This window comes from Hippopotamus amphibius, chromosome 2 (assembly GCF_030028045.1).
Source record: "Hippopotamus amphibius kiboko isolate mHipAmp2 chromosome 2, mHipAmp2.hap2, whole genome shotgun sequence".
Lineage (NCBI taxonomy): Eukaryota > Metazoa > Chordata > Mammalia > Artiodactyla > Hippopotamidae > Hippopotamus > Hippopotamus amphibius.
The window spans coordinates 196,039,794-197,193,226 of NC_080187.1; the positions used below are offsets into that span (position 1 = coordinate 196,039,794).

General features: G+C 37.0%; 1 protein-coding gene and 1 non-coding gene across 4 annotated transcripts; both read left to right on the forward strand.

Annotated features, from left to right (window-relative positions):
- The first annotated feature begins 210,421 nt into the window (after window positions 1-210,421).
- UNC13C (unc-13 homolog C) lies at window positions 210,422-831,060 on the forward strand. Of its 3 annotated transcripts, XM_057724491.1 has the most exons (35): window positions 210,422-210,515; window positions 211,795-211,866; window positions 230,402-233,657; window positions 366,374-366,396; window positions 366,982-367,043; window positions 373,915-373,917; window positions 441,444-441,522; window positions 442,574-442,579; window positions 443,702-443,773; window positions 454,790-455,009; window positions 466,961-467,188; window positions 468,146-468,287; window positions 492,679-492,848; window positions 495,725-495,840; window positions 497,755-497,918; window positions 530,818-530,974; window positions 540,365-540,433; window positions 542,035-542,124; window positions 547,951-548,079; window positions 610,171-610,304; window positions 640,245-640,330; window positions 708,002-708,128; window positions 716,696-716,792; window positions 717,439-717,582; window positions 725,326-725,403; window positions 729,979-730,056; window positions 743,320-743,408; window positions 751,650-751,799; window positions 757,120-757,243; window positions 759,738-759,794; window positions 766,305-766,385; window positions 780,242-780,389; window positions 824,504-824,596; window positions 826,119-826,278; window positions 829,219-831,060. In XM_057724491.1, exons 3-35 carry the CDS (start codon window positions 230,663-230,665, stop codon window positions 829,502-829,504), a joined length of 6,657 nt encoding a protein of 2,218 aa, XP_057580474.1. In that variant the 5' UTR covers window positions 210,422-210,515; window positions 211,795-211,866; window positions 230,402-230,662; the 3' UTR covers window positions 829,505-831,060. The 3 variants fall into 3 exon arrangements, with proteins under 3 accessions (XP_057580474.1, XP_057580475.1, XP_057580476.1); XM_057724492.1 differs by lacking the exons at window positions 210,422-210,515; window positions 211,795-211,866; window positions 373,915-373,917 and adding an exon at window positions 398,195-398,203 and having other exon boundaries at window positions 230,663-233,657; window positions 366,982-367,037; window positions 829,219-829,732; XM_057724493.1 differs by lacking the exons at window positions 210,422-210,515; window positions 211,795-211,866; window positions 373,915-373,917; window positions 442,574-442,579 and adding an exon at window positions 398,195-398,203 and having other exon boundaries at window positions 230,663-233,657; window positions 366,982-367,037; window positions 829,219-829,732.
- A 168,404-nt stretch (window positions 831,061-999,464) lies between these two features.
- Window positions 999,465-999,593, forward strand: LOC130847236 (small nucleolar RNA SNORA25). The gene has a single exon (XR_009052020.1). It is a non-coding gene; the product is annotated as a small nucleolar RNA SNORA25 (small nucleolar RNA).
- Window positions 999,594-1,153,433: the final 153,840 nt, after the last annotated feature.

Consider the following 1,153,433-nt stretch of genomic DNA (forward strand, 5'->3'; position numbering starts at 1 on the left):
TTATTCCAAAAGGGAGGATGTTGCTTAAGGGTATGAAATTTAAATTGGGTTAGAATTAAATGTGAGTCACAGAATCCCTCTGAGCTACAGTTTTCTCATCTATAACCTGAGAATAATCATGATGACTGTGAGGGTGAAATGAGAGCACAGTTACAATGGAGAGCACAGAGTGGTATTCAGCAAGTTACTATTATCTTCATGTTAGCTCCTGTACTTTTGGACAATAGCAATGGTTTCCCATATATTAAACTGTTCCACCATTATTCTCTTGCTTTATTCTTATTCAAATTAAATTCCTTTCAAATTCACTAGATTTTAAATCCTTCCAAGGTATATTCTCAGGGTCCAGAAAAGTGTTTAGGGCAGGCAAGCACTCAATAACTATCTCCAGAATAAATGAATAAATAAATGGAAATGTACATTACAGTCTAACAACTCAACATCTAGCAAAGCAACTACCCATGCAAATCTTTACAAATGTTAAGCACCTAACAAAATACAAGGCACTTGGAGTCTGGAAAATCAAATAAGTTAAAGCATTTCATATATTAAAATGTTTAATAGTCATAAGATTCCTAACACATCCAAATAAGAAAACAAAAAGCACAAAGGCCAAAGCCATAAGAAATCAGCTCTCAACAAGAGTTCATCCTGAACAGTCTAGATGGCTAAATGTAGTGAAAACAGACTTGTTATCCACAGACCTAGATCTAGGCCTGCTTTACCACTATTTATTACCTTTATTTACAGATTATAATAGTTATAAGCAATAAGATGAGGATACTATCACCTACATTGCCTACATCTCAGTATTCTCATGAGGAATAAATCCAGTGATGCAAATAAAAGCAAGTAGGTATAAATATACATACTATGCTATTATACCTAGTGTACATTATTCATATTATAAACTCTTATAATCTAGAATTTCAAGCAAGAAATGTCTTTGGGGATCATTAATCTGATCCCCCTCACTTATAAGAAAACTGACAATGAGAAATGTGGTCTAGATAACTCAGGATCAGTTCTAATTCTGAGATTCTGAGAGACTAAGCAAGTACAGTGAGAATAAGTAACATTAAAAGGCTGCACATCTCAGAAGTCACTTTTTTCAGATGCTCTCTTTTCTTTTCTTTTCCTTTTTTTTTTTGTTTGGCCGCAAAATTTTAAAATTGGCCCCAGAAACTTGGTGCCTTGCTATCAAGAGGAGAGAGAGTAAATCCATGTTTTCTGAGACCCTATACAATTCCCCAGAAATCTCTAATCAAAAATAAACCTCAAAGGCAAAAACAATCTATTGTAGAATCTCTAAGTTAGAGAAAAATTCTGTAATGCGGAGAAGAAAGTCATGACCTTGACAGAAGTATACTGTCCTGTTTCAAATAATTATATGTCTAGACAAGTTGTAAAATCTTTGAATAGGGATTATGAACCTCTATCACAGCCCTCAATTTATAATTATTGTATCCCAAATTTGAGTGCCCAAATCATATTTTGGAATGTCTAAAACAAGACTATGGATAGATGTTTACAGGCAAAATGATTTCTAAATCTGGTTTAATTTAAAAAAATTTAAAATAAACACTTCAATTGGAGGGAGAAAAATGGACATTAAAAAAGAAACATTTCCATAGACAGGGATAAAATTACAGACTATATTATAAAGGTCAAATAAATTTCCCTCATTTGGATCTAGTCACAGTACCAAGTACAACATTTTACATTCTGATATTGTATTTTGTTACTTATATAAGGAATACAATCAATATTTTATTATACAGTCAGTATAGCTATCAAAATAATTATATAAACACACTTTACTCTTAAGTGACTGTCAGATAATTTCTACACAAATTTTTGATTGCAGCCTACCAAAGTATCACAATGAATTCTCAGGATGGGCTGAGTGGCCTTCAAGAAGCTCACAGCCTGCGGTAGAATACCCACGTAAATGAATTACTCACGTATGTAGTTATATATGTGTGTGTGTGGGTGTGTGTGTATCTCCCACCAGTTTTCTCATAGTGGCTTTAACACTATGTCACATCATAGTACACTGCTCTGGACATGTATAAGTGCTATGCAGATAAGAGTCAGCTGTGACCTATACAGAATAGCTGGTGTTTCATCAACTTTCCCATCCTTTTGATTTTTGTCCCTTTCTTCAATAATAGTCTCCCAAAACTCCTTTCACATACATATTTATTATTTTGTTATTTTTGAATAGTATAATGAAAAATAATTTTAAAGAAAAATATTATTTTAGATCTAGAAATTATTAAAGTAGGTATTATAAAGCTGGTTTTGATACAATTTAATTATATATAAAGACAAATTCAATTTATACCTAAAAATGAAAAACATAATATTAAATTTAGACATGTTATTTTAATATTACACATTTAAATACAGATTGAAATTTAGCTATCTATCAAACAAGGCCAAAATTGCATTTGTGACATAAAACTTGGATTTCCTATCATTTATGGTTAATAAAGTCAAATGTTCATTTCTGTAATTTCCACATTTCGCTTTTCTATATTAATAAGAGAGAAGGTTTCAGACTGTTACTTGCAAATGGTTTTTAGTTATTCAAAATACAAGAAGTTTGTGAATATTTTCCTTTCTAGAAAAAGGCATATTCAACAAAATCATTATGATTTCCCCTTTTTAATATTGATTTTTAAAGTACTAAGTGACTGCTTGATGTTCCATATAGGAATCTTTATCAAATAAATGCACCTTACAGATTGAAGGAACACCTTCTTATAGTGTATATGCAGAATACTTACTGTTGTCATTTTCACTGACACAGAATTTCAACAACAGAGTTCCATGTTTCCTTTATGTACCCAATTGTTTACTATAGTATACATCAAATAAATCGGAGCTTCCCAGCCGTATGGCTTGGCACATACCTGGGCTGTGAATAACTTGAAACAAGGGGTGAGAGAAACTGAAATCCTCAACCCTGTGTGTGTACAAAGATGATCATTTTCTATGCTTTGACATGAAAAAGGATGGGAAACACTGAGTTAAGTAAAACTTATCTAGGAACAAAAATAATTTAAAGCTGTATAAGGTCGAAACCATTCTAGAGTTTGGAAAACCATACTCACAACTAAGAAATAAATCTCCTGGTGATGCAGTGATGCTGATAGCCACTAACCATTGTACAAACTCTCATCATGAGAATCTGGGGTCTCCCAAATTGATCTATTTTACAAGCAAAAATTTCTAAATAATATATTTTTAAGTAGAAACAGCAAAGGGCTACCTATTCTAACAACGTGAACTTCCTGATCACCTCCCAAAGCCAGAGGCGCTCTTAAATCACCAGTGAGAAAATACCTGCAAAGCCGCAGATTACAGCTGGTAAAAGATGAGTATGTCTTTTCATTATTTGAACCCTAGCCCCTAGCACATGCCTGCCACATTAGGGGCCATTTAATAAATACTTCTTATATGAGTGTATTCAGCCTTGAAAATGCATCAAGAAGAGTTCACTAGAAACTAGAAGAAACTTTAAGAATGCAGCATTAAACTCCTATATTGCTGACAAGGAATTGAAGGAAAGGTGATGTGATTTTCCTAGAACCAGAGAGTCTTCTTGTTCTGGTAGAACTTATGTTCTGGGGAAAGAAACTCCCCCAGTTCCCCTTTTCATGTTCCACTAAAATGGATGGAAATATAAGGTTTCTGGTTCTAGGCTGATCATTAGGTTCTATCTAGCACATCTCCATCCCCATTAATTTAATTCAAAATATGCTTTATTGTGAAAAGAGGCAGGAACTATAATAGGAGTCATAAAAATATTTTACCCCATTAACAGCTAGCAAATATTCTTTGATCCTCAGTTTTCTCATCTACAAAATGGGAAAAATAATTACCTTGGATAATTGATGTGAAGAGGTGATTCCGTACAGAAAATGCTTATCATAATTCTTTGCTCATAATTGGCACTCAGTAAATATTCACGGAATGAATGAATGAGGAAATGAATCACTGTAACTTTACACAGAGGGCAGAGAATGTGACTATCACTTTCTAGCAATATCTTTCTCAGTGGGAGATTTCCTTCCTTTCCTTTAGAATACTGTCACTGCAGTCTGTTTTCTCAAAATTGTGTGAACATACACTAGAGCATTTGGCCATAAAAAATGTGCAATTTGCTATTATTAGTTCTAAAATCTGTGATGATCTTTTAATCGATAACTTCAGGTAATATCAGGGTCCTCAGATTTAGCAAATAAAAATACATGCTGTCCAGTTAAGTTTGAATTTCAGATAAACAACAAATAATTTTTTGTGTGTAAGTATGTCCTAGGCAACATTTGGGACATGCTTATAACAACAACAAAAAAACTGACTATTGCATGGGACATGCTTATAAATTTATTTATTATTTATCTGAAATACAAATTGAAACATTGGATATCCTATAGGCATCTTAGGGGCGCTGGCAACCTAAGTTACAGCCAAAAGGGAGCCTTGAAGATCCTCATCATTCCCCTCCCTTCTTCTCTACAGATAAGAGAATGTAGGCTCAGTAAAACTGTTTATTTGGCCAAAGTAACCCAAGTGGAGAGTGACTGAGCGAGAACTAGAACCTGGTCTCTTAACACGCTACCTAGAACTCTCCTCCTGCACACCACGGCAAAGACAACCCAGGCTTTCCCCACCAAGGAGTCTTAGTGACCGGCTAAGCAAAATTCTTTACGTTGGTAGTTCTTTAAAAACAAAAACAAAAAACAAAAATAAATAACAAAAAAGCAAAAAGTCAAGTAAAACAACAATAAAACCTCTTATGCATTTAGGTGCCAACGTGGCCTCCATTGCCTTTAAAACCTGCGTTAACTCTTCCTGGTCCTTTCTCCATAATTACAAGAAAGCACAAGAGAAGACAACACACCATTACAGCCCCCTTCCCTTCTCACCTTCGTCTTCTTCCCTGTAACAAGTTGCGTTTATCTCTCTGACTTGTCTGATCTGAGGCTAGCAGAATAATAACGTGACGCAAATGTGGTTTTGTGGCTCCTGTGTCTACTGGACACTAGAATTGTTGACCTACTCATAAATAGCTCTTTTCAGGGACACACCCTGACACTGAATCTCTACGTCACCAGCCTCAAACCCCTTGGCTGAGGACAGTCAAAAAATACAAAGGATATAGTCCTCAGTTACCATCAATGGATTCTGACAATAACCTCCTGACCAAGATGTTTATCAAAGTAAACATCTGTGAGGAAAGTAAAAATAGTGTAGCAGTTCATAATACAACAGATCTGGCTTTGAATCTCACAACTGCCTCTTACAGATACGTGGCTTCTGAATCCCATCTCTTAAGTGAAAAGGAATCCCACTTACTTTCTTCAAACTCAGACTTGGGTATTGTGAGGGGCACAAATAAACGACCTCATGGTTCTTTCTCTCAGAGATGATAATTTGGTCATCCTGAGCCCAGAGGAAGTTTTGTTACCAAGTTTTAAGTTTAGGTTAGGAAAGCTTGGGGTGTTCAAATTCATCAAACTGTACACTTTAAATGAGTGTAGCTTATTGTATGTAAAGTATTTCTTAATGAAGTTGAAAAAAACAAATACATTGGCGATAAGAATAAAGTAGTTTGGTGGATGTCACACAGCTAGCTAGTCAGTGGCAATAAATTGGGAGAGGACAAAGTGGTGCTTTATGAAGCAACAAGGAATAGATGTAAGCTGGAGAGAAAAGTACCTGGGTATCAGGGTAGGCCAGTGTGAGAGCTACTTTAACACCAGGAAATGAAGCAAGGCTCCTCAGGACTAAGGGTCCATGCATAGCTGGTCTCAGCAGAAGCCTATCCCCCCAAAACCTCTGTTTGCAGATGCTCCTAAAGCAAAAGGTCTTAGTTTATCAACAGACTGTGATCAGGTAATTCCTTAGAAATGGTAAGAAAAAAATTGTTTCTACAAAGTCAAAGGCTGCCCAAGGCATATTTGAATAACACATAAAAATCCACCTGGTTTACCCAATGGAGCAGGACAATGTCAGCATTAACCCCTAACCAACATCAAAGCCAAGCTCCTCCAAAAATGTTATTATTGAGTGTTTAACTGCTACTTAAGAAACTCTAGAAAGTAATGTGTTTTAGGTAGGGAATACCTTGGTAGGTAAAGTCAGTGTTAAAATAACCCAGAGATCAAGAGATGAATTAGACAGATATGCAAAATAATCTCTGAACTCCACACACCCATGACCTGGAACAAGTATAAAATCAAACAGCCAAGAAATCACATCCCTGCCTCTACACAGATGAGGTTTCCATCACAGCTTGCTACTCTGCCAGTCTTGTGAGTCAAAGATTACAAAGTATTACCTTCAAACTTCACCTCCTTTCTTACTAAGTTGTGGAGCAGCAGATTTAAAACAGCCCAATGAATGCCAAGTGTGTTCCATTTACAGACAATGTCAAAGTGATGAGCATTTGGCCAGAAAAAGAAATAGGAGAAAGACAACTCATTTCTTTCTGGGTGGCTCCTTCACTTTTTAAAAAACTTGTTTATTTTTATCAAAGTATAGTTGATTCACAATGCTGTATTAGTTTCAGGTGTACAGCAAATTCTGATATGTGTGTGTGTGTATGTGTGTGTGTGTGTTCTTTTTCAGATTCTTTTCCCATACAGGTTATTACAAAATATTGAGTACAGTTCCCTGTGCTATACAGTAGGTCCTTGTTGTTTATCTCCTTTTATATTGTAGTGTATATGTATTACTTCCAAATTCCTAATTTATCCCTCTCCCACCACCTTTCCCCTCTGGTAACCATAAATTTGTTTTCTATGTCTGTGAGTCTATTTTTGTAAAGTTCATTTGTGTTATTTTGTTAGATTTCACATATAAGTGATACCATATGATATTTGTCTTTGTTTAATTTACTTCACTTCGTGTGATCCTCTCTAGGTCTATCCATGTTGCTGCAAATGGCATCATATCATTCTTTTTTATGGCTGAGTTGTATTCCATTGTATATATGTACCACATCTTCTTTATCCACTCCTCTGTCAATGGACATTTAGGTTGCTTCCATGACCTGGCTACTGTAAATAGTGCTGCAATGAACATTGGGATGCATGTATCTTTTTGAATTATGGTTTTCTCTGGAAATAGAGTCCCTTCAATTTCATTTATATTTAGTCAGTGAACAACTTCATGGAACTCAAATCCTTTTGTCTAAAACTTTAGTTTTAGTCCTTAAGAAGTGGATTTTTTTTCTTTTTAACTTATGCCACATTTAACTCTGAATATTTACAGTTCAAGTCATTTTTTTTCCCTTAACCCAGAGGTATCTAACATGCACAAAAAGTATCACTGTTCTAGTCCATTCTTAAATAAATCCAAAAATAGTTAATGAAAACCAAATGTATTCAAGGTCATTGGCTGGACTGTAGAGAACACAATCCCTGACCTCAAAGTATTTACAACCGAGTAATTTTATGATTAGTTTTTTTTGTTTTTTGTTTTTTTAATTAATTAATTTTATTTTTTTATTCTTTGGCTGCATTGGGTCTTTGTTGCTGCACATAGGCTTTTCTGTAGTTGTGGTGAGTGGGGGCTACTCTTCATTGCAGTGCGCAGGCTTCTTATTGCAGTGGCTTCTCTTGTTGTGCAGCACAGGCTCTAGGTGCTGGCTTCAGTAGTTGCTGTGCGTGGGCTCAGTAGTTGTGGCTTGTGGGCTCTAGAGCACAGGCTCAGCAGTTGTGGCACATGGCCTTAGTTTCTCTGCAGCATGTGGGATCTTCCCAGACCAGGGTTCAAACCTGCTCCCTGCATTGGCAGGCAGATTCTTAACTACTGTGCTACCAGGGAAGCCTGGGTAATTTTATGATTAGTTTTAACTAAGTATTCCTGCTATTAGACAAAACAATTGTTTTGACATGTATGAGCTTTGTAAACTTATTTCCAATCTTGAGTCATATTTTTCTTTGCCATATCCAAGTACAATCTATAAAACAATTTGCCTATTTGTTTAAATTAACTCATTTCATTTTTAAGTATTAAATTAACTTAATAAATAAGTTATATAACTATCTCCTTTAGAATTATCTTAATCATTAAAAACCATATAAAATCATGGGATTTGACATGCTGGTTAGATTTTTTCAAAATGTACATTAAAATAAATACCCGTCTATTAACATAAATGTTTGTCACTTGATTCCTAAAATCATACTGGGAAACAGATCCCTGATCCAGTCCCATGGTCAAATCTTTTCCTCTACCCACTGATAAACCTCACTGCATCCCAGGCAACTCCTTCCACCCCAATACTCTCCTTTCCAATTAACCAACAAAATCAAGGCACTTAGACAAGAGCTCCCTCTCATCACTTCAACATACCATATCTTTTCCTTATTTTTAGCTTATTTTTCTAAGATATTTATACTAATCTCTTACGATAACATTTTTATCATTACCCCAAATTTCATCTTCTGCCACCTAAGTTACTCCTTTTATTAACCCTTATTTCTTGTGTTTTCAACTGGTCTCCCTTTTCTTTGGCCCTTTTGCCTTCACTTATATGCATTTTGTTTAAAAATATTTATTATCTATTTTGTGCTAGAAACTATGCAAGATTCTAGGATTGCAGATAAGATCTACAAACCTCAAGGAGCTCACAGGTGTCTAAGGAGACAGGCATGTCCTCAGTTACCAACAACATGATGAGTCCCTTATAAGGTAAACGTGAAAATGTTTGGGGAGAAAACACAAGTGCAGCTTGAAATCAAAGGTAGAAATGATTTCCCCATGGAGGTTAATATCTAAACTCAAATCCCAAATATTATATACTTAACATTATACACATGCTAGTTTTGTGACCCAGGAAAGTCCCTAATTACTTTAAAATTTATTTTCCTTATCCATGAAATGGTAATAATATCTACCTTACCTGGCTATAATAAGACTAAGGAGACAGCATGTACCCAGTGGTGAGGCCCTAGAGTTAGTCAGCTTGGATTCCAATGTCAACTCTACTACTGTATGTCCTCGGGTGGGTTACTTACAACTGTGTATTGGCTTCCCATCTATAAAATGTAGGTAAATAATAATATCTACCTAATAGGGTAGATGTGATAGTTCTGTGGGATAATCCATGGAAATCATTAAAGAGTAAATATTCAATAAATGTTAGCCACTTGCATCAGGAGGCTTTTTACATCTCAAAGTCTGTGTATAAATCCTGTTAAGTAAACAATGGAACAATAAGTGTAATCCTTGTCATTTATAATCTTTCACTTTATCATTCATAATTTACAATAGATCCCATCTATTAAATGAATTAAGCAGGGGAGACTAAAATAAAACTTCAAAGGTACCAAACTGACAAAGTAGAACAAAATCTACCATCTTTCCTTGTGTTAGGAGTTAAACTGAACTCACCCCAAAATTCATATATTGAAGTCTTAACTCCCAATACCTCAGAATGTGACCTTATTTGGAAATATGGTCATTGCAGCTTTAATTAATTAAGTGACGATGAGGTCATACTGGATTAGGGTGGACCCCTAAGCCAATACGACTGGCATTCTTACAAACCAGAGAAGTTTGGAGAAAGATGCACACAAGCTGTGAGCCCTGTGAAGATGAAGGCAGAGATGGGGTGATATTTCTACAAGAGAAGGTATTCCAAAGATTGTCAGCAAACCACCAGAAGCTAGGGGAGAGGCACAGAACAGATTCTTTCTCACAGCCCACAGAAGGAACCAACCCTGCTGACACCTTGATTTCAGACTCCAAACCTCTGGAACTGTAAGACAATACGTTTCTGCCATAAGCCACTCAGTTTGCAGTACTTTGTTATGGCAGCCCTAGCAAGCTAATATATCATCTGACAGATTTTGTTTCTTCCAAGTAAGAACATAAATCTTAATAATTCATATCTCACTTCTGGAGACATATACTTAAAATTTAGTCTGAATCACACAATTGATCATATACCAAATTCTGTTCTCTACTCCTTTTGTGTAATAAATCTCCTTTCCATCCACATTATAGGTTCCTTGAGGAAAGAATATATTTATTTATTAATTCAACAGGTATTTATTAAAAGCCCTACTAAGTGAAAAATGAAAAAACACAGGCCCCTGATCTCTAGGAATCACAGCCTACGAGACAAGCCATAGGTAGGTAATAACTGATGCAAAGAAGACTGTGATAAGTACTCCTGAGGTACAAGAGCAAAGAGCACTTCACTCCCATGGTAGTGGATGGTGCATCTCTTATACCTAGGAATCTCTCTTAGAAATATTCTGTATTTTCCCATGGACCGGTTGTCTCCTTCCGTAGCCCTGATATCTGTTTCCCTTCCCCATCTTTAGCACACCCTGACACTGAAGTCAGTCACCTGCCATTATGATAATCCTTTCCTCGCAGAATAAACAGGTGGAAGACACTCCCACAGGCAGGAATATGAACCTATGTAGACAAATCCTGTTTGGGGAAGGCTCCCTAATGCCCATGATTCCAGTGTTTCCTGACTCTGCCCACAAAACAAGGGTGCCTCTACCAAGGAATTCTTTAAGACCACCCTCTGACATTCCAGGATCCTATCAGCAGTATGGCCAAAACAGACTTACATCAAGAAGGCTTATGGCTGTAGAATTCCACAGTGGTTTAGAGAGAATGGTGGAGGAGGGACAGGACTTGAGGGTCATAATCCAAAGGAAACTTAGCCTTACTGGAGTATTCAGTTCTTTAAAAAGATATTTTCTGGGACTTCCAGCCCATTTCAGCACTAATTCAAGATGCAAGAGGTGAGCCATTTGCAACCATTCTTCTCACCTTTGTGGATTTTCTGTCAGGAGCAGACAAATCCTACCTCTTTTTTTATATTCCTCTTCCTCACCTCTTTTCAGTATTTTCCCTTGTCCTGGGTCCTGCTACTTTCCCTTATCTCCTTTCCCAGTCTTAGGACAACGTGTTTTCAATTCATGTTCACTAAATGGCATTCTAGAAGTGGTGTTGTGCTGGGGGTTTTCCCATATGTTATCTCATTTAATCAACACACCTACCATTAGTCTTAGTAGGAAAAGGAGGCTTGGTAAATAAATCTAAATCCCTCGGCTGGGATTATATCCCAGATTCGTCTGATTTCAAGGATTGCCCCACTTCTCAAACATCTTGAGAGTGAGAGTACACAATGATGACACCACTAGCTTGTTTACAGACGAGCCAGTCCACCTATTCATTTAAAAACAAAATAAATCAAAAACAGCTGAGGTCCAACCACAGGGGTGATTAAGGTGCTACGTCACTCTTTAATCTACAGGTGAATGTATAAACAGATTTTCTCTACTTAATCTACAAAACCTATTCATTACGTGTGTGAAAGAATATGCATGGGCAAGAATGTTTTCCAAGCATTAGGACTTAATACAGAAACAACAACAAAAAGCCCATTGTAACACTGGTGTCATGGAACAAGATTCCTAGTACAAAGTGAGATTTCCACACTGCAGTGATTTGAATGCAGTGTATGTCACAAGAAGTAGCTGAGGGAGACAGGGAAGGGCTTGGCTGGCTATAGGTCAGTAGAAACCAGGCACATGTAGCACTTGCTAACATATCCTGGCTTCTGCTTATTCTAAAAAAACATGTCCCTGGCAAAGGGGATTCCTCTTGTCACTTCTCTGTTGGGTTTCTACTGACTGAAGAAGTCGCTGTCCAGTGACATCAAGAAATTCTGTCCTCGGGGCATAAATAAATACCCAACTCCTATAGTTCATGGGAGTATGAGAGCCTGAGAGACCTGGAATCGATCTAACCCATTTTAACTAGCAAGAGACTACCTAGTAATACCTTGTTTGTATTTCTTGGAGGAGGGACACAAGAAACACTTATTTCATTCCACACAATAATTCACCACAATCAGAGGGAGCACAGCAAGGGCAACACCATCTCCCAGCTGCTGATTACATCAAAGGCTTGCAGCACAAATTCAATTTTATGATGTTAATCTCGGCCTGCCACTCAGAAATTTTCTCTGAGGGATATGATTTTTCTCTGGATTTCATTTTAAGAATGATTTTCTTCGTCCGCAATCAATAAAGATATGTTTTCATCAAAAGACTCTATCTTGGTAGAATTCAATTGGCTATTTCAATCCCTTTTGGTGACACAATATTAATTAAAATAGTTTATGTTGCACTTCAACTGGAAAAAGAGGCAGTGAAAATAGCAGCTACTCAGAACACATGTTCTATACACATCAACATGGAGGGCAGAAAATAATTTTCTCTTTCTCCAGGCAACAGACATTAGCTATTCAAGAGAGTTGCTCTGACTTAGTTTATCTTTAAAAAAAGAAGCTCTTCCTGTTTGTATATTTCATTCAACAGGAAATCGAAATGCACATAAAGAAGATGCTTCAAATTCTCACCTCCCGGTGTCTCAGGAAGAGCAAAAGTGTCTGTGCCTGTGTGGCATGATGGGCTATTAAGAATCACAGTCACTGTTTCTCTTAACTAAAAAAAAAAAATTACAATACTATTAAAAATTCTTTTTATTTTCAATCTCTCAATAATGATTGCAACTAAATACCTTTTATTTCTCAAAAGGAAACAGAATCAGTACAGAGTTTTTCACACAAAAAAAGAGGAGAAAATTATGAAATGTATTACAGAAAAAGAGTTCGGTTTTAACACTGATTTTGAAAGTGGCAGTCACTTCTCTTAATGAATATTTATGAAGTACCTACTGTGTGCCTGACTCTGGTCACCACTTGAGGCTAAGAGAATCTGATCTTGAGGCTGGAAATCTGAATTTTAACCAGCACTCCAAAGACATTCTTACTCACATTTGAGGCGAAGAACTTAAATCAATCTCATCATCCCCTGTGCACCACACAATTAATGAAATATACAAATTAATTGATAAAATTAAAGCACTATTCACTGAATGAATGACCTAAAAGAATAATTCCCTCAAAAAAGTTCTTACTCAGGGCCTGGTCTGCATGACTGAGTGAGAACGTCAATACCTGGCTGGCCTGATCTGGGCCTTCCACAGCAAACAGGCCTTGTGTGGCCCCTAATCTACTCTTTTTCTCTGCAATGACTAAAGCTTAAAGTAGTTAAATTCTTTTTCAATCTACTGCTGTCCAAATGACACATAGAAAGAAATCTTCCATGTTCTGTAAGACTTTGCAAGAAAACTATCTAAGGTCTTTCCTTTGAAATCCATGTGGAGAAAAGGCCTAAACAGGAAAACTCTAGATATTCGATCTTGAGCAAATGTGTACATTGTTTGCAAGAAGGAATAATTCAAGATGGTCAAGTTAGAATTTCAAGGCAAAGTCTTCCAAATTTAAAAGAATTTTAAGAGCTAACAATACCGAAGAAAAATCACAAGAGAGTAAAATCCTCTAACAAAGTCCTCCCAAAATGTTCAATTTGCGTTTTGGTACTCCAAAATAACTAACACATTATCCAGATCCCCACCCCACAAAATTTTTTTCTAAGCCTCACTTCAATTGTTTAGACTGAAAACAAGGACTGGAGCAGGAAGCAAGGTCTAAAATGGTCTGAGATCTTATCATGTAAACACAGGAATGCTCACCTTTGTCCATGGAAGAACTCTCAGTGTGGTGGAACTCCTTTTACAGAGCCTGGTCTTGAAACATAGGCTAAAACACACAACTGTGGTTGAAAGTAAGCCTCTAGTGGTTGGGAAATAGGGGTAATGGAGGTGAAAGTATAAATAACTTCATACTTCATTCTAAACGACAAGGACAGTTGCAACACCTCTTAGTGTGCTTTTTATAACATGCTTGAAAATGTTAAATCCCATCTATACTCAAGGCTGGATTCCTGTTGTATTGTCTCTCATCAAGAGACTAAGATGAGTGGGAACCACACTGGTTGATGGTCACCTGTGCATCACACAGTTTCGTGTTTTCTAGGCAACAAAGTCTTCCAGCAAAGTTGTAAGGTAGACACTCTTATGGGAGAGCCTTGAAAATTAAATAAGGACCTAATTATTTAAAATAATATACAATCCTCATTTTACGTTTGAGGAAAATAAAGCTCAGAGAAGCAAAATAATTTGCCAACATCCCGTAGCCAGTAAAGGATGGAACAGCACAGGGATCCTGTGGGATGATTTGCACTTGTCATGCTCTCTCACCCTATGATGCCTTCACACCAAAGTTTCCCTTGGCCCAGAATGCTCTGCCTCGGCATTTCCTCCTGGAAAACTCCTGTAAAAATGGAACCTTCAACACTGCAACTAAATGTTAACTCCTTTGAGCCTCCCCTGGTTGATACTTAGCACTCTTCTACTCCCAGCATTTCCTTTTCTGCCTTGCCTTTACCAGAGCTCTGATCACTTTGCTCTAATTCTTCCTGTGTCTGCCACCTGAACTATACTATCAGTGCTTGAAGGGCAGGAAACTGTTCCTTTTTCCTCTGCATTTTGCTGGCAGGTAGTTTTACATATAACAAGAAGTCAAAACATGTTGGGGGGGGGGTCAAAGAATTAATGTATTTGTTATGAGTGAATGTCATATGACTTCAAGAGTTGCCTCCTTTCTTTCTTCTCCCAGACAAGTCAGCTTGAAAGTTAACTCTGAGGTCTCCACAAGAGCAAAAAAATGTAGAAAAATATCCTTGGCTGTCGACATGCCTTCTAATTCCTACTGTAGCAGCCTAAAATCTTAACAGCTTTCTGGGCCCTTAAAACTCACCATTGACTCAGAGGAAACACACAGTCAATTTATCATGAGATTGACTGGTTCAATTAATTGTAACTCCCTCATCCTGTACTTGCTTATTTTTTACACACTCAGATAAAGGACTTAAATTTTTCTAGGTGAAATATCGTCTTGTTAAAAGTAAAAAAAAGGAAGGAAGTCAGTGTTGGGAAAAATTTTTCTACCATTTATTGACTATTAAGTTGTAGACACTGCTATTACATTATGTGCATCACTTCACTTGAACTTCATAATAACCCTAGGCATTATTACTATCTTTATTCTAAACATGAGGAAAATGGGGCTTGGAAAATATAAATAGCTTGCCCAAGATAAGAGCTAGAAAACCAAGGCAGATTCAGGAGTCTCCAAAACTCACACCCCTAACCACTGCACTAGGTTGCTTAGGTGGGGCAGGGGCACTGCCTAACATGTTAGGAAGCCCTTTGGAAATGAGAGCAAACTCTAGATATTGCTCCAGAGCAGTGATACCTAGCTCTAGAAATAAGGAGTTGCCTTTTATAGAAGAGTTCAAAGAGACCCAAATGTCCTTTAAGACGAAACAGAATTTTCTTATTTTGAAGACAAAAATGGCACACGTAAGTTAAGGGACTTGCTGGTACCCCAAAGTTAATCTGGGGACTTGCCAAGACTTCAGAGACGGTCTGGTTTGAGAACTTAAACATATTCTTTTGGCCTTTATCCATATTTCATCTCCCTGCCTCCAACTCAGTCTAGAGCAGAATTTAATCTAAAAATGTTATGACTGGGGAAAAAAACAATACATTCAGAACGGAGCTCCAGAGAAATGTCTTTCATAATACACTGACAGAATTCTTAGTAAGAGATGCTGCATCCTGTAACACTGTTAAATAACAGAAAAAAAATAAGTGAATTGTCAAGCCACAAATATATCTGAATGAAGCAATCTCGAAACTTTGAAATATTCCTAATACCATTATTTTCAAGGTTCTATGGAGTTATTAATAACTTATATATACTTCTATTCCAGTTGACTTCTATAAACCAGAACATTAGATTTCTAAAGCATGCACTTCATTGCATAGAGACTGTAATGCAAGATTTCATGCACAGGGAGAGGCTTAATAGTTGATATTTTATTGATAAAATAATTATATTAATAATTTTAAAATATCTTCCCCAAAAGTGGTGAGAATATTGGAACTCAACAGAGTCCCAATTTTTGTGTTTTTTTAAAAAATAATAATCACTTTACTAGATGATTTCATGGACAGAGCTTCCCTTTCTCCTCCAACCCTTTGCATTCTTTGCAGAAGACACTATTGGTGCATTTTAATATTGAAGGAGCCAAAGGAGGGTTAAGGAATGAAAGTCACAAGACCGAATTAACCTCAAGTAATGCATGACAAGAGACGTTATCTTCTTCTCCCCTGGTCTTTAAATGGTGAGAATTAAGGAGAGTGGAGAATAATCCACTGTGTGTTTGGGGGTGGTGGGGGGGCAGGAGAAGCGGGGATGGGGTGGGGGGGTGGGAGTAGGAAAAGGGATGAAAGAAACCAACAAAAGCTTCTAAACCCTTTCTTCAGCTAAATATATTCCCAACAGGTGACCTAGTCTCCAAAGGTGACCTTGAACTCGTTTAGCATAAAACTGGAAAGGGGTGGAAGACAAAGTTAATGTTGCTATGCAGCAACTTTCTGTTTGTATCTTAGTAACTGTTTAGAAATGAACACAAAAATGCTCTAATCGAAGAAGACGGCGGAATAAGGAAGCACCCGTCCGCAAGGGAGTATTACTAATAATTCACCTTTGCCAGATTTTCGTCAATGCAGACATCACCCCCTTGATTTTCCCGTCCCTCGTCCAACTTTACAAGTGCCTGAACTGTTTTGTCCGCAACGCGTATTGCTGGCTCATCCCCAGGTGCACGAGGAAAGTTTTCACCAGATCCCCGACCCCGACAGGTCCCAAGCTGTCACACCCTCGCCAGCCGGAGTCCACCGGATCATTTCCCCAGCTACCGGACTTAATGAATTCAACAGACTCCCGTCCCAGAGAAGTCCGATTTCGAGTCCCAAGAAACTCTCTCAATAGCGACTGGCAGGTCTCTAAAGTATCTGAGAGACCACAGGTAGGAATACGAAGGCCCTCACCTACCCTCCCCCATCCCCACCACCACACTCGAAAGGAGCAATCTGACAAGTGAGTGTCTTCGGTCACTACTGATGCGACATCTGGACGAGAGAGTAGAAGAGAGAATTTTTCACGTGCAAGAACTTGGAGCAAAAGAAGAGATGATAGCAACTGCTACACGCGCTCACCGTCCTTCCCCGCCCCTCAGCATCCAAACCTTCGGCCTGACGGCGGGAAGCCGAAGGCGGCAGGAGTCCGGGGCCGTCAGAGACCCACCTGCTGGGAGAGACGAGCCTGAGCCGAGCCCAAGGGGCCGCCGGCCGCCGCCTTACCCGAGCCGGGGTGCCGCGAAGCAGCAGCCGCCCAGCAGCCTGGCACCCGGGCAGCGGGACAGCCAGGCCGCCCTCCTGGCCCGGCCCCGCCCCGCCCCGACACCACGCCCTCCTAACCGCGGAAGCCCCTCCCGGCTCCCGCAGGCCCTCTCCGGCCCGAGCTCCTGCTGCATCTGGCCGCAGCCGCCGGGCGGGGCTGCCGCTCCCTCCCTCCCTCGCTGGCGGTGGCGGCTGGGACAGGCCGGTCTGCGGTCGTCCAGGTGCTCTGTCCTTCCAGGGCTGGAGAGACTTGGAGTTGAGGTGAGGAAAATCAAGGTCGGGCAGGTGAGGAGGACCCTCACCCAGTACTGACAGGCACTGGGAGCCTCAGGACCTTTGATAAGAGAAGGGAGGGAGTTCCCCTCCATCCGCACCCTCCCAGCAGGGGAGACTGAGAGTTCTGGGAGCTATAAAGGGTGGAAAATTCACCTTTGAAAGCAGCGTTCTAACCTGCTCCGAGGGCGCCAAGTACAACTGTCTGGGTAGTTTCGCAAAATGGGAGGGACAGTTTTTCTCAGGTTTCACAGTTATTTTATTTTATCCTCCAAACCCTGTGGGCAACTTAGTGCTGGATTCTAAGACTTCTGGAAGCAGGTGGGGAGAGATTTTTAACCACTCCCTTTTCACTGATACCTACCTGGCTTCCCAAATACTAAGGATATTTGGCCAGGCCCAAGTCAGAGCCCAAGTTCTTGATCTCCTCTGAGGTCAAACTTCACATTCCCTGGATCTTCCTGTGTGAAATCCCTTGGAGGAGGACACTCCTGTCATCTTCATCCTCTGTGCTGGGTTAGTTCCTATTCTTGATTCATCTGGAACCTCACTTACCCCATGCAGGTTAGGTGTTCCTGCTATTCACTCCCAAAATGCCTCACTTCCTCTGTCATAACACTTGTCACAACTTACTGCAGTTACGTGTTGCATTGGCTTCGTGTGCTTGATTGTAAGGTCAGTGAAGGCAGGGACACCAAGCATGTAGTAGATACATAATAAATATAGTTGACCCAGGACATGCATCTAACAGTCGCCTGTTAAGGTGACCCCAGGCCCCAGTTCTTTATTGAACTTCCCTCACCTATCCTTAACTTCTGAGTCTGCAGGATTTTATTTCAGACTTGACATTCCCACCCCCATTGCCACTATCAAGTCTTCATCCTACCTCTTGAGGTAGGTAGGAAAAGGTTGGAGAAGGCTCTTTCTCCTTCAGTCTTCATAAAGATGCAGGTGTGGAAAGAGCCCCAGATTTGGTTCCTCTTGTTTGAACTCTCCCATAACTAGCTCAGTGGTCTTAAAGTCCCTCAACTATTCTGTGTCTCAGATCAGAGCCTTTGATACTTTCATGGCCCATGAAAATGCTGGGGGGGTGGGAGGGGAGTGAAAAAAAAAGAAATTTTAGGTTGTAAAAAAGTGTTAACAACATATTAATTTACTGGTCTTTATTGCCAGTGCAGTCATTCACAGTGTTGAACTTTCCAAGCCCTATAATTGTGAAAAACAGTAAGAGTTAAAGAAATCTTCCCCCTCCTTCCTGTTCTGGAAATGGGAACTGGTTTATTGCAAGGAAGCATCCTTCCACAAATGACGTAAATAAGACTTGCTGATAAGACTTACCTTGTTTATCTATGACAGAGACCCACCAAATTACCAGTCTTTGCATCATAAATGATTAGCTGAACTGTTTGTGCTCACTTACCAGTCTGAACAAAATACCTACTACCTTGACTTGACCAAACTTAGTTAGGTTCTCTCTTTCTCCCTGGCCCTAAACTTTGACCAGCCCTCAGCCTGAGCCAGCATACAACCCCTCTTAACAGCCCCCTGAAAATAGGCTGACCTCCAAGGACAACTTTCTCTTCTCTACTGTAAGGTCATGCCACTCTAGCTCATCCCACTTCCCCACAACCTGTTCCTTACAGCATTGTTTATTCCTCCCTAGAAAAGAAAAGACCTTTTCAACCTAAACTTCCAAAGGCTTGCAGATTTAAGGATCAAAGTTTTTTCCCTTCTGCAATAGTCCCGTATAAAATTCTTTTGAATACAGTTTCTCCTTACCTTGATTTTTATTTAACCTTGTAAAATATAATCTTTAATACAGGTATACCTCAGAAGTATTGTGGGTTCAGTTCCAGACCACTGCAGTAGAGGGAGTCATACATTTTTTGGTGTCCCAGTGAGTATAAAATGTATGTTCACACCATACTGTAGTCTGTTAAGTGTGGAATAGCATTATGTCCAAAAAAAAAAAAAAAAAAAACCCAATGTACATATACCTTAATTAAAAAATAATGCTCTTGGAAAAATGGCACTGATAGACTTGCTCGACACAGGGTTGCCACAAACCTTCCAATTGTATAAAACATGGTATCTGTAAAGGGAAGAAAAGTGAAGCACAATAAAACGAGGTGTGCCTGCATTGTTTATAAGGAAAGGGCCCCCCAAAGCAAAAGGGCCCTGTCTCAGATTCCTGGCTATAAAGTGGAGAATTTAGAGTACATAGAGCAAGATCTGCTTTGGCCCCCAAACTAATGAATTCAGAAGCTGATTTTCCAAAGAAAAGCAAGTCAGACCTTATAGACCTCAGCAGAAAGGGCAAGCTGGCAACTCAGTACCAAACTGGGCACTGGAAATGATATATTTGGCTAGCCTGGTATTGTTGCTGCTGTTATTTTTTTTAATTGAATTTAAATGTCACAGTCTTCTCAAATCTCTGTAGTTTTCACCATTTATATTACCTGTTTGGTCATCGAAGGCATTTGTTTGTATCTCTAGAATGCTCTTGTGCTCTCAGAAAAGTGCCTTGAATTACAAAAATATCTCCTCCCTCTCCTCTACCACATCAATACGGATAGTCAGGCAATGATGTCTGTTAATCTCTATACTGTAGGATTCAGGTGTTTGAATGAAAGGACAAATATTTCATTTATAGATGAAATGTGTTTCTTTGATGATAAGAAACCATTCAGTGCAACCATCTCTCCTTTTTAAGCCCTGAAAGATTTTTACCAGATAAAATACATATCCCTGGAGGGTGTGTGGTAATTTAATTTCAAATCAAACTAGATTCTCTAACATAGTATAATACAAAAAAATGAATAGAAATAATTCATAAGGAAATTAATTTGGCCAATTCTGTGAAATAATAAAAATTAACTTGTGATGATTTTAATACATGTCCAGAACTTCTACAATACTCCTCTCTTCTGTGGAGCCTAATTCCCCTCCCCTTGGGTGTGGGCTATATTTAGTGACTGGCTTCTAACAAATAGAATGTGGTAGGAATGATGGAGAATAACTAGCAAATGTACATCATAAAATGACATTGTAACATCCACCTTGTTTTCCCTCTCTCCTAAATATCTCTGTCTCTGGAAAAGCCAGCTAACATGTTGTTAGGACATTCAAGAAACTTTATAGAGCGGTCCATGAGGTTAGGAACTGAGGTCTCCTGCTGATAGCCATCAAGAAGCTGAGGCTGTCTCATGTGAGGCTGTTGTCTTAGACATGGATCCTCTGGTCCCAGCCGACATCTTGACTGCAACCTCGTGAGACACCCTGCACCAAACCCACCGAGTTCAGCCACCCCTGAATTGCTGACCCACACTTACTCTGCAGTAATGTGTATTGTTTTTGTGGTGATTTGTTATACAGCAATAGAAAACTAATACAGAATTGATTCAAGAACCTACCCTGACATTGATGTGCTAATGATAATACTAAGAATATCAAGCATTTTTAGAGTTTTCTGCTTTATAATGCTTTATATGTCTTCCAAAACCCTTTTGATAAGCTGAACTATGTGTACATTTATCACTCTTCTTAACTAGCCGGTATTTGCCCCTGTTTTCTATGTTTGGAGAACCCTCACCCTCCTTGTGAGGCAGAGCCTATGTTTTCATGGAGAAGGTGTAGAACAGCACCTTTGCTTAGTCTTTGGTACTCCATTACACACAGGTCATGCATGCATGTTCTCAATTTTGCCAATCAGATTCACAGCCCCAGACAAAATACATCCTGGTGTCAGAGGTGGCAGCACCACAGCCACATCTGGTTACCAGAAACATCAGTGCAGTGCTTCTAGCAGCTGCATCCAGTGCACAGCAGCAGCGATGTTAGTGTCTGTGCCCAGTGCTGGTAGTAGTAGTGATGCCTCCTTGGTACCAGTGCCACAGTATGATTTTGAACTTTGTCGTTATGGCAGAACATCCAAACTTGGTTTTCCATTTCCTGAGAAAGATCCAATATCCTTTCATAAAATCCTTTTCTGCTTAGAATAGCAAGAATTGCGTTCTCTTGCACATAACTAAAAATCCTGACTGATACAGGCATATACTATCTCCATTTTACAGATAGAACATTGAGGACCAAAGTTGTAAAGTGAAGCATCATTAGATACAAGTAGCAAGTGATGGAACTGGGACACATTGATTACTACTAAACAAACAGACATTTAAATTTAGCATTTAAAAGATAAAGGGTTTATATACTTGAAAAGAAACCAATTAATTATGTTTTTCTTTTTTTTTAAGAACTTTTATTGAGATACAGTTAACAGACAATAAACAGCATATATTTAGAGTGTACAATTCGGTATCCCAATCTCCCAATTCATTCCCCCCCAACCCTCCCCACTTTCCGCACTTGGTGTCCATGTGTTTGTTCTCTACACCTGTGTCTCTATTTCTGCCTTGCATTTCCTCTTTCATAGTTGTTAGCATTTGCCTTATGTATTGAGGTGCTCCTATATTGGGTGCATATATATTTATAATTGTTATCTCCTCTTCTTGCATGGATCCCTTGATCTTTATGTAATGTCCTTTCTTGTCTCTTGTAACATTTTTTATTTAAAGTCTATTTGATCTGATATGAGTATTGCTACTTCAGCTTTCTTTTGATTTTCATTTGCATGGAATATCTTTTTCCATCCCCTCACTTTCCGTCTGTATGTGTCCCTAGGTCTGAAGTGGGTCTCTTGTAGACAGCATATATATGGGTCTTGTTTTTGTATCCATTCAGCCAGTCTGTGTCTTTTGGTTGGTGCATTTAGTCCATTTACATTCAAGGTAATTATCGATATGTATGTTCCTATTACCATTTTCTTGTTTTGTTTCTGTTTTTGTAGGTCCTTCTCATATGTTTCTTGCTTAGAGAAGTTCCTTTAGCATTTGTTGTAGGGCTGGTTTGGTGGTGCTGAATTCTCTTAGCTGTTGCTTGTCTGTAAAGCTTTTGATTTCTCCATCGAATCTGAATGAGATCCTTGCTCGGTAGAGGATTCTTGGTTGTAGGTTCTTCCCTTTCATCACTGGAAATATATATCATGCCACTCCCTTCTGGCTTGCAGAGTTTCTGCTGAGAAATCAGCTGTTACCCTTATGGGAGTTCCCTTGTATGTTATTTGTCGTTTTTCCCTTGTTGCTTTTAATAATATTTCTCTGTCTTTAATTTTTGCCAGTTTGACTTCTATATGTCTTGGCATGTTTCTCCTTGGGTTTATCCTGCCTGGGACTCTCTGTACTTCCTGGACTTGGGTAGCTATTTCCTTTCCCATGTTAGGGAAGTTTTCAACTAGAATCTCTTCCAATATTTTCTTGGGTCCTTTCTCTCTCTCTTCTCCTTCTGGGACCCCTATGATGCGAATGTTGGTGCGTTTAAACATTGTTCCAGAGGTCTCTTAGGCTGTCTTCAGTTCTTTTCATTCTTTTTTCCTTATTCTTTTCCACATCAGTGATTTTCACCATTCTGTCTTCCAGGTCACTTATTCACCCTTCTGCCTCAGTTAATCTGCTATTGGTTCCTTCTAGTGTATTGTTCATTTCAGTTATTGTGTTGCATATCTCTGTTTGTTTGCTCTTTAATTCTTCTAGGTCTTTGGTAAACTTTTCGATCTTTGCATCCAGTCTTTTTTCAAAGTCCTGGATCATCTTCACCATCATTATTCTGAATTCTTTTTCTGTAAGGGTGCTTATCTCCTCTTCATTTAGTTGTTTTCCTGGGGTTTTATCTTGTCCCTTCATCTGGTACAAAGTCCTCTGCTTTTTCATTTTCTCTTTCTGTGGCTGTGGTTTTCAGTTCCACAAGACGAAATACTACTGATACTGCTTGATACTGCTGTCTGCCCTCTTGTGGAGGAAGCTATCTAGGAGGCTCCTGCATGCTTCCTGATGGGAGGGACTGATGGTGGGTAGGGCTGGGTGGGTGGAGCTCAGTAAGACTTTAATTCAATTTGGTGGGCAGAGCTCAGTAAAACTTTAATCTGCTTGTCTGCTAATGGATGGGGCTGTGTTCACGCCTTGTTGGTTGTTTGGCCTGAGGCTACTTAGCACTGGAGCTTACAGGCTCTTTGGTGGGACTAATGGTGGACTCTGGGAGGGTTCATGCCAATGAGCACTTCCCAGAACCCCTGCTGCCAGTGCCCCTGTCTCCTCGGTGAGCCACAGCTGCCCCCCACCTCTGCAGGAACCCTTCAACACCAGCAGGTAGGTCTGGTTCAGTCTCCTCTGGGGTCACTGCTCCTTCCCCCTGGGTTCTGGTGGGCACACTTTTTTGTGTGCCCTCCAAGAGTGGAGTCTCTGTTTCCCCCACTCCTGTGGAGGTCCTGCAATGAAAAGCCCCTGGCTTTCAAAGTCTGATTCTCCGGGGATTCCTCCTCCCGTTGCTGGACTCCCAGGTTGGGAAGCCTGACGTGGGGCTCAGAACCCTCACTTTAGTGGGTGGACTTCTGCAGTATAACTGTTCTCCAGTTTGTGAGTCACCCACCCAGCATTTATGGGATTTGATTTTAACGCGATTGCGCCCCTCCTACCGTCTGATTGTGGCTTCTCCTTTGTCTCTGGATGTGGGGTGTCTTTTTTGGTGAGTTCCAGTGTCTTTCTGTCGATGATTGTTCAGCATTTAGTTGTAATTCCGGTGCTCTTGCAAGAGGGAGTGAGTGCACATCCTCCTATTCTGCCATCTTAATCCTATCCTGAGACCCCACTCTTAATGAGGGCTAGGAACATATCCTTCCTAGACTTTCTGTCTGCTCATCCAATTATGTTTTTCTTTAAGCCAGATGACATGCTGCTTCTCTGCCTTGCCTCACATTTTAAGTGCCAACATTATAGCACTGGACACTTTATTGCTTCAGAAAAGGACTGTGCGCTTCCAGACTTCCTTGATATTGTACGGATACTTTTTCCTGCAAATGTTTTTCTCTGTATATCCTTACCTCCCACACGTTTTAATCAATTTGCCTCTTCTTACTTCAAAACCCAGAGTTAGTGATGATTCTTCTTTGCAGCCTCTTCTGAGCCCTCAGGAAGAGGTAATTATTCTCACCCATTCCTCATGCCCTCTCAGGGTTCTGTTTCTATCCATAATAAAATGCTCACTAAGCTTGTTTATCTGTGTGAACAACCTCAACATATCCCAACAAAAGAAACAGAAAGGCCCCAGGCTCTGCCCAACCAATGGAGAGAGTCTTAAAAAAATAAGGGCTTACGAGAGGAGGACTGCTTAGGGCTGGGGATAGCATGGGGGGAAAACAAAACAGGGAGATAATAACTAAATTATATGGAGTTTCTTTCAGAAGTGATGAAAATATTCTACAATTGATAGTGGTGATCATTGTACATATCTGTGAATCTACTGAAAATCATCAAATTGTATATTTTAAGTGGATGAATTTATGGTATGTGAATTATATCAATAAAGCTGTTATTAAAAACCCTTAAAAAAATAAGGGCTTAGAACAAAATCTACTTATTGAACAGGGACCCTAGTGCTTTAATGCCGTCAGCTGTAAGAATGCTGGCAACTAGGTATATAATCCCATGCAAAACACTGGGGACATTTTCACTAATAAAATTGAATGAGTCTAGAAAAGTCTTCAAGAAAATGACATTTGAAAGTTTCTCAAGCAAATAAGTGAGTACCCGTAAGTCTGACTGTGATGGTCACTACTTGACAAGTCCAACCCTTACACAAAGAGGTTCCCCTTGGATTTTAGTACCTTACTTTTACATTTTAATAAAAAACAAAGGATCACCAGAATTATGTAGAAACCTCCAATATGAAGGAGATTAAAACATATCAATATGAAAAAGGATAAGGAAGAAACAGACAGTTCAGGGAATGCAATAAAATTTCAAATAAGAAAATATTCTCTGGGAAAGGAGAAGCTGAATAAACTAAAGAAGACTCAGACAATATGTTTGTAAAAAGAAACAAAGAATGAAAAAGTTCTTTTGAATTCAAACAATATTAAAAATATACACTTTTTTTTAAATAGAAAGGCTGAATAATAGTTAAGGCAATCTTTCTGAAAGTAAATAATAAACAATAAAGAGAGTGACAGTGAGAAAGAAAAGAAAGCTAGAAGATTAATGCAGGAATTCCAACACCTTACCACTCATTCCCAGGAGAAAGAACAGAGAGAAAGGCAGAGTGGGAATAATCAATCAAAGAAATAACAGAAGAAAATCTAATAGAAATAAAGGACATATATTTCTAGATAGAAAAAGCCTAGTTGAGTGCCCAGAGAAATAAAAATAAAACTTGTATACAAATATTTACTGCAACTTTATTCATAACTAGAAATAATTTGAATGTCCTTCAACTAGTGAATATACAAACTCTGTTCTATCCATATATACACCAAGGGAAAGGCTTAGTATTGTAAAAATTCTCTCCAAAATATGATATTGAAGCAATCCCAATCAAAATTCCATCAGAAATGTTCATATAAATTGACAAACTGATTCTAATATTTTCTGAAAAAGCAAAAGAACTAGCATTGTCAACAATTTTGAAAAAGAAGAACAAAGTTGGTGGACTCATATTCTCTTATTTCAAAACGTATTATCAAACTACAGTAACACCACACTACAGTGGTAGTAGTGAAAGGAAAGACGTATAGATCAGTGAAACAAAATAGAGAGTCCAAACACTGATTATTTTTAAAAGCAAAGGCAATTGAATGGAAAAAGCATAGTATTTTGAACAAATGGTCCTAGAACTGTCATCCATATGTTAAAAGAATAAATATTCAATGAGTGAGTAAGTGAATGGATGGTTGCGTGAATGAACTTCAGTCTATGCCTTGCACCTTACACAAAAATGAACTCAATGGATGATAGCTCTAAAGGTAAAACATAAAACTATGAATCCTCTTGAAGAAAACAATGGGGAAAAATCTCTGTGATCTTGGACTAGCAAAGGTTTCTATATATGACACCAAAAATGTGTCATATATAGAAAAAGAGAAAAAAGAGAATCCATAAAAGAGAAAAGAATGGAAAAATTGGACATCATTATGATTAAGAACTACGGAAAACACTATTAAGAGAAAGTTAAGAGAAATTAAAAGAGAAATTATTTTCAAATTATATCTGATTAAAGATTTGTATCCAGAATATAAAATAAGCTCTCCAAACTCAGTAACAACTAAAATAACTGAATTAAAAAATGCCAAAAGATTTGGCCACTTCACTCACACACACAAACACTAAAGATGGAAAATGAACACATGAAACACATTCAACATCAACTAGTTATTAAAGAAACAAAAAGCCATGATGGGATATGAATAAAGCCCTATAAAAATAACTAAAATTAAAAAAAGAAACTGATGTTACCAAATGCCGGTGAAGATAAAGAGAAGCTGAAATTCCCATATGATACAGGATTGGAAAATGGTACACTTTGGAAAATGGTTAAGCAGCTTTTTCAAAAGTGAAACATACTTTATTATCTGACAATCCTATTCCTTGGTATTTACCCAAGACAAATGAAAACATGTTCAGGCAAAATCCTTTATGAAAATGCTTATCACAGCTTTATTCATAATAGGAAACAACTCGAAATGACCTTCAGCTAGTGAATATACAAACTCTGGTATATCTGTATGTTGGAACAGTTCTTAGCAATAAAAAGAAATGAAATACTGATACACTCAAAAATGTGGATGCATTATGCTAAATGAAACAAGTCAGACATTCTAGAAAAGGGCAAAATGTGAGGGACAGAAAATATATTACTGGTTGCCAGGGGCATGGGATAGCTTTTTAGGATGATGGAACTGTTCTGTGTTTTGAATGTGTTGGTGGTTATGTGACTGTTTTGTATCCGTTTGCCATTTTTTACAGAACTGTATTACAAAAAGTGTGAATTGTACTGTGTGTAAATTTAAAAAAATAGGAATTAGAGTCATTCATTTAACCATGTAGAACTAAATAGAGAGACTAGCATATGTTTATCACCAGTGTAATGACAACTTATCAAAAGAATACAAGTACTCTGGGGCTGGAGCGACCGGCGGCAGTGGCGGCGAGGGGCTCCCGTTCCGCCGGGGCATCCGTCTGCTGGACAGCGGCTCCGTGGAGAATGTGCTGCAAGTCGACTGAATATTCATCTACTCCAATACTTGGACATTAGTCTGAGGCTTGGACAGTCTGCTATAAACACCTCTATCACCAGGACAAGCAACCCCAAAAGCTTGGACAACCATGAGGAAACAAAGAAACACCATGCAGGCAAAGGAGCAGGAAAAAAACCCACAAGACCAAATAAATGAGGAGGAAATAGGAAAAATGCCTGAAAAAGAATTTAGAGTAATGATAGTAAAAATGATACAAAATCTCGATAACAAAATAGAGAAAGTACAAGAAACAGTTCATAAGAACTCAGAAAAACAAACAGCAATGGATAACAAATTAACTGAAATTAAAAATACTCTAGATGCTCTAACCAGCAGAATGACTGAGGCAGAAGAACGAATAAGTGAGTTGGAAGATAGAATGGGAGAAATAAACACCACAGAGCAGGAAAAAGATAAAAAAATAAAAAGACTAGAAGACAGCCTCAGAGACCTCAGTGATAACCTTAAACGTACCAACATTCGAATTATAGGCATCCCAGAAGAAGAAGAAAACAAGAAAGGGTCTGAGAAAATATTTGAAGAGGTTATAGTGGAAAACTTCCCCAACATGGGAAAGGAAATAATTAACCAAGTCCAAGAAGCACAGAGAGTCCCATACAGAATAAACCCAAGGAGAAACACACCAAGACACATATTAATCAAACTAACGACAATTAAACACAAAGAAAAAATATTACAAGCAGCAAGAGAAAAGCAACAAACAACATATAAGGGAAAACCCATCAGGATAACAGCTGACCTTTCTACAGAAACTCTGCAGGCCAGAAGGGAATGGCAGGATATATTGAAAGTCCTGAAAGAGAGAAACCTACAGCCAAGAAGACTCTACCCAGCAAGAATCTCATTCAGATTTGAGGGAGAAATCAAAAGCTTTCCAGACAAGCAAAAGTTAAGAGAATTCAGCACCACCAAACCAGCCTTACAACAAGTGCTAAAGGAACTTCTCTAAGTAGGAAACACAAAACAAGGAAAACACCTACAAATACAAACCCAAAACAATTAAGAAAATGGTAATTGGAACACACATGTCAATAATCACTTTAAATGTAAATGGACTAAATGCTCCAACCAAAAGACACAGACTGGCTGAATGGATACAAAAACAAGACCCTTCTATATGCTGCCTACAAGAAACCCACTTCAGACCAAGGGATACATATAGACTGAAAGTGAAGGGATGGAAAAAGATATTCCATGCAAATGGAAGTCAAAAGAAAGCTGGAGTAGCAACACTCATATCAGACAAATTAGACTTGAAAGTAAAGACTATTAAAAGAGACAAGGAAGGGCACTACATAATGATCAAGGGATCCATCCAAGAAGAACATATCACAATGGTAAATATCTATGCCCCCAATATAGGAGCACCTCAATACATAAGGCAAATACTAACAGCTATAAAAGGGGACATCGACAGTAACACAATTATAGTGGGAGACTTGAACACCCCACTTACATCAATGGACAGATCATCCAAACAGAAAATAAATAAAGACACACAAGCTTTAAATGACACATTAGACCATCTCGACTTAATTGATATTTATAGGACATTCCATCCAAAAACGACAGACTACACTTTCTTCTCAAGTGCACATGGAACATTTTCCAGGATAGATCACATCTTGGGTCACAAATCAAACCTCAGCAAATTCAAGAAAATTGAAATCATATCAAGTATCTTCTCAGACCACAACGCCATGAGACTAGATATCAATTACAGGAAAAAAACTGCAAAAAATACAAACACATGGAGGCTAAACAATTCACTCTTAAACAACCAAGGAATCACTACAGAAATCAAAGAGGAAATCAAAAAATATCTAGAAACAAATGACAACGAAAACACAACAACCCAAAACCTATGGGACGCAGCAAAAGCAGTTCTAAGAGGGAATTTTATAGCAATACAGTCCTACCTTAAGAAACAAGAAAATGATCGAATAAACAACCTAACCTTACACCTCAAACAACTAGAGAAAGAAGAACAAAGAAACCCCAAAGCGAGCAGAAGGAAAGAAATCATAAAGATCAGAGCAGAAATAAATGAAAAAGAAAGGAAAGAAACCATAAGAAAAATAAATAAAACTAAAAGCTGGTTCTTTGAGAAGATTAACAAAATTGATAAACCATTAGCCAGACTCATCAAGAAAAAAAGGGAGAAGATGCAAATCAACAGAATTAGAAATGAAAAAGGAGAAGTCACAACAGACACCTCAGAAATACAAAACATCATGAGAGACTACTACAAGCAACTATATGCCAATCAATTGGATAACCTGGAAGAAATGGATACATTCTTAGAAAAATACAATCTTCCAAGACTGAACCAGGAAGAAATAGAAACCATGAACAGACCAATCACAAGTACAGAAATTGAGGCAGTGATTAAAAATCTCCCAACACACAAAAGCTCAGGACCAGATGGATTCACTGGCGAATTCTATCAAACATTTCGAGAAGAGTTAACACCTATCCTTCTCAAACTCTTCCAAAATATTGCAGAAGGCGGAGCACTCCCAAACTCATTCTACGAGGCTACCATCACCCTGATACCAAAACCAGGCAAAGATGTCACAAAAAAAGAAAACTACAGACCAATATCACTGATGAATATAGATGCAATAATCCTCAACAAAATACTAGCTAACAGACTCCAACAGCACATTAAAAAAATCATACACCACGATCAAGTGGGGTTTATCCCTGGGATGCAAGGATTCTTCAATATACGCAAATCAATCAATGTGATACATCATATCAACAAATTGAAGGATAAAAACCATATGATCATTTCAATAGATGCAGAAAAAGCTTTTGACAAAGTTCAACATCCATTTATGATAAAAGCTCTCCAGAAAATGGGCATAGAAGGAAATTACCTCAACATCATAAAAGCCATATATGACAAACCAAAAGCCAACATTGTTCTCAATGGAGAAAAACTGGAAGAATTCCCTCTAAGAACAGGAACAAGACAAGGGTGTCCACTCTCACCACTGTTATTCAACATAGTTTTGGAAGTGTTAGCCACAGCAATCAGAGAAGAAAAAGAAATTAAAGGAATCCAAATTGGAAAAGAAGAAGTAAAATTATCACTCTTTGCAGATGACATGATACTATATATAGAAAACCCTAAAGACTCTACCAGAAAACTGCTAGCACTCATTGATGAGTTTAGTAAAGTAGCAGGATACAAAATTAATGCACAGAAATCTCTTGCATTCCTATACACTAACAACGGAAGAGCAGAAAGAGAAATTAAGGAAACTCTCCCATTCACCATTGCAACAAAAAGAATCAAATACCTAGGAATAAACCTGCCTAAGGAGGCAAAAGATCTGTATGCAGAAAACTTTAAGACATTGATGAAAGAAATCAAAGACGACACAAACAGATGGAGGGACATACCATGTTCCTGGATTGGAAGAATCAACATTGTGAAAATGACCGTACTACCCAAAGCAATTTACAGATTTAATGCAATCCCGATCAGATTACCAATGGCATTTTTCACAGAACTAGAGCAAGAAATCTTACAATTTGTATGGAAACGCAAAAGACCCCGAATAGCCAAAGCAATCTTGAGAAGGAAAAATGGAGTAGGTGGAATCAGGCTTCCTGACTTCAAACTATACTACAAGGCCATAGTGATCAAGACAGTATGGTACTGGCACAAAAATAGAAAGGAAGATCAATGGAATAGAATAGAGAACTCAGAAGTAAGCCCAAACACATATGGGCACCTTATCTTTGACAAAGGAGGCACGAGTATACAATGGAAAAAAGACAGCCTCTTCAATAAGTGGTGCTGGGAAAATTGGACAGCAACATGTCAAAGAATGAAATTAGAACACTTCCTAACACCATACACAAAAATAAACTCCAAATGGATTAAAGACCTACATGTAAGGCCAGACACTATAAAACTCCTAGAGGAAAACATAGGCAGAACACTCTGTGACAGACATCAAAGCAAGATCCTTTTTGACCCACCTCCTAGAATCATGGAAATAAAATCAAGAATAAATGAATGGGACCTAATGAAACTTAAAAGCTTTTGCACAGCGAAAGAAACCATAAACAAGACTAAAAGGCAACCCTCAGAATGGGAAAAAATAATTGCCTATGAAACAACGGACAAAGGATTAACCTCCAAAATATACAAGCAGCTCATGCAGCTTCATACCAAAAAAGCAAATAACCCAATCCACAAATGGGCAGAAGACCTAAATAGACATTTCTCCAAAGAAGACATACAGATGGCCAACAAACACATGAAAAGATGCTCAACATCACTAATCATCAGAGAAATGCAAGTCAAAGCCACAATGAGGTATCACCTCACACCAATCAGAATGGCCATCATCACAAAGTCTGGAAACAACAAATGTTGGAGAGGGTGTGGGGAAAAGGGAACTCTCCTGCACTGTTGGTGGGACTGTAAGTTGGTACAGCCACTATGGAAAACAATTTGGAGGTTCCTTAAAAAACTACAAATAGAACTACCATATGATCCAGTCATCCCACTACTGGGCATATACCCAAAGAAAACCATCATCCCAAAAGAAACTTGTACCATAATGTTTATTGCAGCACTATTTACAATAGCCAGGACATGGAAGCAACCTAAATGCCCATCAACAAATGAATGGATACAGAAGATGTGGCATGTATATACAATGGAATATTACTCAGCTATAAAAAGGGATGAGATGGAGCTATATGTAATGAGGTGGATAGAACTACAATCTGTCATACATAGTGAAGTAAGTCAGAAAGAGAAGGACAAATATTGTATGCTAACTCACATATACGGAATCTAAAAATGGTACTGATGAACTCAGTGACAAGAACAAGGACGCAGATACAGAGAATGGACTGGAGAACTCGAGGTATGGGAGGGGGCGGGGGGTGAAGGGGAAACTGAGACGAAGCGAGAGAGTAGCACAGACATATATATACTACCAACTGTAAAATAGTCAGTGGGAAGTTGTTGTATAACAAAGGGAGTCCAACTCAAGGATGGAAGATGCCTTAGAGGACTGGGGCAGGGAGGGTGGGGGGGACTCGAGGGGGGGGCGTCAAGGAAGGGAGGGAATATGGGGATATGTGTATAAAAACAGTTGATTGAACCTGGTGTACCCCCAAAAAAATAAAATAAAAAAAAAAAAAAAAGAATACAAGTACTTCAGTGCCTGGATAGTTCAAGGATAATTGTAAGGAATAATATAACAAGATGATATTTCACAGATAGAAAAAAAACATAGGACCAGATGCCTCATTTGTGCGATCTTTAATATTTAAAAGCTAAAATTATGTGAAATTCAGGAGCCAGAGATTTCTGATTGTGAATTCTGGGCTTGTCATTAGTTATGTAACTATAAACAAATCACACAATTTTCCGAAAGATAATCATTTTTATCAGTGTGGGAAAGTCCTCTGTAAGCTGTAAGTGATATGCACATGTGAGATGTGAGAATTATTAAAATAATTCTGTCCCTGCAGAAGTAGATATAGACATGAAGCCTCTCTCATGTCCCCCATCTTCCTCTCTCATTCTGGGTTGCTACTAGATGTCCAGGTGACACACCATCCTTCTGCTGGCTAACACTGGAAATGCAGACATACTGCCTAGACAAAGGTACCTTGTTCTTCAGGGCAGTGTCTCTTTACTTCATTTGTAAGATTGTAAGATCACAATGTTGCATATGATTTTCACCAACAAAGGACTCTCCTACTTTTGAGACGAAGGGGACCAGCTGATCTCAAAAGGCTTCTTAGGGATCGTTGCTCTAAGCAGCTCCCAAACTTGAAGATTTCATAGGTTAGTAAAATTTCAAAGAAAATGAGAATAAACATAAGGTTGCCAATTGTTATTTTGCCAGGTAATATCCTTAAAAAGAAAACAAATTAAAAAATCTTTCTCAAAGCAAAAGTAAAAATGTTTCACGTTACATTATTATGAAGTTATCTAATACCAAGAATAATAAGCAGATTCTAAAATCTTCCAGAGAGAAAAATAAAGGTCGCTTGTAGAGGAAGAGGAATGATTGTCTTAGACTTTTCTGCAGCAGTGCAGAATGTTAGAAAAGTGTATCAAAGTCTTCAAATTTTTTAGAAGAAATGATTTTCAGATTAGAATTCTATATCCAGCTAAGATGTCAAACAATCATAAGACTTTTCATATATGTAAGAACAAAACAGTAAGCCTCCCATGCACATTTTTTAGGAAGCTGTGAAGAATACCTTCAGGAAAACAAAGATATCGACAAAGAAAGAGGAAAGCATGAAACCTAAGAGTAAAAGGAATAAAGGAGTCAACATGAAAAGAAATGAAGGGAAAAAGCGTGAGACACACGCCCAAAGCCCAGAAAGAGCCAGTCCATAGGGGAATGAGGAAAAAGAGTGCAAGAGAGAGCCTCTAGAAGATAAAAAAAAGTGAAATAGATGATTACTTGATATAGATGAACATTTAAAAATAATTGACAGACATTTATTTGTTGGGTCTGTTTGAACACTAAAGGGTAAAAAAAAGGACTAAAAAGTTAAGCAAACATAAAATAAGTATTATAATTAACATTATTTGAAATAAAATAGCATTTACAATAACAGCTAATATTTGTGTGTGAATAAAAATTGTAAATAAAACTCCCTTTACTTAAAATTTGCTAGGAGATTATAATGGACATTTATTCTTCTTTCAGGCTTCCCAGGCTCTTGGAACACTCTTTCTATTGGGGGAACATTTCCTACTCTGTCATCCCAAGAGAGAAGGCAAAACTTTCTTGCCTGGCTTACCTTGTAGCCAGGGCGCAGGTAAGCTCACCAATCAGATGTACCATAAGAGCCATAGATTAGCATAGGTGTGGCAGAGTAGGTGCCTAGGTGCCTAGAATTCAGCTACCTGGGTGGCAGAGACCTCCGCTTCCAGATGCAATGATGGTAGTGGCTCTAGTGATAGGATCCAGGGCCTGAAGCAATGGTGAGAATTCTGCTGCTTGTGCCCAATAGTGATGGCAGTCACATCTTCACAGAACGCTGTTAGTTGTTGTCCTTGGCAGTTGCCCACAAGCTACTTCAGTAGATTAATTTTCTGTGAAACTTCTCGAGTGGATATCTGTCATGCACAACTAAACCCGATAATGGATAAAAAGAATTTAGCATTTACTGTTGACATTTCACATGCATTCTTTCACTAGGTTATAATCCCCTAAACCAAGATGGTGTAATATGAGAACTTTGATAATACTGGCAATAGCAAAGACTTGTAGAAACTTAAAAATTGTGCTTCTGACCAGTCATTGGGGAGGGGAGTCTGTGACTTATCATTTTTTATGCTGTTCAATTAAAGTCCTAACTATAAAAATTATAGAATTTTTAACATTGTCAAGTGCAGCATGACATTTTAACTAAGAGAATGGAAGAGAGAGAGAGAGAGAGAGAGAGTGTGTGTGTGTGTGTGTGTGTTCTTTCCTGAACTGGCAGTGAGACTGAAGATCCTTGGGTGACTTTTAAAGAAATTATAAGCCTATGAAACAAGGAGCTTAAAAAAATGATAGCAGATTCTTGATTATAGCGGTACCATTGAGCAACCCTATAATATATAATATTTTAGGTGAAAAGTAACATTTAGACAGGTTATTTTTGTAACACTTGATTTCAAGGTCAAATATATTTCTTCTTCCTCTTTTGGAAGTTCCTACATTGAGAGCAAAATGAGAAAAGACAAGTAAATATATTTTTCATGATAGAATTCTGGGTCTTAAAAAAGTAGATATTGAAGCAATTTGAAGTTGTTACTACAACAGTGACCAAACCTAGTTATTTTCCATGCTCTAAATGCTTCATACAAAAGCAGAATAATTACCTGAGACAGTGTTATAGAATGAATGACCCAGATGCACTTTGGATTTTGCAGTCTCCTTGTGAATTCTGCTCAACTGTCTATATAAATGATTGCAACATTGTGTATTTAATCATCAGCAAATGGAAGCTTCCAGAAGAAAAACTATCCCATAGATTTTAGCACACTCTGACATGAAAGGAAGGTTAATTCCCAGAGCTTAATTATATTGACATCCCAGAAAGTGTCAAGGAACGGAGTAGTCTATAGTTAGTATCCTAGTCCTATATGTGTTATTCTGGGAGAATCAGTTCACAAACAAGGACTGAACTCCAATATATAATAGCAACAATGATTTACATTTGGATGGTACTTCTTCAGTAAACTTTCATACATATTATTTTAACTGATACAATGAAAGGACAATGTAGCAGAAATGAAAGGCACAAATAGCAGAGAGAGGACGTGACATAGAAGGCATTTGCTTTTGACTTTTTATTGCTTTTGGCAATTCTGCGTGATGTCATTTTGAGGTGAATCCTTGTTGTTACCCTAAGCAGTTGTTTCCTTTGGATTATCTTTTTTGACTTAGTCTCTTTAATTGAACTCAGTTTATTCCATAGATAACATTAACTCCCCTCAGTTTTCAACTTTCCATTCAGAAATAATCCAGATTACTTCCTTTCTGCACATTCTTATCTGTTGATCCATCCTTTAACACTTCCTAGTTCTTCCCACCCATGCCCTGTTTTGTTCTAAATTTCTGCTGCTATTATTTACTTCTCTGTTTTGTCACTAGAGCTGCCATTTTCTCCCTGTATTGCACATGTCAAAATTGTGCTTATACATTCATTTGCTTATTTACTTGTTTCCCCCACTGCACTATTATAAGATCCATAGCGGTACTTACCCAATCAATTGTTTTCACCACTATACATTCATTTATCACCAGTGCTTAGCATATGCAAAGTTTTTAATAAAATGTGTTGAATAATAAAATGAATAACTAAACTTATATACCAGTTAACCAGTTGTAAAAAAAATTAAGTTAGATCCTAACTCTTATCTTACAAAAAAAGCCAAATGAATTAAAGGTTTAGAAGTTAAAAAATAAAATGGAAATTACAAAATTTTCTGAGTTAGATATTAGTAAATATTTTAAAACTTTGGTGTGGCTTTTCTTTGTCAAATTCCTTCCTCCTCCACCTCTTCTGCCATTTAATCTCTTCCCCCTCTTTCCATGCCTCTTCCTTCTTTTTGTTCTGTTTTTAGAATGAAAACATAAATATCACATACATTTATTATCTTTAAAAAATACAAAAAGGCTACTAAGAAAATGAAAGTCAATTCATATTCCATGCTCCCATTCACTTTCCCATCCCAGACAAACCAAGATAATCTTTTGATTTGTTTTTCATTTGAGAAAAGCATTTTGTGTATGGTCCAGAAGCTGGAATTATCTAGGAAAATATGGATAAATTTTATGTGTATAATTTAAAATTACCTACACATCAAATCCATTATAGAGTTAAAAGGCAGATGACAAAGTGCAAAATACTTTTAAGTCATGTTGAAACCATTATGATTTATGGTGGATTAAAGATGGCAGCATATTCTTTGTCACTCTTCCATTGAGAGAGAGAGAGTTTATTTCCCATCCTCTTGTATCTGGGCCAGTTCTGTGATTGCTCAACTAAAAGAAGGTAGCAGAAGTAACACTGTGCCAGTTTGGGCCTAAGCCTTATTAAGGCCTGATGACTTCCACCTATGGGCTTCGGAAAGTACTGAGCTTCTATGCAAGAAGTCTAACAGCTTTGCTGGAGAGAGTATGTGAAGAGAGCACATGGAGAAGCCATGTGGAAAGGAAAGACCCTGAGACTTGACATGGAAAGGGAGAGAGGACCAGGCATCTGAATTTCTCATTCCAAACTCTAAATGAGAGGGATCCCAACTAAAACTAGCTGGAGAATTATCCTGCTGAGCCCAGTCAGCCCCAGAACCAGGGAATATAATAAAATGATTCACATTTCAGGCAGCAGTTAACTAAAATGGAATGAGGTAGCTGTCTTAGTCCATTTGAACTCCTATAAAAAATACTACAGACTAGGTGGCTTGTAAACAACAAGTCACGGTTCCTGGAGACTGGGAGGTACAAGATCCTGATGCAGCAGATTTGCTCTCAGGTGAGGGCCCACTTCCTGGCCCATAAACCGTAACTTCTAGATGTAACTTCAAATGGTGGCAACTTCAGATCCCATTCATGAATGTTCCACTTTCATGACCTAATCACCTGTCAAAGGCCATCAATTTGGGCATTGTTTCAAGGTAGGAATTGGGGGGTGGTGGGTGGGGGGATAGACAAACAGCCTGTAGCAATAGCTAAAAGTGCTGCTGTAATGAAAAACCTAAAATATGTGGCATTGACCTTGGGACTGGACTAGGAGCCAAAGCTGAAAGGACCTCAAGGAGGTTGTAAAAGTTGGTTTGATCATAAACTGAATTGTATTCCCAAGACAATGTTCAGAAGGTGGTGTGGATGCTAAATAAATATCTGATGAATAAACAAATGTGGTCTTATGAACAAGTAAAACAAATACCCCAATTTAAAAATGGGCTAAGCGTAAATGGGCATTTCACCCAGAACACAAAAATCCAGTGGGTATATAAAAACTTGCTTAGTCTCAATAATATTAGTTCTAATATTAGAATATTAATCTCAATAATATTCAACGAAATGCAAATCAAAACAGTATCCTGGTTGGGTATTTGTTTTACCTATTAAACTGATCAAAATAAAATAGGAAGGCATGCACTCTTATATTTGCTAGTGTGAAGGGACATCGGTAAAATGTTTTTGGAAGGCAGTCAGCAATGTGCATTAAATGCCTCAAAAACGCGTATGCCCTTTAATCTAACAATTTAAATTTAGAAAAATTTCCTGGGAGAATAATTAAGAATTACACAAAGTTTAAGCCATAAAGGTTATCTCAATGCAGTATTTTTTATTATAATAAAAATTTGTTTATGATTGTCTGACTCTAGGAGATGAATTAAGTTCTGTAGCAAAAATAATGTTGCAAAATTCTATTTATGAGCTTGAAAAGATGTTCGTATAATTTCTCAGTAAAAAAAAGCAGGTAACATAATGATGTGTTTGGTAATATCTCATTTTTATTAAAATATATAATATGTAACAAAAATATACTATGATATACACATATATAAAAAATTCTTCATATATATGAAATATGTATCATGTATATGATGTGTGTAGGATATATTATATACATGGTATATATTATACTCCATATATCATGCAGGTACCAGATCATTCAAGGCCTTTAGTTTCTGATAAATTCCTGGTTATTTTCCTCAGAGCAGCAAGGAGCCATGGTAAGATTTCAAAGCAGAGTAACAATAAGATCTGATTGTAATGATTACTGTGTAGAATATTTCAGATTGAGCAAGAGAAGCAACTATAGCACAGTGACTAAGAACTTAAACCCCAGAGCAAGACAGTATGGAGTTGAATCCCCTTAAAAGCTGTGTAACCTTGGACAAGGTATTTAATCTCTCCAGGCTCCAGGTTTTACTCTTGTATAAAATGGTGGTGATAATAGTACTTACCTCCCAGGAGGGTTATGAGGATTAGATAATGCAGTGTAAAATGTTCAGAGGAGGACCTAACACAGGTTAAAATCTATATGTTACTGTAATTCCCCTTTTAAAAATAAGGAGGCTTTGCCAAGGTTAAGTAACTTGCTTGAGGCCATACAACTACAGTTTTGTGGTAGCCATGTGGCTTCAGTTGGTGATGGAGTGGAATGATCACACATTCCCCGCGTTGTAGTATGGAGCACCACATCACCAATTAATGTCCCAAAGGGAGAACAACTCTACTAAAGATGTGATAATAAATCAGGGTGGTACTTACATATACATACTTGACTCCAAGTACAGTATGAGTAAAGTTCTGTTAGTTTTTTGAGATGACTATAAATATATATTTTTCATCAAGATAAAAACTAAGGACAAAGACAAACTTAGTCTTCTTATGTCCTGGAGGATTTTACTTAGTCTATCTGATTAGCTCCTTCCCATGCAGTCTATGCTCCCAAAATAGGGGAGGGTGGATGGATTTAAAATGGGGGAAGGGAACATGGTGATGTACACCCTCCTCTGGGATTTTTTTTATATAAATTTATTTATTTTATTGGCTGTGTTGGGTCTTTTTTGCTGTGCACGGGCTTTCTTTTTAGTTGCGGTGAGTGGGGGCTACTACTCTTCGTTGTGGTGTGTGGGCTCCTCATTGCCGTGGCTTCTCATTGTGGAGCACAGGCTCTAGGTGCGTGGGCTTCAGTAGTTGCAGCACATGGGCTCAATAGTTGTGGCTCACGGGCTCTAAAGCACAGGCTCACTAGTTGTGGTGCATGGGCTTAGTTGCTCCACAGCATGTGGGATCTTCTGGAGCAAGGATCGAACCCGTTTCCCCTGCATTGGCAGGCGGATTCTCAACCACTGCACCACCTAGGAAGCCCCTCCTCTGGGATTTAAACCTACATCTGCCCAACTACAAAGTTTACACTTAGTCCATTGATTTAGGGGCTTTCACTTCTATTAAAATATATTGCTGTGGTCGATTTAGGACTCCTGAGATAACATTAATGAGAAGTTCAAATCTCTTTGGTACTGCAGACTGACATTGCCAGAAGCGGTTTATTAACAGGTCTAGCTGTTGACAAAGACTGGTCAAGTGAAAGAAGTTGGTATAGCCTTACCCTTCTGGATCTTTCAGCCAGCTTATTTTATTCTGGTTCTCCCTTCAATTTATCTCCCTGAGAGCACACTTGTTTCTAATTTTCCCCTTCCCAAATCCCATTTCATCAGAGAGGGCATTGTGACTCAATTTATCTCATTAACCCATGCTGGTAGGTGAATGAGGCTAATGGGTTATCCCGTTCTGTTGTGCATTGAAATACAACAATCAAGAAATATTTAGGCTGTTATTATTCACTCAACAGATATTTAGTGAACATCTATTATATTTCAGGTGCTGGAGAAAAAAGCAAAGAACAGTCTATAAGACCTTAGTGCTGTCTTACAGATGAAGATACTTACATTGTTTCAAACTGATAGTGTGAAAAGTCTAGAAATAATTTCTATCCAATTAGCCTCTTGGCTCTAGTGCTTCTTTTGTACTCCCCCTAGAACTTGTGTTTTCTCTCTCTCTCTTTTAATTTTTACTATTTATTCCCCACTGTGTCATAGGAAAGGCCAGAGTATTGAAGTTTTCTGTATCCCTTAGCAGTGGATTAAGGTATTTTTAGCTGGTGCACTAATTGGTTACTGAGCTTACTACCTTTATCTCTCTTCCCTAAAGAGAAATATTCTAATTCCTAAAACTGTATCAAGATCTTCCTAATTTTAGGCTATTTTTCCTTAGTTGATTAGTTCTTTTTTCTCTACTTCTTTCCAGATAACAAGTAAACCTCACTTAAGTCCTAAATTTGAGTTTCTCAGGGATCTAGTACATGTGCAAGAGTCCCAAAATGTCAGTGTTTTAACCCAGATTAAGAACCTTATGGTGAAATTTCAGATATCCTAACAGGGCCGAAATGATGAGGAAGATTCCTATCAGAAAAGCAGTTCAATTGGCTGAACCTCCTAAGACTGCTCCTGGCAACAAAGTGATGGTTGTAAAATACTATTCAAGTTAAGAAGCCACTTCTTCTTTTGTAGGATGATAGTTGTATGATCAGCCCGTTCAGGATGGCTCTTCTCTTGCTCTCTGTACATCACCTGTTCAACCAGTCCCTGCTTCACTGACATAACTATCCAGTCCTCTTAATTATAGGACTTGATTAGTAACTGATGAGCCCATCTGACGTCAGTTGCACCCTATGAATGGTAACCTCTTTCTCCCCTGAGTAGCCAAGGCTGATGTCATGTTCTTCCTGCTCTCCCTGAGCTACACATAGTGGAGTGTTGCTCCAGGACTCTTTGTGTAAGATCTCCCTGTCCAATAAATCATTGATGTCTCTGTTGCTGTCTCCAGGCAACTATAAGATGTGCAGGCCTGTGGGGTGCAGCCCAACAAGAGAGCAGTAAAGGACTGGAAAGCTCATCAGGCAGTGGTTCTTCACGGGGGCAGTACTGCCCCTTGGGAGCATTATGGTTGTGTGGTGCCTGGAGTTGCTCCTGGCATTTAGTGCAATGCTCCCAGTGTAGCCGTGTCCCAATAAGCAGCACTGTTAGTCCATTCTTTTGCCAAGGGGAGGGAAACACATGGTGCAATCTTTCCCCTAAGGTCATATGCCCAGCTAATGCCAGAGCTAGAGACAGAATTTGTGTTACTGACTTGGGTCCTTGGACTCTTTAACCAGTAGAAATTGATAGGGGGCCAGATGAGAACCTAAGGCAAGGCTTTATTGGGACTCCTGCTGCAGCACAAGGGAGCAAAAACAAGTAACAGTTGCCCTTGCTCGCTCCAGAGAGGATCTGCTTGGGTCCTTAAAAGGGGTAACAACAGGGGCGGGTGGATGGATTGGGCAGGAGGTGTGGCTTAGGAGGTCTGCTCAGCCCCTTGGTGGTGCTGTGTGCAGGGATCACAGGCAGGACCCTACTTTTGCTCCCTGCATCTCAGAAGTGGCAGTTGGCTTGTGGCCTTTTTGTATCCTGTTGTTCATAATTGGGCCAACTGCATGTCTGCAGTTATTTTTAGTCCCTTATAGTTTCTTTGTATTCTGTTGCTCGAGGAAACATTTGTCCAGGTGCAAGCACTCTGGTAAAGGGTCCCAGGTCCAAGCCTATCTCACCTGGAACTCCATGAAAGGATTTTTCCCACTGGAACCACTTTTCTACATAATTGCTCCTTGTACAGCCAAAGGAAAACTGTCCCATTGAAAAGAATTTCTTTAAGGTGTGATGTTTTCATTCTCCTCAGATATTATTTCTCACATTCTAAATCCTTCTTTGGGGTGGCTTTTGGTGACATTTCAAAATCAGCCTCATTATTCTGCAATTGTAAGTTTTTTTTGGGGGGGGGAGAGGTAATAGTTATGTTGCTTATCTCCTCAAAAATATTTTATTAAACTTGATCTTTGTTTTATTTCCCTACTTAATCCAAATAACTTTTGACTATATTAGAAAATCAAACTTACCTCCAAATGTATAAAATGTGCCGTTTTTAAGCATCGAAAGGAATGAAGGTGCAGTTCTCATTCAACATATGACATTCATTGCAAGTGTATTATGCGCCAGGTATTATGTTTAGTTCTGTGGGTACGGGAGATAAAATGTTAAAAGAAAAAACTGATCCCCCCACCCCCGCTCAGACACATGAGAAGGTAAGTCCAATATAGTCATTGTAGTGATATGATGGGATGTGGGGGGTTAATATCCCAGTTGAGATTTGAGGGGTAGCAGGTAATAATCAGACAATGGTAAGGTGGGGTTTGGGGTAACGAGGATTAGAGATAAAAATCTAGTGAGAGAGAACCACATCTGCAAATCTTGGGTTAAACAAGGAAATGTTTTTCACAACTGTGGTAAAGTGAATAGTGCAGTTTGGTGGAAACAGATAAGCTTTTTTGTCAGTTGTGAAATGGAAATGAAAGGGATAAAGAGGCAAGAATGAGACTGAATGAGGTGGGTCTTATAAGCCAGGCCAAGGAGTGGGGGAACCATTGAGTGGTTTTGAGAAGAAAATTGGTAATTCCAAAAGTAGAATTTTGAGTAAATAATCAGCTTCTAAAAATTAGAACTTCATAGAACAACACTCATTAGATGCAGAGAATATGGTCTGACATTCTTATTGAAATTCATCACATCCACTACCAGTGATGTTGCTGGGCCAAGCTTGGCCCAGATCCTCTCCTCCCTTCTGTACTCAGTGACAAGCCCCTCTCCCTAACCAATACTTCTAATTAGTGCTCATCAGTGCTGGGGACAGATGATGTCATAGTAAAGAATGAGGAGGCATTAGTTCAGAGTTCAGGAGAATGGCATCAGAGAGGAGGGATTTACTGCATTACCACACACACAACACAATTAAATATGAATGAAAAATGTCACTTTTCCTGTCATTACCAGCCTTTTGTTTTGCACAGATAATCCAATGGACCAAATGGTGAAAGATATATAGTGCTACTTCTGAGTGAATGTTGGAGATGTAGTTAGCAATGTTTTGGAAACAAATGTGCTTTCACAAATTGCTAAAGGATAGATGGGCAAAAAGGGTCTACTGGAGATACATGCAATAATTACAGAGGTGTTTTTGAATGCTGACTGAGGAATGTTTTGTGTGTAACAGTAGCACTTTATTGACGTTCTTCTGTGTTAAATAAAAGGACCAGCCATACTCACGTCCTTATTTTGGAGCAGCTGTTGTATTTCACATACTGATGTACAAGTGAAAACTCAGTTTGAGCATCAGTAAAATAGCAGTGAAACATTCTTCAGAAGATTGACTATGAAAAAAGTAATATACGTGGCAGTAGTCAAAGAGTAAACATTTTCTCAAGATAGAAGAACTTTGTACTTATTTAAAACCACATGGCATGGAGACAGCTAGAAAGAGATTAAAGATACTGGAGAAGGGAAAGCAAATAGGACATTTATTTTTTTTCTGAGATAACATGAAAGAATGAAAGAGAATAAATTGAGACGTGAGAATGTAAAGGTAAATGGGGGAGAAACAGGAAATCATTGTTTATTTGTACCTTCTCTATTTTCTAAAATAATTTGAGGCAGCTTACAAAAAAAGATAAAGGAGTAATCAAGTCAATAAGCAGGAAAAATAAGGACTTAGAAAGAAGGAAGAAGCAAATATGATAACCATGAGAGCTAATATCATAGGAGTGATCGGGTATCAAATTTTGCTGTGAAGTTTTTGGCAGTCGGGGCAAAGGGGAAAGTCTTGCTGCATAACAAACCACCTCAAAACAGTGACTTAGAACATTAACAGTTGTTTATATTAGCTCACAGTTCTTTGAGTTGCCTGTAGTTCAGCAGGGAGGTTCTGGCTCTTGGTGTCTCATGCAACTGTAGTCAGTGGCTGGGGTCTGAATCATCTGAAGACCAGCTCCTTCACTTACCTGGTGCCTGGGCTGGGAAGACTCAAACAGCTGGGCTGGAACACCTGGGGCTCCTCAGGCATCTCTGTCTCTACTTGGTCTCTCTAACAAGGCAGCTCAGGGTAGTTCCAAAGGTACATGGTTCAAAGAGAGGCAAGCAGAAGCTGTGTTCCCTTCGTGACCTAGCCTTGGAAGTCACTCAGCCTCATTTCCTCTGAAGTTCTTTAGAAGCAAGTCTCTAAGGCTGATCTATATTCAAGGTAGGGGAATTAGACTTCCCTTTTTGAAGAGAGGAAATGACAAATAATCCGTAACACGTTTTAAATCTACCGCAAGATGTAACAGGTTTTTCATTCTCAAAAAAGCAGTCGTGTTTCAGTTGTTCAAGCTCCCTCCTGATGTTGTCAATATTTTGTTTTAGATGAAGTAAGGGGGGAGACCATCAAGCATAAGAGTGGAGATGAACAGAAGATGAGATTAAAGAGAAAGCTTTGTGTTTGAAATATCTCCTTATAGGAGCATATAGCAGCAGCACAGTAGAGCCTTGCTTCTCAAAGTGTGGTCTAGGACCAGGGACATCTACCATTGAGAGCTTGTTAGAAATGCAGAACTTGGTCTCTGCCTCAGACCTACTGAATCAGAATGGCATCTTAGCAAACCCACTGGGGATTCTTCTTCAGACAAGCACTGCTGAAGAGGTGAAAAAGAATTGTCGGCTAGTGAGGAGGGACAAATTATTGTTGTGTGCACCCCTAGAGCAGGCCACGTGTCCTCCTTTATGAGTGAGATAGAAAATAACTAAATAGTAAAGTTCATCCGAGGTTGGAAATTCCACACATTCATTGACCAGGGTGTCTAGGATTGGTGTTGGGTACTTTGGTAGAATTGAAATGGGAATAAGATCTAAATGGGTTGGGGTGAGGATGGGTGCATTGGAAGGTGAAGGTAGGAATACGGCTGGAGAGCTGATATTGCAGAAGAGGGAACAGGGTATCCAAGTAAACAATAGCTAGAAAGGAAAGATACCAAGTTAGTTTTCAGAAATAGATAAATATTATTTTGGTGCACTGGAATTGTACACTGGAATTGTATGGAATGTTACCCAAAGCAAGTCGATTTTTGACGGAGACATTCACTTTGTTTTACAGAAATATCTGCAGTAATGATATTTGCTTCCCCCCACCCACCCCCGCAAGGTCTGTGGGATCTTAGTTCCCCGACCAGGGATTAAACCCGGGCCCTCAGCAGTGACAGCATGGCATCCTAACAGCTGGACCACTGGCGAATTCCCACATTTGCTATTTTGATAAACATCCTATATATAGTGAAGGGCAGACAGCTGATAGGTTGGTATCAAATATTAGCAAATTGCAACCCATCATCACTGATATTTCATACTGTCTTGTATATGTGGTTTGTATGAAGAGTGTAGGGCTTGGAGAGTGTTGGGCTCCTTAGAAAAGTGGCTGATACCATTTCTGGGCCAGGAAATGCATAAAATATGTCTGGAATATCTTGTCCTGTGTGAGAGACAAGGAAGCTATTAAAGAAGACTGGGTTCATCAAATGGACACCAGAGTCAATTTGAAGGGGGTTGCACGTGCCAAAGATGGGGTAATATTAGCAACAAAAAAGAATAATAATGATAATGGATTGAGATACATCAAATATGTTAAAATCCATTAGTTCTTAATGATACTCACACACAAAAACTCTCATTAGTCGTCTTTGGAAGATGCTATGAAACCAACACTTTATGCTAAAAACTGGTAAATGAAGTAAAACAATCAAGTATTTATATTACATTTTTTTGTACAAATAGTATTTAAGGGTGCCAAATAGTTAATTTGGGAAAGACTTTTTAAAAGAAATTCAGTGAATAAATATAGAAGCAATGGTAGAATTAGAATATCACCATTGAACTCCTAATGAAATAATGGATTTAGGCCACGATCATTAATGGCTCTTAAAACCATTAGGTGAATTGCTGATGGGGAGCTTTATAGTGGTGGATCAGGCTGACAACAGCAAACTTACTGCCCAGTCTTAATGTTACAAAAAAGAGAAAGAACTGGAAATTATGTTTTTCCTAATGGAATTACACAGCACTCCTATAAAATAGTCATGCTATAAACCTGGACTGAACCTGGTCAAGACTTTTAACTTTCCAGAAAATATAGGAGCCAGAAGAATGTGTGAAAAGTTCTCACAGGGAGGCAGTTAGCAAAGTTTAGAATGTGGGAATCCACTTCAACAAATAAATTGTGAGGGAAGACAGAGAAAATTTATAGATTAAATGATATGTAAGAGATTTTGGGTTTTAGTTTGACTTCTAATAGGCTAGGAAATCACTACTCCCATTCTTATAAGAAGAAAAAATGCTGAAAAAAAGACCCATTAGAGACCTAGATCAGAAGGCAACTACCACTCCACAATCTGGAGAAACAGGTGAATACAGAGAATCTCAGCTGAGATCAGCTTACATGAGCAGAAACAACTGGAGCTGTAAACAGATAAAAACACTTAAACAGCAATTTTGATGAATTCCTGGAGACTTGAGTGTTGACTAACTTGAAAGTGAGAAACTACCAAAGTCCCAAGCTTAGGGGTTCCCATATTTTGAGGGGGTTTACCTCCAGAAACCTACTGGGTTTTCAAGGTATAGATCTGAGAAAAATTCCATTTTGGTCACGGAGAGGGAAAAGTAACCATTTGAAATACCCACAGAATGGGCTTCATGACAAAGATCTACCCGCCTTAATTTAAGCAAGGGAAAATCCTTTTATCTGAGCCTTATCTGACCCAGGGGCAGGGTGGTAAGCCAGCTTGAGCCCCTCTAGCTTTTCTGTCTCACCTAAAAGGAGAAAAAATAAAAAATAAAAAGGCAAAGAAACTTTTGTGAAGGTCACAGCCCAGGGTTGTAGGTCCACTAAAAACCTGAGATATAATTATAAGATTATAGCACAATTCCCACTCTGCACCTTACCACCACATCAACAGGGCTTCAGTATAATAACAGTGGGTTGCAACTGAGAGCTGCAAGATACAGACTCAATTTTAGAAACTGCACTTAAACCCAAAAATAAGAGAAGAGGAAACAACAACAACAACAACAACAAACAAACGAAGAAAAGACATAGAGGAAACCAAAGTCTTTGGCATCTGTGGCTACAGCAGACTTTAAACATAGCCCAACCCCTCATTACATCAACATAAAACATCACACTAAAGTCCTGTTTATTTTAGTTCCCATTACTCGATATATCATTTCCTGCTTTCCATAAGAAATTGCAAGGCATGCTTAAAAGACAAGAAAAAGAAGAGTCTGAAGAAGTACAGCAAGCATTGGAACCAGGCTCAGATGTGACACAGATTTTAGAATCATCATATAGGGAATTTTGAATAACTATGATTAATTGATTAATATGTGAAGAGCTCCAGTGGAGAAAGAAGACAACATGCAAGAAATCATACAACATGTAATGTTGCTTAGAGCTATGGATACTCTAAGTAAAAAATCAAAAGACAATTCTTGCAATCAAAATCACTGTTACAGAAATGAAGAATACCTTTCATGTGCTCATCAGACTGGACATGGCCAAGGAAAGAATCAGTGAGCTTGAAGATATATCAGTAGAATTTCCCAAACTGAAATTCAAAGAAAAGGAGAATAACTTAAAGATATATATATATAAAATCTTCAAGAACTATGAGACAGTTGCAAAAGATATAACATATGCATAATTGGAATACTAGAAGGAGAATAAAGAGAGAAAGGAACATAAAATTGGTTGAAAATTTTCCAAAATTAATGACAGAAAACAATCCCCACAGATCCAGGAAATTTAGAGAACACCAAGTAGGAGAAACATCAAAAAATAAACATATCATATTCAAGTGGCATAAAATCAAAGACAAAGAAGTTTTTGAAAGAAGTCAGAGGACAAAACACCTTACCATTAAAGAAACAATAAGAATTACAGTGAAATTCTTGCCAGAAAACATGCAAACAAGAAGAGAGCGGAGTAAGACACTTAAAGTGTTGATTGGATTAAAAAAAAAATACCAGCCTAAAATTCTGTATTCAGCAAATTTACCACTGAAAAGTGAAGGAGAAATACTTTCTCAGAAAAATTTAAACTGCAGAAATTTATCACCAGTAGACCTGCCCTGCACAAGATGTTAAAGAAGTTCTTCAGATGAAATAAAAATTATATAGGTCAGAAACTCAGATCTACATAAAGAAAGAGAGCATCAGAGGACTAAATAAAAGTAAAATAAAATATTTTATTTTTCTTATTCTTAATTGATCTAATAGTCAACAGATTAAAGTAGTAATTATAACAATATTGAGTGATGAAGGTATATGGATAAGTATAATAAAATGAAAGAGAGCAATGTTAAAAGAGATGAGAGGGAGGAACTGGGAATACTATTATAAGATACCTGTACTACCTGTGAAGTGAGATAGTGTTATTTGAAAAGTAAACTTAGATTAATTGTAACTTATATTGCAAACTCTAGGGCAACCACTAAAAAAGGAGAAAAAGAAATATAATTGATTGGCTAAGAAAGGAGAGAAAATGGAATCATGTAAAATATTCAGTTAAAACCAGAGAAGGGAGAAAAGATTTTTAAAAGGAACAAACAACAAATGCAATGAAAATAGTTGAAAACATGGTATATATTAATTCAACTATATAGTCACTTTAAATGTGAATAATCTAAATACACCAATTAAATGACAGAGATTGTTATAGTAGATAAAAACACAAGACCCAACTATATGTTGTCTGCAAGAAACTCATATTAAATAAAGACACAGATAGGTTACAAATAAAGGATGTGAAAAGACATGCCATGATCTAATCAAAGGAAAGATGGAGTAGTTGTATTGATTTCAGATAAAGCAAACTTAAAAACAATGAAATTTAGCAGAAATTAAGAGGGCTTACATAATGATAAATCAGTCAATTCTTGAAGGAGACATAACAATACTTAACATGTTTGAATCTAACAACAGAGCATCAAAATATGTAAGGCAAAAACTGATAGAACTGCAAGGAAATGTAGACAAATCCATAATTATGGTTGAAAACTTCAACATCCCTTTTTTAGTAATTGATAGATCTAACAGGCAGGAAATCAGTAAGGATATAGTTGAACTAAACAGCACCATCAATCAACTGCATCTAATTGACGTACTTTCAATTTTGTTGTGTATCTAAAACTACTCTTAAAAAAAAAAGTCATAAAAATACATTTTAAAAAATAGACACAATATCTGAATACTTTACCAAAGAAGATATACAGATGGCAAATAAGCATATGAAAAGATGTTCACCATATGTATTACTAGGAAATTGCAACTAAAAGTAAAATTGAGATACCACACATGCCTATTAGAATGGCTAAAATCCAACACCTTGGGAAACACCAAATGTTGCCGAGGACATGGATCGAAGAGCACTCTCATTCACTGTTGGTGGCAGCGCAAAAAAGGCACAGTCACTTTGGAAATAGTTTGGCAGCTTGCTGTAAAGCTTACCCAGTCTTACCACAAGATTCAGCCATTTTAATCCTTGGTCCTAGGTATTTACCCAGTTGAGTTGAAAATGTTTATTCATGCAAAAACCTGCATGTACGTGTTTTTAACAGTTGTATTAATAATCACCAGAACTGTGGGAATGTAAATTGGTGTAGCCAATATGGAAAATAGTGTGGAAGTTCCTTAAAAAAAAAAAAGCTACCATGTGATCCAGCAATCCCACTGCTGGGTATATATTCAGAAAAGATGAAAACTCTAATTTCAAAAGATTCATATAACCCAACATTCATAGCAGGACTATTTACAATAGCCAAGGCATGGAAACAACTGAAGTACCCATCCACAGACAATTGATTTAAGAAGATGGGTGTGTGTGTATACATACGTACATATATATTTATATATATATGTATGTCAAAAATTATCTGCACTCTGGCTGTAGAATTTATTTTAATTAACTTTTAGAAAAGACAAGTACATCGTTTTTTGACATAATCTCCTTGCTTTTCAACATGATCTCCTTGCTTTTCAATACACTTTGTCCATCTGTCAACAAGCTTTCATATTCCCTCATTAGAAAATGTTTTAGGCTAAGCTGCAAGCCACAAATGCACTGCTGTCTTCACTTCTTCATCAGAAGTGAATCTTCATCCTCGTAGGGCTGCTTTCAGGGGACCAAACAGGTGAAAGTCTGCTGGAGCAAAATCAGGACTATAGGGAGGATGCTTTAACACCTCAAAACGAAGTTTTTGCAGAGTGTCAACAGTGTGGGCAGAAGTGTGTGGACATACACACCCTCAGACCACAAAAAATGAACCACTGCATGCTGCTCTTCTTTGGTGCAAATCACAAGTGGGGCATCCATTTTTGCTCGCACTGCAATTTCAAATGAACTGATGTAATGCATTCAAACCTGCACAGCAGTGACTGGGGAGACAGTAGCATTGAATGGAGAACGCTAATAAGACTGTGTCCAACAGAAGTTTTAATATAACCGGAGTGTGGATAATTCTTGACTCACCCTCGTATATATAATGGAATTTTACTCAACCATAAAAAAGAATGAAATATTACCATTTGCAGCAGATGGATGGAACTATTTGCTATTATAACCATTCTTTATGGATAGACCTAGAGAATATTATACTTAGTGAAGCAAGTTGGACAGAGAAAGAAAAACGTTTTATGATATCAACTTATATGTGATATTGACATGACCCATATGGTATAATAAGCAGAGAGGTGGTTTTTTTTTTTTCTAAAGTAGCACATGTAAATAAAAGAAAACACTAAGTAAAAATTGTTCCTCTTGGCCATAACTGTTTCTCAGACTTGTGTTTTGATAATCATTGATGATTTTGAGGAATATTGGACAGGTATGTTATAGGATGCCCCTCTATTAGAAGTTGTCTAATAGTTTCGTCATGATTAGGCAGGAGTCATTCATTATAGCACATCAAAGGTTCATACTATTGACATGATTTATGAGTGTTGATGTTGACCCTAATCACCTGACTGAAGTAGTGTTTGTAAAGTTACTCCTTCTTCCTCCTTTCCATACCGTACTCTTTGGAGGAAAGTCACTACTGCACAGCCCATTTGGGTTGTGTCGATTTGGATTTATTTTGACTTCTTTTGTTCTTGAGTATAGGTCACATGTTTCTGTTTCTTTGCACATCCACTAAGTTTCCACTGGGTACCTGGCATTATAAATGACACACAGTAGACACATGGAAGACTGACTTTTATTCTAGTCGGGAGGTTAACTTGGCTGAACTCAAACTCCATACTCTGTCCCTCTGCAGTCAGTCAGTAGCTGACTTCCTTCACTTCAGTAGTTTACAGGGTTTGTTTGTTTGTTTTAACTAGTTCCTCTGTGGTCTCCCCTGTGGATATTAGTTTAGTAGTCAGCCAAATTTCAGGGCAATATTGGTTGCATAGGACTCATGCCCTATGTGGGTCTTCTCTTCTGAGTGTTCTCTTTGCTCTCTTTTCTCTGTAGATTTCTCTTTGCTCTCCAAACCCGGAACACTGGCCTGTTATGCTTCAGAGCACTAATGCATTGCCCTTCTGTTGGCCTGAGCTGCTGTGCAGACTGGGGTTGTCCTCAGGCAAGAAGCCACAAATTCCTCAATCTCACCAGGTGCAATTCCTGTTCTTCCAGAGTAGATGTCCTTCCAGTTTCTTCCTGCTTTTGGCTGTTCTCCAGTGTCTCCAAAAGTGTTTTCTTCTTCAATAATTCTGTTCAAATTTTAAAACTTCAATTTGTGAGTAGTTTGATCTGTTCAAGCTATTCTACCATTATCAGATGGAACTCTTTTTTGGAAGGTCAGCAAAATTTGACCTAGTTTAAAATGAGAACTTTGCCCTATTTCTTGCTCATTTTATTCCATAAATATTCATTTAGTGCTTATGAAGTGCCATGAACTTTTCTAAGTTCTTTGTGAATGCTAACTCATTCATTCCTTAGAAACAGCCCCTATGGGAACTGCTATTATTATTCCCATTTGCCAACAGAAAAACTGAAGTAAAGAGAGGTTAAGTTACTTGCCAAAGTACATAGCCAGATAATATGCTAAAATGCTGAACCCAGCTTATATTTAGCCCATTCTTCTTCTTCTACTGAAAAACTAAGGGGATGCAGGGATTCTGAATGTCCCTCAAATCATGCCAAAATGCTGCCCTTTATAGTCTATGGGAGTAACTAAAAGAGAAGACTATATCAAGATGTCCTGATTAATTTTACACATGGCTTTGATGTGTCATGTTTCTTATCTCTCAGCCCCAGTTTACTCATGAAGTGAAGTGGTATTACATTTAACAGTATACTCCAGAAAGATAAAACAAAAGAAAGTTTCATCCACCTGTGTATTTCCTCTTTGTCTCCACTAGAGGGGAAAGTGATACCAGACAGTCATGGTTAAAAGACCTGAAAAAGAGACTCCAGTGTAAAAAGTTTATTTAAACAATTTTTATTATGTAATACTATTCAGTGTAAAACAAAATGTAGGCTATATGGAAAAGCATAAAGGAGAGTAAAAACACCACTGCTGTAAACATCCTTCATTCCTTTTAGCTGTCTAACTGGTGAATCTCCTTCACTGTAGGGGTAGAAATGCTGGTTTCCCTACCTCCCCTCCAGCTGCGGTGTGGGCACAGGAGTGAGGCTCTGACCCAGACTGGGATCTGAAGATGCAGAAAAGCATGTCCGGAAATATTTTGGAGAGATTATACAGAGAAAGGGAGGTCCTGTTGAGCAGGGGAGGTTTGGAGCTAGCAAGATTAGAATATGAGTGGGTGTGACTCAATCTGCGCTCATAGGCTTGTAAGGCTTGGAGATATCCATCTTCTCAGATGCCACTTGGACTTGTCTCCTTCTCTCTGCTCCCCATGTCACTGCTGACTTCATTCCTCACATGCACTACTGTGCCATCTTCTTAATTGGAATCTGGTCATCTTTCTCCAAGTTCCAATAGAGTGCCAGACTGATTTTCTGTGGCACAAATTAGATTACGTCATTCTTCTGCTTAAAAATCTCAATGGCTTCCTATTTTCTTTGGAAAAGTATCCCATCTCCAGTATTGATTTGGAAGACGTTCTCATTCGTTTACTTCAGTCATCCTGCATAGACCTTTCATTCAGCCTTCTCATCTTGCACTTTGTGCTCTAGTCACATTTAACTGTTGTCAGTTTTACAAACTGACCACAAATTTTATTTTCATGCATTTAAATATCTTCCTTATCTTTAGATCCACTGTGCCATGTACAATGTGGATATGATAAGTATTTAATAAATATTCATTGAATAAGTGAATGAACAGTACATGTTCATGTTTCTCTTTTTCTCTTGAGTCAAGAGAAAAAGAGAAAGAAATTGCCATACTCATGCATACCCAAGAGGTAAATGAAACTCAAGGTTATAATAGTGCTAATAACAATAGTAATGCTATTACTGATAGAATTAGTAACAATAGCTGGCGTGTATTGAGCACTGACTATGTATCAGACGCTCTTGCCATAAGATACATTGTAATATCCCTTTAGTCCTCATCACAATCCTGTGAGGTAGTTACTACTATACCCATTTAACAGAAAAGAAAACTGAGGCACAGGCACAGTTTTTTGCTTAAATTTATCTGGCCTGCCAAATGTAGAGCCAAAGTTTGAATACAATCAAACGAACACCAGTATCTGCATGCTATCCTACTTCGGAGTATAATGTAGGTGGAGAACTTCTGTGACATAAAAGAAAAGGTCATTGGTTTTGAAAAATTTGAGGAATTGTAATGTCAAAGTGTTAAAAGAAATACTATTCTGGATTTTTTTTTTTATTATCTGTTAATTCTCTACATTCCCTCACTAGGAAGAAAACACCGTAGGAAAAAAGGAACTTGACTCTCTTTCACATTGAATACCAAGTCTCTAGAAAGTGTTCAGCATATATCAGTAGTATGTGCTTCATAAATATTTATAGAAGGAAATAAGGAAGACGGGAATTACAAAGAATCTATTGAAATTACAAAAGATCTGTTTTAGGCACTACCTTCATTTTATCAAATGTATTTTAAGTTCCTTAAGTGTATGTAATATTCTTTGCTTTTCCTGTCAGTCTGGCACTGTGTATAGTAGGTGTTTAATAAGTAATTATTGATTGATTGAAGAGTATCAGAAAAATTAATGAAGGACAATGAAATACTTGAAATGGGCACCTTTTCAGGCTATCTCTGCCTTTCAGCATTTTTGAAACTTTACAACTCAGTTTTAGAAAATTAAAAATAATACAAATGATTTTGTCCATAGAGATGCAAACTAGTTGTGTCTGGTGGAATATAATTGATTATTGATCCATTCTGTTTCAGTATTCTTTATCTGATTATATACATATGTTCTTTGAATTTTTTGGACAGGTTATGAAAACATACTGGTTCCCACATTAATTGGAATACTCGTCAGCCATAAAAAAGAATGAAATTTTGCCATTTGGAATAACATGGATGGACTTGTAGGGTATTGTGGTGAGTGAAATAAGCCAGGCAGAGAAAGACAAATACTGCATGGTATCACTTACACATGGAATCTAAGAAATAAAGAAAACTAGTGAATATAACAAAACAGAAAAAGACTGACAGATATAGAGAACAAACTAGTGGTTACCAGTGGGGAGAGAGATGAGGGGAGGGATGAGATAGGGATAGGGAATTAAGAGGTACAAACTACTACATGTAAAATAAGCTACAAGGATATATTGTACAGCCCAGGGAATTGAGCCAATATTTTATAATAACTATACATGGAGTGTGACCTTTAAAAATTGTGAATCACTATGTTGTACACCTGAAACTTATGTATATAGCATTGTACATCAACTGTACCTCAATTTCAAAATTTTTAAAAATTGAGTTAAGTAAAATCTTTGATACAGGATCATTTTATATCTATATGAGAGCCATGATTTTACCCCCCTTTAAAACCTGCCCTTTGACAAGATGAAACGCATGTATTTCTTTTCATTCAGGGCCATGCTGCTTCTTAGAAATGGGCATTGAAAGTATTTGTGGTGCCTCTAGATCCAATCATTCAGTTAGGAGGATCCACTGTGAACAGTTTGTTTGGGGTTAAGCACTGTGTTTTCTTCCCAGTTGAGACACAGCCTCTTTTTTAAATTTTCAACTTTCACAACTTTTAAAGAAGTGAGAATTAGGTAGAAATTTTTACTGTCTTGCTAGGTGTGTTAGGACTATTTGTCCACCAGGTGTCACCCTGACATCTTAGGATCCAAAGAAAAGAAAGTGTTTTTATAAGTAGGTTATTTTTGGTAGTGGATGTATAAACTGTTGACATCTTGTATCTTAATATAGGGGCTGAGGCAGGCAGGATTGGAGACACAACTCAGGACTTCATGTTTGTCCACCTTCCTGCTTAAGGCACTTTTCCACATAACATGAATTTTTCTCTTATAGTTAAGGTATGCCTTTTTATAAAGTATGCTTTAAATTAAAATATGGTCATTCACAAATAAGCCTAAAATATATGGTCATATTCTGGGTCATGTAAGAGTCCTCGTAATTCTAGAGCAGCATCCCTTCAGACATCCACAGTGACAGTATTTGAAGACAAAGACTCTCTCCTTAATCAAATTTTAGGCAGACTCCTGTAGTCTGACTAGAGGAGGAAACTAGGCCTTGCCCTTGGGGCTTGTCTTTGGTCTATTTAGTCCAGCTGTGGTAAGAATCCTGCTAACTCAGTTTAGCAAGAATCCCCCACCCTTGATATCTGATCACCCTAACTTTCCTTCAGCAAGAATCCTGTTAAGTTGGGTTTTGCAAGAGTTCCCCTACATTTGACGTCTCTTAGTTAATTTTCCATCCACTCACCCCCTCAATCTGCTCCTTGGCTATAAATTTACAGTTGTCTTTGGAGTTGAGCCCAATCTCTCTCCTCTATTGTGATGGTCTTGACAGCTATAGCAATAGTTCTGAATAGTCTTCCTTACCATTTTAACAAGTGTCAGAATAACACTTTAACACTTTTTTCTTTAACAATTATAGACAGAACTTCACAATCCAATCCCAATACTGGTTATTTCTCACAAAACAATAGGTACTTTGCATTCATTAGTCTCTGTTATTATTGACAATATTTTCCATTGTCAAAAATTAACAACCTTTTATTATGCTCCAATTCCCTCTTCTCTTAAGGATTCAACTGTTGTAAACTTTGTGTCCGTGTGGATTTGTGTGTATCCTCTATAATGAGAAACTAGGATTGGCTTCCTCATCAGAGGTTTTCATCACCTTCCAAAATTTGTACTTCGATATTTAATTTTTTACATGAATTTTCTGGCTTTTCAAGGTAAATGATACCAAAGATAACAGGTAATTTGTTTATTACAGTTCATTCATTAAAAAAGGAAATAGATATGGATAGAGAACCACAATTTCTGTAGCATCTACTGTATCAGATCATTTAGATGTGTGATTTAGATGTTGGTTAAATTCTCTTGAGTTTTTTGAGATTTGCTTAAGATTGGTAGAAAACCCAATCCAACAAAGATTCAGAAAGTTTAAGTCATTTGCTTAGAACACAGTGATAGAGCAGGAACTTCAAGTTTGTGTGCCTCCAAAACCAGAGCTATATATATTCACTTTTCTTTCTGAAATATTTGCCAACTACATACAGTGGGCAGTGAACTAAAGTAAAATGACTTTGACTTGTAATTCAGTAAAACATCTGAAGTAGTGAAAATTTATAATCTTTATTTCAGAGGGAAAGCTTGTACTGTTTAGAGCAATGATTCTTATATTGGTATTCATTAATTGGGGTTATTGATCTTACTGTAGATTATGTAACAGTTAATTATATATAAAATGATCTAACATTTGAATAAGTGCAAAGTAACTATGTAGTCCCTAATTCTCTAACAGAATTGATTACCTCTCTTCCAATTATTATACCAGAGTGGGCCACTAGGTGTCAATCTGACACAGAAATTATCTAAAAAGACCCTTAGAAAATGTGAGTTAACTTTCGAGGTAGAAAGATGCTCTCTTTTGATTTCTCCAGCATGGTATGTGAATTTTGTGTCCACATAGTCCTTTGCTATCTATGTGCTTTGGGAAATATTACTATTATTTTACTGAAGTAAAGTTATTTTACCAATAAGAGAAATGTAATAAATGTCTTTTGATATTCAAAGTAGGGTTATTCCTGACAGATTTAATAAAAAAAGGTAAATATTATTTTAGAATAGCAATAAAAAAGACATCCTTAGGAGTAACCCTAACAAAAATATGCAAAATGCATATGAGGGAAACTTTACAATGGTCTTGAAAGACACAGCAATAGACTTCAGCAAATTAAAAGACATCCCTTCTTTTTGGATAGGATGTTATCAATGACATGTACATGTCAACACATATATGTAATGCTATCCCAATTGAAGTACTGCAAGTATTTCTGGAGCAAGACAAATTAATTCTAAGGTTCATATGAAAAAATAAACTTACAATAATAACTATGAAAGTCCTGTTTAAAAAAGGACAGAACAATGTGGGGGCCTAACCCTACCAGATATTAAAGCATACTATAAAGCCTCCATAATTAAAATATCATGATACTGTGGATAGTAGATAGACTATGGGAGAGAATATGAAATCCAGAAAAAAACCAAAGTATGTATAGAAGCATATTATACATGTGATCACTCAAATCTCTGAGGGAAAAGATGGGCTTTTAAATAAATGGCATTATGACAACTTGATGGTCTTTGGATTTCCCCTTATCTCATACACAAGGATAAACTCCAATGGACCAAAAGTTACCAATGAAAAAATATCATATAATTAGAAGAAAGCTTGGGTGATTCCCTTTAAACTTTATAACTAAGATGAACACCTAAATAACTTTTAACTATGAATTCTTCCCTCTGATAAAAATTCAGATGAAATAAAAGATAAATGAGTATGATTCCAAAATATGTTTTATATGTCAAAAAGAAATCACAGGCAAAGTTAAATGACAGATGACATACTGGGACAAAATATTTGCAAAATATATCACGAAGTAATAATTATGTATATATATTTATTTTATATATATTTTGAATGTATAAGTTTTATTTAGAAAATTTAAAAAGATCAAAAAAAAAAAAAAAGACCAAACATTCAGTGGAAAGCTGGGCAAAAGATATGAGTACAAAGTTAATTAAAAAATATTTACAAATGGTCCTTAAATATATAAAATATACTCAACTTCATTTATAACAAGGAAAATACAAATTAAAACAATACCAACATGCTGTTTTCATCTATAAAAAAGTAAAAAGTTTGTCTATGCACTTTGCTAGCAAGGGTGTAGAGAAACATATTGCTGGTGGTAATTAGAAAATGGTGGAACCCTTATTTATAAAAAGGAACTTGGCAATATTTAATAAAACCACATGTTCATGTATCCTTTGACCCAGCAATCCTACTTCTAGGGATCTACCCTGAAGGCACACCTCTATTAATAGGAAACAAAATATGCATGTGGTTATTCATTCCAGTACTATTTGTAAGCACAAAAGATTGGAAATAACCTTAATGCCCATCCATAGGGAATGATTAAATAAACTGTAGCACATTCACACAATGGAATTATTTGCAGTCAAAACAAAAAAAATGAAAAATGAAGATTTCTAGAATCTGATATGAAGTATTTCCAGATATATTGTTAAGTTGAAAAAAGAAGCATAAAAGAGTATATACAACATGCTAACTTTTGCAAAAGAAAGAAGAGAAAATAAAGATAAATACACTTACTTTTGTAAAATTAAAAAAATACAGGAATTATAAACTAAAAACTCCTAAGAATAGTTACATAAATGGGAAGGGTGGGAACAAGATGAAAACAAAACTTCTCTTCAGTTCCCTTTTCATGTAGTTTTAACCTTTTCACCAAATTTTTACAAAACAACTGATTTGAATTTTAACAATATTAATGTCATCAAAGACAAAAATGCTGGCACACTATTCCAGCTTAAAGGAGACAAAAGAACTCTTTTAAAGACAAAAGTGCATAAATTATAAAGAAAAGCTCTTCACTTTTGATTTATGCACGTCAATGAAGCTTGAACTTTAAAAGTTATAAAAATAAGTTCTTTATGATGCCTCCAGATAACATGTTTAAAGAGGATCAGTAATCTTTCTCTGTCCCACCTCATTTTACTGATCTTTTTGACTAGTTATCAGTCCTATGTTATTGTTAGAAGACACAGAGAATAATCTTCCAATAAGACAAAACATAATAAACTTCGCTATTTTGGCTGTGAGATGTGGAATGTCCTATAGTAATCACCCCTTATCCTTGGGAGATGCGTTCCAAGACCAATAGATGCCTGAAACTGTTGATAGTACCAAACCCTATGTATACTGTGGTTTTTCCTATACATACACACCTATGATAAAATTTAATTTATAAATTAGGTACGGTAATAGCCTAACAACAACTAATAATAAAATAGAACAATTATAACAATATACTATAATGGAAGTTATTGCCATCAGTCAGAACAAGTTTTCTGTTCATGTCCTCCACTCACAAAAGCAATGTCTTTTCCATCATAACTAAAAACTTATCACACACTGTGGCCATAACTTTTGCAGTGTGAGATGCAACAACAAAACTAGCACAGATTTCTTTTTCCTTCTCCACAATTTCACAGATAGAAGATTCATTGTTAACATAGATCTTAGTAACCTCAGCATACGAATTTTTTTCTTTCCTTATTAAGAACCTTAAACTTTTCACTTAAGGGAAGCACTTTACAGCTTCTCTTTGGCATAGATGAACTGCCAGCATCACTACTGTTGCACTTTGGGGCCATTATTAAGTAAAAGAAGGGTGACTTGAACACAGGCACTGTGATACCAGAACCAAGGATCTGATAATCAAGGTGGCTATTAAGTGACTACCGGAGTCGGGGGGCAATACTCTGGACAAAGAGATGATTCCCGTCCTTGCCAGGATGGAGCAGATTGGCACAAGGTTTCACTGCGCTACCTAGAAAGACACACAATTTAAAACTTATGAATTGCTTGTTTCTGGAAATTTCCACTTAACACTTTCAGACTGCAGTTTACCATGGGTAACTAAAGCCTTGGAAAGCAAATCTCAAATAAAAGGGGGACTACTATAGATGAATTAACCCAGTTTTTAAAAGGCAAATTACTTCATTTGGACTTAATAACCACATTGAAATTATTGCTTAAGTTGAGAACAGAAGTGGTGCTGAGTTATAAGAAACAACTCATTAGTTTAGCAAAAGTTCTTGTGAAAATCTTGGACTTTCCTCAAGTGAAAAAAAAATTTGTGTCAAGTTTGAAATTAAAATCCATTACTGGAAAAAACTTGAGCATATATTAAGAGAGTTTGGTAAACTACAGATAGTATTATCCCCCCTGTTTCTGATTTCTCCCCTGTTTCTGAGCTCTGACTTAAGGTGAAGACAAAGTTTATTAGGTGATATTTGCAAAAGAAAATTTCTGCTTTAGAAGAGTATGAGAAATCAATGTGTTAAACTCCTGTACAATTAGTAATAACCATAAGATAACCTTTTTAGTTTTTAGTTATCTAATCCAGAAAATTAAATTTAAGAAAATTTTCATTCATAATTAATCATATCAGGACTCAAAAAGGAAAACCATAATTCCATTGAAGAGTTTAAATTATATATTAACATTTATTATGGTAAATTTCAAACGTACACAAGTCAAGTAAACAATACAAGTAAAGGGAATAATATAATTAACCTACACGAACGCATCACCCAGTAATAGTAATTTTCAATGTATGTCTAATCTTGTTTTGTCTGTGCCGACCACCATATCGCCTTCTCTGAATTATGTTGAAGCAAATCAGACATTTTGTCATTTCAAGATTACGTTATACATTATTAGAATATTTATACCTATTTCTATTATTACAACATGGGTACATCTAACATAATAGTATTAATAGACCTCAGCGTGATAAAATAATACATCGCCTTTGCGTTGTTCTTTAGTCGATCAAAGTTTACTAGTACCTTGTCTCATATATCACATGACCTTGGCAACTTCCCCAAACCTAGGTATTTTTCTGATGAGATCCTTGGCTATAATAACAAATGTGATTTTTTTCATTGTAAAATAAAATGTGTCAATTTTGGAACATCTGCGTAGCTTCATGAATCCATATTTTACAAATGACCAAGTATGATATTACAGAGGCATGCATGAGTAAAGGACCTGTTGAGAGACCAGTGGATTTTAACACAATAGAGTATGAAAGTTCAGTGATATGGCTTCATATTTCTCATTACAACTAACCTAAAAAACTGTCATCTGTTGAGTTTTTGTGTAGTGTCAAAGAATATCCATAATTACCTGAAAGGCTATTAAAGTGCTGCTGCCTTTTTCAGCTACATTTCTGTGTGAGCTAGATCTTCTTTAGATACTCCAGCCAAAACAGTGTATTAAAACAGATTGGATGCAGAAGCAGAAATGAGAATGTAGTTGTCTTCTCTGAAGCCTGACATGAAGGGGTTTTCAAAATTATAAAACATCACAATTTTCCACTATTTATTGAAAATGTAGGTAATTTTCAAAAACTAAGTTTTTTAAAGTAAATGATAAATATTTTTAAAATTCTCAGTTTATTGCCTAGTATGATAACTATTGATACATACAACAAAAGTCCTCTGTGGTCCTCAAATCCACTGAGAGATTGCAAAGACAAAAGAAATCTCTCCCTTCACATACAATAATTAATCCTCAAGTAAGAGGACTTGACAACATCATTTGTCACACATGGTTCATCCTAACCTTACTTGGTAATTGGGGTGACCATCTGTGTTATTGAATTAGTTTTATCCAGGGAAAAACAAAACGTGTCCTGTCATGTATGACAGGAGGTAGTTTTGCACGTTGGAGGCAGGCGCACAGGGAGGGTCGTCTCCTGCTCTCTCACTGAAACTGGGAGATAGGGGTGCTATCTCTCTTGCTGTTAATATTTCAAAAGATGGCTCCAGGTCCTTGAGAAAGACATTCCTAGATCATAAAGCTGACAAAATGCCAGTCTGGTTTTCAAAGAGATTATAAAATACTTATAAGCTTTTTAAAGTAAATGCTCAAAGAAAAAGGAGGAAAGGGAAATCTCTTTATTTTCAACAGAGAGAAATAAGCCTCTTATTTTTAATTTCTGTCTGTCCTGATAGTGTCTACAGTTTGGTTACTTCATGCAGATGTTTATGGTAATTGAATGGGGTAGGCGTGGTGAAGAGAAAGGGAGCACTTTCTCTCTATTCCTATCTCACAGCCCTGCCTTTTTTTTTCTCCCCAATTTGCCTTTTTCTCAACTTTCTGAATGTTTAATTTGGCACTTGTTGGCCAAGCCATGAAGTGACGGTGGCTCTATACGTGAAGAAAATTCTCTTCTTCAGGATCCTGGCGTGCTGAGAGGTCTGGGAATAGTCTTCTCAACTTCCTCCCCTGTCATCTCAGGTTTACAAGCCCCAAGTTAACTTCTGGTTAATAAATACCAGGTTAATAAAGGGATAGAATTCCCTTTAATCATTACTCAAATTATTCCTCTTTTTTCCTCTCTTTACAAAATTATTCTGTGTTATAGGTTTTATTTAAAACTGTTTTGTTGTACAGAGATCACTTCTGGCATGGGCCAAGAGAAGGTGTGCTTCAGATAATCACTTTAGTGAATGTGTCCAGAAAAGATTTCTTCTCTTGCCTCCTGTGATGCTGCGCTCTCCTGGTTTTCCTCCTGCTTCACTGGCTATATAACTTATTGGTCTCCTTACAGGCTCTTCCTCCTCTACCTGACTCCCACATGAAGGAGAGCATCTCAATGGAGTTAAAAATTCTCTCTTTTTTCACTATCACTACATAGATGGTTTCTTCTAGTTCCGTGGATTTAATGCCATCTGATGTTGATGAATCTAAATTTATAGCTTCAGTTCCAGACTCTTATATCCAATAGCTTGCTTAAAACTCAGCTAAACATCTGACAAGCAACTCACACTTAATATGTAGAAATAGAATTCTTGATATCTCCCAGCTCTGCCCTCATCCCAGTCTACTTAATTCAGCAACACTATTGTACATTCAGTTGTCCAATCAAAACACCAAAGAAAATAAAAACCTGGGAGTCATTCCACTAACTTACATGGTTCACATTAAACCCATTAACAATTTCTGTTGATTTTACTACCAAAATGTATTTTATATCCAGTTCCTCTCTCAGTTCTTATAGTCATCACCCCAGTCCATACCACCATCCTTTCTCAGGAAAGGATGAGAAACTGCCTTTCAATCAGTTTCTTTGCTTTCCCTCTTTAACCTCTTCCCCAGTATATCAGCTACCATAGTCTTTTAAGCATGTGAATCTTATTACTTCAATAATCTCATGATAAACCTTTAAGCATTTTCCATTGCAGTTAGAATTAAATTAAAAATCTTTATTGGAATGGAATAGAATAGAATAGAGAACTCAGAAGTAAGCCCAAACACATATGGGCACCTTATCTTTGACAAAGGAGGCACGAGTATACAATGGAAAAAAGACAGCCTCTTCAATAAGTGGTGCTGGGAAAATTGGACAGCAACATGTCAAAGAATGAAATTAGAACACTTCCTAACACCATACACAAAAATAAACTCCAAATGGATTGAAGACCTACATGTAAGGCCAGACACTATAAAACTCCTAGAAGAAAACATAGGCAGAACACTCTATGACATACATCAAAGCAAGATCCTTTCTGACCCACCTCCTAGAATCATGGAAATAAAATCAAGAATAAACAAATGGGACCTAATGAAACTTAAAAGCTTTTGCACAGCGAAAGAAACCATAAACAAGACTAAAAGGCAACCCTCAGAATGGGAAAAAATAATTGTCTATGAAACAACAGACAAAGGATTAACCTCCAAAATATACAAGCAGCTCATGAAGCTTAATACCAAAAAAGCAAATAACCCAATCCACAAATCGGCAGAAGACCTAAATAGACATTTCTCCAAAGAAGACATACAGATGGCCAACAAACACATGAAAAGATGCTCAACATCACTAATCATCAGAGAAATGCAAGTCAAAGCCACAATGAGGTATCACCTCACACCAATCAGAATGGCCATCATCACAAAGTCTGGAAACAACAAATGTTGGAGAGGGTGTGGGGAAAAGGGAACTCTCCTGCACTGTTGGTGGGACTGTAAGTTGGTACAGCCACTATGGAAAACAATTTGGAGGTTCCTTAAAAAACTACAAATAGAACTTCCATATGATCCAGTCATCCCACTCCTGGGCATATACCCAAAGAAAACCATAATCCCAAAAGAAACTTGTACCATAATGTTTATTGCAGCACTATTTACAATAGCCAGGACATGGAAGCAACCTAAATACCCATCAACAAATGAATGGATGAAGAAGATGTGGCATATATACATAATGGAATATTACTCAGCTATAAAAAGGCATGAGATGGAGCTATATGTCATGAGGTGGATAGAACTACAATCTGTCATACAGAGTGAAGTAAGTCAGAAAGAGAAGGACAAATATTGTATGCTAACTCACATATACGGAATCTAAAAATGGTACTGATGAACTCAGTGACAAGAACAAGGACGCAGATACAGAGAATGGACTGGAGAACTCGAGGTATGGGAGGGGGCGGGGGGTGAAGGGGAAACTGAGACAAAGCGAGAGAGTAGCACAGACATATATATACTACCAACTGTAAAATAGATAGTCAGTGGGAAGTTGTTGTATAACAAAGGGAGTCCAACTCGAGGATGGAAGATGCCTTAGAGGACTGGGGCGGGGAGGGTGGGGGGGAGTCAAGGAAGGGAGGGAATACGGGGATATGTGTATAAAAACATGATTGAACTTGGTGTACCCCCCCAAAAAAAAAAAATCTTTATTGGAATGTTCTTCAGACTTTTTGTTCAGATTCCCCTAGATATTTTTAAATGGACAACTAAGAGTATATTTTGGAGAAAAATTCCTTTCATTTAAAAATATCAATATTTTAAAATAAAAAAGATTACATGATTTGCCTAAATATACTCAACTAATTATTAAATGTAACAAGCAAAATTATTTTGTAAATCATCCCTTAGTAAGATGCATAGGACTTTTTTTCTTCAACTAGATCATATTTCTGTAGATTAACCTTTTTTATAGCTAAAATAAGACAGGGGCAAGGGTCAGCATTAGTTCCATTCCTAATGTGCACTTTAGAGTTTTTTTGCATAGACAAATTTCAACAGGTTGTTCAGATATGCCTTAATAAGCATGATGGAGAGATGAACCCTTAAGAATTATCATATATGGTTACTTTTGTAATTTCATTTCATGACTAAAGTATTAATTTATCGTTATACATTTGATGGAAGAAGCACATCCTATCAACAACTGAGAGGGAGGAATCCATCCTAACCGACCCAAGTTGATTTTCTATAGTTCAGAACATGTAATTTGGGAACATTTTGTTCTACAGCCATAATTACGTAGATGCTGAGAATGCAATTTAATCAACCTTGTAGAAATTAACAGCAAAAAAAGAGAAAGTATTAGTCATTAAGTATGTGCTTATAAAAGGTGTACTATTTACAGGAGAATCTATAACATATTCCTGTTAACTTAAATCTAATAGATGAATCATGAAAATATATAAAATAGTGGATAAGTGGCTGGGTAACAATAAGTAGGAGGCTCTCTTCCAAGTAAAATAATAAGTAATAAGTAATAATAATAACAATAATGATAATAATAAAATTATAAGCTTACCATATTCAGTGATCTTTCAGCAAGAGTTCATGGGATGTATCTTTTCCAACTCTGAATACATATTTAAGGATTTTTAAAACTTGTATCTTATTTCCAATATATGTATATTTTTCTTTATGAAGTAATGTGGATCAAAAGTAAACTTAAAAAAACTTTGACCTCCTCCATAAGATCGTGCAAAGCATGCTATGGAAACACAGACTACCTCATGGACAGTAAACAGTGCATCATATCGCTTTGGCTCTATTACTAGAACTTACCCAAAATATGGCCCTTCTTAGATCCTTATCCAAACAGGGTATTCTGCAAAATGGAACTTACAGTCACTGATTCTTTGAGTATGTCATATACAGATTTCAGTGTACTCCTTTCTCTACAAATTTCTTTTTAAAAGGGCTTATAGTTATTTTCAGTTGATACTATGGCATCTAGTTTGATTTTTCTTACTTAAAAGTCAGTTTCTCTTTCAGAAAATTTTAGCAATTAAAAATCCATACTTTTTAAGTGATATCTTTTTCCAAGAAAAATTTTAAGAGATTGGATAATGATTTTGCAAAGCTAAAATGGTTTCAACAATTTTTTTTTCAAATCACATACCATGCTACTGTAGTTTTCTTTTTCTAATTTACTTCTTTTGAAAATCATGATTCAGATTGCAGATGCAGTCACAGCAGGCCCTCTTTCCAAGGTATGGGTCAATCTATCAGGACATATGCAGTTGCCTGTTCTCAGAAAAGAGTCTCAGCAAGAAATGGGCAATGGAATTTTATTCATGCAAGGCAGAATTCAATAAAACAGGTGGTAATTTCAGGATATACTTTGTATATCACCTTGAATGTGGTATATTGATCCTTTAATTCTATTTTATTTTTCTACATGATAAACAAGAAATGTGGAGAATAAGTTTTTTTTTCCATAGGAAAAGTAAAGCATGCTTATCATATAAAAACTGAAGAAGTAGATGGAGGAAAATGCCATATCTTTGGCAGAATGTGTATGGTTTGGAGCACACATTTAGGGTCTTAATTGACTAGGTTCAAATCTCAGCTGTGTGTGGGCTTGGGAACGTGACTTTGCTTGTCTGTGCTTCTGTTTCTTCAGTTGTGAAATGGAGATGATGATAGTGGTGACTGTACCATAGGGCTGCTGTGAGATGAAATGAGTCCTCGAGATAAAGCATCTGGCTCCAGGAAGTATTCAGTAAGAATTATCTAACATCATCCAAGGTGACCACTGTTGATGATTTGCTGTTATGCTTTTATCTCATGTATTTGGAACATTTGTTACGATTATAATATGGGGATGTGTATATGTGTATCCTGCTTTTCTTTTAAACGTAATTTTAATATTTTTATGACTGCAAAATTGTTACATAATCTTTGTAGTAAAAAAATGCAGATAACATGTTGCCTCAAAAATACTGTCCTGATCACGGAAGCCATTTAAAATGCTTTTCCTAGTGTCTTAGATCACTGGTATGAACAGCAGAGGGTGGCCCTCCTCATCTGCGAGAATGCACAGTGTAACTGAAAATTGGATCTTCTCCCAGGGGAGATTAGACATGCCTCCGCATAATGTGTCTTCAGAGGGCACTTATAATGGGGTCCTTATGCTGGCTGCCTCGGTGATAGATATGTGACTTGCAGTCAGTGTCTCTAAGGGTAACAGTCCTGTTTTACACCCACCACCAGTTGCTATCTTGCTTCACCCAGGATAGTATTCCCAAAGACTCCTGGAACAGGAAAGAAGCTCTAACATTTTGTGGAACAGAAATATCGGGAGGCTACTATCTTAGTCACTGCCATCACGAAATACTACAGGCTGGGTGGCTTAAGGAACAGACATTTCTTACAGTTTGGGAGGCTGGGAAATCCAAGATCAAGGTGCTGGCCAATTCAGTTTCTGATGCGAGCTCTCTTCCTGGTGGCATAGGGCCACCTTGCTGTGTCCTCAGAAGGTAAAGAGAGGAGGCGGGTGTGGGGAGAAGGGAAGAGGGTAAGGGTGAGGGCAAGGAGCAGAGGAGAGAGGGAGAGAAAGGGAAAGGGGGAAGAAAGGTAGAGAGGGAGGGCAAGGGAGAGAGAGGGCGATGTTTCTTATAAGACCGCATTCCTATTGGATTAGGGCTCCACACTTATGGTCTCATTTAACCGTAATTATCTCCTAAAGACCATATAATTATACTCCAGATATAATTAAATTGAGGTTAGGATGTCAACATACGAAGGGCTTCAACGTACCACATGCTATTGGGTATGCTGGGTATGTTGTAGGCACTGTGGGTACAGAGGCAACCTAAAGAGTCCCTGCTTTCGTAGATGCTAAAGCCAGTATGGGGCTCAGACAGTAAACAAACAGAATAACATGGTGTCATTAGTAACCCTTCCTGAGGAGAAATAACAGGGGTAGAAGGAGAGAGAGTAATTCTGATGAATGTATGTGCCATTTAGCATAGAGGGGGTAAGGACGTTTTCATGGACACGGGGCATTTGAATAGGGACTTGAATAACTGAGGGAGGGAATTGTGTACCTATTCAGGGGAAGGGTATTCCAGGCAGAGGGTAGAGAGAGCGCAGAGTTCTTGAAGTGGGAGCATGCTTGAAGTATTTGTGAAACAACAAGGAGACCAAAGTGGATGAGTGGAATGAACTAGGGAAAGAATGTTGGGAAGTGTAATTGAAGAGAGAGCCAGAGGCCAGATCATACAAGGTTGTAGGGCATGATATCTTTGAGTTTCCTTTTGAGTAGGTAGGAAAAAGCACTATGGGGGTGGGGGGGTTGGTGGCTGTGTTGAGAATAGAAGGTAGCAAGCAGGTGTGGAGATAGGAGGCACTGTTGGCTATAGCAGTCATCTATCCAGGCTAGAAGACTCATCTCAGCCTCACTCTTAGGCATCACCCACGTTCCTGCTTCCTGACCTATGCTCTGATCTCGTACTTGACATTGTACCACTCTTCTCTCCACTTATTTAGCCTTTTGTGATCCAGCTTCTGTCATTGACTGATTTCATTCACTTCCAGCATATTTTATACTTGGGAAAACATTGCAGGTGACCTCCCTTCACATCTTTCAACTAGTTTAACATTCCTGGATTCTGCCAACTAAATAAGTTATTCTGAGAACAATTTGCTAAATGTGTGTATGATTCTACATTACTAAAGTAACACTTTTCTTACCTGGGTGTCTGACTCCGAAGCCTCAAGTAAATGAAATGCAGAAGAGAATCCAGAAAAAAAATCGCCTCTGGGCTGCCAGAAAAGACGCTGCAATTCATGCCCTGAAGTCCACATGTTTTCCTCTTACAGCCTCATCTCCACAAATGACCATTAGAAGAGATACGTGATAGATGTCCGTGTGTTACTGAACCAAACTTGGGTCGACTTGCCCACGCGCAGTAAAGCCTGTCTACTGACACGGATTGTGGTGAAGGAAAGTGCGTATATTGTAAGGCACCAGGCAAGGATTCTGAGTGGCTAATGCTCAAAAGACCTGAACTTCCTCATGGGCTTTCAGGGAAAAGTTTTTAAAGACAGGGTGAGGGAGAGGGTTGTGGGTTGTGTAATCAGCTCATGGACACTCTTCTGATTGGCCGGTGGTGAGGTAATCGGGAGTCAACATCACCAAGCTTCTGGTTCCAGCTGGTCTGGGTCTACGTGCTTGCAAGGAGCATACAGTTAAGTTCTTCCACCTGGTTGGGTTTTAGTTTTTGCAAAACAGCTCAAAGGCTATGACTCAGAATATTATCTGAATCTCTTGAGGAGGAACTAAAGGTCCTTGGCTTTGCTTAATGGCTAAACTATTATTATTTTGTCTTGCTTGACTGTTTTCCTTTGTTTCTGCATTTTCTCACTTCCCTGATCAAATTTATTCATTGGAACTCAGGGAAGGCTCAGGAGGTTAAAGTTTCTCTACGAACAAAAGGCAGGTGCAGGACACGGGTAGGAGTTGGGGGGTAGTCTGTCCCAGGAAAGCTCCATCCAGTCCTGTTCAGCCACACATGGTGCTCTGTGGCAGAGAGTTTCCCTCCCTTCTTGTTTCTGGGCATCTCACTTATTTTGCCTCTGACATTGAGGAGGAATTTGTCTTTCCTCAGTTGGTAGGATGGACCACTCAGCACACTCAGTTTGATGTAGGGTGAAGTAAGTACCACAATGTGAAAACTGCTCAATCAGTAGGAAATATTGAGGACACCTGACGGAACAGACTGGGATGTTCTGACCTGAAGGAGCAAGGGTATTGCTGACACTTTCTAAAGTTTAGAAGAGAGAGGTCCTGGAATGGCTATAGTTGACAAATTAGAAAGCATTTCAAACTCTTAAGTTTTCTGTTATTCTCCTCCACTTCCCTTTCTTTCTACTGGCCACTTTCCTCTTTGTCCCTTTTCCATCTCCCTACCTGGGAACGGGAGGGCATATTTGTGTATCATCCAATATAATCAATCTATTCTTTAAGAACTGGAGATGAATTTCTGGAAATAATGAAAAAATAGAGAAAAATGCTTAGACGTATCTTACAAATGCCTACTAAAGCATTTCTCATTATATTGCCGACTGCATAACATTTATTTAAGTTTAGCATCTATTTTTTATGTTGCAGCTTGGGCACCTGAATTAATCAAGATTAATGAGCTGGCCCTGCAAATAATGAGCAGCATCTGAAGGACTGTAGTGTAGGTTCTCAGTGAATGCCAGTTGAATTCAATTTCAATAATAATCTGTCCCATTAAATGAATGACACGAGCCTTGAGAAAGGCAACATATATCTGGCTCATGACTACAACAGCTGTGAAGGGATAGGAAGTGTCTTTGTGGACTCTTTAAAGACAGTAAAATGCACGTTACACTCAGATTTTCAACAGGTCTCCGGGCTCCGACAGATCCACTGTGAAAACTGCTACTACCAGTTATCAGCTGCAAGAGGCATAATTTCTGTAAGTCTCAATTTTCTTATTTATAAAATGGTAATAATAATTGACACCATCTTAGTCTTTGACAAGAGCAGCCGGTGCCCTGGGTGCAGCCCCTGGCCCTCTCTGACTACGCCTCTTGGAAAGGTATGGAGAGTTAGCAGGGCCAAGGAGATGTGCCCACCCAAGCCTGCAGCACCCCGGCTCCACCCAAAGACTAGCTCCAAATATCTGGGACCCCATAATTTCACATTCATTGGACTCTCAGCCTGCTTTCAGAGCCTGCCTGAGGTGTCCAAGAGGGCTCTGCTTTAGGGACAGGAGGGATAGGAACAGAGCTTGTGTGTTACACTAGGAGGCTGGCCACAAATGTGCATTTCAGGCATCGTGTACAGTGCCGGTGAAGCCTGAGATAAGAAGAGAAGAGGGGTACCTGGAATGGGTACCCTGGGGATCCATGGGGATCCTGGGGCAGCCATACTCCTGTGTGAAAGTCCAAAGAATGAGAGACCTTGAAATTTGAATCTGGAATTCCAGGTCGTTATGACGTACATTTTTCAAGGGGGGTGGGGGATGGAATATATTTTATTTAGCAGATTGCTTGATTTACTCGGTTTTTTAAAATAAACTATTTATTGGCTGTGTTGGGTCTTCGTTGTTGCATGCAGGCTCTCTCTAGTTGCAGTGAGCAGGGGATATTCTTAGTTGTGGTGCGTGGGCTTCTCGTTGTGGTGGGTTCTCTTGTTGCAGAGTACGGGCTCTAGGCATGCGGACTTCAGTAGTTGTGGCACATGGGCTCAATAGTTGTGGCTCGAAGGCTGTAGAGCACAGGCTCAGTAGTTGTGGGTCACGGGCTTAGTTGCTCCACGGCATGTGGTATTTTCCTGGGCCAGGGCTCGAACCCATGTCCCCTGCACTGTCAGGTGGATTCTTAACCACTGTGCCACCAGGGAAGTCCCAATTTACAGTTATTTTTAAAGATTATTTGTAATGTGAGATAATTGCAGATTCACGTGCAGTTGTAAGAAATAATGTAAAAGGATCTCATACATTTTGCCTAATTTCGCCTAATGGTAACATTTTGCAAAACTATGGCATAATATTGCTACCAAGATATTGACATATATGCAATCCAAGGACCATATTCTGATTTCCCCAATTTTACTTGCAATCATTGGTATGTATGTGTGTATTAAATTCTATACATTTTACCACCTGTGTAAGTTCATATATTTGCTACCAGTCAAGACAGTAAACAGTTCTAATACAACAAGGATTCCTTGTGGATTTACTACTTTCTAAATATATAAACATATAGAAGGTTCCAGCAAATGAAGGGGAGTAGTATTCAAATTAAATGCTTGGCCTAAGCTAAATTTAGAATAAAGTAATACATCAGAATGGAGGACACTTCTGAAAGGGGAAAAAGCTCTTCCTGAAACAAAATGTTTGTGTTAACTCAGGATTCCACTGGGAGAGGTTTTCCTGCACTTAGAGATGGGGATTGTGGGAAGGCTGTACTTGAAACCGCCGCCTCTGATTCCTGGGACAGGCTGGTTTTTGGTCCTTTATTGCGCGATACCCCACATCTATATGTTGTTCGTTCAACACTCCTCTTGTCCTTTATTGCCTGATACTCCACATCTGTGAACACAGGAAAGCTGACTCTGAGGCAGCCCTCATATTTTAGTAAAGTTCTTGGACTTCCTAGGAGGCCTGATTTCTAGATTTTGTAGGAGGATTGTGGGCCATCCTGCTATCTTATTAGGAACCTATAAACATCTCAGGCTTACACTCTACCCTGGATACAGACTTTTAGGACAACTAGGCCAACTCACGTTCTACTGGGACAGTTGGCAAGGCAGAAAGGACTTTTATTACCTGCTAATGGTGCGAGTTATTACTGAAGCCTGTGAAAAAGGAGAAAGCACGTTGAGGGGAGGAGATAAAAGCTAAGACCCTTGTGGACCATAATCAGATGAGAAGAATTGTTGTTAGGTTATAGTCAGGATACAGGTTCGAAGCAGTTCCACCCCTGACCTTCCTGCAGCTTTTCCCAGATGTTCTGGGATCCACCCTGGAATCCCTTTGATGGTTGGCACTTGCTTCTGTTCTGCCTCCCCTCACCAGATACAGCCTGCTGGCTAGCGGACAGGCTGGCTCGCTCTTGAAGCTCTTCTTTTCCAGTCTTTTGGCTTCTAAGTCTCTGCATTTTCAGTAGGTGGTTGACTCCTAGTAGGAGCCGAGACCTAATCTGGGAATGAAGCCAGGACCCAGGGCAGCCAAAGCCAAAAACTGGCTGTGAAAATAAACCTAGCACTTCCTCAGGGACTCTGGGATATTAGCAATGTTATGAAGGCAAATCTTTTGTTTATTTTAAGGCCCATATTATTGAGATCTACAAATACGTTAGACAAATGACTGAAACTCCAAAATTAATGCGACTGTGAACATATGTTATAGAAGTTGCTAAGAACATCAGTTTGCGTAGCAAAATTACATGGGAAGGAGTGGGCGGGAACAGAAAGTACCTCTCTTTGCAACTTGAGTATTATCAAAGCATAGTGAGGGGGAATTTAATTTGTTTCCGTCTTATAAACCTCTCGTTGCTTTAATTTTTTAAATACAGAAAGATTATTAATAAATAAAAATCATTATTTTACCATACAGAGAAAAATCACTATGAACATTTTTGGCTTAGTTTCTTTTATTTTACCCACATATTTACCATAAATTGTACTTGCAAGAATTTTAAAGTAGTGTGTGATAATTGTAGAAAATATGGAAAAATCAAAAATAGAAAGAAAATTTAAATCTATAGTTCTTCCCATAACACTATTGACTTTTTGGTGTATATTGTTCTAAAATATGTGTGTTTGTGTGTACCATCTGTTAAAACATATGCAATATATACTTTAACAAAATTGAGTTGTAGTATGCTGCCTGTTTTATAATCTGCCTTTTCTACCTAATAATTTTATCTTGAACATTTTTCCATAGTCTTATAAAACGTGACTTTTAATAATTAAACAGCATTCTGTCACACAGATGTGCCATAATTGACCTAACAGTTTTCTTATTTTGGATATTTAAGTGGTTTCCAATTTGTCATTGTAGAATAGGAGGTGGCAGAAATTCAGCTTTTCTGCATTCAGTATCAGATGGATTTGCTAAAAATGACTCTTCATTCTGTCTGTTGCTTCCAGCACCTGCTGTTTCTGGAAACTTGCTGTATTAACCATCTTCCCTTTTTTCATTAAGGACATGGATCTTATTATACAAAGGTAGAGCTAAGTGTGTGGTTGCAGCAAGGCCAAACAAACCCGAATTTAAATCTTAAAGCTACCATTTCCCAGCTCTCAAAGGCTGGGTTACCTAATGTTTAAAATAGGGTTATTGAAAGAATTACATGAGACAGTGTATCTAAATTTATGTAGCTGTTTAGCTGATGATAGTATTATCATTTATTGGCTCTTCCTTGAGATATATTTACTGAGCCTTTTAACAGGACAGATAATGTGTTAGGCACTGAAAATACAAAGATGGGAAAGATAAAGCATGGACCTAGCCTTGTGGCTGTTATAGTTCAGCATTATAGAAGATCATTAAGCAATCAATTTTTAAAAAGTTCAAAACTGCAGCTATTGCAGGAAGGAGAGAGACCTGTTGCAATGAGCCCTGTCTTAGGGGATTTGATGTAGCCACAGAGGGGCTCTTGTGTGTTCTGAAAAGGGCTGCAGGAAGATTGGTATCCACCAGAAAACACTCTACTTCAGTGGTCCCCACCTTTTTGGCACCAGAGACCGGTTTCACGGAAGACAATTTTTCCACAAATGGGGGTGGGGGGGCGATAGTTCAGGCAGTAATGCGAGCGATGAGGAGTGGCAGATGGAATTTTGCTCACTCACCCACCATTTACCTCCTGCTGTGCGGCCTGGTTCCTAACAGGCCATGGACTATTACCCGTCTGCAGCCCAGGGGTTGGGGACCCCTGCTCTACTTACTCTAAGATATATTTTTGTCTTCTCTCCCAAATGAACAGAAACTGTATGACTGTGATTGTGCAATGATAGACTGCAGACTGGGACCAGCAGGAAATATCTTTAACTCTTTCCTGCCCACTGGGCATGGCCTTTGATCATCTTGTTTGTTGACAGCGTCTGTGTACTCATAGCCTTTCACTCGTGCCTCCAGGATGGACCGTTGTAATGTGCTTCTTTGCCGGGTGCCTGTTGTCTCCCACCTTCTTTACTCTGCCACCCTGGCAGTCTTTATATTGCCAGAGCTTAGCAGGGTACCTGGTATACAGCTGGTTCTCACAACATGCATGGCACATTGACTTAGAAGCCAGTATAGTATTTCAGGGCAGAACAGACAGGATGATGTAGGGTAGAAGGAAGGAGTTTCTGGTCCCATCATATACCAGAACTCTAAGACAATTTTGTGTGAAAAGGAATGGAAAGAAAATATCAAGGCGCAGCTACTAGAAAGGGTTCAGTGAAATAGAGGGGGAGGGCTTTCCAGACAAGGAGACATTATGTACTACACAGATAAGAAAGCATGGGTGACATGGCCTGCGAAAGCAGTATTGAGGTTTGGATGTAGCAGGAGATGGAGCGGCTGCGCAGTTCAGTGGATAAATAAGAGATGACATTGGGAAAGCAGTGGGAGCTGGGTTATGAAATGTCTTCTGTCATTTATATTAGAAACAAATTTTAAAAAACATACAGGCTGGAGAAGATCAGAGGGCTTAAAAAATACAATTTAAATGCTGCTAATGATCTGACAGCAAAGGAAAATAATACAGCAAAACAAATCCTCCCAGATGTGATCAGCATGCTTAAGGATCTTGAACTTCATAAGCCATTTGGGAACTATCAATAATACTTCCTGGGTCTAATACCCTTGCTCCTGACCTTGCAATTGCAGAGCTAATATCATCTTCAATGACTGAAGTAAAAGGGGCCTTTAGACCAGAGAAATATAGCATTTTTAAAAATTTTTGGTTAGTTTTCATATTTTTATGTTAAATATATAAAAAATAAGATTTTAAACTTTACAAATAAATGCCTTATTATTAACAAACATCTTCATACACAGATTAGACAGTTTATTTGTATAAAATTTCCAGTTTATGCAAGAAAGTAAGAAATTTGTTACCAGAATAAATGTGTTTAATATACTTGCTTCCATTCTGTTATCTGTAGATTACATATAGGTTTTATGTGAATACATGCCTATGTAGAGAACTGCAGTCCCCCCAAACTTACTTCATTACCTCTCGTGCTAATTCCTAGAAATGCACTTAGGGCTTATATCTAATTCTGGCCTTTTCTCTGGGGATTCAGAATCCCAGACCTCATTCAGAACAGATTACACCAACCAGTGGACAATTATATAGATTTTGCCACCAAACATTCTTATTTGGTGCCATGCCTGGGAAAAATAGGCATATGAATCAGAGTCCAAGAAAACAGATGTCTGTCAAATTAGGATAATTTGAAGAGGGTTTATTTGCAAGGGACTAATTATGAAAGCTTAAAGGAGTAAAGGTCATATCAGAATTTATGAGCTGAGTAACCCCTTTTATTCCCAACTTTAAATTTCATTGTCTATTTGGAAAATAAAATGCAATGTACCTGTTTGAATACACTGCTTATTTATGTACAATTAAAATTAATTAAGAAGGGGAAAATAAAAGACTAAAGAAAACCTACCATAGCAGAGTGTGTTGAAACCAAATCATGATTTTTTAATTTAGAATACATTGCCTTACCTGAGAGCACAAGTCTAGAGAGAAGTAGCAAGTACTGTCTCCATTTACTAGACACCCTCTGTCTGCTGCTGGAATACACTGACATCTTCATTCTCCAGTTCCAGCTCTGCAGGTGTGTCTGTTTTATTGATTGGCTGCCCACCAAATGAGGAGCTGATCTGCCTTATTGAAAAGCCCTGTTGTTCACAATATGTTTTCATTAGTTTACTAAGTGATATAAACATTTTAATTTTAAACTGCACTGCAGTGTCTGCCTTGCCACTTCAAATTAACTTGATTCTTGTTCTCAGTTTTAGCTGCCATTTTACAAGAGGCGCCAGGCAGCACCAAACTAGCACACAGATGGCGTTCAGAGACAGCAGGAGAGGGAGATGACAGTCTCTTCTGAAAGTTAGCATGTTTTACTTTTGTATTTACATGTTTAATATAACTGGAATTGGTTTTTGTGTATAGTGTGAGGTAGGGATCCAGAGTCACTTTTTTATATGGAATTTTCCCCCAACACTATTTACTGAATAGTTTACCCTTCCCCACTGATTTACGATGCCATCTTTGTTAGAGGCCACATTTCTTTATGAGTGTTGGTCAGATTCTGAGTTATAGATTGTGTTCTGTTGGTCTGCTTTATTTTTAAAAAATCAATATATAACATTTAAATCAATGAATTACTACCAACTCTCTAAACTAATTTGGCTTAATAAATCTTGCTGTTTTGTTGGGTAATATTCCCTTCTTTAATCATCAGTTTTGGGAAATATTTTTCTTTTTTTTCTTTTTTGCTGTTCTATAAAAAATTTTAAATTAGCTTATTTTCTATGAAAATATCTTGTTAGGATATTAATTGGAATTACATAAATTTATATATCAATTTGGGAAGGATCAATATCTGTAAATATTGCCTTCCTATCTATAAGCAGAATATGTTTACCCATTATTTGTCTTCTTTAATACTTCACTAAAGTTTTATAATTTTTACATAAAATTATCACATTATGCCATTCATTCATTCATTTGTTATTTTCTTGGAAGACTTACTTTTCAAACCAGCAAATTTGCCATCATACTTGTCTCATACTTGATTTTCAAGAATTTTTTTTATGTTCAGTTATAATGTTTAGTGTAGGTCTTTGTAGGTATGTTTTTATCAGGTTTGAGCAAGTTCTCTTCTAGACTTTATTTTTACTGAGTAGATGTTAGATTTGATTGAATGCTTTAACTTATCTGTTGACATAATATCATTTTCTTCTTCAAACTTAACGTGGAAAATTGTACTAATTGATTTTATACATTAAACCATTCTAACATCTCTAGGATTTAAATAGCAGTTTATTTCACTCAAGAGTTATGTTTTTCCAGTACACTCTTACATCTCTCAATAAAATGAACTCTTGTTCCTCTTAAATGAGTCCTGAGAGTCCAACCATAGATATGGCTGAAAAATATGCATTTTTACTTCTTTAAAATATAATTTGGATGGATTTTCTTATTTCTTAGTCAGTTCGCATTCTCTTTCTCAAGACATTTTTATTAAGCATAAATCTTTAAGCAACCAATAGCCTTTAAAGGAGTCAGTTAAAAAAAGGATAAGTTAGCTGGGAACCAATATGTGGAAATATTACCATCTAAATGCAATTTAAAAAATTTGAGAGTACATGTGGTAAATGGGTGCATCCCATGAGATGCTCTAGGAATAGAATGTTTAGGATTTTGGTTTGGGAAAAATTATTTTCTTAGTAAAGTCTTGTGGTCTTATTTAGTGGAAACAAATACTGGATTGTCAAGGGTCTTAGGTGGATCTGCACTACTTGCCAGAGATAGTAAATAAGATTGTCACTGCAGCTGATTAATTTTCAGGAAAAAATTTGCATCTCCACATTGGAGGGATAGTGTTGCTCTGGTGATGTTATGACATCAAGCTTTGCACAGAGGGTGCTGCTTCTTACCTAGACTTTGGCATGAGCTACATAGGAAGAATTTCTGGACCATTGAGGAAGATTATTATAAATATTAAAGCCAGGGTAAAGGCATAAAGCTGTTTATTAAGATATTGACTCTGTGACTGTCTTAGTACCTCTTTCTAGTTTGATGTACATTGTAATAATCTGATCATAAGTGAGAATTGAGAACTGTATACTTGTGTTTGCATAAACTGAAGCTTTCAGTAAAGTGCTTTCCTCTCACTCTGAAAAATGTTGGGTCTCTCATTCCTAGTGAGCAGGAGAATTGGAAGCATTGAATAGTGGAAAGAATATTGACTTTAGAGTGTAAAATAGAAATTAAAGTCCAATCCTGCTTTTTATTATGTGACTGAATGTAATCTCTCTGAATTTTGGTTTATCTTTCATAAAATGTGAACAATTTCTGTTGTTGAGAAGATAAAATAAGACTTTCGAGGTATCATATCATCATAGATTAATTTTCTGGCAACATAGAACCCTGAGTTACCTTTGGGGAAACTATTCTGCACTAACCTTAATCCAGGATAACAATTTTCTCAGACCTTGACTAAGATTGTGACTCAGAACTTGTGACCCCCTGGTCATAGTAAATGATCCTGGATGGATTGGTGACACAGACCAGGCTGTTGAGAACCCTTCTTGAAACTTCTGTTGACTATATTGAGAGAACTATACTCTCTTTCAGGTATAGGTGCCTAGCTGATGAGATATAAGCCTGAGTTGACCATACTTTGGTTACCAGTTGAGGATACTCAACCTGAAAATGAAGTTGATACATATGAAACTGTTGGGTGGCATTTCGGGGGGCTCTGAGGGCCTCGTTTCTTTATGTCTCAGCACAGAAATGATTCAGCGAGAGGCAAAGTGGTATGTAAGAAGTGATTTATTAGAATAGGACGCTTGGGAGGCTTATAAATAGGCAGGCGAGAGTGTGCTATGCCCCAACAACTTAGTGGACTACAGTTTTATAATTAAAAGAAAAGTGGGGGTGGGGGGAAAGACCACCTTCCTCATTCTTGAGTAGATGTCATGCTTCCATCATCAGTTCCTCCTCCATGTCAAGCAGGGGAGTTTTCTTGTCTCTACATAGTCAAGGTGGAACTGTCATGGCACTACAGAAAAATTATTTCAGGTCTCAGTACAATGAGGGTCTTTCACTTTGAAAGGTCACCTTTCCATAAGTTATTATTTTTTATGTGTGCAGAGAGCATGTCCTAGGGGTCATTAACTTGCTGAGCTCACTGGGCAGGATGTAGGTCTCATGCCACCGTTGTGTTATTGTTTGGGGGCCTGTCTCATGCTTCTGTTACATGGGTTGTTGCTAAGCAAGCCTGCTTGATTTTGTGGTGAAGCAAACCTGCTTTCTTCAGTGATCATTAACTTACAGGGGTCTCCAATATTTTTCTTTTACTTACTATCCCCTAGTGGGATTAAATGTTTTTACCTACTTTGTCCCTTTACTCTGCCCCTATTACGTAGAAAAACTAATCTGAGAAAGAGACATGGCATGCTTTGACAACTTGAACCCAGAAACATCTGCTCCTTAACTTTTCAAAAATTACATGAGCTGATTTATTGCTTAGACAGATTTCAGTTGCATTTCTATCATTTGAAACTGAAAAAAATTCTAAACACCAGAGTCATCAATACACTCTCCTATACACAGGTTATTTTAAATTAAAACTTGTTAGATAACTAGAATTTTGCTCATAACTAGAATGGTCAAAGATCAGCCATCTCTGAATTTGATGTCACTTGCCCTTTAGATGTTTCTCAGTTGAATTGCTTGTTGCCATTTTAATATTTATATTTCTGAACAACGTATTGAGGTCAGTTATTTAGTAAATATAATTGACATTTTAAGGTGGACTCTCTTTAATTTTTTTTTGGTTGATTTGCTTGCATTTTATTTGTTTATTTTTTTATAATAAGTAACAAAACTATAAAACTAGTGTTATTGTTCACAGAGGGATCAATGGATGAGCACTGGACCAAGTTTAGAAGTTTGAAGGCTATATGTTATATGTACATGGAGAAAGAAGAATCCTTGAAAGAGAATGAAAATGAAGCAAAGTGTATAGCTTCACAGTGTCAAGGGAGTAAGTGAAACACTTCACGAATGTGTTAATGTTCTGCATATTTAAATGCAACACAGAGACCCAATAAATAGGGCCTGAAAGGTTTACCTTGAGATCAGCGTTTAGGAGGCTTTTAGTAATCAGTGAGATTCCATATTTGTTGAGAGGCTCGATTTCAATGAAATGATAAATGGGTGGATATTAAAAAATGGGAGTCGTAACGTGCAGGTGACTCATTGAAGAATCATGGATAAGAAGAGAAGAAATATGAAAATAGGAGACTATAGGATCAGGGAGAGTTTAAAATCTTTTCATAATGGAAGACCCTATATATATTGATAGTCAAAGAAGAAGAAGAAGCCAGTTTGAAGGAGACGTAATATATAAAAGGGGGGACTTGATAAAGTTAGGCCCCAGCTGAGAGAAAAATAAGTAAATGCTGGAACATATCTAAATGTGTCGATCTTGAACTGGAAAGATGCCACCTCTGAAATCAGGAGAAAGAAGGCCAAAATTGTGTCTTAGTGTGCAGAAGTATATTGATTGGGAATCAGAAAGCTGGGGGTGATTACCACTGATAACGTAGATTTTCTGAGTGAAGTAGGAGGCAAAGTTGTATATGAGACAGGAACATTTGGCCACGATAAGAGAGAAACAGCTGGATGTTTATTAAAGGTGGCAAGACAGATTTTATTCAGCCTACTGCAGTAGTGGAGAGACTTCAGTGTGAACTAAGCTCATCTTTGCTGAAACAAAAGGTGGGAGGCTTTTCGAATGCTGGGGTGTGCTAAAGGAATGTGTGTGTGTGTGTTGGGGGGGGAGTTGATCAATGTGATGTGATTAGGCTAGCTGTATTTGCTAACTGCTACCTAAGGAAGTCAGGCTCCTACCCTGCACTGAGATTTGAGCACAGGAGCCCTATTGTGGGAAGACATTCAATAGCCTTTCTGAAACCTTGAAAATGTTAAAGTATGTGGGCCGAGCGATGGGATTCAGAATGTCCTGCTTGAGCAGTGGAGGAGCTAAGGGTGCGGGGCATGGAGACTAATATCACCCTGTTTGGCCCTGAAGGATGGCTGGTTAGCCAAAGACGGGTAAGATTCCTCAGAGGAGGAGCAACCTAAGACAGGCACAGCCGCAGAGGGGCCAACAGGGGTGGTGCATAGAGCCTTCCTTATATCACCCTGTTTGGCCCTGGAGGATGACTGGTTAGCCAGAGACGGGTAAGATTCCTCAAGGGAGGAACAACCTAAGACAGGCACAGTCACAGAGGGGCCAACAGGGGTGGGGCACAGACCTCCAATATCTGAGAGAGGTCTCCTGCCCCCAGGGCTGTTTTGCTCTCCAGGCCCAGCTCAAATCCACACCTGCTCAACTTGGACCCAGGAAGCAAACAAAGATAATTGCCTCAGTCATGTGAGGCCTTTGATTGTTTATGAGTGTAACCTGAGAATGTTAGCCGAAGAACTCAATAAAAGCAACCTGGGATGAGTCAGCAGGGCTCTTGATCCGAGAGGTCTTGAGCCCCCCGGTACCACTTTTCTCTTCAGTCTGTGTCTGTGTCTTCTTCAAGCTTGCTGCACCCATCACTCACCTCGAGTCGCCGAGCTGGTCTCGGCACCCTATCTTTCTTGATGATTATGTTTCAAAGCTATGGCTCCCAGGTCCTTGAGAAAGACATTCTTGGGCTGTAGAAGATCTGTCTCAAAGGGATAGAGAAAAGATTTACAACTGTGAATTTCCTAGTAAATTTTCTTAAGAAAAAGAAGATAAGCTGATAATTTTGACTGAAACCATCAGCAAATTCTTTTGGTAGCATTGAGCTTTCTCAGACAGGCATTTTAAGGGAGCTGGACTCATTAACCTAGAGACATGGCCTTTAGTTGATAGAAGCCTTTCTAGAATTTAGCCAGGAAGAGAGTGGTTGTCACCACATTAGTGTTTGACTTTCTCAAGATCATATTAACTTGCATGATTCAGGTGTGAATCCAGGTGATAAAACAGCAAGACTGATATAGACAAGTTTAAGCAATCTCAGAGAAAGCTCTCTAAACTGATGACAGAATGTTCAGTTTAGAGCAATATGGAAAACTGAAACAGACAAGTAGGCAAAAAGTACACAACTACACAACTAGAATCATAAATGAAGGGACTGTGGGGCAGAGCTGAAAGTCAGGCTCAACTCTCACCCTTTACCTGCAGCCTTCAACAAAGTCTTGTAATACAGAGTTGGTTTTTAATACCAGAGCATGTTATTTCATCATACATTTGGTGTTCTAATCATTCATGAGATTTATTGAATGCCTACTATATGCCAAGCACTGGTCTGAGGATGAAAAGCTCAATATAAGTAGTTGTAACTATTTATTAATTGTGTTTTATATATATATATTGATAAATATATATATATACACACACATATATAAAGTTATATTAAGTTATTTATGCTTAATATAACTGTCAGTAAACTGTATGTGATTCGGTCCATGAGGTGGTGAAGTTCTATTGATAATATTTTTTTTCCTATGATGTCCTGAATTCAAAGAGATCTTGTAGGTACTGTTAATGAGACATACTTGAACTGGAGCAGATCGAACTGACATTTATTTGCAGACAGCACCATCATTCCTTTATTGGGCAGAATCCTTATACTAAAATGATTTTATCAGATTTTTGCTTTGTGATGAGATTTAGAACACATAAGTAATGAATTCATGAGATCAGCTGTTTTACTCTGTTGGGGCTGTTATAACAAAATACCATTGACTCTGTAGCTTATAAACAATAGAAATTTATTTCTCACAGTTCTGGAGGCTGGAGGAGTCCAAAATCAAAGTGTTGGCTGATTAAGTGTCTGATGATGGCTGGCTTTCTGGTTTATAGACAGCTGTCTTTTCATTGTATCCTCACCTGTCAGAAGAACAAGGAATCTCTCTGGGGTCCCTTTTATAAAGGCACTAATCCCATTCATAAGGGCTCTGCCCTCAAGACCTAATCATATCTTAAAGGGCCCACCTCCTAACACCACCACCTTGGGGGTTAAGATTTCAACATATGAAATTTTCAGGGTACAAACATTCAGTCCATAGCATTTAGTGATGCCCTTCATTTGTTTAAATAGAATTAAAATTTTATGGTAGACTCTTTTTTGGTTTGTTTGCATTTATCTTATTTAATAGTTTTTACAATAAGTATGAATCCATGAAGTTAGTGGTGTTGCAAACTTAGTTTGAATTTCAGTAATCTGTGAACTTGGTCAAGTTACTTAATTTACACATTTATAAAAAGAGAGTTTTAGTATTTACCTTGCAGAGTGGCATGGAGATTAAATGAAATGGTGTCTTAGGTTTCTCATACAGCCAAAGCCAGGAATATTCATGTATTAATGTACAGATAGTTATTTTCTTTAAGACATTTTAGGGTAGTTTTAAAGAATGACAAATTTTTAAAAATTGTATAGATTGTACAATTGTATGATGCTTCATATCTTATATACTAATTCAATTTATTTTCAGAAATAAAATTTCCATGAAAGTAGGTGGTTTAATAATCCTAAACTCTTTGAGGGAGAGCCTTTAGTTATATCTTGGTAATATATGAAACCTAGACTGTGAGAAATAGTCAGATACCTCCCAGAATGTCTCAGCAGGAGAGCAAGTCTTATTGACCATGAGAACGTGAACTGTCTTCAGAGGAGTCAAGTTTCATAGGGTAGGGCCCAACTATAAAGCTGAGGGTTTAGAATAGTAGTACTGGAAAGACCTAGGCACAGCCATTTCCTAGCCGATAGGGACTTGAGTGCAGTGTTGGGCCATCATGTCAAGAACAAAGAAAATGCCCAAGAAAGATGTACATGGACCCAATGTCAAAAAACAACAAACAGCTCTAGAGACTTCACACTAAAATTTTTAAATTTCTTAACTTTCCATTGACCAAATTCAAGATTGAGCCTAGATTTTGGATGGAGCTGTATTTGCAGGTTTTTAAGTTTCACCAGTTATCAATTTGTGTCAAGAACTATGGAGGATGTCAAGGGACCCTAGAAAGATCATGGAGCATGAACTAGGCAAGACATTTCATTGGCTAATTTCCTACATTCCTCTTAAGTAGGAAGGATGTGGCCTTTAGATATAGAGAAATTGACTTCAAAACAGTGACTACTCAGTGATACAAATGGAGATGAAATAGTAAGGTTAAACATGGACCTTTGTTGTAGATTGCTACTCAGTACTTCTCTTAAATTCATAATCCATATGGTTTGAGTGAATCTGAATCTTCAAAGAGAGAGGTAAACGTAACAAAGTTTGACCAATCGAACACTCTATAACCTTAAAGTGATTGGCTTGAGGATGGGCACATGACATTTCATCTAAGTTCTCATTCATAACATTCTCATCACATTTTTAATATCTGTAGGTTCTCTAGTGATATCCTCTCCTTCTATCACTGACACTGGATAATGTAAGTTCTCTTTTTCATTCCTTTTTCTATTCTGTTCTTTTTTTTTTTTTTTGCCACACACATGTGAGATCTTAGATTTCCAACTAGGGATCAAACCCATGCCACCTGCAATGGAAGTATGGAGTCTATCTAGAGGTTTATATTCATCTTTTGGATTGATTTTCTCTATTATTTTTCTGAGATTTTGTTATTTTCCTGTAAAGAGTGCTGGAATTTGTTCTGGCAGACAGTAAGTTTAATTCATATATCAGTGTGATCATTTTGAAGCTTGTTTTAAAGTCCCTTAAGTGTGAGATAGACAGAGTAGCCTTTATGTTAGCCCCAATTCTAATGTTTGCCTTTATGTAATTTCTAATGAAAACACTTTGTGTTCACCAGGGCCATTTACTCTTGCTGTTGCAAACTTGAATAATTCCAGGCCCTTTGTGAGCCCTGGGAATTTCTCATCTTACAGCTTTCTGAAATCGTTCTTTCTCTAGAAGTTTTTCCTAGTTTGGGTCCATGGGATTTCCCCATACATTTGCATGGACTGCTATTCAACCACAGACTTAAAGTGACCCCATAATAAATTTATAGAATGCTTTCTGTGCATAGCTCTTTCCTCTCAGGTACTCTGCCCTGGAAATTTTATCCACCTCTATCTTCCTGAAATCTGAGCTCTTCCTCTAGACTTTTTGGGTCATTCCTTTCTATTCTGCTGTCTGGAAGTTGCATCAAGGCAGAAAGTATGGGAAATGATAAGGTTTACCTCATTTGTTTTACTTTTCTCTGGCATCACAGTCCTACACTACCTGCAGTCTAATATCTGAAAATAAGGATTTTTTTTCATATATTTTTCTAGTTTTCTGGTTGTTTATGACAGTAGGTTAATTCTGAATCATGATACTCCTTCATGCTTGAAAGTGGTAATCAACTTGCCTGATTTTTTTGGGGGTGGGGGGAGGGAAGCTAGTGGTGAAATAGACAAAAGAGTATATATCTGAGTAAATTGCTGAAGAACTCATTGGAACTTTAAAGGACAATCTTAATAACTAATTTTCTCTACAACCCAGTGCTTGCACACATAAAGCAAAAGTAAGAATATCTGATTCAGATGAACACACATAACAAGCACATCCAGGGCTCATGAACCTTGATTTCTGCCTCTGTGCTGTGTGTGGAACTGGCTTATGCCTCTGTATTTTTGGTAGAGACTTAAGGTTTTATTATTCCAAGTAATTTTGAATTTTAGATGGGAGCCTTTAAACTAAGAAACACTTTTGAATTCTAAATGAATTACTTTGATGCTGCTTTTATTGTCACTGTAATAGGCAGTATTGTTAAGAGTAGTTTGAACTAATTTGCATTAAAAAAAAATGAGCTATTTCTATCTTACTCCCTTGAGGAACAAAGAAGACAGGGAAATAGCAGAGAAGAGGAAAAGAGGAAGCTAGAGTGGAGGAAAAGTAGTAGGGTGGGAGGCAAGAGCCCAGATTATACTTTTTTTTTTTAAGTTGGGTATTAGTAATAAGAAGGAGGAGAAGGAAGAGGGAGACAAGAAGACTAAGGAAGGAGAAGGTGTTTGAGAAAAGAGAATGCCTAATAATAAATGTTGTTTGTGTTTCTGTGATGTAAATATTTCTAATATCTCATATCTGTAGTAGAATTTGCTAGACACAAAAAAAACAAGTGAATGGATTTTATAGAAATTAAGGAAGACTATTGGTTTCCACATTTGGATTGGCACCAGACAGGACAAAAAATAACATGCATAAGATGGAAGGGCTCCTCTAAACTGAGTTAAGATTGGGAGAAGGAGCTTGGAGTTAGGTTTACGAACATAAACTCCTGGGAATTTTCATAAATCTGAGAGAAGACATTAAACTTTTAAAGTTTCATAGAAGGGGGCTCTAGCAAAATATCACTAGGTCTTCTGAGCACAATGACCCTAAGTGACCTCTTTGTTAACCCCAGGCTCTATGCTGCCTAATACCAGTAAGACTCCAAGAGTCACTGAGCATCTATTATTAATCTACTGCTGCTGGCAATGGCAGTCTGCTGGGGGAAAATTATGCAGAGAAAGATTCTATTTCTTCCTCATATTTTGGCAGAGGATTAGAAGGAAAATTATGTGAAAAATGAAATGACTTAATATAAATGTTATATGATAAACTCACTTTTTTTGGGTGACACCTGCATTATCAAGCTGAAAGTACAGTGGTGAGCTGGTATGGTTTTCTTCAATATTGCTTAAAATAATAAATGTGAAGTTATTTTTAAAGCAACTTCGTCACCCAGAATTTATTTCATTCCCAAAGGCAGTTCATAAATTAAGATTTATACTTAACATGCTGCTTTCTTAATTTGGAACATGTCAGTATAAGAAAATGACACATTTTTGGGGGGCTTCTAATTTAGCTCTTGCAGAAATGGTATTTTTATGCTCATATGAATGTTAGATGTCATGTTTTAATTTATTTTCTGATATGTACATCTATAATATTGGTGGTTAGATGGAAATAAGAGTAGGCAATATATTATCTAGTATTCTATCAATGGGAACTCTGTTTTATAGCATACAGTGAGAACTGAAGATAACAATGTCAAACACTATAAGACTTTGGTATGCAGTTTGAATTATTTGCTTAGGAATGAAGAGGAAAATTAGAAATTTGTGCTCAGCTAGAAATAACTTCATGCTTGCTTTGCTTCTGTAAAGTCTGCTTGCTGCGCTAAGAACAAGATGACCTAGCAATCAACTGTAACCTTAAGATGTTCTGATAAGTATGGAATGTTCTGCTCCTGCAAGTTCTGTTTGGAAACTCCCTGCACGTAACCCATAGCAGCTCCTGAGCTCTGTAACTGCCCATAACCTATAGTAACCAGGTAACCAATCAACCAATGCTAACTGTAACCATGTGCACTGACCCCTATAAAAGTAAAGCTCACCCAGAGCTTGGGACCCCAGAACTTTAGAGCGTTAGCTCGTCTGGGACTGCCAGCTTAAATAAACCTGAGTTCTCCAGCCCTCCAAGTGTGGTGCTTGGTTTCTCAACAGACTGATTCAGTTTCTGGAACAGGAATATTATAAATTTAATTCTGCTTGATTATATTTTAGCATTATGACATGACATGAGAATTTATAATTTTCAATGATAAAAACAACTGATAGTTGTGTGTTGTATTTTATCTCACTTTTTTCTTCATAATGAGATTTGGAAACAGGCTCAGAAAAATAATGTTTATCTGTGGCCTAATGGCTACCATTCTGTCTCTAAAATTTTAAAAGTGTAAGTATGCATAGAGTTCATATTCATGATTTATTTTAATCTTCAAAAGAATTGATACATTGGTTAGAATCAGTACCCAGCAGGATTGTCATAGTTGCATGATTCAAACTATAATTTTATGCCATAGATACATTTTATTTGAGATTGAAATATTAAGTTCTTATATGCATTTAGAAATATATGTGAGTAATGATGTTTAATAGTTTGTCTGCTAAATTTAAATAATGAAAATTATTTGTTTTTTTTTTCTCACTTGAATGCTGTAAATGAGCATGTATTACTCACGGAACAATAAAGCTAGTTACCATGCATACCAGTTAATGAACACAGTAAAACAAAATAAAGTGGAAAAGAACCCTATGTAGTCTTTAAAATACTTTGATATTATTTTAAAATTTTCAATATTTAAAAATTAATAAAGTTGTGTGATGTAGGATTGATTACATTTTCCAGATGAATTGATTCTTCTCAAACTTCTTTTTTAGTTTAAACTTAATATATAACCCTGACTGTCTCACAAAATCAAATTGCAAACACTAGTTGATGTTCTGAGCCAGTTGTTTCCAGATTTTTAAATTTCACAGAGTGGTGAAATGAAAAGGAAAATAAATGAAGAGGTTGGCACAGGTTTGTTAGTATTTCCTATTGCCAGTGAGAGCATTAAACAAAACAAGACAAAATTTGCAATTATTATTATTTTATAAAAGAGAGGATATATAAATACCGCACCCCATCCCTCCAAAAAAGGGGAAAAAAGTTATAATTTCATATAGAAGAAGTCTTTTAGAAGAACAGTTTATAAAACAAATTATCTTTCTCACTCTCATATTGATTTTTCATTTTTCATGCTATGTACTTCCAGTCTCACGTTCAGAAAACTTCATCTAAATGGGTATCCAAGGACTACAGTTCTTGGCTGTTACCCAGACACTGTTTTTATCTCCCTGGCCAGAGTCTTGGCGTTGTACCCCTTATTTTTTTTTCAAGCTCTTTATTGGAATATAATTGCTTTACACTCTTGTACCAGCTTTTGAGTGTACCTCATTTTTTTTCTTTCCTTTTTTTTTTTTTAACCAGTAGTCTTCTGTTTTGTTTTTCGGTTTTTTAAATTTTATTTATTTTTTTATTTATTTGGTTGCACCAGGTCTTGGTTGCATCAGGTCTTAGTTGCGGCAGGCGGGCTCCTCAGTCATGGCTTGCAGGCTTTCTTAGTTGCGGCACATGGGTTTCTTAGTTGCGGCAGGTGGGCTCCTTAGTTGTGAACTCCCAGTCGCAGTATGCATGTGGGATTTAGTCCAACAAGGGATCAAATCCTTGGCTCCCTGCGTTGGACGCACAAATCCCGCATGCCTCATTTCTGATAGTGTTTGTGATGTCTTTCTATTGCATAATCCTCCTGATTCTGCTATGGCAGAAACTAGCTGAGGCACCCCATTATGTTAGCCCTTATTCAGCCCTTATTCTCTTCACCCATTTGACCTACAGATGTTTTTTTTTTTTTCTTCTCTTTCTTGCTTAATCGCACCCTGGGAACAATTGCCCTCTAGCTAAGGTTGTACTATGCACCTGATGTTTACCCCTCCAGACAGGACTCTCTAACACTCCTTTCCTCTGGGAGTATTCTTCATTTTAGGAGGAACATCATGGGACGGTAACCTCAAGAGCCCTGTTCTGGAATCACCTGACACCAGCCCTGATGATCTTAATGCCCCAGGAGGAAAAGAGTGCAAGACTATATAAGCCCTGATCCTTATCCACAGTCCTATTTTCCCATAAAACTATGAGACCTTTTCCAACCCTCAGAAAAGAGGGCACAGTCTTGAAAGCGTTAGCTTGCTGTGGCCCCCTTTGCCTGGCAAAGTAATAAAGTTATTCCTTTCTACTCCTCCAAAGCTCTGTCTCCATATTTCTACTCAGCATCGGTGAACAGAGACCAGATTTTTCCAACAATTCCACTCCTGAATTTGGTGACCATGGTTTTATATAAAGGTTTTGGGTTATGCGCATGCCCTTGGCTTTGTCATTCCCTGCTATTTAGGGTGAGAAATCCCTGGGCTACTCTCTTGCCTCTTGAATCCCCACCCTAGCTGTGATAGCCCCAACTTTGATTAAAAATTCAAACATGTTTTTCCTCACCTGAATCAAATTTCAGCTCTGCTAGTTATGTCAGCACTATGCATTTCTCTTCCTGAATATTAATGCTTTCTTGGTGCCCATGACATTTTAAAAAAAGAATATATTTTGTTCAATTGTATGAAATACTTCACTAGTTGTCTTAAGTTTTAAAGATGTGTGGGACTTTTTTCATTACTTAAAAATAATTTATTGAGGTGAGCCTCACATGATAATGATTCACAAAGTTTCAAAATTCAAGGAGGATATTTTGAGGATCCTCCAGTAGGTAGCTTAGAGTTAAAGGGAGCCTTCAAGGCCATTGTTCCACTACTATTCTACTCACAATGCACAGTGAAAACATCTGAATTAAATGGCCACCAAACCACTATTTGTATACTTCTAATCATGAGGAGGTCATCGCCACATAAGATTGGGCAACATCATTGGAAATTTCTCTCTAGATTGACGTGAAGTCTGTAAGTCTGTATCTTTTCCTAACAGTAGCTCTTCGATGATTTCAAGATAGCTGTTAAATCCCCTAGGAGTCGTTGCTTCTATAGGTTAAATATTCCTAGTCCCTTCAACCATTTACTTTTCATATGACATATTTTCAGATCTTTAATCTTTCAGACTTAATTTTCCTATACATGTTGACTCTTTTGACAGCATTCCCATTCTCCTTGAGTCGCAAAGCTGAACAAAGTATTCCTGAGAAAAACTGTCTCACAAAACAAAGAATGGTAGACTATTTCTTTTGAGTCATTTGGACAAAGTACTCCTAATGAAAGGATATAAGACTGGATTAGATTCTTTAAGGTGTTCACATGATTTTTTTGATCAACTAAAATCCCTAGATTTAATCTTTGCTGCTGAAATACATTCTAACATTTGAATTTCTGAACCAAAATTTGGAGCTTCAGACTTATCTTTATTAAAATTGACCTTGACAATTTTAACATTCACTATAAGATGGAGATACTTCACATTATAGAATGAGAACATTTTGAATTTTAATTTTATTGTTTATGATATTATATATTTCTCTCCATTTCCTATTATTTACAGATTCAGCTTAGATTTTAAAATAAATCTGTTTATCTGTGATAAACATTAGCATGAATCTATTGAAGGACTCTGTATTTGAGAACTCCCATCAAGTTTACACTGTCATTAATTCATATTATTTGGGTAGTTGTTTAAAAGTCATGAATCCAGTTAAGTATATTTTATTATTCAGGCCATGCTTTCATACAAGAATATAATTGGAAACTTTATTGATTGTAATCTAAAAGATAATGGTGTCTGAATAGCCATCTCAAACATAAAATGACCCAATTCAATAATTTTTGCATATATTATTTTTGTTTTCTATAAGTTCATTGGACTTTTTTTCTGTTATAATTAAAATATGTCTTTATCAAAAATGTGTTTTTATTCTGGCTTCTCTAAAAAGTAGAGTCTGAGGGAAAAAATGCTGCTGCCTAAAGAGGTACAAACACATGTGTGGTAAGATAGAAGAAAAAAGAAGAGAGGCAAAGAAAGACATGAAACACAGTGAGCTGGAAACAGACTCAGCAGGTTGCTCAATGGTCATGTTTACTTGGCATTCAGCACTTCCCAGAGGACTGTAAAAGGGCAGTCAGAGAGTTAAAAGGGAGAAATACATCTGCCTAGCTCTGTGCTCTCCTGCTTTTCATTTGTTAAGGTTCACCCACACAAACTCCCCATATTCCCCCCAGTTCAGCTATCTTGTCCCTCTAATTCAGTTCTCACCTGGCATATCTGCACTAGCAGGTACATGATTAGGTGGCATCAAATCTCAAACTTGGAACTAAACCAGGTGTATTAGTCAGCTCTGCTGCCATAACAAAATAATATAGACTGGGTGGCTTAAAGAACAGAAATTTATTTCTCACAATTCTGGAGGTTGGGAAGTCCAAGGTCAGGGTGTCAGCATGGTTGTGTTCTGCTGAGAGCTCTCTTCTGGATTGCAGGTGACTGCCTTCTTGCTGTGTCTTCACCTGGAAGAGAACGAGTGAGAGAGCAAGAGCTATCTCTCGGGTGTCACTTTTGTTAAGGGCAATAATCCCAACATGAGGGCTACCTTCATGACCTCATCTGTACCATATTACCTCTCAAAGGCCCCATCTCCAATTATCATCACATTGGGGCTTAAGCCTTCAACATATGAATTTTAGGGAATACAATTCAGTTTAGAGCATCTACACCTGCCTACCACCCAAGTTCTTGTTCTTCTCTCCTGCAAAATATATTAATTCCATCCCAACATCCCCCAAACTTTTAACTTTTTCTAGCATCAACTCTAAAGTATCAAGTCCAGAGTCTCATCTAAATATCATCTAAATCAGATATGGGTGAGAATTAATATACAATTCCTCCTAAGGCAAAATTCTTCTCCAACTGTGAACCCGTGAAACCAGACAAGTTATGTGCATCCAAAATACAGTGGTGGACAGGAATAGGATAAATATTCTCATCCAAAAAGGGAGAAATTGGAAGAAAGAATGGGGTGATAGCTCCCAACCAGGTCCCAAACCTAGCAAGGAAAATATCATTAGATTTTAAGTCTCAAGAATAATTCTCTGTGGTTTGATGCTCTGCCCTACAAGTCCACTGGGGTGGCAGCATCACCCCCATGGCTCTTGGGGCCCCCCTGACTCTTTGGCTCAAATTTGGGCAGGAAACAATAGAAATAAAACACATTGATAATTGTGTAAATCAGTTCAATCTTTCCAAAGAACAGCTTTGCAATGTAAATTAAAAGTCATACAGCTTTGCATATCCTTTGATACAGTAATTCAAATGCTGGCTATTTATAATAATGATACTTCTTTAGTTGTACAAAGTATTTCAATACAAGAATGTTTATCACAGTTTGTATATTATAATAAAAAACGTGGAAACCCCAAATGCCAGCAACCAGAGATTGATGTAGTCATTCAATAGACTAGAATGCAGCCAAAACGAGTGACAATATCAAACTCAGACCACTTAATACCATGAAAAAGATTCAAGGTAAAGTAAATGAATAAAGCAGGTTACCAAAGAATATTCCGATTATGGTAGATGCTATGCTTACCACAGCTGTGTACCTTCACCCTCACTATTTTGGTGTATGCTTACTGTACTTCCAGTTGCCAGCATCTACTTCGCTTTGCTTGAGTTTTTTTAATCCATGTGCTTATCAGGCCAGAGTGCTGAAAAATTATGCCCCCAGATGAGCACTGACCTAGTAATTGACAGAGCTGATGTATAAATAGCCCAGGTCAGCACTCCTTTGTTGAGATAACTTTGAGGCCCATGTACTATACTGACTATGGGATTCAGAGTTCCTCCTTGGGATCAGCTCCTGTTGCCCACAGTGGTCACTTCCTGGGTAATATCTGCTTCATTAGCTGCTTTCCCTTTTCCGTTTCACTTCTACTCTCCTACCTGGGTTTCCTGACATCATCACTCAAGTGAACTGCTACCACTAGAATCCTTGTCTGAAGGTCTTCTTTTGGGGAAATCCAACCTAAAACACAATTTCAAACAGCATTTCAAATGAAAATAATAAGTCTATATAAAACTTACTGGAAATACGTACATTGAATTAGTAATATTGGTTATTACTGAGGATGGTGATATTTTCTTCCTTTTTACCTATTTGTATTATCTTTAATGAACCTGGAAGAAGAAGAAAAAGAATAAAAGTTATTTTAAAGAGGAAAATGAACAAATACTTTCTACCCAGTTCACTCTTTCTCAATCTCTTTCTCATTTCAGTCCCTTCAAAGGAAAGCTTCTTAATATGAGTTTCATTGATTTATAGTGCAAAGACTTATTGCATAATTATATAATGGTTTTCAGTCAAAAGAATATTAAAGGTAATACAGGCTGAAAGTTCCTGCAGCAAGTGAATTTCAATTTAAACTTTCAATATTCTTTCTGCCTTGACTATATCTTTAAATATTTTAGAGCTAAGAAATTCTCTCTCTTTTTTTTTTTTTTACCAGAAGATTGACCTGCAGAATTTTAGGTATGAGAAGAATACCTTCTTCCTAGATTGTATTATATATCATGAAGTAATCCTGATTCCTTCCAGATGAAAAGATATCAGAACTTATGATGAACTTCAGAAATGGTTGTTTTCACAAGAGCTTGAAGGGCAGTTGTTTAATTATCATGCAATTCTATTTGTTGAGATGGAGAGAAAAGTAAATTCTCTAGACAAGTCATTGGTCTATAAAATGAGTAGTGTAGAGAGTGGGAAAGGGCATTGAACCAAGAATCAGGAAACCCAATTTCATAATCTTGGACCAGCTACTGACCTATTGGTTCAGATGTGGGTATGGTAAATTTCAAGCAGAGAGAAAAGGAGTAAATTAATAGGAATGAGTTCATGTCTACTGGGAACAGACAAGTTACATAATGAGCAAAGTGATCAGACTTGGACTGTTTGTTTTTCTATATTTAATAAAGTCATGGGTATTGAGAAAGATGTCTCTACCCTAAGAAAAGCAGTGGTGGAGGTGTGACTGATGAATAGCTAATGTGCTTGGCTTCAGTTATGAAGATGGTGGTGGGAACTGTGGTCAATGGGTGATTGTACTAGTTTGCTAGGGCTGCCGTAATAAAATATCACAGACTGGATGTCTTAAACAACAGAAACTATTTTCTCCTAGTCCTGAGGTCTCTCTCCTTGTCTGGCAGATGACCACCCTCTCATTGTTTCTCTGTGCACAGGTCCCTGGTGTCTCTTCCTCTTCTAATAACAACACCAGTCCTATTGAATTAGGACCCCACCCTAATGAATTTATTCTAACTTAATCACCTCTTTAAAGATCTTATCCCCAAATAGGGTTGCATTCTGAAGTACTGGGGGTTGGTATTTCAACTTATGGATTTTGAGGGGACACAATTCAATCCATAAGAGTGACTTAGGTAGAAAGGTAGAAGAATGATAAAGGCTCAGGTTTTGAGAACCACTGAACTCCATAATTTAATGGTCCATCAAAATCTATATTGAATCAGCTTATATTTTTCTTGATATAGCTTTGAAAATATATATCTAAAATTATATTTCTATTTATCTGTTTATTTTCTTTTGAATTGTAAATATAGAAATTTGCTAAAATTGGCTCCACCTAAAAGTTGGTTGACTATGAAACATTCACACACAAGAAAATGTTCACATATTAGGGCAAAAGAAAAATGTCAATAAATTCCCCAAAGTATAAATCCTGAACCTACAAAGCAATAGGACAGCAATCAATGACTGAAAGATGGTAAAAATGAAACAAAGCAAAGGAAGACAGTAAAATAACCACAAAGAAATCATTTTTAAAAAGAAATTCTTCTAAAAACTAAGGCACGTAAAAACTATGTGGTAGACAAGGGTAGTAAAAAAAACTTTTCAATTGTTATTCTTAAGTACCCTGAAATTATGATGTTATATCACAATTGTAATAGTAGATTAATATTGATTAATAAATGGCAGTGAAGACAAAACATTTTAAACCTTTATATTCTTTTTTGAAAGAAAAAAAATCAAAATATATGAGCTGTACATTCCATTTCAGAAGGCAAATAAATTGAAATACTAAAGAAATAAGAAAAAAGAAATTAAGGAAGGTAAGAGCAGAAATTAATGAATGGAAATAAAAACTATTGTTGTCAGAGCTATTTCTCTGAAAAGACAGTATAAGATGACACAAATATACAACCTCAGTAATGAGGTCTTTTTTCAGATATTGAATAATGTAACCATTTTGAATGAATACTAACTATACATTTATACCAGCGAATCTGAAAATATAAAAGATATGAATAAGCTTCCTGAAAAAAAATAGCAGTCTGGATTCAAGAATAGGTAGAAACTATAAAGAAAGATAGTCAAAGAGTTCTCTCCCCCACCTCAACCCTGACTCATAGGCATAAGATTTAAATCTTTGGACAGTAAATCCAATCCAAACTTCAAAGCATAAGAAATTGAGATTTTTAAAGCTATTGCAAAGCATAGATAAAGATATACAAATAAGCAATTCATGCTATGAAAATGGTATGTCACTCATTCAACAAAAAAAGAAATTTACAAACATTTCATAAATGAACATGGAAGCAAAAATATTAAAACAGCCATCTAATCTAGAAGAATATTAAAATAACACTATGACATATTTCACAAATGCAGAGATGGTTCAACATTCGGAAATCTATGGAAGTAATTCAGTGCATCAGTAATTAAGGAGAGAAAGTATATGATAGATGCTGGAAAGGCCGTTTGATGAAGTTCGACATCCATTTCCAGGGATCATCTTTAGTAACTTTGAAATTAAAGGAAATATGCTTAATATGAAAGTTTTTTTTTTAATCAACAATTAATAGTAGTAATCATACTCATGGAGAAATGCTGGAGGAATTCCCAGTAAATTAAGAAAAAGACAAAAATGTCTCTCATTACTGTTATTTAACTTCATACTGGAGATCAAACGATACAAATGTGCAGTTACAGAATAAGAAATGCAAATTAACAACGAGAAATAAACATGAGAAAACGTGCTTGTCTGTCATACTAATAGGAATGAAAACTAAAACTTGCATAAATCACAATTTTTGTGTATTGGATACACAATGAATGATGTTTGATTTTGATGAAATTTCTCCCATTACCTATGCCCTTCTTACACCTTCAGAGGGGACCCCATCCTGCCCTCTCTCTCTTTGTGCCCCCAATTCCCCATGGATGGCTGAAAATCACTTTACAACTAGTTCTTTACTAATCCCAAAGCCTCAAGGCATCCACTGAAAGCCAGTGGATTTCTATTCTGGAAAAAACTCTGCGGATGGGTCTGAGTAATTAAGAGAGGGGTGGGGTGGGGGAGAGCTCTGGTCCTGTGGATGGTGGTTGTATTTTCCTGAAGCATCTAAGAATACACACACTTTGCCATTGTGAAGACTGATTTCCTTCCTGCCCGTGATGTGATGTGTATCCTATTTTCTGTAAAATAATAACACTTATATTTGCGAAGGTGCACTCTTTCCCTCCTTGTCCAAGGTTAAATTACAAATCTTTATCACATGAATCTGTCTGTGAATAGAAAATGACCAAGTTGCTGCTCTCTGATACCCAGAAGTTTCCATTGACCACCTGACTGGATTTGCAGGCAGGCAGGGTGGTTGGAGGACATTGCAATGCACTCCCACCTCAGGAGCCATTGGAAAAGCAATTGTATTATATGCTTGAACTGACCAACAGAAAACTGCAGCCAGGGTCCCCTCAGACTGGTAGTCTGTGGTCCTTATCACTTTGCTGTACACCTGAAACGAACACAACGTTGTAAATCAACTATAATTTAAAAATTAATTAACAAATAATAAAAGGAGTACGTTAAACCAAGAAAGTAGGTTCAAGAATCCATCTGAAAATCAGCCCCTGGGTTATCTTTCTTAGATCTTGAGGCTGAATGTGGGGCTTGTGTTAACTGTGCTGCAAGGGTCAGAGGAGCCTGTATACCCTGCTCCAGCAGGGTCTTTATCTCTGCTTAATGTACAAAGTATTCCTGCTCGGGAAAGTGCCCTGCCCACAAAAAGTCATATATCTCCTCCTGTTTAAACCACAGGCAGTTAGCATTGTTGATTTTGCTTCTGACCACATCATAAAGAGCTAAAAATGACCCATATAGTGGGGAGGGATGAAAATAAGTTAAATTCTAAGCTAGAGACTCCATTCCATTACTCAAGTGGGTGGAAATGCCTTTGAGGTTTTCTATAGAGACTTCTGAGGGCCAGATTTAAAAACAAGAATAATCATAAGGACAGAAAAGTAACTGATAGCCCACCATTTTGGATGCGAGATGGACAGACGTATCAGGGTCTGGGATTGGAAGGTAGAAAGTTTAGGGCAGCCTAAGATCAGCAATCCCTGCAGCCGCACAGGACTGCCACATGAGGGCGGCAAACTTTTGCCATCGTGACTTGGCAGGTGCCACTTGCTTTGAGGTCCTGTGACTCTCGGATGAGATATCACATGTCTCATGAGCTACCTAAAAGCAAGTGTTCGTACACTGGCATAAATACTCATGACTTTGTTTTCTTTAGAAGACATCTCATGAGTAGAAGAAAATTATTATTTCCCTCCACAATACCATGCATTACTCCATAAAAATGGGAATCCATAGAAATTCTGTTGTGAGTTTACTCATTTATCTCTCAATATTAGAATATATTTCCCCTCTCCTTCACAATAGTTCATTAATAATATTTGGGGGTTCCTGTAGCTTTGTTCCAAATACTTTAATTCTTGCAATATCCCTATTACATGGAGATCAAAGCCTTTGGGTTCCTCATATCCTTATATAATATAGTTTCACCTAAATCCTTCTCCTTCCACGAAGCATTGGAAATATTTTATGTCTTAAGTTTACCAAGTCTCACCCACCAGAAATACTTTTTTCCTACTTTTCTCCTCTTATTCAAGCTGTTGATGTCTGTCTTTATATAATGTTAACATCGAATATTGCTAACTGCTGTCTCCTGATGTGCATCCTCTCCTTTTCTATAATCACACAACTCCTGAATTTTAGCTGTACATCCTTTTCATCTCTCTCTCTTCTTTTCCCCACTAGCTGGATGGAGATGGCCTGGGCCATGTGGATGAGCGAATCATCTTAATAATGGCAGAGCAGCAAGATTAAAGAGTCCTTGGCCATCTAGCTTGCTTTCCTTGGACTGCTTAAATCTGGATATTTAAAAGAAAATATACCCTATCTTATTTAAGACACTGTAATTTGGGGACTCTGTTATTGCAGGTGAGCCTATGTCCTAACTAATATGAGCATCTAATATGTGCCAGGTAAGTTGAGCACTTTATGTGCATTATCACATTTAATTTGCATAATCACTCTGTGAGGTAGGTCTTGTCCTTATTTCCATTTTACAAATGAGTAAACCAAGGGGCAGAGGAATACAAAGTTTGGCCAAGGTAATCAGTGAGAGAACTAGAGCCTCTGCTCTGAACCAGCTGCCATACATCTACTCAGGGGTGCCTCCGTCCCTTTCTACATTTCTCACATGTAATTAAGACCAGGGCCTGCAAATAGCTCTTGTTGATAGTTTCATCATCTATTCCTTTCCTTTCTCTCCAGCCCTACTACCACCAACCATCCTTATTCCCCCTAATTGTTTTCCCAGCTGCCAATCAGAGTCTAATTCTGATTCATTCTTGTTTAGCCTACAAAGTTACCTGCCCCCCCAAATAAATTTGACTGCTGTGTGTTGCCCCAAATAAATTTGACTGCTGTGTGTTGCCTCCTTGTCGAATTATTTTACAAAAGACTTCATTTGCGATATGGCTCCTGGAGTGTCTTTTTCTTTTCTTTCTTTTTTTTTGCAGCTGTAAAATATAATTTTGGTTTTTTAATCAGCTATTTACTTATTTTTAATTGAAGTATAGTTGATTTACAATATATCAGTTTCAGGTGTACAGCATAGTGATTCAGTATTTTTATAGATTATACTCCATTAAAAGTTGTAACAAGATAATGGCTATAATTCTCTGTGCTATATAATATATCCTTGTTGCTTATCTATTTTATACATAGTAGTTTGTATCTCTTAATCCCTTACCCCTAACTTGCCCCTCCCCCATTTCCTATCCCTACTGGTAACCACTAGATTGTTTTCTATGTCTGCGAATCTGTTTCTGTTTTGTGTACACATTCATTTGTCTGATTCCTTTTTGCCCCACTACTCCTGCCAACCCCCTCCCTTCCTTCCATTCTCTAAGTTGCAGTGATACTTAATTGACCTTCCACGCTCATGCCGTGTTTAGCCATGTTTATTCTTGCCTTGGAGTTTTTGTACTTGCTGGGACTCTTACCTCTTGATTCTCCCTGGTTGAATATTCTTCTTCAGCTTCAGCTTATGTCTGGATTTTGGGAAGCATGCCCTGACTCTCCAAGTCTATGCTGGCTGATCAATTCCATAGCAACCTCTGCTCATTTATATCAGATATGACATTCTGCTTTTATGTCTTTGATGCATTCCTGACAAGGCAATGAGCTCCTTGAGAGCAGGTCTGTGTTGTTTATTGCTGTATTCCAGTGAAGAGCACAGTGCCTGGCACAGAGTAGGCCTTTAGTAAATATATTTCGAATGACTGAATAAATGGATGAAATTGGGAGGGGGCAGCTGACGTTCATGAGACTCTCTAGGGTCTTGTTTCTGGGACTTTAGCTCAGGTCTGAAGTTTTGAACTCCAGAAATTGGAAATATTGATGTCTTGTGGCTTCCTTTATGTTCACCTAGCATCAACTGAAGCAAGGTGATACATCAAGCCCGTTACCAGTGGAAGGCTTTAGTGTTAGGACAGTGATTTTTAAGGTGGTGTGTGCTTGTGTTTTAACTCTTCAACTTGTAAGTATGCATCCCCTTTCCCTCCCCCCAAAAAATTATGAAGGAAAACAATTTCTCTGCTGCTGGTTTCTGCAGCTGATGGTGTTGGGAGTGTTCATGCAGTGGGTGTGTGGGCAGATGAAGCCCAGAACCTCCCCCTTTCAGGGTGAACATACAGAGCAGCTACTGTGATGTGCTACAGTGACCTCTGATCGAAGCGTCAGGAAATCTGGGTTATTGTTTATGTTTCTAGACTCACAGCCAAATCTCTCAGGGAGCTGTGCATCTGCCTCAACATTTAGTCAGTCTGGCCATGCTGCACCAGCTCCATTCTCGGGGTGGGGGGAAAGGCTAGCGGGGAAAGGAATAGCATCTTTGGGAGGAAGTTGTGGGATAAGGAGTGAAGAAGTTTTTGATGAGTTGGAAAGGAGAAATGACTCTAGGCCACATTGAATTCTTCATATTTTCTCTTAAAGGGACCACTGTTCATAGCTTTTTCTTTCTTTCTAGTAAAGTTTGGGGTGAGAGAGTAGTGGCCAATGGTAATCATCATCTAGGTTCAAGAACTTCAAATCAAGTTAGTTGTTCTTTATTAATCCCTAGATTTAGATGGTTGCCAAGATCTTTAAATTCTGCATGTAAAATACCATTGCTATCTATCTCTTATATTCCATTTTAACAGGAAACACTGATGTAGTCCCCAGTGACTCAGAGTCATCAGAATTATTGCAGCAACGTCTTCTCCAGTCTCCACGTCTCTAGGTCCTGCATCTTCTAAACTACCCTACACACCACAGCTCGTTCAACCCTAATAAAGGGCTGCACTGACCTGGTTCCAAACATTGAATATTCCCTGTTACTTTCAGGATAAATTTCAAGGGCAAATAAGGCAAGATTCTTACAATGTGGATGCAGTTTACTTTTCTGATATCCTTTCTCGTTATTCCTCTAGGCTGACTGTACCTATAACTGACCTTGTTGGGGGTACACCTAAAATCCTATTCTTTTCTCCAGTCTTTCCCTCAGCAAGCTAAAGCTCTTTAAATGGCATCTCCATCAGGTTCCACAGCTTCTTGATTACTCTAGTTCTTGAAAAGTCCCGTCTAGTGCAAATTTAAACTCTAGTCTTATTGTTGCGGAGAAAAACCTGGCCTCTGTTCACTGATGCCGAATAGAAATACGGAGACAGAGCTTTGGAGGAGTAGAAAGGGATCGCTTTATTACTCTGCCAGGCAAAGGGGGAACACAGTGGCTACCACCTCAAGAACTGTGCCCACCTTTCTGGGGAATAGGGAGAGGTCTTATAGTCGGGGCTCGTGGTCAGGGGTAGGTGATAAGGATCGAGGCAGTAACAGTCCTGCATTCTTCTGATGGGTGGGTGGTGAGGTACGTAGGAGTCAGCATCATCCACCTTCAAGTCCAACTGGTCTGGGGTCTACAGGCTTGTGGGCAGCATTCCATCGTTAATCAACTGCTCGCACCTGGAGGGGGTGTCAACTTCTGCAAAATAGCTCAAAAGCATTGTTGTGTGTATTGTTCCTGGGGAAACAGGACCTGCCCCAAGGCTTCTCTTGCCTGTTTCTCCTAGGTCTTGTGCATCCCCTCCTTTCATTAATTACCAACTGCTTGAATCTGCCCACTGGAACTCAGGGAAGGTCGTGGAGGCTGAATGAAGGCTATTTTCCTATAATCAAAGAAATAGGGGACACAGAAAGGACACACAAATGCCCAGGAGCCCCACAGGGCCCTGATCGGTATCATTATCTCCTCCCTTCCCCTTAACACAGGCTTCATCTGTGTCCAGGAGCTCTTCAGGATGGTAGGATATTATCTGTTCTTGCCCTTCTCTCTCCCTTCCTCCCCTGATTGTAGGTCCTCTGGTGTTAAGGGGTAGGGAGAAGGTCAGGGATGAGTCCCTTTTTCTTTTGTGGCCATTGGTGTGGTCTTGCCTCTGGGGTTGTCCCTGTTACTCTAACACCCACTCACCATCAATGCTGTCTGTGTTTCAGGCCTCCAAGTGTTAGCTCTGGGGAGAGGGAGTTGTGAGTGTCTGGGCTTCCCTGTGGAGACTGGGGTTCTTGGAGAAGGTCCATTCTGGATCTTCCTTTTCCCACTCTGTCTCAGTCAATGACAAAGCAGCCTCCCTGCAGCCTTTGATGCTGGAGTACCCCTCCTTTGTTGCCTGCAGGATGGCTTCACTTGGCTTCTTTTCCGATGTCCATCTGACCCACAGGAAACTCATGCAGCCGCTGTTCCTTGTCAAATTATGGGCATTGAGCTGCTGCATAGCCACGTCCCTTCCCCCTTCCCCACCCTCTCTCTTTGTCCTTTTCCTCAGGTCTGAGTCTATACAAACTCAATTCTGATCATGGGATGAACACCACTTATCCTTACACGCTGAGTGAATCTCTTGAAGGCCCCCTCACTTGGCTTTAGGGAGGATTGAGCTCCCTGTCCCCACATCATGGGGAACTGAGGGGAAAAACAGTGTAAAACTCTTGCCCTGGCACACGACTTACATTTCTGACATTTCCTCCATCCCCCGCATCCTCCATTGGACATCCCTCTGCTTGTGTGGATTGGATGGGATGATTGTCATGGGGTGCCAGCTTGAGGGTAGATGAGATGGTTTAGTTACCTCTAAAAAGCCTTAAAGAGCTGTCTGCTCTTTCAAGTTTTCAGGATGTTCTTGTCAGCTGTTAGTCCTTAGTGTTAAGTTCTAATTCCAATTCTGGGAAAATAGGAAACATCCAACCATTTTCTTATAAATTCTCAGGTATATTTCTTCTAATAAAAATCATAGCTGAATTTAATGAGCATTTAAGATCCTAGGTACTGTACAAAGCACTTTAATGCATTATCTCATTTACTCCTCTGACAGCCCAATGGAGTAGGCATTATTGGTATTATACTCGTTTTATAGATGAAAGCATTTGAGGCTTGAATCAGTTATACAAGTCTTCTAAGGTCACATGTGGGGAACAGCAGTAGCAGGACAGGAGCCCTGGCCTGTCTGACTTTAACCAGCGTGACATATTGACTCCAGAAGCACCATGCACTGTGCCTTTACTCCTGCTGTTGAGATTGGACTTGAGAGAGTATCCAATTAAATATTTCCATCATGCAGACAAGAAACTTCCCCTAGAAAGGGCAGGCAAATTTGTCCAGGCCACACATCAGAACTTTCCTCAAGTGCCTTCCTTATTCTCCTCTATATCCAAATCCTATGTAGTCTTCAACACCTACCTCAGAGCCCACCCCATCCCAGCTCCCAAAGTCTTCCTTGTCCAGCCCAGTCTTCAGTGGTCTCACATTCCTCTGAAACTTATACCACTTTCTGCGAGTACCATGCACTTCCATGTAGACTGTCTTGGCATTTCCTTAGCTGCCACATAACAAATTTAGAAAATCATTTCGTGTGCACATGACTTTATCCCTCACATAGATTGTCAGTAACATGAGCTTTACTTTAAAACATATTCCCTCACGTTGCAATTTCAATTCAGTTTGTCGATTATCTATCAGTGGCCCTTTTGGGAGCAGGGGCTCAAACGCGCCGATGGAGTCTCGATGAAGATTTTACAATTTCCTGTTTTGTGTACCCTAACTCAGAGTTTTCAAAAGCTGGCCTAAAAATATTCCATATGTAGCTGCAGCCACACAGTGACTGAAACAAAACTGCCTGGTATTCCTCTCTGCAGCCATGGTGGCAGCCCAAACAGGGCCGATCTTGTTGCTTGCTTTTCAAACAAGTGGTGTATACTTGAAAAGAATAATAAAAATGGTTTTAAAAAAATGTGTCGAGCACCGAACAGAGCATACCTAGAGATGAATAAGAAAATCCCTAATCTCAAGGAACTTTCTTTCTACTTAGTGAAGAACATCATTTAAGCGCACAAATTTTATTGTTGTAGGAACAAGTTACATAAATGCCATAGCTATAAAACTTAAAAGGACAGAGTGCATCTGGTTTGAGGGGATTTGGGAGGCAGAGGAAGCAGACTTAAGATTGGCCTTGAAGGTGAAGATGTGGATTTATGAGCATTGAAGACCAAGAGAAAAGCAAGAAAAAGCAAAAAGAAAGGCAAACAGCACTCAGGTAAAAGGCTTACTTATGGCCTCCCTGGGGTGCAGTGTGTGACCCAGCAGGTTGATTGTGGATCACAGTTCCATTTTGTTTCACCGGCGTAAGATTATTTTTTCCAATTATGATCTGAATGCTTTTAGGTGGGTCTTACCTAGACTTCATCTTCTCTTAGTTTTCTGACAGGCTGCTATACATTTCTCCTAGCCGCCCTAGACCCTGAAGGCTTCTGAGTGAGGGGGTAGTGGGAGGATGCTGGTAAGGCAGCTTGGAGGCCAATAGTAGGTCAGTGGAAAGATTTTCAAACAAACAAGTCATGGGGGAGAGTTTTTGAGTGAAAGAGTGATGTGATTGGAGCCGCACTTTGGGACAATGGATCTGACAGTAAGACTGATTGAAGCAGAAAGAAGTGAGAGTTGAGAAATCAATGTGTCCTTTGTTCTCTTGCAGGCACAGGTAGTTATACATCTCCAAAAGATCTTGTGGTCTGCACCATACAATTTAGCACCGTCCTGTGTTCTCCAATTTTTTTTCTGTTGTAGCATTCTTTACTCAAGCAGTAGAGATCTGGGGTCACGCCTTGTATCATTTGTGTGTCTGACACATAAAGCAGTGCATGGACAGTTGTTTTACTGGAGACTCAGTGTTACTTCTCTGAAACAAGAAGGGGTGAGGAAGGGACATTAATTCATGTGCCATTCAATTTAAATTATTAAAGAAGTTCTTTCAGGTGTCTGAGCACAGGGCATGTGTTCTAAAATGCTTTTGTTTGGCTCTGGTCCCACATAATGACCTTTTATGCTAAATAATCTTTTCTGTTCAAGATATAACTCTCTTTTCTCTAGCCTGACATACATGATGTGATCTGAATTATTCATGAGTGTTTTCAGCTTTTGCTTATGTTGCATTTTGAAGTGCAATACACACAGACATCTTGGCATAATGTGGTGCTAAACTCACTCATTAATACATTGGCGTCTATTTTCCTGATTCAATGGAAAGTTAAAACCTTTAAGTTCAAGCACTAAAACTTCCATTGAGTTTCAAGGAGGTAGCTTCTTAATTGCACCCTTCTCAAAACTGAAACTTTTAATTTCAATATTATGTTGAAAATGAAGGCTTGAAGGATTGACTCAGTGGCACGTTGATCTTTGTAGGAATAGTGAACAGGCCTGGCAATTCAGCTGCTCCACGTTATCTACTACAATATAAAACCAGAATGTCTAGATATTAAGAAAATGCTATAGATATGGATTGATTTCTTCTATAAAAAAGGCTCATGTCTCATAGTGCTCACACAACATGTTTTCTTGGAAATCAAGTGACCAGAACAGAGACTGCTATCAAGTCAGGGCTTTCTGGCTCAAATGGTTTTTTGTTCCAAATGGTAGATCTGGCCAGATTTATATTTTTTCTAAAATGTGGGTAACAAAGTGGCTATAGACTGTTATAATTACTCATTCATCTCTGTCTCATCCTAGAAGTACTTTTTGTTACATTTTCAGTCTTTTTCATGATTACAAAAACAATATACTAATTGTAAGAACAAAACAACAAATTCAGAGGTAAGGTAAAGAAGGCTTCCTATGATTAGGAAGAGACAACCACTGTTTACCGTTTCACCATTTGCTGTCTAATGGAATAGGTAGGTAGGAAGATAGGTGGGTAGATAGATAAACAACAGATAAATGGGGTTTTTTGGTGCTTTGAACTGAATAAACAGTGGTATTTCTGTAAGCCCAACTATGGGGTATTTATTCTTCAGGAACCATTGAGGCAATTTATTTCATGTTTGAACTTTATCTTGGCTTAAGGTCCAACAATTTCAGTGGAGGATGTTTCTTAACTCTGTGGCTATTAAAGGACTGTTCACTCCCTAGAGTATAGATCTCAGGCTGTTAAACCGTTCTGTGCAATAATTTAAATCAGTGATTGAGTTAACCTGGAGGGTAACTTACTGGGTCCTAAAGATTTGGGAAGTGGTTTCCTTGGATAATTTAGGAAATTATCAAGATAAGTTCCCTCTGGGATAATACAGTAACCTGCCAAAAGGTCCAGGTTAAATAAGTCATTTTAATAATTGAATTTGATTAGATGAATCATGCAAACGTGTTTCAGTGTTTCACAGTTAGTTTACAGAAGAGCTAGAAAAGACTCCTGCTCTCCTTGACCTAACCATCTCCAACGTCTCCTGTCCCATCAGTCCCTTCATTGCCATGTTCCCTCCCTAAGGGTGAGCAGAAGCTCTTAGGATCACAGATTCAGAGAAGACAGAATGTAGTTCAGGGAGGTTTCTGCTCTGAGTGTCAGAGGATTGCTTACACTTAATCCAACTTAAAACCTAGGTCAATATTCATAGAAATTAAAGAGAAAGGACTTCACTTCCTCAGGGACTAGGACAGGTGATGGAGAGAGACTAGGTTAAATAGAAAGTCTAGTGTGTTTCGTGGGGGGAGGGAGAGAGAGACAGGAGAAGAGGAAGAAAAGGAAGAAGGAGGGGAGGGGGACGGGGAGGGAGAAAAGGGGAGAGAGAAACCAGAGGAGGAGGGGATAGGAAGGAGAGGAAGAGGGATAGGTGAAGGAGAAGAAACTGGAAGAGAAAAGGAGAGAGAAGAAAGGAATGCTCACCTTTTAAAAATACATTGAGGTTAAAAATGTATGTGGAGTGGGAAACTGAAGTGCAGAACCAGGTGAGAGTTAACATGTGTAAATAATTCAATAAAGATATAGAACATTTCCTTCACCTCAGAGAGTCTCTACTTAACCTCCAGTCAAATCCTCCATGCAAATCTGGAGATTTCTGTCACTCTAGATCAGTTTTGACTGTTCCTGAGCTTCATACAAATGGAATCACATGGTATGTTCTCTTTTGTATCTGGATTCTTTTGTTTTATGTAAAGTTTGTGAGATTCATCCACAGTGCTGGGTATGATTTTATACCATGTTTGTTTACCCATGAAACTTGTCTTCCTGTTTTGTTATGTGATCTTTGGTTTTCCATTTTGTGTCCCGATTGCTGCAGTTTCAGTACTTGAACCGAGCATACATGTGCCACATGATGAAGGACCAGATCATTTGGAAACAATTGCTTATTGAAATGTGCAGTCACCTTGGAAACGTTCTCTGTGCTGATGAGATGTCCTTGCTACCAAATTTTAACCAAATCCAATGTCCTCTGAAGTACCCAAATCCACTTAGCAATACTATTTCACATTAACACAGGACTCTACAGTTTATAAAGCATTTTCTTTCACCTTCATCAACATTGATAGTTTCTAGGTATCAGATTTTGAAACGGAGAGTCAGGTACATGGATTTTCTGTTCCCTTCCCCCAAAATTCTAATTTTGTGTTGTGTTTCTCTGTCAAATTTCTCTGGGACTGTAATAGGAATTACTGATTCTCTGTGTGTCCATAAGGAGCTGGTTAGGGTTTCAATGCATCCAGTGCTACTGCCCTGCTGAGTGTGCCTGTTTATAACCATGTGGTTCTTGTCTGGGCTGCTCTTTGTTCACTGTTGGTTGGTCTTTCACACATTGTTTTTTAAAAGCAAGGAATATCTCTCTCTGACATTTCACTAAGTGTAATACCCTCTAGATCCATCAAGATTGTTGCAAATGGCAGAATTTCACTCCTTTTTATGGCTACATAACATTCCATCATATATATATATATATATATATATATATATATGCCAAATCTTTATCCATTCATCTATTGACGGACACTTGAATTGCTTCCATCACTTGGCAACTGTAAATGATGCTGTTATGAGCATTGGTGTACATGTATCTTTTTGAGTTAGTGTTCCAGTTTTTTCAGATATATGCCCAGGAGTGGAATTGCTGGATCATGCGGTAGTTCTACTTTCAGTTTTTTGAGGAATCTTCATGCTGTTTTCCATAGTGGCTGCATCAATTTACATTCCCAACAACAGTGTACAAGGGCTTGCTTTTCTCTACAACCCCACTATTTGTTATTCGTAGCCTTTTTGATGTTAGCCATTCTGACAGGTGTGAGGTGGTTTTGATCTGCACTTTGCTAATAATTAGTAATGTCAAGCATCTTCTCATGTGCTTATTGGCCATCTGGGTGTCTTCTTTGGAGAAATGTCTATTCAGGTCTTCTGCCCATTTTTAATTGGGTTGTTTTTTGATATTGAATTGTGTGAGCTTTCTTAAAAAAAAATTGTAAATCAAGTATACTTTAATAAAAAAATAATTTAAAAATAAATAAAAGTAAGCAATATTTAAAGACTATTCTAAAAAACAAATGAAAGATCTAGTTGCCTTAAATTAAGATGTTTTCAATTCAATTTAGTTCTGAAATCACTTATGGAAAGAAAAGTTTTGTATAAGTGTCCTTTTGCATTACTGAAGGACTACTTGGTATCATGTTCATGGAACCAGCCAATAAATGAACCTCTAGAGCAATGAATGTACTTATACAAACTGCTTGATAGATGGAGAAGTGATGACTTCTAGAAAATTTATTATATGATGTTAAGAGGTCTTTCATTTTCATTTCAAAACTATTTTTCTTTTGAACAATGAAATCAAATCTGGTTATGTTTCCTCAGGAAAAGAGTTGCCTCCAAACTCTCTTTGTAAAGAAAACATGCCTTGTACATTTTGATTGCCTTGGTAAAAGAAGCATATTGAAAAATAAAAGAAAAAAAATTTTAGCAAGGAAAATATTCCTCTATGATTCTATATAAGTTCAATTTTCATCAAATGTATGTGTGGATATAGCATTTATGTTAATGGTTACTTATAGATTCTATCAGTAAATAATGAACTTTATGCTTGTAGCTCTCTTAAGTCTCTTTGTGACTTTTTGGAAAGTAAATCCTGATTGTCTTTTTAAATAAAAAATAATATATAAGTGCCATGGAATATAAAATAGAAGGTATGCTAAAATTTTTAAATACATTTATTATGCTGCATGTGTGTGCACGCATGTGTTATTCTTCCTCTTGTTTGTTTCCAGGTAACACATTTTTGTTTTTTGACGGGTATTTTTGTTTAAACCCTGCGGTTACTCTACTGAGGAATAACGTACAAATACTGTGCCCATTTTACAGATATGGAATGGCGATCCTGCAATATTAAATGGCTAGAAAGAGGTGATGCTGGAATTAAAATTCAGCCCCTCTGAGAGATTTTTCAGTGCTCTCCCTTATATACATTTTTTTTTGCTTATCTTTTTCAGTTTTTGGCATAGCTCCCCAAGGAGAGGAGCAGGCACAAAGCCAAGAACAGAAAGGGTCTGCAAAGGGCATAATAAGAGCTCTGGATGAATGAACAGTAATTTTACTCAGATCTGAGAAGTAGAAAGCTGGCTGAAAAAGCTGGCTGTGTTATAAAAATTGAAAAAACTAGATGGCAAATCAGTATTCATCCAGAATAAACTTCACTGACCGATTACTTAAATTTCGAAGAAGTTAATTTGTGTTGCAAGAGCTTTGCCCAATTGTTTTCAGAAGAAATCACCCTATAATGTTCGAACTGCCAGTTTGGTTTTCAGAGAGGCTTGTGGGCAGTGCTTTAGAGTACGACTGTGGGTCAGCATTTCGGTGACAGCTTGAAAGAACTTTAGCTTCTGTGAGGTCAGTGCGGGGCTCTCCTGGGACCAAATCCCCTTCTATGATCAGGATAACCCAGCCTTTTCTTGCATTGAGATTTCTAACAGGAATTAACCAGGGCCTCTTTTTCCTCTTTTTAAAAGCAAGCTGCATTGTCATCCTTCCTTTACGGAAACCATTACAAAAGAAGGGCTTGAGAGAGAGTGGTTCTGCTTAAGACATTGCTACAGATAATAGATAAAATAAAATGCTTGTGACTGCTCACGGCCCCCTCCCAACACCATTGCTTCTCATTCCCTTTTAGAGAACACCCAGGTGAGTTTTAGGATAACAATGGTTTGGTTTTAATGTCCATGAATAAAAGAAGGAGTCTGTGAGTAAGCATCTGAATTTGGAAGACAATAAAGAAACATATCAAGAGAGAAAAGGATCTTGGGGCTGAATTAGAGGTGGAATAAAAAAAAATCAATCCTTCTTCTGTATCACCGCAAGTAATGTTGCCCTTATCAAATGCATCACAGCTTGAGTCAAGTTTCAGCAATGCCTGGGCTATGGCAAGGAACAAGCCCATCCATTAAGGGCTGCATTGACTCCTCTAAGTCGGTTGGAGAAGTAGAGTGTGTGTATGTGTGTGTGTGCGCGCGTGTGTGTGTGTGTGTGTGTGTGTAAATTTAAATCTATTTAGTTCTCTTTGTTTTGCTCTGTGAAGGAGAAATGGAACTTATTTAAATGTCTAAGTTCTTTCAGCCTCAAAGTTGTCATGCTGGTTGGAGAGAGAGCTGCTTACTCAAGTTTCCATGGTTAGGGAATGCTAGAGTTAAAAACTGTGTCTAAACCTGTGGATATATATCCTGTCCCATTGTGAAAGTGGTCATTTTAAATATCTTAAAGTTAAAAAGCTTTGTCTTGTATTGGGACATAACTTCTGATTTGAAGACATTTGAAGTCAAATTCACGTCATTTTTAAAGAAGTTTTGCTCAGCCACTTTCAGCTACTTTAAACCAGATTAACATGAATGAGAAATCATGTAAAGAACATCCTTTAGAGAATGAATAGGGGCTGTAAACCTCTAGATCCCCTTCTCTGGTCACAGTTTAATTATCCAGCGGTGGGTGTCTGACTTAAACTGTCAAGCAGAGCTTCTAACCACCTGATCAGAAAGTCTTTTAGTCATTTTTCTCTTGTTATAGAAATTGTGAGGTTTGAAAGTTGATTTTGTCACTTGCAATCAAAGTCCTGACCAATACATTTATTCATTTGAGAAGTATTTAGAGGGCTTACATTCTCAAAAATCTTTCAATGGCTTCCAATATACATAATAATAATAATAATTATTATTATTAATTATTATTAACTAAATATTAATAATTATTATTAGAATGGATTATTCACTACATAAAACCTTAAGGGATCCTGATAAAATACAAATATTATTCAGGAGAACTGTACATCCAGCCTCTAACCTCTGTGATCACTTTAACACTATCTTGGTTATCTGGTCAGCAACCTTTTGGAGTCTTGATTCAAAAGTCTGCACAGGTTAGTTTTGAAGGAAAAGAAAGGCCAGAAACAAACATCATAGGAGGTAGGGATAACACAAGGGCTGACAAGTAGAGCACATCTCTCAGGTTTTTGGGTGGAGTCACAGGCAAAAGATAACTCTTAAAAGATAACTGTCTTTGTTGCATCAGATTCAAGAGTTACTTTAATTTTCTTAAGCCAAAAGGAAAGAGTAAAATGCCAATTCAGGTCTATCACATGTCCTCTCATAGAGTTGTTGGTAAAGCAATTAAATGCACGGATGACAGAAATGATAAATACTGGTCCTGTTATTGCTATTTTATACAGACAGAGTGTGTTTTCCCAAGATTAGATTTTTATGACAAGATAATTTTTTAAGTCATAATACAGAACTGTTATTTGTTAAAGAAGATATATTTGGTTTTGGCTGTTGCAGAAATCTCAGAGGAAAAATTTCCATGCAGCATTTTACTTTTAAGAAGTACATAAACCTGAAGAATAAAATTTTTTCTCTCAAAATAGGTTTTGTTTTGACTTTGAAAGCCTCAGACTTCCATGAAGCATTATAATATTTGGAATAAGCATATAAAATATTTCAGGGCATTGGTATTTATCTTTTTTTTTTTTTCATACTTCTGGGCAGAAAAAATCCTAGGGAAAGTCTGTGGATAGATTTCTTCCATTTTCTCTCTACTGTTTGCAGCTTTCCGAGTTGCCTTGATGCAGAGGTCAGGGGAAATGCTCCAGGTCCTGAGCACATCTGGGCTAGGATCCATGAGGCCAGCTGAGACCATCATTGCTGTTAGTAAAAGAGCTTTGCTCAGTGCTTAAGGCTGGAAGGGATGGTCCAAATCAACTGTAGAACCCTGTCATTTTTCAAACGGGAACCTGAGGTGCAAGGAGGTGAAGGGACCTGTCAAGGTGTTAACGATCAGCTAGTGTCAGAGCTGTGATCCAGGCAGGCTGACTCTCCATTCAGCCACTTCCTCAGTCATTTCCCAGGACCCTTTTTACTTCACCCTTGACTTGTTTCCATTCCACTTGCTCCACTGGCCCCTGACCTTGACCAGACTATTATTTTAGCCTCAGTCCTGCTGTTTGGTTATATTGACTGAGTGGGATTCCCCCACCGCGAGTCTTGGCATCCTCTGCGTGGTTTTGACTTGGACATACGCCTCCAGAGGTTTTACTTGCTGATGACATTGAGGACTCCCTCTCCACCTGCTGGCTTTTACCACTACAGCTGCTGCCATCCTGATTCCACCACCACCACCATTTATTTAGTCATTACTTTCTGCCAGGCTTGTTTAGAAAGTGCTGTGCTTAACACTTTCTAAAAACAAGCTCCTGTACTTCCTACAATAGCTGTTTAAGGTGGGTATTTTCCCACCTTGCAGTTGAGGAAGTCAAAGCTCAGAGGGGTTAAATCATGTCCCCCTCATCTCACAGTGGTGAATGTAAGCTGAGATTAAAGCCCAGGAATGTCCAAGTCCCTTTCTCCTTCTGTGACACACTTCAGTCCCAGTCTAAACTGCTTAAGGCTCAGACTTTAGTGACAAATCATTGCAAATTACACTCTTAGGGCACTCAAGTTCCCATTAATCTGTTCTGTAAATTATCTTTAATTATGTGTTAATGCATGAGGCTTCCCTCTTTGGGCTTGTCCGATACTAGGACTACCCTGTTTTATGCTCTTAGGACTCTCTGTTCGATATTCTGCCCTACTATGTGTTCCAGATGTGGGAATGGGAACAGTTAAATGTCACTCTATTGGCTGAAACAGTTATTCTATTTGGCTGAAACACTAACTTCCTGATTGAAACTCCAGCTGAAAACAGAGCCTCCAAATGGCAAGATCATAGGATGCCCTGATCCGTTTGATGTAACACTACCGAATGTTTGATGTAACACTGTCTTCTTCCCTACTTCCACTTCTGCAGCTCGAGGGACAAATAAATTCCCTTTTAAATCATTTCACAGTCACTGTCATGGTCAGAAGGGGTCAATGGTAGCCTTTGTTCCAACAGCTTCCAAAGGACATCTACTGTCTTGTTAGCTGAAACAAGTTCCATCTACTGACTTTGCTCTACCTTGTTGACAGCTCCTTAGATATAAAGGTATTTAGAAAGCTCTCGTGTGACAGTCTTGCATTACATATTTTCTGGTAGGATACTTCACTGCAAGAATGGAAAAGGAGGAAAAAATAGTCATTGGGTGTTTATTATGTGCAGAGAAATACACTAAAGATTTTCACCTACATAACCTCAATTGATTCCCACAATAATTGTATTAAGTATGGGATTTTATTCTCATTTTAGAGAGACGTTAAATGACTCGTTTGAGATCACACAATTAGAAATGGGTACCGTTGGCATTTGAATCTAGGCAGGACTCTGTGTATATTACCAGGCTACCTCTGAATACCCCAGAGCCCTGGGGCCCAGGCCTCCATCATTTTATCCATCATTACTATCACCTTATGAGGCTTAGACAGAACCCTGGCTTCAGAAATTCTAATCAGAATCTTCACTAAGCTTCGAAAAGTTTATCTGCATTTAACAAAGAGTGGTGATTTACATTGCTAAACAGAGACTGCATGAGGAACCTGTAGCACCCTATAGTTTCCCTACCACCAACCCCCCCCCCCCACCCCCCAGCCCCCCACGCAGCGGCTGGACAGTGTTTCCGTGAAGATGCTGCTGCTTGTTGCAGTGTGTGCCTGGTAGTGGGGAAGGCTGACACTTTGTCTCCTTTGGCAAAAAGCCAGTATATTCTTCCACCTGATGATCTGATGAAAAACCAGGGTAACATCTGTTTTGTCTATGTGTTGAGTCCCAAGAGAAAAACATCCAGCTGACTAGAGTATCCGACTCATTCTTCTCTCTCTCAATTGACAGCTCCCAACCTGACTTGAAAGAGAATTTCATTCAAATCATTGTTCTCCATCAGCCTCTCTCTTTCCCTCTTCCCCTCCTTGTGCCCTCCTGCTTTTACCCCCTGTGGCCAGCTTGACCCAATACCTTAAGCCCACACAGCCAGTATGCCCCCAGGCTTCTTTTTAAAAGACATTCCTAGGAAGCTGAAGATAAATTATTATTATTATTTTAAATAATTCAAGCCACCTCAGTACACTTGAATTTCTTTTTCTAGAAAACAAGAAGGTTAAACTGAAAATATTACAGGATTCAATATGTCTGTCAAACTGGTTAAAAGAATTGAACCTTAAGGATTAAATTTTATTCTTTACCTTGCATAAAATTTCGGCAGTAGCCTCACCAGCCACAAGGTTCCTCCTCTGTCCACCAGTGTGAGGCAGGGATTTGTTGCCATTTCTCTCAGCTTCTATCAGTGCAGGTCCTCCTTCTTTCCACTTCCTCTTCATGGACCTCCCATTCTCTCTACAGTCCCCATATTTGCTTTTCAGTCGCCCACTACTTCTCTTTGCTGACCAGGCAGAAGCTTCTGCCCCAAACTTTCCCCTGACCCCCCACCTCAGGCTGATCCAAACTTGTTACAGATTTTACCAGACCATGTTCAACTCAACACATGTTTGCTTAGTGTGAGCATGTGCCAGCCTGTGATGGTTGCTATGCCTCCATTCTAGGAACACAACCTCACCAAGAAGAAAGCTTTATAGAAAGAAAAGCCTAGAGTACTTTTATTAATCCTTCTCCCCTTTTGAAGGACTTTTGTGTTTTTCTAAATATCCAAAAATATAATTTAAAAATAAGTTTTTTAATATATTAATAATAATTTGGTAATAATTTATATAGTATATGTTACTTACAGAGTTTAAGACTTCCAAAAGGGAGGAATAATATACTTTTATACTTGGTTTTATATTTTATACATTGTTTTCAAGAGTATCTGTGTCTGAGTCATGAGAATTAAAATTCTAAAAGCCTCCATTTTGTGTTTAAGGAATATGATAAGATATAACAAAAATAGGGTTGCATGATTGAGGTTACATGTGAATTATGAACATATTTATTAATATATTTTATGCTTATTAGAATAATACTGTAAAGCAGCAAATTAAGTAAAAAGAAAGTCAATAGTAGGTTACACATCTTAAATTAGCAGTAATGGGTAACATACTATTCCTTGCTCAAAGAAACCCATTTTGGGATTTTACCTCTCTGAGTTTTAAGGAGATATTTATTAAATTATTTAGCTTTGTTATATATTATATGTGCTTATCCTCCTGTATTGGTACTTTTCTAAAAGCAGTGGAGTAGAATTGTTGACTTTTGCCTTCTAGGTCCCACAGTGATGCCAGAAACACAGAGTAATAAAGGAGTAAGATGAAACAAACAAAGCATCGGGAATTCTTCAGCATAGCTAAGTAAGCATCTCTCAGCCCTGATAGATTTTTCACTCTTAGTTGTTTTCATGACCATTTTAGGCCAGAGCACATCCTAGAAGCTCTTCTTTTCTAAGATCCCCCTTCCTTCTCTCCTTAAAGACCTTAAATACAGTTTTAAAGCTCAGGGTTACTGTCCCTCAGATTTCTTTATGTCTCATTGTCAATGTTACAGTGTCTCCCCACCTCCAGTTCAATGTCCCTTCCTGTATGAAAACATTCTAGAAGTACCATTCAAATTTGGAAATTCCCATTTTGGAACCTCACTCGTCTTATTGTAACTTCTGGTGCAATTACCTTGGTAGTTATCCTATTCATTGTCATTATAAGTTTTCAAGCACTCTACTCCCTCATCTTTGTTTATCCATCAGCGTCTATCAGGGATGTTGCAGACAGTGGCTATTTAAGAAACATTGGCTGAAAGGAATTACTGAGTTATTGTTTGGTACCACTGTGTTAGCAATGGAAAGTCATTATTTACTGTTCACAAAATAATGACCAAAGCATGCCCTTTGTCTAACGTGTGATTGTTTCTTTTCAATTTCATAATATATTAGATTGAACCATATCCTGTTGCTATTTTTGCATTTAGAAAATTGACCAAAGGTGAAAATATTGACAATTTCATATAATTCAACTTATGTTATTATTCAAATTTCTTATTTTTCAGTGTTTTATAGACATTTGCATAACTTTTGTACACTCAGCAACTATTAATTTTTCAGATTCCAAGAAGTTTTTTGTAGTACAGAATCTAATTTGTAAGCAAACCATTGTACCTGAATACTCTACATTTTTTCCTTTTGATTTTTTTCCAAATAAACTCTCTTTATAGTAATGAAGTTAATTTGTCCTCAAAAATTTCAAAAGCATATGGAATATTATGTGAATAGAAATGTTTTTCTTTTCTGAAGAGCTTCAAAGTCAGTGATCTTTATTTTGCTTTTGTTTTTGTTCATTTAAAAAAATGTTTAGAATATATGGAAGGAATGGATTTGTTGCCATTCAGTTATGTTTTTTCCCTTTTGCCTACAATGGAGATTTGTTTGGGGAAAAAAAGGCAGATATTGGGGGTTTGTGCCTATCCAGTTTGACATGCAATCTCTTTTAGCAATTTTAAGTTTCACATATCAAAAACTGAACCACTAATCCGCTCCTCCCCAAAATCTACCTTATCTCAACTAATGGCAACTTCATTTTTCCAACTGACCAGGCTATAAACAGCATGGATTCATTACTGGATCCTCTTTTATTCACATTCCACATCCCATCAATCATAAATTCCCCTTTGACTCAACCTTCACTTCTACTTCTCCCATCCTGGCTCAGTCCACCATGATTTCTCATCTCATGACTGCAGTGGCCTCCAATCTTGTTAATAGTCTTGTTCACTTATTTTCTATTCTCAAAATGTAGTCAAAATAATGCTTTTAAAACATGAGTCAGGGACTTCCGTCGTACAGTGATTAAGAATCCACCTGCCAATGCACGGGACACGGGTTCAAGCCCTGCTCCAGGAAGATCCCACATGCCACGGAGCAACTAACCCCATGTTCCACAACTGTTGAGCCTGCACTCTAAAGCCCGTGAGTCACAACTATTGAGCCCATGTGCCACAACTACTGAAGCATGTGTGCCTAGAGCCCATGCTCTGCAACAAGAGAAGCCACCACAATAAAGGGCACCACAATGAAGAGTAGCCCCCACTCGCTGCAACTAGAGAAAGCCCCTGTGCAGCAGCGAAGACCCAATGCAGCCAATAAATAAATTAATTAATTTTAAAAAAAGAATAGCTAAACAAAACAAAACAAAAACATGAGTCAGATCATTTTACCCTTTTGCTCAAAACTTTATAATGGCTCTGCATTTCACTCAGAGTGAATGCCAGAGTCCTTACAATGATCTACCTCCTTCCCCTACAGCCCTCTCTGACTTCTCTTTTTTCACCCTGTTTCAGCCACTCAACCTTCTTGCCATCACCAAAACATGACAGGCACTCTTCCACTCTGGGCAAAAATCCAGACAAGTTCTCCATATAGAAGCAGGTGCTGAATTAATATTTGTTGAATTAAATTGAATTGAAGTTAGTTTCAGTTGGTAGTTATTATGATTAGATTTAGGACTTGGGAATGCCAGTCTTCTTTTGCTTGAATTATCTCATAGCATTTATCAATACACATGTTCCTTCCCTCTCTCAAATGCCTGTTTTTTTTTCCAGTTGATAATGTGGACTTGTGAGGACTTCCACATGTTTTGAAAAATAAATAAGATTTGGAACACCATAAGTATCTTAATTATTAGAATTACAGACAAGCATGTTGTTTGGAGAATTGACCAATGTAGGAAGACTTTCTTAATTCTATAAAATGATTTGAAATAATCATTCATGATTGAATTAGAGATTTATAAGAATGGATTTATTTACAGTTGTCTCTGGGATACCATCTGCCTGATTTTAAATTTAAAAGATAGATTATTAGATAAATGCATAGCCACAAGTTTTTATTTTGTAATTGATAATATTGGCAAGTAGCCTAAATGTTAAGACCTTTATTTTTGAGCAGTGATAAATAAGTTAGAACACCATCTACAAAAATTTGTGAAAGGTTTACCATGTTTTTTGAATGACATTTCATAGCAATAGCAAGTAATTTTTCAAAAAGGATTATAGAGTACAACATTATTGTGGCTTCTTTGCTGGCCGATGTAATAATCTATGTTTATTTTTGCCTATGTTTGAAGTAGTTCACGTAGGACAATAATTTTCTTAATTCATGAAGTTGGTGTTTCCTGGGGGACAATGTGAATAATATACAGAAACATATTGCATTTAAAGGTTTTATATTTTAACCAGTGGTTTGTTCATAACAACTATGTTTTAATCATTAGTGTGTCTTCCAATTAAGGTGAATATTCAATTTTTGATTAAGGATTTTTATTTATAGCCTAAGAGGTTTTTTTTTTAATAGGATCTCTAGAGAAAAAGATGGCGGCGAAGCGAAGGGACGTGGAATGCATCCTTCTCCACAGATGCATTGGGAATGCACCGAAAGGACACAATAATTCCCACAGAGAACCAGCTGAACACCAGCAGATGACCTCAGATACCAGAAAGGACCGCAAGGATCCCGACATAACTGGTAGGGAGGCATCTATGAGGGCTCAAAGAGGGTGAAGTAGCGGAGCTGTGGCAGACGGGAGGGAGTGAGAAACATACGGAGGGTCCGCACCACAGCTCAGCATTCCCGGACCCAGACGTCCATTCACAGCGGAACAGAGGGTCCGGGAGCAGGAGTGTGGGAACCGGAGAGCTGGTTCAGGGTGAGAAACATCATTGCCAGTAAGGGGACGGACCGAGAGGATAGGAGGGAAGAGGTCCACGGAGAGGAGTGCCTGCCCCTGAGAGCTGCCCGGCCATGATGGCGGCTGGAGGCTGCAGGCTCACGGGCGGGGGGGAGGAGCTGCGGGCATAGCCTCTCTTTCTCTTTCGGGGCCTCTGCAACAGGCAGTGGAGAGACGCCCGTGGGCCACCTAAGGCGCTCAGGGATAACGAGTACCCTCAGGCACTCAGGCGGGGCTAGATTAAAACCCCTTGGAACACCAGCATCAGGGAGGCTGCTGAGAAGGAAAAAAAAAAAAAACCCGAGAGAGGCCCAACTCTGAGGCTTTCTGTTTACACCTGAGCCACTGGCGTCCCTCTGCAACAGGCACCTCCAAGCCCGACTGAAACAACAGTGCGCCACTGCTCACTCACTCCCAGGGGAAGGAGCCACTATTGTACCCTCTCCCTCCCCACACACCAACGCTTACAGATGAACAATAAAGGAAGCTCTGCTGGCCACAGAATAATGCAAAAAAACCCAAGGCGAGTAGAAGGACACTTACAGCTGAGACTCTAAGGAAACAGAAATATTAGTATCAATCCTATTGAACTGGTCCATTCTGGGAACAGTTCTGGATTTTTCTTTTTCCTTTTTCTTTTTCCTTTATTAATTACGATCTTAGTCCTAAGGGATCTACAAGTTTTATAACATATTTTTTTAATGATATTTTTTATTCTATTTTTATTTTTTGCCTTTTTATATACTTCTATTTCTAGCTAATTTTTTGGTAGTATGGACAATATATCTCTCATACTTTCCTTTCATCCCTATCTTTTATACATTTCTATTCCTTTCTTTTTACTTGCATATTTCCAATCACACTATGCTCTTCTGTTCCCCTTTCTTCCAGCCATTTTTAGTTTATTTTATCTTAACATACTTATAAGCAACACTATTGATCTGCTCAGGCTCCTTGCTCTATTCTCCAGATGACGCACCACCTTGGTATTTAATATTAAGTTTTTGTCTTTATCTTAGTTCTTAGTACAATTGTCTAATTTCATTCTGAGAATCTCCATTCTGTCTGGTGGTACTCTAGCTCTTTTTTATATTTGATCCTAGCTTACAAAATCTCTCTGGATTAGTGTTTGTATGTGTAAGGTGTTATTTGTTTGTTAGTTTGCTTTTGCTTTTGTCTCTGATTTGTTCTGTTTCAGTTGTCAATTTCTGTTGGGTTTCTCTTTGAATATCTGATAGCATACTGGGGTTCTGTCAGGTCTTTCCAGAGCCTTATGTCCTAATGGATTCAGTAATTGTGTGTCTTATACATGTACGTGTTTCCTAGACTTAGCATTTGTTTAATCCAACACTTGGACATTAGTCTGAGGCTTGGTCAGTCTTCTATAAACACCTCTATCGCCAGGACAAGCAACCCCAAAAGTTTGGACAACCATGAGGAAACAAAGAAACACCATGCAGGCAAAGGAGCAGGAAAAAAACCCACAAGACAAAATAAATGAGGAGGAAATAGGAAAAATGCCTGAAAAAGAATTCAGAGTAATGATAGTAAAAATGATACAAAATCTCGATAACAAAATAGAGAAAGTACAAGAAACAGTCCATAAGAACTCAGAAAAACAAACAGCAATGGATAACAAAATAACTGAAATTAAAAATACTCTAGATGCTATAACCAGCAGAATGACTGAGGCAGAAGAACGAATAAGTGAGTTGGAAGATAGAATGGGGGAAATAAACGCCACAGAGCAAGAAAAAGAAAAAAGAATAAAAAGACTAGAAGACAGTCTCAGAGACCTCAGTGATAACATTAAGCGTACCAACACTCGAATTATAGGCATCCCAGAAGAAGAAGAACAAAAGAAAGGGTCTGAGAAAATATTTGAAGAGGTTATAGTGGAAAACTTCCCCAACATGGGAAAGGAAATAATTCACCAAGTCCAAGAAGCACAGACAGTCCCATACAGAATAAACCCAAGGAGAAATACACCAAGGCACATATTAATCAAACTAATGACAATTAAACACAAAGAAAAAATATTAAAAGCAGCAAGAGAAAAGCAACAAATAACATAGAAGGGAAAACCCATAAAGATAACAGCTGACCTTTCTACAGAAACTCTGCAGGCCAGAAGGGAATGGCAGGATATACTGAAAGTCCTGAAAGAGAGAAACCTACAGCCAAGAATACTCTACCCAGCAAGAATCTCATTCAGATTTGACAGAGAAATCAAAAGCTTTCCAGACAAGCAAAAGTTAAGAGAATTCAGCAGCACCAAACCAGCCTTACAACAAGTGCTAAAGGAACTTCTCTAAGTAGGACACACAAGAAAAGGAAAACACCTACAAATACAAACCCAAAACAATTAAGAAAATGGTAATTGGAACACATATGTCAATAATCACCTTAAATGTAAATGGATTAAATGCTCCAACCAAAAGACACAGGCTGGCTGAATGGATACAAAAACAACACCCTTCTATATGCTGCCTATAAGAAACCCACTTCAGACCAAGGGATACATATAGACTGAAAGTAAAGGGATGGACAAGATATTCCATGCAAATGGAAGCCAAAAGAAAGCTGGAGTAGCAATACTCATATCAGACAAATTAGACTTGAAAGTAAAGACTATTAAAAGAGAAAATGAAGGACACTACATAATGATCAAGGGATCCATTCAAGAAGAACATATCACAATGGTAAATATCTATGCCCCCAACATAGGAGCACCTCAATACATTAGGCAAATGCTAACAGCCATAAAAGGGGACATCGACAGTAACACAATAATAGTGAGAGACTTGAACACCCCACTTACATCAATGGACGGATCACCCAAACAGAAAATAAAGACACACCAGCTTTAAATGACACATTAGACTATCTCGACTTCATTGAGATTTATAGGACATTCCATCCAAAAACGACAGAATACACCTTCTTCTCAAGTGCACACGGAACATTTTCCAGGATAGATCACATCTTGGGTCACAAAGCAAACCTCGGCAAATTCAAGAAAACTGAAATCATATCAAGCATCTTCTCAGACCACAACGCCATGAGACTAGATATCAATTACAGGAAAAAAAACTGCAAAAAATACAAACACATGGAGACTAAAGAATTCACTCTTAAACAACCAAGGAATCACTAAAGAAATCAAAGAGGAAGTCAAAAAATATCTAGAAACAAATGACAATGAAAACACAACAACCCAAAACCTATGGGACACAGCAAAAGCAGTTCTAAGAGGGAAGTTTATAGCAATACAGTCCTACCTTAAGAAACAAGAAAATGATTGAATAAACAACCTAACCTTACACCTCAAACAACTAGAGAAAGAAGAACAAAGAAACCCCAAAGTGAGCAGAAGGAAAGAAATCATAAAGATCAGAAATAAATGAAAAAGAAAGGAAGGAAGCAATAGCAGAAATTAATAAAACTAAAAGCTGGTTCTTTGAGAAGATTAACAAAATTGATAAACCATTAGCCAGACTCATCAAGAAAAAAAGGGAGAAGATGCAAATCAACAGAATTAGAAATGAAAAAGGAGAAGTGACAACAGACAGTTCAAAAATACAAAAGATCATGAGAGACTACTACAAGCAACTATATGCCAATCAATTGGATAACCTGGAAGAAATGGATACATTCTTAGAAAAATACAATCTTCCAAGACAGAACCAGGAAGAAATAGAAACCATGAACAGACCAATCACAAGTACGGAAATTGAGGCAGTGATTAAAAATCTCCCAACAAACAAAAGCCCAGGACCAGATGGATTCACGGGTGAATTCTATCAAACATTTAGAGAAGAGCTAACACCTATCCTTCTCAAACTCTTCCAAAATATTGCAGAAGGTGGAACACTCCTAAACTCATTCTATGAGGCCACCATCACCCTGATACCAAAACCAGGCAAAGATGTCACAAAAAAGAAAATTACAGACCAATATCACTGATGAATATTGATGCAAAAATCCTCAACAAAATACTAGCTAACAGAATCCAACAGCACATTAAAAAAATCATACACCATGACCAAGTGGGGTTTATCCCTGGGATGCAAGGATTCTTCAATATACGCAAATCAATCAACGTGATACATCATATCAACAAATTGAAGGATAAAAACCACATGATCATCTCAATAGACACAGAAAAAGCTTTTCACAAAATTCAACATCCATTTATGATAAAAGCTCTGCAGAAAATGGGCATAGAAGGAAATTACCTCAACATAATAAAAGCCATATATAAGAAACCAAAAGCCAACATCATTCTCAATGGGGAAAAACTGAAAGAATTCCCTTTAAGAACAGAAACAAGACAAGGGTGTCCACTCTCACCATGATTATTCAACATAGTTTTGGAAGTTTTAGCCACAGCAATCAGAGAATAAAAAGAAATAAAAGGAATACAAATTGGAAAAGAAGTAAAATTATCACTCTTTGCAGATGACATGATATTATATATAGAAAACCCTAAAGACTCTACCAGAAAACTGCTAGCACTCATTGATGAGTTTAGTAAAGTAGCAGGATACAAAATTAATGCCCAGAAATCTCTTGCATTCCTATACACTAACAACGGAAGAGCAGAAAGAGAAATTAAGGAAACTCTCCCAATTACCATTGCAACAAAAAGAATAAAATACCTAGGAATAAACCTGCCTAAGGAGGCAAAAGATCTGTATGCAGAAAACTTTAAGACATTGATGAAAGAAATCAAAGACGACACAAACAGATGGAGGGACATACCATGTTCCTGGATTGGAAGAATCAACATTGTGAAAATGACTGTCCTACCCAAAGCAATTTACAGACTCAATGCAATCCCGATCAAATTACCAATGGCATTTTTCACAGAACTAGAGCAAGAACTCTTAAGATTTGTATGGAAACACAAAAGACCTTGAATAGCCAAAGCAATCTTGAGAAGGAGAAATGGAGTTGGTGGAATCAGGCTTCCTGACTTCAAACTATACTACAAGGCCATAGTGATCAAGACAGTATGGTACTGGCACAAAAATAGAAAGGAAGATCAATGGAATAGAATAGAGAACTCAGAAGTAAGCCCAAACACATATGGGCACCTTATCTTTGACAAAGGAGGCACGAGTATACAATGGAAAAAAGACAGCCTCTTCAATAAGTGGTGCTGGGAAAATTGGACAGCAACATGTCAAAGAATGAAATGAGAACACTTCCTAACACCATACACAAAAATAAACTCCAAATGGATGAAAGACCTACATGTAAGGTCAGACACTATAAAACTCCTAGAGGAAAACATAGGCAGAACACTCTTTGACATACATCAAAGCAATATCCTTTTTGACCCACCTCCTAGAATCATGGAAATAAAATCAAGAATAAATAAATGGGATCTCATGAAACTTAAAAGCTTTTGCACAGCAAAAGAAACCATAAACAAGACTAGAAGGCAACCCTCAGAATGGGAAAAAATAGTTGCCTATGAAACAATGGACAAAGGATTAACCTCCAAAATATACAAGCAGCTCATGCAGCTTCATACCAAAAAAGCAAATAACCCAATCCACAAATGGGCGGAAGACCTAAATAGACATTTCTCCAAAGAAGACATCCAGATGGCCAACAAACACATGAAAAGATGCTCAACATCACTAATCATCAGAGAAATGCAAGTCAAAGCCACAGTGAGGTATCACCTCACACCGATCAGAATGGCCATCATCACAAAATCTGGAAACAACAAATGTTGGAGTGGGTGTGAAGAAAAGGGAACTCTCCTGCACTGTTGGTGGGAATGTAAGTTGGTACAGCCACTATGGAAAACAATCTGGAGGTTCCTTAAAAATCTACAAATAGAACTACCATATGATCCAGGAATCCCACTACTGGGCATATACCCAAAGAAAACCATAATCCCAAAAGAAACATGTACCATCATGTTTATTGTAGCACTCTTTACAATAGCCAGGACATGGAAGCAACTGAAATGCCCATCAACAAATGAATGGATACAGAAGATGTGGCATATATACACAATGGAGTATTACTCAGCTATAAAAAGGGATGAGATGGAGCTGCTCTATGTCATGAGGTGGATAGACCTAGAGTCTGTCATACAGAGTGAAGTAAGTCAGAAAGAGAAAGACAAATATTGTATGCTAACTCACATATACGGAATCTAAAAATGGTACTGACAAGAACAAGGATGCAGATGCAGAGAATGGCCTGGAGAACTCGAGGTTTGGGAGGGGGCGGGGGGTGAAGGGGAAGCTGAGATGAAGCGAGAGAGTAGCACAGACATATATATACTACCAACTGTAAAATAGATAGCCAGTGGGAAGTTGTTGTATAACAAAGGGTGTCCAACTCGAGGATGGAAGATGCCTTAGAGGACTGGGACGGGGAGGGTGGGGGGGACTCGAGGGAGGGTGGGGGGGGAGTTGAGGAAGGGAGGGAATACGGGGATATGTGTATAAAAACAGATGATTGAAGTTGGTGTACCCCCCCAAAAAATAATAAATAAATAAATAAAATTTAAAAAAAAATTAGGATGTTTATAAGGCTCCAGGAAGATTTATTTTTCTTAATTGAAGTATACCTGACATAATATTCTATTAGTTTCTTGTGTATAACATAGTGATATGACATTTGTATACATTGTGAGACGATCACCCCAATAAGTATACTTACCACCAGTCACCACACAAAGTTAAAGCAATATTATTGACTGCATTCCCCATGCTGTACATTACATTCCCGTGACTTATTTATTTTATAACTGGGAGTCTGTACCTCTTGATTCTCTTCACCTATTTGCTCCCTTCCAACCACTTTTATCGGACTTATTTCACTTACATAATATCCTCAAGTTCCATCTATGTCATAAATGGCAAGACTTTTTTTCTTTTTTATGGCTGAGTAATTTTACATTGTGATATACATATGTATATCACACCTTCTTTATCCATTTATCTATCAATGGACACTTAGCTTATTTCCATATTTTGCTATTGTAAACAATGCTGCAATGAATATTGGGGAGCTTGTATCTTTTTAAATTATTGTTTTTGTTTTCTTTGGTTAGATACCCAGAAGTGGAATTGCTAGATCGTATGGTAATTCTATTTTTAATTTTTTGAGGAACTTCCATGCTGTTTTACATAGTGGCTGCACCAATTTATATTCCTATCAACAGTGCACAAATGTTCCCTTTTCTCCACATCCTTACCCATAGCATGCCTTTGTTTAAGCAAAAGGCAAAGTCACAATTTAGTGAAAACAACTTTGTGAGAGGCTAAGAAGATAAGATTGGGTTATTTCAAAGGGACATAGGAGCCAACTGAAAGAGCCAATTGGCCAAAGGTATAAAAATTTGAGCAAAAAATAAAGTAACATTTGATTATAACCCAAAATATAAAGCAAATATCTATGAGTTCATACTGATGTAAGGAAAGAATTGAATAAATTAATGTGTGTTGGGACAGGACAAATCTCTCATACAGTTTTATAAATAATTGATGACATTACTCCACCCTAAAGGAGGGGAAGTATAATTCTTCATTCTTGAAGTTTGTTTTCACTTAGTGTCTTTCTTCCAAAGAATACAGTATTTAAAAGAGGGGTGTTTAACTTTACAGTGGAGAAAAATAATAAACACTGTTTGAGACAGATGATCAAGGTCAAGGTCAATATTACCAGTCATAAATAAGTCTGATAATATGTATCCTTGGTATGATGTGATGAAATTAACACTTTACCTCTGATTTTCCTTCCCTAAATCCATAACTCTAGTCTGATTTTGAGAAAAACATCAGACAACTTGCAGTGGGGAATTCTCTGTATTATATCTTCTCAATTTTGTAAATATAAACCTGTCTTAAAAGATAAAGTTTATTAAAAACTTGACTACATTAAAAATGTCCATTATTATCTATATCCTTATAATCCTTTCTTATCAAGTATGTTTATTTTTCACTCTGCTCTGCACAGTATTATACTGATAATTATAATGCTTCCAAATTCAGGTATGTGTAATTATCCAGTGAACGTTTTCATGGATTAAGCTTTTTTTCATTGTTGTTGTTAGGATGATTTCTTAAAGGTATTTCCCTAGAAATGAAATTATCAGGTCTATAGGTCTTTGTCATTTGAAAGATGAATGTGGAAGATTCAGGCATGATCTGTTATTGTTTAAATCTTAGTTGACATCATTGAATGTTCATATATTGACAAAATAAAAAGATTTTTTTGTAAAATATATTTTAGAATGCTTCTATACACATAATTAAAGTATATCCCAGCCTAAGTAAGCTGCATATCTAACTAATAATACATATAATCCCTTATAGATGAGTTTTGCACTCTCCAGCTGTCTGTGAGATTAGAATGTGTGCAGAAACCTAAAGAATGAATACTGCTTTTTGTGTTTCTTAGGAATCATAGAAGAGAAGGATTAACCCATCTCTGAATTCATTATATCATAATATCTCCACCAGTTTTATAATGTCTATGACAAATTCTTCAAAGTTTTGAGAAATCACTGCTCTTAGATGAGCATTGAAAGCAACAACTAAGACTGCTAATCAATCTATTGCTTAATCTTAATGTCGTTAACAAAGATAGGGTTCTAGAAAGCTGCAAAAAATTAAGAATGTCTGAGTCTGAAGGTGAAGTTGAAGCTATTTGCTCCAATGTTTTTCAACTTTTAGTATTTCTTTGAGAGTCTTCAGAGCTCTGTAAATATTTTATTTGATTTTTACTTAAAAATACATCTGAAACCAATTAAAATTATAGTGAGAAAAAGCAATGTAAGAACCTAAATATGCAACATGTCAAATATGACACTTCAGTGACTATCATCAAGTTAGTTTGAGTTGCCAATGTACTATACTTCTGTGGAGTCCCAAGAACAACACTTCTCTTGAATATCTTATAAACATGTTATTGATTGAAGAGAACGTTTAACTATCGTTTTCTCATTTGGTGTTAGGTTTTTTACTTACTTGTGATAAATGTGAGTAATAAACTACTAGAGCTCATATATGCCAAACCCAATTAAGTGACAGTAAGCCTAGATCTAATAGCGAATTGTGTCAATCTTTCATTGTAGTTTTAGCACTTACTCTTACGTCGGGTGCTATTTTGTACTCTGGCTCAAGTTTAGTCGGTTTCTCTGAGCTTTCATGGATTGCTTGTTTTATAAAAATATCACTTATAGATACTTGTATATCAATCAGTAATTTCTTCCTAATGCTGGATACCAGTATGAATATTATTAAATAATACTTTGGATTCTGAAGTAGACATACATTTGTACCCCTGAACATTATGGAAGACTAATTGCTTATGCAATCTCTACTCTTATCTTTCTTTCTTAAGTGAACCAGGTTCAAGGCAACTAATATTTTTTAGGGAAGACACTCAATCATCTGAAAAATACTCATGTTTCCAGCCTCCCTAAAGGTGCAAGTGGTGTCTGCTGGGGATTTCTAAGGAAGTCTGGCTTTCCTAATGCAGACGCTATTCTGTGTTTCTTAGCACTTCTTTCTTTTCCATGTTTGGAGTGTGAAGGTGAGACAGCTATCTTGCAGGATGGCCATAAGCATAAAAACCACACCCTAAGGACAGTGAGTACAAACATTGAAGGCACCCAGGACACCAGTGACATCATGAAACGTCTCTACCAGTCCTAGACTGCCTACCTCCTACCTTCTTGTTAAATCAGAAAATAAACTTTTATTTGGGAAAACCAAACAGTTAATTTGTTTGGGTTTTTCTTACATGTAATTACTGAAAAACTGTGAAAATTGTTGATGGAGTCCAGCCTCCTCATTTTGTACAAGTAACTGAGCCTTACTTTCCTCCTTCACTTTATTACACCTTATCTAACTTGATTCTTCTTCATGGTACCCCAAATCAGATAAAATGATGTATTTATTTACTGTCTTCCACACTAGAACCTAGAACAGTGTCTTACACAGCAGACACACTCAGTGTTCATTGAATAAATGCATGAATCAGGGAGCTCTCACAGGAGTCCAGTGACTAGATTAAGAAAATGCGTAGCAGGGATTAAAATCCAGTTGCCTGATAACAAGTTTAGTAATCCTTCATTACACTACTGCTTTGGGTGCTCTTTTAAGTCCTTGGGTAGCAATGATAATTCTATACACACTTTTAAATAGAAACACATTAATATCTAATTGAATCTACCCAGTATGTCATCAAACTCTTAGAGCATCACCTCTTCAGACTTGTCCCTGGTATAATACCGTTTTTGGCACTGTTCCTAAATTGCCATGACTAGACGCTCTCACTTAAAGGGCTCTATACATGATCCCTTTCTTAGAAAATTACAAAACACCTTAGCATATTAAAGATTCTTATATGCACTGTAATTAAAAAGTAAATTAACTTTACCTTAACACTTTCCAAATTTATTTTCTCTCTGAATATCCTGTCTATCTTCATTCTTTGGCTCACCACTACTAAAATCCCAAGGAATTAATGCTGTACTTTGAAAAACAGAGTCTTGACCACTGTCGTTCTAGTTGAGTATTTTATGTTCTTCAATTTCATATGATAAAAGCTTTGATGAACTTTGTTGTCTGATGATGAAAACCCTACTCTCTACAGGTGTTCTCTTTTTGAGCTAACTCTTCCAGCTGTGCAATTCATGCTGGACAGTTCAACATGAGAATTTCTAGATCACTTTCTTCTGCTGGCTCTTATAGTCCTAAAAATGCAGCCTATTCTCCTTTTACACAAAGCTGACGGCCATCACCACCACCACCATCACCATCTTCTTCTGATATTAAAGCTACAGCTACAGTATTATTTAAACCAGTCATGTTTATCTTTTAAACATGGCCCTAATAAAATTATTTTAAATGATTCTTGCCCACAGACACACACACACACACACACACACACACACACACACACACACACACATTTTCCCCCCTAACATGTAGTCTTCAAAATAACATTTTCCTAAATTGGCTTGCTCCATGGCAGCCTAAAGAGGGAGGTCACCGTAGCCTCTTCTGATTCTCTAGTGAAGGGGAAAAGAATCGAAAAGTATCTTACTGAAGGAGTACACTGTTGACTGGGCTATTTTAAAGTTAACAGGTTTCAAGAATAGAGAGTCCATGTGTCTTAATAGAACACAGTAGCGTTTGTTTTGTGGGCCAGTAATGAGAAAGAATATTGTTGTTCTTTAGATGAGCATTTAGGTGCCGAGACCAGCTCAGTGACTCGGGGAGAGTGACGGGTGCCGCAAGCTTAAAGAAACACAGACACAGGTTTAAAAGATGGGGCCGGGGGACTCAAGACCTCTAGGATCAAAAGCCCCGCTGCTTCATCCCACGTTGTTTTTATTGAGCTCTCAGCATTCCAGAAGCAAGATAGCATAAGGTTCTCACACTCCCACTTTCGTCCCACAGTCAAGGTTTCACTTTGAAATAACCAAACAAAGGCCTCATATAATTGGGGGCAGTGATGTTTTGCAAGAACAGCAGAAGGAGGGCAGCTACTATTAGCCAGGTCTCTGTTTGCCTCCTGGGTCCCGATCTGTGCTGGGTGTGGGAAGCAAAGCAGCCCTGGGGGCAGGAGACCTCTCTCAGAAGGATTAAGGGTCTGTGCCCCACCCCTGTTGGCCCCTCTGCAACTGTGCCTGTCTTAGGTTGTTCCTCCCCCGAGGAATCTTACCCGTCTCTGGCTTACCAGCCATCCTCCAGGGCCAAACAGGGTGATATGAGGTGTGCAAGTGAGGAAGGGGGAGCGCCCCCAGAGAGGGTCAATATTCTGTTTCCATGGTAGCCTATGCCCCCATGGCCTCCACGCCCAGCACCCTTAGTTCCTCCACTGCTCAAGCAGGACATCCTGCATCCAGTTGCTTGGCCCACATACTTTAATTACTTTTAGCCATATTTATGACTAACAAGTCTGATTTATTTATTCATTTGTTTATTTAGCTCATATTAAACATTTCCTACATGCTAAGCACAGGCAATATAGTGTCTCAAGGGGTAGATATTTCATTGTCAGTAATGGCAGAAACGAGAAATTTGTCGCTATAGAAGCTAACATGGAAACAGATTAGTCAGGGGTCTTCAGGGAATTCATGGAGACAAGGATGCATGGTGACTGCGGCTTAAGTGCATCCCAGTATCAACAGCAGTAGAGAAGTCAACTGAAACTCATTTTGGAATAGTACAAGGTATGAAGAAAGAGGTATAAGAAGGATTCTAGGAGAGAGAGAAGGGAAATTCAGAAGCAGTAGAAGTTTCGAAGGTGGCAATGATGAGGCTGGAATGGTGGGACATGGGTCCTAATAAGAGTTTTCTTGCAAGATGCCAATGGAATCATATAGTCAATCTGAAGTTTTATTCTGTTTGAAATGAATACAAAATAATACTGATGCAATAAACTGTTTGCTTAAAAAGTAATCTAATGCAGAGGATAAAGTCTTCATAAAAATTCAAATAAGTTACATTGATACATAGACATTAGTCTCTATTCTGGAACTCTAAAGCTAATGCAAACTGCATGATATCAGATCAACTCAGATTTCCAGATTGCCTTGACCTCAACAGATGTAACATATTAGAATTTCCTAGTATAAATAAACGGGCCCAGACATATTGTTCTACATCATGAGATTTTTTCATGGTGCCTATCGAAATAAATCAGAAGCACATCCATCAATGTCACTTGAAGTATTTCAGAGTGTAATCTCTTAAGAGAAAATAATTTCCATTCTCATTAGGTTTCCAGAATTTGAAATCCAGCCAGGGCAAGACAAATTTGATCAGAGTCCTCCTCATTAATACAAGATTGTGATGATAGCTCTATGTGGGTCTGGATAACCACAAGGCTGACCAGCTCATTTTGCCTTTCTTCAATCCCATTGCCCTCAGCCAAATGAACAGAATGGCAATTCTTATCAATCTCCAATCTATCCACCACGATCAGACTAGGTACACCGTTGTCCAACGACTTTCTCCAGCAACATTCTATAGTCGGAGAGCAGGCAAAGGAAAGCAGGCAGTGTGCATGATCTAATGTTGGAAAACTGGAAGTGGAGGGGCTGTGTTCATGTCTAGGTCAGGTAGAGAATCACACTGCAGGCTAACTGGCTGCGAATGAGAAGGTATTTAGTGACCAAAGACCTTTCTGAGAGCTGCTTTGGTGGTTGTGGAATCATGAAAGAAAAGGGAGATAATGAAGTTTCCATCTGAGATAGGGAGTGCTTAGTATTTAGACTTTGGAAGCACATAAAAAAAAAAAAGAAGGATCACGTGAAATAGAAATGACACTGTGCAGAGACTTACAAGGCTAGAAAACTTGAACCTCAGAGGGTCTTTACCATGAATATCCACATACCTAATAATTCTTAATTGATTGGCTGGCTATTTGTTTTTTGTTTTATTTTATTTTGTTTTGTTTGTTTTTTTGGTCAAATGCAAGCCTGATAAATATGATTGTAAATCTTGAAGATTCAGTAAGGAGACCTTTGGTTGCAGGATTAGCCAGGACAATTACTCCAAGATATTGAATCTTGAATCAACTGATTCAAGGACTTAAACTGGTTATTGTTGATTCTTACAGATGGCAGTACCTGGAACCCAGGAGAGACTGGTTTTTTGTCTGTTTGCTTTCCTTTTCTGTTTTTCAACCAAGAACCCCAGAACTGTTCGGCTTCCTCCTTTATTCAAAGCCTGTTTCTGAACCTTTTTATCAAGTTTATGAGCTAATCAATATCTTCCATTAATATCATTATTTTTAACTTAGGGTATATTTCTATTTTATTCAATAAAAGAACTCCTACAATCAGGAGCTATCTACTTAATAGCATGAAAACTACATGATTTTGCCTATTTTCTGATAGGTACTATAAATAGTGAATTAATAATATAATGCTTTCAAAAGAAAGAACATATTTAATTTTTGTAATAAATATTTGTAATACAAGTAAATATTTGTAATAAAAGATTAGCATTGAGCAGACTAATAGAGTAGATGATGTCCCAAATTTTGTTCTGTTTACCCAGAATTAAGAAATTCCTAATTTTCATAGATAACATTGTTTTTTAAATACGCATATAACATTGTTTTTTAAATACGCATATCTTGACGTTTTAGGATTTACTTCAGTTAAACTGAGGTGTTTGAAAGAGAAGTAGGAGGTCATTTTTCCTTTAAGTAGTTGAATATTCTACTACCTGTTAGCATTTCTTATCATAAGTGTAAAAATGAGAATAGGTCCTTGCCAATAGGTGTGCACTCTAGCCACAGCCTGTGCAGGAACATGCATACATCCTTTTCACTGAACGCAGCCCTCCTTTTTTGTCTTAGTGTTTGTCCTATTTGTACCCTACTAAGCTTGCAGAGACCTGCATTTAAAGAAGACTTAGGCAGTATTGGAAAGCTTCTAGTTAATGGTACATATAGAAGTTCAAATACGTGCTTAGAAGTAATAGGAGAAATTTGATTCCGGGGTTCAGACAAAAAAGTAGTCAGGTTAGCAGCACATGACCCATTGGGGAGTATCCACTGTGTTAAAAATGTAGTATATAAACATCTGGTTTCATACATATTTTCAAAAATTACTATTTTAAAATACTTAATACTTTTTAAAGCATTGGTTGAGTATTACAACACAAATGCATGCTGATTTTAGAACAGTAAAAATATAGTAGTGAAATGGTGAAATATTAAACGTACTTTTAGCATTAACACAAATAGTGCTAATAATTGGTTCAACATGTCTAAAACATACATAATAAATGTTTTACCAAAAACGTCCAACATGTGCATGATAAAAATTCAAACACTAAAGGTGTGTTCAATGTAAAGTGAGTTTCCACCTTCCTCCCTGAGTGCCCAAGTCCTGTTCCTCAGAGAAAACTGCCGTTACTCGTATACTCTGCATTCTTGTAGAAACACCTAATGGATATAAGCATATTTATGTGTCTCTTTTTAAAATTCCATATCAAAACATTTTCCTGCACTCTGTTTTTTCTTTTTTTAAAACCACTTTATCTTGGAGATTTTATTCTATATTGGTACATAATAAATTATATGTATAAAACACTGAAATATGAATCAAAATTTAATGGAAACCCTGAAGCTCCAGGACATGATTTTAGTGCTGATATAGTCCAACTCCCCCATTTTATGGGGGAGAAGACTAGACTCAAGGAGGTAATGTGAAAATGAGACAGTGACAGAGCAGGGAGTCTGGTTTTCAATCTTGTGACTTTGCATTCTATCCTAGGGGTAAGTTCACAGAAATACTAGAAGATTTCCTTCTAGGAGGTGGGGGGGGGGTAGGGGGGGGTGGGGGGGTGGGGAGGTTGAGTGAAATATTGCAAGAGAAAAAAATTACAAAAATGGTAACTGTGGTGAGCCAGTCACTTTATTCAAATGAGAAAAGGTTCGAGGCCCTTTGCTAAAAGTTTTGCCTAAGGTGGTTTATATTTCTGACTCAGTTATTGATGAAAACCTGGGACAGATATTTAGAGGCCTTGGAAATTAGATGCTGCTGCCATTACTAGCTTTCTGTCTGCCAGCAACAAGGAGAGGGGTTCCCTGCCCGCCTCCTCTAGCCCCACAGCATGACTGAGCCCTGAGGAGCCCAGGCTGATTCCACTGAGGGTTGTTCAGTTCTGAGCCTGAGCCCTGGGGCCCAGGTCAGCCCAGTGCACCAATCCAAGCTCCTGGGGCACTTTTCACAGAAATGTTCTACCTAATTAGGCAAAATATTTTATAAACTAAAAAATCTGTGGGGATATTGCTTTATCAAACACATTGAGGAGACAACATATATTTTTATATATTTATGTATATATATATATATGTATATATATTTTTGACACCTTACTTCTTCCTGGATCAAATCAACTCACCCACGATCTGTGTTGTAAATTCTAGCTTTTAGATATAATTAACTAACCATTTAACTGCTTCCAACAAAATAACCACACTTCTGTATGCGAACTTTACTTGGTATCTTTAGCAAAACACCATTTAAATTTACATATAATTGTGAATTTAGAGGTATACTATCTTTCCAATAGAGTGCTACAGTTTATTGCAGTTAGGATTTAACATATTGAAAATATTTGACAAAGCCAATGAATCCTGACTTTGAATTCATTCTGTAAATATAGTTTTGATGACATACTTGGTATTAGTCTCTGTGCCAGGATTACCGTAGGCAAGGTGAATGATTAATATAATATAGTTTCTACACCCAGGAGCTCACACTCAAGCAAGGATTTCAGCCCATGTACAATTACCTATAATACAGAGAGAACAGCCTTTATTTCTTATGCCTACTGGGCTTTGAAAGAAGAGTATGAGAACCCTGCTGCAGAGAAGACAGTGTCTCAGGGATTACAGAGGCCTAAAGAAAAACTCTGAGGCAACTGTGAGCCTTACCCCGAAGTTTAGTAGATTACATGAAAATTAGAGGAAAACAGAATTGTATATTTACTAAACATCTGGAGAAGAAATACATTTTTATGTCAAGTAACAAAAAGCACATGATTGAAAACATTTACAAGTGAAACTACTTAACATGATTTTTTAAAGTTTTCACTTACATTTATAAAGATTTTCAAACAACCAAAGTAAGAATACAAATTAAAGACTGGGAAAATATTGTAGCAACTATGAGCAACAAAGTTTTAATATTTCTTAAATATAAAGTGTTCATATAAAGAAAAAGTCACAAAGAACTCAAGACAAATGGACAAAGGATTTCAGTGGATATTTCATAAATGAAGGAATACAATTGAAAAACAAATGTTTGAAAACCATGTTAAATTTCATTACAAGTAACACAAATTAAACAAGGTTGAACTGTATTTTTCTTATTACATCAGCAAAATATTTAAAATAATATAAACCAATAGTTTCATGCTGTAGTGTATTAAATAAATATTTGTTGAATGAATAAAGAAATGAAGAGATGGATTGATAGAGGAAATACAAGATACAAATTCTTTTCTACTATGATTGAAATGTATGCATATGAATAAAGGTATATCTATGAAAAATACTGATGGAACAATGCTCATTGCCCTTTATCTCAGTTTCCTTATCTGTAAAATGGAGAAAATGGAATGCATTACTTTCAATATTTCTTCCTTTTATTTAAATTATTTTTCAAGTTTCCCTTTGCCCCCGAATTTCTGTTGTAGTATTATATTTCTTATACTTTGGAAATAAAAATCTATAAAGTAAGAGCTTCAGAATAAACAACTTGTAAATTGGATGTAAGAAAGGGACAGCATAGCAGGGTAGTCTGAGGTCAGGACTAGCCAAGTTCAGGGAACGGGAGTAGACGAGCTGGCAGCCCGTGCAGAGACCTCCAGTACAGCTCAAGTCACTGCCTATACCTGGGCTTGGAGGGTGGTCCCGGGGAGCCAGCCCTAGAATATAACCCAAGCCATGGCCTGGTGGCTAGGAGTTCAGGTCAGCTGAGGGTGGGCAACATGATCCATCTGAGGACAAGCTGAACAATGAGAATCCTAGTTAGGACGTAGCTCTACTAGAGCTGCAAATTCCCCGAAATAGCCTCACTCTCTAATGAAGCTTCCTTCTGTGCTTGAATCTAGAGTCAGGTGGCCTGAAATGGAAAGGATGAGGGGTAGGTAGCAGTGGGGAAGTATTGCAGGAGAATGAGAGGACGGTCATGTTCCCAGGTCTCGGGTGAGTCCCTGGGATGAGCCACCAGTGGATGAGGGTCCTTGACTTCATGCAGAAAAGAATTTGAGAGCGAGCCATAGTAAAGTGAAAGCAAGTTTATTTAGAGAGATACACATTCCAAAGGCAGAGTGCAGTCCATCTCAGAAGGTGAGAGAGGCCTGAAATATGGGGTGGTTAGTTTTTTTATGGGCTGGGTAATTTCATAGGCTAATGAGTAGGAGGATTATTCCAACTATTTTGGGGAAGGGGTAGATAATTTCAGGAATTGGGCCATCGCCCACTTTTTGGGCTTTTATGTTTAGCCTCAGAACTGTCACGGTGCCTGTGAGTGTATCATTTAGCTAATGTATTACAATGAGCGTATAATGAGGCTCAAGGTCTACTGGAAGTTGAATCTTCTGCCATCTTGGGTCTAGTAGGTTCTAGCCAGTTTATGTCGTATCCTCAACTATGTCATTCGTTTAAGGGTTGTGCCCTGCCCCCTTCCCTCCTGTCTCAGAAGCAACCAGAGTGAGAACGGAAAAGGCCAGGACTTGCAAGATAAAGAAAACTGAGACTTATCGGTAGTCAGAGAGTAGGGAAGTAGAGCTGCCTGCATGGTCAAATGCTCAGAAACTCTATGCAGTGTTGTGAAAAGTGTGCTTCTATTTCAGAATTACCGGAGTTGCTTTCTGAAAATGCAGATTGCCAAGCTTAAACCAGAAGTACTGAATCCCAGTCCCTGAGGGTAGGTGTTTTATGCATCTTCTCAAAGCAATTCTCATGCATTTTAAAATTTGAGAACCATCAGACATCAGCATGCTTAAGAATCACCAGGAAGCTTATAAAGAAACAATGTAGTCCTGGACACCAGGACTGGAGATTGTGATACACTGCAGCTGGGGTGCTGTTAAGGTATCTGCATTTTTAGCGAGCACCTTTCGGGCTTTGAAGCAGGTGGTTCACAAATTGCAATTAGGGAAATAATGTTATGGGTTATTTGAATAAAGTAAAAAATTGTCAGGAAAACAAAGCATCAGGAAACCTATGATTAGATATTAAGTACAGCATCAGAATGATATCCTGACTCCTTTTTTATTTGTTTACTTATATATTTACTTACTTAAACATGATACTCTGATCCTGGTGAATCTGTTCAATACTTAATTAAATATAATACGAGAATTTTGTGAGAGAAGTTTGTCCTTTCTTATCTCCATACCATCGTTACCGATTATCATGTAGGTTGTAAACATGCAAAGGAGTGACTTGTGAACTTACTTCTGAGTGAAGAGTGATTTCATTCAACGGAGCCTCCTGGAATTCTTTAACAGGTGTCTGCAGTTAATGCCTGAGTTAGAAGCAGTGAGCCCCACAGTGTCAAACACCCTCCTTGCAGCTGGCTATGCCTTTAAGTTGGAAATCAGAACAAAGTGGGAAGGCACTTGGCTACCAGAGATTTCAATAAAGAGAATACAATGAAGAAAGAAAAGAAAAAAGGCCCCAGGACAGAACTTGTACCAGTAAGTATATCAGTTCTTAGATAACAAGTGGTCATTAGTTATCATTTGTCTGAACGCAAGCTTGATATTGGTGGACATCCAGGGCAATGAGCAGCTAAAACTCTCATGGGGAAAATTTTGCATTTAAGGAAGTATAACTCAGTGGTAATTCAGACCATGGACAGAAATATCAGAGGATAAGAAGGGTCTTTTCTCCATCTGCTGCCTTCTTCCCTCACTCCACTCCTCACCTTGCACAGATATTCTCTCTAGCAGATAGGAACATAGGACAGGCCACATACACAAAGTGGAACCCGCTTTTTGGGCTTAGGAAAAAGGATTTGGGGCTATGTAAAATCTTGGTTACTTTCACAAATTTTGTTTGTGAAATTTTTTTTTAAATTATTTGTTGGCTACTTTCATTAATTTTGAGAGTTTTTTTTAAATTTGGTTGCTATTTCCCTTTTTGCCATTTCTAAATTTTTACTAACTTAAAACACAAACACAGTTACCTGTCTTAACTGAGAGAAGAGGAAGAGTGAAAGGATTTTTGTTCAATATTTAGTTTAGCATGTTCTAAGGAGAGTAAGACATTCCTGGGGCTGGGGGTGGTGCTAGCAGTAGGATTGAAAGAAAAGAACCCAGAACGGAAAGTGAGACTCTAGGAAAAAAAATGTGAATATTATTACAATAAATTCTCCCCGTGCTTCCAGCAAGGGTTTTTAAAATTCTGTTTTAATTAGGATGAATGATTATCCCTTCTCAACCCTGACTTTTTGCGGTTTTTCCTTTTTTCTTTTTGTTTGCTTATGAAAGCCACTCAATTGCAGAAGCAGCAGGGATTCAAATCAGTGCTGTATGGAGGCCCTGCTTGTGTTTTTCTCACCACAGTTAAGCTGCAGCTCCAGGGCGATGGGCAGGTATTTGGACTGAGGCCCAGTTGCCTTCCTCCTGCTGTCAACGACTTTTTATTTCCCTACTAAGATTCTTTTTATTTTCTCACCCTCTTGTCACAAGTCACACGTATGAACAGCTTGTTAACAGTCTTTCTGGTTGAGACAGAGGTGAAAATAGTATCTCAACCTTCAACCTTTCATATGGTATCAATTACTCACCCTTCCCCTGGAGAAGCATGTCTGTAGCAAGTATATTTGTGTCCCAGGGTAGAGAGTCTTGTTGATGTCTGTTCCCTGCTGTGACAGCCGGTCAGTGCTGAGCATGGGGACTGCCCCAGCCCTTGCAGCTGATGTTGCACACTGTCTGGGGCTACTGGAGACTGCACACGCCCATTGCCTGGTGACTGCTGAGCCCACAGGGACTCAGAAACTGGCTGTTTCCCAAGACAAAGACTAGTGGTAAAGGAAGGACGGCGAAGCCTGATGCTTTTTCCTGCAAGTGCCTGTCACGCAAGAGCCTCCACCCCACACGCCGTGGAATTTATCTGGTAGTATAAGTCATGGGCTTGTGAATTCTTTGGGGGCATTGTCTAGTGCTTTAGACTACCCTTAGAAAAATGGGGACATGTTTTCTACAGTCACAGCATAGGTACTTCCCTGAGTACGCAGGAGGGAGAAGTAAACAATGGGGTTTCTTTTTCTCTCCAGTCTTTGTTTCTAGCACACGTGGGACTATAAAAACTTTATCATTCTTGTGAATTTTACATTATAGAGTTGAAGCAGGTATTTTCTAGCTTGCCATTTTTTTCTAGAGTTTCACAAATCTTACATTTTCATGGTAGCATAGTATGATCATTAAAGGGTTCCGTTCTTGACTTGGACACTTACTGGCTTTGTGACCTTGGGCAGCTTATGTAACTATTATGGTGTCTCACTTCCTTCCATTGGAAAGTGGGGTTTAATACTAACGCCTCATCTGTGGACTTGTGGTGAGGATGAACGGAGTAGCCTGGTTGGCCTGCTCAGACACAGGTCTGGTGCATCATAAACAAAAACGTTAGCCCTTGGTACAAACCTCAGAAGGGCCTGATTGCTTTCCTAGGGGACGATGCCTGCCTCAGAGAACCAGCGCTCTTAGGGTAGAGCTCCCCTGGTTGGATAATGAATTAACTCCCTGATTGGAATCAGAGAGGGATTCTCAGAGGGTGGATCCTTCTAGCTCTCGGGTGCTGATTTCTAATCAGAATACAACTGAAAACAGAATGCAAAATCATCTGCTTTCTAGGCCAGTACACGTCCATCTCCAGTACCATCCTGTGATGGAGAACACCGTAATATGCCAAGAAGCTGACACAATCTTTTGTTAGAACAATGTTAATTTTAGATTCTAGTCAGTATACTCAATAGTTGTAAATCACAGAGTTTCCAAGAATAAAGCTAGATGCCAATTGGTACTCAGCCTTCATTGAAAGGCATAACCCAATTGTTCTTTGTACTGGAACATATGGCACATATGGCATAGAGTGATATACTCAAGCTAAGTATCTAAAGTTTAGGTGGAAAATATTCTGCAATCAAACCTAGGTATTACTTTATATATACTTTTCAGTGATTATCTTGATATAAATAATATTACAACAAAATGATTCATTACAGTCTTACTGTATACTTATAATCTTATTATAAGGTTGTAAAATTATATGACATTCTCATATCAAGTTGCTTTTCTTTTCCATATTCTTTTTCAATCAATCTTTATACATAAACATATGCTTTGTACATTAGAAGGTAATATATACTTTTCTATTTTGTTCTAATTCACTTGGTCTTATTTACTCAAGCATTTTTTAAATAATATAATCCTCATAATTATTCATTTTAATGTATAGCTACCATTCTACTGCATAGATGTGTTTTACCCTCTTGTTGGATGCTAAGGTTATCTTCGTATTACTGTTAAGATGATGCTATAGGCCATTACTTTGTGCATAGCCTCTACTTTTTCTTAAAAATTTTTGGCTGCGTCGGGTCTTAATTGCAGTACGCGGGATCTTTGCTGTGATATGTGGAATCTTTTGTTGCAGCGCAAGGACGTTTTTTTTAGTTGTGGCATGTGGGTTTTTTTCTCTCTAATTGTGGTACGCTGGCTCCAGAGCGTGTGGGCTCTGTAGTTTGTGGCACACAGGCTCTCTAGTTGAGGCACACAGGCTCAGTGGTTGTAGCACATGGGCTTAGTTGCCCCGTGGCATGTGGGATCTTAGTTCCCTGACCAGGGATCAAACCTGTGTCCCTTGCATTGCAAAGCAGATTCTTTACTACTGGACCACCAGGGAAGTCCCTGTGCGTAGCCTCTTTCCCCTTCTCTTGGATTCTTTCTCTAGGCATCAATTTAAAAAGTAATATCATGTTCACCATTATGAACTGGATTGTCTTATTCTTATGAAGCATTAGCTCCTTGGTGTGTTAGGCTCTTTAAGAATAGACCCCAGACATAGAGTTTGGGGGAGGATATGAAACATGGTGACCAAGAGTGGATGGAGTCTTCTCCAGAAGAGAACTACTCATTCTCTCAAAGAACAAACTAGCTGAGTGTTTTACGTGCTCCAGGTCCTCTGCCAGGCCCTGAGGGTGTGGTGGTGAGCAAAGCAGCCTGGTCCCTGTCTTCTCAGAGACTGGATCCAATGAAGGAATCATTTCTCATCACATAATTGCAAAGATAAATAATAAATTGCAATACTGTACAACAGTAAAATGTGTTCTGCCATGAGGGCTTAACTATGGGGAGTGACTAAGGCAGAAGGCTCAAGGTAATTTTCTAAGGAAGTCATATTTAGCTTATTTGTGAAGGAGAATAAAAAGTAAATTAGGGGACTGAGGTGTTTTCTAAGTTGGGAGAAGAATATTTGAACTGGCCCTGTGGGAGGAGAGGAAAGACTCACTGCGGGTTAGAAAGTCATGCAAGGGTAGCTGGAGCACAGATATTGAGACATCTTCTGTTTTCTGGGACAAGAGGCACATGGCTCTAGAATACTTACTCTGGATGTGAATGGGAGAATGGAATTGATGCTTTTATTACTTTTTATTCTGCGAATTTTTCATTGCTACTGTAAAACTGGTACTGATATTGGTAAAAGCCTTCAAAGTTGCTTGGTGATCCCTCTATGTTTATTAGAAACAATATTCCATTTAATAATCAAAAAGTAAAAGGACTTGCCATATTATTTATATAGCTCTTTTTAAGAGAGGAAGTTTACATCTATGACTTTGTGTCAATAAAAGGCATTTCATTTTGAAGATGACTCTGAGCCAAGCCAAGCAAATATAAATACTCTGGTTGACATTAAAGTTGGCTTAATCTCTGTAGAAATTATATATTTCATATGAAAGGAAGTCAACTTACTTAAATGTCTATTATCTCAGAGCTCTCCAATCTAATAAGTTATTCAGTGGGATATCAACTTTCTAAATGTCAGGACAAATTACAGCTATTTGTGGCTTAATTTTCTCTGGGCTATAAAGGACTCAAACGCCTGCCCTCTCACTCTGGCATGTAGACAATGGGTGGAATTTTTGATGCTTTGGGTCCATACAGGTGGATATATATGATTAATGGGTATGTTATGGTCACCTCATATTTTCATGACACTTAAAATTTTCCAAAGCATTTCCCTATTTCTTATTGCATTAAAAGTCCAGTTTTAGAACCAAAATAGACTTTAATGGTTATTTAGCCTGAAGGTGTTTTTAACTGAAAAAGGAATGAGCTTGGAAAACTGTGTTCAAATTAAAGCTCTGTAATGTACTAGGTAAGTGGCTTTGGGCAAGTCACGTAAACTCTCTGAAACACAGTCTCCCCATTTCTACAGGAAGGTAACTATAGTACCAAATGCGTGAAGCAGCTTAAGTAATAATTGAGGGCACATATGAAAAAGGTTCCCAGGAGATGTTTAATCTATATTAAATAGATTGTTAAATAGATTATTTCTATATTAAATAGAAATGCAACACTTGTCCACACACAAACTAAGACAGGAAAACATGCAAGTAAATGGTTCCCATCCATAGTGGCTCAAGTTTGCAAGTGACAGGATGGAAGAGAACGGGGGAAAGCTGCTTGTTCAAGACCACTTCCCAATGAAATCCAGGTCTCCTGACTCTTGATCTTTCATATTTATCTCCATTCCTGTCCTTCACCTTTGGAATTTCTTTGCCTGCCCACGTTCCCTTCTTCAGGAATTTATTCCTTTTCATATTAAGCAGAAAATAAATAAAGACATCCATGAGTTTTATTAACATGACCCTCTGACCTCAAACTACCACTCTTCTATCTTACAAAAGACATCTCTAGCCATAAACTATCAACTTATGGTAATATTGCAAGGGAAAAAAACTAAATTGGACATCAGAGAATCTAAGTTTTAGTCTTTCAATTTCAGTGATTACGGCATTATTTTAAATAAGACACAACCTTTCTATGCCCTATCAAAAAAGATGATACTGGAATATAGCTAAAAACTTTTCTGCCTTTAATATTTTGAGAATCTATGGGTAGGTATGGTAATTAAAGTGTTCATTACTTACCAGAAACAATTATCAGTAGTAAACTGTATAAGGTGCATTTATGTAGTTGTGATTTACTAAGCCATTCTATACATTTTTCTGGAGATTTTCTCTTTTTGTTAAAATATTTCAACATTAGATTGGTTGGGACTTCCCGTGGGAATTGATTATCCATTTGTATTTATACAGTTGTGAACTGCAGCAGGAATACTACCTTTTCTATTCCATCTTTACTGAACTACTATTTAACCTATAAGAACCAAATCAAATGACTTCATTTCTGTGATACTTTCTCATTCACCCAAGTAGAAATAATCACACCCAAAAAACTGATACTTAGTTATACCATCTACCAGGAATCAGTGTGGTTGTTTATGTGTCTGTCTCCTATACAAGACTGATGAATTCTCAGTATCTAATCTAGAGCTTGATGCAAAATAGATTCTCAATAATTATTTGCTGAGTGGAAGAAGAATAAAGTCGTAGGGCTCCGTATGTCTGTCACTGAATGTGCTAAAACAGAACAATTTTCAGATTATTCTAGGATTGTCTTCATTGCATATTTGACCCTTTGTGATGTTTATGGTGGGAATAGCAATGAAGAGGCTTGTGACAACCTGAGTAACCAACAGTCTTGATGACTTGTGGGGACCTGCTCCTGTGACCTTTAGTTGACACTCAAAAAGTGAGTATGCAGCCCCATCCTTTGCATTTCCCTTCAGTGTTAGCTGTCACTCCAGAGCTCACATTGTTTATTTGTTTTCTGGTGGAAACTATCAAAATGGAGAATTGCAGAGAGTAGGATTTTGTTGAAAGAGATGAGCCCCAGAGAGCCCAAGGCATATGGAGGGACACTGTGGATCTTCCTTGGAGGGAAACTATCACACTGAGAATCTTCTCTTGGTTTATAAGTCCTCCACAGCTGCTTCTCAGGAATCCTCCCCCAGTGCTGACCAGATCTGTAGAACTATTGCTAGAGTTAATTTACAGCAGATTGGTAACCAATAGCAGTTTTGGAGCTAAGTGGATTATTATAGGTAACTACAGTAAATTTTATTCAGGAGAGGTAGCATGGCATAATTCAGTGACAATAGACTACTTTTTTTCCAGTTCTGTCATTTACCAGCCGGATGAATTTGCAGAAGCCATGTGATCATTTTGAGACTCAGCTCGTCATTTAGTAAACGGAAGTAATGATCCCTTCCCTTTTCTTTCATGGAATTGTTGTGAGGCTCAATTTAGAAAATACTTAAGTGTTTTGAAAATGTAAGATATTATTTACCTCTCCCATTTATATTTTACTTTCATGAATGAAGAAAATGATGACAGACTGTACTATATTTTTACCTTGTGGTGGGGCAAATTTTAGTTGGCATAATTTGGGCAATAACACTGGTTTGTGAGCTTGTGCTTAGTTTAACCTAGCTAATTATTTAATTTTCACCGAAAATTTAGAAGATGATGTGCCACACACACAGAAAATTAAAAAGCAAGAGATATCCTTTCCTAATCCGAAAGAAAGCCTGTGTTTAATTTGACTAAATCGTAGACTTTTGAACACTGAATTATCTGAATATTATAACAATCAAAAGGGGTCATGGGTATATATGTATAAATACAGCTGATTCACTTTGTTGTACAGCAAAAACTGGCACAACAGTGTAAAGCAATTATATTCCAATAAAGAGCTTAAAAAAAAAACAGAAAAAAAATACACAACCCTTAAGGATAAAAAAAAAATATGGCTTCTTTAAACTAGACTTTTATTTTAAAGCAGATAGACTCTGGTTTTAAAACAAATTAATGTTTCCTCTTGAAGATGGAACATTATAAACTATGTGTTAAGGGTACATGTCTATATGTGTTTGGGAGCCTGCTTATAACTAAAAATCCCAAGGTGAGATGACAATTAATCTTTCAGTAGAAAATTGTGCTTTCACAGCTGTCCAGGGCCAAACATTGAATCAGAGTATTATTTCAGTCAATGTTTTTATAAAGAGAAAGTAGCACTTAGTTTCATGGGGAACATCCCAGAACAAATGGAATTTGTTTGCATTATTCTGCTTTTTCAATGGAGGGGATAAATGTCACCCAGTGATTTGATTAGGTATTCATGGACTTTTATAGCAATTACATTAGATTCTTATTTCAGATAGTCTCATGTAGGGTACAAATTTTCCAAATATAAAGCACATCTTATATCTTTTCATGTTACAAAAGTTAAATGCTGCAGTCTATAAAGAAAAGACAAAAAACAAGGCACGTTTGTTTGGGGCCTGTCAAGATTTCAAGCCCCAAGGGGTATTTTAGGCAATACAGCCTCTCCTTCCCAAGGGAAAAGCTTGTTTTCTCTGTGGCTATTAGCATTTGCCACATACCTGAAACTGGAAGGACTTCTGAGGTGAGGAGAAAAAACTCATTTTAGAGCTTTGGTAGAAAGCCCCTGAGTCAAACAGGGCAGAGTGTTTTTGCATTCTAGATTCTGGCTTTTCTTAAACTCCGTATAAAAGCAGACTAGCTCTATTGTTTAGATTTTAAACATACAGCTTGCCTGGTAAAATTACAAGCTCTGAGAGTCTGGCTGCCTCATTTAATTTGTGTTATCAGGGGAAACAGTCCCCAGTGAAAACATAAACACCAGACTATTATTTACCAGTGACACTGGCTCTGAGCCTAATCTTCAGGTGTCTCCAAAAACTATTTTTTCAAGAAGATCTTCCTTGTTTAGATCTCATGAAAAATCTCCATGCCTAATCAGTTGCTTTATTTTTGTGAACATTCCTGCCTGAGTCTGGCAGAAATAAAATATGAAATGACATCACAGACCAGCTTCCTTATCTGGATCCAAGGACTTGGTGCCCTTGGCCAGGACATTGGGGTCACCTCTATGGGAACACAACGTATTTTAAAATGATACCTGTCTGGGAGCTTATGAGAGATATTTGTAAGAAACAAATGTATTTGACCAGGACTAATACTATTGTTGATTCAAACAAGATGGTTTAGTTGTCTTTTTTTTTTTGATGGGGGATTATGAACTTACAGATATTAAAGCAGAGGTATTTTTGAAGCAGGTGGCTGTGTAATTAATTTTGGACAAAATGATCATCTTGAAGGGAGGGTCTTTGATTGTGAAAACAAAGACAAAAACATAAGATTTGGAATAGCAAGCCCTGGCTAAATGATCCCAGAGAAACAACATTACTCCTGAGACCTGTTTTCTCAGTGATAAATTGGGGGTAATTTTTTTTTTTTGTATTTTATTCTGTGGATCAAAATAAAATGTTTTATGACTATTAAAACAGTAAGATATTACTATTATTATTACTACTAAAACTACTGGGAGAAGAAGGAAAGAACATAGAGAAAACAATGTAAACATTTGGTATATCCTGTGTTTCATGATAGGTATTACGCTATCCATTAAGAATATAAGGACATAGGATACAGTCCTTGACCTGAACGAGCATGCCTGGTAGGGGAAGTTGCCTTGTAAAAATATATCAGGGTGAGTCAAAAATTATCCGCACTCCAGTTGTATTAAAACTCCTGTAAATTCTACAGCCAGAGTGCGGATAATTTTTGACTCACCCTTTTAATTGTGAGGTAGTATGGTGGATAGAAAAATAGAGATAGCTACTAGATCCCAGAACAGAACCAAAAATGAAGTGAGTAGTTTGGTTGCAGTGAGTCTGGAAGGACTTTCAAAGGAAAAAGACACACTCTTTTGAAGCTTGAAGGATTAGTGGGAGTTTCTTCCTACCTCCCGTGGGGAAGAGGGTATTCCAGAGAGAAGGGCGTTGGAGGAATAAAAGAGCAGGGCAGGTTCAGGATCTGCTGGCAGTCTGCTACGCCTGGAGGTCTGCTTCTATGTGGGGTAAACAGAGTGAGCTGAGGCCAGACAGGGAAGCAGGTGGCAGGTCATGGAGGGTCCCTTTCCCTCAGTAGGCACTTTCCTCTAGAGAAGGGCTTTAAGCAGGTAAGTGGCATCCATTTGTTGAAGCAATTATTTCTATTGCACTTTCTGTGAGCTGGTCTTTGTTCTAAGAGCTTTATACATGTTAATTTATTTCACCTTCATAGCAATCAAGTGAAGTAGATATTATTTTTACTCGCATTTAACTTCTGAGAAGAGTGAGGCAAAGACAAGATAAGTAACATTTCCAGGATGACAGGCTAGTAAGTGATGGAACCAGGATTCAACCCAGGTTCTGAAGTCCACAGATTTAACCACTCCAGTATGCTGCCACTCAGGATTAGTTCCTGTTTTACAAAGGTCACCCTGGCTCCTTGGCAGGGGATGGATTGGGGAGGAGGCAAGGCTATAGGAAGGGAGACCAGTGAGGATAGAGATATAAGAGTTGAGACAAGAAATGATGCATCAGTGAGGTAAGACAGAGGGAATGGATGGGTTCAAAGGATGCGTTTGGTGGTAGAACTGATAGTAATTGGTGTGGCTGATTGTGAAGTGTAAGGGAGGAGGGAATTAAGGATCTCAAGTTTCGGGGTAAGTGATGATTCCATTAACAAGACAGGAGGAACTGGACTAATAATTGGAGGAGAAAGATAACTGATGGTGTGAATTTTGAAGCAGTTGCGGAATATGTGTTTGTCCAAGTACAGAACACAGATGATCATAGAGGCTGGAATTCAAAGGAAAGGTCTAAGTCTGAAATTTAGATTCGAGAGTCATCACTGAAGCTACGGGTATATATGTGAATGCCCAGGGAGATTTTAAATGGATCCCTACTGATTTGATCCAGCTTAGAGATGGAGCTGTTTGAGTTTGCCTCTTTTGGCATGAAGTGAGAAGAGCAAAGGGTTTGGAATAGAACGCTAGGGAGAGCCAGCTCTCGTGGTGTCTTCAAGAGTGTTAGAATGAACAAAATCCTATCAGCGTGTTCTGCCAGCAGCTAGTTGAAGTTAGGCATCTGTAACTGCTCAATTAGAGTTTAACAACTGCAGAAATAATAGTTTATCAAAAAGAAGGGATAAATCATGTCTGTATGCTGAGTATTTCAGCACAGAGAGAGAATGTCTGACTAGTCACAAGGAAAGTTCTCTTTAGACTCCCCTGGGAAGATACTTGATTATATCTGCGTTTAGCTTTGTTATGAGAGAGTGTCACTGTAGGCTCTTGCAGTTGGGATTTATAACATAGTGTGGTTTACAGTGAATAGCTTTCTCGGGGCAGGCTGGTGTACATTACTGGAGGCACTGCTGTTTTCACGGAGTACTGGGAGGTTAAACTTACCGTTTTATCCGTTTGTGTAAGTAATCTTAACATACAAAAGATTCTTTATGTCAGTGGATTTCAGGAATAGGTCATGCCCTTTATGTTCTGTTTTGGAGGACTCCACATTGAAATTCAGCCTGGATGGAAAGGATGAGGATTGCTTCATGGTGAGAGCCATTAAAGAGAAGGACCACACTCCGTATTTACCAGGAGGTTTTATTGAGAGTTTACAACATTGTGCCGCATTGGTTTGAAATGCCACTAAGTAAAATGATGTTGCCAGAGACTTTTTTTGTTGAGTGTACCTACCCTAAGTAATATTAAAACATTTAATACTGACATTTAATAACAGAGGAAGAAACCATTTCTGACTAGAAAAATTTAAATATTTAGGTATATAGTTAACTATGTAGTGGATCAGCTTAGACCCGAATGATTCTTTCAGGTGCATGTAGTGGGGACAGACTACATTAAACTGGGGCTTTGTTCTCCTTGTATTGATTACTTAAGATTTAGAAGAATGTTAAGAGTAAAAGTTCTATTCATTTGAGTATTTCAAGTATAGTACATTTGATTATAAACACTTTAGAGGTAGACTGTCTCCATTATAATAACAGCTTTGTTGCCTGATTTTGCGCCCATTGGAAAGTTTTAGAAACCAGCATTTTCCAACTATAGCTCTTCATTCTAAAAACTGGTTTCAACACTACATCTAACGGAAACAGGATAGAATTTCTATGAGAAAAGTAACAAAGAAAAAATGAGGCTAATGGTGACACAGAAGGGGAGAAGTGTAACATCATTTTTTAGTTATCTATTGTCTATAACAAGCCACCCAAAATATAGAGGCTTAAAACAATTATAGCTTCATTTCTCACCATTCTGTGGGTTGACTGGTGATCCTTCTGCTCCAGCGAGGGTCACTCAGTTGGCTGCATTCAGCTGGCAAATGCACTGGGCTAGAATATCAAAGACAGCCTCTCCCACAGGTCTGGGGCCTGGAAGCTGACTGTTAGCTGGGCTACCTGTATTCTCCTCCAGTTTTTATATGGCCTCCTTCTCCACATGGTATCTAATATTCCAGGGTTTTTCCTCATGACCACTTTTCCCAGCAAGAGAGTGTGGGCTTCCTTATAACATGGCAGTTGAATCCCAAGAGAGCAAAAGCAGATGGGTGCTACCAGTCATCTTAACAGCTAGGCTCTGAATTCACACGTCCCTACCATTGCATTCTATCGGTCAAAGCAAATCATAAGGTCAGCCTAAATTCAAAGGTAGGGGAAATAATCTTCACTTCTTCATGGGAGGAATAGCCTCTTGCCAGAAAGATGGATGGAATTGTTGGTGGCCATCTTGTGAGACAGTCAACTACATCTTTAAAAATAGATGTCCTGGGAAGAGGGCTACTGCCGTTCCTTCCAGGGCAGTGGTGAACTAAATGTCTAGAATACTGGTACTAAAAAAGAATTGTATTGGTTCATCTGTCCTGGGAAAAATTGCTTCTCAGTAGCCTTCATTGGATATTATCTGTATCTTGGGCTTCTGAACTCACACATAATGTTTATTACCTGACAGAACCAATATAACATACAGATTTTGAATTGTACTCTTAATTTCTTCATTTGACAATTACTGAGGATCTACTAAATGTTAGATCAGTGCTGGGAAACATGAACAATGCAAACATAGCTGCTACCCTTGTGCATTTTACTTCTGAGATCTTAAGATACTTTTTCAGTGTTAAGATTTCTCAAGCAATGAACTGAAAGTAAAATTTAAACCCAAATAAAGTTACTGTCAACCTCTGCAGAGAACACTTTGTCATGGTGGATGAAAAATACTATCTAGTTCTTGTCTAATAGGTTCTTCCTAAATTGAATGTGCCTGCTTGGAAAGGGCACTTAGTCAAGAGGTTTCCCAAGGAAAGAATCAGCAGGTGATAACTGTCTAATGTCATTCGATGGCAATGACTTCTGCTTAAGTGAGATGAGCTCGCCATGTCAGGCAGGAAGTTTTTTTCTTCTTCTTTTGTTTATTAATCATAACCTGTATATTACAAAGTACATGCATCTGTGTGTGTAAATTGTCTTTGATGCCTTGTTCTCAATCATACATGCTTTCCTTTGTGACTCAGGGGGAGGAGTTGATTTACAGGGCACTCAGTTTCTGGCTTATGTGTCTAGCCTAAGCTTTAAAACACATTGTTAAGACAAATAAACCAAGGTGTACATGTGCGTGAGTTGTGTGAAGTATTTTGGGATTCTCTTCTTAGGAAGGATGGAATCGAGTTGTATTTTGGTTAAAACCATTTCCTAATTTGCCAGTAAGAAGTATGCCTAATGCTACATCTGGCATATACCCTACAATCAGAGTCAGATCCCTAGTGTTATATGTTGTCATTGATTCATGTAGTAGAATAAGGTCATTTACTCAAATGGAGATGATTAACTTGATCATTTGTTAACATCTGGACCACCATCGGTATCAGCATTTTTATCCATCCACAGCATGCACCTCATGATGCTCTTGATTTATCCTATAGTAAGTGCTGACTTAACAATGCTGACCTCAGAGAGTTAAATGGCAGACAAAAATGTTTCATGTTGAGAATACTATTCATAGATATTCTGTTCTAAATTGTAGTCTGTGTCTGTAATTCTGAGATGTTAAAATTAATGCAATTTGTCTAACTGCAGGTGCTCAATAAAGACTTGACAATGTTAATAGAAGGATGGACAAGGGAATGTTGTTTACCCAGGAAAATTAGACAGATCACTTGTCTTCATGAGACTCTCCCTCACCTGGATTGCCACGACTCCCATCTCTGCTCATACTGTTCCTAGCAATCTCAGATTTTCTTCTGAGTTGCTTTTTCCGTCTTTTCTTCCTATCACTTCCCTTAAGTACTGGAGTTCCCTTAGCTTCTGTCCTTGAACTTCTTTTCTTTTTTTATTCGTTTCACTGTATGGACACTCATGCTCATTTGTATGGGCTTCCGACTACAAGCTGGTAACTCCCATGTATGTTTATCATCTGGTCAGATCCCTTTCCAGAACTTTGAAACCCAAATATCTAACTAGATCCCACACGTTTCCATCTGATTGTTGTAGAAGAGTCTCACAATTAAGCATGTCAAAATATCACATTCGTTACCTTTCCCACCAAACCTTCTCTATTCCCACGCCCCAACCGCTATGACTGGTGCTGCCACTTAGTCACCGAAATCCAGTGACACCCACGGGAATCATTCTAGATGCTTCCCTCTCCTCATCTTTCCTATCTCGTAAGTGACTAAACCCTGTTAATAATTTTTCTGTAAAATCCTCCAACAGCAGTCCCTTTCTTCCTTGCTAACTCTAAAGTTACTGCCACAGTTCAGATCCCCATCATTTCAGCCTGGACATTTATAATGACATCCTAACTAGTCTCCCTGCCCCTAATCTATACCCCACACTGCCCCATACTGCCCTACCATGAGGACTTTATAATGCAAAAATCTTATTACTTTATGGCCCTGCTGTTACAGCTGTTGTCTACAAACATTGTAGGTAATGTACCTCATCAGTAAAGAAAAAACTTAAACATATGTTCCTAATATATGTATATTTATTCACTTATAATATATCAACATGTATCCCTACACAAAAACATTTCATTATAAAGCATAAACAAAAATAGAAATTAAGCATGAGATTAAAATAAATATAAGTATACATTCTAATGTTTACTTCCCATGCTCCAGCCCTGGGTATAATAGCACTGGTGGTGGATACATCTCACAAGTAGACCTATGAGCTATTGGATAGTTCCAAAGTTTTGGTTTTTTTTTTTTTTAATTTTTATTGAAGTATAGTTGATTTATAATGTATTACTTTCAGGTGTATAGCACAGTGATTCTTTTTCAGATTCTTTTCCCTTATAGATTATTACAAAATATTGAGTGTAGTTCCCTATGTTATACAGTAGGTCCTTATTGTTTATCTATTTTATATATAGTAGTGTGTATCTGTTAATCCCATATCCCTAACTTATCCCTCCCCGACCTTTCTGCTTTGGTAACCATGAGTTTGTTTTCTATGTCTGTGGGTCTATTTCTGTTTTGTAAATACGTTCATTTGTATCATATATATATATGTATGTATATATTTTTTAGATCTTGGTATCATATGACACTTGTCTTTCTCTGTCTGGCTTACTTCAAAAAGAATGAAATAATGTCCTTTGCAGCAACATGAATGGATCTAGAGATTATCATACTAAGTGAAGTAAGTTCCAAAGTGTTTAGGTCTTACATGGTCTGGTCTCTCTCTGCTCCTGCAGCCATTTGCCTTAACACACTGAGTGCACTGTGCTTTAGTCATACTGAACCCCTGCCTCTCCATGACAGCACCATGCTGTTGCATGCCTCTGTGCCTTTCTTTATTCCTTCTGCATCCCAGCTTGGAGTGCCCTTCCCAACCGTGCCTACTTGATGACTATTGTACGTTCAAGGCACAGCTCCTAAATCTTTTTATTGTTGAAGCCTTTCCTACAATTTTATCCAACAATATTCTGTATAGAACTTCTGCAAGAACATCTACACAATCTCACTGCACTTGCTCGTATCTATAATTGTCTGCTGATACTTGATCTTTCTTTTGTAAGAGATCCCTTTCTCTGTTGACCTAAAACAAATAGACTGCCATTTCTCTAGCAAAAATGGGTTTGTTTGGGCTCAAAAAAGAATTGCAAGTCAGCGTCTACAACCATGGTGAGCCACATACAAGTCCCCACACAGCAAGTAGAAGAGAACTCTTTTAAAGGGGGGAAAGGAAGTTGGGAGGGATGGAGTAAACAAAGAGTCCATTGGAGGAATTGAGAGTTCAAAGTATAGTAGCTTTTCGTTGGCTAAATTGTGACGGTCTCTCATTGGTGGAGATCTTGCTAAGCAAGAAGAGAAACTCTTTCTTCTTTCTCTTGGACTCTGCTGTTGTTTTAGGGCATGAGATCCACCCCCTCCACCCCCACCCCCCATCCTGGTTTTCTGGCCTCCTGACTATTTTAAGTGAGGTTTATGTTTATTAATTTTTACATTTCCCACTTTTGATCAAGATCTTCCTTTGAAAGCATCTCTGATCAAGAGTTAGGTTTTCTGGTTTCAATGGGTTTTTTGTCTCTCAATGCCAGAAGGAACTTTCCTGGGCATATTGTCCCACGTTGGAGGGAAAGTGTGCAGATTGAAACCTATTGAGGTCACATTTGAATAACAAGGAGGGGTAGGAGGGAGAACTCTCAGACACTTTTTATCTAAAGTCCAGATATTATCAGGATGTAGACACTGGAGATCATCTGAAACATTATGTCATCATCAAAGGTTTGAGAACAATCTTCCAAAAGGCCTGGTGTGGATGTCTTGGGAAAGCTGGCTCAGATGTCATTTGCTTCAATTCTGGGAAATCTTCATTTTCAGGTCACAGGATGACATGCAGATCCAGTCAGGGTTCTTTCTTCAGCTGTGTCACATGAATCCAAGAGTCTATTCCCTGGAGTTTGGCGGCACAAAGGTTGGTTAGCAGGACCAGAGCTTGGTTAGCAGTACCTTTCCAGCAATGTTGAGGAGAGTCTTTCTGGGGGTATCTTTTTCAGTAGACAAAGTCTCCAGGTTGCAAAGTGTGATGCTAAAAGTCTTCATCTCCCAAGAACACACTGTGAAAAGATTGCTCTACCAAAATGTGGTTGCTTTTAACAAAGGCAGTAAGGCCTTTGCAATATTGAACTCTCTCTCTTTTTATTAGTTGGGGGTCAAAAGAGTCAGAAGCCAAGTGCATTGAGTGTCCTATAACTATGTCAAAGGGTGAGAGTTTATGAGTTCCAGAAGGGGGAGAAGTGAGATTTAGAGGGACCAATGACAATGCTTGTGGCCAAGGTAATTGGAGGAGCTCTACAAATTTTGTCAATTGAGTCTTAATAATGCCATTAGTGTGTTCAACTAAACCAGAGGATTGAGGGTTGTAAGCACAGTGAAAGTGTTGTGAAACCTGCCAAAGAATGCAGACTTGTCAAAGTACCTGACCAGTGAAATGGGGTATGACATTTGAGAGGAATTCCCCAAGCAGGGATAAACTTTTCCAAAAGGACTTTATCCACAGAGGAGGCAGTATCCTGTCTGCTAGGGAAGGCTTCCGTCCAGTGTGAAAACATACAGATCATGACAAAAACATACTTGTACTCATGAGATGGAGAAAATTGTATGAAATCCATTTGCCAGAACTTGATTGGTCCATTAGACAGTTTAAAACGTCTGGGAGTAGGCTTTGCTGGATTGCTTCAAATGAGTGGGACAAGTGAGGAAGGCACGTTGGTGGCCTTGTTAATGTTTGTTTCCCCCTCAGTATTGATTCATGAATGCTATTGTTTTATCAATAAACCAATTGTTTAATGCACATACAGTGATCAGGAGTGGGAAGGTTGGAGTCTTCAGTAGGACTGAGTTGTTACTTGGTCCAAACCAGAGCTTTCTCATTTTATCAGGACAACAACTGTTGAATTTCCAGTGTTGTTCTTCATTTTCTGAAGCTAATTGTTGGGCTTCCCTAGCCAGTTTTTCTAAGTTATCACTTGGGAAAATATCCCATTGGACCATGACAGCGGTTTGGCTGCTATTGAGTCCTTTAAGGACAGCATTCCTTGCAGAAATGCCTTGACTAAAGTTATCATATAATAAGCCTTGAAATTGGGTTGATTGATGTCTCCAACTTTATTCTTCTTTTCAAATTGTTTTAGCTATTCTAGGTCCTGTGCATGTCTATATACATTTTAGAATAATCTGATATCTATCTATAAAAATTCTTGATGGAATTTTGATAGCAATTGCATTAAAACTGAGTATCAATTTGGGAAGAATTGGTATTTCTATTTTGTTGCATCTTCTAATCTATGCACATTGCATAACACTCCATTTATTTAGATCTTTTTTGATTTGTTATATCAGTGTTTTAGAGTCTTCAGCATGAAGTTTTATACATGTTTTTTGGATTTACACCTCAATATTAAAGTTTTTGAGCAACTATAAATGGTATTATATTTAAAATTTTGATGTCCTGTATACATTGCTAGTATAAACACTGTATTTTATAGAAAACTGACTTTTGTGTATTTATCTTGTATTCTGCAACCTTGTTTAATTCACTGATTTGTTCCAGAAAGTGCTTTTTTTCGTAGAGCCCTTGAGATTTTCTACATAGACAATCATGTCCTTTGTAAATAGGGACAGTCTAACTTTTTCTGTAAGTCTATATGTCTTTGAATAATTGTTGTTTTGTTTTGTTTTGTTTGTTTGTTGCATTATTCCACTGGTTATAACTTCTAGTATCATGTTGGAGAAGAGTGGTGAAAGCAAATATTTTTGCCTCGTTTCCGGTCATAAGGGAAGAGCAGCCAGTCTTTCACCAGTAAGTATTTTGTTTGCTGTAAAATTTTTAGATGATCTTTATCAGGTTGAGGAAGTTCCCCTCTGTTTCTGCTTTTCTGAATTTTTATTATGAGTGAATGTTAAATTTTGTCAAATGCTTTTTTCTGTGTCTATTGATATGATAATATGATTTTTTTCCTTAGGCTGTTAATATAGTAGATTGCATTGGTTCATTTTCAAATACTGAACCAGCCTTGCACCCCTGAAATAAATACTAGTTGGTCAAAGCATATAATTGTTTTTATATATTGCTGAATTCTGTTTGTCTATATTTTGTTAACAATTTTTACATCTAAATTCCTGAGGAATATTCATTTGTAGTCTTCTTTTTTGGTCCTGTCTTTGTTTGATTTTGGTATCAAGGCAATCTCAGCTTTGTAAGGTGAATTGAGAAGAGTTTTCTGGCAGAAGGTATGTAGAATTGGTACTAATCGTCCTTTAAAGGTGTGGCAACATTCTCCAGTGAAACCATATTAAATTTTTTTGGGGGGATTAAATTTTTATAAATTTTTTAATTACTAAATTCAATTTCTTTAATAGTACAGGCTATTAAAGTAGTTTATTTCATATTTGAATAGTTGTGGTAGTTTGTGTTTTTTGAGGAATTGGTATATTTCATCAAAGTTGTCAAATTTATGGTGAAAAGTTCAGCGTATACTCTAATTATTATTTTTGATGTCTGTGCAGTCTGTAGTAATATCCTCTGTTTCATTTTTGATGTTGGTAATTTGTATCTTCTCCGTTTTTTTCTTTGTCTGTCTTGCTAGATGTTTGTCAATTTAACTGATATTTCCAAAGCCCAAGCACTTCAAGACTGTCTATCATTTTTCTTTTTTCAATTTCATTGATTTCTGTTCTTATCTTTATTATTCCAACCTTTCTGCTGTCTTTGGACTTATTTTGCTTTTCTTATTCTAGGTTCATGAGGTGGGAGCTTAGATTATTAACTTGAGACTTCTTTTTGATTGCAGACATTTAGTGCTTTAAATTTCTCTCTCAATACTGCTTTAGCTGTTTCCTGCAAATTTTGGTATTTCATAGTTTCCCTTTTACTCAGTTCAATGTACTTTTAAAATTTCCTTTGAGACTTCTTTGACTCATTGACTAATTGTGTTGTTCAGTCTCTAAGTGTTTGGAGACTTTCCTGTTATCTTTCTGTTTGATTTCTAGTTTGATTTCATCGTGGATGGGGAATAATATATGACTTTAATTCTCTTAAACTTGTTGAGATTTACTCTTCAGCCATAATGTAGCCAGTTTTGGTATATGTTCTATGGGTGCTTGAGAAGAATGCGTTTTCTACTGTTATTGGGGGGATTGTTCTACAAATGTCAATTAGGTTCTGTTGGTTGATGCTGTGGTTGAATTCTATATATTTGCTAATTTTCTTTGTCTAGTTGCTGTATCTTTTTGTTGATGGAGGATGGATTAAAGTCTACAGCTAAAAATGGATTTTGCCTACTTTCACTTTCAATTCTATTAATTTCCATGACATATTTTGCAGAACTATATTTGGTGTATATATTTAGGATTGCTATAACTTCTTGGTGGATTGACCCTTTTATCTTTATGTAATGGCTCTCTCAGTGTAGTCTATAGTCTTATCTGATATTAATATAGACACTTCTACTTTGTTTTGATTAATGTTTACAATTATCTTTGTCTATCCTTTTACTTTCAACCTGCTTATGCTGTTATATTTGAAGTGAGTTTCTCATAGACAGCATATAATGGGGTCATATGCTTTAATCCACTCTGTCCACATGTGTCTTTTAACTGGTATGTTTAGATGATTTACAATTAATATAATTTTCAATATTTAGTATAAATGGCTCATCCTAAGATGGCTTCAGGCTTCCTAATTGTTGTTTCTTAAAACTCTTAAAAGAAAAAATAAGTTATTTACTGTATGGATGATTTAAACTCTTTGCGGCTCAAATTTTAAAAAGTCATTAGCACAGCTCCTAGTAGGTTATAATGAAAGTTCTAGCTTGGATTGTGAGCAAACAAATGGAAAAGTCAATATTTTCTCTTTTGTTTCTTATCTTTACAAATATAAACATAAAACTTGGTCTCAAGCCTACAGTGATCACTTCTGTGCAGTCAGTCCACAACTATGCACATGGCCTGCTCTGGACCCTTTAATCTATGCTCTAAGTAGTTCCAGGATTGTACATTGCCCCTGACTTGCAAAGTGAAAATGAGGAAAGGAGGTAGAGAGAGGATTTTAGACTCTAAGCTCCACTAAGGCAGGGGCTGTGTCTTTTTTTTCCTACCACTTTATACTTAAAGCATAGCATTGTGTAGCCCATAAAAGACATTTGATGAATATTTGTCAAATGAGTGAATGAACAAAGTGGAGGACTGATTTATTAACTGTCAGCTCAACAACAGTCCTCAGTTGTCAGTTGTTAGTTGTTATATCCTTTCTTGAATCTTTTGCCTGTACCCAGTCCTCATCCTCCAAGACATATTTCATAGTTGAATTTCTTCGCAATATTTTCTGAGGTTTCTCCCTGCTGGAAGTAGATAGTCTCTCCCTTTCCTGAAATCTTACAGTTCCTCATAATTCCACTGATCACTTTCTACTTCTTGTTGGATATATTTATTCATATGCTTTATTATGATCTTGCAGCTTTCTAAATTTTTTAAAAGGGGCATTTATGTCTCTCTGACCTTGTCACCATAGGGTGTTCTGTATGCCTTAGAGACTCTTGTTGAATGCCTACTGTAGAAAATCATGACCTCATGAGGTGGTTGTTGCTATTGTCTGGGACTTGTTGCATGATGATGGTGAAGGATTGGCAGGGTTAGAAGATGACTCTCCAGGTTTCACTGCAAAGAACAGATGGGCAGAAAACTATCTAGAACCCAAACTCGTGTTTAGTATCACAACTTTGTCTTTAGAGTTACATCATGACATAAATTTTGGAAAGTAACAGCAAGTATCTTCTGAACAAAAAGTTAGCTGTAGTGTTAACTTTTTCAGTGGAATTGATTTGCTATATAATTCAGTAGTGAAAGGACCTGAGTGTATTCTAAAGCTAAATAAGCAAGAACTAAAATTAACAAAAAGAGTAGGCTGAAGGTCCAGACCAAAACCCAAATCTTGATTTAAAAACATTTTCCCTCTCAAAAACTACCCAGGTAAGATCTACCTAGACTTTCTAACATGGTAATTCTCATTTGCTTACTCTTTTCATTTTAAACTTTTTAAAATGACCAGTTTACTGAATGTTATTTTTTGAAGTTCTCATTTAAAGACAGAAAAAAAATAAATGATACTGCTTTCAGAAGAAAGTAGTCTACTGAGAAACTTTTATCAAAGTAAGAGCCATCATAGGTGCTAAAGATCAACTGAAGTAGATTTATTATATGCTAGCAATCTAGAGCTACAGCCCTTTTATTTTCTGGAGTATTAAATTTTTAAAAAAGAAGCGGGTGGACTGAAGTGACTCTAGAAGGATATGTAGGAATTAGGCAGGTGAAGAAATAGCCTTTCAAGCAGAGGAAATAGGGAGAGTAAAGCCACATTGCTGATACAGAGTATGATATTTAGAGATGCCTTAGGCTGAAGTTTAGGCCCGGGAATAATAAGGTATGAGTCTAGCAAGATGAATTCAGAGCCTTAGATGTTGTGCTTAAAGATCTTGGAATAGATTCTTTAATAAACCTCTAAAGGTATTTCCCATTAATCCATTCATCACTACTTTTTTGTGCTAGGTGCTATTATCAGCATTGGGGATATAGCAGAGGGCAAGACAAAGTATCTTCCCTCAGGGCACTTAGACTCTGGTGAGGGGTACAGAGAAATGGATAGGCAATTAAAATATAATAAATACATTATCTTTGTCTGCATTGGAGAAGTTTAGTCCTTTTCAAGGAGTTAGGAATTTTTTAAATTGCTCACTCTTGGTGCCGTTTAGAAATGCTACAGGTTGGGAAATGTGAGATGCTTACTCAAATGAAGTAAAATACCTGCTGCTACATAGCAGATATTTGAAAGTCCTAAATCCTAGGCCACTTCCTACTTGTTGAAAGGGAGATTGGCAAGTGTTTAAAATAATTAGCACCTGACTTGGAATTACTCATTGAGGTAACCCAGGAAATCCATACAAATGTCTTCTGGTTTTGTGTTGTGTTTGTTTTAAGAGAGAAATAAGAAAGAAAGCTGCAAGTTATTGAAAGTAATTTGTGTAGAATAATTTCCTAATGATCTGTTTAATTAGAATCTGGAGTACTTCTTCATTTTTTCTTCTATTTCCCTATAGCATCCTGTGTAGACCTCCATTAGTCTTTCCTGCAGGACTTAGACATCTCAGGACTGGAGGACTGTGAGCAGTCCAGAATCCTAAGCAGAGGACCTGGAATGTCAAAGAGAGATTTTTCTCAAAGCATCATGCAGGGACCACCTGATGGGCTTGCAAAAATGCAGATTCCTGGAGTCCTGCTCCAAAGGGACTGAATCATATTTTATTAGGGGGCTTTGAGAATTTGCATTTTAGATACCATTCTCAAAAGGTTCTTACATACACTAAAATCTAAGAAGCACTTAAGGCACTAAAATGTTGGTTGTTGAACTGATACTCAAGAACTTATTCTTTTTGAGTGGAAAAGCCATCTTATAATAAATTCAGGTTTCACTAAAATTATATTTGACCTTAAAAATCTCCACTGTCTATTTTTGTTCTTTTCATATTTTTGGCACTCCCCCACTCTCAATGTCAAAAACACAAGCGATAAGAAGATATAAATGTCCAATACACAGAAGTGTATCTAGAAAAAACATCTGTGATGTTCTTACCTCAGTATATTCTATCACTACACATAGGAGGAAAAAATTCCATATTAACCCCAGTCAGGGAAGTGAAAGTTATCTGTATGGTAGCTTCTAAACTTAAAATATAAAGAAGGGGTGGAATAAGATGATTAGGTATTGAGAGCCCACCATATGGCATACACCGTATATTTATGAAATTGTTTTTCACAACAGCTATGTAAAATAAATACATTCATTCCCATTTTATAGACCAGAAATTGAGACCTTGAGAGCTCAAGAAATTTGCCCAGAGAAGGTCTTTTTTTCCCTTTTTGTTAAATAAGTTATCATTCCCCTCCTTCTTAAAATTGTTTTACTTGTTTAAAGAAGTATCATCAAAACAAAAACAGACGCTAAACCTGCCTCTATAGGATCTGATGTTTAGTAGCTACTTTCACGCTAACCTTTTCTGATAGAATTCTGCAGTACTGTAATTTTGTAGTAACTTCTCATCTTTGACAACAGAAAATAATAATTGGGGAATCAAAGTCTTCAATGGACATTCCAGGTTTTTGATATTTAATTGTGGACTGCACTCAGTAGGTCCACTTCTAACATTTGTCTGTATTGTAAAACATGGAGTTGTCCTGCAGGACATTTCTGTAAGACAAGAAACTGATTCGAGAAAGTCATGTCTGATTCTGGATGGAGACCTAAGACACAGAAGCAGTGAGTGGCAGCCAGTGATCAGATGTTTTTCTCCCAGGGGAGAGAGCAGCTCAGGGGTGGCATTAGGCGACGACATTTTGTTATGCTTACAAAAGACACATTTGTGTTCCAAGAGGCTTTTAGGAAGCCAGCTAAGGCAAGTGCATTTCCTTCATAAACATATTCCCTAAAGTTTTGTGTCTTTATGTGGTGACTCTTTGATATATTACAAAGAGAAATTTAATATAATAATCTGATGGAAAGAACCCTAGAATTTTCTCCATTCTCTGATATTCACTGTGAGGGGAATATGGGAAAATGATGCCTTTTCTCTGAATCTGTTTCCTAAACTGTAAGATATAAACAGTAGACTGGATAATATCTATGGTCCCTTTTGTCAAACTTGCTTTAATGATTATTTATGTATGTTTCTAACAAGTTTGAAAATCTCTGCCTTTTTTCTTAAACCCAATTCAATTCAGTAAACCTCCACCGAGGGTGACTTGGCGTAAAAAATGCCTCCCAGGGAGTCAACATACAAACTGAATTAGAAAAACTGAATTCCATCTTGACTCATTTTAACATTTTACCCTGATTTCACATCTGTCTTCTCTATACAGGCTTTCTATGCTATTTCACACCATTACGTGGATCACCAAACCATGTGGGGATGCCCACTACTGTGGGCTGACCATGTATTCAGGTTTACCAGGGACAGATATTGTTTAACTCTATTACAGATTGATTAAAACCAGTAATTAATGACGTGACCCCTTTTCATTCTCAAAAGTATCTTGATTTGAGTGGTAAATTGTATGGTCACCCTATTCCTTCTGAAGGAATAGGGCGACCATATAATTGTGAAGTACAGTATATGTTAATTTCCTAATCCCACAGGTCAGGACATGGTAGCTGGCTTTGAGAGGTTAAGCTGGCGAGCGATGGAGCCAGGATGAAAATTCCGTTCTGTCTGATGCCAAAACTAGTGTACTTAGCCACTACACTTCAAGGACACCTTTTCCCACTAAACGCTGGGAAATATTGCTTAAAATGTAACATAGAAAAGGGTAGCGAGTCCTTTACTTTTTGTTTTAATAAACACAAATAACCTTTACACCTAGGATATTTTTCCTAATGTTAAATTCAAATGCATCTTGTTGCAAGTTCAAGTGATTCCTTTGGCTCTGTCCCAGCAGAGCTACAGACCAGCTGGTCAAGAGGATTTTATCTTTGTTCCCGGTGTATTTATCCTTAAGCCTCTGTAAATGTAACACTTTGGCTGCAAGGAACAAAGGATAGAGGTTGCACGGGGTGATATGCCCCTTTGGCTCACACATCTGCTACAGGACAGTGTGAGAGCTTGGGCAATGTTGAGGCTTGGAGATGTGAGCTAAGGTAGTATTCTGAAGGCAAATGGTACAATAAATCACTCCTTGAGTTGTCACTGTTCTGAGAAGAGAAGTGGAATCTTTTCTAAAAAGTATGGATTCTGAAGACCTTGGACACAAGGCGTGGAGAAACATGGTCATTGCCCTAAAGTTGTACAGATATGAATTAAAGTGGGAGTTTCATAAGACAGTTAAGAAGCAAAGGTGGTAATGGTCGTTAAGATGATGGTGGTGTTACTTGTTAGAACAATGTGAGTACCTCAATTATATGAAAACGGAAATAGATTCATACAACTTACAACTTGCTTTCCCAAAGTTACACAGAAATTAATAAGCTAGATCTTGAACTTAGGACTTCTCACTCTAAATCATTCTCCCATTTGTTCTCTCTTCCCTCATCGATGCACCCTCTCAATCATCAACTAATTTATATTATCAGTTATCAGAAAAAATGTACCGATGACCCACTTCATGCTAGGACAGGGGTTCCAAATATTGATGCCTATTTGAAACACCTTGGGATATTTGAAAAATAGTGACTGCTGGCTGGCTGGCAACCTAGACATTTTGATTTAGTTGCTGGTCTGTGACCTGAGCATCAGGATTTTTAAAAGCCTCCCAAATGATTGTAAAGTGTAACCAAATTAGGAATCCACTGCGCTAGGCACTTGGTTAGGAGTTAATTATTAAAGATCACCTAAAGCATTGCAATAAAACAGGGGACTCAAAGCCTATCCTTCTTACTCCAAGTTCACAGAGAAACCATTAAAGCACAGGGACCCATGCTGCTCCAGCATTCAGGGCATGCATAATAAAACATTGCAAAATTTTACAGTCTCTTAAAATGTCTGATTATTTTGGAGAAGAACATAGCAAAACAAAAATAAGATTTCTGGAGTGCCTTGTATTTATGTGAAGTGCAAAATGTGAAATATATGTCACTTCTATGTTCAAAACGTTAAGTAAAATAATAGATGTGAATAGAGTAAATTGTTACTGAATTAGCATCTCACAACAGCTGCTCTCAGGGGGTCATTTAGGCTTCTTTTTATATCATGGTTCAGACTGATGTGATGAGAGGATTTTGAAATGCACTTTGAGAATTCTTTTTTCCCTCAGATTTGCACGGTTAAATCATCAGAGATCACATTTTATTTCTATGTGGAAAACCTCCATTAATTTGATGCAAAGCAGGCACTTTTGAATCCCGAGGGAAATGAGAAATTGATGGCTTTTTTTCAAAGAGCATGACGGGTAGGCGGGGAGCTAGGCTGTGCCGACAGGCGGCTGCTGTGTGATGCTCTAGGGGTTTCCCCTCAGGAGGGCCCCAAAAGTCAAGTCACATTAGCAATGAGTCTCCTGCTCTTTCCAACTCAACCCTAAGGAAACTTTAGACTTGGGGATATTTCTAGAATAGCAAAATTATGGCATAGCAAAATTATGGCATTGCTCAAGAGTATTACAGGACAAGCTGAATAAAGAGTCTCCTTTTTGGACTTGGCTAAAGCTTGAACACATTTGCTCTAAAAAAATGGACGCATCAGAAATTGGGGGCAGTTTCTCTGTGGCAGGGACTGGAGGCAACGACTCAGAGGCAGAGTAGATATTTAGATATGACCTACCTGTCCCATAACATTTGTTAACACGTGCCAATATATTAGATATTCATTCTGCTTATGCTTTCTGGTTTCCTGCTGCATGACCTCTAAGACATCTGGTGATGATTGGTTTCCTCCTCATCACAAATCTCTCGTTGCTCTTACATCCCCTAGAAGGAATGTCAGAGAAGAATCCAGAGTTTCTTGGCAATGAGCTGGCAGATGCCATATGCAACTGGGTATAAACAGACACTTGCTGTGACTCTGGAGGGACGCATAGGTATCTATGCCCGGCTCTGGCTCTGAGCTTGAATGGAAGGAGCAGCAGGGCAGCACAGCTCTCCTCATCCCCTACGGTCATCCCCTTTCTCATTCATCATTTCCTACCCGTCCTTTAAAGAGCCTGAATTTCTTCTAGTGATCGGAAGAATAACTACTATGTGCCTGTCAGTTTTACATACGCCATCTCATTTATCTAAATCATCTGTTAGGAGCTATTATCATCACCTCCTCAGCCAAAGACTGTGTCAGGGGTTTCTGTGCCACATTCTCAAAGCGTGCTTCATGTCTAAATCTATGCTGACACAGTGATTTGGGTCTCTTTGTCTCACTAGACTGTGTGCTTCTTGAGGATAGAGGCAATGTTTCTCTTTGAACTGTTGTTACTTAGCATAGTAATTTTTTTCTTCAGATCTTTATTGGAGTATAATTGCTGTACAATGTTATGCCAGTTTCCGCTGTACAACAAAGTGAATCAGCTGTATTTATACATATATCCCCATATCCCCTCCCTCTTGAGCCTCCGTCCCACCCTCCCTATCCCACCCCCCTAGGTTATCACCAAGCATCCACTCGATCTCCCTGTGTTATGCAGTAGCTTCCCAGTAGCCATCTACTTTACATTTGGTAGTGTATAAATGTCAATGCTACTCTCTCATTTCATCTCAGCTTCCCCCTGCAGCCACACCCCCATCCTAAAATCAATTCTCTACATCTGCATCTTTATTCTTGCCCTAGGTTCATCACTACTGTTTTTTTTTTTAGATTCCATACATATTAGCATAGTAATTTCACATAATAGGGGTTTGGATAGGTATGTCTATTTTAAATTAGTGACTGATAGTTGCAAAGGAAGTATTAATGGAAGTTTAAAAGTAGTTTTCACAAGATATAAATTGATCATTTGTAATTATTGATTATTACACAGTTATAAATTGATTAACCTGGGATTTGAGTGCCAAAGCTCTCACGTCAGGTCTCAGGGCTTTTCCTGCTATCAGACAGCCTCTTTTGATGAAGATGAAATCCAAGATGTTACCATACATTTTCACAACTTGCTATTGAGTGAACTTTCAAGGTTTTGTCTTCTAACTGTATACTTCAAATGGAAGTTATGAGTTAGTTTTGTTATAGAACTATAAATTAAGATGGCTCCCAGGATAATCTTATGAAAGAATAGTAAGATTTTTTCCCAGTGGTTTGGCTTATATTTACGGATAGGTAATTCTCACTCTCTCAAACCTAAGGAAGAAAATGTATATAAATTACAAAATGCTATGACCAAGTTTATATTTCAAAAATTATGATAAATAAGTGATGTATTTATAGCCTTACTGGACTCTCAGGGTACTGTTATCTTATTACTTTAAGGCTCTCATAATTTATGGTGATATCAAAGTCAAAAGGAAAGGTCAATGCCGAAGGTCAAAATGATCAAGAAATCAGCATATTTTCACAGTCCAGTTATAATACTAAGGTGAGCTGGCTAGGACATCTGAAATTCAACTTCTCAGTTCTGCTTCTGATATTTTGGAAAATATAAGAAGAGAATTGGAATATATCAATATATGTTCAGTCACAGAAATGCCAAAATATCAGTGCTATTACATGTGAGGCAATTTCAGATCAATATATATTTTTAGCAGGAATTAGCTAGATAATATTTTTGATTATCTAAAGTATTTTACCTGTGTAGACAGAGATGCTGGACTTCTCTTGGAAAATTTCTGCCTCTTTTTATGTAATGGAATCAAAGTTATTTTTTCCCAAAGAGTCACATATGTCAAATCTAACTAGGAAAAAAGTCAAAATGAAAAAAGAGCAACCTAGAAATCGTCTTTAATATTGAACATGCTGAATTAAGGAATACAAAATTATAAGAGATAGGGTTAGTAAGAGACATGCTTTTTCACTTGCTGTATTCCTGTTATTTCATTAGAATGAGAGGAACTAGGAAATGAGAAAAGCTGAAACTGCTCCAGCCAAAGTGATGTGGGTAATTAGAGCAATCTCCCTTTGGCTAAAACACAATCAAAGTGACAGGGCTGTTGAAATCCCATCTCCAAAACATTTAAATACCGTTAGAGTATTCTCTACAGAAATTTGAGGGCAGTCGTGATGTGGTGGGGTATAAGTGGATGGTGGCAGCAGCTCCAGAATACAGCAAAGGTGGAGGGCATGCAGCGAGAGAGAAGCAGCTGGTACTGAAAATCCTGAGGCTTTATACACACGCAATCAGCTGGGTGGTCTGGTAATACTACAGTCGCCTACCTGTCCCATCCTGCTGCCTCCTAGTCCTGGTCATTTTAATCAGATTTCACCCATTTAAAAATATTATGGGATGGGGTTTCACACAACAAATATATATATTTACTGCCTACAACATGTAGGGCTGATACTAGGAGCTCAGAATACTTAGTGATCAAAAACAGCCATGTTGGTCCAGACTTCTGTGCTTAACTGTCATGTGATCCTGTCTTAGATGGGGTTTGCCTGTAAAACAAAACAGAAGGGTGAGGCAGTTTATGGGACTGGCAAGGGTGTTATTGAAATGATAGGTCTTGAGCTGTGTAAGTTGACAAGTGAAAAAAAGAAGGTTAAGGATTGGGACAAAATTGGGAACTCAGAGGGATAGATAGCTCACTGAGTTTGCAGACTGGTCACACTGGGAGCAGTTGAACCAGAAAACTAATGGCAACTCTGAGCAGAGAATGTTTGTATAGTTGGAAGAATTATAGGTGATGAAGATGTCATGAGATGGCCCAGGGAATGGATGGTGGAAGTAGAATGGAGGGCAAGATTGTCAAAATTGAGGAGGTCATGGAACTAAGAGGCAGCCTTGTTGGCTGGGTGTTTGATTGGGGCTGCAGAGTGTGCTTGTGGGCATGTGTGTAAACACAAACGCTCTGCACTCCAGGCTTATAAAATACTCGAGGAGCTCTGAGTACTACCCATAAGGCCCCAAACACTCTGGTGTTGCTTTCATAGGAATATTTTATCATGAACATAAATGCCAAAGAATATATGCTATTCTACTATTACTACATATATCTTTTTTTTTCTTTGAGAACTTTTGAGATACAATTCACATACAATAAACTGCATATATTTAAAGTGTAAAATTTGATATATTTATTCTTATTAGTAATGTATGTATGGCAATCACAATCTCCCAATTCAACCAGCCCCACCTCAACCCCCCCGCCCCCCGCTTTCCCCCCTTGGTTTCCATATGTTTGTTCTCTACATCTGTGTCTCTGTTTCTGCCTTGCAAACTGGTTGATCTGTACCATTTTTCTATATTCTGCATATATGTGTTAATACATGATATTTGTTTTTCTCTTTCCAACTTACTTCATTCTGTATGAAAGTCTCTAGGTTCATCCATGTCTCTACAAATGTCCCAATTTCATTCCTTTTTACAGCTGAGTAATATTCCATTTACTACATGTATTGTAATTATGACATTCTTCCTCTGAAATTCTACCATAAGCAATGTGAGAATTTACAGAAATGGAAATGTTCTCAAAGTAGTGATTTTAAATTCTATTTTATTTTTATTTTACTTTTTTTATTTTTTTGGCGCACGGGCTTAGTTGCTCCGTGGCATGTGGGATCTTCCTGGAGCAGGGATCGAACCCGTGTCCTCTGCATTGGCAGGCAGATTCTCAACCACTGCGCCACCTAGGAAGCCCCTCAAAGTAGTGTCTTTAAAGGTGGTGGCTCATTTCTTTGTAAATACTTTATTAGACTGTAATTTTAAAAACGCTCACAACATTGTGAATGCATTAAATGTAGGTAATTTTATGTTATGTGGATTGTACTACAATAGAAAATTCTCCCATACTCCAATCAAATCATTCTGTTTTATACCTCAGAAATTCTAACTAGCATGATATAAGCATCAATTCCTTTTTGTGGTTATTGTTTAACATTCAATTATAGTGACATATTAAATGGATAAAAGGAAAGAGAGGAATTTCACCTTATTTTAAATTTGGTTCATGTCAGCACACATTTATTGCTCTTCCTTAGCAGGTGCCAGAACCACTGCTAAGCATTGTGTAGAAGGCAGCAGCCAACACCCAACAGTCCCTGACCCCTAGGAGCACTCAGTCTAGTGGGGAAGAAAGAGGCATCAATAAACAGATCTATTAGCAAACTATGGTTAAATATTACAATGTGGGCTTAAACAGTTTTGGTGGGTGAAAAGGCAAAAACTGAGGGTGATCTTGTTCCTTATTTTCAGAGCACTTTTGAAGAGGTAGTCAAACAGTGCTTAAGTTATGTTTCCCATATAATTTTGTAGGAACCTGAATCTTTGTAGAGCTACTGCTTAAGGAGAGAAACTGTGGAGAGTTTCAGACAAGGTTTATCATTTTGTTCCTTCATCAAGCTAGCTTCAGCAATTGGACTGTTAAAGAGTCCAAGCTCTACTGTTCACCACATGACAAATCAATAATCAATTAATTGAGAGAGATGATGTGTCGGGGCAAGGAATGGAGACTTTAATTGGAATGCCAGCAGACTGAGGAGATGAAGGACTGGTGTCCCAAAGAACCACCTTACCTGAGTTAGAATTCAGGCTTCTTTTATACTAAAAGGGGTGGGGGTGTGACTAATTGTTGCAGACTTCTTGGTACAGACCAGACCCTGGAGGAGATGTGATAATCCTTTGTTCTTGCAGCTGTCCAGGAAGGTAAGTTTATGATGTTTCTGAAAACCTCCAACAAGACATGTTATTTTCTGTTCTGCAACTTTTTATCTCCATATGAATAAGAAGTGTTATGGTTTTAAAGGTCAAGTCTGGGAGGCAGAGGCTTGAGAAAGGGCTGTCATGTATATTTCAGGCTATAGGCAACATTCTTTTAGACAAAGGTGCAGGCCAGCATGACTAAGCACAGGCAATAGAGCACAAGGGTTAGAGGTAAAGGAATTGATCCAATATGGAGTCAGGTTTGTTATTCTCTGTTACACAATGTTTAAAGGATTGGGGTTAAGCTACTAGAATCAGAACCATCTTAAACTTGGATAGCTCTAGAAACTTATAATGATCTTTCTCCTTAAAACTTAACTCTACAAATGGCATTATTTCAGTTTTTATGGCTGAATAATATTCCACTGTATATAATTTTATCCATTCATCTGTTGATTGACACTTAGATTGCTTCCATGTCTTGGCTATTGTAAACAGTGCCCCTGTGAACACTGGGGTGAATGTATCTTTTCAAATTAGAGCTTTCTTCTTTTTCAGATATATGCCCAAGAGTGGGATTGCAGGATCATATGGCAACTCTATTTTTAATTTTTTAAGGAAACTCCATACTGTTTTCTATAGTAGCTGCACCAATTTATATTCCCACCAACAGTGTAGGAGGTTTCTCTTTTCTCTACATCCTCTCTAGCATTTATTATTTATAGACTTTTTGATGATAGCCATTCTGACTGGTGTGAGAAAAACTACTCATTATAGTTTTGATTTGTATTTCTCTAATAATTAGCAATGTTGAGCATCTTTCACATGCCTGTTGGCAATCTGTATGTCTTCTTTGGAGAAATGTTTATTTAGGTCTGCCCATTTTTTGATTGGGTTTTTTTTTTTTGATATTGAGTTATATGAGCTGTTTGTCTATTTTGGAAATTAATCCTTTCTTGGTCGCATTGTTCCCTAATCTTTTCTCCCAATTCGTAGGTTTTCTTTTCACTTTGTTTATGGATTCCTTTGCTGTGTAAAAGCTTGTAAGTTTGACTAGGTCCCATTTTTTTTTTGTTGTTTTTTTTAATGTATTTTATGTATTCTATTAGTGGGACCCACATATGACTTACAGTTAATATGTTTCACTAAATGTTCAATAGTTGATTGCATAGTTATTTATTATTCCAACACTTTATTTTATTTTTTTAAATTTATTTATTTATCTATCTATTTTTATTGGTTGTGTTGGGTCTTTTTTTGCTGTGCGTGGGCTTTCTTCAGTTGTGGTGAGTGGGGGCTACTCTTCGTTGTGGTGCGCGGGCTCCTCATTGCTGTGGCTTCTCTTGTTGCAGAGCACAGGCTCTAGGTGCGTGGGCTTCAGTAGTTGCGGCACATGGGCTCAATAGTTGTGGCTCACGGGCTCTCAAGTGCAGACTCAATAGCTGTGGCTCACGGGCTTAGTTGCTCCGCGGCATGTGGGATCTTCCTGGAGCAGAGATCGAACCCGTGTCCCCTGCATTGGCAGGTGGATTCTTAACCACTGCGCCACCTAGGAAACCCCCCCATTTGTTTATTTTTGCTTTTATTTCTATTGCCTTGGGAGACAGACCTAAGAAAACATTGCTGTGATTTATGTCAGAGAATGTTTTGCCTATGTTATTAGACCTAGAGATTATCATACTAAGTGAAGTAAGTCAACCAGAGAAAGACAAATATTACATCATATCACTTATATGTGGAATCTAAAAGATAGTACAAATGAACTTACTTACAAAACAGAAATGGACTCAGAGACTTAGAAAACAAACTTATGGTTAGCAAGGATTGAGAGGGATAATTTGGGAGTATGGAATTAACAGATGCACACTAGCATATATAAAATAGATAAACAACAAAGATTTACTGTATAGCACAGGGAATTATATTCAGTATCTTGTAATAAACCATAATGGAAAAGAATCAAAAAAATATAGGTATATACATATATGTGTATAACTAAATCACTTTGCTGTATTCCTAAAACTAACACAATATTGTAAATCAACTAAAATTAAAAGAAAGGTTAACTCTAAATTTCAAATGAATTCAGCCTCTTTGTTCCACATGACTGCCTGCTATACAGAATTCTTTGTCTCCTTATTTCCTTCACTGTCAAGGTCAGAATGCCTGTGTTCACTGTTATTGACTTTTTACCTGGTCTTGAAGGCTTTGGGCTCCCTTTCAGGGACAGGGCTCATACTCCGAGGGAAATTAGAATGCTTCTAATGCATATACCTCAAGTTACTGGTGAGGAAACAGATCTTGGCTTGCCTGATCTTTTGATGCGTTCTGGTAAGACTTGAGCTGTTTGATCCCCATCTTAAGTTCCTCCTGCTGCCCTCCCTCCTGTTTTCTTTCTTACTCTTACTCCTCTTCATGCTGGTGGCCTCTTTAGTTAACCCTCACTATTGATTTTCCACCCACACCTATAAGCTTGTCCACAGCTATGTAAGGCTGAAGGTGCGCTCCTTCGGTTTCAGGGCCCAAAAAGAGGATTTTTAACCCAGTTTAATAAATTATTAAATGCAGTGTTACTTAAGAGACTTTACAGCAATGTTTTGTGTATTAAAGTCTGACAACAGAAAACAGATCCAAGCTGCAATATTAAAGTAGAAACTCAATATGATACAAGTGATCTGTGTTGATCAGAATAAATCTTACAGCCAAGTTTTTCATAAAGTAAACTTCCATTTACATTTTTTACATGGACTTCATTACAAAATCTGAGCTGGATATCACTGTAATAAAATTAAATTGAAGAAGCAAATGTTTAGAGATCACATTTCAGAAGAAAAAAAATAAAGACATTTTAATACATGTGGAGAAATGGTTAGAAAGCAGCATTTAAAACTCCCTGGATAAGCATTATTTTTCCCATTTAAAAAAAAGTTTATACTTAAAGAGACCATTGAGATCACCCTTTTACCCTGGCTAACTGCAGGCTCTAAGGTGATATACTCTCTCTAAGTAGTTGTACCATTTTCACCAATTCCATGCAGTTACCAAAGCGCCATTCTCATCTGAGTAGAATGAGATCTAGATAGGGGTCCCCATGCTGCAGTTGTCACTTCAGACAGATAATAACCTCTGTCTTTATCTGTGTAATAAGGTGACAACTACCTTAGAGGGCTGTAGTGAGAATTGTTTAGGATCTTATAGTAGACTTCCAAGTATGGAACTTACCCCACTGAATGTCTCTCCTCTAAATGATAACTTGGGTTTCATAGGATCACAGGAATGAAACCTACGTTCCTTATTCTTTAAAAAACTATTTTGTACTCTGTTGTGTTCAAAGTTTAATTAACCACTAAACTTTTTAGGCCATTAGTGTACCATTTAAGGAAAGCCTTTCTAAATAAGAGGCCCAGGAACTATACGTTGGAATGTACACATAAACTATGATGAGAATACAGTTGAAGATTATTATGAACGTGTATCAGTATGATGTGAAGAAAGGATGCATTCTGGAAATGACTCAGCTTACAAGTTTAATAGTAACAAACCACCCATACAATTTAGATTCTGAAGCAGATTATTTTTAGAAGGTGGGGCATAATTTATTGTTTTAGCATTTTAATAGTCAACCCTTTCACATCCATTTAAACTAATGCTAACATCAAATCAAGTTTGTCCATTGAGTTACCTGCCACAGACACGCTCATCTTCTCTGTAGCCAACTTCTGACTCCCACATCTTTCCTAGTGCTTATTCTCTTGCAGCTTTTTACCCCCAGCTTTATTAAGATCTTATTGACACATGACATATGTAAGTTTAAGGTATGTATGGTGATTGGATACATGCTTGTATTGCAAACAGATTTCCACAATAAGTTTAGTGAACACCTCCATCCCCTTACATAATTACCATTTTGTGTGTATGTGTGGTGATAACATTTGAGATCTCTCTCAACAACTTTCAAGCATGTAATATAGCACTGCTAACTATACATGCCATGTTGTACATTGTATCTCCAGCACTTATTCATCTTGCATAACTGAAACTTCTTACCCTTTGTCCAACATCCCCCCCCATTTCCCCCACCCCAGGCAACCACCATTGTATTCTCTGTTTCAATGAGTTCCGCTTTTTTAGGTTCCACATATAAATGAGATTCCTTAGTTTTACATATTGTATGACAGGCCAAGAATATGATGTAGATATTTTCAATTATCCTCAGCGATGGATAAATCACAAAATAATTTTTAGAAGTTCAGAAGTCTCTCTTTGTGTATGCATATATTACTGTGCCTAAAACATATACTTAAGGAAAATTCACCTCTTGAGTGACTTCCTACTTTCTGGTGGCCCCCATGTCTCCTGCCCTCAACATGTCCTTAATCCCTGGGGTTTTGCTGCAGTCAGTAGTCGGTGAACAATTCCCTGGAGCTCTCTGAGGCACCCCCGACAATGGAGCACAGCCCAGTGGAGGGAATACCTATTCCTGCTGGGTCCTGGCTGTGAGTCATTGAGGCCTTGATAGTGTCCTTCCTCCACAGGACAGGGCTCTGACAGTCTTCCTCTCCAAATTGTCTGACATCCTAAAGAACTGACCTGTTTGCAAAGAGTTGCTACAGTTCTAGCTATTCTGTCTGAAAAACACTGCCCTCAACTTCTTCATGATGAAGGTGAGTTAATAAATGGACAGGGGTGTGCTTTTATCACTGGGACCTGGAAGAAATGGCACACAGCTGTTAAGAGCAGGTTTACAAACTGCATTTGAATCCTGATTTTGTTACTGTGTGATGTTGCTAAGCCTTTATTTCCCTAATAGTAAAGTAGAGAAAAAATGAGGTTATTGAGAGTATTAAACTGGTTAATGTATGTGAGTGCCTAGCATAAAATACTGTTTTTATCTTTGGATAATTTACTGCAGTAACAAAATAGACATTCCTGAAAACCTTGTAGCTAGCATCCTATTTACCACAAACATATGAGATAATGCTCCTTATACAAACATGTACTGTAGAGGAATAAATTGTATTTTGGATGTTGTATCAGCCTGAGGAATCTACAAACCAACCGCACAGCATCAAGAATTTGGGAGAAAGTAAGAAATCATAGAAATTACAAACCTGTTTGCTACTCTTTGTTTATTCCCCTTTCTTACTTTTAATGCCTTTCCTTCTGTTTATATTATCAAGCTTTAGGAGTAACCTTAGAACCCTGATGATATTTTGTCTAAACTCTAATATCCAGCTAATATCTCACAGGGCTAAGCATTTTGTTGGATTAAGGAATACCATTTTCTACCCTAACAACTTTAATGAGGAAATCAGACAAATAAGCATATAGATCATTACTTGAAAAATAGAACAGAAAGCATAGATTGAAGCTACTAACCTGCTGGTTATTTTTAGGTATTGACCTTTTAGCATACTGATGGTACTTGAGCAAGTTAATATTTTGATATATTTACTGTCTCATTATAAATGTTTGGTTTCCTTCAAGTATATGATTTGATATTTTAAATTTTATTTTCAAATGTGTGTATTGTGTGAGTGTGAGTTTGTTATGCTCGGGACCACTCCAGTTTCTTGCAGAGCACGTGTCTAATTCCCTTAGCTCTAATGGGTACCTTAGCAAACTGAGTGACAGGCATCTGTCTCAAGAAGCAGACAAACTTACAAGATGCTGACTGTTTCATTTCCGTGTTGCAGTGTTCATCAACTGCTGGCTGCAAAAAAGACTCCTGCATTATTAAAGAGAAGAGAGGAATAGATGGGAGCAAATGCCAAGATTTTTAGTGTCTTTTTTTTCTTCAGACAGAAAATGGAATCACAGAGGTGAGCTTCTGCATTAATTAATTCTTCCCTTGGTTAGAATATCAGCCTTTTCTTCTCTGCTGCCCTCATCAGAACCACCTGAAGGGAATAACTAATAAAAGTTCATCTGTTGTCTTTTGCACATGACAAAATTCACACTGCCTAGAAATCAAAGGTAGCAGTTATCTCCACCTGCAAAGAACTCCTAATAAAGCATATTTGTGTAGTTCTTTCCATTGCATGATTTTCCATATTGGCTTACTAAGGTCAGAAGGCTGATTTTTACTGTTCTTATTCTAAACTGACAGAAGGTAGCTAATAGTTTAATGACCCTGTAGAAGGGTTCTGGCTTTGCAGAGAATGCTTTTGAAACACAAATTAAATACACCAGCAGGGGGCGAGCATTTGCTGCGAGAAAGGCTCACATTGGCTTTACCTTTCTCAGGGGCAAATGCTCACACTCATACTCTCCCTTACACGCACTCACACATTTATATTTAAGTATTTTGTGAATCTTATTTTTAAAGTTTCAAATTTTAAATTAGTGTGCTATATGAAGAGCTTCAACCTGTGTCTTCGTAGTTCACCAAGATGATATGCAAGACTTTTGTTGTAAAAATGCTCTAGTTTGGGGGTGAACAGCTGGCATAATGGAATGCATTAAGCTTTGAATTAAATGAAGCCTGCCTGAATTTGAACCCCTAAGAGCTGTGTGACCTGAAACAAATTTTTTGACTTCTCTGAGTTTCAGTTTCTTCTTTGGTGAAATGGGGATGATAAGGGTACCTACCTTACTGTGTTGTTGAGTTGCCTGTACGAGAAGATACATGTAGAGAGTTTAGTTCTATAAGCCACATGGTAAAATCCTAGTAAATATTATCCTTCACTGGTAATGAGTACAGACACACACAGGAAAGAGTCAACACACGAATAGTAATAATGCCCATTAGAGAAGCCCTGCTAAGAGTGGATTTGGGAAGGCTTATGGCAGGATGAGTCTGCAGAACTGAAGGACAAATGAAATGCTCAGGCAAGTTTGATGCATATTTCAGTTTGCAAAGGTGGATCTACAGGAATACGGAGCCAATGACTGAAGTTCACGGTTCACAACCCTAAAATGACTAAGAAATTATCAGGGGAATTGAGTTCTGCACATGGAAATGGAAATGAAATAGGCTGGATGGTTTTATATCCAGAAACATAATTTACAGTCAAGCAATTGTGTCAGGACAGAGGGATTTTCTGCATCTATTTTAACACCCAAGTTCTTTCTGGCAGGATTTGGGGAAGAACATATCTTTTCGAGTTTGGCAAATCACAAGCAGGCCCATCTGTTCTGGAAGGAAATAGTCTTTATCCATTGCTCTTTTACAGTTTGGAGGTTTGACAGATGAAAGATGTGAGCTTGGGGGAGCAAAAATGGGTTACAATTGCAGGAAATAAAATCAGAAAGGACCAACGTATTTATGGAGTAGAATGAGCCCTGAGAATTCTCAGGAGAAAGACTATCTATCTCCTTGTCCTGAACTGGGTATTCAGGAGACCGCTAAATCAAACAGCTTGAAAAAAAGGGTTTGGGAGCAAAATAACAATTTTGCAGGGATGTTTATCTGCTTGCTGAAAAGAGTCGATATGGTTGATCTGTGTCCCTAAATCCTGAACTCTCTGTGAAAGTAGTATTTTACATCCAAGAATTTTATTTAGTACAGACACTATATTTTTAACAGCTATTTGTACAGAGTTGTCCCTTTGGGTATCTAAGAAAAGTAGATAAAAATGTTCTTTCTTCAAATAATTACTGAGTATCCCATATTTCTCTATGTCCTGAGGACATGTAAGGAATCTCAATCAGGCAAAATAAATTCCGAAGTGATGCTCAGGTGTTCTTCTGAGGTATTTAAATACACAACTTAATAAAACATGCCTGAGTGCTTAGGCGAACCAGAAATCTATCACATTAAAGCAGTACTTCACTTTCATTATTAAAAGTATAAAATGCCATACTTTTCTAAAACTCCAAGTAGTGTTTTAGAAATAGCATCTTAACTTGAGTCAGCACCAGGTGAAGAATTGAGAAGCAACAAACTTACAACCCTCGGGCACCTCAGAGGCTCTGACAGGAACCAGTGTCACTGGAGGAAGATGGTAGCGCGGCTCAGAGCCATGCTGTCAGCTGCAATCACACATGTGTATACAAGCTAAGATGACTTCTGGATTTCCACACTTTTTGTGGAGACAACAGCTTGGAAAAGACTCCCTCTCACCCCCCCAGTGTTGGAGGTACATTTGTCATTCATAGTACTGTTGTCATAATACAATTGTCATTAAGATTTTTCTGTGTGAACCTTGTTAAATATCGTATCAGGACCCTCCAAAGTCATGTCTCATAGCATTTAAAAATGGGTTATGCCTTCATGGTCATCCTAGAGGCAGGTCTAAGCTTCGTAACCTTTAATCCTTATTAACATACTGATACTCACTGCTGCAATATTAAACTGTTCGAAGCACACCTGATGTACCTACATGTAATTAACATAATTTGATATTTTAATGACAGGTTTCATCAGAAATCTGTGATGTTATGTTGTTGAAGTTCAGTGTCTTATACAAACAAATTCCCATTTAGGAAAAAAAAGGTTTCTGGTCTTAAGACTGGGATAGTTTTGGCTATGTTCTGCCCCCAGTTGCATGTCTTTTAAGCAAGAAAATGCAATTGTGTAAGAAAATGAGGCTAATGACCTTATGCTTTCTCTCTGATGATGCTAATAAAGCCCAAATAATTTTTATTCATGAAGGTATAGAAATATTTGGTACATTACACTCACACAGGCAATACAGCCCCAAAGAAACTGGTTCTTTTACAATGTGATCACTAGGCATATGATGACTTGAATTATGTTTTATTATAGAAAGTATTAAACACACAATAAGTAGGGAGATTATTATAATGAACTCCCATGTGCCTGTCAACTGGCTTCAATAACTATCAACCCATAATATTCCTTGAATTTTGTATGTTTAAAGCAGTTTGTACTTTTTTATCCTTGAAAAGTCAGTTTGTCTGAATGTCAAATTTATGGCTCATATTTTCTTTCCTGAAGTATTTTAATTTTGTTACTCCATTGCTTTCTGGTATGTTGTCAAAATGTTGTCAAAAAAGTCTGAAAACAATCTGATTTTTTCCCATATAAGTAACTTAGTCTTTTTATCTGACTCCTTGTCAGACTATCTAATTTGAAGTGAATCTCAGATATCATTTCACCCTTAAATATTTCAGTACACATTTTTAAAATATTTGAAATCTTTGTAATACAGTCTTTCATACCATTGCTTCATAAATTAGCAACGATTCTCTAATATCACTGAATATCCATTTGAATGTCTAAATTTCCAATTATCTCACAAAGCTTTTCCTTCCCCTTTTCTTTCTCCTCTTTCCTTCCTTTCAATCAGAATCCAAATAATATCTAAACATTGAAGTTATTTGTTAAATCTTTTAAGTGCACTTTAATCTATAGGTTCTCTTCTTTTCTTCTTTTTTCTTCTGAAATTTATTTGTTGAAGAAAATATTAAAGGTTACTTGTTTTATAGATTTCCCACATCCTGGATTTTGTTGATCAGATCTCTCTGACATAAGTTAACACAATCTATAATTTATTTTTCCTAAAAATCACTATTTAGATCCACTGGCTCTATTAGACTCAGGTTCAATCTTCTTTGGTAGGATTATTTCATAGGTGGTTGTATATATTTTTTCGTAAGAAGACACATGCTATCTGATTGTCTCTTTTTGTGACAATCACAAACACCTGTCAAAGCGCAATGCGATTAGTTTTTCTATGCCAAAATGCACTCATTTACTTTGGTTATCTGAAACTCTTTTTACAGTATATTTGTCGGGAAGAAATCACAAGAATAATATTCCTTGAATTTTGTGTGTTTAAAGCCATTTGTACTTTTTTATCCTTGAAAGTCAGTTTGTCTGAATGTCAAATTTATGGCTCATATTTTCTTTCCTGAAGTATTTTAATTTTGTTACTCCATTGCTTTCTGGTATGAAATGATGTCAGAAAAGTCTGAAAACAATCTGATTTTTTCCCATATAAGTAACTTGGTCTTTTTGTCTGAATGTCCAAATAATTTGCTAGAGTATGTATTGGTATTGATCTTTATGGTTTGATTTTCCCAGACAGGCAGTATGCTCTCTCATAACAACAGATTTCATAGTTTCATTTGTTTTAAATTTCGGGAAATTTTCCTTAAAGATTTTACTATTTTTTTTCTTCTTCAGCCTCTCCTATTATGTGTATGTTCAATTTTCTTTGCCTAGCTTTTATAGCTGCCATTTTATCTTGAATTCTTTTTACTATTTCACCGTATTTTTTATTTAAAAATTTATTCCTTTTACTTATATATCTCTTAAGGTAATGAGTTGTGTATCTAAACTCTTTTTTCATTTGTGAAATTTGCTTTTACTTTTAAGGAATAGTTTAAGAAAATATAGTTCTAATAATTTTCTAAGTTCTATAAACTTACTGTGATTTTCTAATTCTAACATATTTTTCTTTCCTATCTTATATCACTTTCTTAAATTTATTTTAGCTTATTTGAAATATTAGATTATTTCTTTTTAAAATCTGTTTTGTGGGCTTGTCCTTATGTCATATTTTTACATCTGGAGGGATCGTAATCTGCTTCATATACACATTGTGTATGGGGTTTGAATGTGTTCCTTTTCCATTCTTCACTTTTCCACAAAATTAGTTTTCAAGCACATATCTTTAAAAATTCATCCTGAGTTGAAGTATGCGACTGCTGTTTTCAAATGACCCGCTGTGCTTTCAAGTGAATGCCTTTGCTTATTTTGGGGTCCTCCTGTCCTCAAATCTTTCACGTTCCTTGTGGCTTCTTTCTATTTCTTCCCAAATACAAGATGATACCAGGAGGGTCTTATAGTCATTTCTATTTTAGGATGAGGACATCTTGTCAACTATTTTTGTTTATCAGTTGTCTGTGGGTTTTTGGTTTTGCTATCCTAGTTACTCTGTCTAAATTTAAGTGGTGTTCCCTTGAATTAAACTTAAAGGGCAGCTCATCATGCAGATTAAGGTGGAAGCAGAAGGGAAGGAGAAGCATAAATTACATTAAGTTCTTCTGCTTTAATGAAGTGTTTGCTTTTCTTGAACATAAACTATATTTTACACCAGCCAATTTGTTGAGATTGTTTTGGTGGTTTCATGGAGATAGTTATAATATGAAACAATATCAACTGTGATGGGTTGCTTCAAGAAAATCGACATGTAGGCCCTGTGAAATCTTTGTTCTTAAACAGGTAGCTTCATTTTTTTCCTATGGCTTCTATATCTTAAAATATTTTGCATATTTAACTTGGAGAAACTACTGAGAACCAATAACTATATCTGGATTTTGGTTACCATGTGTACCCTGTGCTCACTGGGGAATGTTTCTGATGGTAAAATGGGATTGTCCTCATGGCTTTGGAGGCTTGCATCTGGATTCTAAGAGGAACAATGTCCTTGCACTCTGGGCCAGAAGGGAATGTGGCCCAAGTCATGGCATGCCAGAGGGTAATTTAGAGAGGACATGAGAGACCGAATTATGCTATATTCTAACGCTCATCCCTAGGCAACCTCAGTGGGTTCTGATTGTTTCTGTGAGAGCTGTTTCCTAAGTAATTTTTAAAATTCAGCTCACAGTTGCCTTTAGTGAGTTTGGCAGGGGCCCTTGACATTGGAAACCTTCTATCAATGAGAGTATGACACCAGTAAGAAGAGTGGAAACATGAAAGATATCGAATACTTCTCAGGATGAGGAAGAACCCAGGGAAGATGGTGGAGGAAGCAGATATACATGGAAGAATGACTGACAAAGGCAAGAAAGTCTGTTAAATCACCGAAACTCTATGGAGGAGCTTTTGGAATCAAAGCCTATCAACTAACAATACCCTGTGGAAGCCATTGGTACCAAGGAGAAGAAGCACCAGGAAGCATATTGGGCTAAGGAAAGAGCCTAAGTCCCAGGGTTTCATAAGATCTCATATTTGGGTCTCTCCATGAAAAAGGAGGAATCGGTCCTCTTTTTGTATGTAATTTGAGATTGGAAGAAGATCCACATTTCGTATCTCTTTGAGTTTTATAGCAATAATCAGAAGCTGATGGCCAATAAACTGCAAAGAACCCACAGTTCTGTTTTATTTCTGCATGGAAATTATCTTAAAATTGCAAGTTTTTACACAAAGTTCCAGATTTCTTGCCTATTTAAAAAAAGGGGCAGATCTTATTGTCTGGTGCACTTCTCATTATCCTTTTTATAGGGCTTGTACACTGCCGTTTCCTACAGTCCCTATTTCTCTGAATTTTATCATACTCAACTGATGTAAACCATCAACATGACCTTCCTGACCATTGGAATCATTTGTGATTGCCACCTCTGTTCTACAGGGAAAGAGTTTATCATCCAGAAACTAGAGGTTCAGAGATCTCAGACCCATAGATTATAGTAGAAGCCAAGGGAAAACGATTGCTAATTGATCAAGAAGAAGGGAAGAAGAATCAGAGTAGGACAATTGATCATTGGAAATATGTCTATAAAACGTAAGATCAGGAAGGGAGAGCACTTGCGAAATTTGAGGCACCTCAGGGTAACCCCTGGTCTTGCTCTTAAGGAGCTCTAGATGGAGGCAGTTCCAGCATTCTATCCTCCACCTCCAGCAGGAACTTGATAAACTATTTTCTATATGTTGATATGTAGTTTACCATAATACCCCCTTCAAATAGCAGTATTTTAAAAAATTTGGTAAATAACATGTAATGTAAAATTTATCATTTTAACCACTTTTACGCGTGCCATTCAGGGGTGTTAAGTATATGCGTATTGTAGTGTAACAGATCTTTAGAACATTTTATCTTTCAAAACTGAAGCTCTATCCCCATTGAACAATGACTCTTTATCCCATACCCTGTTTCCTGGTAACCACCATTCTACTTTCTGTTTCTGTGAGTTTGACTACTTTAGATGCCTCATGCATGTGGAATCACACAGTATTTGTCTTTTTGAGACTGGCTTATTTCACTTAGTATAATGTCCTCCAGGTTCATCCACGTTGTAGTAAGTGACAGGGTTTCCTTTCTTTTTAAGATTGAATGATATTTTGTTGTTATGTATATACAGTCAACACTTGAAAAACATGAATTGTGTGAGTCCACACATATGTGAATATTTTTCAGTAAATTCATACTACAATACTACAGGATCCTTGGTTTGTTTAATCTGAGGATGCGGAACCCTAGATACACAGGGCCGACTGTAAAGTTGTAGGAGGATTTTTGACTGCTGGGGGTCGGTGCCCTTAACACCCACATTGTTCAAGGGTCAACTGTACTACATTTTCTTTATCCATTTATCCACTGATGGATATTTTGGTTACTTCCACCTCTTAGCTATTGGAATAATGCTGCAATGAACATAAGTGTGTGAATATCTCTTTGATAACCTACTTTCGGTTATTTTGGATATATACCCAGAAGTGGTATTGCTGGATTACATAGTAATTTTATTTTTAATTTTTTGAGGAAACTCCATACTGTTTTTCATAGCAGCTGCACCATTTTATTTTCCCACCAACAGCGAACAAGAGTAATTTTTCCACATCCTTGTAAACACTGTGGGGTGTTTTGTTTTTTGATAGTGTCCATTCTAATGGATGTGAAGTGACATCTCATTGTGGTGTTGTTTTTAATTTCTCTAATGATTAGTGATATTAAGCATATTTTCATGTGCTTGCTGGCCATTTGTATATCTTTTTTGGAGAAACGTCTATTCAAGTCTTTTGCCCATTTGTTAATTGGGTTAATTTTTGTTGTTGTTGCTGAGTTGTAGGAGTTTTTTATATACTCTGGATATTAAACCCTTATCAGAGAAAGGCATACATGCCAATGGAATAGAAAAGAGCTCAGATATCAGTTCTTGCATATATGGTCTAATGATCTTTGACAAGAATGCCAAAACTGCACAATGGAGAAACTATAGTCTCTTCAACAATTGGTGTTGGGAAAACTAGATATCCACATGCAAAAGAATGAAGTTGGACCTTACCTTACAGCACATACAAACTTTAACCCAAAACTGATTAAAGACCTACACATGAGACCTAAAACTATATAAATTCTAGAAGAAGATATAAGGGAGAAGCTTCAAGACATTGAATTTGGCAATGATTTCTTGTATATGACAATGCGAGCACAGTCAACAAAAGCAAAAATAGAACAATGAGACTAAATTAAGCTTAAATATCTTCTGCACATCAAAGGAAACCATCAACATAGTCAAAAGACAACATACAGAATGGGAGAAAATATCTGTAGATAACACTATTTTTAACTTAGTATAAGATCACTTATCAATCTAAAAAATCTCCACTAGCTGTTGGAATATCAGGTATTGTAATAGGACGATCTTTTTTAGTAGATCTTTCTGGTCTTCTTTAAAAATACCCTTTTTTCAAGGTATACATTTGGAAACTGAGTAAGACTATTATTATCTCCCTTTTAATTCTTCTATGATACTACAAGATATTGCTTCCTTCAGCCACTTCCAGAGGTATAGCATCTCCTTCTCCAGAACCCATAAAAAAGAAAATGATGATGTTGATAACAATAATGGTTGATATTCTGTCAAACTTTTTACATTTTTCATGCATTTAACTCTCACAACAAACACATAAATGGGTAGATGCTCTTTATTTCCCCTCATTTTATAGATGTCCTAAAAATCAAAATTACCAATTGTACTTAAGTGCTATGATGTCAGAATTATTCTAAAGACTATGTTTATTGTCTTAGCTTCCTATTCCTCCCAAGTGATATACTATGTTAATTTAGAACATAGCATTTGTTACCAGAGAAACTTTTCTCAACAGAGTGCCAAAGTAACCAAAGAGATGCTAAAGGAGAAATGAAAAAGGGCAAACATGTGGAAAGTGAAAAGCTCTGATGACAAACTTCATGAAGTTCCAGTTGACATAGAGTCAGTCCTTCTGAGAAAAGAGCCTTTCTCCCTGGCTCCAAACCAGCAAGCAGGGTTTTGTTTTTGCTCTTTTCCATCCAGGCTCTGTAGAGTATATGAATGTGCTCTCTGGAGATAACAACCAGGAAACTGAACAGAATATGAAATGGTATGAAGAGGAAGGCTATGATGTCCAATTGTATTAAATAAAATACTCTAAGTGGGTCTATTTTTGATACAAGTATTTTAGACCATTTCAAAGAAATATGTTCTTTGTACTGCCTCAAGGTTTGTATATGTTGTACACAGTTGTTGTTTAAGCTAGGTGGAAAGGACATTCAGTGTAAGTCATGAACCATTGCTTATAAGCAGAAACTGGGCAATTAAAATCTCTTTAATACCAAATATGGTTTAGTAGCAGATACAGTTAGAAAAATGACATATCTTCACAAATTTTGAATCTATGAAGTTTTTGTTCGGTAATGATTGTCATCCAGTCATCATGAAGCTTCTATTAAGGTCATTTTCACTGTCTTTGGAATCATCAGCATATGTTGAGTAACTCCTGAAATACTGGCAAGTAATATGATTTAAAATTATACTCCTTAATCTTTGCAAGAGAGGGAAAAGTTATTACTGTTTTTGGAAGAAAGGAAAACCTGAGAATCATTTATTTATCACTATATACATAAATATTTTATCTGAGACATTTATTCCTTCTAATATGGAACAAGATAGTTCAGTTTATATGTGAACTTTATTATCAAGCATGTAAAAATGTCTAGTGGACATAAAATGTTTAGCAAGCAAATACAAACCATTAAAATGATAATTTTTATTTTTGTCAAACCAAGTTAAAATTTACATATGGAAAACAATAAAGAATAGAAAAGGTGGTGTGACATTATCTTGAGCTTATCTATAAATATGCATGTAACTTATTAGGCAGTATTCATTCATTCTTTCTTGGGAAAGTTAAGTATGCCTATCCTTCTCACATATGAAATGAGAAGGGAAAAGTACTAATTAACTGCTATGTTCCTCTCCATTTTAACTTTCTCTGAGCTTATGATTCTAACCACCTAGTCCCAGAAAAGTCTGATTTAAAAAAAGTTGAAAAGGAAAAAGAGAATACACATACTGAACATATAGTACATACAAACACAGGAAACTGAAGCTCCAGGAGGTTACAAAACTGGTATAAGACCACACAGGAAGAAAGCAGCAGAGCTCTGAATCAAAAATAGGCCCTTTGTTATTCTAAAACTTTGATTAAAAAAAAAAAAATTCTTATTACAATAAAAAAATGTTTTACTTCTTTGAAAACTTCACCATGATGAATGTAAGGCAGGCAAGTAACAGCAGAAAATGAAGACAGTGGTATCTGGTATGTTTGATGACATGTTAATTATTACTAGCTAATATTTATTGAGTCACAACTACATGTCATGTACATACTAAACTGCTTTACGTGGACGATCTCAGTTGATTCATCAGCGAGAGAGAGAATAGGGATTATTTTTATACAGTTTTACAGATGAAGTAACTAAAGCTTAGAGAGTTTAAGAAACTTGACCAAAGTCAGAAAGGTAAGTACTGTTAGGGCTAAGATTAGAAACCAGGTACTGTGATTTCAGAGTCAGAACTTTTCGTTGTTGTGCTGTATCACTAAATCATAGTTCCCTGAATCTACAAAAATCAAAGGACTAAGGAAATGGAAAACATTCTATTCATCCAAATGCTGTGTCTTTCCAGCAAATTAGAATCCCTTCAAAGATCCCTTCATCTGGTGATTTGCTTGAGTACAGTGCTGAGACTGATTTTACAGAAGGAAAATTAAAAAACAGCACAACAGAGTGAAAGTATAGATGCTATCATGCCAAGCAGCATTCAGTATTGAGTGATCATTACCCAAAGTCTAATGATAATTAGCCAAGTAGAAATATTCTAAAAGAGCATCTGTTTGAATAGTTTCACTCACTGTATTCATTAAAAAAAACTTACAAAATTTGCCACCTATTATGGTGTTAGTTTAAATAAATACCTGTCAGCTTCTTGCCTTGGAACCAGTCTTAAAACAGGAGTTGAATGGCTGATTTGTAATCTAGTCTCCATCACTTACTACTTCGGTACAATCAGGTTAAGTCATGTAGCCTTTCTGAGTCTCTGTTGCATCATTTTAGTATGGGGCTGATAATAAGACTAGTATGTCTTGCAGGTTTTTAAAGATAAGTATCAAATGAGAAAATGTACATAAAAACACTTTGTAAGGGTGTTAAACCTTAAATATTATTATTGTGTTACAGACTCCCCACTGTTGAAATAAGCAGTTAGAAGGTTTGATCTGGCACATATTTATGAGACAGCTGGTATAAACTAAGGGTGCCATTTGGACCAAGAAATAGAACAAAGCTAATTGGCTACACAGGGACTCAACTCATGTCCTTAGCCTCATTAACTCTGTGCTCTACTAACTAAGCACAGTGTTTCTCACTCAACCTACCTTTCATGAGCCTGGCCTTCATCTGGGCATTGATGAAAGAAGGATAAGTGATGATGATCTCTGTGCTCAAGGAAGCTTCTAGCATGGAACAGCAGGCAGATGAGTAAATTAACAGTTAACATACTTTATAATAAACTAATTCTATAATAGAGGTTTATAAAAGTGCTAAGAAGGTCCAGAGAACAAAACTACCAATACTGACTAGGAAAGTACGGTATTCTCATCTTGTTATTGAATTTGTTGAACCTAAAATTTTTACACCTTAAAAATACTTAAGTGGACTTAAATCAACATGTTAATTTCCTCATTTGGAAATTTCAAGGATACATTTTTTTCTCCCTTCCTTTCTTCTTTCTTCCTCCCTCCCTCCCTTCCTCCCTTCCTTCCATCCTTCCTTTTTCTTTCTTTCTTTTCTTTCTTTCTTTCTTTCTTTCTTTCTTTCTTTCTTTCTTTCTTTCTTTCTTTCTTTCTTTCTTTCTTTCTTTCTTTCTTTTTCTTTCTTCCTTCCTTCCTTCCTTCCTTCCTTCCTTCCTTCCTTCCTTCCTTTATTTCTTTCCTCTAAACAATGAACATTTATTATATTACAGTTTCTGTGGGTCAGAAATTCAGGAATAACTTAGCTGGGTGTTTCTGCCTTAGGGTTCCTCAGGTGGCTTCATTCAGTGTCTCAGCAGGGGCTGTAGTCACATTAAAGCTTGAATGTGGCTGTAGAATTTCAGCTTCTATAATAGCTCCTGCACATGACAGTCGGCAGGGAGTCTCCGTTCCTGTCTTCTGTTGGCAGAAGACCTTAATGCCTGGCTATGTTGGCTTTCTCCTAGGTTGCTTGAGTGTCCTCATGACAGGGCTGCTAGCTTCTCCCAGGGGGAGCAAGAGCCAGTGGGCAAAGGAAGGCTGCAGTGCTTTGTTTGACCTAGTCTCTGAAGTTACGCACTGTTACTTCCACTCTAAGATAATACAGTTTTTAAGTGAGCCACAATTTAATGGAAAGCTTTAAGAACAGAACTTAGTGTGTACTTTACTATCATGAAATCAACACTTTGCAAGTCTTTCCAAATTGCATCAGATGGCTTGTTCTGAAATATTTGTTCCTCTGTATATTATTCAGTGACAGGGAGCTAGAAACAACAGCTTGCTATTTTAGATGTAATCATGTTTTTGCCCTCAATCATCTTGACAGTTAATCAATTTTACCAATTCATTTGAATAGATACAGAGAGCCAACGACAGTTTTGTTTTGTTTTTTAAATAGTGAGGTCTAGTGATTGGCTCCCAGTTCCCTGAAATAAAGAGTGAGGTCTTTTAGAAAGCTGAAAACACAATTCAATGCACACGTTTGATTTATACTTTTTCAAGAATTCCTTTGTTGCTTAAATCCAAGTGCACTGGCAATAACAAAATTATACAAGAATGGCCCTTTTACTTGATCCTTTTGGTTTAGTCAATTTTTACTACTAATAAATAATGACCAGTGATCCAGACAGGCTGCTTTTCTCCCACCTGAGCGGTAAATGAGACAAATCATCTGGCCCAGGTTATGTCCTGGGACATGGGAGGTGAATAGTACCCTTGAGGTTTTATTCCTCCTGAAATTACAGCTGAAACAGAAAACAATGACCTTATTGTCTTAATCTGTGAATAAGTTTGGGGGCACGTATATGTGGAGTTTTAAGTATATACATGGAAATCAATTGTTTACTCTCCTGTGTTTAATGTCACTAATTCAAGAGTTTGAAAAGCTCTCTGCAGTCATGGATGTGTCTTATTGATAAGCATGAGTAGGAATCTAACTCAATGCTGTATTTATATCATTGTGATTACATAGTATTCAAATCAGATACTCAGCAGGAGAAAACTACCCATTAACCACCAAGGAAATTCTGTTAGGGATTTTGGTGTCCTTGAAGGTCAATGAAGTCATCAAGCTCTGTCGCTCTTTCCCGTAGTGACATATTTTATTAGCAGCTGGTGTCCCTCAGATACATGATTCCTGCCACTTTCAGAGATGTAAACAATTTCCACTTTGAAGTATATAACCAGAATGCTGATGTTAAGCAGTGCATTTATCAGAACACACACACTGGCCTTGGAGCATTCTTCTTAAAAACAGACCGATGCTCACTAACCCTGTTGTTATTTCCTCTATGAGCATATTTGAATTAGAGCAATATTTTTCACACCTCTTTTCGTTACACTACATAACACATTCCGGAGACCACTCAGGGTTAGGATCCTCTTGCTTGTGTTTCCTTCTGTAGGTTTAAATACTTAGACCACTGACATTATATCCCAATTTACTGAGGGCTTATATATATTGCACTATGCTGGGTGCTAGGGCCTCTCAGCTGGGCATAACCTCAGCACTTTGTTCTGGGCATTGCTCACCAGTAAAAGAAGAAAAAAAAGACTCTGAATAGGCGTTCTTGCCTCTGTGTATTGAAGGGCACTCTTCAAAACTGTCTTGGCTAGCTTGAATTTTTCTGTATAAAAGAGTCAAGTTTTGCCCTACAATCTACTTTCAGGTCTAAGAATTTTCCCTTGCTACTGTTGAGTGCTTACAGCCGGGGGCAGCAGAGCTTTGTCCTGGCAGCCACTCTGGTGGCTGCTGAAGGTGGGGATCATGCTGCCCCAGTGTTTGGCCCCTGATGCAGCTCATTAGACTTTGAGCAGCTGCTCAAGTCCATTAACAGTCACTTAAGCAGCAGGTTGAGGAAGCTGTGCTGCTATGAGCTAAAGGTGGGGCTGAGAACTGGGAGTGGGAAGGGCTTGGCTACCAGCACCTGATACATATATGGTATTAAATTTGGGGACAGTTTTTTAAAACAATCATAGAGATACACATTCCATAGTAGATGGAATGCATTTTGCCACAAGTTTTGACAAAAATGCGATATCAAGCTTAACTGTTCATTTTGCCGACAGCTATTGTATAGTAAATATTTAGGCAGAGTAGAGTCAATTCTAAAGTTGGTCAAAAATATTCATCTTTAAATGTACTGAAAAATGGCACACCAATCTATGTTTCTTATACTGTTTGATCTCAGCTGATAGTCGACTGTTCTTTTGTCCTAGAAACATCCGCCTATTTTCTAAAAAGCTGAGAAAAGTAAATAGAAGTAAGCCAGCAGACCAGATGCAACGTAAAGCCTACAAATTATTCCAGGACTTGAGCTTCTCTAAGGCTCTATTTTAAGATCCAGTACTTTTTTGTGTGTTTGTTTCAACAGGAGGGTTAGAGGATAGAAAATACTTTATTGATGGAAAGTGGGAGCTGTTACTACCCCCACCTCCTCTACTTTGCAAAACTGAAAAAGAAAGCAAGGCCATTCGGTTTCTAGCCAGATCTGTAAAAAGCTCATATCAAAAAGGGAGACATTATTTCTAAATGAGAAGCAAAACCTTTGTATCACTCTAAGTTTTCTAGCATTTCCACTTTGATTTGTGCATGTGGCTTTAATTCACATTTTTGAGGAATCGCCTTCACATGGTTTTCCACGCATTAAAAAGAGGAAAACCACCTGAGATGAGATCTCAGCATCTCCTCTAAGTAAGGGCTTCTGTTAGCTGCCTCGTGGAGTCTAATTGGGAATTATACTGTGTGCAGTGTACTTTTCGTGATTCCAAGCACAGCCAACTACATCTAAATCAGTAATTATTATATTATCTCTGTTATCAAAGAGGCTGCAAACGCGGCTAGCAGAATTGGCTGTAAGATTGTCTCCTAGGTCATCACTCAGGGACATAGGGAAAATTAGGCTGAGGAAGCTCCAGCATCACAGGCGTCTTCCCCAGAGATGAAGCTGCGCCCCTCACAGTTAGTTGTCAGTGCGGTGGTGACGGCCACACCTGACAGCGGCCACAGCGCATCTCCTGCGAGCAAGGGCTGTGGCTCAGCCGGGAGCAGCTGCTCTGTGCAGCAGCGGCGGCGGCAGAGGGAGCCGAGGCGCTCTGGGTCGAGGAGGCTGGGGGATCGCAGCGTCTGTGCTGCATTCCCCAAAGCAGCGGCCGCGGCAGCGCTGGGGAAGTTCCTAGCACGCACTCAGCTGCGCTGCTCCGCACCCTCAATTGTTGAGGAGCCTGGGCGCTCATCAACGCACGGGAGACCACCCCTTCTGCTTTCTTAGAGACAGAGATGAGAAATGAGCTGCCGAAGGAATCTGGCGGTGAGGAGAGTGAAAGGCAGTTTGGCGCCAGCAGCTAAGTTGTAAAATTGCTTTGGAGGCTGCCCGGGGAGCACGAGAGAACTGACAAGAACAGACGCCGTTGCAGACCACAGGCGTGCCTGATTGCACTTGAGTCAGATCGCTGGGACGCAGCCTCCAGAAACGGGATTGCAAGTGGTATTCCTGAAAGGAAAACACAGACACTCCAGAAGGTGGGGAGGAACAGTCCAGCCGGTGTGTGCATTTTTTTTAAAGGAGAATCCCTCAGGTATGTTCTCTTTCCCCGGTATGCGCTACCTCATCTGTATGTGATTTTGTCTGTCTTTCCTGGTCGACTTTTTTTGTCTGCACTTTGAATCACAGCCAGGGGTTTCTCTTAGTGTAGATGGATTTATAAACGCTCAGCTCTCCTGTGTTTATAATATGGTTGGTTCTGTTGAGGATCACAGACTTCTCAGGCATTGCTTTATTTTAAATGCAGAATGATAATGATTGCTTAGTTTTTGCTCAACTTTCAGGGGAAGATCTGCTTAGGGAAAAACAAGGCTGCGATAAAAGGTTGGGATATTTTCTAATCCATTGGAATTTGGGGGAAAAATTAGGGCTAGACAGTAAAGAAAAGTTGAGGGCTTCTAGGAAGGGGTTAAAAGCCAAGATGTCATAGACTAGCATTGTGGTCACCCAGGTGTTTTTCCAGCTCAACATCCAGTCTGGAGCAAATTGAGTTTTACCCATGGTTCTGCATTTTAAGCTCTTGATCAATCCTTCAAGGTGAAGATCCTGCAGATTTGCTTTCAAGAGATGAATTGCTTAAATTGTGTACTTGGTTGGGTTTTAAAATTGTTCTATCCTGCTGAAGGAGGCAGTCTAAAAAAATCCCTTTGCTCCAACAGCTTGAGTAAATCCTAACTTCTGCAATTACATCATCGATATATTTGTATAATAAAGAGAAAGACAGATATGGCAACAATAGTAATGTTGGCTGCCTTTAATACCTAGGCTGAGATGACAAAGCTCAAAGTCACTTTTCCTTATTAGGCTTAAAAACAACAACAAAAAAACAGAAAGAGGTGGGTGGGTAGCACACATAAAATGAGTTTTTGAAAATACTCAGCGTTTCTTTAAAAAAAACTAAGAAAATAAGTTTATTATTTTTGAATTAATAATAAATGTAGTGCTTTAAAAATAATCTTGATATCTTTTACACTTCAATACAGTATTTTCATAAAAGTGGGTAAAATTGGTAGTGAATTAAACATGTGTATTTAAATTCAATGAGATTTACTAGAAGAGAGAAACAAGAGAATGATAAAGTTTGCTATGTTTTTTTAAATATATCAAAGTACTTATAGATTTTTAAGTGTTTTGTTAATGCAGAGAGTTCATGCCAAAGCTCTAGGACACTGATTTTTAATAATTGGTTCTACTTTATTATGACTTAAAAGTACAAATGGATAGGAGTAAATGGGATTTAAATGATAATTTATGCATATTGTAAAGTAAATCACCACCCAGCTCTTTTATAAAACCTCATTTCGCCAAATGGTAACCATCTGGAGCACTGACTTGGGCCATATACCAAAATGAGGAAATAAGTGTTTCAAAATCCTACACATTACTATCATAACAATATCAAAATATGGTAAGCAACTACCAGCAATTCCTGGGCCAGAAGAGTGATTTAGAAGATGGACAAAGAGTTGATTTCATGTTCATGAGTAGGATGAGGAAAAATTGTGTATTTCTTCTATGTTGACATTTTCTAATATGGGGAGCATTATAATATCTGTAGATGAAACATAGCAACAATACGACAGTAATTTTACTGAGTCCCTTAAATGATTATTTTTCAAACTAATGAATAACCTGAGCTAAGATAATTTAAAAGACTATTTGAACTTCTCATTTACAAAGTTGCCTTTTCATACTACAGTGAAATTCTGTTGAGAAAGTAATTTTAATAGAATTGTGGACTTGGATTTGAAAGTAGATAAGCAGGTATGGTTTATTTCCTAGCAGTTGGTTATTCGTTTTTAGACTATAGAGACTTGGAAACTTCTTCCAGAAATTGTCATTACCAAGTGATTCAATAAATCCATGCCTCGGTGAGATATGAGGTAAACATGTTAGGTAAGCCTAGAGAATCCACTTTCCATGTGCCTGTTATTAACAAAGTGAACTATTTCATTTCCTAGGCTATCTAACCCCTTTCTGTGGTTGCTAGTCTTTGAAGCAATAGAATAAGTGTGTGATGAATGGACCTACTTGCTTAAGAACCCATGGAACATTGTAAACAGATTTCCTCTTCAAAGACAAATTATATGAAGTGTGTGTGTGTGTGTGTGTGTGTGTGTGTGTGTGTGTAAGGGTCAGTTGAGATGGGAATTGCCTTTGTGTCCTTGCTGATTTAGGGCAAATTCGTGGTTTTGAATATCAGTACACTTTTGGTATGAAAATATCTTTTTCCCAATATTCCATGCACTTTCATTTCTATTGACCTACTCAGTTAGTGCAATGCATACACCTCCTGTGAATTTTCTGAGGCATTCTGCCACCTGTACATTGTCTTCCACTTTTAATACCACCAGCTTCCGTTGTTCCTTCTTTCCATTCTCTTTACTGTGGAAGAACTTTCTCCAGAATCTTTGAAATGTGAGAATCATCTTCCCACCTGAAAAAAATATTTCTGTTTTTCAGCCAGAAATTTTGAGAATTTAAAAATAAATGCCAAATTTATTTCTAAAACACACTTTTACAGATAGAAAATCACTTTCTAACTATATTATGGTTTATGCCTAATATCAGCTTGTTTGATACCATACATTTAGAACATCATTCAAGCAATAATTGTAAAATCAAGGCGTTTGTATCTGTTATTGTTGTTGCTGTTATTACAAATCCTTCTGGATCTTAAGTTTTCTGTGCTTGGATGGCTAAGCTTCGATTTCCTTCTAGCTTAAAAAAGGGGGGGGGGTTATTAATAGCCCTCTCAGTCTGTAGCTTTTGAGCATGCAGAAGACTGAGCTCCCAGTTCTGTAATCTCTATGGAGATAATGATGCCACAGCAGTGCTTGTTCCACTTGTCTTTTAAGGCATAGTTCGGAGGACAGGTGGTATTCTAGCCTCGAGATCAAAAGTCCTCCAGAGGAGAAGTAGAAATGAAGGCACACAATCATTTCTCTTTCTCTTGTGAAAATGATCCAAGAGGCATATATGTTTCCTGTCTTTTGCATATTCTAGTTATATTGTATAGTTTAGCCTCAACATATACAAATTATTGTAATCAATATGGGAGAATATTTTGTATTATTTTTTCCACATAGAGAATTAAAGTATTTGGTGGAAATGAGTGCTGGTTAGTAAGGTAAAAACTCAACATTAAGAATTGTACTCAGGATTCTCAAAGTATTAAAAAATGTAATCAGAGAGGATGGATTTCTCTCTAAAATAGTTTCTTGTCTCCCTTAGACTTTTACAAGCTCGTCTTTGTCTGTATTCCCAATAGGCAATCTCCATTGGCTCAATTCCTACATAAAACGCCTTTTTTTTTCCCTGAGCGTTCCGGCTCTTCAAAATCTGGGTGCAAACATGTCTTCTTAATAGACAAAAAGTGTTTTGCATGGAAATATTTTGTTTCTCGTATTGTAGAAGTTGAAATAACCTACTCTAGAAGTAGCTTTTCCAGGCTTATTTTACTTAAGAGGGGAAAAAAAGAAAGAAAAAGAGTAGCTGTCAGACAGGGATGACTATTTCTATTGTAGAGACAGGTGGAAAGAATTGATGACTTAGGCATGATCACTGAGGCATGTTTCTGAGACAGGACACTGTTGAGCTGATCTTAGAAAAACTAGGGGAAGAACAAATGTGATCTGAATCATGTCATTGTGAAGTGGCACATAACTGAGAAAATCTAAACAATTGCTTTGTTTATAAGAACTACTTAGTAAAAATTGCTAATCAGATAGAGAATTAATACACGCATTCTAATGAGAGTCCATTGCTTTCTGCTATCTAGGAGAAAATACTGGTATCGGTCAAATCCAATTTCAGTCTCCAACTGGATGGGTAAACTCGGTCGGTCATTTTGTAGCGTTGTTTTCCTCATCTGTAATGGAAGACTTATTTGATTCTCCTGAAGACTCAGTTCTTAGACTCAGAAATTCTGCAGAATCTATGTAATGCAGACTCTAAACAGGTTTGACTCTGTTTGAAAGGTAGCTGCAGGATTACTTGATTCTGATTTGCTTCTCCTGAGGCTAGAGGCTTATAAATATCATTTACCTGCTTGATAAGCTGAAGAAGCGCTACAAATCCTTTTAGGACTTTTAAGAAATCTGACAGCTTATTTTCCTTCACACAACTAGGCAATGATAAGTGTTATCTTATTCATATTCCATGTAACTGCATATTTTGTATAAGGCCCTGTATTTGTGAATCATAAAATATTTGCTGCAGCTTTGATAGATGTTGAAATGCTGCCATTTTGTACAAGAAACAAATGGTATTTGGGTACTTAGAATGACTTTGAGTTGTTCATAGAGCAGTTTTGTTAGGAGATTTTAAAAATAAAGTGAGTGTGCAGACTCTACTTAGTCATTTGAATAGATTTACTCGCTCTCCTTCCAGCTGTCTTCCCTTCTGGTTGAGAATGTGCCAGAAAGAAGGGGATTTCGGGGTTCTCTCACGGCTGAAGGGAGAACATAGGAGAATTTATATTTCCTTCTTATGTCAAAAAAGGTTGATTGGCAGGAGGCAAAATATGTAAGTTAATTTCATAGATATAAAAATTAAAATATGATTGTAGTTACTTCTTAGAAAGCAGCCCATAGGATTAGAAGATCATATTAAATACCCAATAAAGTGTCACGCTATTCCTGGACAGTAGGTGAAGGACAGCTTTTTAAAATAGTAGGTAGACATATAAAGCTTGATGAATAAATATAACAAGTTACAGTACATCAGTTGCTATCTCCCTCTACTTATCCTCAGGTGGGAGTGTTCTCTTGATCCTCTCTGCCTACTCCCTGTCTCAGTAAGCTGAATTTATTTAGTGACCTTTACTACCTCATTAAAGGGAATTACACTAAGGTCCCATCAAAGTCAAGAGATTCAACTCCTCTGGTTTCCCCCAAACAGCTCCTTTTCCTGATTTCCTCAGTCTTTTAGGCTCAAACCATCATCACTGCCTTACACTTGCTCATGACCCATATTCAATTACTCTTCAAATTCTCTTTTCTCTTCTCTGTGTCATTTCCAGCCATGTGTTCTTTCCTTCCCCTATTGGCACCACCTTAGTTTAAGTTCTTATCACTTTATGACAAGAATACTGCTCTAATCTTCCAATTGTCCTGTCTGTCACGAGCCTCTCCTCTGAGCATCTGTTCTGCATACTACTGCCAGATTCATTGTCCTAAAAAATGCCTTGACCACGGCACATGTCACTCCCTGCTTAGAAACTTTCAAGGATACCACATTGTATATGAAATGAAGCCTCAACTACTTAGTGTGGAAAAAAGACACCTTTAACAAGCACATCCCAGACTGCCTTTTCAGCTTTACCCTCTGGTTCCTGACCCAGTCTCTGCCTCAATTAAACAGATTACTCACAGTTTCCAAATACTGAAATTTTATACAATTACAATTCCATAATGCTAAATTATTTGCGTCATTCATTTACTAATGCATCATAGTAAATGAATGAGATTTCACCTTTGGTCCTGACCTATAGTTTAAACCTTTATTGTTGCATGTAACTTGAAAAACAAAATTCTAGCAAAACTATAAACACGTTAAGTAAGCATCTCTGTAAACTTTGACAAGTTACATAAAATTTCCGCATCTTAACTTTTCAACCAGAAAATAATGGCACCATAAAGAGTATTGCTTCCTAGAATTTTTCATGAAGGTTAAATGAGATAATATAGATTAAGTATCCAGAGAATACTAGCTACTCTTAATTGTAATTATGTTCACATTGTTCACTAACATATATCAAAGCTCAGTAAATTTGTTGGCTTCTGTATTTAATTTGAATTCGATAATATCAGTTATTAGAGGAAAAGACTGGTAAGGGAAGGAGAGAGGCTGGTATAAAAAGTAGGAAGTAACAGCAAAAAAGTGAACTTAGGAGGAAAAATTCAAACCTCTACTGTGACTTAAGGTCGTAATTTCCTCAGCAATTACATTTAGAACAAATTGGAATAGTTTTGGACACCCCAATTTTTTTTGAAATCAAGGGCCCTGAGATTCTAACATCTTTATGTGCATTTTCCATGGTATCAAAAGGCAGCGAATACTAGTTATTTTCTATATTATAGCAAATATGGGTTTCATGAAGAATATACCACTGTAAGATAGTCCCAAAAACAAGAAGAGAGATTAGAATATGACAACAAGAGAGATTGGAATATGACCAGCGACGCTGATTTATTCTGATTGTTCAGGGGTCTGACTTTAGGAGGCACTCGTTAACTCTATGGATAATGTGAGGATCTCGTTAGTACCCATGCAGCTCGTGAACACAGACACCGAGAGGCAGAAGACGTGTAGCTTTGAGAGAGATGGAAGACGAACAGTTAAAGACAGGGGAGCTGCATGCCTGACTTTATCTAGGTCAGAACCATGTCACAGTATAGATCCATGTCACCTCCCTACGATGTCTGTCTTCCTGTTCTTGATCAGGGGTTCAGAAACTAAGTACTACTTTTTCAGTTTGGTGTTTCTAATAACAGTATTTTCCTCATTGGCTCTGTGTCCCCTATCCCCCTTCACTTCCTTTGATTGCAATCTTCCTCCCCCTTTTTAAAATTAATTTTTATTGGCGTGTAAGTGCTTTACAATGTTGTGTTAGTTTCTACTGTACAGCAAAGTGAATCAGGTATATGTATACATATATCGCCTCTTTTTTTGAATTTCCTTCCCATTTAGGTCACCACAGAGCATTGAATAGCATTCCCTGAGCTATACAGTAGGTTCTCATTAATCTTCCCCATTTAACTTCAGCTGATAATCTAGGATGCGGTCTACCACTCTCCTATTTAGTCCTGAGGTATACCCAATTTGTGTCCACATTATTGGTCTTTACCCTCCTGGCTTCTGCTTTATGACATCCAGCTTCCAATGGATTCAGCAATAGCCACAGTTATGTAAAGAAACCCAGGGAATTCCCAAAGGTCTTTTTCAGTTTTTTAGAAAAAATTCTTAGAGCATCTGTTTATTCCAAGATGGGAGGCAGTATGGCTCATTAATAGACAGCTGTTTTTACTTTTGACATTTCATATTGGAGAAAAATTTCCCCCAAAAACCATTCCCAGAAAAATTCTTTGGTTGATCTTAAAATCTCTAAATTTCTCATTAATGCTAGTGAGAAGAGGGAATGTCAATTTAGGAGGGGCAAAGCGTGGCCAACTTTTCTCTCCAACTCTGTGGAGGGAAAACTTGAGCCTGGCTTTGTAAGTTTTCTTTGTGAGTTACTAGCTTTTATTTTACTTTCCTCTTAAGACACTTGACAGTGTAAGCCTTGATTAATTTCTCTCATAGTCGGTTCCAATTGTCTGCCCTTCAGGCTCTACCCACAAGATATTATTCGCTGATTTTTGTGTTTGGAATATAAAGCTTTCTTCCGTGAGAATGGAAGAGATGTTTCTTAGAATGCAGAAAATTTTAGAAGTCCACAAGATGTGACACAAATTTCAAATGTCAAATGTAATTAGAATTATAAAACTCTAGATATGGTTTTAAAAAATTACGGGAGTACCAAGAAAGTACTTGTCAAAGTACTTACAATTTCTGGATTCCTATTTTTAAATTGTTTCTCAGTTAATCCACATATTGTCTCCCTTTTCATTGTGAACTCTAGCTCTTAGTTCAGTTATCTAAAATACCTTGAGGACAGATGATTTATTGTAGTGCTTAATACCAGATGAAAATGGACCAAAAAAAAATAAAGCGTGTTCATATTTTCTTGCAAAAATGTGTTACTATATGTCTGTGAATATTAATGAGTGGTGAAACCAAGCAATTTGGAATCTAATGGAGAGATACTGTGAGCTCCTTTTTATCAAGAATTCAAATACTAGTGAACAATTAACTAATATGTGGCAGTATCTTTAGAACCAGGATAGATATAATAGATATTTGTAGGTGATAACACTATTTAAACATTAAGCTATCTTATGTTTGCAATATTGTACAGTAATGAAATATATTCATTATGATGGCATGGAAGATTCTCAAGGCTTCCCCTAGTGCTTTCTACATGATAAAATGTTAATTTATGCTATCATAATTGGTCTTTATTTAATACTTTTAAATTATTTGAAATTGATAAGTAGGTGTGTTGAATGGATTGTCATTTTCTATTTAGTTAAATAGCACAACATCAGTGATGAGGGATGGCTGTCTGGGTAATTAGGATCATATTTCTTTGGTTTGAGAGGGTGTGGAGATGGCCTTTGGAACCTAAGTTAACTCCTTTGTAGATTGGTTATTAGCCCCGAGGGAACTATTATGGCTCAAGATCACAGACCTAGATCTCAACACATTATCTTTGTGAGGAAAAAAATTGGTCATAAAGAGAGAGAGAAAAGAAATTATTGTTATGCAAAATCCATCTCATTTCCCAGAAAAGTAATTCAAAGCCAACATCCTTCTGAAGGGAAACTAGAACATCAACTCCATGCATGAAAGACAGTACATTTTTCATTTTTCTGAGTACCAGCAGGTTTATCTTAATAACATTTTGCTTAGATCACTGCTGAAATTAGTTTGTGGGTCCTGAGGACTCAGCAGTGGCTCTGGGAAAAGGTGGGGCAGGAGTGTCACAGACAGCAGGAGAAAGCCAAGCTTGGGTTTGAAACATGTCCACAAAATGCACATTTCAGAAATCCCAGCACACCAAGGTGACTGTGTTTACATTTTCTGCTCTTGCTATATGCCTTAGGCTGCCTGAGGGACAGCTCCTGTACCTTTCTGATTGAGAGGTGTATATCCTGCCTCTGGAGCTGCTACCTTTGTCCTAATTAGACAAGCGATATAACACTTATAGTCTAGGGTATTCCTTCTGGTTTAATTACAGAGCTGTGAGCAGCTTTTGAAGAAGTGAAGCAAGGTCAGTTTCAGACAAGATGTGTCTATATGGTTTTAATGTGTAGTGACCTGTGCCGAGGACAAACGACTTGGCTTTTTCTGAACCCTCTTTCCCTCACCATCTAGTTAGGTCTGAATTTCGAGTGCCTTTCTCTTCTGTTCTTCACAGGACTATGAGCTCCTTGAGGGCAAGGCTTGTGCCATTTTTATCCTCACTGCAAAAGTGGTAGAATGCTTACATATGTTAGCTGCAGAAGAAAGAAAAACAGTAAATGAAAATTGTTCTGATGGAATACAATACAGCCATTTCCTGTGTTTGAGGTTATTAACAATAAAAATGCTTAAAAGAGTTTTTCTTGGTATCTCATTACAGAAAGAGGGGATGACATAGATTATGGTTATTGATCAGAGAGAATATTCCAGGGAGAGTGAATGTTGCGGGTCAAGAGGAAATAACAAAGTCATGAGAGGAGGGCAGCAAGCTGGTTTTGTTGCTATTTAAGAAGTCTTTGGGCACTTTGGTAGGCTCTACAGAAAGAACATGAAAATGAATAAATTGAGGACCTGCCATCAAAAGCTCTTACATTTATTGGTGGAGGGAAACATAAACACATAAAATTATTATACAAGGAGTGAATTAAGAGGAGGTTGCTAAAGTAGTGAATGTGAATGTGGGCTAAGTATGAACTACAAATAGAAGGAATGAATGATAAGATTCCCCATTGCAACAGTGATGGTCTGATGAGGAGGAAATGAAAGTACGTTCTATTCAAGCAAAGAGGTAAAGAGGTATCTTGGCAGAGGATATATGGTGAGGAGTGGGATTGTTGGGAGGTCTGAATTTCATGAAGTAGGCATCAAGGAGTCACTTTTTGGTGGAAATGGATTGGAAAGAAAATACTGTTGTTTCTTGAAATTGCTTAGTTAATTCTCCCTGTTTATTCTGATCTTACAGAGTTCAGGGACTACTGCTGTTTGCCCACCATTGTGCCCCCAAACTTAGTACAGGTCTGTTTTTAAAAGGCGCTGTCCGAGGTACAGCTGTGTGTGTTGGGTGAATGAACAAAGTGCTGATATCTTCACATTGTTAATATTCTTAAAATTTTTGACTTCAAATCTAAATTTCTAAATGGTTAGTTTGCTCTTGAATATATCTTTTACTTTTTCATCTTCACTAGTAGCCTATTCTGTGTAAAACACCATGCAGGTACTGGGGTTAGAAAGAATTGTCCTGCAAAGAAGAAGGTTGGAGCCTTATTAGGGAGAGAAGACACAGGCAGGTACCATGCTTGGTGCGAGTAGAACATTAGAAGATAAATTGAGCTGTTTATCTAATGTCAGCATATTGTTCAATATTTTGGAATCTGTTGAATAAATACCTTCCCTCCAAATTGTGATCAGATATCTCTCACCTGAACACTATGCTTCAATTTACATTTATCAATGAAGGCAAGGTTATGCAACCTCAATTATAGTCTTGGAAAACTGTCAACAAATTCTGATTAACAAGTACTGCTTAATTGTTAAAAAAAATTAGGTGATCTTTCTGGATTCTGCCTGAAATAATCACCTGGTAACAAATTCAAGGATAAAAATTAAAAAGTGAATAATTAATTACATTAGTCCAAACAATTCCTGAAGTTACCAAGGCAGAGCAATAGTTTTAAATTAAAACTGTAATTCCTCATGCTTCACCTACTTTGCCATTAAATCTATAGATTTTTTCTTTGGCAAACATAGGATTTGTGCTTTGTTTATTATGCAATATAAAACCTATTTTCTTTTTCTTTTCTTCTTCTTTTTTTCTTTGTTTCTTTTTAACTGTTGAATACAAACAGAACCCAAATACAAATTGAAAGATTATTTCTGATTGTGTGTTCAGATGTTGCTTAATTTATACACCATATAGGTTTTCAAAATATCTGCAAGCTAACACCAATGTTAAATTCTCTAGGGAACGAGCCTTTTGTTTTCTGGAAAATTGTGCTAAATAACTTGTAGAGCAAGTATCAATCCATTGATTTACTCACTTTTTAAGTATTAACTTGCTTATATTGATGAAGAACTGTACCTTTATTTATAAACAGTGACAGCATGGTCACTCTGTCCTATATTTTTAAAAGGAGCTGTCTGAGGTACAGAAATGTAACACTGCAATACCCCTGCATCTCCGTTTTGGTGGTGATCTCTGGAACTATTACAATATGGAAATCAGGGAAAGAATTGGGCTAAAAAATCTAAGACCATATTCATGATCCTTTCTGTGATTCTGAGCACTATCTTTAAGCAGGGTAATGCGGTAGGGATTACTTAATTGGGGAAGAACACGTAAAGGGAGAACAGACCAGCTTGTCCAAAAGGTAAACAAGTCATGACAAATATGAGTATCTCTGCCTCCTCACCTTAACCCATTTCTTCTTCCTTTCCCCCTTCCTTCTTTCCTTCCCTCCTTCCCTTTCTTCCTTCCTTCCTTTCTTCCTTCCATTGTTTTCTTTTTTTAAATTTTTTTTATCCATCTCTCTATTAAAACATACCTGTTTTGTGTCTCATTTCCTTTCTTATTTGGAATATTTTAAATTATTCTAAACATGCAGATAATTCTTTTATGTATCCACAGAATCATCTATGAAAGAGAGACCATGAATAAAGAATAAATAAAGAATGATAGAGCTTTCAGGAGAACCGAACAAAAGATTAGGAAGTTTAAATGTAGAGCAGGAGGACAGGGGACAGTCTTGGCCTCTGCTAGCAAGAAATTGGTGACAGAACTCTAGTTTCAATTGGGCTGTTCATATTTGTTTATAAACGATTTACTGGAGTCACACCTAAGTGTTATGTAATAAAATTTTAAAATCTTTTATTTTTAAAACTTTTCAGTAATGATACATGCACAAATCTTTCTTACCTCATACTCTTTTCCCAAAATTATGTTTTCTTTGTATTGTGTAAATGATTTAAGCTGAACATGTAGACAATAAAAAAAATAGTTTATAGAAAAACAAACTAGGTGTGTTAGAAGTAGCAAAGTACTTTTTATTTATTTGGTAAGATTTCAGGGCCATGAAGTTCTTTTGTTTGGAAAAATGGAAACAAAAAGCAATACAATCCTTATCCTTCTACCCCCAGAATACTGATGCATTAATTGTTAGTCTAAAATTCTTCCAAATATCCAAGAAAGGTAAATAAGTTAGATTGCATCAGTTATTAACATCTATAGTTATCAGATTCTTTCCTGAAAGTTGTGGTAAGTCAGGTAAGACCTGGAGTAATTGCCTATTTGAGGCCTCAAGAAAGTGGGACAGGAAAGGTGAACGAAGTGAGGCCAAGTTGTTGGTAACCAAATATGTACAGTTCACAAACTCTGTATATTTAGGGCTAGGCATTTCTGTGGATCTCAGTTCCAAGGCTGAAACCAACTGACTGAGAGCTCTATCAGCTGCTAGGAAATCTTTAATTTAGAGTAACGTTCTATATTTGGACACGGCTGGGACTCGAAGAATCTACCTCAGAGCTGCAATTTCTAATAAAGATCCATCAAGAATTAATTTCTTAAATTCTGGCAATTTATCAATACAGGGTCTTTTCAGGAGAATACTTGCTACATTTATATTTAGTGTATTCAGTAGTATATTTAAATGGATAATCATGCAGTTCAAATTCTAATTATGTTCTCCCTGATATAAGTATGTACTTTTTATATTTTTCCAGTTGTCTATATAACAAAGTGATAGAATGTGAAGGCTTTGGAGTTTCGTATCTTGTATTCAAGTCTAGGCACTACTGCTTTCTAGAATTGTGGTGTTAAGAAAGATACTAAATTATGACAGGCCACAGCTTCCTTCTCTCTACAGCAGGAATGGTACAGTACATTTTTTAGAGGATTGTTTCCATGATTTAATGAGATAGTTTTTAAAATACTCAGCATGGTGCCTGGAACAGAACAAACAAATATTAAATGACAACTACTATTATTAATATTTGTTACCTGTTAGCTGTCTTTGCTACTTATGGTATATTGTGACAATAAAGATAATATATTTTGTAGCCCTGGAGTCACATAACCTGAAGATCAAAACTAGGGCATATTCAGGAACAATGTGGAAAAGCTGTGAACTGGCATCTGTGTCAATCCAGGAACTAAGACTCCCTTCATTTGAGGGCCATTCCAGGGCTTGACTCAGGAGATTTGTATCTTGGTCTTGAAGGTATCACACTCTGCTGTGTATGCCTCTCAAATCCACTTGCTTCATATGTCAAGTTAACACCATCTGGGATAGCTTGCTGGTCTCTTTTCCTTGGGAAACTTACATGAAGAAACTTACTGCAATGAGCTAGAGCCCTTGTAGTCACAACTGCTCTCAAGACCACACACATCATCTTCCTCCTGTACCTCACGTTTTAGATGTCTCCTGCAAATGGCTAGCACTTCTGTTGGTCTAGCTGATTTACCTCCTCAGGTGACCCAGATTATCATCCTGAGTGATTTGACACCTCAGTCATTTTAATTCTTAGCCATTTACCATCAGTCTGGCAGGCAATTGTGAAGAGTTTCCTCAGTGGCTTATTTTGGTGCCAGAGGTGTTCCTCCTTGTTCACATACTGTAACTTCAGCCCTACACTCTCTTAATGTTCAGAGTCAGCTCCTCCTGCCATAAGTTTAAAGAGACTGGATGGAGACGGTATTTTAAGACTTCATAGTTCTTTCATCCTGTGTCCTAATAGAAGAAGTCCCCCTCTGGGAGTCAGATGCTCTATAATCAGAGAAAACTCAGTCGTGGGGATGGGAATTACAAATACTCCAGCTGGGACACTGAGAGTGATAGTAAGCAGGGCCACTCCTTGGTTTCCAGACCCATGTATTCTATCTGCTGGGGGCACAATACCATGTGATGGTCATGGATGTAGAATATATACTGCATTCTGAAGTATGGCACCCCATCCCATCAGGGTATCATTTCGAAGCTGGCACTCCAGATGTGTTTTCAAAGGCTGTTATTATTTAAATGATTAGCCTGGAACTTTCTGGGTTTTGATATGGTACGTCAGAGAACTGGTGGAGTCCATGGTGAGGAGCCCACTGCTTCACAGCCACTACTGTAAAGTAGTCCCCTTGGTCTAAGATGAAATTATGTGGGTGGCAGAGGCAAATTTATATCTGAAATTGTGTTGATTCCAGTTAAAGTGCACCACTGCTCTTTCCAGAGTGGAAGTTCGATGTAATCAGTTGCTACCAAGTGGCTAGTCACTCTTCCTGAAAGACACTGTGTCAGGTGCTCAGCATTGATCTCTGTTGCTGGAGGGCTGGACATTCAGCAGCAGCAGCACCCAGTTCAACCTTGTTGAATGAGAGCCCATGCTGTTTACTCCATGGGTAATTTCTGTTTCAACCATAGTTAGTCAAATCATTGTTTACTTGGTTATTTATTGCTATTTCCATAGTGAGTACTCTCTGGGCCTTAACATGCAACACACAAAAAATTCACCCTTTGAGCTCTTTCCCTTAAAGCCATCCACATGACTCTTCTGTAGGTCTCTTTGATCCTGATCTTCCAATTTTTCTTCTTGCAGGCTCCTAAGAAATTAGGCAAGCAATTCACCTCTGTTCATGAGTCCACATATGTTCTATTTCCACACAAAGTGGATGATCAGGTAACCTACCCAAAATTCTACCCTTTGGGAGGATTTTTCCCTCACTGCTGTCTCAGTGCCATGTTGAGTGGGATGGTGTAGCCGTGGTCCATTTTCATGGACTTTCCACATAATGAGATACCTCATACTAGACAACCTGTCTATGCACTGAGTTCGAATATACTTTTTTCTTCTTCCCTTAGCCATCAGTAAGGGATGTGTTCCAACAAGGAAATACACACACACATACATTTACACATACATATACACACACTGAGGGGGAGACACTGGTGCAATAGAAGTGAATGTCAAAGGTCTAGGTCATGCAGCTTACTTGTGCCCTGTGTCTCTTTTCCTGTCTGATAATCCAGATATACCATTTCTAGTTTTCAGTGGATTGCTGTTCAGTGAATCTTGTGATTTGGTAGGTCAGACAGAACTCAGCTCATGATAGGTAGTTTTGGCAGCATGGTCAATGGATGTCATATACTCAAGAGCTCTGTACATATTTGGGCCCAGTTTCAGATTGGGAACTTTTGAAAAATAGTATGTAGGTCTCCTCTGAAGATGGCATGACCTTTTCCCAGAATCCAGGGGTCAACGTTGTGATTATCCTATTGGGGCTTATCAAAAATTCCACAAGGCAATTTTTTCACCACAGATATCTCTTTTCATCAGGTCTGAGCCATGCCAGCCTTTCATATAACTGGCAAGTGAGTCAGAGCCGTATTCTCAAGTGTGGATTATAATCACTTCCAGAATCTGAAGAGACTACTACATTTCGGATGTGAGAGGCATTGATTTATTTTTCCTTTGGAGGGAATATCAGGGTATCATCTAGACTACTTACTTCTGAAAACTACACTGGTTTGAGCCTCTGAACCATCATAGGGTTAACCTTCCTTTGGAACTCGTGCGTCTTGTTAAAGCCTTCTCTTTCACCTTCTTGTTACTTTTTCCTCGTCAGATCCAATTAACAGGATATCATCAACGTAATGGGCCAGTATGATGCTCAGAATACTCAGATGGTCCAGGTCCTGGTAGATGGTGGGAAAACGACAGTACATCGTGGTTCATGTTAGGGAAACACAGTCCAGGGACAAGATTGTATATTCTTGTCTGCCCCACCTGAATGTGAACTGCATCTGAACCATTTCCTTTTAAGCATGGAAAAGAACAAATGTGCTGGTTCAATGACCATATACCATATATCAGAGACTATGTTAACCTCCTCTAGCAAACATACCACATCTGCACACCAGCTGCAACTGGAATGACTACTGTTTGAGTCTGTGATAGTCCGCTGTCATCCACTAGGATCTTCTGGTTTCTACAGGGGCAAGTGGAGTGAGCTAAATGAGATGAGTTGAATCTGGGTATGATGGAGACCACCATCATTTAAATCTTTAAGGATAGTACTAAACTTTGCATTCCCCAAGCTGGGATAATGTTTTTTATTTACTCGCCTTCCCCCACTGTGATAGGTCTAATCCCACAGGCCCAGGAATCAATGTGGAAGTTCTGTCAGCTACCGCATATGTTCATTCCTATTATGCATTAAGACTAAAGGAATTATCACTAGGTGAGTCCAGGGACCCAGTGGGCACACTGAGAGTCATAGCTGAGGCAAGTATGTTTAGTACCTGCTTTCATATGCTCCTATTCTGAAAGAGGGTTCAGATCACTTAGCATCAATGCCAACTCGGACTGTGTCTCACAGTCCTCAAACTGTCTGCTTATTCTCTTTCCCCCAGTGTACGGTTATACAAGTAAGTTCTTTTGTTGGAGGTCTATGGGAATCATTATTATATACATTTGTCGTAGTAGTGAGGTCCAAACCTGGCGTCTCCTTCAGTCATTGGGTTCTGGGTTTGAGTATGGGCTCTGGTCCAGAAACTAGGCAAAAGATTTCTGTTCTTACTGGGGAAGCTGTCCTCAAGTCTCTGATCACATATTCATAATTTTTTCTTACGTAAATTAAACAGTGTCTGTGGAGGGGGTGTGCATCTCTCTTGCCTCTGGGAACTGCATTCCCTTAATCCTCTCAGCAGCTCTCTCTGAGTTGCCTCTTGGCTGCCACTCCACCATTACAGCTTATTATGATAGTTGCACCCATTTTATTTCTGATGGTTAAGTGCTACTACCTCACCTCAATAGTCTGGGGATCCTGTTATTGCCGTTGTTTAAGCCTAGTTCTGTACCATCTCTACTGGTGCATATATGTTTGTGAGGTCCCTCAGTTTCTTCAACATATAGTCTTTTTCTTCCCTTAACAGAGTCCACTTTTATTCAGCTGGACTATGTTAAGACTTCTTCCTAGTTATTGGTCTGGAGGTCTTTTGGTAGATCTTTTTTATTTTCATGTTTATTTAATTAATTTTTTTGTTTATGTATTTTAATTGCTTTACAATGTTGTGTTAGTTTATGCTGTACAACGAAGTGAATCAGTTATATGTTTCAATACATCTCCTCCCTCTGGGACCTCCCTCTCCTCCCATCCCACCCATCTAGGTCATTACAGAGCACTGAGCTGAGCTCCCTGTGCTATACAGCAGGTTTCCACTATCTATTTTACACATGGTAGTGTATTTATGTCAAACCTAATCTCCCAATTCAGCCCATCCTCCCCTCCCCTCTGTATCCGTTCTCTATGTCTGTGTCTCTATTCCTGCCATGCAAATAGGCTCATCTGTACCATTTTTCTAGATTCCACATGTGTGTGTTAATATACGATATTTTTCTCTTTCTGACTTACTTCACTCTGTATGACAGACTCTAGGACCATCCACATCTCTACAAATGACCCAGTTTCATTCCTGTTTATGGCTGAGTAATATTCCATTGAATATATGTACCACATCTTCTTTATCCATTCATCTGTTGATAGACATTTAGATTGCTTCCATGTCCTGGCTATTGCAAATAGTGCTGCAGTGAACACTGGGGTGCATGTGTCTTTTTGAATTATGGTGATAGAAGATTTTCTTGCAAGTTTTCAAGCAAGGATGGAGCACTAGCCACTAACAGGGAGGAGTGGCCACTTTTGCAGTCTCAGAGGATTAAGGGGAATCTGAGGATTAAAGAGTTTCAAGTGAATCAACCCAGATATCCCCAGCAAAGGACTCACAGTCCCATTTTTTCCCAGTTAAGGCCCCAACCTTGGCACAGCCAACGTACCTAAACTGAAAATTAAACGGTCTCTGGAGCTCTGTCACTCTTATGATTAATTCCTGGGTCTTATGCTCAGCTTTTTCTGCATCTGCTGCAAGAGGTGAGAATTTCTTCATCTGGTGAGATAGATGCCTGCTGTCTTTACATTTAGCCTTAGATTGTTGACTTGTCACTCTGAGCCTTTCAGTGTCTTTCTCCACTGCATTGAGGCCCAAGCAATAGCTATTCTGTTCCATGGTGCTAATCACTTCCTCACCTCAACCTCTCAAATAACTTCAGATGTTCATTCCCTCCCACTGGTATCAAACCCTAGTCCACCACTAGTGAATATTTTAACAATTGTCCTGCTACACAGTACACCACAGGCTATCAGTTTTCTACTTGGCATCAGTGATTGGGTCCTTTTTGCCAGTCCAACAGAGAGGATTCAGATAAAATATCTCATTTTAGAGTCACCCCCTCAGTGCTCCCTTGATACCAAATTTCTTAAGTCAGGTTTCCTGGGAAACAGACTATGAAACAGAGATATATGTGCAGAGCTTCTTTTGGGAGAAGCTGAGCCACACTGCATTTGCAATAGTGGCCTCAGCCAATCCTACAGAAATCTCTGATACTACAATGGCCCCTGTATTAAAGCAAGAGGCCTAGGCATTTGGGTACCCAGATCAATTAGTCATTGCATATGCGCTGACCCAGAGGAGGGGCAATAACCCGTTGGCCTCTGCCATTCTTGGAGAGTGACTCAGCTGTGTGCCTTTGGCAGCTGAATGAATGAGTGACTTTGTCCTGAAGGGGGTATTTGTATGATACACTACAGCTATGCCATACCATATCTTCCTTTAATTCTCAGGGTAGACTTGGACGGGAAGTTGGAATGCAAATGTGATGGTTGAGATTACATTGATTTTAATATCAAGGACACACAGAAAGTGTACACGCTCTGGGAAACCCCTTCTATGTCCTTTCTTCTACGACACAACAGTTTACTCAGAAGGCTTTCTCACTATTAATTACTTAAAAATTATTTTTAGATTATATTTTTAAATGTATTAAAAATTAGCAGATTGTGCTTCCTAGGTGTCAAAGATTATCTCTCTAATTTCCTACATCGTGGTTCTTAGTCTTTGCTCTCTAGCTGTCGTCAAGTCCTAAGGAAAAAGGTCTGGGCTGAGTCAGGGGGCCAAATAAACACAGGTATAGCCAGAGACTGAATCTTAGTGTAATTTTATAGGAGGGAAGAAGGGCTTACTTTCATTTGTGAGCAGGGGCTTTTGAAAACTTGGAGAGCCATTGTATATTGTTATGTATGTGGTTGAGACATGAAAATTTTTGTATTGCCTTCTTAATTTCTTCCTATTTTCTTATTTCAATTACATCAGCACCTAGACTTGCCATAGATCAAGTTACCAACTGCTTCTCTGGTGATTAGTTATTCCCAGATACTCTTTGAGGTAAGAGCTGGCTGATGCTGAGCATGTTTTAGTTTTAAACTGAAGAGACTTTCCATGTATAATTTAGTATTCCATAATAAAACATCTAAGAAAATTTTAAAGAACTGAACTTTTTATGTTGAATTCTTTACTGGGGGCATGTATTGCCTATTATTATATAAAATGCACTCTATTTTTGCTGGAAAAGTTGAAAATGTCTTGCAGTTTGAAATAATTAGGCAGTTTGAAATAATTTCTTTATAGAGTTACTTTAAATGCACCCTGTGATATAGGAAAAGCATGAAATTGCACCTCTATTTAGTGAGACACTAATTTTAATTTTACTTATAAGTGCCACCCCCATTTTGCTTGCATGCTCTAAAGCATAAATAATTGACTTTCACCCAAGGGTTAGAATCAAATGAAGTTCTACCGAATGAGCACAACTGCACTGAATCTAATGCTCTCAAAGTGGAAGAGAGGGGGGATACTAATTATGCAGGCATCGAAGTTTTGGTCTGTTGGCAGTCTGTATGACATCCATTAAAATTTAAAATGCTCACTTTTACTACAGAATAAGAACACTTCTAGAGTTATGTACAATCAATGAGGTGAGAACGGGTAGGAAGTCATATCAGTCGTTAAATGTAAAAGTCTGTGGTAAGGATTAAGTGAGTATTTGTTCTTTATGATATTCTGTAGAGTACAGTGAGGATTTTAGTACCTCCATAAAAAGGTTTAATTTTTTTGTGGATTTTTATTTTCTAAAAGAAAGGTAATGACCTCAAATGAACATGGATGAGGGCCTGAACCAAGGCAGTAGCTCCTGGAATGGAAGGGAGGTATGGAGAATGAGAGGAATAGTTGAGTTTAGACCATAATGTTTAGAACCAGTTAGAAGTTTGGGGCAAATAAATAGAGGAAGCAAAGGTGAACCTGGAGTTCTAGTCTGTATACCTAAGAGAATGTTGATTTTGCTAATTAGTCCTGTATAAGAAATTTAGAGAACTTTGTAGTTTGTGGATGAAGATGAATTTGAGTATACTGACTATTGAATTCAAATATTGAATTTGAGTTATTAATAGTCATTCAGAACAAACTGGTCAACCAACAAAGAAGAGAAGCTAGATACAGACATACTGATTTGGTAGTTAGAAGAAAGGGGAATAGAAGAAGTCTGAAAAGAGGAAGAGAGGCCAGCAAAGGACCTCATTAGGGCCTCTTTGTAAAGAAGAACACTGACACTTATTTATGCTGGTATGTCACCATCCCTTAGACAAAACTCACAATGGCCCCAGACCCAGGCCTAGAGAGCAATCAGAAACACAGGATCTACTCCCTCTGTGGCCCTGTGGTCTCTTATTTCTGCTTTTGATGCCTTGTCTGCATGCTTTTTTTTTTTTTTTCCTGAAAATCTGTTTTCACTGTTTGGTTTTTGCAAAGATCAAAGGTTGATTGCTTAGGTCACAATGTTATGTCACTTTTTTCTTGAAATGCCTAAAAAGATCTGACAAAATCTCCATGTTCCAGCTCCCAGTTCCCAAGATATAAAAGCTAATTGGCCCAGTTTCCATCATGTAACCATTCTGGCCAAAATAACTGTGTCCAGAGAGAGGCTGTGTTGTCGTGGAGATATACAGAATGATGTAAAGAAAGGCTGAGTGGTTACTCATTTCAGATGCAGCAGATAGGTTAGGGAAGATTAAGGTTTTGTATAAATATGCCCAATTAAAGAGAAATTTTAATAGAGTTCCGGGGCTGGAACTGGACAGCAAGAGGTTGAAGATGACCGACTCATGAGGAAGTAAAGAGCAGGACTCCTCTGAGGTAGGTGAAAGGTGCAGTAGCCTTAGGAGGTAACAACACTGAAGGAAAGCTGAAGGCTGTCTTTTGTTTTCTATTTACAGTAGGGTAGGATATAAACACGCTTAATGCTTAGGTTGAGAGAAAGAGATTTAAGATGCAAGCAAGGGAAGAGGTAATTGCTAGAGCATGATTCTAGAGGTGGTGAGAGATGATTCAGTCAAGAGCACAGGAGGTGATATGACCTTTGGAAAGAAGACATCCTTGTGTCAGTGGCCATTCAAGGCTAAAATAAACCTCTCTCTGAATAATTACTGTAGTTGTTCCAACTGGGTGGAACCTCTGGATAACTTCAATCTGTCCTTAGTCAAGGAGGCATTTCCGTGTCAGCTAGATTTCCAAGCAGGTATGAGAATTGAGGTCTGGCCTTTGTGATGCGACTGGATGTCAAAAGAACCTTTTATTCCCTAAACAGGATGTCTTTCTGTTTAGACCTTTATGTCTTTGAGTGCACAGCCCAACTGCTCTTTCAGTACTGCATGCTTTAACTGGGGCAACTAAAAAAAGTCCTAATTTTCATACCAAAATCAATTAAACCAGTTTCCACCATTCCAGGAAATTGATTCTCAAGTGCTACTTCCATTGTCAAAGTACATGCTATATTTTTATTTATATTTATTTATTTCCATAATGTTTTTTTACTGGAATGAGATTTATAAACAGTAAAATGCATAGATTTCAAGTTTGTAATGTGGAGAATTTTAAAAAATGAACACACCTACTATCCCAGTTAAGATATAGAGCATTTCTATCACTCCAAAAGTTTTCTCATGTCTCTTTCAAGTCAATCTCCACCTTTCATAGGCAACAGCTTTTCAGATTTCTGTTATCATAGATCAGTCTTACTTTGAACTTAACGTAAATGGAATCAGAGGGTATTTACTCTTTTGTGTCTGGCTTCTTTGCTCAACACGTTTTGAGATTCACATGAAATAGTGGTTCATTCTTTTTTTATTGCTGCTTAGGACTCAACTATTTTAATATACTATAATTTGTGTAGCCTTTCTCCTCCTGATGGGTATTTTCCCACCTTTTGGCTATTATTGATAAGGCTGCATAGAAATTCTTGTGGAAGCTTGTTTGAGAAAATGTGTGTTAATTTCTCTTAGGAATGAAATTGCTGGGCCGTAGTGTAAGTGTAGGTTTAACTCTACTAAGAAACTGCTAAAAAGTTTCTAAAGTGATTATATTCTTTAATATTGTCCTCTTTAATGCATAAAAATTCTAGTTGCTCTACATCCTCCCCAGAATTTGGTATGTAACCAGTCTTTTACAATGTTATCTGTTTTCATCTGTATGAAATTGTAATCTCATTTTGGTTTTTTAATTTGCATTTCCTGATAATTAATGCTATAGAACATATTTTCGTGCACCTATTAGCCAGTTAGAAATCAGTCTGAAATTGTCACAGATCACTAACCCACTGTGTTGCTTTTAAGGCTATGCTCTTGACATTACGGTGAATTTTTGGACAGATCAAAAGCAATACAAATGAGCAAAATAAGCTAGCAGTGCCTAATAATCTATTAAGAATACTTTGTGAACAGATTTTTATTGAGACACCCAAGGTGCAGAGCTCTTTAGATTTCATTAATTAGACACGTGGACATCTAATCAATGTACAAATTTGCCAGCAATATTCATAATTTCTTCTTATAGATATATTCAGTGTCATTTTAGCATAAGGCATATTTTTGTTTTGTTTTGTTTTTTTAGCAACTTTTATTGAGATACAATTGACATACAATAAATTGCATATATTTAAAGTGTACAATTTGATATTTTTTTTCTTATTAGTAATGTATATATGGCAATCCCAATCTCCCAGTTCATCCCGCCCCAACCCCCCCTGCTTTCCCCACTTGGTGTCCATATGTTTGTTCTCTACATCTGTGTCTCTATTTCTGAGCATAAGGCATATTTTTGGCTAAAATATTTTGTTGTATAGGCGACTCTTGTAGAAATGCAATATCTTATACATTTCAACCTTACTTTTTCAGAATGTGTGATAATTACTTCATCCAGGAGGGTATTAAATTTGTATTAAGAACAGGATAAATCCTTTCCCCTGCCACCCTACTAACATTTAGATCCAGTTCTGTTTATGGTTTTGCAGATTAGCAATAGTTCATAAAATATTGGTACATTTTTTTCATTGCTTTTTCCCAATGAAAATTAAACAACCATTAAATATCAGGCACCCTGTTACATTCCATTAGGGAAGAAAAATGCAAAAATAAGAGATTATATTACCTCTTGCTATTGCTATAACACATGTAATGCAGTGTAGTGTAGTTGTGTGTGTTTGTTTCAGAGAATTCATCTATGGTGTCCAAGTGAGCCCATGACACAGATGGAGGGACCCATTAACTCCTGCCTGGGCCATCAGGGAGACTTCTGCAGGGTGGCATTGCCTGACCTGGACCTAGAATCCAAGTTGGCAAGAAAGGGATTTAAGACACTCTGGCTGTCTTCATGAGTTTTGGCTTAAATAACATTTTGTGAGAGTAAGGGAGGGAGTGACAAGGAAGAAAGTGGATATTAATGAAACCAAACACTTTGTCCCACCGAGAAATGTGACAGATGTGTTCACTCTCATTATCACATAATCTACACATCTTGCAAATACCCCTGGGACATAAATAATATAATTCCTGGCTTATATGCAAAGAACATGGAATCTCTGTGGTCCCAATCCCAATTTCCAAAATGTTAAAATGTGAAAATATGTGTGTCTTAGAATCAATAAAATATTGATACAGTAAAATCATTGTTATGTTTCTTATCCATTCCTTTAGAGTATATGACATTTTAAAAGAAGTAACTTTTAACTATATATAGCACTATACATTATCTTCCTCATAAGCCTTCAAAATTAGTATGATTCTTACCCTAACTTGAAAAAACATTGGGCAATTTGCACTAGTCCAAATGAACACAGAGAGGGGCTTGTTACAGTAGGGCTTTCTTTGCTGTTCTACAGTCAGGAAGGGAATGGGGGTAGAGGAAAGGTCTGCTCAGATCGGAATCTTGTTGTTATTTATTGAAAACATAACTATTAACTAACATTGATGTGTACTTCTGTGCTTCCAGGCACTCCTCTAATTCTCCCTTATTTAATCCTTACAGCAGCATGAGGGAGTTGGTACTGTTATTATGTCATGTCAAATGGGGAAACTGAGAAACAGAGAGGTTAAACAATATGCTCATTGTGTACGGCTATTGTGTGGCAGAATCAGGATTCACAGCAGGTGGTCTGGCTTAAGCTTACATCCCATGCCCCTCCCCTAACATAACAAATAGTGTATATTAAAGCTCAGCTGGGCACCAAATGGAATATGCCTCCTATTCACCAAGGATGCACGTGCTCCCTGATAGAACTGATGTCATTTTATTTGAACAGTGTGCTGTGTATGGTTTGGGAACCACACTTATATTGTTTAAATTTTAGCTCCATCACTTGAGTAAGCCTTCTCACTTAGGATCTCTGAGTCTTGTTTTTTTGTTTTCTTTCAAGTCAAGTTTTCTTGTTGTTAGAATGAGAGTACTATCTTACCTAGTGAGGATTTTTTTTTTAAGGAGTAATCATTTAAAAATATTGAAAACAGAGTGATCATTTACTATTATGATGAAGAGAGAAGAAAGTGCTTGGGAAGCTCAGGTGGGGGTGTGTATAATTTGCTGTCACTGGGATCTGGGCCCCTGCCTTGGCACAGGACCCTAGGCTGGTTATATGTCCAGCCAGCCTGGTGGGACAGAGACATGGGAGACAGAATTAGTGACAACTTTTGCTCCAGAATGGTGTTTTCCCTCAATGGCCTTCCTTTATACAGCTTAAGTTTCTAGTAAGGAATCCAATACATGTCAAAATTGCTCGTAAGATTTTCTTACAGAAATCTCTTTTAATATCAAAAGACTTCTAGCTCCAGAAAATTACAGACATTGACTACAGAGAATCAAGGTCAAAGTCAAATCATTTAAGGATACAGTTAGATTACTACATCAGAGACTGTTGCCATGTTAGGAGGATCGCAAACCCTTGGATGCGATCACCTTAGAGGAAGGCATCATAGCAGAGGGAGAAAAAACAGTGAATTTGGTACAGGAGAACTGCATTTTTGTTCTAGCTCTGCTGTTTGAACTCAGGCAAGTGTTTTGACCTTTCTGGGTTTTCATTTCATGTTGTGCACAATTTGAGGATTAGTGCTGTTTGAACTGTACTCTCCAAGCCCTAGGAACCTGTAGAGAGTCTGTACGGGCTGCAGCTAGTGTGGAAGCATCAGGTAAAGTGATACTCCAGCGCTGCTTCTTTAATTCAACCGAAGGGGCTCTGCTTTGATCGGTTATATTCATTGTTTCCATGTCTGCTTTCGTTGGGGAAAAGAATAGGGGTGGTGATGAGTTCTGAGGATAAAAACCAAATAAACTAAAACAACTTAGCTCTGAAATGACATCATTGTAAGTTGCTCATCTGTAGCCAAGGTATCTGTGTTCTGCTCTCTGTACATGCCAGTGGGCAGAAGTTGCAGAGACTGAAAAAGACATGATTCTTATTCTCTGGAGGTGTGCTCTCTAGCTGGGAATAGGGCCAGGCCATGGCAAAGACAACAAGTGGGCAAGGCTTATTCTAAGCTCCCCAGTTGCCCATATCTGGCCTCTCCTACTACTTCTCTCCTTTGGTGGGAGACTCTCCTTAACCTCATGTGTTTCTTTGTTCTCTCTGCTTTCCCTCCTACTCTTGAGGAATGTTCTCATAAACATTTTATACCAAGATACAAAGTGACTTACATGCCTTAAAATGTAGGAGCCCCTTGGTGAGATTTGCATTTCAGCAAGGACCAAATCTTAAATAAAAGTGATAAAGCTCTAATTATAGCTTCTTCTTGAGGCAGGAGATCTTCTTCAAATGTATTACATAGGTGACCATTTTTTTTTCTCTAAGGTTGGCTCTTACGGGCATAGCAGGAGAGCATGGTGTTTATGAGAAAGGACTCTGAAACCAGTCACTTTGGGTTGCATTTCTAGCTGCATCACTTCTTAGCTGTGTGTCTTTGGGCCGGTTACTCAGGTTCTCAGTTTCTTCAACTGTAAAGTGGGGGTCAATAACAATACCTCCTGCAGATATTATAACAAACGTTAATGTAGTAATCTCTACAAAGAACTCAAGACAGAGTATGGCATGTAGTATGCATTAAACAAATGGAAAAACATGTACAAGAGAAGAGCTATTTGGTAAGTAGTTTAGAAGAATAACGAAAGGCTAAATATCATGGTTTAGACCATATGGGATTTATGAAAAAGAGAAGATGACTAAGTAGTTAAACTATTGTGGAAAAGATTAGTCTTGACCTGTCTTTTAAAAGATTGAGGCTGGATTAGCTTGAGCCCGTGCTAGGCAGGTTGAAGAACAAGAAGGAATAAGCTTAGTGTATCCACGGAACCATGACGAGGCCTAGAATAGAGAGTATGCAACAGTCTGTAGCATGAGAATAAGAGGAAAACTATATTTAAGGAAGATTAGATGGAAATCCGTTCATGGGATGGTTTGGAGTGGTGGAGGATATTACTTTAGGAGGCCAGCAAGCTATTTCAATATTAAATGTCTAGAATAAGGAGAATGTACATTATTACAGTGAAGGAACCAAGTTTTGGAGTCAGGAGACCCAGGCAACTACTTTAGCATCTGTGAGACTCACCATCCCTAACCATAAACTGTGGATAATATCCTCATAAGGTTACTAAGAAGATCATGAGTTGATACATGCAAAAGTACTTTGTAGATTCCAAAGAAGTGGAATAATTACAGAATTATTAGTACTAGATGTCATTGGGCACACCTAAACCAAAGTAGCAGCGATGGAGGTGAGTAAAAATGTAGATGGACTGTTGTTTGATGAAAAAACTCACAAAATATCATATTAGCTAGAAAAAAGAGGACATGAATCATTTGGCCTTCAGTCTTGGGGAAATGGGTCTTTCTGTTTATTAAAAAAATGATTTATTAGGTTAGGATAAACCTCTTAATCACTTTCCTGTTTGCTTATTTTTTTTAAAGTACTTTTATTGAGATACAGTTAACAGACAATAGACAGCATATATTTAGAGTGTACAATTTGGTATCCCAATCTTCCAATTCATCCCCACCCCCAACCCTCCCCGCTTTCCCCACTTGGTGTCCATGTGTTTGTTCTCTACACCTGTGTCTCTATTTCTGCCTTGCATTTCCTCTTTCATAGTTGTTAGCATTGCCTTTTGTATTGAGGTGCTCCTATATTGGGTGCATATATATTTATAATTGTTATCTCCTCTTCTTGGATGGATCCCTTGATCTTTATGTAATGTCCTTTCTTGTCTCTTGTAACATTTTTTATTTTAAAGTCTATTTTATCTGATATGAGTATTGCTACTCCAGCTTTCTTTTGATTTTCATTTGCATGGAATATCTTTTTCTATCCCCTCACTTTCCTTCTGTATGTGTCCCTAGGTCTGAAGTGGGTCTCTTGTAGACAGTGGGTCTGAAGTGGGTCTCTTGTTTTTGTATCCATTCAGCCAGTCTGTGTCTTTTGGTTGGTGCATTTAGTCCATTTACATTCAAGGTAATTATCGATATGTGTGTTCCTATTACCATTTTCTTAATTGTTTTGTTTTTGTTTTTGTAGGTCATTTTCTTCTCTTATGTTTCCCACTTAGAGAAGTCCCTTTAGCATTTGTCGTAGGGCTGGTTTGGTGGTGCTGAATTCTCTCAGCTGTTGCTTGTCTGTAAAGCTTTTGATTTCTCCATCGAATCTGAATGAGATCCTTGCTGGGTAGAGTATTCTTGGTTGTAGGTTCTTCCCTTTCATCATTTGAAATATATCATGCCACTCCCTTCTGGCTTGCAGAGTTTCTGCTGAGAAATCAGCTGTTACCCTTATGGGAGTTCCCTTGTATATTATTTGTCATTTTTCCCTTGTTGCTCTTAATAACTTTTCTCTGTCTTTAATTTTTGTCAGTTTGACTACTATATGTCTTGGCGTGTTTCTCCTTGGGTTTATCCTGTCTGGGACTCTCTGTACTTCCTGGACTTGGGTAGCTATTTCCTTTCCCATGTTAGGGAAGTCTTCAACTATAATCTCTTCCAATATTTTCTCGGGTCCTTTCTCTCTCTCTTCTCCTTCTGGGACCCCTATAATGTGAATGTTGGTGCATTTAACATTGTCCCAGAGGTCTCTTAGGCTGTCTTCAATTCTTTTCATTCTTTTTTCCTTATTCTTTTCTGCATCAGTGATTTTCAACATTCTGTCTTCCAGGTCACTTATTCACCCTTCTGCCTCAGTTAATCAGCTGTTGGTTCCTCCTAGTGTATTTTTCATTTCAGTTATTGTGTTGCATATCTCTGTTTGCTCTTTACTTCTTCTAGGTCTTTGGTAAACTTTTCGATCTTTGCATCAGGTCTATTTTCAAAGTCCTGGATCATCTTCACCATCATTATTCTGAATTCTTTTTCTGGAAGGGTGCCTATCTCCTCTTCATTTAGTTGTTTTTTTGGGGTTTTATCCTGTCCCTTCATCTGGTACAAAGTTCTCTGCTTTTTCATTTCCTCTATCTTTCTGTGGCTGTGGTTTTCAGTTCCACAAGACGAAATACTGCTGATACTGCTTGATACTGCTGTCTGCCCCCTTGTGGAGGAAGCTATCTAGGAGCCTCCTGTGTGCTTCCTCATGGGAGTGACTGATGGTGGGTAGGGCTGGGTGGGCAGAGCTCAGTAAGACTTTAATCCGATTTGGTGGGCAGAGCTCAGTAAAACTTTAATCTGCTTGTCTGCTAATGGGTGGGGCTGTGTTCACACCTAAGCACTGGAGCTTACAGGCTGCTTTGGTGGGGCTAATGGTGGACTCTTGGAAGGTTCACGCCAATGAGCACTTCCCAGAGCCCCTGCTGCCAGTGCCCCTGTCTCCTTGGTGAGCCACAGCTGCCCCCCATCTCTGCAGGCAACCCTCCAACACCAGCAGGTAGGTCTTGTTTGGTCTCCTGTGGGGTCACTGCTCCTTCCCCCTGGGTCCTGGTGAGCACACTTTTTTGTGTGCCCTCCAAGAGTGGCGTCTCTGTTTCCCCCAGTCCTGTGGAGGTCCTGCAATCAAATCTAGCTGGCTTTCAAAGTCTGATTCTCTCGAGATTCCTCCTCCCGTTGCTGGACTCCCAGGTTGGGAAGCCTGACATGGGGCTCAGAACCCTCACTTTAGTGGGTGGACTTCTGCAGTATAACTGTTCTCCAGCTTGTGAGTCCCCCACCCAGCATTTATGGAATTTGATTTTAACACGATTGTGCCCCTCCTACCGTCTCGTTGCAGCTTCTCCTTTGTCTCCAGATGTGGGATGTCTTTTTTGGTGAGTTCCAGTGTCTTTCTGTCGATGATTGTTCAGCATTTAGTTGTAATTCCGATGCTCTTGCAAGAGGGAGTGAGTGCACGTCCTCCTACTCTGCCATCTTAATCCTATCTCCCCTGTTTGCTTATTTTTGTTGAAAATTTTTTCATATGTATTGGTTTATTATTTGCGCCTTAACATAAGGCAAAAAATGAAGAGTTCACAGGGACGTCATTTCACACGTTATTGTGCTTCATCAGTTTTCATTGTCATAATCATCCCTGTGACCATCATACATTATGTATATAATTCTTTTGCTTCTTCATATAAAAAGATATATAAAACCATTAAAAATCTGCACTGACCCAATAAAGACATTCTAGAAGATGCTTTTTACAACTTGATCTTTTTATTTTCTCATCACTTGCCTTGTGCCAGCTACTCTGCTTCTCCTTCTTATCAGCATCTTGTGGCTATTGGTGTGCCTTAGTCTTCCCTTTCATCTCCAGCCACCCTGGTTTGTTACTTTATTGTGCTTTAAGGATCCTGCTTATGAAGTGATGGGGTCAGCACCCTGGCCAGTGCTGCTTTCCACTGGGCCTTCTAGCTCCGATGAGCTGCCCCTGCACGTGGTTAGGTTTGCTCTGTCTCTGCAGCAGGCCCTCTTCCTTCCCACCTGATGGGAAGTTTCTTCCAGTCATCTGCTTTCCAAATCACCAAGAATTTACTGTTGAACAGATATTTGGTGAACCATGTTCATAGATGTCTCTGATTTATTTTTGGAAAAATGTCTTTTAAACCAGTAATCCGATAGCACAGGGTATTTACTGCTGAGGTGCTGTAATGAGAAACAGAGGCTTTCTTGCTCTCTTCTGTGGGAGATTAATTATCATCTTAACTGGGGCCTGGATGCTTAACACAAAATCAATGCCAACAAAGGAGCAGTTAAGAGTGAGATTTCCCTATTGGCCTGGTAGCAGGGATTAAGCAGATAGTAATAAATAGAAGGTCAGAACTCAGGTGGCAAGCCTGAGGTTCCTAGGCCAAAGGTAGGAATTCAGATTAGAGTCAGGGACTGTGAGTGAAGTGTCAGAGCAATAGAGAGGGCAGGACTTGGGGAGGTGACCTAGTAGGGCTGTATCAGATCATGCCTCTTTGTCTTCTGTCTCTCCCTTGCAAGTTAACATCTAGATACCCAGTTCACCTATTTTACTGCATTTGACAAGGAACTTAAAATTGTTTATTGGTCTGAAAATACTTTAACTTAATTTCAGTAATGACAATAATAAATTGCTGACTGTTCAAGGGTTCATCAGCTTTTTTAGCTCACAAGGACACCTACTGTTATAGTCATACTAAATAGCTCTCTTACAAAATGGATTTGTTAACATGCATGCAAAAAATATTTTACTCCGCATTGAACACTAATTTTTGGTTTGGAATTGATACACTTGCAGTCCAAGTCTGGGGCCTGGAGTCAAGGCTGTGTTGCTTGTTAATTGCATACACTAAGGCCACTTTCCTTGAAAACTCTAAACCTCAGCTTCCTTTTCTGGAAAACAATAATACTAATTTCACACAATTATTATGGGAGTAAAATGAAATGAGGTAAATTTTAGAAAATTACATACACAGTGCTTGGCACATAATAAGTAATAATTAAATATTATTACTAAGGGCATTTCATAACGTAATCTAGTATTTTAATCTCTCTCAAAGATCTCCTTCCCAAAATTTTAGATCTTACCTCCAAACTTTGTTACGGAAAATAATGTGTGGCTATGTAATTAAAAGTAACTAGAGGGTAAATATGAGATTTTGAAATCAATTGTTAAGAATTGTATGATGATACGCTGGTCTCCTCATTCCTCCTCAACCCCTTCCCCTCCCACATATCTCTTACTGATACTGATTTTGTCCTGATCTGGGCTACTTCCATTAAAAAAAAAAATAGAGAAGAGAGTAGATATGTGTGTTTGTATGAGGACTTGTGTCAGTTACCACTGGTAATATTCACTTTACATGCAACTGATAGCTTCATAGACCCCGGGACTAAAGACCAAGATATCTTTTTGCTTTAGTTACCTTTTGTAAACCTCTCGTAGAAGCTGTTGGGAGGGAGAGTAATATGGTGCCATTTACTAGCTGTGAACTTTTGGCTGTATCTCTTCATCTCCGTGAACCTCTTGTTTCCACATCTCTAAAATGGACATAATAATGTCTTCTTCAGAGAGTTTCTGTGAGGATTAATTGGGATAGTTTAGGTTCCTGGAACATAACAGGTGCTCATTAAATGTTAGCTTCCTTCTCTATCCTGGCCACTTGTCTGAAGGAAGTGCCACAGCTGGTATTTGAGAGCCACTAACGTTGCTAAGGCAACTGTGGCTTGGTAATAGATGTGTCAGAAAGAGGGAGAGAGAGAATACCCAGTGATTGAGAAGGTGAGATTTCAATGTTGGAAAATTGCCACTGGACCATATAGTTATAAAGCATTCTCTATTTCTCCTTAAGTTGCTTCTTTAAAATATTTTTGTTTTTCATCTCATCCTCCAACCTAGCAGGATTCCTAGGTTGCCTCCTACTTCTGTCAACCTTAACTTTCACAACAGATACCACACGATGAATCTTGTGTGAATACTTGCATCTTTTCAACACCTTTCTTAGTTCTAATGGTAACTAATGTGTACTGGGCTTTGCACTGTTTTAAATACTGTTCTAAGAACTTTACACGTGTTAACCCATTACAACTATCCCATGAGGAGATACTATTTCGTCTCAATTTAATAAATGTACAAGTGAAGACAGTATAGAAGTGACTTCTCACGCTTACCTGTCTGATATGTCTCAGAACTGGAATTCCAGTGCAGGTAATCTGAATCCAGAGGTCGTGCTGAAAACCGATAACCATTAGTGCTTCCTCATCAAAGGGAGCTTTTACACCTAAATTTCAAAGCTTTCTACATTCTGTTTCTGTTTTGCCCATCCAGACCCATCTCCTTTTAGTCTCCATCTCTCTCCAAAGTGGGTGCTTCTCCACTCTTGGATGTGACATTAATGTTTGTGATGTTTGCCTTCTGCTTATACTGATTTTCTTTCTCTGGCTTGTTTAAGGCCAAATTCAGCTAGTTCAGGCTTCTTTGGATCTTTATTTTGTATCTATTAATTCACGAGCTTGTTGTTCATTCATTCATATATTTATTTGTTTGTCCAATGAACATTGTGAGTCTATTACGTATCAAGCAATATGGATATTTAAAGTTAAATAGAACACAGCCCCTGTCCCTTGAATCACAGTCAGATTTGAGAGATAGACATATAAATAAAATATTTCACGCAAATAATTATTGTATTGTAAGAGTTACCATAAAAAAGTGCATCAAGGCATTGTGGGAACACAGAGGATGAACTGCTGAACTCGAAAGAAGTCAAACAAGATGATGCTGATCCCTGCTGGATCTGCGAGGGTGAGTCAAAAATTATCTGCATTCTGGCTGTACAATTTATTTTAATTAACATTTAGAAAAGAAAAATACATCATTTTTCAACAGAATCTCCTTGCTTTTCAATATACTTTGTCCATCTGTCAACAAGCTTCCATTCCCTCATTAAAAAATGTTTTAGGCTGAGCTGTGAGCCACAAATGCATCGCTGTCTTCACTTCTTCATCAGAAGTGAATCTTCATCCTTGTAGGGGTTCTTTCAGGGGACCAAACAGGTGAAAGTCTGATGGAGCAAGATCAGGACTATAGGGAGGATGCTTTAACACCTTAAAATGAAGTTTTTGCAGACTGTCGACAGTGTGGGCAGAGGTGTGTGGACGTGTATTGTCATGCAAGAGCATGACACCCTTGGATAGCAGTCCTCTGAGTTTAATCTGAAGTTTAGGCTTCAGCTCTTCAATAAGCACCACACTGTAATGAGCACTCTGTTGATTGTTGAATGTTTTTCCTCATAATGATCCAATACTGGCCCTTGAGAATCCCAGAAAACTGTAAGCATCAATTTTCCAGCTGATGGTTGACTTTTGAACTTTTTCTTGGTCAGCAATTGAGGATGTTTCTGTTCCATACTCTGCCATTTACTCTCAGGCTTGTAGTGATGAATCCATGACTCATCACCAGCAATGATTCTCCTTAATAAACTTACCTTCCTTAGAGTCTCGGCCCAAATTTTGTTTGCAGATATCCAAACACTTGTGTTTATGCTCTTCTATGAGTTGTTTTGGTACCCATCTTACACAAACTTTTTGAAACGTAAGTCTGTCGTGGATTACTTTGTTCTGAGGTGTTAAAGCATCCTTCCTATAGTCCTGATCTTGCTCCATTGGACTTTCACCTGTTTGGTCCTCTGAAAGAAGCCCTATGAGGATAAAGATTCACTTCTGAGGAAGAAGTGAAAACAGTGGTGCATTCATGGCTCACAGCTCAGCCTAAAACATTATTTAAAAATAAATACATTTATTTATTTATTATTTATTTATTTATTTATTGGCTGTGTTGGGTCTTCATTGCTGCACACGGGTTTCCTCTAGTTGTGGTGAGCGGGGACTACTCTTCATTGTGGTGTGCAGGTTCCTCATTGAATTGGCTTCTCTTGTTGTGGAGCACGCACTCCAGGCACGTGGGCTTTAGTAGTTGTGGCACAAAGGCTCAATAGTTGTGGCTCATGGGCTCTAAAGCACAGGCTCAATAGTTGTGGTACACGGGCTTAGTTGCTCCGAGGCATGTGGAATCTTCCTGGAGCAGTGATTGAACCCATGTCCCCTGCATTGGCTGGTGGATTCTTAACCACTGCACCACCCAGGAAGCCCTAAAAGATTTTTTAATAAGGGAATATGAAAGCTTGTTGATAGATGGACAAAGTATATTGAAAATCAGGGACATTATGTTGAAAAATGATGTATTTGTCTTTTCTAAAAGTTAATTAAAATAAATTCCAAAGCCAGAGTGTGGATAATTTTTGACTCACCCTCGTAAGATATATACATAGATGAATATATAGAGATACTCATGAGCAAGGCAATGGGTATAGAGGGAAGGGGAAAGGAATGGTGGTAGAAGGAACAGCACAGACAAAGGTACATTGATGAGGCAATAATACAGTAATCAGGGAACTGTTACTTCTTCAGTGTGTCTTGGGAAGATGTGCTTGTGGAAGTGACAGGAAATGAAACTGCTGAGACAGGCAGTGTTTTAGGCAGTTTATCCTAAGTAGAAGGATTTATACCTTTTAAATATATTAATTTTAGAGGGGAGGACCAAATTAGAGTTAGGAAGACCATAAGGGATATAATTGTAACAGTCCAGATGGGAAATTGTGGAGTTCAGGACTAAGGCATCACTAGTGGGATAAGGGGACATACATCAGATGTGGATATGGGATAGACCACATTGAATCTAGAATGATTCCTGGGTATATGTCTTGGGTTAGTCAATAACTATGATGATATGATTTTAATTGAGATTAATAATTCAGGAAAATGACTAGGTTTTGGATGGAGTTTAATGTTGGGCAGCCAGGTGAAGATATTTAGTAAGTGGCTGAAATGTGGGTTAATTATTTATCTTTTTGTGAGTTTGGAGATAAGTGTGCATCTGTGAAACCACTGCCAATATCTATGCTATAAACATATCTATTATCACCGAAAGTTTCCTCCTGCCTTTCCTTCTTTATAATTATTACTGTTTTGTGATATGAACCATAAAATCTCCCTCTTAGCAAAATTTTAGGTATGCAATACAGTAGTATTAACTAAAGGTACCGTGATGCATTGTAGATCTCTAGGGCTTATTCATCTTGCATAACTGAAACATTGCACCTTTTGGGCCAATTCTTCAATTGAATATTTATTATGTATGCTGGGTTCAGGATGTTTAAAATTGGACAAGTCATAGTCTTACCCGTAAAGAGGACATAGTCCAGTGAATGGAGACAGAAATGAGATTATAATAGGGAAGATCTGAATTGCTTATGCACTGGATTGTGGGAGAGTGTGGCAAAGAGAGGCAATAGCTCAGTGTGGGTGGTCGGTGAAGTCTTCACTGAACAAATGATTTTGAAGTTGAAACACAATTTTTACAGACAGGAGGGCTAGACATGAATGATATTCTAGGTAGAGAGAACAGAAAAGTTACTGAGGTGTGAAAGAGCATAGTGCCTATAGTGAATAACGAGTTGTTCTATGTGGTTGGAATACAGAGCAAGTGAGTTTGTCTGTGCACCTGTGTCCACACGCCCACAGGCTTCAATGTAGGTTGAATTTTCCTGTTCAGAATTTTTCCAGCTGTTGTTGTCTAGAACAGTAGCTCTGAACGAGTTATGCAGGTTAGGAAATCTAGACACAATGTCATGAAAACATTAGAGGCATTGACAAAAATTGCTGCTTTCATTTAAACAAAAAGCAGGTATTTGTTTCCAGGTTTGGAGGACCCAGGATCTTAGATTGAGTGATTAGTGGAACAATTTATTTTACCAAAGTTGGTTTTAAAATAATTTATCTACCCTATTGCTACTTAACTTTCCAAAGTCTTTTTTCTTTCGTGAGGAGAGGTCACGTAGCGGTACAATAAGCATTTTTAAATTTAATTCAGAAATTAATTTCTTGACATTTTTATTAGTAGAAAACAGGTCCTGGCATGAAATTCTGAATGAATACTAAATTGTTTCAGACAAACAGAATTGGACTCTGACAGCCTATGAAACCTAGAACACATGGGTTTAGAGTCTGTCTCTCTCCATCTTTTTGCTTCCCTTTCTCATTGCAGTGCCCTGTCTCTTGTGAGGCTTGGCTCCTGGCCAGGGCATGTATTCCCCAAGTCCCTGCAGAACCCAAGTGAAGTGAAAGTGGCAGATTTCCAAGTGGAGGGAGCTGATAAAGAGCCCTCAGGCTCCTAAAACAATGTGCAGTTTATGACGTGTTCTTTAAAGAATCAAATAGTTTATTTATCTACCTGGGTCCATAGTTTGATATCAACTATTATTCCATGATATATTTCTGTGATAAAGTAATAAGTTTGATTCAACAAAATTGTGTGTGAATACCTACAACATACAGGGCACAGTGCTGGTAAACCAGCAAAATTAATGTAAACTGTCATCATCTTCACGTAATTTAAGAAACTAGCTATCACAAAAATGATTTAGTTGTGTGGTCATTTGCATTATAAAACAGCAAATCTCAGGATGAATTCTATTCAACCAATTTTTGATATTTATTTATTTATTTATTTATTTATTGGCTGCGTTAGCACTTCTAGTTGTGGTGAGTGGGGGCTACTCTTTGTTGTGCGGGCTTCTCATTGTGGTGGCTTCTCTTGTTGTGGAGCGTGGGCTCTAGGCACACAGGCATCAGTAGTTGTGGCTCATGGGCTCTAGAGCACAGGCTCAGTAGTTGTGGCACACAGGCTTAGTTGCTCCACGGCATGTGGGATCCTCCTAGACCAGGGATTGAACCCGTGTCCCCTACATTGGCAGGCGGATTCTGAACCACTGAGCCAGCAGGGAAGTCCCTTGATTATCTTTAGGTATGTTTTATCTGTGGTACAATTTCTTTTTGTGATCTGGTGCCCTATCTTCAGTCATGGTCCTAACCCTGGGAATGGGTTTCCTGCCACCTGCCATAAGGCTGCACTGGTTGGTTAGGGTGGCTTTTTCAAATGTATGTTTCTATTGTGTTTTTATGTTGTTACAATGCCTGAATTTTATATAGCTGTCTTTTTTTTCAATTAATGATACTTAGTTGATGAATCTGATGCCTATACAAGATGTATTTTTATTGGTATTTACGTCATCATATGAAATATTTTCTTACTTGGATTACTTTAATCATTACTTAAAAACTATTAGTCATTGAATACCTAGAAAAGTAAGACTATTTAAAGAAGAAGAGATCTTACATACATGGATAATATTAATTTGATGAATTTTAAATGTTTGGGGTGAAGAGAATACATTGAAATTGAAATGCTTATGTTTGTATAAGTAAATGTAATTTTAGGAAAAGACATAAAGTGGAAATTATAATATCAGGCAGTTAATATAGCTTTTTAAATTTGCCTGTCATCTTACACAACTTTTTCTGAATAATTATTATTTCCTTTACTAGTATTTTTATTGTGGCCATCCATAAGTGATTTAGGAAAAGAAAATTATAAATTAAACATAGTATGGTTCTGATTTGCTTTAACTAGTTGTTATAAGTGTAACTATGTGTTGAAATTCAGATATTTCCCTGTCCCCTCTGCAGTTTTTCACACATTGTGTATGTCGAATAGCTTTGAAAAATGTTGGAAATAGAATAAATCTAGGATTGAATTCTGATATTCGTTTTAACGTTCCTTTCTTTTAGGTACTGCATGAAGTTATGTGGAAATGAGAGAGATTCACGAAACCCCTCCTCCAAGAGAGAATGAATGTCTTTCATAAATGGAGCTTGGCTTCTGGTTTCCCCAGGACAGTGACATTGTGGCAGAGACACAGAGGCCCTTCTTGCTATTTTCAGTGATTCCCGGAACCTCTGAACAGCGATGCTGGCCTTGGATTTAAGGATTTCCATTCTGATACCTTATTTACTTCTTTGGGGCAGTAAAGCATGCACTAATTGCTCTCCATGGTGGCTAATCTTTTCAAGAGCCTAATTTTACCTTACATCCATAAGCTTTGCAAAGGAATGTTTACAAAGAAATTGGGAAATACAACCAAAAAAAAAGAGAACCGTCAGCCAAAAAAGGATCAAGACGTTCCTATTGCTGGCCAGACCAAAACCCCTAAATTTTCTAATACCTTGAAAAGCACCGTAAAGAAGATTGCAAAGTGTTCATCCACGCGCAACTTATCCACTGAAGAAGACGAGGCTAACAAGGAATTTTCCCTCTCCCCCACATTCAGTTACCGAGTAGCTATTGCCAATGGCCTCCAGAAGAATATTCATGTAACCAACGGTGATGATGAGGCTCTCCTTCAGGAGTTATCTTCTGTTGAGAGTTCCTACTCAGAATCGCTCAGTGAACTAAGGAGCAGTACAGAAAACCAGGCACAATCAACACACACGATGCCAGTTAGACGCAACAGAAAGAGTTCGAGCAGCCTGGCACCCTCGGAGGGGAGCTCCGATGGGGAACGCACACTGCATAGTTTAAAACTAGGAGCTTTACGCAAACTAAGGAAATGGAAAAAGAGTCAAGAGTGTGTCTCCTCGGATTCAGAGTTGAGCACAATGAAGAAAACCTGGGGAATCAGAAGCAAATCTTTGGACAGAACTGCCCGAAGCCCAAAGACCAGTGCCCTGGAGCCTGGATTCAGTTCCTCTGGCTGCATTAGCCAAACACAGGATGTCATGGAAATGATCTTTAAGGAACTTCAGGGAATAAGTCAGATTGAAACCGAACTTTCTGAACTCCGAGGGCATGTCAACGCTCTCAAGCATTCCATCGATGAGATCTCCAGCAGTGTAGAGGTTGTACAAAGTGAAATTGAGCAGCTCCGTACAGGGTTTGTCCAGTCTCGGAGGGAAACCAGAGACATCCATGATTATATTAAATACTTAGGTCATATGGGTAGCAAGGCAAGCCTAAGATTTTTAAATGTGCCTGAAGAAAGATTTGAATACATTGAAAGTGTGGTGTACCAAATTCTTATAGATAAAATGGGTTTTTCAGATGCACCAAATGCTATTAAAATTGAATTTGCTCAGAGGATAGGACATCAAAGGGATTGCCCCAGTGCAAAGCCTCGACCCATCCTTGTGTACTTTGAAACCCCTCAGCAGAGGGATTCTGTCTTAAAAAAATCATATAAACTCAAAGGAACAGGTATCGGAATCTCAACAGACATTCTTGCTCATGACATCAAAGAAAGAAAAGAGAGAGGGATACCATCCTCTCAGACATATGAGAGCATGGATATAAAGCTGTCTACTTCTGAGCCCAAAATCAAGAAGAACAGTTGGCAGTCACCTTATGACAGTGAAGGAGAGCTGGAATCTGACCTCAATAGAAACAGTTATGCTGTGCTTTCCAAGTCAGAGTTTCCAACAAAAGGAAGTGCTTCCAAGTCAAGTTCAAAATCACACAATGCTAGAGCCAAGAATAAAACTGCTAGTAGCAGCAGAATTGCAAATAAATCAGAATATGATAAAATTGCCTCACATTTGCCAGAATCAGATAACTTGGCAAAAGAAACCACAACTCAACACGCAGATGTGACACCTCTCTGGCACTCGCAGAGTGATTTTTTCACCACTAAACTTAGTCGTTCTGAATCAGACTTTTCCAAATTGTGTCAATCTTATTCGGAGGATTTTTCAGAAAATCAGTTTTTCACTAGAACTAATGGAAGCTCCCTCCTGTCATCTTCAGACCGGGAACTTTGGCAAAGGAAACAGGAGGGCGTGCCTACCTTGTATGACAGCCCTCAGGATCCATGTTTGAATGGAGCTTCTCAGGGTGTCCAAGTGCAGAGTGAAATTGAGAACACAGAAACTGTGGATAGTGGAGTGAGTAATGGCATGGTGTGTGCATCTGGAGACCGGAGTCACTATAGTGATTCTCAGCTCTCTTTACATGAAGATCTTTCTCCATGGAAGGAATGGAATCAAGTAGAGCAAGGAGCTGATTTAGGTGGTTTAGATTTATCCACCCAGGAAGCCTTTGACTATGATACAAACAGTCTATCTGATCAACAACTAGATGTTTACCATAAAGACCTCGAAGACTTGCGAAAGTGCCACAGTGACTTTCAGGATGACTCTGAGAGCTATGATTTAACCCAAGATGACAACTCATCTCCATGCCCTGGGTTGGACAATGAACCACAAGGACAGTGGGTCGGCCAATATAACTCTTATCAGGAAGCTAATTCTAACGAGCTGTACCAAAACCAAAACCAGTTGTCCGTGATGTATCGAAGTCAAGGTGAATTGCAAAGTGATGATTCAGAGGATGCCCCACCCAAATCTTGGCATAGTCGATTAAGCATCGACCTTTCCGATAAGGCTTTCAGCTTCCCCAAATTTGGATCTACACTGCAGAGGGCTAAATCAGCCTTGGAAGTGGTATGGAACAAAAGCACACAGAGTCTCAGTGGGTATGAGGACAGTGGCTCTTCCTTAATGGGGAGATTTCGAACATTATCCCAGTCAACTGCAAATGAATCAAGTACCACGCTTGACTCTGATGTCTACACAGAGCCTTATTACTACAAAGCAGAGGATGAGGAGGACTATAGTGAACCAGTAGCTGATAATGAAACAGATTATGTTGAAGTGATGGAACAAGTCCTTGCTAAGCTAGAAAACAGGACTAGTGTTACTGAAACAGATGAACAAATGCAGGAATATGATCACCCTTCGTATGAAACACCTTATGAAACCCCACAAGATGAGGGTTATGATGGGCAGGCAGATGATGTGGTTAGTGAAGGGGGATTGCAACCCTTAAATGAAACATCAGCTGAAATGGAAATAAAAGAAGATGAAAACCAAAACATCCCTGAACAACCGGTGGAAATCACAAAGCCAAAGCGGATTCGTCCCTCTTTCAAAGAAGCAGCTTTGAAAGCCTATAAGAAGCAAATGGCGGAATTGGAAGAGAAGATCCTGGCTGGAGGTATTTATGTTTAAATGCTACATTATGAGCTCATTGTGTTTTACCATTGGGTTGTGTTTTTTAGAACATATTCTGTTTGTTCTTGGGAGAAGGAATTTACTTTCAAGGAGTTTGCGTATTTATTCTGAGAAGGATTGTATTTTACTCAGCTCCCCCAAGCTGGGCTTGATGATTTAAAACCAAAGTGTTTTCAAATAGGTCGTAATGAAATAAGCATTGTAATCTGTGGATCAAGATTTCTATGTGAGGATTAGGCAAAAATCCTATTTCATATTTCCAACTTTATGGCATCAGTTATCAAAGGAAGGATGAGTGAAATCAAAGAGCAGCCTGGGGTCCACTTTTTGGTTCTATTAGGTTTTATAGGGATGGGGAGGAAGATAAAGTTAATCTTAAAGAATTAGGAAGATGGACTCCTAGATTTACCACTCCTCTTCTCATCAAATCTATACTTTGGAGCCTGCCAGCAGGAAGAACTAGGTCTGCACGGCCAACCCCAGCCCATACCATGGAGGACCACAACCTCCGTCACTACCTACTGATGCAGCTGAGGGAGGGCATTAGAACCCAAACCCTAGGGTGTGCTTGAGTGGTAACAAGTCACTCTTTTGGAGGAGTCAGTAAGGGGATAGGGTTGAGTAGCTTTCTCCTAAAGAGTGGAGTAGAAGTTTCTTGCCCATTATGGAAATGAAAACAGTACCTTAGCTAATAATTTTACTCACCTCCTGGGGGAAGAATTTTGGATCATACACTTTTGAAAAGTAGCTGCATATAAATAAAAATTTTGTTCACTTTATTTATGAACCAAACTTCATCTGCACTTACCTTAATCCCTTACCATTTATTTTATCTGCATGCTTATCTCTTTATATCTTTGGGATAGTTTGATATAGTCTCAGTTTTAATGAATTATATATTGTTAATGATTTCCTTGATTATGGCATTGTCATCTTTAAAATACTTAGTGTACATAATACATCATAAAGGTATATGTTTTTATGATCACATGTTTCTTGATATTATGAAATAATTTCTTCAGCTGGTAGCTGATTATGGCTTCTTTTTCTTAATCAAACTGGCCATTTTCTGGTTGACCTGGCTGGATCATTGAGTAATCAGATACCTTTATGGTTAAACCATTTCAGACCCTAAAGCAATTGAAATAACTATTAGGGTTCTCTGCTCTAAAATTCTGTCCATATAAAACAGTGTATCTATGTAATTTATTTAAGGAAAAACATAAGTCAAGGGCATCTTGGGTACATTGGCTGTCGTTTTTGGTTGTTATTTTTTTCAGGGAAGAGTTCTTAACTGTCTTTAAAATTGATTGGAAAGGGCAAAATAGTCAAAACTTTTATGTAAATGTAATTCATATTTGAATAATGTCTACCTTATTTCAGAGTGACTTTTAATATTAGATATTCTTATTACTGAAACTCAGTTCATAGTTTCTTGAAATAGAGGTCAGCCTTTTGACACTGTATTTTACTTACTGTGGATTCAGAGAGGTCTACTCAAACACGTATTAAGAATAAGCAGTATGTGCATGTGTGTGTGTGTGGGGGGTGGTATATATGTGTTGTGGTGCAATACGTGAATGTTTTAATGCTAATTGGTTAAGCTGTCTGAAGTGTTAGGCATATTATAAATACAATGAAACTATACGTTTTAGAAAAATAAATGGATCTTCATCAACTTAAAAAAATCCCAAATTAGCAAACATCTTCAAGGTCAATTGTTGCTGATAATGACCATTTACATAGTTGACAACCCTAGTCATTCCATGGCACTTATCCTCAAAAAACGTAAATACACTTGGTTATCCACACACCACCCACTTCAAAACACTAAGATAGGTAAAACGATTGTGTACCACATACCTGACACACCAGGCCTGACTACAGAGGACTTAGACCCCTCTACCATCTTGGAGCTTGACTTGTTATCCTATGAGCCAGCTTTGAATGGAATCTGTTGGATATCATTTATCCTAGAGGAAAGCATACACATATCTTTAAGATGCTCTCTGGTGGCTTGAAAGGCACCAGATTGACTACCCAGGAGGTTGCAGTAGCCTAGATTTTAAAGGCCATCTTTTCTCCCTTTGGCAGCAGTCAGGCAGTTGTCCCCCTCCTGTGCCACCAATATGCCTCATGAGGAAGGGCAGCCAAAGAAGGGCATTTTTCAGGCCCCTCCCCAGCTCAGAGCATTCCAATGAGCTGCCAATCATCATGATGGATTTTGTGCCCATGGCCATCTGCTTACTGAGCTTTGGGCAGATGCCAACAGATTTTTCTCTCCATGACCACCCAGTCACCATTAGGTAGCAGTGCTGTCTTTTCTCCATTACTAACCTGGCAAGATTGGACCTTAGAGCTCTTGCTGTAAACAGTGTGGGATGTGGCTCTCCTGACATAGCTTGATGGAATTGTTGACTCATAAATTTGAATCATTTACTTCAACTTTTGTCTTCAGGGTCCTTTTTTTTCTAATTAAATAATTTTTTTTATCGGCTGTGTTAGGTCTTTGTTGCTACACACGGGCTTTGTTTAGTTGCGGCGAGCGGGGGCTGCTCTTTGTTGCGATGTGTGGGCTCTTCATTGCTGTAGCTTCTCTTGTTGCAGAGCACAGGCTCTAGGCATGTGGGCTTCAGTAGTTGCAGTACATGGGCTCAATAGTTGCGGCTCACGGGCTCTAAAGCACAGGCTCAATAGTTGTGGTGCACAGGCTCAGTAGTTGTGGTGCATGGGCTTAGTTGCTCTGCAGCATGTGGGATCTTCCTGCAGCAGGGATTGAACCCATGTCCCCTGCATTGGCAGGCGGATTCTTAGCCACTGCGCCACCTAGGAAGTCCCAGGGTCCTCTTAAAGAGGGATTTTTTTAAAGATCCCAATGTACATGGATGTTTGGTGCTAGTGTTTCTGAGAATCTTCACCTTGAACAGCAGGCCAATGGGGAAAGAGATTTTAGAGTGTGTGTAGCCAGCACCTCTATGAGGCCATATTCTTCTCTTGTTGCTGGAGCCCGTTTGTGTAGCTGGCCTGAAACCAACAACATGGTGGTGAATATCTGATCCTCTACCTCTAGCCCTTCACCACCCATCAACTGGAATTAATTATTATCTCCTCTGAATTTCCCTATATCTATCTCTTATGACTCTGACTGCCATGTTATATAATGACAATGTATATGCATTCCTCATGTTCTCTTCTAAACTGTAATCTAAAGGCCAGAAGTCTTGTCATTCATCCTTTCATTTGCACTGTGCTTAGACCAGTGCTTTATACAGAGATGGCACTGAATTAATACCTTGGATGAATGCCTGAATCAGGGGAAGCAGAATACTAAATAAAAAGCACAAGCTTTGAAGTCAAATCCAAATCCAAACGGTGGCCTGTAATTGCTAAGACTATGACTTTATCTCCTGAGAGTTCAGAAGTATGATTAGAGGTAAAAGCTTATGATTGAGCATTACTATATACCAGGTACTTTCCAGGAAGTTTTTTCTGTTTTTTTATTCCTTTACTTCCTACAACATCACTATGAATTTGATTCCATTATTATCTGATTTTACAGGTGAGGAAACTGAAATGCTGAAAGCTTACATGACTTGTTCAATGTTGTACAGTTAGTAAGGGGGTGAATCCAGAGTTAAATAGATGGTTAATTTGTTTATTTGGAGAAGCCATATGCTTACTCACCTCAAAGGTTGTGTAGTTCGTATTTGAGGGTAGAGATATGTGATGAAAGATGGAGGCAGCATCAGCCATGAACTTTCTTCCAACTAAAGAATTTTCATGAGAAAACAGGAATAATATGAAAGGCACTGAGGTTTTGTTAGGAAATAGTTCATTCTCCGTTTTTCTACTTCAAATCCATGGTTCATTTTATAAATCAAGGCTTGTAGAGCCCAATAAATACTGTACAACGGCTGCTTGAAGGATGATGTTCTGAAGTCTGAGTACACTTTACCTGGAATTAAATTCTAAAGTCAGTTTGAAGTAAATTTTTCTAGCAAAAGGACAAAAATTTTGTTTTGTTTTGAAATGCCATTTCCAGGCTGTGTGTAGATTCTGAAAGAGGCTGCTCCAAGAGAGATTGTAAAGTCCGTGAGTGAATTTCTCTTTCTGTTGCTATTGTAATGCCAGAGCCTGCCCCAGTATCTGGCATATTTATCTAGTCCACAAATATTTATCTAGTCTAGTCTAAATGCTAGACTCCTTTATAATTTGCTTGGATATCTAGTTCCATACAAAGTGGATAACTCTTAGAATTCAAATAAACTTTACTTTTCTTTCTTTCCATCAAAAAGATATTTTTATTATATGTATTTTAACATAGTACAATAGGGAAAATATGATAGTGAAAATATGACTTTTTACTCTTTTGACTCTGTTAATCACATCTTTCTTTCTATGATGACATAACTTATGCATCTCCAAAATCTTAGTTGAATTTACTTAAATTCCCGGTTTAATGTTGAAGAATAAATAGTTCAACTAAGTTTTGGAACTTTGTTGGCCCAAGTTTGTCTATCACAAGGTGCTTCTTAAACTTTTGAGCGCCTCTGGACCTCCCCTGTGGAGAGTCTAGGCCAGGACTGATGGGGTCTGCCTTTTTAACATGCTGCCTGATGCAGGTGAGCATCACAGCACAACTGAAGATTGCTAAGCACTGTGCAGCAAATACTATACTTGCCCACGTAGTGTTGTTTTGTCTCTTCTTTTCAAATTAGAAGAGATAGAATCAGTCTAAGAAAATGTGTGAATAATTTTCTTAAAATGAAGAATGATTTTCTAATTCTCCAGAGCAGTAGGTTATTACACTTATGAAAAGGTTTTGATAATTTATACACATTAAAATATGAAGAACAATATATGTATTCCTTGAAATTGAAACATCCTTCTTCTAGGCAAGTATAGTAGTACTAGTAATAGCAGAAGACAACCCATTTGTAAAATGTTCTATTAAAATGCAGTGCATTGCAATACACTTTTGATTTAGTATTGTTTGCTTCTAAATACTCTGGAATTTTATAGTGTCCAATCTTACATTTAGGTATTTAATCCATTTTGCATGTATTTTTGTGTATGGTGTTAGGTAGTGTTCTAGTTTCATTCTTTTAGATGTAGCTGTCCAGTTTTCCCAGCACCACTTATTGAAGAGGCTGTCTTTTCTCCATTGTATGTTCTTGCCTCCTTTGTCATATATTAGGTGATCATATGTGGGTGGGTTTATCTCTGAGCTTTCTATCCTATACCATTGATCTATATTTCTGTTTTTGTGCCAGTACCATACTTCTTGATTACTGTAGCTTTGTAGTATAGTCTGAAATCTGGGAGCCTGATTCCTCCAGCTCTGTTTTTCCTTCTCAAGATTGCTTTGGCTATTCGGGGTCTTTTGTGTTTACTCTTAGAGGAAAATATAGGCAGAACACTCCATGACATAAATCATAGCAAGATCCTTCTTGACCCACCTCCCAGAATAATGGAAATAAAAACAAAAATAAACAAATGGGACCTAATGAAACTTAAAAGCTTTTACACAGCAAAGGAAACCATAAACAAGTCAAAAAGACAACCCTCAAAATGGGAGAAAATATTTGTAAATGAAGCAACTGACAAAGGATTAATCTCCAAAATACACAAGCAGTTCAATGTCAAAAAAACAAACAACCCAATCCAAAAATGGGCAGAAGACTTAAATATACATTTCTCCAAGGAAGACATACAGATGGCCAACAGACACATGAAAAGATGCTCAACATCACTAATCATTAGAGAAACGCAAATCAAAACCACAATGAGGTATCAGCTCACACCAGTCAGAATGGCCTTCATCAAAAAATATAGAAACAATAAATGCTGGAGAGGGTGTGGAGAAAAGGGAACCCTCCTGCACTGTTGGTGGGAATGTAAATTGATACAGCCACTATGGAGAACAGTATGGAGCTTCCTTAAAAAAACAAAAATAGAACTACCATATGACCCGGAAATCCCACTACTTGGCATATACCCGGAGAAAACCATAATTCAAAAAGATACATGTACCACAATGTTCATTGCAGCATTATTTACAATAGCCAGGACATGGAAGCAACCTAAATGTCCATTGACAGATGAATGGATAAAGATGATGTGGCACATATATGCAATGGTATATTACTCAGCCATAAAAAGGAATGAAATTGAGCTATTCGTAGTGATGTAGATGGACCTAGAGTCTGTCATACAGAGTGAAGTAAATCAGAAAGAGAAAAACAAATACCATATGCTAACACATATATATGGAATCTAGAAAAATGGTACTGATGAACCTAGTGGCAGGGTAAGAATAGAGATGCAGATGTAGAGCATGGACTTGAGGACACCAGGGGGAGGGGAAGCTGGGATGTAGTGAGAGAGTAGCATTGATATGTACACACTACCAAATGTAAAATAGATGACTAGTGGGAAGCTACTACAGAGCACAGGGAGATCAGCTTGATGCTTTGTGAAGACCTAAAGGGGTGGGATAGGGAGGTTGGGAGGGAGGCTCAAGAGGGAGGGGATATGGGGATACATGTGGCTGATTCACTTTGTTGTACAGCAGAAACTGACATGATATTGTAGAGCAATTATACTCCGATAAAGATTAAAAAAAAGAAAAAAAGAAGAAAAAATAATATTATAGAATTACCTATAATGTAAAGTGGTTGTCTTGGTTTTTGAAACAGACTATGATCTAGAAAGGAGACCTGTGAGGACTGAAGTGGCCAGGGGCCCTTACAGTCGGTAGAAACAGCTGGCATCTCTATATCTTGATAGACAGAAAGCCCAAAATGTCCAAGGGAGTAATTCTTCTAGGAGACAGGACTGGGACTCAAAGAACATGTGTGTTTATAAATCAGTTGCATGGGGAGACAGGTAATGGTGGTGTGTACAAGGAGGTAGTTCCAAGTGGACCCAAAGGTCTTAGAGTATACTCTGGCGTGAGATGGAACTAAGAGGTAGGAACAGAACCAACACATATTTAACACTTCCCTATCCTATTCACCTCTAGAAATTTTAAGGACATATTTAATCCTTGTTGGGTAGCATTAGCCCCACTTTGCAAATGAGATGACTGTCTTAAAGAGGCAAAAGCAGGTATAAGACTATGTGACTAATAAGAGTATTGATGGAAATTGATGTACATATGACAGAATTCAATGTCTAATGCTCTTTCTATGACATCCCATTGCAGGTGTGGGCAAGTCTTCTCATGAAAGAACGTAGCTTATGTTTTTAAGCATACAAATAAGTTGTGCTTTTAAGATCAGCCAGTTTTATGTTAACTGCTGGCATAAGTATTGATCTCTGCTAACACAAAGTGAGTGATAATAGTTTGAGATGAGATAGTATCACATTTTTAAGAAGTTTAGAAAATCTGGAAGGGTGCAAGTCATATTAAAAGACTTTATTAGGAGTGAAGAAGTGCTGATAATCCTAGTTTTTGAGAAATGAAAGCATTTTGCAGGAGATAGGGAAGAAATTCACAAGTATACACAGAGGCCAGCTATTAACAGGAACAACAAAAATGTAGGGTTCAAAGATTTGGTTTATTTATAATTATTAATGGTTCCAAATTGTATACTCAGAACACTTGTCTTTGTAGGGAAACTAAAAATGTAACACATTTTTCAAGGGAAATATTAACTGATGATGAAAGATGGCGATTTCCAAATTGTACTAAGAGTATTACTTCAAAGCCTGCAGTCCAGATTTCGAAATTCCAGAGATTCAAGAAAGGGTATATGTCAAAATCTCAGATGGGTAGGTTTATGTTTGTTTGTTTTGGCTAATGTCATTGTTCATATACTTTCTGCAAGTTCAAATAGAGAGATCCTATAGACATTGTGAATCATGTGAGAATTTTCTGTGTGGTGTGGAATACAATAAAGAAATTCTGAAGTCTGGTGTAAGACACAGCATAGTATAGCCTAATTAATTGTTACTGATTAGGTTAGAGTTGGAAATGCCGGGATCTGAACTAGATATACCTACTGGGATGATTTAGGCACTGGTATAAATCTCAGAAGCAAGTGGAGAGAAAGTCCAATGCAGCAGAGGAAAATCTGCTACTTGGAAAGTATACCTCAGGCTGCAGATGACTACTAAGGCATCTACAGTCTAACTCTGGGTATTAGCTGCGGAGGTGGAGAATAGCTAGGAACAAAGAGATTTGGGGACCTGAGGTGGGCAGGAGTTTTCTTCTAGGAAGGTGTTGTGTTGATTGGGCCTTGATTACCTGGTTAGGGACTAGGAAAGGATCTAAACATCCCAGAATGGGAACTATTAAGAGGAAAGCAAATTCTGGAGGGATTGATATACTAAATAGGTCATCCAGAGAGTGACCTAGTTGCCTTGGGTCCATGGTCAGGAATGAGTCTCTAATACAGGTTTTAAAAAAAAAAAGCTTGATTGTTCCACTGGCATCCAAGGACTGAGTCCGATTTGCAGGCAGAATGTGCTGAGTCTCAGGTTGCTGGGATATCCTGACCCCAAAAAGAACCGTTTCCCATGGTAAGGTATTAGCTTAGGTTGTCTCCATAGACTACAAGCCCAGAAGGAACTAAATGCATTAGTGAACTTCTTCACCATTGCTTATTCCAACCTATGGTATGCGTTTTCTTCTTGTTCTTTTTAAAAGTATGGAATCTTGTCAACTACCTCATTCATCAAATTTGATTCATACTGGGTCTCAGCTACTTCCAAAAATAAAAGAAACCCTTAGAGGATAAAAATGACTAACATTTAGCAAATTCCAACGGTGATATGGCTCTGTAGGCAATCCCAAAAGGTCCCAAATTTACTTTGAGCAGTGTCACTTTATTTAGAATAAATGTATCTTTCTCTACTCCCTCCAGTCATCTTCACTGCGCCCAACTTATCCCTTACTTCTTCTCCAGTTCAACCATGATTACTGCTTTGAAAGGGATAGCACTGATTTCAAGTATGAAACGATGTTTGTGTGGATATTTTTTAACGTAGCATTGGCACATACAGACACATTAATTTTCTTAAGAACACTGTAAGGTAGGTCACTTAATAATAGGTAACATTTGTTGAGTGCTTTGTTATGTGCCAGACACTATTGTAAATATTTTACACTATATTAAGTTATATAATCCTCACAATAATTCTATAAGATGGGTACTGTCATTATCTCCATTTTATAGATTGAGAAACAGAGACACTGTAATTTACCTGAGGAGAAAAAAAAAAAACAACACACTAAGAAGTAGCAGAACCAGGATTTAGAATTAGGCACTTCTTTTCCAGATTCTATATGCTTACTCACTGCTGCCTAATTTAGGATTTCAGAAATTAAGTATTGCTGTTCAACTTTATAAGATGGAGACCTGAGGTGGCAAAATGTTGATTTACCTGACAACATGGATTTGTCAGCAGAACTACAATTACAAGCCGTTCTCCCAAATCATAAGCCAGCACTCAAGCTATCAGATCATTCTTTCATTTTACATGATATTATTACAGGCAATGTGATTATCCAGGTATCGTTTCTGTGAAACTTGTGATAAAAGAAATTGTTGACTGCATGTAATAGTGGCAACAAGAAATGACAGATTGAATATGATCTTATTTCCCAGAGATGTAGGTTAAGCTTCCTCTTTCCTTAATGCCTTTTCTGATGCTTATTGATGTCTTGTGGAAAGCCCATGGCTTTCGTTTTCTATTTCTGTTCTTTAGTGATTATAGTTAAAGACATACACACTCTCGTGAGCAGGCACACAGGCAGGAGATATGAATTCACTCAGTGTTAACAGGGTGGTATTTTACTATCTGAGGAAAATCAATAGGAAAATTCCCAAGCTGATCAACATTCCCTTTGCATTTTCTAAACACATAAAGTGATTTTCATGTTTTTTAGAATTAACATATATTTAATTCACATAAAACACCAGTGAAATAGCCAGCTTCTTCAATTATCTGTTCCCTCAAGGCAATTACTAGTTGTTGTGTAGGTTGTAAAACTGGTAAGTGATGGGACCTTGTATCAGCTCCAGGACTTCTGAATCCTACTCTGTTGCTCTGTGCACAACAGCATGGTCTTAGCTTCTTGTGTACATTTATGGTCCTTCCTTTTGGACTTCAGAACACCTGGTCTGTAATACAAACTTCTGGGGCTATGTCGAGGGTATTTCTCTGCTGATTCTTTTTTTTTTTTTTTTTTTTTTTTTTTTTTTTTTTTTTTTTTTTTAACACATACTGACAAAACTTTTAATATATACTCATAAATTGCCCTCCAGAACACAGTACAATTTACAATCCCACCTGCAGTATATCCTATCTCCTTGTATATCTATTTCTCCATATCCTTGCCAACACTGATTAGTGTTTTTTACCTAATTAGTGTATTAGTGATTTTTACCAATCTGATTAGTGAGAAATGATGTCTTTATATTTGCAGTTTCCTGCTTACTGGTGATAAAGAGCATCCTTTTATGTTTCTTGGTCGGTGTACATTTCTTTTTTTTTTTTTTTTTTTTTTTATTATTATTTTATTTTATTTTTTTCGGGGGTACACCAGGTTCAATCAACTGTTTTTATACACATATCCCCATATTCCCTCCCTTCCTTGACGCCCCCCCCTCGAGTCCCCCCCACCCTCCCTGCCCCAGTCCTCTAAGGCATCTTCCATCCTCGAGTTGGACTCCCTTTGTTATACAACAACTTCCCACTGACTATTTTACAGTTGGTAGTATATATATGTCTGTACTACTCTCCCGCTTCTTCTCAGTTTCCCCTTCACCCCCCGCCCCCTCCCATACCTCGAGTTCTCCAGTCCATTCCCTGTATCTGCTTCCCTGTTCTTGTCACTGAGTTCATCAGTACCATTTTTAGATTCCGTATATGTGAGTTAGCATACAATATTTGTCTTTCTCTTTCTGACTTACTTCACTCTGTATGACAGATTGTAGTTCTATCCACCTCATTACATATAGCTCCATCTCATCCCTTTTTATAGCTGAGTAATATTCCATTGTATATATATGCCACATCTTCTGTATCCATTCATTTGTTGATGGGCATTTCGGTTGCTTCCATGTCCTGGCTATTGTAAAGAGTGCTGCTATAAACATTATGGTACAAGTTTCTTTTGGGATTATGGTTTTCTTTGGGTATATGCCCAGGAGTGGGATTACTGGATCATATGGTAGTTCTATTTGTAGTTTTTTAAGGAACCTCCAAATTGTTTTCCATAGTGGCTGTACCAACTTACAGTCCCACCAACAGTGCAGGAGAGTTCCCTTTTCTCCACACCCTCTCCAACATTTGTTGTTTCCAGACTTTGTGATGATGGCCATTCTGATTGGTGTGAGGTGATACCTCATTGTGGCTTTGACTTGCATTTCTCTGATGATGAGTGATGTTGAGCATCTTTTCATGTGTTTGTTGGCCATCTGTATGTCTTCTTTGGAGAAATGTCTATTTAGGTCTTCTGCCCATTTGTGGATTGGGTTATTTGCTTTTTTGGTATGAAGCTGCATGAGCTGCTTGTATATTTTGGAGGTTAATCCTTTGTCCGTTGTTTCATAGGCAATTATTTTTTCCCATTCTGAGGGTTGCCTTTTAGTCTTGTTTATGGTTTCTTTTGCTGTGCAAAAGCTTTTAAGTTTCATGAGGTCCCATTCGTTTATTCTTGATTTTATTTCCATGATTCTAGGAGGTGGGTCAAAAAGGATGTTGCTTTGATGTATGTCAAAGAGTGTTCTGCCTATGTTTTCCTCTAGGAGTTTGATAGTGTCTGGCCTTATATGTAGGTCTTTAATCCATTTGGAGTTTATTTTTGTGTATGGTGTTAGGAAGTGTTCTAATTTCATTCTTTTACATGTTGCTGTCCAATTTTCCCAGCACCACTTATTGAAAAGGCTATCTTTTTTCCATTGTATACTCGTGCCTCCTTTGTCAAAGATAAGGTGCCCATATGTGTTTGGGCTTACTTCTGAGTTCTCTATTCTGTTCCATTGATCTTCCTTTCTATTTTTGTGCCAGTACCATACTGTCTTGATCACTATGGCCTTGTAGTATAGTTTGAAGTCAGGAAGCCTGATTCCACCAACTCCATTTTTCCTTCTCAAGATTGCTTTGGCTATTCGGGGTCTTTTGCGTTTCCATACAAATCGTAAGATTTCTTGCTCTAGTTCTGTGAAAAATGCCATTGGTAATCTGATCGGGATTGCATTAAATCTGTAAATTGCTTTGGGTAGTACAGTCATTTTCACGATGTTGATTCTTCCAATCCAGGAACATGGTATATCCCTCCATCTGTTTATGTCATCTTTGATTTCTTTCATCAATGTCTTAAAGTTTTCTGCATACAGATCTTTTGCCTCCTTAGGCAGGTTTATTCCTAGGTATTTTATTCTTTTGGTTGCAATGGTGAATGGGAGAGTTTCCTTAATTTCTCTTTCTGCTCTTCCGTTGTTAGTGTATAGGAATGCAAGAGATTTCTGTGCATTAATTTTGTATCCTGCTACTTGACTAAACTCATCAATGAGTGCTAGCAGTTTTCTGGTAGAGTCTTTAGGGTTTTCTATATATAGTATCATGTCATCTGCAAAGAGTGATAATTTTACTTCTTCTTTTCCAATTTGGATTCCTTTAATTTCTTTTTCTTCTCTGATTGCTGTGGCTAACACTTCCAAAACTATGTTGAATAACAGTGGTGAGAGTGGACACCCTTGTCTTGTTCCTGTTCTTAGAGGGAATTCTTCCAGTTTTTCTCCATTGAGAACAATGTTGGCTTTTGGTTTGTCATATATGGCTTTTATGATGTTGAGGTAATTTCCTTCTATGCCCATTTTCTGGAGAGCTTTTATCATAAATGGATGTTGAACTTTGTCAAAAGCTTTTTCTGCATCTATTGAAATGATCATATGGTTTTTATCCTTCAATTTGTTGATATGATGTATCACATTGATTGATTTGCGTATATTGAAGAATCCTTGCATCCCAGGGATAAACCCCACTTGATCATGGTGTATGATTTTTTTAACGTGCTGTTGCAGTCTGTTAGCTAGTATTTTGTTGAGGATTTTTGCATCTATATTCATCAGTGATATTGGTCTGTAGTTTTCTTTTTTTGTGACATCTTTGCCTGGTTTTGGTATCAGGGTGATGGTAGCCTCATAGAATGAGTTTGGGAGTGCTCCGCCTTCTGCAATATTTTGGAAGAGTTTGAGAAGGATAGGTGTTAACTCTTCTCGAAATGTTTGATAGAATTCGCCTGTGAATCCATCTGGTCCTGGGCTTTTGTGTGTTGGGAGATTTTTAATCACTGCCTCAATTTCTGTACTTGTGATTGGTCTGTTCATGGTTTCTATTTCTTCCTGATTCAGTCTTGGAAGATTGTATTTTTCTAAGAATGTATCCATTTCTTCCATGTTATCCAATTGATTGGCATATAGTTGCTTGTAGTAGTCTCTCATGATGTTTTGTATTTCTGAGGTGTCCGTTGTGACTTCTCCTTTTTCATTTCTAATTCTGTTGATTTGCATCTTCTCCCTTTTTTTCTTGATGAGTCTGGCTAATGGTTTATCAATTTTGTTAATCTTCTCAAAGAACCAGCTTTTAGTTTTATTTATTTTTCTTATGGTTTCTTTCCTTTCTTTTTCATTTATTTCTGCTCTGATCTTTACGATTTCTTTCCTTCTGCTCACTTTGGGGTTTCTTTGTTCTTCTTTCTCTAGTTGTTTGAGGTGTAAGGTTAGGTTGTTTATTCGATCATTTTCTTGTTTCTTAAGGTAGGACTGTATTGCTATAAACTTCCCTCTTAGAACTGCTTTTGCTGCGTCCCATAGGTTTTGGGTTGTTGTGTTTTCGTTGTCATTTGTTTCTAGATACTTTTTGATTTCCTCTTTGATTTCTGTAGTGATTCCTTGGTTGTTTAAGAGTGAATTGTTTAGCCTCCATGTGTTTGTATTTTTTGCAGTTTTTTTCCTGTAATTGATATCTAGTCTCATGGCGTTGTGGTCTGAGAAGATGCTTGATATGATTTCAATTTTCTTGAATTTGCTGAGGTTTGATTTGTGACCCAAGATGTGATCTATCCTGGAAAATGTTCCGTGTGCACTTGAGAAGAAAGTGTAGTCTGTCGTTTTTGGATGGAATGTCCTATAAATATCAATGAAGTCGAGATGGTCTAATGTGTCATTTAAAGCTTGTGTGTCTTTATTGATTTTCTGTTTGGATGATCTGTCCATTGATGTAAGTGGGGTGTTCAAGTCTCCCACTATAATTGTGTTACTGTCGATGTCCCCTTTTATAGCTGTTAGCATTTGCCTTATGTATTGAGGTGCTCCTATATTGGGGGCATAGATATTTACCATTGTGATATGTTCCTCTTGAATGGATCCCTTGATCATTATGTAGTGCCCTTCCTTGTCTCTTTTAATAGTCTTTACTTTCAAGTCTAATTTGTCTGATATGAGTATTGCTACTCCAGCTTTCTTTTGACTTCCATTTGCATGGAATATCTTTTTCCATCCCTTCACTTTCAGTCTATATGTATCCCTTGGTCTGAAGTGGGTTTCTTGTAGGCAGCATATAGAAGGGTCTTGTTTTTGTATCCATTCAGCCAGTCTATGTCTTTTGGTTGGAGCATTTAATCCATTTACATTTAAAGTGATTATTGACATGTGTGTTCCAATTACCATTTTCTTAATTGTTTTGGGTTTGTATTTGTAGGTGTTTTCCTTTTCTTGTGTTTCCTACTTAGAGAAGTTCTTTTAGCACTTGTTGTAAGGCTGGTTTGGTGGTGCTGAATTCTCTTAACTTTTGCTTGTCTGGAAAGCTTTTGATTTCTCCCTCAAATCTGAATGAGATTCTTGCTGGGTAAAGTATTCTTGGCTGTAGGTTTCTCTCTTTCAGGACTTTCAGTATATCCTGCCATTCCCTTCTGGCCTGCAGAGTTTCTGTAGAAAGGTCAGCTGTTATCCTGATGGGTTTTCCCTTATATGTTGTTTGTTGCTTTTCTCTTGCTGCTTTTAATATTTTTTCTTTGTGTTGAATTGTCGTTAGTTTGATTAATATGTGTCTTGGTGTATTTCTCCTTGGGTTTATTCTGTATGGGACTCTCTGTGCTTCTTGGACTTGGTTCATTATTTCCTTTCCCATGTTGGGGAAGTTTTCCACTAGAACCTCTTCAAATATTTTCACAGACCCTTTCTTGTTTTCTTCTTCTTCTGGGATGCCTATAATTCGAATGTTGGTACGTTTAAGGTTATCACTGAGGTCTCTGAGGCTGTCTTCTAGTCTTTTTATTTTTTTATCTTTTTCCTGCTCTGTGGCGTTTATTTCTTCCATTCTATCTTCCAACTCACTTATTCGTTCTTCTGCCTCAGTCATTCTGCTGGTTAGAGCATCTAGAGTATTTTTAATTTCAGTTATTTTGTTATCCATTGCTGTTTGTTTTTCTGAGTTCTTATGAACTGTTTCTTGTACTTTCTCTAATTTGTTATCGAGATTTTGTATCATTTTTACTATCATTACTCTAAATTCTTTTTCAGGCATTTTTCCTATTTCCTCCTCATTTATTTGGTCTTGTGGGTTTTTTTCCTGCTCCTTTGCCTGCATGGTGTTTCTTTGTTTCCTCATGGTTGTCCAAGTTTTTGGGGTTGCTTGTCCTGGTGATAGAGGTGTTTATAGAAGACTGTCCAAGCCTCAGACTAATGTCCAAGTATTGGATTAGACGAATATTCAGTCTAGGAAACACATACATGTATAAGACACACAATTATTGAATCCGTTAGGACATAAGGCTCTAGAAAGACCTGACAGAACCCCAGTGTGCTATCAGATATTCAGAGAGAAACCCAGCAGAAATTGACAACTGAAACAGAACAAATCAGAGACAAAAGCAAAAGCAAACAAACAACAAATAACACCCTACACATACAAACATCAATCCAGGGAGATTTTGTAAGCTAGGATCAAATATAGAAATGAGCTGGAGTACCACCAGAGAGAATGGAGATTCTCAGAATGTAATTAGACAACTGTACTAAGAACTAAGATAAAGACAAAAGCCTAATATTAATACCAAGGCAGTGCATCATCTGGAGAATAGAGCAAGGAGTCTGAGCAGACCGATAGTGTTGCTTATAAGTATGTTAAGATAAAATACACTTAAAATGGCTGGAAGAAAGGGGAACAGAAGAGCGTAATGTGGTTGGAAATATGCAAAGAAAAAGAAAGTAATAGAAGTGTATAAAAGAAAGGGATGAAAGGAAAGTATGAAAGATATTTTGTCCGTACTACCAAAAACTTAGCTAGATATAGAAGTATTTTAAAAGGCAAAAAAAAAAAAAAAAAAAAAAAAAAAAAGAGTAAAAAATATCCTTATAAAATTATGTTGTAAAACTTGTAGATCCCTTAGGGCTAAGATCGTATTTAATAAATCAAAAAAAAAAAAAAAAAAAAAGAGAAAGAAAAAAAAAAAAAAAAAAAATCCAGAACTGATCCCCGAATGGACCAGTTCAATAGGTATTGATACTACTATTTCTGTTTCCTTAGCGTCTCAGCTGTAAGTGTCCTTTTCCTTGCCTTGGGTTTTTTTTTTTGCGTTATTCTGTGACCAGCAGAGGTTCCTTTATTGTTCGTCTGTAAGCCTCGGTGTGTGGGGAGGGAGAGGGTGCAATAGTGGCTCCTTCTCCTGGGAGGGAGTGAGCAGTGGCGCACTGTTGCTTCAGTCAGGCTTGGAGGTGCCTGTTGCAGAGGGCGCTGGTGGCTCAGGCGTACACAGAAAGTCTTAGAGTTGGGCCTCTCTCGGGGTTTTTTCTTTTTGATGCTGGTTTTTTTTTTTTTTTTTTTCTCTCGGCAGCCTCCCTGCTGCTGGCGTTGCAAGGAGTTTTAATCTAGCCCCGCCCGAGCGCCTGAGGGTGCTTGTTATCCCTGAGCGCCTTATGTGGCCCCGCAGGGCGTCTCTCCGCTGCCTGTTGCAGAGGCGCAGAAAGAGAGAGAGAGGCTATGCGCGCGGCTCCTCCCCCCCGCCCGGGAGCCTGCAGCCTCCAGCCGCCATCATGGCCGGGCAGCTCTCAGGGATCGGCACTCCTCTCCGCGGACCTCCTCCCTCCTGTCCTCTTGGTCCGTCACCCTACCGGCAACAATGTTTCTCCCCCTGAACCAGCTCTCCGGTTCCCACGCTCCCGCTTCTGGACCCTCCGTTCAGCCGCGGATCGATGTCTCGGTCCAGGAACGCTGAGCTGCGCTGCGGACCCTCCGTATGTTTCTCACTCCCTCCCGTCTGCCACAGCTCCGCCACTTCACCCTCTTTGAGCCCTCGTAGATGCCTCCCTACCGGCTATGTCAGGTTCTCCGCAGCCCTTTCCGGTGTCCGAGGCCGTCTGCTGGTGTTCAGCTGGTTCTCTGTGGGAATGACTGTGTCCTTCCGTGCATTCCCATTGCATCTGTGGAGAGGGATGCACTCCACGTCTCTCTACTTCGCCGCCATCTTTTTTTTTTCTCTGCTGATTCTTAAAGTTAGTGGTTCTCAGATTTTAGAATGCATGAGGATCACTTGGGAGCGTTTGGATAAAAATGTAAATTCCTTGATCAGATCTTTAGTTAATTTCAATGCAGGATGTTTCATGGATCACATTAAGAAATGCTTAACAGTTAATAGTTAATCATAGATACTGAGTGCTTTTTTCCTTTCACTCTTTCTTGAATGATTTTATATGCTCCACTGGGTTGAGTTATCATTTTTGTGTTGATGGTCTAGAATCAATGTCTTTGGGCTAACTCTCCCTTCCCCAAACCTAAAATATTTCATATTATTCTTTAAGTCATTAATTCACCCACTATTTCACTCATTCTTCAATAAGTATGTAATTGCCTGCCTGGGCATCTGGGATATAGTACTGACAAATCTTATTTGATCTTTGTCTTTATTAAGTGGGTGTGATGAATTTAAATTTCAAAAATACACAAATGCATCATTTTAAACTTTGCTAACTGCTGTAGAAATTAAGTACAAAGTGTTAAGAGAGCATATTATCATTTGAACTTTAGCGAAGACTTCCCTGAGGAAATGACATTTGATCTGACGTCTGAAGAATGAATATCTTGAAGTAGGCTAAGAGAAAGAAAAAAGCATTCCAGGTAGAGGAAGTGGATTGCACCAGGATCTTAAGGCAGAAAGTGGTAGGATATATTTGAGAAACTTAAAAAAAGCCTGGTGTGGCTGGAGTTCATCAGGCGAGGCAGAGAATGGTATGAAACTAATCGGGTGTGATATTCAGAGGCCAGGTTTTTCTGAGTCTTCTGGAGCATTTGGGACTTCTTTTTTTCTCCCTAGTTACCATGGAAAGCCATTGAAAGGGATTGGCCCTAATGAATTCTAGGAATTCATTCAAATGGGATATTCTGTATGTCTCATACTCATCATGCCTAATACCAAACTCTTTTCTTCCTCTGTCTCCTAATCCTGCTTTTCCTCCTGGGTTTCCTATTTCAATACATGACACCACTGTTTGCTCAGGTCAGAGAGTCATCCTTCTTGGATCCTTCCTTATCACACTGTATTAGATATTTTTCTCGTTTTTGACTGCCCAGCATCTGAATTCCTTTCTTATTGATGTTCCTGAGTGTGTGAGACTTTGGAGGGAAGTAGTGCTCTGTGTCCTGCTGCAGAAGCTGGTGGTGGCTGGAAGTTCCTTCTCCCTTCCTCTGGCAGTCCTGGCTTGAGCACAGGACTTAAGACTTGGCTCATTGGAAGCTTGCATCAAGGATTTTGAATTTGCGTCTGTCATTTAACAATCCCTGACCGTTTTACCTTCTAATCTTCACTCAACCACAGAAGATTCTCTTCATCTCCTTGTCTCTACCCCAGTTCTAGCAACCATCATCTCTTGAGTGGACTGTTGCTAGAATTTCCTAACTAGGCTTCCTGTCTCTTAGCCCTGGTTTCCCCTGTTGCCCTCACAATTTGTCACCTCTGTGTATCCAGAGATACATAAAAATCTGCAAGTCTATTAAAAACATCTTTGTAGTACTTTTAGGGTGAGGTCCAGACAAGCAGGGGGTTCATTGTGCTGGAAGTGCATGTTTGCTTGCTGCCTCCCTCACAGGTGGTGAGCTCCTGGGCTTCAGAGGCTGTGCTGTGTGGCCAGCATCTGTCACAGTATCCATCAGTGATGAGCAGTGAGGCAGCCCAGCAGAGTGGTTAAAAGCATGGGCTCTAGAGTCAGCCTACCCACTGTTTAATCTTAGGCGAGTTGTTTAATTTCTCTGTGGCTGAGTTTCCTCACTGACAAAATGCAAATAATAATAGTATCTCCATATGATAAAAATAAAATAAAAAAAGACAGGTTTTCAGCCAAACCGGTAAGTAATCAGTAGCGAGCCAACCTACCTAAAAAATGTAAAGACTTCTTCCTCTGATCTAAAACTATTTCTGAGAAATTCGGGTCAGAACTCAAATGCTACAATTACCTTCTCATATGTTTCTTAACTGAACTAAACCATCTGGAATGCATTTTGGGAAGTGATCAATCATATGATTATTTTTGTGGTTTAAATTTTTGAAAGACTGGGCATAGATGACTTGGCACAAGGTGCTCAACACAGTATTAATAACTACAGTTATTGATGTTTTCATTGGACACAAAAACATGCAGCTGCCTGACTCTTTGGCTGGTTAACCGCTCTGCCTCAGGGCAATTTCAGCACAGAGAACCAAGTAAATCCAACAGCGTTTATTGAGTGCTAGAAGTGTGATGAGCTCAGGATTAGGGCCATGGGAAGGGAGAAAACACAGGATGCAAAGACCTGGATTCTCTCCTTGATAGAGTTACAGTCTAGTTCAGGTCAATGCAAAATTATTTCTTTTGGGGTTAGCAGATGCATACTAGTATGTTTAGAATGGATAAACAACAAGGTCCTACTGTTTAGCACAGGGAACTATATTCAATAACCTGTGATAAACCATAATGGAAAAGAATATTAAAAAAAATGTATGCATAACTGCATCGCTTTGCTGTAAAGCAGATATTAACACAATGTAAATCAACTATACATCAATTAAAAAACAAAATTATTTCTTGAGCTAACTGTTGTAAGAGGCATTGTGGCTTATAATCAAATATTATTATTCAATTGTTTATTATAAAATATTTATTAGCACTTACCTGAATGTATACTGTGAGGGACATCGTAATTATAATTAGAAGCGAAAACATAGAAAAGAATTAAATCACTGGATGACTAACGACAGTTACCATTTAATTATTAATTATTATTTAACTTGTAGCTGTTAATTATTACTACTAATAAGCTTAGAAGATAAAATGGAGTTATCACATTAAAGAGAACAGCTAACATTCATTCATCTCAAACTATGTGACAGAAGTGAGTACTTTGCATGCGTTTTTCAACTTCAGTCTCCACAAACCATTGAAAGTGCAGCAGATGTTTCTGGAACTCCAGGTCACCAACCTGAGCCTTCCTCTGATTTCTGCTGCAGCTGTCATAGCCCACAGCATGGGCGCTCAGCCTCATCTTTCTCTGACAGCCTCCCACCTCAAGCAGGTGCCTTCATTCTTTTGAATTCCTGCTTTGGGGTCTCCCTGATGTTCAGGGATTTCCATCAGCAACCCTCAAGCAGGGGTATGGGGTGGTGATCAGATAAACGCTGCAGCCTTCTACCTTTCAGGAGACCACAGCTCCGGAGGGCCTAGCTGAGTCAAGGCCCTGTTGTCTGCAGCGCTGCCCCAGTGATGCACCCTTAGGTTGGCTTGTCCTCCCTCTTGGCCTCATTCTCACTGCTTCTCCTTCCTGCTTGCAGAGACTACCTCCCAAACAAACCACTTACACTCGTGTCCTTGTTCCAAACTCTACTTCTGGGGAAACCCAAACTAAGACCTGCGGTCATGACTATTAATGCGCTCATTTTACTGAGGAGGTAACAGAGACTTAGGCCATTTAGTTTAGTGTCATTTAACTAGCCAGGTCACCCTAAGCCGAGCCAGGGTTTGAATATTTGCTCTTAATTACTGTACAGCCTCTTGTGAACAATATGAAGGTGTTTGTGAAAAAGGCCTAACTGATTACAATCAGAACACCTGGGTTTGAGAGACCTTAGAAATGATGTCAGACAGTGAGGTGAATTGGGTTAGAAATTATTGTTAGTGACAGCAGTGAGGGAACAGATACACTTCTGTGCATGTTGAAAAATATCAGGGAAAAATTGTGTAGAAGCGAATGGGGCTTCCATTATCACATCGTACCCCTACCCCCTCAGAAGTCCCTCACCGCCCATCTCCTGGGCTGGCATTGCTGTGTCCCTGACTCTTAAGGGTCCTGTAGCCACTGCTTTCGGCCTCATCATCCCCTGATCTTCCCAATGTTGCTTTGTAGAATGACTCATATTTATTGTAATTGATTTTCAATTCATAAGCTGCATCTGTTGGGGACATTTGCATTTTTATGCCTTTTTTCTTCTGTTATACAGTGACAGGTTTTCCTGCTGATAAAGCTGTTTTAGGCATTGGCAAACAGGTGGGATATATAGGTTTTGGTTGCAGAGCTTGTCCAGATATCCTGAAATCACACCATTTTAGTAAATGAATACACATAAGGCTAGGCTTGAATGAAAGCATCTTTAAATAATTTGAAGTTTCTACGTTTTTGAGGTGGAGTTAGCAGGACTGATAGACACATAAAGAATAAGAGCATTATTTCTGTGCAGATGTTTTGGAAGGAACACAAATGTGTGTTTGCTTGAGTGAATGTGCATTTATCATAATGACCTAACTGGGCAAGTAGCAAATGATTTTCATTGATGCCTTTTATAGACACCACAGAAATAAAAACCAAATACAGTAAAGCTTTGATCTGGCTCCATAAATTGAACCATAGTCACAGTCAAGTATGTTATCAAACAACATGGGTACATTATTATTAAAACCAATTGTTAAACAAAACCAATTTTTACATATCACTGATGAACTTTGCCACATGTTTTCCTTTTACAACCCTGAACTGTTACATGGGTCCCTGATTCTCATGGTCGGTTGCTTAGGTAACTCGCTTTTCTACCCAAAGCTTTAATAGTCAATGGAGTGTTAATTAGAAGGATTTCATTTTTTTACAGAAAAGACATGACTCTATATGTCTTCCCAGACTGAGAAATGTTATAGAAGTGCTGACTAGTATCACTAAGTTATAAGTGTGTCCATTTATTACTATAATTTGATTCTGTTGGTGGCTTTGATTTCTCTGGCATTGTTCAATGTGAGTATAAATTATTTAGAAAGAAGAGCAGTTTGTGGGGAAGGAAGTCATTTCCATGTCAAGGTAGATTAAATCAGATTGATAAGAAAACACTCTTCTAATTAAAAGGCTGAATAAACATGAGGGATGCTTGGAAACCTTGTCCAACCTCTTGGGCTTCCCTATTGCACTGGGGAATGTTAACTCAGGTTTGAAGTGTAAATAACTATTAGGCAATTGTTTGTTTATGATACTCCCTTTAGCACAAGGTATCCAATTTTTTGAAAACCCAAGCTGTCTTATTTATTTTTATTGAAAAATAAGATTTTTATTAAAAATAATATTTAAATTATTCAGTGTTTTAAATATTTTTATTGAAATATAGTTGACTTACAATATTATTTTCAGGTAAACATCATAGTCATTCAATATTGCTATACATTATACTTCATATAAAGTTATTATAAAATATTGGCTATATTCCCTGTACTACATTACATCCTTGTATCTTATTTACTTTATGCCTAATAGTTTGCATCTCTTAATACCCTTTGCCTCACGTGCCCCCTACCCCTCTCCCCACTGGTAACCACTAGTTTTTTCTCTGTATCTGTGAGTCTGTTTATGTTTTGTTATATTCATTAATTTTTTATTTTTTAGATTCCACATTAGAGTGGATGGAAACATATAGTAGGTTGTCTTCATTTTTCCAATGGTTTCCTGTACAAAATTTTTAAGTTTAATGAGTTCAATTTGTTTATTTTTGCTCTTTTTTCCCTTTCTTGAGGAAACAGATTAAAAAAAATATTACTGAGATCTATGTCAAAGAATGTACTGCCTGTGTTTGTTTTCATCTGAGAGTTTTGTGGTTTCTGATCTTATATTTAGGTCTTTAATCCATTTTGAGTTTATTTTGTATATGGTGTGAAAAAATGTTCTAATTTTATTCTTTTGCTTGTAGTTGTCCAGGTTCCCCAACACCACTTATTGGAGAGACTGTCTTTTTCCCATTGTATATCCTTGTCTCCTTTGTCATAGATTAATTGACCATATGTATGTGGGTTTATTTCTGGGGTCTCTATTTTGTTCCATTGATCAATGTGTCTATTTTATAGCTTGAAATCAGGACGTATGCTACCTCCTGCTTTGTTTTATTTCTCAGGATTTCTTTGGCTATTCAAAGTCTTTTGTGGTTTTATACAAATTTTAGAGTTATTTATTCTAATTCTGTGAAAAATATTATGGGTAGTTTGATAGGGATTGCATTAAATCTGTAGATTGCTTTGGGTAGTATGGACATTTTAACAATATTAATTCTTCCAATCCATGAACATGGAATATGTTTGCATTTATTTGTATCCAGACACTCTCTTTTAAAATGAAACAATAGAAAACAAAGGAAGACATGTAGATTTAATGTGACATTTCTTAGACTAATGGGTTTTAGGCTATAAGGAACATTCTAAATGATTTAGCCCAATTCTGTCTTTTAACGGTGGAGGAAAATGACAGCCCGGAGGTTAGATGTTTTGACCAAGATCACACAATAATTGTGTTAAAGAGCTTGCTAGAAACTGGTTATCCTCATGTAGTCAATTATAAAACTACATGCTGAGTTGCAGTAAAAGGATGCCACTATTAAAATAGCTACTACCTTAACGATGGCGTAGATGCAATTAATATAAGATGGCATTGGAGCCCAATACCTAAATTATAGGAGGAGACACAAATGCAAAATACTCAGTCAACTTCTGTTCACCAACATTAGAATGATAATCTGAAAATACAAAAAATTTAAAAAAAGAAAATGTTAAAAATTTTGAATAGGTTAGAGAAAAATCTTTTATATGTATTATAGCTGTATCTTAATTTATAATATTCTGTATTGGGTGATAAGAAAAATGATTCTTTTGATCGCCGTTCTAACTTTATGTTGTTATCATGGAATTTTGGAGATGGGGGTATTGTAGCTCTTGAGTACAGTTGTTTACAAGCCTAGATGCATGCCAGCATCACTTGGGTGAATTGTATATACAAAGGTTCTGGGGTCTCACTCCCAAGGATTCTGATTCAGTGGGTCTGGAGAAGGACCTGAGAATATGTATGGTCAATAGGATTCCCTATGTTTCTGAAGACCAGCCAGAATGGAGAACTCCCGTTCTAATCCAATCCTCTTGTTTCACAGATGAGAAAAGCGGAGATCCAGATATTATGTACCTAGGTAATTAATTTTTTTTTTCTTTTTTCTTTTCTTTTTTGAGCTTCTTGGGTACGTGTGACCTATATGTCCTTTGCTGTTCTTTTTTGTAGGCTAGGAAAAGCATCAAACAGGAATGACCCCACTATTAAAACCCCTCATTATATTCAGTGGAATGTCATCATAGGGTCATTGAACTAGTTCAACTCCATGGGCAGAGAGAAATTTGAGAAATAGAGGCAGAGATGGAAAGATAGAAAGAGAGAGAGAAAAAGAGAGAGACAGAGAAAGAGAGAAATGTAAATACTGGCAGTGGTTCCTCCTACCAGTTCATTCAATGATCTTTTGCCCCTGAATTGACATCTCTGGCTTACTCTCTGCTCCAGGAGGCTGATCCCTGCCTATTGCATTCAATCTTTTCCAGGAGGCTTCTGGTCAAGTTTTCAGACAGTCAGCTGGCAAAGGGAAAGGAGGACAGGGTACCTCTTCTCATTTTCTGTTTCAGTGTTAGTTCTAGTTCTAGTTGTATCTCTCTAGTTCACAGCTTCTGTCAGCCACCACAGCAGCTCCCACTGGACACTGGGCATCGGATACACTGTTACCTTCCCTTTGTCCTTAACCCCCCACCCCCACCCCATCCCGCCCCACACAGTAACCATTTCCCACTGTACCTAGTCTCTGGAGACCTTACCATCCCTTTTTTGCTTCCTTAACTCAGCTCACAACTGTCATCTGTTCCTTTCTTAAAGACATTCATTTGAACCACTGGCATTAATTCTGTTTTCTACAGGTAGCTAAATTAATATAAGATGGGAAACAGAACTGATTGTTTCCCTCAGTAATTCTTATTTCCTGAGTTTCTTTAAAGTGTCAGTATCTCCTTGAACTAAAAAGGATTTATCTTTAAGAATACAGTGATGAAAAAAAAAAAAGGAATACAATGAAGTGAAATTCTACTTTACCTATTTGCTTAGTTTGCATTGCACATTACTATGTATTTTATCATTTTTTAATATATATTAGTATACAGATTTGTTGGCACAAAACTATACACACTGTGCTTTGTGAGCTATTTAAGATGTCTTCAAAGGCAATTTTGACTACATAGGATTTTCTCCTTAGAAACTGGCTTCAGAACCTCCTTCCATGGTTAAGTGCAACTTCACTGTGCATATCATAAAAATTTTAAAGTTGGGAGGGAGACCATAGAGTGAGAAAGCCAGGCTAGAAAGAATTTATCTCATTTTCATAATCTATGCCTTAAGGTATCCCAGAAGTCTGAAACAAACACTTCAAAATCCCATCCCCTCCCCTGACACCCCGAATAATATAAATGGGAGCAACCACTTTCAAGGACAATTTGGCAGCGTCTACCAACATTTTAAATAAACATACCCTTTCTTTCATCATTTCTTCTTTTCTGAATAATGCTTTGAATACATATGTGTAAGGCTTTTCACCAGAGTATATGTAACACAATATGCAACTAAACATCCGTTGTTATATAAAATGCAGTATGCAACTTAAACATTCCTCTAAGGAGACTTGTTAAAAATGTACAATGTACCCAGACGATGGATTACTCTGCTGTCATTATAAAGAATGAGGTATATCTAGATGTTTGAGATATTTTAAGCTGAAAAAAATTCCAAGATGTAGAACAACATATGTTATATGATCCTATTTGTGAGATATTTCTCTATGTTTTTCTTTTTCTTTTTTAAATCATAAGCATATAGTATTTCTATAATAAAAACAAACAAGCCATAATTCCCTGGTGATGGTGGTGAGAACTTAGAGGCACCCAGCAAACACTTACTGTTAATTCACATACTGACTTCATAGGAACTCATCATTGCCAACTGAGAGACATGTGTATGGGAAGCTCCCTTCAAATTCCATTGTGCTTATTCCAACCACTTTAAAGTCCATTGCTGGGTGTGTGCACCTTTGTCACTAGGGAGGTGTCGAGCTGTGACTTTATTTACAGAGAAATGCCTGTGTGCACCATCACTTAGAGGGGGATGTGAAAGCTGATTTCTGTGGGTGACGAGAAGGTTTTCATCATCTAAGATGTCAACAATCCAAAAGTGAACGAATGAGCCATTGATGCCGGGAAGCAGAGAGAGCTCAGGACAAGACTCCAAAAGCCCGAACAACTTACAGAGAGGATTCACACAGAAGGAAGGTGTTAAATCAAAGAGAGTAGGGTTTATATTTTTAGATGAAGTCATCGGCTGCCAGAAAGAGATAGAAAAGATGAAGATGTGGTCATAAATTCCTCTGTCTTAAGAGGCAGTTCGGGTAGTAATACTTGAGCGATTTTGTAGGCTGGCCATCTGGGACTTGAGGTTACAGGGAATTATTGTCGTGCTAGGGACTTGCAAGCCAAGGTAAGAGGTTTGTCTGCAGACCATAACCCTTTTGTTTCCAGGGACACTTGTCTCTACCTACCTTTGGTCTTGTATTCATTCCCAAAGAAGCTTGGAAACCTAACTGTTTTGTCTCTAAATGCTATGTGAAAGGTGTTAGAACACTTGTAGAAGAGGTCATGAGAATGTCTCATATAAATTGGACAATTATTTTTTAAAAGGAACACTACATCCCCAAACAGGCCAAACTAATCTCTAGTGTTAGAAGTCAGGTCAGTGGTTACTCTATCAAATGGATAATCTGCTACTATATTTCAAATGTGTATAGGTGCTTGTATAATTAATAAATTATACACTCATCTCGGTGTATAAATGAATTGAAAGCTGCTTTTGCTATAATCAATATAGCAAAATAGCAAAATAATTATGGACACTTTCTGATTGCTTACCCAATGGCAAGCATGGTGCTAAGCCTTTTGTATATTTTTATTTTATACAATGACCAAATGAGGAAAATACTATTACTATCCCAATTTTGTAGCTGAGGAAGGCAGGAAATAGAGAGTTTAAACTACCTGCCCAAGGAATGTTATAGAGAAACTCATAGTTGAACCCCTAGGTGTTTCTGACTAGAAAGCACTTACTTTTAATCATTTCACTGTGGTGCCTAAAAGTGCAACTACTATTGAAGTGAGAAACTTGCAAAATCATGTGAATGCTAGAAAGGGGAGCTAGGACTGAAAGCAGCTGGAAGCAGTAACGCTAAACTGGAGACAGCTATTTTTCTTTCAAGAAGACTTCCAGACTTAGAAACAGTGTTTTAACTGCAAAGTGCAGAAAGTACCCCTCGGGACAGGTTGTCTCCCAATACTAGGTCCTTCGGTAGCCCAAACAATATGAAATAAATCACACTTAGTCCTCGCAAGAGGCTCAGTTTCTTGGCAGCTTTGTCTTTCATGTCGGCAGAGGGACTTGCTTCGGGTGAACTAAGTAAAGTAAGCACAGAAGGTGCGCTGGCTTAGTGAGTCTTCTTACCATAGGCCAGGACCTTTCAACTGAGTTATTGATGGTTTTCCAAGTTCATAGTCATAGAAATTCATAGAGGTAAAACAACAACTTTGAAAGTTCTTCGTCCTGATCTGGTCTTCTAAAACCTCAAATTGTCACTTATAAAAGTATTTAAGGGGAGTACATTCAACATTTTGCTAAGTTCGTATTTTTTTTGTGTGTCCTATTAAATTTCTTTTTAAATAAAACTCACATATGTTTATTGGGTGAAATTTGATAAATGCAAGAGAATCTGCATTCTTTTACCAAAAAGTGGGATGAATAAAGTGAAACATGTTTTGGTGTCTTTGAGAACAAATTTTGAGCAAGAAAATTCTAGTTATATATATATAGTTTTAAAATTAATATTAATTTATTACAGTTACAATTCTTTTTTAAAATATAGATCTTTATGCTTTTAAGTGCAACTTGTATATCTTATTCTATTTATAGATGCAGTAACATTTTAAAAATCACTTGTTAAAATCAAGGCGGCTTTGAATTAATATTATGTTCCATTTACAAGTGAAGTTAGCTAAACAATTTTAAACTTTTAAAATTGCATTTATACATTAAAATAAATATTTGGTTTCCTTTCTGAGCACTTCGATAAACAGAAACTTCCCAAGTGATTAAGTGATTCTTAAAATATAATAAAACTTACAAATAAGATGAATATCGAGTTCTCATAAGCATCTCAACACTGCTTAGAAGCTTGACTCAATTATCTTTGAATGATTAAGATCACGATTTCAAAATCAAATATGTGTAAAATTAGAACCCTCTGGCTTCTAAGTTAGCTGAATAAGTTGTCTTAAATACTGTATTTCTAATGCTTTACTAAATATAGATCGATTGTTTCCATTTTTACCAAAATCAGTTTCCTGAACTTACAGTTATTTTCTGATTATGGGTTTGATTTATTAGCCCTGTGCTAAATTCTAAACATCTCTGTTTAAGGCCAGTTAATGTTACACATCGGTGAGCGATTTTGGGCCTAGATGCAGTATTTGGTTCTCCCTGTGTTACTTACCTACACATTGACCTGCTTTTTATAGTTGCTATAACAACAGGGACTTTCTGTCCTTTAGCCCATTCCTGGGTTCAGACTATCATTATGTAACCTTTCTGTCCACTTCCACTGAGATTTTAATTCTCCTCACTACTTGCTTAGGTTTTGTACTTATTTGATTGTCTTAATGCATTTTAATGTTTTCCCATCTGGCTCAAAACATATTTTCTTTCTATGCCATCAGATAATTCACACACACGTAATACTTTTGAAATCTCATTTAACTTTATCGCCTGATTTGTGTTGTTGAAATTCTGTATTCTTTTAATGTTGTTCCTGACTGGCAGAGCCACAGTGAGAGAGAATGACATAGCATTGGATGCTGTTAAGTCCTTCAGATCTCTGGTTCCACAGACATTACACTGAAGTCAGGCTAGGGACAGTAAGGAAAATCTCCTCCACCCAGAAGCCCTCCACACAGACATGGCTACTGTCGACTTTAAGCATATGGACGTCCGATACTCCCAAGGTTAAAGTGTTCCAAGGCTCAGTTCTTGGACTTTCTTTTTCCTACTTGCACTTGGTTTCTAAGTGATCTCATTCAGTCCAATGATTTTGAAAGCCACATATATGCTGACGACAGCCACTTTTATATCTCCTACCACAGATCTCTTTCCCAAACTCTATAGCGTTATGATCCAGCTGTTTACTTGACGACTTTATACTTGGTTGTCCAGAATCTGACTTCCTCTCGTGTCCACCACCTCCTGTCCTTGCCCTTACCATGTACCTCCATCATCTCTGCACTTGGTTACTGTGGTGGCCTCCAAATTAACCTACTGTACCTGCATCTGCCCTTCACCCTTGCCAGTAGCCTGGGTGAGGCTGTTAATGGTAGGGCATGTTATCATATCATCCTCTGCTAAAAACTGTACTAATGGCCCACCATTTTACTCTGAGTCAGAGCCTGAGCGCTTACCTTGGTCCTATATCATCTTCCATTACCTCTACAAATTCTTTTCCTTTTCCTGCCTCTGAGCCCCTCACTGTGTTCGAGCCACACTGGATTTTTTGTGTTCCTCTAGTTCACCAGAGCACACTGCCTCACGGTATGGTATAGGCTTGTCTTAGCCGACCCTAAGACAGGTGAATGCAACTAGTTTATTCTAAAGGTGATGCCAGGTTAACACTGTGTGGGAGAGACGAAACGAATCAGGGATGGGAAAGAAGCCAGCAGAGAGTATGTTATTATTGTGATTAAATGGGCCCAGACCCACTGAATAACTCTAGGGCCTCGCTGCTTTGGCTACAGTCTGTGAACCAGCAGCGTTGTCATCGCCTGGGAGTTTGTTAAAATGAGAATCTCAGACCCCACCCAGACCTACTAAATCAGAAACAAGGACTTCACGTGGTTCTATGTTCTCAACAGTGTTTAAGAAACACTGCTCTAGGGGATAATGTACAACATGTCTCTGAGTTAAGCCCACCCAAGGACGGAGGACCCGGGGGTTTTTCATCAGTTCCTTAGCTGTCATTGGTTGAATCCTGATTTTAGGGCCATTAATTTCCAGATTATCTCACATACTGACTGAGCATGCTCCATGGTCCGAAAATAGGGGCCTGCAGGAGGTGTCACAGATGTTTGCAGTAAACTGTCTCCAGGTGTGCAGAGGTCCACACCCAGTATATGGGTAGGGTACCAATAAGGTCTGCTCCCAAGCCTTTATTCTGGCTATTCTCTCAGCCTGAAATGCTCTTCCCTCAGGTATTCACATGGCTAACTCCTCCACTCCTCTAAACCTTTGCTCAAAATTTACTGCCTCAATGAGGCTGTCCTCTAATTAATTTTGCAACCTGTGTGCATGAACCCAGAACTCCCCATTCCCATCATCCTGCTCTTCCCTTTTTTCAATTGTACTTACTCTAATTCACTGAATAATTCTTTTACTTATTATGTTCATTGTTTGCCTGTTCTACTGGAAAGTTAGCTCTATCACAGCAGGAAACTTTCTTTTGCTTACTTATTTGAATAAATAAATTTCTGTGTTTTTAAATATAAATAAAATAGTAGTATACATAAAATTTTGTATCCTGCATTTTGTTTAGCACTGTATGTCATAAATATTTCCCATATTATGAAAACCCATAATAAATGTCATTTTTATTGGCTGCCAAATATTCCATTGTCTCTATAAATTAAGATTCAACATTCTTACAACATTTGGCCTTTGTTTCCTGTTTTCTTTTGGCAGTCAAAGAATGCTGGCACAAGCTCTCTGCATAAATCTGCTGCATTTTAAATATAATTTCTTTAGAATGGATTCCTAGAAGTCAAAATATTAGACAAAGCCTAAAAAATTACTGTCAAGACTCTTGATATATACATATACAGTTGACTTTCAGAAATGTTGTCCCAAATGCCTCTACTCAATAATGAATGAATATGCCTGAATCACCACATCTTTTCCGTCAACCTGAGGCAGGATAGCTCAGTGGTTAAGAGCAGGTATGGGGAGACAAACTGGCTTGGATTGAATACCAGTTCTCTGACTTATGAGTTGTGTGATTTTGGACAACTTATTTCACTTAGCTGTGCCTCACTTTCTTTATCTGTTAAATGGGAACGTTGAAAATGTTGCTTCCCTAACAGGGTTGTTGTGAAGATTGAATTACTTAATATAGTGAAGCACTTAGATGAGTGACTTGGAAATGATAAGCACTATGTAACTTATCTATTATTATGTTGAGACCTTTTCAAATTGTTAATAAATGGCACTTTGCTTATGCTTTATATGCATTTTGAAGTTGCATCTTGAGAAAGTTGAAAATTTCCCTTTATATTTGGCATTTATGGTTTCTCTTTGGAGAACCTTATATTCTCTTAATGTTTTCTTATTGGTTTACATAGTAAGGATATTGATCTCTTATATTTGTGGTGAATATTTTTCTAGCTAAATATTTGCTGTTTAATAATATATCTTTGATATCCATAAAGTATGTATATTGTATGATAGATTATTTATATTTTCCTATACCATGTCTTCATTTTTCAAGTTTAGAAGATTTTTCTCATTCAGAAATCAGAGAGAGATACACCTATATTTTAGATATTTTTATTGTTATCGGTTTCCTTTTTGCTTCTTTTATCTTACTAAAATGTATTTTAGTGTATTTTTGGAGCTAAGCTCTGACATTGCTTTTATTTTCTATCATTTAAATTAGTCTGTCATTTTTGAGGAAATTTGAATGAGAATAGAGAAGAAATTGGACACATTCTCTTACTCATGCATCAGAAGCTGTGGTGACAAACTTTCATGGGAGAGCTCTTTTCAACATTTTCACAGGAGCCTCTCGATGCTCCTTGGAGCTGCGGTGTAAACTCCCCCACACTGTTTCTAATTGGCAAGGGCATTAACTCTAAGTCTCTCATTGTTGATTTGAGACAGTGATGCCCAGAGAGTTTTAACCTGGGGGAAGATTCTGAGAGGCTATGGAGTAAGTGTTTTCAAATGCACACAAAACATCTGGCTTTTATGAATAATTTGACGTCATCTGTCAAAAGAGGCTGTTGCTGGGCACAGTTCTGGGTAATGGAACATTTCTAGTACTTCATCCTAACTGAAGCTTGTCTGTCCTGGGAGGAGTGCTCTCAGTGGTGAAGAGGATTGTGTGGTAAGATTTATGAAGACTGTAATATTTCAAAACCTGGTCTTTTACTTCTCAATTTAGAATGATGGAGTTGGGGCTTGGCATTATAAGAAATCACAATACTACAGTATCAGGTGTTGGAGCTGTTAGATCCAAATGATTGCCAGAATTTTTTTTTTTATTTTCTATAAGTTTCATTTTTTTACGTAGTCAAATAAAAGTATGTTGGACCTTATCATTGATAAATATGACCTTATTGAAAATGCAAGTTTGTAGTTATAGCTTTAGTGGTGATTTTTTTTAACCAGTAATGTATGAGCATGCCTGTTTTATCAGAGCCTCACCAACGTGTGCTGTCAAACGTATATTTTTGCCAATCAACAGTTATGACATATTTCAGTGTAATTGTAATTTGTTTTTCTCTTGCTGTGAATGAAATCAAGCATCTTTCTTTCACAGGGTTATTTATATATCTGTTTCTGTAAACTGCCTCTATTAAATTAATTTTTCTAAAGGCTTTTTCCTTTAACCTTTAAAGAATTTTTTATACTGATCATTACTCCTTTAGCTGTGATTATGTTGCAAGTATTTTCTCCTAGTTTTGAATTTGTCTTTATTTTGCTTATTGTAACTTTTTGCCGTATCAAAATTTCATACTTATATAATCACATTTACCAATCTTTTATTACATCTGGACAGCAGTCAGTTAGAAAGGTTTTCCTCATATCCAGGTTCTAAAGGAATGGGCCAATTTCTTCTAGTAGTTTTATTATTTCATCTATTTCATTTGTATCCTTGAGAAATCTGGAATTTATTGTGGTGTATGGTTTAAGGAATAAATCCAATTTCATAATTTTCAAATCACTATCCAGTGTCCCAATACTAATTATTTAAAAGTCTATTTTTTAACCTAGTGGATTGAGTTTGCACCTTTATAATACAGACGTACCTCGGAGATATTGTGGATTTGGTTCCAGAACACGGCAATAAAGTGACTATCACAATAAAGCGAGTCGTATGAAGTTTTTGGTTTCCCAGTGCATATAAAAGTTAATCTATTAAATGTGTAATACCATTATGTCTAAACATGTACATACCTTAATTTAAAAAATATTGTTGCTAAAATATGCTGACCATCAATGAACCAAAAACTATCTTTTTGTTAGTGGAGGGTTTGCCTTGATGTCAATGCCTGATGACTGATCAGCTGAAGGTTGGAGTGGCTGTGCCAATTTCTTAATATAACACAACAATGAAGTTTGCCACATGAGTTGACTTGTTTTTTCATGAATGAGCTCTCTGTAGTATATAATGCTGTTTGATAGCATTTTACCTACAGTAGAACTTTTTTTCAAAATTGGAGTCAGTCCTCTAAAACCCTGTTACTGCTTTATCAACTTTTATGTGATATTCTAAATCCTTTGTTGTCATTTCAACAGTCTTCTCAGTATCTTCATAAGGAGTAGATTCCATCTCAAGAAACCACTTTCTTTGCTCATTCATAAAAAGCAACTCCTTATCCATTCAAGTTTTCTCATGAGATCACAGCAATTCAGTCACATCTTCAGGCTCCACTTCTAATTCTGATTCTCTTGCTATTTCCACTGCACCTGCAGTTACTTCCTCCCCTGAAGTTTTGAAACTCTAAAGTCATCTGTGAGAGTTAGAGTCAACTTTTTCCAAACTCCTGTTCATATAGATTATTTTGACCTCTTGCCATGAATCGTGAATGTTCTTAATGGCATCTAGAGTGGTGAATCCTTTCCAGAAGGTTTTCAATTTACTTTGCTGAGATCCATCAGAGGAATCACTATTTATGGCAGCCATAGCCTTACAAAATGTATTTCTTAAAGAATAAGACTTGAAAGTCAAAATTACTCCTTGATCCATGGGCTGCAGAATTGATGTTATGTTAGCAGGCATGAAAAGTATATTAATCAACATTGTACATCTCTATCAGAACTCTTGGGTGGCCAGATACATTGTTGATAAGCAGTAATATTTTGAAAGAAATCTTTTTTTCTGAGCTGTAGATCTCAACAATGGAGGTAAAATATTCAGTAAACCATGTTGTAAACAGATATGCTGTCAGTCAGGCTTTGTTGCTTCATTTATAAAGCACAGGCAGAATAGATTTAACATAATTTTTAAGGGCCCTAGGATTTTCAGAATGGTAAATGAACATTGGCTTCAACTTCAAATCACCAACTGCATTAACTCCTAACAAGAGAGTCAGCCTGTCTTTTGAATCTTTGAAGCCAGGCATTGACTTCTCCTCTCTAGCTATGAAAGTCCTAGAGGATATCTTCTTCCAACATAGGGCACTTCTGTTTCATCTATATTGAAAATCTGATGCAGCCACCTTCAATACTGATCTTAGCTAGATCTTCTGGATAACTTGCTGTGCCTCTACATCAGCACTTGCTGCTTTGCCTTGCACTTTGGTGTTATGGAGATGGCTTCTTTCCTTAAACCTCATGAACCAACCTGTGCTAGATTCAAACTTTTCTTCTGCATCTTCCTCACCTCTTAGCCTTCACAGAATTGAGGAGAACTAGGGTCTTGCTCTGGATTAGTCTTTGGCTGAAGGGAATGTTGTGGCTGGTTTGCTCTTCTATCCAGACCGATAAAACTTTCTCTATATCGAAAATAAGACTTTTATTTTCTTATCATTTGTGTGTTCACTGAAGTAGTACTTTCAATTTCCTTTAAGAGCTTTCCCTTTGCATTGACAGCATAGCTAACTGTTTGATGCAGGAGGCCTAGCTTTTGGCCTGTCTTGGCTTTAGACATGCCACCTTAATGAAGCTTAATCATTTCTAACTTTTGACTTAAAATGAGAGACAAGCAACTCTTCCTTTCACTTGAACACTTAGAGGTCATTGTAGGGTTATTAATTGGCCTAATTTCAATATTGTTATGTCCTAGGGAATAGGGAGGCCTGGGGAGAGGGAGAGAGATGGCAGAAAGGCTGGTTGGTGGAGCAGTCAGAACATATACAGCATTTATCAATTAAGTTCACCATTTCACATGCTCATAATTTGCAGTGCCTCAAACCATTACCATGGTAACACCAAAGGTTACTGGTTACAGATCATCATAACAAATGCAATAATAATGAAAACGTTTGAAACATTTTGAGATTTACCAAAATGTGACATTGAGACATGAAGAGAGCAAACGCGGTTGGAAAAGTAGCACTGATAGACTTGTTCAACTCCGTGTTGCCACAAGTCTTCATTTTGTAAGAAATGCAGTATCTGTGAAATGCAATAAAGCAAAGCACCATAAAATGAGGTATGCCTGTGTACTATACAGATGTCCCCTGATTTATGATGGTTCGACTTGAGATTTTTCGACTTTGTGATGGTTCAAAAGTGATACACATTCAGCAGAAACTGTACTTCCAGTTTTGAATTTTGACATTTCCTGGACCAGCAATATGCTATACTCTCTCAAGACGCTGGGCAGTGGTAGTGAGCTGCAGCTCCCAGTCAGCCACATAATCAGGAGGGTGAACAACAAATATACTTAAAACCATTCTGTAACCACACAACCATTCTCTTGCTCACTTTCAGTTCAGTATTCAATAAATTACATGAAACATTCAGCACTTTTTTATAAGAGAGGTTTTGGGTTAAATGGTTTTGCCCAACTGTAGGCTAATATAAATGTTCAGAGCAAGTTTGAGGTGGCCAGGCTAAGCTATGATGTTCAGTAGGTGAGGTGTATTAAATGCATTTTTCACTTAAGATATTTTCAGTTTATCATGGAGTTGTCAGGATCAATAATCCCATCATAAATTGAGGAAGATCTGTACTAAAATTTTATATGTACTTGGGCTTTTCTTCCTGAACTTTTAATTTTTTTCCATTGCTTCATCTCTCTATTCCTGTGCTGTAGCACAGTCTTTCAGTGACAGAGGCTTTGGTATCTATTTCATAAGTTTCTGGAAAGACCTGCTGATGACCAGATAGCTGCGTACTCCATGGTTTTTGTTTTTTGGCTTTCTGTTCTGTTCTGTTCTGTTTTGTTTTTTTCACATGAACTTTATATTCAGCTTGTTGATATGAAAAATCTTGTTGATATTTTCATGGAGAGTGTAATATATTTATATGTATGTTATAATATAGATTGAATGATAAATAATAAATGAAATGCTGTGGTGTTGAGATGTATATCCAAGAAAGAGGGATGCCTTTCTACTTGTCACACTGTATCTTAAATTTTAGTGTTTAACTCTTTAACATGCTGAAGTTCATTTTGTGGCTCCTTTCTCTTCTTGAATTGCACGGGCTGTGCTTTACCACTGCCCTTCCCCACCCCATTTTTTTTTCCTTTTTGGTTTGCTTTCATTTACCATCTAGGACAATGTCTTCAACATAATTGTTTATTTGATTTCATAGTTATCTAGTGATTGAAATAGGATTCTCAGTGAAGTGGTTACTGTCCAAATAAAAGGATTTAGAAAAAGAAATATAGAAATCCAATTGACTCTTAAATTCTGTCATCCTTAACTTGGACTGTGTTCTAGGAATGTTGGATTAATTGGTACAGAAAGGCAAATATAAACACCACAATGAACAGTTAGCTCAAGTATCACATTTTTTAAAAATTAATTTTTATTAGAGTATAGTTGCTTTACACTGTTGTGTTAGTTTCTACTGTACAGAAAAATATATCAGCTATACATATACATATATCCCCTCTTTTTTGGACTTCCTTCTCATTTAGGTCACCACGGAGCATTTAGTACAGTTCCCTGTGCTATACGGTATATTCTCATTAGTTATCTATTTTATACATAGTATCAATAGTGTATATGTGTCAATCTCAATCTCCCAATTCATCCTACCCACCCCTCACCTTCCCCCTTGATATTTATACATTTGTTCTCTACGTCTGTGTCTCTGTTTCTGCTTTGCAGTAAGATCATCTATACCATTTTTCTATATTCCACATATATATGCATGTGTCACATTTTTTATAGAGCTTTCTGGGGCATATGCTTTCCTGCCCACCTATGATTTGGCAGCTCTATTCTCTGGACCTTCACATACCCAAAAGATAGTTACATCAGAGTAACCATCCACTCTTTTGCTCTTGTCAATCTCTCCCTCTTAGGCTGTAAGCTCCTGATGTTGGTGACCGTGACTGATTTGTCTTTGCATTTTCCTAGTACAATGCTTGTTTTAGGGCTACAACCTGTTAAATATTAATTGCATAATTTGGTCCAAACATAATTTTGTGAATAGATTTAAATGTGATGAATCAAAGACTTTGTATTTTAAAAATTCTTATACCTTTGCAGAATCTAGAGGCTGGAATCATTAAACTGGATGTTAAGCATCGCTCATGGTTTATAATTTAAATTTAGACATATGAACAAAATTTGACACTTCACTCATTAGTAAGTTTCCATTTACTTTCTCTCAGTTCTACAATGTACTAAGTCAATTGTCTTCAAAAATAAAGGAATATCACCATAGCAGTTATTTACCTGAAATATGTATTTTCCTTCTATACCCTGCCATCTAGATAAGAACCCAAATGAAATTTTCACCAAGAATTTTTTTTCCTTTGGTTATTATTTCATCTTGTTGGTTCCTGATGAAGGCTAGGCATAAACTCAATTGACTTTTGCATAGTTGAATTTTATTTTTATTTAATATCCATGAAGTCTGCTACACAATGGGTTGGATAATCTATTGCAATATCTGAACCAAGTGTGGCCTGCATTGTTTGATCAAAGTTGCTAGATTATTTTATTTTCTTGTTTAATAATTATGGTCTATAGATAAACAGGCATTATTTTAGGAGTTGAACTTGGTCATGCTGCATGTTACACTACAAAATTCACTCTTTGTCTACAAAGGCAAATTGATTTGATTAAATTCATTAAAACATGATACCATGATTTTAATTCATTGTAACATAATATTCACACCTCACCTATAGATTGATTAAAACAACTCATTGGTAGTATATGAATAAAATACAAATGGAAAAATCACACATATATTTCAGTTTCCTCGAACACTAAATTAGCTATTTGGGAGTTGATCTTTGCTAATTTTATTGTTATATTTTGTCCTATCTTCTTTCTGTATGACAGAATTAATACTGTAAATCAACTATACTTCAATAAAAAAAAAGGAAAGGAAAGATTTCTCAGTAATTTCTCTAGTAAAAGTTATACCAAACTAACTTTTCGGTTATACTTTGGTTAGTGTTTACCTTGTGGAAAGCATTTCTCAAGATTCTCCTTTTTAAATTTTTTCCTTTGATATGCATTACTACAAAACACACAAGGAGGTACTATTGTTGTGTTGATAACAAAGATGTACTTGGTGCTTCAAGCTGATCAACTGAAGATTTTAGTCTGTAACCATGTCTAGACAAAATGCAAATGCAGGTATTTGATTTTCTTTCTTACTGTCAGTATGCATTTGTAAAGTGTTGAACATAGTTCTCTGAGTTGGTTTATAGAACTAATTTTCATAGCTTTATGATATGTTTGCATAGGTGGTATTTGATTTGTGGGGATAAATTTATTCCTATGTACATTTTCTAGGAAAACGTTAATAGTCAATCAGATAACAAGATGGAACAGAGTTAAGGTGACACTAATACAAACTGAATCATAAAACTGAACTATCTGTTTTGCTTTCAATGGGTACAATTTATAAGTGACAAAAAGGAATTTTCTTTTCTTCTCTTTTCTCTTTCCTTTCCTTTTTTTTATTGAAGTATAGTTGATTTACAGTATTAATTCTGTTATACAGCAAAGTGATTCAGTTATGCATCACATATATTCTTTTCCATTATGGTTCATCACAGGATAATGTATATAGGACCTTGTTGTTCATCCATCCTATATATAATAGTGAAATATAAGTAATAGTTTGAATAGAATAAAATAAAAATGTTTGCATCTGCTAACCCCAAACTGCCACTCCATCCCCCCTCCACTCCCCCTCCACCTTGGCAACCACAAGTGTTTTCTATGTCTGTGAGTCTCTTTTGTTGATAAGTTCATTTGTGTCATATTTTAGATTCCACATATAAATATCATACGGTATTTGTCTTTATCTTTCTGACTTTCGTTACTTAGTATAATAATCTCTAGTTCCAACCATGTTGCTGCCGATTGTATTATTTCATTTTTTTTTATGCCTGAGAAGTATTCCATTGTGTATATGTACCACCCCTTCTTTATCCATTCATCTGTCAATGGACATTTAGTTTATTTCCATGTCATGGCTATTAGGAATAGTGCTGCTATGAATATATAGGGGTGTATGTATTTTCTTGAATTAGAGTTTTCTCTGGATTTATATCCGGGAGTGGAATTTCTGGATCATATAGCAATTCTATTTTTAGTTTTCTGAGGAACCTCCATACTGTTTTCCATAGTGGCTGCACTAACTTACATTCACACCAATAGCGTTGGTGAGTTCCTTTTTCTACACACCCTCTCCAGCATTTGTTATTTGTAGACTTTTTAATGATGTCCATTCTGACTGGTGTGAGGTGGTACCTCACTGTAGTTTTGACTTGCATTTCTCTAATAATTAGCAATATTGAGCATCTTTCATGTGCCTGTTGGCCATCTGTATGTCTTCTTTGGAGAAATGTCTATTTAGTTCTTTTGCCCATTTTTCTATTGGGTTGTCTGTTTGGTTTTTTGTTTGTTTGTTGTTCTTGTTGTTGAGTTGTGTGAGCTGCTTGTATATTTTGGAAATTAATCCCTTGTCAGTCACATCATTTACAAATATTTTCTCCCATTCCATCAGTTGTCTTTTCATTTTATTTATGGTTTCCTTTGTTGTGCAAAAGCTTGTAAGTTTCAGTAGGTCCCATTTGTATGTTTTTGCTTTTATTTCTATTGGCTTGGGAGATTGACCTAAGAAAACATTGGTACAATTTATGTCAGAGAATGTTTTGCCTATGTTCTCTTCTAGGAGTTTTATGGTATCATACCTTATGTTTAAGTCTTTAAGCCATCTTGAGTTACTTTTGTATATGGTATGAGGTTGCGGTCTAATATTTATTCACATGTGGCTGTCCAACTTCCCCAATACCACTTGCTGAAGAGACTGTGTTTTTCCCATTGTATATCCTTGCTTCCTTTGGGGAAGATTAATTGACTGTAGGTGTGTGGGTTTATTTCTGGGCTCTCTAACCTGTTCCATTGATCCACATCTGTTCTCGTGCCAATACCATGCTGTTTTGATTACTTAGCTTTGTAGTAGTATTGTTTGAAGTCTGGGAGTGTTATTCTTCCTGCTTTGCAACAAGGAATTTTAGGACAACTGAATGAAGAAAGAGGAGAACTCTCCCAAATTACTATAGGAGAGTTGTGGGTGCTCTCCCCACATCTGCTGGATATCCTCTACTAGCATCTGTGAGTCTCTGTATGATTTCTTTGGCTGCAGGAGCATGCATGAACCATCTGGGGACAGAGTGTTCACATCTTGGTAGCAGCTGTTAACTAACGACTAGAGGGAGTTGGTGGATAGAGCCCCCAGCCTCCTTGCACTTACATGGGACAACTCTGAGTTGTGTTCTATACCACTTTCTAGAATGCCCAGCAGGAATAAGCCCCAGTTCCCTTTGGGGCTAACTTTTCCATGTTGGCTTTCTTCCTTGCCCTTGCCCTCACTTCCCTATTCTCTGCCATTACTCGTTAGCATTGCCTCCCAAGTAAACTACTTGCACTTACATCCTACTTCAGGCTCTGATTCTGGGAGAAGTTAATTTAAATTGGTGACCAATTACTGTGCTTTCTTAGAACTCAGGTTCCTGGAAGAAAAATAGACTCTCTGTAGTAGACTTTTGTTGTATAAACAGAATAAACACTTTCTTTTTGCTCTTGGAAGCTTGCCTACCTTTTGCCCTGGGTCAGGATTTTTTTCACTAATTAATTGGAACACTTCTCATTTCTCTTAATATCAGATTTCTCTCTGTTAAAGTTGGGTTGGAGCACAAAGACCAGCCTAGAGGCCTCTGAGGAAGTATATAACCCCTATGTCTATGGCCAGATCTTGGGGTCTCTCTTGTTAGGAAAATGGTACAGGAAGCCCTTAGGCATGCCTAAGTGGGTTAGAACAAAGGGAGCAAGATAGTGACGAGAAGGGGTTATGAGTACCCCAACACAGGGATAAGAGAATATAAAGAGAAAAATCTCATTCTCCCAAAACTTTTCATGCACAATGGCCCTGCTCAGTATAAATACAACCCCATTAAGCTTCTAGAATGCTTTGTAGGCAGAAAGCATCAAGGAGGAAGAAAGGAGAAGGGAGGGAAGTGAATGAGGCAGAGGCCTTCTCACCCTCCCCTTCTACCACAGATGTCAGTTAAATCAGGGTCATTGATGTTTATAAATACTAAAAATACACCTCAGAATTTAGGCCTCCTCTATTATACACCAGCAACTTGATTCTTAGTTTATGCCAAGATGGGGAATGACTCAAGGTGACTCCATACATCTTTTAACAATTCCCATTTTCAGTGTTATTCTCCTAAAAACTTAGAGGTTACAGTTTCCCTTAGACAATGATCCTAGAAGCACACTCTAAACTGGTATGGTTCTTCACTCCAGCCCCAAACTTCCTCAACTCCATTTTCCATCCCCTACTTTCCACAAAATTCAATCTCCAGGGAAAGAAAAATGCCATTGTTACTATACCTGAAATGCTCTTTCACACCTCTATGCTAGTGAGTATGCCCTTCCTGCTTTTGGAATGTCCTTTCTCTTCTATATAGAAGGGAAGTTGCTATAAGGTGCTGTGTCTCAACATGTTTCCTTGGGCCAACAGTACCAGCATCACCAGGGAACTTGTTAGAAATGCAAAATTTCGGCCCCACCCAAATATACAAAATTAGAAACTTTGGAGGTGGAGCCTAGCAGTGTAGTCTAACAAGCCCTTCAGGTAATTCTGGTCCACCATAAATTTTGAGAACTATAGCATCAATACTTATATAATGACTGGTTCCGAATACTGGGAACTGAGACAAGGAGGTCCTGCTGTTGCTTGGAGCAAGGCTGACATCCCGGTTGTTCTATCCCAACCCCTTTCACCAAGAGACAAAATTGTATTTAGGAAGGCTTATTGGTTTTGATTCAGGAGGTTGTTGAGAGGGGAGAGAAAGGTCCATGCATTCCTGTTAGGGATAGGCCCTGGGAATCTTGGTAGGGATAGATTAAGAGAAAATCTGTGGTTTGGGTTTTCTTCCTCTTCCTATTCCAAAATCTCTCTTCCACACTGACTGAAATTTCACCAGTTTGAGTTAATAAGAAAACATTCCTGAGTAGGTTAAAGAGTATGTGGGAAGATGATTAGTCATAAACTTAATGGGAATTAGCTTAATTCTCTTTCTTTCTAACGAGGCTGAGATGCCTAAAGAAAATGAGACTTTTGATTTAGGGGAAGGGTAATTCCAAAGCCAGACATACATGAGGTTGAATAGGAGGTGTGGACTTCATAAGAGGGGGGTGGGTGGGTGATGGGGAAGGCTTTAGGCAGGAAGAGGCCTTAGTGAGCTTTCACAGGGCACCAAGGAGGAGAGAGGTGTTGAAGGTATAAGCCAAAGCAATGCTTTCTCATTTTTATTTTAGATTCCTCATAGAAGCTATCTATCAGTAGTTAGTCAAGGATAGCTGTCATACTTTTTTTGTTTGTTTCCGTTTTTTTTTTTTTTTTTTAAACATTCCTACTTGCTTCTCCTTCACTCATTTTCAGTTTCCTGGATTCAGGGGATAGGGGCATATGAAAGCAAACTAGTATTTTTCTGACTGTGGCATACAGAAAAAAACTTTAAAGGGAATTTTTCTCAAAAAGGAATTTTAGGTACCCAGAAAATGCTGTAAAAATAACTTGACCTTTAAAAAATGACCACTCTTTGTATTAAGTGTGTAGGAGAAATGCTGTGCTTCCATTAAATCCACAATTGCGTGTGTGTGAGCAGTGATAATGGGATCAAACACAGATAACACAGGGGATGCCAAGATGAGAGACACAAAGGCTGCCCTAAAGAGGTTGTCAGTGAGGAGGAGGGGATGGGGTAGTATGCAACCTGGAAATAAGGAGGTTTGTGGGGAACAAAGGACAATAGGAGTTTGTTTTTCAGATTTTTATTGGAGTATAATTGCTTTACAATGTTGTGTTAGTTTCTGCTGTACAACACAGTAAATCAGCTATATTTATACATATATCCCCACATCCCCTCCCTCTTGAGCCTCCCTCCCACCCTCCCTATCCCACCCCTCTAGGTCATCACCAGTCATGGAATTGATCTCCTTGTGTTATGCAGCAGCTTTCCACTAGCTATCCATTTTACATTTGGTAGTGTATATATGTCAGTGCTACTCTCACTTCGTCCCAGCTTCCCCTTCACCCCCATGTCCTCAAGTCCGTTCTCTATGTCTGTGTCTTTATTCTTGCCCTGTCACTGGGTTCATTAATACCATTTTTTAGATTCCATATATATGCATTATCATATGGTATTTGTTTTTCTCTTTCTGACTCACTTCACTGTGTGACAGACTCTAGGTCCATCCACCTCACTACAAATAGCTCAATTTCTTTACTTTTTATGGCTGAGCAATATTCTATTGTATATATGCACCACATCTTCTTTATCCATTCATCTGTTGATGGACATTATGGAGAGAACAGTGGCTGTTTGATGCCGCCCATGAATTTCTGAGATCTGACCCACAGCCGGCTACAAAAGTTGCTGGATGGAGAAGACTCGATTGCTTGTCTTTATGTCTAACTTCTCACCATCTTCCTTCCTTATTTTTTTTTTCCTTCCCTTAGATTCTTAAGGTATATGGCTTTTTGTATCGAACTTTTGGTAAAATTGTTCTCACAAAAGAAGCTTTGCCTACAAAGGTAAGGAGCAGAGAATTATTTAGAGGTACTGCCTCAAGGCCATGGGGCTAGTTCATGGTGACCTAGGGATGCATGGCTGCACAATCTTGCCATGGTTTCATTTCTGTTATTTCTACCTGTGAATAGACCTACAGGCTCTACATAAATTGATCAATTTGTTGCTGAAAAGATTATGAAGCGATGGTCACATCCTTGAAGCCTGAGAAAATAGAAGAGGAGAGCATGGGGAAGTCCCTCCTCACTTTAGCATTTATAGTAGGGGGCTGGCAGGTCACTGTCTCAAATTTCCATTGTGCTCCCCTTCATTAGGATCAGCAGAGAGTAAATTCGTATTGAGTCTGCACTGTTCCATTCAATATGCAGGCAGCAGCAGTGAAACAAATGCAATGTGGCTGATTTCCCAAGAGATTTCCCAGAAGCTTATTCAGAAGAATTAAATGGAAATCTTCCCAATACATATTTACTCACATCCGTCACGTCCCTCCCCCATTTCCTGTGCTTCTCGCTCCTCTGCACTCAATCTGTCAGCAGGAACCACCACCTAAAAATTTTGTTAAGATCAGTTAAATAGGGACCACTAGAGGCACTGTTTAACTTACCTTCAAGAAACAGGCTTTAATTTGAGAGTTCCCATCTCTTTGGGTATGGTTGCCAAAAGCTTAGAGGTTTTAATTTGCTGTTGTTGACCATCACCAGGTGAGAAAACTTTCACAGAAGAAAGTCTTGTATTTAGTTCTCAGAATTGGAGAGGGCCGAGAGTATTTGAGAAATAGAATACGTAAATAAATTCATTCTGCAGGGATTTCTAGCTGACTAATAATAGTTTTATTATAGAAAACTGCCAATTTCATGGTACCCTTGGAATTCTGAGCTAGTATCTAGGCCTCCAGATTAGATATGCAAACCATAGAGTCTTTCTCCAGGCTCTGGGATGCAATATGCATGGCAATTGGTCTGGTTGTACAGGAGCTCACCTCTGGCTTGGATCAGAGAGATAAACACCAGGTATAGTCAGGAAAGCCCTCAGGGGCTCTCCTTCCTGTAGGTGGCCTATCTTCCTAGCCCTCACAAGGATCCAGCTCCAAAATCTATTCCCCAGATCCTCCTTGACCTCTGCTATCTCTGCCTTTGACTTGCCAACAGTTTCAGCTTCCCTAGGTCCCCAGCTGCACTCTTCTGTTTTTTTCTGCATGCCGTGGTCTCTGGTGCCAACCCTCACTGTTCACCATTTCCTCACTGCTCATTTCTGCATCTGAGACTATTTTTCCTTAATGATGATCCTGCTAAGAGGACTCAGAATGTTGAGTCTGAGTGAGCCCCCTCCTTGATGTCAGGGTAATGCTGGTAGGCTGCTGTATCAAATGACAAAATCTCGTGGCTCAACACTATTTATCCCTTGTTCACAGGACAGCTCAATGTGGATTAGGAGGCTATCTTCCAAGTAGGGGCACAAGCATCTAGACATTTTCTTTAGGGTGGCTTCGTGATCTTGGAGTCCTTTACTTCCAGTTAATGGGACAAAGCCCAGGAACTCTCAGGAACTTTTAGGGGCCAGGCCATTCCATTGGCCAGAGCTGGTCCCAGGCCCCAGTCTAATTTAAGTGACCTGGGAAATGTACTCTTCCTCCGCAAATAGAAAGAGGAAATGCTATCCGTGAATATCTAGCCTTTCTCTGCCGTGCCTGTCACTAAATGACTTATTAACTGCTATTAGGGAGGTGTCTATTAAGTGACTGTAATACTGGCTTAGCGGGAAAAGCAAGCACAGTTCGAATTTAATTATTTTTTTCCTGAGTGATTAATTAACTATACCCACGAATTTTTATCATCTATTTGCACGAACATCCAAGTAAAGTTCTGGAGATCTAATTACCTTATCTCTAATTATGGCTTTAATGGTATTTGAGTCAGTCTTCAGCAAACAGAAAAAAAGGCCAAAGAAAATCCTTAAACCAGTCACCAAAGTCAAGCCCAGAGCAGCTTCTGGGAATACTTTATTTCACTTTTATGGTTAATGTCAATAAAAGATGATCATGGATCGTGTAATTTAATAAGTAAGTAGTTGTAGATTTATTAAGGTTAGGTCTAAGGCTTTTCCTGTACATATCAACAGCCTAATACAAAACAGGTACCGGATAAAGGTTAATTTCTTTTTCCCCTCACTGATGACTGATTTCTTCAGTGAATACGGGATAGGATTTTAAAATCCTTTCCTGGTAGAGCTGGGGCTTATGTTTGTTTAGAGAGAGTCCGTCTAGTCCCCACTGTTTTCAAACATTTTTTCCTAGGTTTGGAAGTTCATGTTTAAATTCAGTGTGTCTGCACACTTATTATGTTAAACATACACAGAGAGAGGTGCTGTTAGCCAAGGATTTCATTCAGCCTCCAGTCCTCAGCCCTGCTCCAAGGTGGCCAGAGGAGCTCCCCAGAGCCCTCCCCGTTTGAGGAAACAGGCCACAGAGTGAGGTTTGTAATGCTGAGGTTTGTGATGCTGAGAGGTCATACTCTGTACCTGTAGGTGACCATTCCCAAGAAGTTAGTGGCCAAATTGACAGAACATTTCTTTCGTCTGAGAAGTAGAAACCAGTAATAGGGCCAGTTGAGGTGCTTTGGCACTCAACATTGAGGAATGGGGAAAAAGAAGTCCCGGGCATGTTAGTTAGGGTTGGGATGTCCACCAAATTTTGTCCAGCACAGTATTCTAAAAGGCAGATCTTCTCTCACAGAAATACCTATCTGATCACTGTAATCTAGGCATTAATGTTGAAGGGGAATATAGAAATTTGCATTTGGTTGTTTAAAATCTAGGCAGAGGACTTCCCTGGTGGTGCAGTGGTTAAGAATCTCCCTGCCAATGCAGGGGACATGGGTTCAATCCCCGGTCCGGGAAGATCCCACATGCCATGGGGCAACTAAGCCCCTGCACCACAACTACTGTGCCCGTGTGCTGCAACTCCTAAAGCCCATGCACCTAGAGCCCGTGCTGCGCCACAAGAGAAGCCACTGCGATGAGAAGGCTGCCATGAAGAGTGGTCCCTGCTTGCCACAACTAAAGAAAGCCTGCACACAGCAATAAAGACCCAACACACCCCAAATTAAAAAAAAAAAAAAAAAAAAAAACCAAAAAGCAAAACGCTTCCTTTCAAGTCTATCTAGGCAGAGTAGATTTTGCCGTGCTGATTCAGGGTACTGCCATCCTCACTCCATCTTGTGCTTGCTTGCTTTGACAGTCTTTCAGCTTATAGCCCAGGCTGATGCTGACAGTTCTCAAGGTAAATGACTGTCTAAGATTATCAAGACGGTACCTCTGCCCCATACCCCTCTTTAGTTTAATTCGATGACTGACTATTTTCTTAATCATAGTTGAGTATTCCTGAAAGTCATGTTGTCTCAAGTAATTACTTTTACCTCAAGGAAAACTAGATTATCTGCATAACATTAGTGCGTATTTAGATCAATGCCATATTTAAAATTACCTTTTAATCATTTACTCAACTTCTGAGAGAACAAGTTTGTCTATTAGATTGTCTTTAGGGTAACACATTCCGCACCTGATTTTAGATTCTCTATTCTCAGAGTTAATGTCTTATAATGTGTTATAAAGCTGTTAAAATATTTGACTTTCTTCAGTTGATTTTTAAAAATGCCCTTTCTCCCAGAGAAGAATTCTTTGTTTCAGCCAATAAGTCCTGCCATGACAGGTAAGGGTTGTCCCAGTGATGCCTCATTTGAATACTGTTTTAGGAAATAGCTGTAAATGTTGGCACTGTGTAGATAAAACAAAAGGGAAATGGAAGTTTTGGCAGGTAAATCTGCATGAGTGTCTACTATATGAAGTGGATGGTAACTCTGTAATGAATTAAACGTTCATATCTGTCTGGAGTTAGTAGGGGATATTTAGATGTATGTGTCACTAACCCTCTGATTTTGGATAATTCTCAAGTCCTTGGGCCTCAGCTTTTCCTGGATTAGAATGAAGATAAGGCTCCCTCTGCCCAACAGGTGGGGTGCTGTGAATCATATGAAATCAATATATGTGAAAATACATTTGTAAAAGGGCCTCGAGTCTGACTCCTTTCTCAAGTTAGGGAATTGGAGTATCATTGCCAGATGAAATGCAGGATGTCCAGTTAAATGTAAATGTCAGATAAACAACAAATAATTTATACTTGCTAAATCTAGTAACGCTAGATTGGGGTTATCGAGAAGCTGCAAAGGGCAGTTTTGACCACTTTACAAAGGAAAGAGAAATTTCCTGTCCCTTCCTGAGACCTACATTGGTGACTGAATTTCTGGAGGGCCCTTTAGGAACCCCTTTAATCAGTCTTAATGGAAGCCTTGATAAGCCATTCCTCATGGAGCTGCAGTGCAACGTGGATAATTTAATAGCCTCAATTGTTTGAGCAATTTTGAGAAATGGCTCATAGATATTTTGAAATTGCAGTGCAGTTAAAAAATCATCTAATTCACTCCATTTAGAGATGAAGGAAGACTCAAGCCCAAAGTTGGGAATGGATTGCTTGCCATCACACAGGGAGCTAGACCACAGATAGAACTCCCTTCCTCTGACCCCAGGCCACTGTTCTTTCCCCTCTGCCATGCTGTGCCTAGGGGCTAAATCCAGGCAACCACCTGCTTTTGTAAATAAAGTTTCATTTGGAGCTCGCCTATGACCAGGACCATTTGTTTACATATTGTCTGTGGCTGCTTTCACTCTACAGTGGCAGAGTTGAGTAGTTGCAACAGTGACTGTGTGGCCAGCAAAGCCTGATATTTATTATCTGGCTCTTTATAAAAACAGTCTTGACAGCTGCTGAAGGCAAAAGGGTTGTCATCTCCTCATGGTTATAAGGAGACAAGTGGGTCTGCACTTCTAATTATCGCAGGCAGACCATGCTAAATGTATAATTTCCTTTTCAAAAATGACAGAACGTAAGCTGCACATACCATGAGTGAATACATGAATTACTGTAACTGTAGTAGTCACTGAATTTGAGTAAGGTGTGCTGGAGTTGTCAGAAAGGAATTTTTTTCCCTTTACATTTTTGATCCCATAATGAGGGCAAACTACATGATTAGTGAATAATATTTTTGAGGGGTCTTTGTGCATAGGGCACTATGTCTTTTTTAGGCATTCTAAACTAAGGCACAATGCATGGGTTTTGCCATCAAGCTGACAACATGTAAAAAAGGGCACTAGACTTATTCTCTATTGTTTATCACATCTTAAATGATTCTAGGAACACAATGGGATAGAATATACATATATATATATATATATATATATATATATATGCATACACATGTGGATGTTTACACATTAGAGTAGCCCATGTATCTGCAGAGAGCAGACTCAGGGAGAATAGGAAGCAGCTCTAAGGAAGCTGGTTTGTCTCAATTCTATTTCTCGATATGACACTAAAGTTATTATGGGAAAGAGCAAGTTCTCTATCAGGTTGAAAGTGTTTAAGCAGCTGCAGGATGATGGTCAGGAAGGTGTAGAGATAAGAGCTGAATGAGGTTGTATTAGAATCCCTTTCTGTGCTGAGATTCTATGATTAACAGCCTATGGCATTTTAGGAGTCCTGTTTACAGATTTCTTTTGATCGCAGTCATTGGCAGTCTTCCATTGGTGCAGCCCATGTGGATAGACATTGATAGTATTGCAAACTTGTCTATAAATACTGAAGCACTATATATTTCCTAATGAGACTGTTTATTTTACGATTGTATTACTTTCTGCGCAAAATAATCCTGGGCATCACATCCTTGACTAAATTCTCTGATGCTTATATTGATAGTCACACACAGCTTGATGCTTTCTCAAGTTTGCCTCAAACAGTTTTTTGAGACTACAAATATCTTTTTGCCACAAGTCTTGCAATCACAGAGGTATTTCAATTGCTTTGAAAGAGAAGAATGATTCTTTTCAAGGCAATTCAGAAAAGCATAGATGCTTTGAAATCACACAAGATACACCATAAGGTTCGATCATGTTTTGAGCTCTCTTGAGGTATATCTAACTCCTGGGGATTCTGTAGTAGTTGGATCTGATTTTCTGTATGGGGAGTCATACAAGAAGTAGGAGGAAGAGTCTTCAGTCTTCTGTAAGAAACTTTCCCTTTCCTTGGCCACATAAGCAAGGAAGAAAATCAGCAGTTACTGACATCTGTCTCATGCCATATTTTATACATGATTTCATTTAATATGCAGTATGAGTTAACTGTTGTTCACCTTCCAATTTACAAATGAAGAAACTGAGTCTTGGGGAGATTATGTGATAAAATCAAGGTTATATAGCTTGAAGCAAAGGAGCTGGCTTTGTGGCTTAAGTGTGCTGGGTTCTAAAGGCCCCATTGGGTGGTTTTACCACAGTATCTCCCACCAGCAATGAGGAATCCAAATAACTCAGACTTGGGGCTGTTCTCATTTAGCCATACCTATTTATAGCCTGTTTTAACATCAACCCAACTGTTTTCATTAAGCCCTTGCTGTGTTCAAGGCACTGTGCCAATTGTTATAGAAATTCATAGATACATTGCCACCCTCAAGGACCCTCAAGGATCTTAGAATCTAGCTAAGGATAAAAGACATGACAATATGAAAAGATAACTGAAAATGGAAGGCAACTCATGCCAAGAGCTGACTAAGTGGAATATGTAAGTGTTGCAGGGGTTAGAGAAGGGGAAGTCACTTCCAGCTGCAAGTGAAACACCTGGGGAAAGGAACTCAAGTCTGAATGTGGTGTAAGACACTATTACAGCCATCAGCCAGGTGAGCGTTCCAGCATGGACATCACATTTAGCTCACAGACCTGTTTTCTTGGCCTGCATAGTTTTTTTTTTGTTTTATTTGTTTTTAATTTAGGTCAATTCACACACAAATCTGGCTTTGGGTTTTTCTTACAAGAAATTTTCCAAAGATATGGGCCATACGTACTCACATGGCAAAAGTCAGAGCCTGGGTTTTCCAGTTTTCTGTGGCCTCTGCCGTCCCAGGAGCTACAGGTGCTCTGCTTTTCCCATGTCGATGTCTCGCCTAGCCCGATGAGTATTTGAGTTTATAACCCTGATCAAGATGAGGAAAATGAGGGTGGAACACATTTCTAAGGATCCAACTAATTAGTAATAGAATGAATTATACCCCCAAACTCCTAAATATTAATCTAGTTTTCTTTTTACCACATCACAGTATTGTTCATGAGAATCAACTCATACTTTAGTAGAGAATAGGGACTTAAAACAGGTATACAATTAATTATCTAGCATCTGTGGAACAAGATATGTTTGGAAAGCCAGAATTTTTTAAACCTTAGGAAGGTAATGCTATTAACCTGTCAACTCTCATGGAACAAGTCCAACGGGGTCTGGGGCAGCATCCTCAATTAAAAAAATTAATATTTCTACCAAGAAATGTATGAATGTTAACCCTACGTGAGAGAAATAAAAAACCATGCGTAACCACATGTCAATTCAGTCAGGTTTTGCTATCAAATCAGGTCAGGTCTTGCAATAAATTTGTTCTGTGTCTAAACTTTGGGGATTTCAGAATTGCCAATAAAGGCTTATGGATAGCTATAGCTATTTTAATACACTTGTGTTTGTTGTCTCAGTTTTCTTACATATAAAATGAAGATAATCATAGTTCCTACTTCATCAAAGATTTAATAGATGTAAAGAAGTGGCTAGAACATGGTGGGATCTATATAAGTAATGATTACTGCTATTATTTTCTTCTAGTGCTATTTTTGTCTAAAATATTGATCTCCTTAATCGGATTCCCAATTTGTTTTTCTGCAACCACCTCCTAAAAGTCCACTTTTAAGCATATAGAGTCACTCTGTACAATCAGCTGTGAATGACTTACCCTGACCCAAGGGACAGGAAGCAATAAACTATGGGCCACATGTGGCCTGCTGCCTCTTTGTAGAGCTTTTGGCCCAAGAATTGTTTTCTTTTTTTTACATTTTAATATGGATATAAACAAAGTCAAAAGAAGAACAATATTTTGTAACGTGAAAATTATATAAAATTCAAATTTCAGTGTTCATGCACAAAGTTTAATAGAAACACATCCATACTCTTTTATTTTCCTGTTTTCTATAGCAGTTGTAACGGTAGAGTTGAGTAGCTGCAGCAGAGACTGTATGTCCTGCAAAGCCTAAAGTGTTTATACTATGGCCTATTTCATAAAAAGTTTGCCAGCCCCTGCTCTGACCTATCCCTGATCACACACTCCCTTCTGCTCTCAGTTTCCCTGGCTCCTGACTTGGTTGCCCATCTCCTTGCATGTCTTACCTTGTGAAGCAAACCCATTTCACTCTACCTGGTGTCCTAAGATGGCCTTGGATTTGCTTCTGTTGCAGTTGTTCCCTTTCTCTGTGGCAGAAGTCGACCTTCTACTTTCTTCCATTATCATTTCTACCATAGACTTTACATCCCCCTAAATATTTTCCTGTTTTCCCAGTTCCAGGAGTGGATACCAAGAGCCTGATCTGTGGCTCATCTGTGATAGATTTGTGGAAGTAGAGGGTGGGGAGCAGGGGGGCATTTGCTCTGGCACAATGCAGTCTGAAGTTTCAGTTGTTATTTCAAGCATGTCTGAGCTGCGAAAACCCCAGCCCAAAATAAGCCTGCTTGATTCTTTTTTTGGAAATCTGTGCTTTCCACGCTATGGGTATTTTGCCCCCGAGTTTATCTGTAGATAAAATTGGTGATAAACAAAAATCTAGGGCAACTTGAATTCTCCATCAGAGTGTCTGGAAAGAGCCTTGATAGCTGTTGAGGCTGTACTTTACACCCACTTCTTACTTAAATGCAACATATAGGGCATGAGAAGGGGAAAACTGTGCACATCCCCCAGACAGTTTGGGAGTTTGCCATGTCACACTGACATGGGGCTTGATTTGCATAGACAACACAAGGCCTTTTTATCCCCACTTTCTTTCAAGCTACTACATTTTCTTTTTCATACTGAGGTGATTTTAATAGAAAGTTCAGCCAGGGGTAGATGGAGGTAAATTGAGAAAGGGATTTGAATTATCTAGGGACTCTTAACAAGAGAGCTTTGTTCTCATTTCTTTTGGGTAATGTGCAGTTTTGGGTCTTTCAGGTTGATCTTCATAAAAGAACATTTTACTACTCGTAGGTGTAATTATATAACTGAATAATGAATTTACTAACTAACTCTTAAGAGCTTGCCAACAATTTAAACTGCTGTAGATCCACAGCCTCTTCCTATTCACGGTTCTTTAGGAATCAATCATCCGGAAGGACTGTCTTATTGGTGATGCAGGTTTTTAACATCATCAGTATTGTGTAGTTGCGAGCCAGGCAAACCTGTGCTCCAGCATTTGCTTGTGACCTGAGCCTCAGTTTCCTCACTGGTAAATGCCTTTTTTTGATCGAAGTATAGTTAATTTACAATGTTGTGTTATTTTCAGGTGTACAACAAAGTGATTCAGTTATACACATATGTATAATATATTCCTTTTCAGATTCTTTTCCATTATAGGTTATTACAAGATATTGAGTATAATTACCTGTGCTATACAGTAGGGCTGTGTTGTTTATCTATTTTATATATAGTAGTGTGTATCTGTTAATCCCAGACTCCTAAATTTATCTTTCTCGCCTCCCCCTGTTCTACCCTTTGGTAACAGTAAGTTTGTTTTCTATGTCTGTGAGTCTATTTCTGTTTTGTAAATAAGTTCATTTGTATCATTTTTTTCAGATTCCACATATAAGTGATATATGATGGTAAATGTCTTAATATTACTCAAGGAGTAACGAAAGGATTAAGGAAGATGGTATACATAGAGTGTTTCTCCTGCAACTCAGACTTATACACGAGTTTTTCATATATGGTGGCTGTTAGTACTATTAGAAGTATTGAGCAGCCATTGTAAATAGAATATCAATCTACCCAATTGTACTGCAATTTATTTATTTATTTTTCCTTTAAGAACTTTATTGAGATACAATTGACATACAATAAACTGCATATATTTAAAGTGTACAATTTGATATTTTTTTTCTTATTAGTAATGTATATATAGCAATCCCAATCTCCCAATTCATCCCACCCCAACCCCCAACCCCCACTTTCCCCACTTGGTGTCCATATGTTTGTTCTCTACATTGTCTCTATTTCTGCCTTGCAAACTGGTTGATTTGTACCATTTTTCTATATTCCACATATATGTGTTAAGATATGATATTTGATTTTCTGTTTCTGATTCACTTCACTTTGTATGACAGTCTCTAGGTCCATCCATGTCTCTACAAAGTCCCAATTTCGTCCTTTTTTACAGCAGAGTAACATTCCATTGTATATATGTACCACATCTTCTTTATTCATTCATCTGTTGATGGACACTTAGGTTGCTTCCATGTCCTGGCTATTGTAAATAGTGCTGCAATGAACATTGGAGTGCATGTGTCTTTTTCAATTATGGTGTTCTATGGGTGTATACCCAGCAGTGGGATTGCTGGTTTATATGGTAGTTCTATTTTTAGTTTTGCAAGGAACCTCCATACTGTTCTCCATAGTGGCTGTGTCAATTTACATTCCCACCAACAGTGCAAGAGCATTACCTTTTCTCCACACCCTCTCCAGCATTTACTGTTTGTAGGTTTTCTGATGATGCCCATCCTAACGGGTGTAAGGTGGTACCTAATTGTACTTTTAATTTGCATTTCTTTAATAATTAGTGATGTTGAGCAGTTTTTCATGTGCCTCTCGGCCATTTGTATGTCTTCTTTGGAGAAATGCCTGTTTAGGTCTTCTGCTCATTTTTTGATTGGGTTGTTTGTTTTTTTGATATTGAGCTGCACAAACTGTTTATATATTTTGGAGATTAATCCTTTGTTGATTCATTTGCAAATATTTTCTCCCATTCTGAGGGTTGTCTTTTTGTCTTGCTTATATTTCCTTTGCAGTGCAGAAGCTTTGAAGTTTCATTAGGTCCCACTTATTTATTTTTGTTTTTATTTCCATTACTCTAGGAGGTGGGTCAAAAAAGATCATTCTGTGATTTATGTCAAAGAGTGTTCCTCTAGGAGTTTTATAGTGTCTGGTCTTACGTTTAGGAATTAAATCTATTTTGAGTTTATTTTTGTGTATGATGTTAGGGAGTATTCTAATTTCATTCTTTTACATGTAGCTGTCCAGTTTTCCCAGCACCACTTATTGAAGAGTCTGCCTTTTCTCCATTGCATATCCTTGTCTCCTTTGTCATAGATGAGTTTCCCATAGTTAATCTCTGGGGTTTCTATCCTGTTCCATTGATCTATATTTCTGTTTTTGTGCCAGTACCATACTGTCTTGATTACTGTAGCTTTGTAGTATAGTCTGAAGTCAGGGAGTCTGATTCTTCCAGCTGCATTTTTTTCCCTCAAGATTGCTTTGGCTATTCGGGGTCTTTTGTGTCACCATACAAATTTCAGAATTTTTTGTTCTAGTTCTGTAAAAACTGTCATTGGTAATTTGATAGGGATTGTATTGAATCTGTAGATTGCTTTGAGTAATATAGTCATTTTCACAATGTTGATTCTTCCAACCAAGAACATGGTATAGCTCTCCATCTGTTTGTGTCACCTTTGATTTCTTTCATGAGTGTCTTATAGTTTACTGAGTACAGGTCTTTTACCTCATTAGGTAGGTTTATTCCTAGGTATTTTATTCTTTTTGTTGCAGTAGTGAATGGGATTGTTTCCTTAATTTCTCTTTCTGATCTTTCATTGTTGGTGTATAGAAATGCAAGAGATTTCTGTGTGTTAATTTTGTATCCTGCAACTTTACCAAATTCATTGATTAGCTCAAGTAGTTTTCTGGTGGCATCTTTAGGATTTTCTATGTATAGTATCATGTCATCTGCGAACAGTGACAGTTTTACTTCTTCTTTTCCAATTTGGATTCCTTTTATTTCTTTTTCTTCTCTGATTGCTGTGGCAAGGACTTCCAAAACTATGTTGAATAGTAGTGGTGAGAGTGGGCATCCTTGTCTTGTTTCTGATCTTGGAGGGAATGCTTGCAGTTTTTCACCATTGAGAAGGATGTTTGCTGTGGGTTTGTCATATATGGCCTTTATTATGTTGAGGTAGGTTCCCTCTATGCCCACCTTCTGGAGAGTTTTTATCATAAATGGGTGTTGAATTTTGTCAAAAGCTTTTTCTGCATCTGTTGAGATGATCATGTGGTTTTTATCCTTCAGTTTGTTAATATGGTGTATCACATTGATTGATTTGCATATATTGAAGAATCCTTGCATTCCAGGGATAAACCCCACTTGACTATGGTGTATGGTCCTTTTAATTTGTTGTTGGATTCTGTTGGCTAGTATTTTGTTGAGGATTTTTGCATCTATATTCATTAGTGATATTGGTCTATAATTTTCCTTTTTTGTAGTATCTTTGTCTAGTTTTGGTATCAGGGTGATGGTGGCCTCATAAAATGAGTTTGGGAATGTTCCTTCCTCTGCAATGTTTTGGAAGAGCTTGAGAAGGATGAGTGTTAGCTCTTCTCTAAATGTTTGATAAAATTCACCTGCGAATCCATCTGGTCCTGGACTTTTGTTTGTTGGGAGATTTTTAATCACAGTTTCAATTTCATTCCTTGTGATTGGTCTGTTTGTATTTTCTATTTCTTCCCGATTCAGTCTTGGAAGGTTATACCTTTCTAAGAATCTGTCCATTTCATCCAGGTTGTCCATTTTATTGGCATATAGTTGCTTGCAGTAGTATCTTGTGGTGCTTTTTATTTCTGCAGTGTCTGTTGTAACTTCTCTGTTTCATTTCTAATTTTATTGATTTGAGTCCTCTCCCTCTTTTTCTTGATGAGTCTTGCTAGAGGTTTATCAATTTTATATATCTTCTCAAAGAACCAGCTTTCAGTTTTATTGATTTTTGCTATTGATTTCTTTGTTTCTATTTCATTTATTTCTGCTCTGATCTTTATGATTTCTCTCCTTCTGCTAACTTTGGGTTTTGTTTGCTCTTCTTTCTCTCATTTCTTTAGGTGTAAGGTTAGATTATTTATTTGGGATTTTTCTTTTTTCTTGAGGTATGATGGTACTGCTATAAACTTCCCTCTTAGAACTGCCTTTGCTGCATCCCATAGGTTTTGGATTGTTGTGTTTTCATTGTCATTTTTCTCTAGGTTTTTTTTTGATTTCCTCTTTGATTTCTTCAGTGATCTCTTGGTTATTTAGTAGTGTATTTTTCATTTCAGTTATTGTGTTGCTTATCTCTGTTCTTTAATTCTTCTAGGTCTTTGTTAAACTTTTCTTGCATCTTTTTGATCTTTGCATCCAGTCTTTTTTCAAAGTCCTAGATCATCTTCACCATCATTATTCTGAATTCTTTTGGAAGGTTGCCTATCTCCACTTCATTTAATTGTTTTTCTGGGGTTTTATCCTATCCCTTCATCTGGTACAAAGTCCTCTGCTTTTTCATTTTCTCTATCTTTCTGTGGCTGTGGCTTTCAGTCCCACAGAATGAATACTGCTGATACTGCTGATACTGCTTGATACTGCTGTCTGCCCTCTTGTGGAGGAAGCCATCTAAGAGGCTTGTGCATGCTTCCTGATGGGAGGAACTGATGGTGAGTAGGGCTGAGTGGGCGGAGCTCAGTAAAACTTTAATCCGCTTATCTGTGAATGGGTGGGGCTGGTCCCCAAGTTCCCACAGGGCTGGTTGTTTGGCCTTTAGACTACCCAGCCCTGGAGCTTATAGACTCTTTGGCAGGGCTAATGGCAGACTCTTGGAGGGCTCATGCCAATGAACACTTCCCAGAATCCCTGCCATCAATGTCCCTGTCCCTGCAGTGAGCCACAGCTGCCCCCTACCTCTGCAGGCAACCCTCCAATACCAGCAGGTAGGTCTGGTTCAGTCTCCTGTGGGGTCACTTCTCCTTTACCCTGGGTCCTGGTGCACACACTACTTTTTTTGTGCCCTCCAAGAGTGGAGTCTCTGTTTTCCCCAGTCCTGTGGAGGTCCTGCAATCAAATTCCAGTTGGTTTCAAAATCTGATTCTCTGGGGATTTCTTCTCCCATTGCTGGTCCCCGAGGTTGGGAAGCCTGATGTGGGCCTCAGAACCCTAACTCTAGTGGGTGGACTTCTGCAGTATAACTGTTCTCCGGTTTGTGAGTTGCCCACCCGGCGGATATGGGATTTGATTTTATGGCAATTGCGCCCCTCCTACCATCTCATTAAGGCTTATCCTTTGTCTTTGGATGTGAGGTGTCTTTTTTGGTGAGTTCCAGTGTCTTTCTGTTGAAGATTGTTCAGCAGTTAGTTGTTATTCCAGTGCTCTTGCTAGAGGGAGTGAGCACATGTCCTTCTACTCTGCCATCTTGTACTGCAATTTATTAATTCAAAGAATTCATCTGTAATTTAGATCAGCAGTCTCCATCCTCCAGGACACAGACTGCTACCAGTCCTGTTAGGAACTGGGCCCCACAGCAGGAGGTGAGCAGCAGGTGAGCCAGTGAAGCTTCATCTGCATTCCCCATAGCTCACATTACTGCCTGAACCATCTCCCCCCTCCCAGTCTGTGGAAAAATTGTCTTCCATGAAACTGATCCCTGGTGCCAAAAAGGTTGGGGGCTGCTGATTTAGATGAATTTTAGAAAGCATCAGTGTGTGCACATATGTAAAAGCACTCTCTGTATAACTACTATCTCCAGAGATAAAATAGTGCCAGAGAGTAATTTTCAAATATTAGATACATAAATGTGCAAATCATGATTATTTTCTAATCTTAAAACTGAATCTTAGGATCTTAGAGACCATCTAGTTAATTGGCTTCATATTATGGATGAGGGTGCTTAATAATTTTCTTGAAGTCACATAGCTGGTTCATGGCTGAGTCCATGAACAGGGTCTCCTACAGTTCTAGGCCACCGCTTTCCATTTCCTTATTCAGATTCTTGTATTTATGTGCCTTTAAAATGTGTCCTCAGTAAATGTAGAAACTATTTAGGAAAATTATTTTTTAAATGCTTACAATTCTCTGGAAAACACCACATGTATTGGGTAGTGAGATAGAAGTAATTCAGTTTTCTACCAGGTGTTTCAGAGGCTGAAAGCAAAGGAGAGAAAGTCTCTACTTTTACTTCATAATGAGCTTGTTTCGATGTAAGATAACTAGGAATTGAAATGTTTGTCATTAGTACCTCCCTCCAACATACTCAAAAGCACACTCATCTTTAACTTCACTGCCATGTTCTGTTTTAGGTCAGCTCCTTGTGAGAATATTCTTGTCTGTGGAGGAGGGATGAAAGCGAAAGAGATGGATGTAGCTGAACAGATATTTCTACCTGCTTTCTTTCCATGAAAGTTGAATTTAACATTACAGGGTGATTTAGGTAAATGATTATCAACGCTCATTTTGTATAGTCATCTTTATTTTAATATACTTTTCTAATCTATAGAATGGACATTTTATCCCCATATTTATGATAAGAAAATAGCGTATGAGAGTGATTTATCAAGGACACATGGCTAGTCAGTGACTAAACTGGGTTTCAAATTTTGGCTTTAGGCAAGTCCAGGGTTCTTCGGAGAAGACTATAATTTTTTTTAACCCCTATATCCATGGATCTCAAATAGCCTTGGAGGTAAAGGGAAAGAAAAAAGAAGGAATGCCCAGTATGAGTTAGCTACTTCTCACTGAATATCTTTTTTTAGAAAATGCTAAATATGCATTCTTAATACAGCTTATTAAATGTTTTCTTTCTTATGGTGCATTTTTAATGCATCTTATTTGCAAATTGTATTTCTTCAGCAGTACTCATTTTTAAGATACTAATTTAGTAATTGGCACAAATAGTAGCTGTTTTGTTGGTCCCATAATATCTAATTAAATTTAATAATAACAATTACAAACCAACTAGCTAAATAAAACATTACTACCTAAACAAATAAGGCTATGTAATTTTGTTTCCTCATCACCTTTTTTCTTTAGTTCAGTACTCTTTCTATTCTATTAGTCTATTCCTTTTGATCAGTTAGGTCTAAGTTCCTCATTTATAACAGAAAGTGGGAAAGGGTTTGGTTTTCTAAGATCCCTTTTTGTAATTGTACTTTATGGGCTTATGTATTGTCTTTATAACTCAGGAACACGGAGGCATACCCATCTTCTTTTCTTCCTAAATTAAATGTTTTATTTAAACGATTGATTTTTGGCTTTGCAAATTTCCAGCCTCATGTCTGGATTACTTCCACCTATTTTTCTAAATTCAGGGGCCCAGGGTCTGAACCTGTCCTCTCTATTGCCATTGCCATTTTTTAGACATGTAGAGAGACCCATCTAAAACGTGATGATTCAGAAAGTTTGGAGGCATTGGTGGTATAGTGGTGAGCATAGCTGCCTTTCAGAAAGCTTAGAAGTAAAGCGATGGAAAAACAAGTATCATACAAATACTATACGAAAGAAAGCTATTGTGGCTATATCCACATCAAGATAGAGAAGATATTCAGACAAAAAGGGTTATTAAAGATATATAGAGATACTTCATAATGATATAAGTTCCATTTACCAGGTAAATAACTTTAAATTTATATGTATCTAATAAGTTAGTTTTAAAATATACAAGCAAAAATCAATAGGAATAGAAGAAGAAATATATAAAGCTACTATTAGAATGGTAGAGGTTGACTACATCTCTCTCAGTGACTGTTAGAACTAGCAGAAAACAATTAGTAAAGACATTGAAGATTTGAAAAACACAATCAACACACTAGATTGGATACATATGTTTATGCCATTTAAACCCCAAAATACAGAATACATAAATTCTTTTCAAGTACCCATTGAATAGTTCCAAAATTTGAGCAAAAATAGAAAAGTATCATCAGATTCCAAAATTAGGATATATTCTTAGACCATATGAAATTCAGCAAGAAATAAACAACGTAAAGACCCCTTAAAAATCCATGTATTGTTGAAAGTTAAGAAACACACTTCTGATATATCCATCAATTGTGAAATATAGATATCATGGCTTATTTGGTTAATAAAATGTAAAAATCAGGTTATAAGAATTGGGAAAATTTAAACTGATTCAATATTGGATTTAATAAGGAGTAATGTGGTTATATTTTTTAAAAATCCTTATATTTTTAAGCCATTTACAAATGGTATACTTACCAATGATTTGCTTCAAAATAGTCTTGAGAGGGAAGGAGTAGATGGGGAATAAAGATGAAAAAAAATACCCATAAGCTGATAATAGTTGAGTCTGGATTATGAGCCCAAGGTGGATTCATTAAATTATTATCTCAATATTTATATATGTTTTAAATTTTCCATAGTTAAACTTTTAAAAAGAATGCATTTAAAGGGCTTCCTAGGTGGCGCAGTAGTTGAGAATCCACCTGCCAATGCAGGGGACACAGGTTCAACCCCTGCTCCAGGAAGATCCCACATGCAGTGGAGCAACAAAGCCCGTTTGCCACAACTACTGAGCCTGTGCTTTAGAACCCATGAGCCACAACTATTGAGCCCATGTGCCGCAATTACTGAAGCCCATGTGCCTAGAGCCCATGCTCTGCAACAAGAGAAGCCGTGGCAATGAGCAGCACGCGCACCACAACAAAGAGTAGCCCCTGATCGCTGCAAGTGGAGAAAGCCTGTGTGCAGCAACGAAGACCCAACACAACCAATAAATAAATAAATAAAAATTTTTTTTTAAAGAATGCATTTAGAAATAACCCCTGAATCAAAGGAAAAGTGCCAATGAAAATTAGCAAATATTTTAAACAATGATAATTTAAAATGCCATACAAAAACTGTGGAAGATTTTGAGAGAAGTTTATAATCTTTAAATGAATATATTAGAAGAGTGGCTGAAAATTACTGACATAAGCCTTCATTTCAAAATATTAACAAAAGTCCCCACAAAATATAGAAAAAAGAAATAAAGATAAGGGTAGAAATTAATGGCAAGAAAGCCAATATAAAATTAGGATTAGCAAAGTCAAAAGTTTGTTCCTTGAAAAGATTAACAAAACTGCTCAACACCTGGTGAAACTGATCAAGAACAAAAAGAGAAAGAAAAAACAAATTGAGGAATTTAAAGCTTTTCAGAAATTTAAAGATCATAGCAGGATATCATGAATTTTAGAACAATCACCTTGAAAATTTAAATTAAATAGACAAATACTTAGAAAAGTACATTCACTATAACTGGCACAGTAAGAAATAGGAAGTCTGAATAGTCCAGTAACAATGAAAGCAATTAAATCTATAATTTAAAATCTTCTTACAAGTCAAACTCCAGGCCCAGATGGCATCACTGGAAAAGAATACGTGACTTTCAAAAAACAAATAATGCCAATTTTCACAAGCTCTTCTTGAGTCTTGAAAAAAAAGGAAACACTCCAGCTAATTTCATGAGGGCAGCACATCTTTGAAACTAAAACCTGACAAGGGCATTATAAGAAAAAATTACAGAATACTAGCATGAATATAAATACAAATATTCTAAATAGATATTAGCAAACCAAATCTAACAATATATAAGAAGGACAACATGAACCAGCTGAATTTCTTCTAAGAACACAGATTTAATAACATTCAGATAGGAAGCCATAGCATTCACCATTGTCACAATGAAGGAAAAAAATCATATGATCACCTCATTAGATAAATTTTTTAAAGTATTAGATAAATACCAACATGTATTTTTTACTAACCTCCAGCAAACTGGGAAAAATGAACTGCCTCAATCTGAAGGGTATCTGTAAAATGATACAACATGTCAGTCATATGTAGGGGTGAAATGTTGAAAATTTCCCTAGATCAGGAACAAGACAAGGACACTTGATATCACTTCTCCAATTGGACATTATTTTCAAGATTCTGGCCATTGAAGTAAGGAAAAAACAAACAAAAATAAAAAATGTAATTCTGTTATTCACAGGAAATATAGTGGATACTTAAAAAATACAAAACATACCATACAATTCACCTATTTAAAGTGTACAAGTCAGTGAATTTTAGTTAACAAGCTTTTTGTAAATGTAAGGACAAAGTTTATTCAATGTTCAATATTTGGTGACATATAGGATAGATTTTTTTATTTTAATTTTTTATTAGAAAATTTTCAAGATGCACAAAAATAGAAAAAAATGGTAAAACCCTTATACACCTATCTTCTATATTCAAAAATTTTTAACACTTTGCCAATTTTATTCCATCTATTCCCCCTATCATTTAACTGATATATTTTAAAGCTATTTCCAAGTATCAGATAATTTCACTTCGAAATACTAGTTTGTCCCTCTAAATAGATAAAGATTTCCAAGAAATTCTTGATAAAAAAGAACAAAGTGAGAGGATTTGCTGTTTGAATATTAATACATATAATAAAGTTATATTAAAGTCAAAGTGGTATTGATCCTAGGTTAAAAATACAGAGCAAAGGGTGAGACCGAAGAACCCAGAAGTTGACCAATGTGTTATGGACACTTGATTAATGACAAAGTAGGTCCCACAGAGCAGTGGGGAAAAAATATTTTCAATATCTTTTAAATTGGTTAAATTGGTTAACCAATTTCAATATCTGGTTAGATTGGATATCTATATGGGAGAAATAAACCTCAGTTCCATCCTATCCTCACATTACACACAAAAATAAAATTATTAGACTGTAGATCTGAATGTAAAAGGCAAAACAATAAAGGTCTGAAAAATTATACAGAAAATTATCTTTATGACTGTTGGTTATTAAAAGATCTCTTAAAATACAAAGAAGCACTAATTATGAAGAAAAAGACTGATAAATGGGACCACCACTAAAATGAAGACATCCTATTTATCAAAAGATAGCATTAAGAGGGTGAAAAAGGAAGCCACAAAGTGACAGAAAATATTTGCTAAGCATATGTTATGGAGTGAATTGTGATCCCCCCAAAGCCGTATGCTGAAGCCCTAACCCCAGTGTGACTGTATTATGAAATAGGATCTTTAAGGAGGTAATTAAAGCTAAATGAGGTCTTAAAGTTGGGCCCTAATCCAATAGGACTGGTATTCTTATAAGAAGAGGGGGTACTAGGAGTGTGAACACAGAGAGAGACCAAGTGAGGACACAGTAAGAAGGCATCTATATGTAAGTCAGGAAAAGCAGTCTCACCAGAAACCAACCCAACCAGCATCTTGATCTTGGACTTTCATCTTCCAGAACTGTAAGAAAATAAGTCTCTGTGGTTTAAGCCATGCAGTTTGTGGTATTCTGTTATGGCAGCCCTAGCAGACAGAGCATATATTTGACAAAGAGCTTGTGTCCAAAATACATAATGAATTCTACAAATTAGGCAACCTAATAGAAAAATGAGCAGGAGATATGAGCAGGCACAGTACAAAAACAATAGTCAGTTCACCAGTAGATATACAAGTAAAGGCACTCAACCCCATTAGTGATCAGTAATTAAAATCACAAATTAAATACATTTGTATGCCACCAGGAGAATGAAAATGAAACTGATCACAATAGCTAATGTTGGCAATGGCATGCAGCAGTAGGCACATTCATGGACTGCTGATAAGGGTGTCAGTAGGTTCAACCACTCTAGAAAAAATTTAGATTTATCTGTCATGGTTAAAGAGACCTGGATGTGAGGGCCATCTGGTTGCAACATCTGTCACCCCATTGATCGCCAGGGTTGATTCGGCTGATCTGGCTGGCTAGGCGGGTGTCCCCTTCCTCCCTCACCGCTCCATGTGTGTCCCTTCTGAAGCTGCGCGCTCAGTCAAAGAGGACGACCTTCCCCGATAGAGGAGGACCATTCTTCGGTCAAGGGTATACGAGTAGCTGCGCTCCCCTGCTAGAACCTCCAAACAAGCTCTCAAGGTTAGAGACCTATACCCTATGACTTCATAGTTCTGCTCCTAGATATACATGAGAACACTCATAAGACATAGCCATGAATAAGAATACAAGAGTAGTATTATTTGTAACAGCCTCACAGTGGAAACAACCCAATGTCCACTAAAAGTAGAATGGATGAATTATGGAATAGTCATACAGTGAAATACTCTACAGCAGTGGTTCTCAACAGTGGGCAGTTTGGATCCCTGGAGAGTATTTGGCAATGTCTGGAGACATTTTTGGTTGTCACAATTAAATGGGGGGGATGCTACTCGCATCTAGGGGTAGAGGCCAGGATTGCTGTGAAACATTCTACAATGCATAGAATAGCCCCCCCTCCCCCCAGCTTAGCAAAGAATTATCTGACGCAAAATGTCAGTAGTGCGAAGGTTGAGAAAACTTGTTCTATGGTAACAAAAATGAATGAAGAGAAAATGCACAAACAACTTGGATAAATCTCACAAAGTTTTGAGGGAAAAAATCTGATCTCAAAAGAATACATCACTGTATGATTCCATTTATATAAGTTCAAAAACCAAACAATCTAAATTATAGGACTTAAGTGATTCCAGCTCATATACTGTAGTAAAATGAAAAAGAAAAGCAAGGACGTGATTAATTTAGAAGTCAGGATTATAGTTTTTAGAAAAGCAGGAGGAGATAGTAATTTGAAAGAGGCACAAGATGAGTTTCAAGGATACTGGAAATATTCTATTTCCTGACCTGTGTGGGGGTTACACAGGCATTCACAGTATGCTAATCTTTGTGTTTTGTCTCGTACAATTTCTGTCTGCACAATTAAAAATGCTTAAAAACAAAGCAAAATTTTGGGCTTCCCTAATGGCGCAGTGGTTAAGAATCTGCCTGCCAATGCAGGGGACATGGGTTCAAGCCCTGGTCCGGGAAGATCCCACATGCCACAGAGCAGCTAAGCCCGTACACAACCACTGAGACTGCGCTCTAGAGCCTACGAACCACACCACTGAGCCCACGTGCCTAGAGTCTGTGCTCTGCAACAAGAGAAGCCACTGCAATGAGACACCCATGCACCACAAAGAAGAGTAGCCCCCGCTCTTTGCAACTGGAGAAAGTCCACACACAGCAACAAAGACCAAACGCAGCCAAAAATAAATAATAAAATAAATCTTAAAAAAAAAAAACAAAGTAAAATTTTGAAATAAAATTTTGGTGGAGAACTCTGGAGAGTTGTTTATTTTCTCCTTTTTTTTCATCACAAATAGGATGACATGTTTTAATAGAATCTGTGTGAAGAAAGGCATGTTGGTATCATGGAACAACTAAAAAGATCTTTTTGAGGAAATCTGTTTCTGAGATTCTCAGAAATAATGTTTCCTATCCCCTTAAGGGTCACATGGCATAAACAAAACAATAAAATCAAGGCTGCTAGGCCACTGAAAATAAAATGCTAGCAAATGGCCTGGGTATTAGATGGGTTTGATACTCCCCAAAAAAGGAATAACATAAATCTCTGCTCAGTTCTTGTGTTTGTTTTATAATCTCCCCAAAATGAGAGTTTAGAGGAGGGAGAGCTGGGGTGATGAAGAAGGGAATCATAAATCTGTTGAAATGGAGCACTATGTGCCATGGAAATTGCCTTCTTTGTTGTAGGTTTGGAACATTACCATTGACTTCACATATACTATAGGTGCCGCTGATTTTCTAGCTCAGTGCTTGTCAGTTGCTGGAAGCACTATTTCCTTTTCTCCTAGCAATGTAAATTGAACTTATCTGATTCATACAAGTGTCATTCACCTCCTCTCATGGATTTTTCTTATTGTTCCCATGCCAAGCAATATTTTTACAAATTCTGCTCCAGACAGTGGAACAGGCTTAAAGTCTGATTGTCTCTGTGTTAAATATTGTAATGTTAATTCTAAATTTGGGAGGTGAATCATTTGTCTTAGCATGTGCTATGCTTTTGGGAGAGAGCATGAAATCAATTTTGGGGGGAGGGGGCATAGAATCAAAGAATCTTAAATTTTAGAGAGCTATGGAAATCTTCTAGTTCATCTGATGTGACAGATGGATTTCTAGCCCGTACTTGAATACTACTGATATCTTGGAGCTCATTATCTATGAAATTATCTCTGCATTTTTACAAAGCTCTATTTATGAGAAAGTTATCATCTGCATTAGGTTGAAATATGCAACCATGAATTTTCCACCCATTCTTACTCCTTTTGTTCTGTCCTTATTATATTTGTGATCATTTCTGTTTCCTTTTTTTCTCAGTAGTGAATATCTGTTAACTAGTGTATAGAGTGTCAAAGAGTCCCTAAAGTCCACAACTGTGCAGATTACAGACTTAAATTAGTTTGATGAATATTACTACCACAGGTGGATTTCCTGTGTCAAAACTGCCTTAGTTACCACTGAGAGATGCGTACAGAGCAGTTGCTTTAGGCAGTCGTGTCTCAGCACAAAAGAGAATTACTACAAATTAGCCCTGACACCAAAGAAGCTGAATTAAAAACAGCTTTCTGTTTCATGTTCTTCAAACTCACTTTCTCTACTAACCAAAGCTTTTACCTCTACTAGAAACTTCCCTGACTGGGGAAATTATCAAGTAATTTCCAACTATAAACAATTCTGGTTAACTTGTGTATTGGGAGGGAAAAAGCTTAGAGACAATTTCCAATATTACTTAAAACAAAATTAATCAAAATATAGACCACATGGAGAGAATATGATTTCATTTATTTAAAATTGCATCCAATATTTAGGAACACATCCATTTGACTATTGAAATGTGTAGAAATGATACCCAAGTAGCTTAGCAATCTCGAAAGTTGCATACATCTTTTGATTTTAAAATGGCCTTAAAATGGGCTCCTATAGTGTTTTTATCAAATGAATTGCCATTTTTTTACAAATACCTTAGATATAGATGTAGAAGCAACTGTGAGCTCCTTCCTTTTCTTTCTTTTCTTTATTCAGTCTCCAAAATCATCTCCTTTTACAGCCCTAATTCTTCGGATTCAGTTCCCAGGGATCACCCCCAACACACATCTTTGCCTGTATCACTGGCCTTCAGTTTGAGGTCGCTTTTTCATTCTAAATAAGAGTTGGGCAGAGGGAGAACATGCTATTCTGACTGGGGAGAGAGAGCAGTATTCTTAGACGGCATTGGTTAAAATGCAATTGTCAATGTAGTTCCAAACAATAAATGCTTTTATATGGATAGGGAGTCATGCTGATTCATAGAAACAGTAGTTATTTTCTCACAAAACATTATTATTGTTGTTGTTGTTATATATTGTTAAAATTGTTGCTTAATCAGAGCTCAGCTACAAACAGGTTTATCTACTCCTAGACTGTAGTTCTTACCATTGCATGGTACTTCCAGAGTATTCTGTTAAGTTTACATTTTGACATGGGAGTTAGGATTGTTGGTTAAGAAGAGAATGAATCCCCTCTATCTTTTAATTTTAAATTTCTAAGAATAGAGAGAGTGGAGACAATGTCATGTGTAATGACTCAGCACACATATTGCAAACAATAAATGAGGATTTAAACATTTTCTGCTTTTTCATGGGTAAATTACTCTTCCTTCTTCCAGTGCTTTTGGGAAGGAAAAGAAGAAACTAGTTTTACACCAGGAAGATAGAAGAAAATTTGGGATTGACCCCACCTGGCTTTGGGGCCAGATAACTAGGGAGAGAAATATGATGAAAGGTCCAAAAACTTGATGCTGAAATTGGCAATATTATGGTCCCATCCTATACGATACCTCTATGCCCTAGATTATTGTCCTATGCATCATTAAAACGTCTCCCTTTCCCGCCCCTTTCCTGCTCCTGTGGGAACAGAGCCATAACTGGCAGTGGGATTTCCTAGTGTGACGTTTTGATCCTGAGTGAAAGGTCCAGGAGAGAAGATGGCAGCAGAGCTCTGACCCGTATTACTGGGAAGGACTTTCACACTGACACAAACAGCCTGAGGCGCACATGTGTTTCCTTTGCTGATGTACAGAAGAACTCTGACATTGGTTAGAATTCTTTCTCTGAGGATGTGTATCACTTGCAAATGTTAAGTGATAATCTGATGCTAGCCAAAGGGAAGCAGCTCACTGAAAAGGGAACCACTTCAAGATTGCGGGGGGAGAATACATTCTATATGGGCCTTCTCTTGGGGCCTTGTCGGCCATTCTAGAGGATTTCTTTAGATGCTGTTAAAAAAGAAAAAAAAAGCATTGGTTAAAAAGGCTTAAGAATAACGGGACAAGAAGCTCTGTCTACTGGATACTGAGTGTCCTATTTAATATAATGAGAACAAATGCGATTATAATACCATATGCCCATGCTTTTAAATGCTTTTTATATTTGCTTTCAAGATATTAACCCTGCTTTACCCAAGATAGGCCTAGAGAAATTAGGTGACCATCCATATTTTGAAAGTGGCAGAGTCAGGATTCAGTCTCATACTCCTTGGCTCAAGTTCATACTCTTACCAACCATATTTAGCCAGTTATCAAGAAGTTTATCCTGCACACTGCTTAACACTGAAATGTTTCAAAATTCTGAAGGATAGGAGTTACCCTCCACCCTCCTCTATCTGGTTGTCAGTAGTCTATAGAGATGGTGGATAACAGGGCATTTGATAGCTCCTTGTGGAAAGGCTGTCAGCCTGGAGTCTCCCATCACTGGCCTGAGATTTAGGCAAGTGCTCCAGCTCTGGGAAGAACCAGCTTGGTTCTGGCCCTCCAAGATGGCGCATGCATGTTGCAAGTGGCACATGGCGGTAAGGACTGATGATGACAGGTCAAGGAGCACTAAGGAGAATTTGGAGCCTTCTTTTTTTGTTTGTTTGTTTTGGGCTGCTCCATGCAGCGTGCAGAAATCTCAGTTCTCCTGGAACTAAGGAGCAAACCTGCGCCCCCTGCAATGGAAGTGTGGAGTCTTAACCACTGGACCGCCAAGGAAGTCCCTCGGTTCTTTCTAAAGGTCATCCCCGAGATGACCAAGAATCGCACACTTTCCACCAAGGCCATCAGGGGTTGCACGGCAGCCTCCCAGGGCCCTTCTCCCTGGGTCTCTTCTGATTTCCTCTGGCTCGCTCTGAACTCTTAGGGGCGCTGGTTTGATCCTGCTTCTCGTTTTTAGCTTAGCATTTGCACTTGTTTCTCCTGCACTTAAAATTTCCTCTTTCCTTACAAAATCCTCTCTTGATGTGTCCCTCCAGCCCTTCTTACCTTGTACTGTCTCAAGTAGCATCCTCTCCCTAGTTCTGTCCTTATAGAGCCTCAAGAGCATTTTTTCTTGGCTATTTTTCCCATTTATTCTTCCAGATGGCTTTTAGAGTTTGTTCATAGCTTCTAAATCATCTGTTGAAATTTATATCAGAGTTGCTTTAAACTTGTGGATTAATTTGGGAAGACAATATATTTGTAATGGTGAATCCTCCCATCCCCACTATTCTGTATTTTTACATTTATTTGAGATTTATTTTTGATCTTTCTGTAAATTTTTTGTAGGTTTTGAATGTAGCTTCTTATATTTATTGATATGCTTATTTCTATAGGTTTTATATTTTTATTACTCCTTTGAATGGGGAATTTTTTCAGTTATCTTTTCTGGATTTTGCTGGTACAATATATAGAAAAGCAGTCAATGTCTAGATATTTATTTTGTAACTTGTCCTCTTTCTGAAAGTTTATTAGATTTTAAAGTTGTTTAGTTGATAGGCTTTTCAGGAGACATCACTTTGTTGCATAGGTCTTAACATTTTCCATCTGGCTTGGTTTCTGCTACAGGCATTTTCCTGTTGAGATTTATTCCTTAATTTTTAGTGTTCTCATCACTGGCAAGCTTTGCTTATTATACCTCCAACCATGTTTCTTTCCTTAAATATCAGAAATTTGATGCCTATATTGGTTTGAATTAAAATTAAATTTACTGTACTTCTCAGATTCGGGGATTTGGATGTAAAGCCTGTCTCCTATGAGCCAGGGAGAAGGTTGTGATGTCTTTTTAATTTCTTCTTCCCACATTGCCACCCTTCGAGGCCTTGGCTGTGATTTGCCTGCTCCATTGATAGGGCCTGAGATCCCAGAAAGCCCCTTCTCTGAAGCTGTACAGTTTAGGATGCTACCTGAACAAACAATTTAAGGATGACAGTGTATAGTATTGTGAAGTCAAGTATTTAACATGACTTATTTTTACTGTGAACTGCCATAATTTACAAAAATTAGGGGCTATATGGGGGTGGGGGATGAGTGAAATAAATGAAGGAAATTAAGAGATACAAACTTCCAGTTACAAAGTAAAGGAGTCATGGGGATGAAATTTACAGTATGGGGAACATAACCAATAATTATGTAATATCTTTATATGGTAACAGATGATAACCAGGCTTGTCACGGTGATTATTTTGTAATGTATACAAATGTGGAATCATTGTATTATCTACCAGGTGCTAATATGTGTTGTAGGTCAATTGTACTTCAAAACAAACAAACAAACAAACTCATAGATAAAGAGAGCAGATATGTGGTTACCAGAGGCAAGGGGTCAGGGAGGGGGAATTGGACGAAGATGGTTGAAAGGTACAAACTTCCAGCTGTAAAATAAATAAGTACTAGGGATATAATTTACACATGATTAATATAATCAACACAGCTGTGTATTATATATGAAAGTTGTTTTGAGAGTAAATCCTAAGAGTTCTCATCACAAGGGAAAAATATGTTTTTCTTTTTCTTTTCTTTTGTTTCTGAAATGATGGACATTCACCAAACTTATTGTGGTATCATTTCATGATGTATGTAAGTCAGATCATGATGCTGTACACCTTAGACTCATACAGTGCTGTGTGTCAATTATATCTCAATAAGAGTGGAAGAAGGAAAAGAAAGGAATGACATCATTGGCTGAAAGCATCTCAAGAGTTAATAAACTTTGAATTAAGTGCCAGGACAATAAGGGCTACTATTGGCTGATAGAGTCACAAAACGCATTCATTCAACAAATATTTACAGAGTATCTGCTATAATTTTAAAAAGTAATGATGGTAAATAAACTATCAATATTTTATAATTATATCTGGTACAGTCTAAATCTTTTTTAAAAAATTTTTCATTTATTTATACTTATTGACTGCATTGGGTCTTTGTTGTTGCGTGTGGACTTTCTGTAGTTGTGAAGAGCGGGGGCTACTCTTCATTGCAGTGCTTTGACTTCTTATTGCTGTGGCTTCTCTTTTTGGAGTATGGATTCTAGGCGAGGGGGCTTCAGTAGTTGTGGCTTGCGGGCTCTAGAGAGCAGGCTCAGTAGTTGTGGCGCACAGGCTTAGTTGCTCCGGGGCATATGGGATCTTTTCAGACCAGGACTCGAACCCGTGTCCCCTGCATTGGCAGGTGGATTCTTAATCACTGGGCCACCGGGGAAGCCCCAGTCTAAATTTTTACATACATTATTCCATTTACGCTTGCACCAACACAGGTAGTGTTATAATCCCTCTTTTAAACTGTGTCTTGAAGAGGTTTACAGATTTGCTCAAGGAAACACATTTAGTGTTGGAGCCAAGTTTTAAACCTGGAAAATTCCTCCTCTTAGTCATCAAGAACATTGCTATTTGCAAGTGATGTAAAAGTTAAAAACAAGTGCTCAGTACCTTCAGTACATTTAATAGATATCGGGGGAGATAGACATTTGGATAATTAATATGTAATATGTAAGCTGAAGTGTACTGTAAATGAAAATATATCAAGTTATAATGGGATTATAGGGGACATAGTTACCCATGAGATCATCACAGATTTGTTTTTAATGTGGATTTTGACATTACTTCATCAGAGACCCCAGTGGAAAATGGTTTTTAAATTTCTAATTATTTTATGACAAAGATAGGAAAAAGTTACCTTTGCTTAGAGAGTAAGTATGTGACAGTATCGTCCTCTCAGGGAAAGGGGAAATGATCTTGGAAGAATCTCCTAGCCTCTGAGATTTAAAAATCCCAGTTCCCTTTAGTCTCCATTCATTTATGCCCGATGATGCTAGGTTCCTTAGGGACCTATCCTTATTTGGCATCAATTCTTGATTACCAGTCCTAGTACAACTTATATTTATGCTGTTATTATTCATCCCTGAGGCTGTGTTTACAGAATACTAAAAGTTATGAGTAAAATGTTTTTTAAAAATATGTCAATCTTGGTATTTTGACAATACAGTGAAAGGCTGTTTCCAACCAAATAGAGTCATTCAAATATGTTTAACATATTTATTTCTTATTGCATAGATACGATGACTGAATTAATTTTTCACTTTCCCCAGGGCCCTGTAGTTTTATATCTATTTATGTAGATATGGCTAAAGAGTTAAACTAGTTGTGTTTGTTTTGCATTAGTCTTATTCCCTAAATTGTCCTTTGCTTTTATGTAAAGGTGTAATTTGATGATTAGCAATTAATAAAAAGCATGTGTTATAACCTTTGTCAAGTGGGATATTAGTGATGCTCTCTTGAAATGAATAGCTTAATGAGAACATCTTTTCTTTTTAGATGAGTTTTTATTTTAAGATCTTGTTCATATTGGTGGATAATTACCAAATGCTATAGAGGGCGCTGCAGTAGTCTGACTTAGCATGATCTGAGAGTCCTTGGAAAGCTGAACTCAAGATTCTTCCTGCTGTAATTTAGGTATATCCTGGACTTGATGCAACTGCCGCTTGCTGCTGTTGAGTGTATGCTCATATTAGGACAACCTTTTCAATTCTTATGAAGGGAAGTAGTCACATTCAGCTTTATAAATACATTGACATTGTCCAAGAGTAATTCAATAACTAACACCTTTTGAAAATAAACCAGCCATGGTTCATCCACAAAATGCTGTTTTCTTAGTTCATGGTCCCATGGCAAAAATAAGTAAAGAAATAAATTTAAAAATGTGCATAACCACTGTAGAAGTTATGAGAATACATCTCTTGGATTTTTGACTGTGGGGAGCATAATTAACCTGCAGCCCCACTTCTGGGCTCTGAGATCCATTATCATGTTTCCACTGAGTCCAGGCTTCCTATGGGCTATGCCAGCAGAGGACTGAGCAGGGAAGAGATGCAAAGGCAGACCTGCTTACTGAGTAACATGGGGCTCCTCTGACAGGTGACTTTGTTGTAAGGAGTCTCCAAAAGCTTTGCCAGACTCTCTTAGAACCACACTGCTATCTAAGACACTTCCACCCAACCTTCCTTCTCTCTCTCTTTCACCTGAGGTCAAGGTCAGTTCTGCATCTCTGCTTGACAGGTCTGTCAGCCTCTTCCATCTCCCTCTTTATTTTCCTTAACAAATGTCACCCTCAATTAAAGAAGTAATTGCGAGGAGAGTGAGAGAGAGAGAGAGAGGAAGGCAAAACCAATGGGCTGAAAGAGACAACAAGCCAATCACAATGTGTGGACTTAATTTGAATCTTGATTCAAACAAACTAAAATAATATTTTTAGTTATTTTTAAAATAAGTTTTTAAAGTTATGACGTTTGAGACAATTGGAAATTTTTATCTTATGATATTAAAGTAATTGTTATTTTCAAAAAATATATGCATCAAGCCCCATTCTGATACAGTCTCCACTAAACTGCCAGAGTGGTCTTCAGACACAGTCTAATTATGACAATTTCCGGCTTTAAGCAGGAAAAACACACTCCTGTGTTTCTTCTTTATTCTTACTCTACCATACTTCACATCTGGTCACCAAATGTGTGGGGTGTTTTTCCACACATCAAACAATTTTCCGTGACACCTGTCCTGAAATTTAGTTCAATTCTGACACTATCGAGTTAGCATTAGATCTCACAAATGAAGGCTCTGTCCCCACTTCAGACCCCAATTGCAAGTCCCAGGTTGTTATCTGAACTTCTGACAGACAGACTATAGATTGGGATTTCCACCACCTCCCCCTCATTGGGTTCAATAATTTGCTGGAATGGTTCACAGAACTCAGGGAAACATGTTTCCTGACTTGTTATAAAGCACATGAATGAAGAGACATATAGGGCAAGTCCAGAAGGGCCCTGTGTGCAGGAGCTTCTATCTTCCTATCTTGATGGAGTTGGGCTTCACCACCCTCCTGGCATTATAGCCACGGTCACCAACCTAGAAGCTCTCTGAACCCTCTACTATTGGGATTTTTATGGAGGCTTCATCACTTAGGTGTAATTGATCATTAACTCAATCTCCAGCCTCTTTCCCTTTCCTGGAGCTGAAAGTTCTAAGCTTCTAATCATGGCTTGGTCCTTCTGGTGACCGTCAGCCATCCTGAAGCGATCCAGGAGCCCACCAAAAGTCAGCTCATTAGAACAAAAAGACACTCACATCATCCAGGAAACTATAAGAGTTTCAGGAGCTCTTTGCCGGGAACCAGGGGCAGAGATCAATACACGTAATTTCTATTTTTTTCACACCACCTTAAAAATAAATTCGTGTATCACCTGGCAGATTTTTAAGTGAGATTTTCAAAAAGGCTTGGGATAACAGCATTTCCCTTCTCCAAATGTCCTAAATAGTGACAATTAGACCCTTTCTCTTCTGTGTTATCACAGTAGTTTGGTTATAGCTCTATTCTTTCTACCAATATTTATGGAGGACCCCCAAAGTGTAATTTGGTAAGGCAGTCACTACCTCTTCCCTAAAGGAGTTCGCTTTGTCTAATTGTTATGGTGTCCATTTCTTTTTTAAAATTGTCTATTATACTATTTGTTAGTTTGCTTTTTTTTTCACTTTAACTGTACATCTCAGAGATTCTTCTGTGACAGGAGATATAGACCTACCTCATTCTTACCAATATGTAAAAAATTGGCTGTTTTAGTGGGGAACTTGGGATAGATCTTTGTAAGAAGATTGTGAGATACTTATAAGTTACTATGCCTGGTATTGTGTGTAGTTTGATGACTTTCAGACACTTTTTATTTCTTTAAATTGTAAAGGTATCTGGGGCCCAGAGTAATGGATTGTTTTCTAGGCAGAAAATCTCAGAGGCCCTGTAGTTCCAGTAACTCAATCTTCTTCATAGCAAATTCTAGGAATAGACCCATAAGGAGCTATGGCCTCAAGTCTATCTGTGACTCATCTAGTGATTCATCTATCTGTTCACCTGTCTATCCCTTTTGGTCCACAAAGGATTTGAAATGATTAACTGTGTCTGGTAATGAGACTGCTATTCTTAAATGACTGATATGCCATTTCTAAGAGAAATTCATCAAAATAATATTGAGATCATCATTGGAATAACTTGCTTGCAACATGAGTGTTGTGAATGCAATGACACTCATTTGTACGTAGGGACACTGGGGTTAAAAAAAAAGTAACTCTCTCTCCTGTAGAGCCATATTTCATGTATGCTAAAAGATTATGAAAATTTCTCTGCCACATTGGTTTAAATTGCACTAACTCTTACAGAAGAATAGAGTCAAATGTGTTTTTACCAAAACAGAGAGCAGTAACAATTCATGGCAGATTCAGTGGTTGTAGTCAAGTAGAGTAGCCTGGGATGGTCCTTCTGGATCTGTTAATTCCTTCTGTAGCTTCCTTTCCTTCCTCTTCCTGGAACTGCAACAATCATCAGATCCCCAATCTTCATTCATGTGCACAACCCCATTTTTTTGCAAGGATAGAGATTTTATGTTTTTATTGATATTTTACTAGGGTTTCCTTCAATAGATTGTAAAGAAAGGAATGCACACCAGCAAAAGATAGATATATGTGTCATGAAGAATTACTTTTCCAATTCATATTGGAAAATCATACAAGTAAGTGTTTAACCTTTCCATAGGAATATTTTTAAAACATCTTATTACTAGGAAACATTTTTAAGCAAGCAATTTAATGTTTTTTGATAATTTGCAAATAATAATCTCCCTAATAGAGATTTCCATCTTTCTCATCAAACTTCAGTAAATCCCTAAAGGACATTTTTCTTCTGCAATACACTGCAATACACAGCGGAGTTTGAAATAGCTGAGGATTTAAGTATAACTACAATTATCTCTTTAAGTTGGAGCTAGAAGATGGATTGTCATTTCTGCACTTTGCAATTTGTGAATCTGCCTTATGTGTTTTATTGACTTGAATCATTCTGAGACTTACCAAAGCTCAGCAGTCTGTGCTTTAACCAAAGATGTCCAAAGAATTTGATAGCACTTGAACTGGTATATGTTTTTACTTGGAAAAGAGCATTTTTGTCTGAGTAGAACCACAGTAAGTGACAGCAAATCCAAATTTCCCACTCCCAGCTTCTTTGCGATGTGGTGACAGAACTTTCTGGGGTATTTCAGTGTGAGATGCTGTAGTATCTGAAAAGGATAGACTGCCCCTTTTCTTTCACATGCCTCCTTTGGAAGAATCTGAGCCATGGTTAGGTCTAACATTCCTCCTGCTCTTACATTGTGTTCTATATCTATGCTACTGACTTTTGCATGAAAAGAAAGCAGACCTGATAAATGGTATCACTGTAAATATATGGCATGCATCTCAAAGGAGCCCTTTTGAGCCTCTCTGCTACATTTCCTCAATAATTTTGCTTCCTAGTTCTCCAAAATGACCTTTTCATAGTTCTACACTTTCTTTAAACTTCCAGTGTTTATGTCTCTACAATCATGAACATTTTCAAACTTTAATGAGAAAATAGAAGCATTCAAATAAGAAAAGCCATCATCTTTCCATCGTTGAATTCCTAGACCTATGTGTATCTGCACCCAATGATTTCCCTTCTAATTAAAATGGAAGAAAAGCCCTTCTTTCCTCTCTACTTGCAGCCTTCACCCATCCACTCTGATTTTTTTCAAACATTTTTTTCTCCCTCTAAAGTGGAAACATGCTTTAATATATCCCAGATTCAAAACAAAATTCTTCTTATATTCTGCCGATTACCACCCAATTTCATTTCTCCCTTTCACATACTAAAAGGGTTGTCTCTATCTGTTGTGTCTACCTTCTCATTTTTTATTCTCTTTATGACTCACTTCCTTCAGGTTATGGCTACCGCTACCCACAGAAACAGTTTCACCAAGGTCAACAGTGAACTCACTCAGTAAAATAGCAGCCTGTTTCTTACTTAGTTTCTTAGTAGAGTTTAACATGATGGACCACTCCTTATTAATAGCTTCTCCACTCTTGGCTTCTTTGGCACCATAGTCACCAGCTTTTCTCCTGCCTCACTGACACTCCTTTTCAGTGTTCTTTTTTTTAAATTAACTAATTAATTAATTAATTTTAAAATTATACTATTTTATTGAGGTATGATTAACATGTAAAAATCTGTTTATGTTGAATGGATACAACTCAGTTCGGAAATAAATATACACTCATGAAACCATCACTGCCTTGATCAAGGCCATAAACATATCCATCACTTCTCAAAGTCCCCCCCCCCTTTGTAATTATTTTCTGTGTGGTAGAAACACTTAACAAAAGATCTACCTTATTAGCAAATGTTACATATAAAACATGGTACTATTGGTTGTAAGTGCTATTCTGTATAGTAGATCTCCAGAACTTGTTTATCTTGCACAACTGAAATTTTGTGCCCTTTGACCATTGCCTCCCTGTTTCCCCTTCCCCCAGCCCCTGGCAACCACCATTCTAATCTCTTCTTCTATGAGTTTGACTGTTTTATATTCCACGTTTAAATGACCTCATACAGTGTTTGTTTTTCCATGTATGGCTTGTTTCACTTAGCATAGTGTTCCTCAAGTCTAGCCATGTTGTTGCAAATGCCAGGGTTTCCTTCTTTTTTAAGGCTGAATAATATTTTGGTGTGTGTATGTGTGTGTGTGCCGTGTTTTTTTTTTTTTTTTAATCCATTCATTTGTCAATGGACATTTAGGTTTTTTCTACCTCTTGGCTATTATGAATAATGCTTCAATAAACGTGGGAGTGCATGTATCCTTTTTGAGAACTTGATTTCAGTTTCTTTGGATAAATACCCAGAAGTAGGATTGATGAATCATATAGTAGTTCCATTTTTAGTTAAGAAAGGTGCCTCAACATAATAAAGGTCATATATGACAAGCTCACATAACATCATACTGAGCAGTGAAAGGCTGAAAGTTTTTTTTTTAAGATAAGAACAAGACAAGGATGCCCACTCTTACCACTTTTATTCCCCATAATATTGGAAGTCCTATCTAGAAATAAAATGCATCTAAATCATAAAAGAAGTAGTAAAATTGTGTTTATTTGCAGATGACATGATCTTGTATATAGAAAACCCTAAAGACTCCACCAAAAATCTGTTAGAACTAATAAATAAGTAAAGTTGTGGGATACAAAATCAACATACAAAATCAATTGTGTTTCTAAACACTAACAACAGACTGTCTGAAAAAGAAATTAAGAAATAAATTCCTTTTCCAATAACATCAAAAAGAATAAAATACTTAGTAATAACTAAACTTAACCAAGAAAGTGAAAAATCTGTACACTGAAAACTATAAAACATTAATGAAAGAAACTGAAGAAAACACAATACATAGAAAGATATACCATGTTGATGAGCTAGAAGAATTTATAATGTTGAAATGTTCATACTACCCAAAGCGATCTACATATTCAATGCAATCCCTATCAAAATTCCAGTGGCATTTTTCACATAAATGGAAAAAACAATCCTAAAAATTCATATAGAACCACAAAAGATTCTGAATAGCCAAAGTATCTTGAGTAAGAAAAATGAAGCTGGAATTTCCCCATTTTCTATTTTCAAATCATACTTGTTTCTGATAGTAATCAAAATAGAATGGTGATGGCATATAAAAAGACACATAGACCAATAGAACAGAATAGAGAGCTAGGTGTTCTTCGCAGTCACCAGTTCCTGCATCCAAATTCTAAATGTTGGTGCATTTCAGGGCTCACCCTGGGTCCCCTTCTCTTCTGCATTTACACTCTCTCCCTATGTGATTTCATCCAGTCTTATAGTTTTCTTTAAATACAATTTTTATACTAAGGACTTATCTTTAACTCAGATCTTCACTATGAGTTTAGTAACTATGCATCCAGTTACCTATGTGGCAGATGTTTCACAGACATCTCAAAATCAACATGTGGAAAAAAAGAACTCTCAATATTTGAAGATTTATTACAATCCAATTCCCATTATTTGAAATGTATCACTTTCTCTATCAGTACCACTTAATCCACACCATTATCTCTTTTGGGGACTAACTACCTAGCTTTTAAACTGGTCTCTCTGCTTTCACTTTTGTCCATCCCTCTCATCAACACCTTCCCCCCATCCTTTTTCTACACAGCAGGAGGAATTAGTTAAAAAGTACATTTATTGAGGTATACGTATAATACATATATAGTAAAATGCGTAAATATTAAGCGTACACCCAAATAATTAGCATCCAGATAAAAAATAGGACATTAGCACTCCAGAAACCAATATTTGTTCTTAAATCTGTTTTAGTTTTTTTGTAATTTTTAATTCTAGAATTTCGTTTGATTTGTATATATTTCTGTTTTATGGTGAAATTCTCCATCTTATGTATTTCCATATATATATATATATAATTTTTTAATATGTCTTTGGTAACTCCAATATCTGGGTAACCTGTGTTAATTTGTTTTCATTGTTCTTTTGTTCTCATGATTTTTAGTTATTTGGTGCTACCTCCTGACATGCTTGGTAGTTTTTATTTTATTTTATTTTATTTTATTCAATCATCATTACTATGTGTGAAAAATTGTATAGTTTTAAAATGATCTTATCTTGTCTAATAGAATTCGTTTATTTCCCAGAATATAGTCAGAATAATTTCAGGTCACTTTGCTGCATTAGAGACTGGTCTGTTTCCAATTTTATCCCATTCTTAGAGTAGATTTCTTCAGGGGTTTCAGCTGAAATCTTGAGCCCTTTAGCAGTTGTCTTAGTCTGTCAGGCTGCTATAAGAAACTACCATGGACTGGTGATTAAACAAAAAAACAAACATTTTTATCTCACAGTTCTGGAGGGTGAAAATCCAAGATAATGGTGCTGGCAGATTTGGTGTGTTGGGAGGGGGAGGTCATTTCCTGGTTCACAGATGGCCATCTTTTTGCTCTGTCCTAAAATGGTGAAGAGTAGAAGGCAGAAGAAAGCTGTTTCTTGACCCTTGTAAGGGCACTAATCCCATTCACCATGGCTGCACTCTTATAACCTCACCTAATCTTAATTACCTTTCAAAGACCTCACTTCCTGACACCATCACATTTGTGGGTAGGGATTTAACACATGAATTTTGAGGGACACAAATATTTGGTCCATAACAATAGTATTCCCTTCCTTTGGAGGCTCCTGAATTTTAATTTTTATCTACCCAGAACCAGAGAAATACTGAAATATCTGCTTAGCATTTTAGTCTCTTTGCAATTGCTTTCTGTTTGATTCCTTGGTGTCTCACTCACATTTGTGCAATTTAGGGGTTAGCAGATGCTTCTAGGGGAAATTGCCTACTGAATTTTAGGCTTCGTGTACTTTTTTTCTTGTGTCTGGAATCTTGCCACCTCAAATACCAGTATTTTGGTAATTGTCAGATGCCTTCATATAGTTCTTTATTTAAAAAAAAAAAAAAGTTTATATTTCTTCCTGGTGTGGGAGTTAGTTTGATATTAGCTACTCTGCAGTAAGCAGAGATGAAACTCTTCTGTTTTAAATGCAAAAATCAAATCATGTCTTTCCTTCAAACTCTCCAACAACTGCCCATTGCAAGTAGTATAAGATGCAAACTCCACACCATGACCTGAAATACTGCAAACAATCTGCCAAAAGGCATATAGCAGAGGGTGACAGAATTGGATGCAAAATTAGGGTCTTTTGAGTCCCATTCCAGGACTGCAACAATTCTGTCTCATGAAGGTGCTTTGCCACATGAAAAGCAGAATTTGTATTTTGATGCATTGACTGGGATTCATCCCAGCTCCTGATTAATTTTTTAGAAGCATAGGACTTAATTGTGTGTTATTTCTGTTTCTAGTAACTGCCGTAGGCCTGCATCATTTTTCTAAAATTCTCCTGCTTTCTCCTAGCTCTTTTCATTAGCAGTTAATCATTATTCAAATAGAAATTTATAGGTATACTGAAAATCCTTAAATCAAACATTTCCAGGACTAAATCTTATAATTTTATAACTAGACAGTAGTAGCTTCATGTTACATGTAATTATAGTTGTTCTTTACAAATATTTTTAAAGCTGAAAAACTTATATTTTTTACTAAATGAAATTGCATTCACAATTCCAATATGTAGACAAGATAAGTGGAATTTCTGCAGATCAAGGACTGTGGGACATGGAGGCCATAACATTTGTCCTCCTCATTCTTTTTCCAATATTCACTCCCCCTTGGGAACCTAGAGAACCAAAGAACAGAATTTTGAAAACACTTTTAGAGTGAATCAATTCAAATTACTAAACCAGCTACCTTTGTTTAGTGCTTCTTGCATTACAGAGTTTTGGGACATATATTCTCACACTTAATGCCCATGGCATCGTGTGTAAGGTATCTGAGGCATGGATTTTAATATACCCATATTAAGTGAGAAAACCAAGCAACGTCTATAAATCATAAAAATAAAGAATGAACACAGTGGCACCAAAATATTATGTCTTGGAGTCCAGTTTTCATTCTTTCACATTTAGGGGCAATGCATATAAACTTTTACCAAATTCTTCTTAATATAATTACCTGGAAACTGGAGGCCCAGTGTAACCTGAGAGTGTGCTATTATATAATATTTTCATTAAAATTCAATTTTCCAGCTTTCAAAGAAAATGTTATAGGGCATCCAGAAGTACCTTGAGAATTCTAGCTGAAGAATTTTCAAGTTGAAAAGTTCATTGCTTTTGTGGAACTTGCTCCTGTACCTCTGTGTCATGATTCCTAGACCCATTACTCATCCCCTTAATTCTTTTTTTTTTTAATTTTATTTATTTGGGGGCTGCATTGGGTCTTTGTTGCTGTGAGCGGGCTTTCTCTAGTTGTGAGTGGGGGCTTCTCTTTGTTGCAATATGCAGGCTTCTCACTGCAGTGGCTTCTCTTGTTGTGGAGCGCTCTAGGCACGTGGGCTTCAGTAGCTGCAGCTCGTGGGCTCAATTTTTGTGGCTTGCGGGCTCTAGAGTTCAGGCTCAGTAGTTGTGGCGCACAGGCTTATTTGCTTCAGGGCGTGAGGAATCTTCCCAGACCAGGGATCGAACCTGTGTCTCCTGCATTGGCAGGCAGATTCCTAACCACTGCACCACCAAGAAAGTCCCATGCCCTTAATTCTTACTATACAACTATGAATATGCTGACCATGGGGAAAGATTCTAGGCTCCTTTTGGGGAGTGCAAGAGCTACAAAAAGATTTAAAAACTACAATAAAAACCCTTTCTGTATATATCTAATATTTGTTACTTTCTCAGAATATTTTTAAAAAGCCACAGACTTTTACATGTTTAAAGTAAATGATTCTGAGTGCCCATTCTACTGTTGGGAAGACATCTATCTTTCCTGCCCTGCATCTTTCTTTACGCCTACTGTCCTCGTACTCTAAAAACAGAAACCCTGAGTGTGTTCACTTAGTCTAGGTGGCTCTTGTTTCATGGAATAAAAAAGAAGAAAATCTGATGAGTTCTCCTGGAGAGCAGCATTCTCTGCCTCTGTGGTTGCCATAGCACTGGTGTCACATTGAAAATCAGTGATCCCTTGGCCAGATACAGTACCTGTCTCTTGCTGGAAGCCTCTTGATGGCTTTAGCAGATCAATACTCCTGTTGATCTGGAAAGCAGGCAGATTCTGTCTTCTGTGACTGAAGTTCACAGTCTGACAGTTGCTCAGGGTGCAAATCTGAGACAGAAAGACCTTTCCACAGTGGTTTGCTCAGCAGTGGCGTCACACCCCATCCCAGGCCTGGGTCTGTCAATTACAGCTATTTGATGACTCGCTCACACACACACCTAGATACACACTCCCCTAACACATTTACCCGTACACTCACATACACAGAGGCACACACACACACACACATACACTCACGTTTTTCCTGAGGGCGCACCTGGTGCCTGGGCACGGCCCATTTTCATCACCTTTGTATTGAGGCTTTGAGAGTGGAAACCCCACCGTCTTAGACACAAGGCCCACTGTTTCCTGACACAAAGTGAACACTATTCCCTCCAAGTAAATTCCATACCTGGTGGTGTGTACAGGATATTTTCTAGTTTATACAGTGTGTGGAAATTATCTTATTTGAAAACACAATAGTATTATTTTCCTTTTAGAAATTAAAATGAAAACAAAGCTCAGGGACATTAAGGGACATGACCAAGGACACGCTGCTTTACATACAAGCCTCTCTCTCACTCTGTCTCTTATATTCCCTCAATTTAGGGTGCTTTATTTAAAAATAAAACAAATTATTCTGGTATAAAAGTTATTCAGACATAAAAATGTAAAAAAAAAAAAATGTACCCATGCACCAATCATTCAGTTTAAGAAATAAAATATTGCAAATAGAATTGAACCCTGTGTGTGTCTCTTTATCCTCCTTTCTTTCTCTCTTCCTGGTAAGTAACCACTATCCTGTATCTGATGTTTATAATTTTCTTACATTTCTTTAAACTTTTAATACATATGTATGTATTTTTAAACAAAGTCTAGTGCCTCTTCTTACAAGTTTTATGTTTTTGTTGTCTCAGTTTTATCATTTATAAAACGGGAAAAATAATAATAACTACTTTATTAGATTGTCGAGAACATGTGATTTAGTATCTAAAAAAATAATAATGCTTGATATATAGTGAGGTTATTTTTAAGTTTTAAAATGCTCTTTTTTTGCAGTTTCTTTTTTCACTGAGCTATATGTTCATAAGATACATCCATCTTGATACATGTAAGTTTGAGTTTATTCATTTCTCCTACTTTCTAGTAGGCCACATTTTATTACAATCACATTAGGTTTTTTAAAATACTTTTTTAAAATTTAAAAAATGCTGCTATAAACATTCTTATACATGTGTCCATGGAAGAGAGCCTCTAAGGAATATATAGAATTATTGAATTGCCCAGTCATGGAAATGCATGTCTTTAGCCCAACTTGATATTGCCATATTGCTTCCAGAAGATGCTGTACCCAGTTACCTCCCACTGGCAGCTTATGAAAATGCATAAGGAGATGGCATATCCCTGCCAACTTTTTATATAATTTATGAATTTCTGCCTATCTAAAGGAATTGTCAATTCAGATATTTTGTCCTTTTTCTAGTAGACTGTCCTTTTATCTCTCAGTTGTAGAAATTATTCATATTCCCTTGTCATTTAAATCAGCTAATTATACCTTATCACAGCCTGTGACCTTTTTTTCACCCTTTTAGGGTGACTTTTGATAAGTTTTATTTTTAGTGCAGTAAAATTTAACATGTTCTTTCTTTATGAGATATGTCTTTGGAGATTTTGTTGAAAAAATTTTTCCCTAGTCTGAGGTCATATGTTCTCTTAAATTTTCTAAAAGTTCTAGAATTTTTTTTATATATAATTCTTTAATTTGGACATTTTAAATGAATAACATGAAATCGAAATCCAATTTTATTTTTTCATATGTGTATATAATTATCCCAGCATAATTTACTCAGTCTTCCATTTTTTTTTCCGCATTGATTGGCAATGCTACCTCTGTCTTATACCTAGTGTATATAAAATGCATATACATATTTATATATATTTATATAGATAGATACATGTAGGGTCTATTGGAAGCTTTAGCTTCCGTTCCATTGGTGTGTTTGTTTCTAAACCAAATCCTCCATCTTAATTACTTTATATGAAGTATTACATGAAGTAGTATTTATTATAGTGTTTTTTGCTTTGTTGGATATTTTCAGCCATTTGTTCTTTCATAGAAATTTAAGAATCTGCTCCAATTCAGTGAAAACTTTGATGGACATTTTGATTGTCATATTATTTCCATTTTTATAAATTGCCCTTTTTGTACAGTAAAACTTCATTCTTTATATCTATTTTTTTCCAATTTATGACTGTATGATTTTGGTCACTTCAAAGAGGTCCATTTTGGATCTGGATTGATGTTGTTTTTTTTTGTAATGTACTCAGTAAGTGGTAAGGCCACTGATAATTGCCCTATAGTACAGAGCATGGATTTGAGTAACTAAAAATGATGACTGCCATCAGCACTTTAGAATTAACTAAAAATCAAGGACATTATTTTACTTCAATAGATAGTAAAATGATAGGAGACTTTGCTGGAAAGTAACACATTGAGGACTATTATTCTCTTAGCATCATTTAGGCTCTTTGCTACAATAACACATAGTGGAATACAGTTGAAAGACTTTACAATCACTGGTGTGTACTTCAGATCCAGACTTTGCAGATCACTGGTTGATGGGGAATCACTTATTTGAACTTGGGTTTTCCCATCTGTAAATGAAGATAATAATATGCAGCTTATAAGATTTTGGTAAAAATAAATGAGATAATAAACGTGAAATAACATAGCATACTATCTGCTATGTCATACATGTATAAGAAAACATTAATTTTCTACCTCTTTAGAGGAATTGATTTCAGTTAGGTAACTGAAATCTTTGCTTAGTAGCAAGAAGAAACATTGTTTGCAGGTGATTTAACTACTTGCTGAAGTAAGGACAGTAGTGGCTCAATTAATTTTTAATGGCTAAAGAAGAATGATTTATATTATGTAAAAATTTTAAGTGAAATAAGACAGGCTTTGGAAAAAGACATTCCTTTCTTAGCCTCTTGGCTTTACTATTTACTAGTTATGTGATCTGGAGAAATTGGTTTTTGTATTGGTGATATGGAGAATAATTTCTTTAAGTTCTTTAGAAAAATGAGAGAGTAGATTCAAACTTCCCCCTGCACTGCCTGCTTCAGGGTAAGTGCTTATTAATTAGTAGCTGCTATTTCTTTTTTTCTTTCTTTTTTCTTTTTTTTTTTTTACCATTTTATAGAACTGAGCTTTCAAGTATCTTGATTTAACTGGAGGAAGAACTTCTAGATTGTCCTGCCTGCTTGAAAACAGTCTCATTGAGATGTATATCAATAAAAAATAACTCGTTTTTCACTCTGTAGTAAATTGAGCCCTAATACCCGAAATTTTTCCTGGTAACTTTCAGAGTCACCACTCACTAGGTGCACGTAGGATACAAGGAACAATGGAAAAATGATGTTTGTTTATCTTAGTTATTGTTGTCAGGCATATATTAGTTGCCAAACCAGAATCCCATCTGGATACCTGCAAAGATTAGCAAGTGTATCATTGATGAAACATTTTCAACTCTGGGATTCCAACAGCAGAAAACAAAGGAGAAGAATCCCTGTATCCCCTGAGTGTTAAGTTGGAGAATTTTGATTGACAAAACACCATCAAAGGAAAATCAAGAAAAGGGCATGGACACATTTTCATAATGTCTTCCATAAGAAAGCAAAGGGATTTAAAATTTTAGAAATCTGCCATGGGTTTTCCCCTTTTGGAAAAACACAAGAATCATGAAGAAAACCACATCAAGGCATATCATAAACAAATTGCTCAAAAAACATAATAAAGAACAAAACTTTTTTTGGATAAGTTAATTTTATTATATTTTGTATTTAATAGAATAAAGGGTGAATGGTGGACGATTATAAGCAATACAGTTGGTAGTGTTTCCAGCCCAAACCAAGCTTTTAGGTTTTTCTTGGCTCTTTGTTAGGTATTCCAGGACCTGGAATCATTGCCAAGTTTCCTCCACTTGGTGCTGACCTTCCCCCTCTCCGCACACCTGTGCGCACCTGAGCCTGATGCTGGTTGATGACCCGGGCTCCCAGCTGTCTCCGAGCCAGGCCCCATTTCACTTTGCCCGCTTCACTCTGAGCCCGCCGTGCTCTCTTCCCTGGAGCCCCGGCACACGGATGGGAACCACCTGGGACCTCCCCGGGGGCAGCGAGGGCAGGAGAGAACCTGAAATAGGCCAGGTGGGCCTGAGGAGGGAGGCGCAGTGAGCGCGGGCTCGCAGACCTCGGGGCGGCGGATGCGGAGAGGAAGGAGACCTGAAGCCTGGAGGAGCACGTGAGACCCGCGAGCGGGCTGTGTGGTCCCGGGGGGGGCGACCTGGACGAGGCCGTGGCAGCTCCTGGAGGGAGAGCAGGTAAGAGGGCAGCCTTGGAGGGAAGAGGAAAGTCCCTCCTCTCTATCCTTGTGCCCCGTGACTTACGTGACCCCAAAGCTCCCAAACGAGGAAATTTAGTTCCCTCTCGGGACTGGCCTCCCTTGCAGGAGGGGTGAGATTCAAGGGCAATTGGATGTGTCTCCCCTTACCGCCCTCCCCCTCCCCCTCCCCCACACACACCTATTTGCTGATGACTGAAATTATTTTAACATCAAATAAGACCTTTCACTTCCATACTTAAAAAAATGAATTATAATGCAAAGGACAAATGTTTCCTGTCCCCAGATATGTTCATAGTAAAGTAAGTGACTAAGGTGAGGCCTGTTCAGTAGTGATGGAGGTTAGGAAAAGGGACACATCCTTGGGGGTGGAAAAGCCCTGAAACGCAAGGCTGGGGTCCTGAAAGGCCTATACTCGCAGTCTCGCATCCTCCTGGGCTGTTGATCTGAAATCGATCTGAGTCGGGGAGAAACAACCGGGCCGGAGTCCCCAGGGGTGGGCAGCCTCCTTGTCAGCCACAGCAGGGCCACTGCTGGAGTTATTGCATCTGCATGAGATCACGCTTGGGGCTTTTGTGTAGGAGAAGCATTTCACAAATCTCTACACCACAAAATACTTCCGAGTATTGAGTTACTCAAAAGATGCGTGCATGAACTCGGAGAACAAATATGTTTATACTGAAGGGGACAGACATGAATGTGGGGTTTTCTTTAATTATGTTGGTTCCTAGTAAAATATAACAGGCACTGATTCTCCAAGGGTCTACAGAATCGTTTCCAGAGTGACAATAACTTTCCTTTTGACTCAACCTCTTTCTCCATCTTCTCGGCGTCCCCTGCCAGCAGTGGCCTCATTCCGAAGTCTGTTTGCCAGGTTATGGGGGCTTGCAAGTCTTTTCAGCTGTGGAACACAGATTATTCAGCCTTTTTCAAGTGATCTAACGTATACACAACTGTGGTTAGGATAGTGACTCAGGCACTAAGTGAGTAGATTTTTTTTTTTAATCCGTAACAAACATGTTTGAAAATTATCTAGTTGTTCCCTCACTTCCTAATTAGGACACTGAAAAGTACTGAAACTGAGTTCACTGAAGCCCTCTAGGGAGTCCCTTCCATTCAGACGGTGCTTTCAATTCTCTTTAATGTATTTTCACATCCATTATCTCCTTTTGTTCAATGCCAGTAAAGTAGGTGGGGCGTGTGTCATTATTCTCACTTGACAGATCAGAAAGATAAAACAAGCCACAGCAAGGGTGTGCTTTGGTCACAGAGTAAATTAGGAGCAGACCTGGATCTAGAAGTGAGGTCGGCTGCGCTGGGTGGTCTCCTGACCCAGGCTTCGCACAACTTCAGACCCTCGTATCCAGGAATAACGAGCTCACCTGAATCTTACTAGGCCTGAGCATCAGCTGAGCTGAGGAGGCGCCCCCTCCACTGGGCCTGTCGGTCATCCAGCGGGCACCCTCCTCCCTCCAGCAAGGATAGGGGTGGATAAGCCCAATGCAGGCTGTCCGACCCTGAGCCAGGCCCAGGGCAGCAGGAGCTCTGCATTTGTTCAGAGAACCTTATTAGGTTCTTAAAGTGCGACGTGTAGTGAACAGTATTCTCAAAATAACAATTGTCGGCCATGGACAAAATTTCCTAAATAGGTAAGCATTACCACTAATTGGAAATCTAATGTATCAAGGTGTTTTGGGCATAGAACATGACACTCCTCTCACGGAGGGGGTTTGCTCACAGTTCGCTGGCTGCGGTGGCTGAGCCAGGGTCTCTGTTCTGTCCCTCTCAGACCTTAGCTCTCTGTCTCTTGATTAATCCTTCTGTCAGTCTCTGTCCTCTGTGGGTATGTTTGTGCGTGAGGATAGAAAGGGTGGATGGATATGTGTAAATTCTCTGCAGTACATCCAGTGCCTGATTATTCTATTACGAGGGCTTTGCTGTCACACTTTCTTTCTCTCCTCCACTCTATTCGGGAAGTTTTTGTCTCATATCATTGACCCCATTAGTTGTATTAGACTCCCTTTCCTCCTCTCCAAGAGGGACAAGCTGTTTACCTTTGAAGAGATGTTATGGTTTAGGGGGTAAGTTCTGGCTCCCTGCAGAGCTCTGAGCGGAAGATTCAGGAAAGAAAATAACCCTGTGTTTCTGGCATTTCCCTGGCTGCCCAGAGCTTCCCTCTACAGCTGACACTGATAAAATTTCATCAAAGGCTATGGGTTTTTATAACATCACTTATAATGTGAGTCATATTAGTATTTAAGATACTGGTTATTTTTACTGCATAGAGTGTGACATACTCAATTTTGCATGTTATCACATTTCCAAAAACTCAGTTCACCTCCTAAATTTATTGGAAAGCAATTTTAAAATGTAGCTTGATACTCCTGACAGACACAAGTGTTCTTGAACAAGTGGAGAGAGACCTCTTGTTCTTGCACAGGATGACTGAACATTATAAAGATTTCATTTTTCTGTAAGTTAAAATTTTTTTTAATTTTTAATTTTTTATTTTAAAATTATCCACTTTTTTTGAGATAAAATTTACATACAGCACTATGTAAGTTTACACATGTACAGCATAATGATTTGACTTACATACAATGTGAAATACCACAGTAAGTTTAGTTAACATCCACCATTCATATAGATACAAAAGAAGAAAAGTTTTTCTTTCTTGTTGTGAGAACTCTTAGGATTTACTCTTAACTTTCACACATACCATACTTTTTCTATGGGTTTTTTGTTTTGTTTTTGTGTTGGATTCCACACATGAGGTCATACACTGTGTCTTTCTCTGATTTATCTCACTTTGCATAATGCCCTCAACATGCATCCATGTTGTTGTAAATGGCAGGATTTCCTTCTTTTTATGGGTGAATAATATTCCATTATGGATATACCACACTTTGTTTATCCTCTCATGGGTTGATTGACGCTTAGGTTGTTTCCATGTCAGCTATTGTAAATAATGTGGCTAAGAACATGGCAGTGCAGATATCTCTCTGACACAGTGTTTTATTTCCTTCAAATTTATTCCCAGAAGTGGAATTGCTGGATCATGTGGTAGTTCTATTTTTAACTTTTTGAGAAACCTGCTTGCTGTTTTCCATAGCGGCTGTACCAATTTACAATCACCCTAACCATGTTACAAGTATTCCCTTTTCTCCACAGCCTTGCCAGCATTTGTTATTGCTTGTCCTTTTGATAATAGCTGTTCTGACAGGTGTGAGGAGATGTCACATTGTGGTTCTGATTTACGTTTTCCTAATAATTAGTGATGTTGAGCACCTTTTAATTTAGACGTTTGTGTATAACTTCTTTGGAATAATGTCTATTCAGGTCCTTTGCCTATTTTTTTAATTGGATTATTTGGTTTTTTGCTATTGTTGTATGATTTCTTTTTATATTTTGGATATTAATTCCTTGTTAGATATATGATTTGCAAGTATATTCTCCCATTCTGTAGGTCATCTTTTCATTTTGTTGATTATTTCTTTTGCTGTGCAGAAGCTTTTAGTTCAGTGTAGTCTCACTTGTTTATTTTTTATCTTGTTCGTGGTTTGATTGTCATATACAAAAATATTATTATGAAGACCCATGTCAAGGAACTTTTTTCCTGTTTTTTTTTTCTAGGAGTTTTATGGTTTCCAGTCTTACATTTAAGTTTTTAATCTATTTCAAGTTAATTTTTGTGAATGATGTAATTTAGCAGTTTTGTTTCATTATTTTCATATGTGTATCCAAATTTCCTAGTACCATTTATTGAGGAAACTTTTTTTTTTCTCCATGAGTATTCTTTGCTCCCTTGCCAAAGATTAGTTGACTGTATGTGCATGGCTTTATTTCTGGGCTCTTGATTCTGTTCCATTAGTCTCTATGTCTATTTTTAATGCCAGTACAATACTGTTTGGATTATTATAACTTTAGAATATAGCTTGAAATCAGGAAGTATGATGCCTCATGCTTTGTTCTTTTTCAGCATAGCTCTGGCTATTCGGGGTCTTTTGTAGTACCAAATAAACTTTAGGATTGTGTTTTCTACTTCTTTAAAAGAAAAAAATCTTAAAAAGCAGCCTGAGGGTAAAAGACACCAGCAGACCCACACTCCAAGAAATGTTAAAGGAAGTCTTTCAGCAAGCAGGAAAATTACACCAGATAGAAACATAAATCCAGATAAAGATGAAGAGAACTGCAAATGTGAATGACATATAAGATATATCTCTGCTCACAAGGGATTCAAACCTATTAGAAAAGTGAGAAGCTGGGTAGAACAATTTATCATTCAACCAAGCCTGCCTAATGAAATTATTATTAAAATTATTTAAATCATAAAATAATGTATTGTTTTTAATCAATGATCTAAAAGACTGAATGAAATTGAACTAGATGGTACATGTCTTTCCTCTTCTTAGAATTTTTCCTCACAGTAACCTCTAAAAGGCTTTCCTCCATCTGCCCAAATAATGCGCTTATACTTCTATTGGTTCTCAATATCAATCATCCTTCATTAAGCTTACATAGTAGATGTATGTTTAACTCTTCAGCATCTTTCTCCTCTACTTACCCTTCTCATTGCTCTATATTTCTCATGATTTATTAAAATAGTCCTTTGTTTACTATGATGGTATACTTTTGACTTCAAAGTCAACAGAATTCTATTAAACTTATTTACTTGAACTTCTTTCATTTTCTCTAGAATTGATTGCTTTGTTCATTCATTTGCTTAGTTTTCTATGACCACATCATTTTTTTTCTGTGTGTACCATCATACCTGTCAGACAGCTGTTAAGTATTTTCTTCCAAACATATAGAGCTTTTAAGATATTTCATCAAGTCTTATTTTATTCTTTGCTCTGGATCCCTGCTTCATTGTTCTTCTTGGGACTTATGTTAGCAACCATTGTTGGAATTCCCTTCTTTGTCCTTGTAAGATACCTGGATGCTATATCTCTTTGAAGTTGACTCTTTATCATGGAAGTAAGAAAATTTCTGAGAAAGAGTCCATATGATGCTCATTTTATCTTTGTCTGTAGAAACTGTTTTGAAAAGTTCTTGGTTTATTTTTTACAAATTGCTTTGTTCTTCTCTCTGGAATTCTTTTAATGTGAGGTGGACTTTCAGGATTGATCACTAATTTCTTATCTGTTATGTTTTACTTCCCTTTTCTTTCTATTCTGACTTGAGAGTGTCTGCACTTTATTCCTCAATGCTTTAATTGAATAGTTTTATTTCAGCTGTCAGATTTTTGATACACGAGAGTTCATTCTTACTCTCTGCTAGTTATACTTTATCACACCTTAGTCTTTTATGATGCAATATGGTTTCTTACCTCTCTAAAGAAGTTATAATCACAGGGTTTTTTTCCCCAAAATTACACTTTCTGACTTTTCTGTATACTGAGTATGGTTCATTTGGGTTCATCTTCTGGTTTGTGTCTGCCTGTCATATTACCAGTTAATTTTTCATTGTCTTATAATTCTTTTCTATTTGTTCATAAGTAAGAATGAGGCACTAGGGAGATTATGCTAAGCTCTGTGTACTCCAACAGGGTTTGATAACTGGTGGGTTCCACTGTAGGGTAATCTGGTGGCAAGCTTTGAATTTTCACTGGTTTGTGTCGAAAAGTACTGCAGATGTCACTTTCTGGGAATCTTGTCTCTGAGGCTCTTCACTTTGTCTAGAGAAGCCTCTAGTTCTCTTAACTACAGGACATCTGTGGTTCTAAGAGCAGATGGGGAAAGAGTTCTTAAAGTTTAACGGTTCATATGTAGGAATTATTTAACTTTGCTGTTCTTATCTCATTCCCAGCATTTGCCTGGATTTTCTGGGTCCATAGCCTCTTAGATTCAGTTGATCATGAGAACAAACCTTGGCTCTCCTTCCGGTGGCATGACAGCTTGACTGTGCATGACGGTGAACAGGAGTTGGGGGTCCAAATACTGTATTCAGATGGTCAGTCATTCTCTCGCTTTCACCCTCTTTCTTCTGGTGTGCTCTCCTGGTTACCTGGTGCCTCACAGTCTGGGATAGGTCAGAGGTTCTTCTGACTAAAGTAAGTTTCTTGTAGTAACTACTGTTTCCTATTGTTCCTTTCATTCTGAGCATCCTTCTATATTTTAATTTCTTATTATCACTTTAGTGAAGTCACAAAAGGAAGAAGAGGTACATGTTTTGGGCCAATTCATCAAGTTTAAATACAAGTTCTGTGTCGCATTTCCTTGGGTGAATAAGGAATAGAAACCTTTAAATAAAACAATACCTTCTACTACAAATGACAAAAAAAAATTCTACCAGTTTGTAATTAAAAATGCAGAGACAGGAAAATCATACTATTTCAGAAATCAGGAAAATCTGAATTATGGCAGTGATAGGACTCAGCAGAAGAGTGTGAATGTGAGAGGGATTTAGGAAGTGGTTTCAACCAGATCGAGTGACTGAATATGGGGGTGAATGTAATGAATATATTAAAAAGTGTAGGAGGACTTTAAGGCTTTTGACTTGATGACTGGATGGAAGCTATTACCTTCTTTTAAACAAAGAAAATGCAGGAGGAAGATTGGCAGTGGAATAGATCAGCTCTATTTTAGGTTTACTGAATTAGAGAAGCCTGGGGTTCATGCATACAGAGATGGTCACTAGGTAGATACTTTATTCTTGAAGTCTGAAAGGCAGTGATTGTAACGTGTGCTACAGTCATCCTGAATAATGTATTTCTAATGAGCTCTAATAATTCTATTTGTTGGTATAGCAGTATTTCTCGATCTGTTGACTCTTTGACCAAATATAAGTAATATAGTGATTCCATTTCAGAAGTATCTGCCTTTATTTGAAATGAGGAAGAATTATAAGACCTCTGAGACTCATGTTTATAGAAATAGGAAATGATATATAGAGTAGAATTTGAAGGCTAAAGTTTGGGTTTGTCAGAGTAGATAATTTCCTTTCTTATAAAAATGAGTTATTATTGATCCTAAATCCATCTTGAAGAGAATAAATATTCAGACAAGAACTTGAAATACCCCCAATGACCACCTAAACCCCTTTAAACCTTAAAAAAAAAATCAGGTGAAGATATTTTCAGGCATGCTGTTAAAAAATGATTCTGACTTGAGAGTTTACACAGAATGACTTATGATGGACTTGCTCAGAGTAAAAGTAGCATATAAGCATCATTTCACATACATTCTTGTTCTTTTACTTTTCTCTTTAGTTTCAGCAGAGAAGTCATCTTCCTTTCTTCAAATCAAATTAGTCCCTTATTTTATGTTCCACATGCTATCTCTTCATCTCATCTTACCCACCGAATTTCTTTCTATAGTCATTCTTCTCCCATTCCTCCTCTGAAGACGTTTAATAGATACCTACCATATGACTCAGGCTTAAACTGGCCAAAATATCAAAAGTAGCAATGTAGATGAACCTAGAAATTATCATACTACATGAAGTAAGTCAGACAGAAGAAGACAAATATCTTGCAATATCACTTATACATGGAATCTAAAGAAAACAATACAAATCAACTTATTTACAAAGCATAAACAAGCTCACAGACATAGAAAACAAACGTATGGTTACCAAAGGGGAAGGGAGGTGGGAGGGATAAATTAGGAGCATGGGATTAACAGACACACATCACTACATATAAAATAGGTAAATGACAAGGATTTACTGTATAACACAGGGAACTGTATTCCATATCTTATAATAACCTGTAATGGAAAAGAATCTGAAGCTGTACACCTGAAACTAACACAATATTGTAAATCAACTATAGTTAAATTAAAAATAAATGCAACTGGACAATAGTGAAAGTTGATTGAGGATACACTTGCAGTTGGCAGGCCGACAGGACAGAAAAAGTGCTTGCCTTGTTTTTTGAGTTTTTAGACTAAGCTCCACATAGCAGAATATTGGCTCAGGGGGTACTCTCACTCATTTATGTTCTCCATACTGTGTGTAATGAAAACTACTCTTAGAGTGAAGCCACATTCCTAGAAATGCACATTCTCCAAATTAGTTTATTGTACAGGTTCCTATGCAGCAGAAGCATCTGACCACACTGACATCAAATACATTCTTGTGTAAAACAATATAAGAAAATAAGCACATTCATTACAACACCTATTTTCATTGATATGATAATAAATTGTGATAATATATTGGACAGTTTTCTTTACTTAAAATCTTAACCCCTTTTTGCAATTATGTGCCTGAACCATTGCCTGAATTTTTAGTGTTTAATACACCAATAGTTGAATAGAATAAGGCTGAAATAAGGGCTACCTAGACACAAGGGGGAAAGGCTGTAACAAAATAGAATTTATATTTGTATTTTAAATGATAATCACTTAAATATCAACATGAACATTTTCAAGCCAGTTTAATATAGTTTCTCATGCACTTGAAGTATTTTCTTGTATTGCTTGTCGTAGGCAAGTATGTGTCAGGCATGGAGATGGAATGTGGAGTCCCGTATAAGGGTAACCACCTGGTTCCCATTTTTTGAAGGAGCTCACATTCTGCAGGAGAGGCAGTGGTAGAAGGCAGTCTTTAAAATGTATGATACTAATTCGACCTTGGAACCCAGCTGAGAACAGGAGCAGAGTTGGCTTTCCAATGGTACTGCTGCTTTCTTACAGAATGAGAACTCAGCTATCAGTTGAAAGGGAATTAATGTGATATATAACACTTAAAGGAAGTAGAGTCTTCTCTCAGGCTTTATATTAAAGATCATTATTCCCATTACTGCCATAGTTTTGCTCTCTTTTAAGGAAACACGAGAACAGATTAGATCATCTCTTCAGGTCTCCTTATTTTCATTCGAGGATTACACAAAAAGGGCAAAAGCATCCTTGAAAGTGAAACTTCCCATTAGAAGACTTGAGTCTTGAGAGGATAGAAATGTTAATGCTTTATGCTGAAAGTTACTGACAACTGGTGTGAGCGAAGATGAGAGAATGATAGTATCTGGGACTTTGATAGCACACACTGTAAAACAGGAAAAAAACATAGGTCAGAGGAAAGTTTTCAAGTGTTGAACAAATACAAGGATTATCCAGTATTTTTTCTCCTCTGTAGGAATGACTTTTCTTTTTGGTTCTATAGCAAATTTTTGGAGTTAACGATTTGACAATAGTTTTCTTTTGGTATTTCAACAAAATGCATTTTACTGAGTAATCCTTTTATTTAAAATCTCAAGGTAGGTCAAGAAAAAATTATCTGGTATATCAATCATAATATTGTAGTAGATTTGTTTTCAACTCTCAATTTATACCAAGTTCCCTTAAAATTGTTTCCCCATAGCATGTAGATTCACCTCCAAAGCTGGATAAGAATTATCAATGGTCGAAGGAAGGGGCTTGTCCTTCTCTAAGCTGTAACTTGATATTTTCTCTCCATTTCTATTATTTTTTCTGAAATATAGGGACTAGATTAAAAAGAGGTAAATTTATACAGTCAACTAAATTTCTCTCCATTGGTTGATTCATTGATTATAAGAGGAGGAGTCTACTACATGGGATACCACATATTCAAACAATCTTTTAGACAGAGGCACTCAACAAACCCAAAGTAGGAAGCGTTCCACGTAGCTGTTCCATCTTGGGATAGTTTGTTTTAATACATTCAGCTGGGAGGAAATCTGATAGATGGAGTGAGATCCAGAACCTGGAATGTGGGTGCAAGCCTTCAGTTCTTTTATTTAAGTCAGGTTACTGTACTTTCCACCTCTACATGGGGGTACTCTACCTGCCTTTATCTTCTGCATCCCTTGCATTAACAGATGTTTCCTATTTAGGATTAAAAACATTTCTCACCTGTCTCAGCCTCCAAATAATGGTTTACAAAACTGAAAGTAGAAATAGCAATTTCCCAGCTTTCAGAGAGAAACTTTTCACAAACTATATTTTCTGGCTAATACAAGTAATTTTGTACTTAATAATCTTTAGAATAATCCACACCTCTTAAGCTCTATGTGTATGTACTTCTTGGTAAGATGCAGAATTATGATGAAATAGTGTGGTTTCTGAGTTGCATGGGTGGAAATCGTGGTATTACTGTTGACTATTCCCCCCGCCCCCCTGCAAAATCTGTTAAGATGGCTGGTGACAGTCCATTCCCCATCAATCACTGCTTGGTGGCTACATCACCTTCCTTGGCACTAAGAGGGACGAAAAGGACTGTTCTAAACATCTCCAAGTATGGTTGCAGAGCCTTCTGTTTAAAGTAGAAATATTAACAGACAATTCCTAAGCTGGAAAATATTACAAAATACAGTAATTTTCAAAGATTGTATACCAGGAACAATAGAGAAAAATGTTACCATTATTTGGTTTGTTAGGTTGAATGAGGTCTGAATGCACAATCAACTTCTGTGTCTTTAGTGTATCGCCTGGGAGGTGAGATTGCTTTCTATGTTTTGAAGATTTGGAGTGAAGATACTACACTAATTTAAAAAATGCATTGTGTGGCAGTTGGTTTCAAGATAATTAAAAGAGGCTTCCATTCATTAGGAAAAGTATAATTGAATGTTATTTGAACATTATAGTTCAAGCCATATGACATCTTTTTGTGAAAATTAATGATTATTAGTTTTCCACAACATTAAGTGAAGTCAGGAGTAAAGATCAAAGTTGGTTTTTGTGAATTTTCTTCCTCATGAGCTTTGGTGCCTAATATAATTATCCCCATCCTTAGTGATTTCCTTGAAGAGAGCTGATTAGCCTCATGAATGACTTCCATTAGAGATTACCAAGCTAACAGGCAGGAATGGAAACTTGATTTAGTCTTGAAGTCCTGCAACTTTAGACAAAACAAATGGTTGCTTTCCAAAAACTCACACACCATTGCACTTTCTTTAATGCACAATGCTTATTTACATTATTATCTCTTGCTATGTTAAGTGAATCTGAAAGTTCATGCCCATTCCAGTTGGTGATGACTCTTCATCTTCCAACTGTTGGAGCGGGGTGTTATGTATACCCTCAAATTTGAGAGAGCACAGTCTACCTTGTTCTTTCCCTGAATATATACCAGAATTCCTGTGCTGGCAAATTAAACATAATTTCACTTCTGATTTGACACTTGGTGGAACACCCTCCCGTCTGTATGGTATACTGAGATGAACTTAGAAACCAAAGGATCTCACAGATCTTCATAACAGCTTTCCATTGTGACAAGAATTCTGTAGGCATCAAATCAGTTAAACATAGAACTATGTGACCTTGCTAGAAAATGACTTTAACTTCAGTTTTTATTTCCTTGTAAAAAAAATAATGCCTAAACCCAGTGATTTTCGTCCTGCTTTTGAAAAGAACTTTTTATGGACAAAGTCTTAGTTGGAATCCCAATTACAAAGCAGATAATATCAGAAGTGCTGCACTTCAATCAGGGGTGTTGGGTGCAGAGTCCTAGCTGCCAAGCCGCTTTCTCACCCCCTGAAACCTCTTGGGAACCCAAAGGCTTCTCGGGACACAATTTGAAAACCACCAGGCAATATGATCTCTAAAAGCCCTTTGATTCTGAGATAATAGGATTCTAAAAAGTAATTACTGTTTCCATGTTATTTGCTCTATACCCTGCTATACCAGCAATTGATGGGAGAGGTCCCTGTCATCAAAAGACGGTATAATTTCAGCAGAGAGAAAGCCAAAGAACAACTTAAGGGTATGTGGGAGCCAGTCATGGGAGGCAGAGAGGAGTGTTATGTTTGGTAGTAAATAGTGAGACATGAAAGGAGATATTGCTCTTCCTTAAAGGTTATTTGGCTCTCTAGACATATTCCCTTCCTTCCCTAGGGACAGTCACTATAAAAAATTTCATTGTGTATTCTTCCAGGCTATGTTGTCATAATCTTGCTATCCATAAATACTATAAAAGTGGAGCTTTGTGATTTAAACATTTTAATACAAATGATGCCATACTAGATAATTCTGCAACTTGCTTTTTTAACTCAGTGTTATGTTCTTAAAAACTATTCATATTGATGCCTATTGGTCTGTCATTTATTTTAATGTTTTAAGTCATTTATTTTAATGTATTTTATCATATGAATATATAAAAATGCATCCATTCCATATTAATAGGTATTTATACTGTATCATTTTTTGCTATTTTACAAATAATTTTGTAATAAGTCTTTCTATATGTAATCTGGTACATATGTGCAAGAGTTTCTTCGTTTCACATGCCTGGAATCAGAGTTATTGAGCAAAAGGGTAAGCAGATGTCACCCTTACTGAGATTTTGTTCTTCAAAGTGATCATATAAATTTTTACTACCAACAACACCTCATGAAAGTGTCCATCCATAACAACACAGCAGTCCTAGATGCTAATCTTTTTCCATTTCAGTGGTTGGGAAATAATATATCACTGCCATATTAATTTGCACAATTCTCATAGCTGACTTTGAGCATATTTTCCTATGCTTATTGTTAATTCAGATTTCCTCTTAATGAATTGCATGTTGCAGTGCATATTCTGTTTTTCTGCTGGATTGTTGTTCAAGTTCTTCTACTGAGGATGCTAAGCTGATCCTCTATGTATTGCAAATACCTTCTCCAGCTCTTTCGTGATGTTTTTGTTGTTGTCTCTCTTTTATTTTTGAGGTGATAAATTTATCATTCTTATCCTCTATGATTTATACTTTCTGTGTCTTACCTGAAACTTTTTCTCATGGGAATATATATGAAATATATTCTATATTTTAAATAAAAATGTTTTGTTCAGGGTTAGGTTTCAATGCACCAAAAATGTGTTCACACATGTTTTGAGAAATAAATCTAATTTTCTTTTTAATTGAAGTATAGCTGATTAAAATATTAGTTTCAGGTGTACAGCAGAGTGATTCAGTATTTTTATATATTTCATTAAAAGTTATTACAAAATAATGGCTATAATTCCCTGTACTATACAATATATCCTTGTTGCTTATCTATATTATACATGGTAGGTTATAGCTCTTAATCTCATAGCTCTATCTTGCTGCTTGCTTCCCTCTCCCCACTGGTAATCACTAACATTTTTTTTCCCATATCATTAGCTTCTATTTGTTTTGCTTTATACATTCACATGTTATATCATTTTTTAGATTCCATATATAAGTGATGTCATACAGTATTTGTCTTTCTCTGACATATTTCACTGAGCATAATATTCTCTAAGTCCATCTGTGTTGCTGCAAATGGCAAAATTTCTTTCTTTTTTTATGGCTGAGTAATATTCCTGTACATATATATGTGAATACACACACACATATACAACACCTCTTGTTTTCTTTAAAGTACGATTTTACGTTCTATTTTTATTTTGAAATTTACAAAAATGTCCTTTAAAATGGCTATGTTAGGTTGTCAACTGTCTTTTCTTGAAAAAAATGATTTTTCTTTCTATTAATTGAAGTACAGTTGATTTACAATATTATGTAAGTTTCAGGTATACAGGATAATGATTCAGTATTTTGGCAGATTATACTCCCTTATAGCTTATTAGAAGATAATGGCTATAATTCCCTGTGCTATACAGTATATCCTTGTTGCTTATGTATTTTATGTATAATATTTTGTATCTCTTAATCCCATAGCCCTAATTTGTCCACACCCCCTTCTTTCTCCCCTTTGGTAACCTCAGGTTTGTTTTCTATGTCTGGGAGTTTGCTTCTGTTTTGCTATATACACTCATTTGTGTTTTTTAGACTCCATGTATAAGTAATATCATAAACTATTTCTTTCTCTGATTTATTTCACTCAGCATAATATTCTCTAGGTCCATCCATGTTGCTGCACATAGCAGTATTTCATTCTTTATGCCTGAGTAATATTCCATTCTGTGTATATGTAACACATTTTCTTAATACAGCCATCTGTAGATGGGCACTTGGGTTGCTTCCATATCTTAGCTATTGTAAATAGTGCTGTTATGAACATTGCCATGCATGTATCTCTTTGAATTAGTGCTTTAATTTTTTTCTAGATGTATACCCAGGAGTGGAATTGCTGGAGCCTGTGGTAGTTCTATTTTTAGTTTCTTGAGAAACCTCCATACTGTTTTCCATAGTGGCTACACCAATTTACAATCCTACCAACGGTATACAAGGGTTCCCTTTCTCTACATCCTCTCCAACATTTGTTATTGGTAGACTTTTTGATGATAGCTCTTTTGACAGGTGTGAGGTGATATCTTATTGTGAATTTTGATTTGCATTTCCCTAATGATAAGCAATATTGAGCATCTTTTCATGTGCCTGCTGGCCATTTGTATGTCTTCTTTGGAGAAATGGCTATTCAGTTCTTCTGCCTGTTTTTTAACCAGGTTGCTGTTTTCGATGTTGAGTTGTATGAGCTTTCTATATATGTTGGATATTAATCCCTTATCAGTCATGTTATTTGCAAATATTTTCTCCCATTCTGTAGGTTCTTTCCATTTTGCTGATGGTTTCCTTTGCGGTGCAAAAGCTTTCAAGTTTAATTAGGTCCCATTTGCTTATTTTTTGCTTTTAGTTACTTTAGAAGATGGACCCAAAAACATACTGCTGTGATTTATGTCAAAGAGTGTTCTGCCTATGTTTTCCTCTAGGGTTTTTATAGTATCCAGTCTTACATTTAGATCTTTAATCCATTTTGAGTTTATTTTTGTATATGGTGTTAGAGAATGTTCTAATTTTATTCTTTTACATGTAGCTGTTCAATTTTCCTAGCACCACTTATTGAAGAGACTGTCTTTTCTCCATTGTATATTTTTGCCTCCCTTGTCATAGATTAACAATAAGTGCATGGGTTTATTTCTTGGCTCTCTCTCCTGTTCAGTTGACCAATTTGTCTGTTTTTGTGCCACTGCCATGTTGTTTTGCTTACTGTAGCTTTGTAATATAGTCTGAAGTCAGGGAATGTGGTTCCTCTTTGTGGAAAACCAGTTATGCCAACTTCATTATTTCCTCATGATTTTGTACTGCTATTTCTTTTTATATATAAGTCCCCATGTATATGTGTGTGTTTGTGTATTTTGGGGCTCTCTGATTCCAATGTTTTTTTCAAATATGTTTTGTGACAATATTACACATCAATTTTCATAGCTTTTTAATTACCCTTGGTATTTGGTAGGGCAATGGTGTTGTTTACTCTTTCAGTGTTGTCTTGGCTACTCTTAAACTTTATTTTTTTAAATAAATTTTAGTTGTGTTTTATAGAAGTCTATGAAAACATCGTATAGTGGTATAGATTCCATGTGCACAGTCTTCATGTATTTAAGAGATTATATCTTTAGATACTGAGTTTTCTTACCCATAAAATTATATAGTTCTCTATTTATCCATGTCTTTTTCCTCTTTCAAAGATGTTCTTATAATTTCCTTTGTAAAGATCTTGAACTTGTTTTGTTAGATGTTTCTTATGGACATAATATTATCCTTATGCTATTGTGAATGAATTTTTTTTGGTGTATATTTCCTAGTTGATTCTTATTAGAATATAGGCGTAATATTTAATTTTGTATGTTGATTTTTATATGGAGTGACCAGAATGAACATTCTTACTAGTTTTAATAGTTTGTCTATAGATTCTTTTGGACTTTTATGTAGCTAATAGTAGTGTCTGTAAATAAAGACTTCTTTTTTTCTTACTTGCTTTAGTAAGGTCTTTGTGTTAAATTGTAGAAATGATAGCAGGCATATGTATCTGACTCCTGACCTAAAGTTTTGTCATTTGTGTATGGTGTGCTATAGTTTTAATAAACATGTTTTATCAATGTAAGGAAATTGCTAGAGACAGTTATTTAATATGGTTTAGCATTCTTTTGATTCTTTAGTTTGTTTTTGGCAATTAATGAACATTTCATTTTATTAGTTTACTGTATATAATGATTTTTCTTTTTCCTTACATACTTTAATGTGGTGAATTGCACTGATGAGCTTTTTTTTTTTTGATGAGCTTTTTTTAAAATTAATTAATTTTTATTGACTGTATTGGATCTTTGTTGCTGCATGCAGGTTTTCTCTAGTTGCAGAGAGTGAGGGCTATTCTTTGTTGCGGTGCACAGGCTTCTCAGTACTGTGGCTCCTCTTGTGGAGTACAGGCTCTAGGCATGCTTGGGCTTCAGTAGTTGTGGCACATGGGCTTGGTTGCTCCACGGTATATGGGATCTTCCCAGACCAGGGATCAAACCCATGTCCCCTGCATTGGCAGGTGGATTCTTAACCACTGTGCCACCAGGGAAGTCCCTGATGGGCTTTTTACATCGATTTTATTGAGTTATAAGTTCTGTATATAAAATATATCCATTTTAAGTGTGTAGTTTGATCTGTTTTGACTGTTTACACCTATGTAACCCATTTCACAATCAAGATAGAGAAAAAGTCCAACAACACAGAAAGTTCTCTCATGCCCTTTGCGGTCAATCCCCTCAACCTGCTATACTAAGCAACTGCTTATCTGATTCGAACTATAAATTAGTCTTGCTTGGTCTTGAACTAGAGACAAGTGGAGTAATACAGTGTACATATTTTTGTGACTGGTTTCTTTCACTTAGCATAGTATTATTGAGATCCATCTACATGCTTGTATGTAACAGCAATGTATTGCTTGTTTTATGGAGGTGGCAAAATTTGTTTACTTATTGTTCTATTGATTGACATTTGTGTTGTTTCTATTGTTTAGCTATTAATAAAGCTGCGGTGAATTTTTGTGTTTAAGTCTTTGTGTGGACATATATTTTCATTTTCTTGAGTAGCAAAATGCCTGGGTCATGTGGTAAGCATATGTTTAATTTTTTTAGACGTGACCAACCTGTTTTCCAGTGTGATTTGTAGCATTTTACATTCTCACCTGCAGTGTAATCAAGTTTGTGTTGCTTCACATACTTGTCATCACTTATTGTCAGTCTTTTTAATTTCAGTCATTCTACAGGCTGTGTCATAATACCTCATTATGGTTTTAAATTTGATTTCCCCAGTGATTAATGATGATCATCTTTTTTATGTGCATTTTGGTCATTCATATTATTTTTGTGAAGTGTCTATTCAAATGTTTTGTCCAACTTTAAATTGGATTGTCTTATTATAGTGTTTTATATACAAATTCATAAATATATGTATATATTTATATATATACCTACATATGTACACATATACATACATATATACTTACATACATATATTTGAATGATATAAATGATTTTCATATTTTTTTCTCAATCTGTAGCTTTTCCTTTCCCTTTTATGGTGTCTTTCAAAGAACAGAATTTTTATAGTTTGAAGTCCAACTCATTTATTTTTCTTTTTTTTTTCTATATGCATTTATTTATTTATTATTTTTTGGGGGTACACCAAGTTCAATCATCTGTTTTTATACATACATCCCCGTATTCCCTCCCTCCCTCAACTCCCCCCCCACCCTCCCCGTCCCAGTCCTCTAAGGCATCATCCATCCTCGAGTTGAACTCCCTTTGTTATACAGCAACTTCCCACTGGCTATCTATTGTACAGTTGATAGTATATATATGTCTATGCTACTCTCTCACTTCGTCTCAGCTTCCCCTTCACCCCCTGCCCCCCTAAACCTCGAGTTCTCCAGTCCATTCTATTTTTCTTTTAACACTGATGTTTTAAAACTGCTTAACTTAAAAAAATAGATTCACAGGATACGTTGAAAAGATAATATAGAGATCACACCTACCCTTCATTCATTTTCCCCCAATGGTTACATCTTACTTAGAGTACAGTATCAAAAACAGGAATTTAGCACTGATACTATATACACACACACACACACACACACACACATATATATATATATATATATGGTATTTGTCATTTTGTCTCATTTTATAGATCATATAACCACAACTACAATCAAGATATGGAACTATACCATCACTAAAAAGATTTATCTCTCATGCTATCCCTTTACAGTTACTCTCATCCAGCCCTCCCCTCCTTAACTGTTTACAACTCGTGGCAACAACTAATCTGTTTTCCATCCATAAAATTGTCATTTCAAGAATATTATATAAACAGAATCATATAATATATGATGTTTGGATACTGGTATTTTTTCACTTAGCATAATGCCCTTGATCTATTTAAGTTGTTGTGTATCAATAGTCTATTTTTATTGCTGAGTAGTACTCCATGATACAGATTTATCAGTTTAACTAAGTCATCTATGGAGAGACATTTTGGTTCTTTCCAGATTTGAGCTATTAATATAAAGCTATAATGAACAATCATTTGTAAGTTTTTGTGTGGACCTGTTTTGTTTCTGTAGGGTAAACGCTCAGGGGTGCAATTACAGGTTTTAACTGTATATTTAGTTTTATAAGAAATTGTCCAACTGTTTTCCGGAGTTACTATGTTATTTTAGATTCCCACTGACAATACATGAGAGACCCAGTTTCACTGCATGCTCTCTAGCATTTGGTATTGTCACTGTTTTGTTTTTTTGTTTTTTTGTTTTTTTTGGGGGCTATTCTGATAGGAGTGCAGAGACATTTCATCAGGACTTCAACGTGCATTTCTTGAATATCTAGTGATGTTTGTTTTTTGTCATATGTCCTCTTCAATGAAATGTCTCTTTACATCTTTTTCCTATTTCCCAATTGTGTATATGTGGCTTTTGTAGGATGTTTTTTTGTTTTGTTTTTTTTTCTTTGTTTGTTTTGGGGTTTTTTACCATTGGGTTTTGAGAGTTCTTTATGTATTTCAGGTACTAATCATTTTTTTGATATGTGATTTGCAGATATGTTCTTCCAGTTCATAGCTTGTCTTTTCATGCTTTAAACAGGGTCTTTCCAAGAACAGTTTCAAATTATGATTAAGACAAAATTATTTTCTTGTATCATACCTTTGGTGTCATGATTAAGAACTATTCACTTGGTCCCACGTCTTGAATATTTTCTCCTAAGTTAACTAAGATTTTTATAAATTCATATTTACATATAAATGTATGATTCATTTTTAGATAATGCTTGCCTAAGATGTGAGGTTTAGGTTGAGGGTAGTGGTTTCACTTATGAATGTACAATTGTTTAAGTACCAGTTGTTGAAAAGTCTGTTCTCCACTGAATTTTTTGCATCTTTGTCAAAAAATCAGTTGTGTAGGCTTATTTCTGAGTTCTTTTTCATTGATTTATGCTTCATCATATCCAGTGATAACACACAGTATTGGTTACTATAACTATAAAATAAGTCTTGAAATTGGATAGTGTAATTCATCTGTTTGTCTTCTTTGGTTTAGCTATTCTAGTTCTTTTGCTTTTCATATAGTTTTTAGAGAAATCTTCTCTGGGGCTACAGAAACTTGCTGGAATTTTGTTAAGGATTGAATTAAATATGTATTGAAATATGTATTCAGTTCTTATCAAAATATGTATAAAATGTTATATGTGTATATATACATTAAGAAATCAAGATGGCAGAGTAGGAATATCCTGAGCTCATCTCTGGATGAACTCATGGACACCAAAACTACAATTACATAAAGAACAACTACTGAGAATGACCTGAAAATCAACAGAACAAATTTTCTACAACTAAGGATATAAAGTCTACATTGAGACAGATAGAAAGGGTAGAAATACAGTCCGGTCAGAACCCACAACCTGGTGGGGCAAACCACAAGCAGGAGGAGATATCACAACCACAGAGACCCCCCCATAGAAGCAAAAGACACATCAGGCTCTCCAGCCTGGGGACCTGATTGGAAAGATGAGTCCCATAATGTCTGGCTTTGAAAACTGGTGGAATTTTCCAGGAGAGTTGGAGGGCTGTGAGACTCTGCTCTTTAAGGGCTTGCACACAAACTAGCTTGCTCTGAGTCCCAGCACAGAGGCAGCAGCTTGAAAAGAACCTGGATCATATGAGAAGGAGATTTATGGACTAACTTTAGGGCAGGGTTCCCCACCCCCAGGCCGTGGACTGGAACCAGGCCACACAGCAGGAGGTGAGTGGCCAGCAAGTGAGCAAAGCTTCATCTGCCGCTCCCCATCGTGAGTGTGCTGGTGGGTGGAATTGGTTTGCTCACATTACCACCTGAACGATCCTCCCATCACTTGCATTACATCCACGGAGAGATTGTTTTCCACAAAACCAGTCCCTGGTGCCAAAATGGTTGGGGACCGCTGCTTTAGGGCATCTGCCAAAGGAGCAGGAATCTGGTAGAATTTTCTACAGGGACAGAAGTACTGGTGGGCACCACTTTTCCTTCTTTCAACTAACTGACCTGGCACTGGAAGGTGCCATTTCAGTCACTCTCCATCCAGCTAGCAAGTGCTGTGAGCCCTGCTTCAGCGTTCCCCTAAGCACCAACCCCTATTCAACCTACCTGTAGCTGGCCCCTCCAAAGAGGCTTCTGCCCCATCTTACCTGGTGGACCACTTTGGCCACCACTGGTAACCTTCAAAAATGGTTCCTACTCTGGGTTGCCAGCCCCACGCACCAACATTCCTGCAGGAGTTGTGCCCAGGCTTTGCAGCCACATATGCTGGGGGCCACACATCAGCAGGCTTGCAGCATTCACAGCTGGGCCTCAGACAGCTGTGCTAGGGGGACCGCACTGCCCACGAGGGTGTCCACAGTAGTTGCTGCCAAACCTTTAAGCCAGCCATCCAATTCCACCCACCAGCACACCCACGGAAATTATAGCTCAACAACAACTGGAGGGCACATGTAGCCCATACAGGGGATACCCATGGAGCATGTGGCTCTGGTGACCAGGGGGGATTCTGCCACTGGGCTCCATAGGACATCTTTTACATAAAGCCATTATTTTAAGACCAGGAGACATTGCTGATAAACTTCATACATAGAAACATACACAGAGAATTACTCAAAATCAGGGAAAAAAGGAATATATTCCAAACAAAAGAACAAGACAAAAACCACAGGAAAAGAACTAAATGAAAGAGAGAGAAGCAATATACCAGATAAAGATGTCAAAGTGTTAGTCATAACGATGTTCATCAAACTTGGAGAAGAAGGGATAAATAAGTAATAACTTGGAACAAATAAAATACAAAAAAAAAAAAAGTAGAACTGAAGAATACAATAACTGAAGTGAAAAAATACACTAGAGGGAATCAATAGCAGACAAGAGGATGCAAAAGAATGGAATAGCAATTTGCAATACAGATTAGTAGAAATGATACAATTTGAACAGATAGTAGAAAAAAGAAAGTTTAAGGGACCTTTGGGACAACATCAAGAATACTAACAATTACATTATAGGCATCCCAGAAGGAGAAGAGAGAATGGTACAGAAAACCTGCTTGAAGAAATAATGGCTGGAAACCTACTTAACCTGGGAAAGAAAACAGACATCCAGGTTCTAGAAGCACAGTCTCAAGATGACGCCAAAGACTCACATTAATACACATTACAATTAAATGTCAAAAGGTAAAGAGACTTTTTTTTTTTGAGACTTTTAAATTGCAAGAGAAAAACTATAGTTACATACCAGAGAACTTTCATAAGCTATCAGCTGATTTTTCAGCAGAAACTTTGCAGACCAGAAAGGAATGACACAATATATTAAAAGTACTAAAAAGAAAAAACTTTCAACCATGAAAATTCTACCGATCAAGGTTATCATTCAGAATTGAAGGAGAGATCATTTCCCAGATAAGCAAAAGCTAAAGTTTTTCACCACGAAACTGGCCTTACAGAAAAATGTTAAAAGTATTTCTTTAAATGGAAAAGGTAAAGCCATAACTAGAAACAAAATTGTGAAAGAAAAAGATCTCAATGGTAAGGGCAAACATAGGAAAGGCACATATAAATCTAATATGAAGGTTAAAAGACAAAAGTAGTAAAATTATATCTTAAGCAATACACAAGATGTAAAATATGATATCAAAAACATAAAATGTGGGGATACAAAAGTAGTGCTTTTAGAATATACTCAAACTTAAGGTACCATCAACATTTTTTAGTAGGCATTTTAAAAAAGTTTATTTGTATTTTTTTGTGTGCTTTTGTTTGTTTGTTTTTGTTTTTGTTTTTGTTTTTTTTGTTTTTTTTGGCTGCATCATGTGGGCTTGCAGGATCTTAGTTCCCCAACCAGGGATTGAACTTGCACCCTCTGCAGTGAAAGTGCAGAGTCCTAATCACTGGACCACCAGGGAATGCCCCCATCAACTTAAAATAGACTGCTATATACATAGGTTGTTATATATGAACCTCTTGGTAACCACAAACCAAAAACCTGTAACAGACACACACAAAATAGAAAGGAACACAAATGTAACACTAAAGAAAGTCATCAGATCAGGAAGGAAGAGAACAAGAGAAGAAAAACAACTATAAAAACAACCAGAAAACAGTTAACAAAATGGCAATAAGCACATAACTATCAGTAATTATTTTAATGCAATGGGATTAAATGTTCCAATTAAAACATATATATATATAATATCTTTATCCATTCCTCTATCACTGTCTTTAAATCTGAACTGATTCTATTGTAAGCAGCATATATATGGGTCTTTTTTCATCCTTTCAGGCACCCCATGACTTTTGTATATATATTACATACATACAATATATGTATTTTACATATATGTGTGTGTGCGTGCTTGCATACACAATGGAATATTACTCAGCCATAAACAAGAACAAAAATTGCCATTTGCAACATGGATCGATCTGAACAATTATTATGCAAAGTGAAATAATTCCGAGAAAGGCAAATGCTATATAATTTCAGTTACATGTGGAATATAAAAAAAAATCAATGGATTCATGGATACAGAGAAGAAACTGGTGGCCACCAGAGGCGAGGAGTAGGTGGTTGGACAAAACAAGTGAAAGGAATTAAGAGGTACAAGCTTACAGGTATGAAATAAGTGATAGAAATGTAATGTACAGCATAAGGAATATAGTCAGTAATATTGCAACAAATTCATATGGTGACACATGGTTACTAGACTTACCATGGTGATCAATTCATAATGTATATAAATGTCTCAAATCACTGTCATACATCTGAAAATAATATATTACATGTCAACTATACTTCAATTAAAAAAGGAAAAGTCTTCCATCCATGAACATGGTATATGTCTGCATTTATTAGTATCTTCTTTGATTAATTGGTGTAGAGTAGGGGTTTAAGTCTCTGAAAATAATTGTGGATTTGTCTACTTTTCCTTTTAGTTATACAAGTTTTTTAATTCACGTGGTTTGCATCTCTGTATTTGGTGCAGAGTCATCTTGGATTGCTACATCATCTTGGTGGATTGACCTTTATTTCATACAGTATCCTTCTGCCTCTGTTAGCTTTCTTTGCTCTGAAGTGTACTTTAATTGATATTAACATAGCTACTACTGCTTTCTTTTGATTAATGTTTGTATGGTATATCTTTCCATATGTTTACTTTCAGATTTCTTATCTCATATTTGAATTCAGTTCCTTGTAGACAGTATTAGAGTTAGGTCATGATATTGATTTTTATTGATATATTTAAACCATTTACATTTAATGCAATTATTGATATGTTAAGGTTTAAATCTGTCATTTTATTCTTTGCCTTCTGTTCTTTCCAGATAGCATTTTTCTATTTTCTTTTTCCTGCCTTGCAATAGATTACTTGTACCCTTTTTTAGTTTTTGAGTGTATCTCTTTGTGTAGATTTTTAAGTAGCTATCCTAGTTATTGCATTTATGTATAAGTTTTCAATTGCTGCCTTAAAAGTACAACAAACCAAAACAACACAAATTTCTGTCTTAGAGTTCTGAAGGTGAAAGTATGATACAGGTCTCACTAGGCTAAAGACAAGGTCTTACTGGGCTAAAGACAAGGTCTCAGCACAGCTGTATTCCCTTCTGGAGGCTTAGGGAAGAATCTTTTTCCAGGACTTTCCAGCTTCTAGATGCCACTCATATTTCTTGGCTCATGATCATCTTCCTCCATCTTCAAACTATCAACTCTTGTGTTGAGCTTTTTCATATTGTATCACTCTGACCTTGTTCTTCTACCCCCCATTTCATTTTTAACAGCCCTGCTCTTGTGATTTAATTAAATCCATGAGATAACCCTAGATAATATCTATGTGAAGGTCAGCTATGAGCAGTCTAATTCCATCTGCAACTTTATTTCCCCTTTTCCATGTTACATAAAATATTCAGATTCCAAATTTCATTACATGGTCATCTTGGGGGCCATTATTTTGCCTACTACATATTATGTATACATAATTTATCAAAGCCTGCTGGTGTATACATTTGACCAGTTCAAATTAAGTGCAGTAAACTTACCCCCCTCTGTTGTTTTACTCTCACACATTTACAATAAAATGTCTTAACTATTTCCTTAATATACATTGAGAACCACATTAGCTAGTAATTTTGTTTCAGCCATCAAACAAAATATAGAAACTCAAGAGGAGAAGAGTATATTGTATTCACCCATAGTTTTGCTCTTAACATATTCTCTCTTCTTTGTGGATGTTCCAAGATTCTTTTTGTCATTTACTTTCTGTTTAGAGAGTTTTCTTTAGCCATTCATCTAAAGTAGGTTGACCAGTTAGAAAGTGTCATAGTTTTCCTCCATCTGAGAATGTCTTGCTTTATTCTTTATTCCTGAGGCTATGTTTGCACTGGATTTGGAAACTTGAGTTGATAATTTTTTTCTTTCAGTGCTTAAAAAGTGGTGTGCCATTCTCTTCTAGCCTCTGTGGTTTCTGATAAGTACATTTTCATTCAAAAATTATTTTTTTTATTTTAAAAAAACTTTATTTCATTTTGGAGTATAGTTGATTAACAATATTGTGTTAGTTTCAGGTGTACAGCAAAGTGATTCAATTATACATATAATTGTATCTATTCCTTTTGAAATTCTTTTCCCACTTAGGTTATTACATATTACTGAGCAGAGTTCCCTGTGCTATACAGTAGGTCCTTATTATCTTTTTTAAATATAGCAGTGTATATGTGTCAATCCCAAACTCCCAGTCTATCCCTCCCTTCCACCCTTCCCTGCGATAAACTAATGGTTCTCTAAGTCTGTGATTCTGTTTATGCTTTGTAAATAAGTTCTTGTATCATTTTTTTAGATTCCTCATATAAGTAACACCATGTGATATTTGTCTTTCTGTGTGTGACTTACTTCACTTAGTATGATAATCTCCAGGTCCATCCATGTTGCTGCAAATGGCATTATTTCATTCTTTTTAATGGCTAAGTAGTATTCCATTGTATATATAGATACCACATCTTCTTTCTCCATTCATCTGTCAATGGACATTTATGTTGCTTCTGTGTCTTGGCTGTTGTAAATAACACTGCAGAGAACATTGGAGTGCATGTATGCTTTTGAACCATGTTTTACTCTGGATATATGCCCAGGAGTGGGATTGCTGGATCATATGGTAGCTCTATTTTTAGTGTTTTAAGGAATCTCCATACTGTTCTCCTTAGAGGCTGTACCAATTTACATTCCCACCAACAGTGTAGGAGGATTCCTTGTCTCCACATCCTCTTCAGCATTTATTGTTTGTAGACTTTTTGATGATGGTCATTCTGACTGGTGTGAGGTGATATCTCATTGTAGTTTTGATTTGCATTTCTCTAATAATTAGTGATGTTGAACATCTTTTCATATACCTCTTGGCCATCTGTATGTCTTCTTTGGAGAAATGCCTATTTAGGTCTTCTGCCCATTTTTTGAATGGGTTGTTTGTTTTTGATATTAAGCTGCATGAGCTGTTTGTAAATTTTGGAGGTTAATCCCTTGTTAGTCACATTGTTTGATATATTTTCTCCCATTCTGTCGGTTTTTTCATGTTGCTTATGGTTTCCTTTGCTGTACGAAAGCTTTTAAGTTTAATTAGGTCACATTTGTTTACTTTTGTTTTCATTTTCATTATTCTAGAAGAGAGATCAAAAAATATTGCTGCAATTTATAGCAAAGAGGGGTCTGCCTATGTTTTCCTCTAAGAGTTTTATAGTACCTGGTCTTACACTTAGGTCTTTAGTCCATTTTGAGTTTATTTTTGTGTATGGTGTTAAGGAGTGCTCTAATTTCATTCTTTTACACTTAGCTGTCCTGTCTTCCCAGCACCACTTATTGAAGACACTGTCTTTTCTCCATTGTATAGTCTTGCCTCCTTTGCTGTAGATTAACTGACCATAAGTGCATAGGTTTATTTCTGGACTTTCTATCCTGTTCTGCTATCTATATTTCTGTTTTTGTGCTAGTACAATAGTGTTTTGATGACTGTAGCTTTGTAGTATGGTCTGAAATCAGGACATCTGATTCTTCCAGCTCCATTTTTCTTTCTCAAGATTGCTTTGGCTACTCAGGGTCTTTTGTGTCTCCATACAAATTTTAAGATTTTTTTGTTCTAGGTCTGTGAAAAATGCCATTGGTAATTTGATAGGGATTGCATCAAATCTGTAGATTGCCTTGGGTAGTGTAGTCATTTTCACAATCTTGATTCTTCCATTCCAAGAATATGGGATATCTTTCCATCTGTTCTGTGTCATCTTTGATTTCTTTCATCAGTGTCTTACAGTTTTCAGAGTATAAAAGTTTTTTGCCTCCTTAGGTAGGATTATTCATAGGTATTTTGTTCTTTTTCATGTGGTGGTTAATGGGGTTGTTTCTTTAATTTCTCTTTCTGGTCTTTTGTTGTTAGTGCATAGAAATGCAACAGATTTCTGTGTATTAATTTTGTATCCTGCAACTTTACCAAATTCATTGATGAGCTCTAATAATTTTCTGGTAACATCTTTAGGATTTTCTGTACATAGTATCATGTCATCTGCAAACAGTGACAGTTTTACTTCTTTCCCCATTTGGATTGTTTCTATTTCTTTTTCTTCCCTGATTGCCATGGCTAGGACTTCCAAAACTATGTTGAATAAAAGTGGTGAGAGTGGGCATACTTGTCTTGTTCCTGATCTTATAGGAAATCCTTTCAGCTTTTCACCATTGATTATGATGTTTCCTGTAGGTTTGTCATATATGGTCTTTGTTATGTTGAGGTAGGTTCCCTCTCTGCCCACTTGCTGGAGAGTTTTTATCACAAATGGGTGTTGTATTTTGTCAAAAACTTTTTCTGCATCTGTTGAGATGATCATATGGTTTTTGTTCTTCAATTTGTTAATGTGGTGTGTCACACTGATTGATTTGTGGGTATTGAAAAATCCTTGCATCTCTGGAATCAATCCAACTTGATCATGATGTATGATCCTTTTAATGTATTGTTAGATTTGGTTTGCTAGTATTTTGTTGAGGATTTTTGCATTTGTGTTCATCAGTGATATTAGCCTATAATTTTCTTTCTTTTTTTTTTTTTTGTGGTATCTTTGTCTGGTTTTGATATCAGGGTGATGGTGGTCTCATAGAGTGAGTTTGGGAGTGTTCCTTCTCCAATTTTTTGGAAGAGTTTCAGGATAGATGTTAACTCTTCTCTAAATGTTTGATAGAATTTGTTTGTGAACCCACCTAGTCCTGGACTTTTGTCTGTTGGGAGTTTTTTAATCACAGTTTCAATTTCAGTACTTGTGATTGGTCTGCTCATATTTTCTATTTCTTCCTGGTTTAATCTTAGGAGAATTCTAAGAATTCTAAGAATTTCTAAGAATTTGTTCATTTCTTCTAGTTTGTCCATTTTTTTGGCATATCATTGTAGTAATCTCTATGATCTTTGTTTTTCTGTGGTGTCAGTTGTAATTTCTTTTTTCATTTCTAATTTTATTGATTTTAGCCCTCTCCCTTTTTTTCTTGATGAGTCTGGCTAAAGATTTATCAGTTTTGTTTATATTTTCAAAGAACCAGGTTTTAATGTCATTGATCTTTTCTATTGTTTTCTTAGTCTTTATTTCTTTTATATTTGCTCTGATCTTTATGATTTCCAAAACTTATTTTCCCATAAATAATATGCTGTTTCTCTGGCTGCATTAACATTTTTTCTTTGCTTTTAGTTTTCAGATGTTTGTAGTGTGTCTTAACATAAATTTCTTTGGGTTCATCCTGTTTATGTTTCACTCAACTTCTTCTGTGAATTTGTGTTGTTGTTGTTGTTTTAAATTTTTTTTTTGCCAAACTTGGGGATTTTTTCAGTCATTTTTACATTGAATGTTTTTTCAGCCCTGCTATGGACTGAATGTTTTTGTCCTCCCAGTGTGATGGTATTTGGAAGTGGGCATTTTGGAAGATGGGATCATGAGGGTTGTGCCTCGTGGGGGAATCGGTGTCCTTATCAGAAGAGGAAGAAAGACCAGAACTTGTTCTCTCTGCCATGTGAGGACACAGTGAGAAGGCAGGTATCTGCAAGCTATGAAGAGAGTCCTTATCAAGAACCAAATCTGATGGCACTGGGATCTTGGACTTTCTGGCCTCCAGAACTGTGAGAAATAAACATCAGTTGCTTAAGCCACCCTGTCCATGGTATTTTGTTACAGTGGCCTGAATATAATCACACAGTCCCCTCCCTTTCTCTCCTTTCCTTCTCGGACTCCAATGAGATGAATATTACATTTTTATATTTTTATTATAACCCCACGTGTCCCTGAGGTTTGTTCATTTTTTTCAGCCTTGTAGTTCAGATAGCATGATTTCTCCTGTTCTATCTTTAAGTTCACTGATGTGTTTTTCTCTTGAATGTTAAACCCATCCACTTCATATTTTAATGTTGTTGCATTTTAATTCTGAAATTCTCATTTATTTCTTTTTTATGTCTTCAATTTCTTGTTGAGAGTGTCTACTTCTTTACTAAAACTTTGTATATTTTCATTTGTTTCAGGCATTTATAATTATATGATGAAACATGTTCTTCTGATAGCTTTAAAATCCTCATCAGTTAATTCTATCACCAATGTCATCACATTGGCATCTATTGTCCTTCCTCATTCAGTGTGAGGTTCTTGTTGAAACAAGAAACCTGGACCTTTGAGGCATCGTAAGACTTTGGATCATATTTAAATCTTGTGTTTTAGCTGGCCTTGTCTGACACTACTCCAGTGGTTGAGTACGAGTTCTGACTTGTTTCTGCCAGGTAGAGGTGGAAGTCCAAGTTCTCTAATTCAATTTCCATGGACACACAGGTGGAGGGACTTCTTGTTACTCCTGGGCAGGATTGGGAATTGCTTATACCACTTTGGCTTAGAGGGGGATGGGTCTAATTGCTGCTTTGTGTGGTCACCACTGACATTGTGGGGGTGACCTTGTTATTGCTGGGTTAGTGGTGAAAATCCTGACTCTCCAGTAGGCCTCCTGTAACACCACTCCAGTAAGGAGGGGAAGGCTGTCTCACTACTACTTCTTTTGGGGAGAAGTTCAGGCTTCCTGTGTGGCTTCCAACTCCCCTTCTCTGACAGCATTCCAGCCAGTGTGGAGAGCTGAAGCATCTCATCTCAGCATGGTAAAGGTAGAACTCTTAAGAGTTCTTCTTAGCCTTTCCTGGCAGGAGTGGGAATGGGAACCACAGGTTCTTCTGTGATGTTTAGTTCAAGCGGGTTAACTATTCTATAAAGGATTCCTATTTTGCTAGCCTGTTTCTTTCTTAGTCATTTCTGGTAGAGTCAACAAGGAGCCTATCCTTGTTGGTACCATTGACATTTCTGGGGTGCTGGCTTCTCCAGTATTCAGTTTGGGATATTTTGAGGCAAAAGGAAAACTGAGAGAACTCATTACCATATAGTACTTTGACTCCAGAGTTTGTAGCCTGTATGCCTTGTCTCCAGCTTTCATTACTTTATATGTATGTCTAATTTATATATAATGCCCAATGTTTTTAAGTGACAGTGATAGTGAAAGTAAGGCCATCTATTTTTTTCTGGAAACAGTTGTTCAATTGATATTGTTAAAGCACTATTTTATCTAAGGAATAAACACAACATGGATAAATGTATGCACCCATGCACACTGCTCATATGTGGTATTTGTGTATAATCTCATTATGTATTTTTTTATTTTATTATTTTTTAACATTTTTATTGGAGTATAGTTGATTTACAATGTTGTGTTAGTTTCAGGTGTATAGCAAAGTGAATCAGTTTTACATGTACATATATCCACTTTTTTTTTTTTTAGGCCATTACAGATTATTAAGTAGAGTTCCCTGTGCTATATAGTAGGTTCTTATTAGTTACCTATTTTATATATAGTAGCATGTGTATGTCAGTCCCAATCACCCAATATCACCCTCAACACCCCTCCCCCCAACCCCAGTCCTTATCCCCTGGCAACCATAAGTTTGTTTTCTACATTCAGGACTCTACTTCTGTTTTGTAAATATGTTCATTTGTACCCCCCTTTTTTTTAAAAATTCCACATGTAAGCGACATCATATGATATTTGTCTTTCTGTGTCTGACTTCACTCAGTATGATAATCTCTAGTCCATCCATGTTGTTACAAGTGGCATTATTTTGTTCTTTTTTATGGCTGAGTAATATTCCATCCTATATGTGTACCACATCTTCTTTATTCATTCCTCTGTTGATGGGCATTTAGGTTGCTTCCATGTCCTGGCTATTGTAAATAGTGCTGCAGTGAACATTAGGGTACATGTATTGTTTGAATTATGGTTTCCTCTGGTTATATGCCCAGGAGTGGGATTGCTGGGTCATATGGTAGCTGTATTTTTAGTTTTTTAAGGAACCTCCATACTGTTCTCCACAGTGGCTGTACCAATTTACATTCCCACCGACAGTGTAGGAGGGTTCCCTTTTCTCCACACCCTCTCCAGCATTTATTGCTTTTGTAGATTTTTTGATAATGGCCATTCTGACTGGTGTGAAGTGATACCTCACTGTAGTTTTGATTTGCATTTCTCTAATAATTATTGATGTTGAGCATCTTTTCTGATGGCAATATCAAGCTTATAGTAGCTTCAGAAAATTAATTGGGTACATTTCTTTCTGTTTCCAGTCTATGTATTCTATGTGACTATAGAAGTCCATCTTACTTCTGTAGTTAGGTTTGTATTACATTTGTATTATCTATTTCATACAGACTTTATAAAATTGGTATTCTTTCTTGGGGAGATTTTCCTACTGATTCAAATATTTTTTATTAATTATTGGTTTGTTTAGTTTTTATATGTTGTATAAATTTTGGTAATTTACCTATTAGGAAATTTATATGTTAGTAATTTAATGTTTTTAGAAAATTACCCATTTAAATTTTAGCATTGATTAACATAAAGATGTTTATAGCATACTCTTAAATTTTTAAATCTCCATTTCATCTTTGGTTATATCTCATTTGCATAATATTGTACAAATGTACATAACCTTTTCTTAATCAGTCTTGCTTAAGATTTATACTTTTATGAAAAGGTTTTTAAAACATCTTTTTTCATATTTGTTTTTTCAGAAAATAATTTTACATCATTATTTCCAATATTTGCTGTTCTGATTTTTACTTTCTTTGGATTATGCTGTGATTCTCTTCAGCTTCTTGAGTTGCATTTTTACTTTGTCTATTTTAATTTTTTTATTTATTTAAAACATTTAAGTCTGTAATCTTATCATACCAGATTTATCCCACAAATATGTATGTCTTTGTATATGTTTAATTATAGTTTAATTATGCATATTTCATGATTTCCACCATTTTTTCACCTCTGTAAATCTTATGAGGAAATGTTAATGAGTTTCCAAATGGAGGGGTATTTTTGTTTTTTAAATCACTAACCCATTGTTGATTCTTATGTACTTGGTCTTTATGATAACACTTATGTTGAGGTTTCTTTTCTGGCAGGGTTCATCGTCAGTTTTTATTGGTATTTTATATAAAAAGAATAAATGTAATTTTGATGTGAATTCTGAAACCACATTTTATACAGGCCTGAGATTCAATTATTCCTGGGTAAATTTTTTTGTGTCTTTAGATGGAAGGAAAACTTCCTTGTTTCTCCATCCCAGTAAATAATTTTTATCTCATACATTTATGTTGTTTGAGTGTATTTATACTGTATTGACTTCCTGCTTTACCCAGGTAGCTCCAAGAAATTTTTTTAGTTTTGCTCATGCACAGATTCTGTGATGTGGACTTAATGTTAAATATCACTACTGCTCATGGAATTTTATCTTTATTTTCAAGTTTGGTATGCTTAGTCCCTAGCCCAATGCTTAGTAGTTAGGGGGCATTTGATCAATATTTGCTGAATGAATGAATGAATGGTTATAATATGCCTGTAAGCAGTTTTAGCTTTTATTCTATTCACAGATAGTGTTGAGTTGCTACTTCATTTGTGGTTATTGGGAGATTGTTCTTCTTTTTGAGTTTAGATATGCTTTAAAGTTTTAAAAATTACTTTACTTAGCATTTGTGTATGTTTGTGGAATTGTGGTGTATGTGGGTCAGATAGTAGACCCCTTACATATCATCTTGTTCTGCCTCATCCAGAGGACTGGTTTGGATTTCTTAAAACAGAAAATAAAATCCTGGTCATGTTATATATCACTGTCTTGCTTGGAAACCATCTGTGATTCCACCTTACAATTAGGGTATAAATTCCTTAATATGATATATAAAGACTTTCATACTATGAGCTCTACTCATCTACCTTTTATTTCTTAGAATTCTTTACTCTCACACTCTCATATTTCAGTTCCTAACACTCTATACTCTTCCAAGCTTCAATGCCTTTTAAAATTCTTTTCCCTCTGCCAAGAATGCTTTCATCTGACAAACACCCACTCATAAATCATCTCCCCTATGAATTCTTTCTAAATCCAATATCCTCTCTGGTTGGAGAGTTAGGAGATTTCTTCTCTGTGCTCTCATATCATATCTTTCATATTTCATATATCCTTAGAAATGTGAGCCATGTCTGAGGGTTTCTTTTGTCCTGGCAACATCTAATAAACATTTAGACCTTATAAGACAGTTGAAAGCATTCAGTAAAAGTGCAGATAACGTACTTTGCAGATTATCTAGCACATAGTAGGTACTCTGTAAACATTAATGGCAAATCAGCAATCCTCTGATAACATTACAGAGTTTTCTCTGAACTGTTTTCGGCTCCCATTTCATGTTTCTCAGGCATATACTGACATTTGTAAAAGTGATTGATGTGCCAGTATGTAAAACAAACATATTTCCAAATTAGTGAAATAATACCACCAGTGGAAATTTATATTATCACTGAAGAACTTTACAGCAAAGAAATTTAAGGAAATTCCTAAGTCAGATATGACTCTAGAACTCAGATTCTTTACAAACTCAGAGGTCTCTTCTACCAAATTTCCTTACAAAAGTGTGGAGTTATGGAGTAAAATATGAACAGAGGAAACAACAATTTTTACTTTTATCTTAGGAGATTGTGGATGATTATAAATAGCTCATTTAAGTATCAGATACTAATTTAAAATATTTTTGTCATAGCTTGTGAGTAAATACACTTTGTTATAATGAAAATTTGTACACACAAAAACAAAAGCATGGAATTTAGAGTTGGAAACTTCAGATATATGCTAATCAAACCTTACTTCACGTATATGATGGAAAATTGGGGGCAAGAGTGGTCATATGTTGCCTAAATCACTTTCAGATTTCCTTCTCAGGTATACTCACACAAGAACTTCTGATGGGCTTAAACTTACATTATATGCGTTCCTATATGCTGAAGATTTTAGCTTCCTAGATTCCCATGCAGCATGGTTGAGTAGAATAGTGATGTTCACCTGATAAATATTATGTTTAAAAAATTAACTGTTATTTTGAGACATTAAAAGACATATAATCCTGGAACTGCACTTTAATCCCATTTATAGAGGAGGATTCACTGTAAGTAGTTGGATGCATCTTGGGTCTATATTAAAGATATCAAGTCCCTGAACTGCAAAATGACCTTGATGTGAGATGATAGGACTTCTAAGACAAGGAGCATTAGGAGAAGCATTATGGGGAGTATCCAGCATGTAATTAGAGTTTTAACCAGAACTCAACTAAGTAAAATAGCTGTATGTAGAGTAAAAGGCAATTCATCAAGGAACAAAGCCATCATGAGAGTATCATGTATTGATTAATACATATGCAACATGTATAATATAGATGTATATGTATATAAATGTATAATATAGATACACCATCAGTATTTCCTACAGCTTTATATAGTCTTTAAATCCATTTATTTTAATGGTAGCAAATTTTGCATCTAGGTCATAGAATAATTTTCAACCCATGCTTCTATACTTGACCATGTATGTTTATCCATTTTTTTCTGTTGTAAATAATGAAACAATGCAGATCTTCACACATAGATTTTTTTTGTTCAGTATTTAAAATTATTTTAGGTTGCTAGGGCTGTTGTAGCAAAGCATCATGAACTGAGTGACTGAGAACAACAAAAATTGTCTCACAGCTCGGGAGGCTAGAAGCCTGAGATCCAGTGTGCTGACAGGTAAGTGCTCCCTCTAAAGGCTCTAGGGATGGATCTGTCAGGCCTCTTTCCTGACTTTTGGTAGGTAGGTCCTTGGCTTTGCAGTATAACTCTACTTTTCACATGATGTTTTTCTTGTGTGTGTTTGTCTCCAAATTTCTCCTTCTTATAAGGACATCAGTCATGCTGAATTGGGAACCATGCTACTCCAGCATGACCTCGTTTAATTATATCTGCAAGAACTCTGCTCCCAAACAAGGCTATATTCTGAGGTACTGGGAGTTAGGACTTCAGCATATAGATTTGGGGGGACGCAATTCAGTCCATAACAAAAATAATTTCCTTAGCATCCAGTTCCAAAAAAGGGATTTACCCATCAGGACAAAGTTTATTGCTAGACATCACTAAAAGTTTTCTGACAATTATAATTTTCACTGTTATCAACCCTATATCAGAGTGTCTGATTCATGAAATCTTCAAAAACCTTGGTAATTATTTTTAATATTATTAAAATTAATATCATTATTCTAATCTTTGCTAATTTTATAATCATGGTTAGGCATAGTTTAAATAAACTGGTTCATTTTTCATGCTTATTTACCATTGCATCCTAATTTGTAAATTTTCTAGTCATATTTTTGACCATGTAATTATTCAGGTATTAGTGTCATTTTTTATAGACATGTAACGGTTCTGTATACATTGAACATATTAATATACATGTTTTCAGCAAAAATACTTTTATTTTCTTGTTTTTATATACCAAAGTACTAAATGAATGTAAGTTTGCCAAACACTTCTTTTTGTTATGTTCTTTTACCTCTAAGTTTGAGCATATCTTCTTATTCCATAGGTGTAATAAATACAACTTTTTATTTTTACTTTGTCTTACTTGAATTTGAATTACTTTATATTTAATTATTTAATACATCTGAAATTTCATGATATATGTATGAGATACAAATGAGTATTAGAAATATTTACCCTATGTTATAAGTAGCATTTATTTATTTATTTATAATTTTTATTTTATACTGGAATATATTTGATGTCAGTATTGTGTTAGTTTCAGGTGTACAACAAAGTGATTCAGTTATACGTATACATATAACTATTCTTTTTCAAATTCTTTTTCCATTTAGGTTACCACAGAATATTGAGCAAAGTTTTCTTTGCAATACACTAGGTCCTTGTTGGTTATCTATTTTAATTATAGTAATATGTATTTGTGAATCCTAAACTCTGAATTTATCCCTACCCCCACCTTTCCCCTTTGGTGACCATAGTTTGTTTTCTAAGTCTGTAGGTCTGTTTCTGTTTTGTAAATAAGTTCATTTGTATCATTTTTTCATTTTATGCATCTTATAAGAAATATCATATGATATTTGTCTTCCTCTGTCTGACTTAGTTCACTTAGTATAATAATCTCCAGGTCGATCTGTGTTGCTGCAAATGGCGTTATTTAATAATTTTTAATGGCTAAATAATATTCCATTGCATATATGAACCACATCTTCTTTATCCATTCATCTGTCAGACATTTAGGTTGCTTCCATGTCTTGACTATTGTAAACAATGCTGCAGTGAACATTGGGGTGCATGTATCCTTTCAGACCATGTTTTTCTCCAGATATATGCCCAGGAGTCGGATTGCTGGGTCATATGGTAGTTCTATTTTTAGTTTTTTAAGGAACCTCCATATCGTTCTCCATAGTGGCTGTACCAATTTACATCCCCACCAATAGCATAGGAGGGTTCCCTACCCAGCATTTATTGTTTGTGGATTTTTTGATGATGGCCACTCTGACTGTTGTAAGATGATATCTTCTTGTAATTTTGACTTGCATTTCTCTAATAATTAGTGGTGTTGAGCATCTTTTCAGGTGCCTATTGGTCACCTGTATCTTTGGAGTGAATGCCTGTTTAGGTCCTCTGCCCATTTTTTGATTGGATTTTTTTTTTTTTTTTTTTTGATATTGAGCCACATGAGCTGTTTGTAACTTCTGGAGATTAATCCTTCATTGGTTGCATTATTTGCAAATATTTTCTCCCATTCTGTGGGTTGTCTTTTCATTTTGTTTATGGTTTCCTTTTCTGTGCAAAAGCTTTTAAGTTTAATTAGGTCCAATTTGTTTATTTTTGTTTTTATTTCCTTTACTCTAGGAGACAGATCAAAAAGATCTTGCTGCAATTTGTCAAAGAGTGTTCTGCCTATGTTTTCTTTTAAGAGTTTTATAGTATCCAGTCTTACACTTAGGTCTTTAATCCATTTTGAGTTAATTTTCATGCATATGGTTAGAGAGTGTTCTAATTTGATTGTTTTTTAAATGTAGCTATCCAGTTTTCCCAGCACCATTTATTGAAGAGACTGTCTTTTCTCCATTGTATAGTCTTGCCTCCTTTATTGTAGATTAATTTACTGTAAGTGCATGGTTTTATTTGTGGGCTTTCTATCCTGTTCCATTGATCTATATTTTTGTTTTGTTTTGTTTTGTTTGTGTATGTGTGTGCCAGTACCATAATGCTTTGATGACTGTAGCTATGCAGTATAGTCTGAAGTCAGGGTGCCTTATTTCCTCCAGCTCCGTTTTTCTTTTTCCAGATTGCTTTGGCTATTCAGGGTCTTTTGTGTCTCTATACGAATTTTAAGATTCTTTGTTCTAGTTCTGTGAACAATGCTATTGATAATTTAATAGAGATTGTATTGAATCTATAGATTGCCTTGGGTAGTATAGTCATTTTGACAATATTGATTCTTTCAATCCAAGATCATGGTATATCTTTCCATTAGTTTGTATCATTTTTTTTTTCTTCATCAGGACTTATAGTTTTGCCTCCTTAAGTGGGTTTATTCTTAGGTATTTTATTCTTTTTGATGTGATGGTGAATGGGGTTGTTTAAGTTTTCTTTCTGATCTTTTGTTAGTGAATAGAAATGCAACAGATTTCTGCATATTAATTTTGTATCCTGTAACTTTACCAAATTAATTAATGAGGTCTAGTAGTTGTCAGGTAGCATCTTTAGGATTTTTGATGTATAGTATGTCATCTGCATAGTATCATGTCATCTGCAAACAGTGACAGTTTTACTTCTTTTCCAATTTGGATTCCTTTTATTTCTTTTTCTTCTCTGATTGACATGGCTAGGACTTCCAAAACTATGTTGAATAAAAGTGGCAAGAGTGGACATCCTTGTCTTGTTCCTGATCTTAAAGGAAATGCTTTCAGCTTTTCACTATTGAGTATGATGTTAGTTGTAGGTTTGTCATATATGGGCTTTATTATGTTGAGATAGGTTCCCTCTATCCCTAGCTTCTGGAGAGTTTGTATCATAAATGGGTGTTGAATTTTGTTAAAAGCTTTTTCATCTATTGAGACAATTGTATGGTTTTTATTCTTTAGTTTGTTAATGTGGTATATCATACTGATTGATTTGCAGATATTTAAAAAAATCCTTGCATCCCTGGGATAAATCCCACTTGATCATGGTGTATGATCCTTTTAATGTATTGTTGCATTTGGTTTACTAGTATTTTCTTGAGAATTTTTGCATCTCTGTTAATCAGTGATATTGGCTATAATTTTCTTTTTTGTGGTATCTTTGTCTCATTTTGATTTCAGGGTGATGGTGGCCTCATAGAATGAGTTTGGGAATATTCTTTTCTCTGCGGTTTTGTGGAATATTTTGAGAAGGATAGTTGTTAACTCTTCTCTAAATTTTTGATAGAATTCTCCTGTGAACCCATCTAGTCCTGGACTTTTTTTTGTTGTTGTGAGTTTTTTAATCACAGTTTCATTTCAGTACTTGTGATTGGCCTATTCATATTTTCTATTTCTCCTTGGTTCAGTCTTGGGGAGATTGTGTCTTTCTAAGTATTCATCCATTTCTTCTAGGTTGTCCCTTTCATTGGCATATAGTTTCTTATAGTATCTATCATCCTTTGTGTCAGTTGTAACTTCTTTTTCATTTCTAATTTTATTGATTCGAGCCCTCTTTCTCACTTTTTTTCAATTTTGTTTATCTTTTCAGAGAACCAGGTTTTAATTTTATTGATCTTTCTATTGTTTTCTTCTTCACTATTTCAGTTTTTCCTGCTCTGCTCTTTGATTTCTTTTGTTCTACATGCTTTGGGTTTCACTTGTTGTTTTTTCTCTAGTTGCTTTAGGTATAAGGTTGGGTTGTTTATTTGTGATTTTTCTGATTTCTTGAGGTAAGATTGTCTTGCTGTAAACTTCCCCCTTCGAGCTGCTTTTGTTGCACCCCATAGATTTTGGATTGTCATGCTTTCATTTGTCTGTAGGTATTTTTTTAAATTTTTTTTCGATTTCTTCAGTGATCCTTTGATTGTTTAGTAGCATATTGTTTAGCCTTCACGTGTTTGTGTTTTTCATATTTTTTTTTCTTGTAGTTGATTTCTAATCTCATAGCATTGTGGTTGGAAAAGATGCTTGATATGATTTCAGTTTTATTAAATTTACCAAGGCTTGCTTTGTGGCCCAGCATGTTACCAATCCTGGAGAATGTTCTCTGTACACTAGAGAAGAGTGTGTATTCTGCTGCTTTTAGATGGAATGCTATACAAATATCAAGTGTATCTGGTCTAATGTGTCATTTAAGGCCTGTGTTTCCTTTTTGATTTTCTCTCTGGATGATCTGTCTGTTGATGAAAGTAGGGTGTTAAAGTCCCCCACTATAAATGTGTTACTGTTGATTTCTCCTTTTATGGTTGTTAGCGTTTACCTTATATATTGGGGTGCTCCTGTGTTTGGTGCATATATATTTACAATTGTTATATCTCCTTCTTGGATTGTTCTCCTGATCATTATGTAGCGTCCTTCCTTGTCTCTTGTAACAGTCTTTTTTTTAAAGTCTATTTTGTATGATATGAGTATTGCTACTCCAGCTTTCTTTTGATTACTATTTGCATGGAATACCTTTTTCTACCCCCTCACTTTCAGTCTGTATGTGTCCCTAGATCTGAAGTGGATCTCTTGTAGACAGCATATATATGGGTCTTGTTTTTGTATCCATTCAGCCAATCTGTATCTTTTGGTTGGAGCATTTAATCTGTTTATGTTTAAGGTAATTATCAATATGTTATTGCCATTTTGTTAATTGTTTCAGATTTGTTTTTGTAGGTCTTTTCCCTTCCCTTCCTCTTTTGTTATCTTCTCCTGTGATTTGATGACTAACTTTGGTGTTGTGTTTGGATTCCTTTTTATTTTGTGTGTGTGTATCCCTTTTTATTTTGTGTGTGTGTATCTACTGTAGATTTTCTGTTTGATATATCAAAACCTCATGGTAACCACAGTCTATATATAAACAAGATTGTTTTAAGTTACTGGTCTCTAAATTTCAAATGCATTTTCAATATCTTGCATTTGTACTCTCCTTTTCTCACAGTTGCTTGTTTTGATTTCAAATTTGCTTGTGGATGATTTCCTACCTTTATGTTTGCCTTTACTGTTGAGCTTTTCCATTTATTATTTTCTTGTTTCTAGTTGTGACCTTTTCTTTTCCACCTAGAGAAGTTCCTTTAGCATTTGTTGTGAAGCTGGTCTGGTGGTGCTGAATTCTCTTAGCTTTTGCTTGTCTGTAAAACTTTGGATTTGTCTGTCACATCTGAATGACAGCCCTGCTTGGTAGAGTATTCTTGGTTGTAGGTTCTTCTCCTTCATCACTTTAAATATATCATGCCACTCCCTTCTGTCCTGTAGATTTTCTGCTAAAAAAAATCAGCTGATAACTTTATGGGAATTCCCTTGTGTGTTATTTGTTGTTTTTTCCCTTGTTGCTTTTAATATTTTCTTTTTGTCTTTAATTTTTGTCAACTTGATTGCTGTGTCTCTTGGCTTGTTTCTCCTTGGGTTTTTCCTGCCTAGGACTCTCTGTGCTTCCTGGACTTGGGTGACTGCTTCCTTTCCCATGTTAGAGAATTTTTCAGCTATTATTTCTTCAAATATTTCCTCAGGTCCTTTCTCTCTCTCTTCTCCTTCTAGGACCTCCATACTGAGAATGTTGGTGTGCTTAATGTTGTCCCAGAGGTTTCTTAGACTGTCCTAATTTCTTCTCATTCTTTTTTCTTTATTCTGTTCTGCAGCAGTGATCTCCACCATTCTGTTTTTCAGCTCATTTATCCATTGTTCTGATTCATGTATTCTGCTATTGATTCCTTCTAGTGTGTTTTTTATTCCAGTTATTGTATTGTTCATCTCTGTTTGTTCTTTAGATCTTCTAGCTCTTTGTCAAACATTTCTTGTATCTTCTCTATCTGTGCCTCCATTCTTTTTCCAAGATTTTGTATCATCTTTACTATCATTACTCTGAATTCTTTCTCAGGTAGATTACCTATCTCCAGTTCACTCAGTTGTTCTTCTGGGGTTTTATCTTGTTCATTCATCTGGGACATATTCCTCTGCTGTCTCATTTTGTCTAACTTTCTGTGATTGCAGTTTGCATTCTTCAGGCTGCACGATAGTAGTTCTTCTTGCTTCTGTTGTCTGTCCCCTGATGGATAATGCTGGTCTAAGGGTCTTATGCTTGCTTCCTGGTGGGAGGGACTGGTTCCTGCCCACTGGTGATTAGAATCTGGTCTTGTCCCTGTGATGGGCAGGGCCATGTGAAGGGGGTGTTTATCATGAAGCTCTGGGCTCAGGAAGACTTTAGGCAGCCTTTCTGCTGATGGGTGGGGCTGTGCTCCCACCCTGTTGGTTGTTTGGCTTGAGGTGTTTCAGCGCTGGAGCCTGCAGGCTGTTGGGTGGAGCCAGGTCTTGGTGAGAAATTTCACTCCTGTGGGAGAACCTCTGTGATATAACTATTTTCCAGTTTGTGGGTCACCCAGCTGGCAGGTATGGGATTTGATGTAATCGTGCTGTGTTCCTGCTAGCATCTCATGTAGCTTCTTCTTTGTCTTTGGAGATAGGATATCCATTTTGGTAGTTTCCAGTGTTTTTTTTTGTCAATGGTTGTTCAGTAGTTAGTTGTGACTTTGGTGTTTTGGTGAGAGGGGGTGAGCTCAAGTCCTTCTACTCTGCCATCTTGTCTCTGCCTTCCTAAGCATTTATTAACTAGTGTTTCTTGTTTTCTTTGATAACAGTGTCCTTTCTTATTCACCAAATTCTTAAGTATAAGGATGTATTACTTTGCTATATTTTATGTTTCACTGATCTTTTATTCTATTATTTTGCCAGGGCCATAATATTTTAGTTATTATTGACTTTTAATGTCTGTCTGCGTTAATCTCCTTTGAAGAATTCTTACATGTTTTTACTTGTTAACCTAGTTACACTTAAAATCAGAATAATTTCAAGTTACAACAACTTTCCATTAGTATTTTAACTGTTAAATCTATAAATCTGTTAGAAAATAATTCATCCTCCCTATATAGAAAGATAAAAATATTTTCTTTAAATGGATTTTTAAGTACTTCAATAAAGTGGTATAGCTTATATAAGGTGGTACATTCAATGCTCAACAAACATTTATTCGTAATCTCCTGTGTTTCAAGAATGTAATGGAAGTTAACAAAAAGATTAAATAAACTATCATTCAGGCACTTGTCTAGAAGGATTTCAGATAAGGAAACTGGAAATGGTTAAGGGTTAGCCAAGAGGAATACAAAGTGTACAGTGCCCCTGTATAAAGACCATGAATCCCTGAAAAGTGACAGGTTTCCAGGGGAGGGGGTTATGCTTCAACTGAGTTTTGGAGGCTGACAGGCAGTTAGCTGGATGAAGAAGGTGATGACTTGTTTTAGGGGATGGAAACTGAAAATGCAAAGGCACACATTTGAAAGATCATGGCATGGAAACTAAATGGCAAGAATTTAATTGTGGCCATAGTGCGGGATGTGAATGAGGACTAGTGAGCCATGAATTTGCAGTAGTTACAGATCTAATTTCCTCACATAGGCACTGGGTAACATTGGTGGGTTTTAAGTGACATGATCATATTTGTATTTTAGAAAGGTTTCAAGAATGAATGAACATTGAATGAATCAATGAACGAAAAGTTAGTGTATTACCACATTTAGCAGCTGAAAAATAATAACTTTGGTAAGATTACCTTTATTCAGTTGAATGGTTGATACAGAAGCCAGTTAGAATGGGAGATTATGTCAAAGTACTGGATATTTGAAATCAGATCTAATGTCATTATTTTCCAAACTAGTTATTACTGGTTAGTAGAAAATAAATGTTGTTATTTGATGTGTTGGTTATGTATTCACTTTGCTACCTATTTTATTAATTCTGATATTTTTCTGGTCATTTGGTTTGGCTTGTTTTCAGTATATAATACTGTAATTCCTGAAAAATAATAATCTTGTTTTCTGCTTTTCAACATTTGTGTTGTTTATCTCTGTTTTAATATATTGATCAGAATTTCTGGAATTAAAATATGATAGTGGGCATTTTTGTTTTGCTTTTAATAACAGGGATGCCCTAATATTTTACACTTAAGTTGATTCTGAAAGATGTTTTCAGCATATTGAACTGAAGATTCATTCCAATCCTATTTTAAATAGGTTAAGAATTATTTGGAAGGTTTTGAAATTTTATCAAATAACTTGTATATTCCTACTGAAATGCAGATATATATTTTATGACCAGTTGATATGTCATGTTAAATTAGTCAATGATTTTTAATCATGCTTGTGAAAAACTCTTCATGGATATATATTATTCTTCTGATATAGTGCTGAATTTTATTTTCTGTATTTTGTGAAGTATTTAAAAATATTTAGGCCATAAATAAGATTTGCTTTATTACTCTATATTGTGCCTTACCCTGTTTTATATTCAAAGATAGAACCCTGGGATATTATAAAATCTTCAAAATATTGCCCAAAAGTATTTAGTGATGTTAATCGGTTCATACTTAACGAGTCAAGAAGACAAATATATTTCAGATTTTAATCAATAAAGGTCATCATTTAGTTACATGACCTCGGGCAAATCCTTCTGTCTCTGGGGCTCATCTATAGAAAGTAAGGGGATACTAGCTCTAGCTTTCTGCAAACTTGTATTCATAGAGATATCCCCCTGGCTTTATGCCAAAAAGCAGTAACATTATTTAAAGTAGAAATGGACCATGCTACAATGACCCTTGCAGATTTAGATTTGAGTTTCAAAAAAGAAACAAAAATTTAAGAAAATCACTAGTCCATCGTTCATCTACCTGGGCCCTTGAGCAGTTGAAAGCGAGAAATGTTGAGCTTGTGATTTATCTTAAGTTGCACTGGAGAACTGTGGACCAACCACCCCTCACTGTTTTATTCAACTCATCTGATACATTGGATCCAGAGGGCAGCAGATGGGGGATCAGAGCCCTGGATTTTTGTCCCACTCTGTCATTTACTAGTTTGGGGATCTTAAGTCATTTAACCCCTTCAGGCATCAGTTTCTTATTTGCAAGATGAAATACACTTAATTAATCTTTTCGTTCTGAAGTCCTATGAGAAGCCATAAATAATCCCTCAATAAAACGTCTTTAGTTTGTATAGTCACCTGGGGTTTACTTTCACATATATTGATCTTAATTGATCCTTTTCACAATGATTGGAGGCAAAAAGCAAAGTATTAGTGACTTTATTTCAAAGTTAGGTCGAGACTCCAGACTCCCAAGAATCTGGTATTTTGCCCAGTGTGCTTAGCAAGTGGCAGAGCCCCGGCTGGGGCCTAGGCATTCTGATACTTCAACCGTTCTTTTCTTTTTATGACACATCGTCTTTCGTTAAGTCCTGTAATCACCCTTTTATACTTTTCAAGCATTCCAGCACATTTTCCAGTTCTTTAAATTGTGAGCTGGAAACCCTTCTAACCTTGGGGTTCATTTATGATTTTAAACTATATAACACTAACACTTTGTTCATGTATATGTTTAAATGATTTCTGGAAAAGTACTCCATCTAACATTTATTCCTTCTCTTCCTGATTCTCTTTCAGATAGCAGTTCTGTGGATGAAAAGGTTTTAAATCATACTTTTTCTTCCCTCCTGAGGGATCTTGTCTTTTGTATATGTTTGTTTGTGACATATTAGACCTGTTTTGGTTCTTCTGTTTTAGTTGTGAACTGTGCATGTTATCCCAGCTTTCCATTCTTTGGTTGTCCTTTAAGCGTGCCCCGATCTGTTGCATTTATGAAGAGGTTACACCTTGCCAGCTTCGCTTACTTTAGCTTAAACTTGCCAACCTAGGGGTCTGCTACGGTCAAACTCAGCATCTGTTTTTAAGTCTGGTGAATCATGATCTCTCTGACTGATTCATGATCTTCACTGCACATACCAAGTTTTAAGGGCAAATAGTATTTGGAATATGATGCTTTCCTTGACTCTGCCAGTGCTTTTGTTTGAATGCTGACAGCTAATTTCAAAACCTCCACTCACAAAAACACAGTAGCTTTGACTTGGAGCTGACCCTGCTTAGCATTTGTCATACTAGGTGTTACGTGTCTAGTGCAATTGACGCGTGTTCCAAATTCATGTATACACAGCTATAGGATGCTAAAAGCCTGTTTCTTTTGTTTGTTTTGTTTTTCTCCATTTTCATTTAAGGCTCGAATAGTAAATGGCACTGATTTGGATGCTTCCAAATTCTCTGCACTACAGGCGTTTGGGTAAGTACATTCATAATCTTCCTAGTTCGTTCCGTTCATCAATGGTTCTTGGCTGTGCTCTCAATATGTATTTTAAGTGCAGAGTGTTGCATGATGGTATAATTAGCTTGCCTTGCTGTTGCTTTCTTTTCACAATAAAATAGCTTTTATAGTGTTTTTTAAGAAGTAATGTATAGATTTGTATATATTTATGTTTAGTTATGTATACATGTATCTATATATAAAGAAAGTCAAAATCACCTAGCCAGAATAGACATTAACATGATCATTCCATACACAAAACATAACCATATAATTTTACATTACTGAGTTCATGTTAATAAAATTAAAACAATGTTTTGATCTGCTTGTTTGCACTTAATGATATGTGCATGAACGTCTTTCTGTGTCTGTAGTCAGTGAATGTAATCTTCACCATTATTTTTTACAGTTGCATTTAATGGGTGTATAAAAGTATTTAAAACGTAACCACAAAATAATGTATTAATTATATTTTCTATGTAAGATACTCAAACAGCAAAGAATCCCCCTTAATTCCCCTAATGATACATTGGTATCATTTGTTTGGCATGTGTGTTGTTAGGCCTTTTTCTGTGTGCTTGCATACGTATGTGTGCTGTGTGTTCATACAGAATAGTAGTTTTGTATATCTCTGTGCATCAAACATAAATTAGCCCATTCTATATGTAAATAAAGAAGCACTCATTTAGTGCTGACTTAATAGCAGATATCATTACTGTTGTTTCATATATAATGACTCACTTGTTCCTTACATGGCTCTATGAGGTAAGTACTGTTTTGACCTCCATTTTACACATGAAGAAAGTGATGTATAAAGCAGTCAAAAAAAAAAAAAACAACACAAAACTTTCTCTTCATACAGCTAATGAGTGAGTAGCAAAGTCAGTGTTCAAACCAAGTTAGTCTAGTTCCAGTCTGTGATCTTAATCACTATGTTATATTTCATCTGCAACTTGTGGGTTTCTTTATCTTTTCTTTTTGCTATTTGACAACATACCTTGGAAAACTTTCCACTTCATTATTTATAAGTGATGTAAATATTTCAGAACATTTATGCAATATTTGTTCATTCTTCTATTAATGAATTTTCCAGAATATTTACAAGTGTCATTATTGTAAATGATACTAGAACAAACATATAATCAGTTTTCAAAGTGTAATGTGTGGACCAAAGCTTATGCCCAGGAGAGAGAGATAAATTGTTTTAGAAGTGTTGAAATTTGAACACATTTGTGTGCAATAGAAATAGAAGCAAAATTTAGATATATGTTTTAGGGTTTTGGGGGGCAAAGAAATAGTCTCACAGTTATGTTTTATAATATTCTAATCCCTTTAAAATGAATCTTGTTAAATAACATCCACCTGCTGTTTACTTTAAATTAAACATGAAAAATTTTAAGTTTCAAATTTAAACCTCCTGGATAATCATATCACTTCATTGAGATTTTGCAAATAAGTAACTAAGATATTTGTTATGTATACAAACTTTTCAATGTTCTTTAAATATGTAATGAATTATATTCATATTGTAATGTCACAATTTAAATATGTTATGAAAACCAACTTTGGCAAAAGCTCCTATGGATTATTTATAAAAATTCAGGTAATAGGTGGATTACTCTCTTTCCACTACCCCACATATATTGTCTTTAAGTTTACAAAAAATGATAATATGACAAAACTAATAAAATGTTTATCTTAGAAAATAAGTTGAATTTCCAATTTAATTTTGAAAAAAAATTTGTATGTCATAGTCTTAGAGGCTTACCTGAGTTTATGATCTTACAGTTCTTACAACTCCTACCTTCCTGTGGCATCCGTCACTTGATAACAACTTGCTTTCCTAACTCATGTCTGAATATGGACTTTTATCATTATCAGAGAAACAGAGTTAACCTACATCCATGTTTTTGTTAAGTGCGTGCTGTGTAAATGTCTATCTACAATAGGTCATCTTTGCATTTTGATCCTTTGTATCCTTTCCACATTATTTTTCCAGAAACTTCCTATTTTAAGGACTTAGCAAGAGATTTTGGAGTTATGATGGAATGGGAATGGGGTGATAATTTTTAGTCAATAAGAGAACTTGCTATCTGAAGACAAGTTCCTCTTGAGGAACCTGAAGGGTACATTTAAGTACAAGCTTTCACTCACAACCTCTTCCAGAAATAATTATTTCTTATTTTACTTTCCCTATAAATATTTAAATGGATGTTTTTAAGAGAGTAAAATATTGCAATAATTCTCACTATTAAAATATTTATTGTCCTGGGAAACTGAGACTTGGAGCAGACTGAAAATAGGGATTCATTGCTGCTTCAGGACAAGACTTTACATTCCTTACCCCTCTACCTTCACCCATCCCTAATCAGTTCAGAGTCAGACCACATCCATCTTTCCCTCTCGCTTCTCAAGTGTCAATAAAAGCATAACCTATACACAGTGAAACCAGATACTGCAGTTAGCAATGCTGCTGATTTCTGCTCATCTCTCTGTACATTTCCTATAAGTGTTGCCAAACTTTATTTTTCCTATCTGTCACAATAAAAATCCAGACAGATTCTTGGAAGAGAATCGAGAGGGAGAGAGAATTGATGCACAGAAAAAGAGAAGGATGGAAAGATGCTTGTTTCAGTGAAATCATTACATTTAACATTTTACATCTTAGTGGTTTTTTAAGAGTTTGGTAACTTTTGTCATATATGTAAGCTAAGAGTCATACCAAGATGACAAAAGTACAAGAACTTTTGGGGTAGAAACATCACAGATAAGGTGGAGAGACAGACAACAGGAGTAGGCAAGAAGTGCCTTGGACCATGATGTAGGTCTGATACCTGGGAAGAGGGGGCTGGGAAGGAAGGAGGACTAGGCATGAAAAGCCTTAAACTGCAACAAAACTGCAATGAGACTGCAATAAAGTGTCAGTCAGACCACTGGGGAGTCCTAGAGACTAGCTGTCTGTTAGAGGGAGTCCCACCTTGAGCACACATGTCCAGCTCTATTACCTCCACCAAGTTCACTCTTGGGTGGCAGTAGCTTGGGAAGAGTGTGGTGTTGGGTGAATGCTGCAGTTGATTCTGGGGGTGCGGTAACTGAAGGCTGTCATGCAATGACTCCCAGATTTTCTCTGAGGAGTATCTGAGTGATCGCAGCATGTGATAATTTGATATCATTTGAATGTCACTTTGATGACACTACTTTAATCAGTGATAGTGAATGAAGTCACATGGGTACCTTCTCCAAATATGAATCACTTTCTGAGTTAGAATGCCACTGGCTTGGGACTTTGATTGCATTTACTTAAGTTCACTTTTCCCTGGACATTTATAGTCAGCGTTTTATTAGGAGCATTTCAAGGCCTCTCTTTATACTTTTTTTCTTTCTAGTCTAGAGGTATCACTCTTGTCTACACTAAAACTCAGGAAAGTCTATAAAACAGTGATGGGTATAGACGAAAGACAGACAGTTTGGGACAGGAGAGACTCATCTTCTTTGTTCTCTTTCTTCTTCAGTCATCCAAGTTATCTGCCGGGTAGTTCTCATGGAGCTAAGTTCCTTGAGCCTATGTTAAGAAAGGCTTATTTTCTGTCTGTGGTTCTGAGCAATGCCATAGCTGCTCTCCTTAACCCCAAATGACTGCTTTCCAGCCACTACTAGGATTACCGAACCTGTTAGAAGAGAGGTGATGTTGGGAGAGGTAATAAAAAGATAGAGAATATGGAGAAACACTGTTGAAGGGCAGGACGCAGAGGTTGCCAAATAGAAAAAGAAATGTTTCTGTTTTTTTTTGTTTTTTTTTTTAATTTTAATTTTATTTTTATTTTTTTTATTATTTTTGGGGGGGTACACCAAGTTCAGTCATCTGTTTTTATACACATATCCCCATATTCCCTCCCTCCCTCGACTCCCTCCCCACCCTCCCTCAAGTCCCCCCGACCCTCCCCGTCCAGTCCTCTAAGGCATCTTCCATCCTCGAGTTGAACTCCCTTTGTTATACAACAACTTCCCACTGGCTATCTATTTTACAGTTGGTAGTATATATATGTCTGTGCTACTCTCTCGCTTCGTCTCAGCTTCCCCTTCACCCCCCACCCCCTCTCAGACCTCGAGTTCTCCGGTCCATTCTCTGCACCTGCATCCTTGTTCTTGTCACTGAGTTCATCAGTACCATTTTTAGATTCCGTATATGTGAGTTAGCATACAATATTTGTCTTTGTCTTTCTCTTTCTGACTTACTTCACTCTGTATGACAGACTGTAGGTCTATCCACCTCATTATGTATAGCTCCATCTCATCCCTTTTTATAGCTGAGTAATATTCCATTGTATATATATGCCACATCTTCTTTATCCATTCGTTTGTTGATGGGCATTTAGGGGATTAACCTCGAAAATATACAAGCAGCTCATGCAGCTTAATACCAAAAAAGCAAATAACCCAATCTACAAATGGGCGGAAGACCTAAATAGACATTTCTCCAAAGAAGACATGCAGATGGCCAACAAACACATGAAAAGATGCTCAACATCACTACTCATCAGAGAAATGTTTCTGTTTTGACCTCCCTTTCAAATAGGTAAAATTGACAAAAACAAACTAACAAAAAAACCATGAAATAAGTGCAGAGATTTCCAAGGTTGTTCAAGTATTGACATGAACAAATAACTTTGTGAATGTGAACAAGTCAATCATTAGCTAAAGTTCTGAACAATTCCTTTGTTTGTAAGTTTACCTTGATAAAAACAGTGATTTTTGTTGTAGTTGTTATACTTGACATGAGTTAGACTGTACAATATGTGGGAATAGCAGGTTTAGTCTACTCTTTGTATTTGTCATAGTTCTGACATTGCTTTTATATCCTCCATAAAGTTTAGGATGTTATGTTCTGTCCTCTCGCCATCTTCCCCACTACTAGTCTTGACTCCGTGTTTTGTCAGGGCATGAAATCAGTCACTTACCATGGAAGCTAAGATTGTTCTTGCTCTTATGGGGTTCTTTTCTCATAGCAGCAGTCTTTTCCCTGGTAGCTGAGAACTTTTTGCTTTGTTCCTATCTAGCCCATAAATTAAATTCTTCCCTGTCCCCTCAGGTAAGGCCCTTACTTCTAATGGAAGGGGCCAGGGACTTCCCTGATGGTGCAGTAGTTAAGACTCCGAACTCCCAATGCAGGGGGCCTGGGTTCGATTGCTGGTCAGGGAACTAGATCCCACATGCATGCCACAACTAAGAGTTTGCATGCCACAACTAAGGAGCTGGTGAGCAGCAACTAAGGGGCCAGTGAGCCGCAACTAAGGAGCCCGCCAGCCGCAACTAAGACCCAGCGCAATCAAATAAATAAAAGAAATATTAAAAAAATAAAGGAAAGGGCCAGAATTTCCCTTAAGCCTAGACAACAGCTCTTTCCACTGCTATAAACCCTTCCTTAGGTCAGTGGTTCATTGTGTGTAAACATCCTTGCATGCTTTGAAGCAGGTTTGCCAAGTACCAAGAAAATGACAGCCCCCACCTAAGTTTGTTTCACTCACAGTAGCAGGTCACTCTTTAGAGAAAAATGGAAACCTTTTTCTTTGACTTTGTTTTCATGGAAGAACTCCTTTCCCCCCTCCCAGGGAATTTGGTAGAGGAGTTCACCATAGATTTAGGGAGAAGTGAGTTCAGATTAGGGACTGTTAATTGTTATCAGTTGCAGACAGGATCTACTTTCACAATTCATAATTGTACAGCAATTCAATCACCATGCCTATACTTTTTCAAACTTAGATTGCCATTAGTCTAGTTTTAGTCCTCAATACCTTTCACTCAGTCAATTGCAAACTAATCTTCTAACTGATCTTCCTGCATCAACTTATTCCTCCACATAAGTCCAATCTATACACTGTTAAAGATTAACCTTCTTGAAGCATAGTCCTTTTCTACTTTAATGTGTCTGATGACTCTTCATTTCTTCAATGTGAAGTATGGCTCTTTGTACATGGCTTTCAATATCCTCCTTGATTTCTATGTCTCTCTTTTTACAATAGAGAAGTATTATCTCCCTTTTCTGTATTCCTATTTATGTCATTCCTGTGGCACATATTAACTTCTTAAGTTGCATAACCTTAACAAGGTTCATATCCTTCACAACTTGATTTTAAACTCTTTAAAGGCACAGCATTGGTCTTTTATTACTTAGGTTTCCTTCTATAAAGTTTATGATAGTGTCTTGCCCATTTAGGACCTCATTCAAAAGTTAATTATGTTTTAGAGTGGCAGTCTCTTCGATTAATTGGTTAGAATTACTTTTTAAGAAATTCAGGATTACCACATTTAAAGAAAAATATTCCTGAAACAATTGTGGATTGAGGATTAGGCAGACATGAGAAGTACTCTGAGTTTGAAAAGCAGCTTAACTCACCCCTCAAACTCAATGTTACTAAGCCCTTACAGGAAAAAAATCACCAGGGGATTTTTCTCACAGGAGATGTAACCCCAGTTGATTAGTAGGCCACTTTGCTTTGGATTGCAAATCTCCTTTTCTCTATTTTGGAGAAACTTTTGAAGATTCTACTGAGAAAATTTATATAAAAAAATTACCCTAATTATGCTAAGATAAATTTTATCCTTTCATTCTCCTATCAGAAAATGTTACCACTTTAGAAAACTCTAGATATAAATTCACACTGTATTAAAGATTTCCTCTAATAAACTCCATTCTTACTCCTTGAAAAAGGAGAACTTTTGTGATGAATAATTGAATGACCTTTTTCACTTTGTTCTTTATAAAAGTAATAAAGGGAGTTATCTTGCTTAATCCATTATAGGAAGAATGAAACCTGGCATCTTGTAGCTAATGTCAGATATATCATGCCAGTGGGTAGTAATATCAGCCAGAAAAGAATCTCATGTGAGGCTGAAAGTTCCCAGCCCTACCACAGACTCCGGATTATACCAGGTCTGCTAGTGCTCAGCACTCTCCCTGCAGTTCCCCCACCAAGCAGACACATTATATTCTGTCCCACCAAGCAGACACATTATGGTCTATACACCAAGCAGACACATTATATTCTATACACCAAGCAGACACATTATAGTCTATACACCAAGCAGACACATTATATTCTGTCCCACCAAGCAGACACATTATAGTCTATACACCAAGCAGACACATTATATTCTATCCCACCAAGCAGACACATTATAGTCTATACACCAAGCAGACACATTATAGTCTATACACCAAGCAGACACATTATATTCTATACACCAAGCAGACACATTATATTCTACACACCAAGCAGACACATTATATTCTGTCCCACCAAGCAGACACATTATAGTCTATACACCAAGCAGACACATTATAGTCTATACACCAAGCAGACACATTATATTCTATACACCAAGCAGACACATTATAGTCTATACACCAAGCAGACACATTATAGTCTATACACCAAGCAGACACATTATATTCTATACACCAAGCAGACACATTATAGTCTATACACCAAGCAGACACATTATAGTCTATACACCAAGCAGACACATTATATTCTATACACCAAGCAGACACATTATATTCTATCCCACCAAGCAGACACATTATATTCTATACACCAAGCAGACACATTATATTCTATACACCAAGCAGACACATTATATTCTACACACCAAGATTTAGCCTAGACAGAGAGCCTCTTAACTAGGAAAACTGACATCGGTGAGGCCATCAACTTTCTAAAACCCATGTATCAAATACTGATTGCTAAGCCTTTATAGCTTCCTGTGGCCAAAACAAAAACAAAAACAAAAACAAAACACCCTGCCTATCTAATTTTGTCCTACCACCAGACATCAATTTCCTAGTTCATGATGAGCTGAAATGCTTCATTAGACTCTTGTAAATTACTCAGAGAGCATTCAGTATCTCTGTTGAGAAAATCTTGGTCATTAGTACATTTTTACATTAGCCACAAAGACCAGCCACTAGACTGACTCCTTCGATGTATGAACCTACAAAACAGCAGGACCACATCCTTAGAACCTGTTAGTATCTAGTATTGCAGTCTAAATCAGGCTTACAGACACCATAGTCTTCTCGGAGTGGATTATAAATCATTTCTTTCCAGGCATATTTTTTTCCTGCATAGGTATTGGCAAAGAATTCATGGAACTCATTCAAAGGATTAGGAAAATGGAGCTGTTACCTCATTTCTACTAGCTTATAGTTCACCAAGTTAGAGATTGACACCTTTTTCATCATCTCATTTTCTGGCCTGAGTTTGTAGCTTGACATTTTTTTCTGACTCAGTGATAGACTATAAATGCAGAAGAACACTTGCGTATGACCCGCTGTCAATCCAGGGATACTGTATAAGGCTCTCCAATCTTCTGGTAATGATATTAGCGAAAAGATTCCTCCTTCCACAGGAGACCTGATGTCTACTCTAAATGAGACCATTTTCTGTGCCAGGAAAGCAGTCTGCAGAGAATTCCTCATCCAGAGTACATCTGTCCTTCCATTATTAAGTTGTTCATAGGAATATGCAACTTCAGGAACATCCTGGGTTGCAGGACTTTACTCGTCACATAGAGGCCACTCTCTTGGTTTTAAGGACAATAGGTTTACATCTTTGATGGAGAGGATGCGTATGACTCTTCATCTGTATCAGCCCTGGATGCAGGTAATGCCTTTCTTACAGGAAGGGAAACCACAGCCACCAACAGCTCTGACGACTGACTTGCCTTCAGCCAGTTCCTCACCTTGGAGCCTTCCAGAATTGTTGCCCACAGCAATGGTTGGCTCCTCAGGAGGGGCCTGCTTTTCCTTTTATCTTTAGGAGACTGCCAGGAAAAAACACACCCAACAGGGGGCTTCCCTGGTGGTGCAGTGGTTTAGAATCCGCCTACCAGTGCAGGGGATGTGGGTTCTACTGGGAAGATCCCACATGCCGCGGAGCAACTAAGCCTGTGTGCCACAACTACTGAGCCTGTGCTCTAGAGCCTATGAGCCACAACTATTGAGCCCATGTGCCACAACTACTGAAGCCCATGCTCCGCAACTAGAGAAGCTGCCACAATGTGAAGCCCGTGCACCACAATGAAAAGCAGCCCCCCACTCATCGCAACTAAAGAAAGCCTATGTGCAACAACAAAGACCCAATGCAGCCAATAAATAAATATTAAAACAACAACAACAACACACCCAACAAGAAGGCTACCATTTCCTAGTTTCTGAGAACTTAACTCCACCTCACAGGACTTGAGACACTCTTTAAATGATCCCAAATAATACGCTTTCCAAAGACTAGCATTCCGTAAGGCCACTTCAGCTTTAGGGATGGAACTTGTAACATACACCCAGTCCCTGAGGCTGTATCTTTTCTCATTTAGAAAAGTAAGGCCACTGACAGAAGCCTAAGCACATTGCTGCTGCTACCTCCTCACCTTTGGGACTCCCATTCAGAAATGCTTTCCTTACTCCAGGCTCCACCTCAAAAACACAAAATACCTTTCAAGCCTGTACATGTCATCCTCTCTTCTGAGTTTGAGCATTGCAGGAGTACCCACCTAATTAATGTAGCAGCTGCTAGAGACAATCCAGCCTCAGAAAAACAAAGTTTCTAGTTAAGAAACCTGACGAGAGCATATTTGTTGGAGGAAAAAATGCTGTGCAGAAGCACTTTTTTTCTAAAGCTTTCTTTGTATTTAATTTGCTTATTGAACATTTGTGTATTTCTCTGCATTTTCAGTTCTTTAAAGCAGATCTTTAATCGTGACCTAAGTCTCTGGCTTGGCTTAAATTCATTAGAAAATCAATGAATCTTTAAGGATGCGCTAAATAGAATCAAGTTCAATCTTCGAATGCCTTCCCGGTATTTTATGTGTTTGAAGAGTAGCAAATTAAAATCACTGATACATCCCTTATAAATACAATATTTGGGTAGTAGGTTTTAAGACAGTCCCAGTTCAGTAACTGTGGAAAATATCATCTGTTTCATTGAGCAGAATAATCACTTGTGTTAGAAAATTACCAGCTGTTAGTCAAAAAACATTGAAAATAATGCCTCTAGATAAGTTGGCAGTTATGACTACCATGCTTCCTAAACCTGTGGATTCTTTCCAAAATTTAATTGGTATGGCTATTGAGTACATATAACGTATATAAACTATCTTAGGGAAAAAAAAATGAGCTTGATCGACGTATATCCCAGTAAAGCGTGTGTTGAATAGGGTTTTAAGTATCTTTTAATAAACGAATACCATATTTCATCACGGTAGATAACAGAGATTTCCTCTTATTAGGAATATGGTATAGTAGAGCAAAAAAAAAAAAACAGTAACTGTCACTGCTAACAAAATAGTTTGCTTCCATAACGTTGTAACTACTCCTTATCTGAAGTAACAGGTTTGCTTAATCCAGGGTGTGTTCTTCAGTATTGAACAGCTTGCTATTTGAACTGTAATTCTCAGATATGACCAATTCTACATTGAAGTCTAGTAGGTGGGTCTTGATTGTTTGTCTTTCTTAGCATTTAGAAACAGTATGAAATATTATAGGGTAAATATAAGGAAACATTTTAGGTATTTTAAAAGTAGGGATGATTCAAATTCATATTATAATAACTAATACTTTTTCTGGTGTTACAGTGTCACAGGCCCATATCTAAGCATTATTTATACATCATCTTCTTTAATCCATCACAACTTTTTGAGGTAGATGTTACAATTATTTTATTTTTCAAATGAGGTTACCGAGGCTTAGAGTATTAAACATGGTCAAAGTGGAATGGTGATTATTAGAGCTGAGGTTTGAACTAGGCCTACCTTATTCCAGGGCTTACCCAGTTTACTGTTATGCCAAACTGATGTACTTTGCAAATAAGTGATGCCTGAGTCTACGTCAGTTCTTTGTAATTATATATTATATTTTGCACTTAATATTTTATTACGTATTCATCTGACAAGGTTTCTAAATAGGTATATTGAATAAAGGTTGTACATATATTTCTATCTAGGTTCCAGGAAAGTATTTGCTAAAGGTTTTTGTAATATCCCCTAGAAATATATAATATTTCATAATATCACTGTGATGAATTAATGATAGACTGGATGACTGAACCCAAAGTACAATGACTGATGAGTGATTTTGTATCAGGTGGAGGATATTAGTGGGGTGCTTCAGGAAATGCCTCTAGACAGATTATTTTTAGTTGAACTAAATGGAAATATAAAAGATCTGATTGTAGGATTTGAAGGTGACATGGTTGGGCAAAATAACTAGTGTTATTACATAATGGAGTTAATATCTAAAACATTTTAGCATACTACAGCTGAGTATAACAAGATGAAGTATAAATAGTATATCAGTCAGGATAAACTAGGTTACTATGCAGTAACTCATCCTACTACCCAATTTTAGTGTAGTAATCAGATAAAGGTTTATTTCTCACCCATACTACATTTTCAATGCATATAAAACAAGGGAGGAGGATGCATTTGATAGTTGCTCAGGAAACTTGGACGGCAAAGGTCTCAACACACGTTCATGGTTTCACTGTAGGGAAATTAGGACGCGGCATACTGGGCTCTAACTCTTAAAACTTTCAGTTCGATGTGACATGCCTCCCTTGTGTTCATATTACAATGAACAAAGCAAATCATATATCAATAACTAGTTTAAAGAGAGGGTTGACATGCAATCCTATCATGTGTCTGAAAGTAGAAAAGACCCGAAATGTTTCTTAACAGCCCTAATTATCACAATTAGGGATAGATCGGGGCTTTGAACTCAGACTCTATAGAAGAGAGGAAATACAGTTTAATAGCAATGCATGAAAAAATTTAAAATGTTCATTGAATCCAGTGGCAAGCTAAGTAAGGTTGTGGGGCTAGTGCAGTGGGCCTGCACAGAAAGCCCCCCATAGAGCACATGGAGAGAAGTGCAGGGTCAAACGGGACAGAAAGCCCTGTGGCTTGTGGAACTCCCCTGCTTCTCAGGTCTGTGTGCTCAGTTCAGGGACCAACACCTGAACAGGGTGTAGAAAAAAGAGAAAGTTTGCAGTTCAAACAAGCAGGTTGAAAAGGGATCTCAAATCATACCATAGGAAAAACCACCAATGAGCCCGGGACACTGAATCTGAAAAAGAGAAAGTTCTGGTGAGAATGTGCTCAAGGTCATCAGATATTTAAAAGAGTAGGTGTGGAAAAGGGATTAAATTTGTCCTGAGCTTTACAGAGGGAAAAACATGCACTACCAGTGAAATCATGTGTAGGCAGACTTCTCAATATGAGAAGAAATTTCCAACAGTAAAAGATTTTGTAAAAACTAAATTCTCCATTTCCAGAGATATTTAAATAGTTTGGGTGATCACTTGTAGAAATGTTGCAAAGGAAATTTAAATATCAGATGTTTGATTCTTTAAAGCCTCTTCCAACCTTAAGATTCTGTCACACCCTATCCTAATATTATGTCCCATTCTAATATCACTCTATTAGACAGATGTTGCTGTGTAACAAACCACCCTAAAATTCAGTAGCTTAAAGCAATGAATCTACTGATCTTGTCTGCATTCACTTATGCACGTACAGTCCACTGGACAGGGGCTGGTTCTTACATTTCTGTGTTTATCTGGCTAGTATCTGGGCAACAGAGGAGAGTGGGCTATATGTCACTCATTGTCCAGCTGGCCAGATCAAGCTTGTTCATATGGTGGTGATAGGATTCTAAGAAAAAAAGTGGAAGAAGCAAGGCTACTTTAAGCCCAGGCTGGAACTGACAACCAGCACTTTTGCAACATTCTCTTGTCCAAAAAGGAATAAATTCATCTCCAATTCGGGGAACATGGAAATAGACCCTGACTCTTTATGGGAGAAATGAACTGAGGCCATTTTCTTAATGATCTACCATAATTATGTATACCTATAACTAAATATTATTCAAAATGACATATTTCTCATAATTTGAAGAAAATAGAAGGTTATTCCATGTATTTACCTTTACTTATAATACAATATTCTCTGTACTTGGAGTAATAAAAAAAAATAACAATGACTATGAAAATGGCAGAATCTCATTTTTGGTATTTAACCACTTACCTCAGCTACAATGCAAGGTAAACGGTGACTTACTTTCCAGTGGATAAAGTGCTCTGAAAATTTATAAAAGGAAGATATTTCTGATTTGGAGTGATCAGGGCAGACTTTATGGAGAAGATGGCATCGAATTGGGATTTGATATTTGCATAGGATTTTGGTACTTGGATACAGAAAAGTCAGAGCAGGAAGAAGTACAGAAACTTAAATAGCATCATGGGCAAGAAAATGTATTGGAGAACATATGTCAGGGTATAAGCAGGAGAAAAGTGGAAGATGGGTTTGGATAGGCAAGTTGAAACTTTGAATGTCTGACTACGGATATTAAATATGTTAATCTTTTGAATAATATATCTAGAACTTTGAATTCCTGCATCTTGTGAAAATGATTCAGTTGTTCTGGGAACGTAGTGGTTGAACAATAACTACTAGATGATGAGGAAATGAGGGGAAGAAGCTATGATTTATATTCACAAGATCGTATAGTTTCATTAACAGGACAGACTCATTTGCCATAAGTACAAGACACTTAATTTTTAGACACACATTAGGCTTCAGAAGCGAGTGCGTTCAGGCATAGCAGCCGTGTCTTTTGCTTGGAGTACTTTTCCGTAACCCTGTCAACCGTGGTAAACATCACTGCAACTCCTGCTCATTGTTTTGATGTTTAGATTGTAAGGTCCCAGGTAGGCAAGGCCAAAGCAGAGGCTGCTAGAAGCCGTCGCTGCTCAGAATGATCTGAGTGTAAATCTTTGCACACAGGGTAACACTGTCTTCCTCATAATCTTTACATATAAAGACTCCTTCAGGAAACAATACTTGAATTATTTGTTCCAGGTGACAGCTACAGTGACGACTATAGACTCTCAAGTATCAGAAGTAGCCCCAAGTTTAATAAGATGCATTTATTTGTATCAAGTATAGGAAGTATAGGAAGTAAAAAAAAATGGAGACATAAAATTTCTTATGGAAATGCAAATTAATTCAAGTATACCATGAGAGAAATACAGTGTTCCTTATAAACGTCACATAGGTAAAAAGCAGAAATGTCAGTGATGAAACATGATAGTTGGTCTATGAGTTTGTCTTGCTGGAATTATAAGTGCTTAGAAAGAGTTAAAAAAAAAGGGGGGGCTGACAATATTGGCTGTAGCTATCTTTTGCTGGGTTTGGGGATTTGGAATATTTTTTGTTGTTTATTTACATATTTGCTTTCCTCTATATGTTCTATACATTTTTGAGTTTTCTATAATAAAGATGTATTAATTCTACACTTAAAAGTATAGGAAGTACCACAGCTATAGCGCAGGAATGAATGAAACCACAGATTACATACAACAAAGTGTCCTGTCTGGGTCACAGCTGAGACTCAGATTTGACCAATGTGGTGAGATCTGTGAAAACTCTTGCCAATGTATATATTTGCATTCAATGATTCATACAGAGTTTGAAGAGAGTACTTGGGCAGTACTCGTAACTGGGGTTCAGACTTAGAGTTATTTGGTGGTAAGACTGGGTTAGGAGTAATGAAAGTGATCTGCAGCAGAAATCAGGGGAAGACAGCGGGATTCCTGTGAAAAGTCTCATCAAAAGGGGACAAAAGTACCCTGGCATGGCAATTCAGACTAAGACCTAAACAGCAAGGGGAAGGAAGTGTGTGTGTGTGTGTGTGTGTGTCTGTGTGTGTGTGTGTGTCTGTGTGTCTGTGTGTGTGTGTGTGTGTGTGTGTGTTAAGCTATCCTTATCCAGCCTTAAAAGTTGTATAAGTAACTTGTAAGGAGAAAAAAGGGTATATGTGACTTTGAGCTGTTCCTTTGGGATCCAAGCAAACCTGCTGAGTACCCTGACCCTCCCCAGCTGAGTACAAACAACTAAAGGGTACACATTAGAGATAGAACACTAAGTAAGGGCTAATAATATTTTCAGTTCTTCCATTCAAGCACTGGGACCTGTGGAGGGGAAAATGCTACATCATCTCTGAGCAAAAGGCAAATGTGGTATGTCAGTGAATACACAAGATTTGGAATTAAAAGTCCTAGTTTTCAATCTTGACTCCACCATTTATTAGCAGGGTAAGCTTGGGCAAGTCATTTAATCTATAAGTCATGATGCCTCATTTAAAAAATGTGGATTATAACCATAACAGTTAGCTCACAGGATCATTTAATGCATCTCAGCTTTTTCACCTAGCACACACAAATATAATAGTTTTATGATACATTACAGGAAAAGTAAAAGCTTTGCTTATGGTGGCCAGAGATAGGGTCTCCTGAGACTGAAGAGTTTTGCAGGACATGGGTCTTTCAGTGCTAAACCTGGGAAAGCCCTGAGCAGGCTAGGTTGAGGTGGCCACCCTAGAGGAGCTGAGGGCCTCTGGCTGCCCCAAATAGCCACTAAGATGGTTTCTCTAAGATCAGCATGCCTGTAACACATGGGTAGCTCACTAGAAACTCATTAAGAGAATTAAATTAGGCAGTATACTTCTTTCTATGCAACTCTGCTTCTCTGGACTTCTGCCTGAGAAAATGCATGGATTCAAGCTTAGAGAAGTAGTTGCCTACTTCAGTTCCCTGCTCAGCATATTTCATTAGAAATGATTGTTTGCCCCTTGAAAATACAAAGGTCATATCTCAAAGACAGAAACAGGAAGAGAGGGGCCTTAAAAGAGAGAAAGGAGAGTCCATTTCTGATCTGAATTGAGAGTGAAAAGGAGAAACTTGAGTAGAATAGAAATCTGTTCTCTTGCTCCTTTGAGGAAGCTACAGTAAGTAAAACTCAGCAGGGCTGCCTCTCTTCTAAAAATCTTTGATATTTGACTGAAGATGTGGCAGATACTAACACACTTCCTCCCTTTTACTGTGTATTATAGTCTAGTTCTCTGCTTTTATTTGCTAGATATTAGCCTTATCATCTCAACTGAGATAAGCTTCTTCTTTCCTGCTATTGCAAACTGGGGCATGGGCAGGCTTTTATTTCACTATCTTTGGCAGAAAGGGTGAACCTCTTGGAGTCAGAGTTGAAAACAGATCTTACCACTGCTTAGAAACTTGACACTTCCTGCATCACACCATTAACCTTCTCCCTCGTGGCACAGTGTCTTATACTTTAGCTGTTTCATGCTCACTACTGAGCAGGCTACAATAGAACTGTCTGATAAGCATTCTGATACAATAATTTCCATGTTTCTCTAGCATCCAAATTCTATCAAGACCACTGGACCAGACAGCATAAACACATTAAAAATCCGATACAATATAAATATCAATGGATTGAGTAGAGAGGAAAGACTTAGAAGGAGAACTGTGTAATTTTGGAGACAAGTCAGTACATTGAGAGTACACCAAGTGCAAAAGCACTATTTATTCTAAGGGTCTTTTTTGATTAGAGGTTGCAAAACATAAGGCCATCTCTCTCCTTGTGCATGTTGAATTTAGCTGAGAAGATAGTTGAGGGGATAAGACTGGCATGTGAATTATAAGGGACCATAGGAAACAGGAAAGAAAAACCAGGTGGCCTTGTGGCCAAAAATATACATGAACGATCTCTTGGTATTGGAGGCCCTACTTGACTTGGAGATGGGGATTAGTGATCCATTTTGGTAGATGATTAGGGTGTTCATGAAGGGTATTATTGGGACATAAGGATTCTGAAGATCAGCCAGTGCCAGATTGAGAAGGACCTTGAACATCAGCTATGAAGTGTGGGGTTTTTGTTTTTTCTAACTCCAGATACCCAAAGGATAAATTGGCTCATCAGACTCAGGGGAAGGACCATGTGCACCTTCCTCTTCCCTTGGATATCACCTGCATAGCTTGTCCTTGAGGAAGGCACTGGGTTTTAGACAAACAGAAGCCAGGGAGGGCATCTGAGTAACATTTTTTTTTTTTTTATTTTGTATGAAGACTGAGGTGGAAGTGTGTATGATATGTACTAGAAACCAGATAATTGGAATACTTGAAATATTATGGACAAAAAGCATAAGGACTACTTTATCAGTACAAATGATGGCTTTAGCTTTAAGCATCTTCATCTGGAGGAAATAGGAAGTGGATAGTCAACTATAAATATTGGGTAGTCTTCTAGGAATGAGGGACTAGATCATGGGTGAAAGTTTGAGATTGGTGTAGAGATTAGAGATTGAATTCTGCAGAAGTTGATACCTCAATGGAAATGGCACAGATAGGGTACAGAAACCTAGGTAGAATGACTAAGAAGAATGTTGTTAAATCCTCATGACAGTACATACTAGTTCTTTCTTCCTTGTATCAAGTAACAGAATGTTACAGCATACACTTGTGTCATAGAAACTGTGATAAGTGGTTGATCACTCCAGGTTATCTTTGACTGATGCATTTGGAGACTATCTTATGAAGATCTAGATTCATTCATTCTCTTTTTAAACTTGGAAATGGAATTCATGAACTTTAAGTCTGGTGTAAGATTCTGATGTCTGGAATTCTAGCTAAATAGCTATTCATCGGTACAATTATGAGCAGGTTTCTTATTTCTATAAAATTAGTTTCTTCATCTGTATAAGTAAATAATTACAATTTCCACCTCATTTCTGTGCTAAGAGCCTTAAGTGAATCAGTGTATGTAAACGTTTCACACAATACATAGCATACAAAAAAACAAACATTCATTACATGCTGGTCGTTAATAATTGTTCCATGATTTCAAGATTTTGAAGCATATTCTTCAAAATCTGTATCTCTGATAGCTTCTTCATAGTTTAGATTTTAAAGATCAAATTACTTTAATGAGATCTTAAGTGCTCACATCAATGAATACCCTTTGTAACATGAGCACATTCATATTGAACTATGACATGTCAGTTTAAAATGGGCTAGCAAAAGCCAATGTGGGTAAAAGAACAGCCCCGAAATTGGGTGCTTTGCTGGTCCACACTTGATGGGTTATTGTAAATAATTCTTGTGATCTTTATTTACTTTTAGGGTCATTCTATAAATTGAATAATAAGAACAAATAAGCTGGTGAATTTGGACACAGAGAATGAGATCTTAGGCTAGCATTAGTCATAACGCCATGACTTGCTGCCCAGCACATGTGCCTAGTTTGATAGTGTAAGACTTCCTGAAGCTAATGATTTTATCCAGGGAAACTGCAGCTGGCCTAAATTTAAATGTTTATTAAATATCCCAATGAACTGGGATAATTAATAATACTGTCACAATTTCTCTTACAATGGGAATAAACATCTTAATATTTTTATAGGTTGAGTAGCTTTCCTTGTTTTTTTTTCCTTTGGTATTTTTATGTTTTGTTTTATATTGGATACAGTAGGCCTTTTGTCAACTATCATTAGAAGTCTGACTTTTTCTACACACTTCCATGTCTCTGCCATAGAAAAATTTGTGGTTTTGTTGTAGCTTAAATTTTATGATGGCTATCCAAAATTCTCAGTTCTATGTTCTTTAGCTATTAGGAAATTGCATATTGTAGAGTCATATTGTTGTTATTTGTAAATCTGTGTGCATGTATAACAAATTGATGTTTAAGATTTTTTTCGCATATAGCAGATAACAATCTATAACTCAAAGGGCTAAGGTGAGGCCCAGGCATGAGATTCAAATACAATTCTTGATAATTTCATTAGAAAGGTAGAGATTTGTTCATTTTCCTGTTTGGTTCACTCCAGGGCTCATCCGCTGTGATTGCAGAATCTAAGACCAAATTCCCTTGGCTTGTGCCTTTATGAAATTATGAATGGACAAACCAAAAGACATTCAGAGATATTGCCTGGGCCAGTCTCTGTAATAAGAGAGAGACATTTGAACTATTGTGGCCTCATGCCAGAAGATCTCCTGGCAAGGATATTTAGGCCAGTTCCAGAAAATAGGCCTTTCCTGGATATTAGTGCAAAAGGTCTCCTGGGGTCTCTGGACTCAGAAGTCATCTCCCATCTCCTTCCTGCATCTAATACAAACTAGTTACATTCTAGTTAATGTGCTTTTTAGTTTCCACTTAATTCATTAGCTCTCTAATCTCTTACAGAGCTGTGTTCTTAAAAATTCTACTCTGAATTTAAAACAGTTTCCTAAGCGACACCTTATTCAAATTCAACTAGATTAAGCATGAGGGGGAAATCTACAGAAAACAGATGTTGAACAATTCAAGTCACTGTGTTTAATTTTAACTTTTCAACTTATGTTACCTAAACAGGTAAGAGATGAGACATCTAGATAAAGTTAGGCCATATTTTGGGATTTTCTTCTCTTTCTCTTTCTCTCCCCAAGGTAGACAGAATAATGGCCCCTCAAAAATGTATACATTCTAATCCCTGAAACCTGTGAATATACTGATTTACTTGGCAAAAGGAACTTTGTAGATGTGATTGAATTCAGGATCTTGAAATGAGATTATCCTGTATTATCTGGTGGAACCAATGTAATTATAAGGGTCCTTTTAAGGGAGACAGAAGCATTAGAGTCAAAAAAGGAGATGTGATGAAAAGAATCAGAGGTCAGAGTGAGGTATGAAAGGGGTCCCAAGTTAAGGAACGAGGGCAGCTTCAGCCTCTAGAAGCTGAAAAAGGCAAGGAAATTGATTCTCCCTGAAAGCGAACAGTAGGATCACAGCCCTGCTGATACCTTGATTTTAGGATTTCTGACCAGAACTATAAAATAATACACTTATGTTATTTTTAAGCCACTAAATTTGTGGTACTTTGTTATAGAATCATATAGGAAACAAATACCCTCTTCCTATATATTTTTTAAAATGGGTCTAAATCATTCTTAAACTTAACCGCCAGAGCACTTTGCATCTTCTGGAAAATCTACTGTTCTTTTCAGTCTCCTGCCTTCTATTTTATACAGGTTGATTTATTTTATAACCAGGGCCTCTTGTGCAAATTTGCTACTATGGCTATTATTTGAGGATTGGGATTACTTCGATCATCAATCTAACAAACTGTTTATCCAGTATGGGCTAGGTTCTCAGTGCTGTTCTAGGTATTGTTTTAATGTATCCTTTTCTCTAACAGGTTACAGTCTCTTTCCTAGTCATGTTTTGAGTCATAAACTTGAGAGTGAAGTTACTTGCAACCTGAAAAATCAATTATTATCTTGTTCATTAGCTATCATAGAAAAAGAATTTCTTTTCCTAGCTGGGGAATTATGTTCTCAAATGTAAATTATAAGACCAATTTATTTTGGAAGTTATTATTCATAAAGTTATTTGCTTCCTTAAAATGTCAGTTGGACAGTGTCAAACTGAAAAGGAAGGAAACATGGAGCTAACATCTCCTAGATGAGAACAGCTTTTAAAAGTGGAAGTAGTCTTTGTTCTGTCAATTCAGCAGCTTTTCCAGAACCATCACCCTCTTGAGGAGCCACTTTCACTAATGATTATGTTATATATGTGTGTTCTTAAATTTGAAGTACAGTGTCCAGTGCTCTGAATTGTTGTACATTACTTGGATTTGATTTCTCTTAGCAACCAATCCAATTGGCACTGAAGGATTAGAAACAATGAGAAGTCTATGATTTTCAAGCAGAAAAAAATTCAGGTAGTTCTAGTTTATAATGGTTTCATCATAGTATTTTATAAGTTGGTGTTTTAACTAATGAAGTACCAATTTGCTTACCTTTAGGGTTTTGTATGTAACATAATATTGTTAAAATAATTTATTTAGAAATGGAAAATACAAAAAAAGAATACATTAAAATTACTTGAAAAATCCTGCCATTCAGAGATAGGGTGGATATTTTGTGTGTGTGTGTGTGTATTTTTAAATAATTCATACTCATTGTGAAATTTCCATGCGCTCCATAAGTGAAATAAATAAAATGTCCAATCCACATCCCTTCTTTCGCAGTATCTCCTTCCCCACTTCCCAGCATTAGCCACTGTTTACAACTATTGCATATTCTTCTAGAAATTCATTTTCTCCCTCCCTCCTCTTCCTCTCCTCCCCTTCTATATATAAAACAAAAATGGAATTGTTTTGTGTAATATTTATAAATCTAATTATTTTCACTTAAACGTGTTAGCAACAATGCATAATTATATGCATATATTTATCATATTTCTGGAAGGCTGTGCATAAAAAACTGTTATAAGCACCAACTATGTTCCAGGTATTGCTATTTTTAATCCCCTTATCTCATTTAATTCTCACAACTCTATTAGGTAATTCCCATTGTTATCATTTTACAGATGAGGAAATGGAGAGGTGGACATTAAATCCAAGGTGCACAATGAGTAAATAGCAGAACCATATCCTAATCCCAGCCCTGTCTTATTTCAGAATTTAGGTATTGTAGACATTTTTTCATCCAATAAAGGTTTATTATCTTTTACATAATATTGCATATCATTCAAATATAATGATAATTTAGGTAAATTTTATCATTAAATATTTAGGTTATTTCCATCTCATTATTATAAATAATGTGCTTTCAGAATTATTTCACGAAGATAAGTTACTGGATTACTGTAATTACTAGATTACTAAATTGCCCTCAATGAGGATTTTATTATTTTTTTACTTCCTGTACTGTTATATATTATTTATATTATCACTTTCTCTCTCTTGTAAGTCTGAAAGGTCAAAAATGCATCTCATTTAAAAATATTTTTATTACCAGTGAAGTCAAACATTGTTTTATTTCCTGACATTTGTACTTTTTATTTTGCAATTATTCTGCTTTCTTCCCATTTGTCTTTTGGGGTAAGTTATCTTTTCTATCAAGGTTTATAGGAATTATTCATATACTAAGAGTTTTTTGGCTGTATATCATAATATTTTCCAGCTTGAAGTATTTTAAATACTATTTATGGTGTCATTTTGAAGAAATTTTGATTTTGTTTATCACCATTCTCCTGGTTACTGTCTCTGGATAATAATTACAAAACTATCCCCCATGCCAAGATTATAAAATGATATTCTTACAGTCTTCTTAAGGAAACATTTGTATCTTTAGTCTATATTAATTTATTTGAATGTATGGTACGAGATGAAAAGGACTTCTTTCCCAACTATTTGTCCAATTATAACATTTACTGAGGAACACATTATTTTCCCAGATATTTGAAATTTGAGTATTTATGCCAAATCATATGTATTTGTAACCATATCACTTTGGTTATTTCTAGACTTTCCATTTTCTATCAGTTTTAGGGCTAATTCCACAGCTTTTCAAATTAAGTATAGGACATTATGCGAGAAAGAAGTGGCTTAAAGTTTGGAAATGAAAAACTGAAACTGCCTGTATTTGTAGAGGGAATGATTATGTCAAATTTTATTTTTATATGCTATTAGCAAACTATTAAAAAATGAAAATTTTAAAATGTAATCAAATTGATTAAAATGCATAACATATATAGGAATAAAATTTGAATGATGTGCCAAATTTGTGGCCAAAAAATGTAAACATGGTTCAGAGAAATTAAATTAATATGCCATGTTCATGGATTGGAAAATGCAGAACTGTAAAAATGTCAGTTTTCTCCAATCTGATTCTGATTCAAACCCAATCACAATCCCAGGAGTCTTTTTTTTTTTTAATGGAAATTGACCAACTGATTCTAAAATTTACAGATAAATGTAAAGTAGTAGATATTCAAAGCAGTCTTAATAAAGAACAAGTTTGAGAATATATGCTACTTGTCTTCAAGACATAGTATAAAACTTCAGTAATCCAACAGTGGGAACTGGCTTCAGGATGAAAAATATATCAATGGAATGCATAGGATCCAGAAGTACACCCACATAAATATGCTTGTCTGATTTTTGACAAAGGTGACAAAGTAGTTCAATAAGAAAAGAAAGTCTTTTCAACAAATGGTGCTGGAATAACTGAATATCCATATGGGGGGAGAATGGAACCTCAACTTCTAACTCACACCATACACATATACAAAAAAATAATACATTAGACTTCAATGAAACTCTGCTCGAGAAATGACACTGTTAAGAAAATGAATAGATAAGCCAAGTGTTAGGAGGAAATGTTAACACAACACACATCTGACAAAGGGCTGGCCTGCAGGTGAAACAAAGAAATCCTAGAACTCAACAATAAGTTAACCCAATAAAAATGAGCAAAAGATTTCAACAGACACTTAAAAGAACTATAGGAATAGCCAATGTGCACATGGAAAAATGTGCAATTTGATTAGCCTTGAATTTAACCTAATGTATATTCAGAAGAAGGGTAAGCATGATAAGTCCTGCTGCTGAAACAGCTTGGATAGGCTAAAGGCCCGTCCAGATAGGAACAACATCAAAACAAATGGCAAGGAAACTTTTCCAGGTAACCTATTAAAGAAGTAGAACCTGCCAGAGACCATCAAAGAGTGTAGGCATTTGCTTACATGTTTTTTCCATATAGATAAAAATTGTCCTTTTAAAACAGCCTGACCTGAGAGAATGTTTATCTGGGTAAGATGAACGGTTGATCCCTGAACAACACAAGTTTGAACTGTTCAGACCCACTTATACACAAATATTTTTCAGTAATAAATACTGCAGTACTATAGGGACCACAGTGGGTTGAATCTGCAGAAGTAAAGGAACCCTGGATGTGGAGGGCCAACCATAAAGTATATGCAGATTAACTCCCACCTTGTTCAAGGACCGACTGTATCTGGTGGACTAATTCACAAGCCTATTTGGTTGAAATGCATCTGATGGGTAGGCTTAAATTTCTTTTGGTCATTTTGATTTTACACACTAATGGAATTATGAACAACTTTTCAGAACCCAACCTCTTCCTAAGTATAGGATTTTCTCTGTGTAGAAAAACTATTGTTTGTTTGTTTTGTGTGTGTGTGTGTCTGTTTAGCATTTTGCACACTACTGGCCATCTTACTAACCTGTCTTATCAATTGCAATAGTTATTCAGTTGACTTCTGGTGTTTCCAGGGGCATTCTCTGTAAATAATAGCATCTCACTGCACTTAGAATTAAAATTTGATATACTTAACACAACCTGGAAGAGGCCTAGGCTACCTCCCCAGACTCATCTCATGCCCCTCCTTCCTTCCTTCACCCCACTGCTCACCGTGACCTGTTTTGCTTCCTGGAATATGATGAGTCCACTTTCCAGCATTAGGGCTTTAACCTTGCTATTCACGTTGCCAGGAGTGCTCTTTGTGCACTTTTCACCTCTCCTCACCAACTGCTGTCCATACCTTAGATCTCTGTTTATGGGACCTTTATTCCAAGACACTTTCCCTGGTCCTAGAGTTTATATTAGGTACCCCGTTCTCTCCCATGATGGCCAGTGCTTTTCCTTCAGGGAGCATTTCACAGTTTGTGAATCTGTATCTTCTTTGTGATGATGTGTTTGATATCTATCTCCTCTCCCACAAGGTTGTAAGCTTCCTATCAGCAAGGAGGAGATCTTTTTTTTGTCAGTCACTATACTCCTACACCTAGCACGGAGCATATTGTATAGTAGGAACTCCATAAATACTTCTTAAAAGATTGAATGCTATCAAAATAGGTTCCTGTTTCTTTCAGATAGGAAGTTGCTCTCACCTGTCTGTTTAGAAGGAAGTAAGAAAAAGCTTGTCTCTATTATGATATTCATGTCTGATAGTGACTAAATAGATTTCCACTTGAGAGGCATTTGTATTTGAGAAGCACACATGTTGATGGAATAGAGAGTTTGTCTAATGATAGAATTCTCAGAAATAAAACTACAGGTTGCTAAGAGGAGGAAAAAATGAGAAAAACAATCATTTAGTTCATAGCTGTACAGGTGACTATCAATTTCAACTTCCACATTTGGCAAAAGACAAGATCTCCTAAAATATAAGTATGGAGGGAGTGTAAATATAGAAAAGGAAATTACCTAGATATTCTCGTGCATTTCAAACAAATGCTATCATCATTATACGTGCTACTGTGAGAATTTCTTGAGATTAAAAATATTGGTAAGAGTTTTTGTCTTTTTTCCTCCCAAAATGGCTTATTTTTTATTAGAGACTGCCATTTCACTTGAACAAGTTACAGGATTTTGTCTGTGATAATGTGTATCCTGTTCTTGAAGCTCTTGAGATGTTAGATTAGTGACAGTGCTTGGAAGGCGCAGTACCCTGCTAGAGAGAGCTCTGCAATGAATACTCCTCAGGCGACCCCTTTGCACTCAGTGTTTTTGACAACAAAGACACCTCTTTTTGGGAACCCCTGTTCTTTCACAAACATGTAATGAGTCAGCTGGCCTAGCCTTATACGATAGATGATACTTGATTGTCTGGAGGTATATAAGCCACTGTTTCAGCTAGGGTCTGAACAGGAAGGAGATGGTATTGCAAAACAAGAGAATAGAGGAGGTTTGCTTACAGTGGGATGATGTACAAAGTGTGGGTAGAGGAAAGCCACAAGGATGAGAATATATATTACATACAGTAAAACTCATTTTAAGTGTATAATTCAGTGAGTTTTGTTAAATGGACCCACGTTTGTGTAAATAGCAAGCAAATAAAAATTCAAGATATTTCCATCATTGCAAAACATTTTCTCTTGTCCCTTTATAATGTCTCTAATCCTAGGCTATGGGCAATCACTGAGCAACTTTCAGTCACTATAGATTAATTGCACATGCTCTTGAATTTACTATAAGTGGAATAATACAGTAAGTACTTGTTGACTCCAGATTCTTCAGTTCATAATTGTTGATTGTATTAGTAGTCATTTGTATGGCTGAGTAGTGTTCTACTGCATAGATATACCACAGACTATGGGTCCTCGACTGAAACACACCTAGAATGTTTTGAGGTTTGGGGGTTGTTTATTTTTGCAATTTTTATTAACACCTCTATAGGAATTTTTTAAAAAGTTTTAATTTTTGCCAAATCATTTTATATATTTTTAAAATTTTCTGTGTAGGGCATTTTATGACCTAATAAATATTTTACCACCTTGAGATTATAAAGATTTTCTTCTACAGTGTCCTTTAGAAATTTTATAGCTTTAGCTTTTACATTGATACCTGTGAACCATTTATAGTTAATTTTTATATATATTTTAAAGGTAAGAAAGAAAAGTTACTTTTGTCCATATGAATATACAATTGTTCCAGCATCATTTATTGAAAATAATATAGCCATCGAATTCCTTAGCACTTTTGTTGGCAATGAGTTGATCTTTATGGGCAAGTCAATTTCTGGACCCTCTGTTCTGATCACTGATTTATTTGTCTTTTTTTATGCCAATATCATACCATCATGATTTCTTCCACTATCTAGTAAGCCTTGAAAACCAGTAGTGTATTTCTCCAATTTTTGTTCTCTTCTTCAAAATTTTTTTCAGTTATTATAATTCTTTCAAATTTCCACATAAATTTTTACAAGTTCTACCAAAAGTTTGCCAAGATTATGATTAACACATTAAATTTCTTAGCCAATTACTAGTCAGTTGTCATCTTGAAAATAATGAATGTTCTGATCAAAGAACATAAAATGTCTCTCCATTTATTTAGGTTTTCTTCAATTTATCTTGACACTTAATTGTGTACAGTTTTTGCAAGTATTTGCTAAATTCATCTCAAGTATTCCATGCTTTTGAATGCTGCTGTAAATTGTACTTTTAAAATTTTACTTTCCAATTTTTTGTTTCTCAGAATTAGGGGTGGAATTTATTTTTGTAATACTAATCTTGTATTCTGCAACCTTGCCAAAATCACTAATTAGGTTTCATTTTTGCAGCTTGGTTAGGATTTTCTGTGAATACAACTCTGTTATCTGCATATACAGTTTTATTACTTCCTCTCTACAAATGGATTTTCTTTCTTTTTCCTGCCTTAAGGCACAGGAGGATATGCAGTACAATGCCAGGTAATAGTGATAGAATGCACATCCTCACCTTGTTCCCAGTCTTGAGCGGAGGCATTCGGGCTTTCACCAGTAGATGAATGAGCAGTAGTTTCTCTTAGTTCCCTTTATTATTAAGTTCCTTCCTGTTCCTAAGAGTTTTTAATGACTGAATGTATATTGTTTTGTCAAATGCCTCTTCTGAAGTCCCCCCAGTAAAATAAAGTGACTAAACATTCATTCTTGCTGCTTTTGGAGAAGCAGTACCTCACCACAGTGTCAGATGTCATATGTCAGAAAGAGAAACATGGATTCAGTAACACTGAGTGAAATGTCTTTGAAGGGTCAGTTTATACAAATTGGCTGAGTCAATGTATGTATATTTTTAAATGTTATCACTTCTTATTGGTTCCTATGATTTCATGTTCTTAATGTCATGGCACACAGATCTTGATATGTCTTAATAGTCTCTTCCACACTTATTCCAAATGTTATGAAAATTACTAATAAGAGCAATACTGCACCACTTACCAGAACTTCACCCTATTTTCTAGACATAACATAAAGTGAAGTTGTTACATAGAGAATGGTGAAATACTGTCTCTATTTCTGTGACTTAATTTTAGATATTTAGGTTATCATATTTAAAAAATAAATGATAGAGTAGAAAATAAATGATAGCAAAACAAAACAACTTGCTTTTATGCAAATTACAGCTTCTCCAGGAATAATAGTGTTTCTACAACTAGTGAGCTGGCTCATTTATATAATCAATTCTCACTTATTTGTGGAGAGATTGTTCAAGGAAATCTCGCTTTTAATTTTTAATCATACTTTTGCTGTTTTAATTCATTTCAAAATTCAGCAATGGGCTTGGTTCTGGTGTGATATAACCATTGTATTCTTGACTACAATGTAGTATAATATCAAGAAATAAAACTAAAATGCTAGGATTAAAGCCAACTTACACTTTAACTTTAAAAAATATGAATAGCATATGATTATAATTTAGTTTCAAATTCTTCAAAATGAAGCCTGGATCATGCATTAATTCCATAATTATTTTTTGACTTTGCTCCCTAGGAGTTAATAGACTATTAAGGGAGATAGAAAAATAATTACAATAATCAATAACAGTTAATTATTTTTTGACTTTGCTCTCCAGGAGTTAATAGACTATCAAAGGAGATAGAAAAAATAATTACAATAATCAATAAGAGTTTTAGTGGTTCGTAGGCTAAAGAGAAAGGGGAGAAGAAGGCTACATCAAGAAAATGGTAACAAAGATGTGGCCCCTTGAGCTGAGTCTAAAGTAACAAATAGGGATTTCCACATAGACTAGAGGTTGACGTTTTCAATGCCAGGAACACAGTGTTCTCAAAAGAAATGAAGTTTAAACAAACACAAGAAATCTGGGAAACCACAAGAATTTCAATATGGAGAAAATCAAGGTAAGATGGAACTCGCACAAAGACAGATGCAGGCAAAGTCCACAGCATGAGTGGCCGGCATACTGTACTAAGGAGCATAGTTTACATGAAGTTTACAGGAAGTTTTTGAAAACTCCTGTGGGGTTTCAGTCAGCAGAATTGACAAAGTAGATCTAGCGTTTAGGAAAATCAACCAAGTATACTGTAGAAAATAAATTGTTAATTTGTGAGAATGAAGAGAGGGAGGCCAGTGAGAAGACGGTTGTAAAAATTGGGATGAAAAGAATCTAAGGCTCTAAAAAAGCAAGTAGCGGTGGGAATAAAGAGAAGAGCATAGATTCTTTAGTTATTTTTAGATGGTGAAATTTAAAGGACTTGGGACGAATTAAATATGTTGGAGGCACATGGCATTGAAAGGGGAAGGGGCAAACATGGGTTTAAATTCCATACAAATGTGGATGCAGAAAGGAAGAGAACAATTAACATATATTAGGAAGGGTATCAACCACTAAAGTCACAATCAAATACCCTGGAAATCAGTATATCACTCAGGGAGACTGGATAAGACAGCTAGGCATCTGCAGATGTCAATTGGTACCTTATTTTACAGTGCCTGTGGGATGCGTCATCCCGTCACTGACACGTCCTGTGAGATAAATATTATCACTCACGTCTAAAAGGAGCTTCTCAGAGAGATTATCTACCCAAAATCACTAAATAGCAGAACTAAAATTTGAACCCAAGTCTGCTGAAATCTACAGGATTTACAGGATTTAAAAAAGAAAGAAACTGTTATCAGAATTGAGTGGAGGGAGAAGATAACAACTGTGCTGGGCTTATAATATTAGGATGAAAGGATGCCTTGACATCTTCTGATTTATGATTCTGTCCTCCAGTATTTTCCATGAGTGTAATCCATCACCCCAAACTGGATCTAGAATTTTGTTAAGACGTCGATTACGTAAACCTTTATCCTTAAAGGTGATCGTCATAAAAAATATTTGTGCAACAGCGTGATGTATGTCAAGATTTACAAGGTGGTCACATGTGTCAGTTGTGTATCAGTTGTGAGGGACATTATTAACTAATGTAATTTATGCATTGTTACTAATAGCATGCCCCATTCACTCTCTGGGATCATAGAGTTTTCCCGTTTGTTTTATATTTTATAATTATCTAAAAAAATTTCCAAGACTTAGAAATTAATTTGGTTACCTGTCATTGTTCAATAATGTGAATAGTAGCCAGAGTTTTAACACAGATTTCTTTAGGGTAGTTTGGATTTTTAGTAAAGTCAGGCTATTCCTCAAAATTTAAGCTTTGATGCCAAAGTGGGATGATAGCAACAACAGAGATTGACTGTTATAAAAGGGCTCTTCTAAGAGCTTAAATGCATCAGATCATTTGTTTAACCCTCACAGTAACCCTGTAAGAGAAGTACTATGAGTACCCTCATTTCACATGTGAGCAAAACGAGGCACAGTGTGGTTAAATACGTTGCCTGGATTTAACAGGTAATAAGTGTCAGAAACAGAGATTTGAGTCCAGGACATCTGACTCCAGAATCTGGTTTCTTTCTTCAGGATCAGGAGCCCAGGACAGAGTTTACTGGAATGGGTTAGCTCCTTTAACATCTCCAGCGTTCAATTAATCTAGGACTCAGTCTTTTCCAAGTTCTACTTATCCGAAGCACAAAAGAGCCAACAGAGCACATGAGAAAATCATAACACCAGCTCCAGAGCCACGCAATTCAGAACCCATTATTTCTCCTGAAATAGTGACATGTCTTTATCAAAAGTATATTCTCCTGCTTTTTCTAGTTATGAACAGTTTTTTTTTGTGTGTGCACGTAGATAATGTAGGTAAGAATAGAGATAGTGATCTTGATTTCAGTTTCACTAAGTTGCCAACTGATCAAAGTTCACAAACTTTGAATTTCAGTTGATTTAGAGGAAACCTCACAGGGGATTAAATTTTGCTTTTGCCAAATGTTGTGAAATCCTTTTGTCAGGCTCACGCCTACTGACCTCACATGCTTCTACTTGTACTTCCCAAACTTATGATCCCAGAGACAGTGAGAAGCAGGCTGATGTATGCCTTTATTTTTGCTCAGCTCTTCAGTTCCCAGGCTTTGGCTCCCCTTCATTACTCCAAAGGGGCCCCAAAATATTTCCTTTGCACCACTTGTTTTCTTGCTGCAGCAGAAAGTAACTTACCATGGAAAAAGAAACTATTGATTAACCCTGGGTAAGAAACAGACTAAAGAGCAAAAAAAGTTTCAAGCCAAGCACAAGAAGAACAGAATCCATGGCCACCAATCTAGCATTAGTAGCAATGTCTTATTTGCCCTGATAGTACCCACAAAAACAGTAAACCGAAGATCTGTGGTTTTGAGATGAATATCTCCTAATGCCAAAAAAATCTTCTTTGCTGTCCACTTAATATCAGTTCTGGTCATATGTTACCTAGAACCTGCTTCTCTCAGTAAGACACTTTACCTCTCAAATACTAGTTCATCAACTAAGCTCCTTTATGTTGTTTAAAATTATATTCGATGGCATAATGACCAGTAACCTTTGAAATTCCATCTCTCCATCAGTTTTTTTTAATGTGGAATTCTAAGTTGCCAATACAAACAAAAATATTTCTTTAACATCTAGACCAGTGTTTGATACCTTAATGTAGGATTCTCTGGTAAATCTGATATAGAGCACATAGCTCAGGTCAGAGACCAAAATGAATCTCAACCTCCCTATAAAGTCTGAATATAAATATTGGACTCTTTGGCTTTAGCAGACAGCCAACTTGGGTGTTCAGTTGAAGAGAGGGTGACAGCACCAGCTGTGTAGGGTGCAGGTCTACCAAACCACCAACTTTCAAGGAGTAGAAATATGGCGGAGAGTGGAAGAGAGAGAAGAGAAGGGAGAGTAAGATCATTACCTTAGTGTATAATCAGGACATGGAATCCATGTTTTAATGCAAAATGATCCGTAGGCTGTTATAAATATAGCTGACCTGACATTTGAAACTTGACCAATTAAAATAAGATTCTTTCCTCTTGTCAAAAAATGAGGATATATTTGAACAGAGAGGCTGTCAGAAGAAAAGAGGCACCTTGTCCCCCCAAACCCTGTTGTGGTCCAGGAGCTCTTACCATTTCACAAGGAGATATACAGAAGCTGAGAGTAAGGGTTTAGAAAAATGTTAAAGTGATGTGGCATTGTTCTAACATTCAGATCCATGATCAGTGGGCTCATCTGATTAAATAGGAGTATGAACGAAGCATGTGGTGTAAACTGCATACTAGTTATGAGCAGTAAGACCACATAGTGGTTTATCATGGATAGGGTTTTTAAAAACTAAACTTGCCTTTCAGCATAGTTTGCTTGAGAGGTACTACTACAGAACATATGTTTAGTGCCTAAAATAATGTCTGCCTTATATAGGATTTTTCTTCCACCACCCTTTAGATAAACTCCCTTTTACTCAGTGTAGATGTTTATCCTTTACTTTGTTTATGTTTTTATAATATCTTTTATTTCAGCCTCACAGAATCACATGTTTTAACATCCTGAAAAGAATCTTAAGGGGCAGGCACTCCAACATTCTTTTTTAGCCACAGTCTTCAAGCTGTAGGGTTGGTTTTTTTTCCCCTCTATTAAACTTTATAGTAATTGTTTTCCAGTGATGTATAGGAAAGTATTTCCCACTTTTTGGCAGCATCTCTAAATCACACCTGTAGACTGGTAGTTTCTGGAAGAGAAGAGCCAGTTCTAGTGAAGGTACTGAGATTATTATCTTCTGTCAAAGAAACTGTATGCCTTTTGATTTGGTTGTCTGTTCTGGCTTTCTGCTTCAATCTTTTTTGAGTTTTGGGATCTGGCTTACCTTAGTCCTATAACCTTCAATCAGCCTTTAAAATATCTTCTTTAATTCTTATTCACATTTTATAATATTTTTCAGATATTATATATAAAAATATGGTTAGAACAGTTGTTGAAAGATGTAGCCCTTTATCAAAAAGTTCTTAAGGAGAAAATTATAATTCTAATAATTCATATTCACAGTAAGACCAGAGAGAATAAAAAAAAATTAGGTCTATAGAGCTATCTTTCATGAAAGTTTGACATTCAAGAATAGATTTAATATGATCAAATAGTACCTTAAACCACAAATATGGTGTGGATTTAGTATTTGAGGACTAAGACATCATATCTAGAATTAAATTTTTGGTTCATCATGTGATCATGATTTCCACCTTGTTCTATGCAACAAGAAGATGAAAGTTTTATGGAAGATGTTTTACAGTGCTGTAAAAGAAGCATGGATGCTACCCATAAAGAATCATCAAGTTAAGGTGAAGAGAGTTTAATAGCCCTTATCAGATGAATACCAGTAGTACTGACTGATATTACTAAACTGTCTTTAAACTGGCAAGCTGGATATGTAGTTGGATTGCCTAACTCTAACATCTCAAATGAATACTTTTCTCTGGTTATAGCCTAGGAATCTGAAAACCTAAAATGTTTCAAAGGCATTCTGAAGGAAGATCTGCAAAACTATCTGTATCTGTCTAACAATACGGACAAGTATTTTAGGATTATACTATGCACTTGTGTAAAGGTTAACATAACTAAAGACAATTGATCCTATACTATTTTATAAAATACTGCCACTACTAGCCCAACTACCTATAGTAATAAAAAAAGTGATGGTGATGGTAATAGTTACTAGAGGTGCTGTATGTGTAGACAGAGATAATGACTACATCAATCCATTCGGTTCTACCTTGATACCCAAAGAGGATTTTTACAATGGAGGATTTCATAAGCAGCTACACACACACCATTGGCTAAGGCAACTTCCCAACCTCTGAGAAAGGACTACATACTATTTATATTAATATAAGCATATATATAATAAATAAATACAGAGCTAACCATATTGTGGTTATGTCATGAGTCACCAGTCTCTCTCACTTAGAGATTAAAGAGAGGCCCTAAACTAATTCAGAGGAAAAGCAGAAACCAGCAGAACCTTATTTGTCCACTTTTATTTCAGTGTGTACTCTCTTCTGTGGGTCTGTTTCTTGATAAACTAACTCCAAAACAAATTTTTATTTAAGCATCACATGCATAAATGCTTAAAAAGGAGAATGTGATTTACAGATGATTTTTCAAAAGAAACTGTGGATGCTAAAAGAAAATAAAATGACATCTTTAAGTGATAAAAAAAAAAAGAGTCCACCTAGAATTCTAACCTATATAACTATGTAATCAGAGAAAATATCCTTTAACAAAAACTGAAAAAAAATTCAGCACCTACCTTTATTGCAAGGAATGCTAAAAGAAGTTCTTTAAAGGAAAATAGTTCCAAATTGAAGCAAGGAAAAGTAGGAAAGTCCAGATAGCACCAGAAAAGGAAAACATGTACATAGTTTTAAAAGAATATTGACTGTTTAAATGTAAATAAAATAATACCATGTGTGGTCCATAACATATATAACAATAAAATAAATGCCAATGATATGGTATAAATGGAGTTAAAGTATTGTGTTTCATTCATCATTAAGGAAGTGATATAAGTACTATTTGAGGTTGACTTTAATGAGCAAGGTTACAGTTTTAATATCTAGAATTACCACTGTAATAAAATAACATAGAATACAAAGAAACTAATAGAGAAGAAAAATGGCATAACAAAATTTAAAAATTGACCCAAAAGGAGGCAAGAAAGGTACAATAAAGGTACAAAAAAGGAGATGTGGCAATGAATAGCAATACTTTCTGAATTTAGGCAAACTGGATCCAGTACTGACTTTGCTATTACTTATCTGTGTAATCAGGGAATAGCAACTTGTCTTCACAAAACAAAACATGACTTTTAAGAAATGTTCTTTAGTACATATATGATTTTTCAATCATTTCTTCCTGAATAAATGGTTATCATTATTTGCCTTGCCTGAATATTTACATATGTAACGACGAGGTTATTAATGGCCAATGTATTGCTGTTTTGTGCTAAAAATAAAAAAAATTATCCATATTTAGAGAATTTATAAAGTTGAGATGTGTGAATTATTGAAACAACATTGTAGAGAATGTGAGTAATGAACCATGTTTTGAAATTCAGTTATTCACACTATAAATATTAATTGAGTATGTGATATATGCTAGGCTTTGTGCTTGGCCCCAGTTGTAGTAAGATGAAAAAGCATTTCAGTCTATTTCTAGAGAACCACCATTGCAGACGGTGATAAATATTAGAGTAGAGGCAAATTCTACATTGAGCAGGGGCACAAAGGGAGAAATGGTTGGTTTTGTTTGAGTGAGGTAGGGAAGTCTTCACAAAGGACAAGACACAGCTGTGTCTTAAATACTAAATAAATGATTTAGTTGGGGAATGAATATCTATTTGGAAAAAATTTCAAGTAGATTCATAACTTGAAAAAAGTGTAATATTAAAATGTATGACAATCTTTTAGCATAATAGTCTATGAAATACCATGCATTTTCATCATATGAAGTATTACATCTGATTTAGTTTGTTTCTTTTGTTTCTGAAGTAACAGATGCTAATAAATAAGAAAGTTAACAAGCAAGTCAAGGTATTTTCCTATGTTGAATTTTCAGATTTTCTCTATTTGATTCACTATTCACCATTTGCTCTCTAGTTTAAATTTACTTCACTCAAAGTAGATGGAGAAAATGAAATAAATTCTGGTATATATTTGACATTTGAAAAACTATGTCTTACACAAAATAACTGTGTGGAATCAATATAGAAAAGCTAAAATACTTTCTCCTCAATTATGCAGCATATTTCAGGATTCTAAAAACAAATTTATCTTTTTATATCACGGAATATAACTTTACTCAAGGAGAATAACTTATGATATTTATATTATAACTGAGAATAAACTCACACTCACTGTGGGAAACTTAATTATGGATTGGGAGTAAGGATGGATCAATCTCCGTATAAGAACGATTTAATACGTTTAAGTATTTTGGAGGAAATCTCTATTATGTTGTTGAAAAAGAGTATCTTTGACTTTAAAGTTATTTAACGCACACTGCCCTTAATCACAAACTAGTATGATCTATAGCACACACTACAAACAGGCTTGGTATCATTTCTGCACATATAGAGTTGGTATGGTGTTTATAAAGTGTGTATGCAAATGGATACATAACCATTTCTGAGAGTATTTTTTAAATTAAAGCAAAATTCTAATTATCTCTGAAATTTTTCTTTTTCTCTCCATCTCTACTTCTCACTCAGACCTTGGCATCTACCATAATCTCCCATGTGGTGTCCATCCCTACATCCATTCTTGGCCCACACCAAGGTGTTCTCCTACCATGGGCTATTTCAAAATTCATTGTGAATTGTTTAAAATTCCTTAATGACTTAACGGTGCTCTTAAAGATCAAAACCATCCATAATATGGCCTGGCACTTCTTTACAATGCTATAATCCTGCTCTTTGCATTTCAGTCACACAGAATATTCGGTTTCTAAAGTATGTCTACCTCTCTTTACTACTGGTCTTTTGTCTCTGATGCCCTCTCTGCTCAGAGCAGCCTGCCTATTTTTCTCTACATAGGTAACTCCTATTCACCCATCATATCTCAGTCAGCATGTTTTCAAGGAAAGCCTTTTCTGACCTCTGTGATGATATGATTTTCTTCTATAATAAGTTCTCATGGCACCATGTATATCTGTTTTACATAACTCAGCCAGCTATGTTCGTACTTTTATCAGTATAATGATTTGATCAATGTCTTCTCTTCCCACTAGGTGCTGAGGGCCACCAGGATGTAGATTGTCTGTTTTTACTTACCAGTGGTTCTCCAGTATCTAGCAGAGTATGTCTGGCACATAGTAGGACTCAATAAACAATTGCTTAAATTTCTTACATCATTTAAACTAAGTAAAAAAAATCATTACAACAGAGGTTAATTTCAATAACACAAGACATAAACTGATCTCATTTTGGATTAAACCCCAAATTTAGGTATTTTCCAGTTGCAGTGTATATAGAAGCAAACAAAATACTTGTTGAGCTTTCATCTCACTCATGAAATATAAATAGGCAAATAGTAATTATATGAGAAGAGATTTCACTTATCATTCTCAAAATCTATGTAATTGTAATAGAAAAATTGGATAAGATTTGGTGATAATAATGATGGAATACAGTTAACTGCATTTGTTTTGATTCTTTTTGTGCATGGTTATTTGCTAAACAATTCTCAAATATTAGTTATTTACTTCTCATGAGTGCAAATGTGAATGGGATTCAAAATCAGGTTACCTGACTCCAGAGCCTAGGCTATTAATTCTAATACTGCTTTGCTGTGGCAATTTTACGTGTATGATATCAGCCCTCATTTGTTAAGCGTCTGCTACGTGCCAGGCACTCTGCCATGAGCTTTATGCACGTGATCTCTCTTGAGCATCATTGCTGGGTAGGTTTGTGCTATTATCCCTGTTTGTTAGATACCCTCTTTGTGTAGTTGCATGTATTAGAAATTTGAAATTGATTGTCACAAAAAGGGGAAATCACTAATGCTTACATATTATTGACTTTTCCAAATAGGAATTTTTATCAGGAAACAGTGCAGGTTCACTCTTCTGTTGTTGCAGTATGCAAATTCTCTAGCAACAAGGCATATATTTACATAATACTCTTTTTTTTTTTTATTTTTTATTTATTTTATTTTTTGGGGGGTACATCAGGTTCAATCATCTGTTTTTATACACATATCCCCGTATTCCCTCCGTCCCTTGACTCCCCCCCTCGAGTCCACCCCTCCCTCCCTGCCCCAGTCCTCTAAGGCATCTTCCATCCTCGAGTTGGACTCCCTTTGTTATACAACAACTTCCCACTGACTATTTTACAGTTGGTAGTATATATATGTCTGTGCTACTCTCTCGCTTCGTCTCAGTTTCCCCTTCACCCCCCGCCCCCTCCCATACCTCGAGTTCTCCAGTCCATTCTCTGTATCTGCATCCTTGTTCTTGTCACTGAGTTCATCAGTACCATTTTTAGATTCCGTATATGTGAGTTAGCATACAATATTTGTCCTTCTCTTTCTGACTTACTTCATTATGTATGACAGATTGTAGTTCTATCCACCTCATTACATATAGCTCCATCTCATCCCTTTTTATAGCTGAGTAATATTCCATTGTATATATATGCCACATCTTCTGTATCCATTCATTTGTTGATGGGCATTTAGGTTGCTTCCATGTCCTAGCTATTGTAAATAGTGCTGCAATAAACATTATGGTACAAATTTCTTTTGGGATTATGGTTTTCTTTGGGTATATGCCCAGGAGTGGGATTACTGGATCATATGGTATTTCTATGTGTAGTTTTTTAAGGAAACTCCAAATTGTTTTCCATAGTGGCTGTACCAACTTACATTCCCACCAACAGTGCAGGAGAGTTCCCTTTTCTCCACACCCTCTCCAACATTTGTGGTTTCCAGACTTTGTGATGATGGCCATTCTGATTGGTGTGAGGTGATACCTCATTGTGGCTTTGACTTGCATTTCTCTGATGATGAGTGATGTTGAGCATCTTTTCATGTGTGTGTTGGCCATCTGTATGTCTTCTTTGGAGAAGTGTCTATTTAGGTCTTCTGCCCATTTGTGGATTGGGTTATTTGCTTTTTTGGTATTAAGCTTCATGAGCTGCTTGTATATTTTGGAGGTTAATCCTTTGTCCGTTGTTTCATAGGCAATTATTTTTTCCCATTCTGAGGGTTGCCTTTTAGTCTTGTTTATGGTTTCTTTCACTGTGCAAAAGCTTTTAAGTTTCATGAGGTCCCATTCGTTTATTCTTGATTTGATTTCCCTGATTCTAGGAGGTGGGTCAAAAAGGATGTTGCTTTGATGTATGTCATAGAGTGTTCTGCCTATGTTTTCTTCTAGGAGTTTGATAGTGTCTGGCCTTACATGTAGGTCTTTAATCCATTTTGAGTTTATTTTTGTGTATGGTGTTAGGAAGTGTTCTAATTTCATTCTTTGACATGTTGCTGTCCAATTTTCCCAGCACCACTTATTGAAGAGGCTGTCTTTTTTCCATTGTATACTCGTGCCTCCTTTGTCAAAGATAAGGTGCCCATATGTGTTTGGGCTTACTTCTGAGTTCTCTATTCTATTCCATTGATCGTCCTTTCTATTTTTGTGCCAGTACCATACTGTCTTGATCACTATGGCCTTGTAGTATAGTTTGAAGTCAGGAAGCCTGATTCCACCAACTCCATTTTTCCTTCTCAAGATTGCTTTGGCTATTCGGGGTCTTTTGCGTTTCCATACAAATCGTAAGATTTCTTGCTCTAGTTCTGTGAAAAATGCTATTGGTAATTTGATAGGGATTGCATTGAATCAGTAAATTGCTTTGGGTAGTATAGACATTTTCACTATGTTGATTCTTCCAATCCAGGAACATGGTATGTCCCTCCATCTGTTTGTGTCGTCTTTGATTTCTTTCATCAATGTCTTAAAGTTTTCTGCATACAGATCTTTTGCCTCCTTAGGCAGGTTTATTCCTAGGTATTTTATTCTTTTGGTTGCAATGGTGAATGGGAGAGTTTCCTTAATTTCTCTTTCTGCTCTTCCGTTGTTAGTGTATAGGAATGCAAGAGATTTCTGTGCATTAATTTTGTATCCTGCTACTTTACTAAACTCATCCATTAGTGCTAGCAGTTTTCTGGTAGAGTCTTTAGGGTTTTCTTTGTATAATATCATGTCATCTGCAAAGAGTGACAATTTTACTTCTTCTTTTCCAATTTGTATTCCTTTGATTTCTTTTTCTTCTCTGATGGCTGTGGCTAACACTTCCAAAACTATGTTGAATAATAATGGTGAGAGTGGACACCCTTGTCTTGTTCCTGTTCTTAGAGGGAATTCTTCCAGTTTTTCCTCATTGAGAACAATGTTGGCTTTTGGTTTTTCATATATGGCTTTTATTATGTTGAGGTAATTTCCTTCTATGCCCATTTTCTGGAGAGCTTTTATCATAAATGGATGTTGAACTTTGTCAAAAGCTTTTTCTGCATCTATTGAAATGATCATATGGTTTTTATCCTTCAAGTTGTTGATATGATGTATCACGTTGATTGATTTGCGTATATTGAAGAATTCTTGCATCCCAGGGATAAACCCCACTTGATCATGGTGTATGATTTTTTTAATGTGCTGTTGGAGTCTGTTAGCTAGTATTTTGTTGAGGATTTTTGCATCTATATTCATCAGTGATATTGGCCTGTAATTTTCTTTTTTTGTGACATCTTTGCCTGGTTTTGGTATCAGGGTGATGGTAGCCTCGTAGAATGAGTTTGGGAGTGTTCCACCTTCTGCAATATTTTGGAAGAGTTTGAGAAGGAGAGGTGTTAACTCTTCTCGAAATGTTTGATAGAATTCGCCCGTGAACCCATCTGGTCCTGGGCTTTTGTGTGTTGGGAGATTTTTAATCACTGCCTCAATTTCCGTACTTGTGATTGGTCTGTTCATGGTTTCTATTTCTTCCTGGTTCAGTCTTGGAAGATTGTATTTTTCTAGAATATATCCATTCCTTCCAGGTTATCCCACTGATTGGCATATAGTTGCTTGTAGTAGTCTCTCATGATGTTTTGTATTTCTGAGGTGTCTGTTGTTACTTCTCCTTTTTCATTTCTAATTCTGTTGATTTGCATCTTCTCCCTTTTTTTCTTGTTGAGTCTGGCTAATGGTTTATCAATTTTGTTAATCTTCTCAAAGAACCAGCTTTTAGTTTTATTTATTTTTCTTATGGTTTCTTTCCTTTCTTTTTCATTTATTTCTGCTCTGATCTTTATGATTTCTTTCCTTCTGCTAACTTTGGGGTTTCTTTGTTCTTCTTTCTCTAGTTGTTTTAGGTGTAAGGTTAGGTTGTTTATTCGATCATTTTCTTGTTTCTTAAGGTAGGACTGTATTGCTATAAACTTCCCTCTTAGAACTGCTTTTGCTGCGTCCCATAGGTTTTGGGTTGTTGTGTTTTCATTGTCATTTGTTTCTAGATATTTTTTGATTTCCTCTTTGATTTCTTTAGTGATTCCTTGGTTGTTTAGGAGTGAATTGTTTAGCCTCCATGTGTTTGTATTTGTTGCAGTTTTTTTCCTGTAGTTGATATCTAGTCTCATGGCGTTGTGGTCTGAGAAGATGCTTGATATGATTTCAATTTTCTTGAATTTGCTGAGGTTTGATTTGTGACCCAAGATGTGATCTATCCTGGAAAATGTTCCGTGTGCACTTGAGAAGAAAGTGTAGTCTGTCGTTTTTGGATGGAATGTCCTATAAATATCAATGAAGTCGAGATGGTCTAATGTGTCATTTAAAGCTGGTGTGTCTTTATTTATTTTCTGTTTGGATGATCTGTCCATTGATGTAAGTGGGGTGTTCAAGTCTCCCACTATTATTGTGTTACTGTCGATGTCCCCTTTTATAGCTGTTAGCATTTGCCTTATGTATTGAGGTGCTCCTATGTTGGGAGCATAGATATTTACCATTGTGATATGTTCTTCTTGAATGGATCCCTTGATCATTATGTAGTGTCCTTCCTTGTCTCTTGTAATAGTCTTTACTTTCAAGTCTAATTTGTCTGATATGAGTATTGCTATTCCAGCTTTCTTTTGACTTCCATTTGCATGGAATATCTTTTTCCATCCCTTCACTTTCAGTCTATATGTATCCCTTGGTCTGAAGTGGGTTTCTTGTAGGCAGCATAGAGAAGGGTCTTGTTTTTGTATCCATTCAGCCAGTCTGTGTCTTTTGGTTGGAGCATTTAATCCATTTACATTTAAAGTGATTATTGACATGTGTGTTCCAATTACCATTTTCTGAATTGTTTTGGGTTTGTATTTGTAGGTGTTTTCCTTTTCTTGTGTTTCCTACTTAGAGAAGTTCCTTTAGCACTTGTTGTAAGGCTGGTTTGGTGGTGCTGAATTCTCTTAACTTTTGCTTGTTTGGAAAGTTTTGGATTTCTCCATCAAATCTGAATGAGATTCTTGCTGGGTAGAATCTTCTTGGCTGTAGGTTTCTCTCTTTCAGGACTTTCAGTATATCCTGCCATTCCCTTCTGGCCTGCAGAGTTTCTGTAGAAAGGTCAGCTGTTATCCTGATGGGTTTTCCCTTATATGTTGTTTGTTGCTTTTCTCTTGCTGCTTTTAATATTTTTTCTTTGTGTTTAATTGTCATTAGTTTGATTAATAAGTGTCTTCGTGTATTTCTCCTTGGGTTTATTCTGTATGGGACTCTCTGTGCTTCTTGGACTTGGTTCATTATTTCCTTTCCCATGTTGGGGAAGTTTTCTACTATAACCTCTTCAAATATTTTCTCAGACCCTTTCTTGTTTTCTTCTTCTTCTGGGATGCCTATAATTCGAATGTTGGTACACTTAATGTTATCACTGAGGTCTCTGAGACTGTCTTCTAATCTTTTTATTCTTTTTTCTTTTTCCTGCTCTGTGGCAGTTATTTCCCCCATTCTATCTTCCAACTCACTTATTCGTTCTTCTGCCTCAGCCCTTATGCTGGTTATAGCATCTAGAGTATTTTTAATTTCAGTTATTTTGTTATCCATTGCTGTTTGTTTTTCTGAGTTCTTATGAACTGTTTCTTGTAATTTCTCTATTTTGTTATCGAGATTTTGTATCATTTTTACTATCATTACTCTGAATTCTTTTTCAGGCATTTTTCCTATTTCCTCCTCATTTATTTTGTCTTGTGGGTTTTTTTCCTGCTCCTTTGCCTGCATGGTGTTTCTTTGTTTCCTCATGGTTTTCCAGACTTTTGGGGTTGCTTGTCCTGGTGATAGAGGTGTTTATAGAAGACTGTCCAAGCCTCAGACTAATGTCCAAGTATTGGATTAAATGAATATTAAGTCTAGGAAACACATACATGTATAAGACACACAATTACTGAATCCGTTAGGACATAAGGCTCTAGAAAGACCTGACAGAACCCCTGTGTGCTATCAGATATTCAAAGAGAAACCCAGCAGAAATTGACAACTGAAACAGAACAAATCAGAGACAAAAGCAAAAGCAAACAAACAACAAATAACACCCTACACATACAAACATCAATCCAGGGAGATTTTGTAAGCTAGGATCAAATATAGAAAAGAGCTGGAGTACCACCAGAGAGAATGGAGATTCTCAGAATGTAATTAGACAACTGTACTAAGAACTAAGATAAAGACAAAAGCCTAATATTAAATACCAAGGCAGTGCGTCATCTGGAGAATAGAGCAAGGAGTCTGAGCAGACCGATAGTGTTGCTTATAAGTATGTTAAGATAACATAAACTTAAAATGGCTGGAAGAAAGGGGAACAGAAGAGCGTAATGTGGTTGGAAATATGCAAATAAAAAGAAAGGAATAGAAATGTATAAAAGATAGGGATGAAAGGAAAGTATGAGAGATATTTTGTCCGTACTACCAAAAACTTAGCTAGATATAGAAGTATATAAAAAGGCAAAAAAAAAAAAAAAAAAAGAATAAAAAATATCATTAAAAAATTATGTTATAAAACTTGTAGATCCCTTAGGGCTAAGATCGTATTTAATAAATCAAAAAAAAAAAAAATGAGAGAGAGAGAAAGAAAAAAAAAAAAATCCAGATCTGATCCCAGAATGGACCAGTTCAATAGGTATTGATACTACTATCTGTTTCCTTAGCGTCTCAGCTGTAAGTGTCCTTCTCCTTGCCTTGGGTTTTTTTTGCGTTATTCTGTGACCAGCAGAGGTTCCTTTATTGTTTGTCTGTAAGCCTTGGTGTGTGGGGAGGGAGAGGGTACAATAGTGGCTCCTTCTCCTGGGAGTGAGTGAGCAGTGGCGCACTGTTGTTTCAGTCGGGCTTGGAGGTGCCTGTTGCAGAGGGCGCTGGTGGCTCAGGCATAAACAGAAAGTCTTAGAGTTGGGCCTCTCTTGGGGTTTTTTTCTTTTTGATACTGTTGTTTTTTTTTTTTTTCTCTCGGCAGCCTCCCTGCTGCTGGCATTGCAAGGGGTTTTAATCTAGCCCCGCCCGAGTGCCTGAGGGTGTTTGTTATCCCTGAGCGCCTTAGGTGGCCTGCAGGGCATCTCTCCACTGCCTGTTGCAGAGGCGCGGAAAGAGAGGGAGAGGCTATGGGCGCGGCTCCTCCACCCCCCCCCACCCGTGAGCCTGCAGCCTCCAGCCGCCATCATGGCTGGGCAGCTCTCAGGGACGGGCACTCCTCTCCGCGGAACTCCTCCCTCCTGTTCTCTCGTTCCGTCACCCTACCGGCAACAATGTTTCTCACCCTGAACCAGCTCTCCGGTTCCCACGCTCCCGCTCCTGGACCCTCCGTTCAGCCGCGGATCGATGTCTCGGTTCGGGAACGCTGAGCTGCGCTGAGGACCCTCCATATGTTTCTCACTCCCTCCCGTCTGCCACAGCTCCGCCGCTTCACCCTCTTTGAGCCCTCGTAGATGCCTCCCTACCGGCTATGTCTGGCTCCCCACAGCCCTTTCTGGTGTCCGAGGCCATCTGCTGGTGTTCAGCTGGTTCTCTGTGGGAATGACTGCGTCCTTCCGTGCATTCCCAATGCATCTGTGGAGAGGGATGCACTCCACGTCTCTCTACTTCGCCGCCATCTTTTCTCCCCCCATAATACTCTTTTGATAAAACTACATTAAAGATCAGGACAGTTGCTGATTTGAAGGTTGGTTTTGGCTAAATTATATTAAAAATTATCGCTAGAAAACTTAGAGATATGTGTACACAAAAAATAAATAAATAAAACATAAGTGACATCCCATTGGTTATTGGTAAGTACTGGCCATCTGTTCTCTACGTAGGGAAAGCTCATTTTCTTTGTCCTGCAGATCAGTGTCTGGAATCAGGGTGGATGTATAAAAGTGGCTTAGGAAATTTTTTCTTCTCCTCACCCAGCAAATAAACATTCTTCTCAGCACACAAGGGAGAAATGAGTTGGAGGATGTGGGTGTTCAGCTTGCCTGTTGATATTCTATTTAGAATTTCTTTTCTTATAAAGTGAGCTCTTTGATGTTACCATTTTTAAAAATTCAATTTATTTTAATAGCTCTTTCAAGAAAAACAGCACCTTCATAGCACCAGTTGCCTACTGAATCTTTTATAACTATTGGGAAAATGAGCTCCATAAGTAGTAAGTACTTCAATAGAAATTATTAGGAAATTTCAAGAGTATATTAGGGTGTGGAGCTATGTCAACAGAGGCAGAATGAAGGCGGCAATTGAGGCAATTTTCTAGATATTTTGGGCAAATAGAAATAAGATAATTAAGAGAAAATTGAATTATTTAACTCGAGGTTTTCTGGTCATGAGTCAGTATTAGCAGCAGCAAAGTCTATCAGACCATGTGCAGATGAAGTTTTCAGTGTCACCCACAGCTGCTTTGTTTGTGGCATCTTTATTTTTCTTATGGCACTAGATACATGTTTCAGGTAAAAAAAAAAAAGTCTGTTTGGAAAGGATACTACTGCAAAGATAGAATTGATTTATATAATTTGGGGAAAAAATGTGATGTAACGTTTCAATTAAATGGTCTTTTTAGATAATGTTTTTGCATTTGTAAGAAGGCTTGGGGGCCAGAACTGATTTTACAAAATTTCATGATAATGTTCAGTGTGGCAATGCCTTATTCCTTAGGGTTATAGGGTAATATGTAAGTCCAATAAGGTCAGAGTTTCTAGTATTCTGGTCCCTGAAGGTGGCTAAAACAGCTATGTTTATGAATATGTATTTGCATCTATGTTACTATAAAGAGCGACAGAGGTACATTAACCATATGAATTGATTAATAATGTTACCCCTGCTATAGGCTTAATGTCTGTGTCCCCGCCAAATTTATATGTTGAAACCCTTATTCCCAATGTGTGCACATTTGGAGGTGGGGACTTTGGGAGGGGGTTAGGTCAGGAGGGCAGATAATTGTCTTTAAAGAAAGAGAACCCAGCAAGAGCCCTCACCTGCTGTGAGGTTACAGCAGAAGAAAAGCTGTCTGTGAATTCAAAATCTGCCAGCTTCCTTATCTTGGACTTCTCAGCCTCCAGAACGGTGAGAAATAAATTTCTGTGGTGTATAAGCCATCTAGTCTGTGGTGTAGTATTACAGTAGCCCACACTCACTGTGTGAGCTATTGCAGATCAACTGCTAAACAATGGGTAAGGGGCAGCGCCAAGACTCCAGCCCAAGACCTACTAACCTGAAAGTTGTTGCTTTAAAAAAAAGTTTACTTAAAAAGAAGGCAATACAAAAATAAGTTTTTAAAAAAGGCAGTATGTATACACAACTTTTCAAACAGCACCCAAAATACGTTGTGATAAGAAAATCTCCCAAACCTATACGTCTGGTCACCCGTTACTTTTCCTTAGAGACAACCATTCACTTATGTATCCTTCCAATGATATTCTGTGCTCTACAAACATTTTTATATATGTCATTATGTACATAAAAAACATATGGTAGAATATCATATATGCTATCCTGCATTTTTTAACCTTATGTAGCAGAGAGTTTCTTCTATACTAACAGATATACAGCTGCCTCATGTATTCTAGAAGCTACGCATTTTATGCTGTATCATAATATCCATGACAGACATTTAGGTTGTTTCCAGTCTTGTTTTGTTACTAAAAGTGCTACAAAAACTATTATTTTATATATGCCATTTAGTGATTTTGTTTTAGGTGTCTCTTTCTTCCTATAGTAGAGTTGAATTCTGATTTTTGACCTAATGTTACAGTCTTTAAACCATTTACATTTATTGATAAACTGGCTTAGTTCTATCATCTTTATTCATTTTATATTTTCTCTCTTTATAAACTCTGATTTCTGTCTATTTGTAGTCTGTCTGTATTTCTCTAGTAATCTGTAAAGTTTATGTTTTTAATCTATAATTAGTCCTCTAGAATTTGGGATAGTATCTAAGTATTTATCGTGATAAACAACGATAGAATTAGTACACATTAGTTTAGCCCTTTAATTTTCTCTTCCACACCACCTAAGTGTGATTTTATTACTTATTTCTTTTAAATAAGTTCTGAACTTAGATTTTAATGCTAGCCTGGCCCATGATTATAAAAATAATGATTTCAGCAAGCTTGAACTACTTCTCACCTTCTGTTTCCCTTTTCCTCTGAATTTTTACTAGTTACATCATTTTTGCCTTGTCAGGTTATGTGTACATTCCTTTGTGCAGTTATGACATTAATACTCATTGTCTTTGTAAGCAGGTAAAATGACTCAGTGTTCCCTCCTATTCCTTTTGCCAGAGTTTCTCCATTCACCTTTTAGTTGAAATTCATCTCCTACTGTTTTTATGAAGGGCTCATGTAACTGTATTCTCTAAATTCTCATTGTTTAAGAAAAGTTTGTTTATTGCCTTTATCATTGAACAATAATTTAACTGAATTCAGAATTCAATGCAGGAAACAAAAGCCATGTTAAGTACTTTAAGTAGCCTTCAGAAATGTCTTGCAGAATAACACAGGACTTACCCAACAGCAGAGTTATTACCTCTGAGGCGACCACGGCAAATGCTGAATTGAATCCATAAACCTATAGCTGCAATTTAGAGTTTAGGAGACCAGAATTAAGTTGCTACTGCTGCAGATACCATCATACCTGCCTTTGAACTTGGAAACATGAGGAATGAAACATGAGGTATAGCTGCAGAAAAACTTGTTACCATACTTGCTAAAAAGAGGCAGAAAATGGACTCTGTGGCTTTCTAAATCTCACTTGAGTCTGTATAATTGGTGGATCCCAATTTGAAATAATAGCCATATCTGCACGAGAGTCTGGAGAGTGAAGTTTTTACCTTCCCTTACCTGCGGTCCTTGGAACACAAACTAAATGGAAGATAGTATGGAGAAAAATTAACCAACTCACAGTTCCCATTATCTGGGTTAAAATAATATTTGGGTGTTTTTCTTTTCTTGAGGAACTTATAAGCATTTCTGTATTCTGTATGTTGTTGTGAAGGAATCTAAGGATAACTCCTTTCCCCCCATGTTCATTGGTAACCTAATAGCTTTGCCAACTTACTCCAAGTATTTTTTATCTTTAAGTTTCAGTAATTTTAATAAGACATACCTTGATATTGATTATTCTGAGTCTTCCTTACTCTGGAACTGAATGTATCTTCAACATGTTTTGAAACATTTATTTATGGAATATTGTGTCTTACAATACATTATAATTATTATTACTACAGTAGTTCCCCCTCATCTGTGGTTTTGCTTTCCATAGTTTCAGTTACCAGCAGTCAACCACGGTCCAAAAATGTTAAATGGAAAATTCCACAAATAACCAATTTAAAAGTTTTAAATTGTGCACTCTTCTGAGTAGCAAGATGAAATCTTGTGCCTTCCCACTTTGTCCCACCTGGGGTCCCCAACGGTGGTTATTGTCTGCTTCTGACACCCAGCTGTGGACATTCATGGCTCAAGGATCACCTGAAGCAGATGGTCCTCCTTCTGACATATCATCAGAAAGTCAATAGTAGCCTAAGGATGTGTCATTCACCTCACTTCCTCTCATCAAATAGGCATTTTGTCACCTCAGATCAACACAAGAAGAAGGGTTAGTACAGTATAGCAAGATATTTTGAGAGAGAGACCATATTCACATAATTTTTATTACAGTATATTGTTATTGTTCTATTTTATTAGTTATTACTATGACAAATTTATAAAGTAAACTATCACAGGAAAAAAACAATATATATAGTGTTTGGTACTATCCTCAGTTTCAGGTATCCACTGAGGGTCTTGGAATGCATCCCCATGGATAAGGAGGGACTACTGTATTATTAGTGTTCTAATCCTTTACCTTTGGAGTACTGAATTTGCATGGATGGGATCTCTCTGTTGGTCTTCCTATCTACCTTATTATTTTTTTATATGCTGAAATTAATTCCACTGTAATTTGCTCACTCCTCTCAGTCTTATCCTCCTTGACTCTATATTTTCAGCAGTGCCGGTTCTCCTTTTGTTCTAGTTAGTCATTTCTATAATCAGTTTTTCTTCTTTGCTTTCTTCCTTCTTTACGACTACTTCCAATGATTTATCTCGATGCTGTCTAGTTGTATTTTCTCTGAACTTGTGTATGTTTCCGATGCAGTCTTGTTTTATAGAGGCAATTGTTTCACTATATTTCTTAAAAAGGTATTGTACTTGTTGCAGTTTTCATTTCTTCAGAGGAAACTTTTTATATCTCGGTAGCATTCTTTCTTGTCACTTGTTTTTCCTGTTCCTTTTCACATTTATTTTTGTAGTGTCTTTGTGTCAATCTTGAGTGTTAGTGTTCCATTATTATTAGTACAAAGTCATTTTAAAAAAGACATGAGTCCATCTTGGGATATCTACAGATAGAGGACTGTCCCAGGCAAGAGTGGATTTCTCCTTGACTTGAAGCCATACCTGATGACAGAGCTGTGTATGTGTGAATTCTTTTAGTTTTTACTTCTCTCCCGACAGTTGAGATTAGCACCTGCCAGGCTGCTCACAATGCACTTTCATTCTCCAACACTTCATTCTTCAAATGATTATATCTGGATAATTCCTCTTCTTGTTCTTCCTTAGTTTACCACCCTGCACTGTCCACGGCATAGGTATATCTTTTCACCCTTACAAAGGATTATTGGCTTAATTACCCAAAGTGGTTTATCTGATTTTGACCATTGTGTCCTGTTAGTTTCATCTGAGATCTGTAGCTGTAGGGCTGCTTTCTATTTCCTTTTGTACCTTATTTTAACCTTCACTGCATTTGGCAGCCCTTTGTCATATGCTGTGGTTTGAATTAGAAATATCTCCTGGTTTTACCTAAGATCAAATTTGCTTCTCTTTCTCTCTCTCATTAATTTCAAATGAAAAGGGAAAGGAGGCAGTGCTATTTATTTTTATCTATTTTCAAAATAGAAACCTAAGCAGCTCCAAGATCATACTCTAAATGACTTTGCTACACTATTACATTACATTTTCAGTGCCCCGCTAGTATTTTTCTAGATAACCTACCATCTTAGATTCACGATCATTACAAGTGGGGCTCCAGGTATTTATAAAGTTTTATCCTTCTGCTTTATGAAATACTAAAGTGATATTTAATATGTGACAATTGAGAAAGTTAAAAGTTTGGGTCTTTTAGGAACAATCGTTCTTGCAAAACTTCTGATCAGAGTCTTCACATATCTTCTTAGAAATCAGAAATTCAGCCTCACTCACCATTCATTAGCAATGACCACGTGATATACTTGTCATGATATCTACACTTCATGACTCCCTTCTCTACAAAGTCTGAATATATAAGGCACAGTTTTCCTGCCATTACCTGGCACATGTTGACACATCCTCATTGAGGAAATAACTTGTTTATCTCAAAGCCTTCCCCTATTTACCTTTTTTCTACAGCCGGTCACTCGCCACCACTTTCTTATCCTCTTTCTCTCCCCCTCATCCACTTCTATCTGAGAAGCTTCCACCTTTGTTGAGCCACCAGCCTTACTGCTTTTCAGTGTTTCCTCTTGTCCGCCTACCAAAAAACCCTACACTTGCACCCTCTGGCCATTCAGCCTGCTCATTTTTGTTTTACCCTTTACAAATAAACCAGCTGAAGAGATAATCTACTGGTGTCTACCATTATCTCTATTTTAATGATAAGGGAACAGAGGCAAGTAAGAGGTAAGGTGACCTATCCTTCTCTCAATATAAGGCCTTCTCTCAAGGGAAATTCATCTTCCTGTGAAAATTTCCCTTTTACTTGTATAGTATTGATTCCTAAATGTGCATATCCAGACTTGATTTCTGATTCTCACTTAGGTCTCCTTTATTATTAAGCAATTAAAAATGAGTATTTTATACAAATGAAAATGAAATATTTAAAGCTACATTAATTTTTCTTCACACTATTTTCATACAGAAAAAAATATATATTTTTTACAGTTTTACTCTTTCTGTAGCAGTTATAATCCCGCCTACCTGTTTCCTAAGTGTTAAGACCCTGCTAATACTGGTAACTCTTCCATATTTGCTCCCAGACAGTGTAAATTCTCTGGTCTTTCTTGATTTAAATTCACTTCAATGATACAATTCACCATGGATTTCTGCTGGCCATCCTACCTGCAGCCTCTTCTAAATCTAATCATATTTTCACACAAGCACTACGTGTGTGTGAACAATTTATCATGTCACTGCCTTGCTCAGAAGTTGAGTTCTTTCCTGAATATCAGAGAGTATTCTTTAATCAACCATTCAACACATGGTTATTAACCTCCAGTGTTTCAGGCACTGGTGTAACTGTCACAAGACAAACAAGATTTCATTATCATAGAACTTAAATGTTAATGTATAGAGAGAAACAAATTCGGAATATCAGATAATGTTAAGTGCTGTGGAAAACAAGGTAATGTGCTGCAGAGTGCCAGGTAGCATTTTGAATTGTGTTTCAAGATAACACTTAAATTAATACCTGGATATTGAGATCTGGCCTAGCAAAGCAAACAGGAGGAGATGAGCCTAGCCCAACAGAGGAACAGAAAGAAGGCTAATGTGTTCCAAATATAGGCGTGGACTGCAGTCTAAGGCTAGTGGGAAGCACTGAGATTTTAATTAGGGAATCTAACTTAACAAGTGTAGAGATCACTCTGGAAGCTCTGTGTAAAGTAGTTAGGAGACCATGCAATAATCCAGTCTAGAGGGGGTGATGGTTTATTTTTTATTTTTTTTAATTTTTAATTTTTGGCTGCATTGGGTCTTTGTTGCTGCACGCAGGCTTTCTCTAGCTGCAGTGAACAGGGGCTACTCTTCGTTGCAGTGCGTGAGCTTCTCAGTTCAGTGGCGTCCCTTGTTGCGGAGCACGGGCTCTAGGCATGCACGGGTTTCAGTAGTTGTGGCACATGGCTTCAGTAATTGTGGCTCGCAGGCTCTAGAGCGCAGGCTCAGCAGTTGTGGCGCACAGGCTTAGCTGCTCTGCGGCATGTGGAATTCCCGGACCAGGGCTCTAACCCACGTCCCTTGCATTGGCAGGCAGATTCTTAACCACTGAGCCACCTGGGAAGTCTGGGGGTTGATGGTTTAGATTAGACCAATGATGGATGTAGGCGATCACATTCTGAAGGTCCTTTTAAGGTCATTAGCTAAATCCTGCTTTATCGAGCTCACTTGTTTTTTTTCCTGACACATGCTCTTAATTTTTATTTTTGGTGGAGGGATGATTTCTCACTTACAGTAATAACATCATCTTCCATTTGTCAAATATTTTTTTCTCAATGTTCTTTGACATTTTCTGTAGCAAGAACAATATTGATCCATAATTTAATCATAAGATGTTTTTAGTGTTAAAAGACAAGTTTTGAAGCTGAAACTCTTAAACACATAATAAAGAGTGTGGCTTTAAGGTACTTTTCTACATTGACTGCCATGTGAGAATTTGATAATTTTGCTTGACTCTATAAATTAAAACAAGATGATGCAAAACTCTCTTGAACTCTAACTGCTTAAAGCTAGTTGGTGAAATCTCAATGTGAACTCTGGGTAAAATGCCATGAGGTACATTTACTACTGTATTGGGAGTCAGGTGTGGGGTGAGGGGTTCAAATGGAGCAGGACACTATCTAAAAATACTACAAACAGAAAAAAACTTTTTAAAGCAACTTTAAACACTGAACACATTTATTGAGAAAAAGGTTAAAAGAAATCTTCAAAAATCTTCAATAAAAGACAAATAGGAAATTATGATAGATTCCATAATTTAAAGTTCCTCTCTATGTAATGTCTTCCTTAATCAAAAATTATGTTTCACTACTGGTGTTCTATGCATTGAGTTCAGTTAGCCTTTCAGGGTGAGAGTGTTTTGTGTGGATGTGTTTATGATTTTTTGGTTCTTCCCCCCAAATCTTTGATATTGCACATATAAGGAAAGCAGAATTTCCATCTTTATTATTCTCCAGTTGGTAACTACTCCGTAAACAATTCTGCTGGAAAAGGAAAAAGTATATGCCCACAATAGGAGAGATGTTTATATTCTACATCACTATCTAAGTAAAGTCTGTCTGGCAGACAAACTGTAGGTGTGGAGAATGTCATTTGATAATTCAACAATGCATACACCACCATTCCAAGCTACCATTCCGTTGTAGCTTTGATATTGAACCAAAGTATAATACCAATGGTTTTGAAGAAAGCTATGGGTATACAATCCTTTTTTATTCATTCAGCTAATATTGAATGGCCAATTCTGCACTTTTTGACCAGATAGGTAGAGTATTTGGAGAAGGACAGAGTAGCCCCTTGTGTACCACAGATGGATCAAAAAATACACCATTAATATCCTGACGGTCCCCATGTACAAAGTGAGTCAAACTTTATATCATCCAAACTCGTCCTCAGAATATTCAAAATTCTCTACTACTTGCTCTTCAGTCTCCCTACTCTTAGCAAATCAACCTCATTGCCGTTCTATTTGTACTTTCTTCTCAGGGATGTTTGTCAATTTCATTTGTTTTGAATGACAGAGTGTGAGATGCTTTTAGGAAAGTGAAGCCAAAGGAGAGAGTGCTGAGGACTGCAAAGAGGGCATTTTGTTGCAGTTGCTTAAAATTGCTCAAATTAACCTGTTGCTTTATAATACACTGAAGCTGAGTTAGTTTAAAATAAGCTACAGAGCTGCTTGTACTGCAGCTGCATCTTATTTTGTCTCATTGCCTCCACTTTGCAAATGCATATGTTCTCCCCTTTCTCATAGGACTGCGTAGTCAAGGCCACCTTCTTTATTTCATCCCAGATTTACCAACTCAATGAATATACTTGCCTGTAGTTATTCAAGCAGCTGATGTTTCATTATGGTGGGAAAGCTCTCTTTTGATTAAAGATAAGCTTTATCTTTCTCCCCACTCAGGTGTGGCACACACTTACTTCTAAATGAAATATAAAAATCATCCTCTTAAGTGTACTGCTGAGCTTGCAAGAAAGTAAGGAAAACCCTCACAAGTTTCATGTGGAACTGCAGATCCAGAGAGACAAGTAAACAGAAGGTATCGCCTGCCCCGGGGGTGTCTGCTAATCTCAGAAGTTTAGATCTTTAGCTTTGGCAGTAAGTAGGCCATGGGAGAAAAGGACCTGGGAGCTCTGTTAATGAGACTTTGTAGTGGAGACCCATACAAAAAGCAGACCCTAGAAGGACTCATTTTGCAGGTAATAGAAAAAGAATATATATTCTCCCACTTATTTTATTAAACTAGTATAATTATGTTGGCCAAATCATACCAGGAAAATAGGAAGAAGAAAAGTTACAGGCCGTGTTCACTCGTGTGTATATAGAAAATTACTAATTACAGTATTAAATAGCATCTGACATTTTGTATAAAAAGATAACATATCAATCAAGTTAGGTTTACATAGTCTAACCTATACACGCTGATTCGAGGAGAAAAATTTTATGACCATTTCAATAGATGATGAATAATCATTCAATAACATTGGAAAACCCATTAGTAGTTTTGGAAAAAAAAAAAAATCCTGTTGGATTAGAAAGAAAAATTTCTTAACCTGATGAACTTATATAACAAAAACCTATAGGGAATGTCATGCTTAATGGTAAAAAAAAAAAAAAATTTCAGCCAGTAAATGAAGAAATAAGTCTGTTACAGCACTACCCGTATTCAGCACTGTTTTGGGAGATTCTAAACAGCACCATGAGAAGAGAAAAAGAAAAGCTATAATGTTTCAACAGAGGAAACAAAGCTTCCATTATTTGCAAATTATACAATGGTCTACATATAAAACTCAAGTTTGAAACAAATTATTAGTTTTAATAAGCCTGTTTGGAAAGAATACTGGAGGGGCTTAATATACAAAATTCAACTGCATTTCTGTTTATTGGCAACAAAGAGTTAGAAATTCAATTCAATAAAAAGGAAGAATCTGCAATGCTAATATGAGTATAAGGACCATAGGAATAACCTAGTGGATAATATTTGTGCTGTTTACAGAAAAACACAAAACTTAACTGAAAGCCCTTAAAAAGGATGTAAATAGAGAGACCATGCTCATGCATAGAGAATCCAATGGAAGATATCAATTATCTGTAAATTGATAGAGTTAATGTAATTAAAATCTCAACAGGTTTTGAAACTTAATTGAAAAGGTGATCTAAAACTATTATGGAAGACAGAAAGGAAAATAAGCTATCACAGTCCTTAAGAAAATGAACAAGGTAGAGGCACTTATCCTGCCAGTTAAATAACAGTTAAAAACTCTAATAATTAAAACAGAATAGTGTTGGGGAAAACAAGGGAATTATTATCAGAAAATGTGGAATAGTTACCTCTGGAGAAGAGGGATAAGGTTGAGGAGAGGCAAATAATATTGGAAACATTTTTTAAACTAAGCAGTAAATACAAGAGTGTTTATTTTTATGCCATATATAGTCACCCACATTATTACATATAACTTATTTCTTAATAACAGTTTAAATCACGTGAAAATAATTTAATCCTAAAATAAGCCTTATTCTTTTAATAATAATATTTTAACATTTGCTCTCAGACTTCTTAAATCTTAGCATTGGGTGATAGTAGAAGTAATGGTTCCTAATCCTGATTCATCATCAGAGTACTAAAGGATTTTTTAAAATATGTATGTCATGGCTCTCTCTAGGTCTCTAATCAGAATCCTGCTACATTACCTCTTGCGTTGGGGGAATGTGGTAAAGGGAGTGATGATTGGTAGTGCAGTTCTCTGTTTTAAAAACCAAACGCATACTATCTTCCATTTATTTTAATTCTTGAGGTGGTTTTGATGATCCCCAGTTAAGGGAGGCTTGGTTTTTTTATTTAGTTCATCCTCTGCCACAATGTAAGATTTTTTTTTTTCTGCTCTATCATAATAGTCAATATATCTCACCTTGTCTGTTTCCATTGGGAATGAGCTCATTCAACAATCCTTCCTCTAGCTTTAAGTTCTTATTTTTCAAAAGTGTTAACAATGAGAAAAAAATGAGATGCTTTTTGTACCTCTCTTAGCATCATGCCTTATGCCTGGCACACAGGGAAGGCTCTATAAATATTAGCTATTTCCCACATTTGTTGTAGTTATAGAGATTGGTGATGATTCAATTTCTAACTGACTGTCATTTCCACCAATTGGTCCTAGTTCTGCTTTCTAGAGCAACAGAGAACAGGTGTCTTTTCACTGTCGTGGAACTTGTTCTTTAAACATTTAAAGAGTCTTGTCATATCACTTTTGAGTTTTCTCTACTTTTTGCAAAATATCTGTAGTCCTTACTGTCAGGAACTCAGGTGAGCTGGAGCAGGGGCAGGGGAGAGCTGAGCTTCTAGGTCTCCAGAATAGCTGATTTAAGCAACAGCCAAACAAGAAAGAGTTAAGCCTTTAACCACTTACTGTGATGGTTATAAGTAGGAGTTGAAAACCGGAGAAAGTGCTGATTCTCCCTGTTTCATTTCCCCCGTGGAACACTGATCGAGGGGCCTGGGGACCAGTACAGAAGTGGAAGTTCTCACTGTTGAGAGAGCCCATTGCAAAGGGTTTCAACAGCTTTATTGACCCTGAGGTGTGTGTTTAGCAGGGAAGAAAAGAGGAACAGGTTAGAGGTGGAGAAGTACTGAGCACTGAGTCAGAGTAGGGGAAAAAAAGTATCTTTAAGGTTTCCATCTCCCTGTAAGGAGAACTTGAGAGGCACCTAAAGAAGACCTCTGCCCAAGGCCTCAGAGGGGCCTAGGAATGAAGTCCCCAGAGCTTGAAATTTAAATATGTGAAAGGCCGTGACCAAGCGGGGGACTGAGTCCTTGACTGCACCTCTCTCAGAGATAGCAGTGCCTTGGCTGTGCACCAAGTCTGATCTGGGGAGAGCAGTTTCCCCCATGAGGGTCGCCCCTTAGAGCTTCATAACAGCCTATGGTCAGGCCTTAAAAATCACACATAGGTGTGTAACTAGGAACCAGACTCCTCATTTACAGCCATTTAGAGTATGATTCTGCAGGCAGACCCCTCACGTTTCCAAGCCCCTTTCTCTCAGTGTGTTATAGGGCATGACAACATAGGGAGGGCATATATTGTAGTATTCCTTTAAAATTCTGTTACTGGTGAGGTAGGAAAGCAATTAAATCAGTTTAAATTACAGCTGGGTTTCTGAGAATGTATGACTGGTGTAAGATTTAACTAGGCATATCTAAGGACAAATTTCTTTAGCTGAACTATGAAGTTCTTACTTTGAGGGATCAGGGTATAATTTAATTTTCTATCAAGCATTTACTGTCATCTAAGATAACAGAATATAATGAAATCAATGATATTAAAGTATTAATGCCTAGCAGATTGAATTTATAGTAAATACTCAATTTTCTGGAGTACCATTATTCCTGATGTTATGCTCTATACAAAAACTCAAAAATTACCTTCCTGAAAATATTATTGGTAATGATTTTTCTCAGTCTTTTTGTTCTGTAATAGTATCTCTCCTTCTCTTTGTGCTGTTCATTTACCACCCACTTGTTGTGCCTAAATAGATCTTCATAAGGCTCCTACCCCTCATCCTCCAAAGAACTTAAGTTCTCATTTATATAAATAGAAGTTATTTTCCATAGCAGCAAAGGTTTGCATTTTTTTCCCACTGGAATTATTCTGAACTCACCTCCACCTTCTTGAAGCAGTTCAATATAGCCTAACATCCCTCACAGAAAATGGTTAACAAATTGCAATATTAAGTTGTCTGTTTAGACATTTAAATGTTGCTGGTTATTAGAGCTCAGACCATGAATCAATACTCATAATATTTAAGGACTCTATCGCTTTGCTCCTCCTTCCTAGAACAGAGCAGATCATCCTCATAGTTGGGCAGTAAACCAGAATCAGGTGAAGGAAATGCCTGTCAGATATGATTCTGCCTAGACCAGACAGTAAATTGCATTAGTTATTTGTGGCACTTGTCAGCAAATGTAACATAGAAAGGAGTCTCACAGTGCCTCTGATACATACAGTGAATATTAGGAGTCCACTCTTAGTGTGGTCAAAGAAACAATCTGGAAAATGACAGCAAAGTGAAACTGCAAGGCAAGAGCTCTTGCCTTATGAAATTGCTCTGGCAAGAACACAATTCATGAATGTCAGAAGTCTATGATGTGGTGACCTCCGGTTATGTTTATAACTCCCAATAGAAAGCCTTGTGCTGGGGTTGTTAAAAAATAACCCATCTCTAATGGAAAGTAAAACCCAAGGAATCTGAAATAGCAAGAATAACTTGAACCCTAAATAAAAGTTATGACTGAAATTTTGGATCTCTCAATATGAGAATTCTCATTCTCGTACAACACAATGAGCCAGTTAAAAGTATCAGTGACACCTCGTCGATGGCGGTGATGACAGTGACGATGGTGACGGTGCTCATCAAGAATCAGAAGAGGAAGGACAGGAGTGGAGCAGAACAAGGAGAAGGTTAGGGGAGGGACAGAAGAGAAGAGATGATGGAAACAAACATGCCCACTGGAATTCTACGATTCACCAGGTATTTGAGGGAATGGGATAACGCATGTAAGTCAGTTATCTAGAAAACCCAAGTGCCCGTTAGAGATACCTAAGTAATTAATATTTTATGCTAACAATTTAGATTAAGTATCTTTCTAAAAGTATTACATACATCTCTGCCTTCTTAAAATAGTTAGTACATAGTATTTGTCTTTACTTGAAATGGCTGAGGTCACCATTGTGAATACCAATTGCCGATGCAATGGTTAGGTGCATTGACCCTGAAACCAGACTCCCAGGTTCAAAACTCAGCTCTGTGATTGGTAGTTGTGTGATTTTGGAGCAAGATACTTAACATCTTTGTACTCCGGTATGCTAACTTATAGGGATAATAGTAATTCTATCCCATAGATCTATTGTATGCATTAAATGAGTTAATGTGTGTAAAGTAGCTATAACGGCATCTGCACACAGTAAAAGCCAAATAAATAAATATTATTTTTGAACAGTTAATGGTTGTTTACTCATTCGCTCCCATAACATTTATTGAACACCTTTGTGCTGGGCATAGTTCAAGGCACTTGGAGACAAAACAAAGATCCTGCTCCTCGTGGAGCTTGAATTCTTGTAGGGGTGATAATGAGAAATCAACATGAGTAAATTGTGTAATGTGTAAGATGGCCGTAAGCTGGATAAAGGGGGTTGGGAGTGTGAGGTGGGGGTGAATCTTGGCAGGGGAGTAGAAGTTTGCATGTTGCAGTATTAAATAGTGGTAAGGTTAAGCCTCATTGAAAAGATGAGATTTAACTAAAAACTTATTATATCACATAGAATAAATAGCCCTAAGTTATAGTATTTTGAGTTTTTGTGTTTGCTTCTCAAGGAAAAAGTAAAATTGCTTTTTGGTTCTCTACCTGTGTACTACTTTTGGCCTCCATATATTTATGCTTATCCATGTCTGTCTGTGTGGGCAAACAAAAATGGAACAAGGAGTCTTGCTTTGTGTGATTCAGAGTCTCCAAGAGAGAAGCAGGTTCTTTGTCATGAATCTATGGTTAACGAGATTCTCTGGACCGTGAGCACCTTGCCCTCCACCTCCTCATGGCTCAGGCTCCGGGATCCTGTACTGAATGCAGTTGTCCCTGGGATACTGCACTCCTGTCTTCAACCCGCGTCCTGAAGCCCTCTGCCCTTGTCTCACTCCACTCTAACTGTTTAACTGTATGGAGGTTTACATTGCCTCAGGAAAGAGGGTTTCAGGGTAGAACTGGAGGTATATGTCCCAGAAACCCAAAGAGGAAAAGAAAGGTATTTTCTAGCTCTCCCATTTGAAATTCCTTATTAATTTTATTTAATGTTAGAGGAGATTATAGGCCCTCTGGAGCCCCAATTCCATACTCCAATTATAAACTCTCCTAAATCGTCCAAAGATAGAGTGAAGAGTCTGTCACATGTTAATCAATACATGTTTATTTCATTAAAAGTATGAGTAAGACACTGTGTTTTGTAACTACTTGACTAATATTATTTAAATCAATTTTCTGCCATTTAATAGCTATATTAACTTTGAACAAATCATTTAACTTCCCTGAACACAATTTCCTCTTCTGTAAAATAGAAATAATAATTCCTACTTGAAAACTTACTGTATTACAAAGACTACTTATAAAGAGTGTATTACACTGACTGCTCTGTTGTTGGTTTTGAACAAATTGAAGAAATGTTTAATATCATTATATTAAACAAAAACTTACTAGACTAAAATTTTTTGTCTAGCAAAACAAGTGTTAATTTTTCTAATCAGTGATTTTGTTGAATGTCTTTTCTATCTTGGTTCTTTCAATTAGCTGCTTTGTCACTAATTAGATGATTAATGCTCCATCTACCAGCATGATCATGAAGGAGGGTTATGTGGCATAAAATATTTACCTTTTAATGAAATTCAATGCTGTACCATAGTTTTTTTTCATGATGATAGATTCAAGCACTTATGACACAAATCTTTCCTGCTTTGTACTGCTTGATGTAGCTTTGTGTGTTTTGGTTGTGTGAAAATCAGTGCTTTATAATTACATGTATTTATAAATAATCACATATCAACAAGCTTATATGTCTCTTGAAGACCAAGAATTACCTTATTTTATATCCTCCATGTCAGGAACTGTGAAGGGCCTGATATTTTATCCTACTTACTAGTTGACAAATTAACCTACCATAGTTTCATAGATGCTGGAGGAAGACTTGCTCCTGGATCAAGACAAAGAACTTCATTACTCATGGCACAGCAGAGGGCATGAGTTTCATAGTTGCATCTGTTTCTTTTGTCCCCTAAGCTCCACAGGGTAATGTGGTCACAGACCTAGGTGGATCAGGGTACACAGTGGATTTGTGTCAGTTTTTGAGCTTAGGAAGTCCCAATCTTTTGCAACAAACAAGCCAAATTTTGCCCCAGAGGGAGACACTGTATTTACTCTACTGGTCAGCACACAAATCTGGCTTCTACTCCAGAAGAATACAGTATCTCTATATGCACTCCACAAACATCTGTGAAAGGTTAATCCAGAACAAGAGTCAGTCTCCACTCACAAGATGTACAGAGTGCAAGGGACCCATGAACAGTTGTCTCCCAGCACTCCGTAGCATTTTATAGTCTAGGTACACAGTAGGAAATCAGTAACTGTTGAAATGAATGAATTTGACCAGAGAATCATGAAGTCATTGCTGAAAACGACATGACTATTTATGTGCCCTCTGTGGTGATTTCCCTTTCAATTGAGTTTCTGAGGAAGATGCTAAAAACTCATATAGTTGTACAAAGATGATGTTGAAAGATACTGAGGGCCCACATCAGTCAAAGATAGAGATAAATGGGAACAAAGGAGTTAGTTCAGTTAGTAAATTGTCAAATTATAGGAGTTCCTTACTGGGAATATTAGCAAGAGTTGTGATTAGTGGTCTGCTGGTAAGTGTTTTACAGCTGGCTCTCCACTAAAAAATGAGGCCCTAATTTGTATCACTTGCCTATTTTCCTGGTCTAAGTAATCCTACCATAGCCAGTTTCAAGCTATTAAAGTGACATTGCTGAATGTGGAGTTGGGGAAAGATGCATACAATCTGCTCTCCAGAGCCATGAGACCAGCTCCAGTTGTGTTGGATAAAATGGAGGTAATAGTACCAAATGTCCTTTCCCTCAACTCTCATTTTTAGTCTCAATGTTCTTTCTCAGTATAAAAAAGTGTAATGAATGCAGTGCTAGTGAGACTTCTAGGGATATATCGTATTTGATAAATCTAGTCTTAGTTGCTTTTTTTTTTTTAAGCTCTTTATTGGAATATAATTGCTTTACACTGTTGTGCCGGTTTTTGCTGTACAACAAAGTGAATCAGCTGTATTTATACATATATCCTCATATCCCCTCCCTCTCGCGACTCCTACCCACCCTCCCTATCTCAGCCCTCTGTCATCACCCATCATTGAGTTGATCTCCCTGTGTTATGCAGCAGCTTCCCACTAGCTATCTGTCTGACATTTGGTAGTGTATATATGTCAATGCTAGTCTCTCACTTTCTCCCAGCTTCCCCTTCACCCCCCACCAGAGTCTGTCATACAGAGTGAAGTAAGCCAGAAAGAGAAAAACAAATACCGTATGCTAAGTCATATATGTGGAATCTAAAGAAATGGTACTGATGAACCCAGTGACAGGGCAAGAATAAAGATGCAGATGTAGAGAACAGACTTGAGGACACAGGGTCTTCGTTGCTTTTTCTAGAGAAAATCAAAGGGATTAAGTTTGCATGACAGCTGCCTCGCCTGTGAGCAGGACTCAAATCAGGATGCAGCCTCAGCTTGCATCCCCTATGGTAGTATTTTGATGGGTGCAAACGTCTATTTTCCCTCATATGTTGCTCCCAGGTAATAAGGCAAGAGGTTAGAGTACACTACATCTTATTGACTTATTCACTCACTCTTAAGACCCATGTATTTTATGTGGGACCCTAATTGTCATTGGCTCAGATGATTTATCTTGCATAAGGAGGCAAAATGACCAAGTTGTGATTCCAGGAACTAATATATCCTGTGGCCAGCACTTGCCTGCCAGTTGAAGGATGGCTGCCTTTGTTCCGTTATCATATTGCTTGCACTTTACAAACTTGACATGTATTGGGAGCATGATGAGATGAACCCAGAAAGGTAAGTTGCTGAGTTCTTGTACCAAACTTTTGAGGAGAGATCCTCAAAAGTTGTGATAAATGCATGGACAGGCAGGCATGCAACTAAGGGAAAAATTCAGGTAGCTCTTTGTGTCATTTTTGTGTTAATGACCATATTGAGAAACATGCCCATTCTCAAGCAACTATACTTAAACACCACTGGCCAGATGATTCTTGCCCAAATCCAGAGACTCATATACAGTCATTGAAAACCGGCTCCAGGATCAGCACATGCTGAGGGAACATTGCTGATCCTGCACCTGATAAGGTGTCCTCATAGGAGCCGAACAGAACAGACAAGGTCTTCCCATTTTCTGCTTCTCCAGTCAGCACAGCCAACCCCCCCACATCTACAGAGTTTGGGTTCCTCCCTCTCCTTTCCATTCTAATTACATCTATATTTGTTTGTTTGAAATACTGGGTTTAAAAAGTGTTTCTAGAAAACTAGTGTGACAGTCTGGTAGCCAGAGTTGATGACACATTAAGTTAAACCTAGATGGATTTGCCTTTGTTTAAATAACTGTAATTACGTTTGGCTGGGTGTGTGCTTTTTAAAGCTTCATTTCAATTCCTGTAACTCTACCTGAAAATGCAAGGTTATACCCATCAGGAACAAACAATACTTATTCTCTATTTTAACTCCCAACTGCATTGGGTAGGTAAAGCGCTCCTATGCTAAGAACAGTAAGAATAACGTTTTGGATTAGAAAAATAATGACTTCATTTGTTTTTCAATTTTCAGAGAAGCATACTTGCTGGAATAATAATCTTTGTTCTAGATCCTGAGGCAGATGAGAACTGGGAGGGTGTTTTGATTTCTAATTACTCGAGATTCTAAATATATATGTTTATTTGCCTTAAAAAGGAATGCCTAAAAAATCACTGAATTCTTCCAATCATTAATTTTACTCTTATTTACTAAGTAGTATGTGTACCAATACTAATATGTGTCAAATCCTATACTAAATATTAGAGGTGAAAAATAAGTTGTGTATAGTTCCTGTTTTTGAGCAGTCTGTAAACTGAAATATCAGATATGAGCAAATAACTATCATTATAGAAGGAGTAAATTGAGTACAGTGATAGCATGGTCAAATTGGTCCTTGGCTATTAAGTAAAGTTGTTTAAGATCATGCAGTTGAATTTTGTTAACTTCGTAGGCTTCTAATCCCTTGTACACCCCTGGGAATTCATTCCTCTGAGTACCTTCATGAGTCGCAAAGGAATGATTTTTCAGCAAATGGACAAGGTAGTGAAGCCACTTCTTAACTTGCTAAGCATAACAGGTGGTTATGTTTGAAACTCTCATAAATATGAGACTGTTGCTGAGTCCAGTGGTGCCAGAAGTCTTCCAGTCATAGGACATGAGATCCAGGGAGTCAGAGCACAGATGAAGCTTTTGAGGGAGAGAAGTAACAAGCTTGGAATCAGTGGCTAGAGAAACATTTTTTAAAATAAATAATTGATATTATAATATTCTGTCCCTGCATATTTGTTTCAGTCGGAATCCCTCCAACACCCACTTCCTGGTTGGCAATTCATTAAACCAGTACTTGGCATATATTTACTGTTTCTCTAAAAGTATATTTTAATCCTACTGCAAGAATTCTGTAAAATCCCTTAAAATAATGAGACAACCAGGGGATAACACATCACCAGGCCTTGACTTGGCTGTCTCGTCTGTGAATGGGATTCTTCCTGAGATACACAGAGCCTGAGTTTTCTTCACTCTGTTCTTTTCCCTTTGTGGTCAGCAGGGCCTTAGGGTCTTTCTTGGTATGATCTATCAAAGCTAGACCATTGGATAGGATGTGTCTTTATTCTGAGCCAAAGTCTATGTCATGCTTTGTGTTTCTGTTATCATAGAGCAAACCATAAAAAGGATTCACAAAACATTGAGAATAAGAGAGGACTTGGCAGTGAAAGTCTGGCAACCACCTAATGGTTTAGCCTCTGTCTTTAGGTACTACCAGTTTTCATTAGTGATGGGAGGGGGGATTGTTAAAAAACTAATTTTCATTATTGATAGGAGACGGATTATTAAAAATTTCAAGGGATTAAATATGCAGCATATTTCTAAAGAACAGCATGATTAAAAGGAATCCGCGGTTTCAGCTTTGAGAAATGTAATTTCTTTGCTATTGGATATTTGATTGTATTTAATGGCCTTTAAGTAAAGCGTATTAAGAAGCTGATGTTTCATTAACTTATGAATGATTGTATTTTATAAACTATGTATAAATGAATGCAGAGTTTTTCCAGGGAGAGATTACTAAGAAAATTAGCTTTAAGCCAAGGAACAGTAATACACACAATTTCATATTTTCTATAGCTTTGTGCCACAGAAGCCTAGTTTAGGAGTTTAAAAACTAAAACCCTAGATCAAGACCCTATGTGGCATCAGTTTTAACTAAAAGGGCATTTTTTTCCAGATAATAACAATTGCTTAGTCATGAGAAAGTTTGGGGGCTGCATTTTTTGTGTGTGTTTTCTGTTGTATAGTATGTGATGTTATGAGTTTAATCTAGGTGCAAATGATGTTATGGGAGGGGTAAGAAAGGTTTTTTTGTGTAAGGAATTGCAGGCCTTAGAAATGCTATATTTTCTATTTGATGAAATAAGGAAATGAGCCCTAGAAGATACATATAATAATCGAGTTGTTAGAAGTTAACCCCTGACACCTGACATTGGCCCTGTAAGACTAACATTGAGAAATTTTCAGGGGAGTGTTTAACAGCTGTATTTTAGGTTTTCACTTCTGCAACTCATTGTACTAAAACCTAGTACCATTTGGTTGTTTTGCTATGAAAAGTATTTTTAATAATTAGAAATATAGCCTGCAATCCCCTTTACTATCAGAATGGTGAATATTTTACATCCCCTTTATGTCTTCAAAAACTTAAAAATGACATTAGCTTTTGAAAAAATCAGGTAAAAATGAATAATGAGGTAGTCAGCACTTCTGAAACCATGTTTCAAAAGAACAAGGATTTGAAAGGAAAAGCCTGCTTACAGTACTACAGAGCATTACAGAGTGGTAAGAGGTCAATGCCTAGGAAAGGAGAAAGTGATTTAGTAGAATACAAAGGCTCCCCTTGACAACGAGGCCATTTAGTCTTTAAAATATTATAGCAATTTGAATTGGGAATTTTACCAGAGTTCATAAAATAGAATGAAGGGATTGAAAAAGAAAGTGGTGAAACCACCTCAGTCAAGACCCTCATTAAGGAATCCAGAATTACTGCAGCAATCTTTTAGACCATCTCTCTGTCTCCTTTATCCGTCCTCTAATCCATCATGGACAGCAATGCCAGACTGGTCTTCTTAAACCATTGCTTTCATCATGTTAGTCTCATGGCTATGTACTTATAGCAAGATGAATGTGGCAGTTCTGTTCACGATAAACTAAGGATAAGGAAGTTAGTACTTAGAAAGTCAACGGAAACAATTCCAGATAAAATAAGATAAAATTCACAACAAAATTGTGGTGATGCAAATAACAAAGAAAGATACAAATGAGAGAGAATGTGAGGAAGGAAAAGAGACTGTGACACATAGAAATGGACAAGGCTTGATGTCTCCTGGATATTAGAAGCGAAGGAGAGGGAAGGGCATCAGTGATGGTCTGGAGCCCTAAAAATGTCTAACTTGCTGCTGTAAGCTGGGTGTCTTAGACAAGTATTTAAATTTTATGCAGCTCAGTTTCTGTATGCCTAAAATATAAGACTGTTGGAATATATAATTTCTTAGGTTACTTAAGTTTTACAACTTGAATTAGCTGTTAGTAAGGATTTTAAGCCTCTGCAACTGGGGAAATGGTGATAGTATGAAAACTGAGAAATCAAAAGGAGACATCCAAAAATATTTGCAAGAAAGTTAATTGGTTCTAAAATGGATGTTTTTACTTAAAAGTGCTGACAAGTTTGTGGAAATATTCAAGAACACTTAAAAACTATTTATTGATAGCCACCATGCTTCAGGCACTCAGCAGAGCAAACATGCTCCTTACATAAACAAATTTACCATATGAACTAGAGAAAGAATAAGAGAATGAAAGCAAGAAGGAGAAAGGAAAACATTTAAAAATGATGGCAATTCGATATGCCAGTTCACTATTTTATTAACACATGCCCAGAATGAGCAAGAGGTTGAAGATAAGAATATGCTCTACCTGATAAGTTTCATTTCCCTCTGGCCTCTCAGATGGGAACAGCATTGTCCCACTGCACATAATTTTCTATATTTTTATGCAATCATGGCCTCTAAACTCAAGCCAGTTATCGTCACCTCTTGCTATCTGTGGAAGATTGGTTCCAGAGCCCTCACAGTTACCAAAATTTAAAGATTCTCAAGCCCCTTATATAAAATGGTGTAGTGTTTGTGTATAACCTATGTATATCCTCCTGTATACTTTTAATCACCTCTAGATTACTTACAATAGCAAGTAGAATGTAAATGCTATTTATATAGTTGTAAATGCTATGAAAGTAGTTGCCAGCACATGGAAGGTTCAATTTTTGCTTTTGGGAACTTTCTGAATTTTTTTTCCCAAATATTTTCAACCCACAGTCGATTGAACCCTGGGATGTGGAACTGATAGATATGTAGGGCTGGCTCATCTCATTCTCCACCAAGGAACTAGTGATCACTCCAATGCAAAAGGAAATAACATCTGTATCAATTTTATTAAGAGATATCATGTTGGTCTCTAATGTAGTTCCCTCCACAGAGATCATCAGTTTAGAGGACTGGATGTAATTGTCAATAAAGACAAACATTCTACTTTATGGGCACAGCTCAGAGAATCCAGGAAGTAATGAAGAGAAGATAGAGGAGTCTGGAATGATTAGTACTGAGGAGAATCTTTATGCTTTGAATTTTATTTATGTTTTAAGTCAGGGCTTAGACAGCTATTTGAGAGGATAAAAGCAGTGTTTTTCAAGAGTAGAACTAACAGAAAAAAATGAACTTGGTTGGGGCACCTGTGAGAACTTTGTCCAACATAAAGTTAAATAACTGGGACCGTGATTGCAGATGAAGGTTAGGCAAGGACTAAGGTCAGCCAGGATGCATGCTCAGCAGGGCTGAGGTGCTAACCAAAGCAAGATCAGCAGAGAAAGGAAGTCTAGACCAAAGCTGAGTCAGAAGAGGAAGTTAACAGAGCTCAGAATACCGCATGGAGGACAATCGCAGCTTTGGCTTTCTGCCCTTCTCTTTCTTTAATTCTTTAAGTAGATAGCTACCCACAAGTACATGTCTGCCTGAGACTGTTACTAATCTACTCCTTCACTGGAGGAATGTAAATACCTGTAGGGCAGCAGTAGGCCAGCAAACATTCGATCAACTTCAATAATGTTCCTGTCTATAACAAGTTTATAATAAAATAATTGCTACCAATAACACACAAATCTACTTACACATGTTTTTTCAATCAATGCTCCCAACAATGCCACTACAAAGGCAATTTTTGCATTTTCCATGTGAGTTAATTAAGGTTCATAGAGGTTAAAAAATATTTACTGGTTGAGTAACTAGGCTCTTGTCTTCTTCCAATGACTAAGTCCTTGCCTGCTAACCCACTTCAGTGTGTGGTCCTTAACTTTTGCCCTTGTCCACAGGCTTCTGTCTTGTTCCTTCCAGGTATTATTTCAGAGATAATCTTACATTCTAAACCAAGGCTATGGCTTGCTTAATGTCTCATCTCTCCAGTGTCAAGGCCTACTCACTTGACCTTCCACATTTCAGTCTTCCCTGCTACATGCCAGAGTTGGCTCTAGGGAAGCAGAGATGAGTAAGATTTATTCTCATTTTTCAGAAAACTATATCCTAGCAGGGACATCCATGTATACAAACAGAATGTGGTCTTACGGGGTTATGGCAGAAGACTTAGAATAACTGTTCTCAAATGTTTTTCTGCCCCAGTTCAACCAAAAAGTCCTTCTCTCAGTAGCAAATATTTAATTTTAACCCACACAACTGCTGAGAAGCTTGTCTTAAAAGCGGGAGCCATGATCCTCCCCCATTCTTCCTCCCCTCACTCTCCAGCCCCTCCCACTGAGCATCCTGATATTGAGGTCACAGTCAAGTAGAGTTGGTTTTGATGGGGAGGATGTACTTACATCTGCCTTATGGATTGATGAGCGTTATGTTTACATTTCATTTGAGAGGTAGGTAGGTGTTAGCTTATGCCACTCAGTGAGGAGGCCAGTATCAGTAGAGGAAATAGCAGAGTAAAAACAGACAAGTAGGGAGTAGTGTGAAGCCTCCGTGGATCTACAGGAGTTCAAGATGACCAGAACAAGGAAGTATAGGGAGAGTAGAAAGAGATGAGACTAGAGGAAAAATCATACCTTACTGGGATGTAAAGGGTTTGTTCTATATCTTGTAGACACTAAGGCATATTGAGTATCTTCAAATTTGTGTTCTAGAAAAGTCTCTCTGTTGGTGATGTAAAAAAAAAAAAATGGGCTGGCAAAAATTCTAAAAGATCAGTTAAGATAATAAAGCCTGGACTGGGGCACTATCAATGGAAAAGTTCAGGAGGGAGATAGCAGAATTGTTTTATCTATAATGTACATTTTTATACTTTATATCAAGTGGAGTTGAATCTTAATAACTGATGGTGTCTTAAAAACATTGGTAGCCAAGCAGCAGTTGTAAGAGTTCACAAGCCTGCACACTTGTAAACTTAGTTAAAAGTGCCCTGGGAAAGTGTTATTTTATTGTTATTGCTGGTGGTATGGCTAGACAATTGCAATCTCTTAATGCTTCAGTTTAGAAAAATAAGGATGGTTTGAGGAAGGATTGGAGTCCTGTTTGTCTCCTTTGATGTTTTTGGTAAGGTTGAGAGCCCACTAGCACCAAAATCTGTAGCAGAATCGTCTGCTTCTTGGAACACAAGAGACAGTAACGGAGAGCTGTTTTCCATAATGCCCAATCACCGTTGCTCTTGATGGCTTAAAGGAAAGTAATTTGGAAAAAGTCCCAGACAATGACAATTCTGAGAGTAATTCTGAAAACTTGAACTGTGAATGAGCAGTTTCAGGAATAACAATTCGTTTTACTTATATTTTCCTTTTCATATATAGAAAAAATATATATGACATGACAGGAATCTATGCTGTAGACAAAGTCACTTAAAGAGGGCCCTTTCAATAAGTATAAAATTTAAATTCTAATTGCTAAGAAAGCATGGTATCAAATTAATTTGATTTTTTTAACAATGATATAGAAAATAATGCTTGATCTTATGCCAGTTGATATCTTAGTTTTGGTGAGTTAAAGAATCAAAAAATCTTTAGGAATTGGTGATTGCCTGGGGGGAGGGAATCATCAACTACACAAACATAAATACTCATTCAGTGTTGACAGTGATGGCAATCTTTTCCAGAAAAAAAAGGAAAATATCCCAAATAACATATCCTAATATGCTGCAGGTGAATAAAGTATGTAACAATCATCAAGAAAAGTGTATTAAAGTGTATATAAAATAGATCATGTTAAGCAAAAAAAGCAATATACATCATTGTATGTTTATCACTAAATAATGAAATAAATACAAAGAGTTGTTTTTAAAAGTCTGAGAGTACAGCTGTATTAGAGGAGAGGGAGTTATTATGATTTATTGTTAATCTTTTACATTGCCTTAATATTCCATAATGCTAAAAAGAATTGATTACATAGCCCTGCCCAATAATTGCCTTGGAAACACAGAAATAAGCAGAAGCACTATGATTTGTTTTTTTCAGACCTATAGTCTTCAATTAATTTAACAACTCCTTTGGATATAAACAGAGCCTACCAATTTTCTGATTTGTAATGGAAATCAGCAAGTCTCTGAATATTACTAATTAAGCATCAAGCATCCACACATGGAAATAGCGCTTCTTTGTTCCATAATCAGAAAGTACTACTTTCAGGAAACCTGCTTGATAGTTTTCATACAATACTCTCCTGGTGCCTTCTTAGAGTTCTTTTCCAATCTGTATAGACTCAGTATGTTATCAGATCAATTTTAGATTAAAAATAATTACTGTGTACTTAGTAAAATCAGTTTTGCCTCTTCTATCTATGTATCAGATTGCTTAAAAATTACAGAATACTATATATATCTTTTAAACAATTTGTATTTTTTTCTATAACAAGACAATTAACTGAACCTGAGTCAAGGTATATAGCCATATATTTTTATACTCAGATTTTATTAAACTCAGTAAACTCCTTTTAGTATAATTATGCAAAGAACTAAAAAATAAAACCATGAAAAATATGAAGACTTTCTAATAGAACAAATGTTGTATTAGAACACATCTCAAATTATCCTATAAAATTATATCCATCGTCCATATGTGATCATTGACTTTCCAGATATTTCTGTAGATCTCCTCATTCTCTTATCTCATTTGTAATGCCTGTAGTCTAAAAAGGCTCCCTTTTCTTCGGGAGAACACTTGAATATCTGGAGAGGAACCACTTGGGGAGGATTGGAACTATCTTATACAGTGATACAGGGTTTCTAATCTGAAAATCATACCCTTAGAATACATTTTTTTAAATTCAAATACTAGCATCACCTCTAGGTCAGCTAGGACAGGTCTCTGATTTCCTCCTACCAAAAAAAATATTAGTTATTAGTTATTAAGAACATGAGGTTTGAGGCAAGACACTCCTGCATTGGAAATCAAGCTCTGCCAGATATTTCCAGGCCTTGGGAAATGGATCAATTTAAGGTTTATTGAAGGTACAGTGGGATTAATGGGAAACCTCAACTCATTATCTTGTAAATGTGGAATAATGTAATCATGTCAGCAGTACAGTATGGTAATCCACATCCCGGCAGGGCTAACCCTGACTTCAATCATGACCTTTGGGATGGTTCTGAACTATTATTCTATGCCTCCATTTCCTCATTTGTAAAATGAGGGAAATAATTGTACTTCGTTGGATTTTTTTGAGAATAAAATGAGGTAGTATTTGTAAGTATTGGCTATGATGGTTAGCATTATATCTGGCTCCTGGTAAGCCCCACATAAATATTAGCTAAAATTCTCTGGTTTGCTGACTACAGTTAGAGGCAGCTTAATCCAATCAGCTGTACCAGAAAGGGTTGAACTCAAACAGCTTCCTCCCTAGAATTAGATTTCCCTTCAGAATTACTCCTCTGCTGTTGCCTGTGTTGATGACTCCCTCTGACCTCCTCCTCATCAAGCCTAGCTCATTTCTTTAACTGATATCCATGAACTTGACCTTTTGCCTGTGAAGTCGGTGATTTACTTACCTGCTGTTCTTTCCAGGCGTCACCATTTTTTGTTGTTGTTGTTATTTCATCGCACTCAAATCTCTCCTGGTTAGGAGGCCTCTCAACAAATATTACAGAAAACATTTAACATTTGTGTAGAGCTTCACAGTATTTACCAAGCACGTCTCTATTCATGAGGTGAGGCTGTTAGGGCAGGGTTTTTGTTTTGTTTTTTTGTTTTTTAAGATTCAGATTTGAAATAAAAGCTTTATTATGACTTGATGGATAAGCTCATTAAAGTATATGTTTATATAAACTCCTTATAGTAGTGATGAGAATATAAACATATAAGGAAACACAACCTGATAAAGAACATTTTTGAGGGCTATCTGTGAAGGTTAAGAGAACATTTTTATTGCATTTTTATACATTACAAAATATAGGTTTAACGAAATTAAATGACAAGCTCAGATGGGACAGAGATGAATTTTGGATCTGTGTCTTGTAACTGGGCCTCAAGTTTGGCCTGGGTCCTTGGATATCTCTGTTTTGATGAGACAGCATAAGGGTGAAGTGTGAGGTTCAAGAACATATAAATGTGTAATTGATTCCTGAATCTGTGAATATATAAGGTTGCTCAAAATTCTAGGTTGGCTTGGGAATTTAAGTTTCGTGAGAAGGAAAACACAACGAAAATAAATAATTTGCTATTGATAGGAAGAAAACACATGATTCATTTATATCACACTTGGCAGTTTATAAATCACTTTCTCAACCATTATCACAATTGAATGTGTTTCTTTACAAAGTTATTAAAGTCATATTATTTAGGAGTCAAAACATTTCAAAACACTTGGAGGCAGTTAGTGTGATTGCTATGTAATGTGGTGGAAAGACATTTATTGATGTACATTTTATGCCATTATTATTCTGTTCTCAGAGGAGAAAAAGTAGAAACCGCTTGGAATCAGAGCCTTAGATTGGAGAAAACGAAACTGGAGAAATCCTTTTAGAAACCCACTCACATAATCCTTTTCTCATGTATTTGATGTTTGGGATGTGGGAGGGTCAAGGCAGGGAGAGAGGAAGAATATGAACATAGGACAGGCGGGTAGCAAGACTTCACACTGAGAGAGTAGTAGTCTTTGTGAAGATGACTGTCGAGAAGAAAAAAAATTCACTGCCCTTTCCCCCTTCTCTACTCTGCAGTTTCTTGCAGTTCATAAGAAGATGCTGCCAGTGATTCTCTTGTGATTGCAATTCTTGATCTCTGACTGTCATGGTGACTATCACAGCCCTTAACCTAGAGAGTGTCAGTTGGCATTATTCTAGAAAATGATGGAAGCTGTATTAACCCCTTTTTCACAGGTTCAGTGGTGGACCACTTAAATGTCATCTCCCCTTACCACACTTTCTCCCTTCTCATCTTTTATGTCTTCCCCCTATTCTTTCTCTCCTCTTCCTTGATCTCTGCCCGGCCATTACTCATGTCCTGTATTCTATGATCTACAGGTAACTTTTAGTTCAAGTGCATGACCTTAAGTATAATTTGTTCATCACTGACATCCTTCCTACCCATGTGCAGTGGTTTTAATATTTCACATTTATTACTGCATTTGGTCCTCATTTTCAAACATGTAAGTTATGGCATTATTACTATTACCATCTTATCTTCATTAATATTTCGCCTTTATTAATATTTATTTGAGTTGAATAATGCATTTTTGTCAGTTGCCCAAGATCACCAAATTAGTACAGCTGGAAGTATTTGAATTAAGACTGTGGCTACAAAGAGAGATCCAACACGACAGAGGTTTCCCTTTGTTAAATTAAGCAACAGGAATGAAGAGACAACCCCTGTGTCAGTGACAACTGGATAATAAAATGCTGTGATAATCTAGTATGGGCTGTTGTAGCCTATTCCAGTGGCAGAGCAGCCCAGCTAAAACCCAGCGGTATGAACTGTGGTGTTTCCGGTGCAAAAACTGACTCTCAGCTAGAGGTTAGCAGGAGTTTTGCATTCCAAGTGAGAGGAAGAAGAAGCTGTCATCGGTGATGTTAGCACCTTTTTGATTGTATAAAAAGACTAGTTTTGATGCAATAAAAAATCAAATTCAATCTCCTAAACTTATTTTAATAAACATAAATATTAATATATTTTTAAATTATTTTAAACTGCAAGTATGGTACAAGTTATTATAAAAACATTGAACATTACCAAATTTATAACATAGGGAGAGTCTTCTCTTTTTCTCTCACCCAATTTCTCTCCACAGAGGTAACTATGGTTTACCTATTTGGTGAATATATTTCTAGATATTTTCCTTGCATATATAAACACACACACAAATGTGGGATCATATGAAACATAACAACATGCAAACTTGCTTTCTTAACATACTATAAGTATTTTTTCATATATACACATACATATTTACCTTATTCACTTAATGATTACACCCTTCCCATTGTAGAATATACTGTAATTCAATCAATATACTGTTGCTAAATATTTAGGTTACCTAGCTTTTGTTGTTACTACAAAAAACAAAGTTGCAGTGAATATCCTTGTACAGCAACTTATAATCTTGTGCATTTCTCTTTGGACAGTTAGATAAGTGGAAATCCTGGTATTGGGATAATCACTAATATTTTAAATGTATCTGTAAATCCTTGAGATGCCACTTTGGCGTTCAATCAGTGAAGGTGCAATATATGCAAAAAATGATATTTTCACAATAAAAGTAATTTTTTTTTACCATTTAAGACAGACCAAACCTTCACCGAAACTGGTTTGGTTCTGTTTCTTCCTCGAGGTGCAAAGTTCCATATACCTAACAATTTTGATTATCCTCTCTGTGGTAAAGTAAAACAATGTGTCAAACCAGGCCATGTATAAAGTTTCAAAGTATGGAACTATCCAAGAAGGCAAGTGATCACTATGTGTGGTAGTGAGTCTCTCCTTTTTGGGCAAGGTCCTTGAGTCTTGGATCTTTGCTACTGTCTGAACCAGCATGGCAATCCTTTAACTTTTTTTTTCCCCCAGCCTTTTTACTACAAATAGTGGAATTTTTCTTATAGGAAGTCAGTCACCCATTGAAATCATTCCTTCTTCCCCTTTTTCAGAGCCGGGCGGGGACTTTACGGTATTGATAGCATGCCAGATCTCAGGAGGAAAAAAACGCTGCCTATTGTAAGAGATGTGGTGAGTCACTCCTGTTTAATTCATTTTGATTGCATGCCTTGTCTTTATCTTTATTAGATGTCATATTGTCCTTCTCATTAAATGCCTAGCCTGTAAATATTTCATAGAACAAAACACAGAAGAAGCTGGATGCTAGCAAGAGTTATACTTAATTTCTTTAAAATCCATTAGGTGGAGGAAATAACTCTAACCTTTTGACAGCTTTTGATATTAGTTGAAATTAAAAATTGAGTTAAAATGGCCCTGTAATTGAGCGAAAAGAAATCACACAGCATGCCAAGGGGGCAGCGGCAGCTGGGCTTTGATGTGCTCAGTGTTATAAATGACCACAAGTTTACTTTGCAGTTGAAGGCTAGATTTTAACGTCTTCACCTTAACCCAGTAAACTTTAATACTTTATGAAGCATGCAGATAATATTAATCAATTCTTTATTCTCTTATATTAAGGTCAAGTCTAGCCAAGTTAATAAGCTGTTCCACTCTCCAAAGAAAATCATGGCTTCCAAGTCATCAAAACCTTTATTAACCCTGAATATAACTCTGAGCAACAAACTCTCCTATAAGGAAATATGCTGGGGACTGCTCAGAGATGCAAAGAATTGATAATCGTATGTAATAAATTCTGAAAACAAATAGCCCATCAACATGAAAAAGAAGTGTTTTCTGTCGTTCACAATGTTTTCATGTTTTTCTGGAGGCATATTCTTAATAGTTTATTCTATGAAAATATATTTTCCCCCACAGAAACTGAAGTTTCCCTTTTAGCGACAATGTGCACAATTTCTTCATTCCAGTAATTTTTAATTTTTGCTCTGAAAACCTTCATCTGAAGGTCATCACTTTAGTTTTAAATTAGGAAAGACAAAATCTTGCCTGGAAAAATCTTATGCTGCAAAGCATGATATGTCTGTACAATTAGCTCAGTTTCCTGCCATTATAATGTGACATTATTTTTAAGTTGTTAGGCTTATTTAAATTATTATACTCTTTTCTCACCTGTCATATGTCTAATTATTTATATTTTGTCTTCTCTGTCACTTGGACACTTCAGGCCATGGTAAGTGACTTTCAATTTAATTAATATCTGGCAATCTTCTCAAATCTACACTGCTCTTATTCATGGGATCAAAGAGGGCAAATGGAGAAATAAAGAGACGTTTAAGAACGAGAGGTTTGGGTTCTCCAAGAATTTAACATCTAGTTCAGTTCTGAAGGACAGACCAACTTGTATAAACAACAGGTACAAACACAAACTGAAATAAAATAAAAACATAATTTTAGGGACAGTAGTTGTCAGAGATGGAAGATCATCCTTTGAGGTAAGTCCTCTTTGAGTTTAAATGGTAGGGGTGGAGATGGATGGAAAGTCATCTCCTTGCTTAGGACTGTACTGAACATAACTGGGCACAATGGCTTTGTAGCGCCAAGGAGATACATTTCTGACCAGATGCATTATTCCACTGTGACTTCCCTTTGTTCCTAATGGGAGAGAAGATTTAATATTCCCATATAGAACTCCTGATTTCCAGAGTTCTCTATAGCACCATCGAGTATATTATATTGTGTATGTTTCAGGTGGGAGCAGCATAATGGTTCTATTTTATAGGGGAAACTAAAAGGGATGTGACTCATTTAAAATCACCTAAGTTACCAACATTGAGTGAAGAAAACAAATCTGGGAATGCTGACTCTCAACTGATAAAATGGACACTAGGAAGAAAATATTCTGCCTAGATATGGAAGCATATTCCAGGAAATTTTGGACAACTCAAGAAGCATCTAGTTCCAGTTGTGATTCAGGGCTATCTGCTGGCTCTGTATCAATGGTCATGTTTGATGAAGGAATGTGATTATAACCACCTTGGGGAAAAATAATGTCTTAGAATCCTCTTGCTAGCCTAGAAACCTTGGGCTGTAAGCCTGCCTTGCTGGGCCTCAGTTTTATCATCTATAAAATGCACGGCCTAGGTTTAAAGGGACTTTTTCAGCTTTAATGTTCTGTGATTCCACATTCTGGACAAACTGGCTGACTACTGAAAATGGTAGGGCCCTCTTGACTGAAGTGTGAATAGTGATAGTCTATACTCTTACGTTTTCATCACCTGCCGAGTCATAGGTACACAGCAGTTACCTCATGTATCAGTAACTCACAATTTGGCGTGTGTTTTCTTTTTTTAAGACCCTGGCTGCTCGGAAATCTGGACTCTCCCTGGCTATGGTGATTAGGACATCTCTAAACAATGAGGACTTGGTAGGTACAGAGTCAGTTACTAACTATGCATTGATCATAGTCTGGGGAAAAGCATTCTCCTTGGGCTGCCTGTTTGTTATGCTTATTCCGAAGTTCTGGGAATAACTGGGAACATGGGGGATAGTCTGACCCTAAACAGATTTTCTCCGGGCCTCAGCTGCACGATCGTACAAATTATCCTGTGCTGCTCAAATATGCATGTACCCTCCCGTCCTTACAAATGCTCTTTCATCCTAACACAATTTGCTTGTTCTTGTCCACCTAAAAAAAATCCTACTAAATTTTTACATAGTTCATGTCTTGCCTCCTTTCTGAGGCTTTCCCAAACACCCTCCTCCCCTTCTGGTTCAATGATTAGTTTCTTCTGCTGGGCTTTTCTAGCATTTATTCATGACCTCCATAGTATAGTATGGTATAGTATGGTTAAGAGTGAAGGCTGCTTGGGGTGCAAACCTTCATTCTAGAAACTAAATTTACCACTAAATTAGCATTGTTATGTCTGACAAGTTATGTAACTTCTCTGAGCCTGAGTTCTCTCTTATGTATAATGAGGTGATAATAATACAGAAGATTAAGGGAGTAGATGAATGTTTAATACACTGCACAGTCTAGAGTACAGTAAACAAGAAATACAAGCTAATGATTTTATTATTTTCGTTACTACAATTTGATTATTTTGCATTAGCCTTTCCTTTTAGACTCCATGAGGGTAGCACTATATCTTGTTTGTTGTTCTTGTTAAATATTTTCATCCCTATTGTTTAGTACACTGTGGCATAAGAGAGATGCTCCATCAATTCTTGTTGAGTGAATGAACCAACATGATTAGAAGGTACAAGTAGGTTGCAAATAACTAGGTCAGGGCTTCTTGAATTTGTCTCATTAGAGTCAACTGGGGGAGCTTTAAAACACACGGATGCCTGGGTCTCAGTCCCATGATTCTGATTTAATTGACTTCAAGTATAGCCTGGGTGGAAGGTTTTATGTTTTGTTTTGTTTTGTTTTTGTTTGCTTTGTTGTTGTTGTTGTTGTTATTGTTTTAAAAAACTCCCATGCGATTGCAATGAGCAGCGGATGCTGTGCCGTGGTAACTGCAGCCTGCGCAGCCCCTCTGCTGGGGCTTTTATCCGAGACGGTTTATCTGTGTCCTCCTTTACTGCAACTATGTACTCCACCTCCCGCAATTTTAGAGACTTTGCCATTCTTAGAGAGTAAAAATGTGGCCACTATTGTTACTTGTTTTAAATTTCTATACACTTGCCATTTAAACAACATTATATACATTTATATTTTTCCTTCTCCCTGTCATTGTCCTCCTCCACCCACAGCCAACCTTTCCTAAGTATCTATCAGCAAGCCCCCGCCAAACCCCAACCCAATACACATCAGGGATAGTACCTGTCCACTTGAATGTATGGGTCCTACAGCAAATTCAGAACATTTTGTGTTGCGCCATAGGATTTTTAAAATATGGCTGTTTTCCCAGGGGCTTATTCTTATCTACTGGGTTTATGATGCCATGTAATATTTTCAGTATAGTTTGGATACATGAGAGAATAAACTTTCTCTGGTATGTGAGAAAGCCTCCTATTGCTTGCTGAATCTCAGAGTATCCAGTCTTTTGCTTTTGAGGAAATAGTAAAGGTGGAAGGTTTTTATTGATAGACTCCTAGACTGTTCCTTTTCTTATATTTTAAAATATGCCTTTTGGTTTAAAGCACACTCATTCCTATGAAAAGTTAAGAGGAAAACGATAAAATTAGAGGAGTGCTGCTACATTTTCTGAGGCTCTGACGGAGAGCATACCCTCACTTTATGGTTAAATTAGCTATTGATCTACTGTTCCTTTACATAAAAATATCATTTTGCTTCTTTAGTTTCGGAAGGCCTATGGAAAAGATTTTTCTGTGGGGTGTTGGGTGGATGAACGGAGTCCATCAGTTCCCTCCATAACTCAAAGCCCATTTCCCTGGGGCCCGTGTCTCAAAAAGCAAATGAAATATGACTTCTGTACAACAGGCATATCAAATGTCAGTCTTGACAAGCTGTCACATTAAGTCATTACATGGGTAACTAACATAAATTCTGGAGCAAATACTTTCTACTTCCCGGTGCCGTGAGTCCCAGGCACCCTCAATGTGAAGCATGAAATATTTGCCTTTACGTGAAGAAAAATGGCTTGGCCATGTGGAAGATGGGAGCCCTTCTATTTTAATTAAAGGGATGTGTGATAAAAAGCTCAGTCATCTCTTCCAAGGAAGGAAAGGGCTATAAAGTCTGATGCAAGATGACTGGGTGAGCCAGCACCACCTCCATTGACACACCATCGGCAGTGGGCAAACTCTTGCCAGGCGCCCCATCCATCCCTAACTGCCCCTCACCATGAGGAGCTACTGGGGCTGATTGGGAATCTCAGTCTAATCAGCCCTTAAGGGCTACAGCCTGTAAATATTCCCACCTGGTTTAATAACACAAGGATAACAATCTAGTATCCATATTACCACAACAATAATCTGCCCAGCAGTATACTGCTCAGTTTTGTGCTTGCTTTCTCAGAGGGAGTTTCCTAGGTTTAGACCCAACAGTAGCACAATCAAAGTAAATCCATTCAATATTTCAACAAATATCAATTGACTGTCTACTATATTTCAGGCACTGTTTCAGATTTTGGAAATAAGGCAGAGAACAAGTCATCTAAATATCCCTGCTGTCATGATGCTCATAGGGAGAGGGGAGCTGAGATACTATGTGTTGTACCCACCGTTGCCATAGTTCATTGTAGAAGCTTTTAGTAGGCAGGGGTATTTAGACTAAGACAGGCTTAGGTGATGGTTATGGGAAACTCAGACAGAGTGAGGAATCCAAATCGCCAAGGCTAAAAGAGATTCTAGAATACCATTTGTTCTACCTAGGTTGATGTCCATGTTTAGGAGGCTGGCCTAAGGGTAGGCTTATAGGGATTCTCAGTAAGGGTTGATTAGTCTAGGAGGGTAGAGGTCCTTCTTCCAATAATAGGATTCAGGCCACAGAAAAGGGACTGGCAAGAACTAGGTGTGGAAGTAGATCAAACTTGGGCCCTGTTCCTAGCATGACACTAGAAAGATACAGGAAAGGAAGAAGCAAGTCAGAACACTTGTCTGGTGCCTGGGGTTCTGTCTGGAAGCTGCAGGCTCACAGTTCACCTAGGGACTCTGGACTCCTGCTCAGGAACAGCAATCCTTTCAAGCCACGTGAATAAGTGCTGAAATGATATGGCCTGAGTTTGAATCTCAGCTCCACCTCTTACTGCCTTTGAGAACTCATTTCTTAGTTAATACACTTTGTCTCCCTGAAACTTGCTTACCTCATCCTTAAAGTAATGTAATAATACTTATCTCACAATGAGAGGGAATTAAAAGAAATGTCTTGCCCGGCACAGCAGTGCCAGTCAGGGCAGTGAGGTCGGGACTTAGGATGAAGTATCTAGAGTACACGCTGAGCCTGGTGCTTCCCTGTTGCCTTTGCAACTAAGGGGCAGATTGCAGGGAGTATTGACAGGACAGTCATCAGCAATGACACGAAATACACAGATTATCTCTTAGTAGTATTGCTATTGGTCCTGCTTCTTTCCTTCCTCAAGAGCATGGTCCTTGGCTTGAGAAAAATGTTGGTGCAAGCCCACCATTTACTAGCTGAGGGAACTTGGGCGAGTTTCTGAAATTTTATTGGCCTCAGTTTTCTCATATGTTTGCTAATTATGTAAGATTTTTGCACCTGTATTCATTAGTAAAATGGCCTGTGGTTTACCATGTCTTTGAACAATTGTGGTGTCAAGAATAATCTAATCTTATAAAATAAGCGGGGGAGCTTTCCTTTTTGTCACTTCTCTGGGATGATCTGCATAAAGTAAAGTGTTGTTAACCTTGAAAGACTGAAAAAACTTGCCTCTAAAACCATCTTGTAAGTTTTTTTGTTTTTGTTTTTTTCTTTTAGGGTGATTATTTGACTACTGAACCAATTTACTTAGTATAACAATTCTATCCATGTTATTTAAATGTTTGCCCTTGAGTCAATTTTGATAATTTATATTTCTTTCGAGAAAGTTGTCCTTTTTTTTCTAAATTTGCAAATTTAATACTGTAAATTGTTCATAAAGTTATATACTTTATAAAAACGTGTGCTGTTTTCATCTTATTATTTATTTGAATTTTTTCTCCCTTTTGTAAAATCAGAAGCACAGGAGATTCTCTGCCATTTGTTTTATTGACTCTGGTCGTATTTAAATTCATCTTCTACTTTTGGTATTTACCCCGAAGCTATTTTTCTAACTTAAGGTGAATATGTAGTTTGTTAATTTTTATTGTTGCTATTAACTACTGCATACACATAAAATAATATCTGCAACATAAGTGGAGTAAATAGCAATACAAACACCTTATATCTATGACTCAGCTTTTAAAAGAGAATATTTCCATCCCTAGTGTATTCCTTCCTCATTTTCTTCCTGCTTCCAAACTTCAAAGATTTTGTATCTATCATTTTATTGCTTTTGTTTATATTTTTACCACACTTGTATAACCTAATTTTCTTTTTGTCTTTTCTACCGTATGCATTTAAAGCTATTCATTTTCCTCTCAGCATACTTTAGCTGCATTGTACAAGTTTTGATATATAGTACCTGTATTGTTGAGATGGAATTATTTCATAACTGGTCCAGTGATTAATATTTTGACTTATCAGTTATTTAGGAAGTGTTTTCATTAATCTTCCAAAGACAAGGGCTTTTTTTTTTTTGTTACTGCATTGTGTTCAGAGGATATGGACAGTATTTTGTCTTTAGTATTTCACTGAGGATTGCTTTATGGCTTAGTATATGATAAACATTGTAGATATCCCACATGAGCTTTTACTGTTGAGTACATACATTTTGGGACTTCTATATCCCTGATAAATTGTTTCTTTCAACTTTTGTTGGTAATTCTATTAATCTCTTGGATGCTTTTTCCTTAAAAAATTCTATGTGATATTAATACAGCTATACTGAAGTAATTAGATTAATATCTTCCTTGATAGAAACTTTTCTAGCCCTTTCTTTAAATTCTACTGTTTTTATGCATATCTCCAGATAGCTTAATTTTAAAATTCAATCTCAGATTTTGTCTTTTTATGGGTGAATTCAGTTTACAATTCATTATAATAAATTTGAGCTTAGTTCTCTTACTTTTTAAAAATTTACTGTGTCTCTTCTTTTTACTTTAATTCTTTTCTAGGCTTCTTTTGTGTAGATTGAGTTTATTTTCCCTGTTTTCCATTAAATAGATTAAAGTTATCTATACTGTTTATTTTAATATAGTAGATATAATTTTAAATGTTTAATTAAAATACTTTTCAAATTTTAAAGTTGATCAATAATTCTGTCTTGAAAAAAATGTATGAAGATATAAAGATCTGAAAATGCTTGAGCTCTGATTACTACCCTCAATGCCAACATTAGGTAGAAGGCAAGTCTAAATGTCTTGTGTGAAAATGGTCTGAAAACCCCAAGGTCCAAGCCCATGGAGTTTAACTGGATCCCAAACATATCTCTTAGGTTCCCACAGAATCTGCTTTTGTAATTCTGTCATTAAGTTCCATTTATTTATTTGTTCGTTTATGTGCCTGGGGAATCTATTTCTTTTGAGCCCTTCTACATAGTAAAATGTTTTTTTCCAACGCTTACCTAGTGGGCTATATCAACTTCATCTACCAGGTTGCCAGATCAGTTTTCCAATATACAAAATGAATATACTAATATTTCTAAAGCATTCTGGGGGGGCGGTTGGGGAAATCAAATGAGATAACAAATAGCATTTCAACCATACTGGACACATAAATATGTTGTGAATATTAGTTATTATTTTTATGATTGTCTACTTTCATCACACAGCTTTCCATGGCTGCATAATTGACCTTCTTGCTTACACAAGAGAACAATAGAATGGGTTCCCTTTAAGAAGGCGGTCACCGCTTTCCCTCTCTTCCTGCTCTTTCATGGCCTCTGTCAGAAGATTTATAAGAACTCAGTCTCTGCCCCAATTGGTAGGAGTTAGACTTTCCACATTAAAGTGCCTAAAGTTTCCCCCAGTGGAGAAATTCACATTATTTTTGGCTGCTTGTATTTAATGTTACTCATCTCATACCACCTTCTTTATTTGTATATATATTTTTTTCATCTTAAGTTTGGAGAAAAAGTGATACTTATATAGTACATGATAGATTTATCATAATTTGTTTTCAGATCAAGTTCCATGTCCTGTATTGCCATGGAAACATATTGTACTTTAGAGTGTATCTCCTGTATAGTGTATATCCTATATTGTCCTCTCCTTAAGTTATTGAGTCGTCTATTTTATCACTGTTCTGCTCTCTTTATTTGGACTCAATCCATAAGTTACTTAGGTTACTTAGGTCACTGGTAATTAGTACCTGTTATAAACAATGTAAGTAAAAAGAGATGACAGTCTTCCATGTATAGGCATATAACTTTTAGTCTCTGTTAGCACTTTCTGCTACAAAAAAATTTTACCTAGGTAATTTTAGCTTCTATAGTCAGTCTTATATAATGATTACTCTGATGAGTAAATCAGTCATGAAATTATGTCTGTTTTTATACTCAGGAATTTATTCTACCATTGTTCTGTCCTCAGGCTTATAACCAGTTACAAAGGTCACATTGTACCTAGTCTTTGCTCTGCAAATCTTTCTAATGCTTTTGTCCAGAAATAGCAAAATGATACTTAGAGGACAGTAAATAGATTTCTTTTCTAAAAAGCATGCATCAAGTACATGAAATATGGTTCAAAACAAAAATCATACTTTTTTTCATGGAATTACCTAAATGTGATTGTTTTCAAGTATAGGAAGGAGATGGTTTGTATAGTCCTAAGAGGGAAGCCCACAGGATGAAGAGAAAAATAGAACTTCATTAGTTAAGTTGGTAGTTAACATAGGAGGGGAAAAAGAGAAAAGGTACGTGGCAGATGGAGTCAGACAAGCTTTGTTCCTGTTATAAGTGTTAACAGTTCGTAGATTGGAATTTTGGTGGTCCAAAAACACTGGTAATTGTTCTCAGCAGGAGGCCTGATTGCTTTATTTTTTGGACATTTTAATTTCCCCATATAGTTATCAATAGAAAAGACAATTCATTTGCTTCCAGTGTCCTAATTGTTCAGAAAGTGTCATGTTAGGGCAACTCACTTTAAATTCCAGGTTCTCAGAGCAGGAATTTTTAACAAAATATGTGTTTAACAAATCTGTGTCCTCCCCTTTGTAGTCCATAGGTTGTACTTGGCTACTACGTCTCATCTGAATGAAAGCATAGTAATCATTTCTACAGATTAAAGCAGTGTTGAAACACAAGAAAAATTGCCTTACTTTCTGGAATCACATTAGTAATATAAAGTTTATTGTTTTTTACTTTGTTGCAAAAACCTGATATCCTGGCTCTAAGTAGAAGAATTACTGTAAGAACATGCATTAAACCATGCCTAACTTTGAAAAATTACATTATTTTTTATTTTAATGCTTTTTTGGGTTTATAAATTACTTTTGCAGTGAGCATACATTTTATTATTATCAGAACATACATTTTAGCAAATAATATGTTTGTTGTAGAAGATTTGAAAAGTTTAGAAACATTTAAAATAGATTAGCAGTAAGTCTCCCAAATTGCTGAATCCTCTCAGCCCTTCAGTCCTAATTCGAATAATTGGACTCTGCTTGTTCTTCAGACCATCTTTTCCATATGTCTGGTTCCTTGTTTACCTAGGACAGAGATACCCTCTCTTGATAACATATACAGTTCCCATCCTTTCACATCAGCTAGGATCCTATTAGCTACACCAAATTATCTTTCTACCTACTCTAAGTACATGTGTGTATGTATGAATGTATGTGCTTACATATATTTTCTTTTCTCTTTAATCCAGTTCTTAAAGGTGAGTTACAGACTCCCATTTTACATGGTTCATGGCTAATTTTACTGTTTCCACTTGCTTTGTTTTTATTCAGTGCCCCATAGCCTATCTTTTTGCCTTATTCCACAAAAACTCCACACTCTGTCCTTATAATCTTGTTGGATCCGGTCTTACTTTGCTGTTAAAAATACACTCTTTCCCCCAATATGCAGTGTTCTCCCAAGACATAAGAGTACCCTCTTATCAGATGTATTTTTACATGCTTACCTTAGCTATTCATTTCCTCAGCTTCTGAAGTGACCATCATTCCATCTTATGCTTTGCTGGAATAAGAAATGTTTTCATAGCTATTTATTTTAAAGTCATTTTCAGCTTTTGTAAACACATGCCCGTATCCCCAAAATCAAAAATGAAAAAACTCATAATATCATTTCTTTGAGACTGGGGATATGTACCCTGTAGTGAATTACTTAGTGTTTTTCTCCAGGTTCTATAGCTTTCAAATGTTATGGTTTATGTTAATGCCCCATTCAATTGATTTTCAGTGTGCTGTCTAGTAAATTTTCCATGTTTCTTCTTTTTTGAAATTAGCTTCACTCCCTCTTTTCATGGAATGGACCACGCCTCTTTAGCCAAACCAAACCAAACATTTCAATGAAACCTTCTCAGCTATCTTTCATTTGCTTTCCTTCAGCATGTTTAATTTTTTAGCAAGTGTTCCTTATATTTATTACTCGTACTATAGTCTGAGGATTTAGAGGACTGACTATCTATTCACTTGAATTCAATAAAATGAAAATGGACATAGGGGATTAAAGTGTGTTAATCATTAAATTTAAATTATGCATATACATTCATTTCAAAAGCAACCCCTTGCCCAACTCTGCTTTCTAAATTAACACATATCTCTCACTTGTCTTGTGTTCCGTAGCAGACTGTTCTATTCCCACCCAGTGTTCCAATGAGTTAGAACTATTATTTTTCCCCTACTGAGACAACAAATGATACAATTGCAAATATACCTAAACTCCATTCTTATTTTTTTTTTACCTCAACCAAAAATTCTGTATCTCACGCACACATACACGCATTGCACGGCCCCCCAGCCCTTCAGCTCAGTTAGAATGTGAAGCTGTGTATGGAGAGCTGATTGTAAATCTGTTATGCCAAGAATCGTTCAGTTCACGTTGATGAGATGGAATATCACTCTGCTAGGCAGCGAATGGGAAGCAAAGATGAATCATACACACGTCTAATTCTAAAGGAACTCTTGACATTTTTTTTCAAGACAAGACATCCCTTCATTATGGAATGAAGCCAAGAGGTTTATTGCCTCAGACTACCGAAAAGTGATGAATCCACTTGTTCTGTCTATATAAACCCTAACACGGGAGTCACCTACTTGAGAAATTCCCATATTTTGAACATATACTATACGTACTGTTGCTCTGTTGACTCACCTGAAACGTAAAGAGCTTTGACCAGACCCTCATGAGTAGTGAGGGTGGGATCTTGCTGTTCAAAAGCTGGAAAAAATTTTAGTAAAACCTAACTCCCTGGTAGGGAACGCCTTCCTCCATTAACAAACACCTTTTGGGAAAACACATAATGAGGGGAATGTACTAGTAAAGGGAAATATACTGTTATCATACTAAGGAATCAAAAAATAATGACAAGTGAACCATTTCAACACTGTTGGAAGATATTCTGCAATGAGATTTAAGGATGATTAATGCAAAATACAAGTGCTTCCTTTCTAGCATTGTGTATCTGCTAGACTCCTACAGGATTTATGTAAATAACCATTCATCATGCATCAGGTAGTTGCAGGAAATTATTTATAATTGTAAGTTCAGAGAATGCTAGTCTTTCTGTCAGGACATCACCTGCATAGTGGGACATAAGAACCAAAGGGACAGACGCATCCAAACAAGTCTCCGCTATCAACACTAATGCTTAGTATTTATTTGGTGTTTGAAGTCTATAGACTATATTTGTTACTCTCACACAGTGTGGTCTTCAACATGGTACGGTAGATAGGTAGCACGGGAAAGTGAGGATTAGAGAATTTAAGTCTCTTCCTAGATTATAAGACTCTTAAGTAACAGGCATTCATTCGTTTCACAAAAAAATGTGTTGTGCCCTTACTATGCCCAAAGACAATGATGGGCATTGTTTAGGCACTAGAGAAATAAGGAAGACGGCTCCTGCCTTCCGAAGCCCATTTCAGATGTCACGTGCTGGGGCCTGTGCTGGGGGACTCAGGCCTCCTGGCTCCTCGTTCATTGTTCACTCCACCAACAGCTTCCACTTGCTATTAAAAATTATCTCCTTTTAATATATAAAGCACTGTGGGAGAGTGCCACATTTAACCTTTAACTTCTACTGTGGCTTCCTTATCAGTTAGTTGATGAGCTCCTTCCTAAGGAATAGGTGATGAAAGCAGTTCCCTGCAGAAAGATCTATAGAAGAAGTGTACTTTGGGACTGGGGAGGGGTGCAGTGTTAGAGAGGATATAGAATCAGGGAGGCGAGGCCTGGGTAGAATAGAAAAGAGGCATTGGGGGTGTTTCTAGAGGATTAAAGTCAGCATTGAGAATATTTTCCATTACTTCATAATTTTACCAAGAACAAATTTAGACAACGGATAGTGATATAAATTCCTTTTCTATTTTTTATTTTTGTTGAATTGCTGTTTCCTGGCCACCTATCGCAAGCCAGACTAGGTCAGGCTCATCAGCCTTGCCCTCATGGAGTTCACAGGATAGAGGGACGTGGTCATTATCAAAAGTAACCAGAGCTCTGTGCTGCCACAAAAGAAGCTTGCACTGCAGTGGAGCCCAGTCCAATCTGAAGATGAGGGAGTTCTTTGTGTTCAAAGAACTGAATTGGGCCCTAGGACACTGAACGAAGAATAAGTGTGCAGAATTCTTGTGATAACTGTCCTCACTTAAATCAGTAATCCAGGGGGGCCCCTCAAGATAGCACTTTCAGGAAAAAGTGATAAAATTGTTTGTTCTGTGATGAAATTCTCCAGAGCCACTGAATGTGGCTTGCATTGGTAACTTCTCTCATCTTCACAGAAAATACATGTCTTCAAGAAGACTTTGCAGGCACTGATCTACCCCATGTCCTCCACCACCCCTCACAACTTTGAGGTCTGGACGGCTACGACACCTACCTACTGTTACGAGTGCGAAGGGCTCCTGTGGGGCATTGCTCGGCAAGGCATGAAGTGTTCAGAGTGTGGCGTGAAGTGCCACGAAAAGTGTCAGGACCTCCTGAACGCGGACTGTTTGCAGAGTGAGTACTCCATGAGGTGACGACGCCGGTGTACAGAGCTGGTCTCATCCTGTGTATTTTCAGCTCTTGCTAATTCTTGACAAATCCTACCCACCCCTCTCCTATTCACCCATGCAAAGGTCCACATCCTGCCCGTCGAGTCATGTAGCTGCCTGTGTCTTCCTGCAGTGTTGACCTCGGGGCACTTTCAGATTCCTCAGAATAACTACCCGGAGTTCAGTGGCACTTGGACCGAGTAGAAAACTTCCAAGTGACTTCCAATCTGTGTTCTCACTTTTAGCTCATAATTGTCCCCACGTGGTCAGTGGTAACATGTAAAGTCACATTCCTCAAACAGGGGTTCACACACCCCTGAGGTGACAGCGACTGGAATTCTTTTCCAAGCCTACTTGACACCTGCCTTCCTCAGGCAAGAGCTATGATCTTCTGCAGCCCCTGCTCAGCCCTTGGAATTAGGAGCTCGTGTACTTGAATGTCAAAGGCAAATGTAACTTACCAGAAAGGTGACCTTGGGCAAGTTTTTCTAACTTCTCAGGGCTTCATTTTCTTCCACCAAATAAACAGGAATAATAAAATTTACCTCAGTGGGTTATTTCAAAGACTAAATGGAACAGTTGCTGCTAACAGTGGCACATAGTAGATGCTCAATGAATATTAATGGCCTCCCCATTCCTTTACATCTCTCAGTAGGTACATGTCACTTTGACTTTTATGACAGGTTATCTTAAATTTTCCATTTCCCAAAAAAACCCTTTATACTGGTACTTTAGATTAGGTCCTGAAATGCCAAACATCACACGCTGAAATACGTATTACTGATTTTTCACTGCTAGATTTATTTGTCTGCTGACCTTAAATAACTAAAAAAGTACTGCTGAATAAATCTATTTAAACATGGATTTTCATTGTCAAATAAGGTTTTTTCACATCTAAATTTTGTCCCCTTTGTTTATTATTTATAGGAAAGCAGTCAATGTAAGATGCATGGGCTGCCTGAAATTGAGGGAGGACAGAGAAAAATGTCAAAATAAAGATTAAATCAGAAATGCTGGCGCAGCTGGCTCTTGTAGTAACAGTCATACACATTGTACACTTTCCTCTACCTGATTAGTATCCTCCCTACACAATCAGATCAGACTGAGGCTGTTAATGGTAGTAAATGTGTTTTTTGAAGCAAAATGGTACCCATTTGAAAAATAAAAGGTATATTTAGGAATGAGTGCTTAGAATGAACGGAGATTGACTCAATATTACTCAGTCAGTTTACTTGCAAAATCTCATAATACCATTAAAATTCAGCCTACCTGTTTAAAAAATGAATTGTGAACAGGCATCTTAAGAAGCAATCACATTAGGGCATTGACATTTTGGGAAAACAGATAGGAAAAACTTTGCCATCTAGAAATGAATGGCTTGAGTCCCTTAAAGAAAAAAAATGATGCAGATAATACCTAAGAAATGAGTTCATGCTTCTTTAAGTCTTTCAGAGAAGAGAGAAGCCACCCATTCATTAAACTTTAGAAACATTTTCATAGTCTATTGCCATTTTGTAAGACAGCATGTATTATTTGGTATTGGTTAAATACACTAGGCGAGCTTTGCATTGAAGTTATTCATTAAAATGCACATGTAAATTGGAAGAATCAAACATAGTGGAGAAAAAATGAGGGTAGACATATATGCCCCAGTAAGAGGATATTTTCCGTGATAACCTCTCCTGATTTTTCCCTAAAACCCACATTCTCACATTGAATGGAAAGAGGTTTTGCTAATACATAAATTTGACTTTACAGCTTGCCACAATAACTATCAATAAAACTTAAAGTTGTCCCTATAAAATCAGTGACATTAAGAAATTTCTCTTTTCACTGGTTTAAGCAAGACATTTGCAATGGTGACACCTTGTTTAAAATACTGAAATTGTGCCGAAATTGAAGGAAAAGGAGAGAATAAAAAATTAAGGGAAATCAGAGTTGGAAAATATAGCTAATGCAGCCACTTGTAAACACAAGGAAATTCTTTGGTTTCCTTCTCCAAATGGTCATTCAATTTCTGTTTGAACATCTACAGATAAAATTTAACACCTTGGCAGGCAGCTTAATTTATATTAGAAAATCCTAGCTTGTAAATTAAAATTTGAACCAACTCTTGCCTTACAGTAAATTATATTCTTTAAGCCAAATCTTACCTTTGAGAAAATATTTAATAAATCTACTCATCATATGTGATAGTTTTTCAAATACTTGAAGATAATAGTCTTCTTTAGGTTTCTAGAACCCTCGTTATTTTTCTAAATCTTTTCTGAAGACACTGCAGTCTGTCAACATGCGTACATACATATACTTAAAATAAAACAAAAGGAAAAAAAAAGTCTACCTTTGTATCTGACCAATGACCCGTACAAGATAAAGAGTATTTAAAGTTACTTCAAATTAATTTTAGTTTAGTATTTCCATCCCATCAAGTCTTGGGTCTGTGACTTACACACTTGCGGTCAAGTAAAATTAGACCAGGTGATAAGATGCCATTCACTGTTCTAGTACCTCCGTGCAGATGCAGATGTGCATGGAACTAGATTCCCCAAACAGCCTCATCTCAGCTCCTGTCTAGTTGATTTTACTTGGTGGTTCCTGCACTTCACTGGCTTCCTGGCCTAAGGCTAATAGCCACGTGAAACGGAAGATAGGAGCAGAGGATAGCAAAGGGAAAAAGGGCAATTCTTGAGAGATCACTGATCTGTCATCCTCCTCGCTGTTCCAGGCCAGTAGCAGTGGCCAGAGTTCACCTCTTTTTTCTTGAATTAACTCATTTCTATCCTGTTATTTCAAAATACATTTACCCTCTTTTGGAAATGGCATTTGGTGATGGAAGAATTGAAACGCAGCAAATGGGGGAGCAGTGTCTGACCCTGAATGATATTTATGTAACCTATAAGGACCTTGCCAACACAGTACAGTTATGGTGGCAGTTTTAAACTAGAAAAAAGTGAGAAAAAGTGTATGTTGGCTGGGATGAGGTTGTACGCCGAGTGAGACATGTAGAAGAGAGATCATATATACAGTATTTTCCTTGATTATCTTGTCAAAGTAGAAAAGAGAGAACTTCAAAAATCAGAAAAGTATGCAAATAACCATGGAGCCTAACCGGAATGGCCAGCACTTTCTTACACATCTCCAAAGAAGAAATCCCAGAGTCCCACTGAAAAAACATTCTGCCTAGTTTGAATTCCTAACTGGAAATTTCAATTATCTGCATAAAGAGAGAAAGTATTTCATCAAGAGTTCAGGAGAGCATCAAGAGTGAGAAGTGTTATTTTGTTCTGTGTTTCCTGCTGATATCATGTGAAGTTTATGGGCACTAATTATTAGCCACTGTGAATTCGTAACATTCACAAAATCTGGTTAGTGCACTCCTTTCTGCAAACTAGACACTGATTTTTTTTTTTCATATTCGTGTTACCACATTTTGCAACCACGCTATCTTAAGACAGTCGGTTATTTGTATATGTTGAACAGCTAGTGTGGGTGGGAGCTTTATTCTGGGCTTTGAGATCTAGAAGGAAAGTAATCAGTATTGTCCCTGGACTCAGACATATTTTATAAAACTTAACTCAGGTGAATAGATGTGAACACATATTGGAAACTTTCGACATTCTACTCTGTCAACAGCGATTATACAAAGTATGTTTATGTAATGAAAGGAAGCTTAGAAGTAGGACTTTGTGTATCTACTGCTATAGGGTGGAGGCCAGTCTTTGTTTCCCCATAATTTAGCACACAATTAAGCACAGCTAGCTGCATAATTAATGTTAGGGAAGCAACATATGAGGGCATGAGAACACAATTAGAAATAACGTGAAACGGTTTAAAGATCATCCTTCCTTAGAACCATAGATCCATTGGGAAGCCTTTGAGATTAGTGAATTGGTGAAGCCAATCTGCTGATATTAGTTCAGACAGTTCAGCATCTTGTCAAAAAGAATCTAATGGATAACATAGGTAGGGTTACAACTAAGGTCTCTGAACGCCCAGGCTGGTGATCTCTCCTATTTTATAAAGAAACATGAGAAGTGAAGCCTAGGGGGGAAAAATGGAAAGTTGTTAAATTTTATTTCTAGTGCTTTCCCCCATCCCTGTGTTTTAGACATTCTGTGCTACCCAGACCTTGACTTTACAGCTTCCCATCATGGTAACTCCTCAAGGTCAATCCACCAAGCTGGGGTATACCCTCAATCCACCATTTTCAATCACAACACACTCACTACACTGACCTTTCAACACTAAAGAGGAAATGATTTGATAAGTTAATTTGGATAAAAGTGGAATCAATTGTTAAGTTACCTTAATACAATGGTCAATTCCTTAACCCAAAGTAATAACCTCATAATGGATCATTTTCAGGTGTTGGGATAGGGTACGTGGGGTACAAAAAGGGTGAGTATGCCTTACATAATGTCACAGAAGTATTCTATGTAACTTAAGCAAAGGGTACCTATCTATCTGTATTTTTTTTTAACATGGTCCTGAGCTACTTGAGACAGATTTGGCGTCTAATCCTGTCACTAGTAGAGTTTTTTAAAACCTCTCTGAGCACCATTTTCCATATATGTGAAAAGAATTAACAATACCTGTCAATGCCCTCCAGCTAAAGATCACCAGGAACACACCTGTGCTTTTAAAAATTCAATTTATTACCCATCACTTCAATGGAGAACGCATACCAGGGTGAACCACAGGGCGTCTCAGTCAGAGGGTGTTAAAAAGCAGAGGATTTCTCTTGATCAGGTTTGTCTTGAACTGAGGACAATTCTGTGATTGTGTACATTAAAAAAAAAATCTTGTCTACCAGGAACGCAGATGAGAGTGAGGCTAATAGCTGTACTTAATAAAGAAGCAGTAGTCACTCACATTAGGAGAAGGATGTTTGGTATTTTGTGGTTATATGGTGACCTGGTCTTCATCTGCGCTCAGAAAAAGTTGTATAGTGGCCTTGCTTGTCTTGCTTTAAGAGGGACCATGTGTGAGGTTGGTGTCCTGTGAGAGTCCTTACACCCAGCTGGAGAGCAATATTGCCTAGTGGTGAGCGCCAGGCCAGCTTCCAGCTGAACCAGTTGTGTCAGCTGAATTTCCAGCAATCAGAGGCTATTAAAAAAAAGAGAAATAGAAAGAAATCCTGTGTTTAATTTTTTTCTTTGTTTTCTTTTTCTTTTCTCTCCTTTCTTTCTTTCTTTCCTTCCTTCTTTCTTTCTTTCTTTTTTTTTTTTTTGAAAAGGATATGAAGAAATCTACGTAACTAAGAGTGGTGAGACCAAAAAGATCTTTCCTCTTCCTATCTCTCCCTTGCTTTCTTCTTTCCTTACATAGTGAAAATATTTTTGAAATTGCCCCCGCCCCTTTTAAACAATTAATGTGTTCCCCTGAACCCTATAGATAGTTTTTGGACTCTGAAATGACTGGGAAATCTTGAGAAAGTGAGTATCTAGAAAATGCTCATGAGATGGAGTTGTGACATACAATTGTGAGGATGCGTTCCTGATTTTGTGGGGGGTTTGACAGGCAGATGTTTCTAAACTTGTTCTAAAAGCCTGCATTTACTAAAAATGGGATGATTGAATCCGGTGGGGTTGATATAGGTGGAGGGAGAGGAGAAGAAAGGTTGTTTTTGTTTGTGGTTAGCTAGGCTTACTGACAGTGAAGTCACTTTACAAAGGGTGGCAGTTCCTTGAAAGGGGACTGCTGGCCCACATTCCCCACCTACAGGGGTGGGAGATGACATTGTGCTAGACACAGTCCTTTGTTGTTTGTGAGAAATCGTGTGGAGTGTGCGGCTTTGATCTTACAAGGAAAAGGAGGCAGCTGACTTGAAGATGGGGGAGTTGCGGGGCTGTTCCTTGAAAGATTGAAGCCATGTTAAAAGAGGAGGGTTAAGATCATCTTGGTTGTAAAACACTAAAGGGAAAGGGTAGAAAATGCCAACTACATGCCCACCTACATGATTTCATGGGAAAGAAAAGCAGAGGCGTCAAAAGCAGGTCCACCTACATGATTTTACTGGTAAAGAAAAGAAAAGCAATAAAGTTTCTCAGACACTCTGAGGGAGACATGTGCCTGAGTATCAGACCCTGAGCACACGTTCCAGGTTTATTAACTGCATGCTACCTCTGCGTTCACCAGCCTCAAATGCAGGTAAGGGTTAATGGATGCTAATAATTATTATTATCATTGTTGCTAGTATTATTACCTTCTGCAGTCTCTGAACTCTTGTCTTTTATTTTCAAGCACTTCATTGACTCCCATCTAGTAAGTAGTTATAGAGCCTTTAGCCTGTGACAGACACTGAGCAAGGCACTGTCCAGGGCAAAGTTTTCAAGGAGTTGCTTCACAGGGCAACTCAGAACCCTAAAATTCCATGTTAACGTGAGATTCTTTAACAAATACTTATCCGAGAGTGAGTCAAAAATTATCTGCACTCTGGCTGTAGAATTTATTTTAATTAACTTTTAGAAAAGGCAAATATATCATTTTTTGACATAATCCCCTTGCTTTTCAACACACTCTGTCCATCTGTCAATAAGCTTCCGTATTCCCTCATTAAAAAATGTTTTAGGCTGAGCTGCGAGCCACGAATGTATCATTGTCTTCACTTCTTCATCAGAAGTGAATCTTTGTCCTCGTAGGGCTGCTTTCAGGGGACCAAACAGGTGAAAGTCTGGTGGAGCAAGATCAGGACTGTAGGGGGGATGCTTTAACACCTCAAAAGGAAGCTTTTGCAGTGTCCACCGTGTGGGCAGAAGTGTGTGGACATGCATTGTCATGTTAAGATCACAGCACCCTTGGATAGCAGTCCTCTGCATTCAATCCAAAGTTTAGGGTTCAGCTCTTCAATAATCATCTCACTGTAACGAACACTGTTGATTGTTGAACCTTTTTCCTGATAATGTTCCAATACTGGCCCTTGAGAATCCCAGAAAATAGAATCATTTCACATGTACGCTCAATGTTGTCATCAGCCATGGACTTGGACAGGCATCTGGCTCCTTCTTGATAGCTAACACTTGTGCAACCTTCCTTGAACTTCTCTATCCATTCATACACACTTCTTCACGACAAAACGCTTTCTCCATACTACACACAAAGTCTTCTGTAAATAATGGCACCAGGTACACCCTCAGACCATGAAAAACGAGTCACTGCACGCTGCTCTTCTTTCGTGCAAATCACAAGTGGGGCATCCATTTTTGCTCGCACCTCAGTTACAAATGAACTGATGTAACACATTCACAAAGCACTGATAAGACAGTGCAGCCAGCAGAAGTTTTAGTATAACTGGAGTGCGGATAATTTTTGACCCACCCTTGTACCATCACCTCTTTAACATTCTGAAATCCCTACACTTATTCAATTATCATTTTTGAAACTATATGCATTATGTCATTTAATCCTTACAATGACCCTGTAAAGGAAGACACTACTATTATCTCCTTGTATTTCTCAGATGAAGAAACTAAGGCTTACAGAGAGGAATCAGCTAGCACAAGTTCAGGTGGTTAGTAAGTGGCAAACCAGGATTCACACAGGAGACTGTCTCCTTCTACACCCTGAGCACTGTGAGCACTGTGCTCTCCTGCCTTATTTAAAAGTGATTCCCTTGATTGGTTTTTTCCATTTATATTTGGATTTATGCCCTTGCTTTATGTTATTAAATGTGTGAAGTATATATGCCAACCAAATTCTGCTTTATAACAATGGGGACACATTTGTTTTCTGAAAAACCCAAATCCGAAGCCAAGGGCCAGGTGTGTTTTGTCTCTTAATAAGATATAGTCCACAGCATGTTTATCATTTTACAGAGAATTCATTCTTGTTTCTTCCAGGATTTTGGCCTTATAGTCACAGTGTGTAAGAAGTTTATAGCACAGTAAATTAACCCCAGAGCCAAATTACTCTGATATAGCAATCAATTTATTTTAGATTCCCTCAATAAATATTTTATCTTCTCCATTTATTGAGTGTATCCTATTTTCCAAGCAATGTGCTAGATACTTGGAATACACATTTAATTGAGGTTGGCCTTAAAGGCTAGTGTGTAGGAGATATATATATATATATCTCATACACACACACATATATATATATTCAGGTAGTCGTGTCAGTGTTGATTGATAAATATTGAACAATTTTGTGAGGCAGTTGCTTGAAATCAGCTGTGTTAGGAGTATTTACACCACAGAAATCTGCTAATGCTATAAATCAAGTTTGCCTTTTGTTGTTCACCTTTTTTCTGTGAGGAAGAGGAGAAAATGTGACCACTGAATTTAGAAAGCCTGCATATCTGTTAAGGAAGAGATAAGATCATATGCTCAGAATGTAATGGGGGAAGTGACTTGAAAAGAGTAGAAATGTTTTAGAACAGCTGTTGAGAAAAAATAGGAACGAGAAGAGATTGAAAACAAGGTGGAATAGTGCATTTGCTACGTGCATATAGATAATTGTTTGGAAGGAAAACTGAAATTGTAAGTCGTCATGTAAAAGTGGTGAAATTGTGAATTTCTTATGCAATTTAGATGCTTTGGGCAATGAATGAAAATTAAAGAGAAATGAAAGTTTCTAGTTAATTGGCTGTTCCATTAAATTAAATGGAAGGGAGACATATGGGATAAGTCCACCTCTGTCTAAGGCTGAATTCTCTTGCAGTTTTATTGTGCATAATTTTCTGGTCTGATCTGTCAGTTAAGTGTTTTTAAAAGTAACAAAGATGCATTTCATTTGGGTAATGTATTACACTTTACAAAGTGCTTTCACTGTGTAATCTCTCTTTTGATCTCCTGTATTGTTGATCTCTGGTTGACATATTACTGTATTTCAATGAAGCTGCTAAATCTTCTACCACACACTTTGAAGGAAGACTCATATAAATACAAATCTGTTTATCTCTGATGACTCTGAAATAAACAGAATAAACCTGAAGGAAAATAATAAACCCAAAGAGCTGGAAATTTACGACAAATTGCAAATACTGAAGAAATATTCATTAGAAAAATGAGATGTATGGGTTCAATAAATAATAGCGCAATGAAAAGTCACTGTAGATGAGTTACAACAATTATCAATTTGTCTTGTATCTCTGAATTAAAGAGATCTAAGTTGACTCATTTTCTTCAGGTCAAAAATATAAAAGTAGAAGCTATATGTCTTTTCTAGAAGTAATAGATAAGAGATTCAAACATAAGTCTCTATTAACTTGCTATCCCAGATTGGTGATTCCACAATTTATGGGTCTGTCTGTTGTCTGTACATATTAGAGTAGATATTCTACTCCAACATCAAGGGCATTGGTGAATGATTTCAAAGCTAATTCTCAAGCTTTCCTAATTAATTCTTTAAAAGAATTCAAGCGGCAGTCGTTAAGTACAGAGATTTGGTTTCTTAGGAAGAAAAATCTCTTGACATTCCAGCCTTGAATTTGGTAGTTATTTTTGGAATGAACATTTATTGTATGGATGATGGTCAGCTGGCTCTTCCTGAACTTAGAAAAATAATCCAAAATGCATTTAACTCTTGGGGACTTTAACACACTTTTCTAGAGCTTTGAGGGAATTAATAGCCACAACAATAATAGCTGTTTAGAAATTTGGAGAAAGTCAACATTTTATGACATTTCTAACCCTTTGAACATTCATAGAATGGCCTTTACAAACCAAACTTTTGAGGCACTTAGAATCTTAAGGTGACTTTTTCAGGCCACCGCTGTTCTTTTCATATAATGAATATTCCAATACTTGAAGTAAAATATGCATTTTGGGGAGTTGCAACTAGATAGTCTAGCCTAAGCTAATTTTACCATGTAAGAATTATGTACTGTGGAGCTAAGCCATTATTGACAAATTACAAAAATCCTTAATTGCTTAAAGGTGTACAATTCACAAATGTGTAGCTGTTCTAGCTCATGTTTTAATAGACAACCAGGGCATTTAGAATGTCCTTTCAAATTATAACTTAAATGGAAAACATTAATTTTTTGTATTCTTTTTTTAATTTTGGTTTAAGTCCTCAAAGCTTAACAATATAGACAGGGAAACTGCTCTTTCTACCAGTAGATTATTCATCTTTTTTTAGTGTATGCTAATTACACCTTGATTACTACAAATGTGTTTTTTCCACTTTGGAAACCAAAGTTATATTTTCAAATAATGAAGATGTTCACTAAAATACTGCTGTTAAATTTTATATGACTTTATTATAAGGAAAGTTCATAGCTGACTTTTCCTTTTTTGTCTTAGCTTCTGTACTTAAATCGGGCATAACATTCACAGAAGTAAATTCCAAGAACATTACTGAGGCTGTTCTTTGTGGTACAAGTTGTACAGATAAATTATCGCATTCAGTCTCTGAACATTTTATGAGCTATTAGTATGCCTATTTCAGAAATACAGTATTTCAAAAAATATAAGTTGGGCAGTATTTACAGTCATGGAGATAAAAATTGGAAAAATTACTACCTATAGACACATTTTTTTCCTTCTTTTCATTATATCTCAGTTGCTTCTGTACCAAAAAGTATTTGGTCTCAGCAATGACAGTTCATGTTGACCCTGATACATGGGCTTTTGCTTTCCTACTGCAAACTCAGTAAGGAACTATGAGAGCTGAAATCATGGTCCACTGTCTGCTTTTGGAACACTGAGCAACCCAGGGGCCACACAGAGCACGGAGACTATCTGGCTGATAGTGGATGGCGAGGGACCCAGGAATGGGCTTTTGGAAATCTTTCATTGCCAGGATTTGTGGTCCAAACAGAAGGGCCCAGGAAGTTGAGACCAGTCATAAAAAGCAATGTCCTAGAAATCAAAAAAGAGTTTTGAGTGGAAAGTAAAAGTTTAGCCCATTTAAAACCTGGGCCATATCTGGGCTTCCCTGGTGGCACAGTGGTTAAGAATCTGCCTGCCAATGCAGGGAACACGGGTTCGATCCCTGGGCCAGGAAGATCCCACATGCCACAGAGCAACGAAGCCCGTGTGCCCCAGCTACTGAGCCTGTGCTCTAAAGCCCGTGAGCCACAACTACTGAGGCCACATGCCACAACTACTGAAGCCTGTGTGCCTAGAGCCCATGCTCCACAACAAGAGAAGCTGCCACAATGAGAAACCCCTGCACCTCCGTGAAGAGTAGCTCCTGCTCACCGCAGATAGAGAAAGCCTGTGCCCAGCAACGAAGATCCAATGCAGCCAAAAGTAAAATAAGTACATAAATAATTAAAAAAATAAATCTTTAAAAGAAAAAAAAAAACTAGGACCATATCATAGAGAGTTCAAGTCTGTGGTCCATGAGGTGGAGGTAGTCCAGCCCAGTGGTTTCAAAATCCTTTTTAAATAGCAGAATCGTTTTCATCCCAAGTACAAGCTTACCCTATATTTCAGTATAACAAATAGTGGTAGTATTTATTTTGCAAGAAAAAAATGTAAGCTTTTCATTATGGTAAATTTTATCAACTAAAAATAATCAGGCACTTTAGATGAACACAAGTATTTGAAATACTGATTTTCAAGTGACATTTGCTGTATGCAACCAGTCTGTTTCTCACTTTTGTTTTGGTTACCCAGTGAGTAAATATACGCAATATATAAGACATTTGATTGTGTGTGTTCCTTTTGGTTTTCAAATTTGTTTTTCAAAATTCAAATATTGGCACAACCATGATGCAGTGCAGTGATACGCCTGAAAAAACTGGGATCATGGAGGTCCATTTCCTTGTCAGTAACACAAGGGCTAGTTCTGAATCTCATCAGCACAGAGCTTGTTCCCCTGATATTTTCTGAAAAAGCCATCCTGACTGCTCACAATGAAAGCACGTGTTCATTCTCATGTTCTTCCCTTTTTTTTTTCTTCCCTCTCTTGGGCCCTCAAAAAGTAGCTTCATGTATATTTACATCACCATTGATTTTTCTATTATAGGAGCGGCAGAAAAGAGTTCTAAGCACGGTGCAGAAGACAAGACTCAGACCATTATTACAGCCATGAAAGAAAGAATGAAGATCAGGGAGACAAACAAGCCAGAGGTGTTTAAAGTAATTCAGGAAATGTTTCAGATTTCTAAAGAAGATTTTGTGCAGTACACAAAGGCAGCCAAACAGAGTGTACTAGACGGGACATCTAAGTGGTCGGCAAAAATAACCATTACAGGTAAAAATAAGTCTTTTTAAATTTTTTATTCCACATTGAGATTTTTATGTCTTAGAAATCACTGCTAATAATAGTTATAGGTAAAATAGAATTTTTCAATCTTGTCAACATTGAAGTTTAACTGGTACTTCAAATTTCTAAAATGTGTACTAGATAATTGAAGTCATTTCAGTCTGTCTTGTTCTAATCAAAAGCTCTTCAAGGGGAAGAAAGTTCTGTTTTATAATGTATTCATCAATACCCTGCAGTTTATAAGAGATTAGTTTTGTTGCTGCCTGCCACTGATAAATGACAAGAGTAGCCAATAATCTCTTCAGTCAGTTTTTCTTAATGAGAAAACAAATATTATTTTATTTACTCCTGGATCGATATCGCTCATCCAATTTGATCCTTCACGGCAAGGCAATTTGAGTTTAGTAGTATCTAATAACTTGAACTTCTAAAGTTGCTTGTAACAGTAACAGCAACTGCATATGTTATCATGTTGATGTTTACCAAGCCTTTCAATTTACTCAAATTGTATCCAAAAGGTAAAATAATCTTCTAATTACTGAGTTGAGCAATACTGACAGGACATTCATAAATAAATAAAGACATTTAAAATAACAGACCTTTGAATTACGTTGGGAAATTTGCTCATTGTATGTGCATTCTCATTTATCTATACATGGTGCAGTGATATATATGAGTATATAGCTAACATGCATATGTATGTATATAACTGCTGTTCATTACAGGCAAAAGCTAAGATTAGTCAAAGAAAGGTTTTAATGCTGTGTAATTCATTCTTTTATTATACATTTTGTTAAGTCCTGCTGCTCATGAGAATGAAAGCAATGGGGTTGCATCTGCAAACCAAGTGGACAAAGTAATGGAAAATGTTTCCTTCGTTAACATTTTTTTTGTTTGTTTCTGAGGAAATCTTTATATTAAAAGTTTGAATTGGGTTTGTTTCAGTGGTTTCTGCACAAGGCTTGCAGGCAAAAGACAAGACAGGATCAAGTGACCCATATGTTACAGTTCAAGTCGGAAAGAACAAAAGAAGGACTAAAACCATTTTTGGAAACTTGAATCCAGTATGGGATGAGAAGTTTTATTTGTAAGTATATAATGAAATTATTACAAATACTAAAATTTTTCAGGATAAATTTAAGACAGGCATGCAAACTATATAAGCAATAATTATTTCATATTTTAATTGTATCTATGCATAAATTATAAAGAGTGAAACTAATATTATGTACTCAGTACTCATAATATTTATTATTTACTCTTCATCTTGGGAAGCAAGTGAATAAAAAAAAAACAAAAAGAAGTGGCACAGCTGGGGGAGTTTGCAGGAGGAAAAAAATAAAAAGATTATAACATGATCTGTAAGTTGGGTTGACCCAGTATAGCCAGGAATTTGCAGGCTTGATTCAGCAATAGTTTGACATCTGAAGATTGATGACTAAAGACAATAGATTTTGGGTATCACCTGGCCCATCACAACTACACCAACCTGTACGGGTGAAATGGTTGATGATAACTTTTAAAACCTCTCATTTTCTGTGAGGTCGTTTATTTTTAAACCTCTTATATCCTGTACCAAACAGCAAGAAATCATTTTTTGTCAAGGATTCTTTTCTTTCTATAACACCTTCTTAGAACTTCCATTTACCATTTGGTAGAAATGAAAATCCCTAACTATGAGTTCAAAGGGTGACTGTTCTTCTTCTTTCCTTCTTTATTTGTTAATGATTTAAACATGAATCTCATTAACCTGCTAAGTAAGCAAACCCAACACATACAGATTGTTTGGGAATGTGGGAAAAAGTGTGTATGAAATAACGAATTTCATGTGTATATTGGCTCATGAAGGGAGTGTTAAGAAATGGTGTGGAAAATCAGTTGGGACCCAGTAACAGAGGGTACCATAGAAAGAGTTAAGAGCAGTCTAAAGGGTTTCACCCTTTAGACTGCTGGGAGAAACCCTTTTAATAGCTCTTTGTTTGTTAACAGAAGGTAAGAAATCAATTGATAGTCATAAATTCTTATGTGTAACACAGTCAAATAAATGAATAAAGCAGGATGAGGGCAACAAAGGGGACAGACAGGGACTGTGGCAAACTTGAGAGCAGGTGACTTGGGAAGGAGACAGCTTCCATTGCCATGTAGTCCTGCAGCTGCAATGCATCTAGAGTTTCCAGTTTCTTAGGAAAAGCGGGAGATTTGAAAGTTTACAAACAGCTTTATTGAGGTATAATTGAAAAAAAGTCTACATCTTTGAACTGTACAAGCTAAGTTTCGACATATGTATACCCCATGAAACCATCACCACAGGCAAGAAAATGAGCACATCTATCAACCCCAAAAGATTCTTCATGCCCTACTGAAGTCATCCCTCCTGACTCCCCCCATGCCAGGCAATCACTGACTGGCTATATGGTGCTATAGAATTTTTTTTTTTATTTTGAATTTCTGGAATTTTATGTGAATAGATCTTATAGCATGCATCCTTCCTTTGTGTCATTCTTTTCACTCAGCACAGTTATTTTGAGATCCATCCATGTTGTAGGGTTTAGCAATAATTTATTTCTTTTTATTGCTAGGTAGCGTTTCATTGTATTAAAATATAACAGTTTATGCAGTCACCTTTAATGGCCATTTGGTTTGTTTCTAGTGTTTAGCTATTAAAAAATAAAGTTGTTAGGAATACTTATATATAAATATTTGTATGGACATATGTTTACTTTTCTCTTGAATAAGTACCTAAGACTAGAATAGCTGGAACATATATTAGAAGCATGTTTAATTTTTAAGACTCTTCCAAAGTGCTTGTATCGTTCTATATACATTTTTCACCACCAATATATGGGAATTCCAGGTCAAACAAATCCTTCCAACACTTGGTAAGGCCAGTCTTTTAGATTTTAGCCATTCTAATACACGTGTCTTATTATCTTATACTGGTTTTATTTTGTATTTATCTAATGACTGATGATTTCAAGCAACTTATAATATGTTTGTATGCTATCCATATATCTTCATTAGTTAACTGTCCACATATTTTGCCCATTTTTTTGTGCTTTTTATTTGTATAAGTTTTATATTTTTGTGTTTTACATGTGGGTCTATGATACATTTTGATGTGATTTTTTTTTAATGTGGTGTAAGTTATAGACCCAAGTTCTTTATTTCACATATGGAAATCCAATGGTTCCCGCACCATTTTTTGGAAATACTATCCTTTCTCTACTAAACTGCTTTTGCACCTTTTATAAAATTCAGCTCTCTGTATATATGTGGAGATTATTTCTGTTTCTGGATTCTTTATTCTGATCTTTTTCTCCATGTATATGCCACTACCACACAGTCTAGATTACTATAGCTTTGCTTTATAATAAATGAAGTCCTAGAATCAGGTAGTGCTAGTCTGCTGTTTCTTTTTTTTCAATTTTATCTATTTTAGAAGCTTTGAATTATTTTCATGTGAATTCTTTAATCGGCTTATCATTTTTCACACAAGAGAAAGCCTGGTACAGTTTTGATTGCTTTATTGCCTTGGCTAAGATTTCCAGTATAATGCCAAGTAAAAGTGATAAGAGCAGACATCCTGGCCGTGTTCCTGATCTGAGATGGAAGACGTTCCTTTCTTGATTAACTCTGATATTAGCAGTGGGCTTATTGCAGGTGACACTTTTCCAGTTATGACAGCCATCTTCTGTAGGCTAAGAGTTTTGAACAGAAATTAACATTACATTTTTTCCTAATGCTTTTACTGCATCTGTTGGGATGATCATATGATTCTGAATGTCATTTTTAAAAATTTACTCAGAAGATATTGTTCCATTGTCTGTTTGTATTGCTTCCTTATTTTCAATGAGAAGTCTGTTGTCTTCTTTGTTCCCTTGGACATGACTTCCCCTGCCCCCCATAATTGCTTTTAAGGTTTTGTTTTCTTTACTCATCTGAACAATTTGATTATGGTGTGCCATGGTGTAATTTTCTTTGTGTTGCTGTTGCTTAGGGTTTATTAAGCTACTTGAGCCTGTGAGTCTGCAGTTTTCTTTAAATTGGGGGAAATTTGGGCCATTATTTCTTTAAATATTCTTTCTGCGCCTGTCTTCTGGAGATTTCACTTATACATATATTAAACCTCTTGAAGTTGTCCTGCAGGCCACAGATGCTCTATGTTCTCTCTCTCTCCCTCTCTCTTTCTGCTCCCCTTTCCTTTCTCTGTGTTTCACTTTAAATTATTTCTATTGCTAGGGGTTCAAATTCACTGACCTTTTCTTCTGTAATGTCTAATCTACTCTTAATCTAAACCACTGTATTTTTCATCTCAGACATTCTAGTTTCCATGTCAGGAAGTTCAAATTAAGTCTTTGCATCTTCCATAGCTCTACTTAACTGTTTTAAAAATTAAGATGTTACTGGAGGGGGGGGGTAAATTTCATAGGAAAATTGAGGGGAACGTGTAGTGATTTCACATGTACCTTCTACCCCCACACATGCATAACCTCCCTCTACTATCACCATCTCCCACCAGAGTGCAGGTATATTGTTACAATTGATAAATCTACATTGACACAAGATAATCACCCAGAATTCACAGTAGACATTACATTTCTCTCAGCGCTTTATATTCTATGTGTTTGGACAAATGTATAATGACATGTATTCATCAGTATGGTATCATACAAAGTATTTACTCTGCCTTAAAAATTCCCCGTGTTTCACCTATTCATTCCTCCTCCCTCCTCAAATCTATGGCAACTACTGACCTTTTTACTGTTTCCAAAATTTTGCCTTTTCTAGAATGTCATATAGTTGGAGTCATACAGTGTGTAGACCTTCCAGATTGACTTTTTTTTTAATTTAGTAATACGCAATTAAGGTTCCTCTGTGTTTTTTTCATGGCTTGATAGCTTATTTCTTATTTAGCACTGAATAATATTTAATTGTCTTGATGTGCTAGAGTGTATTTATCCACTTACCTACTGAAGAACATCTTGGTTACTTCCAAGTTTTAACCGTTACGAATAAAGCTACTATAAACATTCATATGCAAATTTTTATGTGGACATAAGTTTTCAGCTCCTTAAGGTAAATGCCAAGAAGCATGATTGCTAGATCATATGGTAAGAGTATGTTTAGTTTTCTAAGAAACTGACAAACTGTCTTTCAAAGTGGCTGTACCATTTTGTGTTCTCACCAGCAATGACTAATAGTTTCTCTTGCTCCATATCCTCTCTAGCATTTGACATTGTCAGTATTTTTGAATTTGGGCCATTCTGATAGGTGTGTAGTGATATCTTCTTTTTTTAATTTGATTTTCATTTAAGAGATACGATGTGGAACATCTTTTCATTTGCTTATTTGCCATCCTGTTGATTTTCTTTGCTGAGGTGTCAAGGTTGTTGGCCCATTTTTTAGTCAAGTTGTTTATTATTGTTGAGTTTTAAGATTTCTTTAAATATTTTGGATAACAAACTTTCATCACATGTGCCTTTTGAAAATATTTTCTCCCTGTCTGAGACTTGTCTTCTCATTCCCCTGACACTCTTTCTCTACTTAACTTTCTGATTCATGCAATACCTATAACAATTGTTTTGATGACCTTGACTGCCAATTCTAACATATGTGTCCATTCTTAGTCAGTTTTGATTGATAAATTTTTTTCCTTATTTTGTGTCATGCTTTTCTGCTACCTCATGTGCCTAGTAATTTTATATTGGATGACAGATTTTGCAAATATTACCTTGTTGGTTGCTGGATACTTTCAGCATGGTGTACATCTTCTTGAGCTCTGTTCTGAAACAGTTAAGTTACATGGAAACCATTTAGTTCTTTAGGTCTTGCTTTTAAAATTTCTTAAGTGGGAATAAACTAGCCCTCGACTTCAGGCTAATTATTCCTCAATACTGAGGCAAGACTCTTCCATGTCCTTTGCTGACTGACTCATGCATGATAAGGTTTTCTTGTCTGTGCAAAAAAACTAGCACTATTTCTGGCCTTGGTGAGTGCTGGGCACTGTGACATCTAATCCTTTTGAGGATGGCTTTTAACCTGGCCTCCGGTAGTTTGATCACATGCCTGCACTTATTACTCAGCTGATTGCTCAAGATAAGCCTGTAGCAAATTGTTGGAGTTTTCCTCCTGTTCAGTTCTCTTCCTTTTGGTAGTATGCCCTGTGACTTCTAGCTGCATTGATTTTCTCAGATTTTCAGCTCTGTCTTTCCAACTCAGAGGGTCCAGCAGACTCCATCTGGATTTCCTCTCTTTGCACAGTGGCCTGGAAACTCCCTCAAGGAAGTAAGCTGAAGTAATGGTAAGGGTCACCGTGTTAATGTCTTTGTCTCCCTGAAATCACTGTTCTTCGCTGACAGATCTTCATATTGAGAAATAATGTTTCATATATTTTGCTCGCTTTTTGACTTTTCATGTGGTGGGTATCTCTAGTCCCTGTTACTCCTACTTGACTAGAATAGAAGGTCTGGGACTTTGAATTTAATTGATAAGCTAAACAAAACAGAGCCCCCTTTCTCAGATCAGCTGAATAATGATAAGTATATACATATGAGGAAACTGCCCAAGACCAAGATAAGATCCACCCAAAAGAATTAGATATGACAGTGCCCAGTGTTCAGTCACGTCAGGAATAGTGTTTGTTCCCACTGGACAGGGTAGAAAGCTTCCTTATTCATAGGCTGAGTCTCCTGGAATGGCTAGTGAAAATGAGTTATCTGTATTCTAATTGGCAGTTTTTCATGTAATTTACTGTATCCCTGTTTTCCTTTTGATAGGAGGCACCATCTACACTGGCAACAACAATATATGCATTTTTAAAACAGCATTCTTTTTAAGGAAGAAGAAATTCAAATTTAAGTTTATTACACCCTGCTGTGCATATATTATATATATAACATATTTTTCACATTTTTCACTTTACTGACAAAATATTTATGAGCTTTAAATGAAATCATGCCAACAAAAATTTTCTGTTTTTTTTCCTTCTAGAATATCAAAAAATGAATGCCTAAATTTTCAACAGTAATTAATTTTGTTGCAGTTACCTGAACTCCAAGATTCCATTTTTATTACTGATGTTCTATATCACTGTTTCTAGAAATACTATTTTGAATCTACCTGTGCATGTTTTCACTTGACCATGAAAATGGTGTGAAAGATTGCAAACTTATCTTCCTTTATAAGGGGTTTTCTTTGGTAGGAAGAAATGAGTTCATAGTGGATTTATGTGCAGATTTTGAAAAATGCATACATGTCACAGATGAACTCACCCATGCCTCCTGCTACCCTGACAGTTCTGCCTCATGAACTGGAGTGTAAAAACATGTCCTGGCATTCTGAAAATAGGATGGCTTATTCATAGTATGGCTTTAGTTTGTGTTATGGACAATTTGCTTAAATTCTGAGCTTTAGCTTTTTTAATATGGAAAAAAATGGGAAAATATGTACTTCCCAAGATTGATATATTTATTGAAATAATGTATATAGAGTTTTTTATCACTTGTTAAGCATATTCAAAATGGCAGTTGTATTATTATAATTATTAGCATTAATAACATGATCACATCCTTTGTGCTGACATTCAGGACTTAGAGCAGACATGGCAGTAATACTTTCATATTAAAAAAGTTCCAACCTGAATAGCGAGGCCAAGGTAAGTCTGATGAACAAGGTGTTGTAGGAAGGAAGTACTGCTGAAATAAACAATTGAAATTGGGCAAAGTATTGAGAGGTGGTTTTGCCCAACTCCCTTATTTTACTGATGAGAAAATCAAAGCTTACACAGGCTATAGTGGAGCCAAGTCTACAAAGCAGCCCCCTATTGTGAAGGCAAAAAAAAAAAAAAAAAAGATACAAGTAGAACTAAAGAGCTGTGCTTTTTCCCACATTTAAACTCTTCCTTTAGAATAAGTACAGTTGACCTGAACCAGGCAGGCAGTCACAAAGCCGGAAAGACAAAAATGCAAATGAAGTAATTTTTCAGTTTTTTTTTGCTTGAAAGCTTAATTCCCCCCCCCCCCATTAATGGCACTTTGATGCCCTCAAGAGATTAATGCTAAGTAATTTCAATTTTGATTTTACCTGTCTTACCATGGGTTAAAAAAAGAAGTTTGAAATTTTAATCTCCAAAAGACTATGGATGTGTGATTCTAGAATGCGGCACTCTGAAGAGTGTTTACAGAGAACAGAGGCATGACTAATTAAGCCCTTGCAGAGATGTGGGTGAAGAGGGGTTGTAAGCATATGTAATTTTAAAATATTACATGAGTATCAATGAAGCTACTCTATAGGAAAGCACTTTGAAATGATAAAGTGTTACGTAAATCTAAGGTACTCACTATCTTTGCTCTTGGATCCTAGTAAGTTATGTATTTGATCATGTCATAATTAATTATGACATTTGATTTTATTTTCCCGTGCTACGGTTAATGAAATGTTTATGCTTATCATAAACCATTCCCTCAGGAGGAAAAGGAGTCAGTCTCTCCCTGTGGGTTCTAGAGAAAAAATGGCAGATAGTCTGCCCATTTGAAGAAGGCATTTTGTAGTTAGGAGACTTAAATTTTATGTATGTGTTGATACTGTACTTTTGAGAGAACTCTATACTTGATCCTTGGTGCCTCATTTTTGCTAACATAGGAAATAAAAACAAAATATCATGCTGACTCCCTCCTGGAGGGCAGTAGCAGGCATGTATTGGCTATCTTTCTTTGATTGGTATTAACCACTGGAGTAAAGAGTTGTTTTGATAACAGAGTCTAGTCAATACAATGCCTGTGGTAGGAGTGTGGACATACCCTCATTTATTCATGGTGGTGTTGAATAGGCACAGCAGTGGTGTTTAAACATTCTTCTCATGTATTGACTGAACAACCAGCTCCACTTGCTTAGTGGGGTGTCAAATTCCCCCCACATGTCCTGAGTGTCCCTTATACGCAAAGCACTGTAGTGGGTCCATGGAAAGTACTGACGAGCAATTTCATGTTATATGAAATCTGTCTGTTCTTCAAGTTTATAAACCTGAGTTTATAAACCTGCTTCTTGACTTCCAGGAAACCCCTCGAGCTCTTTGGATCTCAGTTTCACAGTGGGCATTGTGCACAAAAAGTATTCCCCACCTTGACTCAATAAAGTTATTGGTAGGAGGTAGGGTACGTGAACGCTCTTTTAACATGTGAGCACCACAACCTCATAACGCCGTTATTTATGGAGGTGTGATTGGCTTGGCCCTTGGAAGCATATGCCACCCATGTTCAATTCATGGCTACCCAGATGGGGTGGCGCACAGAGTGCCTCGGGCCCGAGGCTCTCCTCGGTGCCCGTGCTGCTCAGCCCAGGGCTGAGTCTGAATAAAGCATAAACTAAGCTCCATAGAAGATAGCACCTAAATAACTACAATTAAATAAAAATGTCTTTAGAGCATGGCAGGTTAATATTTTTAAATGACAGCCTGAATGTAATCAAGGGTTTGATTTATCACCTGGATTATGAGCACAGGCCTCTCCTGGGCTACGTGGGAAGGGAGCATTTCCTCAGTCGTCTGCGCTGGCTTGCAAAGACGGTACCCACATCAAGGAGTCATTTGTCAAGGAGATAGGCCCACTTGTCTAAGGCAAGAAAGAGTTTAGTCACACTTTACAGGGTTACAAGTTTGTTTATTGATCATTGTCTACATTATGACTGTGCCTGGCAGTGGGGGGATATAATAACCAATACTGCCTTTCACTTAGTAAATGCAGTTGAGCCATTACCCATCCACATGCAGCAGAACCAATAGAATAGCACCTGCTTCATGAATGATTCATACCAGAACTTGAGGGTTTTATAATGAGGGGAAGAGGTGTGGAAAGAGGTCTGGACTGAATTCAATGAAGTAGGAACTTAAGATCACCAAAAAAAGAATTGATCCAGAGTCAACAAACCACAAAATTTCAGATCAGGACAGATTCTTGGAAATAGAGCTGTGATTTTCTATAGGCTGAGATATAGGGGGCCATATACTTATTTTCAAACTGAAGATCAATAGAATTCAAACAAAATCCCCCAAATCTTTAGGGAGCAGTTGGATTACAAATAGCAAACTCTTGGGGGTAATGGGGGCTATTCTGTAGAGATCCCTCTTGGTGGAAAGGAAGGTGTGCATTTAAACTGGTCCATAGAAAAGGGATTAGGAGGAAACAAATTGTATTACATGGACACAGAAAGCCCTTGCAGGAATCCAGGAAAACCCAAACAGAACTCCAAAAGGACAGAAATTATAATGCCCTTTTACTTTCTCTCTGTTTTTCTCTGGCATTTGTCCATCTCTACCTGCTTTTCTCCATCTCTGCCCCTTCATTATATTCTCTGCCCCCATCTCTCCTTTCTCTCTTTCTCTCTCCCCTCCCACCCTGGCTCCCCATCTGTCATTGTCCCTCCTTCTTTCCCTTCCACTCTCCCTTCTTTCCTTCCCCCTCTGTACTCCAGTCTGATTCCTGAGCACTGCTCAATGGCTTTTCATTGATTAGCTTCCACGTGGTTCAGAATAACCTTAGCCCTAAGGCCATGTATCTCCCACATCTAGTGCTCAGTTTTCCTCCAGGAAGCTTCTTTGCATTTTTAAGCAATTAGCTCAACTCGTCTCTCTCTTTTTTTAATAAATAAATTAATTAACACATCTTCTTAACCGTTCCTCTGTCAATGGATATTTATTGCTTCATGTAGGTCATTACAGAGTATTGAGTAGAGTTCCCTAGGCTCTACAGTAGGTTCTTATTAGCTATCTGTTTTACACATAGTAGTGTGTATATGTCAGTCCCAATCTCCCAATTTATCCCTCCCATCCCCTTTTCCCCCTTGGTAACATCACTAATCATTAGAGAAATGCAAATCAAAACTATAATGAGGTATCACCTCACACCAGTGAGAATGGGCATCATCAGAAAATCTACAAACAATTAATGCTGGAGAGGGTGTGGAGAAAGGGGAACCCTCCTACACTGTTGGTGGGAATGTAAATTGGTACAGCCACTGTGGAGAACGGTATGGAGGTTCCTTAAAGTTTGTTTTCTACATCTATGACTCTATTTCTGTAAATAGGTTAATTTGTACATTTTTCTTTTTTTAGATTCCACATGTAAGTTATATCATATGATATTTGTCTTTCTCTGACTTAATTCACTCAGTATGACAATCTCTAGGTCCATCCATGTCACTGTAAATGGAATTGTTTTGTTCCTTTTTATGACTGAGTAATTTTCCATTGTATATATGTACCACATCTTCTTTATCCATTCCTCCATCAGTGGACGTTTAGGTTGCTTCCATGTCCTGGCTAGTGCTGCAATGAACATTGGGGTGCAAGTATCTGTTCGAATTATGGTTTCCTCCAAATATATGCCCAGGTGTGGGATATCTGGATTCTATGGTAGCTGTATTTTTAGTTTAAGGAACCTCCATACTGTTCTCCACAGTGGCTGTACCAATTTACATTCCCACCAACAGTGTTGGAGGGTTCCCCTTTCTCCACACCCTCTCCAGCATTTATTGTTTGTAGATTTTCTGGTGATGCCCATTCTCACCGGTATGAGGTGATACCTCATTGGAGTTTTGATTTGCATTTCTCTAATGATTAGTGATGCTGAGCAGCTTTTCATGTGCCTCTTGGCCATCTGTATGTCTTCTTTGGAGAAATATCTATTTAGATATTCCACCCATTTTTTGATTGGGTTTCTTTTTGGTTGCTTGGTTGTTTTTTGTTTTTTGATATTGAGCTGCATGAGCTGTTTGTATATTTTGGAGATTAATCCCTAGTCAGTTGCTTCCTTTGCAAATATTTTCTCCCATTCTGTGGACTGTTTTTTTCATTTTGTTAATGGTTTCCTTTGCTGTGCAAAAACTTTTAAATTCAGTTAGGTCCCATTTGTTTATTTTTGGTTTTGTTTTCATTACTATAGGAGATGGCTCAAAAAAGATCTTGCCATGATTTATGTCAGAGAGTGTTTGGCCTATGTTCTCACAACAGTTTTATAGTATCTGGCCTTACATTTAGGTCTTTAATTCATTTTGAGTTATTTTTGTGTATGAGGTTAGAGAATGTTTTAATTTCATTCTTTTACATGTAGCTGGACAGTTTTCCCAGCACTGATTATTGAAGAGACTGTCTTTTCTCCAATGTGTATCTTTGCCTCCTTTGTCATAGATTAGTTGACCATAGGTATGTGGGTTTATCTCTGGACTTTCTGTCCTGTTCCATTGACCTATATTTCTGTTTGTGTGTCTGTGCCATAATGTTTTGTTTACTGTAGCTTTGTAGTATAGCCTGGAGCCTGATTCCTCCAGCTCTGTTTTTCTTTCTCGAGATTGCTTTGGCTATTTGGTGTACTTTGTGTTTCCATACAAATTGTAAAAATTTTTGTTCTAATTCTGTGAAAAATGCCATTGATAATTTGATAGAGAATGCATTGAATCTGCAGATTACTTTGGGTATTATAGTCATTTTCACAATATTGACTCTTTCAATCCAGGAACATGGTATATCTCTCCATCTGTGTCATCTTTGATTTCTTTAATCAGTATATTATAGTTTTCTGAGTACAGGTCTTTTGACTCCTTTGCTAGGTTTATCCCTAGGTATTTTATTCTTTTTGATGCAATGGTAAATTTGATTGGAAATCGTTTCCTTAATTTCTCTTTCTGATCTTTCATTTTTAGTGTATAGGAATGCAAGAGATTTCTGTGTATTAATTTTGTATCCTGCAACTTTTCCAAATTCATTGATGAACTCTAATAGTTTTCTGGTAGCATCTTCAGGATTTTCTTTGTATGGTATCAGGTCATCTGCAAACAGATTTACTTCTTCTTTGCCCATTTGGATTCCTTTTATTTCTTTTCCTTCTCTGATTGCCATGGCTAGGACTTGCAAAACTATGTTGAATAAAAGTGGAGAGAATGGACATCCTTGTCTTGTTCCTGATCTTAGAAGAAATGCCTTCAGTTTTTCACCCATTTGCTGTGGGTTTGTCGTATATTATGTTTCTATGTTTAGGTATGTTCCCTCTATGCCCACTTTCTGGAGAGTTTTTATCATAAAGAGTGTTGAAATATGTATCTTTAAATTATTACAGTCAACCTGTTAGTGATAATATACCACTTTATACACAGCATAAGTACTTTACAATAATACACTTCCTGTTGTTTCTTTTAGACCTTTATGCTATTGTTACCAAGTATTGGCAAGGTTGTGGAGGAACTGAAACTGCTTCATTGCTAGTGAGAAAATAAAGTTGTACAACCACTTGGGAAAACTGTTTGTTTTTTGAAATGAAAGCACGTGCCCATCTGAGAAGTTATTCACAAATATTCATAGCTATTCTCTTTGGAATAGCAAAAGACTGAAAACAACCCAAACGTTCATCAGTAAGTGAATAGATACACAAGTTGTTCCCTGTTCATAGACTGAAATACTATTGTAGTAACAGAAAGGAATGTACTCTATTGATATACAGAACTTGGGTAGATCTCAAAATAATTAGGCTGAGTGAAAGAATTCAGAAAAAAAGAGTGTGTGCGGTATAATTCCATTTATATACAATTATAAAAAAATGCAAACTAATAATGTAAGACATCAAGTCAGTGGTTGGCTGGCGGGGGGTGGTATTTATAAAGGGAAAGAATAGGAGAAAGTTATGGCAAAGAACTCCAAGAAAACTTTTGGAGTTGATAGATATGTCAGTTATATTGATTGTGGTGGTAGGGGTTACATGAATGAATACAGATGCCAAAGCCTAACAAATTATACATTTTAAATACATGCAGTTACTTGTATGTCAATTATACCTCAATAAACTGTTACATAATAAAACTTCTGAAAAAATAATTTCATCACTTGCTTAACAGTCAGTACGCCATTAATTACTCATTTACATACTATAAATTCAAGATAATATAGGTGGTACCCAACTTAAGATATTTTAACTTACCATATTTTGACTTTCCTATGGTGAGAAAGCAATATGCATTGAGTAGAAACTATGCTTCTTAGTTTGAATTTTGATCTTTTCCTGGGCTAGCAATAGGCAGTATGATACTCATGATGCTGGGCAGCAGCAGTGAGCCACAGCTCACAGTCAGCCCCACAATCACGAGGGTGAAACAGTCAATACGCTTTCAACCACTTTGTACCCAAACAGCCACACTATTTTCCCTTTCAGTATGTTATTCAATAAATTACATGAGATATCCAACACTTTATTATAAAATAGGCTTTGTGTTAGATGATTTTGCCCAACTGTGGATTAATGTATGTGTCCCAAGCACATTTAAGGTAGGCTAGCCTACGCTATGATGTTTGGTAGGTTAGGTACATTGAATGCACCTAAACACAGTATTTTCAATTTATGATGGGTTTAATGACATACAACTCCATTAACAGTTGAGGAAGATCTGTATAGAATCAATGTTTCTATGATGATAATGATGGTGTTGTCACTGTCCTCCTTCACTACCACCACTTGGGTTCTGGCAGTTTAGACTTTACAGGGTTCTTCTACATATCCAATACTTAAATCCTAGAAGAAAACCCAGTGTCTCAGGCATTTGTATCCTCACATTAACAGCTGAGAAAAATGAGTCTCAGACTTTCCTTAAGTCATAGGTAGTAGAGCCAAAATCCCAGCCTCTACTTTTTTTTTCCTAAGTGCTTGACTCTTACTCAAGGCTTCTGAAAGGGCTAATTGGTACATAATGTTGTAAATTTTTTATAGCTTACTCATTGATTTCTGTATAAAATGTCATTACTAAGAATTAAAGGAGTATGCCATCTTAAGCACATCTACTTGCATTTATCACTTTTCCCATTAGTTATACAGTACTTTAGATCACTTTTGATATAGTCCTTAATGATTTTCATGCTTTTTTATATATGTTAGTGTTGTTTTCCAACCTAAGTTTTGAGTTCTTTGAGGGTGAGGACCTCCTAAAATAATGTTATGTATGTAGTAAGCCTAAAAGTCTACTTAATGATTATTTCCAAATGATAACTTCTAAAGTTAATTTCTTACCAATGAACATGTCTATAAACATTTTATAACGTCTTTAAACGTTTATAGACATTATTGTTTATTTGCACTATTGCTTCACCCTTATTTTTCCCTCCTTACTGTCCCTTCAATAATATTTTTCCCAAGAAATTCCAAAGGTATGTCTTTCTCATCTGTGTAGTCTATTTGAGCATTATTTGGTGAGCTCAGGCATTTACTTTTTTATTGGCAAATCACCAGTGTATGTTTTCCTGACTGATGAAATCTTACCAATGTCTTTAGTCTTCATGATATTTTTTTCTTTCAGTTTTATGTCTCTACCTAATAACTTTTGATGCTGCATTTGATTAGAGTTGGAATTGAAGGGACAATAAAGGGGACAAAATGCATTTTGACTTATTTAAAACACTGAAATAAGCAGTAGAATAACCTCTTGAGCATTTACTACGACTGGATTTTGTCATCCTTTTTTTATCTGTCCTCACAGAACTAAGGATAAAATTAAGAAAACACAGGATGGAAAACTACCATTAACTTTGAGGGGACATTTAACATGTCTTTTTATCTGAAGATGATATCTAAATCCCTTTCTGACATCATAGATTTATTATTTTATGAAACTTTACCATTGAAAAATAATTAAGTTCATGTGTTGGGAAAATTCCATCAGAAAAGGAGACACTAACTTTATTTTTTCAATGCTGCTAATGTAAGGGCCATATTTAATATGATTTAAAGCATACTTAATTAAATGTTTGATTTTAAGCTTTGTTTGTACCTTGCTTTGTTCTTGCAAGGAATTGAAATGACTAGTCCAGGTTTATTTTTCAGGTGTATATTTAGTCACAAAGATTGAAATGAAACTAAGTGATTTGAACTCAGACTATTTCGTAATACAGGAGTAAAATTGTGGAGAAAATGGTAAATTGGGGGAAAGTTAAGTTGCTGATACTTTTATACACTACTTTTCTTAGATATCTCAGAGGTTGGGGACTACTCTTTTTGTTTTTTTAAGTTCTTTATTGGAATATAATTGCTTTACACTGTTGTGCCAGTTTTTGCTGTACAACAAAGTGAATCAGCTGTATTTATGCATATATCCCCATATCCTCTCCCTCCCGCGACTCCTTCCCACCCTTCCTATCCCAGCCCTCTATGTCATCACCCATCATCAAGTTGATCTCCCTGTGTTATGCAGCAGCTTCCCACTAGCTATCTATTTTACATTTGGTAGTGTATATATGTCAATGCTACTCTCTTACTTTGGAGGACTACACTTGAATGAGTCACACTTTAGAACAGGTAATAGCCAACAGGCAAACAGAAAGAGTCAGTCCCCCTACAAGACTTTATATTTATGAAAAGAGGATCAGTGCAACTCAAGAGTAGCTCTTATGTGAATGCTATCTACCCACCTGGCTAGCTTTCCTTACCATCTATGGCCATCTGGCCTTGACTTTAGACCTCTGACTGTCTTGCCTGAATTTTACTGTGCCCATTTTAAAAAGCTGGCACCCTACATCTTTTCACCTATTATTTAAAATCTTATCTTCTTTATTTATCTCCTGTCCCTGATAAATATGGATCTTATCTTTCTAGAACCCCAGGAAATTCTTTAATATTCAGAAGTTTTGACTGCCACCTACTTTAAGGTCAAACCTCAGGATAATATTCTCACATGGGCTTAAAATCTTGAGATTTCCTTGGCTAGACAAAATTAATCCATTGTCTAATGGGGGAGGGATGAGGAAGTCCCCTGAAGAGTGGCTGAGTTTCTTGAAAAACATTTCATGATAGTATTGAAGTGATGCCCTCTAAGACCAATACTATCCTCAAATGCATCCAGTTTGGTAAATCTTGAATATCTTTGTTATTTGGTACTTTTAATTTTCCCTCTCACATCTCACTACTGCTAATTTCTTCCATATCTTGATTAATGATCAGACTAGGTTTTGTGAATGCACTAGTTTTTTAATCTCATAGGATTTCTTGTACTTGCCAAGTGCAAAGTGGATTTTCAATTAGGACACAAACAAGACTTTGTTATATGGAACTAATTATTACTAGGTCAAGGCATATGAAATTGCTGATAGTCAACTCTTTTTGACTATGGTAATTTCGTATGGTTTAACCTAAAGTAATATCTTCTGTTGAAATTAATTCTATCTGAATAATCAGCCATACCTTTATATCATCTGGAGGATAGTGGGTTTTGTACCTTTTTAACTTGAGCTATGTTTATAGTTGATCAAATTGGGTTCTTTTGGAAGTTTGAAAACATTCAAATAGCTGTGTTTTTTTTTTTAATCTACATTTTTGGTTAAATGCTCATAATTATGTAGATCCAACTCCAGTTTTCAAGACACTTGAGTTTACATTTTAATGATGACGGGTAGCTACTGTCAATGAGCACCAATGCCAAAATAGCACAGGCTGTCAAGTGGGGTTTTTTTGTATTTGTGTGGCGAGTTGGTATTTTTTTCCTTTTTGAATTCCATCTCTCTGTATTTTCTGTAACATCCAGCAAAAAAGTCCAGAGAGACCTGAAGTACACCCGAGATTATTATTTATAAATTCTTAGGCACAGTTGCTCCATTCCTGATAATTGGTTGAGCTTAAATTTAAGTGGAAAAGTTAATCGGAAGGTAGGATTTCCTAAGGTTTCTTCTCTTTTTTAGCAATTCCTTGCTGCTTAGTGCAGAAGTTTTTCACGAGCCTGCACGCTGTTGCTGTGTTGCTGATGTTCGGAATGAGAGGGGTGTTAGTTAATAGTATTTACCTTTATAATCATTGCTTCTAATTCAAGTGTGGTGTTCAGACAAGGTCTCATCAGGCAACTGATGTAACTGCAGCGTGCTGCTGACACTCCCATCATTGCTTCAGAGTTTCTTGGAAGAATAGCAGCTCTTTTCTAGCAAAGAGTGAAGGGGAGAATCTAAGAGAAAGGCAACTTAAAGTGCCTATGAAAAAAAGCATGCTGATTGATTCTGTTCTCTTGCCAGGGACAAATTCTGGCTATTTATTTTAACCCTTTTTCTCTGACAGGAAATAATCATAAGCTTTTTAGAGGTCCCTTTGATATACAGTTGGTTGTGGGGGGGACACTTTTCATTAGATTTTTTTTTTCTTTTTTTGTTTTCAATTGGACCAGTGCAGGAAAGAGGAAAATAGTGCACAAATATCGTATATATATATATATTTCATTTGATATGTAAAGGATGGGCTCCCTAAAAGTCAATATAATAAGAGAAGGTATATTTCACTTTTCTAATTATCGAAGATTGAAAAGTGTTTAGTTACTAATTTAAAGTGTTTCATTACTGATGAAAGTGTAGAGAAATAGGCATAAGTGTAAGCACATACATGCTTTCTGCAGAATATTTTACTAATATGTGTGTGTGTGTGTGTATCTGTATACATAACTTCCAACCTAAAAAATCCACTTTTAATAATCTGGTCAGACTAGAATAGTTTTATAAGTTCATAAAAATATACCTACAGAGTGATCTGTGTAGCACTACAGTAAGACATTGGAGACCACCAAAATACCCATCTACTATCTATAAGCGATGAATGCAATTAGGAAACATCCATATAATGGAATATATCATATAATCATTAAAAAGAATGATGTACATATGTATATGTCCGGATGGACACAATATATTAAATTTAAAAAGTGAAGATGCTAAATGGTATGTAGAGTATGATCCCACATTTGTAACAATTCAATTAAAATTAAATTCAATTATATAGATCAAGTACCAAACCTTTTAAAGGTGAAAACTAACACTAAGCAATATCTTTCCATTAAAATATTGATGATAACATTCATTGAGTCAAGTAGGACACTGAATACAAATATGTGATAGTATGAATTGTGCTCATTGCAGTGGAAATTGGTAGAGGGATGCTCCACCTTTCTGAAAAACAATATTTTTAAAAAGTTTTAAAGCATCCATATACTTATACAGAGTGACTGTATAACATTAATGATAATAAAATGGTTCATATTTATAATGCGCTATTATTTTTTAAAACATTTTTATATTCATAATTTTCTTCCTAAATCATTCATTATGTTACCTAGTGCAAAAATTATTCTCTTTTTATCAGTTTCCTTTTCTGAAATAAGGAAGATGAATGATACACTCTAGAAAAATGCTTTTAGCATTAAATAGTTTTATGCAAAGGTTAAGACCTCTCAGGGAAAGACATGGCAATGCTAAAAGGTGTAAGAGAGAGAAACAAAGAAATATTTCAGACAAAGTGTATTTATTTCTTTATGGCATTTTCTGCATGAATTTGGCATATGTGCTGGTCATTTATCTGTTTGCTATGCCATTTATTCCCTGAAATGTCTTTGGTGTGCTCTTTATCTCAGGGAACTGAACTCTAAAGGCTACCTTTCCCAGATTTCCCTTCCCACTAGGTTTGGCCAAGAGGAAGCACTGTGGTAAAATCAAAGGTGGGAGGATGGGAGAAGCCAGAGTATTTTTTTTTCCTTTTCTCTCTGCCTTGGACAGCATCACCAGTAATGACTAGGTCTCCTCCATGATTCAAGCTCCTGTTGGATGGGACCTTCCTCTGTGGTCCTAGTTCCTATCTATCTTTTCCCATTGTGTGAACCTTTGTACACTGCTGGTGAGAATGCAAAATGGTGCAGCTGCTATGGAAAACAGTATGGCGTTTACTCAAAAATTTGAAAATAGGACTACCATATGATCCAACGATCTCACTTCTAGGTATATGTCCAAAAGAATTGAAATCAGAATCTCAAAGAGATATTAGCGCTTCCAAGCCCGGCATTATTCACAGTAGCCAAGATGTGGAAACAATCTAAACATCCAGTGACAGGTGAATGAATAAAGAAAATGTGATATATACATGCAATGGGATATTATTTATCCTTACAAAAGAAGGAAATTCTGCAGTATGTGACAAATAGGGATGAACCTTGAGGATGTTATGCTAAGCCAGTTACAGAAAGACAAATCCTGCATTATTCCACTTATATGGAAATAAAAGTCATATCACAGAATCAAAGACTAGAATGGTGGTTTCCAGGGGCTGGAGAGAGGGAGAAATGGGGTGTTACTAATCAATAAGCATAGAGTTTCAATTAAGCAAGAGAAGTTCTAGGATCTGCTATAAACCATGTACCTATATCCAGCAATAGCGCAGTATACACTTAAAAATTTGTTGAGGGGGAAAAATAATACAAATCTACAGTCACTGAGATAGTGTGGTACTATCATAAAGGCATATAGACCAATGGAATGGAATAGAGACCCCTGAAATACATCTTCACCTAAAGCAATGTTTTTAATAAGTTGAATAAGATTTTATAATATCAGTATACGTCAGTTATTTAATTTTCGGTGTTTTGATAATTAGGCTAATTAAAAATTCCCCTATTTTGTATATTTGCAGTAACTTGTCCACTGCTGTTAAAGGCAAAATATATCTATATGTTTGAATGATATAATTAGCTGCATTAGTTAGCCAGCTCTAATTAAAGCCTGGTAAGTGCCCAGCATAGTTCTGTGTTTTTTTATATACATAATCATGTTTAAAAGATCACTATTGATGTTCTAGTTTTATAGATTAGGTATGGAGGCTCAGTGTAATTGCATAACTTGCCCAAAGTCATGTTGCTAGTAAGTGGCTCAAATGGAATTTGAATCAGGCAGATCTTTTCCCAGGTTTGTTCTGTTACTCCATCATGCTTAATACACATTGACTTTGAAAGTAAAATGAAAAAGGCATAACTTACTCTATGAACTACAGACCTTGGAATATTAGAGCTAGAATAGGACATCCACAGAACAATGGCAACATACACTGTCCCTGGCCCTTTACAGTTACATTATCTTTTGCTGTACAGATGACTGACATGCAGCTTCCGTATCTATGGACAAGTTAAAGACAAAAATGCATGTCACCACTTAAAGGTCAGATCTGGAAAGATAATGCCTTTAATCACATGTCCAATAGATGTCAAACATATATCCAAAGTGGATCTTGTTTCCAACTTCAAACAAATGGTTAAATTTCAGTTACATAATTAGCCACTAACTGGAATACGCACATTTGTAATAGTTAATGAGCAACAATGAAGAAGAGTATGATTACTCTGACCTATGAAACTTCTCTTATGTTTTTGGTAAACAGTATTTTCATATCTATTTGCTGTAAGTACTAGAGACTGGAAAAAATGTTCTTAGGGCAGTGTCACACAGAGGTGATATTTTATCTGGATCTTGAAAGACAGGTAGGTGTTCATCAGGTAGAGGAGTAGGGAAAAGACATCCTTGCCCTAAGAAATGCGATAAACAAAGGGTCTGAGCTGGGAAAATGTATGGTGAACCAAAGAGATGGTGAGTAGAAACCACCCCTGTTGTACACACACACTCACATGCATATATATTTCTCCTATTTTTTGAGAAAGTAATTTGATCCTCCTGTTTTCTTCATGTGTTGGTTTTCTTATATTATTCTTAGCAATAATACTATGTAAATTTAAGGAACAACATGTTGACTTGATACATTTGTACATTATAATATGGTTTTCACTGTAGCATTAACTAGCTTCTTTATCACATCACATGATTATCATTACCTTTTGGTTGTGGGAATAATTAAGATCTAGTCTCTTAGCAAGTTTGATGATTATAGAATAATATTGTTGTCTATATTCACTATACTGTGCATTAGGTCTCTAGGGCTTATTTATTATTATTTCGTACTCTTAAACAACATCTCTCCTATTTCCCCATCTTCCAGCCTCTGGTAACCACTGTTTTGCTCTGTGTTTTTTAGTTTGGTTTCTTTAGATTCCACATATGATATCCTATAGATCTCCCTGTTTTCTGATCTCTCTCCCTAAGCAGTCTCTCTTTTCACAGCAAAATGGACACTAATGCATTCTTCTAAACAAACAAGTTTCTTACCTTTATTATTTTAACATAATTAAGTTTGTGATATTTAATATAGAGCAATTCTCAAAACGGCTATTAAAATCAGTTTATCTGCAACATTAATACCTGTGAAGGAAACATGAGATATAAAGATAGAATATAAAGATAGACTTGGAGCTGTTAATGGCCTAATCGTGGGGCTAGAAGGTGCAGCAGGACACTTGGTGTATCGTATAAGATCATCCTTTGTCCTTTGGTTCTCTGGTCTATTATAGTACTAGGACTTCCTTCAGTCAATCCTTAAATCCCAGCGTATGAATTCCTCTTCAGCTCCTTTTCTTTTTCAAAAGTGTCTCTAATAATATAATTTATTTCTTGTTCTCATTTTTTTAAAATTAATGTCATTGATTAATAGAAGGGATTAATCTACAATGTCGGATTACTAGATAGAAAACCCCCAGAAAAACTTAGACAAAAGTAAAATGTTGAGGACCGGTGCCTTTTTTCCATCCTAATTCCCATAATTAAATCGTCCTTGATAAATGCAGTGGGAAAGGTCGCTGTGTGCTAGCACCGCGTTTTGAACTTAGAGTTTGTCTATCTCCTGTAATACAATTAAAAGTTAATAGGGTTAGAGGTCCTGATTTTATAACAAGATACCTATACTGGGATGGAAGTGAGTTACATAATTCATACTAAATCATTGAGAGGAAATGTGCACATCAAATGTCTCACATATTTCCATTTGGTTGGTCAGAGTTTAAGGAATTAAGCTGTAACTAGAGAATTTAATTACTGTTTGAAAGTCTGCTGCTGCTTTGCCTCAGGATGGCTCTTGCAGGTTTCTGGCTGATGATTTTCTCAATCAATGCCTGGCCTTCCAGCTTGAGTTGAAATGAGATTATTTACAATCACTAGGTACTTTAAAATACAATTTTGTTGATTGTAAAATGAATTATAAAGAATAAAAATAAAAATTTTCGCTAATTTTACCATCTATATTTTGACACATAACCTTACAGTTTGTTTCAATACATGTATATGTATACATACACATGTATATGTGTATATATGTATATAAAAACACATTTTTATATATTAAATATCTCATTGTCTATTAACAAAATCTGGTACAATGGCATTTAAAGTATTATAGAAATTTCATTTGCTATACTTAAAATATATAGCTAGAATTTTACAAATTCTTAAAGAACATGATTTTTAATGAAAACATCATTTACTATTGGCTTTTTTCCTGGTATAGTTGCTGTGTGAGGTGTATTTTAGTTGCTTCCTTAGAACTAGCTCAACTATAGGTACAGTTCTCATTTTTGAATGACCAGTTAGTCATATACTGCTTTTGTAATGACTTCCCATTAGAGGATGACTGCTTCAGCAAGGGCTTGTTGTTCCACTGAAATCAGGCTTTACTGACTTTATGAAATTCATGGGCTCCTCTCTAGGTAAAGCAGTCCTTCTCAGAATAGGTTAAACTCTGATAACTTGGGTAAGGAGTGGGTTTAGGGTTTGTTTTTGTTTGGTTGGTTTTTATTTGCTTTTTGTTTTGTTTTTTGTTTTGCCTTAATTATAGGAGATATGTATTTGGGCCATATCCAGGAAACTAAATCTAAAAATATTTGCAGTGAGACCATTTGCAAATTTGGAATAAATAATTGTAAAGAAATTAGACTTTTGGATGGCTGCCAAAAGATAATTGGCCGAATAGTTATTGGCTGTACAGAGATAGGGTACCTGTGAATTGAAAACAAAAACAAAACAGAACACACACAATAATCCTGAGTCCAGAAAGGGGAAATGCTTTGCTTTAATTTGGGAAAGAATAAAATAACTTATTCCCATGGAAACCAAACCATTCCACTCTTTAACAATGAAAAAACATAAAATTAGACGTATGAACTCTTTAAAATGCAGATTGTTTTTAGTTAAAAAACAAACTACAAAGCAAATGGTTTTAATGTACTCATCAAGAATTTGTGCAGTAAAATATTCTCTTATAAATAAGCTACATCACAAGCTGGTAAACTAAACGAGGCATCTTTGTTAGCTAATTAATCAGATTGGAAATTATCTAGTAGAGTAAGATTTAATGGGATTATGCTTTTTCTTTATTATATGTGATAGATTTTTCTCTTGTGTGTAAAAATATTTCTCTGTCAAATTTTCCTATGTGAGCCTACAGTTTCCCATCTAAACTGCAAACCTTTATATTTTCATAAAAGTCAAGGTTTGTGAAACACGTTAAATAGTTAAAGAATGACATAAAACACAGCAAGTGTAAAAACAGTAAGAGTTAATAAATTAAACATTTTAAACCGTTTCGTATATAATCAAACAAAATGAACTTGGTAGATTTTTAATTATTTTCCCACTGATTCAATTAGAATTGTATTCAGCTTCACATTAAACCATGATTGTCGCTTAGTCAAAAAGAGATTTCATTCAGCAAGAATTCCAGGTATAGGCATTGGAGGGGTAGTATGGCAACTCAATTATTCCATCAAAGAATAAAGCTTAATCTGTGTTCCTGTTTTATCATATTTAGTAAAGGATGTTTTACATCCATGTTGCAGAGTAATAAAAGAAGAAAAGAGAATAGAGAGGGTCAATGCTTATATCTCATTGGCAAAACTATGTCAAGGGTCATCTCTAGTTGCAGGGGAGACTGGGGTATTGCACCAAAGCAGGAAAGGGAAGAAGGGCTTGAAATGTTGTTGAGTGAATGAACTTATAGTATCTGTCACCTTCTACTTCTTTGAGTATTCAATATTTATTCACAATATTTCTATCTCTATATGTACTTTAAATAAAATGAATTCATCCTCTGTCTTCCAAGGTAGGTAATCCCAAAATTATATCCAGTTACTATATTTAGCTTGAGGTCTAGGATCTTTGGGTAATCTCTCCACCAAGTATCTGGACTGTAACTACAAAGGAATCTAAGAATGTGATTTATCTAGCTTAATTCTTGAGGAGACAAGGAACATAAGGAGAAATGTAGCCAGAATGGAAGGAGAATGTTTAGAGATTCTGGGCATCCATATATGATGATTTAATTTAACAATATCTTATATGCTTACTGGGAGTTTTAACTTATCAAGAAGGCTCTGTGATGTCCAGTTTCTCAACACCCATTGCGATTAAATTATCTTTATGGTACAGAATTTTCTGAGCATAGACATGTTGTCATGATAACTGTTTCAAATAGGAAATATGTCTTAGAGAAAGTACCTCAAAAATTTCTGAACCATATTCGATTATATTCAGTTCAATTAAAGGAAATAGAATTGAATAGGGTTGGATTTTTCCCTTATTAACATTACTTAACTATCACAAAATTTTTTCAATATCCCTGACAATACCCGCAACATCCCTGGGTGTAATGGTCTGTGGGAAATCTTATTTACTATGTAATATACTATGCCTTTCTGGATTAGATAGATTTAAAACAAGTTGCTAACATCAAATGCCGTTTAGACGAGTTACTAATGGTTGTTAACTTATCCACATCTATTTTCAGTGAGTGCCATAATTCCACAGATCGAATCAAAGTCAGAGTGTGGGATGAAGATGATGACATTAAATCCAGAGTGAAGCAACATTTCAAAAAGGAGTCAGATGATTTTCTGGGACAAACAATTGTAGAAGTGAGGACCTTGAGTGGAGAAATGGATGTCTGGTACAATTTAGGTGACTGTCTTTATATCTACTTAAAGAATATTATGTAAAATTCCAGAATATCTGTGGCAGGTATTATATTCCCAAATAGGTTAAAAATAACCAGTGCTTTTGAGAACATTCTCTTGGACTTTAGGCAGTTTGATTTCATTAGAAATTAAGGTGATAATTATTCAAACTCTGTAAGACATTGGTAAATTTGAGATGAAAAGAGAAGAGTCTTTCAAGAATCAACTGGGTGGCTTTTGAGAGAAAATATCCCATTCTGAATTTTTAATTCATAAAGTATAGCTTCAAAAACTTTGCCAAATGCATAGAAAACAAATAGCCTATGACGTAATAATGTCTGACATTTCCTTTTAGTCCTTTAATGAAATATGGCAATAAAGGAAAAGTGTATTTTGGATAGCTTTCAAAGATGATATAAAAATCGTCTTTAGTAGGCAAAGCCAGATACACATATGGACTTATGTTTATTCTGATGATGAAGAGATTGAGTATGTTTAATTGGCATGATTTTTTAAAATGGAATTTTATATGGAACCAAGAATTAAATGAAGATAAATTTTAATTTGACTTTTACTAGAATTGAATAATAACCTAGACTCTTTAGTGCTGACTTAATAATAGTAAAAATATATGGACCACCTCAGTTTCTGTAAAGGACCTGATCCAAAATGGCTTTATCATATCATCTGAAATGTTTTAATTAATTTTTTAAGGTCTGGTTGTGAATCTAAGAAAGGTTTACATGCTCCCAGGATTACCAAGTGTTTCCATTTAGGATACCAACATAGTTAAGGAAATTAAAGAGTGCTTTTGACTTTTTTAAAAACCTACTTACTTCAAGTAATGTAATATTTGGCAAAGTAAAGGGATAAGTCCACAAAATTAATGAGGATCTGAATTATATAATAATTTAAAGAAGGAGAGATCTATAACTTATCTGAACACAGATGGTTCAAGCTAGACTAAAGAGATAGTCTATAAATAAAAGAGCATGCAGAATCAAAAAAATTTTTTTAGAGAGTAAAATAAAAAGATAGTCTAAAGATCTTTATCTTAAAGAAAATTGGTTCTTCTCCATTATTGGCATAGAGTTTTTGCTTCAGTTATAATGATAATCCTCCTGTATCTTGTTTATAGTATTGAATAACTTTATATATGAAAGCAGAGATGTTAGGCAAGGTAAACTTCAGGCCATCAACTCTGCATAATACTCACTAGTTGTGTTTTAAAGAGGCTTGCTTACGTGGGCTTTTTTTTTTTTTTTTTTTGGAACAAGTTAGCATATTCTTGAATTGAGGGAATTAGAATTCAGAACAGAAATTCCTCAAATTATTCTTTTGACCAAACATACAAGGATATATTCAGTTTGCAAAAGAATTTGAATGTGCTTTTAATAAAATCCTCCACCCAGCTCTCGTGCAGAAATTATCCTTCAGTCTATGGAGAGAAAAACATGATGCAACATGATATGGACACCTTTGCCTGCTCATCCTCAATTTGTACTTTTGTGCTATCATTACTGACGTTTAACCTTTAGAGAAAGAGAGAGAACAGGTTTTAGTTTTGTATTGGGTTGGCCAAAAATTTGTTTGGGTTTTCCCATAAGATCCTACAGGTTTTCCTGTAAGTTTTTTTATGGCACGAACATTTTGGCCAACCCAAGATAAAATCCCACAGTGGGTTCAATCCCCATTAGTACCATATTTTCACTCTTTGTACTACGTTCCTCGTCCCTCATTACTTGGAATTCATTCCACCGTTCAGTCCACCACCAGAGAAGGACTTGGCCAAAAGTCCTGGGCACCTAAACAGAGCCTGTGTCCCATGGATCCGTCGTTATCATGGTAGTTAAAACATTCCCCTGTGATTCTGGGAAAAGGTCTGTGACAAAAAGGTCTCAGGTCTTGACTTTCTCTTGGCTGCAGCAGAGAACTTCAGCATTTGTTGAAAATCAACTATCTCCCAGCCAATAGGAAAAACTCTCAAGATCCTGGCTGTCCTAAGGGAAGAGTCTTCATAACACAAAGACTATTAATGATGAAAAGTCATCAGACATTCCCATTCCATAAGAAGAAAGTAGAGTACATGATTTAACTGTATCTTATTTGGCTAAAAATACACTTATACTTAGAGGGGCAATTAAAGAAGCCTTCACCACTGACTTTGTGTCGCTCTACCTCTTTATCTTTCATTTTTGAGATGGGTCAGCTTGTCACTTTATGTGTTACATCTGGGAAGTAGGTATCAGACATAGGTCTCCTACCTACATTCACACCTGAGGAATTTTGTGACTATGTTTTTCTTTCTCTCAAAGCTACTACTTAGTTCATATTAAACATGCACACACATTATCTGACTGAATTGACTACATATTGATTCCATTCAAATAAAGAGTGAATCTAACACAGGCTGTAGACTATAGGTCTTCATGAATCACTGACAAAGGAAATTATTAATAGATGTTTTTGTTAGAACTTTAACTCATTTTTTTCAAGGACAGAAAGAAAGAGTGGGGCTTTTAGATAAAATACTTTCCCGATTAATTTTATCTTTTAGTTATTTTGCTTTTAATTGCCCAAATAATTAATTTAATTTCATTGTATAAACTGATCTAGTACATGGAAATTTATATCAGAATGGTAGGGTCTTCTGATTAAGCTTTTCTATTTGAAATATCTATATAGCAGTTTGACAATCCCAATGACATAATAGGCACATTATTTTAAATTGTATTTACCATAATCATTTTGTTAGTTAATCAAACCTGATCTAGAAAAATGGCCTTTAGCAGTATGAGCCTTTTTTTAAGCTTTTGAGAACTTGTATAAGAAAAATGATACTGTCAAAAATGACTAACCAATTACTTTTTGCTTTATCAGAGAAACGGACAGATAAATCAGCTGTATCTGGGGCCATTCGATTGAAAATCAATGTAGAAATAAAAGGAGAGGAGAAGGTTGCTCCGTATCATATACAATATACATGTTTACATGAGGTGAGTAAATTGAATTGTAATAATAATAAAACCTAGAAAAAATGTGTTGATTATGGATCATGTAACAAAATATTTGGTTCAGAATAGAATTGAATTAGATTTGTGGAATTGTCTCTGAAGTTCTTACTCTGTACTATAGCAAGTAATGTGCTAGGGTATCACATAGCCTTGGTATTACCCCCTGAAGAGAGGGCTGGTTGTCTTTGAATGAGATTTAGAACAAGCATATGAAGCAGGTTTTAATAAACAAGGCAATAAGATGATAATGAACAAGTAGACCAAATTAAATTACCATTCTTCCAGGGAGAAAGAAGAATATTAGGAAGCATTCACTGAAGAAATAAGTGATGATATTTTGGAAGCATTAGATATATAGTACTTTAGTAATGAAGGAGAGGATCCAAATCTTGATAGTTTTTGAGACCTCTGAGCTAGTGTTCAGATTTTGTTGAAGATTTAATTAGGAGTATTGTCTATTAAATATAGAAATCCCAATGTTGTAGCAATGGCTTTGGGGAGCCAATGTAATTAGCAGCAATTTTGTCTTTCTTTTTCTGAGTACAACAGAGGGCTTCATACCTACTGAACCCTCCTGCATTTTAACTACCCTTTCCACAGACACATCTGGGTGGTGAGTATCAGAATGTAGTTTTCCGCCCACACATAGTAGAGAATATACTACCCAAAAGGAGGAGTCTGGTTGGCTTAAAAAGAGGTAAAGACCACCCAATTTGAGTCAAAAGGCAGATTCACCCGTTCCCTTTTGCGCCTCAGTGTACGTGAACAGACAAATAACCTTGGGCTTCTATTGAACGCTTTGCAACTGAGAGCTTAGTTAGACATGTCACCAGAGCCTTTCTCTGATGCAAATGACAAATCCTGTGTATCAAAAAATGTGAGGTGAGGCTGAGGAATATACCTTTTCCCATGTTCAAAGAGGTACAGAGAAAGTACCTTCCTAAGAAAGAAAAATATAGCTGGGAGAATCTTTTCTCTTTGCACATCATTTTTCCTAAGTATATATCTATGAAAATGCATATATATAATTATTTGCACCTCCATTTTACTGAAGAAGAAAATGAGGAAGATTATCAAGGTCATTTACACATTACACAGTAATTAGATACAGGACCAAGCTGTAATTTCCTGACTGCAGTCTAGCCAGTGTTAATCCATCAAGAAAGGTGGTTCACTTTTTAGACCAATACAAATAAATCCCTTGAACTGGCAGGATGGGGAGCCGACTTTGGCCTTAAATTGTGGGCAGAGGTTTGGGATCACAGGAACAGCATCATGCTTTGCTTTTCAGAGTCTTTTCTGCTGGTCCAGAACCAAAAAGGACTGAAATCCAAGAAAGGGTCCTTCAGTGACCCAGGCTGCATCCGTGCAGCAGTTTCTAAACTCGTTAGAAGCAGAAAGGAATTGTACGTAGTGATTTTCTTCATTATGAAATTCTAAAAACATTTATTTTCAACCTGAATTCATTGTCATGACTCTTACTGTTTTGCAGCCAAATCCCTTTAGCATTAGTTACATACCTAGATTCTATATTAGCATAGCCATGTCACTTTATTCATACAGAGATTTATAATTTACCCAGAGCCCATGAATGCAAAATATACTCTAACATGTAGAGATGTTTACATGCAAAAACATTTACTTCCTTCTAAAATGATTTGATATATCTGAAACATTTGAATCATTGATTGTGTATAGATCTAGGCAGAAGTAAAATCAGGATTTGCGTAAAGATGAAGTGCCTTAGAATAAAAATCTAAGACATTTCTATTGTTTGTAGATACTGATGAAACATTAGATGCAATTATAACGCAAGTATAATTTACTGAAAGTTACAGTTAAGCATGTCTGACCTAGTCTGAGAAAACTGAACATTTGAAAACCACTTACTTTTAGAATCTATTCCATTACTTGACCGAAGTGAAATCTAATGGTGGAGTGAAAATTCCAGAAGTCAAAGGGGATGAAGCCTGGAAGGTTTTCTTTGATGATGCCCCCCAAGAAATAGTTGATGAATTTGCCATGCGTTATGGGATTGAATCCATTTATCAAGCTATGACGTAAGTATGATGCAACATTTACATGTTCAAAAATCTCTGTTAAATCCAAAGGGAAAAAAAAAGGGTGTTCATCTCTCTTTTTCTAATTCAGATGAAATTTTGATTAAAAAGACAGTTACATTTTGATGTCCTGATTGGATGTTGGCTACCCTCTCTCTTACAGTATTAAATACTAAGGATTTGATAATTCACTACTATCATCTTCCAGATTCTTATTCTGTTCCCATGTGCCGTTCCTTGACTAGCAGCATTAGCAGCAGCTGGCAACTTAGAAATGCAAATTTTGTACCCTACTTCAGACCTACTGAATCAGAAACTCTGAGGGTGGGGCTCAGCAATGTGTTTTAATATGCCCAACATGTGGTTCTCATACACTCTAAAGTTGGAGAACCAATGCCTTATTCGATATCGGAGACGACTACAGCCTGATGATTAGAGTTGTTATCCTGGGTTATAAAGCCTCTTGGTGTCAGAGACACATCTAGAATTGTTACGGTGCCTTGACCCTAACTTTAGACAGCCTCCTTCCTTTCTATATTTTTATGAGTGCTGCAAATTTGGTAAAACCGAGATTTATTGAGCACCCATAGAACCCAAACACTACAGTAAATGTGATCCTATAAAAGTAACCCATACACACACACACACCCTTTACTGAGGAGTTTCAGTAAGGATTTAGAATTATATTATTACTTGTCCAACGTTTATCTTTGACACCTGGCCTAAGTTTGTAAGTGCACTTTGTTCAGATATAAACTATATATAATATGTAAACTATTTATGTATATGTATTAAAGGACTGTTCTTTCACATTAAAGATCAAATCATATTTTCACATGAACAGAATAGTTGCTGGCCCAGATGGTCAATCATTTTCAACCAACTTGATGGGTGTAGATTGGACCAAAATCTTCAAGGTTTGTTGCTCATAGAATTTAATCAACAGTCATATTTCTGGAACATTATATGTAAGAATGATTTTTTTTTCAAATTTCTGATAGTGTGTGCTTTTTCAGTTTATAGAACGTCCTAATGCTAATAACAAAAGCTTATAGATTCTTAGGGATGAAAAGGAACTTAGCGGTCACCCAACTGAACCTTCCTCCAAATCAGGAAACCCTGTTTTTGCCTCCCTCACTGGTTGTCATCACCCCTTTGTTTGCTCACCTGTGGGTAACAGGGAGCTCGCTCCTTTTTCTTTTAATTGAGGTATAGTTGATTTACAACATTGTGCTAGTTTCTGCTGTAAAGCAGTGACTCAGTTATATACATATATACATTCTTTTTTATATTCTTTTCCATTATTGTTTATCCCAGGAGATTGGATATAGTTCCCTGTGCTATCCAGTAGGACCTTGTTGTTGATCCATTCTAAATGTAATAGTTTGCATCTACTAATCCCAGACTCTGAGTTCATCTCTCCCCCTCTCCCCCTTGGCAACCACAAGTCTGTTCTCTATGTCTGTATGTTTCTATTTTGTAGATAGGTTCATTTGTGCAATATTTTAGATTCCATATATGCGATATCATATGGTATTTGTCTTTCTCTTTATGACTTCGTATGATAATCTCTAGTTGCGTCCATATTGCTGCAAATGACATTATTTCATTCTTTTTTAGTATTCCATTTTATGTATGTACTACATCTTTATCCATTTATCAGTCAATGGACATTTAGGTTCTTTTCGTCTTCGCTATTGTGAACAGTGCTACTCTGAACATATGGGTGCATGTATCTTTTTGAATTGTAGTTTTGTCCAGGTATATGCCCAGGAGTGGGATTGCTGGGTCATATGGTAGTTCTAGTTTTAGTTTTCTGAGGAACCTCTATACTGTTTTCCATAGTGGCTGCACTGACTTACATTCCCACCAACAGTATATGAGGGTTCCCTTCTCTGCACACACTGTCCAGCATTTGTTATTTGTAGACTTTTTAATGATGGCCATTCTGACTGGTGTGCAGTGGTACCTCACTGTAGTTTTGATTTGCATTTCTCTAATAATTAGTGATGTTGAGCATCTTTTTATGTGCTTATCAGCCATTTGTATGTCTTCTTTGGAGAAATTCTATTAAGGTCTTCTGCCCATTTTTCGATTGGGTTGTTTGTCTTTTTGTTGTTGTGTTGTATGAGCTGTATACAATATGAGTTGTATATTTTGGAGATTAAGCCCTAGTCAGTTGCATTATTTGCAAATATTTTCTCCCATGCCATAGGTTGTCTTTTCATTTTTTGTATGGTTTCCTTTGCTGCACAAAAGCTTGTAAGTTTGATTAGGTACCATTTGTTTATTTTTGTTTTTATTTCTATTGCCTTGGGAGACTGACCTAAGAAAACATGGTATGATTTATGTCAGAGAATGTTTTGCCTATGCTCTCTTGTAGGAGTTTTTTGGTGTCATGTCTTATGTTTAAGTCTTTAAGCCATTTTGAATTTATTTTTGTGCATGGTGTGAGAGTTCTAACTTCATTGATTTACACTTAGCTGTCCAATTTTCCCAGCACCACTTGCTGAAGAGACTTTTCCCATTTTATATTCTTACCTCCTTTGTTGAAGATAAATTGACCATAGGTGTGTGGGTTTATTTCTGGGCTCTCCATTTTTTTTCCCAGTTGATCTGTATGTCTGTATGTCTATTTTTGTACCAATACCACACTGTAGCTTTGTAGTGTTGTCTGAAGTCTAGGAGGGTTATTCCTCAAGCTTTATTCTTTTTCCGCAAGATTGCTTTGGCAATCATGGATCTTTTATGGCTTGATATAAAATTTTGTATTATTTGTTCTAGTTCTGTGAAAAATATCATAGGTATTTTCATAGGGATTGCATTAAATCTGTAGCTTGCTTTGGGTACTATGGCCCTTTTAATAATATTAATTCTTCCAATCCAAGAGCATGGGATACCGTTCCATTACTTTGAATCCTTTCTTATTTCCTTTATTAATGTTTTAAGGTTTTTCACATAGAAGTCTTTCACCTCCTTGGTCAGGTTTATTCCTAGATATGTTATTTTTTTTTGTGCTATTTTAAAAGGTATTCTTTTTACATTCCCTTTCTGATACTTCATTGTTAGTGTAAAGAAATGCAACTGATTTTGAATGTTAATCTTATATCCTGCTACTTTTATGAATTCATGTATTAGATCTAATAGTTTTTTTGTGGAGTTCTTAGGATTTTCTATATATAGTATCATGTCATCTCCATATAGTGACAATTTTACCTTTTCCCTTCTAATTTGAATACCTTTTATTTCTTTTTCTTGTCTTATTGCTGTGACAAAGATTTCCAGTACTATATTGAATAGAAGTGGTGAGAGTGGGCATCCTTGCCTTGTTGATTTTAGCATGAAGGCTTTCAGCTTTTTGCCATTGAGTGTTATGTGGGCTGTGAGTTTGGCATAAATGGCTTTTTTTATGTTGAGATATGTTCCCTCTATACTCACTTTGGTAAGAGTTTTTATTGTGAATGAATGTTGAATTTTGTGAACTTGGGATGAATCACACTGTCGTGGTGTATGATCTTTTTTATACGTTATTGGATTCAGTTTGCTAATATATTGTTGAGAATTTTTGCATCTATATTCATCAAAGATATTGACTTGTAATTTTCTTTTTTGGTAGTATCTGTCTGGTTTTGGTATCAACGTGGTAGTGGCTTCATAGAATGTCTTTGGGAGTGTTCCCTCTTCTTGAATCTTTTGGAAGAGTTTGAGATGGATTGGTGTAAGTTCTTCTTTGTATGTTTGGTAGAATTCTCCTATGAAGCCATCTGGTCCTGAACTTTTGTTTGTAGGGAGTTTTTTTGTTTGCTTGTTTTTGACATATTCTATTTTATTTTTAGTGATCGGTCTGTTCAGATCATCTATTTCATCTTATTTATTTATTTATTTATTTTTAGCTCTTTATTAGAGTATAATTGCTTTACACTGTTGTGCCAGTTTCTGCTGTACAACAAAGTGAATCACCTGTATTTATACATATATCCCCATATCCTCTCCCTCCTATGATTCCTTCTCACCCTCCCTATCCCACCCCTCTAAGTCATCACCAGTCATCGAGTTGATCTCCCTGTGTTATGCAGTTGCTTCTCACTAGCTATCTATTTTACATTTGGTAGTGTATATATGTCAATGCTACTCTCTCACTTCATCCCAGCTTCCCCTTCATCCCCACCCCCCGCCCCTTGTCCTCAAGTCCATTCTCTACATCTGCATCTTTATTCTTGCCCTGTCACTGGGTCCATCGGTACCATTTTTTTAGAGTCCATATATATGAGTTAGCATATGGTATTTGTTTTTCTCTTTCTGGCTTACCTTGCTTTGTATGACAGACTCTAGGTCCATCCACCTCACTACAAATAACTCAATTTCATTCCTTTTTATGGCTGAGTAATATTCCATTGTATATATGTGCCACATCTTCTTTATCCATTCATCTGTTGATGGGCATTTAGGTTGCTTCCATGTCCTAGCTGTTGTAAATAGTGCTGCAATGAACATTGTGGTATGGGTATCTTTTTGGATTATGGTTTTCTCAGGGTATATGCCCAGCAGTGGGATGCTGGGTCATATGGTAATTCTACTTTTAATTTTTTTAAGGAACCTCCATACTGTTTTCCATAATGGCTATACCAATTTACGTTACCACCAACAGTGCAGGAGGGTTCCCTTTTCTCCACACCCTCTCCAGCATTTATTGCTTCTGGATTTTTTGATGATGACCATTCTGACTGGTGTGAGGTGATACCTCAGTGTGGCTTTGACTTGCGTTTCTCTAATGATTAGTGATGTTGAGCATTTTTTCATGTGTTTGTTAGCCATCTGTATGTCTTCTTTGGAGAAATGTCTATTTAGGTCTTCTGCCCATTTGACAAAGGATTAATCTCCAAAATATACAAGCAGTTCATACAGCTCAATATGAAAACAGCAAACAACCCAATCTATTTCTTTTTGATTCAGTTTTAGTGGTCTGTATGTTTCTAGGAAGTTGTCCATTTCTTCTAGGTTGTCAAACTTGTTGGCATATAATTGTTTGTAGTATTCTCTTATGACTTTTTGTATTTCTGAGGTATCTGTTGATATTTCTTTTTCATTTCTTACTTTGTTTATTTGGGTTCTCGCTCTTGTCTTCTTGGTGAGTCTGGCCAGAAGTTTGTTGATTTCGTTTACCATTTCAAAGAACTTGGTTTTATTGATTTTTTTCCTTTTATTTTTTTATTCTCTATTTTATTTCTTCACTGATTTTAATTACTTCTGCTGACTTTAGGTTTTATTTATTCTTCTTTATCTAATTCATTTAGGTGGTAGGTTAGGTTGTGTGAGATTTTTCTTCTTTGTTGAGGAAGGAAGAAAAATCTCTGTCTTGCTATGGACTTCCCCCTAAGGACTATTTTTACTGCATCCTATGGATTTTGTATGGTTGTTTTTATTGTCATTTGTCTCAAGGTATTTTTTAATATCCTTTTTGATTTCCTCATTGACTCATTGCTTTTCTTAATAGCATATTGTTTAGTCTCCATATAATTGTTTCTTTCTCATTTCTTTTCCCATAGTTGATTTCTTGTTTCATGACATTGTAGAAGGAGAAGATGCTTAAAATAATTTCTTAAATTTGTTGAGGTTAGTTTTGTACCCTGGTATGCAGTCAATCCTATAGAATGTTCCATGTGCACTTGAAAAGAATGTTATTCTGTTTTTTTTTCTTTTAAATGTAATGTTCTGAAAGTATCAATTAAGTTTAACTGTTCTACTGTATCATTTAGGATCTCTGTTGCCCTAGTGATTTTCTGTCTAGAACACCTGTCCATTGATGTGGGTGGGGTGTTAAAGTCTCCTACTCTTATTGTATTCCCATCAGTTTTTCCCTGTGTCTGTTAGTATTTGTTTTACGTATTTGGGTGCTCCTATATTAGGTGTATATATATTGATGAATGTAAAATCCCATTTATCCTTTTACCATTATATAGTGCTCTTCCTTACCTTTGTTTATGGCCTTTGTTTTAGTCTATTTTGTCTGATATGAGTATTGCAATTCCTACTTTCTTGTCATTTCCATTTGCATGGAATATCTTTTTTTTCCATTTCCTCGCTTTCATTTTATGTGTGTCCTTTGCCCTAAGGTGTGTCTCTTGTAGGCAGCATATTATAGGCTCTTGTTTTTTTATCCAGTCTGCCACTCTATGTCTTTTGATTGGATTATTCAGTCCATTGACATTTAAGATAATTATTGATACATCTGTGTTTAGTGTCATTTTAAACCTTGTTTTCCAGTTGATTCTATGGTTCTTCTTTTTTCGTTTGTTTTTCTTTTCATGATTCCATGATTTCCTTTTATCTTATGCTTGTGTTCTTTTTAGTTTTTGTGAATCTAAATATGTTTTTGATTTGTAGCTGCTCTGTTTTTCAAGTATATTAACTCCTTTTTTATATCTGCTTGCTTTATACTGATAGTCATATAGGCTCAAACACATTCTTAAAAAAAAAAAAGAATCTATAAACACATTCTAAAAATAAGAATCCACATTTTCCATTTCATTACTCTCCATCCACATATTTTATGACTCTGATGTTCTTTTTTACATCTTTGTGTTGATCCTTTTGCTGTTCCTTGTGTTTATCATTACTTTCACAGTAGGTTTCTTTTTATTTGTTTTGTTGATTGTTTGCTTGTTTTTTAATCATGTGTATACTGGCTAATTTAAGTGATTTACTTTCCAATTGTGATTTCCTCTTTCCTATATCTTCTCGCTTCTTTTCTATTTAGGGAAGACCTTTCAATATTTCTTTTAGGGTAGGTTTAGTATTTCTGTATTATTTTAATTTTTACTTGTCTGAGAAATTCTTTATTTTTCCTCCTATTCTAAATGATAATCTTGCTGGGTATAGTATTCTAGGTTGCAGATTTTTCCCTTTCAAGACTTTGAATATATTTTGCCACTCCCTTCTAGCCTGCAGAGTTTCTGTAGAGAAATCAGCTGAAATCCTTATGGGGGGGGGGGGGTTCCCTTGTAATTAACTCTTTGTTTTTCTCTTGCTGCCTTTAGAATCCTCTCTTTAACTTTGCTATTTTAATTATAATATGTCTTGATGTAGGTCTATTTGGGTTCATCTTGCTTGGGACCCTCTATCTAGATATCTGTTTCCTTCTTTAAGTTTGAGAAGTTTTCAGCCACAATTTCTTCAAATATATTTTCAATCCCTTTTCTCTTTCTTTTCCTTCTCTTTCTGGAATCCCTATTATTGGCATGCTTTCTGTTATCCCCAAAGTCTCTTATATTACTTTCATTATCTTTTTCATTTGGTTTTATGTCTGCTGTTTTGATTGGCTAATTCCCATTATTTTATCTTCCAGATTATTCTTTCTTCTGCATTATTCATTCTGCTCCTCATTGCCTTTACCTCAGCTTTCATCTCAGCAAATGAATTTTTAAATTTTTCTTGGCTCCTCCTTTATAGTTTCTGGTTCCTTTTTACAGCAATCTGAATTTCTGTCCATAGCCTTTCTTAATTCCTTCAGTATTTTCATTACTTACTTTTTGAACTCTGAGTCTATTAAACTGGAGAGGTATGTTTCACTGTTTGTTCCTTCAGGAGAATTCTCTTGGTCTTTTAACTGGGAGTGGTTTTTCTGCTTTTTCATTTTGCTTATATTTCTCTTATTCTGAGTTTAAGAGAAACAATTACCCATTGTAGTCTTGGAGGGCTGTTTATATGCAGGAGCATCACTGCATGGCTTGTGTGGATTTAATATTTTTGGGCATGGGGGCTGTTTTTGGTTTGGATGCTTTCCATCTCTTTCCTCAGTGTGTGCTTGCTGTTATCCCCCTCCTAGGGGGTTTGCAGGTGCATGGCCTGTGTGCACTCCTGGGAAGGTGGGAACAGTGGTTGGCACCCAGTCACGGGACCCTTGGCAGCAGCAGTGGTCTATGCCCACTTCTAAAATTTGAAATGGCAGCAGTGGCTCCCTCCCACCCCTGGAGTTCATGTAGGTGGTGCCCTGCAACCTGAGAGTCCTTGCCCAGAAAAGGAAGCTCCTATGTTTGTCCTGCCCCTCTCCTTGTGTTACCCCAAATAATGATACCTTGCCTCTCTGGTGGGCACAGACTTCTTCCTGTACTCCCTCAGTTGTGGCACACCACACCCTAGCCCCTTAGGCTATCTCCTTACAGCCAGCCTCAGTCCTCTTCTGGGGCCTGACCTCCAAAACCCAAGCTGCAGCATCCAGCCTCCTCCTACTCCATTAGAGGACCATCTCAGGCTGGGGAGTGCAGGGCATCAGCACTTACCATCTGTTCAGGTCTCTCTCCCCTTTGCCCTCTATAAACCAGTTGCTGGGCTCTCCTCTGAGGCTCCAAATCTCCCCCTCTGTCCCTGGCTGATCTCCCCACCAGTGAGGGGACTCCCCAAGGTGTGGAAACCTTTCCTCTTCTACAGCTACCTCCCAGAGGTACAGGTCCCACCTGATTCCTTTCGCTCTCTCTCTGGTGTTTTTTGTTTTTGTTTTTTTCCTGTCCTACCCAGTTACATGGAGATTTTCTTGCCCTTTTGGGAGTCTGAGGTCTGCCAGCGTTCAGTAGATATTCTGTGAGATTCGTTCTACATGTAGATGTATTTTTGATGTACTTGTGGGAGAAGGTGAGCACCATGTCCTGCTCCTCTACCATCTTCATCTGATCTCTGGGAGCTCACTCCTTTTGAGGCATCCTGTTTTGTAATCAGGCAACCATGATGAAGTCTGTGACTGCCATCTTCCCTGTCCTGTGTCAATGACTGTAAGAACTCATCAGAGTAGCTAGTATAAAGTTGAGTACAATTAAAATATAACTATGATTTAACAATCTAAAGTAAATTTACTTCCAAGAGAACTATGTTTGAAAAAAAAAAACCCAAAAAAACAAAAAAATCTTCTGGAAAGAATCCCAGTGAAAGAAAGGATCAAATTAAATTTATTCCAAAATATCTCTGTGAGCTAATGTCAGATTTCTTCCTTGCCATGTTTCTGATATTCTGAGAAGCACAATCGTGTTAATGCAGAAAAAAATGGTAAATGTGTGATAGTTTAAAGAGAAGAATCATACATCCTTCAACTGATCACTTTCATTTTTCTACGATCATTTTAATTTAAGTAAACAATAACAACAAAAATACTTTTGGATTCTTTTTTGGTATCTAGTGACTTGCAGGTGAATTTGGATCCCATCATATTTATAAGACAGTGTGACAAAGCCCCTGCTCACATCGAAAATAGTCTGAAGCAGAGGCTGACATTTTTTTTTTTGTAAAAGTCCAGAGAGTAAATATTTTCAGCTTTGCAGGTCCTATGGTGTCTGTGGCAGCAGCTCAATTCCGCATTCTTAGTGCAAAAGCACCCGTAGATGCTAAATAAACAAAATGGCATGGCTATGCTCTGATAAAACTCTTTTAAAAACAAAAGCTATGGGCTGGGTTTGGCTGGGGTCTTTAAATTGCCAACTGCTTGTCTAAAGAGTGAGAGCAAGGTAGATAAACATAAGGAAAAAGAATGCCTGCTTTTTGTGGGATAAATTGACAAATGCACTTTGACAATAACATAATGTGGCATGTTATATTGACTGCTGGTTTCACATTTGATTTGATATTATTATTTTTATTTATTAAATATTTCTTTTAGCATGGAGTACTGACCAAGATGGCCTTGACATTTCCCTCAGCTTGATAAAACTTGAGACAGGCTTCTTTATGCCTCTAGGCCCCTGGCCTACCCCTCACCTTGGCCTTTACAGAACAGAAAGTCTAACCTCAGAGGCCCCTGCCTTCCCTTTCCTCAGAGCATTTATTTTAGAAAATTTACTACAGTTTTTTTCTTTGTCCCTCTGAGATATAAACTTTTTAAAGACTTGTGTTTCCATATAAATTGTATAATTTTTTGTTCTAGTTCCATGAAAAAAGCCATTGGTAATTTGATAGGGATTGCATTGAATCTGCAGATTGTTTTGGGTAGTATAGTCATTTTCACAATGTTGATTCTTCCAGTCCAAGAACATGGTATATCTCTCCATCTGTTTGTGTCATCTTTGATTTCTTTCATCAGTGTCATAATTTTCTGCATACAGGTCTTTTGCCTCCTTAGGTAGGCTTATTCCTAGGTATTTTATTCTTTTTGTTGCAGTGATAAATGGGAGTGTTTCCTTAATTTCTCTTTCTGATTTGTCATTGTTAGTGTATCAAGAGATTTCTGTGCATTAATTTTGTATCCTGCCACTTTACCAAATTCTTGGATTAACTCTAGTAGTTTTCTAGTAGCATCTTTAGGGTTTTCTATATATGTTATTGTGTCATCTGCAAATAGTGACAGTTTTACTTCTTCTTTTCCAATTTGGATTCTTTTTATTTGTTTTTCTTCTCTGATTGCTGTGGCAAAAACTTCCAAAAGTATGCTGAATAATAGCAGTGAGAGTGGGTACCCTTGTCTTGTTCCTGATCTTAGAGGAAATGCTTTCAGTTTTTCACCATTGAGGATGATGTTGGCTGTGGGTTTGTCACATATGGCCTTTATTATGTTGAGATAGGTTCCCTCTATGCCCACTTTCTGAAGAGTTTTTATCATAAATGCGTGTTGAATTTTATTGAAAGCTTTTTCTGCATCTATTGAGGTTATCATATGGTTTCATCCTTTTTTTTTTTTGGGTTTCATCCTTTAATTTGTCAATATGATATATCACATTGATTGATTTGCATATATTGAAGAAATGTATATGGAAACACAAAAGACCCTGAATAGCCAAAGCAATCTTGAGAAGAAACAACGGAGCTGGAGGAATCAGGGTCCCTCACTTCAGACTATACTACAGAGTAACAGTAATCAAGACAGTATGGTACTGGCACAAAAACAGAAATATTGATCAATGGAACAGGATAGAAAGCCCAGAGATAAACCCATGGGATTATGGTCTCCTTATCTTTGACAAAGGAGGCAAGAATATACAATGGAAAAAAGACAGCCTCTTCAACAAGTGGTGTTGGGAAAACTGGACAGCTACATGTAAAAGAATGAAATCAGAACACTCCCTAATACCACACACAAAAGTAAACTCAAAATGGATCAAAGACCTAAATGTGAGGCCGGACACTATAAAACTCTTAGAGGTAAACATAAGCAGAACACTCTATGACATAAATCAAAGCAAGATCGTTTTTGCCCCACCTCCTAGAGTAATGGAAATAAAAACAAAAATAAACAAATGGGACCTAATGAAACTTAAAAGTTTTTTCACAGCAAAGGAAACCATAAATAAGATGAAAAGAGAACCCTCAGAATAGGAGAAAATATTTGTCAACGAAGCAACTGACAAAGGATTAATCTCCAAAATATACAAGCAGCTGATGCAGCTCAATATCAAAAAAACAAACAACCCCATCCAAGAATGGGTGGAAGACCTAAATAGATATTTCTCCAAAGAAGACATACAGTTGGACAACAAACACATCAAAAGATGCTTAACATCACTAATCATTTAAAGCCGCAATGAAGTATCACTTCACACCAGTCAGAATGGCCATCATCAAAAAATCTAGAAGCAATAAATGCTGGAGAGGCTGTGGAGAAAAGGGAACCCTCCTGCACTGTTGGTGGGAATGTAAATTGATATAGCCACTATGGAAAACAGTATGGAGATTCCTTAAAAAACTAAAAATAGAACTACCTATCCTACCTCTGGGCATATACCCTGAGAAAACTATAATTCAGAAAGATACCCATACCACAGTGTTCATTGCAGCACTATTTACAATAACCAGGACATGGAAGCAACCTAAATGTCCATCAACAGATGAACGGATAAAGAAGATGTGGCACATGTATACAACGGAATATTACTCAGCCATAAAAAGGAATGAAATTGAGTTATTTGTAGTGAGGTGGATGGACCTAGAGTCTGTCATACAGGGTGAAGTAAGTCAGAAAGAGAAAAAAAAAATACTGTATGCTAACACATATATATGGAATCTAAACAAATGGTACTGATGAACTCAGTGGCAGAGGATGAATAAAGATGCAGATGTAGAGAACAGACTTGAGGACACGGGGAGATGGGGAAGGAGATGCTGGGACAAAGTGAGAGAGTAGCATTGACACATGTACACTACCAAACGTAAAACAGATGGCTAGTGGGAAGTAAATGCATAACGCAGGGAGATCAACTTGATGGTTAGTGATGACCTAGAGGGATGGGATAGGGAGAGTGGGAGGGAGGCTCAAGAGGGAGGAGATATGGGGATATGTATAAATATAGCTGATTCACTTTGTTGTGCAGTGGAAACTAGCACAACAGTGTAAAGCTGTTATATTCCAATAAAGATCTGGAAAAAGAAAGAGAGAGAGAAAAAAAGAAAGGAAGGAAGGGAGAAAGGAAGGAAGAAAGGAAGAAAGAAAGAAAATACATTCACTGATAAAGGTTGGGACTTAGAAATTTCCATGGAAGGAACTGAAGGAGATCAGGTCATTGGCTAAGATAGAAGCCAAATGTGGTTCTGGAGACTTTCATAGAATGGAAATGATTCTGAAAAATCTTGGGGGAAAGGTGGGCTAAGATTGAGAATGAAAAAACAAAGAGATATGCAAGAGTTTTAAGGCTTATCTTATTTAATGAGAGGATCACATGTCACTTTTGAACTAGACTTAAAATTAGATCATATGTGATACAAATGCTTTAATTATATAAACCCAATGCTAGTTGTTGGAAGCATCTTCTTTCATTAGTAGCAGCAAGGGAAGCTATAAATCTTCATTAAAGTGATGTGTTAAGTTCTCCTTAAAATTTTTGCTTGGGTGAGGGGTGCATAAAGAAGAGTGTCTTGTATGTCTGTTTCAGCAAGTGATCATAAAGAGTCCTTCCAGGATTTCCCTGGTGGTCCAGTGGTTAAGAATCTACCATCCAATGCAGGGGACGCAGGTTCAATCCCTGGTGGGGGAACCAAGATCCCACATGCCATGGGGCACCAAAGCCCGTGCACCACAACTACTGAGCACACAGGCCACAGCTAGAGAACCTGCATGCCCCAACTACAGAGCCCACGAGCTCTGGCTCCCATGGATTACAACTACTGAGCCCTCATGCCACAACTAGAGAGAAGGCCATGTGCTGGAACCAGGAACCTGTGTGCCTCAACTAAGACCTGACGCAGCCAAAAATAAAATATTAAAAAAATAATAATAAAAATATTTTTAAAAAAATGACTCTTGCTAGTTTTTCAGCACAGCATCAGCTTTCTCAAGGACCTGACAATCATCCCTTTCAAATGGCATCCAGCAAGGAAGATAGACCCAGTCTCTGTGGGAGCCGAGGAGCCTAGCTTGAGTAGCTACCTTACTCCAAGTTGTAATGCTACCTCCTGTCATGAGGATGAGAGAAAGTTTACTTCTACTTTGGGTACGGCCAATTAACAAACACATATGACTGGGATTCCCCCACTCCCAGTATGTAACTATCATAATTATATTATGATATTATGATATATTTATATCAGTGTGTAACTTTCATAAATATATATATGTAATCATGCTTAAGAGAGATAAGAGACTGGAGTCCCTTAGAGGGGCACTTGAATTCCATTCAAAGATTTACAAATTGTAGTCTTGAATCAAGGAGTCACATCTTTTATTACCACTGTGTAAGAAGTTCTGGGTGCATGATAGAAAAGCAGTACATATTTGTAACTGAATGTATCAGAAGCAGATGTTATCAGAATTATATTTAACTTCTCCTGGCATATCTCTTCATGTCAGAAGTTTTCAGTCACCAAAAACAAGAAAAGTGGAACTAGAAAGTTTAGTTAAGTTGATGTAGGTATCTATTTTACCAATTATGTTGCGTTTAAGTGTTTTAGAGCATGCTTGTATTGATTACTCATTTCTTATAATTTGGAGAAATTTTAGAGTACTGGCATTCTTCTGTCAGGAGTTGAAATATAACATTCAGAGATAATTTTGGTCATATTTTCCACATGATACATTTGGAGCTTGAGTCCTAAACTATTGTTGGCCAATGAATAATGCAACCACAACAAAAAAGACTTGATGAATAATCAACTTATCTTTGAATTTAAACTGGTTGCCTATTGAATAAGTAATTTTCTTTTGTTTTGAAAACTTGCTTCAGGGGACCAAGAAACATAACCAGAAAACCAAGCAAATGACAATAAAACATAGACCTAGATATATCAAGCCTATCTCAGAAGTATCCCCTCTTAATTTTTAAAAACACAAAATTAAGAAATTCAGCTTCGAGGAAAAAACAAATGTCCTCTTTATATAGTAAGGATATTTAAAAGTTTGGGAAAGGACAAAACTGCTTAATTCTTTGGACTTCTCTAGACAACATTGGATGACAAAAAGAAATCAAATCACAGTTTCTTTTGATATTTAAAGTCCCCTTATGCTTAGCCACATCCTCAGGTAACTTTATAATCTTGCTCTTTATTAGAGGTTGGTTTCTTTCAAGCATACTCCCATTTCTTGGAAGATGGATTTGGAGCACAAATAAAGGGGAAGTGTGTATTAAGTCAGAGAGGTTGGTTGTACTTTATGAAATTTTCCTCTTGTGTATTTATCATCATAAGATGGAGCCTGAATCTGTTTTGCTGGTAAATAACCTGAACATTAATACCGAACTTTCCAGTCCTCCACGGTACCTCCTGCTTACTGTAAATGCTCTCTCCATTTACCACAGAACATTTCTTATGAGGGCACCGTGTATTAGGCCTGTTTGTTGCATAAAAATCTGTGTTTTGTTTTGGAGCATTCATGAGAAGGATGAAAGGGATTACAATTTTCCTGTTTGGACAAGTGATTGATCAAGGACCTGGAGGGTTTGTTCCCACATGGTGAATTCAACCATCCATCTAACATAAAAGCAGTTTTCCAATTTGTGACAGTAAGAATGAGAGTCTGTTCCCTTTTTCAAAGGAGCATGCTGTTCCATGTGTTTAGCATGAAGTTGGACATAAAGCCTGTTTCCATCATGAGAATTTTGGGAGTTTTAGATGCTTTTCATCTGTTTATGCAAATATATATGTTCTTAATAATGTTCTGACAGACCAACTATTCACCCTTGAACACAATCAGGGGAATTTCATGTCAAGCACTAAGGATTAAATTGTCCTCTAGAGGTGATTTCTGTCAAGCAGATACACTTTAACTGAGTGTTTAACGAGTCTTTCGTTTATTTTAAAGTGAAGCCCAAGATGTCTCACAAAATTTGAGATTGTTAGACTATAGTCGTGCCTCTATAATACCAAATAAAAGAAAAGCATTAGGTCATTGTTTTTTGCCTTGGCATGCTTAACAAACAACCTGTATTTTGGCACTGGTCATCTTAATCTAATTCACATTTGAACCAGAGCTGTTGAGATACCCTTTACTTTAAAACCACTTGTCATTGTAGCTGTTTGAGCTATGAGCCTGCTTTCTAAGGAGAGTGCTGCTTAATTGAATTATTGATTTCTTTAATAAATATTTATTGAGTGCCAACCGTATGCCAGGAAGTTTTAAAGTCACCAAGACTACATCAGCAAGCAAGAAGTTAAGGTCCAGGCTCTTATGGACCCCACACTCCAGAAGATGTGATTCATTTATTTGATAGACACTGTCTGAGGATCTACGTTTGAGGCAAGGACTTATACAGGGCGATAGGGATATGGCAATAAAAGAAGCTCTTGTCCCCAGTGAGCTCCTAATCTAGGGAGAAGAGAAGGAATATTGGGCTGGCCAAAAAGTTTTTTTGAGTTTTTCCATAAGATGTTACAGAAAAACTTGAATGAACCTTTTGGTAGCCAACCCAGTAAGTTACATAATAAAAAGACCATATAATGGAGGTCTTGTAAGGGTGTAGACATGGAGGGACCAATCAGGGCACAGATGAGGAGAGGTTTCACAGAAAGCTGATGGGCACCCTGAGGGTCCCATCCTTACTTGCTCTTCAACGTCCATCATTTCTCTAAATCCTACACATTTCATTACTTTCTTGTCCCTCACCACTACCCTGATACTCAAAACCTCTGTAATTGAGCTCCAGCAATCCATAGCCTCTATGAAAATCTATGATGCTTTTGGCCAAAGGAGAAGTGATCCTTAAATATTTGAGCCCCTCTTTAGTGACAATGAATAAGATCACGGAAATGCATGCTAATCTGAATTTTCAGGAGCAAATGTGATAAATATTATTTTAGTGTATTTCTAACATTAGGAATACAGATAGTCTTTCCTTTCATCTTATATTGTTTCTCTGAAATCTCTTTTAAGGATCTAAGAATCACTGCATTTTGGTGCTGCTTTCCAATCATCCGTCTCTTATTTTCATAATAATTGATTTTTAAATCTTTTGAATCAAAGGCATTTCCCATCCTTTGAAACTACAGGATGGGTGCGATTAGGGACAATTGTCCACTAAAAGACAGGTGAGTTAGAAGATTGTCTTATTTTTTGTTTTCATCAAAACAATAGTAAATGAGCTGAATCTAGATTTGCTATTCGAAATACAAATAATTTCCTAATATTTTGTCAATAGTATTTTGAGAACGAATGGTTAATAATGCTGTAGCAGTTGCGTCAGCTGAAAACATGCCATTATCTCATTATAGGCGATTTAAGCATCTTTTTGGAGTTTGTTACTAACTTTTCCCATGGCATTGAAATTCCGTTTGTTAAATTGGTTTGCCACTAACCCCATTTTCTTGCAAAAGCGAAGTCAAGTGGTTTTAGCATTATTAATCCATTGTTTTTTTTTTTTTTTTTTATTATTTTATTTTATTTTTTTGGGGGTACACCAGGTTCAATCAACTGTTTTTATACACATATCCCCATATTCCCTCCCTTCCTTGACGCCCCCCCCCTCGATTGCCCCCCACCCTCCCTGCCCCAGTCCTCTAAGGCATCTTCCATCCTCGAGTTGGACTCCCTTTGTTATACAACAACTTCCCACTGACTATTTTACAGTTGGTAGTATATATATGTCTGTGCTACTCTCTCGCTTCTTCTCAGTTTCCCCTTCACCCCCCGCCCCCCCCATACCTCGAGTTCTCCAGTCCATTCTCTGTATCTGCTTCCCTGTTCTTGTCACTGAGTTCATCAGTACCATTTTTAGATTCCGTATATGTGAGTTAGCATACAATATTTGTCTTTCTCTTTCTGACTCACTTCACTCTGTATGACAGATTGTAGTTCTATCCACCTCATTACATATAGCTCCATCTCATCCCTTTTTATAGCTGAGTAATATTCCATTGTATATATATGCCACATCTTCTGTATCCATTCATTTGTTGATGGGCATTTCGGTTGCTTCCATGTCCTGGCTATTGTAAAGAGTGCTGCAATAAACATGATGGTACAAGTTTCTTTTGGGATTATGGTTTTCTTTGGGTATATGCCCAGTAGTGGGATGACTGGATCATATGGTAGTTCTATGTGTAGTTTTTTAAGGAACCTCCAAATTGTTTTCCATAGTGGCTGTACCAACTTACAGCCCCACCAACAGTGCAGGAGAGTTCCCTTTTCTCCACACCCTCTCCAACATTTGTTGTTTCCAGACTTTGTGATGATGGCCATTCTGATTGGTGTGAGGTGATACCTCATTGTGGCTTTGACTTGCATTTCTCTGATGATTAGTGATGTTGAGCATCTTTTCATGTGTTTGTTGGCCATCTGTATGTCTTCTTTGGAGAAATGTCTATTTAGATCTTCTGCCCATTTGTGGATTGGGTTATTTGCTTTTTTGGTATGAAGCTGCATGAGCTGCTTGTATATTTTGGAGGTTAATCCTTTGTCCGTTGTTTCATAGGCAATTATTTTTTCCCATTCTGAGGGTTGCCTTTTAGTCTTGTTTATGGTTTCTTTTGCTGTGCAAAAGCTTTTAAGTTTCATGAGGTCCCATTCGTTTATTCTTGATTTTATTTCCATGATTCTAGGAGGTGGGTCAAAAAGGATGTTGCTTTGATGTATGTCAAAGAGTGTTCTGCCTATGTATTCCTCTAGGAGTTTTATAGTGTCTGGCCTTACATGTAGGTCTTTAATCCATTTGGAGTTTATTTTTGTGTATGGTGTTAGGAAGTGTTCTAATTTCATTCTTTTACATGTTGCTGTCCAATTTTCCCAGCACCACTTATTGAAGAGGCTGTCTTTTTTCCATTGTATACTCGTGCCTCCTTTGTCAAAGATAAGGTGCCCATATGTGTTTGGGCTTACTTCTGAGTTCTCTATTCTGTTCCATTGATCTTCCTTTCTATTTTTGTGCCAGTACCATACTGTCTTGATCACTATGGCCTTGTAGTATAGTTTGAAGTCAGGAAGCCTGATTCCACCAACTCCATTTTTCCTTCTCAAGATTGCTTTGGCTATTCGGGGTCTTTTGCGTTTCCACACAAATCGTAAGATTTCTTGCTCTAGTTCTGTGAAAAATGCCATTGGTAATCTGATCGGGATTGCATTAAATCTGTAAATTGCTTTGGGTAGTACAGTCATTTTCACTATGTTGATTCTTCTAATCCAGGAACATGGTATGTCCCTCCATCTGTTTATGTCATCTTTGATTTCTTTCATCAATGTCTTAAAGTTTTCTGCATACAGATCTTTTGCCTCCTTAGGCAGGTTTATTCCTAGGTATTTGATTCTTTTTGTTGCAATGGTGAATGGGAGAGTTTCCTTAATTTCTCTTTCTGCTCTTCCGTTGTTAGTGTATAGGAATGCAAGAGATTTCTGTGCATTAATTTTGTATCCTGCTACTTTACTAAACTCATCAATGAGTGCTAGCAGTTTTCTGGTAGAGTCTTTAGGGTTTTCTATATATAGTATCATGTCATCTGCAAAGAGTGACAATTTTCCTTCTTCTTTTCCAATTTGGATTCCTTTAATTTCTTTTTCTTCTCTGATTGCTGTGGCTAACACTTCCAAAACTATGTTGAATAACAGTGGTGAGAGTGGACACCCTTGTCTTGTTCCTGTTCTTAGAGGGAATTCTTCCAGTTTTTCTCCATTGAGAACAATGTTGGCTTTTGGTTTGTCATATATGGCTTTTATTATGTTGAGGTAATTTCCTTCTATGCCCATTTTCTGGAGAGCTTTTATCATAAATGGATGTTGAACTTTGTCAAAAGCTTTTTCTGCATCTATTGAAATGATCATATGGTTTTTATCCTTCAATTTGTTGATATGATGTATCACGTTGATTGATTTGCGTATATTGAAGAATCCTTGCATCCCAGGGATAAACCCCACTTGATCATGGTGTATGATTTTTTTAATGTGCTGTTGCAGTCTGTTAGCTAGTATTTTGTTGAGGATTTTTGCATCTATATTCATCAGTGATATTGGTCTGTAGTTTTCTTTTTTTGTGACATCTTTGCCTGGTTTTGGTATCAGGGTGATGGTAGCCTCGTAGAATGAGTTTGGGAGTGCTCCGCCTTCTGCAATATTTTGGAAGAGTTTGAGAAGGATAGGTGTTAACTCTTCTCGAAATGTTTGATAGAATTCGCCTGTGAATCCATCTGGTCCTGGGCTTTTGTGTGTTGGGAGATTTTTAATCACTGCCTCAATTTCTGTACTTGTGATTGGTCTGTTCATGGTATCTATTTCTTCCTGGTTCAGTCTTGGAAGATTGTATTTTTCTAAGAATGTATCCATTTCTTCCAGGTTATCCAATTGATTGGCATATAGTTGCTTGTAGTAGTCTCTCATGATGTTTTGTATTTCTGAGGTGTCCGTTGTGACTTCTCCTTTTTCATTTCTAATTCTGTTGATTTGCATCTTCTCCCTTTTTTTCTTGAGGAGTCTGGCTAATGGTTTATCAATTTTGTTAATCTTCTCAAAGAACCAGCTTTTAGTTTTATTTATTTTTCTTATGGTTTCTTTCCTTTCTTTTTCATTTATTTCTGCTCTGATCTTTACGATTTCTTTCCTTCTGCTCACTTTGGGGTTTCTTTGTTCTTCTTTCTCTAGTTGTTTGAGGTGTAAGGTTAGGTTGTTTATTCGATCATTTTCTTGTTTCTTAAGGTAGGACTGTATTGCTATAAACTTCCCTCTTAGAACTGCTTTTGCTGCGTCCCATAGGTTTTGGGTTGTTGTGTTTTCGTTGTCATTTGTTTCTAGATACTTTTTGATTTCCTCTTTGATTTCTGTAGTGATTCCTTGGTTGTTTAAGAGTGAATTGTTTAGCCTCCATGTGTTTGTATTTTTTGCAGTTTTTTTCCTGTAATTGATATCTAGTCTCATGGCGTTGTGGTCTGAGAAGACGCTTGATATGATTTCAATTTTCTTGAATTTGCTGAGGTTTGATTTGTGACCCAAGATGTGATCTATCCTGGAAAATGTTCCGTGTGCACTTGAGAAGAAAGTGTAGTCTGTCGTTTTTGGATGGAATGTCCTATAAATATCAATTAAGTCGAGATGGTCTAATGTGTCATTTAAAGCTTGTGTGTCTTTATTTATTTTCTGTTTGGATGATCTGTCCATTGATGTAAGTGGGGTGTTCAAGTCTCCCACTATAATTGTGTTACTGTCGATGTCCCCATTTTATAGCTGTTAGCATTTGCCTTATGTATTGAGGTGCTCCTATATTGGAGGCATAGATATTTACCATTGTGATATGTTCTTCTTGGATGGATCCCTTGATCATTATGTAGTGCCCTTCCTTGTCTCTTTTAATAGTCTTTACTTTCAAGTCTAATTTGTCTGATATGAGTATTGCTACCCCAGCTTTCTTTTGACTTCCATTTGCATGGAATATCTTTTTCCATCCCTTCACTTTCAGTCTATATGTATCCCTTGGTCTGAAGTGGGTTTCTTGTAGGCAGCATATAGAAGGGTCTTGTTTTTGTATCCATTCAGCCAGTCTGTGTCTTTTGGTTGGAGCATTTAATCCGTTTACATTTAAAGTGATTATTGACATGTGTGTTCCAATGACCATTTTCTGAATTGTTTTGGGTTTGTATTTGTAGGTGTTTTCCTTTTCTTGTGTTTCCTACTTAGAGAAGTTCCTTTAGCACTTGTTGTAAGGCTGGTTTGGTGGTGCTGAATTCTCTTAACTTTTGCTTGTCTGGAAAGCTTTTGATTTCTCCCTCAAATCTGAATGAGATTCTTGCTGGGTAGAGTATTCTTGGCTGTAGGTTTCTCTCTTTCAGGACTTTCAGTATATCCTGCCATTCCCTTCTGGCCTGCAGAGTTTCTGTAGAAAGGTCAGCTGTTATCCTGATGGGTTTTCCCTTATATGTTGTTTGTTGCTTTTCTCTTTCTGCTTTTAATATTTTTTCTTTGTGTTGAATTGTCGTTAGTTTTATTAATATGTGTCTTGGTGTATTTCTCCTTGGGTTTATTCTGTATGGGACTCTCTGTGCTTCTTGGACTTGGTTCATTATTTCCTTTCCCATGTTGGGGAAGTTTTCCACTAGAACCTCTTCAAATATTTTCTCAGACCCTTTCTTGTTTTCTTCTTCTTCTGGGATGCCTATAATTCGAATGTTGGTACGTTTAAGGTTATCACTGAGGTCTCTGAGGCTGTCTTCTAGTCTTTTTATTTTTTTATCTTTTTCCTGCTCTGTGGCGTTTATTTCTCCCATTCTATCTTCCAACTCACTTATTCGTTCTTCTGCCTCAGTCATTCTGCTGGTTAGAGCATCTAGAGTATTTTTAATTTCAGTTATTTTGTTATCCATTGCTGTTTGTTTTTCTGAGTTCTTATGAACTGTTTCTTGTACTTTCTCTATTTTGTTATCGAGATTTTGTATCATTTTTACTATCATTACTCTAAATTCTTTTTCAGGCATTTTTCCTATTTCCTCCTCATTTATTTGGTCTTGTGGGTTTTTTTCCAGCTCCTTTGCCTGCATGATGTTTCTTTGTTTCCTCATGGTTGTCCAAGCTTTTGGGGTTGCTTGTCCTGGTGATAGAGGTGTTTATAGAAGACTGTCCAAGCCTCAGACTAATGTCCAAGTATTGGATTAGACGAATATTCAGTCTAGGAAACACATACATGTATAACACACACAATTATTGAATCCGTTAGGACATAAGGCTCTAGAAAGACCTGACAGAACCCCAGTGTGCTATCAGATATTCAGAGAGAAACCCAGCAGAAATTGACAACTGAAACAGAACAAATCAGAGACAAAAGCAAAAGCAAACAAACAACAAATAACACCCTACACATACAAACATCAATCCAGGGAGATTTTGTAAGCTAGGATCAAATATAGAAATGAGCTGGAGTACCACCAGAGAGAATGGAGAGTCTCAGAATGTAATTAGACAACTGTACTAAGAACTAAGATAAAGACAAAAGCCTAATATTAATACCAAGGCAGTGCATCATCTGGAGAATAGAGCAAGGAGTCTGAGGAGACCGATAGTGTTGCTTATAAGTATGTTAAGATAAAATACACTTAAAATGGCTGGAAGAAAGGGGAACAGAAGAGCGTAATGTGGTTGGAAATATGCAAAGAAAAAGAAAGGAATAGAAGTGTATTAAAGGGATGAAAGGAAAGTATGAGAGATATTTTGTCCGTACTACCAAAAACTTAGCTAGATATAGAAGTATTTAAAAAGGCAAAAAAAAAAAAAAAAAAAAAAAAAAAAAAAAAAAAAAAAGAGTAAAAAATATCCTTAAAAAATTATGTTGTAAAACTTGTAGATCCCTTAGGGCTAAGAGCGTATTTAATAAATCAAAAAAAAAAAAAAAAAAAAAAGAGAAAGGAAAAAAAAAAAAAAAAAATCCAGAACTGATCCCCGAATGGACCAGTTCAATAGGTATTGATACTACTATTTCTGTTTCCTTAGCGTCTCAGCTGTAAGTGTCCTTCTCCTTGCCTTGGGTTTTTTTTTTTTTGCGTTATTCTGTGACCAGCAGAGGTTCCTTTATTGTTCGTCTGTAAGCGTCGGTGTGTGGGGAGGGAGAGGGTGCAATAGTGGCTCCTTCTCCTGGGAGTGAGTGAGCAGTGGCGCACTGTTGCTTCAGTCAGGCTTGAAGGTGCCTGTTGCAGAGGGCGCTGGTGGCTCAGGCGTACACAGAAAGTCTTAGAGTTTGGCCTCTCTCGGGGTTTTTTCTTTTTGATGCTGGTTTTTTTTTTTTTTTTTTCTCTCGGCAGCCTCCCTGCTGCTGGCGTTGCAAGGAGTTTTAATCTAGCACCGCCCGAGCGCCTGAGGGTGCTTGTTATCCCTGAGTGCCTTAGGTGGCCCTGCAGGGCGTCTCTCCGCTGCCTGTTGCAGAGGCACGGAAAGAGAGGGAGAGGCTATGCGTGCGGCTCCTCCCCCCCGCCCGGGAGCCTGCAGCCTCCAGCCGCCATCATGGCAGGGCAGCTCTCAGGGACCAGCACTCCTCTCCGCGGACCTCCTCCCTCCTGTCCTCTCGGTCCGTCACCCTACCGGCAACAATGTTTCTCCCCCTGAACCAGCTCTCCGGTTCCCACGCTCCCACTCCTGGACCCTCCGTTCAGCCGCGGATCGATGTCTCGGTCCGGGAACGCTGAGCTGCGCTGTGGACCCTCCGTATGTTTCTCACTCCCTCCCGTCTGCCACAGCTCCGCTGCTTCACCCTCTTTGAGCCCTCGTAGATGCCTCCCTACCGGCTATGTCAGGTTCCCCGCAGTCCTTTCTGGTGTCCGAGGCCGTCTGCTGGTGTTCAGCTGGTTCTCTGTGGGAATGACTGCGTCCTTCCGTGCATTCCCAATGCATCTGTGGAGAGGGATGCACTCCACGTCTCTCTACTTCGCCGCCATCTTTTTCTCTTAATCCATTGTTTTTTAATCACATCTTCATGGGGAAATGTTAAATATTTTGAGGGATTATTCAGTGGTACTTTTGACCTATTTTATTTGAAGGTGTGCTTTTTGAGGGAGTGATTTGCTGCAGGGATATACTCAATCATTTTAAATTGCTAATTGTACTTTAAATGCTGTTCCCCTCTCCCCGCTGGGAATAATTTAAGTAGTATTAGAACTGCAGCCTTAAAAGGAAATAATTTTCAAAGCAATGGTTAGAAGCAAGAAAGTTCATCTTGACATGAAGAATGGGAACACATAAACTTAGAAGCAAATACTGCCAAACGGAAGACCATGTAGAAGTCTGTTAGCTGAAAACTCTCAAAGACCAAAGGATACCTCAGAATGACTCCCTTTACCCCTGTTTCCTGGTCATCCCAACTAACCATAGGCTCCAATAGACCAAATGTTGTTGATAGAGAAAAGTACTGTGTATGGCTAGGTCTGATGTGTTATCTGTATTTAGAGATTCATAGTAGGTTAAAGATTATAAGGATTAGATCTTCTGATTGCCCTTTGACTTTACAGATGGAGAAACTGAATCTAGAAGTGATAAAGTTACTTTCCTAAGGTCACAGAACAGGGGTAGGATTACAATGAATCATCTCTATGCCATGGTACCTGTAACTCTAAACTGGCCACTGATAATCCCTCCCTACCCACCCCCATTCCCCTCCACATACCATAAAAAGCTTTTCTCCATTTCTGCAATATTTCTAAGAAATGTAGCCACTAACCCTAATGAATATCTTCACTTCTTTGAAATTTGTCTTTTTTTTCTTTTTGTCCTTCACTCATCTAAGAAATGTATAGTTTGATGTCTACTTCTGAAGCGGAATCTCGCGTCTGTACCCCAATGCCAAATAAAATCTCGGAGTCAGAGTTTTGGGTGAAGTTGAAAAGAATAGCTTTATTGCTTTGCCAGGCAAAGGGGGCCACAGCAGGCTAATACCCTCAAAAGTATGTGTCCCAACTTGGAAAGGGTAGTGAGGAGTTTTATGGTAATGGTTCAAAGAGGGTGTGATCAGCTTGTGGACATCCTTCTGATTGGTTGGTGGTGAAGTAAGTTGGAGTCAGCAGTATCGACCTTCTGGTTCCAACCAGTCTGGGTTCTACATGCTTGTGGACAGCATACTGTCCTTAACCATTTACTTCTCCCGCCTGGCAGGGGTTTCAGTATCTGCAAAACAGCTCAAAGATGTTGTGTGTATCCCTTGATGGGGAACCAGAACCTTGCCACAAGGCTGCACTATTGTTTCTCTTGATTGTTCCTTCCTCCTCTCGCATCCCCTCCCTTCCCTAATTAACAACTACTTGAGTCTGCGTCTTAGAACTCAGGGAAGGTCATGGAGGCTGAATGAAGCCTATTTCCTGTAACCAAAGAGATGCGGGACACAGAAAGGCTTTTGCACTCAGGAGCCCCACAGAGTGCTGCTTGGTATCACTACTACCTATATTATATTGGCTGCCTAATCATTTACCATTTGGGGTTAAAAGTGAATGGGAAAAGGCAAGTTTAATGTAGATTATTGGTTTCGTACCAACAGCTACTGTCCTTAACTTACTGTGTTCCTGGTCACAGTTTCTAAAAAAGGACAGATATTTTTACCAAGCAGGTAAAAGATTATAGTTCTTGGAGTGACTTGAAAATTCTGAGTTTCAGTGTTTTATTTGTTTAGTTAATGTCAAATGCTTAAATTTTTAATCTTGGTATTGCAGCTGATTATTTACCTACTGAGTCACTAATTCTAAGAAGAACATTTTAATATAAGTTCTAAGAGATGGCAACTACTTCCCAAGTATTGTATCTTTAATCTTTAGGTATATTGAGACATGTTCAACTAAATTCTCACCAAATCTAGGCAAGTCATGTTTATGACTGCTCTATTTTCCTTTTAACAGGCAACAAAAATTTTGCTGTTCACAATTTTAGTAATCTGACAAGAAAAGCACCATAGTAATGCTAATTTGATGTTGAAACTGATGTAAAAATCTAATGGGAAGAACAGTATTATTAAGTGAAATATTGGGTTTTTCTCATTGTCCTTGGATTTTTCCCATCTTCACCATTCTTATCTGTATATTTTGTATGGGTTAGGAAATTATGAGCCAAGATCACTTCATTAATATCTCCACAATTAATTCTTGATATATTGTATTTAGTGTACTAAAACTGACATCTATTGCATAGTAATTTTATAGTATTTTTTACATTTACTCATTAATCAGAAATTAGTTGTCTATGATAAATTTTGAAGAAAAATTATTTTATGGGTTGTTTAACTTCATCCACAAAATCTTATTTAATGATACTGCAAAGAATAATATAGATTATACAGTTTTATATTATATACTTTAAAGGTTTTATGGCTTTTTTAGAAAAGAAAAATATAAAGAAATTTTTACTTTAGTCAAACAAAAACTTTAAAGGGAGTTGTATTACTTTCTTTCATATTGGTGTTAAAAGTTAATAAGAGACTTATAAAATCAACAATAGAGCAAATGAACTAACATTTACAAAATATAAATATATAAATAAATATATATACACACACATGAATACTCGCATATATATGTAACTAAAATATTTTTCCAATTACGGTAATAAAACATGCTAATGGTAAATTATTTTTAAAATACAGGATATATTTTTTAAGTAACAAATTTGTAGCTCCACCTAGAGAGAACACTTTGACCATTTTAGTTAATAGTATTTCCTATCAAGTTTTTGGTTACTTTTTCTGTATAAGAGTGTGTGTGTGTGTGCGTACTTGTGCATCCCTGAATGCACATGTATGTATGTTGACATAATAATGTACAAGTGTTTTCATCCTGCTTGTCTGGCAGCTTACAGGGTCCTTTGAATCAGTATTTGTAGACCACCAGGGTGTTATGAGTATTCACTGCAGATCTTATAATGGTAGGTGAGCCTCTAAAAATGTTCCCTCTATGCCATGACTATATTCAAATGCAATTTGCTTTTAGACTGGGCAAAGATAATTACCTGTTCCTGTTGGTGGGCTCTTTAAGTATGAGAGCTGGATTTCTTTTCCTGGATAATGTAAACAACTTGCGAAATCTTGTCTGCTAAAGCAGAACATAAAAGGTTATATATAATCCGCAGGGTATACTATTCCCAGTGTTTTTCCAACCTTTCTTCTAACTAGCTTTAAATCCTGTTGCCCATTCCCTATTGCACAGGCTGTATTGCAGTCTTGGGAGTTGTGTACTCTTTAATGGATATAAAGTGAGAAGGTGTGGGAAACAAAAGACAGCTTTACTGCCTCGGGAAGCCATTACCATGGAACAGGAAAGTGACTGACAGCCTTGCTGGCCAGCAGCCTAGGCCTCACATTTCTGATATGGGGGTGTACAGTGTATGATTCCCAGAAATATCCTCCCATTTCTTCTCTAGTCAAGTTAATATTTTAGGAGGTTAGATGCTGGTTAGTCACTGAACATCTCTCAGTCTATCCAGCTGCCCTAAACTTAGGCAAAGTTCCTCCCAGATATAGGGAAATCTTTGATTGGTACCCCTAATTTCCAGTGTTGCTATGACTTTACAACCCTTTTTTTCTTGTTTTCGTGGCTATTTCCATGGGCGGTTCAGAGGGGTAGATCATGTATAGCTGGCTACCTCACGTCATACCCCAGAAACCATCTCGGTGAAATTTGAATCAGAAAGTAAAATATTTCTGTCAGGTCTCTAAGATGAACGCCTGCCTCATGCTCTGGAAAATCTAAAATACTGCTCTCAGTGTACCAATTACAAGTAGAATACAATTCACTTTCAAAGTTGTGATCGTTATGGCATTAACTGCTATGCACGTCAACGCAATGTTCACAGAGCAATTGAAAGTTGTGTTAAACTGTCATACTCAAAGTAACCAAGCCCATGTCCTAGACACTAACTGTACATTATTTACATAGAGTTAACTCATATTGCTTTCACTTGTTTTCATTAAATAGTTATGGGCCAACTCCTGTGTACAAGAAAACACTATGCTAGAGGTAGGCTGGGTAAAATGACAACTAAGCATGAACTAAACACGTTCTGGAGGAGACAGATACATGCACAAGTAATACACAACATTAGAGAGGGAGGAGGATAAATTAAAAGAAAATCACCCTGGTGGTTAAGAGAGATGCTTCTGAACTTACATTGCCTGAACTCTAATCCTTAATCGTCTTACTTGCTATGTGACCTTAGGGAGAAAAAAAATTAGAAGAGGAAAGAAATATTTAATTACAACAAGCACAGAGAGGGAATGGGACTTGAGAAGCACTGGCAGAACAAAACAAAACAAAAGCATAACATTCCTAAGGCTACCTAGTTTACATGGTTTTCTCGTGCTGTTCTTGGTGGAAACAGCAGCTTTCCACCTGGTTTTCATACTTTCAGAAGTCATTATACATTTTCAGATACAGCATGGCTAAAATCCAGTTCAAAACTGTTTTGCTAGAAAGTTCAGGTTTTAGAGAAATATTTGTTGAGGTTTTATATTTTGGATACTAGAAACAGTATGATTCTGTGATTTTTAGATTTCTCTAGGTGCAAAATTTTTTTTCCCTTCTGACTGTGGTATGTGAAGTGCTCAGTCATATTGGAAGCAGGGCAGAAATGTCATTTGTTTGCTTCTTCATCTCCTAAATTGTTTTTCTGCTTCCAACACCTACTCATTTAAACTCATCTTTACACCAGTTCAGAGTCATCTTTCCAAATTCATCTGACAGTATCACTTCCCTCTGTGGGAATTTCAACTAACTCTATATAGTCCACATGAGAAAGTCAAAACTCCTTAGGTAAAGACCAACAAAATCTGGCCTTAATCCACTTTTCCTTGGCCATCTTCTGCTACCTTTCCACTTTTCATCCTACTTCCTCTTGGTGCAACACCCCCATCACTCAGCTAACACTGATTTTGTTACAGTCACAATGATGTTTGTTAAGTTCAATAGTTATTTTAGGTTCTTATAAGACTCTTTCAATGCACGCATCAGCACCAATCATCCTTCATCCTTCAAACCTCCTATTCCCATAGTTTTCCTAATTCCAGTGCCCTGGTTTCCTTTTACCTTTCATTTAAAATTCAATCTCAGTTATAGAACTTACTTATTTTTCTTCCACTAGTCCCTTATACATTGGTGTTTCCAGGTTCCATTTCCTGACATTGTTCTTCATTCTACATAATTTTCCTGGATGATCTTATCCATTCTCATAGTTTTGAAGTGATCCCTAAATCAAAGTATCCAGCCCAGTAACCTGGTAGACATTCCTTTATGGAAAATTCTACAAGCACTTTAAGCTCAAACTCAACTGAACACATAATCCCCACCTTACATTCCCTTTCTCCTTTTTAGTTCCTAGCTCACTCGGTAGAAGTACCATTCACCCAGTCATCCAAACTAAAGCCTTGGAGCTAAATCACTTGCCTTTCTCATTTTTCATTCTTTCTCAAGTACCGAGTCCTGACGATTTTTCGTCTCTTAATATTTTAAAAATATATTCCCTCCTCCCTATCTCTACAGCTACTGTCCTAGTTCAGACACCCATCATCTCTTCCCTTTATAGCCTCTTGATTGGACTCTTTTCGCAGTCTTACCTTCCTTAAACCCATCCTCCTAAAATCCCCTGCCACCAAATCTATTTAAAACTCAACTCTGATGATGTCACTTCCTACCCCACGTAAACAACAAGAGTTTGTTAAAGATAATTTTTCACTTATAGTAACTCTGTAAGATTTTGAGTTTTGCTTGAAAAAGTCTCTTGACCTATATAATCCAAATTGCCTGCCATATTGCACAAGACTGTCGTACATACCCCTCGCTTTGCCTCTAGTGATATAATGGCCTAGAATGTACTCCTGGAAATTTGAGCTCCACCAGCCTAAAATTGCTAGGGTTCATTGTGCACAATATTTTGTTTCTTTCCATTGTGTCTTGGTTTGTATTACTCCATTCCTTTGGAATATTTACATTCTTTATCAGCAACAGCAAGCCCTGTGCTTGCTCTGGCTCTCTCTTAGTCATACGTTAACTCTTAGCCCAGCATCATTTCAAGAAGTCTTCCCTGACACCCCTCCCCTGCCACCAGGGTACAATACACACACTCTAATTTGGTGTTTTATAGCACTCTGTTATGCTTTTCTTTTTCATAACTTTCTCAAAGTTGTATTACATTTCTTGTGTCACTGATTCTCCCACTAGTCTGTAAGTGAATTCATTACTGTATACCCAGTCCCTAATACAGTATCTGGCTTTCAGACATGTTCAGTAAATAATTATCAAAGTAAGTTCTAGGGACACTAAACTCTCCTCTCTTCCATGGCCATTACATAGTCGCTCATCCTCTAGACCTTGACTCAGATGTTTCCCTCTGACTTCTCCTATAGTAAGTTCACCTCTAGTGGGCTCAACCCAGTCTTTGGACCTTTGCCTTCCATCTCCAGGCCTCACTTCTCCATCCCATGGCCCACTCAAACCCTTGCATACCTCTGTAACAGCACTTTCTCTTGTATGACAAAATGAGGGTTTAATGTGCATGCCTCTCAATTAGGATATACATTTTTTTACACCAGGACCATGTTTTAATCAACTCAAGATCCCTCTCAGGAAGAATAGTCCCAGACATATAGTAAGTGTGTAGTCATTAAAGGGAGAATAACATTGGCCAGATGCCTTTACCACAAAAAAAAAAAAAAAAAAAGATGAAAGGTTAAAAACTAGAAAAACACTAGAATCAATACTAATTCTATTTCTCATCAATTCTGATAAGAGAAATGTTTGTAATTGTACTATTTGGCTGTAAATTGAAGTTACTTTTTGGAGAACAGTGTGAATGGCAGTTAATTTTCCTTGTTTTCTAATTGTTTATGAATAATATACATTAAAATTAATTATAAATGCATAGCAAATATTTCATTAAACTAAGAAACTCAAAATTACATTTATTTACATGGCTTTGCCTATATTACTCATAAATTTTCATATCTAACAAATTATTTGTTAAACCTTTCATTTTGGTTGTAAAACATTGCTTTGGGATTACAAAGCAATGGTTTTCATAGGGCATTTTCATCATTGAGATAATAGCTGAATCGAGTCAAAGTGTAAAACAGACAGAGCTTGGTTGTTGATATCCTTGGTCTTCCCATATTGCACTCATTTTCCCCTAAGATACCTTATAAGCAGTGAGCAGTCTTCAATAATCACATTATCGTCAACATAAAACTTTCTATTTCACTTATAAAATTCACACTTTGAGCACCTTAAGCAGAATATTCATATGTTCCTCCATTATTCTGCTTAAAATACATGCTAAGCTGTTGCTACTGCTCTAACTGGACACCAAAAATCACAGGGTGGCAGCTGCAAGAAGTAAAGAGTAAGTAACACAGCTGCGTTAGGAGAACACTGATCTTTGTTTAAAATCAAGAACAAGATTATTCATTCTGGTGACCTCCAGAATCTCTTTAAATAGATAATGCATGCTCTGGAAAATAAACTTCTGACCAGTTTATTTTGTTTCTTACCAGTTTATTTTGACAATTAGTGATTATCTATCTCTTGTTCCCCCAGGGATGTGTATTTCCCTTTTGCCACCCCCCCCATACCATTCCATTTAGGCATTGCCTATTCTATATATCTTGACCTCTGACTTGGGTCTAAGAAATCTAATTATTAGACAGTTGTTGAAAAAAGAAAGAAATATGATAGTATATGCTAGGTTTTTAAATTTCTATTTTTAGTATCTTTATATTGCTTGTGATATTCTTCATAGTTATTCATTATAAGGTGTGTATAATAAAGTCAAAATATGCATCATTTACTTAAAAGAAGCAATTAGTGATCATCTAATTCCAGGGTTAAATTATTGATACACAAATCATGTAACTCTCATGGCATAGGTATTCAAGATCCTCAAAGATCCATGTTTAAAAATTTGGCCTACATATATTAGCTGATATCATGGCAAGTTAGATGAGTAGCCTGGCTCAGATGTAAGAAAAGCACCAGTTCCCAGATCACCATCCATTTCTTTTGAGGTGCCACTTGGGGCATTTATTTACATGGGTACATTCTGTGTTTGCGTTTAATTGTACAAAACTCAGAGATGCCTAGGTGGTGGGTAAATTACTAAGATATGAGAGCAAAATAGGATCAGATTATGAACTGAAAATTTCTTTCTTCCATGGGTATTTTATCTTTTCACTTTTATCACAAGCTGTGCTTTCAATTTTTAAGTCTTTTGTTAGAGTTCAAATGAAACAAGTTTTCCTGAGAGAAGTAACGGAATTGAACACTTGATGCTTCTGATGTCTGTAAATGATACTATTATTCAAGGTTTAAAAGAAATAGTCTTTAAGAATAAAGCTAGCAGGGAGGGTGGGGGGGACTCAAGGGAGGGAGGGAATACAGGGATATGTGTATAAAAACAGATGATTGAACTTGGTGTACCACCCCAAAAATAATAAATAAATAAAATTTAAAGATAAAAAAAAAGAATAAAGCTAGCATAATTCAATTTGTCTTCACTGTCCATTTGTTTGTTTAATTAAATCCTGGCTTTAGCAAAACCTCAGAAAACAAAACTGCTTGTGGACGATACTCCTTAATGACAAAAGCTCAAAAACTGGTCTCGGGTCAGATGTTAAGTTGACTTGTTCAATCAGTGTGCAATGAAAGGAAGGCCTCTTGTTCACCTTATCAGTGTGAGAGGAATACAAGTGTGAAAGAACATTCTGGTTGCAATACAGCATTTCTGGAACCGAAGTAATTGGGGATAGAGTTGCCAGAGAAAGGGAGACTCCTGGATTATTGCTTTTCAACAGTGTTAGATTCCACTGGAAATTGCACTTTTTCTGTGTGCGCATAACACTCTCCCAGTTGTAAGAAATTATGCACATATCCCTGTGACAAATCACATTCTAATTAAGCCACTTCACATTTGTGAATGAGAAATTTGTGAAAGGCTGAAATTGATTTCTCTTTCAGTTCGTGATTGTAGGAGTTTTCTCTCCTTTTTCATAGATACAGTCAAGAAATCAGTTGGGGATGTTAGAGGATACGCTGCTATGTGAATTAATTAGGTTCTGTTTTTAAGGCACTTAATGTTTTTGTCTTGCAGGCACTTTTCATGTCTGTCTTCTAAATACATGTGCCCTGGTGTCCCTGCTGTAATGAGCACCTTGCTGGCAAATATAAATGCTTTCTACGCGCACACAACTGTTTCAACAAATGTACAGGTTTCTGCTTCAGATCGATTTGCCGCTACCAACTTTGGAGTGAGTATTATTTTGTGAACTTGAAAATTCCTCATAATTTATAGGAGTTAGATTTTCAAGGAGCTTTTGATTCCAAATATTCTTAGAATCTTACTGCAGAAGGTACATCTTAAGGAGTATCTCTTAGTGTAATAGACTAAAACTAAACATTTATTTGAAACATCTTCAGTGAAATACCTTTATTTGACAGTCAGTAGGCATCTTCATTAGGTTAAATCTTCATATCTGGAATGGCTTTTCCAGTGGAGGAAAACATAGGTTTTGTGATATGGTATTAGTATTTGTAGGAAATCCTCCATGTATGCGAATTTGGGATTTACCATGGCAGATATCGTTCCCTGGTAAATGTGAGCTCAGCTGGCTTCTCTGGAGCCTTCTGGGCTCCATTTGCACTTTCTATTGGTTTCTACTGGTACTGATGGATAAGGGCATATCACCTAAGTAAAAAAAGTGTTAAGTATATAAAGAGTCCAAGAGAACTGTACCTAATTAAGACTGTCCACCTGGGACTTCCATGGTGGTCCAGTGGTTAAACAACTCCATGCTCCCAATGCAGGGGGCCCGGGTTCAACTCCTGGGCAGGGAACTAGATCCCAAATGCTACAATTAAAGATTCTGCAAGCAGCAGTGAAGATCTTGTAGGCCACAACCAAGACCCAGTGCAGGCAAATAAATAAATACATACGTATCTTTTAAAAAAGAATTTTAAAAAAAGATTATCCACCTGACAGTCAAATGCATCAAGAACACATTGAAAAGTAAAAATGCAGGACCCTAAGAAATCTCAAGTATTTATCTGTTGCACCTGGTGTTGGAACCCATTCTCTGTAAGCATAATTAAATTGAAATTGACAAGACTAGAAATAGGATATAAATAAACAGTAATCCCAGGAAAGTGGTGAAGATCTGTACTGAGAATTAGTGGAGATGGGGTAGGAAGGACAAATTTCAGAGCTTTTCAGGGCATAGAATCAACAGCACTTGGTGTCTTTAGGCACGTGAACAGTGAGGGAAAGGGAAAGATGCCTGGAAAGATCCCCAAGCTGTTCACCAAGGCAGTTGGTAGGCAGTAGCTCTGTTCAGTATCCCTGTGAGACAGGTAGTTCTGTACTCATTTGTTTGTGGAGGAAACTGAGATCCATTGTAGGAAAGTGATTTCCATGGCACCATAGTTACTCTTTTCACTGCACTTCCAAATTGGTTCACTGAATAGATTTTTGTTACTGATTATGTTGTTAGAAATCAAATTTTTTGGTAGGTGTCATAAAGTGGAAATAAATGAGACCCACCAAATAAAAGAGTGTAAAGCCAATGGGGGGAAATGTGCTGCTATATTTACTCTTGTCCTTTGCATCTAAAAGAAAATGCATATGACGTGTGTGAGATGAGTTGGGATGAATTAAAGGAAAAGGTGACTTATTTAATGACAAACCAAAATAAATTCTAGTAGAGGAGAGCACTGTCTGGGTCAGGAGTCATGAGGTTTGACTTTGTATTCAAATTTAGCAAGTCAGTTCAGTCATTCAAGCCTCAATATCTCAATATGTTCAATGAGGGTAGAAATTCTTGCTCTAACATGTTTCTCAAATTTAAGATGAAAATCAAATGAAGTAAAAGGTAAGCTAGTTCGTAAGAGTTCAAGGTTCTCTATGAATACAAGGTATGAATATTTCATCTTTCCTGACTACCTACAGTATGTATAATACATCATCAGCTACTTTTGTTAGACAGATTGACTCTTGTAAGAGCTGGCACCAAAGAAAATTCCCTAGCCAGCTCAACAAAAAACTGTTATGACCGTTACCAGATCATAGAAGAGTTTTTGTTATAAAAACCTCATCTTGGTAACAGAACAGTACTTATTGTCTTGGGATTTTACCTATAACGTAAAGCATTCAGTATTATGAAATTGTTTTGCTTTTAATATTCTGCCTGGGTATACTGTGGAGAATAAGCCAACCTTGTGGAACACTGAACCTTTCTACCTCTGAGAAAGAAGATGTGTTTATATGATTAATTTCCACTGTGAAAGCTACCTGGAGGAAAATGAGATAGCATGCTCCTTTGCTTCATGCTGACCCAAAGAAGAGAGTCAAATTGATTTCACTACTTTGTAGTGTTTCAGTAGCAACATAGTTATAACAAAGTTCATTTTGTAAATCAAATAACTTATTGTGGAAGAGGGTCAAATAAGAAATCTTTCTTCAAACTACATCTTGATAACTGGGTGATTTGTTACATAAATCTGACTAGATTTTTCTTTACCTACTGAAAATAATGCTATTTGCTCAGTCAAATATATGTAAGTATAATGTTTTCTACCTCCACTTGGCCTGAAGTTCTTTTATACCTGACTTCTAAAGCTGATACTGTCACTTGTGACTCAGGCAGGAACACCATTAAATTGGCACCTTTTTATCTTTCCCAAAGGTGTAATCCAGACATTTTGAATCTCCAAAAAATAAACCAATGGAAAAGCTTTCTTACCTATGGGGATTGTAAAACAAACAAATATTTAAGAAAAGAAAACCATTACTCTTTCAAATTCAGACTTCTTATGTGCAAGTGTTATTTAAAGTCATGGCTTGGAGGAAAAATGTTCAAGAATAAAGTAAAATGGACAGAACAGTTGAGTGTGGAGAGGAGCAGTAAGCAAAGTTTGCTGAGGAAAATGCTTAGAGAAATTGGGTAAAAACAGTAATAAAAATCTGACATTATGAAAGACATGGTAAATATATTTTAAGAAAAGAAGAGTGTATTGCATTGTCAACTGTTGCAAAAAGCTCAAGTAAGATGGGGAAAGAAATGAGCCTGTTGGCTTTGGCAATTAGGTCACTGCAAAGTGAAGCAGTTGAAGTTAAAGCCTAATTTCTTAGAGATCCTCAATGAATGGCGTGTATGAATAGTTGTGTAAATTAGGGTTCATCTATTCTCTAAAATATAATGCAATCATTAAAAAATCAAGTTTTTAAAGAAAATTGTATATAATTGAGCAATGACCATGAAATAATGACAAATGAAAATATATACATACAAAACTCTGTATATAATATAATTCCAAAATTGAGAACACACACACACACACACACACACGTTTAAAAACAAGCCTGAAAGAAAATGTGCCAAAATGCCAATGATGTAGCCACTTGGTGGGATTACAGCCAATATTTTGTGGGTTTTGTTTTGTATTCATCTTTATTCTAAAGTTGTACATTTTGTATATTATATTTTTATTTTATAATAATGAAGAAAAGAGGGGAAGTGGGTGAGGAAAGAGAGACTAATCTGTTAAACCACTTGAATGAGAAGGTAAAAGAGAGATTGGACAAGAGTCAGAAGGCTTTGCCATGAAAAAAAGAGATGTTAGTTTTACTGTCTGGTTGGGTAGGAGTTTTTTGCGTTTAAAAAGATAAATTGGAACATAATTATACTTTGTTAGGACAGGAACTAGCTGCAAGAGTGAAGTTGCAAATTTATCAGATGAAGAATAAGTAATACAATAACATCCCAGAGGAGAAAGAAGTAAATGTAGTCAGGAAGACTGAAGGGGGGACATTCTTTGGAATAAGAAAGAACAAGTTCTGTTTGGCAAGTTGGGGAACTAGTGTGTGAGTCCTTGCAGAGAATGCTAAGCTTTTAATATAGGAGTGAAAAGCTGATGGAGTCATACTGTATTTCCCTAATCTGCTCTGTGGTTGTCTACAGGACAAGAAAAGCTCACGTATGAAACAAGAGCTATGCTAGAGATGCCTGAGGTAGAGGAGGTTAGAAAAGGTTTGGGTAAGCTCCTGAAGGGAATAGAAAGACAAATACTTCAGGGCCACATAAGAGGAACTCCTAGTAAAGCTGAAGGTCTCCTTTGATGTTAGGAAGCATACAACAATTTATGTGGCTGTGAATTTTTCTCAGAATTTCTCATCATTCAGATTCTGATGTAATAACTGATACAGCAGAAGGTTGAAATTTTGGGAAAAAAAGGCTATGGAAGTGTTAGGGAATTGGCATATAGATGATGCTATCAAAAGAAAGTTGAAATGATTCACCATGGGATCTAGGTTTGATAAGTGGCGCCATGATACAGACAGAGACAAAGGATTTGTGTAGGAACATCATGTAGTTAAGACATCAAAGGGGGAAGTCTCAGATCCAAGATGTATTTCTAGGTGTAGATTGTTGAAAATTGAGTGTAAAACAGTGGTATACTGGAGCTAGTCTGTACTAGTTTGCAGCTAGTGGTATACTGGAGCTAGTCTGTACTAGTTTGCAGCTAGTGGTGTACTGGAGCTAGTTTGTACCAGGCAGTGATTGCTGAATTATCAGAAATCTTGCAAGCTGGTTGTTGAACACAGCCATCCTTAAAACTGGAAATACTGAGAGTATTTACAAAATCATGAAAATTGGCAAATGCTAAAAATCAAGGCTTTTTTCTTTTGGAGAGATGGTTTTGCAGCACACCATTGAGTGCAAAGATTGCTGGGAGTCAAGAAGATCAAAAAACTTGATTGGATAAAACATCTCTATGGGTGTTGCAAACACCATGGATAGAGCAAGAGTTGGAAAGGAAGAAAAGTCCATGAGATGTGGTCAGTTTTTCAACTCTGAAGAAAAGTCTTTAGGAAATTTATTTAGTGAGCTATCTTAAGACACAAATAGTGAATAAATTGTTAGTAAAGTTGATTTTTATCTAGCTTAGTTTTTTCTTGAGCATAGACACCCTCTTTGAGAAACCAGCGCGCCTCAAAAACAAATATGCTAATAATATTTCCTTTTCATTATACATATTCTTTTATTTGTTCACTTGCTCATTTGATACATATTTATGTGATGCTTCATGTGAGGCACTATGGCAGGTAATAGAGGGACTGAAAGATAAATGTTGACCTCTATTCTCTGGGGCTTATACTCTCATGGGATAGTCACATAACCACGTGTAACAATAACCGTAAATCACTCCCCAAATGGCATAAGTGTCAAAGGAGTTCATTCTTACCAATTTGCTTTGAGATTGAGGAGGAGAAAGTGATTGATACTCTTCAGAGGCTCATGGAAGCTTGCCAAAAGAACAGTGCTTTTAGAGATGACTAATATTTTTCAAAGTCCAAGAAGAAGGAAGAAAACTATCTTAGGTCTTCGAAGTAAAAACAGGGAGAAAATGCAAAACTAAGTTCAAAGTGCGTGTAAGGTAGCCTGCCTAGTGAGTAGGGCAGATAGAATAAAAGATGGAAATATAAGAAAACGTTGTGCTGCTGGGTTGACATTAGATTGCTGAGGGCCTTTAATGCCCACTCAGATGTTTGGACTTCATTCTTGAGGCATCGTGTAGCATCTGATTGAGTTTGTGATTTAGAAAGATCACTCTAGAGGAAATGTTGCAGAGAGGAGAGATAGAATGTGTGCCAGACAGGGATTCAAGTATTCGGTGATGGATGGGAACTAGGTTTGTGGTGGTAATCACTTTGTAGTGTATAAGATGTCAAATTATAATACTGTTCACCTGAAACATATAATAATTTAAAAAATCAGCACCTCCCACTAATGACACAGCCACACCCCCGACATATGTGTTCCTTTTCCCAATCCCTGGGAAACCCAAAATTTCTGATAAAGTGATAATAAATGCTTATGATCATAGAAAATGCAAAAAAGAAAAAAAAATGATGTCTAAAATCATTTGCAAAAAAAAAATAATAAAAGACAATGCTCTTAAAAATATAAAAGGGAGATTAGGACCTAGAGTCAAGAAGAAGCCTGTCTAAAGTTTAATCAGATTATGGGAAACATCAGGCTTTCTTGCTTAGTGAACAATAATATCTCACTGCTTTTCAAGTTTGCCTATTAAGCGACTCCTTATATACTCTGAATTTGTCATTTATTAATTAGTGTGTCATTGATAGCATCGTTTCAGTGGCATTTTATAATTTTATGGTATCTCTGTTGGCATCAGTATTAATCTCAAATCAGCAAGAAATGCAAATATATTTCCAATATGTTCATATGATTAGCATTAATTAAATTATCAAAAAAATTTTAAAATAGCCTATGCATTAATTCTACTTGAAATGTTTCTGTTCTGCTTAAAAAATGACTGCTCTCAATATGATCTGGAAGAAAACCTTTTGCAACTTGTTGGTACAGGCCAGAATAATTTTATCCTATTCTTGTAAATTTTATAGAAACCTAAGAGCAGGTTGAACATGCAGCTTGGGCTTCTCCCAGGGAAGCTGAATCAAGTGAGGACCCTGAGAGCTTAAGCGTCATTAGCATCAGGTTATATCTACTGCTGCTGTTGGAGTGAGATACTGAGAAACAAAGGAATGGGAGAGAGAAGCTGGGGATGATGCAGAGGTTTTTATACACCTTCCTTATAAGAGCTTTTCCTTCCACGAGTCCCAGTGTCCTAGGGAAACTTGCTAAGAGTGTCCTTGTGGGGTAGCAACTGCCTCTGCCTACTCAAAATCTCCTGTCTTCTAAAACTGGCCCACCAGCTGGTTTTGTACAGCTCACGAGCTAAGAATGGCTTTTACATTTTAAAATGGTTTTAAAAAATCAAATGATTATCATTTGTGATACCTGAAAATTATATGAAATTCACATTTCAGTATCCATAAGCAAAATTTTATTGGAAAACAGCCATGCTCGTTGGTTTGTATATTGCTTATAGAAACTCTTGTGCTACAGTGGCGGAGTTTAATAGTTGAGACAGAGACCACAGAGTCAAAAATATTTATGATCTGGCTCTTTACAATTTGCTGACCCCTGGTCTAGGGTTATTCTTGTCAACTCATTAAACTTAAATGTTTGATAACAGAGAATGTTTGGTGTTAATATTTTAGATTTAGCCCCTACCCAATACCAGATATACGTAGTCCTTACCAAATGCAAAGAACTGAACACTGTGGCAGTTTCAGATATTGCGGCATGCCCTGCGGGAAACATTTTTCAATCGCAGTGTTTTCTTACTCCTCAAATCACACCATGTAGGTAATAGGCCTCCTCTGCTCTCACAAAGGCAATCTCACTCTAGTTAAATAGAAATATGGTAAATAAAATTAAATCTCAAGCTGTCCTGCTGTTTAAAAAATGTCTATGAAAGTTCGATCACCAGCACACTTTTAACTTCACATCATCTGATATTGTTCGGGATTTAGCAACAACAAGCCCGACAGCTTTCTCCACAGTTTTCTATTTTCCTTGAATGTAAATTTTCCAGCTGGGCACTGAAGACCTAGGTAAGAAAACCAAATATGTGATCTGTGTCAGTCAGAATTCTGTTCAGCTGCATGAAACAAACTCAACAAACCGAAGTCCATATTTTTTCCCATGTAACCTAAGTCCAAAGGTAATAAGGAATTTGGGGCTAGTACAGCTGCTCAGGACTGTAACTTTTTGGAAGGGTGGGCAGACAGAGTTAGGGTGAGGTGTGGAGGCTCCTAGCTTCCTGCCTCTTCATTCTTACCATTCGTTTAGCTTTTATCTTACAGCCATGGGATGACTCTTTGACCTTCTAGTGTCTAGTCTGAGTTTAAGGTGAGATAAAGGTGGGCAACACAAATGGCAAATGGGAAGATGGCCTGACAAAGAATTATACAGCAAACGCTAAGACAACAAATTCTGCAGAGCATTCTTTTACAGTCTTTCTAAATAATAATTCATTGGCAATATGCTGGCTGTTTCCATTCCCTTTAATAAACTATATACATCTCATTGGCCAAAACCATGCTACATGACCATTCCTAAAGTGAGAGAGGCCTGGGAAGCTAGGTGTTTCATAAAGGACACATTTGATTCTTGAGGGTCTATTAGTAAGGAAGAGAAGAAGAACAGATATCAGGCAGGCAACCAGAAGAGTTGGTCCCAGTGTACATAGCAGGGCCAATGATTTGGATCATGGCATGGTTGACTAGGGTCATGTCGGCTGTCTTAATGATTCATACCAATCACAGAGGTCACATAAAGCATCCAGAGGCTGACAGCGAACATGTTGATTTTTATATCGTTGAATGATTAACTACTGTGGCCTAAACCGATGATTGTAGTGGCTCTTTTATTTTTCTGTTTTGATTGATAGCCACTGACCCACATCGAGAGTGATGGGGGGTTAATAAAGGACAGCATAGGTTACCTCCTCCCCTAGGAAGGTATGCTAGAGAATAAGAAAGAAAAGTCCAAGACATTCACCGTATTTTTCAGCAGCTTTACTGGAGAGTCTTACTTGCCTAACAAGATGGCAAGCTTCTGGAAGACGAGGTTCATTTCTTAGGCTCCTTCATTGCCTCCACAGGGGTTAACACAGAGGCAATACTCAAACTTTGTTCACTGATGTGTAAACCCGATAAAAGACAGTTTATTCAGAAAATCAGAGTTTCAACTTAGAAACAATTTATCAACTCCTGTTAATATTCAGCTCACTTCATCAAGATCAGTGACTTCAAGGGATGAGTTATATACCCCATAAATCCACCTTGTACATGAAACTACTAGGAAAAATGTCTACTTTTGCCAATATATTCCAAAGTATAATTTGGTGTTTACAGAATATTAATGTAGGGTGAAAGCTTTGCTGTCATTTACTACCATTTCCCTATTTTTTTTTTAATTTTTGTTTAGGAATCTGAGACACATATGCTGCTTTGTCTGCTATAAAGTTTTCGTGTGTGACTTTGATGGTTTTTACCTTATCTAATTTATTTATTTAATCCACACAACTATATCCTTATGCTTATTAGCAAAACTCCTTAGTTCTTATCCTTTATCATCTTCAAATCCTTCTGTGAAGAGGTCAGTCCAGTCCTGAAAAGCATCAGAGGGAGGCATCAGTAATTTTTGTTGACCTGATATTTTATACTCTTTTTAGCACTAAATCATAAACATACTTTCAAGGCAATCGATCCTTTCAGATTATGAACTCTGTTACCAAAAGGAAAATGCCTTTTTAAATTGTGTTTGACAAAAAGAGCAGCTAGTCCACTTCCATAGGTGGGAGAAATTTTAAAAACTATAGTTTAATTCTGGGGAGATGGTGTGATGTGCAGGAGTGGAAAGGAGGGTGGGTTATATTTTCTCTTGTTGACTCATACTACTGTGAAGTAGTACAGTGGCAATTCAGTTGTCTGGACTCTTTCTACATAAAACAACTCTTTGGATACTGTTTCATTCATCACAGAGAGGCAGTGTGACTTACAGGAAAGAGTATGGATTTGGTATCAGAAACCTGAGTTTGAATCACTGCTCTGTCACGTACCAGCTCTGTGATCTGTGAGAAATCATTGACATCTTTGAACTGTCCTTTCTATAAAATAGGGACAGTCACTGAGACAAATTTTGTTGTGAGGATTGCGTTTAGAATGATCATTGATTTCCATTCTCCTATTTTGTGTTTGCTTTGCACAGAGGGAAAAATTCATAAAACTACTGGACCAGTTGCATAACTCTTTAAGGATTGACCTGTCAAAGTATAGGGTATGTACAAAGTTATTTGCCTACAGGTAAAATACTGTGTTTGGCTCAGATGATTTCTTGCCATATTGTGAAATCTTGGGTCCTGTCACACGAGACGCGTCCTATAAGTAATCAAGTAGATGTCCCTTGTTCAGGCACTGCGTTCCACATCAGCCTACAGCAATACTTTGTGGGGGGTGTGTGTGTGTGTGTGCGCGCATGTACAGCTTTAATTTTATAATGCTTTTAATAACCATCAGATTGGGTGGCCTTCAGCTAATTCATGAAGTAGACATGTGACCCAGTCCTCACCTTGAAGGCTCACTCCTTCTTACTGAGCTATCCTGCTGATGTTTCCTCAGCTTTTGAGATTCTTTCTGGGATTCATGGCTTAATTCACTCCTAGATCAACACAATGTGTGTTTTTGAAGCTGTCCAGAGTTCATTGTCAACAATTCTATACTTCACCTCCAGGTGAAACACACACAAAGTTACACACCAAATATATTCATGTGTGTCTGTGTTTGTAAAGGCACAGGTATAATTTTAGTTAGAAAATATTGTTACAAAAAATTTAGTTACAAATTTTATTTACCAAAAAATCTATAGTAATAACTATTGCATTCTTCATTTAACAGTTTATTCTAAATATCTTTCCATATATGCACACATGTATCTCTCCTACATTCAATTTTTAGTCTCTGATTGACAGATCTCTTAACTGCACATTTCCGGAAATTATAATACCAAATTTTGTCAAACTCACCTTTCATGTCAGAACTGGGGCCAACACTATGAGAAGGGAACTGCTGTGCCAAGCAATGAAAATGATATTTGGGGACAAGAAGGACCTTGAGGCCCCCATATTCACCATCTCTTTGACACCCCAACACTGCTTGAGTTCATGAATATCTAAAAGTTACCTGTGGTTTTCCTAATGGCTCTTTAAAAAGCCTATCTGAAAGCATGTTACTATGAGAAATTTCTCAATGCTAAAATTGTTTCCTTGATATTTTCATAATTATACCTTTCCTTTCCCTCAAAATTCTGAACATCTGTCTTTTTATATGACATTTTTTCACCAAACTACATTAACAGAAACTTTTTGTTTGAATCTGCGGTGCTTCAGAAAGAGACTGTGCAGTGCAGTCTTTTTTTTTTTTTTTTTTTAACTTTTAAAAGTTTCTTTGTGACCAAAAGTGAATATAGGACATGAAAAGTTTCCCAAAAGTATTTTGGAAAAGACAGCCCATCTTGAGAAAATTATAAAAAATATTTTCAAATATAAGCAGACCTTCCCTCTTTCCGTAGGAAAACTATTTTATGAAACAAAAATGACTAACCTAAAAACACTGCATTCATGATACTATTTTGCACATTTTTATTGCATTGTGGGAATAAATAGAAGAATATGGCTTTCTAAGACTAAGATGAGAGTATTTCCAACTTGTTTACTTTTTATGATGTTTTACAGTAAAAATATTGTGAGAATACTGTGGTGATACTTTTTAAATTTTACAGTTCACTTCCCATTTTCTTTCACAGAAAGCTAGTTGTAGTTTATTTTCCGTTGGAGGCTTAATGCTAATAATTTACCTATTTTCTGTTTCCTAATTACCCAGGAAAACTTTCCCGCCAGCAATGCTGAAAGATTGCAAGACCTGAAATCAACTATTGACCTACTAACAAGTATCACCTTCTTTAGGATGAAGGTACTTCATTTTTATCACTGTCTCTGTGTGACATACATTTTACTCTGTGGTAAAGTCTGGTTTTACCCTTCTCTTGATCAGTACTGTTCATCCCTAGTGATTAAGATGTGGTGCCTTTGCCTGAGCTAAATGAATCATCCAATATAATGTGTGTTGAAAAAGGGATTATCCTAGACACTTAAGATATTCTGATATATTTGGCTCAAATTTAGTTTCAAGTTAAATCCATCTTAAACAAAGCTCTCTAGTGAGTGGACGTGACACTTAAAAAAAAAATCCCTAAGAATATTAAATGGAAATGGAGTTCACTTTGAATTTCAGTTTTAACTCAGATATCTTGCTGGATTTTTTCATTTCAAGAGAGTAGCCTACACTTTTATATTTACCCTAATTGTTGCAATTTCCATTTTCTGTCCTGGGAATGCCTATAGAGGAATATGTGTGATTGCTTAATCTATTAGTATGATTAATAATTATCTAGCAAACTATGCAAACATTTCTTTTTAGATATATCTCCTCTGCTTTAATAACAAGTTCTCTGCAATTACAATCTGGCTACCAGGACAATTCATGTAAAGCCTTTCTTAAAACTACTTGTCAAGCTATGGGCTAAACATTGTTGCTCTTTGAGAGAGAGTTTTATGATTTTTATTTAGGAAATTCCTGTACAGTAAAAATAGAAATAATTATTTTTCTTCTTTTCAGTTGCCTGTGATTATCTTTACTAAAGCAATAAAACTGGTATTTTATAATATAACAGAGACAGAAAGCAAAACCATACTATATCAACCATCCGTTCTTTAAAGTTCAATTAAAATTCATTTGGTTTCAAGTCATGGTTAAAGTAGGTGACTGGGATAAATAGAATTTACATCAGTTCTGATCTGCTGGCAGCAGCTGCTGGAATGGTGCATAGAGGGTGATAGTAAGACCCTATCTAGGCTCAGAGGAAAGTTTTCTCATTGACAGGTAATGCCTGCCATTGACATTTAGGGGGTGGGAAATGGGAGTGAGGGCAGGGAGTGCCCACACAGTGCTCCATACCTGCCATTCCTCAGTCACCAGCCTTGCAGTGTTTAGGAAAGAAAATCTTCCCAAACTTGCAACCCCTCCTCTCCTACCCATACTACCAGCTGATGACCTTGCTTCTGATTTCACTGAAAAAACAGGAGCAGCTACTGGAGAGCTTCCTCAAGCTCTGACCACATGCTCCTGCCACCCACCCCATCTACCTGTGTCCATATTCTCTTCCTTTTTTTTCTTTTTTAATTTATTGATTTATTGGATGTGTTGGGTCTTCTTTGCTGTGCGCAGGCTTTCTCTCGTTGCAGCCAGCAGGGGCTGCTCTTGTTGAGGTTCACAGGCTTCTCATTGCAGTGGCTTCTTTTCTTGTGGAGCACAAACTCTAGGGGTGTGGGCTTCAGTAGTTGCAGTGCATGGGCTCAGTAATTGGGGCTCGCTGGCTCTACAGCATAGGCTCAGTAGTTGTGGGGCATGGGCTTAGTTGTTCCACAGCATGTGGGATCTTCCCAGAGCAATGATCGAACCCATGTCCCCTGCATTGGCAGGCGGATTCTTAACCACTGAGCCACCAGGAAAGTCCTGTCTTTCTTTTTTTTTTTTTTTTTTAATTATTATTGCTTAACTGGTTGTTCTCTTGAAAAAGCTATCTCTTCCACTTATGCAATTAATTTCCTCCCTTCCTGATGCTGAAAACTAATCCTCTGTTCATCAGTACCAAATTGAATCTCAGACAGAGTTTTGGGTGATGTAGAAAAGAACAGCTTTATTGCTTTGCCAGGCAAAGGGGGACACAGAGGGCCCCTGCCCCTCAAAATTGTGTGTCTCAACCCAGGAAAATTTGGTGAGGGGTTTTATAGCAATAGTTCAAAGGTAGGTTGCTGATAAGATTAGAGTGTATGCAGGGCCTGCACTCCTTTAATCTGGTCTCAGGTAATCTCTTGATGAACTTCTCTGGTTCCTTTCATCTGGCCTCAGGTGGTCTTCTCTGGAATGATGAATACTGACATCTTCCATTTGTTGGGTTTTAGTTCTGTAAAGAGCTTAAAGATTTTGTTATGTGTAATCCTTGAGGCAGTACCAGGACCCTGCACCAAGGCTGCACTATTGTTTCTTCACTGCTCTCCCTTGTCTGCATCCCCTCCCTTCCCTGATTAGCAACTGTTTGAACCTGACTTTTGCAAGTCAGGGAGGGTCATAGAGGCTGAAAAGAAAGGCTCTTGTGCCCAGGAGCCCCACAGGGTCCTCCTCAGTTTCACTCCTGAGTTACTAACACAGTGGTCCAGCAGCTTTCCTCACTCACCTGAATTATCATTCTTCCCCTCTCTACTGTATATTCCCCATCACCAAACATGCTGTAATTCCCAGCCTTAAAAATATTGCTTGACTGCATTTTCTTCTACAGCTACTACCCATATGTTTTTTTCCTTTAATAATAAAACACTTCAAAATAGTCCTTTTTACATTTTCTTTCCAATTTATTTTCTTGCATTGTCTTCTGAACAAATTTTCTCCTTCTGTTGTCTTTCTTTTCTCATTATACACAGTAAAATTCACTCTTTTTGTCATCAACTCTATTAGTTTTGATGTGTGTGGTTATAATAACCACCACTGCAGTCAAGATGTAGAACAGTGAGTTCTATAAGCACAGGTTTCCCTTGTGCTGCTCCTTTATACTCAACCTCTCTCCCACCTCCTGATCTGTTATTGTCCCCCTATGGTTTAACCTTTTCCAGAACATCATGAAATAGTAATCTATGTAGTGTAACATATTGGCTATCCATCTTGTTGAATGTATCTACTGTTAATTTCTTTTTATTGCTGAGTAGTAATTCTTTGTTATATAGGTACTACAGACATTTGGGTTGTTTCCAGTTTGGGGTCATATCAAATAAAACTGTCAAAAATATTCATATAAACATTTTTGTGTAAACATAAATTTTCACTTTCCTTGGATAAATAATGAGTGAGATTCCTTGGTCATTTGTTAAATGTATGTTAAACTTTATAAGAAATGCCAGTTGCAGTTCTACATCTTCTGGTGAAGCTCTTGGCATTTTCCTTGATTTTACTTTATTTCTTTTGCCATTCTAATCGGAATGTTGTATCATATTGCAGCATTAATTGTATTTCTATAAAATTATAATTAGTAATGTTGACCATGCTTTCTTGGGCTGATTTGCCCTCTGAGTTTCTCTTGTGAACAATCAGTTGAAATGTCTTCCCCACTATTCATTCTTACTGTTGAGTATTGAGTTCTTAAATACTTGGATACAAGTCTTTTGTCAGGTACTTTATTTGCTGATATTTTCTCCTTGTCTGTGCTTTGTCTTTTCATTCTCTAACATTATCTTTTGCATGGCAAAAGTTTTTTATTTCAATTAAGTCCACTTTATCAATTTTTCTATTTACAGATAGTGCTACTGGCTAAACTAAGGCCACAAAGGGATTTTCCTATGTTTCATCTAAAAGTTTTATTTTACTTTTTATATTTAGTCCTGTGTTCCATTTTCAGAGTTTTTTTTTTTTTTTTAGTAAGCTGTGCGGTATTGGTCAAGGATCATTTTTTTCTATATGCATGTTCCGTGGTTTTCACACCACTTGTTGAAATGATCCTCCCTTATTCATTGAATCACATTTGCATCATTATAAAAAAATCAATTGGTCATGTTTGGGTCTATTTCTGGACTCTCCATGCTGTCCAAATGTCTATACTTTTACCATTAGCATGCTATCTTGATTACTGAAGCCTTATAGCAAATCTTAAAATTAGATAATGTGAGTCCTCCACCTTTTTTGTTATTTTTCAGAATTGTTTAGATTATATTAATTCTTATTGGGGTTTTGGTTGGGAATGCGTTAAATCTATAGATCAATCTGTAGAGAACTAAATATTTTTAAATATTAAATCTTCAAATCCACCCTTAGTTTTGGAACCTACTCCAATCAGACTTTTATCCCATCACTTATCCCACCAAAAATGATCTTGTCAAAATCACCAAGGACCAACACTTTGCTAAATCTAGTGGTCAGTCATCAATCTTCAACCTACAATGTTCAGTATCACTTAATATATTTTATCAATCCCTCCTCCAGGAAAGCCTTTCTTCCCTAGATTCTAGGACACCCTTCTTGCTTTTTTTCCTCCTATCTCATTGACTGCCTTTTTTTTTTTTTCTTCTCCGTTGCTTTGTTCTTTCTCATTTGCCTAATAGTATAGGGATAGAGTAACCCATGGTTTATTTTTTGGACCCCTTCTCTTCTCTGTCCGTATTCATCTAGTCTCATTTCTTTAAATTCTTCTCTAAGCTAATAATTCTCATATCACTAGCCCAGGCATCTCCATTACACCAAACTCATTTACCCAAATGTCTACTTGAAATCCACTTGTATATGTAACAGACTTCTCAATCTTAATCTGTCAGAAACTGAGCTCCTGATCTTCCAAGCCCAGCTTTGCTTATCGATATTGAGGCCACTTCCATTGTACTAATTATTTAAGGCTAAAACCTTGGTGTTGGGCTGCCCCCTGCAGGCCTACAAGGCCTGTAGTTGCCCAGCTTCAAGACCAAAGAAAGAGCCTGGAGTCAGCAACAGAGACATCAGTGGTTTAATGGGTGGGGCATCTTATGTGTCTGAAACAAGGTCCTGGAGCAAGACCTCATCGTGTGCCCTATACGTGGGCGTGACATAGAGGCAGTCTTCGCTCCTAGGAGGAAGGGGTGGTTACCAGTTATAAGGGGAACTGACGTTGGGTTGGCTCACCAGTTACCAGGGAAACAGCAGACAGGCATGCCCCTCACCACTCCTTTGATGAGTTATCTTGGTGGCTAAAGTTAGACCAATCATTAGCTGGGGCCTGGGGCAAGTATGTAGGCAGGTCAGACAGGTAGTAGGGTGTGACTGAAGCAGACAGGCACTGGTGGAGCTGGGGATGTACAGAGAGCAAGAGGACAGCCATCTTGGGTGGCCTGATCATATACTAGCGGTCCTGACTCCTCTCTTTCTCTCACACAAGTCACCCAATCTGTCAGCAAATCCTGTTACCCATTCCTCCTAAAATTAACCAGAATAGAATTTCTTCTAACTCCTAGCTCTGTTCAAGCACTATCTTCTCATGACTGAATTATTGTACTATTCCCATCACTGGTCTTTCTGCTTTCTCCATAGCTGGCCTTAAGGGAGCATAAGGGAGCCTTTGAAAAAAAAAAAAATAGGTCACTTTGCTCTTCTGCTCTAATAGTCCACTTCCTTCCCATTTTGCTCAAAGCTAAGGTTCTTCGAATAGTCTATTTGCAATTTTTCCGCTGGTCCCATCCTGTTACTTCTCTGAATTCATCTATTGTTGAACTCCTTTGTATTAAATTCTATTCCACTGAAACACTTTCTATCCCTCTTCTTCATTTTATTTTTCTTTCAGCATGCAACATCATGTAATATATTTTACTGATTTCTTTTGTTTATTATCTATGAAAATTTAGCTTCACAAGGAAAGAGATTTTTGTTTCTTTCGTTCACTGCAGTATCACCATTGTCCAGTACGTAGTAGGTGATAAATATTTGTTGAGTAGTTGAATGGAATGACTGAATGATATTGTGATTGGTCACTTTAAGTGTTTCTATTTGAATATTTACAACTATGCTCAGTGAAGTTGGGTGTTTATACATTTAAAACATTTCTAAGACCACATTTTTTCCTGAATACAAAAAAGTCAACTAAAAATGTTTATTGAATCTTGTTTGATTTATTTATATGGTTTATATGATGTCCTGTTTTTGAATTTAAGAAAATAATTTGTCCACCAGGTTCTGGAGCTGCAAAGCCCACCAAAGGCCAGCATGGTGGTGAAGGACTGTGTCAGGGCTTGCCTGGATTCTACATACAAATATATTTTTGACAATTGCCATGAACTCTATTCCCAGCTAATAGACCCGGTAAGAAAAAATGTGTCTACTTTTTGTTCTAATGTCTGCTTCCGTAAGTTTAGAATGATAGTAAGTGGGAAAATATGTTCACTCAACTTCACGTTAACTGCAGGTTTTAAAAATTTCTGTTTTCTTTTCTTCACATTTGAATATCACTTTCATATACATGAAATAATTCACTCCTTGCAATAATTTCATGTATTAAAGGTGGATATTATTGTTCACATTTTTCAGGTGAGGAGTCAGTTTCAAAAGAATTAAGTGATTTTCTCAAGTTTAGGATTTCAGCTCCTACCTTTCCTCTAACTCATTCTGCCTCCCTTATTATTTTATCTCATAAAACTGATAGATGAGGGTATATTTATAGAACAGGATGGTGACATTGTCACATATGTAAATTTATTAAGAAATATTTCTAAATACAAATGAAAATACAGAAAGTAGATCAAACATGCACATACTTACCACCTAGATGACCAAATGTGAACATTTAGCAATATTTGCTCTGCTCTTTATTGTTTAAAGCCATTAAATGTTAGACATAAATTGGCATTTCACTTTATAGTCCTTTCAAATTCCATTCTCCTCCCTTCTTATTCCTTCAGAAATGAACACTATTTTAATATTGGTGAGTTTGAACATCTTTTTACATATGCTCAATAAACACTTCAGTTTTATTTTCTGTGTATTGCCTATTCCGTGCTGATTTTTTTCTTGGCTTGCCTGTCTTTTACTTATTTGTAGACAATTCTAAAATATATTTTGGATAATAATCTTTGTCAGTTATGTGATTTCATATATTCTCTCTTTATATGTGATGTGTCTGTTGTTGCATTGAAGTTTTTTAAGGCACACTGTGATATATATATATATATATATATATATATATATCACTGTTACTTCAGTAGGAATGTTGTTGTTTGGGGATGGTTCTTTAACATGAATCTACTGCCTATCCACTCCCCTGAAGAATGCAGTTGCTCCAGTAGACACTGAAATACATGCAATTACCTGTGGACCTTCTTGGTTACCTGAGTAGGGCAGATTCTAGAAAGCATATGTTGGATGAAGCCAAGTAGAACTCTTTCAAGCTAGGTTTCAGGCTGGGTTTCTAACAGTATTAATCCTTTCTGAGGTCACTGACCCCTTTGACTAATAGGAGAAAAAAATTAAAGCTGAAGTTTGTTGTATAAGCAAAACAACATGTAACCACATAATTGTTCTTAACTTTAGCTTATCATTCCCCCTAGATGTGCTCTAGTTTAGAAACTTGATTCTCCGGGATTTCTAGGGATTACATTGTCTCTGACTTCAAATGTCCCCTTGGGTGGCTTCTAATGGCTTCCCTTTGTATATTGGCTACTCTCTACCCTCCTCCCACAAAGCTCTTTCAAGTCTTCTTCTACGTTTTCAACATTGTCTTTATTTTACCCAAAATATAGAAATTAAGCTTTTTATTATACCATGTAAGTTACCCATACATATAACTTTATAACTAATCTTACCAGACTTTGCCACCTTTAATTTCCTACTTCTTGCAATTCGAAACTCAAGCTGGTCCCTTCTTGTGAGCCCTAAATTCTGTTACTTTCAATGAACTGGCCATCTTCTTTTACATTCATGTGTTTATCCTGTTCTATCTGCCTAAAATGTTCTTCTCCCATCCTCTGCCTTGAAAAAATCCAACTTAAATATGACCTTCTCTCCTACTAATTCACACTCAGTGGATGAATCAAATCATCAAGGTCAAGTGGCTTACCTTATTTAGTGTCTTTGTAACATATTAATACTAATAATAGTAAAGTAACATTTTTATTTATGTAGGATATATGTGCAGTTCTCATAAAGCAAACATACCCCTAACAAAAAGCAAAAAAAGTGTCACATCAAAATGAATCTAATATAGCGTAATATTTGCTGACTTGACTTCAAAAAAAGGTGTTTACATGATTTTCTAATGGACTAGTGTTTGTTTTAAGTGGATAGATTGATAGATTTTGTATGAAATCTTGTCCATATGGAGACTGTTTAGAGCTAAGCTTTAACTCTAATAAAAAGACTTTTCCTTAAACAGTTATCATTTGAAATTCTAAAGAAAGCACCCATTGGGCCTGAATAATTTAGGAAACTAATACTCCCTAGAGCTCTTCTGAAACCATCTGGGAACAATTTTAATAATTAAGGCTTATCTCCCCTCAGTTGACTCTAACCCCATTCTACGAGGAGCTCAAGTTAAGACCTTTTTTTCCCCTCATGCATACATCTGTATTGTCTTCAAATTCTGATGACTGTATCTTCAAAATTAAACACCTTGTCTTCACAATACATCCAGAATCTAACCACTTTTCACCACCTTCCTGCTCCTACCTGGTCTGAGTCACCATCATTGCTCACTTGGGCTTCTACATAACTTACTAACAGCTCACAGTGCTTCTACCCTACAACCTATGCCTATTTTCAACAGAATAGCAAGACTGATCCTTTTAAAAAAGTCAGTCAGGTTATGTCACTTTTTTGCACATAATATTCTTTTTTTTTTTTTGTCTGCACAATACAAATGTATTTAACACTACTGAACTGTACACTTAAGATGGTTAGGATGGTAAATTTTATGTTATGTGTATTTTACCATAATTTTTTTTTAAATTGATCCTTAAAAAAAAAAAATGAAGATACTGCTTAGAGACTGCGTGTTTGCTAGGAACTGAGAGGTGGGGTCTATTTGGGAAGCCAGACGGGCGAACATACCTAATAGACTCCCTGCAGACAGAGGGGACTTCTGGGCTGGTCCAGTGGCTGTGGTTGCACATAATATTCTTCAGTCCCTTCATTTTAGTCATATTCAAAGTCCTTTCAATGGCTGTAAGGTCCAGGATCTGCCCATATTGCAACTTCCACCTCACTTACTCTATTACTCTTTTTACACACCACTGTGTGAGTAGAGAGTGTACCCATAGGAAAGTAACATGAACAACACTGGATCCCTGTACCTGCGACAGTGCCTAGATCATAGGAGGTGCTCAAAAATGTGTTCGTCATATAAATTGAATACATGAATAAACAATAACTTTTCTCAAATGATATAATAAGAATTTATAGGTTATTTGGCCTTTTATAAACAAGACTGAAAGAAGTGCTCTATCATCGGAGACTCTCAGTGCTTACCTAAAGCCTCTTGTAGTTATACAGGGTTGTATTACAGGATCTTGGGCAAGATATGGGAGGAACTAATGAAAGCCACATCTAGTCCGAAATATTAAAAACATCCTGCATTGGGCTTCCTAGGTGGCACAGTAGTTAAGAGTCCACCTGCCAGTGCAGGGGACATAGGTTCGATCCCTGCTCCAGGAAGATCCCACATGCCGCGGAGCAACTAAGCCCATGCGCCACAACTATTGAGCCTGCACTTTAGAGCCCATGAGCCACAACTGTTGAGCCCATGTGCTGCAACTACTGAAGCCCATGCGCCTAGAGCCCGTGCTCTGCAACAAGACACGGCAATGAGGAGTCCGCACACCACAACGAAGAGTAGCCCCCACTCACCGCAACTAAAGGAAGCCCGCGCACAGCAAAAAAACCCCAAAAAACAACCAAGAAAAGCATTCTGCAGTATCCTTCAGCTCTCTCTCTTCTGCTGTAGTAACCTGGAAGGACACACATGCCACATGTACAGCTACCAGGTGGAGGATGGCTATGTAGCCAGCTTCAGAAATAACCCATTACTGCAGTAACTTATTGAGATTTGAAGATTTATCTGTTACTACAACAAACTTGGCTTATTTTTACTAACAGACCTAAAATTCATTTCCAACTGGCCACCCAAACTATCTATTTTAAAATATATTTGACTGTCCTATGTATAATCCCCATTCACTCATGGGATTAAGTCTAAACTCTTTGCCATTATTCAAAGGCCCTCTAAGATGTGAGCTTTATCTTTCCTTATTTCAACCTAATTTCTACATTGCTTTTTATGAATCAGGACACTAAACTCCATGATGCCTTCATCCACATTGTCTTCACCTACCTGGATGTGCTTCACCCCTCCAAAGCCCTTCCTGGCTAACTCGAGCACACCTGACCTTTTCTTCAGAAAGCCTGTAGGACCTCTCCTAGCTGAATTAGGAGTTGCTGCCCTCTCCTCTCATAATACCCTGACATGTCACCACCAACACGCTTACCATGATGCATTTATTAAGTATATAATGTAATATTTGTCTGACTTGTCTTCCCCACTAGGCTGTGAGTTTCATCTTTGTAGCCCTAGTGTTCAACACTGTGCCTCACACAGAGTACAGATGATCAATTAATTAATAAGAAACAAATTTGATAAAAACAGCACTCTTTTATATTCTACTTCAGTGACTCCACTTCAAAGTCTGCGGTCAAGAACATGATCTCTGATATCAAAACCACTGAGTTCAAATCCTGGTTCTACTGCTCATTAGCTTGGTCGCCTTGGACGAGGTAGCCGGCCTCTTCACATCTCAGTTTTTTCATCAGGACATACTTTTAGTATTCATGTCACTTCTGTTTTTATCTGAGCTCTCTCTAGATAATGTAATGCCTAAAACCAAGGAACAAGAGTTTCAGGGTTGTTAGGCACAATATAATTCTGATTATTTAAATGCAGAGGCTCTCTTTCTTTCTCCAAAGGGGTTTTGAAGAACCATATAAAAATAGTGCTCAGAATAAAAAGTGCTCAGAAAAACAAACTTGAGAGATAAGCTGAAATTGTTGTGGTTAGAAGAAATAGCTAGAGAAGGCTGCTTGCTTGCATACTCACGGAGCAGCGTTTATCTTGGCCGAATCACCAGGCCCATGTTTGTCCTTCAGTTTAGCAAAACTAAGAACTCAGGTGTGGCAATGTGGACACAGGTGATTTGGCTCTTGAATAAAGACATATGAGGGATCAATCTATAAACTAGCCCAATGTTCTAATTAAATTTTTAACTAATAATGAGTTTAAGAACCTCTCATAAGCTTATTAGCTTTTTGACTAACCATTTTTATAAATTACCTATTCATAGCTTTTGCTTGTTTTCTCAAATAGAATCTCTTTTTCTGGTTACTATTCTGGCATTACTTAGCTCTTTGTCAGCTTTTGACATTGCAGAGACTTTTCACAATCCTTCATCTTTATCTTCATCACAGCTTACCTTTATAAGAAATTCTCATTTTTAATATAATCAAATTGACCAATTTTTCTATTTAAAATTTGAGCTTTGGAATATTAAAAAGTTGTTCCCACTCACCCCCAAAGAGAGGATATCCTTCCGTGGAATTTAATAAAATGGATGTCTTCCAGCTTAGTAGTAACCACTGTTAGGATTGTCCGACTAGTTCCCTTGCTGTTTCTCCTAAAGCAACCTTCAGATTATGCATTTTCTTTTCATATAGATGATCTTCTAGGAGAGGACAAGCCAATACATTTTCAAGTCTGTTTGAAATGTTTGGTCCTTTTTTTTTTTTTTTTTTTTCCCTATCTTAAGCTGCCATTTGTTCCCTGAGGTGTCCTCAGAACCTACACTAGTGCCTGGCATATAATAGTCCCTTTAGAGTCCCCTTGTTTCCCTCCCAAAGTAAATTTCCCTGCCTCTTACCTCTGAGGCAGTCTCTATTATGAATTTGATATTAGTTTTCTGGTTCATCTTTAAGAACATTTATTGTACATGTCTATTAACCATTTGTGGTACCTATCTCTCTCATATACTACATTGTATGAAGAAGCAGTGCAGTGGTGTGGTTACGTGTGCTAACTCCAATATAGGACTGAAAAACATTTAGTTGTTTGGTAGGAATTCTTCTGTAATTTTTAAAGCTCAGTGTTACTTTTTGAGAACTATTCATGCTGATACATTTAGGTACAGTTTACTGATTTTTTTTTTTTTTACAGCTACCTATCACATTAAATACACTGCAATTTACATATCAATAAAGAATAGAAGGATGACTTCCTTTCCTCTGCTTTTCCATTTCTACTATATATAATGCAAACTTGATTGTACCATGTGGTCAAAGCACCTTCTATTTTTTAACATTTTAAAATGTGCTTCAACTTGTCTGATTCCCACAGTAAACACTGAGTTTAATGAGAACTATCTTGTTTATTATTGAACTTAGAGTACATAACGCTGTACCTCACATACAATAGCAGAAATCAGTAAATAACTGCTTACTTAATAAAACTTCTATGCAAAAATATCTACAAGTATGTAGTATGTTACTGCTGTTTAAAAAGTTTGACCAAGATATCTTCTGAAAACTTCTTAGAAAATAGAAAATACCTTCCCACAAGATCTTAAATTGGCAACTTATATGAATATATATATGTCAAGTTTCAGAAGGTCTTCCTTGATTTGTTGATGTGTACTTATCCAGTTATTTTAGCCAAAAAAGTTGCCATAGCTGGTTTTTTTTTTAAGTATTTATTTATTAACTTATTTATTGGCTGCATTGGGTCTTTGTTGCTGCACATGGGCTTTTCTCTAGCTGTGGTGAGAAGGGGCTACTCCTCGTTGTGGGGCATGGGCTTCTCATTGAGGTAGCTTCTCTCTTGTTGCAGAGCACAGGCTCTAGGCACGAGGGCTTCAGTAGTTGCAGCACGTGGGCTCAGTAGTTGTGGCTTGCAAGCTCTAGAGCTCAGGCTCAGTAGTTGTGGCACACAGGCTTATTTGCTCCACGGAATGTGGGATCTTCCTGGACCAGGGATCGATCCTGTGTCCCCTGCACTGGCAGACGGATTCTTAACCACTGAGCCACCAAGAAAGTCCCAAAATATAGAGCATCTTTTTATATGCTTATTTGCCAGCTGTATATCTTCTTTGGTGAAATGTCTGCTAAGTATGGCCTTTGACCTACTTTCTAATTGGGTAGATTGTTTCCCTATTGTTGAGTTTAAAGAGTTTTTGGTATGTTTTGGATAATATTCCTTTATCAGATGTGCCTTTCGCAAATATTTTCTCCCACTCTGTAGTTTTTCTCATTTTCTTAACCTAATGTCCTTTTTATCCTAGATCTCATCTAAGATACCATATTATACTTTTCATTTCTCCTTAGGCTCCTCTTGGCTATGACAGTTTCTCAGACTTTCCTTATTTTTGATGATCTTGGCCATTTTGAGGAGTACTGATCAGGTATATTGTAGGATGTCCCTCTATTGGAACTTGTCTTATGTTTTGGTCATGATTACACTGGGGCTATGAACTTTTAGGAGGAAAATAGAAGAGGTAAAGTGTTGTTTTTATCATAGCATATTATGTGTATATACTACCAACATGATTTATGACTTTTGAAGCTGAACTTGCTTACCTGGCTGACGCAGTGTTTGGCAGATTTCTCTGCTGTAAAATTGCTCTTGTTTATCTTCCTTCCATACTGTATTCTTTGGAGTGCAGTCATTATATGCAGCCCACACTTAAGGAACAGGGAATTATTTCCCCCCCCCCCTTTAGAGTGCACTATCCACATAATTTATTTGTACTTTCTCTAGATAGGATATTTGTGATTTATTAATTTAGTCAATAACTTATTTGTATCAGTGGGACTCATGTATATTTATTTTATTCGTTTTTAATGTAGGTGTGTATAGCCATGGATTTCCTTTAAGCACTCCTTAGCTGCATTCGATAGCCATAGCTATTTTTGTTTGTTTTTTTCTTTTTTCTTTTGTTTTTGCTTTAGTCAATTCTAAATAATTCAGTAATAAAAGGAACGTTTAAAATAAAATGTTGCTTTGAAATTTACATGTAGAAAAATTCCAGTTCTCTAGCTCTTGAGATATTATTTAAATAGTAATGCTTAAAGAGCTAGCTAGAAAGTGTCCCTGACTTTTCTTAGATTTTTTTCCCTTTCATTGGACTTTCTTATGCAATCAGTAGCATTAGTTGGGGAATGATATTCATTCTGAAAGAAGGTACCTTTTCACTACCTCCTGTGATTATTGTCCTCACACTAGAACTCAATAAATACAGACACCTTTGGAAGTTAACTTTTTTAAAAAATTTTATTATAAACTAGTAGAAGAAAGTTTATAAATAGGAAATTTCTTCTTAAGTGCCAGCTTCATAAGCAATATGTAAATTCTTATGAAAATAAATTGTTCAAAATGAGTGATATTTATTGGTGAAGAAGACAGGAACATGAAAATCCAAAGCCTAAATAAATTATTAGACAGTTATGTTTCCATTATTGTGTATTTCAATTTTTCTAACAATGTGAGGTCAGTAAATTAAGCCACAAGTGAAACCTTAATAAATTCTAGAATAATACACAACATGCAGGGTATGTTGTCCAAGTAACACAAGTGTAATCTTGATTTAAAATTGGATTATGACAGTATTTGAAAAGCAAATTATGCATATTTTGTAAATGGACACTGATTTGAAAGTTCTAAATAAATTATCAGATGGTATATTTAAAATACAACCAGATCAAGCAATCTTATCCCAGGAATTCAAGGATTGTTTGACATTAGGAAAAAAATTTATCAATATAAATCACTATCGTAGTTAACTAAAGGAGGAAGATCACATATTTATGCAATATATGTACGAGAGTGAGTCAAAAATTATCTGCACTCTGGCTATATTAAAACTTCTGTTGGCCACACTCTTATTAGTGCTTTCCGTTCAAGGCTACTGTCTCCCCACTTACTGCTGTGCAGGTGTGAACGTGTTACATCAGTTCATTTTTGTAACTGTGGTGTGAGCAAAAATGGTTGCCCCACTTGTGATTTGCATGAAAGAAGAGCAGCATGCAATGATTCGTTTTTTGTGGTCTAAGGGTGTACCTGGTGCCATTATTTATCGAAGACTTTGTGCACAGTATGGAGAAAGTATTTTGTTGTGAAGAAATGTGTATGAATGGATATGGCTGCTTATTGAAGAGCTGAAGCCTGAACTTTGGATAAAATGCAGAGGACTGCTATCCAAGGGCATTGTCATCTTACATGACAATGCATGTCCACACACTTCTGCCCAGACTGTCAACACTCTGCAAAAACTTTGTTTTGAGGTACTAAAGCACCCTATAGTCCTGATCTTGCTCCATCGGACTTTCACCTGTTTGGTCCCCTGAAAGCAGCCCTATGAAGACGAAGATTCACTTCTGATGAAGAAGTGAAGAAAGAAGTGTATTCGTGGCTTGCAGCTCAGCCTAAAACATTTTTTAATGAGGGAACGTGAAAATTTGTTGACAGATGGACAAAGTGTATTGAAAAGCAAGGAGATTATTTGAAAAATGATGTATCTGTCTTTTCTAAAAGTTAATTAAAATAAATTCTGTAGCCAGAATGTGGATAATTTTTGACTTACCCTCGTAGAATGATGCCTATTTATGATTAAAAAAGAAATTCTCAGAAAATTAGGAATGGAACAGATTTTCTTTTATTTAAATTTACATTTTAAAAAACTGTGGCTAACATTAACTTTTAACAGATAAAATTTAGATACCTTCATTTAAGACAGAGACAATTATCCTTTTAATACTGCTGTATAACATAATAACTTGAAAAAAGGAAATATGAATTAGAAAGGAGAACTGTTATAATTTATGAGTCATATGACTATATGCATAGCAAAACTAACAATCTACAAAAACCTATTGGTTCACATAAGAATAAATCTCATTCAACAAATATGGGAACAATAGAATTTATTTACCTAAAAATTGTGCCACACATAATACTAGTGGAAGGAACAGATAGTTTAGAGTGTTAGGAAAATTGTCTCACCACATGGAGTGGGGGAGTGAGCAGGGGATGGGGGAGTTGTGGGAAGGTCTGGTTTCTTGCCTAACACCATATCCAGTGTGAATGTAAGAGGATGAAAAAGACAACTGTAAATGTAATAATAATGATAGTATAGGATAATACCTTTCTGATGCATGGTAGGAAAAACTTCTTAAAACTCCAAAGCACAGCTGGAGAGAGGATCAAGATGGCAGAGTAGGAGGACATGTGCTCACTCCCTCTTGCAAGAGCACCAGAATGACAACTAACTGCTGAGCAATCATCGACAGAAAGACACTGGAATTCACCAAAAAAAGACACCCCACATCCAGAGACAAAGGAGAAGCCACAATGAGATGGTAGGAGGGGCGAAATCATGTTAAAATCAAATCCCATAAATGCTGGGTGGGTGACTCACAAGCTGGAGAACAGTTATACCACAGAAGTCCACCCACTAGAGTGAGGGTTCTGAGCCCCACATCAGGCTTAACAACCTGTGAGTCCAGCAACGAGAGGAGGAATCCCCAGGTAATCAGACTTTGCAAGCCAGTGGGATTTGATTGCAGGACTTCCACAGGACTGGGGGAAATGGAGACTCCACTCTTAGAGGGCACACAAAAACGTATGCTCACCAGAATCCAGAGGGAAGGAGCAGTGACCCCATAGGAGACTGAACCAGAACTACCTGCTGGTGTTGGAGGGTTGTCTGCAGATGTTGGGAGCAGCTGTGACTCACTGAGGAGACAGGGGCACTGGCAGGAGGGGTTCTGGGAAGTGCTCATTGTCATGAGCCCTCCCAGAGTCTGCCATTAGCCCCACCAAAGAGTCTGTAAGCTCCAGTGCTGGATCACCTCAGGCTAAACAGCCAACAAGGTGGGAACACAGCCCCATCCATTGGCAGAAAACCAGATTAAAGTTTTACTGAGCTCTGCCCACCAAATCGGATTAAAGTCTTACTGAGCTCCACCCACCCAGGCCTACCCACCATCAGTTGCTCCCATCAGAAAGCACACACAAGCCTCCTAGACAGCTTCCTCCACAAGCGGTCAGAGAGCAGAATCAAGCAATATCAGCAGTATTTCGTTCTGTGGAACTGAAAATCACAGGCACAGAAAGATAGAGAAAATGAAGAAGCAGAGGACTTTGTACCAGATGAAGGGACAGGATAAAACCCCAGAAAAACAACTAAATGAAGAGGAGATAGGCACCCTTACAGAATAAGAATTCAGAATAATGATAGGAAAGATGATCCAGGACTTTTTGAAAAAAGACTGGATGCAAAGATTGAAAAGTTTACCAAAGACCTAGAAGAATTAAAGAACAAACAAACAGAGACATGCAACACAATAAGTGAAATGAAAAATACACTAGAAGGAACCAACAGCATATTAACTGAGGCAGAAGGGCGAATAAATGACCTGGAAGACAGAATGGTGATCATCACTGATGCAGAAAAGAATAAAGAAAAAAGAATGAAAAGAACTGAAGACAGCCTAAGAGACCTCTGGGACAACGTTAAATGCACCAACATCTGCATTATAGGGGTCCCAGAAAGAGAAAAGAGAGAGAAAGGACCTGAGAAAATACTGGAAGAGATTATAGTTGAAAACTTCCCTAACATGGGGAAGGAAAGAGCTACCCAAGTGCAGGAAGCGCAGAGAGTCCCAGGCAGGATAAACCCAAGGAGACACATGCCAAGACATATAGTAGTCAAATTGACAAAAATTAAAGACAGAGAAAAGTTATTAAAAGCAACAAGGGAAAAACGACAAATAACATACAAGGGAACTCCCATCAGGTTAACAGCTGATTTCTCAGCAGAAACTCTGCAAGCCAGAAGGGAGTGGCACGATATTTTTCAAGTGATGAAAGGGAAGAACCTACAACCAAGAATACTCTACCCAGCAAGGATCTCATTCAGATTTGATGGAGAAATCAAAAGCTTTACAGATAAGCAACAGCTAAAAGAATTCAGCACCACCAAACCAGCTCTACAACAAATGCTAAAGGAATTTCTCTAAGTGGGAAACATAAGATAAGAAAAGAACCTACAAAAACATAAACAAAACAATTAAGAAAATGGTAATAGGAACATACATATCGATAATTACTTTGAATGTAAATGGACTAAATGCTCCAACCGAAAGACAGACTGGCTGAATGGATACAAATAGAAGACCCATATATGTGCTGTCTACAAGAGACTCACTTCAGACCTAAGGACACATACAGACTAAAAGTGAGGGGATGGAAAAAGATATTTCATGAAAATGAAAATCAAAAGAAAACTGGAGTAGCAACAGTCTTATCAGATAAAATAGACTTTAAAATAAAAAATGTTACAAGAGACAAGGAAGGACACTACATAAAGATCAAGGGATCAATCCAAGAAGAAGAGATAACAATTATAAATATATATGCACCCAATAGAGGAACACCTCAATACATAAGGCAAATGCTAACAACTATGAAAGAGGAAATCGACAGTGACACAATCATAGTGGGGGACTTGAACACCCCACTTACACCAATGGACGGATCATCCACACAGAAAATTAATAAGGAAACACAAGCTTTAAATAACACAATAAATCAGCTGGATTTAATAGATATCTATAGGACATTACATCCAAAAACAGCAGATTACTTGTTCTTCTCAAGTGCACATGGAACATTCTCCAGGATAGATCACATTTTGGGTCATAAATCAAACCTTGGTAAATTCAAGAAAGTTGAAATCGTATCAATCATTTTTCTGACCACAATGCTATGAGATTAGAAATGAATTACAGGAAAGAAATTGTAATGAACACAAACACATGGAGGCTAAACAGTACGCTACTAAATAACCAACAGATCACTAAAGAAATCAAAGAGGAAATCAAAAAAAACCTAGAGACAAATGACAATGAAAACACAACAATCCAAAACCTATGGGATGCAGCAAAGGCAGTTCTAAGAGGGAAGTTTATAGCAGTACCATCGTACCTCAAGAAAAAAGAAAAATCCCAAATAAACAATCTAACCTTACACCAACAGAAACTGGAGAAAGAAGAACAAACAAAACCCAAAGTAGGTAGATGGAGAAAAATCATAAAGATCAGAGCAGAAATAAATGACATAGAAACAAAGAAAACAATAGCAAAAATCAATAAAACTGAAAGCTGGTTCTTTGAGAAGATAAATAAAATTGATAAGCCCCTAGCAAGACTCATCAAGAAAAAGAGGGAGAGGACTCAAATCAATAAAATCAGAAATGAAACAGGAGAAGTTACAGCAGACACCGCAGAAATAAAAAGCACCATAAGAGACTACTACAAGCAACTATATGCCAATAAAATGGACAACCTGGATGAAATGGACAGATTCTTAGAAAGGTATAACCTTCCAAGACTGAATCAGGAAGACATAGAAAATATGAACAGACCAATCACAAGGAATGAAATTGAAACTGTGATTAAAAATCTCCCAACAAACAAAAGTCCAGGACAAGATGGATTTATAGGTGAATTTTATCAAACATTTAGAGAAGAACTAACACCCATCCTTCTCAAGCTCTTCCAAAACATTGCAGAGGAAGGAACACTCCCAAACTCACTTTATGAGACCACCATCACCCTGATACCAAAACCAAAGATACTACAAAAAAAGAAAAAGACCAATATCAATGATGAATTTAGATGCAAAAATCCTCAACAAAATACTAGCCAAAAGAATCCAACAACACATTAAAAGGATCATACACCATGATCAAGTGGGGTTTATCCCTGGAATGCAAGGATTCTTCAATATACGCCAATCAATCAACATCATACACCATATTAACAAACTGAAGGACAAAAACCACATGATCATCTCAATAGATGCAGAACAAGATTTTGACAAAATTCAACACCCATTTATGATAAAAACTCTCCAGCAGGTGAACATAGAGGGAACCTACCTCAGCATAATAAAGGCCATATATGACAAACCCACAGCAAACATCCTTCTCAATGGTGAAAAACTGCAAGCATTCCCTCTACGATCAGGAACAAGACAAGGATGTCCACTCTCATCACTACTATTCAACACAGTTTTGGAAGTACTTGCCACAGCAATCAGAGCAGAAAAAGAAAAAAAAAGGAATCCAAATTGGAAAACAAGAAGTAAAACTGTCACTGTTTGCAGATGACATGATACTATACATAGAAAATCCTAAAAATGCCACCAGAAAACTACTAGAGCTAATCAATGAATTCGGTAAAGTTGCAGGATACAAAATTAACACACAGAAATCTCTTGCATTTCTATACACTAACAATGAAAGATCAGAAAGAGAAATTAAGGCAACAATCCCATTCACCATTGCAACAAAAAGAATAAAATACCTAGGAATAAACCTAACCAAGGAGGTAAAAGACCTGTACTCAGAAAACTATAAAACACTAATGAAAGAAATCAAAGATGACACAAACAGATGGTGGGACATAGCATGTTCTTGGCTTGGAAGAATCAACATTGTGAAAATGACTATACTACCCAAAACAATTTACAGACTCAGTGCAATCCCTGTCAAATTACCAATGCCATTTTTCACAGAACTACAAGAAATTTTACGGTTTGTATGGAAACACAAAAGACCCAAAATAGCCAAAGAAATCTTGAGAAGGAAAGACAGAGTTGGTGGAATCAGGCTTCCTAACTTCAGGCTATACTACAAGGCTACGGTGATCAAGACAGTATGGTCCTGGCACAAAAACAGAAATGTAGATCAATGGAACAGGATAGAAAGCCCAGAGATAAACTATGGTCAACTAATCTGTGACAAAGGAGGCAAGGATACACATTGGAGAAAAGACAGCCTCTTCAATAAGTGGTGCTGGCAAAACTGGACAGCTACATGTAGAAGAATGAAATTAGAACACTCCCTAACATCATACACAAAAATAAACTCAAAATGGATTAAAGACCTAAATGTAAGACCAGTCACTATAAAACTCCTGGAGGAAAACATAGGAAGAACACTCTTTGACGTAAATAACAGCAAGATCTTTTTGACCCCCCCCCCCAGAGTAATGGAAATAAAAACAACAAAAAAAGTGGGACCTAATGAAACTTCAAAGCTTCTGCACAGCAAAGGAAACCATCAGCAAGACAAAAAGATAACCTTCAGAGTGGGAGAAAATATTTGCAAAGGAATAAACAAAGGACTAATCTCCAAAATATATAAATAGTTCATCCAGCTCAATATAAAAAAAAAAGAAACATCCCAATCCACAAATGGGTGGAAGACCTAAATAGGCATTTCTCCAAAGGAGACATACAGATGGCCAAGAGGCACATGCAAAGCTGCTCAACATCACTAATTATTAGAGAAATGCAAATCAAAACTACAAGGAGGTATCACCTCACACTGGTTAGAATGGGCATCATCAGAAAATCTGCAAACAGTAAATGCTGGAGAGGGTGTGGAGAAAAGGGAACCCTCTTGCACTGTCTGTGGGAATGTAAATTGATACAGCCACTATGGAGAAGAGTATGGAGGTTCCTTGCGAAACTAAAAATGGAGTTACCATATGACCCAGCAATCCCACTGCTGGGCATATACCCAGAGAACACCATAATTGAAAAAGACACATGCACTCCAATGTTCACTGCAGCACTATTTACAATAGCCAGGACATGGAAGCAACCTAAATGTCCATCAACAGATGAATGGATAGAAAAGATGTGGTACATATATACAGTGGAATATTACTCAGCTGTAGAAAGCAATGAAACTGGGACATTTGTAGAGACATGGTTGGACCTAGAGACTGTCATGCATAGTGAAGTGAGTCAGAACGAGAAAAACAAATATTGTATATTAATACATATATGTGGAATATAGAATAATGGTACAGATCAACTGGTTTGCAAGGCAGAAATAGAGACACAAATGTGGAGAACAAACATGTGGACACCAAGTGGGGAATGCGGGGAGTGTTGTGGGGGAATGAATTGGGAGATTGGAATACCAAATTGTATGCTCTAAATATATGCAGTTTATTGTATGTTAACTGTATCTCAATAAAGGTTCAAAAAGAAAAAAACTCTAAAGCACAGATATTAGAAAAATTGATTGATTTAATTATTTTAAAATTGGCAGTTTTGTTATAAATGTACACTGTGAGAAAGATGAAAGATTGTGAAAAACCTCTGGAGTGTCAAAAGCTGACAAAGGACTAAGGAATTCCAAAACAGCAGCTAGAAAAAGATAGAGATTCCATTTAAACAATAGGAACAAAAAATGAACAGGCAATTTATAAAACTGCTTAAGTAGCTTATAAACTTTGAGAAATTTCTTAAACTTATTAAAGTAATATAATCAAAACATCATTGAACTATAATCTTATATCCAACACGGTGGCAAAAACTAATAAACTAGATAATGCCAGTGTTCCTGGGGAAATGGAGACATTGGAGCTCTCCTGCACTTTTGGTTAACATGGAAACTAGGAACCAGTAATCCTGATATTAAATCTATATGTTAGGCATATTTGCACAAAGACCCCTAAGAAGATTCATAGAATATTCACTTTATTTTTTTAAGAAGTTTTATTGAGATACAGTTAACAGACAATAAACTGCATGTATTTAGAGAGTACAATTTGGCATTTTTTTCTTATTAGTAATGTATATATGGCAATCCCAACCTCCCAATTCATGCCCCCCCAACCCTCCCCACTTTCCTTTGGTGTCCATATGTTTATTCTCTACATCTGTGTCTCTATTTCTGCCTTGCAGATCAGTTGATTTGTACCATTTTTCTATATTCCACATATAGGTGTTAATATACGATATTTTTCTGACTCACTTCACTCTGTATGACAGTTTATAGGTCCATCCGTTCTCTACAAATGTCAATTTCGTTCCTTTTTACAGCTGAGTAATATTCCATTGTATATATGTACCACATCTTCTTTATCCATTCATCTGTTGATGGATATTTAGGTTGCTTCCATGTCCTGACTATTGTGAATAGTGCTGCAGTGAACATTGGAGTGCACGTGTCTTTTTGAATTATAGTCTTCTCTGGGTATATGTAGCATATTCACTTTAGCATTGTTTGTGACACTTAGAAGTTGGAGACAATACATATGTCCTTCATAAGAGAATAGATAAGTAAAATGTGGTAGATTTACTCTAGAGCATATTATGGAGCAGTTAGAAGAAATGAGTTAGATGTTTAGCTAGTAAACATGAAGAGAAATTAAAAGCATAGTGCTGAGTGAAAAAAAAACAAAAAACAGAAGGTGGTGTATACCATAATACTAGTTATATAAATTTAAAGTAAACAACACCACCACAAACATTTCATAGAGATCAGAGAAATGAACACCAAACATAATATATGATCTTATGTAGATCAAGAGGAGATGGGATTTTGGAATGTGATGAAAAAGGAATAGATAGAAGGATGGATGGATAGATAAGTATTCAGGAGAGATGGATATATGAATCATGCATGCCAAAAAATCTGTATTTGAGATTTCAGTGTTTTCCCTACCTCAAGTAAAAAAAAGAATAAATTAAGTCTAAGTTTCTGGAGAAAAGTATTCTGTATTTGTGATATATTTGGAATCTAGTACCTAATCGTCATAAAATCTTTAAATTGATATTAATTTGGCATCTAACAAGTACAGAACTGGGTTAGATTTATTATTGTTATTAATATTTAAGAACTTTTATTGAGATACAGTTAACATACAATAAACTGCATATTTTTAGAGTATACAATTTGGTATCCCAATCTCCCAATTCATTCCCCCCCAACCATCCCCACTTTCCCCACTTGGCGTCCATATGTTTGTTCTCCACCTCTGTGTCTCTGTTTCTGCCTTGCACCCTGGTTGATTTGTACCATTTTCCTATATTCTGCATATATGTGTTAATATACGATATTAGTTTTTCTCTTTCTGAGATTTATTATTGACACTTCCTGCTTTGTGTGGTCATACACAATAATAGGAATGATGACCCCTGAAACTGTATAATGTTGTAGCCATAAAGCCACCCTATTAGAATTGATATTGCATTATGTAATTTTTGTTTTAACGTCTTCCCAATTGAGAAACCTTTATTCTTTAAAGGTACACTTCATTCACAAATAATTACAGGCAAAAAAAATCAATCTATGATGTGCTTATTGGTATTTTTTTTAACACCTTTAATTAAGGTGTTTGGAATATGGTGTTTCATTGCAGGTTATACATGGAGTCATCTCACAATTTATTCTTTCACACTGTGATTCTATAGTTACCTGGAAAATCAATGGGTCTTGAATCTGTTACTTTAAAAACAGATTGTTTTAAAATACGTTGGTTGATTCAAATGGGAGATCTAGTGAATCAGATTACTTGAAATTCATGAAAAGTGCAGTAAACATAAAGAAGGAAACAAACATTTTCTTATACTTGCTTGATTCTAGCTCAGTGTTTCCCAAACTGCCCTGATCCTAAGAATCACCTGGGGAGCTTGACCACCTCAGACCCAATAAAATAGGGTATCTGAGAAGAATCCCAGTAATCCATATTTTAATAAGTTCTTCGAGAGATAGTTGACATTAAGCAAATATTAAATAAAATACAATTATATTTATCACTAGCTTTGATTTTTTTAATTCAGATTTTTTTTCCTTTTTGTTAAGTATCTACAGAAAAAGAAAATAAACTTCAATTGAAAATTAAATCACACAAAGAACTATATAGTATGTAAGAAATCTGCTTAAGGAATTTTTTTGCCTAATAATCTGTATTTTTTTTTCATGGCTTAGGCTGCTCTTTCCCAGCTGCCCAGAATTTATATAATTCTTAATATACAGTAAGTCCCCTACTCAGGAACATTCAAATTGCGAACTTTCAAAGATGCGAACCTGCGTTCGCATGTCCGATCTTATAAGTTAGTTCACATGTCTGGCGTACATTGTCACCTGCATACATCCTCTATAAGTGGTTGTGCTTTTGTGTACTTTATGGTACTGAATGGAGCACAGTGTCTTTATTTCAAGCCCAGAATGTCCTAAAGCAAGCATAAAAGCAGTGGTGATGTAGCTGGTAATGCTAAGAAGTGCCAGCTGTCACAGTACTGTACTATTGTACTTTTCAAGGTACTGTACCCTAAGATTAAAATTTTTTCTTTATTTTGTGTTTGTTTTTTATGTATTATTTGTGTGAAAGGTATTAGAAATCTATTACAGTACAGTACTATATATCCGATTGTTTTAGTTGGGTACCTAGGCTAACTTTGTTAGACTTATGAACAAAGCAGACTTAAGAACACGCTCTTGGAATGGAACTAGTAAGTAGATGTTAGTGATATTAATGAATCATTAGCAAAATAATATAGCAATTAAGATCATAGAAGAGACAATATGGTGGTACAGATTGTAAACCCCACCACAGCAGGAATTATGTCACTCTTGCCCATCGGTGAATTCCTCAAATGTGGTAGAGCATTCACATATAATAGATATTCCAAAAATACTGAATGTAATAGTTGTGATTTTTGTTTATAATATGTGTAATTAAAACTATAAGGCTTTTCTTTTCAATTCGTGGCTCTACTACTCACTAACTAGACTTAGCAAAACAATTATAATCATTTTCTTATCTCTAAAGTAAGTATAATGATACTTTTCCTCTCTAGTCCAGAACCCAACAAACTTTCACTATCATATATTTGTGAATGAATGAGTGACTTTTAAATCCATAAAATCAGAGAGTTATATGTTTTAAAATATCTGGTAAATTGGAAAACAAGGCAGAAACATAGTTAATTGAAAGAGAGAAATATATGAAAAATAGAATTCAAGTTAAGATATCATTATTTACTCGGTAATTTTTACTGAAATGCAGACCTTGGGTTGAAAGGCAAATGTGAAATTCTAAACAAGCAGATCAGGAGCTCTGGGCCATCTAAAAGGACCCCTACACAATAACATTTGATGTATTTTAAAAAATCAGTATATGCAGCCTTCCAGTAGACATTGGTACTGTTGTCCTCATTTCTTTTTTATTTATATGCTTTTTAAATATGGGGTCTGTATGTGTATGTTTAGAGGCAGGATATACCCTCCTAATACTTTTTAGCATATTAATTGCTTTGGAACATCATCAGCAACAAAAAAACTCATGTGAGTAAAATGGTGCTACGTTAATAAAATGGGATATAATGTATTGATGAGACAGTCTCCATTAAAAGATTTTTATATTTAGTAGCAGGTTTCTTTTAAAGTTCCTACTCTTCAAAATAGTGTCAAATGGAAGGTATAAAAGAAAAATACAGCAAACTATCAATTGTACTAACTTCTATAATATATATGTAATTTAACCATCTCCCATAATTGGTGTGTATACGTATTCTCTAATGCATGGTCAGCAAAGGCAGAATAGACTCTTAGATCTGGTAATCCAATTTCCCTCACTATCTGCAAAGCAAGATAAAAGATAACGGAATCTCACAAAGAAGTGAATTGGTCCCTTTCTCCATTTCCTTGCTATATTTTATTTTTCTCAAATGTACTAGATGACTATCCACAGAGAGTTTCAGTTTCCTCACCAGTCATTAAAATGTAGTATTAAATATTCAGGTTTTACTCTGTTTTATTGATTTTAAATTTTCATCTGGTGAAAAATTCTAACTTCAGTTAATTTCTCATTTTGGCAGTGGTAAAAGTGGCCAAAGGGAAGCATTCCAAGTCATATGGAATATTGGTTCCGAGTTCTCTGTCCCATATGGGGAAAAGGATTTAAAAGTCACACATTCATTCACAAATATACAGTAACTAAAATTTGTTGAGTTCTTTTTACATTCCAGGCACTGTTAGAATAAGGAAAAGAGCAGTAACAAGCATAAGGAAAAGGACTGTGAGTAGTCATCCTCCTCATGGGACTCACAGTCAAGTCACAGAGGTAGATATTAAAAAATAGCTACACCACTTAATGAAAATAATGTCAGGTGCTGGTACAGTGTGCTGTCAGAATATATAACAGAAAGAACCATCCTAGTCTTGGATGTAGGAAAGACTACAATTTATAATAATATGAGTTTTTGAAATCCAGCATGGCAGATCCTTCCATGGGGTATTAATTCTGGATGTATGTATCCAGAAACGGCAGGAAAGTGTTACAAAACAAAAATAAAAAGACAGCATGGTAGGCAGTATCTGGAATGCTGTAAGATATTCTATTTTTCATCTCAGCAAAAGAGGTAAATTAGACCCACTTTTGTTGGGCTTTAGTTATCTGCTTCTACTGAAACTATCTTAACTAGGTCACCAAGTACCTTGACTTTCCCTAAACCAGTGGTCAATTCTCTAGCCTCGTTTTACTCAACCTCTCAGTAGCATTTGCTACTGTTGACTACTCCATCTTTCTTGAAATACTATGTTTTAAGTGTTTAACAACCATCTTTATTTGTTTCCCCCCAGCCTCACTGCCTGCTCCATTTTTGAACTTTTTAGCAAACCCCCTCTTCTACCAGGCCTTTAAATGTCGGAGGCCCAGGGCTCTGTTCTTGGCACTTACTCTAGCTGTACTTAGTGATTCGGTTCAGTGCTTCAAACACAGTGCAGTCCCGTAAAAACCCTGGGATCACATCAACCTGTTGGAGAAAAGGGCTTGTGTCTGGGCCAGGATGAAGGAGGTAGACCATTTTCCTTCAATTCTAGAAATAGTTTCCATAAGTCCTAGAGACATATAAATGGTCCTGCCTGCCTCGTGTCAACAGAAACTCTTGTTCCATTTTGGCAGTAAGTGGGCTTGTCTTAGGAAGAAATGAAATTTTGAAATCACATGCACCTGCATTCAAATAGAACCTTGTCCCCACCGTCAACTTAGAAAGATATTGAGTGTTGGGCAAGTTATTTAATTCCTCTAAGCCTCAATTTCTTCATTTGGCAAAAGGGGATAACAACACTTACCTCATAGGATTGCTGTGAGGTTTAAACGTGATGGTGCTTGTGAATAACCTTACTAATAGTTATTCAGAAAGTCTTCCTTTTCTTTTTTCTTTTTTATTGAGGTATAATTGACATATAACATTATTATACATATAAAGTTAAGTTTATAACATATTGATTCAATATTTGTATGTATTGCAAAATGATAACCACAGCAAGTCCAGTTAGCATCTGTCACCATAAAGTTACAAAAATGCTTTTTCTTGTGATGAGGACTTTTAAGATCTATTTTCCTAGCAACTTTCAAATATGCAATACAGAATTATTAACTATAGTAACAATGTACAATATATCCCCATGGCTTACTTATTTTATAGTTGGAAGTTTGAAACTTTTGATCCCTATTACCGACTTCACCTACACCTTCACCCCTGACCTCTGTCAACCAACCATCTACTCTCTGTATCTATGAGCTTGTGTTTCTTTTTGCATTTGACACATGAGGGAACTGATACAGTATTTGTTTTTGTCTCTCTGACTTATTTCACTTAGCATAACACTCAAAGTCCATTCATGTTGTTCTAAATGGCAAGATTCCATTTTTTTCAAAGCTGAATAGTAGTACATCGTGTGTGTGTGTATGTATATATATGTATATACGTGTAGATTTATGTGTATTTATATATCTTTATCTCATATCTTCTTTATCCATTTATCCATTGATGGACATTTAGGTTGTTTCCAATCTTGGCAATTGTAACTAATACTGCAATAAACATGGCTGTCTACATCGTTTCAAATTAGCATTTTTGGTGGATTTTGGTGATAAATATCCAGAATTGAAATTGCTGGATCATATGGTAGTTTTCTATCTTATTTTTTTGAGGAAGCTCCATTCAGTTTTGCATTCAGTGGCTACACCAATTTGCATTCCCACCAATATACAAGGCTTCCCTTTGTTCCATATCCTAACCAATGCTTATTATATCTTGTCATTTTGATAATAGCCATACTAACGGGTGAGGTGATACCTCATTGTGGTTTTAATTTGCACTTCCCTAATGATTAGTAATATTGAGCATCTTTTCATGTACCTGTTGGCCATCTCTATGTATTCTTTGGAAAATATCTATTCATATCTTCTGCCCTTTTCTATTTTAAGTGAATTATTTTTGGCTATTGAGTTGTACGCATTCTTTATATACAGGCGTACCTCATTTTATTGTACTTCACAGATATTGCTTTTGTTTTTTCCAAATTGAAGGTCTGTGGCAACACTGCGTCAAGCAAGTCTATCCACCATATTCCAACAACATTTGTTCACTTCCCCTCTCTGTGTCACATTTTGGTTATTCTAGCAATATTACAAACTTTTTCGAGGCAAGACCCTCTACTAGCCAAAAGACTACAACTCTCTGAAGTCTCCGATTATGGTTAGCATTTTTTTTTAGCAATAAAGTGTTTTTAAATTAAGGTGTGTGTGTGTATATATATATAATATAGAGAGAAACAATGCTATTGCATACTTAATAGACTACAGTGTAGTGTAAACATAACTTTTATATGCACTGGGAAACCAAAAAATTTATGTGACTTGCTTAATTGCAATATTCACTTTATTGTGAATATTGTCTGAAACAGAACCTGTAATATCTATAGAGTATGGCTATATTTGGATTTTAACCCCTTATCAGATATATGATTTGTAAATATTTTCTCCCATTCAGTAGATTGGCTTTTCATTTGCTGATGGCTTCCTTTGCTGTGCAGAAGCTTTTTAGTTTGATGTAGTCCCATTTATTTATTTTTGCTTTTGTTGCCTTTCCCTTTGGTGTCAAACCCAAAAAAATCCTCACCAAGACCAATGTCAAGGAGCTTACTTCTTATATTTTCTGCTAGGAGTTTTACGGTTTCAGATCTTACATTCAAGTCTTTCATTCATTTGAGTTAATTTTTGTGTATGGTGTAAGATACTGGTCCAGAGTCATTTTTTTACATATGACTGTTCAGTTTTCCCACCACCATTTATTCAAAAGACTATTTTTTCCCCATTATATATTCCTCACTCCTTTGTCATAAATTAACTGACCATATATATATATGTGTTTGTTTTCTGGGCTCTCTATTCTGTTCTATTGATCTATGTGTCTGTTTTTATGTCAATACCATACTGTTTTGATTAATATACCTTTGTAACATAGTTTGAAATCAACAAACAAGATGCCTCCAGCTTTGCTCTTCTTAATCAAGATTGCCTTTGGTGTTTGTGGCTCCATGCAAATTTTAAGATTGTTTGTTCTATTTCTGTGAAAAATGCCATTGGAATTTTGACAAGGATTGTATTGAATCTATAGATTGCTTTGGGTAGTATGGATACTTTAACAATATTGAGTCTTCCAGTCCATGAGCACAGAATATCTTTTCATTTCTTTGTGTCTTATTCAGTGTTATTTTTCACTGTGCAAGTCTTTCCTCCTTGGTTAAATTTATTTTGAAGTATATTATTCTTCTTGATGTGATGGTGAATGGGATTTTTTAAAAAAAAAATCTTTCAGATTGTTCTTTATTAGTGTATAAAATGCCACAGATTTTTGTATATTCATTTTGTATCCCGCAACTTTACTGAGTTGATTTATTAGTTCTAACAGTTCTTTTTTTTTTTTTTTTGAGCAGTCTTTAGAGTTTTCTATATATAATATTATGTCATCTGCAAATAGTGACAGTAACTTCTTCCTTTCAAATTTGAATCACTTTATTTTTCTTGCCTAATTGCTCTGGCTAGCACTGCCAATACTGTGGTGAATAAAAGTGGTGAGAATGGTCATTCTTGCCTTTTTCTTGATCTTAAAGGAAAAGCTTTCAGCTTTTCAGCATTATGATGTTAGCTGTGGGTTTGTCATACATGGCCTTTATTATGTTGAGATACATTCCCTCTATACCCAATTTGTTGAGGCTTTTTGTCACAAATGCATGTTGAATTTTGTCAAATACACCTTCTGCACCTATTGTGATACTCGTATGATTTTTATTATTTATTTTTTAATGTGGTGTATCATGTTAATTGATTTGCAGATATTGAACCATACTTGCATCCCTGGGATAAATCCCACTTGCTTGTGGTGTATAATCCTTTAACGTATTGTTGAATTTTGTTTGCCAATATTTTGTTGAGGATTTTTGCATCTATTTTTGTTCCTCAGGAATATTTACCTGTAATTTTCTTTTCTTGTGGTGTGAGAATGAGGGTGTGTTTCAGTCTTGTATCTGTGCAGTGCGTTGCAAGGGTGGTAGCCTGCCAGGAACTGTTTCTCCAAGTGGTAGAGTCTCACAGGACCCAGGAATGCCATTTCCACTGGCCTCCAGAGTCAGATGACTGAAGGACATCCCCTGGGCTAAAGCCTTAAAAACCAGGGTACCAGACATGTATAAAAGTTTACCTCAAGGAGATATTGGTACTGTAGTGCATGGTAGAGGAAGAGCATGAGGATGGCACCTGCAGAAGTAAGAAAAAATAGAGGTCTAGAGTAATAAAATAGAGATGATATCCACCAGCCCTAGTAAGGCAGAGGAAGAGCACAAAGATGGTGCCCCACTATTTGGGGGATAAAGATGGTACCCACCGGAAAAAAAAAAAAAGCACCTACCGGCTTTAGCAAGAGAGAGTATGCAAGTGGCAGCCACCAGCACCTCAATTCCCAGATAGTATCCAAACAGTCCCCTGACACTCTGAGATTAGCGAACGAACCTCGTTGACATAACGTCTGGATGTTTTTCAAAGGCGGCCTCTGTGCTGGGCCTTAGGGTGAGTGAGTTTGTGCAAAAACCCTTTAAGAGTCATTTCTCAGTTTGCTACAGCCCTTTGCTCAGCGGATGGACTTGAGCCCTATCAGTTTTCAAAACCAGATATGCCCCAGCTTCTCCTACCTGCCTCAGTGCGATCCATTTCGCCTTGGCTGATGTGAAGGAGCTGCTCTTGTAGCTTTCAGGTCTTTTTCAGAGAAAATTGTTTCATATGCAGCTTGTTGATTCATTGTAGCAGTGAGAAAAAGTCATTTCAGGATCTTCCTACATCACCATCTTGGACTGCTCATTCATCTTCCTTTTTTTAAAGTTCTGTCAGCATAATTGACAACATGGGTTTAAACAGCATAGGTCCTCTTAATTTTTTTTCTCAGTAAATACATACTACAATACTATAGGATCCACAGTTGGTTAATCCATGGATGCAAAACTGCAGATAGGAGGGCTGACTTTAAAGTTATAGGAGGATTTTTGACTGCACAGTGGGTAGGTGCTTCTAATTCCTACATTGTTCAAGGGTCAACTATACTTTCTTGTTCTTGTACTAAATTCACTGATGAGGGCAGGCATTTGTGCTATAGCAGCATGCACTAAAACACAGTTTTTGGTTCATTACCTCTTTTACTCAGTCTGACTGTTAGCTCTGTAAGGAAGGAAGAGACTATAACACACAAAATACACAGTTTGCTGAACTCATCAGGCTTACTCTGAAATGTATATGCTATTTCTCTCCATCTACTCACAAAGCATCTTCCAGGTATTTGGAAGCACTGGAATACACTCTGTAATTAACCTTGACACTGAAACTCCATCAAAACCCTTTCAAAGATACTGTCTTCATATACAAGCATATGTGCTTTCTAGATATACATATAGTTACAGATATATATATATAGACACATATATACACAGATACACATATATACAGATACATGCATCACCCTCTTTTTTTTTACACAAATAGTGTACTACATGTGTTTCACTTATGTGTCTTTGAGATAGATTCACATCAATACCTAAAATATTCTCATTTTTTTATTTCATTGAATGGATATTTCATAATTTATTTAACCTTCCCCTTTTGGGAGAAATTCAAGTTGTTTCTAATGTTATTATTACAATGCTGCAAAAAGGAAAAAAAAAAGTGTGTGTATTGTTTTGTAATTTGTGAATGTATATCTGTGAGATAAAATTCTAAAAGGCGTAGTTGATAGAACGAAAGACATTTGTTCTAAAATGAGATGTGGAATTTTATTAGATAATACCAAATTATCTCCCAAAGATGTTTCATTTAAATTCAGTCCCTCTACCAATCTACCATGGTGTCTTTTTCCCACATCTCATCAATATACTCTTAGACCAAAGTTGTTTTTTCATTTTTTTTCTTAAGTTGATAAATGTAAAAACATAAATTATCAATGAGTTTCAATTTACATTTCTCTTATTACTGATGACTTTAAACAATTTTCATATATTAAAAAGCCAGCTTAATGCCTGATCAAATTTTTGTTCATTTCTTTTATCAGTTTGTGGAATTTTGATTTGTACTATTTTGTTCTTTATTAAGGAAATAGGATTTTTGTCTTGATAAGGGCTGCAAACATAATTTCTGGCTTGTCAGCTTTTTAAATTTTGTCTGTGTTTGTCTATACCATTTTTTCCATGGGTTTTATAAAGATTTTTTACATTGTCAGTTGTATGAGTTTATAGCTTCTGAGGTTTATGTCATATTGAGAAATACCTGTGTCAACTTAAAAAAAAATAGCACATGTGAGAGTTGTGAGTTAAGTTTTATTTGGGGCAAAATGAGGACTATAGCCTGGTAGCAGCATTTCAGATAGCTCTGAGAAACTGCTCCAAAGAGATGGGGGGAAGGTCAATATATATGTGATTTTAGTGACAGGGAGGTACATGCAGTCAAGCACATATTTTTTGCAAAAGGTTTCTGCTCATCTTGAGAAGCAGATGTCACTGTGAATGATTTTAGTGCTTTTCTAGGTATGAGAAGATGCAGGTATTGGGCTCATAAAATCTTCTCTTGAAATCACCTGTCTGAAGACCTGGTATGCCAGTTTTTCCCATAGCAGAGAGTGCCTTATTCCTGATCTCCACCCTCAACTCCTTTCAGGGGGTGTTGAAGGTCAGCAGCTATGGCAGCTCAGGCTATAATCCTTGTAGAGGTAGATGGCAAGTGTCAATTTGTGGTTGGCAGTGTCCTTTCATGGTCACACATTCGACCATGGTTTTGGAGGCTTTTCATAAATATCTTGTTCCATGGTGCTAGGAATGCTTATTCCCAAATTTGGCAAATATTTTGTTGATAGGCACTTAATGTGTTGTTACTGGACTAGACCTTATTAACAGTAGCCAAAAGTCTCTGGACCACCTTGTCTCACTAGTCAGATATGGTCCAGGAAGAATTCCTTCTTGTTGTATCTTCCCATATCTAGAGTTACACTATTAATCATTGATCTCATATAGAACTATGTATTTTTGTTGGAGGCTCAGTCATACATTTGGTAATTCAAGAAACAACAATGTTATAAAAATAGGCAAAATACAAATAACATAGCTAACAGTATTAGTAAAATCATGAGCCAAAATCTTCCATTAGGTGTGACCCAATATATCCCCAGGTCATCTCACTTAGAATCTTCTGTACCAATCCTTATCTTTTAGGGAAATTATATGTTGGCACTGTCCATATGGCTCCCAGCCCAATTTCCTAATGTTACTAAGCTGGTTATCCTTAGTATAATCTAATTGTTCCCAGCATAAAGGTGGCCTTAAAACTTAAATGACCATAGCCTGGTGTTAAGCACATAAAACCATCCTATAATTGTGGGAGATTTTATTCCTTGGCTAAAATTTTGCTTGTTGCTCTGATTGAGCTTAAATAACTTTGCAAGAAAATTCATATTTATGGCCAGCGTCAGAACAGGTGGTACTTATTAGCTAGTTGAATGGATCCCACTTAGTAATATCAATAGTGGCCTAAACAGGACTATAATTTATTTCTTCTAGAATAAATTTCCTAAGGGCCAACCAGTTAGAGCTTTGGAGTGGAGAAATCGACCAAGGTATCCCAGAAGTACTATACACAGGTAATTGGCCAGAAACCCAACAACTGGGTTTGATTTTTAAAACTAGCATAGGATCGTGCATATTATAGTAAAACATTTGATTCATATGAAAAGGTCCAAGAAGTCGAGAAAACACTAAATGATCATATGAGTCAGATCCAAGATCTTAGACCAGCTGTCTACTTCTGATGTTGTCTTCTTTTCATCCTGGTAGTTTCCCTCTGTTTGAGCATTGTTTTAAGATGAACTTGAGGTCATCAGTCCTCTCTATAGACCAGTCCAGGGCAGCCACCCTTTGTAAATGGGAATTAATCCAAGCATCAATTCCCTTCAGTTTCACCATGCATGAGCTAGTTAAGAGTACCTGATAAGGGTCCTTTCATCTAGGTTGGAGATGGTCCTTTAAATTATGTCTTTCCAGTATGCACAATCCACTGGTTGCAGGTCGTGGGGCATCTGACTTTCATCCAAATATAAATTATTAAGATAAGCTTCAGAAACAAACAGCGTCCTTTTGATAATTCAGTTAAATTTTACACTAGTATAACAGCAAGGAACTATCTGGGAAGTGAGTTTTAGTAAATACAGACCTCCATTAACAAAACTGGAATTTAATATTCACTGAAACATAATCTTTTTTCTCTCTAAAATTACCCTAATTTCTACCAAATATAGCCAAATTAAGACTAATTTGTTTGCAAATTAAGTCTGGTCTTGATAAACATGACTTGATGATTTATATAACTGTAATTGATCATATATGCTTTTTTAAAAAATTGTCTTTGCTGAAAATTTTATTAGGAGTGTCAGACTGAAGTTTTAAAAGCTCTCCCAGGGCTAGGAAAATCATGCCAAGGGCTTGTCACAGATTTTGCCTTATATAATCAAGTGAATTCCTCCCTTTTCTGGGTCCCCCAAATACCTTGAGATTCCTGTACCTGTTAGGAGGTGGCCTTCCTGATTTATCTGATAAAGCTACTGGGAACCTAAGAGTTTTCAGTCTCTGGAGGAAGCAGATAGAAAAGATAAATGTTTCAATTCTTCTTACAATGGTATAATTTACCAAATTACTGTAAGCCACAATTAGTTTGAGGGGAAGGATTTCTTTACATCTGGAAAACACAGATTTAAACCAGTAATATTTTTCAGATAGAAACCATAAAATTATAACCATATTCACCAGTTCTGTTGTATGTAACTAATCCTTTTCGCTAACAGTTTTATGAAGCCATCAGGTTTCCCATTAGATTTCTTTAATTTCTTACTCAGTTCAGCATTATATTCCGAAAGTCAAAAACTTGTATTTATGCAAAAGTCCTTTCTATAAATCTTCTTGAAAAGGAAGCATTTTTTGCGAAGGCATCAGAGTAAAATCATAACTGTCTATGATGAAAGACTTAAGACACATTTAAAATCTGATTACAATGCAATTGGCAAAGAAACTTGGTTACTGCTGTGACATACAACACTTTCAGATAATAACTAGAATTATGACTGATAACATTTTACCAGGACATATCAGATTTTTAGGAACTCTATATAATTTCTAGAATATCTATATTAATAACATTTACCATACAGTATAACCTAAAAACATTTATTACTCATTTGATAGTACTTCACATGTAATTTTACGTACCAAATGAATATTATTGGTTTAATATCTTTCTGGGATATTCAGGGGCCCTTTGAAGCATCCTATAGTTAGCTAGAGGTCAAAAGGACTTTATTAGAATTTGATTTAGGAAATTTTGTCAAAAAATACCAAGAAGAATTTATAATACTTAGATAGACTCATAGGTCACTGTGAAACAATAGTTATTCACTTAGCCAAAGTGACAATAGAAGATCTCAAAGGCAAATCTGATCACTTAAAAGGCAAAGAAACTTAAAATCTGTTATCAAAGGCAGCTTAGCATTTTAAGAAAACTTGTCCTTTTAACAGAGAGAAAAGTCAAATTCAAGTTTTGCCCCAGCTTACTTTTAAAATTCATTTATTCATTTAAATTTATTCTAACCTAGTTAATCCTGACCATGCACAAAACTCTTTCTCTGGGTCTATTTCCCACAAACATTCCATCACTTTCTTTTTTTTTTTTTTTTTAAGAACTTTTATTGAGATACAGTTAACATACAATAAACTGCATACAGAGAGTACAATTTGGTATCCCAATCTCCCAATTCATTCTACCCCAACTCTCCCCGCTTTCCCCACTTGGTGTCCATGTTTGTTCTCTACATCTGTGTCTCTATTTCTGCCTTGCAAACCAGTTGATTTGTACCATTATTCTATAGTCCACATATATATGTTAATATACGATATTTATTTTTCTCTTTCTGACTCACTTCACTCTGTATGACAGTCTCTAGGTCCATCCATGTCGCTACAAATGTCCCAGTTTCATTGCTTTCTACAGCTGAGTAATATTCCACTGTATATATGTACCACGTATTCTTTATCCATTCAACTGTTGATGGACATTTAGGTTGCTTCCATGTCCTGGCTATTGTAAATAGTGCTGCAATGAACATTGGAGTGCATGTGTCTTTTTCAATTATGGTGTTCTCTGGGTATATGCCCAGCAGTGGGATTGCTGGGTCATATGGTAACTCTATTTTTAGTTTCGCAAGGAACCTCCATACTCTTCTCCACAGTGGCTGTATCAATTTACATACCCACCAAGAGTGCAAGAGTGTTCCCTTTTCTCCACACCCTCTCCAGCATTTACTGTTTGCAGATTTTCTGATGATGCCCATTCTAACCAGTGTGAGGTGATACCTCCTTGTAGTTTTGATTTGCATTTCTCTAATAATTAGTGATGTTGAGCAGCTTTGCATGTGCCTCTTGGCCATCTGTATGTCTCCTTTGGAGAAATGCCTATTTAGGTCTTCTGCCCATTTTTTGATTGGGATCTTTGTTTTTTTTTTTTGATATTGAGCTGGATGAACTGTTTATATATTTTAGGGATTAATCCTTTGTCTGTTGATTCATTTGCAAATATTTTCTCCCATTCTAAGGGCTGTCTTTTTGTCTTGCTTATAGTTTCCTTTGCTGTGCAGAAGCTTTGAAGTTTCATTAGGTCCCACTTATTTATCTTTGTTTTTATTTCCATTACTCTAGGAGGTGGGGCAAAAACGATCATGCTGTGATTTATGTCAAAGAGAGTTCCTCTAGGAGTTTTATAGTGTCTGGTCTTACATTTAGGAATTTAATCCATTTTGAGTTTATTTTTGTGTATGGTGTTAGGGAGTGTTCTAATTTCATTCTTCTACATGTAGCTGTCCAGTTTTGCCAGCACCACTTATTGAAGAGGCTGTCTTTTCTCCAATGTGTATCCTTGCCTCCTTTGTCACAGATTAGTTGACCATAGTTTATCTCTGGGCTTTCTATCCTGTTCCATTGATCTACATTTCTGTTTTTGTGCCAGGACCATACTGTCTTGATCACTGTAGCCTTGTAGTATAGCCTCAAGTCAGGAAGCCTGATGCCAGCAGCTCCATCTTTCCTTCTCAAGATTTCTTTGGCTATTTTGGGTCTTTTGCGTTTCCATACAAATCATAAAATTTCTAGTTCTAGTTCTTTGAAAAATGGCATTGGTAATTTGACAGGGATTGCACTGAGTCTGTAAATTGTTTTGGGTAGTATAGTCATTTTCACAATGTTGATTCTTCCAAGCCAAGAACATGCTATGTCCCACCATCTGTTTGTGTCGTCTTTGATTTCTTTCATTAGTGTTTTATAGTTTTCTGAGTACAGGTCTTTTACCTCCTTGGTTAGGTTTATTCCTAGGTATTTTATTCTTTTTGTTGCAATGGTGAATGGGATTGTTGCCTTAATTTCTCTTTCTGATCTTTCATTGTTAGTGTATAGAAGTGCAAGAGATTTCTGTGTGTTAATTTTGTATCCTGCAACTTTACTGAATTCATTGATTAGCTCTAGTAGTTTTCTGGTGGCATTTTTAGGATTTTCTATGTATAGTATCATGTCATCTGCAAACAGTGACAGTTTTACTTCTTGTTTTCCAATTTGGATTCCTTTTTTTTCTTTTTCTGCTCTGATTGCTGTGGCAAGTACTTTCAAAACTGTGTTGAATAGTAGTGGTGAGAGTGGACATCCTTGTCTTGTTCCTGATCGTAGAGGGAATGCTTGCAGTTTTTCACCATTGAGAAGGATGTTTGCTGTGGGTTTGTCATATATGGCCTTTATTATGCTGAGGTAGGTTCCCTCTATGTTCACCTGCTGGAGAGTTTTTATCATAAATGGGTGTTGAATTTTGTCAAAATCTTGTTCTGCATCTATTGAGATGATCATGTGGTTTTTGTCCTTCAGTTTGTTAATATGGTGTATGATGTTGATTGATTGGCGTATATTGAAGAATCCTTGCATTCCAGGGATAAACCCCACTTGATCATGGTGTATGATCCTTTTAATGTGTTGTTGGATTCTGTTGGCTAGTATTTTGTTGAGGATTTTTGCATCTAAATTCATCATTGATATTGGTCTTTTTCTTTTTTTGTAGTATCTTTGGTTTTGGTATCAGGGTGATGGTGGTCTCATAAAATGAGTTTGGGAGTGTTCCTTCCTCTGCAATGTTTTGGAAGAGCTTGAGAAGGATGGGTGTTAGTTCTTCTCTAAATGTTTGATAAAATTCACCTATAAATCCATCTTGTCCTGGACTTTTGTTTGTTGGGAGATTTTTAATCACAGTTTCAATTTCATTCCTTGTGATTGGTCTGTTCATATTTTCTATGTCTTCCTGATTCAGTCTTGGAAGGTTATACCTTTCTAAGAATCTGTCCATTTCATCCAGGTTGTCCATTTTATTGGCATATAGTTGCTTGTAGTAGTCTCTTATGGTGCTTTTTATTTCTGCGGTGTCTGCTGTAACTTCTCCTGTTTCATTTCTGATTTTATTGATTTGAGTCCTCTCCCTCTTTTTCTTGATGAGTCTTGCTAGGGGCTTATCAATTTTATTTATCTTCTCAAAGAACCAGCTTTCAGTTTTATTGATTTTTGCTATTGTTTTCTTTGTTTCTATGTCATTTATTTCTGCTCTGATCTTTATGATTTTTCTCCATCTACCTACTTTGGGTTTTGTTTGTTCTTCTTTCTCCAGTTTCTGTTGGTGTAAGGTTAGATTGTTTATTTGGGATTTTTCTTTTTTCTTGAGGTACGATGGTACTGCTATAAACTTCCCTCTTAGAACTGCCTTTGCTGCATCCCATAGGTTTTGGATTGTTGTGTTTTCATTGTCATTTGTCTCTAGGTTTTTTTTGATTTCCTCTTTGATTTCTTTAGTGATCTGTTGGTTATTTAGTAGCGTACTGTTTAGCCTCCATGTGTTTGTGTTCATTACAATTTCTTTCCTGTAATTCATTTCTAATCTCATAGCATTGTGGTCAGAAAAATGATTGATATGATTTCAACTTTCTTGAATTTACCAAGGTTTGATTTATGACCCAAAATGTGATCTATCCTGGAGAATGTTCCATGTGCACTTGAGAAGAACAAGTAATCTGCTGTTTTTGGATGTAATGTCCTATAGATATCTATTAAATCCAGCTGATTTATTGTGTTATTTAAAGCTTGTGTTTCCTTATTAATTTTCTGTGTGGATGATCCGTCCATTGGCGTAAGTGGGGTGTTCAAGTCCCCCACTATGATTGTGTCACTGTCGATTTCCTCTTTCATAGTTGTTAGCATTTGCCTTATGTATTGAGGTGTTCCTCTATTGGGTGCATATATATTTATAATTGTTATCTCTTCTTCTTGGATTGATCCCTTGATCTTTATGTAGTGTCCTTCCTTGTCTCTTGTAACATTTTTTATTTTAAAGTCTTTTTTATCTGATATGAGTATCACTACTCCAGCTTTCTTTTGATTTTCATTTTCATGGAATATCTTTTTCCAACCCCTCACTTTCAGTCTGTATGTGTCCTTAGGTCTGAAGTGAGTCTCTTGTAGACAGCATACATATGGGTCTTTTTTTTTTGTATCCATTCAGCCACTCTGTGTCTTTTGGTTGGAGCATTTAGTCCATTTACATTCAAAGTAATTATCGATATGTATGTTCCTATTACCATTTTCTTAATTGTTTTTTTTTGTTTCTGTAGGTCCTTCTCTTCTCTTATGTTTCCCGCTTAAAGAAGTTCCTTTAGCACTTGTTGTAAGGCTGGTTCGGTGGTGCTGAATTCTCTTAGCTGTTGCTTATCTGTAAAGCTTTTGATTTCTCCATCAAATCTGAATGAGATCCTTGCTGGGTAAAGTATTCTTCATTGTAGGTTCTTACCTTTCAACACTTTAAATATATCATGCCACTCCCTTCTGGCTTGCAGAGTTTCTGCTGAGAAATCAGCTGTTAACCTGATGGGAGTTCCCTTGTATGTTATTTGTCGTTTTTCCCTTGTTGCTTTTAATAACTTTTCTCTGTCTTTAATTTTTTCAGTTTGACTACTATATGTCTTGGCGTGTTTCTCCTTGGATTTATCTTGCCTGGGACTCTCTGTGCTTCCTGCACTTGGGTAGCTATTTCCTTCCCCATGTTAGGGAAGTTTTCAACTATAATCTCTTCAAATATTTTCTCTCTCTTCTCCTTCTGGGACCCCTATAACACGAATGTTGGTGCATTTAACATCGTCCCAGAGGTCTCTTAGGCTGTCTTCAGTTCTTTTCATTCTTTTTTCTTTATTCTTTTCTGCATCAGTGATGATCACCATTTTGTCTTCCAGGTCACTTATTCGCCCTTCTGCTTCAGTTAATCTGCTGTTGGTTCCTTTTAGAATATTTTTCATTTCACTTATTGTGTTGCATATCTCTGTTTGTTTGTTCTTTATTTCTTCTAGCTTTTGGTAAACTTTTCTTGAAACTTTTCAATCTTTGCATTCATTCTTTTTTCAAAGTCCTGAACATCTTCACCATCATTATCCTGAGTTCTTTTTCTGGTAGGGTGCCTATCTCCTCTTCATTTAGTTGTTTTTCTGGGGTTTTAGCTTGTCCCTTCATCTGGTACAAAGTCTTTTGCCTTTTCATTTTCTCTGTCTTTCTGTGGCTGTGGTTTTCATTTCCTCAGAAGGAAATACTGCTGATACTGCTTGATACTGCTCTCTGACCACTTGTGGAGGAAGCTATCTAGGAGGCTCGTGAGTGTTTCCTGATGGGAGGGACTGATGGTGGGTAGGGCTGGGTGGGCAGAGCTCAGTAAAACATTAATCTGATTTGGTGGGCAGAGCTCAATAGAACTTTAACCTGCTTGTCTGCCATGGGTGGGGCTGTGTTCCTACCTTGTTGGTTTTTTGGGCTGAAGCTACCTAGCACTGGAGCTTACAGGCTCTTTGGCGGGGCTAATGGTGGACTCTGGGAGGGCTCATGCCAATGAGCACTTCCCAGAACCCCTGCCGCCAGTGCCCCTGTCTCCTTGGTGAACCACAGCTGCCCCCCACCTCTGCAGGCAACCCTCTAACACCAGCAGGTAGTTCTGGTTCAGTCTCCTATGGAGTCACTGCTCCTTCCCCCTGGGTCCTGGTGAGCACACTTTTTTGTGTGCCCTCCAAGAGTGGAGTCTCTGTTTACCCCAGTCCTGTGGAGGTCCTGCAATCAAATCCTGCTGGCTTTCATCGTCTGATTCTCTGGGGATTCCTCCTCCCATTGCTGGACTCCCAGGTTGGGAAGCCTGATGTGGGGCTCAGAACCCTCACTTCAGTGGGTGGACTTCTGTGGTATAACTGTTCTCCAGCTTGTGAGTCACCCACCCAGCATTTATGGGATTTGATTTTAATGTGATTATGCCCCTCCTGCCATCTCATTGTGTCTTCTCCTTTGTCTCTGGATGTGGGGTGTCTTTTTTGTTGAGTTCCAGTGTCTTTCTGTTGATGATTGTTCAGCAGTTAGTTGTAATTCTGGTGCTCTTGCAAGAGGGAGTGAGCACACATCCTCCTACTCTGCCATCTTGTTATTCTTGATTCCTTCCATCACTTTCTGTATCCATCCAGAAACAATGAGCTCTAAGACAGACTTACTTTCTTTTTCCTTAATAAAATGTAATTCCACTTCTCATACCTTCTTTACCTAACACACACAACCTACTTGCCTTAAACAACCAAGAACTGTCTTTTATATTGGCACTTTCCCTACTTTAAGACTATGTTAGAAATCTTATCCCACCGTTTTGTGGAGAATTTTTATAGTTTCTTCATATTTAAAGATGTGGCTCACCTGGAGTTTATTTTTACATGAGGTGTGATGAAAATCTTGTTTTAAACTAATGTTTTACTCTACTTTGGAAATGAAAGTTAAGTATGAATTACAGTGCTGAATCAAATCAACAAATGACATTTTTGCTTTGTATTCCATTTCATTCTAAAATACAGCCTGAAGTACTGTAAAAGATTCTTGTTTTCTTATAGTATCTATAACATGTCATTCTGTAAATTATTTTAATGAAATATTAAATGAGAAAATAGTTGTCAAGCTCAGCTTTAAGAATAAGATGACTTTTTTTCTATTCTTACATCATTACCTAAAATTCTAAAAAAAAAAAAAACAAAACGCTACATATTTTGATATAGCTCTTTGTACACTGATAAATATTTTAAAAGACAGAGCAGAAACTAAAAGAGATTTCATCAGGCATGTGCATTAAAAAAAATAAAACAAAACAGAAACAAAACAAAACAAAAAAACCCCAAAACCTTCAAGCTCCCGAAGTTATAAAAACAGATAAATTAGGACGTGTAACTTTTTAGGAGGAAGTGACTTGGGGAGATAACCACTGAGAAAGCCAGGGAAAATTGCAGACAAGCAAAGTATTCTCTGGTTTGTATATAAGTTCACTTTGTTCTAGGAATAGCATTTTCTTACAAAACACATTTTCCTTTTTTTTTAAACATAATGTCAGTCTTTCCTCAGTAATCATCAAAAGCCATCTAGGCTTGGCTATGCTAATTATACTCTTGCCCAAAGATACCTAACTCTTTTTGGTTAAAAATAAATAAAAGATCGAGGAGATTCTGTATTCAATCTATATGCAATCTAGATTATTCTCATAACCAATTTAAATGTTGAAAAATAAACCATGTGAAAATATAGTGGTGATAGTAGTGGATATTGAAATACCAGTAAATGTGGGCAGTATTGAGCTAGGGAAGTACCAAAGATAAATTTTTAACTCCTTCACCAGTATCTCTACATGTAGGCTAATTTTAAGCTCCTAAACTTGTCAATCCATGCAGTAAATAGTAGTACATTTCCTGTTGTATGTAAAGCATTAGGCTAGATGCTAGTTATGCCAGGGACAATAACTCAGAACTTTGCTTTCAAAGTTTATTTTCTATTGCACGTTTCAAAAAGTGTAGTCGTAGACTCATAGCAGCAACACTACCTGAGAACTTGTCAGAATTGCATATCCATGGGCCCCCACCAGGAGTTACTGAATAAGAAATTCTGAGGATGGGGTCCAGCAATTTGCTTTAATAAGCCCTGCAGGTGATTCTGTTGCGTATGCCTGTTTGAGAATCCCCGATTCACATAACTCAGACAAGTAAAGGGGGCAGTTAAAATGCAATGTGGAAAAATATGCTGAGAGAGAAAAGATGGGGTATTCTGTGAGCACACAGAAAGCTCAAATAATGCCCGGGGCTGGAGTGGGTGGGGAAGAGAGGATCAAGGAAGGCTTTCAGGAAGAAGTGACTTCTAAGAAGACAAAGAAAAAGTGAGAGTTGAGCAAGCAAGGTGGGTTAAGTAAAAGAAGGAAAGCATGGTGAGGGACAGAAGGCAAGAGAGTGGTGCAAATAAAAGGGTCCCATATATGCAAAACCTCAGAGCTATGTGAGGGTTTGCTCCCTCCCAGGAATTAAGGCTGGAGCAAATTGAACCAACCACAGTCCAGAGCTGATCATGAGGCTTAATCAAGGGTCAGGAGTGTCACAAATGCTAGTAATAGTGATACTGATATTAATAATAGTCATAGTAGTTCTGGTGATAGGAAAGCAGATGCTTTGTAAGCCAAGTAAAGGAGTTTGGATTTATCCTGCAGGAAATGTGGAGCTGCTAAGAATTTTAAGTAAGAACATTAGATTTGAGTTTTATGCAGACAGGTCTGGCTATGAGAATTAATTGGAGGGGTGAGGCTGGAAGCAGGGAGAGTACCTACTAGGCTAGTAGGGCAATCCGGCTGAGTTAAATTTTCTAATAGAATCTGACTTGTTCTTGCTAAAATAATTTATTTACAAAATATGCCTTAGGTCTTTGGCATATGTTGAGTAAGAATAATGCAGACCAAAAAATTAAAGTCTTATCTCTTAAATAATGGCTTCTAATTTGGGGATCCAGGACACAGGATTGTTAATAGAAAATATAGTGGAATCACAAGCTATTTTCAGTGTATTAAAAAGTCCAATAAGAATCATACATTTGTGTGAAAGCAAATTGAAATTTGTTTCCTTCTTTTTTGTCTGAAGCTATGTCAACTCGATATAGGTTCTGTAGTCATTTAATGCTGATTAGAAACTCCATCTTGACCTTTGCGTATCACTGGAGAACAAAACCATGAGAAAATGAGCTTTTTGCTTGACTGATGCAGTAGGAAAGAAAAAGAAATAGAATCCTTGGGAGAAACTGAATGCATGCATCTTGCTATTTAAAGATTACAAACTGTGGCATGTTATCTATTATGTGGTAGCTAGACCTAAGGAAATTAGGGGGCTAGCCAAGGGTTAGGCAGAAAAATGACCTGAAATGAAAAGAAAAGAAAAATCGTATGACAGTAGTTTAATTTTTGAGATTAAAAATCGTATTTTATTTGTAAGTAATTACACTCAGAGCTACTATGAGAGCGAGAAGCATCAGCTTCCGTGAACGTCCCTGTTCTCAGTATTTGAACAGACCCCATTTCGATGTTTATTTGGCTTCAGTGTAGGGAGCCTAATGGAGTTTGATGCCATTTTATTCACATTCAAATTCAGTTCCTCTCATCTTCTGAGTGGCAGGTACTTTTGTAATCGGATTGAGCAGATGACAGTTTGTTCTTTTAGTGAGGGACAGTACGAATTCAGTTTAGTAACATTCTTTTATGGAAACAAACATATGAATCTAAGTAAAATGTTTAAAACCTTTAATGAAAACAGAGACACCATATCTAATGTTTACCTCGAGGCACTAGGAGTGTAATATGGCACTGAGTGTATTTATTGTGTTCACCATAAATGACATAATGGAACTTATTCCATGTAATTTGTCTAGAAAATTCTGGTAGTACACTTATCTAGTGATTGATTCTCACCAAGCAATAGTTGTGTGAACTAGAACACGGTGAATGAGTAATAGTAGCATACACGAGCCACTTTCCCCTGGACATAACACTCTGACTGGGTCTTGACCACCATGCAGGGTCCTGCATTTCCATATGTTGTTGCTGACTCCAGTCCTGTGCCTAGAACAGTAGCTCTGATTGAATTGCAAAGACTCTAGCCATGAAGATGGTGCAGCTGCACCATCATTCTGATTTTGACAGCCTTTTCCTCTTTGTCCAGCAGAGGAGATCCCATCCAGAGGGTTGAACTGTTCCCCGTCAGGTCTGCACATCTGCAGAACCACACACAGCCTTGTGCTGTCCTAATGGTCCTCTCAGTCCTTCCCTGTCATTATTTCTCACCTCACTGAGCCCTGAGCTCCTTTCCTCTGCATCATTCTTCCCCATCTTGTTGGCTGATCCTCAGAGGCTAAGCCCACTGAGTCCACTAGAAGTCTCACCCTCATCTTCAGAAGGGTGACTCTCTGGTCATGGCCATGGGCTGTACCCTGAAATAGCTTTGCTTTTGATTTGTCTAAATTTATTTCTTATATTTGCAAGATATCCTTTGTATTACCTAGGAATTTGGGATAGCCTAGAAGTCCATGTTGATTTATAATTTTATATATGTCAGCTATGCATGCTGTGAGACACAGGCTTTCTGATAGAAGTGTCTGAGCCTTTCGAGTCAGTCCTCATGTGACAAATTTTTGAGGATCCCTGTCTGCCCTTCCCAACCCAGCACTTGACCCCCAGAAGCAGTTCATTTTGTGAACATTGTAGAAACATTCTTTAGAACTTTGTTCAGTTAGAATTTGTCTTCCTGAAGACTCAGTACTTGGACAACTCATCTTATTCAGTTATAAAAATATCATAGGTTTTTATAAGGAAAGAAATATATTAGCTTCATTTCCACATTTTGAAGATATTTAGAGTTATGTTAACTTTTGTGACATTTGCAGCACTTTAGGTAAAGTGTTCTAGGAGAATTTATTTAGTTGTTTCATACAAGTAAAGCAATTTGGGACATTACCTATGTGAGTTATTTTATTTCCTATTTTTGTTAATGGCTCTCTTTAAAATCAAGCATCGCTCCCTCAGATACAAAGACCTTATTTTAAAAGCATCTTATGATTATTCTGTTATTCAAAATTAATTACTGATATTTTATCTAGATATAATTTTGTTGATGCACTGTCTACCTGCTGTACAACAGATTTTGTTCCATAACATGGCAAAACGTTAGAAAGAAGCTCTCAGCTTAGGGTACTTATGTTTAGCCTTTCCAGATTTCCCTTATGGCTTTACAGATGTGAATTTTAATCCTGCTTTGTATTTTCCCTGAGATTCATTTTCCATCCCAAAGTCAGATCCCCAGGATAAAAAATGTTCTTGTTTGAAAACATTTTGTATTTTACTTATGTGCACAAGACACACACGTGCACATGTGCACACACATGCGTACACACACACACACACCCCGTATGTGGTACCTGTAGTTTTTTGTTGTTTGTGATATCTTGGTTCTATAATATGTGTGTACTAAAATTATAAATAGTATCAATTAATTGGTTTGAAAATGATTAACTATTTGACCCAGAATACCGGCAGTAATTGTAATTCCAATTTGCTAGAAGAAAGAATTCTGACACATTGATGGGAAGAGAAGGTCTCTCAGAGGTATTTCTATTAAAATTCATCTTGAAAATGGATGATATCTTATTGTGGCAGTGTGCCTCAGAGCTCACAGTACTTTATAGAAAATGCATAGAAGATGCTTTTCTTCATTTTTCTGAAGACTAGCCTGTCTTTAAAGCATTTTTGGACAGCCATCAATTTTCTATATATATATATATATATATATAAAACACACCCAGTCATCTAAGGGCTGCAGGGTCATGATGTCTCCATAAAACAGAGCAAAACACTATGCTCTAAGACCCAGTTAGATCTCGAATTTGGGGGATCTAACACTGCTGTCTTCTAATGGAAAAACTGGCTGTATGTTATCAAACTTCAGGAGCTAAAAGTGGCCTTATGGTTCATGGAATTTAATTATGCTTAAGATCAGCTATTAATGAAATAAAAATTACATATTAGTTTAAATCTATATTAAACATCTCTTTATATCAAAATTGTTTTGTAGAATTTAGAACAAAAGGTACCAACAAAACATAAGAAATTATGCCAGCTCCCACACACCTTATATTCCAAGCAAACCAAACAGTTCCTCCCATACACGGCTCACCTTTTCCTCATGCCTTACCTTTTTTTGAGAGGTCTTCCTGCTGCTGCACTACACCACAGGCCTTTTGGAAGGAGGATTTGAGTTCAATTCATTTCTAAGAATCCATTTCTTCTCCCTCCCCAGCCTGTACCCAGTGCCTTGCGTGTGTTATCTGCTCAGCAAATAGCAATAGAACAAATGAATTCAAAAAAATACTTAAAAGTTCCTAGAAGGAAAATGTAAATAAGTCAACAAATTTTAGCTACTGTGACTACAGCAGTTGAGGAACCAAATTTTAATTGTTTTTAAGTTTCATCTAAATTTAAATAGCCACATGTGACTAGTGGCTACCGTATTAGAAAGCATAGCTCTAGAACTTAGAGTGTGGAAATTCACACTGTAGTAAAACACTCCAGCTGGACCAGGACCAGGGTCCACAAGGATCAGCCTCTCCGGGTTGTAAATATAGATGATTCACTCAGGATGGGAGATTTGGCCTTTTGTTACACAGAACAGATCTAGATCAGTAATTAAATAGTTAACTGTGATAGTGTCTATCATGACGAAGGGCTCCCGTTTCAGTAACTGAAATAGAGTAGGAACTCATTAAATAGTAGTTTTTAGTATTATCCTTTCTATTGTTATTAAGGCTGAGGAGTCTATTTCATAAAATCCAGGACATGAATGAATCAGTAGGGAATTACTGTGTTAAACAGCTATAGATTCATTTCACTATAGCTGTTGATAAAAGAAGACAATTGGAATCCTCTCCTCCATGAAGTAATGGTTTATTCTAATATACCTTATAAGGATCCCCCAGAGCTACAAATGAAGAAAAATAATTAATTTTATCTAGCCACCACACAACAAAATTGAACATCTTTGTGTGTAAATTCACAAGTAAATTACAGAAATAGGCTTTGTGGATTAAAGGATTTTTAGCCAAAGAGGAGTAGCATTTTGAATATGGGTACTCACCAGTTGAATGGTAAGGTGTTACATTCTTATTTTATTTTAATGTTGGTAGTATTGAACTGAAGTTGTTTGGGGTAAGGTTAATTTGGAGATTTTTCTCCATCAATAAAGGTACCCTCTTTACTTAAGCCCTTTCCTTTCTTTACTTGCTTATTGCAATCCAGCCTAACAGCCACAGTAACAACTAAATTGTTAATTGACTTTTAAATCACTGTTCCCCATGCAACACTAAACTCGTAAGTAATGATTCAGGCATTAATAAGAAGCCATACAATTTAAAAATATGCACCACAAATTTTATGTTAACCCACTGAGTTGATAAATCCAGCAGGAAATTCTAGATGGGTGCTATCAGCTGTAAAATTAAAGATAGTATGAAGAAAGCACAGTCTCCCTTTGGTTATTTGCAGATGCATTATCTGGTTTAAAAGAGCCTTAGAGTCACCTTTTCTATTTTTTGTTTATGACAACTTATTACTTCACTAATGGGTGGATAAACAGGGAAGAAAACTGACACTCAGATCAGTCAACTCACAAGGCTAAAGGAGGAGAACAAAAAGATATGCGGCCCTGTTTGCTCTTCTAATAACCCGTCATATCATTTTCTACTGTTTTTAAGAAAAATGACAGTTGACTGTATTAGAAACTCTGGTTAGTCAGGGATCCTCAGTGATGTTAACTACATCCTCTCCTTGTGTTATTAAGGGTGGTAAGAAATAATGGCAACTTTTGTTTCGCATGAGCTCATTGATTTTACTTTGTATGAGGATGGGTCAAAAATTATCTGCACTCCAGTTACATTCAAACTTCTATAAATTCCACAGCCAGAGTGTGGATAATTTTTGACTCACCTTCATATCTGCTGTTGAGTTTTTGTGTCATTATTGCTGATATATGATGGCACTGCTGTAGAGCTAGCACTTGGCATTTCTGTCACACAGTATTTGCTTGGCTCCATGTTAACTACTTCCATCTATCTACACACAGATTAAAACAACACAAAACAAAAATCAGTATGGTGGCTTGCGGTGCTTATTTAGTAAGTATTGGAAATAAACTGATGCCCAATCTGTTTAGTGACCCCATTCACCATGGCTGTTGATGAGAAACAGTCATTTTTAGAAAAGCACAGCCCTAGTTAACTGCCTGTTTTTGCTAAGTCCGACATAAAGTTTGGAACCTTGAATTACCCTCAAGCAATTTACTTCACTACATAAAATCAATAAATACCATATAATGAAACACAGACATTTGGACATACAGGTAGATTGGTTACTTGTCATTGAGCCTGGAGAAAAACAGAACTTGAGATCTTTAAAGCTCCTTTAAAGATCTTTAAAACTCTCAAACTCTCTGTGAGCAATCTGACAGTTATATCATGACAACATCTGCAGATACCTCCATGCCAGTTCTCCTCGAATTACCCCTGCCTGCATCTTGACTTTCAGCCTACTTTTGTCAAAACAGGAATTTGGTGTTTTCAAGTTGAATCATTCTGATTTCTAAACTGACATCTTGTCACATTTTTATTTGTAGATTTCAGTTTATGAGCCAGGATTCCAAAGCCTATTTATAGCTTTTTGGCCTCTAGTAGCAGTCTCTCACCTAGGTATCTGGATAAGGTATAAGCATCTAAAACTTCTCACAGGTATAAAAACTAAATTAAAAAAAAACCCACAGACATAAGCTTATAGATTAAAACACCAATCTTGAATAAACTGTAAATTTTCACTAATCATTAATTTTCCTATTTGGAATAATTATCAAGCATTTGAAGGAAATGTACAGAATAGAAGTTCTTAGGTCCAATGAAACATATGCTCTACTCATAGCCCTTTCTTGCTACCAACAGGCACCCTGTTAAGTTCCCAAATTGAATAAACTTACCCAATTCATCTCAAAACTTTTTTGACTGGTCTGAGGCTTATCAGCAGTTCTTAGTTCACTAGTCTGTTGTGGATGTCTTATAAGATTCCATCTTATTATGGAAAGATGTAATTAATTATAGATCTTACCATTCTGTTTGATGTCTTTAAGCTTATTTCCATGTGTAATTTTTGAACTCGCAGGATTTGTCTATGGCTTTACTACAGCTTTGTTTAAAATAAAATACTCCTTAATAATGATAATAGGTTGTATCAATGGGTTCTATCTTATTGATAGAACTAAAGATAATACAAAAAGAATTAATCTCCTTTTCCTTAAGAGCTCAGATTATTTTTTTTTGAAAAATATCCTAAGTAAAAAATAGTGAACGTTTACATCTTAAAAAATAATAATGAAGTGGACATTTAAGATTTTGTAGCCCAGATTTAGAAAAAGGTTACCCTAATAGTATCTAGTTCTCAGAAATAACCACTGTGCTGAAGCTTATGTTAATGATCTCTTTGCTTTTCCTTATAGTTTTACCACATGTAAATATTTCTCTTAATTGGTTAATATCTAATATTACCTGCTTTTAAATTGATATAAAATCATATTGAATGCATTCTTCTGTGTCATGAACTTTTCCCTCAGCCTTATGTTTGAGTTCATATGTACTGGGATGTGTAACAGTTCATCTTAGCTTGGGTTCTCTGGAAATAGATTCTGAGGTGGGGAATTGCATGCAGAAGTTTTCCCTAAGAGTGCTCTAAAGCAGGGCGGTCCATTAGAACTATATGGAATGGTGACCATGCTCTATATCTACACTGCCTCCCATAGTAGGCATGGCCACAAGCTACATATGACTTGAGTGCTTGGATGAATTTAATTTAAATGTAAATTTAAACATCTACATGTAACTAATGGGCTTCTATATTGGACAGCAAAACTCTAGAGAAATATACCTGTAAGGAAGTGGTAAAGGCAGAATCAGGCAGAGGGAGAAGCTGACTTGCCATATGGTTACATCTGAGACCTCAGCCAATCCCACAGGAAGGCCTGAAGCAGGGATGGCCCTTCAAAGCTGTCCCAGTTGAGGCAAAGCAGTTGAACTTGAGTATCAGAGCATAAGCCAATCATTTGTGCTGCCTTCTGAAAGAAGGCGAAATCTTGGATGTTTTTTGCCTCTGAGGACAATTCCCACTGAAGTGCACAACTGTAAACCTTCAGCAGCCAGTATTACCAGTAGCAAGAAGGTTGGTGCCAGGCCCTAAAGAGGAAATCTGAGCAGAACACCATAGTGTCCATTATTCAGCTGACCATTCATTTTCAGTACTCTATGGAGATTCCGTTATATAAATAAATCACAACTTATTTATATATTCTATAGGTGACGGAGAGTTGGGATGTTTCCAGTTTGGAGAAGTGTGGCTATTATAAACACTGTTTCTCTAAACATTTCTGTATTTGTCTCCTGGTGAAAAAAATGCAAGGATTTCTCTAGGGTATATTCCTATAAGTGAAATTACAGCGTTTGAATATGTGCATAATTTAATAGAGAAATGCCAAGCTGTTTTCCAAAATGGCTGTGTATTTCACAAATCACAGCCTTTCATTCAATACCACAGCTCTGTCAATTGAGAGGTTAATTCAGAATATCTGTTCTACCATTCAGAAGACAAGCTTAGTCTTTGATATCATTTCCATCCTGAATAAAGTATTAAAATAACATTTACCCTGCAGAAGTTAGCAGAATTCTAAGATAATTATCAATGAGTCGTGCTCTTGTATAATGTTTTTTCCTTAACGGTGGGCAGAATCTGTGACTTGCTTTTAGCCAATAGAATATGCCAAAAACCATAACCCTAAAACAAAAACCTAAACCACGATTAGGTTATATGTTAAAAGTAAAGGGTTTTCTCAGATGTAATTAAGGTTCCTGATCAGTTTGACTTTGAATTAATGAAAAGAGGTATTTCACCGAGTAGGCCTGACCTGATCAGGTAAGCCCTTTAAAAGGAAGCTTGGGCCTTTTCTAAGGTCAGAGAGATTGGAAAATCAAGCTACCCTGGATCCTACAGATATAAGGACATTAATCCTGCCACTCAGGCTAGCATGAGAACTCTGAGCCTCAGATGAGATCCCAGCTCCGGCCAGTACCATGATTGCACCCAGTATGCTGTGCCTGGACTCCTGACTCATGAAAAGTGTGTGACAATAAATGTGTGTTGTTTAAAGTTGCTAAATTTGTGGCTGTTTGTTGCAAAGCCATAGAAAACAAACATACCTACTTAGCAAAGAAATTTCTCTTTTTTTCAACCTCATCATTTTATTTCCTCCATCTGACTATTTGATTTCCTTGGGTCTTTTGTATTTGGAATGAAAGACTTCATTATTTCTATCTTTAAGAGAATTCTTAATCCATTGAAGAGGCACTGAGCATACTTCAAATTGCTGCAGCATTGTATCCAGTAGTAACTGCTTCCTTTCAAAGAAATGATATTCCTGTTCCATGGATTAGTGTAGCTGTAGGAACCTAAGTATTGGAGAGAAATTATCTATGTCAATTTCAAGAATAAAATATCTAAAAATTGCTTTCCTGAAACACCTAAGAATGGCTAAGCTTAAGAGAAAACATAAGGCTTTCTCCAATTCCTTTAAGGACAGAAACAGCTTTGAGAACGTAACAATGACAGAAATAAAAGAAAAATGTGGTTGATACCTGAAACATAGGGAAAAAACAGTGGAGAGTTTAAATTTTATAAAGAACAATGGGCTTGTCTCATTACAGATCAAAGCAGATGGTAAGACAAAGAAACTTGAATTCAAATGGGAGTGATACATTTTATTCTCTCTCAGGTACAGTTTGTAAAAATGAATGTTCCTGTCATAGTTGGGGTTCGTTGGAAGCAGAACTTAAAAGAAGAACTTGTGGGTAGTTTGTTTGGGACATGATCCCAGGAAAGAGAAGTTGCGTGTGTAGGGAAAATGAGATAAAGAAGACAGAAAAGCAATAAAGGGTGCATCATGAGCTGTTACCTCTGTGGTCCTCTGAGGCTCTGTTCCTTTGGAGGTCTGCTGGGAAATTACAGGGCACATACCTCGGAATTGTCCCAGTGGATGGTGGGGAGTGTAGTGTCACCCAGGACCTCAGCTTACATAGAATAAGGACCTTTGCAGATGTATCTAAGGTAAGCATCTAGAGATTAGAGTAGATCCAGTGACAGGTGTTCTTACAAGAACAGAAGACACACCAACACACCGAAGAAGGCCATGTGAATATGGAGGCAAAGATTGGAGTTATTTCATCCACAAATCAAAGAATGTCAAGGTTTGCTCCCAGTCATCAGAAGCTAGGAGAGAGGCATGGAAGGAATTCTTCCTGGCAGCCTGCAGAAATAACCAACCCAATTGGATTTGATTTTGGATTTGATTTTGGATTTCTCAGTTCCAGAGCTGTGAGGAAATAAGTTTCTGTTGTTGAAAACCACCAAGTCTGTGGTAGTTTGTTACGGCAGTCCTAGGAAACTAATACAAGGAGGCTGAGCTGTTGACTCCTCTGCGTGTCTGGGCCACACCTGAATGTGACAGAATGGCCTTCTGTGACTTTATAAAAAGCCCCAGGCAGGGAATCAGAGAAAGATTGCAGCGAGTGTTTGATGTGGGACTCTGGCAGCCTACATGGAATTACTCACCGTAGTTGTCCTAAAATCAGGTTGGCTGAAGAGACGTGACACGATTGTCCACGAGCCGCTGCTTCACTCCGTCAAGCAGTAATTTAGAGAAACCGGTCCCATCTATCCTGTGATTCTACCATCTTAAACATGGTACTAAAGTGTCTGTGCTTTTGCATAGAAAACTGGAAGGGAAAAAGCACAGAGGGTTGTACATGGATGGTTTAGAGGCTTAAGCTCTTCTGCTTCCATTCTATTGGCTAGAACTCAGTCATATTTTCACAACTAACTGCAAAGGAGGCTAGGAAATAGTTGTTCTGGTTATATGATTGCTCTGTAATAACCAATACCAAATCTCAACAGCTGGGAAAACAAACCAGGTATTCATTTTGCTCATGAATCTGCATCTGCAGCCTGGGGAGGGCCCGGCTGGGATGGCTCATCTCTGCTCCGTGCAGCACTGGCTTAAGTGGTTCACCTGGGCCTGAAGGGTCCACTTCCAAGAGGGCTTACACACATGGCTAAAAAGCCGGTAACAGCTGTCGTGGGACGCTTCGCTGAGGCTGTCACCTTGGGGCCTTGGAGCATTTCCTTGAAGGCCTCTCCAAGAATTCTTTACGTTTTTCTCAAGTATAAACTTCGCTGAATGCACTCACTTCCAACACTTTGCAAAATTCTCATGCTGTTTCAGCATCCGGCGTGTAGTTGAGATTCAGGATTCCTTTAAATCATGTCTAGATGGAGATGAAGCTCCTTAAGCCCTGTTTCTGAAGTGTGATTCCTCTTGATCTAAATGCCTGTAAACTAGAGAGCCAAGTGGTCTGCCACCTCCCACATACCCAACAGATAATGGGGAGATAGAAATAATGTAAGTTTCAACAGCCATTTCTGTTCAAAAACAGGAGAGAGATGGCAGTTGCTTGTCCATGGAAATTCTGAAATCTAGGCAGAAACATGTTGCCAGTTACTTATTGGGGCCAGTCCTACTCTCGAGGGGTTATTCTCTGTGACTCTTGGCTCCATTCTCTGGGCTCTTGGCCTTGCCCTTGAATCATCTATCTGGTTCCATAAGAATCAGCTCATCATTACCTCTGAGTAGACTTCTAGCCTGCTTCCTGCCTGTAGAAGTTTGGAATCCAAAGGACTCTACATTTCATACTGACTCAATCTCTTTCTGTCCAAACTGATGCAGTTTACTTCAAATATCTATGGGCATTCTATTAGACAAAAGCAACACCCATGTTTCTTTCTAAGACAGACCTTTACTTTGCATTAAAAGTCATGGGCTATAGTACAATGCACTTAAGATTCTTAGAAGTCATTTTGTCTCATTGAAAGGAACCACAAGGCACATGTTAAGATTCTTACAAGCCCCTTTTTTTTTCTAGCACAACAATTCTAAGAGAAACTTCCTTAAGATAGTCTAATGAATACACCTTTAATATTCATAAATCTCTCAGAAATCTTGCTTTGGACCTAGACATCTTGCAGGAATGTAGAGTCATACTAGTAAAGTACCCTGGATTTGATATGTTCCCTGAAACTCTTTCTCACATTAGAAAGTCTTGTCCTCTGGAGGATGGGAAAGTTTTTGTTTTGAGCCAATGAAGTCCTAGTTCCTTTATATTTCCTCTGAATTCTGCTTGGCAAATGATTTTGTTTGTTTCTTTGTGTTTTTTTGTTTTGTTTTGTTTTTTTAAGCTCTTTATTGGAATATAATTGCTTTACACTGTTGTGCCAGTTTTTGCTATAGACCAAAGTGAATCAGCTGTATTTATACATATATCCCCATATCCCTTCCCTCCTGCGACTCCCTCCCACCCTCCCTATTCCAGCCCTCTAAGTCATCACCCATCATCAAGTTGATCTCCCTGTGTTATGCAGCAGCTTCCCACTAGCTATCTATATATGTGGAATCTAAAAAAAAGGTACTGATGAACACAGTGACAGGGCAAGAGTAAAGATGCAGATGTAGAGAACGGACTTGAGGACGCGGGGTGGGAGGGGTGCGAAGGGGAAGCTGGGATGAAGTGCGAGAGTAGCAGTGACATATACACCACCAGCTGTAAATTAGAGTCATTTGTTTTTTAGCTCATCTCTCTTTCCAGCTTTATTTTATTCTACTTGACTTTGAGAAGCCACTTGACATATTCATTATTCTACCGAATCCACCAGCTCACATTATATTTTCTACTTTCTGTATTTATTACAGGTGACAATGTTGACAAATTTGTCCTGCTAAATAACAGGAGTCACCCTTTGTCTGGCCTAAAATAACAATTTCCTTACTGTCCTTCAAGTTCTTACCAAGAAGTTTTCTGATTTCGCTAACAATCTCTCTGAACCCCTCTAGCTTCTGCCTACCATTGAATCTCAAATCAATGCCACAGGTTTTAGGTTTTTAACATTGACACCCCACTTCCAACATTAAATTCTTTTCTAGATAACAAACAATTGTAAATATTAATGATTTAAAACAGTAACAATAGCTTACAAATCTGCCGTGTGGGCAAGTCTCGGTGGCAAAGTCTCATCTCTGCTCCATGTGGCTTCAGCTGGTCTGGCTTGACTGAAACTGGGGCATCTACTTCCAGTAGGCTTACTCACATGGCTAGCAAGATATGCTGGCTGTCAGCGGGGATCTGCATCAGACCTGTTGGTTCTTATCCACGTGGGCTACTCCATGGGGCTACTTGGGTGTCCTCACAGCTTAGTGGCTGGGTTTTAAAAGCAGGCAGTCCAAGAGATACATATTGGGAGTTGCCAGTTTCTTAAAACCTCAGCTTAGACACAGACATAGGTCACTTCTGCTATATTCTTTTGGTCAAAATCACCCATATTCAAGGGAGGGAAATATAGGCATATCTTTTAATGAAAGGATTATCAAAGAATTTAAAGGCATCTTTAATCTTCCACAGTAGTCTAGCTGTGTGCTCAAGGAAAAGGGGAACCAGATCTGGTGAACAGCTATCCTTTTTCTGCTACAATGTATTCTGTCCTTTTAAAACAGTAGTCATATATTCAATGGGTATGAAGTTACAGTTATACAAAATACATAAGTTCCAGAGATACAGTTATACAAAATACATAAGTTCCAGAGATCTGCTATACATCATAATGTCTATAGTTAATAATATGGTATTGTACATTTAAAAATTTGTTGAGAGGATAGATCTGTTAAATGTTATTACTGCAGGGGAAAGGGGTGGGAGGAAACAGACACAAGGAAACTTGTGAAGGTAATGGCTAGGTTTATAACCTTGTTTTTAGTGATGGTGTCGTGGATGTATACATATATTCTAACTCATCAAACTGTATGTTAACAAATGCAGTTTTGCGTATCAGTTGCACATCAATAGGGCTATAAAAAAGTAGCATGTATTTGTAATCAACATCCCATCAAGTGCTCAAAACTTATGTGTTCATCTCTGTGAGTTTAGTTACAGGTATATAATCATAGAAGGTATATTAAAAAGAAACTCAGAGATGGTGGTCAATGTTTAGGTACAACATGAACAGAGGATTTCTTGTACACCTTTATATGGCTGGAGGTTTATAACATTTGTAGAGATCTGATATTTAGACATTTTTTCCTTATGTTATACTAAAATGTTCTCTGCTGAAAGTTTTACTCACAAGTACTAGTTTTATTTTCTTGACAACACAAGACAAATCCAATTTCTCTTCTTATTTCTTTCTATAGCACAGTCCATCACGTATTTGAAATCAGATGTCATGATACTCCTGAGTTTGGTCTTAGTGCTTCTAGTTCTCTTAAATATGTGATATCTTAAATTGAAAATAAATTCCTTGTAGATGTGACCTATTACATTTTTCCTTTGTAATGCAAGTTTATGTATAGAGACAAGGGAAAAACGATTAGTTTATCCATAAAATACTAATATTTTATGTTCAAGAAATTGTCTTATGCATCTCTCTTGGGATTCAAACAAGAATCTTGTCAATTAGCAGAGCATTTACCATAAATTTAACTAAAGGTGAGTATTCATCTCTTACAGTAATAAATCTCTCTTACTGAAGATGTTCTACCTATATAGTTGCTAGAATTATCAGAAAAATAGGATTAGGTATGTATACTCTGATTTCAATATTAAGAATCTAAATTTGAAGAAATTAATTCCTTTTCCAAGTTTGGACAAGTTAATGTAAGCTGAGAACCAAATATGTTTCTGATTCCACGTTCAGTTATTATTTTCTGTTATTACATGCTATTAAGTAATTTGTATATTTAAAGTCCACATTCAAAGTTTTGACAATTTATAGTTATGTAAAGGTCATTAACCATGTACAGCCTATTGAAATTCAAGGAACCATTTAAAGCTTTTAAAACCACTTAGAGTGTCCAAACTTTGAAATGCAGTTTTGGCAATTTAAGTGTCAAGATATCTCACACTTACTGAAACTGAGAGGACTCAGTGAAGATTCTCTGTTTTGCTATAATACAAATTAAATATTCTAATATATGGAAATTCCTTTTTTTTCCTAACTAGATTAACATATTTTTAGTTTTTAGTAATTACTCTTATTAAGACCAGTAGGTGCTCAATTTTTTGTTCTTAATTAGCAACAGTAAATTAAGCTATTTGGATATTACAGTAATTTCGTAGTGACTCTTAATTTAAAAAATAATGTTTTACAAAGGGATTAGCATAGCAGTCTATCAACACCTGGAAGGGGCACCATATAAATATCCAATAAGTTATTCCACCTCCTCTTAAAATTAGAGAACTATATAGTTGGAAATTTGTCATATGTAAAGATAAACAGAAGTCTTTTGTTACCACACAGAATGCAAAATCCAGCAACCTATGGCCAATATTGGCATCCAGGAGGAACTATATATCACTCTTCCTTTAATAAAAAAATTAAAATTTAAAAAAGTGAGACCTATTTTTGCCTAACTTACTGACAATTTCATGGTGAACTCTTCCTACGAATGTGAGGATTTTGTAAGAGCAGAGCTGTACGTCTTAAGTCCAGACTCTCAGGCCATAGCTCTAGTTATTTTGATTTAGTAGGTCTGCAACAAGAACTCTAAAATCAAATGTATGGGTTGGCCAAAAACTTCATTTGGGTTTTTCCATAAGGTGTTACGGGAAAACCCAAAACGAACTTTGTGGCCAACCCAATATGTATTTCTAATAAGCAACACGGGTGATTCTGATGTAGATGAGCCATGGACTAGACTTAGAAAAACACTGGCAGCTTTGCATATAGTCTCAAATTTCACTGCTTGGTATGCTTCTTTTAAGTTCTCTGCATAAGTTATAATTCACATTGTTCCAAAGCATTTTTACTATGGATTTTAAAAGCTAGTTATACAATTAATTATGGCAACTGGAATTTAGACTCTGCCCCAGTTATCCCAGAAAGGCAAAAGTGGCACACCTTTGTCTGTGATGAAACTAAACTCAGGTTGGTTCACACATAGCCAGAATACTCAGGGCTGTTCACTATGTGTATGACCATGACCCAGCTCATTAGAGAATCCAGGCACCAAGCCTCATTTAGAGTAACTTCCCAGAGTCTCTCCCATTCATGACCAAGTTTAAGTGACTTACTATATATCAGTAAAATTCAGTGGTGAAGAAGACATTTTTGACAGTAGTACTAAAGATTAATAGTGGAAAAACCTTTGAAGGATTAGGTAGATAAAAAGGTGGTAAACTTGCAAATGGTCTAAGTAGGGGATGAACTAAACTTTGCCAAAGGCAAAAAAAAAATTTTTTTTTTAAATCAGTAATGGGAAATATTGGCATCATCTTAAAATGGATGCCCCATTTATATTAGATCTTCAGATATATAAGGAGGTCATCAGTTACAAATACTAATGCTTCCATTTAGCAATGGCTTTCAGACTTTTAAATTAGAGGGAGGGATCATGAACTCTGTTGATCAATAACTTAATTTGCTTCTTTATGCCTTAACAAACAAAATCAAATCCTATTTTCTGCCATTTAACCGAGTCATTTTTAACTTTAGAAGAGAGATTGAGTGAAGTAGGCTCTGTTGAGAACATTAAATTTTCAAGGTCTGGGTTTTCTGACTTTTGTGACCTTCTGTGACCTTGGAATCACTTTAAACTGTGTCAGGCTGTCTCCTCATCTGTCAGACTGTTTCCTTATCTGTAGAAAGCAGAAATTGCAGTAGATGTTTCTGTAGCCTTTTCAGTACTACACTGTGACTCAAGAACAAAAGAGATACAGCAGTATGGGTAAGTCTATGAGCTCTTGGCTGTTAAGAGGTGAGCAAAAAAGATTTGCATTTACTTCCCTACATAGATTTAAACTTCTGTATCTCTTCCTCTCTTATCTTGCCTGTGGACAGTCTCCATGATTTTACTCCAAATGCAAGACCCTGGAATCTAGTTGACTGCCTTTGTCTGAGCTGACAAAGAGTTGTAGAATTTTCTGTTTTGGTGACCAAGTTTCTCACATACAGTTAATATAGCTTAACAATCTTTCTCCTCTTTTACTTTCTTCCTCTTCTAGGTACAAGCCTCCATGAAATATTTTCACATCATGCTTTTTAAATTTTCAGTCTACCCCTTCACACCCTGATCAGAGATTCACATCATTTTCCCTAAGTGTAATCAGTCAAACAAGCATTTAGCTTTCCAGAATTACCAAGATAAGCAATTTTAGTGAAGTCATTCTGGACACTATAGTGTGATTTTGATGGTTTCCTATATTTGAGCAGGTAGAATGGGAGTCCGTGAAGTGTTGGGAACTGCACTTTCTGGATCTCTTATTATGTCCATGTCAGGTTGTCCATCCTGCCCAAAGTTGAATGGAATTAAACCAACACTAATTGGGAGAAGCAGATAAAGGGACTGCAGTTATATGAACTGTAAGGATTAACTAGTAACTTTAGTAAGAACTTTTGGGACATTGAATACTGATTATAAAGCAGTATCAATTAAGATAGCTCTATAAATTAGGAGTTTGGGATTAATATATACACATTGCTGTTATATAATATAGATAAACAATAAGGACCTACGGTATAGCACAGGGAACTATATTCAATGTCTTGTAATAACCTATAATGGAAAAGAATGTGAAAAAGAACAGATATCTATATCCATTATCTATATCTATTCTTTAATGTTAATCCCAAACTCCTAATTTATAGAGCTTACTTAATACTCTTTTATCATCAGTATCCAATGTTCCAAAAGTTCTTAATAAAATTTCTTTTATAGGTTATTACAAATTATACATATATGTGTGTGTGTGTGTATATATACATACCTGAATCACTTTGCTGTACACCTGAAACTAGCACAACATTGTAAATTAAATATACTTTGAAAAATGGTTGGAAAAAAAAAAGAAAGCTCTAAAACTGGGGGGAAAACAACTGGCAATTAACTTAGAACCAAACCCTCCTTGTACCTGTAGCTCAAACTGCAGATGAATGCTGAGCAGTTGTAAGCGTCTCAAGAACGGAGGACATGTGCAGGGATTTCACATAAGCAACCATAACTTTTTCTGACAGCATTCCTTCTCATTTAAGATATGTAACTCAGAATGAAAATCAGACCATTATTATTAGCGGGAGGTAAATATTGTCATCTGTGTCTGTAAACTATATAACCAGGTCTTGGTGTTGAGGATATAAAGAGAAAAACAAAGCTATACGTTTTTTAATGTGGTCTATGTGTTCTGTTTTCTGTGAAGAAGAGGAGGTCAGAAATAAGGTAACCCTCAGTTTCTTCATCTCTGAAATGAGGTTTTTAATGTTTGGCTTTGATATTTGAAAATCAATGAAGACCACACAAATGAGAACAAACAGAGGGTATTTATTCAGATCTTGCTAAAACAAGGAAGGCAGCAGACATCACTTTTATTTGGCAGAGACTCAAAGGCAGACAGGGAAGTGGAAAAGCTTTATAGTGAAAAAAGCAGGGAAGGTTCCAGGTCTAATGCAATTGGAGCTTATTGACCCGGGGAAACTGGGAGTCACCTAACTAGAAGAAGGCATCCTGTGTGCATGATTTGCGGGCATATTTGGCTTTCTCCGCTTGGTCCTGAGTTAGAAGTCAGTGTAAAATATAAGGAAATTGGCAGCTATTGACAAAGTCCTGATCATTCTGGGCCAACTGTTGCAGAGAATTTGGTTTGGTTTCCCAAACTGGTTGCCCTGGAGATTGTGGGTCAGATTTTTGTCATATGTGGTTTGGCCATTGTTCATTTGTATATTCAGTCTCCAAGCCTGCAAGTTTGTTTTGAGGATTAACCATGGAATGAGTTGAAAAGATGCCTCTGTTGCTGTTTTTGGAGGTGGTGGAAGTATTATTAGACAGTAAAGGAAAGGCAATAATATTTGGAAGAGAGAAGCGAGAAGGGTGTCTCCACCCATATAAAACATCCAGCTGCTTCTTCTGGGCTGGGGGAAGCGTACCTAGAGAAATTGTGTCTAACCCTGCCTAAGTATAGGCCAGTATAAATGTCCTCCTTTCTCCTGGCTGATAAACTGTCCACATTGCTCTTCACAAAGATCTCAGATCCCCTGAGCACTTGAAACTTTATGTTCTGCTTCCAAAACCATTAACAAAGTTCCAATTTTTCTAACCTGTGAACTGCTAGGGCTAAGATGTCCTTATATCCGAAGTATGGAAAGATACAGCCAACTCAGAGTCAGAGGAAGTTGCAAACCTATTATAAAAGAGCTATCTAGTAAATATTTTAATATTAATTTACTTTGCTAGCCAGTTTTTATATTTTAGAGCTTATTTCTTTTTTAGTACTCAGGCTTGCCTCTCTTTCATTTTCTTTTGTGTCTTTGTGCTGGCTTGATTTTCCAAATTTCTGTCATCTATAAGCCTTATTGCTGAAACTTTCAGTCATCACTTACCTGCCTTGAACAAAAACCATCTTGCTATGCACACTGCAGCAGTCACCTGCTCACATGCCCACAAATTTTGTAAGTTCTTTTCAGAGATACCACAGCTTCTCTGTCTTACCTGAGGGATCATTCTCCCTAGGTCTTCTCGACCTCCGCGCCAGAGCCCTTTACCTGATCTCTGTTCCTGCCCCCCCACCCCCATGTTCTGAATGCCTGAACACAAACATCCTCCTCCCACAATCTGCTGTCCTTCCTTCTCCTCCCTCCTTTTTCTAGATCTATTCCTTCATATTCCCTTCCATTTCTCTTCTTCCTTCCTCTGGACCATAATGTATATTTGTTCTAGCACTCCAGTCATTCTTGTCAATCACTTAAATCCCTTTCCTACTTCATCACCCTCCAGTAGTCAGTCCAACACTCTGTTTCCTTGACTTCTAACTCCAATCCTGGGGGAAACTCATGATGGTCCAGAGTACCATCCCTATAAGTGCGGAGAGCCACCCTCGACAGTGCTCCCCAGCTACCTGGCAGGGCCACTCTGGGTCCATCTCAAGACCTGCTTTCATTCCTTGCAGAGGCTGTTTCAAACTTTTACTACTCACTCCTCCTCTTCTTTCAGGATAGAAATTCCTAGCTGTCCTTTTTCACCATCAGCAAGACTTATCTGTAAGACTCTTTATTGCCTGACTTAGAGGAAGCCTTGCTCTTCATCTATACTTGAGGCTGATCCTCCTACATTAACTCTGGATCCCATTTTCTCCCATTTCAACAGGGGCCTCACTCCCCCATCTGTGCCCCTCTTTCATAAAATGTTATTCTTTTTTAGACTTTCTCCCCAAGGTTTTGCCTCTGGCCATGTAGTATCCTCTCTTTCTCTTTGAGTAATCTTGTTTACTCCATAATTTCAGCTACTGCATACATTCTGAAATTCTTCAAGCTATATCAGCAGTCCAGAGTGCTTTCTAAACTCCAGACTGGTTTACCTCATTACCTTGGTATAGGACAGTTCCATTGACTTCTTCCTTTCTCTCTTCTTTCTCACCATTTACATAATGAGTTCTATTAATTTTATTTAACTATTTCATAAATATTTTCATAAGCCTATGAATTTTATTTGTTGACTTTTCATAAGTTTGTTTCCCAAAGTATACTCAGAGGAACACTTTTTTAATGGAAGGTTTTACAAGATGGGATGTGGGGAATAGGAGGGGAATGGAGGGCTCTATCAAGTTCAAATACATTTGATAAATTAATGTTCAATTGGTAGCTTTCAGAGTAGTGGTTCTCAAACTGGCCCCAGGACCAACAGCACCAGAATTACTTGAGACTTCATTATATATTCTCAAGCTTCACCCTAGACCTACTGAATCGGGAACTCTGGGAGTAGAGCCTACCAATCTGTGTTTCAGCAAGCCTTCCCAGTGATGCTGAGAACACTAAAGTTTGAGAACCAGCATCTTAGAGAATCACAATGCACATTAGCATCTTGCTACAAGAAGTCTGAAAATAACCTATTTAACTTTGTTTAAGCAAGCATTTCCTCAATTTGAGCATGGACCGTGTGTGTGTGTGTGTGTGTGTGTGATACTCACTAATATTCAGTAGAACTGATGTTAGAGAAACTTGTCAAAAGCCCACAGTCTTACATTACTAGTTATTCCCCAATTAGTGTCATGTACTTTTGCATTTAAGGATCCTATCTTTGTACTGCTCTACTAAATATCTCCCCCCAACCCTTGTCTGGCCAACTCCTTAGAGGAGGTATTTCAAAATTATGTGCTTATTGAACAAATATGTGAAATGGCACAGAAATATTTTGTTCAACCTTAGAAGTGTTGCTAAGTCCTACTACCATGAAGATAGCATCTGTTATTTCAACACTTTTTTACATATAATTGTTCTCTCTGTATATTGATCTCTTCTTAATGGAATATCTTCATATTTTCTTCTTTGATATTGTGAAAGTATAATGTACATCTTATCAACTTATCTGTACAAGATTTTTGTATTGAAATATTCTTTGTAAACATGAGGACTAGAAGTTTTTTCAGCTGATCCTACACCCTGGTAACTTTCTACTTTAAAAAAATTCTCTCCCCATTATACTTTCACAGTCTTTCTTTCACATCTCTTTCCTCAATTATCTATTAACAAAATAGTTTTTAGACACTATAATGTTAATGACCATATCAAAATTGGCATACTAAGTCATAGCTTTATAAATCTATTGTATTTTATTTGTTATTATTAATGAGGTTAAAATTGTATATTATACTTATATATAATGTATATATATATTATTAAATATTTCTCTTATGAAAATATTAATTCATAGGGGTTTTAGTAAATATTAATGCACATATTATTAGCTTTCAAAATTTCTACTGCCACTATCTTAATTTTTCCAACCACAATTTCAAATGTCCTAGTAGACTTCTTAAATATTAATAAAGTATTACTTAGATAAACTGAATTCTGAAACAATCAAGTAAGTATTCTCATATAATGGTTGTACTACATCCTTTCAGACATGCAGTCTATTAAAATGCACTAGTAAAATACATAAAGCATGATTTATGATACTGATATGTGGTACGTAAAAACAATGACAGCATCGTTTGGTTTATTCTGATGCAATGTACAGAATTTTATGCAAAAAGTGTTACCAACTATAATCCTCTGATGTCATAAAAAAGTAATGGAAGTATAATTTGTGACAGCTAAGGGACTTTGGAATTAATGTATATTCAACTACTTTGGTCTCTCCTTTCCCAGGTCACTCTGCAGAATGATGATAAGTGACTCTCGTGTAAGACATGTCATCTATAGTCATTTACTTTTATTTAATCACATTACTTGAAGCAAGTTAGGCATATAGTTTGGCTATATACACATCAAGATGATTAATGATAATATTCTCCTATAGTCCACTGTAGCCATCAGAACTAATTTTACTTACAATCTTCACAACTCACCAGGTTCTCTGGATTCTTGACTGCATCATAGAGAGGGAAATCTATTGAGCTTAGGTGAATGAATAAATAATTACATTATTGTGACCATAATAAATTCCTGTTCATAAAAGAAAGATAAATTTCAATAGAAAATGTAACAATAATCAGCAAAGTCAGACATTTGTAAGCCTGTATTGCTGCCTTTTTCTTATTAAACATCTTCTGATGTGCCTTGGTATACCTAAGGAATTAAAAGAGGAAGGTTGCCAGAGTTTCAAGTGGTTCTCAGGGACCAGATACATAAAGTTCTTAAGATCCTTTGGAGACTGCTTATAGTTGATCCTGGCAATTTGAAGTAATTTGTGCTAGCCACTAATGTTTTGACTAATTTAGCTCTTCAACTTTTAATATCTGTTAAATTTTGAGCTTCAATTTAAATCAACAGCATTTGGAAGTGCCCTAGGAAAATTTAATTCCCTAAAAGTGCATTATAGTCTGTGTATGAGGTCTCCAACAGTAAATGGATTCAATACAGGGTTATGTTTTAACTTAAGTGAGAATAATAATAGTGTGATGATGCATCCAAATCTGGTTACATGTCTTGGGCATCATTAGAAGATAGGTATACGACCATTCAGCAGAGGGTGGCTGATCTTTGGAGGAAACATGATAGTTGGATAGGGCAAAAGATTGGGTCAAGTAAAATCTAATCCACCTTTTGTATGAGAGCCCATAAATTTCCTGAGATACACATTGGAGTTTTCAGATATCCTAGACCTATAAGATTATAAATAATTTATCAAAAACAGTCAAGGAAGCCATATGCTCCCCCCTTAGTTGTATTCTTGAGTGAAAATTGTCTCGTCTTTAACATTTTTGCTTAATTTTAAAAAGTATGAAAGAAGTGCTCTAAGAAGAATGCTCACCTAACAAAATAGCCAGAATAATTTATGTATGTGTTCAAAAGAATTGTGTGTTGAGTATGAAGTTTATATGTTAAACATTCAAGATTGTTATTATATTCTGTTAATCTCACTGTAAATTTAGATCATCCACTCAATACTCTTTCTAGAGAGTAGAAAATTCATTCAGTATGGTAAATCAAGAAGGACTCCAATATGATTTAAATACATATACATGCACAAAAAAGAAAGGTAGACTTACAAAGTTTTAGTTAACTAGATACATTTGTGAGTGGAATGAGAGAGTTCCAAACCATTTGTGTAATTTGTATACACTGTCGTATTTAACAGTCCTGACTTTGTAACCAGGCAGCCTTGTTTGAGTTCTGCCCACTTTACTACCAGTGTGACTTTGGACAAAATATTAGGCAGGACAAATTTTACACACAACACACATACACACACATCATTGTACATACAGAATTCGATCTTTTGCCTTGAAAGAAGCCACATTAAAGGGATAATTTCTACAGTAATAATTGTTAAGGTCATGAACTGCAGCAGAGGAAGAAAAACCTCCATTTCAGGACCAAAGTATTTAGAAATTCAAGCCAGGCCATTGTGACTTTACCCCACGGGATGCGTTCAATGAAGAAAGGAAACCTGAATTTAATAGTTTTGGCTGCCATGATCTGAGCATTGTTCCATAACCCTTTTTCTCTGTTCTCAAACCCTCCTGTTTGAAAGTGACAGCTAACTAAAGTCATGCCATTTAACCTTTTCTTTTGCATGTTGCGTGACCTTGTGAGCAGAGTAAGAAGCAGGATATTCCTCGGGAAGATCAGGGACCGACCACCAAGAATTTGGATTTTTGGCCCCAACTTATTACACTGATGGTCACTATTATTGATGAGGATAAAACTGCCTACACTCCTGTCCTGAATCAGTAAGTACACTGTTTTGGTAATAAATGGATTTCATTCCATTTAAGTTAAAAAAAAATAAAATATTTGAAGTACAGCTTATACTCTTATGACAATGACAAACTTTTCCAAAATTAAGCTGTAGAAAGCAGTATTTTTCTACTTTTAACAGTAAATATTAATTCAGTGACATTATGAATTTTTAGCTTCAGCTCCATAGAGTGTGATAATTTGGATATGGAGACAAATATTTCCCCCAAATTTATTTTTATTTGATGTAGAAAAATTTCTTCTTTCCACCAGTTTCTTTCATTGTTTTAGAAGAAAAAAAAATGCAATCCCCAAAACTAAAAAGAATGTTAAAGAGCTAGTATTAAACATATTCCATTGTGACTTTTTAATTTTTTAAATATTTTTTTATAAATTATTTATCTATGGCTGCATTGGGTCTTTGTTGCTGTGCATGGGCTTTCTAGTTGTGGTGAGCAAGAGCTACTCTTCATTGTGGTGCACTGGCTTTTCATTGCGGTGGCTTCTCATTGCGGAGCATAGGCTGCAGGCACGCAGTCTTCAGTAGTTGCAGCACATGGGCTCAGTAGCTGTGGCGCATAGGCTTAGTTGCTCTGCGGCATATGGGATCTTCCTGGACCAGGGATCGGACCCGTGTCCCCTGCATTGGCAGGTGGATTCTTAACCACTGCACCACCAGGGAAGTCCCGATTTTTTTAATAGTAAGGATTTTTCAAAAAAACACTTGTTTTCAAAATAGTTGTGTGTGGTAGATTTAACAAATTTAATGCAATATTTAAAAGAGCAAGTCCATTTTCTCAAATAACCTAAGCCTGTGCCTCCATGTGTAGAATTTATAAATTATGAGCAGGTTGGCAGGGCAGATGAGTTGAAATTCATGGCTGTTCTACAAGAGTCTGAAATCATCAGTTTATCAAAATCCACTAGCTATGAGGCCTTGGGGAAATTATCTAATTTCCCTGAGTCTTAGTTTCCTCAGATATAAAATAAGGATATATTACTAGATAATTTCCAAGATCCAGTCAACCTTTAATGTCGCACATCTAGAATTTATTTCACACCCACACCTCCAAGAGCTATACAACCGAAATAACAGCTGACTCTGCCAGCAGGGCATTTGCAGTCTGGTTAATGGGGAGAGTATCCTGACACATCAGTCATTCCTGGAGACCTGTGGGCAGCAGGAATAACAGAAATAGACAAACCATGAAGTGCATTCAGGCTTAATATGGACCTGGTTTTATTATTTCTAATTTTTTGCATGGTTTAAGACAGGGTCAAAAAGCTTGTATGGAATACAATTGAGATTCCAATTATAGTGGAAATACATGTAAATATTCCAATTTTTATCCCTTCCTGTTTCTTCACCACCCATTTTCACCTGCCCCGAATTTTCCTAAATGTGGAGAGAGTGGTCCTATCTTTGATAGGCAATGACACATCATTAGGTTTACCTTTACACTTTCGTCTTCCTTTTCCTCTTATATCCACTTTTTCTGCCCAATGTATCATGATGACCATCTGTAGAGATTTTGCTCTTTTATTCTCTTCTTATAGCTCAGGACTTATTTTAACATATGACATGTCTTCAGTTCTTCCTGGGCAGCTTTGGGCTAGATATGTGTTTTCATTCATTCTTTGGAACTTCTTGAAGATACAGTAGATTTCCTAAAGATAGGGAAATTGATAACTTGTTTTAAGACTGTGCCCTCGGGCCCAAATAGGCCATTTGATAAATAAGTATGGAATGAAAACAAACATCTGCTGAGAAACACTTATTAAAAGTTATTTGAAAGGATTTTATTGTTAATCAAATGAGTTCTTTACATTCACCAAATATTCAGGATATGACTATTAAAAAATACATTATAAAATTATGGAATCAAAGTTCCCCAGAATCATCTTTAATCATATACCATTAAAGATATACAAATATTTTAGTTACTTTTTTTGTGTGACTGTATTAAAGGAAGCGGAGCGAATGCATTTACTTATGGCAAAAATAAAATTTAAATTATGAGCTAAGTTAAGTCTACTAAGTGTAAAAATGAACAATGACACAAGGAAAGAAGAGAAATGTCCTTGTTTTGCTTTTTATTTTTGTTTATAGTGTCAGAGTTTGGAGTCCCTTTTTTCCCTATGAAAACCTAGCTATGATAAAGCTGAATGCCTTCCCTCTGTTGGGAACCTATGCTTTATGATTGTATTTGCTCAGATTTTGAGGATGTTATAAAGACCTTTTGCTTACTAAGGATCATTCCATTTTGTTTCTCGTTTAATTAAATCTATGTCTTAAGTGAACTCACCTAGATGGCAAGGTGTGGTCTTAGTGGCCAATGTTGCATTTGTGTCATTTGGTGAGATTTCCATTCATGCATGTTTCTGTATTTGTGCAATAAGCCATCACATTTAAACATCACTAATCACCTCACTAGCTAGACTTTTAGGATCAAATCGTCTGGTTAAGCTGCTAGTTGGGTTTGTAGATTCTGAGCTCCATCCCAAATTTATTGAGTTAAAATCTGAATTTGCCACAGAAGCCTGCATTATTAATAAAATATCCCTTGTGTGCTCTGTATACACCAAAGTTTGAAGGCACAGGTCAATTTGTGAAGAATATGTCTGGCTAAAACAAGTTTTGGTTTTATTTTGAAGGTAATGGCAAGAGAACAGATGATTTAAAAATATAGGTCTTTTTGATATTGAATTGCATGAGCTGCTTGCATATTTTGGAGATTAATCCTTTGTCAGTTGCTTTGTTGGAGAATATTTTCTCCCATTCTGAGGGTTGACTTCTTGTCTTGTTTATGGTTTCTTTTGCTGTGCGAAAGCTTTTAAGTTTCATTAGGTCCCATTTGTTTATTTTTGTTGATATTTCCATTACTCTAAGAGGTGGGTCAAAAGGATCTTGCTTTGATGTATGTCACAGATTGTTCTGCCTATGTTTTCCTCTAGGAGTTTTATAGTGTCTGACCTTACATTTAGATCTTTCATCCATTTTGAGTTTATTTTTGTATATGGTGTTAAGAAGTGTTCTAATTTCATTCTTTTACATGTAGCTGTCCAATTTTCCCAGCACCACTCATTGAAGATGCTGCCTTTTTTCCATTGTATATTCTTGCCTCCTTTGTCAAAGATAAGGTGCCCATAAGTGTGTGGATTTATATCTGGGTTCTCAATTCTGTATTTGATCTAAATTTCTGTTTTTGTGCCAGTGCTATACTGTCTTGATCACTGTAGCCTTGTAGTATAGTTTGAAGTCAGGGAGCCTGATTCCTCCAGCTCTGTCTTTCCTTCTCAAGATTACTTTGGCTATTTGGGGGCTTTTGCATTTCCACACAAATCATAAAATATCTTGTTGTAGTTCTGTCAAAAATGCCATTGGTAATTTGATAGGGATTGTATTGAATCTGTAAATTGCTTTGGGTAGGATAATCATTTTCACAACATTGATTCTTCCAATCCAAGAACATGGTATGTCCCTCCATCTGTTTGTATTGTCTTTGATTTCTTTTATCAGCGTCATAGTTTTCTGCATACAGGTTTTTCACCTCCTTAGGCAGGTTTATTCCTAGGTATTTTATTCTTTTTGTTGCAATGGTAAATGGTATTGTCTCCTTAATTTCTCTTTCTGACCTTTCATTGTTAGTGTATGGAAATGCAAGAGATTTCTGTGCATTAATTTTGTATCCTACCACTTTAGTAAATTCATCAATTAGTGCTAGCATTTTTGTGGTAGCATCTTTAGCGTTTTCTATGTATAATATCATGTCATCTGCAAAAAGTGACAGTTTTACTTCTTCTTTTCCAATTTGGATTCCTTTTATCTTTTACTTCTCTGATTGCTGTGGCTAAAATTTCCAAAACTATGTTGAATAATATTGGTAAGAGTGGGCAGGCACCCTTGTCTTGTTCCTGTTCTTAGAGGGAATACTTTCAGTTTTCACCATTGAGAATGATGTTGGCTGTTGGTTTGTCATATATAGCTTTTATTATGTTCAGGAAACTTTCTTTTATGGCCATTTTCCGGAGAGTTTTTATTGTAAATGGATGTTGAATTTTGTCAAAAGCTTTTTCCGCATCTATTGAGATGATCATATGGTTTTTATCCTTCAGTTTCTTAATATGATGTATCACATTGATTGATTTGCATATATTGAAGTATCCTTGCATTCCAGGGATAAAGCCCACTTGATCATGGTGTATGATCTTTTTAATGTGCTATTGGATTCTGTTTGCTAGTATTTTGTTGAGGATTTTTGCATCTATATTCATCAGTGATATTGGCCTGTAATTTTCTTTTTTTGTGACATCTTTGACTGGTTTTCATATCAGGGTGATGGTGGCCTCATAGAATGAGTTTCAGAGTGTTCCTCCTTCTGCTATATTTTGGAAGAGTTTGAGAAGGATAGGTGTTAGCTCTTCTTGAAATGTTTGATAGAATTCGCCCGTGAACCCATCTGGTCCTGGGCTTTTGTGTGTTGGGAGATTTTTAATCACTGCCTCAATTTCCGTACTTGTGATTGGTCTGTTCATGGTTTCTATTTCTTCCTGGTTCAGTCTTGGAAGATTGTATTTTTCTAAGAATGTATCCATTTCTTCCAGGTTATCCAATTGATTGGCATATAGTTGCTTGTAGCAGTCTCTCATGATCTTTTGTATTTCTGTGGTGTCAGGTGTTACTTCTCCTTTTTCATTTCTAATTCTGTTGATTTCCATCTTCTCCCTTTTTTTCTTGATGAGTCTGGCTAATGGTTTATCAATTTGGTTAATCTTCTCAAAGAACCAGCTTTTAGTTTTATTAATTTCTGCTATTGCTTCCTTCCTTTCTTTTTCATTTATTTCTGATCTGATCTTTATGATTTCTTTCCTTCTGCTCAGTTTGGGTTTTTTTTTTTGTTGTTGTTCTTTCTCTAATTGTTTTAGGTGTAAGGTTAGGTTGTTTATTCAAGATTTTTCTTGTTTCTTGAGGTAGAATTGTATTGCTATAAACTTCCCTCTTAGAACTGCTTTTGCTGTATCCCATAGGTTTTGGGTCATTGTGTTTTCATTGTCATTTGTTTCTAGGCATTTTCTGATTTCCTCTTTGATTTCTTCAGTGATTTCCTGGTTGTTTAATAGTGTATTGTTTAGTCTCCATGTATTTATATTTTTTACAGTTTTTTTCCTTTAATTGATACGTAGAGTCGTGGCATTGTGGTCAGAAAAGATGCTTGATATGATTTCAATTTTCTTGAATTTACTGAGGCTTGATTTGTGACCCAAGGTGAGATCTATCCTGCAGAATGTTCCATGTGCTCTTGAGAAGAAAGTTTATTCTGTAGTTTTTGGATGGAATGTCCTATAGCTATCAATTAAGTTGAGATGGTCTAATGTGTCATTTAAAGCTTGTGTGTCCTTATTTATTTCCTGTTTGGATGATCTGTCCATTGGTGTAAGTGAGGTGTTCAAGTCTCCTACTGTTATTGTGTTACTGTTGATGTCCCCTTTTATGGCTGTTAGCATTTGCCTTCTGTATTGAGGTGCTCCTATGTTGGGGGCATAGATATTTACAGTTTTTTTATCTTCTTTTTGGATGGATCCCTTGATCATTACGTAGTGTCCTTCCTTGTCTCATGTAATAGTCATTACTTTAAAGTCTAATTTGTCTGATATGAGTATTGCTACTCCAGCTTTCTTTTGGCTTCCATTTGCATGGAATATCTTTTTCCATCCCCTTACTTTCAGTCTGTATGTGTCCCTAGGTCTGAAGTGGGTTTCTTGTAGACAGCATATATAAGGGTCTTGTTTTTGTATCCATTCAGCCAGTCTGTGTCTTTTGGTTGGAGCATTTAATCCATTTACATTTAAGGTGATTTTTGACATGTATGTTCCTAATGCCATTTTCTTGACTGTTTTGGGTTTGTTTTTATAGGTCTTTTCCTTCTCTTGTGTTTTCTGCCTAGAAAAGTTCCTTTAGCAAATGTTGTAAGGCTGGTTTGGTGGTGCTGAATTCTCTTAACTTTTGCTTGTCTGTAAAGCTTTTAATTTCTCCATCAAATCTGAATGAGATTCTTGCTGGGTAGAGTGTTCTTGGCTGTAGGTTTTTCTCTTTCAAGACTTTAAGTACATCCTGCCACTCCCTTCTGACCTGCAGAGCTTCTGCAGAAAGATCAGATGTTATCCTTATGGATGTTCCCTTATATGTTATTTGTTGCTTTTCTCTTGATGCCTTTAATATTTTTTCTTTGTGTTTAATTTTCATTAGTTTAATTACTATGTGCCTCAATGTGTTTCTTCTTGAGTTTATTCTGTATGGGACTCACTGAGCTTCTTGGACTTTATTAACTATTTCCTTTCCCATGTTGGGGAAGTTTTCCATTATAACCTCTTCAAATACTTTCTCAGACCCTTTCTTTTTTATTTCTTCTTTTGGGATGCCTATGATTCAAATGTTGGTGAGCTTAAGGTTGTCCCCGAGGTCTCTGAGACTGTCTTCCATTCTTTTTATTCTTTTTTCTTTTTCCTGCTCTGTGGCAGTTATTTCCACCACTCTATCTTTCAAGTCACTTACTTGTTCTTCTGCCTCAGTTATTCTGCTGTTTATACCATCTAGAGTATTTTTAATTTCAGTTATTATGTTGTTCATTAATGTTTGTTTGCTCTTTAGTTCTTCTAGGTCCTTCTTAAATGTTCCTTGTATTTTCTTTATTTTGTTTTGAGATTTTGGATCTTCTTTAATATCAGTACTCTGAATTCTTTTTCAGGCAATCTTCCTATTTCCTCTTCATTTATTTGGTCTTGTGGGTTTTTATCTTGCTCCTTTGCTTGCAAGGTGTTTCGTCATTTTCTCATTTTGTCTAATTTATAGTATTTGCTGTCTCCTTTCATGCTGCCTAGAAGTAATTCCTTTTGATTCTGTTCTCTGCCCCCTGTGGTGGTGTTGGTCCGGTGTCTTGAGTAGGCTTCCTGACGGGAGGGTCTGGTGCCTGCTTTCTGGTATGTGGGTCTGAGTCTTTTCCCTCTGATGAGCAGGGCCATGTCAGGTTGTGTGTCAGGTTCTGTGAGCTTAATATGTCTTTAGGTAATCTTTGTGCTGATGGGTGGGTTTGTGTTCCTGTCTTGTTTGTAGTTTGGTATGAGGTATCCAGCACTGGCAGTTGCAGGCAGTCGGATGAAGCCAGGTCTTAGACGGTGATAGAGGTCTCCCTGAGAATTCCCTCCAGTTACTTTTCCTGGTGGCTGAGGACTCTCTAGTGGTCTAGCATCCTGAACTCGGTACTCCCTCCCCAGAGCCTCTGACTTGACTTCTGGTCGAGGAATCCAAACTCCAGAAGTCTGTCATCCCAGCAATAAAGGGGATTAAAAAAGACTATCCAAGCCCCAGACTAACGGTAAAAGGTTAAGTCAAACAAACAAATACTGAATTAAGGAAACACGTACATGCACAAGAAACACAAAAACAGAACCCTTTAGAACATAAAGCAGTAGAACAACCTGACAGAAGAACCCAGAACACAATCAGACAATTAAAGAGAAAACCAACAAAAATTCAAAACCAAAAAATAACAAAACAAAAATCAGGAAAATTGTGAAAATGGGGACCAAATCTAACAGGGACCAAATAGAAACAGGGAGCAAATATAACAAAGAGCAAGAGAATAACCAGATAGACTGAAGATCCCCCAAAAAATATCAACAACTATAATTAGAACTAAGATAAATACAAAACCTAATAACAAAAACCAGAGCAGTGTGTCATCTGAAGAATAAAGCAAGGAAACAGAGCAGACCAATAATATTCGTTAAAAGTATAATAAGATAAAATAAAAAAAAAATAGAACAGAGCAAGAGAAGAGAGTAGTGTGACTGGAAAAATAAGAGGAAAAAGAATAAAAACTAAAATAGAAATATATTAAAGATAAAGAAGAAAAGAAGATAGGGGAGATAAACTCAGCACTACAAAAAAGCTAGCTAGACATAGAAATATATAAAAAGGCTAAAAATAAAACTAAAAGTAAAAAGTAGAGTAAAAAATATCTTATAAAATGTGAAGATCCCTTAGGACTAAGATTCCAATTAAAAAAAAAAAAAAAAGCTAGTACTGACCGCAGAATGGATCAGATCAATAGAATTAATAATAATAATTGTTTGCTTGGGGTCTCAGCTGTAAGTGTCCTTGTTCATACCTTGAGCCTCAGGCCACCTTTTCCTCCCCAAGAGGCCCTCTTCTGCCTCTGGGTTGGACTCTGGACCTGCTGCGGGTCCTATGGGGTCCACTTAGGCTCTGATCTGGCCCAATTCCTATGTGTGCTTGCTCCCAGTCCACAGCTGCCAGAGCTAGACCTTTTTCATTTGTGGGAACATTCATTGTCTACTCAGATATTCCAAAGACATAGGGTCTACCTAGCTGATCACGGGGATTTAGTCTGCAGCATGTATATCTGATGGAAAGATTTTAGAACCTCTTCCTTAGTCCCCCTGACCCTGGTGTTCAGCTTTGGTTTTGTCCCTGCTTCTGTGTGTGGTCCAGACACCTGAGTCTGGTGCTGAGGCTGCCTTGGAACTCTTTGGCTCTGCCTCAGTGAGGATTTCCTTTATTGTTCATCTGCAGAGGCAGGTGTGTGGGGAGAGAGAGGCTTTGATAGTGGCTCCTCTCTCTGCGTGTGACTCAACAGTAGCACCCTGCTTGGATCACGGGAGCCCCTGGAGTGATACTGAATGCACAGGAATGCCAGCAGCTGTGGGTATAGGAAATCTGGCCTTAGCGTGGTTCTTTAATGGTGCCCGGTGCAAGGCGCCTGTGAGGCAACCCACAGCGGCTTTTTGTATTACTCTGTGACCAGCAGAGCTACCTTTATGGTTTGTCTGTAGGCACCTGTGTGTGGGGAGAGGGAGGGTACAATAGTGGCTCCTTCCCCTGTGTGTGAGTCAGCAGTAGTGCCCTGCCTGGGTCGCGGGAGCTCTGGTGGCGGCGGCAGTGCCTGTTGCACAGGGAAGCCAGTGGGCTCAGGTGTAAGCAGCATGTCTCCAGATCTGGCCCACTCTGTGGACTTCTTCTGGTTCTCGGCAGCAAGCACACCAGGCCAGCCATCCTCCCCACCCCCGCAAACCGGGGGCCTTTTTCTATCCCTCATCGACTATGACTATGACAGCCAGTCCCAGAGGGTGCCTCTCTTTGTTCTTCGCAGGTGCTGAAAGAGAGGCTACACCAGTGGCTCCTCCCCCTCTGTGTGTGAGTTAGCAGTAGCCCCCTGCTTGGGTCAAGGGAGCTCTGGCAGCAGTGGTGGCACCCATTGCAGAGGGAAGCCAGTGGGCTTGGGTATAAGCAGAATGTCTCCAGAGATGTCCTTTTCTCCGGACTTCTTCTGCCTCTTGGCAGAAGACACACCAGACCAGCCTCCCCCACAAGGGGCTTTTTCTGCTGTGACAGCAAGGCCAAGAGGGGGCCTCCCTTTGTTCCTCAGAGGAGCTGAATGACAGGCTACAACAGTGGCTCCTCCTCACTGATTGTGAGTCAGCAGTAGCATCCCGCCACCATGGCCGCCCAGCTTTCCGCTGTAGGCATTCTCAGCTGCAGATTTCTTCCCTCCTGTCCCCTCAGTCCATCTCCCCACTGCCAACAATGTTTCTCACCCTGAACCAGTTCTCTGGTTCCCACATTCCAGCTCCCATACCCCTGTACAGCTGTGAACCAATGTCTCAGTCCGGGACACACAGAGCAATGGTACGGACCCACTGTGTCTTTCTCACTCTTTCCCATCTGCCACAGATCCACTGCTTCACCCTCTTTGGACAGTCCCAAATGCTTCCTTTCTGACCCAATCAAGCTCCCTGTTGGAGAAAGTTTCTCCGTCAGATAAGGAGGGTTTCCTCGAATTCAGCAATCTCTCCTCTGTTTCAGTTCCCCCCACCCCAGGGTGTAGGACCTGCCCCTTTCCTTTCTTCTCGTCCTCTTTCTCCTTTTTTTTTTCCCTCCATCTGTCCTACCCAGTTATGTTGGGATCTTTGTAGTCCTTTCTGGTGTCCAAGGTCTTCTGCTAGTGTTCAGCCCGTTTTCTGTGGGAATTATTGCATCTTTTGATGTATTCCTGATGTGTCTGTGGAGAGAGATGCACTCCATGTCCTTCTACTTTGCCGCTATCTTTTTTCCTTCTATTATGCTTTTAATGTCATAAAATCTGAAGTCATTTCTCTTCTCTCATTCTTAATATTGATACTTTGTATCTTCTTTCTGTTTTCCTGTCTAACTGGCTAGACATTCATGAATTTTATTAGTGTTCTGAAACAAAAAAAAAAAGAAAAGAAACAGATTTTGGTTTCACTAAATCTCAATATGGTTTTTGGTTTTGAGGTAAATTGGGTTCTTCTCTATTCCTTACTATGTTCTTTCTTTTGTAAGTGTAGACAACTGTTAAGTGGCTCCAGCAGTAATCCAATGAGAAAATATGAGGACTTTGGATAAGATGATGGAGAGGTAGGATTAGATTTGAGAAATATTTAGGAGGTAAATCAAGAGATCTTTTCGACTAACTGCATTGAGCGGAAGGTTAGGAAAGAAGATGGAGACAGTGAACATGCTGTATTTACAGGAGCACCATTAATTGAGACAATAAACTCAGAAGGAAGTCTCAGTTTAAGGAAGTACATAGTTAAAAGAAAGAAGGACACAGTGAGTTATATTTGGATATATAGAGATTTGGCTATCTGTGTTACTTCCATGAACTATATACAGTAGGCAATTGTATCCTTAGCTGTGAAAGTCCTTTAGACTGACAGCAACTAAATGTGTAATGTAGGAGAGGTTCACTCAATATGCTTGAGAGTAAGAAATCTTATTTTTTTTAAATATTCAAATAATTTTACACTCAGATTATTTAAATTATTGTGACTTAACATTACTTTGTTTTTGTAATACTGACCAAAATATAAGCAGAAATATGTTTCATCCATTCCATGGTCCTGTATATTTGCATGTATTTTATTATTGTTTGTAATTTCTTTTAGCGTCTTTCCAAAGTATACACACAGTGAAGGCCCAATTTATTTTCTCTCTGCATTAAGAGTGTATATCAGAGAGGATCCAATGTGTTGAATAGAAAATGGAACAATTTTCAAAAATCTGCTGTTTCATTTGCGAAGATGAGGTACGCTGCTTTTATTTTGTCAAGGCTGTAGGATGAGCCATAACATTATTTTCAAATTTTGTGTTTTAAAAGATAGTATATTTCATTTGCTGCAGTGAGAAAATTGGGTTTCAGCTACTTTAATCAAGGATTTACATCTCGTTCTTTCTGTTTTGGAGCTAATGCTCTTGAAAGTATTAAAGCTATTGATGTCTTTGCTTGCACTGTGCCTTCCCTAAATTACTTTTCTGTTTAAAAAATTGTTACAAAACTGTTCATTATGCTAAAAAGTAGAGACACTATACTGTGGAGCTGTGTATCCGTAACTCAAACTCAACAATTACTAAGATTTTATCATATTTTCTTCACCTGTACATTGAGCTTTACTATTCTTTTCTTTTCCTTTGCTAAATTCTGTTAAGCAAATCTCAGACATTATATCATTTCATTCCTAAAAATTATGGTTATTTTCTTGCATGTGACAATGTCATTCTCACAACTAATAACACTAACAGTAATACATGAGTATTGTGTACCCCTGTTCCGTAATCAAATGATGCTGTTTTTCTTTAAAAATCCCTTTTTGCATTTGGTTTGTTTTAGCCAGAATCCAGATGAGGTCCACATACTACATTACAGTTATTATGTGTCATAAGTCTCTTTCATCCTATTTCCTTTCCCTCCACTTCTCTTTTATCCATGCCACTGCTTTCTTACACAAGCCATGTTCGTTGTCCTTTACAATATTCTACTTTCTGGATCATCCTCTTTGTCTCTTGCTTATATTTAACTTGTTCCACCATATTCTGTACTCCCCATAGTTGAGCATTAGCTTAAAGGCTATCTTTCAGATTCCTTTTTTTTTTTCCCCCCAAGAACACCTCACAGATCTCTGTGTACTTCATACTCTGTCACATCAGGGGGCATGTTAAGTCTGGTTGTTCCGCCTGTGGTCATGCCAAGATTGATCACTGCTGCCAGCCTGATCCCTCCATTTCAAAGTTTCTGTTGATCTCTCTTCTAATGCTTTCATTTATTTATAATCATTTCAGAATAAGTTATTCAATTAGCGATGACAAAATTGTGATTTTATACTGTTATTTCTTCAACATTTGTTAGAATTTTTCTGTAAAAAAGGCCTTGCCTTCATCAGCAAGGGCTGCTTATCTAGTTATTGTCAATGAAAATAATCAATACATAACCTATATTAGGAATAGAAAAGAGTTTTATTTGAGTCAAACTGGGGACTATAGCCTAGAAGACAGCCTCCCAGAAAACTGAGGAACTGCTCCGGAGAAGCATGGTTTTCAGTACAGTTTTATATCTTGTCAGAACAAAGAACATGAAACAAGTCAGGGATACATTCTTTCAAGGTTTCAAAAACAAAAAAAAACAAAAACAGCATGTGCACAGTGAGTCAGTATAGCCTTGGCACCTGGGAAGGGAGTCTTATCATTGAAGGAGGACCAGCATTGGTGCCCCAGGAAGGGAGGCATTTAATCTTTATTTTTAACATGGTCATTCTTTACTTCTGGTCAGTGTACCCTGTTATTTAATAATTAAAGCAGATGCACAATTCATGTTTGATAGGCCACAAACAGGCTGTTTTAGTTAGCATAAAATTCAAGGTAACTCATATATAAGCAAGAATGACTTCCCCATACTGCAGTATGTGAAAATTTCTTTTATCATTACCCTGAAATAGAATAAGTATAGGAAAGATAAGGCAAATACTCGATTCTTTCTTTTAAAGATTTTTATTTCATTCCTTTTTTCCTGCTCTCTTTACTTTTATTATTTTTCATTAAAATTCTCATTTAAATAAATATGTATTCAATATTTGATATTTGCCAGGGACTATGCAAAGTTGGGACCCCAAAGATTTAATCAGGAAAGAGATACACAAAATCAAACATGAACCTTAAACTGTGACTGCCACAATCACAAGTCATTCTGAGATTAAATTCCTCACCCTTAGTCCCTTGTTAAGGTAATCTAATGAATAAAACTAGATTTGGAAATAGACTGAGAAATCCAGAGATTGAGACAGTTGACAAGAATAGACATTGAAAGGTTATAAGTTTGGAGACGGCTGTAGTAAGTGATCCAAAGTTAAGAATAAATCAAAATGATGTGTAAATAGAAGGCAGGAAATAAACAGGGTTGAAAGAGAAGAAGGCGGTTAGTAAAAGAAGGGGAAAGATGCTTGCAAGGAAAAGTAGAAACAATGAGAGTAGCAGAGTCTTGGTGTCCGTGGACTTCTTGAATGAGGATCCTGACTATAGTCACTCACTGCACTCCCCTAATGCCTTGATCTGTGAAGGAGCTTCTTATTCTCGGTGCCAGGAGACTGACTACTGGTCATTGCTCCATCTATTAAACCAAGTTCATCTTTCCCTGGGTTCCAGTACCATATGGCAAGGCAGTTTAGTTTTGTTTCTCCATTATGCAAAGTATGCTTACAATAATTACCATTTAGTTATTTGCAGTTACTTGAGTCTGTGATCCTTATAGCCAGCGTAGCATAACTAAACCCTTATGATATTACGTGGAACAACACATGTATTCCACTATAGTTGCAGTTAGGTTGCTACTGAAGTGTAAAGGGGTGCTTCAGTATCAATTGCTGGGATATAAGCAAACAATATATTTCCTGTGAGTAATCAGTTCTGCAGAGCTAGGGTTTGCATTGAGGATAATGTATAGCCAGGAAATCCGAAAACCTGGGCTAAAACTACCTGAATAAAAGTACAAAAAAAAAAAGTCAGTTTGAAAGTTTTTACTAACGTTAATTACAGCCAACTTGAATTTGAAAATAGATACGGCGTTTCTCTGCAAATTCCCAAAACAATACATTATCTGGAAAGAATAGGAATATTTTTTCTAAGAGCACAAGAGTACTATTATAAGATTACTAACTAAAAATTGTACTAATTTAGTCACTTCTGAAGATTTCAATTTTCTGCCTCCCTGACTGCACATCATAGAGAAAGGAAAAGTGTTCATCTTTGATTTTCAGTTTATTACGCTTGCCAGATGATTTATGCACAACTAGATATCTATGTTATAAATATTATCATCATCATATAGGAAACTACGGGAAATTAATTGGAGCCAGGCACTGCACTAAGCATTTTTACAGTTTAATGTTTAATTGAACCCTAAATGTAATTGTAACAGAATCAGTGCTGTTATCATCCCCAAACTGCAGATGATGAAACTGAAGCACAGAGGGGCTAAGTAAATTTCCCAAAATCATACACACATTCAGTTAGTGGCAGAATCAGAATCTAAGCAACCTTCTGCATTAACAAAATGATTAGTTATAGGGAAAACATCCCATAAGTAAGGGAATTAATCCTTTAGCTGCATCCAAACATTTCCGATATCTCAATGATTAATCTGGATTTGGTCATGATAAACCTGAAACAATAATTACTCACAAAGTGCAAGATATGCCATTTCATGGCACCAGTTGTAGTTGTATATAAACCAATAGACAAAATGCATGCAATTTGTAATTTACTGTAGGAAAAATGTAAATATGTAGTGTGTACTCACTGGCATCCTCAGGAGAAACCGTGAAAGAATTTTTCTTTTCTCTAGAATTCTCTACATTAAAAACTTTCCTTCCCAAGCATTTGGGATATACAAAAATGATCAATTTTGCCTTGTGGATTTGGTGCAAGAAATGTCAGAACCGAGGCCCACATTTAATAACTCTATAGAACCTAACTTCATACATTTCTACCTTTCTGTGTCTAATATTTTATTTTTATATCCTCATTTTCCTTTTTTTTTTTTTAAACACATTTTCTCCCTGGAGGCCCTCTGTGTCCTCGTGCTGGATTCTAAATTGGTTCTTCTCTAGGTCTCTTGAAGAGCTGTTATTTGGAGATAGTGATTGCTACCATTGGTTTAGAAGATTTCACTCATTTAACTTATGTTGGTTAGTGGGCAATACGTTACAAACTGGAGATTCAGCAATAAACAAGCCAAAAAAGTTCTTTATTGCTTTTCCTGGGAGGGGAGAGGAGTTAGATAGCAAGGCACCTAAACAAACAGATAGTACAATGTTTTAGGTATTGGTAAGTGCTATGGAGAAGGTAAAGCAAGACTACGGAAAACAATGACTTCGCAGAAGTGAGGGTCCAGCTGATATGTCAATTTCAATGGCTAGGAAAGGACTCTTGGAGAAAGTGACATTTGAATTGAAGTCTGAATGATCAGAGGAAGGCAAACATAAACAGAGATTTGGTAACTGTAACCAGGACAATCAATAGCAAGTACAAAGTTTTGGGGCTGAATGAAGCCTCGCCTGTTGGAGTAGCTGCAAGAAAGGCCATGTGATTAGGGCTTAATCAAAGGGAGAAACAATAGGAATAGTTGATGCCATAAAATTGGCTCCTTGATTTATTGGATGGGGCTGCAGATTCCCATAATTGACAAGGCAAACAGACTGCAACACTGCTTTCATGTCCGTATTTCAGTGCTGTCACCTGGTATGTGGCCAGTATTTCCGCAGGTTAGAGAGAATGAGAAGTAGTAATTTGGTTAGTCAAGTTTGTTTTGTTTTCTTTTTGTTGGTTGGTTGGTTGGTTTTAGTTACTGTTTTTTTTTTCTTCAGCACAGATAGTTTTACAAAACACTTAATGGACTTTCTACTATCTAACTCCAAGTTCCCTCCACACTTTCCTTTACCCTTAAGATTTAAGACTTAGCTGAAGTATTACCTCTTCCAGCAAGTCTTCCCTAATGCATCCAGGATGTATAGGTGCCATGGTACTATGAGTAGAAGTATATAAATCTGTTTCTTCCACTATGCTAAAAAGTTTTTGAAGGAAAAGACCATCTTTTTATCGTTACTGCCTTAGCATAGTGTCAGACAAAGAGGTGGTGTTCAACTTGTTATCAAGTGGGGGTCCTGCTGTTCCCACTTACAAAATCAATTACATACTCCCAAATGTTTGTAGCAAAGGGCAGGTGCCTATAATCAGAATGCCAATAGTTTGGGGAGATGATGGACTCAACATCCCCCAAAAACCACCTCCAAAGATTCTGCTTAGCCATGACACTTTTAAGGGAAAGGAGGGAAGTAATCTCAGTTAATCACTGAGGTAGGGGGTCAGAGTCATCACCATCCCCACCAAACCCCCACCCCCTCCCACACAGTGTGCAGGCTCCTTGACGTGTCATCTTCCTCTAGATGTTATCTTGTTCACACAGTTTGGTCACACAGTTTCTTCAGGAGATGACTGAGGGAAAGCTACAGGAGAGATCTGGTCATCTTCATTTCTACATTTCATTGCTTATTCTTCATTTCTACTTTGATCTACAGAAAGAACCGACACGTTAGGCTAGGTATTGTGTGATTAAAAGATTTGAAAGATATGCTTGGGCTGGAGATGAGTAGAGCATGGGGATGCCAGGTTTAAAAAGTTAGTTTCTAAGCAATCTTTATAACACTGCATCATGCTTGAGATCCATTCATAATCATACATTACACTTGGGAAACAACCTATAGACAGAAGGGTCTCCCTCCACTGCTGCTCAGGCAGGCAGGATGTTTATTGAGAATCATCCAACAGGCATTAAGGTCTCTACTTTGAAGACAAATCTCATTTTACTATATTTTGTAAACCACATTAGTATTTTTAATGAGATGAATACATCAGTAGTAAGCAAAAATAAAGAGAATTGTATTTTAAGTATGCAAAGATAAAGGTGGCTTGAGTGGCTTAGTGATCTAACATTTTTTGAGTGAGAGAGACTTAGCCATGAGACCTTAGAAAAGTTTTGCAACATCTTTCAGACTGTTTTCCACATGTGAAAAATTAGGAGTTAAAACTGAACACATAGGACTATTGTCAGGATTCAAGGAGATAACGCTTAAAAGCACCTAGCCCAGTGCCTGGCATTGCCTATATGCTCCTCAGATGTTAATTCCCATCTCTCGTTCAGTGCCTCAAGCTCCCTGCCTCCAACATGAATATGAGGGCTTGCTTTCTGCAGGTCTGTAACCTGGAAGTACTGGAGGAGCTTGAGAAACAGTCATCTGAAGTCAGTAAATTCCATTTATTATTCACGCAGGCACATTACCCACGTTTTTTAAAGCTGTTTCTGGCCACCTCCACCTCCTTTGCCATTGCCAGATGACATCTTCATTATCCTACAAAATGCTGATTTTAGTAGTTAACCTAGATCCATCCCAAATTTTATTTTTCATATTTAAATTAAATATGTATTTAAAGATCCAAGTTCATTAAAATAATGCCTGAGGTTGTACATGTAAATAGAAAACAAAAGGATGAAAAGGTAGTTGGGTTTAAATGGCATTAGTGACCCACTTGTTTCTTGGTACAAGAGAACTTAAGTACAAAATGAAAAATGATCACCACAGGAAATGTCCAGTAGTTGAGTTCACCCTCCAAATGCTTAAGCTAACTTTCACCTTTAACTGCAATGTTATGATATGTCTTAGTTGCCCTTTAATATAACTTTAACTTGTAAGGCTAGTTTGTAATTTACTAGTAGAGTCCTACTTAGTAAAGTTCATCCTTCTTGGCTGTTCTCTCTCTTCATGGTAATAGCAGTTAATTGCACGAAGGCACATCTAGTTCTCTTAAATGGAGAACGTATTAACAAAAGCTGATTAAAAAAAATAAGAATGTTAAAAGAGCAGCGCAAACTAAATGTCTTGACTTCTGGCTGTGACAATGGAGCTTCAGTTGCGTACATGACACATGATATCAGAACCGTTGCTTACTCATTTGTAACAGTGAATACACTTATCTTCAAAGGCAAACTTTGCATATCAAAATAATACTTCACATTTAATGGATTCTAATTTTATCTGTTGTGACTATTGAATCAGTATTATCAAATTGGCAGTGAAAGACTGTGTTTTCCTTATTTCACTAAGAGATTTGCAAGATAATAAATTGGGTTATTAAATTGTTGTGTCTCGTAGGATTCAAGGTTTAAAACATTTATGCTTTGTATTAATTGCTGCAAATTAAAAACAGGAGGCATTCAAATCATGTTGGAATGAATCAGTTATTTCATTAAACCTCTTTTTTCACAAATGATAGACTAAGTTAAGCTATAACTGCATGGAAAATGAAGAAGAGGTGGAGATATACATTCTAGAATTCAATTTGTGTACATTAACTTGGACCAGGATGAAGAGGGCCAGTTTATTTTTTTAATATGAATAATGAAATATGAATATTTAATGTACTGTATTATAAATGTTCTTGTTTTAACTTTTATACTATATACTATCATATATAACTAATTCCTACAAGGTTAGGAAATGGTCATGGAAAGTTAACAACTCTTTTAGTCCTGCTTGTATCATAGTTTGGAATTTATTTATAATTAGCATATAAATTGTTAGTGTATGGCTAGAGATTTCTGAAGGTTGTGAAACCAGTTTACTCCTGTGAGTATATAATAATTTCCCTCTGTAGTCAAGTTTACTGCTATTAATTTTATTAGGAATTTTTTTTCTGGAGACTAATAACTAGCAAACACAAATGTAAACTTCCACTCATTTTCTGTGATAATTTTTTTCACATTATAAATCAATGGAATCTAAAATATTTTCTTGTATGTCTCATTTATAGTTAAAATTTCATTATCATTAGCAGCAAACATTTATTGAGTCCTCACTATGGGCCAGTGGCTATATAAAGTATTTACTTTTAAAATTTCATTTAATCCTCATAATAGCCCTAGAAAGTCCCAAACTGCACCATTATTATCATTCCCATTTGACAGATGAGGAAATTGAGTTTTAAAGAGGTTACTCAGTGTTCCACTGGGTAAATTAGTTCAGTAGCAGAGGAGAAATCAAATCTCTGTCTTTTGGATTACATTGAGGCTTAACCACTGCATTATACTTCTGTAAATTGTTCACAGGAAATAGCCAGAACTGTGTTAAATTACAGAAAATAAGCCTCTGAGCAAATATGCAAATGGTGTAGACTTCTTAGCCAGCCCAAAGAAATGTGTTGGAAGAAAACAACTCTGCCATTTGAATCATTATTGGATACTAAGGAGACAGCGTAGATATAGCATATAAAATTTGATGCCAGAGTGAGATCATATATTTCCATATCTACAAAGAAAATTTGAACAGAGTGCAAAAATACACTCTTATGGGAATATGATTATTTTGTGGCCCCTTAAAAATAAGAAATGTAGAATCTAGCTAGTAGTTACTTGAACTTGATAAAATCTGTTGTGAGAAATACTAGGTGTCTCTCCTCTCACACCAAGTTCTGATTTGCTTCTTTTATTAATTGTATATAGTTGTGAGTTTTTCTCCCCCTTTTCACTGAATAGGTAGGAGTAAAGAAGTTGTTTTGGAAACTGTTAGCTTTGCAGATGTTGTCACCAAGTTATATCCTGCCTTCTGTTTAAATTGCATGGAGAGGAAATATACATACATACATACATACAAATAAATAAATGCATATATAAAAATATGCATGTGTATATACATTAAGAAGATTATATAAGCGTATTTAATATTATTTGTTAGTGAATAGGTGCTAGATGGAGAATTGTTTTCTAATGCTAGCCAAAACTGCTTAAAGAGAAAAAAATATTCATATTATCCTCATCAGTTATGAATTATAAAGCAAATGTCAAGAAAATCAGACTAGATGAGTTAAATCTTGTGGCAACAATAAAGTTATGGAATTTACACAGTACAAAGCACCGATGCTATCACTAACTCTTAATATTAAGTGAGCTACGATTCAGTTCATAGTCACTGTAAAATTTCTTTGCCTTTATCCCTCACAGCTAGTTAATCACTGCTGATTCTGCCTTGAGTACAACAAAAGACTTTAGCGGGAGGAGATACTGAGCTGTTTTTTGAAGGAACAGAGAGTATTTATGATCAAATGGAAATGGAGAAAGAGAGAGAAAAGTTAGGGGGAAATGATTAGAAGACATGGGACATCAGATATGTTAAGAAATTATAAGTAGTCGGGGTGGCTAGAGCATGGAAAGTGTTGGAGAGTTGAGATAGAAGTTAAAGTGGGGGTCAGATTGTCATTAGCCAGGCAAGTCATCTTAATGAGTTGAAACTTCTCTATTCTAATGAATGTGTGAGAGGCAATTGATGGTTTTATAGTAGTGGTTTGAAGTATTACAGCCTATGTTCTCTTTTTTTTTTTCCATTTTATTTATTTATTTGTTTATTATTTTTTTTGAGGTACACCAAGTTCAATCATCTGTATCTATACACATATCCCCATATCCCTTCCCTCCCTCGACTCCTCCCCACCCTCCCCGTCACAGCCTATGTTCTTAAAAGATAAATTGGGTGGCAGTCTAGAGGATGAATTTGAAGAGGAAGAAATGGAGGTAAATAGATAAACTAAAAGATTAATTCAGCTCTTGAGGCAAGCGAGGGTAAAGACTTGAACTGGGGATGTGATGGTAGGAGCAGGTCAGTGATAAATTCCACAGGTATGTCAAAGGAAGAATCCACAGGAGAGTAGAAAGGAGGAGATGCTGTGGATTGCGGCAGACGTGAATGACCAAGTTTGCTCTCTGGATTCAGGGCTGAGTAGTGAAGTTTTTTGTTTAATTAGGATTTATGTAAGACAGAGCCAGAGAAGAATTTCAAAATGCACCAAAAATATCATAGAGAGGTAGTAAAGTAAAAACATAGACTTTAGAAGCACCTATGTAGCTATTAGGTAAATAAAGGATCTTTGAGTTATTTTTTTCTAGTGCAAGGATATCTATTATTTCCATAGGTAATAGCAAGAAAACCAGATTTGAAACTAGCCTGTCATAATACACAATAGGCAAAACTTCTGAAACAGATATATGAATAATATCTCAGACCCCAAAGATTATCTTCTGTATGGAAGCAGAGCTTAGCAAGAAGTAAATCTTGAGATTTAAATTTAAAGATAGACTATTGCATAAAATATGAAGCTAATGATTTGAACTGTAAATATTTTAAGGTGAAATAAATAGGCATAAACAAAATGAAACAAATAAGCTGTAAAAACATTTTAAATGCTTGGGAATTTCTGTTATTGTCATAAGAAAAAGAATGAAAAAGAAATATGGTCAAGAAGTATAAGCCCTATTTCTGATTCTGTCATTGATTTGTTTTATGTTTTAGGACATGTTTCTTAATCTCTAATGTTCCTAAGTCTAAAATGAATGTAGTCAAAGTTATCTTTATGTCTCTTCTAAGTATCAAAAAAAATTGAATATTTGCTGCTTCTTTATTGGAGAGATCATGAGCTTTGGAAAAACAGCTCAAGGCTCTAATTCTGAGCACCAATTCCTCATTTGAAAAATGAGAAAAACAACAACCAAATAGGAATTTTGTGAGAAAGAAGTAAATGTTATTTAGCTTTTAAAAAATAATTACATAGTATTTAGTAAAATTCCCTTTGATGTTTATTTCAGAATTTATTTAAATTTTTGTGTTTGTTAAAATAATCATATTCAACTTCACAGGCCTATTTGAAGTAGAAAGTGAAAATTCTAATGTTTATGTATTATCTTTGTGAAGAAAATAAATAGAAACCAAAAATAAGACTCCCTCCCCCATGCCTTACAAATTTTCAGTAGTTGGATGTATTTTTTCCAACTACTATTTTCTGCATGCATAAGCATAGAAGTTCATTTAATAATATTTATTTTTACTCATTTTCTTTTAACAAAATATAGGATCATAATATGTACACTAATCTGTAATTTGCTTTGTTCGCTTAAAACTGCCTGACAGACATTTTTTCATGTCAATACAGGCAGACCTATTTTGTTCTTTTTAATAGTTGCATATTATTCTGTAGTTTCATATAACACCATGATGATGCAGTCCATGGAGGGAATTCCTGGGACGCAGGAGAGAGGGGAGTGGAAATAATGCAGATATTGGAAAAATGTAAAAGCTGAAAGCATGTGGAGAGTCATTAAATAACTTTTGGAAATCAGGTTCAAACAGGTCCTGAATTTTCATCAATATTTTATGTTTATTTTCTAGCCTGAAAAGTCCTTAGTAAAAAATTTTTGCTATTATTTTAATTGAAATTTCTTTGAATATTAGAGAGGTGACCATCTCTTTTCTATGTTTACTAGGTTTTTGTGTTTTTTTGTTTTTTGATTGTCCATTCATCTCAGACATTTTTTTCTAATATTCCTTTTTCCTCAGATTTGTAACAATTCTTCTTTGTTTTTTTGGGTTTTTTTTAACAATTCTTCTTGTATTAATAGTATTATCCCTTTGCCTTTTATATATCTAGTGTATATTTTTCTAGTGTGTTTTTATTTTAAATGGTAGTTAGGTTTTGGCTTAGGCTTTTGTTAAATCCTCAGTAGTAATAATGAGAACCCTGAAATCTCAGTTTTCCAAGAATGAAAATCACACTTGACATTGCTTATGCAACTGAAAGAATCCTGACACTAATAGCTTTTAGATTCCCTGTTTTGAAGTTATCTCATTGAACAGTCTAGGTTAAAGAAAAAATATTTTAAAAGTCACTTTGAGTCTTTTCTTATGGTAATTACAACCATTAACTGGAGTATATAGCTTATCTCTTCCACCAGTTAATCTTTATCTTCCTTGAAAAGAACATAGAAATCTTAACTGTCTTCAAGTAACTTCTGTGAATGACTGCACCAATATATTCTTCTGCATCATATACTCTTAGCTTTATTATGGTTAGTAATTTGTACTTAGTGCTGTAATATGTCCCTTTCCGTTATGATGCATGTTTCTTTTTTTTTAATTGAAATATAGTTAATTTACAACTATTGTTAGTTTCTGGTGTACAGCAAAGTAATTTTGTTATACATACATTTATCTATTATTTCAGATTTTTTTCCATTATAGGTTATTACAAGATATTGAATATACTCTGCTATATAGTAGGTCCTCATTTATCTATTTTATATATAGTGGTGATCCATGTTTCTTGAAGTCACATCAACCCAAGGGTAGATAGTAGAAAAGAAAAACAACAGCCACTCAGGATATTTTTGGCTCTTTTCGCCCTTGCTCTTTGGTCTAGCTCCTCTGTATTTTCTCACCTACAGTTGATGTTCTGCATTCTTTTTATCTATGTATTATCTATGTTCCTATTCCCCATGTTGCTCTTCTTCTGTCCCCCTTTGATATCACAGCAGTCACCATCACTTACAGCATACACCAAGTTTCCTATCACTATTGATCCTTGATACCAGAAGTTCTGAATTCTCTCTGTCCCAACTTGTTCATGCTGCTACTTCCCATCTCTGTACAGGCTGCAGGAGTGACCCTCCATTGAAAGTAAGCTATTGTCACAGCCCCTAAGAACCAGTAAGGAGGAGGAGTTGTTTCTCCAAACCCTTGATATTCTAAAACCACTGTTTTCACAACCAGCTCTATCGTTTCACCCTCTAGCTTTCTTCCTATGACTTATCAAATATATATCATATATGTTATATGTATATTTGTTTTTACTTCCATTTCTACTAGGTTGTAAACTTCTGAGGGGCAAGGACTGTGTGTGTTTTCTTTAGCCCTTAGCACAGTGGATAGCAAATGCTAGGCCCTTAGTTAATAGAGACTTATTAACTATTAACAAATATTGCTTATTAAATTCTAAATGTGTTAGCACTCATTTGCATTATATTGCCTCTTTACTGCTTGTAAAATTATAAACTTTTTAGATTTTTTTCTAAAATAAAACATTAGAAATTTGATTGAAAACTTATGTGTACATATGCCTCCCTGAATTCAATTCCCTTTACTACTTTCCCAAACCTAACTATTAGAATAGATTTTATCTTTGTATCCCCATGAATTTCTTTATATCTTTATGATATGTGCATGTGTTTACTAGACAAGTATGTCAGATGTGTGCCCACCCTCTCCCATAGAGGCCTCAACTGATCTGCCTAGAGCTAGAGGCTGAGAGCCTGAGAAAGTAGCAGTTAGAAAACTGAGAAAGCTGAACATGGGATCAGTAGAATAATAGGAAATAAGGCCCTACAAAATAGTGGGTCCCGGTGAAACCCCCTCAAGCATACAGTTTGGGTGTGAAGGGATCTATCTGTCTTAGGAGACATATGAGTAAAATATTGACCCACTTTGAATAAGCTCAGTCACTAATTGGATTAAGGTCATCTCTTCCAACTCTAAAACACTACTGCCAGAAGGTAAATAAATCCTTTCTGGAGGAATACTAGTATCATACAGAGACTCAAATTTATCTATATACACATATACAATTCTTTTATGTGTGCTTGTATATATATATATATATATATGTATTTTTGATTGAAAGAATTTTGTGTATATATATATTCTTTCAATCAAAAATGAGTAGGCATTGAACTTCCCTGATGGTCCAGTGCTTAAGGCTCTGTGCTTCCAACTACAGTGGTTGAGGAACTAAGAGCCTGCATGCCTCGTGGTGCAGCCAAAAAAAAAAAAAAGGTAGGCATTGTAAGAGATTAATGTAATAGAATCTAGAAATACAGATGTTATAATAACTGATTAATGTATTTAAGAAATTAAACAACAAAATGGAAAACAGTGAATTTAAAACTAATGAAATAATCAAATGGAAATTCTAGAACTGAAAACTACAACAAATGAAATTACTAACTGAACATATGGATATGCCAGTTGTGAGAAACAGCTGAAGAAAGAATTAGTAAATATGAGATAGTCCAGAAGAAACTATCCAGAAGGAATATCAGGGGGACAGAGATGAAAAATACATTTACCAAAATTAACTATATGCTGGGTGTAAATTGAGTCTCAACAAATTGCAAAATATTGAAATTATGCAGAATATGTTCTTTGACCTCAGTTTAATTAAGGTAGAAAATGGCAACTGAAGGATACTTAGAAAATCCCCAAATAGTTGGAAGTTAAGAAATCAAGATTAAAAATGTAAAATATTTCAATTGAATTACTATGAAAGTACAACATATTAAATAACAACATATTAAGTATTTTGATTGGATTACTATGAAAATACAACACATTAGGATTCAGCTAAATGCAGTTCCTAAGAGAAATTTATACCTTAAATACACATTTTAGAAAGGAACAAAGCCCCCAAATTAAGTATCTAAGTATCTTTCTTAAGAAAATAGAAAAGGAACAACATATTAAATCCCCAAAAAGCAGAAGGTAGAAAATGATGAAGAGCAGAAATTGATGAGATAGAAAACAAACATGTGGTCACATAACTACTATCCATACAAAGATACAGAATATTTTTATCACCCCAAAATGTCTTCACACTCCTGTACAGAGACCTCTCTCCCCATCCCAGGCCCCTGGCAACCACTGATAGGTTTTCTGTCCTTATACTTTTGCCTTTTCAATAACATATTATAGGCAGAAGCATACAGTTACATAGGTTTTTTGAGTCTGGTTTCTGTTATTTAGCACAATTCTTTTGATACTCATCCACATGGTTATATATATCAGTTTATTCCTTTCTATTGCTTAGTAGATTCCATTTTATGAACTTATCTCAGTTTACTTATCCATTCATCAGCTGAAAGACATTGGCTCTTTGCTGTTTTAGTGATTAAAAATTAAGTAACATATAGTTTTCATATGAATATGTTTCATTTCTCTTGGATAAACATCTGGAGTGGGACTGCTGATAAATATTTATATCAAGTTAAATATATTTAACTTGATTGCCACACTGCTTTCCAAAGTCATTGTCATATTTTGCATTCTCAGCAGCAGTGTATCAGAATTCCAACTTCTCCGTATCTTTACACCTTTGCCCTTGGTATTGTCAGGTGTCATTTTGTTTTGTTTTGAAGCTATTTTTGTAGACATGTATGTAGTAGTATCACATTATATCAGTAATTTTAATGTGAAAGTACCTAATGACTAATGATGTTGAGCATATTTTTATGTGCTTATTTACCATCTAATTATATTCTTTGCTAAAGTGTCATTTAGATCATTTGCTCATTTTTTATTGGGTAACTTTTTTTTCTTATTGAGATTTGACAGTACTTTGTGTATTCCAGATATAAGTCCTTTATCAGATATACGGTCTGCAAATTGTTTTCTCCTGGTCAACTGCTCTTCTTTTCGTTTTCTCAATGGTATCTTTTGAAAAGCAGATTTTAATTTTCATAAACTCCAATTTATCGGTATTTTATGGTTTGCACTTTTTGTGACAGATCTAAGCCACTATTGCCTGATGCAAGATCATAAGATTTTCTGTTTCATTGCTTTTTACAGCTGAGTAATATTCCATTGTATATATGTACCACATCTTTTTTTTTTTTTTATCCATTCATCTGTTGATAGACATTTAGGTCGCTTCCATGTCCTGGCTGTTGTAAATAGTGCTGCAATGAATATTGGAGTGCATGTGTCTTTTTGAATTATGATGTAAAAAGGAATGAAACTGGGATGTTTGTAGAGACATGGATGGACCTAGAGACTGTCATACAGAGTGAAGTGAATCAGAAAGAGAAAAACAAATATCATATATTAACATATATATGCGGAATCTAGAAAAATGGTACAAATCAACCGGTTTGCAAGGCAGAAATAGAGACACAGATGTAGAGAACAAACATATGGACAACAAGTGGGGAAAGCAGGGAGGGTTGGGGGGGAATGAATTGGGAGATTGGGATACCAAATTTTACACTCTAAATATATGCAGTTTATTGTATGTTAACTGTAACTCAATAAAAGTTCTTTAAAAAATAAGATTTTCTGTGTTTTCTTTTAGAATATTTATAGTTTAGATTTTGTATTTATGTCTGATGCATTTTGAGTTTTTTTTTATATGTTATGAAGTTTGGGTCTGAGGTTTACATTTTTTTTTTTTTGCATACGAATATCCAACTAGTCTAGCAGACATATTGAAAAGACTATCTTTTCTCCATTCAATTAATGTAACATCTTATTAAAAATTAATTGAACTTGAAGATACACTCTCTTAATTACTATAGTTTCATAGTAAGCTATGAAGACAGGTGATGTAAATACTTCATCTATTTTAATAAATAAAATAGCCCTTCTAGTTCTTTGCTTTACCATGTAAATTTTAGAATGAATTTAATTTCTACAAAAAATATTCTGCTGGAATTCCGGGTGAGATTGCATTGAATCTGTAAATCAATTTGGGAAAAATTAACATTCTAATGACATTAAGTATATCAATTCATGAATACAATATATTTCTCCATTTATTTAGGTTTTATTTGATGTTTCCCCTCAGTACTTTGCAGTTTTCTACATGTAAATTTTGTACATATATTCTTAGATTTATACCTAAGTATTTCATATCTTTTGGTGCTATTGTAAATATACTGCTATTTTAATTTCAATTTCCAATGGTTCATTGCTAGAATATAGAAATACAATGATTTTGTGTCTTGATTTTGTATTCTGTGACCTTGATGAACTTATTTAGTAGCTTTTTTGTAGTTTTTTGGAGAATTTCTATGTAGAAGATCATGTCTGCAAATAGAGTTTTATTTCTTCCTTTGCTATCTATATGCCTCACTTCTTTTTCTTGCCTGTTTGCAATCTTTAGGAACTCCAGTACAATGTTTAATAGGAATAGTGAGAGTAAATACCATTGCCTTGATTCTTATCTTAGGATGATGTTAGCTGTAGGTTTTTGCAGATTCTCTTTGTAAGGTTAAGGAAGTTCCCTTGTTCTCTTTAATTGCAAGTTTTAAGAGGTTTTTTTGTTTTTGCTTTTGTTTTTTGGCATGAACAAATGTTTGTCAAATACTTTTTCTGCATCTATTGAGATGATAAAGTTTTTCTCTTTAGTCTGTTAATATGGTAAATTACATTGATTCATTTTTGAATGTTGAATTTTTGCTGCATTTCTGGGTTAAGTCTCTTGGTCATGATGTTTTTTCCTTTTGTATATTTCAAGATTGAATTTGTCATTTTTTGTTGAGGATTTCTGCATCAATTTTATCTATTACATAAAAATTAATATACTACAAATTGTGGGATATTCATAGCTATCCACAAATGAAAACTTTTGAAATAAATTACTTGCCTAAGATTATTTTTATATTAATAGAGTAAAATTTGTTGTTGAAAACTATTTTTGTATATATCTAGGTTATATTTTTTGATTATAGGAAGTGTTTTGAGTTTAAATACTTAACAAATATCCATCTGCATTTAAGTTTTAAAGCATCAGTTGATATTATTAGATAAATTCATAGATAGAAATTGGTAAGGGATATTTGATGAAACACACTTTGCTGTGGTGAAGTAGTATGCAGGGTCCATGGTCTTTTCTTTGTTGAGGTTATATTGAGGTCATACTTACTTAAGTAACCCTTTCTGTCCCATTCAGGGTTATATTACTCTTTTCTCTTTTTTTTTGATTTGGATTCAGAGATATAAATGAATGTGAAGTCTTTATTGAATTTGTTACAATATTGCTTCTGTTTTACGTTCCGGCTTTTTGGCCATGAGGCATGTGGGATCATAGCTCCCCAACCAGAGATTAAACCCACACTCCCTGCATTGGAAGGCAAAGACTTAGCCTTCAATAAAGACTTTAAAAATAAATGGTCCACATCAAAAAAATCTTTTAACAAAATAAACAAAAAATAAATGAATGTGAAAGCTATTTTCATTACTTTACAAATATATTTGTTTTGTATACATGTCTATAAACATATCTATGCATGCACTTTGTAAATAATATATTCAATACATAAAATATACAATATACATTTGTTAGAACAGAAAATACTTTCAGTCTTACATATTGGCATGGGCTGAGTGTTTACAATGAAATGAAAGGAATGAAATTATTTCCACTGGGCTTACATTACTATGAGTTTTATCATGAGACTGAAAACACATACAAACAGAATACATATTCAGCAGCTGTAGAAATCTCATCTTTGGCTTAAGCTTGTAAGCTTGTTTGATCTGAAAAACACAGCCTGCCTGGTCATTCTGGAGTCCTGATTAATGGGTCCACCATGGGTCATATTACCAGAGGCATGAGGAGTCTTTCTTGAAATAATTTACTTTAAGCAAATAGAAAATGGAAGCACTCAAGTTTGCTTCAAGAAAAATGGGGACTTCCTAGGTGGTGCAGTGGGTAAGAATCCGCCTGCCAATGTAGGGGACATGGGTTCGATCCCTGCCCCAGGAAGATCCCACGTGCCGTGGAGCAACTAAGCCTGTGCACCACAACTATTGAGCCCATGTGCCACAACTACTGAAGCCCACACGCCTAGAACCCATGCTCTGCAACAAGAGAGGCCACTGCAATGAGAAGCCCACACACCACAATGAAGAGTAGCCCCCATTCACACAGCCAATAAAATAAATAAATAAATAAATAAATAAATAAATAAATAAATAAATTTATTAAAAAAGAAAAATGGCTGACAAATGAATGTGAGTTGTGTTTTTGCTGTTACATGGTATCTGCTCCTCAGATTCGTCTGGCCCATCCTCACATTGAGACACATGAAGATGAATGTTTAATAAAACAAAAGGGACTCTTTAGATACAAACAAACACACAGCATAAGGCATCCATCAGGAGCCCTGGGCACCATTACATTGGCACTGATGTAATGAAGTCTATTTTCCTTTCACCTGATAATTGTTTTTATAACCACACTCTGGTATGTAGCTTTATTCCCCTACCTCTGAAAATTTATAAAGAGAAATCTCATAAGTAAAAGACTTATTATATTTATAAACTATATAATAATTACTGTGGTATATATGTAATGTGAAGTGTTTTGTTTTTTTCAGGCACATTTTTCTTTTTGATCTTCTAATATATGTGTTTGGTTTTAGGTTTCCTCAAGAACTCAACATGGGAAAAATAAGTGCTGAAATTATGTGGACCCTTTTTGCTCAGGATATGAAATATGCACTAGAAGGTAATTACAAATATTTAAACTTATTAGAATATAAGTTTTAGTTACATTCTGATTTTGTGTTCTTGGTTTTAAATGTAAGGAATTGATGCATCCAAACATTGATCATTGTGATCAGTTTAGCTCTAAAACTAATTTCCACATTGTGGAAAGATAAAGATCTCAGAGTGTTTAAAAGCCCTGAAGAAATACACACATTTTTAATCAAATGGTCTATTTACATCAAATTTTAATCAAATTGCAGGATGATACTGTTTCATTTGTAGGATAAAATTTGGATGCAGGAATACTTTATGGAGTAAATCAGACCATACTGTGAGGGTGGATGAGTAATATTAATTCAGATATTTGTCTACATAGATTTAGAAATGGTATCCAATGGCTGGGCATGTTAAAGTCTGTCCAAAGCTGATACAAGGACAATAACAGGGCTCTTCACCAGAAACTCCACTTTCAATATACTCAAATCATAGAATGTAAAGCAAGAGAAATATAGTTCTCAGTTGAAAAACGATGCATTTCTTTGAGCAGTCACATTGTGTTTAGAGTTGGAGTTAGAATGTTTAACCAGCCTAGGGTTCCTGCTCTCTAGGAGCTTAAAATCTAGTAGAAAGTTTTCTTTGCACTTATTCAATATACATTAAGCCCCTAGGTGCTAAATGCCCTGACTGCACTCAGTATGGAAGATACAATAGTGAACAAGACAACTATGGTCCCTGCCCTTAGCAAGATTATGGAGTACAGCTGCAGATATGCAAATGGTCGCAATGTGGGGGTGGTCAGTGCTAAAGATGATAGAATATTTGGAGCTGAAGCTCCTAAGTCAGACTTAGGACAAGGTGGCAAGGCAGGTTTTCTAGAGGAACCTCCTCTGAGGAAGTGTTATCTTGACAAAGACCTGAAGTATCAGTAGGAGTTCACTGGAAGAGATGAGCAAGAAGCATCTCTTTCTTGTCCTGGTTGAGGACAGAGCATTAGCAACTAGAGCAGCACAGGTGCATTTGAGAAGAGAACTCAGCTGGTCCTGTGAGCAGGAGGTAGTGGGAAATGAGGCTGGAGAAATTGGCAGGGACCAGCATGTGCTGTCTTATACGCCATGGTGATGAGTTTGACTCTCTGCTAAGAGAAACAATAGACCATGAAGGGATTTCAGGAGGGACATGTCCTGTTTGGATTGGCAATTTAGAGTAGGCACTGGGACTGCAGCGTGGAAGAGAAGTTGGTAGAGTTTGTGCTCATCATGCCATTGTATTTTTTAGTGTTGCTAAAATGTAAGCTTGCTGCTAGGGCGCACAGAAGAAACATACAGTACTTTTCTTCATTTGAAAAAGAAGACACACAATAGATTTTAATACCTGGTTTTCTGGTAAAGTCTGGGTCTCCCACCTAATTATATAAATTAGGATTTATCCTTGAAATTACACCAGAACTTGCTCAGAGATGCAAACTCCTTATTCTGCAGTGAAGTGTTCCTTCTCCATTGTGTTGATCAATCCTGCTTTCTTGACCTCTTCCTCTGCCTCCTACCAACCACATCCTTTTACACCACTGTGCTTCAGTTGTCTCATTGGGATCCAAAATGAATCTCGAGACAGGAACCACCGGTCCACTAGGCTAGTAAGTTTCTTCAGGTATTGATAGCATTTACAACTAGTCCTATCCCCAACACACCCCCACCCTCACTGACTATCAGTCATCTCAAACTTTATAGGATTCATACAGAATTCTTAACCTCCTCTGTCAAAACCTGCTTCTTTCACCTACTTCCCTATTGCAATTACTGGCACCACCATTCATCCAGTTAAGTCAAACACACAGGATTATCGTGGATTCCTTTACTTTCCTCAGCACACTTGGTACTGATCCCTGCCTTCGACCTTTTTCACCAGCTGGTCTACTGCCTGGTTTTCTCCTCCCACCACTCTTCACAAGCAGCCATGTAGGGCTGAGTTTAATGTCACCTGCTCAGAATCTAAAGTCACCTCCATGCATAGAAACTAGTTACTGTCATTTATTTATTTATTTATTCATTTACTTACTTACTTACTTACTTACTTAGGCTTACTTCTTATCTGTCTTCCTTGCCACAATGTAAATTTTTTGTCTGTGATTTTTACCAACATATCTATATTGCCTAGAACGATGCCTAGAAAATAGAAGCTCCTTAATAACTATGTGTTGAATCAGTGAAGACTTTACCAGGTAATCCCAACTCCATGGAGTAGTGGAAAAAGCAGTAGAGACTTCTGTTTGGGATCCTTTTCTATGTGATCTTGGGAATGTTCTAAGAGGTCAACACCTTTGTGTTTCATTGTCTTCACCTGTAAAATGAAAAGTTCACAGTGGATCAGAGGGCTGGGCAATGGACAGGATGCTCCTGCCCATATTTCAGAGGAACTTGACTATTTGGGACTGTTCCGCAGCGGCACTGCCTGCCAGTGCACATTTTTGGGGGGCAGGGTCTCTGTCTTTACTTATATAACAACATTTGTGCAACTATTGGATATTTTATTTTATTTTACCTTTGCTTTAAAAAATAAGTAGCAAGTTTAGACAACTAAGTATAATATTTATGTTAGGAAATGTAAATCTCAAAATTTTAATGTTTGATACAACAATGAAATTAGAAACTACACGTAAAGCACTGTAACTTTGATTGGGTGTTTATTGATTAGAGGTTAATAATTTTGTATAAAAGCGGTATCCCAAAATGCTGAGATTGTATTATCAAAAGTCAGGTCCAAGATCAGGGGTAAGTATTTTGTGATTATCTTAGATTTTCTGGAGACAAGGATCTTTTCCTTAACACAAATTAAAAATTTTTTTATGTGTATTATTTTATGTTTTTTAATAGCAGCTTTATTGAGATATAATTCACATCCCATACGATTCATCTGCTTAAAGTGTCCAGTTCACTAGTTTGCACATTCATACACATTTTAAGGAAGGCATGGTGAATATAGTAAGGGAGTGATTTCGATTGCAGTTCCTGGTTTATATAACTTCTTCTATACCAGATGAGAAGGCTTTTGAGTGCAAAGACTGTATTTGTCATCTTTGTATTCACTGAATCTTAATAGAAACTCAGTATGCGTTAGTCTACTTGAATTACAGATGGGACAACATTATACAAAGAATCTTGGAGACAAGGCCAGATACTTACTTTGATACTAAACATTTGTAATATTGCTAGTTGGGAGGCAGCAAAAGATCTGAGTCTGGGAAACCCAGTTTCAGAAAGCTTTCTCACCTACGAGCTGCACCAGCTTGGGCAATTAATGTACAACCTCTCCAAACTTTAGTTTTCCTTTCAATAAAAAGATGATAAGAGTTCCCAGGATGGTGTGAGGATTATTTGGTACCTTAAATATACTTTGCCAACTTGAAATCACTGTGCTAGTGGGAGGAGAGCATTATTATTATATAAAGGGAGAAAGATCTGTGAAAGTCTCAGAACAGTCTCCTTTAGGGGTCATTTAAGGTGTAAAACTCCTAGGAGAATGTTTACAAATCCGCGATCATCTGTTCCCTCTCTTTGTCTCCTTCCCTTTCACCATTTCAATCTAATAGGTGGCTTAATACTGTGCCATTTTTTAAAATGTGAAATGAATAGTAATTGTTAGAGAAAATGAGGACTAGGGCTACCTTACAGAGTAGAAGACATATACTTACAAGCATTCTTCTGCAGGCTCTTTTGCCCATGATAGTAACATTTTTACTCTCCTTATTTGCCTTATAGAATGTTGTTAAAGTTAATTGACTGTGGAAGACTGCTTCAGGCTATTGATCTAGAAAGACTCTGTGTTGTTACATAATTTGGGCTACATAGTTTGTCTTATGATTAAAGCATCTGAGCCCGAGTTGTCAATAACCTCTGATGAAGTCAGGTCAAGGAGAAGGGAGTTAGAATTTATGGACTTGAGGCTTTTTGATGCAATTTTTTGCTTTACTTCATGAACTCATCAGCTGCCACAAAAAGAATAATCTATTTTAAAAATAAAATAACTTTTTCCCCAAATTTACTGTCTATATGAGCCATCTTATTTTGTTTTCACAATCTGACATTAATCACCTTACAAGTTTGATAAGCAGTAATTGATTTGATCACTCTGGTGATACTTGCTGAATGAACCAGAATAAATTATTTTACAGATTTTTTTTTTAAAGATAAACTTTCTGTGAAAAAGGTAGTGTAGGAAGAAGAAAGTCACTGATGAAATATTTTATTCTATAGTGAAATAGAGTTGGTTTTGGAGAATTTTTTCTAAAGAACTTATTCTAAAGACTTTTATAGTCTTTAGCCTGGGTAAAATATGGGTTTTGCAGTGAGTTAGATCTATGTGTGAGTTTAGACTCCACTACTTTCCATTTACTTATTAACTATGATTTTGGACAATTTATTAAGTAAGTCTCAGTTTCCATATTTTAAAATTAGGGGCAAAAACACCTATCTTGTGAGGTTATTTTAAGGAGAAAGGAAGAGAGACAGACAGATACAGGGGTGAGGAGCGGATAGTTTCCTAGCACATAATAAATACTCAGATATTAGCCATTATCACATTCTTAAGGATTATAATTTAGTAAACAAAAATTTGCAGATGATTTATAATACCACCAAAATGTCTAGATGCCTATAAGTTACTGAAAGGTTTAATTGGCAATTCCGGTTGACTGCTGGTGTTGTATTTGTCATTTTGGTAGCCATAGAACTTGGTTGCCTGGCAATTCTTAAATCAGGGCAGTCATGTTCAGGGCCCTGTTTGTGTAGCAGTTGTTGGTATCATCCAAGTCTTTATTAAAAGCAAACCCTGCTAGGCCCCAAAATAGCAGCCAGATTGTAGATTGGGTCCACAAGCATTCAGGTGGTTTCTAACTAATAATTCTGTAGAAGACTGCTTGGGATTCTTTAAAGACTACTTCTTAAATTGGGATTTGTGGCTGGGCTTTAAGTTGTATCCTGAAATTGCATCCACATGTAAGGGTTGGTGGGATGGGGGAGGGGAGTCTAAGGCATTTGCCAAATTCTCAGATAAATCTTTGAAGAGAAAGATAGTTAGAAGTCATTGCAAATAAATTAGTTAAAAATGACTGTTTTACTTAATTAACTTAGGCAGAGATGGAATTAATTATAATATGCAAAATACAATTATCTTTCACCGGGCCTCAGTAAAGTGTCCCAGATCAGAGCTCCTCAAACTAGTGTGCACACTAGTCCCTGGGAATCTTGTTAAAATGCAGACTCTGATTGAGTAGGACCTTTGTAGGGGACAGAGTGGGTGGGTCTCTCCATTTCTAACAAAATCTGAGATGATGTCCACGCATCTGGTTTTAGCGTAACACACACTGAGTAGCAGCAAGGCTTTAACACTGGTGGTACAGTAACGTATTAGTTCTGAACATTCTGCCTTTTTGTCACCAGTCTTTCTTGTCTGCTGCTTCGTTATCATGTTGGTCTTCAACAATAGGTAAAGATTGTCAGACTGTCTTTGTAATTTTTCACTGTCTTATCACCCTAAGAAGCACAATTGTTGCCGTTAACTTTGCTCTCACCGTTTCCATGCACTATCTTCTCTTGATGTATGAATTTGAGTATTTTCATATTGGATATCTTTATAATATCTTACTCTCTTACATTTATTTTTTGGGGCCCTCTCTTCAAGAAGTATAAAATTTGTATTGCCCTTCACCCACATATAGGTCTCAGGCCACCCTGTGCATTTAAGAACATTGCCCTTGACCTTGTAGGCACAAAAACAATGAGAACACAAAGTCATGGTCACATCTTTCCTGGCCTCCCTGACCATTTAGGCTATACCAAAAGAACTGACTTGTTGACCCATGAATTTCTCTAGCCTCCCTTAGAATATTCTTGTCCTTAACATCTTTCTGGTCTACCTCATACCTGGTCTACCTCAAACTATTATTTCGTACCTGTCTTCTTTCTTGTCTTCCTATCAGCAATTTTCTGTTGATTTTCAAGTTTACTCTTACAAATCACTGGCTGTCAATTTATCTTGATCCTTATTTTTGGTAGAAAAGATTGACTTCTAATTTCTACAATCAGGAAAACCTCCCTGGAAACAACTGATTTCTTTCATCTCCTATTTCCTGCTCTCAGTCTTTCTTAACCTTATTGGAATGACAGAGATTAAAGCTATGCTGCTGTATTCTTCAAAAACTGTGGTTGGAGCCAAGATTGGTAGCACTTTGTAAAGGATCTCTCTGGCCTCCTTTTCTTACAATAGTGGTTCTCAACCTATTTGGTGTCCTAAACTGTTGCAACACTCCTCAGAGGTACAGAAATTCCTATAAATAACAGAGATGTTGGTATTTCTCAACCAAGGAGAGATGACAAGTGGCTTTCCCTCATCCTGTTGAGAATCTTCAGTATTGCTCTTGTCTGGAAACAGACAACTGTTGAATGACTCAAAGAAATAACATAACACTTATTGATAAAATATTAGCTTTTAATGGATAATGTCTTATACCTGAATAAATTCTATCCCATATTTTATATGACTAGTGAGTTATTTTCCTGTTCTGAAAGATTTTTACTAAGATTTATGTACTTTGACAATGGCTACCAGAATGCCATAGAGACAGTTCAAAACTACTTTAAGACATTTCTACATTTCTGATGTTATAAAATAGCATCATAATAGTACAATTGCTTCAGCTAAAAATTGGGAAATTATGGTTGACTTCTCTTCTCTGCATCCTATTAGCACATCTATACTAAAAGCTCTATATATGAAAATCTCTTCAGTAATTTTCTTTTCTACAATTCTTACTGCTGTTCTTTTTCAGACATATTATCTTTCCTGTTTCCACCTTCACTGATATGATTCTTCCTTTGTAGACCCCTCCCAAACCACTAGATAAGATCCAAATTCTTTATCCTAGCTTACACCAGCTCCCTCCTCTCCTTTCTGTACCTGATTTCAGCCCTAGTGCTTAATACTTTCTCCCATACACATGCTATATGCTCTAGCTATATCCAGCTATTTAAAATTTCCCAGTTTAATCAAGACCTTGTATTGAAAGACTCATCTTAAATCAGACTCCCCAACAAACCTCTAATTTATTCTATCCCACCCATTCTGAGATGCTACTAAAATTCTGTAAAGAAATGATCTCCACTATTGTGGTAAGCAATAAACTACACTTTGCTTTATCAACAGATTATTCTGGGTAGCTGACATTTGACATTTTGAATGCTTTTCTGGGAGAAACATAGAGGCAAGGAGACCAGTTAGGACTCTGATATCACAAGCTTGCTTGGACAAATGTGGGGCAAGCGTTTGTAAATTGAGAAAATATACTTTCCTTTTGCAGATGAAACTTTACCCGATCAGAAATTACATACATATTAGAAAAGAAATGCCTTTTCAAATACTGTAATTTAGAATATACTATATATCAATATAAATCATATACATATACTCACATACATATATTTATTTTTATATATACAATATATCTTCATGAGATTCAAACTGCCTGACTGAACAATTCTAGCGGGGAGGAATGGCTTGATTGAACTGCCTATGCAAATTATGTTACATTATCACTACTCACTTCTATCTATCTTACAAGCAAAAAAAAATGATAGAGTATTTCATGGTTACATTAATAAAATACTTTGAAAGTATAAAATAAATAACTAAAATTTCCCTGAAATCCTTATATAAGTTTATGCCCCAGGACATGTGCATGATGTCTCTCAGCACCTCCCAGGTTTTTCCTACTTGCTATCCCCAGCAAAGACTCATACATTCTTCAAAGTCCAATTCAAATGTTACTCTGTCAAGTTTTCCCTGAGATTCTTAGAGAGAAATATGTGCTTCTTCCCTATTCTCCCATAATACTTCCTATTGTGTCATTTATCCTTGTGTTACATTTCACAAATACGTCATCCACCATGCCCTGAGCTCTTATTCGTCTTTGTATGACTGTCCTTACTCTCCCTTTCTCTGACCATTAATAAAAAATGTTATGAATCAATGAATGCATGAATAAGCCTATGTCTACAAACAGACAAAAGCAAAGATATAGGTTCCATTCCCAAACTCTAATTTCCAGTCACAATTTGGCACAATCACACAAATCTGATACAATCACTCATATAAAGGAGAAATGTTTTCCAAATATTTAGTCTCAATAGTTATTTTCACCACGTGTTATGGTTGTAGCAGTTCTAGGAATGGTTCAGTAATCACAGATGTGAAAATAAAAACCTAAATACCTTTCATTTAACCACAAAAACTGAGTGTGTGTGTGTATGTGTGTGTGTTGCTTATGCATTTGTGTGTTGTAAGAGAAGACAGTAGGATTGCAATGAAGTACAGGCTTTGCTTCCTTGACAAATTGTGAAGTACCTCTTCCAGTCACGCTCTATTTATCAGTCCTTACCTGCTTTTCGACAACAACCCGCTAATTTGTTTTGACATATCCTCATGTAGAATTTCAAGTCTAGATTAATGGACAACAAGTGAAAACAAAACAAATATAAATGGTTACTAATTCTCAGTGTTCATTATTGCAAAAAGACCAGTTCTATTCATTTAAATTACAGGTCATATGAGTCAAACCATGGACTGGAATATGATTTCTGGATTGATATATCAGTTTACATGTGGCAGTTTATTTGAGGGATCCTGTGTTATATTTATCCCACACTCCCCCGAAATTAAAAAAAGAACAAAATGTATTTACTGGTACTTAAGTTTTCCTGATAAACTGGGCCAATAGTTCTCAAAGTGTGGCTCCCACACCGACAAGCATCAGCATCACCTGGGAGGATGTTAGAAATGCACATTCTTTGTCCCACCTCATACCTACTGTTTCAGATTGAGGCCCAGCAATCTATTGTTTTTTTGTTTTTTTTTTTTAAATAAGATCTCCTAGTCATTCTGATGCATGCTAAAGTTTAAGAACTATTAATCTAGGGAATGTATAATCAACATAGTACCTTCTTCCATTGTTGATCTGAACATACAATGATTTTTTTTTTTAATTTAGAGTATAGTTGATTTACAATGTTGTGTTAGTTTCAGGTGTACAGCAAAGTGATTCAGTTAAATATATATATTCAGATTCTTTTCCGTTATAGTTTAATACAAGATACTGAATGTAGTTCTTTATGCCATACAGTAGGTCCTCGTTGTTTATTTTGTATATAGTAATGTGTATCTGCTAATCCCAGCCTCATAGTTTGTCCCTCCCCCTTCTCTTTCACTTTTGGTATCCACCGGTTTGTGATCTATGTGAGTCTATTTCTGTCTTGTAAGTTCATTTGTATCATTTTCTTAGATTCCACATATAAGTGATATTGTATGATATTTGTCTTTGTCTGACTCACTTCACTTAGTATGATAATCTCTAGGTTCATCCATGTTGCTGCAAATGGCATTATTTCATTCTTTTTTATGGCTGAGTAATATTCCATTGTATGTGTGTGCATGCATGTGTGTGTGTATGTGTACATACACACACGATATCTTCTTTATCCATTTATCTATCAATGGACATTTAAGTTGCTTCCATGTCTTGGCTATTATAAATAGTGTTGTTATGAATACTGGAGTGCATGTATCTTTTCAGGTTAGAGTTTTCATCTTTTCCAGATATATGCCCAGGAGTGGGATTGCAGGATCATATGGCAACTCTATTTTTAGTTTTTGAAGGAACTTCCATACTGTTCTCCATAGTGACTGTACCAATTTACATTCCCACCAACAGTGTAGGAGGGTTCCCTTTTCTCCACACCCTCTCCAGCATTTGTTATTTGTAGACTTTTTTATCATGGCCATTCTGACCAGTGAACACACAATGATTTTTGATGATATTTAAATAAGTCAGAAAAATGTCCCTTATAATGAAAGTGAAAGTGGAGGACTAGTGTGGAAGCATCAACTATGTCAGAACAAATTAGGAAAGAAAAACAAATTCAAGGAGCAGACTGATTTGTGAATATCAATTTTTTAAAGTTTATAAGTAAAGAGAAAGAAAAGAAGAATTTAAATAATAATTTTTAAAAGGAGAAGAGAATTAGAAAGTAATTTTCAAGAAAATAAAGGGAGGAAGGGTATGGACTGGGCTAAGTCTATTAGCATGAAACTCAATGGGAGTAAAATGCCAAGAAAGATACTGATGACTTAGCCAAGTAGTCATACAATTCTTATGTTAAAAAAAGTCCATGGAGTATTCAGTAACATAGGGGAAAGTGAACCTTCATTACAAAAGAATGGAAATGTTGCTTATTCTGTTTAATCTCCTCTTTAAAAGAAAAACAGAAATACATACACCATTCATGTCAAGTCATTTTTCATTTTTTTGCCTTGGAGTCAAATTCCAACGAGGGCAAATAAATTTCCTCTAACACTTACATCTTTCTTTAAACCTTTGTTTGTTTTGAGTAGAGCAAAACTCAATGCATTTTGAAACATTTAATGCTTTTTTCATACCATAATGCTGCAAAGGCCAATTGTTATAGAAAGGAGATAACTAGCTTTGCCATTTATTTATGTTTTATTGTTCTTATCAGTGTGACTTTGGGAGTTTTGGTAAAACTTTGTATAACAAAATTTCCCACATTTAACTGTCCTACTTGCTTCGTATCTATTTTACAGAAAATTTTTATTAAGTAGGATGGATGGTCTTACTTAACATTCTCAATTATATGAAATTTTGACCTCTTTGAGGGAAGGGACCACATTGACCATATTCAGTCTTTAACAGATGTCTGACACATGTAGGGGCTCAATAAGTAATCATTCAATGAAAATCCAAGGTGCATTAAAACAGTGTGTATATGAATGTGTGTATAGGTTAGCTACATGATTCAGAGTGACTTTCATCTATGTTAGAGCCCAGGAGCGCACATTGTTAAAACTTTCTATATATTTCCAGTACATTGTATATTAAAGTACAATATTCATCACTTGTCCATGCTGGTATTTGGGCAAAAGCATATTAAAGCTTCAGTTCAACAAGATGTCTTTCATCATATAAGCCTTTGAGATTCAATCCTTAGAAAAAGTCTTTCCAATATATGACAATCTATTTCACATTAGCAAGCACAGCATACAGAACATGGTAAAATTCTACTTCTGAGAGATTGAGCCAAATTTTGGCCATCAAACAGATTTGACAAGCTGGTTAATTAAAATCAGTTGTCAAACTATATAATCTAAAGTCTAAAACTTTTAAATGCCAACCCCCATTTAATTTAATGGGGAAATAGAAATCAGTGAAAGTAAGTGTTAAAAAACCAGGACAAGACCCAGGTAGACAGATGTGTTTCAGCCCCGCCTTCCTCCACTTGTCTTATTTTTCCCTCTTACTCCCCACCTTTCCCTCACCCCTTCTTTATTATCCTCTCAAACACCTGGTACACTTAGGACTTCCCGGCAGATTGACACACTAAGGCATTTGCGACATCTTGTGTATCCCTTCCAAAAGACCCGAAATCAGAGAAAGGAAGGAAAAGCATTAAAATAAATAACTGGGAGGGATGGGGATGGCAAAATAAATCTGCTTACCCTGGTGAGCTGGAAGTGAGCACAAACGTGAAAGGAAGTGAAATGGAAATTAGACACGAAGTTCACTTGACTCTGCTTTTCACATGTTATTTCTCAGATATTTCTTGCTTCCTTTCATCTTTACTCTGAAGGAAAGCATCAGTGTTCATTCAGATGACCCAAAGTGGGGAGCCCTGACCCCTGTTCACACTTAGAGTACATGCATTTCTCAGTTGCTTCCTCTCTGTCAGTTCCTCTCCTCACCCCCCGTGATTAAGTTGAAACTACTTATTTCGTATTTCTGGACTAGACAGAGAGGGTGAGCTGTGTGTTTAATTAATCTAGAACATGCTGACTAAAATATTTGGCTTCTAGATAACAGCAAAGAAAAAAATAGCTATTCAGGAGTGTTTGTAATGCTATCATTACTCTCACCATGTAATCATCTACTGACTCGTCTTATAATTGATTTTGGTAAAATTTAATTAAAACATGCTGATCTGAGTACTATATTGTGTTCCTTGGATAGAAGTGAGCATATCAGAATAGGATGTAATTTACTGATCAGACACTTTTTCTGGATCCCCAAATCTCCAACTCAAAAAGTAATCACACAGTAAAAACAGGTCGAAGTTAATTTAGGCTATTCATGTGGTCTCTCTGGCTACATATGCAAATCTATTTGTCAGATACACCCCATGTGTGTTCTGAGGTTAAGTTCAACAGTTTTTAAGTCTATCTCCCCACAGTGGTGAACTTAGCAAAATCTCAGGTAAATGGAAATTATTTCCAAAAGCCAAGTAACCTGAATTATTAAAACCAAGAAATGGAGCATCACCTATTCAGCTATTTCAAATTGTTACCTGACCAGTATATAAATAGCACTTAAAGGTCTTCACAGTTATTTTCTCTCTGCCCAAACTCAGTCTTAACCAGGAAAATTCTACTTCTTTCTTACATTATTCTGTTGTTTATTTGGTTTGCAAATAAAGAACAGTAGTGGACACCAACAATTCAGGGGTTTAGATTGACAACCTGGCCATCTGTGCTCCTAAGAAACATTGAGCTTTCTTGCATTTCTCTTTTAAGATAGTATTAGACTTTGTTGACTCAATTCAGGGTCCTGCATAGCAGACCCCTAACTATTGAGCTTGGTACAGCTCAAGAGTCTTGATACTTTTTTCTCTCTGGATGTGAAGCCTCAGGAAAACACGACTCCCTCATAGAGTGTGCCTGTTGTACTAGCTAATCATTTCCTTATATCTTAGGTGGGCTTAAAGAGTTAGAAAAAATAGTATGAACAGATCACCTGCAGTGGCACCAGAATAGCCAAAGGAAACTCTCAGCTCAGGCATCTGAAAAATAGTTAAGGTTAGTTCATCAGTTGTATATTACTATGTAACAAAGTATCCCAAAACTTTGTGAATTAAAACATAAATCAGTATGTAGTATCTCTCGTGGTTTCTGCAGACTAGGAGGTTTGGGTTTCAAGCGCTCTTGTGAGGTTACAGTTAAGATGGGAACCAGGGCTGCAGTTGTTGAAAGCTTGATGAGCTGGAGGAGTCACTTCCCATGTGGCTCACTTACATGGCTGTCAAGCCATTGTGGGCTGTTGGCGGGAGGCCTCAGTTCTTTGTGGTCCTCTCCACAGACTGTTTGACTGTCCTTTCCATGTGACAGCTAGCTTCTCCCAGAGTGGACAGCACAAGACTAAGGGTGGGAAAACTGCAATATCTTTTCCAACCTAGCCTGGGAAGTTAGACTTTGTCCCTTCTGCGATATCTTCTTGATCACACAGTTCACCTACATTCAATGTAGGGCGAGCACATAAGGACATGAACTCCAGGAGGCAAGGGTCACTCATGTCATTTTGAAGGCTGGCTTGCTCACACAGTTAGTATTTACCTCTCTGATCATTTCTTTATAATGTTAGCATTTTCTTATATTAGGACAGGCTTTTATTAGTGTTGATTTTAAACAAAAGTAACAACTTGGATAAAACCAGTTTTCTTCCTTCTGCAGCTTTGCATTAGCCTTCCCCCTACTACAAGAAAGAAGGCCAGCATGAACCAGCCCTTGAGGCTTTATGAAGATAAATTCATTTCCAAGATGCTAGGGCTCTTGTTAGCCCTCTCTGATTTCCTAGCTAAGCTCCTCTGGGAAGGAAAGTCGCCTACGCTGAGAGGAAATTAACCCCACACTCTCAAGAAAGGCACTCATCTATGTCTTGCTCTCTTTTCATTACAAAACAGTAGTTTTCATCCCTGGCTGTACATTAGAATCACCAGGGGTAGATCCCAGACTTTAAAAAAAAAATACATCAAGGTTTATAATCTTATTTAGCAATCACCTATTTTCACTTATTAGGTACTTCTCTAAATGATACGTAAATATTAACTTATTTGAACATCATAAAAATCCCATAAAGTAGGTACTATTATATTAGTTCCATTTTATACATTAAGAAATTAAGGCACAGAGAGGTTAAGTATTTTGCCCAAAGTTACACAGCAATTGAAAAGAAGAGCCAAGACTTCAGGGAGTTCTAATATATATCCAAGATTGAATACCACTACTCTTAAATAAGTTTTGAAGGCCTTTGAGAATCTGATGAAATATGTAGGCTATTATCAGAAAGGTGCACATAACATATACATGAAAAATGTGCATATATCCTTTCCCCTGAAATGATATATATATTTATGTAAATCCCCCACAATGCTCCTTTTTTTTTTCCAGATCATTGTTAGAGTATATTTGCTTTACAATGTTGTATTAGTTTCTACTGTACAACAAAGTGAATCTGCTATATGTATACATATATCCCCACATCCCCTCCCTCTTGAGCCTCCCTCCCACTCTCCCTATCCTACCCCTCTAGGTCATCACAAAGCTTCGAGTTGATCTCCCTATGCTATGCAGCAGCTTCCCACTAGCCATCCATTTTACATTTGGTAGTGTATATATATCAATGCTACTCTCTCATTTCATCCCAGCTTCCCCTTCCCCTGCTGTATCCTCAACTACATTCTCTACGTCTGTGTCTTTATTCTTGCCCTGCCACTAGGTTCTTTAGTACTGTTTTTTAGATTCCATATATATGCGTTAGCATACGGTATTTGTTTTTTCTCTGATTTACGTGACTCTGTATGAGAGACTCTAGGTCCATTCACCTCACTACAAATAACTCAATTTTGTTCCTTTTTATGGCTAATATTCCACTGTGTGTGTATTATATACACCACATTTTCTTTATCCTTTCCTCTGTTGATGGACATTTAGGTTGCTTCTGTGACATGGCTATTGTAAATAGTGCTGCAATGACCATTGTGATACATGTATTTTTTTTCTTTTAAAAGGAATTTTATTAAGATATAATTGACATACAATAAACTGCATATATTTAAAGTATACAGTTTGATATTTTTTATTAGTCATCTATTTTATGCACATTAATGTATACATGGCACTCCCAATCTCCCAATTCATCCCACCTCAACCCCCTCACGCTTTCCCCCTTGGTGTCCATGTTGGTTCTCTACATCTGTGTCTGTATTTCTGCCTTGCAAACCAGTTGATCTGCACCATTTTTCTACATTCCGCATGTATGTGTTACTATACGATATTTGTTTTTCTCTTTCTGACTTACTTCACTCTGTATGACAGTCTCTAGGTTCATCCATGTCTCTACAAATGTCCCAATTTCATTCCTTTTTATGGCTGAGTAGTATTCCACTGTATATATGTACCACATCTTCTTTATCCATTCATCTGTTGATGGATATTTAGGTTGCTTCCATGACCTGGCTATTGAAATAGTGCTGCAATGAACATAGGGGTGTGTGTGTCTTTTTGAATTACAGTTTTCTCTGGGTATATGCCCACTAGTGGGATTTCTGGGTCATATGGTAATTCTATTTTTAGTTTTTTAAAGAACCTCCATACTGTTCTCCATAGTAGCTGTATCAATTTACATTCCTACCAACAGCGCTAGAGGGTTCCCTTTTCTCCTCACCTTCTCTAGCATTTATTGTTTGTAGATTTTCTGATGATGCTCATTCTAACCAGTTGAGGTGATATATCATTGTAGTTTTGATTTGTATTTCTCTATAATTAGTGATGCTGAGCAGCTTTTCATATGCCTCTTGGCCATCTTGTATGTCTTTGGAGAAATGCCTATTTAGGTCTTCCACCCATTTTTGATTGGGATGTTTGTTTTTTTTAAATTGAGCTGCATGAACTATTTATATATTTTGGAGATTAATCCTTTGTCTGTTGATTTGTTTGCAGATATTGTCTCCCATTCTGTGGGTTGTCTTTTCATCTTATTTATAGTTTCCTTTGCTATACGTTTAAGTTTCATTAGGTCCCACTTGTTTATTTTTGTCTTATTTCCATTACTCTAGGAGTGGGTCAAAAAAGATCTTGATGTGATTTATGTCAAAGAGTGTTCCTCCTATGTTTTCCTCTAGGAGTTAATAGTGTCTGGTCTTACATTTAGGCCTTTAATCCATTTTGAGTTTATTTTTGTGTATGGTGTTAGGGGGTGTTCTAATTTCATTCTTTTACATGTAGCTATCCAGTTTTCCCAGCACCACTTATTGAAGAGACTGTGTTTTCTTCATTGTATATCCTTGCCTCCTTTGTCATAGGTTAGTTGACCACATGTGCATGGGTTTTTCTCTGGGCTTTCTATCCTGTTCCATTGATCTACATTTCTGTATATCAGATTTTGTCCCAGTACCATATTGTCTTGATGACTATAGCTTTGTAGTATAGACTGAAGTAAGGGAGTCTGTTTCCTCCAGCTCTATTTTTTGTTTTTTCTCAAGATTGCTTTGGCTATTCAGGGTCTCTTGTGTCTCTCTACAAATTTTAGGTTTTTTTGTTCTAGTTCTGTAAAAAATGCCATTGGTGATTTGATAGGGATTGCATTGAATCTGTAGATTGCTTTGGCTAGTTTGGTCAGTTTGCAATATTGATTCTTCCAATCCAAAAACATGGTATATCTCTCCATCTGTTTGTGTCATCTTTGATATCCTTCATCAGTGTCTTACAGTTTTCTGAGTACAGGTCTTTTACCTCATTAAGTAGGTTTATTCCTAGGTATTTTATTCTTTTTGTTGCAGTGGTGAATGGGATTGTTTCCTTAATTTCTCTTTCTGATCTTCTGTTGTTAGTGTATAGGAAGGCAAGAAATTTCTCTGTTAATTTTGCATCCTTCATCTTTACCAAATTTACTGATTAGCTCTAATAGTTTTCTGGTGACATCCTTAGGGTTTTCTATGTATAGTATCATGTCATCTGCAAACAGTGACAGTTTTACTTCTTGTTTTCCAATTTGGATTCCTTTTTTTTTTCTTTTTCTGCTCTGATTGCTGTGGCAAGTACTTCCAAAACTGTGTTGAATAGTAGTGGTGAGAGTGGACATCCTTGTGTTGTTCCTGATCTTAGAGGGAATACTTTCAGTTTTTCACCATTGAGAATGATGTTTACTGTGAGTTTGTCATATATGGCCTTTATTATGTTGAGGTAGGTTCCCTCTATGCCCAATCTCTGGAAAGTTTTTATCATAAATGTTTGTTGAGTTTTGTTAAAAGCTTTTTCTGCATCTATTGAGATGATTATATCGTTTTTATTCTTCAGTTTGTTAATATGGTGTAAGATGTTGGTTGATTTGCATATATTGAAGAATCATTGCATCCCTGGGATAAATCCCACTTGATCATGGTGTATGATCCTTTTAATGTATTGTTGGATTCTGTTTGCTAGTATTTTGTTGAGGATTTTTACATCTATATTTATCAGTGATATTGGTCTGTAATTTTCTTTTTTTGTAGTATCTTTGTCTGGTTTTGGTATCAAGGTGATGGTGGCCTCATAGAATAAGTTTGGGAGTGTTCCTTCCTCTGCAATTTTTTGAAAGAGTTTTAGAAGGATGAGTGTTAGCTCTTCTCTAAATGTTTGATAGAATTCACTTGTGAAGCCATCTGCTCCTGAACTTTTGTTTGTTGGGAGATTTTTAATCACAGTATCAATTTTATTACTTGTGATTGGTCTGTTCATATTTTCTGTTTCTTCCTGATTCGGTCTTGGAAGGTTATACCTTTCTAAGAATTTGTCCATTTCTTCCAGGAAAATTTGTCCATTTGTCCAGTTTATTGGCATATAGTTTCTTCTGATAGTCTCTTATGACCCTTATTTCTGCAGTATCCATTGTAACTTCTCCTGTTTCATTTCTAATTTTATTGATTTGAGTCCTCTCCCTCTTTTTCTTGATGAGCCTGGCTAAAGGTTTTAGTTTTATTGATCTTTGCTATTGTTTTCTTTGTTTCTATTTCATTTATTTCTACTCTGATCTTTATGCTTTCTTTCCTTCTACTAACTTTCGGTTTTGTTTGTTCTTCTTTCTCTAGTTCCTTTAGGTGTAAGGTTAGATTGTTTATTTGGGATTTTTCTTGCTTCTTGAGGTAGGATTGTATCGCTATAAACTTCTCTCTTAGAACTATTTGCTGCACCCATAGGTTTTGGGATCATCATGTTTTCATTGTCATTTGTGTCTAGGTATTTTTTGATTTCCTCTTTGATTCCTTCAATGATCTCTTGGTCATTTAGTAGTGTATTGTTTAGCTTCCATGTGTTTGTGTTTTTTACAATTTTTTTCCTGTAATTTATTTCTAATTTCATAGTGTTGTGGTCAGAAAAGATACTTGATTTGATTTCAGTTTTCTTAAATTTACCAAGGCTTGATTTGTGACCCAAGATGTGTATCTTGGATTATGTTCCATGTGCACTTGAGAAGAATGTGTAATCTGCTGTTTTTGGATGGAATGTCCTATAAATATCAATTAAATTAATTGTGTCATTTAAAGCTTGTGTTTCCTTATTAATTTTCTGTGTGGATGATCTGTCCATTGGTGTAGGTGGGGTGTTAAAGTCCCCACTATTATTGTGTTACTGTTGATTTCCTCTCTTATAATTGTTAGCATTTGCCTTATGCATTGAGGTGGTCCTATATTGGGTGCATATGTATTTATAATTGTTATATCTTCTTGGATTGATCCCATGATCATTATGTAGTGTCCTTCCTTGTCTCTTGCAACATTCTTTATGTTAAAATCTATTTTATCTGATATGAGTATTGCTACTCCAGCTTTCTTTTGATTTCCATTTTCATGGAATATCTTTTTCCATCCCCTCACTTTCAGTCTGTATATGTCCTTAGGTCTGAAGTGGGTGTCTTGTAGACAGCATATATATGGGTTTGTTTTTGTATCCACTCAGCCAGTCTGTGTCTTTTGGTTGGTGCATTTAGTCCATTTACATTCAAGGTAATTATCGTTATGTATGTTCCCTTTACCATTTTCTTAATTGTTTTGGGTTTCTTTTGTAGATCCTTTTCCTCCCTTGTGATTCCTACTTAGAGAAGTTCCTTTAGCATTTGTTGTAGGGCTGGTTTGGTGGTGCTGAATTCTCTTAGCTGTTGCTTGTCTGTAAAGCTTTTGATTTCTCCGTTGAATCTGAATGAGATTCATGCTGGGTAGAGTATTCTTGATTGAAGCTTCTTCCCTTACATCACTTTAAATATATCATCCCACTCCCTTCTGGCTTGCAGAGTTTCTGCTGAGAAATCAGCTTTTAACGTTATTGAAGTTCCCTTGTGTGTTGTTTGTCATTTTCCCCTTGTTGCTTTTAATAATTTTTCTTTGACTTTACTTTTTGGCAATTTGATTACTATGTGTCTTGCCATGTTTCTCCTTGGGTTTTTCCTGCCTGGAACTCTCTGTACTTCCTGGACTTGGGTGGCTATTTCCTTTCCCATGTTAAGGAAGTTTTCATCTATAATCTCTTCCAATATTTTCTCAGGTCCTTTCTGTCTCTCTTCTCCCTCTGGGACCCCTATAATGCAAATGCTTGTGCATTTAATGTCCCAGAGGTCTCTTAGGCTGTCTTCATTTCTTTTCATTCTTTTTTCTCTCTTCTGTTCCACAGAAGTGATTTTTACCATTCTGTCTTCCAGATTACTTATCCCTTCTTCTGCCTCAGTTATTCTGCTATTGATTCCTTCTAGTGTATTTTTCATTTCACTTATTGTATTGCTTGTCTCTGTTTGTTTGTTCTTTAATTCTTCTAGGTCTATGTTAAACATTTCCTGCATCTTTTGGATCTTTGCATCCAGTCTTTTTCTGAGGTCCTGGATCACCTTCACTATCATTATTCTGAATTCTTTTTCTGGAAGGTTGCCTATCTCCACTTCATTTAGTTGTTTTTCTGAGGTTTTATCTTGTTCCTTCATCTGGTACAAAGTCCCCTGCCTTTTCATTTTGTCTTTCTGTGATTGTGGTTTTCATTCAGCAGGCTGCAGGATTTTAGTCCTTCTTGGTACTGCTGTCTGCCCTCCGGTGGATAAGGCTATCTAAGAGGTTTGTGAATGCTTCCTGATGGGAGGGACTGGTGGTGGGTAGAGCTGGGTGTTGCTCTGGTGGGCAGAGCTCAGTAAAACTTTAATCTGCTTGTCCACAGATGGGTGAGGCTTAGTTCCCTCCCTGTTGGTTGTTTGGCATGAAGCAACCCAGCACTGGAACTTATAGTCTCTTTGGCAGGGCAGTCTGTAGGAGGGCTTACACCAATGAGTACTTCCCAGAACTTCTGTTGCCATTGTTCTTGTCCCTGCAGTGAGCCTCAGCTACCCCCTTCTTCTGCAGGAGACCCTCCAACACTAGCAGATAGGTCTGGTTCAGTCTCCCATGGAGTCACTGCTCCTTCCCCCATGTCCTGGTGTGTACACTGCTTTGTGTGTGCCCTCCAGGAGTGGAGTCTCTGTTTCCCCCTGTCCTGTGGAACTCCTGTAATCAAATCCCACTGGCCTTCAAAGTCTGATCCTCTGGGGATTCCTCCTCCCATTGCCAGACCCCCAGGTTGGGAAGCCTGATGTGGGTCTCAGAACCCTCACTCCAGTGGGTGGACTTCTGCGGTATAATTGTTCTCCAGTTTGTGAGTCACCCACCCAGTGGTTATGGGATTTGATTTTATTGTGATTACACCCCTCCTACCATCTCATTGCTGCTTCTCCTTTGTCTTTGGATGTGGGGTATCTTTTTTGATGAGTTCCAGTGTCTTCCTGTAGATGGTTGTTCAGCAGTTAGTTGTGACTCTGGTGCTCTCCCAAAAGGGAATGAGTGCACATCCTTCTACTCTGCCATCTTGAACCAATCTCACATGTATCTTTTTGAATTATGGTTTTCTCAGGGTATATGCCCAGTATGGAGAGCAGTATAGATGTTCCTTAAAAAATTAAAAATAGAACTACCCCACAGTGCTTTTGTAGACTTTTCCCAGGGATCTGTGAACCCCAGATTAAGAACCTTTTTTTGCCAGAGCACTGGTTTCCCCTGGACCAGCATCACCAGTATCACCTGGGAAGTGGTTAGAAATGCAAATCCTCAGGCTCTACCCCAGACCTACCAATTAAGAAAATCTTATCATGAGGTTCAGCAGTCCCAATTTCAACAAGATTTCCAAATGTATCTCATGTGTGCTAAAGTGTGAGAAACTACTGTTCTAGAAGACTAGTGTGTAGAAGCAAGTGATTAACTAGTCAATGACCCTAGCTTCATGGTTCTATAAAGACATCTCATCGTTCTTGCCTCACCATCAGGCAGGTAGAAATTTTCTTCCATTAAAACCTGATTTATTTGGAGAAAATGATCACCAAAGGAAAGTCCATCACTAACATTCGTAAAAGTGTTCATTAATAGCAACATATATGTGTCATTAGTGTAGCAGATATTCCCTGCATGCTTGCTCTGTGCTGGGAAAGCAAGGATCAATACAACACACAAAATAAACAAAATAGTCATGACTGCTGCCTCGAGGAACTTTTTACTCTATGATGAGCAAATAATTACACAAGTAAATATATAATTATAAAATTGAATCAGTGCTGTGGATGAAAACTGTGTCTATTAGATCTTAAAGTTACATGTTAAAAATGAACTTCTAGAATTAAAACCTCCCCATCCAAATTCTATTCCCATCTTGGCCTTTGCTGTTCCAGCAAAAGATGCCATCATTTATGTAGTATTTAGACATTATCTTTGATTCCTTTATTTCTCTCACTCTACTGCCATCCACAGACACACAACACACAGATATCCATAGACAAATGATACTTGTTCTACCTCCAAAACATATCTAACTGTGTACCCTTCTCTTCATCTCCATTACCTCCAACTAGTTCTAGGCATAGACCTCCTTTGCTTTGACAGCTACAATAGCCCCCCTGAGTATTTTGCATATTTCCACTCTTGCTTTCCTGTAATCCATTGTGCTCATAGCATCCAGACTGACCTGCACAAATTTAAGTTAGATCAAGACATTCTATGGTATATAAAAGCTTCCAAAATCTTTCCCTTTCAATAGACCAAAATCCATTTTTCTTTAAACCATGGCTTATGACATGCTGTGTAGTCTGACTGTATTCACCCACCAACTGCATCTCATTCATCTCATTCCCCTTCTCTCTCACTTATCTGTAGCCACACTACCCTCACACTTATTCCTCAGCTGGGCCAAATTTGCTTCTACAGCATGGCATTCACACTGGCTCTTCCTTCTACCTGTAAAGCTCTTCCCTGCTCTCTGTATGGTGGGCTGTTTCCATCCTGCATGTCTCAGTTCACATTTCATTCCTTTTCATAACCTGCCCTGACCATTCCATCCCTCACTCCACTCCCACAAAATCCACCCTTCTTTTCCTTCAAACACTTACTATATCTGAATCATTTTATTTAGCCTAGTTATTTGTTCACTTGGTTACCAATTTTTTCTCTTTCTTTTTTGGAACTATTTGTAAGTGTTTGAGTCCCAATCCACAGTAAAGCTACATTTTTACAATAACACAATACACACACACACACACACACACACACACACACACATGCAACCAAAACAAGTTTCATGACACATGGCGTTTTGACAAGGATAGAGGTAATATAAACCATCAAAATTTATTTCTTATTCTATTTTTTCAATTTCATATGTGTGTATGTATATATGTAAATATATTAACTAAGATTAAAATGCAGATGTATATTTTTTAGTCTTCGTTATAGTGCTATAAATTGATTTTATGATCCATTGATGAGTTGGGCCAACAGTTTAAAAACACTGCTGTTAAACTTAAAAACAAGCTTCATGGAGTCAGAAACCTTATGATCACATTTGTAGTTGAATCCTCACTCCTAGAACATGATAGGTAATCGAAGTATTTGAATAATTTAAAAATACACTGCAGTAAGACTTAAATCCCACAAAAGAACTTCCAGATTTATTTCTATATTCATGAACTTTCAAATACCAAAAGAATATAGACATAATTTCCCCAATAATAGTTGGGAATTTGACACAATTTTGGTCCTGTTTTTATGTACCTAACTCTTTATTTTTAAATATCTGTAATGAGAATGTTATATTTAAGCATAACAATTTTTTCTCTTAAAGCTAATTAAGATGTTCCTGGCCATTATCATATCTCTTGGGTAAGGTATTTGAATGGAGCATTTGAATGTGAAATCTGTAGTAGGTCATAATTGCCAGGAGTAAAATGTAGTAAGAGTGCAATCAAGAAAATCAAGTTGGCATTTTCTGAAAACAAAGAAATAGGTTTGCATATGTCAATATCATAACATAGTAAATTATCACATGTCAAAAGTATGTATTTAACTCTTCATTTTCCCCTCTGTTGTTTTCCTGTTATTAATCTTTTAGCCACATCTCATCTGGGAAATGATGCGGGGGGGGGGGGGTGGCTAATAAAAAAAATAAGTGACTAAACCTCAATTAAGAGTTTTCTTCCCTATTAGCAGTTTTTGTAAAAAAAAAAAAAAAAATCAGAGAAATCAAATAAATTGAAAGTGTTAAAATTAGTTTAGAAAAACTCAGTTTAAATGGGAAATATAAATATTTAAATATCTTGGCCATAAGATCCTTATTGCTGCCTTGCAGCCCCTGGTTGATATTAAAGAAGACAAGATGATTTAACAATACATGAATATTATCTAAACTACTTGACTTTACTTGTGGAACTTGTAAATTTAATCTCCTCATTAAATCAAATCAAGTCAATCACAAGTGCAGCAGTGCATGCAGATATACAGATGGATCCAAACAATACAAATATCTGCAACTTCTGGGTTAATATTTTCATCAAGAAACTTTGTCTTTGTTTGGAGATTCCCAATACCCAGTCAGTGAAAATGTTTTGGCTACAACAAAAACCCAGGAAGGTGATGGCAATTGGTATAAAACAGCTTTCCAGAAACTTTTTCCTGATAAGGAGCCCAGGAAACCATGCTTTTGCCATGTTTTTTTATTTGGAGACATTCCAGGGAAAGCTCTGAATAAATGACCTGCTGTTGGTTCTCTTGGGATGATTGCCAGTTATAGACTATGTATGATGCCTGGTTATAACTTGAGAAGAAGGGGAAAGGCCCTGTCTAAAGTCCTTTTGTGCTTTAGCGCAGACTTTGAAAGCATAATAGAAATAAGATGCACATATTTTTCACCCTATTAAGAAACTACCTGTGAGTGGCTTGTGGTGGTGTAAACTCAGACTTATATCAGTCTCATAACAATGGACTATTCAAGACAGCAGAAGAGCTGGAATAAAGAGCAAGAAGAGGGCATTTCTAGAAACTTAGTAGGAGAGGAAGACAGATTATACCTGGTGAAAGTCTAATGCTGGAGAGAACAGAGAAGGTTGGAGCATGAGGGGCATTTTGGAGAGAGAACAGAGATGTCTAATGGAGAAGGTGAGTCCACTGTGCTGTGCTCTGTGTTGGGAACCCTCTCCTCCATCTCCCTAAGAGACTTCAGTGCACTGTACACTGCTTGTCATTGGAGTGCTCCAAAATGCTAATCCTGACTTCAAAATAGGTCCAGCTAGAGCCATGACTGGCAAGCTACACAAATGGCATGTGCTACAAGAAACTCCAGCCATTTCTCTCCCAGTAGGAACAATTGTAGCATTAAGTGAGTATGAGTGGAATTATTTTAATATATGAAAATAAAATACTATTTATTATAATGCAATATTAATACAAGATTTAGCATAATAGTTTCTTCTTTTAAAAGAGTGAAGTAACTTGTCTGTAAATTTTTGTAGCATCGCTATGATAAATCAAATCTTCATTGTATCATACCTCATAAATCACTGTGTAGTTGGAAGGGTACCACAATGTGATGACCAAGAGCCACTGCTCAGGCTTAGAGAAACACAAAGGCAGAAAGCAAAATGAATGAAAGCTGGGCACCAGGTGATGAGGTGAAGGTATGTGTGAAGATTCTGCACAGGCAAAGAGAAGCAATCAGTGGTAAGTCATTTGCAAGCAGGAAAACTCCAAGCACAGGAGAATCACCACTCAAGTATAGTCTGAAGAAGTATTATCCCAGAGGAGATCAGAATGGAGGAGCAAGAGGACACTGAGCTCACCTCCCCCCATGAAGACATCAAAAATTCATGTACATGTGGAGCGATTCTCACTGGAGACTAGCAGCAAGACTCTTATACAACAAAGGCTGAAAAGAAAGATCCACATGGAGTCAGGTTGGAAGGGAAAAGAAGTAATCAGGTCAGGACCTGCACCCCTAGGAAGGGACACAGAAGGGGGAGGATTATACAGGCTTGAAAATTCTCCCTGGGGAGTGAACAGTTTGAATCACATACTGGACACCATAGCTGTGAGGTCCAACACTGGGAAGGTGAGTCCTCTTGTCTGGTTTGAAGACCAGTGAGATTGGCAGTGGGGGGAGAGGGGCTGTGAGAAACTTGGATTCCACCCATGAAGAGCATGCAGACACTTGCTTGCTCCCAAAACAAGGTGGAGGAAGAAGATTGAGACTGCCTGGGACTCTGTCCAGTTTCCAGAAACTGCCCCCACATGCACCCTTGAGCATGCTGAGAGCTTGTTCCAGACCCCCTTGCTCCAGAGCACAGTTGCCAACTAAGGCAAAGGCTGTTGTTGCCAAGGAGAGTGTGCAGGTATGGAGAACAGAGCTGGCTCTGAGCCCACACTGCTTCTGAACAGGGTGAGGGCACTCATGCAGGTGGCAGATTGGAAGCAGTCTTGAACTCTGGTCTGCAGGGACTGCCAAGGCATAGGTCCCAACCCATGCCAAGCACCTGCTCTGGCCCTTCTTGCTCCAGTGTTGCTCCCTTCTGGGGCAAAAGTGCTGATGCTGGGAGAGAAGAGAGCATACTTACAGGGAACAGAACCCACTTGAACCCAAACCTCAGGGCTTCTGCTCCTGCACCTTGGGACCTGCCTGTGCCCCTAATAGGGCATTTTTGGCCACTGAGTATAGGAGAAGCCCTCACTCACATCTGGCTCTAGCTCTAACCCCCCCATCTCCAGCCCCACCTCCCACCAAGGTGATAGCTGCTAGCACAGCCTGGGGGAAGGTGTGACTCATGCTTATTTCAGGTCCAGTTCTCCCACCAAAGCCACTGGGCACACACTGCAAAGGACTGCAGAGGAACTCTCCTACACAAGGACACTCCTTCAAGACTGGGATAGGTGATTGGTTAACCTAACTTCATAGAGACAGAGAAAGTTCAGGAAAAATGGGAAGACAGAGGAATCTGTTTTAAATGAAAAAACAACAACAATCAACAACAACAAAAACTCTGAAAAAAACCTAATGAAACAGAGATAATTTACCAGATAAAGGGTTTCAAAGCAATAGTAATAATAATGCTAACTGAACTAGGGAAAAGAATAGATGAACAGTGATAATTTTTAAAAAGAACTAGTAAATATAAAAAAGAACCATTCAGAGCTGAAGAATACAGTACTGAAATGAAAAACACACTAGAAGGAATTAAGAGCAGACTAGGTGATACAGAACGCGTAAGTGATCTGGAAGATAGAATAATGGAAATCACCCAGTCAGAACAGCAAAAGGAAAACAAATTTAAAAAATTTTTAAAAGAATAGTTTAAGGGACCTCTGAGACAACATCAAGTGTAATAACTTTCATATCAAAGGGATTCCAGAAGGAAAAGAGAGAGAGAAGGGTCAAATGTATTTGATGAAATTATGATAGAAAACTTCCCAAGCCTGAAGAAGGAAACAGATATGTAGGTACAGGATGCACAGAGAATCCCAAACAGCATGAATCCAAAGAGACCCACACCAAGACATATAGTTAAAATGTAAATGTTAAAGAGAATTCTAAAGGCAGCAAGAGAAAGAGAAAAACAGAGTCACATACAGGGGAACCCCACCATAAGATTATCAGCTGATTTTTCTGCAGAAATTTTGCAGGCCAGAAGGGAGTGGCATGATATTTTTAAAGTGCTGAAAGGGGAAAACCTGCAACCTAGAATACTCTACCCAGCAAGAGTATCATTCAGAATTGAAGCCCTACTTCAATAAAGAACTTCTTAGACAAGCAAAATGTGAAAGAGTTCAATACTAAACCAACCCTAGAAGAAATGTTAAAGGTTATTCTCTAAGTGGAAAAGAAAATTAAACAACAAAAAGCAAAAATTTATAGGAAAGGAAAAATCCCACTAATATAGGCAAATGTATAGTCAAGGCTGTGGATTAACCACTTAAGTAAGCTAGAACAAAGAAAAAAGACAAAAAAATCATAAAATTAACTATGATTACAGTAAACACCTAAGAGATAAACATGAAGGTGTAATCCACAGCAGACTTAGGTTTCAAAAAGTTTGTGCAAGGTGGGTACTGAAACAACTCACAGAAGAGCATAAACAGAAGTATTTGGATATCTGCAAACAAAATTTGGACCAATATTCTAAAGACGGTCAAAGTTTCTTAAAAAGAATCATTGCTGGTGACGAGACATGGATTAATCACTACGAGCCTAAGAGTAAACAGCAGAGTATGGAATGGAAACATCCTCAATTGCCAACCAAGAAGTTCAAAAGTCAACCATCACCTGGAAAATTGATGCTTACAGTTTTCTGGGATTCTCAAGGGCCAGTATTGGAACATTATCAGGAAAAAGGTTCGACAATCAACAGTGCTTATTATGGTGAGATGCTTATTGAAGAGTTGAAGCCTACACATGGGATTAGATGCAGAGGACTGCTATCCAAGGGCGTTGTGATCTTGCATGACAATGCACATCCACACACTTCTGCCCACACTGTCAACACTCTACAAAAACTTCTTTTTGAGGTGTTAAAGCATCCTCCCTATAGTCCTGATCTTGCTCCATCAGACTTCCACCTGTTTGGTCCCCTGAAAGCAGCACTATGAGGACGCAGCTTCATTTCTGATGAAGAAGTGAAGACAGTAGTGCCTTCATGGCTTGCAGCTCAGCCTAAAACATTTTTTAATGAGGGAATATGAAAGCTTGTTGACAGATGGACAAAGTGTATTGAAAACCAAGGAGATTATGTCAAAAATGATATATCTGCCTTTTCTAAAAGACAGATTTATTAAAATAAATTCTACAGCCAAGTGTGGATAATATTTGACTCACCCTCATGTATTCTAAGCCCCTGCATGTCTAAAAGCATCTCTCTTTTGTACTTGAATGACTTAGTGGCTAAGTGCTGAGACCAGCTCGGCGACTCGAGGTGAGTGACGGGTGCCGCAAGCTTGAAGAAGACACAGACACAGACTGAAGAGAAAGATGGGACTGGGGGACTCAAGACCTCTAGGATCAAGAGCCTCGCTGATTGATCCCACGTTGCTTTTATTGAGTTCTCGGCATAGCCTAAGGGTCTAACACTCCCAGGTTAATCCCATAAACAATCAAAGGCCTCACATGACTGGGGGCAATGATCTTTGTTTGCCTCCTGGGTCCTCATTTGAGCTGGGCGTGGAGAGCAAAGCAGCCCTGGGGGCAGGAGACCTCTCTCAAAAGGATTAAGGGTCTGTGCCCCACCCGTGTTGGCCCCTCTGCGACTGTGCCTGTCTTAGGTTGTTCCTCCCTTGAGGAATCTTACCCGTCTCTGGCTAACCAGTCATCTTCCAGGGCCAAACACGGTGATATAAGGAAGGCTCTATGCACCAACCCTGTTGGCCCCTCTGTGGCTGTGCCTGTCTTAGGTTGTTCCTCCTCTGAGGAATCTTACCCGTCTTTGGCTAACCAGCCATCCCTCAGGACCAAACAGGGTGATATTAGTCTCCACGCCCCGCACCCTCAGCTCCTCCACTGCTCAAGCAGGACATTCTGAATCCCATCGCTCAGCCCACATACTTCAACATTTTCAATGTTTCAAAAAGGTTCCAGAATGTCTTCCCACAGCTAAGGAGATAATTGTTGGGTCATACTTGTTTTCCTTCAGAATTCTTTAAACATTCCTCTATTGCCTTGTTGTGTTCAGGGTTATAACAAAGGAATATGAGACCAGAATGACTTTTTCTTTTTTTACTTTGTACACAATCCGTTCTGTTTTGCTTCAGCCCAGGTGCTTACTAGATATTTTTAACTTGAAATTTCAAATGTTGAAAATATGTGGAAGGATTTTTTCCATTGTTAATTCTGCCTGATGCTCAATGTGTCCCTAAAACATCTTTACTCAGATATTTCTCCAATTCTGAAAACATCTTTCTATTGTTGTTTTACTTTGAACTGACAAAAATCAAATCGTGTCACTCTTTTGCTCATAACCCTCATCACATTCAGAATGAAATCCAACACATCTCTCCCTCAGGTTCTCTTCATTTACCATCCCCTCTGCTTGCAGTATCCACTTCAGGTCTCTAGAAAGGAAAGGCTTGCCACCTTATAAAATAAGAAACTTGATCCACCCCCAATCTATCACCCACAGGCATGCTTATTCATTTTTTTGCCCATTTCCCCTATAGAATATAAGCTCCAAAAAAGCAGGGCCTTTCTGTTTTGTCGGCTACAGTAACACCAGCAACTACAAAAGTATCTTGCACATGGATAATTACTTAACATCCATGTGCAGGGTACTTGCATAAGTTATTACTTAACAAATAAATGTTGCATGAGCAACTTCCTCAGTTTAGTTTCCTGGCAAACTAGCCAGATCTAAAGTTGACATGGACAAGCACAGTTGCAGAATCCTGAGGCAGTGTGTCCTTTGACCCCTTGTGTACTTCCCAAAAGGCTGATGGATTCCAAATATGTCCCTACTACTCCATGAGGCTCTTGCCTCCTGCTCCACCTCTTCTGGGTTGGGTGGTTAATCAAGTCCTCGCTATTACCAGTTCTTCCGTCCTATACCTCCTTCCTTTTGTTTCCCAAGTCTTATGTAATTTCTGAAAGTTTCTTACATATGAATGCCATCCTTCCCTGGAATCTTGGCTCTTAAAGGCGTTTATAAGCATGAAATGAGGTAGTGCTCAAAGTGCTTTGATATATTTACAGGGTTGTGCAACCATCACCATAATCTAAATTTAGAACATTTTCATCATTGCAAAAAGAAAGCTTGCACCCCTTAGCAGGCACTCCCTATCTGCTGACCCTCTTTGAATTGTATTCATTAAATAGATGAACTTTGTGCCATGTACATTATATCTCAATGATGCTTTTTTAAAAAGTGATTTATAAGCAGGAATGTCATATAGATGTTTTCAATTTTTAGGCTGAAAAGAAAAATAGAGACACCTCAAGGGTAACTGGTTATAGGATCATTCTTTTATGAACTCCCCACGTGGTCCATCTTTTTACCTTTTAAAAAGTGCAAAGATTTATAACTTTAACACATTGTCCATTATTTTTCTCAAAAATAACAGTTATTTCTCATTAACCATAAAATATAGTTTCATTTAAGTAAATATGGAAACAAAGTTACATGTAAGCTTAACATATTAACTATAACTAGTGATATCTGTATCATTTCTCTTTGTCAAAGTCTTTCGTGTAGATGTACAGACAGGTTATTTCCATTCTAAATAGGTACTGATATAATTTATAAATATTTACTTGTAATTTTAATTAGTTTTTCCCCTATTTGAATTCTACCCAAGTTTACTAATTTCAGATTTTTTATCATCTGCTAGTTCTTATTCTTTATCTCTTTGGGAAATTGATATTGAAACTTTGAAGTCAGTGTAATGGTAGCATTGCCATTTTGCTGTTCCTTTAATCTGCTTCTATTTGCCTAAAGAGAAATGTGTCATGTCATTTTGACGGCAAGTATCAGAAACTGAAGAATAATATAGTTGTGGATAAAACATGAGATTTTATTTAGATAGTAAAAATTGAATTTTAATGGTATTTTATCTTTTACAGTTAAAAATAGGCATATGATATACTGAAATGTACACTTGTCACTAAAACACTTTATTACCAAAAATAATAAGGCAATTTGAGAGTATTAAACTATGAACAAATATATAATTGACTATCATTTCATTTTTCAGAGCATGCTTCATACTCAGGTGTATCTTTAACCATAAAAGTCTTTAATAGTGAGCTGAAATATTTGATGAGTGGAAGTGTCAGATTCTATATTCACCTTTTTTTGTGAATAAGGAAAAATAAACTATGTGTACTCTACCCTTTAAAGTTATGATTTATCAACTCTTATTCCACTTAGGGTGATAATAATTATTACATTTAGTTTTAAACTCTTCAAATTATGATATCTTAAATATTTTGCTTAGTGCTTGGTAGCCAAACCCAATTGGAATTAGCTATCAAAGTTTTTAGATGATTTGGGATAAACTATATAGAAATCTTAAAATTATATTTATTAGTCTTTGCATGCACCTTTCATATTAAATTCAACCTTTCATTTGTAAGTTTGCACATTTTTGAATGTACTGCTTGCTCACGTTCATTAGCCTATTAAGCTTCTCAACATACTATGAGGTAAATCGGTGTTGAATACTAATGGGAATTGAGGTACAGAGAGGTTAAATGACGCGTCAAGTCATACTTCCTATGCCATTGCTTTTCAAAGGGTTATTTTGCTTAAATTTGCACTAACTGAATACAACTGTTTGTATGGGAATTGAAATCACATTTTCTTTGCCCTCCATGGAAGACTGAGCCAGTGAGATCCACAAGGATGCTAAATACTACCTCAGGAATTTCAGGAAGCAGAATGAGCCTGCTGGGTAATGGAGGTCTTTCATTCACTTATTCCACACAGAGATTCTGGAGCTTGGCAACTATATTCAGTAGCTAGTGTAACTGAGAGAACAGTTGGTGCGTGGGTTTGGACAGGTTTTGCCTACTTAGTGATCTAGGTCTTTCCATGGGGAATTTCACATAGCATGAAGCATGCTGCAAATTCTCTTTAGAGAAAACCTGAACAGGAGAGGATAACAACCAAAGCAGTAATAGTAATATTTTTTGCTTCTCATTGCCTTTGCAAGCAAAGTGATTTGTTAACCCACTACTTAGGGAGGAGCATTCAGAATAATTATCACTAAGAGAGTATCAGATCTGGGGATTTATTTTGGTGAATGTGTGGTTTTGTTAAATTACATATTCAAGGACAGTAATGTATAAAGCTGATACTATTCACCTTTATAACATGAGCAAATATTCCAGAATACACAATTTAAATTTTAAAATTTCAGATCTCCTTGAATATTGTATAACTGTATTGAAAGGCCACCTCTACCAATTTTATGTCTCTGAATCACAATACTTTTCTGATATTTGTCCTCTGTCTTTATATGGGTTCTTAGAACTTACCTCCTCTTTCTATAATGTTTGAATATTTAGAATACCTAACGAAGTGTCAAATATGCAATATCACATCTTGTCAGGGTATGCCACTGATATACATCCATCTGGTTTTATTTATTTTAAACCCTTTTATTTAAATTTCAACGTTTAATGAAATGAATTTTTGTTTCACCATTCTTATAAGATCCACATTCTGTAAAACAGATCTATTTAAAATATGTGCTGCAGTCTATATAATGTGAATTGATTTTAACTGAGGAAGTAGTTTTGAAGACTGTTGGCTTTTTATTATGCAAACTACTTTCTTTAGTAAAGTAGCATTTTCTGGAATTCAGAATATCCTGTAGTTATGTTGACTATCTCTTCTTAACAAAATAACAGGACACATGGTCTGACAAGTAAGAGAGTATTTCTATATAAAGTGGAACAACATATTGGAAACTGAAACAGTCTTAGAGAATCCAGATTATGTGGTCTCCATATCTGTAACACCAGGAAGTACCAAATAGTCATTCAGTAAGATCATTAAAGAAAGGCTACTGCAAAAATATTCTTAAGATGTGAATTGACCTATAATTTGTATTTAAATGCATTCCTAACGTCCACAAAAATGTTATTTATTTGACCACTTAATAAGCTAATATGAATTTATTTTTAATTGAAGTATAGTTTATTACAATATTATATGTTACAGGTATACAACATAGTGATTCACAAAGTTTAAAGGTTATATTCCATTAATAGTTACTACAAAATACTGGTTATATTCCCTGTGTTGTACAATACACCCTCATTAGTGAGCTAATGTTTAAATGTCTCTTCTGTGTCAGGCACTCTGGTAGGTACTTGGGTAGGACCAAAAAGAGGGAATCTCTGCCCTTATGGGGCACAGAGTCTTATCAGTATTGATCAAATATTCATGCTTATTTAGGTAAAAGTAGCTGTGATATGTGCTATAAAAGATAAGTATATTGTGCTATAAGAACATTCAAGAGGGACATTTTATTTTGTCAGGCAATTCAGAAAAGTATTCCCTAAGGAAATGATTTTCCAGCTGACATTTCAAGAACAGGCAGGAGTTAACCAGGTGAAAAGGGATGGAAAGACCTGTTTTAATGAAAAATTTTAAAACCAGTAAATGTATTGCAAAATCTTTTCTTTTAAACTACTGATGTTAAACATCATTACTGACCCTAAAAGTCTATAACTTGTGAAATTTGGAATTTACATTTCTCTGTTGGCTGCCTGCAGTGAGAGTATTTGGCTTATGTGTGAATGTGTCCACCAGTTCAGCGTGTATGGTAACAAACATGCTTCTCCCCCCCATGGGGAAATGAGTTTCTCCTTAGATAACTGCTCTCACTAGTTACCACTGCGCCTCAACTATTTTCTGTGTCGGCAAGTCCCCAAAGGTTCCAAAAGAGGAAATGCATGTCCATCTTTAGCTGTTTGATTCTGTATGTGATATTTTAGTCACGAAATAATTTCCAACTGGCAAGCTTGCCATACATATTCAACAGCAGCTAAATATTGTTGTTGCATCTATTATATAAGCTGCAAAGAAACTCACTCAACAGATGCTCCAAAATTTATAAAAGTTGTAATAATCAAAACATTTGGTATTTTTATCATAAAAATTTGAATCTCATTTATGATTGATTTGATTGTTCACATTGCAGCCCTTCCCTTCCCCAGTTCCATATAGTTTGCTTATCTTCCGGGCTCCCATGTATCCCATCTTCAGAGTTGGGCCATTTTCCCAGAAATCAGGCCATGGAGGAAGTAAAGTGATAGGGAAGCTTTTATGAGGAGAATCAGGCCACTTGGAATTTAAGAACTACCAGAGGGAGGTCAGTTAATCCAACTCTGTCCAGTTGTAAACGAGAACTCTGGTGAAAGGAACGTCAAATGGTTGCTCAGGGTCACACAGGTGGTCAGGACACAGCTGAGGTGCATAAACCACCTTCTCCAGAGTCTGTCCAGTGTGGTTGGTATTCATACACTTTATAGGATAGTGATAAAATCATCACTTGAAACCCATGAAATTAAAAATGGTTTTTCACTACGCTACTTACAGGCAGCTCTCTGAGTATCGCTACAATTTGGGTATACAATGAAAGTAATTACTCCTATGTCCTTGCATTTTTATCTTACAGTCTTAGACTATCTAAAACTCAGAAATTTTTCTCGTTAGCAGGGGTGAGTGTGTTTATAAATAGAAATAGGGTAAATAAATCCCAAGCAATCATCAGTTTAGTCCCTACACAAACTGTACTATGGGGTTTACCATGTAAGAAAAACCTATAGGCTTTCTCAGAAAAAGAAAAGAAAGGTCACATTTTCAGCCTAGCCTAGGTGAGCTTTTCAGGTCAAATCACTAAAACAGCAGCTATGATCCCACAGTAAATTCTAAGCTACATAAAGTTTGTGACTAAATCCTTACAAATTCAATTGATTTTCCTGTAAGTGTCTCCTAATGGCCCTGATTCTTCTGCTAAAATATAGGTGGAAAGGGGATCACAATATAAAGATGCCCATCTGTTGGCTTTTCTTCTAGTAGAAAATGCTGTCTACAAAACAGTTGTTTTAAACCTTCAGTTCCCTTGCTTCCAAGGCTTTGTGCTCACTGCTTATAAGCATGCATATTTTTAAAATGTAGATTTAAGTGTGGCTGACCCCTCTCCCCTGGTCAGCATCCTCTTTCTGAGTTCCTGGATTCATATATTCAGAATCTTCTCAACTCTAAAATCAGTAGAATAAACCTTAAGGTTTTTACCTTTGCCATAAAGGCACACAATCCACGATTTGATATTTAGGTACAATTTCTCTGTCTTTTGAATCGCCTTGATCTATGTATCTGTGAGTTACAGCTGGATTCACTAGAAGGTTGGTGGTGGTGGAGAAATATCTCTAGAACCCCAAAGTCAAATCAAGAATTCATCCTTTTTCCAAAGCTGTTCTTCCTCTTTTGTACCTGACAGCCTCACTCTGAGCCCAGGAACCCCACTCACATCCTCAGATCAGACTAGGTGTATCCACTCTCCTGTACTCCTCCTCTGCAGGGTCAAAGCTTTAACAGTTCTCACTTTTAAGTGTCCTTTTCTCCCTTCTTCTCAAACCCATTCACAACTGCGCTAGTTCAGGACAATATCATTTTCTGCATGGATTCCTTCCTAGATGCCAGGCTTCTCAAATTACCTCTCTCCTGCTGCATGAGGCCTGTCTAAACACATTCTCATTCCCTCCCTCCTCCCCCTTCTTCCCTCCCTCCCTCATTCTCCCTCTCCTCTACATGGAATTGTTCTAAATAGAAAACACTTTGGTAGGATTCCATTAATCACAATATTATGTCCAATATCTTTGCAATGAAGATCTGCCTTATTCTTCATGAATGCCATTGATGTAGAGATATATTCCTACTCTGAAAGGAGTAGTCTGGACCCAGTGCCTTTACTACTTTTCATCAGCCTGGGTAATCTAAAGCTTGAATTAAAATATAAAATAGAAACAATAATTCTCTGCTTCATGGTGCATGAAAACTGGTTCCTTTGTTGACAATTTTGAATTTTAAATTTATTTAACTTATGTTTTATTGTTCAATAATCATAACAGAAAGATTTTTAAATAAGCCATCATCCTTTCTCCCCATTTTCTACTGCCACACATGCACACAGAATTTTGTATAATTGTAATAATAGCATAAATGCACTTCCATCTTTTTTCATGTTTTTTTAATTTTGGCATATTGATAAAGTTTTGGAATCATTTCAATAATTACATAATATTCCACCACATCCATAAACCTCAGCTTTTAAACCAACCCTCTATTTTTGGATAATCAAGTTAATAACATTCTTTAAATTCCAATGAATAATGCTAAAATGAAAATGTTCTTGTATTATTTTTCCCAATTTTGTTTACATCCTTGGGGCAAATTTCCAGTAGAATTATTGAGTATCAACACTATGATTAATACTGTGTGTATTTCTTGCAATGTATTGCCAAACCATGTACCAAAGTTTTCAAGAGTGTGCACTGTCACCGGAGGGTGGGTGCGCTTATTTCAGCCCACCTTTGACAGAATAGAATATCAGAAAGACTTTGTTTGCTGTTGTAATACTTTTAAAGTGGTACCTCGTTGTTTGTTTATACTTAGAATTTCTTTCATAACTAAGGAGTTGAACATTTTTTCAAATGTTTGTGGACTAATTTTTGTTGTTGTTAAAATGTTCGTTGACTTGTGTTTTTTTTTTTGTTTTTTCATTCATGGCCCTGGCCCTTTAAATATTGGTCTTTAATTCAGTGAATATTATTTTAATTTTTAATCACTATGGCTTCTTTATAAAATATAGCTTTTAATTTTTAAAACAATTGCTGCATATATTTTTTCAGTGTATTTGCTATTGACATTACATTATTTTTGTTGTAAGAGGTTTTTATATCATATAATCTGTCCTGTGGTTTCTTTTACTTTCGATATTATCCAGCAAACTATGTTGTAGGCTATAGGAGGCAGAATGGTAAATGTGGTAGTCGAATCTAAGTGATCAGCTAAGAGTGAGGAGGGGACAAGTGTTCTTGGATGTTTATGGAAATAGAACAGGAATATAAAATAATACTCTCAGAGCATAAGGGCCAAGTGCTTAGTGAACTGTAAAGATGACTGTCCATATGGAGGGCCCTTTTGACATTTGTGGCCATTACTTTAGATAACAGCAGACATCATGGTGGTGTTTTTTTCAGTCCTGTTGAGACACTGAGATACAGGCACAGAATAGATAAGGAATTGGATTTACCCAGGTTTGTCCTTTGCCAGGAGAGTATGACAAAGAGAGAGGCCAAGTGCATGAGGGTGTATATAAAAGAGATTATAATCATGGACAGTAGACTCTCAGATAAAGAGAAAGTAAAGTTATGAATGAGGTCATTTATAGAGAAAATGTGGGTCTCAGTGGATATAAGAGGGAGTGAGATAAGGTAGTAGTCAAAGAGAACGATGCCTTTCAAAGAGCAGAATGCTTAAAATTGAGATTTGGAGGGAATGCCCTTATTGATAACAACATGATCTAAGGTCAGACCAGGGAAAGGGATGGCTGTTGTGGAAGGGAAGACAAACCCAAGGGAGAGTGGAGCTCAGAGCTGAGAACCAGGGCACTAGCTAGGCCACCTACATCATTAGTAAGGTCGCAAAAATGATGACAGTACTGATTGTGAAGAGAAAAAAGCAGTGGGCTAAGAAATGTAAATCCAGTGTGATAGTAATTTCCAGTAAGTTTGTATCATTAAGGATTCCCATTAATGGTATTTGAAATTGTCTGCTTCTCTGTATCATGCCAATACCAGCTATTATCAATAGGCTTAATTGTTATCAATTTCCTAGGTGAAAATATCTTGGGATTGGATTTTCCTTTTCTAACAATAAATTACAGTAGATCACCTTTTCCTGTCTAGTCATTTGTGTTTCCTTTTCCATTCATGAATTTGGCCATTTTTCTGCTGATGTGTTCACCTTTTATTAGCTACTTGAAAGAAATATTCCTGGAATAGAGAAACTGCCTCTGATCTGTCAACTGCCTTGCAAGTGCTTTCCAATTATCTTATATTGATATTTTAGTGAAGTATTAATAAATCTTTCCATTCTTAAAAATAAATATTATGATTAATGTATATATTAAGTAATTGATTGTGTAGATAAAGCATCAGATTGATATATTGTTTATTTAGATTTAGTTGATTCTTCTAAAGGATGCAAATTTATTGTAAATGGGTTAGTTGTTTAAACTTTATAGTGGTTGTAGTTAGTACAAGGGAAAAAAACATATCTTAAGTTTAAAAGCCTTCTACTTGACTTCATTTGAGTAGCTTAGGTTCTGAGTGGTAACCCCACACATATATAGGCAGTACTGCTTCAGATCAATTTCCTGGATTTTTCAGTAGAAAATGAGAGTTAAATTAATGTAATGCTAAGAGAAATGCAACTTTATTGACTATTTTCTTAACTGATAAAAGGTATTTAGAACTCACAAATGAAATGCTTTTGAAGGATAAACAATTTCAGAGGCCTTCACACATTGATTTTCTCTATATCTTAAAACTTCTATAATAACATGCTTCACTAAAATTTTCATTTATTGTCTAGCTCCAAGGATAATGAAAGCTGATTTGCTATATAATACAGTAGGATTTTTATGTATATTAAATTGAAAATACTTATCTGGTGGCTGTATTCAGTGTCATGCAATTTCAATATGTATTGATGCTGTTATCTGCTTTTGGAGTGTGTCTGTGAGGTACTTTGGCTTGAAAGAAGCAATAAATGAACCAAAAAAGAGACAACTAATGAGACAGTGACAAGCATAGGGTAAATTCCAAGATTTCAAATGAATTGTACTGTTTCATAACTCTGCTCATCTTCAATATACATTCAGTCACCAAGAATACATCAGGAAATAATTATATATAGTGGTCTTCATAGTTATTTAGCCAGTCCCTTTAGCCCTTGAATGATTAATTCCAATTCAATTTTTCAGAGTTTTCTGAGCTCCTACTTTTTGCAAACACTGATGTAAACACTAGGGTTGACATGATAAAAAATAAAAAAATTTAAAAAAAGAGGGGATCTCAGCATGGTAGCTCAATTGGATTAAGAGCTAATAAGAAAATATAGAGTCATTAGTATGACTCCCAAGCTAAGTAAGAGGTCAGCATGGAATAATACTAGCAAGTGATAACTTCTAATATGTGTAATTGGAGTTTCCAAAGAAGCAAAGAGAGTCAGAGACAGTTGTTGAAAGGGAAGATAGTTAAAAAATCTTATATGTGGAATTAGAGTCCCTGGATAAGGAAAAACAAAGGAAAGCAATAGAACTTACATTTAAAACTCTAATAAAAGAAAGTGTTCTGGAAACAAAAGACCTCTGGGTACAGATTGACAAGGTCCACTTTATACTAGAAAATCAACTTGGAACTGAAAATTTTGAAACAGACCCTCATAAAATTATTAGATTTTGAAGATAAAGGAAATATCTTCAGGGTCTCTAGTCATAAAGTTATTAGGGCCCTTATTTTAAAAAGCCCCAGAAAACTCCCTAGCCCTTTCCATGCTGTGAAGATAAAAGAAGTCACATTCTGCAAGCCAGTAGGGGCCTCCACCAGAATCACGCTGGAGCCTTGACTTTGGACTTCCCAGCTCCAGAACTGTGAGAAATAAATGTTTGTTGTTTATAAGCCACCTAGTCTATGGCATTTTAGCAGCCAAACAGACTAAGACAAAAGGCTAGTTTATTATTAGCAAATCCACTAATATCATATAACCTATTAATAGGTATAAGAAGAAAAATCATATGATAATCTCCATAGATGCTGGAAAAGCATTTGACAAAATTCAACACACATAAACATTCAAGAAAATAGAAATTGATGGATGTTTCCTTACTATATTACATAAAAATGATTGTGTATGTTTATATATCTAGATATATATGTGTATATATATTAAATATATACGAAACAGAAACATAACGCGTTTGGCAAAATATTGACCATTGTTGAGTCTGAGTAAAGAATATATGAGAGTTCATTGTACTAGTCTCGCAACCTTTCTGTAATTTTTACATTATATCAAAATAGAATACTGTAAAATTCACTACTTCTGAATGACAGAGATGAAAACTAGACTAAACAATGTCATTTTCTGCTGTATAATCCCTTTTAACCAAGTTATCATAAGAGCCTTTTAACATGGTAGGTAGTTCGTGTTACAACTACAATCACTATTCATTTATAAAGTATATGTCAGTGATGGCACATTTATTCAATGTTGTCTCATTGATTTTTCACAAAACAACCTGAAAGGGAGATAGAGTTACAGTCCCATTTTACACAAAAAGAAACGGAGCCTTCTAGGAGTAAAATGGTTTGCTCAAGTTGACAAGGACAGTAAGCGATAGATTCAAGACTAAAGTTTTCCAAAGTGATTAACCCTTGTCTTTGTCTCCCTTGCTCTCTCAAGTCTGTTCTCCAGTGCATCCATTTAACACCAAAGACAGATGAGTTTTTCTATATACTTTTGCTTAGATGTGGGGATTATATCCTAGGCTTCTTTTGTATTTCCATAGCACAATATGTAGTTTGCACATCACAAACAATCAATAACACTTGTTGAACTGAGTTAAATTACAATGTACTATGAATAAATAAAAAGGGAAAGAGAAAATAATGTCTATGTTTAATTAGTTCCCTGGATATGTTGATTCTGTCTTAACTTTCACATAAAGAGTAAAATTTGTTAGCTGACACAATGAAAAATTTAGATAAATGAATATGAGCAGGTTGATTATATAAAGGTAGTGTTTAAAATATAAACAAAATATATTTGACTAGTATTTTTAACTTTCAGGTGGGAATTTTATTGATGGTAAGTTCAATAAAGAGGGGAAAGAATACCAAGATGCTGTGTCTTTCATACTCTCGTCTATTTTGAAAAGTGTTGGCCTAGATGTAGTGCAATTGACATCATGTAATTTATATGTTCATAAATCCTCCAGTACATGAAGTACCTTTGATCACTGACCATTGCCTAAAGGATGAGGTATATTTTTCCTGAGTACACATTTTATTGAACTATAGCATGCATAGAGAAATTGTGTAAATCATAGATGTCCAGCTGGATAAATTTTCACACAGTGCACTTACCTGTTAACAGAACCTCAGAAGTCCCCATCCTGTTCCTTTCCAGTCACTACCTAATCCTTCTGATAAAGTTATTCACTATTTTGACTTCTAACACAATATAATACTTTTGCCTATTGTGGAACATCATTTAAATCAAATCATAGAATACATTCTATTTTGTGCTGGGTTTCTTTCATTCAACACTATTTTTTGTGAGATATTACCCATATAGTTTGTTCATTCTTATTACAGTATTATGTTCCAATGTACAAATATGCCACTATTTATTCATTTTACTATTGTGGTACATTTGGGTGGTTTCCAATTTTAGGCTATTAAAGTGGTGCTATGAATGTTCTTATACAAGTTTCAGTGAATATATATGTACACATATCTGTCATGGATATACCCAAGGAGTGGACTTACTAAGTTATAAGGATGCATATGTTCAGTTTAGATATTGCAAAGTAGTTTTCCAAAGTGATTACCAGTTACTTTGCCCATCAATAGTGTATACAAATTCCAATTGCTCCACATCTCCACCAACTTGCTATTGTCTTTTTCATTCTAGCCGTTTTGATAGGCATGTAATGATGATATAATTAACATTGTAGTTTAATTTCTGCTTTCCTGGTAACTAAGAAAGTGAAATGCCTTTTCATAAGGTTGTTGGCCATTTGGATATTTCTTTTGTGAACTACTTTTTCAATCTTTTGTCCATTTCTTTCATTGAGCTCTCTGACATTGTCTTTAAAATTTTAAACTCTTTGTATATTGTAGATATTAGCCTCTTGTTGGATATTTGTATTGCAAATATTTTCTCTCAGTCTATGGCTTGCTTTTTTACTCTCAATGTCTTTTCTTTATCAAAGTATAGTTGATTTACAGTATTATATTAGTTTCAGGTGTACAGCTTAGTGATTCAGTATTTTTACAGATTATACTTCATTAAAATTTATTACAAGATAATGGCTATAATTCCCTGTGCTATACAATATATCCTTGTTGCTTATCTATTTTATAGTAGTTTATATCTCTTAATCCTGTACCTCTAATTTGCCTGTCCCCTCTTCCCTCTTCCCTTGGGTAACCACTAGTTTGTTTTCTAAATTTGTGAGTCTTTTTCTGTTTTGCATATATATTCACTTGTGTTATTTTTTTTAGATTCCATATGTATATGACTTATTTTACTAAGCATAGTACTTTCTATGTTCATCTACATTGCTGCAACTGGCAGAATTCCATTTGTATTATAGCTGAGAAATATTCTAGTGTGTGTGTGTGTGTGTGTATATGTATATATGTATGTATATATATATATATATATATACCATATCATCTTTATCTGTTTGTTGATGGGCACTTGAGTTGCTTCTATGTCTTGACTATTGTAAAAATGCTGCTATGAACATAGGGTACATATATCTTTTTGAATTAGAGTTTTCATCTTTTCTGAGTTTATGCCCAGGAGTTGGATTGCTGGATCATATGGTAGTTCTATTTTTAGTTCTTTGAGGAACCTTCATATTGTTTTCCATAGTGGCTGCACTAATTTACATTCCCACCAACACTATACAAGGGTTCGCTTTTCTCAACATTCTCACCAACATTTTTTATTTGTAGACTTTGTGATGATAGCCATTCTGGCAGCTGTTAGGTGGTACCTTGTTTTTATTTGCATTTCTATAATAATTAGCATTGCTGGGCAGCTTGTCATGTGCCTGTTGGCCTGTATGTCTCCTTTGAAAAATATCTATTCAGGTCTTCTGCCCATTTTTTAATTAGGTTTTTTGGTGGGTATTTTTGTTCGTGGTGGTTTTTTGTTTTTCGTTTTTTTTGTTGTTGCTTTTTGTCTGTTTTGATTTGATGTTAAGTTGTATGAGCTGTTTATATATTTTGGATATCAACCCCTTGTTGGTCATATCATTTGCAATATTTTCTCCCATTCAGTAGGTTGTCTTTTCATTTTTGTCAGGGATTCCCTTTGCTTTTTTATCCCTGTGCAAAAACTTTTAAGTTTACTTAGGTCCCATTTATTTATCTTTGCTTTTATTTCTTTTGCCTTAGAAGACAAAGCCAATAAAATATTGCTACAATTTATGTCAAAGCATGTTCTTCCTATGTTCTCTTCTAGGAGCTTTGTGGTTTCTGGTCTTACATTTTTTTATAGGAATATTCTGCTTATTTTCTTTATTTTTGTTTGTTTGCCTTTTCCTTGTCTTATTTTTTAGTTTTTAATTTTTTAATCCATTTTGAGTTTATTTTTCTTTATGGTGTGAGGAAATGTTCTAATCTCATTGTTTTACATGTAGCCGTCCAGTTTTCCCAGCACCACTTGTTAAAGAGACTCTTTTCTCCATCATATATTCTTGCCTTCTTTGTTGTCGATTAATTGACCCTAGGTATGTGGGTTTATTTCTGGGCTTTGTATCCTGTTCCATTGATCTGTGTGTCTGTTTTTGTGCCAGTACCATGCTGTTTAGATTACTGTAGCTTTGTAGCATAGTCTGAAGTCCAGGAGTGCGATACCTCCAGCTTTGTTCTTTTTTCTCAAGATTGCTTTAGCTATTTGGAGTCTTTTGTGGTTTCATATGAATTTAGGATTATTTGTTCTAGTTCTGTGAAAAATGTCATGGTATTTTGATAGGGATTGCATAAATCTGTAGATTGCTTTGAGTAGTATGTCCATTTTAATATGTCATTTAATGATTTCTTTTGATAAATAGACATTCTTAATTTTAACAGTGCAATTTATCAACACCCTCCTTTATTAGTAGTAGTACTGTTTTTGTCCTCTTTAATTAATCTTTGCCTACTCAAGATTATGGAAATAATCTCTTATGTTTTCTTCTAAAAGCTTTATTGTTTTACCTTTCTATTTTAGATCTACAATCCATCTGAAACTCATTTTTTGTGTGTCGACCCCCCTTGATGAAGTTGTATGATATAATAGAAAGATCTTTTATTCTCGAAAGTCAGACAGATCTGGAGAATATAGTGGAAGTATGTAGAAGCGTACACCCAAGAATACATAAAGCATAGTTTTTAAAAACCATATTAAATGATGACATTAATTTTATTGGCATGGAAAACTGTTCAGTGAAATGAGTAGGTTATAGAACATAGAGCATTTATACAAATTGTATGCACACGTATATTTTAGATACATAAATTCATATGATGTTATCCTAAATGGTAATCAGGCATAGTTTAACAACATATCTGTGAATCATGGGATTTATGGTAGTCTTTATTTTTCTTTGAACTTTTCTGTATTGTTTGATTTTTTTTCAATGAATATGTATCTTCATTTCCAAAATAAACATGAAAAATCATTCTTATTTAAATACAAACAAGTACATAGCAGAGAAGAGTATCCAGAGGTACCCACAATAAACTTTTGGATCTTTTCTTTCAGTCATTTTTCTTGGCATAAATGGTGACTTTTTTTATCCTTTAATAAAAATTGTAATTCCTATTTAATTAAACTTCTGAATCTGGTACAAGTCTGGCCTGAGGGGAAGAGAGGCTTTAACAAAAGAATTCCTTGTGTCCAATAAATAGATTTATGTCTGTAATGAAAAATAGATTCATGGTAAAATGTATCACTTTTATGGTTGATCTACATGCTTTATGAAAGAAGGAACCAATCCCTCCATATCTTTACATTTATTAGTAGAGTCAGTTTAGCTATATGTACTTTGCCTTCATGTCTAAAACATAACAGTATATACATTTTTTCCGTCCTCTGTAAATTTTCCTTTCATAACTCTGTAGATGTTTTTTAGTTATCCCATAGCCTCTAGGAAATGGAAAAGCCACAGATTAGCCTGCTTTAAGTAATTTTAGATATTTGTTTTTCTGTTTAGAAACCTAAAGATTTTTTCCTTTATTTTGACCTTCAAACATTTTGGCAGATGCATCTATTCACTAGTACTTGGATGTGAGTATCTTTTCACTAGTAGAAAATTTCTTAACTTCATACTTACTTTCCTCTCTCTCCCACTAAAAGATTGTTCTCTTTATTTTTGATTCTGTTCCATTTGTTTGACAATTTTTTTCTTATGTTGGATCTCTACTCTCTAGTAGTAGAAGTCTCCCTACTTTATCAATCATTTATTCTCTAATTTTCTGCTCTAATAATTATCCCTGCATTCTGGAGGATTTTATTAAGCTAGCCTTCAAATACTGATTTAGTTTCCTAAACTATTTTGCTATTTACTTTTCCTAGTTGTATTCTTTAAATAAGTTACTAGTTTTTGAAAATATAGGTATATGGTTAAAACAGTACAAAAAATATTCTCTGAAAAGTTTCTCTTTGATACCTGACAAGTTAGCCATGGTTTCCAGTTTCTTGTGTATTTCCAGAAATATTCTAACCATACACATGTATGTATGCATGTTATCTTTTTTCTTTTCTACGTAAATGGTAATATCCATAGTCTTCTGCACCTTGCTATTTTACTTAATATAACTTGCGCTTTTTACTATGGAAACATATTTAGATCTACCTCATTCTCTATTATAATTGTTTTCAATGGAATGATTGCATAAAACATAATTCTTATATCAATAAATATTTAGACTATTTTTAATATTTTGCTAATATAAATAACACTGAACATGTATTTTTTGTTTACATGTGCAAATATATTTAGACAGGAAATCCTTAGAAGTGGAATTGCCAAAAGATATGTGCATTTAAAATTTTGAAATATATAGCTAATTTTTCCCTAAAAAGCAAAACAGTGTATTTTCTACTTTAGCAATTTGATAAATAGCATCTCATTAAATTTTCATTTCTTTAAATATGAATGAAGTTATGCATCTTCACATTTTTAATGCCATTATCTTTTTTAAAATGACATTTTTTAAATGTTTTTTTAATTCCCAAGGAAATTATTGATAAAGTAAAAAATAACCATTACCACCAATAATAAAGTTAAAAGTAACCAAATATTTAGGATATTTTAATCACTTGTGACTAAAAATATAAATTAAGCAAAGCATTTTTTAACTGTGTTCATGACTTATCTGTTAGTTCCATTTCCTTTATAAGTAATAAATAGTTGGTGGCAACTCAGAAAGCAAAGAGAAAATAACTTAGTCGAAATCTACCAAAAATATAAGTTCCTACTTTTTATTTTTATAAGTTGTAAATAATTGATAGAAATCAATTTTATCCTAAAAAAGAATCTAACTATGGGTTACATTTAAATAAATAGTGAGAAAATGTACAGGAAACTAAAAGAAATGAAATCCATAAAGATCTGAGTCTAAGGAAAAGCTACAAGCAATGATTTTGCAATATATAATGTGATAAACTGAGAAATACATGAAACCAATTATTTATGAGTGGTTTTTATGCGATATGTATATGGGATAAAATTATGTTTATAGTTTATTGACAATCTTAATAAAAATTTTATTGAAATATACAGGGCCTTTTATTTTAAAGCAGAAAATTGGGTCTTTTAAGACACAGCAGTGGCTTTTCCCCATGAGAAGCTGTACACCAGCAAACTTTTAGACCATGTCCAGGATTAAACATGTCCTCTACCAGTGTGATTGATGACCCAGTCTATTTTCAGCAAGACTGAGGAGAAAATGAAGGAATAGAGGTAGCAAAAGAACTGGATACAACCTTTGCATTCTTTATCCATCCATCTATCCATTTATCTTATCCTTGTCTAAGCAGACAAGGTGGTGTGGGAAATCAAACATTTATCTTATCTATTACCTTCTCTGTTCTTAGAAAGCTTATCTAGACAGAGAACAGATAAGAGGCAAGGTTATATGATGGAAAGACACAGAACCAGGATTAGACTTCATGCTGCACCACTTCTACCACAGTCATCACTGTTACCACCCAAGTCCAAGCTGCCAAGTCTGTCCATTGTTGTTCTACAGCAGTGGCTCCTTTATATACTCCTGCTCCCATTTTTAGATCCCTATAATCTGTTTTCCAGATAGCAACCAAAGTGCTGTTTTACAAATGTAAAATGAGACCAAAACCTCCAATGTTATTCCATAACTCTTAGGAGGACAAGACCTTATCATAGGCTCCAAGATCCTCTGTGACCTGGCCCTGGCTTCTCTCTGAAACCAGCTTTCACCACTCTTGAACATTCACTCTGCTTTAGCCACGCTGGCTTCCTTGCATCTCTTTGAACTTGTCAAGCACACTCTGTGGCCTGAGGGCCACTTCACTTGCTGCATTTTCTACCTGAAATGCTCTTCCAGGAGATGGCTGCATGGTTTGCTCTGTGATTTCATTTAGTTCTGTTTTCATGTCGCCTCATTAGAGATCTTCCCTTAGCACCCTATTGAAAAAATGTACACTCAGCTTATCTGCTCCCTTACCCTGCATTTTATTTTTCCAGAACACTTACACTACTTCACATCATATTGAGTAGTTTTTATTGTCTGCCTCTCCTCACTATATTATAAGTTCCAATATTGCAGGAATTCTCTGTTTTCTTCTTTGCTGTACTCTCGGTATGCAGAATAGTACCTGGTTCGTAGTAGATAATCAATAAATATGTTGCATAAATGAATGAAATCCACATTTTGGTCCCAAGTACTAACTTTCATGGAAGTACTCTGTACTACCTCTATAGCTAGGACTGCTAGGACTTCTAGGACTGTGGGTAAAAGTAAGTAAAGCTTGTTTTTCTTTATTTTTTATACCTTTGCTCCATGGCTTATCAATTAATATCAATAGCTTCTTTGGGTGCCTATATTTTACCATTATGTTTCAGCCTGTTGGCCATCTCTCTTTTTAAAAATACTTTCACATCTCATCCCATTTTTTTTCCTTATAACTATCCACCTCTACTTTCCTAGCACCAGATTATGTAATCCTGACTTCGTACTGCTTCCTGAATTTCCAAGGTCTATGGCTCAGACAAAACATGCAGCTTTCTTCAAAGTCTAATATGAAATGGTATGTGCTTCCTTCTGGGTGTTATGGAAGAGTAGCTCTGCACTCTGGCTTGCCTGCAAAACATTTCACAGATATAGGAGTCTGTGTCATAGATAAAGACTATAGAGGAAATGTTGGTGTTGTACCGTTTAATTTTGTCAAAGAAACATTTGAAGTCAAAAACAATGATTGGATTGCACAGCTCATTTGTGAACAGATTTCTTAGCCAGAAATAGAGGAAGTTCAAGTTTTGGATGATACTGAAAGGGGTTCAAAAGCTGTTGGTTCCACTGGAAAGAACGAGTCTTATTCGAAACCCACCAGTCTAGATTTGTGGGTTGTAGATCTACACCAGAATTCTAGCCAGATATATCAGAGAGTATGGCTGTGGATTATGTCCGATCTCACATCATTTCTGGTTTCATTTCCCCAGGGAGCCTTGTTTCATTCTAGGATTCTGCTGAGATACTGGTTTTAATTATGAGTAGGACTGCCAGCTACAAGTATAAAGCTGCTTTTGGCATCAGTTTTAGTGGTCATGAAGTAAGGCAATATTTTACTAACTTTGCTTTGCTTTTTTTTTTTTTCCTAGTGTTTGGCTAAGGCTTAGTTACCAGAAATGATTCATGACAGAAACTTCAGTATCTTCTTTCTTACCCTACAAAAATTAATATTTGTTCCTTCATTGGCATTGATTCTTAAGAAAGTTGACTACAGTAATTGATTATTATGACTGATCTTTCCTCTTGCTTGCTGATTTCCTTCTCTGGAAGCTTCATATTGGCCCAAATTACTTTTTGCTAACATGTTGTTATTATGTACAGTCCTTTGTTTTTTTCATTTTTATTTTATTACTCCAAGTTTTATACCTTCTTAATATGATAACTTACTTTGGCAGCCAGAATTTTACATGATATCGCACCTCGAAAGACATGCTGATATTACAAAACCTTATAGAGCTGCTCTAAAATGGAAAATTGTACTTCTTAATTTCTCTCTCTGTCTTTCCCCTCTCTGTCTTTACTTCTAGTTACATGGCTTAGCATTCTCAATGTATGAAAAAGAGCCCATGATCTCCATCTGTATATTGTTAGTATGCATTTATGCTTACCTTTGATAGATGTTTATATGTGTGTATTATCTGTAAAAATCTGATACATATTTATTTTTACAATCAGTTTCTGGGTGATAAAGTTTGGAGTTTGTGAGCACAGAGTATCTCACAAGACAGCATATGCATTGACCCCCTAATGCTGGCTTTTTATTTGATATTCCTTCCAAACCTTCCATATCATTACCTCTTACAGATACAGCAGCCTGTCAAACACTTAGAGGGATGTTTAAGAGAGCCCTATGGAATTGAACAACCAACTATAGGACAACACAGAGTATTTATATAATAAAATGATGTCACAAATTAAGAACTGGAAAATGACACAGTGATGATTGATGGAAGAAAATTTGCTTTTGGTGTGGGAATGGATTGAGTGTATACCACCCCGTCCTGTAAATCGATACATAATCGTACATTTCTGCATTATACATAAACCCCTATGCATACACTTTCAGAAGAACATATATTATTTTAGTAAATGCTGATAAACAACATCTAAAGGCAAATAGGAATAGTCTTTTATTTTTTTATTATTTTTTTTTAAGATCTTTATTGGAATATAATTGCTTTACATTCTTGTACCAGCTTTTGAGGTACAACAAAGTGAAGCAGCTGTATTTATACATATATCCCCATATCCCCTCCCTCCCATGACTGCTTCCCACTCTCCCTGTCATGGTCCTCTAAGGTATCACCCATCACCAAGTTGATTTCCCTTTGTTATACAGCAACTTCCCACTAGCTATCTATTTTACACTTGGTAGTGTATATATGTCTATGCTACTGTCTTACTTCGTCCCAGATTCCCCTTAGCCCCCCGCCCCCACAACTCCATGTCCTCCAGTCCATTCTCTGCATCTTCATCCTTATTCTTGCCCTGTCACTGGGTTCATCAGTACTGTTATTATTTTCTTTTTTTAGATTCTGTATATATGAGTTAGCATACAATATTTGTTTTTCTCTTTCTGGCTTACTTCACTCTGTATGACAGACTCTAGGTCTATCCAGCTTATTACATATAGCTCAATCTCATTCTTTTTTATGGCTGAGTAGTATTCCATTGTATATATATATGCCACATCTTCTTTATCCATTCATCTGTTGATGGGCATTTAGGTTGCTTCCATGTCCTGGCTATTGTAAATAGTGCTGCAATAAACATTATGGTACATGTGTCTTTTTTGGATTATGGTTTTCTCTGGGTATATGCCCAGTAGTGGGATTCCTGGATCATATGGTAGTTCTAGTTTAGTTTTTTAAGGAAACTCCATACTGTTTTCCATAGTGGCTATACCAACTTACATTCCCACCAACAGTGCAGGAGAGTTCCCTTTTCTCCACACCCTCTCTAACATTTACTGTTTGTAGATTTTTTGATGATGGCCATTCTGACCGGTGTGAGGTGATACGTCCTTGTGGCTTTGACTTGCATTTCTCTAATGATTAGTGATGTTGAGCATCTTTTCATGTGTTTGTTGGCCTTCTGTATGTTTTCTTAGGAGAAATGTCTATTTAGGTCTTCTTCCCATTTGTGGATTATTCTAGGAGGTGGGTCAAAAAGGATCTTGCTTTGATGGATGTCATAGAGTGTTCTGCCTATGTTTTCCTCTAGGAGTTTGATAGTGTCTGGCCTTACATGTAGGTCTTTCATCCATTTTGAGTCTATTTTTGTGTATGGTGTTAGGAAGTGTTCTAATTTCACTCTTTTACATGTAGCTGTCCAATTTTCCCAGCACCACTTATTGAAGAGGCTGTCTTTTTTCCATTGTATATTCTTGCCTCCTTTGTCAAAGATAAGGTGCCCATATGTGTTTGGGCTTACTTCTGAGTTCTTTATTCTATTCCATTGATCTTCCTTTCTATTTTTGTGCCAGTACCATACTGTCTTGATCACTATGGCCGTGTAGTATAGTGTGCAGTCAGGAAGCCTGATTCCACCAACTCCATTTTTTCTTCTCAAGATTGCTTTGGCTATTCAGGGTCTTTTGCGTTTCCATACAAATCTTAAGATTTCTTGCTCTAGTTCTGTGAAAAATGCCATTGGTAATTTGATCGGGATTGCATTGAATCTGTAAATTGCTTTGGGTAGGACAGTCATTTTCACGATGTTGATTCTTCCAATCCAGGAACATGGTATGTCCCTCCATCTGTTTGTGTCGTCTTTGATTTCTTTCATTAGTGTCTTGAAGTTTTCTGCGTACAGATATTTTGCTTCCTTAGGCAGGTTTATTCGTAGGTATTTTATTCTTTTTGTTGCAATGGTGAATGGGAGAGTTTCCTTAATTTCTCTTTCTGCTCTTCTGTTGTTAGTGTATAGGAATGCAAGAGATTTCTGTGCATTAATTTTGTATCCTGCTCCTTTACTAAACTTATCAATTAGTGCTAGCAGTTTTCTGGTAGAGTCTTTAGGGTTTTCTATATATAATATCATGTCCTCTGCAAAGAGTGACAATTTTCCTTCTTCTTTTCCAATTTGGATTCCTTTGATTTCTTTTTCTTCTCTGATTGCTGTAGCTAAAACTTGCAAAACTATGTTGAATAATAATGGTGAGAGTGGACACCCTTGTCTTGTTCCTGTTCTTACAGGGAATTCTTTCAGTTTTTCCTCATTGAGAATGATGTTGGCTGTGGTTTTTCATATATGGCTTTTATTATGTTGAGATAATTTCCTTCTATGCCCATTTTCCGGAGAGCTTGTATCATAAATGGATGTTGAATTTTGTCAAAAGCTTTTTCTGTATCTATTGAGATGATCATATGGTTTTTATCCTTCAGTTTGTTGATATGATGTATCACGTTGATTCATTTGCGTATATTGAAGAATCCTTGCATCCCAGGAATAAACCCCACTTGATCATGGTGTATGAATTTTTTAATGTGCTGTTGGAGTCTGTTAGCTAGTATTTTGTTGAGGATTTTTGCCTCTATATTCATCAGTGATATTGGCCTGTAATTTTCTTTTTTTTGTGACATCTTTGCCTGGTTTTCATATCAGGGTGATGGTTGCCTTGTAGAATAAGTTTGGGAGTGTTCCGCCTTCTGCAATATTTTGGAAGAGTTTGAGAAGGATAGGTGTTAGCTCTTCTCTAAATGTTTGATAGAATTCGCCCATGAATCCATCTGGTCCTGGGCTTTTGTGTGTTGGGAGATTTTTAATCACTGCCTCAATTTCCGTACTTGTGATTGGTCTGTTCACATGTTCTATTTCTTCCTGGTTCAGTCTTGGAAGATTGTATTTTTCTAAGAATGTATCCATTTCTTCCAGGTTATCCAATTGATTGGCATATAGTTGCTTGTAGTAGTCTCTCATGATGTTTTGTATTTCTGAGGTGTCCGTTGTGACTTCTCCTTTCTCATTTCTAATTCTGTTGATTTGCATCTTCTCCCTTTTTTTCTTGAGGAGTCTGGCTAATGGTTTATCAATTTTGTTAATCTTCTCAAAGAACCAGCTTTTAGTTTTATTTATTTTTCTTATGGTTTCTTTCCTTTCTTTTTCATTTATTTCTGCTCTGATCTTTATGATTTCTTTCCTTCTGCTCACTTTGGGGTTTCTTTGTTCTTCTTTCTCTAGTTGTTTTAGGTGTAAGGTTAGGTTGTTTATTCAATCATTTTCTTGTTTCTTAAGGTAGGACTGTATTGCTATAAACTTCCCTCTTACAACTGTTTTTGCTGCGTCTCATAGGTTTTGGGTTGTTGTGTTTTCATTGTCATTTGTTTCTAGATATTTTTTGATTTCCTCTTTGATTTCTTTAGTGATTTCTTGGTTGTTTAAGAGTGAATTGTTTAGCCTCCATGTGTTTGTATTTTTTGCAGTTTTTTTTCCTGTAATTGATATCTAGTCTCATGGCGTTGTGGTCTGAGAAGATGCTTGATATGATTGCAATTTTCTTGAATTTGCCGAGGTTTGATTTGTGACCCAAGATGTGATCTATCCTGGAAAATGTTCCATGTGCACTTGAGAAGAATGTGTAGTCTGTCGTTTTTCAATGAATGTCCTATAAATATCAATTAAGTCGAGATGGTCTAATGTGTCATTTAAAGCTTGTGTGTCCTTATTTATTTTCTGTTTGGATGATCTGTCCATTGATGTAAGTGGGGTGTTCAAGTCTCCCACTATTATTGTGTTACTGTCGTTGTCCCCTTTTATAGCTGTTAGCATTTGCCTTATGTATTGAGGTGCTCCTATGTTGGGGGCATAGATATTTACCATTGTGATATGTTCTTCTTGAATGGATCCCTTGATCATTACGTAGTGTCCTTCCTTGTCTCTTTTAATAGTCTTTACTTTCAAGTCTAATTTGTCTGATATGAGTGTCACTACTCCAGCTTTCTTTTGACTTCCATTTGCATGGAATATCTTTTTCCATCCCTTTACTTTCAGTCTATATGTATCCCTTGGTCTGAAGTGGGTTTCTTGTAGGCAGCATATAGAAGGGTCTTGTTTTTGTATCCATTCAGCCAGTCTTTGTCTTTTTGTTGGAGCATTTAATCCATTTACATTTAAGGTGGTTATTGATATGTGTGTTCCAATTACCATTTTCTTAATTGTTTTGGGTTTGTATTTGTAGGTATTTTCTTTCTCTTGTGTTTCCTACTTAGAGAAGTTCCTTTAGCACTTGTTGTAAGGCTGGTTTGGTGGTGCTGAATTCTCTTAACTTTTGCTTGTCTGGAAAGCTTTTGATTTCTCCCTCAAATCTGAATGAGATTCTTGCTGGGTAGAGTATTCTTGGCTGTAGGTTTCTCTCTTTCAGGACTTTCAGTATATCCTGCCATTCCCTTCTGGCCTGCAGAGTTTCTGTAGAAATATCAGCTGTTATCCTTATGGGTTTTCCCTTATATGTTATTTGTTGACATCTCTTGCTGCTTTTACTATTTTTTCTTTGTGTTTAATTTTCATTAGTTTGATTTATAAGTGCCTCGGTGTATTTCTCCTTGATTTTATTCTGTATGGGACTCTCTGCGCTTCTTGGACTTGCTTAATTATTTCCTTTCCCATGTTGGGGAAGTTTTCCACTATAACCTCTTCAAATATTTTCTCAGACGCTTTCTTTTTTCTTCTTCTTCTGGAATGCCTATGATTCGACGTTGGTGCACTTAATGTCACCAAGGTCTCTGAGACTGTCTTCCATTCTTTTTTATTCTTTTTCTCTTTTCTGCTCTGTTGCAGTTATTTCCCCCATTCTATCTTTGAACTCACTTATTCATTTTTCTGCCTCAGTTATTCTGCTGTTTATACCATCTGGAGTATTTTTAATTTCAGTTATTTTGTTGTCCATTACTGTTTGTTTGCTCTTTAGTTCTTCTGAGTCCTTATTAACTGTTTCTTGTATTTTCTGTATTTTGTTATCGAGATTTTGGATCATCTTTGCTATCATTACTCTGAATTCCTTTTCAGGCATTTTTCCTATTTCCTCTTCATTTATTTGGTCTTGTGGGTTTTTATGCTGCTCCTTTGCCTGCATGGTATTTGTTTTCTAATTTTGTTTAATTTATAGTATTTGCTGTCTCTTTTCCCTATGCTGCCTAGTAGTAATTCCTCTTTTTTCTGCCCTCTGCCCCCTGTGGTGGGGTTTGTCCAGTGTTTTGAGTAGGCTTCCTGGTGTGGAATCTGGTGTCTGCTTTCCGGTGTGTGGCTCTGTGTCTTTCTCTCTGATGAGCAGGGCCGTGTCAGTTAGTGTGTTTTAGGGTATCTGTGAGATTAATATGGCTTTGGGCAGTCTGTGTGCTGATAGGTGGATTTGTGTTCCTGTCTTGTTTGTAGTTTGATGTGAGGTGTCCAGCACTGGCAGTTGCAGTCAGATGAAGCTGAGTCTTAGACTCTGATACAGGGCTCCATGAGAGTTTTCTGCAATTAATCTTCCCTGTGTCTGAGGACACCCTAGTAGTTTAGTATCCTGGATTCAGTGCTTCCTCCCCAGAGCCTCCTACTTGACTTTTGATGGAGTAGTCCAGAGGTTGCTTGTCCCAGCAATAAAGGGGTTTAAAGGAGACTGTCAAAGCCCCAGACCAATGGCAGAGTGTTGGGTCAAACAAATACTAAGTCAAGGAAACACATACATGTATAAGACACACAAATACTGAAACCAATAGAACATAAGGCACTAGAAAGACCTGATTGAAGAACCCCAGTATGCCATCATACAATCAAAGAGAAAACCAACAGAAATTCAAAACCAATAAATAAATAAATAAATAAATAAATAAATCCAGACAAACACAAATCCAGGGAGATTTTGAAAGCTAAGATCAAATATAATAAAGAGTGAGCATACCATCAGACAGACTGAAGATTCTCAGAATGAAATCAGACAGTTATACTTAGAACTAAGATAAGACCAAACCTAATAATAAAAAGCAAAGCAGTGTGTCATCTGGAGAATAAATCAAGGAAACAGAGCAGACAGATAATATTGCTTATAAGTATATTAAGATAAAAGAAACTAAAAAAGGATAGAAGACAGGGCAACAGGAGAGCATAGTGTGACTGGAATATGAAAAGAAAAAGAAAAGAGAGAAAAAAATAGAAAAGTGTAAAAGAGAAGGAAAGAGGGTAGAAGAGATAAAGTTAGCACTACAAAAAACTTAGGTAGAAATAGAAATAAGTAAAAAGTCTAAAAATAAAAATAGAAGAAAAAATAGAATAAAAGAATAAAAAATATGTTATAATATGTGTAGATCCCTTAGGACTAACATCATAATTAAACACACACACACACACACACACAAACACATATCCAGGGAAATTTTGAAAGCTAGGATCAAATATAATAAAGAGTGAGAATACCATCAGACAGACTGATGATACCTAAAACAAAATCCGACAACTATAATCAGAACTAAGATAAAGACCAAACCTAATAATAAAAACCAAGGCAGTGTGTCATCTGGACAATAAAGCAAGGAAACAGAGCCGAGCAATAATATTGGTTATAAGTATATTAGCATTAAAGAAACTAAAAAAGGACAGAGGACAGGGCAACAGAAGAGTGTAGTGTGACTTGAAATATGAAAAGAAAAAGAAAGAAATAGAAATGTATAAAAGATTGAGATGAAAAGAAGGTAAGGGAGGTACAGTCAGCACTACAAAAAACTTAGATAAAAATAGAAATATATAAAAAGTCTAAAAATAAAAATAGAATAAAAAATGTTATAAAATGTGTAGATCCCTTAGGACTAAGATTGTAATTAATAAAATTTAAAAAAAACAAAAACAAAAACAAACTAGAACTGACCCCAGAATGGACCAGATCACTAGAATTAGTAATAATATTTCTGTTTCCTTGGGGTCTCAGCTGTAAGTGTCTTACCCACCTTGGGTTTTTTGTATTACTCTGCGACCAGCAGAGCTTCCTTTATTGTTCATCTGTAAGCACCGGTGTATGGGGAGAGAGAGGGTACAATAGTGGTTCCTTCCTCTGGGGGTGAGTGAGCAGTGGTGCCCTGCCTGGGTCACAGTGGCTTGGGTGGCTCAGGCCGAGAGAGGGACTCCAACTGCGGCTCCTCCCCCCTGCTATGACTCCGCCCAGGCGCTCTGCCTGGGTCATGGCAGCTCAATTGGCCATGGCGGTGCCTGTTGCAGAGGGACGCTGGTGGCTCAGGTGTAAACAGAATGTCTCCGGAGCTGGGCCACTCTGCAGACTTTTGGCTCTTGGCTGCAGGCACTTTAGGCCAGCCCCACCCAGAGGCCTTTGTTATCCCTGAGTGCGTTAGCCAGTCTGAGAGGGGTCCTTCCTTTGTCCGTCACAGGTGCCAAGAGAGAAGCTACACCCATGGCTCCTCCCCCCTGCTTGTGAGTCAGCAGTATCCAGCCGCCACCATGGCCACCCAGGTTTCACAGTAGGCACTCTCCACTGCGGATTTCTTCCCTCCTGTCCTCTCAGTCTGTCTCCCCACTTTCAACAATGTCTCTCACCCTGAACCAGTTCACCAGTTTCCACATTCCAGCTCCCAGACCCCCTGTTCAGCTGTGAACCAATGTCTCAGTCCAGACACGCTGAGCCGTGGTGCAGACCCTGCATGTGTTTCTCACTCTTTCCTATCTACCACAGCTCAGCTGCTTCACCCTCTTTGAACAGTCCCAAATGCCTCCCTTCTGACCCAGGGAAATTCCCCATTGGAGAAGGGATTTCCCCATCAGATAAGGGATGTTTCCCCAAATTCAGCAATCTCCCCTCTGTTTCAGATCCCCTGCCCCAGGGTGTGGGACCCAACCCTTTTCTTTCTTCTCCTCCTCATTCTCCCTTTTATTTTTTTTCCCTCTGTCCTACCCAGTTATATTGGGATCTTTGCAGTCCTTTCTGGTGTCAGAGGTCATTTGCTCAGGTATAGTCTTTTAAATTGCAAAGGTTTTTCCTTGTATAATTTTAATGAAGCATTTTTATTCTGGTAGTAAAATATTATTCTCATTGAAATTCAAAGATTAAATTTTGTACAAAATTATTATACTGAAGTTCATAAAACTAATTAAATGTTTCATTTTGTAAATGTAATGATCAAGTTAAATATTTGTTGCCAAAATTAAAAATGTAGGAGAATTGATGGCTAAATAAATTTTGTCATTCATATCATATGAGATAAATGCAGTTTTGTGACTGTTGTCTGCCACTAAGCAGAATATAATTTAGGAAAATTAAAGATAATTTGAAGTATATATTTGAACTTGATATTATAATCTCTTACATCAATATTTGGTATGTGGTAGTTGGGATGTAATTGTTTATTTGAAATATCTGCTTATTATATATCATTACACATTATGGGAGAAATATATGAAGACATGAAAAAAACAGGCATATAGATTTTGGAAAGTAATAGTTCACTTTTTATAGAATCATCCAAGTGGTAATAACTGCTCAGAATATAGCTTAAAGACTACAAGTATGAAACAGGGCTGACAGGAAGATAAACTGTAATAGTAGTCTACCTGCAAAAGGTATGTATTTTACTTCTATGATTATTCCAGAGTCTATATATTATTTTCATATATATATATATATATATATACACACACATGTAATTTGTTTATTTACTTATTTTTATTGGCTGCATTGGGTCTTCATTGCTGCGCGCAGGCTTTCTGTAGTTGCAGAGAGCAGGGGCTACTCTTCACTGCTGTGTATGGGCTTCTCAATGTGGTGGCTTCTCTTGTTGCAGAGCATGGGCTCTAGGCTTGAGGGCTTCAGTAGTTGCAGCACACAGGCTCAGTAGTTGTGGTGCATGGGCTTAGTTGCTCTGTAGCATGTGGGATCTTCCCATCCCAGGGCTCCAACCTATGTCCCCTGCATTGGCAGGAGGATTATTTTCTTAACATGAACTTAACAAGTCTGATTCAATGATTTCCTATGTGATGGTGGATCAATTCACAATGGAGTCTGCTAGAGGTTCTTACAGTGATACAGTTCCATAAAGCAAGGGGACAGCTTGACTACATATGCGTGTGTGTGTGTGTGTGCATGTGTGTGTGTAAGAAACAGGAAATTAGAAAACAGAATAGTTTGGAGGTTAATTAATAAGCTCATCTTAACGTTTGAAAAACCTTTGTGTGATGCAACACAACATAACCCCACATAGCCTAACTCCATAACAAACGATTTAACATAGTACCAGCTTATTTATTTCTTGCTTGTACAAGTCAAAGAAGGTATTTCTGATTGGGCAGTTCTCCTCTGAGAAGTGGCTCAAGGACCCAGACTTCTGCTCTCTAGTGGCTCTGTGATCCCCTAGAACCTTGGGAATCCTTGGCTGGATCTTCTGCCTCTGACCACAAATGAAGGAAGGGTGAGCACAGCAGATTTCACAGGAGGTGTTTTAGGGCAAGGCTGAAAATGGCATATATTACTTTGGCCCACAAGTCAGTCATAGGCCAACCTATTGCAAGGAAGGTTGGGAAATGTAGTCTGGTTGTCCTGGAAAAGGACTTAGTTCAGTAATGATCTAATTAGTTAGACCTGCCACAAATACCGATCGTGATGATCACCACAAGTCACTGCTGAAACAAGTTTAAATTCTACTTAATATTTTCTACTTAAGGACAAGCATCACAGGTGGACCTTATTATACATGCATGTACCCTTTCCATTATCAATTGCATTTTTCTTAAGATCAAACCTATCTTACCAACTAACTCAGTAAACTGAAAACCTCTTGCCATATCAGCTGAAGTGCCCAGTGCATGTGAATATGTCAATTACTCTTTTGTTGAGTTGGCAGAATGTGAAAACAGATGGTACTGGTCTCCCATTTCTGTCCACAGAGCAGCAAATATTAGTTGATAGTGCATGAGAGAGGTGCAACGTAAAAGGATAGAAACTAATTCCTATGAGTGTGAAAGCAATTCTTTAAGGGAAAAACTATTAATAATTCTTCTAAGTTTTTTTTTTTTTTTCCTTTTTAGCAAAGGGGCTACTAAAACCCTGATAGCTTGAGCCATCATATCACATACATTCTTAGGGACTAGAATAGATGGTCTCCAGACTAGAGCAAAACCAGATTTCATCTTTTAAAAAGATAATTGGTCTTCTTTTCTCCTTTCCTGTGTCCATCCTCAATAGGAGAGATGTGGGCATTGAGGAAGAAGGGGCTGGGGGGCAGGAGAGGGGGGCTACCTACTGTGTGGCTACAGAAAAGTTAGACAAATAGAAATGTTCCTTTCCTGGAACTGTGGAAACAGCAGGAATGAGGGGAATGTAGGAGGGTGGAGAGCTTGCTGAGTCCAGGAGAGTGGGTTTGGGGAGGGCTATAAGTTCTGAGCAGAGTGCCCAAATAGGGAGGAAGGCAAGACTGCTGCAATTATAGAGAAGTGAAGTGTAAATGAGTTAAGCAAATAAACTGCAGGTCTTGTCTAGAAAACTGACTGGGACACTGCCCGCAGCTGGCTTTTACCTGGTTTCCAAAGTACAGAGGCAACTTCACTGTAAGGGGCAGAGATTGGCAAAACTTTTCCTTTTATGACACAACACAAATTTAAGGTTCACCTGAACTTACTACCAAAACATGAGTAGAGAGAGGAAAAAGCCCAAAGCCTTAATTGGAACCATAGTTATACAACTTTGCAAAGGAGACACACATAGATTAAATAGTATTCCTTATAAGAAGTTTTGTTTTATATGATATGTATCGTCTGGCTCAAATTGCTCTTTCTGTGCTAAACCACAAGCAGCAAATAATTTCTCTATTTAATCATTCACCTAAAGCATAAAATTGGGCTAAATTCATCTCCTCCAAGAGACCACATTCTCCTGTACATATCAAATCATGGCACTTGCCATACTGTATTAAATCTCCTGTTACATGTCACCTTCCTCGCTAAGCTCTGTGCACATGGGTCCTTTATCTTTATCTCTCCAGTGCCTCCCATGTGACCTGACACAAGATACACACTCAGTAAACATTTTTGTTATTAGATGGAACTGGGTTACCTTTCCCTTCAGGATTCTAATAATGTGCAAAAACTCTTAGAAAAGGTAATACATTGTCAGGCTCTCACCTCTAACACTTGCAAAGACAAGAGCATAAATGGAGGTCCACACACCATAGACATAAATATTTATCATTTCTAAATCAAGATGATAAACTTTTAAATAAAATGTGTTCTATCATCCTACCTCAACAAATAAACTTACTTTCATATCGATGCAAGAAAAAGTTGTGGGACAGTTATTTTTTAATATGCTGAAAGTTGACAAAATATCAAAGATAATTGAATTATCATTATACGTATTTGGGTGTTCTAAGAGGCAATGTTTGTGTTTTCCAGTGAAGATATAAATAAGTCATAAATTATATTTTTCTTTCAGAAATGTATATTTTCACCTTTGTTTCAGCAAAATTACTAATTATGCCATTATAATAAAATATTTCATACCTTTTGGGTTCTATTTACAGTAGTACCAAATAATACCTTTCCCAAGTCATATGATGTCTGTTCTCTTTAATTATTTTCTGTTTTAAAATATTTAAGCATATCTCATCTTTGAACTTTTAAAAATTTTTAACCTTTTTTTTCCTTTTCTGAGGTTACATTCTTTCTATCCAATCTCAGTTTACATGCACTCATTTTTTAAAGTTGAGATATAATTGATTTACAGTATTCTATTAGTCTGAGATGCACCACACAGTGATTCAACATTTTTATAGATGATATCCCATTTATAGTTTTTATAAAATATTGGCTATATTCTCTGTGCTGTATCCTTTTAGCTTATTTATTTTATACATAGTAGTTCATAGCTCTTAATCCCCTACCTCTATCTTGCCCCTCCCCTTTCCCCTCCCCACTGGTAAACACTAGTTTGTTCTGTGAGTCTATTGCTTCTTTGTTGTATTCATTTGTTTTGTTTTTTAGATTCCACCTATAACTGATAACATATGGTATTTGTCTTTCTCCTTCAGACTTATTTCCCTAAGCATAATATCCTCCAGGTCCATACATGTTCTTGCAAATGGCAAGATTTCATTCTTTTTATGGCTGAGTAATATTCCATTGTATGTATATAACACATCTTCTGTATCCATTTATCTATTGATGAGCACTTAGGTTGCTTGTATAGCTTGGCAATTGTAAATAATGCTGCTGTGAACGCTGGAGTTCATGTATCTTTTAAAATAACTTTTTTCATTTTCTTGGGCTCTTTACCCAGGAGTGGAATTGCTGGATCATATGGTAGTTCTATTTTTAGTTTTTTGAAGAAATTCCATTCTGTTTCCACAGTAGCTGCACCAATTTACATTCCCACAAACAATGTACTAGGGTTCCCTTTTCTCCATATCCTTGACAACATTTGTTATTTGTGGTCTTTTTGAATATAGCCATTTTGACAGGTGTGAGGTGATATCTCATTGTGGTTTTGATTTGCATTTATCTTCTGGTTAGTGACGTTGAGCATCTTTTCCTGTGCCTGTTGCCATCTCTCTCTTCTTTGGAAAAATGCCTATTCATGTCTTCTGTCCATTTTTTACGTGGGTTGTTTGGGTTTTGTTTTTTGGTTTGTTTGTTTTTGTTTTGATGTTAAGTTGTAGGAGCTGTTTGTATATTTTGGATATTAACACCTTATTGATCATACCATTTGCAAATATTTTCTCCCATTCAGTAGGTTGTCTTTTCATTTTGCCGATGGTTTTCTTTGCTGTGCAAACGCGTCTAAGTTTAATTAGGTCTCATTTTAAAATTTTTGCTTTTGTTTCCTTTTGCTTAGGAGACAGATCCAAAAAATATATTACTATCATTTATGTCATAGAATGTTCTACCTGTGTTTTCTTCTAGTTTTATGGTTTCCAGTCTTACATTTAGGTCTTTAATTCATTTTGAGTTTATTTTTCTATATGGTGTGAGAAATTGATCTAATTTCATTCTTTTACATGTAGCTATCCAGTTTCCCCTTTACTGATTATTGTGGATATAGATGATTTTACTATTTTTGTCTTTTAACCTTCCTACTAGCTTTGTATGTGGTTGATTTACTACCTTTACTGTATACCTGCCTTTACCAAGGAGCTTTTTCTTTTTGTAATTTTCATGTTTCTCCTTGTGGTCTTTTCTTTTTCACTTATAGAAGTCCCTTTAACATTCCTTGTATAGCTAGTTTGGTGGTGCTGAACTCTTTTAGCCTTTGCTTTGTCTGTAAATTTTTGATTTCTCCATCACTTCTAAATGAAAACCTTGCCTGATAGACTATCCTTGATTGTAGGTTTTTCTCTTTTATCACTTTAGTTTCTGCTGAAAAGTCACCAGGTAGCCTTATGGGAGTTCCCTTGTTTCTTTTCCCTTGCTGCTTTTAACATTTTTTCTTATATTCAATTTTTGCCATTTTACTTACAGTGTTTCTTGGAGTGGTCCTCTTTGGGTTGATCCTGTTTGGGACTCTCTCTGCTTCCAGCACTTGGAGGTCTGTTTTCTTTTACAGGTTATGGAATTTTTCAGGTATTATATCTTTACCTACTTTCTCTGCCCCTTTCTCTCTCTTCTTCTGGGACCCCTTGTGAGTGTTAGAAATTTGATGTTATTCCAGAGATTTCTTAAACTTCCCTCATTTCTTTTTATTCTTTTCCTTTCTTTTTTCTGTCCAGCTTCATTGGTTTCCACTGCTCTATCTTCCAGCTCACTGATCCATTCGTTTGTATCATTTAGTCCATGCTTGATTCCTTCTTGTGTATTTTTTCATTCAGTTATTGTATTCTTCATCTCTGTTTAACAATTTCAACTTCTCACTCTGTTCTTCCATCCTTCTCCTGAGTGCTTTGATCATCTTTACAATCATTACCTTGAACTCTTTCTCAGGTATGTTGCCCATCTCCACTTCACTTAGTTCTTTTTCTGTGGTTTTATCTTGTTCTTTTGTTTGGAGCATGTTTCTCTGTCACCTCATTTTGTCTCTTTTGCTGTATTTATTTCTATGTATCTGGTAGGTTGATTATGTTTCTTGACCTTGGAGAAGTGGCCTTTTGTAGAACACGTCCTATGTGTCTCAGCAGCCCACTCCCCACTGGTCACCAGAGCTGTATGCTCTAGGGGTGCCCTATGTATGCTGTATGGATCCTTCTGTTGTGGAGGGTAGACTACTATGGGCAGTCTGGTAGGCATGGCTGGCTCCCAGTCCAATTGGTTTCCAGATCCAGCCTTATACAGAGGCTGCCAGCTGCTGATCAGTGGAGCTGGGTCATGAGGTGGCTGTTTGCAGAACCCAGAGGGGCCCCAGTACTAGTGCTGTCTCACTGGTGGATAGGCTTAGGGTCCAGGATATCCTGGGTCTGGTACCCACCCACAAATGGGTGAAGCCAGGTCTTGGGGCTAGTGCTGGTTGACTGGTGGGTAGAGCAGGTTTCGAGAGTCCCAGAATCGGGGTCAGACTGCTGGTGGTTGTGGCTGGTTCCTGACACATCTGGCTATAGGGTCATGAGTGTCCTGAAGCTTGTGTCAGCCCTCTGGTGAGTAGGGCTGGATCCTGGGGAGGCTAGCTGAGGGGCCCAAGGTTTCTCAGAACTGGTGCTGGCCTGCTGGTGGGGTGAGGGCCCAACTGGTCCTGGGCTGGTGCTGGACTGCTGGAGGGTGGGCTAGGCCAAGCCTTCATTGGCTGCAGGACTCAGGTTGTCCTTGGGGTGGTACCTGCCAACTGGTAGGTGAAGCTATGTCCAAGGGTCTCTGGCTGCAGGGTCCCAGGGATCCCAGCACACTGGCATGTGCAGCCAGGTCTTGGGTCCTTTGGTGGGCAGGGCATGTCCAGGGATGGCTCTGGGCTCAGAGACTCCTAAGGAAGCCTGTCTACTAATGGGTGGGGCTGTGCCTCTACCCAGTTGGTTGCTTGGTCTGAAGCATCCCAGCACTTGTGCCTTTAGGCTGGTGCGTGGGTTGGGGCTGGGTCCCCAGGCTAATAAGCTAAAGGGAGGATTCAAAAATGGTGCTTGCCACCACCAATGTCCACATGGTAGAATGAGGTCTCCAAAATGACTTTAGCCAGTGTCTGTGTCCCCAGGGTGAGTTCCAGTTGCCCCCTGCCTCTGCAGGATATTCTCCAAGATCAGGAGGTAGGTATGTGCTAGGTTCCTTTCAAATTACTGCTTCTGCTCTGGGTCCTAAAGTGTGTAAGATTTTGTGTAAGCCCTGTAAGAGAGGAGTTTCTATTTCTCACAGCCTTCTGGGTCTCCCAAAAGTAAGCCCCACTGGCCTTTAAAGCCAAATGTTCTGAGGGCTCATCCTGGCACAGGATCCCCAGGCTGGGGAGCTTAATGTGGGACTCAGATCCCTCATTCCTTAGGGAGAACCTCTGCAATTGTAATTATTTTCTTGTTTGTGTCTTGACCACCTGGGGGTATGGGTCTTAACTAGACTGTGATTCTGCCCCTCCTACCCTTCTGACTGTGGATCCTTCTTTATGTCTTTAGTCATAAAAGATCTTTTCTGGTAAGTTTTGGCCTTTTTCATAAATAGTTATTCTGTAAATAGTTGTGATTTTGTTGTGCTGATGAGAAGAGGTCAGCTCAGGTTCTTCCTACTCTGCCATGTTGGGAATTCTCTCAGCTTACATGGATTCTTAATGAACTCAGTGACAAGAACAAGGACGCAGATGCAGAGAATGGACTGGAGAACTCGAGGTTTGGGAGGGGGCGGGGGCTGAAGGGGAAGCTGAGACGAAGCAAGAGAGTAGCACAGACATATATATACTACCAACTGTAAAATAGATAGCCAGTGGGAAGTTGTTGTATAACAAAGGGAGTCCAACTCGAGGATGGAAGATGCCTTAGAGGACTGGGACGGGGAGGGTGGGGGGGGACTCGAGGGAGGGTGGGGGGGAGTCAAGGGAGGGAGGGAATATGGGGGTATGTGTATAAAAACAGATGATTGAACTTGGTGTACCCCCCCAAAAAAATTAAAAAAAATAAAAAAAAGATTAAAACATAAAATTGTATTCAAAATGAGCAGGATTTGAATATATATTTATAAAAAGATGTAATTTAAAATAAACTCTAAATACAAAAATTAAAATTTTAAATTATTTTTGTTTTTAGATATAATTCAAGTATAGTTTCCAGAAAGTTATTTCATTCTAAAATATTCAAAAATATTTATTAAAATGAGGACAAATGCAAGTTATTTTATATAAACTTTTTATGTAAATCACTTGAATAAAGCTAAAATTTACCGAGTTAAATCTCATAAATCTAAATTTAAAAAATAAAAATATTGACAGTTCTAGAATTAATAACCATCTAGTTGGCAAAGAATCAATATCAGGCTTCTTCATATATGTACATGGAGAACTACACATATACAAACTTTGCAAGTAGTACAAATCGTTTACTATTCAAAATACCCCCCAGCCAGCATGGACACCTGTTTTACATACTGCGTTGATTCATGAGCACCTTCAAATGCATGAATTGGAACCAAAGAAAAATGAGTGCTAATTGATACTTTGGTATGCAATAATCTATTGCATTTATGCTATCTAGAGAAAGAACCTGGTGGGTTGATTAGTTTACCCTTTCTCCTACATAAGTGCTTCCATAGCTTGAATTCCTTTGCATATTCCAAATCTGTATCTATTTCTATTTGCGTTGTCAGCAATGGCAATCTTCAAACCTTGGTAGAATTTGGACAGAGTCACCTTTAGTTTCTAGGATAAAGAACAAAAAATATTCCAGTGTTCCTATGAGCTTAGAGGGTATTAATCTGAAGAGCAAGTGGTGTTAGTCACAAAGGCAGATGTTTAGAGTTATGGCTTGTTCTATACCACCACCAAGTGTGGGATCTCAAGTGACAGAGGAGGCTACAAGCTATTTAATTTTTGAGTTTGCATTTGGGAGAAGTAGAGCCCTCTTTATGTGTGGGTCCTAGGGCAAGGGTCTTCCCTTATCCGGATTTCAGGGTAGTGGTGCATTAAATTCCTACCTATGAGTTTCTCAAATAAATGTTTCCTCTTAAGGTTTGGAGGGAATACTAGACATCTGAAGGGAGAAGAATGGGGAAGAACCACCACTGAAGGGGGGAAGGGTGAAATGAATTCGGAGGAAATTGAAGCAAAACATCACCTAGTACATAATTTTGTCTGGGAGTTTGGTCTATAAGTACTAGTATATTACTCTTGTTTCTGTGTATAGAGATATGTATTCTCTCTGTCTCTCTCTGCCTCTTTCTTGGTTCTACAAGATGTCTTGAATTAATCATTGTTTAGATAATTTGAAAATGTTCGATTTGGGGTTGTGTTACCTCTTGTGTTTACTATTGGGATTTAAGTCCCTCTGTAGTCACGTTTTGAAAAGCAAGGATGCTCTCAATTACTTTATTACCATCTAGTTGCTTCAGTTAGTATTTTCATCCTGGAGTACTAAGTAAAGGGTATTCCTATTATAAATCAAAGCCCTTAGTTTGAAGGAGCTTCATAGACCTCAACTAGAACTTTTCAGAGGACACTTTCATCCTGCATACAGGTAGGGATATTTGGGGTTTGGTTGTATCTATACTTAAAGCCAGAATTGGCCAACATATTAATATTGAGCAGAGACAAATGTAACAGCTTTAAACTATACTTTTTGAGGAAAAAGGAAAAAAAAGTCACATATTAGAAAATCCTGCTATATGGGAAAAGATTCTTAAAAAAAGAGTGGGTATATGTATATGTATAACTGATTCACTTTGCTGTGTACTTGAAACTAACACAATATTATAAATCCACTATACTCCAATAAAAATTAGAAAAAAAAATCCTGCTAAAAAATGTCAAAAAAAAGTCACAGGGTACCAAATAATTTTAGCTGAATTTAAAAGGTGAAGAAGAAATCAGCTGGCTTAGAAGTTAGATATATTTCTCCTCCTTAACTCTTTAAGTATTAAATATCCAGGCCAGATTATGTGAGCTACTCATTCACATTTCCAGTATTAATCAGGGATTATACTTCCTGGTTTGATTTGTGTTTTATTCATGCTTACAAGTTTTAATTCTTTCTGGCCCTTTGCATCAGGCTAAAAGCAGTCAGAATATGAAAGCTTGCAGATAAATAGAAAATGTTGGTACGTTATCACTCTTTAACTCACCAGAATTCTCACCTTTTTCAGGAAGGCACATTAGAGCATTCAAATCATTTCTCATTACTGCCTGACCTATTCTATATAGGAACTAACAGATGATTTTTGCATTTTGTAAAATTTCAGGTCTGTCTTTAACAATTCACTTTGCCTTAACCTTAGATATGCTATTTTCTTCCTTTTTGAAATACAAATAATAAAAGTAGATTGGAACACAGCATTGTTGGCAAACCAAACTTTATTAAATGTTTGATTTTATCTGTTACAGAACATGAAAAGCAGCGGTTATGCAAGAGCACCGATTATATGAATTTGCATTTCAAAGTGAAATGGTTTTATAATGAATATGTGCGAGAACTTCCTGCCTTCAAGGATGCTGTTCCTGAATACTCCTTGTAAGTAGTGATTTTCACCCCCAAGTTTATTCTCAATTCACAGCCCTGTAAAATTATACCTGAATTATGCAGCTTTAAAATCTCTTCTCATAATCTTCATTTGAATGCAGACATTTCTGTTAAAAAATTAACATTAAATGATTTGCATATCTTTGGGAACCATATTTAACTGAATTGTATTGCATTTTTCAAGTATGCCTTACTTGGATATTCAACTCAAAGGGAAAGAAATACATAATACATAATGGCTCACATGATGAAATTATTTCTTGTAGTGCTTGAACTCAGATTTTCTTGGAAAATGAGGGGGGCTTGTATACTGATCTGTATAATCCAGATCTCACTTTATTTCAAACCTAAAATTGTCTTAGAAATTTATATTTCTAAAATAGAAGTCATTATTAAACAGGTAACATTTTCATAAACATGTCTCTATCAAATACAGTTGTAATCACAGTCAGATTTATAATACTCTGCATTTGATATTTCCCAGAATTCTATTTTATTCTGTTGAGAGGGGTCTTCCATATTCTAGGCACTATGCCAAGTGTTATAGGACAACGGTGAGTATGGTAAGAAGGAGCTTATAGTCAAGGAGCTATTGACAAGAACAAAAATCATGATAAAGCAAGGCAAATTGAAATAAGTACTAAATCAAGTAGTATAAGCAAAGTTCAATAGGGTCTCACAGAAGAGCGATATTACCCCTATTTCAGTGACTCTACACAGTCTTTATGAATGGAGTAACATTTGATATAGACTTTGAAATGGAATAACATTTGATATAGACTATGAATGGAGTAACATTGAATATAGATTTCATTCCAGTGGAGCACAGAGTATCTTTACAAAATTAGTAGAAAGTAATGTAGGAAAAGTGGTTTTGAACTAGATTATATAAATACTGTGAAGCTTTTACTACTTTCATTAGGCATTGTGAGGGCTGGAAGAGGCAGAGCATGGAGTGGGTAGGGAAGAGATTTAGGAGTAGTGAGTAATGTAATGATGAGATTACAACTGCCCATTTATATAACTTTTCTCATAGAAGTTTATAAGATAGAATGGGATACTGGAAAAAGTAAAAGGTTTATACAAATAATAGAGTGATTGTAGTAAAAATGTAAAGGATGAAGATGTATGGGAGAGAAATGTCAAAGATAGAATTTACAGAATTTGTCGACTAAATAAACATGAAGATAAAAGAAAGAAGGAAGAGTTAAACATGCAGTACATATGCCTATGTGTTAGTAGTATCATTGACTGATAGGGAAATGAAAAAGGAAGCTATTTGCCAGAGACTTCTGCTTCTGGCTCTGTCTAGACTAAACTACACTAACTAAAATCAGACTAACATGCTCACTGAAGACCAACTATAAAAGCTGAATAAAAGTAAGCAGCATCAGAGAGTAAACAAGGCAACCAGGGATTGACAAGCTAAGGTCCCTGAGAAAAGAAATGCATTGAGGTGAACCCTGTATTTGCTGCAGTTTCTCCTCAATCCTCTCTACGTACATACATTACCAATTTGCCATACAAGTCATTGTGGTCAAATAGAGAACAGTAAACCAGAGTTTATAGGGATCTCCCTGGCTAGAGAAACAAACATTGGTGTTTCAGGGCTATGGAGGCTGCTTGATCTTGTGGGACCAAGATCCTAGAATAAAGGGAACTGCAGAGAAGTGAGTACAACATGCTGCATGCAGTTTCTCCTTGAGGTAGTCTCTGATTCCTAATCTGCCCATGTGTGGAAAGTGAGGTAGAAACAAACAAGTAGAAAGCAGGCACTAAGAGATTAAAAACTAAGTAGAGACTTCAGCAGTCTCACAATGCTGGGGAGATAGAAATTAGAAAGAAAAGCTTCCTAAGAAAGAAGAAGCTTTGTAAACACCCCAGGTTTTCAGGTGAGATCCCTGAAGGACTCTGTCCTAAAAATAAAGGCAAATTGGAAATAGCCCAGTCTAAAACCCAGTCTTTTCTAGATCATGGTGATCTCCCTACATTCTGTCTACAAGGAGAAATTTAGATCCACTCTGTAGGAAATGATCAACCAAAGGTTCCACAATTTTTCAAAGACAATGTACAGTATTTAACAGAAGATTAAAGACTGCCAGGCAATAGGACCAAATGACTAGAATCCAAGAGAAAAGGAAATGTTAGCCTTATCAGACATAGAGTTTGATGTGTACTTCAAATTGTGGGAGAACTTCAATAGAAAAATGGAACCTATAAGAAGAATAAAATGGACATTGTAGAATTGAAATAGGATAAGATTAGGAATGTAATTGATGGACCTAATGGCAGAATATACATAGCAGAAGAGGGCCTAAAATAACTGGAACATAGATTTGAAGGGAATATTCATATAAAAACAGAGAAACAAAACATACAAAATATAGAAAAACTAGAACAAGGATATATGGGACAAATTATAAAAAGGTCTAATGTACAAAGACCAGAGCCCCAGAAAAGAAGAAGAGACAAACAATAGTACTAGAGCAGTGTGTGAAAAAACAGTAGGTGTGGATTTTGCAAAACTAATGAAAAACATGAAGCCACAGTTCAAGATTTCTATAAATCCTAAGAAGAATAAATGCAAGGGAAACTACCTGTAGGTACATCATGGAAAACTGCTTACAATCAAAAAGAAGAAAATCTTTAAGTGTACTGGGGTAAAGGAAGGGAAGACACTTTACCTTCAAAAGAGCTGCAATAAAACAGTTAGCTGGTTATTCAATAGAAGAGACTGAAACCCGAATACAGTGCAATGATATCTTTTAAGTGCTGAAAGAAAACAATTAACAATTTAGAATTCTACAAGCATCAAACATATCCTTCAAAAATAAAGGAAAATAAAAACATTTATAAAACTGAGAAGCTGAGAGAACTCATTTCCAGTAGACTCTCACCAAAAATATACTCTAAGCCTACAGATAGAAGGAAGATGACTCAAGATAAAAATACAATAGCATAGTAAAAAATTAAAATCATTAAGGTGAACAGATGAGTACATTTAAAACACATTATATAAAATTTTAAAAGTCTGTAGAATAAAATATACATGGGATTAAAATAGAAGGCAACAATAGCATGAAAAGGTAGAAGAGTGATACACTGAGTAAATATAAGATCCTTGATTGTTTGAAAAGCATAAAATACTCATTTTAAAAACTTTTAATATGTCATGGATGTGTGTTATAATGTATAATGTAACCCCTTAAAGTATAATATAATACTATGCATCAATAAGATAATGGGGAAGGGGAGGAGAGTAAAACAAAAATACTTAAAAGGCAAGAAACAAGAATGAAAGGAATGAAGAGCAAATAGGAAATGGGGGGTGGGGGGAGCAAGATGATAGACTTAAAATTTAATGTATTAGAAAATTAAGAGTAATCATTAATAGATTAATAATCTAGACAAGTATTGTCCTACTAGATAAAATAGCAAAACCCAAAATAGCTTGCTTACAATTTATTCACCTAAAACATGAGTCTAGAAATGTTAAGTAAAAGGATGAAAAAAATAATTGAAAGAAAAATTACACAGCTATACTAATATTAGACAAAATAGATTTTAAGAAATACTTTGAGAAAAAATTTTCATGACAAAGGAACAATTCAACAAAAAGATGTATCATTTCTAATGGAAAGATACCCCATGCTCTTGCATTGGAAGAATTAATATTGTTGAATGTCCATACTACCCAAAGCAGTCTACAGATTTAATGTGATCCCTATCAAATTACCCCTGACATTTTTCACAGAACTAGAACAAATAATCTTAAAATTTATATGGAACCATGGAAGACCCCAAATTGCCAAAACAATCCTCAGGAAAAAGAACAAAGCTGGAGGCATAGCCCTCCCAGACTTCAGACAATACTACAAAGCTACAGCAATCAAAACAGTGTGGTATTGGCACAAAAACAGACATATGGGTCAATGGAACAGAATAGAGAGCCCAGAAATAAACCTACATATCTACAGTCAATTAATCTTTGACAAAGGAGGCAAGAATATACAATGGAGAAAAGGCAGTGATGTTGAGAAAGCTGGGCAGGTACATGTGAATCAGTGAAGTCAGAACACACCCTTACACCATACACAGAAATAAATTCAAAAGACCTTAAATATAAGACATGACACCATAAAACTCCTAGAGGAGAATATAGGCAAAACTTTCTCTGACATAAATCGTAGCAATATTTTCTTAGGTCAGTCTCCCAAGGCAATAGGAATAAAAGCAAAAGTAAACAAATGGGACCTACTCAAACTTATAAGCTTTTGCACAGCAAAGGAAGCCATAAACAAAATGAAAACTTATGGAATGGAAGAAAATATTTCCAAGCAATGTGACCAACAAGGGATTAAATTCCAAAATATAAAAACAGTTCATACAACTCAATAACAAAACAAAAAACAAACAAAAAAACTCAATCAAAAAATGGGCTGAACAAATAAATAAATATCATTTTTCTATTTGTTCAAGCTTTAAAAAAATGGGCAAAAGAGCTAAATAGACAATTCCCCAAAGAAGACATACAGATGGCCAATAGGCACATAAAAAGATGCTCAACATCATTAATTATTAAAGAAGTGCAAATCCAAATGACAATGAGGTATCACCTCACACCAATCAGAATGGCTATCATCAAAAAGTCTGCAAATAACAAATGCTGGAGAGGGTGTGGAGAAAAGTGAACCCTTCTTCACTGTTGGTGGGAATGTAAATTGGTGCAGCCACTATGGAAAACAGTATAGAGGTTCCTTAAAAAACTAAAAATAGAGTTGCCATATGATCCAGCAATCCCACTTCTGGGCATATATCTAGAGAAAACTCTAACTTGAAGAGATACGTGTACCCCAAAGTTCATAGCAACACTATATACAATAGGCAAATCATGGAAGCAGCCCATATGTCCATTGACAGATGAATGGATAAAGAAAATGCAATACAAACATACAATGGAATACTACTCAGCCATAACAATGAATGAAATAGTGCCATTTGTAGCAACATGGATGGCCCTAGAGGTTATCATACTAAGTGAAGTAAGTCAGACAGAGAAAGCAAATATCATATGATATAATTTATAAGTGGAATCTAAAATATAATGCAAATGAACTTATTTATAAAACAAACACTCATAGACACAGAAAGCAAACTTATGGTTATCAAAGGGGAAAGGGGTTGGGGGAGAGGGATAAATTAGGAGTCTGGCATTAGCAGATAAAAACTACTATATATAAAATAGATAAACAACAAGGTCCTACTATATAGTACAGGGAACTATATTCAATACCCTATAACAAACCATAACAGACAAGAATATGAAAAAGAACATATGTGTGTGTGTGTATATATATATATATTTACTCACTTTGCTGTTCACCAGGAACTGACACAACATTGTAAATCAGCTATACTTTAATTGAAATTTTTCAAAAATAAAATTTTGAAATATATATCGTTTCTAAATTTGTATGCCTCAAATGACATCAGCACAACATATAAAGCAAAAATTGTCAGAAGTAAAAGCAAAAATCAAATCTACAGTTCTATTTGGAGATTACACTTCTTTCAGAAACTGATTGAAGAATCAAGCAAAAAATGTCATTAAGAGAAAAGACATTTCAACAACATGAATAACACAGAGATATTTCTCTATCCATCTATATCTATATCTGGTCACCCAGAGTTTCCACAAATTTTCATAGATATTGTTTACACACACACACACACACACACACACACACACACACACACACAATACCTATCTCAGTTTATAACCAGAAGTGAGAAAATACACATTGTTATCAGATGCATATAGTCGATTTACTAAAATAGCCTGATAGACCAAAAAGCACGTATAATGAGTTTTGAAAGATTGAAGCATATACTACATGTTCTTGGACCACTGTGGAGTTAAGCCAAAAATCAACTCTAAGAAGATAACTAGAAAGTCACCAGATAGGGAAATTAAGCAGATACTCTAGATCATTCATAAGTCAAGAAAGAAATCACAGTGTAAATCACACAATACTTTTAACTAAGTGATAAGATATGGCATGTCAAAACATATGGATTACAACTAAAACAGGAAATTAAGGAAAATTTATAGCTCTGATTCTATAAAGAGAAAGGAAAAGAGGATATAAAAATCAGTAACATAAGTTATGAGAAAAAGTGACCTGGAAGTAGAAAAAGAAAATAATCAACATGACCTGGAATAAAAAATAAAGTAGAAAATTTAAGGAGAATTAAGAAGCCAATTAAAAAGTATCTTTGAGAAGACTATAAAAATTCAAAAAGCCTTAGCAAGGCCAGTGAAAAAACATATGTCACAAATTAGCATTATCAGGAAAAGATATCACTGAAGATCCTACAAAGACAAAAAAATTATTAAGAGAGTTATGGTAGCACATTTAAAAGTTAGGCAAAATGTACAAATTACTTTAAAAAGGAAACTTATCAAGCTAGCATAGGAAAAAAAGATAAAATCTGAATGGGCCTATAACTATTTTAAAATTTGAATCCTTAAATAAAAATCATGTCACAATCAAAACTCCAGGCCCAGATGGCTCCAAATGGAATTCTTCCAACTGTTTAAGAAAGAATATCACCAGTGTTACACAAACTGTTCCAGAGAAGGCAGGAATACTTCTTAAATCCTTTTTGAGGTCAGCATATCCTCACTACTAAAACCTATTGAGAACATTACAAATAAGAATAATTACAGGCCAATTTCTCTCTGTACGTAGTTTAAAAAATAAATGAAATATTAGCCAATAGAGTTCAGTGGTCTGTAAAAATGCTAATATAATATGACCAAGGGGAATTTATTCCTGGAATATGAGATTAGTTAAACATCTTAAAAGGAATGAATGCAATTCACCACATTTAAACTATGAAGGAGAAGATTCCTACAATCATTACACTAAACATATAAGAATAATTAGATAAAAGAGAACATTAATTTATTCTAAAAATCTCTTATCAAGTTAGGAATAGAAGGGAACTCTCTTAATCTAATAAAAGACCTAGCCTTCAAAAAAAAAAAAAACTGTGCAAACATTCTTATGGATAAAATTTTGAAAACTTCCCCCTGAGATCAAGAATGACTGATTATATATATGTATAACTGAATCACTTTGCTCTGCAGTAAAAACTAATACAACATTGTAAGTCAACTATACATCAACAAAATAAATTTTTTTTAAAAAATGAGACCAATAACTCATAACATCACTTTTATTTAACATTGTGCTAGAAGTCCTAGGCAGTACAATAAGATGGGAAAGAGAAAAGTAGAATGATTGTAAAAGCATATAATGATGCTCTCAATATGTGTATATGACATAATTATACATCTAGAGAATCCAAAAGAAACTATAGGAAAACTAATAGAATCTAAAAAGTGAATGTAGTAAAGTTTATTGAATTTCTATATGATAGCCACAGTTAGAAAATTACATATAAACAATACTGTTTGAATGGCATTGAAACCATGATAAACACATGATTAAAGATGCGCTTGCCCTGTATTTAGGCAACTATAAAATATTACTGAGAGAATTACTTAAGATGAACCAAACAAAAATACACAATATTCCTAAAACGATGCGTTATTGTAAAGATGGCAGCCCTCCCCACATTGACTTATAGATTCAACGCAGTCCCATAAGGAATCCAGCAGCTAATTTTGTGCAGATTGACAGGTTCATTCAAAAAAATGTAGTACACAGAAATGCAGAGGGCTAAGACTAGCCACAGCAATCTTGAAGAGGAAGTAAAAAAGCTGGAGAACTGCACTACCAGTTATTAAGACTTATTCAAAAGCTATAGTTATTAACTGTATGATGTGCATGACAAATAGACCAATGAAACAGAATAGTCTGGAGACAAATCCACACATTGCTGTTACCTGATTTGCATCAAAGATGCCAACTCAAAGCAGTGGGGGAAAGGATGACCTTCTAAATAAATGGTGCTAGACAATTGTACATCCATATTGAAAAAAGAGCTTTGAAACTTTGACCATTCACAATACCTAATCACAGGTGGATTGCAGATCAAAAAAAGTTAAAGGTAAGCACCCAGGATCAGGAGCACCCATTACAGGAGATGAGTCAGTGTAGATGGAAGCCATATGGTAAAGCCCTGAGAAATGAGAGAATGGCACAATGGGGGACACAGCACACAGGATGTACATTTTACAGGTGCAGTGCCATGCAGTGCACCTTATGGATATATACACATACACATATATCCATATGGTGTACTGCATGGCATGTAGGACCTTAGTTCCCCAATCAGGGATTGAACCCATGAACTCATGCCCCTTGTAGCGGAAGCTCAGAGTCCTAACCACTGGACCACCAGGGAATTCTAAGAAAGGAATATATATGAGAAGTGAAACTAAAGGTCTTCAAGGCAAAACTAGAAAAAACAAATGAAAAAAGATTTTTGGTCCTGAATTACTGTCAGAGAAGAAAAGAGTAGTATTCACTGTCAATTATGTGCAAATGACATCTTTTATAGTATGTAATGCTATTAATTTTTTTCAGGTGGTTTGAACCTTTCGTCATGCAGTGGCTAGACGAAAATGAAGACGTGTCAATGGAGTTCCTTCATGGAGCCCTGGGAAGAGACAAAAAAGACGGAGTATGTTTAAATGGCTTTCAGATTGCGTATTGTCAAAATTCATTTACACTGCTCACTTTTAAGCTAGTGGGAATTGTTGGGTTTATTGCTATTAATTGAGGTTTATTTTAATCCTCTAGTTATCAAAATACAAGTAAAACAATTTTAAAAGCTGATAAGAACCCTAGGGAATTGCTTAAAAAAATCAGTCACCCTTTTGCCCCAGTATTCTTCACTCCTTGAATTGGTCTGAATCTACAGGTTCAGTGGGCTTATACAAAGCTCCTCTGTTGTTCTGGAACCTTTCCAGGGTTCCAAGATTAGGAACAGACACCCTCCCAATCCCTCTGGAGCAAATCAAATGTCTTGAGCCACAGTCAGCTTGCTAAACCATCCTAATGCATGTGGGGAATGAGAAATTGAAAGAACCAGTCCCTCAATTCAGTAATGGAGAAACTGATTAATAGCAACCTGCCCCTTGATGTTAGTTTTTGCTACACTTTCCGAAAAAGGGGATGAATGATTTTAAAATGAGCAAGCATTTTATTACTGGGAAATGAAAGTACATGATGCAGGAGAGTAAGCTGTTTTTGTGAAATAATGAAGATTCTTTCCACAGTCCCTCTAATGTATGCTTATGGAGATGGTTTCACCTCTCTCCCCTCAGTTTCAGCAGACATCTGATCATGCGCTCTTCTCTTGCTCCGTGGTTGATGTCTTTGCTCAGCTTAATCAGAGCTTTGAGATTATTAAGAAACTGGAATGCCCCAATCCTGAAGCATTATCTCACTTAATGAGAAGATTTGCAAAGGTAGGTTAAATGGAGTGAATCCTTTCTTCACTGGGACTATGGCATGTTGTTTTTTTCCTGCATAGAATCTGAAAAATGCTATTGTTTTGCAGCATTAGCCTTGTCTGACTACTCCCCCCATTTAATTTTCTAATCCCAGTAGAAATAGGCTGTTTCAGGTTTGTCATCTGACTTTCCTTTTGCCCTTCCTGTTTCTTAAGTATAGATTTATCATCTTAAAAAATCTATTTATTATTCACCTGAATGACTCAGTCGTTTGTAATTGAAGAGACTACCATGGGTGGCCAAGTTAATTTCCATTGCAGCTTTGTAGAAATAAATCTTGGAATTTCATATTCAAATAGCAAGTTTTTTTTTAATCAGTAGTACAGTTTTTTAAATCACTGTAGTACAATGAAAAGCATATTGAACTTGGAGTAATGAAAACTGAGTTCTAATTTCTCATCAACCAATAACTATAGTGTGAGTCTGAGCAGTTGCCTTGATTTTTATGAATTTAGTTTTCTTAGTTGATAAATTGATTTTGAGCAACCAGATTCCTAAGACCTCTTCCTCCTCTTATTGTCTAAGAAGGCTTGCAAAGTACTACTTTGCAAAAGTTTCAAGGAAAATATAAGAAATAAAAAATGCTGTCTCTACCCTTCAAATCTTAAAAAAATATATATATACACATATATAAATAATAATCAAGACCACATGACGTGAACTAATTGGAAGATGGCATGAAGAGGGACACAATTCAGTCTCAAGCAAATAGGAATCTACAGTAAGTTGAGCAGAAGGAAAACTAAGAGCTGAAATAGACAAAGGTTCCCTGGGAAAATGGGGCTCATTCAGCCTAAAAGGGTGACGTTACAAAATTATCATAAGCCACAGGAGCAGCAGGAACAAAACGAGAGGAAAAGCTGAGCATAACATGTGAAGAGCAGGGAGAAAATATCCTCCAGAAAAAAAAAAAGAGAAAGAAGATCCGTTCTGGGAGAAACAGTGAGGTAGTTTGGAAGAGTGAAGACGGGTCCAGATCTTAAAGAGCTCTGCCTCCCAGACTGAGAAGTTTAGACTTAATCTTTTGAACAATTTAAGAAACGGTGACCATTTGGAGATTTTGAATACGGGTAGCGATACGACAAATGTAGGGATGTAGGGTAAGGACCTACACAGTCCTATGGCTGATGACCCTAAGGATAAGCCTGGCTCCGTGGGTTGGACAATGGCAGAGGTCTCGGCTGCTTATTTGACAAGTGCTTACTGATTGCCTCACTTGCGCACTCTGCCAGCCACTTTGAGAGATGTAGTCATGAGTGAGCACAGTCTCTGACCTCAAGAAACTTATAACGAGATGGCCAAACCTATAAATAACTATGAAAAATTCAAATGCTGTAATCAGGGTATCTCAGAGGTTAAAAAAGGCCGTGTGTGTGTGTGTGTGTGTGTGTGTGTGTGTGTGTAATGTTAAAAAATAAGGAAAAGTCAAAGCTCAGTGAACTTGTATAATATTTAAGATGTGTTAATTTGCTAGGGTTGCCATAAATAAAATACTACAGAATGGTGGCATAATCAGTAGAGATTAATTTTCTCGCAGTTCTGGAAACTGTTGTATAAATCCAAGATCAACGTGTCAGCAGGTCTGGTTTCTTCTGAGGCCTCTCTCATGGCTCTGGCAGATGACTGTCTTCTTAGTGTGTCCTGACACAGTCTTTCCTCTGTGTACGTACACCCCTTGTGTTTCTATGTGTGTCTAAATTTTCTCTTCTTATAAACACACCAGTCATATTGGATTAGGGTTCACGCTAATGGCCTTATTTTAACTAAGTCACTTTTTGAAAGGCCCTCTCTCTGAATACAGTCATATTCTGAGATACTGGTTAGAGTTTCAATATATAAATTTCAAGGGGACACAACTTAGCCCATAAAGGATGTATACATTTAATATGCCACTGCTTTTAACCATGGACACAAACACAAGGGGAGATTACTTCATTTGCTTTATCACAAAAAAGGCTAAGTTTGAGATCCTTTATGAATGGGAGGCTTGAGCCCGACCCTGTCATTGGCTCTGGCTATTAGAAAAGTTTAAGCCTGGTTCACTGGCAGGTGGATTAGGAAAGGGCTTCTGGTAGGAAACAGCATCTTCATTAACTGTAGTAGGATAGTTTATGCTGAGGTAACAAGTAAATCAAGAAACTGTATGATTTAACACAACAAAGATCTACTTCCTGCTCCCTCAACATCAGCTATTCATTGGGCGACTCTATGGGGAACACTTTGTCAAAAATAAAGCCAAATGCTAATGAAAATGGTAAGGACAGACTTTAATCAGTAATAAACTATTGCAATGGGGAAGAGTCCAGACTGAACCAGGCTCAATTTTGATTTATATAGAGGTCACTGGACATTTTAGAGGGAGAATGCAGGAAGAGGAAGGACGCACGCAGGGGCTCAGTAGAGTCAGGGAAGTGAAAAATTACAAAAATCAGGAAGAGGGGGTTGGTACATGGGAAGCCCATCTGGGTTTGCTAACTGGTGCTTATGGAAGTTAGCCTCCTACCTTCCCACAGAGGCTGGGATACAGGGGTCCTTATCTTCAGGTGTTGGTTGGAACAAATGGTAAGTCTTTTGCATTTTCTCTGGCAGGCACTTTAAGGGGATGTAGGATCATCCCAGGGGTGTGGCCTTGAGCTTTCAGAAACTTTGCTACTGTTTTGTTCACGTCTTTATAAGCCGACACTGAGGCCTAGTAAGGAAGAGGACTCGGAAGAGCCTGGGTAGAGTTTGGTCAAGAGAGAATCTTTGCTGTGCTTCACCATTCTGTGACTCAGGAGTTCTAGCTTGAGAGATCCCACTGAAGAAAGAGCATAGGACTCACAGAGGGCTGATGAAACTACAGTTAGAAAGTTAGGCCTGTCTCGTAAAGAGTCTTGAAGGACAGGCAAAGTGGCTGAACTTCTTTAGTAGAAAATGAGGAGCCAGTGAAGGCTTTTAGGCAGACAAGCTGTCATCAGCCTAAACTGTATTAAAATATTTATCTATCATGAAATATTTTGAAATCCAGTCTTTATATCTGCTAACCTGAGACAAAAGTAACCTCCCAGTTTTAACGATGATAGCTGAAAATCATTTATTGGGACTTTCTTGGTAGTAGCTGATTCCAGTTTCCCAATATAGGGAAATCTGCAGTGAATTCTGCAGAATTATTCTAAAAAATTCTCAAAGTCTTTTCTTGACTAGCATCTGTGTTTTGGGTGACTGCCAAGAAAAGAATAAAACAGGGTCATTAGGAATAGTGTTTTTAAAAATATGTTACATGCTGTTCCTGGAACTCTGTAGTGGAAGCAGGATCAGATGAGCATTTCATAATCTCAGTTAATATATTTAGTAACATACTATCATAATTGCACATTTTACAAAAGTAGCTAGAATTCACCCTCAGAACAGTTGGGTAGCAGGTTATTTAAGGTAAGGACATGGAAGCACAGAGCAGAAGTAGAAGGAAAGCTGAACTAGGACTCTCTGAAGCTAGAAGTATAGAATTAGGCTCCACGTGTCACTGAGGAAATATGAGGTTTCATTGGCACAGTAAAATAATTTCAATGAAGTAAAGCATTTTTAACCCATGAAGATTCAAAGTAACCAATTACTATCACAGGGAGATGAATTATGACAAGGAATGAAAAATTTTTTCTGGGAAAATAGAAATTGGCAAAGTTCATTGAAAAGTAAATTCTATTTTATTTGATGATTCTGGAAATCATAAAAATAAAAATGGGACTTTGTGGTTAATATAATTAGCTATTTAACAGAAACTGCAGACTCCTGGAGTTTGTTTCATTTCACCAGCCATGACCATCGGTCTTGAAAACCCTACACTTCCTAGGATTGGGATCCTTGTATCAAAAGATGCTGAAATCATATTATCTTTCTGGGACTTCAGCTGATTTAAACCATACCCCAGAGAGAAGACACAATGATACCTGCATCATTTTAGAGGAGTTAGCATTGTTAACTGGATCTTAAAGGGATGATTCTTCTCATTAAGCAAATATATGACTGAATCAGGTACCAAACAGATGCTTCAAATTTCATAGCAGGTACATTCAGGAGCTGTGATGAGTGGTAAAATGTGGACATTGGTAGTGAATATTGCTATGGCTGTACTGCTGCTCTTGACAAGTATGGGTAGTTCAATTTAGAAAATAACTATGAATTAATGCTATATTCAGTACTACTTGAAAACAAATCAACAAATATTAATTGACTCCTGGCTACAAGCTGGCAATACTATGGTGAATGAGACACACATGTTCCTGTTCTCTGAGCACCTAATCCTAATTTTAAAGATAATAATGATAATTCATTGAGCACCTCTATGTGCTAACCACTTTACGTATATCATTTCACTTATTCTTTACAACTTCAAGAGATAGATAAGATTATTTTTCCTAATTTTTAAAATGACAGAACAAGCTCAGAAAGTTTAAACAATTCAAAGAAGACTAGAAATGGTATGAATGGAATGCTTTCAACCACCAAGCTATGCTACCTTCACATTCCAGTGTCATTACTTAAATACTTCATTCTTCTTGTCCTCTGTGTTGCTCTAATACTGTAAAGCTCCATGCATAAAATGTGACTGCAAAGATGGATTATGGACCAGGGTTCTTGTCTTTTTGATTGTAAGAGTAATACCCCTGGATGTACCTACCAGTAGTATTGACAGGATATTTAGCCTACTTCTACTGGTTTGGCATTAGCTCAGGAGACCATAATGGCTTTGTTTGAGTAGTTGATGGCCATCCCAACTCAATAGTACCAGAAGCTGCATGTCAATTCAGAGCAGACTGAAACTGGAAGATACTTTAGTCATCCTATCTGATCCTTTAAATACAGCAGAATCCTTTGCTTCACTGCTACGATCCTATTCGAATTTCATCTTATTTAATCTGGGGCTCCAGATTAAATTTTGCTGTATCTGTTAAAGAATTATCTACACCTCATGACTATCTCTTTGTATAAACTGTTTTATTATAGACCATGATGCAAACTGCCCCTATTAGGCTATCTGTTGCCTCTCTTTCTCTTTATCTCTATACTGTCCCCACTTCTGAATACCAACAGTCCACTGAAAAGAAAATCATGACCTAAGTTCACACACTGAGAAATCCTACCTTCAAGGTTAAGACCTTCCATCAACAGGTTCTCTCTGAAGAGTTACCTCCATCCTGCTGTACATTAGGTAGGACAATGGTTCTCAAACTTTCACTTGCATCAATACCACCTGGAGGCTTGTTAAAACATAAATTGCTGGGACCCAACCCCAGAAGTGATGACTCAGTAGGTCTGGGACTGGATCAGAGAATTTATATTTCCAACAAGTTCCCAGGTGATGTTTGTGATGCTGTTGGACACATGCCTGAGGTAGACATGTCTTAACTAACTACAGTGGAACCTTGAACAACACATGTTTGAACTGTGGGGGTCCACAGTTTTTAAATAGTAAATACTACAGTACTACACGATCTGTGGTTGGTTGAATCCAAGGAAATGGACAAACTTTGAGTACAGTAGGCTGACTATAAGTTATAAGTGGATTTGCCATTGTGTGGAGGGTTGGCGCCCCTAACACCTTGGTTGTTTAAGCTTCTACTGTATTCACTAGTATTTAATTAAAGAACTAATATCTGATAGTGATTTTACTTTGTTAAATAAATTAGAATGAATTTGCAGTTGCCCCTGAAATGTACATGAACACTTTCATTCAGGTGTACTTTGTATACTCACAAAGAAATGGATGTTGTTATAGCCAGTCTACTCACAACTCTTATGGGCACAAGGTCTTAAACTAAATACATCCTACATGGCTGAGCCCTTTTCCTTAAATGCAACCTATCCTGACTTGCTAGCCACTGGCATTGTAAGCTAGTGAGTGTGAGATCTTAGGATCAGTTGCCTCCCAGCAGGGATTCAAGGGACTAGGTTTTTCCTATGAAGTAGAGGCAAGACTTAGACCATGGGGAGACCTTGAGAATAATCAGAAATGGATGTCTGGATCCCCCTGCCCAAACTAAATCTCGAACAAGTGACAGTCTGAGTTGCAACAAGCTCCTAAAGTCAGGCTTTTGTTGGTTTTTGTTTTTGCAATATAGTGAAATGTTTCCTGCAGTTTACACTGTCATAAGAACCTGTAAATTGAGAGTAGTATTCATGTGTAGGAGTAAATCAGCACTCATTAGGTAAGTCCCAAAGTAATTTTCAACATTACGTCTAAAATAAAATTTGAACAGATGCATTTGGAAAATATTTTAGTCTGATCCGCTACCTGTTTTCCTAGATTGATTAGTCTGCTGCTTGATGATCTATTTTCCGAAGCCAATCTTCTATTTAAATTGATGCATATTATCACTTTACCTTGTACTTCCACAAACTATCGGTTTTCTTTCTGCCTGTTACCCCTAATTTCAGGTTTCAGGTTTTCATTGTGATTTTTAAAGTCTATAAAACAAGTTCAGGTTTGTAAATTAAACATCTCTCCTTTAGCTTAGCTCCTTGGACTGTCTCCCCAAGTTGATTTTGAGCCACAAAGAAAATTCAGGCAAATATGTAATACACAAAATAAAAGCTTTAGTGTTTTTGCTTTTCTGTGGAAAGAGACGGTCTATATATAGTGCTCTTGTTGCTTTCTCTCTTCTAAGAAAATCATGTCCACATTGGACTTATGATAATTCAAACTCTGTAAGTAACAGCAGTAGGATGGAAACTCATCAATACCTATTGAAGTAATTGAAATAAAATGCAACTAACAAAGTTTGTTCCTTTTCCCTTGTTTTGCATAATTAATAGAAACAGAGGGCATCTACAGTTTCAGGAAAATTTATTAAATGGAGAAGGAAAGTGTGGGATTAGGATGAAAGAGACAGAAAGAGGGGAAAGATTAGGCAACATTTTTAGCAAATTTTGAATCAATAAATAACTTACTAAATTAAAGATAAATGTATTAGTGTGATGCAACAAAAGCTGAAGTTCAGGTCTTAAGAGATGGTCTTTGTTATTAGTAAGGCTCCTTATAATAGAAGATTATTGAAAATATTTATTGCTAAGGAATATTCTGACCCTGCTCATAATGAGGTATTTAGAAACATTGCAGAAAGTTGAAAAAATAACTACCACAGGGAATTTTGTCATGGTAGGGGTGTGTGTGTGTGTCTGTGGTGTGTGTGTGTTGGGGGCAGTGGAGGCAGAACTAGAAACCATGAGGGATAATCAAAGCATAAATAATTTATTCGGGAAAAGAAAACAACATTAAAGGGCATTAGATAATAATTTCCAAGCATAGAGGAGGTTATCTCTGAGTATACACCTTCTGAGCATATACCTTCTGAGCATTTAGATAAGTTAGAAATGAAGAGTTTTGTGATGGAGCTGGTTGTATTAAAATGGAATGAATGCATGTGGAATATCTTCCAAATGTGCTCAGAAATATTACAAATGGTCATCTAAATGTAATAGTTTGAGATCCTTCTTTTGGCAAAGGTGTAGATGTAATCACTACTTATGTACTTCCTTCAGCTGAAAAAGACATTTAAAAAGTTTGACCAGTTAACATAACCTGGAGTGTGTGTGTGTGTGTGTGTTTGTGTGTGTGTGTGTGTGTGTGTAGACAGATATAGATGTAGAGATAGATAGAGATATATACATAGGTATAGATCTTTGCTTACCTGGATACATTTCGCAATGTTTTTTTCCTAGACCATCAATAAAGTTCTGCTTCAGTATGCTGCAATTGTATCGAGTGATTTCAGTTCATACTGTGATAAGGAAAATGTGGTAAGTAAAAATGTCTCTACTTTCAAGTATTCCTCAGTTGAGAACCACTTCTTCAAGCTATTAAGTAAGCAAAGGAAGTTGTTTTCTTTCTGTTTTCATACAGGATGATAGAAAATGGGGATCTCAAGAAATTGTTAGAAAACTTCCTAGTAGTCCTGAACTGGTACAAAATAGAATTCAGAGGAAGGTTGAGAGCATCTCAATGCCAGCCAGCTCCATGACAATAAGGAATAAGGCTCATATAAGCAATTGAAAACCCATGTCATTTTAAACACTGGGGCTGGAATCCAGGTGTTGAAAAATTGTTGTGTTAATGCCAACTTGTGTAGTTTTGGTACCAATACCAAAATGAGTATCATTTAGCCTTTCAGTTTTCAAATAAATTGAAAAGGATGGTTAATGTAAGGAGTAATGCTGCTTTATACTCTGAATTATTAATTTAGCCTTTTATTTTTTGGGTGATTGAGGAAATGTTGATAAAAATCTAAGCCAGTATTACAGATTATTAAAAGGAATAAAGACAAGAAAGATAACCTAAAGTAATTTGGAATATAATCAGTGTTATTTTATGCTGAAAGGTAATATCTATCCACCATATGTAATTTTAGGAGAAATATGTTGGTAACATTATAGGGATTTTTTTAAAAAGCAATGAAAAAACATTTTAAAAGTCAGTGCTAGATTTTTCAAGAGAAAAATCAGGGGTTTCCCCCCCCTCAAAAAATCAGTTCCTACTATCAGGCAAGTCTTAAAGAGAATTCTTGCTGAAACCTCATTGACCTCTTGCTGACAGCTCATTTAGATAAGTCAGTCCTAATGGTTCTTGAGGGTCCCAGAAGATGCTCCTTTCCCTTAAATGAAAATGCCAGAAATTTTATTAAAACTCCTGGGTATCTCAGGAGTGATTTCTAATTGCCATTGATTATAAATACTCTAATAGGCAAGATAGAGTACTTATTTATTGAAAGCATCTAGTTATAATTAAATTTATAATATTTGAAAAGTATTATTTTGAAAATCAAAACAGTGCCAGATAACTTCAGAAAAGATTCTGATTTACTAAGATAGCCAAATTGAAGATTTTGAAAGCTGGCTATGAGTTATCAAGGCTAATTCCTGTCATTCAGAAAGGAAAAATAGCCTTAAAAGGCCCCTGCAGACTTCTACTTTATGTTTTAACATTTATAGTATATTTTATTTTTTAAATGAGAAAATAATTATAAATCAGTGTTTATTTTATCATTCCCTGTATTTTTCTTTATATTTTATACTTTCCAAAATCAAATTTTTATAAAGGAAAAAAATCATTGAAATATTACAGCACAGAAACTTAATTTTCCTTCCTCAGTGCTTTTCTTTCCTAATTACTGATATCTTGACCAGTTTTAGACTGTCATTCAAATGCCAAGTATCATTTTAGCCTTTCCATAAAAGGATATCAGTTAGCTACTTAGTTTAAGCTTTCAGCTGAGATAAATTGAAGAAGTGCTTTTGTACATTTGTGTGTGTACATGTCACTGATCTTACAGATTTCTTTAAATGTCAAGAACATTGAAACGTTATTATTTTTTATTTTCTCTCTATATATGACAATATTCCTATTTCATCTGCAAACTGCTCTAGAAACTTGAAGGGGGACATCTTCTAAGAGATGACCATAGCCTTTGCTTCCCCAGGGGTCAGAATTAAAGATGACAGTTAAACAAAATGTCTGTGACAGAATAATTTTTTTTTTCCTTCTGTGACATTTTAAATTTGGAATGGGCCACAAGTTCTTAATCCATTCTTCCACACTCCGCATTATAGCGAAGCAACATTATCTAAATCAGAATTACTTCATTTATTTTTTAAATCTTTTTCAACTCAGAAACATAATTTGGTGGAATCTAAAAAAATACAACAATAAAATTTAAAAAAATAAAAAATAAATAAAAAAAAAAACACAACAAACCAATGAATATAACCAAAAAGAAGCCAACTCACAGATATAGAAAACAAAGCAGTGGGTACCTGTGGGGAGAGGGAAGGGAGGAGGGGCAATAGGGGGGTAGAGGATTAAGAGGTACAGAGTATCAGGTATAAAATAAGCTATAAGGATATATTGTACAACACAGGGAATGTAGCCAATATTTATAACAGCTGTTAATGGAGTATAACCTTTAAAAATTGGGAATCACTATACTATACACCTGTAACTCATATAATATTGTCCATCAACTATACTTCAATAAAAAAAAAAAGACATATACTTTGGTCATGTAGAAATGCCCATAGTCCGAACAGAACTAACTTTCATATTCATTGTACTTTAGATCCCTAGCTTTGTTCCAGGTTTAGAGCAAATGCAATACATTATGACATTTTTAGGGGAAAAGCCAAAATATACAAAGATTACAAAGTAACTTCTAACATAGGTTATTTTATCTAATTAAGCTCATCAACAAATGATGCTTCTAAATTAGGTTAATGTTCCCTTTACTGTGGGTATTTTTGTTTTTGTTTGCTTATTTTTCATTTGCCAGAGAAGTGTTTAAAGTAAAAGCTCTTCCCCAATTAGGTTTAAGGTGTAATTCAGTTCTCAGTAGTGATTTGATAAATTGATTCAATAAAATTGAAATATGAACACGTCAAGGTTAAGGAAGCTTAATCAAAGAGGAAAGTCTCATATTTATTTTTATCTCCCTCTGGATAACTGCATCTCTCTTTTTATATGTAGCCTTACCCAGGTCAATGGCGATCCATGTCTAGTGAGCCCAAGTGTCTTTGTTCATTGTTTCTTAGTAGCTCTTTTCCATTGGAAATTATTATATTAAGACGGCTTGGAGGTTGGTTTAATTTGTAAAGCTGGAACTAAAGTACTGTTACACATGTCAAAAAAAGAGGAGCTTGAATCCTGATACCAAACAACCATAAAAGAGTCTACCCAGCTAACTTAGACCCGTGGAAAGCAGGGTGATAAAACCTTTACCCATCTAACCTTCCTGCTTCTCATTAAGAGTCATGCTTGATTCTTTCCCCTCTGCAATGAAAAATAAAAACACCCCACTGACCCTATCCTCTAGTGGAAAAAGCTCTATTGGTTCAGTTTGTTGACATTGGGTCAAGATGCTGAAACCCTGAAACTTTGCTCATACATGCTACAGGAATAATTAGCCCTGGATCATCCCGGTGGCTCTCATCACAGCTGGCAATCCGAGTCATTTGTAGGAAATTGTGGTTCAGTTTACTGAACAGAAGCTATAGGAGATAAATCTCTGTATTAAAAAATAAAATATTTAAGTGCCTGGAATTAAGAGAAGTTCTAAATTGTTTTTGTAAATTGCAGTTAGGATGTGGTCACTTTAAGAGTCAAGTAGAAAGTTTTTCAAAGGTCAGTAATGTGGTTAAAACAATAATAAAATCTTTCCACTGATGAGCACTAACACCTCTCTGATGTCCTGGAAGTCCTTTGCAGGCCTCTCTCTGATGCATTATTGGCTTGTTTCCCAGCACCTTGGAAGGCATATTCATTTTCCTTTCTTTCACTCTTTTTTTTCCCTGATATGCTGGCTCTCCAGAATCAGTATGTAGCAAATATTAAATTATTCCATAACTATTCTGAATTCCATTATAGATTAATTTCTGCTATTCTGAGGACACATCTACTCCTTTCACAAAGCTTTACATCTTTATGTTATTGTTATATTTCTGCCTCCTTGGAAACACGTCAAGGAACATTTTTAAAGCATGTATTATGTGTGAGGCTCCGTGCAGTACTCTATGAGTAAGAGAAAGCAGAAGAAGACACAGCGGTACATACAGTGCATTTAAGGTCAGCTGGCAAGACAGTCAAAAGCAACCCAAATGTGAAGTTAAATAAAACAAATTTCGAATGACAAAAAGATACAATCTGGGAGGATGAAGGCCCTAACCTGAATGATGGATATGACTTGAATAGGTGAAGAGGTTCAAGTGTAAAGCCCACGTTCTAAGCCAAGCCACAGGAGTCTGGAAAGCACAGGTGCTGGGGGCTGGGGGGGCGGGGGGTGGAGATTAGCCTCTTGATGCTGAGAATTCATCATAATACAGTAGAGGGAGATGAGAAGAAAAACATGGTTTGGAGCTGTATAACTAAGGGCCTTGAATACAAAGTGTAGATTTTATCGATAGCCAGTGTTTGTTAAAGGTTTTTTTTTTTTTTTTGGGGGGGGGGGTGCATTTTTGAAATTCAGATGGTGTTTTAGCTTTTGAAACAATGAAATAATGGAATAATTTAAATTTCTTTTTCTTAAAGTAAATCTTTAAAAAACTGAACTTGGTTAATATACAAGTATAAAATGCCACAATGCTAAGAATAAAATAAACTCTAATAATAGGTCTCCAGTGGTTTATTGTCTAAGTATATTATTAAATTTCATTCCCCAAAGTGGTCATATTTTCCCTCTTCTAAACTGTTGAAAAAGTACAGTCTTAATATAGCATAATTCCTCTATTTGCCAAATAGAATAGGACTTCAGATAGGTGTATACTATCACATTGGAGATAAACTCATTCAATAATTTAACATATTTTTCGTCTTGTTTGCTTTATTTAAAGCCCTGTATATTGATGAACAATATTCAACAATTGCGGGTTCAGCTGGAAAAAATGTTTGAATCCATGGGAGGAAAAGAGGTGGGTATGTTTCTTTGCCTGCATTTGCCAAATATCTCCGTAGAGCTCATTAGCAGCCTATCTCTTGGCTATAGAAAGTGACATAATCCAGTTTTTACATGACTGAGCTAAAGAACAGGAAATGCTAAAAATCTAAAACACCATTAACAGCTAAGGTGATCGTTATCCACAACAGAATACTTCAGTCAATGCATTGGAAATGTGAATAGGAGGCGGGAGATGGTCAGCAGCCTTTGGTAGTGTGTATATATAGTCGTGTATCTGTGTCTATGCTAATGATCTGTAAAGTTCTGCAGTTACAGATGTCTTTTACCATACTGCGCAATGCCAACTTGATATCGATTTTCTTCTGCAGTGTGCTTTGTGGCACTCGTGGCTCTTGATGTATCGCTGGTTTACTTTTCACATCTCAAAAATCTCTGTCAAAACTGTGTTGTGCACTGTGTCTGTAATGTGTTGTGTCTTTGTCTAACATCTCTGACTTGCAATTCCATGAGCAGAAGAAGGAAGGAGAAAGATTCTTTTATGAGGTTTGTGATAGTAAGCATCTTATCCTTTACCTGGCTGTTTCCCCACCAAACCCAAAGACCATTGCACTTCCTACTTGTTCTCATTTGCTTGTTTGGATCCGGCAGACTGTGAAATACTAGCTGGGCACCTGCCTCCTTGAGCTGCCAGTCTTGTATTTCACAAACCAACATGAGCATCTGGGGAAATGAGGACTGGAGACAGTGCCACAAGGGAAGGTCATGCAGCCGTCATTCTCCCACCTCCACCCCCTCGGTAAAACGATCCAAAGGGCGGCTGGGATGAGGGGGATATTTCTGTTTGAGGTTTTATATATACTGTTCCTAATTATTGTGATAAGTGCGTGAGATGTATATAAAGCTAAGTTCTATTTCAAAGTCAAGATCCCATTCATTTCTACGTTGATAAGACTGAAAATGCTTCTTTTAAGATGGGACCTCTTCACACATATTTCTTTTAACCCCAAAGAGACATTTATACATTTTTCACACCGACGTCTTTTTCATTATTATCCAGCCTCAGTCTTTTGAAAGAAATGAACTTGCTATTTAGCATCCTACAAATGAGAAGCACCAGGATACGTGGGTGAAGTTGCAAATATGAACTCTTCTGAGCGGTGCTGCTGCTGCGATCTCAGTCTAGTTTGTATAAAATAAGGCTTCATTCCCCAAAGTGTGTTAATGGTTTGTGCACGGTTTGAGGGCATCAATTTCATTTTTAGAATTCTTTTGCTGAATTAGGTGTGCACAAGCAATTGGGGATCATAACTAGAGACTCCCTTTTTAATTTTAGTGGTTTTATATTCAGACTTTAAGTCCACTTACTGTCTTGAAAAGTAGTAAAGAAATTATTGATTTCTTGTGGGAAATTCTGTCTCCTTTTAGTGAATTTTAAAGACCACAAATCATTTGAGAATAGAGTTATATTGAAAATGCCACATTTCCAGCAATTTCTCCTAATGCTACTACTATATCATTACTATTTTGTGGTTGAACTCTAAGGTGAGTGATGTATTGCTGAGCTGAATGTTAACCAGACAAATTATGCCTGTATGTAAAGGAAACTGTGTGAGCCAAGCCACCCGCTAACCAAAAAAGCTGTGGGGCGGTGTGTTCACCAACCAAAATTGACTGCTTGTTTCAGATAAAATTGCCAATTTGAAATGTACAGGTTTTCTCATGATAAATTGAGTTGCAAATCTGTGACTACATCACAGAACTTTTCTTACTGGAGAAAATGATGGAGGATTAGCTGAGTTGGATGCCTTCTCCCTTTGTAATTCTTGCAACGCCAATTGCTAATTTAAACCCCTCATACATAATTTCAATGGAAAAATCAAACAAATGAAACAAATGTCTAGCTTCTAAAAACGGAATGTATTAGAGCGACAGCATTGACCTTAGCTCCTTTCTGTTCCTATATTTAAATTTTTCTTAATCTGTCCTGCTCTCTTTTTATGTTCTCCTGTCTCCCTCTCTATGCAGTTTCTTTTCTCTTATTCTTTTCCATTTTCATCTTGTCTTGTGTTGCTGAGAAAAAGCTTTATTAGGCAGGACCTGTCAGTATTGCATAGGGGGTGAAGAAATGTCAGGAGGAAGCTTGACTTGAACCCAAGTCTGAGTGTAACAGGCAGCCTCCCAGAGGGAAACAATCTTTATTAACACAGAATGCTGCGAGAGTTGCTGCTGCTCTGCTCAGCCTCCAGAATCTCAAAATAAAAGGCAGATTCCTTCCATTCTAGTCATCTATATGGCAGTATTTAAATGGGTTCCTTAACTTGGGGCTTTCATAAAGATGAAAAAGGATTTTATTGAGAATGACAAATCGCCCTTTGATAGGAAGTGTATATACAGCACTTAATATGGGTCTATTCGAATGGTCTTTAAGGATAGTACAACGTGTTTGTACTGTGGCCGATTCCCAGTTGTTTCCTCACAGTGGAACTGGTTATAAAACCTTGACTGGTATTGCTAAGGAAAACTTCCTAACCTAGATTTTATCCTTCTTCTAGGAGTTTCTTATTATTTTGTGCCCACCATCTGTACTAGCATGTGCACTCCTTGCTACACAAACCTAATTAGCAAATGATTGCTTGTGCATTTGCTCAAAATAGTTTTTGATGGCATGTGTCCCTTTGTTGGCTTCTAACAGTAGCATGGCTGGCCTCTCAGACCGTCTGCAAAGGGCTGGCTGCTTGCAGGCCTGGTTGCATGCTGCTGCAGTTCTCTGCCGCTTTGACCCAACCACTGTTGGGGCAGCTGCTCTTTCTTTGCAGGATCAGTCTCTTTTCCCTCTGGAAACAGCAAGAGTGTTTAAAACCTTTTTTTCTTCACTCTCTGTGTGGAGTCCAAGATGGAAACCTTGCCTAATGCTGTGACGGTCTTGGAGGTGATGCCATTGACAGAAGCTCCAATGACAGCTGCTTCACAGCTGTCCCTGTTAACAACTGCACACGCAGTAGCCTGTGGGCACATTCTCTTCCGATGCCCTGTTTTGAAAAAAGAATCAAAAGAGAAAAGCAAACCACTAAATTTCTTCGCCTGTAGTCTCTTTGCAACACACTTCCCTGTACATACAAATTAAGAGCATGTTTTGGCTTCACAACTCTGATTACTCTAGAAAATAAGAATTTTAAAAAGTCACATACACTATGAAGCAAAAGTAACCTTTAGAAATGAGGCCCAGGGTCTGTTTTTTAAAGAGCATCCCAGGTGATATTTTATGTTCATACAGTTTTAGGAATTTACTCAATTCCTAAATTTAGTAAAACAGATAAAGTAACCAAACTGTGGTATGGACTGACTTGAGCTAGAAGTTCAATTATTTACAACATAATCCTGATATGGTATTACTTGTCCCTTTGTAACACAGTAACGGCAAAATAATCATCAGGATGCCAGCTAATAATTTTCATGTATTGTTTAATGATTGTTTTATCATCCTATAATAGCTCAAATAGCTCAAAAGTAAAACAGATATATTTTGGTTTATATCATTTTACTAGCCTAATTATTTCATGAGTATAACTCAGCACATATCAACTCCAAATAACTACTTAGTCTATATTCATTTCTTCATAAAAACACATTACTACAGTCTACAGAAGCGACTTAGTTGTAGTTGCTTGATCAGCAATCTAAATTTTACAGGTACATGAAAAAGAAAATCAGGTAATCCAAAATTTAATTTCTTTCAGAAAGTCATAAGATATTGATTATAAACTTGCATTGTAGTAATTGATTTAGAAGAATTATGACTGAGCTGTGTAAGCAGAGCATGCATTACTCTTTCACAATATTGTGATGGTAAAATCATCTTGAATGGTAGAATCTATGAGTATCCATAGACCTGCTATCCTATTGACTGTACTTCAAATTCTAGAAGTTAGCCATTATTAAGACATTTAGGGGCAATGGGAAGGGGATATTTGCTTAGCTAAATTCTCTCATTCTGCTGACCACAGATCAGACCAAGCAGGTATAATAAGAACATTATTTTTATTGATATGTCCCAGAAGGCTTGAATCTATTGACTCATCTTACCTTGTAAACTTTCCTGAGCAGGGCCAGAAATCAGGAACATAACCCCACCTATCCTAAAAATATACGTATTTTAATGACCAACTTTATTATCTTTTGTTTCAGAGATGCATACTATATTGCTTTTCATTTTTTAATGATGAATTTGATGTGTCAATTAGAAACTGAATCTGACTGTCCAAAAGTGAATGCCATGTAGCTGATTGAAATTCACTGTAAAACTTACTAGCCATACAGCCTCAGTCTTCGGCTAAGCAACCTCTGACCAGAGAGGCCAGAAATTAACTTCTGTCATATTTTACTTAGCAATATCCTTTCAACTTTATACTTTCTGGGCTACAGGAGTTGAAGAATCACTGCTTTAAGGGAAGTAATACTTCCTTCCAGTAGTTTTTGAATTTTAGCAGGTATGAGAAACACCTAGAGAGCTGATTGCAACACACATTGCTGAATTCCATCCCGGATTCAGCTCAGTAGGGCTGGGGTTGGGCCTCATGATTTGCATTTCTAAGGAATTCCCATGTGATGCTGATGGGAGACCACGTTTGGAGAATTACTGCTCTTTGCTTTTAGGATAGTGACCAGATCATTAGGAAATGGCTCCGAAGACCCCTTTGCCTTATCTGTGCTTGACTCCTAACCCACCTACTAAATGTGTTTTGAATCTTGAGAACACATTGAATTTAATGTATTTGAATGGACCTTGAGACAGCATGCAATAGACAGGGAAGTATTAGGATTGAAGAATATAATAATCCCCAAATATAGCTGGCTAATTTGCAGTCTTATACAAATATCCAGCATTTTAAAACTCTGGACTTTTATACTTACATTTTAGATATAGTCTTATTACAGGAGGTGTTATAGTTGTAAAGAGGCTAAAAGCTTTATGTTCAGGTTTCTGATCTGTCTCACCTTTTCTCAGTGTAAATAGAGATATAACTCACTAGTTAATACGTTAATGAGAAGCCATCTGTGGTTTCTCTTTTCGAGTACAAAATAAATTACAAAATAAAATCATTAAACTATGTATTAGATGTCATTAGATAATAGACAATTTTAAATAGTGATATTATGCCTTCCTATTAGTTCTAAAACATTTCCTAAAGCAATTTACAAAGTTCTTTCCATTTAATTGAAGTGTCTATTGATGCCTACTTATATTTCTGTGGGTGACAGGAGTTGAGATAAAAAAAATGTTTAAAATACTTCTCTAGTCCTCAAGGAGCTCATAAGGAGGAGTAAGTCCTTGTAAAACAATAATTAGAGCAGCGTTTTCTTTTGGGCCCAGCGAAAGAGATTCTTAGAAGCTAAATCCTCCCTGTCCTGCCTGGACCACTTTAAGCACCTCTTCCCCTCGGAGCTGATTGCCTCAAGAAAAACAGAGATTAGATCTTGCTGAACATGAAGATAGAATTTACTCCTTCATTAATTCATTCAACAAATTAATGATTTGCTGAGCAAATCAATATTATGAGCTGTAAATTATGAGCTGTAAATTTTCCTAAACACCAGAGGTACAATAATTGCTAAAATGTAGACCCCACCCTCAAGGAACTTTGAATTTATTAAGGAAGTCAGAACTATAAAGAGGTGAGGTTTGTTGAGGGAACTCCCCCCTCAACAACTTCTAAACTTGAAAATACCTTTCAAGTGAGACTTGTGATTGTTATACCTTATCCTGCAATAATTCAAGGAATCGACTCAAACCTCTAGCCTCTTATTGTATAAATAAAGTTCCAAGGAGAGATGTATTTGTCTGAATTCAGTAAAAGTAAGCAGTTATTTCTAGGTTCTGGCAGCAGAAACAAAGAGAACGGAATGCTTAAGTGCATTGAAAGATATCGCCTGGTTTCTTTCTCCTCCTAACCATCTCTGCAATTAGAGCTAATAACTTGGACTTAATATAAAATTAAGGGAATAGTGAGCACCAAAAGGGCAAATCGCATTGAGGCGATTTAATAAATACGATTAAGATTCTAGCACTACTGACACAGAAAGCTCAGCTAACTGCTCAGCTGGTGATATTAAGAAAAGGTACTCCCTCGGAGGTGGAGAGGTTTCTGGGCAGATGATCTTTGTCCAAATGAAATTCAGAGCCAGGCAGGTGCTCCTTGTTAACCTCATTCCCCAGAGCATTCCCCAGAGATCACAGGGTCACTCCCATGCTACCAGGCATCTTTTTAAACTAACCTTCCTCTGAACCTTAAGAAAACTTCAGGAGAGAGAATGTAAGCCAGAGCCAGATGGGAGAGAAATAGAGTTTTACTATAACTGCCATTTTCTGTAATAGACCTATTTTATTGTTTTGTTGTGGACCCCCTACAATTGCTTATGCCTGCCTTAAAGACCATAAATCAATGCAGAAACTAGTAAAACTTACTTCTTTCATCCAGCCAATCCTCCCTCTTCTCCTGCTTGGCAGAGTGGCCATCAGGCACCTCATGCAGCTGGCTCACTGAGGGCACTCTGTCCCGAACCCCTGACGATCCACAGGTCCTCAATTCAGTTGATTGAGCAGACTCTATTCACACTGTTGAGCAGTGGAGAGATTCAGTAACGTGAACAGCTGAAAGGCAAAGACAGAGTAAGACCGGGCCAAAAAAGCAGTTTTTACAGAATAAGTTCTGAACATAAATTTTGTGTCTCATTTCTTCTTTTCCTGACCTCACTACTCTGTCCAGTTTCATAGTTAGTCAGCCAATAGGTGGAGCTAATAAGCCCACAGTTCCCTCCCAGTCAAGTTATTGTACTTGTTTGTCTTTTTTATGACCATTTGCAGAAGAGAATTTCTTAAAAGAATAGTTTCTTAGATCACTGCTTTTCAATCCTAATGTGGCCTCCAAATGTGTCATGTGACATGACATCATCCAGACCTTGGTTTTCCCCACCAGTAAGAGAGAAAGAATTGAACTATAGAATTTCTGAATTTCCTTCTAGTCTAAAAATGTATGGTTACAAGGACAAGAACCTTGTTAGTAATCCACAGAGTATAAGGTTAATGTATGTATTGTAGGTGAAAAGGAAAAAAAATGAGAGAAAAGAATGTCGTGTCACTCATATATGGCTTGAAGGTATTTTTTTAAAGTGCAGAGAAATAAAAATAGAAAAACTCATAATGTGCCATATATTCACTGACTCAAAACTACATTGAATGGATTATAAAAGATAAGGTGTTTTCCCCTCCAGTTGTCTAGTCTGAAGAACCTAATTTAACATAAAGACATTTAGCTGATCTGAAGCACAATGAAAGTTGGATTTACTGCATACTCTCCTTAATTAGGATGAGGGACAGCTACTGATGTTCTTCCGCTTTTTGAAAACAAGAAGGAGTATGAATTTATATAACTGATACCTCTAGCATAACAGTTCATTCATATCTGAATGGCACAAAAAATGTTATAGTCTACCTCTGAAAATGATCCTATAAGTTCTTAGGAGGTTCTCTCATAAGAGGATTTAAAAAAAAAACTAAAAAAAGAGTTGCATTGGTAGATCTGGGGCATTTTTTTTTGCAATAGAGAGGACCATGCGTTCTCTCATTTCTGGCAACATACCGTAGTATCTATGCTGAATGCTGTAGCTCTACAAAGTGATTTAGGGCATTTCAAGGAGAGTAACTTCCTGCTGGATTCACTAGGGAATTTTCACTGATTTCTCAATCATCTATTTTAAGTTAAGCTAGGTACTTTAGGGTACATAAATTCTGGTCAAATAGAAGGGTTCGAGAGAAGTGTCCTCTTCAAACTAAAAGAATAGCAAGAGCCCAGATAAGACTGTAAGAAATTAGTTGACGCACTTCCCTGGTTGAAGGTCAGCTAGAGGTGTCAGCAGGTGCCATGATCAGATTTGGGCTTTATTAAAACAACTCTAGGAACAGTTAATAGGTTAGAAAATAAGCGGGAAAACAGCAAACAACACAACCAGGAGATGATTGCAGTATAGCCTGGATGAGAAAAATTCTGCATCAGAAAATGAAGAAGATAGGACAGATGGAGAAACATAAATATCATCAGTCCTATTTGGTATACAAGTAAATACGGAAGTAAGAGAGCAGAGGCAAAGATGACTTTCATAGTTCTGGCTTAAATAATTGTATGCTATCAATCAAATCAGAGACAATAAGAAGAGAAATAAAAGTTGGGCAGGCAACAAGTTCACTTTTTGATAGGTTGAGCTTGAGGTCATCAAAGTGGAAAAGGCCAGTATTAGATGGGAATATAGACCTGGGGCTCAGGCATCCTGTTAAAGCTGTAGGTGATGATTCAGAGGTCATTAGCAGAGAGGTGGGAGTTGAAGCCATAGGCATAAATGAGATTGTTCAAGAAGGGAACATAGAGTGGAAAAAAAAAAGGAAGACTAAGAAGGAAAAATTGAGGACATTAATATCTAAGGAGTATACAGAGGAAGAGAAGTCAACCAAAGAGACAGACACATCATAGGCAGAAAAAGAGAAGATCTAGGGGAAAGTAGCTTCTAGAGAATTAAGGAATTAAAAAGCTAGAGAAAGAATAAACAACAGCGTGAATGCAGTCTGCATAGGATAAATGAAGTCATTGGACTTAGCCATTAAAAGATTATTGGTGACTGATATGTGAACATTGCAGTGGAATATCCAGAGCAGAAACCATACTATAAAGGATTAATAAATATTTAAGAGATAAGAAGGCAACAAATTTTACACTTATGTTGTGAGCAGTTTGAAGGTCAAGAGAAGAAAAGATGTTAGCAAGATGTCATTGAGAAAGTAGTTACAAATAAGTTGGACTTTTATAATTTGTTTACTTTTCATGTTAACAAATACTATTTGAGTATAAATGCTATTGGGGTAATAAAAATAATGATGGAAGAATCGAAGATAGACAGGGATATTTAATGGGACAAAATCCAAAAGAAGAAACTAAGAGCTCAAGTTGAAGGACATTTTACTTGGAAGTGAGGCTTTCTTTTTCTTTCTTCTTTTTTTTTTTTTCTTAGTATGGAAATAGTGGTGAAGTTTGCATTTACCCAAGGATTTTCTGAAAAAAAAAATCTTGAAGAGGGTGTGAAACCCACCAGACTTATGACCAAATTTTGGACGCTGTAAAGATAAGGGGCAGGGGACCTTCGTAATCTACACTTCTTTAGATGAACAAATAATAGAACCCTGATGAGCTGAACATGAGCAAGGACAGCCTAGTAGCCTGTAGAAAAAACAGAGGAAATGAGATGGTAATGAACGCTGTGGAAAAGGAATACAATTCACACTATAGGCCCTTAACTCCTTCCTTGGGAAGTCTTTTTATTTTTCAGTAGTTTGTATTGAACTATCTAAAAGAGTTTAAATTTCACTTTCCAACCCACTGGTTGTATCTTTAGCAAGAACTTGATGGTTGGTTTAACAGTGACAGTTATAGGAGGTTGAAATAACATATATTCCCTTTAGGTCACTTACGGAAAGAATTTATGCTGGGGAAAAAATCTAGTGGGGATACAGTAACAGTATTTTTGGAACCAAACAAATATCAGGACATAAACTGACATGGTCTGGCAATGAGACAGAAACTTGCAATCAGGACTAACTTGGTAGCTCCAGAATATATGGTTGCTAAGGAATGAAAGATTTCAAATGCAAAAGTATTCTGTTAATAGTCACTGCAAAGGTATCAGTCTTAGGAGAAGGCGTGCTCTGGGTATCAGGATTTCCTTTGAGGCAATCGCCTCACACTTCTTCCTGCCCTCACCTTCCTCAAATATTTGGTAAATGCCTAGGCTTACAGGGACAGACATGCAGGAGAGAAAGTTAAGTAAGAGAGAGATTAGTGGAAGAGATAAATTTATAGGAGAACAATTAAGAGTGTTGTAGAGACAGCAATAGTGCACAGCAGAGTTAGTGCAGAAACTAGAGCCACTGACTGCCTGGGGTGAGTGACATCTGGAGCCAGATTTGCAAAAAGAGGTCATAGTGAATTGTCTTTTAAAGGAAAAGTAGGAGTGAGCCTCGAGAACAAAGAACTTTGAAGATATCTTGCCTTCTAGCTATCTCTTCCAGAAAAGTCATTCATATTACCACAGCTCAATGGTGTAAAATATCTCAGTGGTGTAAAAACTCAGGTCCTACCTATACCTCACTATGGTTCACTCTGATCTCTAGAACCACACTTTACCCAGCCAAGATTTTGGAATTCCCAAACTTTTTATAGAGTTTAGATAAAACCTGTTTTGCAAGCTTTACTATAAATTCAGAATTTGACCCAGTATTTTAAAATTTTCATGGAGTATATTCCTCTTTACATGCAGTCACTTAATGTTTTATTTTTTGCCAGCCAAGTTGTTCAGGTACACCTGCTAATACAGTTTCCAGTTTAAAATAAATGTATTAACTGTGACTTTTGAATGCTTGAAATTTTTTTCTTTCTCTTTTTGATTTTAATAACTCTAAATGACTACAAAAATGGTGCAAGTTATTTTTGATGTTTAATGTAATATTTCTTACAGACTAGACTAAGTTTTAAACATTTGTGAAAAAAATTAGGTGCCTTTTTACCTTTCAAGAGTAGCCAATAATTTATAAAATATGCTATTGGTAATTTAGGCAATAAATTCTCAGTGCCAAACTATTATTTCTTACAAACTTCAGGGAGTTTGTAGGAGTAAGGAAAATTTTCTCAGTTTAGGCACATAAAGAAATGCAGAAGAACTCAAGAACTGGTAAGTTTCCTGGCCAAAGAGATTGTTTTATAATTAGATAAGTATGATATTTATGCTCATTTTTATTACAAAAGACCTGCAATTTGCATATTGGCCTCAAAATTACTGTTCATATTTTAATGGTTTAATGGTATGATTTGGATCAGATAAATATCAAATACTTAACTGAAACTCAGGCTTTTCTGTTTTGTTTTGCTTTTTTTCTGTTTACATGACAGAAGCATTCTGTCTGGACCTGCTTAGAAACTTATGCTTCTCTCAGGAAATAAAAACTCATCCAGTATTTAAATTGCTGTATTTTGACAGTTTCAGATTGTCAAGTAATAACCAATCATTTGATAGGAAATTCTCATTCACAAAATACCTAAGGTAGACTGAAATGATTCATAGGAAAATAGCATAATTTCAGCCAACTGACCTATCTAACCACTTTTGTATGACTTTAAAGTCATTGTCTTAATAGGTGAACAAACTCAATGTGTGTATCAAACTAATATGGAAGCAAAATACACACTTTAAATAAGAAGCAACCCAATTTCCTGAAGAAAACCTTACTGTCAGAGCCATTCCTTGGAAGTGTCAGATATATGGGTGGGGAATAATCACATATCCCCCTAACACGGTTTACCAGGGAGTGGGTTAAAATTGGAATGAGGATAATAGCAAGAACATGTGATTAAAAAAACAGTAGGCTTACATGGTTCCCTAGGATTGGGGTGGACAGTCCGCATATGTTTTCTTGGTTAAGAGTGGGAAGATATGACTTATTAGGCTAATTGTGTTTAAAGGCACATCAATGTCAGGGCTTTTAAAAAATAGGTAATATCTAAGTGTTTTTCTATATCACTGCTTTGCAACTAGTTATAGCTGAATGGAACTCTCAAAGTATGAGACTTAGGGATATTTTAAGTTTCCAACTGCTGGAGAAGTCTGTATCTGTTAAGGTGGCCCTTGGGTGTGTGGGTAATCTCTAATGACAGAGACAGAAAAAAAAAAGGGTCCAGAAGAATAACACTGGCTCTGATAAAGGGGCAGAAACTAACCAATTCTGAAATCACCTAGATTTGAGTGAAAATTGACATTAAGGATTGGTTTGACATAACCAGTAAAGTATCAGATATCAAATGCAGTTTTGGGTTTCTACTCCAATGTTCTTAGTCACATCAATATACCATAGAGCTACCCAGCTGCTGAAGTTATAAATAATACTTCTTCTTAATAGTTTCTTAGTATTAGAAAATGTTCTTGGAGGATTATAAGATTTATGACCAATGTATTCATTTAGGGACACTTTTTGATCCTGGGTTGGCACCCAGGAATTTAAACTGATTTGGGTCATATATGTATTTGTTTTTCTTAGATTCTCTTGTTTATACCAAGTCCTCCTTTAATTTACTCTACTCCCCAAAGTTGATCTATCCTATGCCCTGTCTTCAATAATAGACCAGCTTGTGCAATAACTATAGGTACTAATGATAGGAAACTGAATTTCTGAAAACTCAAAGGAAGATTGGCTTAAATTTCAGAGAATATTCTAGGTTTCCCTTTACATGAATTTCTATCAGCTAGATACACCTATTATAAGTCATTCCATTTTGACAACTAGTTTGCAAAAATATAATTAATAGGATAAAATCTCCTGAAATACTGGTAAAGTTTGAGTTCATCCTTCACTTTAATTATAAAAAAAATTCTGCCATGTTAATAGTTGAATGTTTTGTTTGTGTTTATTTATAGTATAAGTTATTTTCTAATATTGATTAACATTATTTTAGAACTAAAATCAGATAAAAAGAATAATTGGCTTTTACATTGTAAGAATAGCATAAAATGTCATCTTGATATAATTATTTTTCTTTTGCCCTCCCCACCAAAGAAAAAGTAAAAAAGAAAACAAAATGGGAAACTTTGAATCTTGAACTCTGAGTTACAAATTGGCATCCAGGAAGAAAAATTAGGCCTGTCACCTCCAGAGGAACACACTGCAGCAATAGGATAATTATTTTTCTATTACTTTTAATTCCATACTTGGAAAAATAAGACACAATACAACATTCAAAAATTAATCTTTTAACAATTTTTAAAATTTTCAATGGGCCTATTTATTTACAGGGATATTAAAGATGAAAATACATTTTCAAGCAACACATATGTTCAACTAATGTATAACCAGATTTCTAAGTTATGAAGTTGTGTTCTGTAGGATATTTTGTCATGCCTTGCATCCCACTGCTGTAACCAACAAAGGCTTTGCTCTCTAGCTCTTTTCTGTATGCATGCTATGCATTTCAATCAATTTTTTCATATGTAAGAACTCTTCTGGTTTCATTAGAATTATCTAAATTTTGCATTTGATTTCAAAGATTAAAAAAAAAAAGAAAGGAAAGGGAAAAGTATATGTGTACTATATTGTTTGAACTTTACCTTATAATAAGCAAAATGCTATGAGATAAAAGTCATGCTTTCTCAGAACTCCAAAGTAATACTATTTATGGTCTCTTTGCAGCTAGATCCTGAAGCTAGTACTATTCTAAAAGAACTTCAGGTTAAACTCAGTGGGGTACTGGATGAGCTCAGTGTCACTTATGGTGAAAGGTAAGTGGCCTAAGTAATTACTATCCAAATGTATTAGGTTTCATTTAATGATAATCTTGCCTTCAACGCTGCCTCTCTCCTCTGACTGTCTAAATCCATTTAACTTCAAGACTCAATCTAAGCATCACCTCCTCTGGAAAGTCTTCCATGACCATGCAGTTTTATAGTGATGTCTTGCTGATTGTTCCCCAGAGTATCAACTGAGTATCCTGCAGTTGAGTAGCACTTACAACACTATGCTCTAAGTTCTGGTTCACTTGCCTGTTTCCCTCTCTTTATTGTATGCTTCTTAAAGGCAGAAACCACATCTCATTCTTATTTGCAGTTCTAGTGTTTAGAGCTTAGCAATTGACTGTTGAAAGAATAGAGGGAGGAAGGAGGGCAGGGAGAAAATCTTCACATACACAACAAGTATGAGTTGTGTTCATACCATACATATCGGTGTGGTTTCAATTCCAAAGAAATGAACTCATAACTGAATTAAGTCAGGATGCTTTGTTTTAGGCTTTAGAAATGTTAATGCAGTTAGCTCATGGGAAACTACTGACACATCTATGTTTTGTCTTTTTTATTAAATTAACTTTGCTTGTCTATGGTGTGGCTCTAAAGAATGAGAACTTCATCCTAGATAAACTTCATTTTGGTCCTATAGGAAAAAGCCATCATTTCATCAGCAAATGTTAAAATAGATAGGAAATTAATCCCTTATCAGTAATATCATTTGCAAATATTTTCTCTCATTCAGTAGGCTGTTTTTTCATTTTGTTGATGGTTTCCTTTGTTGTGCAAAAGCTTTTAAGTTTAGGTCCCATTTGTTTATTTTTGCTTTTATTTCCTTTACTTGGGAGACAGATCCAAAAATTATTGCTGTAATTTTTATCAAATAGTGTTATGCCTATGTTTTCCTCTAAGAGTTTTATAGTATCCAGTCTTACATTTAGGTCTTTCATCCATTTTGACTTTATTTTTTTTTATGATGTTAGAGAATGTTCTAATTTCATTCTTTTACATGTAGCTGTCCAGTTGTCCCAACACCACTTATTGAAGAGACTGTCTTTTCTCCATTGTATATTCTTGCCTCCTTTGTCATAGATTGATTAACCATAGGTGCATGGGTTTATTTCTGGGCTTTCTGTCCTTTTCCATTGATCTATGTGTCTGTTTTCATGCCAGTACCATATTGTAATGATTACTGTGGCTTTGTAGTATAGTCTGTAGCATAGTCTGAAGTCAAGGAGCATGATTCCTCCAGCTCTGTTCTTTCTCAAGATTGCTTTGGCTATTCAGGGTCTTTTGTGTTTCCATACAAATTAAAAAATTTTTTATTTCAGTTGTGTGAAAAATGCCATTCATAATTTGATAGGGATTGCATTGAATCTGAAGATTGCTTTGGGTAGTATGGTCATTTTTAACAATATTGATTCTTCCAACCAAGAACACAGTATATTTTTCCACTTGTTTGTGTGGTCTTTGATTTCTTTCACCAGCATCTTAAAGTTTTTGGAGGACAGGTCTTTTGCCTGCTTAGGTAGGTTTATTCCTAGGTTTTGTTTATTTGTTTGTTTGTTTTATGCAATGGTAAATCAAGCATCTTTGTAGAGGTTCATTAATTTCATACAGAATTTGCTTTAAATATTTGTTCAATAAATGTTGACTTATTGTTTGAAACTATGTCTTCAGTTCTCAAATAAGACTGAAATCTACTCTTATGGAGATAGCTAGTTATCTCTTTGAATCCCAGCCATCACTTATTAGTGTATTTTGGAAAGATACATGCTTAACCTGCATTCATTGATTAGTTTTGCCACTCTTAAATCAGAAAGACTAAAAAGAAAAAGACACTGAAAATATCATATTTTTTTCTCAAATGTAGGAATGAGCCAAAGTAGAGAAAAAGCCTATCCTTGGACTTCTCTTCAGTATCAGAGGTGTGTTCACTGTTTTCATGGAGCCCCCTCATAGTTTAGGTGCTGGGCCAGATACAGTCTTGATGTACTGAGCTTTCAGGGTCATAGCTCTGCCTTCTGTTTTGTGTTGTTAGCTGACCTGGATAATCCTTCTTACTTGGCCTAAATATTAATAAGCAATTTGAAGTTTCTGCTTACAAGGAGTTGGAGAGGCAAACATTGTCCCAGAGATTGGGGGCTCATTGGCTCTTGGAGGGGTGACTCTTAGAGGCTTACCTCTCTTTATTCTAGTTGTGAATTGATATGTGATTAGCAGAAAGACTGTTGCCCTTCAGCTACAAAGGCAATAATAGAGATTATCTAGCAAAGTTAAGGGGAGAAAAAAAGGGTCAGGAATAGCTAGAGGTGTTCAGAACCTTATGGGAAATAAGGTGACAAAACAGAATAGAAACTAGAATGTAAATTTAAAAAAGGATATTCAAATTGTTTTCTGTAATGTATCCAATCATCCTCTGAACAAGTATTGATACTTTTTATTCTGTTTTGTTTAAAATTGGGGAATATTCAGGTTACAAAGGCTGGAATATGCATTATGATTGGAAAAACTCTGAGCAAACGTCAGTTATGAAATAGGGAGAGAGGCCCTTAGGAGGGCACTTAAAGTACTTTAGTCATATGAAGTCAGCTATTTTAACCTAGATATTGAAACTCCTGGTTATCCTGTTTGTATTTCTTCATTATTTTTTTAAATATTGCCCTAAGACAGCTAGAATTATTGAAATAAACAGCCCACATGTCATACTTTCTTTATAAAAGGAATAATTAGTATATCCTTGTTGCCATGGATTTATTTCCTATACTACCAACCAGGTCTGCATCGCATAGAGTGAATGGGAAGTCCATAATGATCAGTGTGATCATGCTGTGAAGTCAAACTGGATAATTTTAGTCTGAATCCACCTTTCTTACAGTCTAAATTAGTGATCTAGAATTTAAAAATTAAGTGCATAATTAATTGCCCGAAATCCATTTCATCTGCTGTTATTAAAACCCACAATTAAATTATTCTACTCTATGTAGTTGGTAGGGTGATTTTTCAGGAGAGCCAGGGCAGAGCCAAACCAAATATCTGAAGCCTGGGTCCCCGGGTTCCTGATACATGCACAGGGCACCCACCTGGGAACTGAGACTAGGCAATAGTAGTTCAATGATATCTTAATGATGTGCTTAACATTTTCAAAACCTGTAACACTTAGGTTCCTGCTTACACACATATTTTGCAGCTTGGGTTTTTGGTTTATTACATTTCTTTTATGATATCTTTGTTGCCAGTGGCTGGCTGGATTAAGTAAATTAAAAATTCAGGAACATTTCCTAGGAATTCTTCTGTGTGTTTGGCATCTTGAGTACTCACAGTCTGTCATTATTACCTGGTACTGCTGATTAATAAAAACTTTTCCACCATAAAATGGATGGAAGAAAAAGACTCTTTAGGTGAATTTACCAAAAATTGATAGCGACAAAAGATTTTCAGGTCAAATGCAGGTGTTGATTCACCCTGGATGAATGCTACTGTAGAATGCCATTCTCTCTTATTCTCGGGTAATGCTTCCTCCGTATGCCTCATCCCCCACACAGAGCTGGCTTCTGGTGGGTGTTTACCATCGGGGTCTGTTGTAGGAACCTGATTGTACATTTTTGGATCATGAGTATCATACCTTCTACTCAGTCTACTCTCCACCCCAGTACACTGATTTGAGAATAAGTTCAAAAGAAAGTAGCTATTTCAAAGGTGATTATTACTATAGTCAGCAGGATTATGGATGCCCCACTGGTAAATCAACTAGGTCAAATTTTCCAACATTACTTACCTTTCCTTTCTATTGCCCCAAATATCTACCACCACTGCCCTTCACTAAATACACCCACACCACCACCATTACCCTCTTCTCACCTTCTTCACAATGCCACCCTCCCCCACAACCACTACCTGACAAAAGTCCAAAGGAAGGTCCAACCAGAAAAAAGCAAATGGTCAAGCATTCAGCTTCCTTTGAACCTAAACCCAAAACAGGATATTCCACTGAATTAGATAAATATGCAGAGAGCCAAGAAATGAGCCACATCCAGAGAGACAAACTGAGATCCAAGGAACAGAGAAGCAAATGCAGAGGGACAAGAATGGTGATATCACTAGTAAGGAGAGTCACAGAGAAGTCAGGAGCCAATGATGGAAACAGGCAAAGCATGATGGTAGAGGTAGAATAAGGCCTCAACTGTGTGAGCAAAAGTACGGACCAATGTATTTATAAACCTGCTATACCAGGAGCAAGAAAAACATGCAAAATACATCAGAGGTTTCCCATATTAGGTAGCAAAACCAAAAACTAGAAAAGTGAAATATTTAATAACCAACTACAACATTTTTATAATGTAAATTTGAGAATAAAGGGTCAAATATGTGCCATAAGAATAAGGAATTTTATCTGTTTTGTTCATTGATCTATCCTCAGCACCTAGGAACTGAGACTGGCACACAGTGTTAATTAAACATTTGTAGGGTACATGCAGACCTTAATAAACATTTATATTCATTCTATTTAATGAATAACGCAGCATTATGTAGTGAAAATTCCTAAACTTCTATATATCAATAAAATGTGAGGAATTGATGCATTTGGGTATTACTTAAATAACATGAATTATGTAATCATTGTATGTGGAGGAAGAGGAATGGGACTGACTTCACTGCAATACTAAAATCACCTCCTTCCTTCTCATCACCATTCCTGTGATGTGATCATTTCCCAAGCTTTTATTTACCCCTATTCTCCTAAATGGCTTTTTTCTCGCCTGCCTGTATGTGTATTATAATTACTCCTATTGTTGGAAATGTGAAAGTAACAGACAACATGGAGGAATGATGTATATGCTGAGAGTTTGCACTATTTACATCTCTTACTGTTGGTTGCTACTTAGGTAGGAATCACCAAAATTGGTATAGAGGATGTAAAGAATGAAAACAATAATACTAAGGATTACCCTTCACAGACTTAGTTAAATCTTTTTTTAATCTTTCCTTGGATGTTTGTCTGATGGGTTAACAGTGTACTTAATAAATAATTTAATGTTGGATTGTGTTTATTTGCTGTTAACTATCAGTATGATATCACTTACTGATGTAAGCTTATGCAAGGAGAAATAGTTCTTGTTACTCATATTAACATTATTGATTCTATTGGTTAATAGATTATTCCAAGATAAAATGGTGTTAACTTGCTTATATTTGATAAATTATCATTGAGCTTAAATGCTTTAATTTCTTTTTTTTTAAGAAGTTTTATTGAGATAGTTACCAGACAATAAACGGCATATATTTAGCGTGTACAATTTGCTATCCCACTCTCCCAATTCATTCCCCCCAACCTTCCCAGCTTTCCCCACTTGGTGTCCATATGTTAGTTCTCTACATCTGTGTCTCTATTTCTGCCTTGCATTTCCTCTTTCATGGTTGTTAGCATTTGCCTTATGTATTGAGGTGCTCCTGTATTGGGTGCACATATATTTATAATTGTTATCTCCTCTTCTTGGATCCATCCCTTGATCTCTGTGTAATATCCTTTCTTGTCTCTTGTAACATTTTTTATTTTAAAGTCTATTTGATCTGATATGACTATTGCTACTCCAGCTTTCTTTTGATTTCCATTTGCATGGAATATCTTTTTCCATCCCCTCACTTTCAGTCTGTATGTGTCCCTAGGTCTGAAGTGGGTCTCTTGTAGACAGTATATATATATGGGTCTTGTTTTTGTATCCATTCAGCCACTCTGTGTCTTTTGGTTGGAGCATTTGGTCCAATTATATTCAAGGTAATTATCAATATGTATGTTCCTATTACCATTTTCTCCATTGTTTTGTTTTTGTTTTTGTAGGTCCTTTTCTTCTCTTATGCTTCCCGCTTAGAAAAGTTCCTTTAGCATTTGTTGTAGGGCTGGTTTGGTGGTGCTGAATTCTCTTAGCTGTTGCTTGTCTGTAAAGCTTTTGATTTCTCCGTCGAATCTGAATGAGATCCTTGCTGGGTAGAGTATTCCTAGTTGTAGCTTCTTCCCTTTCATCACTTTAAATATATCATGCCACTCCCTTCTAGCTTGTGGAGTTTCTGCTGAGAAACCAGCTGTTCACCTTATGGGAGTTCCCTTGTATGTTATTTGTCGTTTTTCCCTTGTTGCTTTTAATAACATTTCTCTGTCTTTAATTTTTGTCAATTTGACTACTACATGTCTTGGCGTGTTTCTCCTTGGGTTTATCCTGCCTGGGACTCTCTGTGCTTCCTGCACTTGGGTAGCTATTTCCTTTCCCATGTTAGGGAAGTTCTCAACTATAATCTCTTCCAGTATTTTCTCAGGTCCTTTCTCTCTCTCTTCTCCTTCTGGGACCCCTATAATGCGAATGTTGGTGCATTTAACATTGTCCTAGAGGTCTCTTAGGCTGTCTTCAGTTCTTTTCATTCTTTTTTCTTTATTCTTTTCTACATCAGTGATTAACACCATTCCCTCTTCCAGGTCACTTATTCACCCTTCTGCCTCAGTTAATCTGCTATTGGTTCCTTCTAGTGTATTTTTCATTTCCGTTATTGTGTTGCATATCTCTGTTTGTTTGTTCTTTAATTCTTCTAGGTCTTTGGTAAACTTTTCGATCTTTGCATCCAGTCTTTTTTCAAAGTCCTGGATCATCTTCACCATCATTATTCTGAATTCTTTTTCTGGAAGGGGCCTATCTCCTCTTCATTTAGTTGTTTTTCTGGGGTTTTATCTTGTCCCTTCATCTGGTACAAAGTCCTCTGCTTTTTCATTTTCTCTTTCTGTGGCTGTGATTTTCAGTTCCACAAGACGAAATACTGCTGACACTGCTTGATTCTGCTGTCTGCCCTTTTGTGGAGGAAGCTATCTAGGAGACTTGAGTGCTTCCTGATGGGAGGGACTGATGGTGGGTAGGGCTGGGTGGGCAGAGCTCAGTAAGACTTTAATTTGCTTGTCTGCCAATGGGTGGGGCTGTGTTCCCACCCTGTTGGTTGTTTGGCCTGAGGCTACCCAGCACTGAAGTTTATAGGCTCTTTGGTGGGGCTAATGGTGGACTCTGGGAGGGCTCATGCCAATGAGCACTTCTCTGAACCCCTGCTGCCAGTTCCCCTGTCTCCTTGGTGAGCCACAGCTGCCCCCCACCTCTACAGGCAACCCCCAGCACCAGCAGGTAGGTCTGGTTCAGTCTCCTCTGGGGTCACTGCTCCTTCCCCCTGGGTCCTGGTGAGCACACGTTTTTGTGTGCTCTCCAAGAGTGGAGTCTCTGTTCCCCACAGTCCTGTGGAGGTCCTGCAATCAAATCCCACTGGCTTTCAAAGTCTGATTCTCTGGGGATTCCTCCTCCTGTTGCTGGACTCCCAGGTTGGGAAGCCTGACATGGGGCTCAGAATCCTCACTTTAGTGGGTGGACTTCTGCGGTATAACTGTTCTCCAGTGTGTGAGTCACCCACCCATCATTTATGGGATTTTATTTTAACGCGATTACGCCCCTCCTGCCGTCTCTTTGCAGCTTCTCCTTTGTCTCTGGATGTGGGGTGTCTTTTTTGGTGAGTTCCAGTGTCTTTCTGTCAATGATTGTTCAGCAGTTGGTTGTAATTCCAGCGCTCTTGCAAGAGGGATTGAGTGCACGTTCTCCTACTCCGCCATCTTGATCCTATCTCTTAAATGCTTTCTTAATTGGTGGCTGCTTTTAAGCCAACTTTGATGTTATTTGTTTACTCTCTAGATACTGTTGTATCCATTTCTAAAAAGCTATGTTTACTATCTGAAATTAAAATTACCTAGGCATTCTGTGTTTTAATATGCTAAGTAAGTCTGGCAACCTTATTCCAATTGTTAGAGGTCAGACGATGGAGAAGGAGCAGCCAGTGAGGTTGGAGGAAAGCCAAGATGGTGTGGAGTCCCAAAGGCTAAGTGAAGAAGGTGTACCCAGATGCCAAGAGTCATTCACAATCATTTTGCCAAAAATTGCTCAGAGAAGCATCTCAGCTATTACTGGGAGAGATAGGGGCCAAATGATCCCCCACTCAAATTAATTCAACCTGAAAAGCATCATTCTTATCTACTTTACATATAAGGGTTCCAAGTAAGCTTTCATTACAACAAAAATTTTTGCAGCTGAACAATAAGTTTGAAAACTAATGAGCAAGGGAAATCACACCATCCCAAAGAGATCAAACTCCTTGGCGTGAATTTAACAGACACAGCAAAAGCATGTTTGCTTTTATTCCAGAATTTATATTCTTTATTTTCAGTTTCCAGCTTATCATTGAAGAATGCATAAAGCAGATGAGTGTTGAACTAAATCAAATGAGAGCAAATGGAAATATGGCATCTAATAAAAATAGTGCAGCGATGGATGCAGAGATTGTACTAAGACCTCTCATGGACTTCTTAGACAAAACGTAAGTATTCTACCCAGTTTTCTCTTTATTCAGTGCCCTCAATTTGGCCAATATGGATTTGAGAGGAAAAACAAATGTTTTCCTCTATGTAGGACAGATTTTTTTTTTTAGCTTCCTCCTGAAACTTTATTTTTTATAAATTAATTAATTTATTATCTACTTATTTATTTTAAAGCGTGTTGGGTCTTTGTTGCTGCACGTGAGCTTTCTCTAGTTGTGGTAAGCAGGGGCTACTCTTCATTGAGGTGCGCAGGCTTCTCATTGCGGTGGCTTCTCTTGTTGCAGGGCACAGACTCTAGGCATGCGGGCTTCAGTAGTTGCAGCACATGGGCTCAGTAGTTGTGGCACATGGGCTTAGTTGCTCCATGGCAGGTAGGATCCTCCTGGACCAGTGATTGAACCCATATCCCTTGCATTAGCAGGCAGATTCTTAACCACTGTGCCACAAGGGAAGTCCCCTCCTGGTTTCCAGACTTAATGAAGCTCGGGTTCTTGATGTTTCGTCACAGAAATTCAGTGAGAGACAAAGTGATAGGTAAGAAGTGGACTTATTTAAAGAGAAGCACACTCTACAGAGTGTGGGGCATCTCAGAAGGCGAGAACAGCCTATGTAGGACAGCTTTAAAAGGGCTTCTACATAAATGGATCAATTCATTAAAAAAGAAAAACTCTTAATTCATTACTAGATGGAAAAAGAGAAGGAATGACTATGTATAGAAAAGGGAAAATGGAGAGGAAGTAAGTATGGGTAACTAAAGAGGTTGCTGTTCTGAGGCAGAGAGAGATTTAAGATTTTATGCTTCTCAGATAACATACTGTCATGCAACTTCTTGGACATAGAGAAAGACTGCGTTGACTCCAGAATATCTGATTTCATGACAGAAACCTGCTGAAGAAGAGAATAGCACAAATGTAACTAGAATTTATTTTTTTAGTTTTTGTTTTATTTATTTATTTATTTATTTATTTATTTGGCTGTGTTGGGTGGGTCTTCATTGATTCACACAGGCTTTCTCTAGTTGTGGTGAGCAGGGACCACTCTTCGTTGTGGTGTGCAGGCTCCTCATTCTGGTGGTTTCTCTTGCTGCGGAGCACGGGCTCCAGGCACTTGGGCTTCAGTAGTTGTAGCACATGGGCTCAATAATTGTGGCTCACATGCTCTAGAGCTCCGGCTCAATAGTTGTGGCACACGGGCTTAGTTGCTCTGCAGCATGTAGCATCTTCCTGGGGCAGGGATTGGACCCGTGTCCCCTGCATAGGCAGATGGATTCTTAACCACTGTGTCACCTAGGAAGTCTCTGTAACTAGAATTAATTCAGTTCAGAGGCAAGTAGATTGCTGCCTTACCTCACCTTCAATAACTATTTACTGAGTGTTCATCTGTATCAAAGTCTAGTCTAGGCAGTGGACAGTGACGGCAGAGTCAAAATCCTCGACTCCATTGAGATTCCACCCCAGCAGTGGTGGGAGTGGGTGGGAACGGGGGCCTTTATGACCAACTGAGACAGTATTCTTAACTGAAAATGTTGGTTTCTCGATGCTTCTGTTTGGTCCCTCCTCTTAGAAGTTCTAATTTTGTAAGTTTGGAGTAGGGCCCAGGCACCTATATTTTAAAATGTGTTCACAATTGGGAACCATTGATCTAAAGTTACAAGAGGTATGATTTCTTAAGTGGTGATACTTAAAGCCAGAACTGAAGGTACAAAAGCAAAAAATAATTTTCAATGCCTACCATGGGACCAGTATTATACCTACTATTTTACATACATTACTTCATTTAATATTGTTGTGGCAAATGAACTAATATCTAAAAGACCAAGATAAATAAGAAGGATACAGTACCTTTCCTTAAAGATAAGGACAGCAAAGAAGAAATTAGTAAAGATAACTTCTTCTATTTATTTATGACTTCTACTTTAATTCCATTTCCCTTTGCTTATAACCTTACTGCATAAGGAAGACTAATGTTCTTATCACTTTAACTTTAGTATTTGGTAGAAAAATTAAGTCTTATTTTCTGTTTGCTATAGGGAAATATCTAGAAGATAGGGGTCTGGTTAATTAGGTAGCTTAGCAGGAGGTAGGTAGGCCACGTCGTGTAGAAGAAAGGGAGGAAGAAAAGAGAGAGAAGAAGAAAGAAATGCGTCTTCATATCTTTCCTAACAGACACTTTTACTCTTATCACCTAATTTCCTGTATAACTCCTTGAAATTTTTGTCATTTATGTGGCTCTTTACTATGGACAAGACATAACTGAATTACAGAAACTACCATTTAGTTGTGAATGTGACGGTAAGTAGAGGGCAGGACAAAGCAATCCTGAGCCTCTTAAAACTCCTGCTAGAATGCCTTCTGTTTTTGGATTCCAGCCAGCAGTTTGGAGATGCATCATTTATCATTGGCGAAACTGTTTATTTTTGCATGTGCTGTAACCAGAAGTTGTGGAACATAACGGAAAGTTTTAAGTTATCCTAATACTATTATCTACTAGTTGAGGGACTTTGAATCCATTTAACCATCTATAAAACAAAGCTAATATACAAAGTGGGTTGGCCCTTCTTCTCAATATGTTTAGATTCTTATTGTATTCAGTCTTAATTTTCTATTTCTAGTTATACTTTATTGTATCATCATATATGTAATTTCCTCCTTTCTTAGCAGAAAGAGACAATATATGAAAATAGAAAAACATCAGTAAGCTTTAAAAATTTGTAAAAGATTTTAAAAGTTTGGAAAGAGAATTATATGAGACGTGGAGAGCTGTGGACATTTTCAGAGCTAATACAGAATGTACAACCATAAAGCCACTTGTTAGGGGACCTTTTTTGAAGTTAGATATTAATTCTATTCTCAAGGAGCTAACAATTTAGAAAGAAAAAAATAAAAAATGTATAGCAATTAAGGGCAATAATGTGTAACGTAATAATCCCCTATTCAGATGATCAGTAGAAATATCATTTGGGTTGGGTCTTCTTTAAAGGCAGACAGTTAGGATGTATGGAAATAGAGGATGGGAATTCCAGGGAGAGGGAAAACAGCTGGATATGTTTTCATGAAAATATGATCAACTGTTTGACAGGAAATGTCTATTGCCAGCTAGTATACATGGCATTTGAAAATTGCCTGGTTAATTGGTTCTGTGGTCAGCCAAAACAGATAGCTCAGGTTCCAAAATACATGCATTAGCTTGCATTCCCAAGGTGGTTAGCTCTGACTAAATTAAAGAAGCAATTGCTAGATTTCCTCCCTATTTTTTGTTATTTAAAATGAATGATTAAGGCCAAAAGTCTTCAAGGTGGTTTTGAAACAATCCCCTTAAACACTGTGTTATATTTTAAATGTATAGGCACTTTTCGTGCAGCCTCCCTAAATAAAACATCGTATTTATTTATGCTTCATTTTCTCCACCAAGACCTCACCACTCTATAAAACAAGCTATAAAGGCCATTTCCAGCTAACAGAAATCCCAGGCAGAGCTGCAAACATGTCAACAATTTTATTTCTATTGGTCCAATCCCAGTTTAAACAGGGTTAGTTAGCATGCCAAGTACATGAGCTGACCATAAAAACAAGATCAATTTTAAAACTCAGACCTTTTGGAAATGGAAATTACACATCTGCTGCAAAATTGGCAGATTTGTTGTCTCTCAAATCATCCTAGGAATTTCTCTGAGGACGGGTTTTGCTGTTCTTCCATGACACATCGTCTGGTTTCTACCCTCTGTCCACATAGTGAATATCTATCTACCAGCAAGCTAGAACCACCACCTTTGAACAATGGTTTCCAAACTAGTGGGGCTACAGAGTTCCACAGCTATGCCTCAGGGGTCCCCAACCCTCATCTTCAACCTGAGGAGGTTAACTTCATGTATTTTTATATATTAGGTATTTATACACAGTAGTGTTAGGAGAAATACTTCTACATGAAAGCGTGTTTGGGAACTCTCTCCCTTTGCTTCTCACGCATCATATGCCTTTAGATATTAATTCCTTAAATGTCAATATTAATTATATATTTAAATATTCAAGTCAATTCTGTCTCTATCAGAACCCAGTTTGTAATTTCTGAGTCCAAAAGTACAGAACACTTAGTAGCACTATAGAAAGTCCATGAGGCTACCCTGAAATATACGACCCACCTTTGGCCCTCTGTGCAACAGGTTTGATTAACTCTTGTGAAAGGAGATCTCAAAGAGTTCCGTGTCATATTATGGTACATTCTGTAAATCTTTATGCAGCACTGTGCCTTCATGTACTGCTGGGCATTCACACGCAAGCACATTTACCAAGGGTAGCACGGGCATTGGACAATGTACTGGAGATCAGCCCTCACTTACTACCTTCACTTCCTTAGACAAGTTCCTCAAACTCTGAGCTATCTGTTGATTTCTAAAATGAATATACTAATAAATGAGAAATATCTGCAGAAGAAGTTTCAAAACTAAAGCATTCTATTATCTCACCATGAGAAGAATTTGTAAGAAATACCTTAAGCCTGTTAAGGTTCATAAATTAGGAATCTAGGAAATCTGAACTCAGAGAACAAATTTGTGCTTGCGGGGAATAGGTGAAGGGGCTCAAAGGGTACAAACTTCCAGTTATAAATAAGCCCTAAGAATGTAGTGTACAGCATATATACAATACAGTAACTATAGGAAACTGTACTGAATTATGTATTTGAAAATTGCTAAGAGTAGATCTTAAAAGTTCTTATCACAAGCCAAAAAAATGTCACTATGTGAGGTGATGAATGTTAAGTAAACTTATTGTGGTGATCATTTCGCAGTATGTACATATATCAAAGCATTTTCTTGTGCCCCTTAAACTTACACAATGTTATATGTCAGTCGTATCTCAATAAAACTGGAAAATAAAGTTGGTAAGTTTTCGCTCTTAAGTGAAATCACATGCACGTTTGCCATGTTGTTATGTTGGTCCAGTGCCAGATAGTGATGAAAATGTGCTTCTTTGGTATCTGGCCTGTACCATGAACATGGGGCAGGTAGTAAATACAGGTCTGGGATGCAGGTAAAAATCATGTACTTTGGGAGCCTTGATGTCAATTTGGGAAGGAATTTAAGAAAGGAAATACTCTGAATTCATTTTCTACCAAACGTGAAATTATCTAATATATAATATGATGAAATGGATTTTTAATATTATGCATTTTTTTCTTTAAGTGAAATTTAGTATCTGAAACTTATGAAGGCCTATTTGGGTATTTGAATCTTGTTCTGAAAAATGTGAATTTCTGATCAATAAAATCAGATGATACTCAATAAAAGACTTACAAGTGATTATGCATTTTATTTTATTTCAGATTAAGTCTCTCAGCAAAAATCTGTGAGAAAACAGTTCTGAAGCGAGTATTGAAAGAACTTTGGAAGCTAGTTCTTTACAAAATAGAAAAACAAATTGTTCTCCCTCCTCTGACAGATCAAACAGTAAGTATTCAAACTAACATTTGATTATATTTTCAATAACCCATATAATTGTTTTTTGTTTCAGTGAATGGTTTTGATCCAGGTGAAATAATAATTAAAATCATTTGGGCAAAAAGGGTTTGGTATACAGTGTCTTAGCAATGATGATTCTAATGACATTTCCTTATACAAATCAATTCTTTTCTTTCCAATTATGCTTTATTACAGGATATCAAATATATTTCCCTGTGTTATATAACCGGACCTTGTTGTTTATCCATTCTATATATAATAGTTTGCATCTGCTAGTCCCAAACTCCCAATCCAACCCTCCCCCACCCCTCCTACATATCAATTTTAAATACTGGCAATAGCAAACATCACACTTGCTTGACATTTCAAACTTTATATCTTGAAAAACATGTATCAAAGCTCAACTTATAGGGTTATCTGGCCTACACATATAATTTTTATTTCATTTTATTATGAATCCCCACCCCAGGGAAATAGATTTATGATAGAACATTCCCGCTGTCTTTCTTTCTACAATTTTACAGTTTAAGAAGATAAATCCAACACTGCTATCAGGAATTTTTTTTTTTCTTTTCCCTTTTGCTGTTATCTATCACCTTCGTGCTTGGAGGTTAATATAGAAGACATCTTTCAGTGGATTTGAAGAACATGATTGTATCATACACAGTGAAATAGAAAAGAACCAGAAGGATCAATTAGCAAAGTCAGGCAGTGGTTAAGTGGATACACCGTACAGCTAACTCAGTTCACATATCCTGAGCCAAGTGAGGAAAGAACCCCAACAAGCACCTGCTATGGAATAATTTTTTTCTGTGACTGAGGAAGATACGTTGATGTGTAATGAGTAATTATAGACTAAACTAAAATATAATTAACACCATTAATCATGCACACTCAGTCAATATTTATCTAGTGAAATTATATAGAAAATGTTTTCTTGTAAAGTATTCCAAGGTGCAAAGATTCATATGTTGTTGTTGATTTACTGCTAGGTAATGTTAAATATAAATTACTTTGAGTTTTGCTTCATGCCATGAGTGTGTGGTATAATCATTATAGCCTACACATGTGGGTAGCCAAATCACATACAGAAACACACACACCTTATTCTGCTACAATACATGATGCATTTCTATAACACCAGTTAGCTATCACTTAATTAGCCTATAGGAGAATGGTAGTGCAATCTGTAAGTTGGGTTGCTTTTTAAGTAAATTTTTCTAGGTGAGGGGCTTGGGAATATAATAGAAGAGCTATAAACTTCAGTAGAAAAGGAAAGAGCACTCAGCTTGGCTACTACGTGGGCAGGAGCCCTTTCATCCTTGTTTTTAAAAAGATAAAAAAATAGGCGGGGAGGCATACTTGCACATTGGCCTTGTATCCAGAAACATGTACCTTGCATGGCTGTCACATGTGGCAGGCTACCCTCCCCCTGTGCTCAGAGCTCCATTTCTATAGGCATTTTCTCAGCCCACAGCTATACTCTATTGTGTTGTTTGTTTTGGGTTTTTTACATTTTTAGTATCCCTCAAGGTAGCCACCAGCCTCACTGAGCTCCCTTTGAGCTGTCCATGCTGATCCCCAAGCAGCATTTACTCTTTTTGATAGTTCTTTGGTAACAAAATTGCATGGACTTTGTGCTGCCTCCTGTTCTTTCCCTGAAAAGTGCTGCTATTTCTAATGCACAATTTTATAGCATATGAGTTTTTTCAAGACTACACCTATCATCATAGCAGAAGTGCTGTATATGATATTTCAGTTTTTGGTATAAGGTCTTCCCTAGGAAAGCTTGCCATCACCTCAGTTTTCTTGAGCATCAAGACCTCCAAGTATGGATTTCTCAGTGAATATACAGGCTCCAGTAAAAACATGGAGACTGTTTCTTCAGAATAGTTGGTTTTCCTTATTGTGAAAATATTCTAGGCTAATAATGAGTATCCTAGTAGTGCTTCTGATGTTTACTCTGATGTTTCTCCAGCTCCCTCAGGGCCTTGGGGTGCTAGGGAAAACCTCTGGCTGAGGGAGGAGTTAAGAGGGCAGGGCTCTGATGGATTGAATGGCATGTCAGGTGGACCAGCTCTGCCTTCTTCAGCTCTGGATCTTGAAATTTTGCATAGATTTATTTTGGGGGTGGGGGAGTGGAGTGAAGTCATTGGCTCTGCTACAGATAAATAAATAAACTAAAGCTCCCTAATGTAATCCATACACTACGCTAAACTGGCTACAATAGCAGTAACCCATTCAGTAACTCAGACTAAAGCTTCCAGAAGTGGATGCCTATGAGACCATTTGTATCGCCAGCAGCACTGGATATCTTTGATTCAATTTGTAAAATAGACCAGTTAAGGGCATATGGCATTAAAATGGCAAATATAATAAGAAAAATAAAATACATTGTCTATTGACTACATTTCTACTTTGACTGTTACTGAAGATCTTATGACTGAGTCTTCTCCCTCTTTTTCTATGTGTGTGTCTCTAGGGACCCCAGATGATTTTCATTGCAGCTAAAGATCTGGGACAACTATCCAAACTGAAGGTAATAAGAATAAGGAAATGACTAGTTGTCTGTGAAGAGCTATGAGCTGACTACATCTCTGTGACAAACCAACTTCCTGTTAGTAATGGTATCTAATATGGCAGGACCAAGAGGATGTGTGTCTGGGATCTCACAGTGCTTTAAGGATGAATCAGATCAAAATTTAGGGACGAATTGTACTGTCTTCTTCTCCCAGCACTCCATATTTCTCATATTTTCCAATTCGTGGGGCAACTGGGAACTTTTGACTGTGTTGAAGCATTCAGCAATACTGCTTTTAGAGTAAATTAGAGAGCACATTTTCTTTTTTACAGTAAACTGGCTTTGTATGAATAAAGGAAACAGAATGCTTCATAAAAATCCAGTAAAGTCTAGAGAACTCTTAAGGCAAGAAACCTAATGCGGGAAAACAGACTTATCAAAGCAGACAGTGAACTTGTCAACATAATCAACCCCATTATAATAAGGATTTGCTGTATAAATAACCCAACCCTTTATTATTGCTTGAGATTCATAAGACTTTGCAGTTGTGCGGGAAACCTCAGGGTTTTTTTCCCCTCTAGAATAGGAACTTGACTGGTTAAAATACATATTGTAGTTCTGTGATGGGCCTTTTTCACTGGTTAAAATACATATTTTGGTTCTGTGATGGGTATAATGTCCTGCAGGTTCATCCTTGTAGCACATGGCAGGATTTCCTTCCTTATAAAGGCTGAATAATATTCTGTTGTAAGTACGTACCACTTTTTTTAGCCATTCATTTATCAGTGGACCACACACAGGCCAACACTGTGCCTGTCGTTGAATTATATGTTCTTGTTCCATTTCTACCCATTATAGTATAGCATGTTGTATGTTATATATCATATAACATACTATATATGCTATATTATGTCCTATATAGCATATTGTATATTATAGCATATTATATATTATAGCATATATATATATATATATATATATATATATATATATTAGAATATAGTGTAGCATGTTCCAGATACTGACCACCTTGGCTCAAATTCTACCTCAACTGCTTCAAAATATGTGACACTGGCCAAAGTATTTAAGCTTCCTAATTTTCAGATTTGGCTTTTGTAACATCCAGACAATGTTAACACTTGGCTCGTAGGATTGTTGTGAGGATAAATGAGATAATGCACATGTTATCTTTACATGGGAACTTCAAAGAGTGTGCCTCCTCCCCTAGCTGGCAGCTCAGGGTTAGGTGTCACTGGGGCTGCTTTGTGTGTACAGCACAGGGGAAGGATAATCCATTTGACTGTACAATTATTTACAGAGATAAAATAGGTGCCCTGTAATGTCAGTACCTCATTATATCGCCTACATTACCCCCTTCATCAGATAAAAATTAAAAGATTAAAAAATTAAAATCCATTTAGAAGACATAACCATCACATAAAATTGTTTCTCACAAGTATTCAGTGAGGTTGGTGGTTCAGAGGGAAAGTAGAAGGTATATGTCACTGTCAAGCTATCATTTTGGGTCTTGGATCTCTATCACTTTCCTTATCCCTCTTGTTACCTCCCTGAGATTTTGAGTCCCTACTTTGAAAAATGGATTTATACAGTGTTGAAGTTTCTCATAGAAAACCATGAAAGTAAAACATCACAGTGTCTTATTACAAAAGAAATAGCCCTGGCTATGTGTCTAGCATCTGTGTGACATTGGGAAACATACTCCATCTCCCCCAGCTTCAGTTTCCTGAGTTGAATGTTTTATCAGCTATAACTGTTTGAGTTTCAAGTGATGGAAAGCCAGACTAACAAAAGCAAGGAAGGAATTTATTGCTCCATGAAATTTTATAGTCCTGGGATAACTCTGGTTTCCATCACTGCTTGATTAGGAAGTCAAAGGATGTTACAGAATCCAGTTACTCACTCTCTCTCAACTCTGTTCTTTCCTTGTTTGACTTACTGCCTTAACAAACCTCCTTTCCTGTTGGTAAGATGGTTCTCTGCTTATATCTAACATTTTTGAACTTGAAATCTTGTAAAAACAAAGAACACCCACCTTGGTACGAGGAATTCCAGCAACGTCCACTGGCACATAATCAACTCTAATGTAATGTTATCACCATTTCCAAGCCAACCACTGTAGCCGGGGAATGGCATATGCTATTTGGCTTCGTTCACATACCCACCCCTGAGCTGGGGGTGTAGTCAGCCCCATTCAAATCTTATAGACACCGAATGGGAGAGACTGGATCCTTAGCGGGTATATGCATGCTACCTGGGGAAAATCAGAGTCCACAGAAAACATCACACTGTAGGTCCCTTTATGGCCTCAAAATTTCTTCAACTCTGTAAATTCTCTTTTGATTTAATAAATGAAAAGCAAATGGTCAGTAAAATGTCCAGAATTAATTCATTAAGACTAAAATAATCTGAAGGACTAAAAATAGACTCGTGTTATCCATAGCTGATGGAAAAAATAACTTAGTTTTAAATCATATTTTTCTATTATTGTCCCTTGATTTTTTAATTTTTAAATTATTGATCCATTTAGTTATTATTACTTGAATTACAGAGCAATAAGTCCTCTATATTTTTATGCAAAAAATTAAAACTCTAGCCAAAATACAGAACTGCAATTTTTTTAAATTGAAGTATAGTTGATTTAGTATGTTGTGTTAATTTCTGCCATACAGCAAAGTGATTCAGATATATACAGATAGATATACATATATTCTTTTTAAAATTCTTTACCATTATGGTTTATCACAGGATATTGAATATAGTTCCCTGTGCTATACGGTAGGACCCTGTTGTTTATCCATTCTATATATAAGGGTTTGTATAAGGGTTTGCGTCTGCTAGCCCCAAACTCTCAATCCATGCCTCCCCTCCTCCCTCCCCCTTGGCAACCACAAGTCTGTTCTCTCTCTGTGAGTCTGTTTCTGTTTTGTAGATAGGTTCATTTGTGTCATATTTTAGATTCTATATATAAGTGCTATCATATGATATGTCTTTCTCTTTGACTTACTTCACTTAGTAGATAATCTCTAAGTCTATCCATGTTGTTGCAAATGTCATTATTTCATTATTTTTTATGACTGAGTAGTATTCCATTGTATAAATGTACCATATCTTTTAAATTTTTTTTAATTTTTGTTTTATATTGGAGTATAGTTGGTTTACAATGTTATGTTAGTTTCAGGTGTACAGCAAAGTGATTCAGTTATACATATACCTATTCTTTTTCAAATTCTTTTCCCATTTTGGTTATTACAAAATATTGAGTAGAGTTCCCTGTGCTATACAGTAGGTCCTTTTTGGTTATCAGTTTAGATATAGTAGTGTGTATCTGTTAATCCCAACCTCCCAATTTATCCCTCCCACCCACCTTTCCCCTTTGGTAACCATAAAAGTCTGTGAGTCTGTTTTTGTTTTGTAAATGAGTTCACTCGTATCATTTTTTTTTAGATTCTGCATATAAGCTATATCATATGATGTTTGTCTTTCTCTGCCTGACTTACTTAGTATGACAATCTCCAGGTCCATTCATGTTGCTGCAAATGGTATTATTTCACTCTTTTTAATGGCTGAGTAATTTTCCATTGTATATATGTACCACATCTTCTTTATCCATTCCTCTGTTGATAGACATTTAGGTTATATCCACGTCTTGGCTATTGTGAATAGTGCTGCTCTGAACACAGGGGTGCATGTATTTTTTTGAACTGTAGTTTTGTCCAGATATATGCCCTGAAATGGAATTGCTGGATCATATGACAGCTCTATTTTTAGTTTTTTAAGGAACTTCCAAGCTGTTTTCCATAGTAGCTGCACAAACTTACATTCCTACCAACAGTGTAGGAGGGTTCCCTTTTCTCCACACCCTCTCCAGCATTTGTTATTTGTAGACTTTTTGGTGATGGCCATTCTGACCCATGTGAGGTGATACCTCACTGTAGTTTTGATTTGCATTTCTCTAATAATTAGCGATGTTGAGCATCCTTTTATGTGCCTGTTGGCCATCTGTATGTCTTCTTTGGAGAAATGTCTGTTTAGTTCTTCTGCCCATTTTTTGATTGGGTTGTTTGAGCTGTTTATGTATTTTGGAAATTAAAGTCTTCTCAGTAGCATCACTTGCAAATATTTTCTCCCATTCTGTAGGTTGTCTTTCCATTTTGTTTATGGTTTCCTTTGCTATGCAAAAGCTTGTATGTTTAAGTCCCATTTGTTGATTTTTGCTTTTATTTCTATTGCCTCAGGAGACTGACCTAAGAAAACACTGGTACAATTTATGTCAGAGAATGTTTTGGCTATGTTCCCTTGTAGGCAGAACTGCAAATGTTATAAAGCTGTTTTCCCATATTTTACTAGAATGTCACTTCCAATGTTGTTTTTGTTTTCCTATTAAGTCGGGTCTTTTTATTTTTCATGCATTAGTTTGAAAGTATATTTGATCCACAGGAAAAGCATCATTTTAAATAATTGTATTGATGGGTAAATTCAGAAACCCTATATAGCAATATTAACAAATGACTACCTTATTTAAAAGAACACAGAATCAAGGAATATAGAACAATGAGGGAAACTAATTGCTTTTCTGCATGTGACTATAATTTGGAATTAATTCTTTAAGCAGGCATTTATTCAGATTTTGACATATTCTATATTACTTCATCCTCTGGAACTTTATAATATATGTATATTAAGTATGCCCAACATATTACTATTTTATGGACAGGTGATACAATATCAAAACCAGTTAGTAAAAATACATCTGAGACAATGAATTTACTTCAGGCAAGCAGTAACTCATCGCCAGGCTTTTTCAGAGACTACCTTATTTGAATGAGCTATTGTTAAATCCTAAAAAAATCATTTCTTGCAAGAATTGTTATTTTTCTATAACACCAACATATTATTTATTAGCATCTATAAAAAATGTGACCACGTCAAAAAACCAGTCAAGATTAATGAAGTCAGAGAGATTTATTTAATATAAAAAATTGTAATTACTTGCCCTAAAGCATTTCTCTCTATAATTTGGCAAAAATTTTCCATTATTCTTTGGGTCTCAATGGGTATTTAATATGTTTGTGTTGAAATCCCTATATCAGAGAAAGATGCAGTGAGATGCAGAAGTGTATATCATGGATCTAGCATTATACCATGATTTCAACAATATTCAGAGGAGTGTGATTCCAACAATATTCAGAGGAGTGTGATTCCATTCAAACATACTGAATCATTTCAGATATGCTGAAGAAGTACAGTTCGGTTACCTAAAACATATTGATTGCCTAGCAGGTGATAATTTCCAAGACAGGCACTGAAAGTCTGCAGAAGTGAGTAAAACATAGGGATTATCTTCAGAAAGTCATGGCATCTACTAAATGACAGAGTAAGACAAGGGCTAGAATAGATGGATGAGCCACTGGGTGTGACTGTACAATTTGTACATTGCACAAAAATGTCCCACTAAGGGAGTGAATGACCGCTGAAGTAGGGCCCATGCTCCACTTGCTAAGCCATATGTGTTGATGTGGAGCTGTGCCCCATAGAAAAAGAGGTGCCTTTTTCTAGTGACCAAAGGCACTGATCCCTTGACGAGGCCATGCATTCTCAGAGCCACGTCCACCCACATTGGCTTTCCTTCTAATTCACGAACAGGCTCTTCTATGTTAGAATTTAAGCTCCAGGAGTACAAAAGTCTTTCTTTTATGCAAAATATATCTCAATCACCTAGAAAAACACTGGCACATAATAACCACTGGATAAATATTTGTTGAATGTTATTGACTAGAATAGTGGATGCCCTGGGGAGATTGGGGGGTCAGGAATTTTTTAATTTTTCTCTTAGACAAATTTCCTTTATTGTTGTCTTCAACTTTCTACCATCATTTCCCTAAAATAGTTTTAAATGAAGAGAGAGTTCATAGCGAACGATAAGGAAAATTCACTGTTAATATGGAAATCAGCTCCAAAATATTGAAAAATGACTTTAAAATATTGAAAACCTCCAGAGCCAAATTCAGTTAATTCTTCAGGAATTTTCCTTGTAATGACTAAGCATTAGGGGATCCTAGAAAGAGAATAAAGTGAGAGCATTATACTTACAGTAGATTTCATCAGTAATAATTGAAAGAGGCTTAAATTTACTTCCTAAATCCCTTTTATGATTGACCTTCCTCAGTGTGACACAACGGAGAGCAGGAATTAAGGTGGAAAAGCCTGGACACACATTTTCCAGGTTTATCTCTTTTTTTTTCTCCCTACCATTAGCTTGCAGGTAAAAAATAAAGCCACATATAAATCAAAGCACTGCTGTTTAAGTAAACATTTAGCATTTCTTCTTTGGACAAATGGATTTTTATTAAATATCTGACAAAATTATCCTCTAAAATGTGTTCATATGAAAAAGATATCTCAAATTAGAAATATTTGCATATAGGGATTATATGCAGTTTTGTTTGTAAACAGTTGTTAAATAAATGAACTGGTTATTTTATAAGCAGTTGTTTACCTGTTTTCCAGGAGCATATGATTCGAGACGATGCCAGGGGTCTGACTCCGAGACAGTGTGCTATAATGGAGGTGGTCCTGGCCACCATCAAGGTGAGGTTACAGTGCCCCTGGTTATGGATCCAGAGTTCTCTGTGTACCCTCAGAGAAAGGTACTCCAGATGCATAGCTGTAGAGCTGTGCCATCCATAGACACAGTAGACAATCAAAGACATACATACATTCCAGGAGTGTGTCAGACTTAGCCCATACTGTGTCATTATTACATCCATATTACTGTGCCCTTAGAGTTGCTTCCTTTATCTACCTTTAGAAAATATGTATGAAATCTATGTTGTAACAAGTGTTTTCAAAGAGAGATATGTACCTCCAAAGCCCAGTTAAAGAGATGCTTCAAGGGATTTAGGGTTAACAGAATTTCTGTTTGTGTTTTCTATGCTAGTTGAAATGGTTTTGGAAAGATCGATTTTCTCTTCTCTGTTAGTAAGGACAATAATTTAGTTTTCTGCTGAGAATCCAAAGGCATTACGTTGTGTACATCAATATTTCATAGCCAAAGGTTGACCAAAAGTTACTGGAGTATGGGCTAAATGTAGGCAGACCTCAAAAGGTAACTTAGAAATTCTTTGTTTTCACATTATTCCTTGTAGATTTATATACATACATTTTATATTTATGTGTGAAAATTTACTAAAGTGAAAAATTAATTTCTCTCTAAATTTGGACTGTGTCCAATGCCTCAGTACTTCACTGGGGAAGCATTTATTATCAAGGATGTGTGAACAGTGTAGCAAAGAACTGTGAGCTACCACAAGTCATTTTCCAAGCACAGAATAATTTTACCAGAGAGAAATAGACATTACAGCAGTAATCAAAACAGAGTTCTATTTATATACCAATTGGACACCTTCACAAAACTATTACCTCATGACTTTTGCAGTTTCTGCATTTAATAAGAGAACATCTTTTGCTGCTTTAGTGTCAAAAACTGCAAAATGAAAGTTGTGAGGTGACACCTGGTGGAAAGTGGAGAGTGTGAATTTTGGCAGTGAGATGACAGTGATAGAGTTTCTAAAGATGCAGCCCCGGGTATGGGCTGGAAGTATAAACATTTTGCAAAATCATTTTTAAAAGTGGAAAACATGAAAAAAGGAGAAAATGCAAAACCAGTTCTTTTTGAAAATAATCTTCAAAAATATGAATAAGAAATAACTGACCTTTGGAGTTATAGCAGCACTAATGGCTACAAATAGGGAAGTGCTAGTAGAAAAAATAACTCTGGGGTACACTATGAACAGTAAAAAAAAAAAAAAAGAAAGAAAGAAAGAAAGATTTTTAGAATTAGAATTCAGCCCTTCATGGATTTTTTAAGGTCAATGGATGACTCTAAGAAAGCAAGAAAAATGTGCTCTGTGAAAATAGAGAATGGCGTTGAATGTAATGACCTGGCTCCTGTCCCCAACCCCAGCATTTTTCTAATTCTTCTTGGTGGGGACAAATGAGCACCTCCTGCAAGACAAGTTCTGCCCAAACTCTGGGACAATCCTGATCCCCAAGCAAATCCCCCTGAGCTACAAGTTGACACCTCAACTATCCCATCTACCTTCCCAGGTCATCTGTGATGATATTTTAGTTCAGCCTCAGCCACCAGACACTTGCCTTGCTCTTTAGGAAAAAATTACTGACTGGTGTCCAAGATCCAGTAAATGGGTCCAAGTCATTATCTTGTTCTCCGGGACTGGAGTCTGACCCTGGTCCTTCTGAACCTCAGAGTCTAAGGTCAGGTCTTCAGCCTCCCTATTCCCAAACCTCTATGATATCAACTTTTTCTCTGGGGTCTCCATGCTACACCTGCTTTACCAGCTTTGAGACCCTTTTATCCCTGCCCTCCACCCATCTGCCAAGAGATTCACCTGATACGTCTTTCAGTGGCCCTAAAATCAGTTTGCCAAAGCTGGGACTCCCTTTTATCTTTTTTGATTCTGAGATTTGCCCTGACTTTGCAAAGGAATTCAGGAGAAAGGAATACTACTTAAAAGTATTGTAGCCTCAAGAGCTAACAAGTCAATGTCTGCTGGGAGCCCAGCAAAGGGAATACTGTAAGGAAGAGACTTCGTGAGAAAGATATTCGTATACTGAAGCAGTAGATGCTACCAGGGCTGCCAAAGATGTGATCCTTAACTCCGTTTTGGCTGAATTTAAGCAAATAAGCTGGACATGAGAAAGTGAGAATTGAAGGAAGAGAATACTATGGAGTTTGTAGACTATAGACTGAAATAGGGCTGTGCATTCTTTCCATCATCGTTCATGAATGTACATTATCTCACCTGATCCTTATAAACATCCTGGGTGTTAGGTACGTCCAGAATGGTCATTCACATTTTACAGATGAAAAAGCGGAGGCTAAGCAGGCTTAAGTTGTTTGCCTGAGGCCACAGAGTTACTTGTAATTGGCCGAGCTGAGAAAAGATCCCAAACGCTAAAATCAGTGTCCCTGCTTTTATGTTTCATTACTTTACTAAATGTTAATAAGGTGTAGGAAGATGTAGCAAGTGAAAATGGGTGATATTCCTACAGAGAGATTAGTTCTTTCTAAATTAAAATACTGTATTTCAATTATTTAGTTTACTTTTTAATTATTTAAAGTAATGTGAAATCCTTCAACCCTTACACAAATACTGATGAAAATATTAACTTTCTTAAACACTGAAATTTTAATTGGACTGATTATTTTGTCATACCAGTCACAGTAGTTTCAATTATAAGTTAAAAGGATAGAACATGGCACAAGAAACAGAATTACAATGATATTCTGCAGCTAGCATGGTTGGCCTTGGAGACATTACATTTACCTCCCCACATTGAGCCAAATCAATAGTATTTGAAAATAAAAGGAGAAAGGCAATAGCTCTGAAAAAGATAGTCAACAGCTTAATCAGTGTGTGCAAGGTGCTACAGAGGCCAATGGAGCAACCCTATTTAAAGCTGAGCTTTTGAGTCTCAGACCCTTATCTCAGGAAGAGCCAGGACTGCCATGAGATTCCTTGAAATGTGGGTTTCTTTCAAAGAGAAACAGAAGGCCTTTTTCCAACAGCATGTACTCTTGAACATGAATTCCAAGACTTAAAAAAATGTTAAAATCTTGAACAAGCCTCTAGTTTTCTGATGAAGTTTGAAAAACCTAGGAAAAAAAAAAACAAAACTGACTGGTTTTATTTTTCCCAGCCTTCCAAATTCCCCTGGAACACTTGTTATTTGGACCTAAACATGACACTCTGAAATGTATGCAGCAGATGTTTGACATCTGCCGTGGAATAGAGAGGTTTCTCTAAAAATTATAAATGCATGGATGAGGGCCCTCTAGAAATCTGCATTTCTTGGTATAAAGGGGAGAATGTGAACAAACTATGAATATCTATTTAAATATGGCTTTGAAAAATCCTAGATAACACCATTTCTGATACTCAGGATTCCAGCCAAATAACAGGACATGGGAGGCTCTTACCCTGACTGAGTCCTACCCCATCCTGGTATCCATTATTCAAGAGGCAATTTTGGTGGCTGCTCCTTAGCATGTTTTCTTTTATCATTGTCAGTACAGTTTTTGCATTATTTAAAATTCGGCAGCTCGTGGGAAGAACAAAACAACCTACCTAGTTTGGAGTACTACAACTCAAAAATCATTATTTGAGAGCTTACTGTATGTAGAAAAGATGGTGAGCAGTAGAGAGGTGGCTGAAAATGAGAGATCTTGCTCTTAGGAACAAAAACATCTACAATTCACAGAATAAAAGAGTTGCAGACAAAGCGCTGGGAAGTGCAGAGAGGAGGATAAATTCTCTGTGAGTGGCTAAGGGAAAGCTTCCTAGAGAAGGAAGTTTTAGGTTTTAGAGCATGAATTGGGAAAAGCAAGGGGGAGAAGTCATCACAGGCTTACAGAAAAGATTGAGTGAAATGTGAAATGGTGTGGGGCAGCCTGAAAACTTCAAACAGGCTAGTGTAGAGGGAGATCAAGACTGGTTGAGAAATATAGGGTATAGAAGCGACACATTGAATTGTAGCCAAAATGGTGAGGCTTAAACACCAAGAATCTGAACATTAGTTTGTTGGCAAAAGGGAGGGAGTAGCATATTCTGAGCTGATGTATAAAAGAGGACTCCAGTTGTCTTAGAAAATAATTTCTTAAATAGCTACCAAATAATTTTTTAAAAGTTAACCTCAGTTGTTAAAGCCAAGTTACTATTATATCTAAATCTGTAAAATGGATCGTCTGCATGGATCTTCCAAAAGTATGATATTGGTATTGTAAAGGTAACAAGTGATGATGAGAAATTTATACCAAAAGAGTATATGTAACCAAAGAGTATATGTAAAATCTTCCTGCAACCTTGTAAAGAAACAGTAGCATAGGACTTCCTAGGTGGCACAGTGGTAAAGAATCTGCTTGCCAATGCAGGGGACACAGGTTCGAGCCCTGCTCTGGGAAGATTCCACATGCCATGGAGCAACTAAGCCCATGTGCCACAACTACTGAGCCCATGTGCCACAACTATTGAAGCCCACACACCTAGGACCCGTGTTCCACAACAAGAGAAGCCATTACAGTGAGGAGACTGGGCACCACAATGAAGAGTAGCCCCTGCTCTCAGCAACTAGAGAAGCCCGTGTGCAGCAACAAAGACCCAACGCAGCCGATAAATAAATAAATAAATAACTTTATAAAAAAAAGAAACAGTAGCATATTTCCATGAGTCAATAAAAATAGATTGTGAAAGTTCTTTAAATATATGGCAAATATGAAGAATTAGAAGAATTTAGTGTTTTTATGGGGATTATAAAAGGAATGCCTTGCTAACCATGCAGACAGTATTTATCCTGATTTTTTATGTAGCAGTTCTATTTTTTTTTCTCATAAATTACATTACAGTCTGAAATGCTCTATTTTTTGCACTTTCATGAAGAATACAAGAAACAGAAAAAAATAGCTCTGGTTATTTTTCAAGATAAAGAAAATGATACCTCATACCTAGCTCTTTCCAGCTCTCATTCAGGTGTAATAACCGTGCCCCTTACCACTCACCCTGAAATTAGTGAAGCAATGTATTGCTGTATGAGGGTTGGAAGCCTTAATAAACATGAGAAAATGGATATAAATACAAACGTAAGTAAAATATTTGAAACAACATGCGGGATACCACTGGCAGTTAGAGTATCAGAATAGTGGGTGATTAAGAAGAGAGAGAGACTAGAGTGTACAAGTCACTGTCCTCTCCTGTGGGAATAATAATAGGACTTAAGGGATTATTGTCAGAAAATTAAACGAGTTATCACATGTAAGACAATTAAAACAATTCCTATCATATAGAAAGCTCTTCATGAGTGTAACTATTATACTGCCTGAGGATCGGTTTATTTTGAAGGAGCCTCTTTCAGCTGGTAAATCCAAGATCCCACATATTGTACTACAACCAGTTTTTTCTTTTCCTCCTTTCCTTTCTTCCCTCCATGCATTCTCTCTTAACGAAGCTAACTATTAAATCTGACACTTTGCGCCAAGTAATAGTCCAAGTCCTTGCCCTCTGTCCTTTGGCTTCCTGTGCACAGCATCTTCACACTATCAGGCACAAACCGCCTAAGATTTTTGGTGCTTTCTGAGACTCCCCTCTGGCAAGCAGTGCTGTTCCTTTTCTGGAAGAGTTTCTAATCTAGATTAAAAGATAGGGAAGGCACACTGAAAATTAGGTAATGATATGTGTTAACTGACAAAAAAAATAGTGTCAGATATGGAACAGGGTGATACAGATGCCACTGGGCTTGGAGGGTGGGGTGGGGCACAGATAAAAGTGGTAAAGATTTAAGGGAGTGAGCAACCACCATGAACTCCAGAAATCAGGAAAAGCTGAAAGAGTGGTCTTGAAGGACAACTGGGAGTTCACTGCTGGAGAGGAAAGACAGCAATTTTCTTTGGAGGAAGACTCATGACTTGAACATAATCAAGGAGAAAGGATTTGACCATGAAAAGGCACAAGACCAGAAGGCTGGGAGTCAGTGACTAGACCACTCCATGGACTGGACTGGATTTAACTGGAATTTTGCATAGTGAAGCAGTGTAAAAGTAAGGTTACAGGAAATGTTGGGGTTGAAAGTTGATGATTTTGAAAATACATGGTATGCTACAAGGGCCATTTCAGCAATGGAAATCTTATAGGAATGTGCAAAATGGATTAAATACTTCAAGACTGTAGTCAGAGATCAGTTATAGTTATTTAATGCCTAAAATAATAAGGACTATCACCAAGGGGGTGGTGTTAGGAGTAGAAAGTGGAACATGGATATGAGTGACACAAGAACAGGAGAGTCACTGGAGCTTGCCAACTGAAAATGGGGCAAGAGTGATGGAGGAGCCCAGGTGATTCAGAGTTTCAGCCAAGTGGCTGGGAAGCATGATCTCACTGAGAAAAATGGCAAGTCAGACAGGAGGGCTGTTTTCCTATCACCACACTGGAGTTAAACATCGTAGCATGAACGTGGAAATAAATACCTAGTAAACTGCTAGAGACAGGGGTTGGTGCTTGGTAAAAAAGCAGGGCTAGGGAGTTATTCTAACAGTAAAGCTTATCTTCTTACAAGTATAAAGAACTCTGCAGTTCACAAAGCTCTTCCAGAGTAATTAATTTCATTACAATACCACAGTCAGGCAAGGTGGATATTTCTGCTCCCATTCTACAAATGAATGAACCAATATTCTGTGAGGTTAATCTATGCAAAAAAATCACACTGCATAGAGGAAAGATGTAGAAATTTTTTAGCACATTTTAGAGTAAAGAGCAGGTCAAAGAGGTGAAAGGATTCTGAAACCTCAAAATTGGAAACAGAAGCTGACATCTTTCTTTTCCTGCTCACATAGAGAGATGCCACCTACAGTGTTGTTGACCCACGGCCAACTGACCACCCCTTAATAAACGGGACTTCACTAATTCACAAGAAGCAGCTTCAGTTTTTAAAATGCACTTATTATTAGAAAGGTTTTCTTTATATCAAACCAGTATCTGGTATTTCTCTGGTGCTTCTAATTATGAATTGGTTCTCCTTCTATCCTTTGAAACTACTATAAAATAATTCTATTTCCTTTTCTATGTCTTTTCCTTTTCAATGCCTTTCAGATATTGAATAAAACTATCAGGATGCCCAAGTTATCTGCAGCTGATTACTGAATAATATGCCTTCTAGACCTCACAAAATTCTGGTCATCTACCTTTGGGTGACTTCTACTTTTTCATATTTCTTGTAAATGATGATGCCTAGGAACAACCCTAATATTCCAAATGTGTTCTAATCAGCAGAGAATACTGTCGCTCTATCACCCCCTTTGTTTTGACCTATCTATGATGGTAATTAATAATCAGATTTCATTAGCTTTGATAGCTGTCCCGTCACTTAATAAATCATATTAAATTTGAGAACAATTAAAGTTTAATGGCTTTTAAAATTTAACTGATGTTAAGCCAAGTCACCTCCATTCTGTACTTTGCAGGAAAAAAATGTATTGTGAATGCAGGCCTTTTCCTTTTCTCTTTGTCATTTCATTCTGTAAATGTTGACCCACCATTCCAGACTGCTAAGACCCTTTTGAAGCCGAATTCTGTCATCCAATGTAATAACTTCAAATTTTGGTTCAACTGCACATTTGAAAAACATGCTTTCTGCCTTTGCCTGTCCAAGTTTGTGGTCACATACCAGACCAGAACAGGGCCTAAGGTAGAAAGAATGTCACCCAGCTGATATTCTTATCCTTCATAGCACTAAACAGTCAACTTCTCCACAGTTCTTAAATGGATTGAAAATTCCTTTCTTCAATGAAGAGGAATGACCTGTCCTAACTTGTTATTTTGACAGTTATTTTCTACTAATTTACACCAGTCTAAGTAAACATCTGAACAAAACAAACTGCAGGTTCTTGGATTATGCTGCAGGTTGCAGGGGATTAAAAAAAAAAAAAGAAAGCAAGCAAAAAAACAACTGAGTTCCAGCTTTTTTCTTGAGAACCAGTGGAGAAAAATTCACTTTTTACATGCATAAGGGAAACAGCCAAAAGGCTTTAAGAGCTCACATTCACAACCCCCCTCTAGCGTATAATCCCCCCACAAAATGCTCTCAATAATGAATGGAGATCAAGTAAGCTGCACTGAACCATGGATAGTGGGTTTGGTTTAATAGTTAAGATATTCACTCCCACACACAGGCCCACATTTATATCCTTCAAACCCAAGTCTCAGCAAAATAAAAGTCTACTCTCCTGTTTCTTCAGGGGCTCTTGCAGAGTCAAAACTGAATGTGAAATCTCTGAGTGCCAAGGTGCATGCAAGAACTGTGCTGGTGAGATAAACAGACCCGTGCTCCTTGGAGCTGTCACCCAGGTTCGAAACACTGTGTGAAAGGCTTCCACAGAGTAGCATTTTCATCAAGGTGGCATTTGTATAACCATAGAAATCATTTCCTTTGCTCTTTGAGTGAGGAGCCCGTGGCATGTGTTATTTACTTGTGTTCACTGAATGGAAGCTTTCGTTCTTAGGGGAGAAAACAAGTTGCAAGATGCTAACAGTGCTGCCTTCTGGCCTGGGTTTGCCTTGCAACATCTTCTATCATACAATGCACTCAAAAGACAAAGGCATCATTTCTGCCCTTACAAATTTTCTGCTGTTCACAACTATCCTGCTAGAGCCTTTACAAAATGACTCATAACACTCCATGGCTCAAAAGGAAGAAGTCAGCTTTGTATCAACCTGAAACTCTACAGAGAAACCCTCAGGTCATACCTTATTTATGTTTTCACTTCATGATTAGTCCCTCATGTGTCATAAACCTATAAAATAATGCCGTTTTAGTAAAAACATGTCTTCCTATAAAATTATTAGAGGGATTCAAGACAAATACTGTACATAGTCTATGCATTCATAGCCTAACTCTAGTTCAGTTTTTATGTAAAGTCTTCCAGAACCTCAAAAATATGTCAATTATATGAAGTCCAGTTACATTCTTCTACCCTAGAGTTTCCTAAATAATATTCCATGGAATACTTATGTAACCCTGAGAATTAATAGATGTCCTGTGTGATAGGTATCCTATAGCCAAATAATTTTAAGAGATAAATATGTTAGTGAAAGGTTAAACAGATTTCCCTACCACAGTGAGTCTCAGGGTCTTTAATGTATTAAAAAGCACTGTAAATCTTGAAGCATATTGCATCATCTCTTAGCTACTCTAGGTCTTCTACTGCCTAGAGGCAACTTGTAGCTTCTAGGAAGCATAAGTTTAGGGATAACAATAGAGTAAAAGTAGCAAAGCAATATATTTTAAACTATACCAAAGAAACAGAGTATGAGAACTTCAACTACAGGTTTCTCCCACTATTGCAAAGGAAAGCATTCCTATGAAACCTTTTATTAGCCGAAATGGCATAAGGCAAGAAGCAGTTATCTTAGGGCTCATCTTGCTAACGGATGCACAAAATAAATCTAGATCAAGCACAGATGAAATTCAAAACTATGCCAGCTTGATGTGGAGATGATGAGTGTAATTCCTGGGGAAGGCGGTTGGTGATGCCACTCTCGCTATTCAAGGTGCACACGTCCTCTGTAAGCATTCACTGGAAAACAAATGCTTAACAAGCTGTTTTTGCTTTTCCCCTTTTTTTCACAAAAGTGAAAATCCTTTTCAGGTTTTTTTCGGTTAGCAAAAACAAGTACTAAGGTAGGTCTTTCGTAAAAGCAAAGTGGCATAAAGCCAACTTTCAAAGAATAGGGAGTACCTGTACCTCAATTCTTCTTGAGCAATTTCTCAGAGTTTTTCTCGGTTACCTGGTGGGATTTTCCTCTTCCTGTAGTCCATGGTACTGAATTATCTAGTGGCTGCTGAAGTGAAAAATGACAGTGCTGATAAACTGATAAACATCATGGGTGTCACCTCTTTGGAAGCCTTTACTGATTCCTTCACCAACAGAATTGTTTCCCGGTCCCATCATCTGTCTTTTTAAATCATTTTTATTATACCTCCAACATATTATTGGAGTCATTCATTGACATTTTAGTTACATTTCCTACTTGATTATAATCCCTCTGAGAACAATCTCTAGACCTCTTTTGGTTCATATCCTTGGCACAAGGTCTGGTTCACAACACAGATTTAGTAAATATTTGTTAAGGGAAACAGGAAGAGAGAATAGGCAGGAAGGCTGACCCCACCACTGATGCTGTTAGGGTGAGCCATGGACCCAGGGCCCCTCCTCTCAAGTTAGACAGTAAAAACTGTGGTCATCTTTATGAATGCTGTCACCATGCTACTTTATATACACTGTGAAAGATCATTTGTTTTAAAAGAGTAGAGGATCACTGAAGGAATAAAAAGAGAAAATCAAAAAATACCTTGAGACAAATGACAATGAAAGCATGACAATCCAAAACCTATGGGATGCAGCAAAAGCAGTTCTAAGGGGGAAGTTTATAGCGATACAATCTTACCTTGAAAAAAAAAGAAAAATCTCAAACAACCTAATCTTATACCTAAAGCAACTAGAGAAAGAAGAACAAAACCTAAAGTTAGTAAAAGGAAAGAAATCCTAAAGATCAGAGCAGAAATAAACGAAATAGAGATGAAGAAAACAATAGCAAAGATCAATGCAACTAAAAGCTGGTCTTTGAGAAGATAAACAAAATTGATAAACCTTTAGCCAGACTCATCAAGAAACAAAGGGAGAGGACTCAAATCAATAAAATTAGAAGTAAAAAAGTTACAACTGACACCACAGAAACTCAAAGGAACATAAGAGACTACTACAAGCAACCATATGCCAATAAAATAGACAACCTAGAAGAAACAGACAAATTCTTAGAAAGGTACAACCTTCCAAGACTGAACCAGGAAGAATTAGAAAATATGAACAAACCAATAGCAAGTAATGAAATTGAAACTGTGATTAAAAAACACAGAAAAGGGAACCCTCCTACACTGCTGGTGAGAATGTAAATTAGTATAGCCAGTATGGAGAACAGTATGGAGGTTCCTTAAAAAAATAAAAACAGAGCTACCATAGGATCCAGCAATCCCATTCCTGGACATATATCCAAAGAAAACCGTAAGTCAAAAAAATATATGGACCACAATATACATTGCAGGACTATTTACAATAGCCAGGACATGGAAGCAACCTAAATGTTCATTGATGGAGCAACGGTTAAAGAAGAAGTGGTATACATATACAATGGAATATTACTCAGCCATAAAAAAGAATGAAATAATCCCATTTGCAGCAATATGAATGGCCCTAGAGATTGTCATACTGAGTGAAGTAAGTCAGACACAGAAAGACAAATATCATATGATATTGCTTATATGTGAAATCTAAAAAAACAAAGGTACAAATTAACCTACTTAAAAAACAGAGTCACAGATGTAGAAAACAAACTTATAGTTACCAAGAGGGAAGTAGGGGAGGGATAAATTGAGAGTTTGGGATTGACATATACATACTACTATACATAAAATAGATAACTAATAAGGACCAGTACCGTATAGCACAGGGAAGTCTACTCAATACTCTGTAATGACCTGTATGGGAATAGAATATAAAAAAGAGGGGATATATGTATACATATAACTGATTCACTTTGCTGTACAGCAGAAACTAACACAACATTGTAAATCAACTATACTCCAATAAAAATTAGTTCATGCAGTTATAAAACTTGTCAAAATATTATTTAACTCATCAATTAAGGAGGGAACCAGTAAGATCTTACAACTGGCTCAAAGGAGAATTCCAAGAACCACACATAAAGATAAGAAATGAGGAAAGCTGAAATAAACTTACAAATAGAGGCAAAATAGATCTAGCCATAGAGCAGTCATCAGTTGCATCCCACCAGAAATAATTAATTTGCATTTCTTTGGACAAGAGTCATTTACATTATTACCCATTTTCTACAATTTACAGAGTTTTACATAGCTCCAAGACAATGAAAAGTGAAGATAACCCAGATGGGTAATATAGAACACCCATTAAATCATTTTTGCCCATTTCAAAGTTTTTCACTACTTTTCTTGACAACTATTAGTGGTCCCAAGAGATCATGAAGCATCATTTTAGCTGCTGCTTGTTATCCTTCCTGTACTTTAATAATTTAATCCTCTAGCACTTATACTCAGGTTTGATAAGACTGGAGCTTCTCTGGGAAACATTGAGAGGGAGAATGCCTTCCCCTACAGAGATGCCACATAGTCCTGCTTCAGTTTATCCTGCTGCTCTTTACAATTAGGGTAGTTCATCTGATGCTTCCTTGAGTCATTACGTAAACAGAGCTCACCCCACCACTCATCCAGGAAAAGCAGTCAAGTCCAAGCAAAACCTTCCCCTCTCAATACAGCAATTTAATATTTTTCTATTTTAAATATCATACCATGTTTCCTGAAGAAAGGAACTCTGATATCTTTTTCATCTACCAAGTCACCTGAAACAATTCTGGACTCTCAGTCCTCAATAAATACTCTCTACATATGAAAATATTTTAACATTTCTGTAAGAAGATCAAGGTAAAGAACAAGTTTAAATATTATATCTTTGTCATATCTTCAAAAATAAGAAAAGGCTTTTCCCATTTTTTTTTGCCTCCTTTTCATAACCATTGGTAGCTTTAGGCACAACTTGTGTTTTCACGGTGCACCCAGCTAGAGCCAGTAAATGGAATTGTCAGTGGCCATGGGTTTTTCCTTTGGAATAGGGTGTCCGCGGTTGTAGCAAACTTTCTTCAGGTCGTGTCCCCATTGCCTGCTTTCTGTGGCCTATGCTCTGAATCTTCTCTGCATTACACTCAGTTGCCTACAAATCCTCAGAATGTGTTTCTGCATAGGGAAGAAAACTAACGTAATTATGAATTTTCAGTTCATTGAGATGTTTTACCTCAGAAATTTTTAAGTGGGATAGAGAGATGACATATATCCATATAGGAGAGTGTATCAGAATCATTTGTTGAGCTTTTTCAAAACATACCGTTCTGTGAGAATCCTAGATCATAGCGAGACAAGTTGCAATGAGGGTGTAGTTTAGCATTGTTGGTACAGAATATTATAAACACATTATCATCTATTAATGGTTGGGAAGTAATATCCTTAGTTCTATCATGTATCTCTAGATAGTCTGCCTTCCAAAGTGACATCTGTGCTTAATACTTGCAGCATGAGAAATGCTAACATCCCTCAATGACTGGTTTTATTGTCAAATAACATGTATCTTCTCCATTATCTTACCTATAAATATTGGAATGTTTTGAGTTTGTTGGATAACAAAAGCAAACAACAACAAAAAAGAAGAAAGAAACTCTGTGTATTACATTTCTCAGATACAAGGTTCAGAGGATGTTGGATTTCAGAGGACCACTCTGCCTCCTAAGGTTGGCCTATGAGTGCCCCATCCTATGATTAGATCATGGGGAAGATGGGAGCAGTGGGCACCTGGCCTGGAACTGCAAACTAGTATCTGGAAAATACGTGACCAGGAGCTACCGTCTTTGTGAAATTTGACGACCCTGGATATTTTTTTCATGCTCTGGAAGAAGAAGTCAACAACCAAGTTGACATATTTTCTAAACCTGGCATTCTGTAAGCATTCTGACCACGGCACCTTCATGATTCTGTTTATTTAACCTAAGCTTTGAATGAGAGGAAAAGTCTTAAGCCTCGAGGATCTGAGGTCTGTGATGTAGAGTAACACTCCAGAGATATTGAGGGAACCTGAACTCCACGGTGATGACTTGGCAATGGCCATGTGGTACTAAATCTACCTTGTGTCGATGATACTGTATTATTCCATTTGAGCCTCACGAGTATGACAATAAAATCCCTCCTCTAGTACTTCTTTCTAAGTGCCTCTACTTACATTATTATTTTTTTCTTTTTAGCAATACTTTCATGCAGGAGGAAATGGCCTGAAAAAGAATTTCTTGGAGAAAAGCCCAGATCTTCAGTCTCTGAGATATGCTCTCAGTCTTTATACCCAAACAACTGATGCCTTGATAAAGAAATTCATAGACACTCAAACCTCACAGAGTAAGTAACACATTGAATGTGAGAAAAAGTAAACTGAACATAACTAAACTTCAACATAGAAATTATTATATCTATAATTTGACCATAATAAATTAAAGCATCAATAAGAATGGATGATTATGGTGAACAGAAAATTACCCAATTTTTTGCAAATTATTTTATAAATAATTTCAATAACACTGGGGTATGCTTAATACTAAAAGTGTATGGAATGATTGACCTTTGCTGCTGATTCTAATTTCACAAAATTTAGTAAAACCTAGTTTTGGATATCCATAACTGTGATATTCTCAATTTAGAACAAAAGAGTCAGTGTTTGTTGGTCTTGGTAACTTTCAAAGTATGATAATAATTCCCCAAACCCTGACTCCAAATGCAAATCTCTTGCTGTTGGGTTTTCATTAGGGCAACCTCATTTAATCCTAATTTTATATGAGAAAAAATTCTAACTTTTACTTTGAAATGAGCCAAGAGCCAAGTGTTTTATTGGAAACGCAGATCTGTTTCATGTGGCAAAGTTCCCAACTCACAAGATTCTAGGATATTACTGTTAACCTTTCTTTCAAGTTGCTTTGTGATTTATTATATTTTGGTAATTACATGCATTTAAGATCTGGCATTTCTGAGAGGTTATTGAAAATGTCACTCTGAGTCCAAAAAAAAGCCAAATACAGGCTCAAATTCTAGAACATAATGAATTACACCCCGGATATAATAAAAAATAATTGAGAGGACACTATCTTCATTGATGAGAGATCCTTCAAAGGAAGCATACAGATTTTTCTTCCTGTGATGAAAATGCTCCAGACTTGTCTATGTTTCATCATGGATATTTTCATTTTTCTAAATGCATTGAAGATAATGCCAAGGTAGGTACTTGACCTGTCTTTAATATTTGTGCTTTCTGATAGTCTCATTAAATGCTATGAATATTCCTTTTGATACAATATGCAAACCCAGGCCACATCTTGCAGTGGTGCCAGAAAGGAGAAAAGAGTTGCGTCGTAAAGGGTTGTCAAGAGATACATTACTCCTTGAACCCATGATCCGTCAAGGCTTTCTAAACTGTATAAGTATGAATGCAATTCTAATACATCCTATCAGAATAGTGTTGTTGCTTCATTCTCAGAAAATGTGAGTGTGTAAAAAATTTCCTTTGCTTTTATAGGTATATATACATTATGTGTATACATACACCGCCCATGTTTCGGCATAGACGTCACACCAAAAGCTACATATGTGCATCAATTTTGGTGTATAGAATTGGCACCTGTAGTTGTGTTGTATTGTGTGAATTGTATGGCAAAATTAGAAACATATGGGGGGAAAATAAGAGGGTTCATAATCCCAGTAACCTCTGACACTATAACTTATTTGAGTCTTGGTCTTTATTTTTTCTTTTTTACTCCCCTTTTCTGACTTTTTCTAAGTACACTTTTTTTTTTTTTTTTTTTTTTTTTGCATAACTGAAATTGGTAGGCTATAGATATGAAATGGCTTTGCCTTTTCTCTGATAGTTACCTTCAACCATGCTGGGTGGAAACTTTTTCCATCTCTTCCCTCCCTACCTTGTCATCCCTCCAACTGCCCCCAGCCCAACATGATCAGGCCCAAAAGACCTGAGGTGTGAAGGGAGCTTGATGTGCCCTTTGCTCCCCTTCCCCATCATCTTCTAGTTCCCTCTCTGATTCAGGTTTTGGGGCAGAAACTGAAGGGGAAGAGGGATGTGTCTTTAATGTCCCCTGTACAGTTGCATCCAAATGCTGGCTTTCTGAGAGGCCCCTCCTATCTGTTCAGCTCCCTTATGAGTGCAATCTGCCCCAGTTCCCTTCAGGGACCCCTCAGTTGCTGCCTCCCACAGCACATACCACGTCTTCTCGCTCCTTGAATATCGGCTCCTAGTGTCTAGCCCTCAGAAATGTGGTCCCAGCAAGAAGGCTGCAGCCCAGCTTCCTCCTGTGGGGCCCTTTGGAGCTCATGTATTCTTTCCACATCTTTGGTGATAATGGGGACTTCTCCATTGTTACCTGCCATCTCTCTACAATTCTCTTTTCTACCTGCTCAAATCGTTGTTTACACTTTCAAATTGGGGAAGAGGGAAGAGAGGAGTACAGCTGCCTAATAGAGCATAACCACTGTTCAGTCAAAAATGGAGGCAAACCAAGTCTCATCAATTACCGGATACAGTGTTTCTGAGATTCTACTCATTCCCTTTATTCTGATTCCATCACAATCCTATCTCAATACTCATTACCATAGACTGAATAATAAAGTTAGCAACAACACTATATCCTTTATAAAATAGGGAAAGGAGACAGAAGAAAATTTACTGAATATTAGAATTCTTTATGCCACAACCAAAAATAGAACATATTAAAGGATGCAATCTCCATTTCTATAACAGTCCGCTAAAGTCATGGGTTGTACATATGACTTCCAAATGCCCGGGGCCAGTCCATATTTCCTCTGGTTTCTAAGGCACCTCAGCTTTCAGGCTGCTTTAACTGACAGAGAAATATAGAAAAGTTGAATTCTTATCTATATGGGCTGCTATTCTAGTCTATGAACATTTGATACGGGCATGTTGAAAGAGAGGAGCTTGGGTGCCATCCCTTGGATTCCTTTGGTAGCCTCCTTGCAGAAGAGCATGGGTATTTACAATTAATAGTAGAATCAACTCTCCCTTTTTTGTCCCTGCTATCCTAGTTGCAGGAAGAGTCCAAAATGACCAAATGAAGTCTCAGTTTCCAGTGTAAGTATTGTTGCAATTATCCAAATGATTCCCTAGGACTTGGCACAGTACCAAATACCCATAAACATTTGTTATATTCAATTTTTGTTAATCTAACCTACATTTTGTTAATACAATTTAGAAAGACCATACCGGTGTTATGGTGTCTTTCAAATATAAAACTTGAAATGGGAGCTAGTACGGCACACTGCAAACCCTTGCCACTCTCTGCCAGAGGAGCTCAACTTAGGATAAGCTGGGGTGTCAGACAGTTAATGCCCCAGGGAGCAGCCCTCAACCAGTGAAAGATAGGAAGTTAGCAGATTAAAAAAACACACACACAAAACAAAACTTCAGCTTCCTCAGTTGGTACAACTCTAACATGAGTTCTACGCAAACTCCATAGTTCCCCTGTGATTTGGAGCTGCATCCCCTCAGAGAGGATGCCTTCCCAGGTGGACCATTTACCATCCAATGCTTGTCTCAGCTTCCATTCCCAGGGGAACCCAAATCCAGGGTCACGCTGCTGAAAAGTGGGGAGCCAGATTCCAAGTCAGCCACTCTAGATCTAGATCCTGTGCTCTTAAACATTATGTCTGCATCTTCTTGATGATAATTAAATTATAAAGGCCAAATACCCTGAATTATTTTTCCCCATTACTTGAGCTTTTTCTCTCATGGTTTCTTACATTAGGAATACAGTACTAATTAGAGAAACTCAACTTATAAAGTAGTGAACATTATTTGGAAAATATTTTACATATTGCATTTACCTTGATTGATAAATACACAAACTGATTTTTTGTCTCAATTTCTAACTCATACTCTATACGTATTAATGAATCATCATTCAGGTGTTACTTAATCAGTGTGTTGTATAAAAGAACTTGGAATCCTTTAGAAATTTAATTGTGCTTTTTAAAGTATCTATATTTTATTCTTGTATTCCCATAAAATCTTCCATTACTCCATTGTCTTCTTTCCCTTTCTTTTGTTAAAATGTTCTTTTGCATATCTTTCTTCTTTCTGTTTTTCCCTTGTCTGTTAGAAAATTAATTGTAACATTAAACAAGGAAAAAATAATGAATAATTATTTTTTCAGTCTTCAAATTGAAAGATATATTTTCCTTTAAAAATATTTTTAATTCAGCTTTTACATAAATGGGTTTGTAAATATAGAAAAACCTGCAGTATCTTGCTCACTTATTCTTTATTTTATTCCTCTTTTTTTATCCTTGCTCCATTCTCTCCCTTTTCACCTTCCTTTCCTCCTTATTTGATCTCTTTTTAGAATAGATTTTGATGTCCTCCTTCTTTAATAATAAAAGAAAGACAAGGGATAACGCTTCATAAGAAATTTATGAGTCACAGAGTTCAAATGAAATCTATCAGTTTGGAAAAACACTGTCCGCTCTCCTCTTTCTATTCCAAATATTAGAAAATAAACAAAGGCACAATGGGTAGAGAAGTATTCTTAAGTCCTCAAGTGAACCTGAGAGTTCAGTTTATAAGAGTAACATGTTTATTAGTCTAGCAGTGTACTGCAGTAATAAAACACCACTGTATGCTGTATTCTCTTAACAAATATTTAGTGCGCATTACCTCTGAATGGAGTCCCATACCGTGGGGCATATATTCAAAGCTGAAGATCGTGGTGTGTACCACATGCTCTGCTATGGTGGTTCTCAAGCAGAGGTGATTTTGTCCCCTTGGGACATTTGTCAATATCTGAAGAGCTTTGGTTGTCTCATCTGGGAGTGGTGGTCATGTTACTGGTATCCGGTGGGTGGAGACCAGGGAGGCTGCTAAATATCCTACAGTGGACAGGACAGCTTCCTACAACGAGAAAGTTATCTTAAGGCTCCAGATGGCAGTAGTGCTGAGGTTGGGACACCCTGCTCTAATACTACACTGAAACAACGTGAGAAGTGATGTAACATAAGTTATGTTAGAAGACGGAAAAAATTGGCTCCGGAAGACAGGAAAGGCAGAACAGTCGGTGGGAAAACTGAGTCATGATGAGGGAGAAAGAGAAAGGCATTCTGGATGCAGAAACTATCCAGGAAAGAATATACTTGCATCCTTAATTTTAAAATCCCAATAAGTCAAGCATATCCACAGTATATTTTTATGAGGAAAAAATGTTTATTTTGCTTTTAAAGCAAAATTCACCATATCACCCCCTATGTTTGACCAATAGCTAGGGTTAAAAAGTGTCTTAGAGTTCCTTGCCCTATTGACTATTTGGTGTAACATTAGTAAAAATTATTGTAGTATTTATAATAATTACCCACATTCTTCCTCTTGAAGTTGGCCCTATGGTTTAAATTGGGTAGTTAGCTTGACAATTTATACTTTCTTGTTACCGTTTCTCAAAGGTGTGTTAGTTACCGTTTTAGAAGCTGGTACAAAATTCATTTCTTACATCTTAATTACAATGTTCATCATCGTTAAAAAAATAGCTGCTCTGAGAGCTCTGTCATTATACCAAGGGCTCTTTGAATATTTCATGCAGTAGCAGACAGTGCAAAATGTATAAAACTTTAACATATTAAGTAGGATTTTTTTTTCAACGGATAGAACAATTTGGAGTGAGGCTCAGAATGATTAATTGCTGAGCTATCCTGTGTCATATTCTGTTTCCTTACCGGAGCATTTATTACAGCTTGTAGAACCTAAATCTAAAAAGCTTTACAGACAAAGGGGATTTTTTACGCCTATATTACAGCCGGTTCATAAAGCAAAAAAAAAAAAAAATGACTATATAAATTAAAATATATGAAGTGAAATGTTTTTATTCTATAATCTGTCCTCTTAAACACTTTGTGAGCAATATCTTTGAGTCCTGGCTTATTTGAAATTTCTTAAAATTTAAATCAGATCCTTTGGGTCATTACAATAACCTGTTTCCTGCTAGAGTAGAGTAGAATATATTTGAATCTGAAATGTAAATCAGATAGCTACTGATTCACATTTTGAATCTATGAATATGCTTCAATACATTCATTATATATAAAGCATTAATTATCTGTAATTATGTTCTTCAGATTACAAAAGATATGTCCATAAGAAGAATAGAAACCCTTTGTGAAGTGGTTCACTGTTGAAAAGGTCTCTTCTTACCAGAAATGTAGAGCTTAACATTAATAATATTTAGTTGGCAGAAGAGCTGGGATCAAAATAAAGAGATTAGCTTTTAGGTCAAGGGCCACAGCTGAAACTTCACCTTGATGTCACCTGTGGGAGAAAATGCTGAGGAATGTCTTCAGGGTACATGGGGAAGTAATGTTAAAATCCATTTAGCCATCTTCAATTTAATACTCATTTGGAAGCACAGTCAGAAGTGGTTTCTCATTCCAGCTAATAAGCTTGTCGGAGATCCCCAGAGATCCGGAATCCCCTCCATCAGGTCTATGCCACTCTTATCCCTGGGACAGTGGGATTCCACTAGCTAGCACTGCTTTCCAAGACGAGAGGTTAGCATTTCTTAGGGGTACAGTGGAAAACTGAGGAGAATTTATGTGATTTGGCTCTTCAAATATTGCAGTTGGTCTGATGACATTCAATGCTGGACGAGGCTCTTCAGTGCAGTCAAAAAGCTGTACACAAATAAGTTTAGTAGGAGTGGCGATGTGATATGGTTTTCTGAGCACACTGAATCCTTTCCCAGGTTAGAAATGTGTTAAATAAGGTTACAGTAATGCTGAGTAATACTGGGAACAAAAAGCAAGTTGTCCCCCACTGTGCTGGTCTTCCCAACCAGTCCTGCGAGGTGAGTGATTTCATCCACGCTTGTCAGGTTAAGAAATGAGTCACAAATAGGCTAAGAAACTTGCTGAAGTCATGTATTATAGATATGTGGCAGAGACAATGCCCTTCCCACTATTTCACACTTATTTTAATCAGCATAGAAAGCAGAATGTATTATTATTACTTCCTACAGCCTGAGCTTTCTTCTCCATAGTTTTGAATAATTGGGGTTACTTCGTCCTCCTTTACTTCTCATTTTGCTAAGACTAAAGCTCCCTTCTGTTTTAGGAGATAATCCTTCAGTTGGTATTTTTTTCACGTCAGCAACAAACTCTATCCCTGAACATCTTCCTTGCTTCCCAGTATCTGCTCATTCTGATCCCAGTTACCGGGCAGACTTAGTGGCCAGGGCATCTTTTGAATGTTAATCAGAAGTAATTATACTGTAGGAACCTAAGTTGAAAATAAGAAAGTGCATCGTGCTTTCAGAAAACGCTTTCTAACACAGCCTGATTTCACTCCTCCAAATCTACTCTGTGTGTGTGTGTTTAGGCTATTGCTGCTTTGGTCATTCTTCTCTTTTCTACTCTTCTCACCCTTGTTCCCCACCAGCAGAAATATCATTTTGTAACACTCCCCTTGCACATAGAGTCCTATCATGAGTTCTAATCTACATTTGTCTCCTATCCCAGTGTAAACCCTAGGGAGACAGGGCCTTACTTACGCATCCCTCAAATCCAAGTGCTTAGCACAGTACTAGATAGGAAGTAGTTGCTTTAGTGAATTTTAGAAAAATAAGTGCTGGGAAATTAAATGCAGAAAATTTTAATTGTGTGATATGACATAGTCTTCATATTTGAATTGATGCAATTACAAATCTTTATGAAAGCAAGTATATTTACAGCCCGAAAGAGAGGGAGAGAAAGGGAAGCGAGAGGGAAGGGGGATGGGAAGAGAGAGAGAGAGAAGGAGAGAGAGAGAAGCTTGCAGTTTGATGGCTGGTACTGTTCAGTAGTTTCTGTACAAGGTAGAAGACAGTAAGTGCCAGTGGAGAAATATGAAGGGCTATATAAAGTTAGATGGAGAGGATAAGGTCACGAATTTTTATTAAACTCTTGAAATCACCATGTGTCATTTAATCTGTTACATGAACTTAAACGTAACAAGGAAAAAATGAAATAGGCTACTGTGTTCAGTTTAGGCCACAGATATATTCATATGCCCTTTCATTGGACTCATTTTTAGAGCATTTTCCATGTGCCAGCCTTTGTGCTAAATGCTAGTTAAACTGCAGTGAAAGACTGTGCTGCATGTCTTCGGTTTGCCCCTTCTAACCCACCCTACTCTCTCGCTAGGAGGCTGGACTGTATGATTACAGCTATAGACTGTCTTACTCTTTGTTTCCCGTTGCGTTTGACCCCGGGAGACCCTGCGAAGGAGGAGAGAGTGAGGTCAGGTATTCATTCTCTCAGCTCCCTCTGGGCACGATCTATTCATTCAGGCTGACTTTGTCCTGTGACTCTAAGCTTCTCAAATTTGCCTTCCCTAGAAAACTCTCCTTCTGGATCCCAGCAGCTTCTTCCGCTCCTCAGGCTTTAGAGACTACATATATTAATAGCTCCAGTATTCCCCATGTTCTCCCTAACCCCCCACCTAAGCCTTCACAGTCTCTTTCTTAAACCATCCAAAATACCCTAATTTGAGTTTCCATCTGTTTGCTAATGATACCCCAACGGATACAAAGGCAAATCTTCATGGCTTTGCTAGGTTTTTCTTCCATGCCAGCTCTTTCACTCAGGTTATCAAAGATTAACATTTTAAAATAAACAAGTCAAGCATCAGCATAATTATCTTTGGGATAAGAAAAAAACATTGCATTTTGATGACTGAGCTGTCCAGCATGAACAAAAGAGTATATTAGCTTTTCATTCACAAGAATATTTCCATTATACTCTGGCCAAGTCATCAAAATCCCAGCTCCCACTTTCTCATAATACAGTTTACCTTGCCCAGAGTTTCATCTCTGAAAATTGGAAATCAGATTGAGACAACTGGGAGCCACTGGTGAAATCATTTGCAAAATTTAAGAGTCCTCACAGCACAGACTAAGCAGGTGTTTGTTGTGTGTCATGTAATGGGGAAATTATCATTCTTTGTGAGCTCATCTAAGTATGCATATTTCTAGGTTAGAAAAAGAGTACTTTCATTGTTGCTTCATTCATTTTTTTAGCACAAATGGTTGAAAGATTAATTTTTCCATAACACTACTGATACAACTGTGTGTCAGGGAGGGGCATCTTTTCATTTCTCAATTGCATGAGAACTACATCTTATTCCAAGACCATGCAGAATATCAGTGGTATTAGAACACTGCTTTCTCACTTAAAATGCTCACTGTTAGTTGCTTCTTAAAGGCTGAGTTGGATTTAAATAATTCTGATAGTGAGTACTGTACATATTTTTCTAAAATTAAATGAAATCAAATTTTTTTCTAAAACAAAACAAAACAACAACAAAACACTTGACATTTGGCATGGCATTCAAAGATCTAACTAGTAACCACTCCTACTTGCAGTTTACTATAGTTTATAGGCATCTTCAAATTCTTTTCTCTCACCTGAGTCTGAGAACAGCCCTGCAAAGTCAGGCAGAGGTCTTTGGATGATGGTCTGATATCCCACATTGCCTCTGGGTGCTCTTTTGAGACGGTCTTTTCACCCAAGAGCAATAGATGCCATTGCAGTGATTTGAGCAAGGGTGCAGTGTGGGGAAAATAACTGAAGGAAGCAAGACAAACGCAGGCAGACAGGTTGGAGTCTCGGCTGGTGGGAATAGCTATGGAGATATGCGAGTAGGTTCAAGATGTAGTTCTGCACTATAGTAGGCATGAGCTGGTGAAAGAAATCTTATCAAATTGATAACAATTTAGAATTATAAATTTCTTTACAGGGTTTCAAAATAAAGCAACATTTACTTCTGTGTCGTGAAATTATGGTTTTTCTCTGCCTACTTGTAATTTTCTGCACTTTCAAATTATCAAAAAATATCCAAGTATTCCTCTTTGAATTGTAATTTAAAGAGAAATATATGAAGAATACACTTTGATGTGCAAAGTAAATTAGTTTCATTGAATGCCAAGGTATAATCAGTTCAAAGTAGTAGGTTTTGATGTCTTTCAGGGCCTTGGATTTAAATCTGTGGGCTGAATTGAACAGTCCAATTAAACCATGTCCTTAGGAGTCAAAGGATCTCAAAATTCTGTGAGTAGGAGAATTGTAAGGAGTGTGAACTACACATACATGTTATATTTACAAACATATATACGTTATATGTGTATATGTAATTTAATGATTTTTTAATCTTATTTTATGAAGAAATTGACCAGAGTAATTGTGTAATGCATGGATTAAAATTAAGCAAATGCTAAGTCAGTGATAAAACAGGTGTTCTTAAAATCATCTCACACTTTCTTATTAGGGTAATTATGATATTCAACATTTTTACTATTGCTGTTATTTTTGTTTTAGGACTGATTGGAAAGCAATACAGAGGTTAGAAACAGTTGTTGGGAGTTTTATGCAAATACTGACAAACAGATGTCAGAAAAACATTCTTCAGATCACTAAGTCAAGAAAGCAAAACACAATACAATTTCTCTGGCTCCACTGAGCCATAACACCTGCTTTAATAAAAGGACAGGTTTTCATGACCAGTGGGGTCAGTGGCATTAATTGAAAATTGCAGACTATTGCTTCACAACCTCCATGTGCCCTTATGTAACTTCCAAGAAAAGAGATGGGATATTTTCTCCTTCGGTTATCCCTTGGCACTAGAAGTTAAGCCTTGCTATTCAGTGTTTGATTTATCTTTGAAAAAGAAATAAGAACTGTGTTAAGTGGCATGGAAATAGTAAATCTCAGTCTTTAAAGGTTGAAAGTCAAGTTTGTATAAACCTCTGGCATAAAGGTCTCTGCTTATTTTTGGAGAAGGTGCAAGAAATTGCTAAGTTGGTTTAACCAAGGAATGGGGAACCATGCAGTCATGGCCCAAGCATCTGCTCTATGTCTGCTTAGCTATATGACTTTGGGACAAAGTCACTTAAGTTCCTTAAGCCTCAATTTTCCCATCCGCAGAATGGGTAACATAATAATTACAAAGTCCATTGTGTTGCCGGGAGGATCACAGTGGTAATACATGTGAAGTGCTTAGTGCACAGCAATTTCTCAATAAATGTTCATTCTTATTGCATCGTTTTTATTGGATACACTGTCTGAAAAGTACCTCTTTCTTCTACAAATGTGAACAAAGAGGAACTCTCTTAGGCTGCAGCTCTCTGAGCAAGGAGGCCAATAATTAATCATGTGCTACCCTGTGAACTATATGTCCACATCACCAAGAGGTTCTTAGAGTGACTGAGAAACCTACCACACTGACTCCTGAAGTTTCTATGATTCACGCCTGCAGTTTCTATGAACTTCTGTGTACATGCCATGGTTGCCAAATAATCATATATTTTTTGAACTCTTGCTATATTCACAAAGCACTATGCTGGGTAGGAGACACAAGGGGAAAATTCTCTGCTCCAAGGAGCTTACAATGAAGCTAAAAACAACTATATGAAAAGGGAAAAGCATCATACAAGGTAGCTTATGTGAAATACCAGGTGAATCTAAAGACCAAGTACTAAGGGCTTTCGAGGAGGGACAAATGAGCGTGGTCAGGAGAGTTGAGAGGATTCAGGGAAGTGCAGCTTAAGGTGGGCTTTGAAGAAGGTATGAGGTTCAGGTAGGTGGAGAAGAGGAAGGCATGTCTGCAAGGCACAGAGGCCAAGTCTACAAGGAGAAGTACTTCTCAAAGTGGAGTCCCAGGAGTAGCAGGGTCAAGGTCTTCCAGTGTGTCAGTCAGCTCAGACCACAGTAACAGAATGCCACAGACTGGGTGCCTTAAACAATGAAATGTAATATCCTATAGTTCTGGAGGCTGAAGGTATCAGCAGACTCAGTTTCTGGTGAGAGCCCTCTTCCTGGCTCCTCATCTCATCGTGTCCTCACATGGTGGAGAAACCACACTCCCTTGGTGTCTCTTCATAAAGGACGCGAATCCTATTGGGTCAGGACCCCACTCTTATGACCTCTTTTAACTCTAATTACTTTCTTAGAGGCCCTGTCTTCAAATACAGTCACATTGGCAGTCAGGACTTCAATATACGGATTTTGGAGGGACGCAAGCATTTGGTCCATTAATCCAGAGTTAGAGACTCCAGGAGAAAGGCCCAAAAATCTGTGTCTTAACCAGCCCTCCAGGTGACTGAGTTTGGAAACCACCAGAGTAAAGAGTCTATAAGGAGGAGTGAATGGAGGAGAGATGGAAGAAGCAAGTTGTGATCAGAGCTTGGAGAGCTTTGACTGTCAGGCCCAGGAGTGTAGAGATTGATCTGTAGTCAGTGTGAGGCCCCAAAGAAAGGGGAAGTCAACAGATTAACCTACAGCAGTCATGCTGTGTCATCTACTTTTGCATAGGAGGGAAGGAAGGAAAGAAGGCAGGGAGGGAAGAAGGAAGGAAGGAAAGAAAGAAAGGAGGGAGAGAGAGAGAAGGATGAAGGAAGGGGAAAAGGGAGGGGAAAGGAAGGGAAAGGAAAGGAAAGGAAACCTCTTGGTAAATAGTTTTGCAGTTTAAATATTTACAGTCTAAATATAGTAATAGCAGAAACAGACAGGAAGGGATGAATATGAGAAACATCATGAAGGAAGAATCTAGAGGTCATTACAAAATCAAGCAAGCAAAGGAGAAAGAGTGATAAACAGGTAACTTACAGATCCGTGAAACCCACCATTAAGCACAATGTGGAAGTGTTGATGGGAAGTTGTTCTGGTGCCAGTGATAAATTCAATTTTATTTACTTATGCCAGTGTTAATAGTACGACATACAAGGGACTGTGTCCACTGGGCAATGGGGGATGTAGTGGACAGGGTGGTTGGTTCTACAGCTCTGTTCGGGAGGTGTTACTGAATCCTGGGGAGGGGGTGCAAGCTCTCAGGAAGGTCACAGAGCAAGAGAGGATAAGCAAAATCACGGAGAAGTCACCGTTCAGAGGAAAGGCGTGGCCGGGAAACGGAAAATGAAGATCAAGACAGGGTAAATATCACTGCCATTTAAACACTTTTGCTGCCAGTGCCTTCGAAGGTCTCTGAGTTTGAGCACTTCAGAAGGGACAAGTCTGTAGCTCTTTGTGAGTCCTCCAGGCAAATCACCATGCTTGTGATGAGGGCCAACTAGGAGAAATGCAAATTGTGAGCATCACTGCTTTTAGCCTGACCCACTGTTAAACTGGATAACGGCCTTCAGCACCATGGGAAGGCCCTAAGGGTGTTGGCCATTTATTTGTACTTAATAAATGTGTTACCTCATTTTGGGTTTCTGTAACAATAAATGTGTGGTTCTCAAACTTTAGTGCACATGAGAATCACCCGGAGGGCTTGTTAAAACACAGACGGCTGGACCTCACTCTTAGAATTTCTGACTCATTAGGTCTGGGGTGGAGTACAATAAATTGCATTTGTAACAGGTGCCCAGCACCTGCTGATGCTACTGGTCCAGGCACCACACTTTGAGAACCATTGTTAAGCCTTACATAGAGGCACGCCCTGTAATGAGGCCACCTGTAGCTCGCTGAAGGCATTGGCTGCAAACTATAATTGCAGGCAATGTTTTTAGTGTTTCCAGACTGAAACCTCTAGATAAAAAGAGCACTCGAGAAGCATAAGAAGACAGTATCGAGTCAATAAAAATATATTTTTCCAAGTGAAAGTATGTGTTTTCCAGCCTCAAAAGGAAGAGCTTCATGTAGACTACACACACACACACACACACACACACACACATGTATGCACACACGCACCCTAAAAGGTAAAATACAGGAAGGCTGTTATAAAAGAAAACAAAAACACTCCCCTGTTTGCCAAAGTTCATATTCAGGCCTGCATATTTTCCTCACATTCTCCTCATATTTTAGCTTTCACTTCAAATGACATTGCCTTTTTAGTATAATAGAAGAAACTAAAAACTTGATTCCTGCCTGTGATTCCAAGCAAAAGGGGTTCTTTCCAATTATTTTCAGTTCAGTTTTTGTTCATGAACAATATGATGTGATTTAAAAGCCAATTTCTATGGGAAAACTTGGCTGTTTACATATATGTTTATAATGTAAAATTGTGTGCTAGGTTTAGAATACATTAGATCCTTCTAGCTCTAAATTGCATTGCTGTCTTGTAGTATGTGGTTATGCCTCGTTTCATTTTCCACTTGAAGTCATTTCATTCCCTTGGTTTATAAACACCTTGAATTCTCTTTAACTGAAAAGACAAGGTAACTTGATAAAGCATCCCCCTTAGCAATAATAACCCCCAAGGTAGAACCAACCTAAGCAGAGCAAAACTATAGGCAAGATGTCCTACATCGTTCAAGAAAGGAGAGAAAATGGTGCGGAAAGGCAGGAAAGTCACCTTGAAGAAATTCAAAATAGATGAGTAGACACGTGTACTGGAAATGCAAATGAAGAAAGTCACTGTTTCTTTTCCTTTGGAGTAAACCAGTTTAGAAATGAGCAGGTAAATGTTACAGTTATTTAGATGGCAAGGCTAGTGAATCCTAGACAAACAGGATCCAAATGTCCATAATACAAAGCATGCCTGTATATCCTCTCAGTGACCCTCTAAGGAACACAAGACTATACCCATTCTCAGATGAGAAGACTGGGCTTCAGGGTGAGACTGGGTAACGTGTAAGAGTCACATCAATATTAAGTAGTGGACCTGGGCTCAAATCCAGATTCTACAAACTGCACACACAGGGCATTTTTCACTAACCAGCCCACTAACAAAAGCTTTTATCAGAAAGCTGATTCTTCAAACACTTAGAGTAAGGCTCTGGGCATGTGAGTAAAACCAGTTTGGGCCCCTTGCATTAGCCTACCATTAGTTATCGATAAGAGCAGCAGAATTAAGATGTAATAAAGTCTAATAGAAACTCTTATTATTTGTGTGGATACAACAGTAATAGAGATGGGTAACTATAGACATTAATTCAACAGATGTTTGTATATTGCCTAAATATTTTCCCTGGCACTGGGGAGTGTTTGGGAAGTATAGTTAAAAGCTCGTATTTGCTCCCAATTATTGGGAAGATAGGAACCGGAAAGGTTAATGTACAGAAGAAACACCTACTCAGGGATGTAACTGGGTTGCACAGATTGTTGAAGCCGTCAATCAATAATAATTTACCAGCAGCACAGCCACTTTTCATCAATTCCCTTATTCATTCACTCAACATTTAATCATTCATGGATTCATTTTACACACCATATGGCTAGACACCACCCAGATAATTTGTTTCCTTCCAGCAATCATTTACTACCATTATAAGTGGTATAAATCTATTGATTGGGTTTCAAACTAGATTTCAATTTCCAACTTTTGTGTCATGTTGATTTGACACGATATCTGTGAAGTGACATGACAGAATATCAGATGGCAATCTCCTTCTACTAGCGCCGTTCAGAAAACCCATGAAATATGTATATGCCCGAAGTTTCCTATGTGCCCAGAGTCTACTGTGGGAAAGAGAGTTTTCTACATTCCTTCCCAGTTCTGAAAAACAACCAGCAAGCAATTAATACAACTTACTCAAAATGGCTGGTGTAAAATGCAGTCTGAACAGAGCATGGATTTGCAGTACTTTAAAAGATTATGTAGTTTTCTAACTTCCATGTTTAAATAACTGACAACAAAGAAGCTTGGCATTGGTTTTAAGGCCTCTGTACCCTCCCCCTGTTTCTCAATTTATAGGCATTTCTGTTAGGGTGGGGTTCATCCCTGGAGGCATATATCACTCTGCCCCCTTCCCCAGGCAACCAAGCTTCTAGGGAGTGTATTTGTTATGCCAAATTTCAGAAGATAATAAAATTGGTCCTGGGCACTGACCATAGGTGAAACACTGTGGTCTCAGGATTTTGTCTAATTCCTGGATCAGGCAGAATCAAAGTTGTAGAGATTGGAGATCCCTAGATAAGATGGTTCAGCAATTAGCCCTAGAACCCAAAGCATTATCTGCTCAAATACAAAGGAAATTCTAATATATATTAAATTTGTTGATTTTCTCAAATAAATTTCCTCTGCACATACAGTCATATTATCGATTTCTTCAAAACTCAGCTCGGCCACTTATTAACTATGTAACATTGGGTAAGTTATTTCTCTTTGCCTCAATTCCCTCATCTGTAAAATGAGGATAAGAACAGTACCCCCAGTGTGGTTGGTGAGAAGATTAAGTGAATTAATATATGTTAAGCTCTTAGAACAATGCGTAATACCTAATAAGCACTTTATAACTGGATTCTTAATTGTAGAACTAGTGATATTTTATTGTTTCTGTTTAAATTAAGGCAATTGTGTTTACATCTCTTATTTTGCCAAGAAAACTATATGGAAATCTATTTGCTAGCACTTATGCTAAGAGTGGTTTTGGTGATGCAAGGACATGACTTAGTTGTATAACATTTTTCTCCAGAAATAATTTAAAGTTTTGGACAGCTTCTATTGTTTCATTCTTTGACTCATTTGAACAGGCTCAATTTTTGAAAGATTTGTACTTGATATTGTATAGAAATGTGGCCAAATAATTGAAAGACAATCTTCTATTCCTTTTATTATTCACTTGACCTCTTGAAAATTGATTTGGTAGATTTTCTCACAGCACAACAAATATTAAATATGAAAATGGCTTTAAAAACTTTCAATGAAAAAGAGCATCTTCAGTAACAGTTATAGTTGTGTATTGAGTGTTTGGTTTTTGTGTTTTGACTGAACTAACTGGCAGTTTTGGTCAAAAATCCAATATAACTGAGTCTCACTGCATTGGACTGGGTTTGAGCTACTTAGCGTGAAAGTTCAAACCAGAAATGTGTCAGTTCCATTTTACAGATTATATTTACCAAATTGTTGCCTTTTAGTGGCATACAAATATGCTTAATACAACTGTAGACATTCTTTGTCCCAGAAATGTTATATTAAAAAGAAACACATGCCTCCCTGTGAATTTTAGATAATTTGTCCCCAGAAAAAGCTGACTATAGAGGCCAGTCAATTATAGTGTTTTTAGTTTTGTGGGGTTTTTTTTTTTTCATCTCTGAACTGGAATTTAAATAAAAAATATGTCAAATGACTTTAGGTCCAGACTTACTCTGAGGAGCTACGCACGTGTGTATACACATACGCAACAACAACTCAAGAGGCCAAACGAGAAGGGTCTCTAGGGACAAGTGGTGTGATCATGTAGAGCCAGAGGAATCCTACCAGGTTCAGTGGAAAATAATGGCTGGAGGACAAACCCTTTAAGACCCAGCATCCTCTAGTAGAAAGGCATCCACAGCACCTCCAGACCAGAGTTCCTGCTGCTTCAGGCCCTCCACACACAAGGGGTTCAGCTTAGTCCAGGGTTTGGGGCACTTTTTTTATGAATCCCACAGATATGTCTGGGGACATATGGAAGGAGAGGGAGAATTGTTAGGCATGGAGAATCATCGCATCCCTGAGGCATTGCAAGAAATGGGGCAAGAGCACCCAAGCTGTGTGAAAGGTAATAATTTTTAAATAAAGAATTGGATTTTGATCTTCTCATGAACTGGCAATCTATTGCCTAACACATAAAAAGAACTCAAAATGTTATTTGAGTAAATAAATTACAGAATGATGTGTTAATACATTATATCAGAAATGTCACAGGAAACTGCTTACATTAACGATGATTCCAAATGTTAGAAAAGCAAATATATTTTATAAAATTTTTATTCTCACTGTATAAAAATACTATGTCTGGCCAATAATATAAGCCCTTTTCCAATTATACCTAATTTGCATGGAACAAAATAATAATTTTTAAATTGAGGTATTAGATGTATTCCCACAGGGTAGTTTGGCTTAGTATTAGGAAAAAGTACTAACCATTGGAGCTATCCAATAGAGGAATAGGAAGCCTTCGTAGATAGCATTGTCTACATGATAGAAAATAGCCAAGCTAAGACTGGTCAAGACTTTCCAGGCTTGTTGTAGAAAGGACTCCTGCAGTGAATGGAAGAGTTTAACGTCTAAGGTCCTTTCTAATTCTAAGATTCTATAAGATTGCTTGAGGATTTTAGAAATTCAGAGTAAAAAGCTATCTGAATACAGTCCTACAGTTTTATATTCTCCAGAGACATGTCCATGCATTGTGTGTATGATCTGGGCGGAGTGAAGTGCTGTTGAATCAAGCTAAAGGAAGCAGCACTAGGAAAGGTTTATTAGAGTTTTCCTAAAAGAATTTAGTTAATGTATCCTGATGTAGCTCAAGTATTGTAAAATTCAATTTGGTGTTATAATGCTTACTAAATTTCCTAAATTTTTCCTTCTGTTTTTAGAAAGATTTGGCTGCTTCCATATCAGACACTACTTTAAGCATAAAGATTCAGGTCCTAAAGTTTATGTGAAGACATTCACGAAATTTATTACCAAGCAGACACACAGTAGATATTTGCTGTGTTGCAGTGACGCTAGCCTCTGAGAGGATACCTGGGTCATTGTGTTGTAAGGCTTAAAAAAATGGCTACTTGAGTCATTCTGTTTAAGAGCTCCCAGATAAAGAATACTTTAGTGTTTTCTAATTATTCGTTAGGACGATAATACAAGATATGCGGGAAAAATCCAGAAACAAAAAAAAATAGATTTGTGGTCAAATTAGTTTTGTGACCTCTGTCTTAAAAGTAAAAGTTAAGCAGTTTTCCCTCGCTTTTAATTTGCTAATGTGCATTGTGAAGAGGACATAGGGTGCAATATTTCCACATATATTTGTTCATAGAAATCTCTTATTTACAAAGCCCATTTGGTATAGATGACTCATAAGGCCATTTATAAATATTGATTAAACTAAAACACAAGCATACACACATACTCATGAATTTTTAGAGTTTCTTTTCTTTCAAAAATGACGGCAGGGGTATTTATTCTGTTCATTGCTATATCCCTGGTGCCTGTATCCTCAATATTTATTGAATGAAAAATCAGCAATTGTGCTAGTACGAAAAAAAACAAAACAGTCCCTTCTATTATTCTTCTCACCAAATCCCTTCTTCCTGTTTAACCCCTCTCATGATAATCAGACCTTACATTAATAGCAGATTTTAGAGTTTATTAAATATATCTGTGTTCATGATCTTACTTGATCCTCACAAAAACACAGGTGGAGAGATATTGTCATTCCTATCTTATCAATGGAAAAAAATGAGGTTCCGAGAGGTGAAAGACTCAGGCAAAGTCTCATTGCTAATGATCAGGACACAAATCCCTGTTTCAAGTTTCCATACCCAGTACATTCTCTACTACCCAAAAGCATTTATGCCAGCCTCAGAGGTCAGATCAAGAAAAGATAAAGCTGAGCAATTTCTTCTGCATTGGACTCCTTCCCTTACTTTCACTTTGACGCTGTATCTTTTAGAAGCCTCCAATGTAATTTCTATTTCTTCAGTATCTCCTTGCAATCATTGTTACCGTTTTTATCTACTATAATATAACAGGTAAGAACCTTTTCTCTAACTCTGATAAGACTGTCCAAGTTTTGAAAAATAAGATTCTCCAATATTAGACCATTGTGGATCCAGGGCCCTGGGAGAATCTCAAGAGAGCAATTGTTCCTACAGTAATCAAATGCTTAAACCACCAAAACACTGTCTACACTGTTTTTAAGAATCTCTTTTAGGTGGCCCAATTAGTTTTTAATCCCTTGCACAGTGAAAAATCCTTCCCCCTATCTAGACACATTTTCTCTGGGTATGCGTTAAGCCTATTTTATCTATGTTTCCATCCTGTATAGAAATGAAGAATATCTGTTTCTTTTCTTACTGAGATTACTTATAACCTAAAGAAAAAAATGGACCTCTTATTCTTATTTCTCTCTTGCCTCTCCCCAACCATTGCCAAGTAAACTTGAAGAGAACATTAAGCATCTATACTATTTAAGTTAGAGACCTTGAAGTGATTAATTGGCTCTCTTGTTTTTAAAGTAGTTGAGTGTTTTGATTATTTTTGTTTGTTTTTAGGAAGAGATTTCATAGGTGTAACTTAGCAGGAATAGAATCATTTATTAACCCCTTATTCTATTAAATACATTGAGCCAAAGAGGATAATGGATACCATTCCTACCAGAGTAAGTCTTGGTCTAATTCATCAGAGCATGACAGGCAAGTATGGGGCCATTAGAGGGTCATTTCAAAGCAGCACATCTTAGTGTGGGAAAGTAGATGGCTCTGGACTGCTCCTTGATCTCATTAGAGTGAGGCCTCTGTAAATCCCAAAAGAATAGAGTTGTTGTCCAAGGAGCATTGTGTGAAAAAAAGAAGTCTAGAGGTGGATCTTGATAAAGGCATATGCTTTAAAGAAGCAGGGATTTTCTGTGAACACAATATCATATCACCAAAGGCAAAGAGTTAGGCTGTGTTCAGGGTATGAGAGGAACAGGCCAGAAGGTCTGGAACAGAAGGCCTAGTTTGAGAACAAGATGAGCTTAGGTAAATTAAATTAGATTATAAAATGCCTCTTAGATTTCTTCATCCATATAGAACTTTCATATTTCTGAATACATAACTGTGACACCTGAATACTCATTACAAATCAGTTTTTGGTGCCTTATTTTTTTAGGTGTTTATCGGTAAACAATATTTCTGAATTTGGAACGTCCTTCTTACCAGATTTTTTTTTTCTTATACAAGTGTTGGGGTTTTTTTTTTAATTTTCTGTCTTTGGAAAATAAAACCTCACCTCTTTTGTACCTTAAGAGAACTCCGCACATTGATCATTTATTCATTAATGGGACTAATGTTAACTAAGTGTTTATCATGGATCACGCACTATTCTAGATGTTGGCAACACAACACTGAATACTTCAGCCCCTACTCTCAGGTCATCTACAGGCTAATGGATTAGGTTAGAGTACAGAGAACTACTGCATCCCTCCTAGCAATTAATTCTTTAGTTCTAAAGAATGCTTGTTATGTCATACAATGGATATGAGTAAAATAAGTCAAATAAACACAAACATATTTTGATGATCTATATGCCAGGAACTCAGTTGCTCTAGGGAATCCAGAGGGCAATGTAATAGGGTTTCTTACGTCAAGGAAAAGAAAACCTCCTGGGGGAACAGGCCACAAATAAAATTGCTTAATAATCCAAGCCAGGCCTATCAGAGCATTACAGGGCAGTGCTATGAGCTTATAGAAGGGAGAGAGCACTTGATGGTAGGAATGGGCTGAGGAGACACTGGAAGAACAAAGACCTAGCTTGACTTTGAAGGATGAGTAGGATTTGTATAGTCATCAACAAGCAAAGAATAAAAGGAAGACATAAACATCAGGCAAAGTGGTGTAGCACTTGCCTTATTTGCATCACTGTCTTCTATAGGCAGCTAATAAAAATTAACTTTGGTTTTCACTGACCCTGTCAGCAGGGAAAAGTGGTAAAGTTTTGGTAATTGCAGAGAGGACCAGACTTCCCTGATCGTTACCACTGTGTTCTTTCATTTTGAGGGCATGGTAGAATGCTCCAGACATCTCCCTTTTGAGGTGGATAGACCTAGAGTCTGTCATGCAGAGTGAAGTAAGCCAGAAAGAGAAAGACAAATATTGTATGCTAACTCATATATACAGAATCTAAAAAAAAAAAAAAAAATGGTACTGATGAACCCAGTGACAAGATAAGAATAAGGATGCAGATGCAGAGAATGGACTTGATGACACAAGGTTGGGGGGGCGGGGGGGCGAAGGGGAAGCTGGGACAAAGTGAGAGAGTAGCATAGACATATATATACTACCAACTGTAAAATAGATAGCCAGTGGGAAGTTGCTGTATAACAAAGGGAGATCAACTCGATGATGGATGATGCCTTAGAGGACGGGGAGGGTGGGGTGGGGGGTGTCGAGGGAGGGAATATGGGGATATGTGTATAAATACAGCTGATTGACTTTGGTGTACCTCAAAAACTGGTACAAGAGTGTAAAGCAATTATATTCTTATCAAAAAAAAAAAAAAAAGTGTTCTGTCAGGGCTGTTCAGTTTAACAACAGGCAGAAGGAAATACTGGGTTGGCCCCAAAGTTTGTTCAGTTAAGGAATATGTTGTTCAATAAAGTTCTTGGTGAAAATGAAACATCTTTTACTTAAAACCAAACAAACTTTTTGGCCAACAATAAAATCATCCAGGTATCATTCTAGGGCTACTACCATCCATTTAAGGCCTTGTTCCCCCTTCAAAATGGAGATGTGGAAGCAAGATAAGGTGAGGAAAGAATGAAGATGAGAAGTGCCTGGTCTTTGCAGTCTACTGCAGTGATTTCCAGTCCTCCCCCACACACTGCCGCATCAGCGAGAGCGTTGACTTCCACTCTCACCCTACTTCTCTTCTGTGATCCCACAGCCAGCTCCCCGGTCTTATTCCTGCCCTCCTCACTAGCCCTTTTCTTGTCTGGTTCAGCATGGCTTATACTCAACAGGCAATTCTTTCCCCATTAATTAACAGCTATTGAGACGAGATTAGCTCCTGGCCTCTGAGGACCAAGAAAGCATCCAAAGGAAGCAAAGCCATAGGTGGTTTCCATGGAGCTGTACAGCCTGGAGGTAGAGGAGATAACTTTATTTCTGAAACATCTTAATTACCATAATAGCTCTTTAAAACACTATTCAGAGTAATAAACACAATTGTTTCTAGCTTTCACTGAGAACAATGGATTAATTTCACTGGGCTGAAAGTGAGACAGGGTTAAAGCAAGCTAACAGTAGGAAGGTAATCCTCCCACCCACAGCCAACCTCATAGAAATGATACACAGGAATATCCTTTAAGTGGCCACCACCATTCTGCCATCAAGTGGGTAGTATATTTTAATATTTTTACTTTGAGATTATATTATCAATAGACTTTATGTTTTTGAGGGTTTTTTTTTTAACTTTTTATTGTAAAATAAATAAACAGAACCACATAAAACAAATGTAGGAACCACAAAGATCAACAAAGAGAACTTGGCCAGCCACCCCAGGAGCTTTTCCATGTTCCCTGTCCCAATCACACCCTCAGCCTTGCTCCAAAGGGAGCCACTGAATTAACTTTTATAGTAATCAATTCTTAGCATCTCTTTATAGTTTTACACCCAAGAGAGTTTATTTAGACACTAGAGTTTCATCTTGCACATTCTTTTTAATTGGATGCCTGTTAAGTCCCTTTAATTTGTAAGTTCCTCCTCCATTTTTTTCCTTTACAATTTATCTTTTGAAGAACATGGGTTGCTTGATTATAGAGTCTCCCACAGTCTGGATTTCCCTGTTGAAGTTGTAGAGTGTGATTCAGCATATCCTTCTATGTTCCTACAAATTAGCTGCTAGGTTCAGAGGCTTGACTGGACTCAAGCTCCACCTCTTAGGTAAAGCAATAGGTAGGATTAGTGTTGAGAGTGCATAGAGGCTGGGTTGCTCCTGCCCCTTCAGTGCTAACTCTGTGCACTCCCCTGTTCTCGATTTGGGCAAATCCCCTCCAAGTTCCAGCTGCTGTGTCAATTTGGCCCCTGGGACCATCTAGTGAGTACCTATTGGCTATTTTGGGGCTCTCTGATTCTCAAATCTATCAGATGTCCCCAAGCTTCTCTTCCAAACAGGGATCAATTCCACAAAAGCCTCGTGGCTGTTGGCGGTGACTCCTGCCTTCTCACAATTAGGGATTCATGGGCTACCTTGGCACAGGTTCCAATGATCTTATGTAACACCTTCATGTGCCATTTAAAAATCTTGGAAAGTATGGGTTTTAAAGAATGCATAATTTCCTACGATGAACTAAACTGTACTTACCCATGCATCTAACACTTACAGATTATTTTCAGTTATTTTTCAATTAAGGAAAACAACCAAGAATTTGAAATTGTACTCTTATACCAGAAAAAAGTGACAGCTACAACCCCTCTGAGTTTAGGTGCATATTTGCCTGTGGACACTTTGTGTTGACTGGGGTGGTAGAAGTTTTGGGAATCACTGATATCTTTATCCTTATGAGGTTTCCCTTCTTCTGACTCCCTGATTTCCCTAGAATAAACTCTAGTTCTAAATTTTTTTTAATTGAAGTATAGTTGGTTTATAATATTGTATTAGTTTCAGGAGTACAACAAAGTGATTCAGTTATATATATATTTTTTCAGATTATTTTCTGTTATAGGTTATTACAAGATCCTCCAGAGCCTGTTCCCATGCCCTCCATGGTGCCCCACTACTGAGGCCATCTTGAGTTCATGGTGCTGGGGTCGGCATGGTGGTCACGTGGGGGAATCTGTCAAAATCCCCATCATTAGGAAGTTTACAGTTTACTGAACTGGAAGTACATGCATTTTGTATACAAATAACTATAATCAAAGTAGAAAATACTAAAGCTTTAAACAGATTATAAATGAAGTTTTATTAGAGGAGAAATTATTTTCTGGTGGAGAGGTCAGGGAGGGCTTCCTGTAGGAAATGGCATCTGACCTCAGCCTCTAATCCTGCATGTACTTCACTTATTCATTTATTTTTTACTTGAAAATATAATACATTGAACTTGACCTTTTTTTTTTATTTTATTTAGGACAGTGATATTCAGTTCTAAGGCAAATTCTGCATTGTGAATGCAGCCAGTGGTAGGCTCTGACAGAGATCTAATTCTAAGTATTTTAAACAAAGAGGGAAACGAATTGTAAAAATGCTGGCAACTCTCCAGTTACAACTGAGCCACAGGATGCAGGGATGTGTTGGACCAGGGAAATTACTAGAAACCAATGTTTAAATTCCTTCAAAACTCTGTCTTTGTGTTTCTCCATGCATGTTTGCCCTTTTTTCAGAGTCGGATCCAATGTTTTCTCCAAAAAGAAAAATAATTTGTAATGCTCTACCCTACCATGGAGTCCCTCAGCATTGTTTGAACTTATGAAGTTGTTAGAGTGATGGCAGTTATAAAGAATACATTGGGAATTATTTCTGAGGCCTTTTGTTTTTTTCCTGATGGCTTCAAATAGTTGATTTTGTATTTTTAATGTGTGTTTCCTTCAAAACATAAAGTCTCCCCAAAGTACATATTCTCTAGATTCCTCTCATATGCGTTAATATACAAAATTTGGTTTTCTCTTTCTGACTTACTTCACATAGTGCATGGAGCTCAGCCTGGTGCTCTGTGGTGACCTAGATGGGTGGGAGGAGGTGGGGAGGGAGGTCCAAGAGGGAGGGGATATATGTATACATACAGCTGATTCACTTCATTGGACAACAGACACTAACAACATTGTAAAGCAATTATAGCCCCAATTAAAGAAGTGGGAAAAAAAGGTTGTACTCTCTAGGGGGGAAAAAAAGCCAGTTTCTCTTCACTTTTCAGAGGTTCAAGGTTTTCTGAAGAAAATCAGCATTACCGAAGAGTGGATATTTATTCTTCTCAATCAAATCTAAGGCTTGGGTCAATCAAAGCTAAAATCTAATCAGTATATTCAAGATACTTTCCTTTAAAACATGATATATTTGTATTTGCTGTAAATATAAAATGGGTTTTTAAAACAGGAATTAAGTAGATCTTACCAAATTAACATGAAAAAACAACGGAATTTTTTTTTCTTTCAATCTTTATTGGAGTATAATAGCTTTACACTGTTGTGCCACTTTCCGCTGTACAACAAAGTGAATCAGCTGTATTTGTGCATATATCCCCAGATCCCCTCCCTCTTGAGCCTCCCTCCCACCTCCCTATCCTACCCCTCTAGATCATCACCAATTATCAAGTTGATCTCCCTGTGTTATGCAGTTACTTTCCACTAGCCATCTATTTTACATTTGGTAGTGTATATATGTCAATGCTATTCTTTCACTTCAACATTTATAAACACTTGATATATGTTAGACAGCGAGTCCAGCCAATGTTACCCCATTTTGTCCTTTTCATCTTGTGAAGGAGATGTGATTATTTCAGTTCCACAGATAAACAAACTGAGTCTCAGAGATGTTAAAATGATCACCCAAGGCGAAAGGTAATAAACAGTAGAGCTGGGATTCAAACCCAAATCTTTCAGATTACAAATTCAGATTGAAAATTACAAAAACCTTCAAGTAAAGTTATTTATGTATCTATTTTATTCCACTTCTCTATTCAGAAGAAATGCAATGCATTCATTTCGTGGGTTTTTGCCCCCACAAAACCTAGCAAGGTGGCAGGTTTACTATATTGGTGACCAAATGAAAAAAACATGTTGAATTCATTTATTTTTAAACTCTATACAATAACTCAATTTTTATATATCCAGATTCCAGAGTCTTATACAGTACTGTATAATGATCAGTAAGCAAAGCAGACTAAAGAAAAGGAAAGAAGAAAAGGAAACACAGAGGGTTTCTTGCATTAAGTTCTCTAACTACGTTCACTGTACCTGCTGGGAAGTGGAACCATATCTATTCTCTATTTCTCTTCTGACAAATGTTATTCATTCTGTCAATTACAATTCCTTCTGTGTTGTTATGCTGTCCTAGCCAAATTATATTAGATTAGACCAGTTCTTGGTAAATTACCAAGCCTTGGTGCCATTTCTGCAGAGGAGTTAATTTGTGTATGTGCACCTCCTGCAGAGTAACTGCCTCAAAGTGATGGGGAGAGTTACATTGTCCTATTAGAATACTAGCCTCTAGTTCTTTACCCTTTTGATCTGCAATGAAGTCTATGATAGTAAACGATCTCTCGGCTACATGCTCTGAACGTAGGACCTACTGTTGATGACTGTGGTTATCTCTTGGGTCTGTTTGCATTGTTGGCTATAACAAAGCTGATTTTTTTTTAGGTTAAATTATATATATGTTTTTAAATTTTTTAAGCACTTTATTGGAGTATAATTGCTTTACACTCTTGTACCAGCTTATGAGGTACACCAAAGTGAATACAAAGCTGATTTTTTAAAAATGGCCTTTACTGCTGCTTCGTGAGAGTATTCTGCTGGGTGAGCATTCTTGACTGATTACTGTAAAGGAGTCAGTTCTGTCTTCTGCTGTCATCCAGGTACCTATTACCGGATCACTGTGGACACCACTCCATCTACCCATCAATGCACTTTACCAATTTTCCTCTCAACACCGTTCAATTACCTGCTCACATGCTGCCTTCAGCAATTTGTTCATGATATCTGCTTGGTGAGGTGCTTGGATATCTGCTTGGATAACACCCTGGTCAAAATGACAGCTGCATCCGTGAAGTGTGTATTCTCACAGATAGGGAAAGCACAGGGTTTTAAATCAGTGAACTGAACTCACATCTGTACTTTCCTGCTCTAATTTTCTGATTCTTTCTGTATATTTAAACATTTTAATTAACACTCAGCTGACCCCACCCCTACTGTGTGTACGTTTATGTTTATTCTCCCAGACCTTCGATCATACACATATAAAACTTTACATTTTTCTTTCTCCCCCTCAAAATTGGGTACTGTGCATACTATTGTATTTGATTTTTCATTCACATCTTTTTATGTCTTATATACAGATTCCCCTCCCTTTAAAGTGGATTCATAATATCTCATAAGATATATGATGATGTACTATTTTACTAATAAACATGTAAGTTGTATCTATTTTTTTCGCCATTATAAACATGTTGCCATGAAATCTTTAGTCATACATTTCTTTGTGTATTTATGCAAGTATTTCCGTATGACAAGTTCATAGAAATGAAATTGCTAGGTCAAAGGGAATGATTTAATATTCTAATAAACAACCACAATGATAAAACAGAGGACTTGCTATATGTCAGGTGCTTTTGTAAGTTCTTTACAGGTGATAACATTTAGTCTTTACAACAATTGAATGAGGCAGGCACTACTATTATTATTTTACAGATGAGGGAATTGAAGCATAAAGAGATTCAATGACTTACCCAAGTTCACCCAGCTAACATGTGGTGGAGCCTGAATTCAAATCTAAGGAGCATGGCCCAGAGACCTTCTGTGCACACTGCCTCCAAAACTTGCTTTCCAAAGAGCTTTGCCAATAGTGGATGTTATAAAAAAATTTTAGATAGTTATAGTTTTTTTTAACATTGAAACAATTTTAATCTTAGTGTGACTTCATGATGCGATAGAGTTCAATCAGTAGAACAAACACAGAAGTACATGAGGAGGCAGGATATTAAGTACCAAAATGGTTGGTATGGATAAGAACACAGAAGTGGCTGCAACAGTCAACAATGCAGGCTGGAGTGACTGGGAAAGCCATAGAGAGAAGGCAGAGCTCGAATGAGGGGTAGTACTTAAATATATGGAAGGAAGGCTTGCAAAAAGGGATATTATTGAGTATAGTGAGGGATGAATTTGATCATAACTGATGGAGGAAGAATTTCTAAAGCCAAGAGTTACTTAGGGAATTTGGAATTTCCCCTCAAACAACAGGAAGAAGAAGAGTAATAGGATGAAATTTGTATCATGGGACGTTTAGTCCTACTAAGTGATATAAAATACAATAGGAATGCATGAAAGCAAAATGACTTCTTGGAAGGTGCCAGAGATATCTAGATTTGGTGATGAGGTCACAAACTAAGAGAGTAGAATGTTGAAGTAGACATTGAATCAGATAAACTCTGTAAAGAATAATGGGCAATATTTAGTTACTGGTTAGGATCAGCAAATAAAGCAGAAAGGAAAATTCCATGAGGTTTTCAACAATTTGAGCTTGGATAGCAGGAAAATTGGTGTCGTGGTGGGAAGTGGGGACGCTGAAAACTAGAGTAGGTTTGAGAACACCATAGGTTAATTTTTGGACTTGAAGAGATTAAACTAAGAGGGAAAACATCCAGCAAGGATACCTATTAGACAATTAGAAATGGAGTTCACTTGGAAAATGAGTATAAGGACTAGAAATATATTTTTAAAACAATAAAGATGAAAGTTGAAACTATAAAACTATGGAAAGGAGTATTTGAGGAAAGAGAGGAGAGAGCCAAGGACACAAATGTGGATGGTACATTCAAGAAATTTGATGATTAAATATGAGGAATAAGATAACATCTAAAGAAGTCAGAAGATTGATGCACAGGCTGGTTGAGTTTTTTTAAATGTATAGCTGAATTAATCTCTGGGGAAACTTGTAGGCTCCTCAAAGGTTAAGCTATTTTTATTCTCTTAATCAAACTCTTCTGCAAAAATATATGGATATACTGTTTCAAACCTCTATATTCAGGAGTTAAAAATTCCTATTTATTGATAAATTTAGTGTTTTAGCCAATATGAAATCAAAGTTTCTTGACACAAGTTTTATTTTAATTTTTTAATGGTGTAGTAAAATTGACCATTCGTATCTGTGGATTCTGCATTTGTGGATACTGAGGGCCAACTGTATATTTTTTTAATTAATTAATTTTTATTTATTGATTTATTTATTGGCTGCATTGGGTCTTTGTTGCTGCACATGAGCTTTCTCTAGTTGCCACGAGCGGGAGCTACTCCTCATTGTGGTCCGCGGGCTTCTCATTGCAGTGGCTTCTCTTGTTGTGGAGCACCAGCTCTAGGCATGTGGGCTTCAATAACTGCGGCACACAGGCTCAATAGTTGTGACTCATGGGCTCTAGAGTGCAGGCTCAATAGTTGTGGTACACGGACTTAGTTACTCCGCGGCATGTGGGATCTTTCTAGAGCAGGGATTGAACCCGTGTCCCCTGCATTGGCAGGTGGATTTTTGACCACTGCACCACCTAGGAAGTCCCTCAACACAAGTTTTAAAACATTGTTTTAATTAGGTTTCTTGTATTTTGATTATAAAAGTAATATATACATATTGGAAAATAGAAAATACATAAGAATATTAAAAAGGAAAAGATTATTCACATTATTCAAATTTTGATATATTTTCTTGCAATTTCATCCTATAATTGTTTTAAATACTTCAGAGGCTTTATACAAAATTATGTCTCCCTTTTACACAGCATTCCAACGTAAATATTTTACATGACTCTTTGTTAATGTGCCATGCTTATATCCAAGCATAGATAATTCATAATTTATGTATTACACAAGTACAAAATACTTAAGTTTATTTCTTATTTTCATTCAATATTTTAAATTACATTTAACAAAAATTTTCCAGGTAAACTTTTTCTATATTTAGAATTATGTTTTGAATAGAATTCCGTAAGTGGAATTATTAAATCCAAAGTTCTGAATATCTAGAAGGCATGTAATACCCAAGTAGCTTTCCAACTGTAAATTTGTTCCAAAAAATTGACCAGAATATTAGATTTTTCCACAAAATCTCCAGTACTAGATGGTTGTATTTGTTTAAAATATTTGTTAATGTAATAGGTAATATACATTAACTTTATTATAAAAAATAAACATTTTCAATATTTCTTAACTAGTTGAATTTCTTTTTGTGAATTATCTACGACCTTTATTCATTTTTTAATGGTGCCTTTGAGTTTATCAATTTGTGTGATTGCATTATACATTAAGGATAGTAACCCTCTATAACATTTGCTGCAAACATTTTCTCACTCAATTGATTACTTGCATAGGATGTCTTTTAACCTACAAATATTTTCAAATGTTTGCCTTTGTGACTTATTTCCTTAGTTTTAAGCACAAGGAGCCTTTCCACATGCAAATATCAAATAAAATTCATCTATATTTTCTTCCTTTTTCAGTTGGATTTTTCAATTTTAACTTCTGAATTTATCAGAAGTTGTTTTTGGTATATGATGTATAGTGAGGATATAAAGTTTTTCTCCAAATAGTAACCAATTCTCCCACCAATTATTGAATAATTCTGCCTTATCCCACTGATGTTCCTTTGCCATTGATATCTTAAATATATTGGAATTCTGTTTCTGGACCTTTTATCCTATTCTGTCTGACCATTTATAGCCCAGGATTAGACTAATTCAATTATTGTTGCTTAATAAAGTATTTTAATATTTTATAAGAATAATACATTTTCATTTCTCTCTACATAAGTTTAGTTACTATTCAGTGTTTTTAAAAGTTCTTAATTTTAATAAGTTCTGTTTTTAATAATTTCTTATTTTCTATTGTCACTGCTTTTCAAATCAGCTTTGGATTCTGTAAAAAAATTAGGTCTTTGGGATTCTGATCAAAATTGCAATAAATCTGTAACTAAATATGCAAATGAGTGACATCCTTAAGGTGTTTTATCATAACTTTAAACTTTAGAGAGATGTTTCATATAATTATTTTATGCTTATATGAAATATTGTTTATCACATTTTTCATTAACTTTATTTCAGGATATATCTTTTTTTTTTGGCTGCTTTGAGCATGATATATTATCATCCAAAATCATGTAACTATTATATTTTAATCTCTTAAATTAATTCAAGAAACATTCTTCTTAAATGTTTCAATTTTTTTTTGTTATTGCAAAAAAAAAAGTCACTGTTTCCAGGAACCATACTGTATTTTCTATTTTTAATCATTGCCTTCATATAAACTTTCAGACCCTGTATTTATTCTTATTTTGCATAATCTTATTTTGTTCCCAATTTTGAAAGGGAATTTCTAATGATTCACGTGTGGGTATGATATCAATTGTTGCTTTAAAAGAAATGTTCTTTATTACACTTAGGAACCATCCTTCAAATCTGAATAAGATTTTATCATGAATGGGAACTGAAATTTATCGAATGCTTTTTCAGAATTTATGAGAAAAGCTTCTAGAGATAGTTATTAGGATAATAGTTTAAACCAACCATTTCTTGCTGAGATAAACTCTACTTGGTGATAGGGTTGCATTTTATCAATATTTTATTTAGAATTTTTGTAGTTATATGAATAAATTAATTTAGGTAGGTCTTTTTATATTCTCCATGTTAAGTTTTTGTCTCAATGTTATAAACATATAAAATTAATTAGGGAGATTATTATCTTGTTCTCTACTCAAAAACAAGAGAATTGAAAAAGAAAAAAATAGTCCTTATAAGTAGACAGCATAATTATTTACATAGAAAGCATAAGCAAATCTATAGGGAAACTATTGGAACTTAATAAGTCTTTTCCATGAAATTGTTCACTATAAAATCAATACACAAACTCAACAGCATAACTTTACACAATGAATAGCTAATTAGAATATGAAATTAAAAAGAATCCTATGTAAAATAGGAATAACAGAATACTTACAAATAAATTTAGCAAAATGTGTATATAATCTCTAAAATTATTTGAAACTTTACTCAAGGTAAGACTTGTGCCATACCTAGTACCCACAACCCCAAACTCCCAGAACCTCTATAATGAAGGGATTGACATGACCGACCATCTCTGAGCTGCTACAAGACAAATTTAAACTCCATAGTCATCTATGCATATGAATTGTTTTTATTTGCACATTTTTCCTACAGAGATTGTAACTTGCCTCTGTAGCTATTGTAGTGAAAGAGAGAATGCTTCTATGTAATGGAAGCCAGGCATAGATCAATACCCGTTTATTTGATAAGGAAAATCTACATTAAGTATGCCTATAATTTCATTATTTTGCCACTGGTTCACATATCCAACACTAAAACCAAGAGAACAAACCTTTCAAATCTTTACTTCTCCATTAGAGAGTTCATCCCTTCCTAACACCTGCCTTCCTGTTCAGTCCACACATTATCCAAGTTTCTGTTCATTCTCCTCTTATGGAGCTCCTTCACTGTGCCATGGACAGAGAGAAACATTGGGAATGTAAAACTAAATAAGACTATGCTTGCCCTAATAAATTTCATTCTAGCAAGGGAGGTATATCCATTTGATATCCACCTGATAGTTTATTTAAATGGTGCTATTGCTTACTGATGTGCTTTCTACAACACAGTTTCCCCCGTCTTAGGTTCTTTTGGCTGAAATACGTCTCCAGGTCATATTCTCTGGAGAAATTGTGTGTGCGTGTGCGTGTGCATGTGTGTGTGTGTGTGTGTGTGTGTGTGTGTGTGTAAAATAAATTTTCTTAGCTCTTGAGTTTTTGAAAATTACTTTTTGTTTCATTAATAAGAAACAACTTTCCTAGATTTAAAATTCTATGATCGTAGACTCTCTGCCTTATAACTTTGTAGGCATTTCTCATTTCCTTCTGTTTTTTATTTTGTGAGGAAAAATATAGGCCGGCTGAAATTCTTTCCCCTTTCTTCTTGGTTACATTTCTTATGTTCCTTCTTCCTCCTGTTCCTCCTTTCCTTCTGCGCCTCTTCTTTTTCTCCTCCTTCTCCTCCTTTTCTTCTCCTTTTCACCTGGATATATATGGGTATAGTTTGTGCTTTTTAATTTTTCTAAAACAAATTGAATTCTTCAAAAGTTGAGGGCTTTTTTTAAGCTCAAGAAATTTGCTTTCTTATGCATTTGATTATGACTCCATTTTTCATTGTGGCTTCTTCAGGAGCATCATTTCCAGTGATAGGCTTTCACCCGAGTCCTTGAGATATTGTTACCTTTTCTTTGTGCTGTAGAATTTTTTTTTTTTCAGAAACTCCTGAGTTTTATATGTTTATTTATGCTTGTATAAGAAGATCTGTTCAGGTTATACATGCACGTAAACTAGATTATCCTTAGCCACTCCTCAAAAATCTTTGGTTACTGATAGATCCAACTGTTTGAAGCTGGGGGGTGCATAGTCCCTAGCCTGACTTCACTTATCTAAACTAGTTCAGTTTCTACTACTACATTTATTGATGTCAGTGACCAGCAAGAAGAAAAGACATGTCCTAAAGCTCTTATCCCTCAAAACGTATCCTACTCTAGTCTCTTCCTATCAACAGTGATTTACATGGTATGAATACATACTGCTGTATGGGCGTAATCTTTCTCATCCCATTCTCCCCCAGGTAGTAGTGTTTGCTAGTAATCATGGTGCTAATGAATAGATCTTAAAAGAGAGATGCTAACAGATCAGGTGAGATAGATAATGGTTAGAAATAATTCTTAGGCACTAGTCAGAACTGAAAGTTTAGTTTTCTGATTTTTGCCACTTCTGAGTTTGCAGGAGGAAAAAACAGCAGAGATTGCCCATATCCACATACTGACTACCTTCCAAATTCTACTCTTCTTTGACACTCTGTCCCATTGTGTGAATTTCAAAAGACCTTTTTAGAGGCAAGCTAGTTTGTCAGTGGGAAGAGACCTTCACTAAAAATAACAAGACCCACCACTGATACTGCCCAGCCGAGGAAATTTGTACAAGACACATAGCCTCAGCTTCCTTACCTCTAAAACAAAGATATCACAGCAAATAATTTCCAGGGCCACTCTAATTCTAACATTAAAACTATATATTTTTCAATACTAAAGTATTTCAGGTTAGGATAACTAAAATTTCCGAAACAATTCTAAAAGGATACCCAACTAGCGTAGTGACTTACTTCCAGGATTTGACGCATTTTAAATCTTAGTAATCACTGAGTAATTTTTCAGCAACACATTTAAGCATGCTATAGCCATGGAAACTCGCTGATATAAAGTAACAATATAAGATGTTTTAATCAATAGTAGGTTTAAGGATAAAACACAGAGAGCTATGAAACCATAAGAGTCCCGGAATGCAAGATTAATTTAAATATACCTTTGAATGATCACATGGGGCTTAATATAAAAAATTGCAAATGAAAACTAAATATTACCACACAAAAAGGACATAATCTTAAGATATCTAGATGCTTTCTGTCTATGCAGTATGTTCTTTGTCTTCGATTTCACATCCTCTTCTGCCTTTTAGTTCAGCAAGACTTTAAGTGCCATTAACAAAAAACCCCCACAAAGACAGTTTGCTTTCTCCTCTTTGATGTGAAAAAAGGAAAAGGAAGGGGGAAAGAGTAGAAGAGAAGCTATTCAATGAACATCACAGCATATCAGAAATCTGAGGTTAAATCTCAGTTTTCCATTTACTGACTTTGACCGGTAACTAACATCGTGCCCAATTTCACCATCCATAAAATGTACACAATACCTTTATCTCATCTCAGAGCAAGAGCTTATCCTTAAAGCATTCAGCACAATGCCTGGCACACACAAGTAGTCAAAAATTGTACCCCATATTGTCATCATTACCATGAATTACTTCAAATATAAATATTAAATAACATGGAGAGAATGAGCAACGAACAGGGAAGGAACATGAGGAAAGCATAAGAAGGGACAAGAGGAAGGATGGGGTTCAAGTCAAGCCCCTTCCTGGTTTATTCTACTCCCACCACCTCTGATGATGTCTGACGACCTAAACACCTGAGGGGAGGTAAGTCACTCCCACCTGGAGTCCTAGACCTGAAGGTGGGAGGAGCAGTAGGACAGGTCAGCTGATATTGAACTGTGACATTGCCAGAGTGGTCATCCCTCATGAAGTCTCCACACCTTTCCTTTGAGGGTCCCAGCAAAGTCCCATGAGGGTCGATTCAAACGCTTTTGCCGGGGGCCTAAGCAGTTTGGTAAACTTGTACAAATGACTTGAGCAGCTGTGCTATTTTTCATATAATATTTTACAGGATGCTAATTGAGACTTGGAGGCAATTATCAATTTAAAACATTACGTGAATAATCACTACTAAATGTTTTTAAATTTCTTCATTCCTTCACCGAACGTGCTAAAATTATGCTGGGTGAGAGACTAACTCTATAAGGGTGCTTATATAATACTATATCATGATCTGAGAGTAATCAGGATCTTTTATCTGAAAGTTTTTTTCTTCAAAAGCTGCTCTTGTAAAAGGAACTTCAAATAAAACAAGCAGTTCTTTCATCCTCCTGCCCTTTGCTGATGTTTACTCACATGCGCATTACTCATTCCTGAATAGAGAGTTTGCTGTTCATGAGCCAATAATGTTGGTGACAAAAGACACATTCTAGGGGCCCAGATGTTGATTTGAAGCACAGCAGCCTAATTTCTATGGATTTAGGATAGAAAAGATTATGTACCAGGCATAGCCTCTGATTAAATTTTCATTAAGTGCTCATAAAAATTGTTAAATAGAGGAATAAAAAGCTCCATATTAAGATTGTTTTCATATTTCATTCCATCAGAAATGGAAATCTCCTATATGTTTCCCTTTTTTCTTTTTTTTTTGAGGGGGGGAGGGAATAACTGCTTGATTGATATATCAATCTGAAGATGCTTTTGTTCAATTCCATTTTTATTCTGGGATAGGCAATCAACAGATTTCACCATGCACAAATGTTAGATGGATCAGATCAAGGTTATAGCAAACCAACCCCACCAAGTGGGAAGAAAAATGTGTTGCTCAGTACAACACAGATGTAACGCACATCTGAATGAATGAAGCAGCTTCCATAGTTTCAGCAATTGCAAAACTATTAAATGAATTGATTCAAATATGTACAATATGCACTTTGCACAGAACTACAGGACCATAAAAATAACTGTGCAAACTGTTCAAAGCAATCTTGCTAATTAATGGGTGAAAATTATGATTCTACCAAGACTTTTTAAAATAGTCTGTCAAAACAAAGAAAATCTTTTGTTGTCAGCTATAGCTGTATAAGGAAATGAAAAAATAGTAAAACATTTACTGAATACACTGTAATTGAAAACATTAGAAACTGACAATTAAAGTGTTTAATTTCTTTTTAAAATCTTATCAGTAGTAGTTTAAACAGTGCTTGCCTTTTTCTTCTCATCATATAAGGAGCGAGCATCTTTTCTGTGCATTGGTGAATTGTCATGCCAAAGTTTGGATCAATCACCAGCAACTTATCCTTCTTGCTTTCAATGCCGTAACATATCTCAGAGTTCCTTTAATGTGAAGTTTTTCTCTAACATTACCTCCACTAGGACTCTTCACCTTCTTTCTCATTTATGTCAATAAGGTCACTTTCATTAAGCTCCTTCTCTGCTGCTCTGGTGTCCCTCCATTGGCAGTAATGTCAGTATTCCCAAGGTCAGTATTTTTTTTTCTATTAATCCATTTATATTCTATATAGATTTCACTCCGGTGTTATCACTTTTTTTTCCTTTGTTGCACTCTCTTCTTTGCTGGCTAATTCCTTCTTTTGATTATGCATGTTTTTAAAATGTCACGTGGGTTTATCACCGGGAAACAAGGCAGCAACAAAACTACACACTTTGCTGTGTGTGAACGGAACAGGGGCACAATGACTAGTCATCAACAGACTCTAAAAGAAGTGAGGTGATTGGTCACTGATGATAATAACTGTCTGTTACTTATATGGTGATCTGTGAACTAAACAACTAGCAGCAAAGTCTGTACTTTAGGCGACGATGCATGTTTAATAGGCCATGATAAATGAAATTTGAATGTGTCATTGGGAAATGGGTGTTATTTTACTAAACTGTGGGAACTGAAATCTGAGCATATCAGGGGACATGCAAACCCATGCACAGTGAGGACTGCTTGCATATTTAATCAATGAATAAATATGAATTGGCCATTTAATGTGTATCAAAAGAATATTATGTTTATTGTATGAATTAGAGATAAGCGGTATGGATTATTAATATGGATAGGGGTTTCCTGCCATTATGAAATGTGGTTAGGAAGAAAAAATCTGCCTAAGTAGCTACAATACTAGGCATAATCTGGGTGCCCCGGAGTGGTATAAACTCTGCGCCCTGGAGGCTTCTCAGGTGACGATTGTGGATAGCACGGCTATGGAGCAATAACTGCAATCATGACGAAAGCTTTCAAACTAGTTCTACTTGAAATTGTCAGAAAACTGTCACATTTCTAATTCTACTTTTTTAGGGTTGTACCATAGTAAGCAGGCATCTCTCAAGACGACGTTTGACTTGGTTGAGCAGTAAATTTCAAATTTTGTGTTAGAAAAGGAAATGTGTATTTTCTAGTAAATGTTTCCACTCAAGAGGTTCCAAAAAATTGTTCGGGGGGCTGCTGAGTACATAAGTTTAATTTTCAACATGTTTTTTCCCACCAATGCAACCCTCCAAATCTTTTTAGCAAACACACACACATGCACAGAGTTAGGATGTACAAGTGGAAGACGAGAGCGGCAGTTTGGGAAAAGGGAAAACATATCTATGCATTTAGAGTACCTTTAAAAAGGATTTAGGCACATTTCTTTGGCTGTTAGTTGTTTTCAAACAGCATAAAATTTCTCCTCCGTAACTAAGAGCACCAAACAGAAACACATATTTTCCTAATTCAGGTTTTATATATTCTCTGATAAAAATCAAATTCTATAACAACACAGTTAAAGCCTTTAAATTACCTTGGTAAAGTTTCTGATTAGACACTCAGGTGAAGAAATGGTACCTCCTGGTGAGTGCTTTGATGGAAGGTTTTTCTCATTTACAAATGTGTTAAATCAATAACTTTCCTGACTATCATTTCTAGATGTTTACTCTGCGCAGAAACCAGCCGTTGCCACATTACTCCTTATGGTAATACATATAAGACCACCCAAAAAGTCTTAACCACAAACCCAGGTACTGAGCAGGCTCTGACACTTAGGATAACAGCAAATACACGACCTGGATGCATTTTCATCGTTGCTGAGAGAGTCTCTCATGTACTGTGAGTTCAACAATAAGCAAATCAAAAACCTTCAGTAATCAAGAAAACTCATTTCACTGAATTCTTAGTTAATCAAAGGTTTTACATAGCACGGAAGAATATTTCCTAATAGACATTCACTTAAGGGCTCTTAAAAACCTTCTATCACTCGTGTACTCAATCCAGAAAATCTTACTGAAGAGAGTAAGAATTCCAAAGTTGTTGGGGAAAACTCCAGTCACTCTGGTATTGTCTTATTGCAGTTTTTGATTTAGATAACTATAGCATCAATGGATTTTACTCCATAATTTTTCTATGAATCTTAAAGATATTTAATGTTTGAAATACTCTTATTAAGAAATGAGTTATTATCATCATAAACTTGGATCCATTTACCAGACAGCTGTTATGTGCAAGGCGCATAATATCCTACATATTTTTCTAAATTATCCCTTTTTAGCTTCACCATAATGTTGCCAGGTAGGTGGGCTTATCCTCACTTTACAAATGAGGAAATGAAAGTTCATAGAGTTTTAAACTGTTTATGAGTGACAGTCTAGATTCATGATCAGAGAAATCTGATTTCATTGCCCAAGGTTTTTATATTATAATATTTGAGGAACTCAAGAATCTAACTACAGTATGGATTATTTCTAGAGTAATAAAAGTTGAAAGCATTTTACAGTAGAGGTGTTTGGACAGAGCTTCATAGGATAATGGAGAAAGGATGTTCCAAACACGTGGTTTGAGTTGATGGAAACATGAAGAAAGTTTTGAAGAATTTAGCCAAAGACAACAGTGTGGACCAGAAGTGCAGATGAAGGAAAGATCATCAGAAGCATCCTAGCAAAGGGCTGCATTTTAGGATTTGATTCACGGTATAATAGGATGCAAATGGGAGGTTTTCAGAAGAGAAAGGGGTGACAAAAATGATCTTTTACACAGATGAGACAAATCCTTTCAAAAACTAACTCTACTATGCCACCCATGGCCAAAAACTTAAAAGACTTCTCAATAGCTCCAACATAGTGTCTAACAATTTTTAAATGGCATTCAAAGTACCAGCATTTTCTCTAACATTTCCTCTTGTTACTCCATCAATGCTCCATCCATACTGAACTCCTTGCAGTTTCCAGGGCACACCATCTGTTTCATGCATCCACATGTGAGCACGTGCTATTTCCTGCTCCTTTGTCTAAAAAATTGAATTTCAACTCAATCTTCAAGAGCCTCCTTGAGCATTTTCTCCCCTGTAAGATCCATCATAATAACAGTTGTTAAATAGTGAGTGTCCATATTTTAAGTCCTGTCCCCACAAAGATCGTCTCAATGTTCCTCAAGACCTAAGAATATTGTGAAAATACTAGAGGCATTTCCATTATGAGCAAATCAAAGGTGTTAACTGTATTAGCCAAGGTCGTAACAGGAATCACATGGCATATCCAAATAGATTATTTGAAAGAAACTATGTACAAAGGTATGGCCAGGATATAAAGACACCAGGAAGAATAGTAAACTAACCTCCCTGCAAATAACAAGGGAGGAAGAAGCTCCTAGAACCAGGAAAGGGACTGTTACCTACTGAGGGCTAGTGAGGGGAATTTTGATTTGGGGTTTAAAGATTCTGCCATCAAAAGGAGACCCCACAGGAAGGAGAGTAAAGAAATAAATACCTGCCCTGACTCTCCTCCCTCCTTCCAGTATCTTGCCAGGACTTCTCATTGGCAGTAGAACATGGAGGAGACCATGAAATTGTCTATCTAACAGCAGAGGGCCAAGTGCAGAAGGGTGGAAAGTGAATTCAAGAGCCAATTGGAGGATAACAAGCATATTCACTTTTAACACTGCCATGGCATATAGTATTAGAAATATAAACCAATAAAATTAGCCAAGGCAAACAATAAGAGATATAAAAACTGGAAAGGAGAAGCATCATTCATTGAAAATAATGTGATTATATTTCATTTACTCAAAAGGAATAAAGGAAAATCTTTCATTAAAAATTCAGGAAGGCAGTTGCAGGAGGGAGGGGATGTGGGGATATATGTATAAATACAGCTGATTCACTTTGGGATACCTCAAAATCTGGTACAAGAGTGTAGAGCAATTATGTTCCAATAAAGAGCTTAAAAAAATTCAGTTGACTGAATACAAATATATACAAAAATCACTAGCTTTCCTGTTATACAATATAATGGAAAAAATGATCCCATTTAAAATAGGATGAGATGTAATAGCTAGAAATAAGCTTTTAAAAATGTTCAATATTCACTTGAAGAAAAATGTAAAACAATTGAAAAACACAAAAGGAGACATGAATAATGGGAAGATATATTCTATTCTTCATATCGTAAGGATGTCACCAATTTAGGGATGATATTAAACTATTTTATTTTTCCAAAAAGTGTTATCAGCTCCTCTTATGAGCCCTCCTTTCTACTGCATAGACACCTCCCTTACTGATAGCAATGTCCAGGTCTACACCATGTTAGTTACTTGCACTATTAGAAAGTTATTCAGGTTTTATGACCTTGTTATGCTCAAATTAAAGCTTTAATCACTTATTGGATTCAAAGCTGTCCTTCTCTCTCCACAAGCAGGGGAGAATGGTTACTCTAGCGGTAGAAGGAGTAGGAGGAAGAAGGTGTGGGCTTCTCTGATGTGTGCCTTTCTGGATGTAGTTTCCCTGATATTGAGGAGGAAGGAAAGAGAGAAAAGAGACAGATAACTCTGTATTTAAACTTCAGTGGTGACCATTAGTGGTCATTATCTATTTAAGGGTCATTGTCTATTCAGTTAGGGGTAGAGCTTCTCCAGCTCCTTCTCTTAGGGGAAGTACAAGCTTCATAGAACTGGCTGGTGTGAAACTTATTTCCAGATAGTTCCCCAGGGCATTGATGAACTCTTCCAAGACTCAAGACCTGGCCACTTTTTCCTGCCATACCTCACCTGGTATGGGCACAGCACATTCCTTTGAGATGGATGCCTCTTTGCCAGGTCTGTGACAATCCCTGATAAAACCAGAGCCTACAATCACATTTTCACTCTCTTGTCCCCAACTCTGGCACTTCAAGCCCATGCAGGAGCCATCTCCCTTATTTCTCAGCAACCATGACTTTAAGCAGAGGGGAGGGTCCTGGCACACTCTGTGGCTTGCTGTGCCCCACTTGGCCATGCTCAGGCCATATTGTCTGCTAAGTAGGCAGCCAGTTAAAAAATGAAATGCTCATCTTGCTGGCGCTTCTAGAGTCTAGGAGTTCTTTTTTTGGAGTTTTCTTCCCTTCACCTCAGGAAAAGGAAACATTTTCCCTCTTTTCTTCCCACAGAGCAATGAACAGTCCCCTGGCTAATGCCTGTAGGGATCACTTTCTATCTTTTTATTATCTATAAAAAGATATTATCTATCCTTTTATCATCAAATGGCTGGGACGGGATGGGGATGAGAGGGGTGCTTGTGGTGAATCAACTCTTCTTCTCAGCAGGTCCTATTAAGAGGTTCTGGCCCTTAGTGGAAAACATAGGCAGAACGCTCTATGATGTAAATGACAGCAAGATCCTTTTTGACCCATCTCCTAGAGTAATGGAAATAAAAACAAACTAATGGCACCTAATGAAACTTAAAAGTTTTTGCACAGCAAAGGAAACCATAAAGGAAATCATCCTCAGAATGGGAGAAAATGTTTGCAAATGAAGCAACTGGCAAAAGATTAATCTCCAAAATATACAAGCAGCTCATGCAGCTCAATATCAAAAAACAAACCCCATCCAAAAATGGACAGAAGACCTAAATAGACATTTCTCCAAAGAAGACATACAGATGACCAACAAACACATGAAAAGATGCTCAATATCACTAATCATTAGAGAAATGCAAATCAAAAGCACAATGAGGTATCACCTCACACCAGTCACAATGGCCATCATCAAAAAATCTAGAAACAATAAATGCTGGCAAGGGTGTGGAGAAAAGGGAACTCTCCTGCACTGTTGGTGGGAATGTAATTGATACAGCCACTATGGAGAACAGTATGGAAGTTTCTTAAAAGACTAAAAATAGAACTACCACATGACCCAGCAATCCCACTACTGGGCATATACCCTGAGAAAACCATAATTCAAAAAATACACACACCCCTATGTTCATTGCAGCACTGTTTACAATAGCCAGGTCATGGAAGCCACCTAAATGTCCATCAACATATGAATGGATAAAGAAGATGTGGCACATATATGCAATGGAATATTACTCAGCTATAAAAAGGAATGAAATTGAGTTATTTGTAGTGAGGTAGATGGACCTAGAATCTATCATACAGAGTGAAGTCAGTCAGAAAGAGGAAAACAAATACCATATGCTAACACATATATGTGGAATCTTTTTAAAAAATGGTACTGATGAACTCAGTGACAGGGGAAGAATAAAGATGCAGATGTAGAGAATGGACTTGAGGACACAGGGAAGGGGGAAAGAGAAGCTGGGACACAGTAAGAGAGTAGCATTGATATATATACACTACCAAATGTAAAATCGATGGCTATTGGGAAGTAAATGCATAACACAGGGAGATCAACTGGATGGTTGGTGATGACCTAGAGGGGTGGGATAGGGAGGTGGGAGGGAGGCTCAAGAGGGAGGGGATATGGGGATATGTATAAATATAGCTGATTCACTTTGTTATACAGCAGCAGAAACTAGCACAACAGTGTAAAGCAATTATACCTCAATAAAGATGTGGAGAAAAAAAGAGATTCTGACTGAAATCCAGTGATTTTCTGAAGTTAGAAATTGGAAGCCTCTTAGAACCGTTTATTTTCAACTTGGTCACTAGCCATTTATTTTACAAAAATAAGATTCTTATTAATCTCATATATATTGTAAATGGATAAAATCTCTATGGGGCAAAATTAGAATTCCACCTACCTTTGACAAATAAATGCGTTTTTAGAAATTATACTATAGATAAACTTGTAAATATGAAAAATATTCACTATAGTTTGCTCATAAAAGCAAGAGATTAGAAACAACCAAAGTGTGTTTAAATAATGGTATGTTCATATAATGGAATAAAGGGTTAACTTATTTTAAATGTTTTAAATATTTTAATGTTTTCATTATTTGTAAGCAGATTAGTGATTTGTTTTTAAGCAAGTACTCAGGGGACATTGACTTTGTTGTTAATGCTGTAATATTCCAGACTATAATACAGAATGCGGCATAGCTTTATATATACTGAAATGGAATGATGATCTTAATATATTTATAGGTGAAAAGACAAAGGTAAAGAATAGAGTATGTGCTTCTATTTGTGGGAAAAAAATGTATGTGTTTATAGATATGTTAATAGATGTGTGTGTGTATGAGGTTGATATAGTTATCCCTGTTTTACAAATGAGAAAATCGAGAATTGAGAACATAGCAAATTCTGATCACAGAACCAGTTGCGGTACAACTATGATTTGAATTCAAGTTTATCTGATCCGAAATCACAGGCACTTTCCAATACAATATGCTTAACCATTGACTAATCTTTATAAGGGTAGAATTGACTACTCCTTTTTATACCATCAGTAGACCTTGTAAATGTATCTATTTTAGAACGTATCATATTATATGTAGCGGCATGTGTATATGTTGCTCTCCCTTGGCCTAGTGTGGGCCTCTTGAGTGCAGGTGCTCTGTAGAGCCACCTTTGCATCCCTGGCACTCTGATGTGGCACACTGAAGAAAAGCACTTCACAAAGGAATGAAAGGCAATGATACACCTTTGTACATAGACAATAAAGAGAACTTTATTAACAATAGTAATACTAACAGGGTGCCTTATGATATCTGAGGACCGTATGAAAGTTTAGCTAAATGGGCTAAATATGATTATACCCCAGCCTCAAACCTGAATCGCAAATTTAACTTAGTGAACATTTATCAATATCTATTATGTGCTGTTAATGAAAAGAACAATTTGTTTCCATGATCACACTTTAAAGTCCCTGATGCACAGAATGTCAGTGTCCATTATTAAGTGGTCTGAAAGGTCAGGCCAGTAAACTTTTGCTGATTTGCAGGTCGCCCCTCCAAAGATTCAGTGGGTCAGATATCGGTTCATGTGGACATCACCACCACCCCAGGAACCGGAGAGCATAAAGTCACTGTAAAAGGTATATTTCCAATCCAGGCAGATCAAACAGCCTATGAGACTTTAACCTCTAGAAAATAATTATATCAAAAATGTTTTTCTTGAATCTCTGTCTTTAAAAATCTATATTACATGATTTTAGGGTATACTCAGAATTTCTTCATGAATCCAAAACTTTTGATTTAAAACAAAAAAAATTAATAGCACAGATATTTGACCTATATTACTTGAAATGCCTAAATGCTTTAAATACATTGGTGATTACATTTCAAAACTATATACATTGACCATGTTCTCTATGGTTGAGGCTATGATATACATTGAACATTAGTGCTGTGGTTGGCTCCAGCTTGCCAATGACATTTTAGATGCTAAGTCAGTACGTTCTTACTATCCACGTAATCTACCTAGTTTTTCTATGTGATTTCAAACAACTGGTTTGATTTTTTTTAAATGGGTGATTGAATCAATTAGCTTTATATTGTAAAAACACAATCTGAATACAGGGGTCATTTTAAAGATGTAATTTAATGGTTAATACTTTGCTCAGTAGAACCATGTTCTCATTTTACATTATTATAGACAGTCACTTTAAATAATATCTACCTTAATCAAAACCATGGCCTTTTAATATATTTCAAAATTGCACTACTACCTAATGTATCTCTGTTTTATAAAAGTAACACTGCTATGGGCTATAACAGATTATACACAGTATTGGTAAGCATACAGATAAGTGGGCATGACTGTATATACCACTGTCATTAAATATTTTTGAAAAATATTTTGCCAGTGTATATCAAATGCTAAACATTTTACGAATCTTAAAATTACAAGTTTAATTGTAAGACTCTTCCTTAAGCGCATCATCACCCAAGGATGAGCAGAGGTATATGTATGAGAATGTTCAAGTATTATTTATGATGCCTGCAATTAGGAAACTACCAAAATATGCAACAACAAGTGACTGGTTAAATATAGAATGGAATATACATGTAATGGAATATTTGCAGTTGGAAAATCTATGTTAGAATGCTATCCATGATGGACTTAAAATATAAAGCTATTTATAAGACTGGAACACATTATAATCCCATTCTATATATAAAGATTGAAAGCATCACACCAAATATTAACAGTCACTTCTGAGTGATAAAAGTATAGATTTTTCTTTTCATCTATTTTCTGTATATTTTCTAAATATTTCATGATGAACATATAATTTTAATATGAGAAGCATCATGTTTTCACCTAAACAAGAATCATAACTTTTTAGTAGTAACAATTGTCATTTTAATTAGAGCTAACTTTTTGCCATCCCAGTGCCACATGGCTTAGAGCTGAGAGCCCCATCAAATGTGCAGTCCAGAGAGTAAATTGTTTTTCCTTGTGAGTAGGGTTAAGGCACTATCAAATGCAAGTTATAGCTTCATACATCATTTTTAAAAATAAAAATTCACTTAAGGGTCAAAGGGAGAGTCTAGGATTCCACACATGTGTTTGCTAACACTTTATATTCCTTTCCTTTTCCTTTTGGTTTTTAGTGATTGCTATTAATGACTTAAACTGGCAGACCACTGCAATGTTCCGCCCTTTTGTGGAAGTTTGTATGCTGGGACCCAACCTCGGAGACAAGAAGAGAAAACAAGGCACAAAGACAAAAAGCAACACATGGTCACCAAAGTATAACGAAACATTTCAGTTGTAAGTTATGACCCAACTCCTTTATTCAACCAGGCAATAGGCATTGTACAGCCACACTTACGAGGGACTCCCAGGGTAGGAATGGCACTGGCCTTTGCTGAGGAAAGTAAAACCTATGGGTTTAAGGATTCCTATTCATCATTGATCCAAGGCAAATGAAGAAGGCTCTGTTTTTAGTTCTCTTCCATTTGCGCAGCCTCTGTCCAGTGCCTACCATGTATCAGGCATTGGATATATGTGATAGGAGGACTTTGCTCTCATAGAAGTTACTCTCTAGAGATGAAGAACATACAATAAACAAATCACAAATAAGTAAAAAATTATCATATGATTTTTAGTACTAAGCAGAGCATTAAAACAGGGTGATGTAATAGAGTGATGATTGCTTGGCTGCTTAGAGGTGGTCAGGTACTACATCACACAGGCCTTTGCAGTTGGTGGTAAAGGGTTACATTCTAAGTTCAATAGGAGACTGTGAAGGATTTTTAAATGAGGGTTTGAACAACCTGATTTACATCACTAATGATTATTGTGTTTGATGTATAGAGAAATAACTATAGGGAAGGCAAGACCAAACATGTAGAGGTAAGTAAGAAGGCTATTCCAATAGTCCAGGCAACAGGTAAGAGTGACTGATCAGATAGCCTTAGGGAGAAAGGAAGTAGTCAAGAGATGGAAAAAAGTAGAAATATTTTGGATATGTTTTGGAAGTAGATTCTGTAGAATTTACAGTGGATTCGAGGTAGAATATGAAAGAAAGAGCATATGAATTAGGCTCCCAAGAACATTCAATTTAGATTAATACAAGACATATATTTACAAAGAAATGTACAAAGATATGAGAATAGAGGGACTATGAGCAATAGTGATGTAACCTGGGGCTAGTAAGAGCCAAGCTATGACCCCTCCTGTGCCTAAAGGAGAGGAAGGGCAGTTACTGAAATTGAGACTGAAAACTTCATGTGTAGTCGTTCACCTTATGAGGACAGTGACCTTCCATGGAGGGAAACAGCCTACCTGAGGGAGCCTCACATGCAAGAAGTCAGAGAAATAAACTCTGACCTCATTCTTGTCATTTCTGATTTTCTGATGATGCTCCCTTTTGGCCAAACCCAACTGGAAGCCAGAGTGTGGAGAAGCTCAATGAGTGTAGTCGTTACAGGTCAGCATTGTATTGCAAAGTACAAGAAGAAGGATGTAGAGTAGATCCAGCTGGAGAAAATGGAAACTATCTGACACTGAATAAAATCATGGATGACTTCTAGTTTTTGGCATAAGCAGTTGGGTAGATATTGACTTCCTGAGATGGGGGAATAGAGACAGCTCATGAGGAAATCAAAGAATTTTTTTAATCTATTAATTTGGAGATGTCTACTGTACACCCAAGAGGAAATATCAAATATATAGTTAGATATAAGTTGAGAATTACCTGTATATAGATGTAATTAATTCTACAAATCTAGATGAGCTGACCTAGGGATAGACAGAGAGGGGGAACACAGGATCAAGCCCTAGGGGCTTCCATACACACACGCACACTTACCAACCACCCCTTACTGGTTTGATTCTTTGGTATTTTGCATTCTTGATTTCCCAGAGACCTTTCAGCACTTTGTTCTCTGAATATTTAACTGTCTTATTACTCATTAAAACTTAACTATCATACCACATCTATTAAAAGGTTCCAACAGATTAATCCCACTAATAATGCCTGCTAAATAAACCAGCTCACAAGATTCCACCTATCCACTCCTCCAAATTACACAAAAACTTTGATCCAATTAAAAAGTCTTCCAAGAGGTTCTAGGAATACTTGAGTAATACAAAATTCAGATACAATACTGTGAGCTACTAAGACCATGATTCTGGGGAAAGGCAGCAGCATTTTGACTCATTTTCATTCACAAGAAGACCCAGATCCTATCATATTTTGCCATTCTATTCTTACACCACCACCACCCCCCCCCCCCCACCCAGGATTCCATTTTCTTGTATGTCATTTCAGATTGTCTCTAAAATAAGCACACAGTTTTGTTGTCAGTGTGGCCTGGAAACTAGAGCCCGACTCGGCAAAATGTTTGATCAGAAAAAGTGACTTAGAAAAGGAAGGAATTTGGAAGCTTGTACCGCTGAGGAATAGGTGTGCATTCATAAGAAAGTCAGGACTATCTGCGGATGAATTAAAATAAGGGGCAGGGGAGGATTCTCCTCCACATTTCACCACTCAGACTTCTTCATTAGGTTCAGTTGTGCCCTGACAAGTTGTCTCGCATTGTTATTAGGAGAGGCCATCCTCAGTCCCAATCTTGATAGGTCTAACTGTTGCTATAGGAAAGAGCTGGCATTGAAGCACCAGGCTCTGCTGAAACTGATTTACTCTGGAGATTTGCATCCAATTTAGCATCTTGTGAATAGTGCTTGATAGTCTGGGCAGTGTATCTCCCTGAGAAAAGGCTCCTAGATATAGCATATCCAAGAGTCTGAGGTAAAGAAAGGGAATTGGAATAACAGATGCTGAAATGGCACAGAAATGCTTCCAAAAGGTATCCCTCCCCCCTGGCCTAGCTTCCATGACCCCTAGTCCCCCCTCCTAGTCCTATGTTACTGGGGAGACCTTGCCTCCAATGATTAATTACAACATAATATTTTAATTCCAGTTTCTATTAATATCCTTCACATCAGGGCAGTGAAGCATTTTTAGATTGATTTCCTATTTCCACCTAAGGAAAGAAGAAGTTTTTAAGTTCAATTGCAGAGTAATAGCTATGTAAATACAATTTAAATAAAATTTAAAGGATATTTGCATCAGAGTTAAAATAGAATGATACTCTATTTGCCAATATAATATTCTGAGCAGTGTGTAAAATTTTCAACAGTCTATTAGAACCATATTGATACCTATTTGAAAATGCTCAAAATCCATATTTTTAATCCACACAGCGTTCTGAGTAAAGAAAACCGCCCAGGGGCCTATGAACTTCACCTTTCAGTTAAGGATTACTGCTTTGCGAGAGAAGATCGAATTATTGGAATGACAGTAATTCAGCTCCAGACCATGGCAGACAAGGGAAGCCACGGGGCATGGTATCCCCTCTTGAAAAATGTCTCCATGGATGAAACTGGTTTGACTATCCTTAGAATCCTCTCTCAGAGGACCAGCGATGATGTGGCTAAAGAATTTGTAAGACTTAAATCTGAAACAAGATATGCTGAAGAGAGTGCTTGAGACAAATACCGCAAGATAGCATCTTTGAGAATTCATAAACTATAACTGTTTGACTACTGCATGCATGTGCAAATACACGGGAATGTTTATTTCACTATGTTTCAGTGTTTGCCAGTACTCAAGTACAGTGTCTACAAGGTATGTGGAAAACCTGTGGAAATTTTATACCAATTCTGGTCTTTAAGACATAAATGTTCCATGAAGTGCCAAAATTATGATATAAAGTGAAATATTCAGAGTATCTTTTAAAATGTTTGTTTCATTACCAATTTCTCATCCATTAAACATACTAAAAAACAGTCTTTTGAGTTCGTCCATTAGTTGTCCTTGTTACATTTGTTTCTATGGCCAGTAGATACGAAAGCATTTGTTACTCAAATTCTATTTTGTTTAGACTTACCTCATTATAGATGTCTTACAAATACCCTTTTCTATCATGACTAGAAATGCAATTACTTCTAGAAAGCATTTGTAATTTTATAGTTGCAGATATATTGTGATGATTTTTGCATACAAATTAAAATAGAAAAGGTGGGAAATATTTATGCCGACCGGTTTCCAACCTTTCTGAAATATCACTGTGAAGAAAAGCTCTTAAAGCAAACTTCTACAAAGCAATGCTAAATAGAGTTTGTTAATGATGTTTGATATATCAACAAAACTTTGTTCTTTAAAACTGCCAAGGTCACTTCACATTTGTAAAAAAAAAAAAAAGAAAAGAAAAAAAGTAAGTTGAAGCATTTGCCACCTAGCATTATGTCTTGGCTTTACCAAATTTCATTCTTTAGAAAGTCATAGGATTAATGGTGTAGAAGTATGATGGAAGGTTTGTTTCTTAAAATTACCTACGATAAATAACTATACTGTTAATGTTTTCCTTCTGACAGTTATGACTAACTCCTTATTTTACTAAGTGCTATAATCAGTTAAATGCTTTTTTCTTTTTAGAAATATTCAACAATTTGTACTGAATGCAGCATTACTATATATTGCACTGGAGCAAAGTCATGTCTTCAACTATTTAGTGAAAAATGTAAAATGAAGTCTGAAGAAATTGCTTACAACTTTGTAATTTATGTTATTTATAAGCCCAAGATGCATACACGCAATAGGAAAACAACTTATTACAGCTTGGTAGATAAAAATATAACTAGGTTGGATTTTAAATATGAAATAGTTTATTAATATTTGCATTTTCTCTATTTTTGTGGTTTGACTTTTTAGAGTCTATACCATAAACACTTGGCTGTAGAAAAGTACTTTGTAATTGTAACTTATGGTCATAACTGTTTGTGGGCAACATACACATGCAGAAACAAGACTGTTACAGCGACTGTGTTTTGTGAACAAGCTGGTCTGATATGCTAAGCATAGAAGTGAAAAGTACCATGACTCTCAGAACCATGCTGTTAACCGGGTGTGAAATCAGAAACAGTGAGATCCACTAATTCATGTTAAATTGATTAGCAAGTGCTTTGTTAATGATGTCTTCAAATGCATAGTACAATGCAATCCTCTGGCATATGCATTAATAAATGGATGTATATTGAGTACATGCAACACTTCATTGTATCTTCTGCCTTTTTATTTCATGTATGCAACATCATTTCACTTATTTAGGAATAAAACATCCAGGCTCTTTCTACTGGATAGAACACTCTTCACAATGTTTGGTTCTGGTATCTCATTCAAATTTGAAAAAACAAAATTTCCAGGAGTTGTATTCATGAAAAAAGTTACATATTACAGGATGATGACCCTGAAAATAAAAAACTGATATAGCTACCTGTCTGTATGTCTCTGAATACTGCTAAGCCATGAAGAGAATTCAACGTTCAACATATAGACAAGCAACACTGTTAAATAAAAACTTACCTGACAAAAGGTTTCATTACTTTATTGAAAGATTCATTTAAGATTTATAACAATTTTACAGAACATTGACTTGAGCTCTTTAGGAGCACATTAATGTCACAAAGCACAGTACCCTTGAATAAATGGCAGTTTGGGTTTGCATTGATCACTTAAAAAATTATGAGCTAAGTTATTTTTTCCAGTTATTTGTTTAATTGCACAATATATATCAAACACTAATGGTGATGGTGTGAATTGAGTCCGTTTATTAATATAAAGTACCAGTCCTAATTTTGAAATAGTTATAAATTCTGCAGTCTTTGTTGTTTCTCCCAAGTATTTGTTGTCTCCAGAACAAAGCCTGTTGTGTTTACGTACCCAAATTAGCAATCACTCTGAAGTTCACAGCAATCTCTGTCAACTACAGGCTCCACTAAAGTGTGAAGCAAATTATTTATCATATTTTAGATAAGATGCACAAAGACAAAGCTCTGTTTTTCATCTACAGATGAAACTCACATTAGAAGTTCTCAAAGAAACACATGAAAATCAAATTTGGCAAAAATGAGGCGTTTAAAACCATAGTGGGACATTTATTATTTAAAGGAGCTCTGATGAATTATTATTTAAGTAATCAGAATTCCTTATCACAACCTGCTCTAATTCATCTATTTCTAGGATAATTGATATATATTGAATTTCCCTTAAATGAGGCACATTTGTAAATGACAATCCTAGCTTAATGTGTTGCATTTGGTCTTTTAAAAAAAAGTTTGAAGTGAGGTTTACTTTCTCCTTTTAATTTTTCTTATTAAAGATATGGCTATACAAGCACTTTTATGGACTAATATAGTAGCTTCAGTCTTCATACTCAAATAATGAAAGAATCATAGTTATGCAGGACTCAGAAAATATCCCTGGATAGACGTCTGATTCCCCTGTTACCACTTGGCAGAATTTGGGGATGCATGGAGAAGGGACTGCCTTCCCTGGCACTACCTGTGTTTATATTCACTCCAGTCCTTTGTTTGAAACAGCTGGTTCCTTGCTCTCTGAGTCCCAGCCTTCCACAGATGGGTGATCTCTGGTTCAGGTGTCTGGTATTTGTTTTTCAAAATCAAAAACTAGGACACATGACATAAGCTCCAATTTGTGGATATCATATTATACAGACTTTAAAATATACTTTTTTCACATTATGACGATTTCAAAAGCAGGATACATTTTATCATTGTCATGCTATAGATTAATGGATTTTTTTTCCTTTTTCAACATAAAATAATGGTTTATCTTGCAATGAGTGGCTTCTTAGAAACAAATGTAGAAAAAGTACTTGTTAGTTATCTTTTTAACCAATTGCGTATATTTTAATTTGCATAAAGTACAATAAACTCTGTTGGTATACATTTTTTTGACAAATTCACAGAATCATGTATCAAGCACAGCAAGCAAGATATAGGACACTTCCATCATCATCCCAAATTCCATTATCCTACTACTTTGTAAACAAGCTCTCCACCTTCAACTCCTGGCAGCAGTGATCTATTTTCAGTCCTCCTGGTTTTATGTTTTCCAGAATGCCATGTAAATGGAATCATAGTAATAGGTATCCTTCTGAGCCTAATTTCTTTCACTAGGCACTATTCGTTTAAGAGTCATCCATGTTGTGGCATGTATCAACTATTTTCATTGCTGAGTAGTATCTCATTGTATAGACATACAGAAAGAGTATCTGTTCATTCACCACTTCAAAGACATCTGGCTTGTTTTTGGTTTTTGGAAGATTATGAACAAATCTGTTATAAACATTTGTGTACAGCACTGTGTGTGGACATAAATGCTTATTTCTCTTAAGTGGAATACCTACTAGTGGGATTTCTGGGTCATATTATATATCTAACTTTATAAAAAACTATCAAACTTTTACCAAAATAATTGTATCCCAGCAGCAATGCATAAGAGTTCCAGTTGCTCCAGATCCTTAAAGTACTTGGTATTGTCAGTCTTTTTTCTATTTTAGTTTTCTATTTTAGTTTGCAGTCCCCCGATGATTGATGATGTTGAGTATCTACATTTGCTTACTTCTCATCCATATATTTGATGAAGTGTCTGAAAATCTATTGTCCATTTATTCAACTATTTTTTTGTTTTACTATTGTTGAATTTGGAGACATCTTTGTGTATTGGGTATAAAAGTCCTCTGTCAGATATAAAATTTGCAAATATTTCATCCCAGTCTGCGGCTGCTCTTCATTCTCATAACAGTGTCTTTCAGAGAGCAAAAGTTTTAAATTTTGATAAAATCATTTATCATATTTTTCTTTTATTGATCATGGCTTTGCTATTATATTTTAAAATTCTTTGTCTCATTCAGGTTCACAAAGATTTTCTCCCATGTTTTATTAAAGAAGTTTTATGGTTTTAGGTTTTACTCTTTGGTCGATGATCCATGATCCATTTTGAGTTAGTTATTTTCATTATAGGATGTGAGGTTTGGGTTGAGGTTTATCTGTCTATTTGATTATTTTTAATACACTAATTTGCATAGGGAAGTAAAAGTGTTCCAATACCACACAACACCATTTATTGAAAAGTTTACACTTTCACCTTTGTCATAAATCCATTGACCAAATGTGTGTGGGTCTATTTTTAAAATGTCTTTTCCTGAAATCCCTACCTTTTCATCAATGTGACATTGTCTTAATTTTTACTGTAGATTTGTATTGTCTTGAACTCAGGCAGTGTGAGTTTTCCATGTTGTTCTTTTTTAAAATTGTTGGTTGTTCTAGTAATTTTTCATTCTTTAAAAAATTAAAATGCTAGTGGAGTTTTGATTGGAATTTTATTTAATCTACAAATCATTTTGGGAACAACTGACATCTTAATATTGAGTCATAAATTATGAACACAGTACCTGTCTCCATTTATTTAGGTCTTCATTGATTTCTTGCATCAGTGTTAGTTTTCAGCATAAAAATCCAAATATTTTTTCTGTGTGTGTATATGATAGTATAAACAGTAATTTGAGAACATAATTCAAGCTTTAATTGTTCATTTTTGTATAAAAATTGATTCTTGTATATTAGCATGGTACCCCACACCCTCACTAATCTTATTTGCAGGATCTTTTTTGTAGATTCCTTAGGATCTTCTACATTGACAATCATGTCAAAGAGAGGCATTTTTGCTTCTTCTCATGTGTGTGTATATTATTGCTTTTCTTTCTCTAATGCACTGGCTAAGGCTTCCAGTACAATCCTTTTTTTTTTTTTTTGAGAACAGGGAGAAACTGTTTATGCAGATTTAATCATATCATATACAACTACAAACTTGTAGCACTGCAAATAACCCTAGAAAGAATTCAGCTTCAGTGATCTCAAACTACCTAGAGTAACTGAACTCCCTCTATAATGTATTCACACCACAATATACAATATAAAGCAGGAAGAGACACAGTTATTTTCTTTACATTAGTTTTATCCATTAAATATATTAACTTCATATTTTAACCTATTCTCATGGCATTCAATATTACAACTAGAGTACAGTCTTGCATAGGAGTGGTAAGCTTGACTTGTTCTCAATCCTAGGGAGAAACCATTAAATATGATGTTAGTTACAGGTTTACTTTTATCAGTTTAAGGAAGTTCCCTCCTACTCCTACTTTTCTGAGAGTTTTTATCAAGAATGATTTTCAGATTTTGTCAGATGCTTTCTCTGCATTAAATCAGATAATCACATAATTTGTCTTCTATAGTCTGTGAATATGGAAAACTACATGGACTGATTTTCTTGATTGTTGAAGCAGCTTTCCATTTCTGAGATGAACCCTACATGATCATGATGTATTGTCTTTTTGCATATTGCTGAATTCAATTTGGTAATATTTTGTTGAATGTTTTCATATCTATATTCACGAATTCTACTGATCTATAGTTTTCTTTTCTTGTTATGTTTGTGTCTTGTTTTATTATCAGGGTATTTATGGCCTCCTAAACAGTTGAGAACTGTTTCCTCCATTTCTACTTATCTATTTTATTAATCTTTTAAAAAGAACTAGTTTTGATTTCATTGATTTCCTCTATTTTTCCTGCTTTGAATTTCAGTGTCTTCCATTCTTATCTTTATTATTTTCTTCTGTTTTTTTGTAGGTTTGATTTTCTCTACCAGTTTACTAAAGTGGGACCTTAGATTATTGATTCGATACCTTTTGTCTTCTAAAATATAAGCACTTAATGCCAAAAATCATCTTCCAACAACTGCTTTAGCTTCAGCCCACAAATTTCAATATGTTGTATTTTGTTTTTTCGTTTTTTTTTTTTTTTTTTTTTTGCTTTTAGGAACTTTTATTGAGATACAGTTAACAGACAATAAACAGCATATTTAGAGTGTACAATTTGGTATCCCAATCTCCCAATTCATTCCCCCCCAACCCTCCCCACTTTCCCCACTTGGTGTCCATATGTTTGTTCTCTACATCTATGTCTCTATTTCTGTCTTGCAAACCGGTTGATTTGTACCATTTTTCTATAGTCCACATATATGTGTTAATATACAATATTTGTTTTTCTCTTTCTGACTCATTTCACTCTGTATGACAGTCACTAGGTCCATCCATGTCTCTATAAATGTCCCACTTTGTCTACTAACTTTGGGTTTTGTTTGCTCTTCTTTCTCTAGTTTCTTTAGGTGTAAGGTTAGATTGTTTATTTGGGATATTTCTTGTTTCTTGAGGTACGATTGTATTGCTATAAACTTCCCTCTTAGAGCTGCCTTTCCTGAATCCCATAGGTTTTGGATTGTTGTGTTTTCATTGTCATTTGTCTCTAGGTATTTTTTGATTTCCTCTGATTTCTTCAGTGATCTCTTGGTTATTTAGTAGCGTATTGTTTAGCCTCCATGTGTTTGTGTTTTTTACAATTTTTTTCCAGTAATTGATTTCTAATCTCATAGCGTTGTGGTCAGAAAAGATGCTTGATACAATTTCAATTTTCTTGAATTTACCAGCACTTGATTTATGACCCACAATGTGATCTATCCTGGAGAATGTTCCATGTGCACTTGAGAGGAATGTGTAATCTGCTGTTTTTGGATGTAATGTCCTATAGATATCTATTAAATCCAGCTGATTTATTGTGTCATTTAAAGCTTGTATTTCCTTATTAATTTTCTGTGTGGATGATCTGTCCATTGGTGTAAGTGGGGCGTTAAAGTCCCCCACTATGATTGTGTTACTGTTGATTTCCTCTTTCATAGTTCTTAGCATTTGCCTTATGTATTGAGGTGCTCCTGTATTGGGTGCATATATATTTATAATTGTTATGGCTTCTTCTTGGATGGATCCCTCAATCTTTATGTAGTGTCCTTTCTTGTCTCTTGTAATATTTTTTATTTTAAAGTCTATTTTATCTGATATGAGTATCACTACTCCAGCTTTCTTTTTGCATGGAATATCTTTTTCCATCCCCTCACTTTCAGTCTGTATGTGTCCCTAGGTCTGAAGTGGGTCTCTTCGAGACAGCATATATATGGGTATTGTTTTTGTATCCATTCAGCCACTCTGTGTCTTTTGGTTGGAGCATTTAGTCCATTTATATTCAAGGTAATTATCAATATGTATGTTCCTATTACCATTTTCTCCATTGTTTTGTTTTTGGTTTTGTAGGTCCTTTTCTTATGTTTCCCGCTTAGAGAAGTTCCTTTAGCATTTCTTGTAGGGCTGGTTTGGTGATGCTGAATTCTCTTAGCTGTTGCTTGTCTGGAAAGCTTTTGATTTCTCTGTCAAATCTGAATGAGATCTTTGCTGGGTAGAGTATTCTTGGTTGTAGGTTCTTCCCTTTCATCACTTTAAATATATCATGCCACTCTCTCCTGGCTTGCAAAGTTTCTGCTGAGAAATCAGCTGTTCACCTTATGGGAGTTCCCTTGTATGTTATTTGTTGTTTTTCCCTTGTTGCTCTTAATAACTTTTCTCTGTCTTTAATTTTTGTCAATTTGACTACTACATGTCTTGGCGTGTTTCTCCTTGGGTTTATCCTGCCTGGGACTCTCTGTGCTTCCTGCACTTGGGTAGCTATTTCCTTTCCCATGTTAGGGAAGTTTTCAACTATAATCTCTTCCAATATTTTCTCGGGTCCTTTCTCTCTCTCTTCTCCTTCTGGGACCCCTATAATGCGAATGTTGGTGCATTTAACATTGTCCCAGAGGTCTCTTAGGCTGTCTTCAGTTCTTTTCATTCTTTTTTCTTTATTCTTTTCTACATACGTGATTATCACCATTCCCTCTTCCAGGTCACTTATTCACCCTTCTGCCTCAGTTAATCTGCTATTGGTTCCTTCTAGTGTATTTTTCATTTCCGTTATTGTGTTGCATATCTCTGTTTGTTTGCTCTTTACTTCTTCTAGGTCTTTGCTAAACTTTTCGATCTTTGCATCCAGTCTTTTTTCAAAGTCCTGGATCATCTTCACCATCATTTTTCTGAATTCTTTTTCTGGAAGGGTGCTTATCTCCTTTTCATTGAGTTGTTTTTCTGGGGTTTTAGCTTGTCCCTTCATCTGGTACAAAGTCCTCTGCTTTTTCATTTTCTCTATCTTTCTGTGGCTGTGGTTTTCAGTTCCACAGAACGAAATACTGCTGATACTGCTTGATACTGCTGTCTGCCCTCTTGTGGAGGAAGCTAACTAGGAAGCTTGTGTGTGCTTCCTGATGGGAGGGACTGATGGTGGGTAGGGCTGGGTGGGCAGAGCTCAGTAAGACTTTAATCTGCTTGTCTGCCAATGGCGGGGGCTGTGCTAGGCCACCTAGCACTGGATCCCACAGGCTCTTTGGTGGGGCTAATGGCGGACTCTGGGAGGGCTCATGCCAATGAGTACTTCCCAGAACCCCTGCCACCAGTGCCCCCATCTCCTCAGTGAGCCACAGTCATCCCCCCACCTCCACAGGCAACCCCCCAACACCAGCAGGTAGGTCTGGTTCAGTCTCCTATGGGGTCACTGCTCCTTCCCCCAGGTCTTGGTGCACACTCTACTTTTTGTGTGCCCTCCAAGAGTGGAGTCTCTGTTTCCCCCAGTCCTGTGGAGATCCTGCAATCAAATCCCCCTGGCTTTCAAAGTTTGGTTCTTTGGGGATTCCTCCTCCTCCTGTTGCTGGACTCCCAGGTTGGGAAGCCTGAGGTGGGGCTCAGAACTCTCACTTTAGTGGGTGGACTTCTTCGGTATAACTGTTCTCCAGCGTGTGAGCCACCCACCCAGCATTTATGGGATTTGATTTTAATGCGATTGCGCCCCTCCTACCATCTTATTGCAGCTTCTCCTTTATCTCTGGATGTGGGGGTATCTTTTTTGGTGAGTTCCTGTGTCTTTTTGTGGATCATTGTTCAGCAGTTAGTTGTAATTCTGGTGCTCTTCTGTATTTTGTCTTTATGCAGTTTCAAATATTTTCCAATTTCCCTTGTGACTTCTTTGACACATGAGTTACAAATTATGTGTCTTGTTAAATTTCCAAATATTTGGGAGATTTTCCAAATATTTTATCTTACTTACTTCTAGTTTGATTTCATTATAGTTAGAGAATATACTTTATATCAATTCTTCTAAATTTGGTAAGATTTGTTTTATGACCCAAGATATGCATGGTGAATGTTCCATATGCACCAGAAAAGAATCTATTTTGTTGTTATAATTTTATATACATATAAGTTAGAAGTTATACATTTAAAACACCTCTGAAGAAATCTAACAAAGTCAAGTTGATTGGTAGTGTTCTTCTGATCATCAATATTTTACTGATTTTCTATTTTGTTCTACCAATTGCTTTGAGAAGAGTGTTGAAATCTCAAAATAAAATTATGAATCTTTCTATTTCTTTTTTCATTTCTTTCTGTGTGCTTTGTTTATTTTGAAGCTCTGTTGTTAGGTACATATACATTTAGGATTATGATATCTTCTCAGTGAATTAACTCTATTATCATTATGTAGCATTCCTCTTTCATCCTGGTAATTTTCCTTGTTCTAAAGTCTGCAATAACTAATAGTAGTATAGCTTTTTGTAAATTAGGGTTTGAATGGTATACTTTTTCCCATTGTTTTTCTTTTAAACTATTTGTATCACTATATTTAAAGTGTGGTAATTGTTGACAGCATCTATGTGGCATACATGAGTCTTATTTTAAATCTAATCTGACAATCTTTATGTGGTACACTTTGACCATTTTACAAAGCTGATTAATTAAATTTTTTAAATTACTAAAATCCTGATTTGAGATAGCTGAAATAAAAAGACTCATAATGCGTTGGTCTTTTGTCTTCTTTATAGAAAGTCATTTAGGCTACAACTTTGAAGAGTTGATATAGGTGCAAGTTGTAAGCATATGGTATTTCTTGAAAAAGATATGACAGAATCATAAAATTTAAGAGCTGAAAGTAATCATGCAGACAATTTAATCAAAATTCTTCACTTAAGAGAAGAAGCTGAGACCCAGAGGTATATAATGACTAGCCTAATATCACCTAGTTAATAGCATAATAAGAAACCAGAATCTGGATAAGCTAATTTTTCTAAAGCTATTTTCTCTGCCTCACCCCAATACCTTGTGTGGGGCACTTCTAAATACTCTAAAATCAGTACTATAGGGCTGCTTCCAGAAAACAAAGGGATAAATTTAGGCCAAATTGTGATTTTATCCCAAAAGTAGTATCTAAATTAACCAGTTAATTCTCACATTTTTTTAGTGATGATATTAGATGGTTGAGTATTCTTTCTTTAAAATGTAGCATTAGAGAAAAGAAAGGTTAAAAACATTAACAAACACTAATCATCTTTTTTGTTCATTATACCTAGATGAATTGATTTAATTCTAATGAATCATCCTGTGAATATGTTTTTAATCTCAATTTTATATATGAGGAAACTGAATCTTGGAGAGTTTAAATGACTTGAAGAGATTCATATACATTCTTACTTGTTTATGTACATATAGATATATGGATACATTCATAACCAATTACAAAATATATTAAGAAAAAAGAAACAAAAACATTGCATTCACAATAGCAACAGAAATTTTCAGATACCAAGGAAGAAATCTAACAAACAATGCATTAAGACTTGTATAAGGAAATTCTAATTCTATTAAAGGGCACAGATAATAATGTAAACCAAAGAAAACATAGGTCTCTTTATGAATGACAAGTCTTGATATTATAAAGATGGTAATTGCTTCCAAATTAATCTACGAGTTTCATTACATTTTAATAAAAAACCCAACATATTTCTCTAATAGATTACAAGCTAATTTAAAAGTTCATATGGAAGCGAAAGAATAGGCAAGGCAACTTTGAAGAATAATCATGTACCCCTCTAAGCTGCACACCTCTAACAGATTTGTCACAATGCTGTAGTAAAGAGTGTAGGTTTTGCATAGAGGTAAATAGACAATGAAATAGAATAGATCCCCTAGAAATAGATCTATGAATACATGAGAATTTGATATGATATTGGGTAGGAAAGATTTTTAATAAATGTATGCATTAATATACATTTAATAAATTATATAGTATGTACCTACATAAATAGATAAAACTAGATCTCAATGCAAAACAAATATAAAATGAAATCCAGATGAATTGTACACCTAATAATTAATAGTCAAGCAGTAATATTTCAGAAGAAAAAACTACCTTCACCATATAGAAAATAGGAACAATTTTTTAAACAGGAATTTTAAAGCATAAAAGAAAAGAGAGAAGAAATGATAAATAAATCTGCACATACTAAAATTTAAAACTTTTCTATGACAAAAGGAACAAGGTTAGATGAACAGCCAAACAGAAAAATATTTTAATATGCTTAATAAATATTACCAGTCAGGCAATTTAACGAACTTATTTCTTGGGGACTTGGGATTTTTTGTTTTGTTTTGTTTTTCAGCTTCCTGGCCTTTCTTAAACTTCCAGTTGTGTTTTGTTGTTGTTGTTGTTGTTGTGTTGTTTTTTCTGGAGAAATGAACTCATTTAAAATATGGAAACTTTCAAGATCAAGATATTTTTATATTTGTCACTGCAATCATATTTTAATAAATTACGTATATTTACCTAATCAATATTTCTCCCTTGAGTGGTTAATTCTTTTATTCATTTATTCTTTATGCTTTACTGGCCTCAATGCTTAATAGCTAATTACCACCATTAACTGAGAGCTAGAACATGCCAGTCATTATTCTAAATGCTTTAAATGCATCAACTTATTTATTCTTTACAATGCCATTATGAGGTTGGTATTATAATAACCGTTGTAAAGATAAGAAAATTGTGGCTTAGAATGGTTAAGTAGATTGCCTAATGTCATGAAGCTGTTAAGGAAATCAAGATCTAAACTGGGATAGTCTGATTCCAAGTTTAAATTCAAGGGGAAAAAAAGGGAGACAATGATATAACTATTATCAACAAATATTCACTTAACAATACAGACTATATCAAAGTGTATTTAAGCAACAACCTATAAACCTAGAGGATTAAAAAGAGTGAAAACAGAAAATATAATTGGAAAATTTCATATTATGCCCATCTCAGAAATATATAAAGCCCCCTAAAATAGTTAGACATCAATGATCTCAACAATACAATTAGTAAATCTAATTGTATTGAATTATATTGAATTATATGAAATACATATAAATAGAGAATTCTATATCCTATAAACAAGGAATATGAATTGCTTTTGAGCAGAAGCAGAACACTTAGAAAAATAGCTAGTAGGCTACAAATGCAAACTCAAAACATTCCAAAGGATCAATAACACACTGAATGTTTTCTGACAAAATACAGTAAAAATATAACAAAATGAAAGCTAAAAATTACATATGTTTGAAAATTAGCATATTACCAAATAATCTTTGTTGTATGGAAGAAATAAATAAAGGGAGGAAGAAAGAAATACTTGAAGCTGAATTGTGATAAAAACACTACATGTCAGAATTTATAAGTGAAAGCAATATATAGAACTCTATAGCCTTAAATACATTATTTTAAAAACAAGAAATTAGTATCCAACTCAAGAAGGTGGAAGACAATCAAGAAAATAGGCCAAAGAAACAACAAAGAAGAAAGTTATAAAATTAAGGTTAAGAAAAAAAAATCAGAGACCTAGATATTCCTTACAAAAGAAAATCATATATAAGCTTAGCAAAACCAAAACCTAGTTCCCTGAAAAGATTTATAAGATAGATAAACCTTTGGCAAGACTAGTGAAGAAAAGTAGGAGAGAAGATACTACTGTATAAAATACAGAATGAAAAGGAGAACCATGGACCCAAAAGAAACAATAATAATAAAGGTAAAAATGAACAAAACTATTCTAAAAAACAGATGAAGTGGATAAATGTGTAGAAAAATATAATGCCAAAACAGGTATAGAACTTCAAATAAACTCTAAAGTGCTTTTTGTAATTGGAAAATTTATTAAGAAACCCATGTTCCAAAAATGCCAGTCAGTGTGTAAACTTTGAACAGCCAATTGGGAAAGCAATATGGCAGTACTCACGAGTACCACTTATAGACTTTATATCCCAAAGAACCTCTCACACATATCCAAATGTGTGAGACAGACTACATGAACATGCAGCACAAGGACTGGGCTTTAAATACATTGCATCATTCCTGCACCCCAGGGAGAAAGCCCACTTGGTCATGGTGTATAATCCTTTTAGTGTGTTCCTGAATTCAGCTTTCTAATACTTTTTTAAACATTTTGCATCTATATTCATCAGGGATATGGGTCTAAGTTTTCTTGTAGTCTCCTTATCTTGCTGTGGTATTAGGGTAATGCTAGCCTCATAGAGTGAGTTTGGAATTGTACCCATGTTCCCTCCTCTTCAATTTTTTGGGAGAGTGTGAGAATGATTGGCATTAATTCTTCTTTAAATTTTTGGTAGATTTCACCAGAGAAGCTATCTGGTACTGGTATTATTTTGTGTTGGAATTTTTTTAAGTTACTGATTCAATCTCTCTACTTATTATTGGCGTGCTCAGATTTTCTATTTCTTCCTGATTCTGTCTTGACAGGTTGTATGTTTCTAGGAATTTATCCATTTCTTCTAGATTATCTAATTTGTTGGCATTGTTCACAGTAGTCTCTTATGATCCTATATATTCCTATACTATAAGTTACATCTGATTTCATTTATTTGAGTCTTCTCTTTTTTTTCTTAGTCTAGCTACAGATTTGTCAATTTTGTTTATCTTTTTGAAAAAAATCAACTCAGTTTCTATGATCTTTTCCATTGTTTTCTGTTCTCTACTTCCCTCATCTTTAATTCATTCCTTCTGCCAACTTTGTGTTTATCCAAAGACACTTTAAGAAAGAAGTACAAAGCTAGAGGCACCACAATTACTTATTTCAAACTATACTACAAAGCTATAGTAATTAAAACAGTATGGTACTGATATAAAATAGACACACAGATCAATGGAACAGAAGAGAGCCCACAATTAAACTCCACATATATGGACAATTAATATCTGAAAAGGAAGCCAAGAATACTCAATGGGAAAAGGATAGTCTCTTCAACAAAATGTACTGAGAAAACTAGATAAACACATGCAGAAAAATGAAATTGAAACTGTTTTATACTACTCACAAAAATTAACTTCAAATGGATCAAAGTCTTAAACATAAGATATGATAGCTTAAAACTTCTAGATGAAAACATGGGGAAGCAGCTCCTCAACAGTGGTCACAGTGATGATTTTTTGGATATAAGACCAAGAGCACAAAACAACAAAAGTAAAAGTCAACAAATGGGACTACATCAAACATAAAAACTTCACTGAAAAAGAAACAATCAACAAAATGAAAAAGCAACCTACTGAATGGAAGAAAATATTTGCAAACCATATATCCAATAAAGGGGTAACATTAAAAATATATACATAACAGATCATACAATTCAATATCAAAAAAAAAATAACCAGATTAAAAAGGGGCAGAAGTCCTGAATAGACATTTTTCCAAAGAGGACATACAGATGGCCAACAGGTACATGAAAGGATAATCAACATTGCTAATCATCAGAGAAATGCAAATTAAAACCACAATGAGATATCCACTCACACCCATCAAAGTGGTTATCATTGAAAAGTCTACAAATAATAAATGTTAGAGAGATGTAGAGAAAAGGAAAGTACACTGTTGTCAGGATTGTAAATTGGTTTTAGCTACTATGGAAGACAGTGTGGAGGTTCCTCAAAAAACTGAAAATAAAACTACCATATCATCCAGCAATTCCTCTGCTGGGTGTGTATCTGAAGAAAACAAAAACAATAATTCAAAAAAATATATTCACCACAGTGTTCATAGCAGTATTAATTACAATAGCCAAGATATGGAAGCAACCAAGTGCCTATCAACAGAAGAATGGATAAAGAAGATGTAGTACACACACACACACACACAAAATGGAATACTACTCGGCCATTAAAAAGTGAAATTATGCCATATGCAACAATGTGGGTGGACCTGGATGGTATTATGCTTAGTGAAATATCAGACTTAGGAAAACAAATACTATATGTTATCACTTCCATGTGGAATCTAAAAAATAAAACAAATATATTTAACAAAACAGAAACTGACTCACACATATAGAAAGAAAACTAGCGGTTATCCGTGGGGAGAGGGAAGGGGAAAGGGGAAAGATAGGGGTATGGGATTAAGAGACACAAACTACTATGTATAAAATAAGTATCATGGATATATTGTACAGTACAGAGAAATACAGCCATTATTTTTTTAAGAAACCTTAAATGGAGTATAAGCTATAAAAATATTGAATCACAATGTTGTATACCTGAAACTAATACAATATTGTAAATGAGCTATACTATAAGAAAAAAAATTGGCAGAGGAACTAAATAGAAATTTGTCCAAACGAGACATCCAAATGGCCAGCAGTTGCATGAAAAGGTGCTCAATATCACTAACCATCAGGAAAATGCAAATCAAAATGGGATATCACGACATACCTGTGAAAATGACTATCATCAAGAAGATAAGAGATAACAAGTGTTGACAAGAATGTAGAGAAAAGGAAAACCTTGGGTGCTGTTGGTGGGAATGTAAATTGGTACAGCCCTATGGAAATAATATGAAGGTTGCTAAAAAAAATTAATACAACTACCATATAGTACAGCAATTCCACTTCTGGGTATATGCCCAAAGGAAATGAAAACAGGATGCCAAAGAAAGATATACCTTCCCATGTTTACTGCAGCATTATTCACAACAACTGAGATATGGAAACAATCTACATGTCCCTCAAAGGCTGAGTAGATAAAGAAGATGTGATATGCACGCACACACACACACAGTGAAATATTATTCAACCATGAGAAGGAGGGAATCTTTGCCATTTGCAACCACATAGAGGGACCTTGAGGACATTATGCTAAATGAGATAAGTCAGACATAGGAAGACCAAAACTGTATCATATCACTATACATGGAATATAAAAAAAGCCAAACTCATTAAAAACAGAGAGTAAAATGATATTTACCAGGAGCTGGGAGTGGGGGAATAGGAGAGATGTAGGAAGGTACAAAGTTGTAACTACTAGATAAATGAGCCCTGAAGATCTAATGCATAGTATAGTGATTATAGACAACAATATTGTATTATAAACTTCAGATTTGTTAAGAGAATAGATCTTAATTATTCCCACCACAAGAAAAAAATGATAATTACGTGATGCGATAAAGGTGCTAGCTAACATTACAATTGCTATCATACTGCAAAGTATAAATGTATCAAATCAACATGTTGCATACCTTATACACAATGTTATATGTCAAGTATTTCAATTAAAAATAAAATAATAAATTGAGTAAATCCAGGACACAGGAGTAAGGACTAAAGTTGAACACTGGTTGAAATTTTAAAACATATTGACATGCTGAAATATAATGGAAAATACATAATATTTGAATAATACACTTAAATGAGAAAGAATTGATAAATCACTCTTGAAATCTGCAAATATTATAAACAGTACACATATTCTCTCAAGCCTGCATGGAATATCTAAAACATATGAATCAAATATTCTGCCACAAAGGAAATATCATTAAATAGGTAGGAAGGAAAGGAGAAAAGAGAAAGTAAACAGGCCACACTAGCCTCACACTGAAAGCTAATAAAATAATCTATAGCATTAACTCTTCTTTAGAAAAGTGAAAGGATGAAAACATAGGCAAAATAATAAACAAAATTGGGAATGAGAAAAGTATGACTTTTTAAAAAAGAAAAATAACAGCATGAAGGCTTAAAATTTTAAGAAATGTATAACCCCATGCTAATAAATTTGCAAACATGCATAAAACGCCCACTTTTCTGGCAAACTTATTTACCAACTATATTAGTCAGGGTAAATAACATCAGCTTCTGTAGTAAGCAATGTGAAGTCTCAATGGCTCAAAATTATAAAGGTTTATTTCTTACTCACAGCAAACCAAACGTGAGTTGGTCAACTCCTGGGCAGCTTTTCTCTAAGCAGTGTCATTAGCATCCTTCCTCCACTTGCAGCTATCTAGACAAGAGAGAAGATAACCATGGAAGTCACATGGACCATTTTAAGGCAGTCATGGAAGTAGCACACATCATTTCCATCCACATTCCACTGGCCTAACTGGAAGGCCACTAGCTGCAAGGGAGGCTAAGCAAAGCTGGCAGTGTTCCCTGAGAGAAACCCAGAGTTACTGAACACGTAGCCACTTTCTGCCATATCAACAGTGACTCATGATGAAGCAGCAAAGCTGGCTGAGCCATAACAATGAACGACATGGAAAGAATTATAAAAGAATCTTCTCCCCCAAAGTTCTGGGGGAATTTGGTCTTACTGGTGAGTTCATTCAAATGTTTTAAGAAGTAGCTCATCTCTATACCCTATGAAATGTCAGGGTATTAAAAAAAGGAAACTACTCAATGTATTTTATGAAGCTAATTTAACACTGATTTCCACTGTGGTAGAAATAGTGCCTCAGCTGTCTCATCAGCAAAGTGGGGATAACAATATTACCACTGCTGGAGTTATTGAGAGGATTAAATGAATCATGTAAAATGCTGAAATAGTAAATGGCACATGGTAAAAATCATATGTTCCTATTATTATTACATGCCCCCAAGTAACTAATTGACTAGTAACCTAAATTTTTTAATAATTAAAATTATTTCAAACCATTCAATAGCATTGCAAGAAAATTATCTATGAGAGTAAATTTATCCTAAGATATGAAGATCTACTATTAGGAAGTCCACTAATAAAATGTATCACATTGATATATAAAATTTAAATGATTCTCTCATTAGATGCTACAAACTGTGAAATTTAACAAACATGCTAGATAAAAGTTTAGAGAAAATAGGAGTAAATCAATAACCCTCACCCTAAGAAATGACCCCTTTAAAATGAGGGAGAAGACAAAATTTCCTACTCTCTACAATATTTAATACTTTTCTGAAATTCTTTCCAGTTTCCTTTTTTATTGTTTTATTGAGGTATAGTTGATTTACAATATTATATTAGTTTCAGGTGTACAGCATAGTGATTCAAAATGTTAATAGATTATACTCTGTACAAGTTTCTTTTCTGAAATATTAAAAGAATGAAATAATGCATGAATCAAAGAAAAAAGGAAGTGGGCTCTCTGCTTCACTCACAAAAATTACTGAAGTAGCAGCAAACTTACAAAATAATGATTTTGTTGTTTTATACAGCCACTAAAATTGATGGCTATGGGCATTATGTGAAAACATGGGACAATGCCTAGAATGTAAATAATATTAAATAGGAAAGCAAGATACAAAATTATATTTAGTATAGCTATGGGAAAGCAATGTTCATACATTGAAAAGAATAACTTTTATTTCTAGAGCAGTAATTTTGAAATCCAAGTAGTCTTTCAACATTTACAATAAAAATTGAACTACTTTTCAAGTACCTACAGAGCCATTAACTTTGGAAATAATAACAATGGCTAAGATTGTATATCACTTACTAAACTACATTTTCTCATATAGTATGCCATTTATTCTTTACAGAGGGCTTTTTAAAGGTAATAAAGCCCATTAACAGCAGGGCCTGGAATTAAAACCAATCTCCACATGTTCTGTGGCAGAAAGATCTATCTGCCTACCCATATTCCTTGTCCCCTTCTTCCTCACTAACAAAATAGGAGAATAAACATTATTTCAGATGGCAAAGTGTCCTTTTTAAAGATACTTCTCAGCTTCCCTTGTAGCTGTGGGTAGACAGTACCTTTCTCTTCTCCTTTATATTTGCTTCCAGGATTGCAGGTGTGATTACTGGAGGTATAGCAGCCATCTTGAATCATAAGGCAACCTTAAGGTCCTAAGTCAAGTCCTAAGCCTAGAACCCTGATGACTGCGGAGCCAATATACTGACCCCAGTGAGCAGTTTCTAGACTCCATTTACATGAAGAAAAATAATGCCTTGTGTGCTCAAGTCACTATTATATAGAGAGGAAACTAATCCTAGCTGGTATGTGCTATTTCCTCTACAACATAGGTGAGGTAATCAAATTTCAGTGTAAGCATAGGACAAAAATATTTCAAAATATTTAAAATAATTTTAATTGTTTTCATATAGTACCCAACCTTTAGTATATGAGGAAGAGTTATAGCCCCTTTTTCCTATGGGAAAAAATTAAGTTGCATCTGATTACAAGTTTATTAGACATTCTTCTTTTGGCACCATCACTGTAAGTGAGGAATTGACTTAGAAGAGAAAGAAAGAAAAGAAAGAAAGAAAAAAGGAAAAAACAATCCCAGCTGTGAACAGCCAGCCACACCTATAGCTTCAATTACCATCTTGCCCCAGGAACCCCAAATACATCTTACCAGCATAGACCACTCTAATGAACCCTAAACATCCACACCCAGTTACTTACTGATACCTCATGAAAGTCTGAAGCACTAAACTCAGCATATTGAAAACTAAATTCAGAAACTTCCCTTCAAACCCAACAACCTTAACTCTTTCCTGTCACAGTACTTATCTTCTTTTGAGTTAGGTCAGCCAACAACTTAGGGGTGAATGTAAGGCAATCTCCCTCACCTCCCACACCCAATCTGTGGCCAAGTATTATCTGTTTAAGCTTCTAGGTATCTCTCAAATTTGCCCACATTTTCTTTCTCTCCACTACCAGCCAGGTCTACACAACTGTCATAGCTCTTATGTATTACTATCGAAACCGACAAACCTATCTGTCTGAGCCCATTTTGGCCTCTCCTCCAATCTCCTCTGCAACTTTGCAAGCAGCGTGACATTTTAAAAAGCCAATCTCACTCTGTATGACAGACTCTAGGTCTATCCACCTCATTACATATAGCTCCATCTCATCCCTTTTTATAGCTGAGTAATATTCCATTGTATATATATGCCACATATTCTTTATCCATTCATTTGTTGATGGGCATTTAGGTTGCTTCCATGTCCTGGCTATTGTAAATAGTGCTGCAATAAACATGATGGTACAAGTTTCTTTTGGGATTATGGTTTTCTTTGGGTATATGCCCAGGAGTGGGATTACTGGATCGTATGGTAGTTCTATTTGTAGTTTTTTAAGGAACCTCCAAATTGTTTTCCATAGTGGTTGTACCAACTTACATTCCCACCAACAGTGCAGGAGAGTTCCCTTTTCTCCACACCCTCTCCAACATTTGTTGTTTCCAGATTTTGTGATGATGGCCATTCTGATTGGTGTGAAGTGAAACCTCAAAGTTAGAAAGAGAAAGACAAATATTGTATGCTAACTCACATATATGGAATCTAAAAATGGTACTGATGAACTCAATGACAAGACAAGAACAAGGACACAGATGCAGAGAATGGACTGGAGAACTCGAGGTTTGGGAGGGGGCGGAGGGTGAAGGGGAAGCTGAGACGAAGTGAGAGAGTAGCACAGACATATATATACTACCAACTGTAAAATAGATAGCCAGTGGGAAGTTGTTGTATAACAAAGGGAGTTCAACTCGAGGATGGATGATGCCTTAGAGGACTGGGACAGGGAGGGTGGGGGGGGAGTCGAGGGAGGGAGGGAATACGGGGATATGTGTATAAAAACAGATGATTGAACTTGGTGTACCCCCCAAAAAATAATTAATAAATAAAATAAAATAAAAAATAATAAAATAAAATAAAAAAAAAAAAGCCAATCTCATTATACAAGTCCTTTGCTTAAAACAGTATAATGGCTTCCCATTGTCTTTATGATAAAGATAACAACTGATAACAGTCTAAAAGAAAAACTATGGTCTGGTGCCTGGTACCTCTTCATCATTGCAGTCTACGCTCCAGGTTCTCAGACCTTCTTTACGCGTATCAGATGCACCTTCTGCATTTCCCTGTGGAGTCCTGACATAGATGATACCTGATACCCTTTGCCTGGAAATTTTGTTTCTCCCTTCTTTCTTTACGCCACACTCCCTATTTCTTATTTTCCACTCAGCTTTAGCATCTTGGCTCAAATCTTTATCAAGGAACTTCTCTGATAAGATACAGTTTCCCCAGTATCTCATTGTCATATATTTTTATTTCTTCCTAGTTATCTGTTATTTCCTCTTCCTATCTTTCATTGTGTCATATATTTCTCATCATAGCACTAAATCAGTGGCAATTACTTATTTGAGTGATTATTTGGTTGGTATTTACCTGTGCCCTCTCCCAAAACATACACTAGATGCTGAGAGTAGGGATTTTGTCTGTTTGCTCATTATTGCATTCCTATGTAGTACTTGGCACAAAATGGGTGCTGAGAAAGGTGTACATGAGGAGAGAGACAGATTAAACAAACATAAATGAATATATAAATGTCCTCTAATATTAATAGTGAATGATAGGGTCATGGATTACATTTCCCTTATTTTAGTCCTCTGTTTCATAGTTCATACAATTAGCATTAATAGTAATTTTTATTATTTTTTATATTAAATAGGTTTATTTCACGAATTTGTAGAAATTTTAAAACAGAAGTAAATACTTTGCATTCCAAAAAATCATCGCCCAAATGTATCTATCTGAGGAAATATTCTCTTTGTACTAAAAAATGCACATAAGCACATTTGCGTAGATCTATTACGTTAAAGTCACCACTTTGGGAGAACATGAAAGGAAGTAGCCGGAAGAAATGAACAGGTAAAGTTGAACAAGAGCAAAGACTTAAATGTATCAATAGCAATGCATCATTAACCTAGGAATTTGATTAATTCAATCAATCTCTATAGCATTAATAATAATTTTTAAACATACTTTTTTAAATCTTGAAAAACAGACAAGTGAATTCTGTCAGGTAGGTAAGACGTCTTCATTGAACCAATGACACTGTCTCTCATTTCTTGATAGCAGTGGCCTTTGCAAAGGCGAAAAGCATACATAGAAAAATTGAGTGACCAGAAAAGTCCACAAAAACTTATTTTTTCTGAGAAAATAAACATCTGTTAGCCTAGTCTTGAACTGGAAATAGAGAACTCGAATTATTCTCAAGCAAGACCTGCAGTAGCTGCACATGTTCCGTAAGTGTAACTTTATCCAACATCATCATAAAAAGAAAAAAGAAAAGGAAAAAGGACTCCTTCGGGAATAGAAGAATCATGTAAAGCTTCAACACAGTGCTTAGTGAGATTGAGATCCTGTCTGAATACACACAGTTTAAAACGTGTGTATTTAATTAACCCTTCCCCAGGGAACTTGTTTGTTTTACACTAAACTTTCTTTTCCATTTAATATCAAAAAGCTTGTGCTTTTTTCTTATGGGGCTTATGTGGTAAGCTTTTGTTGCTGATTTTGACCTTTGCTTTTCTGTTCTGATCCCTGTCCCTTTTACTAACTGCAGTGTGGTCTTGACATAAAAAGCCTTTAACTCAGATACTCGGTAAACGTTTTTCTCATGTTATTAGCACAATATTTAATTATCATCCATTTAAAGGAAAAAAAAAAAGCACCCCACAAGAGTGCTTGCTTTTCTTATGTGTCCATAGTTACTTTGACGATTTTCAGCATGTGTGATTGTTATTATTAAACAGGATATGAGTTACTGAAAATGTTATCAAAATGCTAATTACACGAGTCCTGGTGGAGAAAACTAAATGATTCAAATAAATCTCTCCTTTCTTTGGGCATTGTGTGAAAGTGAACATTATTTATTTGTGTTAATGATATTATATTTTTGTTTCTGAAATTAGTCATTTCACCTCTTGTTGGTGTTTTAAAACTGTCTGGACAAAACATCTCAAATTTCATACTTTGGCAGAAGATGTGAGGACTTACGTTAGGCTGGGGTTTGGTATTGTTTGTGTTGTTTGATTTCAGTGGTTTTGAGATGCTAGGTGCTACGTTAGTTTTTTCCTGAAACATAAGTATATTTGAGCACTCCTCTTTGCAGTTACAGAGTCCATGGCATCCTAAAGTTTGGTAATTCCCTCTGATTGACAAAGTGTAGGAGGAGGAAGAGGTTTGGTGTCTTGCAAACTCAAGCCCAAATCCTTGCTCAGTATTAACTATGTGACCTTGAGCAATCATTTTTACCTCTGTCTTTCAATCTCCTCTTTTGTAAACAGAGCCTAATACCCACCTCCTGTTTTGTTTTGAGAACTGATTAGGAAAAAACAACACATGCCCCTGGCACAAAGCAGGCACTCAATAAATATTAGTTCCCTTCCCCCTTTTTCAGAAAACTGCATTACATTCTGAATAGCATTTAAAGAAAAGATTTTATGAGGTTTTCAAATACAGATTTAAATAAGTTTCTGTTGTTTTACGAAAAAATGTTTGTTTGGGTCAAACTCTCATGAGGCACGGCAAGATAGAAACGTTAGGAGTATTATTAAAGAACATTCTGTGTTTGAAGATGTGTCAAAATAACGTAGGAAGCTTGATGTTGAGGGTGTATGAAGTATGTAATAAGAGTTACAACTTCTAGAGAACAGAGCGTGACACTTGCTAAAGGTTATCTCAGAGAAAAATATCACCCTGCACTTTGAGGAGGGCTTTTTATTGATATCAGGCAAATAACTGCTGAAGTTTTATCATGTCTTGTACTGTCAAAGAAACATGGACAAACATGATTAACAAACATCTAACAAAGCTTTAACAATTAATTAACTTATTCATTGAACAAATACAAGCCTACCTATTTACTTATACTGGAAATAGTAAGTCCTTTTTCTTGATTTTTTAATGGCTCCTAGTGCATTCAGTCAGTGTGTGCCTCTGGTGGATCTTTCATATATATTTTTTACTTACAGAAGAAGTTGCACTGAAATCTACCACTATTCAAGGAAGCAGATCTGAAGTCTGGAGATGGATGTCTTTTTTTTTTTATCAAAGATTTTTTTTTTTTTTGGATTCTATGGTTGCTCAGTGAACACAATATTTTGAACATAAAATTGTATGAATTTCCCACTGGCCAGCCAGCTCCCTATCCCTGTTCAAGCCTCCCTGATGGATAAGGAATTTCGCATTTCCTTACCAAATAAATCCCATCTCCTTTGAAACAGATAAAACCAGGCTGATTTAAGAAATCTACAGAAGGCACTCTTTAAGCCCCACCCCCTTCAAGAAAGCCTTTCATCATTGTTAATGAACCCGTTGACACTTCAGATTCACCAATTCCTCCAATCTCCTGGAGGGCATGGTTCTAAGACCTGTCACACTAAATATTTCAAGGAGGTCTTCTTCAGAATTTCTGCCACTGTCAGCCTGTATGTGTAGTACAACTCACTTATTTTTGAATGCGGGAAAAAGAAAGCTTTCAGAGAATAAATGCCTTTCAAATGTCCTCATGACGTTGTAAACATCTTTCCAACCTGATTAAACAAAATGTTCAATAGGTGTTGACTTCAAGCTCTGTCCTCTGTAGAATGTCCTTGACTTCATCCTTTCTCATCTGATTAGCTCCTAGCAGCCTGCCTTTAATTCAAGTCCCGAAGTCACATTTTTGTAGGAAACCTCAGTATCCCCCCAACACACACACACACACGTTCCTTTCCTATCCTATGCATGTTTACTTATCTATTTCCATCATTAAACCTTTATTTCTGTATCCTGAGTGTTTGGAAGCTCAGTTTCTTGAATGTATAGCAAACAAATATCAAACGAACAAGCCAGAAGCTCCCTTTAGATGCAGCTGCACAGAGGACAGGACTAACCCCAAGAGACTCCTACTTCCCACATCTAAGTACTGTATCCAGAGGTGACCTGACAAATGTCCTCTGAGAGATGTCCTAAGACTCACTATTTGGCAACCAGTAATATAAAACTCTAACATGAATCATATGTTTCACGAGTTGTATCTCTTGATTATTTCCGTGGTTCTTTGGACAAGTCTAGGTCATTTAGATCCCCAGCTGCCAATGAAGCAACACTTTGATTCCAAGTGTGTGTGACCTATAGTCCTTCAGGACGACTCTCTGTCACAGGAAGAGAAGTCTGAGAGTTAAGGAGGCCTGCGGCATCTGAAGTCCAGCTTGGGTGAAGGATACCATAGTGGTGGTAAGCTGGAGTTAGAACATTCTGAGAAACTGCAACAGGACCCAGAGGACATTCTCTCTGCACAAAGAACACTGCTAGGCTTGCCTGTCATGGGTCTGAGAATTTGTTTCAGCATCCAAAGGAAGGAGCCAAACTTTCTCACATAGGTGAAACTACAATGTAGAGTTTGAAATTGCTAATAGTCAGAATTCCTGCCAAAGAGCAAAATACTCAATGTCTAAAACACATACAAATCTAGATCCTTAACCTAATAAAAATAGGTTTCGGAAGAGGCACTGTGGCTAGGGCAGCTGGATTCCGCAAATGCTCAAGGCAGCCCTGCTTGAGTGAACTGGCCATCACCATCTATGCAGTCAGATCAAGCCCAGATGAGCCCACCTTCCTCATGGCAAGGTATCTAGGAAACACCACGCAGTTGACTAATGTAATGTCCTCCACCAAAGAAATGGTAGAAGATTATTTGGCAACCAGTTTAATTTATAAATCTGAGTCAGAAATTTCAAGGATTTTATTTCTTCATTATATCAATGCCATTTTTTGCACTGGCTATGCTTTTTAGCAGATATATACCTTGGGCGAGTTATTTATCTTCTCTCTGCATCAGTTTTACTTTCATCTCTGAGATGAAACGTGGTAATGGGAAATATTCCCCTTTGGGGCAAAAATGCTGCTCCTTCCTTCTTTTCTTAGATTGTTATATTAACCAAACATCAGCTCTACAAAATTACATCCAGTCATTAGTCATGATGGAATCTACCTATATGTTAACTTTCCAAAAGACTCCCTCAATTACTCGGAATGACTGACAAGATAAATGAGTCTGTCTCAAGACGTTCCATAATATTCCAGTTGAACTCACTGTAAAGACATGATCTTAACATTAAGTGCACAAGTAAAATGTCTTCTTTGTCTAATTTTTTAATAGCTGACATTTTGGAATTGCTGTCTTTCATTATTTTTATGATAAAATATACTAACTAACTTAAACTCCCCTCAAAAAAAAGAAAAGTGCCTTATGAGTTTCTTTTACTCTTTCCAGTATAATACTACCTATTTGTTGCACTGAAATTCTATGTTTATCTTGTCTCTAAAGCTCTTAAGGCTAAATCTTAACTTTCTATTTTGGCAACTCAACATTCCAGTAATTTTCCAGCAATACAGTTGTATTTATAACTACGTGAATGACTAAACTGCTTCACAGAAGCTCCCAGAGTATGGAGTTAAATGACCAATTGTTAGTTAATATGAATGAGAAGATGAAGTTTTCCGTCATAACTTAGTAAACCTAAAACTTTGCAAAATTTTGTCTACCTCTGAAACCAATGTATTTCCTTTGTTAACAAGGGTAAGGGACATCTTAACAGCCCAGACAAAAGTAATGTCAATTAGGATCTGGATAAATAATATATTTCATTTTATCTGGAAGAATCTGTTTTGTCCTTAAATTTAGCCTAATTAAGATAATTCTAAAAACTGAGGAGATCTCCCATTATCTTCAGAAATATTCCTCTGCTTCTATGAACACACACTCAGAGTTTGATTAATGATAGCAAGCAACATTAGTACAGGGCTCTAGGACATATTTTTCACATCCCACAAAGCTACTGAAATAAGTTAATGTTGAATCCATCTTGATGGGTTATTGGTAAAGAAAGGGTAGAGTGTGGCATGATCTATATAACCCTTCCATTAAAAAAACAGAGCATATCATGTTTGTGTCATTGAACTGGCCAGCTCATTTTCCTTCTTTTATTATATTTATTGTTGTTTTAACACTATCCATTTAGTTGTAGCTGGCATTTTGTGTACTGTGGTAATTGAAAATTCAAGGGAAAAAAATGAGTTAATACTTCCTGTTTATAGTTTAGTGTTAGATGATTCTTGTACTGAAACCTAAAAGCAATCCTATCCAGTAGGTATTAGTTCCATTTCGCATATTTATTCATTAATTTATTTTTTCTTTTATTTATCAAATACTTGTGTGTTTTCAATGTGCCATGCATGGTTTTCTAGGCTCTACGTATAAATAGATAAACACTACCCACCTTGGCGGATTTTACATTCTAGTGTGGGAGAATGAGGAAAGTAAAACTCAAAAACACTATGCAACTTGCCCAGGATAATTAAAATTTTAAGTGTTTCCTAAAATGTGGTTCTAAGAATGTCTGTTTTAAAGTCACTGAGGATGCTTGTTTAAAGGTAGAAAGTCTTGGGTTCCATCTCAGAATCACTGGAGGTGGGAGGCAGATAAGCCAGACCTTGTACTTTTTAAAAAGAGCCTCTATTTCCTTATACACTGAGTTTTGAAAGTTATGAGCAAACAACTGAAGGCGTTTAGGGTCCGGCTCAGGTCTGTCTAGACTTCCATTGCAAAGAAACAAAAGCATCACTATACAAGATATATGTAGAGAAATGTTTAGAGCAGCACTGCTTACAGCAGAAAAGAGGAAAAGACCAAAACAAAACAAATGTTTATAAATGGACAAATGATTGAATACATTGTGGTTCATGCATGCTATAAAATACTCTGCAGCCATGAGAAACAATTATACACACACGTTAGAAAGATGTTCACTTTATACTGTTAAATAAAAAAGCAAATTACAGAATACTATATAAAGTATGATTACCTATCAACCTACTATATATAAAACTTACACATATATTTATGTTTCTATAGGCATAGAAAAATGTACACAGCAAACCGCTAATGGTGTTTACTTCATCAATGAAAAGAGGTAGGGGAAACTATCATTTTTTAATTATATATATTCTTATTTTTAATTGTAATAATAAGCACACATCATTTTTATAATAACAACAGACAAAGAATGGCTTTACAATGGGAAATTCTTAAAATGTAGATGCAAAAACAATGATTCCATAGGAAAATGGTGCTTTAGTAGGAGGGCAACTTCTGAGTGACATGAATAATTAGACATAGAGGAAGTCTTGGATCACAGGTGAGAGGCAGAAATGCTAACCCAAAGGTTTCAGGCATCAGGAATATATGAGAAAAGAAGGCTGAGTAACTGGTTTGTAATGCCTGTAGAAATCTTACGGAGGAATTCCATCTAGTTATTTGAAGTTATCGGTATCTCTTCACTTCATGAAAATACGCCCTCGTTTTTTTCTATTCAGTAACCTTCCCCCAGGGGGAAGAAAAACTACACTACAACTAAAATTTAAGGTAAACTCAATTAATTAGCAAAATCCATCATGGTTTCAAAGAGTTGTTTTTTTTTTCTTGAAAGGTATATTGTTTTTCAGCTTAAAAGAAAAAAAAAGAAAAACGTGTTTTTCAACCATTGTGTGGCTTATTCTCTGAACATGATAAATTCATTAAAACGTTTCTTTTATTACTCATTGGCAGCATAAAATAATAGAAATACTTGCATATATTCTTAATTTTATTTTTAATCAACTTTATTAAGGTATAATATACATTCAATAAAATGCACCCATTTTAAGGGTAGTTTGATGAATTTGGACTCATGTATACACTCATGAAACCAACACCACAATCAAGAGAACATTTGGATCACCCCAAAAGTCCCCTTGCCTCTCTTCACTAGTCAATCTTACCATTTCTGTTCCTAGTTCCAAATCCGTTTATACGCTCTTTGTAACTATAAATTAGATTTGTCTTTTCTAGAATTTTACTTAAGTGTAATATACAATATGTAACTTTGTGTCAGCTTCTTTTATTCAACTTAATATTTTTGAAATCAATACACATTGTCGAATATATCAGCTCATTTTTATTATTGAGTAGTAGCCCACTGACTGGAACTTATTTATCCTGACACTTGCTGATAGACACTTAAGTTGTTTACAGTTTTGGCTACTATAAGTCTTCCTGCTACAACCATTAGAGTCCATGCCATGTATAGTTACAAGTTTCCCTTTCTTTTGACTAAATCCCTAAAAGTGGAATTACTGGAGTTTATGGTAAATATACATTTATTTAACTGTATAAAAATTTCCACAGTGTTTCCCAAAGTGGTTGTTATGATTTGAAGTTCCAGTTGCTCTATATCCTTGCCAACACATTAACCAGCACTTTAAATTTCAATCATTCTAGTGTGTATGCAGTCATACCTTACTAAAGATTTACTTTGCATTTCCCTAATGGTAAGTGATAGAAAGCATATTCATGTGTATGTATTAGCCATTTGTAACCTCCATACGTGAAAGATCTGTTCAAATCTTTCGCCCACTTTTAATTAGTTTGTCTTATAAATGGGTTGTATATACACACATACAGATACATACACACATATATACAATTTCATCTTAGTCTGCTGCTTCATGCCTATTCATTTCCTCAAGGATATTTTTTGATGAGCAGTTTTAAATTTCAATTTAGTCCAATTATCAACTTTTTTCTTTCATGAATCACATTTTTTGTGTCCTAACAAATCTTCTATACCAAGCTCAAGCATATTTTATCCTTTTTATCCTATGCTTTCTTTGACAAGTTTTTTTAGTTTTAACTTTTACCCTTTTGATACATTTTGAATTTATGTTTGCATATAATAGCATAAGGTAAAGATTGAGGTACTTTTAAAAAATTATAAAATGAAAATAAAATACATTTATTAATCAACTTGTGTGCACATACACACACAATATGTGTGTCTATTTCTGGACTTTCTATTCTGTTTCTGTTGTGCTTCCTCAATCTATATTTTTTCTTATACTAATACCAAATTATTTTGACTGCTATAACTACGGAAATACTTTAAATCAGTATGTCATCCAATTTTTTCTTTTTAGAAATTAAGATATTCTAATTCCCTTGTATTTTCTCTTTTTTCTTACATTTTCATGTAAATTTTAGAAGCAGCTCAATTTCTACCAAAAAAAAAAAAGGCTGCAAATATTCTAACTGGCATTGAGGTGAATCTGCAGAGCATTTTGAGTGCAACTGACATCTGAATAGTATTAAATCTTCTGATCCATGAGCATTTATGTTAATTTCTTTCAGCAATGTTTTGTAGTTTTCAGGATATAGGTCAAGCACATATTTTGTTTAATGTATCCTGTCACCTACAAATTGGCACTTGCCATCTACCTCTACAAGGATTAAATCATGAGCCGCTGCTGCCATTGACCTTCAACACCCCCTGAAAGGAGTTTAGGGTGAAGATCAGAAATGACGCACTCTGTGCTCTGGAAAAAACTGGCAGAACAGGTCTTCAGATAGATATTTTCAGGAGACAATTTTATGAGCCCAAGTCTTGCATCTCCTCACATCTAGAAAAGCACTAAAATCCTTCATGATGATGTCTGCTGCTCATAACGAGCAGGAACCTTCTCAAGACCAGGAGAAATCTTCTGGAAAAAATATGTTCTTGATTGCATGTACTTCACCAAAATCACATGTATACTGACCTCCCCCTTAACTCTTTGGAGCAGTTTCTCAGAGCTATCTGAAATGCTGTCTCCCAGGCTATAGCCCTCATCTTGCCCCAACTAAAACTTAACTCACAACTCCCACGTTGTGCTTTCTTTCAGCCAACAATTCCTAATTATTTCTTGTTCTCTGATGCCACTTTAGACGGTAATTTTTAAAATTTTCTAATTGTTCTTTGCTAGACTATAGAAATATAATTGATTTTTTTATGTTAGAATTGCATCCTGAAAAAAGGTTAACATCATAAATTTTGTTTTGTTTTCATTTTAATTCAGTTCAAAATGTTTTCAATTTCCCTCATGAAATCTTTTTGCCCCATGGGTTATTTAAAAATATATTCATTTCCAAATGTGTATTATTTTTCTCAAGTCTGCATTGTGCTCACTTCACCACACCACCAAGTACTCAAGTACTCAGTTCCCCCTCAGGCTGTGAGCTAACAGTGAGGAACATACAGACACCCAGGTTACTAAATTTTCTAATTCCTAACAAGCATGTAAGGAAAACTGATAGAAATCCATGATCACACTGAGCCACTCTTTCTTTGGCTCCTTTAGGCTCCTTTAGAAACAATGTCACAGCGGAAAACAGCCCACTCAAAAGGGATGACGCACAGAGTTGGATAATGGGACTATTCACAAAAGAGAGATAGCATTAAGGGAAACCACAAAGGATGGTGAGGCATCCTGGGGTAGGCAACAACAGGAAGCAAGTAGAGGGAATGGTTACTGACTTTACTGAAAGTTCCAAGAAAGGGCCATCCAACAGCAGTTGTGGCCTCAAGCAGAGAGACACACAGAGAGAACTAAAGAAACACTCCAGCCTCTTCTTCTTCCCATGCACCTATATCCTTTTGGTTCCTTCCATTGGTCATTTCAACCAATAGCTGAAAGGCAAGAGAGCCTGGTTTACCAATCCCTGGAGGTCAACCACCTAAACACAGAATAAGATAAAGCTGGAGAGTGAAGCCTGAGAGGCAGATTCAGAATATTTAGCATATACAGCATGCTATGAATTTCTATGCATCAAGTTCCAACCCTATTGAAACCACCAGGTTTGAAAGAACAGAATGAGACCGTTTGATTGTTTGTGTGTTTCATCTGTGAGAGCAAAGGATGTTTAGTTTCCCCCAGCACTGATGACACCTATTCCCACCCCCCATCCCCCACCTGCCTTTGTTCTCAGGGTCCTGTCAAGCCTGGCTGATTGACATAGGGATCTGAAATGTAATCCTAAGTGTTATTTACTCTTCCTTTAAAAGCTGCTTAGCACCAGTCTGTGGGGCTATTAGTTCACTCTGTGTTCAGTGTAGAAAAAAATGCCAGACAATGATAGCCAGACTCCTAGAAACAGTTGGATAACTATATCCAGGTGTTTTTCAGGACATAAGGAAAACTTGATTGAAGATGTCAGTGGGCATTTGGCCTTTACTTTGGCTTTTTTGTGTTTTAAATTTAGAAGAATTATAAGGCAGCTGCCAGAACACACCCGGCACAAACTGGTACGTGGTCTGTCCTGGCAGTTCCTTTAGGATCAGATCATCTGACCAGTGATTGGTCTAGGATTATGTCTAATCCATTCCAACTACCAATATTTACATTCTTTTCTGGGAACACTGGGTAATTGTGCAATTAGAAGAGGTCAATTTGTAATTAAGTTTTTTTTTATAAATCAAGTTTTTCCAGTAATGGGTGTTGATCACCCTTGGCTTTTTTTTTAAAGATGGCTAGGTATTAACTGACCACCAGGAGTGTCCAGCTATATCTTGAGGTAGTCCCTTTTCAAATAGTTTACTACTCTCATTGGCTTTAGTAATTTTTGAAAAACATAAACGTGGAATTTAGAAAATATTTTCTTTATAGCTATCAGCATCGTTTGCTGGGATGGAAAATAGTGTATGATTAATTTGCAGGCTACTAGAAACACAGAACCTGGGAAAGCTTTTAGACAACTAAGCTATTTTCTTTCCTTAATACTAATTGCTCCTGTTTAAAAGGCACATACTATATGCCAGAAACTATGTTAAGTTTTTAGGTATTGTATATTATTAATTCTCATGAAGGATGCATAAAATAAATACCATTATTATCTTTCATCAGGTGAGACTCTGAGATTTAGCAAGATTATATAACTTGTCCAAGGTCACAGGCCCATTAAGCGGGAGAGGCCTGTGGGAGGAGAACACAAGTTAGTCTGATTCTGACACCCATATTCCTACCTGCTGTGTTATTTGTCCACCTAACAAAACATCTGACAGAGCACCAATTTCTTAGCCTCACAGGACTGGATTAGCTGTGCATAGGGAATGTAACTGCGTACGCAGGTGGTAACCTACCAGCTACACATTAGGTATTGTTTTCTCTTTATGACAAAGCCCTGATTAACTTTTCATGATTCCTGAATTCCGAAAGAGTTGTCAGCTCACAGTGGGATCTGAATTTTTCATGTCTGTTTTTGAGGGATCCCTTGGGTTTTCTTTGTCCAGTTTGGGGACAATGTGTCCTCACCATGGATGTCCCAGGCAGTTGGCAGCCATTTACCTAGGAAAGGAAAGCAGGGGGCTGCTAACAGTGCAAAGAGATGATACCAAAGCATGTTTCTCCCAATATATTTCCTTTTAGTAAGAAATACTGACATGTAAGAGAAGTCGGCTTCTAGGTGACTGACCAAACCTTGCAGAACAAGCATGCAGGTTCTGAATGGAGTCAAATTGAAATAATAATTTAAGAATAAGGCTATTTACAATGATACTAAGAAACTCTACTGATTTTGGACACTGTTAATTAGCACTGGGGATCCTCAGGGATCTCTGGACCAAATATATGAGCAAACTAATAAAACAGTCATTGACAACAGAGGTCGTGTAAATTTATAGACTGTATAGCGGCATCATGCTACATAGGTAAAAGAATATAGTATTGGATTATTTTCTGCACAGTTTAAAATAATAAAAAATCATTCTTTACCTTATGTGACATTTTGTATGTTACAGAAATATCCTGGAAGCCAAGCTCTAGAGTTAGAAAGCTCTAGAGTTCATGTGAGATCCAGTGCTGACTAGATCAACAGGTAGAAGAGAGGGGAGAATGGCAGCTCCATCATTTCAGTTAAAGTGTACAAAAAGTACACTCAAAAAGGCAGACTAACTTCTATTGCTTCAGAAAATTCCTTTAGGAAAGTATCCATACCATTTCTACTTTCCCTGCCACTGACACACTTCTTGGAAAAGTTAGAATCTCCTAAAAGAATGTTCTATGGCCAGCTCTCAGATGCCACTAAAGGTGCCAATAATAGTAAAAGTCTCCCTCAAGACAAACATTAGAGCAAAACACACCTCACACTGACCATGACACTTCACAATGCTGTCTGTGTGTATGATAACCAAGAAACACAGGGATCAGATAGGCTCCAGGACCCAAGGCTGACAGCAACAGCACCCGATAACCAGGACTGAATTATTATAATACATAAAATATCTTCAGTGAGATTCCGTGACTAACATTTAAGGTCACATACAGGCAAATACGCTTTTTTTTTTTTCTTTTTTTTTTAAGTATGGACTGGGGGACAGACTCCTTAGATCTTCTCCTGGACTAACTACCAGTGACAACTGTGTGATTTCAGACAAGAACATAACCTCTCAGCCCTTTTCCCACATATTGGATCAAGCCACTCATCCTAAACAAATAAGTAAACCAACAAATGGCAGAGTAAGAATTCACGCCAGTCTGACGCCAAAGTTTAAGCTATGAAGCATTATACTCTGCTGCTTCCGCTAAATAAAAGCAAATCATTATAGGCTTTACAAAAAACACATGTGTTCAGTATAAGTTTGAGTTTTCTATCCCTGTTTCCATTCTTAAGACTTTTAAGAATGGCAATTTATGGAAATGAATGGAAATCTAATGATTCAATATGCATTTGGGAGCCATTCTTCCAAATTAACGGAAGTATTTAAGAGTCATTTAAACAATAAAAGGAATGATACAAACCTGTTCGTTAACCCCTAAGCATATGGCTGTAAGGGTTGTTAATCCTAAACTAAAAGTGGTACTTATCATTTTCACTAAAAAATACAATAGGAAAATCTCTAGGAAAGAGAAACAATATGGGAAACAATGTATCACTTAGGTATCTCAAGGTCACTTAATTATTAAATTATAGAAATGGAATTCAAATGTATGTTTGTCCTATTTTACACAAAAACATAATATAAATATATATTGATTCATTCTAACCTAGAACACAATTCCTTGCATTGTTCTATGTCTTAATAAGCCATTAATTTGACTTGCTTCTAAATAATTTAACTGCATATCATATAAATACAAATTATTTTTATTGCCTAGTTTATATGTTAAAGAATTACAAAAACTCAATTTTATCAAAAAATTGATAAGTATATTTTATAGCAAAATAAAAGAATATTAGGAATGGAGGCACATCTCTAGAAGTTAGAGATGTTTCAGCAATTTAAAATTTCAAAGACCTCTTACTGCAAAGTCCAAATATTAATTATGAATTCAAGCACTAAAATAAAATTGAAGTGCACTCAAATAGAAAAACCTTGATTTTGACCCTTAGCCTATTCTGCACTTGGTATTTGATTTTACATCCTCAAAGCACTGTAGAGTTGAAAGGGCATATATTTGCTGAAAGCTTTTCAGCAGTGCCTGTTAATTTCTACAGAATACCCTGGCAACGCAACCTTTCCTGGAGCCAATTACAGCCCTCTGTGAAAGAGGTATGGATAGAACAATGCCCTATATGATATTTAAAACATAAATAAGTTGGGATTTTTGATGCTTGGCATAAATGCACAATAGTGTCTTCACGATCTATTTAGTTAAGTCGTAAATCATGAAATATCAAAGATAAAGCTCTAAGGAAAAACAGGCATCAGGATCTTCTTCTCCCACCCTTTGCCATGAGTTAAAATGGAAATGGAAAAAGGAACCCATCTGAGAAACAAATCTTATATTATTGAACTTTTAAATAGTCATGCACTTTCTCCTCTAAGATAGGCTTAGACCAAGACATAGTGTGATTCCCACTACATGGTGGGAGTCACGTAGGGGAAAAAAACACAAGATACCTTAACTTTTTTCCCAAGGTTATGGTACCTCCAAACCCTAGGTCAGTTGGCTAATAGGATAATAACCATTTAATACATGATAAATTCAAGCCTATTATTTACAGATGAAGTTGGAAATTAGAGAAATAAAGTGATATGCTGCCAGTGACAGAAACAAAACTCAAATCCTTAACTTTGAATTCTGAATCAAATTCACAAGATTGATCTTTCCAAAGAGATATCTAGTAATATTTAGAGAAATTAATTTTGTAGCTGAGACTAATAATAGAAGAAATATTTCCTGAGCATCTACTATGTGTGATGCTGGGAATACAAGAGTTCATAGATGCACAAACCCTGTGCTTGTCGTTCTAACATTCTAATGAAGAATAAGACAATTTAAAATAATTTTTAATTAAAAACAAACCACCCAAACAACATATAACTTCAAACTATGATAAGGGCTACAAAAAAAAGAAAAAAAAAACCCACAATATTTAATGAAAAAGAACAAAAGAACAGCAAGACCAGAAGGAGAGACAGATATAATTTAGATAAGGTGGTCAGAGAAGAAATCTCTAAAGTTATGATATGTAAACTGAAATACAAAGAATAAATAGGCTTCTTAGCACAGCTGTTTGATGTATTTTTCTCTACTGTAAAGAGCAAGGAGTAAAACACTCAGGACAGCCCTGGGGGAGTCTGTTCTGTCAGAGTTGGTAGGAGAAAGAGTCTAGTTTGCACAAAAATAGAGGAGCCTAATAATATAGAGCTATGTAGGAAATAATATAGAAATTAGATTTTATTTGAAGCATGATGATAAATCATTATAAGGAAGTAACATGATCAAATATATTTTAAAAAATATCTCTGTGTGTGATGTATGTGGCATAAATAGACTACAGGATCTCTAGAGCAGAAGACCAGTTAGGTGGCTATTGAAATAGTCTACAGAAAGTATGATAATACTTGTCTGGACTGATCCAGAGAATTAGATTTGATATACACTTGGATGTAACATCAATACACCTGGCTGATGGTTTGGATACAGAAATGGAAATGGAGGAAGACAAGATTAATTCTCAGATGGCAGCTTGAGTAAGTGGAAAGATGGTGGTGTCAGTGAAGGAATGGAGATTGGGAAAACAGAGGAACATCTGATGTAAGAGGGCAAAGCAAATGTCTAGTTAAAGAAACATTCAATTTCATGTATTTGTGAAATATTCCCATGGAAACAATAACTATGTGATTCAGTATGTGAAGGGGATGTTCAGAAGAAAGTCTCATCTTGAGTTTTTATGCTGCCAGTCACATAGGATCTTAAGTTGTAATGACTACACAGGGGACAAAGAGAAGCCTTAGGTCTGACCAACATTTAAATCGAGATCTTTTCAAAAATACAAAATCCCAACCAACATTGTAAACCAATTATACTTCAACAAAATAAAAAAAAATACAGAATCCCAAAGGGGATACGCAGATATGCACTCAGTAGTAGGGAAGACGGGGGACAAAATCTACAACAAAAGAAGGTATCAGAGAAATGGTCTGTCTAGGTCTGGACTCTGAGTAGAGGAGAGAAAAAGGATCCCAAGAATCTTTGCTACCAAAGGCAAGCCCTCATTCAGGTTCAGACAAATGTATATCACCTACACAGTAAAAAAAAAAAAAAAAAATATATATATATATATATATATATATTTCTACCTTATAAATATTCTTACTCTTGAGAGCTTAATTTAAGGTGGTCTTGAGTTGATAGCACTCCCTGGCATCTGGTAGGGAAGAATCCAAATGTATTATTAATCACAATAAAAACAAATGGGTTTAAACTTCTCCTTTAAACAACAACAATTACCAGACTGGATTTTAAAAAGTCACTTAGCCACAAACCTAAATTATAAGTATATAAAAGAATGAAAATAAAAGTATGAATAGAAGCCCACCAGCCAAATACTAACAAGCTGAGAAATCTATATTAATGTCACACCATACATGCTTTAAAGCAAAAGGCATTATTAACTATAAGAGGGTTCATTACATACTAACAAAAAGCTTCAACAAACCAGAAAAATTTAGTAATTCTAAAGTTGTTTTCCCTTAATACCACTAGTTAAAAGAAAATGAGACAGAATTACAAGGACAAATGAAAATACTAGCCTAATGGGTGATTTTAACACCTATTTATTACTGAATGATAGGTTAGGCAATCAAAAATTTTAGCAACACAATCAATAAAGTAGCTCTCATGGGCCCAAACAGAAACATTCACTCAAAAATTTGAGAATGTATTTTCCTCTCAGTCATCTAATAAATATATAAAAGACTGACCAGGTATCCATTAATATAATGAGTTTCAACAAACACATGTGATTTTCGTACATAATAGTATGTGATAAAATAATAAGGGTGGCATCTCAAATCACTGGAGCAAAGCTGGAATTTTTAATAAATGAAGCTGGGGCAACTAGGTAGTATTGGGAAAAACTACAGTTAGATCCATAGTTTACATCATATATAAGAACAAACTCCAAGTGGACCAGGGATTTCAATATAGAAATAAATCTTACAAGTACTAGAAGAAAACATGGACTAATTTATCCAACACCTCCGTGTAGGAAAAGACTTTTGAACTATGACTCAAAAATCCAGAAAAATAAAATGAGAGAAAACAAAAGAAAAAAAAACTACATAGAAATTTTTTAAGTTTTCATAGAGGAAAAAAAAAAATCAAACTCAAAGACAACTAAGAAAATGAAAGAAAATATTTACAACATATACCAAAGACAAAGGGTTAATATCCCTAATATGTAAAGAACTCCTAAAAATTGAGAAAGAAATAAAAATCTGATAGAAAAATGGACAAAAGACATGACAAGACAATTTGCAATAAAAGGATGTAAAAATGGATCTTGAAGGACTTCAAATGCCAAAGTGGGGACAAATTAACTAAAAAAATAGGTGATGATAATTGTGAATTATAACCCATAGATTAAATCTCCATAAGTTCATCCTGATATAAATAACTGAGTAAACAGACAGGTAAAGATAAGAAAAACTTCTCTTCCTGACAGTAGAATTCCAAATGATAAATGTATAAATAGTGAGGGACATAGAAAATATCCAATAGGCAACCACCACAGCAATGATTGTGGCAAACGAGAATCATCTATTCATAGCAACTGCAATGTGTCAACATCATGAAAGACCAAGACAGACTGAGGGACAGTCACAGGTTGTAGGAGACTAAGGGAACGTGACAACTAGATTATATGTTGCATCCTGGATAACTTCCTGGACCAGAAAAAGTGCATGAGCAAAAAAGTTTACAAAATTTGATTGAGGTCTTACAGCAGTAAATAGTACTAAATCAGTGTTAATTTCCTGATTTGTGTCATTGTGCTAGATGTTTTTCCAGATGCCACCCTTAAGCAATGTAAAGGATATAAAGGAAATCTCTGTACTCCTCACAACTTTCTATAAGTCTAAAATTTCAAAATAATTTGTTAATAAACATAACTGTTTAAAGAAAAATGTAGTAAAAGTGTATTTTGAGGTGTACAACATATTTGTAAGTAAAATTTAGGAAAAAATAACAAAGGATGGGAAAAAAGAAATAAAAGTGTGCTTTTGTGGTTCTTAAACTATATATGAAATGACAGATTATTTGAAGTTAGACTGAAAAATTAGTGATCATGATACATTTATATGTGTGTATGTATAATATAAATATACATATATATCAACATATCTCTACCATATGTATATATAGTAAAACACTAAAAAATAAAAAGGTACAAGTAATTAGAAAGTTAGAAAGAAAAGACAGAAAATAACACCACATTTATTCATAGATTGTATGATTACAAAGGGAAGAAAATAGAATGTGTAAGAATATTATTCAAAATGTTAAAAAAACTTAGAAAGTTTATTAATATAAGATCAATACAGACAATCCATTTCTGTAAGCCCTTGCACTTATGGTCAATCAATCTATGACAAAGGAGGCAAGAATATACAATGGAGAAAAGACAGTCTCTTCAATAAGCGGTGCTGGGACAACTGGACAGCTATGTTTAAAAGAGTATCAGAACATTCTCTAACACTGTATACAAAAATAAACACAAAATGTATGAAATACCTAACTGTTAGACTGGATACTATAAAACTCCTAGAGGAAAACAAAGGCAGAACACTTTGACATAAATCACAGCAGAATTTTTTTTTGGATTTGTGAAGGAAGTAAAAGCAAAAATAAACAAATGGGACCTATTAAACATAAAAGCTTTTGCACAGCAAAGGAAACCATCAACAAAACAAAAAGACAAACCTACTGAATGGGAGAAAGTATTTGCAAATGATATGATCGATAAGGGATTAACACTCAGCACATATAAATAGGTTGTAAAACTCAACATTAAAGAAACAAACAACTGGATTTAAAAAATGGGAAGAAGAACTGAACAGACATTTTTCCAAATGTCATGTGTCAACAGGCACATGAGAAGATGCTCAACATTGCTAACCATCAGGGAAATGTAAATCAAAACCACACACCTGTCAAATCACTATCATCAAAAAGAACACAAATAACAAATGTTGGTGAGGATGTGGAGCAAAGGGAACCCTCATATACTATAAGTGATCATGTAAATCGATACAGACACTGTGGGAAAGAGTATGGTGGTTTCTCAAAAAACTAAAATAGAGCTACCATATGACCCGGCAATTCCACTCTTAGCTATATATCTGAAAACGAACAAACAAACAGAAAAAAACCACTAATTTGAAAAGATACACACACACCCCAATGTTCACAGCAGCATTATTTACGATTGCCAAGTTATGGAAGCAACCTATGTGCCCATCAACAGATGAATGGATAAAGAAGATGTGGTATACATATATACAATGGAATACACCTCAGCCATAAAATAAGGATGAAATTTTGCCACTTGCAGCAACATGGATGGACTTGGAGGGTGTTATGCTAAGTGAAATAAGTCAGAGAAAGAAAAATACTGTATGATATCACCTACATGTGGAATTAAAAAAAAAAAACAACAAGCTAGTGAACTTAAAAAGAAACAGACTCACAGATAAAGAGAATGAACTACTGGTTACCAGTAGGGAGAGGGAAAGGGGGAGGGGCAGTAAATGGGTAGGGGAGTGAGAGGTACAAACTATTAGGTATCAAAGAAGCTACAAGGATATATTGTGCAACACAGAGAATATAGCCAATATTCTACAATAACCATAAACAGAGTATAACCATTAACAATTGTGAATCACTCTACTGTACACCTGTAACATATAATATTGTGCAGCAACTATACGGGGGGGGGATGGAGAGGTTGATATTTCCAACAATCCCAGATCATGGTTCCCACAAAACCCCCTATCATTTAGTCAAGACTACTATTTAGAGAGCACAGATTTGGACTGCTAGCTATAGCCCGCAAGTTGGTTATTAACCAGAAGCCTGAGCTGGTGGCCACAGCAGACACCGGAAATTTGCCAAGTGCTACAGGTGGGAGAGGGTCCACATACATGACTGTGAAGCATGGGCATTCCACTCTCCAAAGTCCTGCATATGTCTTACTGTATTTATATTCACAATCACATAAGGGGTTATAAAACAAAAACCAAAGACAAAAAAACAAAAAAAAAGAAGTAATTTCCAGATTAGAAAACTGAGGGTTGTAATGTCACCCAGCTGGCAAGTGGAGGACCCGGGATTCAAAGCAGCTCCTGATCCCAGGACCATGCTCTGCCTCTCTGCATAGCCAGATCCACCTGCCTCAATTCTCTGCCCATCAGGCCTTCACCATTTCTCCACCCACTGAACAAATCACACCCCATTCCATCCCTAGTTCTTTCTTCTCCACTTCCCCAACTCTCTAAAACTCTGATTGTTTCAAGGATTACTTTCCCCTCTCCAGCCAGGTGGTAAGTTTCTTGAAGTCAAAGAGCATGTTTCTTAGTTCATTTTTTCTCCCAATTTACCTGGTGCCAAACTGAGTATATCACTACTCATGGGGTAGGTGATGAGCCAGCAGAGCACCCACAAATGACATTTTGTTCATAGGCCACAGGGCTTGGGCTAGTGGAATGACTCCTCTCCGGTGCCCAACTGCTTTCTCTCCTGCTGTCATGCTCATGTTTCAGAGACATTCCCCCACCCCCACCCCCCCGCAGCATTTTGGATCTTAACTGAAATGCCACTCATGGGAGCCTTCCCTGGCCACCCAATCTCATGTCATCCCTGGTTATTCTCTTTTTCATTTCTCTGTAGATGTATTGTCTATGTCTTGTCCTTTGTTGAAGATGTTATGTACACCAGAGTTCTAAGCCACCTCTTTTTGAATTATTCTTTCCCATGTATATATGAGGAAGAAGAAGAGGGAGGGAGGAAGAAAGAGACTATGGTTAATGAAGTGTATGTGCTAAAGTAACATTTGGGGCATTTGTGTGAAGGGAATATGGGAATGTAAGAGATTTGTTTTATTTTTCTTTTACTATTAGAGGAACTTGAATGTAAGTTTGAAAAGATTTCAAAATGAATTGTGAAAGAAGTAATGAGAAATATCTCTATATACAGGTGATCATCAGGGTATTTATCAGTGAAAAATAAGGTGTAAGAATGATGTGCCTTATGGTTAGTAATAATATTGTTATTTTGCAATTATATATACAATGCAGAATAAGGAAAATACTTATGCTAACATTCAGAACAAAGATATTCTGTTTAAAGAGAAAAATATAAACATATTTTAAGTTAAAAACCTGCATTTTTAATCCTGAGTTATAAATATCAGTATTAACTCATAATTTCTTTCTTTAAAAACTGTATTTTCTAGCTCTGCCCATGGAAATAGCCTAGAAGTAATGAAAACCTAGTAGCAATGAACATCACAATTGCCCAAATTATGGTCTATAAAAATCAATTCATTAGAACCAAAGTTCCTTGGAGAAATAGCTAATTCCAGATCTTAATAACAAAATTGACAAAATGAACCTGGTGCATATTTTTGTGCAAGAAAGAAAGAAAAATGTCAGAGTATTTACTTGGACTAGTGTCTAAAGGACACCAGGGTCATCTTGAAGAAACACAATAGCTAAAAGTAGAAAAATAAGCATCAAAAAGAATAATGACTGCTATTGATTGAAACAGCAAATTTATTTGTTAAAACTTATGAATTAATGGTGTTATTTTATAAACTAAAACTATTAGTCTACTTTGGAGGTTGCCAGGACATCAGCCTATCAATCTGAAAGCTGGAAAATTAAAGGAAAGAATCAAACATTGACCCTGCCTTCCTATATGAACTGTAGTTCTGATTTTAGAAACTTCTTCCACTACTACATCCTGTGACCTGTGTCACTTTCTTCACCTCTCTTAGCATTGTTATCCATCTCTAGATGAAGATAATACCACCTAGCTCACAGTGATGTTAAGAGCATTAAAATATACAACATATATAAAGCTTCCTTTTCAGGGATTTATCTTCTCTGCAAAGAGATTGTTATAGTCCTTAAGGACAATTAACCTTTAATGTACTTCTTCTGTATTCCCCAGTTCATCAGTTTATCATTAAACTTTATCTACTCTAGGGCCTACTATATATCAAGCACTGTGTTAGAGGTGAAGAATGAAGGAGATTAAGACATCCTCCCTGACCTTAAAGAACTTTTAATCTAGCAAAACAACTACCCAGAAGATAGTTGTAGCTCATTAAATCCTTGTTGAATCAAACAGATATTTTCAGACTGGTTTAGATTTCAAGAGCCTGACTGGTGGTTCTTTACCATGCATGCTTCTTGTCCTATAAACATAAGAGGACAGCAGCAGTCTTGGTACCAAATTACCAAAAAGATAATACTAAAAGAAAAGCTAAATGAAAAACAATCACAGCAAATCTACAAAAAGAATATATTTAATATTACTTAGATTTACAGATAACAGTGTCTAAAGGGTATGTCTGTGTTTCAGTGTTAGCCAGCCTGCCAGCAAACAGGCACCATTAAGCTATTCAGGTCACATTAACTGTCTAGGACAAATGGAGCAAGAGTGAAGATTAACAAGGCAAATAGCATTTGAAATGGCAGGATCTAATTCTACGTAAGCTGCCCTAGAGATGACAGCTGAAATTCACTCATACCCCAAAACTACACCCAGCAGCAATTCATTATACACAGGAAATGAGATGAGAAACATTGACCCAAGGTGTGTGAGTGCCTGCTGGGAATCTCCTACAAGCAGGTGGCAAGCTGGATGCAAAAATTTATTCCACTCTGGGTAGAAAGGTTTCTACTGCAAAAAAAAAAAAACATATCAACAAGGCTAGTACCCCCCTGAGAAATCCTGAGTAACAGTGACAGAAATGAAACCTTGGTTTAGTTATCTCCTGTTACAACTAGTTGTGGATTAATTTTTAATTACTTTTTCAGAAAGAATTACCAAATAAACACTGGTAGAGACAAAAACGAAAGCAAAAACAGTGAATGGATAAACTTGCAAAAAAATTTTATAGATGCTGCAAATCTTTCACTGGACTATCGACTGTAGTGTGCGTGCAGTGAAATCTATAGGCATGTCTGTGGTGACAAAACTGACTTAAAAATAACTGCTTAGACCAGTGCTTCCCAACATTTTTTTACACCAATCCATAAATAGAAAATGGGAATGTTTATACAGCACTAGATTACTGCAGGCAACTGGCCAGGCAGTGCTACTGTCTACATCCTGCCAAGATGACCCAAGGACTACAGGGCTAAGTGTCCAGATAGCCCTGTAATGTATTCGCTACACACCTTATGCTGCTGCCTACTACTCCTAGGCTAAGGGTTTACAAATAGTGAAGATGGCCTTATGGGCTCTGAGATGCAGACTGAGGGATCCTGGTTAGGTAGACTTCCATACTCTTACCCCAGAGCAACTCCACTTTCTTTGTTCTGTTAAAGAAAAAATTTCACTGCAAAAAAAAAAAAAAAAAAGTTATTTTGAAAATTATTTCTTTGGTTTCAAAACCACAGAAACTGAATTTAAAAATAAAAGCAAGCAAAAGATGAAAAGAAGAAAATAAATAAATAAAAGCAAGCTAGGACTAGATGGCTCACTGCAGCAATGTTCCTCAACCTTGTCTGTACAGTATAATCACGGAGGGAGGTTTAAAAATACAGAGACCTGGGCCCGAGTCTCAGTGATTCTGAATCATTCATGGTGTATCTCAGGCATGTAATACTGTTTAAAACCTCCCCAGGTGATGATCATGTTTAGCAGGCTTTGAGAAAGGCTGAATTAGAGACACCTATTGGCCAGGTAGGAAAAGTCCTATAATAGGAGTCACTTGAGACCCAGATATGCTTAGCAGTTTTATTTGCCCGTTGCAAATAACTTGTGCAAATTCTAATTTTTTTTTACTTATAAAACAATAATGGTAATACTTGTAGGTTGTTGTGAGTTTCCTAAACCAAGAAGTTTTACCAGGAAAAGGACAAAGTGATCAATGACAGGAGGAAGATTTGGAAACGACAGTGTGGGAAGAGAGCCTTGTGACTTTTCGTTCTTAAGGAGATAGAAAAACTGACCGCAACAAGTGAAGTCATAAATTGGGGACGATTAGGTATGCTGAGACCTCATTTTATCTGTTCCTTCCTGGCATCTTCTCAGACCTCCAGAAGTGAAAGGCAAGGGATCAGGTCACTTAAAGACGGAAGCTAAGAGAAGAGGCGATAGAAAGCTAGAAATCTTAAAAAGGAAAGAGAAAAATGGAAGTCAAGGGAGGCAGGAAAGAGAAAATCTGAAGCAAAGATTTGGTTTGGCTGTTTTGTTTTCTAGAATCCTAGAAGTTCTGGTGAAAAAGAGAACACAAGAAACAAAGACAAAGGAAATCTGTAAAACTTCTGGAAGAGGAGAAAAATTAGCTGTGACACTAGGTACAAGCAATTATGTGATCACTGTTATTTTTCGTTGGAAAATAAAATCCAAAGCACTCATTTGCTGAAACAATCAATACCAACCATTTAATGAACACTCTCTATGGACCAGATATGCTGTCAGATGTTTTCTGTACCTTATCTTTAATACGTGTATGTGTTTACAATCAACCTTTATATATACTATCTCTAATTTTATTATTTAAATGTCCTGAAAGGTACTATTTGCATTTTACAAAAGAAGAAACTGGAATTTAAGGAAGCTAGATATCAAGCCCTCATGATCAGAACCCAGGATAGAAGTTGTTTGAATTGCATTGTTTTGCTCCAATGTCTGCTGTCTTTCCACAGCACCTAAAAAAGGTTAGGAATTGAAGCATTTGACACAGCAGTGACTCAGTGCTAACCACACATATAACTTTGGGAACTATAACAATAGAAAAAAGAAATCCAAGGGTTTTTTTATTTGCTTTAAAATAAAAGCTTGTCATAAGAGTAATACATTATTATTTACGAGAAAAACTAAGTAAAATTTTCAGATTTGGATCCAGAAATACAAAGATGAAGTGAAATTATGACAAGAGACACGTAGATGAACTAATGCCAGACGCTTCTCACTTAGGGTCCAATAAGGTTTACAAAAACCATGTTTGATGGATCTGGAAAAAATTGGCATGTAATATGTAGTGAATAAAAAAAAGTCACAGCTTTTCTTAAAGCAAGTTCACCACTGAACTTACGGGGCCAAGTGGAAATGGAGCAAAATTTTGTATAGTTTGTGTTTTAGAAAACTGCTAACCTGTTGAAGTTGCTGAAGATCACAAAATGATAAGAACAGGTAGGCACATGTGTTCAGGGCTTGGAATACAAGAGAGGAAAGAACCAACAGAGCAGCTAAAATGTGCCCCCAATCAGTTCAGGATAGTCTTCTGTGGGAAAAGAAAATCTCCGAGGGGAACTCAGAGAGAGATGGGAGAAACTGAAAATGATGATGTGTTTATAATACTGAGATGGGGGGAAGGAGAAGGAAGACAGCAATTTCCCTACGAAGATGACCATCATTTGCTAAAGAAAAAGACAATATAGATTTCAAAGGAAAGGAGAAACCAATACTCCCTTTAGAAAGAAAAAAAAAGGTGGTCATTTAGCAGAATGAGGCATCTTTTTCAGAGTGATGGAAATGCTTTTCTTTTTATCATAATTATTGTGGCTATATAATGTGTATTTGTCAAACATCAAATTTTCCACTTAACATTGGAAAATTTTAGTATCTGTAAATTATACCTCTAGAAGGCTACTTTAAAACCCATTAGGAATGAAAGAGAGCAAATGCAAAGTATTCATAGAGAAAAATCTGGAGGTATGAGAATAGGCCATTGTAGATGTGCTGCAAAGTTCAAAGGCAGGACATCTTCCATGAAGAAATCAAAAAACAGAAGATGAGGCAGCACAGGTGGAACAAGAAGAGAGGATTTATAGAAAACATTGAAGGACTAAAAACCATCACAAAAGGGAAAAACAAACAAGCAGAGTGATTCTCTTTTCTACCAAAAATGTCATGTTGTCCTAATAACATAGGCAGTGCTACTTATCAACTGGCAGACACACCAGGTTATTTGGGCCACTTCACACTGTGCCCACAGAAAGACAGGCTACAGTATGCTTTCTACTTTTCGCACACTGTGGATTTTCAACAAATAAAGGATACCTAGGTTAGAAGTTCATTACATGTCTAATTTCTCAAAAAAAAAAAAAAAAAAGAAAGAAAGAAAAAGAAAAAAAGATTCAAGGATATAACATGCTCCTACCTAGTATAAGAAATATTGTAGTTTGGAGAAGGGAGAGAGTTCAAAAAAGGAGAAGAAAACAGAAGTAGCCATATGGGGATCCAAATAATACAAATATGTACATCAGCTCAAAGAAATAGGACCTGTTTACTCAAAAGCAAAGTGATCCAGTAATATTAAGAATAAGCACGGATAGGAGAAAAATAGGTGGTGAGAAAAAACACTGCTATTCTAGCCATGCAGTGGCAATGACTTTTCTTCCTCCCCCTCAAAAGATGAGACATTTTCCAAAGAGGTATAGTATACAAATTGAACAAATTTCTATGACTTGAGAAAAACTTAAACCACAAAGAACAAAAAAAAAATCTAAGAAAGCTCAATTAAAGGAGAAAATCCCAAAGGCTTTATGAAGCAAAATAGGTATTATAAGTCTCTACCCATTCAAGAGATGACACATACAGAATAAACAAAAGTGGAAAATTAGAGAAGGTAAATTAGAGACTCTTTGAACTTGAGGGGAAAAAAATCACAGAACATGACAGAGGAAGGAAGTGTGAAGATCATGCCTAAAAGCTATCGATCTAATAGATGGTATCCTCTTCAGGATCCTGCAAAATAACCTCCGCCAAAAAAAAGCTGTTGATGTATTTATGTAACAGGACAGCATCTCTGTACATCCCGAGGTTGGATATGGAAAAAAATTAAAGTGAGAGTGAACAGTAGCTCCTTGAAGAGTAAGGACATTCATGGAACTTCAAGATCATTTCACAGAAAATATTTATCAAAATTGAAAAGGGTATAAATAAGCATAATAAATGGGGGCAACAAGCCCCAATCATGGCTTGTGCAGTGAATGTTTCTCTCCAGAAATAACCAAAAGATATAAGGAGGCTGTCAGACAGACAGGAATAAAAGGGCAAAAATCAAAACTACACACAAGAGGATGAAAAAGAAATGCAATTGACTTGAAAAAAGATTGGTTCAGGAGCTAAAAAAGACAATTTACTGTCTTTTGTAGTGGAAAAGAAATAGAAGTAAGTGAAGTAGAAAGGGAAATAAGTTCGTGGGGAATTTACTAGCTGATAGACAATGATAATATGGTCCTGGTGCCCTTTCACTCTTGTACACTAATTGTGGACAGCTCCTACCAACAGGGTCCCTTATCGCCCTATGGCAAAACAGGCTCTGCAGCAAAACGCTTGACTGAAAGGTGGGTCGTGAATCTGTAACAAGAGAAAAGGCAGGCTGAGCAAAACCCCTGCAGAGGAGTTCAGTGTTTCTGTATGAAAAAAACTAGAGGATAACAACTGTAGATTTTTCCTCTAGATTCTATTTGCCACTTTTGAAAGACTGGTAGAAAGATTTTTCACTAAAAAGGCAACATTTTTCACATAAAAACAAGGCAACACACAAAAGTGATGTGGTTGAGGATACAGCCTGAGGATTTAGAAAGAGAGACAGCAAAAGACTATACAAAGAAATCTCAAAGGAGGTTTTCAATATGAGATTTTCAACTCATAAAAGAGATATTGATTATAATGTTCTCATGAACTAAAGGAAATGTAAGAGGTAGTTCAGAGCAGGACTGTTACCTGAGAATACTGCTTTGAAAAGTCTAGTTCAAACCAAAACAAAGTTCTGAGTTTCGGAGACAAGAAGAGAGAACACCGTCAGGAGAACTCCACTGAGAAGGCAGAGTCCCAAAGCACTGAGGTTCTGAAGACACCAAACGATGAATCCACTGAGACTATGGGAGGGGGAAAAGTACCCAATTCTCAGCAATAATAAAAGGCCTATGGCAAGTTTCCTACTTTAGTCTCCCTGATATTTATGATATAACAATAAATAAAATCCTATAAATTAGAGAATTTCCAGAATTCCTCACTCTTGACATCCAAGGGAATTACATATATTTATGTATACAGAGGACCTGTGTAAAGTTTCAGGGGATAAAAAAGTAAATAGGTGAATATGTGTAGTCAGGTGTCACAACATCTAACTTACAAAATTTCATTTTGTTCACTGTTGTACCTTCAGGGCCTAGATGAATGCCTCTCTCTGAATACCTATTTATTTAATGAATGAACAAGCAAACTTATCTTTTCTTGTGACAGTGCTAGTAATAAAAAAAAGTTACACTCTTTCACCAAAAAAAATTAAAATGTTGACAATAGAAATGCATAAGAATATAAACATGTAAAACGTACCAGAGAAGAAGTCATGAGGGTAAGAGACATTACCCAAAAGAGAAAGATAAAATAATTGAAGGAAAAAATCAGCATTTTGAGAACATTGAGTTTATCAGAATCCAACATGCAGTGTTTATGAATACTTTAGGACGAGAGAATTATAAGAGATCTGTGTGTGTCTATCTACTAACATAAAGAACTTTAAAATAAATAATGCAAGATTCAACGGGCCTCCTCTTGAGACACTAGATTCTCTAGAGGGACCAGAGGTTTGTCCAACCAATGATGAGCTGGTGATATGTTGCAGCAGGGCTACAGAGGAGCAGAAGCTTTGGAGTGTGGTAGGACAAGATACCTCTTTGCTGCCTTTCGACCCTGGCTTTAAGTTTCTATTCTTAAATCTAAGTATGCTCTTTTCTATAAAAATAGGAAACAAAGGGATTATACAAGAAAGTAGATTTGAAACCTGTCTCCATGGTATGCTGAGCCAATTTCGATATGAAATGAAAGTAATTGTTTGCTTGTTGTTTTAAAGCAAAGACTTTTTAAAGAAAATGAAGAAAGAGTTGATAAGGTGTCTGCACATTAATAAACAGTGTTGAATGTGCTGTGTTTTCAGAGTCACTTGGATTGAGGCTAATAAGTTTGAATATGCAAGACACATTTGCTCAAAAATATCTTTCCTCACATTTATCAGCAACTTTTTGTCTAAAATGCAGATAACCCAGGAGTTTAAGAACCTATTAGTCATCCGTCTTTAAGTTTTATTTCAATCCTGAATCCACATATTGGCTTTAGGAATAAAAGCTTTCATGGGGTGATATGAAGATATTCACTATCTGTAGGGCAGAAGAGGATTTGAAGAAAAATAGTAATCGAGTTAGAACACAAACTCTGACCACTCTGAGATTTTGCCTAGAATTCTAGTTGCAGCCAGCACATAGGTGAGTATTGATATTAGGACCAACTTGGAGGACAAAAATGCTAGATTTCTAAATTCCACACAGTCTTCTCCATTAGACTTCTTTATCCATTTCTTTTTTTTAATTGAAGTACAGTTGATTTATAATGCTGTGTTAGTTTCTAGTGTACAGCAAAGTGATTCAGTTAAATGTATATTTTTTCAGATTCTTTTTCATTATAGGTTATTATAAGATATTGAATATAGTTCCTCGTGCTATACAATAGGTCCTTGTTTATTTTACATATATAGTCGTGTTAGACTAATTTATCCAAATTCACAAATTCAGAGCAGTGTATCACCGTCTCTTTCCTGCCCTTCATTCATTTGGGGTGGGATGAATAGATTCATCCATGCAGATGAGTAACCGAAAATGATAAAGGAATGAACATTTCTTAACTACCGACTATTTGTCAATTTGGGGGCTGGAGTCATGCATATATACAATTTTTTTAACCTGGCCTGACAAGCCCCACATAATCTGGCTTCTGCCCCTTTCCAAACTACCCTATTCTACTTGCCCTCTCTCCTACTCTGTAGCAATCAAGATGACTTTCCTGTTGTTCAAGTACACTGTGCTCATCCCACCTCGGGGGCTCACACTTGCTGCTTCCTGTACCTAGAGGGATCTTCTCTTCCCCTTGACCTTCACAACGCTGATTTTTCTTTCCTTTCATTCACCTACTCACATATACTGAACACCCAATCCAACATCTCCCACCTGACGCCTTCACTCTCTGTTCTCACCCTGCTTGATTATTCTTCAAGGCACTCAGTACTACCTGAACTTATTTTTTATGTTTAGAATCTGTCTTTTCCTAGTAGAGTGAAAGCTTTGTAAGGCAAAGGATTGCTTATCTCTTGTAATCCCTGTGTTCCTAGCACCTACAATAGCGTCTGGTATAATATAGGTGCTCAAAAAAGGTTTATTGGATGAACAAGTATATTCTAATCGTCACAACAATAGTATGAAAATAATGCCATTTTTTATTACATTACAAAGTAATAAGCTATTGTTCAAAGTGGCATTTAGTGATTTCCACCTATTATTGTCTGGCTATAAGCACAAGCTTCTAGTTTCACAGAAACACCCAGCCTCATTGTAAGCCATGACTCATATCTTTTACATGACAAGGAGATATGCTAAAAAGTACCCAAATTGAGACTGTTCATCCAGCTATTATTGCGTAAATATCTAGAGCCAAGAATAAGAAAAGGTGGATAGCTATACTCACATCTTTTTAATATGAATGGGCCAGGGAGTTCTACTACTAGTGGAAATCTGCAAGAGATGTAACTCTCACCCTAACAACAAAAAAAAAAGCTGGAAAATCTACAGAATCATATATTCTCTTAAGCCTACCAAGAGCTGAGGTTTCAGAAAAATCAAGTGAACTGAGTTCCAAAGGAAAGATATGACACCACAATTGTTTCACCTTTGACAAAACACAAGAGAAAGAGGCAACCTGCCATGAAAGAAGAAGTAGTCAGCAAAATAAATAATCCTTAAAGGCTCACTGGATTACTGTGACAGTCTATAATCCCTGGAAGCACAGACACAAAGAGTACCTATATTCATTCATAAACTCTTTTTCATAAGCCTCCACCAGGTGCTCACAAGAAAGATTAGAATCAGAGCAGGATGTCCAAATGAGCCCCCTTGGTGGTGCACAGGCACAAAATGTGTCCAACCTCTGAACCACTACATGAAACAAAAGTCTTAAGCCATGCAGCAGGTTTAGGAAATCCTACTGTCCCTAGTGGCCAGGGAGGGTTGTAGCAGAAGTTGTCTGCTGCTGAGTGTAGAGAGAGCACCCCGTTTTAGCCCATATATGCAAATTGCTCATGAAAGTGGAGCATAAACATTGAGAAAAACTTTGTGGCATCCCAAGCCCAAGGTAGCAGCAGCCCACTGCTGGAAGTATCTAAAGGTTATGGTGCACTGAATGCAAATATCACAACAAAACTCAAACCTAGCTCAACTACTGACTACATTCCCTCAACTGCCCAGACTTTATTTGACAGAGAAGAGGTGGGCCCATTTCCAGGCATAAATATTATTTAACCTCAATTTCTACCCTTCTTCTGTACAATATATGGCATTTAATTGAAAAGTATGACATATAGAAAGGTTAAAATAAAAACCACCCATTGTCAAGTGAAAAAGCAGCCTATAGAACTAGACCCAGAGGTGACTCAGATGTCGGAACTTTCAATGACTTAAAAATATCTACAGTTAATATGCTGAATGATCTAGTTAGAAGGGTTGGTAATATGCATGAACAAATGGTAAATCTCATCAAAGAGATAAAAGCTATGAAAAGAGTAAAATGGAACACTGGAAACATGAATACAGTCTATACCTGTACTACATATCACTTTTAAATTTTCTTCAGCAAACAGAAATTTCTAATCCCATAGATGTATACTTTGGCTCTTACGTATCTTTAATTATAAAGAATAAATGTCAAGGGAGAAAAAAGATGGCGGCGAAGCAGAGGAACGTGGAATGCACCCCTCTCCACAGATGCATTGGGAATGCACCGAAGGACGCAATAATTCCCACAGAGAACCAGCTGAACACCAGCAGATGACCTCGGACACCAGAAAGGACAGCAAGGAGCCCAACATAACCGGTAGGGAGGCATCTACGAAGGCTCAAAGAGGGTGAAGCGGTGGAGCTGTGCCAGACGGGAGGGAGTGATAAACACACGGAGGGTTCGCACCGCAGCTTGGCGTTCCCAGACCCAGCCGTCGATTCGCAGCTGAACAGAGGGTCCAGGAGTGGGACCGTGGGAACCGGAGAGCTGGTTCAGGGTGAGAAACATTGTTGCCAGTAAAGTGACAGACCAAGAGGACAGGAGGGAAGAGGTCCGCAGCGAGGAGTGCCTGCCCCTGAGAGCTGCCCGGCCATGATGGCGGCTGGAGGCTGCAGCCTCACTGGCTGGGGGGAGGAGCCGTGGCCATAGCCTCTCTCTCTTTCAGCACCTCTGCAACAGGCAGTGGAGAGACGCCCTGTGGGCCACCTAAGGCACTCAGGGATAACAAGTACACTCAGGCACTCAGGCGGGGCTAGATTAAAACCCACTGGAACTCCAGCAGCAGGGAGGCTGCAGAGAGAAAAAAAAAGAAAAAGAAAACCCCGAGAGAGACCCAACTCTGAGACTTTATGTTTACACCTGAACCACCAGCATCCCTCTACAACAGGCACCTCCAAGCCCCACTGAAACAACCGTGTGCCACTGCTCACTCACTCCCAGGGAAAGGAGCCACTATTGTACCCTCTCCCTCCCCACACACCAACGCTTACAAACCAACAATAAAGGAAGCTCTGCTGGTCACAGAATAATGCAAAAAAACCCAAGGCGAGCAGAAGGACACTTACAGCTGAGACTCTAAGGAAACAGAAATATTAGTATCAATCCTATTGAACGGGTCCATTCTGGGATCAGTTCTGGATTTTATTTTCTTTTTCCTTTATTAATTACAATCTTAGTCCTAAGGGATCTACAAGTTTCATAACAATTTTTTAATGCTTTTTATTCTATTTTTATTTTTTTGCCTTTTTATATACTTCTATATCTAGCTAAGTTTTTGGTATTATGCACAATATATCTCTCATACTTTCCTTTCATCCCTATCTTTTATACATTTCTATTCCTTTCTTTTTATTTGCATATTTCCAATCACACTACACTCTTCTGTTCCCCTTTCTTCCATCCATTCTTAGTTTATTTTATCTTAACATACTTATAAGCAACACTATCGATCTGCTCAGACTCCTTGCTCTAATCTCCAGATGACGCATTGCACTGGTATTAAATATTAGGTTTTTGGCTTTATCTTAGTTCTTAGTACAACTGTCTAATTTCATTCTGAGAATCTCCATTCTGTCTGGTGGTACTCTAGCTCTTTTCTTTATTTGATCCTAGCTTACAAAATCTTCCTGGATTAGTGTTTGTATGTGTAAGGTGTTATTTGTTTGCTTGTTTGCTTTTGCTTTTGTCTCTGGTTTGTTCTGTTTCAGTTGTCAATTTCTGTTGGGTTTCTCTTTGAATATCTGATAGCACACTGGGGTTCTATCAGGTCTTTCCAGAGCCTTACATCCTAATGGATTTAGTAATTGTGTGTCTTATACATGTATGTGTTTCCTAGATTTAGTATTTGTTTAACCCAACACTTGGACATTAGTCTGAGGCTTGGACAGTCTTCTATAAACACCTCTATCTCCAGGACAAACAACCCCAAAAGTGTGGACAACCATGAGGAAACAAAGAAACACCATGCAGGCAAAGGAGCAGGAAAAAAACCCACAAGACAAAATAAATGAGGAGGAAATAGGAAAAATGCCTGAAAAAGAATTCAGAGTAATGATAGTAAAAATGATACAAAATCTCAATAACAAAATAGAGAAAGTACAAGAAACAGTTCATAAGAACTCAGAAAAACAAACAGCAATGGATAACAAAATAACTGAAATTAAAAATACTCTAGATGCTATAACCAGCAGAATGACTGAGGCAGAAGAACGAATAAGTGAGCTGGAAGATAGAATGGGGGAAATAAATGCCACAGAGCAGAAAAAAGAAAAAAGAATAAAAAGATTAGAAGACAGTCTCAGAGACCTCAGTGATAACATTAAGCATATCAACATTTGAATTATAGGCATCCCAGAAGAAGAAGAAAACAAGAAAGGGTCTGAGAAAATATTTGAAGAGGTTATAGTGGAAAACTTCCCCAACATGGGAAAGGAAATAATTAACCAAGTCCAAGAAGCACAGAGAGTCCCATACAGAATAAACCCAAGGAGAAATACACCAAGGTACATATTAATCAAACTAACAACAATTAAACACAAAGAAAAAATATTAAAAGCAGCAAGAGAAAAGCAACAAATAACATATAAGGGAAAACCCATAAGGATAACAGCTGACCTTTCTACAGAAAGTCTGCAGGCCAGAAGGGAATGGCAGGATATACTGAAAGTCCTGAAAGAGAGAAACCTACAGCCAAGAATACTCTACCCAGCAAGAATCTCATTCAGATTTGAGGGAGAAATCAAAAGCTTCCCAGACAAGCAAAAGTTAAGAGAATTCAGCAACACCAAATCAGCCTTACAATAAGTGCTAAAGGAACTTCTTTAAGTAGGAAACATAAGAAAAGGAAAACACCTACAAATACAAACCCAAAACAATTCAGAAAATGGTAATTGGAACACACATGTCAATAACCACCTTAAATGTAAATGGATTAAATGCTCCAACCAAAAGACACAGACTGGCTGAATGGATACAAAAACAAGACCCTTCTCTATGCTGCCTACAAGAAACCCACTTCAGACCAAGGGATACATATAGACTGAAAGTAAAGGGATAGAAAAAGATATTTCATGCAAATGGAAGCCAAAAGAAAGCTGGAGTAGCAATACTCATATCAGACAAATTAGACTTGAAAGTAAAGACTATTACAAGAGACAAGGAAGGACACTGCATAATGACCAAGGGATCCATTCAAGAAGAACATATCACAATGGTAAATATCTATGCCCCCAACATAGGAAAACCTCAATACATAAGACAAATGCTAACAGCCATAAAAGGGGACATCAACAGTAACACAATAATAGTGGGAGACTTGAACACCCCACTTACATCAATGGACAGATCATCCAAACAGAAAATAAAGACTCACAAGCTTTAAATGACATATTAGACCATCTTGACTTAATTGATATTTATAGGACATTCCATCCAAAAACGACAGACTACACTTCCTTCTCAAGTGCACATGGAACATTTTCCAGGATAGATCACATCTTGGGTCATAAATCAAACCTTGGCAAATTCAAGAAAATTGAAATCATATCAAGCATCTTCTCAGACCACAACGCCATGAGACTAGATATCCATTACAGGAAAAAAACTGCAAAAAATACAAACACATGGAGGCTAAACAATTCACTCTTAAACAACCAAGGAATCACTAAAGAAATCAAAGAGGAAATCAAAAAATATCTAGAAACAAATAACAATGAAAACACAACAACCGAAAACCTATGGGACACAGTAAAAGCAGTTCTAAAAGGGAAGTTTATATCAATACACTCCTACCTTAAGAAACAAGAAAATTATTCAATAAACAACCTAACTTTACACCTAAAACTATTAGAAAAAGAAGAACAAAGAAACCCCAAAGTGAGCAGAAGGAAAGAAATCATAAAAATTAGAGCAGAAATAAATGAAAAAGAAAGGAAGGAAGCCATAGCAAAAATTAATAAAACTAAAAGCTGGTTCTTTGAGAAGATTAACAAAATTGATAAACCATTAGCCAGACTCCTCAAGAAAAAAAGGGAGAAGATGCAAATCAACAGAATTAGAAATGAAAAAGGAGAAGTCACAATGGACACCTCAGAAATACAAAAGATCATGAGAGACTACTACAAGCAACTATATGCCAATCAATTGGATAACCTGGAAGAAATGGATACATTCTTAGAAAAATACAATCTTCCAAGACTGAACCAAGAAGAAATAGAACATATGAACAGACCAATCACAAGTACGGAAATTGAGGCAGTGATTAAAAATCTCCCAACACACAAAAGCCCAGGACCAGATGGGTTCACAGGCGAATTCTATCAAACATTTAGAGGAGAGCTAACACCTATCCTTCTCAAACTCTTCCAAAATATTGCAGAAGGTGGAACACTCCCAAACTCATTCTATGAGGCCACCATCACCCTGATACCAAAACCAGGCAAAGATGTCACAAAAAAAGAACATTACAGGCCAATAGCACTGATGAATATAGATGCAAAAATCCTCAACAAAATACTAGCTAATAGACTGCAACAGCACATTAAAAAAATCATACACCATGATCAAGTGGGGTTTATCCCTGGGATGCAAGGATTCTTCAATATACGCAAATCAATCAACGTGATACATCATATCAACAAATTGAAGGATGAAAACCATATGATCAACTCAATAGATGCAGAAAAAGCTTTTGACAAAATTCAACATCCATTTATGATAAAAACTCTCCGGAAAATGGGCATAAAAGGAAATTACCTCAACATAATAAAAGCCATATATGACAAACCAAAAGCCAACATTGTTCTAAATGGGGAAAAACTGGAAGAATTCCCTCTAAGAACAGGAACAAGAGAAGGGTGTCCACTCTCACCATTATTATTCAACATAGTTTCGGATGTTTTAGCCACAGCAATCAGAGAAGAAAAAGAAATAAAAGGAATACAAATTGGAAAAGAAGAAGGAAAATTGTCACTCTTTGCAGATGACATAATATTATATATAGAAAACCCTAAAGACTCTACCAGAAAACTGCTAGCACTAATTGATGAGTTTAGTAAAGGAGCAGGATACAAAATTAATGCACAGAAATCTCTTGCATTCCTATACACTAACAACGGAAGAGCAGAATGAGAAATTAAGGAAACTCTCCCATTCACCATTGCAACCAAAAGAATAAAATACCTAGGAATAAACCTGCCTAAGGAGGCAAAAGATCTGTATGCAGAAAACTTCAAGACATTGATGAAAGAAATCAAAGACGACACAAACAGATGGAGAGACATACCATGTTCCTGGATTGGAAGAATCAACATCGTGAAAATGACTGTCCTACCCAAAGCAATTTCCAGATTCAATGCAATCCCGATCAAATTACCAATGGCATTTTTCACAGAACTAGAGCAAGAAATCTTACGATTTGTATGGAAACGCAAAAGACCCCGAATAGCCAAAGCAATCTTGAGAAGGAAAAATGGAGTTGGTGGAATCAGGCTTCCTGACTTCAAACTATACTACAAGGCCATAGTGATCGAGACAGTATGGTACTGGCACAAAAATAGAAAGGAAGATCAATGGAATAGAATAGAGAACTCAGAAGTAAGCCCAAACACATATGGGCACCTTATCTTTGACAAAGGAGGCACGAATATACAATGGAAAAAAGACAGCCTCTTCAATAAGTGGTGCTGGGAAAATTGGACAGCAACATGTAAAAGAATGAAATTAGAACACTTCCTAACACCATACACAAAAATAAACTCCAAATGGATGAAAGACCTACATGTAAGGCCAGACACTATAAAACTCCTCAAGGAAAACATAGGCAGAACACTCTATGACATCCATCAAAGCAAGATCCTTTTGGACCCACCTCCTAGAATCATGGAAATAAAATCAAGAATAAACACATGGGACCTCATGAAACTTAAAAGCTTTTGCACAGCGAAAGAAACCATAAACAAGACTAGAAGACAACCCTCAACATGGAAAAAAATAGTTGCCTGTGAAACAACAGACAAAGGATTTAACCTCCAAAATATACAAGCAGCTCATGCAGCTGAATACCAAAAAAGCAAATAACCCAATCCACAAATGGGCAGAAGACCTAAATAGACATTTCTCCAAAGAAGACATACAGATGGCCAACAAACACATGAAAAGATGCTCAACATCACTCATCATCAGAGAAATGCAAGTCAAAGCCACAATGAGGTATCACCTCACACCAATCAGAATGGCCATCATCACAAAATCTGGAAACAACAAATGTTGGAGAGGGTGTGGAGAAAAGGGAGCTCTCCTGCACTGTTGGTGGGAACGTAAGTTGGTACAGTGACTATGGAAAACAGTTTGGAGGTTCCTTCAAAAACTACAAATAGAACTACCATATGATCCAGTAATCCCACTACTGGGCATATACCCAAAGAAAACCATAATCCAAAAAGAAACATGTACCATAATGTTTATTGCAGCACTCTTTACAATAGCCAGGACAATTGGAAGCAACCGAAATGCCCATCAACAAATGAATGGATAAAGAATATGTGACATATATATACAATGGAATATTACTCAGCTATAAAAAGGGATGAGATGGAGCTATATGTCATGAGGTGCATAGATCTAGAGTCTGTCATACAGAGTGAAGTAAGTCAGAGAAAGACAAATATTGTATGCTAACTCACATATATGGAATCTAAAAATGGTACTGATGAACTCAGTTACAAGAATAAGGATGTAGATTCAGAGAATGGACTGGAGAACTCGAGGTTTGGGAGGGGGCAGGGGGTGAAGGGGAATATGAGACGAAGCAATAGAGTAACACAGACATATATATACTACCAACTGTTAAATAGATAGCCAGTGGGAAGTTGTTGTATAACAAAGGGAGTTCAACTCAAGGATGGAAGATTCCTTAGAGGACTGGGGCAGGGAGGTTGTGGGGGACTCGAGGGAGGGTGGGGGGGGAGTTGAGGGAGGGAGGGAATACGGGGATATGTGTATAAAAACAGATGATTGAACTTGGTGTACCCCCCAAAAAAAATAATAAATAAATAAAAAATTTAAAAAAAAAGAATAAATGTCATCTCCTAAATTTAGATTTAACCAATTTTTAAAAACCAAAGAATTCATGTCTGATATTGCTGTTTATATCAGTCACCACCAGAAGCTCGAGTCCCTCCAAGTCTCCCATTACATGGATTCTCACCCTGGGAATATTTTATGCATTTATAGAAAAATTCGTATCTCCTCTTCCTCCCAACTCCTTCTGAAACCCGTTACAAACAGACCAGGTCTTGGCTCAGCTACTTACTTAGTATGTGGAATTGAAAAAGGTAGTTTGCCTTTCTGAGTTTTTATTTCCTCATCAGTATAATAAAAAACTTAATTACCAGCTCACAAGTTGTTAGGATAATAAATAATATTGTCAAGTGGATAGTACATAGAAGACAGCCAATAAATGGTAGCTATGATTACTCTAACTTTGTGTTTGTGTTCACAGTAGTTCTTATATACTTGAAGATGGGAGGAAAGTTGAGCTGCTGTCTACAGGGCACAGAGTCATCTGTACCTGAAGCAAGGGATATTTATCATGCGAATAAGAACAAAATTCTCCTTGATTCATGGCAATAAAATTAGAAGAATCACATCAGACTACTGGAGCCTGGTTTCCTCAAATGTAAAATGACCAAACCAAGTAATCTCTCTAAGGTCTCTTAAAATTCTAAAATTCTACACTTCCAAACCTACGGGAACCCTTAAATTGTGACTTCGGGTAAGATTAAGGAGTTTCACTTTTCTTTGTAAATCAAATAAAATCTTTATTATTCCTACCATGAGTTAATATATAGTGTAAACAAGAGACAAGCTAAAATCTGGTCTCTATCTGTGGATGAATGAATAAAAAATGATACATCTATACCAGCATCAGGGCTTCACGTACACTTATTTTATCAAATGGTAAGTAGTTATATTATCTTGGCTTCTATCTTTCATGCTCAGAGTCCTATTTCTACTTATTTTGTGTTATTTTTGTGATGTGAATCTTCATTTTGATATTTACAAAATGATATAAAGAACTATGGTCATTAACCAATCACCACCTAATATACCCCTGAATCTCCATTGAAGATTTTCATCTGTAAAACTTTGTTTACTTTGTATTTGAAACAAAATATTTCTGCATCATCTGGCTTTACTCTTGAACTATATGTGGAAAGATTAATGAAACTGATATAAATCACACATTAGACTAACACAAAACATTTCCTTTTGCTATTAAGAAGGCTTGCTAGGCTAGAAATTATTGTAAGCAAAATATTCCAAAGAGGGTTGGTGTCAGAATATTTAGTTCTTTTTAAAACTTCATCATTATGGCTGGACTAGCATCCCTCTGTATTTCAAAATAATTGTAGGAAAAGTAATATTATAAGAAAAGTTAAAAATCATTTATATCACACATAAGATGAACATTGAAATATTTGGAAATTTCTGGATTTTAGCTAAAATTTTTGTATTTTACTCAAATGTCATGTAAGCTCAATTTCACCAAGGAAAACAATTTGATATTAAAATAGGGTGATAAAACTGCCTGTCACTCCAAGAAATTATAAGCACTAATGACATTTTAAATAAAACAAACTATTTTGTACTATGTCAAAAAGTGTCAAGGAATAGTCATTTCAAGATTGAGTAAATTGAAGAGGAGTCGAAGATGACAACACAGGAAGATTCTTAACTCTCCTCCTCCCATGGACATACCAAATCTACACCTCCATATGGATCATTTCCTTCTGAAAAGGATCTAGAAACTAGATAAGCTATTTTCTACAACAAAGGATCAAAGGACCACATTAAGAGGGGGAGGAGGGGCAGAGAGACAGTCACACACACACAAAACCAACCCCTAGTGTAGTAACACAAAACAGGGAGGCCTCACATTAGACAGGTGCCTCTCTTGGAGAAATGAGGGGTTGGTGCCCCAAATGAGGTAACCCCAACCCCTGAGATCTTCACTGGAAAGACAAGCTCCCAAAATGTCTGGCTTAGGAAACCAACAGGACTGAAGTCAAAGGGACCCATAGGGAAGTGAGATTCCCCTTTTCAAGGGCTTGCATGAAGTCTCACTTTCCATGAGACCCAGTGAAACAACATGTTTGGAAAGTGCCCATCTATGTGTGAAGGAGATTCATTTGCTAACTAAAAATGTTGCCTGGAGGGGCAAGGGACAGTCAAAATTCTCCCCAGAGAGAGAGGTGGTGGCAGATGCCATTATAACATCCTCAGCCTAACTTGTTCGAACGGGCAGGTGAGCTCAGCCATGGCACCCTCCCACCACCTTTCTAAGACATGGGGAAAGCAGTCCTGGTACTATCCCACTGCCCTACTGAAGCCAGAGTACAGGCAGTTGCAGCACTCTCTTACTCTCTGGCTGGGGTGGGCATATGGGAATGGTTGCAGCATTACACCTAGCTAAAGCCTGTGATCACAGGTGGTTGTAGAATTCCCCTGCCCCCTGGCTGGGGCTGAAGCAATCTGGCATTCACCTGCTCGCAGCCTGAAGCGGGTGCATGTGCACAGACAAGGCACTCTCCCTTGCATTACTGAAGCCTTAAGGCATGCACAGTCAAGACATTTTCCCACTACCTTTCCAAAGCCAGCAAGCATGTCTTGCCTCTATTCTCCAGCTGCCTTTCACAATCCACACAAGGAACACGACCTGACCACCTGGTGGTCAGGAAGCTGATGTTCCTGAGCTCCATGGGATTATAACAATTGCAAAGATAGTTCTCGCCAGGCCACCACCCCCAGGGCACTGCAGACAGCAGACTGAAACACAACTCCATTCTTCCTGTGAAAAAGACCTATTTACTTAGCCTGAAGCAACAGCCTGAGGCACAGACTTAAGGTTTCTCACACATTTAGAGGCTAAGGAGACACTCCCAGGGAAATTGAGCAAGGAGACACCATCCTTGCACATCTCCTTTGCCTTGCTATGGCCCAATGAAATTTCCCAGAAGTCACCTTCTGCACTATTCTAGAGTCCCCACTTTCACAACTATGTCCCAGGGGACACCTCCAGATCTTTTGGCCTGGAGGCCTGCAGGGAGTGCAGCTCCACAGGACTGCATATATTTATATATTTTAAAAGCTGCTGACTGAGGTTCTGGCAACCAATCAGGGTGAAACTATGTGCTAAATTAGATTCTTCCAGTCGAATCAGTGACAATCTTGGGACACCCTCAATGATGGGGGCACATTAAGAATAAATCAGGTAGTTTAATTAATCAAAGGTTTGGAGATGACCAAAGGCAAGGTTAAACAAGGGGAGTTGTCACATACACAAGGCCACTTCTTCAAGACAGAGAGGTAGCTGTTTCACCGAATACATAGAAACAAACACAGAGAAATAAGCAAAATGAGGAACTAGAGAAATATGTTCCAAACAAAACTTCAGAAAGACTTTAGTGATATGGAGATAAGTGCTCTAATAAATAATTTGAAATAAAGATCATCAAGATGCTCACCAAACTAGGGAGAAGAATGGGTGAACAGAGTAAGAATTTCAACAAAGAGATAGAAAACATAAGAAATTACCAATCAGAAGTCACAGAGCTGAGTAATATGATAACTGAACTGATAGCGGTTCAACAGCAGACTATATAAAGCAGAAGAATGTTTCAGCAAGCTGGAAGATAAAGCAATAGAACTCACCCACACAAAGCAGCAAAAAGGAAAAAGGAATTTTACACATAAAAATAACTTCAGGAATCTCTTGGACAACATCAAGCAGAATAACATTCACATTATAGGGGTCCTAGGAGGAGCAGAGAGAGAGAAAGGGGCAGAAATCTTATTTGAAGAAATAATGGCAAAAAAAGGAAAGAAGGAGAGGAAAGGAGAGGAGAGGAGGAAGAGGGGGAGAGGGAGGGGGAGAGGAGGAATAAATGGCTGAAAACTGCCATAACCTAGGGAAGAAGACAGATATCCAGGAAGACCAAAAAGTTCCAAACAAGATGAACCCAAAGAGATCCACATCAAGACACATTACAATTAAACCATCAAAAGTTAAAGATAAAGAGAGAATCGTAAAAACAGCAAGAGAATAACAAATTACTAGATACAAGGAAACTCCATTAAGCTATCAGCAGATTTCTAAGCAGAAACTTTGTAGGACAGAAGGGAGTTGCATGACATATTCAAAGTGATAAAAGGAAAAAACTTTCAACCAATAATACTATATTCACCATAGTTACCATTCAGATTTGAAGGAGAGATAAAGAATTTTTCAAACAAGCAAATGCTAAAGTAGTTCATCACTACTAAATAGGTCTAACAAGAAATATTCAGGAAAGCTGAAAAGAAATGACACTATTAAAAACAAGAAAACATACAAAGGTAAAAATCTGGAAAAGTAAATAAATACACAGTTGATTTATCACTAATAAACCTATTAAGAATATTAAAAGACAGAAGTAGTAAAAGTAACTAAAACTATAACAATTAGTCAAAAGATATATAAAATTTTTAAACGTGAAAAGTAACATCTAAAAATCAGCAGAATACACATTCTTCTCAGGTCCACATGAAACTTCCTCCAAGATAGATTACATGTTAGGCCACAAAATAATTCCTAATAAATTGCAGAAAATGTAAACTATATCAGGCCTCTTTTCTGATCACTATGGTATGAAACCAGAAATCAATCACAAGAAGAAAATAAACATGTTACTGAACAACTATTGAGACATAGAAAAAGTCAAAGGAGAAATCGAAAACTACCTAGAGACAAATGAAAACAGAAATACAACATATCAAAACCAATGGGAAACCGTGAAAGCTGTTCTAAGAGGGAGGTTCACAGCTATATAGGCCTACCACAAGAAACAAAATACAACAAACAAGTGAATATAACAAAAAAGAGGCAGACACACAGATACAGAGAACAAACTAGTGGATACCAGTGGGGAGAAGGAGGAGGGGCAATATGGGTGTGGGAGAGTGGGAGGTACAAACTACTGGGTGTGAGACAGGCTCAAGGACGTACTGTACAACATGGGGAATATAGGCAATATTTTGTAATAACTGCAAATGGAAAGTAACCTTTAAAAATTGTATTAAAAATTAAAAAAATTTAAAGATGCAACAGTTTAAAAAAAAGAAACAAGATAAATCTTAAATAAACAATTTAACTTTAGACCTAAAAAATTAGAAAAAGAAGAACAAATGAATCCCAAATTTAGCAGAAGGAAAGAAATAATAAGGATGAGCAGAAGTAAATGTAATAAAGACTAAAAAGACAGCTGAAAAGATTAATAAAAGTTTGTTCTTTGAAAAGATAAAATTGACAAACCTTTAGCTAGACTCGCCAAGAAAAAATCAGTAATGAAAGAGAAGTTCCACCTGATACCACAGAAATACAAAGGATCATAAGATACTACTATGACCATTTACACACTGACACATTGGGCAACCTAGAAGAAAATACATTCCTAGATATTAATAGAATCAAATAAGCTGAAAGTGAGACTAGGGTTCATGGTTTTACAGAAGAAAATTATTTCAGGCCATTTTCCTCCTATTTAACGGGACCTATGATGCAATGTGGTAGCATCCAATTTACACCTCATGCAGGACCTTAGGGTGCTGAATAATCTCATAGACACAAGGATAGACTATATAAATTAGAAGAGTTCATGTTTTCCAGAGACTATAAATTTTAACAATGTGGTTTTAAGAGTCAAATATCCATATTTCTTTGATGGCTTACCGAAAGTAATTACTTAAAATAATTTAGCTATATATCTTAAACTGTTTGATTCCTACTTTCACAAAGCTGAATGCTAAGAAAAGAACTTCTAAGAGACAGAGAGAGTATATTTAAGCTCTCAGGGAATCAAAGGTTAGAAAGAAAAAAAAAATTGCAGCCTGAGACCTCCTTGTAGAAGGAGACCGGAGGGGACCGGCACAGGACAAATCAGGGAACGCATGTGAGCAACAGGGTGAGGCAGTGCCCAGTGGCCAACAGCAAACTCTGGCAGATCCAGAGAACTCTTGAGCAGTTCCATACTCTACACTATGGTTCCAGACTTAACAAGATTGACTTCCCTCTATTAACAGAGAAGTTAGAAGTAATGGTCCCAATCTAGAGTCTCTGAGAGTGGAAATGATAGCAATAAATCTATGTTCAGTATTTCAAAAAACATAACAGAAAGTTTCACATAAATTATAGCTTGTACTCAGTAGACTAAAACTTTCTTAGCATAGACCCATACAATGAAAAACACTAAAAATTGCCCTTAATAGTGAAAAATAAATTAAAAATTTTGAGACATGTGGAAAATACCTAGGCAGGGAAATGATGCTCAAAGGGAATACATGGTATTTTCCTCTCCTACCCCCTTTTGCTTTAATTTTCATTTTTTCTGTGTTCTCTTCTTTTCCTTCCTTCCTTTCTTTTTTTCCCCTTTCTTCTTCTAGTCTCCCATCCTATCTTTTTATTAATTTATTTTTAATCTCTTTCTAGCTTTTACTAGCTAAAAATCAACTGTTCATTTTCGATCACTGGCAGACCCTGAATGAAAGCTCTCCCCTTGGATCTTCTACCACCAGTATCAATAAAATTTTCTGTTTCTTACAGCCCACAGTGACACGTAGAGGACACAAAACACACCAAGAAATGGTGCTTTCACTTGCAAGTTAATCTTTTTGATAGAGATTTTATAGTCTTAAGAAACATGTAGGCCTTTCAAAAAGACCATGTAAATTCTGGCTTGATCCAACTTCTAGGTAGCCTGGTAGCCTGCGTGAAAGTCACTCACTGAGATTTTGCAAGAAAGTAAGCCTAGCTTTACCTAAAAGGAACTGTATTAACCCAATAGGCTAATAAGAAAAAAAGAAACAAAAATAGCTTCATGTTTCTCAACTACTATATATCCTCTTTTGAGTCATAATTCTTAGTTTCAGGTCCTGTCCCTGGTTCTTTGAGTTCAGGTCCTTGGAGTCACCAATGTCTTATTATGTATCCACATTTCACTTCTCTTAGAGTTTGTTTAAATGCACCAGTCATGGCATGATGCTATGATTTCCCAAAGAAACTACATAGTATTTACCAATTAGGGGAGCTTCCTTCTGATTAGTGATGTTGTGGCAAGACACAGCTCTTACAATGAGACTGTAGCTCAGTTTCTGCAAGATCACACCCAAGTAGACTTATGTCTGCTTAGAAAATAGCTCAGTTCTTTTCTCCTGGGCCTAAAGAGGATGTCCTCTCTCACAAATACCTCTACTGTGAGATTGGCTATTTCTCCCAAAGAGTCCAAAGTTTTCTACCATCTGTTGAATATGCAATCAAGGCACACACAAAAACTGACACACTGAAAGACACAGCTCTTGTTTGGGGCAATTCTGAGGCACTTTAAAATTTCATTGTATCTTGGATCACTCAGTCTCACTAAGTGAGGCTACTTTAATTTCCAGGCAGTGAGTGAAGGACATTTTTTGGAAGCTAGTTGTTCCCCTTGTCTAAATTCCCAGTTTCTGTTGATCATGTCCTTCTCTGCTACTCCATGACTAAGTTTTTCACTTACCCGATCCAACTGGAATTTATTACACTACCTTTTTACTTTGAAATAAGGTCCCATTGGTCAAATTCAATTCGTGTGACTTTAGCAGATACTTCTAACAGGCCAGTACAAGCCCTTAATTGATATGTTAGAAAGCTATACTACACAATCCAAATTTCAGAGAATGAAATTTTCAGCACGAATCCCGAGTACTCTGTATTTTTCTGTTATATTAACTTTTTCCTTGGCTCTCCCGTATATTCTCATTTTGGCCCCTATTTTTTGTCACTTTGCAGCTCAGAAAGTATATTTGTCTTGTCCTTTTCTTCTTATTGAACTGCCTATGTCTACTCAAAGCAATAAATATGAAGATGCAAAGGGTAACAAAGTACATCATTACTAGTAATAATTTATAGAAAAGTTTAAATCCACAATTTCCCAAAACTTCAGCTCTAACATGTCACCTAGCACTTAGAACAGAGCTTTACACATCTCCCTCTTTTGTATTACTGGGGGGTTAAATAAACAGTTATATACAATTCCAATTAATTATAATTTTGATAAGTTCTGCAAACAGTACTATGGGGTCATTAAAATCTGTAATGTAGTTTAGTACCATAAGATTCATTTATTTCCTCAATGAATACTTTATTAGCACCTACTCAGTTTCAACACAGGGCTGCTACAGTCCTCAAGCAAAGTGGAATACAAAACTACTTCACTTGGAGATATCACTACCCTGTCTTCACCAATCTTTTGTAGCCTTGGTGATGCTACCAACAGGAGGAAAAAGCTGCAGTAGCAATGTCCTTTGCAGTGAGAATGTGCAGCTTCAATGCCCTCATTTCAGACATCAGCTCTCTGGACCATGAGCACAGACAACCTTGGCTGGCAGATAGAAGCAACTACATCAGGCTTTGATAGCTTTGCCTTTGAAGGGCATCAGTATCATGGAAGAGTAGTCACCATTAAAGCTAAGAAACCAGGAAGTAACAATAATGACTATGGTTAGGAAGGAGTTATGATGCTTTATTTTCTGAAGGCTACCAGAATTTTTTGAGAGGAAAATCAATCTAATGCTGATTAAGTAGACTCAACTAGGAAATATATGGTTTTATATTAGCTATAGACAGCTTCATTTTTTTAATAGATCAAAAACCAATTTTATCCAATAATAGAAATTCCAAGCTTTTTCACGTTTTCAAAAAACATATTTAAAATGAAGTAACTGCAACTGATTTTATGAGACAGCTTCATTTTTATATCCTATCTGGTCTGACATAGGAAACATAAGATATAGAAAATATCCACACATGAATGTCAATAATAGAATAGAGTTTGTAAAGTAAGGTTGTTTTTGACTAAGGGATGATTCCTATGCACTGAGGGATACACGCCACCTGCTGAGGAAGCCAGGATGATGGATTTTGGGGCAGGGGATTTTCTACAAATTATATATTCCCCCTCCACCCTATCAGAGAATACTAATAACTGGAAACAAGTGAGGTCTCTGTGCCTTGAAGAATATGTAGGTATATATTATAAGACTGTATGATATCACTTATATGTGGAATCAAAAAAAAAAAGGAACTCATAGAAGCAAAGAATGGATTGGTAGTTACTAAAGGTAGAAGGTAGGGAGTGGGGAGATGGGGTGAAGCGGTCAAAATGTACAAACTTAACAACTATAAGATAAATAAGTGCCGGGAGTATAATGTGCAACATGTTGACTACAGGTAACAATACCTATTGTACATTTGAAAGCTGCTAAGAAAATAAATCGTAAAAGTTCTCCCCACAAGGAAAAAAAATTGTAAATATGTGAGCAGATGGGTGCTAATTAAACTTATTGCAGTATTCATTTCACAATATCTGTGTGTATCATATCATTATGCTGTACATCTTAAACTTATGTGGGCATATAACTTACATTATATGTTAATTGTATCTCAATAAAACTGGGAAAAAAAGGAACTTTATTACCTAAAAAATAAAACCACTTGGACTTAGCAATGTCAAGATCCTGAACGAGACTCATTGGAGTTCAATGTATTTACCATTGGTTTTTCCCACATCAAGCTGTCTAGACCAGGCATGTCCAAAACTGGGATACCTAGTGTCCTAGGGGACAGACAAGATGATCCACTATGGCATGATAAGAAAACACCCCAATTTTTATTTTACAGTTATACATGTATAAAAATGAACACAAAACTAAGCCTCATTTACTATATGAATCAATACACTACTGTGTGTCAGGTCCATTTCCAGCACTGTGCCACCCTCAAGTAGGCGGGGAAGTTTCCCCACACAGAGTTGATGAGAGCGGCACTTTTATTTACGTGCGTGCTTTTCATGTACTGCATTATATTTCATTCTACGCACAACTGGTTGAATGGATTTTCAGTTTGTATTGTCTGTATTTCACCAAACTGTCCCTCATTTAAAAAAAAAAACACACTTTTAAAAATTTCTGCACAAAAAATCAATTTGCATACAATACTAATAAGAAAGCACAAGCAGGCAACAAACAAAAACAGAGCCAATGCTATTCCTACTCTAAGTACAAGCCCTTTGTCATCTTTGAAATTAAAAATATGACAGTCTAGTTACATCCACTAAGAAGTAGGCTCCAAAAACGTGGATTTGTCAAGATCATTTTAAATATAGATCTACATCTGCAGTCACTATTGTTACCAGAGAACCTCGTCCTAAGTATACACAGCAAATTGGGATAGTAGCTAGCCAAGTATAAAGCCATCACCACTCTGAAAAATTAATCATCTAGAATCTGAAGACAAATTTCTACAATATTGTAGCGAATCATGTATTCTTAATCCCAGATATGACATATTTCATAAAATATAATTTAAAAAATGAAAAACCTCTTTGGGGCTTTATTTCACAGTGCAAGCCAAAAAAAAGGTCATGGCTTTGGGGGCAGCATTTGATCTACCTGAAGCAGTAAACATGGCTGAAATTACACGCTGAATGCAGTATAGTGACTAAAATGCATTTCAGGCAGATAATGCCTTCAGAGATTGCATAGATACGTTGATGGAAATCTAAAGACACAAGTAGCATAATAAATTACAAGTAAGGGGGCTTGTTGGATGAAAGAACAGATGTTCCTAACATCTCGGCATATGATATTTGCTAGGTTCTGTTCAATAATGCATCAAGAACTTTTTGTGTGTGTGTGTGTGACACTAAAGGAAAAACTACACACAAACGCACACAGTCTCAATGGTAAATATATTCTTTAATTTTAAAAAATACAAGGCTTTGTGAAAAAAAACACAAGTAGAACCACCAATGGAGATGTACTCTAACTAGAATCTTTAAATGATGTATTAGATTAGATAATTCAAGTTCACTCAGTTATTCATCTACACATTTATACCAAGGTAATATATTCTTTTACTGTATATGCAAGCAATTGCAACAAAAAGGTCACAACCACAAATGACAAAGTACTACAGGATATCATAATGTTGCTAATTGTGTAACAATTCGAATTTTAAAATATAGTAGAATATTTGAAATTCCTGATAATAGATAAAGCATTAAAGTTTTGTACACACAGAATTTTGCTCATGACAAAACACTTGAGAGCTGCAAAACTTAGTTATACATTCTTCTTTCACAGAGAGAACAAATAGTCCTCAATCTTTTTATGATCAGTGCTCCTAAGCAGATTTTTAAAAACATATCCACATTTAATTTATCCTTTCAAGATAAAGGCAATACTTTAACAATGAGGGGGGAAAGTAGTTTCTGTTTTTAAAAAAAATAGTCATACTTTAGCAAAAATATTTTGGAAAGCGATACTTGGAACTCTTTCTAAGATCATGTCATTTTGATGCCAAGCATAGTCTGAGTGTGTTAAGTACTATAATATTTGGAAGCATAATCCTCTAATCTGTCTTTAAAACCTTTCAAAAAGCTTCAGTGGATTCTGGGTTCACATTTAAAAACATAAAAAGGCAGCACCTTCCGATTACTTTGTGAGAACAAGTAACTGATCAACACAGAAGATGGAAACTCTGCATAAACTGAAAAAAATATGCATAATTGGTGCTTAAAATTGAAATATGGAGTCCATGGTGAAAACGTCTTTCCTATCTTAGTGTGCAACAAGGATTCTAAAGACTGGTAAACTGTGGGAACAAGTGGGAAATTCTCTCTCCTACCTCTCCTTTCCTCAAGAATGACCACCAGTCAACTACGTTGTTTGCCTTCCTGCTTTGTCCTTCCATTTCATTAAATGGCACTAGTATCTATATTAGATATTAGTATTACTATTGATATGCTAATAACATCTACATCTCTTTTCCATCATACAAAAAACAATGATTTCCACCATACTTACATCTCAGGACAAATAAATACACACACACACATATATATACACACATATATGATATGAAATGACAGTGTATGTTGTCAAATCTGATATAAATGAGATATTAATAGATTGCCCTTGTCTGTTTATCTTAAATTGAGTTTACTGTGTCTCCTACTACCTGAGGCACCCCAAAATTTCATATCTACTCCTTTTATTTCCTGAAAGTCTGGAAAACAAGTATTTCCAGGAGTTATTTCCCTTGACCAAAGAAGTTAGCACAGAAAATAGAGAAGAATGGTGCAAGTTTTGTAGTCCTCAGATAGTCGGGTATCCATCTCATTCACAGTCTGACTAAGCACAAGAAAGGGAACAACACCCTCCCCACCATACATCTGCCATTCTAGGTCAATTTCTCCAGGACTCCCTTCACCTCTTCACAAGAAATAACTGTTGCTTCTCCAACAGGATTTAAGAAGAAAACTCACATTGCACTCAAGTATGAACCTGAATGTACTCGGATAAATAGATCTAATAAATTATCAGAGTATAAATCTGAAGTCCACAGCAGCATAGTGAAAACACAGGAGACTTGTGAGAAGATCCTGTTACACATCCACTCATCACCACTGGACGACTACACAACTGTTGGCAAATCATATAAGCATATACAATGCCCAGCACTTGGTAAATACTCAAAAATACTGCCTATTTGTATTATTACTGCAACAGTAACAAAAGCCCCTGAACCTCAATTTCGCCATATTGAAAAAAGGGGAGGAAATGATTCCTGCTGCACCCAGTTCCCAGAACTTTTGCAAAAATCAAATAAAATTATGTATATGAAAGCTCCTTGAGCATGTAGAGCTCATGTAAATTGAGATATTAATATACCGCATAAAACTAAGCATCCCTAGTTGATTATTTTTGCATCATAATCTGAACATAACAATTACAATTACAACAACTTGGCTGCAAGAAACTTTACACGTTAATGTACTTACACATCATCTAACACAACGAGTCTCAAAATTACTGGATGAGATAGATAGGGGAGTCCTTAATGGAGTCATATTCCCAAATACATTGTTGGAGAAACTGAAGCCATAAGCTGACAGCAAATGCACAAAGAGAAGCTAGTTCTCTGGTTTTAGCAGTGTCTCCCTTCACTACACTAACCACCAGGAACTATTTACAGCTAGTTCTGCAGATTCATAATAGCCCATTAAGATTTTCTATAAGTGTGCATAATTTTAAAAATACACTTGCTTAATTCTCTTTCCATGATTACAATAGATGAAACTTCTTTCCCTGGCTCTTTTAAATTACGATTCAAGAGGTTTGTTGCCAACTGACCAGTTAGGTAGAAAATGCTTTAAAGCACATCATGAGCAATAAGAAATTCCCATTAACACTGAATCTGTGGAGAATTTCAAGTGAGAGGGAATATAGTGTTATATACCATATTATAACATAATATAATGGATTACTGTACATATTTTATTCATTTTGAAATGTAAAATATACTTATTTTTCCTCAAAACTGCTCATTTTTTCTCATCTGTAAATTGAATGAATCAAATACAATTATGCTTAATACCTCTTTCCCAATCATCATCCAAGAACAAAATTGAAAGTATTTTTACATCGTTATAGATTATCTGAATAAATCTTAAAGTGATAATGTATTAATTCTATGTGCTACTATGTGATTCTTATCAGCAAATTAAGACAATGCAGAGAGAAATAAATCCTGTCATAGTCCTAAACACAGAGAAAAAAAATGAAAATTTGTTATATATCCTCCCAGAGTATTTTTTTAAGTTATTTTGCATGATTTTACTTTTCTATTCTAGTAGAAAAATGTTGAGAACTGTATCATCACAGTTTTGACAAGTTTTGAAGAGGAAGCAAAAATTCAAGGACAAAAGAAAATTTCATAGCACTAAAAATAAAATCAGTTTGGGCTGTCCTCGGGATATAATGGGGTAATTTATGTCAATAATACTGATGTCTCATTGGACACAAATGCAGGAAGGTGGCTGGCCTTCAGGATTGAAATCAGCAGCTGGAAAGTAGTAAGAACCCACGTGATCTTCACTTGCTATTTATGGTCTCTGCATATCTGCTTGCTTTCTCTAAACACCAGCTTTTCTCTTTCTAGGTTTATTCACATAATGTAAGGTGACTCCATAACAATGAAATTTTCTCATAACCTCTATTTAAGAAACCAAATCTGGAACTGAGGCTTGGACCTTAGTTCTACAATAATTGCAAATTAATAGAGAAGTGCTCTATATCAATCAGAGTCCCAACAGAAAAAAAAAAAAAAACTTACTCCCCTGACGTTTTTAAGCAGAGTTTAATTAAGGGTATATTTACAGAGATGGAGGAAAAATTAAAAGAACCAATAAAGGAGATTAAGGCACCCAAGATCTAGCAACAGAAGGAGGTTTTTATCACCACTAGGTCCGAAGGAGCAAGAAGAGGGAGCACTGGAAGATGAGGTTTCCCAAAAAGAGCTGTAATTGAGGAGAGACCCATCCACTGTAAAAACCATAGTGATGAGGCAGAAAGAGAGCAAGGTAACATCCAGACCTCTGTGCTCCATTCTCCAGACCCACTGGAAACCAGAGGGCAAGGGACTCCCAGTAAGTTTATACTGGCCATGCCCAAGGGCTCAGAGCAGGACAGAGGAGGATAAAAAGAACAGAATTGCGGGGTAGGGAGATAAGAGATGGGGTAGAAGCAAAAGGAAAATGACCAGCATGCACTCTAAGTGATCTACCTGGCTTGGAATCCTCCCTTTCCATTCAACCAGTTATGACCAAGAGGTAAATCACTAAAGAGTGACTCAAGAATGCTCTCTTAACATCCTGCACTTTTTTGAAATTAAAGTATAGTTGATTTACAATATTGTGTTAATTCAGGTACACAGCAAAGTGATTCAGTTATACATACATTATATATATATATATTCTTTTTCAGAATCTTTTCCATTATAGGTTATTACAAGATATTGAATATAGTTCCCTGTGCTATACAGTAGGTCCTTGTTGTTTATCTATTTTGTATTTAGCAGTATGTATCTGATAATCCTTTATAGCAGTTATCCCATTGATGTATATGGTTCTAACTGTTATTACTTGTTTAATGCCTGCTTCCTACCATGCATTTCCCATAGGATAATGACCATATTCTTTCTTTTCATTACAGTATCTCCACTGCCTAAGCTCAGTACCAATCTCTAGTGAGCATGCGACAAGTATTTGGAAATGAATGGATGAACAAATGAAAACTTTGGGCAAAATTGTCCTTTTGTATAATATTCTCACAATTCAACTCATTCAATTATTTTATGTTTTTAATGTTTTATTTGGAAATAATTTCAAATACAGAAATAATTTCAAAATATAGAAAAGTTGCAAAAGATCTAAATGTAAGGCCAGACACTACAAAACTCTTAGAGGAAAACACAGGCAGAACACTCCATGACATAAATTAAAGCAAGATCCTTTTTGACCCACCTCCTAGAATAATGGAAATAGAAACAAAACAAACAAACAAAAAAAAGCAAATGGGATCTAATGAAACTTAAAAGCTTTTGCACAGCAAAAGAAACCATAAACAAGACAAGAAGACAACCCTCAGAATGAGAGAAAATATTCACCAATGAAGCAACTGACAAAAGATTAATCTCCAAAATATACAAGCAGCTCATGCAGCTTAATACCAAAAAAACCAAATAACCCAATCCACAATGATATGGCCTTAATTAATCATTGCTTTTAGAGTATATCTCATATCTGATATAGAGCTAAGTTCTTCCTAATGAACCAATTTGAAAATGCATTTTTAATGGGCAAGTGAAACCCATTAACTCTAACATTACAGTTGCTGTCAGTTCTATCATATCATATGCTGTAATTACTATGAGTATTGGTAGTGTTTACTGAGTTTTGTCTCTGTTGTACTCTCTGCTTTTTAAAAACTTACCTTGTTACTTAGAAAAGATTCTATTTTTAATATTCTGATTACCTTATTTAATACTTTTTTTCCTTACCTTTTTGCTATCTGATGTCAGTTATGGATGGTATCATATGACTGCCACCTGTAATCTATAAAACGTTCAGTGGTCTTATTTCATTTTCTCTGTTCTCTCATTTTGCTATAACATGCAATGTTTATGTAATATTCTTCTAACCACAACAGTACCTTTAGCTCTACAGCTAAATATATGAAGTATTGTCAGTCTTTTTGCCAAAGTTTTTCTATTTGGATGAAGCTAAGCCCCTAATATATTCTTCTGGGAGGCACAGGTGTACAGTATTTTCTGAGTTCTGGCCCAGTCAAAACTAAGTTTCTGTAGTCTTGATCTTCGAAGAACATCTTGGTTCACATATAATATCTTGGTTTAAGTACACTTTAACCCCATTTATTCCTTCCTGTATTATAGTGATTATTGTCATGTATTTTAATTCTCTATATTTTTAACCATTTAATATGCTTCTTTCACTATTTTAGTCATCTTTCCATTAAATTAACATACATATTGACTTTTTATCATTTCTCTTTATTACTTCCTGCATCTTGGAACTTTAATCTGTTCTCATTTTGCTTCTGCCTGAATAACATCAATTAGTATATATTTTAGTGTGGCTCTGTTAAAAATTCTCTTTTTCTCTAAGAATATGTTTACTTTCTTGTCATTTTTGAAAATGAAATGAGCATTGAATTGTATGAGAACTCTGTTGGCAGTAATTCTCTCTCAATATTTTCAAGATATTTCATTTTCCTATGGCTTCCATCTGTTCAGAAATCTACTGTCATTCATACCGCTGCTCCTTTGTGGTGACTTTGTCTATTTCTCTAGCCACTTTAGAGATGTTTCTTCAGTTTCAGAAAAGAGATATTACTATAATGTGCCACAACTATATTTTATTTTTATTTAATGTACTTGAGGCTTGAATCTGTGGTCTCATGTCTTAGTTTTACCAAATTCTATCTTATTTTTCTTCATGTATTTTTTCTGCCCTATTCTTCTTTTCTCTTTCTTATACTTCAATTTCACATATATTATACCTCTTAACTATATGTCATATAATTTTGCATTTTGTATAGTTGGGTTAAAACATCTATGATTTTTTATCTTGATTTATCTTTTACTTCACTAATTTCCTCTTCAGTTGTATATAATATACAGTACAACCCATTCAAAGAGTTATTACTTTCAGTTATATTTTCAGTTCTAGGCTTTTAATTTAGTCTTGGTCATGTATTTCTTTTGTGTACAAATTGTCTACCTAAACTCTTCATTTTTTTAAATTTCTTGAGCATGTTACTGAAAATCATATTCAAATTGGTGTCTGAAAACTCCATTATATGGAGTCTGCTTCGGTTGCCTATTATGTCTTATGGATTTCAAAAATATCTTGTTTTCTGTTATATCTGATTATTCTTTATTGAGTCCTACACATTATAAATGAGGATCGGGAGAGATAATTTAAGATTCTACATAGTGTACATTGTTTTCTTACAGACAGGACTTACTTTTGTTAAAGACATTATAATCCGAGATGATGTTACTTCGACTATGAATTGAAAGAATATAAAGCTGGGCTTCACACTGTGAAGACTAAACTATTACTGGTTCACTATCATTCCTATGATATAGCATTTTTAAATACAGGAATCTGGGGTGTTTGCCAGAGACTGTTCCTTGTCATGCCATAAACTAATATTGTTTCCTCTCTGGGTCCACCATGTCTTCTCTATCATTTGCTGAATTTTTCTCAAGAAAGTAAAAAAATCACTTCTGGTCCCCACTGGGACCTTATTTATCAAACAACTTCTACGTCTAACCAATCTCCAACCTCTACTCCCTAAAGCAAATATCTACAAGAGTAGTTATATGGAAATCAAATAATTCTTCACATTTATTTTGCATGCCACAGAAAATAGCAGATTATGAAGCTACTACTCATAAGATGTATGAGAGGGAAGATTCTGAAACTTTTCACTACTATGTACTAGGTGAGAATAAGTTAGTAATATGCAAATTTTCTATTTTAAATGTTATATATGAAATTTCAGTTGCATAATTCAAAGGTTTTTACTTTAACTTTTTTTCACTTAAACAGAGAAAAAAAATCATCAAGGACACAGAAAAGTGTTGCTTAATTTTCTCGTATTTCCTCCCCGTTTAACTGAACTGAAATCTTTAGAAGGGAAGGGATTTTGTTATTACCATTGCCTAAATCATTCTCATAATGACATTCATCACCATCAATATAGAGAATTTTAATATGAGGGGGAGTCAAAAATTATCCACACTCCAGTTATATTAAAACTTCTGTTGGCCACACTGTCTTAGCGCTTTGCATTCAAGGCTACTGTCTCCCCAGTCACGGCTGTGCAGGTGTGAACGTGATACATCAGTTCATTTGTAACAGCAGTGTGAGCAAAAATGGATGCCCCACTTGTGATTTGCACAAAAGAAGAACAACATGCAGTGATTCGTTTTTTGTGGTCTGAGGGTGTGCGTGTCCACACACATCTGCCTACACTGTCAACACCTTGCAAAAACTTCATTTTGAGGTGTGAAAGCATCCTCCCTATAATCCTGATCTTGCTCCATCAGACTTTCACCTGTTTGGTCCCCTGAAAGCAGCCCTACAAGGATGAAGATTCACTTCTGATGAAGAAGTGAAGATAGCAGTGCATCCATGGCTCGCAGCTCAGCCTAAAACATTTTTTAAGCACGAAATCTTGTTGACAGATGGACAGAATATATTGAAAAGCAAGGAGATTATGTAGAAAAATGATGTATTTGGCTTTTCTAAAATTAATTAAAATAAATTCTACAGCCAGAGTGCAGATAATTTTTGACTCACCTTTGTACATAACCACAACCTTGTAATTAAGATTCTGTAAGCAAAATCTATCTTAAAAATCAGACACAAAATAAAAACTAATTGCAGCTTACACAGTCCATTTAATTTAGCACCCAAGCCACTGTCTTTAAGTTAATTTCTTTCATTCAATTCATGCAACAAATACTTATTAGGCACCTACAATGTGCCAAGGACAGTTTAACATACTGAGGATACAGCAGTTAACTCAAAGTTTCAGCCCTCATGGAATTTACATTCTTTTTAAGAGAGACAGGTAATGAATAAACACAAAGATAAACACAAAACACATTTTATCAGATGATGACCAAGGCTATAGAGAAAAATAAGGTAAAAGGAATTCAGAGAAGCAGGCAAGGAGGGATGCTGTTTTATTGTCCAGATGATAGAGTGACATTAGAAATAAAAAGACCTGAAGGGATTAAGAAAGTGAACTTTGCAGATATCTGAGGGAAGACCCCCTCAAGGCAAAGAAAAAGCAAGTGCAAAGGTCCTGAGGTAGAAGCATGCCTAGTATGTTCAGGGAACAGCATGGAAGCCAGAACACATGTGTTCTAAATGAGGTTAGAATGGAAACAGTGCAGCTATAATGTTTAGGACCTTAGAGGTTATTATAACGACTTGGAATTTTACCCTGAAATATAGGAAGCCACTGAGACATTTTAAGCAGGTAAGTGACATGATCTGACTTATACTGTTAAAAGATCACTCAGATTTCCATGTTGAAAGTAAAAGGCAGAGTGTGGGGCAGAAGAAGGACAGAACATCAGCTTTGAGGCTATTGCAATAGCCTAGCTAAGAAATGATGGTGCTTAAAAAAAAATGATGGTGCTTGAATTAGAGTGTTGACATAATAATGGCAAGATGTGGTCAGATGTTAAATGTTTTCTGAAAATAAAGCTGACAGCTTTTGTTGACAAATGGAACATGGGGATGATAGATGCATTCACAGTTTTTAGCTTAGGCAGGAAAGAAGGATGAAAATGTTATCACCTGAGATGTGAAAGACAAGGCATGGTGTAGCTGGGTTCATGTCTAGAAATGAAAAATTTTAATAGCTGTTAGGCATCTGCAGGGCGATGTTAAGCATGTCATAAAATATATGAATATGTATTCTGGGAGAGGCAGAGATATAAATTTGGAAGTCACCAGCTGATTTAATGTCCTTACAGCTGGTTAAGATCACCTCATTAGGGTTTATGAAAACAAAATAGTAGAGGTCTAATGACTGAACCTTGGAATATTCCAATATTCAGAGATTTTGGAAATGAGGAAAGGGCAAACTGAAAATTAACTTCCAGTGGACTGGGAAATCCAGAGGTCGGGATCCAGAAAGCCAAATGAAAAAAGATTTTAAAGGAAAACATAGTGATCAAGTGACTAAATAATGATGATAAATGAAGTAAGACAAAGACTAGGAATTGAACATTAGGTATAACAACATAGCAGTAAGTTTCAAGAGTTCTGTAGAGCAGGAGACATAAGGCCTGGTTAAAGTGAGTTCAAGCAAGAATGGAGAGGACACTCTCATCTTCTGAGATGGTCCACACTCTGTCTGTGTTTCTCTCTAAATAAATCCACTTCTTACCTACCAAAATAAACAACAACAAAAAAAAGAATGTGGAAAAGGAGACTATACATATTGACAGTAAATACAGGCTACTATTATGAGTATTTTGCTGAAAGAAGCTTAGAGAAATTGAACAAGAACAGAGGAGGAATGTGAGGTTAAGCAAGTTTTATTTTTAATTGAGAATATTATTGCTCATTTGAATAAACCAGTAACAGGGGTAAATAGGTGATGCAAAAGAGACAGGCAGGACAATCTCATGAGTCATGTTCTTGAAAGGGGATAGGATCAAGTGTAAAAGTAAAAGGTGGATCTTCAACAGAGGTATAGACATTTCATGAATACCAAACAAAAAGCAATGTGTGTATATATATACAAAGGCAGTCAACATTGTTTAAGCTCTGTGGAACAGGAAGAGAAATGGATTTAGCCAGTTTTCAAAATTTTCTGGAAGCACACAATATAGGAAGAGAGAGGCCATGGAGACATATGCAAAGTGGTGATTATAATGAACTATAAACTCTAGGTGAAAGTAGACATGGACGTGTAGAAATATTGCAAAAGTACTAAAATCAATGGGTTGTAGATCCTGGTAGGGCTTAAGAATTAAGGGGTCAGGGCGCTAGAGAGAAGTGAGTTGGGAAAAGAGGAATAGTGTTTGAAGGGTATAATGTTTAAAACAAAGATTATGGAGGAGTGCAATCTCTGGTAATGACAACATCTATGTTGTGACCATAAAAGTGAATGCCTGGGATAGGGTTAAGGATGTGATCACTGGATCACAGTCAAGGAACTAAGATGGCAGATATGTGGATAATAAAATCGCTTAGTATCTAGCAAATTCATTCTCTCTCTAGGTATATAAAATTTATATATATATAAATGTAAGTATAGTTACACACACATATATATCTCAGTATGTGTGCATGTATACCCCCCCCCCACACACACACACAGGGGGGAGAGAGAGAGAGAGAGAGACAATGAATATGAATAAATCTGCTAGAATGGTCTGAAAGGGACCAAGAGAATATCTAACTATCTCCAGACCTAGTGGCAGAAACAACAGAGGGAAAAAACACCCTCTCCCCTCCTTGGAGGCTTCATGGGAAGCAGTTTCTTTAAAGGGTCAAGTGTCAGAGAGTGAGGAGGTGAAAAAATATTTGGCAAATAGGTTAAATTTCAGAGGGTTTTGTTAAAAATAGAGTTCCAGAGTATTCATTCAAAGGTGTGGGGAATAAGAAAGGAGAGAGATTTTACAAAAAGTAAAGAGACTTATTGGAATAAGGGATGCATATGGATGACTAGGGCGGGGGGTGACTTGGAAATGTTAGGGTTCACAGAGTAATTGTCAGAAGCAAGAATGAAGGGCACAATCTGATTAGCTCTGGATCCTTGAGCAGGATTCAATAGGGAGGCAGTGAATGTTTGTGAGGAGGGAGGAGGTGGTTCTTAGCAAGAATATTTAAAGACCTGGGATCCCCTCTTCATTCCTACAGATAACTGAACAAAAGCTAGGGAAAAGAACCACATTTGATGAGATAATCTAAAACATATATACAGAAAAAATATACTATATCCAATAAGGGCTAATGTACTTATGCAGTTCAGTTTGGGCCAAAATATTGTAGGGCCTGTGGAAAATCTAATATTGAAATTTTGGTTGAAAAATTTTTAATTACAAAAGGTATTTTGCCCTCCCCAGCATTGAGAAAACAAACCAGTCTCAATTTTTGTTTCATTGTCAGACTCTCGACCTGTGGGTTGGGTACCCAAATATAATAAATCTATTTTCACTCATCAGCATAAAATATTCACACTGCAAACAAGAAGAGAATCCAACTTTGAATTGAAGCCAATTCTTAAAAAACATTAAGAACTGTAGAACACTCACCTATCCAGGTACCAGGCTTAAACTCTTTATCTCATATGACACGTTCAATAGCCTTGTGATGTGTTATGCCCACTTTTCAGAAGAAGAAATTCAGGCATAGAGAAGTAAAACTGTCCTAGGTCATACAGGAAGTAAATATTTGAAGGAGGGTGTGTCTGAACAGAGAGCACTATCTGAAAACAAGATTTCAAACAGGCTTCTGTAGTATTGCTCAAAGTGCAGTCCCTGGACCTGTGAATTTGTGAGAAATGCACATTCTAGGACCCCATCCTAAACCTACTGAATCAGAAATTCTGGGGGTGGTATCCAGGCATATGTATTTTAACAAGGCTTCCAGGTGATTCTGATGCACATGAAAGTTTGAAAGCCACTGTTCTAAAGTAAGTAGGAATAAAGTATCGGATTATCAAAAGCATGATGAAGAGCAGGATAACTACCTGTCATTCTAGGTTCTTTCAATTCTCTCTCACATGACTGTGTGTGTGTGTGTGTGTGTGTGTATGTGTGTGTGGATGTGTGTGAGTAGGTGGGGTAGGGATGTATTGATAGTACTAGCTAACCTTCCTCCCTTGTAGAACTTTCAGGATTATCATTAACTTGAGAATTTATTGAAGACTGCTGTGACAATCCAACAATTTGGAAACACATCTAGTTTACAATTTGGCCATTCTGAGGATCTGAACATCAGCACAACTGTTGTCCTTATTTTCTAGTCTATTGAACACATGAAGAAACAATAACTTACCCTCTGAAACATTAAGTTTTCATTTGCACTACAAAATCTGGTGACTTTTAAAGGTGTGTTGCATATTATGAGTCTCTCAATTTTTCCAGAAGCAAGACTTTGCAAAATAGGACAGTTACTTTGTGGGGCTTAAAACAAGAAAACTGTCACGACATTCATCTCTGATCTGTATAGAGAACACTTTGTTAAAAAAAGATGTTCTTACTGCCGCAGAGCTGTTGCTAGAGGCAGCTAAATTGCTGAGACAGCCATTTAATCTCTTCTTTTACAGTGAATAGAGAATCGACATGAAACAAAGCACAACTGACTTTTTTGCATTACATAAATAAATGAATTTCACGGACAATAGATTTTCACAAAATCACAGCAAGATTTCTTTCAACAACTCCCACACTTCCCACTCAAAATAGAGACCATCACAAAACCATTAATCAGCCTAATACTTTTCCTTTAGCCCTGAGGGCATAATGAAAAACTAAATCCACCAGGAAAAAAGCCTCTTGAAGAGAAAATCCAGCAACTATTATTCATTTTGTGAAGTAGGGCTGGTGAGAAGCAAGTAACTTCAGGCATTTGTTTGCCTCTGCTAATTTTTCTTTTAGTCACTTTACATCTGCCATATCACATGTATCATCATTATAGAGGAATTAACAAAAGTATAATTATCTCCTTTTTATAGAGGAAGAAACTAACAGAAGTTAAACAAATAGGCATATCTACTGTATAATGTTGTGTTTAAAACTTGAATTAGAAACCAGTTCTGTTGATTGTTACTTCTTTGACTCTGACCCAATTTTCACCTAAACTTCTGAATGTGTCTAGGAAAAGTACATGCCACTCCCACTCAACAAATAGTTGATGAGCTAGACCATAATTCTCAAACAGTTCAGGGTCACTCTTTCAGTGGGTCCATGAGATCAAACACTAGGATGCTATTAGGCTTTTTCACTTTCATCTACTCCTGAGTGTACAGTGGAGTTTTCCAGAGGCTATATGAAGTCTAGCAAATGATGTGGTAACAGACTGAATGCAGAATCAGATAGGAAAATCCAGCTTTCCTCTATTAAGTTGTCACTAAAGATATTTGTATAATGTAAAAAATGCCAACCATTTGACCTAAATTTTTTTGTTTTTGAAATGTTCATAAAATTATGTTAATTTATAATGATGTCATCACTGTTTCTAAATGAAGTAATAAACATCTCTAAAATGTCTTAATTTAATTTTTAATATAATAAATAGCAACAGATACAACTGGCATTTTAATAAGCTCTTTGGGGTCCTCAATAATTTTTAAGAGTGTAAAGGAAGCTTTGGAACAAAAATTTTGAGAACTGGTGGGCTAAAATAAAACCTGACCCCAAAACTCCTGTGCTTTAATTATGTTAATTTATTCTTAAATTCTTCTTTCAATAAATATTTCTTGAACCCTATTGTGTGCAAAACAGTGGCAGAAAATAGATACACAGTGATGAAGAAAATAACAGTCATTTTTCATATTGGGGGTATAAAACAATAAATAGTCAACACATAGTCCATACATACTGCAAACTTTGATCTATCTTTTAAAGAAAAAAGAACAGGATGCTTTTAGGTGGAATAATGAAGTAAGAGAAGTACAGAATAAGAAGGTTGTACAGAAGGATAAGGAGGAATCATCATAAAATAAATGAGAGAAAGGACAGCTGACAGAGGAAACAGCATGTTTTTAAGATCGTAAGGTAGTAAAGCGCTTGAGGAACTCAAGGAACTGAAGTATTGACCAGGAGCTAGTGTATAACAAACAAAAGAGAGACTGGAAAGGAAGACATTGGAAACTGAGGCAGGGGCCATATCTTACAGCCATCATAGATCATGATAAAAACTTTAGATTTTATTCTATTTGTGGTAGGAATTTCTTAAAGAATTTGAAACAGTGAGATGGCACAACCTGTGTTGCATAGACAGTGTTGATTAAAAAGTAAATCTATTGAGTTGAAAGATGATATTAATCAAAGTAAACCAATAGAAATAGAATGGAAAAATCAGTGAATCCGTGGGAGAATCACCAAAACCAGGCAGAGAACCAGGCAAACTAAAGGGCTGGGGGTGGGGGAGACTGCCGAAGACTCATGTTCCTTTGAGGAATGAAGCGAACACACTTGGAATTTGACCAAATGGACCAAAATTCACTTTAGTCTGAACTCCCCAGGCATCACCCCAGGTAATCCCAGCAAAGGGATTTTCTCTCAGTCCCCAGACATTATAGTAACAAGAGAATCCAAATGAAATAAACAGTAATTTTAGGTGTAGAAATATATGGTCTGATTAGCTCCATCTCGGAGATCTTAAGAATGGAGTAACAATGTGAGTTTATGCAAAAAAAAAAAACTAAAATTAAGTCTGGGTATGGTATATCATCTCTGGTGAAGACCCTCAGATTGAGAAATGAACTCATTATATATGTGCTTTCTACAAATTGGCCTTGTATTAGAATAATTTTGACAATTATGGCTTAGACTGTTCTTTCCATTCTTGCCCTCACCCAGGAAAATTGGGTCTGGTCAGTAAAATAGATGGGAATAAAGCCCTGAGTCAGCAACCTGACTTACACATTTAAAAGTTCACTGCCACTGCCATGTGAAAACAGCTTGAGGAGAAGGGAGCAAAGCTGGAGAAATTAATCAGGAAGCCATTATAGTTGTCAAAGAGAAGGATGGTGACAGCCTGGATAAAACGGTGATGGTGAGAATGAAAATGTGCTGATGACTGTGAGACAAGGAGTATGTAAAAAAATAATAATAATGGAGTTTTTAATGTAACAGATTTTGTGAATGATGAAGAAGGGTAGCAATAAAACATGACTCACAGATATCCAGTTTGTGCAGCTGAGTAGATGATGATTCCATTTAATGAGGTGAGAAAAACTGGGGGAAAACATGTCAGGTAGGAAAGAAGACGATTGAGACTTCATTGGACATGTTAGGTTTAACTTGCTTGTGAAATATGTCAGTGGAAAATGTCAAGCAGGCAGTAGAATAAAAATGTATAGAGCACAGAAGTAAGATCTGGAATGAAATATATATTTAGGAACCATTGGTATATATATTGTAAGACCTCAAATTTCAAGTGCTCCCTTAATGTCTTTGAGGCTCACAAGGCCCCAGAGGCCTAATCATGAGTTTTCCTACTCTCCCCAGATATGGTCCCCCACCCAGTGGGAAAGGCTCCCCAGGCAGCTAGTTCCCATATCACCTACAACAGCTCTACCTCACCCAGTCCTTAACCTAAGACATCTCACGTCCCTGACAGCCTGCAGAATTATTCAAACAAGCCAACCACATCCACCCAGAAGAAACCCAGGTTACACCACCATCCTGTTGCTACAAAGCCTGCCTGCTACAGCCCCTGCTTGTCCACTCTATTCCCTATGCAACCCACGTGATACAATACTTCGCATGGTCTCCATGTCCTCCTTCACCAGGATATGAATATAGGTGTCTAAAAAACTGTTTCCAATCTCTCCTGCCCAGTGTTGGGTGTCATGTGTTCAGCCATCTTACACTATTTAGGACTGGATCCCTCCTTCACCAACAAGATGAAGAGAAGGTGATTAGAACAGTAGATAAATGGCACTTAAAGCCATTGAGATAGGTTAAGTCACATAGGCAGAAATGTTAAAGAGAAAAGAAAATAGGGCCTAGCAAGAAGGTGCAGTAACGATCCAGCAGGAAAAGCTGAGAAACATCTTGAGAGGTAAGAGGAAAACCAGTAAACTGCAGAATCTGGAGGCCAAAGAAAAGAATATTTCAAAAAGAAGACAAAAAATTACTTTTAATCCTATCAATGGAAAAAATAAGAATATAAAGTGTTAGCACAAAGAGTGGGAGTAAAAGTGTAGAGATTTTGTATGTGGTTAAAGGTAGGCTGATATCAACTTAAAATATACAGTTATAACTGCAATATATTTTATGCAAACCTCAAGTTAATCACAAAGAAAAAACCTGTAATAAGTACAGAAAAAAAAAATAGTCAAAGCAAATCACTAAAAAATCACAAAATAACAAAGGAAGACAGCAACAGAGGAACAAAAGGACTGCACAACAAACAGAAAACAATTAACAAAATGGTGCTATATCTTCACCTATCAATAATTACTTAATTGTAAATGGATTAAATGTCCCAATCAAAAAGAATAGAGTGGCTGAATGGATTTAAAAAAAAAAAAACCCAGCAATATACTATCTATAAGAGACTCATTTTAGTTATAAAAGAAATAGAGACACAGACGTACAGAACACATGTATGGTCACTAAGGGGGGAAAGGGGGTGTGGGATTAATTGGGAGATTGAGATTGACATATATACACTACTATGTATAAAATAGATAACTAATGAGAACCTGCTGTACAGCACAGGGAACTCCACTTCTCTGTACAGTAAAAATTAACACAACATTGTAAAACAACTATACCCCAATTAAAAAAAATACAGGATTAAAAAAAAGTACATAGCCTGAAAGTGAAAAGGTGGAAAAATATATCCCATGCCAACAGTAACAAAAAGAAACCTGGAATGGCTATACTTACATCAGACAAAATAGACCTAAAGTCAAAAACAGTCTCCAGAGACAAAAAAGATCATTAGATAATGATAAAAGGCTTAACTCAACAGGCAGATATAATACTTATACGGGCACCAAACATCAAAGAACATAAATACATAAAGCAAATATTGATAGAACGAAGATAGTGACAATACAGTAATAGGAGGGGACTTCAACACCAACTATTAATAATGGATACAAATCTAGACAGAAAGTGAACCAAAAAAAAAAAAGCTGACTTGAAAACACTTAGAACAAATTGACCTCAACAGACATATTCAGAGCCTTCCACCCAACAGCAGAATAATATACATTCTTCCCAAGCACTCGCCAAACATCTCCAGGTAAGATCACATTAGTTCACAAAACAAGTCCTTACAAATTTAAGAATATCAAAATCATTTCAAGCATCATTTCCAAGCACAATGGAATGAACCAAAAAAATCTGTAGCAACATTAAATGAGAAAATTCACAAATACATGAGAAATAAACAACAGACCCTTGAAAAAATATTGAGTGAAAGAGGAAATCAAAAGGGAACTATGAAAGTATCTTGAAACACACAAAAACAAAAATATACTAAAACTTAAAAGATGAGGCAAAAGCAGTTCTAAGAGGAAATGTGTACATTCATATACAAGTGCATGTATTTTAGTTATTTTTGCAAAAAAAAACAGGAACGATATGCAAAAAAATAATGAAAATGGTTACCAACACAGTGTATAAGAAATAAACAAAAGGGGCAGTGATAAGAATAAGACCTCTTGGGACCTCCCTGGTGGCTCAGTGGTTAAGAATCCACCTGCCAATGCAGGGGACATGGGTTTGAGCCCTGGTTGGGGAAGATCCCACATGCCATGGAGCAACTAAGCCCATGTGCCGCAACTACTGAGTCTGTACTCTAGAGCCCGCGAGCCACAACTACTGAGCTAGAGTACTGCAACTACTGAAGCCCGCATGCCTAGAGCCCATGCACTGCCACAAGAGAAGCCACCTCAATGAAAAGCTGCGCACTGCAATGAAAAGTAGTCCCCACTCACAGTGACTAGAGAAAGCCTGCATGAAGCAATGAAGACTCAATGCAGCAAAAAAAATAAAGTTCTTCAAAAAGAAAAGAATAAGACCTCTCTGAATATACTGTTTTTGTTTTGATTTTGAAAACTATGTAGTTTTCATATCAAAAATAAAATTAAGTAAAAAAGAATGAAGTAAAACAAATACTAAAACTAAAACAGAAATAACTTTAAGCCTAGCTATATAGTAATTTGACAATTACATAAAAATAATTCAAATAACATAGTACTCTGTATGCTCTAAGTAAGGTATTTAATAACAAAAGAGCTATAAAGAAATCTTGAAATTTACTTTGTAAGTTTTGTTGTTCCTGGAGATAGTAATTTTGAAACTATTTTGCATGTACTTTAGAACACAGCAAATATGTTGATGTTGAGAAGCAAGATTTTCAATATGTAAGAAGAAAATATGGAATGAGAAAAGATGAGAAATTATGTATACACGCACACACACACTTGCTAGCTTTGTTCACTGAAAGTACACAGAAGTAAAGATACTTCAGTAGAAAAGAGTACCTGTAGCTACTAGAGCTGGTTTTCTAAATAGCATTCAACACAAAAAGAAAAGTGGGCTCCTCGGAGACATTTTTTTCGCAGGCCTGAGGAGAGAAAGAACAAAGGATTATCCAAAAAGGAAGGAGGTAGTCAAAGACTAAAGGAAACCTGTCAAAATCACAAAAGCTGTTACTCCTACTGGAAAAACTGGGACAACCTGAGCATCAAAAGGAATAATGATCATAATGGATTATTCCACACTAAATAAAAAAAAAAAAAAAGAGTCCATGTGCTACAATGATACACACACACACACACACACACACACACACTACAAGGGAAGGGAAGGCTCTTCTCTATCATCTACAACAGAGGTCATCAAATTACTGCCCATGGCCTAAATCCTGCTGCAGGCTGTTTTTGTGCAGATCATGAGCTAAGAATATTTTTTCCATTTAAAAAAAAAAAGAAGAAAAATATGCCACAGAGAACATATGTGGCCCACAAAGCCTAAAATATTTGCTATATGGCTCTTTACTGAAGAGCCATGTGACTTATGATCCAGTGACTTATGATCAACCATAGGACTCAGCAACCCCACTCCTGGGCACATATCCAAAGAAAACCGTACATGCACCACAGTGTTCACTGCAATACTATTGACAATAGCCAGGACATGGAAGCAACCTAAATGTCCATCAACAGAGGAATGATAAAGAAGATGTGGTACATATATACAACGGATTATTATAAAAAAGAACAAAATAATGCCATTTGCAGCAACATGGAGGGACCTAGAGATTGTCATACTGAGTGAAGTCAGATGCAGAAAGACAAATATCATATGATATGTCTTATACGTGGAACCTTAAAAAAAAGGGTACAAAGGAACTTTTCTACAAAACAGTGTTACAGATGTAGAAAAACTTATGGTTACCAGGTTGTAAAGGAGGAGGAAAGGGATAAATTGGGAGATTGGGATTGACATCTATACACTACTATGCATAAAATAGGTGACTAATAAGGACCTACTGTATAGCACAAGGAATTCTACTCAATATTCTATAATGGCCTATACGGGAAAAGACCCTGAAATAGAATAGATATATTCACTTGGAATGTATATGTATAAGAGATTCACTTTGCTGTACAGCTGAAATTAACACAGCATTGTAAATCATGTAAATCAACTATACTCCAATAAAAACTATTTTTAAAAATGTCTAGATCTTTGATCTAGAAGAATGATTGAATTAAATAATCACCATTTTGCAACCACCAATGTAATGCAATATGTAGGCAAGAAATTAATCCTAAAACCATAGGCTAAAATTTGCTAAAAACAAAACAACAAAAAAGGATATTCATAGACTTTCCAATTATTACACATCAGATTTAATTACAAAGTGGAAACCTACATTAAAATGAATAGCTTTACCAGTATTAGGACAAACTGATATTATGAACGTCCTGGTGTGATGAAATGGTAAATATATAAAAATGGCAAACTTTTCCAAAACATTTTAACCACAACCTGATCCAAAAGAAATAATTAGACAAATCCAGTTTGAAGAACATTCTACCAGACAGTTGATGTAGAATTATCAAAAATGTCCAGGTTTTAGAAGACAGGGGGAAAAATGGCAGATTATGAGCTACGTTCCAGGTTAAAGGGATTAGACACACGGCAAGAAAATCCAATATGTGATCCCTGAGATTAGTAGACATTTGGTCCTGTCCAAAATGTCCATTTAGAATTTGATCTGCACCAAAGTTCCTTGAAATTTTGTCCTATCAAAAATGTCCATGATTATATTTGGTCCATGTCAAATGGCCCTTGATATATGGTCCTGTCTAAAATCTCCATACTTAGAAAATGTCTCTGGGTTCAAATATATCCCATTGTGTTGTGGCTTTAAGGCCAACAGTAACCTTTCTTGCCTTCATAGATTAGCACATGGAGGTAGGTAGATGGGTCAGTGTTGAAATCTTACAAAAGAGTGGAATTTATATTAACTATGCTTTCCAAGGAGCAGTCCTACAGTCGGAGAAAGATGGAATCTCATGATGGATGGTGCATTAATATGTGACTAGGCATTTTGTTGAATGTGGCTGAGACATTCAATAAGGCCAGAGCTTGAAAGGAGGAGCTTAGTCAAGTCTCTATGTAAAACAGGCAATGAACACATTGACATAAACAGATTCAGTGATGGCACCTTCAAGCCAGCACCAACCCAGTTCACTCAGTTACTTACTGTGAACAGTGTAGTATTGGGTTATACTACACCACTGATTTATACATTAACAATGAAAAGACTAGAAGACATATAAATGCATATAGAATAAAGTACTTGCATTTGCATGGGAATGAAATCTCTACACTAACTCTTCATTGTGCATGAGGGACTTTGAGGTTGCAAATATGAATGCAATGCAATTACTCCTACCAGACGCACAAGTAAAAGGATGTTTGTTTCACTTTTCACAATCACTGTGGCACAAAAATCTTCTTTGGGTCTAACCTGCAACTATATGACAATGGAAAATAACATCACAAATATGCATCCATGTTGTTTGGACTTCCACTTGTGTCTGTGGAAGATTTAAATGAAACTTCTGAATGTATTGTAGAGAAGGGAGAAGAAAATTTAGATGACTTAATGTATCGTGTTAAGAGAATGTACATCCATGGAAAGCACAGCAGGAGAAGAAGACAACCAGGGGCTCCAAGATTTCCACCAGAAACTTGGAATGTTTATAAATTAGAACTGGATGGCAATCACAGGACAAACAATGCAGTGGAAGGCTGGTAGAGCAAATTTCAAACGCTGATGGTAGCGCAGCATCCTTGGAGATTAATTGAAATGTTAAAATACAAACAGCAAAACAATAAACAAGTTATTACAAGGTTCTTAATGATCACACTCAGAAAAGAGTTATACAAAAAGAAATTTGTATAACCAAAACTGTTAACAGTGTAGGGGAAGAAATTTTTTCTTCTACCCTTATAGGGTTCTTTTGTTTGGTGTAATAATCGAGTTGACATAAAATGGATTAACAAGAGAAAATCAAATTTAATTTTGTACATACAGAGGCGCCTTAGCTATGAGACCTAAGAAGTGACTGAAGCAGGCTGTTCACATACATTTTTAGACAAAGAATCAATTATTTGTGAAGATGTGGCAAAACAAAGGAGTTTTTGTTTGGGGTAGCAAATTAATGAAGAGTAACAAAGTTTGTTTATATCGTTTTCTCAGCCGCCAACTCCCTACCTCCAGCCTTCCATCCCCCTGGCACAGGAAGGATAACTTTCCATGGGAACTTTGTTTTCCACTTTCAGGCAAACAAAGGAGGGTCAGAGCGTTCTTCTTTTACCAGCTGTTTCTCAAGTAACTTTAATTCAAAATAATCAATATGCCACTTTGGCCTATTTTGGGGTGGCCTTCCCTGAGCCCCATCAACAGATATAATAAAGAACATTTTGGACAGGACCAAATACAAAGGATGATTTGGCATGGACCAAATGTCTCAACAGATGTTTGAGACAGGACCAAATGTCCTACAAGGGATCCCCAATTGATATAAAGAATATTCTGGAACAACCAGAGACATTTAATTTAGACTGCACATTACATAATACCACTTATCAGTGGCAAATATCTTTTCTGTGATTATTGTTGTAGTTACATAGGAAAATGTCTTTGTTCTTAGGAAAAATACCTGAAGTACTTCAGGGTGAAGTGTTTTGATGTCTGCAACTTACTTTCAAGTAGTCAGCCCCCCAAACGTGTGTATATGGAAAGAGGAAAAGAAAGAAAGAGAAAGCAAATGCCAGAAAATGTTAGCAATTACTGAGCATAGGTAAAGGGTATATGTATCCTTATTGCACTACTTTTTCAACTTTTCTGTGGGTTCATTTTATTAAAAGTTGGGAAATTTTAAAAGGCATTTCTCTGCTAAGTGAACATAGTCTTCAAATTTATCTGCTAAATTTTGATTTCCTGCAGTTTTTTTTTTTTGTTCTCATGCCACCTGGTTGCTGTATAATTAAAATAAACCAGCCACAGAAGAAAAATAAGCTATCCATGTGACATAAAAGCAAAATGTTTTTTCCACTGAGAAGGAAAAAAAAATCACCATCATTAAACTTATTGGCAAGTTATATTCTTATACACTGTTCTTCTCCTAATGCAATGTAACCATTTATTGCTTTGTGTCAACATCTACTAAAAGGGAGAGACAAATAGGCAGAATTTATGCTCAATTACACTGGGGCAATTTTTTTTTATCTCTAAGAGTAACAATATGTCAAACAATAAAAGAAAATACAGGAGGTATTTTTCATAATTTACAAGACAGGAAGTTTCATTATCTCCTTCTACTACATGATTAAGAATTGTAGGAAACATACATTCAGGTTTATAGTTCTAATAGCTCTACAAGGTGTATAAGCAATTCTGTGATCCCTCATCCCTCATCACCCCACTCTAAAATGGAACAAAAATGACACGTGTAGAAAGGCACAGAAGACCAAAGTTATGACTTTAGTTAGCTCTGCTTCTAAATAAATCAATATTTGCTGGTAAATCACTTTCCTTCTCTGAGCTTCGATTTTACCTGTAAAATGAGGCACTTGAACTGAATTAAGATTGTTAAACCTGTAGAATCAAGGGCTGTTTATTTTTCAAGGACTAGGTGGGAGGAGAAAATTTTTAAATCATCATTTTTTAATAAATAAAAATTCAATCTGATGTAGATATTACTCTTTAGAACCCAATGAGGCTGAGAAGGGAAGAGGCCAGGATGTACGTAAAACTGAGAAGCCTGAGGGAGTCACTCCCTTCTCGGCTAGGGGCCGCACTCTCTGGGGAGGACCACTTGGCCAGAAGACCACCCTGTCAAAGTTCTGGGTGAGGGATGACCCCAGAGGAAGGCTGGAAATTAGTCTGGGTCAGTAAGGTGGCCTCTGACTGTTGTTTGATATGACCTCTCTACCCAGAGTCACAAAAATATCCTTATATATTTGATGTTGTTAAATTTTTTTAAATTATGAATTCTAGAAATAAGCAGTATTTTGAAACAAGGTAGCAAAAGAAATTTAAAAGGCCTCCAGAAAGAGGAAAAGAGTAACACCGGAGAGATAAAGTCAGAAACACCAAAAAATAAACAAATGCTAAACTAAATTAAAATTGGAGTTTTAAGGAAATTCTGCCTGAACTTTTGAGGATATGTTGCCTCCAAGTGACGTATGAGTTAATTCAAACACAGTTAAGACCACAAGTGAGCAGTATGCTTGGGAAATGAATTATCTGATTAACCAATTTCAAAACTTGTCAGTCTCTCAACTCTTCATTATTTATTTTTTCTTAAAGCCCAAGGGAAAGTTTTTTTCTTTCCTAAATAAGAACAGTCTTCTGAACATAACTGAATCTTCCTTTGATCATTTTAGATTTGCCAGTACCTCCAAGTCATTATTTTAAACATCATTTCTCTGCACAGGGACTGAAGATATGGGATGTGCTAACATTGGGTTGAATCTGTTTGGGCTCATGCATCCCTAGAAGATGCTTTTCTGGAGGGAGATAAATCTTGAATATGAACTATTTTCTTACTCTTTGCCTCCTTCTCATGAAATACAAATGTGGCCAAAAGGAAAAAAGAAAAAAATAAAAATTCTATTAATTGAGGCTTTTGATTCGTTTGCGTTCCTAAGACTGTACTCTTTCAACAGAGCAATTAGAGCAACATTTCTTTGCCCATATATTTTCAAGAAAGTTCCTGAAGCTTATAATTGACAGCTCATTTTTTAAACTGTTAAGAACTTGGAAGCAGAAATTCTACTCACAACTGAACTTCCTTAAGTTTGCTGATACAGTGTTTCAAATTCTAATTCTACTGTAGTGCAAACCTAGATTGAAAACTTCAGGATGAAAAAGTATATTGTTTGCACTGGGTAACGATTTCCATAGCTGGGTACCTGTATCCATATACAGAGTTTTTGAAACACATAGAAAGCTCTGTTTAAGATATTTCTGTTTCTGGGAGCATCACCTTGCATTCCTCCACTGGATTATTTGTACACAGATCAGTGTTCACAAACTTTCAATGGCACTGTCATTAATTTCAGTACTGTAAAAAAAAAAATCCTCTACACATATAGAAATCATTAGTTTAAGAATAAATTTGATTCTGAATTAGTATCTGATTTTGAGTCTTCTCTTGAAGGTAAGATACCAACTAGCTCAAATTCTTTGTTTAAAAAATATATGAAAATGTCATGTGAACAGGCAGCTGATAAGAGCAGACTACATGTCCTGGGATGATTCACAGAAGCACTAGCCATGGGGATTATGGATAGCAGTTCTTAAGGTGGGAAAGCAGATCAAAATTTTCCAGGTTATGTTCAAGATAAACTCTGTTATGGAGAGAGGAGGCATGCGTGAACCAATTACAGTAGTCCCCCCCGCCCCTTATTTGTGATTTCCCTTTCCACTGTTTCAGTTACCCACTGTCAACCATGGTTCGAAAATATCACACGGAAAATTCCAGAATAATTCATAAATGTTAAATCATGTGCTGTTCTGAGGAGTGTGATGAACTCTTGAGCCACCCAGCTCTGTCCCACCTGGGATGTGACAGCATAACCATGCTGCATACACTAACCACCCACTAGTACAGGAAAAAAACATAGTAAGTGTAGGGTTCAGTATTATCTACAATTTCAGGCATCCACTACGGGTCATGGAATGTATCCCCTGTGGAAAAACAGTAACTACTGGAGCATAATATCTCACTCAGCTAGGGTTATCTAGCCACTGCCACAGCCAGTTGAGGCAATGAAGACCGCTAATGAGCCCTGATACAGCACTATCTCTTACAAACCAACTGGCACAGTCATTAATTTTGACAGGAACCGCTGTACATTCCAGGTAGGGCTTCAATAAGCCCCACTACCCAAGGCTTCACAGAAAGAGCATCTGATTCACTGCCAGAGCACACTGCACATCCTCCCTCAGACAAAGAAGCTCACTTTACCCCAAAAGCAATAAGGCAGTGGGCACACACACAGCCACAAAATCCGCTGGCACTTTTTCACTTCACTCCCTAGAAGTTGCTGGCCTAATAGTGTGTTGGGATAGCCTGCTGTGGGTGCTGCCAAGGCCCCAGGGGAGAGACCATATCCTGCCAGCATCAGGCACCATCCTCCAGTACCTCCAGTACATCACTGACCTTTACATGGTCCATTGCCTCCACAAGAAAGAACATAGGTGTTTTAGAACAAAGGCACCAAAATAGTAATGGCCCCCTCTACCATCACCACCAATGACCCACGTGGGGAATGTGTGCTCACTATCCCCAAAAGGCTGGGCTCTGCAGATTAGAGAAAGAACCTTCCACCAGCAGATATAGCAGAACTCCCATTGGTCATAAGATAAGGCTGCCACTCGGTCATGTTGGTTACAGTGTGTCCAGGGCCATCAACAAAAAGAGGGAGTCACCATCTTTTTTGGTAATTGACCCAAAGAGGCAAGGGTTATTGACCTAGTTGTCAGGAAGAGGTAGAACTGCTGTTACACATTGCAGTAGGGAGAAACACGTGGCACTCGGGTGAATGCCGTATCTTAGCACGCCATCATCCAATTCTGATCATAAATCCACTGATGCTACAGGCGCAACCCAAGAAAGGTATGGTAAAGATGCAGGTCACCCACAAGGAAATCTCCTCAACCAGTTAAGGAGCTAACCAAGGGAAAGGAATCTAGCAAGGCTCCTTAACTGAGTTTAGCCTCGAACTGAACTATAGCAGCAGGATGTGCCCTTTCTCCCATTAGTGTTTCTTCTACAAGTTTCCACCAATAAAGGGGCCCAAAAGAGTCCTTAGCGAGCTGCTCCCCAAACTTATGGGAGACAAATGGATCCGAGGGCAAGACGTGGACTGTTGTGAATGTGGCATCCCCCCACCCACTTCATGACTGAGGGACTTATTTCCCCCGCTGAGCACGGCCTCAAAGACTGAGATTCCCTCTTTCCCAGTCAGCTCCTACCCAAGGACTGGCTGACATGGGGACATATGGGCCCAGCACTTCCCCCCAAAAAGGAACACCTCTGAAGGGGCTTTCCCAACTTCAGAGCTGAGTCCTTATTGTGACCACATCACAGCCCAAATCTTCCTCGTTCCCTTCCCTTGACTGGTGTTGATCCCAAGACTGCACCCTTATTTCCATCTTAGAGTCTGCTTCCTTGGATAAACCATCTACAACGATAACCTTTTCCTAAGGAAGCTGTTATGCACCTTTGCCAGATTAAAAGAAGGAAAAATAATCTCATTGTTTTATTTAGGCCATATTTTTCCTATATCCTTGCAGTACTTTTTCTTTATCCTCTCAAGGTCTTTCAAAGAACAAAGAAAATTTTCTCCTCAAGTGTATTTATAGTCTAACAAGAGCTGCAGTACACAAGATTATTTTTTAAATAATCTTTGATTTCACTAATATAGTCACATACTTAAGGGAGCTAAAGAACCAAAACACATAGGATTGAAAGAAACTGGTTATGGAATAAAATATTTTGGATTTTGTGTCAAAGAAATTGCTGAAATGTTTATGGTACATAATTGACACATAACCTTAATTCATCCCATATATCAGAAATCAGGTGACTTTTTTACTAGGATCAACTTTAATACCATTTGCTAGCCTTTCTTGTTTTCTCCTGTCTGCTCATCCCTCCATCTCTAGAATCTGTTTCAAGCCTGAAATCCTAGTACCTCTGCTCTCCTGTCTGTCTTGTTCATATCTGAAAACTAATTACCATTCTGGACCTGCCAGACTGCTCCATCAGCTCTTCGCTGACTTAAAGGGCCCGCTGCCCAGACCTGCAGTATCCAGCAGTGTCCAGTATCTGCCTTAATTAAACATCTTGTCTTGACCAAATATATTTCTTCTTAATTGCAATACAGAGGAGTTATAGCTTTCTCCGGGTTAGGTTCTAACATCAATCTGTAAGGTGGAAAATACGTTATCATCACCCTTGAAAATCCCATAAAAACAGGGGGGAAAATTTATCTCAATAAATGCATCACTGCTGTTTTTTCTTCCAGCATTTGAGTCTATCACTCTGAAGTCTTTGTCATTCATTTAAGGGGATATTTATTTTGTCCCCTTAAAACAGTACCATGATGGAACACTAAATTTGCACTTAGCTTAACAAGACGCTGACTGTAAAAGGCATGAGAAACTTCAGGCCCACTGAGGGAAAGACAATTTCTGCTCATTGAGGGAAATCACTGGTGTACTTACCCACACAATGTGAATGATTATTTTTCCTTGATCTTTTTTTTTCTTGGTTCATCTGCTTTAATGATTATATACACTTGAATTCTTGTAAGTGAAATGCATGCACCAATAGATTTGACATGGATGGAATAACCAGATGAATTCACCTGAGCAGCTGTCAGGCTCTTACCTGTGCAGATGCAGCATCTTACTGAAACCCTGTTCCTGCACCTCTTTCATATGGCTGTTTCAACTCTTCCAGGTTACTTCAATTTATGTATTTCCACTCATGTATGTAATTCTACTCATTCCAATTCAACCTCAGCCCATGTCTAGTTTTTAACTTTTCTGTCCTATATAAGCATTGACCTCCCCCCCCTCCCCAAAGGAGCCTCAGATCAGTTAGCTACTGGATTATTATACAGAAGAGAAAAATAAAATTAACACTGCAGTCACATAAACATATTAGTTTTTTACAAGTCAGATCAACCCTGGTAGTGAATCTCACCACCCATCTCTTGGTTCATTAATGTTAAAAGCAAATCCATCCCTGTGGGCAGATTTTAAATACAAGAGAAATTAACTCAGTTGCACTAATGCAATCACAATGTCAATAATTCATATTGAGAAAGGAAATTGGTAAACCACATTTTAATTATATGGGTTCATCTTGACATATTACTTATGTGACATTTTAAGATTTGTTCACTCAATAATTAATGTGGGCAAGATGGTTTTAATAAATTATAATCAAATATATTACAGTTGCATCCTTTTCTCTCAACAGTATTTTTTCCTATCTTATTGAACTGCTGTAAAAATATTCCATGGAGTCAAATATATTCATGCCCTCCAAATTTACCAAGCTATGTGTTTTTAAATCATGTTAGTCCAATATGTTACCAAAGAAAGAACAAATTACACAGTAAATGAGTGTATATCTGAAAACATTACTATGTGTTCATGAATTTCATATTTGCTGCAGATTTACAATAAATGAAGAGGTAGAGAGAGACTTGAGAATTCAAAGCATGTGAAACTCAGCAGCACATTGGATGACTTTTGAAGTTATACAGTTCTAAAAATGCAAAACCATGTTACGTTTGTGAAAAATAAAACTAAAGTTCCTAATAGCATTAAAGATTTGAAAGGAAGTATTTTTTCTATCACTTGTTTTATGACAGGCATGTATTCAGTTTTGCCTGTGTGTGTGTGTGTGTGTGTACGTTTTATAATATTTCTAGTGATGTATCCAGCTTAAACAAGACAGATACAATCCTTTGATATTCTGAAGTCATCCTGGTTCTCTATCAAGTTGGATACTTGATGAAGAATGCTTGAAAGTCTTCAAGACCACCAGCCTGCTGCATTAAAAAAAAATCTTACATTTATATTGTCTATTACAAAGTATTCCCATGCATATCAGCCTATCTGATCACTTGAAGACAAGTTAATCAGGATAGATATTATATTCCCTATTTTATAGTTGAGGAAATAAATATTAGAGAGGTTTAGACTTGCCCAAGGTCACACAGTTTTGATGCTGGAAAGCTTCCAACGTCCTCTTCAGTTTTTATAACATCAATTTTTGCCACAGCTGGAGTGAGAGAACACGCTTTGTTTACGCTTGTATCACTAGGGCATAGAGCAGTATTGGATACCTAGCATTTTAATATATGGTTGGTGAATGAATGATTGGAGAAATGGCCAAGTACCAGAGTGACTGCTGGGTTCTACGGCATGAAAGATGGCATGGCTGCTTTTTTAGCAAGAAAAGGATGATTTTATCTCATTGCAGTGGCACTCAGAGCTCTAGAACACTCATAAACTTAACATGATTCCTAAAACATGAACACCTAAGGGCCAAACTGTAAGTTCCATTTACAAATGCCTGTCCTGTTTTACTGAGAAATCTGCAGGGAATGTATCCTAGTGATCCAGGTAAAGTTCAGAGGAGAACAACTATAACTTGGGTTGACATAATTACTCAGTCGAAAAATAATCTGCCTATGAATCAACAATTTCAGTGTCCTAGGTGTTTCTAAAAATAAGCCACTAGACAACCCAAACCTGGAATGAAACTGAAATTTGACCCACTCAGATGTGTTTTTGTTCACTAGTAAGCATGGGAATTTTCTACGCTGATTTCTATGTGCTCATAAAGTACATTCAGCAGTATGGGTCTCATTGAAATGTTTCCAAATTTTTCTGCATATCTAGTTATTAAATTGTAATATGAAGTAAATATTCATTCACTAGAAATACTATTCTCTAGTGACTGTGAATTTGAGTGAGTTTTTTTATTGAGTTAACATTGGTTTATAACATTATATGTTTCATGCATACAACACTGTATTTCTACTCTGTATACCCTACTACATCACTCCCCACCAAAAATTTGTTTTCCATTCGTCACTATACAGTTAATCCCCTTTACCTATTTCACCCTCCCCTTCAGCCTTCATCTTTCTTCTCTGATAACCACTACTCTTGTTCTCTGTATCTACATGTTTTGGTTTGGTTTGGTTTGTTCCTCTATTTTGGTTTTATTTGTTTGTTATATTCCATATATGAGTGAAATCATATGGTATTTGTCTTTCTCCATCTGATTTATTTCAGGGAGATTATTTCAATCCCATCTAAGAAGGCAGAGTGGGCTGACTGCTAATTGCCTGCCCATCAAATGCACTCTGATGGCACATGCCAGAACTCACGTGCTTGTAGATCAGGAGGATGGTAGTTATTCCTGCTCACTTCTGTAACACGTGGTCTAGTCTACTACTGTCCGCCAGGGAACAAATAACAGAGTGTGAGGGGCTAAAAACTCTCAGGGAAATATAGCACAGCTAAGGCAGATGGCCAGAAGAGATGAGTTTGAAAAGGTGTGAAACTGCCTCTTTTATTTTTGATGCTAGGAGACCTTCTTTCTCATAAAGATCAGCCTATTTTCCTCACAGAGATGGAAGAGGGAATTGGAGGGGGGGAGCAGATAAAATCATGTGCTGATTAGCATAGGAAGAATAAGTTCTAATTCAAAAGCATTTTTCAAACTGATGTGAAGTTAAAACGTTAAGGCAGGCCCATCATGACTAAGACCAAACAAGCAATAATAACTAATACTTACCAACCTCACCACCATACACTGCAATTTTACTAGGTACCAACAATAGGTTACACTGACGCACCCTCACAAAACCTGTATGAGTCACGTACTCTTATGAACTCCATTTCACAGGTAAGGAAACTAAGGCTTAGAAAAATTTTAAGTAATTTGTCCAAGATTGCTAAGCTACATCAGAGAAGAGACTTGAGTGGCCTTGAAATGAGAATGTTGAGTAGCATTTGGTTAAGAAAAAAAAAGTTACAGGAGGAAGGAGAAAGAATACAGCAAAGAAAAGAGGAAAAACAAACAAGTCATATTTGAAATATAATTAAGAGCAACAGCATCAGTGGAGGATGTTACTGAGGAATGCTAGAAGGCAAGCTGGAGACAGTAGACTAGGGGACACATTAGTCAAAGGTATTTGGAAAGCAAGCTAAAAACTGGGGCAATTTAAAGCCATTGAACATTTTTGATCAAGGAATCCAATGCTTGTTTGGATAATCCTGTGCTTGTTTTAGGCAAAGAAATCACACAGGCCCATTAAAATTTACAGCTAAAATGAATCATCGATCATTTGGTTAAACACCTTCAGTTTAGGAATTAAACACTGAGATGTGAGATGAGGAGCCCCACTCTCTGCTTCTGGGATTAATTTAAAAATCAAAATAGGGTAATATTTTACATGTAGCTAAGAAATAACTAGTAGTTGCCTTTTGAACACGATTCTTTTGATCACTGTTAATGACATTTTGTTCCCAGTGAATTGGCGATCTTTCTCAGAAAAGAGGTCCCTATCCTTTTGGTAGGAACTGTATAAATGCAGATATTGAGTAAGGAAGCAACTAATGTAAGTGGTGCCAGCCAGAGAAAGCATGAATTAGGGGGAAGTCATATGCCTCCGTGAAAGCTATGGGCCCCAAGACCCCCAGAAGGCCACTCACCCATATGTGCTAGCTGACACATAAGTAGCTTTCAAGGTAATATCACAGAGCTTCCAGAAGACGGATCAGAACATCCCTTAGGCCACCTCCCACAGAGAATATCTTCCTTTTCAGGCCCTTCTCTGACTCTGCTCTTTCTCAGTTATCAGTTACATCAGATCACCTTTCCCCTTCTGGTTTTTGACCCCTGACTTCCAGAATCTCTTGCTGCATGACACTTGCAACATGTGTTTATTTATACTTGTAGAAGTTGCCAAAAACTGTCCCAGAAGCACTGTGTTCCAAATCTGGGAAAGAATTTTGGTTTGTTTTACATACTGTTTGATTTTACGCTGAGGAAGTAAATGCATCCTTAAAGGCCCAGATAAATCTTCCCTTCCTCTAGGAAGACCTCTCCTACATACTCCTTCAAATACAGATTTTATTTCTAAAAAGGACAAAAAGTAGGAAAACCATGGTTGATAAATTCATTTTGTCACAGACAGCAGTTAGGGAAAAAATAAACGATAAAAATGGCATTGAATATATGCATTCACATATGTTGGACAGATAGATGATAGATACATAGATTTGTAAATAAAAATTCTGCAGGCTATCCAATTTCAAAACTAAAAAGATTGATTAATTTTAATATACTCCATTTTGCTGTGTTCCTTCTCCTAAATCACCTTCTTCAAAACTTTTGGAAGTGTTACAATAATGTTGGTATCTCCTAAGTTATGTTCTCCTCCAAATTGTATATTTTGCTTCTTTAAAAAGCATTTGAACCAATGCAAGCTTGTTTCTAATTTGTCTTTTGTGTGAGCATTTTCTCTTGTTTTGTATCACATGTCTTTGCAAAAAAAATTATCACTATTTGACTTCCTCATCAATTTACTTGGTGCCTATGGGTTTCTTTTACTATATTTTATCCATATACTGAAGAAATAAACCTATTTTCTATATGATATAGTAATGCATCCAATGCTTATAACAATGTTAGAGATCAAAGGAAGTATATAAAACTACATATATTTTGATATAAATTTGGATATATTTATATGTGTATATGTACAGCAAAGGGTTAAAAGTGTCTATCGGTGAAAGATAGACTTATAGAGTTTTTAAAATTTTTATCTTCCTCCTTTATCCTTTATGCAAGATATATGTACACATATGTGTGTATACATACACACATATATGTGTATATTTGTATTATATACACATATTTACATGTATATGTCTACATACTCACACATATATGTAATTTATACCAGAGCACTCACCTTTACTTTTAAAGGAAGAAAAATAGAACTACATTACTATCTACATACGTACAACCCAGCTATTCCACTACTAGGTGTATACCCAAGAGAAATAAAAGTATATATCCACACAAAAACTTGTACAGAAATGATTATACCAGCATTATTCATAATAGTCAAATGATAGAAACAACCCACATGTCCATCTGATGGATGAATAAACAAAATGTGGTATTCATACAATGGAATATTATTGGGTAATAAAAAGGAAAAGTCCTGATATATGCCACAACATGAAGGAACCATGAAAACATTTTCCCAAGTGAAATAAGCCAATCAGAAAGGCGACATACAAGATTCTATTTATATTAAATATCAAGAACAGGCAAATCTAGAGACAAAATATATCAGTGGTTGCTTAGGACTGGAAGGGATGAAAGCTTGGGTACGGTGATAGATCAAAGGTATGGGTTCTTTCTGAGGTGATGAAAACTAAAACTGATGGTGGTGATCACTGCAACATATCAGCGAATATACTAAAAACCAATTAATTGTATACTTTAAATAGGTGAGATGTATGGTATGCAAGTTATATCTCAATAAAGCTATTTAAAAAAGAGGTAGAAAAATAGCACTTGCATTATTAACAGTTTTGTTTCCTTTGTTTACAACTTTAATTTACCTTTGAAACACTATTTGGGGGGAAAACTACAAGACTAGGTGCTTAAGTGACACAAATATAAAGCAAGCACATGTGTCTTGATTTAGGAAAATTGTGGAATTTTAGCAAATCTCAATGTAGAGATTGCAGACTGAAATATTATGTATCCTATATGTGAATGCAAAGTGTATATGTTTATTTGAGTAGCACTTGACTTTGGAAATTTAGATCTTTTTCCTTACAAATATATATTTAGTATGAGCTGTTGGTACTCCACATAAAGTTATTTAAGACTAAGTAGTTCAACCTTTGAGAAATGAACTGGCAACATCATGAGAGTGTTTCCTGGGCAAGGAAAGCCTATCCACAGCACTGCAGGTGAGGTGCAGGTTTCCAAGAAGGAATGGATGTTACCACCGTCAAACATCCAAGATCATGAAATGAGCAAAGCTCCTTTAGACAAGAGGAGAGGGGAACTGCTTCTCTCTCTAGCATCCAGGAAGTTTGCTTCCTGGTATCCATGGCATAAGGTGGCAGATATTACTCACTGATGGAGCGGAGATGTTTCTGACCAGGCAGTAGCCTGCCAGGAGCTAGGCAGGAGCCCTGACGTTGGGTCTGTATCTGAGCATTAAGAGAAACGAGTACTAATAGCAGAGTAATACCCTTCCCCTACTGGGCTGTATGTACCTGCATTCATTAAAGTTTTATGACACACCACTGCTTCATCATAGCTATGATTTGGGGGAAATTAAATGAAGGACTTCTGTTCATGGCGTGAATGAAGTGAAAGAAGAGTAATATAGCCCAAAAACTCCCTGGAAATAGTGTAAAGTGACCTGAGAATTCTGGAGATTTAAAGCAAAAGAAAGACACAAAAGAGCAACAACAAAAAATCCTAAATATACCCAAAGGATAGATTTGCAGTACATATTCTGCATATTCTATACATATCTTTGGGGGATTTCCAGAAATTTCTTGGATAGAGGAATGGACTGCCTCCTGTGATCCAAAAAAAAAGGGTCAGAAATCACTGTAACATAGATATTTAAAAGAAGTGATCAAATATTAAAGTTATATGGGGTTATTTGCTTTTTTGATATTGAGCTGCATGAGCTGCTTGTTTATTTTGGAGATTAATCCTTTGTCAGTTGCTTCATTGGCAAATATTTCTCCCATTCTGAGGGTTGTCTTCTTAACTTGCTTATGGTTTCTTTTGCTGTGCAAAAGCTTTTAATAACCCAATCTAAAAATGGGCGGAAGATCTAAATAGACATTTCTCCAAAGAAGACATCCAGATGGCTAACAAACACATGAAAAGATGCTCAACATCACTAATCATTAGAGAAAAGCAAGTCAAAGCCACGATGAGGTATCACCTCACAACGGTCAGAATGGCCATCAACAAAAAATCTAGCAACAATAAATGTTGGAGAGGGTATGGAGAAAAGGAAACCCTCCTGCTCTGTTGGTGGGAATGTAAATTGGTACAGCCACTATGGAAAACGGTATGGAGGTTCCTTAAAAAACTAAAAACAGAACTACCATATGATTCAGTAATCCTACCCTTGGGCATATACCCAAAGAAAACCATAATCCAAAAAGAAACATGTACCATAATGTTCACTGCAGCACTATTTACAATAGCCAGGATATGGAAGCAACTTAAATGCCCATCAACAGATGAATGGATAAAGAAGATGTGGCACATACATACAATGGAATATTACTTAGCCATAAAAAGGAATGAAATTAAGTTATCTGTAGTGAGGTGGATGGTCCTAGAGTCTGTCATACAGAGTGAAGTAAGCCAGAAAGAGAAAAATAAATACCATATGCTAACTCATATATATAGAATCTTAAAAAATGGTACTGATGAACCTAGTGACAGGGCAAGAATAAAGATGCAAATGTAGAGAACGGACTTGAGGACATAGTAGGGGGGCAAAGGCGAAGCTGGGACGAAGTGAGAGAGTAGCATTGACATATATACACCACCAAATGTAAAACAGCTAGTGGGAAGCTGCTGCATAACACAGGGAGATCAACTCGATGATTGGTGATGACCTAGAGGTATGGGATAGGGAGGGTGGGAAAGAGTTGCGGGAGGGAGGGGATATGGGGATATAAGTATAAATACAGCTGATTCACTTTGCTGTACAGCAGAAACTGGCACAACAGTGTAAAGCAATTATATTCCAATAAAGAGGTTAAAAATATTAAAGTTATAACACAAGAAGGCTGGAGAGACAAATTCACTCCCTTTACTAGGAAAAAACAGCACAGAATTAATACCAAAATATTAATTATGATTCTATCTGGATTGTGAAATAGAGCTTTCTGTTTTCTTATTCACAGTTTGCTTTCCAAGTGTTTCAGCATTAATATCTATAAAAGTATATATTGCTATTACAGTTTTAAAATGTTCATTTGTTTTTAAAATTTGTATACATTTAAGGTGTATAACATAATGTTTTGATACACATATACGGGGTGAAATGATCACTACAGTTAAACTAATAAACATCCATCTTCTCAAAAAGTTACCATTTGTATGTGCGTGTGGTAAGAGCACTGGAAATCCACCCTGTCAGCAAATTTCCAGTATACAACATAGTATTATGAACTCTAGTCACCATGCTGTATATTAGATTGTTATACTTATTCATCCTACATAACTCCAACTTTGGATGCTTTGATCAGCATCTCCCTGTTTCCTCCACCTCCCTATCCCTGGTAACCACTGTTCTACTCCCTGCTTCTATGGATACAACTTTAGATATCACATATAAGTGAGATTATCCAGTATTTTTCTTTCTGTGTCTGGCTTATTTTACTTATTACGTCTACAGCTTCATTTATGTTGTCACAAATGACAGCATCTCCTTTTTTAAGGCTGAATAATATTGCACTGTGTATATGTACCACAATTTCTTTATCCATTTATCCATCAGTAAACACTTAGGTTGTTTCTATATGAATAACGTGCATTGAACATGGGAGTGCAGGTATCTCTCTGAGGTACCAACTTATACTATTTTCCTTAATGGCTGCACCAATTTATTTTTTTATTTTTTTATTTTTTGAAAGACAAAAGAAAATTTTTAACATTTAATGAGGAATATAGTGTTAATTAGAGACCCCAGGACTGGAAGAACAATAGAGTAGCAGGGGTCACCAAGAAGCCGCACAACTAACAGAAAAAAACCTATGACCAGCAATTCCTGACTCCCAAGCTAGTAACAAAAGGCAGTCCGAGTAGATTAATATCTCCTCTCCAAATGAATATCCAATCCATCAACAGATGCTAAACCAAGATGACAACCATAATAAGATTACCTGACAAAGAGTTTAAGGCAGTCAACACAAAAATGCTTCAACAAGCAACTATGGACATGCATGACCTCAATGAGGTAATAAAATGTCTCAACATAGAAATGGAAGATACAAAAGAAAACATTTTAGAACTGAAAAAGATAATAATTGAAATAAAAACTTATGAAAATTATAAAATGTTCATTATTAGGAAAACCTGATGACAAGGTTGAAAAAGATAAACATGATTAACCTTTTTTTTTTTTAATTTTTTTTTTATTTTTGGGGGGGTACACCAAGTTCAATCATCTGTTTTTATACACATGTCCCTGTATTCCCTCCCTTCCTTGACTCCCCTCCCCTCGAGTCCCCCCCCACCCTCCCCGCCCCAATCCTCTAAGGCATCTTCCATCCTCGAGTTGAACTCCCTTTGTTATACAACAACTTCCCACTGACTATCTACTTAACAGTTGGTAGTATATATATGTCTGTGCTACTCTCTCGCTTCATCTCAGCTTCCCCTTCACCCCCCGCCCCCTCCCTAACCTCGAGTTCTCCAGTCCATCCTCTGCATCTGCGTCCTTGTTCTTGTCACTGAGTTCATCAGTACCATTTTTAGATTCCATATATGTGAGTTAGCATACAATATTTGTCTTTCTCTTTCTGACTCACTTCACTCTGTATGACAGACTCTAGGTCTATCCACCTCATTACATGTAGCTCCATCTCTTCCCTTTTTATAGCTGAGTAATATTCCATTGTATATATATGCCACATCTTCTGTATCCATTCATTTGTGGATGGGCATTTAGGTTGCTTCCATGTCCTAGCTATTGTAAATAGTGCTGCAATAAAAATGATGGTACATGTTTCTTTTGGGATTATGGTTTTCTTTGGGTATAAACCCAGGAGTGGGATTACTGCATCATATGGTAGTTCTATTTCTAGTTTTTTAAGGAACCTCCAAATTGTTTTCCATAGTGGCTGTACCAACTTACAGTCCCACCAACAGTGCAGGAGAGTTCCCTTTTCTCCACACCCTCTCCAACATTTGTTGTTTCCAGACTTTGTGATGATGGCCATTCTGATCGGTGTGAGGTGATACCTCATTGTGGCTTGCACTTGCATTTCTCTGATGATGAGTGATGTTGAGCATCTTTTCATGTGTTTCTTGGCCATCTGGATGTCTTCTTTGGAGAGATGTCTATTTAGGTCTTCCGCCCATTTGTGGATTGGGTTATTTGCTTTTTTGGTATTCAGCTTCATGAGCTGCTTGTATATTTTGGAGGTTAATCCTTTGTCCATTGTTTCATAGGCAATTATTTTTTCCCATTCTGAGGGTTGCCTTTTAGTCTTGTTTATGGTTTCTTTCACTGTGCAAAAGCTTTTCAGTTTCATGAGGTCCCATGTGTTTATTCTTGATTTTATTTCCATGATTCTAGGAGGTGGGTCAAAAAGGATGTTGCTTTGATGGATGTCATAGAGTGTTCTGCCTATGTTTTCCTCTAGGAGTTTGACAGTGTTTGGCCTTACATGTAGGTCTTTCATCCATTTGGAGTTTCTTTTTGTGTATGGTGTTAGGAAGTGTTCTAATTTCATTCTTTGACATGTTGCTGTCCAATTTTCCCAGCACCACTTATTGAAGAGGCTGTCTTCTTTCCATTGTATACTCGTGCCTCCTTTGTCAATATAAGGTGCCCATATGTGTTTGGGCTTACTTCTGAGTTCTCTATTCTATTCCATTGATCTTCCTTTCTATTTTTGTGCCAATACCATACTGTCTTGATCACTATGGCCTTGTAGTATAGTTTGAAGTCAGGAAGCCTGATTCCACCAACTCCATTTTTCCTTCTCAAGATTGCTTTGGCTATTCGGGGTCTTTTGCATTTCCATGCAAATCGTAAGATTTCTTGCTCTAGTTCTGTGAAAATTGCCATTGGTAATTTGATCAGGATTGCATTGAACCTGTAAATTGCTTTGGGTAGTACAGTCATTTTCACGATGTTGATTCTTCCAATCCAGGAACATGGTATGTCCCTCCACCTGTTTGTGTCGTCTTTGATTTCTTTCATCAATGTCTTAAAGTTTTCTGCATAGAGATCTTTTGCCTCCTTAGGCAGGTTTATTCCTAGGTATTTTATTCTTTTGGTTGCAATGGTGAATGGGAGAGTTTCCTTAATTTCTCTTTCTACTCTTCCGTTGTTAGTGTATAGGAATGCAAGAGATTTCTGTGCATTAATTTTGTATCCTGCTCCTTTACTAAACTCATCAATGAGTGCTAGCAGTTTTCTGGTAGAGTCTTTAGGGTTTTCTATATATAATACCATGTCATCTGCAGAGTGACAATTTTACTTCTTCTTTTCCAATTTGGATTCCTTTGATTTCCTTTTCTTCTCTGATTGCTGTGGCTAAAACTTCCAAAACTATGTTGAATAATAGTGGTGAGAGTGGACACCCTTGTCTTATTCCTGTTCTTAGAGGGAATTCTTTCAGCTTTTCCCCATTTGGAATGATGCCGGCTTTTGGTTTCTCATATATGGCTTTTATTATGTTGAGGTAGTTTCCTTCTATGCCCATTTTCTGGAGAGCTTTTATCATAAATGGATGTTGAACTTTGTCCAAAGCTTTTTCTGCATCTATTGAGATGATCATATGGTTTTTATCCTTCAATTTGTTGATATGATGTATCACGTTGATTGATTTGCATATATTGAAGAATCCTTGCATCCCAGCGATAAACCCCACTTGATCATGGTGTATGATTTTTTTAATGTGCTGTTGGAATCTGTTAGCTAGTATTTTGTTGAGGATTTTTGCATCTATATTCATCAGTGATATTGGTCTGTAATGTTCTTTTTTTGTGACATCTTTGCCTGGTTTTGGTATCAGGGTGATGGTGGCCTCGTAGAATGAGTTTGGAAGTGTTCCACCTTCTGCAATATTTTGGAAGAGTTTGAGAAGGATAGGTGTTAGCTCTTCTCTAAATGTTTGATAGAATTCGCCTGTGAACCCATCTGGTCCTGGGCTTTTGTGTGTTGGGAGATTTTTAATCACTGCCTCAATTTCTGTACTTGTGATTGGTCTGTTCATGGTTTCTATTTCTTCCTGGTTCAGTCTTGGAAGATTGTATTTTTCTAAGAATTTATCCATTTCTTCCAGGTTATCCAATTGATTGGCATATAGTTGCTTGTAGTAGTCTCTCATGATCTTTTGTATTTCTGAGGCGTCTGTTGTGACTTCTCCTTTCTCATTTCTAATTCTGTTGATTTGCATCTTCTCCCTTTTTTTCTTGATGAGTCTGGCTAATGGTTTATCAATTTTGTTAATCTTCTCAAAGAACCTTTTCGTTTTATTTATTTTTGCTATGGCTTCCTTCCTTTCTTTTTCATTTATTTCTGCTCTGATCTTTATGAGTTCTTTCCTTCTGCTCACTTTGGGGTTTCTTTGTTCTTCTTTTTCTAATTGTTTGAGGTGTAAGGTTAGGTTGTTTATTCGATCATTTTCTTGTTTCTTAAGGTAGGACTGAATTGCTATAAACTTCCCTCTTAGAACTGCTTTTGCTGCATCCCATAGGTTTTGGGTTGTTGTGTTTTCGTTGTCGTTTGTTTCTAAATATTTTTTGATTTCATCTTTGATTTCTTTAGTGATTTCTTGGTTGTTTAAGAGTGAATTGTTTAGCCTCCATGTGTTTGTATTTTTTGCAGTTTTTTTCCTGTAATGGATATCTAGTCTCATGGTGTTGTGGTCTGAGAAGATGCTTGATATGATTTCAATTTTCTTGAATTTGCCGAGGTTTGATTTGTGACCCAAGATGTGATCTATCCTGGAAAATGTTCCGTGTGCACTTAAGAAGAAAGTATAGTCTGTTGTTTTTGGATGGAATGTCCTATAAATATCAATGAAGTCGAGATGGTCTAATGTGTCATTTAAAGCTTGTGTGTCCTTATTTATTTTCTGTTTGGATGATCTGTCCATTGATGTAAGTGGGGTGTTCAAGTCTCCCACTATTATTGTGTTACTGTTGATGTCCCCTTTTATAGCTGTTAGCATTTATCTTATGTATTGAGGTGCTCCTATGTTGGGGGCATAGATATTTACCATTGTGATATGTTCTTCTTGAATGGTTCCCTTGATCATTATGTAGTGTCCTTCCTTGTCTCTTTTAATAGTCTTTACTTTCAAGTTTAATTTGTCTGATATGAGTATTGCTACTCCAGCTTTCTTTTGATTTCCATTTGCATGGAATATCTTTTTCCATCCCTTTACTTTCAGTCCATATGTATCCCTTGGTCTGAAGTGGGTTTCTTGTAGGCAGCATAGAGAAGGGTCTTGTTTTTGTATCCATTCAGCCAGTCTGTGTCTTTTGGTTGGAGCACTTAATCCATTTACGTTTAAGGTGGTTATTGACATCTGTGTTCCAATTACCATTTTCTGAATTGTTTTGGGTTTGTATTTGTAGGCGTTTTCCTTCTCTTGTGTTTCCTACTTAGAATTCCGTTAGCACTTGTTGTAAGGCTGGTTTGGTGGTGCTGAATTCTCTTAACTTCTGCTTGTCTGTAAAGCTTTTGATTTCTCCCTCAAATCTGAATGAGATTCTTGCTGGGTAGAGTCTTCTTGGCTGTAGGTTTCTCTCTTTCAGGACTTTCAGTATATCCTGCCATTCCCTTCTGGCCTGCAGAGTTTCTGAAGAAAGATCAGCTGTTATCCTTATGGGTTTTCCTTTATATGTTGTTTGTTGCTTTTCTCTTGCTGCTTTTAATATTTTTTCTTTGTGTTTAATTGTTGTTAGTTTGATTAATATGTGCCTTGGTGTATTTCTTCTTGGGTTTATTCTGTATGGGACTCTCTGTGCTTCTTGGACTTGGTTAATTATTTCCTTTCCCACGTTGGGGAAGTTTTCTACTATAACCTCTTCAAATATTTTCTCAGACACTTTCTTGTTTTCTTCTTCTTCTGGGATGCCTATAATTCGAATGTTGGTACGCTTAATGTTATCACTGAGGTCTCTGAGACTGTCTTCTAATCTTTTTATTCTTTTTTCTTTTTCCTGCTCTGTGGCGTTTATTTCCCCCATTCTATCTTCCAACTCATTTATTCATTCTTCTGCCTCAGTCATTCTGCTGGTTATAGCATCTAGAGTATTTTTAATTTCAGTTATTTTGTTATCCATTGCTGTTTGTTTTTCTGAGTTCTTATGAACTGTTTCTTGTACTTTCTCTATTTTGTTATCGAGATTTTGTATCATTTTTACTATCATTACTCTGAATTCTTTTTCAGGCATTTTTCCTATTTCCTCCTCATTTATTTGGTCTTATGGGTTTTTTTCCTGCTCCTTTGCCTGCATGGTGTTTCTTTGTTTCCTCATGGTTGTCCAAACTTTTGGGGTTGTTTGTCTGGTTATGTCGGGCTCCTTTCGGTCCTTTCTGGTGTCCAAGGCCGTCTGCTGGTGTTTAGCTGGTTCTCTGTGGGAATTATTGTGTCCTTCAGTGCATTCCCAATGCATCTGCTGGTGTTGGGGGGTTGCCTGCAGAGGTGGAGGGCAGCTGTGGCTCACTGAGGAGACAGGGGCACTGGCAGCAGGGGTTCCGGGAAGTGCTCATTCTGCACCAATTTACATTCCCATAGTATACAAGCATTTTCTCTTTTTCTCCACATCCTTAACAACATCCTCTTGATAATAATTAACCTAACAGTGGTGATTTGTTATATTTACAAATCATGTATCTATGTTAGTAACATATTATAGATATTAAATTTAGATATATATTTTGTCCAAGGTTAGAGAATAAACAAAACAGTTCATTTGAAATTTGGAAAGAATTTAAGCTTTGGAAGTCTCATGTTTATAACTGTCCTGGACCTAAATCCATAATTTCTCTCAAACAAGTTAGTAAAAAAAATTAAAATATCTTTCCTGAATCTGCTCTTCAAACTAATATATATTTCTTTCAACTCCTCCTCAGATAATATGGGTTAGAGTTCCTTTGTTCAGAGGTAATATTACATTTATTTAACATAGTACATTATGGGCACTGACCACTCAGAACCAGATGCCAGCTAAGCAGAAAAGATGCAGATAAATCAGAACACATGCCAACCAATCAGAATGGACAGAGGTGAGTGCTAGTAGCCAGTCCTAGAAGCTCCCACTGCTGTGCAAGACATTACCTCACCAGTTGCTAAACCATAGGAGATATTCAGAGGTCCACAAAAGGGGCTGGAGGCTTGGGGTCGCAACTAACAACTAACCCACAGGAAAGTATTTTGTACTTGAACTTGGATAGTGTAACAATGCACACTGGCTGAATATCAGCCCCGCCTTCAACTTTACTTCTTTCTGATGTTCTGTAGCGTGTTCTAGGTCCCTTTTTAAATGGTATAACCACAGAGTTATGATTAAAGTGATAGCTGACTTTGTAGAAAGGAGTGTAGCCTAAGTGGATGTTAAAGAAGATGCCAATGAGAAATACGTTAATTCATATTTTATACGCATGGAAAATGTCAAATATTGGAGATGTTTGGTATCTCTGGGGGATGATGCATGACTCAAAATGAGGGATTGCCTGGCACTCTGTACAACAGCAATTAGACTCTGTCTCTTTTTCTGACCCCATGCAACCAAGTGATTTTCCCTTTCTTCAGTCCCCCAGGAAAAAAACTTCTTTGTTCTGCAGAGAAATTGAGTCTGCGAGTCTCAGAAAATAGGATCTATGAGGCAGAGTAAATGTCAGGCTGAGGTGCCATACTAGCAACAGGAAGACCCAGTCCCCTTCCCTCACCCAAATTCTGAAATATTCACAGACAGGCCTTTGAAGGGTTCATCTCTGGAGAAAATGTTGCTGGGAACATAAAATGATACAACTACTTTGCAAAATAGCTTGGTGGTTTCTTAAGAGACAAATATACACTCATCATTTGATCCAGCCTTTCTGCTCCCCTAGGAGCTGCATGTACCTATACAAAGACTGTACATTATGTTCCTAACAGCTTTCTCTGTAATGACAAAAACTGGAAACACTCTGGATGTCCATCAAGAAGTAAATAAACTGTGACATATTTAGATAATGGACTACTACTCAGCAATGATAAGAAATGAACTACTGGTACCTGCAATACTATAGATGAATCTCACAAGAATTACGCTGGGTGCAGAAAAGCTACACAAAAAAGGATCGTGTTCTGTACATACAGGGGTAGGGAACAAAGGAGGGCAGGAACAAAGATTACAGGTGGGCGTGAAGAAACTTGGGGGGTGATGTTTATGTTTACTATCTTTGTTGTGCGGGTTTTACACATGTTTAAATATGTGAAAACATTAAATTGTGCATTTTAAAGGCATACATTTAACATGTTTTAAGTACAGTTTATTGTATATCAAATAGTGATATAACTCAAGTAAATAATAATTACAGCTCAAATAAAAATTAAATGAGAGTGAAAACTCAGGTATACTCCTAGACCTCTGTGTCTTTAAAATTTGCATTGGTATTTATTACAAATTATCACAGACTGAGGTTGTCCTCTTTAAATCACTAATGAATGATATAATTTTTAGGTATTTGGTGTTATTTTTAAATTTAATTATTATAAAATCATTTTTGTAGTTTTATTATTTGTTGCATGCTTAAACTTGAACATAAAACTGTATCAACTGTGGACAGCAACATCCAATAACAAACTGCAAGTTTTTAATGCCCTTTAAAACAAATTTTGAGAAATCAAAATATAAAATTTACAAGTACAGAAATGATAGTTCTGCCTTAGTTTGTTAGGTAGGTAACTTCAGAGCATGCTAATGATTATGGCCAAAGTTGCTTTACTCTCATTTGAATGCCATGATTCTTTTCATGAAAAGATACTCTAAGTTTAACATATATGTTTATGTCTGGAAAGAAAATACGGGTATGTAATATTTGTTATACCAGTGAATCACTTCTGCTGGAATTTTTATACATTCATTTGGAAAAGTTTGAAAACATCCCAGTAGATGCAGTATAATTCAGTTCCTTTACTACTTTATCAATTTCATTTTGACTCATTTATCTTTGTTTGGATCTGTAACTCATCTTTACCACATGCTTGGTATACCTGCATTTTCACATTATCCCAGGTTTATTTTTTATATGCTCTCTAAGATTGCAATTTAATTCAGAGTCTAGTACTGGCTGCATATTACCATCACCTGTTAATATACCAATGCCCAGACCCAACTTACAGAGACTCTGATTTAATTGATTCAGGTAAGGCCCTAGTATAAAGATTTTTTTAAACCTCCTAGGTGATTCTAAAGTGCAGCCAGTACTAAGATCCGCTGACTGAACACTCTTTCTTTGTCAATGTTTCTCAAACTTGTTTGAATATAAGAATGTTCAACAAGGTACTAAAAGCAAAACAAAACAAAACAAACAAAAAAACAAAAAATAACCTGAAAAAAGTACTGCCAAGAGAATGAAAAATGAGCCACTGACTGGGAGAAAATATTTAAAAGTATACATCTGATAAGGAACTGTTACCTAAAATATACAAAGAACACTTAAAATTCAACCATAAGAAAATAAACAACCCAGTTGAAAACTAGGCCAAAGACCATAACAGACACCTCACCAGAGAAGATACACAGATGGTAAATAAGCATATGAAAAGACATTTCACACCATATGTCATCAGGGAAATGCAAATTAAAATGAGATACAACCACATCTATCAGAGTGGCAAAAATTGAGAACTCTGTCAACACCAAACAGTGGTGAGGATGTGCAGCAACAAGAACTCTCATTCATTCCTGAGTGAATGCAAAATAGCACAACCACTGTGGAAGACAATTTGGCAGTTTCTTACCAGACTAAACTGACCCATGTCCTATGATCCAGTAGTCACACTCGTTTGTATTTATCCAAAGGAGCTGAAAAATTACACCCACACAAAAACTTGCACATGAATATTTATAGCAGCTTTACTCATAATGGCTCAAACTTGTAAGCAACCAAGATGTCCTTTAGCAGGTAAATAAACCGTGGTGCATCTAGATGATGAAGTATCATTTGGCATTAAAGAGAAATGAGATAGCAAATTATGAAGAGACACAGAGGAATCTTGAAAGCATATTATTATGAAAGAAGCCAATATAAAAAGGCTACATACTGTATGATTCCAGCTATACGACATTCTGGCAAAGGCAAAATTATGGCAACGGTAAAAAGTTCAGTGGTTGCCAAGAGGTGGGCAGCTGAGGGAGAAGTGAAACTGTGGAGCACAGAGGATTTTTAGGGCAATGAAACTACTCTACATATTAGAATGACAGATATATCATTACTTATTTGTCCAAATCCAAAGAATGCACAATACCCACAATGAACCATAATATAAACTATGAACTTTTGATAATTATGATGTATCAATGTAGGTTCATCAATTATAACAAATGTACCACTCCAGTGGGGGGAAGCTGTGTGTGTGTGTGTGTGTGTGTGTGTGTGTGTGTGTGTGTAGGCAGGGGCATATGGAAAATATCTGTACTTCCCAGTCAATTTGCTGCAAACCTAAAACTACTCTAAAAAATAAAGTATTTTTAATTCAATTCCAGAATTCCAGAGCCTCAAGCCAGACCTCCAGGGTCAGGAGTTCCAGGGAAAGAAGAAGTATCAAGAGGCCCAGAATGAGACATACTGCTTCACAAGATGCCAAGGACATCAAAATCAATCTCAAAAAGATTAATAAAGGAAAAGGAAAAAGTAAATAAACTCTTCTACCTCATCATCTCCACTTCTAAATATCTTTGAAATATCTCTACTTACCTCCATCACCCCTCACTGCCTATAGCCCAACTGCCAACATCAAGCTCAGGGGTACTGCAATATCCTCCATGGAACGTCTGGCTTCCACTCATCTTCCTCCAACCTATTTTTCCCATTAGAGCCAAACTTACTGTTTAGAACATCAATCTGATCATGTCACTCAGGACCTTAAAATATTTCCCAAAGCTTTTAGGATCAACACAAACCCTTAGCACAGCTTCAAACCCTTTGTGGCCCAGCTTCCACCTCCTTTTCCAGCCTCATTTTAGGCTTACATTCCCCTTTACTCCCTCCCATCTGGCCATAAAAGCCTGCTTTCAATGTTTCTATATTGGCTTAGTGCCCTCCTGCCACAAGCCATCTGCAGAGGCTGAGCCCTCTGCCTGGACTGCTCTTCCACCCTGGCTTTATCTATCAATAGTTAATTCCTGTGCATTCGTCAGAGCTCAGACAACAGTTAAGTCCTAGCATTTATCTAGTAGGTCAAATCTCTCAACTTCAGGCTTTCTTAGTATCCTCGTGCCTAGAACTCGTCACAATTACATCACCACGTTTATATGTGTGGCTTCATTATTGTTTTCCCCATCTCCATGACAACCATTTCACAATGAACTCAAGAAAGATGGCACATTACTTTTGGTCTCCAAGATCAAATTGCCTGGGTTCAAACCCTAACTTACTGGTTTAATGACTTATGTTATTTATTCTTTCCTGCCTCAGTTTTCTCATTTATTAAGTAAAGCCCATACTGGTACCTATCTAATTAGGTTGGTTTGATTATTAAATTTACATGTAGACAACTTAGCACAGGACTTATTATTATTATTGTTTTTATTATTGTTGTTGTTATTACTATTACTATTACTATTATTTTGCAAATTGCTTAGCACAATACCTAGTTGTAGTAGACAGAATAGAGGCCCCTAATTCTAGGAACCTGTGAATATGTTACCTTATATGGCAGAAGGGACTTTGCAGATATCATTAAGGTCACAGACTTTCAAATGGAGAGAATTTGGATTACACAAGCAGGCCCAGTCTAATCACATGAGTCATTAAAAGAAGAGGAGTAGATTAGCAAAATCATACGGAGGAAGGAGGAGAGAGCATGAGAGGAATTCAACCTACCATTGCTGGCTTTGAAGATGGAGGAAGGGGGCCATGAGCCAAGGAAAGCAGGTGACTGCTAGATGGAGGGTCAGCCACCACATGATACCCAGCAGGGAGATGCAATCTCAGTCCCACAACTGCAAGGAAATAATTCCACCAACGATCTAAATAAGCAGAAACTGGAGTCTCCCTGAGAGCCTCCAGAAAGGAACACAGCCTGCTGACATCTTGATTTTAGTCCATGAGGCCATAGCAGACTTCTGACCTACAAAACTATAAGTAAGGTTTCTGCTGTTCGAAGCCGCTGAGTTTATGGTACTCTGTTATGACTTATGATAGCGATAGAAAACTAATACACAGGCAACTAACAGATACTCAATAATAGAAAAAAAAGAAAAAGAAATGATTCTGATCTGTGCTGGAATATTGGAAACTTACAATGTTTTACATATTATTTCGTTTAATTTTCACAGACACTTTGTGAGTTTGATGTTGATTTCCCTGTTTTGGGGAAGAGGTAACTAACGCTAAAAGCAATTTGTCCAAGATCACTCAGTTTTCTCCCTGACCTATCTGACTCCAAGGCTAAAATTTTCCTCTACTACACTGCATCTTTACTCACCAAAAGTATTATTTTGACCTATATACTACTTGAGAGTTTGCAAATCACTTTGTATCTACATTGTCTCCTCAGTGCATCAATCTAAAATCTCTGACCTTTGCAGTAAGAATAAAAATGTATGATATAAAATAATATGACACAAGCTAAAAATAACTTACATAATAGTAACTAAAATTCATTAAGCACTTAATATGCGCCTAGTACTATTTTAAACGTTTCATGTATGTTAACTCTTTTAGCCCAGATATCAATACAGTATGAGGGCAATTACTCCAATAAATTTCCCATTGTCATTTTTTGCCTAAGAGCAGTTGATTTTTTAGATTCATATAGTCATCTTAAGCTAAATCTCACATATTATTGTGACAGCAAAATTAAGTATTGTTATTATACTTTTCAGCTCAGCTGAAATACCTATTAAAATTTTTAAATACATATTAAAAAGTCAAGAGACTTCTTCATACTCTGTTTCTTTTCTTTTTGAGAATTGTGATTTAAAAAAAAAAAAAACCTTGCATTTGAATAATAAAGTAAGTTATGTTTAGATGGTAACAGATGTCCATGGAAGAGATATGTTCCCCCAGGTGTAAGGCTCCCTGGAGAGACACTTAATTTGTAAATGTTTAATCACAATTTAAGGTGTTAATTGGCACAGCAAAGAATTCTATCAGGCAAAGTTATTTTTATTACTTTGGACTTAGATATTAAAATAGAAATTAGAACAGAAAATGAATAATTTTATTTGCATGCATTCAAAATTACACCAAATTATAAAAGTTCTTTTCATGTGCTCATACTGCTATCATTTGACTTTGGTATTTCTAACATACTATATATGAACTTGAAGGCATTTTTATCAAAAAATTAAAGATGGGATATTTCCATATGTGCACACACACACACACAAATAACCAACCCCAAAATCTGCCATCTCATGTGGAGTGAAGACCAGTTATGAACATTAACCATCAAAAAAGGGCACTTTGGACTTCCTAGGTGGCACAGTGGTTAAGAATCCTCCTGCCAATGCAGGGGACACGGGTTCGAGCCCTGCTCTCGCAAGACTCCACATGCCACGGAGCAACTAAGTCTATGTGCCACAACTATTGAGACTGTGCTCTAGAGCCCATGAGCCACAACTATTGAGCCCATGTTCCACAACTATTGAAGGCCACGCACCTAGAGCCCAAGCTCTGCAACAAGAGAAGTCACTACAGTGAGGAGCCCACACACCACAATGAAGAGTAGCCCCCGCTCACCGCAACTAGAGAAAGCCTGTGTGTAGCAACAAAGACCCAACGCTGCCAATAAATAAATAAAATAAATAAATAAATAAATAAATTTATTTAAAATAACGGGCACTTTACCTCAAATATTTTCTGCCAATATTCTCCCTCCTAATTATTCTACAATCAGTAACACTCAATTTCTCACCTTTTTCACATGTACCTTTTTCACTCTGTTTCTTTTGTCTAAACTTATTGTCTTATGTTACCTTATGTTACCCCTCCCCCAGGCTGGCATAGCACCATGCAGAGAGGTCTCCCCTAAACCTACAGTTCCTCCACTGAGAAAAGAGAGCCCAGAGGAGTCATCCTGCTTCCCCAGCATTGTGGATCACTTCCTGGGAGCCCCCACTCCAATCTCATCCCAGAGGGATTGCAGGGGAATCTGCAGGGCTTGACCACTGGGAGTCTGATCATGGTGAAGAAGGGGGGAGGGGTTAGCCACAGCCAGTATTCAGATCTAGACAGACCCAAATCCTACTTGCAGAACCCAAGCAATCACCCCAACCACATTTGCTCATCTGCAGAACCAACTTGATGGTGCAGTGGGACCGGAGAACTATACCCAGGACCACTCCTCAGTGTAGCTCCTGGCCCCATCTGACTGGAAAGGCTTCCAAGAGCACCTGGAACCTGCATAGTCCAACAACACTAGATCAGATAGGCCAAAAGATAGAGCTGACTGTCCACAAAGGAAAGCCAGTGCTGGACATGGAAGATTCCCCTGCTATGTCTACATATGGGAGTTAATTCACAGCTGCACCTGCTGCTAAACATAGCTCCAGGCCCCTTCTGTCCAGAAAGGCTGACAAGAGCAGTGGAAGCTGAATAGCCCAGAAATGCTCAAGCAGAGAGGCTGGGAGAGCAAAGCAAGCAGTCCTGTTCAGCCAAGGAACTTGGGCGTGAATCAGCTTGAATCAAAAACACAAAGAGCCTTGCTGGCTCTCTGGCTGTGCCTGAGCAGGGAAACAAATTCATACCCCCACTTATCACTTAAAAAAAAAAAGGTCTTCCCTAAAGGAAAACATAGGCAGAACACTCTATGACATCCATCAAAGCAAGATCCTTTTTGACCCACCTCCTAGAATCATGGAAATAAAATCAAGAATAAACACATGGGACTTCATAAAACTTAAAAGCTTTTGCACAGCGAAAGAAACCATAAACAAGACTAAAAGGCAACCCTCAGAATGGGAAAAAATAATTGCCTATGAAACAACAGACAAAGGATTAACCTCCAAAATATACAAGCAGCTCATGATGCTGAATACCAAAAAAGCAAATGACCCAATCCACAAATGGGCAGAAGACCTAAATAGACATTTCTCCAAAGAAGACATCCAGATGGTCAACAAACACATGAAAAGATGCTCAACATCACTCATCATCAGAGAAATGCAAGTGCAAGCCACAATGAGGTATCATCTCACACCAATCAGAATGGCCATCCTCACAAAATCTGGAAACAACAAATGTTGGAGAGGGTGTGGAGAAAAGGGAACTCTCCTGCACTGTTGGTGGGAATGTAAGTTGGTACAGCCACTATGGAAAACAATTTGGAGGTTCCTTAAAAAACTAGAAATAGAACTACCATATGATGCAGTAATCCCACTCCTGGGTTTATACCCAAAGAAAACCATAATCCCAAAAGAAACATGTACCATCATGTTTATTGCAGCACTATTTACAATAGCCAGGACATGGAAGCAACCTAAATGCCCATCCACAAATGAATGGATAAAGAATATGTGGCATATATATACAATGGAATATTACTCAGCTATAAAAAGGGATGAGATGGAGCTATATTAATGAGGTGGATAGACCTACAGTCTGTCATACAGAGTGAAGTAAGTCAGAAAGAGAAAGACAAATATTGTATGCTAACTCACATATATGGAATCTAAAAATGGTACTGATGAACTCAGTAACAAGAACAAGGAAGCAGATACAGAGAATGGACTGGAGAACTCGAGATATGGGAGGGGGCGGGGGGTGAAGGGGAAGCTGAGACGAAGCAAGAGAGTAGCACAGACATATATATACTACCAACTGTAAAATAGATAGTCAGTGGGAAGTTGTTGTATAACAAAGGGAGTCCAACTCGAGGATGGAAGATGCCTTAGAGGCCTGGGGCGGGGAGGGTGGGGGGGACTCGAGGAGGGGGGAGTCAAGGAAAGGAGGGAATATGGGGATATGTGTATAAAAACAGCTGATTGAACTTGGTGTACCCCCAAAAAAATAATAAATAAATAAATAAAATTTAAAAAAAAAAAAAAAAAAAAAGGTCTTCAACCTTCTAACCAGGGAACCTAACCAAATCACATAGGAAGCTGCATAGCGCATCCAGGAGCCCTGTTTACAGTGACACTTGAACAGAGAGCACAGCCTGTATGGCTATTCCTGTCTCCAGAGCAAAACTGGTAGCCTTGTCTGACCAGGGAATTCAATGAATACTCGACTGACTTGAGTCTGCAAACAACATGCTGTGCAGGCTGTGGGCCCTCTTCTCCTGCCCCACCAAGACAGGGAAGCTAATTCACAGGCCCCACTTACTGTTGCCTATAGTATCAAGTCCTAATCAGTGGATTTGAACAATACTAATACACCAAATGAACCTAAAAGACATATCTGGAACATTCTGAAAATAACAGATTACACATTCTTCTCAGGCATACATGGAACATTTTCTAGGATAGACTATATATTAGACCATGAAACAAGTCCTAGCAAATTCAAGAAGATTGAAATCACACCAAGTGTCTTCTTTAACCATTATGGTATGGAACTAGAAATCAATAATAGGGGAAAAACTGGAAAAGTTATGAAAGCATGGAAATTAAATAACATGCTTCTGAACAACCAATGAATCAAAGAAGAAATTAAAAAGTATTTTGAGACAAACAATGAAAACACAATATACCAAAATTTATGTGATACTTCAAAAGCATTTTTTGGAAGGAAATTCATAGCAATAAATGCTTACATTAAGAAGCAAGAAAGAACTCAAATGAATAACCTAACCCTCTGCCTTCAGGAACTAGACAAAGAAGAACTGAGAGCAAACTTAGCAGAAAGAAGGAAATAATAGAGAAATAAATGAAATAGACAACAGCAAAACAATAGAAAAGATTAAGCAAACTTAGAGTTGGCTTTTTGAAAAAATAAACAAAATTAACAAAACTTTAGCTAGACTAACCAAGGAAAAAAGAGGAGACTCAAATCGACAAAATTATAAATGCAAAAGGAGACATTACAATTGATACCATAGAAACACAAAGGATCATAAGAGGCTACTATGAACAACCATATGCTGACAAACTGGACCAACTAGAAGAAATGGAAAAAATTTTTAGACACATGCTAACTACCAAGACTGAATTAGGAAGAAATAGAACATGTGAACAGATGAACCACTAGTAAGGAGATTGAATCAATAATCAGAAATCTCCCAAGGAAGAAAAGCCCAGGACTGGATAGCTTCATGTGTAAATTTTATCAAACATTTAAAGAAGAATTAATGTAAATCCTTCTCAAAGTCTTCCAAAAAAACTGAAGAGGGAAGTTATTTTGTGAGGCCAGCATAACCCTGATAACCAAAGCCAGAAAAGGACACTGCCAGAAAAGAAAGCTAAAGTCAGTATCTCTAATGAATATAGACACAAATTTTCTCAATGAAATACTAGCAAATCAAATTTAGTGGCATATTAAAAGGATTATTCTCTATGACCTGGTGGGATTTCTCCCTAGATGCAAGAATGGTTCAGCATATGCATATCAATTAATATAATACATCACATTAATATAATGAAAGCAAAAATCACATGATCATCTCAATAAACACAGAAAAGGGATTTGACAAAATTCAATATTCATCCATAATAAGAATTCTTATCGAATTAGGCATAGAATGAACATATTTCAACATAGTAAAGGTATATATGAGAAGACCACAGCTAATATCATACTCAACAATGAAAGGCTGAAAGATTTTCCCCTAAGATCAGGAATAAGACAAGGGTGATCACTGTCACCACTCCTATTCAACATAATACTAGAAGTCATACTCAGAGAAATCAGTCAAGAAAAGGAAATAAAAAGCATCAGAATTGGAAAGTAAGAAGGAAAATTATGTACTTGCAGAAGACATGATTTTGTATATAGAATATCCTAAACTTCACAAAATAAAAGCTGTTAGATCTAATCAAGTAATTCAGTAAGGTTGAAAGATTCAAAATTAACATACCCAAAATAGTAGTGTTTCTATCCACTAACATAGCTGAAAAGAATAAGGTAAACAATCACACTCACAATAGCATAAAAATCATAAAATACTTAGGAATAAATTTAACCATGGGGTGAAAGGTCTCTACTCTGAAAATTATAAGACATTGATGAAAGAAATCAAAGGCAACACAAATAAATGGGAAGATATCCTGTGTTCATGGATTGGAAGGATGTTGTTAAAATGTCAATACTACCAAAATCCATCTCTAGATTCAGTGCACTCCCTGTCAAGATTTGAATGGCATTCTTTACAGAAATAGAAAAAATAATCCTAAAATTAATATGAAACCACAAAAGACCTTAATAGCCAAAGCAATCCTGAGAAAGAACAAAACAGAAAGCACTGCCTTTCCTGATTTCAAGCTATATTATAAAGCTATAGTAATCAAAACAGTACAGTGCTGGCATAAAAATATACATATAGACAAATGGAACAGAAGAGAGAGTACAGAAATAAACCCAAGCATATATAGTCAATTATATTTGATAAGGGACCCATGAATACTCAATGGAGAAAAGATAGCCTAGTCAATAAATGGTGCTGGTAAAATTAGATAGTCACATATAAGAGAATGAAACTAAACTCCTATCTTATATCACTAACAAAAATTAACTTAAAATGGATTAAAGGTCTAAGTGTAAGACCAAAAGCATAAAACTCCTAGAAGAAAACAGAGAAAAATAGTTCCTTGACACGGGTCTGGAGAAAAGGGAACCCTTGTACATGGTTGGTAGGGTTGTATTATGGAAAACAGTATAGAGGATTCTCAAAAACTTAAAAATACAACTACTATATGATCCAGTAATTCTACTTCTAGGAAAATGGAAACAAAAACACTAACTCAAAAAGGTATCTGTATCCTTATGTTCATAGCAGCATTATTAACATTAGCCAAGAGATGGAAACAAAGAGTACATGGATGGACAAACGGATCATATACCATGAAATATTATTCAACCATAAGACACGAGGAAATTCTGCCATTTGTGACAACATGGATGGACCTTGAGGGCATTATGCTAATTGAAATAAGTCAGACAGAATATAAAATAGATAACTAATAGGGGTCTATTATATAGCACAGGGAACTCTACTCAATATTCTGTAATGGCCTATATGGGAAAAGAATCTAAAAAAGAATGGATATATGTATGTGTATAACTGATTCACTTTGCTGTACACCTGAAACTAACACAACATTGTAAATCAACTATACTCCAGTAATTTTTTTTTAAAAAAAAAAGAAATAAGTCAGATAGAGAAAGACAGTATGATCTCACATGTGGAATCTTTAAAAACAACACTAACCAACCTAATTCATAGAAAAAGAGATCAGACTTGTAGTTAACAGAGGGGGCTCTGGAACAACAAGGAATTGAATGAAGGTGGTCAAAATGCATGAACATCCAGTCATAAGATAAATAAGAACTAGGGATGTAGTCTACAACATGAAGACTATAATAAATATTGCTGTATGATATACAGGGATACCTGAGACACATTGCAGTTTCAGTTCCAGACCACCGCAATAAAACAAGTATCACAAAAATGCAAATTACACAAATTTTCTGGTTTCCCAGTATATATAAAGCTATGTTTACACTATACCATAGTAGTTTACACTACACTGTAGTCTATTAAGTGTGCAATAATATTATGTCTAAAAAACAATGTATAGACCATAATTTAAAAATACTTTATTGCTAAAAAATGCTAACCATCATCTGAGCCTTCAGCAAATTGTCAGCTTTTTGCTGGTGGAGGATACTGCCTCATTGTTGCCGGCTGCTGACTGATTAGGGTAATGGTTGCTGAGGTTGGGATGGTTGTAACAATTTCATAAAATAAGACAACAAGGAAGTTTGCCACATTGATTGACTAGTCCTTATAGGGAAAATTTCTCTGTAGTATGCAACACTGTTTGGTAGCATTTTACCCACAGTAGAACTTTCAAAATTAGAGTCAATCTTTGCAAAAACTGCTGCTGTTTTATCAATTTGTTTACATAATAGCCCTTGTTGTCATTTCAACGATGGATTAAGTTCATTGTCTTATGTGGGTGTAGTTCATGGTGTCCCCAAACAATAATAATGACATCAAACATGACGGTAACAAATATAATAATAATGAACAAATTTGAAATGTGGCTACAACTGCCAAAATGTGACATAGAAACACAAAGTGAGCAAATGCTGTTGGAAAAATGGTGTTGACAGACGTGCTCAACACAGGGTTGCCACAGACCTTCAGTCTGTACAAAATGCCGCATCTGCAAAGCACAATAAAGCAAAGTGCAACAGAACAAGGTATACCTGTATATGAAATTTGTTTAGAGTAGACCCTAAGAGTTCTCAACACGAGGAAAAAAATACACATGTAATTTTTTGTGTGTCTGTACGGGATGATGGATGTTAACTAAACGCATGGTGGTAATCTTTCACAATATATGTAAGACAAATTATTATAGTATAAAACCTAAACTTACACAGTGCTGCATGCCAAATATATCTCAATAAAACTCAAGAAAAAATTGTCTCTTTATCCTTGATATTTCAAATTTCACAAATAAGATCAGTCACGGGGCTGGGAATTTGCTGGGCTTTGGCAATGTGAAAACTCATGCCTTTTTGTTCTCAAAAACGTCTAGCATAATTTCTTTGCTAATTTCCTTTCCAACATTTCCTCTGATCTCCCTTTCTGAAACTCTCAGTAAGTGGATATTTGATTGCCTAAATTGACAGAAAAAAGTTCCTATTTTAAAAAAATCTATTAATCACATCTTTTATGCCCATTTAGCTCAGAGACATACTATTTTCCAAAATGCCCACTGAATTTTTATGTTTTAGAGCTTATATTTTTAATTTCCAGGAGCCCTTTCTGGTTCTCTAATTATTCCTTTTATGTAGAATACTGTTTATCTCATTAAAAGAACAAATTCTATTCTAGTTCAGTAGATATTAATTCTATAGTTTTAATTTCTTACCTGTTCTTTTCTTTTTCCTCCACTGTTCTTTCCTACCATTTATTTGATGTGATTTCTTTCTTTCAGACTAGAGGATTGTCCAATATGTCATGGACTAAAAAGCTGATTGAAAGTTCTGCTTTGGGATGAGTGGAGCTTTTAGACTAGTCTAAAGGGTGATGGTGTTCTCATCTGGTCTTCTTACTGGAGATATTATATACAAATATCAAGTCTATAAATATTTTCTATAGAAAAGACTCTCCAGAGAAAAATCCCTCCAGTCCCATGCAGGAGGTAAGGATGAAGAAGGAAGGGGGACATTCGAAACATTTAACAACCACTGTAGCCTGGGAAGCAACCAATCACAACGGCCACCAGCCAGGAGGGCTGAGCAGAGTCCACTGCTGCACCTACGTTATCCCTTTAGCTGCCAGGGGCAGGTAAGGGGCTACGTTAGCAAAATGGGAGAAATCGGGCCATACCCTTGTACCTCAGGTGAATACAGGGGAGAATTTACAGGGGAGAGACTGTAAATAAACTAGATGCTGGAATTCTGGAGATGGACAAAAGAAATGGCCCCTGTACTTTTCATTCGGCTTGCAGACCTAATCCCCATCTTTTCAGCTGGGCATCTAGCTGCTTCTCTTCTGCCCCCAATTTAGAGTCTTTCTGGCTCTGCTTGGCAGAAAACAAATCTCCAGTCTCCTGTAGGAGTGGGAGGAAAGATAGATAACTGTGTGGTTTGGAGGGAGGGAGGGATTATAATCACACCTTAAACAGATTTTCATATGATCCCAATAGTTTATCTCCATGATCCTGAGTGTATACTGTCTTACTTCTGGTCAGAATATTCACTGACAGCAACTCTACAGGAATTTACATTTGCGTTTCCTCATCTCTGTCCTCGCATATTGTAATGCAAGCTTATAGATATCACCCTATTTTCACTGGAATGGGCATTTTGCTTCTGTTTCTTATTCTGCTTGTTTAGAATCATTTTTAAGAAAATAGAGGGGCAGAAACTACTTTCCCCCCCAGTTTGAAACTGGTACACCCCAATCTGAGTACCTTAAGTAGGCCTTGGCATGGCACTTTCTTCTCTTTACACGGTACTGGAGTTTTTTGTGTACATGTCCTCATATTTCCTAAGAAAAGGCTATCTGCCTCTCCCTCAGGGCCTAATACAGCGCACCTTGTACATACCAGGTTCTCAGGATGTATTTGTGGAATGAATACAAGAAAATGTGGAATCAAAACAATATTTTTTCTTAATTGTTTTCTGTAAATTCTTTTTGTATAGGGTATACAGGCTATAGACTGTTTCAAGGTTTTTGGAGTTAAAAAAATATTTGACCACCACCTAGCTCAGTTCTAGCATGAGAATACGAAAAAAAGAAAAGGCAAAGAAAACAGAACAAATCAAAAGCACTATCAGTGCCCTCAAAGAAGTTATGATCCTTTAGGAGTTATAAAGTTCACAATAAAATACCTAGAGAAAACCAGAAAACAATATTTAATAAAAAGTTACATATTAACAATACAAATGCAAAAGTACAGGGGTCAGATCTAAGATTCTGTAACAGATTCATAGTTTCAGTCATCTGTCTCTTTATTTTAGACCCATCTCCTTCACAAAATGATTCTAACATGTTCCAGAATCAGCCTGTCCACTTACAATATCCCAATGAAGACGTTTAGGAGCTAAATCTCCTGACAAAACCAAAACACCATTTCATGGGCAGTGACTTTTCACTCCTCAGAACAATTGTCATCATCCAGTTGCCATGCTCACTAGGCTGCATTATTTATGACTTTATAAATGCTTCCTCCTATTTCAAATGGCTCTGAGTTACCTTCATCAATAAGTCAACAAATCATGCCTATAACTGGGAAATTCTCCTCAGGTATTTATTAATAGCAAGCCAGTTTCCAAGGAGCTAAAAATTCAGAAAGTCAAATAGCCTTGTAACACAATTACTTTTCTAAAGTTTCAGAGAGTTACTAGCTTGGTTTCTAAAGTTCCTTCCAAGGACAGCTTTCTGTGATTAGTTAATAAACAGACAGACAGACACATACAAACACACATATATACGAGGGTGAGTCAAAAATTATCCGCACTCTGGCTGTAGAATTTATTTTAATTAACCTTTAGAAAAGACAAATACATCATTTTTTGACATAATCTCCTTGCTTTTCAGTACACTTTGTCCATCTGTCAACAAGCTTTCATATTCGCTTTAAAAAATTTTTAGGCTGCTGAAATGTGAGCCACTAATGCACTGCTGTCTTCACTTCTTTATTAGAAGTGAATCCAGCTCCTTCTTGATGGCTAACACTTGTGCAGCCTTCCTTGAACTTCTCTATCCATTCATACACACTTCTTCACGACAAAACACTTTCTCCATACTGCACACAAAGTCTTTGATAAATAACAGCACCAGGTACACCCTCACATCACAAAAAATCTACTCACTGCACGCTGCTCTTCTTTAGTGCAAATCACAAGTAGGGCATCCATTTTTGCTGACAATGCAGTTACAAATGAACTGATGTAACACACTCACACATGCACAACAGTGACTGGGGAGACAGTAGCCTTGAACAGAAAGCACTGATAAGACAGTGCAGCCAATAGAAGTTTTAATATAACCAGAGTGTGGATAATTTTTGACTCACCCTCATATATAAGTATATATTAGTAATGGTCATTCTTCTACTTTTGAAATATTTGAATCCCTCATAATTACTTCACTATCAGCAGTATCATCCATATTGAATTTGTCTGATATTCAAATAAATGATCTCTTTATTGGAGTAAGGATTTACAGAGAGATGATAGATGTGAATAGATCAATAGACAAGTCAATTAAATTGTTTAACAGGTAAGAGCTTGGCCTCTGTAAACAGATTTGAACTTGAATCTCAGCTCTATGACTCACTAAATATGTAATGTTTGATAAATTGTTTCTAGGTTTTAATATCCCCATCTGTAAAGTGGACATGGTAATACTTACCTTTGAAAGTTACCATATGTATTAAATGATATAATGCATATCAAGTATATAATTCTGCCACATAGTAAGTGCTCAATAAATATCAGCTCCTTAATTTAATCAAAACTTTCAAATGTTCCAAAATGCAAATCTTCATGAAAGTATATGATGTTCAGGGCACAGATGACACTTTTTCCTTCCATGAACCACTGAAGAAAAGGGCTGGTAGGATGTAACAAATACTTTCACCAGATATAAAATGATCTGGGGTATCTGTAACATTATCTCCTTTCACTTTCCCAGTAATTCACATTTCTACTAATTTCAGAGAACTTAGACTTTCCTTAATGTGTCATTTTATGCTGTACCTCCAGGTCTTTATAAAAGTTTTCTCTGACAAAAAATTACCTGCCCTTTCTTGCCTATAGGACTCTTAACAAACTTTTCAAGAGCCAGTTCAAGTACTTCCTCCTCTGTGAACCCTCTCTCACCTAAAAAGCAGAATCGCTCACAACCTCTTTTAATGCACCAAAGCACTTATAGATGACTTTAATTACCCTAATTCTGTTTCATGATTATATGTGGACCTATGAATCTTTCTGACTGGTCTATGAGCTTGTTGAAAGTAGGTACTATGTCTTATTTCTCTCTGCATTGGTGGTACAGAGCAAAGAGCCTAATATCAAATAAGAGATAAGGAAATATTGAATGACTAAACAAAACATAGTATATTATAAAATGATTCATAATTTCATAGGTTAAATCTGCATTAGAGAAGCTATACACTACTATGATAAAAATTACTAAACAGATATACCACTCAAGAATAGGCTCAATTTTGTGTGATAGAAAACCCAAAATAACAGTGGTTTAAACAGGTTAGCAGTGTCTCTCTCTGTTTCTGTTTCATGATAGAAGCCCCGAGTTAGATGTTTTAATGCCAATATGGAACTCCTACAGTCAAAGTAATCAGGACTCAGGCTCCTTCAAGCTGTCAGCTATAATTCCCTAGGATGTGACTCTTCTCTTCTTGGTTTAAAATGGAAGCAATATGATGTTCTATCATATTCCGGCAGTAGAAAAGAAGATGAGGGTGAAGGGCATATCCCTCTTAAGATGGCATCTTGGAAACACCACACAGCATTTGACTTATTGGTGAGAATTTAGTCACGTGACAACATATCCCAAGGTGTTTCCCAATGTAAGAGGTAATCAGGCATTTCCAATGTAGGTGGTGTCACCAAAGAAAAATCAGTGAAACCACATTAGGAGATGTGTCTCTACCCCAATAAGCAATTGATGACCAACACAATTACTGCTCTGCATTTTAGCTTATTGCAGAATGAAGACTTTGGACCAGGAAGTCTCTAAGATCTTCTGCAAATCTTTCCTATTTGTCTATTTGCCTATTTCCTATTTGCCTATTGTGGGGGAAATAAGTATATATATATTAGACTGAACATGTTAAAAAACAAAGTGTGGTACATTTAGCCTAAGACTTTGTGATTTTTTTTAATCCCCAAAATCTGGATTTCAAAGGGTTCTACCAACAAAAGATCCAGAAAACATGGAAAAGAGTTGAGGCAAACCAGTATTTTAAAAGAAGAAAATATATTTTTAAAAGAACCTTTAAAAAACATTTTTGTAATGTTAAAGATATGTCTAAGCCTGTGTCATCAGTGGGTGTTTCAAGCCAGCACTTTCATTATCACCATCAATCTCCCCAAGACCCCCAAATTAAAATACATTAGTGATACAGACCACTGAGACTTCCTCAATCTTGTAGTAAATATGAGTAAAAATATCTTCAGATATTTACTATTTTATCAATCTGTAACCTTAAAAGCAGTTTGCTTGTGAAACAAATGCAGCTTTAGAACAAGCCCCCCCAAATTCATACAACCTTGCCACTGCCACTACTTTTAATGGCCAACCCTCCTCTCCCCGTAAAAATCCAGGAAATACCATCTATACTTGAGTAGGAAACTCATAGCCAAAACTCAAGACATTTTATAACAAAGAATTTTTGTAGCTATCATATATTAATGGCTCTTAGTATTTCTTAATCATAGTCATTTCAGCCACTTACAAGTTGCTGCCAATCCAGCAACTAAAGGACTCTTCCTATACCCAAGTATAAATACTGGTCAAAACATCAATCTGAGGTGTTTCTGTGAAGCCATAGAAAATAATCAGCCAAAGGGCTTGGCAGTGCACTCTTGAGCTAATATTTCATACCTGCTGTTGCCAATTTCCTGCCCCAAAGAAGTAAACCCCTGTATCATTGTTTTTGTTTTGTTTTATTTACTTACTTATTATCTTTATTCCAGGGCAATCCAATTAGATTTCAAGGTTCTATCACATGAACACATTAGAAAATTAAGCTTCTTTCTTACTATGCCCCATACCCCATCCTTGTGACTCTTTAGAATCTAGAATTGTGTCTTTTTTTCTGTCATTCAGCTTTGGTGCTAAGAAATATTAAAATGCTATTCCCATAGACAAATAATTTTCTGGGGGCAGTGCTCAGATTGAAGACAAGACGTTCCTTCAGTACAGTCAACTACCTACCTATTAACTAACTAATTGAGTCTCCTGTTGTGTCCCTGGGAACTACAAAACCATTACCATTAACTGCCCCCAAGGGAGAAGAGAGATCATGAAGTAGCACAGTCCCCATCTGAGAAGTGATTTGTGCCTGAAATGGGGTAAAATAGCCCAAGAGCCTGGTGTTTTCCTTCATGTTTTGGCAGCAGCTAAACCATCAAAAAATGCAAACAGCTTTGAGTTTGAGTCAAATGCTAACATAATGAAAAATAAAAATAAAACTTATACTTGTGTATTAAATGTCAGATAGTAATGGAACCAATTGTCCCTCTTGTCCCTGGAAGGACGCCACCAAAACATTCTCCTGTCTTGTGGAAAACAAGTACCTTATTCCGCCTTCATCCTATAGGCTTTCTTTTCTGGTCACATGTAAGTTTAATCACTACAACTTGTGTTACCTCCAATTCTCATAAACCTCTCTCCAGGCCACGGTCTTGTCAAAAAATATGGCATTCCCAATAGAAAATTATTCACAAGATTCCTATAATCTATTGACTCAAATTCAAATCTTTCATTCATTGGGCTCAGTTTCTGTGCTTTGTAATTTTGTGCTCAGCACCTAGATAATAAATAAATTATATCAAATATAATTTAAATGCATTGCTGAGTCCCTAAAAGAAAAAAATTTTCCAAAACACAAAAATAGCAAAGACAGAAAAGCAGAGAGTTAAAATAAGAATGATACATGATCTCAGAAACTAGGACTATCTTGGAATAATGCTGATGCTGGAAACCAGAACTCTAGGGACTTGGGGCTTAGAAGAAAACAGAAAACTAGGCACAGGTTTGCCAAAGTATATGCATATGTGAGGGAAAGCTGAATCTGAGACCCAAACCTAAAGTTATGACCCTGAAAGGGGCAACATAGTCAAGGAATAGTAGAAAAAACCCTACCCACCTGCAGTAATAGAAACCTGTTCATCTCTGCTAACGCTATATGGAAAGCAATAGCAATACTAATAGTCTCCCCCAGGACTTTAACATGCGCTTCCCATCTCTTGGATATGCAATCCAAATCTGAATATCTGCACAATAGGAAAAAGTCTGATTCAAACAATAAGGTGGTACTAAAAAGGTCTTAGAAGCTCTCAGAGAGAAACGTCAGATAATCTGCAAGGAACTACAATTACATTGAGTGCAAACTTCACAAGAACAAAAATTGTACTACACAGAGTTAAATAAATAAGGATGACTAGGTTCACAACTATTAAAATTAGAGACACAGACCAGAATGCAATCCAAATTCAACTCTGTTGAAACAAAGGGTGGGCAAGTTTTTAGGAACTGGGGTGGGAGGATTGTAGGCCATCTGGATCTGCTAATTGGCTTTACCCAAAGGAAAAGTAAACTTTCTGGTATCTTTAAGACAGGAGGCAGTTTTGCAACTTGGAGCAAGGAACTCACCAAGAGTTAGGGTCCCCCTCTCATAGGGCACCAGCTTCCTTGATGATTACTTTTCAAAGGGATGTCTACATGGTACTTGAGAAAGACACTGGTTTTTATAGTGGGCAAGTTTTTAAAAGATTTACATCTCAAAGGGACAGAGAAAGGATTTATAATTATCACAAGTTTTCTAAAGTAAATGCTAAGAAAAAAGTGGTCAGGGACCTAGAGTCAAAAATAAGTTTGGTGAAACTGAACCTTTCTTAGTCAAGAACTAGAGATGAGATGGATAAATCGACTTTGTGCGAGATTTAACATCTCTCCATAACTGATAGAGCAAAAATGCAAATACTTAAAAAAATACATAAAACACCTAAGCAATACAGTTAGCATTTTGATTTACTGGCACAATTAATAATTAGCAAATTATTTGTAAGGACACATAGTATATTTATAAATATAGATCATTTAGCAGACCATAAAACAAGCAATTTTGAAGTATTTTATAAATTGCTTTCTGATCACAAAGCAATTATATTAGAAAACCAAAATATTTTTATTATTATTTTTGACAGCAATACTTTTAAGGATCTAGTATTTGCCAAGCCTCTTCTTGGGGAGAGATAAAGGGGGAAAATTCAGTAATGATGCTGAGACTTCTAATTGGTAACTGGATGGATGGATGGGGACCAATTAAACGAGATGCCTTTACTCATTTAACAGGTATTATTTTAGCCCTATAGTGTTCCTGGTATATGACATTCAGAATCTTTCTATTCCAAACTGTCATCTTAGCAATATTTTCACAACTGAACCCTTGAAGTGCAGCCTAGTTCCTACAGCATACTACACAAAAAAGTTGGTTTTTAATGAAAGCACCTACCTCCTCTTTCCACCCCACTGTCTCAGGCTCATAATTAGAGAAAAGTAGAATGGCTTTCCATGGGGAAGGAAAACAAATCATGTTTCTTAAATTTCATAAAAATACCTGACATTAAAATCATCTAGAACTTGCTTCAAATACCAGCACAAAATTCCTGAAACAATCAGAAAACTTTCTTTTATGCTAACTACCACTGAATTTCCATCAAATGCACAAATCCTTCCCTTTACCCCATTGGACTCACAGCTAAACTACATTTATGAAGTTCCCTTGAAGTCAGGTACAGCCACAGGACCAAGCCCTAAAAAGTGAAGTGTGTGCAGATGTGATGAAAACTTGGTATGGTCCATAAACTCTGCTACAAATTCTCTTTCCCTCTCTACCTACTGGCTGAATGGAGAGGAATTCACAGGTCAGCACAAAACAGAGCCGTAAGGTGAATTTTATTTCTTCCTAATATTACTACCAAGTACATTGTCCCATTGCTCAATGTCTTTTACATGCCAACTTAGAACTTAGCAGCAGACGAAGTTATGTCTCATCTAAAGCATTAGTATATTTCCATTTATCAGACAAACTCTCATGTTTCGTTCTTTCTTTCGTTGCCAGGAAATTCAGAGCTAAATGTAAAGTCAATTTCTCACTTTTCTTTAAAGGCTTAACATTATTTTAAGCTGTACAAATAGGTTTTTTTTTTTATTAATCTGCTTCAACTCCTTTCGATGTTGGTTAAGATAGAAACTATTACGAGTGAAATGAATATGATTCAGGTTATGCCTCTGAAATGTTTTTTTGCCCCCTTCATTGTTGAATCCTACTCAACCTTCCAGACCTAATACAAATACTACTTCTATGAAGCTATCCCCCCATGACTCCAGCTTACTTCATTTATCCTCATTCCTTTCGAATTTCTTAACGTCCTCGTCTGTAAAATGTGTTCCTGTCTACCCTAATGAACGTTTCCCTACAGCCCCATCTAACACCAAAATTAACACAATCTCAATCTGCATGGGAGCAGTTGCACTTTCAGCATTCCATAAAAATAAATAACCCTACAGGCACACGGACTGTGCCCTTTTCTCCACAAGAGAGGAACCATAAGCTCTTGTAACACAATTTAGCCAACTAACAGACCATTTCCTTCTATCTGTTACATTCTAAATCTCAGATTCAGAATGAAAGCTTCTAGAGATCTTTACATCTTCTGAAGATCCTAGTAAAATGCTGGGTGTAAAGTATGTTCTCGAACAACTGACCATGATTCACAGGCGGAGACATAGACCAGTCTAGGAAGAGTAACTCAGGAGCAACTAAAACCAAAGCTCGAGGATTTTAATGCCTATGCAGGAATCACTTTGCCCCAAACCCTAAAACTAGGAAGTGCTGGCTCACTTTCATCTGTTTCATCTCAGAAGTTCTCCCCGACAGAGAGTGCAAGGTATAGTAACAGAGAGTAAACTCTGGAGTCCTGGCAGAAAAACTTTTGAATCTTGTATCTGTTCGAAGGCATGTCAAGTTTGCTAATCTTATTCTACCTCCCTTGGCTTTCTCTTCTCCAAATGGGAATGATGGTTACTAACCTCAAAAGGTTGCATGGGAAGCACATGTGATACACCTACAAAGCACATAGCACAGTGCCTTGCATGAAAGCTCACTCAACAATATTTTCCCTTGACCCTTTCTAGAGAAATCTATTCCCTCATCTTCACTCTCCTGCTTTACCTCCTATCCCAATGTTCATACACACTCAAATGCATGATTTAAACACTTCAGGGCTACCTGTCCAGATGTATCATTCTCCACTTGGAATTAAAATTTCATAGACTGAATCCTCACAAATCAGAAAATTAAAAGCTATCAAATCAAATTGGTGATTATCCCAGTTGTTAAGTTTTATAAAAATGAGGAAATAACAAGAAATATTTCCTTACAAGTAACCAAGATAGATCTGTATGTATTCCTGTCTCAGATGCAACTACTTAATGGAGAAGACAAGGCAAAAAGAAAGAGCCCACTGTTATACTTCAAAGCTCTACAGTCTGTGTCATGAGAATTTCTTACCTTCATTATGAAGCCTAAAACAAAACCAAAAGGAAAGAGCAGGCAACCATGGAAATAAATCTATTTAAAATAATCATTAACAATGCTAACACTCATTATCAGTTGGCACACGTTGAACCAGCCACCCATGACGGGTGATCAGTAATTACACATACAGTCTTCCAGAATGGTCTTTTGATGTGTTTTAACCCTTAAACAACATCCTGAACAATTGCATTCAAAGATATTGATTTTGATTGTGACTTCTGACTATTGTTTTCTATTCCCTAATTTAATATTTTATACATATATAGTCAAATCTGTAATTGTTTTACTTTTTAAATTACTTAAAATGCTCTCAGCCTTCTTTCTCTCTGTGTTAAGTAGATTGGATACAGACTCCTAAGGAGCTGATAAGTGGAAACCCAGTATTTATTTGCACTTAAAAAACTGGAAGTACTATTTCAAAATATGGACACACAGTTTCTGGAATTATTAATGATAGAGTGATAAGAGTTTTACAAAAAGAATATATTTAAGATATTTTTCTCTGATACATGTTTAAAGTCAACTTTCAATCAACTATTCTGATCCTTCACACATGTAATCATATTAAGTCAAAAGAAATGTGCACAATATTTTTAAATACCACCTCCAGCCTCTGGACTGGAAGACTTGGCATTTGAAACAGTATTAGCCTTTGTTAATGGGGCGTGAGCCCAGAGGCAGGCTGCCTAATAGCAGAGAAGTTCTCAAAGTGATGGACGCACCTTTTGTGTTCATTTAGTGAGGAGGGATTTTTGGCTTCCAAGAGGAAAAACCAAAAAGGTAAGCAAGCTAGGTATAAAGAAAGGATTAGGACAAGGATAAAGACAGATATGATACATGGAGAAAAGAAGTTTATGGGATTGTGTGCTTAAAAACCTCTAGTCTTTTTGAAGTTAAGTCTTTCTCACCAGGCCACCCCTACTCCTACATCTCCACCTCCTTAAACCAAGATGGGGGGAGCAATTCCCCAAGACTCTCCTTAGTAATTTCCTCTTCCTCTCTCTAGCCTATTCATTTTTATTGACTTATAAACAAACAATGTTTGCTAACAAAACCCTTCTTGTGTTTCTCCTGTGAAGACGTGCCCAGCTGAGTAAAGGGCTCACCTGCTCTCAGACCCAACCTGCCGCCAAGGGATCAAATGTTCTTTGAATACGTATAAAGAAGCCTGAGAGTAAAAATTAATCAAACTGGGAAAGAAAATATATGGGAACTCTCAGTACTTTCTGCTCAATTTTGCTGTGAACCTAAAACTACTCTAAAAAATTGTCAATTAAAAAAATTGATAGGACTCAAACTAGCAGCAATTATGAAAGTACTAGCAAGTAAGGAGAACTTCACTTGCTCAGGCCTGAATTAATAGAATATTCTTTGCTAGCTATGTTTATGAGTAGTGCTTAACTGGCTGTAAGTACAGACCCTATGTATCTTACACCATCTAATACCAAAGAAAACATGATTAAATACAGCACACCTCTTCTCCATAGAGAGTCTTCATTTGCCATATTTCCACCTACTCCTCAGATTCCACTTAACATATGGAGGCAAGAATGTGGGGTAATTCTGATCAATGGGTCAAAAAGGAATTTCAAATGGAAATCAGAAAAATTCCTTGAGACAAATGAAAATGGAAACACAACACACTGAAATTTTATGCAACACAGAAAAAGCAGTTCTAGAGGGACTTTTAAAGTGATAACACCTACATTAAAAAAAAAAAAAGGTCTCAAATAACTATTTAACTTTACACCTCAAGAAGAACAAACTAAGCCCAAACTTAGAAGGAAAGAAATAAAGAGCAGAGCAGAAATAAATGAAATAGACACTAGAAATACAACAGAAAAAAAAAAATCAATGAAACTAAGGGCTGGTTTTTTGAAAAGATAAACAACATTCACAAAAGTTTAGTACACTAGCAAAAGATAGACTACTTTCTTACAATCAGAAATGAAAGCAAATCATTAAAAGGAATAACAAAGAAATACTAAGGAATCTAAGAAATAAATATGAACAATTACATGCCAAAAAATTAGACAATCTAGAAGAAATGGATAAATTCCTAGAAACATGCAATGTACCAAGACTAAATCATGAAGAAATAGAAAATCTGAACAGACCAACCATGAATAAAGAAATTGAATCAGTAGTCAAAAACACTCAACAAAGAAAAGTCCAGATGGCTTCACTGGTGAATTTTACTAAATATTTAAGGAAGAACAAACACCAGTCTTTCTCAAACTCTTCCAAAAATTAAAAGGCAGAGAACACTTCCAAATTCACTTTACAAGGGCAGGACTATGCTGATACGAAAGCCAAACAAGGACACCACAAGAAAAGAAAATTACAGGCCAATATCCTTGATGAACACAAATGCAGAAATTCTCAGCAAAATATTAGAAAACCAAATTTGACATCTCATTAAAAGGATTATACACTATATTAAGTGGGATTTATTCCTGGAATACCAGATAATTCAGCACACACAAATCAAGCGATATGATACACCACATTAACAAAATGAAGGATAAAAATCATATGATCATCTCAATAAATGTAGAAAAAGCATATGACAAAATTCAATCCTTCCAAGGTAAAAACTCTCAACAAATTAGGTATACATGAAATCTACCTCAACATAATAAAGGCCGTATATGACAAGTCCACAGCTAACATCATACTCAATGTTGAAAAGTTGAAAGTCTTTCTTCTAAGATCAGAAGCAAGACAAGGATGCCCACTCTCACCACTTCTTTTCAACATAGTACTGGAAATCCTAGCCAGAGAAATCAAGCAAGAAAAAGAAATAAACATCACCAAAATTGGAAACGAAGAAATAAAATGTTTCTATTTGCAGATGGTATGATCTTATATATAGAAAAGCCTCAAGACTCCACCAAATAAATGAATTCAGTAAAGTGGCAAGATACAAAATTTGAAATACAAAAATCAGTTTTATTTTCATATACCAACAACTATCTGAAAGATAAATTAAGGAAATAATCCCATTTATAATAGCATCAAAAAAAATAAATTTAACCAAGGCTATGAAAAATCTATACACTGAAAACCATTAGAGATGGATGAAAGAAATTGAAGAATACATAGATAAATGGAAAGATCTCCTGTGTTCATGGATTGGAAGAATGAATGTTTTAAACTGTCCATACTACCCAAAGTGATCTACAGAGTCAATGCAATTTTTATCAAATGCCAACAGCATTTTTCACAGGAATGTATAGCACAGTGACTATAGTTGACTATATAGTGCATATATTTATACACTATAGTATATATAGTGACTATATACTACAGTGTATAACTATAATTTGCTAATAAAAGAGTAGATCTTAAGCATTTTCACACACACAAGAAAGTAACTATGTGAAGTGATATATGTGCTAATTAACTGGATGGTAGGAATCACTTCACAATGTTTATGTTTATCATATAATTGTTGTATATTTAAATATTACCATTTTATTTCTCAATTCTATCATAATAAAGCTGGATGGGGGGGAGCATATGAATTAAGGGGGAAATTCTGTTCCTTACTTGTTGAAAACTGCCCTCTTACCCAAGTCAAAATACCTGGGGGTGAGTGATCTAAGATGTCTTTTCTTATACACGTGCAGAAACACAGAAGAGTATTTTCTTACCCAGATCCATTAATTGAGCAAAAAGATTAAACACAGCTCTAAGTACAGTGTCTATTACTAGACATAGATTAATTAGTAAGGTATGATCTATCCCCCCAAAAGGTCACCCACCACCTATCAGGCAAAACATAAGACATTCACAGATAACCATAATAAAAGATGTAAAATGGCATATGCCGTGGAAAGAGGAAGAAAATTTCACAGGTATCTAGAGAACAGAGGGGGATCTTTCACTGAGGCCCAGGAACTACTTTATAGATATAATGCCCCCCTAAGAAAATACTTGAAGGATACATCCAGGTCTTGTCCACAATTACGATTGTTCTTAATTTCCCTCGTTGAGGGAAAACGATATATATCCCTGCCCTTTTGGTTTTTTAGTTTTGTTTTTCCGTTTTTATTAAAATATAGTTGATTTATAATGTGTTAGTTTCAGGTGTGCAGCAAAGTTATTCAGAGATATATATATGAAATATATGTGATATATATGTGATATATATATATCTTTTTTAGTCTTTTCCATTATAGTTTATTACAAGATATTGAGTATAGCTCCCTGTGCTATACAGTAGGTCCTTATTGGTTATCTAGTTTATATACAGTAGTGTTTATATTTTAATCCCAAACATAATTTATCCCTGCCCCCCTTTCTCCTTTGGTAACTGTAAGTTTGTTTTCTCTGTCTGTGAGTCTATTTCTGTTTTGTAAGTAAGTTCATTTGTATCATTTTTTTAGATCCCACATATAAGTGATATCATATATTTCTCTTTCTCTGCCTGGTTTACTTCACTTAGTATAATAAGCTCTAGGTCCATCCATGTTGATGCAAATGGCATTACTTCCTTTGTTTTTATGGCTGAGTAATATTCCATTGTGTGTATGTACCATATCCTCTTTATTCATTCATCTGTTGGTGGACACTTAGGTTTCTTCCATTTCTTGTCTACTGTAAATAGTGCTGAGATGAACACTGGGGTACATGAATTTTTCTGAATAAAGCAGGTGTTGTTCACAATTACAATTGTTCTCAATTTTCCATGCTGAAGGAGAATCATATATCCCTGCCCATTTGAATTCAGAATGTCCGTATAATTTGCTTTGCCACAAACTGAAGTAGAAGTCTATGTGTGTTTGCCTTGTCTCTTTCCTCTTTGTGGCTGGAATACCTACAGATGTCCAGAGGTTGCCCTATCAGCCATCACATACCAGAATAATGTCCACTGAGGCCTCTCCTTTTCCCCTCTGGCTACTCCGGTCAGCCACTGCCAAGACCATCAGCCCAAGCAGAGAAATTTCCCAGGGCCACAAATAGTAATTTTTTCCTCCTCATTTTTATTGCCCTCACTAGCAGCCCATGTTCACTAACCTCACTTGCCAACATTTTCCTTTCGTCAGGACTGGGCTTGCCACATTCAGGCTGTATGCTGACCCCAAACCCAACCTGTGGCCAAGGGGGCTTCCTGCTCGCTGAAAAAGAGCAATGGGTGGGCCTGTGGTACCAGCAGAGAAAAACATCTTTGTTGTCACGGAGATTTGGAGAACACTGATGACTGCAGCATAATGTATTCTACCCTGGCTGATTCAGCAGGACTTGAATATGAGTCAAAAGAGAGATAGCAGATAAATGGAGAGAATTCTGAAAACATTTATAAAGAAGAGCAATAGTTCAAAAGTGCTATCCCTTAAAGTACATAAAAAGAAAGGGAAGCCTGCTGTGTTTGAACCTACATTTTAAGAAAATTTGCAAGTTCTTATACCCAGCGATATCTATTTCTAGCTCAAGTAATTTTGTTTTTCAAATTTTCAGCGATTTCTCTACCTGCTTTTATTGCTTTTATTTACTCTCACACACAAAAAATTGACTCAATGTTATTCCCTCATCTCCAGGTGACATTTAAAGATTGAATTAAATCCAGCAAACTCTGATTTATGTGGCTCTGATAAACCATGACATTTCCCAAATGAGTCTATAAAAAATGCATAGATGATAGATTCTCCTGATGCTCTGAGGGTATGATGATGATTTCTGCACTAAAGAAATACATAAATTCTACATTTTAAATTGTCAGTGTATACCTATCTCCTCTTGATTTAGGGAGTAAAATGAATATGAGAGAAGAGCTGTTCTTCCAATTTTAGAAACTATTCTCTGATTAAATAAGAAGATTTTAGACCAGAAACTAGCCTCTCACAGCCACTTTCTCACCTTGTAATGGAAATACATATAATTTACAACAGTTTTATAATACTTTTATGGCAAAGAAATGATCACATAAAATGTCCATCAACAAATGAATGGATACAGAAGATGTGGCATACATATACAATGGAATATTACTCAGCTATAAAAAGGGATGAGATGGAGCTATATGTCATGAGGTGGATAGAACTACAATCTGTCATACATAGTGAAGTAAGTCAGAAAGAGAAGGACAAATATTGTATGCTAACTCACATATACGGAATCTAAAAATGGTACTGATGAACTCAGTGACAAGAACAAGGATGTAGATACAGAGAATGGACTGGAGAACTCAAGATATGGGAGGGGGCGGGGGGTGAAGGGGAAACTGAGACGAAGCGAGAGAGTAGCACAGACACATATATACTACCAACTGTAAAATAGTCAGTGGGAAGTTGTTGTATAACAAAGGGAGTCCAACTCGAGGATGGAAGATGCCTTAGAGGACTGGGGCAGGGAGGGTGGGGGGGACTCGAGGGAGGGGAGTCAAGGAAGGGAGGGAATACGGGGATATGTGTATAAAAACAGATGATTGAACCTGGTGTACCCCCCAAAAAAAAAAAAAAAGAAAAAAAAAAAGTTATTGGGACTTATCAGTAATCAGACAGGACTTAGACTTATTTCTAAAAATGCCCCATTTTACAGGCAAGAAAACTGATTCCTAGAAAGACTAAATGTCATGCTCAAGGTCATTGGCAATGGGTTATAGATCTGGGACGGAAATATAGCTCACTGCATTTTCCACATTTACCCTTAGTTGTCATTCATACGACTGTTTTTCTGCATGCCATGGGGTGTCTTTTTCTGGCTGCTTTCTTTTTTGGCTGTTTTCTCTTGATTTTGCTAAGCCTCTTCAATCTATAAAGTTATGTTTTTTAATAAATGTGGGAATTTTTTGGAAATTCTTAATCATATCTTTGCTTCTGTCCTATTTTCTCTAGCTTTTCATTCTGAGATCCTGATCTCACTTTTGTAAGACATTTTCATATTCTTGCCCATGCCCCACGACACTGCCCCCTTTTTTTCTGTTTGTTTTCTACTGTTCTTCAGATTAGTCATTGCTATTAATCCATCCTCAGTTTCAGTAACATTCTTTCTGTCTTCTTAAATCTCTTAATCACATTCAGTAAATTTAAAATTTTTCATATTTTGTGTTTTACAGTGCTAGGATTGCCATTTGACCTAATTTTTATCATTTGCCTTCTTTTCTGAGAGTTCCTATTCATTATGTTGTTTGAAAGCATATTTTCGATAATTGCAATAATTGAATTAAAAATCCTTCTCTGACAAAAAAAAAAAAAAAAAGAAATGATCACATATATCCTAAAGATATCATTCACCTTTCCTTTATGATAAATGAAATGTATCTTTTCATATAGGCTGTTACTAGCCAGGGCTTTCACATACATAATCTCATTCAATTCTATTAATAACTCAGAAGAGTATCACTGCACTCATTTTACAAGTGAGGATACTGAGTTTCAGAGAAGTTGAGATTTTCTATGAAATATATTTATCATAAATTTAAGTCAGAATTATACATAGTAGAGCAAAAACTCAAACCTCCAAATTCTGGCTCCCAGTATTTGGAGGTTTGGTATCCTTTAATATCCAGCTTTAAATAGTGTTCCACTATGGATAAAGCCACAGATATCATATTAAATGCTCCCTCCATCTCTCCAGCTGTGCTTTCTGCTGACCCATCAGGCTGTCCTTTCTCCTCCTGGTCTCACTAACCCCAGTTGCAGAGCCTGCACTGCCTATCCCACCTGTACTTTAACACAAAGTTCTCCTGGGCTCCTGAGCTCCTGTTTTACATCTTTCTCAAATGACATCAAATCTGGTCCCTCCCATCTCACTCCTGGCCTTGGCTTTCCAGGTGGTCTAAAGCCCTAAATGCTACACTTTGCAGAAAACTCAGCATCCTTCCACTTTCACATTTTATACATTCTTTATATATATGTGTGTGTGTGTGCACGCATAGTGGGCTCTTACACAAAACTATTCATCTGTCCAACATTTTTAGCCCTTCAACACGTTTTCCAGTGAAAATAATTCACATTTGAAATACAACCCAGAACTAATAAAATGTTTTTGCTGTCTATTCTCCCAACCTAGATGGTTTGAGATTTGCTTTGTTTATTTCTAGGTCACACACACATAATTGGTCACAGTGACTCCCTGCAGCCCACAAACACATTTGCTGCTTGTAATTTACATGCAAGTCCTCAGTTCAAAAACACATGTCAAAAGAAGTCAACAACTGCAAGTATCCCCTAGACTCAAAAAACATGCCACGATTCAGGAACAACTTGCATGAGGGACGTCAACACATGTTGCCTTAACAAATGTAATTCTTGTCGACCAGATACATCCTAGGCAGCACGGCGGCCAAAAGATTTGCTGCTATACATGTGGCGCATTGGGGAAAGCACATGGCAATGTAGCAATTCATTTTTGGTAGCCAAGTCATCATCATCACTCTCCCTGGCCCTAATGTAGAGGTTTAATAAGAAAAGGATTTTGAAATGGTCACAATGTCCCGTAAGTCTGGTAGGAAAATAAACTGAGATGATCTGGCAAAAATGAACCTAAAGCTTTCCCAACATATGAAGGGCCAGTGCCTTTTATTATCTAAGAGAACTTTTGTTGTTGTTGTTCAAACATATAAGTCACGCGGGCACTTGTCTTGTATCCTGCAGAGGGTCTATCACAAGGCTGGATGCTTAGATTACCGCGCAGTGGAAGATGCCTGGACTGGAAGTCAAACCACATGCTTCTTGCTCCAAGGCCTGCCTTTACCTTACAGACTGTCTTTTAACTTCTCCCGATCTCTACTTGCTCATCTGTGGCATGAGGGCAATGGCCTAGATGACCTCTTCCAACTCTAATTTGTTGGGCTCTCCTGATCTCCTTCCAACAGGGTTGATAGTAATAGGCTTATGCAAATCATGTCCTGACCCTTCCCTTAAAACTCCAGGGTTGACAGAGTTCCTTTGTGCAAATCTGCTGGTAGGCATCTCAGTCCAAGATCCCTTACAAAAGTAAAATACCTGTAAACAGTGTAGAAAATGAGAATAATATCTTTGTCAGAGCCAGTGGGTTAAGCCAAGCTTGGGGAGTTGCTCATCACAACAAAGAACAAGAGCAAAAGAAGGTGAAACAAACCGAAAAAAAATAGAACTGCTATTATTATGGGCCACTGGCTTTATCAAATCCTGACAAGCCTCTTGACCTTGATTCTCCCAGCCTCGGCAATGTTGCCTGTGATGAATTCAGTGATAACTGAGAGCCTGGGTTGGTTTTGTGAATGTCCACTAGTCGGTATTCACCACTTTTGAGCAAAGAGCTAGTGGCTGCAGAGCATTTAGTTTTCTTGCCAATATCTCTTCTGTTCCTCATCTTTAGGAAGAAAAAAACAAAACAATTTGGCCTGACACAATAATTAAGTGACATGCATAGCTATACTCTCCTCATGGAGCTCACCTGAGGTTACTAATCCCAGTTTTCAATTGTCTTTATAAGCTATCAAATAAATGTTAGATTATTGAGAATCCAAACTGTTCTTTACTTATCTAGATATGAGGTCCCACCAGCACCTATAAAGGCTGCTCCTCCCCCAGTAGTCCTGCTTCTTTCAGTGCCATGGTCATCATCTTAGTTACCAAGGCTGAAAGCCTTAGCACTATTACTGAACTTTCCCTTCTCTAGCTCCCATCCCAGTCTCTCGGTTGTACCTCCAAAATGTTTTTGAAATGTACTCTGCCTTCCCCACTCCCGCTATCACTCTCCTGCTTATCCCATAATTCACCTTGCCTAGACCATTAGAAAAAAGTTCTTTTTCCCTCCCTACTTAGTCTCTCCTTTCTGTGATCCCTCTTCCTTTGAAAGAATCTTCCTGCGCTTCATGTCACAGCTCTGCTCAAAACTTAGAATTCTTTAGCTACAGGATAAAGTTCAAATTCCCTTGGCCTAGCATTAAAGCACTGTTGGCTTGTGTTTCTAAAATACATTGTCCATAAAATACTATTTTTAGGTTAATTAGCTGTCATAGTTAATTTTATATGTCACTTTGGCTAGGTCATGTTACCCAGATATTTGTTCAAACATGATTCTAGATGTTTCTATGAAGTTATTTTTTAGATGAGTATTAACATTTAAATCAGCAGACTTTGAGCAAAGCAGATTATCCTCTGTAATGTTGGTGGTTCTCATCCAATCAGTTGAAGGCCTTAGGAGAATAAAGACTGACCTCCCAGAGTTAAAAAAAGAAAAAAAAATTCTGCCAGCAAACTGCCTTTGGACTCAAGCTGCAATACAGCAGCTCTTTCCTGGATCTACAGCCTTCCAGCCTGCCCTGTATATTTTGAACTTGCCAACCTCCACAATTGTGTTAAATAATTTCTTAATAAATCAATCAATCTCTCCCTCTCTCTGTCCCTCCCCCCACATTGGTTTTGTTTCTCTGGAGAACCCTGTATTAGTTTAATGCAAAGAAAGAGTCAGTGGACAAATGCTTTCAGGGAATGCTAATGCGAACAAGAAAGAACACATTTTTTAATAGTGAGTGTCCTATAATCTAATAATATTTTCATGTGTACTCTAAAGCACTTAAGTCATGGCAGTTTGTGTCCCCAAAATTCAGAGAAAGCAAAACACTGTCAATGATAAGCTAGTTGTAGTTTTAACCAAATAGGGAAAGAGGATGGAAGAACACTCTTAGTGGGACAACATCTACTTACCTAGGTAACTGCTTGGTTATGCATGCTGAGGCTCTACCTTCAAGCATAGCTCAGACGTGAGAGGTCTAGACAATGCATTCAACGGTTCTACACAATAAATGAATTGGAAACTTGGAGCTGTCTGTTGCTAAGTGAAAGACTTAAGCACCTTCGGACCTGTATGTCTAAATGAACACAGCCGGGGCAGACCTGAGATTAGAATGTGACTCCCATGCCAGGCTGAACTCAAAGTTGAGGATGCAGAGTAAACGTGGAAGAAGAGGTGAAGTCACAGGTGATAAGAAAGACTAGTGATCAAAAAAGACGTTGAAAAGGCAGAGTCTCAGAGGAGGGAATCATCCACACAGTGAACAAGTTCACACTGGGAAAGAAAGGGGATTGGACACCTCTGAGATGAGAGAAGGAGCTCAGGGGTGAAAGGAAAGGGACACAGCAGAAACATTTTGAGGCAGGGAGAAGGGAAGCTGGAGAAGTATGTTAAATTCTTCCATCTGCTCAGCAAAGTGGAAGGCTTAAGGGGAGGCTTCAGATTCAGGGCCATGATGTGAATCCTGGCTCTGTTACTTACTATTCGTTTAACTAAGACAAGTTGCTTTCCTCCACTGTACTGAGGTCAAAGATGGCAATATAGGAAGAAATCAACACAGGTTTATTACCATTACATTGTTGTTGTAATGAAGCGCTAACCTTATTTATTTAACAAATGGTTTATGTAGTACTTACTATGTGCCAAGCACTACTCAACAAGCTTTACCAACACTATACTAGTGAACCATCAGAGCAACCCTATCAGGCAGGTGCGATTATTATATCCCATTTTACTGATAAGTAATCAGGGCCAAAGAGGTTAAGTATCTTCCTGAAGGTAATAAGTGGTATAGAAGTTAGATAAAGAGATGTATTTCTAGATGTGCTAGAAACCAAGCATTTTTATTGGCAACCAGAGGCTCATCAGATTGAAGCATGAATTGTGCACTCACTGCTAAGTATATTGGGGCCAGAGACGTCATGTTTCTTTCTTCAAAAAAAAAAAAAAACCCCACAAAATTAAAGATATTAAACAAAATTATTATAACAGTCTCAAACACGACATCTAAAAGTCAAAATACAATTAGGGATTCTATATTTTTGGCATTCTGTGAATGGAAATCCTCTTATAATATTAAGTCTGTTGCATGCAGATGGCTAACAAACACATGAAAAGATGCTCAACATCACTAATCATTAGAGAAATGCACGTCAGAGCCACAATGAGGTATCACCTCACACCGGTCAGAATGGCCATCATCACAAAATTTAGAAACAATAAATGTTGGAGAGGGTGTGGAGAAAAGGGAACTCTCCTGCACTGTTGGTGGGACTGTAAGCTGGTACAGCCACTATGGAAAACAGTTTGGAAAAAACTTAAAAAACTAAAAATGGAAGTACCATATGACCCAGTAATCCCACTACTGGGCATATACCCAGAGAAAACCATAATCCAAAAAGAAACATGTATCGTAATATTCATTGCAGCACTATTTACAATAGGCAGGACGTGGAAGAAACCTAAATGCCCATCAACAGATGAATGGATAAAGAAGTGGCACATACATACAATGGAATATTACTCAGCCATAAAAAGGAATGAAATGGAGCCATATGTAATGAGGTGGATAGACCTAGAGACTGTCATACAGAGCGAAGTAAGCCAGAAAGAGAAAAACAAATACCGTATGCTAACTCATATATGGAATCTAAAAAATGGTACTGATGATTTCAGTGACAGGGCAAGAATAAAGATGCAGATGTAGAGAACGGACTTGAGGACATGGGATGGGGGGGCAGGGACGAAGTGAGAGAGTAGCATTGATATACACACTACCAAATGTAAAATAGGTAGCTAGTAGGAAGCTTCTGCATAACACAGGGAGATCAACTCGATGATGGGTGATGACTCAGAGGGCTGGGATAGGGATGGTGGGAAGGAGTCACAGGAGGGAAGGGATATGGGGATATATGTATAAATACAGCTGATTCACTTTGTTGTACAGCAAAAACTGGCACAACAGTGTAAACAATTATACTCCAATAAAGAGCTAAAAATAAAATAAAATAAAATTTTATTTTAAAAACACTAAAAAAAAATTCAATCTGTTGTTCAATTTTTAGCAGTTACATAAGTTTCTAGAAATCCAAAAAATATAAAAAATAGAGACCTGCTTCAGTTACATATGAGACAATAAAGTTTTATGTTAGGATAAAGCATCTGCTCAGAGTATCTTCAAAGTGTGATACCGAAGTATGGTTTACCTGTATGTAAATTCACACATGGAGGAATCAAAAAGGTTATAGAACAAATTAGGAAATTATTAAAATGTGCAATGATTGTAATCCTCATTTTCTGTTCCACTTTGAAAGTTACAAGTACTTCCATATACACACCTTCTATTCTGATTGACCGCATGGTGGGCAGTGGCCATGTGACACAGCAGGCAGGGCACAGCTTTGGAATAAGGGAAATTGGGTTTGATGCTTCTTCTCCAAGGCTGGCTGCTACATAATGCTGAAAACTTTTTAAAATAATTCATGACTGAATTTTCTCAACTCCAAAAATGAAGAGAACAATGACTACACCAATTTTCGTACAATTAAAATAACGCATTTAAAACTTTCCAGCCTGGCTCATTTCAGGGAGAAGGGTAAATACAATCTACCGGGAGCTGAGCTCTCCTGGTCCACCTGAGCTCTCCCCACTCCGTGATCATAAAGTCACCACTCACATTGTTCATGTTCTTGTAAAGGAAATATTGTGACCTTGATATTTTATCACTTGTGGGAAAGAAAGTGACTACTTCACAACGACTTTCCCTAGTAGTGCATCTTGACATCTCTAAACCTCTCTCCTTCAAATTGAGATAAAAGTCACTTTTATTCAGAAAGGCCAAAAAGGTTTGAATTTTACATCAAAGGACACAGAAAAGAGGCCTACACCTCACGTTCCTGCTGCAGATCCAGCGCTATTTGGACAGTATCTTTAAAAATATCGAGGGCTAACCATGATGCAGTGTCCTGGATTGGATCTTGGAACAGAAAAAGGACATCAATGGAAAAAGTAGTAAAATATGAAGGAAGTCTGGAGTTTAATTACTACTGTTCATTTTTCACTTCTCACAAATGTACCAGGGTTATTCAAGATGACAAAGACAGGGGAAACTGGGTGAGAATCAACTCTGTTCTACCTGTGCAACTTTTCTGTGTGTCTAAAATTATGTCAAAATCAAAAATTTATTTTAATAGATTGTTAAGGGGACCTAAGTTTCTTCCTGTTGGAGGAGGGAGTTACAAGCACAGAAAGGGGAAAGGCTACAACCATCTGTGGTCCTGGACCTGGAGCCACAGGAATTTGCTCAAGGAATAGCATGACTTGTTCATTTTAAAGTCATGCTTTGAAAAGGACCTTGTAAGCCCTGGAAAAAAGTTTGCCTTTGTTCTGAGGCAAGTGATCAAAGGCTGTGATGAAGTTGCCTGGAGGTTTTGTCTCTACCAGCACCTAGCACAGTGCTGGGCACACTTCGGGGACCTCCTGATCCCACGTGCAAATGTAGGTTAAGCTGGCTAGGAATACCACACTAAGGGACAGAGTCCTGGGTGTCTGAAGGTGCAGGGAGACTTTAAGGGCTGTGCCTAGTCAGCAATCAGAGTAAGAGAGAAGTGGGAACATGGTCTGTCACCAAAGCAATAGAGAAAGGGAGATACAAAGTATGGATTGAGTCCATCCAACCAGGAGTTTACCGGTAAACAGAAAATGTGTGCCAATGAGCTCCAAGACATCCGACGGTAAGGGGAAAGGAGGAGGCCCTTAAGGAGCTGTGCAGAAACAGCCAATCCTCAAAAAATCTTCACGAATGACTGAAAGTCAGGAAGCTCACTGGATAAGCCAAACCCCTGGACTGGTGAGTATAGAATCGGTGCAGTTTAGACAGAGAGGGGACTTGGGATTCTGAGTGTCCTTCCCAATACATCATGGAGACCTTTATCCTAATCCAAACTCACCCCAAGTCGTTGTGTGAACTCAAAGACACTCCACCCCTCTGGACCTCAGGATGTTTATTTGTACAAGAACATTAGGCTAGTTGATCCCTGAGGTCCCTTCTATGGTCCACACTTGACACATACGTTTGTGAGAGCATGAAAAGTCATGTGCAGGCAAAGGTCCTGCTCTCATGGAGCCTTTATTCCAATGCAAGAAACAGAAAATCAATACATATACAATGTAATGCCAGGTAGTGACAGATGCCAGGAAGAAAAATAAAACAGGGAAAGATATGGGTTATTTTTATTTCAACAGCCAGGGAAGGCCACTTTGAAAAGGTAACATTTTAGCAGAAACATGAATAACGTGAGGGAGCAAGCAACACAAAGATTTAATGAAGGAATTCTGAGAGGAGGGAAAGAATCCCAGAGGAAAAAATCCTGAGTAAGAGAATACTTAGAATATTCAAGGCTGATGTCGCTGGTACAGAGAGAGAGCAAAAAAGTGGAGGGAGGAGCTAGGAAGCTACTAGTACAGGCAAGAAATGATAGTAGTTGAACCAGAGCCATAGAAATAATAACTTTATATACCAGCCACTTTTATAGTTCTGTGTCAACTCATCTAATCCTCATACAACCCTTTGAGGTTGGTACTTTATCACCTCCATTTTATAGATAAGCAAGGAAGAAAGAGATTAAGGGATTTGCCCAGAGTTACATAGTGAGTGAGTAGAGGAGCCAAGATATGATTGATCATGGGCAGTCTGAGGGTAGTAAGAAGCGTAGGATACATTTTGTAGGAAGATATAACTGGACTTGCTCTGATATTGCATGTGCGGAGTGAGAGAAAGAGGAATCAGAGATGACCCCATCTCCTCCAACCTGCCTGGGTCTTACTTCTGCAAACACGTCTTTGGGGTGATATACCCACAAGAGAGGGAGCAGTCAGTTTTTTAACCTTTCCTTTGTGGGCAGGAGAAAGAAATTCAAGCCTACTAGGCATGTAACAAAGGGGTAGGCACACCAGCTGCCACCTGAGCAAGGGATTCAGTTTCATTGCAACGGGAAGTCACCACTGCAGGACTCTATATTCACAAAGCTTGACTGCCAGCTTCAAGACCAAGGTCCAGCTTTCCCTCACTGTACTGATCTGAAGCATATCTAATAGAGGCCCACACGCTGCAAGCACTGGATAAGTCATAGCTGAGCATGAAACAGCCCTTTATCTTACAAAGATGTCTTGTTAATCGTTTGCTTTCAATGTTATCAAAAGTCAAAGAAAGATAAAAATCTAGGTGAGGAGTCTTGTTATAAAAGAGCCTTAAAGACACCACTCTGTTCTTGTTTTAAAAAAAAAAAAAAAAAAGATACAAGGCGCATTGTACACTTGGGAGTGATTTTTGTGAACTCTTAGATATCAGCAGAAAATTAAATAAAATTCCTCAACACAGGTAAATGGCTCAGGGTCAGCATAGAGCAAAGATGGCAAAGAGGTTTCATCTTGAATGCCATCTCCAAAGCTTGGTAGGGCTGCCTCGAGGCTCAGTGATAAAGCACCACGATCAATTAGTGATGTCACCTAAGGTGTGGGAATAAGAACAGATGCATGCATGCCAAGTATTTCCATCTTTCTTCCATAGGGAGAATTCTAACTACTAAAGCTATTCAAATAGAGTATGGGCATGGTTTCCCCATCACTGGAAGTATATGTTCAAGGGAATCTGCTGGGTTAGTCATCATTAGTACTTCTGGCAACTCCATCAGCAGATGCTAACTGTGACTTTCTTTGGGGGTAGGCTTATGGGTGATTCTAACCATCTTCTTCATACTTTTATGCATTGTCTGAATCCTGTTATATGTTATTTTTATAATTAGATAAAAAGCCACTTTTCTTTATTTAAAAATTAAGTATTTTGAGGGTAAGAGCTCTCTTGGTGTTAAGTCTGGGTGAGAAAAGATTATGGAGACAATAATCCCTCTCTAACGTTGAGTACCCCTTGTATCAAGTTCTTTAACACAGGGGTTTTACCTCTAAGACTTTTCATGAAATAGAATTTCATCCTTAGTGTACAGGAACCAAAAATCAGTTCTGTAAGAGATTGTTAAAAAGATAGATAGGAGATGGGGGAGAAAGAACAAACCAGAAATTAGGAATAGAAAAGACGACAAAAGTAGAATTTTTGCAAGGAAACTTTAAAAGAAGGACAGAAAGCTAAGAGACTATCAAGTCACATCTAGATGACCCTCCTATTCAGTGAGAAGAGCAGGAAGTGAGAGGCCTGCGTTCTCTCATGATGGTCTCCTGGGCAGAACTACGGCAGCACAGCCCCGAACATACAGAGGCTCTATGAGCCACGGTCAGGAGCACAAGCTCTCCTGTCAGAGCACCAGTGAAGAGAACTGTGGATCTTCTCCTTACTGGATGTGTGATCTTGGCTAAGTCATTTAATCTCTTTGTGCCTGTTTCCTCATCTGTAAAATGGGGACCATGACCATATCTGCATCAAAGGGTTGCTGTGAGGACTGAACAAGTCTACCCAGGTAAAATGCCCAGAACAGTGCCCAGTACATGGTAAGTAAAAGTAAGTCAAATAAATGCTCAAAGCACTTTAGGTTTGTTTAAAAAATAAAGAATTTGAGAAATTACTATAATGAGTAAATTACATTGAGTCTCCAAAGCTTTTTCCATCTCAAACATCAAAATTGCTTTTGTTTCTGTGGTCAGAGTGGGACCTGAGAGACACAAAATTAGTCTGTGAACAATTAAACAAAACAGACTACATTTTGAAAACACTTGAGTGGCACATTATTTGCAGCAATACTAAATGAATTTGTAAACGTCTTATTGAAATTCTAAAAAAATTCTCGCAAGCAAGGAAGAATGGGAAGAATTTAATTGCACATTAACCATTATCACTAAGTTCGGACATGTGAAGCAATATTTCTTTTAGTTTGCTGTCCTAATTATTTTAATTTGGTAAACACATGAAACCATATTGATAATGGTTTTCATAAATTTATTCATGACTTGGGCCTGACCTTATTTTTCCCATAATACCTACAGTTTTTCTAAACATCTTTCTCCTACCAAAAAAACGGTTTTTAAAACAACCCTCATAAACAGGGCATGGCCAATAGCCAGACTTAAATAGATGTTGAAGCCAAAGTTTCTGAATTTTAACTAAAGCAATAGTTTTTAATCTTTTGGTGCTTTTATATTATTTTTTAAATTTATTTTAATCTTATAGACAAAGACTTTCACCAGAGCACCTCTGGAACATTATTTATGCTATTCTTCTTGTGGCATAAAATGCAAGAAAATATACTAGAACTCCTTCCAATTTACTGTTGGCCCCTATTCCAAATCCAGGGCTCTTTTCACCAACAAAGTAGCTCTGGCTTGATAGAAATAATACTGGTTTTGGGGCCTGATGCTCTGGGTCCACTGACTTTATATCATTATCATTATATTAGGTCATATTGTTTGTGTGAATCCAAGCAAGTTCTTAAGCTTTCCCCAGCCCTATTTTTCTTTTATACAGGTTTCTTTATACTAAATAGAAAATATAGGAATTTCCCTGGTGGTCCAGTGGTTAACAGTCCAGCTTACAAGTAGGGAACGTGGGTTCAGTCCCTGATGGGGTAACTAAGATCCCTCATGCTGCAGGGCAACTAAGCCCACGCGCTGAAACTAGAGAGTCTGCACACTCTGGAGCCCGCGTGCCACAACTAGAGAAGCCCACATGCTGCAACAAAGAGCCAGCACAGCCGAAAATAAACAAACAAAACATAGTAAAACCTAGAACTTGTGACAATTATGTGAATTAACATATACAAATAAAACTGTGATGTTAAATAAGTGCTGTATGTTCCCCAATCTTCTCCTCCCTGCACCTCATACCCCCTGCAAAAACAAAAACAAAAAACAAACAAACAGAAAAAACAAAAAACCTGCAAAGGCTAAAGAGGGATGAAAAAACACTGAGTCTGGGAGAGTTCAGGATGAAATAAAGTGTAGCCGTGGATAAAGGAGATTACTCTCTTCTCCTTCCTTCCACTCACTTTTAAATCACAAGTTGTGAGGATAGGAAGTGTCTACAGGAGTTAAGAAACGGGGAGAGTTTAGAAGAGTTGGCTTTTCTCTTCCCTTCTTGCTTCTCCAGTCTCTTCCTACCTTTCTCTCATCACCCTCGGCCCCCACCTAGGCTTCCTCACATCTCCTCCTTTCCTTCCCTCCTCTTCATTTTGGACAGAAATAGTGTTCTGTTGCAGATCATTTATCTTTGGAGACTTAAGAAGATCCACATTTGGAATCAGAGGAAGAAAAGCAAAGTCTTGGAGCCTTTGCACAACTGCAGGGAGAGGTAGCAAATACCTCTGAGTCAGTGAGGGCTCAGTCATATTTCACACAGGATTTAGCACAGTGAAATAAGTCAGTGGTAAATTTTGAGATGTGCTGGAGAAACATAAGTCAGGGAGGTAAGGTCACTCTACCAGAAGTCAGGAAACTGCAGCTAAAGCACAGGTGTCTGCAGCCCCCAAACTTGAGATGGAGAGCAAGACATGGTGCCTAAGGAAGCCATTGCCGCCACCACAGCAGGTACCCTTGCTGGTCTGCATCCACCACAGCCAGAGAAGAATGACCACATCCTTTTCTTCCAAACATCACACAAGTGCCTCTCTATACCAGACTAGCAAATGCAGTCCTCGGCTTGGAACACTGTGATAGAGAAGAGACCATAAAAGAAGCAAGCGTGGTGTTCCGGGCCAAGAAACCATAGCTGGCACGTACCCACATTATGTTATTCTAGTTATTTGTTGGTTGGTTTGTGTGTTTTCAGCTTACCCAAAGGATAAGCAAGAAGTCAGAAAATGAATGTAACAGAATCTACACCTTGGCTGGAATGTTCCCTGTACCAGTACTGAAGGACTGATCTTTAAGGATTTTACAATTGCCTTATACATATCTAGGAATGGAGCCTTTTCCCTAGATGACACAGTCTTTGAAATTCATTTTTAAAAGCTTTAGCCAGAGTCTAGTTAGGTTGTGTCCCCATTCATAGTAAGATGATGGGATGGAAAATGCTATATCCTGAAAGCTACTGAACCTTATATCCTGTGGTTCAGTAGCTTTCAGTAGGGGCTGAGAGCCAATTCAGCATTGACACCTAAAGTTGTGAGCCAAACCTCTCCTAGAAAATCTGGAAATGATTTATCCTCTTTACTGATCAGTATACAAACAGAAAGCCAAGCAGTTAAAGATAAGTACCTAAGAAAGGAAGCTCACAGCCACTGATATTGAAAGTCATATGAAATGCTTACGCCTACCTCTGGAATTCTTTTACTTAACAGTTGGTTAAAAGTAGGTCAAATTATCATTGAGATTCATCATTTCAGTTCACTAATACAAAGACATTTAATTAGTCCTTAGAAACAGAAGGGTAATACACAGTTGTTAATTCTCTTAATGTTCTCTTCCCTCACATTCTATTTTATTTTTATATGTGCTAATAGGAATTCTACAGCTTTCAAAATGGGTTGATCTTTCCATTTGGAAACTGGAAAGTAACGTTTCCAGTTTAACTGTTAGAGTGAGGAATATGGTCATATTGATAAACACATCTGAGAGAAGGGAAATGTTTCTTAAACATACCCCAGAACAAAAGAGCCATCATGGAAGATATCAGTACATCTTAACACATAAAAATTGAAAATTTCAAAACCCCACTATAAATAAAGCTTAAAAAGAAGTGATAGATTGGGAGAAAAATGTTCAGAACATAGATAACAATTACTATCATGAGTTTATTTTTTTAATCTCTATAAATTAAAAAATAACTGAATATTAAAAATGGGCACAAGATGAAAACAGGAAACTCACAGAACAGCCCAAATGACCATACAGGTGTGAAAACATGCTCAATATCACTATGTAGGGAAATGTAAAATAAATAATTTGAATTTCATCTGTCAGTTTGGCAAAAATTATAAAAATACACAATATTGAGGCCTAAAATAAAGATGTAGAGAAATAAGTATTCTCAGTTTTTTTGGTTGAGGCAGTATAAATGAGAACACTTTGAAAGGTAATTTGTCAGCATCTATTAGTATTTTAACTGTGTGCTCACTTTGACCCAGAAATTGCACACTTTGTTACTTACATGCTTGGACATGTTTGCAAAGTCTTTATTTCAGTATTCTCTGTACTTACCAAAGAAAACAGTAACAAATACCCATCCGGGGGGACATGGATATAGGATGACACATGGATATAGAGACACAGCATACAGGATGAAAATGAGTTAGAGCTAGCAGATTAAAAAAAAAAAAAAAAAAAAACCTCAACTTTAATTGCTGAACAATCCATATGTTGTGGTGCTATTTGTGTTTAAATGCAGAAAATAGTGTTTGTTTCTCTATGTTTGAAAATAAATACAGAAAAGACAAAGACAACACTGGTAACAGAGTTTCATTCTAAGAACCCAGATCAAGGGGATCCTGGAGGGAGGGCTGGTAAAACGGAATGTTCATGTCGTTTTATCTATTTCAGTTGAGAGTTTCACAAGGACATAGGAGTCACATATTACTTTTGTAATTAAAAACAATTTCTACAAATTATCAAACAAACAAAAAAGAGAACACTAACATTTCCACAGTCACTAAACAGAAATATTTATCTGATTCTCTAATTCTGTCCCCTCAGTGCCCAGCAATTTCCTACTAAATAGCCCAGCTTATGTGTCATTTCATTTACAAAGACTTTTTTGACTGATTTTTAATCAGAGATATTCTGCCCTCAAATCCATGTTCATTTCTCTAATATGGCTTTTAACCCTTTGTATTATACAACAATTAACTCACTCCATCTTTCTCCAGTGACCCTTTCAAGGGCAAGGAATCTGAATCCATGGTTTCTAACATGAGGTCTGGTCCAGGAATAAAAGAATAAACGAAGTCAGTGTTTAGATCTCCTCTTTGCTGAAATATAATTAGAAGCAGCCCTCATCTTTCTAAACTCCTAACAAGATTTAACTCAAGTCTTATTGATCAAACTCACTTAACATTTTAAACCTTTTACCCCCAGTTCTGATTAGGCCTAGTTCCCATTCTTACCTGTCTTCTCGATCACATTCTGTCTTCACTCTCTCTCACTGGATTAAGACAGAATATTGTATACAGGGTCGAGAGAGTGAGGAAATTTTTAAAGACCACCACCAAGCCATGTGAATCTTTAAATCCCCTGTATCTATGACAGTGTCTCTCACATGGTAACTGTTTAGTGAGTGAATGAGTGTAAATGACAAGAGTGAAGCTCATGTAACCATAGCCCCAAGGTCACCACAGGTCCCACATTCTCAAGAAAGTGTCCCATGATCCTCAACCCACACCAACACCCCAAAACTGAGACCCTATAAATGAGCTAACAATTCCTCTGCATGGATAACATAAATGTCACAATTCCATGGACTAGAATAAGTGTACCATTTAGGGAAACCACTTAGACCCTCTCTAAAAAACTTACTTTCACTTGATGTACAATTTAAGCAGTACAGTGTAGTAGTTAAAACTGACTTTCAGAGTCAGACGGCTGAGTCTGAATCCTGGTTTCTCCACTTCCTCACTATGTCAGCTTGTTTGGAGGGAGCTACCTACTCACTATGCCTTTTTTTCAATCATCCGTAAAAAATGAGAATAAGAGCATCTATCTCAAGTGTTGCTGTGCAATACTGCTGACAGAAAAACTTAGACAAAATGCCTAAGACAGAACCTGGCACCTGTTTGATTGAGACCAACTATTATTGTTCTTATCGTTTCCTGGTTTTCTGCCTCACAGCAGAACAAAAGCAGAACATCAGAAGCAAAGAAGGTTAAACATGTAAGATAAATCAAACACTAGGATAGAAAAGAAGTTGCTAGTATTTATAAAGTCTATTTTTCTGTGGTCCCTCTGTATAGATCCACATCCATTCATAGTCCTAGAAGTGCTGAGAGAATTACAACCAGGGCAAGTACTGCTGGCCACATTAATGTCCAAGACAAAACAATTAGGCTTCTGCTTATACTATTTGAAACGACAGGGAACTGTGCCTAACAGTACTTTTTTTTAATATGCATTTGAGTGACTATTATAATAATTTCCTTTAGGAAGAGACTTCTGTTTGCTGAGGAAATGTTTAAATCATTCTAATAGGAGTAGGTTAGTTGGTATAGGTCATGGGTTTCAGCCAGTCTCTGGGGTGCAGAGTAATAGTAAAACAAAAACAAACCTGTTCTCTACGAGAGAACGAGAAAGCTGTTCCTGGAGGGGAAGTGATGTGAGTGGGATGACAGCGAGAAAACAGACAGGTAAACAAGATGGTGGACCAGAGAAGAACTCCTCCTGAGATTCTGTCTGTATTCAGTAAAGTCCACAAAAATCAGACATGCCGTGCCGCTGAATGTCTTCTGGAAACTGGTAAAGGCTTTAGGTTCTGAAACTGGAAGATGCAGGAGCTGAATTTGCAGAAATCGTGGCATGACTGGAGCCTTAGCAGCTATACAAATTGGGAAGGGACTAAAATTTCAACTAGAACACAACAAACAGGAAGTCACTCCCCAAATACATAATCAGAGATACCATGTGTAATATAGTTGTAGTAGATCTCTATCCAAAAAAGCATTCAAACCCCTCTCAAAAGGTGTTGGCATATAAGAGCTAAGTTAATATTTATCAGAGTAATTCCTGTACTGTCAGTACATAGTAATTAAGACATTAATTCCTTCTTCTGAGCAAGATTCCCATCAGGTGGAAGTGACAGTCACTGGATGTAATGTTCCTTTCAGTCTTTACAGGACCTGACTTAGTTCCACATCCTATCTCATACTAGGACCAGAGCTGTGCACATGGTAAGTGTTCAATGTTTCCTGAGCTGTGTGAAGGTCAAGACCTCTCCGTTCATTCCCTTTTATACTAACTGCGGAATTCAGCATACATGCAGCCTCAAAGTCAGTCCTTAGAGGAATGGATTTCACATATGGGGACAGGGTGCCTTTGCTTCTCCAGATTTCTTCTAAAGCTTCTCTACAGAAAGAACTTCAAGACACTCCAGACCACTGTGTTTCCAGTCTTCTCTGGGACTCACACATCAGGAAAAAGAAAATCAAAGGCCAATTACCTGAATCACTATGTCCCAGCCACCTCTGCCTCTGTGCCCAATGGTCAGGTTGCAATCATCCGTCACTGATGTTGTGACTCCAGCAGCTGGGCCATTTTCCTGGGCATGGAGTAACCTGAGGCTTTCCAATAGGCCTCAGCTGCAAGGAACAGAATTTGTTCCTCTCCAAATTCTGCACCCAATAATCACTTCCTCCCCAAAGTCCCACCCGAGGCCAGGCTGCAGTGCCAGACCCTAGGCTCTAAGGGAGGGGAGCATGGGGAGTGCATTCCTCCAGTCTACACAACTTCACTTGCTCCCCACATGAAGGCCATTTGAATACTAAAGAGCATTTACTGTGTATAAGTTACTTTGCCAGGCAGTTAGCCTGTTATCTCATGAAATCCCCACAATAAATTGGAGTGGGCTCTTGCATTCATATTAGAGGGAAGGCTGTTCCTCAGGATGCCTTCAGCCCTGCTTTAAAGAATTCCCAACAAGAGTGCTTTACACAGTTTTGGTGTGGCGGTGAAGAGGGCAGACTCTGGACACAGAATGCTGGTTTTCAAATCCTTGCTCTGTTGTTAGGTGTGTGGGCAACTTTGGGCAATTTACTTAAAGCATGTCATGCTTCCACTCTCACAGTTTTAAGATGGGAAAATACAGGTACCTTCACCCTAGGATTTCTGCAAATGTAAAAAGGGTTAATCCCTGCAAAGCACTTAGAACACAGCCTGGAAAATCCAGGAAGTCTGAGGTGAAGCAAGTCCAGGTTGGGGGTCACTGTTTCTGCGATGTCAGTGAGAAGTTAGAGCTTCCCATCTTTCCTTCCTATCACCTCCACTGTGTTGAATGTTAACCCCATGTGACAAGATGGCAGCCACAGTTTCAGGCATCACATGTAGAAATAACGTCTGACACAAAAGGAAGAAGAAAGCCATTTCCTCTCTAGCTTCTCATTTTAAGAAGGAAAAAAGCCATCCCCAGACAATTTTTTATTGTGTGCCTCAGACCATAATGGGGGTTGGGAAAGCAAGTATCAGGATTCTCACACTCTAGTGTAATTTCTGCTAACCAAGAAGCTACAACAGTGAAGATGACTGTTGGTTAGGCCTCTAACAATGTAAGGAAACTGATTTTCAAAGTTGTTAAGTTGCATAAGGTCACCCAGTCTATGGCAGAGCAGGAACGTAACAAGTCTGGACCGTCTGCTAAAGATGCCCTCTCCCAGATCACTGCACCCTTGCTAGGGCTACTGTGACAAAGCAACATAGTGGGTAGAGCTGAAACAACAGAAATTCACTGTTTTGCAGTTTGGGAGGCTAGAAGTCCAAGGTCAAGGTGTCAACAGTTTGTTTCTTCAGGGCTCTAAGAACCTCTTTCATGCTTGCCCCTTAGCTTCTGGTGGTTTGTTGGAAATCCTTGCCATTCCTTGGCTTCTGGCTTCATCTTTACATGGTGATCTGTCTGTATCTGTCTCTAAATGTACCACTGATATAAGAACATCAGTCATATTGAATGAAAGTCTATCTTAAGGATGTCATTTTAACTTGATTACACCTGTATAAAGACCCTATCTCCTGTGTCCTATATCTGTAAATTTCACAAATGAAAAGTTATCCTCTCTCCACTGCCCCCGGTCACCTAGTTACCAGCCCCTGAGGAATTGTTGTTACCAGGTGTTTGTGTATCTTTCTAGAGATTGATTATGCATTTAAATACTTACACCATTTTTTTTAATACACCAAATGATTCTCATCTGCACATCTGCTTTCATGAGGTGCTGAGGAATCTCATGAAATGTCAATGGGCACTGCTTAAAGTCCTTCCAAAAGAAAAGCCATCCAAATGGGAATAAGCCACAGCTTGAATATGGCTAAGACACTCCCCACAGTCCTTCATGTTAACTACTGAGCTGTTGAATACTTGATTGTAATTTCTATAGAATACTTAAGTTCTGCCCTGACATTTTATTTTGATTGTTTATACTGATTTTAACAGCTTTGATAGATAATTAATATACAATAAAAATTGCACACATTTAATGCATACAATTTGATGAGTTTAACATATGAATACACCTGTGATATCATCACCACAATCAAAGTAATGAAGATATCCATCACCTCCCAAAAAGCCACATGGCAATCACAGAATCTTTAGTTCCTCTCTAAAATACCTAGATAATAGTAACTGATGCACGTGTCCTATGTTGTTTTAACAGATGCTAAAACCTCCACCAATTGGAAGAAGTTAACTACTTGATGACCATGAGCACTTAGCCTCCAGACCTACTGGAGCCTAAGGATGGATAATGTTAACCCCTGTGACACCACCCTATTACCTCGTCATCAACCAATCAGAGAATTGTACACAAGCTGATCACACACCCTGCGACTCCCCTCCCTCACTTGGCCTTTAAAAGTGCTTTCCTCCCATCAGGGAGTTCGGGTTTTTGAGAATTAGCTGCCCCATACTCCTTGTCTGGCACTTTACAATAAACGCTGCACTTTCCTTCACCACAACCCAATGTCAGTAGATTGGCTTTACTGTGCACAGGCAAGCAGATCCAAGTTTGGTTCATAACAGTACTAGGTGTTAAGACTTCAACATATCAGTTTGTGGGGAGACACAATCCAACCCATGATAGCACAGGTGAAAACCATCTTAAATGGAAACTAAGAATCTTAGCAGGAAATAAGGGAGGGGATGACATCTTTCTATTTATCCAACTGATAGAGAATTAATTTTTAAATACTGGTTCAGATGAAAAACATCCACAATATAATACAGTAAAAAATATAGATTAACTGAGATCAAAAATAAATATTCCTTCAACATAACTAGTAACTATTTTGAGGGACAAAAAGTGTGCTTTTTGGTCCCTTGCATTTTTCTTATCTCTGCAAAGGGATAATGCATTATTCATAATGTAATAATGATTTGCTTGATGGAAGTACTTTTAACTGAAACCCTTAGGGGGGAGAAAAGGCCATGGAACATCTTATCTTCCTACTTATTTTCTAAGAGGTCAAGTATTTAAGCATTCTAAAATTTAGTCTATCAAAGACAAGAGCTTTGTTCTTAACTGTTATCATGGGTCACTCACCTCACTAAACTAAAGCTTGCCATTGGTCACTAGCAGACGAAGCAAGAACTCAAAGGGTCACACTTGGCAAAAACAATTCATGTTTTGGGGTATTGAGATCACTGTTTCTAATATCTAATACAAAGAAATAGCAGGCATTAAGTAGTCACTGTGTGCTATGCACCCGGCTAAGCAAACCATGGTACTTTGCAAGGGTGAATTCATTTAGTTATCAAAAAACAATTTTATAAGGATGTAACTGTTTCCATACTTTGCTGCAGATAAAGAGGCTAAAGTATAAAAAAATTGTTCAAGGGACTTCCTTTGTGGCACAGTGGTTAAGAATCCACCTGCCAATGCAGGGGACATGGGTTCGAGTGCTGGGCCAGGAAGATCACACATGCCACGGAGCAACCAAGCCCGTGCACCACAACTGCAGATCCTGTGCTCTAGAACCCATGAGCCACAACTATTGAGCCCAAGTGCCACAGCTACTGAAACCCACGCACCTAGAGCCCATGTGCAGCAACAAAGACCCAATGCAGCAATAAATAAATAAATAAATAAATAAATAAATAAATAAATAAATAAATAAATGTTCAAGACCATCCTAGTAAGAGGCAAAGCCAAGAGTTTGCTTAATCTCAGAGCACATACTCTTAGAGCAACAGACTAAATGCCAGATACTAGTTTTGTCACTGATTCTATAAAGCTAGGAAATATTTCCATCTGTAAAGTGTGGATAAAATTGTTTAGCTCAATTATGGGAAAGCTGACATTTTCCCTTAGACCTCTCACCTTTGAATAAAAACTACTTGACCATGTGTCCTTTGTCCCAGTAAGAAGGGTAATTGGTTTGGGTTTCTGGACCACCACACAAATATCAATTGTCTAAATGAGGATTTTTTCTGAGCCCCACTCCCTCCATAGTTGATATGTAGACTTTTCTCCAGCATCACTTTATATTTTCTTCATCAGTGTTGCATCTCAGCTCATAAAACAACATCAGTCGCCTTCTGTATCCAGCCTCCTTTCCTTCTGTTAGCTATTTCCTGATTTTAATGCCACCTAGAACTGCACAGCTGCCAGTAATTGCTTTCTTCCTCCTCTTCATGTAGTTTAGGTCTCCAGGCAATAATGGGCTTCCAACTTCCGCCTTATAGAAACGGTGAAAATCAGAGCCACAGGAGCAAAGTGGGGCATCATCCATTCTGTTCTTTCTCCTATTACAGTAGATGAGCAGCCCCTTTTACCTAAAACCAATCTTCTGCCTATGCTTTAGGTTCAATCCCTTTTGCTTCTGATGGTAGTTTCACTATTGATTATTTTGTTAAACCTCAAGGTTTAGAAGTTGTGTTAATAAGTCCCCATGAATTGCACATTTTCATCACTGAGCCATGTAAATTTCCTATTTATTCATATTCTCTCACCACATTCCCATTTCCCATCTCTCATCTCCAAGGCAACCATTGCATTCTGTTTTAATGTTCTGTGTATGTTGTATTAGTCAAGATTCCTCAGGAAAACAGAACTAATAGGAGGAGACCATGTGTGTGTGTGTGTGTGTGTGTGTGTGTGTGTGTGTGTGTGTGTGTGTGTGTGTGTGTGTGTGTGTGGCAAAAGTGAGAGAGAGAAAGAGAGGGAGAGGGCTGGGGGAGAGTCAGAACAAGCAAGGACAAGAGTGTGAGCTCAGTAGGGGGCAGGCTGAGATTTTAGAGAACTGGCTCACACAGTTGTGGAAGCTAGCAAGGCTGAAATCAGTAGACAAGTCAGCAGGCTGGAAACTCACGTAACCATTGATGTTGTAATCTTGAGTCTAAAATCTTCAGACTAGAAGGTCAGGCACAGTTTCTATGTTTCAAACCTAAGGAAGAATTGCTGCTTCTTCAGGAAATCTGTCTTTGCTCTTAAGGGCTTCAACTGATTGGATGAGGCCCACCCACATTATGGAGGATAATCTGATTTACCTCCAGGAAACTGATTGCAAGTGTTAATCACATTCACAAATACCTTCACAGAAACATCTAGACTACTATGTGACAAAACAACTGAGCACCATAGCCAAGGTGACACAAAGTGAAACATGACATATGGATTCCAAAAACTGGGTAACACTATTGTGTGTTTTTGAATTTATGTAAATAACATTGTGTTAATCATTCTTACTCAAAGCATCACCATTGTCACGCAGCATAAGCATCACCTATGGTCTCTATACAAATGCAGAATCTTAGGTCTACCCCAGATTTACTAAGTCAAAATCTGCATTTTAATAATATCTGCCTTACTTCCTACCAAATTCACAGAGATATTGAGAAAACTAAATTGGATGAAGAGCAATTTTAGTTTTAAGTGTATATAAAAATAAAATCAGTGTATACATTCCAGGAAACGTTAAGAATTCCCCTAGCCTTATTAATTACAATATAAGAATTAGCAATAGAATGAATAAATTGTGGTATATTTACACATCAGAACACTATACAGTCAGAATACAAACACATTGTAGCTACATGCACCAACACGGATAAATTTCACAAAAATTAATCTTGAGAAAAAAGACTATACACAGAAGAATATGTACTATATGATTTCACTTATATAAAGTTCAAGAAAAGTCAAAATGAACATGTCATATTTAAGGTTGTATATATCTGTCAGGATAATTAAAAGGGAATTAGAAAATAATCAGAAATGACCACATGGCAGGCTTGGGGGCAGAGGGAACCGATACTATTTCATTTCTTGACCTGAGCAGTGATTACATAGGTGTGCGCTTTATAATACTTCATTATCCTGGCACAAAAGCAGAAATATAGATCAATGGAACAGGAGGAAAAGCCCAGAGATAAACCCATGCACATATGATCAACTAGTCTATGACAAAGGAGGCAAGGATATACAATGGAGAAAAGATAGGTAAGTGGTGCTGGGAAAACTGGACAGCTACATGTGAAAGAATGAAATTAGAACACTCCCTAACACCATACACAAAAATAAACTCAAAATGGATTAAAGACCTAAATGGAAGGCCAGACACTATAAAATTCCTAGAGGAAAACATAGGAAGAACTCTTTGACATACATCACAGCAAGATCTTTTTCCCCCCACCTCCTAGAGTAATGGAAATAAAAACAAAAATAAACAAGTGGAATCTAACGAAACTTAAAAGCTTTTGCACAGCAAAGGAAACTATAAACAAGATGAAAAGACAACCCTCAGAATGGGAGAAAATATTTGCAAACAAATCAACAAAGGATTAATCTCCAAAATATATAAACAGTCCATGTAGCTCAATATCAAAAAAGCAACCCAATCAAAAAATGGGCAGAAGACCTAAACAGGCATTTCTCCAAAGAAGACATACAGATGGCCAAGAGGCACATGAAAATCTCAACATCCCTAATTATTAGAGAAATGAAAATCAAAACTAAAATGTGGTATCACCTCACACCAGTTAGAAAGGGCATCATCAGAAAATCTACAAGCAATAAATGCTGGAGAGGGAGTGGAGAAAAGGGAACCCTCTTGCACTGTTGGTGGGAATGTAAATTGACACAGCCACTAAGGAGAACAGTATGGAGCTTCCTTGAAAAATTAAAAATGGAATTACCATATGACCCAGCAATGCCACTGCTGGGCATATACCCAGAGAACACCATAATTCAAAAAGACACATGCATCCCAATGTTCATTGCAGCACTATTTACAATAGCCAGGTCATGGAAGCAACCTAAATGTCCATCAACAGATAAATGGATAAAGAAGATGTGGTACATATATACAATGGAATATTACTCAGCTGTAAAAAGGAATGAAATTGGGTCATTTTTAGAGATATAGAAGGACCTAGAGACTGTCATACAGAGTGAAGTAAGTCAGAAAGAGAAAAACAAATATTGTATATCAACACATATATCTAGAATCTAGAAAAATGTTACAGATCAACCAGTTTGCAAGGCAGAAATAGAGACACAGATGTAGAGAAAAAACATATAGAGGACCAACAAATAGAGAACAAACACAGAGAACACCAAGGGGGGAAGTGGGGCAGGGGCGGGGGAGGGAGGGGAGATGAATGAGGAGATTGGGATTGCCATATATACATTACTAATAAGAACAAAATATCAAATTGCACACTTTAAATATTTGCAGTTTATTGTATGTCAATTATATCCCAATAAAATTCTTTTAAAAATACTTCATTAGACTTCATTTAAGTGTTTTTGCACTTTTCAGTATGTTTTATTTCACAATAAAAGAGTTAAAGAGGGTTAAACAGAATAACATGTACAATGCCACAACATTCAGTAAATGATAGTTACACCCAAAAAATTTATCAGATATACTCTGCCTGGTTGAGAGTGGTTGAACTCTAAGAATTTCTTCAGGGATATGGTAACGTTTTAATATCCAAGTTTTATATTGACAAGGGTAGAAAACTTCATTTGGTAAACAGAGCAGCTTAAGTAATTTTTGAATGTTTAAAAGCAAACCTGGGACACAGTTTAGAGAGAAAGAAAGAAAGACATAAATTTCCCTAAACAAGAGAGTAACAGCAATTCAGGGGAGTGGGCTGGAAGCTTATGAGGAGAGCAAGTAGGTCTCAAGAGAAACATCTAGAAGACATAGGTACTCCACCCCAGGACTGAATACGGGCAAGGCTCACTTCCTGAGAGGGAGTGATGGATGAAGTTTAGGACAATGTCTAATATTAATCTTAACTTGTTGTTTGTTAACCAGACAACAACCTTATTATCTGATTATGTATTTATCAGTGTGGTGCATTCATCAGTGATCCCATTCCCAAAGTTTCATTAAAGGTTAGCCGCACACGACGCCTTATGATAGGTGGTAGTATAAGGAAATGAAGCAATAGAAATAATGCTCAACATGACCAAGACAGCACAGAAAGGGGACATCAGTCACAGAAGCAAAAAACATATAGAGGTCAGGGAATCCCTGGATGGAGAAGACCAGAGTAAAAGATGGCCAGGAGAAACAAAACCCCTGAAGCTCCTTCTAGATCTTGGAGAAGAAGCTGGATATCCTACAATATGAGGAATAGGGGATCAATTCACTCTATGAATATATTTCAGGGAAGAATGATTCCAGCAGTCTGAAGGACTTGAGGGTGCCAGGAAATGGATGCTTTGTCACCTCTAACTTGTCAGCATCCAGCATGAGAATTTAATATTCTTACCAACATCCTTACATGGCTTTCAATTAAATATTATAAATGAAGCTCATTTCCAAGTGGGCTTGTGGAGTTGTGAAACCAGGACCTCTTAACACTATGACCAGATATTGAAGTTCTCTTGAGGATGCCACAGTCACTTAATAGTGCTATGTGCTCCTGAAAAGATGTAGCCACTCTTAATCATGACAGTTCACCCACAATAATCCATGATTGGTGATGTGGGCAAGTAAATAAATAACTCAAACGTCAATAAAAAAAATTATAGGTGACTTTGGTCTCATAAAAAGAATACCCTAAAATCTCAGGTTAAAGACTAAAGAACAAAACAGGTAGGGTATCTGGTTGAAAACAAAACTTGAATCTGACAAGTACCATCCATGCTGCCCAGAAAATTTTGTTGTAGTCGGGTCAATTCCTTATGTCCCCTCTGTTTTCTCCCATAATTTTTTCTCTTTGCTGTAGAAAGGTTACATGTAGTCTATGGCCTTATGTTTATAAACATGTTTCCTTGATGTTAACTCTTAGGTCTCAAACAATTTTAAAATGTTGAGAGACCTTCAAGCTTATATAGAGCTTACTCAAAGTGAACTGGGAGAGGAATTTGGTTTCTTCTGCCCAGAGAGACACATCTGGGATGAAGAAGGTGCAGTGCAATGTAATCGCCCAAGCAACGTGCTTTTCTTCTCTATACCAACAACCACCCCCCACACCCTCCAACATACCCCTAAATGCTGATGACTCATATCACATAAATGTGGTGAGGCAGTGACTGCTCTGGAGGAGCTTGAAGAAGGAAAAACATGGTCCTGTCACTACACATTTAACATCCCTATATTGTCTTTCCAACATTTTATGTCAAGAGTCACATAGGCTAGTAAACAGGGAGAAAGTAACAAAAGCCAATCTTTCTTACATAAGGGCAATTAAAATTAAAAGTAACCTTTGGGACTCTAGACCTAGAGGATATAAAAGGCAAAAAGCACCATCACTTTTTTTCTTCAACAGGGTCTTCTTCCTTGGGCTTTATTATTGAGAGTCATACAATCATACCATCTGCCCCTCTCCTGAGTTGCCACTCTTTTGGTCCTTCATGACACCTGTATGTTCAAAATGTGATAGCCTCACATTTTTTTAATTTCTAAAAAATGCCCTCAGTGCCTCAAAGGCTTATTTGTTCATGCACATAATTTTTAAGATATTAAGGGACTGAAGAAAAGAACAATAATCTAGGCAGCCCCAGGCACATCAAGTGTGAGGAATCTTCCTCATTCTTTTTATACTCCTGTGATACTACATTGTGTTAAAGTATCATAGATCATTTAAATACTATCCTATGTGTGAGTATTTACATTGTTCCTGATATTTTTCAATTGCACATAATGCTGTAGTAAATGTACTTGAGCACATACATTGTGTTTATACTGTTGTGTGGGTCTGTTTGGAATAGTTTCCTATAAGCAAGATTGCTATATCAAATGACACATATTTAGTTTTCTTAAATGTTGCCAAATTTTGCCTCCTAAGAGTAGTATAAATTTTTATTCCCACCAGCAATTTATCAGAGTGCTTGTTTTCCCAACTGTTTTTCTATAGTCTTGATACTTGAAGGACAGGTTTTTTAAACGTAAAATCTATTGTTTACATTTCTTCCCTGTTTCTTGAAAACACTGTTCCATTATTCCCTTAGTTATTGCTTCTGAGATGTCTAATGCAAGGATAACTCACTTGCTCTTTTTTGTCCTGAAGACCTTAAGAATTTTTCTGAGTCTTTAAAGTCGGATGATTTTACTAGGATATATCTTAGAGTAGATTGTTCAAGAAAAATTTTCCAGTGTTCCTTTATAGATCCTTTCAATAAACAAATTTGGGTCCTTTATTTCTGGAAAGTTTCTATGCTTTATAGGTTTATTGTTTTATTGTATTGTTTTTCTGTTTCATAGATTCCACTTATACATATGTTGGAGTTCATGTGCCTGACATCCATTTCAACCACTTGCTTTCTGATACATTTCATTTTTTTTCCTCTCATGTTCATTCTAGTGGCTATTTTTGATGGCTTTATTCAATGCTATTTATTAAATTTTCATTTCTATCAATTCTTTCTTGGTCACTTATAATGTAGTCATTGCTGACATTTTTACTTCACTATTTTCTTTACTGATGCCAACCAATTCTTGTTTTTATTTACTATCTATTTCTGCTAATAAACTTTGAATTTCTGATTTGTGTTACTTCACATGTGTTTATGGATATTTAATTCAGTTTTGAATATTATGATACTTTTTTCTGTTTCATGGTTGGCTTTGTGGGAAATTTATCATCAGCTCAAAGTTTTTATTCTCATTTTCTATTTTTTTCTTAAATAGCTTTGTATAGATAAGATGGCTTGCATCTCTGCATTGCAAGGACAGAGCATTTGGAGTGGTTTACAAAATGCCTAGTTCAAGAATGCCCTCCCTCAGTCAATGTAGCACTTTCTTTAAGATGTGGCCTTTTTGCAGGGGTCAGGGAGGACTTTTTTGTCCTTCCATTTTTCAGTGCTGTCTGACAGGGTTTGAAATTTCCCTCTCATTTTTGTTTTTTGCCTTTTCCAGTCAGTTGCCAAAGGATGACTTCCTCATTTTTATTCTTTTTTCCTAAAGTATTTCCCTTCCTAAGACTTCTTCCTAAATCCCAGCATATACTTTAAATCCCTTCCCTATGTCAGTGCTCTAATCTCCTATGACTCCTTTTTTATTTTTTTTTTCATTACTGTCATCTTTAAGTGTGAAAATCTGGGACTTTCTCTTTCTAGCAGTGATTTCATAACACTATCCTCTCTCTTTTCTTCCATACAGTTTTCCCAGACAGCTTTCTACAAAGACTTGAGGCAGAAACTTAAGACACACTTCTGCTGAAAACTAGTGTTTATTTTTCTGTTTACAGGTAACTTGAAGTTTTAATGCCCTTAGTATTTCAGGTACTCTGAAGGCTTAAGATTATTGTGGTTTTAATTTATCTTCTTGTTGATCCATTTAATTGTGGGGAGTTGGGGAGAGTTTCAGATTTCAACAGTTTCCATGACCTAAGCTACCCCTCCAATGACTTTTGGAAAGTATTGCCAAAAATATTGCTTACATTGTAGATAATATTACTTGTAGCAATTGTTTTCATAAGATTTCACAGTACATAGTTAGAAGTTGAAGAAAACGGCACAGAAATCCTACAATCTTGAGTTTTCTAATTTTTTTTTCATTTATCAAAACAACATAAGGTTTAAAAGAAAAAAATCACCTTTGGCATTAGCATAGAGTTGTCAACATTTTTCAAGTTCGGATTTCAATACAACCACTAGCTACTATCACATTTCAATCTCAAAAGAGAAAGAATAAAATATCAAATTAAGAAACAGTCTTTAGAATAAACATTTTTTAATGTCCTCAATTTTTTCTCCTTCTATCCATGAAAATTATATCATCAGTTAGCACTTATCTAAGGAATGTGTTTTGGAATCATTAGTTCAGACATACCTTCTGTGAGATAACAGACCCAGAAAGGTTAGATACTCATGTAGATTCTATGACCTGTTTGGGGTTTTTCCTACTATATCATGCTGACTTTTCTATGTTCTAGTAATAACAGTGAAGACTTTTCACAAAGGCTGAATGTGTTTTCTATTTGTCCTTGTATTTTTTTCTGGTTCCTTTTTCCTTCCTCTTTAAATATAAGTCCATATTGCCAAACTTGCACTTGCTTGCTCATGCACACTATTGTTTTACTGACAAGCTTACTGAAAAATTCCATCAGAAAACTGTTTTTTTCTTACTTAATTTTGACTAATGAGCTGGAACCATAAACCTTTCAAACTCTCAATGTGGAAAAAACATCCTGCCATTTTACCTTTCACAGCACATTATAAAACTGTATTTGTTATAAAATATATGAAGGATTCTTGCACCAAGAGTTAGGATTCAAGATACCTATTTGCATTATTGGCAAACATTGCTTTGTTTGTCAGTGAGGATTAAGAATAAGTTCCTTTGCCTCACATATATCTTATGAAACATTTTTATTATCTTTATTTGCACAGAGGGATCAAATTAATCATACACTGAAAGCTATTTAATGTTTCCCCATCACTCAAACTGTTCCCAAATGAGCCAGAAATTTGTGTTCTATAAGCTAGGTATCCAATATATTATTTCAAGTCTCTTGATGACTTATATATTTCAAAGTTTCTAGTGAAAGGATTGCACACTGTGCCAACACTTTTAAACAATAGATTATATTAGTTTTCCAAGAAAATGATCTAAGGGTATGAGTCTCAGTCCCTGGCAAAACTGCTTTTGTGAGTAATTTATATAGAATGTTTTACAGTTATTTTGTTTTGCATGAGTAATTCAATTCTTTTAAGTCATGATAATCACCATTAGGCAGAGTTTTCTGGGTGCTTGCTAGTTATAAACATTCTATCAAAACTATAGGGGTTTGCAAATATTCAGAAGAATTTCTCTTTTTCCTTGTAGTTCAAACATCATGTTTGTAATATGTTATTAGTAGTGGTAATTTACAAACTGGGATGACCACACAAGCCTAAACATACAGGCATCTGTAAATAAGGAAGATATTTCAGGAACAAACTAAGACTATTGGGAGGGCAGTGCCAATTTTCTTATAAAGTTCAGAATTTTAGACAAAGCTACTTCCAGTTAAAGCAGGGACATTTAGTGATAAGAGCAGTCATGGTAAGGAGGTGAATGTCGCTTTAACACTAACACCACAGTGAATATTTTATACAGAGTGTATTAATTAAAGAAACATTCATTTCTCACATGTACTAGACTCTGGAAAAACAGTAATGCTCATTGTAGCAAGGTTTATAGACATTAGATATTTTATTTTTAAAAAATAGAAAGGAAGAGGAAAGCCCTTTTTAACACTTAGCTAAAGCCAAAGGTACTAGAAGAGACAGAAGACTGGATTCCATCCTTAAGTATGGAGAAGAAAAGTTTACAGAACAAAAAAAAAGGGAAAGTAACACAGGAGTGAAGACTAAGGTCATTGAAGAGGTTGTAGAGAGAAAACAGAGAATCAGGAAGATAGAGAAAATTGAAATGCAGACAGAACTAGAGATAGTGTGAAAGAAGTAAATATTTACATGGGGCACCTAAAAGCCTCAACGACTTGTACACTAAGAGGCAAAGAAAACTCTAGTTCGGAAATGGCTCTACAGACGTGGAAAATTATGACTGTTTTCCCTGACCCTTTACTCCATAGGATATCAAGGCATGAGACCAGGTAGATGGAAATTGACACAGTTTCATCAAGTTCCATAAGATACCTCCAGAGATGACATTATCTTTAAAGTAAGTGTGTTGTCTTCTCCTTCCCCTCTGAAACTCTGTTACATTCCAAACTGCTATTTGAGGAAAAAATTTAATACACACACACCAATATTATAATTAAGCCAGCCATGTTCTGTTCCATAATTATCTGCCAGGTAAACCATTGAAAAGAGAGTTAATATCTGAGTTAAAAACAATAAAAATTAAAATAAAGCTGCATAATGACCCAGGATGAAAGGTAAACAGCTGTGGTTTCAGCCACGTTTTTGTCTGACACAGACACAAAGGCAGGACTGTGCATAGGCGTGGTAGACAGTTAGATGGTCTCCAATAGGCTGGGACCTATATTCCACTATCCTCATGTTTCCATGTGGTTCCTCCTTTCTATATTCCACTCCCCAACAAAGGGCAGCATTGGAAACATCAATGCAGGCTGAGGGGATGGTAACAAACTAATAAACTTGAGTCTCACCATCTAGGTTCAAGTACTACTGGACTGAAAAAGTACTGGGCCATCTATTTTCTCTTGTCCTTCAAATGCAGTGAAGTGAACATCAAATCTCTATTCACATGGCTAGGAGAATGTGCTTGGAGCTTACTCTTCATGTGTAGACTTCTCCAAGACTGTTCCTAATACTGAAACTTAGGAGTAAAAAAAAGGTAGAAGATCTCTCCTTAGCCTCAGGCCCAAGTCACATCCTCCAGTTGAATCCATCACAAACCCTGTATTTTTTCAAATGACACAAAGGATAATATATTTTGCCTTATGAGCCTCCTTCAGTCTCTAATCCATTGGTTTATAACTCAGAAGGGCCAACAGGTTGTTAAATATCCTACTCAGAGCTGAGAGTTCCACCTCCACCTCCTAGCATGAATAAAAGAAGAGTTACAGACAGCCAAGTGAAGCAAAAGGAGTTAAACAGACAATTAAGGGAACTGAATGATGGTGACAGGCAAGTTCGGTGTTTTTTTGGTAAGGGAAACTTGGGCTACTTAAAGAAGAAAGACACAGCCAGGCAATAGTCAGATTAGAATCAGGGGAAAGAATCTTCTAGAGAAAGACTGAGATGGAAAGGATGATGTCTCCTCCCCAAAAACCATCTCTAGTCTACATCCTCCCCTTTCTTAAGTTTGACATAAAACATATTTAAAGAGGAGAGAATGTTAAGTTCTTTTTTCTGTGCTTTCTACTTTGTACTATATTTTGTACAGGTATGCTTTATGTCTTATACTAAATCTGAGGGTATAAACTGTACATAATTCTTCTCTATATTTGTCATAACTGCTAGCACAGAGCCCATTAATCATAGACAAATCAGTAGAAATGAAATAATGCTGAGATGAAAGTGAACGGCCTAAGATGGGTAGTACCAGTAGGTATTAAAGCAAAGCTACAAATACAGACACTCAGCAGAGAGGAAGAGGAGTCTAGGGACTAAGACAGCAGCAATTCTCATCCTAAAGGTGCCACTAAGGCATATGGAAAGATTTAAACAATGTATGCCTGGAATTTTCAGAAGATCCATCAGGGAAAATGTTTCCTCCATGGATAGATAAAGTCCACAGACTTTCATCTGCATGAAAGTAGAGCCTGGCTCTGAGTAAAGGGAGTAGGAGTCAGGGGAGAAGGCACTCTCAGATCAGATGGGGACACAGCTCTGGATGCTGAGACCCAAGGATGACCAGTAAGGGGCATAGCAAGTCAGTAAGCTGTCCTCCCTCCATGCTTTCCTCCTCTTCCCTATTAATCTCCTGCCCTGAACTTTTATTCCCAACCTCTCATTCTCCCACAACACTTCAGTCCTTTTTCTTGTTCTCTGAGCCTGTCAGTCTGAATTTTCAAGCTTACATTCCAATCTAAATTCTACTTATATTTACTCTCCCTATGTAAACGAGGAAAAGCAAGCAAGAAAGGAGAAACTTAGTAGAAGTACGAGTATAAATTACAATAGACCACAACCGTGCTGAGCCTGACACTCAAAACTTTTCAAAAATGAAAAATTCAACCTAGGACTTCCAAGGAGCCACCCAGCTACCTGCTTCTCAGTATTTCCTACAAAAAAAACAATACAGAACAGAAAGGGGAAAATACACCTACAAAAGGCCACACTCTCAGCTTAATTTCAAGATAGACAATGCTGATACTTCAAAATAACAGAAAAGAGAAACCGCCAAACCTAGTATACAATTTCTAACGTTCTGCCCCACTCTTACCTCATCTCGAGATTTTGTGATGAGCAAGGGTGAGAAAAACTGCTGAGAAGACAGAAGCTACTAAAAGGAACTATGAGCAATCTAAAACCACCTCCAGAAGAATATGAGAATCTTAGCCTTCATATACACAAATAGTAAAGTTAGGAGATGTAATAGTAGAGAAAACCTCATTTATCATAGGGACAAAGATTACGTGCTTAATAAATGTGCATACTTAACAAACACAAAATCTATATGAGGGTAATTGTTAAACACCTATTAAATACACAAAAATAAAGTTGAACAAATGGAAAGAAATTAACCTGCTCTTAGAAATGATGACATCTAAAGATGTCAGTTCTTCCCAGATTAATTTATTAATTCAAAACCATCGATAGAAAACATCAATAAGCTTCTTATGGCTAGAAACAAAAATAAATACAGATGTGTGTGCATGTGTGTATGTGCATGTGTATTCATACATATATTCTCTGTATGCTGCCTAAAGGGCCTGGAAACAATGATACCCCAGAATCAACAAGCAAAAACTACAGTCAAGATCCTGGGTTCTAAATACCATTTCCCAATACAAGGAATCAAGAAGTCTTGGGGAAATGATTGATCCCAGATCAACCAGACTGAGAAAATACCAAATGAGCCTGAAACATCTTGTGGTGCCAGAAAGGAAGTGCTCAAAAATTGATGGGCCACATTGACAGGAAACGGGAGTCAACATCAAAGAGCTCTAATGGCAAAATCTGGGACAATGAGAACAATAAAACAATGATAATATTGGATTATATCCTGTAGAAAAAATAAATATCCATGAATTCATACTGATATAAATAATTGAACAGCTAGATAAATAAAAGAGAAGGTGTACCAATTCCTTATAGAGGAATCCTGATCAATAAATGTAGAAAGAATGATAAGAATCACCATTAGGCAAACACTACAGCAATAACTCTTGCAGCTGAGAACCAACAATAGATATTAAAATTAGTGGGCAAAAGTGTGATGAGAAAGAGTATGGTATTCGCTTAGTTTCAAAGAACCTCCCCACTTATCGTTTTTATGTAATATGTATCATACGTATCATAGATTATCATACAGGAAAAGAAACAGTAACTTTACAGCAAAGAAGCCTGACAGACACCTCCTTAACCAGGTGATCAAAGTTGACATCACAGTAATAAGATAGTCAACATCATGTACCCCCTAAAATGATGCATCAGAAGAAGGTCATATCATCACCTCTGTGGTATATTGGCGAAATACATACAGCCTCAGTCTAATCATGAGAAGACATCAGGAAACCTGAATTGGGGACCGTTCTCCAAAATAACTGACATGTAGTCCTCAAATATATCAAGGCCATGAAAAACAAAAGAGCCTGAGGAACTGTCACAGGTTGTAAACTATGGAAACCTGATAACTAAAAGTAATGCAGGATTTGTGATTGGTTCCTGGACCAACCCAGGACATTAGAAGAAAACTGATGAAGTTTGAATAAGGTGTATAGATTAGTTGGTAGTATTACATTGATACTACTGGTATCAGTATTACACTGATGAGTGGTTTTGATAATTGTACTATGTTTATGTAAGATATTAAAGCAGGAGATGATGGACTACAGTTTATGGAAACTATAGAATTTTTGCAACTTTTCTAAAATTAGCTCAAAATGAACAGTTAAAAAATATACACTAACATGAAACTTGTTTACCAAGTTTTCTATTGAAATCCTGCCAAATGATATCAAAATTACTGATTTTGTAACATTTGAGGGTGCCTCCTATTTGCCAGGCATCATCTTATGACAGGAATACAGCAGCAGGCAAGCAGGGAAGGTCCAGGTCTACCTTTATGACACATGTTCTTATCAGGACCAGGAGAGGGAAAAAGAATAGAAAAGCATATAAAGAATTAAAAATAAGGGAGAACAACAGATTGCAATGCAGGCAAGGGGAAGAGCTAATGTAACATCTCTGAGTCAAGAACATGTTTGAGGATGGACTGAATATCTATCTCTTGCTTACTTCCCCACTTTCCCATGGGAAAATAATTTCACACAGCCCCAAATAACTTCTCTTCCTACCAGGGAAATGTTCCAGCATTTAATCACTTTCGTAAATCTTTGTCACACAACCACCTTCAACTATTTCTTTGTCAACCATAACTACAAAATCCTGGACAAAGCTCACAGCATCTTGTGATACCAGGATTGTGCCAACTTGGCACTAACAAATGTTCACAGCCTAATGACAACTTCAAGTGATTCTGAAGAGTATACTGAAAGTTTATCTAAGAACGTAGCACCCTAGTGCATCTGTGAAATTCAGGTAGCCCGAGTTTCCAAACGATGAGTCAGGGCAGTCTCCTACAACCCCATATAGTAGGGAAGATTCTGCTCTCTGCATGTACAAGGGGAAGAGTATAGGATTGGGAAATTATGTCATGTTTCACTGAAAATAGAAAAACTTCATGTGATGTATGTTGGTATAGTAATGTTGTGAGCAAAAAGTCAATATACTCTAGAAATTTAACAGAATCTCCATGTCCCTAGGTCACATTTATTAGTACAAATGAAGTCATATTAACAACTACAAGCCCAAATTCCTCCCTTTGCCCTCATCTGTTGATGAAGAGTATTTGGATTTAAAAGTTTCCCCCTTCTTGGCTCTCATTATATCTGGAAATGCCCAGGGGTATTTGACATGCACAGGCTGATCTAAGAACTACAGTCATCCTAAGGCAGCTGCCATGACTTTCCTTTCCTGCTCTCCCAGAGTAATGTCCTTTGCTCAGTAAGCTTCATGACAGTACCTCAGGCTCCCACTGTCTGATGATCCCTATCCCTAGAGAATGCCAGTGTCTGCAAGGATGCTGTTCATTCCAGTGTCCTTCCTCATGTTGCAAAATGCTACATTCCAAGAAGAAACTGGGAAAATGTTTCCAGTGTAACCATGTCATGCTTTGTTTCCCAGTGGAGCTATACAACCTTCCCAGGCCCCACAAGCCAAAGTTCATTCAAAAAATTAGCTTGAAGATCTAACGCACAGTATAGTGAATATAAACAATATTATATTATAATCAAACTTGCTAAGAGATTAGATCTTAGTTATTTTAACCACTAAGAAGAAATAGTTATGTGACATGATAGTGGTACCAATATCACCACAAGGGCCATCATGTTACAATACATAAATTATCAAATCAGCATGCTGTACACCTTACATTTACACAATGTTGTATGTCAAATATATTTCAGTTGAAAAATTAAAAGAGCCTAACTCCTTCTGGGTTTACTTGAAATGACTTTCCCTTACATGCCAAAGAAATAAGAAATAAAAATTTTATGGGGTTGATCATTTCAGTCCCACCATTCTCATTCTCCCCAGAAGCTGACAAACAGTTCCTTCTGTTTCATTCCATCAAAAGAAAAACAATTCTCTCCTTCATATTCCTTACAAAAAATCAGACACATTCATCCCTATGTAGCTCAGCTGGGACCACCCACCAGTTCAGCTGCAAGTGTTTCCAGATATTTTCCAATAGGACTAATAATTTGTCACTACTGTTACTTTTAAAAGGCACCTTTTAAACTGTAAAGTATTTCACAAGTATTTTATTGAAATACTCGACTACAAATATTATAATAGTTTCAGATATTTAACATAGTAGTCTGATATTTTATAGATTATACTCCATAGAAAGTTACCGTATACCTTCCCTGGGTTGTACAAACATCCTTGTTACTTATTTATTTTATAACTAACAGCTTGTACCCCTTAATCTCCCTCACCTATACTGCTCCTCCCCTCACTGGTAGCCACCAGTCTGTTCTCAGTATCTATGAATCCGTTTGCTTTGTTCTAATTGTTCATTTGCTTCATTTTTTGCATTCCACATATAAGTGAAATCATACAGTGTTTGTCTTTCTCTGTCTGACTTATTTCACTAAGCATTATACGCCCCCCAGTTCCATCCATCTTGTCACAAATGGCAAATTTTCATCTTTTTATAGTTGAATAATATACCATTGTTTATTTATACACACCACATTTTCTTTACTGTTTATCTGTTGACAGACACTTGTGTTACTTCCATATCTTGCCTATTATAAATAATGCTGCAGTGAAAAAATGTATATATTTATCTTTCAAATTAGTGGTGGCATTTTATTTGGGAAAAATACCCAGAAATGGAATTACTGGATCCTATGCTCGTTCTACTTTAGTTTTTTTAAAAAACCTCCATACTGTTTTCTACAGTGGCTGCACCAATTTACATTTCAATGAACAGTGCTCTAGGGTCCCCTTTCCTCTACATCCTTGGCAACACTTGTTATTTCTTGTATTTTTGATAATAGCCATATTGACAGGTGTGAAGTAATAGTTCATCATGGTTTGATTTGCATTTCCTTGATGTGATGTTTAACACATTTCCATGTGCCTGTTGGCCATCTATATGTCTCCTTTGGAAAATTGTTTACTCAGATCCTCTGCCCATTTTTAATTGAGTTGCTTGGATTTTTTTGATATTAAGTTGTATGTGTTCTTTACATATTTTGGATATTAACCTCTTATCAGGCATATCATTTGCATTTATCTTCTCCCCTTCATTAGGTTGCCATTTCATTTTGTTGATGGCTTTCTTCACTATACAAGAGGCTTTAAGTTTAAGTAGGTTATTTTTGCTTTTTTTTTTTTTTTTTTGCTTATCTTTGCTTTTGTTTCCCTTGCCTGAGGAGACAAATCTAAAAAATACTGCTGACTGATGTCAAAGATCATACTGCCTATGCTTCCTTCCATGAGTTTTATGGTTTCAGGCCTTACATTTAGGTCTTTAATCCATTTTGAGTTTACTCTTGTATATGGTGTTTAAAAAAAAGTTTGTTTCATTCTTTTACATGTAGCTGTCCAGTTTTCCCAGCACCACTATTGAGGAGGTTGTATTTTCCCCATTGTATATTATTGCATCCTTTGTCATAGATTAATTGACCATATGTGCATGGGTTTATTTCTGGGCTCTCTATTCTATCCCATTGATCTATGAGTCTGTTTTTGTCCCAGTACCATACTTGTTTTGAGTACTATAGCTTTGTAGTATAGTCTGAAGTCAGGGAGCATGATACTTCCAACTTTGTTTTCTTCTTCAGATTGCTTTGGCAATTTGAGGTCATCTGTGGTTCCATACAAATTTTAGGATTATTTGTTCTACTTCTGTGAAAAATATATTTATTCTGATAAAGTTTATATCTATAGGTTGGTTTTAGTAACATGGACATTTTTACTGTATCGATTCTTCCAATCCATGAATACGGAATATCTTTACATTTATTTGTATCATCTTCAGTTTCCTTTATCAATGTCTTATAGTTTTCAGAGTACAGGTCTTTCACCTCCTTGGTTAAATGTATTCCTAGGTATTTTATTTTTTGATTCTATTGTAAATGAGATTGTTTTCTTGATTCTTCTTCTCCTTCTGATTCTTCATTATTAGTGTATAAAAATCCAGCAGATTTCTGTAAATTAATTTTGTACCTTGCAACTTTACTAATAAATGAATTCATCATTTATTAGTTTTAATACTTTTTTTGGTGTTTGTATATATATAGCATCATGTCATCTGAATATTGTGAAGTTTTACTTCTTCCCTTCCAATTTGCATGATTTTTATTTATTTTTCTTTTCTGATTGTTGTGGGTAGGACTCCCAAAACTATATTAAATAGAAGTGGTAAGAGTGGGCAAGCTTATTTTAGAGGAAAAGCTTTCAGCTTTTCACCATCCTGTATGTTAGTTGTGGGTTTGTCATAAATGGATTTTATTATGTTGGGGTAGGTTCCCTCTGTACTAACTTTGTTTAGTTTTTATCATGAATAGATGTTGAATTTTGTCAAATACTTTTTCCACATTTATTGAAATGATCATGTGGTTTTTATTCTTCAATTTGTTAATGTGGTATATCACATCTATTGATTTGTGGATACGGAACCATCCTTGCCACCCTGAAGTAAATCCCACTTGATCATGACATTTGATTCTTTCAATGTATTGTTGAATTCAGTTTAATTTTTTTTTTTTTTTTGATCTCTCATCAGGAATATTGGCCTGTAATTTTCTTTTTTTGTAGTAGCTTTGTCTGATTTTGGTGTCAAGGTAATTCTGGCTTGTCAAATGGGTTTGAGGAAGTGTTCCCTCTTCTCCAATTTTTTTGGAATACTTTGAGAAGTATAGGTATTAACTCTTCCCTTAATGCTTGGTGAATTCCCCTGTGAAGCCATTTGGTACTGGACTTTGGCTTGTTGGGAGTTTTTTTGATTAATTATTCAATTCCATTACTAGTAAGTAGTCTGTTCAGATTTTCTATTTCTTCATGATGCAGTCTTGGAAGATTGTACATTTCTAGGAATTTATCCATTTCCTCTGGGTTGTCCAATTTGTTGTCACATAACTGTTCACAGTATTTTTTTCTGATTGTTTATATTTCTGTGGTATAAGTTGCAACTCCTGCTCTTTCATTTCTAATATTTGGGGGCCCTATGTTTTTTCTTGGTGAGTTTGGCTAAAGGTTTACCAACTTTTTTTTATCTTTTCAAAAGAACCAGCTCTTAGTTTCACTGACCATTTCTACTTTTTTGGTCTCTATTTTATTTATAGCCACTCTGATCTTTATTACTTCCTTTCTTCTGCTGAATTTGGACTTTGTTTCATTTCTAATTCCTTTAGGTAGAAAGTTAGGTTGTTTGAGATTTTTGTTTTGAGGTAGGCCTATATCACTATAAACTTTCCTCTTAGAACTGCTTTTATACATCCCATCAATTTTAGAAGTTCCATATCTATTTTCATTCATGTCAAGGTATTTTTTTTTACATCCTCTTTTATTTTTTCATTGACCCATTAGTTTTTTAGTAGCATGTTGTCTAGTCTCTGCATATTTGTTTTTTGTTTTCTTCCTTTAATTGATTTCTAGATTCATGCCATTATGTTCAGAAAATATTCTTGATATAACTTCAATCTTCTTAAATTTAGACTTGTTTTATAGCCCAGCATGTTATCCTGGATAACATTCCATGTACACTTGAAAAGAATGCATATTCTGCTTTTTTTGGATGGAGTGTCCTGCTGATGGTATCCATTAAGTCCATCTGTTCTAAAGTGTCACTTAAGGCCAACTTTTCCTTATTGATTTTCTGGTTGATCTATTCATTAATACAGATGGGGTATTAAAGTCCACAACTATTATTGTATTGATATCAATTTCTCCCCTTATGCTTGTTAATATTTGCTTTATATTTTTAGGCATATTAGCTGCATATGTTTACAACTCTTCTAGGATTGGCTCGTTTATCATTATATAACACCCTCATCTTTTGTTACAGAATTATTTTTGTCTGTTTTGTCTAACATGACTATTGCTATCCCAGCCTTTTTTGTTTCCACTTGCATGGAATATCTTTTTTCCATCCCTTCATTCTGTTCTGTGTGAGTCTTTAGTTTTGAAGTGAGTTCTAGTAGGCAGCATATAAATGGTTCTTTTTTTTTTTCTTTAACACATTCAGCCAACCTATGTCTTTTGATTGGAGCACTTATCCCATTTACACTTAATTTGATTATTGATAGGCATGTACTGACTACCATTTTGTTAGTTGCTTTCTGGGTTTTTTTTTTTTAATCTTCTCTGTTCTTTTCTTCTTTTACTCTTTACCTTTGTGGTTTGATGATTTTCTATAATATTGTCTTTGGGTTCCTTTCTCTTTGTGTGTGTGTGTGTGTGTGTGTGTGTGTGTGTGTATCTATTGCAGGTACATTCAAACATTCTAAAAGCCCATTTTGACTCCCAATCATGCCTACATTTTATGTTTTGGCATCACATTTTACATGTTTATGTGTATCCATTAACTCTTTGCTGCAGTTATGGTTCATTTTACAATTTGTCTTTTAACCTTCATGCTAGAGTTTTAATTTTTTGATCCACTGCCTTTACTATATATTTACCTTTCCCAGTGAGATATTTTTTCTTCATATATTTTATTATTGCATCCTTTTCTTTTTCATTTAAAGAAGACACTAACATTTCTTGTAATGCCAGTTGAGCATTAATGAACTCACTTTTTGCTTGTCTGGGATCTCTCCTTCAACTATGAATTATAACCTTGCTGAGTAGAGTATCCTTGGATGTAGATTCTTTCCTTTCAGCAGTTAAATATATTATGCCACTATCTTCTAACTTGCAAAATTTTCTGCTGAAAAATCAACTGATAGATTTATGGGAATTCCCTTGCATGTGACTCTTGCTGCCTTTAAAGTTCTCTCTTTAACTTTTGTCATTTTAATTATTTTATACCTTGGTGTCTGTTTGGTTTCATCTTGTTTGGGACTCTCTTGTTACCTGGACACCTATTTCCTTCCTCATTTAGGGAACTTTTCAGCCATAGTTCTTTTAGGACCCCTATAATGTGAATGTCAATATTCTTGATATTGTCCCAAAAGTCCCTTAAACTATTCTCATTTTTATTTTCTTTTTCTTTTTGCTCTTCTGATTTGGTGATTTCCACTATTCTGTCTTCCAGGTCACTTATGCATTCTTCTGTATCACCTAATCTGCCTTTAATTCCTTCTCATGTATTTTTATTTTCAGTTATTGTATTCAACTTTGGTTCTTTTTTTATGTTTTCAAGTTCTTTGTTGGAGTCCTGTGTTCCTCTATTCTTTTCCCTAGTTTAGTGAGCATTTTATTTCTATTGTTTTGAACTCTTATTAGGCAAATTACTGATCTTCACTTCATTATGTGTCACACACACACACACACACACACACTACCACCACCACCCCCCCCCCAAAGTTTTATCCTATTCTTTTCTTTGGAACTTATTCTTCTATCTCCTCATTTTGTTTGACTTTCTTTATCTATATGAATTGAGGTGAGACAGTTACCTATCCTGGTCTTGAAGGTACGTCCTTGTGTGGAAGCATCCCTATGCAGTCTTCTCGTGCCCAGTGGTTTTGGTGGGAGAGCTGTGTCTGAAACATGGGCAGCATCTTCCCCCTGGGTGTACCAGCATCTGTAACCTTGGTTGGAGGTAGGGCTGAAGCCAGAGAGGCTAGAGCCAGAGCCCAGTATGAGTCAGGGCTGCTTTCAGGCTTGATGGAGGTCCCTGCCTTGGCCAGGGAGTGGGGGTGGGGCCCAAAGGGCTGGTGAAGCAGTTTTGAACTATTTTTGCTTCTCTATGGAGCAATGGCAGTCTCTGTCTGGGTGGGGAGCAGTTCCAGAGCAGGAGGCACTGGAGCAGTGCAAGCTGAGGGACCAGCTGGGGCATACCAAGCAGGCCAGAGCACTAAACCATTTTTAATCTATGGCCTGTGCACTGGGACTGGGAGCAAGCAATTCTGTGTGTGCACTCTTCAAGAGCAGAATGTTGGTTTCCTATAGCCCTCTGTTAAATGCCACTGGATTTCAAAACAGACAAACGGGCTCATCTTCCTCATGCCAGATCCCAGGGCTAGGTTGCCCAATGTGGGGCTTGAACCCCTTGCTCCTTAGGGAGGATCCCTGAGCCTGTTTTATGTCCTTCCTCTTCTGGGTCAATTGCCAGACATGTGAGTCCCAACTAGATTTCTTCTCCCCTCCAACCAGGTTTTGTGTGATCTTCTTAATAACCTTGGTTTCAGAAGAGCCCTTCTGCTGGTCTTCAGGTCATTCTCAGAGTGTTTCTCTATGTGTAGTTGTATTTGTGATGTGTTTGTGAAAGAAGGTGAGCTAAGAGTCTTTCTACTCCACCATCTTGATCTCCTCTGTCACAAGTAGTAACTATTATGATTTGATTGATAATTTCCCAAAATTTGTAAAAATTGGTGCTCTGGGGTTCTTCTTCTATATTATTTTTCAATAGATAAAACTATTTTTTCCAAGCAGAAGGAAAGTTATCTTTCATTTAACAATAATCATGCCTGATAAAACATTGGAATTTTTTTTCTGCAGTAGCCCTGTTGCATTGTCATACCACTGGCATAAGCATAGGTACTCAAAACAAACAAAAACTAACCTAAACTATGCTAAGAGAATATAAGACATATAATAAACTAAGTTCATCTGTCTTTTCCTACTTTACCTTGGACACACTTCTGTCATTGTAACCCCATATTTTATGATCACCCTCACTTGTATCACTGACTCCCCAGAGCTGAGCTCTACTCTTTTTTGTTTCCCTAAAGCTATGAACATTTCCAAATACACAGTAAGTACTCAGTACATATTTAACAGACAAGAGAATGAAAAAATTGCTTTAAGTCCTAGGGTTTGGTCTAGATCAGATATCTCCAATCAGTAATCTATAGACTAGGTCTTGCCCTAATTTGAAGCATATTCACCAACATTTAGAAATCAGAAAAGTTCACAACCAAAATCCAGATTTTAGCTTTTCTTCAAGTATCATCAACACTGGTGCCACATTCCCAACATGGCATCAATCAGTTGGAGACACCATGCTGCCCCCATTAGTTCAACACATTCCCTCACTGTCCCGCTTCACTCACTCACATAACCTACTTGACCTTAAAGACATTTGATTTTATGAATCTTTGACCAGATGATTTCTACGGTTCCTTCTACTATACATTTTACTAACCCATATTCTTACACATACCCCAGGCCTCTCCCAACACAATTGTTTCTTTGTTTTTCAGAAGTCCAGAATATACTTGGTTCAATGTGACTATACTCCCAGAAGCTGAGTCTTGCCATACAGAATACACTGTCCCAGAGAGAGAAGGTGAGATGCATTTCTAGATATTCTATAATCTGAATCATTTTGTAAAATAAAAATTCAGAGTTTTAAAGACTTTATGTAGAGCACAATCCCTTGGAATCCTTTGCCTTCCAAAAGAGAAAAAATCACATATCCAGTGTTCTTAGAAAGAGTCTCTTACTTAAGCAGCTAGCTACTTAGGAAAAAAATAAAAAATAGTCTGGGTACTTAAATAATAATTATGCCTATCATTTGCTTCATGATTTTTGCTTTTAATGCAGCTTTCATATCCATTATTTCATTTATTCTTTATAGCAACTATGCAGCTGCTAACTAGACAAGGTAGACCTCCTACTTTCAGTTTATAGTCAGGCAACATCACAGAAGGCAAGAGACTTAATGTCCTATACCTGGAAGGTACTTCAGAGATTATTTAGTTTCTAAGAACAGAAAATAGAGGCCCTGAGAGTATCAATTTTGCCTGAGCTCCCATATCTAGCTGGGGGCATAAGGAAGAGGTCTGTTCTATTATAACAGAGGGTTTGCATAAGATCAAAGATTGTCCATTAGAGACAATTAAATTTACAGGATATTTTTACTAGTTGGATTTCCTAACTACATGGGAGGCTGATAGAAATGTTCACACATTCCCACATTATTAGGAACAGATCTAATTTCCTCAAAAATGAGAAACTATAAAAATTCTTACTTATAAGTAGGCATATCAATCAGCCCGTCATAGAAGATATAGCCAGGCCAAATCAGAAAAAAATTCCCAGCTTTGGCAAGAAAATGCAAATGCTAAACTTGAAATATTCTGTCTCTGGCCTCAAAGTTCATCCAGCACAGATGGGTGAAGTCTCAGAAATAAAATATCCTCCTGCCAAGTTGATACATTTTTATTAAGGTTTTTCTCCAATGGCATTTTTAAGGCTTGAAGTTAAATTATCAGTTCACTTCTCTTTCAACAAATTCATAGGAACAGCTCCAGATTTCAGGAAATACATGAATCCAAGAAATTTGGTTATATATTGTGTATTGCCTCAACACATTTGGATAGTATGGACTTCAGGTTACGAGTTTAATTTAAAGTTACACAATTTCTCAAATTTTTATAAAGTCAGAGGGAACCACCATGAAGAATATAGATTCAAAATGGCTCCACTGCTAACTGGATTATGAACTTGGAGATGTTAAGATGTTCCTTTTTTCACTTGCAAAATGAATTCACAAGTGCCTTAACTCACAGTACTATTGTGAGGATCTAAGTTGATTCACCTCACCCATGTCTCATGCATTGGAAGTACACTGGTATGGGGATCAGGTGAGTCCACACCAGTCCTGGTTCTGACCTCAGGAAAACCTCTCTGCGACACTTATCTATAAAATGAGGAAGGATGGAGCGACGGGTGAATAGGGTATTCTCTCTAGGGTTCCTTACAGCATGAATACTCTATGGGCTAAAAATTAATTGGACATACTGAGAATAATACAGCAAACCTGCAAAGAATGAAGGAACAGGGACATGCTAGAAAACTAGCTTCTTAACAGCTGCCCAGGAGGCAAAAGATATCAAAAATATCTTTGCAGAATAATAAAGACTGCTACAAAGCACATCCTCTCGTTTCCAGGAATCTGCAGTGGAGAAGGCATGTCCCCTCAGGGAAAAACGGCTCTAGGTACAAAAAAAAAAAAAAAAAAAAAAAAAGGCATATTCTAAAGAAGAAAACAAAATTGAAAGAGTGTGGATAGGTGGCAACATGAAGGGGTGTTGGTTGGAGATGAGAAGGGAAAATGAAGTATACCAGGATATGTCAGTGGAGTCAAACACAACCGGAGTTTTTATAAAACCAATGGAGACTTCAAGACCCCTATGGGATTTCTTTACATGAGATGATATGCTTAAAGTCTCCTTGTTTGGGGCAGTTGTCTGATTTTGAAAATTAGGGTAGACCAGAAAAAGGGAGATGTTCCCCCATCCAGCCCTTGGGATTGGTTTTAAATATCAAGAAGAAAAGGCTTAGGAGTATAGACTAAAGGAACTATTTGAGTTGCTGGCACTAGCTGTGCTGCTGCTTAGAGGCCAGATAACAAAGTGAGACACAGAGTAGAGAATATAGCTATTTCATGGAGATCTTACCTTTCACCACCCACAAAAGACAGTGGCTCTGAGGACACCAGGAGAAGACACCCTGGGCACAGAAAATGCCATCCTTATGTTCCAGCTCAAACAGCAATAAAACCCTTTTCAATGGATTTGAGGGTAGGAGACACAGAACGTGCAGAAGCAAGAACACAAGGTCTCCATGGTATTATGACTGACGGGATGTTTTGAGAGGAATTCATTGAAGTCCCAAGATGACTTTGAAAGGGACTGAAGGTCCTGCATGATCAGATGGGTTAATGACACTAATATATCTTCATTTATAATATCAGGCTTTATGAAAGTTGATTCTTTTTTCCATTTTTAATTGCATCAGTGGAGAACCACACTATGAGGATGCCATTAAGGTATCATGGAGAGAACAGGCAAGTAATTATTAGCTGCCTAATTCCTCCAATAACCTGACTTGTAAGTCCTGCAATTCATCTAATAACTCCAGAGTCAATCTAGACTCCTCTCTGTCACCACCTACACCTAATCAAATTCAGTCGGTTCCTTTTTAATGGCTCTCAGAGTCTTCCCATCATTGTAAAACCCATTCATCACTTCTTACCAGTTACAATGATCCCAATTGATTTCTCTGTCTCAAGTATAATACCTACATTTCATCGTTTACACTGCTTTTATCATACAGTCTTCTTGAAATCCTTCAGAGGAACCCAGGTCTTTAGGATAAAACACAAACTCCGCAGCATGACTATGATCTAGAGGCTACCCACATTTCCACACTTAACTCCCATGGTTTCTCCTCTTGCACGTGCTCTCCAGTTACACAAGACTGCTACAGTTCCCAGGACTCATACTTCCCTCTTATAAGTACATACCTTTATACCTGCTGCTCCCTGTGATTAAATCCCCTTGTCCTACCCCTTGATCTACCTAGCCAACTCACACTCTTCCTTCAAATCTCACTCACATCTTACGCACCCCAGCAGAACTTCTCTAACTCCATAGTCTGACTGAGGGGACCTTTTTGTGTTTCCATGGATAAGCATGTTTCCTTCAGTTTTGTTCTATTTATTACTACATTGTCTCTACTCCGAGCAAAGAGTGAGAATTTTGAGGGCAAGTTCCATAGCCTGCATCTCTGGATTTTTAGTGCCTAAAGCCAAATCTGGCATAAAACTAACACATTTTTAAAAGAGTTTTATAAATAAGATGAATGAGTGAATATGATTTCCAAATCTCCAATTTCTCATCAGTAAACTAGAATTAACAATCTACCTCAACACATGAAAAGATGCTCAATATTGCTAATTATTAGAGAAATGTAAATTAAAACTATAATGAGGTACCACTTAACACCAGTCAGAATGGTCATCATTGAAAAGTCTGCAAACAACAAGTGCTGGAGAGGGTATGGAGAAAAGGGAACCCTCCTACACTGTTGGTGGGAATGTAAATTGATGCAGCCACTATGGAAAACAGTGTGGAGGTTCCTCAAAAAACTAAAAATAGAGCTACCATATGATCCAGCAATCCCACTCCTGGGCACAAATCCGGACAAAACTCTAATTCAAAAAGATAAATGCACCCCTATATTCATAGCAGCACTATTCACAATACCCAAGATGTGGAAACAACCTAAATGTCCATTGGCAGATGAATGGATAAAGAAGATGTGGTACATATATACAATTGAATACTACTTAGCCATAAAAGAGAATGAAATAATACCATTTGCAGCAACATGGATGGACCTAGAGATTATCATACTAGGTGAAGTAAGTCAGAAAGAGAAAGACAAATAACATATGATATTACTTACATGTGGAATCTAAAATGTGACACAAATGAACTTATCTACAAAACAAACAAACTCACAGACAGCAGAATTATGGTTGCCAAGGGGGAGGGATGGATTGGGCATTTGGGGTTAGCAGATGCAAACCATTATATATAGAATGGTAAACAATAAGGTCCTACATATAGCACAGGGAACTATATTCAATATTCTGTAATAAACCATAATGGAAAAGAATATGAAAAAGAATGTATATACATGTATAACTGAATCACTTTGCTGTACAGCCATAAATTAACATGTTGTAAATCAACCATACTTCACTAAAATAAATTTTTTAAAAATCTGCCTCACAATATCATTGTAGCTATCAAATGAGATTATTCAAAACTTTGTTTAAAATTAATATACCAAAGAATGTTTGTTATTTTTTAAGAAGATTATACTCTGTTTTTAGAAGTTTCAAGTCTCTTGGCCCTAGTCCTTCCTTGGCACCTGCTCTTCCGATCCCCAATTTGGGAGTACTCCCTACTGTCCTTTTACTCTCCTTGTGCTTCTGTTTCTTGCTTGCACAGGACTTGCTGAGATAATTTTATAAACAGTGATTAGCTACATTATAAATTTATGATCTTCAACATTGGCTGGGCCCTCAGTATCTCTCAAACCTTTCACTAATTTTTCCTATTTCAATATCAGCTGTTAAAACGTCTGTCATCCTCCTAAAGTCCTCCAGACCACATCCCTCATTCTCAGTGAATAACAAAGTCTAAAAATTCGCCAAGGCATTAATTTTGTCAGTTGTCATCCCATCAGCATGAAGTCTTAATTCCAGGCATAATTTTCTCTTTATACCTCCATTTCAAATAAGATTTTCATCTGTTCCAAGTTCAACCCTTCTACTAATTTAGCAGAAATATTTTATATTTAGCTATTTTTCCTACTCATAGATCCACATGTTGACCAAAGTTAGCTGATACTTAAGTTGCAAAAACAAAATTGGAAAATCTTTGTCAGATTCCATTATCCAAATCAGGATGCCTTCAGCTGAAACTAAAAAGTCAACTAAAATCAACATACAGAACTACAAAAAAAATTCACAAATGGTGAAGTATAATAGATTCAAGACTGATTGATCTACCATTTCAACCACATCATCCAAGACCTGTATGCTTTCTGTTCTCCACTGCCTTGTACAGCCTCATCTTAATTCAATCAGAATTGTAGTTATTAGTCGGTACCAAGTTGGAGCTAGAGGTTCCTCATTTATGTATGAGGGGAAGAAAGACAAATTTACGTTGAGACCCTGAAGAAAACTTTCCCAGAAGCCTCAGTGTACTTTTCCTTACATCATTATGTTACATGCCCTTTTCAGAGCCAATCAGTGACAAGAGGGACAAAATACTTTTAGGTAAGTCAAGCCCACCACTAGAGCTGAGGACAATTCTCCAAATCACATTAGGAGGAAATGGAGATACTATCGGACTTCAAGCACAATGACCATTACACCAACCAAACAGCCCCCTCACACACTTGGACATTCTGTCTGGAGCTGCCCCTTGTAGCTTGGTAAGCAAGATTTCCTCCAATCTCACCAGGTTCTTACCCTTCTCCTCTTGAAGCTCACTATCCACAAAGCCCTTAAGTATAATGCAGCACTGATTCTAAAGCTGCCAATATTCCCCAGAAGTATACGATTTTGTTAAAGTAGGTGTAAATGCCTGTATTCTCTTCAGTCATCTTTACATCTAAATTTCTTGTACTCCACACATAGGTTTAACAAGTGGGTCCATATCCTTAAACCTGGGTTATGATTGTCAAGTGGGAACCCAAGTACCTTTATCCCCACAGGTAGTCTCTCCCTGGGGATTCAACCTGGACTACACTTGGGGACACGCAACATGTTGTCCTCCTTAAGCATGTCTCCCAAGAAGTTATGTTTGAACTCCTTCCTCCATGACACACAAAGCCTTCATGTAGAACTTCTCATGCAAATAGATTCCTTCCCAGCTTCCTACTAATTTCCCCAAAGTGCTCAGCCTTACATGCCCCCCGCATGTGGACACCGCCTAGGGAAACCAGTATGTAATGATGGGATATAATAAGATTTGGAGTGAGAGAACTTCTGGCACAAATGTGTCATCAATACATGTTAGGTGAATGAATATATGAATGTATTTCCCATCTCTCAGTCTCAGTTTTCTCCTCTAAAAGTTGGGTTAATAGCCAACCTCACATGGGCGAGTCATTTTGGATAAGTTACTTTACCTCTTTTAGCCTTAAGTTTGCTCCACTATCAAATGTAGTTTACAGGGAACACAGCACAACACTTCTGTGAGTATCAAATGATGTATGCAAAGTATCTAAAAGGATACCTGACTCACCGTAGGTCCTGGGTAAGTGCAATTCTCTTCCCAATCTCTTTAAATCCCTCAATCAAGTCATAATGTAGCAGGGGAGAGGAAACAACAACTATAAGTTATTATCTGTTGACTACGTACTAGACAGAGTGCTAAGCTTTTTATACTCACAAGTATAACCTTCACAAGAACAGCTAACATTAGTATTAATGTCCTCTATTTTATAGATGAAGAAACTCAGGCTCAGAAGCTAAATAGCTGATAGAAGTTTACATACCCATTTTTGGAGTCAAGATCCAGATCTAGGACATTAACTTTGGTGCCTATACTCTTAGCCATCATACCATCAGCCTCACTAAGATAGTGTCACCCAGGCCAAGGCAGGTGCAAAAGAAATAATGGCAACCTTGGGACTCCTCTGTGTATATATTTAAAAAGTAGAAAAATTGGTTCATCAAATTGTCCCCTTCAATGGGTCTTTCTCCTGAGAAAGGAATTGTAGTTTTTCCACTTTACTTTTTTTTTTCTTTTTACTGTAACCAGCTATTCTTGAGTCACATGCCAGAATATTTCTTACTAATATCCTCTTCTCAAGCTGTGTGACCTTAAATATGTGCACTCTCCCCAAACTATATCTCTTCATCATGAACATTGGATTTTTTTTTTTTATTGTACATTGGATTTTAACAACATTTTTCTCATAGAAGTTTTGAGAGTGTTACATGATAACATATTTGTAAAGCATTTCATCCGCATCTAACACATCCCCAGTGAATAATAACATTATTTGTGACTCAAATGTTGCCTGGTGTTAGCAGGTCTCTTAAAATCTAATTAAGATTCACACAAACTCTCACTCTTTCTTAGCAGGCAGTCTCATGACCTTCCAATATTTTTGCAAACTCCTAGGAGGGTGGGGAGAGCTTATATTCTTGTTATTTCTGGCTCCAAACTCTCGCTGAACTAGCTCAGTTTCTGAACTGTCTTGCTGTCCCAGACATGCTTTCCCTATTCCCAATTTCAACTACTAGGCATGGGACTCAGTTTCTTCCATTGATTAGTAATGCATTTTTTTACATTCTACTTCTCTTTTCTCACACACACAGAGCCTGTGTACTGGTCACTTAGTCAAGTCTTTTCAGTGTGAGTAACAGATGGGATTTATATTGTAGCAAACAGAACTTTAAAAGTCTCTATTAGCTATCTTTCTTCTTAAAAGGTCCCTTGGCCTATTTTGCAGTTCAAGCTCCAACCTACAAAAGTGTTGCTTCCTTGTCTTTCCTCTCTCTTTCCTCCCCTCTATGCTCTCACAATCCTGGATTCCAGTGAATTTCTAAATAGAAAAATTTGTCTCTCCTTTGTAGCCCTGTCTCCTGCTAACCTATTCCCCAAAAGTAACAACTTCTGCCCCAGCTGTTGGTAATTTTTCACTCTGATCATTAGGATGAATCATTTATCTATCCTTGGCCCTTATTCTCGTACCTTCTGGAAGCTTTATGCCGTAGTCAAAATTTCTATTTGACAGTGGGGTTGCGATTTAAGGAATAGAAAATAAGACTTCTTTAAAGTCATTCATTCACTAATTAATTCTTTCAACGAATATTTACTGAATTTACTCTGTGCCAGACACTATTAAATTCTGAGGATATCTTGGCAAGTAAGATAGACTTGGTCACTTTCCTCACAATGCTAAATCTATCAACAACCACAAGGTTTTTAAATAGAGCAATTTAAATTGTGTTGGATATCATAAAAAGGGAAGTATACAGCACCATGCGCATATGTGACAGAAAGATGGTCACGGATTTAGAGGAAAACAAACACAGTAAGAAAAGAAATGGAAGATTTACAAAAGACCCAAAATGAACAGATGAAAATTACAACTAGAAACAAACATGTTAGGTTCAGATAACAGCAGATTAAAGATTACAGAAGAAAATATTGGTAAACTTGAAAATACAGCAGCAGAAATTATCCAAAAGGAGCCACAGAGAAAAGAAAGACTGAAAAAATAATGGAGTCTCACTCAGTGACCTCTGCAACATATCAAGCAATGCAATATATGTATAATTAGAGCCCCAGAAGGAAAGGAGGGGAAACAATTTTTCAACAGCCAAACTTTTTCCAAATTTGATTAAAACTATAAACCCACAAAGCCAGTGGGATGAAGACCAGTGATAAAGGGAAAACCGTAAAAGCAGATAGGGTTGAACACATTACGATATATACAAGAGGAAATACCACATATTTCAACACAGAAACCATTCCGGGAGGAAGATAATGAAACAATGTTAAGTTATTAAAAGAAAAAAGCACAACTATACACCTAGACTTCCATATTCAACAAAAAATATTCTTTTTAAATGAAGGCAAAACAAAGACTTATACAAGTAAGGCCTGAGAAACTCTTTCACGAGTGTACATTTAGTACAAGAAATAATAAAGGAATTTCTCAAGGAAAAACAAAAAGTTACAACAGATGGACAGAAAACAAAGAAGAGAATCTGAAATGATGAATGATAGTTGAGTTAGTTAAATAAAAACCACATTATCACATTTTTTAATTTCTTTAGGAGATAGTTGACTGTTTAAAGCAAAAATTACAATATATTGTGAAGTTTATAAAACATGTAGAAGTAAAACCTATGACCAAAAAAAATTTGTAAAGATGGGCAGGCAGAAAATGAAAGTATACTTTTTTTATACATGAAGTGATAGGACATTAATATTTTTGAGGGTAGACTGTGAAAAGTTACGGATGAATATTCTAAACCTATGGCAACCACTAAAAATTTAAAACAGAGATATGATTAATAATTAAACTGGAGATAAAGTGGAATTCTGAAAAATGCTCAGCTAAGACAAAAGACAACAGAAAAAGAGGGGAAGGTGGACAAAGAGCAAACGACAAGCAGAAAGCTAATAGTATAGTAGATTGAAACCCAACCATATTGTTAAGTATATACAAAATATAAATATGCTCAACTCTCCATTGTTTATTTTGCATTGTTTCATGCAAAAAATTAATCATAAGAAAGCTGGAGTGGCTACATCAGAAAAGGTAGACTTCAGATTAAGAAATACTAAGAAGAATATTATGTCTTTGGATATTTCATCCAAAGACATAATAATTCTAAAGCAGATGCACTCAATAACAGAACTTCAAAATAAATGTCAAAACTAACAGAACTTAAAAGAGAAATAGACAATCTATAACTAAGGTTGCAGATTCAACACTCTCAATAATCAACATAGCAAATGAACAGAAAGCCAGCAGAGAAAAACAAAACATGAAAAACATTATGAATCATTAGCTAAATGACATTTATTGGACACTGCATCTGATAAGAATGGAATATACATGAAACATTCACCAGAGTATAAAATATTCTGGGACAGAAAACAACTCTGAAGAAATTTAAAGGGAATGAAATTGTTAAGATATTCTCTGGTTATAATAACATTGAATTAGAAATCATTAAAATAGAAAAATTCAAAATTACTTAGAAAGTTTTGAATAACACATGAACTAAACAATAATTCAAAAGAGAAATAGAAAATAGTTTTAACTGAGTTTATATGAAAACACAATGTATCAAAATTCATGAAATGCAGCTAAATCAGTGTTTATAAGGAAATTTGTAGCTTTAAATACTTATTAGCTTTAAATACATATTAGAAATACCTATTAGAAATACCTATTGTAGCTTTAAATGCATACTAGAAAAATTCTAAAATAAAAAAATCTAAGCTCCCACCTTCGTTTAAGATAGAAACACAAATTATATTCCAAATAAGTAGAAGAAATTAAACAGCAGAAATCAATGAAAGAGGAAACAAAAAATTATATAAATTAATTAAATCAAAAGCTGGGTTTTTAGGAAAGATTGACCAAAATGATAAATCTTTAGCTAAACTAAGAAAAGAAGAACAAATTACAAAGAATTTAAAAGGACATCATTATATGTTATACAGATATTTAAAAGATATTAACAGAATATCATTAACATTTTCATGCAAAATAAACTCATTAACATAGGTAAAGTGGGAAATTTTCTCAAGAAACACAAACTAGTAAAACTGATTCAAACATAAGAGATCTGAATTGCCCTATGTCTACTGAAGAAATCAAATTTATAATTAAAAACCTTCCTCCCCTCCAAAGGAAAAAAAAAAATCTAACACCAGGCCAGGTGGCTTCACTAGTAAATTGTACCAAACCTAGTCTTACATAATATGGAGAATGAGGGAACACCTTCCAATTCACTTTATGAGGCCAGCATGACTTTAATACTAGTCAAAAATATTACCAAGAAAAAACACTTACATCTCTCATGAATAGAGATGCAAACTTCTTAACAAACTAGCAAATAAAATTAAACAATACCTTAAAAATAATAAATCATGACTAAGTAGGGTTTATATCAGAAATGTGAGGTTGGCTTAACATTTGAAAATCTATTAATGTAATTTTCTATTTTAATAGCTTAAGTGGAAGAATAGAAAAGTTCGTCTCTACCACTACAAAACAAATTTGACAAAATTTAATACGTACTTATTACAGAAAAAAATTTCAACTACTAAAAATACATGAAAACTTCATGCTAATAAAGTTCATCTACAAGAAAGAAAATAATCTACAACTAACATTATTATTTATTGGCCCACGACTGAACACTATTTTGTGACTGAAATAAGATATCCACTCACTGCTTCGATTTCATATTGTGCTGGAGGTCCAGTTAGTAAGTAAATAAAGTAAATGAATAATGTCAAATAGATTGAAAAGGAAGAAAAATAATTGTATTTTTTGTAGATAACATGATGATACACCAGTACATAGAAAATCCTAACAAATCTATGCAAAAAAAAAATGTCTCTAGAACATAGGAGTTTATAATGTATGTAGGATTTAAGGTCAATAATCAAAGATCAATTACTTGTCTATATGGTAGGGATGAATAGTCAAGAATAAACTTTCTTAAATACCTTTTATAGTAATATCAGAGCATGAAACAATTAGAGATACATTAACAAAATATGTACAAGATCTCTACAATGAAAACTACGAAATATTCTTGAAAGAAATGAATGAAGACCTGAAAACATGGGGAGATATACCATTGTCATTGATTAGAAAGCTTAGTATTATTAAGTTATCAATTTTACAACAATTTTTAGGTATGGCATTGTTTTAATTGAAGTATAGTTGATGTACAATATTATGTTAGCTTCAGGTGTACAACATAGTGATTCAGTATTTTTATAGATTATATTCCATTTAAAATTATTACAAAATAATGACTATATATCTACACGAAGATGTATATATGACTATTCATGGCAGCTTTATTCATAATAGCCAAACACTTTGAAAACAATCATACTTTTCAAGTAACAGCAGAGGATGAAGGCAAAGAAAAACAGACATAACAGCAGTCAAGTTATTTCTCTTGCTAGGGAAAGAAGGAGTATATATGTGCCTTTTTTTGAAACTAAATCAAGAGATGAATGGTGGTAATGATTGCCCAACAAGGTAAGTGTGCCAAATGCCACTGAGCTGTACATGTACAAGTGGTTAAAATGGCAAATTTTATCTTTTGTTTTACCACAATTTTTAAAAACCAGAGAAAAATTAAACTGGTTTGTTCTTCACAGAGGACAAAAAGAGGGACATGGGTAACATGGGAACATCAAGAAAAAGAAAAGGCAATGTTGAGGACCCAATAGTTTTAGGAATTAAGTATTTTTTTCATAAATCCAGCCAGAACTACTGCAGACACACAGAGTCTCTCAGGAACAAATGTCCATTTTTCCTCTTTATATTTTAATCCATTCATTAAACAGTAATGTCATTGTTCAGAATTTCAACTAAGGAAAATTCTTAATAGCATCCCTGACTGATTACGTAGGATGCTTACGCTGTGCCAGTGCTCTCCCAGAACAGGTGTCCAAGCTGTGCATCTTGGAATGCATGAAATAGTTGCTCTATCGTCCTCTTAATGCCAGGGGGTCCTGCCATGATGCCTCTTCAGAAAAGCTCCTCCCTTAATTAATCCTCAGATATTCCTTAGCTGGGCTTTGGGTTGTTCTTCATTGACTTGCGATCACCTCATTGTCCTGTCCTAAGGTCTCTATGACTCCATACACTGCGAGTCCTACTCTATTTCCTGGTCCGTGTTTCTCTCCTTCACTGAGTATGTCTGAAACATATTCACCAGCCAATTTCTCAGTGTCTCATCCTTAAGTGACATTCTGAGGGTTTTTTCCCCAATAATTTTCAGGATGACTGGACTTAATATCACTAGCACCCAGAGTCTTCTTTAACGGGTCTCATTCTGCCTGAAGCCTTTCTCTGTGCCAATCATGGTTCTCCTTCCCTCCCCAATCCAGGGTTTTTCCTTTCTGCTTTTCTCCCAGTTATAAAGTTAGGATAATAATGGTGTCTACCTCAGGGTTGTTATGCAGTTTAAACCAGATAATATAGATAAAGCACTTAGAACACTGCCTGACACATGATGAGCACTAAGTGACACTAAGGTAAGTGTCAAGCATGATTATTATTACCTGAGCTCCTCCTAATATGATGGGAAAGAGAAACACTTCTCTCACCACTGTTTAATGTATGTCTATTCTATTACCTTGACTAATCTTCACAGTTGTTTCACTTATGGTTCAGCCCACTACCCAAGGTTAGATACACCCTAGAAAAGTGACCTGAACAAAAGGAGGCTTTCTTACAGCATAATCGAATGTTCTAAGAATATCTCCAAGTTTCTTGCATTAGCACTGCCTATCTGCATGACCTTCAACAAATTAGTTATCATAAAGTTTCAGATTCCCTATCTACCAAACGGAGATGAATGTAAGAAGCCTTGAATTAGGAATTTTATTAGGTCAAAAATACGGGACAGAATGAGAAAAGAAGAATGATACATATGTAAGATTCACAGCTGAATAAGCATATGGCCCTGCTTATCTGTTGAAGAGCCACGCTCTGCATCTCTTGGCCTCACTGCTGTGTTCTACAAAACCATTCCACACAATCCCAAACTGTGAGCTAGACTTTTCAATAGCGTAAGAAAAATAACACAGATGACAAGCACAGTGGAGGTATTCCTACAGAGGACAGATATTCACTTAATTGAGATAGAGAAGGGTCTCAGACTTCAGATCTCTTTTAATCTCATGAGACCAGAATTTAGTTAAACTCTTTACGGCAGACTGGAACCCAGCAGGATCAAAATGTTTTTCAAGATTCTTATTACAAGAGGTTTAGAATTCAATCCGTCGTTGGTACATCAGACAATGTTTGGGGCTCTTTGTTTAGAAAGTGTTATAACTCCACAGACCCCCTTCTGCCTCTGCCTTGAAAGCTCCATTTGAGTGGGAGGGAATAGGCAGGGAACTTGACCCTGGCCATTATCTTTTTGTATTTCATGATTAGAAAAAGCAATTGAGAAAACTAAATGTATAGAATAATCTATTTCAGGTCCTGTAGTCACGAAATAGACCATGGAATTCAGGTTTATTTTATAGGCAGACCAGTGTACAACCTGTTCTGTTATCTAAGGATTCCCTTGCATGCCTTTCTCAAAAGTCTCATGGAAATACTCCGTATATATCTGATTCTTTCCTAAAACTGAGCTTGTAAAATAAATGCACTGAGATCCTTCTATTTTTATGACTCCCTCCTTAGTTCTTCCTCAGTCAATTGGTGATATACTCACGAAACTCAGAAAATAATGTGAGCACACATGCTTAAGAAATTGTGGGCATCCATTCTACAGGCTGAAGGATTTTGAAAAGGAAATTCTGTTCAATTACTCTTATGAACTATACTTAAGGCTGTCTTTATGCCTCTCTGTGTAGGAGATACTTAGCATCCACTATTGGTAAGTTCCCTGTAGCTGAAATGGTTGATATGGGGCATCTTCTACAAAGTAAGTTTTTTGAGGTAAGAGATCATGTGTGATTATTTTACATAAGAACGAGAACAAGGTATATATTACCTTTTCCATTGGACAACAGCCTGCCGCTAGTATAGTTGCATGTATAAAGGCATAATAAAAAGTCTTGAAAATTTAAGTTAATAACATATGGCAAAAAAGAGGGAAAAGAAATCCTTTAATTAGCATCATTACCAAAGTTAAGCAAAGTCCTTTGTTTAAACCAAAGCAAGTAAAACTGCTGACTGATATATCAGAGAAACTGTAGAGTAACTAGGCTGACTTTTTATAGAAAAGGACAAAGCATCCAAATCACAAGCTGGACATAGAGCTTAGGCTCTTAGGCGAAGTGAGTGTGATTTATTCCTTTCAGGGAAGCCACAGTAAAAGATGTTTACACACATCTGAAACGGTAACTGCTCTAACAAGCAGTCTCAGGCAAACCCAGGGCAAACAACAGACAGGTGCTCCTGCAATTCTGGCCAAGGATTTCTCCCTTAGGTTCAATAGATAAATATTGGAAATTGTATGTATTTATCATTTAAGGACAAGTACTGTAAACAAGAATTACTCAGGAAATGAAATGGAGAGTCACCCAGAGGTTTTGCATCGTGATAGCTCTACAGATGACTAAGTGAAGGCCTATAAAGGATGCCAGAGTAACCTTCTACCTGGGACAACTCAACAAAGGGGAAGAACATCCTTCAACAAAAGGTGGGAAGATGATAAGAGCAACATCAATGTGTGTTCTTTCTGTATTCCATAGGCTTTAGACAGAGAAAATTTATCCGGAGCTAACATTCATCCATTGGTTTAAGTGACCTAATTTCAGAAGATGAAAATACAGCTATCTGCAGGGACTAACCCCATTTCTGCACCCCCATCCCTTCCACTATTTTAGTTTATGTCAAGCGAATATTCTTTGGAGGAGACATAGCCCAAATGCAAAGATTCATGATATTGATATCACAAGCTACAATATGAGGAATATTCAAAAGCTCAAGAATTAAGCAACAGGGGAATTAGGGAAATAGCTTTGCCTATCAGCCTCTGAATTACTACTTAAGGCTAATTAGAATTCTAATAAAATTCTATGCCTAGAAATCTTTAAATATATAATGCATTTGTAAGCACAACTTAGTATAATAGATCATTCCAAGGTTACATACACCCAAGTTAGATAAATATATACTTCTTTTTTTTTGGTTTTTTATGGTAGGAAGAGTCAACATGAATGGTAACATATATTAAATTAAATAAAGAGCCCTCTTTTATGTAGATTGCATTGATTTTCCAGATTGGAGATTCTCAAACTATAATTTGAATCAGATTTATATATGGATAAATTTTTAGATAAATCTAAAAAATTCACATCTCCAAATATAGCCTTTTCTAGGTTGAAGCCCAGAGACATATTTTTAGAAACATACAGGTGATTCTAATGTAGGTAGTTGGCAGCCCACACGTCAAGCAGCACTACCTTGTACATATTCTCTGTGCCACATCAGTCATCCCTAACTGGAGTAGCTCTACCAGCTTCTTCTACATAGCACCATCAAAGTTTATACAGCTCCCAGAAAGCTGTGTCTTCTTAATACATTTTGGCCAGAAAAAGTCATAAGTTCTACTAGAGAAGCAAATAAAACAGTACTTGACCATGGGAATTGTAAACAGTTTGGGAATTAAAAGATATAAGTGTGGAGAAAAGGGAACTCTCCTGCACTGTTGGTGGGAATGTAAGTTGGCACAGCCACTATGGAAAACAGCTTGGAGGTTCCTTAAAAAACTAAAAATAGAACTACCGTATGACCCAGTAATCCCACTACTGGGCATATACCCAGAGAAAACCATAATCCAAAAAGAAACACGTACCATAATGTTCATTGCAGCACTATTTACAATAGTCAGGACATGGAAGCAACCTAAATGCCCATCAACAGACGAATGGATAAAGAAGATATGGCACATATATACAATGGAATATTAGCCATAAAAAGGAATGAAATTGAGCTATATGTAATGAGGTAGATAGACCTAGAGTCTGTCATACAGAGTGAAGTAAGCCAGAAAAAGAAAAACAAACACTGTATGCTAACTCATATATAAGGAATCTAAAAAAAAAAAAAAATGGTACTAATTAATCCAGTGACAGGGCAAGAATAAGGATGCAGATGCAGAGAATGGACTGGAGGACACGGGGTTGGGGGGGAGGAGGGCGAAGGGGAAGCTGGGACGAAGTGAGAGAGCAGCATAGACATATATACAGTACCAACTGTAAAATAGACAGCTAGTGGGAAGTTGCTATATAACAAAGGGAGGTCAACTCGATGATGGGTGATGCCTTAGAGGGCCAGGACAGGGAGTGTGAGAGGGAGCTGCGGGAGGGAAGGGCTATAGGGATATATGTATAAATACAGCTGATTCACTTTGGTGTACCTCAAAAGCTGGTATAAGAGTGTAAAGCAATTATATTCCAATAAAGAGCTTAAAAATATATATATATAAGAGGTTTGCTTAACAATATCTGTCCTACTGAATGTGTGATCCAAATGTGATCAAATACTATCATGTCAAAGAGAGGTCGGCAACCAGATCATTCTGGTACTACTGAACCATGCAAGTCTTCATTCATGACTTCAAGCTGCTGCTTTTAAATATTCTAGAAGTTATTGGATAAATCCAATGACGCTAATCATTCACACAAACAACCTAGCTCTACCTAACTGCCCTGCCTCTACTAGCTCATCCTCCTGCATGCTCTACATCAGCGTCTCAATGGCCTCCTGATTGTCCCACATTTATCAAACTTCACCATGCAAATCAGTTTCCCTGTCATTCAACATCCCTGCTCCTAGTGTAGCCCCTCCCACACAATGTCTCTGCTGTTCAAGACCACTACCCACCAATCAACCCACCATGCTTCCAAGTCTACTCAGCATTTCCAAATCCTACTCCATTTCTGCATCCACATGATAAACTCAGTTCCCGCCAACCCATTTCTACCTTTACTATCCACATAGGCTGGTATCCTCAGGCCACCAGCCTGGTAAGTAACCCCCAGGGCAGAGTTCATCAAGGTAGCCTTCTGATACAGGAAGGAAGGACAGGTTTGTGAGAGAGAGGTGAGTACAGAACAAGAGGGGTCTTCGGGCTGATGTCAGGAAAGGGAACACAAGACCACTGGTCACTCTGCGTTGGCAAATAAAATTCTGTCCATTGTTAACCCACAGGTGCAACAGGAGCCCATCACTGGGCAAGCCTGAGTAAATGGTTTTCAACGTGAAGATAAATTCATTTGATAAAATGTTTTCTCTTCATTAATCTACCTCATTAATTAATCTACTTCATTAACCCTGTGAAAATCAGCATTGAAAAAGGATGCTTTGGCCAAAAAGAATTTTTTTAACTCTGTGTAAAGAAGTTCAGACTGCCTGAAAATTTCCTGGCTCTAATCGTCAGCCTAACAAGGACCAACGTGTCACAGAAGGTCATTTGGTTGTAACTTCTGAATTTTTCTCCAAACTCCTTTTATTATCTCCCCCACATGTTCTAGGTTTTTGGGGGGTTTTTTTACTACTAAATATAATGATTTTATTATGTATTAGCCTTAGGATTTTTGAAACATTGGAAGTAGCTCTCAGATATTAATTACTATCTTTGGATATTCCATATTTTCTGCCATTGATCTACTCTACCCACCTTCATTTTGTTTACCCAAACAATCTCAGCCTTACAAAGAACATATATAAAAAATCAAGAGCAAGAGGTTGAAAATAATTGGTCTATTTCTTCAAATAAACAGCTCCTCATACACTGAAAGCAGACATGTCTCATTCCCCTAGCTAGTCCAGCAACCTACTTAAAATATGAACCACTGATTGCATGGATTCAAATGTACGTTTGTCAAAACACATTTTCCCAAACCTATTTATATACAACAAGGAGATTGTAGAAACTACTGAGTTGGCTTAAAATAAGCACAAGTGTCATCTCTTAAGACTAAAAATTTCATGCAGAGTTTATGATGTTTTCTCTCAAACTTTGCCTTCAGTTTGTTTTAACTTACTATTCGTGTTCCTTCTAAAGTGCTGACTGTTGCAGGTGGAATAAGCCATCACCGAGTATTAATCAGTATTCTTTTTGCAGAGGACAAAAAATATTCAAACTAACTTAAGCACAATGGTTCATGTAATCAAACCCTAAGGACACAGGTAATGTTGACTTCAGGATCAGTTGGGTCCATGCACTCGAAGAGCACTAGGGCTCTCCAACTTCCTCTCAGCTTCTCTCTGTGTACTGGTCTTCACTCAGACAAAAAACACAGCTGCTGCCTGCTCTGAAGTCATATTCTAAGAGCTCACCATCTAAGGAGGAGGGAGTTGCAGGTTTACCATGGTTGGAATGACTGGAACAAGGCTGACTAGTTCTTCAAAGGAAGGGAGGAAGTGCTACCAAAAGGGTGGGGATGGGGAGGGGGAAACAAGCTGGGCAGAGGGAAAGCCATCAGGACACCTGCCTAACATAACGTCTTGTTTCTGAACAATCAGATGTGGTTAACTGACCAATTAGCATGAACTTGCCTGCAATCCTGCCACAGCTGATATGTATGTAGAAACAGATTAAAATATTAAAACCTGAATATATTTGCATTCCTTTATTACTCTTAACAAGCGCATCACCTCATTCTTAGAGAAAGCCATGATTTGATATTCTAAGTATTTGGGGGTGGGGGGGTTGCTTTTGTTTTTTTCTAGATTCTTGATTTCTAAAAAGTCCTACATCTTTCCATCCATTGCCTGGCAGAAAAAGAGGAAGCTGATTAGAAGGTACAGAGGCAGATACTCTTAAGTTTTGCTAATTATCAGACTTGCTTACATATACATATTACATCGAGAACTCATAAATCCAACACCTACCTCCCTCAGCACTAGAATGTGGCTCCCAATAGCTCCCAAAACTTTCTCACTCTCAAATTCTAATATTTAGTTCAACTGATTGCTTCTCCATGGTTAGTTACTTAATGATCAGTTATTTTGAAAACACAGACTTTAATCAATGATCATTTATAACTCATCAACCACTTTACATATAATGTATTAAAAGGTCATAGAATCCCTTTTCACAAAGCATAACTTTATAAAAATAGCTACATAATTAATTCTGATCATTATTTTTTAAAACCACAATTATAGGGAATAAAATATACTAATGTGTCTATTAAGAATGCAACTCCCTTTCTGCACAAAACTCAGGTTTGTATCAGGAAAAGGTGCTCTAAAGTAGATTTATGTACCTGTAATTATTTGATAAGAGCTCCAGCTTTTTTGTAAAAGTACTTCTAAATTGATCCATGATTTTCTCTGCTAGGCCTGGAACAAAGGAGGAAAAATCAATTTCTAACACCTGTCACAAAAAGTCCACCTATTTCAGAGAGCCCTTTGAGATATCAGTGCCCAGTCTCTAAAACCTATTGTAAGATTTTGAGAAACTGGTATGATTTGTATGTTAAGTGAGGAATGTCTTTTTAAATCTTGCTCTAAATGACTATAGTAACATATACATATTTAAAACTGTGGATTTTTTAAAACAAATATCACTTTATTTGGTTGTGAGTACTGCATTCCAGCCCTAGAATGATGGCAAAACAAATACTCAGTTTTAAATGCATAAATTTGAGTTTCCTAACAGTCCAAAGACACTTAACAGAAACACATAAAGCATTTGAAGTTCATCATGCAAACCCTCAAAGCTTCATGGAGAATTTGAGAGTTAAAATGAATCTGTGATATTTGTTCTATGAAGTAGAAAACAATCTGTGATCTTATGTGTGATAAAAACATAGCTACAAAACATGGACATTTGAATTAGGTAATTCCTAAGGCCCCTCAAATATCCTTTGGTTCTATAATTGTTTACATACTATTCTGTATCTGATTTTGTTGTTAAAAACTAGAAATAAATCCAATTATTCTTAGAGACAAAAAGTAGACTAACTTTACTTAATCAAGTTTCAAGTTTTGTTTCTAATTTCATTACAAAATGCCTCTGAAGTATATTTAAGGGAAAAAAAAGTAACAGCAATACCTGTTTTGGTCTCTTTGGTTTGTTTATATCAAATAGGCCTGGAATCGTGATTTGGTTGGGAGTATGAAGTGGAGGATGGGTTCAAGAATGATGGGAAAAGGAAGGAGAAGAGGAAGAGAGAGAGATGAAAGCTCTTCTTTATTTGGAAATGGACAGTTTTGACTTTGACAAATTTACAAATATACAACAGTTTCTTAGATCATTTAGTAAATTACTGAATAAATTATACCTGCATTTTCACACATAAATTCCCTAACTTAACATAAAACTAATCCCATGATTCAGAAAGTATTTTAAAGAAATTAAGCCTAAATTTTTATATTTAAAAAGAAGCACACACACAAAAATAAAATCTTCTGTGTGGAACATTTCAATTTTAAGGTGAACCTTGCTGGTAGATTACCTTTGCACCAGTAGCTTGTCAAAACAGTGGCCTATGAAAGAATTCCTAATAAAATAATGCAGAAAAACACATATCAAATCTGCCGAACAAGATTCTCATGGGTTTCTGCTGACTAACTGCTTAATACTGTACCAGGTTTTATGCTTACCTAGGCATTTGCACCAAATAAATATAATGTAGATGTGACAGAAATTACCAATACTAGAATACACAGAGGAACAAGCTATGAATTTTCACTCCCCAAAGCAACAGAATCAAAGCAGATGTGACCAATGCATAGCCCAAGTTTCACATGTGAAAACAAAAATCAAGCAGACACAGAAAACCTTGTGTTTCATCAGCCCTGGGCCATCTTAACTTTACTGGCTACTTTTGCTCTGAGTGTGGGTTCTTCACCTTTCCTACCTTCCTGAAGGCTCAGCACACCCCAAGATGCATGAGATAATGATCTGAAACCAGTCTGAATCCCAGAGCAGCTACCAGTGGGAATTTGGCCTCAGCCATACTTTAGCATGAGTGCAGGGAAAGACTGGTGCTGGTCCGAATCCCTGGGGTTTGGCCAGAGAATGACCAGCTTTAGACAACCACAGGCAGAGTGTCTCTTAGCCCACAGCCTCCCAACAGATGCCCTCCAGAATCACTTGACTATTGGCCAGGGGACAAAGCCACAGAGAACAACGGGACACACTTGAGTTTTCCAATCACGTTTCCTTCCCAGAGGCTGGAGCTACACCCAGGAGAAAAAGGATAATCAACTTATCAAGGCCCTCTCTGCCTTGTTGCTCAGTTTTCCCAACACTGATCTCATATGCTTATAGACAGGCCATAAAAACATCACTACCAGTGAAACAGGCTTTTTCATAGAGTGCTGGTGAGATTGTAATTTGACTCAACCTTTCAGGATGAAAGACATGCATGAGCTTTGAGATATTAATTTCATGTTTAAAAAATCTATCCTAAGGCAATCATCAGAGAGTTGATGGAAGCCCTATGTAAAAGAGTATTAGATTATTATTTGTGAGAGCAAAGACTTGGAAACAAAATAGTGATTTGATTAATTGTACTAGATCAACAAAATTAAGTATTTAGCCTAAAAGAATGCTTCTAAACAATAGTTAGTGTCATGGGTAAATTTCATGATAATTCAAGTGAAAAAACTCAGCAGTAAAAACTCAATATATTGTTTAATTCTTTCAGAAATACCTATTTCAAATGCATTTGTACATAAGGAAACGAATATAAAAACATACACAAAATATTTAGTATTGGCTCCTATGTAATAGGATTAATCAGTGATTTTAATTTGTGTCTATTTTTTTCAGAATTTTCCAAAATATTTTAAATAAACATGACTAATGACTGACACGTTATTTTTTTTCACTATTTGTTTAGTGAAAGTATTTTTAAAATCTAGAAAAGAAATGACTCTCAAAAAAAAAAATCAGAACCCAAAATGTCATGCTTTCTCTGCAAGATTTGTTTATTGAGAGCTGGATGGACTATCCTCCTGAAATTGAAGGGGAAACCCAGAAGCTGGGGCAAAGGAAGGGTAGTTCTTCAAGCATACCCCAGGAAGCCTTCACCTGCTCTCTGCAGATGCTGTTCCTGCTTCCATCACCAGAGCCTCCTCCCCACCACCTCAATGCATCAGCTCTCCACACCCAGAGCTGAATGGAATTCATGAGTTCTGGAGACTTCTGCTAAGGTTACAGCATTAATTTCCACTATGCAATTGTCTATGGCAGGATAATCCAAGATTGTACATACACAGCAGCATACTTCAATGGTGATATCAAGTTTTCCACAGTCAAAAAAGGGGTCAAGAAAATAAATACTCATCTACCACAAAATACATTTCTAGTTCCAAACAAAGATATTTTTCAGTTGCCAGTGAAAACCACCTTGTAGCTGTCAAATTAGATTTCTTGTTCTTGGCCCAATCCCAGGGCTACAGAAAAGTGTCAAGAAGCTTAGGAGGACAAACATGTATCAGACTACAAAGTCTGCACAAGGCATAGGCTGGTGCTGAAGACTCATGGCATGCCCAATGAAGTCAGGGCCAAGAGAAGCCCCTTCATGTGTTCTTGAAAACAGCACTCTCTGAGCGATGTTTCTTCATACCTAGCCGCCAGCACCACCGCAGCAATGCTAGCTACCAAATCCAATCAAAGACACACAATGACCTGATGAACCTGGGAGGTTTCCAGGTATTCAGAAATGACCATGAGCAGAAGAGATAGCTTCTTTTCCACTAACCACACCAGAATTCCAAATACACTCATCTGCCCAAATTGGTTGGTTGTAAGCTTTGTAGATCTTCCCAAATCAACCCAAACTTTGGGCATGGCCTCAGTGGTCCTAGGTGCTCTAGGAAAACCTATCATGATACTTTCTGAGCATGGCTATAGTCCTGGTACTAAGATGTGTGCTAAAGGGCACACACATTACTCTGACCACGAAAGTGTCAGAGATTTGGGCACATCATTTGTGGCCAATCTCTCATCAAGACCAATCCTACACAAAACTCCACAAAGGTAAAGCATATTTTGGCCCCTGTCCACCTTTCCTTTAGTTTTTTTTTTTTTTTTTTTTTTTTTAAGCTCTTTTTGGAATATAATTGCTTTACATTCTTGTACCAGCTTTTGAGGTACACCTAAGTCTATCAGCTGTATTTATACACATATCCCCATATTCCCTCCCTCCTGCTACTCCCCCCCACCCTCCCCATTCCGGCCCTCTAAGGCATCACCCATCATTGAGTTGATCACCCTCTGTTATATAGCAATTTCTCACTAGCTATCTATTTTACAGTTGGTAGTGTATATATGTCTATGCTACTCTCTCACTTTGTCCCAGCTTCCTTTAATTTCTTATAAATTTTCTACTTTCTCTACATTCCCCAACCAGAGCCAAGCTGGGTTCAACACTTCCTTAGCAATTCTTCCTGAGACAAGATTTTTCAAAGGTATTCCTTTCCCAGAGAATTCCTTGTCCAAGTGGTTTGGCAAAAATCAGAAAATTACATTCTCTATTTAGAGGTTAATATTGAACCTTGGCATATTTAAGACTGAGAAATGTTGCAGTAAAGATTTTGTTTAATCCTATACTTCCCAAACATGGTCGACCATAGAACTGGTCACCCATCCTCACACAACAACCCTCTTAGCGTCCAATGGAACTAGCATTTTGTAGTACATTCTTTGGGATATGTTTAGGACATAACGATTAATTTTCTCAGAAGTGTGTTAAAGGATAATTTTTAAGATTAAATCATGACTTGCACACAAATATAAAATAAACATATATCATAGGATATCTTTAACTTAATAATGAGGGAGTCTGTAAGATTTTAGGATAAATCCAAAGGAAACCCTAAAGAGTAGACACACATATAAAGAAGAAGGAACTCTGAAATAAATTCAAAAATAAAGTAAAATGGGCTACCCATGTGGCAATAAATAACTGCATTTCACTGAACACAATTACTTCGCCCTTCTATAGTAAGAATCACATGTATGATCATAAGATTGCAACAATTTTCAGGGTTGTAAAATAAAACAAGGAAAGACAGCTATATCCCAGATGGATGAGCCAGACAAGACACCCACGAATCTTGCTTTGCCCATCTCAACATTTTTCACAGTTTTTCCTGACAGGTGTTTTGTTGTCAATCCAGAACTTCTAGAGACTGAAAAGAAACACAAATAGGCAGCGGAGAAGATTTAAATGCAAGGTTCTGATCATCCTCAAGACAAACAATCTGAGCAGCTAGCTTCCATACTTTCTGAATGGCTTACTTCCATGAAGCAGAAGGGATTTCCATGCTGCCTTCTTAAATAGACCACATAGTGCAACTCACACTCAAATCTCTTTTCTCTGGGCTGCAGTTTTGCTTCTCTCCCCAAATGACTATTTCCCCAAGTCCTTCGAGATAGCAGGATAACTTCAGATATTTGAGATTAACATCTCAACATGTTCCAAATTTACATATTGTATCAGATTCCCCTGAAGTGTTTCCAGTTATGTGGAGATCGCTGCTGTGTGTGGCCACAAGGGACTTTTAATAGAAGCATCAAATAGGGAAAATTTTTTTATTTTAGGGCTATAGACATCTGCTGAAGCAGAAGAAGGTCTCCCGTAATGCCGGATGAAGTTCTTGCTGTGGAACATATTTGAAAACAAGGGGGAGATTCCGTAAAGCAACTGTCACTTCCTTTGCAGGTTTTGAGAATCCCAGTGAGACCACATATGCTGTATTGCCTACTGCTCAGCTGAAGCAGAAACCCCATACGCGTAGCTCAGGGTGTCTCAATCTGCAATAAAGCACTCGAGTGGAATAATGATGGTTGCCACTGATAGAATACAAACCTCACTCTCACCAAGTGAAACCCAAGCTTTAAACTCTTTGGTAAGACTGAACGGGTCTTTGCCTCATTACCAGTTAGGATGAGAAAGAAGTTCCTAAGCTGGGAAAACTTATTCTTTTTACATAAAGTTTTCGTTAAATAACTAGTTTTGTTTATTTTCAGAATATCCAAGGTTTAAGCCCAGGGTCCCTTTCAGATAATAACTCGAACATCTCTGCTTATAGCTATTCCTGCCCCTTCTGGAGGGACCATTCCACCAGAATGTAACCTCCTGAAGGGTAGGAACTGGGCCTAGCTTATTTCCCTATTGTGTCATGAGGGCCTAGCAGAGTATCTGGAATATAGTAATAACACAAGTATTTGTTGAATGATTTCCTGAATGAAAATTAGATACATATATGTATAATGTAAATTAGAATGAAATCTCAAACCTCAAAGTGGGGCTGTTTAAGAATCCCTAAAGCCCATATAACAAAGAGCTACTTACGTCCCTCCAAAGTCTGCAGAGCCCTGGTAGGGAATGGAAAGAAACTAGGAAAGAGCCAGAAATTTCACCAAAGAACAAAGAATAAAAGAATAAAGGCAACCAATCTATGAAGCACAGTGCCAACAGCTGTACATCCATTATATCATTTAATATTTTTAAGACTTTTTACTTTATCATTTTCAACAAATCAGTATTATGTGAAACATCAGAAAAACATATAAAGGAAAGTCTAATCCTATCACCCCACACTCTGCCCCATATCCTATCGTAAGCAACAAAAAAATCTAGTGTGTCCTTCTACCTTTTCTCCTTGCTCAAATATTCCCATATCTGTAACATTTCTTAGATATTTCTTAGGGTTTTTTTTTAAACCAAATTGTTTTTAACCAAAACTCCCCTCAGGAGTTTTTCATGAATATTTCTGGTCATACCAAACTCATTTTTCTAATTTATTTATGTATATATCCAGACAATAGAAAAACATGGAAAATCTCCCTATTTTTTCCTTAGGAAGTTAGCAGTTAAGGTCCTAAAGAACATTATGCTAAGTAAAATAAGCTAGTAACAGATGTACAAATATTACATGATTCCACTGACATCAGTTATCTTAACTAGTCAGACTCATAGAAATAGAGTAGAATTGTGGCTGGCCAGGGACTGGAGGGTGAGAGAAATAGGGCGTTACTGATGAGTGAGTACAAAGCATCCGTTATGCAAGATGAGTAAGCTCTGCAGGCTACAGGTTGAGCTTCCCACAATCCCTTCCCTGGACTTTAGACACTAGTTCCAATCCCAGGTTGTTACCTGTACTCCTGACTGATTGACTGTAAATCAGATGTTCCCACAACCCCCACTGGGGGTTCAATTAATTTGCTAGAGTGGCTCACAGGACTCAGAGAAACATTTTACTTACTAAATCACCAATTTATTATAAAAGGATATAATTTGGGAATAGCCAGGTGGAAGAGATGCACAGGGCAAGGTATGTGGGAAGAGGCATGGAGCTTCCACGTCCCCTGGGAGCACAACAGTCTTTCCAGATCTCCATGTGGTCACCAGCCTGGAAGCTCTCCAAATCCTGTCCTTTGGGGGTTTTAATGGCGGCTTCATTATATAGGCATGATTGATTAAATCACTGGCGATTAATTCAACCTCCAGTCACTCCCCTCCTCAGAGGTCAGGAGGGGGACTGTAAGCCCTCTAATCACAAGGTTGGTTCTCCTGGCAACCAGGCCCCATCTTCAGGTGCTTTCCCAAAGCCACCTCGTTAACATAACAAAAGACACCTGTGTTGCTCTCTTCACTTGGGAAATGCCAAGAGTTTGGAGAGCTCTGTGCCAGAAAGAAGACAAAGACCAAACGCAGTTGGCTCTCTGTATCCACAGGTTCCACATAAAGGATTTAACTAAATTCTGATGGAAAATATTCAGAAAAAAATTCCACAAAGTTCCATAAAGCAAAACTTGAATTTGTCACATGCCAACAACTATTTACATATCATTTTACTGTATTAGGTATTATAGGAATCTAGAGGAGATCTAAAGTAAAGAGGATATGCATAGCTTACAGGCAAATTCTATACCATTATATGTAAGGAATGTAAGCATCCTTGGATTTTGGTACCCACAGGGGGTTCTGGAACCAATTTCATATGAATATCGAGGGATGACTATATACAGTTGACCTTTGAACAACACAGGTTTGAACTGAACAGGTCCATTTATACACAGATTTTTTTTTCAATAAATATGTACTGCAGCTCTACACAATCCACAGTTGGTTGAATCTGCACATGCAGAATTGCAGACAAGGAGGCCTAACTACAAAGTTACATGCAGAATTTTGACTGCACAGGAGTTCATGCCCCAACCCCTGTGCTGTTCAAGGGTCAACTCTATGTTTCTTATAAATTGCAACAGCACATTACCACAATTTTTTTTAATTTAATGGAAACATACAGTGCATTGCCTTTTGTCTCGTTCCCTCAGCACAATGCCTCTGACGTTCACCTATGTTGTTGCATGAATCAGTATTTTTTATTGTTGAAGAGTATATCTAATTGTATGAATATACAATAAAGCGATCACTCACTAATTGGTGGTCACTTTTGTTGTTTCCAGTTCAGGTTATCAGCCCCAGTAAAGCTGCCATTAACATCTGCTCACATGTATAAGTATGGATATACACTTTCATTTCTCTTGGGTAAACACGTAAGAGTGGAATAATAATTGTGAATAAAGCTGCTAATAACATTTTCACATAATTCTTGGTGTGTCCATAATTCCTGGTGTGCACATATGTTTTCAATTCCTTTGGGAGTAAAATTACTGAGCCATTTGGCAAAAGTTTATTTAACTTTACAAGAAACTACCAAATTTTTCTAAAGTGGCTGCACCAATTTGCACTCCCACCAGCAACCTGAAAGACTTTCAGTTGTTCTCCATCCTTGCCAGTACCAAGTGGTGTAACTTTTTTAGTTCTTCTAGAAGTGGGCCAATCAGAGGATGAGATTCCTGGAGGGCACATCTCAACTTGTTCAGATGATCTTTAAATACAAGCCTATTTCTATCACTTCTCCCATCACAATCATCTAAGGTGCAGTGCAAGAGCCACCATCACCACACACATCAGTGTTCTGCCTTGCGACCACCAGGCCAATGACAAGAAGGGGAGTCAGCACCACTTTACGTTTGCCTACTACATCCACAGAACTCTTAAGTAGCACTCTTTTCTCTCAAAAACTGCTTGCTGTTTTGCTCAAATCAGTTGAAGCTTGTGAGTGGGCCTTGGAAGATTTGGAAAAGCCATTCTTTAATCTCTCTTGATACTTGAAAACAATTCTGTAATATAGTTTTGTTTTGTTTTGTTTTTAATGAACGTTAACAGCAACTACATCACGTTTAGAAGACATTGCTTCTTTTACTTTGAGAACGTCCATGGCTCTCCTGAAATGAGGATCATTATATGAGGGTCTTCTTATATATCTGAAAGCATTTTCTAATAGGTCTCCCAACTAGGTAATGATGCAATACCTCACTCCTCATCCCAAATCTCTCTTCATGGTTTGCCTAAACTGTGTAGCGGTGAGTAAAAAACAAACAGCAGTTGCATTCCCCAGCACCGCCACCCTCAACCTCCATTTGGGGGCTTTACCCCAAGTACCTCTCCTGGCTCCTTACTCCTAGCCAGAGACTTCATTAGAAATGCTGCCAACATCCACCAGTGTTCCCAGGAATTTCCCAACTTGTAGGAAAAGTGGTCCCTCATCATGAAAACTGAGCTAGGTAAGGAGGAGTAACAAGAGTAGAAACTCAATCACTGTTACTTATGACCTTCAGTGTGATTCTCTCTCACCACCCTGCCCCTGAGGTAAAAGAAGCCCAATGGGCTCACAGAGCCAAGTATCGTTCCCAAGACTTGTGTGCCAAATATTGGCATTTCCGTCTCTCCCTGAGGAGGCTTCCATGTCCGGAAAGTACTCTGATGACTCAGAGATCACACTGTGTTCCAGAGCCAGAGGTGGGAAGGGAGTTATATCCAATCACCGGCCCAAACTTGGCCGAATCCCATTTACAGATCAAATTGTACACTACCTCAAGGACACAATAAAAATTCAAGTGACACCCGGAAGTTAACATAGTAAAGTAGAAGCACCCAAATCTTTGTCCCAAAATCACTTTTTGTGATTATAAAAGAAAATTTCAGACTTTAAATGTATAAAGAATATTTTATCTCCGATGTTTCTACCATTCACCGATTTGAAATCTCCCATGTGTTCTTCCCTGACCTATCCGCTTCTTCCCCTTCCCACCTCTATCTTTAGAGGTAACTACTCTCAGAATTTGATGTTTATCGTATAGCAAAAAAAAAATGAAGAAATGCATGATGATATGTATGGATCCCTAGGCAATTTAAGATGTTCGATAGGTTTTTAAATTTTCCATTCATGATGTGATGCTGTGTATATTTTTCTGCAACTTCATTTCTTTGGTTAACTTTCTATTTCTGACTTATGCGCTGCTCCACACTATTCTATTTTACGGTTGTACCATCGTTTTATATTCACTCTCCCACTGATAGACAACTAGGGTGTTTCCAGATTTTTGTTTTTAATTATGAACATAGTGCTGTAAGTACTTTTCTACTTATCTCCTTGTGTACCTGAAGGAAAGTTCCCTTAGGCATGTACTGATGGGTTTCAGGTGGGCCACCCCAGAATGTGCCACTTTATCATGTGGATTGTTTTGAACAAAAATCAATCAAATCCCAGTAGACTCAAGAAGAGGTCTTTACCTCCCACTTAACTGCCTAAAAGAATTTATATGAGGAGCCTGGTTCAGAAAAAGAGTTAAAAAGTTGTCCCACCTGAGATAACTGCAAAGAATATGGGCTAGGTGTGGAAAGCTGGGGGGAGATCAGCAGGGCCTCTTTGTTCAAAGTCCTCTCTGGGCTTCATCCTCCCTGCAAGGATGGAAAACGTTTATTTACCAAACATTTGCTTTTCCCATCTTCCTATGAATTGTCTTCCTCCTCTTCAAAGTTCCAGACACCTACTCCCTCCTCCTTAGGGAGGAGGCATATAAATCTTGATTGCCTGAGAGTCTGGGAGCCTCTTATCTATGTGGGGCACCCATACATACAAAATTCAATTTGTTTTTCTCTTGTTATGCTTATGTCAATTTAATTATTAGACTAGCCAAACAAACCTAAAAGGGTAGAAGAAAAATTTTCCTCTCCTACAATATCTACAAATAGGGTTGCCAGATGAGAGGACAGGGACACTTTCAACTTGTCAAGATTGTCAGATTGTACCCCAAAAAGATTATGCCAATTTGTATTTACACCAAGTTTGCAGAAGAGTTGCTATTGCTCTCCAGTCTAACATTTGCCATTCTGGTGGCTGTGAAATGGTACTTATGTGTAGTTTTATTTTATAATTTCCCTGATTAGAGGTATCAAAGCAGAAGTTGCATGGTCAAGCTTAAATAGGAAAGGAGACTTCATTCAAGGCTATTTCAGTGGTAGCTCAGACTGCATTCTTTCTCAAGTCTGCTAAAACAAAAGGCAGGAGGATTTTTAAATGCTGAGGTGAGCTAGTGGAAGAGTACTAGGGGACATTAGGAGGGAGGTCGATCAATGGGATGCATCCAACACATTCAGTTATTTGCAGTTGTCTTCTCTGTGACTGGACCACCTATGCTTCCCTCCTACAGAGATGGGGGGTAGCGGCAATGTTTCTCTTGATGATTTCAAAGGGCTAACCCCCAGGTCCTTGAGAAAGACATCCTTAGCTTCTAAAACTAGCAAGAGGTTTTCTAAAAACTTTACATCTCAAAGGCACAGAGGAAGAATTTACAATGAGAAGTTTCAGGAGCCTAAGTGTAGTCAAGCTGAGGGGAACATCACAGCCATTTTGGTCAGAGGTTACCAGCCATTCAGTTTCTGATTGCAGATTGCCTTCTTTTATTTTTTGCCCTTGTTTTCTGTTTCCTGAGTTGTTAGTCTTGATGATTTGTAAGAGCTCTTTACATATTCTGGATACTATTCTTTTATCAGTTATATGCATTACATATCTCTTAGTTTGTGGCTTGTCTTTTGATTTTCTTTATAGCATCTTTTGATAAAAAGTAGTTTTTAATTTTGATGTAGCTAAAGTTATCCAATATTTTCCTCTCTGAACTTTATTTTTTGTGTGTTAAGAAACCCTTCCCTATCTAAAGACATAAAGATGATCTATTTTATTCTAAATTCTGCTTTCCAAATTTAGATTATCTATTGATTTTGTCTGGTACCTTTGGAATACCATTTGTTAGTTGTCAAATTTCCATATGTGTATAGGTTTATTTATTGATTTATTCAATCCTATCAATCCAGTTTTCTGTACCTATACCAACACCACACGGTTTTAAGTTGAAGTAAACAAATCTTAATATCTCATAGTTCAAGTCTCCCAAATTTTTTTTCCCAAAATTTTCTTGCCTTCAACTCTGTTTTAGATTAATACTTTGTTCCTATGTTTAAAATATTTCAAGAACGCTTTGAGTTTTATTTCACTACTTAGAGGAACATGATTCTATCAGAAATTATTTTGGTAGAGAACAATGTCCTACGTGTACTAGTGGGATAGAGGATAGGAGTCGGCTAATAGGAAAAAATTCTGAGAATGCCCACAGTCCATCTTACCTGCACCAACACATTGATAAGTCTGACCCTACAGATTCCGGCCCTGCAGCATATTCCCATCTTTCCATTCTCTAGGTACCCCTAATTCTTTCTTTTCTATATCCCTATGCACATCTTTGGAAAGATCCTCTCAAAAAAACACACACACACAAAACTTTGTTTAATACATATCGATGAAACTGAGCTGCAACTCAGCAACTCAGGAAAAAACTAGGGCTAGTGATGGAATTCTAAGTTGTGACTATTTCCTTAGATATACACTTTCTTGAGCATCTAATTGCCCTTTTTTTAAAACACTGTTTCAAAAGGCTTTTTCATTAGCTAAACTACACTGACTACTTCTTTATCCTTCACTATTAGTAATCTTCTAATGCTACACCACTGCCTGATAGCAAAGAAAAAGATGCAGCAAAATTTTTTTTTTTTTTTTTTTTAGTAATTGACACGTTCTTTGTAGCATCAGCATCTGAAAGTTTCCTCTCCTGGCATGCACAATGAATTAATTATAGGCATTCAAAACCTTCATTCCCCTTTAAAAAAGGGGAAGGCAAGGGGCAAATTTATCAACTGTTCAGCAATAAACTTTCTTTGAATGACCGTATAATTGCAGAATAAATATCAGATCACTGCAAGGTTATTTTCATGGCCCTTTGGCTTTTATACATTACAATCCCTTTCCCTGCCTTGGAGTCTATTTCCCTAAACACGTTAGCCCTTCTTTTTTGAAACAAAACCATATAAACTTTGGATTATACTTTTAAAATGGCACATACAAGTATGAGCTCTGATGAGGTGTTCCAAATGCCACTTTCAACATGATGCAATTGCTAGGCCGTAACTAACCTCATTTTCTATCCGGCTTATTTTTTTTTTCTCCCTCTCTAGGGAATAAATGGGACAATATAAAGCTCCCTACAAGGCAGAGATGATAAAATCGACTTTTCCTAGCTCAGAATGCAATTTTCCACTGCAGAATTGAAAATGGATAGGATTCCTTCAACTGAGTCAGCTCCTTGAGAACTGAGAATCCCTCTGAGCCACGCTTGAGCCAGTTTTGGAATTTTCATTACAAAACTCAAAACTTCAGATTATATCACCTCTAACATTCTACTGCTTATGCACCTAGTAAATAATTACCAGGAGTGCTTTCTTCTTTAATAGAAGTAGGATGGGTGCCCTCTTTGTCACCCCTTAATTCTACCTCCAGGGACTTATGTGAAAGAAAGAGCAGGTAGATTAAGAGTAGGGACTCAAGCCAAACTCCTTGACTTCAAATCCTAAATTTGCCATTTACAAGCTGTTTGACTTTGTAAAAGTTACTTAATCTCTCTGTGCATAAGTTTCCCCATCTGTAAAATGGAGATAATAGTAACTACTTCCTAGGGTTACTGTAGGAATTAATAATTTAGTATATATAAAGTACATAGTTACTGGCATATAGTACCCTGTATAAAAGAGCTTGCTGTTATTAAATAAGGATAAGCACATTTTTCATAGCATAGTTTGGGAGCAAAATTTCTTAAACAATCTAGATTCCCGTTGATTATCATTTAGTTAAATCAATAGTGTACTACTAAGAAACCATTAAAAATGATGGAGCAGGACCATATCACTTTGTGAAAGACTGGCAACATGGTGTTCATATCTAGGCAATAAAGGAAGACGTGCTCTTTAAAAGAAAGTACATTGACCAACTGGGAAAAATTAGACTCTGAGCATGGATAGTCATGCTCCAGAGTATCGTTTTCCTTATTTTGGAATAGGAATGGAAGAAGTTCAGACATTTAAAGACCCAAAGTTATCTTCCATGCCCACATTCTAACAAAATCACTTGATAATGCATTCCAGCAAACACAGTAAGAATTTTAGAAGAGAGGAAAACATGGGATCCAAAAATCTGTGGACCTAACCAAAGGCAGGGAGAAGATTGAAACCATCACAAATCCTAGGGAAAAAAAAAACTGAACTGCACACCTAGAAATTTAGACTCAGTTGATCTAAACTAAAACAAGAAGTCAAGCATTCCTAGGGAGGTCTTTAAGAAAGACCTCATTTAAAGTCTTTTTTGTTTAAATATCTTAAATGAGATTTCTCATTTAAGATTTAATGATAGGCTTTCAAGGCCACAAAATTTGAAATAAAAAACTCAAGAGGGACAAAAAGCCAAACCAAAAATTTATGGTCAAAACAGGAAGCAACTGAAATGTAACATGATTTTTAATCAAGTGAAGGCATGTAAAACAAGATACTTCTTCGACCTTCATGCTCAGGACATTCTCTTTTAAGCAGCAGACCTTCCGTCACCTTGGAGACTATATTTCCAAAAGGCTCATATCACACTTCATAATTCCAGAGTGAATAAGTATACCAAGTTATCACATTTATTGGTTTTCAGCTTTCAGAACATGGACAAAACACTTAATTATGGTTGCAGAATATTCTGCACAAAATTTATCTTGTCTATTCTTGGGCAAACGGTATATTTTTATGAATTATAGAATAGTATCCCCTCTGCAAGACACTTTACGACAACAACTATGCAAACATATGATGAAGAAATGGTGGCCCCTGGAGTTGTCTGCAACACCATCAACTGTGGCCCTGGATAAATTAACACAACTTGTAGAGTAAAGCCAAAAAGGAAGGACTGCTAGAAATGTGCATTTATACATTTTAACTATGAGGGAGTCAAGACATATATTTAAGTTCATTGGATCAATAAAAATGTTTACTATTTATAGTTTTAAGCAAATGAAAAAAGCCAATATATTCTTTACTAAAATTTGTAAATTGGAGGGAAGATGGCTATTACTGTCTAAGTTTCTTTTCTAGTGTGGGGGTCCACTGCTACACCTATAATGGAGTTATAAGATTATTATTTGGAGTTATGAAAGTAGCTCTCGCAAGATTAAAATACAGAAATGGTCGAAAACTTCTGAATGTATTGAGAAAGAGTGATGAAGAGGTGGTATGGGGCAACAGACTAACTTGTTATTTCATAACATTAAATAATGTTTTTATCACGCAGTTAGATTACTTTTACACAGTTGACCCTTGAACAATGCAAGAGTGAAGGGCACCACCCCCCATGCAGTCAAAACTCTGCATATAACTTTATGGTAGACCCTCCATGTCCACAGTTCTGTACCTGCATATTCAACCCCCTGCACGTCCTGGATACTGTAGCACGTGTTTAGTGAAAAAGTTCGGCATGTAAGTAGACCCGGGCAGTCCAACCCCTTGTTTTTCAAGAGTCAGCTGTCATCATTCCAAATAATGATGCTGCATATTTATGAAAAAAGTATAGGTATGTATTTACACACGTACAATTTTATAAAAAGCTACCAACCATTACTTTTGCTTATCTCTGGGCTATGGAGTTAAATAAAATTTTTTGGCTGTTTATTATTTCCAGTTTTTTGAAATAGTGTTGTGTATCAAAGCATTTTATAAATCTCCATCAAAAACTGAAATACTAAAACTCATTTTAAGAAATTGATAGTAAACACTCTCGCCCCCTTTCTCTGCCTATATTATCTTTCTGATTTTCTGGCCAACGGGACTACAACTTGTATGTGAACCAAACCAATGCCCTGTTACCATTTTACCAGCAAAGACTTCAGCACCTGTACCTAATACATGATGGCAGGGAAGACCAGAGGATGTCATTGTTATAGTGTGTGTGTATATATATATATACACACACACACACACAATGTATCACTTCTTAGTGGTAAGATTTCACATTGGCAAGTAAACATTTTCTTCTCTTCTGAGCCCATCTATATGGAAACAGTACTCTGAAGAAAGGGTACAACCTGTTAATTTTTGACACAACGAAAATACAGAACTCAACAAACTGTCAACATCACATGAGCACATTTGGCATTTACAATCGACTTCTCTTTGTTCTCCAGAGGACCCACAATGTTATTTTTCATATAAAGGCATTAAGTCGTCATTAAACTTGAAAAAAGAACAAGCAACTGAGATAATGAAAGAATGGAAAACCAAAAAAGAGTATTTCTCATGTCTGTGCCATATAGTTGCACTCTGTGGCCACAGAAAGTAAGCAGACTTGCTCATTTTGTAATGCCTATCTTTTCATTTTTTTCACTAGGAAAATTTCCACTATGAGTGTCTTCAAAGAAACCTCACTTAGCCCAAAGATCAAATATGACTCTAAATAAACAGCTAGGAATTGTCTTGGCATTTCTTAGGCACCCACAGTATCATATACTCTTACACTAGGTGCTCTATAGAGAATATTTCTAATTAAAATACACAAGATATCTTTTGTTTCCTCAAGAGCGTTATAATTCTGTTTGGAAAAACATAGGAAACATATAAGGCTTGAGAAAATTAAGCCCCAACAAACTAACACATCAAAGGGAACAGATTACAAATGAATTTATTATGTGACAAGGGTATGCTGATAGAGAAATTGGCCACAGGGGCTAATTCCTGTCTCTCAGAGCCAACTGAGGAAAGCAAAGTTAACGAAGAGTACTTTTTTACAGCTTCTAGAAGCAAAGTAAAATGTTTTATAAAAAATAATCTAGTGAGACCATTATATTTAGTTCCCAAGGATCCTCTTCACAAACTCTATCCCAGACCTAAAGGGAACTTGGGCCACTAATGCAACAACTTTGATGCTAAAGTACTCCCAAGTGCTCTCTGCAGAACCAGACCCCTCAATGCCATCAACTCTGCTCCCAGGGAGCCTCTGGAGAGCGCAGACCCTCAGCAGAACCACAAATTCACCCCGTGGATAGAGATTACAGGGGTAAGGGATCGGAGAAAGTTAATTTCTATTTATGACAGCTGTTTTTACTTACATTCATTTCATCTTCAAAATCACCTGTAAGAAAGCTACTGTTATCTCATTTTACACATGAAGAATCAGTTTCAGATTAAAAATCTTGTTCAAGGACACATCTAGGAAACGGTGGTACTAAGAATCTAGCTCCAAAACCTATAGCCTCTCCCCACGGGTGGGAGGGGGTGGGGGTTGGCCATCATGACTGGCCATGTTTCTTTGAGCCTAGAAAACCTTACCCTCAATTGGCAAGAAACTGGAACTACACACCATAGAAAGCTGGAAAATCTAAAGTTCTGATAAACTGTAAGAAATGAAAAAATGTTAGGCTAACGCATTTATTTTTAAGTACCTCTAAGTGCCAATCAGTCTTCACTTATTGTCCCCTAAGGATCCCAGTGACCAGCTAGCTTTCTTATTCTTTCCAGCACTATCATGCAAACCTCATTAAAAATTTCTCTGCCCCAAAACTGGCTACAGAGTAGTCTTCACTCTTTGTGCTGAACTTCCTGTTACCTAAAAAATGCTCCAGTCTTATTTTTACAGCTAACATGAGGGGAACTAAATATCCACTCACAAAAGCTGCAATGTAAATGCCCCTTATATATCCCTATGTATATCCCTTATATATCCCTCCATACATCCCTAAACCCTCCCTAAAAGCTCTCATGGCTTTTTCTTAGGATAAAGAATTTCTCCACATATTTCTTCTCTACATGAAGACCCCTTCTCTCAAGCATGCATAACTAAAGGTATAGTTAGGACAGAATTATAGAGAAATTAACAGGTAGCCCAATCACAGTTAATGCCCTCTCAAGCACTCCAGATAGGGTGACTCATCCTGGGGGTACTGAGCTTTGCCACCCAAAAGTTATTCTAGGACCTTTTCCTCACAAGAGAGGATACCTCTGCGGAAACTTTTGGAAGACCCTGTGCAGAAAGGCAAAAAGTCAGCCACCAAAAAATATCTAATTGACTTCACAAGTCCTTTTTAGTCTCACTTCTAAGCATGAAGCAATAACAATAAATTAGATCAATATCTTAGCTTTGGAAAAAGTACGTTTCCCCTGAATTTTTAGTAAAATTCTCTCCTTTTGATTTCCTTTTTTTACATTTTTGGTACCCAGATCCAGGTAGACTGCTAGACTGTGAAAAACTATTCACTCATGAGATAATGCTTGCTTGACTTGATGGTTCCTACTTTTTCTTCCTAATTAAATGGCATCATCCTTACATGGAGGTAGCCATCAGCTGCCTAGAGGACTGATTCTAACCAATCACCATTTTCTCCCAACTCTCCAACCACTTTCAGTAAGGCAACACATCCTGGGAAATCATCTCAGTGTGGTACCTTCCCACCTGATGGGGAAAGAGTCACAAGATTTTATCCTTGGTCCTGTTACAGTCACCACTTGCAAATAGTTTGGATGAAAGTTTAGATGGCAAGATGTTTAATTTGCAGTTGACACAGCTGGAAGCAGAATCCAAATTCCAAAATATCTCCCTTGTTATGTTGGAAACATGGACCAAAACCAACAGCAAGAAATTTAGCAGTAGTATGTGTAGCTTTCTTTATTTGGGCTTAAAAAAAATTGAATACAGCTGTTCATGTCACATAATACCTGAGAAAGTTCTGACTTGAAATTTCTCATAAGACAACTGATAGTATAATCCAGCTGCTGAAAACCTTGGTGTGATCTGGGCTGCACTAATAAAATTGTGCTGTCCAGATGAAGAAAAGGAAGGAAAATGGTTCCAATGTACTCTGCTGGTTGAACCACATATTGTATTCTCTACTGGACACCACAGTTTTAGAGGAACATCAACAAACTGGAGAGGAGACAAAGAATACATCTGCAATAGTCAAGAAATTTAAAATATACATCAGTTAGAGAGTTCAGGGAAATGAGAGTATTTTCCTGGAGGAAACACATCTGAAATGTTGTCAAGTGGAAGATGAATTGGACTCCATCTGCGCTACTGCAGAGGAAGGAACCAGTGCCAGTGGACAGAAATTCCGTGGAGGCAGATTTCAGTTCAAAGTAAGGAAGCTCATGCTCTCAATTTGGGCTCTCATATAAAGTATTTGGCCAAGTATTTAAGCAGAGTCTGGAAGGATCACTGTCAAGAATGTTGTAAAGGAATTCCTGAATGGCAGGGAAGTTTGAACTCTACTTTCAAAATCTTTTTCCATGCCAGAGTTGTGTGACACAACTCGAGAGGAAGAGAAACTCTAAGTTTTAGTCCCAGCTCTATCACTATTCTGATAGAACATTAGGTAGGAGAGAGTCTTTCATGTTGTCCAGTCCTTTCATTTTGCAAATGTAGAAAGTCAGGTCCTATGAACACAAATGACTTGCCCAATATCACACCGTGAAAAAAATCAAGTCTCTCTGAAATAACTTTCAGTAACTGAAATTGATGCTTCAAATTAAGAATGAAAAAAAAATTGCACAATTTAAAGCTAAGTGAAAAAAAAATGCTTTTTATGTGAAAAATGTGCTTAGAAAAAAAACAGAATGGAAAGAAATACTAATAGGTATAGTGTTGAGAAATGAAATGGTTATTATTTTTTCTCCAAATTCCATAATTTAATTATTGTGGGTGTATGAATTTATAATGAAGAAAATACACAAGAGAGCTCTTCATTCCCCAAACTGTCCTAACTTTTGAGTGGATTCAACCCTGCTCGGTGACAGCAGAGGGCAGAGTGAGTAATCAGCATTAGTCTTCATGTGTGAAAACACTTAGGGTTACGCTCTTAGCAAATTTCAAGTACTGATCTTCCTTTATTTATAACGCGGTTACATCCTGATAAACCAATAAATTCTAGTTGAAAATACCTTAAATCAAAAATGTATTTGTTACACCTAACCTACCAAACCTCATAGCTAAGCCTAGCCTACCTTAAATGTACTTGACACTTACATTAGGTTACAGTTGGGCAAAATCATCTAACACAAAGCCTTTATAATATTATTAACATTTATTTCATATTTATATGATTTGTCCCACCATAAAATCATCAACAGGAGGAAGGGGCATCATATCTGAGGTCTGTGGAAGTAGTGCCCATTCAGTTCAGCCTGAAGAGGCCTCTGTTGGATTTGTTTAGATTCCAATTGTTTTCGTAATTCACTTCTTTGGTCTCCTCTTTAACTCATCTGAGCCTCACGATATTTTGCTGTAGGACAGCTTTCTAAATCCAGGGATTCACTATGTTTTATTTCTTTCCTTAAATTCTTTGACGCCTGAGAACACAGCTCACTGGTTATCAGTCCATGCAAAGCCCCTTTCTCCAGCCCTCCACCCCCAACCAAAACACAACTGCTCCACTGTTTGGGGCTCACTGCCAGGTTACTTTCCAGAATGGCCTCTCCAGGCATCACCACCACCTGTGGTGCACATGAGCCCCTGGGTGTCCACATCACCACCTACACTAGGCATCACACACTCTAACGTTTGCCTACATGATGCGTTGAATGTGGCACATATTTTTTACTTGTACATCCTACTAACTTAGTCTCTTCACAGTTGGGTCACTTTCTAAACATAAATCTAAATCATTTCTATCCTACAGTACAATTCATTTTCCCTATCCACACTCATAACCAGGCTTGCGGCCTCCATGTCCAGGGTTCTATTACACCACACTTTCCGTTGTAGAATGACAGAAGGGAGACTGGTTCTTTTCCTCTCCTCTCCATGTTCTCCGTATACTCACACACCTATGCTGATTATGTCAGTGTATGTTCTCACAGATCTGTGCTCTCCACCTGAAACCAACCTTTAAGACAGCGACCTTCATCAGCATTGTTTTGACACCTTTGGAACACAGATCAGGGACTGCAAAGATCCTGACTTTATTAGAAACAGGCAGCCTTAATCTCATTGGCTCATAAGGTAATTTAGGTCTTGACAACTTAATATGCCAGAGCTATGCTCCTTTAGTTCCCAAAAGGCAAGATTTGGTTCCTTTCAAAATCATTTCTTAGATTATTTCTGAAAAGACCACTTCAGTAGTCAGTACCTATTCCTTTGTTCTCTCTCATCCTTTGTGCATTCTCTCAATTATCACTCACCCTGCTTACTTATTAACAAAAGTCCCCTGATATCATGCATGCCTTTCTCATCAGACCCTCCTGAAATGCTTTGTGAAGGCAAGGTCTCTACAGGTCAGTTCAAACTAGTCCATGTGAAAATCTATTATGTGCCTCCAGTAACTTGCTAAAGGATACGTACTTCCAAAAATTTAAGGCATGGAAGCAGATTCTAATTCTGACAGCTCCATATGGTATCCCAAAGGCATATTGGACTCAAAATTTCACTGGTGGAAATAATAGAGTTTTACTCTTTCATTAAAAGGAAAAGATGTTGAGGCTTAGAAGTTATTCAAGTTCTTAAAACACGTAGCATTCAACTGAAACCCTGGCATCCAGACTATTCTGCCTGCTATTCTGTATTAGGGGGTAGGAAGAAAGATTCTTACAAAAAGTTGCTACTCAGGAAGGCCTGCTCATCTCCAGGCCGGTTGTCCCCAGGCAGCCTGAAGCTTGAAAAAAAATGCCAAACCCCAATCTGTGCTAGAGTCCCAGACAGCCTTGCACTTCTGGGGTCTTTGGATTGATGTCAGGCTGCCCTGAGGGCCCTTCGACAGCACAGGGAGGCTGTTGCCAGACCCTGCTAACTTCCACATTGGGACAATCTCTTAAGTAGAAGCCATATTTGAAGATTTCCCAAAAAGCCTACAATCATAAATCTGATGTGTGAGCTCTAGTTTGCTGTATTTGTCAAACAGTTATCCTGAAATATAGGCTTTATGAAAAGACAGACATAAATGCTTTAATTTTTGAAGGGAAATTGCCATGGATAGCCAAGGATTAAGACCAAGCTGGCAAAACTCACAGCAATACTGAGCTCAAGGCCAAAGAAAAGTCTTCTGCAGGAAGTATCCTGAGGCTGTATATACAGTGCCAAAGCTTTGTCCTTATGGAAAATTTTGCCTTTGCACACTCCAAAAGTAATGCTTAAAGCAGTGTCTCCAACTGAATACTGTTGTTTCCAAGGACTTAGTAAAGACTGAATTGAAAAATGAGGAAATTACCGTCAACACTAGTCCTCAGAGTATTACAAGACACAAATTAGGTGAAGATTAATTATTAATCATCCCAGGATAAACCCCCAGCTATTGGTCCCCTAGAGAAACCTGCCACCCTGAAAAGCTGCCTGAACCAGATAGGCATCAACAGCACGGCTTCTAGAACAACCAGCAAGGAGAAACCAACATCTAAGTCGATGATGGGGGTTTCAATGAGAAACCATTTCTATCAGGATGATGGTATGTGACACCTCTGTACTTCTCATGAGCTAGAAAATAAGCTCAGTACTTCCAAGTAAAGGAAAAGCTGCAGTATATTTCTAAGTCCAATGCTGAGGCTAACATCTGAATTTCCTCAAGGATTTCTGCTGATGACATGGGGAAAGAAAGTAACATGATGAATTCCCTGTAGCCCCTCAGCAAGACTGAAAGCCAAATGACTCGGTAAGTGTGGATTCCACAGAGAAATTCCTGGAGCTATTTGACACTGTTGCTCTGCATCCATCACTGGTGAATGAAACCAAAAAAATAATGAATTTCCAGAGCTTCATTGCTCTGATTCTGTCATGGCAACACATGGAGAAAAGCCTTTAGAAAGTAGAGAGACTAGACAAATCCTTTATCTTTTCTTTCTCTCACTGTAGCTGAGGTGGCTGTGAGGTTAACACCTAGTCATGCTGGAAAACATAACGATTGCAGCAAGTGCTTCCAGAAACTAAGGATACCAAAGGGTCCACCAATATCACTAACAGAGGAAAGATTAAAGTACTCTCAGAAGAGATATTTCTTGCTGCTTTTTCAGGCTTTCCATGAGAAGGAGGGATCAAGTTCATCTTTGAAGCCTGGCAATTTCCCATTAGTATTCCTCAGACTGCAGCTGGATTCAGGGAAGGAAACAATTTTTGTTTTCTAAGTTCTGTTAATAAGGCACATGGTGATTCTAAGAAAGTAAAAGGTTATCCAAAGGAAATTAACTGTTTGGAACAATTCAGACACGAATCACAGACTTGAAAGAAAACTGGTATTTTTCCCACACCAATTTTTGAAGTTGCCGGAGTTCTTGCATCCACAAAATCTGCATGTAAACTATAGAGGAAGTTGAAGAGCTCTAGTTAAAGAAATTGGTCCAGCTGCTGTTCCAAAATCTAGAAAGACCTGGAGGTTACTGGAGGTTTAAACTCTGTTTTAATTCAAAGACATTATTTCCATATTCAGAAAGGGGCACAATGAAAACAAATGATGAAAAAAAGGTACTTTTGTGGGAATGTCTTACAATGCGAAAACTCACCAACAGAAAGGTTTGAGGAAGAGATGAATTGGGGGCATTTGTTCTCATTTGCTGACAGAAATGAGGACACATTATCTGAGGTCTTGATTTTGTTTTTCAAATGAAATGTCATCCAACATTTACTTGTCTGGTGCCCATTCAGTCTGGTCCCCTCTCTCTTCTCTAATATTTTCCCTCCCCATCTGTTTTATGGAGATATGATTGGCATATGACACTGTATTAAATTGTACAACATAATGATTTGAAATATGTATATGTTGTGAAATCATCTCCATGATAATTTAGTTAATATACATTACTGCACAGTTATAATTTTTTGAGTGTGTGATAATTTTTAAGATCTATTCTCTTAGCAAATTTCAGTATAAATACAGCATTGTTAACAGTGGTTACCATGTTGTATATTACATGCTCATTTACAACTGGAAGTTTGTACATTTTGACCACCTTCATCATTTCATCCACTATCCATCCCTAGCAACCACCTATCTCTTCTAAGAATTTAATGGTCTCACATGTGGAATCTAATGGTATTTGTCTTTCTCTGACTTATTTCACTTATCATAATGCCCTCAGGGTCCAACCATGATGTTGCAAATGGCAAGATTCTTTTTTTTAAGGCTGAATAATGCTAAACAGTGATTGTCTGATAAACATACACATCACATCTTCTTTATCCATTCACCCATCAATGGACATTTAGGTTGCTTTCCTATCTTGGCTATTGTAAATAATTCTGCAATGACCATAGGGGTACAGATCTATCTCTGAGATAGTGATTTTGTTTTCTTTGGATATATACCAAAAAGTAAGGAAGCTCGATTTTTAATCTTTTGAGGAACCCCCGTAGTGTTTTTCGCATTGGAAAATTTTACATTCTCACACGAGCACACAAATGCTCTCTTTTCTCCACATCCTCACCAACACTTCTTTTGTCTTCTTGATAATAATCACTGTGACAGGTGTGAGGTTGTATCTTATTGTGATTTGTTTCATATTTTCCTAATGATTAGTGATATTGAGCACCTTTTCATGTACCTGTTGGCCATTTGGATGTCTTTTTTGGAAAAATGTCCATTTGGGTCCCTTGCTTACTTTTATAATTGGAGTGTTTGTTTTCTGTTGAATAGTATGAGTTCTTTAAGTATTTTGGATATTAACCCCTTACCAGATCACATGATCTGTAAATATTTTCTCATGTTTGGTAGGTTGCCCTTTCATTTCATTGATAGTTTCCTTTGCTGTGCAGAAATTTAGTATGATGTAGTCTCACTTGTTGATTTTTGCTTTTGTTGCCTTTGCTTTTGGTGTCAAATCCAAAAAGTCATCACCAAAACTAATGTCAAGGGGCCCAATCCCTACATTTCATTCTAGGATTTTTATGGTTTCAGATCTTATATTCAAGTCTTTAATCCATTTTGAGTCTAGTTTTGTGTACAAGATAAAGGTCCAGTTTTATTCTTTTGCATGTGGGTACCAGTTTCCCAACACCACTTACTGGAGAGATCATCGTTTCCCCCATTGATGCTCTTGGCTCCTTTGCCTTAAAACTCTGGGCTCTTTTTGTTTGTATGTCAATACCATAGTGTTTTGATTACTATAGTTTTGTAATATAGTTTGAAATCAAGCACTGTGATGCCTCCAGCTTTGTTCTTCTTTCTCTAGATTGCCTTGGCTATTCTCAGTCTTTTATGGTTACATATTAATTTTATAATTTTGCTTTTCCTGTGAAAACTACTATTGGAATTTTGATAGGGATTGAATTGAATTTATAGGTCACTTTGGGTCATATGGAAATTACAGTAATCAATATTAATTCTTCTGACCCATGAGCATGGAATATCTTTCAATTTATTTGTATCTTCTTCAATTTTTCACCAAAGCTTTATACTCTTCGATGTACAAGTCTCCTCTTTGGTATTTATCATGGATTTTCAGATGAAAACACAGGACAGAATTGAAAATGGTGTGGATTGGTTTAAGACAAGACATTGCATGACACTCATTTTAAAAATGAAAAGAATGGACAGGCAAGCAGATTATGCAGATATTACATTTATCAAGAAGAAAAAAGTTTTATATTTTACATGAAAATGTGTAACTGGTTACTTGGACTTAAACCACATAAAATAGTAAATATAAACCAGCTTAACCACACATCCTGCTATTCAATTGGAGGTTCTATATTTGATTGCGGGTATGAAAACAACAGCTGAGACCAAGTCTTGTAATTAATCTAGTGTTATAGTAGCTGTTACTGTTAGTAACCGTAAACACTGGTCATCACATTGTAAAATAGTCAAATGTTTGACTCTGCAAGACTTTAACTTACTTGAATGACTGAAATCCTAATATATCAGTGAAAGCAGTAAACTTCACTTTAAATGTGAATATTCTACAGTACACACAAAATTAATATTTAAGAGGTATTTTAAGCTTTTTAAAATGAAGATAATTACAAATTGATTTTGTTAGAATCATTTCTCCCCATCAACCAAAATATATCCAAATTCTAAGTCCTTTAGAAAAAAAGTTATTTAGAAGTTAGGGCCAGATAATTTCTAGCTTAATTGAATGTATTTAATCTTTACCTCAAGATAAAGTATTCAGCATCTTTGCATTTTTCTTACAACATTTATGATCTTCTGTTTTTAATGTACAGTTTATATAGCAAAAACTTTAACAGTTATTCTATAGTAAGTTTTAAAATGCTTCTCCTGAAAAGCTTACAGTTGAGAAGGGGATAACAGTCATGTAAACCATCCAGAATAAAACCACCAACCTCCTGAATACTTATATAGTTCTTACATCTTTCTAATTATGTAGAAATTTATCATGTATATTTAATTACAATTACATAATTATAGGTTATTACGTGAATTCATTTCCTCCCCAAAATTGATCTTGGCCTTATCTTCTTTATTGAAATAGAAGTTGCTTAAGGCTAAAAACTTTGACCTGATTCTCTGTATCATTGTTTTGTTAATTGCATTATTTTTTCATCACTCTTACCTAGGAAGTCATAGTTTGCTAATGCCTGACGCATTCTGAAAGAACTGCCATCCTGCAAGATTATTGATGCCCTTACAAAATTTCAATCAGTTTAAAATATTCAGGTGCAAATAAGGTAGAACAGAATAAATTTGCTCTGAGAACCTGTATTTTAATTCCATTAACCTCCAGAAGCCTAATTCTATTCATTTGCTGCTCCTGTAAATGCCATGAAAGCAGGTAAGGGGTGGGGGTTGGGGGAAGTCTTCTTTATTCCTATCTTTTCAATGCCTCATACATTCTCTGGTACAAAAACACCAACATCACATTTAACTTCTTGTGTGTACAATTAAACCTTTCATACCACCCAAGAAAATACAACTAGAAAGGATTCTTTAAGTCTAGAGTCTTCACATAGTCCTATGAATCTGATGATCAATTTTCTAGGTACTATTAGGCTCTACAGTTTAGCTCTTCAAGTTCATATAAGACTAAGTCCTGGATCAACCTTCAATTTTTCAGGGTATGTATACAAATCCTCTTTCATAATATTTATAGACACACCCATTAGGATGACCATTATCAAAAAAACAAAAGTTAACATGTTGGCAAAGATGTAGAGAAATTGGAATTCTTACACACTGTTGGTGTATTTTTTTAAATGGTACAGCCACTATAGACACCAGTATGGAGGTTCCTCAAAAATTAAAAATAAAACTACCATATGATTCAGCAATCCCACTACTGGGAATGTATCCAAAACAAGTGAAACCAGGATCTCGAAGAGAAAGCAGCACTCCCACGTTCACTGTTAACACTAGTCACAGTAGTCAAGATGTGGACACAACCTAAATGTCCATCGATGGATAACTGAATAAAGAAGATGTGGTAAATATGTACAACGAAATATTTTTCAGCCTTTAAAAAAGAGGGAAATCCTGCCATATGTAACAAGATGGATGAACCTAGAGGACATTATGCTAAGTCAAAGTAGCTAGTCACAGAAGGATAAACCGAGCTCGACTCCACTTATCTGATGTATCTAAAATAGTCAAACTCATAGCAACAATAGGATGATGGCTGCCAGGGGCTGAGAGGTTGAAGATATAGGGAGTTGCTGTTCAATAGGTATAAAGTTTCAGTTACGCAAGATAAGTAAATTCCAAAGATCTGCTGTAAAACATTGTGCCTATAATTAATACTTGATTGTGCACTTAAAACTTATTAAGAGGGTAGATCTCATGTTAAGCATTCTTGCTGCAATTTTTTAAAGACTTTGTGTGTCCTGTCACTGCAACTGGTAAGCTTTGATCATTGGGCAAGATATATCCTTGCTGGATTTGAAATACATCAACAGTCTAATAGGTAATTCCTTATTTGCTTGAAAAATACAGCAACTGCGCAAAAGGTACTGAATACAATTAATAGGTGCTGCTTTTGTCAAGCAGGGGCAGCCTGGTGAAGCACTCTTCCTCTTTGTACTAATATTCTTGCCAAACTAGAATGTTCACATTCTCTGTTGAAGACTTTCTTTTTTTAGATACTGTGGGGGAGATGCTGATAAATCCTTATTGAACGACTCCATTTTCTCTGCTGAAGTGGGTTGAATTATGTCTCCCCAAAAGATACGATAAAGTCCCGGCCCCACATCCCAGAATGTGACATTTAGCAATAGGGTTTTTACAAAAACAATAGAGTTAAAATTATGTGATTAAGTTGGAGCCTAATCTAATATGACTGGTATACTTACAGAAAGGGGAAATTTGGGCACAAACCAGATATACACAGAGAGAAGCAGAGATGAAGGCACAAGGAGAAGGTGGACATGTGACAGGTGGTGAATCTACAAGGCAAGGAAAAGCAAGGATTGCAGGCACACACCAGAAGCTACAAGAAGGAACAACTCTTTCCTGGATACTTCAGAGAGAACGTGGTCCTGATGACACCCCGATTTCAAACTTCTAGACTTCAGGTCTGAGAGAATAAATGTCTATTATTTTCAGACTCCCAGTTACAGGTATTTTGTTAAGGTAGCCCTGGGAATCGAATACTTCTGCACTTAATACTGCACACCCTTCCTTGTTTTATTACACCTTCATTATAGAATATGATTACCTGTTTTATGGCTTAGCTACTGATTATATATGTTAACTGATTCCTTTCCAAAGACACATAGGAAGGCACATTTATCTGATCTTTCATATATCTCCCTCCAAAGAAATTCTATGAAAGCCATATCCCTCATTCTTTCCTCTGTTCTTTTGGGACCTTGCAAGAGCACAGATGGCTTTCTTTTCTTTCTTAGGCCTATTTATTATTATTTGGTACAAAATCAAAATGAGATGTATTCAACCACATGAGACAGGCCAAACAGGTTTTTCCAAAGCCCCTCTACTCTCTGTCCAAAATTATATTAAGTGAAAATTGAATATGATCCAAACTGTTTCTCAGACCTCTACTGGTGACGTTTATTCCCCTTTTCAAAAGGCCAAGCAATTTTGCATACCCAGTAAGAGCAGAAACAAGAAAGATTTCCCCAAGGCCAACATTCAAGCATTCAAATTAGAGTCTATTTCATAGGGGATAGGCATTCTGATCTCTTGTGATTACTTACCCCAGCGTAGAAGTTATCTATAGAGAGGACATATAATTTTAAGATTTGTTGTCTCATATAAGGCACTGAGGCATCTTCCCCTTATTTCCTATGAAGGAACATTAATATAGCAAGCATGTATAATTTCTAAGAGAGAAAATATATTGTACAGCACAATCATTTTTATTGAAGTATAGTTGACTTACAATATTGTGTTAGTTTCAGGTGGACAGTATGGTGATTCAATGTTTTTGAAGGTTATATTCCATTATAGGTTATTACAAGATAATGGGTACAAGTCCCTGTGTTATATAGTAAATTCTTACTGATGATCTACTTTATAAATAGTAAACAACTTCTTCTCTGCTAAAGAACTCTATTTTCATCCCACTTTCATTTGTATTGCTAAGCAACACCCTGTACCCCCAGTTTTATTTCTGATTCTGTATTTATTGTCACAGACACCTACAAAGTTACATCCCACATACTGGAGTATTTTTAGGTTTCATTTGTCAGCAGTCATATGTGCTATCAAGTTCCTTAATTCACAATAATGATGTTTTGTACTTATACGGAAGTTACATTCACTGGTAAACATGAACATTCTCACCCATTTTATGACTCCCGATCTACTAGGTGAGGTTGCCTCTGGTCAATTCATGTCACACAAGGAGTTTTCTTGCTTCTGGCTGACACATGCTCTTCTTTCGCCAATTAATTTTGAAAATGGAAACAAATAGCAATTTGGCTTATGTTTTATAAAAGCAGATGAATATAAAGATGAAGCCAGTATTTAAAAGAAGCTTTGCAAAAGAAAGAGTAGAGAATTAAAAGAAGGTATTGTTGACTCAAAGTTTTTAATTTACCCTTCATCCTTGTCATACCCTGGTCCCAAGGATCAGCAAATACCTAAAAGTATTTAGAAGATGCTGCCCACCAAGGATCAATAATTATAGTACCGGGAACTGAGAGAATCACAGGATTTTAAAGTCAAAGAGACCTTAGAGAACAAGAAGCCCTGACCGAAGGAACATTTCACAGGAGGACCACAGTTGGTGATTCAGGATATGGGTGAGAGTCAGGAATGTGGCCTGGAAGCCACACCAAAAGACAACTCCCTAAGTGGCCAGAAAACTATGCAGGAGAGCTTTGCTTAGAGCTAGAGAAAGGAACTAGAAAGAACAGCAAGAGGCTTAAATATCCATGCAACTGTAGCTTTCCTAGTTTGTATAACGTTATTAGTTTATATATATCCTATCTTGCTCCCAAAAAAAGTTTTCAAGCAGTTTAACAAACAGTATAGCAAGTTTAAATAAACTTTAAAAAGGAAGAAAAGTAAGGCAGAGGAAATGTAGATGTAGGAGGTGTATTGTTTTAATTCATAGTTTCTATTGCTGCAGAGAAACATGTTTATCCATTTTATATAACTGCACTTCACTGTTGTGGCAGGAAGCACAGGCTCAGCACAATGCCAGGCACACAAATACTCAAATTCTATGAGTACTATACATGTTACTAATGATATTATTTGTCATTCTCCCAATGTTAGTTTTCTTCCCTAATTGACTCTTCAAATAAGAGGTGGTCAAAGTTGCCCGATGGGAAACTCCCTTCCCTGTCCTACCTACTACCTCCCCACTTCCTTTTTGTCCCCAAATGCCCTAACTTTATGAAAAAAATAAATAAAAATATGAGACTTCTGGGCCCTGGAGCCAGTATCTACACTATTGGCAATACAGCCAGCTCCTAGCAAAGCTGTGAAATTGACAACATTTCTCATCTTTCTTTTTCCTGGCTTCCTTCTTCTTGCACTTTTCCCAGTGGCATTGTGTAGCCCCATCTAGGGTGTCTCTTCAACTCTGCGCTGCACCACCGGTATATGATACATCCCTTACCCTGAAGTATAAATTGTGCACACAAATTTAAAGTCCTACAAGGGCTACATTTTCAAATGAAACAAAGTTTTAAAAGAAATGCATTTAGTTTTTAAAGTAGAAATCCTGTTGTCCATGGGTGGAGAGGTACGGGAAGTTTTTGTTTGTTTTTGTTTTTTGCTTTCCAGAGACGGAGGGTGACTACGTGATGACCACAAGCACATAGATCCCAGACTGGTTGGAACCAGAAGGTTGACTACTGAGATTCCCAAAACATCACCCTGTTACCTCACCACCAGCCAATCAGAGGACGGTCCACAAGCTGATCAGACATCCTATGACCCTCTCTGCCAATACTGTCTTTAAAAATCCTTTCCTAAAAGCCATTTTGGAGTTCAGGTCTTTTGAGCATAAGCTGCCCATTCTCTTTGCTTGGTGCACTGCAAATAAACCTTTACTTTGCTTCAAACACCTGCTGTAAGAGTTTGGCTTTCAGCTCTGTGGCCACACAAGCGCTTGCTTGATGATAAAAGACAAATTTGATTCTCCCAATTTTCAAAAAAGAAAAATTTCTATCTGTAGTGAAAGGCTTAACTACCTACTTAATATACAGAAAAAAAATCTTTAAAATGCTTTAGTTCATCTTGGCTATTCTCACTCTCCTCCTGATGGCAATAACCCCCCCCCCAAATTATCTAACTCAATCACCCCCAAAAAAGTTCCTAAAACATTGATTTCCTGGTCCCTTCCACTTTCCAGGACTCTCTCTTGTTTGAAATTTCTTGCTTTATGCCAAGTTGCTAGCCCTTTCTATTTATTAGCGTGATTAACATAACAAAAGGTCAGTAGCCCAGCAGTTAGACCCTAACTACCTTTAGAAGAGTGGCAAGGAAGAGAGAGAGGGAGAGACAGAGGGTAGGAGGAGGAAAGAGAGGAAAAGACAGAGGAAAAGAGAAAGATCTGGCCCTGATCTAAAGGTACAATTAATATTCCACTGAAGAGAGCAAGAAAGAAGATGGTACCTAGGGCAAGACCTCTCAGAATCAGGACCATGAAAGATGTTCTACTCATAGGAAGAAAGGAAAAAAAAGTACCAATATAACTAAAGCCTCAATTTCTTAAACAAATGGAAAGTGATGACAAGTAATTGCAAGCTAAAAGCAGTCATGCCCCTTTGGGAAGAGCACATAAAGCCATACTTGAGCCCATTTTTCAGGTAGGGTAGAGGCCAGCACATCTCTTAGAGTCAATCTCAAGGTCAGCACTGAACTGTTAGGCATCCTAAAATGATTATTCATTCTTGAAACATTTATTCCAGGCTGTATTTCCAAAGACAACTTTGACAACAATGCTATCATCTTGCCATACAGACTTTCTGGCGTCCTTCCGTGTTCATCTGCATACTATTGTTTTGCATGTGTACTCTCCACCCACAGCTGCCTTGGGTAGTTATAAGACCCCTCAGCCGAATGCTTGCATCAGGTGTGGAAGCAAAGACCCTACCTTTATTTATGAAACACAGGATATCTTCCAGAGTTGCCTCTCACTCTCAAGCGCAAAAAAAACTCTTCTCTGAGTATACTAGGAACCATTTTACATTATTATAAGACACAGCTGTAGCTCAATTTGTCTAAACTTAAATGCCTGGAAATTTACCCAAAAAAGCAGTATTTAGTTGCTATGTCATTTAGCCATAGTTATTCATAACTTTTACCTTTTTCCCATGTTTCTTTCACTTTCTTACATTATCTTTTTGATGTCCACAAGCCATATAAAGAAGAATCATCCTTATTGCAGCAAAAGAAACTCCTTTGCAAACTTTACCCAAATGTGCTACAGCATAAAACTACATGAATTAAAAGTAATGCAATAACCACTAGCATTGAAACTAGAGAACCTCCAGGATACAGATCAATAGATCTGTAGTTCAGGAGCTACTTCTACCCATAGTCATGTCAAAATCACCCAATATTGGTTTTCATTTCCAGTGATGACAGAGAGGGTAAGAAAGAACTTTACTCCTATGGCAACAAGGTAAACCTAGATAAAAAATTTTCTGTAGGACTAATCAAGAAAATACTGTCAAACTGAGCAGAGAGTTGTAGCAGCTTCTATACCTGGGGATAGGCAACTGATCTGTGTATGAGCAACGGGAGAGCAGGCATGTTGTAGCCTGGGGGACTTTGTAGAGATGACTGCAACACTGGATGGCAGTATCAATTGGAATCTGGAAGAGCCCAAAACATGAACACAAATTATTTGATTCAGCACCTCTCCAACCCAGAAGTAGCAGTGAATGAAGGACTATAAAGCAGAGAGACAGTGTAATCCTACACATTCTCAGAGCTTCAATCCTATGACCCTGCCAGAGACGAATACCAAGGCAGACCCACACTATCCGGTATTAGAACCTAACCCCATCCCAGATGAACTACTGGCCAGATTAAAGAGGCAGTGCTGGTACAGGAGGTTGGGATTTTGGTTGAAAGGAGAAGAATTCAATCCAGTTCAAGTTGCTACCGCCCATTCAACTGTATTACAGGAAAAATCTAAATGATTAGATTTTTAGCCCCTTACCTTAACCACATCTTGGATAAATGCCTTCAAGCTTTAGAAATCGTTAAACAAACAAACAGACATCTCAATTACATAGATTTTGGAGACCAGAAGGGGGAGCTCTCATGCTCTGCCAGGAAAGCAGAGCCCAAAGGAAGAAGAGTTTCCTTCTTTTCCAGCAAGGACTCAACCAACGAAAATCCATGCGCTCTTTGTTTACTCTAGCCCTCCAACGTGCTTCTTCCTGTCTATAAATGTGTTTTCCTTCCCTTGCTGTGTGGGAACTTGAACATAGCCCACCAAGGTTGCAGACCCTGAATTGCCATTCTCTGCTGATCCCAAATAAAACCATCTTTTCTAGAGAAATATCTGGCAGTCTATTTCAAATCCACAAAACAAAATCCCAAAACTATAATTTAGTCTCCACTGTTGTATTATAAATAATGTCCGGTGTGTAATAAAAAGTTGAGACGTGAGAAGACATAAGCAAATGTGACCCATAATCAAGAAAAGTACAGCCAGTAGAGACCACAAAAGAATTAGCAGCTAAGGACTTTAAATCCCCTACCATAAAATGATAAAGAATTTATAGGAGAATATGGATATACTATGTGAAAAGAGGGTATTTCAGAAGCAAAATGTAAACTGCAAAAAACAGAGTACCTGAAATAAAACATTCACTGGATAGCTTAGATTGCAAACTGCAAGTAGAAGGTTGTTCAGCAGCCAGAAATTAATTCCAACACAGTAGGCATGCCCTTTTATGATATGATTTTGCCACTCTTCTCATAGGAGGTAGGAGATTATTTCTACACCCCTTAAATATAAAATGGCTTTGCAACTTGCTTTGACTAAAAAAATGTAGCAGCAGTTATGTTAATTCTTTCTTCTAAGGCCTTAATCTGAGGCTAGGCCTCAAGAGACATTGAACCTCTTGGCATGCTATGAGGAAGCCTGTGATAAAATACCACGTGGACAAAGAGATACAACGCTCTCAGCTCCCAGCTCAGCTTAACTTCCAGCCAGTTCCCCTGCTGAATGCAGCTACATGTGTAAACTTAGATGCATCCCGCAGAAGGATGCACACTCAACCCCTACACTTCTGACAAATGGTAACTTGATAATGTTTTAAACCCCTAAGTTTTGTAGTGGTTTATAGTAACAATAGATTATTAATACACTGCAGGTAAATATATTGGTCAATTTGACCACAGTTCAGTAGATGTTACCTCAGGCTGAAGCAAAGAGATAATATGTAGAGAATAAATAAGGCTCAAGAATCCCAAGCTGGATAAATAGAGAGAAAAACTATACCTGGGAATCTTACAGTCAAACTGCTAAAAAAAATAGAGAAAATTTCAAAAACGCCCACAGGAAAAACAACAATAGCAGTACATAGATGAACACTATATTGGGAACAAAAGTTAACTTCTCACCAGACACAATGCAGGCCAGAAAGCAATGGAAAGATATCCGATGACAAAATATTCCAGCAAATAAAAATACTTATGTGCATCTATATGTACATCCACATATATATGCCTGAGTATGTGATATGTGTATACCCACACAGAATCTTTAAATATCAGGTTGATTGAGGTATAATTTACATACAGTAAAATGTATTTATGCATCCTTTTTACATGTAGAGTTGGAAGATCTGTGAGCAATTCTCTCATTCCCCCTTGTCATCAATCACTACTCCCATCCCAACCCAGCACTGATCTGATTTCTATTTCTATAATCTGGCCTTTCCAGATGTCATATAAATGAAATCTTATAGTATGTAATCTTCTGTGTTCAAGGTGTTTTTTTTCTAGCATAATGCAAATGACACATGCATTATGTTGCCTATATTACTAATTTAACCATTTTTACTATTGAATAGGATTTCATTGTATGAATGAAACAATTTGTTTTCATTCACCAGCTGATGAGAATTTGGGTTGCTTCTAGTTTTGGACAAGTGTGAATCAAACTGCTATAAACATTTGTCTACTAGGTTCTTCTGGTGACATGTTTTTATTTCTCTTGAATACCCAAGAGTAAAATTGGATTACACAGTGTATGTTTAATATTATAAGAAACCGCCAAACTGTTTTCCAAAGTAATGCTGCCATTTTGAATTCCCACTTGCAAAGTCCAAGAGCTATAAGACTTCCAGTTGCTCCACATCCTCTTGGCATTTGGTATTTTAATTTTAATCATTATAATAGATATGTAGTGGCATCTCATTGTGGTTTTAATTTGCAAGTCCCTTATGACTAGTGATATTAGGCATTTTTTAATTGTCATCTCTCTTTTGAATGTTTGTTCAAATATTTTGTGATTTTTATGGGGATATTTGTTTTCTTATTTAGTTGTGTAAATTCTGTATGTATACTGGATATACATCCTTGGTCAGGTACTTATTTTGTAAATTTTTTTCTTGAAGTCTGTGGCTTCTCTTTTTATTTGGTGTCTTTCAAGACGAAAAGTATTTCATTTTTGATGGACTTTAATCCACACTGTTTTTGTTTACAGTTTATCCTTTTTGTATTTTCTAAGAAGTCTTTCCCTAACTCAAGAGCACAAAGATTTTCTCCTATATTTTCAGGAAACTTTGTAGTTTTAAGTTTTACATTTAGGTCTGTGATATATTTAATGTTCATTTTTGTAAATAAGAGGTATAGGTCAGGTTTACTTTTTTAAATATGGATGTCCAAGTGTTTGGCACCATTTGTAAAAATAGACTATTCTTTCCTTATCAAGTTACCTTGTCATCTTTGTCAAATTTTTAAAAAATTAATTGGTCATAGCTATGTGGGTCTATTTCTGAATTTCCTATTCTATTCCCATAATATGTATATCTTTTCACCAGTAACACAATATCTTGATTTCTGCCCAAATATGTGCAACAAATGGTAAATATAAAACAGTCAAGTATATGACAAAAATAGCACAAAGAATGAGAAGCTGGGATAAGTAGAATCATAGATTTACAAAGTTCACACATTGTGATCTTCTTGAAGTTAGACTATGATAAGTTAACTAAGTACATTGTATTCTCTAGAGCCACCACTTAAGAGATATAGCTTTAAACCACACACACACACACACACAAAGATATGAAACTCAAATTACCAGGAGATGGGAGAGAAGGATCTCTCTCACTTTAGACCCGAATTTCCAATTTCCTACTGCGTATCAAAGGATGCTCTACATCTCCAGAATATTCCTTTAATATTCACTAAGTGTTTACTGAATATCTACTTTAAACATTGTACTAGGCACTGGGTAAAATAACGATGAATAAAATAGGCATGGACATTGTTTTCATGGAGCTCCAGTGGGGAGACAGACATTGAGAACACCTACAATATAATTTCAAATTCTGAGAAATACAGTTAGAAATCAAGCAACAGGGTGCTATGAGATCTAATGAAGAACAAATGCAGTGAGCATAGCAGACAATACTGGAGTTCAGATCACTGATATTACCAGTTTTCTTTTCCTTCCAGGTCAATGGGAGAATTATATTCCCCTGGCCCCTTAAAATTACATGTGCCAGTGCTTCGCCCAACAAAATGTAAGCAGAAATGACACATTATTTCTAGGCAGAAGCATTTAAGAACAAACTAAGAAGCATCTGTGAACCAGTTCAAACTTCTCCTTGTGCTCATCCCTGCCTCAGCAACAAGAAAACTTATGTTGAAATTGGAGCATCATTCAATGGTGAATGAAGATTCTTTCAAACTGAATCCCTAAGTGATAGATAAGAAGTGTCCCCTTGCCAACTCATATTGGACACATGATATGAAAAAATAACCTTTTGTTGTTTTAAGTCACTGATATTTTAAGGTTGTAAAATAGCATAATCTAGTCTACTCTCAGTGATACATTAAGTATAGAAAGCTTTTGACGGAGCTGGGGGAATCAGGCTCCCTGACTGCAAACTATACTACAAGGCCACAGTGATCAAGACAGTATGGTACTGGCACAAAAACAGAAATATAGATCAATAGAACAGAATAGAGAACCCAGAGATAAACCCACGCACACATGGGCACCTTATCTTTGACAAAGGAGGAAAGAATATACAGTGGAAAAAAGCCTCTTCAGTTAGTGGTGCTGGAAAGATTGGACAGCAACATGTGAAAGAATGAAATAAGAACACTTCCTAACACCATACACAAAAATAAACTCCAAATGGATTAAAGATCTAAATATAAGGCCAGACACTATAAAACTCTTAGAGGAAAACATAGGCAGAACACTCTATGACATACATCAAAGCAAGATCCTTTTTGACCCACCTCCTAGAATGGAAATAAAATCAAAAATAAACAAATGGGACCTGAAGAAACTGAAAATCTTTTGCACAGCAAAAGAAACCATAAACAAGACAATAAGGCAACTCTCAGAATGGGAAAAAATATTTGCCAATGAAGCAACTGACAAAGGGTTAATCTCCAAAATATACAAGCACCTCATGCAGCTTAATACCAAAAAAAGCAAATAACCCAATCCAAAAATGGGCAGAAGACCTAAATAGACATTTCTCCAAAGAAGACATACAGATGGCTAACAAACACATGAAAAGATGCTCAACATCACTAATTATTAGAGAAATAGAGGTCAAAGCCACAGTGAGGTATCACTTCACACTGGTCAGAATGGCCATCATCAAAAAATCTAAAAACAATAAATGCTGGAGAGGGTGTGGAGAAAAGGGAACTCTCCTGCACCATTGGTGGGAATGTAAATTGGTAGAGCCACTATGGAAAACAGTATGGAGGTTCCTTAAAAAACTACAAATAGAACTACCATATGATCCAGTAATCCCACTACCGGACATATACCCAGAGAAAACCATAACCCAAAAAGAAACACGTACCACAATGTTCATTGCAGCACTATTTACAATAGCCAGGACATGGAAGCAACCTAAATGCCCATCAACAAATGAATGGATAAAGAAGATGTGGCATATATATACAATGGAATATGACTCAGCTATAAAAAGAATGAGACTGAGTTATTTTAGTGAGATGGATGGACCTAGAGTCTGTCATACAGAGTGAAGTACACCAGAAAGAGAAAAATAAATACCGTATGCTAACTCATATATATGGAATCTTAAAAAATGGTACTGATGAACCTAGTGACAGGGCAAGAATAAAGATGCAGATGTAGAGAACGGACTTGAGGACATGGGGTGGGGGGGGGGGAGGAGAAGCTGGGATGAAGTGAGAGAGTAGCATTGACATATATATACTACCAAATGCCAAATAGGTAGCTAGCGGGAGCTGCTGCATAACACAGGGAGATCAATTCAATGATGGGTGATGACTTAGAGGGCTGGGATAGGGAGGATAGGAGGGAGTCGCCGGAGGGAGGGGATATGGGGATATATGTGTAAATACAGCTGATTCATTTTGTTGTACAGCAGAAACTGGCACAACAGTGTATTCCAATATATTCCAATTATATTCCAATAAAGAGATTTAAAAAAAAAAAGAAAGAAAGCTTTTTACATCAAGACCCAAAAGATATATAAGACACAAGGAGAAAGCAGGGGTGGGGGATATTCTCGGCGAAGGGAATACCAAATCCAAAAGCTTTGTAGAGATAATGCTATTAGTTCATTTGTGGAATGGAAAGACCACCAGGAGTATATGATGTATGAGCAACGGGGAAAATACGGAAGGATAAGGGTGGAGAAGTATTCCAGGGACAGATTATTCAGGGTCTTAGAGACTGTGTTCAATATTTTAGATTTTCTTCCAGATGCGTTAGAATTTCCTTGATGTTCTTATATACTACAGAAATGTTTAAATTTTTAATTGTATCTCTCTGCACATTGTGGGCAGAATGGATTACTACTGGGGGAGACAAAGTGGAAGCAACAGGACTCACTGGGAGATAATCTTATAGTCAGCAGGAAATGCCACAGTTCGCAGAATGTAGCCTCAGTAGAAATAGAGAACAGACTGCATTTTGGAATTGGAAAATTTGATAAGGGGTTGAATGAGAAGAATAGTGATGGAGAGCAGGGTGTCAAGAATGACTGTCCAGTGACTAGCTCCTGCAGCAGGTTGGTTGGTGGGAAAGATAAGTGATCAGGCAAAAGGGCTGATGAAAAGACATAACACTGCCTGGAACAATGTTAGACTTGGGAGAACTATGGGGTATCCAAGAAGAGGTTCTAACAGGAAACTGGATACATGAAGCTAAAGCTAAGAAGAATTGCAGGGTTTAGTAACAAATTTAGGAATCACTGGTATTTTAAGCCAAGGAAATAGATGGCCTTAAGTTAGGAGAGGACAGAAGGTGAGTTGAAAAAAAAAAAAGAAAGAAAGAAAGAAAGACAATGCTGGAGAACACCAACACTTAGAAGCTTTTAGTGGACGAGAGGCTGGCGAATAAGATTAAGAAGTAGCCAAAGAGGTAGGAGGAAAATCGGGAGAAGGAAGAATTGTAATTCAGGAGACTAATGTTTCAATAGGGAAAAAGAAATTAGAAATTTCAAGATATCTAGGACTCAATTTTTCATGAAGTGTGACACATATAATTTCTCACTTTAGCAAGAGCAATTAAGTAACGTGTTAAAAGTGGAATCAAGACTGGACAGACTTGAGGAATGACTGAAAATGGAAAATGAAGATGGAAACATTGACAACTTCCTATCGGAGAGGCTAAGTTATAAAGCAGAGACACAGAGGCCAGTTTGGTAGGAGGTGATATGGTTTCAGGGAAGGGTTTTTACTGTCTTTTACTTTCTAATGGGAGAGACAAGAGCATGTTCAAAAGTTAGACGTATTCTGAATGACAGAACTCACGTTCCTTCCCCTTTACACCCCAAGCCATATCCCTACATAATTACACACCTAATCAGTTACCAAATCCTGTTGCTTCCATCCTTAAAATGTCTTGAATCCATTCCCTTTCTCCATCCCTACTCTCTCAGCACTAGAGTTTTTATGTCTCTAAACAGAGCTTTTATTACAGCATCTACCCAGAGTTAACCAAACTGCAAGTTTAAGGGCACAGCATTCCAGACTGACAAGTCAGCCCACAGCTTCTGACCCCCAAAAACAAAAAAGATTCATGTTTTGCCATGTTTCCATGCTTTTGTACGTGTTGGTCTCTCTGCCTGGTCTGCCCTCTCCACTCACTACCCCCTCATGTTCCTTTGTTTTCTAATGTTTAGTCATCTTTTGAAATTCATATCACCTCCTCTGAGGAAGTTTTCCAGATTCCATTAGTTCTAACTAGCTTCTCTGTATTTTCCCATGCTATTCTGTTATACGCCTTTAAACACTTACCAAAAACATGTGTTTCTTCCACCAGACCTTTAGAACAAAGCTATTAAATCATATGAACAAGTTCTAACAACATCTGGCATATGTTAGAAGTTTAACAAATGTTTAAGCGTATGAATGGGTAAGTCAGTGAATGAATGATCTAAGACAAAGTCCAGGCCCTTTGAATGGCGTTCAAGATCTTTCACACTTGAGCCCCAAGCTATACTTTTAGCCTCATCTTCTGCTATCTTACGATGTACCCTGTACAATACCCAAGTGCATGTCCACCAATACACTGTATTGCCATAATTCTGTGAGTTTGTTCCACTCAGTTTCAGTGTGAACTCTCTTCTCTTCCAGCAGCCCTTCCCATTGTTTACTTATAAAATCTGTTTTCTAAGGCTCAGCTCAGATATCATCCCTATGTATAGGTCTCCATAGTTCTGCCAATCCTCCCATCTTTACCCCATAATGCATGCAGAGATGAAGTTCATGGATTCCAAATACGAAGGAATCAAACCTATAAATACAAAATCAAGTAATGCTAAAGGGGTGAGTTTGGCATGGAGTAATTACATGGGTTTGTCACTTGCCAAGAACCTCCTGAAGATAGCCCTATGTCATACTTAAGAGAACAGACTCTTCATTTCTTCGGTTAAGCATAGCAGCCAAAGAAAGTTTCTAAATATAATAGCTTATCGATAGTACTTACTCAGTCAAAAGTTATAGGAGAAAAGAAAGTTGGAGTCTTGGTTCAGATTTAGTCCTAGAATTGACTACTGACTCCAACATGTACTGGGTGTTTGACATATGCAAATATCTCTGGGCCCCAGATTCCTCATCTAGAGGAATGAAAACATCTACCTTATAGAGTCAGTGTGAAGATTAAATCAGTCCACCTACTAGGTAAATACTCAATGATGGTTCCCTTCCTTTTCTCTACTTGTTATTCCAATACAGGGCAAACCTAAATTTCTTAACTCTAGAACTTAACAGGCCAAAAAGTCAATCTCTCTGTCCTTTATAGGAGAAATTAGCATGTGTATTCTCCCTCAGCCTAGTGACACTTGAACATTTACTCATCAGCTGTTCCCAGGTTTTTCCCTCTTCTCAGCCCAAAGGAAAAATGTCCCTGTGACATGACTATTGCCCTTGCCGTTGCATTTTAACTTTTTGTTAACTTCAGCCTAACTAGACAAGACAGTGTATCCACTGCCAATGTTTTCTTCTCTCTTGAGAAAAAGAAAAAAAGCCGTGATGTGTTTTTGTTATCAACACCACTGTCACCTTTTATGCTCTTCCCACAACCTAGATCCCTACTGTCACTGTCTGGAAGACAAACTAGTCTAACCTCACCCCATAAAGTGGCAAAGTAAAGGATGAGATGATTTACGTGTCCCAGGTGAAATGGCTTTGGTCATTCACAGACTTACTGGGAGAGGCACCTGGAGCCAACAGAAGACATGCTCATCTCCCAAGGAAACAAAGACCAGAATAGAACAGGGACCACAGCACTGGTCACTTGATTAATACGTAATAGTGTCTTATTCATCCTGTTCTGCTTATTTCAGAATTCTTTCACATGAGCCAGTCTCACAGTCGCCCTCAGAGGAGGTAGGGCGAGTAATACCCATATTTTACAAAGAGGAGAATGAAGCACAGAGAAGACACGCGGCTTGTCTACAGTGTCACAGCTGATTGTTTTCAGATCCAGGAGCAAAGCTGAGGTCCCCTGACTTCTGGATCCAGATTACTTTCAGTGGTTAAGGTAATGACAACATTTTTTCTATCACTCTACTTCTTCATTCCATCCTATCCTCAGATTATGTTTTAATAAGCCAGCTATAGTCCTTTAGTATCCAACTCCCTAGTGTTTGTAGATCAGGGAATCAACACTGGAACTTTCTTTTAAGCCAATCGGCCAGAAATTATCAGGCTTCAACAGCGTCAGCTCTTCTCATTCACAGCTGGACATTTTTTACCAAACGTGTGGTCTCCAGGGATAGTTTCCTCCCAATACTACTCCTGAATTTTTTCTTTATTGTGTTATTTTCTCTATAAGGAAGTGATACTTCTTTTAAGAAAGATTCAGTACAAGCCTATAAAGATATTCAGACATAACTAATCAATTGATTAGCAAGTGACCTCTAGGAGTTTCCTTAAGGGTGCCTTTAATTTTTTAACTTCTTTATCTTTTATATATCTTTATATTTTCCTTTGTGCTGTTTTGACGTTCTGTGGCAGGAAAACAAGGAAAGGACTTGTGTGCACAGCTGAGAGCATAAGAGCAAAGTGGGTAGCGCAGCACTCATGTCAGGTCCCGTGAGGAGGGAAGGGGTCCAGAGCAATCTGAGCAGCTCTGGTCAAAATGCAACATAGCTTCTTCCATCAGAAATTACAAATGGCCAACAGATACACAAAAAAAATGCTCAGCATCACTAAACATCAGGGAAATGCACATCAAAACCACGAGACATCACCTCACACCTGTTAGGAGGACTATTATTTACAAAACATAAAGATAAGTTTTTGTGAGAATATGGAGAAATTGGAACCCTTGTATACTGTTGGTGGGAAATAGTAACAAAAATAGTAACTGCTACGTTGGAAAACAGTATAAAGATTCCTCAAAAAAAAAGTGAAAACTGAATTACCATATGATCCAACAATCCCACTACTGGGTACATATCCAAAAGCACTGAAAGCAAGTTCTTAAAGGGATAACTGCCCTCCTATGTTTATTATGGTATGATTCACTATAGCCAAGATATGGTAACAACCCATCTGTCCATCAGCAGATGAATGGATAAAAATAATGTGGTAAATACATACAGTAGAACATCATTCATCCTTTGAAAAGAAGGAAATCCTTCCATATGTGACCACATAGATCAAGCTGAAGGGCACTGTGCTAAGTGAAACAAGCTAGTCACAGAAGTACAAATATAACATTATTCTACTTACATGAGGTATATAGTCTAACTCATAGAAACAGTAGAATAGTGGTTTGCAGGAACTAGGGGAAAGGGAAAGTGGGGAGTTCAATGATATAAAATTTCAGTTATAAAAGATGAGTAATTTCTAAAGATCTGCTGTACAACATTGTTCCTGTAGTTAACAGTATGATGTTGTACACTTAAAAACTGGTTAAGAGAAATTAGGGAAATTCAAATAAAAACCACAATGAAATATCTCCTTACATCCATTAAAACAGCTATCATCAACAAGACAAGAAATAACAAGTGTTGAAGAGGATGTGGAGGAAATGAATACTTGTACACTGTTGGTGGCATTGTAAAGCTGGGCTCACTCCAGAAAACATTATGGGGATGCCTCTAAAAAGAGAATACAACTACCACATGATCCAGCTATTTCATTCCTGGATACTTATCCAAAGAATATGAAAACACTAATTCTAAAAGACATATACACCCCTATGTTTATTGCAGCATTATTTATAATAGCCAAGATATGCAAACAACCTATGTATCCATCAATGGGTGAATGGATAAAGATGTGCTTGATATACAAACACAGACACACAGACACACACACACACACACACACACACACACAATGGAATACTACTCAGCCATAAAAAATGAAATCTTGCCATTTGCAACAACATGGATGGACCTTGAGGGTATTATGCTAGGTGAAATAAGTCAGAAGGAAAAAGATACTGTATGACTTCACTCATTTTTGGAATCTGAAAAAAAACAAAACATAAAAGCAAAACCAAAGATACAGAGCATATCAGTGGTTACCAGAGAAAACAGGGCTGGGCAAAAGGGGTGAAGGGGTGATGGATGGCGACTTTTGGGGGTTATTACTCTGTGATGTATACAGATGTCAAATTATAATGCTGTACACCTGAACACACATACAATTTTTAAAAGCTGGTTCAGGGGGTAAACTTCACATTGTGTGTTCTTGTCACAGTAAGAAAATGTTTCATAGTATGGGGGAGAGCAGCCCTCTCTAGCTGAGTTCCATGAGAACAAGGGACCCCAGGGTATTCCTTACAGCTCAGAGTCTGAAACACTGCGTAGAGTGAGGAAGAAGAACACTCTCCATTCCTCACGTGCAAGATCGAGTGCAGCCCCAGGGCAAGAAGAACCCCAGTGGAACTGCTGGGTAGGCAGCACCGGGCACAGCAGCAGAGGTCCCTGGGGTCCGCACTATCCTGCCAACACCAGGAGGCACCGACCGTGTGCCCCTACACAGCTACGAGGGCAGGAGAAAGGAGCAGGGCAAGAGGAAGACAAAGCTCGACTTTAAAAAGAACGAGAGCGCTGTTTGTGAGCACCCGCTACGTCCCTGAGGACTGTCAGAAATATTTGAGAGTTTTTTGGAGCGAAGGAGCTAAGATATATAGTCGATACATGAACCACTAACTTAAACCAAGATGCCATTCCTGTCCAAAGGCTGGTAGGACTTTGTCAAATCACACAATAAAATACCACATATGAGTACAGAAAATTCGATTCTTGGAAAACAAATCTATCCTAGAAATAGTCCTATATTGAACAAGGCAAGGTTAATGAAACAGCTTTAACCAGATTTTCCTGGTGGCACAGTGGTTAAGACTCCACACTTCCAATGCAGGGGCCCTGGGTTCTATCCCTGGTCAGGGAACCAGATCCGACATGCTGCAACTAAGAGTTCACGTGCCACAACTAAGGAGCTGGCACAACCAGATAAACAAAATAAATAAATCAATAAAAAAGAAGGAAAGCAGGGAATATTTTAGTGTAATGGATATTGCTATACCCTGACCATATTAGTGTTTGCATGTGTGATTAATTTGTCAAAACTCATCAAAATGTAATTTCAAATAAGTGCATTTTAGTAAAAAATAAATAAATAAAACAGCTTTAGGACTTACTATCATGGGTCCTTTAAGTTGCCTAAAATGCTTTTGGAAAATAGACTATTTTTTTTAAATTCATGTATATTCTTTCAATGTTGAATGTTTTTACTCAAGAAAATGTGATCATAATTAAGAAATTTTAATAGAACTGAGTTTTTAATCCCTTAGAGGATTTTTCCCCCAAAACAATATGCTGTGCAATAAAGTACCCACTTCTCAGACTCCCTTGGTATAAAAATCTATTTAAATAGACCCAACTGTTTCTAAAAACTGTACTTTTTTTTTTTTTTTAATTAATTTATTTATTTATTTATTTTATTTTTTGGGGGGTACACCAGGTTCAATCAACTGTTTTCATACACATATCCCCGTATTCCCTCCCTTCCTTGACGCCCCCCCCTCGAGTCCCCCCCACCCTCCCTGCCCCAGTCCTCTAAGGCATCTTCCATCCTCGAGTTGGACTCCCTTTGTTATACAACAACTTCCCACTGACTCTTTTACAGTTGGTAGTATATATATGTCTGTGCTACTCTCTCGCTTCGTCTCAGTTTCCCCTTCACCCCCCGCCCCCTCCCATACCTCGAGTTCTCCAGTCCATTCTCTGTATCTGCTTCCTTGTTCTTGTCACTGAGTTCATCAGTACCATTTTTAGATTCCGTATATGTGAGTTAGCATACAATATTTGTCCTTCTCTTTCTGACTTACTTCACTCTGTATGACAGATTGTAGTTCTATCCACCTCATTACATATAGCTCCATCTCATCCCTTTTTATAGCTGAGTAATATTCCATTGTATATATATGCCACATCTTCTGTATCCATTCATTTGTTGATGGGCATTTAGGTTGCTTCCATGTCCTGGCTATTGTAAAGAGTGCTGCAATAAATATTATGGTACAAGTTTCTTTTGGGATTATGGTTTTCTTTGGGTATATGCCCAGTAGTGGGATTACTGCATCATATGGTAGTTCTATTTCTAGTTTTTTAAGGAACCTCCAAATTGTTTTCCATAGTGGCTGTACCAACTTACAGTCCCACCAACAGTGCAGGAGAGTTCCCTTTTCTCCACACCCTCTCCAACATTTGTTGTTTCCAGACTTTGTGATGATGGCCATTCTGATTGGTGTGAGGTGATACCTCATTGTGGCTTTGACTTGCATTTCTCTGATGATGAGTGATGTTGAGCATCTTTTCATGTGTTTGTTGGCCATCTGTATGTCTTCTTTGGAGAAATGTCTATTTAGGTCTTCTGCCCATTTGTGGATTGGGTTATTTGCTTTTTTGGTATGAAGCTGCATGAGCTGCTTGTATATTTTGGAGGTTAATCCTTTGTCCGTTGTTTCATAGGCAATTATTTTTTCCCATTCTGAGGGTTGCCTTTTAGTCTTGTTTATGGTTTCTTTTGCTGTGCAAAAGCTTTTAAGTTTCATGAGGTCCCATTCGTTTATTCTTGATTTTATTTCCATGATTCTAGGAGGTGGGTCAAAAAGGATGTTGCTTTGATGTATGTCAAAGAGTGTTCTGCCTATGTTTTCCTCTAGGAGTTTGATAGTGTCTGGCCTTACATGTAGGTCTTTAATCCATTTGGAGTTTATTTTTGTGTATGGTGTTAGGAAGTGTTCTAATTTCATTCTTTCACATGTTGCTGTCCAATTTTCCCAGCACCACTTATTGAAGAGGCTGTCTTTTTTCCATTGTATACTCGTGCCTCCTTTGTCAAAGATAAGGTGCCCATATGTGTTTGGGCTTACTTCTGAGTTCTCTATTCTATTCCATTGATCATCCTTTCTATTTTTGTGCCAGTACCATACTGTCTTGATCACTATGGCCTTGTAGTATAGTTTGAAGTCAGGAAGCCTGATTCCACCAACTCCATTTTTCCTTCTCAAGCTTGCTTTGGCTATTCGGGGTCTTTTGCGTTTCCATACAAATCGTAAGATTTCTTGCTCTAGTTCTGTGAAAAATGCCATTGGTAATTTGATCGGGATTGCATTGAATCTGGAAATTGCTTTGGGTAGTACAGTCATTTTCACGATGTTGATTCTTCCATTCCAGGAACATGGTATGTCCCTCCATCTGTTTGTGTCGTCTTTGATTTCTTTCATCAATGTCTTGAAGTTTTCTGCATACAGATCTTTTGCCTCCTTAGGCAGCTTTATTCCTAGGTATTTTATTCTTTTTGTTGCAATGGTGAATGGGATTGTTTCCTTAATTTCTCTTTCTGCTCTTCCGTTGTTCGTGTATAGGAATGCAAGAGATTTCTGTGCATTCATTTTGTATCCTGCTACTTTACTAAACTCATCAATGAGTGCTAGCAGTTTTCTGGTAGAGTCTTTAGGGTTTTCTATATATAATATCATGTCATCTGCAAAGAGTGACAATTTGACTTCTTCTTTTCCAATTTGGATTCCTTTGATTTCTTTTTCTTCTCTGATTGCTGTGGCTAACACTTCCAAAACTATGTTGAATAACAGTGGTGAGAGTGGACACCCTTGTCTTGTTCCTGTTCTTAGAGGGAATTCTTCCAGTTTTTCTCCATTGAGAACAATGTTGGCTTTTGGTTTGTCATATATGGCTTTTATTATGTTGAGGTAATTTCCTTCTATGCCCATTTTCTGGAGAGCTTTTATCATAAATGGATGTTGAACTTTGTCAAAAGCTTTTTCTGCATCTATTGAAATGATCATATGGTTTTTAATCCTTCAATTTGTTGATATGATGTATCATGTTGATTGATTTGCGTATATTGAAGAATCCTTGCATCCCAGGGATAAACCCCACTTGATCATGGTGTATGATTTTTTTAATGTGCTGTTGCAGTCTGTTAGCTAGTATTTTGTTGAGGATTTTTGCATCTATATTCATCAGTGATATTGGTCTGTAGTTTTCTTTTTTTGTGACATCTTTGCCTGGTTTTGGTATCAGGGTGATGGTAGCCTCATAGAATGAGTTTGGGAGTGCTCCGCCTTCTGCAATATTTTGGAAGAGTTTGAGAAGGATAGGTGTTAACTCTTCTCAAAATGTTTGATAGAATTCGCCTGTGAATCCATCTGGTCCTGGGCTTTTGTGTGTTGGGAGATTTTTAATCACTGCCTCAATTTCTGTACTTGTGATTGGTCTGTTCATGGTTTCTATTTCTTCCTGGTTCAGTCTTGGAAGATTGTATTTTTCTAAGAATGTATCCATTTCTTCCAGGTTATCCAATTTATTGGCATAGAGTTGCTTGTAGTAGTCTCTCATGATGTTTTGTATTTCTGAGGTGTCCGTTGTTACTTCTCCTTTTTCATTTCTAATTCTGTTGATTTGCATCTTCTCCCTTTTTTTCTTGATGAGTCTGGCTAATGGTTTATCAATTATGTTAATCTTCTCAAAGAACCAGCTTTTAGTTTTATTTATTTTTCTTATGGTTTCTTTCCTTTCTTTTTCATTTATTTCTGCTCTGATCTTTATGATTTCTTTCCTTCTGCTCACTTTGGGGTTTCTTTGTTCTTCTTTCTCTAGTTGTTTGAGGTGTAAGGTTAGGTTGTTTATTCGATCATTTTCTTGTTTCTTAAGGTAGGACTGTATTGCTATAAACTTCCCTCTTAGAACTGCTTTTGCTGCGTCCCATAGGTTTTGGGCTGTTGTGTTTTCCTTGTCATTTGTTTCTAGATATTTTTTGATTTCCTCTTTGATTTCTGTAGTGATTCCTTGGTTGTTTAAGAGTGAATTGTTTAGCCTCCATGTGTTTGTATTTTTTGCAGTTTTTTTCCTGTAATTGATATCTAGTCTCATGGCATTGTGGTCTGAGAAGATGCTTGATATGATTTCAATTTTCTTGAATTTGCTGAGGTTTGATTTGTGACCCAAGATGTGATCTATCCTGGAAAATGTTCCATGTGCACTTGAGAAGAAAGTGTAGTCTGTCATTTTTGGATAGAATGTCCTATAAATATCAATTAAGTCGAGATGGTCTAATGTGTCATTTAAAGCTTGTGTGTCTTTAATTATTTTCTGTTTGGATGATCTGTCCATTGATGTAAGTGGGGTGTTCAAGTCTCCCACTATTATTGTGTTACTGTCGATGTCCCCTTTTATAGCTGTTAGCATTTGCCTTATGTATTGAGGTGCTCCTATATTGGGGGCATAGATATTTACCATTGTGATATGTTCTTCTTGGATGGATCCCTTGATCATTATGTAGTGCCCTTCCTTGTCTCTTTTAATAGTCTTTACTTTCAAGTCTAATTTATCTGATATGAGTATTGCTACTCCAGCTTTCTTTTGACTTCCATTTGCATGGAATATCTTTTTCCATCCCTTTACTTTCAGTCTATATGTATCCCTTGGTCTGAAGTGGGTTTCTTGTAGGCAGCATATAGAAGGGTCTTGTTTTTGTATCCATTCAGCCAGTCTGTGTCTTTTGGTTGGAGCATTTAATCCATTTACATTTAAAGTGATTATTGACATGTGTGTTCCAATTACCATTTTCTTAATTGTTTTGGGTTTGTATTTGTAGGTGTTTTCCTTTTCTTGTGTTTCCTACTTAGAGAAGTTCCTTTAGCACTTGTTGTAAGGCTGGTTTGGTGGTGCTGAATTCTCTTAACTTTTGCTTGTCTGGAAAGCTTTTGATTTCTCCCTCAAATCTGAATGAGATTCTTGCTGGGTAGAGTATTCTTGGCTGTAGGTTTCTCTCTTTCAGGACTTTCAGTATATCCTGCCATTCCCTTCTGGCCTGCAGACTTTCTGCAGAAAGGTCAGCTGTTATCCTGATGGGTTTTCCCTTATATGTTGTTTGTTGCTTTTCTCTTGCTGCTTTTAATATTTTTTCTTTGTGTTTAATTGTTGTTAGTTTGAGTAATATGTGTCTTGGTGTATTTCTCCTTGGGTTTATTCTGTATGGGACTCTCTGTGCTTCTTGGACTTGGTTAATTATTTCCTTCCCCATGTTGGGGAAGTTTTCCACTATAACCTCTTCAAATATTTTCTCAGACCCTTTCTTGTTTTCTTCTTCTTCTGGGATGCCTATAATTCGAATGTTGGTACGTTTAAGGTTATCACTGAGGTCTCTGAGGCTGTCTTCTAGTCTTTTTATTTTTTTTTTTCTTTTTCCTGCTCTGTGGCGTTTATTTCTCCCATTCTATCTTCCAACTCACTTATTCGTTCTTCTGCCTCAGTCATTCTGCTGGTTATAGCATCTAGAGTATTTTTAATTTCAGTTATTTTGTTATCCATTGCTGTTTGTTTTTCTGAGTTCTTATGAACTGTTTCTTGTACTTTCTCTATTTTGTTATCGAGATTTTGTATCATTTTTACTATCATTACTCTAAATTCTTTTTCAGGCATTTTTCCTATTTCCTCCTCATTTATTTGGTCTTGTGGGTTTTTTTCCTGCTCCTTTGCCTGCATGGGGTTTCTTTGTTTCCTCATGGTTGTCCAAGCTTTTTGGGTTGCTTGTCCTGGTGTTAGAGGTGTTTATAGAAGACTGTCCAAGCCTCAGACTAATGTCCAAGTATTGGATTAAACGAATATTCAGTCATGGAATTTATAGCACTCTCCATGGGATTTATAACTCTCTCCATCTTCTGGAATGCTCCAATCTTGTCCTATATGTGAGGCCTCTCACTAAAAACTGTACTTTTAATGAGAATAAATGTAAAGAAAACATTCACTTGGTCAGGACTATTAGTATTAAGTAAAAAAAGACACCTGATATGACACAGTTTTATTCCATTTCTTTATAACATTTGGTACAGTGCTAGACACAAGACTCTCACATTGGTGATGTTATAGGTGAAATTGTGTCCCCACCAAAAAAAAAAAAAAAAAAAAAAGTTTAAAAAGATTTGAAGTCCTAACTCCTAGTACCTTAAAATGTGACCTTATTTGAAAATTAGGTCATCACAGATACAACTAGTTAAGAAGAAGTCATACTGGAGCAGGGTGGGCTCCAGATAACTTTGTTGTGTTAGGCCACACAGTTTGTGGTACTTCATTAGGCAACCCTAAAAAACTAATACAGGCAGTAATAAGGCCAGTGGTTGGAGGTTCTTTACTTTCTTTGAACCCCTTGCACCATCCTATCCTGCCCCAACCCCTAAAGTTCTTCTAAAGCCACCTGAGAAACATTAATTGTTCCCAATTCTTCAGAACATCCCAGTAAATACGTCATCCATGCCCCGAATCATGTAACTTTACAAGCACCTCTCATTAGAGTAGATGCAAATGCTTCCTCACCCGACTGATGGGCTTGGCCGTGATCCTGCTTTGACCAATGAAATGAGGAAAGAACAACCAGTGTGCTAGTTTCCAGCTGAGACCTTAAGGAAGCCTGGCAAGTCTCCTACAGTATTCTCGGTGCTTCTGCCATCCACCATGTAACCACATGCCCAGAATAAAAAGACACAGAAAACAGACCAGAACCCAAATCACTGTCCATACCAAGGCCCAGCCAAACCAAGCCAAGCCCAAGAAAGCTATAATAGCAAGACCTACAAACACATCAGTGAGAAATACATACCTATTTTGGTAAGCCTCTGAGCTTTAGGGGTTACTATTAGGCATTATTATTAAAAGCCAAGTCAAACATTTACATAATCATAGTTTTTACTCCTTGTTTGGGCTTCTGCTCCACACTCCTACCTGGTTTCCTGACCTTTAGGCTGAAATCGTCAGATATTCCTACCTATCTTTTTCTCTAAATCCTCAAAAATACAACATCCTCCCACCTCAGCTTTGAATATCCTTTATGAAGGCTATTAGTAAGGGTACCTTCCACTAGAAAGAGAACAAGGAAGAGAGCTCATTAAGGATGGGCCATTTTATCCATTCCTCAAGGAAAATCTCACCTTCAAATAGAACAGACATAATATTTTTACATTTCTCCATTTCCTTCTTAGGCATCTCAGAGCACCCCTCCCTACGAAAAGACAGGGTAAGCATTACATATATACTCAGACTGGACAAAATGGATTTCTGTTCCCTCATTTCAGCTATTGTCTTTGCAGCCTACAGCACTGCAAGCCAGTGGGAAAGCATCTGACAGTGGCAGGTTAGGAGCAAGAATTATGCATCAAGCTATTCCATACCTTCTAACCCAGAAAGAATGAGATGGCGCCAGGTGATAATTTCTGATTGACAGAGCAAGTTCTAAATTGGTATCTCAGCCGTGATGGGTACACAGATACCGATGCAGATTAGAATGCCCTTTTTATAACCTCTGTAACAGTGAAAGTCAGCTAAGGTGGCTTGGAAGAAAAATTGCCAATTTTGGCACAGCAATCAGTGAGAAAGTCTTCAGGGTGAACTTCATTTCTCAGCAGAGGTGAAGTCAATCCAGTTCAATCTGACTTTCATAGGACATTACACACAAGTTCTCTGTAGAAATATTCAAAGTAGGAATCACCCACAGGTCTTGACTTGAATACCTGTTTTCCTTCCTCAGGACACAAATTGGGAAGCAGTAAGTTCCCCCTAAACGGCTGTCAGAACAGTCACTCAAAGCTAAAGGGGAAAAATAGTTCAGAGTAAGGGTTACAGGTCAAGAACATTCTGAAAATTAAACAGAACATAGGTTTCCTACAGGTAAGCCTGCACCAAGAGGAAGTAGTTCATCAGATGTCCAGTGGTAACCACTTAAATAGTCACAAGTTGGAAGAAAAGAGGTAGTGCCAGAGAGTACCGAGCAGAGCTGGAAATGTGAACCCCTCCTTCCTGCTGCCTGGGAATGACACTAAGTTCCATTTGCTTAGCTTCATGGTACATGGATGCTTTCACATACATTCACACATATTATGGCACTTTGTCCTCACAAAAAGCTTGTGAGTAGGAATGATTACTGTATTAGTTTGCTAGGGCTGCTGTAACAAATTACCACTAACTGGGTGGCTTAAAAACAGAAATTTATTCCCTCACATATCTAGAGACTAAAAATATGAAATCAAAGTATTAGCAGGGCCATGGTCCCTCTGAAATCTCTAGGGGAAGATCTTTCCTTGTTCCTTCCAGCTTCTGGTAACCCCAGGCATTCTTTGGCTTGTGGCTGCCTCACTCCAATCTCTGCCTCCATCTTTGAGGCACTGGGTTCTCCCTGCATCTCTGTCTTCAGAGAGTGTTCTCTCTTTCTTGCAATGATAGCACTCATGTTGGATTACAGCTCCCCATAATCACTTCATCTTCCCGTGATTTACCTGCAAAAGCCCTGTTTCCAAATAAGGTCACATTCCTGGGAACCACTGATTAGAACTCCAACACATCTTTTGGAAGAACACAGTTCAAACCTTAAAAGTTAGCCCCATTTCATGGAAAAGAAAAATGAGTTTTACAAAGGTCAAGTGATCTGAGTTTACACTATCGGCAATAAGCAAAGCTAGGACCTCAACCAGGTCTGACTTCTGATCCCTGGTTTTATCCACCATATGACAAAGCTTTATCATTTGCCAGCTCCACAGTATTTATACTGCAGCTATGAGTTCCTTGAGGCTTGATCTAGAAAAAGTGGACCAAGAGTGCCATATCCAGCAAGGGCTGATGGGCAAAACCCAGGGGGCATCTGTTCAGACCTGAGGGTTAATATCTAGACAATTTTACAAGCCACAGAGGCAAAGAACCTGATCAGCCCAGGACCACAACCTAGTCAGGAAGTAAAAGGCAGCAGGCAGCATCTCTGATCACAATAGAGAATAGAGAATCCATTCTGTGCACATCCATGACTTCTGGAAGAAAAGACTGGACTTCTTGTTAATCAAGCAGGAGATTGCTCAGAACATTAAAATTTGTCACATAATTATAAGTATGACACACATAGTTTTTGTGTCCAGCAAAATAATGGGATGCGAGATAGAAGTGGCATCCTATCTTCCATTTTCCCCTCAAAATCTGCTCTCCATTCTTTTTCGTTCTGCTCTATGCTTAGCAAGGCTGGCCTATATGGACTTAAGCAGCTGATTCCCTTCCCTCAGGGTTCTAGTCAAGTGGCCTTGGAGAGCCCATCTAGAGGTCAAAGAAATGAAGGGGAGTAAGGTCAGAATATTTACTTCCCTGGATCTCTCCCATACAAGGTCATTTCAGGCTAAGGACACACCTCCATCCAATATCCCAGTTCCTGTCGGGGCAGTCCTTCACATGAATCTGCTCCCAGGCTCTGCTAACATTCCCTCCCCTCACACCTTCAAGCCAAGGACAGTAACTTCCAGGTATCACTCACTTGATGTTTGACACCATCCCTTGCAGTTTCTCAACACCCTGCCCATAACTTTTAAATAATCCATGTTTTAAATACACTTCAAATTATCGTCTATTATTGCTAAGACCCTGACTAATATGTGATTTTCAAGGAGAAAACAAACATGTCCTTCTAAATAAGCTTCTGAAAGGATTTTTATCACATGTCATATAAAATTTAATGGGGGAAAATGGGCCAATATTAGAGACATTGACAATATTTCATAGCAATTCATTCATTCAGTCTGTAAATAATTGATAATATCCTAGTACATAATAATAACTCTTCTAGATGTTGAGGATAAATCATTAAACAAACAAACAAAGCACCTGCCCTAATGTACCTTCTTCCTAACAAAATTAGAAACAAACTGAAACAAAAATGTTAGGTAGTATAAGTGTTAAAAAATAAAAGTTACAATAACAGGACCGGGTGGGGGGGGGGGAAGGAAGGGTTATTTAGGTAAATAAGGGTTATTTAGGTAAATAACCCTTTGTCACAGAAGGCTTCTCTCTGCAAGCAACATTTGAACATAGACATAAGTGAAGTGAGGATGTAAATGAAATAATTATAGAGGAAGAGTGCTCAAGGCAGAAAGGGGAGTAATATATTTATATTTTTAAAAGTCACTCTATAAAAGAACATGAAGTCCTAGTCAGAGTAAATAGACAAAAAAAAAAAGGCATCCAAATAAGAAAAAAAGTAAAATTGTCTGTTTGCCAATAATATGACCTAATGTATAGAAAATTCTAAATACTCCAAAAAAAAAAAAAAAGGTTAGAAGTAATCAATGTATTCATACAATACCAACATTCAGAAAACAGTTGTATTTCTGTACATCAATAATGAAACATCTGAAAAATAAGGACAATAATCCCACTTACGATAGCACCAAAACAGTAAAATACTTAGCAATAAATTTAACCAAGGAGGTGAAATTTCGATCTCTATACTGAAAACTACCATACCTTGATGGAAGAAATTGAAGGCACAAATGAATCAAAAGATATCCCATGTTCACAGATTCACAGAAAAATGTTAAAATGTCCTTATTACTTAAAGCAGTCTACAAGTTCAATGCAATCCCCATCAAAGTTCCAATGGCATTTTTCACAGAAATAGAACAAACAATCCCAAAATTTGTATGGAGCCAAAGACTCCAAATAGCCAAAGCAATCCTTAGCAAGAAGAGCAAAGCCAGAGGCATCGCAGGCCCTGATTTCCAACTACACTGCAAAGCTACAGCAATCAAAGCAGTGTGGTACAGGCATAAAGATAGACATATAGATAACTGGAAAAGAAGGGAGCCCAGAAATAAGTCTATGCATATATGGTGAATTAATTGATGACAAAGGATACAAAAATATATAATGAGGAAAGAACAGTCTCTTCAATAAATGTTGTTGAAAAAACTGGACAGCAACATGCAAAAGAATAAAACAGGACCCCTATCTTATGCTATACACAAAAATTATCTTGAGATAAATTAAAGACTTAAATATAAGATCCTTGAAACTCTAAAACTCCTAGAAGAAAATATAGGGATGAATCTCCTTGACATCGATCTCCACAGCTATTTCCTGGATGTGATATCAGAAGCACAAGCAACAAAATAAAAAATAAGTTGGTCTACATTAAACTTCTGCACAGAAAAAGAAACAATAATATGAAAAGTCAACCTGCGGAATGGGAGAAAATATTTGCTAATCATATCTGGTAAGGAGGTAAAGAGTTAGTATTCAAAATACACAACAAACTCAAAAAACCCAATAGCAAAAAAAAAAAAAAATCTGTCTTTTTAAATGGGAAGAACTGAATAGACTTTTTTCCAAAGAGGCCATACAGATGGCCAACAGGTACATGAAAATGTGGTCAGCTTCACTAGTCAGAGAAATTCAAATCAGAACCACAAGGAGATATTACCTCATACCTGTTAGAATGGCTAGCATGAAAAAGAATTAACAAATGCTGGTAAGGATGTGGAGAAAAGGAACCCTTTGTGCACTGTTGATGGGAATGTAAGTTGGTACAGCCACTATGGAAAACAGTATGGAAGTTTGTCAATAAATTTAGAACTACCATATGATCCAGCAATTTCACTTCTGAGTATATATCCAAAGGAAATGAAGTTAGAACTTTGTATAGATATCTGCATTCCCATGCTTATTGCAGCATTAGTCACAATAGCCAAGATATAGAAATAAAAGTCCATCAACAGATGAATGGATAAAGAAGATGTGAACACACACACACACACACACAATAGAATATTATTCAGCCATGAGAAAGAAGGAAGTCCTGCCATTTGAGACTTCAGTGAACCTGAAGAGCACTGTGCTAAGTGAAACAAATCAGACAGAAATATTTTATGATTTCACTTCTGTGGAATTTTTAAAAGCTGAACTCAGAACAACAGTAGAGTGGTGGTTACCAGAGGCCTGGGTGTAGGAGAAGTGGGGAAACATTGGTCAAAGAACAGAAATTTTCATTTATACAATTATGCTAAAATCTAATGTAGAGCATGGCAGTTATAGCTAATACCATACTATGTACTTGCAAGCTGCTAATACCGTATTATGTACTTGAAAGCTGCTAAAAGAGTGACACTTAAATGTTCTCACCACAAAAAGAGATGGTAATTATGTGACAAAATGGAGGTGGTAGCTAAGGCTATGGTGGTAATCATTTTGTAATGTATCAGATCAACACATTGTACACCTTAAATTTATATAATGTCATATTTTAATTATATATCAGTAAAACTGAGAATAATAAACAGGCAAAAGACATAAAGAAACATTTCACTGAGGAGGGTATACAGATGGTAAATAAGCACAAGATGTTCAGCATCACCAGTCATTAGGGAAATGGAAACTGAGACCATGATGAAATAGTTGAATTTTCTAAGTGACAATACCAAATGCTGGTAAGGATGTGGAGAAACTGGACTGGTCCTACATGGCTGGTGAGAGTATAAAAATAATCAGTCACTCAGAAAAACAGTTTGGCAGTTTCTTAAAAAACTCACACCATATGATCCAGCATTTTCAGTCTTGAGCAGTTATCTCAGAGAAACAAAAAATTATGTCCACACAGAAATCTGTACATGAATGTTCATAGCAGCATTACTTGTAATATTCATAAACTGGGCGGTGAGTCCCTCAATAGGTTAATGGTTAAACAAGCTGGGGTACATCCAGACTTTGAAATGCTGTTCAGCAATAAAGATGAATTCATGTTAATTCAGCGACACTGCATGAATCTTCAGAACATTGTGCTAAATTAAAAAGCCAGTATCATTTATTTGGTCTTGCGGGTTTTTATCTTGCTCATTTGCCTGCAAGGTGTTTCTTTGTTTTCTCATTTTGTTTAATTTACACTATTTCCCTATGCTGCCTAGTAGTAATTCCTCTTGTTTCTGTTCTCTGCCCCCTGTGGTGGGGTTGGGTCAATGTTCCGAGTAGAATTCCTCATGGGAGGGTCTGGTGCTTGCTTTCTGGTGTATGAATCTGAGTCTTTTCCCTCTGATGAGCAGGGCCATGTCAGGTGGTGTGTTTTAGGGTCTCTGTGAGCTTAGTATGGCTTTAGGTAGTCTGTGTGCTGATGGGTGGGTTTGTGTCCCTGTCTTGTTTGTAGTTTGGTGTGAGGTATCCAGCACTGGCAGTTGCAGCTAGTTGGGTGAAGCTGGGTCTTAGCCTCTGATAGATGCCTCTGTGAGAGCTCTCTGCAATTAATATTCCCTGTGGCTGAGGACTTTCCAGTGGTCTAGCATCCTGGAGTTGGTGCTCCCTCCCCAAAGCCTCAGACTTAACTTCTGGTCGAGGAATCCAGACTCCACGGGTCGCTCGTCCCGGCAATAAAGGGGATTAAAAAAGACTATCCAAGCTCCAGGCTAATAGTAAAAGGTTAAGTCAAACAAATATAGACATATATACACTGCCAACTGTAAAATAGATAGCTAGTGGGAAGCTGCTGCGTAACACAGGGAGGTCAACTCAATGATTGGTGATGACTTACAGGAGTGGGAAGGAGTCACAGGAGGGAGGGGATATGGGGATATATGTATAAAGACAGCTGATACACTTTGGTGTACCTCAAAAGCTAGTACAAGAATGTAAAGCAATTATATTCCAATAAAGAACTTAAAAAAATACTTAATCAAGGAAATACATACACACACAAGAAAAACAAAAACAGAACCTGATAGAACATAAAGCACTAGAACAACCAGACAGAAGAACCCCAGAACACAATCAGACAATTAAAGAGAAAACTAACAAAAATTCAAACCTCCCAAAAAAAACAAAACCTAAGCAGAGTGCCAACTAAAAACTGATGCAAAGAAACAAAACAAGCCAAGAAACATGGTTAGAAAAAAAAAAAAAAAAAAAAGAGGAATTGTGGAAACGAGGACCAAATATAATAGGGACCAAATAGAAACAAGGACCAAATACACAAAGAGCAAGAGAACAACCAGATAGACTGAAGATCCCCAAAACGAAATCAAACAATTATAATTAGAACTAAGATAAAAACAAAATCTAAAAGCAAAAATCAAAGCAGTGTGTCAACTGAAGAATAAAGCAAGGAAACAGAGCAGACCAATAATGATTATAACTATAATAAGATAAATAAAATAAAATAATAAAATAAAATGAGATAAAACAGAGCAACAGAAGAGCACAGCATAACTGGAAATATAGAGAGGAAAAGAAAAAAAAATAAAATAGAAATGTAGTAAAGATGAAGAAAAGAAGATAGGGGAGATGAACTCAGCACTACAGACAAGCTAGCTAGAAATAGAAATACATAAAAAGGATTTTTAAAAAAGTAAAAAAATAGAATAAAAGAATATGTTATAAAATGCGAAGATCCCTTAGGACTAAGATCGCAATTAAAAAAAAAAAAAGCCAGAACTGACAACAGAATGGATCTAATCAATAGAATTAATAATAATAATTCTTTTTCCTTGGGGTCTCAGTTGTAAGTGTCCATTTATACACCTTGAGCCTCAGGCCACCTTTGCCTCCCCAAGAGGTCCTCCTCTGCCTCTGGGCCGGACTCTGGACCTGCTGTGTGTCCTATGGGGTCCACTTAGGCTCTGATCAAATGATCACATGCTGTGTGATTCCATTTACATACTTAACATTCTTAAAATGACTGAACTATAGAGCTGGAAAACGGATGAATGGTTGTTTGGAGATGCTGAGGGGGAGTTAGAGACTATAAAAGGGTAGCAAGAGGGAAATCTCTGATAATGGAATAGTTCTGTATCTTGATTGTGGTGATGGTTACCTGAACCTACTCATGTGATAAAGTGACACAAATCTATATACATACATTGTAACAATGTCCAATACCTGCTCTTATTATTTTACTATAATTATATAACTACAAGGGGAAACTGAGTGAAATGTACAAGAAACCTCTTTGTACTAACTTTGCAACCCCCCACGGATCTATATTTCAGAATATTATGTTTTAAAAGTTCATTCTGGCTGCTATAGGGAGAATATACCATAGAAGGGAAGATGGAGTCAAGAAGACCAGTTAAGAAGTCTTCATCATCCACACAGAGACGCAGGTGACTTGTTACTAGGGTGGTAGCTGGAAAAGTGGTAGAAGTGTTTGGATTTGACATATTTTGAATGTGAAGCTACAGGACTTGATGGTGAATTGGATGTGGTATAAGAGAATGAAAAGCATAGGAATAACTTTAAAGACTGGTTTTTTTGGTTTGTTCTCTTTTATACCCAAGCAATAGTGTAAGTGTATTTTTCATTCATGCAAGCAGGAAGACCTGTGGAGGAATGGCTTATGAGTAGTGGGAATCAGTTTTAGCCATGGTGAAGTGCCCACTAGCCATCACATAGTTATGTCTGGTACTAAGTTATGTATTTAAATTTGGAGTTCAGGAGGAAGGTTGAGGCAAGGATATAAATTTTGAAGTCAGCTTACAGATGATATTTGAAACTATAAGACTATATGAACAGAGTGAAGTAAGTCAGAAAGAGAAAGACAAATATTGTATGCTAACTCACATATACGGAATCTAAAAATGGTACTGATGAACTCAGTGACAAGAACAAGGACGCAGGTGCAGAGAATGGACTGGAGAACTCGAGGTTTGGGAGGGGGTGGGGGGTGAAGGGGAAGCTGAGACGAAGCGAGAGAGTAGCACAGACATATATATACTACCAACTGTAAAATAGATAACCAGTGGGACGTTGTTGTATAACAAAGGGAGTTCAACTTGAGGATGGAAGATGCCTTAGAGGACTGGGACGGGGAGGGTGGGGGGGGAGTCAAGGGAGGGAGGGAATATGGGGATATGTGTATAAAAACAGATGGTTGAACTTGGTGTACCCCCCCCAAAATAATAAATAAATAAATAAAATTTTAAAAACAAGACTATATGAGATCACCCAGAATGTATATATGGAGAAGAGTAAAGGTCTGAGGACACTCCATTGTTACATGGTAACAGAGGTAGTGGTAAAGAAAATACAATAAGTCATGTGCTAAAATCATCAAAATGAAAGGAAACAAATCATAAATTACTGAAATGAGAAGCTGTAGGCAATAAGATACTTCAAAAACCCTGAGAAGGGATGGAGGAGAAATGAACCATGGTTGGAAAGCAGCATTAATGAACAAGAATATCCACCCCACCTCCAAGATTAGGAGTACACAGGGTATGATAGGGAGTAAAAGCAAGCCGTGATCACAAAGTGATCCCCGTATGATTCTTCCTACACCAACAGTCATAGTAGCACAGAGGTTTATATACCCAATCATTGTGCAGAATTCCAAGCAAGAATGCTCAGCTGCTACATAATAAATGAAGGCATTGTGGAATTAAAGCACAGAATAGATGGGGGTAGGAGGGAATGATATCTGAAAATGTGTTTTCTACTTCACAAATAAGCACATTCACCTATCATTGCTTCTTCGTGAACATGACAAATCCATTGTATGTTCACTTGTCCTCAGTATCATAAAGGAGAGAGTAGTCTCTCCTGTAACATATCTCAATAGATACTTGAACTAAGGTCTCTGATTCTCTCTTCTGCCGAATCAAATCCATGGACCCAAAATGGAGAGTGTATTTTTCTTCTACCTGTGCATAAATCTGATTATTAATGCATTTGGGATTGCTGTACACATTCCAAACTGGAAAGAGTAAGCGCTTCAGGGATCACAGTTATATAAACCACAGGCTGCAATGATAATGTCTTAACATAGTTCATTCTCTTAAGAGCTTAAACGCTGAGCCACAGAAATAGCTTAATTAGCCTCAGCTTTCCTCTGAGGTAGGAGGGATGCTATCAAGTATTCCTCAATTAAGAGCTGAGGTTCAGAAAAGTCCGTGACCCACCTCCCCTCCTTCCTAGGAAGCAAGTAGAGTCAGCCAACTAGTCTCAACTGAATTCTGCTACAATGACAGTCTGCATGAGAACCTCTGCAAGCTCTGTTCTTTGCATTAATAGTCTCTAAGCCATAAGCTGTTGGTCAGCAGTAAGTGTAATCATGAAGATCCACCCCATCTCTTCCCCACACATACACACACACCCTTTGTAAAAAAAAACAGATCATCAGGTACAAGGGTGATAAGAGGCCTTACAACAAGGCAAAGACATGCCACCCATACAGGTATTGAAACTGTGACATCACAAAAGCATTATTAATAGCCATCACTTATTGAGAACCTGACACTGCTCTAAGTGCTTTGCATGCTTTGACTCTCCTAATCCTTACACCAATCATGAGGGAGATATTATCCCACTTTACAGAAGGAAAGTAAAACAGAAATGATTTGCCCATGGTTTCATAGCTAGTTCACTGGTAGAGTCTGAATTTGAACCTAGTCATTCTGGCTCCAGAGTCTAAAATTGTAACTAATACGCTTTATTGCCCCCAAACACACACACACACACACACATCAATCTCAGCAATTATATATGCTGGCAGAAATCATTTCCTCATAGCTTCCAGGAGGTGTGGGACACTTCCCAGAGCAGAGGTAAGAAACTCTTCGCTGTAAGATGATGCACTTGTTTAATTTCATCCCAAAGTCCTCTAAAACATGGAAGCAGCTGCAACTCAGAGAATAAATTTGTTCTCAGCATAGAATTATCCTCCAGTACTGTGTTTGAAAGTTTAGTTGTTGTCCAGCTAATTAAAAATGCATTTTCAGGGGGACCTAGCCCCCAGAACCTAATCCACTAGATCTGTGATTGAGTCTAGCAACCTGTGCTTAACAAGCCTCACCACCACCACCACCAGGCTGATCTAATGGAGGTGGCTCCCAGACCACACTACGCCAAGGGTCAGTCCCCAAAAGAGACAATTCTAGCTATGAATGAGAAGAGGGGAGAGGAGAGTCACATGAGATAATGAAATTGAGTTCCTGGGTGAATTACCAAAACAAAGCCTTTGATATTTCTTTAAAGTCAAGAAGCAACTTAAACCATTACTACTAAAATAGCAAAAAAAAAAAAAACCTAAAAGACCATGAATCTGGGAGTTATAAATGTATGAATGAACCCCAGACTTCCTGCTTCACTACTTGCATACCTTGGGAAATTGGGCCTCCATTTCCTCCACTTTATAAACCACATATGATATTGTGTACAATTCTGTCGCAAGCTTAGACTATACTTTTCTTCCTGCCTGGGATGTGCACACAAGGCTGAAAGTGGAACAGCCAGCCTACCACTATGAAATGAGCAGAACAAGAGAAGAAGCTTCTGTCTGACAGCATCATGGAATGCCCTGCTAGCTCTGGACTGCCCATCTCTTGAGATTTTACCAACTATATGTAAGTCCAAATTTAAGCCACAGTTTTTCAGATTTCTATTGAATGGAGTCACTATCCCTTTATCATCGTGTAATGTCCCTCTTTGCCTCTTGTTACAGTCTTGGTTTTAAAATCTATCTTGTCTGATGTAAGTATTACTACCATAGCTTTTTGTTTTTATTTGCATGCAATATCTTTTCTCATCCCCTCACTTTCAGTCTGTGTGTCTTTGGATCTGAGTGAGCCTCTTGTAGGCAGCATATTGGTGGGTCTTGTTTATTTACCTGTTCAGCCACCCTGTCTTTTGATTGGCGCCTCAGCCCATTTTCTTTTAAAGAGTAATTGTGGGGAAAAAAAAGAGTAATTATGGATAGCCATGTGCTTTTTGTCATTTTGTTCACTGCTCTCTGGTTGTTTTTGTAATTCATTTTGATCCTTTCTTTTGTTCTCTTCCCTTGTGATTTGGTGTGTCTATGGTGGGCTTTTGGTTTGTGGTTACCATGAGGTTCATAGAGAACAACATGTGTATACATATAGTTATTTTAAGTTGATTATCTAAGTTCAAATGCATTTTTGCACCCCCCCCCCTCCAAATTTAATGTTTTTGACATACTTTATACTTTTTGTGTATCCCTTAACTACTTATTGTGGAAACAGAGATTTTACAACTTCTGTCTCTTAACCTTCACACTAGTTTTATAAGTGGTTGATCTACTACCTTCACTGTATGTTTGATTTCACCAGTAAAATTTTTTCTTCCGTAGTTTTCGTATTTGTAGTTGTAGGCTTTTCTTTTCTACTTATGGAAGAACTTTAACATTTCTTCTAAAGCCAGTTTCATGGTAAACACTTAGCTTTTGCTTGTCTTGTAATATGTGTCTTGGTGTGACTTCTTTAGGTTCACCTTGTTTGGAACTCTGTGCTTCCTAGACTTGGATGCCTCTTGCTTTCCATAAGTTAGGGAAGTTTTCAGCTGTTATTTCTTCAGGTAACTTCTCTGCTTTTTTCTCTTTCTCCTCTCCTCTGGGACTCATATAATGATCTTGTCCAAGAGGCCCCTTAAACTATCATCATTTTTTCAATTTTTTCTTTTTGCTCTTCGGACTGGGTGATAGCCACTATTCTGTCTTCCTGATCACTTGTGTTCTTTACCACGTAATCTGTGGTTGATTCCCTCTGGTGTATTTTTCACTTCAGTTGTCATAGTCTTCACGTCTGATTGGTCATTTTTATGTTTTCTAATTCTTTGACGTTATCACTGTGTTCCTCTATTCTCCCAAGTATGGTGAGCACTTTTATGACTGTTGCTTTGAACCCTTTATCAGGCAAATTGCTTATCTCCATTTCATTAGAGTTTTTGCTGGGGTTTTATCTTGTTCTGTTTTGTTCGTTTGTTTGGGGGGATTTTTTTGGGGGGGGTTGGTTGGGGGATATACTTGTCTTCTTGTTATTTGACTTTTTGTGTCTCTATGAATTAGAATTAGAAACAGTTACATCTCTGTCTTGAAGGTGTGTCCTTGGTAGGAGTGTCCCTTTGCAGACTGCAAATATCCAATGGCTTTGATGGGAGGGCTGGAGCTAAGTGAGCACAAGCTTGGGGCTTTTTCTGGGGTGCACTGGGGCCACCACCTTGGTAGAACAAAAGTTCAGCAACTCTGGGGGCTGCCACCTTGGCAGAGTATAGGGGCTGGAGCAATAGTCCAGCACAGGCCAGGGGTTTCTTCAGGGTATGCTAGAGCCAGAGCCCAATGTAAGCTAGGGCTTCTCCCAGGGTGCACCAGGGGCCACTGCCTTGGTGAGGGGTTGGAGCCAGATCCAGGCGCAGGCTGAGGAGGTAGTTGCTGATGTGGTTTTGGCAGGCTGGCTAGAGCACAAGGTGCTTTTCAAACTGCTGCCCCTGCATTGGAACTTTGAGCAAGTTTGTGGGCACAGCCTTTAAGAGCAGAGTCTCAGTTTCCTAAACTCTTCCAGTTCTCCTGATTGTAAGCCCTGCTGGTTTTCAAAACCAGTTAAGGGAGCTCATCTTCCCAGTGCTGGTCCCTAAGGCTGGTATGTTCAAAGCGGAGCTCAAATCCCTTGCTCCTTAAAAGAGAACCTCCAAGTTTGTGATATCCTCTTACTCTTTTGGGTTAACCACCAAAGATGGTTAATCCCTCCTACCCATCTCAGTGTGGTTTTTTCCCCTTATGTCCTCAATTTTAGAAGAGCTGTTCTATATGTAGTTATAGTTTTGGTGTGTCCTTGGGAGAAAGTGAGCTCAGTTTTCCTAGCTAGTTTTGATTTCCCCATTTGTTATGTTTTTCCAAATTTAAAAAAATACATGGGAAGAATATCTCATTTGTTCCACCCCAAGAAAACTCATTAATGCATAACACTACAAGACCTTGTCTATGGGTTCCCAGAAGTAGTAATTTTATTCTGTAAAGTCATACAGAATGGAAATAGTTTTAAAAGAATGAAGAAAAAGTGCCTAACAGGTATCCTTAGACATTAGACCAGTATGTTTCCTTCATTCTCCCATTAAGTTCTATTAATAGCTATCAAATAATTTGTGAGCACTTATAGAAAGTAGTCACCATTATAAAGCAGTATGAATTCAAGAACAAGCTCTGTTAAATTAATGGCTTTACCTAAGAAAGAGGTTTGCAGCATTCATTGATCGTAGTTATATTGCAGATATCATTCCAGGATAAGGTGGAGAAACATGAATTGGCAGAGTATATGGCTAGGCAGGTTTCTATTAAACAACTATGCCCAAAGAGGATCAATTAGTGGATAGATACTAAGAAAATTAATAGTATCAGTATTTTATCAACATCCTAGGAAAAGATTTTAAAAGTCTATCAATTTTGTAGATAAGCTAGGAGGAATAGTCAATTGTTATATGAAACAATCAAAATCTCATCCTCTCTCAAAGAGAGCAGACATAAGAGCTTTGCTTTTATGACCTAGAGAATAAAATATCCAAGAATGCTTTGTAAAACCAAGCTTGATAGTAGTTGACACAAAAAAAGAAAAACTACAAATAATTCTGTGCATTGAAATGCCTAAAAAAGCCAAAACAAACTCAGGCTAATTTAACAAGGGTAAAATTTTCTGATCAAGCTATATTTTCTTGATGGATACCTTTAATAAAAGTATCATGTATTCATAAGCAGGTAAGCTACATCTGGAGTATCATGTACAAATTTGTATGTTATATCTGTGGTTTATGTCCTCTAAATCCTGCCTGGATATTCAAGTCTTGTCCAGACTCTAGGACCAATAGTCTCCACTAGAGACCCCTCCTTTTTTTCTCCCTAGATAGGTAATACAACAGCTTAGAACTGTGGGATCAACTGCAGAGAAAAAGATACCATGTTCTTACCTCCAAGTTTTGAAAGGTTGTGGGAGATAGAAACTCAAAGTACCACTTACTATATAATAAGAAGAGTAAGTATTTATTTATTCCCTGATTAGCTAGAGAGGAAGAGGGTTATCCTAGAGCAGAGGCAAGAGAGGGAAGAAGGCATATATTCCACTCCTGCCCACTCAGGATATCATTTGCCTGCCTGTTCTCAGACCTATCTCCCACTCTCTGCCTCATCTGCCTTGCCATCTGCCTTCCAGATACCATCAGTTAACTGGAGGCACTGATGAAAAACTAAAGGGAGTGAGAATATTTCTGCCTCCTCCTCTAACTTAGGCAATGCTGCCAGCAATGATTTTGCCTGTTCTATGGCTCCAGCTACCACGGAACAGCCCTTCCCTCTGAGGTCCTAGATCCCATAAGGCAGCCCTCTCCACAGTTCTAGACATCACCGCTTTCCTCCCTGTTCCCTTTCACCCTACAATGGCCCCGAGTTTCTGTGAGAACCCCTAGTTGCTTCTTTAGTCACCTAAGTAATCAATTTGTTATAATAAATTATTTTTGTTAAATGATCTAGTGTGAGTTCTTTGTTTTTCCTGATAGACCCTGATGGTTACTGTCCTACCCTATCACTCTCCCTTTGTTCAATGACTTACTGAAAAAGAATAATTTAAATTCTCCTGTAAGTTTGGAAATTAGAATTTAGTGGACTTATGCCTCACTTATGGCTAGGAATTTGAGAGCTGCTGCCCCTGAGAGAAACCCCAACCTGAGCACAGTTAGGGCAACAGAAAACGCAATACGGCTGAAGAAGCCTCATTACCATGCCAAGATTCCTATGGCTGCCAGTGGCATTAAAGAGATTCAAAAGTTCCTTATGGCTACACTGTCAGTTCACACTCAGTCTTAGACCTTCTGAAATATGGCTTCTCTTTTCTAGAAGTATTTTTACAAAGATCTGCAGTGACCTATTTTTTACTCCATTTTTTTCATTATTCATTCTATTTGACCACTTGTCCACATTTGACTGGATAACTACCCCCTCAATCTGGAACTCCCGGTTGTCTCACCCTTCCTTGCTGGCCTTAAGATATAAGAAATGGGACTCAGAGCAATGAAGGCTGTCCTTTTTGCTACAAGCCCAATTAGACTATGATGGTTCTCTGTTCTCTCGGTTTTATCTACTTTTAAATATTTACAGGTGTTGGGTTCTTTTAGGTTTAAATCTGTAGGCATCTTCTATATCCTTAAAAATGCTTTTTTGTCTGAGATGTAGCTACCATAGCTTTTAGTTTAGTATACATCTGACATATTTATCCCTTCCAGATAGGCAAGAGGTTTGTTTTAACCTACTGTTCTCTTTGCTAATTTTACTCTCTATTGAAACTAGTGATTAATTGCTTCAATTTACTTCTACCATATTACTTTGTTCCCTATTTCAGCGGAAGTTTTTCCCTGTTCCATTTTTCCTTATGTAGGAGTACTTTATTGGCAATATAACCCTAGAAAACAACAGTAAAAGTAAAAAAGAAGGAAGGAAAAACAGGACAAGGATCTGTAGAATTGGCTGCCACCAAGTGGCTGGTTGCTCCATCGTGTGAGACCCTCACAGAACTCATCTCAAGCCACATGTCCAGTGGAAGAAGTGGGAAGCACTTCTCCATGGGCTCCCACCTACTCACAGTCAAAAGTTCAACCTGAATTCAAACCCCTTTCCATAGGTACTCCTGTACAAATTCATTACAAAACTCCAAGCCGGCCTCTCACTCTATTGTGGCCTAAAATATCAAAAATGGTCTCTTTATCAAACAGCATCTCTCATCTTTCTGATCAAGATATTCTTTTATTGCCTGGGTCATGTTCACCTGATTCTTTTGACTTAATACATCCTATTCATAGATCAAATAAAAACAGAATTCCCAGTTAAATATGTACTTCAGATAAATAATGAAGATTTAAGTATGTCACATGTAATATTTGGAACACACCTACTAAAAACAAAACCCACCTATGAAAAACAAAACAGTACAAATAATTCTGTCTTTAAGTCCAAACCACTTAGAAGGTTTATTATCCATATAATATTGCTTAACCAAATAAATTACACTTGTCTGTTACAATATATTTTACTTTGCATCAATACTACCAACTTTCTTCATCGTCTTTAACATAAAGCTCCAGTCCTTAGCATGTTACACAAAGCCTACCATGGTTTGGCCCTACCTTCATTCATTCCCCAGTATCATTTGTCACCTAATCACATTCTTTTTTCAGAATACCTGTGGTCTCCTGAACAGATATGCCGCACACTGTGCTTATGCTCCCGTACAGTGCTCCTCACTAGCCAGCAGTTTCCCTGGGCTAACTCCTGCCTATCTCCCAAGATTTAGCCTTCCTGCCAATTCTCACAACCTACTCTCTTCAACTCAATTCCACCAAATCTCATGTCACCCAAAAATGTGTTTAGAGTCAGAACATTATAGTCAAACTCTGCAGAGTTTGCTGAATATATTGTTTCTGAATTTACAGCCAACAAAAATGCCATAAATTATGCTTAAGTCCTATTACTGATAGAAATACAATTTCCTGAGGAAAACAAGCATAGTTTCCTCTTTAAATTCAGTGTAGTGCCACATTGGATTGTTTCACTATTAGCCTCATGTAAAAGATTGTTACCCTTGGACTATTATGCAATTACTCTTTCTTTCTCTTCCATGGCCGTGTACTTAGAAGATCAGATTCTCTGCAGGATGAGTGTCTTGGGTGAGGGTGTCAGTAAACGATGGTTTGGAATTAAGATTTCCAGATTGCACTGGAAAAAGTGGTTCCATTTAAAAAAGTCATTAGTTCACTGGGGCCAGCATGGATAGAATAAAACCAGAGCAATATAGAGCCCTCCTGAGGTGAGGACTTAATGAGAAGAGCCATCCTTGAGTATTCATTCATCACTTACTACTTCTCTAAACCCCAAGACGGTTATATCATATCCCATTTCTCTCATATCCTAATTTCAGTACCTCTGAAGTTTAAAGGCAAAAGCCTGACCTAGAGGTGTGATAGCATCACACAATGGTTTTGTGGTGTTTGGAATTCTCTGCCCTGACTCTCACTCACCTCTCCCCTGCCCCTCTCTTTTGAATTCACAGAGAGGGATGCAGATTAGGACCTGTTTGGTCCTTCTCCAATATACATGATTATACATAATAGCTAATAGTAAGAGAGCATGAGAGCATAAGTGAAAAGCAACCTAAGACCGAAGACACCAAAATAAACTTTTAAGACACCAATATATACCATGTGAAACAGAATTATTAGAGCTGATAGATTATTTTAAATAGGCCTAATAAATATGCTTAAAGTGAAAGATATTACATGAAGACTGCTAAAATACTACCCAAACACATCTATAGATCCAATACAGCTCTTAACAAAATCTCAATGCAAATTTTTTTTCAGAAATAGAAAAAGCAATCCTAAAATTCACATATAGAACCACAGAAGACCCTGAATAGCCAAAGCAACTTGATAAAGGAGAATAAGGCTGAAGGCATCAGAATTCCTAATACCAAACTATATTACAAAACTACAGTAATCAAAACAGCATAGTGTAGGCAAACAGACAGACAATATAGACCAATGGAACAGAATAGAGATCCCAGAAATAAACCCACACATATACAGTTAATTAACCTATAACAAGAGTCCCAAGAACACACAATGGAGAAAGGACAGATTCTTCAACAAATGATGCTTGGAAAACTGGATTTCCACATGCAAAAGAATGCAATTGGACCTCTATCTTATGCCATATACTAAAACCACCTCAAATTGATTAAAGAGTCAGGTGTTATATTTAAGTCTACAAAACTTCCACAAGAAAACATAGGAGAAAGCTTCAAAACATTGGTCTAGGTAATAATTTCTTTGATATGACAGCAGAAACACAGACAAGAAAGAGCAAAAATAGACAAGTGGGACTACTAAACTAAAACACTTCTACACAGCAAAGGAAACCATCAACAGAGTCAAAGGCCACCTACAAAAGAAAATATTTGCAATGTATCTGATAAGAGGTTAATATCCAAAATATGAAGAACTCCTACAACTCATTAGCAGAAAATGAAATAAAACCCAAGCAACTTGATTTTTTTAAATGGGCGAAAGACTTGAATAGACCTTTCTCCAAAGACAACATCCAAGTGGTAAAAAGATTCTTAACTTCGGGGAAATACAAATCAAAACCACAGTAAGATATTACTTTACATCTGTTAGTGTGGCTATTATCAAAAAAAAAGGGGGGGGGGGGTGGGGGGAGAATAAGTGTTGGCCAGAAGATGGAGAAATTGGAAATTTACACACTGTTGGTTGGAATGCAAAATGGTGCAGCCACTATGTAAAACAGTATGATGCCTCCTCAAAAAGATAAAAATGTACCCAACAATCCCACTTTTGGGTATATATCCAAAAAAATTGAAATCAAGATCTCTAAGAGATAGCTGCATTCCCACATTCATTGCAGCATTATCCACAATAACCAAGACATGGAAACCACCTAAATGTACATTGATGAGTAGATAAAAAAAGTGGTGTGTATACACAATGGTATATTATTTAGCCTTTAAAGAAAATCCTTCTATATGTGATAACATCAATGCACCTGAAGGACATTATGCTAAGTGAAATAAAAGTCACAAAACGTAAATACCGCATTATTCTACTTATTAGTTACCTAAAATATTCATACTCACAGAAATAGAATGGTGTCTTCCAGGGACTGGGGAGAGGGGAAAACAGGGAGAAGCTGTTTAACGGGTATAAAGTTGTAGTTATTCAAGATGAGCAAGTTCCAGTGATCTGCTGTAGAGCAGCAGGCCTATAGTTTATACTGTATTACACACTTAATTTAAGAGGGCAGTTCTCATGTTAGGAATTTATACCACAATAAAAAAGCTTTGTAAGTGACAACAGGTGAAATTTTTTAAATCAAAATATTTGGAATAAGCAGTATGGCAAAAGCTCAAGACAAAGTTGGAAGCTCAGATTGAATCACTCAAAATACAAGAAAATGAGTAAGCTTTCAAAAGAAACCATGTGAAAGATAGAAGTGCCAACAACTGACTAATAGGAAAAAAAAAAAAAAAAAAAAAATTCTCAATAGACACAAAACTGTTTCTGCTAAAATTCAACATCCATTCATGAATTCATAAGAAAACATCAGCAATCCAGGAATGAAGGAGAATTTCCCAAGTCTGACTAAGAATAGCTACAAAAAATCTGCAGAAAATATTGAGGAGGAAGAGGATGAAAAATAATTGAGAGAAACTATTAGAATGAGAATATTCAGTTAAAACTGGATTCAAAAATCTGCCCATCCCACACCCCACACCACCCCCCCCGCCGCAAAAAAAGAAAAATCAGTATCATTTCTCTAAGCCTGAGATGACCATCTAGGAAACATAAAAATAAGTTTTTTTTTTTTATTTTTAAGCCCTTTATTGGAATAAAATTGCTTCACACTGTTGTGCCAGTTTTTGCTGTACAATAAAGTGAATCAGCTGCATCTACACATATATCCCCATATCGCCTGCCACCGCAACTCCTTCCCGCCTTCCCTATCCCAGTCCCCTAAGTTATCACCCATCATCGAGTTTATCTCCCTGTATTATGCAGCAGCTTCCCACTAGATATCTATTTTACATAGTTGATTTACGTCATATTAGTTTCTGCTGTACTACAAAGTGAATCAGATATACATACACATATATTCACTCTTTTTTAGATTCTTTTCCCATATAGGTTATTACAGAGTATTAAGAGTTCCCTGTGCTATACAGTAGGTCCTTATTAGTTATCTATTTTTATATAGTAGTGTATATTTGTCAATCCCAGTCTCCCAATTTATCCCTGCTCCCACCCCCGCTTCCCCCCTTGATAACTGTTTGTTTTCTACATCTGTGACTCTATTTGTTTTGTAAATAAGAACATTTGTATTATTTTTTAGATTCCACATATAAGCGATATCATATTTGTCTTTCTCTGACTTAAAAATAAGTTATATTTAATAGCAACAAAAACAAGAAATTTTTTAAAATCTAATGAGAGACATAGAAGGTGACTGACAGAGATATCCATAATCACAGGTGAAAGGATTCATTATGAAATATTTTTCATCCCCTAGATTAATCAAAATTAATGTAACCCTAATCCAAACTCCAGCTGGATTCAAGGAACGCATTTATTTTAAAATGTGTATGAACATAAAGGTACAAACATCCTTGAAAAGGAAGAACTAAGAAAATGTTATGATGTTGTACCACAGACATGAAGATATACTATAAACACTAAGAAAAAAATTAGGATGGTACTAGTACAAAAACAGAAATAATCTAATGGGATAGTGTGAAGAGCTGAGATAGACTTATTTATATAATGGTAACTTAATATGTAATAAAAATGGCAGCACAAATCAATGGTGAAAGGATGATTTAGAGAGCTGGGAAAACTGGTTCATACATTTAGAAAAATTAAAATGGATTCCCACTTCATTCATAAGGGTAGACTCCAAATGGAATAAAGACCTAAACATGAATGGTAAACTATAAAGTCAACAAAATATAAAAAGATATCCTCAAGGTAAAGGCAGAGATGACTGAGGCCAACAGAAACACAAACCACGAGGCAAAAGAAACAAAAACAAAAAACACGCTGAATTTGTACCAAAAATAAGAATTTCTACAGAAAGACACCATGGAAAGAGTTGAACAGATGACAAATGTGAAGATACTACCAATGTACAAACCTAACAATCATCCAACTGTTAAAAAACGAATTCCTGTAAATCACTATGATAAAAAATTCAAACAGGTAAGTGATATCAACAATTTTTACAGAACCCAAAAAGCTAATAAGCATGTGAAAAGATGGTCATACCTATTAGTAATCAGAAAAATGCAAATTAAAATAATGCAGTATCATTTTATGCCTAATAAACTGGGGGAAAAATTGCTAGAGAACACCAAGTGTTCCTGGTGAGCGTACAGATTGATCTCTAGAATGTCGGCACCAATCTGGCAGCACTCCATCAAGTGAAGTAATTACATACTCTTGGACCTGAAATTCCACATCTGAGCATTTATCACACAACTCTCACGCACATCCATTAGCGGTCCAGTGTAAAGGTGTTTATTGCAGTTCCGTTGGTGACAGGATGGCGATGAAGGAACTCCAGCTATCTCTCTGGTGCTACTGGGTTGGTCAAAACATGCGTTCAGCTTTAAAGACAAAACGCATTTTTCATTTTCACCAAGAATTTTATTGACTGTATTCACTAACTGAATGGTCTTTTTGGCCAACCCAATACAATGGGAAGATAGAAGCCCGGTATGCGATAGATAAACCACAGTGTACCATGAAGTCGTAAGAAGTGGTAGGCTAGATGTTCCCACAATCACAAAACTAGGTCACCAAAAAACTGTGTTAAGGATTATACAAAATACTATAAAAATATCATTTATCGAAATTTAAAACACATAAGATAAAAAGTGAAGTCTGCAATTGCTTCACAATAATCTGGGTAGGGTGGGAATAAGTGGTTAAGAGGGCAGAATTATAGATAAAATAATCTGGGCCATGAGTTTATTACTATTGAAGTATTGTGATTTTCTATTTTTGTATACTTAACATTCTGTGCAGTTTTTAAACGTATACAAAATACAAATTTTACCCCAAAAAGAGAATATACATAAAATGCACCAGAATGGTTACCTGAGGGAGTAGAAGAAATAATAAATATAAAAGGAAAACAAAGAGGCCTTATGTGCGCCAGTGATAATACAAGCATAATACTTCTTGTTACCTCATATTTTACCATTACTGTTTCACTTCAGAGAAGCTTCTAGGTTTCTGGCAGTAAAAGGCAATTGTATTACCATTAATTGATAATCATTGCTCTCTTTTGTTCTAGCGGACTAAGATGAAACAATGTTCCTTAACTCAATAACTCATTCAGTACATGACCCTCCCTGTAACAAGACAATTTCTCAAATGCTTCCTTGACATATATTTCATTATTGAGTTATTGTTGTTTAGCATTTACTTATTTCCAAGTAATTGATTCATTTCTTCCTTCCCATCATGATTTTCATATCAATATTAAATACTGGCCCTCTCTTCCTATGTAACTCATCTTTTGCCTATTTCACAATACCACACATAGCCAACTTGAACAATACTGGAATAAGCGAGTAGAAAGAACTACTTATTACAATGAAAGGGTGTCTACTTTTATTTCATCTTTTTCTGTTAGGTCTTCTAGTCTCCAGACCACATATGTGCTACTCTGGGAAATAAACTGAACAGCAAATACAATCAGGCCCCACTGAATCCAAAACCAATCTTAATACTATATGCCACATAGAAGAGTTTTCGTTTCTCCGTTATCTGCAAATGGAAAAATAGGGTCAGAACACAGCAATTATTTGGGACCTCCAATCAAATGGGTCCCAAAAGAAAGAAAAAGTGGAGGGGAATGTAGTACAATTAATAGTTCAAGCTTGGAGTTCTCAAATATTAGCCTGTATCAGAATCACCTGGAGATCCTGTTAAATCAGATGGCGGCACCAATTCGAGTTTCTGATTCAGCACACCTGGGTAAGACCCCAAGCAACACTGTTCTAGCAAGTTCCCAGGTGTTGTTGATGATGGCGGCGGTGGTGTCCCAGGGCTAAGGCTTTCAAATCGACCCTGCCCATGTCCAGGGCCCACGCCCTTGACCACCAGAGCATACTGCCTGCCGTACTGACATGCTTCTGCTTAAAGCATTTTTCCACAAACTACCGAAAATATTTAATTTGTCTGCATATGTATGAGGGAAGTCTTGAACCAGATTTACCAGGATAATACTCCACTTAAAGAAACTGGGATTTCTAGAAACTTCGAGCTGCCCAAATACTGTGCCAAACACTGAAAATTCATTCTTTCCACGAATGTTTATCAGGGACTAACCATGTGACCCAGTATTGTGCTAAGCACTGGCACACTGTATGAAGGAAACAATCTCTCTTTCCTGGAGCTTACACTAAACTCCCAAAATAAAAGTCCCAACAGGGGCTCCACTAGTCCATATGGTGTTTTCCTGTGAAGTGTTAAGTAGTTCTCCCACAGCAAAGGGAGCACTGGCTACATTTTAACTCCTCTTTCACCCTGGGTTGGCCCCTTGTACAGCCTAAGAGCTGTGTAAATAGACAGTCACCCTGACACTTGTTTATACAAAGCCCTTACACTTCAACTTTGTCTTGTTTATTCCTATTTAATATGCAGTTCTCAAACTCAAATAGGGTTTTCAAATCCCATAGCATATTTCAAGGTTTTAGAGACCTTTACAAGGTTGGCGGGGGCAGGGGTACTCAGGTACAAAGCTTGGCTAATCATAATCCTCTGTCCATGGGATACCCTCATTTTTCACTCCGTAAAAGATTTGTGTTTATATTTCCCCTCTTCATTAATAGTTTTCCTCCTTTCCCCTCCTTTACAGGAAGCATACGGTGTTTCACACTAACTATATATATACACATATATAATTTGAATGTACATGTACGTGTGTAGAAACAAACTATATATATTTCTTTAAATATAATGTATTCATGTTATTTTGAGGTCAATGTGTTTTTAGCTTCCAAAAATTTTGCATTATGCTGTAGACTTAGACCTGCTTGTTTTTCACTCAACACTATGTTTTTAAATTCTAATCATACGGTTAAATGTACATCTAGTTCGTTACTTCTAACTGCAGCAAAGTATTCCTTGGAGTATATCCACCATATTTTGTTTTTCCATTCCCCAAGTGATGAATACTGAGCTTACCATCAAAGCCCAAATACTTCCCACAATGTTATAATGAAAATTCTGATATATGTCTCTTAGTGGATTATTTCAGGATGAAATAATAATTACAAAGTGAGAAGTGATGGTGGGAAATAGGTGGGAAAAAAACAGAAAAATTCAAAACCTAGACAGAAAAAAATTTTTCAGTGATTTTAGAGTAAGTGTTGGTGGAATTGCCTATTTATGGGAAGCAAAAGAAAAGCAACAAAAATGATTTCTCCAAGAACTGATAAGAAATGCTGCCTCACAGATGTGCTCTTATAACCACCGAGAACCTGGGGACTGAGAGAATAAACTAGAAGTATTAGAGTTCAAGACAAGTCACTTAACTAGAAGGAATTAGTTCGTAACTTTAGAAAAGTCATGGTAACCTAGCAAGGTTATTTTAGTATCAGCTGTGTAAGAAAAGCAAGCACTATTCCACTTCCTATAAGGATATTGCCTACCTACTCCTTAGTTCATGAAGTTCTCATCCTAGAATACTTCAGGAATATTAGAAGAAAAAATGTTTCAATACGAGGACAAACAGACCCTCAGTAGTTGTTGTTACCAATGGTTCTCAATGTTGCCTGCGCTTCAAAATCACCTATAAAAAAATTCCATCTCCAGGCTCCATGCTGGACTACTTCACTCAGATTCTTTAAAAGTGAGCCCAAGAGTGGTATTTTTTAAAACAGTTCATATAACCCAAACGTGCAGACAGGATTGATAAAAATCACAGAACCAACCACTTGAAGTTACAAATACTCAGTTTGTCAATCAGGATATCAACAGCAAGTAACAGAAAACATTGCTTCAAATTGGCCTAAGTATAAGGAAATTTATCAGCTCACCCAGTCACAAGTTCATAATGCAGACTTCTGTAAATGTGTATTCAGGTCACAGCTATGCACCTCTAAAGTTCTGCCACTCCTGCTCTAACAGATGCCTTCCTCGTCAGGCTGGTAGCAAGATGGCTCGCAGCCACTTCAACACCACGCACCCAAGCGCACCCAGTAGCTGCAGCTTTCCAGAAACAAAACCTTTCCCAGCAGCCCCCAACACGTATATACTCTTGGCTAATAGTACAAGCTGTTGATGGTAATTGAATCATCAAGACCAGCTGAGGCTGATGGTTCTCAAACTTGAGTATGCTTTAGAATCAGCTGGAGAGCCTGTTAACTCAGATCACTGCCCTACCCCCAGAGTTTTTTATTCAGTTCTCCTAGGATAGGTCCCAAGTATTTGCAAACTCAGTTCCCAAAGCAATTTTGATGCACTTTGAGAACCATTTTGAGAACCTGTTGACAATGTAAGCAGCTTTCCCTAAAACACATGGCTATGTGAAAGAGTAAACACTTGTGTTTATTTAAATATGTCCACAAATTCTCTGGCACTCCTTTCAAAAGCTAGACTCTAATTTCCCTTCCTTTGACTGTGGGCTGGACTCAGTGGCTCACTTCTAACAAATAGAATAGAAGTGATGGTATATGACTTAAATCGTAGGGCATAAAACACATTGCAACGTCCATGTTGGTCAATCTCTCTCTTGAATCATTCACTCTGAAGGAAACAACCAACCATATTGCGAGGACACTCTAAGGAGCATCCCGCATGGTAGAGAACTGAGGCCTCCAATCCACAGCCTTGTGAGCCAGTCCTCTTGGAAGCAGATCCCCCAGCTCCAGCCAAGTCATCAGATGATTGCAGCCCTTGTCATTATTCTGATTCACGTTCATGAGAGATCCTGAGCCAGAACTCCCCAAACAGGCTGCTCCGGAATTCCTGACCCACAGGACTATAAGATTATAAATATTTGTTGTTTTAAGCCACTAAATTTTGAGGATAATCTGTTAGACAGCAATAGATAACTCATACAATAAGCAAACAAAACTGAAAAGAGAGAAAAGAGAAACCATCTTGGGTAAACCACAGTGTCTGGTGCAGCTTGCTTCAGTAAATGAAAGTTCAGTATAAAAATACACATGCCAATGGGACTTCCCTGGTGGAGGAGTGGTAAAGAATCCACCTACCCATGCAGGGGACACGGGCTCAAGCCCTGGTCGGGGAAGATCCCACATACCCCAGAGCAACTAAGCCCGTGCGCCACAACTACTGAAGCCTGTACCCCTAGAGCCTGTGCTCTGCAACGAGACTCTGCCGCAAAGAGAAGCCCGAGCAATGCAGCAAAGAGTAGCCCCCGCACGCCGCAACTAGAGAAAGCCTGCATGCAGCAACGAAGACCCAACGCAGCCAATGCATAAATTAATTAATTTAAATAAATAAATAAATAAATAACACATGCCAAGAAACCCAGGAAACCCAAACTATATTTTAAGGAACAACAGGAACTTAAAGGTCCTTCTGTATTCAAGCAACCTCTAGGAATCTCAGCATGAGGACCTCAGGGATATTTATTGCAGTGCTGTTTCAGGGTTAATTCAAAAAATGTTTGTTCCATTCTCCTCTTCCTATAGACCACCCATCTCACATTCCGTTCTATCTTTTATTGTTGTTACTCTAATAATATCCATTCCCTGCTTCTGATTTGTGCCACCCCCCAGGGTTCCTTAGACTCTCTCACTGCTACTCAAAGTGTGGTCTGTGGACCAGCATCATCCGTTTCTCCTGGGAGCTTGTAGAAATACAGGATTTTGGGCTCCACTCCAGACCTAGTGAATCAGAATCAGCACCGAAGTTTGAGAAATGCTGCTCTACATCGTGACCATTAGGTTTAAGCTCCCACTACTTACTGCAGTGGTTCCCAAATTTTGATGCATCTTGTAATTACCTGGGATATTTAAAAACTGCCAATGCTGGCTCCCACCCTAGACATTCTGATTTGATGTTTGAGTCAAGACAGACCGTTGGAAGTTTTAGAAGCTTCCAGATGATTCTAATGTCCAATAAAGTTTGGGAACTATTAGCTTACAACCTTCTTTCCATGATATTTCCCAATTAAGTTTTTTTTTAAAAAAAGAGGGCATTTGATTAACCAGTTTTATCTTGTAGTACAAAGGCATGTCATGGGCATTTAACCATTCAATTGTGGGGGAATGAGTGAGTATTACAGGATTACATGACCCAAAACATAACATTCTGCTGCTCAGAAAGGCTGTGGGGAATGTAGTTTCCTGTAGTGCAATGTTTCTCAATCTTGACTATGCATTAGAATAATCCAGGGAGCTTAAAAATCTCAGTGCCTAAACCCCTCAGAATGATTAATTCAGCATCTCTGGGTTGGATATAGACAATAATATTGTTAATCCACCCAGACTATTCCAATTTGTAGCCAACATTGTAAAACACTTTTAAAATAAAGAATGGACATAACAGTGGACATGTCTGCATAAACGGTATTCCAAAACAGATACAAATCAAAATTATGTTAGCTTTAAAATCATGGTTATCTATTTTTGACCTCAGTCTAAAATTAGCTGAATGAATGGAAGCATCATGTAAGGAAAAGAACATAGGTTTTGAATTAAACAGACCTGGGGTTTAATTAACCCACTGGAGTTTTTAATCTTGATAAACATCAGTTTCCTCATCAAAAAATTGGAGGAAAAAACCAACTAACTCAAAGGGTTCTAAAAATGATAAATTTTATAATGCACATAAAACACCTTATTCATTGTAGGTGATGAAATGTTTTTACTTTCTCTTCCATGTATGGAGGAATATTTTCTTTAAAAAGTGTAATTCAGTGTATTATTGGTTGTAAACCTCCCAGCAGGGTAGGAGTATTGTTCTTTTTCCAGTTTGACAGGTGAGAAAACTGAAACTCCAAAAAAAAGTTTAAATAATGAGCAATAAGCTGAGATTCAAACACAGGTTACCTAACCCCAAAGCCCAAATTCTTAACCATCCCATTCTACCACCTTTCTACAATAGCTACCTCCTTGTCATGAAAGACAAATATTGGCGTGCATACAGGATGTAAAGGAGGCACTGGGAAGGGGGAGAATAATGTCTTTAGTGATAGGGTATGGCCCATGTGCTACCAGCATCCTGCTAATCTGTCTGCTCTTTCGCTCAGGCTAAGTTGTCAACTGCAGACCTTTCAGTCCTGTCCTAGAAGGTCACAACGCAATTTCAAAGATGGTACTGTCAGTATAGTTCTGAAAAATCACCAGAATCTGTTTATTTTTTTCATACACAATTCTTACCTACATAAGCATAACACAGTCTGTACTTTCATAAACTAAGGAGTGGAAGAGATACAAACCTATAAATAACTATTTCCAATTAACCTTCTTCTACTCTTCCTGTCTTTCAATTTGATCTGAGTTCTCTCTCCTTCAGAAGCCAATTACAGTTGTCACTTGATTTTTTCGGATATATTTCTTTTCTTGTTTATACTGCTTCTTCTATCTTGTTGTAGTTAATTCCTGCAATCCCCCTTGGTAAATTTATTAGCCAGGATGGTTTTCGATTTAACTAAATTTCATTTGTACTTCTTTGCTTCTTTTCAACACAGGCATCCCTGTATAACCCTTCAGTTTAAGACGCATGCAGAAAAGATGTCTATCAACACCTGAAACTAACACAATATCATAAATCAACTATTCTTCAATATTTAAAAAGTGAGTTTGGACAGCAATGGATGTCTATATTAATATTAATTAAATTAGCATTTTCTTAATAATAAAAAAAGATTCAGATATAGATTTGAGAGTCAGAATTGCAGCAAGCCCAAGTCCTAAATTTAAGTTTGTATTTGGCATACTTCACTTACTCTCTTTAGTTACTAGGGCCTCACATTATTCAGACCTTTTCCTATTTCTCTTTTCTCTTTATCGAAATGTAACCATTCCATAGTAAAGTCCCTTGATTCTCTGCTAAATAACAATTATCTCCTCTCTTTTCTACGCTACTATACTCCTCTCAACTGGTTCATTCCCACTGGCATACAAGCATATTCAAATATTTCCCATCTTAAAAAGAAATCTTCCTTGAGCCCTTATCACCTTAAAGCCTCTATTCCATTTTTGACACCAGGTACAATAAAATCCATTTAGAGTTGTCGATAGTCACTCTAGACTTCCTCACTCTCTAGTCTCTCTGAAACCAGCCCAACAAACTTTCTTCCCCACCACTCCACTGAAACAGCTCCTTAACAAAATTACCAAGTAACTCCTCATAGCCAAATTCAATGGGCAATTCTCTGCTTTCATCTTCCTCACTTTCAGCAGCATTCTATAGTGTTATGACTACCTCCTTCCCAAAAAACATTATTACCTTGGCTTCTGTGAAACCAGGACAGTCTCCATGTTTTTTTCCCATTAGTTGTTCTCTCATTGTCTCCTTTCATGGGTCTTTCTCCTCTGTCCAACTTCTGACTGTTATCCCTCACCCACTTGTCTACTCAAATTCTCCCCCAAAGGCATTATCATGTATTCACATGACTTTGAATACTATCTAGGTGCTAAGCATTCCCAAATTTACATCTCCAACCCTGACATCTCCCCAAGTTCAAATCTGCATATCTACTTGCAAAACTGCAAGCAATCCATTTGATGTGAATTGTATGTTTAACAGGTATCTCAAATTTAGCATCCAACACAGAACTCTTGATTTTCAAACCCAAAGCCTACACCTCTGCAAGCTTTCCTATCGCGCTTGATAGCACCACCAATCACCCCTTGCTCTTGATTCCTTGACTATTTTGTCCTTCACCTTGATCCTTGATTTGTCTCTTCATTCCCTTCATCACCCTACCCCACTCCCACATATCACTCAGCAGTCCAAAAGCTGATACTTTGGTTCTACCTCTGAAATACATTCTAAATCCAGCCACTTCTCAGTATCCACACTACTGTCACTTCACTTCAAGTCATTGTTTTTTCCAGATTAAGTGTAATAACTTCCTAAATTGTCTATTTGCTTTTGCTCTTGTTTTCTTTACAGTCTACTCTCAGTTTAGCAGATAGATCAAAGAATCCCGCTCCCCTGACTAATGCCACTTCCACTGGCATTTAATTATACTTGGAATAACATTTAACTCTTTACTTTGGCCTATATTTCTGGTGGTCTGATTCCTGTGGTGGTCTTTATGCTTTTCTCCCTAACATATATTCTTTCTTCAAATGACTGGCCTAAACCAGTGGTTGTCAAACTTGAGTGTCAAATGGCTGATTCTAGGACAGAAACAGGAAATATTCAAATGATCCTCTCTCTCTCTCTCTCTCTCACACACACACACACACACACACACACACACACACACACACACACACGGATAGAGGTATGTCAAAGGGGCACAGGAGCCAACTGAAAGAGCTACCAATGACCAACACTGGAATAATCTGAGCAACAAGATACATAATGTAGTATTGGGTTATAATCCAAATTATGATATCTGTAAGTCTGTACAAATATAAATAAATGATTGAATAAATTAATAAATGCAGAAAAGAGACAATCTCCCATGCAGAAGGATTCCAAATAAATTATTTAGATACTTCACCATAAAGGAGAAATCTGAGAAAAACTACTTTAGCCAGATGATCAAAGTCAACATCAACAGTCATGAATCATGTTGAGAGTATGTACTCTTGAAAATGACACTTCTGTGATCTTCCTCCCCAAAAACCCACAACCCCAGTATAATTATGAGAAAAACATCAGACAAATTCTAGTAGAAGGACATCCTACAGTATGTCTGACAAGCAGTCCCCAAAACTGTCAATCAACAAAAACAAGGAAGTCTAAACACACAGAAATCTCTTGCATTCCAATACACTAACAACAGAAAATCAGAAAGAGAAACTAAGGAAACAATCCCATTCACCATTGCAACAAAAAGGATAAAATACCTAGGAATAAACCTAAATAAGGAGATAAAAGGCCTGTACTCAGAAAACTATAAGACACTGATGAAAGAAATCAAAGATGACACAAAAAGACGGAGAGATACACTGTTATCTTGGATTGGAAGATCAGCATTGTGAAAATGTCTATACTACCCAGAGTGATCTACAGATTCAGTGCAATCCCTATCAAATTACCAATGGCATTTTTTTATAGAACTACAACAAAATAATCCATAGGAGACACAAAAGACCTCGACTAGCCAAAGCAATCTTGAGGGAAAAAAACGAAGCTGGAGGAATCAGACTCCCTGACTTCACACTATACTATAAAGCTACAGTAATCAATAAAATATGGTACTAGCAGAAAAACAGAAATATAGATCAGTAGAACAGGATGGAAAGCCCAGAGATAAACTATGGTCAACTAATCTATGACAAAGGAGGCAAGGATATACAATGGGAAAAAGACAGCCTCTTCAATAAATGGTGCTGGGAAAACTGGACAGCTACATCAAAGGAATGAAATTAGAACACTCCCTAACACCATACACAAAAATAAACTCAAAATGGATTAAAGACCTAAATGGAAGGCCAGACACTATAAAACTCCTAGAGAAAAACATAGGAAGAATACTCTGATGTAAATCACAGAAAGATCTTTTCTGACCCACCTCCTTGAGTAACGGAAATAAAAACAAAAATAAACAAGTGGGACCTAATGAAACTTAAAAGCCTCTGCACAGCAAAGGAAACTAAACAAAAAGACAAAAAGCCTCAGGATGGGAGAAAATATTTGCAAGTAAATCAACAGGCAAAGGATTAACTCCAAAATACATAAAGAGTACATGCAGCTCAATATCAAGAAAACAAACAACCCAATCAAAAAATGGGCAGAAGATCTAAATAGGCATTTCTTCAAAGAAGACATACAGATGGCCAACAAACACATGAAAAGATGCTCAATATCACTAATCATTAGAAAAATGCAAATCAAACCAAAATGAGGTATCACCTCACATGGGTCAGAATGGCCATCATCAAAAAATCTACAAACAATAAATGCTGAAGAGGATGTGGAGAAAAGAAAACCCTCCTGCACTGTTGGTGAGAATGTAATGTGATACAGCTACTATGGAGAACAATATGGAGGTTCCTTAAAAAACTAAAAATAGAACTACCATATGACCCAGCAATCCCACTTCTGGGCATATACCCTGAGAAAACCATAATTCAAAAAGATATATGTACCCCAATGTTCACTGCAGCACTATTTATAATAGCCAGGACATGGAAGCAACCTAAATGTCCATCAACCGATGAATGGATAAAGAAGACATGGTACATATATACAATGGAATATTACTCGGCCATAAAAAGGAACGAAATTGAGTTATTTGTCATGAGGTAGATGGACCTGGAGTCTGTCACACAGAGTGAAATAAGTCAGAAAGAGAAAAACAAATACCATATGCTAACACATACATGTGGAATCTAAAAAAATGGTACTGATGAACGTAGTGGCAGGGCAAGAATAAAGACACAGATGTAGAGAATGGAGTTGAGGACATGGCAGGGAAGGGGAAGTTGGGACAAAGTAAGAGAGAGCATTGACATATATACACTACCAAATATAAAATGGGTGGCTAGTGGGAAGCTTCTGCATTACACAGGGAGATCAACTCTATGCTTTGTGACGACCTGGAGGGGTGGGATAGGGAGGGTGGGAGGGAGGCGCAAGAGAGAGGGGATATGGGGATATATATATACATAGAGCTGATTCACTTTGCTGAACACCTGAAACTAACACAACATGGTAAATCAACTATACCCCAATAAAAATTTTAAAAAACAAAAAAACAAAAATAAGAAAGTCTGAGAAACTATCGCACCCAAGAGGAACCTAAGGAGACAACTAACTATAATATAGCATCTTAAATGGAATCCTGGAACAGGAAAGGGCCATTAGATAAAATAAGAAAATCTGAATAAATTATGAACTTTAGTTAACAATAATGAATCAAAATTGCTTCACTAATTATTATAAATATAGCAAACTAATGTAAAATATTAATAATAGAGGGAATTGGAGGGTGAGATATGGAAACTATCTGTACTATCTCTGTAGTTTTTCTGTAAATTTAAAAGTGTTCTAAAAAATAATGTCTGTCTTTTTTAAGATTTTTTCAAAAGAAGAAAAGAAAGACAAACCTTCTGGGGAAGTTGTAAACTTTCTGAGAAGGCAGCAGATTGCTCCGGGGCTTGAAATGACTATGAGTCAATCTTATTCAAATCCCAGGTGACTTGGGATTTATACCACAAACTCACTAAGATGAAGCACAGCTTTAATGCTCCAGGTGTAAATAAAAATCTACTTTCCTCTCTCCCTCTGCTCAAAGGCATAGTAAAATATGTCTGAGGTTTCCCAGACTGTGTTTACCTGAAGAAGTTCTGATGATCACTTCTCCTTGGCTTTCTCAAACTATGGCACAATTGTCACTAGATCTCACAGGTTTATACCTCGTTCCACTTTGAATATGTATACTTAAAAGCTGAAAACAAACAAACAAAAATGACTGTCCATCAGAATCACCTGGAGGGCTTGTAAAAATTTTGATAACTGGAGGCCACTTTCGAAGTTTCTGATTGCTTAAGTCTCATATTTCTGAGTTCCCACGTAATACTGATGCTGCTGTTTCAGGGATTACACGTTGAGAACCACTGAGCAAAACCAAGCATGGTAACTCCATTGTTATCATAATTTTTTAAGAAATGGATATGGACCAAACTCAGCCAAATGATACATGAGAGAAAATTAGATGAATTGCCTCTGGGAAAGCCTTCCTCATCCTAAAAGGAAGGCATGTATTGTGTTTAAATATAGCAACCAGCTTGAGATCAATAGGGAAACTGTCAAAAGATGGCATAGCAAAAGGTGGGGAAAACTGCACATTTAATGATGTCAGTGAGCTATTGAATCAACTAACCTTGGAGTCCACCCTATCTCCAAACATCCCAAGTGAGATCAAGTATTTCCTAATTGTCTATGCTAATTTGAATCATAATGCTTGGTTTCTGATAATTAAGATCATCGTGAGATACTACCTCCCAAATTCCACTCTCCTCATATTTAACTAGTTCCAACTAAAGTGGCCTTCAGTTTCTCAAACCTACAAAGCTCATTCTACATCAGGATCTGCCATTGCTAGTCCCTCTATCTGGACATCTGCCCCCAGACCTCTCAGTGGCTGCCTCTTTCTTGTCACTGAAGTCTTAAATTTGGTGTCACTTTTTCAAAGATATCTTTCCAAATCACACAATCTAAAGTGGTGTTCTCTACCCACCTCCAATACTCTTTATCTTATTACCCCATTTTATTTCCTTCAGAGCAGTTACACCATCCTAAATTATGTTCTAGTATTTGTACATCTTTGTTCCTTTTCAACCTCCACTACCCCCTTCTCTTTCTACAATATAAGGTCCATGAGAATAGTGACCATCTGTGTCTTGTTCATCTCCATATCTCCCATACCTGGAAGGGTGCCTAGGAATGGAGGTAGTAATTAAGAAATATTTGTTTAATGAGTTAATTAATTACAAAGGCTAACACATTGTTCATTTTTTAAATAAATCTGGGTTTCTTCCAAATGTGGAAATTTCAGAAAGATTGATGAGAGAAGATATTTAAAGGTAATTCTCAAAGATTCCCTTCAAAAAGAAATGACTCCATGTAGAAAACTATGTATTATATCTACATATAGTGCACCCAGATTCTCAATAAGAGATCAAGCACAGCTGCCATCAAAACTCCTGGCATATAAAGACATTGACAACATATCCATACACCAGACTACAGCAATGCCAGCAGGAGAAAGACTGGCAACTTTCAAAGTGAAAAGTCACTAGGGGCAGAAAAAAATACCCTGTCTCTGACCCAGGAAGTTTCCTGTAATTAACAAGACAAGGGATTATTTCATATGTTTGTGTTTTTTAATAGTGGTATACATTTCAATATGTCAGAGAGTGGACTCACTAACATTCACTTAACCTGGCCCAGCAATTCAAGTCAGTTTCCTACAAGAATGGATCAGAAATAGCTTAGAAAGGAGCATGGCCTAGGGGAGTTGGAAAGCTTCTTTCTCACTTCTTGTTTAGAGAGAAGCTCCACCCAAAGGGCGCTCTCAAGAACATCTGCAGCACAGTGGTGGGATAATTTGTTTCTTCCTCCAATACCTACAAGTTCCCTGTTCCCTGGATTGATTGTCTACTCTGAACCCACAGGAAGCACCCTCCCTGCCTCCTTCTGGGACATCATCATACAGTGTAGACAAATTGATTCTCAGCCATATTCTGTTTTCCTCCTACTTTTGCAATTGGAAAAGCCTCTTTACCAAGGCCAGGCTGTCCTGATGAATGAGCAGAATCGGCAGCTCGGTAGGGTTTATAGTTGAGAGATGATGCCTTTGACTCTCAAAATACTACTTTAGAGCCATTGCTCATGACTGAACTTCACCTGAAAATGGACAAAACATTTTAAAAGTGAACAATTCTTGTTTTACATGGCGTTCATGTCCTATAACTTTCTTTAAGTGTCGTGTTGAATTTAAACTGTTTTAGTGATTGTCTTAATAAAGAGGCAGGTGTAAGTTCCTGGAGGAACACACCCATCCCAGAGACACATTATCAGGTCATCCCTATCCAAGTGGCCATGCTCATAACAAGTCAAATAGGGTTTACTGTGTAAGGCCTTAACCTGAATGAATGTTCAGAGGAAGAATTTTGTTTTATTTGGTTTTTTCTAAAAATCACTTTTTAAGCCCAGGAGTTATCTTCCCGTCACCTTACTCTTGGGGAAAAAAAAGAGCAACTTCTTTCTTTCCCATTCACCACCCAAATAAGCCACCATGTATATCTGAAGGCTGAGAAGCTAGAGCTCAAAGCATAGGGCTATCAGACACTATTCTGTTCAGAATTATGAGTGTGAAGGATAAGAACCCTGCTCACTGTTACTGTATACATTACTCATTCATGGATTTATAGATCAAGTAACCAATTATAAAAGGCTTCCCAGACTAGTTTTGCTTAATAAATCATGCTTCCCTGAATTCACTTCCATTTTTATTTGCTACTGATTCCTATAAACTTACCTACATTAGTCCTGTCTGCTCTTTGTCTCTGATTTGTGAATTGATTTTGGGCTGCTTGCCCTGTTTTTGCTACTAAATTAATTATCCTATTTCTTTATCTGCCTGATTATTAAAGCTTAACAAGAGAAAAAAATTATTTTCAAATATGAATCTTATGTTAATGTATCTATTAGGACTAACAGGCTGTGCCTTCACTCATTTATTTATATCAATAGTTATCAATCACCTGTGTATCCAACTTTAGGACAGGCACCATAGAAATTAAAATGAAGATAGTTTCTGCCCATTATGTTAGTTGCAGCATGATAAGCAATGTATAAAAACAAGTGTTATATGAGGTAAAAAGTGGTAAATATGCTCCAGAGATTTCACTAAGATTTGGTGAGAGGTCCCAGCTAGAATACAGCAGAGGAAAGAGAGACCAGACTCAAGAGAAACAGCTCATTAGGAGAGACGATGTAGTATATTTCATTAACAAGAAATATATACCTACAGGAAAATATATATATATCTAGGAGAGTGGAAGGAGGCTGCTGAGCATTTGATTTTAGGAACAACCAGGCTGAGGGGAGGAGTGAAAAACTGCAAATTATACAACAGACCACATACCAAGTTCAGAAAATATGTGATTTATTAAAACTTCATGCAGATTATAAACTTTATAGGAACAAGTTATACCAGTGATGTAGAGGATCAACAATCAAGGCACCACATTTGGTCAAATCCTATCAGAGAAATTCTGGACTTTGCTTCCAAAATGTGTTTTTCTCTGAAAGTGTAGAGAGTCAGCTATGGAAATGGCTTCTCAAAGAGGGAATAAAGAGTTAGTTAAATGAGGACTTCCCTGGTGGCACAGTGGTTAAGAATTCACCTGCCAATGCAGGGGACACGGGTTCCAGCCCTGGTCCGGGAAGATCTCACATTCGCAGAGCAACAAAGCCTGTGCACCACAGCTACTGAGCCTGTGCTCTAGGGCCAACAAGCCACAACTACTGAAGCCCGAGCGCCTAGAGCCCGTGCTCCACAACAAGCATGGGCCACAATGAAGAGTAGCCTCCATTCTCTGCAACTACATAAAGCCCACGTGCGGCAACAAAGACCCAACGCAGCCAATAAAAAATAAATAATTTTTTTTAAGAAGAGTTAGTTAAATGAAAATGTCAAAACCTTGAGGAAAAGTAATCATATAACCTTGGATTTTGTAATAGCTGGGAAAAGGGAAAATTGGCCAAGTCAAGAATATACACTATCTGGGAAGCCAAATTCCAAGACATTCCAAAGAAAGGCAGGATTGATTTCACACTTTGGTCTCCATAAAAGAAAATGACTCAGAAAGCTGGAAGACTTTTAAAATAATTTTGATTACATAGCATCAAGTCCTGATTAAAAGGATAAGAAATATATTCAAATAAGTGTTTTATGGGATTTTTTTCAAAATGGAAATAAGTAGGAGAGAAGGCTATGTAATGAGAGAATAGATGTCCAGGAGTTTCTCTGGGGAGCTCACATTCTCACAAATTAATCTTATATTAATTTGTAAAAAAAAAAAATGAAAATATTATTCCAAAAGCTGGAAATAAGATGCATAATCAGGTATGACTATAAAAAGTCTTAGAGAAAAGAAAGTGTGAGGTTGGCTAAAACCTGTAGTAAACTGAGACTTGAAGAAAAATTGGGACAAAGGGAAGAAGAATAGACAAAGGATGGACGGAGGCTACATAATGAAATATCTTTAATGGCAAAGGAAAGAAATTAAATAAATAATATCAGTTGCAGCTCATAGACAAGGGAACAAATATGGAGAGAGTGGTGAATTGATCTTCAGTGAAATTGGTTTCTCACCCCCTGGAAACACCACCCCAACTTCCTTGAGTTTCCACGTCCTTCTTGGTCCTACAGAGTTCTTTATGCCAGGAAGTTTATTTGGATCTGTGAGCCACATACTTGGCCCACCTCCTCTTCCCAAGACTCCCTTTTTCTAGGTGGATTCTCTTATCAGGGTAGCCCCTACGGTCCTGTTCAACTTTCTTAGAGTCTTCCTACACCCCTCCTAGAGTGTTTAGGTGATTAAGAACAAATACAAATTTCAAACAAGACAATTCTCCCTGATGAAAATAGGAGAGGAGATTTCCCTCTCCTTTATCTTTGAAAATCTGGAATTGTAAGTACTTTCTCATCTCTTTGACATGTATATCAATCCTTTTGAAGACCAGATGTGCTTTTTGTCAGCTAGCCTTTTGTCTGTTTTATGACCCAGAATGTCTTTCTCAAGGACTGAGGGGGGCCGGGGAGCCATCTGTTTGAAATGCAAACATCAAAGCAGATAGCACCCCTATCTATTATAGGGGTGAACCTAATTTCAGTAGGCCACTTGCTCCAAGTTGCAAAACTACCTCCTTATCACAAAGAAATGAGTTTGTTTTTCCTCTGCATATAGCAATTTAGCTAATATAAATGGTCACCCCAATTACCAGGTAAAGTTAGGATGAACTGTGTGTGACAAATGGTGTTGTCAAGTCCTCATACTTGAAGACCAGTTATTGTTTATCTTGAAAACATGTATATAATTGGTTGTATCTTCTTTGCTATATAAGAAGATGTGATTCCTTTCTGTCTTTGCAATCTCTTAAAGCTGATTGCCTGTGACACTCAGCACAATCTGGTTTAATGCTTATTCAATAATAAAAATGTTTTCTTTCTCTTACTACCTTTGCGAAGAGAATTTCTGGATTGAGAGAAGACTTCGTTTTTAATTTTATTCCTCCAAGATACCAGCCTTTCTCTTTCTGATGGCTCATTGAAAATTAGCATACAAACCTACTTCAAGAGACACTTATGCCTATAGAGAAAGAGATAGATTTAAAATACACATAGTTTGGGAGTGTTGATTTCTCCATTTCAGCAGCTGACACCTTCAATGCTGTATTTGTTATTACTGAATAAAAAAATTTAAAACCATTTTTTCACCTGATTCTAAGTAAAGATCAGAAGTAAGCTTAAGTTGAGTTTCTGTCCTAAAAAAAGATTGTGATCCATTTAACAATGTTGAAATGACATGTGAAATTTTTTCCAAATGGAAAAAATTGTTTTCATTGGTATCTCTTCATCCTACGAAACATTGGCAGGCTACGTAGCAGAAGCGGCATTGTGTTCTACTGAAATCTTCCTCTTTCTGTAACAAAACATTTCATTAGGTCACTGAAACCATAGAAACCATTTGGCAGCATATTCACTCCCACCAGCTGCTCTGTACTGATATAAATTGGCCTTTAACGATATTTGCTAGTGGAAGAGGTGTGCTTCCCCATGGGGTAGGGACTCGCCGTCATGTTGGAGACAGGCATCATTCTCATGCATGGACAACAGCAAAACAAAGATGGCCATGCGGTGATGGATATAGAGGGAATCTTAGTGAGGGTTCCAGAGGGCTAATTTCCCTGTGGTCAGTAACCAGTATGTTTTAGGAATGCAGAGTTAAACACAATTGTCAGAGATATCATTGCAATACTAATGATCTCGGGTGGCCTTGGCCCGCAGCAGCTTGAAGTGGTGTTTCAGCTCCAGGTCAGTAATTGAAGTCGGGTAGCAGTGGTGAGAGCACCAGCCACCAGACCAGTGGTCAGTGACAAGGCCCTGGCCCGACGGCTTTGCAGAAAAGAATTCCCACAAAGACAGAAAGTAGTGAAACAAGTAAAGTATTTATTAGGGGGAAAAAAGGAGCAGAATACATGTGGAGAGACACACGGGCAGGTTCAGAGAGTCGTGCCCTTGTGGCAGTTTAAATCACTTATATGGGGCATTTCTTCCATGTTTCCTTTGACCAATCATTCTGATTTGCCTGGTTCAGAGTCCATATTTGGTGTATCTCAGGATTTTCCCACGTGTGCGTGCGCATCTCTTAGCCAAGATGGATTCCACCAAAGAGGTCTATGGGTAGGTTTGGCCACTTGGCATCACTCCCCTTTTGACCTCCAACGAGGCTTTCTGCACATGTGTGGTCGGGGGAGGTCTGCTGACTTTGAGAATGAGGAATATGTAGTCTCTTATCTTCTGTCTGGGCAGGGCCCAGCCTCCTCTCCCAATGGTCCTGTTATTCCTGTCTCAGAGTATTGGTCCATAGGGAAGGAACTCAGACTGTTTGCCCCGGGGGCCCATCTGTCTCCTGACTCACTAGGATGAAGAATATGGATGACACATGAGTTTCATTCCATAAGCCAACTTTAATTGGGAGTGATTGATCGGAATACTGTGTTGAGGAAGATTCTGAGGCTGTGTCTATCATGAATGTAGAAGCAGGGAGTAGAAGCCCATGGGTTACGTATTTACTTTTCCTAATATAAAGCTTCTTTTGTACTTTGTGCCTTTATTAGACTTTGTACTTGGTACCTCATCTACAAAAGAGAACCGGGAAATGACTGCAGTTGGTTGATGACAAATTCTGATACAGGCTATAGCATGAGGAATGACTGGTAACTTTTGACCATAAGAACTCAACTCACCCAAAGCCATAATTTGGAGAAACTGGGGAGGAAAAATCTGCTCAACAATTCTCCAAATTTAAGAGCCAAACAACTTGGCCTAGAAGAAAAATATACCAACCCTGATTCAACTAAATTCTAAGAAAGCAAAGGGCCATGCTAACCAGTGATCATGTGGGACATTTTTAAAGGAGTCAGACCTCTCCTTGCTTGCTGATTTTTAACTTTTTCTTCAAATCCCAGCCTCCTATATTTATTGAATCCTAGACCTGGAAGATATCTTGGAAGTTAAGAAATAGAACTCCCTCATTTTCCAGGAAAGGAATGAAGGTGAGGCCCAGAAAGGTCAGCGTTTTAAGGTCACACAGCTGCTAAGCGGCAGAGCCAAGTCTGAAATCCCTAAGATCAGAGGAGTCCAGTGCTCTTCAATTACACTACTCTGTGAAACTGATCCTCCCTCCTTCATTCACTCAACCTGGAGTTCTTTTCTCAGGCAAATCCTCACCTCATGGAAGGGCTCCCCAGGGTTCTGCACCAAGACTTTAAGGCATGTAGTCTTAAGCCTTCAGATTTGAGCATAGGGACCTACATGGCTGAACCCTATGGGCTTCTTCTATGATTCCATAACAATTAGGTACCTGTTATACCCCCAAGTGTTCTTTGTAGATGCCCACAGTCCCACCAAAAGGTTGGATTAGGCTTCCACTCTGGAAAAATGCCCCATCCCACACCTCTCACATAGGGTCAAACTCATAAACAGTAGGTCCTTCCCCTCAAGAGACCTCTCCATTCCTTGAGACTTTCAGTTCACCATCCTTAACTGTAGTCACCACAGGTCTTCATCTCCTATTCCTGACTGCTCCTGAGCACAGAAAAAATGTCGCAGCCTTATTACCTGTTATGATTTCTAGTTTCTTCTTCATTCTTAATGAGGCTGACTAAATTAAACACTCTTGACAACGGTGTTCAAGTTTTTCAAGTCAAGACCTATGAAATGGAGTTCAGTGGTCAATACTGGAAATCTGAATAGCCTTACCTCTTCCCTAAGACAAAGGGAATGCTTTGGGGAAGAGTTTCACCCTCTTTTTTTCAACTACTCTTAGCTGCTTAGCAAGCTGAGGGCTCGTGGGACTTTGTGCTCTAGTGCTCATTTCCAAACATCAGGATGAGAGAACAACTTTCCTCTCCTTGGTCATGTTCTGGGATCAGTGCCAAGGAGACCATTTCAAACTTCTTCTGATGCTTTACATTTGTAAAATATTTATTCCTCTCCAAGTTTATCTAAAACACAATGCCATGGACCTTTTATCACGTTGCCCTTATATAGAACAACCCAGAGCACAAGCGTGAAAAGTTGGTTGGTTAATATTTCATGATTACTCCTCAGTGTATATTGGCAACCAAGACACCATGTGATTTCAGTGCATAGAAAGAGACCGATAACCACATAAATATTAACAGCAATGAGAACTCTCCTGGGAGGTGAATATTTTAAAAATCTTACAATGCATCATTACAGACAACAAAGTTTTCTCCGCCTCTATTAGAACTTTCTCACAGTAGGTGTGGTTCTCTCAGGGCCCTAACAGAGCCAGAGTCAACAGCAGGTTATATTCTACAATAAAACAAACCAGGATCCTGGAGGCCCTCTACCAGGCTTCAGCATGACAGTGTCAGAACATCTTATCTTCCTAAGTTCACCCCTGCAAGGGAGCATCAGAGAGGGGAAGCAGCTGTAAGAACAGTAGTGAAGAATTACAAGCAAACAGCTCTTCTACAGCTGCTAACAGTCAGGGGGCTGGCAAACCCCTTTTGATCTTCTTATCTCTCAAGGTTGCTTTGAAATGAGGAGACTGAGAAATATCCTAGCAATCAGGACAATATGGAGTCTTTCTTTTGCTTTTAAAGGTCATTAATAGGAGCGCAGTTATTTTACTCCAAAATTATGGGTTATACTCAGAGAAATAAATGGCCACTTACTTTTTATGGAGTTTGTTAAGAAGAGAGCCTCAGGGGCTTCCCTGGTGGTGCAGTGGTTAAGAATCCGCCTGCCAGTGCAGGGGACATGGGTTCGATTCCTGGTCTGGGAGGATCCCACATGCCGCGGAGCAACTAAGCCCACACACCACAACCACTGAGCCTGCGCTCTATGGCCTGGGAGCCACAGCTACTGAGCCCATCCACCGCAACTATTGAAGCCCATGCACCTAGAGCCCATGCTCCGCAACAAGAGAAGCCACCGCAATAAGAAGCCAGCGCACTGCAATGAAGAGTAGCCCCCACTCTCCACAACTACAGAAAGCCCACGCACAGCAACAAAGACCCAATGCAGCCAATAAATAAAAAATAAAATATGGGGGGGAAATGAATTGGGAAATTGGGATTGCCATATATACATTTCTAAAAAGAAAAAAAAAATATCAAATTGTACACTTTAAATATATGCAGTTCATTGTATGTCAATTGTATCTCAATAAAATTTCTTAAAGAAAAAATTAAATAAATAAATAAATTTAAAAATATATAAAAAAGAAGAAGAAGAAGAGAGCCTCAAGACCATTGTCTATATGCCTGCCTTGTCCTGAGAAGTGAAAAAGAAAGGCTAAAGTGTGTACCATGAGGAAGTAGCCACACAACAGAAATAGCACCAACGGTGTGGATGATGAGAGCCATTTTCAGGCTGACAACTTAAAGTCACAATAGCAGAAGGAAGAGCAAAGGAAGCAGAAGAGAAACCCTGTCCCAAGTGAAGATAGAGTAGGCAACAAACTGCCCAAAAGAAAAGAGCACATCAAGAAAAAGTTCAAACGATGAGTTTTGCAAGGAGGTCGGCAAAGCCACAGACACAAAGATATTACAGAGGGGTGCTATAAACCCCTTGCAAGAGCCACAGGAAAATGACAAATGAGTAGATACCATTGCAGCCAAACTGATGCTGGCCTGGCTTTGCCTGACCTGAGCTCCTCACCAACTCTGTGTGAGGAGGTTATGTTGGTAACAACAAAATTCACTTTTGTACAACATGTCCAAAGTAAGGTAGAGTCGCTAAAATATTTAACTGTTTGATTAAACTTATTAGTCACACATCTCCCCAAAGATAAGGTATGACTGGTCCTATGTAGCTAATGGAAACCCTTAGCTTAGTCTCAGCATCTCACACCAGTATACCTAGAGCCATCACGAGAAACCAGAGAGGAATCGCTGGAAGCATCTGAATTCAGAGATCTCTGTTCCAGGCAGGCTTGACTGGTGGAGTCCCAGATGGCTACCAATTTTACTTCAATCCTTCCCTCCCCCTAAAACAGTGCGCCAAATCCAGTCAGCTGCCTGACTTTGTAAAATAAGGCTTTATTGGAACACAACCATATCCATTTGTCTACATATTGTCTGGGCGCCCTTCTCACCATAATAGCAGAGTTGAGTAGTTTCAACCATCAGTACACTTTCTCCATCACCCGCATACTTCCTCCTTGTCTTCTCTTCTTCCCTTTTTAAGACTATTATTCAGCCATAGTCTTAACACCAGGAGGTGTCTGGATCCCCATCTAATCAACCTAGCTGTCCCTCGTGGTTCATTCTAGTTTTATTTTGGAGTTTGGAGATTTTCCACTGTTACTGTTTTCAATTCACTGAATTAAAATTAAATTTGAAATATTTCTTTTGGTAGCAATGAAAGGAAGGAAGGAAGGAAGGAAGGAGGAAGGAAGAAGGAAGGAAGAAGGAAGGAAGGGTTAAGAATCTACCCCCTTCCCCCCATTCTACGTCTTGAAATAATCAATGTTCATATTTCAATCCTTCCACACTTTTCTCTAGGGATGGCTTTTTTTTTTTAATCTCTATTATTATAATAAGGTTGATAGGATAAAATACTTAATATTTAATATTCAGAGCAAATTTAGTCACTCAAGGACATTTTTTGAATACCTGTATGTTTCAAGCACTGTGCTAAGTGCTAAAAAATCAATGCCCTAAGACAGATACCTGAATATCAAATAGTACCAATTGTTTCTTTTCATAGAGAGGTTAAAGAACTCCACCATGCTTCATGAAGTGATGACAGTTTGATTGCACACACTAGTCAAGCCAAGGATGGGTGACATTAGACAAAATAAGGTCTAATAAATAGTTGAAGGCACCCCACTCTCTAGATTTAGAAAGACAATCAACTCAAAATCCAAGATATGAAAATAATGAACCAGTAGATATCTTCTTATACAGTTGACCCTTGAGCAACACAGGCCTGCTTATAAGCAGATTTTTTTCAATAAATATGTTAGAAAAATTTTTGGAGATTTGCAACAATTTGAAAAAACTCACAGATGAACCGCATAGCCTAGAAATGTCAAAAAAAATTAAGAAAAGGTTAGGTATGTCATGACTGCATAAAATCTATGTAGATACTAGTCTATTTTACCATTTACTATGATAAAATATACACAAATCTATTATATAATGTTGAAATTTAATAAAACTTACACACACAAATACTTAACAGACCATACATGGCACCTTTCGCAGTCAAGAGAAATGTAAACAAATGTAAGGATACAGTATTAAATAAGTGCATAAAATTAACTGCAGTACATACTGTACTACTGTAATAATTTCATAGCCACCTCATGTTACTGCTGTGCTGAGCTCAAATATTGCGAGTATCCACTTAAGATGCCATACAATGCTAGCCATCTCCTTGTAAGCATTTTGTCGCTCCAGTGAATTGAGTGTTGCAGCAAAAAGTGACCTCTCACAGTTCTTGTATATTTTTCATTGTGTTTAATACGTTACCATAAAACTTGAGTGACACCATGAGATGCATACAAAGTGCCACTAGTGATGCTGGAAGTGCTCCCAGGAAGCAGAGGAAAGTCTGACGTTACAAGAAAAAGTTGACTTTCTTGATACGTACTGTAGATTGAGGTCTGTAGCTGTGGTTGCCCATCATTTCAAGATAAATGAATCCAGTGTAAGGATCATTGTAAAAAAAAAGAAAGAAAGAAAATCTGTGAAGACATCACTGCAGCTACACCAGCAGGCACAAAAACCTTGCACATTTTACAAAATATCTTTTTATCTTGTATTGAAAATGCAGCTTATATGTGCGTGCCATGTTGCTATAAGAAAGGCATACCTATAGACTCTAATATGATTTGAGAAAAAGTGAAGTTATTATATGACAACTTAAAGTGAAAAGAAGGTGAAGGTTTTAAAGCTGGAGAATTTAATGCCAGCAAAGGATGGTTTGATATTTTTAGAAAAAGGCTTGGCTTTAAAAAAAAAATGTAAAGATAACAGGAAAGGCAGCTTCTCTCAACTGAAAGGCAGCAGACAATTTCCCAGACACCATTCAGAAAATCATTGAGAAGAAATGATATCTGCCTGACAGGTTTTTAATGCAGATAAAAGTGCGTCATTCTGGAAAAACAGAATGCCACAGAGAACATTTATTAGTAAGGAAGAGAAGTGAGCACCAGGATTTAAGGCAGGAAGGGATAGGCTAACTCTACTGCTTTGTGCAAATTCAGCTGGGTTTATGATCAAGACTGCCCTCATCTACAAAGCTGCTAACACCTGAGCCTTTGCAGGAAAAGATAAACACCAGCTGTCAGTCTTTTTCATTGTACAGCAAGAAGGCCTGGACAACAAGAACACTTTGCGTAGGCTGGTTCCATCAACGCTTTGTTCCTAAAGTCAGGAAATACTTTGCCAGTAGGGACTGACTTTTGTTACTAGACAATGCCCTTGGCCACCCAGAATTCCATGAAGTTGGTGCTGAAGGCAGCCCATTGATCTACTTGACTCCAAAAGCAATGTCTCTAATTCAGCCTCTAGGTCAGAGAGTCATAAGGACCTTTAAGACTCATTGCATATGATATTCTATGGAAAGGATTGTCAATGCTGTGGAAGAGAACCCCAATAAGAGAGAACATCGTGAAAGGATTGTAACACTGAAAATGCTACCTTTGATATAGAAAAGAGCTGTGATAGTCATTAAGCTTAAAACAATAAATTCCTGCTAGAGAAAACGATATCCAGATGTTGTGCATGACTTCAAAGGATTTACAACAGAGCCAATCAAAGGAAGCATGTAAGAGATTCCAAACGTGGGAGGGAAGTTTTCAAGATGTGGATCTCGGAGAAACTCAAGAGCTAATAGACACTACACCAGAGAAATTAACAGAAGACAGCTTGATAGAGATGAATGCTTCCAAACCAGTGCCAGAGGATGATGAAGAAGCCGTAGAAGAAGCAATGCCAATGACTTTAGACCACCTGGCAGAAGGGTTCTGATTATTCAAGACTGCTTTTGACTTTTATGACATGGACCCCTGTATGACACAGGCACTGAAATTAAAACAAACAGTGGAAGAAGGATTGGTACCATACAAAAACATTTTTAGAGAAATAGTAAAGCAAAAATTCAGACAGAAATTACAAGATATTCCCATAAAGTTACACCAATAGTATCTCCTTCTCCTGCCTCCCTTCCACCACTTCTTCCTTCTCTGCCACCCCTGAGACCACAAGACCCACCGCTCCTCTTGCCCCTCCTCCTCCTCAGCCTACTCAACGGAAGACTATGAGAATGAAGACCTTTATAATGATCCATTTTCACTTAATGAAGAGTAAATAATTACCCTACCATACAGTCAACAAACTTCTCTGTTGTGCACATGAGTGGGTATCTTTATGCAAAAATTTAACAACTGCACAGCAAGAACTCCATTCTCATCTCATCATTTGCATCACCACCAAAGCAGGCATCCCACGGAACACTGTATGCAAGACTTGTATTGAAGTGGATAGCCTATCCTTACAAAGGTGTAAAATTAATATAAAATTGACAATATGTTAGCCTGCTTATGATTTCATAACTTTGCTTTCAAAGAATTACATTACTATACAGTATGCCCTCTCTTTCATGATTGGAGAAACTGCAGGTCAGCCTACCATCAGCCTACCAGGTAAGCACTTTTTTTAAATGTAATACTGTTTCCAATGCTCTATTATGAATATGACTGTAATACTATGTGCCACAAAAATTTTATAACAATTCATTCATGACTGTAGGGGCTAGGCTACCATGAAGCAAACATATAGATTACACTAGGCTACCATAAAGCAATCATATGTATTTTATTATCAATGCATGAATTGTTATGCCTGTAAATAAATAGGCATTTCCTTTTCGTATTATCATTTCATTTTTTATGTCTAGTGTTAGTAATACATGTAAAATCTTACAGTGTCTTTTATCATATAAGACGCTATTGCTGTAGGTACGGACAGACCATTCATTTTGTAAACAGATGATATGAACTTATGATATCAATAAATATAATACAGTATTGTAAATGTATTTTCTCTTCCTTATGATTTTCATAATAACCTTTTTTCTCTAGCTTACTTTATTATTATTATAAGACTACAGTATAACAGTATATGTAACATATAAAATGTGTGTTAATCAAACATTTATGTCATCAGTAAGGTTTCCAGTTAACAGCAGACTATTAGTAGTTAAATGGGGAGGAGTCAAAAGTTATACGCAGATTTTCAATCACTTTGGGGTTAGTGCCCCAACATCCACATCGTTCAAGGGTCAACTGTACTTTCTGATAGTCATTAGTGATATTCAGCACCAAGCCTTATTCTCTTCCTTTCAAGATCTTGGTAGGAGTGCACTCTTTCACATCCTTAAAGTTAGGTAGTACTGCAGCACTTTCACCAGAGGTAGGAAATTGGAAAGAGAGAGACCAGTTATGCCTACACAGGAATTAAGCTATAAATCAAAGAGGGCCTTAACTAAGGCAGAAATAGGGATGCTCTAGCAGAACATGTGTCTACGATAGATTTCAAGATGAGAACTCTGTACTGATAGAAGGAGACATTGCGTAAGAGCAAATGCCCAGTTTCTGGCCTGCACAATTGGGTGGAAGTGGATGATGCCATTCACTGAGAGAAAGAATAGGATTGTAATTGAGCAGAGGAAGGACCCTGCTGAGTTGAATTTGAGACAAAACGTGTTTGAGGTATCATGTAGAGATGTACAGAAGTTGGATATACAGGACTGGAATGCTGTAAAGAAATCTATAGATTTGTAGTCACGTATGTGATAACTAAAGTCACAAGCTTGAGTTTCGTTCTTTCAAAGAGAGACTCTAGAGCAACACAATGTAAATTTCTGTAATGACAGAAATGTTCTGTAACTGCCAAGTTCAGTACTGTAGCCATTAGACATATGCGGCTATTGAACACTCAAAATGTGACTGGTGCAACTAAGGAACTGAATTTTTTATTCTGTCTAATTTTGATTTATTGAAATTTAAATGGCCATATGTAGCCAGTGGCTCCCAAAATGGACAGCACACCTCTTGAGTGAGTAGAGTAAGGAGCCAAGACTGGAGTCTCAAGAAACATTGACAAGCACATTTCACATACTTGTACCTGTACGTGTGCCCATACATGACTCTGTGTATATCTGTCTGTTAAAATGGAATAGTTTCAACTTCTGCTTCCAGTCAAAATGGAGTAACAGAGACCAGATCTACCTTCCCACTTGGAACAACTTTTAAAAAGCCAAAATACATAAAACAATATTTTTTAAGACATTAAATCTCAGGCAGTGAAAGAACATTGATCCCTGAAAAATGAAACAGATGAGGTGAGCTTTTCAATTGCCCCCAATTTACTGCTTGGAGAAAGTCTCCAGGCTATGATACAAAAAGAGGGAACATAGGCAGAACTTAGATGACTCTTCTAGTTAACTAGACAGAGTTAGGAGGCTGGAAAGCCATGGTACCTAAAATTTACAGAGCAAAATACCAGAGAGGACAGAGCTGCCCAGAGAGAAAGAGACAGACACAGAGTCAGGGACAGATAGCAAGAGTGCCCTAGAGATCTGCAAAGAGGCCCCCTTGAGGTTTTTTTTTTTTTATAAATTTATTTATTTATTTATTTATTTATTTATTTATTGGCTGCGTTGGGTCTTTGTTGCTGCACGTGGGCTTTCTCTAGTTGCTGCGAGCAGGGGCTACTCTTCATTGTGGTGCACAGGCTCCTCATTGTAGTGGCTTCTCTTGTTGTGGAGCATGGGCCCTAGGCACGTGGGCTTCAATAGCTGCGGCACATGGGCTCAATAGTTGTGGCTCACAGGCTCAGAGCACAGGCTCAATAGTTGTGGTGCACGGGCTTAGTTGCTCCGTGGCATGTGGAATCTTCCCAGAGCAGGGCTCAAACCCGTGTCCCCCGCACCGACAGGCGGATTCTTTACCACTGTGCTACCTAGGAAGTCCCCCCTTTGAGTTTTAAGTAATCAGCACATGTATGTGAAGAAACCACTTGAGGCCAGGATTAAAAATCTGAGAGGGCTAGAGGGAATTATCCTTTGAGCTCACACAGAGTCAGAGATAGTTCCTGGCCTGACTAGCCAGAGCAGAAAACCACATAATTCCCGAGCATTGAATAGAGTACTCAGAAAAGTTTGGCCTCAGTAGTGGAAAAAAAAAATGAGCCCTAGACCAATACTTCTCAGTCACAGGTGATTTTGTCCCAGGGGACATTCGGCAATATTGGGAGACTTTTTTTTTAAGTACTACAGAGATTATACTGGCATATAGTTAGTAGAGACCAGTCATTGTGCCAAACATCTTATAATATATAGGACAGCCCTCCACAACAAAGAATTATCCAACCCAAAATGCCAAGAGTAACAAGGTTGAGAAACCCTGCCCTAGACTAAATGCTGCTCTGGTCCCATCTAAAAAAGCTTAAAAGAAAGACCTGAAAGGATTGCACTGTTTCCAAACAACTTAGCTGCATTCCACAACAGAGCTCAAGAATATTTATAGGAATGCAAAAATATCCAGCACCCAACAATTTAAAATTCACAATGCCCGGCATCCAATCAAAGATTGGAATGCAAGCAAACAGGAAAATAGAATCCAAATGAAAAGAAAAAGTAATCAATTGAAACCAATGGAGAAAAGACAGACAATAAAATTAGTAGAAAAGGATATTAAAAGTGAATATAACTGTATTATGTATGTTCAAGAAGTTAGAATATTGAACATGTTAAGTGAAGACATGGAAGAAGAAAAAAGACCCAAATAGAATTTCTAGAGATAAAAGCAATAGTATCTAAAATGAAAATATACTGCATGGGATTAACAGCAGATTAGCTATTGCAAAAGAAAAGATCAGTAAACTCGAAGATATAGCAATAAAGTATTCAGAATGAAAAACAGAAAGAGAAAAAAACCTGACAATAATTAATAGAGCTTCAGTGAGCTACAGAACTCAAATGGTCTAAAGGACATGTAATTCAAGTCCCTTAAGGATAGAAGAGATAGAGTTGAATGCAAAAAGTATTTGAAAAAATAAATGCCAAATACTTTCCATGTTTGATGAAAGCTATAAATCCACTGATCTTAGAAGTTTGATAAATCTCAACATGAAGAAAATGCAACTATTTCTGTCTAGGTTTTGATAGAAGCTCCAAGACTGTGGTGTCAACCTTACCTACCAAACCCATCCATCATAAATTGATTTATGTCGCCTCAAGATATGTACTGAATTCCTAACACTCAGTATTTATGAATATGACCTTATTTGGAAATTGGGTCTTTCAGATGTAATCAAGTTAAGATGAAGTCATACTCAATTAGGGTAGGCCCTAATCCAGATTGATGTTCTTTAAGAAGATGAAACAGAGACACAGAGACCCACAGGAAGCATGCCATGTTATGGCAGAGCCGGAGTCTGAAGTGGAATCTACAAGCGAAGCAACTAAGTGTTGGCAACACTACGTTTTGGCAACACTAGAGACTAAGAAAAAAGAAATGGAACAGAATCTTCCTTAGATCCTTCAAAGAGAGCAGGGACCTGCTAATACCTTGACTTTGGACTTCTTTCCTCCATAACTGTGAGAGAGTAAGCTTTTCTTATTTTTATGCCCCCCAGTTTATATATTTTATTACAGCAGCCCTAGGAAGCCAATATACTATCTATGTAAGACCTGTACAGAATTAGCCAAAACTGTTTTTATCACACTCTACCCCTGCCTTGAGGGCATAAAAATGTTGAAATTAAAAAGTGCAGGATTTTTCCAATGTGCTCTGAGTCTCATTTCTATCACCCCTCACTCGATGTCTGCTAAATGAATTGATGTAGAATGAGACTGCCTTTGTGCCCCAGGTGACATGTAATCTCTCACCTGCCATCTGCACACACAGCCCAAAATCCACAAAGCTGAACCACTAGGGCAACTGGATCAAAATGACAAGGAGTTAAAATTTCTAGGAAGACATCCACTTATTCAAGTCTCCTAAAACAGTGCCCTCAACTACAAGAGGACCTGGCTGATGAAACTCCTAGGAGGAATGTCAGTCATTCAAGGAAAACTAAATCATTTGTCAAGCAGCATGGCTACAGTTAGATGCAGAGTTCAGAGAATCACAGAAGGAGGGTGGACCCAACTGGCCTCTGGCCGCCCCTTGAACACGTCATAACTCACACCAGGCTGCGGCGGAGTGTTTTACAGCACAAAGAGCCTTTAATTCTTAAAGGGAATTCAGTGGTAGACTCTAGCACTGTGGTAACAAAGACCTTGAGAGCAGAGCACAAGCAGGAGGACATCAAGAAATGTGGAGGGACAGAGACTTTGGAAAGAGACAGGGGAGGGAGGCCTGAGAGCAACTTGGCGGCCTTAGTTAGCTGCCCTTGCTAATGGGCCTCCTATTTCACATACAGATGCTCAGTGAGCGTCACATCTCTCAGTTTCTCTATATGTGGGGATGGGGGGTGACTGTGTGTGTTTTGTGGGGTATGTGGTGTGTGTTTATGCAGTAGTATTGTGTGTGGTATATGGGGCAGGAGATGGGATAGGTGTATGGTGTGTGAGGTGGAGGAGTGTTGTGGGGGGAAAGGGGATTTGTAACTGAATGCCTGGCTTCAGGCTTCCCTAGGTTCAGGTGGAGCGAAACCAGCCTGAGTACGTAGCTGCAACATAAGCAGTGGCTTGGAGCTGATCCACCGTCTGGACTATTTTTAGCAGTGACGCGCGGTGACTCTGCACTCTTCCCTAATATAATTGAAGGCAGCAGGATCCCGCTGGGAACAGCAACTACAGCTAAGGACTCTCTGCTTTCCAAATCACATCATCTCATAATCCTTTTGAACAAATCATGAAGCATTTCTAGACCTCGGAGACATTTCAAACACGACATAATATTTTCCAAAATTTGAGGGGCAAAAGAAAAAAGTGATTCAATATTTCAATACTAACTCTATATGGGAACTTTTAACCAGTCTCCCCGGTCACCTTAAAATCCAGGAACTAAATAAATAAATGCCAACCTACTGCAAAATCATGTGTTGTCCAGAGTCAATAAAGAAGGAAAATGGGACCGCAATTAACATAAATTTATTAGCCTCTGGCCCACTGTAAAACTATAGGGCAGGCAGTTACTAAATAAAATAAAATAATTAATATTAGTGTCCTTTTATAAAAGGGTGCTGTATCACAGATATTATAAGAATTCATAACAAGACTACTAAGAAATAATATTAATAGTTGTCCCAGCAACTCTATTTCCTCTTCAGAAATGTTGTGGGGGAAAAAAATTACAGACAAGTTCAGGAACTCCTAGAATGTCAAATCTGATGAAAATGCAAGTCTACACTTTAATTGCATGAATAATTAAAAAATACCTGTGAGAATCACTGGTTAATCATGAAAGCTGAAGGAGATGTAGAGCTCAAGATTTTTATTTTACAGGCAAGGAAATAAATTGCCTAAGAGGTTAAATGATTTGCTCAAGATCACATCCCATGTAAGTGGCATGTCTTGAAATAATCCAAATCTTTTGACTTCTTACCCAATATTCTTTGCACTTCTTGGACTATTTTGGTACTCTCTATGCCTGACTCAATTCTAGGAGCTACAGAAACCACAAAAATAAATAAAACCCAATGATGACCAATGAGGAATTTACTAGAACTCTCTTACTAGTATGGTCATCCTTAAAGAAAGAATTCTGAACTACAACCACCTTATTCCCCAGGGAGAGCTGAAGTCAAATCACCAGAATATGCAGAATTTAGAAAATACTTCACCAATGGAACTGGTTGGTGACAACTTCCTGTTCCTAAGAGTTCACCTTGCTGGAATCCTCCCACTCAAACCTAACTAATGAGCTGGTCTGCTCTGATAGCCCCAGCATAGAGAAGGAGTTGTCTCTGCACAAAGCCAAATATATAGATGAGAGGCAAGAGAGAGGATAATTTTATTTCATTTTCATTATAAACATATACTGACCTAGGCACTAAGAATACTAAGTTGAAGAGTACATAGTACCTACCTTTAAAGATTTTAATTAAATGATAGTTAAATGTGGTAGGTGCTATACCAGAGGTAGGTAATAAGTCCTAATCTGAAAAGATTTTCTGATACTGAGTGTAGAAGTTGATCTTCAAAAAAGAGGCAGACATGATCAAAAGACACAATCAACAGCGTGAAAAGGCAACCTGTGGAATGGGAGAAAATATTTGCAAATTATATTCCTGATAAAGGGTTAATATTCACAATTTATAAAGAACTCCTACAACCCAACTGCAACAAATAACCCTATTAAAATTGGCAAAGGATTTGAACAGACATTTCTCCAAAGCTGCTATACAAAGATTAACAAATATATGAAAAAATGCTCAACATCACTAATCATTAGAGAAATGCAAAGCAAAACCACAATGTAAACAGGTAACAAATAAGAACCTACTGTATAGCACAGGGAACTCTACTCAGTACTCTGTTATGGCCTATATAGGAAAAGAAACTTAAAAAAAAAAAAAAAAGAGTGGATATATGTATAACTGATTCACTTTGCTCTACACCTAAAACTAACACAACATTGTAAGTCAACTATACTCCAATAAAAATTAAAAAAAAAAAAAAGAAAATAACACAAGGGTGTGGAGAAATTGGAATCCTTATGCACTGTTGGTGGGAATGTTACAGCCACTGTGGAAAACAGTATGGAGCTTCCTCAAAAAAAGGAAAAATAGAATTACCATATGATCCAGCAACCCCACTTTTGGATATTTATCTTAAAGAACTGAAAGCAGGATCTCAAAAAGATATCTTCACATCTATATTCATAGTCTCATTATTCACAATAGCCAAGGGATAGATGCAACCCGTGTCCATTAACAAATAAATGGATAAACAAAATGCAGTATTATACATACAACGGAATATCATTCAGCCTTAAAAAGGAAGGAAATGCTGTCATATGCCACAACATGGCCGAACCTTGAAAACATTATGTTAAGTGAAATCAGTCACAGAAAGATGAATTCTGTAAAGTATGATATGATATGTATAATATGGGGTTTGCCAAAAGTTCGTTCGGCTTTTCCCATAACATCCTACAGAAAACTCGAATGAAATTTTTGGCCAACCGAATATAATATGCTGTATCTAAGGTAGTCCTACTCATAGAAACAGACTGCCAAGGGCTGGGAGGTAGGAAAAATGGAGAGTTTTTTTTTTAATGGGTACATAGATTCAGTTTTGCAAAGCGGAAAAGTTCTTAAGATTTGTTGCACAACAGTGCGAATATACTTAACACTATTGAGCTATACACTTAAAAATGGTAAAAGAAGGTAAATTTCACGTTATATGTCCTTAATCATCACTTTTTAAAAAAGAGGCAGATGTAAATCTCTCAGAAGTAACAAGCACTCCTTATTTCTTCCCACCTCCTACCATCAAGCAAATAAATTTGACACATAAATTGAGAGTAATGTCCTCAAGGAGCAAGTTCCTAACCTGGCTTCATGTTACTAAGACATAAGCATTGGGAAAGCACCGTAGTCCCTGATGAGGTTGGAAAATCATCAGGACTCCTTATGGTTTGATCAGTAAGGGCAGTGAGTGCCCTAGATGGGTGGAAAAGAATACTGCTTGTGAACAGAGGCCAATCAGATCAGCAGAGGTCAGGCCAGGAGAGAGATGCACATCCGTGCCAGCAACAGCAAATCTGCAGACTGCCCAACAGGGAAATCTTTCCTACCAATGTTCACAGGCTGAAAGGAACCCTGGATAATTGCTACCATGGGACTGTGAGATCCTGTAATTTGTCTCTTAGAAGAGACATAATTTTTGCTGATTTCCTTTGCTTCTACAACACTTCCTTCTGAAGCACTGTGGCTTGCAAGGGCTAGAATAAGTGCCAGCTTTGGGCAACAGCTATTGAAGGGGAAAGAACATTGTTTCTAGAGCATAAATCCAGTGGTACCACCTCCCAGTCAAGTAATTCAAGCAAATGACTTAAATTCTCTCATACTCAATGTACACATCAGAAAAATGGGAGTAGTAATGCCAACTCAAAGGACCATCGTGAAGATAACAAGAAAGAATACAGATAAAATTCCTAGTAAAGTAACTACACACTTTGGAAAATGGATAAATTAAGCCCAGAAACTTTAAGGAGTCCTATGCCGCATGATCACATACCAATATTATCTTTACAGTACATGTATGAAAGCATGCTGTATAGACCAGCACCACCCTTATCTCTCCCATTCAGTTTATGGAAACTCTCTGCCTTTCCCACAATGTTAGTCAACGAATGATGCGCCCGAAAATAAGAGAAGGAAGGACAGACTGGTGAGAAGGGCACAATCGCCCGACCAGCACCATCGCATCCATATTTTCATAGGAGACATTTGCAAAATATGCATCTTGAGTCTTATTACCCCCCTGCTCAAAAATCTTCCATGGTTTCTGATATGCATGCTCAAGTATTTAGGGGGAAGAGTAAGATGGATTGATGCACAGATCGAAGAATAGATGTGTTTAGATATGTAATTTTATAAACCAGTTGCTGGTTATAAAATTATTTCAATTTTTCTCTATGGTTGAATATTTTCATAATAAAATGTTGAGGGGAAAAAAACCATCCATGGCTTCTTAACACAGCAGTTTATGTACAGAAGATGCTCAATACATGTTTGTCAGATAAAACCACAAGTGAGTGATAAATACTTTGGCAGTGACCTTGCCGCGTGATGAAAAAACACAAAGCCCAAAATGACTTAAACAGGGGTGTATAAGATCTGAGGGAAATGATAACCTCTGATTCTTTTCCCAAATCTTGTCCATATCCATTGTGCATAGATTAGTCTTTTATCTGGTACAAGCCCCCTGGAAGCCACTAACTAGACCTGCAAGAATCCACATGGCTGTTACTACAGAGCTGTATATGTTTATGCCAACTATAGGCAGTTGAGACGACCTACTCCTTGCCAGGGAACCAGGCATGTGACTGGCAAACGATGCTGAAGATCTGCCACTGAATTCCATTGCTGATGCCAGCATGGACTCAAGTGACCTCTGCAGGGGAGAGACTGAAAAGTCCTATCCGCAAGCATGACGGTGTTTCAGAAGCTGGGAAAAGAACTGTTAAATAAACATACTGCATCCTTTAGAGGTACCAATGGTTGGACTGGGTGAGATGGACAATGAATTATGAACTTTTTATAAAAGAAGGGTCCTGTGTGATTTCTGACATCTCTCTCTTCCTCTTCTAGTCCTCAGTGGTAAAATGATTGCTAGCTTCAGACAGACCTGGGTTTGAATCCCAAGTCATCTACGGGTTGACCATGGGCATATACTCTAAGGACTCCACCTCAGTTACTGCAGTTGTAAAATGGAATAATGATACCTTCTTGGCCAGGTGGTTGTGAGGATTGAATGGGATGAAACATGTGAAACACTTGGCACTTTCTCACGTCTACGTTCCTCATCTCCTGCTCACTTTAGTTTCCATCTACTTTGCAATTCCTATGATGCATCTTTCCTGTTTAACATAATGGTTGTATCTGCAGAAGTATCAGATGTTTATTTATTTGAAGTTCTGTAGGCCTCACTTTGCACAGTTAGGTCCAGGGGACTCTGGAAATTTCTAGCCTAAATATTTTATGAGGATGTGTGTTGAAGATTCATTTTAGCTTTTGCCAAGTAACTACTTGCATGGTGGAGATGCCTAGTTGCACTTTCTAATTAGAAGGAAGTCATGGAGTACAGTCAAAACTATTTACCTTAAAACTTGCTCTTAAAACTCTTCCTGTGCTGAGGTGGACATGTGGGGAAGATGAATGATTGGGTATCCTCAGCAACAGGAAGAAAAGTTTCCAGATTGTCCTGACTCAGTGGCGTTTACTCTTCCTTTGCTATGGGGTAAACATGGCAGCCAGCGATGGGGTAAAAGATATCATAAAAGGCCCTAAGTTTGTGACCTAAGAGGTCACTCTGAGAGTCACATCTAAATGGGACAGGCTGGTGGTTCTTAAGGGAGTGGAACAGTACAAACTGAGCCATGAAATGCATTTTGGCTCTATGAAGCAATGTTTGTTAGGCTGGATGTTATTCAGTCTGTTTCTGTTCTGTTCTGTTCTGTTCTACAATCAGCATTCATTCCCGTTCCTCTGCTATGCTCTCCCCATATCACAGGGGCGGGTCACCCAGAACTACAGTTTGCAGGTTTCCTTGCCTGCAGAGAGCTGGGTGTGATTTATGTACTGCCTGTGAGATGCATTAACATGAGATCTGAGAGGAGCAAAGGAGGCAGAAGCCATTTTCTTCTCCCTCCAGCAATAGCACCAGATATGTGGGCTTTGCACAAATAAGTTTTTCAACAGCCTGTGCATTCCCCTGCCATTCACTCTTCTCAGGATGTGGAGAAGCTGTGAGGTCAGCAGCAATTTCCTGCAGGCTCCTGACTCTCAGGTAACAGCACTCTGACGCTGGACCACAGAAACACGGCAAAACTGAAAACTGATGGCTGATCCCCTTTCACTCCTCCAGGCTCCCTAGTGATTTGTATGTACCCAAATACCTGCATAAAATTATGTAAAATTCCTGCTTTCCTGACTGAACCCCAGCTGAAACAATTTATCTTTTTTAATCATTTACTTCTGATTATAAAAGTAATACATGAAGTAGAAGAAACAAATTTAAAGTGAGTAGAACCCACCACCCAGATATTACCTTATACGTATATTGATATATTTTATTCTATTTTCTTTCCTATACAACACTATTCCAGTCCTAATTCAAGGAGATTTCCATATATACATATATGATTCCAACATCCCTAACCTTTCAGTTCCTAGAGCACCTCTCCTCAAATGACCTTGTCCTCCACCTTGCCTAAGCCACTCACTCCCACAGTCATGTCCATAATGACCTTGTCATTACCAATAACTGCAACCCCTCCATGAACTCATTTTCGTGCATCTCACTCCTTGACCACCATATTCTTCTCCAGATCACACCCTCTGGTACCCAGACTCCATCAATACTAAGACTCCAGGTATGACCTCTTCTTCCCTCCTTACCCAGCTTATTCTTTGGTAAATAGTTACAATCAATTCACTCCTTTGTATGCCTTCATCTCCCTTACCCCTCTCTTACATCACTACATTTGCTCTGGCAAAACCACAACACTAGTTAAATCCAATTTGCCATCTCTACTGTGCCTGCTCCTGTGCAGCTGCATGTGACCGAAGAAAAACACAATCTATGATAACTGGCCTCACTTTAAATCCACTTTCTGGGAACACCTCTCAAATCAATAACTTGCACTTATATCCTTGTCACAGAGTGTGCTTTTTTAAGAAACCCAAGCCAAGAGAAGGCATTTGGATCAATGTGTGTCAAAATTGGGTATTACATAATCCCTTAAGTTTCCCCAAAGGTACACATGAACGCTCATAAAGTGAAATTCAGTAGGAATTCAGAAGCATCTCAAAAACCACCCCATGTAGTTTTATTTTTATCTGTTTTATGTATACTGTGGTTCCTCATAAGATTTTTAAATATTAGACATAATAAAGCTTCCCCTACAAAATATAAAACTTCAGATACTGTGAAACCAGATGATCTCTAGTGATCTCTAAGGCCCCTCTTAGTTCTAATATTTGGTCCTTCTATCAACACACTTGTGAGTATTCACACCCAAGGAAGGTTTCCACATTCAGCTCTTGCGACAAGGTTGTTACAAGCTTCTCATGGAAGTACCAGAAACTGGTAAATTTGGAAGATTTCCCAGTAAATAGTAATGTATCCATCTGGGCGCATTGCAGTACCTCATACCTGGCTGAGTGTCACTGCCTGGAGATGACCCCCTTCCTCCTGAAAGGGGAGTGTCACTCACACCTACACAGTTAGTTTCTCTCTCGTCACCTCTTGCCTAAACATCACAGGCAATGATAACCTGGCTGAGGGATAAATGGATTGAGAGGAAACTCCACTCTCTTGCTTTTTTTCCCAGTTAGAATCAGGCCAAGTATTTGACATTTTGCTAGGGAGCTGAGCCACTGGTGACTTTCCATTGGGGAGCTGGCATTTTTAATAGGCTCCTATTGTGCAAGCGAGGCTTGTTTGTTTATCATAAATTACATCATGATTAGCTTGGCTGCAGGGTGTACCAATATGGACAAAAATAAGTTAATAATTGTATTCCCTACTGCCCAACACTCACAGCTTTGCTGCTGATATTTGCTTGGATCCACACACAGTAATTAATTAAACCCTTTATCCCTGATTCTATGTGTCATGATAAGAATCCCCATATTCCAAGATTGCCCCTATTGCCAACATTCTAATCCTGAGGCTCTACACAGCTCCTATTTCTCCCCCATTTCCACCCCTGCCCAACTCCTGAAATCAGTCTGCCATGCTCTCTGGAATTCAGTCAGTCATTCTCAAAATGCCCGCCCTCTACTTCCTACCTCCACCTTTATTATCTTGTTCTAACTAAAACCTATCTTCCATGAGGATGCTACTTCCTTGACGCTCTCACAATGGAGCTGTTTTTTCTTCCACAGCCATCAAACCACTGGACCTAAGGATGAAGTAGGTGTCATCCTTGCTCTTCATTGCCACTTTAATTCTCCCTCACTCCTCCCTAAAAATCTCCATCTTTGAATCTCAAGTCATCAGGTTATATCACTTCTTATACCCCACTGTCACTGTCATCCAGCAACCCCCAGACCAATCTTACCTGTTTCTCATTGATTTTAGCTCTTGGTTCACTGTTATTCTACTCTTATTTTAATCTTTGACAATTCAACAGACTTGTGAACAATCTTCTAAATACCCTGGGCTCTGTGTTCCTCAACTTCTTCTTCCCTATCTCCTTGTCCTTCATTCTACCTCAACCACTGACTCCCACGGTAATATGCTGGACCTTGTCATTGCTGATTACTGAAATACTCAGACTCTAATATATCAATCCACCTGACTTCATTACCCCTGCATGTTCTGCCTTCCACCTGTTAAGAGAGATAAACATATTCCTAAGTCTTTCCTCTCCAATTTCACACTAAACTCCACTCTATTCACCTACTGAAGGACTTCTCCAGAAGTTCCCAATCAATTTTTCCATCTCTACTGAATCTTTCCAAACAGAACAAAAACATACCATTATTCCCATCTTAAAAAAGAAAGGTCTACATTGACACTTTCCCCACAAGTTAGTGCCTAATTCCTCGCACCCTTTTTCAGCAAAATTCCTCAAAGAAGTGCTCCATAATTTGTGTTTCTAATTCCTCTCTTTCAACTCTCTCTTCAACCCACTCCAATCAGCTCTTCTTTGTCTACATCACTCCACCTGAACTGCTCTTAACTGGGCCACCAAGACCTCCATGTTGCTAAATCTAATGGTAATTTTTACACCTGATCTTACTTGACTTATCAACATTTAACACAGTTCATCACTCTTTCTTCTTTGATACTTTCTTCACATGGCTTCTAGGCTACCATAATTGTTTGATTTTCCTCCTACCTCACTGCTCCCTCCTTTTCAATCTCCTTTCTGGACTTCTCCTTCTCCCTGGGGGGGCCCAGATATGTGGTTTGAAAGTATTTTCTCCTTCACCTAGTTTGCTTTTTCACTTTGTTGATTGTTCTTTTGCTGTGCAGAAACATCTTAGTTTGATGTAGTCCTATTTGTTTATTTTTGCTTTTGTTATCTATACTTTTGATGTCATGTCCACAAAATAATTGTCAAAACCAATTTCATGAAGATTTTCCCTCATATTTTCTTCTAGAAGTTTTATACTTTCAGATCTCACATTTAAGTCTTTAATGCATTTTGAGTTGATTTTTGTACATGGTATAAGAATCTAACTTCATCCTTTTGCATATGAACATCCAGTTTTTCTAACACCATTTTTTGAAGAGACTATACTTTCCCTATTGTGTATTATTGGTATCCTTGTCAAAGATCACCTGACTGTAGATGTATACATTTATTTGGGGGCTTTCTATTCTCTTCCATTAGTCTATATGTCTGCCTTCATGTCTGTACCATACTGTTTTGGTTACTGTAGCTTTGTTAATCTGTAAAACACATAAGAAATTCAACTCAATAGCATAACAAAAACTAATAATCTGATTTTAAAATGGATGAGGACTTGAATAGATGTTTCTTCAAAGAAAACATAAAAACGGCCAATAGGTATATGAAAAAATGTTCAATATCACTAACCATCAGGGAAATGTAAATCAAAACCACAGTGAGATGTCACTTTAATAGGATGGTTATTATCCAAAACAAGGAAAAGACAAAAGATAAATGTTGGTAAGAATTTGGAGAAATTAGAAAACTTGCATGCTGTTGATGGGAATGCAAAATGGTGCAGCCCTATTGAAAACTGTATGGAGGTTCCCACCAAAATTAAAAATGGAACTAGGAAGAGGAAATCAAGATGGTGGAGTAGGAAGATGCTGAACTCACTTCTGGCAATGAACACATCAAAAATACTTCTACATGTGGCGCAATCTCACTGAAAACAAGAAAAGACAAAAACTCTGAAATCAACTTAGCTACAATAAACAGTTAAGGGATAAACATGAAAATGTAAAATATGACATGAAAAACATAAAATGTGGGGGAGGAGAGTAAAAAAATGTAGACCTTTTAGAATGTGTTGGAACTTAAAAGACTATCAGTTTAAAATAAGTAGGTATAGGTCAACATATAAGTACACCATGGTAATCACAAATCAAAAGTCTACAATAGATACACAAAAACTATAGAGAAAGGAACACAAGCATACCATTAAAGAAAATCATCAAACCACAAGGGAAGAAATTAAAAGAACAGAAAAGAACTACAAAAACAATCAGAAAACAAGAAACAAAACAGTAATAAGTACATACCTATCAATAATTATTTAAATGTCAATGGACTAAATGCTCCAATAAAAAGACACAGGGTGGCTGACTGAATAAAAAAACAAGATCCATCTATATGCTGCCTACAAGAGACTCACTTCAGAACTAAAGACACACACAGGCTGAAAGTTAGGGGATAGAAAATAGATATTTCATACAAATGGAAGTGACAAGAAATCTGGGGTACCAATACTTATATCAGACAAACTCAATTTTAAAACAAATTCTATAACTAAATACAAAGAAGAGCATTATATAATGGTAAAGGGATCAATACAACAAGAGAATATAACGTTTGTTAACATATATGCACCTAATATAGGAGCACCTAAATAAAAAAGCAAATATTAACAGACATAAAGGGAGAAATTGATAATATAATGATAGTAGGGGACTTTAACACCCCACTTACAACAATGAACAGATCATCCAGAGAGAAAATCAGTAAGGAAATACTGGCTTTAAATGATACCTTAGACCAGTTGAATTTAATAGAGATCTATAGGACAGTCCATCCAAAAACAGTAGAAGACACATTCTTTTCAAGTGCACATGGAATGTTCTCCAGGATCACACACTAGGCCACAAAACAAGTCTCAACAAATTTAAGAAGACAGAAATCATAACAAGCATCTTTTCTGACCACAGTGCTATGAAACTAGAAATCAGTTACAGGAAGAAAAATGGGAAAAATGCAAACGAGCAAAAACTAGACAAGCTGCTACTAAAAAACG

What these genes read in the sequence shown, in the direction of transcription:
- UNC13C (XM_057724491.1), top strand. Translation starts at nt 230,663, where the DNA reads ATGGTGGCTAATCTTTTCAAGAGCCTAATTTTACCTTACATCCATAAG. An exon ending in CTCTAAACAATGAGGACTTG is followed by an intron (nt 443,774 to 454,789) that starts GTAGGTACAGAG and finishes TCATCTTCACAG; the next exon opens with AAAATACATGTCTTCAAGAA. An exon ending in TAATGAGAAGATTTGCAAAG is followed by an intron (nt 717,583 to 725,325) that starts GTAGGTTAAATG and finishes TTTTTTTCCTAG; the next exon opens with ACCATCAATAAAGTTCTGCT.